Raw genomic sequence first — 1,042,919 nt, forward strand, 5'->3', positions numbered from 1 at the left:
CTTGTCATATATGGTCTTCATTATGTTGATGTTCAAAATCTGGAGAGTTTTTATTATAAATGGATGTTGAATTATGTCAGAAGATTTTTATACTTGTATTGAGATGATCATATTGTTTTTAATCTTCTATTTGATAATGCGGTGTATCATATTGATTGATTTGCAGATATTGAAAAATCCTTGCATCATTGGAATAAATCCCACTTGATCGTGCTGTATGATCCTTGTAATGTATATTTGTATTTAGTTTGCTCTTATGTTGTTGAGGATTTTTACATCTCTGTTCATCAGGAATATTGACCTATAGTGTTATTTTCTTATGAGATCATTGGTTTTGGTTTCAGGATAACACTGGTGTTGTAGAATGAGTTGGGAAGTGTTCCTTTTTTTGCAAGATTTGAAATAGTTTGGGAAGAATCAGTGTTAAGTCATCTCTAAATGCTTGGTAGAATTCCCTTCTGACGTCATCTGGTGCTGGACATTTGTTTGTTAAGAAATTTTCACTACTGATTAAACTTAATTACTGGTAATTGGTCTGCTAATATTTTGTATTTCTTGTGGTTCAGTCTTGGGAGGTTGTACATTTCTAAGAACTTTTCCATTTCTTCTAGGTTGTCCATTTTAATTGGTGTATAGTTGCTCACAGTAGTCTATTATGATCTTTTACATTTCTGTGGTGTAAGTTATAACTTCTCTTTTTTCATTTCTGATTTTATTGACTTGGACTGGCTTTTTATTTTTTTCTTGATGAGTCTAGCCAACAGTTTGTCAAAGTTGTTTCTCTTTGCAAAGAACAAAAACTTTCTTTTAATTGAAGTATACTTGATTTGCAATGTTGTGTTTATTTCTGCTGTACATAAAAAGAGTCAGATATACATATATATGAATTCTTTTTTTAACATCTTTATTGAGGTATAATTGTTTTACATTGTTGTGTTAGTTGCTGCTGTATAACAAAGTGAATCTGCTATATGTATTCATATATCCCATATCCCTTCCCTCTTGCATCTCCCTCCCACCCTCCCTATCCCACCCCTCTAGGTGGTCACAAAGCACGGAGTTGATCTACCTGTGCTATGTGGCTGCTTCCCACTAGCTATCTATTTTACATTCGGTAGTGTATATATGTCAGTGCCACTATCTCACTTCGTCCCAGCTTACCCTTTCCCCTCCCTGTGTCTTAAAGTCCATTCAGTACTTCTGCATCTTTATTCCTGTCCTTCCCCTAGGTTCTTCAGGATGATTTTTTTTTTTTTTTAGATTCCATATATATGTGTTAGCATACGGTATTTGTTTTTCTCTTTCTGACTTACTTCACTCTGTATGACAGTCTCTAGGTCCATCAACTTCACTACATATAACTCAGTTTCATTTCTTCTTATGGCAGAGTAATATACCATTGTATATATATATGCCACATCTTCTTTATCCATTCATCTGTTGATGGACACTTAGGTTGCTTCCGTGTCCTAGCTATTGTAAATAGTGCTGCAATGAACATTGTGGTACATGACTCTCTTTGAATTATGGTTTTCTCGTAGTAGGATTGTTTGATCATATGGTAGCTCTATTTTTAGTTTTTTAAGGAACCTTCATACTGTTCTCCATAGTGGCTGTATCAATTTACATTCCTACCATGCTACCAAGAGGGTTCCCTTTTCTCCACACCCTCTCAAGCATTTGTTATTTGTGGAGCTTTTAATGATGGCCATTCTGACTATTTTTGTATATTCTTTTGCATTATGGCTTATCATAGGATATTAAATATTGTTCTATGTGCTATACAGTAGGACCCTGTTGTTTATCCATTCTATATGTAATAGCTAACACCATCTTCCCACTCCATCCCCCCCAAGCCCCCTCCCCCTTGGCAACCACAAGTTTGTCCTCTATGTCCATGAGTCTGTTTGTTTCAAAGATAGGTTCATTGTGTCATATTTTAGATTCCACGTGTAAGCAATATCATATGGTATTTGTCCTTCTCTTTCTGACTTACTTCACTCTGTGTGACAGTCTCTAGGTCCATCCACCTCACTACAAAAACTCAGTTTCGTTTCTTTTTATGGCTGAGTAATATTCCATTGTATATATGTGCCATATCTTCTTTGTCCATTCATCTGTCAGTGGACACTTAGGTTGCTTCTATGTCCTGGCTATTGTAAATAGTGCTGCAATGAACATTGTGGCACATGTCTCTTTTTGAATTATGGTTTTCTAAGGGTATATGCCCAGTAGTAGGATTGTTGGATTGTATGGTAGTTCTATTTTCAGTGTTTTTAAGAACCTCCATACCATTCTCCATATTGGCATATTAATTTACATTCCCAACAACAGTGCAAGAGGGTTCACTTTTCTCCACACCCTCTCCAGCATTTATTGTTGGTAGATATTTTGATGATGGCCATTCTTACTGGTGTGAGGAGATACCTCATTGTACTTTTGATTTGCATTTCTCTAAGAATTAACAATGTTGAGCATCTGTTCATGTGGTCCTTGGCCATCTGTATGTCTTCATTAGAGAAATGTCTGTTTAGATCATCTGCCCATTTTTTAATTGGATTGTTTGTTTTTTTGATAAACAGCTGCATGAGCTGTTAGTATATTTTGGAGATTAATCCCCTATCATTTGCTTCATTTGCAAATATTTTCTCCCATTCTGTGTGTTAGCTTTTCATTTTGTTTATGGTTTCTCTTGCTGTGAATAGCTTTTACATTTAGTTAGGTCCCATTTCTTTTATTTTTATTTTCATTACTCTAGGAGGTGGATCCATAAAGCTATTCCTGCAAATTATGTCAAAGAGTGTTCTGCCTATGTTTAGCTCTCAGAGTATTATAGTATCTGGCTTACATTTAGGTCTTTAATTTATTCTGAGTTTATTTTTGTGCATGCTGTTAAAGAATGTTCTACTTTTTTATGCTTTTACATGTAGCTGTCCTGTTTTCCAAGCACTACTTATTGAAGAGACTGTCTTTTCTCCATTGCCTTCTTTGTCATAGATTAATTGACCATAGGTGTGTGAGTTTATTTCTGAGCTTTCTATACTGGTCCATTCATCTATGTTTCTGCATTTTTGTTTTTTGTTTTTTTTTTCCTGCCAAAACCATAGTGTTTTGATGACTGTAGCTTTATAGCATAGTCTGAAGTCAGGGAGCCTGATTCCTTCAGCCACTTTTTTTTTTCTTTTCTTCACAATTGCTTTGGCTATTCAGGGTGTTTTTTGATTCCATATAAATTTAAAATTTTTTTGTTCTATTACTATGAAAAATGTCATTGGTAATTTGATAGGAATTGCAGTGAGCCTATAGATTGCCTTGGGGAGTATAGTCATTTTGACAATATTGATTCTTCCAATATACGAAGAATGATGTATTGATTCTTTCAATAAACCATGAAGAACATGGTATATCTTTCCATCTATGTCATCTTCAATTTCTTTAGTCAGTGTCTTATAGTTTTCAGAGTACAGTTTTTTGCATCCTTAGGTAATTTTATTCCTAGCTATTTCATTCTTTTTATTGTGATGCTAAATGGGATTGTTTCCTTAATTCCTCTTTCTGATCTCTTGTTGTTAGTGTGTAGGAATGCAACACATTTCTGTGTATTAATTTTGTATCCTGCAACTTTACCAAATTCTTTGATGAGCTCTAGTTTTATGGTAGCATCTTTAGAATTTTCTATATATAGTATCATGTCATCCACAAAGACTGACAATTTTACTTCTTCATTTCCAATTTGGATACCTTTTATTTCTTTTTATTCTCCTATTACCATGTCTAGGACTTCCAAAACTTTTTTGAATAAAAGTGGTTAGAGTGGACATCCTTGTCTTGTTCCTGATCTTAGAGGAAATGAGTTCACCTTTTCAGTGTTGAGTATGATGTTAGCTGTAGGTTTTTCCTAAATGGCCTTTGTTATGTTGAAGTATGTTCCCTCTTTGACCACTTTCTGGAGCATTTTTATCATAACTTCGTGTTGAATTCTGTCAAAACCTTTTTCTGCTTCTATTAGATGACCATGTGTTTTTTATTCTTCAATTTGTTAATGTGGTGTACCACACTGATAAATTTGTGGATATTGAAAAGTCTTTGCATCCCTGGGATAAATTCCACTTGATCATGGTGTACGGTTTTTTTAATGTATTGTTGGATTCAGATTGCTAGTATTTTGTTGAGGATATTTGAGTCTATGTTCATCAGTGATATAGGACTGTAATTTGCTCTTTTGTAGTATCTTTGTCTCATTTTAGTATCAGGGTGAAGGTGGGCTCATAAAATGGGCTTGGTAGTGTTACTGCCTTCTACTAGGTTGTCTACATTTTTGGCATATAGTTGCTTCTAGTAGTCTCATGATCATTTGTATTTCTGTGATGTCCATTATAACTTCTCTTTTTTCATTTCTAATTTTATTGATTTGAGCCCTCCCATTTGTTCCTATGAGTCTAGCTAAAAGTTTATCATTTTGTTTATCTTCTCAAAGAACCAGCTTTTAGTTCCATTGATTTTTGCTATTGTTTTCTTAGTTTCTATTTCATTTATTTCTGGTGTGATTTTTGTAATTTCTCTCCTTCTACTAACTGTAGGTTTTTTATTCTGCTTTCTCTAGTTCCTTTAGATGTGAGGTTAGGTTATTGAGAAGAATTTGTATTCTGCTGCTTTCGGATGGTATGTTCTATAAATAATAATTGATTCCATCTGGTCTCATATATCTTTTAAGGCCTGTGTTTTCTTATTGATTTTCTGTCCGGATGATATGTCCATTGATGTAAATGGTGTGTTAAAGTCCCCCTCTATTATTGTGTTATTGTCAATTTCTCATTTTATGGCATTTAGCACTTGCCTTAAATATTGAGGTGCTTTTATGTTGGGTACATGTATATTTACAATCGTTATATCTTCTTCTTGGATTGATCCCTTGATCATTAGATAGTGTTCTTCTTCTTCTCTTGTAACAGTCTTTATTTTAAAGTCTATTTTATTTGATATGGCTGTTGCTACTCCAGTTTTCTTTTGATTTTCATTTGCATGGAATACATTTTTCCATCCCCTCACTTTCAGCCTGTATGTGTTCCTAGATCTGAATTGGATCTATTGTAGACAGCATGTGAACAAGTCTTGCTTTTGTATACATTCAGCCAGTCTATGTCTTCTGGTTAGAACATTTAATCCATTTACATTTAAGGTAATTACTGATATGGCTGTTCTTATTGTCATTCTGTTAATTGTTTTGGATTTGTTTTTTAGGTCTTTTTTCTTCCCTCCTCCTTTGTTCTCTTCTCTTGTGTTTTGAGTACTATTTTTAGTGTTGTGTTTAGATTGCTGTTTCTTTGTTTGTGTGCATATCTATTGTTGATTTTCATATATATATATATATATATATATATATATATATATGAAAAATGGAATGTTACTCAGCCATAAAAAATAATGAAAAGGTGTCATTTGCAACAATGTGGATGGATCTTGTGGGTCCATGCTTAGCGAAATAAGTGAGACAGAGAAAGACAAATACTGTATGTTATCAGTTAAATGTGAAATCTAAAAAATTAAACAAATGAATAAATAGAACAGAAACAGACTCACAGATATAGAGAAAAAACTAGAGGTCACCAGTGGGGACGGGGTGGGAGAAGGGCAAGATTGTAGTATGAGATTAAGAGGTACAAACTACTGTGTATAAAATAATTGAGATACAAGGACATATTGTACAACATAGGGAATATAGCCAATATTTTACAATAACTTTAAGTGCAGTATAATCTATAAAAATATTGGATCACTATGTTGTACATCTTTAACTAATATAATATTGTAAATCAACTATAATTTTAAAAAGCTTCCATCTCTCATGAGTGATTTTCATTTAAGTGTTGATCACTAATAAATATGTATTATTTATATTAAATAACCCAGCAATAGTCTTATAAAATTCAAGACTCATTTGTAGATCTGGCCAATCTCCCTTTTACTCCTCCTTCCCATATTTGTCCTTCAAATCTCTGTCATGGCAGAATATCAAAGCTCTCTTTCTACTTCAACATGGAGTTAAGTCACTCCCTGTGGTGAAACTTCCTTAGAGCCAATGTTAACTAATTTTAAAAGCAAGTATTAATTGACATTTTTTATTTGTCAGGGACTTGTTAGACATACATTTTCAGAGGTGAACAAATCTTCAATCTGCTCCTCCATAGAATTTCAAGACTAGAGGGCTCTTAACACATAACTTTTCTATATAATATTTATTTTGGATAGACCTTTCTAAAGGATATTAGAAGCACCATAATTTTTTTACAAAATTGATAATAAAAATTAAAATTTTATACAAAAATTTTCTGAGTATCTTAGAATGTTGTATATCTAACTAAGCCAGCTTATGTAAAAATAAAAATTATAAACAGAACATTATCCTGCCAACACCTTTTTCTTTCTCTACTCCATTTATCCCACACAAATCACCACACCCCTTAATTTTATGGTGTTTCAGTTGAGTTACAAAACTACAGCATCTTTTTCTGAGCATTGTCCTTAACTACAGTTTTATGACATTGAAAAGTTATTAACAGTTTTATTTTTAGGGGTGAAAATGCTGTTCCAGTTATATTATTTAGAAGAGTCCTTAGTTTTTAAATATAAATATTAAATATTTATGAGTGAAATAACATGATATCTAGGACTTGCTTCAAAATAAGTAATTGGGTAGTGAAATAAGTAGTTGGGGATTATAACAGCAATAAGGTCATCATGAGTTGATAACTCTTGAAACTGTGACAGTTACATGATATCTCATTATACTATTCCATTTGTGTACACGTTTGAAATTTCCCATAACAAAAGGTTAATAAATTACCTTAGTTTTCATTCCCTCATTTACATTTTATCACTAGGTATGATGGTAGTCCTATGTGTTAACTCAGCTAAGCTATAGTATCCAGTATTCAATTCAATATTTACCTAAGTTTTTCTCTGATGGCATATTACTGACTTTAAGTAAAGGAGATTACCCTTGATAATATGGGTAAGCTTCATCAAATCAGTTGAAATGCCCTAAGAGCAAAAACTGAGGCTTCCTGGAGAAGAAGAAATTGTGCCTGAAGACATCATTCTAGCCTGAGACAGTTTTCAGTCTACCAGACTGCTCTACAAATCTCTGATTTGCCAGTCCTCACAATTGGGTGAACCAGTTTCTTGAGCTAAATGTAACATTCATACATACACCTATGTATATGCTTAAAGAATGAAACTCTAATGGTAAGAACTTGAGTTCAATAGCAGATTTTCAGATAGGGCATATGGTAGAGCTGAGCTCCTTAAGTCACTTTTCAAAGACCTATTATGTCTATGCCACATGAGAAAGTTTATTCTGATCTTATTAAACTATAAATTTAAATTATAAGAAAGGCTATTTAATATTTTAATCTATTAGAGCACCCCTAATTTTTATATAAAACTCTCTAGTGATCTAGATATAATGTAACTTGATAGTTGAAAAAACTGATTGTATCTTTTTTAGTATTTTCAGAACTCAGCTGATGCAAAAATTACAAAATCAAATAAGACTGTTCCACAGCCAGAGAACTTTAGCATGCTGGAGAACCTAAGGCTTGAAGTCAAGTAATGGCAATACAAGATATTATCTACAGATGAAGGCACTAATACTTAGAGAGGTTAAATATTTGCCTGAAATATACAACATAAATTTTTTTTTTTTACTGCCATATTTCTTAAGTTCCACACATTAAACACTTTTGGGAGACTGTCTTCAAAAGATGTAATACTGGTTCACCTAAACCACATTAACTAATCAGAGAGGAATCCAGGTTGGTGTGCTTTGAAAAAGTTTCCAAGGACATCTTTTGGATACCCTGCTTAAGAGTTACCATATCACCTGCAGAAATTCAAAATCACTGGGCAACGATATTTTCTGCTCTTTTTTTCCATTTATATGTTAAAGTCCTTGGAAAAACATTTATGGTCAGTATACCAAATGGCCCAGAAGAGGAATTTCTCATTTTTCTCATTGGTCATTATAGAACCCAAGTGTCTGCTACTGTGCATTTAACAAAGTTTATGCATGTAAGATTGATAAGATATTTACCAAATAGGCAAAGTTATATTATTTTATATTCTTATATTATTTGATTATGCTTTATTTTGAGGAAAGTATTATATCATATTCATACATAATATGAGTTGGTATGTATGTTGCACATTTCAGGGATATTTCAGATGGGCATGTAGGGATTAAGTACAATAGAAATAGTCACACATATGTGTGGACACTACGACCTAACTTATTTGGCCAAGACTAAGGTTTCCATGGTGACTCCAGAGAGGAGTTTAAAATTCCTTTCTTCTTTTTTTTAGTTAATTTTAATTGGAGTATAGTTGCTTTACAACGTTGTGTTAGTTTCTGCTGTACAGCAAAGTGAATCAGCTATACATATACCTATATCCCCTCTTCTTTGGATTTCCTTCCCATTTAGGAAAAGTCCTTTCTTTTTCACTGCTCTCTTTCTCATCCTTCTGCATGTGACTCCTGTCTTAAAAAATAATCAACAACAAGATTAATAAGGCACAGACTTTTTAATAAAATTAAATTTGGGAGAAGGTCTTTATCTTTCTAATCTGTTTCAGCAGTCTAAGTGTCACACAGTCACTTTCAGCATCTCTCTGGAGAGCACAGAAAGACATTCTTTCCATCTTTGATATGTTTCTTGTTACTGGAAATTATCTGTAAGAATGCACCAGCAGAATTTCTTTTTACTAGTGCCATTATGGTACCACAAAATAAAGTATTTTTACACCCTTTGATTAAAATTACCATTCACTTTGGTTACTTCATCTTCAGCACTTAAGCAACATCGAATGATGCAAAAGCCTTGGGATGTATAAATAATCAAAGAGAATCCCAGAGAGCTGGTCTGCCCTTTAAGCCCTTATATTTAACATGGAAGGCACTACTATGGGTAAGTAGGGGCAAAAGAACATAGTCATTGAGATAATAAGTGATTCATTGATGAGAAATGTTCTCACCTCATCCACAGCTTAAAGTTAAGTGTCTTAAGGCTGGAGGGTCAACTCAGCTGATTGAATTATGCTGCAAGTCAGCAAGCCATTATTACATTTCCAAGTCAGAATGATGGAAACTTAAGGTTGTTCTATATATTCCTGTCAAATATGTCCTGTTCAGGTGGGAGATCCCTTTACTGTCACTTCCATTCTTTCATTAAAATCACCTGTGTCCTCAAGAACAACAAATGCAATGGTCTTTTCAGAATGTTCAGTCCTCTCCCATTATTTGAGGATCACTTCTGTGAAAGTCACATGGCTGCTAAAATATCACTTGGTCTATACTCTTATCAGATACAAGAAGGACCTAAGTTTACTGTGGGAATAAAGTGGACACGTTGTGCTTAACTCTAGTCAAGCTGTAAATCAACAAACAGAACGAGTGGTTAATCTTACTAAACAGTGACTCTTTGGGCATTTTCCTACTCATCCAATATTATGCTGAGAACTTCTGAAAGTTAGATGGATGTAATGGACCCAGTGCTTCTCTTCAAGGAGTGTAAACATATTAATGTCATAAAATACTCAATAACAAAGGCCAACCAATATTTAAAATCAGTGTCTGTGAAATCACAAGACAAAGAAAATCTTCATATGGTTAAAGGGCACGAGGAGAGAAAGCACATCATTATGTTGCATTTACATGCCCATGATTTACATGTTTATTTAATCTCTCCTAATATGATAGAAATACATTTCCAAACTTTACAAGAAGAGAAACAAAGGCTCAGAATTGTTAAATAATCTAATTAAGTCATCCTTGGATTTGAAATCCAGATGTTTAATTCTTGCCATTACACTAGATTTTTTAGACTTCATGAAGAAATTGGAGGAAGCCCCGCTGCCCCCACTACCCCTGCTGCATGAGTTGCTGGTAGGACTTGTCCAAGCAGGTGGTCGAGGTTCACACCAAGACTAAATATTAGGGGAGACCTTCAAGATGTTGGAAGAGTAAGACACGGAGATCACCCTCCTCCTCATGAATACATCAGAAATACATCTACATGTGGAACAACTCCTACAGAACACTGACTGAATGCTGGCAGAAGACCTCAGACTTCCCAAAAGGCAAGAAAATCCCCCATGTACCTGGGTAAGGCAAAAGAAAAAGGAAGAAACAGAGACAAAAGAATAGGGACAGGATCTGCACCACTGGGAGGGAGCTGTGAAGGAGGAAACGTTTCCACACACTAGGAAGCCCTTTCACTGGCAGAGAGTTGGGGTGGCGGAGGGGAAGCTTTGGGGCTATGGAGGAGAGGGAAGCAACAGGGGTGCAGAGGGCAAAACAGTGAGATTCCCACACAGAGGATGGGTGCCAACCAGCACTCACCAGCCTGAGAGGCTTTTCTGCTCACCCGCCAGCCAGGACAGGTGGGGGCTGGGAGCTGAAGCTCGGGGTTTGGAGGTCAGATCCCATGGGGAGGACTGGGGTTGGCTGCATGGACACAGCCTGAAGGGGGTGAGTGCAACACAACTAGCCAGGAGGGAGGCTGGGAAAATGTCTGGACCTGCCTCATAGGCAAGAGACTATTGTTTTGGGGTGCGCTAGGAGAGGGGATTCAGAGCACCATCTAAATGAGCTCCAGAGATGGGCACGAGCCACTGCTATCAGTGCAGACACCAGAGACGGGCATGAAATGCTAAAGCTGCTATTACAGCCACCAAGAAGCCTGTGTGCAAGCACAGATACTATCCACACCTCCCCTCCCAGGATCCTGTGCAGCTCCCCACTGCCAGGGTCCTGTGATCTGGGGACATCTTCCCCTTGAGAACACACGGCATGCCTCAGGCTGTTACAATGTCATACTGGCCTCTGCTGATGCAGGCTCACTCCACATTGCATACAATCCCTCACCCTGGCCTGAGTAAGTCACAGCCCCCTAATAAGCTGCTAATTTAACCCTGTCCTATATGAGCAAAGAACAGACGCCATCAAGCAACCTATGCTCAGAGGCAGGGCCAGATCCAAAGCTGAGCCCCAGGAGCTGTGAACACAAAGAAGAGAAAGGGAAATCTCTCCCAGCAGTCTCAGGAACAGCGGATTAAATATCCACAATCAACTTGATATACCCTGCATCTGTGGAACACCTGAATAGGCAACAAATCACCCCAAAATTGAGGCGGTAGACTTTGGGCACAAAGACATATATATTTTTTTCCTTCTTCTCTTTTTGTGAGTGTGTATGTGTATGCTTCTTTGTGTGATTTTGTACGTATAGCTTTGCTTTTACCATTTGTCCTACAGTTCTGTCTATGATTTTTGTTTTGTTTTGTTTTTATATAGTTTTTAGGGTTTGTTATCATTGGTGGATTTGTTTTTTGGTTTAGTTGTTCTCTTCTCTCTTTTGTTCTTTTTTATTACTTTATAATCTTTTTATTTTTAATAAATATTGTTTTATTCTATAATTTTAAAACTTTATTTTATTCTTATCTTTCTTTCTTTTTGATTTCCTTTTCTTCTGAGCCTTGTGCCTGATGATAGGGTTTTGGTGCTCTGACCAGGTGTCAGGCCTGTGTCTCTGAGGTGGGAGAGCTGAATTCAGGACTTTGGTCCACAAGAGACCTCCCAGCTCCACGTAATATCAAACAGTTAAAGCTCTCACAGAGATCTCCATCTCAAAGCTAAGACCCAGCTCCACTCAACGACCAGCAAACTACGGTGCTGGACACCCTATGCTAAACAACTAGCAAGACAGGAACACAACATCAACCAATAGCAGAGAGGCTGCCTAAAATCATAAAAAGGTCACAGACACCCCAAAAAACACCACCAGACACAGACCTGCTCACCAGAAAGAAAAGATCCAGATTCATCCACAAGAATACAGGCACTAGTCCCCTCCACCAGGAAGCCAACACAACCCACTGAACCAATAGTAGCCACTGGGGGCAGACAACAAAAATAATGGGAACAACTAACATGCAGCCTGCAGAAAGGAGACCACAAACAGAGTCAGTTAAGCAAAAAGAGAATACAGAGAAACACAAAGCAGATGAAGGAGCAAGGTAAACACCCACCAGACCAAACAAATGAGGAGGAAATAACCAGTCTCCCTGAAAAACAATTCAGAGTAATGAGAGTAAAGATGATCCAAAATCTTGGAAATAGAATGGAGAAAATACAAGAAACGTATAGCAAGGAACCAGAAGAACTAAAAAAGGAAAGAAACAATGATGAACAATACAATAAACGAAATTACAAATTCTCTAGAAGGAATCAATAGCAGAATAACTGAGGGAGAAGAGAGATAAGTGACCTGGAAGATAAGATAGTGGAAATAACTACTACAAAGCAGAATAAAGAAAAAAAGAATGAGAAGAATTGAAGACAGTCTCAGAGACTTCTGGGACAATATTAAACACCACAACATTCGAATTATAGGGGTCCCAGAAGAAGAAGAGTAAAAGAAAGGGTCTGAGAATATATTTAAAGAGATTATAGTTGAAAACTTCTCTAATATGGGAAAGGAAATAGTTAATCAAGTCCAGGAAGCACAGAGAGTCCCTTACAGGACAAATCCAAGGTGAAACACGCCAAGACACATTTTAATAAAACTATCAAAAATTAAATACAAAGAAAAACAATTAAAAGCATCAAGGAAAAAACAACAAATAACATACAAAGGAATAACCATAAGGTTAACAGCTTATCTTTCAGAAGAAACTCTGCAAGCCAGAAGGGAGGGGCAGGACATATTTAAAGGGATGAAAGGGGAAAACATACAACCAAGATTACTCTACCCAGCAAGGATTTAATTAAGATTTGATGGAGAAATTAAAACCTTTACAGACAAGCAAAAGCTAAGAGAATTCAGAATGACCAAACCAGCTTTACAACAAATGCTAGAGGAACTTCTCTAAGCAGGAAACACAAGAGGAGGAAAATACCTACAATAACAAACACAAAACAAATAAGAAAATGATAATAGGAACATACATATCAATAATTACATTAAATAAATTGGATTAAATACTCTACCTAAAAGACATAGACTGGCTGAATGGATACAGAAACAAGATCCATATATATGCTGTCTACAAGAGACTCACTTCAGACTTAAGGACACATACAGACTAAAAGTGAGGGGATGGAAAAATATATTCCATGCATATGGAAATCAAAAGAAAGCTGGAGTAGCAGTTCTCGTATCAGAGAAGATATACTTTAAAATAAACACTATTACAAGAGACAAAGAAGGACACTACAAAATTATCAAGGGATCAATCCAAGAAGAAGATAAAACTGTAGTAAATATTTATGTACCCAACATAGGAGTAACCCAATACATAAGGCAAATGTTAACAGCCATAAAAGGGGAAACTGACAGTAACACAATCATAGTAGGGGATTTTAACACCCCACTTTCACCAATGGGCAGATCATAAAATATTAAAATAAATAAGGAAACACAAGCTTTAAATGTTATATTAAACAAGATTAACTTAATTGATATTTATAGCACATTCCATTCAAAAACAACAGAATACATTTTTTTCTCAAGTTCTCATGGAACATTCTCATGGATAGATCATATCCTGGGATACAAATCAAGCCTTGTAAATTTAAGAACATTGAAATGGTATCCAGTATCTTTTCTGACTACTGTGCTATGAGACTAGATATCAATTACAGGAAAAAATCTGTAAAAAATACAAATACATGGAGGCTTAACAATACCCTACTTAATAACCCAGATATCCTGGAATAAATCCAAGAGGAAATAAAAAAATACATAGAAACAAATGACAATGAAACACAATGACCCAAAACCTATGGGATGCAGCAAAAGCAGTTCTAAGAAGGCAGTTTATAACAATACAATTCTACCTCAAGAAACAAGAAACATCTCAAGTAAACAACCTAACCCTACAGCTAAAGCAATTAGAGAAAGAAGAACCAAAAACCCCAAAGTTAGCAGAAGGAAAGAAATCATAAAGATCAGATAAGAAATAAATAAAAAAGAAACCATCTTTGATAGCAAAGATCAATAAAACTAAAATCTGGTTCTTTGAGAAGACAAACAATATTAATAAACCATTAGCCAGACTCATCAAGAAAAAAAAAGGGTGAAAACTCATATGAACAGAATTAGAAATGAAAAAGAAGTAGCAACTGACACTGCAGAAAAAGAAAGGATCATGAGAGATTACTGCAAGCAACTCTAAGCCAATAAAATGGAGAATCTGGAAGAAATGGACAAATTCTTAGAAAAGCATAACTTTCCATGACTGAACCAGGCTGGTTCTTTGAGAAGATAAACAATATTAATAAACCATTAGCCAGACTCATCAAGAAAAAAAGGGGGAAGACTCAAATGAACAGAATTAGAAATGAAAAAGGAGAAGTAGCAACTGACACTGCAGAAATAGAAAGGATCATGAGAGATTACTGCAAGCAACTCTAAGCCAATAAAATTGACAACCTGAAAGAAATGGACAAATTCTCAGAAAAGCATAACCTTCTGTGACTGAACCAGGAAGAAACAGAAAATATAAACAGAACAATCAGAAGCACTGAAATTGAAACTGTGATTAAAAATCTTCCAACAAACAAGAGCCCAGGACCAGATGGCTTCACAGGCAAATTCTATCAAATATTTAGAGAAGACCTAACACCTATCCTTCTCAAACTCTTCCAAAACTCTTCCTTCCCCTTCCAGATGGAGGAGCACTCCAAAACTCATTCTATGAAGCCACCATCACCGAGATACAAAAACCAGACAAAGTTGTCACAAGAAAAGAAAGCTACAGACCTATATCACTGATGAACATAGATGGAAAAATCCTCAAAAAATTCTAGCAAATAGAATCCAACAGCACATGAAAAGGATCATATACCATGATCAAGTGGGGTTTATCCCAGGAATGCAAGGATTCATCAATATATACAAATCAATCAATGTGATACACCATATTAACAAATTGAAGGGTAAAACCATATGATAATCTCAATAGATGCAGAAAAAAGCTTTTGACAAAATTCAGTACCCATTTATGATAAAAACTCTCCAGAAAGTAGGCATAGACAGAACCTACCTCAATATAATAAAGACCATATATGACAAACCCACAGATAACATCATTTTTCAATGGTGAAAAAGTGAAACCATTTCATCTAAGATCAGGAAGAAGGCAAGTTTGCCCACTATCATCACTATTATTCAACATAGTTTCGGAAGTTTTAGCCACAGCAATAAGAAACGAAAAGAAATAAAAGAATTCAAATCAGAAAAGAAGTAAAACTGTCACTGTTTGCAGATGACATGATACTATATATATAGAATCCTAAAGATGCTATCAGAAAACTACTAGAGCTAATCAATGAATTTGGTAAAGTAGCAGGATACAAAATTAATGGCCAGAAATCTCTTGCATTCCTATACACTAATGATGAAAAATCTGAAAGAGAAATTAAGGAAACACTCCCATTTACCATTGTGACAAAAATAATAATATACTTGGAATAAACCTACCTAAGGAGACAAAAGACCTGTATGCAGAAAACTATAAGACACTGATGAAAGACAGTAAAGATGATAGAAACAGATAGAGAGACATAACATGTTCTTGGACTGGAATAATTAACATTTTGAAAATGACTATACTACACAAAGCAATCTACAGATTCAATGCAATCCTTATCAAACTACCAATGGCATTTTTCACATAACTAGAACAAAAAATTTCACACTTTGTATGGAAACACAAAAGACCCTGAATAGCGAAAGAAAACTTGAGAAGGAAAATGGAGCTGGAGGAATCAGGCTCCCTGACTTCAGACTATACTACAAAGCTACAGTAATCAGGATAGTATGATACTGGCACAAAAACAGAAATATAGATCAATGGAACAGGATAGAAAGCCCAGAGATCAACCTACACACATATGGTCAACTTATCTTTGATAAAGTTGGCAAAAATATACAGTGGAGAAAAGACACCCTCTTCAATAAGTGGTTCTGGGAAAACAGGACAACTACATGTAAAAGAATGAAGTTAAAATACTCCATACACAAAAATAAACTGAAAATCGATTAAATACCTAAATATTAAGCCAGGCGCTATAAAACTCTTAGAGGAAAACATAGAGAGAACACTCTATGACATAGATCACAGCAAGATCATTTTTGACCCACCTTCTAGAGAAATGGAAATAAAAACAAAAATAAACAAATTGGACCTAATGAAACTTAAAAGCTTTTGCACAGCAAAGGACACAATAAACAAGATGAAAATACATTTCTCCTCAGAATGGGAGAAAATATTTGCAAACGAAGCAACTGACAAAAGATTAATCTCCAAAATATACAGGCAGATTATTCAGCTTAATATCAAAAAATAAACAACCCAATCCATAAATGGGCAGAAGACCTACATAGACATTTCTCCAAAGAAGACATACACATTACAAACAAACACATGAAAGGATGCTCAACATCACTCATCATTAGAGAAATGCAAATCAAAACTACCTCACACTGGTCAGAATGGCCATCATCAAAAAATCTACAAACATTATATGCTGGAGAGGGAGTGGATAAAAGGGAACCATCTTGCATTGTTGGTGGGAATGTAAATTGATATAGTCATTATGAAGAACAGTATGGAGGTTCCTTAAAACTCTAAAAGTTGAACTACCATACGACCCAGCAATCCCACTACTGGGCCTATACCCTGAGAGAACCATAATTCAGAAAGAGTCATGTACCATAATGTTCACTGCAGGACTATTACAATAGTCAGGACATGGAAGGAACCTAAATGTCCATCAACAGATGAATGGATAAAGAAGACGTGGCACAGATATTCAATGGAATATTACTCAGCCATAAAAAGAAACAAAATTGAGTTTTTGTAGTGAGGTGGATGGACCTAGAGTCTGTCATACAGAGTAAGGTAAGTCAGAGAGAGGAAAACAAATACTGTATGCTAACACATATATATGGAATCTAAAAGGAAATAAATGGTTCTGACGATCCTAAGGGCAGGACAAAAATAAAGACACAGACATAGAGAATGGACTTGAGGACACTGGGAGGAGGAAGGGTAAGATGGGACGAAGTGAGAGAGTAGCTTTGACATATATACACTACCAAATGTAAAATAGATAGCTAGTGGGAAGCAGCTGCATCACACAGGGAGATCAGCTCAGTGCTTTGTGACCACCTAGAAGAGTGGGATAGGGAGGGTGGGAGAGAGATGTAAGATGGAGGGGATATATGTATACATATATCTGATTGTTATACAGCAGCAACTAACCCAACATTGTCAAGCAATTATACTCCAATAAAGGTGTTAAGAAATAATTATGAAAATAACAAAAAAAATTGTTTGGGGTTCAGTGTAGAAGCAAAGACCTAATTTTAGTGTAAAGTGGTGCCCCCAATGAGCCTGCAGAAATAAGATGACTCAGCATTAGGCCTGATGGCATCTGTACCATTCAGGGGGCTTCACTATTTAGATGTTTTTCTTCAACTAAATGCCTGAAAATATGTCTCAGGGGGGTTAATATTTTTAACCTTAAACCGTCATTTTATTTCTGGGAATCTAGCCTAAAAGGCAAAAATCCTTAATGTGGAAAACACTTATGCACAAAGATGTTTATCATAGTTTTCTATGAAATAGTCCAAAATTGGAATCAACCCAGAGGTACAACACTAGGAGCAGGTCAATAATATTATATATCCACTTGATACATTATAATGTAGCCACAAGGAGTGATGCTTGAAAGTGATTGCACTAACATGAAAAAATGCCGGAGATAAAGAGTTTAGTGAAAATAGATGTGTACTTCTCTGTATAATAGGACACAAATAACAACAGTCCCTACAAGGAGTGGGGAAAATGAGATTTAAATGAACCAATGGGTTGGCACTGGTTGCATCTGTTTGATGTTGTCAGGTTATTAATCTTCTTTTATGATATTTTCATATCTTTCAAATTTTCAGAAATGGGAACTTGGGTTATTGAAAACTACACAAAAACTCTAAAGGAAAAACTCAAAATAATGAGGTGGCAGAGAGTTTTTAGACATTCCTTCTGATGAGCTCCTGGCCTGGATCCTTCCCCTTCAATAACTGTTGTGTGGAATTGAGAGTCCAGAAGCAAGAGACAGCAAAGAGGTGGCTCAGGAAAGGGGTCCTGGCCAGACCAGGTTGGGGTACACATTGTGAGCCGATCATCTCCCACCCTTGTCTGTGGAAATTAAGAGCAGGGTCATGTGCTTTATTTCTGGGTTCTCCTCTGTCTGGCACATCTCTGGGTCCAAGTGGGTACCAAGCAGTGTTTGCTGACTTTAGAAGCAGTGGGAAGAAACTATAGCAAATTCTAACTGTCACATTACAGAATATTTACGTTATGCTTTTAGTGTGTTTTTTTGGATTTTGAGGAAAAAATGAAAACAAGTTGGCTCTAGAAGGTGTGGAGAAAAGGGAACCCTCTTACACTGTTTGTGGGAATGTAAATCAGTGCAGCCACTATGGAGAACAGTATGGAGGTTCCTCAAAAAACTAAAAATAGAGTTGCCATATGATCCAGCAATCCCACACTTGGGCATATATCCAGACGAAACTATATTTCAAAAAGATACATACACCCTTATGTTCGTAGCAGCCCTATTTACAATAGCCAAGACATGGAACCAACTGAAATGCCCATAGACAGATGAATAGATAAAGAAGATGTGGTATATATATATATATATATATATATATATATATATATATATATATATACACAATGAAATATTACTCAGCCTTGAAAAGAATGAAATAAAGCCATTTGCAGCAAAAGGCATGGACCTGGAGATTATCATACAAAGTGAAGTAAGTCAGAAAGAGAAAGACAAATACCATATGTTATCACTTATATGTGGAATCTAAAATATAACACAAATGAACTTCTCTATGTAACAGAAACAGACTCACAGATATAGAGAACAGATTTGTGGTTGCCAAGGGGGAGGAGGGGTTGGGGGATGGATGGATTGGGAGTTTAGGATTAGCAGATGTAAACTGTGAAATATAGGATGTATAAACAACAGTGTCCTACTATATAGCATGTGGAACTATATTCAGTATCCTGTGATAAAATAATGGAAAAGAATATGAAAAATAATATGTATATATATACATATATATGTATATAACTGAGTCACTTTGTTGTATACTAGAAGTTAATACAACATTGTAAATAAACTATGCTTCAACAAAATTTTTAAAAATAAAAAAATGAATTACAGAGATAAAAATGCCAGTGATGTTTTAAAGGAATAGTGAATAAACCACCCTCTCTGAAATAGTTGTCTCTTTCTAATGCTAACTGTAAAATAAAAATATTCATATTCACTATTATTTGCACAGAGTTTTAACATTTACACAAGAAGTTTACATATATTATCTTGTTTGAGTTTCATGATAACCCTGTGAGTTAAGCGGGAAGGATATTTTCACTAACATGCCCCATTTCATAGGTGAAAAACCTGAGGCAGTGATCTTAGATATAAGTGATCTAATATCTTAAAATTAGTTATGGCCAGGATAAAAATTGAATCTAAGTCCTCTGACTCTAAAGTTTTTCAAGTTACTTCAGAAATATCCCTGTATTTCAGAATTTAAACAGAGATGTGAACCTCAATCAAGGAAATCACAGAGATAATTCTATCTTTTAGTAAGTAGTTGAGTAATACAATATTGGGGGCCCCTCTAAGATTTTGTGATTCTGTTGCTGTTATGTACAATTCACTGTAGCCAAACTCAATTTCTCACTATCTCAGGAAGACTGCTCAAGTTTTCAAAACTACTCATCAACTTAGCTTGTACTTTTTTCTTTGCTTGTATATCTTCCAACAAGTACAGCGCCTACCACCTAAATTTTTAATTGTAAATAATAATGATGTATTAAACCACAAGTGTTAGCTGTAATTACTATAATTATTACCACTTCGTGTTTGAAGTTTACAGAAATTAGTGCTTTCCTCTGACTGTATCTGTTGAGTGGTAGGCCTATTTGGATGCAGATTTGAATGAAAATTAGACTGACTGCAAGCCTCAGCTTCTAATCTCATTGGAATTAGTATAAAAATAAATGAACAAGTGCTAGATAATGGACTCACACATGAGAACTTGGAGACGAAATTTATCCCATAACCAGCTCTAGAAATCACCAAATATCTCTTCAGTCCACAGTTGCTGTTGCTAACCTCAGTCCTTGATGTCGGGTGGAACTCTGGAAGTCATGCTCTCTGCAGAGAGGTAGATGCTACTTATCCATTCTAATGGTCAAGCGTTGCTGGTCCCGTTCCCAGATGAGGTCTCTGCAGGCCTCTGATACAATCTGTGTCTACTACCTAAGAGCTAGACTGAGTCAAGCTCGCCTTATTTCTGGAATAACGGCTTAGTAGAACTCAGTGCTCAGCTCAGCAAAACTAATCACCTACACAAACCAGCTGTCTGAGAAGTGGCTCTGGCATCTGCCATTTAAAAACCTAGAGGCTACCTATGTTTTCTCTTCAGGGATGCACAAAATAATAATTGATACTTTCTTTTTCTTTTATTGCTCACAGATTTAAAAAAATAATAATTATACCCATCTTCTCTGTGGTAGTGTGGTAGCCAATCACCTATGCCTCAGTTATGTCAGTTTCATTAAACCTCTACATTTCTCCCTGCCCCATCTCATCCCTAGCTCCTTCATGGAAAGTTACCTTTGTAGCTTAAGGGTGATGTCAGAGAATTAAACACAAGATTAGCAACTTTCTCATTTGGCTTCCAAGTGGGAAAAACAAAATGATGGGGTAGGGATGGAGGGATGAAACAAATAAACAGTCTTTCCTGGAGCATACACTTACATTCTCCCCTAAAGATGTTTCTTACTCTCTCCACATTAGCTTATTTCCAGAAAGTTGGGAAAATGGGTAGTCTTTCAGGCATCTGTACCAGAATTTCTGTCCAGGGCTGGATTCTCCAGAAAATTAACTTTCATGTATTTAAACGTTGTGTTGCTATATAGGTGTCATTTTCCCAGCAATATTCAAAGGTGATGCCAGTAGGCCAGTGTTTTGAATGAATTTTCAGAACATTTCTTGGTGGTAACTCTTCATGAAGACTCTATGAACCTTACACACCTCATGAGCTCATTTTTTAAAAAGTATGTTGAAAGACATTGTTAAACTCCTCAAGGGCAGAAACCAAGTCATATTAATCATTTTATCAACAATGTATAACCCAAATCCTAGTACAAAGTTTACTTACAACAAATCTTTGCCAAATAAAAGTTGCTTAATAAATAGATAGGTAATCAGTACAAAGGAAGAGAAATATATATTTTCTTCAGAACTTTAACTTGAGTTCTGGAGTGTTTTGAAGGACACATTGATACATTTCTAAATGTAATCCCATTGGTTGCAATGTAAATTTATACCTTCATATCTAAGAGAACATTATCTGAAATATAACCAGAATTTAATAGAAAAGGTCTCCATTTTTAAATAGATGTTCAAGTTTAAGACTCTCTAAAATATTCAAGTTCACAGACAAGCTTAAAGTGTAAAACAAATTGTATTTACTTGAAATTAACTATAATTAAGTTTATGGAATTCTGGATTATGGTCACTTCAAATGACCTCTATATGGACCCAAATAATCATATTATTTACAGAACTTCAGTCCTTTTGAGATATATAGAATTTTGAGGCAATACTGCTATTGTAGAGAAAGATATTCTTTGTAAAGTAATATTAAAAATACTATCTAGTTACCACATATTAAAATACACATTGATAACTCAAGAAATATTTGCAGGATAATCTTGAGAAGATAAAATTTCTGTATCTCAGATTTGTACCCAGTGAAATAAATACTGAGTACAACTTTAGGGTATTTCTGAGAAATACATCATGTTACATGCTTAGGTCCATGACTGACGCATAGAAAATTATCATTATCATTTTATATACAAAAGGATTATCATTATTTTTGTATATGAAATACTCTTTTATATTCAGGATCTCAAAATCTAAATAACATAAATTTCTGAAAATCTGTGTTCGTCCACTATATCAGTAAATTTTCTAACTACTTTTCTTTTCTCCCAACTCTCTAGTATTCCAGAAGAAATTCATTAACCATTAGTCAAGGCTATTATATGTTTTCCAGGAAGCATATACCTGTGATTTTACCTCAAAGAGAAAAGGAAAGAAATTGAGATGGTAAGAAGAGTCACCAGGCCCTACTTGGAAAAAAAAAATAAGAATTAATACAACTTTGTAGGCCAACAGAAGTTTTTAGGTCCATTAAATTTGAGAATTACTTGTAGAAATAATCTATTTCATTTCCAACTTTTAAAAAAATATGTAAATATTAAGATCTCTGTGCCTTCTTTATCAAATATTATTCAGTAGCCATGAAATAGTCTTCCTGTACTATTTAATATAAATGACAACACAACCGGAAATAATTCACTGAGAGAAAGCTTTTTAGCAATATTTCCTTCTCTTGAGAGTGAGCAAATTGTTTCCCCAAATATAACACTGAAGATAACCATCTTCCTGCCCTTAGTATAGATTAAAGATGTAATGTCTTGCAAAATCTTTGAGTGACCTAAGAACAGTGTTATGTAAAAAGTAAACCATTATTGAATTTTTTTTAGCATTTAAATTTTCTGGACTAAATGCTCCAATAAAAAGGCACAGAGTGGTGGATTTGACAAAAAAAAAAAAGCCTAGAATATGCTGCCTACAAGAGACCCACTTTAGGGAAAAGGGCAGAAATAAATTGAAAGTGAGGGGATGGAAAAAGATATTTCATGCAAAAGGAAATGACAAACAAGTGGGGGTTGCAATGCTCATATCAGGTAACATAGACTTTAAAACAAATGCTATAAAGAAAGATAAAGAAGGACACTATATAATGATAAAAGGATCAATACAAGGAGAGAACTACATATATGCACTCAATATAGAAGCACCCAAATATATGAAACACATACTAACAGACATAAAGCGAGAAATTGATGGAAATGTAGTAACAACCCACTCACATCAATGAAAAGGTCTTTTAGACAGAGAATCAATAAGGCAATGGAGATGCTAAATGATACAGTAGAACAGTTAAACTTAATTGATATTTTCAGGACATTACATCCAAAAAAACCAGAATACACATTATTTTCAAGTGCACATGGAACATTCTCTAGGATTGACCTTATACTAGGGCACAAAACAAACCTCAACAAATTTCAGAGTATAGAAATTATTTCAAGCATCTTTTCTGACCACAATGGCATGAAACTAGAAATCAACTATAGAAAAAAAATGAGAAAAAAAAAACAATTACATGGAGACAAAACAACATGCTACTCAAAAAAGGATGGGTCAAAGATGAAATGAAAGGAAACATTAAAAGAGCCCTTGAGCCAAATGACAATGAAAATAAGGCCATGCAAAATCTGTGGGATGCAGCAAAGCAGTTCATAGAGGGAAGTTCATAGGGATAGAGGTCTTGTTTAGGAAACAAGAAAAAATATCTCAGATAAAAAATCTAATACACCACATAAAAAATGTGAAAAAGAAGAACAATCAAAATGTAAACTCAGCAGAAGAAAGGAGACAATAAAGATTAGAAAGGAAATAAATAAAATAGAGATTAAAAAACAATAGAAAAAAATAAATGAAACCAAGATCTGATTCTTTGAAAAAGTAAACAAAATTGACAAAGCTCTGGCCAGGTTCATCAAGAAGAAAAGAGAGAAACACAAATAAACAAAATAAGAAATGAAAAAGGAGACATGTCAACTAAAACCACAGAAATACAAAAAAAAAGATAAGAAAATACTATGAACAATTATATGCCAACATATTTGACAGCCTAGAAGAAATGGACAACATGCAGCCCACTGAAACTGAATCATGAAGAAATAGACAATTTGAACAGACCTATCATTAGAAGTGAAATAGAATATAAAACAAACAAACAAAAAACCTCCTTACATACAAAAGTCCAGGACCAGGTGGTTTCACAGGGCAATTCTACCAAACATACAAAGAAGAACTTATACTGATTCTTTTCAAACTCCTCCAGCTACCTGGGCTCTTTGGTGGGGCTAGTGGCAGACTCTGAGAGGGCTCACACCAAGGAGTATTTCCCAGCACTTCAGCAGCCAGTGGCCTTGTCCCTTGGTGAGCCACAGCTGACCTCCACCTCTACAGGATACCCTACAACACTAGCAGGTATCCCAGGACTCCCTGCTTCTTGAGACCCTCTGTAAAAGCTCCATGCACCATGCTGTTGAGTGCTCTGAGGAGGTAACAGTATTCAGAATCTAGAGAAACTGGATTGGTGGACACTGAGCCCTCCTCCGGTAACCAGAGTTTCATAAGGATCGTGCATACAAATGGAAGAGTCAGTAAAGAATTCTGTGAAAGAACCAGAGGCTACCACTGAGAAGCCTGAAGCCCTGTGTGTGAACCATGTGGATGACAGCCTCTAGGTGCTCCAGCCATTTTTCAGGGCTGTGACTCTGAGGTGGGAGACTCAAGTTCAGGACACTGTTCCACAAGAGACATCTCCGCACCACATAATATCAAATGGCAAAAATCTCCCAGAGATCTACATCTCAATGCCAAGACCCAGCTCCACTCAATGACCAGCAAATTATAGTGTTGGACACCCTTTGCCAAACAACTAGAAAGACAGGAACACAACCACATCCATTAGCAGAGAGGCTGCCTAAAATCATAATAAGGCCACAGACACCAAAAAAAAACACCACCAGATGTAGACCTGCCCATCAGAAAGACAAGACCCAGCCTCATCCACCAGAACACAGGCACTATTCAGATCCACAAGGAAGCCTACACAACCCACTAAAACAAACTTTATCACTGGGGGCAGACACCAAAAATAATGGGAACTATAAACCTGCAGCCTCTGAAAAGGAGACCCCAAACACAGTAAGTTAAGCAAAATGGGAACACAAAGAAACACATAGCAGATGAAGGAGTGAGGCAAAACCCCACCAGACCTAACAAATGAAGAGGAAATAGGCAGTCTACTGAAAAAGAATTCAGAGTAATGATAGTAAAGATGATCCAAAATCTTGGAAATAGACTGGAGAAAATACAGGAAACATTTAACAAGGACACAGAAGAAATAAAGAGCAAACAAAAAGTGATGAACAACACAATAAATGAAATTAAAAATTCTCTAGAAAGGAAGAAATTAAAAATTCTCTAGAAGGAATCAACAGTAGACAAACTGAGGCAGAATAGAAAAATGACTTGGAAGATAAAATAGTGGAAATAACTACTGCAGAGCAGAATAAACAAAAAAATGAAAAGAATTGAGGACAGTCTCAGAGACTTTTGGGACAACATTAAAACACACGAACAATCAAATTATAAGGGTGCCAAAAGAAGAAGAGAAAAAGAAAGGGACTGAGAAAATATTTGAAGATATTATAGTTGAAAACTTCCCTAATATGGGAAAGGAAATAGTTAATCAAGTCCAGGAAGCACAGAGAGTCCCATACAGGACAAATCCAAGGAGAAATATGACAAGACACATATTAATCAAACTATCAAAAATTAAATACAAAGAAAAAGTATTAAAAGAAGGAAGGGAAAAACAACAAATAACACACAAGGGAATCCCCATAATGTTAACAGCTAATCTTTCAGAAGAAACTCTGTAAGCAAGAAGGAAGTGGCAGGACATATATAAAGTGATGAAGGAGAAAACCCTACAACAAAGATTACTCTACCCAGCAAGGATCTCATTCAGATTTGACAGATAAATTAAAAACTTTACAGACAAACAAAAAATAAGAGAATTCAGCATCACCAAACCAGCTTTACAACACATGGTAAAGGAACTTCTCCAGGCAGGAAACACAAAGGAAGTAAAAGACCTACAATAACAAACCCAAAACAATTAAGAAAATGGTAACAGGTACATACATATTGATAATTACCTTAAATGTAAATGGATTAAATGCTCCAACCAAAAGACATAGACTGGCTGAATGTATACAAAAATAAGACCCATACATATGCTGTCTACAAGAGACACACATCAGACTTAGGAACACATACAGACTGAAAATCAGGGGATGGAAAAAGATATTCAATGCAACTGGAAATCAAAAGAAAGCTGGAATAGCAATTCTCATACCAAACAAAATAGACTTTAAAACAAAAAGTATTACAAGAGACAAAGAAGGACACTACATAAAGATCATGGGAACAATCCAAGAAGAAGATATAACAATTGTAAATATTTATGCATCCAATATAGGACCACCTCAATGAATAAGGCAAATATTAACAACCATAAAAGGGGAAATCAACAGTAGCACAATCATAGTAGGGGACTTTAACACCCCACTTTCACCAATAGACAGATCATCCATAATGAAAATAAATAAGGAAACACAAGCTTTAAATGATACATTAAACAAGATGGACTTAGTTGATATTTATAGTACATTCCATCCAAAAACAACAGAATACATATTGTTCTCAAGTGCTCATGGAACATTCTCGAGGATAGATCATATCTTGGGTCATAAATCAAGACTTGGTAAATTTAAGACAATTGAAATCATATCAAGTATCTTTTCTGATCACAACACTGAAACTAGATACCAATTACAGAAAAAAATCTGTAAAAAAATACAAACACGTGGAAGATAAACAATACACTACTTAATAATCAAGAGATCATGGAAGAAATCAAAGAGGAAATCAAAAAATACCTAGAAACAAATAACAATGAAAACATGATGAACCAAAACCTATGGGATGCAGCAAAAGCAGTTCTAAGAGGGATGTGTATAGCAATAGAATCCTACGTTTAAAAAGAAGAAATAACTCAAATACACAGCCTAACCTTACACCTAAAGCAATTAGAGAAAGAAAAACAAAAAAAAACCCAAAGTTAGCAGAAGGAAAGAAATCATAAATATTAGATGATAAATAAATGAAAAAGAATGAAGAAATCGATAGCCAAGATCAATAAAACTAAAAGTTGCTTCTTTAAGAAGATAAACAAAATTGATAAACCATTAGCCAGGCTCATCAAGAAAAAAAAGGTAGAAGACTCAAATCAATAGAATTAGAAATGAAAAAGGAGAAGTAACAACCGACACTGCAGAAATACAAAGGATCATGAGAGATTACTGCAAGCAATTATATGACAATTAAATGAACAACATGGAAGGAATGGACAAATTCTTAAAAATGCACAACTTTCTGAGACTGAACTAGGAAAAAATAAAAAATATGAACAGATCAATCACAAGCACTCAAATTGAAACTGTGATTAACAATCTTACAACAAATAAAAGCCAAGGACCAGGTGGCTTCACAGACAAATTCTATCAAACATTTAGAGGAGAGCCAGCACCTATCTTTCTCAAACTCTTCCAAAATAAAAAAAAGAGGGAGGAACACTCCCAAACTCATTCTATGAGGCCACTATCACCCTGATACCAAAACCAGAGAAAGATGTCACAAAGAATGAAAACTACAACCCTATGAAACTGATGAACATAGAAGCAAAAATCCTCAACAAAATACTAGTAAACAGAATCCAAGAGTACATTAAAAGGATCATGCACCATGATCAAATGGGGTTTATCCCAGGAATGCAAGGATTCTTCAATATATGCAAATCAATCAATGTGATACACCATAATAACAAGCTGAAGGAGAAAACCCATATGATTATCTCAATAGATGCAGAGAAAGCTTTTGACAAAACTCAACACCCATTTATGATAAAAACCCTGCAGAAAGTAGGCATAGAGGGAACTTTCCACAACATAATAAAGGTCATATATGACAAATCCACAGCAAACATAACCCTCAATGGTGAAAAACTAAAACCATTTACAGTAAGATCAGGAGGAACAAGACAAGGTTGCCCACTCTCACCACTATTATTCAACACAGTTTTGGAGGTTTTAGCCACAGCAATCAGAGAAAAAAAAAGAAATAAAAGGAATCCAAATCGGAAAAGAAGAAATAAAGCTGTCACTGTTTCCAAATGACATGATGCTATACATAGAGTGTCCTAAAGATGCTACCAGAAAACTTCTAGAGCTAATCAATGAATTTGGTAAAGTAGCAGGATACAAAATTAATGCACAGAAATCTCTTGCATTCCTTTACACTAATGATGAAAAATCTGAAAGTGAAATTAAGAAAATACTCTTATTTACCACTGCAGCAAAAAGAATAATATATCTAGGAATAAACCTACCTAAGGAGACAAAAGACCTGTACACAGAAAATTATAAGACACTGATGAAAGTAATTAAAGATGATACAAATAACTGGAGAATTATACCATGTTCTTGGACTGGAAAAATCAACATTGTGCAAATGACTCTACTACCCAAAGCAATCTACATATTCAAGGCAATACCTGTCAAACTACCACTGGCATTTTTCACAGAAGTAGAACAAAAAATTTCACAATTTGTATGGAAACACAAAAGAACCCGAATAGCCAAAGCATATTGAGAAAGAAAAATGGAGCTGGATGAATCAGGCTCCCTGACTTCAGACTATACTACAAAGGTATAGTAATCAAGACAGTATGATACTGGAACAAAAACAGATATATAGAACAATGGAACAGGGTAGAAAGCCCGGAGATAAACCCGTGCACATATGGTCACCTTATCTTTGATAAAGGAGGCAAGAATATACAGTGGAGAAAAGACAGTCCCTTCAGTAAGTGCTGTTGGGAAAACTGGGCAGTTACATGTAAAAGAATGAAGTTAGAACAGTCCCTAACACCATATACAAAAATGAACTCAAAATGGATTAAAAACCTAAATGTAGGGCCAGACACTATAAAACTCTTAGAGGAAAACATAGGCAGAACACTCTGACATAAATCACAGCAAGATCCTTTTTGACCCACCTCCTAGAGAAATGGAAATATAAACAAAAATAAACTAATGGGACCTAATGAAACTTCAAAGCTTTTGCACAGTAAAGGAAACCATAAACAAGACTAATTTACAACCCTCAGAATGGGAGAAAATATTTGCAAATGTAGCCACTGACATTGGATTAATCTCCAAAATTTACAAGCAGTTCATGCAGCTCAATAACAAAAAAACAAACAACCCAATCCAAAAATGGGCAGAAGACCTAAAAGACATTTCTCCATAGAAGATATAGAGATTGCCAACAAACACATGAAAGCATGCTCAACAACATTAATCATTAGAGCAATGCAAATCAAAACTACAATGAGATATCATCTCACCCCAGTCAGAATGGCCATCATCAAAAAGTCTAGAAACAATAAATGCTGGAGAGGGTGTGGAGAAAAGGGAATCCGCTTGCACTGTTGATGGGAATATAAATTGATACAGCCACTATGGAGAACAGTATGGATGTTCCTTAAAAATCTAAAAATTGAACTACCATATGACCCAGAAATCCCACTCCTGGGCCTATACTCTGAGAAAACCATAATTCAAAAAGTGTCATGTACCAAAATGTTCATTGCAGCTCTATTTACAATAGCCAGGACATGGAAGCAACCTAAGTGTCCATCAACAGATGAATGAATAAAGAAGTGGCACATATATTCAATGGAATATTACTCAGCCATAAACAGAATTGAAATTGAGTTATTTGTAGTGAGGTGGATGGACCTAGAGTGTGTCATACAGAGAGAAGTAAGTCAGAGAGAGAAAAACAAATACCATATGCTAAGACATATATATGGAATCTAAAAAAAAAAATGGTCATGAAGAATCTAGGGGCAACATGGGAATAAAGACACAGACCTACTAGAAACTGGACTTGAAGATAGGGGCAGTGACAATGGTAAGCTGGGATAAAGTGAGAGAGTGGTATGGACATATATACACTACCAAACGTAAAATATATAGTTAGTGGGAAGCAGCCCCATAGCATATGGAGATCAGTTTGGTGCTTTGTGACCACGTAGTGGGGTGGGATAGGGATGGTGGGAGGGAGGGAGATGCAAGAGGGAAAAGATATGGGGACATATGTATTTGTATAACTGATTCACTTTGTTATAAACAGAAACTAACACACCACTGTAAAGCAATTATATTCCAATAAAGATTTTTTAAGACATATAAACAGTTATCTTGAGAGATGAGAAACAAATGACATAAGCCTTTCTGTTGCCTCAGCTTACTGCATTGGAAGAGTTTCTAAGCCATGATGTAGGGAATATGTGAACAGTGGAGCCTAACACTTAGTACAAAATTTATCTAAATATGGATCATAGATCTAAATGTGAAATGTAAAACTATAAAAGTTAGAATAAAATATTAGGAGAATATATTCACTACCTGGGGTTATCCAAATAGTTTTTAGACCTGACACCAAATATATGATTCATAAAAGAAAACATAGTAAATTGGATTTCATAAAAATTAAAAATTTTTCCTCTGTGAAAGTTACAGTTAGAGAATAAAGAACAAGTAAAACCCTGGAGCACACTGAGAAAAAGGGGAATATAGTTGGAAAACATATATTCAAAATAGGAGTTGCATTCTAAAACTATAAACAATTATCAAAAATCAACAAGAAGGAAACAAATGACTCAATGAAAAATGCACAGACATTTTACCAGAGATAACAGAGATCACAAATAAATACATAAAAATCTATTCAGCTTCAGTATCCTAAAAGGAAATCCAAATTGAAATTCTGATTTGATACCACTATGCACTTATTAATTATTTTAGTAAATTGAATCCAACAATATACCAAAAGAATAATACATCATGACCTAGAGAAATATATCACTTAAAGATTGCTTACACATATGAAAATCAATCAGTGTAACTAATGATATTAACAAATAAAATAGAAAACTTATGGTTATCTCAATAGACAAAGAAAAATAATTGACAAAATCCATTACCTACTGCTAATAAAAATTCTCATAAACTAGGAATGGAAGTCAACATCCTTCACTTGCTAACAGGCATCATACTTAATGTTAATAGACTGAAAGTTTTCTCTCTAAATTGGGAAAAAGAGAAGAATATCTTTTCTCCTCACTATTCTTCAAACTGTACTACATGTTCTACCCAAGTAAATATAGAAATTGTGTGGGGGAGAAGCATCCAAATTGGAAAGGAAATGTAAAACCATATTAATTTGCCTGTGGCATGATTATCGCTATAGAAAATGTAATGGAAACTTCAGGAAAACCAGTAGATCTCATAAGTAAATTTACAAAGGTTGTAGGATAAAAGATTGATAGAATCAATCATATTTCCATATGCTAGTAATGAACAATCAGAAAGTAGAGCTAAAAAAGTAAAAATCAAATCATAGACTAGTAGAAAATATTTTGCAAATAATATATCTAATAAAGGATAAATCCTTGGCAAAAATGTAGAGATGTGGAAAAACTAAAACACTCATACACTGTTGGTAGAAATGTTAAATAGCATAATCAATTTGGAAAACAAAGTCTTTCAGAAAGGCAATTCCATAAAGTCTAATCATATACCTAACATATAATTCAGTCATTCCACTCCTTGGATTAGGCAAAGAAAAGCAAATGAATTTGTACATACAACAGCTTGCACAACAAATGTTCATAGCAGCTTTATTTGCATCATCACAAAATGAAAACAGCCCAAATGACTGTCGACAGTTGAATGGATAAATATGTTGTGGTGTATACTGAGAGTGGAATACTATATGACAATAAAAAAGAATGAACTATTGACATATGCAACAACGTGAATGAATCTCACAATAAATATGCTAAGTGGGAGAAGCTGGGCAAAACAAGGAATGTGCTGTATGACCCCTAATATATAAACTTCTAGAAAATACAACCTATTCTATAGCTTCACAAAGTAAACTAGTAGTTGCCCAGAGATGCAGGGACGGGATTGGATAGGTAGGGAGGGACTAGAGGAAATGTTACAAAGTGACATGAAAAATTTCTGGCATAGATATGGAGATGTTGATTGTAGGAAAAATTTCATGGGGAAATACAAAAATCAAAATTATTAAATTGTACACTTTAAATATGTGCAGTTAATTATATGTCAGTTGTATATCAATAAAGCTGCTAGATATTTAAAACGAAAGTATAAAGGAGTGATAAAAGGAAAAAGAAATTCAAAGCTGAATGATAAAATTTCTGTGGAGAATAATAATGTACTCTTGCTTTTATTATTTTTTTCCTAGTCTTTCTACAAGCATTATTTTCTAACTTAATGTAATATGGCTCTACCCTGTTTGTTTGTTTTTTTTTAATTCAATGGACAAATACATTTTTATGTGTGAAAAAACTGAAAACACCACATTCCTTGAAATGCCCTGTTCCACAGTTATAGGTGTTCAAAAATAATTTATTGTATGAATAAATAAGATCAATAGGCTGAAAATCATAAAATCCAGTTTCAGATACTAGTTCTAACACCAGCTGATTATGCTAATTCAGACGATACATAAGTCCTTAATGGAAGTCTGTGGTTTTCGAAAAATAAAAGTATTGTGCCAGAACAGTATTATTCAAACAATAGATTCCAATATATTAGTAGGTTGTGAAATCAACTTATGAGGCAAAGAATGGTGTAAAAAATATAACAATAGAATAAATATCAATGCATTGCTTATGAAATAGGTACTTGTTTCATGAAGCTCTAATTTCAGATTTTAATATAAATACATCTATATAGAGGGATGGAATATAAAACATATTTCTTAATATAACCATAGCTTAAAAGGTTGAAATTTTGAAACCTAAATAATTTGGAGGCCTTTACTTATACCTCTAATAACTGTGGTGTGTTAAAATTAGTTAAACAATAGACATAAAATGGGATTCAGGTAAGATGATTCATATGAACTTTTCTAGCTCATTATTACTCATGCTAGAAAATTAGTCAGAACTATCTTTTTTTTTGAAATACATAATGTTTGAAAAAATACTCTCTACTCAGATAATAGTATTTCCTGAAAGTTTTCTGAGCAGTGCCTTAGAGTCCAGATGAAAAATGCTGAAAAGGATACCAGAGGGTAATATAAATATCTTAAGAGTGACTTTGTTTTATAACTAAAAAATGTGGCATCCACCTTAGAGACATTCTCCACTGTGCTTAAGTTTAACCCTTTAATGAGATTCTCACTCTGAAAAAGAAAAATCCAGATCAATGAATAAAATGACAAAATGTCCCTCTTTTTGTATATAATTTCTTTGGGAAAAGTAATAAATATGTAATATAAATTTTTAGAATTTAAAACTAATGAGAATAAAATAAGCCCAATGAGTTAAATTCTATAAATAATTATTGCTTTAAAGATTGTAAAAGTAATATTTTTAAATTAAATATGAAAAATATAGGAAAACAATAAAAAGAAAAAACTTCTAAAACCATTTGAAAACTAGTAAAAATATATAAACTTTAATAAATTCATTATGTTGGAGATAGTGAGTCCTTACTTCTTAAGCGAAGTTTCAAATATATATGTCTCTGCATTAGCAGACTTCCACTTTTTCCAACATGAGTAGCTCATGGGCCAAGATCTTGGAGCTATGTTTGTTAGGTTGAAACAAAACGGTATAAATAAAAGCAAAGAGTGTGTTGGTGGTAACTGAATATTCCAGGGCTACTTAGACAAATATGTGGAGAGAATTTAGAGGCCAAGTAAGTGGGTAAATAAAAAAACAGATAGACCTAGCTTTCATTTGAAGGCATGCTTAGAGGAATGAATCATGGATGAAGGTCAGGCCTCAGCACATCTCTCTATGGTGGACCACAGGCACAAATAGAAAAATCAAAGGCTGATTCTCATCTTCCCAGGAGAATTGGAGAGAAGCTGCAAGGAGAAAATGAGTGGAATTTCAGACTGCCCGGGTTGACATACTGTCACTAAGGAGAGATAAGAATAAGACAATCTTACCAGTGACAGCTGGATCAGCAGCCATTACGTCCACTGAGCTGCTGCATTTCAGGACACAAGATTTCTTCCAGGAGTGAGTACAAGACTAAACCACAAGTGTCATCCATAAGACTCAGGATTTCAGATCATTCTCAGACGGCTGACTGCTCACTGGGAGAGTTCACAGGTATCTGGGTTTTGGTGGAGAGGATCTATGGGCTGTGGGGCATCATTACACTCTGAAGTATTTTTCTCCCTGCTCTCTCCTTTGAAGAGGAGGCCTGGCCTTAGGGATATGCTATAATTCATCCTTTGGGATCCAAAACTGAACCTAGATGAAAGTCATGTGCACAGAAAAAAGCAAAAGTGCCAGCTCTTACAAGCTGAGTTGAAGAGCTTTCTCTCTCCCCTGGGATAGAACATGGACAAAGAGAAACAACACTGGAAATAAAGAACTCAATGAGCAGCTAGGAAACACTCAAAATCAGTGTTGAAACAGCAGTTATGATATTGTTGATTAATTTTATAATTATACACTTATATGGAATATACTTATATGAAATATGGAATGTAATTGTATTGAATAATGGGTGAGAAAATAGGCTTCAGAGTCAGACAGGTCTAGGTTCCAGTTCTGTTTTTTTACTTATTAACTTGATAATGTTTATGATACTGCTTAATTATCAATAAAAATGGTAAGAAAAAAACTACAAAAAAAACCCATCTCACAGTGTTGCTTCAAGGATTTAATAAAATACTGTATATAACAATAATTTATACAAAGTATCATGGGGGAGGGGCTGGCTGAATCGAAACTTTGACTGCTTTATAAGTGCCAGAACCTATGATTGCTAACACACTAAATAATTAATTTAATTTAATCATATTAAAACCAAAGTAAATAGATTCATATCAGTTCAATGGTGCCACAGATGCTGTCATTCAGACACAGTTTAAAAATGAATTTGAATTAGCCTCCAAAAGGTTACTAAATACAACCTCCATAAGTGTCTAATTCATTACCATAGTGTGGAGTTACATGTTGATTTACCCATACAAGTGTGATTTTTTTTCCTTTAGAAGTATATGATTCTTTTTTTTTATTTAACATCTTTATTGCAGAGTATATGATTCTTGAACATTACAGGAAGAAGACATTTGCCACATCAGCAGCACAAGCAATCACAGTCAGCAGGTACCTAAAGTTACTGTATTTTCCTCGTTCAACTCATATTACAATATGATGAAGTCAGTTAAAAAGTAATAAATTCAAAGTGAGAGATATTTTATAGTAGATATAGTAACTATAGTTTGTGGGATTAAAAATATGCTGCAATCCATAAGACCATCTCTGTAGTGTTGTATGTTCTTTTTTTAACATTGTATTAGTCCAAGATGTACAACATAATCATTTGATATTTGTGTATATTGTGAAATTATTATCACAATAAGTTTAGTTAACATCCTTCACTGCATATAGTTACAATGTTTTTCTTGTAACGAGAACTTTTAAGATCAACTCTCATTAAGTATACTTCAATAAAAAAGTAAAAATTTTTAAAAAGACAGAAAAGTGATCTATTCTCTTTTCAACTTTCAAATACAATACAGTATTATTAACTTTAGTCATCATGCTGTACTTTACATCCCCAGAACTTATTACTAGAAGTTTTTATTTTTTGACCACCTTTGCCCATGTCCCACCACACCCATAGTGGTGTACATTCTGCTGCCACAGAGACACTATACCACATCCATGATCACAGGTCATTCTTACAACCCAGTAAGGCTGTAAGATGAGGTTCAAACTTCCCTTCACTCTGAATATTTATGTGCCCCAAACTTAGCCTCTTAAAAGAAGAGCCTTTTAAGAGGATGAAGAAGGACAACTTAAGGAAATAGGTTAAGAGTTTATAACTTATTGATTTAAAGACAAAATAAATACTAAACCCTGTTTTGGCAGAATCATGTATTAGGTTTCTTGAATGCCTACTGTGTAAAATAGTCATAGGCCCTACACTCAAAACAGTATCTGAGTGGCTGTATTAGCAAAGGACAATGAATTACAACAGAGACACAAAATTATTCCATATCCTGGCAAAAGGCCCACTAGGACTGTGTAGCTGGTCTGTTTTAACAGCAGACATCTTCCCCTGAATCTTGGACATGTAACTGTATATCGTGTATAAAAAAATTACTGTTCATGACATAAATTCCTGCCATCTCCCTTAGTTTTAAACTAAGATTTTTATGTTTTTATTGTGGTAAAATACACATACCATAAAATTTACCATTTTTAACCCTTTGAAAATATATATTTCATTGACATTTATTATATTCACAATTTTGTGCAACCATTTCTGCTACCTTGTTCCAGAACATTATCATCACCCCAAAAGTTAACTCCCTACTCAATAAGAAGTCAATCCCTATTCCTTTCTTCCCTCAGCTGCTGGTAAGCACTAATCCGTTTTCTGTCTCTATTCATTTGCATATTCTGGATATGTCATGTAAATAAAATCATACAATCTGTGGCCTTTCACTTAGATTAATATTTTCATTTTCACCATTGTTTGTGTGGCTGAATAATATTTCATTATGGGTAGGTCACATTGTGTTTATCCATTAATCAATTGAAGGACATTTGCATTGTTTCCATCTTTTGGCTATTGTGTATAATACTGCCATGAACATTTGTGTACAAGTATTTTTTGACTAACCTGTTATAATTTTATAATTTTGAGGCTTCCCTTCAACTTATATACCAAGACTAAGCTCTTCTTTCAGTGTGATTTTTTGGTGTTGTCCAGTTTTTGCATGCATTTCCAGACTTTTCTCTCACCTCTCCTCCTTTTATGCAGACCCCTCCTCCCAACTCTTATACACAGCCCATGATCAAGGCTGCCACACATCTCAAAGATCAGGCTTTGCCACTGCCCAAAATGTCCTCATCAACCTGTTGAACACTTACTAATTACTAATTTTCTGGCTTTTCAAGAAGCAGTTCAGGCATCACCTCCTGCCAGAAGCCTTTCCAGGTCTCCGTCTTTGCTTGGTTCTGTGCATCTAACCTATGTACTTCAATCAATAGGTCGATTACGATCTACTACAAACATTTATGTGAATATAGGTTTCTCTGTTACACCATGAGCTCCAGTGTAATATAAATTATGTGTGATACTTCTGTGAATCCCAGCAGAGAGTCTGACCACATAGTGGATAATTCATAAAAGTTTTATAAGTAAATATATTAACTGTATAAATGAATGAACAGTGTGTGCATTCTATGGAGCAAGAGGAGAGGTGAGTCCTTTATAGTTGTTTAATCTTGTTTTTAAGCAGTATTTGCCTTTTGTCTCTCCTATGCCTCTCTGCCTCAGACAGTCAATTAATCTTTCAAGCTCACTTCCCTAAAAACCATGTAGAAAATGACCAAATCCTAGAGAAGAACAATGGATATGGTCAGGAAAGATAAGGATAACTTATGGCACTTCCATCCTTATCTCCCTATGCACTTTGCTTGCTGATTTTCTAATAGAGACTAAAATAGACTCATACAATATTGAAAGAATCTGTTTTAATGCCACCCCAACTCTGAGGTGTTGGCCATGTGATTTCCAATTACACATTTATTTTGCCTCAATAATTCAAACTATGCAGTGAAGTAGGTTATAAAAATTTTTTTATCACACAGATTAAAATATATTCAAACTTTATTCAACAAATCATCAGCTCTTAATTACTATTCTAGCAAGGGACAAAACTGTATATTTAATTTCAAGCAAAAAACGCTCAAATGCCCTCGCCCAACCATATATGTTTTAGACAGGATAAAGCTCAAGCACACTTCTCAGAAGAAGTGTTCTCAGTTATTACAGTCTAGTTTAAATGTCCTTTTCTCTGCCTGCATTGCACCTTTCATCTTTCTCTCCTATAACATCCACTACTGTCTTATAAGCATAGATATACTTGTCTCTATCCTCCAATAAATCATGTTTTATGATAGCAGAAGCCATGTTTTATCTACAGTGATTAGTACACTGCCCTGCATATTGAAGGTGCTCTGTAAATGTTTGTTGAATGAATGTCACTTACATTTAATCAAGTTTGATAAATAACTAATATTACTAGACAACAGTGAACCAAATCAGTTAGAAATGAACACTGAATTTAATCCACCTTGCAGAATAATAATTCAGAAGTCCAGAAAGACATTTTTCCATTAAAATATAGCATTAAATAAGGTTTTAATTGCCATTACCACAGCTGAGGCTGGGGTTTGAGGAAGTCTGGCTTTTGTAGAAGTAATTATAGAATCCTGTGGAGAGGAATCTCTACCACCTTACAGATCTTTTTTTTTTTTTGAAATGATTCTTGTCATAAAATCACTTCTCACTCTTAAATAATAAGTTTAACTTTTAAATAACAGGAAATGTCTTTCTGTGGGTTTTTTTTTGTATTTTTACAGTAGTTTGGAATCAAAATATTTACTGTAATCAACAACTGACAGGATCACAAATAAGAATATTTTTCAAGCCATGCCTTTCTAGTCAGAAGACCTTCAAGAATAAGTGAAGAAAATAAGTCTAACTGTTACATAATTTGAATAACCTATTTCATATACCTTACATATTATATAAACCAGAAAGGTAGCCACATAATGGATGATGATAGTTAATAATACCTTGAATTTCAATGGGACTTTTCTTGTCCATAGAGTTCAGGGTAATTTTGTATGTTGCCATCTATTTCACAAGTGTCTCTGAGTAATTGAAACAGAAAAACATTATTACTTTCCTCCATCCTAAACCTTCATTGCCCCTGTGAATATCCCAATCACTGCATTTTCTACATTATGGAGAAAGTATCCATTTATATATCAGTTTCTTTCACTAGACTGAAAAATCCCCCAGGATAGAAATGGTGTGTATTCATCTCTCTCTATCCCAGTACTTTGGACATTAACTGGCCCACATTTTGACAAAGGATCTGAAAAAGTATCAGTAGCAGAGCCAATATTAGAATCCACTGACTCAAGTGAACTTAACAGGTATTCAAAATAACTGTTTATTAGCTAGAATGCACCCCTTAGGTTCATTTCTGTTTTGATGCATTTTAGGCTTGTTTATTTTCTAAGTGGCATGTCCTCTCAATGAGTGTTGCTGAAATCATGACATAGAAAGATTTGTTAAATTGTTTTTCAGAAGAAACGACATATGAAGATTGTCATATTGTTCCAAAGATTATCAATGATTAATTTCTCAGTGGAACTGATAACATGTATGAATAGAGTGACCTGCATAGTAGAATTTGAGTTGTACATCTTCAAAAGGTATCTTTTTTCAAATACTTTCCCACTTGGAACCATTGTACTCTTGGATTTATCACCCTGTCATAGTTGGTTATCGGTTATTTATCAGATTATTTCCACATTGAGGGAATGAGTCACATAATAGGTACATTTTGATGGGGGAAGAGGGAACTGAGGAGAGAATTCAGAAAAGAGGGTAACTACAGAATAATCACTTGTGTGGAGAACATGAAGAGGAGGAGGAGGAGAACTGAATCACAGACACACCAAAAATGAGAATAACTCATTAGGCTTTACCGTAGAGATTCAATATGTCAGAAGCAACTATGACAAGATGGGATAAAAATTGCATTAATATTAGTTAGAATCCAATTGTTTCTCTAATCTTAGTGGTTCACTGTTAAATTTTACTGCAGTATTATTTGAGGAGAGAAAGAGAAAGTTGTCAAATCATTACCTCCAATTTGATAGAATCTTCTGATTCATACATTTTAAATTTGCATCATAATAATTTTTATAATTTATTTATAAATTTATAAAATCAACCAAAAATATATCAAACTCAATTACAGTAACTGCATTAATTTCCAGTAAATGAAATTTTAAAAGTATTAAATAGAAGCTTTTATAAACCTGCCATAGTCATAAGGAGAGCACTTATTTAATGATTCTCAGATATGGGAGCAAAAAGAAGAGAAGGTAATTAAAAATTGTCTCCAGTAAGTTGGCTGTCAGTGGAACAAAGAAATATGAAATAGATAGAACAACTTATAGGGGAAAAAATGCACTACTGAAAATTCCATTGATATTTTCATCATAAACTCCAATTTGGTAGGCTTTTTCTTAGTCATCTTTCCTGTCATGAAACAAACTTTGTCATAGAAACAAAAGGATCCAACAATGTTATTTTCTATTGTTTCCTTATCCATGAAAAGCTGTCAGTATTAGAACTCATTTTTGTGAAAACAAACCTTCTAAGTTTGGTGCAAATTACTTCTTTGTGTCTTTCCTCGTTTGAGAGTCATTCTCATATAAGGAAAGATCTAAAATTCTATGTATTTCTCAGACTTGCAGTATGAATTTGATTTTATTGAAGTACATACTATTTATACATTAACTTCAAAATAATATGATGCGGGCTTCCCTGGTGGTGCAGTGTTTGAGAGTCCGCCTGCCAATGCAGGGGACACGGGTTCGTGCCCTGGTCCGGGAAGATCCCACATGCCACAGAGTGCCTAGGCCCGTGAGCCATGGCCACTGAGCCTGTGCGTCCGGAGCCTGTGCTCCACAACAGGAGAGGCCACAACAATGAGAGGCCTGCGTACCACAGGAAAAAAAAAATGATGCTAAGGTGTTTGCAAATTCTCAAAACCCCATAACAGTATATCTTTAGCTTTATCCTTAATGTAATACTTCATGTTCATATAGTATTCCAATTTTATTTATTTCACTTATTTTCACTTCAGGCATTCAGATATGCTAATGAAGCAAGTCACTGATTTCATATAAATCATCTTTTGTTTCTAGTAAAAGGTTTTAGTTGTATCTAATTCCCCATCTTAAGAAGGCTTGTCACAAAATTCAATTTCACATTTAAATTCAGGATATGTACTCATCCACTCCATGTGATGAGGATTATATCACTTTGCTTCTGCTCTTAAGGACCTACAGCTTCACACATGTGAACATTTTGGCTAGTAGTGCATGAAGATATACACATAGGTAATCAAGGAAAGGAGAGATTAGCATAGGCATGAGTGGTCATAAATGTTTCATAGAGTAGGACAGACTTCTTCAGGGCCTGGAAGTACAGGTAGACTTTCAGTAATAAAAAAAAAAGAGAGATAAAAGTTACTATTCTTATAGTTCATAAGATTCTACATAGCTTAACTCCTGCTATCCTCTTGCAGGAGGTCCAACTACTACCTCAGAGCACAACCTGTTAACATGGTGACCCTGGAACCAAGAGTGCTGTTCTTACTCCTTCACCTGGTGAACTCATTGCATAACTTTACATGTTATTTCCTCAATAAAGACTTCCCTAGAAAGTACCAGTTCCAAAATTTAAACAAGATGCCTCTGTTATATTCTCATCACATGCCTTATTTTTCCTTAATATCACATAATACACATTATCATTATACATTCATTCATGTGATAATGTGAATATAACATACTCTTACTCAACTGAACCCTCCATGATATCAGGGACTGTACCTGTTATACACACCTGTATTCTTTATTCTGAGTACCCAGAACAATGTTTGGGATATTGGAAGCATTCAGTATATTTTGATCGAATAAGTGGGAAAAAAAACAGAGCTTTAAAGAGTGCAGCAATAGACAATTGTTATGTTGTATTACCCTACAGGAAAAAGGGAGATCCTGGAGTTTGTATCTAGGCTGGTGATGACATAGGTCCTTGCTCTGTGATGTGCTGACTGTGTAACAGTGTTGATTCTTTTTGAGCTTCAGTTTCCTCAAATGTAAAATGGACAAGGTAACCCTATCTCATAAGTGTGTTTTAAGTATTGAACGAAATAATGGATGCAAAATGCCTACTACGTTGCCTAACATTCAATAAATATTTCTGATATGTAATATACAAAATAATTATATAATGATGTGCTTCCAAACTTAATAATAATACTTTGAAATAGTTAAACTTAAAATGCAAACTAATACACCCAAATGACTTATTAGGCATTTATTTTTCATGCGAGCTTAAGTTTCCCCAAAATCTTTGTGATATCCTGTAAATTAATCTAATAAACATGAACTTTCACTAGACTATTTCTTCTTTTTGCCAAACTATGCAATGTGCTTACATGAAATACTTTACAGTTTTAAAAGTGGAAAAAGATAAACATAACAGTTAAACCTAGGTCTCAGAATCCTGGATTGTCTGCTCGTCTAGTATGTGATAGAGGGAATGTCAAGGACCAGTAAAAACTGTGTTTCTGTGTATGTGTGTGTGTGTGTGTGTGAAAGAGAGACACAGAGAGAGGGAGTGAGAGTTTCTAAAGAGACTCAGAGAAGTCTCTTAAGAAAGTATAAAACTGAATGATAGGATCAAGTCAATCACTCATGAGATCTATAGCTCGTGATTCTCAAATAAGGCACATTGTTACAGTATTGTCTATGACAATTCCTGCCCCTTAACATATTAAGGAGATATCCCAAACCCCTAAGTTGGGTCTACTTTTTAATAAAAGATACTATTTTCAAATAAAACAATAATTACTGTTTTGGATTTTTTATGAAATTTAATGAGGGAGAATAATACCTGTTTAAATAACCTAATTTTCTTAGTCACTTTTAGTCAGTGAAAGTGCATCATACATATCTTGTTCAGAATAAATGTACTAGAAATCTTTCCTTTTTAGCAATATTTCAGTAAACAGAATAAATATAAAACCAGTGAGGATATATATGTTAAATTGGTACTTTATAGAAACTACCTATATATCAGGAGAATGTTACAAGTTTGAAAATATTTACCCACATTTATTTAATGGAGAATTCTCATTCAAATCCACAGGTACTCTTGGATCTTAAATTAGTTCTAAAATGAATGGAAAATACTTCTATCAATTTAAAATAGTTTATTGTCTAAATTCCTGTTCTGGCAGATTCTTGACAGAAATATTATTTTCCCATATTTAGAGCAGAAGTTACCGCTATGCTTATGGAATATCTTACATTGTAAACCTTTGATTTATCTCAATTGTGGCCTCTTTTTTTTTTTTTGAGAAACTAACGCCCATTGCAAAGCCTAATCAAGTCTTCAATTTCTCTTTCACTCACAATTCTCCCTCATTAAAAATTGTATCACCTCCAACTTTGGCTTATCACAGGATTATTTTTTAATTTTCTTTTTAAACCCAAAGAATCTATGCTACTAAAAACGTAATGGAAACTTAAGTTGAAAAACTTTGATATATAAAACATAGTAGGTCCACAAAGTGAATAATACTGCAGTAAATCTATATTATCATAAATCATAAATCATAAATGAAACAATGACTTAAGCAGTAAGTTTGGAGCTGGAGGGCAAATGCAGTTCTTTTTTTACATATTATTATTTTATCCTATTCATTCAGACTGAGGTAAAGCTAAGGCAAAATACCTCCACCATAGGTGGCAATATTGATAGAGTACTCGTTATCTGATTCAATCATTAACTAAACTCAGGTAAAATACCCACGTAGAGTGTGAAAATGGAAATATTTTGAAGTTGACAAGGAGAAAATAAGATTTATCAAAAATTTATATAGAAAAAACAAAATTTCTAAATATTGTAATATCATGCATATATCTAAAACAATTATGCTTGAGAAATATCTGGAAATTTCAACAAGCTCTATGAATTAAGTGTAGGTTATAATTATAAAATATATTCTATAGCTTCCTGGGCAGTATATTTTCTGTTATTATCTATATAAAGAAAAATATTTTTTCATTCCAGGTCTGAAATTCCAGGGTGTACACTTTCAATGAGAATTTAGTATCTATTCACGTTACAAAGTTTTAATTTTTAGATACTAAGCTAGTAAATCTCTCCATGTCTAAATTACTTTGACAGATTAATCTTGGCATCCATTTTTTGAAAAAAGAGCACTGTTAAAACTACCAGATAGGGGGCCTCCCTGGTGGCGCAAGTGGTTGAGAGTCCGCCTGCCGATGCAGGGGATACGGGTTCGTGCCCCGGTCTGGGAGGATCCCATATGCCGCGGAGCGGCTGGGCCCGTGAGCCATGGCCGCTGAGCCTGCACGTCCGGAGCCTGTGTTCCACCATGGGAGAGGCCACAACAGTGAGAGGCCCGCATATCGCAAAAACAAACAAACAAACAAAAACCTACCAGATATATTTCAAAGCTACGAAGAAGTGTAAATTGATTCTGCCTTGCTTACCCTAATTATGACAGAGGAGGGTCAGGGAATGATAAGAAAAGAAAATGGCAAATGCATTTTAATTATTACAAAAGACATATGAAATAATTTATTGAGAATCCAATGACATAAAACTGTTTATAAATTATTCCCCAAGACATTATTTTTAAACATAAATGCAATTGTTCAAGCTGTTAATTGCTGGCCTCCTTCCTAAGGTTGAGCTAATAGAGAATTTGTTTTATTTTGTTTTTCATTCAGGACTTCCATTCAGGAAAGGCATGGAACTGTAGGCTCTACTCTATTTTGGGGACCCTGCCATACCTGTGCATTGTTTGCATCTAGACAAGGAAGAAATTCTCCAAGCCAAATGTGTCCCTGTAAATGAGTCAAGTAAAAAGTGGCTTTTTCCTCATTTGTCAAGAGTTTATTGCATCAATCCTAAAAGTGTTTTTTTGTCTGATTTAAGTAGGAAAAATTTTGACTACCAAGATCCAAAAAGGACAAACTGACAAAGAACTAAATTCCACTCTTTTCAGAAAATATATATTTTACCATACACAATACTATGAGCCAATAAAATACTCACTATTTAAAAATAAAGATGTTAGAAGTCAAAGATTGGAACACTGTAAACTAAGCCACATAAAATATAGAGAATTTACAACCAAATTTTTACTATATCTACAAAAAATTAAGTATCTTTAAAACATTACTAAGGAAAACAGATTTGAATAAAGTCCAGGGTAAGAAGACTAAATAATTAAAACTTGACTGTTCTTCCCAACTTAATTTATAAACACAACTTTGTTAATTATCCTAGCATTTTTTTTTTCCTTTTTCTAATTAAAAAATCTTAGAATGGCCAGAAATATTATTCCTATAATGATCAGTAAGAATTCCTTGTCCTGGGGCTTCCCTGGTGGTGCAGTGGTCGAGAGTCTGCCTGCCAATGCAGGGGACATGGGTTCGAGCCCTGGTCTGGGAAGATCCCACATGCCGCGGAGCAGCTGGCCCCGTGAGCCACAATTACTGAGCCTGCGCGTCTGAAGCCTGTGCTCCACAACAGGAGAGGCCACGATAATGAGAGGCCCACGCACCGCGATGAGGAGTGGCCTCTGCTTGCCGCAACTAGAGAAAGCCCTCACATGGAAATGAAGACCCAACACAGCCATAAATAAATAAATAAAATTAAAAAAAAAGAATTCCTTGTCCTTTCAGCTAAACTAGATCGTAAATTTAGAAAAACAAAAGCAAGCATATCAAACAATAAAATTTCAAAAATAAAAATGTTACAAAATACCTTTAAAAATATGGATGAATTTCTGATTTTGGGGTATGAAATAAACTATTTTAAGTATGCCATAATGGAATATAAAATAATAAATGGAAGATAATAACAATGTGAAATATTGACCAGCTTGGAACATATATATTTTTTAATCTCTTTAAAAATAAATAAATAAAATTAAAGACAAATGAAATATGGTCATGTATGTTTTAGTTAGTATACATGTTAATTAATGTGTAAAATATATACCAAACAACACCAAAGACTTCTTTCAAATCATTAAAAATTTATGAATACTCAAAAGAAGAATTGTCATTTTGCATCAGTATTTAACCCATGGAAAAATACAAATAGGCAATTAAGTTGTAAAACATTCAGCCTCACTAGTAATCCAAGAACATTCATCATAGTCATAATGAGGTTTTATTTTTTTATCAATTTCACAAAGATTAAAAATTTAATATCCAATTAGGGGAAATGAGCACTCTATATAAGGCTGATAAGAATATAAATTTGGTGGAAAATGTGGAGTAGTATATCGTTGTTTCTATCCCTATTTTTATCTATGGATAGATATTTAAGAGTCTTAAAATTGCTCCTACTCTTTGACCCAATATTTCTACTTTTTGGAATTAAGCATAGGAAATAGCCAGAGATATAAATAAAGAATTATGGAAAAAGAACTCATCACAATGCTGTAAAACACCAAAAATTAAACTAAACCTAAATGTCCAATACTGGCATCATAATTTATGATATTTCTATACAAATAAATATCCATTAAGTAATAATTTCAAATAAAGATAAGAATTCCAAACAGGATAAATTGTCCATGCCACTATGTTATATAACAATTTTAAGACATTGTGTTTTAAATATACTAAGATAATAATTTTATAAACATTATAAAATAAAAATACCAAGAAACTATATCCATTTCTGAATAATAATCATTGTTGGAAAGCTTATGTGTGATTTTTGTTTTCTTCTTTGTACTTTTATGCAATTAAAATTCAGAGATTATCAGATTGGATAAAAGCCTTTTCTATGAGAAACTCAAGGATCACATTAACTGGTCTCAATACTTATTTAAACCTACAATAATCGAGACAGTGTGGTATTAACATAAGGATCATTGGAAAAGAAGAGAGAAACCAGGAATAGACTCATAACATACATGATTACCTGACTTTCAATAATGATTCTAGGGTAATTCATTAAGAAAATGATTGCTTAGTTAAATAAACAACACCAGAACTATTTTGCATATATGTGTCAAAAAATAATAATAATTTTACCCATACCTTCTACCAAAAAAAAATTGAGTTTTAATTGGATTATATCCCTAATGTAAGATAAAACTATAAAATTACCACAAGAAAACATAGGAGAAAAACTTTGTGAAACTTTAGCTTTGAAAACTTTGTACAACTTAGTTTAAGTAAAAATTTTTAGGACAGAAATATATGATACATAAAATTTAACAATTGATAAAATTGGACAAACAAATGAAAAACCTTGTTTTCAGAATGACAGACTTCAAAAAAGAAATGACAAGCTGGAGAATTGGTGAAATTATTTCAAATGTCTTGTATCCAGAAAAATGTTGTATAAAGAACTCTTGCAACTCAATAATGAGAAAAGAATTCACAAAACTTGTGAAAAATTTTTAACAGATCCTTCACACAGAAACATACACAAAGGATGGAAAATTAACACATGAAAGATGTTCAAATTCTAAGTCATTAGAGGAATACATAAAGCCACATTGAGATACCTCTACAACTGTCTAAATGAAAAAGACTGACAACATCAATTGCTGGTAAAGAGGTGCAGCAACTAGAATTCTCATACATTGCTAATGGGAATGCACTCTAGAGAAGCTTGCCAGATTCTTATGAAATTAAACATACACTTACATGACTTAGAAATGCTACTTCTAGGTATCAGAAAAAAAATGAAAACATATGCAATACCTTTACAGTTGACCCTTGAAGAACACAGGTTTGAACCGAGTTTCTCCACTTATAAATGAATTTTTTTCGATAGTAAATACAATAGTACTACATGATTCAAGGTTGTTTGGATCCAGGAATACAGAAACTTGGATAGGAGGGCCGACTATAAATTGAACATGAATTTTCCACTGGGCAGAGGGTCAGCTCCTCTAATCGCAGCATTGTTCAAGGGTCAACTGTACTTGAATATTCAAAGCAGGTTTATTCATAATAGCCAAAATGTGGAAACAATCTAAATTTCTATCAGCTGGTGATGCATAAACAAATCCATACAATGCATCCATACAATGGACTATGACAGCCTTAAAAAGAAATAACTACCTATATATGCAAGAACTTTGGTAATTTTCATAAGCATTACACTAAATGAAAACTACCAGAAACAAAAGACCACATACAAATGAATCCATTTATATGGCATTCTAGAAAAGCAGAACTATAGAAACAGAAGTCACATCAGTGGTTGCCAGAAGGAGAGGTATGGTCAGGAGACTGTCTGCAAGATGGCATAAGGGGACTTTCTGTGTGATGGAAATATTCTACATTTCAATTGTAGTAGTGGATACATGACTGTACAGATTTGTCAACACCAAAGTGTTACCAGAAAAGATAAACAGGACTTTACTTATCTTATTGATCATTTACCTAGGATAAATAAAAGGAAAAAACACTAAAACTTAGAAGTTTTTTTCACATATAGTGTGAGTTCAGTCTACACTTCCCATTACTTTGTTATTCAAAGAAATTCAAGACAAATAATTAGCTTCAAATCTTCAAATTATCATGTTTTGTCATTGCTCCTAATACCTGGCAGAGGCAAACACAAATCATTTCTGGAAAGATAAAAAGAGCTGAAAAAATATCCATATATACAACTCCAAACAATATTAGTTCACACATACACACACATGTTATATAAAAGAAAATTACTTGAGGAAAAAAGCCATTACTAGTGAAGGTCATCAGAATCAAAGTCACAAATATGATACCTTTTGGAATTATCACATTAAATAAATAATTATATTTAATAGTTTTAAAGTAATATATGATGTTATAAACATTGTGACAAATAAATGAGTGATTCTGGTCAGGAATATTTCAAAAAGAACAAAAAAATTTTTAGAAATAAAAATATATATATGACATGTGAAATTAGAAATACATAAATGGCATAAATACTAGGTCCTTCTGAAAAAAAGGATTAGTTAACTGTATGTTTTACCAGAAGGATTCACTGAGAAAATAACACATAATAACAAAGATACATATATGCTTGGTTTTGAGCATCATATTTTTGGGATCTTGTAGCAAATAAGTAGATAAACTGAACTACTTGTCACTTAAATAAATGTTGAACAAATCATAGTCATTAATTTAAAAAAATTCAATATTGTATTAGGTAGCTAGGGCATAAGAGAATGCCACAGACTGAGTGTCTTAAACAACAGATTTATTTTCTCACAGTTCTGGAGGCTAGACGTCCAGGATCCAGTTGCCAGCTGGGTGGATTTCTCGTGAGACCACTCTCCTTGGCTTGTAGACCCATGCCTTCTTGCTGTCCTCACATGGCATTTTCTTTATGAATATGCTCTCCTGGAATCTCTTCCTCTTCTGATAAGGACATCAATTCTATTGGATTAGGGCCCCACCTTTAGGCTTTCATTTAACCTTAATTCTTCCTCAAGGCCTATCTTTATCAATTACATTGAGCATTTGGGCTTCAATCTATGAATTTTTGTAGACACAATTTAGTCCACAAAAAACACAATAATGCTATTCAACAAAAGCACTAAAGAAAAATGTCTTTTTCACTTAGCTCTATAAAGCAATATTAAGACCAATGTTTCCTTCCTATGGAAGGAAATTTGGGTTTATACAAAGAATTTTCTATTGATATCCAACAATAGTTTTCTTAATATATTCTATGTTGCTTTCCATAGAAAATATTATTTCTTACCACAGGAATCCTTTAAGTAAAATCTGCTGATCAAAAATCAATACTCTTATAGTAAAAATTATTGCACACAGTATGGGTAATATGAATTAGATAAAACTTTTCTTCCCACAACTTATATTTTAATTTTATCCCCAAACAAATTATTTATAGAAACAATGTTATTAAAAGTTGTTAGATTCTGCCTGTTTTACAAAAGGTGAAATTAAAAATGGAAAAGAGAGCATGGGATTCTATGTCACAAAATTTTTATTCTGTTCTTTTCATTAAGTAGATAAATGCATTCCAGAAACTCATTTCAAAATTAAAATAATTATTATATTCATATTAACTAGTTTGAAAAATTTTGTGGATTAATAAGATAGCTCAACCATCTCACAAAAATTGTACACAGAAGAGCATGGAGGAAAATTTTATATGGTGTGTTACATTGAGAAGTGTTGAAGAGTATTTTAAATGTTTACAACAACCATTTATTTCTTTATCTTTGATCTCACACTTTTCATTAAAACTATTATTTCCAAATTCTTAAAAGTATTTCCCTTTAGATTTCCTGCTGCTGCTTCATATTCACTGCTAAGAAGTCAATCTAACTAGCCAATTGCCATTATAAAAGTCCCCACTCCAATCATTGATACAAAAATACCAGAAAATCTGGAGTCAATGGAGCCAATGTTTTCTTTATAAACTCATTTCAATATTTAAGTAAACCCTATTATTTCTTCCTATATTTGTTAAATGAAGACAAGACTCTTATATCACAATTATTAGTTATTCAATTACTTATACATTCTTTTATTCATTTAATAAGAAAATAAATAATCATAAATTATTACTTAGCTTATTTAACAAAAAATAAGAGTGTCTACTATGATTCAGGCACCTTAGTAAACACTGTGGCTTCAGCAATTGAATAAATAAAGACTTCTTTATATTCTGTTTGGAGAGACACAGGCATTTTGGTTCAAGATATTAAGAAACATAATGTGGGGTGTGTGTGGGGGTTGGAATTTTGTGTTGTAGGTGACACTATAGAAAATTATTTCAATTTTCTGAAAGCATTAAGTGCTTCTTTGTATAATTAATTGCTATAACATTTAACAGAATCTCTTGACAATGTTAAACATTTCTGTCAAGAGAGAAGTCCTTGTCTGTAGACCAAAAGACTGAGACATATAAAAGCTTGCTTTTAGCCACATAGTCCATCTTTGCTTTAAAATGGACTGAATTCTTATGGAATCATACAAATTTGAATAATGAAGTAGAATACTGGGCAAAATGTCATAAAAATATTGTTAACAACATCTGAGAAAAAGGAATTATTCGAGAGTGTGTTAATGTAATCTATTGTGTACTACTGAGAGAAGGCAGGCTGATTTCTGATCTGTACATATGAAATACATCTGCCTATCTCATAGTGCTTCAAGGGGTGATTAATATAATTTTCATACATCAATATAATATACTTCTCCAGGTAGGCTTTTCAAGCCCACTTACTTTCTTTTGTACCCCGTGTGTAAAGTTGTAGACTGAGAATTTAAGCATTAGTGGTTGTTGAATTTTAATTAATTAATTAAATCATTGATTTACAATATTATATTAGTTGCAGGTGTACAGTGATATAAAGGTTCAATATTTTATAGATTATACTCCATTTAAAGTTATTATAAAATATTGGCTATATTCCCTATTCTGTACAATATATCCTTGCAAATTATTTATTTTACACATAGTAATTTGTATCTCTTAATACCTTACCCTATATTGCCCTCTCCCATTCTTTCTCCCTATTAAAACCACTAGTTTGCTCTTGATGTCTGTGAGCCTGTTTCTCTTTTGTTATATTCATTTGTTTTGTTTTGTTTTTTAGATTCCACATATAAGTGATAACATAAAGTATTTGTCTTTTTCCATCTGACTTATATTACTTAGCATAATACCCTTCAGGTCCATACATGTTGTTGCAAAAGGCAAAATTCTTTTCTTTTTATGGCTGAGTAGTATTCCATTGTATATATATAGCTTTATATACCACATTTTCTTTATTCATGCATCTTTTGTTGGACATTAGGTTTTTTCCATATCTTGACTGCTGTAAATAATGCTGCTATGAATACTGGAGTGCATGTATCTTTTTGAATTAGCATTTTTGTTTTCTTTGGATATATAACCAAGAATGGAATAGCTAGGTTACATGTTAGTTCTATTTTTAGCATTTTGAGGAACCTCCACACTGCTTTCCATATTAGCTGCACCAATTTACATTTTCACCAATGGTGTACTTGGGTTCCCTTTTCTTCACATCCTCTCCAACAATTTTTATTTGTGGTCTTTTTGACAATAGACATTCTGACAGGTGTGAGGTAGTATATCTTTGTGGTTTTGATTTGCATTTCTCTGATGATTAGCAATGTTGAGTATTTTTCATGTGCCTGTTGGCCATCTCTAAATCTTCTCTCGAAAAATTATATTCAGGAATTTTGCCCATTTTTTAATCTGAATGCTTTTTTAAATATTAAGTTATGTGAAATGTTTATATATTTTGGATATTAATCCCTTATCAAGCAAACATTTTCTCCCACTTAATAGGTTGTCTTTTCATTTTACCAATGGTTTCCCTTGCTGTGCAAAGGCTTTTAAGTCAAATTAGGTCCCATTTGTTTATTTTTGCTTTTGTCTCTTATGCCTGAAGAGACATATCCAAACATATATTGCTAAGATTGATGTCAAATAGTGTCCTGTTTATGTTTTCCTCTAGGAGTTTTATGGTTTACAGTCTTACATTCAGGTTTATAATCTATTTTAAGTTTACTTTTGTATATGGTGTGAGAAAACATTCTAATTATATTATTTTACATGTAGCTGTCCAGTTTTCCCAGCACAACTTTTGAAAAAACTGTCTTTTCTCCCTTGTATATTCTTGCCTCCTTTGTCATAGATTAATTGACTTTAAGTGAGTGGCTTTACTTCTGGTGTCTCTATTCTGTTCCATTTTGCCTGTATTTATGCCAGTACCATGCTGTTTGATGACTGTAGCTTTGTAGCATAGTCTGAAATCAGGAAGCATGAAATCTCCAGTTTTGTTCTTTTTTTCTCAGGATTGCTTTGGCAATTTAGTGTATTTGGGATTGCAAATCCCAAATGTAATGTAAATAAAATGTAAATTTTGGGATTATTTGCTCTAGTTATATGAAAAATGCCATGGGTATTTTGATGGGATTGCATAAAGTCTGTGATTGCTTTGAGTAGTATGGACATTTTAACAATATTAATTATTTCAATCCATGAACATGAGATATCTTCCCATTTCTGTGTATCATATACAGTTTTCTTCATCAGTATTTCATAGTTTTCAGAGTATATGTATTTCACATCCTTAGTTATATTTATTACTAGATATTTTATACTTTTTAAAGGGATTTTTAAAGGGATTGCTTTCTTGCTTTCTCTTTCTGATAGTTTGTTATTATAGTATAGAAAAGCAACAGATTTCTGTGTATTAATCTTGTATCCTGCAACTTTACTGAATGTATTTATGTTTTAATTGTTTTTTGGTGGAGACTTTGTTGTTTTCTGTATACAGTATCATGTTATCTGCAATAGTGACAGTTTTACTTCTTCCCTTCAATTTGGATGTCTTTTATTTCTTTTTCTGGCCTGATTGCTATGGTTAGGCATACCAATACTATGTTAAATAGGAGTGGCAAGAGTGGGCATCTTTGTTTTGATCCTGATTTTAGAGGAAACAATTTCAAGTTTCATGACTGAGTATGATGATACATCTATATGTTTCCTCTATACCAGCCTTCATGAGAGATTTTCCTCATAAATTTATCTTGAATATTGTCAAATGCTTTTACTAGATCTACTGAAATGATGTGATTGATCATTTTGTTAACGTTGTGCATCATATTGATTGGTTTGTGGATATTGAACAATCATTGCATCCTTGGAATAAATTCCACTTGATCAATGTTTATGATCCCTTTTATATATTATTGAATTTGGTTCGCCAATAATTTTTGAGGGTTTTTCCATCTATATTCATCATAGATATTGGTCTGCAATTTTTCTTTGTAGTGTCTTTTTCTGGTTTTGGTATCAGTGTAGTATGCATTGTAGTATGAATTTGGGAGTGTTCCCTCCTTTTCAATTTTTTAGAATACTTTGAGAAGGATAGCTTTAAATTCGTCTTTATGTGTTTGGTAGAAATCTCCTGTGACACTGGCAGTCCTGGACATTTGTTTGCTGGAAGTTTTTTCATTACTAATTCTATTTTACTACTAGTGATAGGTCTGTTCAGATTGTCTGTTTCTTCCTGATTTATTATTGAAAATTTGTAAGTTTCTAGACATTTATCCATTTCTTTTAGGTTGTCCAATTTATTGAAATGTAGCTGTTCATAGAAGTTTTCAATGATTTTTTTTGTATATCTGTGTTATCAGTTGTAATTTCTCCTCTTTCATTTCTTATTTTGTTTATTTGGGTCTCCTTTCTTATTAATGAGCCTAGATAAAGCCTTACCAATTTTGTTTATATTCTCAAAAAACAAGCTTTTTGTTTCATTGAGCTTTTCTATTGTTGTTTGTTTGTTTGTTTCTATTTTAATTATTTATTCTCTGATCTTTATTATTTCTCCTCCTGCTGACTTTGGGCTTTGGTTCTTCTTCTAATTCTTTTAGATGGTAAGTGAGGTTGTTTAATTGAGATTTTTCTTTTTTATTGATATAGGCCTATATTGCTATAAACTTCCACTTTAGAAGTTCTTTAGCTGTGGTTCACATATTTTGGGAAGTTTTGTTTTATTCTCATTTCAGAAAAAAAATTCTTGATAAAACTTCTATTTTTTAAATTTGTTGAGATTTGATTTGTGGCCTGGCATGGGACCTATCCTGGAGAACATTTCATGTGCACTTGAAAAGAAAGTGTATTCTGCTGTTTTTGGATGGCCTATTGTGACATTTAAAACCATGATTGCCTTATTGATTTTCTATCTTGATGATATGTCTTTTCATGTTAGTATAATGTTAAAAGTCCCCTACTATTCTTGTATTATTATCAATTTCTCAATTTTTATCTATTAATATTTTATTTATATATTTAGGTGCTCCTATATTAGGTGCATATATGTTAATGAATGTTTTTCCTCTTCTTTTGTTGATCACTATATTATTATAATTCTCTACATTTTGTTATAGACTTTATTTTATTTATTTATTTATTTACTTATTTACTTATTTACTTATTTTTGCAGTACGCGGGCCTCTCACTGTTGTGGCCACTCCTGTTGTGGAGCACAGGCTACAGACACCCAGGCTCAGCAGCCATGGCTCACGGGCCCAGCCGCTCTGCGGTATGTGGGATCTTCCTGGACTGGGACACAAACTCATGTCCCCTGCATCGGCAGGCAGACCCTCAACCACTGCACCACCAGGGAAGCTCTAGACTTTATTTTAAAGTCAACTTTGTCTTAGTATTGCTACTCCAGTTTTCTTTTTGTTTCCATTTTTATGAAATATCTCTTTCCATCCATTCATTTTGTCTGTCTGTCTTTAGTCCTGAAATGAGTCTCTTGTAGGCAGCATATAGATGGGTATTTTTAATCCAGTCAGCCACCTTATATCTTCTGACTGGAGCATTTATCCCATTGAGATGTAAAGTAATTATTTTTAGGTATGAACTTATCACCATGTTGTTACTTGTCTTGTGGTTGTTTTGTAGTTATTTTTCTTCTTTTCTTTTTCTTTTAATTTCTTCCTTTGTGGTTTGATGATTTTCCTTATTGGTATGTTTATGTTCCTTTCTCTCTAGTTTTTGTGTACCTATTTTAGGATTTCAATTTGTGGTTACCATAGGGTTCATATATGTTGAACTGTAACTATATCTATTTGTTGAAACTGGTAGTCATTAGTTTCTAACACATTTGAAAAGATCTAAATTTTCTACCCCATTCCCCCCAAGTTTTGCTTTTTTTATGTCATATTTTACACCTCCATGTTTATCCTTTCATGGTCTATTTTAGTTTTAGTTGATTTTACACTTTTTGTCTTTTAATTTTCATACGAGCTTATTTAAGTGGTTGATCCTCAGACTTCACTATATATTTCCCTTTATTAGTGGGATTTTTCCTTTCTTATAAATTCTCTGTAACTTTCTCTTTTCCACATAAAAAAAAGACACTTTAATAGTTCTTATAGGGTCAATTTAGTATTGATGAAATCTTTTAGTTTTTGCTTCTCTGAGAAATTCTTTATCTCTCCTTCAATTCTGAATATTAATGTTGCTGGTAGAGTATCCTTGGTTGCAGAGTTTCCCTTTCAGTACTTTTAATATATCATGACACTCCCTTCTGTCCTGCACAGCTTCTGCAAAACAAACAAACAAAAAATTGTATTATGGGGGCGGGTGCATTGGTCCCTTGTATTTTACTCTTCCTTTTTTTTTTCCTCTTTTGCTGCCTTTAGAACTCTCTATGTTTAACTTTTGCAATTTTAATATAATATGTCTGTGTGTGGTTCTCTTGTTTGGGGTTCTCTGTTCTTCCCTTACCTGGATATTAGTTTCCTTCTTCAAGTTTGAGAAGTTTTCAGCCAAAATTTTATTACATATAGTTTTGACCATTTTCTCTCTCTTTTCCTTCCTGGACCCCTATAATATGAATGTTAGTATGCTTGATATTATCTTAGTGGTCTCTTAAATTGCCCCCATTTTTAAAATTTGTTTTTCTTTTTTCTGTTCTGGTTGAGTGATTTCCATTATTTTACCTTCCAGATTGCTTATGTATTATTTTGTATCACCTGGTCTTCCATTAAGTCTTTCTAATGTGTTTTTCATGTCAGTTATTGTATTCTTCAGCTCTGGATCATCTTTTTTATATTTTCTAGATCCCTGTTAAAATTCTCACCATGTTTATCTGTTCTTTCCACATCTCAGTTAGCATTCTTATTACTAATGCTTTGAAGTCTTCTCTGGTAAATTATTTATCTCTATTTCATTAGTTGTTTTTTCAGTTTTTTTTTCCTATTCTTTCATTTGAAGCATGTTCCTCTGTCTTCTAATGTTGTTTCACTTTCTCTGTCTCTGTGAAATTAGGTGAATCAGTTACCTATCCTGTTTTTGAAGGGCTGTCCTTGTGTGGTAGTGTCCCTATGCAGTCTGTGTGTGGACAGTGGCTTTGGTAGATGAGATGAAACTGAATTGAACATGGGCCATATCTTCCCCTGGGGTTTACTGACAGCTACAACCTTGATGAGAGGTAGGACTGGAGATGGAGGGAGTAGACCTGGAGCCAGGATTAAACCATTGTTTCTCTTATGCTTAATGGCCTATCAGTGGTGGGGTCAGGTCTCAAAGTGCTGGAGCAGAAACCTTGATGTCCTAGCTGGTTCCACTCTAAGTGTGCACTCTCCCCCCTCCCAACAGTGGCAACTTTGTCCAGGGTGGAGCAGAGCTGAAGCAAGAAGTGCTGGAGTGGGTGCCCAGTGTGGTCTGAGGCATGCCTGGGAAGGTTCCAGTACACCAGTCAGAGTTCCAGACTGTTCCCAATCCTCTACCTCCATGAATGCCAGAGATGGCCACCCTCACTCTGTTCAGATTCTGTGCCAGGTTTTTGCCAACATTGTTCTCCCCAAATGCACACTTTCCTTGACAATGACAGCCTTTACCTTAGTGTGGACTTACACTGGAGCAAGAGGGGTTGGAGCAAGTACCTAGTGTGGGCTGGGGCACATTCTGGGGCAGTTATTGGAAATGGGCCAGAGTCCCAGGCAGTTCCAACTTGCTTCCTCCCCTTTGTTTCTGGGAGTAAGAAAGCATGTACAAATATTCTCCATTAGTGGAGTCTCAGTTTCTTACAGCCTTCTTGTAAGTTCCACGGGTTTTCAAATCAGCTAAGGGAACTCATTTTTCCAGTGTCATACCTCAGGGCTGAGGTGTCAAATATGTAACTTGAACCCCTAATTCCCCAGGGAGACTCTCAGAGACCATGATATCCTTTTTCTTTTTCATGGCCCCTGCTAGGGTCATGGGTCCTGACCTGATTGCTTATCCTTCCTTCTTACCCAACCCATGAGGATTTTTTTAGAGCTTTGGTTGTAGAAGTGTCTTTCTGCCAGTTGCCAGTTTGTTTTCAGTGAAAGTTGCTTGTTCCACATATGGATGTATTTTTGATGTGTTTGGTGGTGGGATGAACTCAGAAACCTCTTTCTCTGCCATCTGGATCTCCTCTCCAGTGGTTGTCCAGTTTTAATCCACAATTTAAAATGTGGTTCTGACCAGTCATCACTCTTCTACAGTCTCATTGTATATCAATAAATTGTGAGAAGACACAAGTCCCTGTACCAAATGGTTTTCTGGCATAGCTGAATAACTCAGCTGAGATTATGGTTTATAAAAATTCCCAGGAAAGTATATAAAATCATTGCTACGAATTTTTAATATAGACAAGTTATAGATAAAGACAAAATGACCAACCTAAGATTACAAAGATGATTTGGCTCTTAAACAAAATTTACTTAAATTAAAAACAAAAAATCACTGAACTATAGTAAGCATAGTACACTAACAATTTTTTGATGTGCACTGAAAGAGCTATACACTGCATGTGATATATATCATCCTAGTGATTCCATTCAAGTAAAAGTCATCAGTGAGAACTTACAGAAAATTGAAAACACGTTTTTAAAGTAGTCACTTAAATCAATTTATGTCAACTTTAATTCAAGGGAGCATCTTAAGAAGAGATGAGTTCAACAAACCTAATATGCCACAATCAGTTGGTCAGGACATTTTAAAATGTATTTTAAATATATTTATAATTTTAACTGTGAGATATATATGGAAGCATAACAAAGAAAAGCCTTGAATACAGTTTCCATTCTATGAAGACACATTTAAAATGTAGTGCACAGTATATTTAAGCAGTTAAATATAACAGGGTGTAAGTTTCTGTTCCCATAAAATAATTTTTCTTTGCTGGTATTGATTTGCTAACACCTTATTATGTAGAATGCATGTTTTGTGGGATGTTTTACATAGTATTATTGATTCCCTGAAAGTTGAGAAGATGAGAAGCATAGAAATGGTTTTTATTTTATTTTTTCATTAAAAATTAGTTGTGACAAGCTTAAAACTCAAAGCAAATCTCTGTTTATAAACTATGCCCCTTTAAAACTCTTTTCCCTATGAATCCAAAACAAGCTAATTAGATTAAGCTTCATTAATGGAAAGAAAGAAGGTGATGTCTCTTTCTGTTCTGAGCTAGTAAGAACAAAACTGCCAATGTATTCAAATCTGAGTAATTTTAAAATTTAAGGAAGACTACAAATGCAAATGCATTAGGAATAATGTGACCAAAATACTGAAAGGTCTCAAGGCTAAGTAAATGAGACTCTGTGGGGTTTTCTTTCTTCTTTTTGGTTTGGCTTGATTTGAGTTTTTTTTATTTTTTGTTTTTTTGGTTCTGTATGATTAGTGTATTTATGCATTTGAAAGACTGCCATTTAGAAGAGGGAATATACTTTAAAAATATGAGTTTAACCAACAGGAAGACAAATTTTGAAGCAACAGAAGAAAGAATGTTCTCAGCACTTTGAAAGATGGACTAAAAAAACAGAACCAATAACTATTTTCATAAAAAGGTGCTAAAGCTGAAAGTCCAGCTACAAAGGGGTATATAACAGAGAAGACCGTAGGAGAAATAGCCATCAGATTAGAATCTAAACTGTATGAACTTTAAGTTTCACCTAAACCAGAGAATCTATAATGCCACTAAAGCTTAGGCATGTTTATGTTAAATAATTATTTCTGAAAAAGCATAACCAATCTCTCTTTTAAAACTACATAGCTTGTGTTTTCATAAGAAAGAATATTTGTTCCATAAGAGAGAATTATTCCATTATTGGCAAATTTTAGAACAAAAAAAAATTATTCCTATCTCTCTACTTGTGCAATGTTAATATGCTAATTCATTAGTGCATTTCTCCATTATATGACTCTATGTTTCTTTCACATTAATATAACCATTATATACTGTGACATTTTAATATATAAAATTAAACTAAAAAATTATGTATAAAATTGATACATATAATGCATTTTTCTATTACTACATAGTTTAATTATTTAAATGGTTTTATACATAATATTTAATAATTTATCAATAATTTCCTTATTGCTGTATATTTAGTGTAAATTGGAAGCTTAATATTACAAATAACACTGAGATACAAACATTAATGGATTCCTCCATATATTGGATTTTTTTTTACATCTTTATTGCAGTATAATTGTTTTACAATGGTGTGTTAGATCCTGCTTTATAACAAGTGAATCAGCTATACATATACATATATCCCCATATCTCCTCCCTGTTGCTTCTCTCTCTCACCCTCCCTATCCCACCCCTCTAGGTGGTAACAAAACACCGAACTGATCTCTGTGTGCTATGCAGCTGCTTCCCACTAGCTATCTGTTTTATTTTTGATAGTATATATAAGTCCATGACACTCTCTCACTTCGTCCCAGCTTACCCTTCCTCCTCCTCGTGTCTTCAAGTTCATTCTCTACGTCTGTGTCTTTATTCCTGTTCTTCTCCTAGGTTCTTCATAACCTTTTTTTTTTTTTTTAGATTCCATATATATGTATTAGCATACGGTATTTGTCTTTCTCTTTCTGACTTACTTCACTCTGTATGACAGACTCTAAGTCCATCCACCTCACTACAAATAACTCAATTTCATTTCTTTTTATGGCTGAGTAATATTCCATTGTATATATGTGCCACATCTTTATCCATTCATCTGTCAATGGACACTTAGGTTGCTTCCATGTCCTGGCTATTGTAAATAGAGCTCCAATGAATATTGTGGTACATGCCTCTTTTTGAATTATGGTTTTCTCAGGGTATATGCCCAGTAGCAGAATTGCTGGGTTGTAAGGTAGTTCTATTTTTAGTTTTTTAAGGAACCTCCATATTGTTCTCCATAGTGGCTGTATCAAATTACATTCCCACCAACAGTGCAAAAGTGTTCCCTTTTCTCCACACCTTCACCAGCATTTATTGTTTGTAGATTTTTTTGATAATGGACATTCTTTTTGGTATGAGGTAATAACTCACTGTAGTTTTGATTTGCATTTCTCTAATGATTAGTGTTTTTGAGCATCCTTTTATGTGCTTCTTGGCCACTCTATTTCTTCTTTGGAGAAATGTCTGTTTAGGTCTTCTGCCCATTTTTGGATTTGGTTGTTTGTTTTTTGTTATTAAGCTGCATGAGCTGCTTGTAAATTTTGGAGATTAATCCTTTGTCAGTTGCTTCATTTGCAAATATTTTCTCCCATTCTGAAGGTTGTCTTTTCATCTTGTGAATGTTTTTTTTGCTGTGCAAAACTTTTAAGTTTAATTAGGTTCAATTAGTTTATTTTTGTTTTTATTTCCATTTTTGTAGGAGGTGGGTCACAAAGGATCTTGCTGTGATTTATGTCATAGAGTGTTCTGCCTATGTTTTCCTGTAAGAGTTTTATAGTGTCTGGCCTTACATTTAGGTGTTTAATGCATTTTGAGTTTATTTTTATATATGGTGTTATGTAGTGTTTTAATTTCATTCTTTTACATGTAGCTGTCCAGTTTTCCCAGCACCACTTATTGAAGAGGCCCTCTTTTCTCCATTGTATATTCTCACCTCCTCTATCAAAGATAAGGTGACCATATGTGTGTGGCTTTATCTCTGGGTTTTCTATTCTGTTCCATTTATCTGTATTTCTGTTTTTGTGCCAGTAGCATACTGTCTTGATTACTGTAGCTTTGTAGTAGAGTCTGAAGTCAGGGAGCCTGATTCCTCCAGCTCCACTTTTCTTTCTCAAGATTGCTTTGGCTATTCAGGGTCTTTTGTGGTTCCATACAAATTGTGAATTTTTTTGTTCTAGTTCTGTGAAAAATGCCAGTGGTAATTTGATAAGGATGGCATTGAATCTGGAGATTGCTTTGGGTAGTATAGTCATTTTCACAATTTTGATTCTTCCAATCCAAGAACATGGTATATCTCTCCATCTGTTTGTATCATCTTTAATTTCTTTCATCAGTGTCTTATAGTTTTCTGCATATAGGTCTCCTCTAGGTAAGTTTCTTCCTAGGTATTTTATTCTTTCTGTTGCAATGGTAAATGGGAGTGTTTCCTTAATTTCTATTTTAGATTTTTCATCATTAGTGTATAAGAATGCAGGACATTTCTGGCCATTTATTTTTTATCCTGCTACTTTACCAAATTTATTGATTAGCTCTAGAATGGCTGCCAGAGGTAGTCATACTAAGTCACATGGCATAGGCAGTTTATGCCTCATTGTACAGAGTGTTAAATTGCTTTCCATATGTGCTGCATCTTTTTACTCACCCTTCAATTTGATTTTAATTTCAAAAATACATTGACTACATTTTTAATGTGTTTTTTGTAAATGTTTTTAACACTGGGATAGTTATTTCTTAACTTATCTTTCTAAAAATTAAGTAAAATAATACTGGTGTTTGTACAGATAAATACAGCCAAGATAATATATTATAGCTATGACCCTATAGGATGCTCTAAGTTTCATATTCACTCTCAGCATAACAGGTTTCTCACATTTTCAGTCTACATCCTCATCTTGCCTATTTCTAAGGGCTTAACCTTTCCCTGTATCTCTCATCTAAGAACCATCTTCCTCTGTATAACTACATCCCGTTTCTTTGTTTAATAATTACAGATGCAACCAACTCTCTCAGTATAGATTTCTTGACTAATGGAGATGATGCTAACAATGTTACTAATAACAAATAATAAATTATTCCTAATTGATGCTCTTAAATGACAAACATTATATGTTAACAATATATAAATTAACTCCTTTAATTCCTACCACAATCCTTTATGCTATCACTCATGTAATAAAAGACACTGATGCTCAAATGTAATTTTCCTAACATAACAGTTCTTATAAATGCTAGAACAAGTATTTGAATCCACACCTTTCTTATCTCAAAGCTATGTTTTTAACAAAATTTCTTCGAAATTTTGAAAAATGATATATTAAAATTAGATAGAGAAAAACCTTAACAATGATTTTGATCACCACCCATGGTCTACTTTTATTATATTTAGTGGTCAAATTTAGTAAAACTTCCTTTTACAATAGTTCTTTGTACTGGTCTAAAACAGTACTGATCCCAAAGAAATATTGATTGTGTTTTCATTAATAATTTCTTACCCACAGTCACAATATGTTTTTCTCAATTGTTTAAACTACACATTTTTTCCATTGTACATCTTATACTCCCAATTCAGTTAGCCTGACTACTCCAAAATATGTGATCATCAACTCCCTTTTGAATACCTCTGTCTTTTTTTCCAACTATAAATACCATTCCCATCTCATCTATTTGGAATCTGGAATGTCATGTTTTCTCTTTTTTTATGTTTAATTTTTATTTTCTTATAGTAGGTCCTTGTTGGTTATCTATTTTAAATATAGCAGAGTATACATGTCAATCCCAAACTTCCAATCTATCCCTCTCCCTCACTCTTGCCCCCTGGTAACCATAAGTTCATTCTCTGTCTGTGAGACTGTTTCTGTTTTGTAAATAAGTTCATTTGTACCAAATTTTTTAGATACCACATATAAGTGATGTCATATGATATCTGTCTTTCTCTGTCTGACTTACTTCACTCAGTATGACAATCTTTAGGTCCATTCATATTGCTGCAAATAACATTATTTTGTTCCTTTTTATGCCTCAGCAATATTTCATTGTGTATATGTACCACATCTTCTTTATTCATTCTTCTGGTGATGTACCTGTAGGTCACTTCCATGTCTTAACTATTGTAAACAGTGCTACAATGAACGTTGGAGTGCATGTATCCTTTTGAACTATATTTTTCTCTGGATATATGTCCAGGAGTGGGATTGCTGGATTATATGCTAGCTCTATGTTTAGGGTTTTCTTTTTCTTTCTTTTTTTTTTTTTAAACCTATGCTGTCCTCCATAGTGGCTCTACCAATATACATTCCCACAACAGTGTTAGGAGTGTTCTCTTCTAGACACCTTCTCCAGCATTTACTGTTTGTAGATTCTTTGATGATGGCAATTCTGACTGGTATGAGGTGATATCTCATTGTAGTTTTGATTTGCATTTCTCTAATTATTAGCAAGGTTGAGCATTTTTTCATGCGCTTCTCAGCCATCTGTATGTCTTATTTGTAGAAATGTCTAGTTAGGCCTTCTGACCATTTTTTGATTGGGTTGTTTGTTTTTGGATATTGAGCCACATATGTTGTTTGTAAATTTTGGAGACTAATCCCTTGTCAGTTACTTTTGTGAATATTTTCTCCCATTCAGTGGGTTGTCTTTTGCTATTTGTCTTAATTAGTGGAACTAGAGAATGCAGTCTCTTTTTTGCTTAGTATTAATCTACAATTTACATTTTTTTAACACATACAAAAACCTTCCCTGGGATTTCACATTCCAGAACCACAAGGAAAATCTAAGCATCAAATGATAAAGTAAAAAAATAATTAATTGTTAATTTACTGATTAATTATTTAGTTTATTAATTATTTAATTATACTAATTTAGTTAATTAAGGTACATGAGTAATTAATTAATTTAACTGAATGAATCAGCAAAATTACTTCAACACTCAAATATGGCAGAATTTCTTTAGCACAGAATCAGAACGTTTAGACATTCTTATATGATGGTTTCACCTGGGTGATTGAATTGTCTCGAATAGTGATCCTTGAAAGAAATTTGTCAGCTTATATTCTCTCTTTCTCTCTCTCTTTCTATCTTGACATAAAAGTAGATAAATATAAAAGATAACTATTTTTCAGCATTGGAAAATGAGCAGTGCAAGACAGCAATATCTCAAAGAAGGAACACCTAAGAAGTGAGCCCCATGGACATCTTGGCATTTTGGGAACAATTTCCAGAACACAGCACAATGAAATGGAAACCAAGCAGATGAGTTAACCTGAGTAGACAAATATTAGAGGTCAGGGAAGTTGAAGCAGTTATAATCTATGGGTAAATTATTAGAAAGTAAGAAGATGCGCAGATGGGGAAGGGAAGCAGAAATCTAAGGGTTAATGGTGAGACTATTCAAGTTTACCAGAGATCAGTTGTTCTGACATTATGAACACAAAAGAGATACAAAAGGTCAAGTTATACCAGGAACTTTGGAGTTCTAGTCCAGTGAAAGTAGAAGTACATCTGTATAATATAACATTAAAATACCAGGATTCAGTGTTATAGCAGTACTTATGGTATTTCTAAAAATCTGTATAAGAAGACAGTTCCCAAATTAATGACCTCAGCTTCCATCTTGAACAACTGAAAACAGAAGAGCAAATGAAACCCACACTAAGTAAAAGAAAAAATAATAATAAAAATAAGAGCAGAAAGTAATAAAGTATAAAACAGAAAAAGAAAAAATGAATATTAAATGATTTAATAAAATTATAAAAGTTGATAAATGTTTATCCAGTTCAGGAAAAAGGATGAGAGGTACCAGTTACCAATACAGGAATAAAAGCAATATCATCATTATAAATTCCAGAAATATTGAAAGGATAACAAAGGAACATTACAAAAATTTTATACCAATAAATCTGATAACTTATATAAAATGTAAAAATTACTTGAAAGACAAAAATCACCAAAGCTCCCTCAAAAATAAATAGGTAACCTGAAATCCCAGTATCTATCAAAGAAATTGAATTTATATTTAAAACCTTACCACAAGTAAATTCTACAAACATTTATGTGAAAAAAAACTATTCTACAAAGACTTTCCAAGAAAATTGAAAATAGTGCAATATATTTCAACCCATTTTAAGCCCTGATTCCAAAACCTAACTACAGACAAATAAGCCTCATAAATATTGTTGTAAAATTTCTAAACAAAATTTTAGTAAACAAAATCCAACAATATAGAAAGGAAATAATACATGTTGATAAGGTATGGTTATTTAACATATTAAAGTTAATTAATGTTATACACCATATTAAAAGAGAAAAATCATGTGATTGTCTCAATAATACAGAGAAAACCTTTCACAATAACCACTACCCATTCATGATAAAAACTTCCAGAAAGATAGAAGAAAACTCTCTAAACCAGAGAAAAGTCATCTACAAAACACTTATAGCTACCACTATACTTAAAGCTGAAAGACTGAAATTTTTCCCTTAAAATCAAGAACAGACTAAGTGTTCCCTCTCTCCCTACTTTTGTTCAACATTGTCCTAGAAGTTCTAGCTAGGGCATTAGGCAAAAATAATAAATAAATAAATAAATAAATAAATAAGAAAGGAACATGAAAGACATCTGATGGAATCTATTAAAAAAAGAAAGACAAAAAGTTAGAATAGTGAGTTAGTGAGTTTAGCAAACTTGTAGCATACAAGATCAATACACAAAACTCAAATATCAAAAATATGGATTACTTTTGAATAAAGTTAACAAAAGATGTAAAAGGCCCCAAACTAAAAAGCACAAAAGAGTTGCTAGAAAATATCAAAGAAGACATATGTATGATGCTCATGGATCAATAAATTACACTAACTCAATATTATTAGATGTCATCTCACCTTCAAATTGAGATAAACATTTGGGGCAATCTCAATTAACATATCATTTAAATTGATTATAAAATACATATGGAAATGCAAAAGACCTAGAATAGCCAAAACAACTCTGAAAAAGGACACAGTTGTATGTCTAACACTATACTGGTTTTCAAGACTTATTACAACACTACAATCATCAAGACTGCATGATGTTGGCATAGCAGTCAATAAATAGATCAACTGATGGTAAAGTCCAGAAATAGACCCACATGTTATGAACAACAGATTTTCAACAATTCGGTGAAAAATGTAAGGTCTTTTCAACATATTGTGCTGCCAATTTGTTGGCTATCCAACACACTATCCAATTATGTTTGACATCTACTGGCAAAAACAAAGCAAAATAAAACAAAACAACTTCCATATATATTTTGTACCACATATAAAAATATAACTCAAAATGGATTACGGGTCAGAATTCAAAACAAAGAACTCTGAAATGTCTAAAAGAATATAGGAAACAACATTTTTGATCTTGAGATAGAAAATATTTATTAGATATGAAAATAAAAGCACGATAGACAAAATAACAAATTGATAAGTTGAATTTCATCTAATTATAAAGCTCTTCTCTTCAAAAGATAGTGTTAAGAGAATCAAAAGATAAGTCTGAGAGAAAATGACTGTAAATAATATATCTGATAGAGGATGTCTATCCAGAATATATAAAGTGATCTTAAACCTCAGTAGGAATCAAACAACCCAATTTTAAAAACTGAAATAGTTTTGAACAGATACTTCAGCAGAGAACATATATGGATAGCAAATAAATACATGAAAAAATTGTTCAGCAACATCATTTTTCTTTAGGGATATATAAATTAAAACCACGATGAGGCAACACTAGACAACCATTAGAAAGGCTAAAATTTAAAAATACAAAACACTAAGTGTTGAAAAGGATGTGGAAGAACTGGAACTTTTATACAATATTGATGAACATGTAAAATGGTACTATTTTGGAACAGAGTATGGAAACTCTTAAACAATTAAACATGCACCTACATCAACAAACCAAATCACTTAATAGTAATCGGCTTCGAGATCACATAGATTTTGCATTTAGCAGACAAAGACTTTAAAGCAACTAGTTCAATGAACTAAAGGAAAACATATTCTTAAAATATTATGATAATCAGTAAACAGACAGGGTATATCCTTTTAAAAAACTATTTAAAATGTCCTGATTAATAGGAAAATGTCCCTAAGTTAACTCAATAGTAATTTGAAGAAGTCAATAATAAGTGTCAGTGACATAGAAGGGAGATAAATAGAAATGATCCAATATGAGGAACAGACAAAATTGGATTAAAGAATAACAGACTTTCAGAAACTTGTGGGAAACTATTAAGTAGATGAATATAAGTATAATTAGATACCTAATGAGGATGAGGAAAATAATTTTGAAGAAATAAAGCATGATAGTCTTAAATTTGATTTTTTAAAAAATCATCTTAATTGATTCAAGAAACTTGTAAAGCCCAAGTAGGATGAATACAAACAAAACCTCATTTATAGACACATAACTGTGAAGCTTCTGAAATTTCTTGAGAAAAAATGCCAAAATATTATTTCAAATGATAACCTCACTCATGAAAAAAGGATGTTGAAATAATGACATTTTTAGATAAATGAAAGCTGAAGGAATCGATCACTAGTAAACTTTCATTACAAGATGTGCTAAATGATATTCTTCAGGCTGAAGGAAAATGATATCAACTGAAAACTTGGATCTATAAGATGGAATAAAGAGTTTCAAAAATAATTTAAAATTGAGCTTTATTCTTGTTAATTTCTTTATAAATAATAACTAGTTAAAAAATTATAACAGTGCCAGGTGGTGATTACTACATATGCAGATGGAAAATACATGAAAATAACAGTGCAAAGGAGGATGTTGGGTAAGTGAAATTAAGCTGTTGTAAGGTTATATTTCTGAAAAAAAAAGAAGCAAGAAATGTAAAAGGTAAAATGTGACTTTAGCAAAGTTAAAAATGTCCTTAAAAATACTATTAAGGACATGAAAAAACATGCTTTAGAACGATTAAAAATCATTTCAATACAGATCTCTGGTAAGGACAGGAAACTAGAATATAAAAGGAAGTCAATAATATATATATATATATATATATATATATATATATATATATATATATATATATAACTTAAAGGACCTTCACAAAAGAAGATTAATAAATGACCAATAAACACAGGAAAAGATACTCCATATCATTAGTTACGAGAGAAATCCAAGTAAAAAGCCAAATTAGGTAACACTGTATCACTAACAAAATGTCCAAATTTAAAAAGATTGACAGTTCCAAGTGCAGGTGAGGATGCAGCATAACTAGAACCCTAATACATTACTAGTGGGAATGCAAAAGTGTACAGCCACTTCATAGTGAAGTATCCACTTCTCATATGATCCATCAGTGTCAATCCTGGACATTCACACAAGAGAAATGTAAGTATGGTCTTACACAAGAAAGATATCAGCAGCTTTATTCCTAAACATCAAGAATTGAAAACAATCAAACCATCCAAAAACAGGTGAATGGATAAACAAGTTATGGTAAATTTATACAATGAAATATTGATAAGCAATAAAAAGGAACTAACCACAGATAAAGGCAACATCATGATTGAATCTCAAAAACATTATTTTGAGCAAAAGAAACCAGATGGAAATGATTATGTACTGTATAATCAACTTATATAAGGCTCAGAATTGATATGTCTATAATAAAATTTACCAGGAATAGACATAATTCTTAAGGCCATATTTCAAATGTAGTCACAGCTTCTTCATATTTCTGTATATAATTGTAACTTTTTACACTCATGGCAACTTTCAAGTAAGGCATGTGAATATATAAGGGCAGAAAAAGTATTTAAATATAACCCTGAGATGACAATGCTAATACAGTGTGAGTGTTCAGACAGCCTGATGTGTGACATTCCTTTTTTTAAGAGTATCTGTCAACAGACATCCAGTACACTGATCTTGCACTTCATGAAGGTTTAAGACTTAACAAAACAGAAGTGTAAATCAAGAGCATGCTTTGTGTATGCTTTCTGGAAACAAAATTTCCTGAAAGAAGAAAGTTCAGAGTTATTTACAAAAGTTTCGCTGCCACTTTTCGCTTAATAGACACATTCAGTGGCTAATTTTTTCTCAAACTTAATAGAATCACAAACTTGTTAGAAAGAAAACATTTGTTCCGTAAGCTTAGAAATTCTTTAGAATTCTAATATTTATAAAACTCTCTGTCAATAGTAAATATAAATTCTATTTTTTCTCATTTAGTTGCTCCTGGATTGAATCATGTAACTACTTCATTCTTTACTAAGAATAGTCGTTGGTAGAAAGTAATACAAATAATACACATTACTAAAACTCATTTTGTTTTCTGCAAGCTAATACCTACTAAAAAGAAACTAGGTTTATTGTCATTGATATCATCCATATGGTCTTTTTGGTGTTTTCCTGCAGATTTAATTTCATCAAATTTGGGGAAAATACTACTCTTATTTTTCATGTGACCGGACAATTGAACATAATTGTTGTATTTCATATAATAGCCTTATTTTTTAAACCATTGTCTTCTAGAAAAGGAGTATATGAATAGGATTGTATGTATATATGTAAAATACAGTATTTTACCTTTAGATTTGGTATCTCAAAGAAAAATAAAACATATGAATCACATCATTATGTTGGTTATTTGGAGTTGAGAGGTGGACAAGGTGAGGACTAGATAGGTGGATTGTGTTGAAGTGAGCCTTCAGTAGTTTCACAGGAGAGCAGGTATTATAAACTGAATTACAGGAGGCTGTAAAGATTATCTTATGTTCAAATTTGTGAGGCAAGGAGGAAAAACAGTTTGGTCTTCAAATCCATGAGGCAAAAAAACAAGTCACTATCCACTAAATACCAAGCATAAAGTAATTTAAAAATCAAACCTGTCGTAAAACCAGGATAAGGTCAAATTCATGGTTATATACACAGAAATCTATTAAATGTTTAAAGTTAAACTTCTAATCTACCAACATCTTTTTCATTTTTTTCTAATTTGTATATATCATTATGTACAATTATGATAGACTTCGGGGGTACTCATAATTGTATTAATTAAACTAATAAGTATTTGCATGTAAAGAAAGAGAGATGTGAACAAAATTAAATGTTAGTGCTTTAATGGTATTTATTTTCAATTCCCCATTCTAGATTTTAGTTTTTAAGAAACAGAAGAAACTAATGTACTTGAGATTGCCTGAATTTCCAGGCTAGATCTCTTCCAAATACCCCAGTAGACAAGGAGGCAATGAGGTCTTTAAAAAGGTGCCTACAATTAAATTTTGACTAACCTCTAGGTGTTTTCCCTGTCTTCAGGGAATTAGGCTGACAAGAGACTTTCAGAACCTATTAAATCATGTATTTGTATGTACTGTGAAACCAATCATTAATTAAAGCATGTCCACATTTAAACCATCTCAGAAAGATTTTGCTTCCCATGCATTTAAGTTGCTGGGCATTTATACCCAGATAAAAATGAACTTCAAGCTGACAGAAAGTCAGCTGTTCAGACTTTTTGCAAAACCGGATTAAGTGCTTGCTATTGATCTTTGTCTTTTTTTATTCTTATGTGACTGTTTGAATCATAGCTGTAAAATAGAGACCACGTAGCCTACCACATTTTATTCATGGAGGTTAGTGTGGGCCTGAGCAGCAAGGGCACTGTATATTAAGGACACAGTTGTAAATGTATGAGGCCTAAAGACAATAATGGATAATTGTAGTGAAAGTGAAATAGATTAGCTAATGAAGAAAAATAAATGAAACCTTTAAGTTATTTTTGAAAATGTTGATTAATATATTTGAATTCCACCTCAGAAAAAAATTCTAATTAAATTATGTGTAACTGAATAGGTACTGTGTACAATATTATATAGTTATGTTCTTATATGTTTATTTTGTTTCACTTGCCCCTTGGAGAGTTCTTCAATGCCTATGCAAATTGCTTTCACTTTAACCTGTGGGTATTCACCTCCAAATCCCAGGGCCTTCTAGGAAAGCATTCATAAATGAAAATCAGTTCTGCTCCAGTATATGAAGTGATATTCTTTCGTTTTTCACAGTTCTTTTAAAATACAACACTCACAGGCTGCAGGGCAATGAAAATTATTCTTTTGCTTCTTATGCACAGTGGAAACATTCTTAGATCATCTAGATTAAACACTTTGCTTTCCATTTTTTATGGTAAAATTCTTCACTTCTGATGTATACATGCACATCAAATTTTGAGGATTTTCTTTACCTTAAAATCTTGGTTAGAGATGTTCTTTCCTTCAGTAATTGGCATAAACCCTCAGAACTCCCCACCTGAATTTACATTACAGCCAGCTAAAAATTTCCTTTTTTTTCTTTAAGAAGCAGACATTTTAAGTGTCAAATGAAAATATAGGATCATTCTAAAATAGATGTTTTTGAAAATCTAGACAACCATCAGAAATTCTGTCACAGAGGTGGAAATGAGATAAATTAAACTTTCATTGAGACGAAACCCTAGAGACTTAGCCTGTCTTCTGAAGCCAAACAGAAGCATAGGAGATTTATGAGGAAATCTGTTGTATGAATACTAGTGAAATGCATTAAGAACTCCCTTCTTTATCTGGTTTTTAATCATTCCAAACCCATACATGGATTTTTTTCTACTAATGTAACAAAAGTATGTCCCTGTCTGATCATAATTCAGGAAAAAGTCAGTCTTGACTTCCTTATTTTTCAAACTTCAGGTTGTTGAGGGGAATTAAAATATTAACCACTTGCCAGGCTTGAAGGTAAGTTATGCATTCTTTTTCTTAGTGTGGGAAGAAACAAGTCACTATAGTTATGTTATATACTGTGAACCATTTTCTTCTGTCCTGTCGAGGCTGATTACTTTATTTGACAGTGTTTACTTGTTGTCCTTGAATTGATTGATGTGGCCCTGTGTAAAAATTGATTTGGACAAATCAAGTGGTTAAGGGAAAATTCATAATATGAATCCAAATTCAGGGTTACCTTAAGAGAAAAGAAGAGGCAAGAAAGCATCCTGAAGCCCATGTTCAAGGAATTATAAGAAGTTACTTTTGCTAGAAGTACAGTTGGATTGAAATGCCATTAAAGTGCTTTAGGATACTGGGATTTTGTACAAAGCACCAAGATTATTTAAATGCTGCCCTGACCCAACCAGAAAACATACTTGCCATGTTTCCCAGAAGAAACACATATGTGTAGGAAATAATAGAAACAGAGTAAAGTAAACCTATTCATTAACTATTACTGGGCCACAAAGCCCAGTATAGAACACACTATAATTTTTTTCTTTATAAACCCTCAAACTAAAGTCAGCAAAAAGATCTGCTTCACACTTCCTTAATGTTCAGGGTGAAATCTCACATCTCAGCATTCTCATGAATGAAAGAGTCAATTCAAAGTGCAGCAGTCAATGTACAGACATGAGCTTGTGTGAAAGCATGCCTGTAGCAAACACACACACACGTGTGCACACACACACACAAGCTTAAGAAAGAAAGAAACAGAATATCTTAATATCTGTTGTAGATCTGTCTAAGCCACAAACTCTCAGCCTTCTCAGACTGGAACAATAAGCCTGGGTTTAGACATTGTATGAGAGGCAGAAGGAGATTCAAAGGAGAAAGACACATGTCTGGTTCAACCTTTTGGCACGTTCTTAACTGTATTTAGCCACAATTGTTACAGCAAGAGACATCAATTTTCATTTATATAAAGTTCTGAAGTCCTTCCTCTCTGCAGCACTATCTGTCTCCCATTTGATAAATCATTTTCTACTGCAGTTCCAAAGGGTTTGGCCATGTGAAAACTAATACCAAACAGATAAATGTGGAACTTTTTTTAAGGTGTTATCTGGGTGAGCAGAGTAGACAGAATGTCAGATGCTCTCTCAGGGACACTGGGCAAGATTTATTTCTGTTGGTTTGGCAAAGGTCAGTGAACTGGTCTCCTCAGGCTGACTGAAGGACTATATGAGGCTAAGTGTAAACAGATATAGGGCAAGGATACCAGGACCTAAGAGGGCAGTTTGACAGGAGAGAAGAAAGCTATCTATCTCCCTTCCTTCTTTCCTCCCTCCCTCTCTTCCTTTGCTTTGAGAACCAGCACATCCTCTCCCTTGGAAAGGAAAATAATGAATTACAGAATTACAAACACGTTACTAATTATTCTCCTCTATATCAATAACTGTCAAAGAGTTGTGGTGACTGTGGTTGTGAAATCATGTAAAACTGATGTGAAAATGTTTGTGAATGAATAATTCTACAGTCAGAAATAATTTAACTCAATTCTCCTAGCTTACCCGAACAAGAAATAGGTGGGCTTATTTTCTTTTTAATTTTGTCTCTTCCTTTACCAAATATTTATTAGGCACCTACTTAAGATCTGACACATTTAATGATGCCTTACTCTCTAGCATAACTCAATCAATGCAATGAAAATTACAATATCACAAGACTTTAGGGATGGGTCATTTACAATCCTAGCCCAGGAAATTCTCTTGATGTACTTTACAAATGTTAATTTACTTCATCTCCACAAACACACACACACACACACACACACACACACAGAATGATTGGTTTTATTATTTACTCCATTTTATAGAGCCAGAAATGGGTGTCTGTCAATAACCTGCTTAATGTCACACAGCTTGTAAATGGTGAAGCTGTGATTTGAAAAGTCTGCCTCCAGTGTCTTTATTCTTAACGAGCATGCTGCACTTGATTGATATTCATGCATTAATATGTGATACACAGGAATTTTACTTAAATAAAAGATGTTTATCTCATAATGCTTGATATAAGAAATATATACAACTAACAGAGGTTGTGGGGCAGGGAAGGTAGGTGGAGAGAAATGGACAGAAAAATCCATTTCTAAAAGATGGTAATGACTGTTGTGTCTGGCCCACGTAGGTAGGTATTACACATCATTTTACTCATGTCGAAGGAAAAACCCAGAAAATTTAGATCTGGAAGGTTAGTAAAAGCTTCACAGCTTTTCATCCTCAGTGTTTCAATATTAAATTCCTTTGAAATGAAAACAGTGTAGATAATAAGCCCACATAAGATAAGAACTATCTTGCACAGAGAATTTAAATGAAAAAATGATCTTAGGAGATAGCTATTTCTTGACTGTGAAACCATCATCGTTCATTCAGTCTAGCCTGATAGCATCTTTCAGTGATGACACAATTATAATTTATCTTTGCTCTGAAATCTGATGAAATCATGACATTTTCTTTGCAGGGTCCCTTGTTCAGGAATGCTCATTTCCTGTTGAAAAAAAAAAAGGAACAAAATTTGTTTCTACCTTCTCAATTTATATCAAGACTAACTTTTCTTGGCTCAACCTATCTTAATAAGTAGCCTAAAACAATTTATCAAACTTTGTTTAATATTAATATTGTGAATTTTAGGTCTTACTGTTATAATTTTCAAATCCCCAAATTACATCTCTTTAGATTTGAAGTTATGGGAGGCATTTTAAATAAAAATCTACTTATGGAGACTTACAACTGTAATTTTAAAGTGACCATCATAACTCAGAAGAGTAGCATTTGTTATGATTAGAGATGTATTTGGTGATTCTCAAAAAATTTCTACCTTCTGGAGCAGCAGCTATTGAAAATCATTCAATTAAAATGCAAGCTAGGGGAGTGAAACTCCTGGGCTATTTATGACACCTAGAATTTTGCCCAAATGGTTGATTCTCCAAAAAAGAAAACAGCTTTACTAAATGCCATTTTCTTTATCATTTATTTAGTTAACTAGTGCATGTGCTACTGAATTTAAGTTGTGACATGTCCGTACTTCACTCAGATCCCCTTAATCAGCTGGTATAGTTATTTCAAGTTGCTGCGATGTCTAAAAATAAGAGCTTATACCTGGACCCTTCTCCAGAGAATCTCGTTGGTTATCAAGAGACATATTGAGACTTTATACTCCAGAGCTCCCCAGGGTGGAGTCAATCAATGTTAGACTTTACTTGAGACCACACCCCCGATGAGCAAGTTCCTTTTCCCTAGTCTGCTCCACTCATTGCCTTAAAGCATTTTCCTGAAGAGTACTCCTTTAATAAACCACATGTACCTCAACCCTTGCCTTAGGCTTGGTTTCTATGGAACCCAAACTAAGAAATTACCGTTCTCACTCTTTTCCACCCCATAAATTACTATTATTCTCCAGGGCCCAGTTCAAATGCATTTCCTCTGAAGTCTTTCAGTATAGTACCTCCATCCTAATATCCCAGGCAAAAATTGATTTTTTCTTCTGTACTTTAATGGAAAACATAGCATTTATATTAAGTTAATTCATAGCATATATTTTCATACAAAATTGTTTATTGAATACCTATTACATGTCCAAAATTATTTTGGGCACTAACAATACAAAAATGAAAAAAAAAAAACACACAAGGTTCTGCTCTCATGGAGCTTATATTCTAGTGAAGGGAGACATGATAAGTATAAGTAGACAAATTAGTGTACTAGATCAGTATAGAAAGGGAAAAATGCAATAATAATGAAGACCAAACAATAATGCAATAAAAGTAGAATATTCTTTACAGTGGGTTTTCAGGGCAGTGTTCTTATGTAAAGCTAAGAGCTTATCAAGAGCAAGAGCGCAGAGCATGCATGTTTTACACAATGAAATACATAACACCTAAAAAAAGTGACTTGAATTAGAGCATTCTACTGTTAATTGAATGCAATTCCTGAAAACAGTGTACTAATGCTTTTCCTTTGAAACTTTTTTTAATTTAATGATATTTTAACAATGGTAATTTGGGTTCCCCTTCAAAAGTGTATGTAATTAAGAGCTTATAAATTTTCCTTACTCAATTTTCTTTGAAGTATCCATGAAGACTGAGAAAAAGAAAAAAAATAACTTGGAAAGCCAAATCTTCCATGCAAGAAATTAGCAAACTTCTATAAATCTTATAAAAATAGTCCATAGAACAAGGTAAAGAAATATTTTGGGAACATGTGCATATTTAAACTCACAAAGTACTGCAGTCTTACCCAGTCAATAGGGAGACATCTGGTTAGTGCTATTTCATTCCTGGCTCAGAGATCTAAGACTTGTGCCATTCAGAAATGGGAATTGTTTCAGAAAGAGAGTCATTTCCCCTGCTTTTATCAAGTGGCATGACTTATACAATTCTCAGACTCACTCACATCCTTGAGAAGAGTGGCCACATGAAAAATAAATATTAAAAATGTAGCTTCATAGAAGCCAAAAATAGCCAATTAAAAGCTAATTTAAAAAAATAATTGCATTCACACCAGTAGAATAAAGATAAAAAAGATAAGAATAAACAAGAAAAATGAGGAGTATATATTTTTAAAATCTACAAAAATGTACTATTAGAATAAATAAATCATATATTGAGTTTCTAGGAGATTATTTTTTGTTTTTTTGTTTTTTTTTGTTTTGTGGTACATGGGCCTCTCACTGTTGTGGCCTCTCCCATTGTGGAGCACAAGCTCTGAACATGCAGGCTCGGTGGCCATGGCTCATGGGCCCAGCTGCTCCATGGCATGTGGGATCTTCCCGGACTGGGGCATGAACCCGTGTGCCCTGCATCTGCAGGCGACCTCTCAACAAATGTGCCACCAGGGAAGCCCTAGGAGTTCTTTAAAGATGTCAGTTTTTCCTAAATTTATCTACAGACTAAAATAATCTCACTGTCTTTCTAAAAGGGGGCAAAATAAAGGCATTTCTGATAAATTTGAGATAATTCATCATCAACAAACTTGCACTAAAAAAAATGTTGAAGAGAGTTCTTCAGGCAAAAGAAAAATAATACTAGAAGGTAATTTGGCTTTGTGCAAAGAAGTGAGGAGTGCTGGAAATGGTAAATATAAGGGCAAATATTTTAAAATTATTATTATTTTAAAATCTCTTTAAAAGTAATTGAGTATATCATGCAAATATAATAGCAATATATTTTGCAGTTTCTAACATAAGCGGAGCAAAATTTGTGGTCACCGTAGCATAAAGAATGGTGAGGGAAGTTGAAATACACTCTAAGGTACTTGTATTATATATAAAGTGTTATAATATTTGAAGATAGGTTGTGGTAAGTTAAAGATGACTACTGTAAAAACCTGAAGCAACTGCTAACAAAAAAGGAGGTATAGTTCTTAAGGCAATTTAGAAGATGGTATGAAATCAAAAAAAATACATAATTTATAAGAATATAGGAAGAACAGATAAAAAGGAACTGGTGGTGACAAATAGAAACAAATTTAAACACAGTAAGTTTAAAACCTAGCCTATCTACAGTTATGTTAGGTATAAATTGTCTAAATATTCCAATTAAAATGTACAGATTGCCAGATTGTATAAAAAAGCAAGACCTTACTATATGCTGTCTATAAGAAATCTATTTTAAATATAAAGATACAGAGAAATTAAAAGTAAAAGGATTAAAAAAATATTGTCAGGGAGAGGAAAATTTCCCTCTACCCTTCTTGGTTCTTTTGGTGATCTAATAATTAAATTGACACAAGGCAGATTAACAGGAAAAAGAACACATTTAATTTCATTTGCACTAGGTCTCACACATATAAAACTCAAGTGACCAAAGCAAGCTGTTTATATATCATTTAGACAAAGAAGCAACAAATCTGTAAAGAACTGACAAGACAAGAAACTTATGTTTGGGTAGTAATTAGTAAAAAAACTAGGCAGACTTTGTTTACACAGCCTTCTCCGCACTGAATACCCTGTCTCTGGTCATAAAGATGTCTTTCTACCTCTTGATGCAGGGAGGGTACCTTTCACATGGGAAATTTATTTCCTGCTTTCAGGGGGACCAAGAGGAGGGTCAGAGTCTCCTTTTTTTGCACTGGCTGTTTCTCAAGTAACCTTAATTTAAAATAATCAATGTGCCACTTTGGCATATTTGGGGACACCCTTCCCTGAGTCCCCTTAATACTTTGAAAGCAAACTTAAAAAAAAAAAAAAACTGGAGTGATTACAGTAATATTAGAAAAAGTTGATCACAGAACAAGAGATATAATCAACGACAAATAGGGAAAATTCATAAAGATAAAGGAGTCAATTTATCAAGGAAACATAACCCCAACTGTGTATTGATCCAAAAACAGAGATTCAAAATATATGAAGCAAAATTTCATAAGATGAGTATTAGTCAAATCTATAAATATCACTGGAGATTTGAACACTTCTTTCTCAATAATTGTTACACAAGTAGACAGAAAATCAGAAAGGATATAAAAAACTTGAACAATACTATCAACCAAATTGTACATGTTTATATTTAGATAACTCTCCCCCTAAAAACCATATTAAACATACATTCCTTTCAAGTAATGTGGAATATTCACCAAGATAGACCACATTCTGATCCACAAGGCAAATCTTAATAAATTTAAATGGATAGAACTTGTACAAAATGTATTCTCTGGTCAAGTAATATTATACAAAAAGAAAAAAGATAAAATCTGGATAATCCCCAAATATTTGAAAATTAATAAACACAACATGGATTAAAGATAGTCCATGAATTAAAGAAGAAATTATAAGTAAAATTAAAAATATTCTTAATAAAATGAAAATCAAAATACAACATATCAATATTTGTGGGATGCAGTTAATCAGTGGAAAAATTATAATTTTAAATATGTATTTTGGAAAAGAAGAAAGGTCTTATACTAATGATCTTTTCTTCTACATTAAGAAACTAGGGAGTGGGGCCTCCCTGGTGGCGCAAGTGGTTGAGAGTCCGCCTGCCGATGCAGGGGATACAGGTTCGTGCCCCGGTCTGGGAGGATCCCATATGCCGCGGAGCGGCTGTGCCCGTGAGCCATGGCCGCTGAGCCTGCGCGTCCGGAGCCTGCGCGTCCGGAGCCTGTGCTCCGCAACGGGGGAGGCCACAACAGTGAGAGGCCCGCATACCGCAAAAAAAAAAAAAAAAAGAAACTAGGGAGTAAAAATTAATTTAATCACAAAGTAACCAGAAAGAAAAAAAGTACAATTTTTAAAAGACTCAAAGAATGAAATAAAAGCAGTAGCAATAGAGAAAACCAGTGAAATCATAAACTGGTTCTTTGCAAAGAGTATGAAAATTTATAAACTCTAATCATACTGACAAGGACAGTGAAGAGAAATGCTACAAATTAGAGAAGCAACAATTACTAAAGATCTTACAAGGAACAAAGTATTAATATAAAATATTATAAACAATTATATGTTAATAAGATGACAGTGAAGGTCATATACACAAATATGTACTTGCAATATACAAATTTCCAAAGCTCACACAAGAAAAAATATATAACTTTAATAACCTTTTAGCTATTAGACAAATTGGCTAAGTTTAAAATTATTCCCCCAGTGAAAATTCTAGGCTGAGATGAGTTCACCGTGGATTCTGCCAAACACTTATGGAAGAAATCATATCAATTTTATACAAATTCTTCAGAAGATAGTCTTCTCAACTTATTTTATGTGGTCAGAAACATCTTGATACAAAATCCAAAGGTATTACAAGGAAAAATCTAGACACCAAAATCCCTCATTAGCTTAAATGTAAACATCCTCAACAAAATTTTAGAAAATTGAATACAGCAATGTATACAAAAAATACGGATAATTACCAACTGTGGTTAATCCCAGGATGTATGGTTTACTTAACATTTGAAAACTGAGCAATGTAATTCACCAAATTAGTGCACTGAAAAGGAAAATAAAATATTTATTTCAATAGATGTAAAAGATAATTTGGCAAAATTCATACCCATTCATGATTAAAAGAAAAAACATCTATTGGCAAATGAGAAATATATGGGAACTCCCTCAACCTAATCGAAGGCATGTATGAAAAATTTACAGGTAATGTCATAATTAATTGTTAAAGGCTGAATGCTATTCCCCAAGACTGAAAACATTATGTCTGCTCACACCATTTTTATTCTACTTTGAAATAGAGGACCTAGTCAATGCAATAAATAAATAAAATGGCTAATAAAGGAAATAAAAGGCCTACAGATTAGGGAGGAGGAAGTAAATTCTCTTTAATCACAGATACCATGATTGTTTATAAAGGAAATCCTAACATATATACAAGAAAGCAAGTAGAACTAATAAATGCCTTTAGCAATGTCACAGTATATGAAGTCAATATACAAAATTCAACTGTGTTTCTATATCTGAACAATGAAGAATTGGAAATTGGAATTGAGAGATACCATTTATGTTTGCAAATAGAAATATGAAACATTTAGGAGTAAATAAGAAACTAACCTGACAAGCCATCGGGACATTATTTATTTTTGAAATATTTTGGTCCTCACTAAATATAACCATGATTTTCAAAGAGTAAATGTTCAAATATTGGTATAACATACAAATACATGTCAAGAAACATGTCTCATGTATTGATATTCAAGGAATTAGCCCAGCACATTTCCTGGTTATGCTTTAACTTTTCTAACAATAATTTAAAATATAATAGCTACAAAAATCATACTGAAGATGGGAAATAAAAACAAATATCCATATTCAGTAAATCAATCAAGCAGGTTAGTGAGGACAGAAGTAGAAAATTTCATACAGCACAATTAATACCAAATTAAAGTGATAATTTAATGGTCAACTATTCTTCAAGTGTTAGATATTTTATAAAAGAACTCATCATTTTTCTAAACTGACATTTTCTCTGAGATTTATCTTACCCTAGTCTTCACACTAATTTCAAAGTGTTCCATTTTTATGCAGAAAAAAGTATTTAATTATTACAGTGATGGCAACAATAAGAACTATTGTTTTTCATTACATGAACTGTGCCGCCAAACCCTACGTGTATGAACAATTGAGTAAAAATAAGTTAATCCTTTATAAGACATTTGCATGTTCCCTTTACAATCTGAACAAACTAAAGATTGCAGTAATTTACTTTACCAGCAAACTGAAGGAACATCTCTTATCCTGGAATTTAAGCAACTATCACATTCAAGTTCACTACACTGAGGATATAGGTTATATTTAAACTGTGTCCAATGAAAGATATGAAAGCTTTTATTGACACCAATTTTTCAAATTTTCTTGCTTCAAAATATCTAAAATCAAAGGCAGGCTACTCATACATAGTTGAGCAAGTGTGTTTTAAATAGCGGCACCATTATTTTGATTTGTCTGAAAGAATGTCTAAGGATACTCTTAAGAGTTCTGTTTTGTACCATAAATGCTCATTCTAGATTAAAATTTCCCAAGAAGTCTCCTAGTTCTACAAAATCATTTGACGAATGATAATATTCATTCTAACATGGATCTAGCCTTTCAAAATGCAAAACTTCTTGTGAACTAGAGCATTCATTTCTCAATGCCTTGGTGTGAATTTGGAGTGGTGGTGCTTGCAAAGGTGTCCAAAGCAACTTGGGAGCACTATACTTGTAGGATATGCTGAAAGGAAGCAAGAAGTAGGGGTTAGTGCATTAGGATGATTGATGCAAATCAGATAGACTCAACAATATAGGATTTGGTTGCCCCATCCAGGTCTACTAGGTTCTGTGAAGCCAAGCTATGTTGCATGGGATTCCAAGATAAAAAAGTCTTGTTATTTTGGCTTTGTCTTCTAGATGCTATATGACACTAGGCAAGTAAAAAACCTCTCAACCTCAGCTTCTTCATCTATAAAAAGTTGATACAAATTTTGATCTCATACTTCTGTATGAGATACACGTACATTTACTTAGACTAGTCAACTGTATTTGTCTAAGCAACTATTTTCACTTTTCCTATGATTGTTTGGGGTTGAAGAAATTCTGATTATTTTTAAAATGGCACTACTAGTTTTCTTATAAGCCAAGCAGATAAACTAATGAGACTACCATTTCTGTACTGTCACTATATACTCAAAACACACTATTTTATCTTCAGTCCTTCTTTGTTGTTGTTGTTCTTCATCTTCACCTCTTCCTTTGATCTTCTTTAACACCGAGGTTCCATCTCATTTATAAGCTAAATTCAAGTTAAGCAATATAAATGAATGCTCAGAGCAAAAAAAAGAAAGATACAAATTTAATTTTAAATAGGAGTTAGAGTAAAATTTAGACTTTTAAATATTCACATTGAAAAAAAACTGGATATTAGAGCCTTTGACCTATTAATCATTTAATAAAATCATGGTATAAGAAATGATGGAAGCTTCCATTTTCACAGGATCTTAGAGAATTATATAAAGAAGTAAAATGCATATGATAAAATACACAGGTAGAAAGTGTGTTGAAGAATTTCACATATGTTATTTTGATCATTCAGAAGAAAACGTTATCATAACATGCTTGGAGAAGGACCATAGTAAATAGTAGAGGAATAAGAGAAAACTACCTGGACAAAATGGGAGGTGCTAAGACTGCAGGATCTGAATGTGCACTAAAAGAAGAAAGACATTGCTTGGGATGGGGGGATGAACCATATAAGCCAAAGCTCAGTTATATGAAAAATATAAAGTCAATGGAGGATTGTTTGGGCTAGAAGGGAGAGTCCATGAAGGAACAGAGTAATATAACATTGATGTTGCAAAGGGCACAAGAAAGCTGAGCCTGTGGTCCATCTACTTAAAGCTCAGGTAAAATCCATCCCATTGGTAAAATAGAGTAGCAAGTGTATGAGGAATAAATGAGTTGTCTAAAGTCCTTAGCATGCCTTCGACTACACGACATAGTATTTCTCTTTTCAGTAGGCAGTGTAGAGCCACTGAGGTGCCTGAGTAGGACTGTGACCTGACAAGAGCTGTGCCTCCAGATGAAATAATCAAGCTGCTACATGCTATACAATATTGTGAAAAAAGAGAGGAAAAGATGTATTTAAATATATACATATATATATACACATAAATATATATATATATATATATATATATATATGTGTATATATATATATATACACACACACACACACATATATATATGTAGTATGATTTACTCCAGCCTTTGGGCCTGCCTTAAACTACACTAAGCCAGGATTTTACTCAATTTGTTTCTCTGAAAAAATTATCAGCCTGTTACATAAGACTAACAAATATGAGGTCTCCAAGAAGAATCTGTAAAAAGAATGTGTGACATAGTGTAGACTGGGGCAGGCACTTAGTATTTGAACACATAATGGAAAAATTTAGGGACACAAGTGTAAGGGTTGCAGCTAAAACAGAAAACATACATTCAGACTGACTGAAAACAGCATTTAGCAGAGTGTCTTAAACATACTAGGAAACAACAGAGGCAGGCAGGTCAGACTTGCTTCTGGCAGGCAATAACAAGTTGCTCTTTTTGAACACAAATTCAAACAGACGGTGAGAATATGATTCAGGCTCAGATTGTTGAGAGAAATCTGACAATAGTGTCTTTGGACCAATCTGATGCCATGATATGTCTGTGTAGTTAGGGAAGACTTTTTTTCTGCAACCCTACAGAAAAAGAGGGCAAAAGTGTGAACATGGAGCATCACTATATTAACTTGCAGGTACATTGTACAGAGCTAGTTTCACCTGCATGAGAGAGTCTTTTCACTCTTTTCTTTGGTTCTAGTTTGGCATTTCCTTTCCTTCATTATCTCTTTTTCAACACTCTGGGGAAATCCTCTACCCAAAGAGCCCAAGCAACCTCCTTAGAAAACATTTTGCAGGTTTTATCAGGAAAGAGAGCAACAATACTTGCCAATAGCTGAATGTTCATCTCTGGTTTTCTTCTGCCTTTCATTGAGCCTTATTTTACATTTAGTCTACACAGTAAAAATTATTCTATGCTCTAGGAAAACTGCATGCACCAGATATGGATCATAGTTTCTAGTTTTTAAAGCTATGTTGGTAAGCACATAGTCATTTATTTCAACATCAGAAAAAAAAAGCATAGTGATATATTGGAAGAATCCTCTTATCTGATAGAGATTGGTCAATAGATTCATTGATGAATTGATAGATACTGTTGTAGATACAGACATAGGTATGAATATTGATATGGATATAGGTACAGATATAGATCTCACTGCTCTCAAATACTTTTTAAGTTTCTGAAACTTTTCATTGTAAATTTTCCAAAGTGTTGAAATATGTTATGAATCTTTTTTTCTTTTCTAATAGAGCTTCAGAGTTTAAAGTTAATATAGGTTTTAAAGAGATGAGTTAAAATGGCAGATAAACTTTAAGAGTTAAAACTTGGAAATGTTTGCTCTACTTTTCATTCCCCCTCCTCAATCTCATTAAGATGTATTTAGTATAATGAAGAGTCTAGAGAGGAAAAGAGTGCTTGCTCAGAGGCTTACACTCCTGTGACACTCAGTACTTGTCAAAGCTACATGACTTTGAACAACTTATTTGTTTCTCTAAACATCAGTTCTTTCATGTATAAAATAGCAACAGTATCATTTACCTTACATAGCTTTCTGAGGATTAAGTGAGATAATTGTTATTTTCCTAATTATTATTTCCTTTCTTTCCTTGTTTGTGAAAACTACATTTTTTAAATAAGTTATTAGACTTTTTATAAGCTTAAGAAGTAAGACAAACTGCTTCTCTTTTCATATTTATTATTACAAATCTGCCCAGAAGAACATTCTTGGCCTCTTTTCTGGAACAGACGTATAACAGGACCAAACCTAAAGTACAGCTATGCTTCTCAAGGAGCTAAAGAAACCTCAGAGGACCATCCTTCTACAGAGGGAGGTGGAAGATTCAGAAATAATAAAATGAGATATTATTTGCCAATCAGAATAGAGTCCTCCTCAGTCTTACTTATATCAACACACAGGTAAAGTTATTTTTCCTCTTGAAAACTTCCTTCATTTCTCCCTCTTTGATCTGAATTCCCACTGTTAATAATATTCAGGGTGTAATAATTTCAAATGTGTCACAAGAAGCTTTTAATATTGGTTCCAGTTCTTACTTACATCCTGTATCAGTGTCTACTCTACCATATTTATATGTGAACCACTTGCCTACCAGAGAGGTATTAAATTCTTTGAGGATTAACACTTATGTTTATTAATTAGTAAGTCAATATATAAATAGAGAAGGGTAGGCTAGAGTTCAAGAACAAAAAATGAGTTCAAATTCCAGCCCTTCCACTTATTAGCTATAAGTTCTGATAAAGTTCCCAAAACTCTCAACAACTTAATTTCTTTATTTGGAAAAGTGAGAAAATAACAATAGCTACATCATAGGATTGTCCAAGTACTCATTTCCTGGTACAGAGCAATCACTCAATAAATTGTTTCCATTGTAATGGTAACTATATGTATGGCTACTATAATTAAGACACAGTCTGGACATTACATATACATTATCCCTAATTTTATAAATTCTGTTATCATCAACTTATAGATGAGAACAATGAGGCATAGAGGGTGAGGTTTATGCTTGTCAACCCAGCTTTCACTAACAGAGTAAGGATTTGAAACCATGTGTTTCTGGTATAGAATATACTCCCAGTTTGTATAATAAGTTATACATCACATTTTTTTTTTGCTAATGTTGATGATTACTTACTATGTGCCAGACTTTGCTCTAAGTGCTATATCTATATTTTCTCTTTTAAAATCCTCACATAAACCATATGAGATAGGTTCAAATTGGTCTCAGATATTAAAAAAAATTCTAAGGCACAGAGGTCATTAACTTGTCCAAGGTCACAAAGGTAAAGGGAGAGCCAGGGCCTTTTAGCTCTCTTTATATTATTGAGCACATACTATATGACAGACTCTGATCTGGGTACAAAAGATACAGCTGTGAAGAAAACTGATAAAATCTTGGCTGTAATACAGCTTATATTTTTGTGTGGGGGGGGCAATAAACTAGTGCATGTGTAATATGTCATATGGTGTTATGTACCTTGGAGAAAAATTATGATAAATATATTTGGAAGAGTTGAGGAGCAGCTTGGGAGAGTCAGAGTTGAGATTTATATACAATCATTAAGGATGGCCTCATGAATTCAGTGATATTTCAGAAAAAGATATGAGGACAGTAAGAGACTTAACCTTCAGGGTATTGGGGAAAAGATCCAAGACATAAGGAACAGCAATGTAAAGGCCCTGAGGAAAGACTGTGTTTAGTATGTTTGAAGAACCACAGGGAGGCTCATGCGACTGAACTAAAGTGAGGAAAGAAGAGAATGGGAGGAGGTAAATTCAGGTAGTAGATTATAAGGGTGCTCTAGGCGATGGTAAAAATATTTCTTTATCTGAGTGAAATGGAAAGCTGGTGGAGACATTTGAGCAAAAAAATATAATCACTCAGGCTGCAGTAGAAATAATAGAATATAAAAAGCCAAAGTAGAGACAAAGAGACTGTTTAGGAGGTTATAGCAGTTGGTTCAAATGAAAGATGATGGTTAAATGTTTTAGAGGGGAAATGGTTAAAAGCAGTCATATATTTATAGATATAACTACAGCTAATTTTGAAGTTTGCAGGACCTGTCAATGGCTTGATTAGGGACTGTGAGATAAGAGAGAAGTCAACGTCTGATCAGAAGGGGTAAAATTGCAATTTGGTGAGATAAAGACAACGTTAGGAGGAAAATATTTGGAGGGAAATGATCAGTTTATTTGGGACATGTTAAATACAAACATGCAGGAGTTCAATAAAGAGTAAGTATATGAGATCTGAGGAAAAAGACGGGTTTGTATCAGCCAAAGTACTTCATTATGCAGCAGTAACAAATGACTCCCGAATGTTGGTGGCCTACAGGAAACATTTTTTTTCCACTCATGCTCCATGGTTACCTTGGGGTTGTTGAGGATTTGCTCCAAGTTACCTTGATTCTGAGACCTGGTCTGACAAAATAGATGTGTTAACACTTTGCCAGTCCACAGCAGAAAGAAAAGGCAACATGATGAATCATACCTTGGCTCATAAATCTTCTCCTACAGGTGAACAACATAATTTCCATTCTCACTGTATTGACCAAATTAAGTTACATGGTTAAATCTGACATCTTTGGAGGAGAGATATTTAACTCTCATCTAGATAAGATGGGAATAATAATTTAATCTACCATAGGGATTGTTGGTGTATAAATGTGGGCATCATCAGTCTAAAGACACTAGTTAAAGACAAATCTGTATTAGATCAACAAGAAAGTGAAAGCATAGAAGGAAAGCATAGAAATGCTTTGTGCACTCCTGATTTAGAGGTCTGGATAAATCAGGAAGAGTACAATAATATTGTCAATACATACTGTCAATACTGACTACAATAATATTGTCAATAATGTAGGAGGAGAACAGAGATTGGTATCCTGGATGCCAAGTAAAATAAATGCTTCAAGAATTAAAGATTGAAGAAGGCAGAGTAGAAGGACATGAGCTCACCTCATCTTATGGAAACGCCAAAATTGCAACTAACTGCTGAACAACCATTGACAAAAAAATGCTGGAACCTACCAAAAAAGATACCCTACACTCAAAGACAAAGAAGCCACAATAAGACTGTTAGAGGGACACAATCGCCATAAAATCAAATCCCATACATGCCAGGTGGACAACCCACAAACTGGAAAATAATTATACCACAGAAGTTCTTCCATAGGAGTGAAAGTTCTGAGCCCCACATCAGGCACCCCAACCTCAGTGTTGGGCAAGGGGAGGAGGAGCCCCCAGAGAACCTGGTTTTGAAGGCCAGCAGTGTTTGATCACAATAATTCCACAGGACTGGGGAAAACAGAAACTCCACTCTCAGAGGATGCACATAGGGTCACAAGCATACCAGAACCAAGGGGAAAAAGTGGTGACCTCAAAAGACTGGGCCAGACTTACCTGCCAGTATTGGAGGGTCTCCCGTGGAGGCAGGGGATGGGTGTGATTCACAGTGGAGACAAAGGCACAGGTTACGGTAGTTGTGGGGAACACTCATTGGCTTGAGCCCCCTTGGAGGCTGCCATTTTCTCACTAAAACCTGGCCCCACCCAACAGCCTGTAGGCTCCAGGGCTGGGATGCCTCAGGACAAACAATGAACAGGGAGGGAACACAGCAGGCAGGCTTCTTAAAGTCTTCCTGAAAACCAGCTGCCTGATAAATACATGCCCCAACATGACTCTGCCCAAAGGAAAAAGACACACCTCCACCCACCAGTGGGCAGGAACCAGTTGTTCCCACTAGGAAGCCTGAACAAGCCTCTTAGACAGCCTCATCCATGGGGGGAAGACAACAGAAGCAATAAGAACTATAACACTGCAGCCTGCAAACAGAAAATGCAATCATAGAAAATTAGAAAAAATGAGACAGGAGAGGAATATGTCTCAGATGAAGGAACAAGATAAAACCCCAGAAGAACAACAAAGTGAAGTGGAGATATACAATCTACCTGAAAAAGAATTCAGAGTAATGATAGTAAAGATGATCCAAGATCTCAGAAAAAGAATGGAGACACAGATTGAGATATACCAAAAATGTTTAACAAGGACTTAGAAGAACAAACAGAGATGAACAATACAATAACTGAAATGAAAAATGCACTAGAATGAATCAATAGCAGAATAAATGAGGCAGAAGAATGGATAAGTGAGCTGGAAGACAGAATGTTGGAAATCACTGATGTGGAACAGAATAAAAAAAAGAATGAAAAGAAATGAGGACAGTATCAGAGACCTCAGGGACAACATTAAATGCAGCAACAATCATATTCTATTCTATTCTATTCTATTCTATTCTATTCTATTCTATTCTATGGAGACAGATAGTAATCAAATTGACAAAAATTAATGACAAAGAAAAATATATTAAAAGCAACAAGGGAAAAGCAACAAACAACATTCAAGGGAATTCCCATAAGGTTTTCAGCTGATTTCTCAGAAGAAATTCTGCAGGCCAAAAGGGAGTGGAATGATATATTTAAAGTGATGAAAGGGAAAAACCTACAACCTAGAATACTCTACCCAGCAGGGCTCTCATTCAGATTTTAGAGAGAAATCAAAAGCTGTACAATCAATCAAAAGCTAAGAGAATTCAGCACCACCAGACCAACTTTGCAACAAATGCTAAAGGTACTTCTCTAGGTAGAAAAAAAAAAGCCACAACTAGAAATAAGAAATGGAAAAGCTCACTAGTAAAGGCAAACATGCTGTAAATCATCTGCACAAAAATATGGTATCAAAACTAAGAACTATGAGAAGAAGAGAGCATAAAAGCAGGATATTGGAAATGGATTTGAGTATAAAAGACCAGCAACTTAAAACAATCTTATTTATATATAGACTAATATATTAAAACCTCATGCTAACAGCAAACTCAAAATCTACAATAGATACACACATTAAAAAAAAAAAGAAAAGAAATCCAAACACGGGAATTCCCTGGTGGTCCAGTGATTAAGACTCGGTGCTCTCTCTGCCATGGGTCTGGGTACAATCCCTGGTCAGGGAACTAAGATCCTGCAAACTTTCTGGCACATCCAAAAAATAAAATAAAACAAATTAAAAACAAACAAACAAAAAAAGAAATTCATACACAAGTTGGTCACCAAATCACAAGATAAGAGAACAGAAGAGGAAGAGAAGAAAAAACAAAACAAAACAAAACAAAAAAACTACAAAGCAAATCCAAAACGATTAACAAAATGGCAATAAGAACATACATATTGATAATTATTGTAAATGCAAATGAATTAAATGCTCAAACAAAAGACCCAGACTGGCTGAAAGCATACAAAAACAAGACCTGTATATAAGTAGTCACAAGACACCCACTTCAGATACAGACTGAAAGTGAGGGGATGGAAAACTTACTCCACGCAAATGGAAATCAAAGAAAGCAGGACTAGCAATACTCATATCAGACAAAATAGACTTTAAAATAAACACTGTTATATGACACAAAGAAAAAACACTACATAATGATCAAGGGATCATTCCAGGAAGAAGACGTAACAATTGTGAATATGCACCCGAAGTAAGAGCACTTCAATATATGAGGCAAATGCTAACAGACATAAAAGGGGAAATCGACAGTAACACAATAACAGTGGAGGACTCTAACACCCCACTTTCATCAACAGACAGATATTCAAGACAGAAAATCAATAAAGAAACACAGGTCTTAAATGACACATTAGACCAAATGGACTTAATTGATAGTTATAGAGCATTCCATCCAAAAGCAGCAGAATATGCATTCTTAAGTGCACATGGAACATTCTGCAGGATTAATCATATGCTGGGCCACAAAGCTAGACTCGGTAAATTTAAGAAATTTGAAATCATATCAAGCAATTTTTCTGACCAAAACTCTGTGAGATTGGAAATCAACTACAAGAAAATAAAAATTGTAAAAAAACACAAACATATGGAGGCTAAACAATATGCTACTAAACAACAAATGGATCACTGAAGTAATTAAAGAGGAAATCAAATGAGAAAGAAAGCCTGATGATCCAAACCTATGGGACACAGCAAAAGAAGTACTAAGACAAAAGTTTATAGCAATAAAATCTTACCTTAAGAAAGAAGAAAAATCACAAGTAAACAATCTAAACCCACACCTAAAGGAACTAGAGAAAGAAGAACAAAGAAAACCCAAAGTTAGTAGAAGGAAAAAAATAATGAGGATCAGAGCTGAAATAAATGAAATAGAAAGGAAGAAAACAACAGAAAAGATTAATGAAATGAAAAGTTGGTTCTTTGAAAAGAAAAACAAAATTGATAAACCTTTAGCCAGACTCCTCAAAAAAAAAAAAAAAAAGGTGTGGAGGAGAGGACTCAAATCAATGAAATTAGAAATGAAAAAGAAGTTAAAATGGACACCACAGACATAAAAAAGGATTATAAGAGACTACTACCAGAAACTATACACCAAAAAAATGGACAACTGAGGTGAAATAGACAAATCCTTAGAAAGGTACTAACTTTTGAGACTGAACCAGGAAGAAATAGAAAAATATGAAGGGAATAATCACAAGCACTGAAATTGAAACTGTGATTAAATAACTTCCAATAAATAAAAGTCCAGGACCAGATGTTTTCACAGGTAAATTCTAACCAACATTTAGAGAAGAGATAACACCTATCCTTTGAAACTATCCCAAAAATTGCAGAGGAAGGAACACTCCCAAATTCATTCTATGAGGCCACCATCTCCCTGATACCTAAGACAGACAAAAAATATCACAAGAAAAGAAAATTACAGGCCAATATCACTGATGAACATCAACACAAAAATCCTCAGCAGAATACTAGAAATCTGGATCCAACAATACATGTAAAGGATCATATAACATGATCAAGTGGTATTTATCCCTGGGATGCAAGAATTTTTCAATATCCACAAATAAATCAGTGTGATACAACACATCAACAAATTGAAGAATAAAAACCTTATGATCATCTCAATAGATACAGAAAAATCTTTTAACAAGAATTCAACACCCACTTATGATAATAGCTCTCAGGAAAATGGGCATAGAGGGAACATACTTCAACATAATAAAGGCCATATATGGCAAACATACAGCTAAGATCAGAAAGAGAAAATAAAGAAACAATCCCATATACCATCGCATTAAAAAAGAATAAAATACCTGGGAATAAACCTACCAATGGGACAAAAGACCTGTACTCCAAAATCTATAATATGCTGATGAAAAGACCTGAAGATGGCAAAAACAGATGTTAAGATATACCATGTTCATAGACTGGCAGAATCAATATTGTCAAAATGACTATACAACCCAAGGCAATCTAGAGATTCAATGCAATATCTGTCAAATTACCAATGGCATATTTCTCAGAACTATAACAAAAAATATTAAAATTTGTATGAAGACACAAAAGACCCTGAATATCTAAAGCAATCCTAAGAAAGAAAAACGAAGCTGGAGGAATCAGACTCCTTAACTTCAGACTGTACTACAAAACTACAGTAATCAGAGCACTATGGTACTTGAACAAAAACAGAAATATAGGTCAATGGAACAGGATAGAATGCCTGAAAATAAACCCAAGTGCCTAAAGTCAATTAATCTACAACAAAGGAAGCAAGACAATGGAGGAAAGACAGTCTTTTCAGTAAACAGAGCTAGGAAAAGTAGACATCTCCATGTAAGAAATGAAATTAGAACATTCTTTAATACCATACACAAAAATAAACTCAAAATGGATTAAAGACCTAAATGTAAGACCAGATATTATAAAACTCTCCGTGGAAAACATAGGCATAACACTCTCTGACATAAATCAAAATAAGATCTTTTATATCCACCTCCTAGAGTAATGGAAATAAAAACAAAAATAAACAAATTGGACCTAATTAAACTCAAAAAACTTTTGCACAGCAAAGGAAACCATATATAAAATGAAAGACAACCCACAGAATGGGAAAAAAAAATATTTGCAAGTGAAGCAACAGACAAGAGATTAATATAAAAAATTTACAAACAGCACATGTGACTTAATATCAAAAAAACAAGCAATATAATCAATAAATGGGTAAAAGACCTAAATAGACATTTCTCCAAAGACATACAGATGGCCAAGAAGAAAATGTAATGATGCTCAACACTGCTAATTATTAGAGAAATGCAAATCAAAACTTCAATGAGATATCACTGAACACCAGTCAGAATGTCCATTACCGAATATCTACAAACAGTAAATTCTGGACAGGGTGTGGAGAAAAGGGAAGCCTCCCACACTGTTGGTGGGAAGGTATTAAATGGGTACAGCCACTATGGAAAACAGTATGGAGGTTCCTTAAAAAACTAATAATAGAGCTTGCATATGATCCAGCAATTCCACTCCTGGACATATATTTCAAGAAATACATGGTTCAATAGTATACACACATAACAATGATCATTTCAGCACTGTTTGTAATAGCCAAGACATGGAAGCAACCTACTTGTCTATCGACAGAAGAATGGATAAAGATGTGGTACCTGTATAGAATGGAATATTAGTCAGCCATTAAAAAGAATAAAGTAATGCCATTTGCAACATGAATGGACCTAGATATTGTCATACTAACTGAAGTAAGTCAGACACAGAAAGACAAATATCGTATGATATAACTTATATGCAAAATCTAAAAATAATGATACAAATGAACTCATTTACAAAGCAAACAGACTCACAGACTTAGAGGATGAACTTATGGTTACCAGAGGGGAAAGGTAGGGGAGAGGGATAGATTGGGAGTTTGGGTTTGACATATACATACTGTTGTATTTAAAATAGATAACCAGGAAGGACCCACTGTATAGCACAGGGAACTCTGCTAAATACTCTGTAATAACCTAAATGTGAAAATAATTTGAAAAATAATATGTACCTATATATGTATAACTGAATCACTTTGCTGTACACCTGAAACTAACACAATATTGTTAGTTAACTATACTCCAATATAAAATAAAAAATTTTAAAAAGAATTAGATTGATTAACACTGTTGATCAAATACACTGAGGACTGGGAATTGGTTATTGTATTTAGCAATGTGCAAGTTATTTGTTACTTTGAGAATAACAAATAGAAGAATGGGCATGAAAACCTGATTGAAGTGGGTTCAAAAGTGAATAGAAGGAGAAGAAATGGAGTATAGGCAACTCTCTCAAAGAGTTTTGTTATACGTAACACAGCACAATGCCTCAGTAAAATGCTTCCCACTCTCCTTGGTGGAAATGGGATGCAACCAAATCAGCTGCCCTGACTGATATAGCCTTCTTTTTCTTAAGAAAAGGACAGATGTCATATAAATTTCAGCAGCAATTCATTTTGTGAAGTCTTGGAAGACAGAAAATATAATCACACTAACACTTGAAAAATAACACTTTTCTTTAAAAATGAAGAAGGTTATCTATCTGTTAATTTCAATTCATTCATATTGACACCAGATGGTCTTATAATAAACTATTCCTTTACTCTCTATATAGGTGAGGTGAGCCAGTCCTAAGTAGTAGTAGTGTAATAATATTAATATTAGAAGAAGAAAAAGAAACACTCCCTGTCTAATCTTAAAAAAAATTTTGTACATATGAAATAAGCACTATTGTCAAGGTAATTGATTCTTGACTATCTGAAATACAGAAACAATAAAATCTGTCTATTGGGTTCAAATTCAAATGTAATCTGTCATTGTTATTATCAAATATTCAAAGCTTTACCAGAAATCAAAGTAAAAGCAGCTAAATATATGCTTAGTATTCATAAATGAGTCTTCAGATCATTGTACTTAAACTGATCAAAATAACCAGAATTTGATAGTATAGGAATAATTAATTTGATAATTATAATCACTTATTTGGATTAATGATGTTATGATTTCATCAGTTTTAAGCAAGGAGAGATTTTGAAGGTGGAAAGAAATAATTAATAGATTTTGATCAATTCAGTGATGCTATCAACTGTCAGCAGGATGTACAAAATATAAATTTTTGCTATTGTTGTCAATGTAGTTGCTTTCCACATGATTTATTTAATAGTAATGCCACATTTAAAAATTTCAAAATCTGTAAGATCATGTATTATATTATAGTATTTGTCAACTTTCTTTCTAGATAAATAATAAAAGTTTTGGTTTTAGTGTATATAATTCCTAACTCTTCACAAGTCAATGTTTTACTTCTCTTGAGACTTAAGATTTTTTTTGCCCAAGAACTATGGACTGTTGCATCCTTGAAAATACTATATAATGTGTACTTAAGACTAAATGACTTCTCTTTCACATTCTCCTATCCATTATCTGAAGGAAAATGGAACAAAGTTGAGCCAGTTTTCCTTTCCTTTTGAATGCTTAGGTTGAATTCTCTGAAAACTTGTATGCATTTAATGGGAGGTTAGACTCAAGCCCATGTAATACCAAGGTGGGTTTAAAGTAACAGTTGTCAGTATTTAAATGTTTCCTTCCAGGAACAGAAAGCAAGAGCCCAACTCCACACCCCTCAGAGAAATTGATTTATCAGCATAAATTCTTGGCTTTGCCAGTATTGAATTTCAAATTATTAAAGAAGCACATCACAGTTAAATGCTTCTTACAGAAAATGTATAGGGCAATAGAAAAAGTGAGTCATTTGGTATGACCCATGCTAGTTTACAAAATGTGTGATCTATATGAAATAAATAGGAATGGAAAATTAAATGTAGTATGTATATAGAGTTAAATTATGTTTTTGTGTGTGTGTGTGTGAGGGTAACACACCAATTATTAAGTATCTTTTACCAAATACCTACTTTTCTAAAGTTGAACATATCTATGCATTTTATTTTTCTCAATTTTTATAGAAAAAAATGATATTGTATTGTCTTATTTTTTCAAGCAACTGAAAATCCAAGTGAAAGAAAATGTTTCCCTCTTACAATGGATGCACACCAAAATTACAAGTATTTACAAAGCAACTATCCATGAAAACCAGCTGAAGATTAGCAGAAAAGATTTTCTGCAGCCAAAGATATAAAGGAGGAACCACAACAAGAAGTGTGGGAGAGGCCGACCCACACCCCAGGATAGGCAATGCTCAAATGAGAGGAATCACATTTGCAGAGGTTCTTCACAAGGAGTGGTGAGTCTCAACCCCACATCAGATTCCCCAGTCCAGGGTGCCTGCACAGGGAAGAAGAGCCCCTAGAACATTTGGCTTTAAAAGACAGTGGGGCTTGCATGCGGGAGAGACAGAGGACTATATGCCACAGACACTCTGCTTTTAAAAGGCATGCACAAAATCTCACATGCTCTGAATCTCAGCACAGAGGAAATAATTTGAAAGGAGTCTGGGTCAGACCCATTAGTTGACCTTGGAGAACGACTTGGAGAAAAAAGAAGCTACTAGGACTCCCACTGGAGACATAAACACTAGTGGCAGCCATTTTTGGAAGTTTGTTCTACCATGAGGACACTGGTGCTGACAAGGCAATTTTTTTTTTCGTCTGTGTTTGATCTTCCTTGCTGTGGGCGGGCTTTTCTCTAGTTGAAGCGAACAGGGGCTACTCTTCATTGTGGTGTGCAGGATTCTCATTGCGGTGGCTTCTCTTGTTGCAGAGCATAGTCTCTAGGCATGCGGGCTTCAGTAGCTGTGGCACATGGGCTCAGTAGTTGTGGCACACGGGTTTAGTTGCTCTGCAGCATGTGGGATCTTCCTGGACCAGGGTTCAAACCCATGTCCCTTGTATTGGCAGGTGGATTCTTAACCACTGCACCACCAGGGAAGCCCCAACAGCATCCTTTAAAAGTGTTTATCTGGGGGGATAGTGTCTTCTTTTTCACCAGTGTTTCCAAAAGTAACATTCTAGCAGCACTACAGTTGTCCAAAGTGTTACCATTAAGGGAAATTGGGGGAAGGGTACATGGGTCTTGCTGGATTATTTCTTAAAACTGCATGTGACTCCACACTTAAACAAATAGCAGCAGCATCAACTACCATTTATTCACTCAACAGAATTTCTGTTGAACATCTTCTCTGCTGGGGACAGAGCAAACCACACAGACAAAACCCTGCCCTCATGGAGCTGGCTCTCTACTGGGGGTTGCCTCATCCAAAGCTTCACTGGATCAGGCTGTTTATAATTCAAGTTATAAAATACATGCCGATTATGGAAATGTTGATTACAAATTCTGGTCCCCCACAAAGTAGGTCTGATCAGGTTTCCTGGGTTACATGACAAGACTCGTCGTATTTGTGAAGACCAAGCCTTTTCCCCATGTGGTATAAGTGAGTCAGCTCCACTCTGATGTTTAAAATACCTGTAAAAGGTAAAAACTGCTCTATTCAACCCATGCTTGGAAGGTCTAACCCCCTTTTCTTTCATGCTTCTTTGCAACAGGCCAGTGAAAGCGTCCAAGTAGAAAGCTGCAGACACAGTCGGTTGTCACGGAAATGATGAGGCTGTGAGGAATTGCAAATCCCAGCCAGTTTCTCCCAAAGAGGGAGGCTCCTCCCAGCCCTTGCAGTGCCCTCCAGATCCAAGACAACCAGGAGAGAAATGCAGCCAGCTGAAAGAACGCGGCAGCCCCTGAAGCGCTGAAGCCCCTTCCTCTTCTTTCTGCCCCATCTCCAGGATTTCCTCCATTATGGCCTGTAACCGCTCGTCCATTGAAACCTACAAATACCTGCTGCCCAAAGGGAGCCACGCAGCGGGCTCTCGGGCACCCCCTTCACCTGCGCCCTTCAGGATGTCCCTGGCAATCCTCATGATGCTGATGATCGTGGTGGGGCTCCTCGGCAACACCGTGGTCTGCATCATCGTGTACCAGAGGCTGGCCATGCACTCCGCCATCACCCTGCTGCTGGCCACGCTGGCCTTCTCGTACATCATGCTGTCCTTGTGCTGCATGCCCTTCACCGTCGTAACTCTTCGGGGTCTCTCGGCCGCACTCTACTGGTTGTTCATCCTGGAGGGCGTGGCCATCCTATTCATCATCAGTGTGGACCACTTCCTCATCATCATCCAGTGTCAGGAAAGGCTAAACCCCCACAGGGCCAAGGTGATCACCGTCATGTCCTGGACACTGTACTTCTGTGTCTCATCCCTGTCGCTGGGCGACTGGCCGCAGGTGGAGGTGCCGGCGTGGGCCCCACAATGCGTGCTGGGCTACACTGAGTTGCTCTCCAGCCGCACCTAAGTGATGACGTTGGTGGGGGCCTTCTTCGTGACCTTCACCGTGATTCTCACCTCCTACCTGGGCATACTGCACACAGTGCGCAAGAACGCCGTGCACGTGCACAACAAGTCCGACAGCCTGGACCTGCAGCTGCTGACCCACACCAGCCTGCGGCGGCTCCAGTGGCAGTGGCAGGTCAGCCTGGACCTGAGCTTCAAAACCAAGGCTTTCACCACCATCCTGATCCTCTTCGTGGGCTTCTTGCTGTGCTGGCTGCCGCACTCCATCTACAGCCTGCTGTCTGTGTTCAGCTGGAGGTTCTACTGCGGACACTTGTTCTACACCACCCGCCTCTGCGTCCTAGAGCTCAGCTACCTCAAGTCCGTCTTCAACCCCATCGTCTACTACTGGCGAATCAAGAAGTTCCTCGAGGCCTGTCTAGAGCTACTGCCCCAGACCTTCCAGATCCTCCCCAAAGTGCCTGAGCAGGTCCAGAGGAGAATCCAGCCGAGCACCATCTACGCATGCACCGAAAACAAGTACCGTGTGTAGGGGAGGGGCAGTTAGCCCCACCCCCAACCCCCAACCCCGCTGCCCCCCACTCAGCTTCCTGGGACTTCTGTGCAGTCAGCACTTGGTGGGGCCTCTTAAGTACAAAGGGACTTATTTGTTACCAGGTGAGCTGCTGCTTCCAAGTTTGCACCATGAATTATTTTTGTTTCTCGCTGAGGGTCTGATGGAAAGTGGTCAGTCAAGACAAAACGGGAAAGGGGTGGGTGATGAAGGAGTTGGACCAAACCTTAGGGAGGCGAGGGGAACAGGGAGGGAGGTTGGCTGCGGGGCAGGAAGAAAGCTCTGTCTAAAGAGTTCCCTCAAGACCTGCCTCGGAGACACCCGTAGTGTCATGTTCTGACGTGAGAAACCCAAGTAGGTTCATCGCTGGGTCATCAATCACTACTGGGCACCAGCATTCTTCAGAGGCATCTGTGTCTGTGACATATGTTGTGGAAACTTGCAATGTTCTTTACATTGGTCAGATGTGCATTTCGGACGATGCCAAATCACGCTTTCTATAAACCAAAGTCACACGGGAAGCAGAGGAGCCCCTGGGCTTTTCAGCTCCCCATGTGACACACGGGAGGCCTTGGTGGATCGAAACCGAGAATGTTTGGGGGCAGCTCAGCTGAAACGATAAGACCACCCCAGTGCACATCCTCAAACCTCCTCCCTGGACTGTCCCACCCGGCCCCTCGCCCTGAAGCCTGTCACCTCCCTGCCTGCCGTGACAGCTCCCACCCCTTTTCTCTTTCTCACCTCTGGTCCCCAGGCCCCCCTTCTCCTCATTCCATCTGTCCCTATGAGCAGGAACCACACTTCTTTTCCTGTGATTCATCTTTTCAGCAAGTACTTGTAGTGACATGCTTTCAGTCTCAGAAGTGGTCTGGGGCTTTGTTTACATGTTTCTCGCCACACCCTGTGGCTGACACATCACCCTGTCACAGGACCTGTGACAGGGGCACAAGAAGCCCCCACCCCTGCCACCCACTGCTTGGCTGCCCCTATTGACCTCTGTGTTTCTCTACCTGACTCAGGGCTGCAGGAGTCTGACCACTGCCATCTGGGCCCCCTCCAGGGACCTTGGTCACCCAGCCCAAGCGGGATTGGGATCCCAGGAGAGCAGCTGCTTAGAGGGGAGGGGACCCTTCAGCTTGTTCTGTACACGTGGCCTCTAACCCAGGGCCCCCTATACCACTGGGAGCTTCTGATGCTGAAGGTGACTTTCATGAGTTCAGGGAATGCAGTTGAGTCCATGAAGCTCTCTTTACAGCCTCAGATTCTCATGAAAGTCCAGCAGTGAGGTGGGCTCCCTGCCCACTGGCCTGTTCAGGACTCAGGCTCCGCCCACCTCAGTGTGCATTGTCCCCTGGGGCATCGTTCTCAACCTTGTGGTCAGTCCAGGCCACAGGCAGGTCTGTGTCCTGGCTCCTCAGGAGACAAAAATGTGGAGGATGGTGGGATAAGGCACATCTACACTCCCCTGGTCTTTCCTGGTCTTCGCTGGTCCAGAGCCCAGTCACATGATCACACCAGCTGCAAAGGAGGCTGGGAGATCACAAGGCAGTTTTGGAGTCCTCCCTCCAGTTTATTAGTGCCAGAAACTTAGCAGACCGCCAGAGGGCTGGAACTAGCCCCACAACCCCCTGGGCCATGAAGTCAACTGTCTCAGGACCTGACTCCACCCTCAGGTGAGAGCTAGCAGCACCTCCAGGACACCCCGAGCTATGCAAACAGCCTTGCTTGGACTTGGCCCCATGCACAAGTTGGCTGTCAGCCACCACATGAATCAGGACCTGGCAGCCAACCGGGCCAATGGCCAGCTCCACCTACCAGAGCACCCACAGTAGTCAGTCCTCCCACAAGAAAAGGGCCCATGCAGTTCACATAAGGAGCACACCTGAATCATAGCTCTGGTGACCAGAGGGCAGTGTGCTGCTAGGCCACATAAGACATCTCCCACATAAAACCACTTCTCCAAGATCAAGAAACTTAACTGAATTACCTAATACATAGAAATAAACACAGAGAATTAAGCAAAATGAGGATACAAAGGAATATTTTCCAAAAGGAGGAATAGGACAAAACCTCAGAAGAACTAAAAGAGATGCAGATAAGCAATTTACTTGATAAAGAGTTCAACGTAATGATCATAAAGATGTTTGCCAAACTCAAGAGAAGGATGAACAGAGTGAAAATTTCAACAAAGAGTTAGAAAATTTAAAGAAGAACCAAACAGTTCTGATGAATAGAAAAACTGAAATAAAAAAATACACTAGGGGTTCCCTGGTGGCGCAGTGGTTGAGAGTCCGCCTGCCGATGCAGGGGACGCGGGTTCGTGCCCTGGTCTGGGAAGATCCCACATGCCGTGGAGTGGCTGGGCCCGTGAGCCATGGCCGCTGAGCCTGCGCATCCGGAGCCTGTGTTCCGCAGCGGGAAAGGCCACAGCAGTGATAAGCCCGCGTACAGCAAAAAAAAAAAAAAAAAAAAAAAAAAAAAAAATACACTAGAAGGAATCAGCAGTAGATTAGATGATTCAGAAGAACAGATCAGTAAACTTGAAGCATAGTATAAATCACCCAAGCTGAATAGAAAAAAAATTTTTTTTAAGTAAGGATAGTTTAAGGGGCCTCTGGGGCAACATCAAGTGTACTAACATTCATATTATAAAGGTCCCAGAAAGAGAAGAGGGAGAGAAGAGGCAGATAATTTATTTGAAGACATAATAGCTGAAAAATTCCTTAGTCTGGGGAAGAAAACAGAATTCCAGATCCAGGAAGCACAGAGAGTCCCCCTACTAATGAAACTAAAGAGTTCTATATCAAGACACATCAAAACTAAAATGACAAAAATTAAAGATAAAGAGAGAATCTTAAAAGCAGCAAGAGAAAAACAACTAGTTATGTACAAGGGAACTCCCATAAGACTCTCAAATGACTTTTCAGCAGAAACTTTGCAGGCCAGAAGGGAATGATATGATATATTCAAAGTGATGGAAGGAAAACTCCTACAACTAAAAATATTCTACCTAGCAAGGTTATCATTCACATTTGAAAGAGAGAAAATAGTTTTACAGAAAGCAAAAACTAAAAGGCCTCAGCACAGCTAAACCAGCTTTACAGGCAATGTTAAAGGGAATTCTCTAAGCAGAAATGACCACAGCTAGAAATATAAAAATATGACAGGAACAATAATAGGTAAAGACAAGCATACAGTAAACATAGTAGAGAAATGTAGTAAAATTATCCATATCTACTACCATCTATCAGTTATATGTTTTGTGTATTAAAGGGTACACAAAATAAAAAATATGTAAAATATTATGTCAAAAACTTAAACTTTGGGAGAGGGAGAGAAATGCATGGTTGTTAGAATTAACTCAAATTTAAGATTATGTCAACTTAAAATAATCATAAATATAGGTATATGTAGATATATATTTGGTATATATGAACCTTATGATAGTCACAAACAAAAACCTATAATAGGTACACACACACACACACAAAAAGGGGAAAGAATCTAAACATAGCATTAGTCATTAAATTACAAAGGAAGACAGCAATATAAGAAAAACAGGAATAAAAGAACTACAAAAACAACCAGAAAATAATTAACAAAATGCTAATAAGTACATACCTATACTTAATTTACAATCTCTTTATTTTTTTTAAATTTTTATTGGTGTATAGTTGATTTACAATGTTGTGTTAGTTTCAGGTGTACAGCAAAGTGAATCAGTTATACATATACGTATATCCACTCTTTTTTAGAATCTTTTCCAATACAGGCCATTACATAATATTAAGTAGAGTTCCTTGTGCTGTACAGTAGGTCCTTATTAGTTATCTATTTTATGTACAGTAGTGTGTATATGTCAACCCTAATCTTCCAATTCACCCCCCACCCTTTATCCCCTGGTAACCATAAGTTTGTTTTCTACATCTGCAACTCTGTTTCTGTTTTGTAGATAAGTTCATTTGTACCATTTTTCTTAGATTTCTCATATAATTGATATCATATGATATTTGTCTTTCTCTATCTGACTTACTTCACTCAGTATGACAATCACTAGGTCCATCTGTGTTGCTGCAAATGACATTATTTTGTTCTTTTTTTTATAGCTGAGTAACATTCCACTGTATATATGTACAACATCTTCTTTATCCATCCCTCTGTTGATGGACATTTAGGTTGCTTCCATGCCCTAGCTATTGTACATACTGATGCAGTGAACATTGGGGTGCATGTATCTTTCTGAATTATGGTTTTCTCCAAATATATGCCAAGGAGTGGGATTGCTGGATCATATGGTAGCTCTACTTTTATTTTTCTAAGGAACTGTCATACTATCCCCCATAGTGGCTGTATAATCCCTTGAACTGTCAATGGACTAAAAGCTCCAATAAAAAGAAATAAAGTGACTGAATGAATAATAATAAAAAAGACACATAAATATGCTGCCTTCAAGACACTCACTTCAGATCCAAAGACACACACAGACTGAAAGTGAGGGGATGGAAAAAGATATTCCATGCAAACAGAAATGAAGGAAAAGCTGAGGGAGCAATACTTATATCAGACAAAGTAGACTTTAAAACAAATACTAATAGGAAACAAAGAAGGCCATTACATAATGATAAAGGGATCAAACAAACAAGAAGATATAAGCATTGTAAAAATATATACACCCAACCTAGGAGCAACTAAATACATAAAGCAAATATTAGCAAACATAAAGGGAGAAACTGACAATAATACAAGAACAGTAGGGGACTTTAATGTCCCACTTACTTCAAAGGACAGGTTATCCAGATCAAAAATCAATTAGGGAAACACTGGCCTTAAGTCACATATTTTACTAGTTGGCATTAATAGGTATATTTGCAACTTTTCATCCAAAAGCAGCAGAATACACATGCTTCTCAAGAGAACATGGAACATTATGCAGGATACATCACATCACAAAACAAGTCTCAATGAATTTAAGAAGACTGAAAACATGTTAAGCATCTTTTCTGATTCAATACATTAAAAGGATTTTACAGTGTTTCCCTGGTGGCACAGTGGTTGAGAGTCCATCTGCCAATGCACGGGACACGGGTTCGTGCCCTGGTCCAGGAAGATCCCACATGCCACGGAGCGGCTGGGCCCGTGAGCCATGACCGCTGAGCCTGTGCATCCGGAGCCTGTGCTCCACAATGGGAGAGGCCACAACAGTGAGAGGCCTGTGTACTGCAAAAAAAAAAAAAACAAACAAACAAAAAAAAAGGATTTTACAACATGAGGAAGGTTCAGTATCTCAGTATAAGGAAAACAATCAGCATGATACACCACATTAATACATTGAATAATAAAAATCAGATTATCATCTCAATACCTGCAGAAAAAGCTTTTGACAAAATTCACCATCTATATATAATAAAAAACTCTCAACAAAGTGGGTATAGAAGGAACATACCTCAACATAATAAAGACCGTATATGACATATCTACAGCCAACATCATACTCAACAGTAAACGTGGAATGCATTTCCTCTAAGATCAGGAAAAAGACAAGGATGTCCACTTTTACCAGTTTTATTCAACATAGTTTTGGAAGTCTTAGCCACAGTAATCAGACAAGAAAAAGAAAAAAAAATGCACCCAAGTTGAAAAGGATGATGTAAAACAGTCACTGTCTGCAGATGACAGGATACTATATGTAGAAACCCTAAAGGTGCCAACAAATAACCATTAGAACTAATAAATAAATTCAGTAAAGATGTAGGATAAAAAATTCATATACAGAAATATGTTACAGTTCTATACACTTACAACAAACCATCCGAAGAGAAATTAAGAAAACAATCAAATTTACAGTTGCATCAAGAAGAATAAAATACCTAGGAATAAATCTAACCTAGGAGGTAAAAGATCTGTACTCAGAAAACTATAAGACATTGATGAAAGAAATTGAAGATGACACAAACAAATGTGTAAATATACTGTGCTCATGGATTGGAAGAATTTATGTTGTTAAAATGACCTTACTACCTAAGGCAATCTACAGCTTCAATGAAATCCCTATAAAATACCAATGACTATTTTCACAGAACTAGAAAAAATGACCTTAAAATTTGTATGGAAGCACAAAAGAACCCTGAATAGCCAGGAGAATCTTGAGAGAGAGGAACAAAGCTGGAGGTATTATGCTTCCTGATTTCAACTATAATATACAACTACAGTAATCAAAAGAATATGATACTGACACCAAAAAGACATATGGATCAATGGAACAGAATAGAGATCCCAGAAATAAACACATATTTTATGGTCAATTAATCTATGACAAAGTAGGCAAGAATATACAGGTGAGAAAAGATAGACTCTTCAATAAATGACCTTGGGAATACTGGACAGCTACATGTAAAAGAAATAAAATGGATCACTTTCTCACCCCATAAACTCAAAAGGAATTGAAGACTTAATTGTAAAACCTGAAACTCCTAGAAGGAAACATAGGCAGTACACTCTTCAACATTTGTTTTAACAGTACTTTTTTGGGTCTGTCTCTTCTGGCAAGGAAAGCAAAAGCAAAAATAAACAAATTGGACTTCATCAAACTAAAAAGCTTTCCCACAGTGAAGTAAACTATCAACAAAATGAAAATGCCACCTACTGAATGGGAGAAGATAATTACAAACAATATATCTGATAAGGGGATAATATCCAAAATATAGAAAGGACTCATAAAGATCAAAATCAAAACCCTGATTAAACTGGGTAGAGGATATGAATAGACAGGTTTCCAAAGAAGACACACAGATGGCCAACAGACATTTGAAAATATGCTCAACTCACTAATCATAAGGGAAATGCAAAACTACAATGAGATACTACGTCTCACCTGTCAGGATGGCTATCATCAAAAAGTCAATAAATAGTGAATGTTGGCAGAATGTGGAGAAAAGGAAGAACCATCAAGAACTGTTGGTGGGATTGTAATTTGTTTCAGCTGCTCTAGAAAACAATATAGATGTTCCTCAAAAAACTAAAAATAGAACTGCCATATGATCCAGGAATTGCACTTCTGGATATTTACTTGAAAAACAAAAACACTAATTTGAAAAGGCATATGCACTCCAATGTTCATGGCAGAATTATTTACAATATCCAAGATAATGTAAGCAACCTTTTTATCCATTGATAGGCAAATGGATGCATACAATGGAATATTACTTAGTTATAAAAAGTATGAAATCCTGCCATTTGCAACAACATGGAAGGACCTAGATGGTATTAGCCTAAGTGAAATGAATCAGACAGAGACAGATGAATACTGCATCTCACTTATATGTGTGATCTAAAAAACAAAACAAACAAAGAAAACAAAGTAAAAGAGACTCATAGATACAGAGAACAAAAGGGTGATTGCCTGAAGGGAGGGTTTGGGGTGTAGGCAAAATAGGTGAAGTGTGTTAAGAGGTATAGAGCTCCAGTTACATAATAAATAAGTCAGGAGAATATAATATATAGCATAAGGAATAGGTCAATAATATTGTACTAAGTTTTTACAGAGACAGTTGGTTACTAGACTTATCATGGTGGTCATTTTATAATTTATGTAAATGTCAAATCATTATGTAGTACACCTAAAATTAACCTAATATTTTATGTCAACTATATTTCAATAATAAAACAAAACAATAATAATGGTAATAGTAAAAGAGTTCCTTTAGCAACTACCTTGGAGCCACACAGACTGGTAACCTTGAGCTATGTGTTAGCCCCTTCAGTCTTGCACATCATCAATCCTATAGGCTACCGTGTATTACAACAGATAATAGGATCTTTAGTAGAAAAAATTTAACTACATGCAAAGGGGGAAATGTAATGTCTCACTTTACAATGGAAGGAAAGAGGAGCCCGCTCAATACAAGTCTCACTTGTACACAGATAAGTTGCAGACATGGATAGTAATCATTCTATGTCCAGCTCTTTACCGTACATGAACAAAAACAGCATGGTACCTGCATCTTAAATACTCCAGAGAATAAAAGATCTATATTTAAAAAATTAACATTTTAAAACCATATTGAAAATTTCTGTTAAGAAATACTTAATAGCTAAAATATTATTGCTACCTTATTACCGTGTCAAATTTTTTAAAGGAGTAAGTGTGAAAGAAATTCAAAATATAAACTGATGTTTTAAAATTACTTATGAGAAGATAGATGTATAAAAAGAAATTATTCTAAGCCTGGAAATATCTAATATTTATTTTCAAACTTGAATTTATATATTACTAAATTTGAGGTAATGAATACTACTAGTGTTATGGTAATTATGATGTCTTCAGGGAAGCAATAAAATTCAGCCTAGGGCTTCCTTGGTGGCACAGTGGTTGAGAGTCTGCCTGCCAATGCAGGGGACACGGGTTCGTGCCCTGATCTGGGAAGATCCCACATGCCATGGAGCGGCTAGGCCCGTGAGCCATGGATGCTGAGCCTGTGCGTCCAGAGCCTGTGCTCCGCAATGGAAGAGGCCACAGCAGTGAGAGGCCCACGTACTGCAAAAAAAAAAAAAAAAAAAAAAAAAAAAAAAAATTTAGCCTAACCTTCATATTGCATAGCATTTTCTGAGTTCAAAATTGCACGCATTAATGCAAATTCAGAAGTTCTGGTTGTTATCTGTTTTGTATTTTTTTTTCAACCAGGTGAGTCTAAAAGTAAAGAGGAACCACAAGCAAATGCAGTTTTCCTATAGAAATGCCTTAGCTATTACATGGTCCTTTACACTAAAAGCTTTGGAAAGGTGGTATTTTAGCTTTTTATGTTTCTAACACTAATTGCTACTTCTACACACTGCAACACTCTCAACTAAGTTTTATGATTTATTTTTAAAGAAGAACCTATTTTGAGAAGAGATTTGAAAGTTACATACTATGAGAACCAGTATTACTTTCTGCCCACTTGTTAAAAGATTGAGTCCTGGATAATCTCATTTTTGGTGATATATTACAATTATGATACAGTACAGTGAAATGAAAGCTGTTTTTTTTTCTCCAAAACTTAATGTTTTATATTGTCCATGTTTATTTTTAACTTGAAAAAAGTAGAATGAATACCACACCCACTGAAGGTTTGAAAAGTCCTTTGGTTAAAACAGCAATGACAGAGGTGATCCATGTACAAAACACAGTTCAGGGCTAAAAATGCAATCACAGAGATGCTAGAAATGAAGGATGTTAGAAATAATAAGGAGCCTATAAGGTCAATTTTACCATCTAATCAAAGTTTGTATTACAGTAAAATCATTTTGTTCTTGTTTTTAAATCAGATATTAAGGAGCAACACTAAGTCCTAATTGTTACTGAATAAGAAATTTCATTTTATTTGCAAATTTGAAATCATTAAATTGAAATCTGTGTAAGATTCGAAATAAAATTGAGGATTTACTTGCCTCAAATTCTTTATTGAACAAGTGAGTGGAAATGTGGTATGGATGTTTTAAAAATAAACACAAATTATCCAGAGACTTGTGACAAACCACAAACTCTGGCAAAAGGAAATTATAGAGTTTTACTTTAAGAAAATAATGTAACTAAAAGTTGTGCGTAAATCATTTTATTTTTGCAAGGTCAATTTCAAATAAAATTCAGAGTCTGTAATTGTAAATGCACTTCCTTTCTACTCCTGGACATACACCTATCATACTAAAGCATAATACTACATTTATTTCATGTAATTGTTGTGCTGGCCATAATTGTTTGTCATGACTTTCTCTTAATTCACCTCACCTCACAGTTACAAATACACTTCTATATTGAAGGCTAACAATGTTGGAACTCCAATCTTATCCTCTGTGCTTAACTCCATACCCATATAACCAGGTAATTTTGAATATTTTACCTGAAATTCTCACAGTAAATTTAAATGTGCAGAAATGAATTTACTATCCTTCTGACACCTGTAAAACTTAACATGACTAAAGGTTACCAGTACCAATCAGATAATGTAAGATATATCTTCCCTTTGCTTACCTGGGAAAGGAAATACACTCCAACAGAGCTATCTACTCCAACTCCATAAGTAACTCTCATTCCTCTCTTTAATTACAGCACTTCTAGCCAATACAGGGGTGGATACATTACCCATGCCTGACCAAGCCACTGCATGAATATGTAAAAATTATTAAAATAATTAAAATGTTAAATATTGAAATTCTTCCTACTCATATAGTTTAGAGTTTTAATGGACATCTGTTCCATTTATTTTTTGTATCACTTTATAGAACCCTACTTTATTTCTGGTATGGCTTTTTGCCTTATTGTCTATTTTGTCAGATATTAATGCATTCTTACCATCACCATGTTGCTTTTTTTCTAGTGTATCTTTTTTACTCTTTGCCTTTCCATCTTTCTTTCTCTTTTTCTGTATTGTCCATATATAGCAGTAAACACCATATAGCTCACTTTCTAAACATATATAGGGTGATGATCTGCCATTTGTGTTTTGAGACTTTAGTCAATTTTTAGATTTTTTCCTATCTTCCTATTATGTACTTTCTATTTGTCCCTCTTTTTCACTTTATTTTTTTTTCTTTTTCTGTCTGTCTTGCCTTCTTTTGCAATTATTCAGTATGTAGTTTTATTTTCTCATTCTATTTTCCCTCTACTTGTTGAAAAGTTATGTAGTCTATGTCTCCTTTTATTGATGTATAATTTACATACAATGAATAGCTCAGGTCTTCCATGTACAATTTGATCATATTTAAAATGCACCTGTATAATCTATACTAAATCAATATATAGAACGTTTCCATCACTCCTGAAAGACCCTTTGTTCACCTTCTCAGTCAAACCATCTCCACTCCTTGAAACAATCATGTATCTGATATCTCTTACAGATAGCACAGATTAGTTTTATCTGTTATAGAACTTCATATAAATTGAATCATATGGTAGACTCTCTTTTGTACTGGGCTTCTTTCACTCATCCATCAGTAACCATGTACCAGATGTTTATTGCTTTAAATTGATAAGTAGTACTCCATTGTATGAATGTACTATAATTTGGTATTTTGGGTTTTGTTTTATTAAAATGCACTTTCCTATTTATGGCCACCTGAGCCATTTATAGGTTTTGGTTACTGTGAATAAAACTGCCCTGGGGCTTCCCTGGTGGTGCAGTGGTTGAGAGTCCGCCTGCCGATGAAGGGGACACAGGTTTGTGCCCCAGTCCGGGAAGATTCCACATGCTGCGGAGTGGCTGGGCCCGTGAGCCATGGCCACTGAGCCTGCGCGTCCGGAGCCTGTGCTCTGCAATGGGAGAGGCCACAACAGTGAGAGGTCCACGTACTGCAAAAAATAAAAAATAAAAAATAAAAAATAAACTGCTCTGAATGTTTATGTTCAAGCCTATGTGGGGGGGTGTGGGCACAGAGTTTCCATTTCTTTTAGAGAAATAAGTTGTGGAACTACTAAGTCATAGGGTAGATGCATGTTTAACTTTCTAAGAAAGTGACAACAGTTTTCCAAAGTTTTCAACTATGCTCAACCTACTTTCTACTTATAAGCTTTGTGGTTTATTCTTTTCTTCTTACAAACATGTATTATTATTGTTTCACAAGTTTGTTTAAATTTACCCACACATTTGCCAATATCTTTGCCACCAGAATATTCTGGCATCAACCATACAACTTCCCATGGGATGATTTTATTTCTTCCTCAATTCCTGCCTTGATATGTTATCCTGTGAGTGTCAGCTGGCTGTAAGATCTCTCAGGTTTTCCCTTTATAGTATCAGTATTTTATCCTCATTCTTGAAGAATAGCTTCTCTCAATATTGAATTCTTGAGTGTTCATTTGTCTTAGAATTTGGAAGATACTCCACTGTCTTCTGGTTTCCATTGGTGTTGTTAAGAAGCAGCCATCAAAGTTAATTATGGTGACTTTGGAGGTGATTTCTGTTTCAGGCTATTTTTCCTTCTTGCTGTACATTTTCAATATTACAGGTCCAGGTTGGATTTCTCTTCACTCTTCACTAATCTGTTGAGATATATGGAGCTTCTTAGATTTTTGATTGTTTCACTTCAAGTGTTGCTTCTCTCCATTTTTATTCTTGTCTTCTTCTGGGACTCTGAAAAGCTATATGGTGTAACTTCTCACTCTCTCGTCCCTGACTTTTAAATGCTCTGTTGTATCTTCATCTCTCTGCATTCTGGATAATTCTTAAAATGTATTTTCTGTCTTAAAATTCTCTATTAAACTCTGGAATTTAGTCTATCCTTTGAGTTTTAAAATTCAATTAGTGTATAATATATTGTGCACACACATGTATTTATAATATTTCTACAAGTCTTATTTTGTTATATTTAACTCTATTATTCTTTGTAGTTTTTTGTTCCTTGCTTTTATTTTTATTATGCTCTTCATTTCCTGAAATGCGTTTAATGTAAATATATTGTATTCTTTGCCACCTGATAATTCCAGTTGAAATATATGTTAACTCAACATATTTTCTGAAACTTTTGTGGGTCTCATTCCAAGGACATTATTTCAATATGTACTATGTAACTTTTTATTGTCAGCAGTATATTCTCATTGGAATTGCATCTGTGGGACATTTTTACACTTTTGTTGATACTATGAGTTTATTTGAAAGCCTATCATCTACAGACCCTTTTAAATTCAATTATCTGCTTCATATTTTTCAGACCAAACAATTACTATGATTTCAGACATAAATCAGGTGTTATCTGGCTCATAAAAATTTATCAGAAGAGACTATTTCCTCCCACCTCCTCGATATAAATCTCCAGTTCATTTGTTTACTATTCCCTCTGAGTAGGGATTTTATTTAGTATTTAATTTTACACTGAGACTGGTCCCTTGAGGTCTCACCTTTCTATAAAAATATTTTCTAAGATGCTCCACTTTTAGCAGAAAGTAAGCTTTAAGTACTATTCCCTGAAGCTCAAGGTTTCCAGAGTGTGGCAGAATCTTTTCGTTGGAAAGATGGTTTTGATATGCACTACTAACAGTAGTATTTATTCTTTCACTATATGAGCTCCATAAAGAAAAAATCCTTTCTTGCAATGTCAGATCAGAAATGCATTTTAAAAGGTTTTGAATATTATATTGAACATTTTAGTTATTTCATTTGGAATATGCTAAGTCATTTGCCATATTGCTAGAGATGAAAGACCTTAGTTTTCTTTACAAGCTAACTCTTTCTCCTATTTCAAGACTTAGTTCAGGCATCATGCTTCCTTCAGGAAATCTTTCCTCTCAGTCCAGATTAAGAACAGTTCTTGTGCTCCAAAAATACCTTAAATATTGCCATTTTATATTTAAATTATCTCTCTATGTGACCTCTGCCACCATTAGACTGTTGACCCTCTTGGGAAAGAATCATGACATATATCTCTTCCTTCAAGGGTTTCACAGATTATGGTAAGGCCTCATTAACATTGTTATATTAATTACTTGACCAGCCCCCTCACTCACAGATATACAAAGTTCTGACTCTTTTCTGGTTCCCTGGTTTCCCTTTAAAGCAACTACCTCTTGGAATAGCAATCCCAAGTTCTCGTGCTTTTAGCTTTTTTCCCCCAACTTTTCACCTTATGTAGTTACCATTTATGTGTGTGCATGTGTGCAGTGAGAACGTTTAAGATCTACTCCCATAGCAAATTTCAATTATATAATATAGTATTAGTAACTATAATCACCATGTTTACATTAGATCCCAGAGTTTATTCATCTTATAACTGAAAGTTTGTACCCTTTGACCAACATCTTCCCATTGATCCCCCACCCCAGCCCCAGCCCCAAGAAACCACCATTCTACTAGTTCAATATTTTTAGATTCCACATATAAGTGAGATTATATGGTGTTTTCCTTTCTCTGTCTGGATTATTTCACTTAGCATAATGTCCTCCAGTTTCATCCATGTTGTCTCAATTAGCAGAATTTCCTTCTTTTTAGGCTGAATAATATTCCATACATCATATTTTCTTTATCTATTTATCCATCAATGGAGACAGTTTTTTCCCCATATCTTGGCTATAGTTAATAACTGTAATGAACATGGGAGTGCAAATATCTCTTCAAGATACTAATATCATTTCCTTTGGATACATACCCAAACGTGGGATTACTGAATCATGTGATAGTTCTATTTTTAATACTTTAAGGAAACTCCATACTGTTTTCCATAGTGGCTGTACCAATTTACATTCTCACCAACAAAAGATGGGAGAATATATCTGTAAATCATATATCTGACAAGGAGTTAATATTCAAAAATATACGAAACATACAACACACACACACACACACACACACAAATAACTCAATTTAAAAAACAGGCAAAGAACCTGAATGGATATTTTTTCTAAATATGTAAAAGTGACTGAAAGGTATATAAAACTATGCTAAACATCACTAATCTTTAGGGAAATGAGAATCAAAACCACAATGAGTTATCACCTCACACTTTTTAAGATGGTACTCATCAAAAAGTCATGAGATAATAAGTGCTAATGAGGGTATGGAGAAAAGGAAACACTTGTATACTGTTGTTAGTGGAAATATAAATAAGTGCCTTTAGATTTTAATCTGACATATTTGCATAGAGTTATCTGACATAAAACTATAAGAACCTACTTTAGAAACATGAAAAGCAATTAATTTCTCACATCTGAACAGGACTTTAATATTTATCAGGCTTAACCCATGGTCTTAATTTCAATCCTGTTTTTACTCAAGGCCTTTATTGTCATTCATCACTTCCTATAATTTTCGTTCTCTTGAAGTCCCAAACTTTATTTGGAAGCAGAACTGATACCATCACTTGTGGCACTGATCCATTAGTGTCTAGGAACTCACACTTCCTGGCAATATTTTTCAGTTTTTAACATAGGGTTGCAGGAAGGATTTCAATGCATAAAATAAGAAAATCACATATTAGAATCCCTCATATATAATAAGTGTTCAACTCAAAATAAGACTATTATTGTTGTTATTAAGAATATATCAAGCAAATAAATGATCATTGGTACTATTATTATATTTTGGGGAAATTTCATGACTGGGGCTCTACTGGAGATCTTTTATCCCCTCATGAAACTGCACATCTTGCTGAAATGAGTTAATCTTAAACTCTTCCAGTTAGGAACAAGGTTAAACAAAAGTGTAATATAGGAGAAAATTTCCTTTCATGCCCCTGACACATTTCCTCTCTCTCTCAGCAAACATTTAAGCACACTGTTCCTTTAAATATGTCTTATGCTTTCACACTCTTTTGGACCCATGTCTTCTGAATTAAAAATAAATGAGGGGGCTTCCCTGGTGGCGCAGTGGTTGGGAGTCCGCCTGCCAATGTGGGGGACTTGGGTTCATGCCCCGGTCCGGGAGAATCCCACATGTCACGGAGTGGCTGGGCCCGTGAGCCATGGCTGCTTAGCCTGCACGTCTGGAGCCTGTGCTCCACGGCGGAAGAGGCTGCAGCAGTGAGAAGCCTGTGTACCACAAAAAATAATAATAATAATAATAATAAAATAAAATAAATAAATGAGGCACTCACTTAGACTATGGAGTTATGGAATTTTAAAATTACCCCTTGTCTTAGAGTATTTTTATAACAAAAAAACAAAAGGTAAGACAATCCTTAATCCAGTGAAATAAATCCATATTGTCTGGGATTCTGCACTAGAGCATATCTGACTAGAGCCACAACTCTTCTAATTACTGAGAGTGACCTTGGGCAGGTTTTTCAATCTCTCTGAGCTCCAGACTGCTCATCTGTGAATTGGGAAAATAATGCTTAAATCATAAGGTTGGTGAGAAGATTTAAAAGGATAAAATAAGCAAAGCACATATTAGAATTCCTGGCATATAACAAATGTTCATCACAAAATAGGGTCTATTGTTACTGTCATTATTATTATTATTATTATTATTGTTATATTAAATAAATGGCCATTGTTACAAATATGATTGTATTTTAGGGAAATCTTAGTACTGGTGCTCTATTGGAGCTACAGTTTTACACTATCTCTGCATTATATTAGCCTGGTCTTCTCCTTCCTGGGATTATCACAGGGTAAATTTACATCAGAATGGTTAGAGACTATACCAGGCAGCCTTTCCACAGCTGTAACTCTACTTTCAAGGATTTATTAAAAACAATGAATGAACTTAGTAAAAAACTCCTATAAATTGCTAGAGCTAGAGAAAAATGGATTTAGTAAACAATGGTGATTTGTATTTGAATGACTCTTCCAGCCAAAAACCAGAATGTGTGTGTGGGAGTAGAAGGTTGGAGAATACATTCAAATATTACTAAGGCAAAGATTCATCAGCTAGTCAATGGCACCTTAGAGAAAAATAAGGGACACAGCAAATTGTACAGTGCAGTCAGGTCGGTATTGCATATGTGCCATTACAACTTACTTTCATTCCATCTGCCTCTTCTTCACTCAGCAGAGTTAAGCATGAGCTAGTTACCATTCTGCGTAACAACTTTCTCAGGTTTCCCTTGAATCTTTAGAACTTGAATCCAGACATTTTTTGTGTTCATCGATTTTTATTTAATTTAATACTTGCCTCCTCCTGGACACATCTTGCTTCTGACATATTTAAATGGCTGCCTCATGAAAGGCCCTCACTACTTCTGCGTCTTTCATCTCCGTTTGCATCTACATCACTTGCCTTTCTTTCAGTTAAGTAAGTCCTGCCGACCTTCAACTAAATTTTCCCCTTCCTTTGTTTCTTTTAAAGGCATTTCCCCAATCTCTATATTAAAACCAAACTTTTATTTTGCATCACCTTCCTGAGAAATTCCATTTGTAATCAAAGTCTTACCTCCATACACATAACGGCTAAATCAACTTCTCCATACCCATTCTTTGGCACTGACTTTATTATTCAGCTCCAGTCATGCAATGGTCTCATGTCAAAACCAATATTACCTTTCAAACTTGATGTTATAGTATTTAACTCTAGGTCTATTTCTCTCCAAAACACTATTTCATGATGCAGTGTGAAAGTTATTATGACACACACAGGAAAAATAAAGGTGCTGACATTTATCAACCTTGTCACCAGATAAGGTCTGATTTATAGTAATTAAGGTTGGACTATTCCGAAAATGATTTTTTTTTAAATATAGGGGATATACTTAACTCGACTATTAATCCCAAACATGCAGAGCAGTGCTACACAGTCAGTGATGTGAATTTAGGTGTTTTAAGTTACTGTGAATATAAAACTAGAAAAGATTTATGGGCAATAGAAAGAAATGTACTCATAATTCACAACTGGCCTGTGAGACCCTGGTTCTGCTTTGGAGCCACCAAGACAGTTCATTAGTTTCACTAGACAGCCCTGGAATTGAAACAGAACAGTCAGACATTACTAATGTGATTAAGGCTCTTGATTTCATGGTTAAAAAAAATAGATTAGTTGCCACAAATATGACTTCAGAGCTTTCCTTGTGTATGCATCAGGGGTCAATAACCAGTTGTTGACAAGAGATAGGATAACCTTGAAATGTTAGCAAGTAACTAAGGCTAGAACTCCAAGGAAGTTTTTGTGTGCTTATTTTTCTTCCACACTGAAAATAAAAATTTCAATAGCACATTCAAAACAATTGTCTGAAATGATGAAATAACTCTATTTGGTAAAGGTAATGCATGTTATTTTTCACACAGTGACTCACCATCTACTGTTTGATGAGGCAAACAAATGCAATTTAATGAATGTGTCCGAGTTAAACTTTTTACAGTGCATTTCACAACACTAAGATATGTTTAACACATGAAAAAATTGAATTTCCCTGAACATCTTAGTTTTCTTTTTTAATAAGCTTCACAATACTCTATTAATTTCCTATGATCTATTTCCATTACATTTCAATCATCAGAACTACAAGTAATGATTACAACATACATATCCTTGCTATGTACTAATTGGTCACTTTTTAGGACACAGGTAAGATTAGATTTCCATAGGTTACTAGAGAATTTAACCAATAGTGATCTGGTGATAATCTGTGTTTTTCCTCTTTCCCCCAGAATTTGTACTGGAGATGAGATGTTAAAAACCTTGTCCTCTTAGAATTTGAATAGCAATGTGTAAGCCACTCCTACTTGCAAGCTGTGTAACATGTTAAAATAAATTCTCACAGGGAATTTCTTCTACAAGCCCAAAGAAAGACTACCAATTATTTCAATTTATTAATATATGTATTTTGTATAACATGAATGTAAATGAGAAAAAGCATTCAATTCATCTTAATTTCCAGGAAAATAAATATGTGATCTTATACAGGTGGCTCAGAGTTGTCTGAGGGACAAAGCAGAGTGAGTGAAAAATACAAGCCCACACAGCAATCAGTGTCACCTGTGGAACTAGAACCCAGGACTCCATAATCTAGTGCTGTTGATTTTAACTACAGATCACTGCTCCTTTTTCCTTTAATATAACATTTTTAGTACACCTTTGGCAGTCACATTAATTGTAGCTCTTTTGATTCTTTGAAAGTAACCATGACATGCAGTAATTTGCAATTTTGTTTTTGTTTTGAGGCAGAATTTAAGTTGTTCATATGGCGAGGTTTCTGTGTATGAGGGAAAAACCATCTAGTGCGGGGGACACATAATAACACATGGGCTTAGGAAAACTCCAGTACCTGCCTCTCTACAGCTTCTGGTCTCTTCTACTAATCATTTTTCATTCAACTATGTTATGAAGAAACTTTATATCTGTTATTTTATGGATTCTAAAAGAAACAAAAAATGATAATATTAATGAAGTTAGTAAGAACAATATAAAGAAATGGATATTTTCTAAAACACAAATATAAACTTGGGATCAATTAAAAATTAATGTGGATCAATTATATGTTGCTAATGGGAAATTAAAATAATACAGCCCCTCTGGAAATCTCTTAGCTCTAATAAAACCAAACATGCAACTCTCATATAACCTAACAATTGTGCTCTTGGATGTTTATCCCAGATAAATAAAACTTTATGTTTAACACAAAAATCTCATAGCAGTTTTATTTGTAATAGTCAAAAGCTGAAAAGAGCCATATGTCCTTTAACAAACTAATGGTTAAACAAAGTGTGGTACATCCAAATCACAGAAAACTACTCAGCTGTAAAAAGGAATGAATTATTGATATATGCAACAATTTGACTGCATCTCCAGAGAACTGTGCATAGTGAAAACACACCAGTCTCAAAAGGTTACATACTATAAAACTCCATTTATATTACATTTTTGGAATGACAGAATTTCATTAGTGGAGAATATAATGCTTGTCAGGTATTACAGATGAGAGTGAGAGGGGCAGACAGAAGGGAGGTGGGTGTTGTCATAAAAGGGCAACAAGAGGGGTTCTTGTGGTGATGGAACTGTCAGTATCTTGACTTGTAGTGCATACATAAAACTATACATGTGATAAAAATTATATAGAACAAAATATGCACACATGTATACATACACAAAGCAATAAGGTAAAGTTGGGTAAATATGAATAATATCTGTGGATTATATCAATGTCAAAATAGAGGTCATGATATTGTACTACAGTTTTGCAAATGATAATGTGGGAAATTGGAAAAAATATACATGGGATCTTTTTTTATTATTTCTTACAACTGTATGAGAATTTACAATCACCTCAATAGTAAATTTCACTTAAAATATTTTGAAATGTTGATTTGTTGAAATTATTGATGGCTCATGTTTCTGTTATATATATATATTATATATATATATTTAATGCATATAAAATTGCTATATAAGTAAATAATTAAAAAGCCAATTAAAAATTGTTTTAATGAGAACAATAAAATCTAGAACAATACAAATATACTGAATTTTTAAGTGAGAATCAATGTTAGTTTCAAGAAGTATGCGTCAAAAAATACTTAACAGCAACTACAGCACAGGTCCTAATAGTTCAAGATGGTGGTAATAATGAGTTAGGAACGTCACATCTATATTAGTATTCTAGGGAGTTCTGGTTGAATATCATAATAAATTCATGTTTCTAAGTCCACAGATTGGAAACAATCAACTCAATGATTAATAAGGAATCAGATGAAGCTTATATAAGATCACCAACCTTACACAGAGAAACTGCACAATTAGATGTAACAGTTGAACATTCACTCTTCAGGCATAAGCCTTGACTTTTATTTTTCTAAGAGAAAAATATCAGAAACTACTTGACATGCTTTGCAAAATTATCTCATCTCTCTAAAAGGAAACTACCTTTACATGTTAAGAAACTGCTAGTCAATAATTTGTTTCAAAGAAGCAGAAAAGAAATGTTGATGATAGAAGTATTATAAGATTTGAGAGTCAGCAATTCATTTTAAGATATGAGATTTCCCAGAACTCATGCAAACTAAGATAAAAAATCCAAGTGTGCCATCATTAAAAATCTTCAAGTAACAAATGGGCTGAGAGGGTGTGGAGTAAAGAACTGTCCTACACTGTTTATGGGAATATAAATTGGTGCAGCTACTATGGAAACAAGTATGGAGGATCCTTGAAAAACTAAAAATAGAGTTTCCATATGCTTCAGCCATCCCACTACTGGGTATATACCCAGAAACTATGAAAACTCTCATCAGAGAAGATATATGCACCCAATGTTTATAGCAGCACTATTTTTAGTAGCCAAGACCTGGAAGCAACCTAAATGTCCACTGATGGATGAATGGATAAGGAAAATGTGGTATATATACACACTAGAATAATAGCCATAAAAAAGAATGAAATAATGTCATTTGCAGCAATGTGGATCAACTTAGAGATTGTCATACTAGGTGAAATAGGTGAGACCAAAAATGAGAAATACCATATGATATCACTTATAAGTGGAATCTAAAATATGATACAAATGAATTTATTTAGAAAACAGAAACAGAATCACTGACATAGAAAACAAACTTATGGTTACCAAAGAGGAAAAGGGGTGGTGAAAGAATAAATTAGGGGTCTGGGATTAGGAGATACATACTACTATATATGAAATAAACAACACTGTCCTACTGTACAGCACAGGTAACTATAGTAAATATTCTGTAATAAACCATTTTGGAAAAGAATATCTATCTATCTATCTATCTATATCTATCTATCTATCTATCTATCTATCTATCTATCTATCTATCTATATATATATATATCTGAATCACTTTGCACCAGAAACTAACACAACATTTAAATCAACTATACTTCAATATAAAAAAAAAGAATCCAAGTGTGTCCCCTTCTCCCTTTAGGTCAATCCTTGGAAAAAATTCCTAGACTGGAAAAGTGCAATTTGCCTGGCTGTATCTCCCAAGTCTAACTTAATAGAACACAGGGTAGGCAAGAGACACACTCTTTTAGCATAATAAAGCCCACAAGTCATGCTAGAAGTGGTCATAAACCTTGATGCAAAGCCAGAAATAGAACTACTGAGAAAGATTAAGCTCCCTCAGTGGGAGTTATCTGATTTACTAAAATACCTTGACTCTAAAATTACATTTTCATAATATATAGTGTGAAATTGATTACAATTAACAAGATAAAAATACAGGAAGTAGACTTAAAATATATTTCAACAAAAAAAACGTATGTACCAATACGTTGATATATATATATATATATATATATATATATATATATATATATACATACATATATACAGCGAGAGAGAGAGAGAGAAGTCAATAGTTTATACATGAAGTATGTACAAATGATTAGAAAGATATCCCTACATAATTAGACAATAAAAATTTTGGAGGATAAAGCAGGTTCATGCTCACTAGTACTCAATGACCAGCATATGAACAAGAGCAAAATAAGAGATAACTATGATCTTGTGAATTTACAGTGATGGAATCTTCTTCAAATTTGTTCAGCCTTTTGGGAAAGCAATTTGGCAATACATCCCAATTGTTATGCATGTAACTTTTAACTCCAAAGTTTGTCTGTTAGCATCTCAACTCAGAGCACTAAAATGGAGCACATTAGCTGGTAACATTTGATTACAGTCTGTAATTAGTAAAAGTGATGTATTAATATTCATTTCCTGATTTTGATAATAATATTATGATTATATAAGATATCAACAATTAGGGGAAGCTGGGTGAAGGCTGCATGGGAATTCTGTGTACTATTTTTGCTAATTTTTTAAGTCTAATTTCTCCAAAATGAAAAGTTAAAAAAAGAAAGAGAGCCTAGGGACAAGAAAGTGAAAATAAAGTTAAATTTTAAAAAAGCATGTGGCAAATCAATATAGAAGATAAATATTCTATTCTTTAAATACTAAACTTTATTGTTAATGCAGTAAAATATATGGACAGGAACAAAAATATCCTTATTTGTTTCCTCATATAAAACCAAAGATAAGCAACTTTGTTATAGTTGAAATGAGAGGTCACTGTAATGTGTAGATGTGAAATGAATAACACCAAATCAAGAGCTTTCCTTTATATACCAAAGACAAATTGGAGAATTATGGTGGATGATCTGATTTCTAATAGAAACGCAAAACTTAAAATGCCTAGGTATAATATTAATAAGAAATTTAATGTGTATGTAAAAGGGAAATATAAAAGCAATATATGTGATGAATGAGAGACAAAGTAATTCATCAAATATTGTTTAAATATCTATGATGGAAAAATCTAAGACAAATGAACAAGATATTTTTGGATATGTAAACAAAAAGCTCAATAGACACTTGAGTAATTGTATTAATTCATTGAAAAATACTTAATGGACATATAATGTGCTTAAAGCTATGGGAGAATCAGGAACAAAACAAGCATGAGACTTCCCTCATAGAACTTACACATGTCTAGGGCAAGAGACAAATATATCACGATTGTATTGTTATAAAATCAAAACCCACAATTAATAGAGGGTCTATAGTAATCTGTGCCCTTTAAGTTAGAAGTGCCACAAATCCAAACCCAAGATGACTTAAGGCAAGAAGGAATTAACTAGCTTATGTTGAAAAAAATTAAACCTTTACCTACATATTAAAGCAATGTTATCAGGACTTAGTCTCCACCATTAAACTTTGCTTCCCTCTTTGTGGACTTTGGTCTCATGTTGAGTGTCCATGGTGGTAGGATAAATATCTCTAGTATATGTAGTTTACAACCTACTGACTTCAAATTCATAGCAAGAGTGTTTTTATTCTCAATGGTTCAAAACAAAGGCATGGAATTGTGTCTCTGGGACAATTGTCATGGCTTCAGCCACATTTCCATCCATTTTGGCCACTGATGCCAAAGAATGCAGTTTTCTGATTGGCCAGGCCTATGACATAAATACCTTGTAGGAAGCTGTGGAGTCAGTTCTACTGAAACCATGTGGATTGAAATTGAGTAAATACTAGAAAAGTGAGGAGCTGATACTAGGGGGAATGGAAGTTAATGCTGCACAAGTGGAAACAGATAAAAAATAACCCCTACAAGAACCTAACTTATTTTAGGTCCTAGGAAAGACTTATTTTTCAATAAATCATGTCTTCAATTGACCTAAAAGATGAGTAAATCTTAACTAGGCTAAGGTTTAGATGGATGGGTACAGGACAATATTTCAGTAAAAGGAAAGTGTGTAGACTCAGAGGAAGAAAAAAATTCTTCAGAATCAAGGAAGGTTAAGAAGTTATAATGGTTAATGCCATACAATCAATGTCTTTCATGTTTATAGAATTATTTACATTATGTACTTGGCCTTGGTTGAGTTTCGGGTGTTTCTCGTTATTAAGGAATTAGTACATTTACTCTAAGTTTTTGATTTATGAGTGTAACATTTCCATAGTTATTTTCTTATTCTATTTAATGGTAGCATAATTTGTAGTGATAACCCTGTGTCAATCTGGAGGTTAATAACTTAAGTCATTTCTTTCAATTCTTGTAACCTTGCCAGAGGTTTTCTTTTTCATTATAGTTTATTACAAGACATTGAATACAGTTCCCTGTGTTATATACAGTAGAACATTGTTGTTTATCTATTTTATGTATAGTAGTTTATATCTACTAATCCCAAACTCCTAATTTATCCCCCAGCTGTCCTTTTTGGTAATTATGATTGTTTTTAATGTCTGTGAGTCTGTTTCTGTTTTGTAAATGGTTCATTTGTATCACATTTTAGATTCCACATATAAGTGATATTATATGATATTTGTCTTTTTCTGTCTCACCTATTTTACCTAGTATGATAATCTATAAGCCCATTCACGTTGCTGCAAATGACATTATTTCATTCTCTTTTGTGTCTTACTATTATTCCAATGTGTATGTATACCACACCTTCTTTATCCATTCATCTGTCAAGGGACATCTAGGTTACTTCCAGGTCTTGGCTGTCATAAATAATGCTGCTATGAACATTGGCGTGCATATATCTTTTCTGATTAGAGTTTTCTTCATTTCTGGATATATGTCCAGTAATGGGATTGCTGGATCATATGTCAACTCTATTTTTAGTTTTTTAAGGAACCTCCTTACTGTTTTCTATAGTGGTTGCACCAATCTGTATTCCCACCAACAGTGTGGGAGGGTTCCCTTTTCTCCATACCCTCTCTAGCATTTAATATTTTTAGAGTTTTTAATCATGGCCATTATGACAATTGTGAGCTAATACATCCCTGTAGATTTGATTTTTCCACTAATAACTAGTGATACTGAGCATCTTTTCATGTGTTTATTGGTCATCTCTAGTCTTTGGAGAAATGTCTATTTAGGTCTTCTGCCCTTTATTCGATTGGGTTGTTTGTTGTTTTGTTATTGAATTGTAGGAACTGTTTTTATATTTTAGAAATTAAGCCCTTGTCAGTCACAACATTTGCAAATATTTTCTCCCTGTCTGTAGGTTGTCTTTTGGTTTTGTGTATGGTTTATTTTGCAGTGCAAAATCTTATGAGTTTGATTAAGTACCATTTGTTTATTTTTGCTTTTATTTCCATTGCCTGGGGAGACTGATCTAAGAAAACATTGCAAAAATTCATTTCAGAGAATGTTTTGCCTAAGTTATCACTTAGGAGTTTTATGGAGTCATGCCTTATATTTAAGTCTTTAAGCCATTTTGAGTTTATTTTTGTGTATGGTGTGAAGAATTTCTAACTTCACTGATTTACATGAGGCTGTCCAACTTTTCCAGCAACACTTGCTGAAGAGACTGTCTGTTCTCCACTCTACATTCTTGCCTCCTTTGTTGAAGATTAATTGAGTGTAGGTTTGTGGGTTTATTTGTGGAGTATCTCTTCTGTTCCATTGATCCATCTGTCTGTTTTTATGCCAATACCATGCTATTTTTATGACTGTAGCTTTGTAGTATTATCTGAAGTCTGGAAGGTTATGTCTCCTACTTTGTTCTTTTTCCTTAGGATTCCTTTGGCAATTCTGGGTCTTTTATTGTTCCATATAAATTTTACAATTATATATTCTAGTTCTGTGAAAATGTCATAGGTAATTTGATATAGATCACATTATATTAGTAGATTGCTTTGGTTAGTAAGGCCTTTTTAACACTATTAATTCTTCCAATCTAAGAACATGGGTTATCTTTCCATTTATTTGAATCATCTTCAATTTCCTTTATCAATGTTTTATGTTTCTCAACATATGTCTTTCACTTCCTTGGTGAGGTTTGTTTCTAAGTACTTTTTAATTATTTTAGAAAAATTTTTAAGTTGAAGTATAGTTGATTCACAATGTTGTTTTAATTTCTGCTGCACAGAAAAATAATTCAGTTATACATATATACTTACAAATATAAAAATATATATATTTTAATATTCATTTTCATTATGGTTTATCACAGGACATTGAATATAGTTTTCTGTGCTATACAATAGGACCTTGTTTTTTATCCTTACTATGTAAAAAATAGCTTAAATATGCTAACCCCTTCCTCCCGCTCCATTCCTGCCCCTTGGCAACAAAAAGTATTTTCTCTATGTCCATGAGGCTGTTTCTTTTTCTTGATAGGTTCATTTGAGTCATATTTTGGATTCCACATATATGTGATATATGGTATTTTTCTTTTTCTGACATACTTCATTTAGTATAAAACTCTCTAGTTGCATCCATGTTGTTGCAAATGGCATTAATTTGCTCTTTATTATGGCTGAGTAGTATTCCATTGTATATATGCACCACATCTTCTTTATCAATTTATCTGGCAATGAACATTTAGGTTGTTTCCATGTCTTGGCTACTGTGAATAATGCTGCTATGAACATGGGGATGTATATATGTTTAGAATTAGAGTTTTGTCTGGATATATGCTCAGGGGTGGGAATGATGGATCATATGTAATTCTATGTTTAGTTTTCTGAGGAACCTCCATACTATTTTCCATGGTGGCTGTACCAACTTGCATTCTCACCAACAGTGTAGGAGGGTTCTGTTTTCTCCACATCCTCCCCAGTGTTTGTTATTTGTAGATTGTTTTATGATAGTTATTCTGACTGGTGTGAGGTGGTACCTCACTGTAGTTGTGATTTTCATTTTTCTAGTAATTAGTGATATTGAGCATCTTTCATGTGTCTATTAGCCATTTGTATTTCTTCCTTGGAGAAATGTCTATTTAGATCTTCTACCCTTTCTTTGATTTTTTTTTCTTATTGTTGAGTTGTATGAGCGGTTTGTATATTTTGGAAATTAAACCCTTTTGGGTTGCAACATATGCAAAGAATTTTTCTCAGTTTGTATGTTGTCTTTTCATTTTGTTTATGGTTTCCTTTGCTGTGCAAGAGCTTATAAGTTTGTTTAGGTCCCATTTTTCATTTTTGTTCTTATTTCTATTGCCTTGGGAGACTGACCTAAGAAAACACTGGTAAGATTTATGTCAGAGAATGTTTTGCCTATGATCTCTTCTAGGAGTTTTATGATATCATGTATTATGTTTAAGCTTTTAAGCCATTTTGCATTTATTTTTGTGTATGGTGAGAGGTTGTGTTGTAACTCCTTTGATGTTCTAACTTCTTTACATGTGGCTGTTCAACTTTCTCAACACTACTTGCTGAATAGACAGTATTTTTCCCATTGTATATTCTCGCCTCCTTTGTCAAAGATTAATTGACCTTAAGTATGTGGGTTTATTTGTGGGCTCTCTATTATTTTCCACTGATATATATGTGTGTTTTTGTGCCAATACCACACTGTTTTGATTACTGTAGATTTGTAGTATTTTCTGAAGTCTAGGAGGGTTATACCTCCTGCTTTGTTCTTTTTCTTCAATGTTGCTTTTGCAATTCTGGATCTTTTATGGTTACATATAAATTTTAAGATTATTTGTTCTAGTTCTGTGAAAAATGTTATGGGTAATTTGATAGGGATCACATTAAATCTTTAGATTGCTTTGGGTAGTATGGCCATTTTAATAATATTAATTATTCCAATCCAAGATCAAGGGCTATCTTTCCATTTCTTTGAATCATCTTCAGTTTCCTTTTTAATGTTTTATAGTTCTCAGTGTCTAAGTATTTCACCTTCTCAGTCATATATACTCCTAAGTATTTTATTTTCCAGGGTGTGATTTTTTTTTTTTTTCTTTTTTTGCGGTATGCGGGCCTCTCACTGTTGTGGCCTCTCCCGTTGCGGAGCACAGGCTCCGGATGCGCAGGCCCAGCGGCCATGGCTCACGGGCCCAGCCGCTCCGCGGCATATGGGATCCTCCCAGACCGGGGCACGAACCCGTATCCCCTGCATCGGCAGGCGGACTCTTAACCACTGCGCCACCAGGGAGGCCCCAGGGTGTGATTTTTAAAGGTATTTTTCTTTTTACATTCCTTTTCTGATATCTCATTGTTAGTGTAAAGAAATGCAGCTGATTTGTGTATGTTAATCTTGTATCCTGCTACCTTGCTAAATTTGTTTATCAGTTCTAGTACTCTTTGTGTAGAGTCTTTAAGGTTTTCCATATATAGTATCATGACATCTGCGTATAATGATAATTTTACCTTTTCCCTTCCAATTTGAATACTTTTTCTTTTTTTCTTCTCTGATTGCTGTGCCTAAGACTTCCAATACTATGCTAAATAGAACAAGTGAGAATAGGCATCCCTGTCTTGAACCATTTTTGTGGGAAGGCTTTCAGGTTTTCACCATTGAGCATTATATTTGCTGTGGGTTTGTCATAAACAGTTTTTATTATCTTGAGATATGTTCCTTCTATACACACATTGGCAAGAGTTTTTATCATGAATGGATGTAGAATTTTGTCAACTGCTTTTTCTGCTTCTGTTGAGAGGATCATGTGGTTTTTATCTTTTCTTTTGTTGAGGTGGTTTATCACATTGATTGATTTGCCTATGTTGAACTATCCTTGTGAACTTGGGATGAATCTCATTTGGTCATAGTGTATGCTCTTTTTTACATGTTACTGGATTTGGTGTGCTAATATTTTCTTTGCATCTATATTCTTCAAATATATTGGCCTGTAATTTTCTTTTTTTGTGGTGTCTTTGTCTGGTTTTTGTATCAGGGTGATGGTAGCTTCATAGAATGTCTTTGGGAGTGACCCCTACTCTTCAGTTTTTTGGAAGAGTTTGAGAAGGATCAGTATAAGTTCTTCTTTGTGTGTTTGGTAGAGTTCACCTGTGAAGCCATCTGGTCTTGGACTGTTTTTGTAGAAAGGTTTTTAACTACAGAGTCTATTTCACTTCTAGTGATTTTTCTGTTTAAATTATCTATTTCTTCTTGATGAAATTTTGGTGGGTTATATGTTTCTAGAAAGTTTTCCATTTCTTCTAGGTTGTTGAATATTTTGTCATATCTTTGATCATAGTATTCCCTTACTTTTTTTTTTGTATTTCTGCAGTATTGGTTTCTTTGTCTCCTTTTTCATTTCTTTTTTTTTAAATTTATTTATATTCTGTCTTTTCTTCTTGGTGAGCCTGGACAGAGGTATGTCAATCTTGTTTATCCTTTCAAAGAACCAGTTCTTGGTTTTATTTATATTTTTTCTATTTTTAATCTCTATTTTATTTATTTCCTGTCTGATTTTTATTATTCCTTCTTTCAGCTGACTTTAGGTTTTGTTTGTTCTTTTTTTTTCTAATTTTTTAAGTAGTAGGTTATCTTGTTTATTTGAAATTGTTCTTGTTTTTTGAGGAAGATATGTATTGTTCTGAACTTCCCTCTTAGGACTGCTTTTTCTAAATTCCATATATTTTGTATGGCTGTGTTTTCACTGTCATTTGTCTCAAGATATTTCTTTAAATTTTCTCTTTCATTTCGTAGTTGATCCATTGGTTTTTTAGTAGCATGTTGTTTAGTCTCCATATGATCATTCTTTTCTTGTTTATCTTTCTGTCATTGATTTCTAGCTTCATGCCACTGTGGTTAGAAAAGATGCTTGAGATCATTTCTATCCTCAAATTTGTTGAGGTTGTTTTTGTGCCCCAGTATGTGCTTAATTATAGAGGATGTTCCATGTGCACTCCAAAAGAATGTATATTCTGGGTTTCTTTTTTGGGGGGTGGGGGTGTAATGTCTTGAAAATATCAAATAAGTCTGTTGAATTTTGTCATTTAATATCTCTGTTGCCTTATTAATATTCTGTCTAGAGGATCTGTCCATTGATGTGAGTGGGGTGTTAGTCTGCTACTATTATTGTATTCCTGTCAATTTCTCCCTTTTTGTTTGTTAGCATTTGTTTTATGTTTTTGGGCACTCCTATATTGGGTGCATATATGTTGATGAGTGTAAAATCCTCCTCTTATATTGACCCTTTTATCATTACATAGTGTCCTTTATCTTTCTTTGTGGCCTTTGTTTTAAAATCTATTTTGTCAGGTTTGACTATAGTGAGCCCTACTTTATTTTCATTTCCATTTGCATGAAATATCTTTTCCCATCCCCTCACTTTCAATCTATGTGTGTCCTTTGCCCTAATGTGGGTCACTTGTAGGCAGCATATTGTAGGCTCTTATTTCTTTATCCAATCTTCCACTCTATGTCTTGTGATTGGAATATTTAGTCCATTGACCTTTAAGGTAATTATTGATAGATATGTATTTATTGCCATTTTAAACCTTGTTTTCCCACTGATTTTATATTTCTTCTTTGTCCCTTTCATTTATTTTTTTTCTTTTGGTTGTTTGATGATTTTTTTTCTTTTTGTATTATAGTTATGTTCTCTTCTTTTTTGTTTTTTTGAAGGTATTGCATATTTTTGATTTGTGCTTATTCTGTTTTTCATGTTAACCCCTTCTTATATCTACTTGCCTTAGACTGGTAGTCATATAGGCTCAAACACATTTTAGGAAATGAAAAAAAATGTATATTTTCCTACTATCCTCCAGTATATTTTTATGGCTTTGATGTCCTCTGTTATATCTTCATGTTCATTCTTCTGCTGTTCATTGTCGTTATCATCACTTTCACAGAAATTAAAAAAAAATTTAATCTATGTACTGGTTTATTTGATTTCTGATTTCAGTTTTCTCTTTTGTATACATTTTTACAATAGATTTTTACTATAATTTTTAATTTAGAGAAGACCTTTCGCTATTTCTTATAGGGTGGATTTAGTATTGCTGTATTCTTTCAGTTTTTGCTTGTATGAGAAATTCTTTATCTTTCTTTCTATTCTAAATAATAACCTTGCTGGGTAGTGTATCCTAGCTTGTAGATATAAATAGTTTATAGACTTATGTGGGTTCTTGTTTGAGCTGCTGCAAACCAGTTGCTGCATTCTCCTCCAAGGCTCTGAAGCTCCCACTCTGTCCTGGCTGATCTCCCTGTCCATGAGGGAACTTCCACAGTTGCAGGAACATTTCCTCTTTCACAGCGCCTCCCAAGGGCACAGGCTCCATCCCAATTCCTTTCACACTTTTCTTTCTTTCTTTTTTTCCTACCCAGTTACGTGGAGATTTTCTTGCCCTTTCAGAAGTCTGAGATCTGCCAGCATTCAGTAGATATTCTGTGAGAATCGTTCCACATGCAGATGTATTTTTGATGTATTTGTGGGAGGAAGTGAGCTTTACATCTTACTACTCTGCCATCTTGATTGGTCCCTTTGAAAGTATTTTATTTTTTGATGAGTTTTAAAAAGGCTTTTTAATTTTTTTTTCCTTTCCATTTATGTTATTTCATTGTTAGAGTTAAGAAATGCAGCTGATTTCTGTATGTTATTCTTGTATCCTTCTCCCTTGCTGAATTCGTTTCTCAGTTCTAGTAGTTTTTATGTGGAGTCTTTGGGGATTTCTATATATAGTATCATGTCATCTCCTCATAATGATAATTTTACCTCTTCCCTTCCAATTTTGATACTTTTTATTTCTTTTTCTTGTCTGATTGCTGTGGCTAGGAATTCCAGTACTATGTTGAATACAAGTGGTGAGAGTGGGCATCCTTGTCTCGTTCCAGATCTTAGCAGGAAGGCTTTCAGCTTTCCACAGCTGAGTATCATATTGGAGGTGGGATTTTCATAATAATTTTTATAATGTTGAGATATGTTCCCTCTATACCCACTTTGGTAATAATTTTTATCATGAATCGATGTTCAATTATATCAAATGCTTTTTCTGTATCCATTGAGATGATCGTGTGGTTTTTATCTTTCTTTTTGTTGATGTGGTGTATCACATTTATTGATTTACTTATGTTGGACTATCCTTTTGACTGTGAGATGAATCCAACTTGATCATGGTATCCAATCATTTGTGTGTGTAGTTGCATTCAGTTTGCTAATATTTTGTTGAGAATTTTTGCATCTATATTCATCAAAGATATTGACATGTAACTTTATTTTTTTGGTAATGTCTTTGTCTGGTTTTGGTATAAGAGTCTTGGTGGCTCCATAGAATGGCTTTGGGAGTGTTCCCTCCTCTTCAATCATTTGGAAGAGTTTGATAAGTCTCAGTATATGTTCTTCTTTGTATGTTTAGTAGAATTCCCCAGTGAAGCCTTCTGGTCCTGAACTTTTGTTTGCAGGAAGTTTTTTTTTTAATTTTTTTAAATTTAAAATTTTTTATTTTTCTGTTACAGATTCTATTTTACTTCTAGTGATTGGTCTGTTCAAATTATCTATTTCTTCTTGATTCAGTTTTTGTGAGCTGTACGTTTCTTGTCCATTTCTTCTAGGTTGTCCAATTTGTTGACATAAAATTTATCATAGTATTCTCTCTCTCTTTTTTTTTGTACTTCTGAAGTTTCCTTTGTTCTCTCACCTCTTTCATTTCTTATTTTGCTTATTTGGGTCCTCTCTCTATTCTTCTTGGTGACCCTGACCCAAGGTGTGTCAATTTTTTTTTTACCTTTTGGAAAAAAACAGCCCTTTGTTTTATTGATTATTTCTACTATCTGTTTAATTTCAATTGTATTTATTTCTTCTCTGAACTTTATCATTTCCTTCCTTCTGCTGACTTTACATTTAATTTGTTCATCTTTTTCTAAGTCCTTTTGGTAGAAGTTTAGGTTGTTTATTTGTGATTTTTCTTGTTTTTTGATGAAGGCCTATATTGCTGTCAACTTCCCTTTTAGGACTGCTTTTTCTGTATCCCATAGATTTTGTATGGTTTTGTTTTCCTTTGATTTATCTCAAGATGTTTTTTTTTTAATTTTCTATTTGATTTCATCATTGATCCATTGTTTTTTCAGTAGCATGTTATTTAGTCTCCATGTGATCTTTTTTCTCATTTATCTTTCTGTGTTTGATTTCTCATTTCATGTCATTGTACCAGCAAAGATGCAAAAATAATTTGTATCCTCTTCAATTTGTTGAGACTTGTTTTGTGTTCTAGTATATGGTCAACCCTAGAGAATGCATTTTTGAAAAGAATGCATATTCAGGTTTTTTTATGTAATATCTTGAAAAATATCAATTAAGTCTAACTATTCTATTATGTCATTTAGGATGTCTATCGCCTTCGTGATTTTCTGTCTGGAAAATCTATCCATTGATGTCAGTGGGGTGTTAAAGTCTCCTACTATTACTGTATTCCCAACAATTTCTCCCTTTTGTGTCTGTTAGTATTTGTTTTATATATTTAGGTGCTCCTATATTGGGTGCAGTTAGGTTAACAAATGTAGTATCTTCTTTTTGTATTGATCTCTTTATCATTGCATAGTGTCCTTCTTTATCTTTTTTAATGGCCTTTGTTTTAAAATCTATTTTGTCTGATATAAGTATTTTTACCCCCACTTTCATTTCCATTTGCATGAAATAACTTTTCCAACCCCCTAACTTTCAAACTATGTGTGTCCTTTGCCCAAAAGTTGGTCTCTTTTAGGTAGTTTATTGTAAGCTCTTGTTTTATTATCTAATATGCCATTCTGTGTCTCTTGATTGGAGTATTTAGTCTATTGAAATTTAAGGTAATTATTGATAGATATGTATTTATTGCCATTTTAAACCTTGTTTTCCAGTTGATTTTGTATTTCTTCTTTGTTCTTTTCTTTTTCTTTTTAATTTTCCTTTTGTGGTTTGAAGGTTCCCTTTTGTGTTATGCTTGAGTACTCTTCTTTTTGGTTTTTGTGACTCTACTGTATGTTTTTGATTTGTGGTTATCTTGTTTTTCAAGTATGGTAACCCTTTCCTATATGTACTTGCTTTAGACTGGTAGTCATATAGGTTCTAAAAAAAAAGAAGTCTACACTTTTTACTCCCCTCTCCCACACTTTACAATTTTGTTTTCCTTTTTACATCTTCACATTTATCCTCCTACTGTTCATTGTAGTTATCATCACTTTCATAATAAAATTAATCTATGTACTGACTTAAGTGATTTATTTTCCAGTTGCAATTTTCTCTTTCTTATAAATTCTTATTTCTTTTCCATTTAGAGAAGACTTTTCAACATTTCTTTTCATATAGGTTCCATATTGCTGTTTTCTTTTAGTTTTCAATCGTCTGAAAAATTCTCTTTCTTTCTATTCTAAATAATAACCTTGCTGGGTAGAATATCCTAGGTTGCAGGTTTTTGATTTCAGGGCTCAGAATATATCTTGCCACTCCTTTCTGTCCTGGACTGTTTCTGTAGTGAAAATAGCTTATAGCCTTATGGGGGCCCCTTTGTAACTAACTCTTTGTTTTACTCTTGCTTCCTTTAAAATCCTCTCTTTAACTTTTGTCATTTTAATTATGATATGTCATGGTGTAGGTATGTTTGGGTTCATCTTGTTTGGGATCCTCTGGGCTTCCTGTACCTGGATATCTGTTTCCTTCTTTAGGCTTGGAAAGTTATCATCCATAATTTCTTCAAATACATTTTTGATCCCCTCTTCTCTTTCTTCCCCTTTTGGAATCCCTGTTATGCATAGATTGGCATGCTTTATGTTATCCCATAGGTCCCTTATATTGCTTTCATTTTTTCTTCATTTGGCTTTCTGTCTGCTGTCCTGATTGGATGATTTCTATTATTCTATCTTCCAGATCACTTATTCATTTTTCTGCATTATTTAGTTTGCTACTTACAGCCTTTAGGTCAGCTTTTGTCTCAGCAAATTAGTTATCTAATTATAATTAGCTCTTCTTGATAGTTTCTAGTTTTTTTTTCTAATAGTGATCTGTATTTCCATCATTAGCTTTTCTTAATTCCTTCAGTATTTTTCTTACCTCCTTTTTGAATTTGGGATCTGGTTTCATTGTTCTTTCAGGGGATTTCTATTTTTCTTTTAATTAGGAGTGGTTCCTCTGCTTCTTCATTTTACTTATGTTTCTCTGATTCTACGAATTTAGCAGAAAGAGTTATCTATTGTGGTGTTGAAGGGCTCTTTTTATGTGGGAACCTCCCTGTGTAGACTGTTTGAGTCCAATATTTTGGTGTGAGGGCTGTTTTTATTATGGTGACTGCTGTCTCTTTTCTCAGTGTGTTCTAGCCATTATCCCCTTCATAAGTTGTGTGACTGGTGTTGTTGTTGCCAGAGCCTGCACTGAATGTTGAACACACTCTTCTCTTTGCTCTGTGGCTGTCACACCCCTGTTTGGAGCAGGGTCTGCTCTCCAGTTGTTGCAGTAGAAGCCCCCAGATCTGTTTCTTAGCTGTGGTGTGGAGTAGTCAGGACTGGAGTACTTCTGCTGGGAGAGGAACCACTGAGTCTTCCTCAACAGGAGGTGTCCACCAGGAACTGCACTCTGTGATGTCATCTGTTACCTGTTGTGCATGCTCACATAATATACTGTTGTTGGTGTTGTCCTCAGCCCTGCCTTACCTGTGAGAATGCAGGCATACATCCCAGATATCCCTCAGGTGCTATGCTCCCAAAGCCACTAGTAAAGTCTCTGGCTCTGCCTCTTTGTTCATGTAACCACAAGCCTGCAGCTGTTAACTCAGTACCCATCCCAACCAGGGAAACACCAGTAATCTACTGGGACGTCCTGCAGACACTAAGCTTACAAAGGTGGCATAAATCCACCAAAGTCACAAAGCTGCTCTGATTTTAGCCCAGCTTCCAAAGGCATGTGGTCCCTGGGGATTGGCTCAGATTGTAACCTTACCTTCTTCAGCATGTTGTCAACCACCTGTGTTTGTGTGCTCCCAGAGCTGGTAGAGTCACGCCAAGAATAAGACTGCTGTGGCTGGGCCCTGTCCCTCCTTTAATATATGTGTTAATGATGGGGCTCCTATAGCAGCCTTGGGCTCCACCTTTCACACACTCCTAGCTGCAACCTTGGCCACTCTTCAGCCCCTTCAGGCTGTCTCCGTAAAGCTAACCCTATTCCTCTCCCCAGGTCTGTCCACTGAGAACTGAGTTTCAACAATCAGCCCCTGTGTGCAACAGCACATGTGCATCTCAGTCTGTGGAGTGCAGCAGGGCGGCTAGGGTTATCTGTGCTGTTTTCTTTCTGTTCTGCCTGCTCCAAGCCAGATTCTGCAAGCTCCTTTGAGCCTCTGAAGCTCCCTTTCTGTCCCAGCTGATGTCCCCACTAGTGAAGGGGTCTCCCAGGGTGAGGGAACATTTCTTCCTTCACAGCTCCCTCCTAATGGCACAGGTCCTACCCTGATTCCTTTTTTTTTCTTTTTTTTTTTTTTTTGTCCTACCCAGTTACATGGTGACACTTCTTGCAGCTTTGGTTGCATGAGATATTCTGCCAGCATTCAGTAGGCATTCTGTGAGAATAGTTCTATGTCTAGATGTATGTTTGTTGTAGTTGGAGGAGGAAGTAAGCTCCACTTCCTTCTATTTTGCCATCTTGATCTCTCCCCTCTGTCAACTTTCTTGATTTTGTATTAAGGACTAGTTTTTTGTTTCATTGATTTTATCTGTGGTTTTCCTGGTTTTTGTTTTGTTTTGTTTTTTGTGGTACTCTGGCCTCTCACTGTTGTGGCCTCTCCCATTGTGGACCACAAGCTCCAGACGTGCAGGCTCAGCAGCCATGGCTCATGTGGGATCTTCCCGGACGAGGGCACAAACCCGCGTCCCCTGCATTGGCAGGCGGACTCTTAATGACTGCAACAACAGGGCAGCCCCCTATTTTTAATTTTATTGTCTTCTGTCTTTTATTTTCCCTTTTTTCTGCTTGTTATGGGCTTTCTTTGTTCTTCTTTAATCTCTATTTGAGTTAGAAAAGTAGATTATTTATTTGAGTTATTTTCTTTTCTCCTAATGTAAGCTTTTAGTGCTGTGTATTTCCCTCTCATTTTGATATATTGTTTTTCTCTTTCATTTAGTTCTATTTTTTATTTCCTAAGTCATCCTCTTAGATGTGTGGTTTATTTAGGAATGGAATATTTAATTTCTACATGTACAGAGATATTCCTTTTGTTCTTATGTTATTAAATTCAAGTTTTATCCCATTATGGTCAGGGAATATGCTTTGAGCTATGTTGATCCTTTTAAATAGTTCAAAGGTGCTTCTATGGCTAAGGATATGTTCTATCTTGATGAATGTTTGTGGGCATTTAAAAAAATGTTTATTTTGTTGATATTGGGTGGACTGTTTATTATGTTAGTTATATCCCATTGGTTAATTGTGTTATTCAGATCATCTGTATTCTTCCTGATTTTCCACTTCCTCCAGCTCTTTCAGTTTTGAATAAAAGATACTGAAATTTCTAACTATAATTACAGATTTGTATATTTCTCCTTTTGGGTCTATTTGTTTTTGCTTCTTGTACTTTGAGACTCTCTTGTTTGGTTTATATAAATTTAGAATTGTCATGTTTTCTGGCTTGATTAATCCTTTTATCATTATGCAATTTCCCTTTGTTTCTAGTAATTTTATTTCCTCAGAAGCATATTTTATCAGATAATAATATAACCCTCCTTATTTTTTCATGTTTGCCTGGTGTATTTTTCAACCTATTTACTCTCAATGAACCTATGTAATTGAATTTGAATCAAGTTTCTTATAAGAATATAGTTGTGCCATATTTGTATCTTCTCTTCCAATCTATTCCTTTTATGTGGTATATTTAGACCATTTGTAATAAAAAATATTGATAAATATGTCTATTTCCCCCTCATTCCATTCACTTCACATAGAAATAATGATTGGCAGTACTTTTTCAGCACTTGGAAAATATTGTGACACTTCATTAAGGTTTCCATGGTTTTAGATAAGAATTATGCTGTCATTTGAATAGGTGTTCCCCTAGAGGTAATGTGTCATTTATCTCTGGCTACTTTCAAGGCTTCTTCATTGGCTTTAGGTTTAAGTTTAATTATAATGTATCTTGGGGTGGAATTTGAGGGGTTGTTTTTCATGTTTTCATTTTCTCAACTTCTTCAATTTGTAGGTCTATGTCTTTTACAAATGTGAAAAATGCTCAGCCTTTATTTTTTAAAATACTCTTTCAGTCCCACTCTTTTTATACTTTCCTTCTAGGATCCATTGATATAAATGTTGTATCTTTTGTTATTAGATCCCTAGGGGTCTGTTCATTTATTTTTGGTTCAAACCAAGTAAATTCATTTGACTTGTCCTTCAGTTCACTTATTACTTTCACTGTCAATCAACTCTGTAGTTCATCTAACAAGTTTTTATTAATTTATGTTATTATATTTTTCAGTTTTATAATATTCATTTGGCTCTTTACTATAGCTTCTAATTATTTGTCAAAGTTTTCTATTTTTTAAAATGTGTTTAATAAGAATTTTAGCTATTTGGATTATTTTCATGATAACTTTATAATTCTTTTCATATAGTTACTTTGTAATCCTTTGCACATAATTCCATCACCCCAATGTTAGTGTCTCTTAATTGTATCTTCTCATTTAAATCGTTTTCCTGATTCTTGGTATGATGAGTAATTATTTTTTTTTATTCTGGACATTTTAGCTATTATTTTGGGAAACTCAGAGTCCTATTTAATTTTGTTCTTCTTGTTGTTATTTTAGCAGACAGTTACACTGTTTACCTGTAACAAACAGGTATTGGCCTTCTTTTGAGAGCTATTTTTTAGAGCCTTTGTGGTATACTATGTTGGTCTTTTTTGTTTATCTCATGCCACTGGGGTTCCCATTGTTTCCTCCTGGTGCTGCTTGAGGAGTAAAGAGAGTTTGCCCAGTCTGGGAAAGCTGGTGCCTCTTGATGGTGAAATGGAGTCTCCAACCTATGAACATAAGTGATTCCTAGGCAAGTACTGGTGTTGCAGGCTGCTAATATCTAGGCAGAGGAGGGTAACTTCAGACCCACAGTGAAAAAAAGGCTTTCTTTTTAAAAAAAAAACATCTTTATTGGAGTATAATTGCTTTACATGGTGTGTTAGTTTCTGCTATATAACAAAGTGAATCAGCTATACATATATATATATATATATATATATATATATATATATATATATATATCCCCATATCTCCTCCCTTTTGTGTCTCCCTCCCACCCTCCCTATCCCACCCCTCCAGGTTGTCACAAAGCACCGAGCTGATTTCCCTGTGCTATGCGGCTGCTTCCCACTAGCTATCTATTTTACATTTGGTAGTGTATATATGTCCATGCCTCTCTCTTACTTCATCCCAGCTTCTCCTTCCCCTTCCCCATGTCCTCAGGTCCATTCTCTGTGTCTGCATCTTTATTCCTGTCCTGCCCTTAGGTTCTTCAGAACAATTTTTTTTGTTTTGTTTTGTTTTTTTTAGATTCCATATATATATATATATATGTGTGTGTGTGTGTGTGTGTGTGTGTGTGTGTGTGTGTGTGTGTGTGTTTGGATATGGTATTTGTTTTTCTTTTTCTGAAGGTTTCTAATTGAGTGCCTGTTGCTTCAGAATCCTCCTTATTGTTTTTCCTCCATCCCTCTGCCAGCTGCCTGGTAACTCAGGAGGAGAAAGACAGCCTCAGGCCCATCAGGAAAGGTTAGCACTTCTAGGCTAGGGTTCCTTATTGTAGCAAGATCTCATTGCCAGTCCCCCAGCCACATCATGTCCTTGAGTCAAGGAGGAAAGTTGTCTACAATTTTGCAATAAATAAATAATGATCTCTCCTTACTGTAAAATAAATTTATAATTTTCTTATAACACAGATAGTTTTAATGAGATCTCCAAAGAGTTGCCTAAAATTTTAAATGGAGAATAAATTTTAGCATCTATAACAATTATCCACAGTGTTTTTCTTGTGACCATGGTTCATAGGGTGTCCAAAGAAGTCAAACTATCCTCTTTTTATAATTAAATCTGTTCTATATACTTTCCATTTTTACTTAACACACTGAAGTTCTTAGAATTCCTTATGGGGCATCTACAACATATATTCAAGTTCTTACCAGTATTGCTTAGGGAAAAATAAAATTAATTGTATGCTTTAAAAATAGCTATTGCAGCTGGTGCTTTCTGTGTATATTAGATAATTTGTGCTTAAAAACTTCTGTGCCTCTTGAAAGTTAATGTAGACAGGGTTTTTCTGTCTACTTTTAGGGTAATTATACCAAAAAGATCTGATCATGTGAAACCAACATCTCAAACAGCTCAGTAGCAAAATAATGCACTAACAGAAACAAAAAACATAGTCTTATTATTGTAGGTGCTACTGTAGTTTATGATGTATTCCAGTGATTTAAGACCTTCCCAGTACTCATAAAAACTTACACAAGTGAATTACAATTTGTTGATTTTTCAGTATCACAACTATATCATAGTAGATTCATCACACTTTAAAACTAAAATCAGGATTGTTTATGTGGTACAGAATCTCAGTGATATTCTGCTAATGAGATATTATATTTTTCTACAAAAAATAGAACAGTAGAATTTCTAAAAGTATGAACAAGCTACTTGTTTTTCTCAAGATACAAACACAAACCATTTTTGCTTAGATGAAAAGACAAATGCAATATACATGCACAATGGCAGCGCAAATTTCAAAGCAAGGAAAAATGTCAAGATAGAACAATATTAAGAGAGAAAATTTCAATTTCTTGATACTTTTGTTCATTTTACAATCAGAAATATTATGATATCTTCAACTTGGTAAAATATAAAATAGAATAATAGATCTAAAATTTCAAATGCCATTTCTAAACATTGCTAATTTTTTCATAAATAAGCAGTGGAAGCATCAATTTTGAGAGATGTTGATTGCTTAATGATAAATATAAAAATATTTGAGATCATATTTCCAAATATCATAACTTCCATTTCTGTAAAAATGCATCAAGTGCTTAATATGACCAACATTGAACATATTTTCTTACTGTTATTTTTCATGCATGTACTTGAATTGGTACAGCATCTGAGTAAGATAGAGACAGTCTAAGTTTAAGGGCAAGAAATTTGACAGTGGAGAAAACAATTTAACAATTGCAGAGTTCCTTCTTCCTAAAAGCATGAGTAAAACCCTAAACAGGAATTTTCCTTCTCTCGTAAAGTTTATACATTTTCTAAATGGGAATACAGATGTTAAGCAAAAGGAGAATAGATAGCAATAAATGTTAAAATAAAAACAAATTGGGGAAATGTCCTAAGACAGACTTGAGAGGAGAGGTCTTTAAGGTAGTCAGGAAAGGACAGGACCTCTAGAAGAAGTGAAGTTTTCCCAGGACTAAAGGTAAAGCTTTTGGTAATTTATTAAACTTCTCTTAGTCTTATTATTTGCTTGAGGAAGAAAAAAAATAGTACCTGCCTTGCTTGATTGTTGAAAGAATCAAGAACAACTCAAATGAAGTGGCTGGATGCACACTGAATAAAAGGAACTATTATCATTATCATTGAAATTAGTTCTTTCACTTTTGATCTCAGCCCTTCATCTCCAAAATAAAGTCATTCAGGAAGGTGATTAATTGTGAATTTCACTTTAGTGCAAACAATCTTGGACTCTGTGAACTAAAAGCAACACAACATTTTTTTGTCTTTGCTCTCAGGGAATAAAAGAAAAATTACTCAAATGATGTAGTGATATAGTTAATTCAACACCTCAGTTGCAAGAATCTATTGAATGCCAACTATATCCATAGCACCTTACTAGGCGTGATTTATCCATTCATGAATTTCTTTGGTAGATAAAATTTCTGCTTTTAAGGACACTCTTAGTTAACCAAAGTAAAAAAAAATAAAAAATGGTATGTAAACCAAGCTTTGTTGTTAATTCATGCATTTCTCTAAGCTTCCACCTCTGTAAAATGGTTATAGTACTAAGCTTAAATATCTAAGGTTGTTCCAAAGACTGACAAATAGTAAAAGCTAAAGTGTCTCTTAAAGAGAAAACACCTACAAATGTAGTGTGTGCCTTGATAGAAATGAAAATAAAAGACCTTGCCTTCCTCCCTTTTCTATAAGAATGAACTAGAAACAAGTGTCTTAAATGTCTTGACATCTTGGCTGCACATGGTCTATCACTGTCATAATAAATTTAATTTTAAAAATTAAGGACAATTGTAGAAATAACACATGAATGCATTTACCTTTTCCAACTTAAAAGATAAATGCATTTAAATCTCCCTTGAACACTGCTTTTCCAATCCAGTTCTCCTTTCCCACTACCTCAACTACCTAGAAGTCACTTCTAATATTAGGTTACTTATATATAACTTTAGTTTTTTTTTTTCTCCTCACAAACATACATATGTGTCCAAAGAAAATGATTAGTATTGTTTTGTTAACTTTTGTAAACATTTTTCTGCAGTTGATTTTTTTGGTCAATGATATATTGTTATTGGGAATTAAACTTAAAATAGTTGACTTGACTAAAAGAAATCAGTCATATAAATTTACAGTTGCATGTCATATATGACAGTACAAAACAAATAATGATGAATTTTATTTATAAGTACTCTGTTGAAGGAAAAAATACCATGATAGGTATAATCTTTAGAAGCTCTATTTTCTCATTGTCCAGTTTGACATTGATTCTGACTCTGGTTAATAAAAATATAAACCACTACAAGTAGCTAGTTCTATATAATTTCCTTACTTTGAATAAAGTAGTGTTTTGACCTTGAGATCATACAACATACTGATAACTTTTGTACTGAATAAATATTAAATTACCTGTGGCTGTTAGACAAATTTAATTAATTTTTTTTAAATTAAAAATTCACACAATCTCAATCTACTTGAGGTAGAGTTTTCAAAGGATTTAATGCACACTTTTAGACTACAAATGACTATTCATTTTATAGTATTGTCACAATAGTATGTACATATAATCAGAGGAGCTTTTCCTTGAATATGCTGAAATGCCATACGTTACCAGATTTGAGAGAAGATGTTAAGCAAGCAAATGACAAAGAGAAAGGACAAATGGACAAGTTGGTTAGTGCATAAATTGATTCTACCAGTTAACTAATGGAAGTGCATAAATAGGTAATTATTGTGATTAGATCATCTATATTTATCAAGCTCTTGCTCCTTCTTAAAACATTTGTCTTTGTGATATGACTTTCTCATTGTTTTCCCCCTTTTTCTCTGACCACAGCTTTCTACTTTCCTTATATGACAATACCTTAAATGCTGTGGTTACTTATGATTTCCTCTCATCTTTTCATGTTACATACACTCCTTGAGTGATGTCATTCACTGTTATAGCTGCAGTTTACATCTACATGCTTTCTCTACTTCAGCTCTTTTTTCTAAGCTCTGAATCCATACATATGATGGTGCCTGAAAGAAATCTCTTCTTGGATACCTCACATGAGAAGAATTGAAATTATACAATTAAACTATGTAACAGTCCCCTCTCATGATCCATTATTTGCCAGTTCCAGCAGCACAGCTGTCAGATGTCACCTGGATTACCCATGATTATCTCTGGTCTTGCACATCTCTCATATGTTCTCTAATAAGCTTGAATGATCCTTTAGCATGGAAATATAATATTATTTTTCTGCTTAATATCCCCAAAGTTTCCCTTTGACATTACAGTAAAATACAAACTCCTTAACATGTCTTGTAAATCTCTAAAGAATCTGTTCTCTATAACATCTTTTCCCCACTGTTCTCATCACCACAGATACACAGTAAGTGTGTACTATGAATTCAGTTCTTTGGATGTGTCATACTTGTTTCTGTGAGAAATTCACCAAGTATCTTATTCCTTGTACCTGGAATAGTTTTCTTGACATTCCTACAATTATTCCAATCTCTTCTCATTCTTCAGACCTCAGTTTCCTCTAAGAAGCTTTAATTTACATGTACTCACTCCTTTCCTACCACTACCTACTTTGTGTTTATTTATTTATTTATTTTGGCTGCATTGGGTTTTCGTTGCTGCACGCAGGCTTTCTCTAGTTGCAGCAAATGGTGGGATTCTCATTGCAGTGGCTTCTCTTTGTTGTGGAGCACAACAAAGGTGTGCAGCCTTCAGTAGTTGTGCCACACGGACTCAGTAGTTGTGGTGCATGGGCTTAGTTGCTCCACAGCATGTGAGATCTTCTCAGACCAGGGATCAAACTCATGTCCTTTCATTGGCAGATGGATTCTTAAACACTGTACCACCAGGGAAGACTGTACTTTTTGTTCTTTCCACATTCTTCCAAGGAAACTTCGGCAGTTATACAACTTGTGAGAATTTAATTTGGGGTGTAATATATGTTATACTAGGTAATGTATCTATTTTTATCATATTGTATTCCCAATGCTCAACACATTATCTGACAAATAATGGACAATCAATAATATTTGTGGAATAAATTAATAAGTAAGTGAAATAGTGGGGCAAGATTCTTTTATATACATATAGATTTAACCTTCAAAATCACCTTTCATCACAAGTCTCACAAGTATTGTTTAATTTCCAAACATCTGTGTTATTGATTTCTAATTTAATTATGTGACTGGATTCTAATTTAATTAATTCCATTTTGGTCAAAGAACATGCTTTTCATGAGTTTAATCCTTCAAAATTTATTAACACTTGTTTTATGGCCTAACATATGCTATTGTCTGAAAAAATGTTCCATATGCACTTGAGAAGAGTAAATTCTGATCTTGGCGAGTAAAGTATTCTATAGATACAAATTAGATCAAGTTGTTTAACAGTATTGTTCAAGTCCTCCATATTCTTGCCTATTTTCTAGTTATTTTATCAACTACTGAGAGTGGAGTACTGATGTCTGCAAATACTGTTGATGAATTGTCTATTTCTTCTTTAATTCTGCTAATTTTTTGTCTCATGTTTTTTTGGGGCTCTATGTTCAGTTTATGTATGTTTATAATTATGCTATCTTTGTGATGAACTGACCCATTTACCATTATAAAATGTGTCTATTCCTAGTAACACCTTTTTGTCTTAAAATCTATTTTGTCTCATATTAGTGTAGCCATTCCAGGTCTCTTATGGCTATTGTTTGCATGGCATGTTTTTTCATTCCTTTCATTTTAATCTATTTGTTTCTTTGACACTTTAGCCACATACATACACAATGTGTATATTTTATAATATATATATATATATATATATATATATATATATATGTTTTTTCCAGTCTGATAAGCTCTACATTTGATTGCAGTATTTAATCATTTTATATTTAATGTAATTAATTGTATTAATGGATTTACATATCATTTCTCTATCAATTTTCTTTTCATCTCTTTTTTGTTCCTCTGTTCTTCCTCTACTGACTTTTTTATGTTACATAGATATTTTCTAGTGTGCCTTTTTAATTGCTTTTTGTTTTCACTTTACTTTTTTGAATTATTTTCCCATTTTCTTAGCATCTCTTAAGTTGTTCTTGAAATTGAAAAATACACTGTAATTTTTAAAAATTTACACCTGCTGAATGCTAACTTAATTTAAATAGTATATAGAAACTTTCCTCACTTCCCTGCCCCTCTTCTATGTCATCATTGTGACACAAATGGCAGTTTTATGTTTTAAGCCCAACAATACAATGTTATAGTGTTTTATGTAGCTGCCTTTTGAATCAATTAAGAGTAAAATACTGTCTTTTATGTTTATCTGTGTAATTATTTTCATTAGTACTTTATTTCTTTGTGCTTATTTGAGCTACTACATATCAGCTTGCAGAACTTCCTTTAATGTATCTTGTAAGGCAACTCTGCAAGCAACCAACTTTCCCAATCTTTTTTGGTAGGTAAGCAGTTTTCTTTTTTAAATTTTTTTCCAGCACCTTAAAAATATCATCACATTGGTTCTAGCACCCATTGTGAATGATGAGAAGGCAGCTACCAATCTTATTGTGGTTCCCTTGTATGTGATGGGTCATTTTTTTTTCTTGCTTCACCCAAGATTTTCTCTTTGTCTTTGATAATTTGATCATAGTGGGTCTAGTTGTGGAACTCTTTGAGTTTATCCTTCTTGGATTGCATTAAGCTTCTTAGGTATATAAATTAATATTTTTCACCAAATTTGGGACATTGTGGGTTATTATCTTTCTGATAATTTTTCTGCCCCTTTCTCTCTCCTCTTTTTGGTGTTCCTATTATGTGTATATTGGCATAGTGATGGTATCCCACAGGTCTCTCAGAATCTGTTCTTTTTTTTTTTTCTTCATTCATTCTGTTGTGCAGATTGGATAATCTCTATTGACTTATCTTTACATTCCCTGATTCTTTTTTTTTAACATCTTTATTGGAGTATAATTGCTTTACAATGGTGTGTTAGTTTCTGCTTTATAACAAATTGAATCAGTTATACATATACATATGTTCCCATATCTCTTCCCTCTTGCATTTCCCTCCCTCCCTATCACACCACTATAAGTGGTCACAAATCACCTAGCTGATCTCCCTGTGCTATGCGGCTATTTCCCGCTATCTATCTATTTTATGTTTGGTAGTGTATATATGTCCATGCCACTCTCTCACTTTGTCACAGCTTACCTTTCCCACTCCCCATATCCTCAAGTCCATGCTCTAGTAGGTCTGTGTCTTTATTCCCACCTTACCCCTAGGTACATCATGACTTTTTTTCCCTAGATTCCATATATATGTGTTTGCATATGGTATTTGTTTTTCTTTTTCTGACTTACTTCACTCTGTATGACAGAATCTATGTCCATCTACCTCACTACAAGTAAATCAATTTTGTTTCTTTTTATGGCTGAGTAATATTCTATTGTGTATATATATGCCACATCTTCTTTATCCATTCATCTGTTGATGAACACTTAGGTTGTTTCCATGTCCTGGCTATTGTAAAAGGAGCTGCAATGAACATTTTGGTACATGACTCTTCTTGAATTATGGTGTCCTCAGGGTATATGCCCAGTAGTGGGATTGCTGGGTCGTATGGTAGTTCTATTTGTAGTTTTTTAAGGAACCTCCATACTGTTTGGCTGTATCAATTTACATTCCCACCAACAGTGTAAGAGTGTTCCCTTTTCCCCACACCCTCTCCAGCATTTATTATTTCTAGATTTTTTGATGATGGCCATTTTGACCGGTGTGAGATGATATCTGGTTCTTTCTTCTGCAAACTCAAACGTGCAGTCAAGACCATCTAGTGAGTTTTTCATTTTCAGTTGCTGTTCTTTGTAACCTCATAATTTCTATTTTTAATAATTCATATTTCTTTGTTTATTCTATACTTGGTGGATCTTTGGTATTCTAAATTGTTTTAATTATTTACAATTATTTTCCTTTTGTTCTTTTTTTTTTTTTTCTTTTTTTTTTTTTTTTTTTTTTTTTTGCGGTACGCGGGCCTCTCACTGTTGTGGCCTCTCCCGTTGTGGAGCACAGGCTCCGGATGCGCAGGCTCAGCGGCCATGGCTCATGGGCCCAGCCGCTCCATGGTATGTGGGATCTTCCTGGACCGGGGCACGAACCTGTGTCCCCTGCATCGGCAGGCGCACTCTCAACCACTGCGCCACCAGGGAAGCCCTTCCTTTTGTTCTTTGAAGATATTTATAATGGTTGACTGAAAGCCAGAAACTTTTTTTTTTTTTTTTTTTTTTTTTTTGCGGTATGCGGGCCTCTCACTGTTGTGGCCTCTCCTGTTGCGGAGCACAGGCTCCGGATGCACAGGCCCAGCGGCCATGGCTCACGGGCCCAGCCGCTCCACGGCATATGGGATCCTCCCAGATCGGGGCACGAACCCGTATCCCCTGCATCGGCAGGCGGACTCTCAACCACTGCGCCACCAGGGAGGCCCCAGAAACTTTTTATATTGATTGCTTTTTTTCTCCTTATAGACCAGTTTCCTTTTTCCCTGTATGTTTCATAATTTTAGGTAAAGGCTGGATATTTTAGGTAAGTTGTTGTAGCAACTCAAGATTCTGATGTCCCTCATTTGTTGTTTTAGTTTGATTGTTTGTTAATGAATTGCCTGGACTAGTTCTGTAGAAAATGTTTTCCCTACAATATACAAATACTAAAATCTCTGACACCTTTTAAAAATTCTTTATTATTATCTTTTAAAAATACTCTTTCCTAAGTAGAGCTTAGTGGTCACTTAATGATTGGGAAAAACTTTTTCTTTAAACGTTATAAGCCAGTAATGCTTCCACTATTTGCTGAGGGAATCTGTGTATGCATTGTGGCACACATTCAAAATTTAGGCAATTCAGTAGTTTGCTTTGACTTTTCCTTTCTCCTTGCAAAGTGTCTCATGGTCTGCTAGGTATGATTAACTGTGATCATCTCCCTTATTTCCTGGACATGTATTCAACCCTGTACATAAACATAACCCTGCACATGCACACAGCCTTCTAGATTACTAGGAATGCATTGAAGCTTTTCCCTAGATCTCCCTGTTAAGTTTTTGATGATCCATTTCTTGCCCCAACTAACATCACAGTATTAGTCAGCTGAGATGATGCTTTATCCCCCATTATTCACAACCAATTGTTATTGCTTTTGACAATGCCCCTGGGAGTGGGTCTTCTCCATGGAGACTCAGACAAAATGAATCCTGACAGAAGTGTGCAGTTACAAGTTAAAGCACCACACATCCTGCTGTCATTAACAAGATTGAGTCTTTATCTTGCATATATTTTTAATTTGTTGTATGCCTTTAGTTAAGTTTCAGAGTTCTGAAGTTATTTTTGGTAATCTGATAACTTGGGGATTTAATTGTTGCTTTTGTGGGGAGAGGATTTGCCATGGTCCTCATTCCACCATTCCAGAAGACTTAATATACTTGCATGAATTTTAAAGCATAAGCAATAGGTTTCCAGATAAATATTAAGAGAAAAATCATCCTAGATAGTGGAAACATGAAATAGGTACATGAAATTAAACAGTGGGTTTAGGTAACAACAAACCATTTACTGAAAGCAAAGAATAATGAAAAATAAGGCTCACCAAGTATACAAGATGTTACATATCATGTTAAGGAAGTAAGATATAATTCTGTAGGTACTAGAATGTGAATAAAGAATTTTGAGCAACTGAATAAAGTTTGTTTAGAAAAGTCACTTTTATATAGAATTCAAGTGTATTGGAAACTGATAAGATTAAAGAAAGGGAGAAGAGTACAGAGGCTGTTTTAAAATTCTGACTGATAAACGATGTTTTGAACTAGGACTGGGATAGTAGGGATGTGGTTAAACGTGAGAAACGTTTTATGTTTCAAGAATAGTATGGAAGGAACTAATTATCGAACAGTGGAAGTTGAAGTCTAGCAATAAAACAAATTTAGGATTCCAAGATGCAGCTCAGCTCAGAGAAACTGACTAGATGGTACTATTATTTTCTTGTACAATCTTAGTAAACATTTTAGGAAAAATAAAATGCACATGGTAACATGATTCATACAAGGTTTTCTATAAATACCTGTTTTCACTGAGCATACATTCATTTTGCTCATGAACATTCAACCACTTCTGAATTACTTTATAATTAATAAACCTGTTGTTAAAATTATCAAAGGTAAAATATAATAGGTTTAAACATGAATATAGAAATCATGTCAGTCAGTAATTAATTTGTTCATTCAGTCAGTCAACAAGTATTTGAATGCAGAGAAAATAAACTGATAAATGAAGGTATCTATATTATGCTCTTAAATATATAATTTTAATATAAACAGATGTAGATATATCTCAGAAGTCAATAAATTTTTTAAAAAATATTCTGTTGTCTGAACATAAGAAGAGAAAAATTTAGGGAGATAAATTCGTAAGAACTCAGGAAAAAAATCTAATTTGTTTTTCAGTGTAAGGAATATGTTCTATCTTAGCATTTACAGTTTCAATAAGTAATAAATTTTTAATAATATAATTGAATAGAACTGGATGTCTTAAACACCAAATTTGAGAAATTTGCTATCAGAGAAACTAATAAATAAGTAAACATGCCTGAAAATTGGCAAATACTATCAAGATTGCAGGAAGCTTATTTCCTATCAGCCTAAATATAATTAAATTATGAAAAATAATTAGATATCTTGTTGTGTAGAATAAAAACTAGATAATGCAAAACCCTAAAGTGTTTGTGCCTCTATTTTTGCTTTGTAAATCGGTTCATCTGTACCATTTTTCTAGATACCATATATATGCATTAATATACGATATTTGTTTTTCTCTTTCTGACTTACTTCATTCTGTATAACAGACTCTAGGTCCATCTGCAGAGAACAAATGTATGGATAACAAGGGGAGAAAAGGGTTAGGATGAATTAGGAGAGTGAGATTGACATATACAGTACTATGTATAAAATAGATAACTAATGAGAACCTACTGTATAGCACAGGGAACTCCACTCAGTGCACTGTGGTGACCTAAATGGGAAGGAAATCCTAAAAAGAGGGTATATATGTATACATATAGCTGATTCACTTCACTGTACAGCAGAAACTAACACAACATTTTGAAGCAACTGTACCCCAATAAAAAAAAATTCGAAAGTGCTTATTTTATAGGATTATGCACACACTGACAGTGACAAAGTCTGTATGATGTGTTTTCATGTTTTTCATCTGTATGAAAATTCCCTGCTAGTGACCCAAGGTTTATTTTCAGTTATTAAACATTAGTAATTTTTGACAACAAAAAATAGAAATTTTATTTTAACATATGTAAGACAGCTTATCAATAAAAATAATTTAAAAATACAGTGTTGTCAACTAAATTTTATATGGGCCAATTCTTTCAACTGAAAAGTGAGAGTGAAAGTTTCTCCTTTTCTCAATTAATAATGCTAATTCCAGTCTTCATTGATACAATGCTTCTGCTTTCCTAAAGATTTAGTTGATATCAGCAGTTAATGCTTGGTTTGTTCTTTAAGACTGTGATGAAACTCAAAGCAAATGAATAGCTTCAAAAGCTGCATGCTAATTATGTTAATAAATGAGTTGAAAGGATTGATACTATTAAAAGCTATATATATGTTTTTAATAATCAAAATATGCATTTAAGTTACAATTGAGTTTCCATGTAGTGGGGGAGATATTGAATGGTTTTCATTACATTTATTGGATATACAATACACTGCTTTGAATCTTTATCCATTTTCCCTCCTAGTTCCAAAAAATACTGGCAATTAGTCCATAATAAATTGGCTATTTAAGCAGTCCTGGTTTATTAAAGTACAAAGAAGCAATGGGCCTATATCTATGCAACAAGATACCTGCAAAAACAAATGCATCCAGATTATGTCATTGTCAGACACTTCAAGAAAACATTCAAGTAATGTAAAACTTGAACCAGAATGTTGTAAACATAGAATAAATATAGTCTATTTTCTTTGGTTGATTTACCAACATTATTTTATTTCACAGAAAAAAACCCCCGTAATTTTAAAGAAGGATTTAGCATACAATAATAGATCCATAAATATAGCATAATGAAATATATACTGGTGTAAACTATTTAGCACATAAAGGCAAACACTGGCCAAACTTCATTGTAGTTTTGTAAATCATGTTATAAATGAGAAAGGAAAATTATCCAAATATCAGTCTCATTTCCTGGGTCTTGTTTTGCATACAGATCACAAGTAAGGCCCATGTATGAACTCTCAATTTCTGATCTAAGTTTTGCTACTGACTTGCTATGTTTCTGAAAGTATCTTTTTACAGTTCAGTTCTGTACCAAAAAAAAAAAAAAAAATTAAATATACTCACATTTCCCGCTTTCTCCTGATATACTGTCTACTGAAAAGCCCAGCTTCATTACTCTGCTTTTTCAATTTTTATTGAAAACTGCAAGTCTCAAAGTCCAAAAGGGAACGTACCTTCCTATAACATATGTTTATCTCTCACTTCTCCACCAACTTTAAAAAAAAGAGATATACTTATATATCTCCGGATGATATCTGGTATAAGAATGCTGAATTACTACAACTTAATGCTATGCATCAGCTCAACACTGTTTGAAGCCCAGCTACCAATTAATCGTTGTTCTAGTTTGCTTAGGCAAGTTATATCTCCCCTTTGTATTTAAAAATAAAATTTTAATGAGAAATAACCATATTGCTTAATGGTTTCTTTTTTCATTTTAATATTTAAAGAAATAAGTCATTTTGAAATATATCAAGTTAGCCTGGATTTATTTTTAAACAAATAATTTCTTTGTGTTCAGAAGTTGTACTTTACTTGAAAGACTACAGACAAATAATTCCAAATCAAAAAGAAAAATTGCTGAATTAATACTTATACCACAAATTCACTGCAGTCTTAAGAATATTTTATTGTATATGTGGTCATGGGGACATGATGGAGAATTTCTTCACAGAGACAAATGGCCAGATACTAAATATTCAGATAAACACTTTTGTCCCAGTGGTTCATACTGTTGAATAAATTAAGTTAAAAAAATTCTCTATATCTGACCTTGTTTCAACTATCCATCTATTCACTTCTCATTGATTTAAAAAATCATATAGAAGAATGCTATATTAAATGATCTCTTATAAGTATTTGTTTTGAAGGTACCTCATGACAGAAGAAAAATAAGATAAAAAAATAAGAGTGAAAAGGTATACTAAGTATACTAAGAAGAGTCATAACTATGTTCCTTTGTTCTAAGCAGGAGGTCCCAGATGGGTACAGGGCCAGCACAGATTCAGATGGCATTTAGGTACCTAATTCTCATGGAAGGTGTCCCACTTAATAGTGTACTTCTGGAGAAGGCAGGAAGATGGCGGAAGAGTAAGACGTGGAGATCACCTTCCTCCCCACGGATACATCAGAAATTCATCTACACATGGAACAACTCCTACAGAACACCTACTGAATGCTGACAGAAGACCTCAGAACCCCCAAAAGGCAAGAAGCTCCCCACATACCTGGGTAGGGCAAAAGAAAAAAGAATAAACAGAGACAAAAGGATAGGGATGGGACCTGCACCAGTGGGAGGGAGCCATGAAGGAGGAAAGGTTTCCACACACTAGAAGCCCCTTTGCGGGCAGAGACTGCGGGTGGCGGAGGGGGAAAGCCTCGGAATAGCGGAGGAGAGCACAGCAACAGGGGTGTGGAGGGCAAAGCGGTGAGATTCCCGCACAGAGGATCGGTGCCCTCAGGCACACACCAGCCCGAGAGGCTTGTCTGCTAGGCCGCTGGGGCAGGCGGGGCTGGGAGCTGAGGCTCGGGCTTCAGTTGGAGCTCAGGGAGAGGACTGGGGTTAGTGGCGTGAACACAGCCTGAAGGGTCTAGTGCACCACGGCTGGCCCGGAGGGAGTCCGGGAAAAAAATCTGGAGCTGATGAAGAGGCAAGAGACTTTTTCTTCCCTTTTGTTTCCTGGTGCGCGAGGAGAGGGCATTAAGAGCACTGCTTAAAGGAGCTCCACAAACAGGCGCGAACCGCGGCTAAAGGCACGGACACCGGAAGCGGGCCTGGGATGCTGGGGCTGCTGCTGCCACCACCACAAGGCCTGTGTGCGAGCGCAGGTCACTGTCCACCCCCCCTGCCAGGAAGCCTGTGCGGCCCACCACTGCCGGGGTCCTGGGACCCATGGACGGCTTCCCCGGGAAAGCACATGGAGCGCCTCAGGCTGGTGCAACATCACGCAGGCCTCTGCCGCCGCAGGCCCGCCCCGCACTGCATGCCCCTCCCTCCCCTTGGCCTGAGTGAGCCAGAGCCCCCAAATCAGTGGTTCCTTTAAACCCGTCCTGTCTGAGCAAAGAACGGATACCCTCTGGCGACCTACGCACAGAGGCAGGGCCAGGTCCAAGGCTGAGACCCGGGAGCTGTGAGAGCAGAGAAGAGACAGGGAAATCTCTCTGTGCAGCCTCAGAGGCAGTGGATTAAAGCTCCACGGTCCACTTGATGTGCCCTGCGTCTGTGGAGTGCATGAATGGACAGCGAATCATCCCAAATTGAGGAGGTGGACTTTGAGGACAAGATTTAAGATTTTTTCCCCCTGTTCACTTTTTGTGAATGTGTATGTGTATGCTTCTGTGTGAGATTTTCTCTGTATAGCTTTGCTTCCACCATAGGTCCCAGGGTTCTATTGGTCCATTTTTTTGTTTTTTTAAATAATTACTTTTTTATTTTTAATAATGCTACTATATTTTATACTTTATTCTATTTTACTTTATTTTCTCTCTTTCTATTTTTCCTACCTTCCCTTCCTTCCTCCCTACCTCTGCCCCTTTCTCTCTTTCTTTCATCCATCCTCCCTCCCTCCCTCCCATCTTTCTTTCTTTCTCTCTTTCTTTCCTTCCCCCCTCCCACCCCCTTCTTCCTTTCACTCTTTCTTTTTCTTTCCTTCCTCCCACTCACCCTCCTTTCTTTCTTTCTTTCTTTCTTTCTTTCTTTCTTTCTTTCTTTCTTTCTTTCTTTCCTTCCTACCTCCCACCCTTCTTCCTTTCACTCTTTTTCTTAATTTCCTCCCTCCATCCCTCCCTCCTGTCTTCCTTTCTTTCTTTCTTTCTTTCCTTCCTCCCTCCCTTGCTCCCTTCTTCATTTCACTCTTTCTTTTTCTTTCCTTCATCCCTCCCTCCCTCCTTTCTTTCTTTCATTCTTTCTTTCTTTCTTTCCATCCTTCCTCCCTCCCTCCTGTCTTTCTTTCCTTCCGACCTCCCTCCCTCCCTTCTTCCATTCACTCTTTCTTTTTCTTTCCTTCCTCACTCCCTCCCTCCTTTCTTCTTTCCATCCTTCCTCCCACCCTCCCTACTTTCTTTCTTCCTTTCTTCCTTCCTTCCTTTCTTTCCTTCTTCCTTTCTTTCTCTCTCTCTTTCTTTCTTCTACTAATTCGTTCTTTCTACTTTTTCTCCATTTTATTCTGAGCCAGGTAGATGAAAGGCTCTTGGTGCTCCAGCCAGGAGTCAGTGCTGTGCCTCTGAAGTGGGAGAGCCAACTTCACGACACGGATCCACAAGAGACCTCCCAGCTCCACATAATATCAAGCAGCGAAAATCTCCCAGAGATCTCCATCTCAACACCAGCACCCAGCTTCAGTCAAAGAGCAGCAAGCTACAGTGCGGGTCACCCTATGCCAAGCAACTAGAAACACAGGAACACAACCCCACCCATTAGCAGAGAGGCTGCCTAAAAACATAATAAGGCCACAGGCACCCCAAAACAACCCAGACGTGGACCTGTCCACCAGAAAGACAAGATCGAGCCTCAACCACCAGAACACAGGCACTAGTCCCCACCACCAGGAAGCCTACACAACCAACTGAAACAAACTTAGCCACTAGGGACAGACACCAAAAACAAAGGGAACTACGAATCTGCAGCCTGCAAAAAGGAGACCCCAAACACAGTAACATAAGCAAAATGAGAAGACAGAAAAACACACAGCAGGTGAAGGAGCAAGATAAAACCCTACCAGGCCTAACAAATGAAGAGGTAATAGGCAGTCTACCTGAAAAAGAATTCAGAATAATGATTGTAAAGATGATCCAAGATTCTATTTCCAAGATCCAAAATCTTGGAAATAGAATAGACAAAATGCAAGAAACAGTTAACAAGGACCTAGAGGAACTAAAGATGAATCAAGCATTGATTAAAAACACAAAAAAATGAAATGAAAAATACTCTAGATGGGATCAATAGCAGAATAACTGAGGCAGAAGAACGGATAAGTGATGTAGAAGATAAAATAGTGGAAATAACTGATTCAGAGCAAAATAAAGAAAAAATAATAAAAAGAAGAGAGAACAGTCTCAGAGACCTCTGGGACAACATTAAACGCACTAACATTTGAATTATAGGGGTTCCAGAAGAAGAAGAGAAAAAGAAAGGGACTGAGAAAATATTTGAAGAGATTATAGTTGAAAATTTCCCTAATATGGGAAAGGAAATAGTTAATCAAGTCCAGGACGCACAGAGAGTCCCATACAGAATAAATCCAAGGAGAAATACGCCAAGACACATATTAATCAAACTGTCAAAACTTAAACACAAATAAATCATATTAAAAGCAGTAAGTCAAAAACAACAAATAACACACAAGGGAATCCCCATCAGGTTAACAGCTGATCTCTCAGCAGAAACTCTACAAGCCAGAAGGGAGTGGCAGGACATAATTAAAGTGATGAAGGAAAAAAACCTGCAACCAAGATTACTCTACCCAGCAAGGATCTCATTCAGATTTGATGGAGAAATTAAAACCTTTACAGACAAGCAAAAGCTGAGAGAGTTCAGCACCACAAAACCAGCTTTACAACAAATGCTAAAGGAACTTCTCTAGGCAAGAAACACAACAGAAAGAATATACCTACAATAATGAACCCAAAGCAATTAAGGAAATGGGGATAGGAATATACATATCAATAATTACCTTAAATGTAAATGGACTATATCCTCCCACCAAAAGACACAGATTGGCTGAATGGATACAAAAACAAGACCCATATATATGCTGTCTACAAGAGACCCACTTCAGACCTAGAGACACATACAGATAGAAAGTAAGGGGATGGAAAAAGATATTCCATGCAAATGGAAATCAAAAGAAAGCTGGAGTAACAATTCTTATATCAGACAAAATAGACTTTAAAATAAAGACTATTAGAAGAGACAAAGAAGGACACTACATAATGATAAAGTGATCGATCCAAGAAGTAGATATAACAATTGTAAATATTTATGCACCCAACATAGGAGCACCTCAATACATAAGGCAAATACTAACAACCATAAAAGGGAAAATTGGCAGTAACACACTCATATTAGGGGACTTTAACACCCCACTTTCACCAATGGACAGATCATCCAAAATGAAAATAAATAAGGAAACACAAGCTTTAAATGATACAATAAACAAGATGGACTTAATTGATATTTATAGGATATTCCATCCTAAAACAACAGAATACACATTTTTCTCAAGTGTCCATGGAACATTCTCCAGGATAGATCATATCTTGGGTTACAAATCAAGCGTTGGTAAATTTAAGAACATTGAAATTGTATCAAGTATCTTTTCCAACCACAATGCTATAAGACTAGACATAAATTACAGGAAAAGACCTTTAAAAAATACAAACACATGGAGGCTAAACAATACACTACTTAATAACGAAGTGATCACTGAAGAAATCAAAGAGGAAATAAAAAAATATGTAGAAACAAATGACAATGGAGACACGATGACCCAAAACCTATGGGACACAGCAAAAGCAGTTCTAAGGGGGAAGGTTATAGCAATACAATCCCACCTTAAGAAACAGGAAACATCTCAAGTAAACAACCTGACCCTGCACATGAAGCAATTAGAGAAAGAAGAACAAAAGAACCCAAAAGTTAGCAGACGGAAAGAAATCATAAAGATCAAATCAGAAATAAATGAAAATGAAATGAAGGGAATGATAGCAAAGATCAATAAAACTAAAAGCTGGTTCTGTGAGAAGATAAACAAAATTGATAAACCATTAGCCAGATGCATCAGGAAAAAAAGGGAGAACACAGAAATCAATAGACTTAGAAATGAAAAAGGAGAAGTAACAACTGACACTGCAGAAATACAAAAGATCGTGAGAGATTACTACAAGCAACTCTATGCCAATAAAATGTACAACCTGGAAGAAATGGACAAATTCTTAGAAAATCACAACCTTCCGAGACTGAGTCAGGAAGATATAGAAAATATGAATAGACCAATCACAAGCACTGAAATTGAACCTGTGATGAAAAATCTTCCAACAAACAAAAGCCCAGGAACAGATGGCTTCACAGGTGAATTCTATCAAACATTTAGAGAAGAGCTAACACCTATCCTTCTCAAACTCTTCCAAAATATAGCAGAGGGAGGAACACTCCCAAACTCATTCTATGAGGCCACCATCACCTTGATACCAAAACCAGGCAAGGATGTCACAAAGAAAGAAAACTACAGGCCAATACCACTGATGAACATAGATGCAAAAATCCTCAACAAAATACTAGCAAACAGAATCCAACAAAACATTAAAAGGATCATACACCAAGATCAAGTGGGGCTTATTACAGGAATGCAAGGATTCTTCAATATATGCAAATAAATCAACATGATACACCATATTAACAAATTGCAGAAAAACCATATGATCATCTCAATAGATGCAGAGAAAGCTTTCGACAAAATTCAACACCCATTTATGATAAAAACCCTGCAGAAAGTAGGCATAGAGGGAACTTTCCTCAACATAATAAATGCCATATATGACAAACCCAGAGCCAACATCGTCCTCAATGGTGAAAAACTGAAACCATTTCCACTAAGATCAGGAATAAGACAAGGCTGCCCACTCTCACCACTCTTATTCAACATAGTTTTGGAAGTTTTAGCCACAGCAATCAGAGAAGAAAAGGAAATAAAAGGAATCCAAATTGGAAAAGAAGAAGTAAAACTGTCACTGTTTGCAGATGACATGATACTATACACAGAGCACCCTAAAGATGCTGCCAGAAAACTACTAGAGCTAATCAATGAATTTGGTAAAGTAGCAGGATACAAAATTAATGTACAGAAATCTCTGGCATTCCTGTACACTAATGATGAAAAATCTGAAAATGAAATCAAGAAAACACTCCCATTTACCATTGCAACAAAAGAATAAAATATCTAGGAATAAACCTACCTAAGGAGACAAAAGACCTGTATGCAGAAAATTATAAGACACTGATGAAAGAAATTAAAGATGATACAAATAGATGGAGAGATATACCATGCTCCTGGATTGGACGAATCAATATTGTGAAAATGACTCTACTACCCTAAGCAATCTACAGATTCAATGCAATCCCTATCAAACTACCACTGGCATTTTTCACAGAACTAGAACAAAAAATTTCAAAATTTGTTTGGAAAAACAAAAGACCCCGAATAGCCAAAGCAATCTTGAGAATGAAAAACGGAGCTGGAGGAATCAGGCTCCCTGACTTCAGACTATACTACAAAGCTACAGTAATCAAGACAGTGTGGTACTGGCACAAAAACAGAAAGATAGATCAATGGAACAGGATAGAAATTCCAGAGATAAACCCATGCACATATGGTCACCTTATCTTTGATAAAGGAGGCAGGAATGTACAGTGGAGAAAGGACAGCCTCTTCAATAAGTGGTGCTTGGAAAACTGGACAGGGACATGTAAAAGTATGAGATTAGATCATTCCCTGACACCATACACAAAAATAAGCTCAAAATGGATTAAAGACCTAAATGTAAGGCCAGAAACTATCAAACTATTAGAGGAAAACATAGGCAGAACACTCTATGACATAAATCACAGCAAGATCCTTTTGGACCCACCTCCTAGAGAAATGGAAATAAAAACAAAGATAAACAAATGGGACCTAATGAAACTTCAAAGCTTTTGCACAGCAAAGTAAACCATAAAGAAGACCAAAAGACAACCCTCAGAATGGGAGAAAATATTTGCAAATGAAGCAACTGACAAAGGATTAATCTTCACAATTTATAAGCAGCTCATGCAGCTCAATAGCAAAAAAACAAACAACCCAATCCAAAAATGGGCAGAAGACTTAAATAGGCATTTCTCCAAAGAAGATATACAGACTGCCAACAAACACATGAAAGAATGCTCAACATCATTAATCATTAGAGAAATGCAAATCAAAACTACAATGAGATATCATCTCACACCAGTTCGAATGGCCATCATCAAGAAATCTAGAAACAATAAATGCTGGAGAGGGTGTGGAGAAAAGGGTACACTCTTGCACTGCTGGTGGGAATGTGAATTGGTACAGCCACTATGGAGAACAGTATGGAGGTTCCTTAAAAAACTAAAAATAGAACTACCATATGACCCAGCAATCCCACTAGTAGGCATATACCCTGAGAAAACCATAATACAAAAAGAGACATGTACCAAAATGTTCATTGCAGCTCTCTTCACAATAACCCAGAGATGGAAACAACCTAAGTGTCCATTATATGATGAAAGGATAAGGAAGATGTGGCATATATATACAATGGAATATTACTCAGCCATAAAAAGAAACAAAACTGATCTATTTGTAATGAGGTGGATGGACCTAGAGTCTGTCATACAGAGTGAGGTAAGTCAGAAAGAGAAAGACAAATACCGTATGCTAACACATATATATGGAATTTAAGAAAAAAAAATATGTCATGAAGTACCTAGGGGTGAAACAGGAATAAAGACACAGACCTACTAGAGAATGGACTTGAGGATATGGGGAGGGGGAAGGGTAAGCTGTGACAAAACGAAAGAGAGGCATGGACATATATACAGTACCAAACGTAAGGTAGATAGATAGTGGGAAGCAGCCGCATAGCACAGGGAGTTCGGCTCGATGCTTTGTGACCGCCTGGAGGGGTACGATGGGGAGGGTGTGAGGGAGGGAGAGGCAGGAGGGAAGGGATGTGGGAACAGATGTATATGTATGACGGATTCACTTTTTTATAAAGCAGAAACTAAAAAAGAAAAAAATAGTGTACTTCTTGGTGAGCCTGATGATTTATTCCATTTGTACAACAACTATTTCTTTTATACTTACTATGTGCCAAGCCTTATTCTATATAATAGTGATGCAGTCCTAATCTCAGTATTTCTGGCCTCAAGTAATACTGATGAGAGTTTTCATCAAATGTTTGATATCTCTAAAAAAATAACAGAAATATGTTCTTTATCCTTGGTATTCAGACAGTTTACTACAGTACATTTAAATGACATTTGTGTGTGTGTGTGTGTGTGTGTGTATCTATGTGTGTATGTGTGTTTAGTCCTCCCACTGGCTCTTCAGTAAACACTTTCAATCTCTGGGAATTTCTCTTTCATGAATTAATTGATTATTTTTTCTTCTCCATTTTTTTTATTACTGGAATTTCTATTACCTGGATGATGCCCCGCCTGTATTGACCCTTCATATCAGATCTCAGAAGACTTTTTCTGTTAAGGGCTAGAGAGTAAAAAATGTAAGCTTTGGGAAAGGGTCACAAAGTTTCTGCCCTTCCTCCTCCATCTCCTCCTCATCATCATCACCATCATCCTTCTCCACCTCCTCTTCCTTCCCTTCCTCATTTTTCTTCTTTCTTCTTTTTTCCAACCATTTAAAAATATTTTTTAATTATTATTTCAAAGAATATACAAAAATAAAGCAGGTGCTATAATTTGCTGACTTCTGATCTGTTATTTTTCCTTATATTTTTGCAATACTTTATTTTGCTAATATAGTTTAATTACTCTTCTTTCAGTAGATTTTATATCTACTTAGGACAAATGTGGGAAGTCATTCAATTTCTTTGTCTCAGTTGTCTCATCTGAAACCAGGTATAATAATATTTGTTGAAGGTGTTACCTGCAAAAAATGCACAACCTAAAATTGACAGTTATGTTTTACTCCAAGCCCGGGAGACAGCACCTCCAATAACACCGAGAGAATGCTCTGAGGAGGAAAGGCAGGGAGTCAGCATATATAGGAGTTTTTGCAACAAAAGACAGGTAGTTGGAATATCAAAATACTATTGTTAAAGAAAACCAGATATCTCAATTTAAGGAATTTTGTGCATTTCTGTATATGGGAAGATGCAAGAGTCTGAGTTCACTTAAATCATTTCTTTGATATCAACCTCAGCTATCCGGGGCCAGTATCCTGATTTCTCACCCTGAGTTTCCTCAGGTTGCACTATAGTGGGTGGCTGCAGTCTGGTGACTGCTAGATGGTGGGCATTCTTTGTTTCCTTCCTGAGTTCCCTCAGGGCTTGCCATTGGAGCATGTGGTGGCTTCATGGCTGCAACGTCCTTTGTTTACCAATATGGCAGGCAGCATTCTTAGTTCACAAAGGGCTAAATAAGATCATATATGTAATCATTTTAGCACAGTGTGTGGCACAAAAAATAGACACTCAGTGAATGTTATCAATTACTTTCATGGATGCAATATATCCTCTAAAGGTCTCCATGGACAATATTTTTTAAAGTTCTTTCTCTTCCTTAGATTAACTTTGTGTCTTCTACTATAAATAATTGTGATGTTTTAAAACAATTAAAGTATAATTGATTTACCATATTATATTATTTTCTAGTATACAACATAGTTATTCAATATTTTATAGATTATACTCTATTTAAAGTTATTTAAAAACAATGGCTATATTTTCCTGTGCTATAAAATATATCTTTGCTCCTTATCTATTTTGTACATAGTAGTTAGTATTTCTTAAACCCATACCGTTATCTTGCCCCTCTCCTTTTCTCTCTCTGCACTGGTAGCCAGGAGTTTGTTTCCTATATCTGTAAGTCTGTTTCTGTTTTGTTATATACATTTGTTTGTTTTACCTTTTAGTTTCCATATATAAATGTTAACATATGATCCAGCATTTATACACTTGGGTATATAACCAAAGAAAAGGAAACACTAATTCAAAAAGATACATGAACCACAATGTTGGTAGCAACATTGTTTACAATAGCCAAGATATGGAAGCAACATAAGTGTCCTTCAACAGATAAATGGATAAAGAAGATGGATAGATAGATAAAATGGAACATTACTCAGCCATAAGAAAGAATAAAATTCTGCCATTTGCAAAAATGTGTATGAACCTAGAGAGTATTATACTTAGTGAAATAATTCAGACAGAGAAATACAAATACTCTATGTTATCACTTATATGTGCAAACATTATGTGTTTTAATATATTTAATATTTAATATATTTAATATTTAATATTCTTATTGTGCTGCTAAATTACCTCAAACATCTGGTAAGCTTGGTACTCCAAGCTTATTTATTTTTATAGTTTGTAAGTATTTATTTTTGTATGAGATCACTAGCTGAGCTAACCTGTATTTTTCTTTCCCTTGTAGGCTCCTTGCATGGAGGAGGTAGCTAACTACTAGTTCTGTACATCTAACCCAGACATGCAGTGGATGGATTTATTTTGTACATGTTAATAAAGAGTATGCCAAATATTTGTACGGGCCAAATCTGGGAAAATAGTTTCCACATTAGGCGCCCAAGATCATCCCAAGGAGACTGTTAAATTTCTTGGACAATATCTACTTGGTTTCATCTCAAAGGCAATTACATTGTTTAATGGAGATATGAGTGGAAAAGAGGGAGGTTTACTCATGCTGTATTTCAACAGTCTTTCAAACAAATCTTCCCAACTCGAGTCTCTACTCAGAGACCAGACCCCAATATTCTACTTTTTTCCTCTTTATTTATTTTTTTTATTTAACATCTTTATTGGAGTATAATTGCTTGAAAATGGTGTGTTAGTTTCTGCTTTAAAACAAAGTGAATCAGCTATACATATACATATACCTGCATCTCTTCCCTCTTGCATCGCCCTCCCACCCTCCTTATCCCACCACTCTAGTTGGTCAAAAAGCAATAAGCTGATCTCCCTGTGCTATGCACTGCTTCCCACTAACTATCAGTTTTGCATTTGGTAGTATATATAAGTGCATGCCACTCTCTCACTTCGCCCCAGCTTACCCTTACCCTTCCCTGTGTCCTCAAATCCATTCTCTACGTCTATGTCTTTGTTCCTGTCTTGCCCCTAGGTTCTTCAGAACCACTTTTTTTGATTCCATATACATGTGTTATCATACGGTGTTTGTTTTTCTCTCTCTGACTTACTTCACTCTGTATGACAGTCTCTAGGTCCATCCACCTCACTACAAAAAAACTCAGTTTCATTTATTTTTATGTCTGACTAATATTCCATTGCATATATGTGCCACATCTTCTTTATCCATTCATCTGTCAATGGACACTTAGGTTGCTTCCATGTCCTGGTTATTGTAAATAGAGCTGCAGTGAACGTTTTGGTACATGACTATTTTGAATTATGGTTTTCTCAGGATATATGCCCAGTAGTAGGATTGCTGGGTCACATGGTAGTTCTATTTTTAGGTTTTTAAGCAAACTCCATACTGTTCTCCATAGTGGCTGTATCAACTTACATTCCCACCAACAATGCAAGAGGGTTCCCTTTTCTCCACACCCTCTCCAGCATTTATTGTTTGTAGATTTTTTAACCATGGCTAATCTGACCAGTTTGAGGTGATACCTTATTGTAGATTTGAATTGCATTTCTCTAATGATTAATGATGCTGAGCATGCTTTCATGTGTTTGTTGTCAATCTGTATATCTTCTTTGGAGAAGTGTCTATTTAGGTTTTCTGTCCATTTTTGGAATGGGTTGTTTGTTGTTTTTTAAATTGAACTACATGAGCTGCTTGTCAAATTTCGAGATTAATCCTTTCTTAGCTGCTTCATTTCAAATATTTCTCCTATTCTGAGGTTTGTCTTTTTGTCTTGTTTAGGGTTTCCTTTGCTGTGCAAAAGCTTTTTAGTTTCATTAGGTCCCATTTGTTTATTTTTGTTTTTATTTCCATTTCTTTACGAGTCGGGTCAAAAAGGATCTTGCTGTGATTTATGTCATAGAGTGTCCTGCCTATGTTTTCCTCTAAGAGTTTGATAGTGACTGGTCTTACATTTAGGTCTTTAATCCATTTTGACTTTATTTTTGTGTATGGCATTAGGGAGTGTTCTAATTTCATTCTTTTACATGTAGCAGTCCAGCTTTCACAGCACCACTTATTGAAGAGGTTGTCTTTTCTCCATTGTATATTCTTGCCACTTTTATCAAAAGTAAGGTGATCATATGTGAATGGGTTTATCTCTGGGCTTTCTATCCTGTTCCATTTTTCAATACTTCTGTTTTTGTATGAGTACCATACTTCTTGAATACTGTAGCTTTGTAGTATGGTCTGAAGTCAGGGAGCCCAATTCTGCATCTCCATTTTTCTCTCTCAAGATTGCTTTGATTTTGGGACTCTTTTGTGTTTCCATACAAATTGTGAAAATTTTTGTTCTAGTTCTGTAAAAAATACTATTGGTAGTTTGATAGCGATTACATTGAATCTGTAGATTGCTTTGGGTAGTATAGTCATTTTCACATTGTTGATTCTTTCAGTCCAAAACATGGTATATCTCTCCATCTGTTTGTATCATCTTTAATTTATTTCATAAGTGTCTTATATTTTTCTGCATACAGGTCTTTTGTCTCCTTAAGTATGTTTATTCGAAGTATTTTACTCTTTTTTTGCAGTGGTAAATGAGAGTGTTTCCTTAATTTCTCTTTCAGATTTTTCATCATTAGTGCATAGGAATGCAAGAGATTTCTGTGCATTAACTTTGTATCCTGCTACTTTACAAAATTCATTGATTAGCTCTAGAAGTTTTCTGGTAGCATCTTTAGGATTCTATATGTATAGTATCAAGTCATCTGCAAACTGTGACAGTTTTACTTCTTTTCTGCTTTAGATTCCTTTTATTTCTTTTTCTTCTTTGATTGTTGTGGCTGAAACTTCCAAAACTATGTTGAATAATAGTGGTGAGAGTGGGCAACCTTGTGTTGTTCTTGATCTTAGTGGAAATGTTTTCATTTTTCACCATTGAGAAAATGTTGGCTGTGGGTTTGCCATATATGACCTTTATTATGTTGAGGAAAGTTCCCTCTATGCCTATTTTCTGGAGTGTTTTTGTCATAAATGGGTATTGAATTTTGTCAAAAGCTTTTTCTGCATGTATTGATATGATCATATGGTTTTTATTCTTCAGTTTTTTTAATATGGTATATCACATTGATTGACTTGCATATATTGAAGAATCCTTGCATTCCTGGGATAAATCTCACTTGATCATGGTGTATGATCCTTTTAATGTGTTGGATTCTGTTTGCTAGTATTTTGTTGAGGACTTTTCCATCTATGTTCATCAGTGATATTGGCCTGTAGTTTTCTTTCTTTGTGACATCTTTGGTTTTGATATCAGGGTGATGGTGGCCTTGTAGAATGAGTTTGGGACTCTTCCTCCCTCTGCTATATTTGGAAGAGTTTGAAAGGGATAGGCATTAGATCATCTCTAAATGTTTGATAGAATTCACCTGTGAATCCATCTGGTCCTGGGCTTTTGTTAATTGGAAGATTTTTTATCACAGTCTCAATTTCAGGGAAATTCCCTTATATATTGAGGTGCTCCTATGTTGGAGGCATATATATTTTCATTTGTTATATATTCTACTTGGATTTATCACTTCATGATTATGTAATGTCCTTCCTCATCTCTTACAACAGTCTTTATTTTAGAGTCTCTTTTTTTCTGATATGACTATTGCTACTCCAGCTTTAGTTCGATTTCAATTTGCAGGGAATGTATTTTTCCATCCCCTCACTTTCAGACTGTATGTGTCCTTAAGTGCCACGAATCAGCCGGAGAAAGAGGATTTCACCACCCAGGGTCAGAAGGGAAGGGGTAAGAACTGAAGTAGCACCAACAAATGGAGTCAGATGGACCAAGACAACTGATGGTTGCAAGGCAATTTTTATTATGCTACAGTTGCAGATTATATAGACTAGAAGAAGGAAAGTTGCCAGATGGTGGTTTACATTATCTACAGACTGTCTCGGCTCAAGGTTAACTTCCGTGGGAGAAAACCCATAAACCCAGAATCATCAAAAATAACCTGCATGTGCGGGAGGAGACAGCTTTGCTTGTCTCATTTTACATTCTTTCTGATTTCTGGGCCCTGGTGATTTATCTCCCATGAAATGGAACAAGGAGGGGAACAAGTAGGGATAGTCCCTTCGAGGAGTGGATGCATGCCTGGCATGTTCACAGCCTGCTCTCAAGGCTGACTGCTTCCCACACCTAGGTTTGAAGTGGGTCTCTTGTAGGCAGCATATATTATATATAGGTCTTGTTTTTGTATCCATTCAGCCAATCTCTGTCTTTGGTTGGAGTATTTAATTCATTTACATTTAAGGTAATTATCTACATGTATGTTTCTATTGCCATTTTCTTAACTGTTTTTGTTGGTCTTTTTACTGCCCTTCCTCTTTTGTTCTCTTCTGTCATCTTTCTTGTCTAGATAATTTCTTTTAACATTTGTTGTAAAGCTGGTTTAGTGGTGGTGAATTCTCTTAGCTTTTTCTTGTCCCTTAAATTTTTGATTTCTCTGTCAAATCTGAATGAGAGCCTTAATGAATAGAGTATTCTTGGTTGTATGTTTTTCCCTTTCATCACTTTAACTATATGCTGCCACTCCCTCTGGCCTGCAGAGTTCCTTCTGAAAAATCAGCTGATAGCCTTATGGGGATTCCCTTGTATGTTATTTGTTACTTTTCCCTTATTGATTTTAATAATTTTTCCTTGTACTTAATTTTTGTTAGTTTGATTAATATGTGTCTTGGTATTTTCCTTGTTTTGCTTATTCTTAATGGGACTCTCTGCTTCCTGAACATGGGTGACTATTTCCTTTCCCATGTTAGGGATGTTTTCTACTATGATCTTTTCAAAAATTTCTCAGGCCCTTTCTCTTTTTCTTTTTCTTCTGGACCCCTATAATTCAAATGTTGGTGTGTTTAATGTTGTTCCAGAGGTCTCTGAGACTGTCCTCATTTCTTTTCTTCTTTTTTCTTTATTCTGTTCTGCAACAAATATTTCCACCATTCTGTCTTCCAGGTCATTTATCCCTTCTTCTGCTTCAGTTTTTCTGCTATTGATTCCTTCTAGTGTATTTTTCATTTCAGCTCTTGTCTTGTTCATCTCTGTTTATTTGTCCTTTAGTTCTTTTATGTCTTTGTTAAACTTTTCTTGAATTTTCTCGATCTGTGTCTCTATTATTTTTCTGAGATCTTGAATCATCTTTACTATCATTACTCTGAATTATTTTTCAGGTAGATTGCCTATCTCCTCTTCATTTAGCTCTTGTGGGATTTTACCTTGCTCCTTCTTCTGCAACGTATTTCTTTGTCTTCTCATTGTGTCAAACTTACTTTGTTTGTGGTCTCCTTTCCACAGGCTGCAGGGCTTCTGCCATTATCCTTTTGATAGGTGGTTTGATTGCTGATCAGCACCTGCCCTAGACATTGAGCAGTGCTTCCCCTTTGCTCTGTGGTGTTCACTGTCTTGTTAGGAGCAGGGGCTGCTCCCTAGTTTTTGGAGTAAATGCCCTCAGATCTGTTTCTTTGATGTGATTCTGATCTGCAAAGTGAGGTATGTGGGATTGGAGCATTCCTACAGGGAGAGAAGGTACTGAGTATTCCTCCTCTGGAGCTGTTCACCTGTGAATATGTTCTGTTGTGTCCACTTTCGCCCATTGGGCATGCTCACAAAGTATACTGTTGTTGGCACTGCTCTTGGTCCTGCCTTAACTGTGGGTATGCTAACAATTTGTCCTTGTGACTCTCAGGCATTGTTTTCACCCAGCTACTTGTACAGATCCACTGAGGTCAGGTCCCAGGACTGCAGCAGTCATGCACCTGGACCCTTTGTGGAAGATATGGAGGTAACTCGGACTCTGTTCTGGCCAAACCCCTATGTGTACATGCCTACAAAGTCCACAGCTGCTAAAGCCAAACCTGTCCCAGCTACAAAAGCACTTGTTTTCCTTTTGGATATTTCACAGGCACTGAATTTAAGAAGCTATCAGTGGAGGTGCAACTCCACAATTCATGCAGGCATGAAGAGAGATTTCAATGTTTCTTCCTTAGTCACACAGCTCCTGGTGTTCAGCTGTGGTTACATCTCTTCCTCTGAGAGGATTTCTTTGTGAGGGTTGCCATCTGCACCCTCCCAGGGCAATGGGGTGCGTCCTGGCACCCACTGGCAGATTTCCTAGAAGTGAGAGGTTTTCCCATACACTTGGGACAATGAGGGCAGGTCCTGGTAACTCCTGATGGATTTCCTAATGGGGAGAGTTATCTGTGCCCTAATGGGACAGTGAGGCAAGTCCTGGCAGCCACTGGTAAATTTCCTAGTAGTGAGAGCTATCTGTGCACTCCCAGGACAGCAGTGTATGTCCCAGTACCCACTGATGATTTCTTAGTAGCAAGAACTATCTGCACGCTCCTGGAACAGTGGGGCAGGTCCCGGCATGCACTGGTGGATTTCCTAGTGGGGGGAATTAGCCACATGCTCCTGGGACAGCAGGCCAGGTTCCGGCACCCACTGATGGATTTCCTAGTAGTGGCAGCTATCCAAGTGACCCCAGCACAGGGTGGACAGGTCCTTGGACTTGTGGCATAATCCCTAGTGGTTGGAGCTGTCCGTGCCCTTCTGATTCAGCCAGGGTAGGACATGTGGCCCACTGGCAGAATTCCTAGTGTCAGGAGCAGTCTTCACACTTCCAGGTCAGCAAGGACAAGTCCTAGTGTCTGCCTGTGGGTCTGGAAGAGGTGGCCAGTGCCTGCCTCTGGAGCCCAAGATGGCAGTGGTGACTGACGTCTGCCCCCAGAGCTCCTGCAGGTTATGTCCTGTTGCCTGGGAACACTCACATGGAAAGAAGTTCCTTTGGTCGTCCCTCCCCTCTCCTCCTGCATATCCTAACAATGGTGCCTTGTCTCTCTGGCAGGCCCAAGCTTCTTCCTAATACACATTCATTTGCCATGGTATGACCTATTCAGGCTGTTGCTGCACCTAACCCGTCTTTTCCCTGGGTCTGAGCTTTGTAGTCTGAGCTTCAGCAACCAACCCCCACCCTCACCAACAGAGGAGTATCTCAGATTAGGGAATGCAGGCTGGTGGTTCTGACCCTCTGAGCTGGTTACTTTCCATTTTGCCTTCCACAAACCAATCGCTACTCTCCCCTCTTAGGCTCTGAAACTCTCCCTCCATCCAGTCTAATCTCTTTGCTGGTGGGGAGTCTTCCCAAGGTGAGAAAACCTTTCCTCCTTCACAGTTCCCTCCCTGGGTCATAGGCCCTATCCCGATTCCTTTTTTTTCTTTTCACTTTTTTCCTACTTGCTTATGTGGAGGCTTTCTTATCTTTTTGGATATCTGAGGTCTTCTGTCAGTGCTCAGTAGCTCTTCTGTGTGAATCGTTCCACTTGTAGATGTATTTTCAATGTTTCTGTGAAAGGAGGTGAACTCTGCTTCCGGCTCCTCTGTCATCTTGATCCCAACCCCATACTTTTAAATTAATAAAAGACTCCAGACATAAGGGAAAATATTGAAGGGGATAAAGTAAGGGTGCATTTATATAACATTTTATTTTTCATTTTCTAAAAGAGTTCTAGATTTTATTCTGAGTGGTCCTTTCTTTTAATAAAGCTGAGAACCTAATTGGGGATCTTATAATGTTTATAACTATTTCTTGGATTGTTCAGCTATGAAAATTTTAGTTATTCTTTTCACATTTCAACTCTTTAACATCATGACACTGCAGATTTTATTTTATAATTCAAATACCATATTTATAGAAACATTCTAATTTTCTGTATAATATTTGCATGTCAATTCCATTTATATGCACAAAATTACTTATGTAAACATGTTTTAAATATTTCCAAAATTTAATATGAACTTCTGAATTGAGTTTGTCTGATTTTCTCTCATTTTTCTTCCTAATTAAAAGTTCATAAAGATTAGAGATTAAATGTAATGTTACATCAGATTTTGTAGCAGTCTGTCATTTATGAAAACCAATAGAATTTCCACCAATTAAAGCACAGATGAGGTCCTCGGCTATCATGATAGTTCCTAGTAGGAGGACGATAAGACTGGAATCTGTGACTGACGGTGGAGACATCCCATTTCCCAGGACCAAGTTGTCAGGACCAAGCAGAGGCAGGACAAACTCAGAGATGAATGCATGTGAAAAGGTCCCAGGAAGCAAAATTTAATGCTGGAAGCATCCTCCAAGTTTGAAAAGTTGTTTCACAATTTTAGGTCAGAGGCTGAAAATGATATAAAGAAGAAAACAGATTTGGGGGATGGGACAATTTCTGCCCATTCTGCTCAGAAGGAACAGTGGATGAAAAGGCTAAATCTAATGGATCTATAGGACAAAGAGACAATGGAAATTTAATGCAAATTCTTGAAGTAAGGATTCAAAGTTCCAGATGAGTAAGCATTCCTTATTTCTCACCTCAAATCCTATCAGTCCTTTGTTTCTCTTCCCTACAGAGTATAATCCAAACTCTTGAGCTTCACCAAGTCCTCCAAAAGGACTGGGCCAATTCTTATGAATGATGATAGCCCAAAGAAAGTTGTTCATATAACTTTAACAATTTCCCCACTATCCTTCTCCTCTAATCAACATTAATTTATTTAGCTAGTTAAAATTGTCACATTCTTAGTTTTGTCTGGATTCTCTGAGCAAAAAAAAAAAAAAAAAAGTTATGTAAGAGCTTAGGCCTTACTCTCAAAATATTTAGTAGCATTTACATATAATTTAGAGCTTTCAAATAACAAAATCAACAAACAGAAAAAAATAATAAATGGCAAACAAAATAGATGAAATAAAAATATGAGTGCATATGACATTGATAAGAAAGCAACTTAACACAAATCAGTGGATATAGTGGTAGTGGAAAACATTGTTAGATTTAACTACATACAAATATAATACTAAAGAAATCTAATAGAAAAACACTTATAATAGAGTGTTAGAAATAAACATGACTTTCCGGGAATTAAGTTCTTTAATACATAAAAGATTATTAAAGCCCAAATGAAAAATGTCAATTTCCAGTTAAAACACAAAGAACAAAAGACAAAGGACTTGTACAGAGGAAATAAAAACATACATGAAAAATATACCAATGTTACTAATAATCAAAGAAACAAAATTGAATCTATAGAAGTTGTTATTTAATGATCTCATTAGCAAAATGTACAGAGAGAATGGCACAAAGCTCATAATCTCAAGAGTAAATGTAGAACTAACATTTTTAAAAAGCAATTTGTCAATGACTACCAGATGTCTAAATAATATTATTACTCTTTGATGTAGTAACACAGAATAGAATTTGTACTGAAGATATAATTGTAGATTAGGTAAACATCTATGTGCTAGAATAATAATTATCCTCTTAAAAATTAATTGAAATTAGAAAAATGTCTCTTCTCTGATATTATTTTATTTTTTATTTTTTATTTATTTTTATTTTTATTTATTTTTTTTTTGCGGTATGTGGGCCTCTCACTGTTGTGGCCTCTCCCGTTGCGGAGCACAGGCTCCGGATGCGCAGGCCCAGCGGCCATGGCTCACGGGCCCAGCCGCTCCGCGGCATATGGGATCCTCCCAGACCGGGGCACGAACCCGTATCCCCTGCATCGGCAGGCGGACTCTTAACCACTGCGCCACCAGGGAGGCCCTGATATTATTTTAAAAAGAAATTAATTATAATACATGAACCCAATTCAGTGTTATGCAGTTATTAAGATTATGTTTTAAAGGCTGTGCAATGGCATGATAAAATATTTAGATTATAAGGTTAGGTGTAAAGGTAAGATGGTCAAACAGTATTAAGTATTGGATTCAAGATCCAAATTGGGTAAAAATATATATGCTTATTTATAAATAAAAGATTGTGAAAGAAACACATGAGACCACTAACAGTGGTTATACCTGGATGGTGAGATTACAGATAATATTTTTTTAACTCTTTTTATACATTTTCAAGTTTGAAAAAAATAGATGTGTGGTATTTATTTATTTGTTATTTTTTAATTTGAGGATGTGTTTTAATAACTTGTACTTTTAGTAACAGTTTTGAATTTACAGAAAAATTGCAAAGATAGTACAGAAAATTCCCATATGTTCTACATACAGTTCCCCCTATTATAGTGGCTTACATTAGTATGCTACAGTTGTTAAAATTAATGAGCTGATATTGGTTCATTATTATTAATTATCTATAATTTATTCAGATATCATTACTTTTTACCTAGCGTTCTTTTCTGTCCAGTATACCACCTTACCTTTAGCATTCATTTCTCTTTAATCTCCTTTCAGGTGTGACAGTTTCACACACTTTCTTTGTTTTTGATCACCTTGAAAATTTTTAGGAGTACTGGTCTGGTATTTTGTAGAATGCTGTCAGTTGGAATTTGTCTGATTTTTTTCATGATTATATGGTTGCCATGAGTATTGGGAGGAAAACCATAGAGGTAAAGTGCCATTTTCAACACATCATAACAAGGGTACATACTATCAACATGATTTATAGCTGTTGATGTTGACCTTGAACATTTGGGTGAGCTAGTGTTTGCCAGATTTCTCCACTGTAAAATACTTCCTCCCAATGTCACCTTTCCATTCTGTATTCTTTGGAAGGAAGTCTCTATGCATAGTCTACTCTAAAGGAGTGGGGAGTTATGCTCCATCTTCTTGATGGCCGAGTATCTATACAAAGTATATTTGGAAATCTTCTGCATGGGAAATCCCTCTCTTTGGTATTACTGTTTAAATAAAAACTAAAATATAATGATAATTCAATATTGAAATAATATAATGTCAAAGAATTTGTCATAAATTTTTCTGAATATTTTACTAAGATCTTTTAATCACTTTTTTCAAGTGCAATTTCAAGTACAAACATATATTTGTTAGAATTTCCTTTTGTTTCCTGGGGAATGTAAAAAGAAAAATACACCATAATATTAAAAATAATTTAAGTACTAAATAAAACATATTTAGGGAAAAGTAATTTTTCCATTTTAATTTAGTTTTTTTAGAATTCCTATTAGAAGAATGATATCAGTCTTGCAATCAACATAAATGCTGGATTTAAAAGAGGACTTGTACGCATATAATTGAAGAAAAAGTAGACATAATAAAATGGATATTTGAGTTAATTTTATTATTCTTTTTAAATTAATTAATTATTATTTTTATTATTTATTTGTCTATTTTTGGCTGCATTGGGTCTTTGTTGCAACACACGGGATCTTCGTTGAGGCATGCGGGATATTTTGTTGTAATGCATGGGCTCTTCATCATGGCATGTGGACTCATCTCTGTGGCGTGCGGGTTTTCTCTCTCTAGTTGTGGTGAATGGGCTCCAGAGCACATAGGCTCAGTAGTTGTGACATGCGAGCTTAGTTGTCCTGTGGCATGCAAGAGCTTAGTTCCCTGACCAGGGATGGATGCACGTGCCCTGCATTGGAAGGCAGGTTCTTTACCACTGGACTACCAGGAAATCCCTAATTTTGATTTTTATATTAAATTTAACACAAAGTGACAAGTTGCTCTATATCATATCTTTCAAAAAATAAAATGTTTGGTGACTTATGATGTGACCAAGCAGAAGTAAATTTATGCTATTAAAGATTGTATTAATGCCAGTGTGCACAACAGTTAAATAAAAATTATATTGTTATCTTACTATTTATAACAAAATGCATTTAAAAATGAGAAAAAAAAAAAACCTTTAAACGTTGCTTTAGGTATATAACACATCTCTCACCTTACTAAACCCATCCTGAGATGGTGAGGATTTTATTTTTATACTGTCATTAATTCACAAGTAAGAGGCAATGTCAATGCAAATTTAACATATAGATCAAATATATATTTATGTTTTGATGAATCTAAAAATTTTGATCTAGTTGTGGAAGGTCACATTACTATCATTAGCTTTGCCATTAATCTGTAAATATTTTGCACTTTATTAAAATCTCTCTCCTTTGATTGCTTATTTGCTGGAATTTAAACACTGGAACCAGATTTTGTGTGTTGAAATCTCACCTTTCCACCTTACTCTGTGATCATGGGCAGATTACCTAACCAAAGACGTCTTCTTTCTCAGTTATATCATAAATAACATTACCTCTGTCAAAGACTATAGCTGGAATATATTTAGAAAAAATGAAACAGTTTATGGCATATAACAAGCACTCAATGTATGTTAACTAGTTAATTATGATTATGATTGTTCCTATTATGATGTAATAACCTGCAGTCCAAAGATGGTAGATAACAGAATGAAGAAAAGATTTCTTCAGAAAAATATTATAGTTATATGTATGTATATTTATTGTAATTGTGCACAGTTTTATAAATATGCATGTAACATATAGATACATATACAGAGTTTCTGTAATAGATATTCTAATGTTATAAAAAAATAATTGAATTCAAATGCTGAATATTTGATCAGTGATTCCAGAGACCTCATTGGAAATATTTAACATGCTTTGAATGACATTCTGTCATAAATATGATGTATTTTAAAGACAGTAAAAAATGTGAGTCTTAAAATATTTTATATCCCTATATATTTATTATACTCATCTAGACATTTATTGTTAACAGCAGTAGTCAGGAAATTAAACAGTAATCCTGATATTGATTCAAATTAACTTTTTCTTTTTATAATTCAGACTTAATGAAAGAGCTATTTTTATCAATGCTTAAGAATATTATATTTTTCTGAAGTAAATTCTGTCATATTTTATTCATTGATGATCTTTCTTTTATTCTTATAGAGATTTTAGCTTCTCACACTTTCTTTGATTAAATGGGAAAAGAAGATAGGTTGTGATCCATAAGTCAATTTCAAATCACTGAAATCTCATTGGCTTTTCTTTATTTGAAAATTTAAACAGGAAACAAAACATTCTAGTAGGAAAGACAGACAATAAGGAATTTCTATCTGTGTCTATCTATCTATTTATCTATCTATCTATCTATGATCTATCTCTCATCTTCATCATCATCATATTTTTTCACATATACACACTGTATTTTATTTTTACAAGAGATAAATAAACTGACACCAAGCATTGTAAATGGATGACCACAACAAAAGCAACAATGATTGCAATTACTAAACACAAAACACACTCATACTATGTCATAATATTGACATTCAATCCAGTAATCCTCCACTGTAACAGCTCCTTTACTTTGCAGTGAAAATTGATTTGTACATTCTTTGCCTCTGAGTCCTTGTGGGATTTTTTTTTATTCAAACAGAAAGTCACAAAAATTATAATCATCCTCATCAGTTCACTCAATCCCATGTAATTAATTTTTTTCATCTTAATCTTTTGTTAGCACTTTTATGAATTCATCAGTTTTGCATTAGACTTCTGAAAATGCTTATTCATTCAGTTCATCAGTATAGTCAGTTACCAGAAACCTGTACTTGTCAGAGTCTTTTTCATGAATTCCTTGAAGATGAAACCCTTTTATAGGAACATTTTTGCAAAGCATCAGAGTACACCCAGAACTCTCTGTAAATGACAAAAGACTTAAAAATGACCACGGTTAAAGATTTGATGAATGCTCATAGTAATGCAATTGATAAAGAAATTTCTGAGATATACATTTTAAAATAATAACTAGAATTATGACTTATAACATTATACCAGAATATATAAGGATTTTAGAAATTTCATGTAATGTCTGAAATATTTATATTACATATTTCCATACAAATAACCCAAAGAAAGTTTAGTATTAGTCGTTTTTTCTGTTTGTTTGGTTTTTTAATACTGCAAGTTCTTATTAGCTATCAATTTTATACACATCAGTGTATACACATCAGTGTATGTCAATCCCAGTCGCCCAATTCAGCACACCACCATCCCCACACAACCGTGGTTTTCCCCACTTGGTGTCCATACAGTTGTTCTCCACATTTGTGTGTCAACTTCTGCCCTGCAAATCGGTTCATCTGTACCATTTTTCTAGGTTCCACATACTCGGGTTAATATATGATATTTGTTTTTCCCTTTCTGAATTACTTCACTCTGTATGACAGTCTCTAGATCCATCCACGTCTCAACAAATGACTCAATTTCATTCCTTTTTATGGCTGAGTAATATTCCATTGTATATATGTACCACAACTTCTTTATCCATTTATCTGTTGATGGACATTTAGGTTGCTTCCATGCCCTGGCTATTGTAAATAGTGTTGCAATCAATATTGGGGTGCATGTGTCTTTTTGAATTATGGTTTTCTCTGGGTACATGCCCAGTACTGGGAATCTTGGATCATATGGTAATTCTATTTTTATTTTTTTAAGGAACCTCCATACTGTTCTCCATAGTGACTGTATCAATTTACATTCCCACCAACAATGCAAGAGGGTTCCCTTTTCTGCACACCCTCTCCAGCATTTGTTGTTTGTAGATTTTCTGATGATGCCCATTCTAACTGGTGTGAGGTGATACCTCACTGTAGTTTGATTTGCATTTAGCTAATAATTAGTGATGTTGAGCAGCTTTTCATGTGCTTCTTGGCCATCTGTATGTCTTCTTTGGAGAAATGTCTATTTAAGTCTTCTACCCATTTTTTGATTGGATTGTTTGTTTCTTTAATATTAAGCTGCATGAGCTGTTTATATATATTGGAGATTAATCCTTTGTCTGTTGATTCATTTGCAAATATTCTCTCCCATTCTGAGGGTTGTCTTTTCGTCCTGTTTATGGTTTCCTTTGCTGTGCAAAAGTTTTGAAGTTTCATTAGGTCCCATTTGCTTATTTTTGTTTTTATTTCCATTACTCTAGGAGGTGGATCAAAAAATATCTTGCTGTGATTTATATCAAAGAGTGTCCTTCCTGTTTTCCTCTAAGAGTTTGATAGTGTCAAGTCTTACATTTAGGTCTCTAATCCATTTGTAGTTTATTTTTGTGTATGGTGTTAGGGAGTGTTCTAGTTTCATTCTTTATGTGCAGTTGTCCAATTTTCCCAGCACCATTTATTGAAGAGACTGTATTTTCTCCATTGTATATCTTTGCCTCCTTTGTCATATATTAGTTGACCATAGGTGCCTGGGTTTATCTCTGGGCTTTCTATCTTTTTCCATAGATCTATGTTTCTGTTTTTGTGCCAGTACCATATTTTCTTGATTACTGTAGCTTTGTAGTATAGTCTGAAATCAGGGAGTCTGATTCCTCCAACTCCATTTTTTTTTTTCCTTCAAGACTGCTTTTGCTATTCGGGGTCCTTTTTGTCTCCATACAAATTTTAAGATGATTGGCTCTAGCTCCATAAAAATTGCCATTGGTAATTTGATAGGACTTGCATTGAAACTGTAGATTACTTTGGGTAATATAGTCATTTTCACAATATTGAGTCTTCCAATCCAAGAACATGGTATATCTCTCCATCTGTTGACATCATCTTTAATTCCTTTCATCAGTGTCTCATAGTTTTCTGCATACAGGTCTTTTGCCTCCCTAGGTAGGTTTATTCCTAGGTATTTTATTCTTTTTGTTGCAATGGTAAATGGGAGTGTTTCCATAATTTCTCTTCCAGATTTTTCATCATCAGTGTATAGGAATGCAAGGGACTTATGTGCATTAATTTTGTATCCTGCCACTTTACCAAATTCATTGATTAGCTCTAGTAGTTTTCTGGTGGCATTTTAAGGATCCTCTATATATAGTATCATGTCATCTGCAAACAGTGACAGTTTTACTTCTTCTTTTCCAATTTGGATTCCTTTTATTTCTTTTTCTTCTCTGATTGCCATGGCTATGACTTCCAAAACTATGTTGAATAATAGTGGTGAGAGTGGACATCCTTGTCTCATTCCTGATCTTAGAGGAAATGCTTTCAGTTTTTCACCATTGAGAATGATGTTGGCTGTCGGTTTTTCATATATGGCCTTTATTATGTTGAGGTAGGTGCCCTCTAAGTCCACTTTCTGGAGAGTTTTTATCATAAATGGGTGTTGAGTTTTGTCAAAAACTTTTTCTGCATCTTTCAGATGATCATATGGGTTTTATTCTTCAACTTGTTAATATGGTGTATCACATTGATTGCTTTGCGATATTTCAGAATCCTTGCATCCCTGGGATAAATCCCAATTGATTGTGTTGTATGATCCTTTTAATGTGTTGTTGGATTCTGTTTGCTAGTATTTTGTTGAGGATTTTTGATCTATCAATGATATTGGTCTGTAACTTTCTTTTTTTTTTTTTTTTTTTTTTTTTTCTCTTTTTTTTTTTTTTTTTTACTTTTTTTTTTTTTATTTTACAAATTTAATCAGTTATACATATACATATGTTCCCATATCCCCTCCCCTTTGCGTCTCCCTCCCACCCTCCCTATCCCACCCCTCCAGGCGGTCACAAAGAACCGAGCTGATCTCCCTGTGCTATGCGGCTGCTTCCCACTAGCTATCTACCTTACGTTTGGTAGTGTATATATGTCCATGCCGCTCTTTCACTTTGTCACAGCTTACCCTTCCCCCTCCCCATATCCTCAAGTCCATGCTCTAGTAGGTCTGTGTCTTTATTCCTGTCTTACCCCTATGTTCTTGATGACATTTTTCTCTTAAATTCCATATATATGTGTCAGCATACAGTATTTGTCTTTCTCTTTCTGACTTACTTCACTCTGTATGACAGACTCTAGGTCCATCCACCTCATTACAAATAGCTCAATTTCATTTCTTTTTATGGCTGAGTAATATTCCATTGTATATATGTGCCACATCTTCTTTATCCATTCATCCGATGATGGACACTTAGGTTGTTTCCATCTCCGGGCTATTGTAAATAGGGCTGCTATGAACATTTTGGTACATGACTCTTTTTGAATTATGGTTTTCTCAGGGTATATGCCCAGTAGTGGGATTGCTGGGTCATATGGTAGTTCTATTTGTAGTTTTTTAAGGAACCTCCATACTGTTCTCCATAGTGGCTGTACCAATTCACATTCCCACCAGCAGTGCAAGAGTGTTCCCTTTTTTCCACACCCTCTCCAGCATTTATTGTTTCTAGATTTTTTGATGATGGCCATTCTGACTGGTGTGAGATGATATCTCATTGTAGTTTTGATTTGCATTTCTCTAATGAGTAAAGATGTTGAGCATCCTTTCATGTGTTTGTTGGCTGTCTGTATATCTTCTGTGGAGAAATGTCTATTTAGGTCTTCTGCCCATTTTTGGATTGGGTTGTTTGTTTTTTTGCTATTGAGCTGCATGAGCTGCTTATAAATTTTGGAGATTAATCCTTTGTCAGTTGCTTCATTTGCAAATATTTTCTCCCATTCTGAGGGTTGTCTTTTGGTCTTGTTTATGGTTTCCTTTGCTGTGCAAAAGCTTTGAAGTTTCATTAGGTCCCATGTGTTTATTTTTGTCTTTATTTCCATTTCTCTAGGAGATGGGTCAAAAAGGATCTTGCTGTGATTTATGTCATAGAGTGTTCTGCCTATGTTTTCCTCTAGGAGTTTGATAGTGTCTGGCCTTACATTTAGGTCTTTAATCCATTTTGAGCTAATTTTTGTGTATGGTGTTAGGGAGTGATCTAATCTCATACTTTTACATGTCCCTGTCCAGTTTTCCCAGCACCACTTATTGAAGAGACTGTCCTTTCTCCACTGTACATTCCTGCCTCCTTTATCAAAGATAAGGTGACCATATGTCCGTGGGTTTATCTCTGGGCTTTCTATCCTGTTCCATTGATCTATCTTTCTGTTTTTGTGCCAGTACCATACTGTCTTGATTACTGTAGCTTTGTAGTATAGTCTGAAGTCAGGGAGCCTGATTCCTCCAGCTCCATTTTTCGTTCTCAAGATTGCTTTGGCTATTCGGGGTCTTTTGTGTTTCCATACAAATTGTGAAATTTTTTGTTCTAGTTCTGTGAAAAATGCCATTGGTAGTTTGATAGGTATTGCATTGAATCTGTAGATTGCTTTGGGTAGTAGAGTCATTTTCACAATGTTGATTCTTCCAATCCAAGAACATGGTACATCTCTCCATCTATTTGTATCATCTTTAATTTCTTTCATCAGTGTCTTATAATTTTCTGCATACAGGTCTTTTGTCTCCTTAGGTAGGTTTATTCCTAGATATTTTATTCTTTTTGTTGCAATGGTAAATGGGAGTGTTTCCTTGATTTCACTTTCAGATTTTTCATCATTAGTATATAGGAATGCCAGAGATTTCTGTGCATTTATTTTGTATCCTGCTACTTTACCAAATTCATTGATTAGCTCTAGTAGTTTTCTGGTAGCATCTTTAGGATTCTCTATGTATAGTATCATGTCATCTGCAAACAGTGACAGCTTTACTTCTTCTTTTCCCATTTGGATTCCTTTTATTTCCTTTTCTTCTCTGATTGCTGTGGCTAAAACTTCCAAAACTATGTTGAATAAGAGTGGTGAGAGTGGGCAACCTTGTCTTGTTCCTGATCTTAGTGGAAATGGTTTCAGTTTTTCACCATTGAGGACGATGCTGGCTGTGGGTTTGTCATATATGGCCTTTATTATGTTGAGGAAAGTTCCCTCTATGCCTACTTTCTGCAGGGTTTTTATCATAAATGGGTGTTGAATTTTGTCAAAAGCTTTCTCTGCATCTATTGAGATGATCATATGGTTTTTCTCCTTCAACTTGTTAATATGGTGTATCACATTGATTGATTTGCGTATATTGAAGAATCCTTGCATTCCTGGAATAAACCCCACTTGATCATGGTGTATGATCCTTTTAATGTGCCGTTGGATTCTGTTTGCTAGTATTTTGTTGAGGATTTTTGCATCTATGTTCATCAGTGATATTGGCCTGTAGTTTTCTTTCTTTGTGACATCCTTGTCTGGTTTTGGTATCAAGGTGATGGTGGCCTCGTAGAATGAGTTTGGGAGTGTTCCTCCCCCTGCTATATTTTGGAAGAGTTTGAGAAGGATAGGTGTTAGCTCTTCTCTAAATGCTTGATAGAATTCGCCTGTGAAGCCATCTGGTCCTGGGCTTTTGTTTGTTGGAAGATTTTTTATCACAGTTTCAATTTCAGTGCTTGTGATTGGTCTGTTCATATTTTCTATTTCTTCCTGATTCAGTCTTGGCAGGTTGTGCATTTCTAAGAAGTTGTCCATTTCTTCCAGGTTGTCCATTTTATTGGCATAGAGTTGCTTATAGTAATCTCTCATGATCTTTTGTATTTCTGCAGTGTCAGTTGTTACTTCTCCTTTTTCATTTCTAATTCTATTGATTTGAGTCTTCTCCCTTTTTTTCTTGATGAGTCTGGCTAATGGTTTATCAATTTTGTTTATCTTCTCAAAGAACCAGCTTTTAGTCTTATTGATCTTTGCTATCGTTTCCTTCATTTCTTTTTCATTTATTTCTGATCTGATTTTTATGATTTCTTTCCTTCTGCTAACTTTGGGATGTTTTTGTTCTTCTTTCTCTAATTGCTTTAGGTGCAAGGTTAGGTTGTTTATTCGAGATATTTCCTGTTTCTTAAGGTGGGATTGTATTGCCATAAACTTCCCTCTTAGAACTGCTTTTGCTGCATCCCATAGGTTTTGGGTCGTCGTGTCTCCATTGTCATTTGTTTCTAGGTATTTTTTAATTTCCTCTTTGATTTCTTCAGTGATCACTTCGTTATTAAGTAGTGTATTGTTTAGCCTCCATGTGTTTGTATGTTTTACAGCTTTTTTCCTGTAATTGATATCTAGTCTCATAGCATTGTGGTCAGAAAAGATACTTGATACAATTTCAATTTTCTTAAATTTACCAAGGCTTGATTTGTGACCCAAGATATGATCTATCCTGGAGAATGTTCCATGAGCACTTGAGAAAAATGTGTATTCTGTTGTTTTTGGATGGAATGTCCTATAAATATCAATTAAGTCCATCTTGTTTAATGTATCATTTAAAGCTTGTGTTTCCTTATTTATTTTCATTTTGGATGACCTGTCCATTGGTGAAAGTGGGGTGTTAAAGTCCCCTACTATGATTGTGTTACTGTCGATTTCTCCTTTTATGGCTGTTAATATTTCCCTTATGTATTGAGGTGCTCCTATGTTTGGTGCATAAATATTTACAATTGTTATATCTTCTTCTTGGATTGATCCCTTGATCATTATGTAGTGTCCTTCTTTGTCTCTTCTAGTAGTCTTTATTTTAAAGTCTATTTTGTCTGATATGAGAATTGCTACTCCAGCTTTCTTTTGGTTTCCATTTGCATGGAATATCTTTTTCCATCCCCTTACTTTCAGTCTGTATGTATCTCTAGGTCTGAAGTGGGTCTCTTGTAGACAGCATATATATGGGTCTTGTTTTTGTATCCATTCAGCCACTCTGTGTCTTTTGGTGGGAGCATTTAGTCCATTTACATTTAAGGTAATTATTGATATGTATGTTCCTATTCCCATTTTCTTAATTGTTTTGGGTTCGTTATTGTAGTTCTTTTCCTTCTGTTGTGTTTCTTGCCTAGAGAAGTTCCTTTAGCATTTGTTGTAAAGCTGGTTTGGTGGTGCTGAACTCTCTCAGCTTTTGCTTGTCTGTAAAGGTTTTAATTTCTCCATCAAATCTGAATGAGATCCTTGCTGGGTAGAGTAATCTTGGTTGCAGGTTTTTCTCCTTCATCACTTTAAGTATGTCCTGCCACTCCCTTCTGGCTTGTAGAGTTTCTGCTGAGAGATCAGCTGTTATCCTGATGGGGATTCCCTTGTGTGTTATTTGTTGTTTTTGCCTTGCTGCTTTTAATATGATTTCTTTGTGTTTAATTTTTGACAGTTTGATTAATATGTGTCTTGGTGTATTTCTCCTTGGATTTATTCTGTATGGGACTCTCTGTGCCTCCTGGACTTGATTAACTATTTCCTTTCCCATATTAGGGAAGTTTTCAACTATAATCTCTTCAAATATTTTCTCAGTCCCTTTCTTTTTCTCTTCTTCTTCTGGAACCCCTATAATTCGAATGTTGGTGCGTTTAATGTTGTCCCAGAGGTCCCTGAGAGTGTCCTCTGTTCTTTTCATTCTTTTTTCTTTATTTTGCTGTGCAGCAGTTATTTCCACTATTTTATCTTCCACCTCACTTATCCGTTCTTCTGCCTCAGTTATTCTGCTATTGATCCCATCTAGAGTATTTTTTATTTCATTTATTGTGTTTTTAATCGATGCTTGATTCGTCTTTAGTTCTTCTAGGTCCTTGTTAACTGTTTCTTGCATTTTGTCTATTCTATTTCCAAGATTTTGGATCATCTTTACCATCATTATTCTGAATTCTTTTTCAGATAGACTGCCTATTACCTCTTCATTTGTTAGGTCTGGTGGGTTTTTATCTTGCTCCTTCTCCTGCTGTGTGTTTTTCTGTCTTCTCATTTTGCTTATGTTACTGTGTTTGGGGTCTCCTCTTTGCAGGCTGCAGGTTCGTAGTTCCCGTTGTTTTTGGTGTCTGTCCCCAGTGGCTAAGGTTGGTTTAGTGGGTTGTGTAGGCTTCTTGGTGGAGGGGACTACTGCCTGTGTTCTGGTGGATGAGGCTGGATCTTGCCTTTCTGGTGGGCAGGTCCTCGTCTGGTGGTGTGTTTTGGGGTGTTTGCAGACTTTTTATGATTTGAGGCAGCCTCTCTGCTAATGGGTGGTGTTGTGTTCCTGTCTTGCTAGTTGTTTGGCATAGGGTGTCCAGCACTGTAGCTTGCTGGTCGTTGAGTGAAGCTGGGTGCTGGTGTTGAGATGGAGATCTCTGGAAGATTTTCGCCGTTTGATATTATGTGGAGCTGGGAGGTCTCTTGTGGACCAGTGTCCTGAAGTTCGCTCTCCCACCTCAGAGGCACAGCACTGACTCCTGGCTCCTCAATTTGGGATGATTTGTTGTCTATTCATGTATTCCACAGATGCAGGGTACATGAAGTTGATTGTGGAGCTTTAATCTGCTGCTTCTGAGGCTGCTGGGAGAGGTTTCCCTTTCTCTTCTTTGTTCTCACAGCTCCTGGGTCTCAGCTTTGGATTTGGCCCCGCCTCTGCGTGTAGGTCGCCGGAGGGCGTCTGTTCTTCGCTCAGACAGGACAGGGTTAAAGGAGCAGCCTCTTTGGGGACTCTGGCTCACTCAGGCCGGGCGGGAGGGAGGGGGACGGAGTGCGGGGCGTGCCTGCAGCGGCAGAGGTCGGCGTGATGTTGCACCAGCCCGGGGCGCGCCGTGCGTTCTCCCAGGGAAGCCGCCCCTGGATCCCGGGACCCCGGCAGTGGCAGGCTGCACAGGCTCCCGGAAGGGCGGTGTGGACAGTGTCTTGCGCTCGCACACAGGCTTCTTGGCGGCGGCAGCAGCAGCCCCAGCGTCCCACGCCCGTCTCTGGGCTCCGCGCTTTCAGCCGCGACTCGCGCCCGTCTCTGGAGCTCCTTTACGCGGCGCTCTTAATCCCCTCTCCTCGCGCACCAGGAAACCAAGAGGGAAGAAAAAGTCTCCTGCCTCTTCGGCAGCTCCAGAGTTTTCCCGGACTCCCTCCCGGCTAGCTGTGGCACATTAGCCCCCTTCAGGCTGAGTTCTCGCCGCCAGTCCCAGTCCTCTCCCTGCGCTCTGACCGAAGCCCGAGCCTCAGCTCCAGCGCCGCCCGCCCTGGCGGGGGAGCAGACAAGCCTCTCGGGCTGGTGAGTGCCGCTCGGCACCGCTCCTCTCTGCGGGAATCTCTCTGCTTTGCCCTACCCAGGTATGTGGGGAGTTTCTTGCCTTTTGGGAGGTCTGGGGTCTTCTGCCAGCGTTCAGTAGTTGTTCTGTAGGAGTTGTTGCACGTGTAGCTGTATTTCTTGTAACTTTCTTTTATTTTAGTATCTTTGTCTGGTTTTGGCATCAGGGTGATATGGCCTCATAGAATGAGTTTGGGAGTGTTCCTTCCTCTGTAAACTTTTGGAAGAGTTTGAGAAAGATAGTTGTTAGTTCTTCTCTAAATGTTTGATAGAAGTCACCTGTGAAGCCATCTGGTCATGGACTTTTTTTGGGGGGGAAGAGTCTTAATCACAGTTTCAATTTCATTACTTGTGATTGGTCTGTTCATATTTTCTGTGTCTTCCTGGTTCAGTCTTGGAAGGTTATACCTTTCTAAGAATTTGTCCATTTCTTGCAGGTTGTCCATTTTTTGGCATCGAGTTTCTTAGTAGTCTCTTAGGATGCTTTGTATTTCTGTGCTGTCTGTTGTAACTTCTCCTTTTTCATTTCTATGTTTATTGATTTGAGTCCTCTCCCTCTTTTTCTTTATGAGTCTGACTAATGGTTTATGAATTTTGTTTATCTTCTCAAAGAAACAGCTTTTAGTTTTAATAATCTTTACTATTGTTTTCTTTGTTTCTATTTCTTTTATTTCTGCTCTGATCTTTATGATTTCTTTCCTTCTGTAACTTTGGGTTTTGTTTGTTCTTCTTTCTTTAGTTCCTTTAGGTGTAAGTTTAGATTGTTTACTTGAGATTTTTCTTGTTTCTTGAGGTAGGCTTGTATAGCTATAATCTTCCCTCTTAGAACTGCTTTTGCTGCATCCCGTAGGTTTTGGATTGTCATGTTTTCATTGTCATTTGTCTCAAGGTATTTTTTGATTTCCTCTTTGATTTCTTCAGTGATCTCTTGGTTATTTAGTAACGTATTGTTTAGACTCCATGTTTCTATGTTTCTTTATGGTTTTTTCCCTGTAATTCATTTGTAATCTCATAGTGTTGTGGTCAGAAAAGATGCTTGATATGATTTAAATTTTGTTACACTTACTGAGGCTTGATTTGTGACCCAAGATGTGATCTATCTTGGAGAATGTTCCATGTGCACTTGAGAAGAAAGTGGAATCCGCTGTTTTTGGGTTAATGTCCTATAAATATCAATTAAATCTATCTGTTCTATTGTGTCATTTAAAGCTTCTCTTTCTTTATTTATTTTCATTTTGGATTATCTGTCCATTGGTGTAAGTGAGGTGTTAAAGTCCCCAACTTTTATTGTGTTACTGTCGATTTCCTCCTTGTAGCTGTTAGCAGTTACCTTATTTATTGAGGTGCTACTATGTTGGGTGCATATATATTTATAATTGTTATTTCTTCTTCTTGGATTGATCCCTTGTTCATTATGTAGTGTCCTTCCTTGTCTCTTGTAACATTATTTTAAAGTCTATTTTGTCTGATATGAGAATTGCTACTCCAGCTTTCTTTTGATTTCCATTTGCATGGAATATCTTTTTCCATCCCTCACTTTCCATGTGTATGTGTTCTTAGGTCTGAAGTGGGCCTCTTGTAAACAGCATATATATGGGTCTTGTTTTTGTATCCATTCAGCAAGTCTGTGTCTTTTGGTTGGAGCCTTTAATCCATTCATGTTGAAGGTAATTATTGATATGTATGTTCGTATGACCATTTTCTAATTTTTTTTTTTTTTTTTTTTTTTGCGTTACACAGTCCTCTCACTCTTGTGGCCTCTCCCACTGTGGGGCACAGGCTCCGGACATGCAGGCTCAGCTGCCATGGCTCATGAGCCCAGCTGCTCCACGGCATGTGGGATCTTCCTGGACCAGGGCATGAACCTGTGTCCCCTGCCTCAGCAGGCAGACTCTCAACCACTGCACCACCAGGGAAACCCTTTGGGTTTGTTTTTGTAGGTCCTTTTCTTCTCTTGTGTTTCCCACACAGAGAAGTTCCTTTAGCATTTGTTGTAGAGCTGGTTTGGTGGTGCTGAATTCTCTTAGCTTTTGCTTATCTGTAAAGCTTTTGATTTCTCCTATCAAATCTGAATGAGATCCTTGCCTGTTAGAGTAATCTTGGTTGTAGGCTCTTCCCTTTCATCACTTTAAGTATATCATGCCACTCCCTTCTGGCTTGTAGAGTTTCTGCTGAGAAATCAGCTGTTAACCTTATGGGAGTTCCTTTGTATGTTATTTGTCATTTTTCCCTTGCTGCTTTAAGTAATTCTTCTTTGTCTTTAATTTTTGTCAATTTGAGTACTGTGTGTCTCGGCATGTTTCTCCTTGGGTTTATCCTGTATGGGACTCGCTGCACTTCCAGGACTTGGGTGGCTATTTCCTTTCCCATATTAGGGAAGTTTTCAACTATAATCTCTTCAAATGTTTTCTCTGGTCCTTTCTCGCTCTCTTCTCCTTCTGGGACCCTTATAATGAGAATGTTGTTGCGTTTAATGTTGTTGCAGAGGTCTCTTAGGCTGTCTTCATTTCTTTTCATTCTTTTTTTCTTTAGTCTGTTCCACAGCAGTGAATTCCACCATTCTGTCTTCCAGGTCAATTATCCGTTTTTCTGCCTCAGTTATTCTGCTATTGATTCCTTCTCATCTAGTTTTCATTTCAGTTATTGAATTGTTCATCTCTGTCTGTTTGTTCTTTAATTCTTCTAGGTCTTTGTTAAACTTGTCTTGCATCTTCTCGATCTTTGTTTTTCCGAGGTCCTGGATCATCTTAACTATCATTATTTTGAATTATTTTTCTGGAAGGTTGCCTATCTCCCCTTCATTTAGTTGTTTTTCTGGTGTTTTATTTTGTCCCTGCATCTGGTATATAGCCCTCTGCTTTTTCATCTTGTCTATCGTTCTGTGAATGTGGTTTTTGTTCCTCAGGCTGCAGAATTGTAGTTCTTCTTGCTTCTGCTCTCTGCTTTCTGGTGGATGAGGCTATCTAAGAGGCTTGATGGGAGGGACCCCATAATCATCATATTAATCTATAATGTATTTATGTAAATAGATCTAGATTTACCTATTATATTATTTCTGGAAAAAATGAGTACAAAAATGAGAAAAAAATACAGTGATTGGAGAATGCTATTTTAGTATAATGCCATTTGCTTAAGCCACTCTTTCCAAAGTGGGTGTCAGTATGTATTCAATATCTATCTTCATTAATACATTTATTAACCAGTATCTTTAAACATTTATTTTGTTCCAGCCACTGTCCCATATGATGTGTGTACAATGGTGAACAATACAGACTTGCACACAAGTATCTTTAAGTCTAGTTAAATTATAGCAATTAAAACTGTTGTTGAGTGGCTGACATGCGGTAAATATTATACAAATATATAAAACTTAATAAAATATCATGTAGTCTTATAAGAAGATTTTAAAATTAGCTTAAAAATTCTTGGGCTATAAAAAAGGAAATACTCCTCCAATTCTAAAGAGGAAGCATTTCTAGAATCAAAAGAGCAGGAAGCATAACACTTTTCTAATTTTTACTTAGGGTTCTATAGATTAAACATTTTCCTATTTAGCTGCACCTTAATTGTATTTCATTTGAAGTGTCTCATCTAGTCACTCAGGTAATTTGTGATAGAGTTTGGTTAAAATTAAAATAACAAGTAATAATCTAAATGCCTGAAAATTCTTGTGACTATGTAGTCCTAATAGCTTCTAAAATTAATTAAAACTAAAACATATTGAAAATTCAATTATTTTACTTTCAAGTTACCTACCCCATATTTTTTTCTCTTACCTTTTTGCTCTTTTTGGTTCTTTTCTGATTAATTAGGTTTTTGCCTTTTATTTTTATTTTTTTTAATGAACAGAGGAGTCTCAAAATCTTTGTAAGAAAATTATCAGAAGTGTTGTAAAAGATGGTTAACTTCAAATGATTCAGTTTGGGTCCTATGTGAATTAAGAAAAAGACCAACTATATTTAACCCAGGATATTCAAATACTTGATTTGCAAATAACCACTCTTTATAACCATCTCTAAGAAAAATATGAATGGGAGATCCATCCTACATTGCACTTACCCTTAAGAAAGGAGATTGGTATTGTTTTTCATTTCAGAATTTTACTGTGCATATGTAGATTCCTGAAAGCAGGAGACTCTGAATTTCCCAAACCCTTGACCACCACATCCTCTATTCCCATTAACATATCTTGACTATATTCACAACATGCTTTTCCACAGAAAGGGTGAATAAATAGTCCTTGGGTATATTTTGAAGTAGAAATGTAAGGCAGCAAATGTACTAAATTAAATATTGTATGTAAAAATTCTGACATGTATATTGCCTTCATTAACTTTACTTTTTTTCTTATTTTTGTTTTAATCTCAATTGAGGACCCAACCATCATTTATTACATTCATAAATTAGAAAATATTTTTATATTCCAAACTTAATTTGATTAATATTAATATTAAAATGCAATGTTTTAATACATTCGTTGGAAGTTGTCTAAAATAAAACTATTACCCCAACACACACATGCATGCACAATTTTTGTTTAATATGGTAAAGGGTTTTACATGCACAAATGCACAGATATATTTACATACACACACTGCATATGAGTACATTCATTGTATGATTTTAGAAAAATTTTTTGGAGTATAATTGATTTACAATGTTGTGTTACTTTCAGGTGTACAGCAAAGTGAATCAGTTATACATATACATGTGTACACTTTTTTTTTAAGGTTATTTTCCTGTATAGGAACTCTACTCAGTAGTCTGAGTAGAGTTCCCTGTGTTATACAGCAGGTTCTTATTAGTTATCTATTTTATATATAGTGGTTTGTATATGTCAATCCCAATCTCCCAGTTTATCCCTGCCCCCCATATCCGCTGGTGACTGTAAGTTTGTTTTCTACATTCATGACTCTACTTCTGTTTTGTAAGTTCATTTGTACCCCCTTTTTTAGATTCCACATATGAATTCTGAGATTAATATTTTGTATCTGATAACACTTAGGCCAGCAGATATCAGCCTTTTGAGAAAAATTTTCTTTTGTATTCTAATATTTATACATCCAGATCCTGTATATGAAATAGAGCAAGAAGAGAGAGCACATGTAACATGTCCATATTGATCTTACTCACTTAAGTTGATACTTCTAAGAATCAAGATATCTAACTTCTTATGTGTGTGTTCAAGTCTTTTATCCATATATTTTTTACTCGGTTTAGACTGTGTTTTTATTTTTGTCTTTTTATTGTCGACTTGTAAAAGATATTTATATATTCTGGATACAAGGTCTTTGTCAGATAGTAGCAAATATGTTGTCGCTTTCACTTGTTTTTAATTTTTTTTAATGATTTCTTTTAAAGAATAGAAGTTTTCAACTTGTGGTAACTTCTGGGCAAAAATCCACTTAGTTGTGGACCTTATTCTTTTTATATATTTCAGTATTCAATTTGCAAACATCTGTGCTTATATTTATGAAGGATATATGCAGTTTTATTTTCTTTCAATGTCTTTCAAATTTTTCTCTTCAGGTTTTTGCTGTCCTCATGAAATCAGTTGAGGAATGTTTCCTGCTCTTCTATTTGCTAAAAGTATATAAAATTGGTATTATTTTTTCCTTTAGTTTTTTGACAAAATTCACCTGTGAAACTATTTGGAACATGTATTTTATTTGTAGGGACTACATCAATTTCATAAATTTCATAAATCAATTTCATAAAGCTGTTCAAAATTTTAGCTCTTCTTGTATCACTTTTAGCAAGTTGTATTTGTTAAGACATGTGTCTCTGTAATTTAAGTGGCTGAGTTTGTTGCATGTTGGTCATAATATTCCTATATTATTCTATTAATGTTTGAAGCAGTTGTAGTATATCTCTTTTTCATTTCTGATGCTTTATTTTACCTAAATTCTAAGGTGAACAATTAGATTTTCATTCTTTCTTGTTTTCTAATATAATTATTTAAAGCCATACATTTTCTTCTAAGCATAGATGTGCTTCACAAATTATGAATGTTCATTGTCATTTGATTTTTAATTTTCATTATGATTTCTTCTTAGACATGAATTATTTAGAAGTCTGATGTTTAATTTTTAAATATCTTGAACTTTTCTAGCTATCTTGTTATTAATTTAAATTTTAATTCCAATTCTGTTGCACAACATCCTATGTAAGATTTCAATCATTGAAATACATTAAGACTTATTTTATGGCCAAGCTTATGGCCTATCTTGGTAAACGTTTTATGTGAAAATAATGTGTATTCTGTAGCATGGGGTATACTCTTCTGTCAGTAAGATTAAAAGTGTTCATCAAAAGTGTTGATCAGATCTTTTATATCCTTATTGGTTTTTTTTTGGTTTTTACTTGTTCTGTCAATTACTAAGAATATGTTCTTCAATCTCCAACAATTATTTTAGAGTTTTATATTTCTCACTCTATTTCTGTCAAATTTTCTTCATGTATTTGAAGGTATGTTATTTATAACCTATTCATTTAAGATTGCTATATATTTATATTAAATTGGTCATTTCATTATTGTGTAATATTCTTCCTAACATTTCTTTTTTCCTGATATCTATATAGTCACACCACCTTTCTCATATTGTGTACAAGGTAGATTTTTCCATCTTTCACTTGTAATTTGTTTAAAGAAATATTTTTTAGATAACATATTACTGTGCAGTTTCTTTTATTATTATGATAGCCTATATCTTTTAAGTGGAATTATTTAGTCTTTTACTTTTAATATAACTGTGAGATTTAAATTTTGCATCTTGTAATTTTTTTCTTTTTCTTTTACTAGCCTTATCCTTACAAACTATTTCTCTTTTTCTATATTATTTGGGGTAAATTAAATATCTTAATTATTCTATTTTATTTCCTCTATCTGCTTTTTAATGGTTATTTTAGTTTTCTATCTTAGATTAATATATGAATTACACAACATAAAATCCCCCAATTATAAGTAAATAAATTCAACAATTTTTTTGGTAAAATTTTCAAGTTGTAAACATCATCTAATTTGGTTATAAAAACATTTGCCTCTTGCTAGATAGTCTCCTCATTTCTGATTACAACTGAGTCGTGCTCTCACCCACAACCTTAGTAAACAACTAGCCAGCTTTCTGTCTCTATTGATTTCATTTTTCTGGAAATTTCACATAAATAGAATCACACACTATGACTTTTTTTGTGTTTCAGGTGTACTGTAATGTTTTTGAAATGCATTTATAATGTAATATATATGGACACACCACACTGTGTTTATTTATTCATAAGTTGATAGAAATTTAGATTTTTCCAGTTTTACCTGTTATAAAGATTTTTCTATGAATATTTGCATACCAGTCTTTGGGTGGACATGTATTTTTATTTTTATTGAATAGTTAACAAGAATGGATGGAAGTTGCTGGATCATAATTGCTTTATGTTTAACTTTTTAAGAAGCTGCCAAACTATTTTCAAAAGTAGATATATGTTGGCTAGGACTTCCAAAACTATGTCTAATAGAAGTGGCAAGAGTGCAAATCCTCATCTTGTTCCAGATCTTAGAGGAAATGATTTCACCTTTTTACCAATGAGTACAATGTTAGCTGTGGGTTTGTCATATATGGTTTTTGTTATGTTAAGTTAGATCAGAGAAGAAAAAGAAACGAAAGGAATCTAAATTAGAAAAGAAGTAAAACTGTCACTGTTTGCAGATGACATGATACTATATATAGAAAATCCTAAAAATGCTACCAGAAAACTACTAGAGCTCATCAAAGAATTGGTAAAGTTGCAGGATACAAAATTAATACACCGAAATTTCTTGCATTCTTATGCACTAACAATGAACAATCAGAAATAGAAATCAAAGAAACAATCCCATTACTATTGCAGCAAAAGAATAAACTACCTAAGAATAAACCTACCTAAGGCGTCAAAAGACCTGTACTCCAAAAACTATAAGATGTTGATAAAAGAAATCAAAGATGACACAAACAGAAAGGTATACCATGTTCTTGGAGTTGCAGAATCAATATTGTCAAAATGACTATACTACATAAAGCAATCTACAGGTTCAATGCAATCCCTATCAAATTACTGATGACATTTTTCACAGAATTAGAACAACAACAACAAAAAAAACCACTACAATTTGTATGGAAACACAAGAGGCCCTGTATAGCCAAAGAAACCTTGAGAAAGAAAAAAGGAGCTGGAGGAATCAGGCTTCCTGACTTCAAACTATGCTACAAAACTACACTAATAAAGTATTGTACTGTCACAAATACAGACTTATAGATAAATTGAACAAGATAGAAAGTCCAGAAATAAACCCAGGCATGTATGGTCAATTAACCTACAACAAATGAAGAAGAATATAAAATGGAGAAAAGACGGTTTCTTCAATTAATGGTGCTGGGAAAACTGGACAACTACATATAAAAGAATGAAATTAGTACATTCCCTGACACCATACCAAAAAATAAACTCAAAATCGATTAAAGACCTAAATGTAAGATTAGATACTATCAAACTCTTAGAGGAAAACATAGGCAGAACACTCTTTGACATAAATTGCATCAATATCTTTTTGGATCCACCTCCTAGAGTAAAGAAAATAAAAACAAAAGTAAACAAATGAGACCTAATTAAACTTACAGACTTTTGCACAACAAAGGAAACCATAAACAAAACAAAAAGATAGCCCACAGAATGGGAGAAAATACTTGTGAACAATGCAACTGACAAAGGATTAATCTCTAAAATATACCAACAGCTCATGCAGCTCAATATCAAAAAAGCAAATAATTCAGTCAAAAAATGGGCAGAAGATCTAAGTAGACATTTCTCCATAGAAGACATACAGGTGGCTAAAAAGCACATGAAAATATGCTCAACATCACTAATTATTAGAGAAATGCAAATCAAAGCTACAATGAGATATCACTTCACACTAGTCAGAATGGCTGTTATCAAAAAGTCTACAAACAATAAATGCTGAAGAGGGTGTGGAGAAAAGGAAATCCTCTTACATTATTGGTGGGAATGTAAAGTAGTGCAGCCACTATGGAGAACAGTACAGAGATTCATCAAAAAATTAAAAATAGAGTTACCATATAATTCAGCAATCCCACTCCTGGGCATATATCTGGAGAAAACCATACTTCAAAGAGATATATGCATCCCAGTGTTCATAGCAGCACTATTTACAATAGCTAAGACATGGAATCATTCTAAATGTCTATTGACAGATGAATGGATAAAAGAGATGTTGTACATATATACAGTGGAATATTACTCAGCCATAAAAAAGAATGAAATAATGCCATTTGCAGCAACATGAATGGAGCTAGAGATTATCATACTAAGTGAAGTACACTTGACAGAGAAAGATAAGTGTCATATGGTATCACTTATATGTGGAATCCAAAAACTATTACAAATGAATTTATTTACAAAACTGAAACACACTTGCAGACTTAGAAAACAAACCTATGGTTACCAAAGGGGAAAGGTTGGGGGGCAGGGATAAATTAGGAGGTTGGGATTAACATATACACCCTACTATCTATAAAATAGATAATCAACAGGGACCTAATGTATAGTACAGGGAACTCTACTCAATACTCTATAATAACCTATGTGGGAAAAGACTCTGAAAAAGAATAGATACGTGCATATGTATAACTGAATTACTTTGCTGCATGCCTGAAACTAATATAACATTGTAAACAAAGTATATTTCAATATAAAATAATTTTTTTTAAATAAGTGGATATGCCATTCCCTAGTCTGACCAGCAGGGGAAGTGTTCATTTCTCTATAGTCTTCATAGCATTTGGTATTATTAGATTTTTGATAATAGTCATTTTGTGGTAACTTGTTACACTTTCAATTTGTATTTATCATATGACTAATGATGTAGAGTATGTTTTCATGTGCTTATTAGCTATTTGCATATATCTTTTTTGTACAATATCTATTCAAGTATTTTGCCAGTTTAAAAAATTGGGTTATTGTCTTCTAATTGAGCAGTATTCAGGATACAAGTTTTTAAAAATATGTGATTTGCAAATATTTGCTCTCAGTCTGTAATTTGTCTTTTCATGTTCTTAACTGTGCCTTTTGAGAAAAAAAAAAACAAACTTCTAATCTGAAAGAAGTATCTTGATATTTTTGATAGCTTATGTTTTGCTGCTATCTCTCATAAATTATTGCAAAATTTAAAGTCACAAAGATTTGCTCCTGTATTTTATTATGGAAATTTTATAATGTTATTTGCATAATTAGGTTTATACACCATTTTGAGTTAATTTTTGTGTATTGAAGATTTTTTAAAAAGTTTGTTTGAAATGTACACTTGAGAAATTTTATAGGTTTATTTTTCTTCATCAAAAATTATGCAAATATAAATATTTTAAAGATGTTCTTTTCCAACATGTTTTCCAAAGCATAGCAATATGCTCATATATATTTTTAAAGTAATAGTTATTTAAAAGTACTATTTACATAATTGTTTTTTTAGTTTTCTGAAACAACCAAGTACCATACTATTTTCAACACTGTTTTTAATGAAAAAAGCTAAAAATTTTTGAACATTTTTTCTTTGAAAAAGAAAAATATGTAACCATAGCCTATAAGCGTTTGCCACAGATAATTAAAAAATCTTTGTGTGGTACCAAAACACCCCTTTTAATCTGTATTTTTCTTATTAGAAATATTTGCTACAATTCTCCTGTGTGTTAAATTGTATTAAAAATAAGTTGGCAATCCCCACCAGAGACCATTTTGGAATATTTTAAAATCATTTGTGGTAATGGTTGCACAACTCTGTGAATATACTAGAAAGCACCAAATTGTATACTTTAAACAGGTAACTTGTATGCCATGTGAATTCTATCTCAATAAAGCTACCATAAAATTTGTCAATGATAAAATGTAGGTGATGGGTATATAGGTGTTTACTGTAATGTTATTTCAACTTTAAATTTTTAAAATAAAATGTTCCTAAGAAAAAAATTCATAATGTATTTATAGATAACACAATATCTACACCATTCATTTTCAAGTGATTGTGTAGCAGAGTTTGAAATTAAAATTTTCTATTGGTGCTAAGTCTCTAACCATTCTTGTTTCAGTTAAAGGAGATGATCCATCAATGGAGAAAATAAAAGTTTTACCATAAAACATTTTCCTTTAAATTAAGGAATGATCAGTCTTAATAGAATGGTGAGGTGGTGCATCAAGGCTTGAAATCACTGGGACACAGCTTGATCCAGAAAATTTGGAACCCAGTCTCAAATTACACCACCAGAGGAGTGGATGTATCCCAACTAAGAATGCTGAAGTGGCAAAAAAAGCCAATGGTCTCACTGGTCACAGCAACAAATATGTGATGGATACCAGTCTCTGATCATTGCCAAAGAAGGGCCAGGTGTTTCTCTAATCATGGATTTTATAAATTTCATAGTCCAAAGACTAGGATCCTTCTTCCAAAATATGGCATCCAGCTTTGTTAGAGCTCATTTCATTGCCACAGAGCAAAATGAGCAATGGGGAAATTCTGTGCCTGCTACTTCCCTTGCTTTTTAAGTTTTTCAGAAATGCTGTTCTGAAACTTGTGTACCTACTACTTGGTCCATGTCATTTGACCTGATACACTTGGCAGGCTCAAAAACACACAAAATTTATTCTTCTTATTATTGTTGATTTGGAGTCTAGTAAATATAATAAGCAAAGAGATGTTACAAAGGCTCTAAGTTAATCTAATTGTATATCAAAACTTCACACTGCATGTTTTTCTTAATACCTGTTTTTCACACCTTTAGTAATGTTTTCTATGAAATTTCCAACATTCTTGGCAGAGAAAAGAAAGTATTATATTTTCAGTATGTCCTTTCAACCATTTTTATTGCAGCAGAAAAAATGAGTGTTTTTGTCTTTCACGACTAGTTAATAAACCTAAAAAGAGGTTTATAAACACTTATCATTTAGTACATTGAAACTTTATAAAGCACTTGAGTGTGTAGTGTGTGACTTTAAGAATGAAAGAAAATAATGTAGAATTTGTGTCTGGATTCTGTTTATATCTTGATAATATTATGAGTAACTAAAAATTTGGGGCACTACATACCCAATGGACATTCTTAATGATAGACAACTGGATCCTTATTTCACACAAATATCATTATTATTATTATTCTATTTCTACAAATGAGGGAATTTTGGCTCAGGAGAGTTATATTCTTGTCCAAGATCACATGGCTCAAAGGCAAGCCACTATTTCCAAGTCTTTGCTTTCTCACATTTTTCATGGCTGCTTAATTGGTTTAAACCAGGATCAAAAAATGCTTCCATGTTTGGGAAATATACTCATGTGTGTCCCTGGGAGTGCTACTTCAATGACTAGGGTGATTATTCTGAATAAAATGCTTCACAGAAGGTAAGTACTTGATATAGAAATTATGCATTTTGTTGCTGCAATGTTATGTACAATGTTGTGTCCCAAAATAGATTATGCAAAACATCGATACCTCCCCTTTCTCCTGAGTTATATACTTTTTGTAGGTCAAGCATTTTTAATAGATGCATATGTATTTTTATATTATATATATATGTAATTTATGTGACATAAGTAGCATTTCATTTCGTGTTCTGAGCATTTCAGAAGTAATGTGCCATAGGTTTGTTAAATTGTTAAATCATTATTTTATTTTAGAGATTAATTGTTTAAATTAATGCATTATACTTCTTTTGTTAAAAAGCCTTATATAAAAATCTGTTATTTAAATGTATTTGAATTTTTATCAATTAACTAAGCAGTAACATCTGATTTTTCTCTCTCTTTTTTTTTATAATAAACTTTCCTACAGCAATCTTTTTAGGTTCGGAAAATGCCTTTTGGTGAAGCATTTACTCATACATTAAAGTATGATAATTAGCTTACCTAAATTGTTGGCAGATTTGCCTCTTAGGAAATCGCTTATTTATTTGGCTAGCAGATTTGTAAACATCACTTAAAAAGTAAGTAACACTTTAAAAGATTGATTAATGCATAATTTCAAAAACGGACATAGATATATCTGAAATCTAATTTTAGGATATTTCTGTCCTAATAGAACTAGGTTACTGTAGTAAATAGTTTTCCATTACATAATTGTTCCACTGCATAATATTTCACTAAGTTTCCAGGAAAGGGATGTCATATACAGAAGAGCAGCACAGAAAAAAGGGAGATAGAAGTGAATCCTAATATATTTTCTCTACTAAGAGTTCTTTGACCAAGAGTGGTGCATCCCCTAATTCTCTAAATTGTAATGTGTCTATGAACATTCAGTTAATAATCAAGTTAAGAAGAAAAAAGAAAATTTTATTCCAAGCCAAACTGAGGAATATAAACTGAGAAATAGACTCTCAGAAGTGCTGATAACTGTTCTGCCTGGTAGAAGTTGAAGGCATAGTCATATACATTTTTGAGACAAATGATTGCACATCAAAATGAAGTACTGATATTTTACATAAATTTCACCAAGAATACATAGTGCAGGTAAGCACATACAAAGCAAGAATCAATTCACCATGACTTCCTACAGAATTGGGAAAGACCGCCATTCTTTTAAAAAGTTACATTTCTAATGTCAGAAAAAGAAAAAAAAAAGATCTTTAGGGTCAAGCAGGCACTAACATCCTTGAGGAGCTCTGGTTAATGTGTAATGCAGATACACATTGCACATTAGGGAGGGAGGGAAAGAACATGCCTGAACAAAGAGAGAATTTTATATTTTAATTTTTCTTGTACTGCCTTAAAATATAAATTTTATTTCATCAAATTGAAGATGGACGTTTTATGAAAAATTTGTGCTGATCACCCACATTGTCTCATAACTTTTGGGGACCCAGAAGCTATAAAATATGAAAGGAAGCTATTTGATCTGCTTTTGCTGTTTCTCTGGAAAATCCCAAGTCCAGATATTTAGAGATTCCTAATATAACCGAAAAACTTTACTAAAATCAACCTGTCTACCAGAATGCTCTATATCTGCCCTTTGTATCAGTTTGTTCAAGGTCAATTACCTGCTTAGTAAAATAAATTGATTATCGTTATGGTTTGGTTTTCACAAGCTCATCTTTTTCACTATTAATGAAGTTTAATAAATCCTGAATAATCCTCATATTTGGGAAAGAGAAGGTGAAGGCTTTTAAATATTCCCAATGGAAAATTTAAAATAGGAATGCAGATGGGCCTTATCATAAAAGTTCATTTTTGGGGTAAAATATTTCATGTTTTGTCACCAGTTATATAAATTTACATTCAAAGTTTGTTCCACCCAGGAAAGTGTTTAAAATAAAGCAAGTACTATTTGTGGGTGGGTTCTTTTTTGGTACCTTATTACTAGGCCACTATGCTGTGTCTTTAGAGATGGCCTTGCTTTTAACCTCATCTATAGGAACTTCCTTGGCAGTTTTATTCCTTTACTACAAAATCCATGATTTCCAGTGCCACACTTAAATTAATTTCACCATTGCAGGAAAAGAACCATCACATCAAAATTTTCCTACATACACAGCTGTGACAATATTACTGAAATTTTTGAGGTTATCTTACATATTTGGGTTCCTAATTTAACTTCAGAAAATTAGAATTGGGGAATACCCTGTCTCACCTTCCAGTTCACAACCCTCCCTAGTGTTGTGCTATTATCTGTTCATGTTCCTATTTCTTTATTCACATTGAATAAAAAGGTTTAATTTTAATCACCAACACAACTTAGAATAGATACCGTTTAACATCAATTAATTACCTTAACTATGTATATAATGTGTAGATGTTTCCTAAGGAGAAAAAATAGAACACTGAATCTTTTCAGGTCAGAGAAAAACAATAGCCTTATATTGTATCATATTTTGATATGAAATACCATAACAGTGACAAGCCTTATGTAACTTTCAAGTTTTTCTTTTTATCTATTAAAGTATTATCATAAGTAGATAATTTTACCAAAAGTCTCAATTTGAAAATGTTTACATTCTCAAAAAAGTTTTTAATTAATAATTATTATTTTAATGCCCTTGACATTTTTTTAAATTTCAGATACATTTTTATGATTATAACATTTATTAGAAATAGGTTCTATATTTTACATTAAGTTTTAAATTTCTATAGAAGTCTTGTGCCCTTTAAAAAGCAAGGTTTTATCCAGAGCACATAAGCTAGAGGAGAAAGTAAAGCTGTTTGCTGCTGTAATTGTCTGGGTTTAGGTTTTTCGTCATGGGAGCACAATGAGCAGAGAAGAGAAAAAAATGGAGAAAGGACACTGGCAGAAGAAACCAGCAGACATCACATGTAATTTAACATACCAAATGAATCCAGTTAGTTTAGGATCTCTCTTTGGGATGCTCCAAAGGTCCTTTAAAGCATCCCAAAGTTAGCGGAAGGTCAAAAGAACTTTAATTAGAATATGATATTTGGGAAGTCTGTCAAAAATTTCAAAAAGTTTTAAAACACCCAGGATCATAGGTTGCTGTGAAACAATAACTATTCATTGATCTAAGTTGAAAAAAAATCCCAAAAGTAAATACAGATCACTTAAAGACACAAAATTTCACAAGATCTGTTACCGAAAGCAGCATTCTAGGAAAACTTTGTTCTCGTATGACAGAGACAAACCAAATCCAGTTTTGCATCAGCCTACTCATTTTTTTTATTATAATTGCTTTACAATGTTGTGTTAGTTTCTTCTGTACAATGAAGTGAATCAGGTATATGTATACATATATCCCCTCCCTCTTGGACCTCACTCCCACCCTCCCATCCCACCCAGCTAGGTCATCACAAAACACCGAGCTGAGCTCCCTGTGCTATACCACAGGTTCCCACTAGCTATCTATTTTACACATGATAATGTATTTATGTCAAACCTAATCTCCCAATTCATCCCACCCTCCCCTTCCCCCTCTGTGTCCACACGTCTGTTCTCTACATCTACGTCTCTATTCCTGACTTGGAATTAGTTTCATCAGTACCATTTTTCCTTCTCGATAAAATCCACTTACCTAATTAAATTGAATCCAAACTTAGAAAGTCCTGACCACATACAAAATTCTTTCCCCAATATTCCTTTTCTGCAAACATTTTGCAACTTTCTGTAGCTATATTATTTTGTCCCTTTTTTTCCTATTCAGAAATAACCAGTTCTAAGGAAAAAATCACCCTTTTTCCTTTAACAAAATATTTCCATTTCGCATACCTTCATTTACTGAAAACACGCATCCTATTTTCCTTAAGTAACCATAAACTGAATTTTACATTAGCATTCCCTGATTGAAATATTGCATAACCTCTAGAAACATGCATCTTCCCCAAACACTATTTCTTTCCTTAATGTGGTATGTGGTATGAGACATGTTAAGTCTTGCATTTGACCTTGGGCTTCATCTCTGCTACATTCCTTTCATCTATATGAAGTATTCATTAATATTAGTGATTTAGGAAACACTCTTTTATAGAGACATGTTCTTATGGTTTTGAACAATGCTACCCATTGTAACCATTCAAGGGCAACAACCTTATATGGCAGATAACAAGTATGATCCAGGCTGCTTTAATCCATCCAAATTCACTCTCCCTTTCTTCTAGAGAAAGAGAATAATAGACTATATTTACTAGATTCCTCTAGAGCTAGGTGTAGTGATGTAACTACATTTTTTGACCATGGAATGTGAATGGAGAGGATATGAAATTATGAGATTTAAGGCCTTGAACATGCAGGCCTCCATGCACCGTTGTCCTCCAGTCAGCTGGAGCATGGCCATGTCTGTGACTTGTTCGACTTTACAGACACAAATAAGGCTCTAAGAGGTGGTAAAGTAACATGGTGGAAATAATTTGGGTCCCTGAATATACTGATCAGGTTGGACCACTCACCTTGGAAAAGTTGTACAAAAGAGAATTCAATTTTATGTTCTTTGAGCCACTATATTATTGAGTCCCTTTGTTTCAGCAGCTTTGCTTTTCCTCTGAATAAGTTCACCAAGTTAAAGACTACTATCTAGCATTGATTGAGCATTTACTGTATAAAGGCAGAATTGCCATACTGCAGAACACTTCTCTGAATGATCTATATGTATTACAATAGTTAAAGTTCACAAAAACAGTTTGAAGTAGGTACCATTATTTTCTACTTTTTACAGATGAACTAACCTAGGCACAAAAAGCTTAAGTAACTTGCCTGATGTCCTGTGGTGAGGAGATAGCACAGGTGGTATTTTAAACCACCTCAGTCTGGTTCTAAATCTAAACTTCTTTATCTCTATACTGTATTGCCACTCAATTGGAATATACAAAGAGAAAGATAATTTTCTCATGTTTGCATTTGTATATCCACTCATTTCCTATCAACATATGTATATAAATCAAGTCATAACATTGTAAATATTTATATTTATCAATAAACTCACATATACTGATCACCTAACATTTTATTCAGTATTTTAATGAAGTTTCCAGGTTACTCAAATGTAAGAGGTATAACTAATAATATACTCAGAGGATTAGCAATTGGAAACAGTGATGATTGATTTTTGACTACTAAATGTACCTTAAGAGGTTAAAGTAATGCCTACATAATAAAAGTAACCAAATGAGCATTAACAGCGATATATTACACTTGGGTATAAAAAGAAAACTCTCTCAACAGAATTAGAAGGAAAAAAGTCATTGTGTTCAGGTAAAATGTAAATGGCTTAAGGTGACTGCAAAGTTGAAACAATGCTCTGGCTGCTTAAAATCAAATAAATTTTAGTCTGAATTTTATGAGGACTTTGTCCAAAATAATGAACATAATAGTTACAGTTGAGTGATTAGATCTTATAAGAATTTTGAATTTAGATTTCAGGACTATATTTATAAAAATAAATCCTTACTGAAATATAACATATACAGAAAAAAATGACAAATTGTTGGAGCTGCATGAAATTTCACAAGTTGAGCTGAACTATGTAACTAGCAGCCAGTAGTCAGCTGTTCCATCCTGGAGCTGGTCCTATTGCTGTAGTCATCTTGTAGATCAACTGGGGCTGGATCTAAGATGGCAGCACTGAACTGTCTGGTCATTCATGCTGTCAGCTGGGCCTCTCTCTTAATGCGTTCTTTCATTCTTATAGGGGCTAGCTTGGACTTTTCACTGGTACTCCTCTTAAGTAACTTCTGTTGCATTTTAATTGTCACCTACAATCACAAGTCCAAATAAATTCAAAGGAATGGATGGAGAAATAGGTTAATATGGCTATGGCTCCTACTGAAAGGAGGAGGGCAAAGTCACTTTTCAATGAGATGTGAGTACAGAGATAGGAAGAATAATGAGCATTTTTAAAAAATTGATCAGAGTGATCCCATAATTTATTATCCAAATCAGAACACTTTTGAGAATGAAATGGTCACTAATTGGAAGCAATGCCAGTAGATGTAGACCAGGACTATTTTAGGAAATGTGGGTTCCCTGTTCATTGACTGTATGGAAATTTTCTTTCCTGAAGTATTTAGTCTTTTTTTCATATTTCTGGTTTTGTTGTTTTTAAAAAAATAACTTGGATGAGTTTTAAAATGTATATCCTGGATAAAGGTTCCTAGTTATATATATAGCAAATGTCTTTACTCAATCTGTGACCTTCATTTTTATTTTTATTGATAATTTGTCTTGAAAGTTCTTAGTATTAATGTTGCCCAAGTTATCAAATTTCCCTTTATGATTAGTGCCAAAGAAATATGTGCCTACCTTGAAAAGTTGAGTTTTTAAAAAACAAATATCTTCTAAAAGATTGACTTATTTACCATTATCATTTGGATATGCAATCCACCTAGACTGAGTATCCTTTGTAGTGTGAAATATTGGAAAATATTTTTTCAACATGGATAGCAAATTAACCCAGAACAATGGGGATTGACATCTACACACTGCTATATTTAAAATACATAACCAACAAGGACCTAATGTATAGCACAGGGAACTCTGTTCAGTATATAACAACCTAAATGGGAAAGGAATATGAAAAGGAATAGATATGTGTATATATATAACTGAATCACTTTGCTGTACACCCAAACCTAATCAACTATACTCCTATATGAAATAAAAATTTTTAAAAAGATTGACCTTCAACTACTGCTCAAGAGTCATATCTTTGTCACATATGATATCTATATGTATATATCCCTATTAGGGTTTCTGGATTCTACTCTATTTGTCTAGCCTTGTTCTAATACCATGCTATTTTAATTATTGTAGTTTTATAATGATTGTTGCTATTCAGTATTGTCCTCCATTTTTTTCTTCTTAAAGAACTTTTTGGTTATTCTTGGACCTTACATTTTCCAAATAAAATTTATTTTATTTTTCTTCCAGTGTATTTAGATATAATTGACTAACGGCACTGTATAAGTTTAAGGTGTGCAGCATAATGATTTGACTTACATCATGAAATGATTACAGTAGAAGTTTAGTGAAGATCCATCATGTCAAAATCTTTTTACTTTGATGTAATCCTATTTGTTGATTTTTTCTTTTGTTTCCATTGCATGAGAAGAAATATTCAAAAAAATGTTGCTAAGGCATTTCAAAGAAGGTACTGCCTATGTTTTCTTCTAGAAGTTGTATGGTTTTAGTTCTTACATTTAAGTCTTTAATCCATTTTGAGTTTATTTTTGTATATGAGAAAGTAGTCCTCTTTAATTCTTTTATGTGTAGTTGTCCAGTTTCACAACACAATTTATTGAGGAGACTGTCTCTTCCATATTATCTATTGTTATTGCTTTTATCATAGATTAAATAACCATGTAAGTGAAGGTTCATTTCTGGACACTCTATTCTGTTCCATTGATCTATATGTCTGTTTTTGGGTCATTACCATACTGCATTAAATTTTTTTTTTGAAATATAATTGATTTAAAAAGTTGCATTAGTTTCAAGAGTACTGCAAAGTGATTCAGTTATACATATATGTATATATATATATAGTTTTACATTCTTTTCCATTATAGATTATTACAAGATATTTTACATTGTTCCCTGTGCTATACAGTAGGTCCTTATTGGTTATCTATTACACATACTACATATTTTATATATAATAGTGTGTATATTTTAATCCCAGCTCCTAATTTATCCCACCCCCCTCCCCTTTGGTAACCATAAGTTTATTTTCTATGTCTGTGAGTTTATTTATGTTTTGTAAATAAGTTCATTTGTATTTGTATTAATATTATTTATTTAAATTCCATATATAAATGATATCATTTGATATTTCAATATCATATGATATTCTAGGTCCATCCATGTTTCTGTAAATGGCTTCATTTCATTCTTTTTTATGGCTGAGTAATATTCCAGTATATATATATATATATATATATATATATATATATATATATATATATATATATGTATATATATATATATATAATATGTGATATATATGTATACATATACATATATATATGTGTGTATATATATATATCACATCTTCTTTACCCATTCATCTGTCGATGGACATTTAGGTTGCTTCCATGTCTTGGTTAGTGTAAATAGTGCTACTATGAACATTGGGGTACATGTATCTTTTGGAAGCATGGTTCTCTCCAGATATATGCCCAGGAGTGTGATTGCTGGATCATATGGTAATTCTATTTGTAGTTTTTTGAGGAATCTCCATACTGTTTTCCATAGTGGCCACACAAATTTACATTCCCACCAACAGTGTAGGAGGGTTCCCTTTCCTCCACACCCTCTCCAGCATTTCTTGTTTGTAGACTTTTTGATGATGGTCATTCTGACCAGTGTGAGGTGATATCTCATTGAAGTTTTGATTTGCATTTCTCTAATAATTAATGATGTGGAGCATCATTTCAAGGGACTTCAGGTCATCTGTAAGTCTTTTTTGGAGAAACATCTTTTTAGATCTTCTGCCTATTTTTTGATTGGATTGTTTGTCTTTTTGATAATGAGCTGTATGAGCTGTTTGTATTGTATATTTTGGAGATTAATCCCTTGTCAGTCACATAATTGGCAAACATTTTCCCCCATTCTTAGGTTGTCTTTTTATTTTGTTTATGGCTTTCTTTCCTGTGCAAAATATTTTAAGTTAAATTAGGTCCCATTTGTTTTTGTTTGTTTGTTTGTTTTTATTTCCATTATTCTAGGAGTTGGATCCAAAAAGATATTGTTGCAATTTATGTCAAAAATTGTTCTGCCTATATTTTCCTCTAGGAGTTTTATAGTATCTGGTGTAAAATTAGGTCTTTAATTCATTTAATCCATTTTGAATTTATTTTTGTATATGGTGTTACAGAATGTTCTGATTTCATTCTTTTACATGTAGCTGTCCAGTTTTCCCAACACCACTGATTGAAGAGACTGTCTTTTCTCCATTAAATATTCTTGCTTCCTTTGTCATAGATTAATTGATCATATGTGCCTGGCTTTACTTCTGGGCTTTCTATCCTGTTCCTCTGATCTCTAAGTCTATTTTTGTGACTGTTTTGACTATTGTAGCTTTGTAGTATAGTCTGAAGTCAGGAAGCCTGATTCTTACAATTCCATTTTTCTTTATCAAGATTGCTTTGGTTATTTGGGATGTTTTGGGTTTCCATACAAATTTTTAAAAAAAATTTGTTCTAATTCTCTGAAAAATGCCATAGTTAACTTGATAGGAATTTCATTGAATCTGTACATTGCCTTGGGTAGTATAGTCATTTTGACTACTGATTCTTCCAATTCAAGAACACAGTATATCTTTCCATTTGTTTGTGTCATCTTTGACTTCTTTCATCAACGTCTTATGCTTTTTGGAGTACAGATCTTTTACCTCCTTAGGTAGGGTTATTCCTTTATATGTTATTTTTTTGGTGAAATGTTAAATGAGATTGTTAATTTCTCTTTCTGATCTTTCATTGTTAGTGTATAAAAATGCTACGGATTTCTGTGTATTAATTTTGTACCATGTAACTTTACCAAATTCATTGATGAGGTCTAGTATTTTTCTGGTAGTGTCTTTAGGAATTTCTATATATATTATATCATCTGCAACACTGACAGTTTTACTTCTTCTTTTCCAGCTTGCATTCCTTTTATTTCTTTTTCTTCTCTGATTGCCAAGGCTAGGAATTCCAAAACTATGTTGAGTAAAAGTAGTGAGAGTGGACATCCATGTCTTGTTCCTGATATTAGAGGAAATGCTTTCAGCTTTTCACTGTTGAGTATGTTGTTAGCCATGGGTTTGTCATATATGGCCTTTGTTATGCTGAGGTAGGTTCCCTCTATGCCAAATTACCATACTCTTTTGTTTACATCAAATTTGTAGTAAAGTGTGAAATCAGGGAGCTTGATGCTTCCAGTTTTTTTTTTGTTGTTGTTGTTCTTTTTCAAGATTGACTTGACTATTCATGTCCTGAAATTTTGTGTTTCCACACAAATTTTAGGATTATTAGTTCTAGTTCTCTGAAAAACACCATTGGTATTTTGGTAGGGATTGCACTGAATCTGTAGATTGCCTTGGGTAGTATGGCCATTTTAACAATATTAATTCTTCCAATCCATATGCATGACAATTCTTTCCATCTGTTTGTATTATTTTCAATTTCTTTGATAGGTGTCTTATAGTTTTCTGAATACAGGTCTTTTACCTCCTTAGTTACATTTATTCTCATTATTTTATTCTTTTTGATATGAATGTAAATGGGATTTTTTTTCTTAATTTTTCTTACTGGTATTTGGTGTTTAGTGTATAGAAATACAATGGACTTCTGTATATTAATTTTGTATTCTGCAAATTAATTGATAATTTCTAGGAGTGTTTTGGTGATATCTTTGGGATTTTCTATGTATAGTATCATGTCATCTGCAAACAGTGACCATTTTTTTTTCCTTTCAATTTAGATGTTTTTAATTTCTTTTTCTGATTGCAGGGGCTAAGACTTCCAATACTATGTTATATAAAAGTGGCTGGAGTGGCAGCCTTACCTTGTTCCTGATATTAGAGGAAATCATTTCAGCTGTTCACTGTTGAATTTAATCTTAGCTGTGGGCTTGTCAATATATGGCCTTTATTATGCTGAGGTACTTTCCCTCTATACCCACTGTGTTGAGAATTTTTATCATAAATGGGAGTTGAGTTTTGTCAAATGATTTTTTTGCATCTATTGAGATGATCATATGATTTTTACTTTTAGATATGTCAATCTAGTGTATCACATTGATTTATTTGCAAATATTAAACCATTTATGCATCCCTGGGATAAATCTCATTTTATCATGGTGTATTATCCTTTTAATGTATTGTTGAATTCAGTTCGCTAATATTTTGTTGAGGATTTTTCATCTATATTCATCAGTGGTACTGGCCTGTAATTTTCTTTTTTTTATGTCTTTGGTTTTGGTATAAGAGTGATACTAGCCCTGTAGAATGAGTTTGGAAACATTCAGTCTTCTGTAATTTTGGCGGGTTTTTTTGAATATTTTGAAATGAGTAGGCTTTAAACTTTCTTTAATGATTGGTAGAATTCACCTGTAAAGCTGTCTAATCTTGGACTTTTGCTTTTTGGGAGTTCTTAAATTACTGATTCAGTTTTATTACTGTTAATTAATCTGTCCATATTTTTTCTTTCATCCCAATTCAGTAATGACAGATTGTACATTTCTAGGAATTTGTCCATTTCTTCTAAACTGTCCCTTTTTTGGTGTATAATTATTGATAGTAATCTCAAATGATCCTTTGTATTTCTGTGGATTAAATTGTGACTTCTCTTTTATATCTGATTTTATTATTTTGGGCCCTCCTTTTTTTCTTGATGACTCTGAGTAAAGTTTTATCAATTTCATTTATCTTTTAAAAGAACCAGTCCTTTGTTTCTTTTTTTTTTTAGTTTATATTTTATTTATTTATGTTCTGATCTTTATTTTCTTTCCTTCTACTAAATTTCGGTTGTGTTGTTCTTCTTTTTGTATTTCCTTTAAGCATAAGGTTAGGTTGTTTATTTTAGATTTTTATTGTTGCTATAAACTTCTCTTTCAGAAGTGCTTTTACTGTATCCCATAGATTTTGGAACTTGTGTTTTTGTTTCCAAGTGTCTCCAGATATTTTTTGATTTCCACTTTGATTTCTTCAGTGATCCATTTGTTGTTTAGGAGCATATTGTTTAGCCCTCATGTGTTTGTGGGTTTTGTTTTGTTTTTCAGATTTTTCTTTGTTGATTCCTATTCTCATAACATTGTGTTTGGAAAGGTGCTTTATGTAATTTCAATCTTCTTAAATTTACTAAGGTCTGTTTTTTTGGTCTAGCGTGTGACCTGTCCTGGAGGACATTACATGTGCACTTGAAAATAATGTATATTTTGTTGCTTTTGAATGAAATGTTCTATAAATGTTTATTAAGTTCATTTGGTTTAATAAATTGCTAAAGGACAGTGTTTTCTCATTGATTTTCTATCTGGGTGGTCTGTCCATTGATGCAAGTGGGTCATTAAAGCCCCCTACTGTTACTGTGGTACTGCCCTTTTCTCCCTTTAAGTCTTTTAATATTTCCTTTTTGTATCTAGGTGTTACTCTGTTGGATGCATATATATTTACAATAGGTATATCTTGTTGGATTGATCCTTTTATCATTATGTATTGCTCTTTCTATCTTGTTACACTCTTGGTTATAAAGTCTATTTTGTCTGATATAAGTACTGCCACCCCAGCTTTCTTTTAATTCCTATTTGCATTGGATACCTTTTTACATCCCTTCATTTTCAGTCTGTGTTTTTAGATCTGCAGTGGGTCTCTTTAGGCAGCATATGTATGGTTCTTGCTTTGTATCTATTCAGCCAGTCTATGTGTTTTGATTTAAACATTATTCCATTTGTAGTTAAAGTAAGTATTGATTATGTACTTATTGCCATTTTGTTAATAGTTTTCTGGTTGTTGTTATGGTGCTATTTTGTTCCTTTCTTCTTCTTTTGCTCTTTTTCCTTGTGATTTGATGACTATATTTAGTGTTATGTTTTGATTCCTTTTTCTTTTTCTTTGTGTGTATCAATTATAGATTTTTGGTTTGTAGTTACTATGAAGTTTATATATAGCTCTATCTATCTATCTATCTATCATCTATCTATCATCTATCATCTATCTAGTTACCTATATAGAGATAGATATATATGTTTGTTTTAAGTTGCTGATCTTTTAAGTTTGAATGCATTTTAACAATCCTGCATAGTTACTCCCTCACACATTTAATGTTTTAGGCATGATATTTTACATCATTTTGCTTTGTGTATTACTTAACTACTAATTATGGATATAGATGATTTTAATTATTTTGCCTTTTAACATTCTTTCTAACTTTATAAGTGGTTGATCTACTACCTTTGCTATATATTTGCCTTTACAAATGATATTTTTCCTTTCATAATTTTTATATTTCCTTTTGCAGCCTTTTCTTTTTCACTTAAAGAAGTCCCTACATTTCTTGTGAAGCTGTAATTCTTTTAGCTTTTCTTTTCTGTAAAACTTGATCTCTCCTTCAAAAATGAATTTTAGCATGGTCAGTTAGAGTATTCTTGGTTGTCAGGTTTTTTTCTTTTATCACTTTAAAAATATCATGCCACTCCTTTCTGGTATGCAGAATTTCTACTGGAAAGTCAGCTGTGAATCTTATGGGAATTTCCTTCTAGGAACCTTGTTGTTTTTCCCTTGTTGTTTTAAATAACCTCTCTCTATCTTTATTTTTTGCCATTTTAGTTACAATGTGCCTTTTTGTGGTACTCTTTGGGTCCAACTTGTTTAGTACTCTTTATGCTTCCTGGACTTAGATGTCTGTTTCTTTTCCAACGTTAGGGCAGTTTTTAGCTACATTGTCTTCAAATATGTTCTCTGTCCCTTTCTCTCTCCTCTTCCTTTGGGATTCCTATAATGTGAACATTCATACAATTCATGTTGTCTCAGAGGTCTCTTAAGCTGCTCTCATTTTTTAAATTCTTTTTCCCTTTTTTAGCTCAGCTTCAGTGTTTTCTACTACCCTGTCTTCCAGTTTTTGAATGAATCCTTTCCTCTGCATCATCTAATCTACTATTGCTTCCTTATAGTATATTTTCTAATTTCATTTATTTTATCTTTAGGTCCATTTAGTTCTTCTTCATATTTTCTAACTCTTTATTAAAACTCTGTTCAGCCATTCTTCTCCTGAGTTTTTTGAGCATCTTTATGAACTTTATGAGCATCTTTATGACCTTGAACTCTTTATTGTATAGATCACTGATCTCCACTTCCTTTACTTCTTCTTCTTGGGTTTTATATTGTTCCCTCATTGGGAACATATTCCTCTGTCACCTCATTTTGCCTAATTCTATTTTTATTTCTATGTATTTGGTAGTTTGGTTACATTTCTTGATCTTGGAGAAGTGGCAGTATGTGTGAGATGTCCCATGGGGCCCAGCAGTGCACCCCCTCTCCTCACCAGAGCTGCTCTAGGGTTCTGTCTCTGTGGAGTGCATGGGCCCTTCTGTATTGGTAGTCTGACTACTATGGCTGTTTTGGTAAGCATGACTATCACCCAGTCTGTTTGGTTGCTAGGCCCTTTCTAGTGCAGAGGCAGCTGGAAGCTGGTGGGAAGGCACAGGTCTTGACAAGGCTAGCTGCACAGCTCAGAGGGTGCTGGGTGGTGCAGTCCTGCTGGTGGGCAGGGTTGGATCATGAGACAGTCAGTTGTGGGGCCCTGTAGGGTCACAGGGCTACTGTTGGCCCACTGGTCAGCTGAGCTGAGGCCTGGCATGGCTGGCTGTGCTGCTGGAGTTCCCAGAGTTAGTGTTTGCCTGCTTATGGGCAGAACCATGACATGTTAGGTCCTAATGAAGGGCTGGTGACAGCCTGCTGATAGGCGAGGCTGGTACCTGACATGGCTGGAAGTCTCAGAGTTGGTTTCTGCTCACTGATGGTTTGGGTCTGCTCCTGGGGCAGATGGCTGAGGGGTTCAAGTGTCCCAAAGCTGGTATTGGCCTGCTCATGGGTGGAGTAGGGCCCGGGGGATCCTGGGGCTGGTACCTTCCCACTGTTTTCTGGAGCCAAGTCCTGGGGTTTTTATCTGTCTGCCCTGGGTATCTCAGAACTTCTGTATGCCCATTACTGGGAGGAGCCAGGTCGAGGGTCTTTCTTTGCAGGGCCCTGGGAGTCTGAGAACTGATATTGGCCCACTGGTGGGCAGGGCTGCATCCCATGGGTTCCTTGAGCTGGTGTCCACCCACTGGTGGGTGAAGCAGGGTCCTGGGGTATGTAACTGTGGTGTTTGGAGTTTCCTGGAGCTGGTGTCAGCACCCTGATGAGTTAGGTTGGAACCCAGTGTGCCCTAGCATTAGTGTCAGCCCTTTGGTTGATGGGGTTGGGTCCTAGGGCCTCTGGCTGCAAGGGCCCTGGAACTCCCAGATTTAGTGTCTGTTTTCTGGTGAGTGGAGCAAGTTCCTGGGGTGGTTGGGGTCTCTGGGGTCCCTATTGCAGCCTGCCTGCTATTGGGCCAGACTGTGTCCCTGTCCAGGTAACTGCCTGGCCTGTATGTCCCAGGACTGCTGGCAACTGGATGGTGGGTGGGGCTGGCACCAGAGCTTATAAGCTAGAGAGAGCATTCCAAAATGCTGCTTGCTAGCATCAGTGTCCTCACAAAAGGATGAACTCCTGCAGGAGGCTACTGCCAGCATCTGTGTGTACAGGGTGAGTCTCAGTTACCTCCTTCCTCTCTGGTAGGCTCTCCAAGACCAGCAAGCAGGTCTGACTCAGGCTCCTTTTAAATTACTGCTTCTTCCCTGGGTCTGATAGTGAGATTTTGTGTACACTCTTTAAGAGTAAAGTCTCTATTTTCTACAGACCTCTGGCTCTACTGAAAGTAACCCCCATTAGCCTTCAAAGGTAAACTTTGTAGGGGTTTGTCTTTCTGCTGCAGGAGCCCAGGCCAGGGAATGTGGGGCTTAAACCCTTTGCTCTTTGGGGAGAAGCTCTGTAATTGTAATTATCCTCCTATTTGAGGGTTTCTCACTTAGAGCTTTGGGTTTTGACTATACCATGCCTCTGTCCTTCCTAGCTGTCTGATTGTGATTCCTTCTTTATATCTTTAGTTTAGAATACTTTTTGTGCTAGTCCTCATGTTGTTCTTATTGATAGTTGCTCTGTAAATAGCTGTAATATTGATGTGCTTGTGGGATGCGGTGAGCTCAGGCTCTTCCTATTCTGCTATCTTGCCTACTCCCTTTTTCCCAAATAAATTTTAAAATTGTAAATTTTCAGACATGCCATACACCCAAGTTGTCTAGGATTCTGATTGTAACTGCACTGAATTGATATACATTTGGGAGAATATTTTTATATTGTTTATTTCAAAAAAATAAACTTGATAGACTGGAAAAAGTTCACTGGGTTTTATTTAATGTGTTATATTTTACTGTTTGTTGGGTTTCCTTTAGTTATATCTCTTCTAAGATATTTGATGTTTTTAGTGTTATAGTTATTAATATTTTAAAATATTTATATTTAAAATATACTACACATATAGCTGCTATATAAAAATTATATCAAATATTTAAATATTACCCTTGTGGGCGATATTGCCTTTACATCAATCAATCCAAAATATTTACTATGTTTTATTGTGATGTCTTGTCTTATTTGATTCATGAGATATTTATAAGTTATTGGTTATATATTTTAGAGATTTTCAATTTTTGTTTTGATTTCTAAAATAATTCTTTTATTGTCAGAGAACACATTATATATAATTTTATAACATTTATTGAGACACTTTTATGGCAGCATAATATAGTTTTTCATAAATGTTTCATGTGCATTTGAGAAAATATGTTCCTGTAGTTCATTTATGTAGTGTTCTATGTCAATTACATTATATTATTTAATCATGTAGTATTCTACATGATTGTCTACTTGATCTATCAGTTATTTAGAACTGCATGTTAAAATCTCCAATGATGATTGTGAGTTAGTTATTTCTCCTTTTAGGACTGCAGTTTTTGCTTTGTGTATTTTGACACTAACTTAATAGAATCATGCACCATTAGAAATGCTGTATTTTCGCTTGTAACCCTATTTATCTCAAATAATGCTTTATGCCTTAAATTACACTTATATTGATATTAGTATATATTTTTTAACATTTTATTTTGAGACAGTCATAGATTCATATGCAGTTGTAAAAGGCAGTATGGAGAGGTTCAGTGTACCATTTACCCAGTTTCCCCCAATGGTAATATCTTGTAAAACAATAGTATAATATCACAGCCACAATATTGACACTGATACAATCAAGATACAGATTATTTCCATCAACACAAGAATCTCTCATGTTGTTCTTTTGTAGCCATATCCATTTCTCTCCCACCTCAATCCTCTCCTTCACCCATGGCAACCAGTAATCTAGTCTCCATCTAAAATTTTCTAATCTCAAGAGTGTTAACCAATGGAATAATATAGTATGGAACCATTTGGGAAACTGCCAAATTGTTTTCCAGAATGACTGTATCATTTTACATTCTTACTGAAATGTATGAGTGATCCATTATCTTTATATCTTCTCCAGCATTTGGTGTTGCCTCTATTTTTAATTTTAGCCATTTTGATAGTTGTGTAATGACACCTTACTTGTTGTTGTCTTTTTTAATTGAAAATTATTCTCATTTATATAAAATATATTTATGTATATAAATTCATAGAAAAGAGAGTTGTTTACTTTTTTAATTTTTTATTTTATATTGGAGTATAGTTGATTTACAATATTGTGTTAGTTTAAGGTGTACAGCAAAGTGATTCATTTATACATATACATATACAGATACAGATACGTACACATATACCCATTCCTTTTCTTCTTTTCCCATATAGATTATTACAGAATATTGAGTAGACTTCCCTGTGCTATACAGTAGGGCCTTATTGTGGTTTTAATTGGCTTTTCTCTTATGGCTGCTGATGTTGAACATCGTTTCATGTGTTTACTTGCCATCAGTATATCCTCTTCAAGGAAATGTCTTTTTATGTCTTTTGCCTAATTTCTAATTGGATTTTTTTTAAAACTGTTGAGTTTGGGAATTCTTTTATTGTATAAAAATTGGTACTTCGTTGGATATGTATTTTGCAAATATTTTTTTTTCAGTTTGCTGCTTGTCTTTTCATACTCTCACAGGGTATTTTGCAGAGTAATAGTTTTTAATTTTGATGAAGTCCAATTTATTTTTTTTTCCTTTTATGTACCATACTTTTGATGCCAAGTGTAAGGACTGTTGGTCTAGCCCTAGAGCCCACATATTTTCTCCCAATGTTTTCCATATTGATTTATACTTTTACATTTAATTCTGTGGTATATTTTGAGTGTTTGTATAAGGTGTGAGGCTTAGATTGAGGTTGCTTTTTGCCTATGGATGTCCATGTCTGCCAGCAGCATTTGGTGAAAAGGCTATCTTTCCTCCATTGAATTGTTTTTATGCCTTTGTTAAAATCAGTTGGGCATATTTGGTTGGATCTATTTCTGAGTTCTTTTTATAGTTCCATTGATCAAAGTGTCTATTTCTCTAACAATATCATGCAGTCTTGATTACTGTAGCTACATAATAAAATTTAAAATTAGGTAGACTGATTCTTCCTAACTTTTCTTTCTCAAAATTATTTTAGTTATTCTGGTTCCTTTGCTTTTCAATATAAATTTTAGAATAATACTTGTCTATACCTACAAAAATGTGCTGGGATTTTGATAGGAATTACATTAAGTGTATAAAATTTGGGTGGAGAACAGACATCTTTTCCATATTGAGCCTTTAAATCCATGAACACAGTATGTCTCTCCATTTATTCAGATATCCTTTGATTTCTTTCATCAGCATTTAGAACTTGTCAGCATACAAGTACTGTACATATTTTATACAATATTTTAAGCTTTTAAGTGATTTTAAATGGTATTATATATTTAATTTCAGTGTTTGTGTTGAGTCTGTTTTTTAAAGATTTCATTTCTCTGCTTAAATTCTTCACACTGTAAGTCTTTTTCTGGAACAAATTGATCAAAATTATTTTAAAGTCTGCTGCTGGATACAGAAATATCTTTAATCTCATGTTTCTATTTTATATTTTTTTTCTCTTAGTTTTCTGCTGGACTTGGTGAATTTTTATTAAATGCCAGTCATTTGGTAGGAAAATGTATAGAGTTAGTTTACAATTGTAAACTAGTAGTTTACTAGTCTTGGTATCACTATTCTTACTTAAAGATGATTTTTTTAATTTTATTTTTTCTTCTTGAAAGTCATTTAAGGAAGAGGCACATCACTATAATATATGCTTAGATTGAAGCTATTCACTTCAGATTATTTGAAAGTCATTCTATTTGAACTTTGTTCTTACTATTGTTTGTGGACCTTCAGAGGTCTCAACTGAGAGGTTGGCATTTTAACAGGACATCTCCTCTTTGGCTAGCTCAGAACTCTAATTTCTCTCAGCAGCCCCATGTGACTGCTTAGTGCTCTGCACAGATTCAGTTTCTTAGAAAGCTTTTTTTTTCTTTACATATATGTGTATATGTATATATATATTCATTTTTAGATTCTTTTTCACTATAGGTTAGTACAAAATATTGAGTATAATTCCCTGCACTATACAGTACGTACTTGTGTTTTACCTATTTTATATATATATATATATATATATATATATATATATATACACACACACATAGTAGTATGTATATATTTATCCCAAACTCCTTATTTATCTCCCTCCCACCCCCTGCTATCCCTTTTGGTAACCATAAGTTTGTTTTCTATGTCTGTGAGTCTATTTCCTATTTTGTAAGTAAGTTCATTTGTATCATTTTTTAGATTCCACATATAAGTGATATCATATGATATTTATCTTTCTCTGTCTGACTTCACTTATTATGATAATCTCTAGGGCCATGTTGCTGCAGGAAACCTTTTTCTTTTCTCAGCTTTTGGCTTCTCAGCTAAAACTCAGTAGTGACAATTTCCTTGATGGGAAGTAACACTTGAAAGTTTTGGCTTATCTCTTTATATTTTCTTTCTGTCTTTGATCTTTTTCCTTAAGTACTTTGCTTTCTTAGGTAACAGAATTCTTAAAATAAGTGGCATACAAACTACTTTGCTGTGTTTTCCTACTTTTCATGTTTGGAACAGTTGTGGCATTATAAGGTCATCTGTCATAGTCAAAAGCAGATATCCTGGACACTATTTTTATTTTAAGAGATATGTTAACAATTCCATAATTAATTCCTGAAGTAAAAATGATAAAATGGTGAAGAGTCTAGAAAGAACATAATTTGAGAAACAAATCTGTTATCAATAGCTGGCCTAGAAAAGAGAAAATATAGGGCTGTCATAATGATATTTTCATATATTTAAATGGTTGTTATAAAGAAGAAAAAAATATTTTACTTAATGCTACATTGTAATAATCTACTAAAACTGAAAAAGAAAAGTAAATTTTGGTTCCATTATACAAGTTCGTGCTGATAATTCAAACTGTTTATAAATAGAACAAGCTGTTCTCTAAAGTGCAATGCTCTCCAGCACAGGGGATGGCTAGAAAGAGGCTTGCTGAATCCATATTAAGAATAAGAGGTTTCAAAATGAGGAGAAAGCTAAACTTTAAATAAGCCTTGACAAATTGTTAAGGATTAGTGAATAAATAAAATAGAGTGAATTTTCCAGAGAAGAGAAATGTTTTATGGAAAAATGTATTGATGAAGAAGAGCAAAGTTCTTTGGCTAGAGAGGGTTAATGAATAGTTTTGCCTGGATAAAGACTTTAATTTGGTCAATCACAAAGATATTTTCTACTAGGAGAAAGCTTCGTGTTTTTTTTTTTTAATTTTAATTTTAATTTTTACTTTTTTTATTAGTTTCTGCTTTATAACAAAGTGAATCAGTCACACATATACATCTGTTCCCACATCCCTTCCCTCACGCATCTCCCTCCCTCACACCCTCCCCATCCCACCCCTCCAGGCAGTCACAAAGCACCAAGCTGATCTCCCTGTGCTCTGCGGCTGCTTCCCACTAGCTATCTACTTAAAGTTTGGTACTGTATATATGTCCATGCCTCTCTTACGTTTTGTCAAAGCTTACCCTTCCCCTTCCCCATATCCTCAAGTCCATTCTCAAGTAGGTCTGTGTCTTTATTCCTGTTTTACCCCTAGGTTCTTCATGACATTTTTTTTTTAAATTCCATATATATGTGTTAGCATACGGTATTTCTCTTTCTCTTTCTCACTTACTTCACTCTGTATGACAGACTCTAGGTCTATACACCTCATTACAAATAGCTCAGTTTTGTTTCTTTTTATGGCTGAGTAATATTCCATTGTATATATGTGCCACATCTTCTTTATCCATTCATCCCATGATGGACACTTAGGTTGTTTCCAGCTCCGGGCTATTGTGAATAGAGCGGCAATTAACATTTTGGTACATGTCTCTTTTTGAATTATGGTTTTCTCAGGGTATATGCCTACTAGTGGGATTGCTGGGTCATATGGTAGTTCTATTTTTAGTTTTTTAAGGAACCTTCTTACTGTTCTCCATAGTGGCTGTACCAATTCACATTCGAACCAGCAGTGCAAGAGTGTACCCTTTCCTCCACACCCTCTCCAGCATTTATTGTTTCTAGATTTTTTGCTGATGGCCATTCTGACTGATGTGAGATGATATCTCATTGTAGTTTTGATTTGCATTTCTCTAATGCTTAATGATGTTGAGCATTCTTTCATGTGTTTGTTGGCAGTCTGTATATCTTCTTTGGAGAAATGCCTATTTAAGTCTTCTGCCCATTTTTGGATTGGGTTGTTTGTTTTTTTGCTATTGAGCTGCATGAGCTATTTATAAATTTTGGAGATTAATTCTTTGTCAGTTGCTTCATTTGCAAATATTTTCTCCCATTCTGAGGGTTGTCTTTTGGTCTTCTTTATGGTTTCCTTTGCTGTGCAAAAGCTTTGAAGTTTCATTAGGTCCCATTTGTTTATCTTTGTTTTTATTTCCATTTCTCTAGGAGGTGGGTCCAAAAGGATCTTGCTGTGATTTATGTCATAGAGTGTTCTGCCTATGTCTTCCTCTAAGAGTTTGATAGTTTCTGGCCTTACATTTAGGTCTTTAATCCATTTTGAGCTTATTTTTGTGTATGGTGTTAGGGAATGATGTAATCTCATACTTTTACATGTAGCTGTCCAGTTTTCCCAGCACCACTTATTGAAGAGGCTGTCCTTTCTCCACTGTACATTCCTGCCTCCTTTATCAAAGATAAGTTGACCATATGTGCATGGGTTTATCTCTGGACTTTCTATCCTGTTCCATTGATCTATCTTTCTGTTTTTGTGCCAGTACCACACTGTCTTGATTACTGTAGCTTTGTAGTATAGTCTGAAGTCAGGGAGCCTGATTCCTCCAGCTCCGTTTTTCATTCTCAAGATTGCTTTAGTTATTTGGGGTCCTTTGTTTTTCCAAACAAATTTTGAAATTTTTTGTTCTAGTTCTGTGAAAAATGTCAGTGGTAGTTTGATAGCGATTGCATTGAATCTGTAGATTGCTTTAGGTAGTAGAGTCATTTTCACAATATTGATTCTTCCAATCCAGGACCATGGTATATCTCTCCATCTATTTGTATCATCTTTAATTTCTTTCATCAGTGTCTTATAATTTTCTGCATACAGGTCTTTTGTCTCCTTAGGTAGGTTTATTCCTAGATATTTTATTCTTTTTGTTGCAATGGTAAATGGGGGTGTTTTCTTCATTTCATTTTCAGATTTTTCATCATTAGTGTACAGGAATGCCAGAGATTTCTGTGCATTAATTTTGTATCCTGCTACTTTACCAAATTCATTGACTAGCTCTAGTAGTTTTCGGGTAGCATCTTTAGGATTCTCTATGTATAGTATCATGTCATCTGAAAACAGTGACAGCTTTACTTCTTCTTTTCCAATTTGGATTCCTTTTATTTCCTTTTCTTCTCTGATTGCTGTGGCTAAAACTTCCAAAACTAGGTTGAATAAGAGTGGTGAGAATTGGTAGCCTTGTCTTGTTCCAGATCTTAGTGGAAATGGTTTCAGCTTTTCACCATTGAGGACAAGGTTGGCTGTGGGTTTGTCATATATGGCCTTTATTATGTTGAGGAAAGTTCCCTCTATGCCTACTTTCTGCAGGGTTTTTATGATAAATAGGTGTTGAATTTTGTCGAAAGCTTTCTCTGCATCTATTGAGATGATCATATGTTTTTTCTCCTTCAACTTGTTAATATGGTGTATCACATTGATTGATTTGCATATATTGAAGAATCCTTGCATTCCTAGAATAAACCCCACTTGATCATGGTGTATGATCCTTTTAATGTGCTGTTGGATTCTGTTTGCTAGTATTTTGTTGAGGATTTTTGCATCTATGTTCATCAGTGATATTGGCCTGTAGTTTTCTTTCTTTGTGACATCCTTGCCTGGTTTGGGTATCAAGGTGATGGTGGCCTCATAGAATGAGTTTTAGAGTGTTCCTTCCTCTGAAATTATTTGGAAGAGTTTGAGAAGGATGGGTGTAAGCTCTTCTCTAAATGTTTGATAGAATTCACCTGTGAAGCCATCTGGTGCTGGGCTTTTGTTTCTTGGAAGATATTTAATCACAGTTTCAATTTCAGTGCTTGTGATTGGTCTATTCATATTTTTTATTTCTTCCTGATTCAGTTTTGGCAGGTTGTGCATTTCTAAGAATTTGTCCATTTCTTCCAGATTGTCCATTTTATTGGCATGGAGTTGCTTGTAGTAATCTCTCATGATCTTTTGTATTTCTGCAGTGTCAGTTGTTACGTCTCCTTTTTCATTTCTAATTCTGTTGATTTGAGTCTTCTCCCTTTTTTTCTTGATGAGTCTGGCTAATGGTTTGTCTATTTTGTTTATCTTCTCAAAGAACCAGCTTTTAGTTTTATTGATCTATTATCGTTTCCTTCATTTCTTTTTCATTTATTTCTGTTTGATCTTTATGATTTCTTTCCTTCTCCTAGCTTTGGGGGTTTTTTGTTCTTCTTTCTCTAATTGCTTTAGGTGCAGGGTCAGGTTGTTTGCTCGAGATGTTTCCTGTTTTTAAGGTAGGATTGTATTGCCATAAACTTCCCCCTTAGAACTGCTTTTGCTGCGTCCCATAGGTTTTGCGTCGTCGTGTCTCCATTGTCATTTGTTTCTAGGTATTTTTTTATTTCCTCTTTGATTTCTTCAGTGATCACTTCGTTATTGAGTAGTGTATTGTTTAGCCTCCATGTGTTTGTATTTTTACAGATTTTTTCCTATAATTGATGTCTAGTCTCATAACATTGTGGTTGGAAAAGATACTTGATACAATTTCAATGTTCTTAAATTAACCAAGCCTTGATTTGTGACCCAAGATATGATCTATCCTGGAGAATGTTCCATGAGCACTTGAGAAAAATGTGTATTCTGTTGTTTTAGGATGGAATGTCCTGTAAATATCAATTAAGTCCATCTTGTTTAATGTATCATTTAAAGCTTGTGTTTCCTTATTTATTTTCATTTTGGATGATCTGTCCATTGGTGAAAGTGGGGTGTTAAAGTCCCCTACTATGAGTGTGTTACTGTTGATTTCCCCTTTTATGGCTGTTAGTATTTGCCTTATGTATTGAGGTGCTCCTATGTTGGGTGCATAAATATTTACAATTGTTATATCTTCTTCTTGGATCAATCCCTTGATCATTATGTAGTGTCCTTCTTTGTCTCTTCTAATAGTCTTTATTTTAAAGTCTATTTTGTCTGATATAAGAATTGCTACTCCAGCTTTCTTTTGGTTTCCATTTGCATGGAATATCTTTTTCCATCCCTTACTTTCAGTCTGTATGTGTCTCTAGGTCTGAAGTGGGTCTCTTGTAGACAGCATATATATGGGTCTTGTTTTTGTATCCATTCAGCCAATCTGTGTCTTTTAGTGGGAGCATTTAGTCCATTTACATTTAAGGTAGTTATTGATATGTATGTTCTTATTCCCATTTCCTTAATTGCTTTGGGTTCGTTATTGTAGGTATATTCCTTCTGTTGTGTTTCTTGCCTAGAGAAGTTCCTTTAGCATTTGTTGTAAAGCTGGTTTGGTGGTGCTGAACTCTCTCAGCTTTTGCTTGTCTGTAAACGTTTTAATTTCTCCATCAAATCTGAATGAGATCCTTGCTGGGTAGAGTAATCTTGGTTGCAGGTTTCTCTCCTTCATCACTTTAATTATGTCCTGCCACTCCCTTCTGGCTTGTAGAGTTTCTGCTGAGAGATCAGCTGTTAACCTGATGGGGATTCCCTTGTGTGTTTTTTGTTGTTTTTCCCTTGCTGCTTTTAATATGATTTATTTGTGTTTAATTTTTGACAGTTTGATTAATATGTGTCTTGGCGTATTTCTCCTTGGATTTATTCTATATGGTACTCTCTGTGCCTCCTGGACTTGATTAACTATTTCCTTTCCCATATTAGGGAAGTTTTCAACTATAATCTCTTCAAATATTTTCTCAGTCCCTTTCTTTTTCTCTTCTTCTTCTGGAACCCCTATAATTCGAATGTTGGTGCGTTTAATGTTGTCCCAGAGGTCTCTGAGACTGTTCTCTGGTCTTTTCATTCTTTTTTCTTTATTTTGCTCTGCATCAGTTATTTCCACTATTTTATCTTCCACCTCACTTATCCGTTCTTCTGCCTCAGTTATTCTGCTATTGATCCCATCTAGAGTATTTTTCATTTCATTTATTGTGTTTTTAATCAATGCTTGATTCATCTTTAGTTCTTCTAAGTCCCTGTTAACTGTTTCTTGCATTTTGTCTATTCTATTTCCAAGATTTTGGATCTTGGAAATAGAATCTTGGATCATCTTTACTATCAGTATTCTGAATTCTTTTTCAGGTAGATTGCCTATTACCTCTTCATTTGTTAGGTCTGGTGGGTTTTTATCTTGATCCTTCACCTGCTGTGTGTTTTTCTGTCTTCTCATTTTGCTTATGTTACTGTGTTTGGGGTCTCCTTTTTGCAGGCTGCAGAGTCGTAGTTCCCGTTGTTTTTGGTGTCTGTCCCCAGTGGCTAAGGTTGTTTCAGGAGGTTGTGTAGGCTTCCTGGTAAGGGGGACTAGTGCCTGTATTCTGGTGGTTGAGGCTCGAACTTCTCTTTCTGGTGGACAGGTCCACGTCTGGTGGTGTGTTTTGGGGTTCCTGTGGCCTTATTATGTTTTTAGACAGCCTCCCTGCTAATGGGTGGGGTTGTGTTCCTGCCTTGCTAGTTGCTTGGCATAGGGTGACCAGCACTGTAGTTTGCTGGTCGTTGACTGAAGCTGGGTGCTGGTGTTGAGATGTAGATCTCTGGCACATTTTCGCTGCTTGATATTATGTGGAGCTGGGAGGTCTCTTGTGGACCCATGTCCTGAAGTTGGCTCTCCCACTTCAGATGCACAGCACTGACTCCTGCCTGCAGCACCAAAAGCCTTTCATCTACCTTGTTCGCCAGGATGGAATTTCTTCTGGACTCTGCCATGTACCTTCCACTCTCTCCTCTTCAGAAATAGAACAGCCAGTAGTCCTCCCTCCAAGAAATGGTGAGCTAAGTCATGATTGCCACAAGTAAGGAGAACAGCAGGGATCTTTCCAAAGCAGTGTCTCCCCTAGGAGAAAGCTTCTATCAGAAATTCTTTAATAATTTGTTGTACTTATGTTTGTGTTTTTTTGTAATTTCCTACAAAACTGTAAATAATTTAATAGAAGGGATAATAATTTTCATCTCTATATCCTTTCCTGCAGCAACAAGTATTCATAGGAGGTTTCAAGGAGAAGTATAAAAGCTGACATCAGTATTTTAGAAATATTAATTTGAGGGTGACCAGAAGAAGGACAGAAAACCATGCAGTGTAAAAACATCAATCCTAGTTAGGAAGCTTTCAGTAGTGGAAAAATTTTCTGTAGTGGAAACAAAGAGGAAGAATAAAAAACACTATGCAGGAAGAATTGAAACAACTCAGTAAACTGACTGTAGTAAACCAAGTAAAGAGAGAAGTGATTCCTGGGCAATACGACTGGGAGAATATTAATTTTATTTATAGAAACTGACAAGAAGCACTCCTGTACCATGAGATACTTTCTGTAACAGTGTTCTGATTTTTACACCTTCATATCATGTATTACAAATTATAGTGAGTGTTTCACTTTCCAGTGTCTAATATCTACCCCTTACATGGTATTTTCAGAGACTTCTGCATTTTTCATTGACAACCCTGTACTCCCATAGCTTTTATAGTCTTTGACACATCTTTGAGTAATTATAATCTGATGGCATTTTGCTTGCTGTTGTGTTAAATGAATGGCTCATATGTTTTCCAATTAGATTATAGGTTCTGAGTGCTAAAAACTTATAAATTCTATCTGAATGCTGAATCCAATCATTTAATTTTTGATATATTTTATTGAATGAGAGTTGCACTTAAATCAATCTTTATTAATGAATATAAATAATTTATCATCAACATACCACAATATAGGTATTCTTGTAGCTTTTTAACTTTTAACTTGAAATCAAAGTGACAGAAACTCTTACAAATGGTAGCTTTACTGAATTTGCCAAATGTGTTTTGAGTTCCTAATTACAGCTAATGTTCACTTCCATAATCCAATTTGTTTTCTGCTATAGCTAACCTAAGTGTAATCTCTTGAGGTTTTGCAATTTGAGTAGCCTTTCCACCGAATTTTAAAGGTTAAATAATTGGATTTTTAAATTATAATAAAAGGCTATCTGAAATTGGTTTAATTAATGTAGGAATTTGTTATCTCATATAGGAGGATATATAGGTCCCAGGTCCAGCAGGTCAGAGATCTATCCTCTATTAGATGGGTTTACCCTTAACTAATTTCAGCAGTTGCAGGTATCACATATAAAAAGCATAATAGCCAAAGTACAAAGAAGGGTTGTCTCTTACTTTATCTCTTTATTAAGAAGGAGGGACTCCTTTTTGCCGTTCCTTAACAGATTTGTCCTTATGTCTCCATCAGAATCACACATTCAATCCTAAATCAATTAATCAATTGCTTCAGAGCACAGTGAGATTACCATGATTATCTTGGGCTCATCAAAACCCACTGTCTGATATTTTATTTTACTTTTATTATTATTATTATTTATGTATTTAATTTTTTGGGGGGTATGTGGGCCCGTCACTGCTGTTGCCTCTCCCATTGTGAAGAACAGGCCCTGGATGCAGAGGCTCAGTGGCCATGGCCTACGGGCCCAGCCACCCCGCGGCATGCGGGATCCTCCCAGACCAGGGCACGAACCCATGTCTCCTTCATCAGCAGACGGACCCTCAACCACTGTGCCACCAGGGAAGCCCTGTCTGGTATTTTAAATGGGTTCTTTTTTTTTTTTCCTTATTCATGTGGAGAAAAAGGTGGATAGTTGAATAAAATCTGGGTGATTTTAGAAAGCAGAATGGAAAACATGGAAGTGTGGAGGATAAGCAATAGTGTGAACTCTAGAAGTTCTCCAATGTTAACTTCTCAAAAGGAAGAATTTTCTTTGGGGAAAATTCTTAACTAGTTTTGTACAAAAAATAAAGCTAATTGCATCCATATATCATGTACAGTAAGATTATATATGATGAAGTTAAGAAATAATATAAATCATTAAAATTTCCTTAAGAATAACCCTCAGATCTCAAAAGGCCAATTATCACAAATAATAAACTCAGAACCATGTTAGAGTATCACATAATATTCCAGGGTACATTTTAAAGGATTAAGTTTTGCATACTTTATTTATAATGTTTTCTGGTGACAGTTGTAGGAATGTTGCAGGAAGGTCTGAAGATTCCGGGTCACTGTAGATTAAGTTAAAAATGGTTTTCAAGCTTGTTCATGAAAAGTGTCATTTATCACTTGGTAAAATGATGGTAAATGCACCAACATGCAAATATATGTTTTGGAAATTTTTTAAAATGATTCATTTAAAAATTACAGCAAAGAAAAACATTTCTATTATTCCAGCAATAATTATCTCTGTCTCTCTACCTACCTATCTACTCACTATTAATTTATCATTGTATTTATAACTCAATCTTGTAACCATAGCCAATACGCACAGTACTTTTAGGATCTAAATCCAATATACATATTTTCCACTCACATTTTCCTCTATTCTTCTCTGACATTGAGTTTTATAGAGAATATAAACATTTTTAAATTCTTGAAGGTAAGTGGAGTCTTGAGAAACACTCTGGTTGACAGAAAATGGGAGTGCAGTAATTCCTCACACAGACCTTCTATTTGGCAATACCCACCCTCTGCCTTGAGATCAATTTATTAGCTATTTTCTCTTTATTAAGATAGAGTTTTGTTTTTTTTTTTTTTTTTTTTTTGCGATACGCGGGCCTCTCATTCCTGTGGCCTCTCCCGTTGCGGAGCACAGGCTCTGGACGCACAGGCTCAGCGGCCATGGCTCGCGGGCCCAGCCGCTCCGCGGCATGTGGGACCTTCCCGGACCGGGGCATGAACCCGTGTCCCCTGCATCAGCAGGCGGACTCTCAACCACTGCGCCACCAGGGAAGCCCTAAGATAGAGTTTTAATCCTTATTTAGATCTCTCTACAGTTTTAGCCGATATAGGACCAATAAACATTTATAATAAAAAAAGATCTTGGATGATTATCTATTCTTCTTAATATTAGAATGAGGCAGCAAGTGGACTATTCCCTCCTCTGATAGACATGGAAGATGGCTTCTCAGTCTTCCTGATTTCTTTGGAGTCACAACAGTTTTGATAATGGAAATGGTCCTAGGATCATAAGACATAACAGGCAACACTTTTGGGAAATTCTGTCAAGGTTTTTATTAACTTGTTGGGTTTGGTCTTGCTGTTTGGCTTAGATGGGCTCTATATTAGCAAATAATGTGGATTTTCATCCCCTTTATGGCTAAGCAAATGAGGACCTTCTTTTTAAACCATTTCAATTTGTTTATTTCTTCTTTTTCCATAGTGAAGATGTTAACAGTGTGTGTAGTGGTGTTTTTGTGGGGTTGAACGTTGAGGATTTGTACTTGTAGAGTTCAGAGACAGATATTAAGGACAGCTAAGATTGTACATATTGGAACAATGGTCACTCGAAATTTCAAGGGATAACCTGGTCACCAAGTCTGAACAGCTGGGTGAGAAATATGATCCTGTCAGGGGATGACTAGTAATTGCCATCAAGTCTGACTGTTGTCTGTGTGAGTATTAGCTAATCATATAAACTCCTAGTCAGGAAAGGAGCATCAATGTAGGCACTGAGAGCTTGGTTAGACTAGTAAAGTAGGATCAGACCATGACAGTTTTGTGGCAGCAGATGGTCCTTCACCATAACTAATGAGAAAAACTGATGATTCTTCCACTGTATGAGGAAATGTTGTGGATGCTCCTGCTTCTAAAAACCTTGACCACCATCAGCACCATCACATCCACAAAGGCATAAAGAGGAGTCAGTATGAAAGGACGAAGAGAAAGACTGCAAGTTATATCTATAGAGGGAATAAAGGGATTCTGAAGCCAGACACAAAAATATGTGCACATAAGTTCAAAAATATATATTTTATTCCAAGCTGGCATTAAAATCAACTGAAATAAATTTTAAAAGAGAAAAAAATTAAATTTAATAATATTTATTGAGTCTGTAATGTATAGCATTGAATTAAAAAAAACCTGAAATATTTTCCTTGTACTTGACTGGGTAATTATAGTAGCTATAATTCATTGAGAACTTCCTATCTAATAGTTGCTATGCTTAGTGATTGATGTTTATCATTTCATTTAAACTTTAAACAACCTAAGAGCTATATGCTTTAATTATCTCCATTTTACCTATAGAAAAACTAAAGCTCAGATGGGTTAAGAATCTTGTCTAAGATCACATGACTTGCCAAGATGAATAGCTAGAATTCTTATCCATTTCTAACTCCAGAGCTGACACCCTTAACCAGTTTGCTACACTGCTCAAGTAGTTTAAGGAAATAATAATGTTAAAATCGAGTCACATTTGTTTCTGTCAAACACATGAACTATTTTTTTTCTTTCAACTCCCACACAAATAATCTAATAAGCTCTTAAATATCTACATTTCCATGGAATTCAGATTTAAATATAATGCAGTGGTCATGCTATGTGACAGCAAACTTGCCAATTAAGCAGCAGTCCTAATTGGAAGAATTTTGTACTGTGCACACACATTTTCTGTATTCTCAGTGAGCTTACATCTGCTGGCTTAGACATCATTAGAATCTACGAAAACAGCTATTTCCAAGTGAATATCAACATACTGCAAACATATGTCATAAAGGGAAGACATTTGAATAGATTTTAGTGAATGGGAAAGAGGAGTGTAATAAACCAAGTGGAAGATTGCCTGAGGTCAAAGTTGTTTCTAATAGAGAAGTTGGATCCTTAATGGAAATGAATGGTCAGAAATTTTGTTTTTCAATTTATATGACAGAAGTTACAAATATGATGCTTATTTTCCTTTGTTCTCTTATTTGTTTTATTTTAGGATTTGGGGGTGTGTGTGTGAGGGTGTGTGTGTGTGTTTTAGTATTCAGAGGATAGAATTATCTTCTGTGTTTCATGGCTCTTTCTAAATTCTCTTAGATATCATGGGTACTGTGCCTAAACATTTTTTTTTCTCAAAGCAATGCTGTAGTATTTCTTCCCTGGAGGACAAGGTTGTTGGTTTTGTAAACTTAGTTGTGCAGAGAAGAAAACATATATTGAAAAAAATTTAATAGAAACCCTATTTAAAATTAAATAGGGTCCTTTCCCCAATTTTATTTTTTAATTCAAATGCTATAGCATATTCTTGAACAGTAAGGCTTAATAAAATCAACCTTCACTCAGGTAACGTAAAACATAGTCTCTGCATCGCACACATAACATTATGTGGCTGGATTTTGGATTACATTCAAATATGAGAGTTTAATCAGATTTTAACCATCCACATAAAAGTTCTGTTAAAGTAAAAACTCTGAAAATATTCCTTAAAAACTTTATAAGTGTACAATTCAATGATTTCAGTAAATTTATGGAGTTGTACTATTATCACCATAATCCAATTTTAGAACATTTTCATCACCTCAATTTTGTTATTTCTTGCTCTTACCCAGGGCCTTAAGGAACCATTGTTCTGCTTTCTGTCTACAAATTTGTCCCTTTAAGACATTTCATACAAGTGAAATCATAACATGCAGTCTGTCACAACGGGCTTCTTTCACTTAGCATAATGATTTTTAGGTTCATCCATTTTTGAAACAAATTTTAAACTATTCTCTTTTGTTCAAATGTTTTTAAAAGGATTCAAAATTGGGGCGGGGGAAGAATTTATCTTTAAAAGGTTTATTTTAGCAAATAAGTGACATACACAAAATAATAGCTAACATGAATTAAAAGCTTACTAGATGCCAGCCACTCTTTTAAGTGGTTAAAGTTTATAAATTACTTTAAATATAAGAAATCCCTATGAATAGCTTTTTTTTTATTACTTCCACTTTATAAATGAGAAAATGGAAATCTAACGAGGGTAATTTGCCCAAAGGCATCACTCTAGTAAATGAGGAAGATGGAGTTTGAACCCAGGAAATCTGGCTTCAAAACCAATAATTTTATTTATTTATTTATTTATTTATAGAAATTTTTTATTAGTTTCTGCTTTATAACAAAGTGAATCTGTTATACATATACATCTGTTCCCATAACCCTTCCCTCTTGTGTCTCCATCCCTCCCACCCTCCCTATCCTACCCCTCCATGTGGTCACAAAGGACCGAACTGATCTCCCTGTGCTATGTGGCTGCTTCCCACTATCTATCTACCTTACGTTTGGTACTGTATATATGTCCATGCTTCTCTCTTGCTTTGTCACAGCTTACCCATCCCCCTCCCCATATCCTCAAGTCAATTCTCAAGTAGGTCTGTGTCTTTATTCCTGTTTTACCCCTAGGATCTTTATGATTTTATTTTTTCTTAAATTCCATATACATGTGTTAGCATACAGTATTTGTCTTTCCCTTTCTGACTTACTTCACTCTGTAAGACAGACTCTAGGTCTGTCCACCTCATCACAAATAGCTCAATTTCATTTCTTTTTATGTCTGAGTAATATTCCAGTGTATGCATGTGCCACACTTTCTTTATCCATTCATCCGATGATGGACACTTAGGTTGTTTCCATCGCCGGGCTATTGTGAATAGAGCTGCAATGAACATTTTGGTACATGTCTCTTTTTGAACTATGGTTCTCTCAGGGTATATGCCTAGTAGTGGGATTGCTGGGTCATATGGTAGTTCTATTTGTAGATTTTTAAGGAACCTCCATACTGTTCTCCATAGTGGCTGTACCAATTCACATTCCCACCAGCAGTGCAAGAGTGTTCCCTTTGCTCCACACCCTCTCCAGCATTTATTGTTTCAAGATTTCTTGATGATGGCCATTCTGACTGGTCTGAGATGATATCTCATTGTAGTTTTGATTTGCATTTCCCTAAAGATTAATGATGTTGAGCATTCTTTCATGTGTTTGTTGGCATTCTGTATATCTTCTTTGGAGAAATGTCTATTTAGGTCTTCGGCCAATTTTTGGATTGGGTTGTTTGTTTTTTTTCCATTGAGCTGCATGAGCTACTTATAAATTTTGGAGATTAATCCTTTGTCTGTTGCTTCATTTGCAAATATTTTCTCCCATTCTGAGGGTTGTCTTTTAGTCTTCTTTATGGTTTTCCTTGATGTGCAAAAGCTTTGAAGTTTCATTAGGTCCCATTTGTTTATTTTTGTTTTTATTTCCATTTCCCTAGGAGGTGGGTCCAAAAGGATCTTGCCATGATTTATGTCATAGAGTGTTCTGCCAATGTTTTCCTCTAAGAGTTTGATAGTTTCTGGTCTTACATTTAAGTCTTTAATCCATTTTGAGCTTATTTTTGTGTATGGTGTCAGGGAATGATCTAATCTCATACTTTTACATGTCCCTGTCCAGTTTTCCCAGCACCACTTATTGAAGAGGCTGTCCTTTCTCCACTGTACATTCTTGCCTCCTTTATCAAAGATAAGGTGACCATATGTACGAGGGTCTATCTCTGGGCTTTCTATCCTGTTCCATTGATCTGTATTTCTGTTTTTGTGCCAGTACCACACTGTCTTGATTACTGTAGCTTTGTAGTATATTCTGAAGTCAGGGAGCCTGATTCCTCCAGCTCCATTTTTCGCTCTCAAGATTGCTTTTGCTATTCAGGGTTTTTTGTTTTTCAAAAAAATTTTGAGATTTTTGTTCTAGTTCTGTGAAAAATGCCAGTGGTAGTTTGATAGGGATTGCATTGAATCTGTAGCTTGCTTTGGTTAGTAGAGTCATTTTCACAATATTGATCCTTCCAATCCAGGAGCATGGTATATCTCTCCATCTTTTTGTATCATCAATAATATCTTTCATCAGTTTCTTTTAATTTTCTGCATACAGGTCTTTTGTCTACTTAGGTAGGTTTATTCCTAGATATTTTATTATTTTTGTTGCAATCGTAAGTGGAGGCGTTTTTTTTTAATTTCAATTTCAGATTTTTCATCATTAGTGTACAGGAATGCCAGAGATTTCTGTGCATTAATTTTGTATCCTGCTACTTTACCAAATTCATTGACTAGCTCTAGTAGTTTTCTGGTAGCATCTTTAGGATTCTCTATGTAAAGTATCATGTCATCTACAAACAATTACAGCTTTACTTCTTTTCCAATTTGGATTCCTTTTATTTCCTTTTCTTCTCTGATTGCTGTGGCTAAAACTTCCAAAACTATGTTGAATAAGAGTGGTGAGAGTGGGCAGCCTTGTCATGTTCCTGATCTTAGTGGAAATGGTTTCAGTTTTTCACCATTGAGGATGATGTTGGCTGTGGGTTTGTCCTATATGGCCTTTATTATTGTTGAGGAAAGTTCCCTCTATGCCTACTTTCTGCAGGGTTTTTATGATAAATAGGTGTTGAATTTTGTCAAAAGCTTTCTCTGCATCTATTGAGATAATCATATGGATTTTCTCCTTCAATTTGTTAATATGGTGTATCGCGTTGATTGATTTGCATATATTGAAGAATCCTTGCATTCCTGGAATAAACCCTACATGATCATGGTGTATGATCCTTTGAATGTGCTGTTGGATTCTGCTTGCTAGTATTTTGTTGAGGATTTTTGCATCTATGTTCATCAGTGATATTGGCCTGTAGTTTTCCTTGTTTGTGACATCCTTTCCTGGTTTAGGTATCAAGGTGATGGTGGCCTCGTATAATGAGTTTTGGAGTGTTCCTCCCTCTGCTATATTTTCGAAGAGTTTGAGAAGGATAGGTGTTAATTCTTCTCTAAATGTTTCATAGAATTCGCCTGTGAAGCCATCTGGTCCTGGGCTTTTGTTTGTTGGAAGATTTTTAATCACAGTTTCAATTTCAGTGCTTGTGATTGGTCTATTCATATTTTCTATTTCTTCTTGATTCAGTCTTGGCAGGTTTTGCATTTCTAAAAAATTGTCCATTTCTTCCATGTTGTCCATTGTATAGGCATAGAGTTGCTTGTTGTAATCTCTCATGATCTTTTGTATTTCTGCAGTGTCAGTTGTTACTTCTCCTTTTTCATTTCTAATTCTATTGATTTGAGTCTTCTCCCTTTTTTTCTTGATGAGTCTGGCTAATGACTTATCAATTTTGTTTATCTTCTCAAAGAACCAGCTTTTAGTTTTATTGATCTTTGCTATCGTTTCCTTTCTTTCTTTTTCATTTATTCCTCATCTGATCTTTATGATTTCTTTCCTTCTTCTAATTTTGGGGATTTTTTGTTTTTATTTCTCTAATTGCTTTAGGTGCAAGTTTAGGTTGTTTATTTGAGATGTTTCCTGTTTCTTAAGGTAGGATTGTATTGCTATAATCTTCCTCCTTAGAACTCCTTTTGCTGTATCCCATAGGTTTTGAGTCATCGTTTCTCTATTGTCATTTGTTTCTAGGTATTTTTTGATTTCCTCTTTGATTTCTTCAGTGATCACTTCGTTATTAAGTAGTGTATTGTTTAGCCTCCATGTGTTTTTATTTTTTACAGATCTTTTCCTGTATTTGAAATCTAGTCTCATAGCATTGTGGTTGGAAAAGATACTTGATACAATTTCAATTTTCCTAACTTTACCAAGGCTTGATTTGTGACCCAAGATATGATCTATCCTGGAGAATGTTCCATGAGCACTTGAGAAAAATGTGTATTCTGTTGTTTTTGGATGAATTGTCCTGTAAATATCAATTAGGTCCCTCTTGTTTAATGTATCATTTAACGCTTGTGGTTTCTTATTTATTTTCATTTCGGATGATCTGTCTATTGGTGAAAGAGTGTTGTTGAAGTTCCCTACTATGAGTGTGTTACTGTCAGTTTCCTCTTTTATGGCTGTTAGTATTTGCCTTATGTACTGATGGCTCCTATATTGGGTGCATCAATATTTACAATTGTTATATCTTCTTGGATCAAACCCTTGATCATTATGTAGTGTCCCTCTTTGTATCTTCTAATTGTGTTTAATTTAAAGTCTATTTTGTCTGATATGAGAATTGCTACTCCAGCTTTCTTTTGATTTCCATTTGCGTGCAATATCTTTTTCCATCCTCTTACTTTCAATATGTATGTATCTCTTGGTCTGAAGTGGGTCTCTTGTAGACAGCATATATATGGGTCTTGTTTTTGTATCCTTTCAGCCAATCTGTGTCTTTTGGTGGGAACATTTATTCCATTTACATTTAAGGTAATTATCGATATGTATGTTCCTATTCCCATTTTCTTAATTGTTTTGGGTTCGTTATTGTAGGTATTTTCCTTCTGTTGTATTTCCTGCCCAGAGGAGTTCCTTTAGCATTTGTTGTAAAGCTGGTTTGGTGGTGCTGAACTCCCTCAGCTTTTGCTTATCTGTAAAGTTTTTAATTTCTCCATCAAATCTGAAAGAGATCCTTGCTGTGTAGAGTAATCTTGGTTGCAGGTTTCTCTCCTTCATCACTTTAATTATGTCCTGCCACTCCCTTCTGGCTTGTAGAGTTTCTGCTGAGTGATCAGCTGTTAACCTGATGGGGATTCCCTTGTGTGTTTTTTGTTGTTTTTCCCTTGCTGCTTTTAATATGATTTCTTTGTGTTTAATTTTTGACAGTTTGATTAATATGTGTCTTGGCGTATTTCTCTTTGGATTTATTCTGTATGGGACTCTCTGTGCCTCCTGGACTTGATTAACTATTTCCTTTCCCATATTAGGGAAGTTTTCAACTATAATCTCTTCAAATATTTTCTCAGTCCCTTTCTCTTTCTCTTCTTCTTCTGGAACCCCTATAATTCAAATGTTGTTGCATTTAATGTTGTCTCAGAAGTCTCTGACACTGTCCTCAGTTCTTTTCATTCTTTTTTCTTTATTCTGCTCTGCAGTAGTTATTTCCACTATTTTATCTTCCATGTCACTTACCCTTTCTTCTGCGTCAGTTATTCTGCTATTGATCCTATGTAGAGTATTTTCCATTTCATTTATTGTGTTTTTAATCATTGCTTGATTCATCTTTAGTTCTTCTAGGTCCTTGTTAACTGTGTCTTGCATTTTATCTATTCTATTTCCAAGATTTTGGATCATCTTTACTATCATTATTCTAGTTCTTTTTCAGGTAGACTGCCTATTTCCTCTTCGTTTGTTAGGTCTGGTGGGTTTTTATCTTGCTCCTTCACCTGCTGTGTGTTTTTCTGTCTTCTCATTTTGCTTATCTTGCTGGGCTTGCAGTCTCCTTTCTGCAGGCTGCAGGTTCGTAGTTCCCGTTGTTTTTTGTGTCTGTCCCCAGTGGCTAAGGATACTTCAGTGGTTTGTGTAGGCTTCCTGTTGGAGGGGACTGGTGCCTGTGTTCTGGTGGATGAGGCTCGATCTTGTGTTTCTGGTGGACAGGTCCAATTCTGGTGATGTGTTCTGGGGTGTCTGTGTCCTTATTATGTTTATAGGCAGCCTCTCTGCTAATGGGTGGGGTTTTGTTCCTGTCCTGCTAGTTGCTTGGCATAGGGTGTCCAGCACTGTAGCTTGCTGGTCACTGCGTGAAGCTGGGTGCTGGTGTTGAGATGGAGATCTCTGGGAGATTTTCACCATTTGATATTATGTGTAGCTGGGAGGTCTCCTGTGGACCAGTGTCCTGAATTTGGCTCTCCAAACTCAGAGGTACAGCACTGACTCCTGGTTGTAGTACCAAGAGCCCTTCATCCACCTGGATCAGAATAAAAGGGAGAAAAACTAGAAAGAAAGAATTAGTAGAAGTATAAATAAGGAAAGTAAGAAAGAAAGAAAAAAGGAAAGAAAGAACGGAGGGAGGGAGGAAGGATGGAAGTTAGGAAAAAGAGAATGAGAGAAGATAAAGTAAAATAGAATAAAGTATGATAAAATATAATAGTGTTTGTAAATTAAAAAATAATTATTAAAAATTTTTTTTTAAAAAACGGATGGATAGGACCCTGGGACAAATGATGGAAGCAAAGCTATATAGACAAAATCTCGCACAGAAACATACACAGACACATTCACAAAAAGGAGAAAAGGGGAAAAAGTCATAAATCTTGCTCTCAAAGTCCACCTCCTCAATTTGGGATAATTTGTTGTAAAAAGAGGAAAAGGGGAAAAAATCATAAATCTTGTTCTCAAAGTCCACCTCCTCAATTTGGGATGATTCGTTGTCTATTCATGTATTCCACAGATGCAGGGTACATCAAGTTGATTGTGGAGATTTAATCCCCTGCTTCTGAGACTGCTGGGAGAGATTTCCCTTTCTCTTCTTTGTTTTCACAGCTCCCGGTTCTCAGCTTTGGCTTTGGCCCTGTCTCTGCATGTAGGTCCCTGGAGGGCATCTGTTCTTCGCTCAGACAGGACGGGGTTAAAGGAGCAGCTGCTTCGGGGACTCTGGCTCACTTAGGCCGGAGGGAGGGAGGGGTACAGAGTGCGGGGCAAGCCTGCGGCGGGAGAGGCCGATGTGACGTTGCACCAGCCCGAGGCGCACCGTGCGCTCTCCCGGGGAAGCAGTCCCTGGATCCTGGGACCCCGGCAGTGGCGGGCTGCACAGGCTCCTCGGAAAGGGGGCATGGAGAGTGACCTGCGCTCGCACACAGGCCTCTTGGCGGCGGCAGCAGCAGCCCCAGCGTCCCACGCCCATCTCTGGGGTCTGCGATTTTAGCTGCGGATCGCGCCCGTCTCTGGAGGTCCTTTAAGCAGTGCTCTTAATCCCCTCTTTTTGCGCACCAGGAAATAAAGAGGGAAGAAAAAGTCTCTTTCCTCTTCGGCAGGTCCAGACATTTTCCTGGACTCCCTCCCACCCAGCCATGGTGCACTAACCCCTTCAGGCTTTGTTCAAGCCATCAGCTCCAGTCCTCTCCCTGTGCTCTGACCAAAACCGGAAACCCGAGCCTCTGCTCCCAGCCCTGCCCGCCCCGGCGGCCGAGCAGAAACGCCTCTGTGGCTGGTGAGTGCTGGTCGGCACCGCTCCTCTGTGCGTGAATCTCTCCGCTTTGCCCTCCGCACCCCTGTTGCTGTGCTCTCCTCTGGGACTCAGAAGCTTCCCCCTCTGCCACCCACAGTCTCTGCCCACGAAGGGGCTTCGTAGTGTGTGGAAACCTTTCCTCCTTCATGGCTCCCTCCCACTGGTGCAGGTCCCGTCCTTATTCTCTTGTCTCTATTTTCTTTTGCCCTACCCAGGTACGTGGGGTGTTTCTTGCCTTTTGGGGTGTCTGAGGTCTTCTGCCAGCATTCAGTAGGTGTTCTGTAAGAGTTGTTCCACGTGTAGATGAATTTCTGGTGTATTTGTGAGCAGGAAGGTGATCCCCTCGTCTTACTCTTCTGCCATCTTTCCACAGAACCCAAAAGCAATACTTTTAATCCTTAAGCCCAGAAGTTATTAATGTTACATTCAATATGCTTTCATAAGATTAATGTTTAAATGAACTAAATGGAAATGTCTAGTAATATAAGATACACAAAAACATTTAAAATCATTTTCCCTGGAAGAGAATAGTAGTAGAAAGTGTAACTGGAAGTATTAACTAAGCAACGTTAACAAATAGGTTGATTTTTACAAGTGACATCAGGGAACACAAGTCACAGGGACAATCTGTGCTTTCTAGACAAAGGAAACTGCAGAAAATGCAAGGGTTTAATGCTCTGAACATGTGTGGAACTCTAATTACCTGGACAGAGGAAAGGTTCTATTCTGAGGAGCTAGTGTTATTAAAAAGGCCTTTAAGTATATACATACTGTACCATTTCATAGACACAGAAGTATATATAAGTTATGGGGCAAGATAATAAACATCAGTAAAACCATCACCCAACTTAACTAGAAAATTATTAATACCACTGAGATGACTCGTGTGTGATTCCTCTATCCTATCCTCCTACATTTCCACTGTGCTGAATGGTGGGTTATCATTCCCTTGCATTTTTGAAACCATATGTGAAGCCTAAACAAAATAATTTAATTTTGCTTGTTTCAAAGCCTTATATGGTATTTAAATTTCTGAAATTTGTTTATTATTTATTATTTGTTGAAGTATAGTTGATTTACAATATTGTGTTAGTTTCGGGTGTACAGCATAGTGATTCAGTATTTTGCAGATTATATTCCATTATAGGTTATTACAAGATAATGTGTATAATTCCCTATGCTATATAGTATATTTTGTTGCTTACTTATTTTATATATAGAAGTTTGTTTCTGTTAATCCTATGCCCCTAGTTTGTCCATCCCTTCCTCCCCTCTCCCCTTTGATAACCACAGGTTTGTTTTCTATGTCTGTGAATCTGTTTCTGTTTTGTATATACATTTATTTCTATTTTGGATTCCATACATGTGATATCATATAGTATTTGTCTTTCTCTGTCTGAAATTTCACAAAGTATAATATTCTTTAGGACCATCCACATTGCTGAAAATGACAGTATTTCATTCTTTTCATGGCTGAGTAATATTCCATTGTATACCACTCTTATTAATCCAATCATCTGTCAGTGGGGCTTTGGGTTGCTTCCTTATCTTTACTATTGTAAATAGCTCTGTTATGAACATTGCATGTATCTTTTTGAATTAGTGTTTTTGTTTCTTCTGTATATATAACTGAAAGTGGGATTGCTGGAATATATGGTAGCTCAATTTTTAGTTTTTTAAGAAAACTCCTTACTGTTTTTCATAGTGGCTGCACCAATTTACATTCCCACCAACAGAGTAAAAGTGTTCCCTTTTCTTCACATCCTCTCCAACATATGTGATTTGTAGACTTTTTGATGATAACCATTCTGACAGATGTGAGGTAATAACTCATTGTGGTTTTGATTTGCACTTCTCTAATAATTAACCATGGTCAGCATATTTTCATGTACCTGTTAGCCATCTCTATGTCTTTGGAAAAAGTCTATTCTTCTGCCAAATTTTCATTGAATTGTTTGTTTCTTTTTGTTTGTTTGTTTGTTTTTTGATAATTAGTTGTATGAGCTGTTCCTATATTTTGAATATTAACCCCTTATTTGTTACATCATTTGCAAATATTTCTCCCATTCCATAGGTTTTGTTTTCATTTTGTTGATGGTTTCCTTTGCTGTGCAAGAGCTTTTAAGTTTAATTACATGTCATTTGTTTATTTGTGCTTTTATTTATTTTGCCTTAGGAGACTGATTCAAGGAAATATTTCTACAATTTATGACAGAGTGCCCCACCTATGTTCTCTTCTAGGGGTTTCATGGTTTCATGCCTTAATTTAGTTCTTTAAAGCATTTTGAGTATATTTTTGTATATGGTGTGAGGGAATGTTCTAATCTCATTGTTCTACATGTGGCTGTCCAGTTTTCCCAGCAACACATATTGAAAAAACTGTTTTTTCTCAATTGTATATTGTTGCCTCTTTTGTCAAATATTGATTGACCATAGGTGTGTGGGTTAATCTCTGGGTTCTCTATTCTATTCCATTAATTTAAGTGTCTGTTTTTGCTCCAATACCATGCTGTTTTGATTACTGTATCTTTGTAGTATAGTCTGAAGTCTGGGAGGGTTATAATTCCAACTTGGTTCTTTTCTCACAGTATTGTTTTGGCAATTCTGGGTCTTTTATGGTTCCATATAAAGTGTATGATTATTTGCTGTAGTTCTGTGAAAAATGTCCTGGGCATTTTGATAGAAATTACTTTAAATCTGTAATTCACTTTGAGTACTATGACCATTTTAATAATATTAATTCTTCCAATCTAAGAGCAAAGGAGATCTTTCTATTTCTTTGAATCATCTTCAATTTCCTTCATCAATGTTTTACTGTCTTTTTAAATTATTTTTTATTTTTTTATTAGTTTCTGCTTTATAACAAAGTGAATCAGTCATACATATGCATCTGTTCCCACATCCCTTCCCTCCTGCATCTCCCTCCCTCCCACCCTCCCCATCCCACCCCGCCAGGCGGTCACAAAGCACCGAGCCGATCTCCCTGTGCTATGTGGCTGCTTCTCACTATCTATCTACCTTACGTTTGGTACTGTATATATGTCCACGCCTCTCTTTCGTTTTGTCACAGCTTACCCTTCCCCCTCCCCATATCCTCAAGTCCATTCTCAAGTAGGTCTGTGTCTTTATTCCTGTTTTACCCCTAGGTTCTTCATGACATTTTTTTTTCTTAAATTCCATATATATATGTTAGCATACGGTATTTGTCTTTCTCTTTCTGACTTACTTCACTCTGTATGACAGACTCTTAGTCTATCCACCTCATTACAAATAGCTCAGTTTTGTTTCTTTTTATAGCTGAGTAATATTCCATTGTATATATGTGCCACATCTTCTTTATCCATTTATCCAATGATGAACACATAGGTTGTTTCCATCTCTGGGCTATTGTATATAGAGCTGCTATGAACATTTTGGTAAATGTCTCTTTTTGAATTACGGTTTTCTCAGGGTATATGCCTAGTAGTGGGATTGCTGGGTCATATGGTAGTTCTATTTTTAGTTTTTTAAGGAACCTCCATACTGTTCTCCATAGTGGCTGTACCAATTCACATTCCCACCAGCAGTGCAAGAGGGTTCCCTTTTCTCCACACCCTCTCCAGCATTTATTGTTTCTAGATTTCTTGACGATGGCCTTTCTGACTGGTGTGAGATGATATCTCATTGTAGTTTTGATTTGCATTTCTCTAATGATTAATGATGTTGAGCATTCTTTCATGTGTTTGTTGGCAGTCTGTATTTCTTCTTTGGAGAAATGCCTATTTAAGTCTTCTGCCCATTTTTGGATTGGGTTGTTTGTTTTTTTTGCTCCTGAGCTACATGAGCTGCTTATAAATTTGGGAGATTAATCCTTTGTCAGTTGCTATATTTGCAAATATTTTCTCCCATTCTGAGGGTTGTCTTTTGGTCTTGTTTATGGTTTCCTTTGTTGTGCAAAAGCTTTGAAGTTTCATTAGGTCCCATTTGTTTATCTTTGTTTTTATTTCCATTTCTCTAGGAGGTGGGTCCAAAAGGATCTTCCCATGATTTATGTCATAGAGTGTTCTGCCTATGTTTTCCTCTAAGAGTTTGATAGTTTCTGGCCTTACATTTAGGTCTTTAACCCATTTTGAGCTTATTTTTGTGTATGGTGTCAGGGAATGATCTAATCTCATACTTTTACATGTCCCTGTCCAGTTTTCCCAGCACCACTTATTGAAGAGGCTGTCCTTTCTCCACTGTACATTCCTGCCTCCTTTATCAAATATAAGTTGACCATATGTGCGTGGGTTTATCTCTGGGCTCTCTATCCTGTTCCATTGATCCATCTTTCTGTTTTTGTGCCAGTACCACACTGTCTTGATTACTGTAGCTTTGTAGTGTAGTCTGGAGTCAGGGAGCCTGATTCCTCCAGCTCCGTTTTTCGTTCTCAAGATTGCTTTGGCTATTCAGGGTCTTTTGTTTTTCCAAACAAATTTTGAAATTTTTTGTTCTAGTTCTGTGAAAAATGTCAGTGGTAGTTTGGTAGGGATTGCATTGAATCGGTAGATTGCTTAGGGTAGTAGAGTCATTTTCACAATATTGATTCTTCCAATCCAGGACCATGGTATATCTCTCCATCTATTTGTATCATCTTTAATTTCTTTCATCAGCGTCTTATAATTTTCTGCATGCAGGTCTTTTGTCTCCTTAGGTAGGTTTATTCCTAGATATTTTATTCTTTTTGTTGCAGTGGTAAATGGGAGTGTTTTCTTGATTTCACTTTCAGATTTTTTATCATTAGTGTACAGGAATGCCAGAGATTTCTGTGCATTAATTTTGCATCCTGCTACTTTACCAAATTCATTGATTAGCTCTAGTAGTTTTCTGGTAGCATCTTTAGGATGCTCTATGTATAGTATCATGTCATCTGCAAACAGTGACAGTTTTACTTCTTCTTTTCCAATTTGGATTCCTTTTATTTCCTTTTCTTCTCTGATTACTGTGGCTAAAACTTCCAAAACTAAGTTGAATAAGAGTGATGAGAGTGGCAGCCTTGTCTTGTTCCTGATCTTAGTGGAAATGGTTTCAGTTTTTCACCATTGAGGACGATGTTGGCTGTGGGCTTGTCCTATATGGCCTTTATTATGTTGAGGAAAGTTCCCTCTATGCCTACTTTCTGCAGGGTTTTTATGATAAATAGGTGTTGAATTTTGTCGAAAGCTTTCTCTGCATCTATTTAGATGATCATATGGATTTTCTTCTTCAATTTGTTAATCTGGTGTATCACGTTGATTGATTTGCGTATATTGAAGAATCCTTGCATTCCTGGAATAAACCCCACCTGATCTTGGTGTATGATCCTTTTAATGTGCTGTTGGATTCTGTTTGCTAGTATTTTGTTGAGGATTTTTGCATCTACGTTCATCAGTGATATTGGCCTGTAGTTTTCTTTCTTTGTGACATCCTTGCCTCATTTTGGTATCAAGGTGATGGTGGCCTCATAGAATGAGTTTGGAAGTGTTCCTCCCTCTGTTATATTTTGGAAGAGTTTGAGAACGATAGGTGTTATTTCTTCTCTAAATATCTGATAGAATTCACCTGTGAAGCCATCTGGTCCTGGGCTTTTTTTTGTTGGAAGATTTTTAATCACAGTTTCAATTTCAGTGCTTGTGATTGGTCTATTCATATTTTCTATTTCTTCCTGATTTAGTCTCAGAAGGTTGTGATTTTCTAAGAATTTGTCCGTTTCTTCCAGGTTGTCCATTTTATTGGCATAGAGTTTCTTGTAGTAATCTCTCATGATCTTTTGTATTTCTGCAGTGTCAGTTGTTACTTCCCCTTTTTTATTTCTAATTCTATTGATTTGTGTCTTCTCCCTTTTTTTTCTTGATGAGTCTGGCTAATGTTTTATCAATTTCGTTTATCTTCTCAAAGAACCAGCTTTTAGTTTTATTGATCTTTGCTATCATTTCCTTCATTTCTTTTTCATTTATTTCTGATCTGATCTTTATGATTTATTTCCTTCTTTTAACTTTGTTTTTTTTTTTTTCTTCTTTCTCTAATTGCTTTAGGTGCAGGGTCAGGTTGTTTACTCGAGATGTTTCCTGTTTCTTAAGGTAGGATTGTATTGCTATAAACTTCCCCCTTAGAACCTCTTTTGCTGCGTCCTATGGGTTTTGTTACTGTCTTATCATTTAGGTCTTTCGCATCTTTGTTTAAATATACCCCTATGTATTTTTTTATGTGATTTTAAATGGGATGTTTTTTTACATTCCCTTTCTGATATTTCATTATTAGTGTATAGAAATGCACCAAATTTCTGTATATTAATCTTATATCTTGCTACCTTGCTCTATTCATTTTAATTTTAATAGTTTTTACATAGAGACTTTATGGTTCTCTATATAGAGTATCATGTCATCAGCAAATAATGACAGTTTTATTGCTTCCCTTCCAATTTGCATACTGTTTTTTTTTCTTGTCTGATTGCTATGGCTAGGACTTCCAATACTATATTAAATAGAAGCAGTGAGAGTGGGTTTTCTTGTCTTGTTCCCAAATTTAGTGGGAAGGCTTTCAACTTTTCACTCTTGAGTATTATGTTGGCTCTGAGCTTATTGTATTCAAAATATAATATGGGGACTTCCCTGGTTGCACAGTGGTTAAGAATCCTCTTTTCAATGCAGGGGACACGGGTTCGATCCCTGGACCAGGAGGATCCCACATGCCACAGAGCAACTACGCCTGTGTGCCACAGCTGCTGAGCCTGCACTCTGGAGCCTGTGAGCCACAACTACTGAGCCTGTTCCCACGACTGCTGAAGCCCATGTGCCTAGAGCCTGTGCTCTACAACAAGAGAGGTCACTGCAATGAGAAGCCCATGCACCACAATGAATAGTAGCTCCCACTCTCTGCAACTAGAGAAAGCCTGTGCACAGCAACGAGGACCCAACACAGCCAATAATAAATTAATTAATTAATTAAATTAAATACTATATGTTCATTATGTTGAGGTGTGTTCCCTGTATACCCACTTTGATAAGAGTTTTATCATGAATGGATGTTGAGTTTTGTCAAATGCTTTTTCTGCATCTATTGAGATTATCATGTGGTTTTTTTTTTCCTTTTGTTACTGTGGTGTATCACACTGTTTAATTTACATGTATTAAACCATCCTAGTGACCCTGGAATGAATCTAACTTGATTACGGTGTGTGATCCTTTTTATGTGTTGTTGGATTTTGTTTGCTAATATGTTGTTGAGAATTTTTTCATCAGAGATATTGGCCTGTAATATTCTTTTTTGTAGTGTCTTTGTCTGGTTTTGGTATCAGGGTAATGGTGGCCTCATAGAATGAATTTTGTAGGGTTTCCTCCCATTAAATTTTTTGGACCTGTTTGAGAAGGATAGGTATACCTTCTTCTTTATGTTTGGTAGAAATCTTCCAGGAAGCTATCCATTCCTGGTAATTTGTTTGCTGGGAGATTTTTAAATTACAGATTCTATTTCACCTTTAGTGATTGATCTGCTTGGATTGTCTGCTTCATCTTGACTCAGTCTTGACAGGCTGTATATTTTTAGAAATTTGTCCATTTCTTCTAGGTTGTCCAATTTGTTGGAATATAGCTGTTCATAGTATTCTCTTATGATATTTTTTATCTCTGTGATATCAGTTGTTATTTCTCCTCTTTCATTACTTATTTTATTTAGGTACTCCCCTTTTTCTTCTTGGTGAACCTGACCAGAGGACTTGCTTAAGGACCTCTGTGCTTCCTACACCTGGATATGTTTCCTTTATTAGGTTTGGGAGGTTTTCAACAATAATTTATTCAAATATATTTTTGTTCCCCTTCTCTCTCTCTTTTCCTGGAATCTCTATAATGTGTATGACACATTTTATATTATTGTATATACTCCCATGTTGCTTTCATTTTTAATTTGTCTTTCTGTCTGTTGCTCTGATTAGATGATTTCCATCATTCTATATTCCAGATCATCTATATATTCTTCTGTGTAATTTAGTTGACTATTCATTTCTTCTAGAGTGCTTCTTATCTCAGAAATTGAATTAATCTACTTCTGATTGAGTCTTCTTTATAGTTTCTTGTTCCTGTTAAAAGGAGCTGTGTATAATTTATCCAAAGAAAACATACAGATAGCCAACAGGCACATGAATAAATGCTCATCACTGCTAATGATTAAAGAAATACAAATCAAAACTGCAGTGAGGTACCACCTCACACTTGTCAGAATGGTCATCATTATAAATGTCTATAAATAACAACTGCTGAAGAGGGTGTGGAGAAAAGAGAACCCTCCTACACTGTTGGTGGGAATGTAAATTGGTGAAGCCACTGTGGAGAACCGTATGGAGGGACCTTAAAAAACTAAAAAAAATAGAGTTACCATGTGATCCAGTGATCCCACTCCTGGGCATTTATCTGGAAATGATAAAAACTCTAATTCAAAAAGTTACATGCACCCCAATGTTCATAGCAGCTTAATTAATAATAGTCAAGACATGGAAGCAAACTGAATGTCCATTGACAGATGAATGGATAATGAAGATGTGGTATGTCATACATACCACATCTTTATCTATCTAGCTATCTAGCTACCTAGCTAGCTAGGTAGCTAGATAGCTAGATAGTTAGCTATAAAACTCAGCCATAAAAAAGAATGAAATAATGCCATTTTCAGCTACATGGATGGACCTAGAGATTATCATACTAAGTAAAGTAAGCCAGAAAGAGAAAGACAAATGCCATATGATATCACTTATATGTTAAATTTAAAAAATGACACAGATGAACTTATCTACGAAACAGAAACAGACTTACAGACATAGAGAATAGACTCATGGTTGCCAAGGGGAAAGAGTGTTTAGGGAAGGGTTGGATTATGAGTTTGGGTCTAGCAGATACAAAATATTATATATACAGAAAGGATAAACAACAAGGTCCTCTTGTATAGCACAGGGAACTATTTTCAATATCCTGTAATAAACCATAATGGAAAAGAATTTTAAAAATCTGTGTTTAGATCAATTATCTCTCTTAATTCCATTAGCATTTTCATTACCAGCTTTTTGAACTCAGAGTCTGGTAGACTAATTATCTGTTTCATTATTTTTTCAGGGCTTTTCTCTAGCTCTTTCAATTGAGAGTAACTCCTCTGCCTTTTATTTTACTTAACTTTCTCTGTTTCTATGAATTTAGAAACAGTTACCTATTGTGGTCCTGAAGGGGTGTTTTTATGTGGGAACATCCTTACATAAACTGCATTTGCCCAATGTCTTTGGTGCGAGGCCTGGATTTGAGGCTGATACCAGTCACCTCTTTCCTCAGGGTGTTCTGGCAGCTGTCAACTTGATAGGGGGTGTGGTTGATGTTGGAGGAGCTAGAGCCTGTACAGTGTGTGAGGTGAGACTTGATCTCTGCTCAGTGACAGTCAGTCTTGTCACAAGTAGGGTCTGCTCCCACATTGCTGGAGCAGAATCCCTGAGGTACGGGCTCAAGGTGGCTCTGTTCCCTTTAAGTGTTTCCTTTTCCTTCTCCCCACACTGGAGCCTTTGTCCTGAAGGAGGGGAGTGCTGAAGTAAGTGAGGTTTGTGTGTTTCCAGTGGTCTGATGTAGGTGTCTGTGGCTCGTCTCAGACATAGTCCAAGGTAGCATCCTTTCCCCTGTTGCGGACCTCGCAGACCTAGTGCAAATATATGGCATGGAGCAGATGGGGCTGGAGCATTCTCTTGGCTGGGACTGGATGTCAGGGCATTGTGGTCATGGGAATTGAAGAGGTTGTGCCGCCCTCAAAAGTTTGAGCTTCTGGGTCACTGTTTCAGTAATCACCAAAAATGGCCACCACTGCCCCACTTGGAGCACACCCCAAACCCCAGGGGCAGCCTCTGCATTTCTAGATTGAATAATTTCCCAGAAATTGGCATTTCTAGATCCAGTGCCAAGCTGTGGTGTGGAGTGAGTGGGGCCTCACTTTATACTCAGGTTGGTTTGGGAAGTGTGGTGAAGCCACAGCCACTAAGGCAGACCTTTCTCTGTTCTGTCTGGTGGCAAGCCAACACCCATGCACTGCTCCTCTTGAGTGGAGTTTAGGCTTCTCCAGCCTTTCTTTCTGCCCCAGTGGTTCTCCATGCAGCCACAGGGTCTTGTCTACTCTGCTTAGGACCCCAGGACTGGGCACCTCAGTCTGTGGTTAAACCCACTCATTCTACCCGGGTGGTCTTCCTTTTCCTCTTAGTTGTCTCCCAGGGGCACAGTTCCCAACTTGATGCATTTTTCCCCCTGTCCTACCAGATTATCTGGAAATGGAGTCTTTCTTACAGGCTTGGTTGTTTAAGAATTCTTCTGCCCATTTCCAGTTAATTTTCCATGAGAATTTTTCTACATGTCGATCTATTTTCGATGTATTTGTGGGTTTGTGGGGGGGCAGTGAGCTCCATGTCCTCTTACTTCTCCATATTGATCCCCTTCCCTCTTCAATTCTGTTTCTTGATTTTTGCTATGGATACTATGCAGGCACTAAAATATGTTAATAGAGTTTATATTTACAATTAATATCAGTGTAATACATTTTTTGCTGGTATTTATTCAAGCAAAGAAAACAAGCTGCATCCCTCTCTTCCTTCTTATTCTTCTTCCTACATCCCTCCACAACCATGGTTTATCTAAGAAAATTCTGTCATGTTTCCTATGATTAGTGGTAAAGATCTTATGTACTTCCTATCACTAAACTTAATGTAGATTGTAAATATCTCAGTTTACATTTTACTTAATTATTTCTAAGCATTCTCAGCTCACTCTATGGAGGCCAGTTTTTGCTCTACACTTCTGTTTCAATCTCCTGACTCTCCTTCCACCTTTACACAGCATACCTTCTAACTACCTTGCTTTTTCTCTTCTACTGTCAGCAAAGTATTGAAAAGCAGTAGGAACTCACTGTCTGCATTTTCTCAGATTTCCTTCATTCCTCAGCCTCCTGCAGTTTGACTTTCTCCCCAGCCAAGCAGGTGAACCTGTTTTCATGAAGCTTAATGATGGCCTCAACACACACAATGGAAACTTTTCAGTATTTACAATTTCAAGCTTCTCTAACACATTAGATTCTGTTGAACACCTTATATGTTTTGGCATTTTCTATTCCCTTGCCTTCAATATCCCCATGCTCTCCTGAGCATATAGTTGCATACTTTTGACTGCTTATTCTCTGTTTTCTTGATGAAATCCTCATCCTCTTCCCACTCTTTAATTGTGATTCTTCCTGTGTTTCCATCCTTAATCTACTTTCCTCCACATGTTCTCCTTGTGGAATCTTATACATTATTATGATTTAAGTACCTAACTTTCTTGAAAAAACATATAATGATGTCCCACTAACTACAGAATCATCTTCCTATCAGCCACATCACACATATTGAGCTCTTATTATGTGCAAGGCATATACTTACACCAAGACCGTTCATATTTTTGACTCATTATTTGATGTACAGTATTATTACCCTAATTAAATCTTTACTACAGCCCTTCAAGAAAGGGTTCATTGGGCTTCCCTGGTGGTGCAGTGATTGAGAGTCCACCTGCTGATGCAGGGGACACGGGTTCGTGCCCTGGTCTGGGAAGATCCCACGTGCCGTGGAGCAGCTGGGCCCGTGAGCCATGGTCACTGAGCCTGCACATCTGGAGCCTAGGCTCCACAACGGGAGAGGCCAAAACAGTGAGAGGCCCGTGTACAAAAAAAAAAAAAAAAAAAAAGGTTCATTATTCCCATTGCTATAAAGAAAGCCAGTTCCAAGCTCAAAGAATGTAAGTAAAATGTCCAGATAACCCTGATGGTTATGGCAAAGCCAAGATTGAGAACTAAGGTTTTACTAACTCCATAATATATAATCTTTCCATTATCAATTTTACCTTTGTAATCCTTATGCTCAAAGGGCTTACATTTTTTTGCTAAGTAGCTGGCATATATAAAAGTATGAGATTCAAAGGTCTAAGTCATAAACTACCCCTTCTCTGATCCCTGCATAATCATGACCATTCCAACTTTCAAACTTTTTTTGCCATGGAAGTGGTGAAGAATTATTCAATGCCTATCAAAACTTAAGTCATGTGTTCATCTTTATCATGAAGCCCTCTTTAGATCTTCCTACTAATACTGAGTGCCACCTCCCAGTTCTGAACCATTAAAACCATTTTCTTTCAGCCCAAATTCTAGAATGCTTTATTTTGTTACTTCATCATTTCTTAGTTTGCTTCGGGGAGACCTCAAGTAAAGTTAGAAGCTTGTGGTTGTTAAAGACTTGGGATTTGCTGCAGTACATAGAAAAGTACTAGCAGAGAACTACTGCTCAATAAATATATTCTTTTTTTTTTTTTTTTCGTACGTGGGCCTGTCACTGTTGTGGCCTCTCCTGTTGTGGAGCACAGGCTCTGGACACACAGGCTCAGCGGCCATGGCTCATGGCCCTAGCCGCTCCGCAGCATGTGGGATCTTCCTGGACCGGGGCACGAACCCGTGTCCCCTGCATTGGCAGGCTGACTCTCAGCCACCGCGCCACCAGGGAAACCCAATAAATATATTCTTAATTTTATTGAATTTAAAGTTGAACTGAATTGCTTTGTGACCCATTTCAATGCTGTAAAATGGGGGGAAATCTTAGTAATATAAAACTCATGCTGATTTGCAAGGAAGGCAACAAATGATTGATTATACAAGTCTGTAAGAGGAAGTGTTTTTGCAGCTATTCCAAGCTCAGTAAATCAAAAATAGCTTGCCAGATGTGACTCATACTTTTCTAAAAAATTCATCTTTTGCTACATTTAAATAGCAAATAAAGAATTTTATAAATAGCAGTACATAAAGAAAATTAGTCCTCCCTTCTATCTATCTATCCATCTATCTATCTATCTATCTAATTAACATCATTTACCTTTAGATCTTCATATTTGTATAAAACACACTTGAGTATGGACATTGAGTTGAGTTGGGAAAATTTTTAATTTCTGAACAAATAGACTTTAATATACTAAGGATTTGTGATGTTGATTCAATAGCAATAAATAATTGAACTTGGTGACTTTTGAAGACTCTTCTAGTTCTATGATTCTGTGATTCTGTTAATGTAGCATTTTTATAACTAGAGGTTAAATATTCAACAAAACTTAAATTCCAGGTTAAGCTTGATGACTTTCAAATGTAGCAAGCTCTATATTGCAACTTGTCAGTCTCTTCATTATCTTTATACTAATTAACATTTATTTAATCCCTCAGATGATAGACCCTCTCCCTCTACACTATCTCCTGTCCACACAAACCTCTACTTCACTTCTGTCACAAGACTATATACCTTGAAAGTAATATTTTCAGTTCAGAATTATCCCATAAAACTCTTTCAGTTATTACTTTATCTTAGAAACCTGGCCATATGAATCACAGTTTGAAAGCACAGTCTGTTTGTTTATGTTCTCATATATTGTCCACAGCCATATTTTATTACAGTGAATTTCAAAACCTTGGTGTCTGTAAGATTCATGGGGGATATTTGTAAAAATGCATGTTCCTACTCTCTATTCCTCCATTCTATCTATCTATCTATCTATCTATCTATCTATCTATCTATCTATCTATCTATCTATCTATTACCCCAAGAGCTATTAGTTCTTGGGGAAAGCTGAGATGTTTCAAATTTTAATAAGCACTCCATGTAATTCTGATGTTGCTAATATGATATTTTTTTCTGGAAAAAACTTTGAGAAACTCTGGTCCTTAATATTAACTCTTTTTTAAAAAATATCTTTATTGGAGTATAACTGCTTTACAATGGTGTGTTAGTTTCTGCTGTATAACAAAGTGAATCAGCTATATGCATACATATATCCCCATATCCCCTCCCTCTTGAATCTCCCTCCCACCCTCCCTATCCCATCCCTCTAGGTGGTCACAAAGCTTGGAACTGATCTCCCTGTGCTATGCTTCCCACTAGCTATCTATTTTAAATTGGGTAGTATATATAAGTCCATGCCACTCTCTCACTTCGTCCTAGCTTATCCTTCCCCCTCCCCATGTCCTCAAGTCCATTCTCTATGTCTGTGCCTTTATTCCTGTCCTGCCCCTAGGTTCTTCAAAACTATTTTTTTTTAGATTCCATATATATGTGTTAGTATATGATATTTGTTTCTCTCTTTCTGACTTACTTCACTCTGTATGGCAGACTCTAGGTTCATCCACCTCACTACAAATAACTCAATTTCATTTCATTTTATGGCTGAGTAATATTCCATTGTATACATGTGCCACATCTTCTTTATCTAATCATCTGTTGATGGACACTTAGGTTGCTTCCATGTCCTGGCTATTGTAAATAGAAGTGCAATGAACATTGTGGTACATGACTCCACTTTTTGAATTATGGTTTGGTCAGGGTATATGCCCAGTAGTGGGACTGCTGGGTCATATGGTAATTCTAGTTTTAGTTTGTTTAAGGAAACTCCATATGGTTCTCCATAGTGGCTGCATCAAGTTACATTCCCACAAACAGTACAGGAGGGTTCCCTTTTCTCCAGACCCTCTGCAGCATTTATTGTTTGTAGATTTTTTGATGATGGCCATTCTGACTGGTGTGAGGTGATACCTCATTGTAGTTTTGATTTGCATTTCTCTAATGATTAAGTGATGTTGAACATCCTTTCATGTGTTTGTTGGCAATATGTATATCTTCTTTGGAGAAATGTCTATTTAGGTCTTCTGCCCAGTTTTGGATTCAGTTCTTTGTTTTTTCTTTTGATATTGAGTTGCATGAGCTGCCTGTAAATTTTGGAGGTTAATCCTTTGTCAGTTGCTTCATTTGCAAATATTTCCTTCCATTGTGAGGGTTGTCTTTTCGTCTTGTTTAGGGTTTCCTTTGCTGTGCAAAAGTTTTTAAGTTTCATTAGGTCCATTTGTTTATTTTTGTTTTTATTTCCCTTTCTCTAAGAGGTGTGTCAAAAAGGATCTTTCTGTGATGTATGTCATAGAGTGTTCTGCCTAAGTTTTCCTCTAAGAGTTTTGTAGTGTCTGGCCTTACATTTAGGTCTTTAATACATTTTCAGTTTATTTTTGTGTATGGTGTTAGGGAGTATCCTAATTTCATTCTTTTACATGTAGCTGTCCAGTTTTCCCAGCACCACTTATTGAAGAAGCTGTCTTTTCTCCACTGTATATTCTTGCCTCCTTTATCAAAGATAAGTTGACCATATGTGCGTGGGTTTATCTTTGGGCTTTCTATCCTGTTCCATTGATCTATAATTCTGTTTTTGTGCCACTACCATACTGTCTTGATTACAGTATCTTCATAGTATAGTCTGAAGTCTGGGAGCCTGATTCCTCCAGCTCCATTTTTCTTTCTCAAGATTGCTTTGTCTATTCAAGGTCTTTTGTGTTTCCATACAAATTGTGAATTTTTTTGTTCTAGTTCTGTGAAAAATGCCATTGCTATTTTTTTTTGTCCAGTACGTGAGCCTCTCACTGTTGTGGCCTCTCCCTTTGTAGAGTGCAGGCTCCAGACACGCAGGCTCAGCAGCCATGGCTCATGGTCCCAGCCGCTCTGCGGCATGTGGGATCTTCCCGGACCAGGGCACGAACCTGTGTCCCCTGCATTGGCAGGTGGACTCTCAATCACTGTGCCACCAGGGAAGCCCTCCCATTGCTATTTTGATAGAGATTACATTGAATCTGTAGATTGCTTTGGGTAGTATAGTCATTTTCACAATGTTGATTCTTCCTTAATATCTTGATAACTCTTTTCATGCTGAATAATTTTATTTTACCACAAAATATCAAATATTACAGAATTTGTTATAACTTTAGAATTTATTTTGTATGCAATGACATATACTTTTATGAGTATAAAGATGTACTCTTTCAACCCAAAATATATGCTGAATATTGTTTTATGAAATCATGTTGAAATGCTAATAAAATTGTTCACAATCTTATATAACATACTTTTCAATGTTAAAGACTTAATTGATAAGCTAGTTGTAATCACTGTATTACATAATTTCTAGTTAACTCCTTGTTAACAATGGATCTCTCAGGCACCCTGATGTCAAAAGACATAAGAACACAATCTGGAATACCACCTTACAAGATAAAGTGTTTTTTAATGAAGTACTTTTGGTAATTCAGCATCTGACTCTACTGAATGGTATCCAAAAGAGACATGCCTAATCACAAACTATAGTCCACAGAAAACCATATTACAACATACTTCTGGGTTACTTCAAGGCTAATTTGTAGTGCCCTTAGTTCAAATAGCTAAATTAATTAAAGCACCAAAATTCAGAAATAAGGGATAAAAAAGATCTCTCATCAGGGAAGATTAGATTAATGTAATTTTCAAACTAAAATAAGTTTGGAGGCTGTCGAGTCTCATTTGCTTTACAAGGTAGGATTTTTTTTTTTAAATCAACCATTCTCTAAATTTATCAAGGAGCAGGAAAGGATCTACTTTTTTTTTTTTGAGATGGTCTCATCTCCTGATGGACAGCAATAATTATTAGAACTATGTTCCTTATATTTAACCAAAATCAATATTCTTGTAATTTTGTAGCTTTAATTTATCATGAAATAGTTCTGCTTCTTATTTCACATGACAGCAGGAGAAAATGTGGTGCTTTGTAGGCTGGGCTAAAGTAACTTCTATTTTGTCTTCTGTGTTAGGTGTTTGACATGTATTAGGAATTTTTCTCCTTATTTGATCCTATGAGGAAGGTATTATTCCCCTCTTCTCTCATTTTATAGACAAAAGGACTGAGACTTAGAGAAATTAAGCAACTTGTCTTTGGTCACAGTTTATAAGGATGGGAGTCAAACTAGAACATAGATCTTCAATCCAGTTCATACTTTTAACATTCTAAATTGTCTAATGTATTGAGCACTGTCATTTAACCTTGACTTCTTGCACGTCTATTGTGTGCCAGGCATGTTAAGTACTGAAAATATAATGAATAACAAATCACATGGTTTCTGGTCTCAAAAACTTTAAATCACCTTTAAGGTGATTATTTGACTCATTTTACATTAAATGATAACAGATTTCAGGATAATTTCTTAAAAGAAATACAAACATTTTTGGCAACCTAATGTCTGTAATCTCTACAGTGTGTTGGGTATTTGGCTCATGGCATTGAACATGACAGGTACAGTTTTTGCTCTTCTATATCTAAGAGAGTTGGGTAAAAGATACAAGCTCAACAAATAAATGTAGGAGTATAATGAAACTACGGAAACATATGATGTAGGAAATTTACCTAGTTTTGGAAGTTAGGAAAAGGCTCCTGAAGTACCTGCTAAACAGCCTCAGGCCTAAAGAATGAATTTAATGAAAACTAGGAAGGAAGAGCATTCTAGGCAAAGAGCCTATGATGTGTTAAGACTGAAGATTGGGAAGTATATGGAATGCATGTTTGGCATCCCATTCTTGTTTGGCAGAAGGCACAGCATCATCATATACTGAACTGTCACTTGCTTTGTCATGCATTCTCAATATATTCCACACTTCCAATATCCTTTTGTTTTCTGATGTGCCTACTGCAAGTTATATCAATTACTCAAGATATTATGCATTTCATTATAGCCACAAAAATTAAGGAGTAGATTTGACATGTAAGTTTCCACTTAAATGTGAATAGAGAAAGTTATGATTTTATTTTGACATTGAAATATACTAGAGATGAAATATCACTGATTTATTAATAGAAATTGATATTATTTTTCACTTGTGCACAGTGTAGACTTGGGAAATCACATATCCTTTTTGGACCTCATTTTCCTAATCTATTAAATAAGAATTCAGAAAAATTTGTATAGAATTTTTAAAAAGTTGTTCTAGAATTAAAAGTCCATGTATATGTTATAATCTTTACCTAAGATTTTAAGTGAGTGAAGTATATAAACTACATTACATATAAAAGCTATTTAATTAATACTATTAAATAATTTCAAATGCCAAGCTTTTTCTAAGAGCAAATAAGAGCAAAAAGAAAGATGCTTTCTATTGACGTGTCAATGATTATTATGTTTTTTGTGAATGTAATAATGACAGTAAACCTTTATACAATACTTACCATGTCCTAGACATTGTTTTAAGTGCTTTTCATTTATTAACTCTAAATTCTCACATCTCCTCAAAGGAGGTACTAATGTTAACATTATATAATAATGAAGGAACTGAGGCATAGAGAGATAAAGTAACTTAACTTTCTAATGATCACAATCAGAATTATGAATTTTAATACTTGTGCCCCTGTGTCTACACTTGACTATTATACTATGTTTTATTGCTGCAAAATTTACTAGTGAAGCATCAGAGAGAGGAGCATTGTTTCTTTAAGAATCAATCCAGGAGTTATGAGGTCTATTCTTTAGGCTAGAGGTGATCTTGGAGAGGTCATGTCATCTCTCAGTCCTGCCACAGATATCTCAAAGCCAAGATTTAGGAACTGAAATAATTCATCTTGTTTTCTTCTATGCTTTCAGAAGATGGCTGGTATCTAATAGTTGGGTTCTCGAAGCCTGTAATCAAATAATTAAGATAGATCTTTATTTACTGAAATAAAAATAAGTGAATGTATAGCAAATTCTTATTTCTTAATTCTCTAATTATAAATACTAGAATCTAAGAGCAGATGAAATATTATTGAACTCATTATCAAATACTTATTTTAATTTATAACAATATTTGTGATATTACTAATAAAAAAGAGCATTAAAACTTTCATTTGCTGATATCTTTAACAAGATTGAAAACTAAATTAGGTGGTTTTTAAGCCCTTATAGTTTTTTAGTAGTTAGTCTTCAAATAGGGCTTCCAAATGAACTATAATTCCAAGAAATTCTGTTGCTCTCTTCCGTAATTCTGAGACAGTCACTTTTAACAAGTTGAATCTGACTCAGCCAGGCATCTTTGTATACTCACTCTTGGAGCCCTGAGCATCATGGAAGAAGTCCAACTACCCACTGAACAGAAATTCTGAGGACAAGAGGGTGAGAATCTGAGCTCAGGCTTCCAGTGGCCCCACTAAGATCCCAAATATGTGAATGGAGCATTCTTGGACTCTCCAGATTAGACCAGCTATCAGCTAAATACTATTGAGTAAACCCAGTTGCCATTATGTGGAACAAAATAATCAGCCATCTGAGTATCCACCAAATCATGAGATATAATAAAATGAGTGCTATTTTAAGCCTCTAGGTTTTAGGGTAGTTACACAGAAACAGATAAATGAATAATTCTAAAGGTAAATGGTTCAATACATTATAAAGTCAACACTTTATTACCAGATTTTATCTCAGTTTGTTCAACAAGTGGCCCTGGTCAAAATGATGATGATGGTGAAACTCAGTAAAAGTATCCAGCAATGAGTTTGTAGTCAGAAGTAATTCCAACCTTAGCATATAATATACTCTGTGACAAACCACTCTTTTAGCCTCATCTACAAAATAAGAATAATACTACCTATCTCATAAAGGATTAAATATAATATTACACACAGAAGATATAATTATTAGTAGTAGTTGTTATAAGTTGAATTGTGTTCCTCAAAATTCATATGTTAACCCTTGTACTTGGGAAAGTGACTTTATTTGGAAATAGAGTTGTTGCAGATGTATTATAATTAGTTAAGTTAAAGTCATACTGGATTAGGGTAGACTTCTAATACAATACAACCAATATTCTTATAAAAAGGAACAATTTGGACATAGACGCATGGTAGAGGGAAGATGATGTGAAGAGACATAGGGAAAAAACCAGTCCAAGCCAAAAAGAGTGGCCTAGAGCAAGTCCTTCTATCAAAAGCCTCAGGAATAACCAACTCTGCCAACACCTTGATTTCAAGTTTTTAACCCCCAGAGTGATGAGACAGTAAGTTTGCTTTTTAAGAGCCACCATTTTGTGGTATTTTGGTATGGCAGCTCTAGCAAGCTAATACCGTAGCATTGTTGTTTCCATTTCTAAATTCATAGTGACAATTCTTCCCACAGGTATCCAATTAGTCACTCAACCTGAATCTCTCATTTCAGAAAAATGGTCTATGAGCTAGTAATTTATAACAAGGTATTTTAGGAATTTTTTATTTTAAATAGATCATCTGAAAAATATTAGTTTTAAGAATTGTCAATGTCACTGATCATCAGAATATTTTTATGAAAAAAAGGTTCCTGGTCATCCTCAACAATTCAAATAAAAATTTATGATCAGTACTGAGGTGCTGATTAGGACCTCAGTTTTTGAAGGAATATTTAAAGGCTTAGTTTGCAGGGCAAAGAAATCTCTTTGTAATACAAAATTGATGCTAGCATATTAATTTAAAATACATCCAGTTGGAACAAACTAGGGAACAAATTAATTCTAACCAAAAAATAATCCATTTTGTCACTAATGGTGAAAACAATTGACAGAAAGACTGTACAGACTGTTGCTCTCCTATAAACAGTGAAATTACCATGGCTGAGACAACTGAATAATAAGGAAATAGTAGCTGTAATTGGCATTTGACATATATGTATTATAGAAAACCCTGAGAATAATAAGATGTTTTATAAGGTGACTTTTGGTTTACTCTTATTTGAAATTATCAAGCACTATTTGTGTATCTAATAACTTCATTATGTCACATTAATTTATTGGAAAGGGTCAAAATACATATACTAAATTAACAGCATGAAATAGGACTTTTGAAAATATAATATTATCAGATGATAAACATACTTATCAAACTAAGAAACATACAAGTAGATGTCTGATTTATGCATGAACATTTGTACAGATAGAGATTCCACAATGGCACTCACTAACAAATTCTGAAGTCATTTTGAAGTTCAACCATCAGAAATCTCCTGAATTTTCTACAGCTAACATCATACCCAACAGTGAAAAGCTGAAAACATTTCCTCTAAGATCAGGAACAAGACAAGGTTGTCCACTCTCACCTCTTTTATTAAAAATAGTTTTGGAAGTCTTAGCCATGGCAATCAGAGAAGAAAAAGAAATAAAAGGAATTCAGATTGGAAAAGAAGCAGTAAACCTGTCACTCTACAGATGACATGATGCTCTACATAGAAAAGTCCTAAAGATGCTATGAGAAAACTACTAGAGGGCTTCCCTGGTGGCGCATTGGTTGAGAATCTGCCTTCTAATGCAGGGGACACGGGTTCAAGCCCTGGTCTGGGAGGATCACACATGCCACAGAGCAACTAGGCCCGTGAACCACAACTACTGAGCCTGCGCCTCTAGAGTCTGTGCTCCGCAACAAGAGAGGCCGCGATAGTGGGAGGTCCGCACACCGCGATGAAGAGTGACCCCCAATTGCCACAACTAGAGAAAGCCCTCACACAGAAATGAAGACCCAACACAGCAAAAATAAATAAATTAATTAATAAACTTCTACCCCCAACATCTTCAAAAAAAAAAAAAGAAAGAAAACCACAGCTTAAAAATAAAAAAGAAAAAGAAAATTACTAGAGCTCATCAATGAATTCAGGAAAGTTGCAGGATACAAAATTACTACATAGAAATCTGTTGTATTTCTATACATTAAAACTGAAAGATCAGAAAGAGAAATTAAAGAAACAATCCCAGTTACCATCACATCAAAAAAGGGAAAAATACCTAGGAATAAACCTGCCTAAGGAGAAAAAAGACCTGTACTCTGAAAACTATAAGATGCTGATGAAAGAAATCAAAGATGACACAAATAGATGAAAAAAAATATACCATGTCCTTGGATTAGCAGAATCAATATGGTCAAAATGATTATACTACCCAAGGCAATCTACAGATTCAGTGCAATGCCTATAAAACTACCAATGACGTTTTCCACAGAACTAGAACAAAAATTCTTAAAATTTGTATGGAGACACAAAAGACCCTGAATAGCCAAAGCAATCTTGAGAAAGAAATTGGAGCTCAAGGAATCAGGCTCCTTGACTTCAGACTATACTACAAAGCTACAGTAATCAAAACAGTATAGTACTGGCACAAAAATAGAAATATAAATCAATGGAACAGGATAGAAAGCCCAGAAATAAACCCATGAACTTATGGTCAATTGATCTATGACAAAGAGGCAATGGAATAAAGGCGGTGTCTTCAATAAATGGTGCTGGGAAAATTGGGCAGCTACATGTAAAAAAAAATGAAATTAGAACATTCTTTAACACCACACACAAAAATAAACTCAAAATGAATTAAAGACCTAGATGTAAGACTGGATATAAAACTCTTAGAGGAAGACATAGAGGACACTCTTTAACATAAATTGCAGCAATATCTTTTCCAAGCCATCTCCTAGAGTAATGGGAATAAAAACAACAATAAACAAATGGGATGTAATTAAACTCAAAAGCTTTTGCACAACAAAGGAAACCATAAACAAAATGAAAAGACAACCCACAGAATGGGAGAAAATACTTGCAAATGATGCAACAAGCAACTCATGCAGCTCAATATCAAAAAAAACCAAACAACCCAATGAAAAAATACACAGAAGACCTAAATAGACATTTCTCCAAAGACATACAGTTGGCCAAGAGGCACATGATAAGATGTTCAACATTGCTAATTATTAGGGAAATGCAAATCAAATCTACAATGAGGTATCACCTCACACCAGTCAGAATGACCATCATCAAAAAATCTGCAAACGATAAATGCTGGAGAGGGTGTGGAGAAAAGGGAACCCTCCTAACACTGTTGTGGGAATGTAAATTGGTACAGCCACTATGGAGAACAGTATGGAGGTTCCTTAAAAAACTAAAAATAAAGCCACCATACGATCCAGCAATCCCACTCCTGGGCATATATCCAGAGAAAAACATTGATTGAAAGGGTGCATGCACCTCAATGTTCATTGCAGCTCTGTTTACAATAGCCAAGACATGGAAGCAACCTAAATGTCCATCAATAGATCAATGAATAAAGATGTGGTACATATATACAAGAGAATATTACTTAGCCCTTAAAAAGAATGAAATAATGCCACTTGCAGCAACATGGGTGGACCTGGAGATTATCATACTAAGTGAAGTAAGTCTGACAGAGAAAGACAAATATCATATATAGCTTATATGCAGAATCTTAAAAAAAATGATATAAATAAACTTATTTACAAAACAGAAACAGACTCCCAGACTTAGAGAACGACCTTATGGTTACAGGTGGAGTGGTGGGAAGGGTTGGGGGAAGGGATAGATTGGGAGTGTGAGATTGACATGTACTCGCTGATATGTTTAAAATAGATAATCAACAAGAACCTACTGTACAGCACAGGGAACTTTGCTCAATATTTTGTAAAAACCTAAATGGGAAAACATTTGAAAAAGAATAGATAAATGTATAAGTATAACTAAATAACTTTTCTGTACACCTGAAACTAACACAACATTGTTAATCAAATATGCTCCAATATAAAATAAAAATTTAAAAAAAAAAGAAATATCTGGATCTTAACCTAAGTACCTTTCATTTTCTTGCCCCTTCAGAATGGAAAAAAAACTAAATTTAAAACACAAAATAGTCCTTTTTGCCAGAAAATGAACTTAAAATCTCAACCTTTAGGCTTCTATTTATAAGATAAAAGTGACCACTTCCATTTAATTCATTCATTCAACACATATATATTTAGGTCTGAGATGTGTCAGGGACTGTCCTAAGTGCTGGAAATAAAGAAGTGCTGGAGATAAAGAGGTAAAATCCTTAATGGAACTTATGTTCTAGTGAGAAAGAAAGGCAGTACAGAAAAAAAAAAAAAGAAAAGAAAAAGCTAACTAACGAATTCAATTTAAAAACATTCAGATACATGTAAATTCTATGAAGAAAAATATTGCAGGTAAAGTTAGGGGTCTGGAAGGTGAGGGACTGAATTTAGTTAGGTGGTCAGAGAAGGCCTCTGAGTAGGTATATAAATGATATGAAGGAACACACTTCACACAGGACTAAGCAGTCAACTTTCCAGATGGAGGGACTATTAAATGCAAATTCTCTAAGGTGGAAAATGCTTAGATACTAGAAGATAAACAGAAGGCCAATATGGGCTGGAGAATGAATGAGGGGGAGGACACTAGGGGAGGAGGTCAGAAGTGGACAGAGGCCAGAGCATGTTGACTGACCCCATCCTGGCATATTTGACCTAAGCATATTATATAATTAACAACAAGGATAAGGGAACTTTATAATAAATAGTTATCAAATTTTAACATTTCAAAAGATAGGAAAGACTTCCTATATCTTAAAGGACAAAATAATAATTCATTGTGATTTAATAACATAATCATAGTTGTGCCACTAACTAACTTTATACTAGTGGACATCAACTCAGTTAACATATAATAGATCTTAGTTTCTCTATCTTTTTAATAAGAGGATTGGATTACATTATTGTACTTTTTTTTCAACTCTGAAAATTGATTTAGAGAATTTTCCTCCTATGGAATGAAACAACAATCCAAATCCAGCAAAAAGAAATAAACAAGGAATAAGTGGAACCATAGTGTTCTTTAAATTTTTAAATTATCTTTCAGATGAGGAAGTTCTGTAATGCTCTGAAAATCCCTAGGAATTTGCAACTACTTTTAGGTTTCAGGAAATAATATGATCATAAAGAAAAAGTAAAGTACAGAAGTCTAATACATTCTGATTTAAGGCTTTAAGGGTCAATTTGTATCTATTTTTTTCAAATTCTCTAATCAAGTTAACTTTTTATGATATTTCCAAATATTTCACATATTATATTGCACACTGGCCCTATTCTGATTTATTATGTTTTGAAATGTCATTCATATACTATAAAATTCAGCATTTTGAAGTACAAAATTCACCAATTTGAAGTATAAAATTCATTGGTTTTTAGGATATTTACAAGGTTGTGTGACCATCATCACTTTTTAATTCCAGAATATTTTCATCAACCCCCAAAGAAATCTTGTGCCCCTTAGTAGTTACTCTCTTCCCCCTTTACCCCCTCCATGGGCAAACATTAAGTTGCTTTCAGTTTCTATGGATTTCTCTACTATGGACATTTAATATAAATGAAATTATACAACATGTGGCATATCTTTAGCTTGGCTTCTTTCACTCAGCATGAGGTTTTGAAGTTTCATCTACATTGTAGCATGTATCAGTATTCCATTCGTTTTTAGCTGAATAATATTCCATTGTACGAATATGACAGATTTTATTTATCCATTGAGCAGTTGATGAGCATGTACATTTCTTCTATTTTTTGGCTATTATAAATAATGCTGCTATGAACTTATATGCAAGTTTTTGTGTAAACATATGTTTTTTAGGAGTAGAATTCTGGATCATATAACACTATGCTTAACTTTTTGAGGAACTGCCAAACTATTTTCCAAGGTAGCTGCACCATTTTACATTCCCACCAACTTTGTATAAGGGTTCCAGTGTCTCTACATCCTTGCCACTCCAGCATATTTTTGGACTAATCAATGGATGTGGTTTGGAAGAGAGAGGAGATAGGAATTTTTTTTCAGATCACATATAGAGTAATTCAAATTTAAATAAATTTAAAATGAACTGTTTTGCAAACAAACACTATTTACTATAGCTGTTTTATAAAGTTAGTCTCCTTTAAGATAATTACAAAGAAGCCAGGCATGTGTATGCTATAATTGATTCTTATGATAGTGTATTTTTATCCATAATATATTCAGAATAACACTTTATTCCTTTTTAATAATTCAGAGACCTTTTATGTGTTTGATATTCTATAGGATGGAAAGGAAAATTTACAGATGATGCCTATCACATCTCAGAGTGGACTGACAGGGCATAACTGCATGGTCACAAAAAGGTGAAACAGAATAAGATTGGGGCCTAGGGCTAGACTAGGTCAGCTGCCAATGGACATTATTGTGTCCTTGGAGCATTCTAGTCCCAAATTATTTCTCAAGTATATGATCAGCATCAATAGTGAAACTATACCAAGATGTTCCCTCAGCGAAAAATGATCCTTGAAAAGGCAATCAGGAGATATTCAGAGCTCCAGAAAGACAGTTGTGGGGACATGTGAAAAATAGGTAACTAGTTCCTCGCTCCAGGATGAGGAATTGCTGACAGTGTTTTAGTTCCAGGGGTGTGGACCTAGCAGAAGTGTGACTGTCTTAGGAGAGGTCTGAAATACTAAGCAGGTTACAAAAATAAGCATGTGAAAAAGGGAGCCAAAATCAAAACCAGATAGGCAGAATTATGTGTTAACATAGGCACCTGATCTTAGATGCAAGAGTCTCATTATTGGAAAAAGAGCATAAGATGAAAAATGTGACCTGAGAGAAGTCATTGGTCAGCAATGGCTGTGCTCCAGGTTAGAGGGAAGCAGAGAAAATTCTTAAAACCCAGTAATGAGCCCTGGGGCCTGATGTCCCTAGTTGGCCTGACAGGGGGTTGACTCAGGAAAAACAGTTCATTGGTGGTTAACAGGGGTTCTGTATGCCTGGGAAAGTGATTTAAATCTGAATCTGAAATTGCTTAAGTATTTCCCTTCTCTAGTTTGTTTTATTCTGAAAACTGGGGAATTATTCTGAAAATTAGTGAAACTCTGGTTGGGAGAATAGGGTTTCACCTTTGAGAGGAGACAAGCATAGGTAGGAGAAAATAAGAAAAGGGCTCCTAATATCTACAAGTTATTACATTTAAGAAGGAAAACAAGATTAAAGGCATCATCAAGGTAGGTGCATTTTAACAAAATGGGACTCATCCTTCATTTTTTTCCATTATTTCACCTCCTCACACCCCAAATACACACACACTTACACACACACAAAAACACGCACACACAAATCCAGTCACCATGTCTTATAGGTTCATTTTTATTAATGTGCCTCATACTGGCCCCATTCTCTCTATCCTCCCTCTTTAGTACCTCATGATTTTTTTAATTGCAGAAATTCCACAGATTACTAGTCCTTTTCTCTTGAGACCACTTTTTCCAATGCTTTTCACTCCCCCTCTTCATCAATTTCTACAACACTGTCTGAAAGATATTATAAAGTCTCAAACTACTCGCAATATTCCCATGACAAAAATCTTTCGAAGCTCTACATCACTTTTAGGGTAAAGTCCAAAACTTGTAGGCATTATGTCTAGATTTGGCCTCTACTTACCTTTCCAGCCTCATCACATGTGAGGGCCTTTTTTTAAATTCCATGCTTTGCTTACATAAAACTAATTTAAAAGTTACCTAAAATCACAATTTTTTTGCTAGATTTTAGGTATTTACAATTTATGTTTTTCTTTCTTGGAAAGATTTTGCCTCCTGACTCTTTTTGACCATTAACTCCTTCTATGAGCTTTCTACTATTCTATAGAATATATCATGGCATATTATAATTTCCTTTTGTTCTTTTGGTTCAACTGCATTAATATCACTGTCACCTCTAGGGTGTAAGCTCCGTAGAAGAATAGATTCTGTTTTAGTTCTGTTTATTTATTAAAGGCTTGGCCCATAGTAATGTGCTCCATAACTCTTTGATTAGGAGTGAGCATGCATGGCCAAATGTATTGGTAATGAAGACAGACTTAGAGCTTTATTTTATTGATAAAGTTCTTAGAACCTGTAGGATAGAACAGTACATCACCATTTACTACCTTGACATAAACAATGACACATCATTATTAACTTTTCTGTGTCTTAGTTGCCTCATATGTAAAACAGGATTAATACATAAAGCTACTGTAGGACGTTAATATACGATCTTAATAAAATGAGATAAAACATGAAAAGGGTTGGGAAAGTGTCTGGCACACAGTAAGTATGCAACAAATGTGTGTGATAGTGATGATAATGATGATAGTTTTGATGGTTATGATAGTGATAGTGATGTTTACCATTTGATTAAGCTAGTCCTGTATTTGTGTCTTTTTGAAAACTGTGGAAAGGGGAAATTAATCCATTATGTATTAAGTACTGTTACTTTCATAATTTTTTTTTACTTAATCTACTCAGGCCATTTTTATTAGTAAGGAAGCTGACTTAACAAAGGGAAAACATTTATCTAGTGCACATGTTAACTGTCAGACATTCTATTTAGGACTCTAACATGGGTTATACTGGATCATATCATTACTTTGATAAAACTGTTTTGAACAACTGAGGATGACATATTTCCATATCTATAATCATAATTATTAAAATCTCGCCTCTGCTGAAACTCTTACAAGGACGTGATCCAAACTGAAGTATATGTTAAAGAAAATTGGGTAGGTCCTTTCTTTTTAGTTCTTAGAATTCTATGAAGTATATCTTAAAACAAAAAAATAATAGTTTCTTTCTTTTAGTTCTTACAATTCTCTGGTGTAATGAAAAGCACTTGAGATTTGGAAAAAGAAGTGTTCCTGCTCTGCTTTGCTTCTTAGGCAACACCTAAGTATGAAGATTCTTTTAAAAGGATATAAACAAATTGAAGCAGTCAGAAGGGAAAGATCAGGATTATGAACTGACTCTGAAAGCAGGTAATACTGAAAAAAGTGGGAGGAACCAAGGAAAAAGTAGACTCAAGGAACAAATAAATGGCTTTCGTTGAATATTTGATATTCTGTCATGTAAATAAACATTTTCATTCAACTATAATAGGCAGAATTGTAGCCATTGGTTATAAGGCACAAAGAAATGTATTTGGCCTCAATATAAGATTTTTTTTCTAATAAAAAGAGTTGTAAAAAGAAGGGCAAGCTTACAAGAACCAAGTTCCCAGTACGTGGAGGTGATTTCAAAGGGAATTTAAAATGATCTAATTTGATGACATTCAAGATGCCATCCAACTCTGATAATCTATAATCTTGGCTAGTTCATGGAGAATATATGATGTTCCTAGTATTGTCAACCTCATTTACCTTTCTTATAATCTTATTCCAGGTAGATTTAATTATTATTTTGTGCATCTACTGTTATGATGTGGTACTGTAGAAGGATTATGAACTTGTAATTAGACAGACTTGATTTCCAATCCTGAGTTTGCCACTTACTTTTTGAGGACATTGTACAGTTTCTCTAGGCCTCAGTACTTTTATTTCTAAAATAGGAATACTATTCATTTCATAACAAGGTTTAATAAAGTGACATGTGTGAAGTACCTACCACATGGTAGTGGTCAACAAATAAAGCCATCAGTACCATCTGATGAACAATTTTGACATGAAAGACTATTGAGAGAAAATATTTAATTTATTTTCCAGTAAAGTTTTTGTTAAAATCTAACATACATACAAGCAAACGCTCAAAGTACAAAATAAATAATTGGCTAGATGAATTTTCTTAAAGTAAACTGTCTTTTTAAAAAACAAATAAATTTTAACATTCATGTGGGAGGATGATATTCAATTTAAAGGAGATAATAATCACATATTATTAGGTATGTGATATAAAAAGAACTGAGCATTGGGGCACTATATTTTTGCCATTTTATTATTTTATATATATAATTAACAAATTATGAGTGTGTATATTTATGAATATTGCCAAGGTAAATACCTTGTAGCTAGCATCTAAATAGAAAATTACACCAGGAGTTCCTTCATGTTCCCTCTCAGTCTTTAAGAATAGATTTCTTTTCAGTATATGGCATGTAGCAGATTTTTTACATAAATTGATTTTTTGCATATATATGTATGTATATATATATATATATATATATATATATATATTCTTTTTGCACTTAGAATAGTGCTTCTAAAGCTAAGCATGCATCTGAATTACCTGGAGGGTTTGTCAGAAACTGAAATCTGAAGCCCCACCTCCAGAGTCTCCAAATCAGTAGGTCTGGAGTGGGGACTAAGAATTTGCAGTTATAACAAGTGGTACTGAGTCTCAACTATTCTCAATTGGTACTGATGCTTTTGGCCCAGGAATCACATTTTGAAGCTTATTGATCTATAGTACTCTATTCAATGAATATACCATACTTATTTATCCATTATACTGCCGATATAAATTTGGATATTATGAATAATGCATATTTGGTCACACTTGTACATTTGCTTGGGTGGGTAGATAGATTAATAGATAAATAAAAATTATAGGGTCATGGTTTATGCATATATTTATTCATAGATTATATTGTCAGAAAGCTTAAAAGTAGTACCACTAACTTGTAATCCCATCAGCAAAAGGGAGATCTGGTTGCTTTATACATGTAACAGCTTTTACATTAAAAAAAATTATCTATACTATATATGTAATGGTAGCTTATGATTTTAACTTGTATTTCTCTGATAACTAATAGTATTGAATATATTGGCACATGCTTCATTTAAATATCCTCTTTTGAAGTACCCTTTTAAGATCTGTTCAATTTTATACTGGTTTATCTGTATTTTTCTTATTAATTGATAGGACTTCTTTGTCTATTTGTTGGATATAAGGACTGTCTATATGGGGTGTCTAGGAAGATGAAGACAACAGATGATCTCACAGAGATATCCATAGTCCAGAGCAAAGGAAAGAAGCACCAGAATTAAGTTCTAGCTCTCAATGGTGAAGGAGAAATGTATGAAAGATCTCTCAGACCTGAAGGATATTTATGGAAATGAGGGGCATCACTGAGGCAACTTGTAAATATCCCAGTCCAGATGGGAGGAGAGGAATCTCCACAGATACCTTTGAGTATAAATGACTTGAATGCAGAATGACCCCTCCTCCAACACCTCAGCTCTACATAAGACCACCAAAATTTAGGCAAAAGCAGAGGAAAGGGGAGATGGAAACTGAATAACATTAAGTTTCTCCTATCCAGCAGGATAAGCTCTCAAAATTGGAATGATTTTAAATCAGAAAAATACACTTAAATTTCCTGCTCACTTGAATTTGTGAATAAAATTGTAAAGAAAACTGGATGATATTCTCATTCTTCAAGGAAGATTTCATTTTCATAATTTTTATTTTTAATTTAAATTTTAATATTTATTGGAGTTTATGTTATTTCATTGCTTCTTTCTCAAATTGCAATTCATGTATTGGCTTAAATCAAATTTCAGGCTGAGAAAGTTACAGTGCTAAAAGATAAAATGCTGCTAATTTTGTGTCTTTGTCACCAAGAGTCTTGTGACTGCATACAAGTAGCAAAGGAGGAGAAACAAGATTTCTCCATATTAAAGCAAAAGATTCCATTTTCATTTGACCAGTAAATGTAGTGTATCTATTCAAGGAATGCTAGGAAAAGGGAAATAGTGACCTACACAGGTCCTTCTTTAACCAATGTTCTCAGGACTATGCATGCCTGACACAAAAACCATATTCTGTGTCCATAAGACTGTTTTAGATTATGTGGAAAATAAAGCATAGCAGTAAATATCAGAAAAACAACTTATAAAATGACTAAATCCTTCCCCTAGAACCAGTGACTCTTAGAACTATTTTTGATTGAATACTTTTAGATCTTTTCCAAACCAGTGCTATACTAAAATGCAAGCCATGTTCTATGACTATCCTTAGCTGACTCCCATGATTTTTCATTTCTTACAGAGTTGTAATGTTCTTCAGATTCTTGCAGTGATTAGTGAATGAAAGTATTAGAAAACAGTAAAATCAGTTAATTACCTAATGTTCTAAAATGGAATACATATTTAAATTGCAGTTCTATTTTTATAAGAAAAGTATAAAAGTATGTAACTTTTTATAAAAGCATGCTATAAACCTTACAGACATGTCATTGTACTTTTTATATAACTTCATGAAAGAATTTAAAATCAAGACTTATTCAACAATATTTCATTTGGAAAAAAACAGTGATTACACAGTTCATACTTATATATTTTGAAGATAAAATGATCTTTTAGCTTCTTCAAAAAATAATCTAGAACTGAAATATTTTAAAAATATCCAAAACTAAAATTTCTGACTCGTAGTACTGTGACACCTTAGATACAGGTAAACTTAAGATATAACAAGTTTCTTCCATCTTCTGAAACCTAGAATGTTTTTTTTTCTGAAATATCATATATGTTGTTGGAAAATTATAAAATGCTTTAATACTCTAAGTGTAAAATGTATAGAGAACAATATCATAAATATTTGTGTACTCACAAGCTGCTTTGTCACATTTACTTCAGATATTTCATTTTTAAAAGATAAAAGAATGCAGGCGGGGTTAAAGTTCTCCTTTTAACATTATCTATTTCATTTCTCCTCTCCCTGCCTATGCTATGGTTACCATTAGCCTGAAATAAGTGTTGTGGCAGATTGTATTTTACAAAAATGGCCACAGTAATATCCGGCATCTTACATGTGCTTCTCAATGTGACTGTGAAAAGGTTGCAATAAGAGATAGAGCTTATTGCTTCTTCCCCTTGAATCAGAGCAACTGCTGAGACTGCTTTGACCAATGGCAGATGTGATGCTAAGTCAGTTCTGAGCAGTCTTCAACTGGCTTGCACTTTCTGTTTCCTGACTCATAAAAGCCAGCCACCATGTAAGAAGTATGACACAATTGAGATTGCCACGTTGTGAGAAGTTAAGTTCCATGGAGAGGCCCTGGAATGTGAAGAAAAAGAACAAGGAGTATCCAGGCACAGAACTTTCTAGTGACTCCAACCCAGCTGCTGTACTTTGGCAGCCCTAAGAAAAGTCCAAGCATAAACCATCCAAATGAGCCCAATCAGCTCACAGAACATGACAAAATTAATAAATTGTTTCAAGCCATCAAGTTTTAAGGTGATTTGTTACATAGCACTAAAAAACTGAAAGAGGTGTGTGTAATCTTACACAATGTTTTCATATATCTATATGTATCCAGAAATATAGTATTTTCACTTATTTTTTGAAATATACATAAATGTCATCACATTTTATATATTCTTTTGAAATCTACTCTTCACTGAATATAAATATGCTTACTCATTTTTATCATTTTTTATTTTATTATGAAATGTTATGCCTGCTAAAGAATATATATACTTAAATGCAAAACTATTGTAAATAGTAATAATAACATAATGAACATAGTTGTACTTACCATCTAGTTACAAGATTATAACTTTAATACACTTATTGAAGCTATCGTGTATTATATCCTTACTGATCTAATTGTTACCATCCCTCTTCCACACAGGTAACCACTATTCTTAATATTTTGTTTACTATTCTTTTGATTTTATTTAATTGCACTATATGTGCTAATATTTAAAGCAAAGTATTTTTGTTCTAATATTTTATATACAAGTTGAACTGTTGAACTATACTACCTTTTTTCCACCTTAATACTTGTGAAGTCTTATGTAAGTTTGGTTAATTCATTTTCAATGTTTTATATTATTTTATTGTAAAAATATATATTCATCCATTATCTTGATAAATATTTGAATTATTTTGAATATTTTTGCAAAGAAGAAATCTGCTATGAATATTTTATATTATAATAAATGTCAATTGTAAATAAACTAATAAATTATATGAAACAATCTAACAGAAAGGATCAAATATAACAATAAAGAATTGATCAGTTAAAAAGGCAGAAAATGAGGATGAAGAAAGAAAAATAATTGAATAGTTTAAAATGAATAACAAGACAGTGAGTTAAATCCAACTATATGAATATTATATAAATATCTAAATATGTGTGCATCTATAAGGAGAACTTCAAAATGTATGATAGAAAAACTGATGGAAATAAAGGGAGAAATAGACAAGTACACAAGCATGGTTGGATATTTGAAAGCCCCCCTCTTTGTCACTGATAGAACAATTGTTAGAAAAAAACATTGAGGATATAGCTTTGAAATTCTTCTCCAATGGTAACATGACCGATCAGTCAAATAAAATTTGACTTTATAGAATGGACATTTTTAAGACATTATACCTAATACCTGCACAATACACATTATTTTCCCAATGGCATATGGAATATTCTCAAGGAAGTTGATATGTTGAACAATAAAACAAGTTTCAATTTTAAGATATTGGAAGTTATAGAGTATATCCAAACCAAAATAGAATTAAATTAGAAATCAAGAATAATAAAATGATTAGAAAACACCCACATATTTGGAAACTAAACAAAATACTTCTAATAATCCATGCGTCAAAGAAAACTTAATCAGGGAATTTATAGAACATTATGAACTGAATGAAAATAACATTACAACATTTTATAATTGTGAGGTACCAATAGTGTTCAGAGGAGATTGTAGTTTTAAATGCTTATATTAGATAATAATAAAGGTTTTAAATCAATCAGCAATAGGAAGCTATAAAGTAAGGGCAAATCAAACCAAAACAAGGGTAAAATGAGGGAAATAATAAAGGTATATAAAGACATGAACAGAAATCAGTGTATTAGAAAACAAACCAACAATAGAGAAAAATCAATAAAACCAAAAGATTGTTCTTTTAAGATATTAATAAAATTGTTAAATCTCTAGAAAGGGAAAATTCAAATAACCAATATCATAAATGAATTATTAAACTTTATAGAAATTAAAGGGATAACAATATTTTATGAGTAAATTATCCCAATAAATTAGAAAATGTTGATGAAACAGATAAGTTATTTGAAAAACATGTGACCAGGGACTTCCCTGGTGGTCCAGTGGTTAAGACTTCGCCTTCCAATACAGGGGGTGTGATCCCAGGTTGGGGGACTAAGATCCCATATGACTCGTTGCCAAAAAAAACAAAACAGAAGCAATATTGTAACAAATTCAACAAAGACTTTAAAAATGGTCCAAATGTAAAAAAAAAAAAAAAAAAAAAAAAGTGACCAAAAATTACAAAAGAAGATTTTTTTAAAAAATGTGAATAACGGGCTTCCCTGGTGGCACAGTTGTTGAGAGTCTGCTGGCCAATGCAGGGGACACGGGTTTGTGCCCCGGTCTGGGAAGATCCCACGTGCCGCGGAGCGGCTGGGCCCGTGAACCATGGCCGCTGAACCTGCATGTCCGGAACCTGTGCTCTGAAACAGGATAGGCTACAGCAGTGGGAGGACCCTGTACCGCAAAAAAAAAAAAAAAAAAAAAAGTGAATAGCCATGTATCTGTGAAAACAATTGGATTTGTAATTAAATATCTTTCCACAAAGAAAATCCCAAGTTCAGATTGATTCATTGGTGATTTCTATCACTTAGGGAGAAATGCCAGCAATTTTTTTAAAAAATAAATATATTTATTAATTTGGCTGCATTGGGTCTTCATTGCTGTGCATGGGCTCCCTCTAGTTGCAGCGAGCAGGGGCTCCTCTTCATTGTGGTGAGCAGGCTTCTCATTGTGGTGGCTTCTCTTGTTGCAGAGCACAGGCTCAAGGTGTGGGGGCTTCAGTAGTTGTGGCATGCGGGCTCAGGAGTTTTGGTGCATGGGCTTAGTTGCTCTGCGGCATGTGGGATCTACCAGGGCCAGGGATTGAACCCGTGTACCCTGCATTGGCAGGCAGATTCTTAACAACTGTGCCACCAGGGAAGTACAGCAATCTTATACAAACTGTTGCAGAAAATGGAGGAAAATAGAAAACTTCTCAACCTTTTTTATGAGGTCAGTTTAATCCTTATACCAAAAGTAGATAAAGATATTAGAAGGTGAGAAAGTTAGTATTTCTCATGAACACAGATGCTAACAACCTCAACATAATTTTAGTAAATTAAATCCAAACTTACACAAAAAATGATAATACTTATGAAGTGCTCAAATAAAAGACATAAAGTTTGGAAAGAGTAATAAACCTTTCTTCATAGATTGTCTTATTGTGTATATAAAAATATCCTAAGGAAGGTATTGAAACAACCTTAAAACTAATAGTGATTTATTTTCAACACAGGTCAACATACAAAAATGTTCATTTCTATGTATCAGCAAGAAATATTTGGAAAAAGAAATAAACAATACCATTTTAATAGAATCAGAAAATACAGAATACTTAGAAATGAATTCAATGACTGACAAGATCTCTATGATGATAATTGCAAAAAAAAATTCTGAGCAAAATCAAAGTCCAAAAATACATTGAAATAAATAAAATGTATAAAGACCTATACACTGAAAACCCCAAAATTTCTAAGAGAAATGAAAAACAAACTGAAAGTGAAATATGATGGTCATGGATATTTTAAGTTATCAAGTCTTTCCCATAAGATGTTTTTTTTTTTAAACATCTTTATTGGTGTATAATTGCTTTACAATGGTGTGTTCGTTTCTGCTTTATAACAAAGTGAATCAGTTATACATATACATATGTTCCCATGTCTCTTCCCTCTTGCGTCTCCCTCCCTCCCACCCTCCCTATCCCACCCCTTTAGGTGGTCACAAACCACCAAGCTGATCTCCCTGTGTTATGCGAAGATCTTTAAATTGAATACAATCACAATAAAAACTCCAACAAGCATTTTTGCTGTAAAATGACACTAAGATTAAAATTGACACTAAGATTGCTCAATTTAGCTGGAATGAAAAGAACTTGGAGGAGTCAAATCACCTTCAGAAGGAAAATTTAAGGATATATGTAAAATAACAGAAACCAATAGAGTATGGTATTGGAATAGAAAGACAATTAGACCCGTGGAAGAATGGAATTCAGAAATATACAGACACACATACAGTCATCTTATTTTTCCCAAGTAGCTATTCAATACAATTAGGAAAATAATGCATTTTTAAAGAAATTTTGCTTGAAAAAATAAACTTCATTTATCCATATATTTATCATTGTACTGTTTGCTATTTCTTCTTCACTTTTCTATCTTCCATATTGAATCATCTTTCTTTAGCCCAAAGGAAATATTTTGGTATTTTATTTATTACTTGTCCATTTCTGAACAATATTTTTTCACTTTTTTCCTGAAATTTTAATTTCTATTTTGTTTACTGTGTAAGGAATTAGGGACTGAAAATATTTATTTCATTGTCTTCTTGCTTTTGTTTTTTCTGGTGAGAACTTAACTGTTAGTCTAATTGTTTTTCCTTTAAAAGTATTATGTGTTTTACCTCACTGACTTTGGTTTTCAGAAATTTCCCTGTGATGTTTCTATGTTAAACTTCTTTTAAAATTTTTCAGTCTACAGGTTCATAGGGCTTCTTTAATTCATGGTTTCTTGTATTTTATGGATTGTTTTAAGAAATTTCTAAGCCATTATCTTTTCAAATTGGAAATTACATTTGGAAAAGTAATTGTTGCAATAATTTGAGTTCTAGGAATCTTTTTTCAGAGAGGATTTTATTTTCATTATTTGGTGGCACTGGCAATCTAAAGTCACTTTAATCCAAAGTCAGAGAGTCAGAATTTTTGAGAGTTAGAAATTTACTTGCCTAAAGCTGGACAACTTCTGAATTATGTCTAGTTAATCTTTACTCCCAGCATGCAGCCCTTCAGATGGGAAAAGAGTCATGCTTTTTGCCTTTGTCAGTATCTAGGTTCCACTTTTATTTCCAAGACCTGAGTCTATCAGATGTCCTGCTCAAAGTTGTGCCAAACACTCCCAGGGAAAAGCATTTCAAAATACAGATTTCATTCTCAGAATTTCCCTTAACCTCATTACTTACTATTTTATTTGTATTCTGCCTTCCATATAATTTTAAAAAATATTTTGCCCTGTTATGGTGGCTTTCCTCAATAAGATTTACTAGTCAAACTATGTTAATCTATTGTTGCTGGAATTAGAAGACCAAGGGCACTGTCTTTTCAAGTATTACATTTCTTTCATTATTTCTATTGCATCTCACTGAAACTCTCATTAGACGTATGTTAGAACTTCTGTCTTCAGAGTTTTGTAATATTTCTTTCATATAAGCAATCTTTTTATCTCTTTCTCTTTCTTTGGGCAATTTTCTTAGCTGTGACTTCTAATTATCCAGTTATGAGTTATCTGCTTTTTAATCCACTTAGAATCTACTTTTATTTATTACATTAGCTTTCATATTTAAGATGTTATTTTCTTAATATTTTCAAATTAGGTGACAATTTTCCCCCTGTGTTTATTCTTGTTCATTGTGGTTTCCCTTCCATCTCTTAAAACATTTTAAATGTACCATAGTACATTTTAGATAAGTCTATAATTTCTACTTCTTGATGTCTCAGTTCTCTTATTGATTGTGTTGGGTGACTTTCCCTCATACTGGTTTCCACATTGTCTTAAAATGTTTATTGAAAACTCCCTTTTAGGGAGAGTTTGCTTTTTATATTTCAAGAATCTCATACATTCCTGTTGAACTGACCTTATGGTGTAATTTTAATTTTTTTCTGCTAGAACTCTGTGGGTTTCTAGGGTCCTAAAAATTTTTTTTTGGTCAATTCCTTTATCTTGGGAGTCTCACATCTCCAGGAGAATTTAACATGCATACATGCATACCTTATATGCTTGGAGTCTTAATTTCTCACAGGAAATTTGTCACCAGGGGTCCCAGAAAAAGCAAACAGTTTTACTGCTTTAGGTGCTTTTCACGGTTGCATAGCCTTTTTCGGTCCTAGCTTGATACAGTTTTTTCAACTCCAATTCTGAACTTGACCAAGTTCAATGTTATTTATTATTTCCCTGTGTGGTTATTAAAACACTAGATATTGTTTTGGGGGGCTCTTTTTCAGATCTGACACCAAATGATATCAGACCACTTTTACCAGTATGATTTTTAGTTCCTGCTTTATTCTGACAATTGGGATTTACCTCTGTTATTCTCTAACTCTGTATTGTTACTTTTTATTGTTTTAAATTAATTTTTGTTGGAGTTTAGCTGCCTTACAGTGTTGTGTTAGTTTTTACTGTACAGCAAAATGAATCAGTGCTATATATATATATGTATATATATATATGTATTTATATATGTGTATATATATATATATATATATATATATATATATATATAAATACATATATATATATATATATATATCCCCTCATTTTTGGATTTCATCCTATTTAGGTCACCACAGTGCACTAAGTAGAGTGCCCTGTGCTATACAGTGAGTTCTCATTAGTTATCTATTTTATACATAGTATCAATAGTGTATAGGTGTTGATCCCAATCTTCCAATTCCTCTGACCCCCCCGCCCCCTCCCGCTTTCCCCCTTGGTATCCATACATTTGTTCTCTATGTCTGTGTCTCTATTTCTGCTTGTCAAATAAGTTCATCTATACCATTTTTCTATATTCCACATATATGCTTTAATATACATTTGTTTTTCTCTTTCTGACTTACTTCACTCTCTAGGCCCATCCATGTCTCTACAAATGGCCCAATTCTGTTCCTTTTTATGGCTGAGTAATATTCCATTTTATATATGTACCACATCTTCTTTATCCATTCTTCTGTTGATGGACATTTAGGTTGCTTCCATGTCCTGGCTATTGTAAATAGTATTGCTTTGAACATTGGGGTTCATGTGTCTTTTTGATTTATGGTTTTCTTTGGGTATATACCCAGAAGTGGGATTGCTGGGTCATATGGTATTTCTCTTTTTAGTGTTTTAAGGAACCTCTATACTGTTCTCCATAGTGGAGAACATCAATTTACATTCCCACCCACAGTGCAAGAGGGTTCCCTTCTCTCTATGCCCTCTCCATCATTTATTGTATGTAGATTACCTGATGGTGGTCATTCTGACCGGTGTGAGGTGATACTTCATTTTGGTTTTGATTTGCATTTCTCTAATGATTAGTGATGTTGAGCATCCTTTCATGTCTTTGTTGGCAATCTGTATATCTTCTTTGGAGAAATGTCTATCCAGGTCTCTGCACAATTTTGTATTGGGTTGTTTGTTGTTTTGATATTGAGCTGCAAGTGCTGTTTGTGTATTTTGCAGATTAATCCTTTGTCAGTTGCTTCATATGCAAATATTTTCTCTCATTCTGAGGGTTGTCTTTTTGTCTTGTTTAAGTTTTCTTTTGCTGTGCAAAAGCTTTGAAGTTTAATTAATTTCTATTTATTTATTTTTGTTTTTATTTCCATTATTTTATTTTTGGAAGTCCTAGCCATTGCAATCACAGAAGAAAAAGAAATAAAATAGAATTCAAATTGGAAAAGAAGAAATAAAACGACCACTCTTTGCAGATGACATGATACTATACATAGAAAATCCTAAAGATGCCACCAGAAAACTACTAGAGCTAATCAATGAATTTCATAAAGTTGCAGGATACAAAATTAATACACAGAAATCTCTTGCATTCCTATACACTAACAATGAAGGGGCAGAAATAGAAATTAAGGAAACAGTCTCATTTACCATTGCAACAAAAAGAATAAAATACCTAGGAATAAACCTACCTAAGGAGGCAAAAGACTTGTATGCAGAAAACTTAACGTACTAATGAAAATAATCAAAGATGACACAGAGGGAGAGATATACTATGTTCTTGGATTGGAAGGATCAATATTGGGAAAATGGCTATATTACCCAAAGCAATCTACAAATTCAATGCAATCCCTATCAAATTACCAATGACATTTCTCACAGAACTAGAACAAAAACTTTACAATCTGTATGGAAATACAAAAGACGTCGAATAGCCAAGGCAATCTTGAGATAGAAAGTCAGAGCTGGAAGAATCAGGCTCCCTGGGTTCAGACTATACTACAAAGCTCCAAGCAATCAAGACAGTATGGTGTGGGCACAAAAACAGAAATATAGATCAATGGAAAGAGGTAGAAAGTCCAGAAATAAACCCACACACCTATGGTCACCTAAACTATGACAAAGGAGGCAAAAATATACAATTCAGAAAAGACAGCCTATTCAATAAGTGGTGCTGTGAAAACTGGACAAATGCATGTAAAATAATGTTATTTTTTAACTGTCATGTTTTCTCCAGCATTTTAATTTTTTTTTTATAATGAAAGGTAGTTCTATGATAACTCAGTTAGTCATGTTGCTAGAATCTAGAATACTGATCAATAGGTACATTTTTCTCAACATATTAATATGAAAAATTATAATAGAACATCAACTAGTTTAAGAAACTAGTTTTCTGATCAAGGTTGCAACATTAACTAGATGATTAATTCTTGGGCAAATCCTTTCAGCTCTTCATGTTTTTTTGTCAGGATCAAAGAATCATTTGATGTCAGATAAACCTGAGAACATGATTCCAGCTCTGTTTGTTAGCTCTGAAGTCCTAGAAAGGTCTTCAAATTTTCTGAGCCATGGCTTCTTACAATATTGAATTCAAATATATAAAATATGTATAGAAATATGATATATTGCAAATATAGACATAAAATATAGATTTTAAAAAATATATTAAGACAATATGTGAAAATATATAGAATATATATTGTGACTATAGAAGTGTGAATATAAATAATATGGTAATATGCCTCATATGAGGCATAATGTGTGTATATAAGCAAAATATTTGGTATAATAAACTGACTACAGCTAAAGAATTTTAACTACTGGACCTTAGGGTTTAATTTTACCTACAAAAATACAACTTTGAAAGATTTAGTAATTTACAAACTTGAAAGGTTTATAGCACTCACAAATTTCCATTTGTTGCCATTTTTAGGCTATTTGATGTGAAAAAGTTAATTGTGCCAGATTGTCCTTGATTAATCCTTGACAATGAGGTGGCCTCTGGAAGCTAGGAATTGCCCTAAAGTTATAGTCAGCTCTCAGGATAAGTGTTAGACAAGAATCCAAATCACATGTATTGATCCAGAATAACACATTATTTTGTAGAGACTTATGTTGTAAATTTTAAAAGTTAAGAAATGTTTTCTAAAAATAGTTATATTCATTATATTACTTGTTATTTTTATATTTGCACTTTTATTTTATTTGTATAGATTAATAGCATTATTTTCATAAAGGGAAATAAAATTTGTTATGTAAATTAATCCATGAATTTCAACTCATTTCATATGAGTTCTGGTGTGATATTAACAGCATATTAGAAAAATATTTCATAATCTAAAACAATAAATATTGTTTCAGAATCATTAACAAGTAATTTTAATGTGACATGATAAGAAAGTTGTGAGTACAGAGAGGATTACTGAGTGTATTTAGGATTTCCCAGGCTCAGCTTTCATTACTCTGAACATCACATTTACATTTTATGTGGTTGTCTCCAAGACATGTCATAATTTATTAAGAACAGTCATATTCTCTATCTATTATTTCAAGAGTGTCTAGCATAGTGTGTGGCACAGAGTAAATGCTCAATAAATGTTTCATTTTATAGAAGGAAAGTATTATAAGGGGGAGTTTTAATGCTAAATATAAGTTATTCAAGGGGGCATCAGGTGGTGTTTGTGGCAGAGCTGCCAGATTCTTAAGGATATTCAGGGATGTACATTTTGTTTGAGTGGCTGGAACATAAGATGCCAGGCAGGAATGGCTTGTGAGATGTGAGGCTGAAGGTATAAAATGAAGAATTTCTATAACATATTAACGATGATGCACTTCATCTTGTAAGATATAGGGAGCCATCACAAAAGAATTTTAAGCAAGAAAAATTTTAAAGGGTTGTTTTTGAGATAGAATATTCTGGTAGCTCATTGAGGATGTTTTGGGAGAAAACAGAACTAGGAGCAAGAAAAGCAATACATGTGATATAAATTAAGAAAAATAAGATAAAATAAAGTAAAGAGGGAATGAGCTAAGCACTAGTGGTAAGTATGGAGATAATGGGAAGATTTAAAGATAATATTAGACTTAAAATTAGAAGAATGTGTGATGGATTAGTACCATAGCAAGAAAGCTAAGAAAGCAAGCTTTAGAGATGGTGTCACTTGCATTTGAATCCTGATTCTAACATTCTCTAACTCTGTGAATGACACTTAGCAATTTATTAGTCTCTCCCAATTTTTTTCACCTGTAATTATAATGCCATCTCATGAGACTGTTGTGAGGAGTTAAGTGAAATAACACATGCAGAGCATTTAGCATGGCATCTGGCACATTCTAAGCATTTTTTGGTGGGGAGAAAAGACATCTGAGTCTGCTCATTTCTGTTTCAGATTGACTTTCCTATTTAAGGTTTACCTACTACCAGTCTTTCTCAAGGACATGTAGCATTTGGAGAACTGAAGTTTGACAAAGTAATGTAGCCATTTTTCCAAAGGCAAAGCAAGCAATGACCCAGGGACTAATGTGCTGAGCATGATTCAGTTTCTAACATGGAATGGTGTCAGAATTTTTTTTTAATGTGCTTATGTAATCAGAGAAGGAATTAGGAAGAATAGCCCAGTAAGAAAAGTTTATTTTTTTCTAGGTCTCTTCTGTCTAAATACTCCCAGTATTTTCTATATCTGTCTTAAACACCCTGCTTTTAAAACTCCACATACTCTGTGGGTCTTGTATCCTTCCTGTGATAAAAGAAAATGATTTGGAAGGATGATTTCTCCAAATATATCATAGGTTACTTTAACAAATGTGTGTGTGTGTGTGTATATATATATATATATAATTTTTATTTTATTTTGAAGCATAGTTGATTAACAATGTTATGTTAGTTTCAGGAGTACAGCAAAGTCAATTACACATATACATGTATCTATTCCTTTTCATTTTTTTTCCTATTTAGGTTATTATAGAATATTGAGCAATGTAATAAATGTATATATTTTAAAATTAAATATTTCTGGAGAAGAATATTTAGCCAAAGGGAGCTCTATCAACACTTATTCCATGTGTGTTCCATCCTGTCTATATCTTAATAACAGTCTGTGTGCCACCTACACCCAAATTTTATAACCAGCCCTGTCCTTTCTCATGCGCTCAATCTTGCATATTCAACTTCTTGCTTTCAGACTTTACTCATATGTCTAATATACACCTCAACTGATCTCTTGGGCTTTCCCCAAAACCTGCTCTTCTTACAGTCTTCTCCATCTTAACTGATGACAGCTCTATCATTTCAGTTACTTAGGCTATCAGTCTTGGGGCTATTTATGATTCTTCCTCATCCTCTACATCCAATCTGTTAGGAAATCCTGTTGGCTGTACCTTCAGATGATAGCTAGAATTGGATCCTTTTTCACATTCATGGCTACCACCTTTATCCAAATTATCATTTCTCATCTGATTACTGCAATAGCTTCCTAACTCTTCTCTTTGTTTCACCTTTCCTCCCACCTTCCAAAGCGTTTTCTCAACACAGTAATTGTATTTTTTTTCTGCTGTAACAAATCACTGTAGACTTAGTGGTATAAAATAATTAAAGTTATTGTTATATGGTTCTACAGATCAGAAGCTTGGTAAAGGTCTCATTGGACAAAAATCAAGGTGTTGGCAGATCATACTCCTTCCTGGAGACACTAGTAGAGAATCTGTCTCCTGTTTATTCCAGTTGTTGGCAGAATTCAGTTCCTTGTGGTTTAAGAACAGAGGTCCCCATTATCTTGAGAGCTGGCTATAACTTAAGAGCAATTCATAGTTTCTAGAGGCCACCTCATTCTTTAGTTGCTGGCCCTTTTCCATCATCTTCAAAGCTAGCAATGGCAAATAGAGTCCTTCTCATGTTGCATCTCTGATCCAGCCTTTTGCTTCCCACTTCAATTTCTGAATTTCTTCACTTAGGGGATCAGATTGGATCCACTTAATCACATCTGTAAATTCCCTTTTGTCATGTAAGGTACAATAGTATATTTATAGATACCAAGTATTAGGATGTAGACATCTCTGAGTGCCCATTATTTTGCCAACCATAATAATTAAAGTGATTCATTTTACACATAAATTAGATCCTATCACTTCTCTGTTCAAAAACCCTTCAATGACTTTGCATTTCATTCATAGTAATAGCCAAATCCTCTACGATAACCTATAAAGCCCTCCATGAGATGATCCTCTTTAAGCCTCATCTTCTATTATTATTTGCTTCTCATTTACTCAATCCAACCACATCAGCCTCCTTCTAGTGCCTTGAATACGAGAATGCTCCCTTGTTAAGACCTTCACACTGGCTCTTCCTCTGCTTGACATATTTTTCCCTCTGCCTGTATGTTGTTTCCTTCAATATCTGCATAGCTAATTCCCTCCTTCAAGTTTAATTCAAATTCCATTTTCTGAATGAGACTACCTTGAATATCTCATTAAAATGGCAACCATCACCTATTCCTAATCTAGGTACTCCTAATATTCTTTTCCTGTCTTATTTCTATTCTCCAAAGTACACATCACCTTCTAACATACTATTTAATTTACTTGTTTAGTATGCTTACTCTTTCTCTGCCCACCCCCATAATGTAAGCTCCATGAGTGTGGAGATGATTGTTTTATTCATAAACATATCACATCTATTTAGTGCCAGGCTTAGAGTAGATTTTCAATAAATACATTAAAATTGCCCAATAAATGAATGACAGCATCTAATTGTGGCAACTTATATGCTAGTAGTTGTATTTGACTTTTTCTTATTGCTTGTTCAATTACATACATAGTCATGTACCTGTGTTGCTTTCACAAAATGTTGAATTCAAGTATTATTATTACTAAATTAATAGGGAACCATGAAACTATAATACCAATGCAAATTTTCAAACTGAATTAATGTTATAAATTTGGGGAAATTATATATTTTTTGTATTTCTCATCACCTTTATGGAGAATAAATTTGCTTTAGGTACTCTATACAATGGGTTTTACAGACAGTCTTTCTTCTCCAGGAAATTAAAATTGATTGCTATGATTTTGTTCTTAGTGTATAAGTTGGCTCTTAACATTCATTACATGTTCTTGAATGATTTGGTACTTGCTAACCTCTGCATCATTTCTCATCAGTCTGTCCTATCACAGTGTGTGATTAAAAAAACTATGCTTCAGCTACTTTGTAGTTCAAATTCTTAATTTCACCTTACTCCACCTGGACTCAAGAATTCTATACATAACATTCCATCTGCCTTTAGGCCTTGATCCTGCCTCCTTTATGTGGATAACCTGTACTCATTCACTTGGAACACATTCACTTTAGAACACTTTTTCAGGAAACCGTCCCCAACTCCAGGTATTTAAGATGTCTCACTATAATGCCTACATTTTCCCAAGAATATTTCTTTCAAACTTTATTTTCTGTATCTTCCTTTATTTTCTGTATCCTCCTTCTGGACCAAAAGTTCCATGAGAGTGGGGAATATGACACTTTTGTTTATCAATATATATTCAGGGCTTAGCAAAGTATCTAGTACATAGATGATCAATACATGTTTGTTATGGACTGAATTGTGCCCTCCTCAGATTCTTATGATGAATCCCAGTCCTCCTGGGTGAGAGTGTTTGGAGGTGAAGTCTTTGAGAGATAATTAGGTTTAGATGAAATGATAAAGGTAGGGCCCTCATGATGGGATTAGTTCCCTTATAAGAGAAGGTACCAAATAACTTTCTTTTTCTTCCTGTCTGTTTGTCTCTGTCTGACATGTGAGGACACAGGGAGATATCCTCATTTTACAAACTGGCAGAAGGTCCTCACTAGAATCCAATCATGCTAGTATCTTAAAATCAGACTTCCAACACTTAGAACTATGAGAAAATTAATTTCTCCTGTTTGAGCCACCCAGTCTATGGTATTTTGTTATAGCAGCCCAAGCTTATTGATTAAATGAATAGGTAAACAAATGAGTGATTGGGTGCTTGGTTGCTAATATATATATCTTATGATCCCTGGACACTTTGGTGTCTTAGTTGGCCTGATACCTTGGAGTCTATAGATGTTATATTTGCTCACTTTTCTTCTTCCCTTAAGCAATAAGAAATAATTGACCTTTCCTTAAACAATAATACAAGGCCTCGCACTTCCAGGTCCCCTATTTTATAACAAGGCTTTTGATTTTATGTTAGAAAGTTATTTTTCAAGCTTGATTTATGGAGAACTATGTGTCTGTCTGTTGAAATATTGCTACTACCAAACGCAACATATTCATTCTTTTTACCATTTAGTAACCACTGCTGTAATTATATTAATTACATTGAAATAAAATTCTAACCCAGAAAGGCACTGATATGAGGAGATACAGATTATCTCATATACACAAAATAAAGTCATGGAATAAGTAGAGTACTTACATTATGAACATCATAAAGATAAATGTATTTGTGGGAAGGAGAATGGAGAGAGTTTTTTTGCTCTTGATGGATTTTGGGAGACAGGAAGCTTGCTGAGGGAAACTATCTGCCCTTTTTACTGTATATTTAGGAATGACTTCTTCAAGGAACTTGGCTTCTTTAGTTGAGAAGTCACTCTGATGTTGAGTAAAAAGAATTTGTGTACTTTTTGAACGCCTGAGTTTTTGTCAGAGAGTAAATGGTGATTTACTAATTCATGTGAACTCTGTGAGACTTTTTTTCCTGTTAAAATACATATTTACATTAGATAGATTTTCTTTGGCAATGAACAATCCTGTTACGTTAGAAGTAATCTAGATTTTGTTAGCTCCTCTGAGATTGGTGGAGATTTGTTTCATGACACCTGCAGTCTTTTTCTAAAACATAGGCAGAAAAAGGCACCACTATTTGGAATACACTGTCTTCATGAAAGCAAGAGAATTTCTGGGGGCAAGTTGAAACATCAAAACTCTGAAAAGCTATGTTCTCAGTTGACACACTGACACTTGTACATTCTCTCTATTGATCAAGGTGAGTCACACGATCCAAGTAAAAGTCTGAGGTTGATGATGTACTATACTTTGTCTACTAGAAGGAAGAAAATTGACAGAAGCAATAATTCAATAGATCACACTACCCCACTGAGTTGTTGAGAGAGTTAAATATATATATTATATTTTTTGTGAATAATATATATTTATGTATAATTATTAGCATGAATCATAAAAGGAAGCAAATTTATCCAATGGAACACTAGTGTAGACATTAGTGATAGATAAATGAAGGCTAAGAGTCAGAGAAAGAATAACTAAAAAGATATGACAATTAAACTTACTGGAATAAAATAAACTTAAAAATTTATAAGAATAAAAGTGGAAGAAATTCCATAGTTTGCAGAAGCTTGGTGATGAATTTTAAATAAGAGGCAGAGACTATCATAAACGTGACCTAGTATGATCTAGGTTGGCACAGAGTTTTACTAAAGTAATGCTTACTTATAAATAAGTTCTGTCCAGAAAATATTATGCAATATGTTTTAACAATCAGTCTCTAGAAGAATCATTTTGTTGTGAACATTTAGATGTATTGTTAGGTTTAATAATTTTTATTTTTGAATTAGCAGAGCAAGCACTATGTGTTTCTGTGCCTACTGAGCATTGCAATTTAATATTGTTTCTCTTATCCCAACCTCTAAATAAGTATTGAAATGTATTATACATGTATGCTCTACTGCCAGAATGCTCCGAATCTTTCTACCATCAATTATCCCCTCAACATCTTTACAGTGGTTTCTTTTTCTGAGAACACAGAAAGGATTAAGTTTCCACTACTAATAAGGGGAATGGAAAACTCACTCTCAAATCTGTGTTTTTTTTTTTTTTCCCCTACCTAACACTATGATTGTTGAATCATCAGCCTGGATCTTTGTCAGCTCTATTTTTTATCTTCCATTTCTTCCTCACTAATCACATTATATAATTTTGGCTTTAACATATAGTATGGCTAAGATTAACTTTATTTGTTATACTTTAAAGCCAATGAAAGTACAGTCAAATTGACATAGTTTTTGCTGAATAAATATTAACTTCCTATTTGGATGATATGTTAAAACTTTAAAAAAGTGATTATGTACATTTTTCAAAGTGACTTTATACCTGAAGAAATCAGTCAGTCATAGTAACATGACAATGGAAAATTTGTTGATAGATTTTAAAATATATATTAAAATATAAATATATATAGATAATATATATATTTAGCACCTAATGAATTGCCATTTACAATGGCTGCTAAAGGAATTAAGTTAAAACAGTAGCTTTTAGGAGGAGACCTTCAAGATGGTGAAGGAGTAAGACATGGAGATCACCTTCCTTCCCACAAATACAACAGAAATACATCTACATGTGGAACAACTTCTACAGAACACCTACTGAGTGCCAGCAGAAGACCTCAGACCTCCCCAAAGGCAGGAAACTCCACCTGTACCTGGGTAAGGCAAAAGAAAAAAGAGAAAACAGAGACAAAAGAATAAGGACGGGACATGGACCTCTGGGAGGGAGTTGTGAAGGAGGAAAAGTTTCCACACACTAGGAAACCTGTTAACTGGTGGAGATGGGGGTCTGGGCGGGTGGTGGGGGGAAGCTTCAGAGCCCTGAAGGAGAACGCAACAATAGGGGTGCAGAGGGCAAAGTGGAGAGATTCTTCCACAGGTGATTGGTGTCAACCAGCACTCACCAGCCTGAGAGACTTGTCTCCTCACCTACCAGGGCAGGTGGGTGCTGGGAGCTGAAGCTCCAACTTCGGAGGTCAGATCCCAGGGAGAGGACTGGGGTTGGCTGCATGGACACAGCCTGAAGGGGGTTAGTGAGTGCATCACAGCTAGCTGAGAGGGAGTCTGGGAAAACGTCTGGAACTGCCTAAGAGGCAAGAGACCATTGTTTTGGGGTGCGTGAAGAGAGAGGATTCAGAGCACCACCTAAATGAGCTCCAGAGATGGGCTTGAGCCATGGTTATCATTGTGGACACAAGAGATGGGCATGAAATGTGAAGGCTGCTGCTACAGCCACCAAGAAGCCTGTGGGCAAGCACAGGTCACTATCCACACCTCCCCTCCCAGGAGCATGTGCAGCCCACCGCTGCCAGGGTCCCATGTTCCAAGTACAACTTCCCTGGGAGAACACACAGAGCACCTCAGGCTGTAGCAATGTCATGCCCGCCTCTATCATCACAGGCTCCCCCCGCATTCCGTACAACTCCCTCCCACAGGCCTGAGTGAACCAGAGACCCCCTAATCAGCTGATACTTTAACCTTGTCTGGGTGGGAAACAGATGCCCTTAGATGACTGATATACAGAGGCAGGGCCAAATACAAAGCTGAACCCCAGGAAACGTGCAAGCAAAGAAGAGAAAGGGAAATTTCTCCCAGCAGCCTCAGGAGAAGGAGATTAAATCCCCACAATCAACTTGTTGTATGTTGCATCTCTGGAATACCTGAATAGACAATGAAATTTCCCAAAATTGAGGTGGTGGACATTGGGAGCCACTGTAGACTTGGAGTTTGCTTTCTGCATCTAATTTGTTTCTGTTTTTATGTTTATCTTAGTTTAGTATTTAGTGTTTATTATCAATGGTAGATTTGTTTATTTATTTGATTACTCTCTTCCTTTTATATATTTATATATTTTTTTCTTTTTCTCTTTTTGTGAGTGTGTTTGTGTATGCTTCTTTCTGTGATTTTGTCTGTATAGCTTTGCTTTTGTCATTTATGCTAGGGTTCTGTCTGTCCATTTTTATCTTTTGTTTTGTTTTGTGTTTTAGTATAGTTTTCACTGCTGGTTATCATTGGTGGATTTGTTTTTTGGTTTGGTTGCTCTCTTCTTTGTTTCTTTTTCTTATTATGTTTTAATTTTTTTATTATTAATAATTATTTTTTATTTTAATTTTTTTATTTTATTTTAATCTTTTTTTCTTTTTTCTCCCTTTTCTTCTCAGCCAGTTGGCTGACAGCATCTTGGTGTTCCAGCCGGGTGTCAGGCCTGTGCCTCTGAAATGGGAGACTCGAGGTCAGGACATAGGTCCAACAGAGACCTCCTGTCTCCATGTAATATCAAAGAGTGAAAGCTCTCCCAGATACCTTCATCACAATGATAAGATCCAGCTCCACTAAATGACCAGAAAGCCACAGTGATGGACACCCTATGCCAACAAAGAGCAAGACAGGAACAAAAACCCACCCATTGCAAAGAGGGTGCCTGAAATCATAATAACGTCACAGGCATCCCAAAACACAACACTGGATGCAGCCCTGACCACCAGAAAAACAAGATCCAGCCTCATCCAGCAGAACACATGCACCAGTCCCCTCCACTAGGAAGCCTACACAACCCACTGAGCAAAACTTAGCCACTGGGGGCAGACACCAAAAAAAATGGAAACTAAGAACCTGCAGTCTGTGAAAAGGGTATCCCAAACACAGTAAGTTAAGGAAAATGAGAAGACAGAGAAAAACACAGCAGATGAAGGAGCAAGATAAAAACCCAAGGACCAAAAAAAAAAAAAAAAAAAAAAAAGAAGGGGAAATAGTCAGTCAATCTGAAAAAAGAATTCAGAGTAATGATAGTAAAGATGATAAAAAATCTTGGAAATAGAATGGGGAAAATACAAGAAACTATTAACAAGGACCTAGAAAAACTAATGAACAAAGAAACAATGATGAACAGCATAATGAATGAAATTAAAAATACCCTACAAGGAATGAATAGCAGAATAACTGAGGCAGAAAAACGGATAAGATATCTGGAAGATAAAATAGTGGAAATAACTACTGCAGAGCAGATTAAAGAAAATAGAAAGAAAATAATTGAGGAAAGTTTCAGAGACCTCTGGAACAACCTTAAATGCACCAACATTCGAATTATAGGGGTCTCAGAAGAAGAAGAGAAAACAAAAGGGACTGAGAAAATATTTAAAGAGATTATAGTTGAAAGCTTCCCTAATTTGGAAAGAAAATAGTCAATCAACTTCAAGAAGTGCAGAGATTCCAATACAGGATAAATCCAAGGAGAAACACACAAAGACACAGGTTAGTCAAACTAAAAAAATTAAATACAAGGAAAAAATATTGAAAGCAGCAAGGGAAAAACAACAAATAACACATAAGGGAATCCCCATAAGGTTAACAGCTGAACTTTCAGCAGAAATTCTGCAAGCCAGAAAGGAGTGGCAGGACATATTTAAAGTGATGAAAGGGAAAAACTTACAACCAAGATTACACTACCCAGCAAGGATCACATTCAGATTCGATGGAGAAATTAAAAGCATTAAAGACAAGCAAAAGTTAACAGAATTCGGCACCACCAAATCAGCTTTACAACAATTGCTAAAGGAATTTACCTAGGCAGGAAACACAAGAGAAGGAAAAGACCTACAATACCAAACCCAAAACAATTAAGAAAATGGTAAAAGGAACATACATATTGACAACTACCTTAAATGTAAATAGATTAAGTGCTCTAACCAACAGACATAGACTGGATAAATGAATACAAAAACAAGAACCATGTATATGCTGTCTACAAATGACCCACTTCAGGTCTAGGGGCACATACAGACTGAAAGTGAGGAGATGGAAAAATATATTTCATGCAAATGGAAATCAAAAGAAAGCTGGGGTAGCAATTCCCCTATCAGAAAAAATAGACTTCAAAATAAAAACTATTACAAGAGACAAAGAAGGACAATACATAATGATCAATCCAAGAGGAATATGTAACAATTGAACAATTCTGCACCCAACATAGGAACACCTCAATACATAAGGCAAATGCTAACAGCAATAAAAGGGGAAATTGACAGTAACCCAAACATAGTAGGGGAATTTAATGCCTCACTTTCACCAAAAGACAGACCATTAAAAATGAAAATAAAGAAGTAAACACAAGCCTTAAATAGCACATTAAACAAGAGGGACTTAATTGATATTTATAGAACATTCCATCCAATAAAAAAGATTATACTTTCTTCTCAGGTGCTCATGGAACATTCTCCAGGATAGATCATATCTTGGGTCACAAATCAAGACTTGGTAAACATACAAAAATTGAAATTGTATGAAGTATCTTTTCCAACCACAACACTATGAGACTACATAACAATTATAGGAAAACAAATCTGTAAAAAATACAAACACATGGAGGATAAAGAAGACACTACTAAATAACCAAGAGATCACTGAAGAAATCAAAAGTAAATTTAAAAATACCTAGATACAAATGACAATGAAAACATGATGACCCAAAACCTAAGGGATACAGAAAAAAACAGTTCTAACAGGGAAGTTTATAGCATTACAATCCTACCTCAAGAAACAGGAAACATCTCAAATAAACAACCTATCCTTACACCTAAAGCAATTACAGTAAGAAGAACAAAAAACCCCACAGTTAGCAGAAGGAAAGAAATCATAAATATCAGACCAGAAATAAATGAAAAAGAAATGAAGGAAATGATAGCAAAGATCAATAAAACTAAAAGCTGGTCCTTTGGGAAGATAAAAAAAATTGATAAACCATTAGCCAGATACATCAAGAAAAAAAGGGAGAAGACCAAATCAATAGAATTAGAAATGAAAAAGGAGAAGTAACAACTGACACTGCAGAAATACAAAAGATCATGAGAGAATACTACGAGCAAATCTATGCCAAAAAAATGGACAACCTGGAAGAAATGGACAAATTCTTAGAAATGCACAACCTGCCAAGACTGACTCAGGAAGAAATAGAAAATATGAACAGACCAGTCACAGACACTGAAATTGAAACTGTGATTGAAAATCTTCCAACAAACAAAAGCCCAGGACCAGATGCCTTCACAGGCAAATTCTACCAAACATTTAGAGAAGAGCTAACACCTATCCTTCTCAAACTCTTCGAAAATATAGCAGAGGGAGGAACACTCCCAAACTCATTCTACGAGGCCAACATCACCCTGATACCAAACCAGAAAAGAATGTCAAAAAGAAAGAAAACTACAGGCTAATATCACTGATGAACATAGATGCAAAAATCCTCAACAAAATACTAGCAAACAGAATCCAACAGCACATTAAAAGGATCATACACCATGATCAAGTGGGGTTTATTCCAGGAATGCAAGGATTCTTCAATATATGCAAATCAATCAATGTGATACATCATATTAACAAATTGAAGGAGAAAAACCATACAGTCATCTCAATAGATGCAGAGAAAACTTTCGACAAAATTCAACACCCATTTATGATAAAAACCCTCCAAAAGTAGGCATAGAGGGAACTTTCCTCAACATAATAAAGGCCATATAGGACAAACCCACAGCCAGCATCATCCTCAATGGTGAAAAACTGAAAGCCTTTCCACTAAGATCAGGAACAAGACAAGGTTGCCCACTCTCACCACTCTTATTCAACATAGATTTGGAAGTTTAAGCCACAGCAATCAGACAAGAAAAGGAAATAAAAGGAATCCAAATTGGAAAAGAAGAAGTAAAGCTGTCACTGTTTGCAGATGACATGATACTATACATAGAGAATCTTAAGGATGATACCAGAAAACTACTAGAGCTAAACAATGAATCTGGTAAAGTAGCAGGATACCAAATTAATGCACAGAAATCTCTGGCATTCCTATACACTAATGATGAAAAATCTGAAAGTGAAAACAAGAAATCACTCTCATTTACTATTGCAACAAAAAGAATAAAATATCTAGGAATAAACCTACCTAAGGAGACAAAAGACCTGTATGCAGAAAATTATAAGACATTGATGAAATAAATTAAAGATGATACAAATAGATAGAGAGATATTCCATGTTCTTGGGTTGGAAGAATCAACACTGTGCAAATGACTCTACTACCCAAAGCAATTACAGATTCAATGCAACTCCTGTCAAACTACCACTGGCATTTTTCACAGAAGTAGAACAAAAAATTTCACAATTTGTATGGAAACACAAAAGACCCCGAATAGACAAAGCAATCTTGAGAACGAAAAACGGAGTTGGAGGAATCAGGCTTCCTGACTTCAGACTATACTAAAAATCTAGAGTAATCAAGACAGTATGGTACTGGCACAAAAACAGAAAGATAGATCAATGGAACAGGATAGAAAGCCCAGAGATAATCCCACACACATATGGTCACCTTATCTTTCATAAAGGAGGCAGGGATATAAAGTGGAGAAAGGACAGCCTCTTCAATAAGTGCTGCTGGGAAAACTGGACAGGTACATTTCAAAGCTTGAGATTAGATCACTCCCTAACACCATACAGAAAAATAAGCTCAAAATGGATTAAAGACCTAAATGTAAGGCCAGAAACTATCAAACTCTCAGAGAAAAACATAGGCAGAACACTCTATGACATAAATCACAGCAAGATCCTTTTTGACCCACTTCCTAGAGAAATGGAAATAAAAACAAATGGGACCTAATGAAACTTCAAAGGTTTTGCACAGCAAAGGAAACCATAAACAAGACCAAAAGACAACCCTCAGAATGAGAAAATATTTGCAAATGAAGCAACTGACAAAGGGTTAATCTCCAAAATTTACAAGCAGCTCATGCAACCCAACAACAAAAAACCCAATCCAAAAATGGCCAGAAGACATAAATAGACATTTCTTCAAAGAAGATATACAGACTGCCGACAAATATATGAAAGAATGCTCAACATCATTAATCATTAGAGAAATGCAAATCAAAACTACAATGAAATATCATCTGTCAGTGGTCAGAATGGCCAACATCAAAATATCTACAAACAATAAATTCTGGAGGGGTGTGGAGAAAAGGGAACCCTCTTGCACTCTTGGTGGGAGTGTAAATTGATACAGCCCCTATGGAGAACAGTATGGAGGTTCCTTAAAAAACTAAGAAAAGAACTACCTTATGACTCAGCATTCCCACTTCTGGGCATATACTCTGAGAAATCCATAATTCAAAAAGAGTCATGTGCTGCAGTGTTCATTGCAGCTCTGTTTACAATAGCCCAGAGACGGAAACAACCTAACTGTCCATCATCAGAGGAATGGATAAAGAAGGTGTGTCACTTATATACAATGGAATATTACTCAGCCACATAAAGAAACGAAATTGAGTTATTTGTAGTGAAGTGGATGGATCAATTTTCTGTCACACAGAGTGAAGTAGGTCAGAAAGAGAAAAATATATATATTATGCTAACACGTATATATGGAATCTAAAAAAAATAAAAAGTAAGAAATTATTTTGGAGAAACTAGGGGCAAGAGGGAATAAAGTCACAGACATACTAGAGAGTTGACTTGAGGATATGGGTTGGGGGAAGGGTAAGCTGGGACAAAGTGAGAGAGTGGCATTGACATATATACACTACCAAACTTAAAATGGATAGCTAGTGGGAAGCAGCCGCATAGCACAGGAAGATCAGCTCGGTGCTTTGTGACCACCTAGAGGGTTGGGATAGGGAGAGTGGGAGGGAGGGAGATGCAAGATGGAAGAAATATAGGGCCATATATATATGTATAACTGATTCACTATTTTATAAATCTGAAACTAACACACCATGGTAAAGCAATTATACACCAATAAAGATGTTTAAAAAAATTGAAAAGATTTTGACCCCTTATCCAACTTTTTACATCTGTTATCTAAACATTTCCCTTATCTTCAAATAAACAGTGTTTATAACTTAATAAACCTAATATACGTTAGTTCTTCTAACAGCAATATCTAGATAACTCAGAAATAGAAGCTTTTTTAAGTTGTAGAATTCTATAAGCTTTGCAGGTAAAGTTCTATATAATGATCAGTATGAAATGAACCACCACAGAACTTCTGAGAAATAGAAGTAATACTATTCCTTCTAAATAATTGTAAGAATTATTGTAATCTAAGAAAGTTGCAGAATAAAATAAGTGACTTTTCCATTTCTGGGAAACAAAACTGTCAGACAGTATGCAAAACATTTTTTTCCAGGAAATATGATAACACATTTAAAGGTAATTTATTAATCTAAGTAAATAATCCATTTCCAAAAGCTATTCCAGGCAGAGTGAGTGGCAGTAGTAAAATCACTGAAATAGAAAAGTTTGGGCTTCAGAAATACTTGATCACTATCTTAGGGAACCTGTATGAAAGTAGTGGGTTTGGGGCTGATAGAAAATTAAAGGACCTTGATCTGGGGTAATATATTGTTATCACTCATTAGATAATGAGTACCAATGAAGTTCTCAAACAAGAGAGTTCTTGAAAAAAAAATTTGGGAAAGAACTGTTGGGAAAAATTGCAGTTAGAAAAAAAGTGTGGGAATACCATCAAGAAATATGCTAAGTGAAATCAGCCAAACACAAAAAGAAAATAAAAAAGCAACTGCATGACATATCTTATATTTTGTATCTAAAAAGTTGAATACCTAGAAGTAGAGAGTAGAATGGTGGTTACCAGGGGCGGGGAGGTGGGAAAAATTGGGTGATGTTTGTCAAAGTGTGTAAAGTTTAAGTTATGTAAGGTGAATAAGTCTAGAGATTCAGTGTACATCATGATAACTCTAGTTAAAAATACTGCATTGCATACTGGAAATTAGCTAAGAGGGTAGATTTCATGTGCTTTTATTACGCATACAAAAAATGTTAACTATGTGAGGGCATGGTATTTTAGCTTGAGTATGGTATTCATTTCACTATGTATATGTATCATCATGTTCACCTTACATACAATTTTTATTATTAAAAGGAAATATACATCTAGTTATGTAATTTTGTTAATTAAAACTTTACACTGCCTTTCCATTGCTCTTAAGTACAAAATATATTCATCTATCCATCTATCTATCCATCCATTTATCTATACACTCAATTATTCAACAAGTATTTTAAAAGCAGAAGAAAGATGGATAGAAAGACAATACAATAAAATGTATGTGGTCAGATACATAAAGAGACCAGAGATTGGGTGCAATAAAATCCTGGAGCAGAGAGAGTCTGACCGAGGTTCTAATGAAAATTATTGCAGAGAGTTAGAGGAAATTGAGATCAAGAATGAAGCTTCCAATTTGGAGATTTTAAAGTCACATGAAGGCAGTCTTCAAATGATCACTGTTGTGAGAATGTAGGTATAAAGTATAAAGCCAGAAAAAAAGTGGGCAAAGTGTCAGTAGGTGGTAAGAAAATGGAAAAAGTTAATATGCAGTACTATTTTAAGAAATGAACTTTTAAATGGTTATAACACAGCTATGATCACTTTTATTGATCTTATACAGGTTCCTCAATGTTCTCCATTCCACTTCATAATCAATCATTGATTTATTTGCTTTAAAATTTCCAGCTTTATTGAGGTATATTTGACATATAGCTTTATATATGTTTAAGGTGTACAGCCTGATGTTTTGATTTATGTACATATTGTGAATTGATTACCACTAAGTGTTAGTTAACACAACTGTTACCTCACATAGTTAACATTTGTGTGTGTATGTGTGAACACTTAACAACTTTCAAGTATATCATACAGTATTGTTTACTATAGTCACCATGCTGTACATTAGATCCCCAGAACTTATTCATCTTTTAACTAGAAATTTGTACCCTCTGATCAGCATCTGCTCATTTCCCCTACCTCACAGTCCTTGACAAGCACCATTCTACACTCTGTTTTTATGAGTTAGATTTTTTTTAAGATTCCACATATGATGAGATCATGAAGTATTTTTCTTTCTCTATCTGATTCATTTCACTTAGCATATTGCCCCCAAGGTCCATTCATGTTGTTACAATAGCAAGATTTTATTTTTATGGCTAGATAATATTCCACTGTAAATGTATACCACATTTTAAAAAATACATTCATCCTTCAGTGGATTCTTAGGCTGTTTCTATGTCTGGCTATTGTGAATAATATTACAGCAAACATGGGGGTGCACTATCTTTGAGATAGTGGTTTTAATTCCTTCAGTTATATACATAGAAGTTGGATTGCTAGACCATATGGTAGTTCTATATTTTATGTTTTGAGGAACCTCCATACTCTTTTCCATAGTGACTGTACCAATCACAGTCAACTCTTTGAAACAGTGGGTCTAAAACAAGACTAATGCACAAGGTTTGCATGGGAACCTTATGATCAGAAACATTGTTATGGATTTGTTCTGTTCCTTGAAAATGAATATGTTGAGGTACCTCCCAGTACCTCAGAATGTGGCCTTAGTGGAAATAGGGTTATTGCAGTAGATTAGTTAAGATGAGGTCATACTGAAGTGGGCTAGACCCTTAATCCAATAGGACTGGAGTCTTTATAAAAAGGTGAAATTTAGAAACAGATACACAGGAGAACTCCATGTAAACATGAATCACAAATAAATTGTTACATCTACAGTTCAAGAAACGCCAAAGATTGCTAAGAGAAAGGCATGGAACTGATTCTCTCTTACAACTCTCAGAAGGAACAAACTCTGTTAGCACCTTACCTTGATCTCAAACTTCTAGCCTCCAGAACTGTGAGACAAAAAATTTCTATTGTTTAAGCTACTCAATTTTGTGATACTTTGTTATGGTAGTCTTAGAAAACTATTATAGCAATCAAGGAATAAATCTATGGAAGCTGGATTCTATTTTCAAATCTGACACCAAAACTGAATCAAAGTTAAAAGATCTAGAGACCATGAAGTCAGTGAAACACATTGAAAAAAGGAGGACAGATATTAAAATTGAATATTTCATTGATTTCTGAAAAAATGGAGCTGTAGGTCACATGTGTGCCTGTGTGTCTGTTGGCTGTTTAAAGAAAGAGCTTGGCTAGACAGTTTCTTTGTGATTTCTGACTTTTCCTTTACCTATAACTATTTCTCATAGCTATTTATGAGTCATGGGCTCCTGTGCTTGACAAAATATATTAAAATAATCAAAGCAAAAATAATCTAGACTTAGAGTCAGTCACACTTGGAATTTTTGTTTGTTTGGGATATTTTACATCTACAGACAACTGCCTGCCTTGACCGTTTCTGTTTTCTCTTGCTATATTCCTACTTTTTGTGTTTTCGGCTTTCTCCAATTTAGTCAGAACTGAAATTGTGTAAGCTTCATTTCAAGGACTTGAGATCCAGATCACTGGCTGTATATGACTTGCAGAAGTCCTTAACTCTTAGCCAGTTCATCTGCAGCCTGAGCTACTGCCCAGTTTGACTGCTGACCAGCTTTATTCAACTGCTCTTCATGTCTAGAATATAAAAGGGAGATTGGATTTTTATGCTTACATCAAACAATAGAAAAGTCTCCTGCTACTTCTGAATTCAGGTGAAGAATTTTTGAAGTCATTTCTTCTTGTAGTGCACAACTTGATATGTAGCACAGGTGGAGTAGCATAGATGTTGTTTATTGTCTGATGGCTGAGTCTTCAAATGTAAGTATGTTTTATGGTCAGTAAGCAAATTTATTTTTTACATAAAGTGTATACAAAGGAGCATAAATTTTCACGATTCCTTAAAATTATATTTTGTAAGAAATGTGTAGGTGATGAGATGTTATTTTAAAGTAGGTTATATTTTTCTTGATATTTTAAGATTGCTCTGACTTTTTAAATGATTTCTTATCATTTGAAATCTTTGCTAATAAAATGTTATAAAGCTACAAGTTTTCTATGTCTAATGCTTTATACTATTTGAAGATACTCTGTCTTAAAAATAAAGAACTACATTTATGAAATATCCCATTATAGTTAAGCATAAAAGATCCTCATTACCCTTCACCATACATTTTTTATATTCCTGGCTGTAGTACCAAGACAGGTGTTTAGGGACAAGATCTTTCTCTCAGTGTTTACTCAGCATTTGTTTGCTGGTAACCTCTCTGTGGCTCTTCATATACTTCTGCCCTCCATGACAATTCAGTTCATTTTAACATTTAATGAAACCTCTCTGCTTTCACTAAACTATAGGTGATTTTGCTTTCTTCCAATTTTGTTTTGATTGAGACATTTGTGTTGGGGATTTCCCATTCTTTCAAGTACCCTAATGCATTTCTGTACAGAGCAGATTTATTTTTGAATAGTTATTTAATAATACAGTTTATATTGTAAGACTAAGAAAACATGAAATGAAAGAGATGGGAAAGAAAACTAAGAAAAAAGTAAAGGAGCAAAAAAGGAAGAAATAATCTGTGACAATATATAGCTACCTATTAGGACAGAAAACCAGTGTGAGAGACCAAAAATAATGGTGTTAGAGAGTGACTCTTAGTTCCAACCCCTTGGCCTCTCATGAGGAAGGACTCTCTAGGGTAATCCTGACCTGTCTCCCTATGCCTTTTTGTCTCTACTCCCTGGGATGGAGGTAGATTTAGGTGACTGATGAATTTGAGAAAATGAATTGTTTATTCTTGCCCATTACCAAATGCGTTTGCTTTGTTTCTACATGACATTAGTTTTAAAGGCACAGCCCCTTTGGAGAAGCTCTGGGGTATTTCAACATGGTTAATGACTAGATGGATAAATTTAATTCTGGAGTACAGCATTAAGAAGCCACTGTTGCCATAGAACTAAGCCAAGCTCCTCAAACAGTCTTACCTGTTACAAAGCTGGCATTTTGATTTCTATTTGTGTGATTCCTGCTTCTCTCTCTCCATTATTTCTACATTTGCCAAGAAATTAGGGAAGTTACTTATTGATTATAGAACTCCAAAAGTAAACGGTGGAGTGTATTATGGGGAGTTTTTGATTTCCATCTAAACTTTCTTAGTTGGATGGTAGAGCCTGTCAATGGGGACTGCCCAGTCCCACTCCCACACACGCCCCCATAAGTGAACTGCTCCATTCGGCCTTGTTGGAGAGACAGTGATTCCTATGCTATATTTTGTATCACATGACCTAACCCCTTGACAACACACAACTAGACTGGTTTGGCTTTAATATTGAAGCCAGGTTTGGGAATCTGCCCTGACATAGGCAATAGTCAACTATCATAGGATATCTTTAAGAAGTTGTCTATTTTATAATAAGCTAATATAGAACCAAAATAATGGCAAGTTCTAAATCCCAGATTTTCATATTTATTATTTGCTCATTATACAACAGGTTTTCCAAAATATATAATCCTCTAGAAATTACAAAGTTTATATAGGCTAAAAACACTGGCATTCAAGATTTATAGAAATTCTTAGAAATTACATTAACAACAAATAAATATTGTTAATATTAAGCACTCATGATGTTTTATGAAAGAAACATTGCTTTTCAAAATATTGTTTTCTTTGTTTTTTTAAAGAGATGATGTTATGAATTTATACTTCTGTACTCTTTGATCCAATCACACCATATGCCACAGTTTCATTTTATAAGGTCCTAGAATTTTGGATGTATTTCCAATAGAAAAATGGAATTTGGGATTAACTTCTGTTGCTACTGAGTACTGCTAATCTATCTAGAGTAAAGAAAACACTACCATTTACCATTGCAACAAAAAGAATAAAATATCTAGGAATAAACCTACCTAAGGAGACAAAAGACCTGTATGCAGAAAATTATAAGACACTGATGAAAGAAATTAAAGATGATACAAATAGATGGAGAGATATACCATGCTCCTGGATTGGAAGAATCAATATTGTGAAAATGACTCTACTACCCAAAGCAATCTACAGATTCAATGCAATCCCTATCAAACTACCACTGGCATTTTTCACAGAACTAGAACAATTTTCATATGTAATAAAACAGATTGAAACTGTAGGAAAAAGAATGTTAGGAGACATAATTCATAATTTTAAGAATGAAGCATTAATGTAAAAGAAAAATAGCTATTGGGCTTCCCTGGTGGCACAATGGTTGAGAGTCCACCTGCTGATGCATGGGACACGGGTTCGTGCCCCGGTCCGGGAGGAACCCACATGCCATGGAGTGGCTGGGCCCGTGAGCCTGTGCATCCGGAGCCTGTGCTCCGCAATGGGAGAGGCCACAACAGTCAGAAGCCCGCGTACCAAAAAAAAAAAAAGAAAAAGAAAAATAGCTATTGATTGACCCATTCACCGAATATTTATAAAGCAACTTTTACATGACAGTGTTAAGCCATATGCTAGGCATATAGCCATGAACATGATAAAAAGGATGCTCTTACTATTCCACTCTAGTGGCAGTATATAAAAGTTGGATAAATACCTAAAAACATTTTTTTAAGTACCATCCAATAATATATACATATGGACACTCAGGTATGGAAATTAACTTGGTGACTACAGAGTCATAAGGATAATTAATTCAAGAGAATACTTATTTGGCCTTAAAGTTTCAACTATTTGTCTTTAAAGCTGAAACCCAGTGTTTAGATAGAAACTCTGAGGCAGAGCTATGTCTATTAGAATAAAGTACCATCTGGCTTTCTTTTAGGAGGGCCTCATCTGCTACCCCATTTACCTTTCTGGTTATTGATTTAGTCATTCAGCCTATACCTTGCCATCTTACCCATTGGATTTTCTGTCCTTTGCTTGATATCTGCTGTTTAACTCTGGCTTTGACCCTGGACTCTGCCGTGACCATGTCTGTATTTATTTGCTGCTGACTCAGTGCTGGTCTCCTATGCCCTTGACTTCTGCCTTCCTGTGTCAACCTTTGAGCTTTTAAGTAATAATTACTATGGATGAGTTTTGGATATAACCACTATACCATCTTAATTTCAGCTCACTTCACTTGTGTCTTATCCCTTTAACAATAAATAAACTGTCACTTGTTTAGAGCAAGATCTGAAAGCTATTAAATTGTTTAATGCTAGCTTATTGATATTGTAATTACGTGTAAATTTTAGGGAAATAATATTTTGTGTTTGAGCTGCAATAGACTTTTGTTAACACAAAGCTCTCTTGCCAACTTGAAGTTAAGAGTTTAAAGCAGTGGCTATTTGAGTTTGTTTTTTGTTTGTTTGTTTGTTTGTTTTTTGAAAAATGACTTGAGTGAGACCAAAATCCAGCTTCACTAAATACCCATAGATTATACCATATACATTTTAGAATATTTGGTTTGAGAAGTAGATGTTGAAATTGAATGATTTGATGACTTAGCCCTACCTCCACTCCTGTTTGGATCATTTAGGGTTTTCAGGGGGTTTTGTTTTGTTTTTTATTATTAGTTTTTTTCAATTAAATTCCACAGCTATTCTTTCCAAAAAGAAATGTTTTAAATGTAAAACCAGGAGGACTAAAGGGAAAAGAATATATATTTTTCCGAGAAGATGGTTTTCACAGAACTTGACATCCTGAAAAGCTGAGACTTTTATGTGTTGTTTATGAGATGTTGTTCTTTGGGCCAAAAAGTCAGATGTTAATAAATGAGCCAGATTGTCCCCAGTGCCTGAGTCACTCTGAAAACTCAGCATAGCCAGCTGGGTTCAACCAGCCTTGATGAACACTGGAGGAGTCCCCTGTGGTGAAAGGGAGCAGGGGATTGAGAACAAAGAAGTGAAAGGTTGGTTTTCAGTCTTATGAGTCAAATCTCCTTGATACACTGATGTCACTGAAGAGAGAAAATATGAATGAATAGTATAATTGCTCTTAACCAGTTATACTAATATCAGGACCACAGTAAACAAAGAAACAAAAAAGTGGATGCCTAAATTAGATAAGCAAATACAGTTTAAACAGAATTTAAAATTTGAAAGGAGGAAAAGAAAATGACAATAAAAACCTAAGAAACCTAAAACAAAGGATAAAATGAAAGCTTTCCAATCTTCATATTTAATTCTTAAAGCAAGAGTTAACAAATCTAAATTGAATCAAGAAACATAAATATATTAACATCAGATCAAAACTAGGACTATTCTAACCTTTTATTTTTCTACAAAAATGCAAATGGGAGATAAGTTTAATCTTCCCTATTTTGGTAAACAAATATGGGGAGAAAATAGATTAACTGAGAAAGTAAATATTTGTGAACTCATGCGTCCATTAAAGTAAACAAAATGGGTAATTGGCACCCCTGAAGTGTTCTAAATGCCACTTATTTAGTGACTATTCTCTGACAAGATGAAATTCACAAGGAACTGATTTCTTCCTGTTGGAAAATAAAAAATGTAATCCATGCTCTTAACGACCAGGCTAGGAATGGGGGGATTGCTGAGTAGCAGAATCAGATTGAAAAATCTTGGATATTTCAAAATAAAGTTAATGAAACAATTCTGAGCTCAGCACACCAACAGACTTGAATTTATAGCTTTGCACAAAAAGTGAATCTTTGTGAAGAAGCTAGCAACAATAGACTTACTTGCATTTTTTTCTCAAGTTGGTCAAAAAGTGATGACTGTAGCTGTTTGTTTGACAAGACTAACTAGTGCCTTTGATTCCACAGTTTGAAGTTTTGCTCCCAGTAGCTTTCCCTTTCACTCGACCCTGCTGTGATGGTAACATAGCAACTGTTAATTTTAAATATGTTGCTCTCTGTCAATAGATAGCACACTACATTTTCTTAAGTCTATTTCCAACCTGACCATTCCCCTTCCCTGCACATCACAGGCTACATCAGGGAAGTTCTTCAAAATTAAATTTCATACATAGAACTACATAGATGTAGCATAAATAAAATGCTTAATAGAAAATAAAGTGATCAAATATCTAACAGACAGTGCTTTTATATGTTCTTTCCTGGTTTAAATCAGCAATTTTTATTATGTATCCACTGATGTAGAGGACTTTATGAGATAGAGATCTCTTTAGAGATGAGAACTTTGTAATAAAGTAAAAGACATTTTACACCCACAGGGAGTTTATTTTCTAACATAGCAATAGAATAATGATATTAACAGGAACTACAGAAACATTTTCTCATTGTGTGTAGGTATCTAAGTCCTTTCCCAGCCAACAGATTAATTGCTCTTCTTCAAGAAGGGAAAAAATGAGAATGATTAAATGTACAAGTAAATATGAGGAGCCACATTAATGAAATTCTTCAGAGTAACTGCAGCCGAGTTGCTAATTTTCCCTTATCTTGGAAATAATGTGACAGGAAAATGACATTGATGACTACTAAAAAAAAGTCAGCTTAATATCAATATTATAGTTTTTCCATTATTGCAACAGCAAAGTCATGAGCTTTTTTCTTTATATCTCTGAACTTATAAAAATAATACCCTTTCAGAGGAGCTTCAAGATGGCAGAAGAGAAAGGCACGGAGATCATCTTCCTCCCCACAAATACATCAGAAATACATCTACATGTGGAACAACTCCTACAGAAAAACCTACTGAACGCTGGCAGAAGATGTCAGACCTCCCAAAAGGCAAGAAACTCCCCACATACCAGGGTAGGGCAAAAAAAAAATAAAAAGAAAAAGAAAAAACAGAGACAAAAGTAAAGGGACGGGACTTGCACCAGTAGGAGGGAGCCGTGAAGGAGGGAAGGTTTCCACACACTAGGAAGCCCCTTCGCAGGCAGAGACTGTGGGTGGTGGAGGGGGGAAGCTTCGGAGCCATGGAGGAGAGCGCAGCACCAGGGGTGCGGAGGGCAAAGTAGAGAGATTCCCGCACAGAAGACCAGTGCCGACCAGCACTCACCAGCCCTGTAGAAGCTTGTCTGCCCACCCCCGGGGGCAGGCAGGGGCTGGGAGCTGAGGCTTGGGCTTTGATCAGATCTCAGGGAGAGGACTGGGGTTGGCTGCATGAACACAGTCTGAAGGGGATTAGTGCGCCACAGCTGGCCAGGAGGGAGTCCAGGAAAATGTCTGGAGCTGCTGAAGAGACAAGAGACCTTTTCTTGCCTCTTTGTTTCCTGGTGTATGAGGAAAGGGGATTCAGAGCGCCGCTTAAAGGAGCTCCAGAGATGAGTGTAAGCCACAGATATCAGGGCAGACCCCAGAGACGGGCATGAGACGCTAAGGCTACTGCTCCCACCACCAAGAAGCCTGTGTGCCAGCACAGGTCATTCTCCACACCTCCCCTCCCAGGAGCCTGTGCAGCCCACCACTGCCAGGGTCCCATGATCCAGGGACAACTACCCTGGGAGAATGAACAGTGCACCTCAGGCTGGCGCAAGGTTACGCCGGCCTCTGCCGTTGCAGGCTAGCCCCGCATCCATAATGCTTCCTCCCCCAGGCCTGAGTGAGCCAGAGCCTGCAAATCAGCTGCTCCTTTAACCCCGTCCTGTCTGAGCAATAAAGAGATATCCTCAGGCAACCAACATGCAGAGGCAGGTCCAAATGTAAAGCTGAACCCTGGGAGCCGTGTGAACAAAAAAGAGAGAGGGAAATTACTCCCAGTAGCCTCAGGAGCAGAGGATTAAATCTCCACAATCAACTTGATATACCCTGCATCTGTGGAATACCTGAATAGACAACAAATCATCCCAAATTGTAAAGGTGGACTTTGGGAGCAACCATATATATATATAATATTTTTTTTCCTTTTTTCTCTTTCTGGGAGTGTGTATGTGTATGCTTCTGTGTGTGATTTTGTCTATATAGCTTTGCTTTTACCATTTGTCTTAGGGTTCATTTTGTCTGCTTTTATTTTTACTTAAAAATTGTTTTTTCTTAATAAATGTTTTCTATCTTAATAACTTTATTTTACTTCATCTTCTTCTTTCTTTCTTTCTTTCTTTCTTCTTTTCTCCCTTTATTCTGAGCTGCATGGAGGACAGGCACTTGGTGCTCCAGCCAGGTGTCAGGGCTGTGCCACTGAGGTGGGAGAGCCAAGTTCAGGACACTGATCCCCAAGAGACCTCCAATCTCCTTGTAATATCAAATGGAGAAAATCTCCCACAGAAATCTTTATCAACACCTAGACCCAACTCAACTAAATGACCAGCAAGCTCGAGTGCTGGACACCCTATGCCAAACAACTAGCCAAACAGGAACACAACCCCATCCATTAGCATAGAGACTGCCTAAAATCATAATAAGGCCACAGACACACCACCAGATGTGGACCTGACCACAGAAAGACAAGATCCAGCCTCATTCACCAGAGCACTAGTCCCTTCCACCAGGAAGCCTACACAACACACTGAACAAACCTTAGCCACTGGGGACAGACACCAAAATCAATGGAAACTACGAACCTGCAGCCTGCAAAAAGGAGATCAAAACACAGTAAGTTAAACAAAATGAGAAGACAAAGAAACACACAAAAGATAAAGGAGCAAGGTAAAAACCCACCAGACCTAACAAATGAAGAAGAAATAGTCAGTCTACCTGAAAAGGAATTCAGAATACTGAGAGTAAAGTTGATACAAAATCTTGGAAATAGAATGGAGAAAATACAAGAAAAGTTTAAAAAGGACCTAGAAGAACTAAAGAGCAAACAAACAAACAGTGATGAACAACAGAATAAATGAAATTAAAAATTCTCTAGAAGGGATCAATAGCAGAATAACTGAGGCAGAAGAATGGATAAGTGACCTGGAAGATAAAATAGTGGAAATAACTACTGAAGAGCAGAATAAAGAGAAAAGAATGAAAAGAATTGAGGACAGTCTCAGAGACCGCTGGGACAACATTATTTGCATGATAGGTGTCCCAAAGGAAGAAGAGAAAAAGAAAGGGACTGAGAAAATATTTGAAGAGATTATAGTTGAAAACTTCCCTAATATGGGACAGGAAATAGTCAATGAAGTCCAGGAAGCACAGAGAGCCCCATACAGGATAAATCCAAGGAGAAACACACCAAGACACACATTAATCAAATATCAAACACTAAATACAAAGAAAAAATATTAAAAGCAGCAAGGGAAAAGCAACAAATAACACAGAAAGGAATCTCCATAATGTTAACAGCTGATCTTTCAGCAGACACTCTGCAAGCCAGAAGGGAGTGGCAGGACATATTTAAGGCGATGAAGGAGAAAAACCTACAACCAAGATTACTCTACCCAGGAAGGCCCTCATTCAGATTTGAGGTAGAAATGAAAAGTTTACAGACAAGAAAAAGCTGAGAGAATTCAGCACCACCAAACCAGCTTTACAACACATGCTAAAGGAACTTCTCTAGGCAGGAAACACAAGGGAAGGAAAAGATCTACTACAATAAACACAAAACAGTTAAGAAAATGGTAACAGGAGCATACATATCGATAATTACCTTAAATGTAAATGGACTAAATGCTCCCACCAAAAGACATAGACTGGCTGAATGGATACAAAAACAAGACCCATATATATGCTGTCTACAAGTGACCCACTTCAGACCTAGAGACACACACAGACTGAAAGTGAGAGGATGGAAAAAGATATTCCTTGCAAATGGAAATCAAAAGAAAGCTGGAGTAACAATTCTCATATCAGACAAAATAGAGTTTAAAACAAAGATGATTACAAGAGACAAAGAAGGACACTACCTAATGATCAAGGGAACAATCCAAGAAGAAGATTTAACAACTGTAAATATTTATTCACCAAACATAGGAGCACCTCAATACATAAGGAAAATACTAACAGCCATAAAAAGGGAAATCAACAGTAACACAATCATAGTAGGGTACTTTAACACCCCACTTTCACCAATGGACAGATCATCCAAAAGGAAAATAAATAAAGACACACAAGCTTTAAATGATACATTAAACATGATGGGCTTCATTGATATTTATAGGACATCCCATCCAAAACAACAGAATACACATTCTTCTCAAGTGGTCATGGAACATTCTCCAGGATAGATCATATCTTGGATCACAAATCAAGCCTTGGTAACTTTAAGAAAATAGAAATTGTATCAAGTATCCTTCTGACCACAATGTGATGAGACTAGATATCAATTATTGGAAAAAATCTGTAAGAAATACAAACACATGGAGGTTAAACAACACACTACTCAATAACCAAGAGATCACTGAAAAAATCAAAGAGGAAATCAAAAAATACCTAGAAACAAATGACAATGAAAACACAACAACACAAAACCTATGGGATGAAACAAAAGCAGTTCTAAGAGGGAAGTATAGAGCATTACAATCCTATCTTAAGAAACAAGAAACATCTCAAATAAACAACCTAACCTTACATCTTAAGGAATTAGAGAAAGAAGAACAAAAAAAAAACTGCAAAGTTAACAAAGGGAAGAAATAATAAAGATCAGATCAGAAATAAATGAAAAAGAAATGAAGGAAACTAAAGCAAAGATCAATAAAACTAAAAGTTTGTTCTCGGAGAAGATAAACAAAATTGATAAATCATTAGACACACTCATCAGACAAAAAGGGAGAAAAATCAAATCAATAGAATTAGAAATGAAAAAGGAGAAGTAACAACAGACACGGCAGAAATACAAAGACTCATGAGAGATTACTATGAGCAACTACATACCAATAAAATGGACATCCTGGAAGAAATGGACAAATTCTTAGAAATGCACAACCTTCTGAGACTGAACCAGGAAGAAATAGAAAATATGAACAGCTCAGTAACAAGCACCGAAATTGAAACTGTGATTAAAATCTTCCAACAAACAAAAGTCCAGGACCAGATGGCTTCACAAGCGAATTCTATCAAACATTTAGCAAAGAGCTAACACCTATCCTTCTCAAATTCTTCTAAAATATAACAGAGGGAGGAACACTCCCAAACTCATTCTACGAGGCCACCATCACCTTGATACCAAAACCAGACAAAGATGCCACAAAGAAACAAAATTACAGGCCAATATCACTGATGAACATAGATGCATAAATCCTCAAGAAAATACTAGCAAACAGAATCCAACAGCACATTAAAAGGATCATACACCATGATCAAGTGGGGTTTATTCCAGGAATGCAAGGATTCTTCAATATATGCAAATCAATCAACGTGATACACCATATTAACAAATTGAAGGAGAAAATCCATATGATCATCTCAATAGATGCAGAGAAAGCTTTTGACAAAATTCAACACCCATTTATGATAAAAACCCTGCAGAAAGTAGGCATAGAGGGAACTTTCCTCAACATAATAAAGGCCATATATGACAAACCCACAGCCATCATCATCCTCAATGGTGAAAAACTGAAACCATTTCCACTAAGATCAGGAACAAAAGAAGATTGTCCGCTGTCCCTACTATTACTCAAAATAGTTTTGGAAGTTTTAGCCACAGCAGTTAGACAAGAAAACAAAATAAATGTAATACAAATAGAAAAAGAAGAAGTAAAGCTGTCACTGTTTGCAGATGAGATGATACTATACATAGAGAGTCCTAAAGATGCTACCAGAAAACTACTAGAGCTAATCATTGAATCTGGTAAAGTAGCAGGACACAACAATAATGCAGAGAAATCTCTTGCATTCCTATACAGTGTTGATGAAAATTCCGAAAGTGAAATTAAGGAAACACTCCCATTTACCATTGCAACAAAAAGAATAAAATATATAGGAATAAACCTACCTAAGGAGACAAAAGACCTGTATGCAGAAAATTATAAGACACTGATGAAAGAATTTAAAGATGATACAAATAGATGAAGAGATATACCCTGTTCTTGGATTAGAAGACTCAACATTGTGAAAATGACTATACTACCCAAAGCAATATACAAATTCAATGCAATCCCTATGAAACTACCAATGGCATTTTTCTGAGAACTACAACAAAATATGTCACAATTTGTGTGGCAATACAAAAGACCCCGAATAGCCAAAGCAATCTTGAGAACGAAAAATGGAGCTGGAGGAATAAGGCTCCCTGACTTCAGACTCTACTACAAAGCTACAGTAATCAAGGCAGTATGGTACAGGCACAAAAACAGAAATATAGATCAATGGGACATGATAGAAAGCCCAGAGATAAACCCACGCAGACATGGTTACCTTATCTTTGATAAAGGAGGCAAGAATACACAATGGAGAAAAGACAGTCTCTTCAATAAGTGGTTCTGGGAAAACTAGACAGCTACATGTAAAAGAATGAAATTAGGATACTCCCTAACACCATACACAAAAATAAACACAAAATGGATTAAAGACCTAAATGTAAGGCCAGAAACCATCAAACTCTTAGAGGAAAACATAGGCAGAGCACTCTATGACATAAATTCCAGCAAGTTCCTTTTTGACCCACCTCTTAGAGAAATGGAGATAAAAACAAAAATAAACAATTGATACCTAATGAAACTTAAAAGGAAATCATAAAGAAGACAAAAAGACAACCCTCAGAATGGGAGAAAATATTTGCAGATGAAGCAACTGACAAAGGATTAATCTCCAAAACTACAAGCAACTCATGCAGCTCAATATCAAAAAAACAAACAACCCAATCTAAAAATGGGCAGAAAACCTAAATAGAGATTTCTCCAAAGAAGATATACAGATTGCCAACAAACACATGAAAGAATGCTCAACATCATTAATCATTAGAGAAATGAAACTCTAAACTACAATGAGATATCATCTCACTCTGGTCAGAACGGCCATCATCAAAAAATCTGTAAACAATAAATGCTGGAGAGGGTGTGGAGAAAAGCGAACTCTCTTGCACTGTTAGTGGGGATGTAGATACAGCCACTGTGGAGAACAGTATAGAGTTTCCTTAAAAAACTAAAAATAGAACTACCATACGACCCAGCAATCTCACTTCTGGGCATATACCTTGAGAAAACCATAATTCAACAAGAGTCATGTACCAAAATGTTCATTAGAGCTCTATTTACAACAGCCAGGACATGGAAGCAACCTAAGTGTCCATCAACAGATGAATGGATAAAGAAGATGTGGCACATATATATAATGGAATATTACTCAGCCATAAAAGGAATGAAACTGAGTTACTTGTTGTGAGGTGCTTGAACCTAGAGAATGTCGTACAGAGTGAAGTAAGTCAGAAAGAGAAAAACAATTACAGTATGCCAACACATATATATGGAATCTAAAAAAAAGAAAAGAGAAAGAAAAAAAATGGTCAGAAAAGACTAGAGGTAAGACAGGAATAAAGATGTAAACCTACTAGAGAATGGACTTGATGGTACGGGGAGGGTGAAGGATAAGCTGGCACAAAGTGAGAGAGTGGCATGGACATATATACACTACCAAATGTAAAATACATAGCTAGTGGGAAGTAGCCGCATAGCAATGGGAAATCAGCTCGGTGCTTTTTGACCATCTGGAGGGGTGGGAGGGAGGGAGATGCAAGAGGGAAGAGATATGGGGACATATGTATATTTATAACTGATTCACTTTGTTATAAAGCAGAAACTCACACACTATTGTAAAGCAATTATACTCTAATAAAGATGTAAAAATAATAATACCCTTTAGTTCAATTAAATTTTAAAGTATCCTTTCAATCTATGCTGATTATAAACAATGAACATGTAATATTAGTTTTGAAGGTAACTCTGGCCCATAATAATTACTAGTACATTTATTTTTTAAAAGAATTCACATTTAAAACTTTACACAGGTACTTATTTTGTACCAGTATTTCTAAGGTCACAGAATTGATAATTTAGGAGCTACTTTTGTTTTGAACTCCTGATACATATCACATGTTTCACAGTTTAAAATAGGTTATAATCCTCCACAGTAGTTCTTCAAGTCAATCTTATCCTTACTTTTCCCATGGATAAACTGAAGCCCAAACTTGTTAAATAATTAGCCCAAGGTCAACAGATATTAAGTGACAAAATAATATTTTGACTCAAGAGCTCAAATTCTTGCCACTGCAGCGTATTCCTTTCAGAGTTGTAGAATATGATATATATTTGGGATTTAATTTGAACTTAATCTAAGTGTTACAAAACTTGTATTAGACATAATTATTTCATGGAGCTGCCCCTTCCATTGACCTAGGCTTTCTTCTGTTTTTATTCTATAGTTTCTTCCTAGGCTAATTTAAGTCAAAATCCTCAGTCATTTTTTATATCTTACTTATTCCTAGAAGAATATTTAAGGAAGACATCGCTTCTGAATTTAAGACATTAGATGTCTCCAGGTGACTGTAATCACCTCTTATCCAACTGGTCCAATTTCAATCTATTTCTTCCAAACCTGGTTAGTTTTTAGTTGCTTACTCAGGAAATAACACCATCATCCAACTACATTTTTAGGTCAAAAGGTAAAAAGACCCTCTTGTTATCCCCCTTCTTTCACCTACTCTTTCTAATGCATCACCAATTTCAGTTAACTTTACCTTTTAATTATTTCTCATATTGGTCCATGCTCCTAAATCTCCTCTGCCACAAGCCTACTACGAGCTGTCATCACCTCTTATCTTGATTGCTGTAGAACCTAATTTACTTCTTATTTTTCACTTGGATCCACTTCCAATCCACTCATACTACATACAGCTAGAGAGGCATTCTCAAGGCACGCATCAGGTCATGTCATGTAAGCTAAAATCCTTCAATGACTGACCATTGTTTTTAAGTTAAATTCACTGAGTCAGCCTATAAATCCCTGCATTACTTGCCTCCCAAGCCTCATTAAATACACACTCCCTCACCCAGGAAATGTATCCAGCTCAAAGTCCAGGAGGGATATTTGGGTGCTGTACAATCCTCTTCATCTGATATGACATCCTACTCTAACAATCAGTGGACAAACGACAGGTGATCTGCCCTGCCCTGAAGCAGGGATGGGCTGCAAACTTCAATGAAAGTCTCATTTGGGGAAGAGAAGGATGGGAAAGTCATAGCAATGACAAAATCCTACGGGACTGACTTTATAACAACTCTTTGCCCTGGTAATAGAGAAAGTTAGTTAAGTAGACTTTCTTCTCTGGGAACAAATCTTTTGTCCACTTCTTTTTTCTGTAGTCTATGGCAACATTTGTAATGGGCATTAGGGAGTATTCCTCCTTGGAGAATTCATATTCTGTAGCCACATCCTGCAAGTACAAGTATTTTTAGGCCAAGCTTATGGTTTATTTGGAAATACAGTTCTTGAATAAATTAATCTTATCACCTCAGTCAGTACCACATATCTGTAACTATACTCAAGTTCTCTGCTAGATGTAATTATCTAGCATGATTTATTTATTTGAGTCTTACCTCCTTGATTTTCTTTCTTTCCCTCTGAAATTAATGACATATGATTTGAACCCTGTTAATCAGTCCTCCCCATTCTTAAACCTCTGTGTACAGCTAAGTCCTTTGTTCAACTAAAATGTCTTTGTCGGCCTTTCCCAGGTGGGGATGTAGAAGCAGTTGACTTTTTCAATCTGCAGAATTTTTTATTTCTTCTGGTTTGAATTCATTTCTGCTCTCAAACTAGCCAATTCTTCCTGAGGCTCATCTCTTTTTTGTTGTAACACTTTGCTGTAAGAATCACTTTAAAAACATACTAATACTCAGCACACATAACTGATACTCTGCTGTGTAGCCCTTTTCCTCTGCAGTGATCCAGATTTTCAAAGGAAACTATTTTACAAAATATTTATCTTTTACAGTAATATGCATTGGCATCTTTCCAGTGTTTGATAACAGCTTCCTCACTGACTGCCATCTGCTAACTAAGCTAAATGAGGTATGTTAACTTTTTATTTATTTTTATTTTTATGATGTATAATTTCCATGTAGAGAAATGCATAGATCATCCTTAATAGTTTAGTATATTTTGACAAATACAAAAACTTGTGTAACAAATACTTCAATCAAGATTTAGAACTTTTTCACCATCCCAGAAAATGTCTTCATATCCCTTTCCAGTCAATGCCCTTACAACAAGAGGCATCAGATTTGATTTTTATCATCACAAATTTGTTTTGCCTTTTCTTGAAGTTTAAATAAATCAAATCATGTGGATGTACTCTTTTGTATAAGGCTTCTTTTGTTTTAGGTACTGTTTTTATTTAATCCATTGTGTTGAATATATCAGTTGCTAACTAATTTTAATTGCAGAGTAGTGTTACATTGTATAAATATACATTTTAAATTACTCATCTATTTATAGACAACTGGAATGTTTCCAGTTTTTTGGAAATACTTGGGGCTTTGAACATTCTTGTACTATTTTTTTGTGGACATATGTTTCCATTTCTCTTGTAAAAAGAAATAGGAAATTGAATTATTGAGTCATAGGAAGGTGATACTGAACTTTATAAGAAACTATCAAATGATTTTCTAACTTGGTTCCATTTCATATTTACATTGTCAGTGAATGAAAGTTCTGGCTGCCTCATATCCTCACTAATATTCATGTTTTCATTTCTTCTTCATATTTTTACTATGTTAGTTAGTAGACTGGTATCAAATAATTTTCTTTCTCTAATGACAGTTGGAGCACATTTTAATTTGCTTACTGTACAGTTGTATATCCTCCTTTGTGAAATATTCAAGTCTTTTGTTCACTTTTTAATTGGGTTATTTGATTTTTAATATTGGGTTTAGGAGCTTTTCACATCTTCATATGTGTCTTGTCAAACATTTTTATTGTGAATATTTTAACCAATGCTATAGCTTGTCTATTTTTTGATGATGACTTTTGATGAGCAGAAAATATTCATTTTGAAAGAGACCAGCTTATCAATTTTCAATGGTTATACACTTGTGTGTGTGTGTGTTTGTGTTACTGTCAAAGATATCTTAGCAAACCACAAAGTCATAAAGATATTCCTTTATGTATTCTTTAAAAAACAGCTTTATTGAGATATAATTTATATGCCAAAAGTTTACCTGTTTAGAGTGTAAAATGTATTGGTTTTTAGTATAAGTACCAACTTGTATAACCATCATCATAGAACATGTTCATCACCCCAAAAAGAACCCCACATCCATTAAGGGTCAATTCTTATTCTCCCTCTCTCCAATCACAGCTCTTGATGATAGGAATCAATAGCAAAAGGGGGAAATTTGAACTAAAGTGATATAGAAGTGATAACAGAGATTTTCTGGGAAAAGCATACTATCTAACCAGTGGTCAACAAAGATATGTTAATGGCTTTATGTAGTTCTATACTTTTAGTAAACTAAGAAGCATGATCATCACCATAAGAAAAGGAATGAAAGGGGAAGAAGGGAGTGCTAGAGTTTTAATAAGAGTAGAAGAAAGTATAAAATTGTTGCCTAGAAAAGCAGATGTGACTGAATTAAGCAAAAGTAGCATGATTGTTGATTAACATGAAGGGCCCATTTGAGGTTAGTGATTGTAAATTTCAATTTTTGACCAAAAACATTGTTGAAGTATTTTTCCAATGATGTTCTGGATGGGGACATACGAAGTAGTCAGAGAACTGGAACTAACTGTGGTTGGGATTTTACCAGATGAGAATAGCAAAGCAAAAAATGGCATGAGAGTTAGGGACTTTACTTACATAAGAAAGTGAAGATTATAATGAATCAAGGAACTTAACCTGGATAAGGTGGGAACTGAGCACATGAGCAGTGAAAATATGTTAGGGTCAATGGATTATAACTACAGATGTTGTTGAATAATTGTTGCAGTGAAGGCATCAGAACATATCATAAACATTCATAAACATTTAGTTTCAATCCTGCAAGTGCCATGTTATACCAAATACAACTATTAATGGAGGTCATTATTTTCCAGTTCAACTATATCACACTCATATTGGTCTTAGGTTTTAAAATTCTCTCTTTCTCCTTTTTACCACTACCAAACACACTAACTATTGAGGTAGTAGAATGTTTGAAAATAAATAGTGTTGATATTTCTCACTAGATTTCTTCCCAGTCGTTTTTATTCCTGGTTGCAACAACAGAAATCCATTCAATTTAACTCAAATATATTTAGAAAATGGGAATTGTAATAATAATAAAACTTAGAAAAAGTATAATAAATGAAGTAAAAGTTTAAAATGAAGTAAAGCCAGGTACCATGAAAACAGTGTTTAGGAAGACAGGAACTAAAGTCATATCCTCCAACTTTAAGGGTTGCCTAATCTCTCTCATCTATGCTTTTCTGTGATTCTTTCTTCTCTGGGCTGGGCTATACTGAATACACTTGCAACTCTATGACTTCTAACTCTAGAACTATGCTTGTTGTAAAATCCATGACCATCTGACTAGCTTATGTGCATGGTATTTAAATGTGTTTAGGCTTACCTTTTGGATTGGGTCAAGTGTGCACTACTAGTCTATTCAGCTCTTTCCAGGGCAGGGAAGTGGAGATATGTAGCCATCCTTTCAGGAATTCAATTAAATTATGTTGGTTGAGCAAATAACCTCCAATTATTTGGCCATTTAACTTGCATCCATCAATATCTAAAACTGGATTAACTAGTCTTTTCTCCAAATCAGTTCCCTATAGTTTCGTTACATGTACATCATTTTCCTAGTTACCCAAAATAAAACCTTCCGGACCCCGGAGGAAGATGGCGGAAGAGTAAGACGCGGAGATCACCTTCCTCCCCACAGATACATAAGAAATTCATCTACACGTGGAACAACTCCTACAGAACACCTACTGAACGCTGACAGAAGACCTCAGACCCCCCAAAAGGCAAGAAACTCCCCACATACCTGGGTAGGGCAAAAGAAAAAAAAGAATAAACAGAGACAATAGGATAGGGACGGGACCTGCACCAGTGGGAGGGAGCCGTGAAGGAGGGAAGGTTTCTACACACTACAAGCCCCTTCGCGGGCGGAGACTGCAGGTGGTGGAGGGGGAAAGCTTCGGAGTAGCGGAGGAGAGCACAGCAACAGGGGTGTGGAGGGCAAAGTGAAGAGATTCCGGCACAGAGGATCAGTGCCCTCAGGCACACACCAGCCCGAGAGGCTTGTCTGCTCGGCCGCCGTGGCGGGCGGGGCTGGGAGCTGAGGCTCGGGTATCGGCTTTCAGTCGGAGCGCAGGGAGAGGACTGGGGCTGGCGGCAGGAAGAGAGCCTGAAGGGGTTAGTGCACCACAGCTAGCCCGGAGGGAGTCCGGGGAAAGGGTCTGGAGCTGCTGAAGAGGCAAGAGACTTTTTTCCCTTTTGTTTCCTGGTGTGCGAGGAGAGGGCATTAAGAGGGCTGCTTAGGGAAGCGCCGGAGACAGGCGCGAGCCGCAGACCTCAGAGACGGGCGTGGGCCGCTGGCGCCGGCGCCGCCGCCGCCGCCCGCCGTCCGCCCCCGCCGCGGCCCGCCGCCGCCGTGGCCCGTCGCCACCCCCGCCGCCGCCGCCGACGCGGCCCGCCGCCGCCGCCGCCCACCGCCGCCCGCTGCCACCGCCGCCGCCGCGGGGCCTGTGTGCAAGCGCGGGTCACTGTCCGCCCCGCCTTCCGGGGGGCCTGGGCACCCCGCCACTGCCGGGGTCCCGAGACCCGGGGACAGCTTTCCCGGGAAAGCGCACGGAGAGCCACGGGCTGCTGCAACGTCACGCCGGCCTCTGCCGCCTCAGGCCCACCCCACACTGCGCGCCCCTCCCTCCTCTCTGCCTGAGTGAGCCAGAGCCCCCGAATCAGCGGCTCCTTTAAACCCGTCCTGTCTGAGCAAAGAACGGACGCCCTCCGGCGACCTATGCACAGAGGCGGGGCCGGTCCAAGGCTGAGACCCGGGAACTGTGAGAGCAGAGTCAGGGAAATCTCTTTGTGCAGCCTCGGAGGCAGCGGATTAAAGCTCCACGGTCCATTTGATGTGCCCTGCGTCTGTGGAGTGCATGAATGGACAGCGAATCATCCCAAATTGAGGAAGTGGACTTTGAGGACAAGATTTAAGACTTTCCCCCCTTTTCCTCTTTTTACAACGAATTATTCCAAATTAAGGAGGTGGACTTAAAGAGCAAGATTTCAGACTTCTCGCCCTTTTCATCTTTTTACAACGAATTATTCCAAATTGAGGAGGTGGACTTGGAGAGCAAGATTTTTGATTTTTCCCCCTGCTCTCTTTTTGTGAATGTGTATGTGTAATCTTCTGTGTAAGATTCTCTCTGTATAGCTTTGCTTCCACCATATGTCCCAGGGTTCTATCGGTCCGTTTTTTTTTTCAATAATTACTTTCTAATTTTAATAACGCTACTATATTTCATACTTTATTCTATTTTACTTTACCTGCTCTTTCTTTTTTTCCTACCTTCCCTTCCTCCTTCCCTCCCTCCGCTCTTCCTTTCCTTCTTTCTTTTTCTTTCCTCCCTCCCTCCCACCCTTCTTCTTTCCACTTTCTTTTTCTTTCCTTCCTCCCTCCCTCCTGTCTTTCTTTCCTTCCTCCCTCCCTCCCTCCCTTCTTCCATTCACTCTTCCTTTTGCTTTCATTCCTCCCTCCCTCCCTCCTTTCTTTCCTTCTTTCTTGCCATCCTTCATCACTCCCTCCCTCCTTTCTTTCTTTCCTCCTTCCTTCCTTTCTTCCCTTCTTCCTTTCTTTCCCTCTCTCTTTCTTTCTTCTACTAATTCTTTCTTTCTGCTTTTTCTCCCTGTTATTCTGAGCCGGGTGGATGAAAGGCTCTTGGTGCTGCAGCCAGGAGCCAGTGCTGTGCCTCTGAAGTGGGAGAGCCAATTTCAGGACACGGGTCCACAAGAGACCTCCCAGCTCCACATAATATCAAGCAGCGAAAATCTCCCAGAGATCTCCATCCCAACACCAGCACCTAGCTTCAGTCAACGACCAGCAAGCTACAGTGCTGGTCACCCTATGCCAAGCAACTAGCAAGGCAGGAACACAACCACACCCATTAGCAGAGAGGCTACCTAAAAACATAATAAGGCCATAGGCACCCCAAAACACACCACCAGACGTGGACCTGTCCACCAGAAAGACAAGATCGAGCCTCAACCACCAGAACACAGGCATTAGTCCCCCCCACCAGGAAGCCTACACAACCTACTGAAACAACCTTAGCCACTGGGGTCAGACACCAAAAACAACGGGAACTACGAATCTGCAGCCTGCAAAAAGGAGACCCTAAACACAGTAACATAAGCAAAATGAGAAGACAGAAAAACACACAGCAGGTGAAGGAGCAAGATAAAAACCTACCAGACCTAACAAATGAAGAGGTAATAGGCAGTCTACCTGAAAAAGAATTCAGAATAATGATAGTAAAGCTGATCCAAGATTCTATTTCCAAGATCCATAATCTTGGAAATAGAATAGACAAAATGCAAGAAACAGTTAACAAGGACCTAGAAGAACTAAAGATGAATCAAACATCGATTAAAAACACAATAAATGAAATGAAAAATACTCTAGATGGGATCAATAGCAGAATAACTGAGGCAGAAGAACGGATAAGTGAGGTGGAAGATAAAATAGTGGAAATAACTGCTGCAGAGCAAAATAAAGAAAAAAGAATGAAAAGAACAGAGGACAGTCTCAGAGACCTCTGGGACAACATTAAACGCACCAACATTCGAATTATAGGGGTTCCAGAAGAAGAAGAGAAAAAGAAAGGGACTGAGAAAATATTTGAAGAGATTATAGTTGAAAACTTCCCCAATATGGGAAAGGAAATAGTTAATCAAGTCCAGGAGGCACAGAGAGTCCCATACAGAATAAATCCAAGGAGAAATACACCAAGACACATATTAATCAAACTGTCAAAAATTAAACACAAAGAAATCATATTAAAAGCAGCAAGGGAAAAACAACAAAAAACACACAAGGGAATCCCCATCAGGTTAACAGCTGATCTCTCAGCAGAAACTCTACAAGCCAGAAGGGAGTGGCAGGACATAATTAAAGTGATGAAGGAGAGAAACCTGCAACCAAGATTACTCTACCCAGCAAGGATCTCATTCAGATTTGATGGAGAAATTAAAACATTTACAGACAAGCAAAAGCTGAGAGAGTTCAGCACCACCAAACCAGCTTTACAACAAATGCTAAAGGAACTTCTCTAGGCAAGAAACACAACAGAAGGAATATACCTACAATAACGAACCCAAAGCAATTAAGGAAATGGGAATAGGAACATACATATCAATAATTACCTTAAATGTAAATGGACTAAATGCTCCCACCAAAAGACACAGAGTGGCTGAATGGATACAAAAACAAGACCCATATATATGCTGTCTAAAAGAGACCCACTTCAGACCTAGAGACACATACAGATTGGAAGTAAGGGGATGGAAAAAGATATTCCATGCAAATGGAAATCAAAAGAAAGCTGCAGTAGCAATTCTTATATCAGACAAAATAGACTTTAAAATAAAGACTATTAGAAGAGACAAAGAAGGACACTACATAATGATCAAGGGATCAATCCAAGAAGAAGATATAACAATTGTAAATATTTATGCACCCAACATAGGAGCACCTCAATACATAAGGCAAATACTAACAGCCATAAAAGGGAAAATCGACAGTAACACAATCATAGTAGGGGACTTTAACACCCCACTTTCACCAATGGACAGATCATCGAAAATGAAAATAAATAAGGAAACACAAGCTTTAAATGATACATTAAACAAGATGGACTTAGTTGATATTTATAGGACATTCCATCCAAAAACAACAGAAAACACATTTTTCTCAAGTGCTCATGGAACATTCTCCAGGATAGATCATATCTTGGGTCACAAATCAAGCCTTGGTAAATTTAAGAAAATTGAAATTGTATCAAGTATCTTTTCCGACCACAATGCTATGATACTAGACATCAATTACAGGAAAAGATCTGTAAAAAATACAAACACATGGAGGCTAAACAATACACTACTCAATAACGAAGTGATCACTGAAGAAATCAAAGAGGAAATTAAAAAATACCTAGAAACAAATGACAATGGAGACACGACGACCCAAAACCTATGGGACGCAGCAAAAGCAGTTCTAAGGGGGAAGTTTATAGCAATACAATCCCACCTTAAGAAACAGGAAACATTTCGAGTAAACAACCTGACCCTGCACCTAAAGCAATTAGAGAAAGAAGAACAAAAAAACCCCAAAGCTAGCAGAAGAAAAGAAATCATAAAGATCAGATCAGAAATAAATGAAAAAGAAATAAAGGAAACAATAGCAAAGATCAACCAAACTAAAAGCTGGTTCTTTGAGAAGATAAACAAAATTGACAAACCATTAGCCAGACTCATCAAGAAAAGAAGGGAGAAGGCTCAAATCAATAGAATTAGAAATGAAAAAGGAGAAGTAACAACTGACACTGCAGAAATACAAAAGATCATGAGAGATTACTATAAGCAACTCTATGCCAATAAAATGGACAACCTGGAAGAAATGGACAAATTCTTAGAAAGGCACAACCTGCCAAGACTGACTCAGGAAGAAATAGAAAATATGAACAGACCAATCACAAGCACTGAAATTGAAACTGTGATTAAAAATCTTCCATCAAACAAAAGCCCAGGACCAGATGGCTTCACAGGCGAATTCTATCAAACATTTAGAGAAGAGCTAACACCCATCCTTCTCAAACTCTTCCAAACAATTTCAGAGGAAGGAACACTCCCAAACTCATTCTATGAGGCCACCATCACCTTGATACCAAAACCAGGCAAGGATGTCACAAAGAAAGAAAACTACAGGCCAATATCACTGATGAACATAGATGCAAAAATCCTCAACAAAATACTAGCAAACAGAATCCAACAGCACATTAAAAGGATCATACACCATGATCAAGTGGGGTTTATTCCAGGAATGCAAGGATTCTTCAATATACGCAAATCAATCCATGTGATACACCATATTAACAAGTTGAAGGAGAAAAACCATATGATCATCTCAAAAGATGCAGAGAAAGCTTTCGACAAAATTCGACACCCATTTATGATAAAAACCCTGCAGAAAGTAGGCATAGAGGGATCTTTCCTCAACATAATAAGGGCCATATATGACAAACCCACAGCGAACGTTGTCCTCAATGGTGAAAAACTGAAACCATTTCCACTAAGATCAGGAACAAGACAAGGCTGCCCACTCTCACCACTCTTATTCAACCTAGTTTTGGAAGTTTTAGCCACAGCAATCAGAGAAGAAAAGAAAATAAAAGGAATCCAAATCGGAAAAGAAGAAGTAAAGCTGTCACTGTTTGCAGATGACATGATACTATACATAGAGAATCCTAAAGATGCTACCGAAAAACTACTAGAGCTAATCAATGAATTTGGTAAAGTAGCAGGTTACAAAATTAATGTACAGAAATCTCTGGCATTCCTGTACACTAATGATGAAAAATCTGAAAATGAAATCAAGAAAACACTCCCATTTACCATTGCAACAAAAGGAATAAAATATCTAGGAATAAACCTACCTAAGGAGACAAAAGACCTGTATGCAGAAAATTATAAGACACTGATGAAAGAAATTAAAGATGATACAAATAGATGGAGAGATATACCATGCTCCTGGATTGGAAGAATCAATATTGTGAAAATGACTCTACTACCCAAAGCAATCTACATATTCAATGCAATCCCTATCAAACTACCACTGGCATTTTTCACAGAACTAGAACAAAAAATTTCAAAATTTGTTTGGAACAACAAAAGACCCCGAATAGCCAAAGCAATCTTGAGAACGAAAAACGGAGCTGGAGGAATCAGGCTCCCTGACTTCAGTCTATACTACAAAGCTACAGTAATTAAGACAGTGTGGTACTGGCATAAAAACAGAAAGATAGATCAATGGATCAGGATAGAAACCCCAGAGATAAACCCACGCACATATGGCTAACTTATCTTTGATAAAGGAGGCAGGAATGTACAGTGGAGAAAGGACAGCCTCTTCAATAAGTGGTGCTGGGAAAACTGGACAGGTACATGTAAAAGTTTGAGATTAGATCATTCCCTAACACCATACACAAAAATAAGCTCAAAATGAATTAAAGACTTAAATGTAAGGCCAGAAACTATCAAACTCTTAGAGGAAAACATAGGTAGAACACTCTATGACATAAATCACAGCAAGATCCTTTTGGACCCACCTCCTAGAGAAATGGAAATAAAAACAAAGATAAACAAATGGGACCTAATGAAACTTCAAAGCTTTTGCACTGCAAAGGAAACCATAAACAAGACCAAAAGACAACCCTCAGAATGGGAGAAAATATTTTCAAATGAAGCAACTGACAAAGGATTAATCTCCAAAATATATAAACAGCTCATGCAGCTCAATAGCAAAAAAACAAACAACCCAATCCAAAAATGGGCAGAAGACTTAAATAGGCATTTCTCCAAAGAAGATATACAGACTGCCAACAAACACATGAAAGAATGCTCAACATCATTAATCATTAGAGAAATGCAAATCAAAACCACAATGAGATATCATCTCACACCAGTCAGAATGGCCATCATCAAGAAATCTAGAAACAATAAATGCTGGAGAGGGTGTGGAGAAAAGGGAACCCTCTTGCACTGCTGGTGGGAATGTGAATTGGTACAGCCACTATGGAGAACAGTATGGAGGTTCCTTAAAAAACTAAAAATAGAACTACCATATGACCCAGCAATCCCACTAGTAGGCATATACCCTGAGAAAACCATAATTCAAAAAGAGACATGTACCAAAATGTTCATTGCAGCTCTATTCACAATGCCCCGAGCTGGAAACAACCTAAGTGTCCATCATCGGATGAATGGATAAAGAAGATGTGGCACATATATACAATGGAATATTACTCAGCCATAAAAAGAAACGAAACTGAGCTATTTGTAATGAGGTGGATAGACCTAGAGTCTGTCATACAGAGTGAAGTAAGTCAGAAAGAGAAAGACAAATACCGTATGCTGACACATATATATGGAATATAAGAAAAAAAATGTCATGAAGAACCTAGGGGTAAAACGGGAATAAAGACACAGACCTACTTGAGAATGGACTTGAGGATATGGGGAGGGGGAAGGGTAAGCTGTGACAAAGCGAAAGAGAGGCATGGACATATATACACTACCAAACGTAAGGTAGATAGATAGTGGGAAGTAGCCGCAGAGCACAGGGAGATCAGCTCGGTGCTTTGTGACCGCCTGGAGGGGTGGGATGGGGAGGGTGGGAGGGAGGGAGATGCATGAGGGAAGGGATGTGGGAACAGATGTATATGTATGACTCATTCACTTTGTTATAAAGCAGAAACTAATAAAAAAAATAGAAAAAAATAAAAAAATAAATAAATAAAAATAAATAAAAATAAAAATAAAAATAAAAATAAAACCTTCCAAGTTATCCTTGAGTGCTCCATCACCTTTGCTTCTTTTATCTAATTAGTTGTTTTCCCTCATAGTTGATCCTTTACATTCCCTTTCCATTACTTCCAGCTTAATTTAGGCCCTGTAATGATTAGTTTTATTTTTTAAACAAGTCTATACTATAGTAGCCATCTCTGCAATCAAACGCTAATCTAGGCATTACGTAGATATTTTGTAGATGGTGCTTAATATCTGCAATCAGTTGATATTTAGTAAATGAAGGATTAACCAGTCAGTTGAAAGGCCTTTAACAGCAAAACAGGTTTCCATGAGGAAAAAGAAATTCTGCTGGTAGGTGGACTGAAGCATCAGTTCCTACCCTAGAGTTCATATTCCTGCCTGCCAAATACCTTTCTCCCTTATATATCATGATGATTATACATATACTACTGGTTCTGTTTGGTGGAACTCTAACTGATACAGATACTCATCACCTTTTGCCAGAGTTTAACTGGAGTAATATTTTGTTAAATATTGATTTAATTTCTTGTTCATATTTCTCTATGCAAGACTTTATAACTAGGTTGAGTTATCTGCATAAGTGAATAGATGGAAATGTTTATTAATTGGGATCATTTCAAAAGTAATAAAGTCAGATAGAGTTAACAGTAAGCACCTGACAATTAACATAAGGTTATGTGTCAAAATACCAAGCTTTATCATTAGATTTGGAAAAGAAACAAAAGAATTTTCCAAAATCCTTTAAAATAATAATAACTAAGTCTAAAATCTTAGGTTACAGAATTTCTTCTATAAGTGTAGAGAAGAAGTTCCTTCTGCCAGTAGTAGTTATGAATTTTTCTACTTAAGAGTAGTAACAATATATGGTAAAGGAAGAAAGATGCTTATGCCCACCTTTTCATGTTTGGACCTCAAGTTCTCTACTTGGGAAATGACCAATGTTTTATAAATATTCAGTGAGGGATGAGTAGCTCAAGAATGTAAGGACTTGTATCATGCTTCTCTTGGGACACTAGAAAGAGTCTGTAAGTTTCTGGGGATATGCCTAAAAGCAGTGAATTTTAAAATGGTACAGACTCATTGATAGGAGATATCCAAACAGATGATCCTAGAACAGAGGTCCTGGTTGTCCAAAGTTATTATACTGTAATTCAGGAATTCCTGTCTGCCTTGAGGACAGAGGTATAAAGGCAGGAATATAGATCGGGATGAGAAGCTGTTGAAGGTTTGGTCTTGAAGACCAGGAATAAATGATCAGGACCACTGCAGTGGGTAGTAGTCATAATATTTAATTTCCCAAAGGAGTCAGGTAGAACCATTTGCAGGTCATCAGTCACTGGTTCAGTTTTCACCAAGACAAACTGTTCAAATATTGTAAATTGTGTGGTTCCTGAAGAGCCCTGTGACTATGAGCATCCCTTTTCCTGTAAATCCCCAAAGTTATTTAAACCCATACTTCCTCCACCATATAGTCAGATACCATTTTATAAAGAAGCAGGAGCAGGGAGGGGAAATCTGAAAGAATATCTTTCCCAGACACGAAAATATAAATAACAACCATATAATACTTATTTTTATAACCCCTGAATTATCCATCAAAAAGTTTGACAGATAGCCATGGCTTAATTTGAATTGACGTTTAAGGGCAAAATTGGTCAGTGATAAAATACTATAGCTCATCTTGGGTATGGTTACTAATGTCAGGATTGGGGACTGTCCATGCTATGTGTAGGTGTTAAGTATCCTGGAATTGCCAGTTAAGGGAAAATTAAAATGAGGTGACCCCAAGAGGGAATCAGATTTATTTGATTATGTGCTGATATTGAAACATAGGACTGGATGTTCTATAAAAATCTCTAAATTTTAATGCTGTCCTTCAAAGTCTAGCTAAAGTGATTTGAAGCTTCACTGGACCACATAAACCTTAGTTTCACTATTCATTTAACAGTTGTATAATATCCAATTACAACTTTCGAACCAGTATTGCATTCCAATTTAACTCATTATTATTAATTGATTTTTCATTTGACTGAGCATTTCCTTCTAACCTAAATTATAAACTCCTTGAGGACAAAAAGTTGACATCTCTTTGTATCCCTCTAAGGTCTTCTTAAAGTAGAAATTTCAAAATATTCGTTGGTTAATAAAGAGCTTAATTTATGTCCCAGTGTCAGGGACATACCTAACTTCACAATTATTCTGAAACAATGCCCTAGAAAAAAGCAGGTCTTAATTTTATTTTGAAATTTATGAAAAGCAACAACCAGGAATTGCCTGAAATTTAGCAAATTACAAGAGAAAAAATTTTTAATGAAAGAACACAGCACAAATGCAGTTTTGATATATGAAAAACATAAAAATATTGTAATTTCACTATTTTTTTAAGAATATCTTTGTGATTAATCCACATAGTTAGAATTTCAGTGAAGGGATGCCAACATAATACCCTATTACAGATTACAAAAATTCAATGTTAATGACGTGTTCTATCTTTGAAATTTCAGCCAAATCCATCGTCTTCTGACTGGAATATAGAAATAGACAGAAGCTGAGTTAATTAGGAAACTCAGTTCAGTGCCAGCACAACTCATGAGTCTTGTGTAGAGAGAACAGAGGAGACACACAGAAAAATTAAAAGTATGATTTAGATAAAAGGGAATAAGAAAATAGAACATTTCACCTATTAATCACCAGTTTATAATGTCACTGAGCAAATGTGAAGATCAAGAACTTGCTTTGAATTCAGCTTGAGTTCTAAACTTGACAGCATATTAATAACTTCTAAATGGCTGAGGAAACAATCACCTCATGTGATTTTTGTTGGCATTTTATAGATTAGTTCAGTAATTATTGAGGTGGCATGGTGAAATTACTACTGGAATATGTCATTTCTTATAAAATGCTAGTTAAAATATTGCAGTACCTACTGCCAGGTGAGTTGACTGTGTCTTTTCTGCTATGTTAAATGATAAATTTAAAGGTAATACAAAATAACTTTGTCAATGAATTCAAAATTTTCAAGGTGGGATCATTTCACTGACAAAGAAAAATAAAAAAGGCATGGTAACTTACTCATTTGGGTGTTCTCTATAATTTTAAATACAAATCAGTACTGAAAACATGCATTATAATAATAAAAAAAAATCTTCCTGTGAATAAATATGCCAGAAAATGTGTTTAATTTGAGAGAGAGCAAGTATCTCCCTGTTTAAAAGTATCTCTTTATTACCTGCTAATTTGCTTAAATTGCATTATTAAAGCCATTCATTTGGATTGGGATATGGGTTCCAAAAGACTTCACTGAAAAGACAACTATGTTTTCTTAAACTATGTGTCCTGTGCTCTTACATAAGCATGAACAATTTTTGTTGTTGTTTTTGAAGTATAATCGATTTACAATATTATGTTAGTTTTAGATGTACAACATAGTAATTCAATATTTTTATAGATTATTCTCCATTTAAATTTATTACAAAATAGGTGAGGGATAAAGGTGGTGGCAGAGTAGGAGGCAGAGTTCAACTCCCTCCACAGAAACATTGAAAATACATCTACAAGTGGAACGATTTACGCAGAACAGCTACTGAGTGCTGACAGAAGACCTCAGATGTCTGAAAAGATTAAAAAAAAAAAACCTCCATGGGTAGGACAAAAGGAAAAGGAATCAGGACGGGGCCTATGCCCCAAAGAGGAAGCTGTGAAGGAGGAAAGATTTCCTGCACCTTGTGAAGACTCCTCACCAGTGGAGAAATTAGACTGGATGGGGTGGGGGTGTGGTTAGAGCATAAAAGGGGAGAGCATCAACGAGTTTGTGGAAGGCAAAAATGGAGAGTAACCTGCACAGCGGGTTGGAACTTTACCCTGCTCTCCTCAACCTGAGATATTCCCCTCTTGGTGAAGTTAGGTTTCGGGTGCTGAAGCCCAGACTCTGAAGCTCAGTCCCAGGAAGAGGACAAGGATTTTGTGCAGAAGCAGCCTGAAGAGATCAGGCTGTGGCAACGGAGGGTGTACTAAGAAGAAGCCTGGGACCACCAGAGAGACAAGGCACCATTATTAGGAGAGGCACCAGGAGAGGGGCAGGACCACAATAAAAGCTTCTTTCTCTGTGAGCACCCCCAGGCAACAGGTCTACAGGAGCTCAGGGGATGAACACCAATCGCTGCCACCATCTTGGGCTCCAGAAGTGGGCACTGCCTGTCTCTTTCATGTCTACAGGAAGACTCCAGGTCCTGCCTCTGCTGACCTGGAAGGGTGCTGACAGTTCCTGAAATTAGAAATTCCACCAGTGGGTAACAGGACCCACCCCTGCTGACCCAGAGAGGCTTGGAAGGATTCAACCACTGGGAATTCTTACAATGGTCCCCAGGACCTGCTCTTGCTGTTCCTGAAGGGTGCAGATAGCTTCCATGACTGAGAAATCTGACAGTGTGTGCTGGAACCCACCCTGCTGTCACACTGAAAGCTCTTGCTACTGGGAAATCTGCCAGTGGGTGACAGGTTCTGCACTGCTATTCTGGGAGGGTGCAGATAACTCTCCACACTAGGAAATCTGTCAGCAGGTGCAAGAAGCTGCCCTGCTGTCCCAGGAAGGTGCAGTTACCTGCTCCCCACTAGGAAATTCACCCAGAGGAGGGGCTGAAACCACAGCTGAGCCACGGATGATATGTGACTAAGGAAGAAGAGCTGAAATGTTTCCTCATGGCTGCATGAACTGAGGAGTTACACCTTGGCTGACAGCTTCCTAAGTTCAGTGCCTGTGAAATATCTGAAAAGACAACAAGTGCTCTTGCAGATGAGATGGGTATGTCTTTAGCAGCTGTGGGCTCTCTGGGGGGTAGGGATGGATCACAGTTTGAGCTGCCTCCATAGCTCTCACAGCAGGTCCAGGTGCACAACTACTGCAGTCCTGGGACCTGACCTCAGTGGACCTGCACCAGGTCTGCACAGTCTCAGAGACCTCTGGAACAATGTTAGACACACCAACATTTGAATTATAGGGTTCCAGAAGAAGAAGAAAAAGAGAAAGGGCCTGAGAAAATATTTGAAGAGATCATAGTAGAAAACTTCCCTAAGATGGGCAAGGAAATAGTCACCCATGTCCAGGAAGCACAGAGTCCCATTAAGAATAAACAAAGCGAGGAAGATGCTGAGACACATATTAATCAAACTAACAAAAATTAAATACAAGGAAAAAATATTAAAAGCAACAAGGGAAAAGCAACAAATAACATGCAAGGGAATCCCCATAAGGCTATCAGCTGATTTTTCAGCAGAGAATCTGAAGGCCAGAAGGGAGTGGTAGGATATATTTAAAGTGATGAAAGGGGAAAACCTACAATCAAGAATGCTCTACTCATCAAGGCTCTCACTGAGATTTGACAGAGAAAGAAAAGCTTAAGAGACAAGAAAAAGCTAAAAGAATTCACCACCAACAAACCAGCTTTACAACAAATGCTAAAAGAACTTATCTAGGCAAAAAAGATGACAGAAGAGAACAAAAGAGGAGGAGAAAAAAGACCAACAAAAACAATCTGAAAACAATTAAGAAAATGGCAATAGAAATATAGATGTAGATAACTGGCTTAAATGTAAATGGATTAAATACTCCAACCAAAAGACAGAAACTGGCTGAACGGATACAAAACCAAGACCCATATATAATATATGCTGCCTACAAGAGACCCACTTCAAACCTAGGGACACATTCAGACTGAAAGTGAGGGAATGGAAAAAGATATTCCCTACAAATTGAAATAAAGCTAAAGCAGTAGTAGCAATAGTCATATCAGACAAAATAGACTCTAAAATGAAGACTATTACAAGAGACAAGGAAGGACAATACACAATGATGAAGGGATCAATCCAAGAAGAAGATATAATGAATGTAAATATATATGCACATAACATAGGAGCACCTCAATATATGAGAAATGCTAATAGCCATAAAAAGGGAAATCAAGAGTAACACATTAATAGTGGAGGACTTTAACATCCCACTTACAACAGACAGAAAATTAATAAGGAAACACAAGCCTTAAATGACACATTAGATGAGAAAGATTAATTAATCTTTATAGGAGAGTCCATCTGAAAGCAGCAGAATACACTTTCTTCTCAAGTGCACATGGGACCTTCTCCAAGATAGAGTACATCTTGGGTCACAACTCAAACCTCAGTAAATTTAAGAAAATTTAAATCATATCAAGCATCTAATCCAACCACAATGCTATGATATTAGAACTCAATTACAGGAAAAAATGTAAAAACACACAAACACCTGGAGGCTAAATAATATGTTACTAAATAGCCAATGGACCACTAAAGAAATCAAAGAGGAAATCAAAAAATACCTAGAAACAAATGACAACAAAAACATGACAACCCAAAACCTATGGGATGCAGCAAATGCAGTTCTAAGAGGGAAGATTATAGCAATACAATCTTACCTCAGGAAAAAAGAAAAATCTCAAATAAACAACATAACCTTACACCTAAATCAACTAGAGAAACAAGAATAAACAAAAAACAAAGTTAGTAGAAGAAAAGAAGTAAAGATCAGAGCAGAAATGAATGAAATAAAAAAAGAATAGCAAAGATTAATGAAAATAGAAGTCAGTTCTTTGAAAAGATAAACCTTTAACCAGACTCATCAAGAAAAAGAGGGAGAGGACCCAAATCAATAAAATTAGAAATGAAAAGGGAGAAGTTATGTCTCACACCACAGCAATACAAAGGAACATGAGAGACTACTACAAGAAACTATATGCCAAAAAAAAAAAAAAAAAAGGACAACCTGGACAAAATGGATGAATTCTTAGAAAGGTACACTCTTCAAAGACTGAACCAGGAAGAAACAGAAAATATAAACAGACAAATCACAAATAATGAAATTGAAACTGTGATTTAAAAACTTCCAACAAACAAAAGTCAAGGACCAGATGGCTTCACCAGTGAATTCTAGCAAACATTTAGAGAAGAGCTAACACCTATCTTTCTGAAAGTCTTCCCAAAAATTGCAGAGGAAGGAACACTCCCAAGCTCATTCTACAAGACCACTATCACCCTGATACCAAAACCAGACAAAGATATCCCAAAAAAGAAAACTACAGGACAATATCACCAATGAACATAGATGCAAAAATCCTAAGGAGAATACTAGCAAAGAAATCCAACAACTCATTAAAAGGATCATACACAATGATCAAGTGGTATTTAGCCCAGGGATGCAAGGAGTTTTCTTTAAATGCAAATCAATCAATGGAATACACCATATTAACAAATTGAAGAATAAAAACAATATGTTCATCTCAATTGATGCAGAAAATGCTTTTGACAAAATTCAACATCCACTTATGATAAAAACTCTCCAGAAAGTGGGCATTGAGGAAACTTAGCTTAAGATAATAAAGGCCATGATATGACAAACTCACAGCAAACATCATTCTTAATGGTGAAAAACAAAGAATTTTCTCTAAGATCAGGAACAAAACAAGGATGTCCACTCTCACCACTACTATTCAACATGATTTTGGAAGACCTAGTCATAGCAATCTGAAAAGAAAAAGAATAGAAGGAATCCAAATTGGAAAAGAAGAATTAAAACAGTCACTGTTTGCACATAACATGACACTATACATAGAAAATCCTGTAGATGCTACCAGAAAACTACTAAGACTCCTCAATGAATTTGGTAAAGTTTCAGGATACAAAATTAATACACAGAAATCTCTTGCATTCCAATGCACCAATAATGAAAGATCGTCAAGAGAAATTTAGACAACAATCCCACTTCCCATCTCAACAAAGAATAAAATACTTAGGAATGAACCTATTTAAGGAGGCAAAAACCTGTACTCTGAAAACTATAAGGTACTGATGAAAGAAATCAAAGACGACAAAAACAGATGGAGAGATATACCATGTTCTTGGATTGGAAGAATCAATATTGTGAAAATGAGTATACTACTCAAAGCAATCTACAAATTCAATGCAATTCCTATCAAATTATCAATGGCATTTTTCACAGAATTAAAACAAAAATTTTACAATTTGTATGGAAACAAAAAACAACCCAAATAGCCAAAGCAATCTTGATAAAGAAAAACGGAGCTGGAGGAATCAGGAATCAGGAATCCTGACTTCAAAGTATACTACAAAGCTACAGTAATGAAAACAGTATTGTACTGGGACAAAAACAAATATGCATCAGTGGGACAGGATAGAAATCCCAGAGATAAACCCACACAACTATGATCATCTTATCTATGATGAAGGAGGCAAGAATACACAATGAAGAAAAGACAGTCTCTTCAATAAATGGTGCTGGGTAAACTGGACAGCTACATGTAAAAAAAAAAATGAAATTAGAACACTCCCTAATATGATACACAAAAATCAACTCAAAATGGATTAAAGACCTAAACTTAACACCAGACACCATAAAACTCTTAGTGGAAAACATAGACAGAACACTCTTTGACATAAATCACAGCAAGATCTTTTTGATCCACCTTCTAGAGTAATGAAAAAAAACCAAAAATAAACAAATAGAATATAATTAAACTTAAAAGTTTTTGCACAGTAAAGGAAACCATAAACAAAAAGAAAAGACAACCCTCAGAATGGGAGAAAATACTTACAAACAATGCAATGGACAAGGGAATAATGTCCAAAATATACAAACAGCTCATGAATCTCAATATCAAAAAAACAAGTAACCTAATCAAAAATTGGCAGAAGATCTAAATAGACATTTCTCCAAAGAAAATATATAGATGGCTAAAAAGCACATGAAAAGATGCTCAACCTCACTAATTATTAGGTAAATGAAAATCAAAACTACAATGAGGCATCACCTCATACTGGTCAGAATAGCCATCATCAAAAAATCTACAATCAGTCAGTACTGGAGAAGATGTGGAGAAAATGGAACCCTCCTACACTGTTGGTGGGAATGTAAATTGGTACAGCCACTATGGAAAACAGCGTGGATGTTCCTTAAGAAACTAAAAACAGGAATACCATATTATCCAGCAGTACTACTCCTGGGCGTATATCTGGAGGAAACCATAATTCGAAAAGATACATGCACCTCAGTGTTCATTGCAGCAATATTTATAAAAGCCAGGACATGGAAGAAACCTAAATGTCCATCAATAGAGGAATGGATAAAGAAATTGTGGTATATACATACAATGTAATATTAGCCATAAAAAAGAACAAAATAATGCCACTTGCAGCAATATGAATGGTCCTAGAGGCTGTAAAACTGAGTGGACTAAGTCAGACACAGAAAAATAAATATCATATGACATTTCTTACATGTGGAATCTAAAAAACAAAAAATGGTATAAATGAACTTATTTACAAAACAGAAGTAGAGTTACGACGTAGAAAGCCAACTTATAGTTACCAAGGAATAAGGGAGGGAGGGATAAATTGGGAGATTGGGAATGACATATACACACTAATATATATAAAATAGATAACTAATATGAATCTGCTGTATTGCACAGGCAAAACTATTCAATACTCTGTAATGGCCTGTATGGGAAAAGAATCTAAAAAGAAAAGAAAGAAACGAATAGATACTTGTATATCTATAACTGAATCACTGCTGTACACCTGAAAGTAATACAACATTGTAAATCAACTATACTCCAATAACAGATTTTTTTTAAAAAGTAAATTCATTGTAATTCTGGAGTTTTATTAGGAATCTCTTTGAGGTATCACTAAGGGAGTTTCAGAAAAGTTTTAAAATTTGTGGGAAATTATCATAAACTCCCCTGATATATGGCACATTCATTTAAATCAGCTCAAATTATGGTTCATAATTTATATTTAACAGCTGTGTTTTTTTTCAAGAAAGATAAAAGGAAAGTTTGAAGGAAGTTACTGCATTCATTCCAAAAATGTGTAATAAAATTGAGAGAAAATTACTTTAAAAAATGTATATGGCTTCCTTCATCGTGCAGTGGTTATGAATCTGCCTGCCAAATCAGGGGATACAGGTTCGAACCCTGGTCTGGGAAGATTCCACATGCCACGGAGCAACTAAGCCCATGCACCACAACTACTGAGCCTGTGCTCTAGAGCTCATGAACCACAATCACTGAGCCTGCATGTCACAACTACTGAAGCCTGCCTACTTAGAGCCCATGCTCTGCAGCAAGAGAAGCCACTGCAATGAGAAGCCCACATACCACAATGAAGAGTAGCCCCTGCTTGCCACAACTAGAGAAAATCCATGCACAGCAAAGATCCAACACAGCCAAAAATAAATAAATAAAATTAATAAAATTAAAAAAATGTTTACCATTAAAAAACGTATGAAATACTGAATATTTCTGATCAAAATCCTGTTGTTTTTATTTTTAGTTAATTAGAATATTCTTGAACACAGTATTATAAACTCACATGACATTTCATCTCCCCTCATATTGTCTATAACATTAAAATCTCCGTGTTGTCTAATCAAGTAAATGAAAAAAAAAATTCTTTTGACCTACTTACCAAAAGTGTCACTTTCAGAGAGACAGAAAACCAAATTAGCTTTTGAGTTTGTATTTGACCTGTATTTCTGCACAGATCAAATTTGATAAGATTAACATTGACTACCCAGTCAACCTTGTATAACCTGATATTACTTATCGGTTTTTAAATTACCAGTAGGGATTTGTATAGAATAACTCCGTCTAGGAGGATTCTCTTTCTTTCAGCTTTGAAAGTTCTGCATATTATACATGTCTATAAACATCAGCTTTATTGGCAGAGAATGCCACTGACATCACCCATCCTCTGATAAACTTCCAATTTTCTTTTAAAATTCAAATTAGAAAATCTCTCTTCTGGAAAATTCCCTTGTAATGTAATGTTCTCTTAACACATTTAATCACTTCCTTTTTTTACAATCCTTGTATTACACATGAATCCAATTTTGTAGTCATCATACTGTGTTATATTTTATAACTTTATACATCTGTATCTTGCCTAAGAACACTGTAAGGAAAAGTACTATGTCATTTTTCCCTATGTACCTCTCATGTTTAACATATATTTTAGAAGTATACTGGGCCTCACATCTTTCCACTAAGTAAGGGATCTCAGGATAAGAAATTGTAGAAGAAGGTTCTTTGCTGACAGAAACAGAAAAGCTGGAGTATCCTCAAGACAGACGTTTCTGTCATCCAGAATCATCCAAGCTGGTCATCCAAAATCAGGCAATTTCTTTCTGAAGAGAGTTGAATAAACTGAGATAATTACTCTATCTGGAAGGTCGTGATTTTCAAGACTTTTAGCAGATCCCCCCCCCAAATTTAACAAATTATTATTATCTCTAGAATATATTTACAAGTTAACTTATGCATTTGTACAGGTTCATTTTCATAGCTTTCATTCTTTTTCATTACATATAGTCATTGTATTAGTTTAAGAAATTCTGCTACCTAGATTAAACTAAGAAATACTTCAGTCTTCAGACTGAATTTTGAAACCATCTTTTTCTTAATGGAAGCTTGCTATCAAGTATAAACCTGGTATAAACTATCTGTTTATACTGCGAATTTTTCCCCTGATTGGTAGAGTAATGTTCATCTTAGGATGTTGCAAAAGACATAAAAATTTAAAGACTCAGAAAAAAAAAAAAAAAAACACCTGTGGTCTCATCACTTGGACCAACACTTTTGGCACTTTGACAATCTTTAATTCCTGTCTCTTTTTTCTTATGCACCTTATTTTTATTTGTGATCTATCAAATTATTCTTTTTTAAAAATTAACATTATATCATAAACACTTTTTCATCATTAATGACCTTCATAAATATAATTTCAAAGACTTCATAATATTGACTTGAATTGATATATAATAATTTATCTATCCATTAAACATTTGGGTGATTTTTTCCAACATTTTTTATCACAGATAAAACAGAAAAGCATTTCTGCACATAAGTTATATTGACTTCTGGTTCTTTATCTACTATAAAAGAGTATGGGGATCATGAAAGGAGAATAAATAATTGAATAATTAAGAAACCTATACTGGTTATATTCTCTCTTGTGATATATTTTTCTCATCATAAAATCACCAGTATTGAATATTAAGTTTAAAAAATGTGCCAATTTTATGAGTATGAAAGCAACTTTATAAGTTTTATTTACATTTTTATCACTAGTGAAATGAAACACTTTTATGTATGCATTTTTATATACTCGTGTTAATTATGTACATGTGCTATTGGGGTAATATGGTTTTCTTATATATAGGTTCTCTATATATTTCAGTTTCTTGTCCTAGAGCTTACAAAGAGTTACCTCGGAGAAACTAGTTCTTAAAATAATTGCTTTATACATGATTAATTGATCTCATCTATATTATGCTCCTGATGTGGAAGAAGTTGATCTTCCAAAATTCATGCAACAATATTTCCTGAACATGTTTCCAAAATGAAATAGCATTATCAGGAAATGGATTATAGTATTCTAAGGACTAATTATAATAGACTCAATAAATATATAAAGAAATTATATGCCTTCATCACAATCAGACTCTAAAACTGTCTTACATATATTGCAAAAAAAAAGTACCAAATTACTGCAGTATAGTTTCTCACAAACAACCTAAGTTTATAAATTACATTTTCCAATAAATTGAATTAGACGAATACCTATAAAGTAAGACATGAATAATAGGAACAAGGCATTCGAATGACATAAATATAGTTTAGTTTACTATTAGTGGGTGACAATTTTATTTACTTTATTTTATTTTTTATTGAATAGAGCTGATGTACAATATTATCTCAGTTTCAGGTACAATAGAGCAATTACATATTTTATAGATTACACTCCATTTAAAGTTATTACAAAACAATGGCTATATTTCCCTGTTCTGTACATTATATCCTTGTAGCTTATCTATTTTATACAGAGTATTTTGTACCTCTTAATCCCATACCTCTATATCTTGCCCCTCCCTTATTTCCTCTCCCCACTGGTAACCACTAGCTTGTTCTCTATATCTGTGAGTCTCTTTTTGTATTGTTTTATATCTGGGCCTTCTGTTCTGTTCCATTGATTTATGTGGCTGTTTTTGTACCAGTACCATGCTGTTTTTATTACTGTAGCTTTGTAGTATAGTCTGAAGTCAGGGAGCAGAATACCTCCGGCTTGGTTATTGATTTTTTTCTCAAAATTGCTTTGGCAATTCAGAGTCTTTTGAAGTTCCTTATAAATTTTAAGGTTATTTGTTCTCGTTATGTGAAAAATGTCATGGTATTTTTGAGGCACTGCATTATACCTGTAGATTGCTTTGGGTAGTATGGAAGTCTTAACAATGTTAATTCTTCCAATCCAAGAATATGGTATATCTTTTCAATTCTTCATATCATTTTCAAATTTCTTCATCAATGTTTTATAGTTTTCAGAGTAGCATGTGACAACTTTATCATATAGCCCATGCATACAAAATGTATAGACTATGCTTTTTCTAACCCTATACATAAATACATTTTTAAATAATGAGTTTAGAAGTATTGGAGTTTGGAGTTTAATTATTTGAAAGAGATTGAGGATAATTGATATTAATTCTTCTTTAAATTTTTGATAGAATTTACCTATAAAATCATCTTGTCCTGGACTTTTTTGGGGAGAAGTTTTTGATTACTGATTTAATCTCCTTGCTTATTTTTGGTCTGTTTAAATTTCCTATTACTTCATGATTCAGTCTTGGTGAGTTGTGTGTTTTTAGGAATTTATTTCTTCTAAGTTGTCTAATTTGTTGGCATATAATTGATCATAACATAATCCTTTGTATTTCTGTGGTGTCAGTAATGTCTCCTCACATGTTTATAATTTTATTAATTTAAGAAATCTCCCTTTTTCTTAATTTAGCTAAATATTTGTCAGTTTTGTTTATCTTTAAAAAAAACAACTGTTTTGTTGATCGTTTCTATTGTCTTTCTTTGTTTCTATTTCTCTTACTTCAGCACTAATATTTATTATTTTCTTCCTTCTGCAAAATTTAGGCTTAGTTTGTTCTCCTTTTCTAGTTTCTTGAGGTATAAAGATGGGTTGTTTGAGATCTTTCTTTTTTCTTAATAAAGACATTTATAAACTTCCTCCTGCTTAGAAATGCTTTTGCTGAATCCCATAAGTTTTGGTATGCTGTGTTTCCATTTCTGTACAACTCAAGATTTTTTAATTTTCTTTGTTTCCTTTTGGTGACACATTGCTTGTTCAGAAGTGCACTGTTTAATTTTCACATATTTGTTACTTTGCCAGCTTTCTTCCCATTATCAATTTCTAGTTTCATATCATTATGGTTGGAAAATCATATGCTTGCTTTAATCATATCAATCATATGCTTGATACTATTTCAATCATCTTAAATTTGTTAATACTTGTTTTGTGATCTAGATTTATCCTGAAGAATGTGCACTTGAAAAAAATGTGTATTCTATTGCTGGATGGAATATTCTGTATATGTCAGTTAAACACAATTGGTCTAAAGTGTAGTTCTGGTCAATTATTTCCTATTGATTTTCTGTCTGAATGATCTACCTGTTGTTGAGAGTGGAGTACTGAAACCCCCTACTATTATTTCATTGCTGTCTATTTTTGCTTTCTGATATAGCTCATTTTACAAGACCAAAATTATCCTGATAGTGAAACCAGGTAAGGATAACACAAGAAAAGAAAATTACAGGCCAATATCCCTGATGAACATATATGCAAATATCCTCAACAAAATACTAGCAAACTGAATTCAAAAGCATATTAAAAGGATTATACACCATAATGAAGTGGGATTCATCCCTGTGATGAAAGGATGGGTTAATATATGCAAATCAACCAATGTGATACACCACATTAAAAAAATAAAGGATAAAAGTTATATGATCATTACAATAGATACAGAAAAATCATTTGACAAAATACAACATTGTTTCATGATTAAAAACCCTCAACAAATTAGGTATAGAAAAAATGTACCTCAGTAAAATAAAGGTCATATATGACAAGTTCACAGCTAATATCAAACTCAGCAGTGAAAAGTTAAAAGCTTTTTCTCTAAGATCAGGAACGAGACAAGGATGTCCACCCTCACCATTTCTATTGAACATAGTACTGGAAGTCTGAGCCATAGCAGTCAAGCAAGAATAAAAATGCATCCATCTTGGAAAGGAAGAAATAAAAGTATCTCTGTTTGCAGATTACAGATCTTATATACAGGAAATCCTAAAGACTGCACACACAAAAAAATAAAACAAAATAAACAAAAAAACTGTTGAAACTACTAAATGAATTCAGTAAAGTTGTAGGTTACAAAATCAACATACAAATATCAATTGTTCCTATATATTAACAATGAGCTATCTGGAAGAGAAATTAAGAAGTCAAGAATCAAAGTGGTGAAAGACCTGTACACTGAAAACCATAAGACATTGATCAAAAAAATTAAAGAAGATACACATAAATTGAAAGATGTCCCATTTTCTTATATTGGAAGAATTAGTATTTTGAAAATGTATATAGAACCCAAAGTGATCTACAGATTCAATGCAATCCTTATTCAAAATTCCAACGGCATTTTTCATAGAAATAGAAAAAAAAACTATCATAAAATGTGTATGGAACCACAAAAGACCCCAAATAGCCAAAGCAAACTTGAGAATAAAGAACAAAGCTAGAGGCATCATACTTCCTGATTTTAAGATATATTACAAAGTTATAGTAGTTGAAACAGTGTGTTATTGGCATAAAAATAGAAACATAGATCAGTGGAGCAGAAGAGAGCCTAGATATAAACCAATGTGTATACAGTCAATCTAATTTTGACAAGAATGCCAAGAACACACAATAGGAAAATAATAATCTCTTCAATACATGGCGCTGGGAAAACTGGTGATTTACATAGAAAATAATAAAATTAACCCCCTATCTTACACTACTCACAAATATTAACTTGAAGTGGATCAAGACTGAAATGTAAGAAGCCGTAAAATTCCTAGAAGAGAACTTTGTGAAATAACTCCTTGACTTCAGTCTTGGCAAAGATTTCTTGGAATAAGACACAAAAAGTACAAGTAACAAAAGCTAAAGTAAACAAGTGGGACTACATCAAACTAAAAAGCTTCTGTACAGAAAAGAGAACAGTCAATAAATTGAAAAGGCAACCTATAGAATGGGAGAAAATATATGCAAACTATATGCCTTGATAAGGGGTTAAAATACTAAATAGATAAGGAACTCATATAAGTCAATGGCAAAAATGTAAATAATCCAATTAAAAGATGAATAAAGTACCAAAATAGACATTTTCCCAAAGAAGACATGCAGTTAGTCAATAGGTATATGAAAAAGTGCTCAACATTATTAATCAGAAGGGAAATGCAAACCAAAACCACAATAAAATGTCATATCTCACTTGTTAGGATGGCTATTATCAAAAAGACAGAGATAACTAATGTTGGCAAGGACGTGGAGAAAGGGAATCTTTATACACTGTTTGTGGAATGTATATTGGTACAGCCATAAGGGAAAACAGTATAGCAGATCCTCAAAAAATTAAAAATAGAAATACCGTATGACCCAGCAATCCCAATCCCGGGTATATATCTGAAGAAAATAAAATCACGATCTCAAGATATCTGCACACCTGTATTCACTGCAGCATTATGCACAGTAGACAAGATATGGACTTAATTGTCCTTCAGTGGATGAATTCATAAAGAAAATGTGTTATATTTTTCAGACAAAAATAGAAGGATATTCTGCCACTTGTGACAACGTGGATGAACTTGAAGAGTGTTATGCCAAGGGACATAACACAAGTAGAGAAAGAAAAATACTGTATCATAATCATTTACATGTGGGAAAAAAGCTGGTTTTGTAGAAACATAGTATGCTGGTTTCCAGGAGCTAGGTAGAAGGGAAAATGAGGAGATACAGGCCAAAGGGTACAAAGTTTCAATTATAAGGAGAATAGACTCAGAGTATCTAATACACAAATGCACAGCATGGAGATTATTGTCAATAGCAAAGTATTGTGTACTTAAAAGCTGCTGACAGTAGATCTTAATCATTCTCACCAAAAAAAGAAAAATATAGTTAACTAAAGTGATAGGTGTGTTACTATCTTAATCTTGGTAATCATGCATATTTATATATGAAAGGGAATATCTATATAATATCTATTTAAATATAGATAAATGGTGAAATTATATGCATTAAAAGTATAAAATTGTATTTGTCAATTATTCCTTGATAAAGTTGGGAAAATAAAGTATACCATAAATAATAAATGCTTATATATGAACATTTAAAGTAATTATCTTAGGGCTTCCCTGGTGGCACAGTCATTGAGAGTCCACCTGCTGATGCAGGGGACACGGGCTCGTGCCCCAGTCCGGGAAGATCCCACATGCCACGGAGCGGCTGGTCCCGTGAGCCATGGCTACTGAGCCTGCGCATCCGGAGCCTGTGCTCTGCAAAGGGAGAGGCCACAACAGTGAGAGGTCCGTGTACCGCAAATAATAATAATAATAATAATAATAATAATAATAAATACATAAATAAATAAATATCTTAGGACTGATTAAGTGGCTTATATTAGTGAGATAATCTCTCATGTTCATTCACTGAATCTCTTAGACCTTTAAAAGTATAAATCTTTATCATCAGCAGCTTCATTTCAGATGCCTTATTAAGCAGGGAAACATGAACTGGAGAAAATAGACATTCTAAACGTTAATCTATTTCTACATCCAATTATACAAATATTTATTTCATTGAATCACTTTGTTTCAAAATGTCTGAAAATCAAATTCTAATCAAGAAGGTTGCCACTACCAACTTTTGAGTAACTAGATTGAAAGAACGAATTTAACATTTCATGGGGAATCTGATCCTAATCATTCTTTAACAAATTTTGAAATAAATCTTCTTTTGAAATAGTTTAATAACCTTCATGAAGTGACCTTAACATTAATGAAACTTTTCAAATTGGATCAATTCTCAGTATTTGTTTTATTCTATTTACAAATTAAAACATCACCTCAATTTACTTGCAAATGAGTTTTTGAATGAAATATGCATATATAGATATACCTAGCACTATAATTCATCTTGTATAGGTATAAAATTTTAATTATGAATATAATAGTTGTCCTCAAAAATCGTAAAATTTTAATGAGTAGATAGCTCAGAGAAATTTTCAAAGATATTAATAAAGATAAAGCCAGCATCAGGGAACCAAACCTCAAAATATGGGAACTTCCCTCCAATATTTTAATTCTACTAAATCATTCTGACAAAATAATTATCCAGCCTATTTTCAAATATCTCAAATTACTGGAAGGCCAATACTTTTCAAGATAAGAGATTTTTTCTTCGGATGGCTCTGCATATGGAATTGAAGATTTCTGTATTCAGTGACATTGTCTTCTTGAAGTATCTAGCACACTGATGTTTTCCTAGAATATAGTGGGGACATTCAATAAAATGTATCTTCCTCATGACAGCCCATCCAAATCAGTTGTTGCTTCTCTTCAACAGTAATCACTTTTCTCAACTAAACTTCACTTAGTCTGCATCTGTTCCACTTTTGTTCCAATTTCTAGCCTAATCACCATCTCAGTTGCTCTCTTATTAACACAGCAAACTTATCTACATATTTCTTAAAATGTGGGGTCCAAAACTGGAAACAATATTTTCTGTAACACAACCACATAAGCTTTTACAGACCTCAGGCAAAATACTTGTTATGGACTGAATGTTTATATCCTCACCCCAAATTCATATGTTGAAGCCCAACCCCCAATGTGACTCTATTTGGAGATAGGGCCTTTATGGAGGCAATTAAGGTTAAATGAGGTCATAAGGATGAGACGTCAATCCACTAGGATTAGTGTCCTTATGAGACCAAACAGGAGAAAGCTATCTCTCTTGCTCTCCTCCATGTGAGGACACAGCAAAGAAGCACATACCTGGAACCAAAATGACCTTGGCCAACACCTTGATCTTGGACTTCCCAATCTCCAGAACTGTGAAAAAAATAAATTTCTGTTGTTTAAGCTGCCCTGTCTATGACTATTTTATGGCAGTCTGAGCATATTAAAACCATACTCTTTTCATTTCACCTTAAGGTAGCCAAAGAATACACCAAATTTTTGGTAATTATATCATATAGTTATTTCTATCAAATTAACTACCACATAAAACCTTCAAGCTTGTTCCACACATACTACTACTAAACTGTGTATGCTCTATTCTAGATTTATATTTATTTATTTTCTATGGAGACATTTGTGAGTACTGACATATCATCCTGCATTTTTCTGTATTTCCTAGCTACACGTTTTCCACTGCTAAAGAGCAATCCTATGTTTCTTCATCCAAGACATTGGTAAACATGTTCAATAAACTTGAGAACAGAGCTTTCTGTAAAATGGGAACAGTAAAATGTTCCCATCAGATAGGTATCAATTGATTAACCAACTTTTTTTTTTTTTTCGGTACGCGGGCCTCTCACTGTTGTGGCCTCTCCCATTGCGGAGCGCAGGCTCAGCGGCCATGGCTCACGGACCCAGCCACTCCACGGCATGTGGGATCTTCCCGGACCGGAGCACGAACCCGTGTCCCCTGCATTTGCAGGCAGACTCTCAACCACTGTGCCACCAGGGAAACCTGATTAACCAACTTTTAAGTTATAAGTATCAAGAAGATTTTCATGGTCTACAGGACTTCAAAATTCTGCTTATTTTTAGCCAATTTTAATGGTGTCTTACCAGTGTACGTCATGGTAAGAAATTGCTCCCACTGCTGCTACTATGGTAATTATTATCACTAATTTTAGAGTGTCCTTCTAAAATTTCTCTATGTGTGTTAAAATATCTAAGGAATAGACCATAATCTGTTAATTTCTAAATTTCCAGTGTCCAGAAATTCCATGGCATGTAATGTATAATCATTAACTATTTCTTAAACTATAATACATGTTGGAATGTCCTAATGATACTGCTATAGAAATCTAATTACAAGAGTCAGGATTTATTAGTAACAGGAATATGGTGGGGAGAGTAGTGGAAGTGTCAATCATTTGATAAGTATTTTTAATTACTACCTTTATTTTCCAGTTTACCTAACTAATATTTTAATAAATATTCTATTTTACCTGCTACCATTTTATTGGAAATTCAATTAATCCATTAAATTTTTTAAATTTAATTTGTATCCCTTAGTTTTGCCATATATTATTTAAAAAATGATTAAGGTGGCTTACAAGAATTCAAAGAACTCAGGAAGCCATAATGTATGTTTAATATAAGTTAGAAAAATGACGCAAAGAGAAAACAAAATTTTCAAAAGCAAATGGAGACAGTAATGAGGTCAGTATACAAAATTCATGCCTTCAAGTCTTATGCACTTTTTGGAGGTGGGCCACAATTTGCCTTTAATATTGGAGCAATCAACAGAAATAGAAAAACATGATTCACAGTAGTTTCTAATACTGAGACTTATATGCTGCGTAGGACAAAACTTGCATAGGAATTACCTATGTTACCTCTGGTGCAGTCTCCATATCCAATCCATCACTCTGTCAGTGATTTTTACCTCCTAAATAATGTTTTACGAGGTAGTGCCCTCTCCTAAAACATTACTTTTCACAAATGCAATAGCCTTACAACTGGTGTCCCCACACCCATGTTGACCCCCCCCAAACCCTAACACATTTTTCACATTGCAACCACAGTGATTTTGTAAAACGCAAATAGGATTCTATGAGGTCTTTTCATAATGCCTTTTAGAAACCCTGTATTTCCCTCAGGATAAAGGCTCAGTATGGCATATAAAGTCTTATGTGATATGCCTTCCCAATACACAAGCCCAAATAATTTAACTACATTTTGTGTGGGTTTAGCTAAATGGATTTTAGTTTAGTTCCACAAAGTTACCCTGCTTCCTCCAAACTCAGGCCCTTTGCATTTGCTGTTCCCTCCGCTAGACTGTTTTTTTTCTTCATTGTTCAAATATTATACATTTAGTGGTGTCCAAACACATTTCATGTAAGTAGATATCAGAACATTCCTCTGCAAATGTACATTCAACTGCCTATATGCTATATAACATATGTATCATATATAAAAACTTTTTAAATATATAGGATAGTTTTAATAAATATTGTATGAAAAAGACTATATTGACTAGATTGGTTAAATAGTGCTAACTTATCAGGATTGTTAGATTAACCCTACCCCATCAACTCAAAAATTTACTTTTCCTTAGAGTAAACAAAATGAGTATTCTGCATTTAATATTCTTTACTTAGCTCAATAAAAATGTTATGGTTATGTTTCACAAATATAAAATGTTGAACATTTAAAATAGTGTAGACTTTAAAAATACTAAGGATCAAAAAGCTGATCTGAAATATGAAGAAAACAAATCTGACAACCTATAAAAATAAAATTTATTTAACAATCAGCTTTTCTACTGCTTATTCTATAGAGCTATAATTTAAATTTCCTATTTCACCTCTTCTTCTCATCTTTATGAAGTAATCATCAAAACATGCTTGTAGGGAGACAGACTACAAAATCTTTGAGCTTCCCATCAAATGATCCTATAAAGCCCAGGATAAATCTATTTCTAGTCACTGTGTTGAAAAGATATATATGATACAAGGGTAATAATAACACATTTTGTTCTGTAGATAACATTGTGTTAATAATAATCATCCTTCTAAAATTATACTCCTTAAATTACTTTATAAAAATGTCATAGGAATAACCTATAATTTTGTTACTCTTTTGGCAATTAAAGAAAACGTTATGAAAATAAAACATTTTAAAGGCACACTGAAAGTAAGGAGGAAATGCCGACTTTGGAAACATTTTTTTCAAGAATAGAAAGATAATGACACTTAAATAAAAATCAAGTGTTAACACAGTGATTTTCTCTGGATTTAATGGAGTTTTATTATGATATTTTATTCAAGAAGATACTTTTCTTGAAAATTATATCCCTGGTGGATTTATGCAATCTAAGTAATGTTAGATTGCATAAATCCACCAGAGCTATATTAAACAATACCAATTAAATTTACACTAGAAAATTATCAAAAACATGAATAAGTGCTGAAATTTGAAAGGTATGATTGTTGTATAAAAAGAATGAAGGAAAGTAAGAGAAGGAAATTAGCTACAGCTATCAATGCTCAAAGAAAGCACTTTTATATGCTCTAAACACCACATCAAAGGCAATTACTTGTTCGTTCTTATTGTGGTTATTGATACTGATATGTGATAAATTTTCTGTATATGATCAGGAATCACTATTGATCAAAATAAGAACACAGGCATTCATCTAATAGTAGAAATTGTATTTGCTTTTGGAAGTAATGGGTAAACATGGTAAGAACTAGAGTTATACACACACACAAACACACATGTATTCTTCCACTATCTCTACAAGCTCCTCCAAGTTTAAAGATCTCTAAAGTTACCACTTAAAATTTTTATTCATATGTTTTAATGAATCTATATTGTATTTATTCTGTTACATTTTATTCTATTTAGTTTCACTGCATCATCTCACTGATATTCGTTTTTTAGTATTGGTTGGAGAAAAACAATGCAAAAAAAAATGAAAAGAAAAAAAGCAGAGAATTTGCGCAGGATGGATATGTGAGTATTGATCACATACTCAATTGGAAGGAAATAGCTTCCTAAGCCATTTCATTAGCCAGAAAATGGCCTCTTTCATGTAAATCAGAGTCTGAAAATAGAATTGAATAAGAAGCTCTGGGCAGGCATACAATACTGGCTTTCTGCTATTATTTTTTAAAAAGCAGAAGTTCTTCTCTTTAGGATTCCATTATTTTAACCATGTTCAGTATGGATAACCAATACCAACCTGAACAGAATTCCAGTAGAAACTCAAAATAATGATAGCAGAATATTTAAAAGTGACAACCGTTACAACAATTGTAGTTCCACAAACATATAGAGAAAAATTGAGTAGTATTTCTACATCAGGATAGTAATATATGGGTGGCTCTTTTCCATTTCCAGAGCAAAATATGATTACATCACAGTTTCACCATACATAAACAAAATAACTATACTAATCCACCTTTGTTCAGGTATTTATAAGGTTTTACAGGTTTACAGTATTTAGCTTAGACATCTCTGGCATCAAGGAATCAATAAGTATTGAATACTCAGCATCACTAGTTGGTGACTTCAAAGTTTATAAATAGGAATTAGTAGATCACGTATAAAAAGACAGATAACAAAGCTGGGATAAAATGGAGACTTTTTAGTGCTTGGGGTTTATTAACTCCTTGTCCTTTTTATCCTTGATTCTTAGTGTTTTTTATTCTATGCTTTAAATCTATACATTTCTTAATTGTTCTCTGCTTCACAGGGTCTCCAGTGAATCCTTGAATAACTGAAAACATTTATCTCCCCAGTGGTTGAGCTTTGGTCACTGTGGGACTGCAAGAACTCAGTAAACTGATCATTGTGTTCATGTAAAGATATCAGATTTTAAGATGGAGTGATATAGCTTCAACTCTGTGGCCTCTTTTCATTTAGTTAATTACACCAAATCATTTTTATACTGCAGTGTTTCATATTCAAGTGCTAGTTATGATAGCATGGACATTAAAATCTAATACGGATCTGACCTGGTGTTGTAGTTATAATTCTTTCTACCTCCTCAAATATAGAAAAAAACATCATTTTAACCCTTTAAATAATATTATGCAATTAAAAAGATGGAATATTTTGAAATATATTATTGTCAATGAGATGGTCATGGAACAAAATTTTAAAGTAAACAGATGAAAAAGAAATATCAGTAAGCAGAATCATAAGTCTAGTGATGGCATCTATATGTTAGGATTAAACACTACAACAGGGCTTCCCTGGTGGTGCAGTGGTTGAGAGTCCACCTGCCGATGCAGGGGACACGGGTTCATGCCCCGGTCTGGGAAGATCCCACATGCCGCGGAGTGGCTGGGCCCGTGAGCCATGGCCGCTGAGCCTGTGCGTCTGGAGCCTGTGCTTCACAACGGGAGAGGCCACAACAGTGAGAGGCCCACATACTGAAAAAAAAACAAAACAAACAAAAAAACCCACTACAACAGGCAAAAGTAGAGACTAGAACAGGACAGAAAAATAACCATTCATATTTTCATGTGACCTTCTATTCTCAAAGCTAATGTTTTTGAGACTATAACAGAACTCAAAAATATTAGCTTACCTTATTTTCTCTATAAAATAAAGATTTATAAAATTGAAATATACTGTAAAGTACAGCGTTGATTTGCTAATGGTAATGCACTTAAGCTAAGTGGAATTATTTTACCTGTTTTAAACCTAAGCCAGAAAATATATATCACAATGATACAATATCACTGAATGAAGAGAAGAATCCAAATAGAAGTTAAGTAGAAAGATTTAATTTAAAAAATTTAATCATAAAATATCTATTTCTATTACTCAGTAAAGAGCAACAATAAAACATTAGCCATATAATCTAAAAGTTAAAAATATTGTTCATGATAATCAAAGAAATCAAATTACAATCCAAAATGTAATGGTATGCACTACAAATGGATTATAGTTTATATAGCTCATTATTTTTATGTTTAAAATTATATTTTAAAATTTTAAAGGAATTTTTGTAAAGAATTTACATAATAAAAGATATAAGAAAAAAAAAAGATATAAGAAAAAGGTTTAAAATCACCTAAAATTAGGCTATTCCTGACATAATAATCAACACTTCAGTGAACATCTTTTCATAAATATCTTTATGAATTATACATATGAATTATATATAAACCCATACTTTTATGTAACTATATATCATATGTACTGTTTTTATCATAGACAATTATATTTTATCCCTTTCCTCCCTCTTCCCCGCATCTCCTATTCCAACTTTCTACCCCAAGATAACAATGGTCAATAACCTGGTGTAAACCCTTCTATCTTCTCTATAAATATGCACTCAATCATATATACATATATACATATGTGTGTATGTACATGCACAGTATATAATATATACACACATATAAATATATATAAGTGTACATGTCTATATATACATGTATAGCACATATACACATGTAGGCCATTTTCAGAGTTTGTATTACAGAAATAGGATAATTATCTATAAATGCCTGTGAATCTTGCTTTTCTCACTTTACAAAACAGACTAGAGGGCCTCCCTGGTGGCGCAAGTGGTTGAGAGTCCGCCTGCCGATGCAGGGGATACGGGTTCGTGCCCCGGTCTGGGAGGATCCCATATGCCGCGGAGCGGCTGGGCCCGTGAGCCATGGCCGCTGAGCCTGCGCGTCCGGAGCCTGCGCGTCCGGAGCCTGTGCTCCGCAACGGGGGAGGCCACAACAGTGAGAGGCCCGCATACAGCAAAAAAAAAAAAAAAAAAAAAAAAAAAAAACAGACTAGAAACCCCTCCATACCTTTCTTTCTTTCTAGTAATTACATGATATTCCATGATAGGGATATATCATAATTTATGAAACCATTCATTTTTTCCCTCCCTCCCTCCCTCTCTCCCTTCCTTCCTTCCTTCTGTCTCATTTTTTCCTTCTTTCCTTCCTTTCTTCCTCCCTTTTGTTAATACTAAAACTGCCACAATTGATATCTTCCTATATATAATCTTATGTATTGATGCATTTTTTCCTATGGGGTACATCCATAGGGCTTGGATTGTTGCATCAAATTATACATGAACTTTTCATCATAATAGATGTGGCCAGATTGCTGTGGAAAATGGTTGCAGCAATACTTAATTTCACAATTAATATATAAGTTTCATATTTTTGTCAGTACAGTGTTAGTACTGTTTAGCTTTTGTAGTAAAAAATGTTAGTATTCTTTAACTTTTGTGTTAATTTGCAAACTTGGAAGCTTCTTGGTGAAATCAGAAAGAGATCCCTGTACACCAAGATCAAGGAAAGACCAAAGAGGCAGACCACTCTAGATCGGTACACAACAGATTTAATAAGCAAGGGAATGTACTTACAAGCCTTATCTTGTGTGGCTGCATCTGAATCTGAAAAGTTTATATAGAGGGCTTAACTGGGTTCAGTCACATATTTAGTCCAGGTGGTCTCTACAACATTGCTCTCTGAAGTTTGTGTCCTTGAATATGGCTCCAGCCGTGGGAACAGTGGGCAGAACTTACATTTGAAGGTCAGGGGAAGGTGTGAGAAGCCTCTAATTGCCTGGGTCCAGCTCACTTGTCAACCACCGGTCATGTCCCCTCTATTATCTTCTCCAACATTTTGTCAAACTACTAAGTGTAAATGTTATACTTTTATTGTCCTAGCTCTTCATTACTTTCATTTGTATTTCCTACAGAAGTGGAGCACCTCACGATATATCTTGGGTCCTTTTGTTTACCCTTCTGAATTGTCTATTCCTATCATTTCCTTGTTGCACCATTAGAATTATCAGTTATAAGAACTTTTAAAATATTATGGCTATTAATCCTTTAAGTAACGCAAAAATTTTTCTCAAACTATATATTTCCACTTTGTTTATAGTATTTTGCTATCATAAACATTTAATGTATGTATAAACATATCTATCTTTTAAATATTAGCTTTAGCTCAGTTGAAAGTTCTTTACAAACTATAGGTGGTAAAACAGATTATCATAAACTTCATTGTAATTTATCTAAATGCACTGATTATAGATGGAGAGTGTCAGAATAGATGTTTTTAAAAAGACCCAACCACATGTTGTGTTGTCTATAAGAACCCACTTTAACTATAAAGACACTGATAAGTTAAAAGTAAAGGGATGGAGAGATATACCATGCTAACACTGATCAAAAGAAAGCAGGTGTTGATATACTAATACCTGACAAAGTTGACTTCAGAACAAGGAAGGTTATTGGGGTAATGAGGGACACAATGTAATGATAAAGTGGGCAATTCTCCAAAAGACATAAAAGTTCTATCTGTGTAGGCACTTAACAGAGCGTGAAAGTACATGAGGCAAAAATTTATAGAACTGCAAGAAGAAATAGACATTCACTATTATAGTTGGAGCCTTCAACACCCCTGTCAGTAACTGATAAATCTAGCAGGAAGACAATTAGTGAGGATAAAGCTGATCATGCACTATGGATCAATTGACCTAACTAGTATTTATAAAATACCCTATCCATCACAGCAGAATGCACATTCTTCACAGAATCACATGGAACATAAACCAGGACAGACAAAAATGTACCATATTAGTGAAAGATGCTAATAGTAGGGAACTGGGTGTTGGGATTATGGGAATTGTTTATACTATGTTTGTAATTTTCCTATTAATATAAAGCTACTCTAAAGTAAAAATTACATTAAAAATATTATATGTATTAAAAAAGTATATTTAGAATTTTTAATATAATATTTAGAAACATACATTGGAAAATCATAACTGCATTTAAAATTTCTAAAAAATGTACAAAATATTAAGTTAAATTTTTTAATTTGTTACATATTTAGGAAGAACTGTAATTAACTTTCAAGATATTAAAATTATTTTTCATATTAGCAAATATGTATATGTTTAACTAGCAAAGCTGATGATTTTGATTACATCATGTTTACCCATATGAAATATATTTCAACATTTAATCTATTATTTATACATGAAATAACTAATCTGAGAAAATATTTTTGCTCCATTTTTTAATTTTCTTTTGATGTTTTCCTGAACAGAAGGTTTTAAAGATTGATATCAATGTCATTCATAGTAACAGGCAGTTTCATGAGTATCAAATGCTACTACAAAGCATTATGAAGCATTTAACATTAACTATTAAAATGTATTCAATAAGAAAAAAATCATTGCATAAAATGGCACCTAACATTTCAATTTTTTGCGAGCCATTAACAAGCCAGTCAATAAACTATTTAATATAATGGTAATATAAATATTTCATGACAAAAGTCAGTGGTCTCCTGCTGACAACTGATAAAGTCATTGCAGCAAATCCTTAGAGCTACGTTCTAGGGAGTAAGGTGCACAGTATTTCATGCAGAGAATATAAGTTAGGATTATGCTTCCTTGAAAATAATTTAACATTTAATAATTTGAGACATTATTTTATCTTCTAGTACATGTATCTTCCTAGAATACTTTGAGTACATGAATTATTAAAGAATCTCAGTCTTTGCATGCTCTTACAATCTGCTGCAAGAATTAAGAATTCTTTCATAGATCAGACTCATATCTCATATTATTATTATTCAAGGAGTATTACCAAATTAGTGAATATAATCAAAAGTTTTCCTGAATCAGAAGGAAACACAAATTATATTTTTATTTTTCAGGCATTGCTTTACTGTCATTTATCTTTTATAAACAAAAATGTTGGATTTTTGAAAACTTGCAAATTGCTTTGATATTGCTATGTAAAAGATGAAGAAACTGTCAAGTTTTAAAGACTATGTGCTTATTACATATTTGAAATGAGTTAACTCCTGTGGATATAAAATAATCACTCTTAACCACTGCATTCTCACAGTGTTGTGTTCATACCCTTATTGGGTTTACTGTACTCCATTTTGTACTACAGTTACTTGAGATATGTATGTCTCCAAGCAGAGCATTCTTATATATTTTGGAATCCTGCTTCAAAACACAGCATCTTGATGTTAAAGGTGGTTAATAATGACACAAACTTTTGTACCTCTCAACTATGTTTGACAGTGGCTATCACTCTTTCTTCCTTAGGTTCTATTCTCTATAGAGAAACTCCTGAATTCTGTAATGGACAGTGTGTGTTCTTTGAGCTGACTGTTATTTCCTTTCCATCCCTTTTCTTTCTATCCCTTTCCTTTCATTCTATGGATAAAACATTTTGCTATGTGTTGTAGAGCAGAGCTTTCCAATAGATCAATGGTGCACTGTAGAAGGCTTATAGGTATGTCATAAGATACTGACTTCAGTCCTTGGGATGAACAGGTGGAGCTTAGAGCTTCCAGACTCTTTTGTTGGTCACCTCCAAATTAAAGTAAACATTTCCCTGGTTTTTGTGGGAGAGGTCTGGGTGAAATTGAGTCAATCCCTTCTGTCTTGCAGGCAGTTAGCATATGACAGATCATGAGCACTCACTGCTCATATACCAGGTACAGAGGACAACCGCAAAGGTGTTCGACCACATGAAGCTCTACCTCATCAGCCAGCTACAGAACAGCTACTGTCCATTACAGAGGGGTGGAATTTTTGGAGGAATTCCTTTTCCAGTGCACATGGAGCTTTTCACTCAGCCCAAAGTACTGCCAATTGGGGCCTAGGGAACAGAAAAGTTGAATGAGGTTCCTGACAGATGACTCTTCAGGTAGCCACTCCCAAATTTTGTCTTCACATATGCTGAATATTTCTGTCCCTTTGCAGCTGATGTTCATTGCACTGGCTTTACATTGGATGCCCAAGAATGTATGTGAATTCTATAAATCAAGGATAATTATTTTGAAATACTTAATAATATGAAAACTTTGATTATATCCAAAGTCCATACCTATTGTTGCAATAAAGTCCAATATAAAGTTATCAATTAAAGAAAATTTAAATTATTTAATCATTTCAACTCAGGAAAAGTGTTAAATTATTATTAAATAAAGGGTTAATATTTTTATCACCAAACTCTGAACAAAGTTTCTCATAGATGAAAATTCACAAACACATGAATAGATCACAAGTAAAAAGTTATGAATTCACTTAACCATTCAAAGCATAAAACCTTATTTTAAAAGAAATTAATATTCACAGGAAGCTCAAGTTTCTCCTTAGAAAGTGGAAAACATTACTTTGAAGTTGGATATGAATTCATAATTTACTATTTTCCTTTTTAATTTGCAGTTAATTACTCATTATAATTATTCAATATATTGAAGGGTTGATTAGCCTTTTCACCAAGCCCCATAGAGATGCCTTCAAAAGGTGGGAGGTCCTGCCTCAATGAAACAGGATCAGTCATAGCTGCACCAATAGCTCTGAGGAGCTCCACCTCTCATAAGTTACATGAACATGAACTGAAATGTCTTCAATAACGTATGACACTAGTAGTACCTGGTGCTGTATAAATGCAAACAATTGAGTAATTGTATTTAGCTGGAGATTCAGGAAAAGAGTGAGGATTGGGGGAAAGAAAGTAAGGGAAAACAAAGATACAAAGGTAAAGGAAAAAGCTTGCTTTAGATAAAAAAAAATGGTTTGCTCAAAAACACAGAAGTGGTTGTCAACTTAGTTAATTTCCACTGATGTTCTTGCTGTCATTTCCTATTTGCCCTCAACCCACTAAAACTGGGTTCTTTCACTGACTGATAAACTGAAATTGTTTTTGGAATTCTATCATCAGTTTTTCATTTCTAATGACCAATTTTCAGATTACATTTTGTCTGCTCATTATAGCATGTGGCACAGTTATTATTCTCTCTTTTCACTTGAAATCTATGACACCATTTTTTCCTTGCAGTGTTCTTAGTATCACTTGTCTTCATCCTTCATGAGCTTCTTTTCTTTGCCCACTCCATTTCTACAGGTTTCTTAGCTCCTCTTCTCTTCCCTCTATACACCACTTCTCTTAGTTTCCTTGTCACATCCAAGGTGTGACCTATCACATGTTTGATTCAGATCTCAGCTGAGCCTTGGATCCATATATTGTATTGCCAAGTACAGGTCTCCATTATGTATCTTGAGGTAAGCAACAAGCCACAAATTCATTGCATGTCTTACCTCAAATCTTTTCATTTTTTAATTCCTATATTGCATAACATAATCAGCAACCCATTTACTCAAGTTGGAAATCAGCAACCATCTTTCTTTTTCTTGATCTCTAAATTCTATTCCCTTAGTCCAGCCTATCCTGCAGTCCTATTAATGTTCTCGGAAATCTGTATGTTTCTTTATGCCACTTCTCTATCTAAAGATGAGAGAAATACATTATATGAAGGGTTAATATATGGATTTACATAAGAGGGTAAGAAGCCACCAGAGGACCCAGGACCCAGCCCATAGTCCAGTGCACAGGCACTACTCCTGGGAGGCACCAGGGTCCCATAGTCAGCCATCCAGATCCAGGCCCACATAACGGCTGGCCATATAAACTCTGGGAATCCTAGGCCCTGCAGCCAGAGACACCAGGACCCAACCCACCCATCAACAGCCTGGCACCAGCCCCAGGACTCCCTGTATCCTGGTCCTGCCCATCACCAAGCCAACAGCAGCTCTGGGACAACTTGAAACCCTCAGCTAGCTTCCCTGGTCCCACAACTAGTGTGCTGACACCAGTTCTGGGACAAGCCAAGCCTACCAGACAGTCCACAATAGTCAGCCCACCACAGCAGCTACATAGAAGGAACACTTAGAGCATATAGCTCTGGTGACCAGAGGGAAGTATGTTGCAGGGCCCCATAGGACATCCCCTATATAAAGCCACTTCTTCAAGTTTGGGAAAAGTAAGCAGCCTACCATATATAGAGAAATAAAAACAGAGAATTAGGCAAAATGAGACAACAAAAGGATATATTCCAAATGAAGAAATGATATAAAACCCAAGAAGAAGAGCTAAGTGAAGTGCAGATAAGAAATCTACTTGAAGAAGAGTTAAAGGTAATGATTGTAAAGATGATCAAGAGCTTGAGATAAGAGGAACGCAATGAGAAGTCAGACATTTCTAACAAAGAGTTAGAATATTAAAGAAGAGTCACATAGATATGAAGAATAAAATAACTGAAAGAAAAAATACACTAGAAGGAATCAACAGAAGATTAGATGATACAGAGGAATGAATTAGCAAACTGGAAGACAGAGTAGTGAAAATCACTGAAGCTGAAGAGAAAAAAAAAGATTTTTTAAATGACAACAGTTCAAGAGACCTCTGAGACAACATCAAGAGTACTAACATTCACATTATAGTGGTCCCAGGAGAAAAGAGAAAGAAGCAGAGAACACAGTTGACGACATAAGACTAAACATTTCCTTAACCTGAGAAAGAAAACATACACTCAGGTCAAGGAAGCACAGAGAGTCCCAAATAGGATCAAGCCAAATAGGAACACACCAGATACATTGTAACTGAAATGCAAAAATTAAAGATAAAGAGAATGTTAAAAGCACCCTGGGAGGAACAACAAGTTACCAGGGAACTCCCATAAGGTTATCAGCTGATATTTCAGCAGAATCTCTGCAAGCCAGAAGGGAGTGTCATGGTATATTTAAAGTGATGAAAGAGAAAAACTTACAACCAAGAATATTCTACCTGACAAGGCTTTCATTCAAATTTGATGGAGAGATCAAAGGTTTACAGGCAAGAAAAATCTAAGAGTTCAGCATCATCAATCCATTTTTACAAGAAATGTTAAAGGAACTTTCTTAAAAGAAAAAGAAAGGGCAACAAATAGAAATATTATAATTACAAAAAGTCTCATTGGTAAAGGCAAATATATGATAAAGGTAATAAATGAACAATTATAAAGCTAGTAAGAAGGTTAAAAGACAAAAGCAATAAATCATCTATATCCACAATAAGTAGTTAAGGGATATGCAAAACAAAAAGATAAAAAACATGATGTCAAAAAGAGTAATCATTGCAGAAGAGTAGTAAAAATGCAGGGCTCTTAAAATGCATCTGAAATTAAGAGATCAGCAACTTAAAATAATTACTTTTATACAGATTGCTATATATAAATTTCATAGGAACTACAAATCAATAATCTCTAATAGATACACAAACACAAAAAGACACGAATCTAACATAACACTAAAGTTAGTTGTCAAATCACAAGGGAAAAGAGCAAAAGAAGAAATTAACAAGTGAGATTTACCCCAGGGATGCAAGAATAGTTCAGTATTCCCAAATCAATCAACTTTATACACTGCAATAACAAAACAACAGTATAAAAATCATACAATCAGGAGGGGTCAAGAGGTGGAGGTCACCTCTTCCTACAGGGACATCAAGAATACATCTACAGTAGGACCTTGGTTTTTATCCATCCTATATATAATAGTTTACATCTGCTAATCCCAAACTCCAACAACAAGATCCTACTGTATAGCACAGGGAACTATATTCAATATCCTGTGATAAACCATAATGGAAAAGAATATCAAAAAAAGAATGTCTATATGTGTATAACTGAGTCATTTTGCTGTACATCAGAGATGGACACACCATTGTAAATAAACTATACTTCAATAAGAAAAAAAGAATACATCTACAAATGGAACAATTTTCACAGAGCACCTTCTGAACACTAGCAGGGGACCTCAGACACCTAAACGGACAAGGAAAGATCCCCATGTAACAAGGTAGGACGAAACAGAGAAAAGAAAAAAAAAACGAGAAGTGGAAGTGGGACAGAACCCGTGCTCCTGCTGGGGAGCTGAAGGAGAGGAGATGTTCCTGCACACAAGAAGCCCCCTCACTAGCAGGGAGATCAGCAAAGACAGAAGGGGAGATTCAGGGCTCAGAGGAGAGTGCAGCAACCAGTCTGTGGCAGGTAAGAGAAAGACACCTACACAGATGGTCCATGCCACAGCCTTGCATTCCCCAGCCTGAAACATGTGTCCACTGGTGCTGATGGGAACTGGATGCTAGACTGTGGGATTTGGAGAGGAACCTTGGGAGAGGATGGCTGTTGGCTATGTGGAGACATCCTGAGGAGCTAGGAGTGAGGAGCTCCACAAATGTGAATGCTCCTGGAGGAAGCCTTTGAAGCACCACTGTTGAGTGATGCATGCAGGGAAGGGCTGCCATTACAGCCTCTCTCTCCATGCATCAGCCCCTGCCCACAGAAGATGCTAAGAGTGGCTCCTGATGGAGTGGGTTTGCACACCTGTCAGTTCCTGCCTCCTTCCCCACCCCTGGCAATCATGTGCGCCCCTGTCAGTCACCACCTCCACCCCATCTCACCTGGGCAGGGAGCAGGTGCCTGTGAGTGGCCCACATGTAGATGTGAGACTGAAACCCAGGGGCTGTGGAACTAAGGAAGAAGAGGTGAAAGCAGAAAGCTGAAGAAAGCAGCTCCTTGCAGCTGCACAAACCATGGACTAAACCCCCATGACACGCTTGATAAACTCAGCACCTGCAGGACATATGAATGGACAATGAGTGCTCCCACCACTGAGATTGGTCTAGCTTTAGCAGCTCTGGACTTTGTGGGCAGGTACATGTGGAGGTTGGACCAAGTCAGAGTCTGAGCTGCCCCCATAATGCCCACAATGGTCACAGATCCATGATTACTGCAATCCTGGGACCTCACTTCAGTGAATCTACAATGGTGGCCTGGTGAAAACAATGCTTGAGAGACACCAGGGCCAATTGTTGGCATACCAACTGTTAAGGTGGGCCTGAGAGCAGTGCCAATAACAGAGTAACTTGTGAGCTTGCATAATGGGTGAACAGTGACACAACAGAGCTCATTCACAGGTGAAGAGCTCTGGAGGAGGAATACTCAGTGGCTACTTTCCCCATGGAAGTGCTCCAATCCCAGCTACCTTGCACTGCAGATCAGAAGCACAGCTAATAAACAGATGTGGGGGTATCTATTCCAACAAGTAAGGAGCTGATCCTGCCCCAGAAAGGGGCAACCACAGACATCCACAGAGCACAGGGAAGGCCCCACTCAATATCCAGAGCAAGCTCTGGTCACTACAACACCAGTCAAACCCCCTATCAAGGGGATAATGGAACAAGCCTCTGGATCAAACTCACCCACCTGGGGGCAGACTCCAGAAAGAAGAAGAACTACAATCCTGCAGCCTGTGGAAAGGAGACTAGAAACACTGTAAGTCAGACAAAATGAGACAACAGAGAAATTTGTTTCAAACGAAGGAGCAAGATAAAAACCTACAAGAACAATTAAATGTAGAGGAGATAAGCAATTTATCTGAAAAATAATTCAGAGTAATGATAGTAAAGATGATCCAAGATCTCAGAAAAAGAATGGAGGCATGTATCAAGAAGATACAAGAAAAGTTTAACAAAAGCCTAGAAGAACTAAAGAACAAACAGATGAACAGAGTTATTATTGTCTTAATAACTGAAATGAAAAATACACTAGAAGGAATCAATAGTAGAATAACTGAGGCAGAAGAACAAATAAGTGACCTGGAAGACAGAATGGTAGAAATATCTTCTGCAAACAGAATAAAGAAAAAAGAATGACAAGAAATGAGGACAGTCTCAGAGACCTCTGGCACAATACTACATGCAACAACATTTGAATTACATGGGTCCCAGAAGAAGAAGAAAAAGAGAATGGACCTGAGAAAATATTTGAAGAGGTTATAGACGAAAATTTCCCTAACCTGGGAAAAGAAATAATCACCCAAGTCCAGGAAGTGCAGAAAGTCCCACGCAGGATAAACCCAGGGAGGAACACACCGAGACACACAGTAATCAACTTCACAAAAATTAAAGATAAACAAAAACATTAAAATCAACAAGGGAAAAACAACAAATAATGTACAAGTGAACACCCATAAGATTATCAGCTAATTTCTCAACAGCAATTCTGCAAGCCAGAAGGGAATGGCACAATATATTTAAAGTAATGAAAGGGAAGAACCTACAACCAAAAATACTCTACCCAGGAAGGCTCTCACTCAGATTTGATGGAGAAATCTAAAGCTTTACAGACAAGCAAAAGCTAAGAGACATCAGCACCACCAAACCAGCTTTACAAGAAATGTTAAAGGAACTTCTCTGGGGTGGGGGGGTGAAAGAGGCCACAACTAGAAACAAGAAAAACATAAATGGGAAAACTCACTGGTAAAAACAAAAATGCAGTAAAAGCAGGAAATCATCCACACACAAATATGATATCAAAACCAGCAGCCATGAGACGGGGAGAGTACAAATGCAGGAAATGGGAATTGCATTTGAAATTAAGAGACCAGCAACTAACCACAAACTTGTGTGTGTATAAATATATATATATATATACATATATATATATATGTATAGATATATATGTATATATATACATATATATCTATACATATGTATATATATGTATATATATATATAGACTGTTATATCAAAACCTCATGGGAAATGCAAACAAAAAAAAATACAATAGATACACACACAACAAAGAAGAAGCAACCCAAATGCAACACTAAAGATGGTCATTAAACCACAAGAGAAGAGTACAGAAGAAGGGAAGAAAAAAACCTACAAAAACAACCCAAAAACAATTAAGAAAATGGCAATAGGAACATGTATATTGATAATTACCTTAAATATAAATGGATTAAATGCTCCAACCAAAAGACATAGACTGGCTGAATGGATACAAAAACAAGACCTGTATATATGCCATCTATAAGAGACCTATGTCAGACCTAGGGACACATACAGACTGAAAGTGAGGGGATGGGTAAAGATATTTGATGCAAATGGAAATCAAAAGAAAGGTGGAGTAGCAATACTCATCAGACAAAATAGACTTTAAAATAAAGACTGTTACAAGAGACAAGGAAGAACACTACATAATGATCAAGGGATCAATCCATGAAGAAGAAATAACAATTGTAAATATATATGCACACAACATAGGAGCACCTCAACATATAAGGCAAATGCTAACCACCAAAAAGAGGAAATTTACAGTAACACAATAATAGTGGGGGACTTTAATATCCCACTGACACCAATGAACAGATCATCCAGACAGGAATCAATGAGAAATCACAAGCCTTAAATGACACACTAGACCAAATAGACTTAATGGATACTTATAAGACATTCCTTCCAAAAGCAGAAGAATATAATTTCTTCTCAACTGCACACAGAACATTTTCCAGGATAGATCACATCTTGGGTCACAAATCAAGCCTCTGTAAATTTAAGAAAATTGAAATCATATCAAGCATCTTTTCTGACCACAACGTTATAACATTAAAAATAAATTATAGGAAAAACTGTAAAAAACACAAACATGTGGAGGCTAAACAATATGTTACTAAACAACCAATGGATCACTGAAGAAATTAAAGAGAAAAAAAACCCCAAAAACTTAGAAACAAATGACAATGAAAACCCGATGATAAAATTCTATGGGACACAGCAAAAGCAGTTCTAAGAGGGAATTTTATAGCAATACAATCTTACCCCAGGAAACAAGAAAACTCTCAAATAACTAACCTCACCTTACACCTAAAGCAGCTAGAGAAAGAAGCACAAAGAAACTCAAATTTAGCAGAAGGAAATAAATCATGAAGATCAGAGAAGAAATAAATAAAATAGAGATGAAGAAAACAATAGCAAAGATCAATGGAACTAAAAACTTATTCTCTGAGAAGATAAACAAAACTGACAAACTTATAGCCAGACGCATCAAGAAGAAATGGGAGAGGACTCAAATCAATAAAATTAGAAATGAAAAAGGAGAAGTTACAACTGACACCACAATAATACAAAGGATCATAAGGTACTGCTACAAGCAACTATATGTCAATAAAATGGACAACATAGAAGAAATGGACAAATTCTTAGAATGGTACAACCATCCAAGACTGAATCAGGAAGAAATACAACATATAAACAGACCAACCACATCAACTGAAATTGAAACTGTGATTAAGAAAATTTCAACAAACAAAAGTCTAAGACCAGATGGCTTCACAGGCGACTCCTGTCAACATTTTAGGGAAGAGTTAACACCTATACTTCTCAAACTACTACAAAAAGTTTCAGAGGAAGAATCACTCTATAGCTCATTATACAAGACCAACATCATCCTAATAACAAAACCAGACAAAGATACCACAAAAAATATTTACAGACCAATATCACTGATGAACATAGACACAAATATCCTCCAAAAAATACTAGCAAACTGAATCCAGCAATACATTAAAAGGATCATACACCATGATCAAGTAGAATTTATCCCAGGGATGCAAGGCTTATTCAATATATGTAAATCAATGAATGTGATACACCACATAAACCAACTGAAAAATAAAAACCATATGATCATCTCAATAGATGCAGGAAAAGCTTTTGAGAAAATTCAACACCCATTTATGATAAAAACTCTCCAGAAGGTTGACATAGAGGGAACATACCTCAACATAATAAGGGCCATATATGACAAACCCATAGCAAACCTTATTCTCAAAGGCAAAAAATGAAAGGGCTTCCTCTAAGATCATCAAAGAGAAAAGGATATCCCTTCTTGCCACTTTTATTCAACATAGTTTCAGAATTCTTAGCCATGGCAATTAGAGAAGATAGGAAAGAAAAGGAATCCAAACTGGAAAAGAAGAAGTACAACTGTCAGTCTTTGCAGATGACATGATACTATACATAGAAAATCCTAAAGATGCTACCAGAAAACTATTGGAGCTCATCAATGAATTTGGAAAATTTGTAGGATACTAAATTATTACACAGAAATCTCTTGCATTCCTATACACTAACAATGAAAGACCAGAAAGTGAAATTAAGAAAACAATCTCATTTACCATCACAACAAAAAAAATAAAATAAATAAGAATAAACCTACCTAAGGCAGCAAAAGACCTGTATTCAGAAAACTATAAGATACTGATGAAAGAAATCAAAAGTGACACAAACAGATGGAGAGATATACCATGTTCTCAGATTGGAACACTTAATATTGTCAAAATGACTATACTACACAAAATAATCTACAGATTCATTGTAATCCCTATCAAATTACCAATGGCATTTTTCACAGAATTAGAACAAATATTTTTACAATTTGTATGGAAACACAAAAGATGCTGAATAGCTGAAATAATCTTGGGAAAGAAAATCAGACTGGAGAAATCAGATTTCCTGACTTCAAACTATACTACAAAGCTACACTAATCAAAACTCTATGATACTGGCACAAAAACAGAAATATAGATCAATGGAACAGGACAGGAAGTCAAGAGATAAACCCAAACACCTGTAGTTACTTTATCTATTACAAAAGAGGCAAGAACATACAATGGAGAAAAGACAGCCTCTTCAATAAGTGTTGCTGGGAAAACTGGACAGTTATATGTAAAAGAATGAAGTTAGAACACTCCTAACATGATACATAAAAACAAACTCAAAATGTATTAAAGACCTAAATGTAAGGTCTAGTACCATAAAACCTTTAGAAGAAAACATAGGCAGAACACTCTCTGACATAAATTGCCACAAGATCTTTTTTGATCTACCTCCTGGAGTAATGAAAATAGAAATAAAAATGAACAAATGGGACCTAATTAAACTTAAAAGCTTTTGCACAGCAAAAGAAACCTTAAACAAAATGAAAAGACAACCCTCAGAATAGGAGAAAATACTTGTAAACAATGCAATGGACAAGGGATTAATCTCCAAAATATACAAACAGCTCATGCAGCTCAATATCAAAAAAAAAAAAAATAAGCCAGTCAAAAAAATGGGCAAAAGATCTAAATAGACATTTCTCCAAAGAAGACATTCAGATGGCCAAGAGACATATGAAAAGGTGTTCAACATCACTAATTATTAGAGACAAGCAAATCAAAACTACAAAGAGGTATCACCTCACACCAGTCAGAATGGCCATCATGGAAAAATCTACAAAAAAATAAATAAATTTTGGAGAGGGTGTGGAGAAAATGGAACCCTCTTGCACTGTTGGTGAGAATGTAAATTGATACAGCCACTATGGAGAACAGGATGGAGGTTCCTTAAAAAACTAAAAATAAACTACCATATGACCAAACAATACCACTACTGGGCATATATACAGAGAAAACCATAATTCAAGATGATGCATACACCCCAGTTGTCATTGCAGAACTATTTACAATAGCCAGGACATGGAAGCAACCTAAATGTCCATCAACAGATGAGTTGATAAAGAAAATGTGATACATACATATAATAGAATATTACTCAGCAATAAAAAAGAATGAAATAATGTATTTTGCAGTAACATAGATGGACCTAAAGATTGTCATACTGAGTATAGTAAGTCTGACAAAGAAAAAAAATATCATATGACATTGCTTATATGTGGAATCTTTAAAAAAATGTTACAAATGAACTTATTTACAAAACAGAGCTGTAGAAAACAGACTTATGGTTACCAGGGGGAAAGTGGGGGTGGGTAGGGAGGGATACATTAGGTGATTGGGATTGACATATACACGCTACCATATATAAAATAGATAACTAATAAGGATCTACTGTTTAGCACATGGAACTCTTCTCAGTACTCTGTATGACATATTCGGGCAAAGAATTGAAAAAAGAGTGAATATATGTATATGTATACCTGATTCATTTTGCTGTACAGCAGAAACTAACTACATTCTTAATTAACTATACTCCAATAAATTTTTTAAAAAAGACAAATCTTATGATAATCTCAAACTGATGCCAAAAACAGCTTTTGACAAAATTCAGCATTCATTTCTGATAAAAACTCAACAAGGTGAGTACAGAGGGAACATACCTCAACATAATAAAGGCCATATATGACAGACACAGCTATCATATTTGACAGTGAAAAGCTGAAAACTTTCCTATTAGATCAGGAGTAAAACAAGGATGCCAACTCTTGCCACATTTATTCAACATAGTTTTGAAAGTCCTAGCCTTAGCAATCAGAAAAGAGAAAGAAATGAAAACACTGTAAATTGGAAAGGAAGGAGTAGAACTATCACTTTTTGCACGTGACATAATACTATACATAGGAAATCCCAAAGACATCACCCAAAAGTTCTTAGGACTTATCAATGAATTCAGTAAAGCTTTAGTATTCAAAATTAATATATCTACTGCATTTTTATACACTAACAACACAGTATCAGAAAGAGAAATTAAGAGAAAAATCTCATTTACAATCATATCAAAAAGAATAAAATAACTGGGAATAAATCTCCCTTAGAAGGTAAAAGACCTGCACTCAGAAAACTTTAACATTGACAAAAGAAATTGAAAATGACAGAAACAGATGGAAAGATATACTGTGCTCCTGGATTGGAACAATCAGTATTTTTAAAAACCACCATACTTCCCAAGGCAATCTACAGATTTAATGCAGTCCATATCAAAATAACAATTACATTTTTCACAGAACTAGAACAAATACTTCTAGAGTTTGTATGAAAACACATAAGGCCCTGAATAGCCAAAACAATCTTGAGAACAAAGATCAATGATGGAGATATCATGCTCCCTGATTTCAAACTATACTACAAAGCTTCAATAATAAAAATAATAAGATACTTGCACAAAAACAGGCCCATAGATCAATGGAACAGGAGCCCAGAAATGAACGCACAATTGTATGGGCAATTAATCTATGTCAAAGGAGACAAGAATATACAACAGGGAAAGACAGGCTCTTCAATAAATGTTGCTGGAAAAACTGGACAACTACATGCAAAACAATCTAAGTGGAGTACTCTCTGACACCATGCACACAAGTCAATTCAAAATGGATTAAAGACTTAAATATAAGACCTGAAAACATAAAACTTCTAGAAGAAAGCATAGGCAGTACACTTCTTTATAGTGACCTTATTAATATTTTTGGATGTGTCTCTCCAGGCAATGGAAACAAAACAAAAATAAACAAATGAGACTACATCAATTTAAAAAGGTTTTGTAGAGCAGAAAAACTGTCAACAGAAAGGAAAGGCCACCTACTGAATGGGAAAAGATATTTTCAAACAATATATCCCATGAGGGATTAATATCCAAACTATACAAATCACTCATACAACACAACAGGGAAAAAAATCCTATTAAAAAATAGGCAGAAGACCTTAACAGACATTGTTCAAAATAAGACATACAGATGGCCAAGAGGCATATGAAAAGACAGTCAACATCACTAATCATAAGGGAAATGCAAATCAAAACCACAATGAGATATATCACCTCACACTTGGCAGAACTTCTATTATCAAAAAGACCACAAACACCTGGTGTCAGCTAGGATGTTGAGAAAATGCTACCCTAGTGCACTGTTGGTAGGAATGTATATTGGTGCAGCCACTATGGAAAACAGTATTGAGATTATGCAAAAAGTTAAAAATAAAACTACCATAAGATCCAGCAATTGTACTCCTCGGTATTTATCCAAAGAAAACTAAAACACTAGTTCAAAAAGATACATTAATCCTTAGGTTCATTGCAACATTATTTACAATAGCCAAGATACAGAGGCAACCTAAGTGCCCATCAATAGATGAATAGGTAAATAAGATGTTATATATATATATATATATATATATGATGTTATATATGTATAAAATTTTATACACACACACACACACAGACACACACACAATGGAATACTACTTAGCCATAAAATAAAGAATGAAATCTTAACATTTTCAACAACATGGATGGTCCCAGAGGGTATTATGTTTAGTGAAATAATTCAGACAGAGAAAGACAAGCACTAAATATTTCACTTATATGTGAAATCTTAAAAACAATACTATGGAAAAAATGTAACAAAGCAGAGACAGACTCATAGATACATAGAACAAACAGATGGTAACCAAAGGGGAGGGGAAAGGGGAGAGGAAATATATAGGTGAGGAAGTTTAAGAGGTACAAACTTTCAATTGCAAAATAGATGAGCCATGGTTATAAAATGTACAGCATAAAGAATACAGTCAATATTCATGTAATATCTTTGTATGGTGATAGTTCATGACTAGGCTTATCATAACTAGATGGTCATTTTGAAATGTATAGAAATATTAAGTCACTATATTATGTACCAGGAACTGACATAGTTTTGTAGGTCAATTATACTGCAAAAACAAACAAACAAACAAACAAACTCATAGAATAAGATCAGATTTGTGATTACCAGAGAGGAGGGGTTTAAGGGGAGGTGGAGCTGAATGAAGGCAACAAAAAGTACAAGCTTCCAGTTTCAAGATAAATAAGTACTAGGAATATAATGTACAACATGATAAGTATAATTAACACTGCTCTATGTTGTATGTCAAAGTTGTTAAAAGGATAAATCCTAAGAGTTCTCATAAAATAATAATAATAATAATTGAATACAAGGTTTCAACACATAGAGTTTGAATGATTAGTGGGTTGGATTGAAAAACAAATATGGTGACTGGATAGTGCAATACAGTAAACTTGTTCCATTTGAATCTGGATATCTTTATGGTGCATTTTCAAATTTGATAGCCATTAAAACCAGTGCTAACACAAACCAAAATTATAACTAGATCTTCAAATGTCTGTATCATAAAGAATTAAAGCAAAGCTAATGAAGCACATTTGATCACACTTCTCTCTCACAAACTATTAATAAATAAAAACATACTGTAAAACAAAGAACATGATGTTATTAGATTTTATTAACAAATTATAAAAACAATATTTTAGGGAAAAATCAAAAGATTTTCCACTTATGGAAATAAAATGAAACTGAAATATTCTTTATTTACTACCTTTTAATGTCCATATTTTCATGTTTTACCTAAGAATGAACATAAGTCTGCCATTAGAAAACATATAATCACTTTTCAACACATTTTTATAGCCTGTGTGATACTCAAGTTTCTCTACCCATTTGATATGTTCCTTCTGTGTCTTACCAGGGAGTTCACTTATTTGATATGGATTCTACTCCAACCAAGATATTATGCATGCTTTTATTCTTGTTCTAGAAGTATTTGGTTCATTTCATTATATACATTTTATTTCTTCCAATTACAAAGGAAGCACAGTCACTTTTCTCCACCAATTGGTTTAATGTCCAAATATAAACCAATAATATATTAAATTAATGTTCAAATATATGTTAGGGTGATAATAAATGCAAATTATTTATAAATACCTCTAAAGATACGTTAGAATGTATGCTCATTTTTTTATTGATAGAAGGATGCAGAAAAATTTGGATACCACTATTATCTGTACACAATATTAAAAGTATTTCATAATATAGCTGTTGATGCCATGTGGTTCCTTTGCCTACCATCTATCTTACCTATGTTCTAGCTTTCTTTATGCATATAGAATAAACAATCTAAGAATGGATACAAAATATACAGAAATCTGTTACATTTCTACACAGCAAAGTATCAAAAATAGAATGCAATCCCATTTATAATTATATTAAAATAATAAAATATATAGGAATTAATCTAAGGAGGTAGAAGAACTTTACTCAGAAAACTATAGGTCACTGACAAAAGAAATTGAAGATGACACAAACAGATGGAAAGATACAGCATGTTCATGGATTGGAAGAATTAATATTGTTAAAATGACCATACTACCCAAGGCAATCTACAAATCAATGCACTCCCTATCAAAATACCAATGGCATTTTTCACAGAACTAGAACAAGTAAATCTAAAATTTGTATGGGAACACAAAAGACCCTGAATAACCAAGGCAATCTTAAGAAAGAACAGAGCTGTAGGTATCATGCTCTCTGACTTCAGACTATACTACAAAGCTACAGTAATCAAAACAACATGGTATATATATATATATATATATATATATATATATATATATATGCCATGAACTATTACTCAGCTTTAAAAAAGAATGAAAATTTGCCATTTGCAACAACATGGATGGACCTAAAAGGTATTAAGCTGAGTGAAATAAGTCAGACAGAGAAAGACAAATACTGTATGTTATGACTTATATGTTGAATCTAAAAATTAAAACAAACAAATGGATTTAACAAAAGAAAAAAAGACACAGATATAGAGAAAAATCTAGTGGTTACCAGTGGGAAGTGGGAAGAGGGAAGGGGGGAGGGGGCAAGATAAGGGTAGGGGCTTAAGAGGTACAAATTAGTAGGTATAAAATAAATAAGGCACAAGGATATATTGTACAACACTGGGAATCTAATCAATATCTTATAAAATTTTAAATGGAGTAAAATCTTCAAAAATATTGAATCACCATGTTGTATAACTGAAACTGATATAATATTGTAAATCAACTACACCTCAATAAATAAATAAAAATAAATTCAATACAGACCAATTTAGAAAATTTTGAAAGTACGTAAAGTCTGTAAAAGAAAATTAAAATACCTATGATCCCGCATTCTCCAAATAACCACTAGTAATATTTTCTTTGATGTACATCTGATTTACATGCAATATTCTATTACATATATGTATGTATACTTTATAAAAATATATTTTTGTATTCTTCTAATAAAGATATTGAAATAATCAGATTTTAAGAGTTTATCTGGGGATAGCAGTAATTGATCACTTTCATAAATAGCTTATCTATAATCTCTCCATTGGACTAAGAAGTATATTGGCTGACAAACATTTTGCACAAGACTGTTTTGAACATTCAGGAAACCAGACAAGTTTGTGAGTAGAATCATCTTAAAAGTGAAGTCAGTATGGCTACATGTTATTTTTGTTTAAAATGCTATGCAAAATGTATTCAGTCACAGCCAAGGATATTTTCAAGGGAAAGAAGTTGGATATGGTGTGACTAAATACATACAACTCACATTTTCTTAGGTAATAAAAAAGGGAGGAAAAAATGGAATCAGAAAAAAGTTTAGAACTTAAATGTAATAAACTGGGATGTATATGATTTATAATAGGGAGAGGGTAACTCTATTATAGATCAACCATTTGAGTTGTTTCAAGTACCAGATGGTTATATAACTAGAGTGAGTATGCTTATTTCCCTTTATTTAGATTTTTTTCCTTCCTAACCAATCAAATATTTATATTTGTTAAACTGGAAGAAATTATTATTATTGATCTAACTTTGCTACCATGACATTTGTGTTAAATGACTTACTCAGTACTAATATTTCTACAATATTAGAAAGTACATAATTTTTCTTTCATTAAGTATGCATAAGCTTCAGCTTAAGTCAGAGCCATGACAATAGGTGCAAACAAAACACTTGGCTTTTCTTATAAATATATGTGATATTTATGGAACTGGATATTTCTTTGAATCCTGCTGTACCATTACTAGCTATGTGACATTGGGCTTCTTACTTAAACATTCTATGCTTTAATCTTCTCATCTCTAAAACAAGGCTAGTAGTAACTAAATTGAAAGATTGTTTTAAGAACTAAAAATTACATTCTTAAATCATTGTAGTTGCCTAATAAAGAACAATTATAGCCATTGCAATTAAACTGTCCAAAGTCAAATTAAATTTTAAAATACTAAACACATAATTTGTGAATGTGTTCAGTGCAGTTGTTTAAACTGGAAAACACAATATAATATTCAATTTTTAAATCTGAAATATCATTTTGGAGGAGTTTGATTATCAAAGTAATTTCATCAATTCTCCATCAACTGCCTGTATATGAATCAAGTTAAACAAACAATTCATGACTCCATTATTAAAAGAAATACAATAGTATTTGTTAATAAACAAGGTCAAGGAGAAATGTATGTCTCAACACCCTATTTTGTATCATTTTCCAATTTGTTTACAAAATATTTATTTCATGTCTACATATGCCAAGCTCTTCAGAGTCTGGGTTTATTAAACTCCTGAGTCCTACTGGCTACCAATCCCCATAATGATTCCCATCTCTGGGCTACTCATTGCTCCTAATGAGCACCCACTTCTTTCTTCTGTCTGGAATGCTCCTCCATTTCTCAACAAATGATAACCTTCCAGTTTTTTATAATCATGCTCAAATACTAACTTTCCCATGATACTTTACTTGGCTATTCCTATCCTTGAATAGGTATTAAGATGAGGAGTTAGTGCTGCTGTAGGGGTAGATTCATGTTTAATACAACATAATTCCTGCCTTGAAGGAGATCAATCACATCAGGTTTCTACCACTAATGTAAGGTTTACAACATATTTTTTTGTACTCACTTGGATATGTGTGTTTATGTATATGTGTCTGCATTTGGGGTCTTTTAATTTTAAGGAACAAATGCCATAAAGGCTAAAACACTTTTTCATTCCTTCATGTTACCATAATCCATAGTAAATGTTCTAAAAATAAATGGTGAATGAATGAGTGAATTAGTCTTACTTGGTGGCCCCTTTCAATTGCAGTGACTCCAGAGAGGAATGAGGAACGTAAAACAAGGAAAGTATTTTTTTTTTTTCGTGTAATAAGGATTCTGTGGTTTGGAAAGAGAGATAACTTATCATCATTTAAATCATGCACAATGTCAATCAGTTTCATGGAGAGACCATGTGAGGTAGGTAGATGGGAAAAAGATTAATCAAGCAACTGCTATAGGGCAAGATTAGTGTGCTGATTTCAAGTAAGTTTAACAGATAGATAAAAAGGTACAGCAATGCACTCTATGAGGCACTAGGGTATTGTTCCTATTGCTGGAAAGTGATTGCATCAAACTATATGAAATTCAAAAAGTATCAGTTTAGTTGGGGAAAAATACATACATATTGAAAAATCTAGGCCCTGTCAAGAAATGATTTAGCTAATAAATACATAAATAAATTTATTAAATTGTTGGTCTTAGTCTGGATAATGCACCTGCCTCTTATAGGACAGAATGTCATAAACAATGTCATCCATTTATATTAATGTCTATAGAATTCAGTGTGTTCCAGGCATGCAGATAATCAACAATAGTATACATGGGTTTTCAGTAATCACCAGTGGATTAAAACAAAAATATGGTATAAAAATTAAATTGTTTTGTAAAACTTAAATTTAGGCTTATATCATAAGTAAATGTATTTTACTTGATTGTTGGAACCAGGTTTCTCATAGTTGGAGAGAAATTATGAGTTGCTTTCTTAGCATTATATAAAGGAGACTGGTGAGACTGTTGTCTTTTTAAACTCATCATTATAATGTCATAGATTTAATATTTATATGTTATAATATATGGCAGATATCATTTCTTTTGATATCTAAGCAAGATAAGGAAGAAAGGAAGCTAGAACGAACTCGTCAGTGTTGCATTTGAGGTGGAGAAATCAGTATGAACTCATATTTAGCTTAATACATATATAGATGGGTAGCTAGAGAAATAATTTTTGATATGTATGTATACATAGGTTAGCGTACAAGCTCTATCCTACATGAAAACCTGGAAACAATGACAACCCAGTAACAATGAGCAAACCCACTGTCCAGATTTTGGGTTTTAAGTATCATCTTCCAATAAGAACAAACAGGACTCCTTGAAGAAATGTACCATACTAAGGCTACAACAGAAAATGTACAAGATGATCCTGGATTATCTTGTAATTACAATAAGCATGGAAGTGTTCAAAAAACAAAAGGATGGGAGAATAATTGTAGCTCCAAACGTCCAAAGCTGGAGTAATTTAAGCAACAAAATAATTAGTAAATAATTTAACATTGGATTATAACCCAAAGTATAAAATAAACATAAATCCACACTGATATAAACAAATGATTAAATTTAAAAAATGAGGGAAGAAGAGACAGATCTTCCTTACAGAATTCCAAGTAATATATGTACATATTCTCTCACCCTAGACAGTGAGCCATACTTCTTGACTCACTTCTATGGAATAGATTATGGAATGGAAAAATTGTAACTTTACAGTGGAGAAACCTTGTAAATACACTTTTACCAGTTGATGAAGGTTATCACTAGTGATGTCATTGGGAATACCATGGAACCCCTGGTATGATATGATACTCTATGGTATTCTTACCAAAAATCCAAAACCTCAGTTAGCATGAGAAAAGCATCAGACAAATCCAAACTGGGGGACTTTCTACAAAACTCCTGATTAGTACTCATCCAACTGTCAAGGTCATGAAAAACAAAGATGACAGAACTGTTGCAGAATAGAAGAGACCCAAAGAGATATGACAACTAAATGCAATGAAGTATTCTGAATTGGATTCTGGAACAGAATAAAACACTAATGAAAAACTGATAAAATCCAAATAAAGTCTGGAGTTTAGTTAACAGTAACATGCTAGTGTCGGTTTCTTAATTTTGGTAAATGTGCCAGAGTAATGTAAGGTAACACTAAAGAAATCTGAAACTAGGTGAGGGGTATAGGGAAACTCTCTGTAGTATCTCTCCAACTATTCTGTAAATCAAATATGCCAAAATGAAAAGTTTATGTTAAAAAATTTATGAGTTGGTTTCCTAACTAACATAAAGGAGATTGATGAGGCTTCTATCTCTTTTCAAAATGATCACTATGATGCTGTGGATTTAACAGTGATGTGTTATAATATGTTGCAAGCATTATTCCTTTCGATATCTAAATTTTCATATCTTCAGCCAATGAAAAGATCTTCCAGTTGACTGCTGAAAACTCTTGACATGAACTCAGTAATTATAATAGCTTCATAGCTTTTTGTTATGACACAATGTTCCAAGTGCATTTTGTACAGTTCCGTCCATAGACCTGGAATGAGTCATTTCCCTAGACTTGGAATGTCTTTTAGTAGGATATAGTATTAGATACCACAAAATGTGTACAAGAAGTGTTGATTTTAATAAGTTGGTCATTATTTCTATGCCTTTAGTGTATAGAACTAGAAAATACATATTTCATTGAAAATATGAAATAAATCATTAATCCATACTGAAACTTCCAATTCAAATTCAAAACTACCAGGTTTTTTACTTACCGTCTTTGATCTTAAACATGTATCACCTTTCTCTGATGCTTTTTCCAACAACACCAGCATAATAATTCATTGGTTTTATGCAACAATATATACACAACATTCTCAGAACAGCAATATCAATACTAGCATCAACAATATGATTAGTGAAAACAGTGTAAGTTGTTTTTTGCAATTATTTTTGTCTTTAGGAGATATCCCACTACAGAGAATGCCAGAATTATCTGCTTTTAAATAAATTAAGATAATGCAACTCTGAGTACCTAGGGAAGGTTTATTGTTTCTTTCTCTTTACCCTGATTTTCTGTCCCTAGAGAAAATACTCCTTCTTTTAGATAAATGCTAGTGTGCACATACTTGTCCCTACCTTCCTTTTTCTCACATAACATATCCTTGAGATCACTCCACAGTGGTATATAGAGACAATTCTGTTTCACTGAATAACCCCAATGTTTAGATATACAATAGCTTGTAAGGTAGTCTCCTCTCAAAGAACATATGGGTTGTTTGGGGTTTTGCTATGATAAATAGTACTGTTATACATAGCTTTGTACATAGAACTTTTATAATTCTGCTAGTGTATATGTGGTATAGAAACCTAAAAGTATAACTTCAAGTAAATTCGACTGTTATTAGCTTTGTTCACACAATCATTTTTCACCTAGACTATTTCTACAGCTTTCAAATTTCTCCTCCTGCCTCCAGCCTCATTGTATAGCATTTACTACAGATTTCAAGATTTTGGATCTAAAATGAAAATCTGATCTTTTTACCCCTTTGATGATAATGTTTTTTTTTTCTATGTCTATGAGATTCAGACAAAACTGCTGAATGGAACAGTTCATAACCATCCCTTGCTTTGCTTTCCAAACTTACTTCCAGCACTCCCCCTAATACAAACTTAAGTCCAGTTATACTAAACTTCTAGTAGCTTACAGAAAGGCATATGCCCAATGATGTATTGCACATATTTTTTTCTCTTTACCTAATCCATAAAACATACCCATAAAGATTCAGTTCAAATTCTCTTTGTGAGTTCTTCCTGGGTTCCCTAAAAATCAGAATTAGACTTCCTATTTTGCTCATGTAGTACTCTGTGCCTCCCTCTATTGGAACCTTGATCACATTTTTGGCAACTCTTTATTAACAAGAACTGCCTATGATGTGCCATAACTGTGCTGAAAATTTACATATGTTCTACCAGAATAGAAAGGTTAAGTAATGTATACATGCTAATGTAGCCAAGGCACTAAGGGCCTATAATCTGAACCCACTTATTTTACTCTAAAAGCCAGAGGTCTTTGAAGACCATACTACTTTTCTAAATATTGTGGATTCTTCCAGTTTACTTTTTAATCTTCCAGACCCCTCTTTGCACCTTGAACTCATTAACTCAGTAGATTTTAATGAGGACAACATGGTCTCTGAAATCAGACAGACCTGAGTTTTATCCCTAGCTCTTGGTTTTATCAGTTACTAAGAATATAAATTCATGTAAGAATTTTAACCTTTAGATGGGTTTCCTAATCAAGTTAATGATACCTAAATTTTTCTGTAGATCAAATGATACATGTAAGGCCTTAGCAAAATAGTGAGGGTTCACAAATATTAGGAATCTTCCAGTAATAGCCAGAATTTTGTTTTGTTCACCACTATATCTCAAGCACTTAGACATGGTAGGTGCTCAATATATAACTATCTGAGTGTGAATAATTTGATGAAAAGCCTATTTCCCAGCAAACTTTCCCTTTCTCCTAACTTCCTTTTCCCAACTGAAGATATCTAGGTGAACAAGCTAAGAATTGGTTAACCTTGATTAATACTCCATATGAAAGTAATGCCATTCTATTTAAATAAAAAATTAGATTTTTTTAAAAAATAAAAACATAAAACTTGTCCTGCACCTATAGTGATGGTGGCATTACATTATTTGAAACCTCAAACCTTTCAATTTTGAGAAGAACAAAAGTTAATTATTGCTTCTGTGCATTAGGGGGAGCTAGACTAGTTGCCCAACTAGGTGATGAATTTAATGATTTGGTGGGTTTTGAAATTTTAATTTCAGTTAAATTCAACTTGAATTTTATGTGGCTTATTTTATTGTCTTCTTATAAGAGAAACAGAATAATATTATTACAGCTTGGTTTTTACATTGATAGAAAAGACAAAAAGGAAAACATTTCAAATCCCACTTGACTTGTAAGACTAAAGCCTTATAAACTGAAATGACAAATGTATGATTTGTGGTATCCAATTACTCACAATTAAGATGTTTTTGTCATAACAATCTGTTGTGAAATGTAACAGAAAAGTGGATAAATAACAGCAACAACAAAAAGATCTGAATTTAAAAGCAAAATTCAGAACTTAGAGAAGCACTCTGAAGAAAAGCACTCTGAGGATTTAACAGAGGATTAATTGAGGATTATTAAATGTCATCCTCAAACTCCAACTATAGGCAATTTGTGATATCTAATGAAAGGAGACTTGAAAGAGTAAAGGCAGTACATATTTCAAGAAGTCTTTACCAGGTGGGCCACACTGATCAATTCTTTCTCCTCTTTTCCCAAATGTTACATCAGATAAACATAGGCACTTACTATATTCTTTTGTAAAATGTAATGGAAGACAGTACTTTAGGTGTAGAAGACACTAATATGAAGGTATGATACCAGAAGATTTCTAAAATTTCTTACAGTTAACCTTTAAGGAGAATCCCTCCCTCTAATGATTCGTCAAAAGCTTCGCTTTAGCTGATGTGACCCAGCCTTCCAGACTCTAAAATAATATGATTCAACCAATGGCACCCAAAGAACTGTAAAGATTTAAAACACTTTTTCTCTCACAGTTTAATGGAATTAGGGGATTAGATATACTATCTAGGTCAGGAGACCTCAAACCATAAACAGGAAATCAGAAAACTTGCATTCACTGCTCCTGCAGTCACTCTCTCTGGGTGTGGTACAGACTCCATCCAATACAGCCAAGTGAAATGAAGTCTTAAAGGTGACCCTTGGAGAGGCAATGACACCATAGCTCTAAAACTTTCTAGAATAATTAATTTTCTTCTACCCATTTAAAACAACTATTGACGTCATCAAGGCAGTGCTTAAGTATTCTTGGAGTGACATGGAGTAGAGTGAGTATTCTGAAGCTCCAGCTAAGAAAAGATGTGCATGAAAAATACCCCATTTTTCTATCAGGCACAAATACCAACTCGTGCCCACTGCTCCAAGCACTGCCCGTCCCATTCTTCTTCATCAGCCCCTGAATTATGTTCTTGCTACTCCTGAAGTGGGTCTAGCACAGAGGAAAAGTGTCTCCTGAAAAGGTGACTAGAGAGAAAGAACTCTTTAATTACCTTTCCTACTCCTAGTTCCAAGCCTTTCAAAGAACAAATAGACCCCCTATTCAGTTTTCACTTGTCGGGTCTCTTCCCCACCCCGTTTGTCACCCTACTTTGTTATTTAAATTAACTTTTTCTTCCTTCCTCTCTTTCCTAAAATGGTTTGACCTCTTTGTGTCTCTTCTCCAGCCTGACCTCCATCAATTCTTTCCTCCTTGGTTCCAGCTTCTTAGACCTGCCTGAGGCTGCCCTTTGCCCCCTTTTCTCATCCTTTCTCTCTTGAGTCCCTTCATCTCGTCCATTCCCGTCTCAGGCTCTCCAGATTCCCGGGCTGTTTGCTGGTGAGAAATATTTGCTGCAGCGAGGACCGGAGTCCCCCGCGCGCAGCCCAGTGGCAGAAGAGGGCGAGGCTGAGAGAAAGGCTGAGCTGAAGGAGAGGGAGGCAGCCGGTCCTCCCCGAGAGCCTGCAAGAATGCGGCAGGGGGCCGGGGGCATGGGGAAGTACTAACGGGGCATGGGGAAGTACTAACTCCCCGAGTCCCTGTTCGGGGCTTGAGGACCTGGCCCGCGGGTGAATTTCCTGCCAAGTGCAGCCGCGAAGCAGAGGCGCTGGAAAGCAAAGAGAGGGACGCTGGGGGTGCCCATCCCCAGAGTAGGACCCACTGCGAACGCGGGAAGAAGAGAGGCGAGAGTCGTGAAAAGGAAAAACCTGTCTCCAGATTGGCTTTGGAGCGTCGAAGAGACTGAGGCGCTCGGGTGAGCACCCAAGGGGTGAAGCCTGCCGAGTAGTGGGCGAGGGGCGTGCGGAGGGAGTGCTGCGCGCTCGCGGAGGGGGCGCGAGGCTCCAGGCTGGGGTAGGCTTTAGGTGGCTGTTGGCTGAAAGGAGCAGCGGAGCGCGTGTGGCGGCCGCGGCGCTAGTGTGTGTGTGTAGGTGAGAAAGCGAGGGCCGAGCGCGAGTGCGAGCTAGGCACAGAGAGAGCGCATGTCTCCTCCCTGTGAGCAGCCAGTAGCCGCTCCACCACCATCTTTTGCATGTGTAACATTTGCAGCCGGACAGAAAACCTCTCCCAGGGCTATGGAGACTGCGGGAAAAATCTGGCAGCTCGGGATGGATTGCTAAAGGGAAATAGTCATAACCCTAAACCACCCAAACCTCTCTCTTCTGTTTTTTTTTTTTTTTTCTTTTTTGGTTGTTTTTAATTTTAGCGCCATAGTCCTCAATGCCTCTCTGAACAGCCTTTAGGAAGAGTGCGAGAGAAGGAGAGCGCGCGCCAGGGAGAGGAGAAAAGAAGATGAGGATTATCTGCAGACAGATAGTCTTGTTATTTTCTGGATTTTGGGGACTCGCCATGGGAGCCTTTCCGAGCAGCGTGCAAATAGGTAAGCTCTGCTCCGGTGAGGTATGCGTGTGGGTGGCTGTAGCAGATATCCGAAAGTGAGTCAAATGAGTTACTGATAAGCAATTTAGGGGAACCTTCGGCGGCTCCTTTCCCCTCTGCTTCCCTCTTCCTTTCTCCCCTTTATAAAAAGACTGCCTCTTTGGTGCAGGTTCAGTTAGAACAGCACAGAGCTGCCCACCCATCTGTCCTCAGTCTATACTCCTGTTTCCACCTTTGGCTCACGTCGCTTAAGTAGGATTGCAATAAGTTGGGGAAAAAAAAAAAAAAAACCTCCGTGGGGTTTGGTAGCATTTTATCTGATATTTCTTTTCATTTCTTTCTCTAAAGCATGAAGGGATATAGAGTTTATTTAAACAAAACAAAACAAAACAAAACACCCCCCCCCACCTTCTTCCCGTGCTGTACGCAGCAGCTTTCGCTATTACAGAAAGACACTGTTTGTGCAAAAAAAGCATGTACACCCACACCTCCTTGTCTTTGCTTGCTACCAGTTAACGGATTCCAAAGTTAGATCCCTTTCCCGGAACCTTTTCTTCTTTTGTTTTCCTCTTGAATCTTTTGCCCTTAATCCTCCCTCTCGACTCTATTTCCAGGGACCCTATCCGTCCTTGGCTTTTCTTGCTATTCTCTCCTGTCTTTTAATGGGATGCAGCAATTGAATTTCTTCCAGCTAAGCCCAGCCTCAGACTGCATCATTTCTCGTAGACAGTGCACAAAACGGTGCTAATTAGGCTGAGTCCAAGACCTGCATAAAAACAAAGTTCATGTCTCCTTTCTTATTTCCCTCTAACCTGCACGTCACCACATCCCTTCATTTCTGTATTTTAATGCAAATTATCTTTTCTTCCCATCTGCATGCATCTTAGAAATGCCCGGAGCTGGCTTCTGTAGCAGTGTGCTGAGAATCATGGGGAGGGCAAGAGAGAGAAAGGAAAGCACACTAAATGATCTGTCTCAGAGGTCACTGTGATCATGACAAATTGGGACAAGAAAAGGCTGAGCTGTCTTAAAGACTAAAATATTAAGCACACACCTTAGGGACAAAGGCAGTCTCCCAAGATGTGGCAGTCTCCTTAATTCTATATATTGGTGAATGGCAGTGGATTTGACAGTTCTTGGGGTGGGTATAGTAACATTTACAAGAGGAGACACTGAATGTGCTTTTTCTGCTGTTTTTAATAGGTGGTCTCTTCATCCGAAACACAGATCAGGAATACACTGCTTTTCGATTAGCAATTTTTCTTCATAACACCAGCCCCAATGCATCAGAAGCTCCCTTTAATTTGGTACCTCATGTGGACAACATTGAGACAGCCAACAGTTTCGCTGTAACAAATGCTTGTAAGTAAAACATAAGTTGTAGGTAAATGAGAAGAGAATTAAAATGGGGCAATAGAGAGTCCCCTTCCTCTGTATTATTATTATTATTATTATTATTATTATTATTATTATTATTATTATTATTATATTTTTTAGAAAGACATTCAAGATCTCCACAGTTTGCTGGTTACAGTGCAAATCAGTTAAAAGTAAGATTTAGTCTCAGGGATATTTAGCTGGTCTTTCTTTCCCTTCCTTCCTTCCTCCCTCCCTCTTTCTTTTCTGCCTCCCTCACTCCCTTCTTCCTTCTTTCTTTTTTCTTGAAATTAATTGAAGTTACTTTCTCCTTTAACATTTCAGTATTATTTCTACAACTTGAATATCAAGTTAGTGAAAATTGTACTCTATCTAGTTTTTGATTTCTGGTCCTTGGTTTTTATTTGCTTTTCACTTGAGTAAGCATATGTCTTGCTTTTAAAGAAGACATGCTCTCTTATACTGGTAAAAGCAATGGTAGGTTTGCTAACAGTGAGAAAGAGGGGAGCAGTGGTGTGGAGGATATATATTTGAGTCGGTTGGCTGACGCTGCAGATGATCTGGTGATGTCACTTGAGACTGCCCTGCTCTTATATTCTGGGTTGTAAATGTCTCCTGCTATCAGGTAATGCATATATCCTGTGAATATAACTCCATGAATCTTTACCTTGGTGGCAAATCATGTTAGTCTCCAATCCACTGAATTTACAAACCAACCCAGCTGGATCTGTTACTTTACACAATAAGATTGAGATTTGGTGATCTTACCTAACGCTATAATTAAACAGTTGTACAGAGCTCCCCTGCCAAAATACTGTATAACAATGTAAAAATATAATCAACTCTGTATTAATTTAAAAATCACTAAAATATGATCAGTCAATGGAACATTTAGATTGCATTTTCACTCTTGAGGGAAACACGTTTCACATACCTCCTTATTTTTACATGCTAATTTACTACTGCTCAAAATTTACATGTTAAGATAATGGTTATAGATTATGTAAGACATATAGGAATAGTTTCTATATAAAATTTTGCACAGCAGTAGTAAAATATTCAATCTGCATTGATGATATTTTTATTATATCAAGTTGAGTATATTTTAATTTTGAAAGTCCTCTTTCTGAGTACAAGAATGTGTATACTGAACAAACTAGTGAAATTGAAAACAAGGAGTTTTTATGTTAGGAGGATATCTGTTTCATTAATTATTTTAATTCATATATATTTGCCATTAATTCGTCTAACAAGTGACATGATCACGGTTCCTTAATTTTTGACATCTAATTACTTTACTTCAGAACTTGGTTTCATAAGGAGGTTAAAGCATTTGACTTTTTTTTAAACTGCTACAATTGTATTAATTTGTAGGAATTCTCTAGTTCCTTTGGGTACTACTTAATTAAAAAAATCATTTGTTGTATTTAGTAATAAAGTCAATATCCATTAGAATGATAATTATATGGGAGTTATTTTTAAGCAGAAATGAACATAAATTAGAGTTAAGTTTGTGGATAGTCATTTTTGAAAATGTCTTAAGTTATTAATTTTTGTTCCAAGTTTTGATACAGATGTTAACATTTCAAACAGTTCTAGGTATAAAATATTCTTAGTATGTGAATATTATCTGTTGATTTAAATATTTTTCTTGTGTCTCTCTTGAGATTCTGTCAACAAAACCATTTCTAAGTTTAAAGATAATTCATGATTCAAATATATTTGAAGGTACTTTGTCTACAGTAAATTGCTATTTAAGTATTCATTTTTATTTTTTAGTTAATGAAAGAATGTCTTAAAATTGGAGCTATATTAGTTTTATTTTTTCTAACTAAGTGCTTAAGTATTTTAAAGTTTGTGTTATGGCTTCCAGCTATATAAACTATAAAGTGATAATGCTTTCTTCTTCCATATCATATGTTAATCTCATTCAGGAAAATTTTAATTAGTATTATATTATTTATGTAATAAAAATATTGTATAAAATAAAGTGTTACTGGTAAAGAACCTGTAAACATAAGAAATTGCTAAGAAGCTGTACACAAAATGAAAAAGTAAAAAGTGGTTTAAAATATAGGTAATATGCTATTTTTTTTCATGTTAGAATTGAGAAAATTAAAGCTGAGTAAACTAAGTCTGCTTATTTTGATTCCAAGTGTAAGGCAATATTAGTGGTGTCATGTTTTGCATAATCACATATAATTGACTTTGTGTACATGCTTAAAATATTTTTAAAAAACATAAATTGTAAATAAGGAAAAAAAAATTTCTAGTGAAGACAAGGAAAAATTTTTGACAAATGAGTATGCCAAATGCCCTTAAGGCAAATCTAAGCAGAATTTGGGAAAAATCAATGGTCAGACAGTGTGGGTCAAGTGATTGTTAAATGGACTGACCTAGAGCATGTAGACGCGTGATTTTCCAGTCTAATTAAAGGTGAAACGTAAGCAATAAGTATGAGGCAAACTCATATATCAAGTTGTATGCCTTTGGGTACAAAAGGATAAAAATAGTGTTCTGGAGAATTAACATGGAACTTATTCCTCACAGTGATACAGGCTAGATTTTGAATTTTTTCATGTTGGATTAAATATAAATATAATTTTTAAATATAAAAAAATATCTATGTGTCCGGCTAGGTTTATTTTAAATACGATTTTCCTGCAGTGTGCCCTTATAAAACTTCATAATCTAGTGTCTTTGTGAATAAGGGCCACTAAACAGGATATGTTTATTTTATGGAATGTATAGTAAAGACAAAAAAAGCAGATTAAAGAATAAAGAGTATTATGGGACATCTATTGGACAGATGTAATTTAATGTTGGTTCTTCTGCCTCAAAATTAATTTAGCACTCTAAGAATACTTCAGACAATCTAAACATTCTGTGTATAGAGTTTACATACTGCATAAGTATAAACCCAATTAACTCAAATTTTTCACTTTTGGTATAAATCCCAAGTTGCTGAGAGAGGGTGGGGATAATTTTGGCTTATAGTTTCACTTTATTTTTTACAATATTTGTATAAGATTAAATTAAAATATTGTTCTCTTTTTAAACCCTTCACATGGTTGAAAAATCACACTTTGCTAAGTATAAAACTGAAATTATAAGAAATACAGATAATATAGAATTATGACATATTTCAATAACAAAGTATAGATGAAATAAATAGCCCAAGTAGTCAAATTTCAAAATGTAATTAAAGGTATACACTTCTTTGTTGTAATCTATTCAAAGTATGGGGTATGGCAAAATAGATATTTAAAACATAAATTCAATACGGAATGTCCTTTAATAAAATATTATACAATTGACCCAAAATAGTTATCCTTGCAAAAAAAAAACATGCTAGTTAAACTGAATATGTTCTTTACAAAACATTTGAGACAACCTGAAAAAGCAGGCTATGTTCTTATATTTTTCTAATAATTAATAAAGATATTTTGGTTTGGAGGATGATGTATCTTAAATTGGGCCAAAGAAGTAATAACCAAAATACTAAAGTAGTCTATCCCAAGTGTTCTAAAAGATAAAAAGATGAGACATTGCAATTATTAATTCAGTCCAGTTATGTTAGCTATCTTGTAAAAGAATCAGTCCTTTAGTAAGTAAGGCAGTCTCTTTACAATATAATCCACAGATGTTCAGTTTCTCAAATGATTCTTTTAATTTCATATGAGTAGTAGGAAAAACATAGTGAAATATATCAAGTACTCATGTATTGTCCCTTAGGTGAAATAATAAGAGAATTTTGTGGAATATTTCTAACTTTTTAAACTTGGATAGGAAAGGCCAACTGGTTAATATATATATATATTTTTTTATTTTTTACAAAAATTATGTTTATCTTACTCTCCTTTTCTGTCTAAAATCTGTCTGTTCAGTGGTTTACAACATGATGGATAGGAAAGTTGTATGTCAAAAATAGAATGCATATTATACCCTAGTAATGATGAGAAAGTTGTTCTTTTTAAGTTAAATATTAGTTTTGTTTGTGATGGGTTTAGTTATCAACTTTAAATACCCAGTTGTGTGCTACTTGTAAAAGTAGGTTGGTATGTAAAATATACTTTTTTAGTTAATCTAAATACATTGAAAATGTGACACTATATCCAGTAGGCTCTGCAGGCAGAGCTTATATAATAGGGACTTAATTCAAACTTGTTTAAGGGTACTAAATAATACAAACTTTTGGCTTTAATTCAACAATGTTTAAGTTTTGTACATTTTCCTTTTCAAGGACATGAAGTCCTAAACAGACATTCTAAGAGTTTATATTGGACTGATATAATAATCATAAAAATGCTAAAAATAAAATTCTGATGGTTTGACCTGCAAAGCTGTTAGCAGAAATACGTTTAATACTATTTGACTTTTGATTATTTTTAGGGAAATGAGTGACTGTCATTAGGTTTCCTTATTTTGAATTGATAACAAGATTCTATGTTGATTTGAAATAATTCTTTCATTTTATAATATTCTTTCCCTCTTTTTCTTAATTTTCCCCATGAGATTGATGACAAAGATGAGTCACATTTCTATGGCTTGTCCCTTTCTTAAATGATGCACAATTTGCATTGATATATTTCAGAATTGTCACAGTACTAAGCTTTCTTAAAGCCATTTGAAAATCTCTCTAAACTTGTTTTTTCTTGTGGATTCTCCCAAGTGTTTTTTATTTCTCAAAGAGGAAAAAAAATTACTTTCTGACATTGGGAAATATGTATATGTCTTATTTACAGAATTTTACTACAGTTTAAGAATTTAAAATGAAGAATAAATACCATACACCTTACATTTTACTACAACACATAGTTTTTAAACTGCCTTTATGTACATGATTTTATTTGACCTCAAGCTAGTCTTCGAGTGAGACTGTCTGAGAAGATGGTCATTATTTTTTAGTTAAGCCAGCTTTGGCTCAAAGAAGTTACTTGACTTGCCAAAGACCATGTAGTTAATAAGCTGCAGAGCCTGAGTTTGAACTCAGGTCTTCGAATTACTATCCTAGTACTTTAACCAGGAGACCATAGGATGTGAAAACTACATCTGTATTGAGATTACTTGAATCAAGAAAGAAAACAATTGCCATTTTTTTTCTAATTTAATTGTAACATCTTGAAGAAAATAGGGCAAGACATTTCTGGCAACTTATTCATTAATCAGATGGCAGTGAGTGATATAGCAAAGACTGAAGCCATATTGTGTAGTGAATTTGTCCATTCATTCACTAGATTAGATAATAAACATATCCATTTATTCATGAAACACATTTATCAAGGTTAACTGTATTTAAGACACTATACTAGAAAGGAGCATACAGAAACTTATAAGAGTAGTTGTTGCCCTCAAGAAGCTAATAATCTAGGGGGGAAAATGTACAAGCCAGTTATCACAGTACAGTAAGACAAAGTATTATGACAGAGAAACAGAGTGCTATGACAGACATTAACACAGGAAGGAACATCAAACTTGGCATGGTATCCTAGGGGAAATGTTATCTGATCTGGGTGTTAAGACTCTAGTTGAGTTATTTGACAAATAGAAAGGAAGGAAGGCATGCCTGGCCAAAGGAGCAGAACACGACAAGGCACCAAGGTGTGGCAGGGCCAGGTGTGATTGAGCCACTGGATATGGTTTAGTCTGGCTGTAGTACTGATTGTGCTGGGAAGGAGAGGTGTGCTAAGGGGCAGGGCTTTGTAGATCCACACAGGATCTTGTAGCTCTTGTAAGGAGACTCTTCTGAATAAAAAGGGGGACCCGTAAATGATTTTAAAACAACAGTGACATGATGAGATTTATGTTTTACAAAGAACAGGATGATTTCAAGAAGGAGAATGTATTAGAAGGGGGCAAAATGGGAAGAAAAAACCAGTTAGTTGAGTCTTGAAGTAATGCAATTTAGGATGATTAAGTGCTTGAATAAAAGTAGAAGCACTAAGGAGAGAGAAAAGCACATAGATCTAAGAATACAAAACTGTTGACAGAACTTAATGATAGATTGGGTGTCTGTGTGGGAGAATGGAAAGGAAGTATGGTAAGAATTAAAGATGATTTCTTCAATTTTGGGTCTGGAAAAATGATTAGATAGCAGTACCATCAACTAGGAAGGGACACACAGGAGCAGATTTGAATGGGGAAGGTGGGTATAGTGTGGATGTACTGATTTTGAGGAGTTTAAGAGACATCCAAATGCAGTAGAGAGTTGGACATGTGTATCTGGAGCTCTTGGGCTCAGTTTGAACTAAAGAGAGACATTTGATAATGGCTGAAACCATGCATGTGGGCAAAATCATACAGAGAGAGCAAAAGCAGTGAACAGAATGTTGAGGACAAAAATCCAGGAAATACGGTACTTGAAGGACAGGGAGAGAAAAAGAGACTGAAGGAAATGGGTCAGTGAGTCCAGAGGAAAATGAGGCAAGAGTAATTTCACGGGAGCCAAGAAATGGAAAGAATTTCAAGTAAATAGTCATCAACCTTGTCACTGGCTGCAGAATTTTAATAATGAGTTGCACGGATAATTGATCTTTAACAAGTCTTTCCTTCTCTTTTCTTTAGTGTTCTTTTGTATTTTGACCAGAAAAAAAGCAAACTTTATTAATCCCACATAAATTCTATTAATACATACTCTTTCATGTATGTTGGTCTAGAATAGGCTTATCTTTTATTTAGAGGTAGGGAGAGTCTTTTCTGGACTTTTGAGCCAGATAGTCTTCAATTTACAACCTGATAGCGGGTAAGTTACTTAACAGTTTTGAGCCGCAGTTTCTTCATTCATTAACATACAAAGCACATGAGTTTTATGAATATTAGAAAAGCGTTTGGAAAATATTTAGCCTATAACTATAACTCAATTAAATTTAGTTGTATTACATTCTCTGTCATATAGAACATTTATTTCTGAACCAATGCTAAAACTTCGAGTTTATTTATATTTTCTGTTTATATTTTGAAAAAGCAATTTATGTTTTGAATAAATATATTCTGTTGATATTTCATAGGAATTTTTTTGACCTCTAACTGAACTGTTAATTTTAATTTATATACACAAATCTAAATACATATTTGTCAAAATTATTTCTAAGTCCTATGAGAGGGTAACTTTGTCTGGGATCTATGGACCATTTGTATGGATGGATTAAAGAGATTGATGAATTCTCATAATTGCATGCAAAATTGTGTGTTCATGAGCACAGTGTGTGTGTGTGTGTTTACAGAGAGACAGTCTAAACTTTTGAACAGCTTCTTAATGAACTCCAGTTACAAGAAAAAAAAAAAGCCCACAGCCCTAAAGGAGCTACACATATATTAGATAAACACATAAACACACAGCACTTCATTCTCTACCTTCTTCATTTCCAAAAAAAAAAAAAGAAGAAGAAGAAGAAAGCCAATTGGATTTTATCTTTGAAACTAACCTGGAATTTTCCCATAAACTCCATCTCCAGTACCTTCTTCCTTGTCATAGAAAATAATCAGTGTGTCCTAGCTGGAAAAATGCTTGCCTTGGTCCTCTGCCTCTTAAACTGTCATCATATTATTTTTATTCCTTCTCTTACTATCAAAAGTTCTACATATTCCACATCAGCTCCTTCTATTTTTATCACGATTTACTTTCTCCCTTAACCATCACCACTCCTGCAACAGTGTTCTTGAAGGTCATCAGTGACTTACAGATTAGTAAATCCCATTGTTCCTTAGTCATTGTCTTTTAATTTTGTAGTTTGCAGGATTTGACATAGCTGATAACTCCCTGTTCTTTGAAACTCATTTCTCCTCGATAATAATAATAGCTACTGATTATGTGCCAAGTCTCTGTGTTAGTTACCTCAATTCTTACACAACTCTAGAAGCAGGCATCATTATTATTTTAATTATTTCTGTGGAGAAACTGAAGATCTGTAGTTAAGAAAATGTGCCTAATGACAAGTATCCAGGGCATCAGATCCTGAAGTCAGTTTTGCCTGCCATTCACACTATAGTATCTTGGTTAGTACAGTATTCACAAGATAGCCATCCCTATGTGACAGTAGCTAGATAACTCCTAATTTAAATAGAAAGATGTTTTCTTCAAAGTTAGTTCTTTAACAATATTAATTTACTCCAGTGAATATGTCCATTTTACATTGGGCATCGAGATTTCTCTGTGATTTGTAAGGCAGCACAGAAATTTGAGTATTCTAAATGATAATGATCTCATTACTTTATATTTCCAAATTCATGTTATAAATACCATCAGGTGTAAAAATGAATAAGTGAGTCTTTATATGTTACACAAACAGTGTTGGATACTTCATTAGTTGGCCAACCTACATAAGTTTTATAGGAATGTTATTTGATTTCATAATAACTACATCTATTCGAAACGAAACATATTTTCCCCAATGCTTTAAAGATTTGCTTAGCTGTCAGGGATTTCATTTCAGGTTTTCCTTTACAGGTTTTTGGATTCCAATAAACATAGTGAGGATTGTCTTAAAGATCATCACCCTAAGTCAAATTTTCTGCAGTCTTCATAGCATCATCACTTGTCTCCAACTTAATAAAACTACTAGTGTCATAAATAAAAAGTTCAACGTTATCTCAGAAATAAAGGGTAAAAAAATTGAGATGTAGTATTTTCTTTGAATAAGCCATTGTATTTCTCCAGTTACAGCAAAAATTACACCATAAGATGTAATCGTTGTTTGCTTACTTTTGTTGCTTATCTGCTTTTTCTAAAATAGGCAGTTTCTCATCAGTAACTTTAAATATATTATACCCTGTGTTCTTTCCAGTTTTCATATTTTTATCTTTTTAAACTGACACAAAAATTTCGAATAATTTAGAAGTCTTAAAAAACCAAAATATTTTTACAGTCTCACCACATAGAGATAATCACAGTAAATAGGGTTTATAGATCTTTCCAGACTTCTTTTCTTATCTGTATAGACCTAGGTAGAGAGATAAAGAGTATTATAAACATAAAGTACTAATATATATCTATTGAATAAATAAAACTTTTTAATAAAAAAGATATTAATCTATATTTTATTATTTTATTTCATTTATCATAAAAAGTTTTCTGTCAGTTATATACTATACTTATATAGAGCTATCTTATTTTCTTTTACTGCTACATAATGTCATTGTGCAAAGTTACTATGATAAATGTACACTCTGGATCAACATTTAGGTTGTTTCCACATCTTTTATATTACAAACAGAATAGCAGTAAAACTATTTGAATACCTGTGTGAATATTCCTGTAGGATTAATTCCTGGAAATGAAATTACTATATGAAATAATGTGGATTTTTGCTTTTAGTACATATTGTCACTGTCTTGTCCTCAAAACAAAGTATTATTTAAATTTACAACCACCTAAATGTGAGAATAATTGTTTTTCTATGACCTGCTAACACTAGTCATTATCAGTCTCTTGAATCTTCACTTGTCCTGATGGGTAAAAATGACATCTAACTGCTACTTTAATTTGCATGTTTTTGATTAATAGTGTGGCTGAGAATATTTTCTTATATTTATAAGACCATGTATATATTTCTGTGTGAACTGTTGTTCTTTTACTTTGCCAGTGGTTTTTTTTTTATTTGAGGGAGTGTTTTACATGCTAAGAAATGAACCCTTTGTCATGTATGTTGCAAATTATTTTTCTACTGTGCCTTTGGCTTCCACCTTCATTTATGATGCCTTTTACTGTACAGACATTTTAAATTTTTATGTAGTCAAATCTGTGAGTCATTTCCTTTATGGCTTCTGGGTTTCATGCTATGCTTATAAAGGTATTCCTGTCCTTAAAACTATATAATATTATTCCACATTTTTCTAGTATACTTTATGGTTTTAAATTTTTTATTTATAATGCTAACTCTTTTGGAATTTATTTTCTTATGTGTGTTAGGAATTGATCTTTATATTTTTTTCTGCTCTATTTATTTGAATAAGCTATTCTTTTACAACTTCTTTGAACTGACATATTTGTGCAGATCTCCTGTGATCATGACTGAATTTGACCTTGAGCAGAAGTTCTGCATATTACCTCTTCTCAAGTTCTCCTATTTGCTTTTCTTCATCTACCTTTCCTGACAGTCCCTAGTGGTCATATTGCTAGTTTTGATATTTTTATCATCTGCTTTCTTGCTCCATCTATTACTTTCCTAGGTTTTTTCCTGTTGTCATTTAACATCTGACCAGGTCCTCTTGCTTCTATCTCCAAAGTACATTACAAGTATTTCCACCTTTCTCCATTTCTATCCCAGAGTTCTAGTCCAAGTCAATGGTACTTTTCTAAAAATTTCATAGTTAATCTGCTTCTACCTTACCTCTCCCCATCCACTTTACATACAGGAGCCAGTGGTTCCCTTCAGAATTGAAAGAAGAGACATTTTTCTTTACTTAAAACCCTCCAATGTCTTTCCAGTCTCTTGGTGTAAAATTGCAACTCTTTAACAGGCTCTGACTATAAGCATGATCTGACTCCTGCCCATCTTTTTGCCTTGTTCTCCATGCTGGAGTTTGCTCATTCTTCTTTTTGTTTCCTGAACATTCTTTAACCCTTTCATTCTTTTTTCTATACCTTTGTACTTTCCATTACCTTTTTTTCGAGAGGGGCTGTTCCTCCAATCCAGTTATTGCTTGACTAACTTTTTCCGAATCTTCAGGACTCAGGTCAAAGTCATCACCTAAGAGAAAACTTCCTTGCCAACCTCTCTAGAGTAAGCTTTTCCACACCCAAACTCCAATCACTTTATATTGCATTACCAACCATACGATAATCTTTGCATTTATTACAATCTGTAATTATTATTTTCATTTGTTTACATATTTATCATCTATAATTCCCCACTAGAAAATAAACTCCCAGAACTAAGGGCTTTATCTGCCTTGTTAAACAATATATCCTCATAGCCTTGCACAATACCTGGTACAAAGCAAGGATCAGTAAATATCTTTGAATATATGAATGAACAAGATGTGATGAGTTTTCTCTCCACTTATCTTTGGGGCATCCTTAAGATAGCTAAGACTTTTCATGTGTTATCTTAGAAAAAAATGAGCAGAACATATAAGGACAATGAGGTAGTGGATCCAAAATAAATGTTATGTGTCTTCCTTATCTTAAGCATGTTTTTTTCTCATTTGTTTCATTAGAGTCAATTGATGGGATGGGTTAAAAAAGGAGGAAAATAAGTCCTATAAAGTACAAAGTGGGACTGTTAATGCAAATTGACGTACATTGTGCTGGCCAGAGAGCACTTTGATGAATTTAAATCTGGTAGAAGAGAACTTCTAGGTACTTATAACATGTGGTGTCTGCTAACAAAAGAACTAGTAAATGCTGATACAGTCCGCTTTCAGAATAGGAGAAAGCCCATGTGGGAAGCCCAGGTGTACTAGTAAGCATACCAGGTGTACTAGTAAGCATACTCAGGAGAACCATCTGTTCAGACATTGACTGCTTCCTTAGCACTTCTTAAGGTTCACGAAACTAGAAGACTTGTGAAAGAAGGGATCTGGAATCAAACGTACGATGAAAACCTGTCAATTCTATATATATATATTTTTTTTTTTTTGCCGTACACGGGCCTCTCACTGTTGTGGCCTCTCCCATTGTTGAGCATAGGCTCCAGACGTGCAGGCTCAGCGGCCATTGCTCACGGGCTTAGCCGCTCCGCGGCATGTGGGATCTTCCCAGACTGGGGCACGAACCCGTGTCCCCTGCATCGGCAGGCGGACTCTCAACCACTGTGCCACCAGGGAAGCCCAAACCTGTCAATTCTTGATTATCCACATTGCTTTTCTATAGTAAATTTCACAATTTGCTAGTTTCTATAGCCCTTATCCCTCCCTCTTTTGAAATTAGTTTACCCTGTGTAAATTACTTAAATTTTAAACTATGTATATAATCTTACCTTGGCAAGTTTGAAAGACATTTCACTACTTCTCTGCTCCAAAGATCTAGAATCAAGATAAATATTTTTTTTTTCCTGAAAAACATATGCATGCTTTATTTTTTCTTAATGGAACACTTGTAAGTCCAAATGTTTCCCTTTTTCCTCTGATAACCAAGGAGCTCAATTTCACATTTACTGATCAGTAACAACATTGATCCCATTAAAAATTAGCTTTGGGCCTCCCTGGTGGCGCAAGTGGTTGAGAGTCCGCCTGCCGATGCAGGGGATACGGGTTCGTGCCCCGGTCTGGGAGGATCCCATATGCCGCGGAGCGGCTGGGCCCGTGAGCCATGGCTGCTGAGCCTGCGCGTCCAGAGCCTGCGCGTCCAGAGCCTGTGCTCCGCAACGGGGGAGGCCACAACAGTGAGAGGCCCGCATACCGCAAAAAAAAAAAAAAAAAAAAAAAAAAAAAAATTAGCTTTGTTTTTATATTTGGATTTATATATTTAGTCTTGGTTGGATATTATAACAACTAATTCTTACCCAGAATTGAATAACATAACATAAATCAACTTCTTCTCTATATGACTCAAACCCTTCACATTTTTGAAAACAAATATCACAAGTCCCCTTTGTACTTCCCCAAGCTAAATAAAATTTCCTTGTATAACATAGTTTCTAAAACCTTTAACATCCTAGTTCTGGCATTCTGAATATCCCATGGATTTATCATAATTTTATTAAAATATATTGACCTGAATTAACCCAATTCTCCTGTCATGATCTGTCAAGAATTAAACCACATTTTTGACACTCATGATTATGATCTGACATGATCTGTCCAGGTGAGAATGTTAATTCCAATTATTTAGGCATTTTACACATAAAGTGTAGGCCAAAATTATTTGAGTTTTTAATTAGTCTGTTACATCACTCTGTTCTTGTTAAATTCATGGTCAATTAAAACTTAACACTTTGCTCTTTTTTCCACATGAATTGCTACAAATCAACTTCTCCATAGGGCATTTTTAAAAATGAAAGATTTTACACGTACACTCTTAAATTTCAACTTGTTTGGAAACATCAAGACCATCTTGAGTCATAATTAAGTTAGCTATAAACAATTTTAAATTCCATGTGATGCTTCACTATATGATTATCCTTACTGATGATTAAAATTGAAAACAGGCTGTGATACCAGGTCATGAACCAATACTCTTTAGGTATGTGTGGTAGTTAAATGTGAATTATCCTAAGATAATTTATTTGATCAAATTTGTCCATGTTGTTTATAAAGATTGTCATTTCACTGCACTTGTATTTTTTAAACATTAAAACAAACACAAAGGCCATCAAATTTAATTGAAAAAGAAAATTTCAAATTACTCAAGATGGCTGGGGCATTTAAAATTGATACAAAGTTTTTGAAAATCAATTTGTCACAATGTATCAAAAACATTACAAATTGCGAATCATTTGAACTCATGAATACAGGCAAATCTCTAGTCATGAAAATGCTCATTAAAGCATTACTTAGCAGTATTTAGTTGGAGGAATGGTTAAATTAATAAAAGTCTATCCAGACTGTTTAAGGAAGAATGTCAGTCATGACAGTCCTCTATCTGACTTGTCCCAGCAGTTGAGTTCAGGAATTTGAGTTCAGCTTACTATCTCAACCATGTATCTTCAGACTGCAAACCAGGCCTTTTATGATAATAGGCAGGTTGAAAAAGAGTTGGTATCTGTGGGAGTTAGTATCTGTTGGGATCTGTGGGAGGGAAAAAAATGAACAAACAAGCATCATTTATAATGTGTTTAAATGCAATTAAGTTTCCTGAAAGATTGGTATAGATGGTGATAGAACACGGCATATACATTCCAGATGAAATTTCAGACTATTCTCCCTTTTTTTAGTTATCGACCTTCGTAGAAGTGTATAATTTAATTTAGTTGGCACAGATGAGCATCTATACTAAAATTGTGATTTGTCACTCAATCACATATAGAGTTTAAGAACCGGTTTTAAAAAAGTAAGCTGAATAATTGTAAGATGAGAATAATAATTAGTACAGTTACAAATAACTTTGTAAGTAATTTTATATTGTTATGCATAGATATAAAAATATATAGCATATACATCACAATCTATTGTGTACATATATAATATATACATGCCTTTAGCATTTAGTTCTTGTTATTTTCACAAAATTTGGTAATGACTGTATGTTATGAAAACATAAGTGGCTGTGAAAACAAGCTTCATTTTACAGAAGTGATAAAATCTCAGATTAGAAACCAAGTGTGAATATTCTATTGAGAAGGAAATCTTGCTAAAATTAAAAAAAATTAAATAGCAATGTCTTTACCTCTCCTACACTTTATTTTATTTCAAAGGGTAATTTTGCATTTAGTGATAGTAATACTCTAGTGCTTTTAAATCAATAGACTGCAGCCAATGTGCCCTCTACTTGGCAGAATAGTATAACTGTTAATAATTTAGAGACACTTAATATATGGGAAATATAAAAGATATAATGTCAGTGAAAAAATATAGACGGTTTTTTGATTCCAATTTCATAAGAACCATAATATATACAAGAGATTGAAAACTAGCATACCAAAATTTGGTAGTGACTATTTTTTTTCAATGTTACTATGCAGAATTTTTATTTTTAATTTACATATTTCTGAATTTTTTTATATATTTACAAAAAAGCATACATTTATAGTGTTCTGATTAATAATATTTAAATAAAGGAAAATGTTGTGATCTTACCACTAAGTATTGTGTTTGTCTTGCTCTGTTCATATGGGACAGATAACCTAAGGAGCTCTTTAGACATTTAAGCCAATATAGGTTGTTGTCAGAATATCATGTCCACTTAGCAGTTGCCATGTTTGATCTCTTTGTTTACACACGTTCATTATTTTAAAATGAAAATATCAGCTTGAATTAATTAAAAGTATTAAATTAAGTCATTATGTTTACTTTAAAAGAGCCAAGAAAACAGTTGGTGATTACAAGCATTTTTCATTGCCAATTAAAATATATAACTTACTGAGTCTAATTGCATATATTATTTTCAATTCTGTAGAAAGCACAGTAGCTGTGTGAGTGAGTTGATGGCTCTTGGATATCTGGTCACTGTCTCTGGGTAGACTTTTCTGATCACCCTAGGCTGGTTTAGCTCCACTTTGCTATGATCCTTGTGGCATCCTGAGCTTCCCTTTTAACACTGTATTATTGTTTAGCTGTACATTCTCCCCCTGGAATGTGAACTCCTGGATGACTGGGATACTGTTTTATTTGTGAATGAATCCCTAGTGCTTGGCTCATGGCACATAACACTAAATTACTACCCACTGAGTTTATGGATATGAGACTGGAGGGATTTGGGAATTGATGGTTAGATACTAGTGTTTTAAATCAATTTTTTGAGCATCCAGTTCAGAACTGTGGCAGATTCTGTGTTAGTGACTGTTGAGACTATAAAAACAATTCTTTATTGACATCCCCATATGAATAGATGACTGGTGAAGGATTTTAAAGATTACTACAATGATTATAATTGTATAAACACATTGCCTTCAGAATTTAGAGGTGAAGAGTTCTATAATTATAGTCTCCATGCAAGAAGGGACAGTCTTACAAGTTGCCCTCCCTCTGTGTTCCTATGTCTCATGAGGATTGTTTCACCTGAATTATTGATACTGCCAGGATGCCTGCCCATGGACAGGGATGTCTCAGATCTCCATTTAAAATTCTGATCCAAGCATCAATGATTCATTATCATTTCTACCCCAGACTTTTTTACACAGCATCCATAAAAATTTAGACTCCAAAAAATTCTCACATTTCTACTTGGTTTCCAAGACAACTTTTTTTTTTTTTTTTTTTTTTTTTTTTTTTGCGGTATGCGGGCCTCTCACTGTTGTGGCCTCTCCCGTTGCGGAGCACAGGCTCCGGACGCACAGGCTTAGCGGCCATGGCTCATGGGTCCAGCCGCTCCACGGCATGTGGGATCTTCCCATACCGGGGCCCGAACCCGTGTCTCCTGCATCGGCAGGTGGACTGTCAACCACTACGCTACCAGGGAAGCCCCCAAGACAACTTTTTGTGTGTCTAGTGTTCTAAACCATATTCCATTCTGGGGATACAGCCTCTTTGCTCCTAAGCAGCACACAATTTAGTGATGACTACTGAAAATCTCAATGCAATGTGACAAATACTATGATTACATTGGAAAGGAGACAGCTAGCTCTGCCTGCCTTAGTGTTTTTATAATGTACTTTAAAAGTCATTTTCTCGGGCCTCCCTGGTGGCGCAAGTGGTTGAGAGTCCGCCTGCAGATGCAGGGGATACGGGTTCGTGCCCTGGTCTGGGAGGATCCCATATGCCGCGGAGCGGCTGGGCCCGTGAGCCATGGCCGCTGGGCCTGCGCATCCGGAGCCTGTGCTCCGCAACGGGAGAGGCCACAGCAGTGAGAGGCCCACATACCGCAAAAAAAAAAAAGAAAAAAAAAAAAAAAAAAAAAAAAGTCATTTTCTCTTTTTTCTCCTCAAGGGGAGAAAGACAGTTTGACTGTTTCTTATAGGGCCAAGATAATAGACTCAAGAAAAGGATTCTACATTATAAACACTAATTTGATTAATGAAGTAAGATTGGATTGATTTACTTAGATGCCAGAATTTATATGGAGAGAATAAAACCAAATTCTTTGTCAGCTCCAGATTTGACTCAACACCTATGAATCTGAACCACCCTATTGTCTCAGAGACATCAAGTTACTTATCACTTCTATATTCTATATTCCTTAAGCATCTGTATGTGTTTGCTACCAAGTTATTATGCCCCTGTTAATATGCAGCTTTTTAAGTGTTCAGTTGTCACTTTAGTTAATTGAATTTTCATTTGGCAACTGTCTTGCTTCCTTAGTTGTACCACACATTTTATTGAAAAGAAATATTAGATGTGATATTTTACCACAAAAGGCTTATAATCTGCTGGAAAAGTAAAAATAACAATGTGAAATAAGGGCACAAGAAGGTGTTAAATTAGAATACTGTTGTCTAATAATCACCAAAGAAGGAATATCAGAAGAAGCCAGACTTTATCAACATAAACCTTAATAAAGTGTAATTTAATCTTGTCATGAAAGTAACGGGAAGGGAATGGAGAGACATAAAAGAGGGTTGAGCATAGTAAGAAAGCACGGTGACCTTGAAAATGTGGTAGGACAGCCCAGGAAAATGTCTCATTGGATCCACGTAGAGTTACAGTGAAGGGAGTCAGATGCTGGAGCCCACTGTAAATTCAGGACTTTCTAAAGGTTTGGACAGGGGACTAGCATTATGAAAAGTGGAATTCAGGGACCATTGTTCTGGCATATGCAGGATCAACTAGAGAGAAAAGAGGGTAGATGCAAGAGCATAAAATGATCCAGGGCAAAGTCTCACTCATCTCTAATCACCCCTCATTGTTCTGGGTTCCCTTCAATCTATAGCTTTAACTGACTTCTCTCCTCATAAGGATCTACTCTAGACACGTCTGTTTACTTATACTTCTCACTTTCTAGCCTCTGCTCTCACTTCTACCCAGCTCAAAGACAATAAATAGCACTGCTTTAAATGTATTTCCACTTTTGTTGCATATGTAGAAACATTTCCATCCTTCCAATCTCTGTGAAGGGAGAAAACATAGGCTCTGGAGGCAAACATGGATTCAGTTTCCATCTTTATCACTCACTAGCTGTGTGACTTTTTTTTTTTGAAAGAATTTAATATTTCTGAAAGTATCAAAGTCACCATCAGCACATTGATGGACTTTGCCACATGTATTTTATTTATTGATTGATTGATTTTTAAAATATTTATCTATTTGGCTGTGTCGGGTCTTTGCTGTGGCATGCAGGATCTTTGTTGCCCTGCTCATTGCAGAGCATGGGCTTCTCTCTAGTTGTAGTGACGGGTTTTCTCTTTTCTAGTTGTGGCACGTGATCTCCAGAGTGCATGGGCTCTGTAGATGAGGTGTGCAAGCTCAGTAGTTGTGATGCATGGGCTTGGTTGACCTGCAGCATGTGGGACCTTATTTCCCCGACCAGGGATCGAGCCTGCGTACCCTGCATTGGAAGGCAGATTCTTTATCACTGAACCACCAGGGAAGCTGTGTGAATTTTTTGACAGGTTAATCAACTTCTTTGAGTTTCAGGAATATAAATTATAAATTAAGGGAAAAATTACTTTGCTTTCAATTGGAAACATAAAAAATGTGCATTAAAATAGGTCATATGAAGTGTTAGGTATTGTCCTCTGAGGATTAGTGTAACTGCAGTAATCATTGAAATAATAATATGTATCACTCACTCAGCCTCATGTGAACAAAATAAAATGCAGACTTCAATGGCTGATGGAGGTGAAGGAGAAGGTGTCTCTAGGATCATGACTTAAAAGATAGTGGAGGGTGTTGTTGTTAAGTAGGATATGGAATGAAGTTAGAATAAAACAGTCTTAAAGCAATTTATGCTTTCATTTTGGAGCTAATCCAATTAGGGATTTCTGTCTGCTGGAGGAGCTCTGAGGAAGTTGAGTATTCAAGTAGCTGTAGAAAAGTCTGGGATGAAGATACGGGTTTTAGAATACTCTGCAGGTAGGTGACAGTTAAAACCATGAACAAGAAGCAGATTGCTGGAATATATCTAGTTAGCATTATATATATTAAAAAAAAAGCATTCCTGGGGAAGAGTAACATCATGAGAAAGAAGATAGCAAACTGTTTTGTTTGGTTCACAAGAATTTAAAAAATTAATTTGTTGCCAACCTAAAAATCAGTGGATTGTACATAAAATTTTGGATTTCTGACTTCTCTGGAAAATTACAAAATCCTCATAACAATGTATCAGAATTTCCTAATGGCAACAATGATCTGGAGCTTAGTGAGTGGCTCCCAGTTTAAAAAGGCCTGTTCTCTCTAGTTGGGTCTTAGAAACCCAGAGGGCCTACTTCCCATCTAGGCTTTATAGGCATTTGACTTTATGACCCCTGAGAAAAAGACCAAATAAGCGAGAACTGTTTCTCAGAAGCCACAGAGAATCACAACCCTTGCATATGCCTTAGATAGGCATGGGAAGTAAAACTGAAATATCTGTGATTAGGGAGAGACTTCTCTGCTTTAAGATCATTTAAGAAAGCAACCTCCCAAATACCTTGCAGTATTTAGAACAAATCAGAAGATAAACATAGAAGCTCCTTAAAGGTAGTTACCCCATGGTGTTCTATGTTGTATTTTATATATTATCAGAAATATTAGTTCTATAGTGCTCAGTAATTCCTAAATGACCTTAACAAAATGTACAATTTAAATAGAGGAACTTTACTCTTCCACATATGTGGATTTCTGTTTGAAAATTACCTTAAAGTCAAGGTTGATTTTTTTTTTTTTTTTTTTTGGTCAGGAGTGGTTTTCACAACTGACAATATTGCCATTTCTTAGAAGATTTATATATATATCTATCTAAAGTCTTTATTTTTATGGTTGTCAGATTCAAAGAAACTGATTCCAAAGTAAAAATTTACAAATTATGCACAAGTTGTAAATCTGATCAGTAGAGTATAAGCTTCTCAGGGACAGTCTCCAGCTATGTTTCTGTTTTATCCCCTGAACTTAGAACATAGCACAGTGTATAAATTGTAATAAGCTCTCAGGAAATATTTTTTAATGTAAATTTGCATTATTTTTCAAGTTGTTCAAGCTGTAAGTCCACAAATCAAGTGTAATTGCACTGGAGTTTTGAAGCCAAGTTTGGAAATCTCTTGCACCACAGAAATCCAGACTATATAGGTCAAAGGGCTGTATTCCAGACCTAGTTCAATAACAAAATCAGAATCCAAGACCTGAAAGATACCTTTTGAAATAACAACCACATCATTTACAAAACCTTTCATACAGCTTATGTCATTTGGTTTTCAATAAAACCCAGAGAAATAACTAGAAATATTAGTCTGGAACCTGAGACTCCTAGTACTAGCCTGGTGCTTAGTGCTCTTAGGTTGCAAATGGTTTCTGCCACTTCCTAGACATCATGACCTTAAGCAGATTATTGAAACCTTTTGAGTCTCAGTTTCCTGATGTGTAAAACAGGGAAAATAGTAGTAACTATTGATGGAGTAACTATTTGATGGAGATTTTGCTTGTAAAGTGCCTAGAACAGTGCCTACCACGTGGATCAGTCCAACTGTGACTATGACTACTTTGCTACTTGCCCAAGGTCCCTCAGCCAGTAAGTGGACTCCAAACTGAAAGCTTTTGACTCCAGATTCCAGGCTGTGTTTTCTATTCCACAAAAGGCTACACAGGCTTGAAAGTTGCCACTCTTTAATATCTCAGACTCTGGCAGTCCCCGGATTTCCTAGGTTGCCTGTGTGGACTTATTATGTAATACAATATATGGAAAATTATCTTCTGGAATGGCTGCCTGATTGTGAAAATAAAACATTGTCAGATATTCTAGGTATAGGTGAATGTTGGAAAAGTTTTCATAAATTCCATTCTAAAAAGTGCACACTTTGTAGTCCATGCACCAATATTTTTATTAAATGATTTTGGGGTGTGTACTTTTGGTCTGAGACTTGAAGAATATGAATACCTTTGTATAACTGTGATAATAATACCTCACACATGTATAGTACTTCACAGTGTTTCAGAAATAAGGTATTTAGAAATTAGATGATATACAGAATTCTGACAACAGTATTGTCAGTTAAAACTACAATTTGTGTCTTTTTCTTAAATATCTACAATCAAATACAGGAATCGTATTTAAATATTCTCTAAAATAACACTATCAGAGACTTCAGAAATAAATTATCTCTAATTTTCTTTGGAACATAAAATAGAACCAGGGAATTAACCTCTTTGTAGGAAATTAACTGCTGAAAGTAAAATAAAATGTCATTATTTGAATTACAGCCATACTAAGAAATGTATAATTTGTGACTTAGGAGCAAAAACCAGTATTTTAAGGGGAAAGACAATATAAAGAAGATCTGTAATAGTGCTGATAAATGATGCTTCCACAGTAAGAGTCAAGCATAATAATATACATTATAAATTTCTTTGGTTTTACTTTAGGAGAAGTGGCTAAGTAAAATTGAAATATGAATTGTGGAAATTATATTTTTGGCAAAGGAAAAACTTGAAGGACATTTTGTAACTTCTGTGGGACTCACTGAGGTGAGACTTGTCCCGGATTCATGCCATTTCACAGGTCATTAGAGACATGAGAAGAGGCTACTCTTTCTTGCCTGGCTGGGCTGTGAGCATTCCATGCAGAGCCTCCCAGCCAAACAATCCCCTCGAGTGACCCTCACCATCATTTGCACTTGAAACTGTTAGTGGCTAACGGCCTTGAATACGGACCAATATGAACTATTTCTTACATTTTTAATTTACCATTTCAAGATCACAGTAAACTCTAACCTTATTTCAACTCTTCTCCATAAACTCAAATCCTAAAAAAAAAAAAAACATATATACATTATTGCATATACTCAAGATGGTTTAGAAACAGGAAGGTATAGAAGATGATCTCTGTAGTTTGACATGGAATGCTACTGGAAGACCTGAGAGCTGAGTATTCCACATCAACCCAGAGACATCTCTGCCTCACATCTCTGTTACCATCAGTGTGTGCAATGCTAAACACTGACTCTTAATTATCGAGTATATTTGGAATTCGTTAAATGTGAAGCAGACAGTTTTGGAATACAAACTGAGCAGCTTCCAATACAGAGCAAGTAAAAGACAAATGTCTTCTTGCTTTCCATCATTTGTTTCTATTAGATGATTCCCCACATGGAATGGCTAACAGTATAAAATTTTCATGTTTAGTAAAAGTAGATAATGTTCATGAAATATATATTTTAAGGCAATGGTGAACAAAATTTGCAGAAGTGTAAATAGTATAATTTTCTATGTTTTTTTCTAATATCCTGCTCTCTTCATTTTATCCCTCAAGAATACTTTGCCATTTTTCGTTTTTCACTTTTAAATTTCAAAGTGACCCTTTATTAAGAATCTTATTTACTTTCCTTACCCCACATGACCCACATACCAAATCAAAACATCATATATTTTCATCCTTTTCCTTTCTTTATAGGTACAATAAGTAACCTATACATTATCAGGGCTAACATGGAAAAGAGTGCCCCCTCCATTTTCCCTAGTGTTCCCAGGTTTTGGAAGTCCATGGTCTAAAGTCTATCCTCATTTAATGCACACCATATGGTAATGCTTCCCCACTGTTGTGACAATGTCATTGTAAACATATGCTTTGGAAAAAAGGATGCTTATTTAATCCATGAACTCTTTGTAAAGAAAAATCCTAAAATGATGACATGGGATGACAGTATCTCTCAACAATGAATCATTTCAAATAAATCACGGAGGCAGAGGTGCTCAGTTCTAACTGCACTTGGCTAGAATTGAATCAGTGCATTATCTGTCATGACCATCAAATCAACCAGGTCCCCTCAGTCTGATGTGTTTGAATTTTACCACATGATCGTTCAGTTTCTTTACTTTTCAGTTGGTATTAATAAAAAAATGACCTCAGCATGTACCAATACAAAACAATGGTGGGATTTTTTTGGCATCTAAAATATTAACTATAGAGACAGAAGAATTTAGAACATTTATAAGATTAAAACTCTATGTAATGCTGTTTAACTTTGATATTTGTACTCCACGTTATTGTTGAGAATAATCAATCATTTGAAAATATTTCCCTGTGAAGTTAGATAATCTTAATGGTGTGAGGTTTGAATAGAAACTTTGTTGCCTTTAACACTAGAAATGGAAATATATAATTAACTAAATGAATTTAATGATGTTAACAATAGAATTCTATGAGTTTTATGCCTGTCACCTTTAAAAAATCCTTTTGCTTACAACAGAATTATATAAAATCTTATTGTAATATTATTGCCATTTTAAAGGTAATACTTTTAATTAGACTGTATATCACAGGGGAATAGAATCTCTGGATATTGTGCATACTATGTGATATGAATCATCTCAGATAAAACATTTACATTTGTTAAAACAAGTATTTATAAATATTTACTGAGTGACTACCATGCATCATACCATACTAGACACTACAGAGGATTTAAAGAAAAGCTTGGCCTCCTGATATTTAAAGTCTAAAACGAGAAATAAGACATGTAAATAAATGACCATCATACAAACTAGATAGTGGTAAATACCACAGTATGTTCTGCAGGTTCTAAGGACAGAAAAAATTCTAGCCAGAAAAATATGGCATTGTGTCTTAAACCTAGGCATATTATGGGCAACTCATATTTTAGAGTCATTATAGCATACTGTTATTTTAGAAGCTAGGTAAAATAAAATGCATTTGAACATGAAAGTTTTTAAAAGCTAACCCAAGTGAGAATGATCGTGAAGGAAGAAGATGATTCACCAATGGAGTTCTAGTTCCAATTAACATGGATATCTTAGATCCTGAATTCTTATAAAGGTATATTTTTGTTACCAGTATGTCATGTAACATTGAACTAATTTCACTGTCACCTGATAGATGATATAGGTTGCTTTTTTCTGAAAGAAGTAAAGTAGCTCTTATGTCGAGTTCTTATGCAAGAGTGGAATTGTGAAGTACTTCTCCCAAGGAAATCCTGAAGTTGAAACACTAATTGAAACACTAATGGAAGCTGTGCAATATTGATGGTGATTGTTGTGAAACCAGAGCATCAGACAGATCATGCTGATATGAACAGGGAGAGATGTGGTGGAAGAGACGGTTCAGAAACATTGTGTTAACAGAGGCTATCAAGGCCTGGGGCATCCACAAATGATAACCAATAAGCAGAATGTAAATGCAGCTGCCTTGAATCTGCTGAACACCTGTTGCTCTAAATCTTATTATTTTATTCCATAAATAATATATAAATTCATTTTCAAACAAATGCCATAACTACAAAGTGGTGATATTATCAAATAGTTTTTCTCCTCAGGAATCTGTACTTTAGGGGGTACTTTTTTTCTCCATACCTGATTACTTCATATTATTTGTACCCCTTTTAAAATAATGTCTTCTATTATTCAGATTTTCTTTTTAGTAAAAACTCACTATTTTCATTTACTCTAATATTTCAAAGTCTCTTCATTGACCTTAGGTTTTCACACTTTAGCCTCCATTAGAAAATTTACTGTGAGCTACCATTTTCACTTTATCTCTCCTCCTTGAGGGAAGTGCTTTCTTTCTTTAGTCATCTTTCTTTGAATTATTTGAACTCATTTTCTCTAAATTTTTCAGGATAAAATTCATTCTTCCTTTTTCTTCTCCATTATCTTTTACCTTTTTTATTAGTGAAGTTGTCCACATATCCTTTCCTAATATGTATTCTCAGTTCTCAAATTAGGGTAGTACACATAGTAGATAGTCAGAAAATATTTGCATAAACAATTAATATTTCACTAACATGCCTTCATTTTCCCTTAAAACAATAAAGCAACAAAGAAAGAAAACAAATCATCATATATAAAGCAGCAAATACACCTTATCTCACACTTACTTGGAAAGGGAATATTTATTTAATCATATTAATTATTAAGTACACTGATTCACTTTTTTCCTTTATTAAAGTATTAGTTACCTACAACACTGTGTTAGTGCCAGTAATGTGCCTGTTAGGCAATTTGAAAAATACAGTTATAACAAATAAAACAATTAAAATCACAGTAATTAAACTACCAAATAATAAATCTATGGATACTAGTTTTACTGTTTTAAAAACAATTATCTGTAAACTATGTTGTGTGCTTTGAATTAACATTTTATTTTAGACATTTTCTCAATAAATATTCAAAGATAATGTTTTAATGACCAACTAATAGTTTAGTCTATGGAAGTTAATAATGTACTTAACTAACATTTTTTTAAATGTTTTTATTTTTTCCAGTATTAACAAATATAAGTAACAATTTGACCATATTTCTACTTATTTCCATTGGATATGTTTCTAGAAGAATTACTGGATGAAGGAGCATGCACATTTTTAGGCTCTTGATGCATACGGTGAAATTGCTTTCCAAGTAGACAAACATGACCATCAACAGTGTATGATGATGCTCTTTTCACCATAATGCATATTAATTTTTATTCATTTTTTAATTAGATGGATAACTGGTCATAGCTAATTATTCTTTTGTTGTTTTGCTTTCTTTGTAATGTATTTTTAATTACATTTCTTTTGCTTAATTTTTACTTTTCCTTTCATCTAACATGTAAAAATAAACTGGTGATTTTAAACCTCAGAACATATTTTATAGCATTATTCTTATCCTAATTATCATTTTATTGTAAATTACTATGTTTTAAATTGTGCAACTTTGCTCTGTAAGCTTTTAATGAGCTTTTAACAAACGTTTATGTGTGTTTATTTATCCAGTATTTATCATGATAATATTGAAGAAACTAAAAGTAAAATAAAATAGAACTTTGATTTATCATTTAAATCTAGAACTTTATTAGCATTTAATAAGTAATATAAAATAATTATTACTTCTTTTTTTAATAAAATTCTGAAATTAGCAACTATATTAATTTTTAATCAGAATTTAATTTTTATGGAATTTAGATCTAGTGGTCATTTAACCTAAATTGTTGTATTACATTAGGCTTTTGCTCCCTACTCACCCCAGCCATTATCGTCTCTTCTGAATTTGTTTCCCAGTTCAATCTGGTCACTAATGTTTATTTTAACAGTTAAATGAGCAGAAAATTGAGAGGAATTTTTCTGCTTAATGTTTTAGCTGAGACTAGTAATGAGAGCAATTAAATGGCAACAGACTTGGCAGGTAAGATATCTCTGATATGGGAGATTTTTTTTTTAATCTCCAAAGAATCCTTGAATATAGCAAGAGAGAACATATCTTAACAAACATATGGGCCAGCATATGATATCATTCTATGTCATCCCTGATTTTGATCATGTGGATCCTATGGGTCCTGTTGTGATGTCATTCACCAATTTCACTTCCAGCCCATAGAAAGTTAGCCACCTCTCTATCCTTCTGTACCTTATCGTAGGAAAAATGTTCTCCAGTGCATGTGTGTTACCTGTCCACAAAGCAGTGTTACCTGTATTCTATTTCTTGCAAGATACAAAATTGCCTTTTCCAACCCTTCTTTCACAGGAATCCACATTTGAGGGAGGAGGAGTGGGCAGCAGATAAGAACACACATTGCATCAAACAAAGTCATCCATCCATCCTGATGAAAACCCGTTATTCATGAAACGAAATTGCACACTTTGACTGTGTTAACTATTATGGTGAAATTCTGTCCATGCTGTTGGGTCACATCCAACAATCCTTGGAAAGTTAAGGGGTGATCCTTGTCCCTAAGTAGGGCCCTCAACCTTAACAGTCATATAAAAGCCTCAAAATTATTAACTAGAGTATATTGTCAATATTCTCAATTTTTATGCAAATACATAACAGGCAGCAGAAGTCCTCCCCACCTACTTTACTAGTTCCTAAAAAGTTCTGGAAAAGAACAGATGTATCTAAATTGATCTAGATCACATGTTCTAGATCCTAGGTTTAGGCTATCAGACTTCTATTAATTCAAGATAAGTTTGTATTATATTGTTGAATCAGACATATCTACCTTAAAATATTGTCTATTTTTAATTCTGATGCAAAGCCACATCTTCCATATTCTATAAATATTTAGGTAATTTATTTAAAGTACAGCATTTTATATTTCTTCTTATGATTTTTGTTTTGAATACAGATCATAGTTCAATACAATATGTTTGATATATTTACCACTTTATCTGCTTCTTGCTTTCTGAAAATATTGTGATAAATATTCAAGGGAATGATAGTAATATCAATGTAGTATAGGAACATGAAAAAGATAAGATACTGTAAAATTTTTTAAAAAAATTATTCCCTTTAGGAAATGTTGATGCCTATCGATTGTCAACAGCCATTTAACCAGTTACAAAGCCCCTGTCTTTTCTATTGGGATCCCATGTTTCCTTATGATTTACTTAGAGATTTTAAAGAGATTCTACAATAAGCTCTGCTGAGGTACCAATAAACTAGGTGTACCTTGTTTTCCTGGTCTTCTTCATTGGAACTGGTGGAGAGCATCCTCACTGTAGTAACATAAGTAATACTAGTAGTTATAGAATTGGAAGTAAGACCATTTCTAAAACTGTGTTGCACACAGTTATTCCTGCTGCAGTTTAACTGAGTTACCAATATGATTGATGTCAGATATAAAAGTAAGTATGAGAAAAGTTCTGCCTATAAAGATTTTCAAGGGAAATTACTGAAAACTTTATTGCATGTGCCAAAGCTGAAGAATGACAAAATCCAGATATGCTCCTTGGCAAGGAGTCAACTGATTTGGAAAGAAAGTGGGAAGAAATAACAAATGCAGAATGCAGCTGTCCATTGCCTCAGGCCCTGTTTACACCCTCTTTCAAACAAGTGAATAAGTAAAGCACCCAGTTCAAAGAATAAGGAGAAGATTCCAACAGCATCTGTTTCAACAGGGAGGGGAAATAAAAGACACTATTCTGGGGCAGTCAGCACTATTTTGGGAAGTTAACAGGAATGGATGGAACTTCTTGAAGTCAGAAATAAAGTGTATAAAAACAACAAAAGCAACAAAGAATATCATGATAACTCTAAAATTTCTGTTACATTGACAAAAGGGAATATAACATGCAAAGGACAAATGAGGAGTATTCATTTAAATGTATATCCTAAGAAATTAGAAGAAAATTAAAAATCAAGTGTTTGAACGTTTAAGAAAATTTAAGAGACCATGAGATCTAAGAAATGAATTATGAGTAAAGAAGGAAGATACCTCAAGAGATGAAAGGGAGCTGGAAAATTAAGTAAAGCATTTGATTAGAAAAGTAAAATCATCTCAAAACTTAAACTTACATTAGCAACATCAATAAGTAGAATTAGCAAGTTTAAAATAAGAAGGATAGAATAGAGCAAATATCACACATTGTAGAGCTACAGAACTAGAACCTAAGTAATGATAGATTATTAAGTAATGATAGATTAGCTATTGTAGCTATGGAAGATAATGTTGATCAAATATATAAATAATTGACTTTTCTGAAGATGGGGAAAAAATGTAAGAATGAGTACAAGGAAGTTCCAGATAATGCAAAAATGTTCATCTGAAGTTCTGTGTAGAGAAAGCTTGTTATATTCTGTGAAATAAAACTCACATATTATGGCAAGACAAAAAACAACTAAACATAAAATATTTTCTCTGCCCTTTTGCCTCCTCTCTCCCTCCAAATGTGTATTGTGTATCTTCTTATGCATTGACCAAATCTCTCCCATCAGCAGAAATACCTGCTCAACCATAAAGAACAACATTCTCCTAGCATAAAAGGGTGATTCCTTAAAAGGCAACATACATTCTTGATCTTGTAAGGGGCCACAATGATGCTTAGATGTGGATCGTATCAACTGTCAATAATATTGTAACTCATTTAATATACAGCCCTCTGATAGTAATAAATTGAAGGATAAAAACCATATGATAATCTCAATAGATACAGAAAAAGATTTTGACAAAATTCAACATCCATTTATGATAAAAACCCTCCAGAAAACAGGCATAGACGGAACTTAACTCAACAAAATAAAGGTCATATATGACACACCTACAGCCAACATCATCCTCAATGGTGAAAAACTGAAACCATTTCCAGTAAGATCAGGATCAAGACAGGGTTGTACACTCTCACCACTCTTATTCAACATAGTTTTGGAAGTTTTAGCTACAGCAATCAGAGAAGAAAAAGAAATAAAAGGAATCCAAATCGGAAAAGAAGAAGTAAAGCTGTCACTGTTTGCAGATGACATGATACAATACATAGAGAATCCTAAAGATGCTACCAGAAAACTACTAGAGCTAATCAATGAATTTGGTAAAGTAGCAGGGTACAAAACTAATGCACAGAAATCTCTGGCATTCCTATACTCTAATGATGAAAAATCTGAAAGAGAAATTAAGGAAACAGTCCAATTTACCATTGCAAGCATGAGAATAAAATACCTAGGAATAAATCTACCTAAGGAGACAAAAGATCTGTATGCAGAAAACTATGTGACACTGATGAAAGAAATTAAAGATGATACAAACAGATGGAGAGATACACCATGTTCTTGGACTGGAAGAATCAACATTGTGAAAGTGACTATACTACCCAAAGCAATCTACAGATTCAATGCAATCCTTATCAAACTATCAGTGGAATTTTTCACAGAAATAGAACAAAAAATTTCACAATTTGTATGGAAACACAAGACCCTGAATAGCCAAAGCAATATTGAGAAAGATAAACAGAGCTGGAGGAATCAGGTTCCCTGACTTCAGACTATACTACAAAGCTACAGTAATCAAGACAGCATGGTACTGGAATAAATACAGAAATATAGATCAATGGAACAGGATAGAAATCCCAGAGATACATCCATGCACATATGGTCCTTTGATAAAGGAGGCAAGAATACACAATGGAGAAAAGACAGCCTGTTCAATAAATGGTGCTGAAAAAAACTGGGCAGCTACCTGTAAAATAATGAAATTAGATCACTCCCTAATACCATACACAAAAATAAACTCAAAATGGATTAAAGACCTAAATATAAGGCCAGAAGCTATAAAACTCTTAGAGGAAAACATAGGAAGAACACTCTATGACATAAATCACAGCAGAATCTTTTTTGACCTACCTCCTAGAGAAACGGAAATAAAATCAAAAATTAAAAAAAATGGGACCTGATGAAACTTAAAAGCTTATGCACAGCAAAGGAAACACTAAACAAGATGAAAAGACAACCCTCAGAATGGGAGAAAATATTTGAAAATGAATCAACTGGCAAAGGTTTAATCTCCAAAATTTACACGCAGCTCATGCAGCTCAATATCAAAAAACAAACAAGCCAATCCAAAAATGGGCAGAAAACCTAAATACACATTTCCCCAAAGAAGATATACAGATTACCAGCAAACACATGAAAGGATGCTCAACATCATTAATCATTAGAGAAATGCAAATCAAAACTACAATTAGGTATCACCTCACTCTGGTCAGAATGGCTATTATCAAGAAATCTACAAACAATGAATGCTGGAGAGAGTGTGAAGAAAAGGGAATCCTCTTGCACTGTTGTTGAGAATGTAAATTGATACATCCACTATGGAGAACAGTATGAAGGTTCCTTAAAATACTAAAAATAGAACTACCATATGACCCAGCAATCCCATTACTGGGCATATACCTTGAGAAAACCATAATTCAAAAAGAGTCATGTACCAGAGCGTTCATTGCAGCTCTATTTACAATAGCCAGGACCTAGAAACACCCTAAATGTCTGTCGACAGATGAATGGATAAAGATGTGGCACATATATACAATGGAGTATTACTCAGCCATAAAAAGAAATGAAATTGAGTTATTTGTAGTGAGGTGGAGGGACTAGAGACTATCATACAGAGTGAAGTTAGTCAGAAAGAAAGAAACAAATACTGTATGTTAACACATATATATGGAATCTAAAAAAAAAACAAAGGTTCTGAAGAACCTAGGGGCAGGAATAAAGATGCAGATGTAGAGAGTGGACTTGAGGAAAAGGGGAGGGGGAAGGGTAAGCTGGGATGAAGTAAGAGAGTAGCACTGTGCCACTGACATATATACCCTACCAAATGAAAAAATAGGTAGCTAGTGGGAAGCAGCCGCATAGCACAGGGAGATCAACTTGGTGATTTGTGTCCAACTAGAGGGGTGGGATAGGGAGGATAGGTGAGAGGCACGAGGGAGGGGATATGGGGATATATGTATACCTATAGCTGATTCAGTTTGTTATACAGTAGAAACTAACACAACATTGTAAAGCAATTATACTCCGATAAAGATGTTAAATATATATATATATATATATATATATATATATATATATATATATACAACCCTCTGTCTCAAAAAACCTACATAATTGTGTTTTGACTTCTAACTGGTGGAACAGTTCTGGGAGCTGTCTGAGGTGCTGTTCCCAGGTTATAATCCTCAGTTTGGCTTGAATTAAATTTTCTGTTTCTTTCTTAGATTGATTAAATTTTTTTGTTGACAATTCTAAGGAAAATTATTAAAGATTGGCTAAGACATAGTCTGGTGTATTGTTTCAAATTAGGGTAAGGAAAGATTCCTACAGGGACTTCCCTTGTGGTTCAGTGATTAAGAATCCTTCTTGCAATGCAGTGGACCCTGGTTCGATCCCTGATCAGTGAACTAAGATCCCACATTCTGTGGGGCAACTAAGCCCGCACACTGCAACTACAGAGACCACAAGCTCTGGAGCTCACACTCCACAACTAGAGAGACGCCCAGGCACGGCACCGAAGAACCCATGGGCCACAACAAAAGATCCCACATGCAGCAACTAAGATTGACACAGCCAAAAAATAAAGAAATTTAAAAACAAACAAACAAAAGAACTACCACAAAAAAAAGAAAAAGAAAAAGAAAGAAAGAAATATTCCCACAGGCCATGAGGGGAAAAGAGGGAGATCGCCTACAAGGTAAAAAAAAAAAAAAAAAAAAAAAAAAAAATCAGGCTGTTCTCAGACATCTTCTCACCATCATTAGCTAAGAGATGGCAATGTGACGTTATCTATAGCTATTGAGGGGAAAACTGTTAGTTAAGCATGTGTTACCAATTATATGGTTACTCAAATATAAAAGCAATATCAAAAATGCAATAAATCAGGACGTAAACCACCACTTTGCTCTTTCTAAAAATAATATTGGAGAATGTATTTCAATAAACAGAAAGTTTTATCAAATACTTAAACTTAGTAGGAAATTTATGGTATTGAAGATCTGGAGGTAAATATAATTATTTAAATAGTAATTAGTCATAAAACTCTAATAATTATTGTTGAAAACTGGAAGCAGGTTTAATTCTTAAAACAAAGTATAAAAATAATATTAAATTAAATATAATTCATTGTTACCAGAAAAAAAAATTTTTTCAAAAGTGGACACTAGAAAGTAAATTTCAGAGTGGAGTGAGATATGATAACAGACACTGTTAACAGTTAAAGTAGATACATTAGGAAATAAGCATATTATTTAGAGTTATAAAGGTAACTACCTGTTACCCTCCAAATTACCAGTAGGGGAAAAGCCTAAAGAATATATAGATTGTAACAAAAATGATAGATATAAAAGAAAATATTAAGGAAATCAAGAAAATTTTTAAAAATTGTAAAATAGGATGATAAAAATCAAACGTTTTGTTATAATTTGATATCCTCATTTATTAAAATATAATGTTTCTTATATTGTATAAAAATAATACTTCATACTGTGAAGAAGACACAGTCTATTCAGATATCTCAGAGAGTTTAAAAATAAAATATTTGTAGATATCTTAGGAAATGCAAAAAGAAACCAGGAAAGGAGAGAGGGAGAGAGAGAAAGACATGCTGGAATAATAAAAAGGGAGGGAGGGACAGAGAGAAAAAAGGAGAAAACTCCTCTAAGCTTTAACAACCCCTTGAGTAGGTACTGTTATTGCCATTTTACAGATTGCAGAATAGAGAGCTAACAGCTTTGCCCAGCGTGTCACAGCTTATGGGAGGCAGTGCTCAGGTTCCAGCTTAGGCAGCCTGGCTACACAGCCCATGATCTTCATTGCCATGCTCATGCTATAGTGCTTATCAGACAAAGTCAATGTTAATGTGAAAAACATTAAATAGGATAAGAAAGGTCACTTGCTACTTAACAGCTGTAGAAATTGTCACAACGAGGTTTTCATAAATCTTCAGACATGAAACATATTATTGACATATAGAAAGCAAAAACTATAAAATAGATTAGGAAGAAAATATAAATACAATATTAATAATAGAGCCTAATAGATCAGAGAGTTAAGAAATAGAGCTATAATGGGTTGAAAATATAATTAATTCTTCAGTTTACCTCAGCAAAATATTTCTGAGAATGTTTCAGCATTTTTACTTATAAGGTCTTTGAATACTTCAGTATAGAACTTAAATTCTTTTAGAAAATAATGTTATTAAATTATTTCATCCATTCTTGGCCTTTAATTGTATCTTTAAAATGTTGTTTATTATTGTATTGTTCTGACAGTTCTATCTGACAGACAAGATTTGAGACAGAAAAATCAAGGACTTAGGCTTTTTTTTCATTATGTATTAGCATTGGCTTGTAAATGTGATCTTTTTTCCTTGTCGTATAAACTGAAAATCACCTATGCAAAAACAGCATGCCAATTCATAACAAACTGGTGAAATTCAAAGAAGGATAAACGTTAAGCTGTGTGAGATTTCATACATGGGGTTTATCATATACTTCTAGTGAAAGTTTAAATTTGTTTACTTATTCTTTTTTTTCTAAGATTTTTTTTTGATGTGGACATTTTTAAAGTCTTTATTGAATTTTTTTACAATATTGCTTCTGTTTTATGTTTTGGCCCTAAGGCATGTGAGATCTTAGCTCCTCCACAAGGGATAGAACCTGCTCTACCTGCACTGGAAGATGAAGTCTTAACCACTGGGCCACCAGGGAAGTCCCTGGTTTAGTTATTCTGAAAAGCAATTTTAATATTATTTTTATTATTTAACAAGAAATTTTAAATACACACAACTGTTGACCTGTAAATTAATAAATATTTCAGCAACAGAAGTAGATTTCAGCATTATATATAATATTGAAAATTCAAATACAAAATAAATGTACACATACAAGGTAATGATTACTGAAATAATGAGTCATCTACACAGTCAACTCATATGAAGACATTAAAAGGATAATGCTAATAATTTTGAACTATCTGAGAAAATAACTATGAGAGAAGATAATATAAAACATAGAACATCAAAGACATGTATACTATATGATCTCAACGGTCCCCACTTACAATGTTTCGAGTTAAGAGTTTTCCACTTTATAATGGTTCGAAAACCATACACACTCAGTAGAAACAGTACTTCAAATTTTAAATTTTGATCTTTTCCTGGGCTAGTGATATGCTGTATGGTGCTCTCTTGTGATGTTGGGCAGAAGCAGTCAGCCGCAGCTCCCAGTCAACCATGTCATCATGAGGATAAACAACCAATATAATATAACCTTCTTATGCCCACACAACCATTCTGTTTTTTACTTTCAGTAAAGTATTCAACAAACTACATGAGATATGTGACACTTTGCTATAAAATAAGCTTTGTGTTAGATGACTTTGTCCTATTGTAGGCTAATGAAATTGTTCCAAGCATGTTTAAGGTAGGCTAAGCTAAGCTATGATATTTGGTAGGTTAGATGTATTAAATGCATTTTTCTTATGATATTTTCAACCAATGATGGGATGGGTTTATCTGGATGTAACCCTATTGCAAGTGGAAGAAGACTTGTGTATAAAGATAAAACATTTTAAAAAAAGAAAAAAAAAAGAAAAAAAGTGCCAAAATATTCACTGAGTCTTTCTGAGTGTTGGGAGAATAAATAAATGATGTTTCATTAAACTGTTCTGCATTTACAAATGTTCCAAAGTATAATTTGAAAATGGTGGGAATACTTCCTTTTATTTGTTTTGCAAGTCTCACCTATTTGGGGACTTTTCCATTCATCATCTTCATGAGGGAAGTCCTGGAGAGTAGAAATCTCTCAAAGAGTATTTTCTCAGAAGAGAGGGACTGACAGATAAATAAAACAGTGTGTCCTGTTTCCATGTAGTGGTAATCCCTAGAATTTACACAGCCCTTCAGGCTTCCTTATACTTAAAGCAGCTTCCTGAGAATGGAAAATAGGATACCAGTTATAATTACTTATAAGATTTAAATATTTTATTGTATAACTACCAAAGAGTATGAAAGAATGTTTCCATTATTGAAAAAGATGACACCAACATGAAACTCTTAAACATCAAGACAAAGAAAAACTTTAGAATCTCTGAGTGGGGTGGAAAGGCACTTAAAAAAAAACAAGAATTCCTAGACTTAGCCTCTCAAATTTTGATTCAGTTGATCTAGGATAGGGCACAGGAGCTAGAATTTTATATATATATATATATATATATATATATTTTGATGTGGACCATTTTTAAAATCTTTATTGAATTTTTTACAATATTGCTTCTGTTTTTCTTTTTTTTTTTATGTTTTTGTTTTTTGGCCCTGAGGCATGAGGGATCTTAGCTCCCCGACCAGGGATCAAACCCACACCCTCTGCATTGGAAGGTGATATCTTAACCACTGGAGTGCCAGGGAAGTCCCAGGAACTAAAAAAAAATTTTTATGAGGGTTCTCAGACTGTTTATTCATAAGGTCCATGAAGCACATGCATTTTATACATTTATTTATTTATTTATTTTTGGCTGTGTTGGGTCTTTGTTGCTGTGCATGGGCTTTTTCTAGCTGAGGCAAGCGGGGGCTACTTTTTGTTGCGGTGCATGGGTTTCTCATTGCAGTGGCTTCTCTTGTTGCAGAGCACGGGCTCTAGGTGAGCGGGCTTCAGCAGTTGTGGCGTGTGGGCTCAGTAGTTGTGTCTTACGTGTTCTAGAGCACAGCCTCAGTAGTTGTGGTGCACGGGCTTAGTTGCTCCACGGCATGTGGGATCTTCCTGGACTAGGGCTCAAACCCGAGTCCCTTGCATTGGCAAGTGGATTCTTAACCATTGCTCCACCAGGGAAGCCCAGCACATTCATTTTAGACTTTCAAGTGACAAGCTGGCTTTTCCTATAGAAATTTCAGAAAGGAAGATTGTATATAAATATTCTCTCTAAAAATAAGCAGTGTTTGAATAATATACAAATTATCTTCAATAGGCCCCTCTTATAGCAAAATCATGTCAGTCAGTAGGGTAGATCCAATCTTAAAGTAGTGGCTATTTGAGCAAACATTTTGCAGTGTAATCAGTTGAAATTGGACATTTATAAGGAATCCAAGTTTTATAACTTTATGTTAAAAAATGAAATTTCAGGCAGATCAATATTTCATCATGGATTTTTCTTATGAATTTTCAAGCAATTGATTAAACAAGAACAAAAAATTCCACCTATCTTAGGTAAACATAAAAACTCACAAAATATGCATATTCATGCCTAATTTATAGTTCATGAAAATACTATTCTGAAATGACAATCAGTATAAATATTATATTTCAAATGCTATTTTCCTCAAATAATGCTACAGTTTCATTTGTCATACAGCGCCTTTGCAACATACAGCTACACTGAGTGAACTGAAGCAAACCTGCATCACAATTACCTGAGGTATTTATAAAAATGCACAGATATTCGTTAGACTCAAAAATTTTGCTGAGGAAATGGAAGGCAGGTGGGAGAAGGACACAAATATCTCTTTTTTTAAGAAAAAATTACAGATAATTCTGATGATCAATCATGTTTGAGGACCATTATTCTGAATGTAACTAGCTAGAATGTACTTGAACCATTAGTCCTTCTCTATCAAGACCTATACTTAGGCTTCATGAGATACTGAAGAGAGATTCTCATATACACCTAAATTGCTTATGATACTTTGATAACCTTTACATTGTTTCCATATCACTGCAGTGTTTTCCTCTGCACACTTCCGTTTGGGGTTGCATTAATTTGGCTCAATAGATAGTAACAATTATAGTAGTCTGTTGTCATTTATCATTCCCACATCAGCTTTACTGTAGTAGGAATTGCTTCATTGCCAGAAGAATGAGTAATGCTTATCCCTGAGCTAATCAATGGAACTCTGTCACTTTACATCCAAAACAGTAATTAAGTATTGCTGATGAAACAGGTTTAAATTTTACACACAAAGTGAGCCATTTTACAGATCTTTAACATATGTTGGAGCTTCTAGTATTTAACTCCAGAATAAACAAATCTGTGCTAAGGAAATAATTATTGTTAATTGATGTAAGCTCAATCTTTTCCCACCCTTTTTATGGGCAACAATCAAGCTTTTCAAAAGTTACTCATAGTATTCAAAAAGATTTTACAAATAATGGAATAATTTTTTTCTTTTCCTTAGTTAACAAAGGAAATATCATGATTCTTAGATGTGTTATTGGTCTTCCATTGATTTACCCTTAGTATTATTGGTTAAGAACTGCTAACCTAATGTTAAAAGTGATACTAAAATCTGAAGAATAGATGCAGGGGCTGGTTTATAACCAGCTTAGTCATCGCTAAGCCTCTTTAAGTTACTACAAAACTGTCTTTCCAGATTCCTTGGAATATCTGCTCCAATGTGTCTCAGAGTATTCTGAATGCTGTAATACCTTTTTAGGTTCAGGTTCATAATCAGCTACCCACTGATGGAATCCAGCAATGTTTCCAGTTTTCATCTGCTCATGATAGTATACTCAACTGTCAAGTTGCCTGAGACATAAACTACATGATTGTACACTGCTCATAAATTTGTCAAGTGGGCACAGCAACCTGAAGTCAAATCAAAGGAACAGCACAAGACTTTTTATTTGTAATGTAGCACTTTGAATTTAAAGGCCATTATAGTTTAAAAAACTGAACTAAACTAAAAAAAAACCCAGAAGAGTGTTGTGCCAATAAATAGCAATAAATAGACTCATACTTTAAGGATGAAAACTTAAAAATGGATTGTTACCTAGGACATATCCAGTACATTTTCACTGTGGCTTTACTGGTATTGTCAATCAATTGACATGACATATTTATTGTGAACTTGTAAGAGTCAACAGTCTTCACCTTTGACCTTGTCAATTTGCCTGTCTAGGATGATACTTCAGAGTAAGTAGAATTGCATTCCATTGCTCCCTTCCACTTTCAAATATTGTTCATCTTCATAAGGATCTATTTGCTACAACTTTGATATATTTTTTAGACTTTCTACTAAATAGTAATTCAGATTATCAGAGAATTGGTTAATCTATTCTACTGAACAAGAGACTAAATTTTCATTGGAACAGTGGATGTTGTCACCCATGTAGCTCAATGGCTATGTGAACTGAGAACTAGAATTAAAAATGTATCTCATGTTCAGTACTGAGAAGAGAGCTCTCTTCTTCAGGAAAGATAAAATTTTCCTTTAAACATATGTGCCTTTTTCAACACTCAGCAAGTTTCTTCTGGATTTATATCTGTATTTGGAGAGCAAAAATATTTCCTTTATTTAGAGTTAGTAAATACTGATATCTCATCAATGGAGTTACTTTATAGTCATTCAATTTTGTAAAATCTATGTTTAGAAGGTATGGAAAATTCTTGAAGAGTATATATATTGCATCACAAACATAACACTTCAGTGTGTCTTGGACAGCCACAAAGTAAAGACAAGTGACAAGCAAGAAGCAGTGGATTACAGAACATAGAGAAAATGTGGACTTTATTCTTAGAAATATTAGAATCTGTTTATTATTTGTTGCTATAAAACTCTTCCTCTATATGGAAAGTTCACCTTCAAAGGTTGTAACTTAAAGCAATAGTTATGAGGTTAATGGTTTAAATAGTGACATGTATATTATTTGATAAGTGAACAACATATACAAAAATATACAACTGCGTATTGGACTTTCTGATTGAAGTTTGACGTGAATCTTGTATTTTATTTAGTAACTACATTAATTTAAGAGTCTAAATCAAAGTAGTCTATTTGAAAGGAATGTTTTGTTGTTTATGCAAAATTAGATTAACTTAAATATGAAAAGGAAAAATAAGATTTATATATTTAAAGAAAGTACAGATGGAAGGCATTTTCTTTGTCATCAAAAATTTTAGATTTTTATTATATCTTTTAATTTAAATACTTGTGTTTACAACTATTTTATCATTAAATTCCTCACTTTAAATTTTATTTTAGAGAAAATATTAACTAACATTTTTCATAAATATAGGAAAATTTAAAAGTTGAAGACTATTCATATAAATGTCATATAGTCTCAACTTACAAAATGTTTTGTGTGTCTGGTCTTTCTTAGTTTCCAAGTAATCAGCAGTATTACTTAAATATGTATAGAAATTAATATTATATATATATATTTTTTTCAACATTCAAGTTATGTGATGGACATTATCACCATGTACCAGAAAAGATTAAATTTATTAAACAATTTATATACTTATATACTTAAATTTTCAACTTAGTATTTACAGAGAGAAATAGTGATGAAAACATCCTTTACCTGTTTGAAGAAAATGACAAAACTAATGTTATAAAGTACAAAGTGAATTTCCTAATTTAAAAAAATGTTGAACTTATTATTTATTTTTAGTGCTTAGTTATGGGTATAGAAATGTTATACTTTCTACTGTGAATGTATCTAGAAACCTGAAGCATTTATGCAGAGGTAAGATGCTGAGCTTGGACTAAATTGTCCTTTATAAAAAAGCATCATGATTTTTCATAGAGGAGTACCATTAATGCAGTAGGTATTATAATAAATTACAAATATTTGGGCTGAATATATATTTAAGTGCATCTCTTTTAGGTTTAAGTTAAGATGTCTTTAGATGAATATGCTACATGCCATGAGTTTATAGGATAAAGAATGAAAGAACTGAATTTTCGTTTTTTATACTGAATAGATTTCTTCTTTTAAAACTTGTAGTCTACATAGTAAAAATAAGGCTCAGAAAAATAAGTAACTGATCTTTAAACAGAGTGTTTTAAATGGCCTGGAATTCATAAAATAATCTACTGTATTACAAAGGAAATTCTGAAGTGTGTCTAGAAAAAGAAAAGAGAAAGTTCACTATTTTAGATAAAAAGATGTGGGATTAAGAGAGGTGATTTCTGTGGGAACAAACTGGTGGAGGTCTATCTATTCAATATGCATAAATTAATGCAGAAAGAAATACGGGTCTGAAAGGAAAATTATTGACAAATAAAACAACAGGTAGTAAAAATTATTTTGGCTGTGATATTTCATAGTGTCAAGAAAAAATTTAGAAGGATATAGGATTCAAGTATGAAATGAACAACGACTTCCACAAATCTATGCTGAATTTTTGGAGGAAGTTTCTAAGAGATGTTGTCTATGGAAAAGTAGCAGAATGTAATAAACTAATAATTTCCTCCTTAATTGTGACTTGAAAAGTAGGTTGATAATTAAAACCCCTGTTGAATTTGAATTTTAAACTTTCAGGTCAAGATGATAGACTGAATTCACACATTAATTTCCTCTTCCAAAACCCTAAAAATGATATTCAAATAATTAAAAGATATAAATCCACATTGATGGAGGTAGTAGGGAAAGGCCATCAGTAGATCCCAAACTGCTCACAGAAACAAAGCCAAAAAGGAACCAATGAATTTAGCCAAACTCCAAGGAGATTCATGAAACAAAAATACCTGGAAGTTCCATAATATTAGTTCATTCCCCACCCCCATGTGACAGCTGCTTGGGTTATTAACCCAAATGTCACCTATGTCAACCCCCACACTTTTCCTTATTGGAAGAGATGGCTGTCACCATCAAAGATAAAAGTGCCAAATACTAATTTTTGAAGAATCCCTTATATCTTGGTCACGAGCATTTGAGCCAGCCCTGATATGTTGGATGGGAAGAAGTCTTAAGAGACTTCTGGGGAAGGTTTTTGTCACTAAGGTAAAAAGTGTTAGGAGAAAACGTCTTTTTTCTTTATCATATTTGTCATGTCTACCTAGGATACCTGGAATTGCCACAGCCTTTTGGGACTAAGGGCTAAGCCTATGACCTCTTCCCTAAATAGCATCATTGAACTTATGAATTAAACACTGGAATAACCTACCTTCATATTTCTAGATGTTCCACACTGTTTAAGGCATTTTATTTAATTATTGTGTTACTTCAGGCCAAAATTCTCCCAACAGACATTCTCAAATAAAGCCTCTAATTGACAAACTCCTACCATGTCCAGAGTCCCAGTCAATTTTTTATTGCTTTATTCTAAAATATGAACAAATAGGCACCAGACTTTTGAGGAAAGCCTGAAACATAGTATTAAAACAATATCGAAAAAAAATACCACAAGAAAAAAAAGATAATTCAGTGAAAAGAACATAAATTTAACACTAAAACCACTAATTATATCATCAGAACATTCTATGTCCCTAGTAACTTCTGAAGTCACAAAAAAAACTAAATGTAATATGTAATATATGTATCCTGTTTAGATTCTGATTCAAACAGCCTTTTTGGGAAAAAAAATCATTTTGAGATAAATAGGAAAATAAGAATATGGGCTGAATGTTAGATGAAATCAAGGAATTAACTGTGTAGGTGAGATAAGGTCATCATATTAGATGGTGCAAATCTACATACTTTTAAAGAAATTGATGCTTAATTCCTTGTACAGACAGATGTATAAAAATGATGAGATAACATTACGTCTGGGCTTTGCTTTTAAGTATAATCCAGCTGAGACAGGAGGAGCAAAAGAAGGGGAATATATAAGTAGTATGGTAAACTCTTGATAATTATGAAATTTAGGTGACAGGATATGGAGGTTAAGTAATATTTTTTGCAAGCATAGTTGACCCTAGAGAAGACTTGGTTAAGGAAAGGACTTTCTATACCACTTGATTTTTCTGAAAATCATACTCATATATTTCAATTAAAAAATCTTAATGAATTTATTCTAGTAGAACCATTAAGGAACTGTAAATTTGAGGTGATAAGACTTTTAACTATGCAAAGTGTGTTTGATTCTATGTGTGTGTGTGCACACCAAATGTATTTAAAAATATGAACTTAATAGTATTTGACAAGGTTAAAGAATGTGATGTGGCAAATCAGGCAAGACTTAACAAAGCAGATGATATTTTATTTGTCATAGAGTAATAATGGGTCATGTACATTTAAGCTACTCAATACACAATTAGACATTTGGCAGTCCACTATATCATCTTATATAATCCTTATAAAATATCCATTTCATAGGGTGGATAGGATGGGAAGTGAGAATGCTAATAGACCAAAGTGAGGAGGTTAAGTTAAGAAGGAAAGGGGGATCGGTCAGATCAATAAGACTAAACCATAGTAAACAAGTCCATAGTAAAGTGAAATTATTGAACTTTTAGAGAGAAACACTTTTACTCTATACTCACTTTGAAGTAGAATTTTAAGAAAGATGGAAAATACTACATGGCAAAGCAAATTCTACGTAATAAAAAAGGGATTCATAGAAAGGTGAATGTAAATGATGTAGGAAAAAGCTGAACATTTCAGAAAAGATAATGGTTGAAGTCAGAAAAAAAGAAGTTACAGACTGAGGCTGAGATTTCCTTAGAGTCAGTGAAAAGAATGATGGAAGGGCATCTCTATGTTATTTAAAATACAGATGGAGGTATCATTGTAGTGGCACTCACACTCCCTCTCACATTAAATCCTCTGTTGCTTACAGCTATGACACAGAAAGCAAAATACTACATAATAAAATAGTTTCTAGAAATTAGTGAACAAAAGCAATTTTGCCAAAACTGTTTACATAGCAGATAATACAAAGTGTCCTTATACCTTTATGAAGAAACATTGTTATTGAATACCAGTAATTATTATAAACTTATGTCTCTGAGAATGAAAAATCTTAAAAAGAATAACTGTATTGAAAACCATAAACCCTTTATATCAAGTCCTTCAACTTAACCAATTTTCAATATAGGGAAGTTTATATATCTTAAGTGCATAAGATTTCTGATTCAAAAGTTACTTCATTAAGAAAATTCATTATATTATAAAGCTCTCTTCAATACATAAATTCAACAAAAATATCTCATTTTAGTTATTAGTAATAGAAATTGTCTAAATTCATCTGTTTCTTCAACAAATATTCATTGCAAATCTATGTTTCAGGCATAAGAGTTATATAGATAAATAAGGCACAGTCATTACTCCCAAGGAACTCATAGTCACATGCGGAAAATCAACATGTAAATATGTTTTTTTTAATAAATTTATTTACTTAATTAATTTATTTATTTTGGCTGCGCTGGGTCTTCATTGTTATGCACAGGCTTTCTCTAGTTGCAGAGAACGGGGCTACTCTTCATTGCAATGCACAGGCTTCTCTTTGTGGTGGCTTCTTTTTGTTGCAGAGCACGGTCTCTAGGCACATGGGCTTCAGTAGTTGTGGCTCTGGGCTCTAGAACACAGGCTCAGTCGTTGTGGCACACAGGTTTCGTTGTTCCACGGCATGTGGGATCTTCCTGGACCAGGGCTCAAACCCCAGTCCTCTGCATCGGCAGGTAGATTCTTAACCACTGTACCACGAGAGAAGTCCCTGTAAATATGTTTTAAAGTGACAATTGCTTCAATAGACATCTGTATAGTATGACATGAAAATGGAGATGATGATACACAGTGCTCAAGTTTTCACTCATCTTTGCTAGTAGGTTAGTGAAAAAATAAGAGTTCTGGAGCCAGACACACCAGATGGTGAATCTGGGCCCTTACTAGTTATAAATCATAATAATATTATTTACCTGGCAGGGTTGTTAGGAAGACTGAACAAAATGCTGTATGTATCACTAGCAGCACAGAGACTATCACATAGTAAGTGATTATTCCACTACTCAACAAATAATGTATTGAGTGTCTAGTGTACAGAGTGAACTAATCAATATGTTGGGGATACCTTAGAGAGAAGGCAGCAAAGGTGTTGCTTTCATGGCTCGTAGATTCTAGTTATGGGAGTGGTTAGGAGAGGTCTCTCATTTGAAATCCATTTTTAGCAAAGATGTGAATGACTCAGAGTCAGAAAAATGAAGATTAGGAAAAAGAAAGTCTAAACTAGGGGCCCTGTGATAAAAATGAGCTTTCTGGTTTTGAAACAGAAGGAAAACCAGTGTTTCCAGCATGAGGACTGGGTGGCAAGTAAGAAAGAAAATGTAACAAGATGAGATCCAAGAGCTATGGCCATGTAAGGACTTTGAAAACCAGAATAAGGAGCTTTGATTTTTATCCCAAGTTGGGATAAAGCAGGAAAGCAACATAATCTGATGTATAAATTAAAATGATAACTCTAGCTATATTATATGTATTTTGTAGCTTTGATGCACATTGCCACAAATATTATCTGACACTTCTGTGGCAGAACCAGTCGTCTTTTCTCTCTGTAAAATAACTTGCTAAAATAACCAATTAAAATCTTATTTTGTTAAACTAGTGTGATTTCATTACCCCTCTGTACAAGACAGCGATATTCTGGTCTGTCTTCAGAGGATAAATCATTGTGTGACCAAGTGGTTAAATCAGATAAGATACCAAAGGGGACTCCAATCAAGATGGTGGAATAGGAGGGCATGGAGCTCACCTCCTCCCACAAATACATCAAAAATACATCTACATGTGGAACTGTTCTCACAAAATGCCTACTGAACACTGGCAGAAGATCTCAGACAGCCAAAACTGCAAGAAAGATCTCCACCTAACTAGGTAGGATGAAAGACAAGGAATAAAAAGAGGAATCAGGATGGGACCTGCACCCCTGGGAGAGAGCTATGAAAGATGAAAGGCTCCCGCACCCAGGAAAACCCCTTCACCAGTGGGGGGGGTCAGCTGGGACAGAAAGGTAGCTTCAGAGGAGAGTGCAGAAGCCAGTTTGCAACAGGCAGTACCACACAGAAGGTCCCTGCTACCTCCCTGCACTTCCCAGTCCAAGACATGCATCCTCTAGTGTGGGCAAAGGCTCAGTGCTGAAACTTGGGTTTCAGAGGACAGACCTAGGGAAAGGACTGGGATTGACTGCGTGGAGACAGCCTGAAGTGGCTGGAGTGTGATACAGGCTTCATCTGAGTGTGTACATGGAAGAAGACCAGGCCCATCATGGAAGGGAAGCACCATTGTTAACAGGCGCATGAAGGGAAGGAAAGGGCCCTCCATAGTAGTCTCTTTCTAAGCACACTCTCAGGCAGCAGAGCATCACCTCTATGAGCTCTGGAATCCTGCACATGCCAGCGGGTTGCCCACATGCAGAGGCAGGGCTGAAATATGAGCTGATTCCCAGGGACCATGTGACTTAGGAAGCAAGGATGAAATCTGAGCCCTCTTTCTGCAGGTGTGTGATCCACAGGTTTACAGCCTCTGGGGCTTCCTGCCCGACATACCAGTGGACTGCAGGTGTTCCTGTGGCTGGGGTGAGTCTAGCATTAACAACCATAGGCTGAGTGGGCACGAATATGTGGAGGTCAGACCAGGGTCTGTGCTGCTTCCATAGCTCCCAAGACAGGTCCAGGTGCATGACTGCTGTCATGGTACCTGACTTCAGTGGAAATACACCTACTATCTCTGGTGGATTTGTAAACACAGCACCTGAGGGACACCAGGGCCGATTGCCTGCATTCCCATGGTTGAGGCAGGGCCAAGGGCAGTGACAACAAAAGTGTACTTTGTGAGCCTGTGCAATGGGTGACCGGCAACACCACAGAATGCAATCCTTTGTGGAGAGCAAAGGATTACTCAGTGGCTCCTCACAAGAGGAGTGCTCCAATCCCACCTATGTCACACTGCAGCTCAGAAATGGATCTGGGGGCTTCTACTCCAACAACTAAGGAGCAGACCATACCCCTGGCAGGGCTGTGACAACAACAGAGCAAAGAGGAGAGTCCATTTAGTATCCAGTGCAGGCTTTGGTAACAACACCACCAGTCACACCCACGATCGAGGAGATAAAGGCCAGCATACACTGAGGAAAGATGCAGCAGGCATCCATACTAAAAACAGCCCTCATACCAAAAATATTAAAGCCACTCATGCTACACAGGGATGCTCGCACATAAAAGAAGCCCTCCAAGACCACAATGGATAACTGTTTCCTCCAAACTCATAGACTCAGTGAAATATAAGTAAAATGGAGGAGCAGAGGAACCACTCCTAATTAAAATATCAAGAAAATTTCCCTGAAAGAACAAACAATGAAATAGACCTTTTCAGTCTAATAGATACCAAGTTCAAAAAGGAGGAAATGAAAATACTGAAGGAATTAAGAAAGGCTATTGATAGAAAAGCAGATTACTATAAAAAGGAATGAGAAACTATAAAGAGGAACCAAGAAAACTTAGACAACTCATTTTCCAAGACAAAAGCCAAGCTAAGGGCAATAAATAGCAAAATTGAATAATGCAGAAGAATGAATAAGTGATCTGGAAGATAGAATAATGGAAATCATCCAATCAGAACAGCAGACAGAAAGACAAATAAAAGAAAAGAAAAACAATACAAGAGAACTATGGTATAATATAACACTTGCCAATCTATACATAATAGGGATCCCAGAAGGAGAAGAAAGAGAAAAGGATATCAAAAATGTATTTGAAGAAATTATGGCTGAAAACTTTCCAAATCGGAAGAAGAAAACAGATATCTGTGTATGGGAAGCACAGAGGGTCCCCCAAAAGATGAACCCAAACAGACTTATAACAAGACATATTGTAATTAAAATGGAAAAAGTTAAAGAGAGGATTTTAAAGGCAGGAAGAGAAAAAAAAATTCAAAAAAAACCCCAAAAGGTTATCAGCTGATTTCTCTACAGAAACAATGCAGGCCAGAAGGGAGTGCAAGATATATTCAAAGGCCTGAAAGGGAAAAACCTGCAACCTAGGATCCTCTGCCCAGCAAGATTATCACTTAGATTAGAAGGATAGAAAAAGAATTTCTCAGACAAGCAGAAACTAAAAGAATACAGCAATACTAAACTTATTTTAAAAGAAACACTAAAAGGTCTTCTCTAAATAGAAAAGAGGCAAAAATCTGTAGGAAAGAGAAAATTCCAAATGGAATGTAAATCACCTAAATAAGCCAGAACACAGACTTGTTTTTAAAAAATCAAAAATTTTTGTGAAAGAAATGATAACCACAATGAACACAATGAACAGCAAAAAAGATAAACATAAAGATGTAAAAGTGGATATCAAAAAATCATAAAGTGTGGAGGGTAGATTTTTTAAAATGTGTTTGAGCCTATATGACTACCAGTCTAAAGCAAGTAGATATAGGAAGGGTTTAACATACTTGAAAAACAGGGTAATGTGTTTTTATGTTACCCAATTCAAAAACATACAATAATTTCACAAAAACCAAAAAGAAGAGAACACAAACGTAATACAAAAGAAAACCATCAAGCCACAAAATGAAAAACAAAAAGAAAAAGAAAGGAACATAGAAAAAAATACAACTGGAAAACAAGGTTTAAAATGGCAATAAATATGTATCTATCAATAATTACCTTAAAAGTCAATTGACTAAATGTTCCAATCAAAAGACATAGAGTGGCAGATTGGATAATAAAATAAGAGCCTACAATATGCTGCCTACAAGAGACCCACTTTAGGGCGAGGACACATATAGATTGAAAGCGAGGGGATGGAAAAAGATATTTCATGCAAGCAGAAATGTCAAGAAAGTGGGGGTAGCAACACTCATATCAGACAAAACAGACTTTAAAACACAGGCCATAAAGAAAGATAAAGAAGGACACTATATAATGATAAAAGTATCAATAAAAGAGGATATTACACTCGTTAAAATATATGCACCAAATATAGAAGTACCCAAATATATAAAACAAATACTAACTGACATAAAGGGAGAAATTCATGGGAATACAATCGTAGTAGGAGATTTTAACACCCAACTCACATCAATGGACAGATACTCTAGACAGAAAATCAATAGAGATAACAGGACTTGCCTTTTAAGAGGCAACAGAGACCTTAAGTGATACAATAGAACAGTTAGACTTAATTTATATTTTCAAGATATTACATCCAAAAAAACCAGAATACACATTCTTTACAGGTGCACATGGAAGATTCTCTAGAATTGACCACATATTAGGACACAAAATAAGCCTCAACAAATTTAAGAAGATAGAAATTATTTCAAACATCTTTTCTGACCACAACAGCATGAAACTAGAAATCAACCACAGAAAAAGAAATGAGAAAATTAAAAAAAAGAAAGAGTTACATGAAGACTAAACAACATGCTACTGAAAAACCAGTGGGTTAGCAATGCAATCAAAGAGGAAATTAAAAAAATACTTTGAGACAAATGACAATGAAAACACAATGATACAAAATCTATGGGATACGGGAAAAGCAGTTTTTAGTGGGAAGTTCATAGTGATGCAGGCCTTCCTCAAAAAACAAAAAATCTCCAGTAAACAACCTAAGCTACCACCTAAAGGAATTAGAACAAGAAGAACAATCAAAAACTAAAGTCAGCAGAAGGAAGGAAATAATAATCAGAGAGGTGATAAATAAAATAGAGATTAAAAAGCAATAGAAAAAAGCCAATAAAACCAAGAGCTGGTTCTTTGAAAGAGTAAACAAAATTAGCAAGGGATATGATGAGCAATTATATGACAACAAATTGGACAACCTAGAAGAAATGGAAAAGTTTCTAGAAATATACAGTCCACCAAAACTGAATCAAGAAGGAATAGATGATTTGAACAGATTGATCACTAGAAGTGAAATAGAATCTATTACACTATTACACTGTTTATTACATTATTAACACTCCCTACAAACAAAAGTCCAGGACTGGATGGCCTCACTGGGGAATTCTACTAAACATACAAAGAAGAAATTACACCAATCCTTCTCAAACTTTTCCAAAAGATTGAAGAGGAAGGAACACTCCCAAAGTCATTCTAGGAAGCCGTCATCACCCTGATACCACAATCAGAGAAAGACACTTGCCAAGAAAGAAAATCACAGGCCAATATCTTTGATGAATATAGATGCAAAAATTCTCAACAAAATATTAGCAAAACAAATCCAACAACACATAAAAAAGACCATACACCATGACCAAGTTTGATTCATCCCAGGGTCACAAGGATAGTTCAACATATGCATATCAATCAATATGATAAACCACATTAAGAAAAGAAAAGGTAAAAACCACATCAAGAAAAGAAAAGGTAAAAACCACATGATCATCTCAATAGATGCAAAAAAGCATTTGATAAAATTCAACATCCATTCATGATAAAAACTCTTACCAAAGTGGGTACAGAGGGACCGTATCTCAACATGATAAAAGCTGTTCATGACAAACTCACAGCCAACATAATACTCACTGATGGAAAGCTGAAAGCGTTCCTGCTAAAATCTGGAACAAGACAAGAATGCCCACTCTCACCACTTCTATTCAACATAGTATTGGAAGCCCTAGCCACAGCAATCAGACAAGTAAAAGAAGTAAAAAGTACCCAAATTGGAAGGAAACAGGTAAAATTGTCATTATATGCAGATGACATGATATTCTATATAGAAAACCCTAAAGAATCCACACAAAAATTGCTAGAACTGATAAATGGATTCAGAAAGGTAGCAGGACACAAGATTAACATACAGAAATCAGTTGCATTTCTTTACATTAACAATGATATATCAGAAAGGGAAAGTTAAAAAAAATCCCTTTTAAAGTTGCATCCAAAAACATATTTAGGAATAAACCTGACCAAGTAGGTGAAAGACTTATATGCTGAGAACTATAAAACATTGATACTGGAAACTGAAGATGATTCAAAGAAATGGAAATATATCCCATGCTCTTGGATTGGAAGAATTAATATTGTCAAAATGGCCCTACTACCCAAAGCAGTCTACTGAGTTAATGGGATCCTTAACAAATTACCCTTGAGGTTTTTCACAGAACTAGAAAAAATAATCCTAAAATTTATATGGAAACATAAAAGACCCAGAATTGCCCAAGCAATCCTGAGGAAAAAGAACAAAGCAGGAGGCGTAACCTTCCCCATCTTCAGACAATACTACAAAGCTACAGTAATCAAAACAGTGTGGTATTGGCACAAAGACGTATGGATCAATGGAACAGAATAGAGAGCCCATAAATAAACCCACACTCCTATGGTCAATTAATCTATGACAAAGGAGGCTATAATAGACAGAGGAGAAAAGACAGTCTCTTCAGCAAGTGGTGTTGGGAAAGCTGGGCAGCCACATGTGAATCAGTGAATCAGTGAACACTCCCTCACACCACACACATAAATAAATTCAAAATGTCTTAAAGACTTAAATATAAGACATGACACCATAAAACTCCTAGAAAAGAACATAGGCAAAACATTCTCTGACATAAATTGTAACAATGTTTTCTTAGGTCAGTCTACCAAGGCAATAGAAATAAAAGTAATAATAAACAAAGGGACCTAATCAAACTTACAAGTTTTGCATAGCAAAAGAAACTATAAACAAAACAAAAAGACAACTCCATTTATTTGGACCTACCCATGCTGACTCTCACTTCAGGTTTTTAACCATTACTCTTTATTGTTGTAGCACTGTCCACAGAGAAAGGCATTGGCAGAAGACCAGGCGGGATGCTGCAAGGAACTAGTGCATAATACAAGGTACTGGGAACTGGAAATGAAAGGAGGCCAGAAAGTAGGAAGCACAAGTGTGAAGTGATTTATCTGACTGTAGTATATAAACAAAACTATTAATTAATTCTTGTTTTTTACAGAGCCAAAATAAAATATATAAAGCACTGCTAATTTCTCAACTCTTACTTGAATTCAAAAACTCTCCTTTGGGGAACAATTTATGTCAAAATGACTTCATAAGTATTCAGATGAAATTAGGAATATGTTTATACATCACATCTATTTGTGAGACACTTCCTACAATGAATTTAATGCTGAAAAAGTATTTTCACAGAAAGATAGTACACAAAGTTTGGTCTCCATGCCATATTTTGAAGAACGTTTATGCTTACTTGCATGCAGGTATGTGATAGATGGATGCTTTTGACCAAGAAGGATCCTAGTCATAGTTTTCACATGAACATGGAATAACAACTAGGAACAATCAAGTGAAATTCAGTTATTTATCAAAACCAAGGGTCTTTCCACCTTTAAAAAAAAATTGTGTTATTTTAATGTTTTTCTGTTTAGAGGCAAAATGAGGGCTGTGAATAGGTAAAACTGTGTACTAAATACTTTAAACCACGACCTGAGAGTTCTAAAAATGTAGTTATTAATGACAGTGTGTTAATAACCATTGTTTTGCTCTCTCAAGGGACAAAAAATGAAAGAAACCATTTTATTTTATATAAATCTTAAAGAACAATTTCTTTCAATTTCTATCGATTGTACCCTATTTTTCACTGATCCATTCAAACAATATTTATTGAATATCTATTATGTGCTGTGTACTATGTTAGTGCTAATATATATTTCCATAAAAGTTTATGATGTCCTTCCTAACTCTCTATGGAAAACTGTGGGGGAAAGATGACAAGAAATAAACTACATTTTATCAAAGATTCATTCATGTGGATATTAACATGAAAGTATTCCTTCATGACTTCTGAATTAACTGGTTTAAGCAGATATTCTGGAAAACTTAATCTCTTTTTTAAAATATGAGATAATTTTTATACCTAATTGAGTCAGTGTTTGGCATAGGTGTTTATTGTTATTTTTGTTGGTATTATTCAAATTGTATGATTAAACTACTGAAGAGAATCTTTAGTATCTGGTATGTGTTACTTTGTTCATTTTTGAATTCGTTATTCATAAAAGAATAGCTAAGTAGATGTTGTGGTTACCTTACCTAAATTATACTGGCTTTCTTTCTTTTTGGTTTTAACTTCTTAACCTGATCATCATCTGCCTTATATGCAACATTATTTAATTTCTTCCTTTGTTTGCTTTTGCTTCTGAACACTCTTTTTGACTTAAAAAAATAATCATGCTTCTTTTTGGTCAAGCTTAAACTGTCAATTTCTTAAGCATCTTCCTGAATTGATTACCTACTCTCTCCACTGAGTATTGAAACACATGGTCTCAAGATCACTCAGTCTCTTCAGTTGTTCAAGTGGAGCATGAAACAAAAGGCAGTAAATACTTCCTACAAACAGGCCTCTCTAGCTATAGTGAAAATACTTTCAAAGCCACACAATGTAACTACCCATATTCAGAGCCATTTATGCACATATTGCAGGCAGGGTAATTCAACTTTCATACATTTTTTTTTTAATTAAGAAAAGGCCAAGTAGCTATGTACCTTGTGCTGGATTCTGTTTCCTTCCACCAAATAAAGCAGATTTCATGGCAAAGTACTTTGTATGAAAATACCCTACATTTATCTTCTCTGGATTTAATGTTTATTAGAGGTTATGATATAAACTACTATGGTGATAAACATAGAGAATTGATAACTGCAAAAGGCAGTCAATGCCTAGAAATCAAAGTGGTGTAGAATGGAAATGAAAATGAAGGTGTCAAGGACTGGCGTAACCCATATCATTAGACTGTTTTGAAAAATATCTCAGAAAGAAATGACCTCGTTTTATTTGTTTGATTTTTACTATTTTTAATTGCACAAGTAATCCTTTGCCACACAGTAGAGATTATCATACTAAGTGAAGTAAGTCAAAGGCAAATATCATATGACATCACTTATATGTAGAATCTAAAAAAAAATGATACAAATGAACTTACCTACAAAACAGAAATAGGTTCACAGAGATAGAAAACAAACTGATTATTACCAAAAGGGATAGTGGTAAAACAACAAGGACCTATTGCATAGCACAGGGAACTATATTAATATCTTGTAATAACCTATAAAGAGAAAGAATCTGAAAAAGAATGTGTGTGTGTGTGTATATATATATATATATATGTCTGTATATATATGTATAACTGAATCACTTGTTGTACACTTGAAACTAATACAACATAGTGAATTAACTATACTTCAATTTTAAAAATCTGAAAATATTAAAGAACTAGTAGTCTCCTTTGAGCTTGGCTTAAAAAGGAAATTTCCTGGTGGTCCTGTGGTTAGGACTCAGCACTTTCACTGCAGTGGCCCAGGTTCGATCCCTGGTCAGGGAACTAAAATCCCACAAGCCGCACGGCATGGCCAAAAAAAAAAAATATTAAGTGAATAAAACCTGAATTCTTAATCCCAGTATCTTTCCTGAGCTTTGTTCATCTGTTTCTAACCTTCTTCTGCTGGACATTGCCAACTAGATGTCCCTGGCACAATGTCCAAAAAAAATTTACTCCTCCATAATTTGCTGCTTTTTTTAGAGTACATACATTTCAGTCACATATGCCAGAAAACTGGGAGCCATTTTTATGTCTCCCACACTTCCTATACATTAATCAGTCACCAAACTCATGATACCCCCAGAATTTCTCTCTTATTCTGTGTCCTTTCTTCCACTTTTATAGCCTCTGTTCTAATTCGGACTTCTCGCTGAATTATTACAATAACCTTTTTCACATGTACCACCTTTACACTAATCTCTTTGGACTTCAGTCATTTTCCATACCAGAGTAAAAACATCTAATTTTATATGTATAATAATATATATTATATATATATATAATATATATATATTATTTATATTTATATATATGTTATTTCTTCATTTGTTTAAAACAAAAACAATATCCTTGGCATATGATCACCTTCAAAATTCTTTCCTTATCACCTTCAAATTCAGCCATACAGGATGTGCAGTCACTGTGATTTTATTCATGCTGCTCTTTCTGACTGGGAATATTTTAACCAAACCCTTACATAAACAGATAAAATCTCACAATCTCTCACACAAGCCCAGATTCAGTTTTTCACCCAGAATGTAAAATGCTATGATTTATTTTCTCACAGATCTATTTTGATCCTTTATCACAGGATAATCACAATGCATTGCACTTCATGATTAACTTGTTGGTCTCCCCAACCCTATTCCCTTATCAAACTTGGAAATCAGAGACTTTAAATATATGTGTATATTTTCCTGTATATCAGGTACCCAGTAGAGTGTCTGCTGACATTAAGGAGGTTTGTGAGTGAGGTTTGTGTAAGGAGGTTTGTATTTCATATCCACATGATCTTATATTGTCAGTCTTTAGTCCTTCCCAAAGAACTCCCTTAAGTCCCCCTTAAGTGGGACCAAAGATGTATATTTTCCAAAATTGTTTCTACAGGCTGCTGATCCTATATGAGTACACCTGTTTTACATATTTTAAATAGATATCTGTGTTTCTAATCCACTGAAAGAATTGTTCAGAAAACACTTTATGGACTCCCAAGCCACCCCTTCTTCACTTTAGATTCAATGGGCATAGTAAATACGAGGCATTATAAAAATTTAAGACAACCTCCAGAAAAAATGAGTTATTAAAAGTATCATTTATTTAGTAAATTTACTTCTAGATTCTAGAAGCGACCAAGAACCTTAAGATGTATTGTGCCTATGTATTCAAGTATAGGACTCACAGAAAATCCTTCTGTTGTTTCCTTTAACATTGATTTATTTTGAGGTAACTTAATTCCCATGGATATTTTACTATAATATTTTAAAATATATTTTCAGGACATTTTTAAGTTCATCAACTGGCTTTTGCATAATTACAAACAGACCCTAAGGATGAGGGCCAGGCATTATCATATTGATTTTCCAGATGAAGAATGATGTACACAGAAAGGGGGACTGTTTGCCTAAGACAACCAGAGCTAAGAAGTGGTAAATGATCGAGATCAACTTTAAGATTATTTCTACTAAACTATTTCAGTGTCTCAGCAGTTAAAAGTGTATGCAACAAAGATATTTTTGGTGATAGCCTTCAGTTCTAAATATCTTTGTGTGTTACATGCAATTGTGTATGTTGTAAATCTCTAACAACCTTAGCTAAAATTTGAAAAACTGAATTGATAATAACTAGAATATCTTTTTCTCATGACAGATACCAGTCATACAGGTACTTGTATCCTAAACAACTAAACATAGTCAATGCCTTCTATATCCTATTTCTGACAAAATAAATTACCATAAATTCAGTGGCTTAAAACAGCAAATTTTTTTTCATATAATTCTGGAGATCAGAAGCCTGGTAGGCTCTCACTTGGCTAAAAATAAATGTCAAGAGGGCGTCATCCCTTTCCAGCAGCCCATGTCTGTTTTATTAGTTTCCTTACCTTTTCCAGCTTCTAGAGGCCATCTGCATTCCTTGGTTCCTGGTCCCCTTCTTCCAGATTAAAAAATAACAACAATGTATCTTTTTTTTGAGATGATTTTTTAATTGAAGTATAGTTGAATTACAATTTTGTGTTAATTACTGCTGTACAGCAAAGTGACTCAGTTTTATATATATATATATATATATATATATATATATATATATATATATATATATATATATATACATTCCTTTTCATATTCTTTTCCATTATGGTTTATCACAGGCTATTGGATATAGTTCATCACTAATTATCAGATAAATGCAAATCAAAACTACCATGAGTTACAACTTCACACTAGTCAGAATGGCTATGATAAAGTCTACAAATAACAAATGCTGGAGATAACAAATGCTGGAGAAGGCGTGGAGTAAAGGGAACACTCCTACACTGTTTGTAGGAATGTAAGTTGATACAGTAACTATGGAAAACAGTACAGAGGTTCCTCAGAAAACTCCTGGGTATATATCCAGACAAAACTGTAATTCAAAAAGATACATACATCCCTATTTTCATAGCAGCACTATTCATAATAGCCAAGACGTGGAAACAACATAAATGTCCAGCAACAGATGAATGGAGAAAGAAGATGTGGTACGTGTATACAATGGAATACTACTCAGCCATAAAGAAGAATGAAATAATGCCATTTGCAGCATGCAGATGCATCCTTATGCCTTTCTTCCATAGTTACTTCTCCCTCTCTGACCACTTCTGGTAAAGGTCCTTTGCTTTCATTTGTACATGTGATTAGATTAGGCCTACTTGGATAATACAAGATAATCTCATCTCAAAGTCTTTAACATTAATAATTTCTGCAAGGTCCCTTTATCTCTGCAACCTGTATTCACAGGTTCCAGGGATCAAAACATGGATGCCTTTGTGGAACCATTTTTCTACCTACCATGCCTTCTTTTCAAAATAGAGAAATGGCTTGGGGAAGTGTGAGAGGGGGTTAAAAGGACCATACAGAGGAGGTGGTCAACAGAAGTTTCATTTCTGAGGTAGATAATAAATCAAATGAGGTTCAAAATAAGAATTTAAGTACCTATGGAATTAATTGTATGGTCAATATCATATTAGGGGAAGAAAAGTTAGATAATTATTATAATATCACCTACTCTTAAGGAAATATCTATTAATACTGGTAAAGTTCTATTCCATTATTACAACTGATATTTATAGACTCTGTTAAAATGTACAACCCAGACTCCACCCACCATAGATGCTGACTCAGGAGGCCTTTGCTGAGGTACAGAATTTTGCTTTTTAACAAGTATAGTAGGTGATTTCTGATGACTGTGTCCATTTACTACCATCCTTCAAGAAATGATGCTGTGGTATTTATTTCTTTACCACTGGAGCCAGAACAGCTTAATTGCTCTAACTGGAATTTTGAACTGCTGACTCTGGAGAACATATATTATTCAAAAGTGACATTTAGTATGAAATAGAATAGCACAGTATAGAATTTTAAGTTCATGTAAACAGAATGATTGGGGCTTATGAAAAATACAACTTTTTAATCAGTTACTACAATTCTTTTGTCATTTAAGGATTGTGTACAATTAAAATGAGTTGAATATCAAAATAACTTCATTGATTGGCCACTCTGCACATAAATCTGGGCCAACTGTTCTGTGAGGATCAAAGGAGTATTCTCCGTAGTCACACCTTTAGAAAACATATTTGATCTTACCCATCCTGCTTTAAAGCTAAAGAGAAAATAATTTCTCTAATGGAATGTTAATGGAAATATAAAGTAATGTAGCTCATAAATTACCAAAGAAAATATTAGTTTTAATATTACTGTATTTAGTTTACTATAAATATAATACAAATTGAAGGACACTTTCTAATACTAAAGCCCAGCTATGAAACTTTCCCAGAAAGACAAGTACAGTAGTCCAGCAGAAATAGATTGACATTTTAACATAAAATTGAGAATGACTTTCTGATGCAGAGCTTAATATTGCTTTGTAGTGACAATGATAATGGTATCCTCAGAGCCAAATAATTGGGTATAACTTTATTTTACTGAATTCCCACCTGTTATTTAACCTAGAGATGCAGTCATCTCCATGAGTTAGTTAACCTGTGAGTACTATAAGAAAAAATATATGTTAATTAAAGGATTATTAGAAAAATTAATTTTTCTAATTTCTGATTATTTTTACCAATCTAAAACTTGTTTTCTACTTTTATAGTGTTGTTATCAATTTTCATACATATTACAGATATTTATTAAATACCAGCATTCATTTAACAATTTATTTTTAGATTAGGTAGGTCACATATTTCCTTGTAGCTGAATTGAACTTTCCTAATTGAAAATCAGATTGGATAGTTCACTTAACTTTTCTAATTAAACTATTCTAATCTATCCCCTTTGCTCTTAGAATAACTCTAACCAGCTGAACGGGGCTGAAAAGGTCAACACCATCTGACTCTTACTCCCCTCTCCAGCCTGACTTCATACACTTACCTCCACCCACCAAAGTTATAGCTATTATAGTTCAGTTGCTGGGAGCCATATTTTCTGTGCCTTCTCTGGACCTATGTGCATGCTTTTCTATGCCAAGAACACTCCACTTTTTCTCCATGTCTTGCCTGGATACCTACAACTACATCCAAATTAGCACTATGAACTCAGTGCAAGTTATCATTTTACCCATCTTACTGTATTGTATTTGTCTACACTGTCCCTAAACTAATAAGTTTGTAGAAAATAGAACCCAAGAATAAGCTAACTGAAAAAAAGTGCTGTCTTGGTACTGAAGAGGTGATTAAGACTAGGATCCTGGCTCCAAGTAGCTCACAAAATATTGGAAACAAAAAAAAAGAAAAGAAGGCACCTTGAAAACACAGGTTAAAGTGTTATATGGCAAGAGATATTAACATAGAACTATTCATATGTAAAATAGGGTGTACAAATCCAAATAAGCTTCCTGACCTTTGCACTGGAGTTGGCAAAATGTAAAAGTAGAAGAACCCCTTTATAAATTGATACAAATAAAATAAATGTTTTATTCTATATGAAAAAGAAGCAGTTTTACTCTTTACTCCCCCTTTTGTTAGGACTTGGACTTTTATCCATTTGCTATGAATTTTATGAAGCATGACAAGATGTCAGCTCACAATTTACCACTCTCATTTTTTCCACAATCATCTCTCATGAAATAACTCTACTGTATTTATTTTAAAGTTCCCCATCTTACTTAAAAATAAATATTGGACTATTAATTAATATTTGTTTAATTAATTAATTAATTAAAGACAAGAAAGTACTCAAAACAGGTGCGTGAGTTATTTATTATTACATTCAGAAACTTTATGACTGATAAAACTATTTCTTAAAGTTATCTACATAGAATTATGAGATCAATTGAATATAGTTTTAAAGGCAAAAATTTTAAATAGCAGGGTATATCTAATGTTTTTTAAATGTAAGTGGATTTTCATGTGTTCCTAGATTTTTTTTTTAATGTAGTGAGATTCAAGGAAAGGACTGTTTAACAACCACCTGCATATGCAATCCATTTAAAGTTATCTCTATATTTGGGCCTCCCTGGTGGCGCAGTGGTTGAGAGTCCGCCTGCCGATGCAGGGGATACGGGTTCGTGCCCCGGTCTGGGAGGATCCCATATGCCGCGGCGCGGCTGGGCCCGTGAGCCATGGCCGCTGGGCCTGCGCGTCTGGAGCCTGTGCTCCGTAACGGGAGAGGCCACAACAGTGAGAGGCCCACATAACGCAAAAAGGAAAAAAAATAAAAAATAAAAAAAATAAATAAAGTTATCTCTATATTTGAAGTATAATGTGTTACTTACCTGAATGACATATGAAGCATGAAGAATGTGAAAATATATGTGGAAATGGAGAAATAGTACTTGAAATATCTATTTATTCTATCTAATAGTGAAATATTCTACCAATTTATTGCAATCATGTTTATGTATGTATTTTGATAACCTGTATATTCCATGATGTATTAACATTTTGCCATGGAAGTAAATCAGTTTTATAATTAATTTTAACAATGTTGGATTAAGATGAGTTTAGCAAAGTAGACAATGTGTGAGTGTGTGGCAAGAGAATTGGGTAATCTTTAAATTTATTCAAAGAAACCAAGTCCACATCTCTATAACTTGATACCTACTAGATGATTTAGAAACCCATTTGCCTAGGATGATTTTTGTTGAAAGAAAAAGGATGGAGTAGACTTCTGAAGATAGTAGCAATACTGTGGCCAAATACAGGCTACATTACAATTCAGTCATGGACAAAAATTATGAATTTCTATCTAGTGGACAACATGGCTTCAGTATGTCAGCAACTTTGAAATTGTCTGCATAAGTAGTGAACCCAGCTATTCCAGTATTTCCATTAAGATATGTATACTGCCTCCAAAGCCTATATATATTGTATTATCACATTTATCACTACTGGGAATTAAAAGTATGCATCAAAAGGACAGCCTAGTTTCCAAGTTTAAAAAAGGAGTATTGCAAGAAGAAAATGGAGGGTTACTTTAGTATCCTTATCTGTAAATATGAAACAAATCTTTTATGCCATGAAAAATAAAACAAATGCTGGTTCAGGTGAGAAGCTCAGTTATAAAATCAAAACCTCAGTAGCACTAGGCCATCATCTCAGATGAAAGTATTAACCTTCTCTTAATCTTCAGGGACTTGTAGAGAATTAAAGATATAAGTGTCTATGTAAAAAAGGAAATCTCTGCATGGAGAACATTTTTAAAGTACTAAATGGGCTCCTTGGGGATATGTTCTTACAGTAGCTGACAGGCAGAGACTTATGTTCTTTTCAAGATTTTCACTATAGCTGAAACTCAGGAAAGCTAGTCAATTAATGGCACAGACTTTGAGTTGATTTCTATTTTCAGGTAATTAGGTATGAATTGATGTCAACATATAAAAATTCCCATGGATAATTGCTTCCCCCTTGTGCTGATGCTTTCTTTGTAGATAGCTACCTGCCATTTATTTGTATGAAACTTTTTTTTAAATGCATGATATTTGTGACCCAGGGTAACTCTTAACTGAAATCTTCTGCACATTTTGAATTCCATAAGAATATAATTACTTGAGTCACCTGCTTGTTGGCATGATCAAAGATCAATAGTTTAATATTTAGGAGTCAAAGCACAGTTTATTGACCAGAAGATTTAATTAATCTTTAGAATTCCTCTCTTGCTTAATTTTTAATAGAAAACACTGAGGAATTTAATAGAAAGCATAACCTGACACTTAAAAACTCTATCTCAGGTGTCATACTCTTCCCCAATTGGAATTCAGTTTTAATTTTTGAACTGTTTTCTTAAGAAGGAGATCTATAAGGATTGTCAAACATTAGAGTTATTATCCAATTAATTTCAGTGTTTTTTTAATAATCTTGGACTCAGAAAATCTACTTCACTGTAATATTTGATTGCCTATAATAGTGCTGTCTTATTTTCAGAATCAAAAAAATCATATTTTAAATTATGGAATCACAGGTTTTTGACAAATGTGAGTATTCATATGTTATGATATTTATACTATTTCAATTATCCAATTTAAAAAATATGATACATAGCTATATTCCAGATATATTTAGTCATTTTATTAATATTTGTTCCTAGACTAACTGTAGTGATTCTAAGAATACATGAAAGACATTATCAGTATGCCTTTGATCCTGTCACAGTAGTCTTCTCACATTTATAAATGTATTAATTTATTCAACAAGTATTTCATAAACACCCAATAACCAAAATATGTTAGGCACAAGGGATATGTTAATATATAAAATAGAGAATGTTCTTTTTAAAACGTAGTATATAATAAGGATGTTAAGTATTGGAAATAATAAGAGGAAGTAGGTGAGCTCTTACACTACTGATAGATAAAAAATTGTTATAGCCACTGTATAAGGAAATTTGGTAGTAAATAACATTATTAAAAATAGGTGCATATTCTTTTGGAACCAGCTTTTGGTATCTGCTCTAGAAAAATACCTGCACAAGTATACAGAAGGCCATTTCATTATTTTACAGCAGAATTGTTTGCTTTAGATAAAATAGAGAAACAAACCAAATGTTCTTCCATTAGTAATGGCTAAATAAACTACATTGTAATACTATGCAAGAATTTGAGTGAATAGGACAAAAGTTTCTTTTGGTTTGTAGAACATATTCACTAGATATATTATATTTTAAAATATCTATAAAAACAAATCAAGATGTTTACAGGGGTATGTGTGTGTGTATAAACTCATAGTAAGAAGTCAGAAAATGTATACATGAACTGATAATAGTAGTTCCTTGTGGGGAAAGAACTAGGTATGTGAGTGATGGTAAACGTTAACTTCAGCATTATTTCTCATATCATAATATAATATTTGTAAAATTAAAAATAAATACCAAAAATAAAATTTAGTGTGATGCATGCTGTAGAAACATGCAGGAGTGAAGAACAGTAAGTGACTAATTTTAGGTGGCTCTAGAGCAGGGAAATAGTTCACATTACTGAGTTCAACAGACATTCACTGTATGTGTTACGTTCCAAAGTGCATTTTACCAATTTATATCTTAAAGATTTCATGGAGGTATGATATAGAGTTTGTGCAGCTTTTCCCATGACAAAACTTCCTACAGTGGCATTGGATATTGTTTACCCCAAAGTCTCACACTTAGGGCAGCTACTCCTCTCCCTCTCCACTGCCCACCCTGCACCCTATGCTGTTTCCTCTTTGGTGTCCTCCTTCCTGGTCCTATGAATCTCATGCAGCCCTCTCTTATCAAAATCTTCTAGAAGTCACACATGACCCTCCCACCTCAGTGTACCTGTGGAATTAAAGTATCCTATTCTCTAGTCTGTTGCTTTTCTCATGAGGAAAAGCTCTCTCTGGAATTCTTGCCGCTGAAATGTTTCACCTTGTTATGAAGTGTATCTGCTAAACATTGCAGTGGGTGCTGTGCCTATCAAATGAGTTAGGTAAAATCTCATCTTCAATAAGCTTCATTCCTAAGAGGGGAAAAAAAGACAGGTTGACCAAGAAGTGTGCTAACATTGTGTAAATATAGAAATAGAAGTATGTAAAGAAGACATTGATCATAAACAGTTAAATTAAATGGAAAGGATGGAAAAATGTTTCACAAAGAAGGTGAAATTTTAAGTGAACATTGAAAGAGCAAATGTTGCATTTTTCTGGACTCTGAAGGATGAGCTTAATGATTCAGCTCAAGGTAATATATTTTATTAACCACAGAAATGTTCAAATACTTCAGTATTGCTAGAGAAAAGAAGTCTTGGGGAGCAGAAATAGAGGGAGGTGAACATTTCGCTTTGCATACCTGCTATTGAATACTTGGTAATTACATATGAATATAAGTATATTGCATAGGTCACATGCTTTTAATAAGAAAAATGAGAAATTTTTAAAATTCAGTAATACTAAGTACAGAATTTGTAAAGCACAGAAGTAGCCTTATATAATGTTATTGTTAAATAAGTACATATATGTGAAAAAATCAGACTTAAAGATAAAATTATTATCTTCAGTATTTCCAGATGAGCGACAAACAAGTGATTCAATCTCTAATTTTTATTTATCTTTAGAATAAATAAATAAAGATAACCATTAAGCTATAAAACCTTAATTATAAACTGCCTTTGAGCAATCATTGTAACTTTCTGGTGTGTCCTCTGGTGAAGTTAAGAGAAGGACAAAGTAATAACCACAGTCAAGCAATGCACTCTTGATGCATGTAATGTTAACTGAACAAGCAGTTAACTGGACAAAAATAAGTTAAGGTAGCTTTCTTCTGTTTTACTCACCAGGAAATATTCCTAATGAACTGCATGATCAGTTAATAAAGTATCAACAAATTAAGAAGATGCCAAAAAACAGGAAAAAGGCCATGCAATATAACTAGCATTTTTTTTGAAAAGGAATTTACAAATTCAAACAAAGAAGAGTTTACCCTCCCTAAATGAAACAAAGCAAAACTTCAATTCAGATCTTGAGAAAGTGCTGTATATTGTAACTATCTTTTTAATGTGTTTTAGACCACCACATCTCAGATTCTTTCTTGTCTTTCATACCTAGTATTCCCTAGTAGTCACTTAAAAAATAACATAGTCACACAACAATTTCAGTCTAGAAAGAAGATAATACTTGAGTTGAGGCCTGAATGAGGGAACTAGCCAAGCAAAGATCTACAAAAAGAATTGTAGGTTCAGGAAACAGCCATTGCAAAAGCCAATCTGGCTTGTGTGCATGAACTATGGAGGTATTCCTAAAAGGTGAGGTCACAGAGGCAGATAGACTAAATAAATATTTGTAAATTATGATAAGGAATTTGGATGTGTTGCACTGTAATCATCTATTTGTCTGCATCTTCCATAAGCCTGTTCAGAGATTAACTCCATCTCATCTCCCAGTGTATCACTGAGGTTCATACTGTGCCTGGCACTAAGTAGACACTCTAGATATTTTTTGGATGAAATGATAGATGAACAACTTATTTTATTGGAATTTGGTACTTCCTTATATAACTCTATTCAAGTATGTACTTTAAAAAATATTATAATTTATGTATTTGAAAGCCTGAGAGCAAGCTATATTTAAGCCAGGATTTGGGTCACTAGCAATAATAAGAAAGTTCTCTATGAATAAAGGTAAAGGTCATGTGGGGGTCCAATTATGTAGATGCTTTAAGCTAAATCTAGTTCAGCATTGATTTTGATGTTTCCTTTCTCACGTAGAACTCTAATGAGCTTTACCCATTATCTTGATCATTAGTGAGCAATCATTTCAGAAGATTAAAGACAGCGGTCAGAGCTGAAAATGGTTCTCACTTGTCTTATTCACTTTAATTATATATTTAATTGGGGAAGCTAATGCTTTTCTATTTCAGTTTTCTATTCATAATTGTTGCCTCATGAATGCAGTACGGCTTTTGACATTTCATGTAAGCCACACGAAATTTGTATTCTATGTTTATTTAAGCAACTCTCATAACCTGTTGCTTCATGAATAAGTTCTATGTTTAGCATCCAAAATCCACCTCTGAATTTCAGCTTTTGAAATTAATTTCTGAGTGTTTTTTCACAGAAGCTTCTCACTGAAATTGCCATTCAGACTGATGTCAGTGAAGCACATCAAGAAATTATGAGATGAGACTGAATAAGTCATTCTAGATAATTTTTAAATATATTTAAGCTAAAAGCATATTTAAAAAGCATAGTATTTGCAGAAATAAATAAAATGAAGCAGATATTTAATCATAGAGGGGGGATGTGAGGTTTTTTGGGGGTCTATGGGTAAGTTAGGAGAGAACTGTAGTTAATTTTCCCACTTGAAGAGATTTAACCCTGAATTGTCAGAATGTCTTCGAGAATATAGTTTAATGAAAAGAAAAAGACAAGATTTGGAGATTCCACTAAGGAAATTGTGGTTTAGTGAATGATTAGTCAGGGTTCTCTAGAAAAATAGAACTGATAGAATGTGTATTTATATATGGAGAGTCAGAGAGATTTATTTTAAGGAATTGGCTCACATGATAATAATGGAGGCTGGCAAATCCAAAATCTGCAGGGTGTTATGGCAGGCTGGAGACCCAGGGAAGAGCCATGGTGCAGTTCAAGTTCAAAGGCCCTCTGCTGGCAGAATTTCTTCTTGATTGGGGAAGGTCAGTTTTTGTTCTATTAAGGCCTCAACTGATTAGATGAGGCCCACTCACACAGCAGGGGCCATCTGCTTTACTCAAAGTCTACCAATTTAAAGGTTAACCTCATTCAAAAAACACTGTCACAGAAATATCCAGAGTAATGTTTGACCCAGTATCTGGGCACTTTGCTCAACCAAGTTGACACATAAAATTAACAATTACAAATCTACCCCTTGTCACCTATATGCATCTCCTAAACTATACTTAATCTCTCACTAAGGACAATAATAAAGTCATAATTCTGCCTAACATGATACAACTAGCCTGCAGACAACTGAAAATGGCTAACCCTTTTCCAAGAAAAGCATGCAAAGTCCTTGTGTGATGCTTACTCTTCTCCTTGACTTAAATATATCCTGTAACTTAAATATTATGATGTAAAGTTAACAATACTTGAATACTATACTATAAAGTGAATGCATCTTCTGTTACATGATAAGAGGATAAGAGAGGACAGAAAACACTTTTGTTTCAAATGTGTTTTCATATGTGAAAACACATTTGTAACAAAATAAAGAAAATATTCATGACAATTATAGTTCTGATTTCTATATGGTCATGTGGTCAGAGCAAGCATCTCAGCTGGTCATGGTTCATTACTTGGTGGGGAGACCCAAACCTTCATTTCTGAGACATAGATATTTGGATATTGTATGATACAACCATTCAGGTTTTCTAGGAGCTTCTAACTGAAGACAAATTTATTTTTGACTTTCTTCAGTACTGTTTCCAAAATATTAAAAAGGAAATACCATTAATGGTGAAACAGTAAATATACTGAACCATTTCATCCCCTGTCTCTCTTCAGGTTGGAATCCCTCAGTGGCAAAAAACAAGACATTTCTTTGAAATTTGTAATTTTAGCAACAAAGTGCATACAAAACTACTATTTAACTCCATCAACTTTTATTTGATTTACAAAATAGTGCTTTTCAATGACTTTCTGTCAAGTAAAATGAGCACTTCAAGGGTCGTACATGGCTCTTTTCATTGGAGACCAGTATAAGCTATGTGTTCAGAAGATATACTTAGGGTCTCTCTACTTAGCAGTGGGATTTTAAACAGATAGCAAATAATGCACTTCTTGACTAGAGATGTGGTCAGCCCTACTCTTATTTACGGTTCCAGCCATGGGCATTACTTAACCCTGTGTACCAAAAGCAGTCATGATCAGATTTTTGCTGTTTCACAGTTATTTTAACCCAGCACTGCAGTTGGCTCAGATGATTAATTAAGCAACACTACAATTTAAAGAAGAGCAGAGCTTGGAACCCCAACATTAATCTCTAGGAAATGACAGTCACTTTCACTGTCATTTCATTGGACAGTGACTATAGTTGTCTTTAGCAAAAACTGTATGCTTGAACTGATGATGCATATTCCTGGTGTGAAGAATGACAAAACCTTCACCCATCATATAAGAATATGCCATAATCTATCCATTATTTTTGATAGGTCAAATCCTCCCAGAGGGGAAAAAGATCTATCCTCTAATATTAATAGTACCTTTGAAATACATAACCTATTTATAATAATGGTAGGTCTTCGATTTTTCTAATCGTAGAACTCTAAGGAAATAAATTGACAAACTGAGGTTAAAACACTTAAGATAGAGAGGATGTATAAGAAATTTAAAAATCTATGTTCTCTGTATATTAAACATATATATTAATTTTTCAGGCATTTCATTCAATGATATTTAATGTTATATTTTAAGTTTGTATTGTACTTGATATTTTGCAAATGAATCATTGTATATGGTGGTCCCTAAAATAATATGTCATTAATTAATATTAATTAGTTGTTTTTTATTTGCTCATACCCAGGATCAATCTGAAGCAGCAAATAACTAGTATTTTTGACACTTTTAAAAATCTACAGTTTGATTGGAAAATGTGTGATAATGGACAATATTTACTTAACTTGAAACTAAGCTTAAAACCAAGGCTTCTGAAGGCCAAAGGAATGTTTTTTTCCAGTATAAAATAATATATAACCAACTTTTTAGAAACTTCCTTAAATTTTAATTTATGACTCATTTATGCAATATTTCATCAAAGAGCATTTATATATAAAATATTTCACTTCATTTGTTATTCATGGAAATATTTGCTACTACTTTCTAACTCTTGTCTGGTGTGAATAATAACATATAAAAAAAACCCTTGCATGATTACCATCATCTTTATCAAATAATACACAATACATTGATTTGACTATTTGATCATAATATTTAGACAGTGCAGTGTTGTTCAGTACCATACAATTATGAGAAAAGCAGGGAGGAGCAAAATGAAAGTCTTAAAAACCTAATGGAAAGAGTGAAAATGGGGAAAGTGGAAGATATAGAGGAAATGGAAATAAATTCATATTATTGGAGTGGAGGTGTGCCACACAGACTGTTTCAAGGGAAGCTTAGTGTCAGTATGATAGATTTTGCATCATCAGGATAGTCTGAGCTTAATAATTTCATGGACAACATTATACAAATAGGGAACACAGAGGTTGCATGATTTGTTCATCATTATACCATGTATCTGTTACAACTGTATGTAATCCTAATGCTCTGTGTCTCAGTCATTTGTTTGGATGAATGAGTTGCTTTTGTTTCAATTGCTAAAATAAAAACATATGAACATTTTGTTGGCTTAGACTGACCACAATAAAACAAAAGAAAACAAAACAACCTTAGGTGGTTTTCTTTTCTGAGGAAAAATCGGGTAAATAAAATAACCTAGGGGAAAAAAATTAGTCCTGCTTAATCTTACTTCAGCAGAGAAGGAAAAGAATTTGGCTTACTTAAACTGTGTCTATTCTAAAGGTGAACACTTTAGAAATAGTATTAACTTTTCAAGAATTGTTAATATTTCTTAAGTTGATGCAACAGTATTTCTTAATATACTAGAAAATAGTAGACTAATGTTCTCATAAAGAAAGTATATTTTTAAAAAAATCCTTTATCTTAATTTCATTATAAAGATTGCTCAGTATTTTGTGTATGCCTTGTTTCCCATAAGTCATGTAAAGATTTGGAATCTTGAACAACTATTTGCATTGATTTTTCTTGTGAATAAAAATAATATGACTAATCTCCTGGCTAAAAAAAAAATATTCCTCATATGTCTGGGTTATAGCATTTATTATTAGGTTACATATCTATTTGTTGATATTTGTCACCTGAATTCCTTTGAGTCTGTGGTTTTGTAACCAAAATCCTAGCTACAAAAACAGAGGGAGAGAGAGAAGGAAGGAAGGAAGGAAGGAAGGAAGATAGGAAGGAAAAGGGGAGAGAAAGACAGAAAGAAAGGAAAAAAAGAAAGAAAAAGAAAAAGAAAGAAAGAGAAAGAAAGAAAGAAGGAGAAAGAAAGAAAGAAGAAAGGAAGAAAGGAAGAAAAGAAGGAAGGAGAGAGTCCACGAGGAAGGGAGGGAAAGAGGAAGGAAGAAGGAAAGAAAGGAAGAAATAAAAATTCTTCACACACCCATAAAACTGAAATATGCCCACTGGCTGTAGCCTATCTTCAGAAATGGATGTCACTTCATAAAAGTGAGATTCTCAGCCAAAGCTCTAATTTTAAAATAAAACGTGAGCTTTAAAAAATTTTGTGTTCAAACTTACTGGACTTGGCCCCTGGTTTGAAATCACTGCCAAATTTGCTCTGTGACAGCATGAAAATATAATGTTAAATCCTATGGATTTGCCATTTTAAATGTCAAAACTGACAAGTGTCAGCACTTTGATATAATTCAACCTAATAGAAGAGTAATACTCTCTACAGGGTATAAGGAGCCAATATAAGATATGTTTGTCTGCTAATAGTTCTTAATTACAAAAGAGAAAGAAGTCAAGTATGAAAATTATGTTTTATATATTATCAGAAAAGTTTTAAAGTGGATTAGATTGGATTGAGAATGGAAGTAGGATGGAAGACATTCTAAGAGAAAAGAGAAATACCAACAAATATATGAAGGTAGGAAAATGTAGACTGTATTGGGAGAGTTATAACATAAAAAGTAGACTTCTATTGGATGCATGTGAAAGAATAGAGAGAGGCAAGAATCTAAGGGCCAACAGTGGCCAGATTTTAAAGATCTTTGACAGTTACATGAAAAATATATGAATCTAGTATATAATAGAAAAAGCAATAAAGGCTTTTCATTCAGAAAAGTCACATGAGCTGTCCTGAACTGTTTTAAGATGGGTAAGGCAATGGTGTGTATATTGGGCAAAAGGTGTATGAGCAGACTCTCAAAGCTGAGAAATAAAATTGAAACTATTTTAGCAATAATAATCTGGTAATAAAGCTAGAACAAAATTGGCAGAAGAAATGGAAAAAAAAGAGGGACTTGAGAAGCACTGTGAGGAGTTAATCTACATTCGTTACTCTCTTCTATGGACATGGTTAATTGCTATGAAATATCTAAATTTGGTCTCCAAGGATCTTAGAGTGTAGTAAACAGTATAGCAAATATAAGTCAGTGTCTATTATTAGTATTATTAAATTTTGTGGCCCTTCTACATGCCAGACTACTCCTAGTGCACTAATAGGTAGAAAGCAGAAAGTGATATTACTGGAGAGACAGGGCTAGGGAGCTCCCTCTCGGGAAGAGACAAGAAGGGCATTGTGAAGAAGGGGAAATAGTATTTACATCTTCAAATAGTTGTAGACTTTGGACACATCAAGATGACTTGGCAATTAATTCAATGTGGGGGAGTTAACAATTAAAAAAGAAGAATCAATGATAACTAGATTTCCAAATCTGAATGACAATGCTCTCTAGGGAAATAAAGATATCTTGATTGAAGGGTGAGATAGTTCTCAGAGGAATGATGATGACTTCGTTTATAGCCAGGCTGAAGGTGAGAGATGCCAGTGCAAGTGCAGGGTTGTGAGTACTGAGAGAGCTGAGTTAGGCAGGAGACACTTGAAATACTAAGACCTTCTCAAAACTCCAGGCACTCAATATCACTATAATATATCATTTTCCCCTTAAAATGCAATAATGTATGGCTGATCCTTAATGTTTCTACATATGTTTATAAAATCATTTGTATCAGTTTTTTTAGTTCTCTGCATTTTTCTTCATTTTTATCATCAGCACCAACAGCTGCATTTGTTTATAAGAAATGAACTTTTTAATCACCATCAAAGAATGGTTTCATATGCAACACTAAGCAGAAAGCAAGAAACTGGCCTTATGAAGAAATTAGGTTTACTTCCATCCAAAATCAGTCTCAGTCTGTGACTGTATGTCTCTCTCTCTGTGTCTCTGCCTTTCTCTCTTCTCTCCCTCTATCTCTGTCTTTCTCAAATATCTGGTAACTGACACATTCCACATTTCAGGGTCTTGGAAAATAGAAACGAGAAAAATATGATGAAAATAAGGTGGAATAGGAAACAAATACATACTCTCAACAATATATATTAACTACCAATATGCAACAGGATTGCATAGTGCTAGAGATACAATGTTTAATGGAATAAAGGGTCACATTTTTATGGCACTTACAATCTATTCACCATAACTTCAACACCATTACATTTCACACATCTGCTATGAGAAAGAGATTTTGGTAGCAGAGAGGTAGGTAGTAATATACAGCTAATACACCATTAACAAAAATGGCTGTGCTAGAAAGAAAAAGTCTCAGATGCTATTTATATCAGGAGGATCTGACCTAGCCTAGTTGCTCAGGGAAGGTATTTCCGAATGGGGGACATATAAGCAAACAACTGAAGAGTGACTTATCCAGTATATTAATTGTGCCAAACATATTCTAGACAGATGAATAGCAAGTGTGAGAGAGTGGTTTAGGTAAAGTAAGAGAGGATATATGTTTAGATTTTCTGTTATAAAAGAAATTAAACAAAATATAAGATCATTTTCTTTTTAAATCAATACATGTATTTTTATGATGAAGTGGTTTAATTATTCATGGCCCTGGTTAGTTGGAGGGGACACAAAGTAGGGGTGGTATTTGATTAAATTGGAGACATTGTAAGTGGGCAAAAGGAATCATGTATTAGATTTGGGGACAAAACTTTTGTTATCATTTAAGAAACAATGAAAGGCTCAATTAGCTTTCTCCAAACCCTTGCCTGCTCTTTGATACAAAAATTTAAGGCATTGTGTTTGACTGAAAAGCACACTGTGAGTTGTATACATCCTTACTGATCCCTTTTATGACCCAGAACTTGTATTTCAGTTCTATTGTAAAACCAGACAACTGTGAATTAAACTGAATTTTGGGTAAATTAAACCAGGTCGTATACTTCTTCTTCTGTAAACAGGCCTCTAAAATTCACAGAGTATTTAATCCATTTTGAGTTTATTTTTTGTGTGGTGTTAGAGAATGTTCTAATTTCATTATTTTACATGTATCTGTCCTATTTTCCCAGCACCACTTAGTTAAGAGACTGTCTTTTCTACAGTGCATATTCCTGCCTCCTTTGTCATAGATTAATTGACCATAAGTGCAAGGTTTATTTCTGCGCTTTCTATCCTGTTCCACTGATCTATGTGTCTGTTTTTGTACCAGCACCATACTGTTTTCATTACTGTAGTTTTGTAGTATACTCTGAAATCAGGGAGTATGATTCCTCCAGCTCTATTTTTCTTTCTCAAGATTGCTTTGGCTACTTTTTTTTCTCAAGATTGCTTTTGTGTTTCCATACAAATTTAAAGATTACTTGTTCTAGTTCTGTGAAAAATGCCATTAATATTTTGATAGAGATTGCATTGAATCTGTAGATTACCTTGAGTAGTATGGTCATTTTAACAATATTGATTCTTCCAATCTAAGAACATGGTATATCTTTCCATCTGTTTGTGTCATCTTCAATTTCTTTTATCTGTGTCTTATAGTTTTCAGAGTAGAGAGTAGAGGTCTTTTGCCACTTTAGGTAGGTTAATTCCTATGTATTGTATTATTTTGATGTGATGGTAAATCGATGGTTTCCTTAGTTTCTCTTTCTGAGAATTCATTGTTAGTGTATAGAAATACAACAGATTTCTGTATATTAATTTTGTAGCCTGAAACTTTACCAAATTCGCTGTTGAGCTCTAGTAGTTTTCCAGTGGCATCTTTGGGATTTTCTATGTATAGTATCATGTCATCTGCAAACAGTGACAGTTTTACTTCTTCCTTTCCAATTTGTATTCCTTTGATTAAAGACCTAAATGTAAGACTGGATATTATAAAACTCCTTGGGGAAAACAGACAGACACTATTTGACCTAACTTGCAGCAATAGTTTTTTGGATCCATCTCTTAAAGTAAAGGAAATAAAAGCAAAAATAAACAAATGGGACCTAATTTAATTTAAAAGCTTTTACACAACAAAGAAAACCATTGACAAAATGAAAAGACAACCTACTGAATGGGAGAAAATAGTTGCAAATGATATGACCAATAAGAGATTAATATCCAACATATATAAACAGCTCATAAAACTCAATATCAAAAACAAACAAACAAACAACCCTGTTAAAATATGAGCAAAAGAACTGAGTAGACATCTTTCCAAAGAGGAAAGGCAGATGGCCAACAGGCACATGAAAAGATGCTCAGCACCACTAATCATCAGGGAAATGCAAATCGAAACCACAATGAGATACCACCTCACACCTCTAAGAAGGGCTATCATCAAAAAGAACACAAATAACAAATGTTGGCAGGCAAGTGGATAAAAGCGAACAATTTTACACAGTTAGTGGGAATGTAAATTGGTGCAACCACTGTGGAAAACAGTATGGAGGTTTCTCAAAAAACCAAAAATAGAACTACCATGTGACCCAGCAATTCCACTCCTGGGAAAAACACTAATTTGAAAGGATATTTGTACCCAAGTGTTCACAGCAGCATTATTTACAATAGCTGAGATATGGAAACAACCTAAGTGTCCATCAACAGATGAATAGATATAGAAGATGTGAGATATATATATATATATATATATATATATATATATATATATATATCACATATATATAATGGAATGCTACCCAGACATAAAAGAGAATGAAATTTTGCCATTTGCAGCTACATGGATGGACATGGAGGGTATTATGCTAAGTGAGATAAGGCAGGAAGAGAAAGACAAATACTCTATGATACCACTTATATATGGAGTCTAAAAATATAACAAAAATGAAGAAGACTCACTAATATAGATAACAAACTAGTGGCTACCAGTGGAGCGAGGCAATACAGGGGTGGAGGAGTGGGAGATATAAATTATCAGGTGTAAGATAAGCTCAAAGATGTATTACAACATGGGGAATATAGGCAATATTTTGTAATAATTGTGAATGGAAAGTAACCTTTCAAAATTGTATTAATTTATTTTCAATTAAAAAAATAAAATTATCAGAGTCATAATTATTTTCTTAAGCAGATTTAAAATTGTATTGCCAAAATATTGCCCTATAATTTACAGAAGTAAATCATAATTGATACCAAAAGAGTACCACCTTCAAGAGAAGGCTTTTCAAAACATCAAGCAGAATACTTTGTTTCTAATTGGTCTAGGTCACCTTTATTACAATTTTATTCTCTCTTTTACTTCAGTGTCAACAAGTCATGTGATAGAATCCCTCTCATGCAGTCAGCCTGGAACTTTGTGCTTCAGAGTCCAATCTCTCTAGCAACTAGCTTTTTTGAAGTAGGACCTCAGGAGGTTGTAACCGAAGCACAATTATTTCTTAACTTTGAAACTTAGTCCATCTTGGCAGAAAAGCCTTCAAGTTCCTACCAGCAACTTCTGGTCTAATCCTTACACCTTAGCTATCCTTAATTAGTGCTTACACCTTAGGTAACCCCCTTACCTAGAGCAACCTTCTGCTACCCATGGCAGAAAAATCATTTTACTTGCATTTTTCCCTGACACCTATCCTTATATATTTTTTTTCTTCAAAGTTAGAGAGTGGAAGTATGAGAGAGAAAAGAAATGCAATGTTTCCATCCCTCTTGATCTCATGATTTTTCTGCCCTTTCGGAAAAGGAGTATAACTTGATTTACATGACAAACCCACTGCTCCAGCCTTTAGCAAGTTTATACTTATTTTTTCCTTATATTTAATAGAATTGACATTATTTTTCTTAACTGAGCTCATGTTCATTTGCTGACAGAAGCTGCTTTATTTTTAAAGATCTTACATTGTCATACTGAGTGAAGTAAATCAGACAGAGAAAGACATATCATGATATCATTTATATGTGGAATCTAAAAAAAAGGTACAAATGAACTTAACTACAAAGCAGAAATAGAGTTACATATGTAGAAAATAAACTCATGGTTACCAGGGGATAGGGTGAGGGAGGGATAAATTAGAAGATTGGGTTTGACATATGCACACTACTATATATAAAATAGATAACTAATAAGGACTTACTGTATAGCACAGGGAACTCTACTCAGTACTCTGTAATGGCCTATATGGGAAAAGAATCTAAGAAAGAATGGATACATGTATATTTATAACAGATTCACTTTGCTGTATACCTGAAACTAACACAACATTATAAATCAAGTATACCCCAATAAAAATTTTTAAAATAAATAAATAATAAACAAATAAAAGGATCTTACACTTTGGGAGCAACTTTAACATATGAACATTCTGCAACACATATGTGGCTAAATTTGTTCTGTGTAGGTTAATCAGTCACTTTTACCTTAGTGGACATCAACAAATTCTGATAGATTTACTCTTAATAGAGTTAGGGGAGAATAGGGTCTAAATAGGGCTGTTAACATAGAAAGGACATTCTTAAAATAAGGATTCAAAATGAAAGGATTGGGGATGAACATAAAGCTTATTTCACAACTTCTGTGGTCAGGTTCTTTAAATAACAAAAATATGTATGCATTTTAAATAAAAACATGTATGCATGCTCTATCTCAAAATTTTGAGAATATTCACCCACCCACCATGGATAGTCATTTTCTTGCCAAGGCTGGAGATCGATCCAAGTGACCTTTTCTAGAGATTTTTTAAAAATCACATCTCAGGGCCTCCCTGGTGGCGCAAGTGGTTGAGAGTCCGCCTGCCGATGCAGGGGATACGGGTTCGTGCCCCGGTCTGGGAGGATCCCATATGCCGCGGAGCGGCTGGGCCCGTGAGCCATGGCCGCTGAGCCTGCGCGTCCGGAGCCTGCACGTCCGGAGCCTGTGCTCCGCAACGGGGGAGGCCACAGCAGTGAGAGGCCCGCATACCGCAAAAAAAAAAAAAAAAAAAAAAAAAAAAAAATCACATCTCAGATTCCACTCATATTTAATAAAGGCACAGTTACTAAAGAGTTACAATAATTTCAAGATTAAATATTTAAACTATGTGCGTTAATTAATTTGCCTGTTTTTCTTCCTTTTCTTCCTCCTTCTCTGTGTGTTTTGTATTCAGTTTTTATTTCCTCATTTTTAAAATAAGAAGGTTGAACTTGTCATAAGAACCTGAGATTTACATGGAGATTAATTAGAACTGGGTTTTTATGACACTCTGTGTTGTGTATATGTGTTTGGGGTGTGTGTGTTTGTGTGTGCTTTTGTATGTGTGCACACTTGTGGGGAAGGAATCCTTGTTACCATGCTCTTATATAAAAATAAATGATTGTGTCAGTTTTCTTTATTATTAAGGACTTTAAAAAATCTTGAAATAGAATATAGATGGGTACTTTTCTTGGGTGAAGCATGTCTTCCCCTTATGTTAGTGCTTAATTTTAACAGCCAAGGGCAGAGAGTGGAAATCAAGAAGTGCGGTGATAAAACCCTGAGGCGAATAAACAAGATCAGGTGCTTCCTGCATAGTTTGTACTGACTCAGAAGAAAATAATCACGGTGCTAAGACAAAGATGAGAGGAAAAGTCACCTACTCCTTGTTAAGGGTTTTCATTTTTCTAGTTACTCAGTAGGTTAGATAATTGGCTAGTTAATGAGTTAGTTTTTAGCTTAAGACTAGCATGCTGAAAAGTGCATGCAGGTATGATTCCTTGGTATAGATTTTTGTAAGTAAGTTACATCAGCCAAGTTAGACAGACTGACTGATGTGTGCCTGCTGAAGATGACAACATTGAGCAATCAAAAAGAAATGTAAGCTTCCAGATTGTGTTGTTTAAATATAGAAAATAAAAGTGAGGAAATACGAACAAGACAGAATAAAAAATGTCTTAGAAAGAAATACAGTCTATTTCCTTTGTAGAATTTAGCCAGAAGGAGAAGTTAAATTTTCTTATGAAAATCAAACATGCACTCTATAAGAGTCTGAATAATACTTTGCTTAGCTTAATTAAAATTTAGTTATAAACAACTGAGCCTCAGTTTCCACATCTATAAAATGAAGATAATGATAGTAGTTACATCATAGGACTGTTTTGATGATTAAATGAATAATTTTATTGAAGAGTATTTTTAAATGCTATCACATAATATTAAATAATAGCTATAGAAATAATTGCTAGGTTTTAAAACCATACACCTAAGGGAATATCTAAAATCAACAAAAACCAAGTTACAAGTTAACCCCATGGTGCTGACCTATTTGAAATATACATGGTCCCTAAGATGTACAGAATGCAGGGATTGTATAAATTTGATGGTATTGTGATGTTGATGATGACAAAGACGATGATAATGGTGAGAAAAAGAGTAATAGTCACCATTTATTTTTAAAAATAAATGTATTTATTTATTTATTCAATTTTTGGCTGCATTGGGTCTTTGTTGCTGCACGCGGGCTTTCTCTAGTTGCAGTGAGCGGGAGCTACTCTTTGTTTCGGTGCACTGGCTTCTGGTTGTGGTGGCTTCTCTTGTGGAGCACGGGCTCTAGGCGCGTGGGCTTCAATAATTGTGGCTCGTGGGCTCTAGAGCACAGGCTCAGTCAGTAGCTGTGACACACGTGCTTAGCTGCTCTGCGGCATGTGGGGTCTTTCCAGACCAGGGCTTGAAGCCGTGTCCCATGCATTGGCAGGCAGATTCCTAACCACTGTGCAACCAGAGAAGACTTCACTATCAGGTTTATTTAAGTACCTTCCATGGGTTAGATCTGTACTGGAAACATCGTATATGTAATTACTTATTTTTTTTTTAAGTTGGCATTTACTGAGTGATTTTTAGGACTAAAGCACCATAATAAACATTATTGGGAACACAAAGACTCCAATGGTTCCTCTGATCTCAAAGCACCCAGTGCTATTGGAGAGATATGATATGAACTATGGAAAATTAAATATCAATGAGATATTTGCAACTGCTCCAAACTTCCATAGCTTCATCCCTTTGATTAGAAAGTAGTACTGTATTCAAATGTAAATAACTCATAAAATGAACTAGGGAAAACAATCCATCTTAACATGTTCCCTTGAAATCCAAATCAAAAGGATAGACTATCATACCCATTTCACTGCTAAACTTAAAATAGCTATTTGTCTAACTATGCTTTTACATAACTTTTTGGTAACTTATTTCAGCTTTAAGTATGGAAGATATTTGAACCATCTGAGAGAGATATGGAATTCTGAATTGTAATCATCCAAAACTACAATGATCTCATCTGTAACGTATTAATCGGGTAATTTTTCCTCTAGGGGTTAATGCAAATAATTTAATATAAATTACTAAACTAATTTATAGTATTCTTTATTTCAGCTAAATTATGCAGATTTGAGCATTGTGAAATATAAATGGATATGAAATATGTAAAAGCAAATTACAGCACTTTTGGCATATATTGATTGTGCTTTTTGGGAAAAAAATATGCTAGACTCTAGAGCCATAGTATTTTGCTGTTAAGTCACTTGGTCATCATCTGCCAGAGACTTCACCGAAGGCAGGGAGTTGAAAGCTTCAGCTATACCCATATGACTTTATGTTATTAATATTAATAGATTGTATTTTTAATATTTTCAATCACCCAAGATTAAAAGTCATAACTAAATAAAACAATGAGTCAAATCAAATCAAAGTTCAGAAAAAAAGAGTGAAAATATAACTAATAATAATGTCTGCTGTTTAGTCTCTTACAAACTGAAATATTTGTGCATGTTATGAAAATAATTGTTATATATGACTCCATTCTTGCACCTGATTAATATGCAGTTTATCAGCAAACTGGCAAATGGCAACTGGTCAAGGGAAAAGGAAAAATTTGTTGGGGTTTAGGATTTCTAAAATTAGTTATTAAAAAATCTCAATTGGTGTTTTTGATATTTAAAAATATAACTGTAAAAAATATTTGATTGTAGAGCAGTCTATATTTTTTTAAACTCTAGGATTTCAAAAAGAGAGGATGTAAATATTCCTAGAGATGTGCTGTCCCTAATGGCCAGAGGGAGAAACTGGCATTTCTTCCTGTGTCTTCACACAGTGCAGTACTCTTTTTAGCATGTTATTACACTCTTCTTTTTATTATTGTTAGCTTACCTGTTTATTCATTGTAAACCCTTAAACTGTGCATAGTATTGATTTCGGACGCAGGTGGCAGTAAGCGGCAGGTGGCAGTAAGCGGCAGCTTGCAGCAAGCAGTAGCTGGAAGCAAAATCTCAGCTCCCTGACGGACAATCAAACCCAGGTTGCCTGGATAGAAACCAGGATCTTAACCACTAGACCACAGGGTCAGCAGCCAGAACCTAAATCCCCAGTGCTTTGTATACCTTGAAATGAAGAATCTGACAAGGTGTTGGAAGGTATAGAAGAAAGTAAAGTATTTATTAGAAAAGCAGAGTACATGCAAAAAGATGCACAGGCAAACTCAGCGGTAGAGTCGTGAGAGTTGTGCCTTTGGGAAGTTTATATCCTTTTTAAGGGGGCAGTCTTGCGGGTCTTTGTCTTCTTCTGGGCCAATCATATTGTTTTGTTTTAACTCCATGGCGAATTTGCCTCTGGACCCTCCCCCTGGTTGTGCACGCACTCCTCAGTCAAGATGGATTTCATCGCAAAGTCGTCTGGGAGGGAGATAGCAGGACTTACTATGGTCTGGCATCCCCTGCCTTTTTGACACTGTGAAGGTTTTTTCCCATGCGTAGTGTCTCCCTTGCCCCAAGGATGGGAAATGTATGACCTCTTGATCTTTTAACAGGGTTTAGATCCTCTCTGTCCCTGCCATAAAAGTGCCCAAAGTCCAGTTATCTACCTTATTCCTGTTTCTGTTTCTTATATTGAGGTGCACATCTTGAAATATAGACAGGAGTCTGGTCATAAATATGTAGTCCTGGAGCCCGTTTGTTCTTGCCTAGGGAAATGTAAACAGGGGGCTAGTAATGAATGTCCAGCCTGGAGTCCATCTTCTTCTCACCCCAGGAGGTGTGAACAGGAGGCCAGTTGTAAATGCTTAGCCTGGAGCCCATCTATCTCCTACCTCATTATTTTATATTTCTTTTCTTCTTTTCTTCCTTCCTTCCCTCCTCCTTTCCCTTACTCTCTCCAAAAGTATGTTCCTACAGTCTACCTAGTCCACACCTCTAATCTCTTGTTTCTGTGTGCTGTGTATACTCTGTGTTGTGCCTTCACTATTGTTTACCAACCCTTCTTCCTGTGAGACTCCCAGTTTGTCTATAACCCTAGGCTATTTCAATGTCTGAATGTAGTATCTTACAATATAAGAATCTAACTAAAATTTTACTGCCTGTGGAAATAACTTTCCTCAAAATATATTTATTTAAGGACAACTATGTGCCAGGTATTCTTTGAGGTGCTAAAGATACAGCAATGAACAAAACAGAATCCTTGTCTCCTAAAGTTTATATTTTATATTTTGCCTAGAGGAGTCAAACTCAGAGTGAACTCTTGTTTGTATTGTCTGTGGTGTTTGTTTCTGAATTCAATTTAGAACACTTCTAAAAATTATAAAGCATTTTTAAGTTCCAGCATCCATTTACTATGGAAACTTCTTTTATCTTTTTGTGTCATCAACTAAATTAATAAAACTGAGGAATTATATTAACCATGCCCTAAATTGAATGTTATAGTCTTTGAAGTAAGATACTACGTGTGTGTGTATGTTCAGTATATATATGCATATGTATATTTGTGTATGCATGTACACATTTCTCTAGGAATTATTTTTTCTACTTCTAAGTATGTAACCTTAGGTAAATTTTTTAAACTTTACTAAGTTTTTCTTATTTTGAAAATGTAGATAATAGGGTCTATTTGACAGTGCTATTGTGATGATTAGAAATATTGTATGAAAATGGTCAATAAAGGGCCTCTTACTAAGTCACAAAAACCTAAACAGATGTGGAATCTGGGGGTTAAAGTTAACAAAGTTATTTGTCCAAGGCTGTAACTTGCCCAAGAAAGTAGCAGATCTGAACTCAAGATCTTGCATCATTATATCTTTTTAATTATTTTTACAACTTTATTGGAGTATAATTGCTTCACAATGGTGTGTTAGTTTCTGCTTTATAACAAAATGAATCAGTAACACATATACATCTGTTCCCATATCCCTTCGCTCTTGCATCTCCTTCCCTTCCACCCTCCCTATCCCACCCCTCCAGGAGGTCACAAAGCACCGATCTGATCTCCCTGTGCTATGCGGCTGCTTCCCACTAGCTATCTACCTTACGTTTGGTAGTGTATATATGTCCATGCCTCTCTCTCACTTTGTCTCAGCTTACACTTCCCCCTCCCCATATCCTCAAGTCCATTCTCAAGTAGGTCTGTGTCTTTATTCCTGGTTTACCCCTAGGTTCTTCATGACATATTTTTTCTTAAATTCCATAAATATGTGTTAGCATACGATATTTGTCTTTCTCTTTCTGACTTACTTCACTCTGTATGACAGACTCTAGATCTATCCACCTCATTACAAAGAGCTCAATTTCGTTTCTTTTTATAGCTGAGTAATATTCCATTGTATATATGTGCCACATCTTCTTTACCCATTCCACCGATGATGGAAACTTAGGTTGCTTCCGTCTCTGGATTATTGTAAATAGAGCAACAATGAACATTTTGGTACATGACTCGTTTTGAATTATGGATTTCTCAAGGTATATGCCTAGTAGTGGGATTGCTGGGTCATAGGGTAGTTCTATTTGTAGTTTTTAAAGGAACCTCCATAATGTTCTCAATAGTGACTGTACCAATTCACATTCCCACCAACAGAGCAAGAGTGTTCCCTTTTTTCCACACGCTTTCGAGCATTTATTGTTTCTAGATTTTTTGATGATGGCCACTCTGACTGGTGTGAGATGATATCTCATTGTAGTTTTGATTTGCATTTCTCTAATGATTAATGATGTTGAGCATTCTTTCATGTGTTTGTTGGCAGTCTGTATATCTTCTTTGGAGAAATTTAGGTCTTCTGCCCATTTTTGGATTGGCTTGTTTAATTTTGGTATTGAGCTGCTTGAGCTGCTTATAAATTGGGAAGATTAATCGTTTGTCAGTTGCTTCATTTGCAAATATTTTCTCCCATTCTGAGGGTTGTCTTTCGGTCTTGTTTACAGTTTCTTTTGCTATGCAAAAGCTTTGAAGTTTCATTAGGTCCCATTTGTTTATTTTTGTTTTTATTTCCATTTTTCTAGGAGGTGGGTCAAAAAAGTGCGTCCTGTGATTTCTGTCATAGAGTGTTCTGCCTATATTTTCCTCTAAGAGTTGGATAGTTTCTGGCCTAACATTTAGGTCTTTAAACCATTTTCAGCTCATTTTTGTGTATGGTGCTAGGGAGTGATCTAATCTCATACTTTTACATATACGTGTCCAGTTTTCCCAGCACACCTATTGAAGAGGCTGTCCTTTCTCCACTGTGCATTCCTGCCTCCTTTATCAAAGACAAGGTGACCATATAGGCCTGGGTTTATCTCTGGGCATTCTATCCTGTTCCATTGATCTATCTTTCTGGTTTTGGGCCAGTACCATACTCCCTTGATTACCAAAGCTTTGTAGTATAGTCTGAAGTCAGGGAGCCTGATTCCTCCAGCTCCATTGTTCGTTCTCAAGATTGCTTTGGCTATTCAGGTTCTTTTGTGTTTCCATACAAATTGTGAAATTTTTGGTTCTAGTTCTGTGAAAAATGTCAGTGGTAGTTTGATAAGGATTGCATTGCATCTGTAGATTGCTATGGGTAGTAGAGTCATTTTCACAATGTTGATTCTTCCAATCCAAGAACATTGTATATCTCTCCATCTATTTGTATCATCTTTAATTTTTTTCATCAGTGTCTTTTAATTTTCTGCATACAGGTCTTTTGTCTCCTTAGGTAGGTTTATTCCTAGATAGTTTATTCTTTTTGTTTCAGTGGTAAATGGGAGTGTTTTCTTAATTTTACTTCAGATTTTTCATCATTAATGTATAAGAATGGCAAAGGTTTCTGTGCATTAGTTTTGTATCCTGCTACTTTACCAAATTCATTGATTAGCTCTAGTAGTTTTCTGGTAGCATCTTTAGAATTCTCTATGCAGCGTATCATGTAATCTGCAAACAGTGACAGCTTTACATCTTCTTTTCCAATTTGGATTCCTTTCATTTCCTTTTCTTCTCTGATTGCTGTGGCTAAAACTTCCAAAACTAGGTTGAATAAGAGTGGTGAGAGTGGGCAACCTTGTCTTGTTCCTGATCTTAGTGGAAATGTTTTCAGTTTTTCACCATTGAGGATGATGTTGGCTGTCGGTTTGTCATATATGGCCTTTATTATGTTGAGGAAAGTTCCCTCTATGCCTACTTTCTGCAGGATTTTTATCATAAATGGGTGTTGAATTTTGTTGAAAGATTTCTCTGCATCTATTGAGATGATCATATGGTTTTTCTCCTTCAACTTGTTAATATGGTGTATCACATTGATTGATTTGCATATATTGAAGAATTCTTGCATTCCTGGAATAAACCCCACTTGATCATGGTGTATGATCTTTTTAATGTGCTGTTGGATTCTGTTTGCTGGTATTTTGTTGAGGATTTTTGCATCTATGTTCATCAGTGATATTGGCCTGTAGTTTTCTTTCTTTGTGACATCCTTGTTTGCTTTTGGTATCAAGGTGATGGTGGCCTTGTAGAATGAGTTTGGGAGTGTTCCTTCCTCTGCTATATTTTGGAAGAGTTTGAGAAGGATAGGTCTTAGCTCTTCTCTAAATATTTGATAGAATTCTCCTGTAAAGCCATCTGGACCTGGGCTTTTGTTTGTTGGAAGATTTTTTATCACAGTTTCAATTTCAGTGCTTGTGATTGGTCTGTTCATATTTTCTATTTCTTCCTGATTCAGTCTTGACAGTTTGTGCATTTCTAAGAATTTGTCCATTTCTTCCAGGTTGTCCATTTTATTGGCATAGAGTTGCTTGTAGTAATCTCTCATGATCTTTTGTATTTCTGCAGTGTCAGTTGTTACTTCTCCTTTTTCATTTCTAATTCTATCGATTTGAGTCTTCTCCCTTTTTTTTTGATGAGTTTGGCTAATGGTTTATCAATTTTGTTTATCTTCTCAAAGAACCAGCTTTTAGTTTTATTGATCTTTGCTCTCGTTTCCTTCATTTCTTTTTCATTTATTTCTGGTCTGATTTTTATGATGTCATTCCTTCTGCTAATTTTGGGGGTATTTTGTTCTTCTGTCTCTAATTGCTTTAGGTGCAATATCACATTGTTTATTCAAGATGTTTCCTGTTTCTTAAGGTGGGATTGTATTGCTATAAACTTCTCTCTTAGAACTGCTTTTGCTGCATCCCATAGGTTTTGAGTTCTCGTGTGTCCATTGTCATATGTTTCCAGGTATTTTTTGATTTCCTCTTTGATTTTTTCAGTGATCACTTCGTTATTAAGTAGTGTATTGTTAGGCCTCCATGTTTTTGTTTTTTGTTTTTTGTTTTTTGTTTTTGGTGGTACGTGGGCCTCTCACTGTTGTGGCCTCTCCCATTGTGGAGCACAGGCTCTGGACGCACAGGCTCAGCAGCCATGGCTCACTGGCCCAGCTGCTCCGCGGCATGTGGGATCTTCCCGGACTGGGGCACGAACCCGTGTCTCCTGCATCGGCAGGCAGACTCTCAACCACTGCGCCACCAGGGAAGCCCTGTGTGTGTATTTTTTACAGATCTTTTCCTGTAATTGATATCTAGTCTCATAGCATTGTGTTCGGAAAAGATACTTGATACAATTTCAATTCTCTTAAATTAACCGAGGCTTGAATTGTGACCCAAGATATGATCTATCCTGGAGAATATTCCATGAGCACTTGAGAAAAATGTGTATTCTCTTGTTTTTGGATAGATTGTCCTATAAATACCAATTAAGTCCATCTTGTTTAATGTATCATTTAAAGCTTGTGTTTCTTTATTTTCATTTTGGATGATCTGTCTATTGGTGAAAGTGGGGTGTTAAAGTGCCCTACTATGTATGTGTTACTGTTGATTTTGCCTTTTATAGCTGTTAGTATTTGCCTTATATATTGAGGTGCTCCTATGTTGGGTGCATAAATATTTACAAGTGCTATATCTTTTTCTTGGATTGATCCCTTGATCATTATGTAGTGTCTTTCTTTTTCTCTTCTAATAGTCTTTATTTTAAAGTCTATTTTATCTGATATGAGAATTGCTACTCCAGCTTTGTTTTGATTTCCATTTTCATGGATTATTTTTTTCCACCTGCTTCCTTTCAGTCTGTATGTGTCTCTAGGTCTGAAGTGGCTCTCTTTTAGACAGCATATATAGGGGTCTTGTTTTTGTATCTATTCAGCCAATCTGCTGTGTCTTTTGGTGAGAGCATTTAGTCCATTTACATTCAAGGTAATTATCAATATGTATGCTCCTATTAGCATTTTCTTAACTGTTTTGGGTTCGTTATTGTAGGTCTTTTCCTTCTGTTGTGTTTCTTGCCTAGAGAAGTTCCTTTAACATTTGTTGTAAAGCTGGTTTGGTGGTGCTGAACTCTCTCAGCTTTTGCTTGTCTGTAAACGTTTTAATTTCGCCATCAAATCTGAATGAGACCCTTGCTGGGTAGAGTAATTTTGGTTGTAGGTTTTTCTCCTTCATCACTTTAAATATGTCCTGCCAGTCCCTCTGGCTTGCAGGGTTTCTGGTGAAAGATCAGCTGTTAACCTTATGGGGATCCCCTCGTGTGTTATTTGTTGTTTTTCCCTTCTGCTTTTAGTATGTTTTCTTTGTATTTAATTTTTGACAGAGTGATTAATATGTATCTTGGCATAATTCTCCTTGGATTTATTCTGTACAGGACTCTCTGTGCTTCCTGGACTTGACTAACTATTTCCTTTCCCACATTAGGGAAGTTTTCAACTATAATATCTTCAAATATTTTCTCATTCCCTTTCTTTTTCTCTTCTTCTTCCTGAAGCCCTGTATTTCGAATGTCAGTTTGTTTAATGTTGTCCCAGAGGTCTCTGAGACTGTCCTCAGTTCTTTTCATTCTTTTTTCTTTATTCTTCTCTGAAGTAGTTATTTCCACTATTTTATCTTCCACGTCACTTATCCGTTCTTCTGCCTCAGGTATTCTGATATTAATCCCATCTAGAGTATTTTTAATTTTATTTATTTTGTTGTTCATCATTGCTTGTTTCATCTTTAGTTCTTCTAGGTCCTTGTTACATGTTTTTTGCATTTTGTCTATTCTATTTCCAAGATTTTGGATCATGTTTAGTATCATTATTCTGAATTATTTTTCAGGTAGGCTGCCTATTTCCTCTTCATTTGTTAGGTCTGGTGGTTTTTATCTTGCTCATTCGCCTGCTGTGTGTTTTTCTGTCTTCTCATTTTGCTTATCTTACTGTGTTTGGGGTCTCCTTTTTGCAGGCCGCAGGTTCATAGTTCCCATTGTTTTTGCTGTCTGTTCCCAGTGCCTAAGGTTGGTTCAGTGGGTTGTGTAGGCTTCCTTGTGGAGGGTACTAGTGCCTGTGTTCTGGTGCATGAGCCTGGATCTTGTCTTTCTGGTGGGCAGGTCCATGTCTGGTGGTGTGTTTTGGGGTGTCTGTGGACTTATTATCATTTTAGGCCTCCTATCAGCTAATGGGTGAGGTTGTGTCCCTGTCTTGCTAGTTGTTTGGCATAGGGTGTCCAGCACTGTAGCTTGCTGGTCGTTGAGTGAAGCTGGGTGCTTGTGTTGAGATGGAGATCTCTGGGAGATTTTCACCGCTTGATATAATGTGGAGCTGGGAGGTCTCTTGTGGACCCGTGTCCTGAAGTTGGCTCTCCCACCTCAGAGGCACAGCACTGACTCCTGGCTGGAGCACCAAGATCCTTTCATCCACATGGCTCAGAATAAAAAGAGCAAAAGTGGAAAGAATTAGTAGAAGTAGAAAGAAAGAAAGCAGGCAAGCAAGAAAGAAAGGAGTGAGGGAGAAAGGAGGGAAGGAAGGAAAAAAGAAACAAAGAAAGAAGATAAAGTATAATAAAATAAGATAAAATAAAATAAATTTATTAAAATAAAAAATAATTATTAAGAAAAAGAAAAGGATGGATAGAACCCTTGGACAAATGATGGAAGCAAAGCTATACAGACAAAATTTCACACAGAGACACACACATACACACTCACAAAAAGTGGAAAAGGGGAAAAAATCATAAATCTTTCTCTCAAAGTCCAACTCCTCAATTTAGGATGATTTGTTGTCTGAAGGAGGGAAGGAAGGAAAGAAAGAAAGAAAGAAAGAAAGAAAGAAAGAAAGAAAGAAAGAAAGAAGATAAAGTATGATAAAATAATATAAAGTTATTAAAATAAAAAAATAATTATTAAGAAAAAATAAAAAATAAAAGAACGGATAGAACCCTAGGACTAATGGTGGAACCAAAGCTGTATAGACAAAATCTCACACAAAAGCATACACATACACACTCACAAAAAGAGGAAAAAGGGAAAAAAATCATAAGGATTGTTCTCAAAATCCACCTCCTCAATTTGGGATGATTTGTTGTTTATTCATGTATTCCACAGATACAGGGTACATCAAGTTGATTGTGGAGCTTTAATCCGCTGCTTCTGAGGCTGCTGGGAGGGATTTCCCTTTCTCCTCTTTGTTTTCACAGCTCCCTGGTCTCAGCTTTGGATTTGGCCCCACCTCTGCATGTTGGTCACTGGAGGGTGTGTGTTCTTCGCTCAGACAGGACGGGGATAAAGAAGCAGCCTCTTAGGGCACTCTGGCTCACTCAGACCTGGGGGAGGGAGGGGTACGGAGTGTGGGGCGAGCCTGCGGTGGCAGAGGCTGGCATGACATTGCACCAGCCTGAGGTGCGCCATGCTCTCTCCCAGGGAAGCCATCCCTGGATCCCGGAACCCCGGCTGTGGCAGGCTGCACAGGCTTCCTGGAAAGGGGGCGTGGACAGTGACCTGCGCTCGCACACATGCTTTTTGGAGGTGGAAACAGTGCTCTTAATCCCCTCTCCTCGTGTGCCAGGAAACAAAGAAGGAAGAAAAAGTCTCTTCCCTCTTCGGCAGGTCCAGACTTTTCCCCGGACTCCCTCCCGGCCAGCTATGGTGCACTAACCCCCTTCAGGCTGTGTTCACGCCGCCAACACCAGTCCTCTCCCTGTGCTCTGACCAAAGCCCGAGCCTTAGCTCCCAGCCCCCGCCCGCCCCAGTGGTCAAGCAGACCAGCCTCTCGGGCTGATCACTCCCAGTCAGCACTGCTCCTCTGTGTGGGAATCTCTCCGCTTTGCCCTCTGCACCCCTGTTGCTGTGCTCTCCTCTGCAGCTCTGAAGCTTCCCCCATCTGCCACCCTCAGTCTCCGCCCATGAAGGGGCTCCTAGTGTGTGGAAATCTTTCCTCCTTCATGGCTCCCTCCCACTGGTGCAGGTCCCATCCCTATCATTTTATCTCTGTTTATTCTTTTTTCTTTTGCCCTACCGATGTACGTGGGCACTTTCTTGCCTTTTGGGAGGTCTGAGGTCTTCTGCCAGAATTCTGTAGGTGTCCTGTAGGAGTTCTTCCATGTGTAGATGTATTTCTGGTGTATCTGTGGGGAGTAAGGTGATCTCCACGTCTTACTTCCACCATCTTCCCCAGAAGTTGCCTCATTATATCTTTTCTCCAACTTCATGCTCAGAAAACTAGTTTATCTTTTACATGCTAAAGCATTGTCTACATGCTTGTTTAATTTGAACCAAAATCTTTAGGAAAAATATTAACTACACATTTCCCAGTTGTGTATTAGCCTTGCAGAGCACTACATTTCTCATCTCAGGCTTTTTGGTTTTATTTTGTTTTGTTTTTGAAAAGCTCAGTTATATCTACCATCTATTCCCAAGTGATTTCTTCTCTGTTGTGATGGTGTCTGTCAGTCACTGCCCTATCAGTCTTTCTCAATCCATGGAATGGCTCCATAGCCAGTGTCACTGTTTCTCAGTGGCATTGCCTTCTTTCCTCTTCTTTCCTCTTCTTCTTATGTTTTCATCCTGGGGAGAGGAGGAAGTGATGGGGGAAGAGGTCTTTTCTTGCTTCTCCCTTTTGTCTTACTTTAATTTGAAAACAGTGGCCTTTCCTAAAAACACCAGTTAGTCAGTGTTTCTTCCCTAACCTGTGTTTGGGGCACAGCCTTAAAGTCCTTTATTCTTTATAGTCACATGTATTTGGTTTTGTCTGCTAAATAGCTATTTCTTTAACAAGAAATGAATTTAGTTTAGGGTTTTTTTTCACTTATTTATTGACTAGGAGCCATTTCTTACATCTGAAGATTATGGAAAACAAATTCTAGAGGCCTGAAGTATTCAAACTAATTTCGTTCAACTATTAACTTCTAAACACTTTAAATGTTGAATAGCATTGCCTTCTTGTCTCCAATTTGCATCTCCCTTTTTTTTTGTTTTGTTTTGTTTAAGTCTTTAGTGGATCCCCATTGTTCTCTGAGTAGGGGGCAAACAAAATCTTTTAATAAAGGACAGAATCCTTTGGTATTTCAGTTCTCCTGAAGAAATCTTTAGTTCTCTGAAGGTGACCACCTCCCTGGCAGTCTGGACTTTTTATGTTGGCTGCCCCTACTGCTGGTTCATTGATCTCACACCACCTCCTCCCCATCCCATCTCCCTTGGGAGATACTGGTCAAGACAGGAGTTACTTCCTCTTTGCAGCTTCCCCTAAGCACCAAAGACTTGTTAGGCATTTGACCTTTGTTTTATAGGGTCCTGGGTATGCCTTCAGAATAAGGCTTCTGCTACACTATAACCCTGAAGACAAGGGAGTGGTGTCTTATTCTCATTTTACTTCTAGTCTAGCATATACCATAGAGACCAAGAAAAAAAGCAGGACCTCAGTAAATATGTATTGAGTCAATTGAACTATCTTTAATGTGCAAATAAATTGTTGTTGTATATAGTCATTATATTATACTTGTGGGCTTCCTAAATGCATTCAGAATGCATTGAAATGAAGTGTTTATTAAAGGTATTTAAAATTTAATAATAATAATTACTCAATAGTTTGCAAGATACTACTTCTTACTAAAATTTAATTAAATGTTTGCACCTGATAAGGATTTTTAAAGTGTATTTTATTCTGCATAAAATGCAGTTCCAAGAAATATAAGAATAACATTTTCCTGATAAAATATTTTATATTCTAAACTAACTATAGTTCATATTTTCTAGCATACTTATTACTTTATTACTTTCTGGAAAATATTATTTTCTGGAAACAAGCACTTAGAAACCAGTGAGAGACATTTTGTTGATGTGTAAAGTCATTTAAGGGTAGTTCTTGAGTTGGAACACAACATCCTTTTGAAGACTGATAAAAGCTATAGGCTCTTTCTCTCCAGAACAATGCCCAAATGCACATATGCTCAATAATTTTGCCTACAATTTTAAGATTCTTGTGTTTCATTCAAGAAAAATAGGTTAAGAAATCCCAAGCTAAAATCAACCTGAAAAGAACATGGACTCAGCCAAGAGGTGGGACAAAGGTGGAAGGACAAGAGTGTTTAAAATGGTCAGAAGTATGTGCTTCAGAAAAGGCTGCACAATGGTTTATAAATCTGAAAAACTTCCTAACTTGAATGCTACCTAAAAAGATGATTTCAATTGTTTGGAATCAAAAAAAGTGTATTCATTCACGCATCGAGCCATTCAATTGGCCACTGTGCTAGGAGCTGAGAGGGTTGAGGGGAAGTGCAACTGTGGAAGAATAGTTATTATTTTAAACTAGGCAATTTCTCTGTGTTTCTCACATAAACTAACATATCATGCTAGAGCTAAGGAAAATGAATTCATTTGTTTGGAAGTTTCTACTTACTATGGCACTGATTTTATACCAGTAGCCATTTTTCATTTCTAATTGATATTATGTGCAAATAAATGAAAATTTTAATGAATTCTAGAATCACAAAATATGATTTAATTATATTAATATTAAATGACTAGAATGAAAAATATTAATGTGACATATAATCAATGCAATAATATTGTAAGATTATCATTTTAAAAATCATAACAGTGCCCAAAATAGGATGAATATTTTCATAGAAATTTAATGGAAAATATGGCATCTTTTGATTACCCTGAAATTATTTACATGCAAAGGGATATCTCAAATTAAGATAACAGTTTTTGTGGCTTCAGTCAAACTCAGGTGGGATTAGAGATAATTTTAATTCTCTGTGACATTCATTGAGACTCAGGCTTGGGTCTGTTTTCCTAGTAACATGGAACTTCTTTACAATGATACACCAAGGGAGACTTTGATCAAATCATTATAGAAGTAATTGTGGCCTCAAGTAAATTGCAGTGGAACCAAGAAAAACTTTTTCTATATAATCTGTCAGAAAACCAGAGAGAATGTGGGTAAAGAATCACCTTGGAAAGGAGGGCATAGCACTACATGTATATGATATTGTTATCCACCATACTTGATGACATATTATGATCCATGTGCGGGTGTGACTGAAAGACCTATTTGTGAACAATGGGCCTTTTCATGCTGCACATGCTAGGATGATTCTCTGCTTTTGCAGCTGCAACTGCTATTCGTAAAGCATGCTGCTGTTTAAAGGGCATCCACTTAAGTGTGAAGCCAATCCCAACTCTACACAAAAGAGCCACCCAATTCCTGAATATACCATGACAGTTTGATCTGTCTGTGCTGAGTTATCTAACTTTTTACAGCTCCATCATATTGCTTTCCCCAAATACTCCTGTACTCTTTACTAATGCTGAAACTGACAAGAATTATGTTTTCATGTATATCATTTAAACGTAGGGCATTTGTTTTCTTTTCACTCATTTAACCACTCATTCAGAAAAGATTTTTGAAGACCTAGCATGTCCCTATCTCCTTCCATATGCTGCATGTGAAGAATAGAGCAGGAAGAAGACAAATACTTTCCCTGAACACTGTTTTTGGCTGTTCCAAACCTGCTATTTGATTTTTATTTTTATTTTTTTACATCTTTATTGGAATATAATTGCTTTACAGTGGTGTGTTAGTTTCTGCTTTATAACAAAGTGAATCAGCTATACATATACATATATCCCCATATCTCCTCTCTCTTGCATCTCCCTACCTCCCACACTCCCTATCCCACCCCTCCAGGCAGTCACAAAGCACCGAGCTGATCTTCCTGTGCTATGCAGCTCCTTTTCACCAGCTATGTACCTTACGTTTGGTAGTGTATATATGTCCATGCCTCTCCCTCGCTTTGCAACAGCTTATCCTTCCCACTCCCCATATCCTCAAGTCCATTCTCTAGAAGGTCTGTGTCTTTATTCCTGTCTTAACACTAGGTTCTTCATGACACTGATTTTTCTTATATTCCATATATATGTGTTAGCATACAGTATTTGTCTTTCTCTTTCTGACTTACTTCACTCTGTATGACAGACTCTAAGACTATACACCTCATTACAATTAGCTCAATTTCGTTTTATTTATGGCTGAGTAATATTCCATTGTTTATGTGTGCCACATCTTCTTTACCCATTCATCTCATGATGGACACTTAGGTTGTTTCCATCTCCAGGCTATTGTGAATAGAGCTGCAGTGAACATTCTGGTACATGACTCTTTTTGAATTATGGTTTCCCCAGGGTATATGCCCAGTAGTGGGATTGCAGGGTCATATGGTAGTTCTATTTGTAGTTTTTTAAGGAACCTCCATACTGTTCTCCATAGTGAATGTACCAATTCACATTCCCACCAGCAGAGCAAGCATGTTCCCTTTTCTCCACACCCTTTCCAGCATTTATTTTTTCTAGATTTTTTGATGATGGCCATTCTGACTGGTGTGAGATGATATCTCATTGTAGTTTTGATTTGCATTTCTCTGATGATTAATGATGTTGAGCATTCTTTCATATATTTGTTGGCAGTCTGTTTATCTTCTTTGCAGAAATGTCTGTTTAGGTCTTCTGCCCATTTTTGGATTGCGTTGTTTGTTTTTCTGTTATTAAGCTGCATGAGCTGCTTATAAATTTGGGAGATTAATCCTTTGTCAGTTGCTTCATTTGCAAATATTTTCTCCCATTCTGAGGGTTGTCTTTTGGTCTTGTTTATGGTTTCCTTTGATGTGCAAAAGCTTTGAAGTTTCATTAGGTCCCATTTGTTTATTTTTGTTTGTATTTCCATTTTTCTAGGAGGTGAGTCAAAAAGGATCTTGCTGTGATTTATGTCATAGAGTGTTCTGCCTATGTTTTCCTCTAAGAGTTGGATAGTTTCTGGCCTTAGGTCTTTAATTTAGGCTTTTAATCCATTTTGAGCTTATTTTTGTGTATGGTGTTAGGGAGTGATCTAATCTCATACTTTTACATGTACCTGTCCAGTTTTCCCAGCACCACTTATTGAAGAGGCTGTCCTTTCTCAACTGTGCATTCCTGCCTCCTTTATCAAAGATAAGATGAGCATATGTGTGTGGGTTTATTTCTAGGATTTCTATCCTGTTCCATTGATCTATATACCTGTTTTTGTGCCAATACCATATTGTCTTGATTAATGTAGCTTTGTAGTATAGTCTGAAGTCAGGGAGCCTGATTCCTCCAGCTCCGTTTTTCGTTCTCAGGATTGCTTTGGCTATTCGGGGTCTTTTGTGTTTCCATACAAATTGTGAAATTTTTGTTCTAGTTATGTGAAAAATGCCAGTGGTAACTTGATAGGGATTGCATTGAATCTGTAGATTGTTTTGGGTAGTAGAGTCATTTTCACAATGTTGATTCTTCCAATCCAAGAACATGGTATACCTCTCCACCTATTTGTATCATCTTTAATTTCTTTCAACAGTGTCTTATAATTTTCTGCATACAGGTCTTTTGTCTCCTTAGGTAGGTTTATTCCTAGATAGTTTATTCTTTTTGTTTCAGTGGTAAATGGGAGTGTTTTCTTGATTTCACTTCAGATTTTTCATCATTAGTGTATAAGAATGGCAAAGATTTCTGTGCATTAGTTTTGTATCCTGCTACTTTACCAAATTCATTGATTAGCTCTAGTAGTTTTCTGGTCACATCTTTAGGATTCTCTATGTATAGTGTCATGTCATGTGCAAACCCTGACATCTTTACTTCTTCTTTTCCAAATTGGATTCCTTTTATTTCCTTTTCTTCTCTGATTGCTGTGGCTAAAACTTCCAAGACTATGTTGAATAAGAGTCTTGAGATTGAGCAACCTTGTCTTGTTCCTGATCTTAGTGGAAAAGCTTTCAGTTTTTCACCATTGAGGACGATGTTGGCTGTGGGTTTGTCATATATGTCCTTTATTATGTTGAGGAAAGTTCCCTCTATGCCTACTTTCTGCAGGGTTTTTATCATAAATTGGTGTTGAATTTTGTCAAAAGCTTTCTCTGCATCTATTGAGATGATCATATGATTTTTCTCCTTCAGTTTGTTAATATGGTGTATCACGTTGATTGATTTGCATATATTGAAGAATCCTTGCATTCCTGGAATAAACCCCACTTGATCGTGGTGTATGATCCTTTTAATGTACCGTTGGATTCTGTTTGCTAGTATTTTGTTGAGGATTTTTGCATCTATGTCTGTCAGTGATATTGGCCTGTAGTTTTCTTTCTTTGTGACATCCTTCTCTGGTTTTGGTCTCAAGGTGATGGTGACCTCGTAGGATGAGTTTGGGCGTGTTCTTCCCTCTGCTATATTTTGGAACAGTTTGAGAAGGATGGGTGTAACCTCTTCTCTAAATGTTTGATAGATTTTGCCTGTGAAACCATATAGTCCTGGGCTTTTGTTTGTTGGAAGATTTTTAATCACAGTTTCAATTTCAGAGCTTGTTATTGTTCTCTTCATATTTTCTATTTCTTCCTGATTCAGTCTTGGCAGGCTGTGCATTTCTAAGCATTTGTCCATTTCTTCCAGGTTGTCCATTTTACTGGCATAGAGTTGCTTGTAGTAATCTCTCATAATCTTTTGTATTTCTGCAGTGTCAGTTGTTACTTCTCCTTTTTTGTTTCTAATTCTATTGATTTGAGTCTTCTCCCTTTTTTCCTTGATGAGTCTGGCTAATGGTTTATCAATTTTGTTTATCTTCTCAAAGAACCAGCTTTTAGTTTTATTGATCTTTGCTATCAATTCCTACATTTATTTTTCATTTATTTTTGATCTGATTTTTTATGATGTCCTTCCTTCTGCTAACTTTGGTTTTTGATTTTTTTGTTGTTCTTCTTCTTTCTCTAATCACTTAGGTGCCAGGTTAGGTTGTTTATTCGAGATGTTTCCTGTTTCTTAAGGTAGGGTTGTTTTGCTATAACCTTCCCTCTTAAAACTGTTTTGCTACATCCCATAGGTTTTGGGTCCTCATGTCTCCATTGTCATTTGTCTAGGTGTTTTTTGATTTCCTCTTTGATTTCTTCAGTGATCACTTCGTTATTAAGTAGTGTATTGTTTAGCCTCCATGAGTTTTTATTTTTTACAGATCTTTTCTTGTAATTGATATCTAGTCTCATAATGTTGTGGTCAGAAAATATACTTGATACAATTTCAATTGTGTTAACTTTACCAAGGCTTGATTTGTGACCCAAGGTATGATCTATCCTGGAGAATGTTCCAGGTGCACTTGAGAAAAATGTGTATTCTCTTGTTTTTGGATGGAATGTCCTACAAATACCAATTAAGTCCATCTTGTCTAATGTATCATTTATAGCTTGTTTATCCTTATTTTCCTTTGGGATGATCTGTCCATTGGTGAAAGTGGGGTGTTAAAGTGCCCTACTGTGAATGTGTTACTGTCGATTTCCCCTTTTATGGCTGTTAGTATTTGCCTTATGTATTGAGGTGCTCCTATGTTGGGTGCATAAATGTTTACAATCATTATATCTTTTTCTTGTATTGATCCCTTGATCATTATGTAGTGTCCTTCTTTTTCTCTTCTAATAGTCTTTATTTTAAAGTCTATTTTATCTGATATGAGAATTGCTACTCCAGCTTTGTTTTGATTTCCATTTACATGGATTATCTTTTTACATGTTTGATATTATGTGGAGCTGGGAGGTCTCTTGTGGACCAGTGTCCTGAAGTTGGCTCTCCCACCTCAGAGGCACAGCACTGACTCCTGGCTGGAGCACCAAGAGCCTTTCATTCACACGGCTCAGAATAAAAGCAAGAAAAATTAGAAAGAAAGAATTAGTAGAAGTAGAAAGAAAGAAAGAAAGAAAGAAAGGAGGGAAGGTGGGAGGGAGGGAAGGAGAGAGGAAGGATAAAGAAAGAAAGGGAGATGATAAATTTAAAAAATAAAGTAATATGAAATAAAATTATTAAAATAAAAAATATTTATTAAAAATTTTTTTTAAAAAACGGACTGATAGAACCCTAGGACAAATGGTGGAAGCAAAGCTATACAGACAAACTCTCACACAGAAGCATACACATACACACTCACAAAAAGAGCAAAAGGGGAAAAAATTCATAAATCTTGTTCTCAAAGTTCACCTCCTCTATTTGGGATGATTCATTGTCTGAAGGAGGGAAGGAGGGAAAGAAAGAAACAAAGAAAGAAGATAAAGTAAGGTAAGATAAACTAAAATAAAGTTGTCAAAATAAAAAATAATTATTTAGAAAAAAAATTAAAAAAAAATAAAAAACGAATGGATAGAACCATAGGACAAATGGTGGAAGCAATGCTATACAGACAAAATCTCACACAGAAGCATACACATACACTCACAAAAAGTGGAAAAGGGGAAAAAGTCATAAATCTTGCTCTCAAAGTCCACCTCCTCAATTTGGGATGATTCATTGTCTATTCATGTATTCCACAGATGCAGGGTACATCAAGTTCACTATGGAGCTTTAATCTGCTGCTTCTGAGTCTGCTGGGAGAGATTTCCCTTTCTCTTCTTTGTTTTCACAGCTCCCAGGTCTCAGCTTTGGATTTGGCTCTGCCTCTCTGTGTATGTCACTGGAGGCCATCTGTTCTTTGCTCAGACAGGCCGGGGTTAAAGAAGCAGCTGCTTCGGGGACTCTGGCTCACTCAGGCTGGGGAGAGGGAGGGGTACGGAGTGAGGGGTGAGCCTGCGGCTGGAGAGGCTGGCATGACATTGCACCAGCCCGAGGCATGCCGTGCATTCTCCCAGGGAAGCCATCCCTGGATCCCGGGACCCTGGCAGTGGTGGGCTGCACAGGCTCCCCAGAAGGGTGGTGTGGGTAGTGACCTGTGCTCACTCACAGGCTTCTTGGTGGCAGCAGCCTTAGTGTCTTATGCCCATCTCTGGGGTCTGTGCTTTTAGCCATGGCTCACACCCATCTCTGGAGCTCCTTTAAGCAGCGCTCTTAATCCCCTTTCCTTGAGCACCAGGAAACAAAGAGGGAAGAAAAAGTCTCTTGCCTCTTCAGCAGCTCCAGACTTTTTCCCGGGCTCCCTCCCAGCTAGCCATGGTACACCAACCCCTTCAGGCTGTGTTCACGACACTAGTCCTCTCCCTGTGCTCAGACCGAAGCCCGAGCCTCAGCTCCCAGCCCCCGCCCACCCCGGCAGGTGAGCAGACAAGTCTCTCGGGCTGGTGAGTGTCGGTCGGCACTGATCCTCTGTGAGGGAATCTCTCCGCTTTGCCCTCCGCACCCCTGTTGCTGTGCTCTCCTCCACGACTATGAAGCTTTCCCCCTCGCCACCCACAATCTCTGCCCATGAAGGGGCTTCCTAGTGTGTGGAAACCTTTCCTCCTTCATGGCTCCCTCCCACTGGTGCAGGTCCTGTCCTTACCCTTTTGTCTCTGTTTATTCTTTTTTCTTTTGCCCTACCCAGGTACGTGGGCAGTTTCTTGCCTTTTCAGAGGTCTGAGGTCTTCTGCCAGCATTCAGTAGGTGTTCTGTAGGAGTTGTTGCACATGTAGATGTATTTCTGGTGTATCTGTGGGGAGGAAGGTGATCTCCATGTCTTACTCTTTCACCATCTTCTGCCCTCCATCTGTTACTTGATTTTAAAGATGGCTTACAAATAAGGTTTATAGAATTACTCAAGAAACAAGCAGCCCTCTCTGCAACAAAATCATGTCACATGACAATACTGAAATTTGAACAGACCCATAACTTCAGGTATTGTCAACCTTCTGTGATGTTTGGATATGGATACAATGACACAAATGATGCAAATACATTTACATCATTTGTTACTCCAGTTTTTCATCAGTGTTTTGTTTCCCAATCCATTCTGCCAGAAATAATAAAAACGTTTTCTGTATATTGACACCTTCTTCTTTGTACCTTTTTATCTTCTGCATTAAGGTATATGTTCATTGGGGGCCAGGGCTTCTTTATCTTTGTTTCCTTTGTTAAACCTTGCATATAACCTGGCATATATATAGTTGGTGCACAATAAAACTTATTGTTCCTTGACTACAGGAATATGTTCCTGCTTTGATTTTGCACAGCCTCTGCACTTACTATTCCCTCTATGTGAAATACTCATCTCATGGATACCCACATGGTTCACTCCCTCAACCCTTCACTCTGTTTGAACATAATCTCATCAGAGAGGCTCACCATAACCAACCTACTTAAATTAGAATCTTCACAACTCTCCTATTCCACCACTGACTTCATTTCTTATCCTATTCTCCTTACTCTGATTTATTGTTCTTCATAGCATTTATCACTACCTGTCACATTTGTTTATCATCTGTTTTCAACTACCAAGAGCTCTGTGAAGGTAGGAACTTTGTTCTATTCACTGTTTTATTCCCAAAGCCTGGAACAATGCCTAGAACCTAATGGAATACTCAATAAAGATTTGTTGAATAAATGAATGAATGAATGAATTATATAAATCCATGCATATCATATACTGCCGAACAAAGCACAGAGATGTGTTGGTTTATTGTATGACACTGGTAGTATGTGAAGAGTTCAGGTAGATGCTTCTGTAAATGTTCCTCTGGGATGATGACACAACTCCCAGTAGCAAAAACTTTTTTGAAAACGATTGACTTGAAGTGATGCAATAATTGCATAATTGCAGAAAGAGAAGAATGAATCCGCTCATTTCTGGTATAACACTTGAACCATAGATAGGTGAATACATTTCCAGAATTCTACCATATCATCTTCCTCTTGTTTAATTAGTGAAATGATTGCTTTGACAATTGCAAGCTTATGCCAGGCACATTTTGCTAAACTGGAGTAGATCATTTCTATTGGTAGTTTCAGTCCCATGTGGCCCTATTACTTTCCCCCAAATTTTTGCCTCACTGTGAACAGAAGTGCTCAAATCTCATGTGATAATTAGTTAGATGCTGGCAAATTTTCAATGAATCTGTCTAATCCTGCACTGAATGTCTCTTTCCCTTTTCCGTTATTTGTCAGAAGATATCTATACACTAATGGTAGCTTACCTTTATCCATATGCCCAGACCAGAAGCTGGAGTAGCATCCTTGATCCCTCTTTCTTCTTTAGCCCCAAATCCAAGCATTAAAAATAGTAAGTCAGCTCTGTCTTGAAACTGACCTCTTTTAATTCCCACTGACATTAAATTAGTGTAAGCCAACATCACCTCTTGTGAAGACTAATGCATTACCTTCTCCCTGGGTTTCCTGCCTCTGGTCTAGTTTCTCTCCAATGCATTCTCCTAAAAGAATACAAGATAGTTTTTCAAAAATGCAAATCTATACTGGCTTCTCTTAACTTCAGAATAAAGTCAAATTCTTCAGCTTGGCATGAAAGGTCATTTATGAATAGACACCTGCCTCATTTTTCAGCTTCCCAACTACTCCTAATCCCTTTGAGCTCCAGTTCTTCTGAGTTATCTGAAAAATCTCTGAAAAAGTCATGGTTTTTCTTGACTCTGGACTTTGTACATGTTATTCCTTATACTTGGTAAAACTTCTCTCCCATTTTTAGTGGGGTTTATTCCCCTTTCCTGATTTCAGTTTGGAGACTATCATATTCAGAGTTTTCTTGATCCCCTGAGACGGAATTAGGTGTCTTTCATCTGTGCTTATTTGTCACTTTGTGATCACCCCTATCACAAGATTGAAAACAAACGGTGCTGAAATTGTTTATTTACTTTCTTCCTTACCCACTAGCCTACAGCTATATCTTCTGTGTTCAGCACAGTGCTTGACACACAGTAAATGTTCAGCATCATTTGTTGAATAAGTTCTTAACTGCAATGAAAGTGTATTTTTATTCATGGAGATGGTATGTTTCAATATTACATCTACCTAGAAGTCACTTTTGGAAGTTCACAGATCCTTCAAGACAATCAGAGGCTTTAGAATACATACAAACGTGATTTTAAATTAAAGCTTTTCTTTATTTCAAAGCAGGATGTATCCATTACATGTTGATCAAAAATTCACTTCGATTATTGGAGAGAGTACATGTGTTCATATGAATATGTAACAAGGTTTATTTAAAGTATTGGCTAACACTTTCAGCAAGTGTAAGGCAAACATAATTTTTAACCTTCTTGAATGCAATTAAACAGTGTGGATAAATCATTGATTAAGATTACACTTTATTTAGCCTCTTCTACCTGAAAAGTGTTAATTATTGGATTTGTGACAACACCAGAAAATGAGTAAGAATAAATTAATAAGCATAATACACATTCAAACCTGATACTATCAAACTTTTTTTTTTTTGTGTGGTACATGTGCCTTTCACTGTTGTGGCCTCTCCCGTTGCGGAGCACAGTCTCCGGACGTGCAGGCTCAGTGACCATGGCTCATGGGCCTAGCCGCTCTATGGCATGTGGGATCTTCCCGGATTGGGGTACGAACCCATGTCCCCTGCATCGGCAGGAAGACTCTCAACCACTGTGCCACCAGGGAAGCCCTAGTACTATCAAACTTTAAAGTGACTTCCCCTAAAGTTAGGTGTGTGACTTAAAAATGTAATTTTTTATTTTTATTTTTTGCTGTAGAGGAAATATTTGACCCCAGTAATATATATTAATTTTTTCTCAAGGCACTTTTATTCTTACACACTTTTTCCTAGTCTTTGAAGAAAAGTTAACTTATAGCTATCTACAGCTTCAAAGACAAACCACAATAAGTTCAAATTAAATAAAAATATAATAAAACAATTGAAAACAAAATTTAATATCCAGGTCATTCAGTAGATTCTGAAGTAATACAGGAAAATACAAAGGTAAACTGATAAATATAATTGTAAGATATTTAACTACACACACACACACACACACACACACACACACACATATATATATATAACTAAAAAACCAAATAAAATTAAATTAAATTAATAAAGATAATAGGAAAACCAAAGAATGGGAAACATGTAACTAATGGCTGATGGAAACAGGAATAGAAAGAAATTCATATAATAAAAATATTTTTTAAGTATTAACAAATCACAGTAATGATACTAACATGTATATTTTTTAAAAAATTTTTATTGATATATAATTAACATAGCATTATGTAATTTTAAGGTATACAATGTAATTTAATATATTTATACATTGCAGTATGATCACCACCATAGAGTTAGCTAAAACCTGTGTCATGTCTCACAATTATAATTTCTTTTTTGTAGTGGGAACAACTAAGATATAGCCTCTTAGCAACTCTGAAATTTATAATACAGTATTGTTGTCTGTAATCACTATTCTGTGCATTACAACTCCAGAACTTATTTATCTACTAGTTGCTAGTTTGTACCCTTAAACAACATCTTCCCAATTCTCCCACCCTCCATCCTTTGTAACCATCATTCTACTCTCTGTTTTTATGAATTTAGTTTCTTAGATTCCTCATATAAGTGATATCATACAGTATTATTTTTCTTTGTCTGACTTATCTCACTTAATGTAATGCCCTCAAGGTCCAACCATATTGTTGTGCAAGTTGCAGGATTTCTTTCTTTTTTCATGGTTGAATAATATTCCTCTGTGTGTGTATGTGTGTGTGTGTGTATAATACTAGCATATCTCATTTTATTGCTCTTCACTTAATTGTGCTTCATTGATTGCATTTTTTTTTACAAATTGAATGTTTGTGGCAACCTTGTATAGAGCATGATTGCTTTGGCTATTTGGAGTCTTTTGTGAATACATACAAATTTTAGGACCGTTCTTTTTCTATTTCTGTGAAAAATGTCACTGGAATTTTGACAGGGATTGCATTGAATCTATAGATAGATTTGGGTAGTATGTACATTTTAACAATATTAATTCTTCGGATCCATGAACCCAGCTTTCTTTCCATTTATATGTGTCTTCTTCAGTTTCTTTCATCAAAGTCTTGTAGTTTTCATTGTACAAATCTTATACATCCTTGGTCAAATTTACTCCTAGGTACTTTATTGTTTTTGATGCTACTATGAATGTGATAGTTTTCTTTATTTACTTTTCAGCTCTTTTGTTGTTTATGTATGGTTGTTAGTGCAACTAATTGCTGTATGTTGATTTTATACATGGTACTGATACATTTATACATTTATACTGATAGCCTAATGGAGGTTTCTTTGTAGGTTACAATCAATCCCTGGCTGCTTTTAGAATTTTTCTTTATCTTTGATTTTTGACAGTTTCCTTACAATGTGTCTTGGAGAAGGACTTTTTGCATTGAAATAATAGGGTGATCTATCAGCTTCATGAACCTGGATGTCCAATTCTCTCCCAGGTTTGGGAAGTTCTCAGCTATTATTTCTTTAAATAAACTTTATATCCCCTTTGTCCTCTCTTCTCCTTCTGGACTCTGGTTATTCTTTGTGCTTTTTATGGAATTCCATAGATCACATAGACTTTCTTTGTTCTTTTTCATTCTTTTTTCTTTGTTCTATTCTAAGTGAGTTATTTCAACATCTATGTCCCCTAACTCATTTATTACATCTTCATTTGTCCTGCTCTACTGCAGATGCTCTTTATTGTATGTTTTACTTCATTCATTGAATTTTTAAGCTTCAGAATTTCTGTTTAGTCCTTTTCATAAATATCTCAATTTGATCATGTATTTTTTTCATGATTTCATTGAAATGTCTTTCTGAGTTTTCTTGTAGCTTGTTGAGTTTCTTTAAAAACAGCTATTTTTAGTTATTTATGAATTAGATCATGAACCTCCATGACCTTGAGCTCAGTTATTGGAGAATTATTTTTATCTTTTCATAACAACATTCCCTTGATTTTTGATGTTCTTTGTAGTTTTACATTGCTGCTTTCATATTTGACATAGCAGACACCTCCTTAAATCTTTGCTAGTTTCCTTCAGCTGGGTTATTCTGTTAACTGGTGCTGTATCTTTTCCAATATGAGACCCCAAGAAAAAAACCCTGCACTTTTCTCTGCCTTTGTATAGGTACATTCTACTCTTCTTGCTCCCTCTTGTGGCAGAATTCTTAAGCTTTGATGTCTTATCTGGTTCTTACAACTCACCAGGCTGCTACTGGAAGCCTCTCTTTTGTTTTTCAAAAGGTGGCACCATAGCTGACATTTGTGGTTTCTCCCTTGCCCACAGACCCTGGCCTGTTTTCTGAGTGTATTTCCTGTCTGCTGTAGCTCACTCTTCCTTCTGTACTTTGGAACATGCACAAGAAGCTGCCTCAGTGTGGTGGGTGGTGGGTGTTTACCACTTGTGGCATTGGAGGTGCCTGCAGACCTCGTAGGGAGATACTCAGGTGAGGTACTCCCAGAAACTCACAGTGGGCTTCCTGATGAAGTCTGCAGTGCAGTCTACAGGAACTGCATCCCTTTAATCCCTTTGATATCGTTATCTTCCTCTTTCTTGATCAGCTCCCTCCTCCCAGTCATGGAGATCCTGCCTCAGTACTCTGGGTGCTGCTGGAGAGAAATGGGTTTACTGCTGTCCTTTTCCCTTGCAAGAAAAGTGGCCACTGCCTGATAGGTCATCCCCATGTGGTGTTGCATGAGATGGGGCTGTGGGAGTGTGGACAGCACTGCTAAAAATCTTACCATCTTCACTGCATTCTATAACTCATATACATTTTTTTCTCCAATGGTGTGCTAGAATTTCCCCTTAAGAGGCTGGACTTCTACAGTTTCTCTCTCATTTGTGAGTATCTTACCAGGTCAGCACTCTCCAGGTTTTTTCCTGACCTTGGCAACAGGGGTTGGAGGCAGGTTGGCTACTTTGCCAGTTCCGCAGCCTGAACAGTCTGTCTGCCTGGTTTGGATGCACAAATGGGCAAGACTTCTTCTAGGTCCCTTGTCATGTAATGTTGAATCCCACAACTCCCAGAAAATGTGCTTTTGTTCATGGAAGGGTGTCTAATTCTTGGTTGAAAGGGGACAAAAGGTAGAAACATTTCACGTCACCATGATGCTGATATCACTCATACATAGTGTTTGAGGTATGCCAGCCATTGTTCTAAACATTTTGCATATATTAATGCATTTAGTTCTATAAGATATGTGATATTATCACCATTTAAAGTTAAGGAAACTGAAGAACAGATAGGATAAATGACTTGCCCGGTGTTGGCAGGGATTCTTGTCCACATTTAATCATGTATTTAAAATAAGGACAATCAAACTACACATGTGAAGATGCAATAGAACAGAGAGTCTTATGAATAAATATCAATTAAATAGTAATTTGTTATAGTTCTCTTGGAGAAGAATTTAATATTAAAACAAAATTATTTTATTCAACCTTCTGATTCATAATGTCATTTCTTATAATTTATTCCAAAGAAATAATTCAAAATTAAGTAATTTAAAAGTTCTGTACAAAGACATTACAACATGTTTGCACAGAGAGCTGAGTAGGCAGGGTTGTGTAGTTGCAGTAATTCCTTAAAAAAAAAACTCAAAAAATGATAAATTGTCAAATAGATTGGAGATGTCATTGTAATGAAACTTATATTTCCATTAAAATGATATGTTGTTTCAGGGACTTTCCTGGTGGTCCAGTGGTAAAGGATCTGCCTTACAATGCAGGGGACACAGGTTCGATCCCTGGTCAAGAAGCTAAGATCCCTCATGCCTCAGGGCAACTAAGCCTGCGTGCCACAACTACTGAGCCCGTGCACCTCAACTAGAGCCCGTGTGCCACAAACTACAAAGGCCACGTGCTCTGGAGCCTGCATGACACGACTATAGAGCCCATGCACCCTTGAGCCCATACACCACAACTAGAGAGAAGCCTGTGCACTACAGCGAAGAGCCCACGTGCCACAACAAAAGATCCTTCATGCCTCAAAAAAGATCCTGCATGCTGCAGTTAAGACCCAATTCAGCCAAAAATAAAACTAAAATAAATAAATATAAAGACAACTTAAAAATGATAGGTTTCAAAAATATAAAGCAATACTGAGAAGTATTTGTGAAATAACATTAAGTGAAAGGACAAAATAGAATTGTTATTGGAGTATAGTTGATTCATAATGTTGTGTTAGTTTCAGGTGTACAGCAAAGTGAATCTGTTATACATATCCACTCTTTTTTTTTTTATTCTGTCCCATATAGGGTATTACAGAGTATTGAGTAGAGTTCCCTGTGCTATGCAGTAGTTCCTTATTAGTTATCTATTTTATATACAGTATTGTGTATATGTCAATCCCAATCTTCCAACTTATCCCTCCCCCCATGCCCCCTTATCACCTGGAAACCATAGTTTGTTTTCTACATCTGTAACTCTATTTCTGTTTTGTAGATAATTTCATCCGTACCCTTTTTCTCAGATTCCACATATAAGCAATACCATATGATATTTGGCTTTCTCTGAATGACTTACTTCACTCAGAATAACAATCTCTAGGTCCACCCATATTGCTGCAAATGACATTATTTTGTTCTTTTTATGGCTGAGTAATAGTCCATTGTATATATGTACCACATTTTCTTTTTTTCTTTTTTAACATCTTTATTGGAGTATAATTGCTTTACAATGGTGTGTAGTTTTCTGCTTTATAACAAAGTGAATCCGTTACACATATACATATATCCCCATATCTCTTACCCCTTGCATCTCCCTCCCTCCCACTCTCCCTATCCCACCCCTCTAGGTGGTCACAAAGCACCGAGCTGATCTCCCTGTGCTATGCAGATGCTTCCCACTAGCTATCTATTTTATGTTTGGTAGTGTATTTATGTCCATGCCACTCTCTCACTTTGTCCCAGCTTACCTTCCCCCTCCCCATATCCTCAAGTCCATTCTCTAGTAGGTCTGTGTCTTTATTCCTGTTTTATCCGTAGGTTCTTCATGACCATTTTTTTTGATTTCCATATATATTTGTTAGCATACGGTATTTGTTTTTCTCTTTCTGACTTACTGCACTCTGTATGACATATTCTAGGTCCATCCACCTCACTACAAATAACTCAGTTTCGCTTAGTTTTATGGCTGAGTAATACCACATTTTCTTTATCCATTCCTCTGTTGATGGACATTTAGTTTGTGTCCATGTCCTGGCTATTGTAAATAGTTCTTCAGTGAACATCAGGATGTATGTATCTTTTTGAATTATAGTTTTATTTGGATATATGCCCAGGAGTGGGATTGCTGGATCATATGGTAGCTCTATTTTTAGATTTTTAAGGAACCTCCATAATGTTCTACACAGTAGCTGTACCAGTTTACATTCCCAGCAACAGTGTATGAGGGTTCCCTTTTCTGCACACTCTCTCCACCACTGATTGTTAGTAGATATTTTGAAGATGGCCATTCTGAAGGTGGTGAGGTGATACCTAATTGTGGTTTTGATTTGCATTTCTCTAATAATTAGTGATGTGGAGCATCCTTTCATGTACTTTTAACCATCTGTATGTCTTCTTCGGAGAAGTGTCTATTTAGATTCTCTGCCTATTTTTTGATTTGCTTGTTTGTTTTTTTGATATTGAGATGCATAAGATATTTTTATATTTTGGAGATCAACCCCTTGTTGGTTGCTTTGTTTGCAAATATTTTCTCCCATTCTGAGGGTTGTCTTTTTGTTTTGTTTATGGTTTCCTTTGCTGTGCAAAAGCTTTTAAGTTTAATTAGGTCCCATTTGTTTATTTTTGTTTTTATTTTCATTACTCTAGGAGGTGGATCAAAAAAAGATCTTGCTGCAATTTATGTCACAGAGTGTTCTGTGAATCTTTTCCTCTTAAATTTTTATAGTATCCAGCCTTACATTTAGGTCTTTAATCCATTTTGAGTTTATTTTTCTTTATGATGTTAGGGAGTATTCTAATTTCACTCTTTTACATGTAACTGTCCAGTTTTCCCAGCACCACTTATCAAAGAGACTGTCTTTTCTTCATTGTATATTCTTGCCTTCTTTGTCATAGATTAGGTGACCATATGTGCGTGGGTTTATCTCTGGACTTTCTTTTTCCATTGATCTATATTTCTGTTTTTGTGCCAGTACCATATTGTCTTGATTACTGTAGGTTTGTAGTATAGTCTGAAGTCAGGGAGCCTGATTCACCCAGCTTTGATTTTCTGTCTCAACATTGTTTTGGCTATTCATGGACTTTTGTGTTTATGTACAAATTGTAATTTTTTTTGTTCTAATTCTGTGAAAAATGCCATAGGTAATTTGATAGGGCTTGCACTGAATCTATAGATTGCTTTAGTTAGTATAATCATTTGCAATGTTGATTCTTCCAATCCAAGAACATGGTATATCTCTCTATCTGTTTGTGTCCTCTTTTATTTCTTTCATAGTATCTTATAGTTTTCTGCATACAGGTCTTTTGCCTCCTTAGGTAGGTTTATGTCTAGGTATTTTATTCTTTTTGTTGTGACAGTAAATGGGATTTTTCCTTGATTTCTCTTTCTGATCTTTCGTTGTTAGTGTATAGGAATACAAGATTTCTGTGTATTAAGTTTGTATACTGCAACTTTACCAAATTTATTGATTAGCTCTAGTAGCGGCATCTTTAGGGTTTCCTATGTATATGTCATCTGCAAACAGTGACAGCTTTACATCTTCTTTTTCAATTTCGATTCATTTTATATGTTTTTCTTCTCTGATTGCCATGACTAGGACTTCCAATACTATGCTGAATAACAGTGGTGAGAGTGGACATCCTTGTCTTGTTCCTGCTGTAGAGGAAATGCTTGCAGTTTTTCACCATTGAGAATGATGCTTGCTGTGGGTTTGCCATACATGGCCTTTATTATGTTAAGGTAGATTCCCTCTATGCCTTCTCTATGGAGAGTTTTTACCATAAATGTTGCTGAATTTGTCAAAAGCGTTTTCTGCATCTATTAAGGTAATCATACGGTTTTCATTCTTCAATTTGTCAATGTAGTGTATCACACTGATTGATTTGCCGTTATTGAAGAATTCTGTTATCCCTGAAATAAATCCCACTTGATCATGTTGTATGATCCTTTTAACATGTTGTTGGAATCAGTTTGCTAGTATTTTGTTGAGGATTTTTGCATCTATGTTCATTGGTGATATTGGCCTGTGATTTTCTTTATTGTGATATCTTTGTCTGGTTTTGGTATCAGGGTGATGGTGGCCTTGTAGAATGATATTGGGAGTGTTCCTTCCACTGCAATTTTTTGGAAGAGTTTCAGGAGGGTAGGTGTTAACTCTTCTCTAAATGTTTGATAGAATTTGCCTGTGAAGCCATCTGGTCCTGGACTTTTGTTTGTTGAAAGACTTTTAATCACAGTTTCAATTTCAGTAATTGTGAAATTATTGAATTTACAGTGATTGTGTTCATGTATTCTATTTCTTCCTGTTTCAGTCTTGGAAGGTTTTACCTTTCTCAGAATTTGTCCATTTCTTCTAGGTTGTCCATTATTTTGGCATATGGTTGCGTGTAGTATTGTCTTATAATATTTGTATATCTGTGGTGTCAGTTATAACTCCTGCTTTTTCATTTCTAATCTTTGATTTGAGTCCTCTCCCTTTTTTTTCCTTGATGAGTCTTCCTAAAGATTTATTAGTTTGGTTTATCTTCTAAAAGAACCAGCTTTTAGTTTCATTGATCTTTGCTATTGTTTTTTTCTTCTCTATTTCATTTATTTCTGCTCTAATCTTTATGATTTATTTCCTTCTACTAACTTTGTGTTTTGTTTGTTCTTCTTTCTCTAGTTTCTTTTAGGTGTAATGATAAGTTGTTTATTAGAGATTTTTTCTTTTTTCTTGAGTTAAGATTGTATTCTTATAAGCTTCCCTCTTAGAACTGCTTTTGCTGTGTCACATAGGTTTTGGATCACTGGATTTTTGTTACCACTTGCCTCTAGATATATATATATTTTTTTTTATTTCCTCTTTGATTTCTTAAGTGATCAATTGATTATTTAGTAACATATTTTTTAGCCTCCATGTGTTTGTAGTTTTAACTCTTTTTTTTCCTGTAATTGATTTCTAATCTCATAGTGTTGTGGTCAGAAAAGATGCTTGATATGATTTCAATATTCTTAAATTTACCCAGGCTTGATTTGTGATCCAAGATGTGATTATCCTGGAGAATATTCCATGTGCAGTTGAGAAGAAAGTATATTTTGTTGCTTTCAGATGGAATGTCCTATAAATATCAATTAAGTCTATCTGTCTAATGTGTCATTTAAGGCTTCTGTTTCCTTATTAGTTTTCTGTCTGGATGATCTGTCCATTGGTGTAAGTGGGGTGTTAAAGTTCCCCACTATTTTTCTGTTACTGTTGATTTCCCCTTTTATGACTGTTAGAATTTGCCTTTGTATTGAGGTGCTCACTATGTTGGGTGCACATATATTTACAATTGTTATATTTTCTTCTTGGATTGATCCCTTGATCATTATGTAGTGTCCTTCCTTGTCTCTTGTAACAGTCTTTATTTTAAAGTCTATTTTATCTGATATGAGTATTGCATGGAGTATCTATTTCCATCCCTTCACTTTCAGTCTGTATGTGTCCTTAGGTCTGAAGTGGGTCTCTAGTAGACAGCATATATATGGGTCTTGTTTTTGTATCCCTTCACCCAGTCTGTGTCTTTTGGTTGGAGCATTTAATCCATTTACATTTAAGATAGTCATCAATATGTATGTTCTTATTGACATTTTCTTAATTGTTTTGGGTTTGTTTCTGTAGATCTTTTTTCTTCCCTTCCTCTTTTGTTCTCTTGTCCTGTGTTTCTCACCTAGGGAAGTTCCTTTAGCACTTGTTTTTAAGCCAGTTTGGTGGTGCTGAATTCTCTTAGCTTTTGCTTGTCTCTGAAGCTTGTGATTTGTCCATCAAATCTGAATGAGAGCCTTGCTGTGTAAATTATTCTTGGTTGTAGGTTTTTCCTTTTCAATATAGCCTGCCACTCCTTCTGGCCTGTAGAGTTTCTTCTTTATAAACAGCTGATAACCTTATGGGGATTCCCTTGTATCTTATTTGTTGTTTTTCCCTTGTTGCTTTAAATATTTTTCTTTGTATTTAAGTTTTGTTAGTTTGTGTCTCAGCATGTTCCTTGTTGGATTCATCCTGTATGGGATTCTCTGCACTTCCTGGAGGTAGATGACAATTTCCTTTCCCATGTTAGGGAAGTTTCCTAATATAATCCCCTCAAATATCCTCTCAGTCCCTTTCTCTTTCTCTTCTTCCTCTGGGACCCCTATAATTCTAATGTTGGTGAGTTTTTCTTGTCCTAGAAGTCTCTGAGATTGTCCTCATTTCTTTTCATTCCTTTTTCTTTATTCTGTTCCATGGCAGTGATTTCCACCATTCTATCTTCCAGCTTACTTACCCTTTCTTCTGCCTCAGTTATTCTGCTACTGATTCCTTCTAGTGTATTTTCATTTCAGTTATTGTATTGTTTATCACTGTTTGTTCTTTAGTCCTTCTAGGTCCTTGTTAAACATTTCTTGTATCTTCTGGATCCCTGCCTCCATTCTTTTTCAGAGATCTTGGATCATCTTTACTATCATTGCTCTGAATTCTTTTTCAGGAAAATTGCCTGTCTCCTCTTCATTTTATTGGTCTTATAGGTTTTTATCTTGCTCCTTCTTCTGCAGCATATTTCTTTGTTGTCTTTCTTTGTCTGTTGTGTTTGTGGTCTCCTTTCCACAGGCTGCAGGGTTGTAGTTCTTCTTGCTTCTGGTGTCTGCCCCTGGTGGGTGAGGTTGGTCCCAGGGATTATGTATGCCTCCTGGTGGGAGGGACTGGGGCCTGCCCTCTGGTGGGTGGAGCTGTCTTGTCCCTCTGGTGAGCAGGGCCATGTCAAGCCGTGTGTTTTGGTGTGTCTGTGAGCTTAGCATGACTTTAGCCAGCTTCTCTGCTGTTGGGTTGGCCTGTGTTCCTGTGTTTCTGGTTGTTTGGCCTGAGGTGTTCTAGCACTGGAACTTTCAGGCAGTTGGTTGTAACTGGGTCATAGTACTAAGATGGGGACCTCCAGAAGAGCTCACACTGATTAATATTCCCTGAGGCTGGGAATTCCCTAGCAGTCCAGTGGCCAGGACTCAGTTCCCTGCAGGGGAACCTAGACACCACAAGCTTTGTGGCACAGCCAAAACAGAACATTCAAACAGACAAACAAAAACCAAGACAAACGATAAAAAACGGGAATAAAGACACAGACCTACGTGAGAATGGACTTGAGGATATGGGGAGGGGGAAGGGTAAGCTGTGACAAAGCGAAAGAGAGGCATGGACATATATACACTACCAAACGTAAGGGAGATAGATAGTGGGAAGCAGCCGCAGAGCACAGGGAGATCAGCTCGGTGCTTTGTGACCGCCTGGAGGGGTGGGATGGGGAGGGTGGGAGGGAGGGAGATGCATGAGGGAAGGGATGTGGGAACAGATGTATATGTATGACTGATTCACTTTGTTATAAAGCAGAAACTAATAAAAAAAAACCTAAAAAAAAAGAAAAACAAGACAAAAACAAAGTAAACAATGGAAAAAAAAAACCCAGAAACCATAACAAACAATAAAAACAAAACTAACAAAAACAGAAAAACCCAAACAAAAAATCAAAGAAAACAAAAACAACAACAACCAAAAAACCTCCCCAAATCAAACCCCCCAAAACAAAAAATAATATAAAAATAAAGAAATAAAAAATATGTTAAAAAATGTAAGAAATAAAAATAATAAATAAGTTAAAAAATTCCCTGGGTCCTCTGCTATCAGTGTCCTTGCTCCCACAGTGAGCCACAGCCAAACCCTGCCTCCCCTGGAGGCCCTCCAAGACCTCTTAGTAGATCTCTGGACCCACTGTGGGCACTGTAGGGGCAGCTCAGACTCTGATCTGGCCCTACTTTCATGTACACATGTTCACAAAGTCTACAGTTGCTAAAGCTAGACCAGTCTCAGTTGTGGAAGCACCCATTGTCCATTCAGATGTCCTGCAATTGCTGGGTTTACCAAGCTGATCACAGGGGTTTAATCTGCAGCATGTGAAGGTGCAGTGAGAGATTTCAGTTCTCCTTCCTTAGTCGCATAGCCCCTGAGACTCAGCTTTGGTTTTGGTCCCACCTCTGTATGTGGGTCACCCTCAGGCATCTGCTCCCCACCCAGGAGAGATGGGGTGAAGGCAGGGACTGGGGGCCTGATGGCCCATTTTGGTGGGATGGGACATGCAGCTACTGACTGGGTCACTCTTGCTCGCTTAGGTTGGGGGGTCAAGAGGCGATGACTGACTGAGTCACGAGTGCTTGCTTTGGTGAGAGTTCCTCCCATTGCCCATGGAGCAGGGGCTGGTGTGTGAAGAGAGAGGCCTCGATGGTGGCCCTGCCCTTCATGTGCTACTCAGCACTGATGCCTTCCACTGCAGTCTGTGCTTCCTCCAGGAGCATTCCTGGCTGTGGAGCTCCTCACTCCCATCCCCTTAGGCTGTCTCTATGCAGCCAACAGCAGTCCTCTCCTTGGGTCTCCTCTCCAAACCCCATGTTTCAGCATCCAACCCCTGCCAGTACTGGCAGACCCCTGTCTCAGGCTGGGGTGCCCAAAACTGTGGCATAGACTGTCCGTCAAATTCTCTCTCTGTCCTACCTGCCACAGGACAGCTGCTACAATTTCCTCCTATAGCTCCCAAAGCTTCCCTCCATCTCAGCTGATCGAGCTGCCAGTGAGGGGGCCTCTCCAGTTGTTTTAACCTCTCAGCTCCTCCGCCAGAGGTGTGGATCTAATCTTGTTTCCTCTATTCCTTTTCTTTCTTTTCTCTCTTTTGTCCTACCCAGTTAGGTGAGGATCTTTTCTTGCTCTTTTAGGTGTCTGAAGTCCTCTGCTTGTGCTCAGCAGGTGCTCTGTGTGAATTGTTCCACTTGTAGATGCATTCTTGATGTACTTGTGGAGAGAAGTGAACCCCAGGTCCTCCTATTCTGCCATCTTGACCCACACTCTGCATGACTCTTCCAGAGTACCATTTTTAAGTGTACTCTTCTTAGAACTATTTTAAACCTATGTGCACCAAAAAATAAATATTGGTAAACAGAAATAGTAGTTATTGCATAATGGAGACAAAATGATAGATTATTTTTAAATGTTCCTTTTAAATATTTTACATTTCTGAAAAAATAAATTCACTTTTTGATGCACTTACAAACATAAAAGAAAATTAAGACTCTGGCTTTATTTTTAATTTGCCAAATTATCAAACCCATTACCTTCTGCCTTTTCTGCATTAGGTTCCAAAGCCTATTGGGATGTATAAAGAATGAACTGTTTCTTGTGAATTTTTATAGGACTAATCTATTATACTTCATCTAATATTTTAGTCATAGTACATTCAGGTGCTGACAATGCTTTTCTGTAAGAAATAAAATAAAATAGAATTACCAGTACTTAATTGATTTTGCACAAATACTCAAAAAAGTAAAGAAGAGAACCAAAAACTTCACTGATATTTTATAATTATAAATTTGTCTTTGTTATCTAATTTATTTCAAAAGCTTAGAGATAGCTCTAACTCTGTAAATATAATAAATACTTATTTAATACAACTTAACATGTAATACTTGTTTAAAAGGACACATTTACTTTCTTCATTCTGTGAGGGTCTATAATACACAACACTCTCTGGCAGCCACCAAAGAAATAATTATTTCTCCATAAGTTTTTATTAATCAATTTATAACCTAATTAACTATTTAATTCCAATTGCAGGGAATGCTAATAAAAATTATAGGTTCTATGAGAGCTTGCAAAATGTTCGCTGAATTTAGGGATCAAGAAAGATATACTCAAGATAGTGATGGATCTGAGTAATGAAGTGACTAAGAGGTCACTAGGTGAATGAATAGTAGTTAAGTGCAGAGGAACATTTCAGGCGAGGGAGTAGGGAGCAAAGGCCCCACAGAAAGAAAAATGGCCAGTGTGGTCAAAGTCCACAGATAAGTGGCTGTATAGGCCAGAAGATGGAAGACTTGTTAAGCCTAGCTAGGAACTTGGTCTTCCTCTTAATGTAGAAGCTTCTGAAGGACTTTGAAAGAAAATGAACAAATTTACATTTTTAAAAGATCACCCTGGATCTGGTGTAGAGAAAGGATTGAAGGAAGATATGGATGATTGCTGGGAGTTTCTTAAGTAATCTAAGAAAGATATGAATGGGTAGAGAAAACCCCTTTAACAACTGCAACAAAGAAGATTAAATATTTTGGAATAAGCTTAAAAAGAAATATGTGCTACCTCTATAAGGAAAACTTTAAAACATACCTGAAAGATGTAAAAGTATACTTGAACAAGTAAAGAGACAGCCCCTCTTCCTGTATGAGACTATTCAACATTATAAAGATGTCAGTTTTCCCTTAATTAACTTATAAAATTAACTCATTCTTAATCAAAATATTAGCAAGGTTTTTATGGTGTAGAAAATAATAAAAAGTTAATAATAAAGTTCATATGGAAAAATAAACATACAAGAAGAGGCAGGAAAACACTGAAAAAAGAATCTATGAGAGGATATTAGCCCTGCCAGATAGAAAGCTTTAAAGATATACTTCAAAGTAGCTGTAATTAAAATAGTGTGGTACTGGCACATGAATAGATAAAGAGAACAGAGGAACAGAATGGAAAACCCAGAAGTAGATTCAAATACATAAGGAAGCTTATTATATGATCAAGATAATCTGTGGGGCATCATGAGGCAAAGGTGGACTTTTTAATTAATGGCTGTAGAATAACTGGGTAGCCATTTGGAAAAAAATAAAATTTGATAAATATCACAAACCATATACCAAAATAAACTCCAAATAGATCAGGAATATAAATATTTAAAAAAATGAAAACAAGAACTAGAAGAACACTGGGATGAATTTCTCTTTATCCTCAAAATAGGAAAATATTTTCTATTTCACAAACTCTAGAGGAAATGAAAGAAAACATTGATAAAATTGACTACGTGAAAGTGAAAGTTTAAAAAAAGAAGCTAAGATAATAACATAAGCAATATTACAGACAATTTATTAACTGGGAGAAAACATTTGCAATGTGTAACACAAGAGCCAATATCCCTAATACATAAAGAACTCTTAAAACTGAAGAAAAAGGAATCAAAAACCCAATGGCAAAATAAGAAAAAAGACCTAAGCAGACATTCACAGAGACAGAAAAAGTGTATTTGTTAAAAATATTGCCAATGATACAAATGAAAAGACTGTAGGCCCACCACCACTGCTGCCCTACTGATATACTCTATTACCAAAGACGGCTTAGAGAAGATTAGCAAAGGTGTTAAGCCAGTGGAAATCAGAAGAGGTGTAATGTTAGCTATAGGTGCTGTAATTGCTAAAGTTAAGACACAGTCTAAACTTGTACCAACCCTTTAAGAAATTGCTGATTGCTAAGATTTCTGCGAACAAAGAAATTGACAATGTAATTTCCAATGCAATGAAAAAGATTGGAATAAATGGTGTAGTCACGTTAAAGGATAGAAAACCCCCGAACAATGAACTAGAAATTATTAAATTATTAAGTTGGAGTTTAAGTTTATATTTCTTCATATTTTGTATACATCAAAAGATCAGAAATGTGTATTTCAGGATGCCTGTATTCTATTGAGTAAAAAGAAAGTGTCTAGTTCATTATACTGGCCCTTGAAATTGCCAATGTTCATTGTAGCCCTTGATAATAATTGCTGAAGTTGTTGATGGAGAGGCTCTAAATATGCTTCTTTTGAATAGGCTAAAAGTTGGTCTTCAGATTGTAGAAGTCAAAGCTCCAGGTGTTTGTGACAATAGAAAAAAAAAAAAAAACCTGCTTAAAAACATGGCTATTGCTACTGGTGGTTCAGTATTCAGAGAAGAAAGATTGACCCTAAATCATGATGATGATGATTTTCAGAATCATGACTTAGGAAAAGTTGGAGAGGTCATTATGGCCAAAAATGAAGTTCTGCTCTTAAAAGGAAAAAGTTAACAGTCTCAAATTGAAAAACATATTCAAGAAATCAATGAGCAGTCAGATATCATAACCAAAGAATATGAAAAGGAAAAACTGAGTGGACTCTGGCAAAATTTTCAGTAGAATAGCTGTGCTGAAGGTTAATTAAATAAGTTATGCTGCAGTGAATGAAAAAAAATTTACAGATGCCCTTGATGTTCCATGAGTTACTGTTAAAGAAAACATTGTTCTGGGAGGGGGTTGTGTTCTGCTTTGCTACATTTCAGCCTTAGGCTCACTAATTACAGCTAATGAAGATTTTTTTAAATGATATAGAAATTATTAAAAGAACACTCAAAATTCTTGTACTGATCATTGTTAAGAATGTAGATGTTGAAAGATTATTGATAATTGAGAAAATTATGCTAAATTCCTCAGAAGTTGGCTATGATGTTATGCTTAGAGCTTTTGTGAATATGGTGGAGAAGGGAATTATTGATCCAACTAAGGTTGTAAGAACTTCTTTATTGGATGCTAAAGAAGAGAAAGATCCTGGAAATCAGTGGAATGGGTGGTATAGGGGGTGATAAGTTCTAATTCCTAGAACAGTGCTTCACCATTACTAATGAACTATGACAGGATGCTTGAGACAATGTTTCTCACCAATAATTTCAGAGAAGTCAGTTGAAGAAAATGAAGAAAAGGCTGTCTGATATTTAAGAAACTCACTATAATCCTCAATTACTAGTTTCAGTTGACAATATATGATGATTTTCATTGTCCATACTTATAATTTATTTTGTATTTTTAAATAAAACGTCATTTGTACAATCATGAAGAAGAAGATATGTGAAAGAGTACCTATAGTATGCGATCCTTTATGTAAGCAAAAAAGGGACAATAAAAAAAAACACATTTATCCACTAATCTCTTCAAAAGAAATATCAGAAAGATAAATCAGAAACTAATGAGATTGGTTACCAATATAAGGTGTGTAGGAATGGAAATGAAAGAATGTAAAAGGAATGATACTTCTTTAAGTATACTTTTCTGTGTAGCACTGTCTTACAGGATGTACCCTTAAACAAAAATATATGATAAAACCAGGATGTAGGGGGAGCCCAAAAGGGAATACAAAAAATAATAATACTAAAAAATACCTATGTTACAAATGAATGGCATAACCATACTTGAAGGGGATAGAGAAAAAAATAATTCACTTAGTAATTTGCAGAAACTATATTTTGATTGTATACCATACACAAATATATACTACTGTCAGCTTAAAAAATATTCATAGCCTAAAATTGAGAGTTATGTTCTATTTGGTGGGAATTTTTAGGACTTCAAGCCTGGGAGGCAGCATCTCAAGTAACTTTGAGAGAACTGCTTCAAGGAGGCAAGGAGGGAAGCCAGGTTATATATTATAAAAGTTTTGCAACAAAGGGCAGGGGGTCTGAATGTCAAAAGATTATTTTTAATTAAAGAAAACTAGACATCTCAAGTTAAGTAATTTAGCACTTTCCTATGTATGGGAAGATGTAAGAGTCTGGGCTCACTGAAATCATTCCTCATGATATGTATCTCAGCTACCTGGGGCCACTATCCTGTATTTTCACATCCTGAGTTTCCTCAGGGCTCACCAGCTCACCGTTGGCAGTGGCTGCAATCGATGATGACTGTGACATCCTTTGTTTACTGATATGGCAATCAGTGTTCCATTTATCAGCCACATTATTAAGCAAACATCAGTTTATTTATTTGAAAAATCATAAATATCAATATAGTGAATCATTGCTAAAGCAGACAGATTATTGTCAAAGTATACACAATACACCTCTGACCTGTGTAACTCAAATTTATTCACCTAATTTGGTTCAAAACAACATTCTAAAAATAAAATTATGAAGAGAAGAAAAATTATTCCTTCATGTGTTACAACATACTTGTGTGTTAGTCTGTCCAAACTTTTTCTCATTATATAGAACTTGATTTATATGGATTTCACCTATACATTCCCTTTGGGGAAAAAAACTGAAAATGAACAAAATAGAAGCCACTCTTTGAAAATATCAATAAAACACTCTTCTTTAACTTGGAACACTATTTCTATGAGCGTGATTTTAAGAAGATATTACAGGGATGGTGATATAAGAAAGAGAGGTTATTTAATGAAATAAATATTGATTAAACATGTTCCACATATTATAGGCAATTTTGTTGATATAATCTTTCTAAGATGAATCATCAGTCCTTAAGGATTTGGAACTATATAGTCCTTGAGGCTCAATTCTATTCTGGCTCAGCAATTTACTAAAGCTGTACTATTGGACAAGTTTAAAACCTCTCTAAACTGCATTTTCACCCTCGTAAAACGGGGATACCATAACACTTATTTTGAAAACTTGTGAGAATTAAAAGTAAAATATTCTGAAAATAATTGGCTGGAAATAAATGTCTGTGTTTCTTTCCTTTAACCTTTATGACAGCATTTTTTGAGAAGATTCAGCTTTAAAATACATGGATGTTATAGGTTATAAATCATTATATATCTAAAGAATTGTTATTATGAATAATTAGAAAAATGGCTTCAATTTACTCTTATTTTTCAGGAAAGCCAATCTCACCAAATGAATACACGTATTGGTCAGTGCATCTCTGTGGCCAACATCTCATTCTAGGACAGTGGAAAGTATTGGTTGATTTTTTCCCCTATAATAAAGAACTGATGTATCTAATTCATGTTAAACTGTCCAAGAGATTTATATGTAGAATACCTAGATAGAAAAAGTAAAATCTTCAGATAATGAAGATAAATTAAAGGGAACTGAAAGGTCTATAGGCATATTCCTATTCATGCTATGCCAGCCAGTTAATTCACTAAATATTTTATCTTATTTGGAATGGGAAAATATCATAAAAATGGAAATGCAAACTTCTTCCCATAGACATGAAGATTTCAAAGTCAATTCATATTTGCTTCTCAATAAAAAGATTATTTCAACACTTCAAACAATCCTATTTTTGTGCATAATTTAAAAATCGCATTACTTGTACCCTTTACCATTCTTAGTGAATCTTTTTCATGTAGTTTTTTTTTTAACACTGAAAATGCTTTGAGTGAATTACCTATGAATAAATCATTACAGTCCAGATTTAAAAGTACATTTGACCTCAGGCCATTCCTCATAACTAGTGAATGCTCAAAAAATATGAAAACAGTGTTTAAAAAAGGCACTGGAAAATGATTTCATAAATAGAAACCATATATTAAATTTAAATACAATTTAGAAAGGTAAATATTACTCTAATTTTTTGAATATGATGAGATGTTTAATTTCATGATGGAGATATAAAAATAGTGTTTATCATTAGAAATCTAAGCAAAACTCTTCTACTAAGTAACAGGTTACTATTGCAACATAGTACAGAAAAGCATTCTGAATACATTTAATTGTGTACCTATGGACACATACTCAAAGGAAATTTATAAATGAAATTATTTGTTTAAATTATAGGATTATGGGAACTTTCAAATTTTTCTCTAATGCTTTAATAAATTAAACCCAGGCTTAATTTACAAAAACACCATCATGAATTATATATTCCAATTTTAACTGCAAGTGTTTTTTCTTTCCTGAATGATCTGTGGGAACACAAGCTTTCAGTAAGTTTTCAACTACCTGTTTCTCTATCTTGTATGAGAAGCTTTTAAATTTGAGTTTGTTGTTAAATTACTCCGGGAAAATAGTTCAGGGATTATTAATTAATATATGCTAATTAAGGGCATAAAATATTTTAAAGATGCACAAACAGAAACCAGAATGGAAATTTAAAGTAGCTCATGACCATTAAAGTAACAAAAGGACAATTTAACAATTATTAGCAACTGACCCAGAGGACCAGTAGTAGGTACAGCTGTCAGGAAAACAATTAACTTGTGCAGTGGCAGGCTTTGGAACTTGTATGGTACTTAGTGAGCACAGCTATGCTAAGCTAATTTTCTTTGTTATAATGATAATATAGAAACCACTAAACTTAGAAAGGCCTTTAGACAAAGTCTACATGATTTAGGTTTTACAAAATATTTTTTGAGTTTCTTTTATGTGAGAATTGTAGAAATTATATCTCAACTTCCAAATTCAAATTTACAGAAACATTATTTAGAGGCTATATTTGATAAACTAAAATTAAATATTTTTTGCTTTTTTAGGAATTAATGATCTCAATCTTATTTTTGTAATTTTAAAGTAAGAATTACAAAAATTAGTTGTGAAATACTTTAAATTCTAAAAAACAAAAAGAAACCAAATCAACATATAACTGAGACTTAAAGTTATTGGTGCAACTTTTATATATAAGATATTGTGCTGGAGAATATGTGTCACAAAATTAGAGTGTGTTCAACTTCTTAACATTTTAATGATCTGATACCACTTCTAAATAACCTTGTTGACATTTCCCTATAATAAATGATGGACAAGTCCCCATAGTAGAATAATGATATGTCACAAATTAACAACACCCTCAATCAACAGTTGAACCTGGTACCTAAATATTATTAGACCTAAGACTAGTATAATCTATTATAAAATAACATCAGTTGTCTTTCAAAATGTAATTGGTTCATATTTAGTAAACCTATCTTAATGGATGTATTTTTAAATAATTATTTTATTCAGATCCACCAGGAATCTGTATTGCTCAAACTAGACATGCCAATTAAGATATTTATTCAACTGCAATGATAACATCTGCTTTAGAATGTAATACAGTTATACTGCACAGAATGACTCTGTGATCTTAAGCAAGTTGGAACAGACCCAGAAATCTGTGTGTGTGTGTGCATGTTTGTGTATATTCTGACTGTTTCATCAGTTGTCTTTGAAAGCCTTCTATTAATAGAGCCTAGATTAGGTTTCCTAATGTCCACAAAATGATAGCAGTCAAAGCAAATGCTTTTCTGGTCTGAAATGCAATGGATTCGCCATCAACCAACAACTCAGAACATGCTGTCATCGAGGTCAGACTTGATGACAATCACAGTCACAACTGAAAACTGTTCAATTCTTCTTTATTTTTTTAAATCTGGCATACAGATATTATATCTTATGAAGAATTTCTAAACAGTGTGTTGTCAAATAAGTATAAGACTGATCTTTGGATTGAGGCAGGAAAACATCAATTACTTGTTTACTATATTTCACTTTGTCACCCTGCAGAGCTGCCAACCATGACAATCAAAAGATGGTATAACTTACCATACTATTGCATCTATTCATTACATTTGTTGCAGGCATGTTGTTGAGTGTGTTTTCTATTATATATCACTGTCTTCCCTATAAGAAGTTCCATGTTTGAAACATATTTTAGAATTTAACACTAGAGAAATCTTTCTTTCCATCCATGATCTGGCATATTTTGTACCCACCGAAAGTAAGAATATGGAACTTTTTCTGTTTTGATGGCCAAGAAGCCTACAGGCAGATGTTTCACTCTAATTAATAGCCAATAGATTAGTATAAGAAATCTGATCAGGAAGAAACCATTTACATCAGGATAAAAGTAATAGGAAGGCTGCACAGAAGATAGTGAATTTGAGCCAGGTCTGAGAATATGGAATATATTTGGATACTAGACAGGCATAAAGGACTCAATATAGCTCTGTTCTGGCTAGAATACGATAGGTTGCTATAACAAAAAGACCCAAATATTTCAAGATGAAGAAAAGAGAAGTCGTAACTCAATAGTGGGTTTTCAAGTTAACGGGAGAAAGGCTTTCCTCTATTTGGTGTTTGGGGACCCGGGATCCTTTCATTTTGTGGTGTTTGCATCCTATAAAGCCACCCCTGTCATCTGCTGTCAGCTAGCAGGAAAAAGTACAAAGTACACATAAGAGGTGAAATATGTCAAGCTTGAAAGTGGCTCATATCATTTCTACTCGATTTCCATTGGGAAAGACTTACTTGCTCAGCCACCAGTAACTGTAAGCGAGACCCAGAAATGTAATGTAACTGAGTGCCAGGAAGAAGTGAATAGATGCTAGTGGACTCTGCCACAAATATTAAAAATAATAAATTACATTTAAAATATAAATAGGCATAGTAACAAGCATAATTTTTTCTTAGACAATGTCTATAATTTCTCTGTAAATTTCTTATCCATTACAACTACTTCTTTGTCCATATGCAAAAATTTTAGCTATATTCTCAAAGGCTTTGGTTCTACAAAAAATCCTAGATTGATAGGACACCAGCGTATACTATAGCACATTTTATAGCTCTGATTAAATGTAGATTTCATTGAGAGCATAGAAGGAAGAACAGACTTCTATTTACATAAAAGAGTAAAGGGCTTCCCTAGTGGCGAAGTGGTTGAGAGTCCGCCTGCTGATGCAGGGGATGCGGGTTCGTGCCCCGGTCCAGAAAGATCCCACATGCTGCAGAGTGGCTGGGCCCGTGAGCCATGGTCACTGAGTCTCTGTGTCCAGAGCCTGTACTCCGCAACGGGAGAGGCCACAACAGGGAGAGGCCCATGTACCGCAAAAAAAAAATAATAATAATTAATTAAAATAATTTTCTTACTTCTACAGTCCAATTTGATAATATATACATTTCAAATGATTTTCAGAGGTTTTATGTATCACTGGACTCTCAACTACCTTAACTTTAATATTTTTTAACATCTTATTGGTGTATAATTGCTTTACAAGGGTGTGTTAGTTTCTGCTCTATTACAAAGTGAATCAGCTATATGTATACATATATCACCACATCTCCTCCCTCTTGTGTCTCACTGCCACCCTCCCTATACCACCCCTCTAGGTGGTCACAAAGCACCAAACTGATCTCCCTGTGCTATGTGGCTGCTTCCCACTAGATATCTATTTTACACTTGGCAGTGTATATATGTCCATGCCACTCTTTCACTTCATCCCAGCTTACCCTTCACCCTCCCCATATTCTCAAACCCATTCTCTACGTCTGCATCTTTATTCCTGTCCTGTGCCTAGGTTCGTCAGAAACATTTTTTTTTAATTCCATATATATGTGTTAGCATATGGTATTTGTTTTTCTCTTAATGACTTACTTCACTCTGTATCATAATCTCTAGATCGATCCACCACACTACAAATAACTCAATTTCATTTCTTTTTATGACTGAGTAATATTCCATTGTATATACGTGCCACATCTTCTTTATCCATTCATCTGTTGATGGACACTTAGGTTGTTTCCATGTCCTGGCTATTGTAAATAGAGCTGCAATGAACATTGTGGTACATGACTCTTTTTGAATTATGGTTTCCTCAGGGTATATGCCCAGTAGTGGGATTGCTGGGTCGTATGGTAGTTCTATTTTTAGTTTTTTAAGGAACCTCCATAATGTTCTCCATAGTGGCTGTATCAATTTACATTCCTACCAACAGTGCAAGAGGGTTCCCTTTTCTCAACATGCCCTCTAGCATTTATTGTTTGATGATGGCCTTTCTGGTTGCTGTGAGGTGATACCTCATTGTAGTTTTGATTTGCATTTCTCTAATGATTAGTGATGTTGAGCATCCTTTCATGTGTTTTCTGGCAATCTGCATATCTTCTTTGGAGAAATGTCTATTTAGGTCTTCTGCCTATTTTTGGATTGGGTTGTTTGTCTTTTTGATATTGAGCAGCATGAGTTGCTTGTAAATTTTGGAGGCTAATCCTTTGTCAGTTGCTTCATTTGCAAATATTTTCTCCCATTCTGAGGGTTGTCTTTTGGTCTTGTTTATGGTTTCCTTTGCTGTGCAAAAGCTTTTAAGTTTCATTAGGTCCCATTTGTTTTTTTGTTTTTTGTTTTATTTCCATTTGTGTAAGAGGTGGGTCAAAAAGGATCTTGCTGTGCTTTATATCATAGAGTGTTCTGCCTATGTTTTCCTCTAGGAATTTTTTAGTGTGTAGCCCTATATTTAGGTCTTTAATTGATTTTGACTTTATTTTTGTGTATGCTGTTAAGGAGTGTTCTAATTTCATTCTTTTACATATAGCTGTCCAATTTTTCCAGCACCACTTATTGAAGAGGCTGTCTTTTCTCCATTGTATATTCTTGCCTCCTTTATCAAAGATAAGGTGACCATACCTGCATGGGTTTATCTCTTGGCATTCTATCCTGTTCCTTTAATCTATATGTCTGTTTTTGTACCTTTACCATACTGTCTTGATTACTGTAGTTTGCTAGTATAGTCTGAAGTCCAGGAGCATGATTCTTCCACTCTGTTCTTCTTTCTAAAGATTGCTGTGGCTATTCGGGGTCTTTTGTGTTTCCATACAAATTGTGAAATTTCATGTTCTAGTTCTATGAAAAATGCCATTGTTAATTTGATAGGGATTGTATTGAATCTGTAGATTGCTTGGGTAGTATACTCATTTTCACAATGTTGATTCTTCCAATCCAAGAATATGGTATATCTCTCCATCTGTTTGTATAATCTTTAATTTCTTTCATCAGTGTGTTATAGTTTTCTGCATACAGGTTTTTTGTCTTTTCACCTTAGGTAGAATTATTCTTAGGTACTTTATTCTTTTTTTGCAATGGTAAATGAGAGTGTCTCCTTAATTTCTATTTCATATTTTTCATCATTAGTGTATAAGAATGCCAGAGATTTCTGTGCATTAATTTTGTATCCTGCTACTTTCCCAAATTCATTGATTAGCTCTAGTAGTTTTCTGGTAGCACCTTTAGGATTTTCTATGTAGAGTATCATGTCATCTGCAAACAGTGACAGCTTTACTTCTTTTCTGATTTGGATTCCTTTTATTTCTTTATCTTCTCTGATTTCTGTGGCTGAAACTTCCAAAACTATGTTGAATAAGAGTGGTGAGAGTGGACAACTTTGTCTTGTTCCTGATCTTAGAGGAAACTGTTTCAGTTTTTCACCATTGAGGACAATGTTGGCTGTGTGTTTGTCATATATTGCCTTTATTATGTTGAGTAAGTTCCCTCTATGCCTACTTTCTGGAGGGTTTTAATCATAAATGGGTGTCAAATTTTGTCAAAAGCTTTTTCTGCATCTACTGAGATGATCATATGGTTTTTCTCCTTCAATTTGTTTATATGATTTATCACATTGTTTGATTTGTGTATATTGAAGTATCCTTGCATTCCTTGTATAAATCCCACTTGATCATGATGTATGATCCTTTTAATGTGCTGTTGGATTCTGTTTGCTAGTATTTGTTGAGGATTTTTGCATCTATGTTCTTCTGTGATATTGGCCTGTAGTTTTCTTTCTTTGTGACATTTTGTCTGGTTTTGGCATCAGGGTGATGGTGGCCTAATAGAATGAGTTTGGGAGTGTTCCTCCCTCTGTTATATTTTGGAAGAGTTTGAGAAAGATAACTGTTTACTCTTCCTGAATGTTTGATAGAATTCGCCTGTGAAGCCATCTGTTCCTGGGATTTTGTTTGTTGGAAGATTTTTAATCAGAGTCTCAATTTCAGTGCTTGTGATTGTTCTGTTTATATTTTTCTGGTTCAGTCTCAGAAGATTGTGCTTTTCAAGGAATTTGTCCATTTCTTCCAGGTTGTCCAATTTATTGGCATTAGTTGCTTGTAGTGATCTCCCATGATCCTTTGTATTTCTGCAGTGTCAGTTTTTACTCCTTTTTCATTTCTAATTCTATTTATTTGAGTCTTCTCCCTTTTTTTCTTGATGAGTCTGGCTAATGTTCATGTGCACCTCTTAGCCAAGATGGATTCTGGTGAAGAGGCCTATGGATAGTTGACATTACTTACTATGGGATGGCACCCCCTCCTTTTTCGACCTCCAAGGAGTTTTTCTGCATGTGTGTAATCAGGGATGTCTCCTTGACTTTGAGAATGAAGAATATGTGGTCTTTTATCTCTTATCTGAGCAGGACCCAGCCTCCTCCATCATTCTGCTTTTATGGAGTTTCTGTCCACAGAGGACAAACTTCAGCTGTTTGGCCTGACACCCATCTATCTCTTACCTCAAATTCCCCCTGAGAGACATGAACCACAAGAAATCTTTATTGGGAGGATGAAGGGCAAATGTCTGTCTTCCGTAGCTTCTTCAGGCTGGCAAGGGGCTTATAGACCTTACCTAGTTGGGTCACAGAGCTCTCACTCTGTCTCTTTAAAAGGCCCAGGGTGACTTCTGTTGTTTTTCCAGCCGGATCTGTTCCAAGGAGTGGCTGGAAACTCTGCCTAACTGTCATCTTGTCTGGGAAACTGTTGTGCCCTTAGAAAGAACAAGCTGTACAAGTAGATTCAAAAGGCACGGGCCAAAAATCAGTAAAATAATTATTATAAGCAGGGGCCAAGCAGGAGTAAGAACCAGGTTACATAAGATAGCAATTTTGATCCTGGTCCAGATAGGTCAGTGCTTCAGTTACCCTGAACAAAGTAATGGAGCCATTTGTGATGGTCTTATACATGTTTGATGTACTCTTCTACTAGCTCAATATTATTGATATAGGTTTAACAGATCCAGTTAGATGTACTTGGACAACTTGAATGTGAGTAGACAAAATAGATCTCATTTCTTTTCAGGAGAGTAAGGCTGAAACCCAATCTGGACCTGGTACTTTGGAGGGACTTGTAGCCAGGTAGCCAGTTGTCTAGTTTTATCTAAGCAGGTTTTAACTTTTAATGTGGTATTAACACATAGATAACAAGTGCTATTGGTCATTATACATGTCCCTTCCTTTTGTTAATGTATGATCTGAAACAATTTCATTGTGTAAAAAACGTAATAGTTCCAAGAGGAGACCTTTAAAATGTAAGGTTGTAGTCACCAGCTACCAACTGACATTGTTTTGAGAGTGGCTGGTGGCATCCCAAGTCTGACATAGCTCAGAAAACTCAAGTACTTAGCAATACAAGGACTTGTCTGAAATCACAACCATAGTGTCACCTAGCTATTTCCTTGGATGTCTGAACCATAACTACTCCATTTTGACTTTTAGTTGTAATTTTCTCCTTAATAGCCAAAGCATATGTCACCATCAATGATGTTAGTGTTTCTCTAGGTATGAGAAGATGCAAGAATTGGGGCTTACAAAATCTTCTCCTGAAAGTATTTAACTATCTGAAGGCCTGTTCTGCAAGTTTTTCCCAGAGCACAGAGTGCCTCATTCCTGACATCCACCCTGAACTCCTTTCAGGGGGTTGAAAGTCAGCAGCTGCAGTGGCCATGATTTAATCTTCATAGAGGTAAATAGAAAGTACCGGTTTCCAGTTGATAGGGCCCCTTCATGGTCATAAATTTGACCATGGTTTGAGGGGGCATTTCATGACCATTTTGTTCTAGGAGTGCTCATTCCCAGGTCTGGCAAAGATTTCACTGATAGGCCACTCAATGTGCTTTTACAGGACTAGGCCTTGCAAGTAGCAAGAATTCTCTGAGCCACCTGTCTTACTAGTCTCTTATGATCCAGGAAAATATTCCCTCTTGTTGCTCCTTCTCATATGTAGAGTTACAATATTACAATCATTGATCTCATATGGGACTATATATCATCATTTTGTCAGAGGCTGAGTCATACATTTGGTAATTTAAGAAACAACAATTTTCTGAAACAGGCAATATAGAAAATAATATATCTAGCAGTATTAGTAAGTTCACAATTAAGAATTTAAGTCAAGACCTTCCATTAGGTGTAGCTCAGTATATCCTCAGGTCATCTGACTTTGTCTGTTCTGTACCAATCCTTATCATTAAGGGAAAGTATATATTGGTACTGTCCATAAGGTACCCAGCTCAGTTTTCTAGTGTTACTAGACTGATTAACCTTAGAAGGATTTAGTTGTTCCCAGCATATAGGAGCCTTTAAACTTAAATTACCATAGCCTGGTGTGGTAAATCCATCCCATAATTATGGGAGGTTTTATTCCTTGGCTGAAATTCTGCTTGTTGCTCTGATTGAGCTTGGGTAATAGAGGAAAATTCACATTGATGACCAGGGTCAGAGCAGGTATTATTAATCAGCTAGGTGAGGGGATCCCACCTAGTAATAGCAGTAGTGGCCTGAACATGACTGTAATTCTCTCTTCTAGAAAAAATTCCCTAACAGCTGACCAATTAGAGCCTTGAAGTGGAGAAAACCACCAAGGTGACCCATAAGGGCTAGAAAAAATAATTGGCCACAAACCCAACAATTGGATTGATTTTACAACTAACATAGGATCGTGCCCATGATAGGAAAACATTTGATTCATATGCAAAGGTACAAAAATTCAAGAAAACATTAAGCAACTGGAAAAAGGAGAACAAAGAAAACCCAAAGTTAGTAGAAGGAAAGAAATCATAAAGATGAGAGCAGAAATAAATGAAATAGAAATGAGGAAAACAATGGCAAAGATCAACAAAACTAAAAGTTGGTTCTTTAAAAAGATAAACAAAATTGATAAACCTTTATCCAGACTCATCAAGAAAAAAAAAAGAAGACTCAAATCAATAAAATAGAGGTGAAAAAGGGGAGATCACAAATGATGCCACAGAAATACAAAGGATCATAGACTACTATGAGCAACTATATGCCAATAAAATGGACAACCTGAAAGAAATGGATGAATTATTGGAAAGGTACAACTTTCCAAGACTGAACCAGGAAGAATTAAAAAATATAAACAGACAAATCACAGGTAATGAAATTGAAACTGTAATTAAAAATCTTCCAACAAATAAAAGTACAGGAACAGATGGCTTCACAGGTGAATTTTGTCAAACATTTAGAGAAGAGTTAACAACTATCCTTCTAAAACTCTTCCAAAAAATTGCAGAGGGAGGAACATTTCTAAACTTGTTCTACAAGGTCAACATCACCCTGATACCAAAACCAGACAAATATACTATAAAAAAAATTACAGACCAATATCACTGATGAACATAGATGCAAAAATCCTCAACAAAATACTAGCAAACAGAATCCAACAACACACTAAAAAGATCATTCATCATGATCAATTGGGATTTCTCCTGGGATGCAAGGATTCTTCATTATACTCAAAACAATCAATGTGATATACCATATTAACAAATTGAAGAATAAAAACCATATGTTCATCTCAATAGATGCAGAAAAACCTTTTGACAAATTTCAACACTCATTAATGATAAAAACTCTCCAGGAAGTGGGCATAGAGGGAACCTACCTCAACATAATAAAGGCCAGGTATGACAAAACCACAACAAACATCGTTCTCAATGGTGAAAAACTGAAAGCATTTCCTTTAACATCAGGAACAAGACAAGGATGACCAGTCTAGCCACTGTTATTCAACATAGTTTTGGAAGTCCTAACAATCAGAGAAGAGAAAGATATAAAAGGAATCCAAATTGGAAAAGAAGAAGTAAAACAGTTACTGTTTTCAGATGACATGATACTATACATAGGAAATCCTAAAGATGCTACCAGAAAACTACTAGAACTAATCAATGAATTTGGAAAGGTTGCAGTGTACAAAATTAATGCACCAAAATCTCTTGCATTCCTATACACTAACAATGAGGATCAGAAAAAGAAATTAAGGAAACAATCCCATTCACCACTGCAACAAAAAGAATAAAGTACCTAGAAAGAAACCTACCTGAGGAGGCAAAAGAACTGTACTCAGAAAACTATAAAACACTGATGAAAGAAATCAAAGATGACACAGATGGAGGGATATACTATGCTCCTGAATTTGAAGAATCAATATTGTGAAAATGACTATACTACCCAAAGCAATCTACAGATTCAATGCAATCCCTATCAAATTACCTATGACATTTTTCATGGAATTAGAACAAAAATTTTTACAATTTGTATGGAAACACAAAAGACCCCGAGTAGCCAAAGCAATCTTGAGAAAGAAAAATCATGCTGTAGGAATCAGTCTCCCGGACTTCAGACTATACTACAAAGCTGCAGTAATCAAGACAGTATGGTACTGGCACAAAAACAGAATTATAGATAAATGGTACAAGATAGAAAGCCCAGAGATAAACCCACACACCTATGGTCAACCAATCTATGACAAAGGAGGCAAGAATATGCAATGCAGACAATACAGCACCTTCAATAAATGCACCTGGGAAAACTGTACCACTACATATAAAAGAATGAAAGTAGAATACTACCTAACACCATATACAAAAATAAACTCAAAATGGATTAAAGACCTAAATGTAAGACAGAACACTTTAAAACTCTTACAGGAGAACATAAGACCAACACTCTTTGATATAAATCACAGAAGATCTTTTATGACCGACCTCTTAGAGTAATGAAAATAAAAACAAAAATAAGTGAATGTGACCTAATGAAACTTAAAAGGTTTTGCACAACAAAGGAAACCATAAAGAAGACAAAAAGGCAACTCACAGAATGGGAGAAAATATTGGCAAATGAACTAACAGGCAAGGGAGTAATCTCCAAAATATACAAATAGTTCATACAGCTCAATAGCAAAAAAAAAAACAAACAAACCAATTAAAAAATGAGCGGAAGAACTACATAGGAATTTCAACAAAGAAGACATACAGATGACCAAGAGGCATATGAAAATATGCTCAACAGTGTTAATTATTAGAGAAATGCAAATCAAAACTACAATGAGGTATCACCTCACACTGGTCAGAATGATCATCATCAGAATATCTACAAACAACAAACGTTGGAGATGGTGTGGAGAAAAGGGAACCCTCTTGCACTGATAGTGGGAATGTAAATTGATACAGCCATGTGGAGGACAGGATGGAGGTTCCTTAAAACACTAAAAATAGAACTACCATATGACACAGCAATCCCACTACTGAGCAAATACCCTGAGAAAACCATAATTCTAAAAGACACATGTACTCCTCTGTTCATTGCAGCACTATTTACAATAGCCAGGACATGGAAACAACCTAAATGTCCATTGACAGATGAATGGATAAAGAAGATATGGTACATATATATAATGGAATATTACTCAGCCATAAAAAGTAATGAAATTGGGTCATATGTAGAGATGTGGATGGACCTAGAGTCTGTCATACAGAGTGAAGTATGTCAGAAAGAGAAAAACAAGTATTGTATATTAATGCATATATGTGGAAAATAGAAAAATGATACAGATGAACCTATTTGCAGGACAGGAATAGAAAGGCAGACGTAGTGAACAGACGTGGGGACACAGGGGTAGAAGGGGAGAGTGGGATGAACTGGGAGATTAGGTTTGACATAAATACACTACTATGTGTAAAACAGATAGCTAGTGGGAACCTGCTGTATAGCACAGGGAGCTCAGTTTGGTGCTCTGTTGTGGCCTAGTTGGGTGGGATATGGGGGAGAGGTCCAATAGGGAGGGGATGTGTGTATATGTATCGCTGATTCATTTTGCTGTGTGGCAGAAACTAACACAGCATTGTAAAGCAACTATACTCCAACAACAACCAAAAAAAGGAAACAAACAAACAGAAAAAACATTATAAATGATCGTACAAGTCAGGTCCAGGATCTCGGGCTAGCTGTCTACTTCTGGTGTCGTCTTCTTTTCGTCCTAGTGTGAGTGTAGTTTCTCCTCTGTTTGAGCATTGTTTTAAGGTGAGTTTGAGGTCAGCAGTCCCCCCTATAGGCCAGTCCAATTCAGGGGCCCTTTGTGAGTGGAAATTAATTCAAGAGTCAGTTCCCTTTAGTTTCACTGTGCATGAGCTAGTTAAGAGTACCTGATAAGGGTCCTTCCATCTAAGTTGGAGATAGTCCTTTAAATTATGTCTTTTCCAGTATGCATAATCCACTGGTTGCAGGTCGTGGGGCATCTGACATTCATTCGAAGATAGATTACTGAGATAAGCTTCAGAAACAAACTTAGAGTGTCCTTTAAATAATTCAATTAAACTTTACATTAACATAACATAACAGCAAGGAACTATCTGGGAGGTGTGTCTTAGTAAATACAGACCTCCATTAACAAAATTGGAATTTAATATTCACTGAAATATAATCTTTTTCTCTCTAAAGTTACCCTTGTTTATACCAAACATAACCAAATTAAGAGTAATTTGTTTGCAAAATAAGCCTGGTTTCAATAAAATTAGCCTACTATACTTGATCATACAGGTTTTTTGCTTGCTGAAACTTTTATAATGAGTCTCAGACTGGACTTTAAAAGACCTCTCAGTACTAGGAAATTCACGCCAAGGGCTTATCACAGATTTCGCCTAACAGATCTAGGTGAATTCATCCCTTTTCAAGGCTCCAAAATACCTGGAGATTTCTGTAACGGTTAGTGAGGTGTCCTTCCTAATTTATCTGATAAAGCTATTGGGAACCTAAGAGTTTCCTATCTCTGGAGTGAGCAGATAGAGAGAAAAGATAAATGTTTCAATTCTGCTTACAAAAGTATAATTTACCAAATTACTGTAAGTCATAATAAGTTTGAGGGGAAGGTTTCCTTATACCTGGAAAACACAGATTCAAACTCGTAATTTTTTCAGATAGAAGCCAAAAAAATTATAACCATATTTACCAGTTCAATTTGTTCTTTTGTTAACTTTTTAGGAAGCCATCAGGTTTTTCATTAGAATTCTTCCACTTCTTACACAGTTAAGCATTATGGTCAGAAAGTCAGAAACTTGTATTAATCAAAAAGTACTTTCTATGAGTCTTCTTGAAAAGGAAGCATTTTTGCAAAGCATTAGAGTGAAACTGTGTCTATAATGACAAAAGCTTTAAAAAGGCACGTTTAAAATCTGATTACAATGCAACTGAAAAACAAACTTGGTTTCTGATGTGACATACAACAGTTTAAGAAAATAACTAGAATTATGACTGATAACATTTTACCAGGGCATCTCAGAATTTTAGGAATTCCACATAATTTCTAGAATATCTATATTTATAGCATTTACCATACAATATAACATAAGAATATTTATTATTCATTAGACAATAGTTCCCATGTACTTTAGCATACCAAATGAACCTAATTAGTTTAATATCGCTCTTTGGGATGTTTCAGGGGCCCTTTGAAGTATCCCAAAGTTAACTACAGTTCAAAAGGACTTCATTAGAATTTTTTGTTTTTAATTTAATTTAATTAATTTATTTATACAGCAGGTTCTTTTAGTTATCTAGTTTATAGTTATTTGTGTATATATGTCAATGCCAATCTCTGAATTCATCCCAGCACCACCAACCCACCCTGGCTTTCCCCCCTTTGTGTCCATACATTTGTTCTCTACATCTGTGTCTCTACTTCTACCATTCAAATCAGTTTATCTGTACCATTTTTCTAGATTCCACATATATGTATTAATATATGATATTTAATTTTCTCTTGCTGACATACTTCACTCTGTATGACAGTCTCTAGGTCCATCCACATCTCTACAAATGACCCAATTTCATTCCCTTTTATGGCTGAGTAATATTCCATTGTATATATGTAACACATCTTCTTTATCCATTTGTCTGTCGATGGGTATTTAGGTTGCTTCCATGACCTGGCTAGTGTAAATAGTGCTGCAATGAACATTGGGGTGCATGTGTCTTTTTGAATTATGGTTTTCTCTGGGTATATGCCCAGTAGTGGGATTGCTGGTTCATATGATAAATCTATTTTTAGTTTTTCAAGGAACCTCCATACTGCCCTCCATAGTGGCTGTATCAATTTACAGTCCCACCAACAGTGCAGGAGGGTTCCCTTTTCTCCACACCCTCTCCAACATTTCTTGTTTGTAGATTTTCTGATGATGATCATTCTGACCAGCATGAGATGATACCTCATTGTATTTCTGATTTGCATTTCTCTAATAATTAGTGCTGTTGAGCATCTTTTCATGTGCTTCTTGGCCATCTGTATGTCTTCTTTGGAGAATTGTCTATTTAGATCTTCTGCCTATTTTTTAATTGGGTTGTTTGTTTTTTTAAATATTGAGTTGCTTGAGCTCTTTATATATTTTGGAGATTAATCCTTTGTCTGCTGATTCATTTGCAAATATTTTCTCCCATTCTGAGGGTTGTCTTTTAGTTTGTTTATGGTTTCCTTTGCTGTGCAAAACTTTTAAGTTTCATTAGGTCCCATTTGTTTATTTTTGTTTTTACTTCCATTACTCTAGGAGGTGGGTCAAAAAAGATCTTGCTATGATTTATGTCAAAGAGTGTTCTTCCTGTTTTCCTCTAAGAGTTTTATAGTGTCCAGTCCTACGTTTAGGTCTTTAATCCATTTGGAGTTTACTTTTGTGTATGGTGATAGGGAGTGTTCTAATTTCATTCTTTTACATGTAGCTGTCCGGTTTTCCTGTCACCACTTATTTAAGAGACTGTCTTTTCTCCATTGTATATCCTTGCCTCCTTTGTCATAGATTAGTTGACCATAGGTGTGTGGGTTTATCTCTGGCCTTTCTGTCCTGTCCCATTGATCTATATTTCTGTTTTTGTGCTAGTACCATATTGTTTTGATTACTGCAACATTGTAGTATAGTCTGAAGTCAGGGAGTCTGGTTCCTCCAGCTCTGTTTTTTTTCCTCAAGATTGCTTTGAGTTTTGGAGGTCTTTTGTGTCTTCATACAAATTTTAATTTTTTTTTCTAGTTCTGTAAAAATGCCATTGGTAATTTGATAGGGATTGCATTGAATCTGTAATCACTTTGGGTAATATAGCCATTTTCACAATATTGATTCTTCCAATCCATGAACATGGTATATCTCTCTGTGTGATGGTGTTATCTTTTATTTCTTTCATCAGTGTTTTATAGTTTTCTGAGTACAGGTGTTTTACCTCCTTAGGTAGGTTTATTCCCAGGTTTTTTATTCTTTTTGTTGCAATGGTGAGTGGGATTGTTTCCTTAATTTTCTTTCTGATCTTCATTGTTAGTGTATAGGACTACAAGAGACTTCTGTGCATTAAGTTTGTATCTTGCAACTTTACCAAATTCATTGATTAGCTCTAGTAGTTTACTGGTGGCATCTTTAGGATTTCCTATGTATAGTATCATGTCATCTGCAAACAGTAACCATTTTATTTCTTCTTTTCCAATTTGGATTCCTTTTATTTCTTTTTCTTCTCTGTTTGTTGTGGCTAGGACTTCCAAAACTATGTTGAATAATAGTGGCAAGAGTGGATATCCTTGTCTTATTCCTGATATTAGAGGGAATGCTTTCAGTTTTTCACCATGGAGAATGATGTTTGCTGTGGGTTTCTTGTATATGGCCTTTATTATGTTGAGGTAAGTTCCATCTATGTCCACTTTCTGGAGAGTTTTTATCATAAATTGATGTTAAATTTTGTCAAAAGCTTTTTCTGCATCTATTAAGATGATCATATTTTTTTTTTATTATTCAATTTGTTAATATGGTGCATCACATTGATTGATTTGCAGATATTGAAGAATCCTTGCATCCCTGGGATAAATCCCATTTCATCATGGTGTATGATAATTTTAATGTGTTGTTGGATTCTGTTTGCTAGATTTTGTTGAGGGTTTTTGCATCTATATTCATCAGTGATATTGGTCTGTAATTTTCTTTTTTTGTAGTATCTTTGTCTGGTTTTGGTATCAAGGTGATGGTGGCCTTGCAGAATGAATTTGAGAGTGTTCCTCCCTCTGCAATTTTTTGGAAGTGTTTGCGAAAGATGTATGTTAACTCTTATCTAAATGTTTGATGGAATTCACTTGTGAAACCATCTGGTCATGGAGTTTATTTGTTGGAAGATTTTTAATCACAGTTAATCACAGTTTAAATCACAATTTCATTATTGGTCTGTTCATATTTTCTCTTTCTTTCTGGTTTAGTCTTGGAAGGTTATACCTTTGTAAGAATCTGTCCATTATTTCCAGGTTGTCCATTTTATTGTCATAGTGTTGCTTGTATTAGTCTCTTACGATGCTTTGTATTTCTGCAGAGTCCATTGTAACTTCTCTGTTTTCATTTCTAATTTTATTGATTTGAGTACCCTCCCTCTTTCTCTTGATGAGTCTCACTAAATGTTTGTCAATTTTGTTATCTTCTCAAAGAACCAACTGTTAGTTTTATTCATTTTTTTATTGTTCTCTTTGTTTCTATTTCATTTATTTCTGTTCTGATTTTTTATTTCCTTTCCTTTTCCTACTAACTTTGGATTTTGTTTGCTCTTCTTTCTCTAGTTCCTTTAGGTGTGAGGTTAGATTGTTTATTTGAGATTTTTTTGTTTCTTGAGGTAGGATTGTACTGCTATAAACTTTTCTCTTAGAACAGCTTTTGTTGCACCCCACAGGTTTGGATCATTGTGTTTTTGTTCTCATTTGTCTCTAGGTATTTTTTCATTTCCTCTTTGATTTCTTCAGTGATCTCTTGGTTATTTAGTAACCTATTGTTTACCCTTCATGTGTTTGTGTTTTTTTTATTTTTTTACTTGTAATTTATTTCTAATCTCATAGTTTTGTAGTCAGAAAAGATGCTTGATATGATTTCAATTTTCTTAAATTTACCAAGGCTTGATTGTGAACCAAGGTCTGAATTATCCTGTAGAATGTTCTGTGTGCACTTGAGAGATTGTAATCTGCTGTTTTTGGATGGAATGCCCTATAAATATCAATTAAATCTCTCTGGTCTATTGTGTCATTTAAAGCTTGCATTTCCTTTTTAATTTTCTATCTTGATGATTTGTCCTTTGGTGTAAGTGAGGTATTAAAGTCCCCCACTCTTATTATGTTACTGTCGATTTCCTATTTCATAGCTGTTAGCATTTGCCTTATGTATTGAGATTCTCCTATGTTGGGTGCATATACATTTAGAAGTGTTATATCTTCTTCTTGGACTGATCCCTTGATCATTATATAGTGTCCATCACTGTCTCTTGTAATCTTTATTTTAAAGTCTATTTTATCTGATATGACTATTGCCACCCAGCTTTCTTGTGATTTCTATTTTCGTGGAATATGTTTTTCCATCCCCTCACTTTCAGTCTGTATGTGTCCCTAGGTCTGAAGTGGTTCTTCTCTAGACAGCATATATATGGGTGTTTTTTTTTTGTATCCATTCGGCTAGTCTATGTCTTTTGGTTGAAGTGTTTAATCCATTCACATTTAAAGTAATTATAGATATGTATGTTCCTATTATCTTTTTCTTAATGTTTTAGGTTTGTTTTTGTAAGTCCTTTTCTTCTCTTGTGTTTGCCACTCAGGGAAGTTCCTTTAGCATTTGTTGTAGAGCTGGTTTGGTGTTGCTGAATTCTCTTAGCTTTTCCTTGTCTGTAAAGCTTTTGATTTTTCCATTGAATCTGAATCAGATGCTTACTTGGTAGAGTAATCTTGGTTGTACATTCTCCCCTTTCATCACTTTAAATATACTGTGCCATTCCCTTCTGGCTAGTAGAGCTTCTGCTGAGAAATCAGCTGTTAACCTTACAGGAGTTACCTTGTATGTTATTTATCACTTTTCCCTTGCTGCTTTTAATAATTTTTCTTTGTCTTTAATTTTTGTCAGTTTAATTACTATGTGTCTCAGCATGTTTTTCCTTGGGTTTATCTTGCTGGGGCTCTCTGCACTTCCTGGACTTGGGTGGCTATTTCATTTCTCATGTTGGGGAAGGTTTCAACTATAATCTCTTCAAATATTTTCTCAGGTCCTTTCTCTCTCTCTTCTCCTTCTATGACCCCTATAGTGCAATTGTTGTTGTGTTTAATGTCCCAGAGGTCTCTTAGGCTATCTTCATTTCTTTACTTTTTTTTTTTCTTTATTGTGTCCCATGGCAGTGATTTCTGCCATTCTGCCTTCCAGGTCACTTATCCATTCTTCTGCCTCATTTATTCTGCTACTGATTCCTTCTACTGTATTTTTTGTTTCAGTTATTGTATTGTTCATCTCTGTTTGCTTGTTCTTTAATTCTTCTAGGTGTTTGTTCTTTAATTCTTCTAGGTCTTTGTTTAACATTTCTTGCATCGTCTCGATCTTTGCCTTCATTCTTTTCCCAAGGTCCTGGATCATCTTCACTATCATCTTTCTGAATCTTTTTCTGGAAGGTTGCCTATCTCCACTTCATTTAGTTGTTTTTCTAAGGTTTTATCTTGTTCCTTCATCTGGTGCATAGTCCTCTGCCTTTTCATTTGGTCTATCTTTCTGTGAATGTGTTTTTTGTTCCCCAGGCTGCAGGAATCTAGTTTTTCTTGCTTCTGCTGTCTGTTCTCTGGTGAATGAGGCTATCTAAGAGGATTGTGGAAGCTTCCAGATGGGAGGGACTGCTGGTGGGTAGAGCTGGGTGTTGCTCTAGTGGGAAGAGCTCAGTAAAACTTTAATCCTCTTGTCTGCTAATGGGTGGGGCTGAGTTCTCTCCCTGTTGGTTGTTTGGCCTGAGTTGAACCAGCACTGGAGCTTACGTGCTCCTTGGTGGTATGAATGGTAGACTCCAGGAGGGCTCACACCAAGGAGTACTTCCCAGAACTTCTCTTGCCAGTGTCCTTGTCCCTGTGGTGAGCCACAGCCACCCCTTGCCTCTGCAGGTGACCCTCCAACAGTAGCAGATAGGTCTGGTTCAGTCTCCTAAGGGGTCACTCCTCCTTCCCCCTGGGTCCTGATGCACACACTACTTTGTGTGTGCCCTCCAAGAGTGGAGTCTCTGTCTAGCCCAGTACTGTCAAAGTCCTGCAATCAAATCCCACCAGCTTTCAATGTCTGATTCTCTGGGAATTCCTCCTCTCATTTCCAGACCCCTAGGTTGGGAAGCCTGACATGGGGCTCAGAACCTTCACTCCAGTGGGTGAACTTCTGTGGTATAATTGTTCTCCAGTTTGTGAGTTATCCACCCAGAGGTTACGGGATTTGATTTTATTGTGAATGCACTCCTCCTACTGTCTCACTGAGGCTTCTCATTTGTTTTTGGATGTGGGGTATTTAGTTTGGTTAGTTCCAGTGTCCTCCTGTCAATGATTGTTCAGCAGTTAGTTTTGACTCCAGTTCTCTCACAAGAGAGAGTGAGTGCACATCCTTCTACTCTGCCACCTTGAACCTATCTATCTCCCTCATTAGAATTTGATTTAGGAAGTTTTGTCAAAAATATCAAAAGGGTTTAGAACAGTCAGTTAGGATCATAGATCACTGTGAAACAAAAATTATTCACTTAGCCAAAGTAAGAATAAAAGATTTCAAAGGCTAATACAGAACAGATAACATAAAAGGTAAAAAAAAAAACTTAAAATCTGTTATCAAAGGCAGTTCAACATTTTAATAAAACTTGTCCTCTTAACAGAGAGGAAAGCCAAATTCAAATTTTGCCCCAGCTTACTTTTAAAATTCCTTTACTCAATTAAATTTCTTCTAAACTTAGTCAAACCTGACCATGCACAAAACTCTTTTCTCAGGGTCCACTTTCCACAAAGATTTTTAACACTTTCTGTACTCCTCACTTTATTTTTCCACCCAAAAACAGCCGCCTGTAAGTCAGACCTACTTCCTTTTCCCTTAATAAAATGCAATTTAATTCTTTATACCGTCTTTAGTGAAAACACACATCCTACTTTCTTTAAGCAACCACGAACTGTCCTTTAAGTTAGCACTCTGTAGGTTGGTTAACATAAATTCAAATAATTCTTTGAAAAACACCTGCTTTCTTATAGAAAATATCTCAGTGTGATACCAAACATAGTTATTAATAGTTCTAAACCCTTTGTTTCACTGTAAAAGGAGGCTAATGTTCAGTAATTTTTGTTTCAGTATTTATTTTATTCCTAAAATTCACCCAAAGTTTTTATGTGATTTGCATTTTCTTTCCATAAAGTTCTTCACATTGAGTTACTTTCCTTGCTGACAGATATGTAACAGATACAAGATTTTGTTTAACATATTAAATCTATGTGAAATAAAAGATTATACTTAGTGTTGATGACTCTAAAGACATGTCTATATTAATTAGATTGACAAACTTATACATTAATACCAGATATTAATTTAATACTGAATTTTTCCCAGTTCTCATGAACCTGAAATTTATTTAGTTTAATTTATTTTGCATTTAGAATTGTTTGATTTGTAAGCACTTACTTTTTTAAAGCCAATTAAATAGAGCTCATTTACAAATTAACCTCAGCAATATTATTCAAACACAGAGACACGTACTGAGACATACATATCTCCAGACAGACACAACGAGAGATCTAACTTCTTTTTCTAAATGTAGTCATGGATCAGATGTCACAATATAAAACTCACTAGTTTATAAATAACAGTTGGAATAAGAAAAAATTTAAAAGGCTTCTTCCAGTTTTGGTGTTTTTTTTCCCCTCAGTCTCAAGAATTAGAGATGGTCTAGGTAAGTTAAGTGTTCCTGAGATCCCTGGTCTTAAGGCACAGGGAGTTCTCTCAAGGTCAGAATTCTGAAAAAAGTATTTTAACAAGCTAGCTTTCTCTAATTGCACATGAAAAGAAGAACCAGTTTTGCAATTTCAAAAAAAGTTTTTTTTAACAAATTTTCTCTGGAGTCCAAAGAATACTGTGTTCACACTGTCAAAAATCATCTTTCTTTTTCTGTGGTTGTAGTTTCATAGCTAAAATTTAGACCAGATAGTACTCAAATTGGCCCTGATGACAGGGGCAGACTGGCTGATAAAATGTCTCAGTAGGGATTGTCTCTCCGGGGAGGTGGGGGTCTTAGTTTGATCAGAAGAATCTGAAGGAGTAAGGGAACTTGCAGGAGTGAGGGAAGCTTGGTTTCCCCCCTGAGAGTTGGGAGAAGTTAGATAGGGATCATTTAGAATGTCAGGAGAGTTTTTCTGATTTTTCAGGCTTTTGATTATAGGAGAAAGTCCCAGTCATAAGGGAACTTCAATCCATTTTCCCATCCTATAGCAGTAAAAATCTAATTGTAAGAGATCCATTTTCAAGCCATTTTCCCATCCCCTAACTTAAATAAAGGCCAGGCAAATGTTAGAGCAGAACCTAAGTTTTCCTTTTCTCAGCCCATCTGGCTTAACTGCACTCCTAGAAATGAAAGTCCAGCATCCTGCAAACATTATTAGGGGGCACCTGAAGGAGATTCACAGTGTCCTCTGAATTTCCTTTGAATCCTGTGCTTGATGGAATTTTGAGCATCCTCTACTCTCCCATTAACCCCTGATTAGATGTGTCTGATCAACCAGGCCCCTTGAATGAAGGGTCCCCAATAGGGGACGCTTGAACCATTGCTAGTGCATTGCTAGGGCCGTCCTTGAGCATTGTGGTCTGCTTAAATGTGGCCAACCCAATAGGCTGTCCATTGCAGTGTATGGACTGCCAAGGCCTGGAGTGAAGGGGGAAATCCTGGAGGAAGTGGAGTTGGCCACAATGGAAAATTCCATGGGAGTCAGGAACAGAGGGCTTGAGGGGTGGGACTGGAAAAGAAAGTGAAGCAGAGAGCAAGAGAAAGAGAGCAAGAGGGAAAGTCTGAGGCCTCAAACCACAGCTGGGCGAAGGCCGCAGTTTACCTTGAAGTCCCGGGTTTCAGCACCAAATATGATCTCGGGTGGCCTCGGCCTAAAGCTGCTTGAAGCAGGGTTTCAGTTTCCAGCCAGAGATTGAGGTTGGGCAGCGGCAGTGAGAGCGCTGAATCAGGGACAAGGCCCTGGCCCGTCAGCTGTGTAGAAATGAATTTCCACATTGAGATGGAAAGTAATGAAGCAAGTAAAGTGTTTATTAGGAGGAAAAAGAGTATGTGTGGATAGACACATGGGCAGGCTCAGAGAGAGAAAGTTGTGCCCTCATGGTAGTTTGAATCATTTATATGGGGCAAGTCTTCTGGGTTTCCTTTGACCAATCATCTTGGTTTTGAGTCAGTATTTGGTATATCTCAGGGTCCTCCTATGTGTGCATGTACATCTCCTAGCCAAGATGTATTCTAGGGAAAAGGACTATGGGTAATTGACATCACTTACTATGGGGTGGCTTCCCCTCTCTTTTTGACCTCCAGGGAGCCTTTCTGTGCATGTGTAGTTGGGGAGGTCTCCTTGACTGCGAGGGTGAGGAATATGTGGTCTTTTATCTCTTATCTGGGCGGCGCCCAGCCTCCCCCATTATCCTGCTTTTATGGAGGACGAACTTTGCTGTTTGGCCTGGGCCCATCTATCTCCTACCTCATTTTTACGAGAGTCTGGAAGATCTCACAGGTTGTGATATGACAGAGTGCTATTATTCATAAAGGTTCATTGGTAGAATCTTCAGAGATAACATATTTGTCTCTCTGAGGGATTCTCAATTTAAAAATGTGTAGGCAACTCTCTTTATAAGAAAATTTGCATACTTTTTACTTCAGTGAGAGAGCAATTTATTAAAAGAAACTTGATAGCAGAGAGTTAAAAAGACCAGTCACCTAAAATAGAATTGATTATTTTCTTACCAAATGATATGCATATTCAAAGTCCTAAATGAGGTCTCTTTTTCTTTGTTTTTGGTGGCAGTGATAACTTTTTTACCTAGTAAAATAATGTCTCTTGAAGGGAGCTAAAATGGAGGCCTGAGTTTACTGTTAATGCAGGCACTGATGAAAGGAGAGGGAATGCCGTTCCATTCTATTGCTCCCTTGGCAGCTTATTCCTTTGAGCTATCAGGGTATTGAAATGGAAAAGATTTGTGCTTGCTGAAACTACTAGAGCAGAATTCTTGTCAATTTCAATCAGTGGCCTACTTAGAAATTTGGAACCAAAAACGGGACACAAGGTGAACACATGAATGAGCTTACATCACAGGTATGTCTGTTGAGCTCCATATTTGAGCTATTGACAGTGTTGCAGCCTTTAGTCGTAAAAAATTGATCTCTCTCTCTGTCGCTCTTCCAGTCTCTCTCTCTCTCTCTCTCTCTCTCTCTCTCTCTCTCTCTCTCTCTCTCTCAACCTCTTGCTCTCTCTTTGTTTTCCGATATGAATAATTGACTTTTTGAATCATTTTTAAATTTAAAAGAAAGTCGACTGATAACAGTTTAACTGTATGGCATTTATTTCTAGAACAGACAAGCTGAACCTCTTCAGACATTAGTACCTGCTCTTGGTACTCAATTTTTTTAATTTTAAGTTTAGAAAGTGCTACAAAGAGTTCTCGTTTTGGGCTTCCCTGTTGGCGCAGTGGTTGAGAGTCCGCCTGCCGATGCAGGTGACACGGGTTCGTGCCCCGGTCCAGGAAGATCCCACATGCCACGGAGCAGCTAGGCCCATGAGCCATGGCCGTTGAGCCTGCGCATCTGGAGCCTGTGCTCCGCAGCGGGAGAGACCACAACAGTGAGAGTCCCATGTACCGCAAGAGAAAAAAAAAAATTCTAGTTTTCACCCAAAGGGTAATAATGACTAACAGAATTCTCCATTTTCCCTGCCACTCATTGTGTTTGCTAGAGAGAATTGTGATTGGTATTAGGAATTATCAAAATGATTAGGTAATTACAGTATAGAGTTTTCCCCTGAGCCACTATGTTCTGGGAGGTTAGGATTCCTGATCTGTTGTGGACATAACCCTTACCAAACCAGCAGTCCTTTGTGTACATGTATGCTTTTAAGTTTTGTAAATATTAGAAACAGGCCATTGGAGAATTCTGAGCAGGTAGAAACACATGTATAATTATGAACCACATTAGAGCAGGAACCAAGTTTATGGAGTCCTCAGGACATGGCACCATAGGCAGCAGGCACATAATAGGCACTCAAAACAGAGTTTATTTTTAAAATAAACATGTATGATCAGTTTATTCTGAAAACTAATGAGGAAGCCCTCATCCCTCATGGGGTTTTTCTTCTTGAGGGCCCTGAGTACAGGGTTATAAATATATACCACAAAGTTGTTGTTTCACTTTTTTATTTTACAAATGACTCAGATGGACTTTGGCTAAGTGGGAGGGAGAAAGCCATTGATGGAGAAAAGGAGCCTGACTTGGCATGGGTAATATTCCAAGCAATGACTATTGAAACTATAAATGTGGAGGATTTCCTGTTCTATATTGTATTTTTCACAGCAAATAACATTCTTTAAAATTACATTGCTCACATTAATGCCAATTAGTCTTTCACTCAGCATATTTCATCCTCAGATTCCTCATAAGCAGTACTAACTATTGAAATGTATTCTTTATTCTTTATTTATGTGTTCATTTATTTATTGTGGTAAAATTTACACATAGTGAAATGCACAGATCTTAAGTGTACAATTTAATGAGTTTTGATAACTGTATTGACCTCTATACCCCCTATCATTCCAGAAAGTTCCTTAATGATTCCTTCCAATCAATCCTCACCCCATAGACAATAACTGCTCTGATTTCTTTCACATTGATTATACTTATTTATTCTTGAATTTCATGTAAATGAGTCATATGAAATATACTCTTTTTATTGCTTAACATAATGTTTATGAGATTCATCCATGTTGTTGCATGTATCATAGCTCATTCTTTTAAATTGCTGAATAGTATTTATACCATGATTTTATTCTGTTGATGGGCATTTGGATTGTTTCCAGTTTGGGTGATTATTAATAAACCTACTACTTTTGTACAAATCTTTCAGTAGACATGTGCTTTCATTTGTCTAGGGACTAGAATTGCCGGAATGCAGTGTAGGTGTATTTTTTACTTCGTAAGGAACAATTTTCTGAAGTGGTTGTACTATTTTACACTCCCATCAGCAATATATGAACGTTTCAGTTGTTCCTTTACTTAATATATATGTCAATCAGAGAGGTCCCTGATTATTATTTTTTAATATTTTTTATTTATGTAACATTGATTTATAACATTATGTAAGTTTCACATATGCAACATTATATTTCTACTTTTGTGTACACTACAGTGTGCTTACCACCGACAATTTAGTTGTATTAGTCAGCATACAATTGATCTCCTTTACCCATTTCACCCTCCCCCCTTCCCCTCAGGTAACCACTACTCTGTACTCTGTATCTATGTGTTTGTTTTTGTTTGGTGTGATTTGTTCATTTATTTTGTTTTTTGTTTGTATTTTTTTATATTTTACATACAAACAAAATCATATGTTATTTGTCTTTCTCTTGTCTGACTTACCAAAATGAAGATACAACCTACTGAATGGAAGAAGATATTTGCAAATCATATATCTGATAAAGGATTAACATCCAACATATATAAAGAGCTCATACAATGCGACAAGAAAAAAACAAACAACCCAATTAAAAAGACAAACAGAGGAGCTGAATAGACATTTTTCAAAAAATACATACAGATGGCCTACTGGCAAGTGAAAAGATGTTCAACATCACTAGTTATTAAGGAAATGCAAATCAAAACCACAATGCGATAATACCTCATGGTATTCATGAATACCATGAATACCTCATGATATTCATCACAGCATTATTTGCAATAGTGAAGACATAGAAACTACCTAAGTGTCCATCAACAGATGAATGGATAAAGATATGGTATATACATACCATGGAATTATACTCAGCCATAAAAACATTGAAATCTTGCCCCTTGCAACAACTTAGATGGACCTTGAGGGTGTTATGTACTTTATTCTTTAATGTGTTGCAAAATATATTCACCTGCCATCTGTGAAAATAATCTCTTCTGATTTTCTACACCAAAGGTGAAAAATTGTGTCAACGTGCCAAATTTGACCTCCAGACTAGTATTTTTGTTAGCCAACAGTAATTTTTTAATTTTAATTATGGTCTAATATTTTTAAATTGTTAAGTTGCTCATAAAATTCCAAGTTTTGGGGTTTTCCCAGAGCATTTTAAGATTCAACATTCCTGGGACTATATGTCTGCATAGCAATCATTGGTTAGTGAAGAGTAGCAGAAAATGGTTTCAGACAGCCAAGCACTTTTCATTTTGCCAAGAGCCTGACACCACCCTTCATCATTCTCGAACTGTTTTTTTTATAAAGTACACTTAAAAATGAAATATCTCTTGTAATCCATGATCATATCTAACATGAGAAAAGAAAACATAAGGCCTAGAAAATTATGGAGTTTTCAAAAAATGTAAAAAAGCATGTATCTTGGTGAAAATGAAGAATGTTTAAACAAAATGTGTCTAATAAAGACAAAGCAGAGTAAGAAGTGGGCTAGTCTTAAAACCAAATTGCTTGACTCACTTTACCTCTCCTCCCCTTAAGCATTATGTTTTAAAGTAACACAAGACATTAACACATGTCTTGGTGCCTGTTCCATCAGGTGTCTATTCACATTTCTGAGAAGTGTGCAAAAGTTTGGGTACATAAATCTCTAACCTGTCATATCACAGAATACTGCAACATCACAGACTGGGGCTACAGAAGAATTGGCTGCTCTTTTGGAATATTGTCCCAATCCCTCTAGGGATATCAGGAATAAAGCATATTTGGGAATTAACTGGATAGGAGCTATGCAGTCCTCAGTAGCTCCAAGCTTTATCCAAAATTGTAAATAGCAAGAGATGTTGGTTCCCAGAAGTCAACTGGGAATGGTTCAGTCTGACTTGAAGAATTTCCACAGACAGTACTGTATGGCTTGGGTCCTTCTTCTTGAGACTGGAACCTTGTTCTTGGAATTGGGGCCTGCTTTCTATTTTTCATCTGGCTGATTACACTGTGATTTGGGCCTTATGTTTAGGGGCTTTTTACATCTAGGTAATCTCCTTTGCTAATTAAGGGACCCCTTGAGGTTCATTGCAAAAAAATATTTTAGGGGCAGATCACTCCCAAAGGTAGAATAGTTTTAAAGAGGGAGAATATTTCAGTTCTTCTGTCAGTGGTTTAGATTTATTTCTGAGCCCCTTTGCCCCTCCTGTTGCATTCTCCTTGAATTTTCATTTCCCTCTCACCTCTCTTCTCCATTCTCACAAACTGGTTAGGGAAATCACCAGATTCAAGGACTCTTATAGTTTAATTTCTATTCTCAGCATAACATCTGGGAATATGTTATTCACAAAAAAATTTATGAACCTGGACTCCAACAGACACATTAAGGAATATTCTATGGTTAGATTTATTGCATTGATTCTACATATATTTATTAATGTTGCAAAGCACTGTACAAAGTGCAGCAGATAGATCCATGCAGAAGGTCTAGCCCTAGTGGGTTTTACAATCAAACAGAAAAGAAAAACTTAATTAAACAAGCAATTGCACAAATTATTTGTGCAACTATTAATCCTGACCTTCATAATTTTCTAGCTTCTTCCTGGAGCATTTTTCCCTCAGCTATTCCCACAGCAAGCTAAATATTATCCTCCCAATCATTAATACTGGACATGGAGTACTTAAACAGCCCAAGATAAACTGCACTAGAGATGTTGGGGAAAGCTTTGGTCTTGAGTTCAAAGACCATTTACACTTTGCAGAAGAGCCAGTTATTATCTTCATACATTCAAAATAAAGCTTATTTTTCCTAATTATAAAAGTAATGAATGGTGATTATAGTAAACTTGATATAAGCTTGAAATTATGAGAATATATAAAAATTTCATTTACTTGTCTCTTAAAGACAACTTTTCTTGATATCTTGGCACATATTTTTCTACTCTCCCAATTTGAAATCATATTGTATATTCAACTGTGAAATTTTTCAATATTGGGAAATTAGGTAGTTTCCAGTTTCCCTATACTGATGAAATCATATTACAACCAAACTAATATTATAATTTACACACTTAGAATTTGTCACTTCTATAAGTCAACTTATTTTAAAAGACTATTTCTTCTTTTAAATGATTTTCACTTAATTAAATATTAAAACTGTTAGAGATATAATAGCTCAGTTTTAATGACCCCACAATTCAGTTCCAGGAAGAAAACAAATGGACACTTAAATGTGTCAATGAATAAGGCTGAAGAGATAGATTTTTTTGTTTTGTTTTGTTTTGTTTTGTTTTTGCAGTACACAGACCTCTCACTGTTGTGGCCTCTCTCGTTGTGGAGCACAGGCTCCGGACGCGCAGGCTCAGCGGCCATGGCTCACGGGCCCAGCCGCTCTGCAGCATGTGGGATCTTCCCGGACCGGGGCACGACCCCATGTCCCCTGCATCAGCAGGTGGACTCTCAACCACTGCGCCACCAGGGAAGCCCGAGATAGGTAGACTTTTACTTAAAAAAGAAAGAGGGGGAGAAAACCCTCCTAATTATGCACAAATGTCTCAGCAGTGAGCAATCATGAGAAAGGAAATGCTGGAAAAGTACTTGACATTTAAATGTCAATTTAATCAAATTATGCAATTTTTAAAATGTAGTTGAGTGTAATGGGCTCTTTAAATTGTTTAAACCATGCCTTTTTCTAAAATGGTCCAGGAGCATTTAGTTGTCTAAACTGTGTTTTGAAATTATATCCTTAAAGAATGACTCACTGAACTACACCATTACACTTTTAAAATAAAAATATAAATTTAAATTTCACATTTCTCAAGAATAAAATATATCAACATATCTAGTAAACAATAATGATTGGTTAGCTTTTATGATAAATTAATAAGATGATTTTCCAAAGAACAAATTCGAGAGTTAGAATATGTAAATTCTAAGAAAAATTATTCCCACTATGAGGAAGAAAGGATATCAGATTCTTACTTCTTTCTAATTTTATTTACCTTGTTGTTAATAGCAATGAATCTTAACCCCAACTCCCTTATCCTCCCTAATCTGGACCATTAGCTGGATAGAAAATTAATAATTATCTTAAATTTCCCAGTATATCAATTTTTAGCAGAACTATGAGAAATGGGTAGAAAATGATCAGAAAATATCTCAAGGAAATGTTGACTCAGTTTGGCCCCCAAACTCAATAAAATTTGAGCTCTGCATTGAACACAAATGATACAGAGATAGCTTTTTCTCTCTAGCTTGACCATCAAATGTAATTCCTATGTTGTTTGGGAAAAATAAAGCTCTGTGTTTGAGTACACATTGTTGTCACAAAAATAATAAAGAGGATGTCTGTAGGTGCAATTAAGAGCACTAGATTTAGAAATCAATGTCACTTTGACTATCATCTCTACTATTTATTTCTGTGAGCTTGGACAAGTCTTTTCTCTCTGAACATTAGTTTCCTCATTTGTAAAATGTGGATAATTGATACTTTATTGGATTTCTATGAGGATTAAATATGATAATACATATAAAGTAATTAGAACAGTGCCTGAAAAATTTAAGTACTCAATAAATATTAGCTATTTCTAACAGTGTTCTTAGTAGCAAACAATGGAAACTAATTCTAGCTCACTTAAGTCAAAGCTAATTCATTAAAAATTTACTAAGTACTTCCCAGAATTGCCAGGAGGACTGGTTAACTAGATCCAAGAACAAGGCATGAACATTGCACAAATTGACCACAAAACGGTCCAGTGAGGACACGTGTATCATTGCCTGGCTTCAGCCCTGCACACAGCATATAGCCTCTTGCACCAGGCTTAGGACTTAAACCTGACTGCCACCACAAAAGGCATGCTGTGGTTGCTACTTCTACACATAATTAATACCTGCTTGGATTAGCAAAATACAGATCATGAGCTGTGTCAATTAGCATCTCATCATGAGCTAGAAACGACACGATTTATTTGCTAGGGGTGGGGGGTGGGGGTGGGAGGGGAATTAATATAAAGAATCATTAGTAGAATGAAGTTAAGTACTAAAAGGCATGCAAGAGGACTCCAACGTGTCCAAAATTAGCAAATGCAAAAGAATAGCTACTATCCTAAGCTGAAGAAGAGTGAACAATAGGAATTAAAGACTAGGAGAAGATTCCCTGCCAAGGGAAGAGATTCAGACTTCTGTGAAGAGAGAGTAGCTACCGTAGGAAATTACAGCCTGCAGGAGGCAAAGAAACCTGAAGGAAGTCTCAGGCCAATCCTGGTTTCTAGAAACGGCTAAAGAAGATCTGCTGAGTGGAGGGTTCGGGCTCGCAGAATCAGATCTTCAGAAGCATTTGAAGCTGTTATTGTTTGGAGGGTGTGATACCTACCAGGCCTTCCTCAATCAATAGAAATTGAATAGAGGCCAGGTAAGAAATTCAGGCAAGGCTTTATTGGGCCCCCTGCTGCAGCAGGGGGCAAGCTTGTTCCTTATATGATGTGAGGGTAGAGGTGTGTCCAGGAGTCGGGCCAGAAAGGTGGCTTAGGTGTTTTGCCCACCCCTTAGGTGGTGTTGACTGCAGGAGGCATGCTCAGTACCTTGCTTTTGCTCCCAATACTTTGTTTTTGCTCCAGGCTCTTCAGAAGTGGCAGCCGAGTTTTTTGGTCTTTTGTATCTTTTTGTCCATAATTTGCCCCAACTGCACATGCACACAGTTATTTTTAGTCCCATATAGTTTCTTTGTATTTTGTTTGTCCAGGTGCAAGCATTGCAGCACTGCAACAAAGGGTCTTAGGTCCCAGCTTGTCTCAGGTGTACAGGTTTATAGGACAGCTGTGTGTTGCTAGAGTGTTCTAGTGGGCTGGAGAAGCTTGGAAGTCTCTGGTGAGAAGAGTGTGGCCTGGGGGTGCTGCTGGAGCTCCTCAGAGGGAGCTGCTGTATTCCTGCATGGAAAAGTAATAATGGAGGACCAAACCCTAAAGCCAATATCTGTCTGCTACTATCACCTTGTGCCCTCTGTGATGAAGCCTCACATTCCACCAGCTGGCAATAGAAAATATTCACATGATCTAGCACCAGTGTCACAAAGCAGGATCCAGCGCCAGTATCACACAAAAACATAGATTTGGAGCTGAGGGAAATGTCACACGAGTCCACAGCTTAGTTTCCAGGGAGGCTGGAAAAACAATATCTCGCATTTTCTGGCTCCAAGATTCATGAGGTGGTGAATTTACTAAACACAGGCAAGCATTTCCAACATCAGGCAGCCGAAAAGAATAACTAACATCCATTGCACTCCTATCATTAATTGCACAGTTTACACATTGCTTTCACATTCATTATCTCATTTGATGTATCTAACTGTCCAAATTGTAACATAAACATCATCTTTATATCTTATGTTTCATAACATCTTATTTCTTGTGCACAGATCAGTGTCTAGGAGTAAATTCAGTATATGGGCAAATTGGCTTTGTCAGATATATCATGTATCTTTAAAGGCATCATTGTTATTTTGAAAGAGTTAATACAGTTTCATAAATGTCTACCTCATTGTCATAAAGTTACCCGACTCTAAGAAAATAATTATAACCAGTAATATCTTTAATATCACACTATTGGATGAAACAACACTTTATATAAGATGCTGTATTATTATATGCATATGGGTAGATAGAAGTGATAAGGCTGTATACATGTTGCATATATGAAACAGACATTTATTTGCAAATAGACATCAATAGACTCCCACATAATATGGAATGGATGTATTATTTGCTCTCATTCCTTGGTTTCTCTTTGGTTTCCAATGACTTCTGCTCTTATCCTGCTTGATGCCCCCACCCCAGCCCCAGCAGCATTTGATACTAATGACCCCTTATCTTTTTTTTTAATTTTTTTAAAAAAATTATTTATTTTTGGCTGTGCTGGGTCTTCCTTGTTGCACATGGATGGGGTGAGTGGGGGTTACTCTTCGGGGCCGTGCACGGGTTTCTCATTGCAGTGGCTTCTTTTTTTGTGGAGCACGGGCTCTAGGCACGTGGGCTTCAGTAGCTGTGACTCACGTGGGCTCTAGAGCGCAGGCTCAGTAGTTGTGGCTCATGGGCTTTGTTGCTCCACAGCATGTGGGATCTTCCCAGACCAGGGCTCGAACCCAGGTCCCCTGCATTGGCAGGCAGATTCTTAACCACTGCACCAGGAGGGAAGTCCCCCCTTATCTTTTCTGAATCACTTTTTTCTATTTGATTCCATGATATCACATTGTACTGACTTTCTCCTCATTCTCATACCTTTCCTGCTAGGGCTAGCCTCACTCTAAGTTTTTTCTAAATGTTTCAGCTTCTCTAAATTCCGAGGGCATTTATTTTTAATACGTGCAAATGTTCTATCTCCAGCTTTAGATGTATGTACCCAACTGCCTAATTGGCATTTCTCTTTGAGCTTCTTTCAGGCATCTCAAACTCAGTATCTACAAAAATAGACTCAACCGCCCATAACTTACTCCACCTTAGTGAATGGTGAACACCCCAGATATCTTTCAGCCAGTTGCTTTAGCAGGAAACTGAGGTGTGAATTTGCCTAATATTCATATGTTATTAATCTCCAAAGTCTATTAATTCTACTTGCTAAGTACGGCTCGAGTCCATGTATTTCTCTCCATCTTCACAGCCCCTGAATTCTAAACTATCATCAGCTTTTGTCTGGACTACTACAATAACAGCTATCAAGTTTCCTAGGATCCATGATTAGCCCTGTTTAATTTTAACACATAGCAGCTAGTATTCTAAAAACACAAACCATAGTACTTTACTCTCCTACTTCCAAATAGGAGAGTTGCTTCCCATTGCCCTTAGGATAAAGTCCAAAATCCACACTGTTCTCCAAGACCTGGCTTTGTACTTCCTCTTCAGCCTTATAGGTTACCATTTCCCCTCCCTCTCTAGGAGGGGAAACAAAATAGTCTTTCTTTAGTTTCTTTATAGCTCTTTGCAGTTTTCGTTTGTTGTATCTGAAAATATTTTTCCTCACCTTATGACTGACATACTCTTAGTTAGCACTCATTAAATATGCATCCTTTACTCCTCTCCCCTTTTATAAGCATTTATTCCATTTGTCATCATTTGTTCAGTGTAAGAGTAGGGATCACATGTGAATTATTTATTGGGGTGTCCCCCAGCATCTAGAACATTGTGAAACTCAAAATAGATGCTTAATATTGTGGAATGAATATTCCAGCCCTGATGGAATTAAATACTGTTACATAAAGTTCTAATTTTGCATATTCTCAAAATTATAGAATATATTTTACTTATTTTTATTTTTCCAGTGCCTAATAGAGGACCTGAAACATAATACACAAATCGATCATTATATGCTGAATTAATATATAGCTACCTCATCCACAAAATATTATTCAAAATAATTCACTTTTATATTTTCTAAATATAAAAAATATAACTTCTAAACATAAAAAATTTATAAAAACTTTAATATAAAATATCCTTAGAAATTTTACCCATGACATCTGCAAGCATTCTCAGAAAAGAAAAATCAAGTTGCAAAAACAAAAATCTGCCTAAAGACTCAATATAGTGCACTATGGTTTATATGTCTGTTTGCCTGTAAGTGAATAGAAGAAATAAGCAACTTATTTGTCTTGATCAGCAGAAGAAAAAGGAGAACAGTTTACACAAAATGAAGCACTGATTAAATATTTGAGTAATTAAAATGTACTCGGACCCATAATGAAAATCTACAGAAGTATCTGGCAGACTCTCTGAGCTCAATGATTTCATGAAATATAGTTTAACACCATGACACAAGACAGTGTACAATTTCCTTGCTCACAGAGCTCCCTGCATTACCAGTAACAAATAATACACTCTATAAAATTTAAATATCTATTAATTCATGTTAGGATCTTGTTACTGTTTCTCTCATTTGGATGGACTTTTTTTTTTTTTTTTTTGGTACGCGGGCCTCTCACTCTTGTGGCCTCTCCCACTGCAGAGCACAGGCTCCAGGAGCGCAGGCTCAGCGGCCATGGCTCACGGGCCCAGCCGCTCCGCAGCATGTGGGATCCTCCCAGACCGGGGCACGAACCCGTGTCCCCTGCATCGGCAGGCGGACTCTCAACCACTGCGCCACCAGGGAAGCCCTGGATGGACCTTTGACTTGTACTGTTTGTCTAAGCTAAGGATGTCTGCTTTACTTTGTCCGTGTCCAGAGGCCATAGGAAAGCAACTGTGTAATAGGAATTCACTTTCCTCCTTCACGAAGGAGATAGTTCATCAGGGTAGTCTCTAAGGTCTCTTCCAATCACCAAATTGCATAATCTAGGAAATATGTTTTCTCTTTGGCACTGGAAATATACACACTTAAATACTTATACATAATTTTTAATACTGAAAATAAACAGCTCAAATTTAAGAGCACCACGTTAAAAAACATTGTGAAGATCATAAAATTTAGTTTGGCAATATATTGTCAAACCTAAATGAACAGAGGACAGCAATAGTCTCAGAAAACTGTCAGTTCTAGGAATTATGCTGACCAGAAATAAAAGTTGTACTGACCCAGTCTACAATAAATAATGTTTCAATTGTTGGCCAACATTTAAAAATGAGCAGATTACTCACAAATATTCATATTTAAATATTTTTTCAAAAATTCTGAATTCCCAGCCACATTGAGGCATTAATCCCTCTTGCCACAATTACATGGAAATGAGAGTGGCTAGCCCCCTTAAATGGGCAGGTCCTCTTAAGTTCATTGTTGATGTCACCACATTTCCCTGTTTTGCCCATCCACATTCCCCACCTAGCAAATGCAGGGGTTGAATTTTGCAGTCTTCATTTAGAGGCCATTAATGTTAGGTGAATAATCAGGTGGCTGGAGAACCAAACTGAAAAAGGCATTTATTATTGTGCACTTCTCTAAAAAATGGTTGGTTATGTTAGAAAACTATTGTATTTGAAAAGTTCATGATTTTTCAGAAAACTGTGGATCTTAGTGTTATATAATTTCTGAAATCTCTTTTATTTTGTAGAGTGCCAAATAAGTTGTTTAGAAAAATTTTATAATCTCCCTGTGTACTATATCTTACAGTATACATGTCTGTCAGTCTCTTCAACACTTGATATAAATTTCTTTATATACATAATGAAATCTCATATTGCATAATTTATTTTCCTTAGGATAGAATGAATAACCTTCTCTTCATTTTATTGGCTAAGAAACAGATGTACATAAATTTCAATTTTTTTCAAAAGTCTATGTTCTAATATAAAGTCTGAGTTTTTCGTCATGAGGAATTTTAACTATTCTAAGAAAAGTTATTAGAAAAAAGGTTATTTTAGTATAAAAGCAAAGAAATATATACTTCAAGCTTTAATGCTTTTAAAAGTATTGTGATTGTAGTGATTACTATACTAAGGCATATTCTAATTTCTCAAAACCCATAAGTATTTTCTGTTTTCATTACACACACACTCAGACACACACACAAACACAGTCAAAGCAAATTATAAATAGTATTCTTTGAATAATAAATCATCGTTTAATATCATAGGGAATGAAATAGCATTTTTATTAGACACCATTATGTTCTATAATATCCTAATAGCTTAGAGCAAAGCAGTAAAGTGCTTTATAAATCAGAGTTTATTTAACTATGAAAACTTTGGAAATAGTTTTGAAAACTCAAAAAACTTAAAAATATAACTTTGAAAAAGTAACTGGAGTGGCTCATTGTTTCTATTTTGTGTTTTCCTTCTCAGTGTACAGTCCAGATGTTTGATAATTGCTCTTAAAATTTGATTATAGACAAAATAATGTATCACAACACACAATTAAACCAACCATTTTATGATATTTACTAACATCTGACTACTGGCTCTAATATTATATTCTAGAATGGGAAAAATCTTTTAGTAGATGTTTTTATAGATGAACCAACTAAACCATGCAAATGTTTAGTATTTCCATCTAGTCATGGTTACTTGTAAATTCTCCTTCAGGATTTTGTGCAGGGTGTTTTAGAAATGCATAATTACAAAAAAAAATTGAAACAGTAGATACTGCAATCTTACTTGTCTGAGTTATGTATGTGTTTGTCCTTTTTAAATTGACAGCTAAAATTTGGTTTGCTTTAAGAAGTGGCTTTTTAACACAACATCAATTTTCCATAATCCTGTAAGACCTACTTCTGTTTCCATGAAGTATAAGTACACTTATTGTGCCTCTTCCAGTAGTATAGAGGTATAATGGCCAAAATCCTTTCAGTAGAGCAGAATGGAAGAAGTGCTTAACCAGTGATTTTCTTTTCAAGCAGTAGAGTAGAATGAGCATGAACTTTGGAATCAGACTTGGGTTAAAAATTGCTCTTTCCCCACTTAGATGTAAAATTGTATACAAGTTATATAACTTTACCAAATTTCATTTTTAAAAAAGAAAAAGAAAAGTAAGAATAATGCATCACTTGCAGGGTTGTAGAAAGTTTGAATGAGATAATGAATATAAAATGACTATTATTACAGAGGCTGACACACAATAGGTATTTAATAATTGTCAAGTTGTCTTCCCTTTCCCTTCTTCAGCTAGCTGTCTGGATGGCTCCCTCATGCTTGGAACATGACATTAGAACATTTGTACATGTATCCTTAGCTTAAAGCACAGAGCATGCAGTCCCATTAAAAGTATGTAAGCTGCGGGACTTCCCTGGTGGTCCAGTGGTTAAGACTTTGCCTTCCAGTGCAGTGGGTATGGGTTCGATCCCTGGTCAGAGAGCCACATGCCTCATGGCCAAAAAAACAAAACATAAAACAGAAGCAGTATTGTAACAAATTCAATAAAGGCTTTAAAAAAAATGGTTCACATCAAAAAAAAAATCTTAAAAAAATATATGTAAGCTGTGAGTTCCAAACAAGCTGTGTGTAAATTAACTTTGGTAAAATTGTGTCATCTTAAATACAATGAGGCATAATTATACTTTGTGCAAACACAATTTTACATGTTAGATTTGCTTGAAATGGCTGCTTGCTTCATTCAAAATATTCGTTAGGGCCAAATGTATTAATGAATCACAAATACCTTTCACACATAAGCTCTTCTTTGTGTCCATTGATTTGGTTATTCATTCAGCAAATATTTGCTGACCACCAACTATGTGCCAAGAACTATGCTGGATGCTGGAGGAAAAAAGATGATGATTAAAGCAGCCAGAATACTTGCTGTCACAGAATTATGTCTAGTAGTACCAACAGACATTAAACAAATGTCACAAATTATGCATCCAAAATAAGTGATGACATTTCATTTATTCAGGAAGCATAATATTCATGAGAACAATTTCTAAAACCCACTCAAATATCTGGCAAATATTATTCCATTCCATTTTTAATTGATGTTATCCACCACTTCCATGATGTATTTAAATGCTTTTCAGGAAGACAGCTGTGTCTCCTCTGATGAAGAAAAGCTTTCAACGTATTATTTAAGATCCTTGAAAAAGTGTTTCTCCAGCATAAGAAGAATCTACTGAAATTATGCAACCGAGTTATATGGTATAAAATACAGATGATGAATCAAATTTTTCCATTAAGGAGGCACTTAAAGGTAAAAATATAATCCAGATCCTTGAATGCTAAACAATAAATCACTGGTTGCCCTACCTTCTATACTTTCTTCATGATTGGAAGTTGACAAGTAAAGAACCAAACATACTTGCTACGATTTAGGTGCTTTTTAGAATTGGTTTCTTCCTCTCCTTTCACCTTCTTTCCTTCTAAAGATTCACTTGTTGGAGTCCTTCAGTTATATATTAGTAGCGTAAAAGAATGATATGATCTTCACACCACCCAAACTATTGCCAAGGAAGCCACCTTACACTGAATGGAATCTTGTTTCTCATGTTGAATATTGCAAATAGGATTCTTCTTATTCCTTTATAGGCCTTGAAAGAAAAATGAGCCATGTGTTTCCATTACAATGTCCTGACTGCAGAAAGAAATGTAAAAACAAGTCTGTATGTTTTTACTAAGCTTTCAATTAGTTTAATTTAGAATTTAAATCTTCTTTCTAGCTGAGACACCATTAAACTGAAGGGGAGCATGTACAGGGCTGTGCAAGTGCAGCCCATGATTATATTTCATTGTGGTCTTTGATGGCCTTGTGTGGAGCATCTCCAGAGAGGACATTTCTGAGAAAGTGAAAGAACTTAATTGTGATATAATTAAGGTGAAATATTTTTTGTGTAATTTGCATTTCAACTTGTCATTTATGGTAAAGAACTTCAGTAACTTTATGTACTGTAGCTACCCACCATCTAGACATCTAAGAAAATCAGCTTTTATATATTAATAACCTATAATAATGCCTTAAAGGCATAAATTAATGAATTTTGGGTACAATGTGCACTACCTACCATCAGATTTAGCCTGTTCAAATCTGAATATGAGGAGCTTATCAGTTTAACAGCAAATACTTGGAGAGAGAGGAAGATGTTTAATGAATACTTTCTGACTTTTTAAAGATTTCATATAAACTGTTAGTGTTTTAAGGGAAATTATTTTATCACCAGATGGGTGATAATATTTCTTTTAGAAGAAAAATAAATGGCAGGATTCTAAAAATTAACAGGTAGAAATTAGATGAACTCATGGTGGAAAACAGTAGTCAGGAAAGTGTAGGACCAGGAGCTGTGCAAGATGAGGTTCAGGAGAGGCTGCAGGACCAGGAATTAATAGAATTTCACTTGCAGCTCCAGAATCTATGCTGCTGGGTGAAATCATAGCATCATCATCTTCTAGGTAGTGAAAATTAAATGCATAAAAATGAAATTATAACATTGCTCTGATAAAAATATGAAATAAAAAGTATGTTTTTTGTCAGTTGTGAAGGAGAGGATTGTCCTATTACCTGGATTTTAAATTGTTAAAAAATTAATATATAATTTTGACTACAATCGGTTTCCTTATATAGAATCATTAAATTTCTATGTCATAATAGCTGGCAGTTTTCAGAGACTAAAATTTAATTAAAAACTAATAGTAAACTGGCACACAGTTGAAAGGGAAGAGAAAAGACACATAAACATGGAAAGTAAATTGTCTAGACTCACAGTAGAAATGAAAATGTTTAACTACTGACGTCAACTCATCAACCTGAAAGTAGATTTTTGTGACTTCATTCAGTCAGTCATTCCACCCTCTCCTAGTCTGTCTTATTTCCTTACTTCTTTTACTAGAGACCATGATTTCATTCATTTAGCAAATATTAATTGAGCACTTTCCATGTGCCAGTTTTAGAACCTGAGAATACATCCGTGAACAAGGAAGTCAAATTATCTGCTCTTGTAGCTCCTTTATTCTGCTGGATAAAAGAGATGCATAAGCAAGCAAATAAATAAGATAATTTCAAATAGCGGTAAGGACTATACAAAAAATCTAAAAAGATCATGTGGTAGAAAGTAACTGTAGCTGTGGGAGCCTCATTTCATAGAGGTGTCAGAGAGCTCCTCTCTGAGGAGTTGAAATTTTTGCTGAGACAAGAACAGGGAAAATTCCAGCCATAGGAAGGCCAGGAAGAGGGATCAGCTAAGGCAAAGGCCCTACAGTGGGATGAAAAGGGAGTGTTTGGCTGAGTGTACGAGAGAGGGGACAATGGTCAATGAGGCTAATGAAGGCAAGATCATTAGAAGTTTTTTAAGACCACATGAATATTACTCTAAATATGATGAAAAGCCACTGAAATTTTAAGTAGGGATGAGACGCAATCTTATTTGCATTCTCTGCTGACTGTAGAGTAATTGGGGAGGAAGAAAACTGGAAGTAGGAAGTATAGTTAGTATAGTTATAGACTTTTGTAGTATACTGGGCAAGATAATGGCAGCATAATGGAGATATAGAGGACTGAAGGGACTTAGATATTATTTTAGACATATTGGAGGTAAAACCATCAAGATTTGCTCACGACTTCAATATGGGGACAAAAAGAAGATAAAAATAAAGAACATTTTGATAAATGGTAATGCTTTTAACAAGGATTGAGGAAAACAGATACCAGGTTCTGGAAAAAAATGAAATTATTCTGTTTTGTCCCAGGTGGATTTTAAGTGCTGGATAGACAATCAAAGGGAGATGTCAAGCATTGATATTTGAGTCAGAAGCTCATCGGAGATGACAAACCAGTTATTTATCAGAGATATATTGGCACATGGATGATATTTGAAATCATAAAAATAGATGAGATTATCTAAAGAAAGAGTATAGAAGAAGGGTTATGTCATTATTTGAAGATAAGTCATAGTGTCAATTATATATCAGTAAAGCTGGAAAAGAAAGGAAAGGAAAGAAGGAAAAAGGGAAGGAAAGAAGAAGCAAAGGAAAAAAGGAAGGAAGGAAGGAAGGAAAGGAAGGAAGGAAAGGAGGGAGGTCAGACAGGGAGATACAAGCAAGGAAACTGAGAATAAGTGTTCAGGTAAGAGGAGACCCAAGAAAGTGTGCTGTTAAGTAAGCCAAGAGAATAATGTGTTTCAAGAAGAAAGACAGTAATAAACTCCTAAACACCAACTTCTTTTTATTATTCCCTTGATCACCATCCTTGTGCTGAGCCTGAAGAAAATCATGAATTTCTAAGTTGCTGCCACTTCCAACTCACATTTTCAGATCTTGTCTTTTGTCAGCATTCATTTAATCATACATATTGTTTTGTCATTCATTCAATAAGGTTTTATAGGGCACTTACTAAATGCCAGGTATTGTGTTAAATATGTTGTGTTGATTACAGTTGCGGATAAAATAGGCATTGTTCTTTATCATCATGGAATTTATAAGTCATTTTATATGTTCTTGTTTTAGTTTCCTCTCCTACCCTCTGCAAACATTTGAAATGTGTGCCACTTTCAAACACCTTTATCAAACCTCACTGATACAATATTGCCTTTTATATCAGTGCAACTAGAAAACTATCAGCCCACATATATCCTATCTAATCTTTTCATCTGTGAAATCTATGGAAAGAGGTACCCTTCACACACCTGCACATCTCATTCAAGGCCAACCTTATACCCATCCCTGACTCCAAACATTCTATATTTCTGGGGCCTTATTTAATCACTGCACCCTTTCTTTTCTGTACTCTATCTCCCTCTCTACTGGCTCCATTTCCTCAACCTATAAACATGCTCAAATTTCTCCTGTCCTCCCTCAAGGATCCCCCCCAATATATATATATATATATATATATATTACCACTTGATATTCTGAGAAGTCATATTCCTTTGAAGATAAATTCAGCATCAGATCATTAATGAAGACAACATTTTATTGATATCTAATCCAATTGTTACTGGAATCATGAATCTGAAATGTATTATTAGAAACTCACTATTACTAGTATTGCTAATTAACTCCTAGAAGTTATGTATAGCAACTTTAACCTGGAGTTCCTGCATCAGAAACCATGTCTCTCCTACAGTGACAAGAGCCCCATCGACCCCATGGACCAAACAGCATTCTCTGGCTTCTCCTTTGTGAAACCCAAATTCAAGAGGATCCTGGAAAACTGAAGTTTCCAGACATGCCCGCCAGCCCACCCCAGCCAGGGAGCATGGGTCAGCCAGTTCAACCTGCCAACTCAGCCCAGGCAGAGCAAGCTGGGCTCCCCACTTCATTGGCACCTGTCTGCCCCCCACAATAAGCAACAGTGTGATAATTGTGATTTCTGCTGCTGCCCACTCCCCTCAATACCCAGAGAGGCCTCAGCTCTTCTCTGGTTGGGCTTTTATGGTACAGGATCTCTATAGTATGTATTTGCACAATGCAAAGATAAGAGTAACAATAACAAAATATCAATAATAATGAATGAGGTAATATATGTGAATGTTCTTTGTAAAATGTAAAGATCTATCTAAAGGAATAAGTTGTTATCTTTATTATTTTTAATCTTCTGCTGACACATTCTAACTCTTCTTGTAGCAGAAAAGGTTGGGGAAATTATTCAAGGCAATAGATTTTCACAAATGCTAACAACATCAGCCAATTTGCCAAAGCCATCAGAGTGGGAGAATGTGTTTAATTCTTGGGTATCCACTAGTGTAATAATGACCATCAGGTAAAACAGGTGAAGTAACATATAAGCACAAAACACCTATTATGTTTGCACTGACTAATCCATGAGAAGGGAGAAACAACAGATTTGCAGTACCAAGCCAATATCCCCAGCATAACAATGCCTTTTATTTCACAATCCTCACCTCACCTATATCTGGCTCACAAATTCTTCCCTAGTTCTATCTGCAAAATGTAATTACTACTTCATTTTCATTCTAATTGCCATTTTTAACATTATTTGCATTGGTGAAATATCATCAATATAAGGAGGAAGCTTATAACCATGACTGCTAGCAATGAGACCTGTGTAGTTCAATTTATCCTGAGACTCTTGTCCAACATGGCCTTGTTCCAACACATTCTTAAGTAACCTCACTGCCGTGATCATTGGAATGTAAATATCCTGTAGTCTCCTCTGTTTTAGCGTACCTCCTTCTCCTCAATGTTTGCTTGATTATTCCTCTTCCCCTGAACTTACTGACTCAACACATTCCAGTTCTGGTAAATAAAACTAACACATTCCCCTTCTGCAATATTAATAGATGAAATTTTTGTTAATATTACCCAACAATTATTGCTGTAATATGTTTATAAACATTTATGCAATATGTCTATAATGTGTAATGTCTAATCTTAATTGTATATACAAACCTAGTAGATAAGAGAGAAACAAGTAACTTTATTACAGTGTAATAATAGAGAGGAAGTAATAAAGTTTCTGAGAGAATAATATATCAGATTATATAAAATGATAATCTTCCTTAAAATATTATTGTACTTTATTTATTCACTTGTTCAGTCAACACAATATCCATTGGGGTATGTAAGGTGAATAAGACTCCCAGGAATCTTATGGCTATTGCTAGGGATGGACAATATCAAAAATAACTATAAGAAATACAGCTAAGGAAGGTCAGTGTTTTAAGAAATGCACAGAGTATGAGAGCACAAAAGAGAAGGGGCCTCTAATTCAGCCTAAGGGAATCAGGGAAGGTTTACAAGTAAAGGAAATTTCTGCATAATTAGGATTGATAATTCATAGAAACGGCAAAATATTTTAGAGGCTATGCCAAACATAAGTTTGGATGAAATTTCTACCTTAGACCACAGCATCTGCATATACAGTAACACATGCAGCAAAGACTTTCAGTTACAGAATTATTACTGATTCTATAACATAAACATACTTTTTAAAAGCAATTATAAGTATTAGATTTTTTAAATGTATGTTGAGTTTACAAGAAAATAAAAATGTGTATATCCAAAGGACAGAACCGGGGAACTGAAAACAATAATAATTTAAAAACAAGAGTGGACACTGTGGCTTTCCTTGAGGAGATTTGAACTAAATGTCTGAATGGGAACATGATCTTAAAGACATTGGACCAACAAGTAGCATGAAGTTGGAGCTAAGACTACCATAAAAACCAGGCTATAGCTTTAGTGAGAGAGTGTAATTTTAGTGGCTTGCCAGGAGCTCTGTATACAAAAATAATCATAATGATGGTCTCTCATGAGAATTTTTACACATTGTCTGCTCTCATGTAAGTTTCCTGTACAAATTTATGCACTCTGCATTTTCCAAGAGACCATAAGCTGAGACTTATAGGTATGCATGCACACACACACCAGCACCACCACCACCACCACCACATATACAAATACACTGGGATGCTTGGCAAACACAAAATCACTTTTGAGAAATGTTTATCCAAGCAGGTTTCTCTAAGTTCTCACAGACAGACTTTGCTAAAATGAGCTGACAATTCAAAGCTATGAAACTAACATGTTGACAATTCACCTGGAGTAAGAATTATAATCCACACAAAGGATTGTTAAATTACCAAGGGTTTCAGTTAATAGAAATATTGGATAGAGGCTATGATGTGTTTAAAATATTTAAACACATGTGGAACTACAATATTGAATAATAATAGCATGTATGACAGGAGCACAATTTCTAGGTTAAAATGCTTAAATGTCCTTGTGTTATTCAGATGGAATGTGGAGATATTTAATAAATTTAGAATTTTATGACCAAGATGGCAGTGTAGGAGACCCAGGCTCTGTCTTCCTACAAAGAACAACAATTAGGAAGCTATCCACAAATGAAAATAACCCGGAGCTCAGGAGCCCACTTACAAAGCTTCAGCAACACAATAGAGCAAAACTCTGAGAACCACACAGAAACGATAGGAAGAAAAGTTTCATTTTGCCTGCATCATCCCTTCCCCAAGACTAGCACTGTTTAGTGCCAAAAGGGAACTCCCAACCCAAGAGATTTTTCTTGGCCCAGAAAAGGAGAGGAGGGTGAGTGACAAGCTTCACCAGTCTTTTAGGGAACTTCACAAAGTACCCACTGTGGTTTCACCCCATCCAGAGACCAGCAAAGCTGAGACATCTAGAGACATTTAGGAACAAGGAAGAAGTGAAGGGGCTACCAATAACAGCCATGTGCAGGAATGACCTTGGTTCCCAGTAGCCTGCTTCTCAGAGGATCCTAGTAGACTTCACTACTAAGGATCTCAGAACCCTTAAAGATATTGCAGACAAGCACAGCTTTTATCACTGGACCCCAGCAGACTGGTCCACAAAGGACCCAGGCAGATTTCTCTACTGAAGAAACTAACAATCAAAACAACCATCGCAGATCCCCTGACTACTTCATGGCTGAAACTTTTGTCCTACAGAGTTTCACATTCACAGATGCCAGTTGCCTGAATCCCTTCCTTTTCTCTTCCTTCCTCCTCCTGCCAGAATCCAAGATCAGCACTAGCAGCCAGTCCCAGCCTCTGCAGCTATGTGCATACAAGATGCCAGCCTAGACCCCTGCAGCCAACTCTCACTGCTGTGTGCATACCCATTATTAGCCCCTGTAGCCACATTAGTGCCCACAAACAAACAAGGTCCCCACATGTGTTGTGGGCCTGGATCTGGTCCTGACCTTTTTCACTGGCCTTCCCTGCAGTTGGTTGCCTGCAGCTTGTCCTAGTAGTCAAGAACCTGCACGATGCCTGCCCTGATTCCCATCACCAGTCCCCACCACCATATATGCATTTGCAGCTAGCCCATGCTCTTCCATGACTACATGCCAACAACCAGGGCTCCAGAGGCTGCTTGTGCTCCTGCAATTGGCCCTGACTCCCCTTGGCCCCAGCTCTCACCACTGTGTGTGTGTATGCAGTCAGCCAAGTGTATGCACACCACTGGTACTGGCCACCACTGCCACCTTCCCCAGTCCCTAGCTGCTGGACCTGGAGGTGCTCTTGAGAACCCCACCAGCAGCCTTAGTAGCCAATATGAAACCCCCATAGCTCTTGCCAAAGACTTTGCAGTTTTCAGTGTCACAGACCCCAGCTGCCTGAGCTGACAAGACACAATGCCCCCCAAGATCTGTAGCACTCACACACACCCCTGCACTTGGCTCTCTGTAGTATTAGACTAGGCTGGAGTCACAAAATGTTCCAACATGCCCCAACTCACAGATAAAGAAGTCAGTCCATAAAGTCTGGAAGATGAGATGTTTTCTTAAAATGTGCAGACACCTACCCAAGTTTAGAGGGATCACAAAGAATCAGAAAAACATGACACCACCAAAGGAACACAGTAAATATCCAGTAATTGACCCCAAGGAAATGATGATCCATGAATTGCCTGACAAAGAATGCAAAATAATTGTTCTAAAGGTTCTCAGAGAGCCACAAGAGAACACAGATAAGCTTTTTAAAGAAATCAAGGAAACAATACAATAAAATGAGAAGTTCAACAAAGAGGTAGAAAATATAAAAAGAACCAAACAGGAATCTTGGAGCTTAAAAATATAATAACTGGCCGAAGGCTTCAATAGAAAGCTTCAACATCAGACTCAACCAAACAAGAGAAATAATTAATGAGCGTGAAGCCATTTGAAAATATCTAAGTTAGAGTAACAGTAAAAAAAAAAAAAAAGAAGAAGAAGAAAATGAAGAAAACCTACAGGACTTATGAGACACCATTAAGATAAACAATCTATGAATTATGGGAGTTCTAGAAGGAGAAGAGAAGAAGATAGGGACAGAAAGTTTGCTTAAAAAAATAATGGCTGAAAATTTCCCAGATCTGTGGCAAGATTTGTATATTTGAGATCATGGAGCACACAGGTCACCATATTCAAGTCAAAGAGTTCTTATCCAAGCACATTATAATAAAAGTATTAAGAATTAAGAAGTTTGTCACTTATAAAAGATCTCCATAAGGCTATCAGTGAATTTCTCAGCAGAAATATTATAGGCCAGGTGAGAGTGGGAAGATATATTCAGTGTGCTGAAAGAAAAAAAAAATTCAACCAAGAATACTTTATCTGACAAAGTTGTCCTTCGGAAATAAAGGAGAGGTAAAGGCTTTCCCAGACAAACAAAAGCTGAGGAAGTTCATCACCACTAGACCTGCCTCACAAGAAATACTGAAAGGAATTCTTCAAGCTAAAATGAAAGCATTCTAATTAATAACGTGAAAATGTATGAAACTATAAGGCACACTGCTAAAAGTAACCATATAGGCAAATTCAGAAAACTCCAATGTTGTAATATGATGGTATGTTAATCACAATTCTAGTACAAAAGTTAAAGGACAAAAGTATTAAAAATAACCATAATGGATATATTATATAAAAAGATGGAAATTGTGACATCAAAAACATAAAATGGGGAGGAGTAAAAGGGTAGAGCTTTGTATGTTATTGAAGTTAAGCTGGCATTAGCTTAAAATAGACTTATATCTATAAGATGTTTTATGTAAGCCTTATTGTAACCATAAAGTAAAAACCCACAGTTGTTACACAAATCATAAAGAGAAGGGAATCAAAATCACTATGGAAAATGATTAATTCACAAAGACAGCAAGAGATGAAGAAAGGAGAAAGGAATTACAAAACAGCCAGGAAACAATTATTAAGATGGCATTAAGAAATGGGTAAATTCCTAGAAACATACAACCTACCAAGACAGAATCATGAAGAAATATAAAATCTGAACAGATTGATAATAAATAAAGATATTTAATCACTAATCAAAAACTTCCCAGCAAAGAAAAGCCCAGAACCACGTGGCTTCATGGGTGAATATTTGAAGAAGCATTAATACCAATCCTTCTCAAACTCTTCCCAAAAATTGAAGAGAAAAGAACACTCTCAAATTCATTTACAAGGCCAGCATTACCTGACACCAAAGCCAAATAAGGACACGAAAGAAAAGAAAACTACAGGTCAATATCCCAGATAAATATAGATGCAAAAATTCTCAACAAAATACTAGCAAACAGAATGCAACCACACATCAAATAGGATTTATTCCAGGGATGAAAGGATAGTTCAACATCTGCAAATCAATAAATATTATAAACCATATTAATAGAATGAAAGATAAAAATCATGATTATTTCAATAGATGCAGAAAAAATATTTGACAAAATTCAACATCTTTTCATAATAAAAACTCTTAACAAAGAAAGCATAGAAAGAGTACCTTAACAAAATAAAAGTCATATATGATAAGCCCATAGCTAACATCATACTCAATGGTGAAAAGTTGAAAGATCAGGAACAAAATAAAGGTGCCCACTTTCACCACTCCTATTGAACCAAGTATTGGAAGTCCTACCTAGAGCAATTGGCAAGAAGAAGTAGTAACAGGAACCCAAATCAGAAAGGACAAAGAAAAATGTCTCTGTTTTCAGATGATATGCTTTCATATATAGAAAATCCTAAAGACTCCACCAAAAAACTATTAGAACTAACAAATGAATTCAGTAAAGTTTCAGGATATAAAATCACCATACCAAAATCAGTTGAGTTTCCATATACTAACAATGAACTATCTGAAAAATAATTTTTTAAAAATTTACAATAGTTTAAGAAACAATAAAATACTTAATAATAAACTTAACCAAGAAAGTGAAATATCTGTACACCAAAAACTGTAAGATATTGATGAAAGAAATAAATGGAAAGATATATCATGCTTAGGGATTGGAAGAATTAGTATTGTTAAAATGTCCCTCCACCAAGGAAATCTACAGATTTAATGCAATCTCTAGCAAAATACCTATGACATTTTTCACAGAACTAAAACAAATAATCCTAAAAATTTGTATGGAACCACAAAAGACCTCCCAAACCAAAACAATCTTGAGAAAGAAAACCAAAGCTGGAGAAACCACACTTCCTGATTTCAAACTACATTACAAAGTATTGTAATTAAAACAGTATGATACTGGCATAAAAACAGACACATACAACAATGGAACAGAATCAAGAGCCCAGAAATAAACCCATATACTTAGGGTCAACTAATATTTGTCAAAGGAGCCAGGAATACTCAATGAAGAAAAATAGTCTCAATAAATGGTTTTGGAAAAACTGAATACTCACATGCAAAAGAATGAAATTGGACCCCAATCTTATGCCACTCACAAAAATTAATTCAAAATGGATAAAAGACTTAAACTTGTCATAACAATGACTTTTTGGGATATGGCACAAAAACCACAGGCAACGAATGCAGAAATAAACATCAAACTAAAAAGTTTCTGCACAACAAAAGAAACAATCAACAATATGAAAAGACAGCCTACATAATGGGAGAAAATATTTGCAAATAATATATCTGATAAGGAGTTAATATTCAAAATATATAAGGAACTCATACAATTTAATAACAATAATAACAATCTGATTTAAAAAGGAGTAAAAGACCTGAATTGACATTTCTTCAAAGAAGACCAACAAATACATGAAAAGATGCTCAACATCAGAGAAATCAATCAATCTGGGAAATGCAAATCAAAAGGACAATGAGATATCGCTTCACACATGTTAGAATGGCTATTATCAAAAAGACAAGTGTTAACAATTGTGCAAGGATGTGGAGAAAAGGGAATCTTCATAAACTGTGGGGGGAGAGGGATATAAATTGGTATAGCCACTATGAAAAACAGTATAGAGTTTCCTCAAAAAAATTAAAAAACAGGACTACCATATGATCCAGCAATGCCACTTTGGGTATATATCCAAAGGAAATGAAATCACCACCTCAAAGAGATATCTGTATACCCATGTACATTTCAGCATCATTATACATCATTATTATATATTAATATACAGTAGCCAATGCATGGAAACAACCTAAATATTCACTGATGGATGAATGAAGGAAGGAAAGATATAAATAATATATATATATATATTTTATAAAAATTTTATGAATTTATATGAAGTACAATATTTTTCATCACCAAACTGAAAGCCAGTATCTTAGATTTGAGTTCTAAAGCTCTTTACAATTTTTTTCAGGAAAGTAAAATAAAAATTAATTGAACCAGATTATCTACTACATAAAGATTGAGAGTGGGTCCTCAACTTGCATGAAAATCAAAGGAACAAGAAAATATGAAATAAGAAAAGCACTCAGTAACTCCAGGTTATATGCCAAATGTATAGTACTTACATAAATATCTCCAAACTTTGGTGGAACATTCATGAGGTTAAGGTCCAATTCAGCAACTTGATTTATTTGGTCCCTTTAATCATAGAACTGAATTGAGTTTAGGCCTAAGATATTCATACATTAAATTATGATATTTCTCATAAGTTGCAGGAAAGTTATAGCCAGTCACACTGTCAGAACAAGCTTTCCAGGTTGGTCAATCTACTCAGGTAATCAAATTCTAGTTTTTGGTAAGCATAGAATTAGCATTGGATGTTTTTTCTTGGTAGTATTTCTTTATTAAATATTCATGAAAATAACTGGTATTTGTTATAAGACTCTGAATACTTGGTTGTGGATCAATTGTGGTATTTTAGCCTCTAATCATTTTACTCTTTTGTTAAATAATAAAAATACCAAACTTTATACATGCATGTAGAAAATTTGTGTTCATAAAATCTGCCACTTACTAATTGCCTTGTATATCCTCATAGGATAGCAGTTTTAGATACATTACCCCATAGAATCCTTGGCATATTATATATTCATAGTTGAGACAAGCAATTTTAATGAATTTAGCCAAGGTTACCTGGCCAATAAGCAAAATCACAATGATTTGAATTTACTTGTAAAGTTTGCAGTCTTCCCCTTATATCTTTTTTTTTTTTTTTTTTTTTTTTTTTTTTTTTTTTTTTTTTTTGCTGTACGCGGGCCTCTCACTGCCGTGGCCTCTCCCGTCGCGGAGCACAGGCTCCGGACACACAGGCTCCGCGGCCATGGCTCGCGGGCCCAGCCGCTCCGCGGCATGTGGGATCCTCCGGGATCGGGGCACGAACCCGCGTCCCCTGCATCGGCAGGCGGACTCTCAACCACTGCGCCACCAGGGAGGCCCCCTTATATCTTTTTTTAACATCTTTATTGAAGTATAATTGCTTTACAATGGTGTGTTAGTTTCTGCTGTATAACAAAGTGACTCAGCTATACATATACATATATCTCCTATCTCCTCCCTCTTGCGTCTACCTCCCACCCGCCCTATCCCATCCCTCTAGGTGGTCACAAAGCACCGAGCTGATCTCCCTGTGTTATGCGGCTGTTTCCCACTAGCTATCTATTTTACTTTTGGGAGTGCATATATGTCCATGCCACTCTCTCACTTCGTCCCAGCTTACCCTTCCCACTCCACATGTGTTCAAGTCCTTCTCTATGTCTACATCTTTATTCCTGTCCTGCCCCTAGGTTCTTCAGAAACTTTTTTTTTTTTTTAGATTCCATATATATGTTTTAGCATATGGTATTTGTTTTTCTCTTTCTGACTTACTTCACTCTATATGACACTCTCTAGGTCCATCCAACTCACTACAAAAAAAAACTCAATTTCATTTCTTTTTATGGCTGAGTAATATTCCATTGTATATATGTGCCACATCTTTTTTATCCACTCATTAGTCGATGGACACATAGGTTGCTTCCTTTTCTTGGTTATCGTAAATAGTGCCACAATGAACATTGTGGTACATGACTCTTTTTGAATTATGGTTTTCTCAGGATATATGCCCAGTAGTGGGATTGCTGAGTCTTATGGTCATTCTACTTTTAGTATTCCAAGGAACCTCCATACTGTTCTCCATAGTGGCTGTATCAATTTACATTCCCACCAACACTGCAAGAGGTTTCCCTTTTCTCCACACCCTCTCCAGCATTTATTGTTTGTAGATTTTTGATCATGGCCATTCTGACTGGTGTGAGGTGATACTTCATTATAATTTAGATTTGCATTTCTCTAATGATTAGTGATGTTGAGCATCCATTCATGTGTTTGTTGGCAATCTGTATATCTTCTTTGGAGAAATGTATATTTAGGTCTTCTGCCCATTTTTGGATTGGGTTGTTTGTTTTTTTGATATTGAACTGCATGTATATTTTGAGCTGCTTGTATATTTTGGAGATTAATCCTTTGTCAGTTGCTTCATTTGCAAATATTTCTCCCATTCTGAGGGTTGTCTTTTCATCTTGTTTATGTTTTCCTTCACTGTGCAAAAGCTTTTTAAGTTTCATTAAGTACCATTTGTTTATTTTTATTTTTATTTCCATTTGTGTAGGAGGTGGGTCAAAAAGGATCTTGCTGTGATGTATGTCACATAGTGTTCTGCCTATGTTTTCCTCTAAGAGTTTTATAGTGCCTGGCCTTACATTTAGGTCTTTAATCCATTTTGAGTTTATTTCTGTGTATGGTGTTAGGGAGTGTTCTAATTTCATTCTTTTACATGTAGCTGTCCAGTTTTCCCAATACCACTTATTGAAGAGGCTGTCTTTTCTCCACTGTATATTCTTGCCTCCTTTATCAAAGATAAGGTGACCATATGTGTGTGGGTTGATCTCTGGGCTTCCTATCCTGTTCCATTGATCTGTATTTCTGTTTTTGTGCCAGTAGCATACTGTCTTGATTACTGTAGCTTTGTAGTATATTTTGAAGTCAGGGAGCCTGATGGCTCCAGCTCTGTTTTTCTTCTCAAGATTTCTTTGGCTATTTGTGGTCTTTTGTGTTTCCATACAAATTGTGAAATTTTTTGTTCCAGTTCTGTGAAAAATGCCAGTGGTACTTCGATAGGGATTGCATTGAATCAGTAGATTGTTTTGGGTAGTATAGTCATTTTCACATTGTTGCTTCTTCCAATCCAAGAACATGGTATATCTCTCCATCTGTTTGTATCATCTTTAATTTCTGTCATCACAGTCTTATTGTTTTCTTCATACAGGTCTTTTGTCTCCTTAGGCAGGTTTATTCTTAGATATTTTATTCTTTTTGTTGCAATGGTAAATCGGAGTGTCTCCTTAATTTCTATTTCACATTTTTCATCATTAATGTATAGGAATGCCAGATATTTCTGTGCATTAATTTTGTATCCTTCTACATAACCAAATTCATTGATTAGCTCTAGTAGTTTTCTGATATCATCTTTAGGATTCTCTATGTATAGTATCAGGTCATCTGCAAACAGTGACAGTTTTACTTCTTCCCTTCATATTTGGATTCCTTTTATTTCTTTTTCTTCTCTGATTGCTGTGACTAAAGTTTCCAAGACTATGTTGAATAATAGTGGTGAGAGTGGGCAACCTTGTCTTGTTCCTGACGTTAGTGGAAATGGCTTCAGTTTTTCACCATTGAGGATGATGTTGGCTGTGGGTTTGTCATATATGCCCTTTATTATGTTAAGTTCCCTGTATGCCTACCTTCCAGAGAGTTTCTAACATAAATGGGTGTTGAAATTTGTCAACTGCTTTTTCTGCATCTAATGAGATTATCATATGGTTTTTATCCTTCAATATGTTAATATAGTATATCACATGGATTGGTTTGTGTATACTGAAGAATCCTTATATTCCTGGGATAAATCCTACTTCATCATGGTGTATGATCCTTTTAATGTGCTGTTGGATTTGGTTTGCTAGTATTTTGTTGAGAATTATTGCATCTTTATTCATCAGTGATATTGGCCTATAGTTTTCTCTTTTTGTGGTATATTTGTCTGGTTTTGGTATCAGGGTGGTGGTGGCCTCGTATAATGAGTTTGGATGTGTTCCTCCTTCTGCTATATTTTGGAACAGTTTAAGAAGGATAGGTGTTAGCTCTTCTCTAAATGTTTGATAGAATTCACCTCTGAAGCCATCTGTTCCTGGACTTTTGTTTGTTGGAAAAATTTTAATCACAGTTTCAATTTCAGTGATTGTGATTGGTCTGTTCATATTTTCTATTTCTTCCTGGTTCAGTCTCAGAAGGTTGTGCTTTTGTAATAATTTGTCCACTTCTTCCAGGTTGTCTATATTTTGGCCTATTGTTGCTTGTAGTAATCTCTCATGATACCTTGTATTCCTGCAGTGTCAGTTGCTACTTCTCCTTTTTCATTTCTAATTCTATTGATTTGAGTCTTTTCCCTTTTTTCTTGATGAGTCTGGCTAATGGTTTATCAATTTTGTTTATCTTCTCAAAGGAACAGCTTTTAGTTTTATTGATCTTTGCTATCATTTCCTTCATTTCTTTTTCATTTATTTCTGATCAGTTCTTTATGATTTCTTTCCTTCTGTTAACTTTGGGGGTTTTTTTGTTCTTCTTTCTTTAATTGCTTTAGATGTAAGGTTAGGTTGTTTATTTGAGATGCTTTTGTTTCTTGAGGTAGGACTGTATTGCTGTAAACTTCACTCTTAGAACTGCTTTTACTGCACCACATAGGTTTTGGGTCATCGTGTTTTCATTGTCATTTGTTTCCAGGTGCTTTTTTTAAAATTTCCTCTTTGATTTCTTCAGTGATTTCTTGGTTATTTAGTAGTGTATTATTTAGCCTCCATGTGCTTGTATTTCTTACAGATATTTTACTGTAATTAATATCAAGCCTCATAATGTGGTGGTCTGAAAAGGTATTTGATATGATTTCAATTTTCTTAAATTTACCAAGGCTTGATTTGTGAACCAAGATATGATCTATCCTGGAGAATGTTCCATGATCACTTGAGAAGAAAGTGTACTCTGTTGTTTTTGGATGGAATGTCCTATAAATACCAATTAAGTCCATCTTGTTTAATGTATCATTTAAAGCTTGTGTTTCCTTATTTATTTTCATTTTGGATGATCTGTCCATTGCTGAAAGTGGGATGTGAATGTTCCCTACTATGACTCTGTTACTGTCAATTTCCCCTTTTTTTGGCAGTTAGCATTTGCCTTATATATAGAGGTGCTCCTATATTGAGTGCATTAATATTTATAATTGTTATATCTTCTTCTTGGATTCATCCCCTGATCATTATGTAGTGTCCTTCTTTGTCTCTTATAACATTCTTTATATTAAATTCTATTTTGTCTGATATGAGAATTGCTACTCCAGCTTTCTTTTGATTTCCATTTGCATGAGATATATTTTTCCATGCCCTCACTTTCAGTCTGCATGTTTCCCTAGGTATGAAATGGGTCTCTTGTAGACAGAATATATACAGGTCTTGTTTTTGTATCCATTCAGCCAGTCTATGTCTTTTGGTTGGAGCATTTAATCTATTTACATTTAAGGTAATTTTCAATATGTATGTTCCTATTACCATTTTCTTAATTGTTTTGGGTTTGTTATTGCAGATCCCCTCCTTCTCTTGAGTTTCCTGTCTAGAGAAGTTCTTTTACCGTTTGTTGTAAAGCAGGTTTGATGGTGCTGAATCCTCTTAGCTTTTGCTTTTCTGTAAAGTTTTTAATTTCTTCATTGAACCTGAATGAGACCCTTGCTAGGTAGAGTAATCTTAATTGTAGGTTTTTGCCTTTTATCACTTTAAATATGTGCTGCCACACCCTTCTGGCTTGCAGAATTTCTTCTGAGGATTCTGCTGTTAACCTTATAGGGATTCCCTTGTATGTTATTTGTTGCTTTTCCCTTGCTGTTTTTAATATTTTTTTCTTTCAATTTAATTTTTGATAGTTTAATATGTGTCTTGCCATGTTTCTCCATGGATTTATCCTGTATGGGACTCTCTGTGCTTCCTGGACTTGACTGACTATTTCCTTTCCCATATTAGGGAATTTTTCAACTATAATCTCTTCAAATATTTTCTTACTCATTTTCTTTTTCTCTTCTTCTGGGATCCCTATAGTTCAAATGTTGGTGTGTTTAATGTTGTCTCAGAGGTCTCTGAGACTGTTCTCAAGTCTTTTCCCTCTTTTTTCTTTATTGTGCTCTGTTGTAGTTATTTCCACTATTTTATCTTACAGGTCACTTATCCATTCTTCTATCTCAGTTATTCTGCTATTAATTCCTTCTAGAGTATTTTTAATTTCATTTATTGTGTTGTTCATCATTTTTTGTTTGCTCTTTAGTTCTTCTAGGTCTTTGTTAAACATTTCTTGTATTTTCTTCCTTCTGTATCCAATATTTTGGATCATCTTTACTATCATTATTCTGAATTCTTTTTCAGGTAGACTGCCTATTTCCTTCTCCTTTGTTTGGTCTGGTGGGTTTTTAGCTTGCTCCTTCATCTGCTGTGTATTTCTCTGTCTTCTCATTTTGCTTAACTTACTGCATTTGTGGTTTCCTTTTCACAGGCTGCAGGTTCATAGTTCTTATTGTTTTTGGTGTCTGCCCCCAGTGGCTAAGGTTCGTTCAGTGGGTTGTGTAGGCTCCTGGTAGAGGGGACTGGTTCCTGTGTTCTGGTGGATGAGGCTGGATCTTGTCTTCTGGTGGGCAGGACCATGTCTGGTGCTATCCTTTGGGGTGTCTGTGAATTTATTATGATTTTAGGCAGCCTCTCTGTTAATGGGTGGGGTTGTGTTCCTGTCTTGCTATTTGTTTGGCATGGCTTGTCCAGCCATGTAGCTTGCTGGTCGTTGAGTGGAGCTGGGTCTTAGTGCTGATATGGAGGTCTCTGGGAGTGTTTTCACCATTTAATATTATGTGGGGCCTGGAGGTCTCTGGTGAACCAATGTTTTGAACTTGGCTTTCCCACCTAAGGGGCTCAGGCCTAACACCCGGCCAGAGCAAAAAGACTTTGTCAGCCACATGGCTGCTAGTGATCTAGTTTCTCCTGCAGATGGGGGGTGACTGTGCCTCACTTCAGGGAAACAGACACTGGCAGCAGAAGTTTTGGGAAGTACTACTTAGCGTGAGCCCTCCCAGTGTCTGCAATTAGCCCCACCAAAGAGCCGGGTAAGCTCCCCCTATATCTCAATGTCAATTCTATCTTAGTCATTTTTTTATGAATGTAAACTCTGGTCCCTTAATTGGGCTTTAGTTTTTCCAGAACATGTGTGTATCTCTTACAGCATATCATCTAAAGAAAACTGGTAGCAATTTATTTTCTGTTAATTGTTACCCTCTTCTTATTTAATTAAATTTCTTAGAGTCTATCTCCAGTTTTAAGAGGCACAATAAAAAAGAACAAAAGAAATACCTCCAGATTTTATTAATTTATCTTATTTAATTATGCTTCATAATTTCCTAAAACTCAGATATATAATATAGATATAAATGTTATCAGGATAGTTAATTTTTTTTCAAGAGACTATAACTGCTTTAACAAAGAAAAATCTAATTTCTTTGTTTCACAGGGAACTACTCCTAAGATAAATGCTTCTAGATTGTCCAACACCCTAGGCTTCTTATTGTCACACTTAAAAGTCTGTAGCATAGGATTTGTCACATTATCATGGAGTGTTATATATTACTTCATTTTAGTCAAATTTTTCTTAATTCAAATTGGCTTCTTGAGAAAACCCCTTGTTATCTCATCTACTACAGGGTTTTGAGTACAAGCTTAACATTTCACTAATTGATTATACAAATAATTGCACACTTCACTTTTACTCTTTCCTTATATTATATTCCTGACATATCAATGACTCAGAGATTTTGTTTGTTTCATAAACTGTAGATGTGGAGTCAACAATTTTAGAGTGTGCTAATAGTTTACATTTTTTTTTGTTGTTGTTTGTTTCTTTTATTTCAGTCTGTTCCCAGTATTCTAGAGGAGTATTTGCCATTTTTGGACTCTATGATAAGAGGTCAGTACATACCTTGACCTCATTCTGCAGCGCCTTACACATCTCCCTCATCACACCAAGTTTCCCTACTGAGGGAGAGAGCCAGTTTGTGCTGCAGCTAAGGCCTTCCTTACGAGGAGCACTCTTGAGTCTGCTGGATCACTATGAATGGAACTGTTTTGTCTTCCTGTATGACACAGACAGGGGTAAGTGGCAATTCCACATCTACATAAGTAAAACTCTAATTTTCTATCTGAAATGACTTTGTATCAATTGTGTGAGCAACATATTTTGATCCCTAATGTGGCTAAAATCAGAAAATGGTCAATGTGCATTCTCAGTATTTTTATGTTGACTCTGGGGAAAAATTTTTAATTAAATGAGCCTCAAATTCACAAGGTTACTTGAGTAAACCATGCTCTTTAATTGAAATTAAAATAGATATATATATTTTTTAATTTCCATGATGATATTTCAGGCGCAGTCATAAAATATGTATGTCCTTTACCTTAAATGCAAATTACTTCGTGATTTGGAAGATTTTTAAATAGTATCAGGTTGAAGCATAGCATTGTGTTTGAAATGTAAAATGTTAAATGAGTAACTGAAGGGTCATGATAATGAGAATAAAGATTTGGTGGTAAGGCTTCTGCTTGCTGGCAACCTTTCACTTTATCTTTACCTATCAGTCTGTAAAGATTAATAAGTGGTATGATCCATGTGTTGTAGAAACAAGGTCGATAACTAACACTAAATTATTGTCAATCCATAAAATTCTGTACAATGATGATATACTTTGACTTTTGGTTGGAGACATAACTTAAGGAATTCCAATTTTTTTCATTTCTGCTTTTTATTTAGTGACCAGAATCATAGCAACATATTATGTTTCAAAATAAACATCAGGGAATCACCTGTGGGGTTTTGTTTTCAGTTCTTTTTCCATAAAGTGTAAGATTTAGGAGCAGACAATAAGTTATAGTAAAAGTTCAAACAGGCAACATTTCAAGAACATGCTTTAATAAAAGTCTACCTGTGAACTGAGTAAAACAATAAATATAAAACAATAAACAAACAAAATAAATCATTTGAAGATATAATTATCTTCAAAATCCAAATATTCAGAATCCTATATTGAGACAAAAACTTATTAAATGAATTCATATTTCTCATTTATATTTACATATTTAATTAGATGGAAATGTAAGTCATATAAGATTTCACACCAATGATAGTCCTTTGCTTATATTGGCATTCTTGGTAAATTTACATTTGGAAACAAGCTCAGAAAATTTAATATCATCAGGGTATTTTCTTCATGGTTGTAGCATACTCTAATTCTCATTTTGAAATTTGGGAGTCTATCTATATCTCATGGTATCATTTTCCAATAGCTAAGAATGCAAAGCATTCTAGAGAATGTATTATAGATTAGAGAAATTATCACCCTGTTCACTTCAAACTTTTGGAAATATTCTTAAGCAAGAGGACACTGAGAATTGAATCATAATGCAAATTAAAACAACAATGAGATACTACTACATGTCTATTAGAATGGAAAACATTTAGATCAATGACAACATCAAATGGTGGTTAGGAAGTGGAGTAACAGGAACTTTCATTCATTGTTTGGGGGGAATGTAAAATGATACAGCCACTTTGTAAGACAATTTGGCAGTTTCTTACAAAACTAGATTTACTCTTACTATATGATCCAGCAATCATGTTCCTTGGTGTTTATACCCAAACCACACAGAAACCTTCACAAAGATGTTTATAACAACTTTATTCATAATAGCCGAAACTTAGAAGCAACCAAGATGTCCTTCAGTAGGTGAAGGGATGATTAAACAGTGATACATTTAGACAATTCAGGACTGAAAAGAAATGAGTTATCAAGACATAAAAAGACATGGAGGAAACTTAAATGCATATAACTAAGTGAAAGAAGTCATTCTGAAAAGGATACATATTGTATTATTCCAACCATATGACATTCTGGAAAAGGACAAACTATGATATAGTAAAAAGATCAGTGGTTTCCAGGAGTGAAGGGGAAAAAGGGATCAATAGGTGCAGCACAGAGGATTTTTAGGGCAGTGAAACAGTTCTGTGTGATATTATAATGGTGGATGCATGTCACTATACATTTTTCCAAACCCATAGAATGTATAAAACAAAGGATGAACCCTAGTGTAAACTAGGACTTTGGGTAATAATGTACCAATGTAGGTTCATCAATTATAAAATCTGAGTGTCAAGTGAAAAATATTCCACTTCAATAAAATTGATTTTAAGTGTTTAAAAAATTGAATCATAATGTCAAGGAATATATACTGGAATATGGATGAGATGGTTCTCCCTGTGGCTTGTTATGACACAGCTCAGTTTGTCACTTTGGTCAGAAGATCTATATCTTATGGCATCTTGGTCTTATTGAAATACCAGTGGGACCTGTCTCACTTCTTTCCTCTGCCCTTGTGCAAACCAATCTCTGGCAAGGAGAGGATTCTAGGCATTCATGCATCAGCCTCCCCACCAAACAGGGATTAAAATTAATGCTTTGCTTTTGCACCAGTTTGTACTTTTTAGGATCCCCACTCCTGCATAACAAGTCAGATGATCCAAACTTAGGCCACCTCCCATTACTTTTTATCATGGGATCTCTCTAGTATAAGCAGATAATACTTGGTTATTTAACAATTCTTTCTCCTGGTTAAATTTCTGCCATCAAAGGCTTAAACTCGTCATGGTACCAGCACTATTTCTTCTAATAAGGCATTCTGTAACTTTAATCTACCTATTAACTTGCTGCACAAAAAGCCTACTTTTTCCTGTCATCACCCTAGAATTTAACTGGTTACTTTTAAACAGTTGATATAAATCACTCTCTAGTATTTCTTAGTTCTCTCCAATACTTACTTTGGGATGAATAGCTAGTCCTTTGAATTGCCTTCTATTATAGTAATTCAACCCAACTTCAAAGTATACACCTTTAGGGACTTCCCTGGTGGTCCAGTGATAAAGAATCCACCTTCCAATGCAGGGGACGCAGGTTGATCCCTGGTCAGGGAACTAAGATCCCACCTGCTGTGGGGCAACTAAGCCCACGTGCCACAACTACTGAGCTCCCATACTTCAACTAGAGAGCCCACATGCTGCAAACTACAGAGCCCATGCTCTCTGGAGCCCACACGCCAAAACTAGAGAAGAGAAAACCCACATGCCACAGTAAAGAGCCCATGTTACAAAAAAGATTATGCCTGCCTCAACAAAGATCCTGTATGCCATAGCTAAGACCCAATGCTGACAAATAAATAATTTTTTTAAAAATCACAAAGTATACACCTTTATTCCAAGTGGTAATTGAATGAATGAAAAATAACATGTCAGGAAAATGGCCATTTCTTATGTTCAGATGGCTCACTCTGCCATGATACTACCATTTTTCTCAATATTCTGGGTCTTACTTAAGTACTTGCAAAGGATGAGAATAATTTTCCCCTTTTGAAATTATTGTGCTCATTTTATGAATTTAGGATCACAAGCCCAATTTACCTCCTCTTAGATACAGTGTTTAAAATTATGTATCACTACCACCAACTGAGGTGTGAACTTCAGTTATAAAAGTATGATTAACTTCTGTCATAAATATAGTTTTCTAAGAGTCATCCATATTTTCACATAATGAATAATTAAAAGATCAACATTAAAGATCAGAGTTTTTAAATATAATGCACAAAATGAAGTGTAAAGAAATAAGATAGTGTGGTACATTTTAGTACTTTTCTCTAATCCTCTACTGTGATAATGAACTGCTCATCTAAACATTTTTCCTGTTCTAAGTAGCTGCCTCAATATGACCCTGAATTTCTCTATGAACATGAGTGGAACCTGACTTTCTGATGCCTCATAAATTCTTACTTCGGAATAAGTTATTTCATTGATCCACTCAATTATTTCTGAAATTGTAATCACTATAGTGATACAGTGATATCTTAAGATACAAGAGCTTCACTCTATTAAAACTTTAAGTAGTGCTTTTAAATGTTGAATTGCAATCAATAAAAGAAATCATACTTTATTTCATCTGATATAAAACCTGTGTTCTAGTCCTGGTCTGCTGTTGATGAGCTGTGTGAGCCTGTCTATATTTTTGCCCACACCTGAAGAAAGGAAGGAAGGAAGGGAGGGAGGGAGGGAGGGAGGGTGGAAGGGAGGAAGAGAGGGAGAGAGGGAGGGGGAGAGAGAAAGAAAGAAAGAAAGAAAGAAAGAAAGAAAGAAAGAAAGAAAGAAAGAAAGAAAGAGAAAGAAAGGAAAGATAGATAGAAAGAAAAGAAAGATAGAAAGAAAGAAAGAAAGAAAGAAAGAAAGAAAGAAAGAAAGAAAGGAAGGAAGGAAGGAAGGAAGGAAGGAAGAAAAAGAAAGAAAGAGAAAGAAAGAAAGAAAGAAAGGAAGAAAGAAAAAAAGAAAGAGGGGACACGGGGGCAGGAGGAAGGAAAGTTGAACTGCACTTTCTTTAAGGCTCATTCAAACTATCTTTAAGGTTTCTTGATTTTTTTTATTTATTTATGTTAACATAAAAAGTTTTAATTGTCATTTTTAAATGAATCAAGAATAAATATTTTTAATTTCTCTGTATTAATTATTTATACCATAAATATTCATAGATATGAGCCACCTAAAAAAAGGAACTCTCTCTTGGGTCCTCAATAATTTTCTGAGTGTAAAGGCATCCTAAGATTAAAAAAAGAAGGTTAAGAAACATCGGTCTATAGAATTTGTCCTTTTTTCTTTTTTCTTTCCTGTGAAAAGGTGTTTTATTTGGAGCCTAATTTATCTAACTTTTTTTTTCAACTTTATTGGAGTATAATTGCTTCACAATGGTGTGTTAGTTTCTGCTTTATAAAAAAATGAATCAGTTATACATATACATCTGTTCCCATATCCATTCCCTCTTGCATCTCCCTCCCTCCCACCCTCCATATCCCACCCCTCCAGGCGGTCACAAAGCACCTATCTGATCTACCTGTGCTATGTGGCTCCTTCCCACTAGCTATCTACCTTATGTTTGATAGTGTCTATATGTCCATGCCTCTCTCTCGCTTTGTCACATCTTACCCTTCCCCCTCCTCATAGCCTCAAGTCCATTCTCAAGTAGGTCTGTGTCTTTATTTCTGTTTTACCCCTAGGTTCTTCATGACTTCTTTTTTTTTCTTAAATTCCATATATATGTGTTAGCACACGGTATTTTTCTTTCTCTCTCTGACTTACTTCACTCTGTATGACAGACTCTAGGTCTATCCACCTCATTACAAATAGCTCAATTTCATTTCTTTTTATGGCTGAGTAATATTCCATTGTATATATATGCCACATCTTCTTCATCCATTCATCTGATGATGGACACTTAGGTTGTTTCCATCTCTGGGCTATTGTAAATAGAGCTGCAATGAACATTCTGGTACATGACTTTTTTTGAATTATGGTTTTCTCAGGGTATATGCCCAGTAGTGGGATTGCTGGGTCATATGGTAGTTCTATTTGTAGTTTTTTAAGGAACCTCCATACTGTTCTCCATAGTATCTCTACCAATTCACATTCCCACCAGCAGTGCAAGAGTGTTCCCTTTTCTCCACACCCTCTCCAGCATTTATTATTTCTAGATTTTTTGATGATGGTCATTCTGACTGGTGTGAGATGATATCTCATTGTAGTTTTGATTTGCATTTCTCTAATGATTAATGATGTTGAGCATTCTTTCATGTGTTTGTTAGCAGTCAGTATATCTTCTTTGGAGAAATGTCTATTTAGGTCTTCTGCCCATTTTTGGATTGAGTTGTTTGTTTGTTTGTTTGTTTTTGATATTGAGCTGCATGAGCTGCTTATAAATTTTGGAGATTTGTCCTTTGTCAGTTGCTTAATTTGAAAATGTTTTCTCCCATTCTGAGGGTTGTCCTTTGGTCTTTTTATGGTTTCCTTTGCTGTGCAAAAGCTTTGAAGTTTCATTAGGTCCCATTTGTTTATTTTTGTTTTTATTTCCATTTCTCTAGGAGGTGGGTCAAAAAGGATCTTGCTGTGATTTATGTCATAGAGTGTTCTGCCTATTTTTTCCTAAGACTTTGATAGTTTCTGGCCTTACATTTAGGTCTTTAATCCATTTTGAGCTTACTTTTGTGTATGGTGTTAGGGAATGATGTAATCTCATACTTTTACATGTCCCTGTCCAGTTTTCCCAGCACCACTTATTGAAGAGGCTGTCCTTTCTCCACTGTACATTCCTGCCTCCTTTATCAAAGATAAGTTGACCATATATGCGTGGGTTTATCTCTGGGCTTTCTATCCTGTTCCATTGATCTATCTTTCTGTTTTTGTGCCAGTACCACACTGTCTTGATTACTGTGTCTTTGTAGTATAGTCTGAAGTCAGGGAGCCTGATTCCTCCAGCTCCGTTTTTCATTCTCAAGATTGTTTTGGTTATTCAGGGTCTTTTGTTTTTCCAAACAAATTTTGAAATTTTTTGTTCTAGTTCTGTGAAAAATGCCAGTGGTAGTTTGATAGGGATTGCATTGAATCTGTAGATTGCTTTGGGTAGTAGAGTCATTTTCACAATATTGATTCTTCCAATCCAGGAACATGGTATATCTCTCCATCTATTTGTATCATCTTTAATTTCTTTCAACTGTGTCTTATAATTTTCTGCATACAGATCTTTTGTCTCCTGAGGTAGGTTTATGCCTAGATATTTTATTCTTTTTGTTGCAGCGGTAAATGGGAGTGTTTTCTTGATTTCACTTTAGATTTTTCATCATTAGTGTATAAGAATGGCAGAGATTTCTGTACATTAGTTTTGTATCCTGCTACTTCACCAAATTCATTGATTAGCTCTAGTAGTTTTCTGGTAGCATCTTAAGGATTCTCTATGTATAGTATCATGTCATCTGCAAACAGTGACAGCTTTACTTCTTCTTTTCTGATTTGGATTCCTTTAATTTTCTTTTCTTCTCTGATTGCTGTGGCTAAAACTTCCAAAACTATGTTGCATAAGAGTGGTGCGAGTGGGCAACCTTGTCTTGTTCCTGATCTTAGTGGAAATGCTTTCACTTTTTCACCATTGAGGACGATGTTGGCTGTGGGTTTGTCATATATGGCCTTTATTATGTTGAGGAAAGTTCCCTCTGTGCCTATTTCTTGATATTTTATATTCCAAATATTCTTTTCCTTCCATGGAAATTGTGGGTGGTAAACAAAAGTAGTAGGTGGCATAAGTGATCTCTTTACCAGCAGAAGACTTAGTGCTCCTGTGCGTTTGACTGACTCTCAAATAAGAAAAAAAATGTGTTCATTTATTTATTCTTTCAATGTATCCATTTATCCATTTAGCATTTAATATAACGTTGTTCAGTTTTCATCAGGTACTTTCATAAGTATTAATAATGCAAGAATGAGCAAGCCACTATTGAAAATAAATTAACTCTCTTGCTATGACTTCATTATGAAATAGTGCACAACACTCTACTTGACAACTAGAAACTTGTCTTTGATGCATAGCTTGATTTTTTTACAATTTTAATTTGGAACACAACTATTTTCCAAAAAGATCATTGCCTTTTTGGGAAAAACAAGTAGAAAACATCATTTAACCACAAACTTTGATAAGATTTTTGTGTTAATAAATATGATACTCTTGTGATTCTAAATGTGGCTTTATGTATTTAAAATGTGGCTTATGTATCTACCCGAGAAACTGAATTTTAAATTTTGCTTAACTTTAGTTGATTAATTTAAATAACTACATTTGCCTAAAAACTAGTGTATTGGGCAACATAGCATATCTAACCACAGAGCTTATCTGCAGTAACATATTTCACTTTGAGTGAAATGTCCTAATCTCTTATTGATTCATATTTTACTATGTAAGAAAAGAACTTAGAGAACCTCCTGCACATAATCCTTTTTATAGTAATTTTTCATACTGCATTTTGTATACATTTACATATCTTTTCTTCCCTTAGAAATATGTCCTTCTCCAGTTATTGTTATATCTTTTTATATTTATACCTTTCATGTTTAGCATAGTAACCCCTGATAGACATACTATAAATATGAAATAATTGAATTAATCAAATGAAGTCATTGACAATAATATCAAATAATTTTAGAGCTCTAATAACTAATCATGTAACTTATTTTTTATTAATGGCACCATATTTTAATGAGCCAAATAGTTTATAGAGTAGTCAAAATGAAAAATTCTCCTGTAAGAATGGTACTTGAATTGAATGCAATTTTATTATGATGAAGAAATGTGGAGAAGGCTGAAAAATAACATTCTTAATTTAGACATATTAAATTAAGTATTTAGAATAATTTTAAATAATATTTTCAGTTATATAAAATCTTGAAAATTTTTTTCAAATTTAATTAATATGTCATTTTCCTTGAGAGAAAAAGAGACATTAATTTAAATATTTATAAGTATGGTTGTTTTTCAATAAATCTTTTCAAAATAACATATTTTTTACCTGTGTCTGTTGCCCAGCATTTTAAGTATTTACGATGTGTTTAAGGCCATTTCTAACACAACTGATATCAAGGTGAATTTAAGGTCAAGGGAAAGATGAGACATAAACCTAACACTTTTTAAAATTCTAATGATCACTGTCGGTATTTTTCAAAACTGTTATGATGACCAGCAACTTTGACCTCATGTCTAGTGTAAGGAATGGCTTACACTGACCTTATTTTACTTAGTCCTGCTTCTCTTTAACATTTACTGCTCAGTGTTTTAGCTACATTAGTGCTTTCCAGGTTAATAATGTTTCACAGGTTGCTAAATATCTTGTATCCATTATCTTAATAAATATTATAACATTATGTAAATTGTTTCTAGGAGAGATATATTTGGCAAAGCATAGAGGATAAAACTTTACTTTGGCTAGTTTGGCTTGTTTCCTTTGGTCTTTTTTTTTTCTTTTTAGCACTATTTTTTACAAAAATATGTTCTACACATTGCACAACATATTTTGAGAAGTCTAGGAAAAAATGCTGTGGATGGCATAATATGTATATACTGCTATCCCATGATAAATCCAGTGCAAGTGATGAGGGGATGGAAGAATGAGTATGTTTGCATGGTGAGTGGAGAGATCTTCCTATTTTATTTCTGCTTTTTGGGTTTCAATGCATGCATACCTTTTATTTTTAAACTGTTTTAAATCCTTTTACAAAAAAAATGAGATCTAAGTAATAGAAAAAGGAGTAAATGAAAAGGAAGAGGCATGAGACAACTTTTGATATCTCTTTTATTTCCCCAAAATTAAACCTGTATAAATCACTCCAGAAAACTCTCCTATCTTCCTTTTGGGTTCAGTTCCAATTCTCTTCTTTATTTTTTTCTCATACTGTTTCATTTTATTGCTCTTTCCCTCTTTCTCTGCCTTCCCTCAGAACCTAGAGAGAGCAGGCAAAATGAATGATTTCAGGCACACTGGGAACCTTAAACTTTCTCTCATTCATTACCAGTTATGGACTCCTAGGATCCCTTTAAACTCAAATTCATAATAATATAGAGGGATGACAGAGCAGATAACTCTAAGGAACAGAGTCTAATGACTTCAGTTCACACCAAAGTAAAATTACTGATATCTGCTCCTTCTTTGAAATCCCTTTCAGATAGGGGTAGGATGGGGAAAATCAGGGGTAATTATACAACCCGTCAACTGGACTTGGTGTGCTTAGTGTCTACAGTGCTAATTACAAGCACCTTTTTTTCCTCATTCCCCCCATCTCCAATTCCTAATTACCACACATACTGATACTCTGCTAGCACACATCTACCATTAATTGTGCCACTTAAAATGTTTCTGGGCCATTTTTCTTATTAAAAACAAAATTAGAAACACAATAGCAAAACAGAGTTAATTGACATATAAGTTCAGGAGAAGTAAGAGTCTTTCAGGTTCTAACTGGGTATTATCCACGAAAGGATGAGTAATTTATCTTTAATTCTTTACAACATTAAGCCCTATTTTCAACTTATTTTCTAATCCTGAAAAAAAAATCTTTAAGTCTAAAACTCTCACCAGGATGAAGAAGAGTTCCCTTTTTGTAAACCTACCAAGATAACTTTCAGGCAACTATCTGATTATAGTGAACCCATTAGGATTTAGACTATATTTTATAGCTCATCCAAATTTATTTGCTTACTGACTTTTATTACATTTATGGTCAGTCTGACAATGCCAAATATATACTTGTTGCCAGTTGCCAAATGTGAGGAAAATCCATTCCAACAGGAGGAAAACAGCACTTAACTGTATCTTTCAAGTGTATCACTGCCTTCCTGCTGGATCCAGGCCAGTGGGAGAGCAAAGGAAAGTACAGGTATAAAAATAACAATGGATCTTCCTATAGAGATTTTAACTTGTAATTGAGGGAGAAATAGTACAGTAGTCCCACCTTATCCATGGAGAATATGTTTCAAGACACCCAGTGAATGCCTGAAACCATGGATAGTACTGAACCCTTTATATGTTATGTTTTTACAGTGATAAAGTTTAATTTATAAATTAGGCTCAGGAAGAGATTAATAACAATAACTAATAATAAAATAGAAAATTATAAACATGTACTGATATTTACTCTAAAAATATCTTACTGTAAAAATTTAATGCCCTTTCTATCTTAACTGAACACTTACCACACACTGTGCCCATAACTTTTGCAGTTTGAGGTGCAACAACAAAACTAACAGAAATTTCTATTTTCTTTTCACACTTTCATGGACAGAAGATTCATTCTAACCATGGACCTTAGTAACCTCAGCATACTATTTTTTTCTTTTCTTATTAAGTCAAGAACTTTCACCTTCTTTTTGGGGGGGGGTACGCTGGCCTCTCACTGTTGTGGCCTCTCCCATTGCGGAGCACAGGCTCCAGATGCAGAGACTCAGTGGCCATGGCTCACGGGCCCAGCTGCTCCGCGGCATGCGGGATCTTCCCAGACCGGGGAATGAACCCACGTCCCCTGCATCGGCAGGCGGACTCTCAACCACTGCGCCACCAGGGAAGCCCAAACTTTCACCTTTTTACTTAAAGGAAGCACTTTATGGCTTCTCTTTGGTATATCTGGATTGCCAGAATCACTAACCTTGTGCTTTGGGACCAAAATTAAGTAAAATAAGGGTGACTTGAACACAAGCACTGCTATACCACGAAGGTTGATCTGATAACCAAGCCGGCTACTGAGTGACTAAGGTGCAGGATGGCTGGACAAAGGGAGGATTCACATCTCAGGCAGAATGGAACAGGAACAGTGGGAGATTTATCATGCATCTCAGAAGGGCACACAATTTAAAACATAAATTGTTTATTTCTGCACTTTTCCACTCAATATTATTGGACCATGGTTGACCAAATGTTACTGAAACCATGGAGAGTGAAACCTTGGATAACAGGGACTACTGTAATCAGGAAGAGGTAAGGCATTCTCTGCTCCCTTCATAGCATCTCCATTGGTTGTCACTGCAATGTTTATTCCCTGCCCTTATTATCCCAGATTCTACAGGCTGTTACCACAATGGGCTAGGAAGAGGAACAGTGTACTAAGGGGTGAGTAGATGGGATGAAGGACTATTGGTGGGTGTTTTTACAAAGAGGGTTTGTGTCTAATCCTTTTTCCTTGGTGAGAGAAGGCAAAGAGAGGTGCACATCTCTCTGTCACCTCCCACTTTCCCTGGTTATAGAATGAAAGATTTGAGGACAATGCTGGAAGTTGTATGCTGAAAGAATGGTGAAATCTAACAAGGAGAATGAATCAGAACAGGACTGCCAAACAAGGCAGAGATTAGCAAAGAACAATGACATGAATCTAAAACAAGGGTAGTCAAAGAAGAGAGCAGAGCAAGGAGCAGCAAAATAAGCAGTGGGTTGATAGGATGGAGAAATTCTCTGATGAAATACAGAAGCCTACAGTTGCTTTTGTGGTGCCAGCAGCCTCTCAAACATTCATTTGAAAGGTTAAAGAAGACTGAGTGGGATGGCAGAGAAAATAAGTTTGCACCTTCCATGAATATTTGAGCTGGGTCAATTTAGTTGTCACTTAGTAGGCACTAGACACATATTGTTGACTGACTGACGGATCACCTGTCTGGATGTTCTTCCTTTCTCACTTCTTTCCCACCATCAGTGTTCAGGCTCTAAATAAAAAAAAACTAAGAACATATCTGGGGTAAAAGATCAAGGTGGCAGACTAGGAGGACACGGAACTCACCTCCCCAAAGAACACATCAAAAATACACCTACTGTGCTTCCCTGGTGGCACAGTGGTTGAGAGTCTGCCTGCTGATGCAGGGGACACGGGTTCATGCCTCGGTCTGGGAAGATCCCACATGCCGTGGAGTGGCTGGGCCTGTGGGCCATGGCTGCTGAGCCTGTGCGTCTGGAGCTTGTGCTCCACAATGGGAGAGGCCACAACAGAGGCCACGTACTGCAAAACAAAAAACAAAAAACAAAAAAACAACACCTACCTATGGAACAATTCTCACTGCACCTAAATGGAGACTGGCAGAAAGACTTCTGTACAAACAAGGTTGTAAGAAAGATCCACACAGAATACGGTGGGAAAGGAAGAGAAGCAATCAGGTTGGGACTTGTACCCAAGAAGGGACACAGAAGAGGAGAGATCCTCCCTGGGGAGTGAGTGGTTCCAACCACATATTGGACTCCCAGAGCCGGGGTCTGACATGGGGAACGAGTCTGTTTGGCTTGTTGGAGGTCCAGTGGGACTAACAGGAGGGCTGTGGAGAGCCTAGGCTCCACTCCTGAGGTGCACACACACACTTGCTTATTCCTGAAGCAGGGCAGAGAGAGCGGATTGAAACTGCACCAGGTCACTGGCCATTTTCCCGTGACAACCCCTGAACATACTTCAGCCTAAGCCAGTTGCTTAGGACACAGCTCTCCATTGGGGTGAGGGCTGCTGCAGCTGAGGGGAGAGCTCAGCTGGGAGGGGCAAAGGCAGCTTAGATCCTGAGCTGCATCTGAGCAGGGCAGGGTCAGCCATGATGGCGTTTACAGAGGCAGTGTATCAGAAGCATCCTGGGGTTCCAACTATGATGGAACCACCATAGCCCATGTGCAGACCCAAGTGGACAACCCACACCAGCCCCTCTTGCCCAAGCACTGGTCTCCTCAGGGGTGAGGGTGCAGGTGCTAGAAGGTGGTAGAACACACACTTAAATGGAATGGAGCCAGCTTGGATTTAACCCTCAGGACCAATGTCTCAGCAACTTAGGACCCACTTGCACCTCAGATCGGGTAGTGAAGGTCACTGAGCAGAGGAGAAGCCCCAACTACATGTGACTCTGGTCTAGCCACTCCATCTCAAGCCCCACATCCTTCCAAGGTGATAGTTATCAGCACACTCTGGGGAAGGGCATGTCTTGTGTTCACATTAGATCCAGCTCTACCAACAAAGTCATTGGGCACATGCAGACTATATACAGACACACCTACACAAAGATGCTCTCCTTCAAGACTGCAGTAGGTAACTGTTTCACCTAATTTCATAGAGACAGAGAAAGTTAAGCAGAATGAGAAAACAGAGGAATTTGTTTCAATTGAAAGATCAAGAAGAACCCATGAAAAATAACTAATAAAGCAGAAATAATGTACCAGATAAAGAGCTCAAAGCATTAGTAATAAGGATGCTAACTGAATTAGGGAAAAGAATAGTAATAAGAATGTTAACTGAAATAGGGAAGTTCAGTAAGAATTTTAACAAGAAACTAGAAAATATAAAAAAGAAGCCATCAGAACTGAACAATGTGATAACTGAAATGAGAAACACCGTAGAAGATTTTGCACAACAAAGGAAACCATCAACAAAACAAAAAGACAAAACAAAAAGACAGCAGACTAGTTGATACAGAAGAATGCATAATTGATCTGGAAGATAAAATAATGGAAATCACCCAATTAGAACAGCAAAAAGAAAAACAAATTTTTAACCTGAGAGCAATTTAAGGGACCTCTGGGACATCATGAATTGTACCAACATTCACATTATAGGGTCCCCAGAAGGAGAAGAGGGAAAGAAGAGAGTCAGAAATGTATTTAGTGGGGCTTCCCTGGTGGCACAGTGGTTGAGAGTCTGCCTGCCGATGCAGGGGACATGGGTTCGTGCCCCAGTCCGGGAAGATCCCACATGCCACGGGGCGGCTGGACCCGTGAGCCATGGCCACTGAGCCTGTGAGTCTGGAGCCTGTGCTCTGCATCCGGAGAGGCCACAACAGTGAGAAGTCTGCATAATGCAAAAAAAAAAAAAAAAAAGAAGAAAAAGAAAAGAAAAAAAGAAATGTATTTAGTGAAATTATGGCTGGAAACTTCTCAAACCTAAAGGAGGAACCAGATACCTAGGTACAGGAAGCACAGAGGGACCCAAAGAAGATGAACTGAAATAGCTCACACCAAGACACAACATAATTAAAATGAGAAAAGTTAATGATAGAATTCTAAAAAGCAGCAAGAGAAAAACAAAGAGTCATATACAAGGCAACCTCCATAAGACTATTAGCTGATTTTTTTGCAGGAACTTTTCAGGCCATAAGGAAATTGCATTATATATTCAAAGTCCTGAGAGGGAAAAACCTGCAACCTAGGATACTCTACCCAGCAAGATTATGATTTAAAATAGAAGTTGTTTTTTTTTTCCTAAAATCAGGAACAAGACAAAAAGCCCATTCTCACTCCTTCTATTTAATTAACATAATATTGGAAGTCCTAGCCACAATGCTCAGAAAAGAAAAAGAAATAAAAGGCATCCAAATTGGATGGTAAGAAGTAAACTCTTACTATTTGAAGATGACATGATTCTATATAGAGAAAACCCTAAAGTCTCTATCAGAAAACCATTAGAACTAATAAATTAATTCAATAAATTTGCAAGATACATGATTAATATACTATAACATCCATTACTTTTCCATACACTAATAAAGAACTACCAGAAATAGAAATTAGGGGGAAAATCCTATTTACAATCAAATCAAAATTATAAAATATCTGGGAATAAAGTTAACCAAAGAGGTGAAAGACTTATACTTTGAAAACTATAAAACATTGATGAAGGAATTTGAAACACAATGATTCAAAGAAATGGAAAGATATCCTGTGTTCTTAGACTGGAAGAATTAATATTGTTAAAATGTCCATACTACCCAGGGAAATCTACAGATTTAATTCAATCCCTATAAAAATATCCATATTTTTTGCAGAACTAGAACAAATAATCCTAAAATGTATATGGAACCACAAAAGACCCCGAATTGCCAAAGCAATCTTGAGAAAAAAGAACAAAGCTGGAGATATCATGCTCCCTGACTTCAGACTATACTACAAAGCTACAGTAATCTAAACAACATTGTACTGGCACAAAAGTAGACACATAGGTCAGTGGAACAGAATAGAGAATCCAGAAATAAACTAACATGATCAATTAGTCTACAAAAAAGGAGGCAAGAATATTAGTGGGAAAAGACTGTTTCATCAATAAGTGGTGCTGGGAAAACTGGACAGCTACATGTGAAAGAATGAAATTAGAACATTTTCTCATATAACATACAAAAATAAACTCAAATTGGATTAAAGACCAGAAACCATAAAGTTCCTAGAAGAATACATAGGCAGAATACTTTTTGACATAAATCTTAGCTATATTTTTTGGATCTGTCTCCTAAGGCAAAAGAAACAAAAGAAAAAATTAAAAAATGGGACCTAATTAAACTTAATAGCTTTTGCACAACAAAGGAAACCATCAACAAAACAAAAAGACAACCTACTGAATGAGAGAAAATATTTGCAAAGGATATGACTGATACAGAGTTAATATCCAAAATATATAAACAGCTCACACAACTCAATATCAAAAAAGCAAATGATATAATTTAAAAATGGGGGCCTCCCTGGTGGCGCAAGTGGTTGGGAGTCCGCCTGCCGATGCAGGGGATACGGGTTCGTGCCCCGGTCTGGGAGGATCCCATATGCCGCGGAGCGGCTGGGCCCGTGGGCCATGGCCGCTGAGCCTGCGCGTCCGGAGCCTGTGCTCCGCAACGGGGGAGGCCACGACAGTGAGAGGCCCGCATACCGCAAAAAAAAAAAAAAAAAAAAAAAAAAAAAAAATGGGCAGAAGACCTGAATATATATTTTTCCAAAGAAGACACACAGGTGGCCAACAGGCACATGAAAAAATGCTCCACATTGCTAATCATCAGAGAAATGCAAATCAAAACCATAAGAAGATATCACCTCACACGTGTCAGAAAGGCTTTCATCAAAAATTCCACAAATAACAAATGTTGGTGAGGATGTGGAGAAAAGAGAACCCTAGTACACTCTTAGTGGGAATAAAAATTGGGGCACCATTATGGAAAACAGAATAAAGATTCCTCAAAAATCTAAAAATAGAGTTACCATATGATCTAACAATTCTACTGTTGCATATATGTCTGAAGAAAACAAAAATATTAATTTGAAAAATTACCTAATGTTCACAGCAGAATTATTTACAATAACAGAAATATGGAAGCAACCTAAGTATCCAACAACAGATGAATGGATAAGGAAGATCTAATGGAATATTACTCAGCCATAAATAAGGATGAAATTCTGCCATTTGCAACAACATGGATGGACCTAGAGGGTATTATGCTTAGTGAAATAAGTCAGATGAAGACAAATACTGAATGTTATCACTTATATGTGGACAATAAAAAGTGAAACAAACCAATGCATATAACAAAACAGAAATAGACTTGAATATATAGAGAACAAAGTTGTGATTACCAGTGGAGAGAGAGAAAGGGCGAGGGGTGAGATAGGGGTACAGGGTTAAGACATACAAACTACTATGTACAAAATAAATAAGCAACAAGGATATATGGTACAGCACAGGGAAATATAGCTATTAATTTTTAATAATTTTAAAAGGAATATAATCTATAAAAATATTGAATCACTATGTTGTATACCTGAAAATTGTATTATAAATCAGGTATACTTCAATAAAATATATAAATAAGTAAAGTATTAAAAGAACATATCTGGATAAGACCTTTGGAGGCCCTACTCACTGGAAAGGTGATTATGCCCTGCCCAATGGAAATTCAAAATTCAAACAAACAAATTACAAAGTAAATGTATAGGAGTCCAAGAGAGTTCTATTTTTTCCCATGTGACCATTTTAATGCTTTTTTTGAAATATTAAAAATTTTTAAAGCCTTTGCTGTGTCAGAGCCCTGAGCATATGCTGAATCTGTCATTAGGGTTATTCAGCCACATCTGAGGACCAAGGGGAAGGAACACGTTCCTTGAGAATCCTTAAATTGATGGAATGTGAGGATAAAGTTTTAGCAATTTTTTTTTATCCTAAAAGGTCAAACTGCATAAGCTTTCTCATGATTCCACCTTTTCAGTGACCCACAACTTTCAAAAGCAGTAAGTCTGCAAATGACTTGCAATTTCCTGACTACTTCTTTGTTTAAAAATAATATTGCTTATTTGAAGATCTGAGGGGAAAAACTTTCTTTTAGAGCTCTGATTGAATACAGTGCCTCAAGATAATTTACATTGTCTCAATTAATTTTCATTCTATTATAAAAATGGAACAAGATGTGTGTGTAGTGACAATGCACAATTAAGGTTAAAATCCTTATGGCATAAAACTTATGTCAGAGGTAAAGTTTACTCAACGGTGTTTTTAGAGTTTATTCACCATGTTATAATACATACAATATCAGGACTATGGAAAGCAGTAACTTACTATTTGAAGCAATGGAAAGGAGTTCTTAGATATAACTTCCTTAGTTTAATATATGATAGCCCTGACAATCTTTTGCATGTTTAAACAGAAATAGCTCCAGCATTCTTTCTATAGCCCAGATTTTGTCTGTGGAGGACAGTCCTAAGACCATAATATTAAGTGCCTGAATTCAAATCTCAGATGTATTACTTATTAGGTGTTCCTTAACATAGTTAGATCTCAGTTTTCTAGTCTGAAAAATAGTATTAATAATCAAATCTATTGGGTCACTATGAGTTATACATGAAGTGCTTATCAAATTCCTGGCATATAATAAACTATATAAGTTATAGCTATTATTTTGTTGTTGCTGTTGTTACTATATTTATTAATAGTAGCAATTAGTGGTAATAGTATACTAATACCATAATAATTTATGCTTAAACTCCAATAAATATTTATCATTTTTAAAGGGAGTTTTTAATAAATGTATTTATTTGTTTGTTTATTTATTTATTTATTTATGGCTGCATTGGGTCTTCGTTGCTGTGCGTGGGCTTTTCTCTAGTTACAGCGAGCGGGGGCTACTCTTCCTTGTGGTGTGAGGCTTCTTACTGCAGTGGCTTCTCTTGTTGTGGAGCATGGGCTCTAGGCTCATGGGCTTCAGTAGTTGTGGCACATGGGATCAGTAGTTATGGCTTGTGGGCTCTAGAGCGCAGGCTCTCTAGTTGTGGCTGGAGCATGGGCTTAGTTGCTCCATGGCATGTGGGATCTTCCCAGACCAGGACTCGAACCTGTGTCTCCTGCACTGGCAGGCAGATTCTTAACCACTGTACCACCAGGGAAGCCCTATTTATCATTTCAGTATTATTAATCATGAATCAAAGGTGTTTGGTTAATATTTTATATAATATTTTATATTATGAGACAATTACTTATTATAAGATAATATTTTATTAGACATAAACCTTCATAATACATAAGACATTTCTGGGTATAAATGCTAAATTGATGAAGAAACAGACTGAAGCATATGTTCGTGATTTCTTATTTTTCATCTCCTTTATAGACTTCCTCTAACCTCTCTTAAAATGCTGGCATTTCCCCCTGGGGTCTGTCCTCAGCCACTTTGCCTCTGTAAATTTCTTAAACACAAAGCTGCATATGCCCCATTCTTGATTAGAATTTATTTCATGGCTTTTCATTACCCTTCCTATAAAGTTCAAATTCCTTAAATGATGCTCTACAGTCCATCTCTTGGTTGCTTCTCCCATATCATTATATAGTCCACTTCTCCTGAAACACCAAGCTCCAGTGAAAATGGCGTTTCTAAAGATTTTGAGCCCTAGGTTCCCTCACTTGCCTTGAAAGCTCTGCAAATGCCATTTCCTCAACCTCAAACATGTATTGCATATCTCTGAAGTAATTCCTATTCATCTTTCAGGTCTGAGAATAACTTGCTTCAAGGAGTCTTTTTCTACACATTTACCCTCTAATGAGTTAACCCCCCCTTCTGTGTGCTCCCATAGCATTTTGTATTATCTCTATCAACCTGGTATTCCAACAGTTTAATTCTATGCCTTTGTCATTGGACTATTTAAGGTCTATAATAGCAGGAATTCTGTCCTACTCACTGAGTTTCCCTGAACAAGGACTGGACCAGTTATTTAGTCACACTCAGTAATTATGAATGAATGAGTCTTATGGTCTCATATTCACTTGTATGACTCATTTACATAGTAACTATTGTGTCCCATTTGTATCTAAAAACTCAGCATTTCAAGAATGAATCTATCACCTGTCCCCTCAAACTTGTTCCTTTTCATATATTCTCTACCCTAGAAGGTGGCGCTCTGCCTTGCATGCTAGGCTTGCTCCTTTTTCTTCAAACCAATCATCAGTCTTGTCAAATGTGTGCCATATAAAAATATGCCAAATTTATCCCTTCCTCCATGTAAGTGTACAGAAGATAAATTTGAGGAGGATAGTAGTGAAGCCTTTGCTCAGGCCCTCTTCATTCTCCTGCATCAATCAACTTCTCTCCTTGGCTCCAGTACTGTCCTTCTTAAACTCATCTTCTGTTCACTTGCAAGGGTGAACTCTTTGCAACACAGACCACAGATATGCCACTTTTGTGCTTTAAAATCTTCAGAAGCATTCAGAAATTGTACATTGTACTTACAAATACTTGCCAGGAAGACTCCCCTATGTATTTGGAAAGAATAATTCATGAGACACTTGTGTGAAGTGTGATATTTCTAAGGAAAGTACAATGGAAAATTACTACAAACTGTTTTCTATCTTGGTTTTGTATTAAATAAGAATAGTTTAGGCCACAAATAATAACAAATACAAAATAACAGTATATGTATGCATACACTCACACATGCATAGATATGTATACATATATGAAGTACATATAGTATGGCGCTATTATATAACTGCTATGGAAGTCCCATTATCTTCTGGCAATCAGACTTCTATTATTGTTGCTATGACATCCTCAACATGTGGCTTCACTTTAAGATCCATGGTGGCTACTTAAGCTCGAATCATATATCTGTATTAAAGTCAACAGTAAGGAGTGGAGGGGAAATAAAACCACATCACCCCCTTTACTGGACATGTCATTTTACACATGTAATTACAAATGGATTTTTGTAGCAAGGTTATATTAGCCTTCTAGAATATGTTGCAGAATATTATGTATTTTTATCTTTTCTGGATGTGTTTGTATAATGTTAAAATTAACTTTTCCTCAAAAGTTTGATAAAACTTGCCTTAAAATATTTGGGCATGAAGTCTGAAGAACCTTTTTAAACCATGCTTCAATTTCTTTCATGAGTCAGTAGCCTCATTCAAATGTTTCATTTGTCCTTGTGTCACATTTGTTAAGATATATAAAATTCATTTGTGTGAAGCGCTTAATGAATTCTAACAGAAAATGTGTTCTCTATGATACTAATTCGTTGAAACTTCTTAGAATTTTCTTTGTGTTCCAGTACAATTTTAATAATATTTCATGAAGAATTTTTCTATATAATCATTATACATTTTTATTCAAATCCTCTATGTTTTTTATTAAATTTCTGACAGCTTAACCTAATTGAGAAATGTACATGGAAACCTCCCACTGTGATCATAGATTTATCAATTTCTTACTGTATTCATATAGATTTTTGCTTTATATGTGACAGATATATCTTATATAAAATACTTTAGAATTTTTAGCATCTTCCTGGTAAATTGAACCTTTTTTAATATATATTAGAGGGGTAATGAACCCCTCTCTCCTCAATGATGCTTTTTGTCTTAAGGTCTATTTTTTCAATATTAACATAGCTACCCAAGTTTTCTTTTGGCTCATATTTGTCGTGTATCTTTTGCCATTGTTTTATTTTCTTTCTTGTATCCTTACATTTTAGGCATATTTTGGGGCTCTACAACTATCGTATGCACTAGGTTATTTACTATGTATGTTATATACTTAATTCTCCCCAAACCCAAAAGATAAGTAGAATTATTATCCTGTTTTATTCCTGAGACAATTAAAACTTAGAGAGTTTAAATAATTTGCGCATAGTCACAGAGAAGTCAATGAGAGAGCTAGGCCTCTTTAGTCGACAAACTCTTGCCTTTAACCACTATGTTATACTACATACCAAAAAAAAGTTTACATTATGTTCATTATGCCTTACTTAATGAGGGAGGATGATCTATGCCAAGGGTCAGCAAACTTTTCCTATAAAGAGCCAGATAACAGATACTTTAGGCTTTGCAGACAATTTGGTTTCTGTTACAACTACTCAACTCTGATGTTATATCAAAAAGTAGCCACTGATAATACTAATACATAATACATAAATGAATGAGCATATCTGTGTTCTAATAAAATTCTATTTATAGACACTGAAATTTGAATTTTATATAATTTTAATGTGTCACAAAAATTTATTTTTATTTTGTTTCACTCCCCTCCAAACATTTAAAAATGTAAAAACCATTAATTCCTTATAGGCCATACCAAGACAATTGGGGGCCTTGTCCATGAACTGTAGTTTGCAAAATGTGTACAGGTCTCCATTTTTAAAAAAATATAATTTTAAGCATTGTGTTGTTGTTTAATAGGGTTAACTGTATTAAATTAAAAACTCATTAAGGTGTTAGAAATGGTTCTCCAATTATATAGGTAAATGGAGTGTTACTACACATGTATGAGCCTGCACACCTTCCCAAGATAGCTCTTACTCATACTCCTTTGGGATGTCTTGATATTTAAACTCTATAGGACATGAACCAGATACTCTTTGATAGATTTTTGTTTAGAGTCAAACTAATAATTTTTCTGACAATTATTTTCTTTGTGGTTTTTGTCTCTAATTGGTTAATGACTAGAATAAACTTCTGATCTCCAAAATTGAAATCCAGATCTCTAACCTATGTGGTATTAGCTTGTTTGGGAAATATGTATTTGCCATAAATATTTTTGTTTGCTTTGAGGATTTTTTACATCATAGTTCATCTGTATACCAACAGATTACAGAACAGTAAACAAAATAGCATAAAGAACTATTTGAGATCAATGTCAGGAGCAACTGTTGAATCAAATTTAAGGACCATGTTTCAGTGTGATATATGCATGGTTCTATGCTAAGTTGAGCAGTGGGTAGAAATACAAAATAAAAAAAGGATATGGGTAAATACCAGGTTCAAAGTAATAGGAGATTCTAATATTCTTTTGGGAAGAACAAAAAGAGTCTGAAGAAATAGGATTTTCTAGAAGAAATAGGATTTTCTAGAAGAAATAGGAGTGAGAAAAGAGAGCACTCTAGGTACAGCAGGCAGCACAAACCAAGACGTGAAAGTGAAAAGCTCATGGACTTTTGCAGATGCTAAGAAGTCTGGTTTGGTTAAAAAGTTTGGCACACAGGGTTTACAGGGAGGTGTAAGTTGAGGCCAGCAAGGTGGCTGTGATGACTACGTTTCACTAAGAGTTCACTAAGATTATGCATTGGACCTGTGCCATTGTGCATTTACTAAAGCTACATTTTAAAACTCCTGAGTGGGCTTCCCTGGTGGCGCAGTGGTTGAGAGTCCGCCTGCCGATGCAGGGGACACGGGTTCTTGCCCCGGTCCAGGAAGATCTCACATGCCGCAGAGCAGCTGGGCCCTTGAGCCATGGCCACTGAGCCTGCGCGTCCGGAGCCTGTGCTCCGCAACGGGACAGGCCACAACAGTGAGAGGCCCGGGTACTGCCAAAAAACAAAACAACAACAACAACAAAACTCCTGAGAGAGTTTGGAATGTAACTAGAATCATCAATTCATGGCAGAATAGATAAGATCTACTGGATAAACAGAATATACCAGAAGATTTGGTATCTAAACACAGTAATCATTGTCATACAAAAGATTACATTCTGGCTATTTTTCAAACTTTATTTTAAGGTTTTATTCGTTTTTGATAGTTGCCAGATTAAGATCAATAACAAACAAGGATTCTTCCTCTACTAGAGGAAATTAGCATAAATGCTCTCCTTTGTAACACTCTGCCACTTTAATTTGGAAAGTAGAGAAAATAATTTTGTGAGGGACATTGCTCTCTGGAACTTTTACATTTTTGCCTACTATAGCCTGTCAGAAAGGATTCTATGTCATAGGGTATTTTATACGAGTGCACATGTTTCTCTCTTCCTCTCTCACTTCATTGGGAATCATTTAGCTTTTTTCATATGAATTTTAGAAAAGGATATTTAAAAGGTACCTTTCTATCAATTCAAATTTAGGGAAGATTTGAGCTATGACTCATTTAAAAAATGTGTTTACTTGTATCTTAAAATACCCCCAAACACGACTTTAAAAGGTCAATTCAGAAATAAACAATAAGTAGAATATGAAACTAAAACTAACACTGATATATCTTAAAGAGATTATTTTTCTGTAGTTTTATATTAAACTTGATGATTTATATTAATTTTTTTTTACATTTTTACCTGAAATGTATGTTATTTAAAGCATTTCTGTTACTTCATTTTGTGAATTTTATATTATCTATTTACATTATCTAAGTTTTCACTCCGTTATTTAGGAAATAAATGGTATATAGAATCAAAGAGTATGCATGCCTATTAAGCCTAAAAATACCCTTCTAAATTTAATTTATATTAGAAAGAGTTTCTCCCTACTCCTACCCCAGTTCCAACCCCCTGAAAATCTGCATTGGTTTACATAGGAACTATAGATAGTGTATTAAGGAGTTAGCATGTTTTAAATGACAAAATGTCTGTTCAGCTAGAATGACAAGTTTGAGAGTGAGTTGTCTTCTTAAATATTAAGCATATGTTGGCTGCATATTACTGTGCTCAGGGAAAGGCAGGTTGTATTTTAAAAGAAGAAGAGGAAAAAGAAGACTTAAAGAAAGGGAATTTTTATTTTCTTAAGAAACAGTCTTCTTAGTAGCACCTGAGCTGGAAATTATTGTTTCTTGTCAAAAACATGAAACAAGGTAGATCCTTACTAGATTCAGGAGGACTATTAAAGCCATGCAGTTGTCAGAACAAGGCCAGGGCTACCCACTGGGCCAGATGTTACTACAGCCAAGCAGATCAGCCCCCAGAATTATGTGACCAATGGTGCTTTCATTCCTATGACTGTACAGATTCTAAGATATGCCCTCAGAAAGAGAGGACCATTAAAGCAGTATAACCTTGAAAATTGGATTCAAAGAGCATCCCAAGTTAGCAAAGGCTGTGATGCAGCAGAACTCAATACAGATTAACACAGGTTACAAAATGGAACAGATCATGAAATAGTTAAGATTTTTCTGATCTAACATAGAGAAATAATCCTATTCAGCACTGTATTTCTGTACACAGATGTTTAAATTAAAAATACAGAGTAATGTTTTTAAAACTAGCAACTGTAGAATTGCATCAACAACAAGGGCAAGAGTTAAGGTACTGAAAACTCATGTACATTAGACAAATCAGAATGAGTTTAAAGAAGCACTGGAGCTAGCATATTGCTAATGAAATCACTGATAAGAAAATGAACTGCTTAGTGGAAATAAATGTGGAACGGATATTGCTGAAGAGCATAGACAGGACCAAGTCTGAGAATTGTGCCTTTGGGCATCCATAATAACTAGAATTTACCAGTTACCACAAATCTTCATCGGTCTGAAACTTTTCACTCCTAACTTCTAGAACAGGACTGAGCAAACTACATCTGGAGGATCCATTCTGGCCAACAGCTTTTCTTTGCAAATAAAGTTGTATTGGAGCACAGCCACACACTCATTTTTCTATCATCTGTGGCTGTTTTCTCACTACAATGGCAGAGCTGAGTAGTTGCAACAGTGACTGTATGACCTGCAAAGTCTAAAATATTTACTACCTGACCCTTTACAGAAGCTTGCTAACCCCTGACTTAGAATCTTCATTGAAAATTGATTATGTCAATAGAATCATCTTACGTGAAAAAGTTTAAGTTTCTGTTTGTTCTGTGTATGCTTACATTGCTAAGTAACCAAATTTGCATAATACAAAAATATCTTTTAAAAATTATTCATAAAAGTAACTCACTAAATATTTGGGCAGCCAATTTCAGGATTTATGCAAGAGTGTGAATATGAGTACTATGGAAATTGTATTTATTATAAATCTATAATACCTTGAACATAGGTGTTTATACCTGATATATTGCATTCCTGACCTAACAAAGTTTTAGTTTTCATATCTTGCACAATGATAATGAACTATTCCTTTCAATTACTAGATAAAGAGAACTCAAGTCTTTCAGTTTAAAGAATGATATTTCCTATTCTTCAGGATACCCTATAATCATAAACCTGATCAAAGCCTCTAATGTGAAATACCAAACTAGGGATTATTTGTTTGTTTGCCTTTATGCACGAGATTTCTTTAGGAGGGGAAAAAAAACTATTTCTTGAAGGCATCCAAGTGTATAGAAGTTTTTACTGTTTATGTATATATGGTAGATGAAGAAAAACAACATAAAATAATGTTGTCACTTATCCCAAGTCATATTTAGGGGTTTTTTTTGTTTTATGCTGCCTTGTATCTTATGTTAAGTAATAGATATGGACTTTGGAAATTAAACTTGGAACCACTGTGATGTAGTACCAGCAGTTTTAACTTTAGAATGCATTTACACATATTTCCAAAATCTTAATTGGGCCTGCATATATGGCTTAGCTTTGTTTTATGACTTACATACTTAGTAACTCAAATAAAAAGTAGATCAAAGGCAGAGGCACCATCATATCTAAGCTGGATTTCTACCATAGCTTCCTTTTTGTTGTTGTTGTTATCTGCTCTGCTCTTTACTATTCTGGCATTCATTCTGTCTTTAATTTTTTTTCTTTTTAAAAAAAATTTTATATTATATTAGATCATAGTTGATTAACAATGTTGTGTTAATTTCAGGTGACTCAGTTATACATATACATGTATCAATTCTTTTACAAATTCTTTTCCCATTTAGGTTATTACAGAATATTGAGCAGCATTCCCTGTGCTATACAGTAGGTTCTTGTTGTGGATTGCTACCATAGCTTCTTAACTGATTTCTCTGCTTCCGTCCTTACCCCAATCTGTGTCTTCATAATGCAATAACCAGAGTGAACCTTCTAAGATAGGCAGATCACAGCTCTCTGCCCAAAGCTACTCAATGGCTTTCTACTCACTCAGTGTAAGATCAAAGTTCTTATGACGGCATGCCAGGTACATTGTACCCTCAGGGCCTTTGTAACTGCTCTTTGCTCTGCCTGGAATACTCTTTCTACAGAAGTAAAAAGACCTCTCCGCCTCTCCTTCAAGTCTTTTCTTAATGTCACCTTCTCAGTGAGATTCTCTCTGACCACCTCCATTCTCCATCCTGGTATTCCCCATTGTCCTTTCCTGCTTTATTTTTCTCTATAGCACATTTCACCAATCTGCTTTCTAAATATTTACTTACTTAACATAAGCTCCATTACAACAGGATGTTGTGTTTATTTATTCATTGCTGTACTCTCAGGGTCTAGATTTGTACCTGGTACATAGAAGATACACCATACATATGTGTCAAATGAAATTTGATAAATGAATTAAAAATTGGCAAGTATAATGATAAAAAAAAAAGGACTGGAACATGTACCATCATCTAATCGTTATTTCAGGAGATGGTGGTCTGGAGTTCCTGAGGCCCAGGAATGAATGAACAGAATTGCTTGGTTTCTAAGACAGACATGGGATTCATGGAGTTTCTGATATCTTATCACTTATTAAGTTATTTATACTTGAACTAGGAAAATATTTTTTCTAATTTTAACACTTAATAATTTGTGACTGTATAAATAAGAAGTGGTATAATATGTTCTTAAAATATTCTAAAACATGTTCGAGTCCCCCCACCAATGTGTTTTTGATGACTCATGCATTTTTTTATAAACAAGAAGCATATGCTACAAAAATGCAAATGGAAAAAGAAAATTATGGACAAGGAAAAAGGCTAATCATAGGTATTAGAGGAATATTGCTTTCAAGTGGTGTCTGAGATTCTTTGAAAATTTATAATCTAGTAATAATAGCAAGCACTTATATAGTGCATACAGTGTATAGGCATGGTTCTAAAAGCTATACATATATAAACTCATTTCTTCATCACAGTATTCTGAGGTAGGTGATATTAATATTTCCATTTTACAGATCATAAAACTGAGGCTTACAGAGGTTAAATAACTTGTCCAAGATAATACAGCAAGTCAGTTACAGATCAAGGCTTCAAATTCTGGGCAGTTGTACTTCAAAATCTGTGCTCAACACACTACGTTATGATACTAATGAGGACCTCCACCTTTAATTTGAATCAGAGATAGGGAATTCCCTGGCAGTCCAGTGGTTAGGCCTTGGCGCTTTCACTGCCAGAGCCCGGGTTTGTTCCCTGGCTGGGGAACTAAGATCCCTCAAGACTCGTGGCACGGCCAAAAATAAAAATGAATCAGAGATAGCCAAAGAAGATAGCAGAGTAAGCAGGTCCTGGACACTTCATATGTAACACTATGCAGCACTGGGAAATCCCAACAATTCCTGAAAGGCCCAAAAGAAGAACCAGTCACAGATCCAAATATTTCAGCTTTAGAAATTTATTTCAGCATGGACATCTGAGTCCTGCAGCTGCTGTGTATGGGCTTTTGTGTGGTCACAGGTGTTGGCTGTACTACTAGAGCACATAATGGAGAGTGACAAGGCAAGCATAGTGGCGACTGCCAGACCCAAGAGATAATGTGCCAAGTTTAATACTGAAAGTCAAAGATATGCATGTGCCAGTTTTCTTCTAAATGCATTTTTACTTAATAAAAACAAAGTTGTCTTCTAAAAACATCATCTGTAGATGGATAAAGGATGATACTGGCATAAAAATAGTAACATTAGCAGGCTTTAAAAATAAATTTTTATTTAAAAACTGATGATAACAGAGTAATGAAATGAGACAGTTACATCAAGGAATGACTACTTGAATATCAAGTAAACAATCAGAATCTACAGATTTCTACTTTAGGAAGTCAAAGTGTTGTTTACATTTTCATGGAAAAAATATTTTTAAAAAAGAAAAGTGAATAAACAAACCATACCCAGAACTTTAAAAAGAAAAAAACTGGTATTTTCTATAAATAGAGGCTTCAGTGAACATAATAAATGACGCTTTGGTGAAAATGAGCTAGAGCCTTCCTTATATGAGTTAAATCATCCAACTGAATTAAACAAATGTTTGTGGATGATTAGCCATGTGTACCATGCTACATGAATATATGCATAAACTATAGATTTTGATAACAAAAAGAAAACAGAACACATATCAGTGTAATAGAAAGTACATTAAGAAAGTAACATAAATAGGGAGGGAGGGAGGGAGATGCAAGAGGGAGGGGATATGAGGATATATGTATACATATATATATGATATATATATGTATATGATTCACTTTGTTATACAGCAGAAACTAACACAACATTGTAAAGTAATTATACTCTAATAAAGATGTTAAAATAAATAAATAAAATGGTGATCTAGCAAAAAAAAAGAAAGTAACATAAGAAAGTTACAAAGAAAATGTTGGAGTTCAAAGACCCCCATATCAGATTTGAGACTAAGATGGGCCCTAAGTAGGAAATAGAATTTGAATTGGTGCCTAAGAAGTTAATGTATGCTTTCAACTACAGGAAAGGGAAGGCATTTCAGGGAGAGGAAATTGAATGAATAAAGGCATAGAGGTAGGAAGGTAAAGTTTCAACATGAATGGAGAGCTGTCCACATTTTCTGGGGCACAGGCTTAGTAACCTGGATAACATTAGCATTTAGTAAGAGAAATGTGGACCAAAGGACAAGTAATAGGTCTTGTTCAGACTCCCCAGACCTGTGGCTGATATATAACAGGTGTTTGGAATGTAGGTGAAATTAAATAACATGTAGGTGAAATGTTAAGTGAAACAATTTGTGTAATTGTATTTATGCAGATGACCATTATTTAATGTAAACCATGCTCTAATTGAGGCACATACAATACAAGACTGTGCACAGGTACACAGAAGCCAGATTAATTTGCCTAGACAGTCAGAGGAGGCTTCAGAAAGGATAACATTTGGTCTAAGTAGATCTGAAAGACTGACTAAGAGATTTCCAGATGAAGTGAGGGAAGAATGGTGTTTCTTAGAGGCAACAGTATGATATGTTATGCAAATGATAAGTAACTCAGTATGGCTCAATAAAAAAGGGAGTGGGAGATGACTGTCAGGGAGAATGGGGCTGACCGAGGATGTCTGGAACAGATGAGAACAGATAATGTCAGATTGTATACGCCCACCTGAGAATTTGGACTCTGTGCCCTAGGTAAAGGGGTGCCAATAGTTATTTTAAAGTAGAGTGTTGACATGATAAAAGTTTATGCTTCAAAAATAGAACACCAAAGCAATATAGACAATGAACTGAAGGTGGTCAGATTCTGCAGGGAAGAAAAAGCAACCAGGAAAATTAGAATGTGATACATAAACAAGTGAAAAAGAGCATAGTAAAACCTATATACATAAATGCTAAGAAGGTGTCAAGTACATGAATCATCAGAGTAGGCTGCCTTTAGTCAAAATTTATCATTAAGGATTTGGAGCCAGATTTTATTTTTAAAAATTTTCCTCCATTTTAACTTTTAAGTTACTTTTAAGTAACAAAAACAAGGTATTACTTTAACTCATGGGTTCTTACATCAATTCTGTATTTCAATATGTACTACAGATGCTAATAACATCAATATTTACATTTTTTATGTCATAATACATGATTTATATTATTATTTTGTGTATTTACATGATACATACACATATAGAATGTGGATGATAAAGTGCTCTAGTTTGCTACAGCCTTGTAATGCACATAACATTCTGATGTAAGGAGAGTTTGACTGTGATGACACCTGAATACTTAAAATATTAAGTATTTTAATACATGGCTTAACAATATCCTCCAATTTAACATAATTTTTTTAATAAACCCAGTCATTCAGTCTTTTTCTATTTCTAGACTGCCAAGTAGTCCTGAAGAAAGACATAAAATGGGATCGCTTTGTGCCATTACAGACTGACCGAGGCCCTCAATTCTGCTGAGCGATTTCTGCTCATCCCTAGTTAAAACCTTATTACTTTCCCCAAAGCTCTTATTTCAAAGTTTTACCAATTTTCACGGATAGCAAGATGGACGTTTTTCTACTCCCTTAGTTCTCTGGAGATCAGGGTACTTTTATTGAGGCCATTTAACGTGAATTCCCTCAATATTCTATCCACATCAAAATGATCTGAATACTCTATGTTCTTTCTGCATTCAAGAAATAGTCTTTGCCTTCATTCAAGGCTAACCCTCCAAATGTTTTCTCTCATATTTCCCTTCAATTATCTACATAACCTCTTTGACCTTTAGTTTCTCTCTTTTTGTCTATATACAAGACCAAACTTCCCCAACTCTAAACAAGCACTCAACACCCTTTATAATTTGAGCTCTCCTGAACCACTATGCTAAGTCTCTCATCATCACATTCATTGAAATACAGTCTACAAAATTCTTCCTCATTTTCACTCCTTAGTTCTTTGCAATTTGGGTTCTACCTACCAGCTCCCCAGAATTTAACCTCTTCAAAAATTAACCTTCAGCTCTCCAAAGGAAATTCAAAAATGTTCCTGATATTTCATATTCTTTTTTTAATGGATTTTCTTTTTTTTATTAGTTTATTCTTTATAACAAAGTGAATCAGTTATACATATACATCTGTTTCCATATCCCTTCTCTCTTGCGTCTCCCTCCCTCCCACACTCCCTATCCCACACCTCCAGGCGGTCACAAAACACCTATCTGATCTCCCTGTGCTATGGGGTTGCTTCCCACTGTCTATCTACCTTACGTTTGGTAGTGTATATATGTCCATGCCTCTCTCTCGCTTTGTCACAGTCCATGCCTCTCTCTCGCTTTGTCACAGCTTACCCTTCCCCCTCCCAATAACCTCAAGTCCATTCTCAAGTAGGTCTGTGTCTTTATGATATTTAAATATGATATTTCATATTCTTAAGTGCTTCTTATTCTTTATCCTCTTAAATTGTCCTTTGGTATCTGACATTATTTTGCACTAATTTTTGAAACATTATGTTCCCATGATCATCTTCAGTACAGTCAGCCCTCCATATCCATAGGTTCCACATCTGAAGATTCAACAAACTGCATCAAAAATATTTGGAAAAAATCCAGAAAGTTACAAAAATCAAAACTATTTACATAGTATTTACATTGTGTTAGGTATTATAAGTAATCTAGAGATGATTTAAAGTATGTGGGAGGATGTGCTTAGGTTTCATGCAAATATTACCTTTTATATAAGGGATTTGAGCAACTGTGGATTTTGGTATCCACAAGAGTCCTGAAACCAATACTCCACAGATACTAACGTACAACTGTGCTGCCTGTTCTTTGCCTTATGTTCCTGATCCTAAACATTAGTATTCTCTACATTCAGTCCTTACTGCTCAACTCTGCTCTCTCAACATTCTCTCAGGAGCCAATGCTGCTTTTACCATTGCTTAACTGTAATTTTGATCTCAATGATTCCCAAATCCCTGAAGCACTGAAATAACTAGGATTAAAGGATCATGATGTATGCATTTTGTTTCAGAAAAAAAGTACATATAACCCATGGAATATATACAAGTGTCTGTGTGCATATATATATATATGTGTGTGTGTGTGTGTGTGTGTGTGTGTGTGTGTGTGTGTGTGTAAAATGTTAACTATAGGTAAATTTTTATAAAAGGTGTATGGGTCTTTCTTGTATTATTATTATTTTATTTATTTATTTATTTATTTTGTGGTATGCGGGCCACTCACTGTTGTGGCCTCTCCCGTTGCGGAGCACAGGCTCCAGACGCGCAGGCTCATCGGCCATGGCTCACGGGCCCAGTCGCTCCACGGCATGTGGAATCTTCCCGGACCGGGGCATGAACCCGTGTCCCCTGCATCGGCAGGCGGACTCTCAACCACTGTGCCACCAGGGAAGCTCGCTTGTGTTATTTTTATTCTTAAACTTTTCTGTAAGTTAAAATTATTTCCAAATGTAAATTATAAAAATATGTGGGATGTAACTGAAGTTGTACTGAGAAGAAATTTCATACTTTTGAAGACATTTATCATAAAACAAGAAAAATAGATACAAATAAACTAAGCTTTCAACTCAAGAAGCTTAAAAAACAAAAAGACACATTATATACCTAAGTTAAACATGCAGAAAAATCATTTAATAATGCAGTCAAGGGCAGAATTTAATATATGTGATTAATAAAACTGAAATAAATGTTCACCTACCTATTTATTGCTAAATAGTTCCCCATTCCCTCCCCGTAGAGATGAAACATTCTATTTAATATTCATACATCTTGCCTTACATTCTCATATTTTATTTAAATAAAATTTATATTCATCTGATTAAAATAAGTCCTTATTCATTTTATTGCATAATCATTCAGGAAAATCTTTAACGTTGTTTCAGTGGTGTCCCAAATAACACATTAATCAAATAATGTCTTTTAAAAAATCTTTATGATTCCAAATACCATCAGGATGAAGACTAAGTTCGTGGAAATATAAAAGAAGGCCTGGTAAAGTTCAGCTTCTAGAACCCATTTTACATATTAGAGTGACAGCCATTCATCTCAATAATTTTCATAGGAATAATTAAAGTACAATAACAGTTCCAAAAGTGTTACTTCTTGCAACCCCTCACTTGAAAGTAACAGAAAGTGATGACAGTGCGTGTGCACGGGTGCTTCATTGGTCCCAAAGTCAGGAATACAAAGAGGCCTCATAAGGGAAAGGGACGAAGAACTGAAAAACCACCAGGCTAGGCAGGAGGATTCTCTTCTGCTTCAGGTTTTCAATCATAGTTCCTATATTTCAAAAATGGGTCAAAGATAGTCACTCCACAGATACTGATTCATGAGACTAAGCCAGACTGAACTAGGTTAGGTCCTCTTAGTTTTTATTACAAATTTCTGTTAAAGGGAATTCTTGGCCCAGATTTGGTAAGGAATTCCCCTTGTCCAAATAACTAAAGAAAATGGTCTCCTCATATGTAGTTTCCCTGATGCTTTTAAAAGCCTTCTAGTTTCTATTACTGAACATTATTTCATCATAAATTCAGGGAACCCACCTAATAGATTGCATGTTCAAAAAAGTGGATCATTTGTGCCATGTGGAAACCCCTAAATATATTTTTTGCAAAGATGCACACGTCTTTTACAAATGCCTTTCTGGTTTTATTAAGCGAATGTAAATAAAATCTTTAAATCACTAAGTAAAAGAGGAGCTGTTTAAGACACAAACCAAGCATAGGAAAACATTATTAAAAGTCCCATCAATGTTATAGAGTATAGATCTCAGCTCATACTCCATTTATATTATCATAGTAAGTTATCCAAGTAAGAATAATATCCACATTTATATTCAATAGCTCACATTTATGGACTTTGCATTTCAATTGAATAGCAGTTGTTTGAAAGCTATGGAATGTCTGTTTTCAATGGGGCATCAGTTGACTCAAAGGGTTGCTTCAAATAATAAAAGTATTAGGATAATGGAATTACAGAGCACTGATTAGTGCTCAAAGAGATGAGTGCCTCAAGGGTACCCTGACTGCCTGCTTACAGTGGTCTCCTCATGTGTAGCCTTCCCTCAGGCTTTAAAAGCCTTCTAGGTGTTAGACTCTGACAGGGACATCTTAGCTGTGGATCTCTAGTTCTTCTATCTTTGTTCACCCATACCAACTCCTGTTCTTTTTTTTTTTTAATATTTAGTTATTTTCCTTTTTTTTTTTTTTTTTTGGCTGTGTTGGGTCTTTGTTGCGGCGCACGGGCTTCTCTTTAGTTGTGGTATGTGGGCTCCAGAGCGCGTGGGCTCTGTAGTTTCTGTGGTAGGTAGGCTCTCTCGTTGAGGTGCGTGAACTCAATAGTTGTGATGCATTGGCTTAGTTGCCCTGCGGCATGTAGGATCTTGGTTCCCCCGACCAGGGATTGAACCCACATCCCCTGCATTGGAAGGCGGATTCTTTACCATTGGACCACCAGGGAAGTCCCATTCCTGTTCTTTTTTAATTCCACCATTCAGAGTCTAATTTTTTAAATCAAAGATGAAGTTTCTAGATATATAAATTGCATAACTAATTTTTTTTTAAATTTTTGTTTCACAATTTTGGGGGTACATTTCATTTTATATCAGTGATTATTTTGTTACTCATGGAAAATAAAAATTAATGCTTCTGTATAGAATTAGATCCTACAGGAAAAAAGAACTGTTTCCTCACTGGTATTTTTCAATTTATAGCTAGTTTAAATTCAAATCACAAGTCTTTAAAAAATCACTTATAATCCTCATAGGAATCACCTAGGGCAATAATACACAGTGTAACTTCTGCTTACTATTTTTTGAGGTTGAGTATTTTTTTTATTTGATTATGTGAATTTTTTTTCTCTGGGGAACTCTCTTTATCCTCTATTTTTAATATATATATATATATTTTTTAAGTGTATATTGCCCATTTGTATAACTTCTTTTATTTCCTTTTTTATTGAAGTACAGTTGATTTACAATGTTGTGTTAGTTTCAGGTGTACAGCAAAGTGATTCAATTATACATACATATATATATATATATATATATATATATATATATTAGATTCTTTTCCCTTATAGGTTATTACAAAACATTGAGTATAGTCCTCTGTGCTATAGAGTAGGTCCTTGTTGGTTATCTATTTTATAAACAATAGTGTGTATGTGTTAATCCCAAACTCCTAATTTATTCCCCCTCTTTCCCTGTTGGTAAACATAAGTTTGTTTCCTATGTCTGTGGGTCTATTTCTGTTTTGCATAAAAGTTCATTTGTATCACGTTTTTTTAGATTCCATATATAAGCAATATCTTATGATATTTGTTTTTCTCTGTATGACTTGCTTAACTTAGTACGATAATCTCTAAGTCCATCCATAGTGCTGCTAATGACATTATTTCATTCTTTTTTTATGGATGAGTAATATTCCATGTATGAACACACCACATCTTCTTTATCCATTCATCTGTCAGTGGGCATTTAGGTGGCTTCCATGTCTTGGTTATTGTAAATAGTGCTGTAAGGAACATTGGAATGCATATATCTTTTCAAATTATGATTTCCTCTGGATATACGCCCAAGAGTGGGATTGTAGGATCATATGATAGCTCTATTTTTAGTTTTTTACAACATACTCCACAGAAATACAAAGGACCATAAGAGACTACTACAAGCAACTATATGTCAGTAAAATGGACAAGCTAGAAGAAATGCACAAATTCTTAGAAATGTACAGTCTCCAAGACTGTACCAGGAAGAAATAGACAATATGAACAGACCAATTACAAGTACTGAAATTGAATCTGTAATTTAAAAACTCCCAACAAACAAAAGTCCAGGACCATATGGCTTCACAGGTGAATTCTAACAAACATTTAGAGAAGAGTTAACACCTACCCTCCTAAATCTCTTCCAAAAAATTGCAGAGGAAGGAACACTCATAAGATCATTCTAGGAGGCCATCATCACCCTGATACCAAAACCAGACAAAGATACTAAAAAAAAAGAAAATTACAGGCCAATATCATTGATGAACATAGATGCAAAAATCCTCAACAAAATACTAGCAAACCAAATCCAACAATACATTAAACGGATCATACACCATGATCAAGCGGAATTTATCCCAACGATGCAAAGATTTTTCAATATCTGCAAACCAATCAGTGTGATACACCACGTTAACAAATTAAAGAATAAAAAGCCATATGATCATCTCAATACCTGCAGAAAAATCTTTTGATAAAATTCAACATCCATTTATAATAAAAACTCTCCAGAAAGTGGGCATAGAGGGAACATACCTCAACATAATAAAGGTCATATATGACAAATTCACAGCAAACATCATACTCAGTGGTGAAAAACTGAAAGCATTTCCTCTAAGATCAGGAAAAAGACAAGGATGTACACTCTTGCCACTTTTATTCAACATAGTTTTGGAAGTTCTAACCACAACAATCAGAGACGAAAAAGAAATAAAGGAATCCAAATTGGGAAAGAAGAAGTAAAATTGTCACTATTTTCAGATGATTTGATTCTATACATAGAAAATCCTAAAGATGCTTACTTTTAAATTTCTAGTGCACCCAAGGGTAAATTATACCTAGGAGGCCTAGGAAAAAATGGTTGGAAAAAGAATCTCTCCCCACCTCCAAAAAGAGAAGCATTTATTTCTTCATTGCAGATTTATTTTACAATTAACAAAAGGGTGTTTGGCTTTTAAAGTAATGCTTGCTTAAAGATTCAGAAAAGACAGTAGAATTTTGTTAACTGTAAAATAAACAAATCTGAAGCAGAAGCAGAAGATGATGCCTAAGATAAACTTATTGTATTTTTTTAAATCATAAATATAAGCTTGCAAACTGTTCCCCTTGCTGAATTTAAGACCAGTTATGATCAGGTCACACATGGTGTATCTGGCCTGGGGCTAAGTTCTCTATCAGTTGTAGTATCAATAACCCTTCACCTGCACAGTTTAGATTTCTTTCCCACAGGGAAACATCTAGCTTTTGCCTCATTCCCTCAGGATAGTTCTAGATATTTACTAATTAATCTCACAAATTCATCAGCACTATTTTTTTAATGAATGATTCTGAATAAATATGCATCCTACCAATATGTGTTTGATGTTAACATAGTTTCTTTAATTTATTTATTTTTATTTATTTATTATTTTTGGCTGTGTTGGCTCTTCATTGCTGCACACAGGCTTTCTCTAGTTGTGGCGAGTGGGGGCTACTCTTCATTGAGGTGTGCAGGTTTCGCATTGCAGTGGCTTCTCTTGTTGGGGAGCATGAGCTCTAGGCATGCGGGCTTCAGTAGTTGTGTCACACAGACTTCAGTAGTTGTGGCTCGTGGACTCTAGTGTGCAGGCTCAGTAGTTGTGGTGCACGAGCTTAGTTGCTCTGCGGCATGTGGGATCTTATCAGACCAGGGCTCGAACCCATGTCCCCTGCATTGTCAGGTGGATTCTTAACCACTGCACCACCAGAGAAGCCATAACATAATTTCTTAGAAACAAAATTCCACATCCCAAAGTTTTCATACTAAAAAATTCTCAAGTTTTTGAGGCTTTTAAAATGTATGCTCTCATTTTAATAATAATAACAGAAAATTAATGAAGGGTTATTGAATATCCTTTTATAACAAAGTGTGCATGATTTCAGTATTTCTATCAATGTGTGAAGTTTTACTCTCCATTACATGGCCTCAAACCATACAGCAAAGTTACAGGGTTCACTTTTTAAGGTGGTGTTTCTCACATTAGGATTCACGGACTCCTAGGGGTCTGAAGATATTCTTTTGAGTCTGTGATTTCTAAAGTTTGAGAAGCACTACCTTAACTTGAAGACTGAATCAAATGGATAAGCGTCAGGATGGAGCTTAGGCACTGTTGTAGGTAGATCTTTGTGTCCTTCTCAGATCATGCCAAGGAACTCCCCACTCCTCATCAACAAAAGCCCAGCTGACTTCATAAACAGGAAGAGAAACGCTAGTGTGCTATGGAAAGGTCAAGGACTTGAGGTTCAAACAGACCTGGCTCGGGTTTGGATTCTGGCTTCAGCATTTTCTGGCTGCTTATTCAACTTTCCAAACCTTTAGTGGGACTGAGGATAGAGTGAAATAATAAATGTAAAGTTATAGCAGTACTCAAATCAATACTTAGCCCATGAGTTGCTTAATAAAGGTTATTCCAACTTTACTCATAATTGTGCATAAAACTGAGATCTTCTGACACTGAATTCTATGGTTTTACCTTTATAACACTGTGCTGCCCTTGAAAAAATTCAAAATTAATATAATTCAGGGAGAAATGTCTTTTACTGTTGTTCTTTTTTCCCCAAATATTTAACTCTCTATGAAGAAAAGAAAATGTATGTATCAACTTTATCATTATAGTGGATTAAAAGGCATTTTGAACTCATCTAATATGAACAATTTAGTGTATCCAGTTCTCAAACACTTGAGAAAGTTTAAATTCAAAATTAAGGGAACACGAAGCCACACAATCTTTTCACTTCCATAGTCACTTTCAGTCTTAGCCCCACACAGCTGTTACACTGGGAATTATCCAATTGCACAGAGATAGATCTCTTTCCACTCATTTGCATAATTCTGAATTCCTTTCAGAGGATGCATAATGCCAGTGCAGAAGTATAAAGACTCAATAACGGTCATCCTAAGGAAGGATTCAACCAACTAGAACAGCTGCTCATCAGAAATGCTGCAAAGCTTCCTTTATTATCCATATGTTTCTTCCTGACAGTTGCAATTCCAAAATTATATTGAATACTATTTATTTAGGCATAGTATTAAAATATTTTCTCAATTGTGCTATTCAAAATATGGCAGACCTTCAAATAAGAAGAGATAAAATAGCTTCTAGTTGTGTGTGTGTGTGTGTGTGTGTGTATAAAAGAGAAAATATCTTACCAGTCTATTACATAATTGAAACAATAAAGTATAAGGTCAAGAGACAAAATTAATTTGAGAAAATGCACCAGCATTTAGCTTCATATTACTCAGTTTTATGAAGTTGCATTGAAATAGATTAATCATTTACAAGCTGATTTAGATGTAGCAAAATTATTACAGCATAATTGTCTTCAATGCAAGCCTACCTGTATTTACAAGCTGACTTTACCTCCTATATTTGTGTGAACTTCGTTTGTTTATCTCTCTGTATCTCACTCTAACTTGTCAAATGGAGACAATAATACTACCTTCCCCACACACTTGTTTTGGAAGATTGAGTGTATCTATGAATAGTGCTTAGAACAGTGCCTAAATCATCATAAATACTATATAAGTTACAGTTTTCATTATTAGCATTATTTATTATCCCATAAATTTATCCTTATGTTGGTTTAGCAAATTAATTGCAATATAATTTGGTGACCTTGTTATCAGATTTAATTTGGAAGACATTTAATTTGGAAGACAAAAAAAATTTTCTGTAGTCTGTTAGACATCTCAACATTTCTATAATTTACATAGAGGCTAGACAAATAGCTATTAAAAATTCACTACTGTTATTAAAATATTTAATTCAATATTAATTCTTGAACTCAGCATATTGTTTAAATTGCATGAGTACAGGAGTTTGTCCCCCTCTAACTCATCTTTGTAACCCTGGTAATTAGCACAGTACTGGGCATGTCTGAGCACTCATTCAGTACATGTTGAATGAATGAAAGCTATTTAGTAAATAGTGGAGATTGACTTAGGCTTCTTGAAATTTCTTATTTTTTTGTACAAATCATCTTTTCTACTGTACCACAATAAACTATCAATTTTCCATTTGTAAATTATGTAAACTTTAAATTTTACAAGTATTTCTTGCAGTCAAAGATTTACCCATACACATTTTGCTGGTATAAATCACATCTGTGTTGTTAAAAAGAAAGGACTTGTTAAAATATAACCTCTTTTGAAAGGAAAAAATAATTTTTAAAAAAAGGATTAGCATCACTTAATTGGAAAGACTATAGCTGTGATTCTCAATACAGATTCTGATTTAGTGGGTATGGGGTGGGTTCCAGGAATCTGAAGAAATTTACCAAAACATATATATGTAAAGTATGCATATATTAATTATTGCTATTATATTGATCAATTATATCAGTCTGAAAGGCAATAAATTTTGTTTCCAATATCAAATGGGGAATAAGCAAGACATTGCAAAAAGGACAGAATGAAAAAAAATGTTTAACAAATAAAACATTAATTAGCAGTGATCTAGTTTATTGCTATAAAGTACCAAGGAGACACAAATTGTTTCTTGGGAAGTTATAACTAATCATCATCTTCAGACATTTCTAAAGCATGAACTAGGCATGTGTTGATATAGCTTGGACTTTTAGTATTTTTTGAAATGATAGTACTTTCATAGGAAATTTACAATATAAATCAAGTTATGCTCACATCTTTAAAATTACATAACATCAAATGTTACTTTTTTTCAATTTAACATCTGATAGCTAATCTCTCCTAACTGCTATATTCTGCTTTTAATCTAGTACTAAAAGCAAACAATTGAAACAAAAGAAAATAGTGGGGAACTCTTACCAATGGTATCAGCTGTCTGGGATAAAAGTATTCATGCCTAGAATGAAATGTCTGCTATTAATCAGCAGTTTATGACAATGTTTCATAAAATATTGCCCTTGTTACAGCCGTTAAGATCACATCATTGAGTTGAATCTCCTATTACAGTGGATTATTGCAATTCATGGGGGAAATGAAGCAATAAATTGTTTCTTTTTATGTTCATTCATTATAACAAATTTCAAAATCTAATCATTTAAGCAGTGTAGATTTTACTTCTCCATATATTATTGATTTGTGAAACATTTACCTTTATAATGCTTTAATTTCTCCTTATGTGAATTTTTTAGGTGAAAGATAGCATACTGAACAGAATCTAAGACTGGATTAATTAATTATATTAATTAATTCACTGGTTAATTCATTTAACCAAAAATTTTCATATGCTGATGTGGTATCATGTATTATGCTAAATTCTGGTTATTAAATGATAAATAAGGTATAGTACATATTAGTCTTTCTCTTCTAATTCAGTAGAGGGAAAAATCTTGCCCTATGGCAAGGTCTTTTATTAAATGAGGTTATTTTGCTTTTTTTTGTAAGGTAAGCTTAAAAATAATGTTACCATTACTCTGCAGGAGAAGCTCCATTTAAAGATTTAATCTACAAAAGAGTGGTTTTAATCAAATCACTAGCAGTTCCACTGTGAATTAGACTCTAAACATGCTGTTAAGGTGCATCTTGGACTTTCAGAAAAGAGAAATGGACTCCCTCATGCAAAGGGAGAAATCTTCAGAGAGGAGGTAAAGGAAAAGCTATCAGAGCTGGCACTCACCCCCATGGAGATGAAGGTATTGTTCTCTGACTCTCCCAGCTTCTCAGAAAACAGAGCTGAAAACAGAGCTGAAACATTACAGTGATTTCCATTCTTGCCATTCTGTTGAAAAGACCAGAGAGAATCTATATTGATAGTTCAAGCCAAAGACAGTTTCAGAATCATTCAAAATCTATTTTTCTGTAAATAAAGGAGTCAAAAGGCATTTGACTCTACTAGATTATACTCAAAACAATTAATAAATGATTATATAATACTTTATAATGTAAATTTGAGCAGACATAGTGAATGAGCAATGGTGATTACTTTTCCCCAATCAATTAAAAGTACATGAAGCCCCATTGTTTGTGTAGAGCTGTATTAGACCCCCTTGAAGAATACAAAAAACAAAAAACAAACAAACAAAAAAACATGAAATGTTGTCCATGTAGTCATGGAGTTTAGATAAATCTAAGACCAAGGAAACATTTTGTAAGCAACATTATACAGTCTGTTAGAGGTGAAGAATTCTGTACATTGATCTGTTCTCAAGTTCAGAAACAGAAAAGCTGATAAAGACTGGGAGAATCTTGCAAGTATTATTGATATAATACAAGTTTAATGTTTTTAAATGTTGCTTAAATATTGTTTGTAATAAAATATAAAAAGTGAATTGCTAGTGTCCCTAGTTTGGAGTTTTGTGTTTGTTTTGTTTTCATTTTATTAGCATTAGCACTGAAAATATAATGTTTTTATAATAGTATACTTCTATTTAATGAATAGGAGTATACTGACTGTTCATTACAAAGAAGAGATTCTCCCCCTAAATCAAAGAAAGAAAAGCACATGAAATTACTCCATGTTTGATTAATAACACTAAATCAAAAAATATTGTTGATAATAAATTAACATTCAATAAAAATAAAATTGAATGACTATATGACAAAAATACCATTTTAGAAATTGCAATATGCTGTATGAAAATGGGATTAAAATATTCTAAACAAACCCATAAAACTCTATGTGATCGTTCTAAAATTAATAGAATTAAGATGCTCTACAATATCACTGTTACTTTCAATAAGCAGCTGAAAATATCCATGCAAATAAATGGTAGGGGAAAAATGTCTTTCCACCATTAGTCAATATCTTCAGGACTGGTTGGATTGAAAACTGGAAGTCCGGTATGAAATAATGACAATCTATTAAAGCCCTTGAAAATTCTGATAATTAAAAATTCTAATAAAATATCTTCATATAAAAACTAGACAGTGACATGAAGATTGTGCTTAAAAATGTTGAATGATGAAATCTGGAATTCTCGAGTCAAAGGAAATTAGGGATCATGACTAAAATATCTACAGTCAAATGTGGGAATTAGGCATTTCTAGCCACACACAGGAAGATGAAAGCATTTAATGGCTTCTACCCTAATTCTAAAGGTAAAATCGAACCAAGAGGTAAATAAGCACTTTTTGGAAAAAAGAACATTAAACTTTGTATAATTACAAGTAGAACTGATAAAAGCCAAAAAGACATAAAAGTATGCAAGACAAATTAATATTTTAATTCCATGATATGATGAAATATAGATTTATAAAAATAGTAATAGGCTTCTAGTCTGGTGAATTGCAACTATAAACGGCCATTGAATTTAGAATCTTACCAATGGTTCAAGATCTCAAACTGCTGGGGAAGCTTCCCATGACTACTAAAACCCCCACTAATTTTTATTTTTTCTGAACTCATCTAGAACATGAAAAATCTAACACCAATTTTAGCAGGTATGTATGCCAAGTAAAATGAATATTTAAACAAATTTCCGGAGTATTCAGAGACAAGATGTGTGTGTCCTACTGGAGCCTCCTTTGTTCTTGCAACATAATCTGCCTCAGTGCTGGACATGAAGGGCCCTTTACTTAACTTGCCCTGTTGTGCTGACAGTTCTATCTCTTTGGCCCTTGTTTTTTTCAGTTGGAAAATAATTAGAGTCAATCATACCCTCAACTGATTACAGCACCAACAATTCAAATTTTTATCTTATTTGTGTTGACATTACTTAAAAGAAAAACACAGAAGATAATATTCTGACCTGTTGAAGTAAAATTTAAGCTTATATAAGCAGATTCTCTAAATGAATATCTTTAATTTCATTGTTGCTCAGGATGACTTTACTGACCAAAAACAGCAGCACACACACAAAAAAATGCTGAGTGAAGTCATTGTGATATTCTTAACAGTCCTAAATGTCAATTTGAAGAATAGGCTGCTTCTTCTGAAGCACTCCTCTTTAAAACATAGTGGACAGCAACACTGATGGATGATCAAGGCAGTCTGAGTCACACAAGGGGACTTTATGCTTCTGCAAATGAGGAGAAAAATACAGAATTTTTTTCTATCATTCTCACACAGCTATGAAATGCTGTTAGCTATTCAAAATGCAAAAACGACTACCAAAATCTGAGAGAAGATAATCTTTTCTTTCCTTCCACCTGCATGGATAATAACCACAGGCTGGGTGGGAACTTCTCCAAATTTCTTTATTCTGTCTCCTTTTCTACATCCTTTTACTATAAAAACTGTTTTCTCTAGCTAACCTGTCAAAGAGACATCTGTTACCTTTATAGAAGCCAACTCACATTGGTGTATGTCAGGTTTTGGTTATTCCACGCCAACATTCTGCAACAAATCTTACTAAGCTTCATCTGGAAACTCTGTTTAGCTGTGTCAATCACTAGTGACACATGTGTTGCTCATCTTCAGTTTCAGACACTGGTAGCAGGTGATCTGTGAGCTTATTTACCTTCTCCCATGCTGCAGAAATGACATGCTACCTCTATAACTCCCTTGCCAGTTTTTAAACTACACTGTCAAGCACAGAGAATAAAGAAAAAATTGTGAAGCATCCCTAATATAACCTTAATACCCTTGTATACCATTCTTCCATTACATTTCCCCTTTCTATCTCAAGTCTGGGAACTAAAAGAATTAGATGTAATGTTATAAATTGAAAACTGTGACAGTCAGTGGAGGCCTTAGTAGAGGTTTGCAAGACGCAGGAGCTTATTGTGTTACTCTTGACACTTTAAATATTTTGATTTATTTATTTATTTTTGCCAGTTAGCTTTATTTAGTGTGTTTGTTTTATTGAAGTATAGTTGATTGACAATGTTGTGTTAGTTTCAGGTGTACAGCAAAGTGATTCAGATATATATATATATATTTTTTTTTCAGATTCCTTTCCCTTACAGGTTGTTACAAAATACTGAGCATAGATCTCTGTGCTACACATTAAGTCCTTGTTGATTATCCATTTTAAATATAGTAGTATGTATACATTAACCCCAAACTCTTAATTTATCCCTCCCCACCCTTTCCCCTTTGGTAATCATAAGCTTGTTTTCTATGTCTGTGGCTCCATTTCTGTTTTGTATATAAATTCATTTGTATCATTTTTTTAGATTCCATATATAAGTGATATATGATATTTGTCTTTGTCTGGCTTACTTCACTTAGTATGATAATTTCTAGGTCCATTCATGTTGTTGCAAATGACATTATTTCACTCTATTTTATGGCTGAGTAATATTCCACTGTATATATACTGTTTCTTAGTGTATAAAATGAGGCTACATAGTGCCTATTTCATAAAATTATTGTCAAGATTAAACGAGTAATTGCACTTTAGATCCTTGGAACTGTGCCCAGTCTACAGTAAAAACTATACATGTGAGTTGCTACTGCTGCTTCTTTTGTAACTGTTATCAGCATCTCTGTCTCCACCATCTTGGGTAGGTCAATTCTCTAAAACTCAGGGGTCAGCAAGTTATGCCCCTTTACCAATTTTTCATCAGTAAAGTTTTATTGGGATGCAGCCACTCCCATTCCCTTTTTTATATATATCACATCTTCTTTATCCATTCATCTGTCGTTGGATACTTTGGTTGATTCCATGTCTGGGCTATTGTAAATAGTGCTGCAATGAACATTGGGGTGCATGTGTCTTTTCAAATTATGTTTTTCTCTGTGTATATGCCCAGGAGTGGGATTGTTGGATCATATGGCAACTCTATTTTTAGTTTTTGAGGAACCTTCATACTGTTTTCCATAGTGGCTGCATCAATTTACATTCTCATTAACAGTGTAGGAGGGTTCCTTTTCCTCCTCACCCTCTCTAGCATTTATTATTTTCTCTAATAATTAGCAATGTTGAGCATGTTTTCCTGTGCTTTTTGGCCATCTGTATGTCATCTTTGGAGAAGTGTCTACTTAGATCTTCTGCCCATTGTTTTATTGGGTTGTTAGCTTTTTTGATATTGAGCTGTATGAACTACTGTTTGTATATTTTTAAAAAAAAAGTTTTTTAGATCTGAAGAAGGTGGTGAGAAGAGCTAAGGCCTGAAGAGACAAATTAAAATGATGATTGTTGCATGTAGAATAATGTATATTTTCATTTACTTCTTATGTGACTTGATCATTTGCATGCTTTTCTACCCTAAAGAACATTGGTTGTCCATTGAAAAACCTTTTCACATAGACAGCCTTCTACCTTATTTATCATCACCCAAAGTCTGTGTCAGCAGATCCAATGGCTTCTGTGAGTATTGCCTTCCCACTGGATGGATGATAAGTTTTAGTGTTCCATCCCTTTAAGTGTTGAAGAATTTCACCCATAGCCTTCTTGCTGCTTATGCCTGAGGGTTGTTTTGTTTCCTTTCTTTCCCATCTAAGTTGGTTCATTTAATATAGGGTTTATCTTATGCAGTTTGATCTGACCCAACAAAAAAAATAATACATTTGAATTATGAATTACAGTGCTGTTTTAAAAACTAAAGAGAGTAAAGGTATTTTCCACAGTGTTAAAGAAAAAAAACGTTGTGATATGTGCTTATGTGTATCAATAGTAACAGGTCCAAGTATACTCTATTTTGTTGCTTGGTCTCAAAAAGCAATGTGAACTTCATACACACAGTCCTTCTATAAAAGACATTGTAATTGTTTTTCTAATTCACTTTTTAAAGCTTAAAAATATTACATATTCAATATACACGTGAGACTGCCATCTTCATTGTTAAGGGAGGGTGCCCCTATTTCATTCCTAAATTCTTAGTGGTTATTTTTCTTCACCAGTCACCAAATTCTGGCACTGTCCTGTCTTATCAACTACCTGTAACATGTATCTACACAAAAAACTTGTTCCTAGTTATACTAGCCACTCAGTAATCTTTCGTCTGTTCCAAAGGAATGACCTGGCCCAGCTTATAGAGATTATGTCATCATAGAGAGTGCAGAAATATGATACACTCAGAGGTATAGAGATGCTATAGCAATATGAATTTTGCTATTAGTTGAATATCCACTTGAAATTAATGTTAGAGATGTAATTCCAAAATGAATTACACTTCAGCAATGCCACCTGTGTTCTAAAACATTAAAGCTTAGTAAAAGGATTTCCCCCCCATATGATCAATAGGTGATGTAGAAGGCTGAAAATATTCTCATGGAGGGTCATGTAAGAAAGTTGGTTCTAATGGAACCAAACTAATGTTAGCTAAATGAAAATAGACAGAAGTAGAACCATCACTTCCCCTTATAAGAGTAGTAGAATGCTTTTAAAATAGTTTATAAATGCCATATGTTAAAAAAAAATAGAAAAAATTTAGGAATGCCAAAGAGTAAAACTGCACTTGGTTCTTCTCATATGAAAAGCAGAAATAAAATACTATTTTATTGAACATCATATAACTACTAAGTCTGTAGGATGACAGTCAATGTCAGGCTATGGAATTTGAAAAAGTAGATATAAAGTACAAGAAACAAACCAGCATCAAAAGTAAGAACATAAATGATCTTTTATATATTTTAAATATATTCAAATATAAAAAGTAATTTTCAAGGGGAGTGGCCATAGTCAAATATGCACTTTTATGGCCTAAGTTTAGTCAAGAGAGTTCCTATAAAAGAAAGTTTTTTGCTTCTAATAGTGAAAACAAAGTCTTAACACCTTACAATTAAAAGCTTTGGATATTTACATTTATATCATATCCTTCTAAATATTTATTGCCAAAAATAAATTAGGTCCTTTTCATATGGAAGACCAACACAACTCTTAATCAAAACTTTGATGCTCAAACACGTTCAATCTCCCCAATATAATTTTATATACATTAACTGTATTTTGAAGATGTATGTGTTTTAAATTAAAGAACACATATTTTTAACATACCTGAAGATATTTCTTTAGTTCTTCCAATAATTATAAGTAAGACAGAAGACATTTAATAATTATACATATCTTTTGAGGGGGATCTTTATCTAAACTGTTCATTTATTTATTTATTTATTTATTTATTTTTTTTTTTTTTTTTTTTTTTTTTTTTTTGCGGTATGCGGGCCTCTCACTGCTGTGGCCTCCCCCGTTGCGGAGCACAGGCTCCGGACGCGCAGGCTCCGGACGCACAGGCTCAGCGGCCATGGCTCACGGGCCCAGCCGCTCCGCGGCATATGGGATTCTCCCAGACCGGGGCACGAACCCGTATCCCCTGCATCGGCAGGCGGACTCTCAACCACTTGCGCCACCAGGGAGGCCCTAAACTGTTCATTTAAACAAATATGATTTAATGGGTTAAGACATTGCCTTCTAGAACAGGATATAGACACTGATAAAGTGATATTTTAAATTTTTTCCAAGTTTTATTGAGATATAATTGACATACAGCATTGTATAATTTAAGGTGCACAACAATTATTTGATTTGCATACATCATGAAATGTTTACCACTATAAGTTTAGTGAACATCCATCACCTAATATAGATACAAAATTAAAGAAATAGCAAAAATATATTTTCCTTGTGCTGAGAACTCAGGATTTGCTCTCTTAACAACTTTCATGTATAACATACATCAGTGTTCATTATAGTTATCATGCTCTGCATTACATCCCTAGTACAGAAAGTCCCCTACATACAAACCTTCAAGCTGTAAACTTTCAAACGTGTGAACGTGCATTCGCATGTCCAGTCACGTAAGTTAGTTTATGTGTCTGGTGTACATTGTCACGTGTGCATCCTCTATAAGTGGTTGTACTTGTGTGTACTTTACTGTACAGTACTGTATAGAGTACAGTAGTACAGTATCTATATTTCAAGCCCAGTATGTCTGGAAGCAAGCATAAAAGCAACAGTTATGTAGCTGGTACTATACTGTACTTTTCAAGGTACTGTTCTGTAAGATTAAAAATGTTTTATTTATTTTTGGTGTTTGTTTGCTTTTTATATATTATTTGTGTGAAAAGTGTTATAAACCTATTACAGTACAGTACTATGTAGCCGATTGTGTTAGTTGTGTACCTAGGCTAACTTTGTTGGACTTATGAACAAATTAGACTTATGAACATGCTTTTGGAACAGAACTCATTCATATATGGGGACTTAACTGTACTCATTTATCTTATAATTGGAAGTTTGTACCTTTTGACTGCCTTCATTCAGTTGACTCTTCCCCTGCCATCACTGCTGGTACACATAAGTCTGATCTCTTTTTCTACGAGTATGTTTGTTTGTTTGCTGATTTTTGAAGTATAACTGACCTACAACACTCTTGTTAGTTTCTGGTACACAACATAGTGATTCAATATTTCTATGCATTTCAAAATGATCACTACAATAACTCCAGTTACTATTTGTCACCATAAAAATATATTACATAATTATTTATATTCCCCACACTGTACATTTTATACTCATGACATTTATTTGATTTGTACCTCTTAATCTCCCTCACTTATTTCTATCCTCTCCCTAAACCCCTCCTTCTGGCAACCACCTGTTTGTTCTTTGAATCTGTGCCTCCGTTTCTGTTTTGTTATGATTATTCATTTGCTTTGTTGTTTAGATTCCACATAAGTCAAATCATATACTATTTATATACCTCGGTCTGACTTATTTCATTTAGCATAATACCCGCTATGCCAATCCATGTTGTCACAAAGCACAAGATTACATTCGTTTATATGTCTGAGTAATAAATCATTGTGTGTGTGTGTGTGTGTGTGTGTGTGTATGTATATATATATATATATATATATATATATATATATATATATATATATATACAGCATCTTCTTTATCCATTCATCCATTGATGGGCACTTAGGTTCCTTCATATCTTGTATATTGTAAATTATGCTGAAATGAACATAGGGGTGTGTATATCTTTTTGAATTAGTATTTTCATTTTCTTCAGATAAATACCCAGGAGTGGAATTACTGGATCATATAGTAATTCTATTTAATTTTTTGAGGAATCTCCATAATGTTTTCCATAGTGGTTGCATCAATTTACATTCCCATCAAGAGTGTGCATCCCTTTTCTCCACATCATTGCCAACACTTGTTATTTGTCATCTTTTTGCCATTCTGACAATTGTGAGGTGATATTTCATTGTGGTTTTGATTTACATTTCCCTGATTATTAGGGATGTTGAGTATCTTTTCATGTCCCTGTTGACCATCTCTCTGTCTTCTTTGTAAAAATGTCTATTTAGATCCTCTGCCCATTTTTTCATCTGATTATTTGCTTTTGATGTTGAATTACAAAAGTTCTTTGTATATTTTGGAAAGTAACCTCTTATGGCATCTGTCATTTTTAAATATCTTCTCCCATTAGTAAGCGGCCTTTTCATTTTGCTGATAGTTTCCTTTGCTGTGCAAAAGCTTTTTGTTTGATGTAATCACATTTGTTTATTTTTGCTTTTGTTTCCCTTGCCTGAGGAGATATATCCATAAAATCATTGCTAAGACCAATATCAAAGAGTATACTGCCTATTTTTATTCTAGAAGCTTTAGTTTCAGGTCTTAAATTTAAGTCTTTAATCTATTTTGAGTTTATATTTGTATATGGTGTGAGAAAGTAGTCCAGTTTGATTATTTTGCATGTAGCTGTTCTGAACAACATTTATTTAAGAGGCTGTTTTTCCTCCATTGTATATTCTTGCCTTCTTTGTCATAGATTAATTGACCATATAACTGTGGGCTCATTTCTGGGCTCTCTATTCTGGTCCATTTATCCATGTGTCTGTTTTGTGCCAGTACCGCACTGTTTTGATTACTGTAGCCTTGTAGTATAGTTTGAAATCGGGTAGCTTAATGTCTCCAGATTTTTTCTTTCTTTCTTTTTTTTTTTTTTAGAATTGTTTTCTTTCTCAAGATTGTTTTCGCTATTTGAGGTCTTTTATGTTCCCAACAAATTTTAGAATTATTTATTCTAGTTCTGTGAAAAATGTCATTGTTTTTCTTGATAGGGATTGCATTAAATCTGCAGATTGCCTTAGATGGTATGATCATTTTTTTTTTTTTAAGTCCCACGGCGCTGGGAGGCTCATCCCAGGTCAGGGGAGAATTCTGTTTTGTTTTTTTTTTAATAAATTTATTTATTTATTTTTGGCTGTGTTGGGTCTCCGTTTCTGTGTGAGGGCTTTCTCCAGTTGCAGAGAGTGGAGGCCACTCTTCATCGCGGTGCGCGGACCTCTCACTGTCACGGCCTCTCCCGTTGTGGAGCACAGGCTCCAGATGTGCAGGCTCAGTTGTGTGGCTCACAGGCTTAGTTGCTCCGCGGCATGTGGGATCTTCCCAGACCAGGGCTCGAACCCGTGTCCCCTGCATTGGCAGGCAGATTCTTAACCACTGCACCACCAGGGAAGCCCGGTATGATCATTTTAACAATAGTAATTCTTCCAGTCCATGAGCATGTTGTATCTTATCATCTGTTTGCATGGTTTTCAATTTCTTTCTTCTGTCTTATAGCTTTCCAAATACAGATCTTTTACCTCCTTAGTTAAATTTATTGCCAGGTATTTTATTTTATTTTTGTTGTTGTTGTTGCAACTGGGATTGTTTTCTTAATTTGTCTTTCTGATAGTTTGTTGTTACTGTACAGAAATGCAACAGATTTCTGCATATTAATTTTGTGTCCTGCAATTGTACCAAATTCATTTATTATTTCTAAATTTTTTTGGTGGTGTCTTTAGAATTTTCTATCTATAGTGTCATATCATCTACAAACAGTGACATTTTTATTTCTTCCTTTCCAATATTAATGTCTTGTATTTCTTTTTGTCTGATTGCTATGGCTAGGACTTTCAATACTCTGCTGAATAAAATAGTGAGAGTGGGCATCCTTGTCTTGTTCCTGATACTACAGGAAAAGTTTCAGCTTTTCACCATTGAGTATGATACTGTCTGTAGATTTTTCATTTGGCCATTATTATATTGAGGTATGTTTCCTTGATACCCACGTTGTTGAGTGTTTTTATCATAAATGGATGTTGGATTTTGTCAAAAGATTTTTCCTCATCTATTGAAATGATTATATGATTTTTATTCTTCAATTTGTTAACATGGTAATCACATTGATTGATTTGGGGATATTGAACTATCCTTGCATCCCTGGAATAAATCCCACTTGATCACGTTGTATGATCCTTTTAATGGATCATTGAATTGGGTTTGCTAATACTTTATTGAGAATGTTTGCATGTATGTTCATCAGGGATATTGGCCTATAAGTTTCTTTTTTTGTGATATCTTTGGTTTGGTGTCAGGGTGATTCTGGCCTCATGGAATGAGTTTGAAAGCATTCCTTCCTCTGCAATTTTTTGGATAATTTAAGAAATATTGGTAGTAATGCTCCTCTAAATGTTTAGTAGATTTCAACTGTGATGCCATCAGGTTCTGGACTTGTTGCAAATTTTTTTTTAATTAATGATTCAATTTTATTACTGGTAATTGGTTTGTTTATATTTTCTATTTCTTCCTGATTCAGTCTTGGGACATTGGACATTTCTAGGAATTTGTCCATTTCTTCCAGGTTGTCAATTTTATTAGCATATAATTGTTCATAGTAATCTTTTATGATCTTTTGTATTTCTGTGGTATTAGTTGTAGTGTCTCCTTTTTCACTTCTGATTTTATTAATTTTGAAAGTCTCTTTTTTTTCTTGGTGAGTCTGAATGAAGGTTTATCAATTTGCTTATTTTTTAGAGAACTAACTCTTGGTTTCATTGATCAATTCTATTGTTTTTTCCCTCCCTATATCATTTATTTCTGCTCTGATATTTATGATTTTTTTCCCTCTACTAACTGGATTTTGTTTCTTCTACTTTTTCTATTTTAATAAGGTATGTAATTAGGTCATTTATTTGAGATTTTCTTGTTTCCTGAGGTAAGCTTCTATCACAGTAAACTTCCCACTTACAGCTAATTTGTTGCATTCCATAGATTTTGGATCATTGTGTTTTCATTTTCATTTCTCTCGAGGCATGGTTTGGTTTTCTCTTTGATTTCTTCAATGAACCACTGGTTGTTTAGTAGCATATTATTTAGCCTCCATGTGTTTGTGATCTTTTGCATTTTGTTTTGGTTTTGTTTTGTTTTCCTTGTAGTTGATTTCCAGTCTCATAGTGTTATGGTCAGAAAAGATACTTTATGTGATTTCAATCTTCTTATATTTATTGAGACATATTTTATGGCCTGGCATGTGATCTATCCTAGAGAATGTTCCATGTGCACTTGATAAGAATGTGTATACTGCTGCTTTGGATGGAATGTTCTATTATCATTTAAGTCCATCTGCTCTAATGTGTCATTTAAGGCCAGTGTTTCCTTATTGACTTTCTGTCTGGATGATTTGTCCATTGATGTAAGTGAGGAGATAAAGTCCTCTACTATTATTGTGTTACTGTCAATATTTCACTACATGTCTGTTAATATTTGCTTTATGTATTTAGGTGCTCCTATTTTGGGTGCATATATATTTAAAATGTTATATTTTTTTTCTTAGATTGATCCCTTGATCATCTTATTACAGTTTTTGTTTTAATGTCTATTTTGTCTAAGTATTGATACTCCAGCTTTATTTTCATTTCATTTGCATAGAATACCTTTTTCCATCTCACTTTCAGTCTATGTGTGTCTTTATATTTGAAGTGAATTTTTTGTAGGCAGCATCTATATGGGTTTTGTTTTTGTATCCATTCAGCCACCTTATGTCTTTTGATTGGAGCATTTAGTCAATTTACATTTAAAGTAATTATTGTTAGGTATGTACTTATTGCCATTTTGTTAATTGATTTTGGATTGTTGTTGTAGTTCTTTATGGTCCTTTCTTCTTTTGCTATCTTACTTTGTGATTTGATTACTGTCTTTAGTGATATATTCAGATGTCTTTCTCTTTTCTGTAGGTGTATCTATACTTTATATTTTTGGTTTGTGGTTGCCATGAGGTTTATATATATATAGCATCCTATATATACATGATTATTTTAAGTTGCTGATCTCTTAAGTTCAAATGTATTTTAAGAACCCTGCATTTTTACAACCCACCTGCATTTACTGTTATGACATCATATTTTACATCTTTTTGCTTTGTGTATCCCTTAATTATTTACTGTGGATATAGATGATATTACTACTTTGGTCTTTTAACCTTCCTACTAGCTTTATAAGTGGTTGATTTACTAACTTTACTGTATATTTGCCTTTACCAATAAGATTTTTCCTTTAATCCATTTCATATTTCTAGTTGTGGCTTTTTCTTTTCTGCTTAGAGAAGGCCCTTCATCATTTCTTGTAAAGCTGGTTTCATGGTGCTGAACTCTTTGCTAGTCTGTGAAACTTTTGATCTCTCCTTCAAATCTGAATGAAAGCCTTGCCAGGTAGCCTTCTTGAATGAAAGCCTTCTTGGTTGTACATTTTTCCCTTTTGTCACTTTTAAATATATCATGCCATTCCCTTATGGTCAGCGAAGTTTCTGCTGAAAAGTGTGCTGATAGGCTTATGGGAGTTCCCTTGGGTGTAACTTGTTGCTTTTCCCTTGTTGAATTCAATAATCTCTCTTATCTTTAATTTTTACCATTTTGATTACAATATGCCTTGGTGTGTTCCTCTTTGGTGTGATCCTGTTTGGGACTCTCTGTGATTCCTGGACCTGAATGTTTGTTTCCTTTCCCAGGCTAGGGAAGTCTCCAGTTATTTTGTTTTCAAATATGTTCTCTGCCTCTTCCCTCTCTCATCCCCTTCTGGGACCCCTATAATGTGAATGTTAGTATGCTTGCTGTTGTTCCACAGGTCTTTTAAACTGTCCTCATTATTTTATTCTTTTTTCTTTCTTCTGTTCAGCTTCAGTGACTTCCATTTTTCTTCCAGTTCATGGATCTCTTCCTCTGTATCATCTAATCTATTGTTGATTCCTTATAGTGTATTTTTTATTTTGGTTATTGTATTCTTCAGCTGTTTGGATAGTCTTTATATTTTCTAACTCCTTGCTAAAGTTCTCACTGTGTTTGTCCATTCTTATCTTAAGTACTTTTGAGCATCTTTATGATCATTATCTTGAACTCTTTTTTGAGTAGATTGCTTATCTCCACTTCACTTAGTTCTTCTGGGGGTTTATCTTGTTCCTTCATCTGGAATATATTCTCTGTCCCCTCATTTTGCCTAATTTGCTGTTTTTATTTTTTGTTTTTGGTATGTTGGTTATGTTCCCTGATCATGGAGAACTGGCCTTTTCCATGGACATCCTATGCTTCCCAACAATGCAGTCCTCTGGTCACAAGATCTATGTGCTCTAGGGGAGCCCCATATATGAGCTGCATGGACCTTTCTGTTGTGGCAGGCTGACCACTGTGGGCAGTCTTGTAAGTGTGGCTTTCCAACAGTTTCGTTGGTTGCCAGGCCCTGCCTTATGCAGCAAATGCTGGCCATTGTGGTCATGGCCAGATCTCAAGATGGTTGGCTGTGTAGCTTCAGGCTGTTCCTGGCCCACTAGTGGGTGGAGTGGAGTCCTGGAGTGTCTGGTTGTGGCCAGGGGATCCCAGATTTAGTGTTGGCCTGCTGGTGGTTGAGGCCAGTTCCTGACACAGCTGGCTACAGGGTCCAGAGTGTTCCAAAGGAGGTGTTGCCCTGCTGGTGAGTGGTATCAGATCCCTGGGTGGCTAGATTAGGGACCCAATGTCTCTCAGACTGGGTGCAGCCTGCTGGTGGGAAGCGTTGGGGCTCAGTGGGGTGCTAAGGCTGGTGTCGGCCTTCTGGTGAGTGGGACCAGGGCCCAGTGTATCTCAGGGTTAGTGCATCCCACTGGTGGATGAAGCCATTTCCTGGAGCTATTGCCAGCCTACTGGTGGGTGGTGTTGGGTCCTTGGATCTGTTGATGCAGGCACAGGGTTCTCAGAGGTGGTGTCAGTCCACTGGTGGGGGGGGCAGGGGCCTAGAGATTCCAGGGGCTAGTGTCAGCCCACTTGAGTATGGAGCTGGGATGTGCGGTCTCTGACTGCAGGGGCCAAGGGTCCCTGAGCTGGTACTAGACCACTGGTAGGAGGGACTGGGTTCTGGCCCCTCTGATGGGTAGGGCTGGGTTCCAGAGCATCTGGAGATTCAGGGGTATCCTGAGGCAGCCACCTTGCTGGTGCATGGGGCTATGGTCCCACCTAGCTAGCTGCTTGGCCTGAGGCATCTCAGTACTGGTGCCATCAAGCTGTTGGGAGGGTTGGGTGTGGGTATTAGTAAAAGAGGATTCCAAAATGATGTTTGCCAATACCAGTGTACTTGTGGCAGAACAAGCTTCCAAAAATGGCTGCCTCCAGTGTCTGTGTCCCCAGGTTGAGTTCCATTTGCCTTTTGCCTCTCCAGATCTCAGCAGGTGCATCTGACCCAGGCTCCTTTCAAATCACTGCTTCTTCCTTGGGTCCTGAGGCATGTGAGATTTTGTGTGCACCCTTTAAGAGTGCAGTCTATTTCCTGCAGCCCTCTGGCTCTTCTGAAAGTAAGCCCCACTGGCCTTCAACCCAAACATTCTGGGAGCTCATCTTCCTGGTTCATGATCCCTGGTCTGGGGAGCCTGATGTGGGACTTGGACCCATTGCTCCTTGGGGAGAACCTCTGAAATTGTAATTATCCTCCTGTTTGTGGGTCACCCATCCGGGGATATGGTTCTTGACTATACCTCATTTCTTCCCCTCTTACCCATTTCATTGTGGATTCTTCTTTACATCTTTAGTTGTAGAAGATCTTTTCTGCTAGTCTTCAGGTCTCTCTCAACAGTAGATGTTCTGTAAATAGTTGTAATTTTGTTGTGCTCATGGGAGAAGTGAGCTCAGGGTCTTCCTCATCCACCAACTTCCTAAATTGATATTTAAAGTACCAATCAGGCATCTGGTCAAGGCTATGCCAGTTTACCAACTGGTTGATCCAAAATACAAAGTTAGGTGGCATGTCATCCCTATTGTCTACTCATAAATTAAATTATTAAGATTTTTAAATAATACAGCCAAAATCATATCAGATTCTCACAGGTTCCTTTATTATCTTATTTAAGGAAAATTGTGCATTATCAACAGAAAAACATTTTCTTGTGCCAGCAGGCTAGAAGTCTCAAAATTTTGTTAAAATCATTTTGGTTCACTTCAGGAAACATTTCTAGCTAACTACCATATGCTGAACCCTGTGCTAACTCCTGGAGATGTAAATAAAAATAAGAGTGGGCTACTACTCCCTGGGATTTTAGGCTACACAAAGTAGATGTAAGTGAGGTCTGGCACGTCCCTTGGGAGTTTACCTGAAGCCAACGCCATTTCCTATGCTTTTAAAGATATAGACAGTAATAAAGATACTACACAGTCCCTATTCTACACCTCCTCATGGGTAAATAGAGGATGAGGTATAATGCCGGTCAGGTATTAGGATCACAATATCTAGACACAATCCCTGCTGAGTCCCTGTCCTACAGGGAGATAGTCCATAGAATCCAACAGTAGGGAGTTCAGAAAGTGCATATAATGTCATTTGGAGTTTTGAGAGCCCCAAAATGCAGGCATTCTGCTACCTCTCTTAAAATTGACCTTTAAACATTCTCAATAAAGCAAGAATGAGTGTTCTCAGAGTTGAAAGGTTTTCATCCCCACAGGGAATTCAGAAGCAGTGCTTCAGTAGAGAGAGCAATGTGCCTGCTTTACTGAGGGCCTTGTAGTCTAGCAGAGACAGAGGGACATATAATTTAAAAGAAGGAAAACGAGGGTATGAATACACAGGCGGATAATTTCATTCCTGTCTGTCAGCTGTTCAAAAATTGATATGCCCAAAGTACTTCTTGAACACCAAGCAAGAATTCCAAACCAGAGTGGTGAAGCTATGTGGGGAGAAATGGAGAGAAATCTCCACAGAGTAAGTGATATCTCAGTCTTGAAAAGTTAGTAGTTAAACAAGAAGAGTAGGATCTCAAGGAAGGGAGAATTGCATAAGCTAGGACACGAAGATGTAAGAATTATGATTCTCTATCAAGAAGCCCTAAATGAGCAGACAGTTATGAAAATGTATGTTTTAAAGGGCAATAACAATTTCTCTCCATTTTTAAATGATCTCTTTATTATCAGCCAATTAATTCAGAACTTCAATACCTGACTATAAACTGCTATAGTAGCAGTTTGTAGGCACTTATTGATCTTAGAAGAGTTCAAAGTAAAAGAGGAACATTCAATTCCAGAAACAATATGAGTGTCTGTGATGTACTTTCCTCTCCCACTAGAATGAAGTTTCCATCAGACAGAGTGTTTTTCTCTTATTATTCACAGCTCCATCTCCAACACCTAAAACAGAAGGTGTTATATATGTAGTTATGTTATAGTTACTGTTATATGGTTATATATTTAAAAAAAGAAAATGGTGATTCAATGATAGACAAGACAGATCTGGTGCCTCTCCTTATTGAGTTGACCCACTAGTAGAGAGGTTTTATCCTAGGATAGCGAGAGAGGAGTTGTAAACTAGTATGAGGAAAAAAATTGACATCTTTATTTTTCCTAACCTGTAACTGAAAATTAGCATTAAATTTAATTATTAATATAGGCCACAAATTGCAGAGGTATTAGTAGTACCTGTGACTGTCACCATTAGAAATCAGAGATAACACTTTTCAGTGCTACAGATATCTGAAAGTATCATTTTTGCTCATCATAATTTTTAAGTTGTTTGCTATTGACATGCCACTAGGTTTCATTACTCAATGCAATAATTAAAAAGCAAATATATTAGTGTATCAATATATCTTGAAATTGTACCTCAATATCTTGAAATACAATTTTGATATCTTGAAATTTTATTTCAATATAACTGGTTTCTTTTGTTATCCTAAGTAATCTATCTTATGCCTTTAAAAAGACCTCACCAGAATACTAAATAGATTCATGATACAAAAAATTGTTAAGAACTCCAGGTCTAGGGGTATAAAAGAAATTAATTTAAAAAGCAATTATTATTCAATGATATGGCAAGTGTGCTGATATGATGCTATCACTGCACATACATAGGATAGATGGGGTGTCTTGCAAGGGTTTCCAGAGAAGTCATGCCTCTGCTCCCTCTGAAGCATTAGTAGGAGAGTATACATGTTCGAGAAACTGAAGGAAATTTACTGTGAAAGGAACAAGAGTGACTGTGTGAGTAAAGGAGGTGGGTGTTTGGGGGGTAAGAGATAGAACTGGAGAGATACACTTAGGCTAAGTAAGATTTGAACTTTATTCTAAGGATAGTGGGAAGCTATTGATGAGTTTTAAAAACAGAGTAAAAGATCACTCTGGAGTGAATTGATTTGGGGAGGGGCAGCCATTAAGCAGGGAGAGCAATTAAAATAGTTGCAATAATTCAGGAAGATTGTCTGAGGCCTGCACTGTCATTAGAAAAATACAGACATAAAATCAACACAGTGTTAGAACTTCAATGCTTATTATGTTTTCATATTCAACTTTACTACAATTATTTTGTTATTAGTAGCATAAACCTTATTTATCTTACCTGATACAACCATTACATTTCTTTTAGTGGTTAAAGGAAGTAAGGTATGAGCTTCAGCAGATGACAAATGCCATTTTAGCTCTGAGTCCATGCAAGAAAGACTGCCAGCCAACTGCCTGAAGTGGAACCCATTTCTAATCATCATTCTAAGCTTCCAATCTTGACATAGTGATTTTTTGATAAGCTATATCATTTCAAAGGACATTTATATCAGTTGCTTCAATTTTAATTTTATCTTTAGCCAAATCCTCTCTTTCCTGTACTACTAGCTTCCCAGGATGCAATTCAATATTTTCATTGATTCCATCCAACTAATCCATTTTCCTAAAATCAAATGCAGTACATTGTGTGGCAAGATTGTCCAATATTTTGCTCTTTCTAGCATGTACTCATTTATTTGGGTATTTTCTGTTGATTAAATGTTAAATATATTGTTTTCTTTCTAAATTGATTGACACATGATACAAATTTAATTTTGTTTATATATAATTATCTTATATATGAATTTTATATATAATTTACATATGATTTTTAAAGTTATATATGTTGGAGACAATGAGTGACCTCTGGAAACTATGAGCTGGCCTCTTAAAGCATTTAGTTTCTACTGTACCAAGTCTCATGAATATCAATGTTCATTGTAGTCATACATTTCCAATATTTGACAAATATTGTGTCATTACTTAATTTACCTTCAACCAATCTTGTTGTATGAGGTGATTTCCATCAGTGTTCTGGTTTCTCCATCATCCTGTGAGGTACAAGAGAGGACAAATAGGTACTAGGTAGTTATCTAGAGTCTAAACACATGGGAAACTAAGAAAATAAGAAAGAAAAAACATCTTCTTTATAAAGTGACTCTGTAAATAAATAAAATAGAATTTATTTTCCTCTGAACATTTTTTAAATAGTTGTACCAAACTTACACTGAGCAATAGATTAACTTTCACAGCTACTGATGATTAGTCTTATAAAGAGTTCATAAAAATTTTTGTCATTTTTCTTTTCCACACACTGTAAACCTTAATATCTTATTTTGGTAATGAGAAGAAAGAAGCCCAAAGTAAATCAGAGACTGTACAGAAAGCACTACATTAGGAGCAATGACATATAATAAATACTAAAGAATTTATGTTTAAATGAGAAAAAAGACATAAATAAGGCTCACTCTAAGTAAGGTTATAGAATAAAGGCTTAATGGGTGGTGTACACCTTTTAGAAGATAATTATGGTGTATATGTAAAAAGAAAAATTTAACTGTTTTGGTTCTACAAATATGAATAATCAGGAAACCTCGTTATACAGTGAGATTTGGGGTCTATCATTACACTCTAATTCTCAATTTAACACTGCATGCTCATGTATTTTTCTTGGAATACCATCACCAAATTAAAATTTATTCCTTAATTTCACTCTTAAGCCATTCTAATTAGTCAGGTCTCCAACATTATTCCAATCTAACTCATGCTTTATCCTCATTATCTGGCTAAATATCACCCATCACTTAATCAGCTTAATAACTACACCACCTTTTTGAAACCATAATGGATTCCTTTATATCTTATTCATTTCCCCTTCTTAGGACTTGTCATCAGTACCATACCATTGGCAATTAATTATAAGCCAATTTCTGCTACTTATTGTTAGCTTCATCTGTTCTTCAGCAAGAATGTAAACTCTATATCAGCATGTCTTCTAGTATACAGCATAGAGCTCAATGTATTTGTTTAGGTGACTGCTGACTACAATTTAAATAGAAATTACATGAATTTTTTGAACAAGATAAGTCTAGTTTGAATTCTTCCTCTTATGTATCCATCTACTTACCAAATATATGTAGAAACCACTTTGTGCCAAGAACTAACCTAGTTTAGCTATATAAGCAAGACAGATGAAATCACAATATGCATACACAAAAAATCACACACACACACACACACACACAGCCAGCAATACATGCTATACCCATAGAGATTGTGTTCAAATAGAGAAAAGGCAAACAATAAAAAGATATGTTAGATGACAGGTTGACAAAGAAAAAAATAATAAAGCTAGGGAAAAGGATATGAATTGTTAGTAGAAGGGTGGAGTCATCTGTGGAGGTAACTTTGAGGAAGTTTTGAAAGAATTGAAGGCTTAGCCCTGAGAACATCTATGGGAGAGTTTTCAGGCAGGACAAACAATTGCAAAAACCTGAGCAAGAAAGCAGGTTCCTTAGAGTGCTTGATGAATACTGATAAAATGAAGTGGCTGGAAATACAGGAAGAGGAGGAGAAGAATAGGAAGTTAGCTCAGAGAGGTGATGGATGTTATATTACATGGGATGCTGCAGGATCTAGTTTTGAATGAAAAGAGAAATGACATAATAGGACTAGCATTTTAACAGGATCTCTATGGTTACTGACTGAGAAACACGAGACCATTTAGGAGACTGTTGCAATAATCCAGGCAAGAAATGCATAGACTTGTACTGGGGGTGGTCACAAGTGGTTAAATTCAGGATATGTTTTGAAGAGAGTCAATAGAACTTGCTATTGTGGAGTGTGAGGGAAATGGAGGAAACAACATTGACATCAAGCGTTTAGGCTCTAGCAGCTAGAAGTGCAATTATCATAACTGAGATGTGGACAGACAAAAGGACATTGGTGGGGAGTGAAGGAGAACTCAGGCTTTAACATGCTAACTTTGAGGTGTTTATTGTTAAATCTCCAAGTGGAAATGTTAAGTAGACATATATGTTGGTCTAGAATTCAGAGGGGAACAGGATTAAGATATAAATTTGGGAGTTATTAGTATTAAGATGGTATTTAAAGTCATCACCATCACAAGAGAATGTCAACACACAGACAGTGAGGGTAGAAAAATAAGAGAAATCCAAGTAATGAAATCTGCCCTGGGCACTGTGATCTATAGAGATGGATGAGATGAAAAGGAACCAACAGAGACTGAGAAATCAATGGCTAGAAAGAAGGAAAAGGAGGTGAGTGTGGTAGTTCTAGATGCCAAGTATCAAGTGGTTTCAAGGAAGAGTGATCAACTGAGTAAAATGCTATTTATAAATTGAGTATGATTAGACCTGAGAAATTCCCATTATTTAACAAAATTGTGGTCATTGATGATCCTCACAAGAGCAGTTTCACTGGAGGGGGTGAAAATCTAATTTGTGTTCAAGAAAGAACAGAAGGAGAGAAATTTAAGACAGGAAAAATAGATGACTCTTTCAAGGAGTTTTGCTGTAAAGAGAACAATAAAAATGAGGCAGTAGCTGGAGGGAAAATAAGATCAAGATATGGAAGAAATAATAGCATGTCTATACTCTGATAAATGATCTAGAGAGGAAAAAAATGGTGATGCTGGAGAGAAAGGAGATGTCCTTGAGTAGGTAAGGGCAGATGGAATCTAAGGTACACATAAAGGAGTTGGTCTTAGCTAGGAACACAGATAATTCACTCATAGTAACAGAAGAGAAAGTAGAATATTTGCACACAGAGTCAGATGCATGGGAAGATATAGTGGTAGGAGCTTGTGGAAGTTCTTTTTTGAAAGTTTCAGTTTTTAGACAAAACAGGAGTTAAGGTCTTCTGCTGAAACTGAGCATGTGAAAAAGTTTCATATTTGAGGAAAGAAAAGGTTTAATAATCATCTAAGACTTCCGGGTAAGATGGCGGAAGAGTAAGACGCGGAGATCACTTTCCTCCCCACGGATACACCAGAAATACAGCTACACGTGGAACAACTCCTACAGAACACCTACTGAACTCTGGCAGAAGACCCCAGACCTCCCAAAAGGCAAGAAACTCCCCACATACGTGGGTAGGGCAAAGCGGAGAGATCCCCACACAGAGGATCGGTGCCGAGCGGCACTCACCAGCCTGAGAGGCTTGTCTGCTCGCCCGCCGGGGCACGCAGCGCTGGAAGCTGAGGCTCGGGCTTCGGTCAGAGCGCAGAGAGAGGACTGGGGCTGGCGGCGAGAACTCAGCCTGAAAGGGGCTAATGTACCACAGCTAGCCGGGAGGGAGTCCGGGAAAACTCTGGAGCTGCCGAAGAGGCAAGAGACTTTTTCTTCCCTCTTGGTTTCCTGGTGCGCGAGGAGAGGGGATTAAGAGCGCTGCTTAAAGGGGCTCCACAGACGGGCGCGAGTCGCGACTGAAAGCGCGGAGCCCAGTGACGGGCGTGGGACGCAGGGGCTGGGGCTGCTGCTGCCGCCGCCGAGAAGCCTGTGTGCGAGCGCAGGTCACTGCCCACACCACCCCTCCGGGAGGCTGTGCAGCCCGCCACTGCCGGGGTCCCGGGATCCAGGGGCGGCTTCCCTGGAAGAACGCACGGCGCGCCTCGGGCTGGTGCAACGTCACGCCGACCTCTGCTGCTGCAGGCTCGCCCCGCACTCCGTGCCCCTCCCTCCCGCGCGGCCTGAGTGAGCCAGAGTCCCCGAAGAGGCTGCTCCTTTAACCCTGTCCTGTCTGAGCGAAGAACAGACGCCCTCCGGTGACCTACATGCAGAGTCGGGGCCAAATCCAAAGCTGAGACCCAGGAGCTGTGAGAACAAAGAAGAGAAAGGGAAACCTCTCCCAGCAGCCTCAGAAGCAGCGGATTAAAGCTCCACAATCAACTTGATGTACCCTGCATCTGTGGAATACATGAATAGACAACACATCATCCCAAACTGAGGAGCCCGGAGTCAGTGCTGTGCCTCTGAGGTGGGAGAGCCAACTTCAGGACACTGGTCCACAAGAGACCTCCTAGCTCCACATAATATCAAACGGCAAAAATCTTCCAGAGATCTCCATCTCAACACCAGCACCCAGCTTCACTCAACGACCAGCAAGCTACAGTGCTGGACACCCTATGCCAAACAACTAGCAAGACAGGAACACAACGCCACCCATTAGCAGAGAGGTGGGCTAAAATCATAAAAAGTCCGCAGGAACCCCAAAACACACCACCAGACGTGGACCTGCCCACCAGAAAAACAAGATCCAGCCTCATCCACCAGAACACAGGCACTAGTCCCCTCCACCCCTCCACTAGTAACCCACTAAACCAACCTTAGCTACCGGGGACAGACACCAAAAACAACGGGAACTACGAACCTGCAGCCTGCAAAAAGGAGACCCCAAAGACAGTAACATAAGCAAAATGAGAAGACAGAAAAACACACAGCAGGAGAAGGAGCAAGATAAAAACCCACCAGACCTAACAAACGAAGAGGTAATAGGCAGTCTACCTGAAAAAGAATTCAGAATAATGATGGTAAAGATGATCCAAGATTCTATTTCCCAGATCCAAAATCTTGGAAATAGAATAGACAAAATGCAAGAAACAGTTAACAAGGACCTAGAAGAACTAAAGATGAATCAAGCATCGATTAAAAACAAAATACATGAAATAAAAAATACTCTAGATGGGATCAATAGCAGAATAACTGAGGCAGAAGAACGGATAAGTGAGGTGGAAGATAAAATAGTGGAAATAACTGCTGCAGAGCAAAATAAAGAAAAAAGAATGAAAAGAACAGAGGACAGTCTCAGAGACCTCTGGGACAACATTAAACGCACCAACATTCGAATTATAGGGGTTCCAGAAGAAGAAGAGAAAAAGAAAGGGACTGAGAAAATATTTGAAGAGATTATAGTTGAAAACTTCCCTAATATGGGAAAGGAAATAGTTAATCAAGTCCAGGAGGCACAGAGAGACCCATACAGAATAAACCTAAGGAGAAATACGCCAAGACACATATTAATCAAACTATCAAAAATTAAACACAAAGAAATCATATTAAAAGCAGCAAGGCAAAAACAACAAATAACACACAAGGGAATCCCCATCAGGATAACAGCTGATCTCTCAGCAGAAACTCTACAAGCCAGAAGGGAGTGGCAGGACATAATTAAAGTGATGAAGGAGAAAAACCTGCAACCAAGATTACTCTACCCAGCAAGGATCTCCTTCAGATTTGATGGAGAAATTAAAACGTTTACAGACAAGCAAAAGCTGAGAGAGTTCAGCACCACCAAACCAGCTTTACAACAAATGCTAAAGGAACTTCTCTAGGCAAGAAACACAACAGAAGGAAAAGAACTACAATAACGAACCCAAAACAATTAAGAAAATGGGAATAGGAACATACATATCAATAATTACCTTAAATGTAAATGGACTAAATGCTCCCACCAAAAGATACAGATTGGCTGAATGGATACAAAAACAAGACCCATATATATGCTGTCTACAAGAGACCCACTTCAGACCTAGAGACACATACAGACTGAAAGTAAGGGGATGTAAAAAGATATTCCATGCAAATGGAAACCAAAAGAAAGCTGGAGTAGCAATTCTCATATCAGAGAAAATAGACTTTAAAATAAAGACTACTAGAAGAGACAAAGAAGGACACTACATAATGATCAAGGGATCAATCCAAGAAGAAGATATAACAATTGTAAATATTTATGCACCAAACATAGGAGCACCTCAATACATAAGGGAAATATTAACAGCCATAAAAGGAGAAATCGACAGTAACACAATCATAGTAGGGGACTTTAACACCCCACTTTCACCAATGGACAGATCATCCAAAATGAAAATAAATAAGGAAACACAAGCTTTAAATGATACATTAAACAAGATGGACTTAGTTGATATTTATAGGACATTCCATCCAAAAACAACAGAATACACATTTTTCTCAAGTGCTCATGGAACATTCTCCAGGATAGATCATATCTTGGGTCACAAATCAAGCCTTGGTAAATTTAAGAAAATTGAAATTGTATCAAGTATCTTTTCTGACCACAATGCTATGAGACTAGATATCAATTACAGGAAAAGAGCTGTAAAAAATACAAACACATGGAGGCTAAACAATACACTACTTAATAACGAAGTGATCACTGAAGAAATCAAAGAGGAAATTAAAAAATACCTAGAAACAAATGACCATGGAGACACGACGACCCAAAACCTATGGGATGCAGCAAAAGCAGTTATAAGAGGGAAGTTTATAGCAATACAATCCCACCTCAAGAAACAGGAAACATCTCGAATAAACAACCTAACCTTGCACCTAAAGCAATTAGAGAAAGAAGAACAAAAACATCCCAAAGATAGCAGAAGGAAAGAAATCATAAAAATCAGATCAGAAAAAAATGAAAAAGAAATGAAGAAAATGATAGCAAAGATCAATAAAACTAAAAGCTTGTTCTTTGAGAAGATAAACAAAATTGATACACCATTAGCCAGACTTATCAAGAAAAAAAGGGAGAAGACTCAAATCAATAGAATTAGAAATGAAAAAGGAGAAGTAACAACTGACACTGCAGAAATACAAAAGATCATGAGAGATTACTATAAGCAACTCTATGCCAATAAAATGGACAACCTGGAAGAAATGGACAAATTCTTAGATATGCACAGCCTGCCAAGACTGAATCAGAAAGAAATAGAAAATATGAACAGACCAATCACAAGCACTGAAATTGAAACTGTGATAAAAAATCTTCCAACAAACAAAAGCCCAGGACCAGATGGCTTCACAGGCGAATTCTATCAAATATTTAGAGAACAGCTAACACCTATCCTTCTGAAACTCTTCCAAAATATAGCAGAGGGAGGAACACTCCCAAACTCATTCTATGAGGCCACCATCACCTTGATACCAAAACCAGACAAGGATGTCACAAAGAAAGAAAACTACAGGCCAATATCACTGACAGACATAGATACAAAAATCCTCAACAAAATACTAGCAAACAGAATCCAACAGCACATTAAAAGGATCATACACCATGATCAAGTGGGTTTTATTCCAGGAATGCAAGGATTCTTCAATATACGCAAATCAATCAACGTGATACACCATATTAACAAATTGAAGGAGAAAAACCGTATGATCATCTCAATAGATGCAGAGAAAGCTTTCGACAAAATTCAACACCCATTTATGATAAAAACCCTGCAGAAAGTAGGCATAGAGGGAACTTTCCTCAACATAATAAAGGCCATATATGACAAACCCACAGCCAGCATCATCCTCAATGGTGAAAAACTGAAACCATTTCCACTAAGATCAAGAACAAGACAAGGTTGCCCACTCTCACCACTCTTATTCAACCTAGTTTTGGAAGTTTTAGCCACAGCAATCAGAGAAGAAAAGGAAATAAAAGGAATCCAAATTGGAAAAGAAGAAGTAAAGCTGTCACTGTTTGCAGATGACATGATACTATACATGGAGAATCCTAAAGATGCTACCAGAAAACTACTAGAGCTAATCAATGAATTTGGTAAAGTTGCAGGATGCAAAATTAATGCACAGAAATCTCTGGCATTTCTATATACTAATGATGAAAAATCTGAAAGTGAAATCAAGGAAACACTCCCATTTACCATTGCAACAAAAAGAATAAAATATCTAGGAATAAACCTACCTAAGGAGACAAAAGACCTGTATTCAGAAAATTATAAGACACTGATGAAAGAAATTAAAGATGATACAAATAGATGGAGAGATGTACCATGTTCTTGGATTGGAAGAATCAACATTGTGAAAATGACTCTACTACCCAAAGCAATCTACAGATTCAATGCAATCCCTACCAAACTACCACTGGCATTTTTCAGAGAACTAGAACAAAAAATTTCACAATTTGTATGGAAACACAAAAGACCCCGAATAGCCAAAGCAATCTTGAGAACGAAAAATGGAGCTGGAGGAATCAGGCTCCCTGACTTCAGACTATACTACAAAGCTACAGTAATCAAGACAATATGGTACTGGCACAAAAACAGAAAGATAGATCAATGGAACAGGATAGAAAGCCCAGAGTTAAACCCACGGACATATGGTCACCTTATCTTTGATAAAGGAGGCAGGAATGTACAGTGGAGAAAGGACAGTCTCTTCAATAAGTGGTGCTGGGAAAACTGGATAGGGACATGTAAAAGTATGAGATTAGATCACTCCCTAACACCATACACAAAAATAAGCTCAAAATGGATTAAAGACCTAAACGTAAGGCCAGACACTATCAAACTCTTAGAGGAAAACATAGGCAGAACACTCTATGACATAAATCACAGTAAGATCCTTTTTGACCCACCTCCTAGTGAAATGGAAATAAAGACAAAAATAAACACATGGGACCTAATGAAACTTAAAAGCTTTTGCACAGCAAAGGAAACCACAAACAAGACCAAAAGACAACCCTCAGAATGGGAGAAAATATTTGCAAATGAAGCAACTGACAAAGGATTAATCTCCAAAATTTATAAGCAGCTCATGCAGCTCAATAACAAAAAAACAAACAACCCAAACCAAAAATGGGCAGAAGACCTAAATAGACATTTCTCCACAGAAGATATACAGACTGCCAACAAACACATGAAAGGATGCTCAACATCTTTACTCATTAGAGAAATGCAAATCAAAACTACAATGAGATATCTCACACCAGTCAGAATGGCCATCATCAAAAAATCTAGAAACAATAAATGCTGGAGAGGGTGTGGAAAAAAGGGAACACTCTTGCACTGCTGGTGGGAATGTGAATTGGTACAGCCACTATGGAGAACAGTATGGAGGTTCCTTAAAAAACTGCAAATAGAACTACCATATGACCCAGCAATCCCACTACTGGGCATATACCCTGAGAAAACCATAATTCAAAAAGAGACATGTACCAAAATGTTCATAGCAGCCCTATTTACGATAGCCTGGAGATGGAAACAACCTAAGTGTCCATCGTCGGATGAATGGATAAAGAAGATGTGGCACATATATACAATGGAATATTACTCAGCCATAAAAAGAAATGAAATTGAGCTATTTGTAATGAGGTGGATAGACCTAGAGTCTGTCATACAGAGTGAAGTAAGTCAGAAAGAGAAAGACAAATACTGTATGCTAACACATATATATGGAATTTAAGAAAAAAAATGTCATGAAGAACATGGGGTAAGACAGGAATAAAGACACAGACCTACTAGAGAATGGACTTGAGGATATGGGGAGGGGAAAGGTAAGCTGTGACAAAGTGAAAGAGCGGCATGGACATATATACACTACCAAACGTAAGGTAGATAGCTAGTGGGAAGCAGCCGCATAGCACAGGGAGATCAGCTCGGTGCTTTATGACCGCCTGGAGGGGTGGGATAGGGAGGGTGGGAGGGAGACGCAAAAGGGAGGGGATATGGAAACATATGTATATGTATAACTGATTAAATTTGTTATAAAGCAAAAAATTAAAAAAAAACATTCATAAGAATAAAATTAAAAATATATAAAATAATAATAATCATCATCATCTAAGATAGTAGGAAAGAGAATGAATTAGGTTTCCAGACACCATTAAAGACACTAGTTGGTATGACTGTGAGTTTTTATCCAGCCACATTCAGCTATATGGACGTAGGCTCAGCCTGATTAAGAATTGGACTTAATCTGGGTTAGAATTTTGCCAAATGAATATGATAAACTGGAGAGAGGTAAAGGAGTTGAGAGTGTATACAAGTGTAACTATGATTATCCATGAATTATAAGCTGGTTTAGGAGACAAGAATACACATATGGACAATGAGGGAGAGAACAAAAGCAGTAGGATCAATGGGTTGATGATTCTATTGGGGTCAAAGAATTGTTGGAGTATGTCTCTAGAGGGAATTAGATGGAGGCATAGGAAGTGAAGTTTAAAGGGTGACCAATTGATTATGTAGCGATTGCAGTTTTTGTCAACGTCAAGATTATACCCATGGGAATGAATGGCTACAGTGTGATTGGGTGAAATCAAGATCACTTGAAAAAAAGAAATAACAAAACCAAAATGGCATTTGTTAATATTGTGACCACAATCTACTAACTATAACTTTTAGCATGTTACTTACATTTTCTGAATGGTGGCTTTTTGTTTCCACTCTTATTATCCATGGGGAGAAAAATCTTTTAATTGAAAATTTTGAGTTGTAAATAATAATAAACACTATGATTTATTGTATTCATTGCATAAACACTATGCTCATCTTTAGGCCAACCAGGGAAAAAACTATAGTGAGCTTGAATTTGACTCAAAATAAGAAAGAACTTTGTAACAAAAGTATAATGAAAATGGAATTGAGTTCCTTAGAAGATACTGTGCTTCTGATCACTGGAGGTGTTCAAGAAAATATTTCATAATATCTAACTAAAATAGTCTATAATGCTAAGAGTGTGATACCTAGGTATGAGTCGCAAAGGAAAGACAAGAAGAAGAGCAGTATTATTAGACAAGGTTGAAGAAAATTGGCATCTGGCATGCCAATTCTAGCAGAAAAAGGCAGGCAATTAGTGGATATCTAAGAAAGAGAATAACTTAACAAAGACTCAGATGGACAGGCGACCTGCTTAGGTCCAGATGGGAATATGCTTCCACTTCAAGGAGATACATCTGTTTGGTCAATGACCCAAAACAAACTTACAAACCCAGGACATCTGAGTTCCAGAGATTAGCAGTGGGAAAATGGAGCATAAGAACAGAAATAACCAAACGGAGGCTGGAGTTCAAGAGCAAGAATCCATCTGCTGGCAGAACATCAAAGGAAAGCCAGAATGGCAGTGCTAGACAAGATGCTGAAATAGAGCTTCTTCTATGCATTCCTATTTAAGAGCTGAGTCAATCACTCTTAGATTTAGAACAATCTGAGATAAATATGTACTGGCAGAATAAAGATGAGTAGGCATACATTAATATCAAATAAAATCCAAGGACTTAGTTCACCTCATCAGTGACCCTAGCTGTCAAGATGTAGAAAGTATTAACTAATTGAACTGTGGGAACAAAATGAGAAAAATGGTTTGAGACACAACCAAGCCTATCAATAAAGGTAATTATTATTAATATTTCTGAGCCTATTACAATAGGTAAGATATTCCCTCTCTTCTCAGCATCAGTAAAGCTATTAAAAGTTTTCCTGGATATTGCTTATTAAATCAATCAGAAATTCTTACAAATAAAAATACTGGTAATTTCTTTAATGTTTACCAAGAATTGTTTTTCTTTTTTTGTTTGTTTGTTTTTGTTTGTTTTTGAATTTTCTGTTATTTTATTTTTTTATACAGCAGGTTCTTATTAGTTATCTATTTTATATATATTATTGTATATATGTTAATCCCAATCTCCCAATTCATCGCACCACCACCACCACCACCCACCCTCCTCTTTCCCCACTTGGTGTCCATACGTTTGTTCTGTACATCTGTGTCTCTATTAAGAATTGTTTTTCTTTACAAGCATATTGAATATAATTTTTCTTACAAAAGCACATCCTATAACTTAATTTCAAAGCTTATGTCCTTGAAGTATCAACATTTCTTTTTATCTTGCTTCTTTCAAAAATATTATTTATAGCTATATTTTATTAATTTATATTATTATAATATATTATAATATATAATATATTAATATATCAATTTATATTAGGAATGTAAATATTATACACACTATGTACCTGTATAGACACACTGCATGTATACACAGGCATAAGCACACATACTAGAACCTCTTAATAATAGTATTCACTATATACTTTAAATTTTTTGAGACAGCATAACAAAAGAGCTGGGCTTTGTAGTTCAGATAGAAAATAAAGAGGAATCCTGGCACTATTTACTAGCTGTACAACTTTTGAAAAGTTTCCTACCTTCACTAAAGCTAAGTTTACTTAACTGTTGGAACTCCTACTTCACTGGATTGCTGTTAGGTTCAGTAGCTTATGTAGCATGTACAAAACATGTGTCAATTTTAGGCTTTTTTTTCCCCTGAAAACCTTTCTTGAGGTCTCAAGATTTGAATATATATCACCTTTCTGACCTAGGAGTCTGTCTTTTTTTTTTTCTGAATTACTCTCTGTTTCATATCCAAGTATATGAAAATATGTTCAAACCAACTGTCTTTCTCTACTTCCTCTAGCTCTAGTCATTGCTGTTCTATTTTCTTTTTACCTTTTGACCCCCTTCATCCATTTTTCCCACCCCCTGCTTCTGGCAATAAACACCAATTTGTTCTCTGTATATACAAACTTGTTTTGTTTTGTTTAGACTCCACATATAAGAAAGACCATACCATATTTGTCTTTCTCTCTGAATTATTTCACTTAGCATAATACCTTCTAAATCCATCCATGTGGTCACAAATGGCAAGATTTCATTATTTTTTATGGCTGAGTAATATTCCAGTGTGTCTGTGTGTGTGTGTATCATAACTTCTTTATTCATTTGTCCACTGATGGATGTACATTTGTTTTTTGTTTTTTTTTTTTTTTTTTTTTTTTTTTCAGTTTTTCACCATTGAGGACGATGCTGGCTGTGGGTTTGTCATATATGGCCTTTATTATGTTGAGGAAAGTTCCCTCTATGCCTACTTTCTGCAGGGTTTTTATCATAAATGGGTGTTGAATTTTGTCAAAAGTTTTCTCTGCATCTATTGAGATGATCATATGGTTTTTCTCCTTCAGTTTGTTAATATGGTGTATCACATTGATTGATTTGCATATATTGAAGAATCCTTGCATTCCTGGAATAAACCCCACTTGATCATGGTGTATGATCCTTTTAATGTGCTGTTGGATTCTGTTTGCTAGTATTTTGTTGAGGATTTTTGCATCTATGTTCATCAGTGATATTGGCCTGTAGTTTTCTTTCTTTGTGACATCCTTGTCTGGTTTTGGTATCAAGGTGATGGTGGCCTCGTAGAATGAGTTTGGGAGTGTTCCTCCCTCTGCTATATTTTGGAAGAGTTTGAGAAGGATAGGTGTTAGCTCTTCTCTAAATGCTTGATAGAATTCGCCTGTGAAGCCATCTGGTCCTGGACTTTTGTTTGTTGGAAGATTTTTAATCACAGTTTCAATTTCAGTGCTTGTGATTGGTCTGTTCATATTTTCTATTTCTTCCTGATTCAGTCTTGGCAGGTTGTGCATTTCTAAGAATTTGTCCATTTCTTCCAGGTTGTCCATTTTATTGGCATAGAGTTGCTTATAGTAATCTCTCATGATCTTTTGTATTTCTGCAGTGTCAGTTGTTACCTCTCCTTTTTCATTTCTAATTCTATTGATTTGAGTCTTCTCCCTTTTTTTCTTGATGAGTCTGGCTAATGGTTTATCAATTTTGTTTATCTTCTCAAAGAATCAGCTTTTAGTTTTATTGATCTTTGCTATCGTTTCCTTCATTTCTTTTTCATTTATTTCTGATCTGATTTTTATCATTTCTTTCCTTCTGCTATCTTTGGGATGTTTTTGTTCTTCTTTCTCTAATTGCTTTAGGTGCAAGGTTAGGTTGTTTATTCGAGATATTTCCTGTTTCTTAAGGTGGGATTGTATTGCCATAAACTTCCCTCTTAGAACTGCTTTTGCTGCATCCCATAGGTTTTGGGTCGTCGTGTCTCCATTGTCATTTGTTTCTAGGTATTTTTTAATTTCCTCTTTGATTTCTTCAGTGATCACTTCGTTATTAAGTAGTGTATTGTTTAGCCTCCATGTGTTTGTATGTTTTACAGCTCTTTTCCTGTAATTGATATCTAGTCTCATAGCATTGTGGTCGGAAAAGATACTTGATACAATTTCAATTTTCTTAAATTTACCAAGGCTTGATTTGTGACCCAAGATATGATCTATTCTGGAGAATGTTCCATGAGCACTTGAGAAAAATGTGTATTCTGTTGCTTTTGGATGGAATGTCCTATAAATATCAATTAAGTCCATCTTGTTTAATGTATCATTTAAAGCTTGTGTTTCCTTATTTATTTTCATTTTGGATGACCTGTCCATTGGTGAAAGTGGGGTGTTAAAGTCCCCTACTATGATTGTGTTACTGTCGATTTCTCCTTTTATGGCTGTTAATATTTCCCTTATGTATTGAGGTGCTCCTATGTTTGGTGCATAAATATTTACAATTGTTATATCTTCTTCTTGGATTGATCCCTTGATCATTATGTAGTGTCCTTCTTTGTCTCTTCTAGTAGTCTTTATTTTAAAGTCTATTTTGTCTGATATGAGAATTGCTACTCCAGCTTTCTTTTGGTTTCCATTTGCATGGAATATCTTTTTCCATCCCCTTACTTTCAGTCTGTATGTGTCTCTAAGTCTGAAGTGGGTCTCTTGAAGACAGCATATATATGGGTCTTGTTTTTGTATCCATTCAGCCAGTCTGTGTCTTTTGGTGGGAGCATTTAGTCCATTTACATTTAAGGTAATTATTGATATGTATGTTCCTATTCCCATTTTCTTAATTGTTTTGGGTTTGTTATTGTAGTTCTTTTCCTTCTGTTGTGTTTCTTGCCTAGAGAAGTTCCTTTAGCATTTGTTGTAAAGCTGGTTTGGTGGTGCTGAACTCTCTCAGCTTTTGCTTGTCTGTAAACGTTTTAATTTCTCCATCAAATCTGAATGAGATCCTTGCTGGGTAGAGTAATCTTGGTTGCAGGTTTTTCTCCTTCATCACTTTAAGTATGTCCTGCCACTCCCTTCTGGCTTGTAGAGTTTCTGCTGAGAGATCAGCTGTTATCCTGATGGGGATTCCCTTGTGTGTTATTTGTTGTTTTTGCCTTGCTGCTTTTAATATGATTTCTTTGTGTTTAATTTTTGATAGTTTGATTAATATGTGTCTTGGTGTATTTCTCCTTGGATTTATTCTGTATGGGACTCTCTGTGCCTCCTGGACTTGATTAACTATTTCCTTTCCCATATTAGGGAAGTTTTCAACTATAATCTCTTCAAATATTTTCTCAGTCCCTTTCTTTTTCTCTTCTTCTTCTGGAACCCCTATAATTCGAATGTTGGTGCGTTTAATGTTGTCCCAGAGGTCTCTGAGACTGTCCTCTGTTCTTTTCATTCTTTTTTCTTTATTTTGCTCTGCAGCAGTTATTTCCACTATTTTATCTTCCACCTCACTTATCCGTTCTTCTGCCTCAGTTATTCTGCTATTGATCCCATCTAGAGTATTTTTTATTTCATTTATTGTGTTTTTAATCGATGCTTGATTCGTCTTTAGTTCTTCTAGGTCCTTGTTAACTGTTTCTTGCATTTTGTCTATTCTATTTCCAAGATTTTGGATCATCTTTACCATCATTATTCTGAATTCTTTTTCAGATAGACTGCCTATTACCTCTTCATTTGTTAGGTCTGGTGGGTTTTTATCTTGCTCCTTCTCCTGCTGTGTGTGTTTCTGTCTTCTCATTTTGCTTATGTTACTGTGTTTGGGGTCTCCTTTTTGCAGGCTGCAGGTTCGTAGTTCCCGTTGTTTTTGGTGTCTGTCCCCTGTGGCTAAGGTTGGTTTAGTGGGTTGTGTAGGCTTCTTGGTGGAGGGGACTAGTGCCTGTGTTCTGGTGGATGAGGCTGGATCTTGTCTTTCTGGTGGGCAGGTCCACGTCTGGTGGTGTGTTTTGGGGTTCCTGCGGACTTTTTATGAATTGAGGCAGCCTCTCTGCTAATGGGTGGCGTTGTGTTCCTGTCTTGCTAGTTGTTTGGCATAGGGTGTCCAGCACTGTAGCTTGCTGGTCGTTGAGTGAAGCTGGGTGCTGTTGTTGAGATGGAGATCTCTGGAAGATTTTCACCGTTTGATATTATGTGGAGCTGGGAGGTCTCTTGTGGACCAGTGTCCTGAAGTTCGCTCTCCCACCTCAGAGGCACAGCACTGACTCCTGGCTACTCAATTTGGGATGATTTGTTGTCTATTCATGTATTCCACAGATGCAGGGTACATGGAGTTGATTGTGGAGCTTTAATCCGCTGCTTCTGAGGCTGCTGGGAGAGGTTTCCCTTTCTCTTCTTTGTTCTCACAGCTCCTGGGTCTCAGCTTTGGATTTGGCCCCGCCTCTGCGTGTAGGTCGCCGGAGGGCGTCTGTTCTTCGCTCAGACAGGACAGGGTTAAAGGAGCAGCCTCTTCGGGGACTCTGGCTCACTCAGGCCGGGTGGGAGGGAGGGGCACGGAGTGCGGGGCGAGCCTGCAGCGGCAGAGGTCGGCGTGACGTTGCACCAGCCCGAGGCGCGCCGTGCGTTCTCCCAGGGAAGCCGCCCCTGGATCCCGGGACCTCTGCAGTGGCAGGCTGCACAGGCTCCCGGAAGGGCGGTGTGGACAGTAACCTGCGCTCGCACACAGGCTTCTTGGCGGCGGCAGCAGCAGCCCCAACGTCCCACGCCCGTCTCTGGGCTCCGCGCTTTCAGCCGCGACTCGCGCCCGTCTCTGGAGCTCCTTTACGCGGCGCTCTTAATCCCCTCTCCTCGCGCACCAGGAAACCAAGAGGGAAGAAAAAGTCTCCTGCCTCTTCGGCAGCTCCAGAGTTTTCCCGGACTCCCTCCCGGCTAGCTGTGGCACATTAGCCCCCTTCAGGCTGAGTTCTCGCCGCCAGCCCCAGTCCTCTCCCTGCGCTCTGACCGAAGCCCGAGCCTCAGCTCCAGCGCCGCCCGCCCTGGTGGGGGAGCAGACAAGCCTCTCGGGCTGGTGAGTGCCGCTCGGCACCGCTCCTCTGTGCGGGAATCTCTCTGCTTTGCCCTACCCAGGTATGTGGGGAGTTTCTTGCCTTTTGGGAGGTCTGGGGTCTTCTGCCAGCGTTCAGTAGGTGTTCTGTAGGAGTTGTTCCACGTGTAGCTGTATTTCTGGTGTATCCATGGGGAGGGATGTACATTTGTTGATCAATTCATCCATTAGGTTGCTTTCATATATTAACTATTGTATATAATGCAGCAATGAACATTGGAGTGCATATTTTTTTTTCAAATCAGTGTTTTTGTTTCTTCAGGTAAATACCCAAAGGTAAAATTGCTGGATTGTATGGTAGTTCTATTTTTAATTTTTTGAGGAATGTCCATATCGTTTTCCATAGTGGCTGCACCAATTTACATTCCCATCAACAGTGCACAATGGTTCCCTTTTCTCCACATCCTTGCCAACATTATTATTTGTTGTCTTTTTGAAGATAGCCATTCTGACAGATGTGAGATAATATCTCATTGTTGTTTTGATTTGCATTTCCCTGATGATTAGTAATATTGAGCATATTTTCATCTGCCTATTGACCATCTACAGGTCTTCTTTGAGAAAATTTCTATTTAAATCCTCTGCCCATCTTTTCATCAGGTTGTTTTTGTTTGTTTGTTTTGGGTTTTTTTTTTATGTTGAATCATATGAGTTCTTTGTACACTTTGGATATTAACCCCTTACAGCATATATTTGTCATAATATATGATATATCATATATTTGTAATGATATAATGATATATGATATATCATTTTTGTTTTGTTGATAGTTTCCTTCACTGTGAAAAGCTCTTTAGTTTGATGTAATCCCATTTGTTTATCTTTGTTTTTGTTTCCATTGCCTGAGGAGATATATCCAAAAGAATATTGCTAAGACTGATGTCAAAGAGTGTATTGAGCATGTTTTCTTCTAGGATTTTTAAGGTTTCAGGTCTTACATTTAACTCTTTCATCCATTTTGAGTTTATTTTTGTATATGGTGTGAGAAAGTAGTCTAGTTTGATTCTTTTGCATGTAGCTGTCCAGTTTTCCCAATACCTTTTATTGAAGAGGCTGCCTTTTTTCCCATTGTATATTCTTGTCTCCTTTATCATAGATTAATTGATTATATAACTGTGGGTTCATTTCTCAGCTCTCTATTCTGTTCCATTGATCTATGTATCTGTTTTTTTTTTTTTTTTTTATCTGTACCATACTGCTATAGTAACTGTTGCTTTGTAGTATATTTTGAAATCAGGGAAAATTGTTCTTCCAGCTTTGTTCTCCTTTCTCAAGATTGTTTTGGCTGTTTGGAGTCTTTTGTGTTTCCAACAAATTTTAGAATTATTTGTTCTAGTTCTGTGAAAAATGTCATTTGTATTTTGATGGGGATTGCATCAAATCTGTAGATTTGCCTTGGGGAGTATGGTCATTTTGACAATAATAATTCTTCCAATCCATGAGTATGGTATATCTTTTCATTTGTTTTGTCATCTCCAATTTCTTTCATTAATAGCTTACAGTTAGATGAGTACAATTCTTTTACGTCCTTGGTTAGATTTATTCCTAAGTATTTTATACTTTTAGATCAGTTTGTTTTCTTAATTTCTATTTCTGACAGTTTGTTGTTAATGTATAGAAATGCAGCAGATTTTTGCATATTAATTTTTATACTGCAACTTTATAAATTGAATATATGAATTGAATACATGTATTTCATTTATTGCTTCTAATAGGTTTTTTTTTTGGTCGCATCTTTAGGATTTTCTAGGCATAGTATCATCATCTGCAAACAGTGACACTTTACTTCTTCCTTTCCAATTTGTATTCATTTTGTTTCTTTTTCTTGTCTGACTGTTGTGACTAGGACTTCCAATAATCTGTTGAATAAAGGTGGCAAGACTGGGCATCCTTGACTTGTTCCTGATCTCAGAGGAAATTCTTTCAGCTTTTCACTGTTGAGTATAATGTTGGCTGTAGTTTTGTTGTGTTTGGCCATTATTATGCTGAGGTATGTTCCCTCTATACCTAATATGTTGAGAGTTTCTGTCATAATGAATGTTGAATATTGTCAAGAGTTTCTGCATCTAATGAGATGACTATATGATTTTTATTCTTCATTTGTTAATGTGCTGTATCACACCGATAGGTTTACAGACTTTGAACCATCCTTGCATCTGTGGAATGAATCCCACTTGATCATGGTGTATGATCCTTTTAATTAATCATTTAATTGAGTTTAATATTATTTCTACAATATAAAGAAGACTGGGGCTCTAGGATTTTGGATTATTGACACTTTGAAGTCTAGATTATTTTTTAGCTAATTATATATTTATGTCCACCTATATAAATAAATACATCTTCAATATACATATAGAGACATATACAGGCATATATATATATATACAGTCTTATGTATGATATTATGGCTTCATAAAGCATAACATAAGTTAGGTATTCATGTTGATGTGAAAGCAAAGTTACACTGAAAAGTTAATTATTTGTTTTAACTACTTTAAGGCATAATTGAGGTAACTAAATCCATAGACTTTTCTGAAAAATATTTTAGAGCAACATTCATGAACAGCTAAATAAATTGAGGTGTTATTTCCATCATAATTCTTAATGAGTTAAGCAATACACATTGTAAGTCTTCCAGATAAAGAACACTTTATGAGCTCTTAATGAGGTTTGTTTTAGGCTTCAAAAATGCAGATATGGTGCTAGTCTCAAAGTAGGCTTATAATATATTTGGTAAGTTGAATAGATAAGTGATTCTACTTGGTGCTATACCAAATAAATAAATAAATAAATATCAAGATATTGATATCTTGAAGTTTACAATTAAGACTGGCTCTCTGTTGTATGCTTCATATTTCCTAGATTTGAAAAAGCTAAAGTTAAATTTGAGATAAGAAGAGGAGGTATTTGAGCATGGAAAATTAGCAAAGCTGTTCATTTGTTATATTTGGGAACTTTATTGTAGAATGCTTTGTTATTTACTTGTATTTGATGTTACATTTATTTAAAGTGTAAATTACTAATCTAGTGAATCACTCTTACATTACACACATAGGACATGTTAAGTAAACATCCTAATTAATAAATTTGTATGATATTGTTACCAATCCTCAGAATGTCAGTGACCCCTCAATGGGTCATTTGCCCTCTAGAGTCACAAATGTAAATCAAATGAAGCCAGGTTCAGCAAAGCAGAAACTATTTCATTGACCAAGAAATGAAGAAGGGAGAGCTCATGCTTTAAAAACACGTTCTTCCCAAAGGAAAGGGAGTGAAGGAAGTTTAAGGGGTAAGAAGCAGACATGTCATCAGGGCTCTAGGAAAGGGGCAGAGATTTGCCAGGGGAAGCTGGGCAGATGGGGCATGCACAGTCTTCCACATTACTTTCCACATAGCATGAATTGTGCCTAGTAGAGTATGAATCCACCCTTGTGCAGAGATCTTATCATGGTAATGACACAGAGGTAACTTTTGGACACCTCCAGGTCTAATCTGTGCAGGCATGTTCCTGTGGTCAAGTCAGAGCCAGTTCACGGCTGTTGACCACTGCATATCTCTTAAAGCACTGCTGTGAAATATCTCTGTTAAACACCAGGTGCTTTTGAAAAAAACACGGAGTTAAATCAAGGCAAGGATCCTTTAGCTTTCAGGGGCAGGTAGAGGTGACAAAATAACTTCTTAAAATAATTTCACCTATACTTTGAAAAATGTAAACCTGGGAGAGGGATAAATTGGGAGATTGAGATTGACATATACACACTACTATATATAAAATAGATAACTAATAAGAATCTACTGTACAGCACAGGGAACTCTACTCAATATTCTGTAATGACCTATATGGGAAAAGAATCTAAAAAAGAGTGGACATATGTATATGTATAACTGATTCTCTTTGCTGTACAGAAGAAACTAACATAACATTATAAATCAACTATACTTTAATAAATATTTGAAAAAAAGGAAAATATAAACCTGATTATTAGAGTCATATTATGATATAAAGTGATCTTTAGCTTTCCCTAATAAATAAACACAATTTTCTGAACATCAAGTGTTCTTGCTTCCATTTAATTGAAACATGCACACACATCACACCACACACACCATTCTCAGGAAATGATACATGTTTTGAATTTAAAGGAAAAAACAGAATTATCTTCTAAACAGATTTTTTTAACTATGAATTGTATTGAAAAAGAGATAAAATGAATTCTGGTTGTGTACTCTTGCACAAAAAGAAAAATGACAGTAGACAGGAGGAGGTTCTGATAAGGATTGTTAAAGCTGTGAAGAGGGTAACTAAGCAATGGCTAACTGTAGTTGGTTGGAATAAAGGAGAAAACTATTATAAAACTAAATAAATTTTCCATGGATGATTGCACAACTTAAAAATTCTGAGAGCATGGTAGTAGCAAGTGGTAAGTTAATGATTTTTTTTTTTTTTGGTGGTACGCAGGCCTCTCACTGTTGTGGCCTCTCCCATTGCAGACCACAGGATCCGGACATGCAGGCTCAGTGGCCATGGCTCACGGGTCTAGCTGCTCCACAGCATGTGGGATCTTGCTGGACCGGATCACGAACTCATGTCCCCTGCATTGGCAGGCAGACGCTCAACCACTGAGCCACGAGGGAAGCCCTGAATTTCATTTTTTTTAACCACTCGGTTTCTCTTAATGTATGAAAAGTACGCTTTGATTGAAAACTATTCCCATGTGAAAACCACTAGGGAAATGTATCAGATATGACCATTGCAAAGCTATTTTCAATTCAATGATTGGAACACAGTAGTTTGCCTTTTTCCAAAGAGAACATTAAAATAACTATTTTTTTAAAAATTACTTAATATGTGTGAGTACCTAGTAGAAAATTACACTGTAGAGATTATCTTATCCTCATAAGTTAAAGCAACTGATTTCAAGGACTCTTCCCTTTCAGACACAGAATTCTTAAATTTAAAACAATTTTATACGGGATTGAGAATTTAGCTGCTAATATTTTAAATTAACACTTTGTTATATTGATTAATTTAAGCTGGTCTTTCCCATTCCATTTCTGCAATGCTGACATTTTAATATGAAGTTTATTTAGGAATGAGTAAGAGGGCAAACAAAGATTCAGAGTATTGTTTCATAAACAATCTGTATTACTTAATTAATATGACTCATCTGAGAACAATTGATCATGAACATAAAATAAAAAGAGTGAAGAGATCATCCATGATTTAGTAAGGCAGCCCACTCACCAGTAATTGATGGTTAAGAAGGGAAACAAAACAATTAAGCCTAAATTGGCTTTCAAGTTAATCAAAATTTTCAAAATGTCCAAGCAGTGTAAAGCTTAACCTTTACTTAAGTGAATAGGAAGAAATTACAAAATCAAAGGAAACAGCTACAAAATGATAAACACATATCAGAAGCCAAAAACTGGAATAATAGGAACAAAACCACTAGTCAAAGTCAAAGCATTGTCATAAAATTCATGGATTAATTAAGGTAATACAATATAAATTCCAAAACAAAAAAATTCTAGAATGTTAAATGTCAGTATATGTGATCAAATGCACGTCCCACTTTCTTCTCAAGTGCTCATAGAACATTCTCCAGGATAGATTAAAGCTTGGGTCACAAATCAAGCCTTGGTAAATTTAAGAAAACTGAAATATAACAAGTATCTTTTCTGACCACAATGCTATGAAACTAGATATCAATTACAGGAAAAAATATGTAAAAATACAAACACATGGAGACTAAATGATACACTACTAAATAACCAAGTGATCACTGAAGAAATCAAACAGGAAACCAAAAAATACCTAGAAACAAATGACAGTGAAAACACAGCAACCCAAAACCTCTGGGATGCACCAAAATCAGTTCTAAGCAGGAAGTTTATAGCAATAAAATGCTACCTCAAGAAACAAGAAACATCACAAATAACCAACCTAAGTTTACACCTAAAGCAATTAGAGAAAGAAGAAGAACAACAACAAAAAACAACCCAAAGGTAGCAGAAGGAAAGAAATCATAAAGATAAGATCAGAAATAAATGAAAAAGAAAAGAAGGAAATGATAGCAAAGACCAATAAAATTAAAAGCTGGTCCTTTGAGGAGGTAAATAAAATTGATAAACCATTAGCCAGACTCATCAAGAAAAAAAAGGGAGAAGACTCAAATCAACAGAATAAGAAATGAAAAAGAAGTAACAACTGACAATGCAGAAATACAAAGGATCATGAGAGATTATTACAAGTAAAAATATGTCAATAAAATGGACAACCTAGAAGAAATGGACAAATTCTTAGAAAAGCATAAACTTCCAAGACTGAAGCAGGAGAAACATAAAATATAAACAGATGAATCACAAGCACTGAAATTGAAACTGTGACCAAAAATCTTCCAAAAAATGAAAGCCCAGGATGAGATGACTTCACAGGTGAAATCTATCAAACATTTAGAAAAGAGCTAACACCGATCCTTCTCAAACTGTTCCAAAATATAGCAGAGGGAAGGACACTCCCAAACTCATTCTAAGAGGCCACCACCACCCTGATACCAAAGCCACACAAAGATGTCACAAAAAAAGAAAACAACAGGCCAATATCACTGATGAACATAAATGCAAATATCCTCAACAAAACACTGGCAAACAGAATCAAACAGTACATTAAAAGGATCATGCACCATGATCAAGTGGGATTTATCCCAGGAATGCAAGGATTTTTCAATAAACACAAATCAACCAGTGTGATACACCATATTAACAAAGTGAAGAATAAAAACCATACGATAATCTCAGTAGATGCAGAAAAAGCTTTTGACGAATGGCAACAGCCATATATTAGAGAAACTCTCCATAAAGTAAACATAGAGGGAACTTACCTCAACATAATAAAGGCCATATATGACAAACCTACAGCCAACATCATTCTCAATGGTGAAAAACTGAAACCATTTCCACTAACATCAGGAACAAGACAAGGTTGCCTACTCTCACCACTATTATTCAACATAGTTTTGGAAGGTTTAGCCACAGCAATTAGAGAAGAAAAAGAAATAAAAGGAGTGCAAATCTGAAAAGAAGAAGTAAAACTGTCATTTTTTGCAGATGACATGACACAATACATACAGAATCCTAAAGATGCTACCAGAAAACTACTAGGGCTATTCATTGAATTTGGTAAAGTAGCAGGATACAAAATTAATGCACAGAAATATCTGGCATTCCTATACACTAATGATGAAAACTCTGAAATAGAAATTAAGGAGACACTCCCATTTACCATTGCAACAAAAAGCATAAAATACCTGAGAATAAACCTACCTAAGGATACAAAAGACCTGTATGAAGAAAACTATAAGACAATGGTGAAAGAAATTAAGGATGATATAAACAGATGGAGAGATATACCATGTTCTTGGATTGGAGGAAACAACATTGTGAAAATGACTATACTACCCAAAACAATCTACTGATTCACTGCAATCCCTATCAAACTACCAGTGGCACTTTTCACAGAACTAGAAAAAATTTTTCACAATTTGTATGGAAACACAAAAGATCTCGAATAGCCAAAACAATCTTGAGAAAGAAAAATGGAGCTGGAGGAATCAGGCTCCCAGACTTCAGACTATACTAAAGCTACAGTAATCAAGACAGTATGGTACTGGAACAAAAACAGAAATATAGATGAATGGAACAGGATAGAAAGCCCAGAGATCAACCCACGCACATATAGTCACCTTATCTTTGATAAAGGAGGCAAGAATATACAATGGAGAAAAGATAGCCTCTTCAATAAGTGGTGCTGGGAAAACTGGATAGCCACATGTAAAAGAATGAAATTAGAACGCTCCCTATCACTATATACAGAAATAACCTCAAAATGTATTAAAGACCTAAATGTAAGGCCAGGCACTATAAAACTCTTAGAGGAAAACATAGTCAGAACACTCTATGACATAATCCCAGCAAGATCCTTTTGACCCACCTCCTTGAGAAATGGAGATAAAAACAAAAATAAACAAATGGGACCTAATGAAACTTAAAATCTTTTGCACAGCAAAGGAAACCATAAACAAGACCAAAAGACAACCCTCAGAATGGGAGAAAATATTTTCAAATGAAGCAACTGACAAAGGATTAATTTCCAATATTTACAAGTAGCACATGCAGCTCAATATCAAAAAAACAAACAACCAAATCCAAAAATGGGCAAAAGACCTAAATAGCCATTTCTCTAAAGAAGATATACAGATTGCCAACAAACACATGAAAGCATGCGCAACATCAGTAATCATTAGAGAAATGTAAGTGAAAACTACAATGAGCTATCACCTTACACCAGTCAGAATGGCCATCATCAAAAAATGTACCAACAGTAAATGCTGGAGTGGGTGTGGAGCGAAGGGAACCCTCTTGCACTGTTGGTGGGAAAGTAAAGTGATACAGCCACTATGGATTATTTTGGAGGTTTCTTAAAAAAACTAAAAATAGATCTACCATGCAACCCAGGAATCCCATTACTGGGCATTTACCCTGAGAAAACCATAATTCAAAAAGAGTCATGTACCACAATATTCATTGAAGCTCTATTTACAATAGCCAGGACATGGAAGCAATGTAAGTGTCCATCGACAGATGAATGCATAAAGAAGATGTGGCACATATACACAATGGAATCCTACTCAGCCATAAAAAGAAACAAAATTGAGTTATTTGTAGTGAGGTGGATGGACTTAGAAGCTGTCATACAGAGTGAAGTGAGTCAGAAAGAGAAAAACAAATACCATATGCTAACACATATATATGGAATCTGAAAAAAAAGTGGCTCTGAAGAACCTAGGGGCAGGACAGGAATAAAGACACAGAGAGAATGGACTTGAAGACATGGGGAGGGTTAAGGGTAAGCTGGGATGAAGTGAGAGAGTAGCATGGACATATATACAGTACCAGATGTAAAATAGATAGCTAATGGGAATCAGCCTCATAGCACAGGTAGATCAGGTTAGTGCTTTGTGTCCAACTAGAGGGGTAGGATAGGGAGGGTGGGAGGGAGGGAGACGCAAGAGGGAAGAGACATGGGAACATGTGTATATGTATAACGGATTCACTTTGTTATAAAGCAGAAACTAACACACCATTGTAAAGCAATTATACTCCAATAAAGATGTAAAAAAAATTAAAAAATAAAAAAACAAACAAAACAAAACAAGATACACCCACTAATTAAAAGAAATCAATATTATACACATAGTCAGTTTAACAAAACAACTAGTTCCAAAAGGCATGAAAAGAAAAAGATCTTTCCTTTCTAACCTCAGTTTTCATTCCTTAGAGATAAGCACTTGTAACTCCTGACAGTTTTGGACTAGATCCTAAATATCTAAATACATAAATTCTAAATATCATACTTAAACTGCTATTTTCTTTGCCTTTTTTCAATGTTAAATATTATCTATTGACTTTTTGCCATTAAAGATGAAGACTGAGCTATCTCTCTCCTCTTTAATACCCACCCATGTACCCTACCTCTATTCTCTTCCTTCTAATAAAATTGTTATCCTTTGAAGTAAGATCAGTGTACAGTGTTATTTTATTCCCAGTTATTTGAATCAGGACACTTTGTTACTCACTGTGGAAGCTATTAGTACCTGTTCTTTTTTTCTCAGTGTTGTTAAATTATAGGATGAAGAAGCCTGAGTGTTTTCCTCCCATTACTTGTGCTGAACCATCTGTGGATCTCCTCAATTTGGAAACTTTATCCTTGGAGTATATGATATTTTCAGTTTCCTCCTTTAGAAATTCCTACTCTTTGGACATTGGGTGTCATGGACTGATTATCAAATTTACTTGAATTTTTCACTCCTATTTTTCCTTTCTTTGCCTTTTGGTTGCACCTCCTAAGAGATTTTGCCAATTTTATACTTCATTGTTTTACTTTTCTATGTTTTGGGGGGTTGTTATCTTATTTTTACTTTTCAAGAGCTTTTTGTTGTTGTTTTTCTCTGAATAGTCCTTTTTAATAGCTTCCTGCTCTTTTTTCATGCATACATAGCATTGTCTCATCTATTAAAAAAAGTGTTTTGACATATTCTCTGGCTTTCTTATTGAAGTCTTTTCACTTGAAAATTATTTTCTTTGTTTTATTTGGGTGAATAATTTTCCAGTTGGGACATTTTTCAAATTTCCCATGGGGTGACTGCTAATATGTATAAGTAAGGCACTAAAAAACTAACTGGGAGGGGATTACAATTCAATACGCAGATTTTCATTTCACAGCCTATTTTCATCATGGCACATCTTCCCTAAATTCAGCTTCTTGTCCTCAAGTCTAGAATACCTTTGCTTTATTCTCTTTATAAATTATTCATTTGGATTTGCATGGGTAGGAGATAGGCAAATGCCAGTTGCTTGATTTAGGAAAGAAGTGGGGTGTTCAAAATTTTTTTAAGGTAGACTTTCAGCCAGTGTACCTATTTCTAGCCCCAGAGGTATTCTCTTTTCAATGAAATTGGTGCCTTCATTCTTGAGCCTTTCTGCTGGGCTCTGTGCTTCTAATTGTCCTTCCTTAGGTCTTTCAGCTTCCTCCATTATGCTAAGTCAAATACTTAGAATCTCACTACTTTACAGATCCTCCAATTCATAGCTCCCCCATTCCCATTGTATTGAATAAAGAAATAAGTTCAATTCTTATATAACTAGAAGTTTAACTGTTTTAACTTAAAATAAGAAAGGTAGATTATTTTTATTGCATTGAAAAATGAGGATAGATTGGACTTGTCTTTTGCAATTACAACTTTCTTTGCTTCTGTTCTGTTTTAAGCCCTCTATAATCCTTAACTTTTCACTTTTACTTTATTTTTTCTTCTTTAACCACAGCACTTTTTTTTTTAATTTCTTAACATCTTTATTGGAGTATACTGCTTTAAAATGGTGTATTAGTTTCTGCTGTATAACAAAGTGAATCAGCTATATGTATGCATATATCCACATATCTCCTCCCTCTTGCATCTCCCTCTCACCCTCCCTATCCCACCCCTCTAGTTGGACAGAAAGCATTAAGCTGATCTCACTGTGTTATGCAGCTGCTTCCCACTAGCTATTTTACATTTGGTAGTATATATATATATGTCCATGCCACTCTCTCACTTCATCCCAGTTTACCCTTCCCCCTCCCCGTGTCCCCAAGTCCATTCTCTACATCTGCACCTTTATTCCTGTCCTTCCCCTAGGTTTTCAAAACCACTTTTTTTTCTTTTTTTTTAGATTCCATATACCTGTGTAGGCATGCAATATTTGTTTATCTCTTTCAGACTTACTTCACTCTGTATGACAGACTCTAGGACCATCGACCTCATTACAAATAACTCAATTTCATTTCTTTTTATGGCTGGGTAATATTCCATTGTATATATGTGCCACATCTTCTTTATCCATTCATCTGTCGATAGACACTTACGTTGCTTCCACATCCTGGCTATTGTAAACAGAGCTGCAATGAATATTGTGGTACATGACTCTTTCTGAATTATGGTTTTCTCAGGGTATATGCCCAGTAGTGGGATTACTGGGTCATATGGTAGTTTTTTTTGTTTGTTTTGTTTTTTAGCTTTTTAAGGAACTTCCATAGTGGCTGTATCACTTTACTTTCCCACCAACAGTGCAAGAGGGTTCCCTTCTATCCACACCCTCTCCAGAATTTACTCTTTGTACATTTTTTGATCATGGCCATTCTGACTGGTGTGAGGTGATACCTCATTGTCGTTTTGACTTGCATTTCTCTGATGATTACTGATGAGCATGTTTTCATGTGTTTGTTGGCAATCTGTATATCTTCTTTGGAGAAATGTCTATTAAGGTCTTCTGCTCATTTTGGATTCTTTTTTTTTTTTTTGGTATTGAGCTGCATGAGTTACTTGTAAATTTTGAGATTAATCCTTTGACACTTCCTTCATTTGCAAATATTTTCTCTCATTCTGAGGGTTGTCTTTTCATCTTGTTTATGGTGTCCTTTGCTGAGCAAAAGCCTTTAAGTTTCATTAGGTCCCATTTGTTTATTTGTGTTTTTATCTCCATTTCTCTAGGAGGTGAGTCAAAAGGATCTTGCTGAGATTATGTCATAGAATGTTCTGCCTATATTTTCCTCTAAGAGTTTTATAGTGCCTGGCCTTACATTTAGGTCTTTAATACATTTTGAGGTTATTTCTGTGTATGGTGTTAGGGAGTGTTCTAATTTCATTCTTTTACATGTGGCTATCCAGTTTTCCCAACACCACTTATTGAAGAGGCTATCTTTTCTCCATTGTATATTCTTGCCTCCTTTATCAAAGATAAGGTGACCATATGTGCATGGGTTGATCTCTGGGCTTTCTATCCTGTTCCATTCATCTATATTTCTGTTTTTGTTCCAGTACCATACTGTCTTGTTTACTGTAGCTTTAGTATAGTCTGAAGTCTGGGAGCCTGATTCCTCCAACTCCATTTTTCTTTCTCAAGATTGTTTTGGCTATTCAGGGTGTTTTTTGTTTCCATATAAATTGTGAATTTTTTTTCTACTTCTGTGAAAAATGCCATTGGTAGTTTGATAGGGATTGCATTGAATCAGTAGATTGTTTTGGATAATATAGTCATTTTCACAATATTGCTTCTTCCAATCCAAGAACATGGTATATCTCTCCATCTGTTTATATCATCCTTAATTTCTTTCACCACTGTCTTATAGTTTTCTTCATACAGGTCTTTTGTATCCTTAGGTAGGTTTATTCTTAGGTATTTTATGCTTTTTGTTGCAATGGTAAATGGGAGTGTCTCCTTAATTTCTATTTCAGATTTTTCATCATTAGTGTATAGGAATGCCAGATATTTCTGTGCATTAATTTTGTATCCTGCTACTTTACCAAATTCAATGAATAGCCCTAGTAGTTTTCTGGTAGCATCTTTAGGATTCTGTATGTATCGTGTCATGTCATCTGCAAACAGTGACATTTTTACTTCTTTTCACATTTGGATTCCTTTTACTTCTTTTTCTTCTCTTCTCTGATTGCTGTGGCTAAATCTTCCAAAACTATGTTGAATAATAGTGGTGAGAGTAGGCAACCTTGTCTTGTTCCTGATGTTAGTGGAAATGGTTTCAGTTTTTCACCATTGAGAATGATGTTGGCTGTGGGTTTGTCATATATGGTCTTTATTATGTTGAGGTAAGTTCCCTCTATGCCTACTTTCTGGAGGGTTTTTATCATAAATAGGTGTTGAATTTTGTCAAGAGCTTTTTCAGTATCTTTTGAGATAATCATATGGATTTCCCCTTCAATTTTTTAATATGGTGCACAACTTGGATTGATTTGCATATAATGAAGAATCCTTGCATTCCTGGGATAAACCCCATTTGATCATGGTGTACGACCCTCTCAGGTTGCTGCTGGTCTCTGCCTGCCAGAACACTACTGAGGATTTTTGCATCCATGTTCACCAGTGACACTGACTTGCAACCTTCCCTCCCCATGATATTTTTGTCTGGACTTAGCCTCCGGCTTATCGTGGCCTTACAGAATGAGCCTGCAAATGTTCCTCCCTCTGCCATACCCTGGAAGAGTTTGAGAAGGATAGGTGCCAGCTCCTCTCTAAATGTTCGATAGAATTCTCCTGTGAAGCCATCTGTTCCCAGGCTCTTGTTTGTTGGAAGGTTTTAATCACAGTCTCAGTTTCAGTGATTGTTCTGTCCATATTTTCCATTCCTTCCTGGTTCAGTCTCAGAAGTCCACGCTCTCCTAAGAATTTGTCCATTCCATCCAGTTTGTCCATTCCACTGGCATATAGTTGCCTGTAGCAATCTCCCATTATCCTGTCTTTCTGCAGTATCAGCTATCACCTCTCCTTTTTTATTTCTAATTCCATTGATTTGTGTCTTCTCCCTTTTCCTCTCAGTGGTTCTGGATAATGATTCATCAATTTTGTTTATATTCTCAAAGAACCACCCTCTAGTTTTATTGATCTCTGCCATCATTTCCTTCACTTCCCTCTCATTTATCTCTGATCTGATCTTTATGATTTCTTACCTTCTGCCAACTTTGGGCTTCCTCTGCTCTTCCCTCTCCAATTGCTTTAGTTGTAAGGTTAGGTTGCCTACTTGAGATTTCTCTTCTTTCTTGAGGTAGGATTGCATCACTATAAACTTCCCTCTTAGAACTGCCCCCACTGCCTCCCATAGGTTCTGGGCCATCATGTCCTCACTGTCACCCTTTTCTAGGTATTCTTTGATTTCATGTTTGATTTCTTCACTGATCTCCAGGCTATTCAGTAGTGTATTCTTTAGCCTCCATGCATTTGCATTTCCTACAATTTTTTTCATGTAATTGATATCTAGTCTCATAGCATTGTGTTCAGAAAAGATACTTGATATGATTTCAATTTTCTTAAATTTACCAAGCCTTGATTTGTGACCCAAGATATGATCTATTCTGGAGAATATTCCATGAGCACTTGAGAAGAAAGAGTATTCTGTTGTTTTTGGATGGAATGTCATATAAATATCAATTAAGTCTATCTTGTTTAATGTGTTATTCAAAGCCTGTGCCTCCCTATTCACTCTCATTTTGGACGATCTGTCCATTGGTGAAAGTGGGGTGCCAAAGTCCCCCACTATTATTGTGTTACTGTTGACCTCCCCTTTTATGGTTGCTAACATTTGCCTTATGTATTGACGTGCTCCTATGTTGAGTGAATAAATATTTACAATTGTTATATCTTCTTCTTGGATTGATCCCTTGATCTTTATGGAATGTCCTTCTCTGTGTCTTGCAACAGTCTATATTTTCAAATCTATTTTTTCTGATATGAGATTTGCCACTCCAACCCCACTTTGATTTCCATCTGCATGGAATATCTTCTTCCATCCCCTCACTTTCAGTCTGTATGTGTCCCTAGGTCTGAAGTGGGTCTCCTGCAGACAGCACATACATAGGTCTTGTTTCTGCATCCACTCAGCCAGTCCATGTCTCTTGGTTGGAGCATATAATCCATTTGCATTTAAGGTAATTATCAATATATATGTTCCTATTACCATTTTCTTAATTGTTTTAGGTCTGTTATTGCAGGTCCACTCCTTCTCTTGTGTTTTCTGCCTAGAGAAGTTCCTTTAGCATTTGTTGTAAAGCTGGTATGGTGGTGTTAAATTCTTTTAGCTTTTGCTTGTCTGTAAAGTTTTTAATTTCTCTGTCAATTCTGAATGAGATTCTTTCTGGGTAGAGTAGTCTTAGTTGTGATTCCCTTGTATATTATTTGTTGCTTTTCCCTTGATGCTTTTAATATTTTTTCTTTGTATTTAATTTTTGATAGTTTGATTTATATGTATCTTGCCATGTTTCTCCTTGGATATATCCTGTATGGGACTCTCTGTGCTTCCTGGGCTTGATTGACTATTTCCTTTCCCATATTAGGGAAGTTTTCAACTATAATTTCTTCAAATATATTCTCAGTCCCCTTCTTTTTCTCTTCTTCTTCTGGGACCCCTATAATTCGGATGTCGATGCATTTAATGTTGTCCCAGACGTCTCTGAAACTGTCCTCAATTATTTTCAGTCTTTTTTCTTTATTCTGGTCTGTGGTAGTGATTTCCACTATTTTATCTTCCAGGTCACTTATCCATTCTTCTGCCTAAGTTGTTCTGCTATTGATTCCTTCTAGAGAATGTTTAATTTCATTTATTGTGTAGTTCATCATTGTTTATTTGCTCTTTAGTTCTTCTAGGTCCTGTTAAATGTTTCTTGTATTTTTCTCCCTTATATTTCCATGATTTTGGATCATCTTTACTATCATTACTCTGAATTCTTTTTCAGGTAGACTGTCTATTTCCTCTTCGTTTGTTAGGTCTGGTGGGTCTTTACCTTGCTCCTTCATCTGCTGTGTATTTCTCTGCCTTCTCATTTTCCTTAACTTACTGTGTTTGAGATCTCCTTTGCACAGGCTTCAGGTTTGTTGTTCCCATTGTTTTTGGTGTCTGCCCCCAGTGGGTAATGTTGGTTCAGTGTGTTGTGTGGGCTTCCTGGTGGAGGGGACTGGTGCCTGTGTTCTGATGGTTGAGGCTGGATCTTGTCTTTTTGGTGGGCAGGACCGCGTCTGGTGGTGTGTTTTGGCATGTCTGTGAACTTACTATGATTTTAGGTCTCCTTTCCACTAATGGGTGGGATTGATTTCCTGTCTTGCTAGTTTGGCATGGGGTGTCCAGCACTGGAGCTTGCTAGTCGTTGAGTGGAACTGGGTCTTAGCATTGAGACAGAGATCTCTGGGAGAGCTCTCCCCAATTGATATTACATGTGGCTGCGAGGTCTCTGGTGGACCAATGTCCTGAACTCAGCTCTCCCACCTCAGAGGCCAGGCCTGACACCCAGCTGGAGCACCAAGATGCTGTCAGCCACATAGCTCTGAAGAAAAGTGAGAAAAGAAAGAAAGAAAGAAAGAAAGAAAAAGGGAAAGAAAGAAAGAGAAAGAAAGTCATTAAAATAAAAAATTTAAAAATGTAATTAAAAAATTTTTAAGTAATTAAAAAAAAAAAAAGAAGAGAGCAACCAAACCAAAAAACATATCCACCAATGATAATAAACTCTAAACACCAAACTAAGTCAAACACAAAACCACAAACAAATTAGATGCAGAAAGCAAACCCCAAGTCCGCAGTTGCTCCCAAAGTCCATGCCCTCAGTCCTGGGATGATTCACTGTCCACTCAGGTATTCCACAGATGCATCACACATCAAGGTCACTGTGGAGATTCAATCTGCTGGTCTCAATGCCACCCAGGGAGACCTCCCCGTCTCCTCTCTGCTTGCACAGCTGCTGGGGCTCAGCTCTGGGCCTGGCCCTGCCTCTGGTTGCAGGTCACCTGAGGGCATCCATTCTTCACCCAGACAGGAGGAGTTTAAAGGAATGGCTGATTAGGGGGCTCTGACTCACTCAGGCTGGGGGGAGGGAGAGGTAAGGAATAGGGAGGGTCGAGCCTGTGGCAGCAGAGGCCAGCATGACACTGCAACAACCTGAGGCATTCCATGTGTTCTGCCAAGGATTCTGGATCATGGGACCCTGGCAGTGGAGGGCTGCAAAGCCTCCTGGGAAGGTAGGTGTGGATAGTGACCTGTGTTTGCATACAGGCTTCTTGGTGGCTGCAGCAGCGGCATTAGTGTTTCATGCCCGTCTCTCACGTCTGTGCTGAGAGCCACGGAATCCCCTCCCTTCGCGCACACCAAAACAATGGTCTCTTGACTCCTAGGCAATTCCAAACTTCTTCCCAGACTCTCCCCCAGCTAGCTGCAGCACACCAGCCCACCCCCAGCTGCGCCTATACAGCCAACCCCAGTCTTACCCCCGGCATCCAAACTCCAAAGCCCGAGCCTTAGCTCCCAGCCCTTACCCACCCCGGTGGGTGAGCAGACAAGCCTCTCAGGCTGGTGAGTGCTTGTTGGCACCTATCCTCTGTGTGGAATCTCTCTGCTTTGCCGTCTACAGTAGTGGGTGTGTTTTGATATTAATTACTACTTATTTGATTTTTGTAGAGTTCAGTGAGATCCATATTATCTGATTTAAGTATCTTTCTCTGGTTCTGAAAAGTTGAAGGGTTTTTTTGTCCTACTCTATCACTAATTATATCTGTCCTTTATTTTCAGAGACTTTAGTTATTCATATTGTAGCTCTCCATATCTCCAACTCTGATTATCTTTGCTCATATTTTTCGGATTCTTTACTTGCCTCTTTCTTTTTCTGGATATTTCTGACAATTATCTTCTGTGTAACTTCAGATAATCTCTATTACCTCTTACTTTTTACTGTTTTCAATATTAATTTTATTTGGTCTATTTCAGTTTTCATATCATGGTCCATTCTTTTGATCCTGTCTTGTTCTATTTAATAAAAATAGTTATTTCTAGCATTCATTTCTTTGAAATCTATTAAATCTAATTAAGGAGATATATCCTTTTCTACATTTTTACAGTGTTGTCCATTTTTAATGTGTGTGCTAAGAATGTTTTCCATGAATTTAATTACTATTTTCTATTTATTTATTCCGTGTGTTCAATTTGTTGATCAATCAATCAATTGTGGCCTCAATCAATCTTGAACGGCTACTTAATATCCTACCCCCAGAGTCGTGGTTGAAATAGAAAATCCTACCCAGGACTGGAGGGGAAAAATAATAAAGGGGGAGGAAGCTTTTACTTATTTTTCTCATATGGTTTAGGAGCTCAGAATTCCTTCTCTCTGGATCCAAGATTAGAAGACAAACTGGGAAAAGATTAAAATGAAGATCCATTTCCACTGGAAAAACTTATGATACTAAACCCTCTCAGGGTTTGTAACAGTCCCTATCCTTTTCTATTGTTGTTGCTTGATCAAAAAAAAAAAAAAAAAGCTTTGGTTTTTTTTTTTTTTTTTGCTATTTGATTTTTCAAAATTTTTATTGGAGTATAGTTGATTTACAGTGTTGTGTTAGTTTCAGGTGTACAGCAAAGTGAATCAGTTATACATATACATATATCCACTCTTTATTTAGATTATTTTCCCATAAAGTCCATTACAGATTATTGAGTAGAGTTCCCTGTGCTATGCAGTAGATTCTTTTTAGTTATCTATTTTATATATAGTAGTGTGTATATGTGAATCTCAATCTCCCAATTTATCCCCCCCTACCCCTTATCCCCTGGTAACCATAAGTTTGTTTTCTACATCTGTGACTCTACTTCTGTTTCATAAATAGGTTCATTTGTACCCTTTTTCTAGATTCCACATATTAGCAATATCATATGATATTTGTCTTTCTGTGTATGACTTACTGCACTCAGTATGATTATCTCTAGGTCCATCCATGTTGCTGCAAATGGCATTATTTTGTTCTTTTTTATGGCTGAATAATATCCCATTGTATATATGTATCACATCTTCTTTATCTATTCCTCTGTTGATGGACATTTAGGTTTCTTCCATGCCCTGGCTATTATAAAGAGTGCTGCAATGAACATTGTGGTACATGACTCTTTTTGAATTATGGTTTTCTTAGAGTATATGCCTAGTAGTGGGATTGCTGGGTCATGTGATAGTTCTATTTTTAGTTTTTTAAGTAACCTCCATACTGTTCTCCATAGTGGCTGTAAAAATATATTAATTATGATAAAGAAATTCAGAAATGGCAAGATCTTTGCTTGTAATTCACTCCTGTCCCCAGAGGTGATAAAACAAGATCACTGGCAGATCAACAGACAAACTTATTCTTAGTTGACAGAGACTTTTGATCAAAAATATAGTTAAGTACATCTTTTCCCCAAATATGAATAAATGCCAGTATCTAACCTGTCTCACAAGTAGTAAAATACAGATTCAATCTATATCCCCTGAAATTTAAAGTAACTAAGTTAAAAGTCTGTTAACTAATAAAAACTAAAATATGAATAACAAATGAGGAACAAAAAAATTCTGCAGCTAATTCATAATGTAACAGCAAATGTAGAATTGAATGAATACCAAAGAAAAACAAATAGCTCCATAAATTTATGGAATAAATGCATATATTTAATTATTTTTTCAGATAATAATCAAATAAAGACAATGCTAAGCATCATTTTTAATAGTTTTTAAAGAGTTTTCAAAAACTTAAACTTGCTATCTGTTACAGGGAAGTGCAACTCATTGATTTCTGTTTTTTTCTCCATCTCTTCCAACGATCCATCACTATTGACCTCTAAGGATAGGGATAGCTTTCATTTTGCTTTGCCTCACAGCTTTCATTTGTGGAGCCTGGAGTTTAGCTTGAGGTTTCCACGTTTGAACATTTCATCTTCTTTGTATCAAAACAAATAATATTTATTTTCCACCTGAAACAGTAACAATGATAACCATGAATGTTCTAGGATGGGGATAAGATTCCTAAAAACAGGTACATAATTAATATGAAGCACTATATGATTGTCACTAATACAATTCTTTAAAAAAATATTAAACATAAAGACAGTTTAAGAGATACACTTTTATACAAAGAAACATATTCTATTTGTTACTACACTGTTGGCTAATGAATTAACTAACAGTCATATTATAGCAGCCCTGTTGTGGGGTGGCAGTTGTAGTCATATAACTTAGTTTTAGCTCTGGAAGGCAGCTTGCCAATTGTTAACCTCTTTCTTTCCTCTGAGAGGAAGGGCAAAAGTGAAGGAGCTAGACCTCCACCTGACTGAAAGCCAGGATCTGCTGTTCTCACTAGCCATCTGGCCACATACTGAAGGTGATTTAAAGGACTCCAGGCAATGACACTTGCCAAGCAACTCAGTTTAGTGAACCTGTCACAGTAAAAACCTATCTTTAAAAAGTTTATTCCATTAGGTCCTAGAGGAATCAGTCCTCAAGGGGGCTAAAATGGGTCACAACTCCTGTAAATCTTAATATAACCAAGCAGCATTTCTTGAATATGGGTGGCCAAGGTGAGAAGGAAAAGAAATTCCCCAAGGAACTTTTCCAAAATATACCTGTCTCCAAGCTTCTCCCCGAGGCCTAGCTGACTCTCTAAAGAAGAGGTTATATGTAAATGCTAAAGCTTGCCTGGATATTCGGGTAAACTTCCCTTACTATCTCCCTAGCATCTTTCAGAATTTCAACTGATACCTGAAAACAAGAATAAGCAGATATTTTTACGTAAGCTACAATATGAGAAAAGACAAATGTTTGTTGGCCTCCTTCTTCAGAATTATTTTTGTAAGAAACTGCAATATTTGCAACTGTGTTTAAGCATTTTTAAAATGTTGATTACTGTTTGCTTTTTTTTAAGCCTGCTATTTCTGAAGCTGTCTAGCATGCACTGCAATACTGATTGCAATGTTACAACTTTTAGCAACTTATATGCAAGATGAGATTTTGTATATTTGAGAAGAGGCGGGAGAGAGATGAGTTATTTGGAAGTGATGAGTTGCATTTTTATTAGAGTGCAATCACCCCTTCTCCTAATTATAAAATTATCCGTGCAGGGAGTCTTAAGTGGCAAGAGGAGAAAAGAAGCTGCCAGTATGACCCATGGTTGAGAGAGCTGCAGGGACTGCAGAGAGTGAATGGTGAGGGAATTATATTAAAAACAAGTTGTGACTTTAAGATTTACCTCAACAGTCTTAGACTATAAAATGAAAATTCTTATGGCAACATATCTGGGAACCAGAGGCAGGGAGACCTTTAACCTATCTCTTCAGTTCTTTTTTCTCTCACCCTATCTCCCACAATCTTTTGGTGTGTCAAGTCCCAAATGTCAAGTCCCCAAAGGTAGCTTCTGGTGTCAGCGACTTCCAAGCCTCAACCTGGTAGTAAACAAAGGGTTGACTGGAATTGCTCAGTCTCAGGAGGAATTTTTTTAATGCCCACTTATGAATGAAACAGTGATATTATCTGTATGCTTTATTGTCTTTAAAAAATGAAAGACTGGGCTGCCTGATGAAATACAGGATACCAAGTTAAATTTGAATTTCAGATAAACAATGAATTTTTTTTGAAAAGTATATTCTATATGCTACATGGAAAATACTAAAAAATTATTTGATGTTTATCTGAATTTCAAATTTAACTGAGCATCATGTATTTTTACTTACTATATCTGGCAATCTTAGATCACCTCACAAAGCTAGGCTATGACAAAGCAAGCAAGGACATTTATACTTTGTACTCACTCTCCTTAGTATGTGCTTCTGCTGGGCTAGAATTCACAAAGATCAGCATCCTTGCAGTAATCATTAGTTCCCTTCTATCCCCACCATCCTTTGCTTTACCTCTCCCTCTCTTGCTTTTCAGAAAGGAAACCTGTGGACTCTGATTTCAGAGTAAGATGGTTCCATTAATGTACCCAGAACAGACACCTGGACAAGTGGGAGAGTATTGAGGAGGAGAAAGGAAAGCACCTGAAGTAAACCTTGAATATCTCATTATTTTGCCAAGGATTATCTCTGTTATTTTATAATTTATTCATTTATTCACAAATGCTTTTGAGTTTCTACTGTGAACTGGCATTCCTTTGTTCTCTCCAGATTATTGCCCACTTGCTTTCTCTGCCCTTTCCTAAGTAGCATACAGGGATTATTTCATATTTATTTGATAAGCATTTATGGATAAGCCAAGCTTCATGTAAATGTTGTGAATAATTGGCATGAAGAATTACGTTAAGTTTGATTTATTGGAACTTTTGGAGACCCTTTTCCAGCCATCTCATTCTCCAGATTAGAACACTGAGACCCAGGCAAGTTCTGACTTGACCTTTCCACTACCTGGTGCCATCTTCTAGTGTGATGTGAAGGATTACACCATACTCAGACTTTTGACTAAGTCACACCACAGTTTGAATCCCATCTCTGTCACCTACTATCACCTTTGTTCCTTTAGGAAATTTGTATAACTGTTACAAACCTATTTTCTCCTCTTTGAAAAAGTGATAATAATAACCTAATTGGTGTTTGGAATAAATTAAATAAGAATATGAATATCAAGTAACTAATACAAAGTGAGAACTCAGTGTTCTTCTCTTTCCTCTCCTCGCCCTTATAGGACCTTGTCACAAGTACATAATGTTATAACCTAAATTACAACTTCAGGCTTCTGATTCTTACCTTCTCTCCAAATCATTCTGCTCATAGACAGAGGTATGACAGGAAGATTAGGGAAAAGTGTTTTGGTTCTTATTTAAAGGATGATTACAAAGAAATTAGGAATGACTAGCTGGTCTCTTCATCTAAGTTAGGAAGTAAGTACCAAAGTTACCCTGAAGAGTGAAACATGTCATTTTTTATAAAGGTAAGTTGGAAGGGAAGAAGGAGAAGGAATCATAGAACCACAGCTTATCTATTCATATTGAGATAATAGATTAATTGGAGATCCTCAATAAGGAGGAATTCATCTATTATGTAATTTGTTTCACATTTAGAAATGTTATGTAGAGCTTAAAATATTTTCAGGAATTGAACAGCTGTAATAATATTCATAGTGTGATCCTGAGTCACTAAGGTGCCAAGAATAGTTCTCCAAAATGAAGAAAAATTCTAGAAGGAGTTGAAGGCAGAAACATTCCTGCCTTATACTTTATAAATGACTGGGAAAAATGGTATGGAGACACTGTTACTCAGTTCCAACTCTAATTAGGATCTAGGAAAACTCCAAACAAATAAGGATAGCAAGTGTACAGGCTCTGGAGTCAGGTAATAAGGCTGAATGTGGACTCTGACACTTAGTAGCTATGCAACATTTGGACACTTGACCTAATCCCACCTAACAACTAATTTCCTTATTAGTATAAACTAGGATTCTGATAGTGTCCTGTTCATAGGAGACTGTGACAACAACCTTCTCTTCAAAAAGTGCTGAGTGCCTAGTATGTGCTTGCCTGTGCTCAAAGTACTGAGGAAACATGAATACAAGATAGACGTTTACAGGTTATAAAAGGAAGAAAACAAATAAGAGGATGTGCAAGAGAGTAAGGGGTGGGGGTGAGGGGTTTCTTTAGATAAGTGGTCCTGGAAAGCCTCTTTTTCAGGTTGCATTTCAGCTGAGACCTGAAGGATAAGAGAGAATCAACTCTGCAGAAAACAACAAAAAAAGGGCAAAAACTTTCCGTAAGATGTAATAGCAAGTGCAAATGTGCTGAACTAAAAAAGAACTCAGTGTGTTGCAAAATTAGCGAGAGGACAAGCGGTATGATTTGAGGTTAGTGAGAGAAGCAGGGTCTTTTAACCCTTGTTAAGAAGTTTGGGTTTCCTTGTAAGAGCAAAGTGAATCAATGAAGATTTTTAAACAGGTGATAGGAGATCTGATTTAGTCGACTTATAGTTTAAAGAAATCATGTGGCTGCTACACAGAAAATGAATTTTAGTGCCTGATACATACTTAATGTCCAATAAATGTTAGCAATTAATATTTTATTATTACTTTATAAATAATACCTCTGTTAATCATTATTGTTGATATTACTCTAAATGTACAAGCAGAGTATTAGCGACAGTGTCATGTGCATGATGACCATTTACAGAAATTAAAACGATATGGTCTTAAGTAGGATAGATTATTTTGTACATATGTTGGTTTCTGTGTAGCCTTGAGCAAATTAATCTCGCTGGAAACTCAATGTTTTGATGTGTAAAATGGTAACAATGGTAAGGCTGTTGGGATTCAAATGAGAAAACAAAAAATGCCTAGCAAAGAGGCAAATAGTAGGCAAATAACAAATGCTGCTCATTGTTATTATTTTAAATGTATACACAAAGGGGAAAACAAAAGTGGATACATTTTCAGTCTCATATCCTTAAGAACACATGCAGTATATACAGAAATAAATGCATAGTAATTCATGTGAACATCTATTGTCATATATTCCTGGCAGTTCTTCCTGTTATTCCTTTCACTATGGAGTATCTTTACTAATTCATAGAGAGCCCCTTCCAAAGATGGTGTAGATCTTACTTGCCATTAACTCCATTAACACATAACTCATGGTTGCCCAAATTATAATATCCTACCCCCAGCCAGAGTGATTAGTTCAAAGATGAGCAAGTGATCCAAGCTTTGCCAGTCAGGGACTTTTCTGCCACAGCAATAAGAAAAAAATTTTGTTGGAGTGAATAGGTAGATAAGTTGAGTTTGGGTTTACCAAGAGTCCTTTTTGCTCATTGAGAAATAAACTCCTGATGACAGTGTGTAAGTCTCTAAATCAAGAAACACACAGCCAGCCTTTCCACTGGGCATCTCCAGTTACATGAGTCAATAACCCCCCCTTTTTGCTAAACCAGTGTCATGAATCAAAGATTCCTATCTAATAGATCAATGCAATTTAATGTCACTTCTGGAAGTATATTCATCCATTTTGGACACAAAGTAAATCCTTTCCTCGGTTTCAAAAAAGGGATTTAGAAATAGAGTCAGCTAAGACAAGAAATGTCACTAAGATTCTTTCGCCTCACAGAGAGGTAAATGGGAATGTCCTTCCCTTCCCAGAGCCTTGCTGTTACTCCCACTCTTCATCTGTTCTCTTACCTGACTCCTGACCTCCCTCACCTGCCAGGTCACCCTCAATTCTAAGATCTCTCTGTGTCCTTTCTCTTACCTAGCCCATCTGCTATTGATGTTGCTCCAGCTGCTACCACTGAAGGCTGAGTAAGAAACTTTTAGATACACTGACAGTTACATATTTCAGTTTATATAATCAAAAAATGACAAAACAAAACAAAACAAAACTTGTATGAATGAGTCCTAACAGGATTTCTTCTTTCTTACTTCCAAAGCATTAGCAGAGTTGATAGAGTTTGGAAAGAATTTCTGCTACATCTAAATTTTAATAAATATTTTAGGAAGTCAGATAGCTTCAGGGAGTGTATAATTTTAATAGGAAAAGGTCATAATTTCTTATGAAATTTCTCAGTCACTTTAAGGTTGATTGAATTTACTAATGTTCCAACATATTCATTCATTTTTCTACATTTCCAGGAATTAATTAATTAAGATACAACTCCTCCTTATTGCCCAGTAGCCCACCTGATGTCATATATACCACTCTGGGTGTGTGTGATACAACATGATGTAGCATAGCATAATGGAGAATGCATAGGCTTTAGATTTCTTATGCCTGGGGTCTCTGCTCACTCATCCTAGGTCTATAACAAGCCACTTCTCTGAGCTTTAGTTTCCTTTTCAGTAAAATAATACCTACTTCATAAGGTATTCTATGTTTTGAAATAGTACATGTATGATTTCTAATAGGGTCTTATATATTATAAGTGATAGACACTTGTAAATATTATGTGACTATTTTACTTTCTACCCCATTCCAGTTTTCTTGCAAACAAACCAAATGCCCGTCAACTAATGAATAGATAAACAAAATATGGTCTGTTTATATAATGGAGTATTATTCAGAAATAAAAAGAAATGAAGTACTGATACATGCTACAACATGGATGAACCTTGAAAACATTGTGTTAAGTGAAAGAAGCCAGAGATGAAAGGCTACATTCTGTATGACTCTATTTATAGTAAATGTTCAGAATAGGCAAAGCTATAGAGACAAAAAGTAGATTAGTGGTTGGCAGGAGCTGTGAAGAAGAAGAAATTGGAGGTGACCACTAAAGTGTACAAGGTTTCTTTATGGAGTGATGAAAATCTTCTGGAACTAGATAGTGGTGATAATTGTACAACATTGTGAATATACTAAAAACTACTAAGTTGTACACTTTAAAAGAGTAAATGTTATGGTATATGAATTACATTTTGATTCTTTTTTTTTAAGACAGCATATTCAAGAATAACACAACTCCAATGCTTGGATAACAAAAATCTTGTTGAATATCTATAGATTTTACTTTAAAAACATTTATCACATTCAAATCATATTTAAATATGGTGAAATAAAGTTAGCTACCTCACTTCTTGGATTTTTCCACAATAACAAATAAGAAAATTTAGAAACAATCATAAAGTCCATCATTGGTGAAACTAGAAACCTTAAAACAAACTAGAAAGAGAAACCTTAAAACAAAACAAAACAATTATTTATTTATCTATAAAAAATTTACCCAAAACACTATCAAGCAGGGTTGTGGTAGAAGGGCAATTTAGAAAAGACATCGAAGCCACAGATTTCAGAACTGGAAAATTATGTGTCTTAAAGTGAGAGGCACAACCTGAGGTATAAAGCCTCAATTTCACATCTGTGACAGCAACAGATCATAGTGCCAGGAGCTTCCCTGGACTGTTTTGTTCCAAGAAGTAGAGGAGATATTGCCAAGTAAGAACTAACACAGACAATCTGTATTTGCAAGATGAATCCCCATAGCTGATAGAGGGAGTCTGGGGAGAAGAAAGGTTTTACATTGCCAGCAATCTAGCATCTGTCTTTCTCCACTGGATGGGGAGAAGTAAAAGTGAAATAGACCCATTGGCAAAACCCTGGCTCTGAAAGAAAATGTGTCTCCTTAGAAAAGAGCTCCACCCCTCCCTCTCCAATATATATTGTCTACAAATAGATACTTAAGGAAGAAAATGACCTCCTTCAAAGGTTAATAATCAAAAAGTATGGGAGGGGGCAGGGAGGTGGGAAGGATGGAAATAAATGGAGAAAACAAACAACTAAAGAATATACACCAACAAATTGAATCCAGCAAAACTTATGGTAAACAAGTTTTTGGAACATTTATTTTTTTAATTTATTTTCTTTTATTCTAATTGTATTGAGATATAACTCACATGAAGCACTGTATAAGTTTAAGGTATGCAACATAATGATTTGACTTACATACATCATGAAATGATTATCACAATAAGTTTAGTTAACATCCGTCATCACATAGAAATACAAAATAAAAGAAAAAGAAATGAATGTGTGTGAGGAGAACCCATAGGATTTTTTATCTTAACAACTTTCATGTATAACATAGAGCAGTGTTAACTCTATGTATCATCGTTTACATTATATCTCTAGTACTTGTTTATCTTAAAACTGGAAATCTGTAGTACAATTTGGCTGTCTTCATCCAATATCCCCTGTCCCCACTCACTGCCTCTGGTAACCACAAATCTAGTCTCTTTTACTATGAGTTTGTTTGTTTGTTTGCCAAACATTTCAATTTAATGATGCAAGCACTTAAATGAAGAAAGAACACAAAGCAGAGATACAGATGCTCAGGAAAGTAAAGGAAAATAAAAGAAAGAAAGATGAAATTAGAAGGACAGGAGAGAATTAACATTGCTAAAAGTATAGTATGAGTCATCAAAAGTGAGCCAAATAAAGTGGTTTGCTAAAGACTTTTAAGAGATTAGATAGCAAATTGCAGTTATGGAAGACAGGCCCAGGAAATCCACTCAATGCATAATTATAATTCCAAGAGTTGGTTAGGAAAAGGTGATGTTTGGTTTGGCATCTAATGAGTTAGAATTGCCTGTGCCACCCTCATATGGAGATGTCCCATAGAGAGTTGGAAGTACAGGTCTCTTACTCAGGAGAGAGATGGATGCAAATTCACAACATTTTTTTCACATTAAGAGAGTGACCTGGGTAACCTATTGCACAGCAATAACTTGCATATATGGCTGGTGATAGTTCCACCCATTATTAATCACTGACACTAATCTCCATCTTCCTTGCTTGTTATGCTATTTTTCTCCAAATATTTAGTTAATAATTTATTACACATAATAACAGTGACAGAGGTAGTTCAGATGGATGACATTCTTAGAATGGTCACAAACGTCCTCCAAGTGAAACTTCAGTCACCTTAGAGCATAAAATGCCTGCTGAGAGCAATTTTGTGACAAATGCAACATTTAAAGGCTGACCTCTTCCCTTCACATACATAGAAGAGAGCATAATGGGAACCAAATGGCCAAAGGGCAACAGCAGGACAGAAAATGCAGCCAAGAAGGGCTTCTGCTTAATAGCCATACATAAGTCACCTTTATTCCTTGATGCTGACATGCCTCTGAAAATTGCTAGAAGTTTGATATGGGATTTTAGAAGTCATATGTTTTAAACCTAAACACTTCCTCTGTCTTTAATCAAATTTTTATGATTGTATAAGAAAATCAAGGTATGTGAATTGTTAGATTTCATGACCATCCGTTTTAGACAAGGAAATCAGGACAATGGAAGAAAATGTTTCCTTCATCTTTCTAAGGCATATGGATTAAGGACCTAAAAAAGCAGGCTTTCAAGTTTGGACACTGTCAGTTTATTTTAGTATATATTTTTTTCCCTTGAGGCATGGTAAAACATTGTATGGTTTTAGTAAGAACTAGGGCATCAAGGGTAGAAAAGTGGAAATGGATCTTTACTTATTTATCTGCAAGCTATTGCTGAGAGACATATGGAGCAGAGTTCGAGAACCTGTGCTCTAATCATCATATCTGGTTTTGGATCCTGGCTCTTCCTCTTACTATTTTATGTGACCTTCTGCAAGGCAGTTAACATCTCTATACCTTACTTTTCCCATCTGTTAAAGTGAGAATGGTCATGAATTTATTTGGGTGACAATTATTTCATATAATTTCACAGCAGTGCTCAGCACATAACCTGCACTCAAGTAATTTTGTATTTTATAACATGCATACATTATCGTACACTATCATATGTAAGCCTCTCAACAATACAATGAAATATGTAGGCATTACAATGCCTCTAACTGATTGAATTGTGTCCCCTTAAAAAAGACACATTGAAATCCCAACATCCAATACCTCAGAACATGACCTATTTGGATATAGGCTCCTTGCAGATGTATTTAGTTAAGATAAGGTCATACTGGAGTGGGGTGCTCTTAATCAAGTATTACTAGGGAATCCTGATAAGAAGACAACATGTGAAGCCAGAGACACAAAGAGAGAATGCCGTGTGACAACTAAAGCAGAGATTGAAGGTATGCAGCTCCAAGTCAAGGACAGCAAAAATTGTAAGCAAACCATCAGAAGCTAGGAAAAGGAAAAAGAAAGATTTCCCTACAGGCTTCAGAAGGAATAGAGCCCTGCCCACACCTGGATTTTGGATTTCTAACCTGCAGAAGTGTGAGACACTGAACTTCTGTTGTTTTAAGCTACCACATTTGTGGTGTTTTGTTACAACCTCTAGGTATTTTGTTACGCTCTAGGAAACTAATACAATCCCAATTTCACAAATAAGGAAATTCAGGCCCAGAGAGTAAAAGATTTATCCAAGATAACATAATTAGTAGGTAAAGGAATCCACATGATTTGGATGTACGACCCAACTCTTTGTATCTTTCCATCATTCCTTTTTACACCTTCCACTCCAGCCATGCTCCTCAACTAATCCTTCCCCACTGCCAGGCATGCACTTTCTGTGTACTTGGTCAATGGGAGGAAAATGTAATTATTGACTGGTTCCTCCATGCCAGGCATCACACTGGGCAATTTGCATATGCAGTGTTCTCTCAACCTGAAATGTTTTCCTCCATTTTCCCTTCATGAAAATACTTACCCTTCAAATTCTAAGTCAAACACCCCCAAATCCATGTTTTTCATCTACCTAGTCAGAATTACTCCTTTTTTTTCCTGTTTATACCCACATCCTATCATTATTCATTATTTCATTTAGCTCTCATTTCATTCAGTTGTGCTTGCAGGTGATTAGTAACCTGTAGTAGGCTGTCAACCTCATGAATTTTAAGTTCCTTAGACTCAGGATCAGTAAACTAAGGCACTCACAACTTTTAAATGTAGGTTTTTTTGTGTATACTTATGCCATATGTAATCTCTGACCAATTTTCCAATCCAGAAATTGATCAACAGGCAGTTAGGGACAGAGGGAAGACTTCCATGACAGTTATGAAGCCTGGGCTTCCAGTAGTTTGTTGCTGATACTGTTGTGTATTAACTGGTTCTCCATTTACACCACCATTGACCCCTTTTCCTCTATTGTGTGTCTTCTGTTAAATTCTAAATTTCACTGAATCTTTAGAAGACCCTGAACTAAGAGCTCACTTCACCTCAATACTCAAGAAAATGGTGAGATGAGAACTTAGACTCAAAAGTTGCATTTTAGAAATTGTTTTCAAAAAATAATATGTTAAAAAAAAGGAAAAACTCAAAATCTGAATGATTTACTTAAAATTGTATTGAAGTAATTTAATTTTGTCAATATCACTCCTTCTGAAGAAATTTTCAAAGGATCTTACTAATTTGAATTCTGTAGTTTTTATTTCTTGTCCATAATTTCCCAAAAAAAAATTATGTTGAAAAAACTCTACACACATACACACGCACACACAGATACCACATTAGGCCAAAAGCTGGAACAAACCATGACTTATCATATTAAGCATATTAGGCTGATTTCACTGCTGCTCTTAAGTACCACATAATGCAGCAGAACTATTACAACTGCAGATGATCTAGTCTAAGCTTTGCTAGCCATAAAGGTTCCCAGAACTGGGAAAATCCTTGTGCTATAGAACAATTTGCATTACAAAGAGATGGTAATACCAAAAGCTTAAGTGGAACTGAAAATGCTTAGCTTGAAGCCAAGTCATTCCTTTGTGTATGTAATGTTATTTTAACTCCTGTAGCACATTTCATACTTCAAGGTAATGGCACTTGACAAATGTATGGTTTCATGACTAGTATGCAATAATAACCAAGATAAAGTTTAAATGCCAGCCAGAAGACTTTGCTAGGAGTGCTGCCTGAAGCCTACCCCAAAGGAAAGCAGAATTTTTTTGAGAAAAAGAATCTGAGGTTTATTGACATTTCTGTTTTCTTTTGGTTGATTTTAGAGAATGATTTGTAAGTTTTGGAAAGTTAGGTACTTACTATAAGTGTTTATGCAGGTTGATGTCACCAAGCAGATTTTAAACTCTTAGGAAAGAAACATGTTTTAAACACTTTTGCATGTATATAACATTTAGCATAATGTTGGCAAACAGTAGGGTGTTCAGTAAATGCATTGATTTTTTTCTACCCTGATTTTACTTTTACCATATTTGCTCACATTCTTATTCTATGTCCTTGTAAGCTTACTTAAATTTTGTTGTGTTTTGGTAATCGAGTAATTAATTAAAGTGTGATGAACTGGGATTTAATTAGCCTTGTCGACTGAAAAAAAATGCACAACCTAAAAGTTGAGAGTTATGATTTATTTGGTAGACATTCTTAGGATTTCAAGCCTGGGAGACAGCATCTCAAATAACACTGAGAGACTGCTCTGAGGAGGCAAGGGGGGAGTCAGGATATAGAGGAGTTTTTGCAACAAAGGGCAGGTGGTCGGAACATCAAAAGATTATTGTTAATTAAAGAAAACCAGATATCTCAAGTTAAGGAATTTAGGGCTTTTCTATGTATGAGGCATGTGGTAGCTTGATGGCTGCAACACCCTTTGTTTACCTATATGGCTGGCAGCATTCTTAGTTCACAGCCTTATGATATGTCTTAATTATATATCTTCTTAACATAATAATAGTATAATGGCAGGAAAAAGAGCAAAACTATCTGAAAAAAGAAGGTACAGTTAATATGTCACAAAGTGATATAACAAAAATGGATTTTTTTTATGGGAGTGTATAATATTTGAGCATTACTTTGCAAGGTCTGGATACAATATATTTTGTTGGCCAATCCCTTTCTGCTACCTTTAGTACAATTGATGCTTTGAACATCCCTAGTTTCATAATGTTCTAAATACTCAGTTCTTTTCAGTATTTATAGGCTATTCCCAACGTTTTCTGTTCTTTTAGAATGACAGTGGTACTAAGCAATATATTAACTCTCTCTCAGTTCAATCTCATTTCATGTTTCACCATTAATTTTGTTTAGTATTTCTGTGAAGATATTCTCAAATGCATTGTGATAAAGCAGGATTCTTATCACTGCTTACAAAAATGCATTTGGAATCACAATGTTTGTTGGCACATGTCTCCCAAAGGAATTTCCAGAGTTGGTTTTGACTTATTATAGAATAGAGTTTGAATTACAGAACTAATTACAAACGATAGAGGTGAATTTCTTTTTCTTCTCTTGTCTTATCCAATTTCATCTAAGAATAGGCAAGAATTCTTTGGTTAGGTTCTTGTAGAAAAAAATAAGGTACTACGCTAAAAAAGAGAAGAGGTCAAAAAAATGGGGGAAAGAGGACAAAATAAACAAATTTGAAAAAACATAGATAAGTAGCTTGAAGAACTGCTTGTGTGAGCTCAAGAAAGCAGGTGATGGAAAGGGTATTTTGCAAGATTGAGTGGAAACAACTGACAAAATAGTAAGGGTGGCATTCTCCCAAGATATTGTGGTTACTGCTATCTTGTTTGAACCATGATAAATGGATCTAAAATTAAATGTTACTTTTCAAGTCCTGACATATTTTACAAAGTATATTAATACCTATGGATATTGCCGTTAGAGCTAAAAATGAAGTTCAAAACTTCAGATAACTATCAAGTGCTACATGGTTTAAATCTGAAGGATGTTTCTGAGATAGGATGTTTTTCAATTATTTTAAATAATGCATAAGTTATGGGCTGAAATTGCATTGCCCCCAAATTCATATATTGAAACCCTACCCTCCAGAACCTCAATGTAACTATATTTTGAGCTAAGGCCTTTAAAGAGTGATTAAGTTAAAAGGAGAACTCTAGGATGGGCCCTAATCCATCTGACTTGTGTCCTTATAAGAAGAGGAAATTTGGACACAGAGAGAGACACCAAGGATGCACAAGGAAAAGACCATATGAGGACACAGAGACAAGGCAGCCATCTGCTAGCCAAGGAAGGAGTCCTCTGTTGACTAAAACATATTCACGACCTAAAATTGAGAGTTATGTTTTATTCCGTGTAAATTTTTAGGCCTTCAAGCCCAGGAGGCAGCATCTCAAGTAACCCTGAGAGAACAGCTCCGAGGAGGCAAGGGGAGGGGAAGACAGGTTATACAAGAGTTTTGCAACAAAGGGCAGGTTGTCTGAATGTCAAAAGATTATTGTGAATTGAAGAAAACCAGATATCTCAAGTTAAGCAATTTAATGCTTTTCTGTGTATGGGAAGATGCAAGAGTCTAGGCTCACTGAAATTATTCCTTTGATATGTACCACAGCTATCTGGGACCAGTGTTCTCTGTTTCCATATCCTGAGTTTTCTCAGAGGTCACCATAGGGAGTGGCTGAAGTCTGATGGCTGCTAGATGGCAGGTATTCCTTCCTTCCTGAGTTCCCTCAGGGCTCATGGTGGCTGCAATTGTTGATGACTGTGGCATCGTTTGTTTACTGATATGGCAGGCAACATTCCATTTCTCACCTCAGAAGGAATCAAACCCAGCAGCATCTTGATCTTGGTCTTCCAGCCTCCAGAAATATGAGAAATAAATTTCTGTTGTTTAAGCCCCCCAGTACAGTATTTTGTTATGGCAGCCCTAGCAAACTAATACAGCATGCATATGGTTTTAAAAGTCAAACAGTTTACTTAGGCTTAAAAACACCCTGTAGTTTCCTGCTCCACCCCCTGCTCATTCCAATTCCCACATCCCACTTCCCACTCTACAAAGACAATTGCTACCAGGTCTTTTAGTTTTTCTTCCTGGTGTTATATACCTACCTATTTTAAAATAGCACTTTACATTATTTCTTAAATTTTTCATTAAACAATATCTAATGACTTCCTATTAAGAAAGATGGGGATTTAGCTCTTCAGTGGCTTATTCCGCTGAAGAAACACAAAAACACAGCTACGTACACATTTCATTTCCCCCATCTTTACAATATAGATTTATCATAATATTTGATGTTTTCATTTCTGTGCTTATTGAAATATTATTCATAGTTGAGCCATGTAGAGCACCATGATTATAACTGGACAATATTTTGTTTTCCCTGGAGTTAATAATTGCCTCACAGATTGTACAAAAATAACAAGTCATTTATCTCTCCAAGAAGATCTCCCAACAAACCAAGTGTGGCCTCGTTTTGAAGAGATTGCCACAGTCATCTGAAGGCTGCAAGATCTACTGCAGATATTTCCTTAAACACTTGGGGCCATTTATTTTATTCCCAGTCTGTTATGATGGATGTGTTGTCATTGCTAGTACGATGATGCATCTAGGAAGAAATGGTGGCAATCTGAGTGGTTCAGGCTCAATCAGCCCTTGATTCCAGTCTTATCAGAGAATGGACCCATTCCCATTAGTCACTGAGGCCAGTCAATGACTCAGTATAATCAGAGTCACAATTTTTTCCCACAGTTTGTGGTCTCAAAGAGGAGATCACTAATCTGCCAATTTATAGTTTTTCAAGTGTCAGGCCAAAAAGCTAAGGCCAGTGGCAATCACACATGAGTCAGTAAAAATATAATGAGGTTTATGAAGGGAAGCATTAGCCAGAGCTATAAGAATGGACTTGAGTTCTGCCCACTAAACAAAATGACCACATCCATTTTCAATTCTGTGTGTTTGGTAAAAGCTGCAGTATTTCAGTGGATATCACTAGACTTCAGCCTAGCTGAATCATCAGTAACCATCAGTAAACTAGGCCCAGGCATTTAGAGAAATTGCTGTGAACTGGAGATAACACTGAGCCAGAGATTTGGTTTAGGCAGTGCAATTTTTTACCTAATATTGATATGCTACTGTGTCTAAGTCAGCTACATTCTTTAATACATCACAGCTGTCTAACAGTTGAGGCTTGCTGGACCCTTTTACCTTATTAGGCATTGAGTGAAAGTTGACTTACCCCAAAATGGGAATGTCAGGTCAAAGAGTCAAAAAACTATGCTTCAGACATTTGATTTCAGCAAGAACCTAGAAGCAAATTAATAGCTGCTTTATAAAAGGATGTACCTGGTAGCTGTGCTAAGGACACAAAGAGTCCCAAACCCCAAGGGTGTCTCTGGGTAGATATTGCCTCCTTTTGCCAGAGGTTTCAATTGGCAAAATCATCAGTCACAGAGACATTTATCTCAAAGGGTCTTTAGGGTTGTAGGCAGATACTATCACCTCTCCAACTATAGCTTTTGTCATTTGGGAATTCCCCTTTTGGCATTTATGAACATTCATAGTACAGGCATGCATGCAATGCCAATTATATATTCTACAGAGGAAGCCACGAAAATAATACATCAAATTAGCACAAAAGGCCTGTCTCACAAGGTCATTTCAGCTCCTGTCCCCACTGTGAACTCTGTTCAAATCCTGTCAGTTAAATGTGGGTGTCTTCTCTCCTGAGCAGGACAGACTGGGATAATGGGCACCTATATCCAACAGTGCTGTAAAAGTTTGAGTCCCTTCCCTCCCTGACATACTTAGACATGTGTACATAACCTTCAGTTCCCCTTGAGGATACCTGACCCCACCATTAAACATCTTTCTCCTTAAAGCAGCTGATGTTGGGGTAGTTGGGAGGGAGGAGATGTGGAGACAGGAGAGGACTTGGAGGAAGAAAGCAGCTCTGTAGCAGCAGGTTGTTGCTTTTGCTTTCCATCTCAAGCTGTGTTGCTGCTAGACTTTTAGACTTCTTTGGGTCAGTTTCTCATTCTGCAGTGTGTCAACTGCATCAGTGTTACAACCAGGGCACTAAGAGCCCCCAAACTAGTCAATGCCTCATCTGTAGTTTCTGATTAGAGTTTATTTTTGGGGGAAATCTACCCCAAAGGGCCAAAGCTCCGTTTCTACAACCAATACCCACTACAAAAACAAAGAACAACTCTTAGATATTTTGTTATTGTGTCTGAATGGATCAGAGTTTGTCAGCATAGACTGCAAGGGTGCTAAGTCTGACGATGGCCTTGCTGTTGACATTATTCCTTAACAAGCATTATATACCCCATCACCATTTTCTAAGCAAACCAGACAAAATTGTAACAAATTTCTCCCTTTCTCCCTCTGTGAGAGTGCACAACTCTGAAAGTATTATGTGAAAGGTGGGAAAACCTTCTTCCCATACAGAATGAGCAGTAGTAATGCTCATTACAATAGGGCAGACCTGAGACTGAATACCACACTGGCAAGGAAATCCCCTATCTGGAATAGAGTTAACAATAACTAGGGCACTATTTGGGCAGCTGTCTTTGAACCTACTTCCTGTTACTCAGTCAGCAACCACATCTTCAGTTCCTTCTCATTAACAGGCTATAAAGTGGGGGATAATTTACTGCCTTGTTTGAGGATATAGTTTAGTCAACATTTTTGCTACTGATTCCTATGGATTTCCTTTAAAGGCTGTCAATAAACCTGTGAGATACGTACCTCTCTGCTCTCAGAAAGCCATTATCTCTCCACATCTCATCCTCATTGCCAAAACTGTCAAGAGTTGTAATGGGTCTGAGATTTTACCCTATCTGTAGGCTAATTATTTATCCTGATACTGTTTTATGAATGCTGGAAGAAGACAAAAGTCTTCTGGATCAAAGATGAAGGACAGTTTATTACTCATAGAAATCATAGTAGCTAGGGTATCATCATTTTTGTATTCATTCCCCAAGCTCCAATTTTCATAAGATGAAACAAAAAGGGACAGGTGATATCTGCATACACAGTACATTGCATCTAAGGAAAGGAACCCTGAGCTGAGGAATACTGATTTTTTTTTTCATGAGCAGTAAGGGTGCCTAACCATATGCTCCAGAGGAGACACTATCTTCATCTTCCAGAGCTGTAAACAAACCTACTATTTGCCCCGGAAGTAAATGCTATCTCTATTTTCCAAGGCTGTTTGTTATACAAATATCTATGAAAAGATAGCCTGTAACAAAGGCAGTTCTCACAAGACATGCATAAATGTGAGAGGTCATGACGAATTGTCTCCCAAGTAGGTATGAGATAAACATTTGTTCTGTAATTAATTGTTCTGAGTAAATTGTTTCAAAATTCTTGCCCTTCGCTTCTGGGAGACTTTCTTATTGTTCCTTTGGTAATTTCTTCTTCTCTGTGTTCTCTGTTTCCCTTTCTAAAACTCCTATTATTTAACTATAAGATTTTCTGGACTTATCTTCTAATTTTTTATGTTTTCTCTTTTTTCTTTTTGTTCTACTTTATGAGAGATTTTTCTTAACTTTTTCTTCCAACTCATTTACTAAATTTTTCATTTCTGCTGTCATTTTTTTTAGTTTCCAAATTTAAGTTTTAAATTTCTTCTTTTAAGTTTCTGAATGTTTCTTTTCAAAAGCTTACACTTTTTTGTTTCATGGGTACAGTACTTTTTCTTAGTTCTCTGAGCATACTGATTATGTTTTTGTTTTGTTTTGTTTTGTTTTCTGAGTCTTGTTCTGCTCCCTGAATTACTGTGTTCCCTTTAAGTTCTTTTTTGTTTTGATCTCTATCTTTAATCTTACAACTTTTCTTGGATGTGTGATGTTCCTTGCCTATTTACCCTTATTTAAGATTGAGAAAACAAAAAAACTGACTAGAAGCTCTGTAACAATGGCTGGAGTTTGTCAAATGATTGGCCTCATTATAGGATGACTGGGGAAGAACCTAGCCATTTCAACTCCCTAGGTCTTTCTTCTTGGACTAGTCAATATCCCCAGGAAGATTCATCAATCTCTTGCTTATTGTATGTAACCTTAGCAGCCACAATTCTTGGAAATGAGCTGGAGAAAGGGACTGAGATTCTTCGCCTTTTAACATATAGACTTTCACATTATCCCCTCTGTTCAATACAGTACTCTTACCCTCATCTCTGCTGGTGTCCTCTCCAGGCAGTAAACTACTTGATTCCTGCTAGGATTAAAGAGAGAATCTGGAAGACTAACCCACTCTATTTCTGTTATTTAGCCTCACTGATTTTCCAACCTTCAGAAGTAACTGACACCTCCAAATCCTGACACATTTGTGTTTTGCAGAATTATTTGTCTTGATACTTGCTTCCCTCACTGCAAACAAATAGCTTTCATCTGCCTCTGCTTGTCTAAATAAGTCACCACTTGTCCATCCGCTTTTCAGCTTTCAATATTTTGTTGACATCTCATGTGTGCTCTCTCATATCTTCTCCAATTTTCTGTGCTTCTGTGGGTTTTTACCTTAGTTTTATCCCTTCGCAATGTCATTTTAGTTGGATTTAAGGAGGAAGAAAAAAATTCATTTGCGTTCAGTCAGAACAATGATAGATTTTTAAGGAAGGGAAGGCCTATGGAGATACAAAGAAACAAAATAGGAAAAGACTCTCACTTCCTATAGATGAAATGGGGCTTCTTCATATGTTAATTGAGCATCATTGTTTGCAAAGCTGCAAAGATACCAGAATAGAAGTTTTTTAAGCTCAGCAATTGCTTTCAAATGACCTAGCAGAATATCTAGGCTCCCACTTGAAAACATGAGATAAAAATGGTTTTCAAGCTTGGGTAATTCTAGTGTCTACTTGAAATCTGAACAGATTCCAAAAATATACATTTAAATCAAAAATTCATAAAATATTGCCATAGCAAAATAATATTTTTATATACAATTGTTTAAGGTGATTAAAGAAGACAATTTGCAAGCAAACTTTATTTAACACTTCCTAAAGCAGGCAGTCTCTGTTCCCAAAGTCCAGAGAACTGCAAAATGAGGCAGAAGGCAGGAAGCTTTTATAGGATAAAGAATAAGAAATAAGAAAGAGAAAAATAGAAAATGAATAAAGAACAAGGAAATATGTATAGAGCCTATGGTTGGCTTTTGTTTGAAGACTGGCTGACTGGGTATACTAGGTTTCTGGTTAAATAGAGCATTTACAGGGACACAGAAGTGTCGTTGGAAAAAAGAATGCACAACCTAAAAGTTGAGAATTGTTTTATTAGGCGTAATTGCTAAGGACTTAAGCCTGGGATGCAGCCTCTCAGATAGCTCTGAGAGAGTTCTCCAAAGAGGTAAGGGAGGAGCCCAGGGTATACAGGAGTTTTTGCAAAAAAAGCAGGTAGTTGGAACATCAAAAAATTACTGTTAATTAAAGAAAGCCAGACGTCTCAAGTTAATGAATTTAGGGTTTTTCTATGTATGGGAAGATGCAAGAGTCTGAGCTTATTGAAATCATTCATTTGATATGCATCTTAACTGTCTAGAGCCAGTACCCTCCTTTTCTCCATCCCTAATCCCTTCAGGGTGCACAGTCAGAGGCAGCTGCAGTGGCTGATGTGTTGATGGCTGCAACATCCTTTGTTTACTAACATAGCAGGCGACATTTTTTCATTCACAAAAGTTATCTAAGTTTCAGTCTGCTGACATGGCCCCCCTGGCAGGACTGACTCCACCTTGGGCCTAGTAATTTAATTCAATACAAGATACCAATGTCAGTGACATTGTACTTGCTAAATTACATTGTTAATTGATTACTATTGTCAACTTTAAAAAATGCACAACTTGAGAGTTGCGGGTTAATTTTATTTGGGGTAAAATGAGGATGACAGCCCAGGAGACAGCATTTCAGATAGCTCTGAGAAACTGCTCCAAAGAGGTAGAGGGGAAGGTCAGTATATATGTGATTTTGGTGAAGGGGGAGTACATGCAATCAAGCACATATTTTTTGTAGAAGGTTTCTGCTAGTCTCTTGAAGGTTACTGCTAGTCATTAGGAGCAGACATCATCATGAAGGCTTTTAGTGTTTTTCTAGGTATGAGGAGATACAAGAATTGGCCTCATAAAATTGGCTCCTGAAAATACCTAACTATCTGAAGACCTGTTCTGCCAGTTTTTCCCAGAGCACAGAGCTCCTCATTTCTGCTCTCCACCCTGAACTCTTTTCAAGGGGTGCTGAAAATCAGCATCTGTAGCAGCACATGATTTAATCCTTGTAGAGGTAGATAGCAAGTGCCAATGGTGAGCGCCAACTGAAGTTGACACTATGAAGCAAAATATGAAACATTTAGAAAAGAAACAGTAAACTGGAAAAATAGCCTAAAGTTAAATTTCTATTTCAGAAAAAAAATTTCACGTTAAAGCAACTTATCTTAAAGTCAATCCCTTTCATTTCATGGGTTTACTAAAATATTGTATAATTTTATTTTATAGTTAGGGGATGAGAAGAGGATGGCATAGCTATCCTGGTATCACTTTCAAAAAGTCTTCAAAAAGTAAAAGATAAAGAGAGCTAAAAATTTGTTGAAATTCTCTTCCAATCATCAGTGCTACAGAGCTAGAGAGGAAATAGAGCTATATGATATTACTGCTGATTATTTTATAATTTTCATCATCAAAAGAACAGAGGAGAAACTAATGGGGATACCAAAAGGAAAACTATGCATTTATTTATTGTCTCCTTACATTTTATTACACTGCATAAATATTTTAAAATCAATAATTTCTATTTAAACCAATGAGTATTAAGTGAATTTGCTTTGTTATATATACAAGGATTAAACAATGAATCACAGATTCTGCCAAACAACTTGGTATGTTTCTGGTATAAAGAATTTTAGTACACATAATAAAAGACCATTCAGCAAGCACTTCTAATATGTTGTGCTTTGTTAAGATACCATCAGTGAAACAGGACTGATTTTTTAGGTGGAATTTTTATTGCAACACAATTTTTAGCCATTAAATATAGGTTCATAAGATTTTATTTCTACTTGACAATTGACATCACAAATATAAATTAAATAAGATTAGTCATTTTAAAATATAAGTGAAGGGGAACAACTATGGATATTTCAAACATACTATTGCTTCTCCTCCACAAGATTTAATTTATTTTTTAACTGAACAAGGGCTTCTGGGCATTGTTGAAGGAAAATAAAATCTCCCAAGCTGTTTTGCTCTATTTAAGATCCACTGTACCCACGCTGAGTCTAGAAGCATTTTTAAAGTTGGACAAATGACATAGCCAAGCACGCATTTCTTACACATGAGAAACTGGTTTACACAGTAGCCACCACTGACCTTTTATGTGTTATGTACCCAGATGATTCCATATGTTGGAAATGCAGCTAAGCACTGTTGCTAGTGCCTACCTGAGGTGGCCAATACAGGGTACGGAGGCTACTAAAATAGATGGAAATCATATTTAAGAAAGCTTGTACCTCCTGATCACAATTCAAAATAAGGAGAGATTTAAACATGATATTTTGCCAGTCAGCAGACTTTCTAGAGGATGAAAGACAGGTGAGGCAAATATCAGTGTTTTCATAAAAAGAGTGTAAGGCTTTCAGATTTTCAGTTTTTGTGTACCCCATGATCTGACTTTTCATACCTGGTGTAACAAAATTTTCCAAGGGCCGTAGCACAATTCTTGAGAAATGGTTTTTCTGAAAACATCATAACCTCATATCTTTGGGGATTAACTCTTGTTCCATGCAGTGTCACAGATGTGATTTTTGACATGAGATTGCTTATATTCAGCTACTTAAAGTATTCCAAATGTATAGAGACAATTTTCAGATTTACCTCAGAGTACAGCTTGCTGACATTACAAATTGGAAACTGCTCCTCAGTGGGGAGGAAGACATAGAGTTCCCAGTATTCCCAGACAGACCTGCAATAGGAAAAAGAGTCATAAAATCACCTAATAATAATAGCTCTATTTATTGTGTGCTATGTCAGTAATGTTCACACATACACACATATGTACGCACAGACTGACAATCTCTAATTCTCAGAAGATATCATTATAACCCTTTTACAGATAAGAATATTGAAACTATTTAGTAACTTATGGAAAACCATCCAGCTTGCAAGGAAGAGAGAGATTTGAACAGAGGACATGTCTAAATGAGGAATTGAAACATCAAGACCGTTCTAAGCTGAAGTCCAAATTTCTAGCAATGCAAGAGCAATAACTAACTCTTTAGCAGGAGCTACATGGAGTCAAGAAATATGTCCTAATATTTAATTTTCTCAGTGAATCTGCTACAAACTGAGAAGAGTTCAGAGGATGTCTGTAGAATCATTTTAATTTACCAGCCTCATCTGCCAGTCACAAAAGTAGCAATGACTGCTGGCTTCTGGGAACCACCCCTGGAATTGTCTTTGTGGAGGGTGAAGGGACTGTGCCAGGCAGTTTAAATTGAAACATGATCAACTACCCACAGAGAGTTAATCCTCATGCAAGAGAGACCACTTAAAATGGACCAATTATAAGATATATTCCCTACTTCATGTCAACATATACTAACAGAGGTGCTGATATTTGTTTGGGGAGGTGTTCAAAGGAAAGGGAAATATTTATCTGATCTATTAGGACTAGCTCCATTTTCTTTAGATGACAGAAATTGAAGGGAGAAAAGCAGAAAGCTTTTTTATCTATATGTAAATATAAACTTAAATTTGTAGACTCAAACAGAGATAAGTATAGGGAGGTCTGAGTTAGGGAAACATGTGGCTAGGAGTATGAATTGGAGCATGAGACATGTGCAGATTAAAATGAAAAAAGGATAAAAAAGAGATCCACAAAAAAATAGTTGCTATAAACTAAAACTAACAGGCTTCTTAAAATCAAGAGGAATTAATGAACCTGATATTGAAAGACATTTTCAAAATACTGCTTTGATTATTTTACTCTTGCCTGAAAAATCATTATACCTATTCCCTATTGAATAAAACCCAATATCTCCCATCCCTGTTGCTCTTAACAATTACTCCATTCTGTGTGTTGAGAAATTCAATATCACATGTTCTAACTGGGCAGTAAAGTGACAGATTTGTGTTTTAAAAAATCACTGACAGCAGAATGGAGTATTAATGGAAGGAAATAGAAACTATAGACAGGGTAATGATTTAGGAAACTAGTGTAGTGGTTTAGTCTCAAAGATGAAAAGGCTATAAACTAAAATAGTGAAAGTGGGAATGAGAATTGCATTGGACTTGAATTTCAGAATGCTAAGACTTATCTAAGTTTTCTCAAATGCAGAATGTTTTGTCTCAAGGCTGTTTAGACAAAATCTGGAGGACCTACATTAGATAAGGACTGGGAAGAGAGAAACAAGCTCCTCCCTGCTGGTTCCTAGCTCCCATAGAGTTGATGATGGTACTAGTCCCATAGATGACAAGCTACATCTCAGCAGGTTTTCTGGTCCTATAGACAAGTCACCAGATGGTAGGTTCTCTATGTATGGAACTTAAAGGTGGAAGAAATGTTTGAAACTCCTCAATCTTCACTTGCTTCCCTTTTATTCATTTGCTTGAAGTTTTATCAACTCAGTTAGGCATAGATATGACATACAGAAGGATAACCAGAAGCTTAGATTATGAGGCTCATTGTCCACATTCTCCACCCAGGATCAGGCCCTGTTCTCCTCATCACTGAGGCATTCTCTTCTTTTCTATTATTTATCACATGGCCTTAACTGGCGGTTTTACTGAATATTGGAGAGAACTGTTTTGGAAACTGTTCCAACCAAAAGTATACATACACTTTTAGCTAATGGTCTTTTTTGCCTTTACCTTAGGCTCCTTAAAGAGATGAATTAAATACACACTCATGTGTACACACATACATATACTATCTTTCTTATCTATCCCTGGTTAACAAACCACCCCAAACTTAGTGACTTAAAAGAAGCATTTAATATTCCTAATGACTTTTTGTGGAGACTTGCTCAGCTGGGCAGTCCTGTGACAATGGATAGGGCTATAGTCATTTGGGGACTTGAATGGGCAAGAACGTCCAAGATGGTTAATTGACATGACTGTCAAGTTGATACTAGCTGTCAGTTGGGATCTCAGCTGGGTCTATTAACCAACATGTCTCTTTGTATATTTCTCAAACATGGTAGCTAGGTTCTAAGAAGTAGTGTTTCAGAAGGACAAGGCCAACGTTCACACACTCCGTTCAAGATTTGGCAAGTCTTCAGTTGAATCTCTTCTATAATATCCCATAGACCAAGGGTAGTCACAAGAGCAACACAGATTCAAGGGTAGTCACAAGATCAACACAGATTCAAGGGAAGGGGAAATAAGCTCCACTTCTTGATGTGAGGAGCAGCATGTGCATACAGGGAGAGGGGATTTTTGAGGACTATCTTTGTATACTCTCTACTAAACACATATACACACACATACACACCACATTCACCTGTATGCGGTATTAAAATGTATGTGTTTAAATTAATACAAAAACCTTCCTGCATTATCATTTTCACCTATAACAGTCCATACTCAGAATACTGTCCCTGACTTATTAACTAAAAATAAACTGCGATAAAGTGTCATGAATGTTTAAGTGGGGTCCTCTGATAAATTGAGAATTGTTCAGGCTCCTCTCTATTGTAGAAAATCAAGGAATAAATGACCATTGAGATAACGGAACAAGTGGTGGAACTGTTGGGAGGACAACCATGTTCAGTTGTGCAGGTTGTACACTGCACAACATTGGCTGCATTCACAGAGACTACTGTATGAATGGCATCCCTTAGAGTCATGCAGTGCAAAACTATCCATCACATCCTTGGTTCTATAATTTCAAAATTGAGAAACTGGGTAAACAGCAATGTAACCTACTGAGATAGAAAGCCCAGAAGAAGAGGTAAGTGTAGTAAGGAGGACAATGAATTCCATTTTGGACATTCTGGGGTTGAAGTGCCTATTCAACATCTATGTCTATATGTATGATAGGAAGTGTTCATTTGGAGCAGAGTAAGGCAGAGGAATAGATGAGGTCACCAAAGAACAAGAAGTTCAGATAGAAGAGGAAGAGCCTGGAATGTAGGAGACAGAATGATGGGAGCAGTGAAGCATTCTGAGAAAGAGCAGACATGATGTGACATGTATCTGCTAGTTGAGATAGATCAGTAAAAGCCATTTTCTTAAAACAAATGTAAAGATCTCTGCTTAAAACAGGGACAATTAACTTTCTATCACTGTCTTTACACTAACTCTCTGAGACAAGGTGTTAATTCACGGTAAACCTGCTTTTTATTTCTGACTTCCTCCCTGCTGCAGAGTATCAAAAATAACCTTAAATAATGATAAGTTGCCTTGGGTAGTGCTTTACAGTTTACAAAGCATATCACTTCCTTTATCTAATTTGTGATCTACCATTACCCTCAGAAGTACTCAAGGCAAGTATTAGTATCTTCATTTTACAGAGGAGCAAACTGAAGCAGAGAGAAGTGATTATTCCAAAATGGAGCTCTGTCCTCTCACACCTAATTCAGTTCTGTTCCCACTGAGCTGCTCTGTTACATTAAGGATCAAATCTTTGCTCTTCATTCATCTACACAGGTGCCTGGATTATCCAAACTGAGAATTTCCTGCCTTAGAGTTAACAGCTCTGACAGGAAAGGTGTGGCAGCAGCTGGGCCTCTAGGGTGGCTGGTACATGTCCTTCCATGTTTTTGTGGCTGTGCATTCTACTCTTTCTCTTTCTGTGGCATGAATTTCAGAGTATATGTTACTTCTTCCACATGGTGAAGAAAGTTAATTGGTTATCACTGTCTTTACAAATGCACTTGAACAAAGCTCACAACTAGGAAATCAAGCATGCCTTTTTACTGATAGAAGCATCTCTCATTATCTTTTCAGCTCCCAAATTCATGTAATTATAAAACATATTCTTAAGAGTTTAACAGTACTATTTCTTTCAAATTCCCACATCTTTCACCAGCCCCCTTTTTAACACTCCCCTGTCAGAACTTTATTATGAGGGTGTCCACTGCTCTACTTTGTATTTCTAAGCAGAGTTTCCTTTCTCATGGTTCATGCAACAAATTTTTATTGAACACTTACTAGGTGTTAGACACTGTATAAGATTCTTGAGTAAGAACAGAGTTATTACCCAAAAATAACAGGTGTCAATATTTGATGAACATTATTTCAACTATTTCTAGGTAGATAGATAGACAGATATATCTCCATAATCCTACTTCATATTTCAATCCTTCCATCTCTGTGTAATATCTAAATTATTTAAGATAATAATTATTGACCTTGTAAATTAAGCTGTGATAATATAATGGAAGATATCAAATATATGTAAAAGGTAGGATGGAAATAATTTCACATAATTGACTTTGAGCAATAATGTAATTTTTATATATATAATAAATATTCTACTTGAATTCATTAGAAGACAAGGAAAAAGCAATTGATAAACTTCAAATAAATTCATTTATGACAAAAGATATTACTTCTCAAGAGATTATTTTAATTTTGAGAAAAAGACTGAAGAATATTAAGAGGCTGGAGTCATCATGGTCATTTTTGTTGTCTTAGAGACATGTTTTTATATTTTAAAAAAATTTTATTGAAGTATAGTTGATTTAAATATTGTGTATTTCAGGTGTACAGCATAGTGATTCAGTTATTTTCTTCTGATTATATTCCATTATAACTTATTATAAGATATTGAATATAATTCCCTGTGCTATATAATTCCCTGTGCAGTAAATCCTTGTTGCTTATCTATTTTATATACAGTAGTTTTTATCTGTTAATCCTATACTCCTAATTTCTCTGAGTCTGTTTCTGTTTTATATATAGATTTATTTATATTATTTTTTAGATTCCACATATAAGTGATATATAGTATTTGTCATTCTCTGTATGACTTACTTCACTAAGTATAATATTCTCTAGGTCCATACATGTTGCTGCAAATGGCAACATTTCATTCTTTTTTATGACTGAGTAATAATTCATTCCTCTTAAGCTGGTCTCCTGTTGATGGGCACTTGGGTTGTTTCCATATCTTGGCTACTGTAAGTAGTGCTGCTAGGAACACTGAGGTGCATGTAACTTTTCTAATTAGAGTTTTCATGTTTTCTGAATATATGCCCAGGGACTGCTGGATCATATGGTAGCTCAAGTTTTAGTTTCTTAAAGAACTTCCAGGCTGTTTTTCATAGTGGCTGCACCAATTTACATTCCCACCAACAGTGTAGGAGGGTTCCCTTTTCTCCACACCCTCTCTAGCATTTGTTATTTGTGTTATTTTTGATGATAGCCACTCTCACCAGTGTGAAGTGATACCTCATTGTGGTTTTGATTTGCATTTCTCTAATAATTAGCAATGTTAAGCATGTTTTCCTGTGCCTGTTGGCCATCTGCATGCCTTCTTTGGAAAAATGTCCATTTAGGTTTTTTGCCCATTTTTCAATTGGGTTGTTTGTTTCTGTGATATTGAGTTATATGAGCTGTTTGTATATTAACTCCTTGTCAGTTGCATCATTTCCAAATATTATCTCCTATTCCATAGGTAGTCTTTTCATTTTGTTGATGGTTTTCTTTGCTGTGCAAAAACTTTTAAGTTTAATTAGGTTCCATAGGTTTATTTTCACTTTTATTTCTTTTGGATTGGGATACTGATCTATGAAAATATTGCTGTGATTTAAGTCACGGAATGTTTTGCCTATGTTCTCTTCCAGGAGTTTTATGATGTCATGTCTTGCATTTAAAACATTTGGGTCTTATTTTTGTATATGGTGTGAGGAAGTGTTCTAGTGTTCTAGTTTCATTGATTTGCATGTAGTTGTCCAGCTTTCCCAACACTACTTGTTGAAGAGACTGTCTTTTCTCCATTGTGTATTCTTGTCTCCTTTGTTGTAGACTAATTGACTGTAGGTGCGTGGGTTTATTTCTGGGCTCTCTATTCTGTTCCATTGATCTATGTCTGTTTTTTTCTGCTATATCACAAACTTTTGATTACTGTAGCTTTGTAGTATAGCCTGAAGGCAAGAAGTGTTGTACCTCCAGCTTTGATCTTTTTCCTCAGGATTGCTTTGGCAAGTCTGGGTCTTTTGTTATCCCATATAAATTTTAGGAATATTTGTTCTAGCTCTGTGAAAAATATGATAGATATTTTGATAAAGTTGTATTAATCTGTAGATTGCTTCTGGCCATTTTAACAATACAAATTCTTTTGATCCAAGAGAACAAGCTATCTTTCCATTTCTTTGAATCATCTTCAAATTCCTTTATCAATGTTTTATAGTTTTCATCGTATAGGTCTTTCACCTCCTTGGTTAAATTTATTCTTAGCTTTTTTTTTTCACGTGATTTTAAATGGGATTTTTTTCTTTTTTTACTTTCTCTTTCTGATATTCCATTATTAATGTAAAGAAATGCAACAGATCTCTGTATATTATTCTTATATTCTGCTAACTTGGTGAATTCATTTATTAATTCTAATAGTTTTTTGTGGAGACTTTACAGTTTTCTATATAGAATTGTTGAGAATGGGTATTTTGGTCTTGTTCCCAAATTTACTGGGAAGGCTTTCAGCTTTTCACTATTGAATATTATGTTGGCTGCAGGTTTGTCATAAATGGCCTTTATTATATTGAGATATGTTCCCTCTATAGCCACTTTGGTGAGAGTTTTTATCGTGAACAGATGTTAAATTTTGTCAAATAATAATAATTTTTCTGTGTCTGTTGAGATGATCATGTAGTTTTGTCTTCCCTTTTGTTTATGTGGTGTATCACATTAATTGATTTGTGTATGTTGAGTCATCCTTGCAACTCTGAAATGAATCCAAGTTGATCACGTCTATGATCTTTTTTATATATTGCTGGACTCAGTTTGCTAACATTTTGTTGAAGATTTTTGCATCTATATTCATCAAAGATATTGGCCTATAATTTTCTTTTTTTATACTGTCTTTGTCTGATTTTGGTATCAGGGTGATAGTGGCCTTATAGAATGTATTTGGGGGTGTTCCCTCCTCTTCAATTTCTTGGAATAGTTTGAGAAGGATAGGTATAAGTTCTTATTTGTATATTTGGCAGAATTCCCCAGTGAAGCCATCTGGTCCTGGACTTTTGTTTGCAAGGATTTTTTTTTTTTATTACAGATTCTATTTCACTTCTAGTGATTTCTTTTCAAATTATCTGTTTCTTCTTGAGTCACTTTGGCAGGCTGCATGTTTCTAGAATCTTGTGCATTTCTTCTAGGTTGCCCAATTTGTTGGCATATAACAGTTTATTATATTCTCTTATGATTTTTTTTATATTTCTGTGGTATTGTTACTATTTATTCCTCTTTCATTATTTATTTTGCTTATTTGGGTCCTCTCACTTTTCTTCTTGGTGAGCCTTGCTAGTGGTTTGTCGATTTAGTTTATCTTTTCATAAAACCAGATCTTGGTTTTATTGATCCTTTTTATTATTTTTTTAGCTCTATTGTATTTGATTCCTCTCTGATCCTAATTATTTCCTTTTGCTGACTTCATATTTTGTTAGTTTTTCTTTTTCTAATTCTTTTATGTGTTAGTTTAGGTTGTTTACTTCAGATTTTTCTTGTTTCTGAGGAAGGCCTGTATCACTACAGACCTCCCTGTTAGGACTGCTTTTGCTGCATTTCATAGATTTTGTAAATTTATGTTTTCATATTTGTTTTTCTCAAGGTATTTTCTGATTTCTTCTTTAATTTCATTGTTGACCCATTGGATTTTTAGTAGCATGTTGTTTACTCTCAATGTGTTCATTCTTTCTCATTTTTCTTTCTGTGGCTGATTTCTAGTTTCATACTGTTGTAATCAGAAAAGATGCTTAAAATAATTTCCATCCTCTTAAATTTGTTGAGGCTTGTTTTGTGACCTAGTACATGGTCTATCCTAGATAACATTCCATTTGTGCTTGAAAAGAATATGTATTCTGTTTTGGTGGGATATAATGTCCTGTAGATGTCAATTAAGTCCAACTGGTCTATTGTGTCATTTATAACTTCTGTTGCCTTGTTGATTTTCTATCTGGATCATCTGTCCATTGAAGTCAATGGAGTGTTAAATTCTCCTACTATTAGTATATTATTGTCAATTTCTCCCTTTATGTCTGTTAGTATTTGTTTTATATATTTAGGTACTCCTATATTGGGTATGTATATGTTAATGAGTGTAATATCCTCTTCTTGTATTGATTCTTTTATCATTATATGCCCTTCTTTGTCTTTCTTTATAATTTTTTGTTTTAAAGTCTATTTTGTCTGGTATGAGTATAGCTACCTCCACTATCTTGTCATTTCCCATTTGCATGAAATATCTTTTTCAATCCCCTCACTTTAAGTTTGTGTATGCCATTTGCACTGAAGTGAGTCTCTTGTAGGCAGCATATTTCATGCCCTTGTTTTATTTTTTAACCAATTGCCACTCTATGTTTTTTGATTGACACATTTAGTGCATTGACATTTAAAGCAATTATTGATAGGTATGTATTTATTGTCATTTTAATCCTTCTTTTCCAATTGTTTTTGTAGTTCTTCTTTGTTCATTTTTTCTTCTTTGTTTTTCCTTTTGTGGTTTGATAATTTTCTTTTGTAGTGTGCTTGAGCTCCTTTCTTTTTAGTTTTTGTGTATCTGTTGTATGTTTTTGATTTATGATCACCATCTAGTTCAGGTATGTTGATCCATACTTGCTTTAAACCGATAGTCATTCAATTTCAAACATATTCTAAGCTACACGTGGAACAACTCCTACAGAACACCTACTGAACGCTGGCAGAAGACCCCAGACCTCCCAAAAGGCAAGAAACTCCCCACATACCTGGGTAGGGCAAAGCAGAGAGATTCCCGCACAGAGGAGCGGTGCCGAGCGGCACTCACCAGCCCGAGAGGCTTGTCTGCTCCCCCGCCGGGGCAGGCGGCGCTGGAGCTGAGGCTCGGGCTTCGGTCAGAGCGCAGGGAGAGGACTGGGGCTGGCGGCGAGAACTCAGCCTGAAGGGGGCTAATGTGCCACAGCTAGCCGGGAGGGAGTCCGGGAAAACTCTGGAGCTGCCGAAGAGGCAGGAGACCTTTTCTTCCCTCTTGGTTTCCTGGTGCGCGAGGAGAGGGGATTAAGAGCGCCGCGTAAAGCAGCTCCAGAGACGGGCGCGAGTCGCGGCTGAAAGCGCGGAGCCCAGAGACGGGCGTGGGACGCTGGGGCTGCTGCTGCCGCCGCCAAGAAGCCTGTGTGCGAGCGCAGGTCACTGTCCACACCGCCCTTCCGGGAGCCTGTGCAGCCTGCCACTGCCGGGGTCCCGGGACCCAGGGGCGGCTTCCCTGGGAGAACGCACGGCACGCCTCGGGCTGGTGCAACGTCACGCCGACCTCTGCCGCTGCAGGCTCGCCCCGCACTCCGTGCCCCTCCCTCCCGCCCGGCCTGAGTGAGCCAGAGTCCCCGAAGAGGCTGCTCCTTTAACCCTGTCCTGTCTGAGCGAAGAACAGACGCCCTCCGGCGACCTACACGCAGAGGCGGGGCCAAATCCAAAGCTGAGACCCAGGAGCTGTGAGAACAAAGAAGAGAAAGGGAAACCTCTCCCAGCAGCCTCAGAAGCAGCGGATTAAAGCTCCACAATCAACTTCATGTACCCTGCATCTGTGGAATACATGAATAGACAACAAATCATCCCAAATTGAGGAGCCACGAGTCAGTGCTGTGCCTCTGAGGTGGGAGAGCCAACTTCAGGACACTGGTCCACAAGAGACCTCCCAGCTCCACATAATATCAAACGGCGAAAATCTTCCAGAGATCTCCATCTCAACACCAGCACCCAGCTTCACTCAACGACCAGCAAGCTACAGTGCTGGACACCCTATGCCAAACAACTAGCAAGACAGGAACACAACGCCACCCATTAGCTGAGAGGCTACCTCAAATCATAAAAAGTCCGCAAACACCCCAAAACACACCACCAGACGTGGACCTGCCCACCAGAAAGACAAGATCCAGCCTCATCCACCAGAACACAGGCAGTAGTCCCCTCCACCAAGAAACCTACACAACCCACTAAACCAACCTTAGCCACTGGGGACAGACACCAAAAACAACGGGAACTACGAACCTGCAGCCTGCAAAAAGGAGACCCCAAACATAGTAACATAAGCAAAATGAGAAAACAGAAAAACACACAGCAGGAGAAGGAGCAAGATAAAAACCCACCAGACCTAACAAATGAAGAGGTAATAGGCAGTCTATCTGAAAAAGAATTCAGAATAATGATGGTAAAGATGATCCAAAATCTTGGAAATAGAATAGACAAAATGCAAGAAACAGTTAACAAGGACCTAGAAGAACTAAAGACGAATCAAGCATCGATTAAAAACACAATAAATGAAATAAAAAATACTCTAGATGGGATCAATAGCAGAATAACTGAGGCAGAAGAACGGATAAGTGAGGTGGAAGATAAAATAGTGGAAATAACTGCTGCACAGCAAAATAAAGAAAAAAGAATGAAAAGAACAGAGGACAGTCTCAGAGACCTCTGGGACAACATTAAACGCACCAACATTCGAATTATAGGGGTTCCAGAAGAAGAAGAGAAAAAGAAAGGGACTGAGAAAATATTTGAAGAGATTATAGTTGAAAACTTCCCTAATATGGGAAAGGAAATAGTTAATCAAGTCCAGGAGGCTCAGAGAGTCCCATACAGAATAAATCCAAGGAGAAATACACCAAGACACATATTAATCAAACTGTCAAAAATTAAACACAAAGAAATCATATTAAAAGCAGCAAGGCAAAAACAACAAATAACACACAAAGGAATCCCCATCAGGATAACAGCTGATCTCTCAGCAGAAACTCTACAAGCCAGAAGGGAGTGGCAGGACATACTTAAAGTGATGAAGGAGAAAAATCTGCAACCAAGATTACTCTACCCAGCAAGGATCTCATTCAGATTTGATGGAGAAATTAAAACCTTTACAGACAAGCAAAAGCTGAGAGAGTTCAGCACCACCAAGCCAGCTTTACAACAAATGCTAAAGGAACTTCTCTAGGCAAGAAACACAACAGAAGGAAAAGAACTACAATAACGAACCCAAAACAATTAAGAAAATGGGAATAGGAACATACATATCAATAATTACCTTAAATGTAAATGGACTAAATGCTCCCACCAAAAGACACAGACTGGCTGAATGGATACAAAAACAAGACCCATATATATGCTGTCTACAAGAGACCCACTTCAGACCTAGAGACACATACAGACTGAAAGTAAGGGGATGGAAAAAGATATTCCATGCAAATGGAAACCAAAAGAAAGCTGGAGTAGCAATTCTCATATCAGACAAAATAGACTTTAAAATAAAGACTACTAGAAGAGACAAAGAAGGACACTACATAATGATCAAGGGATCAATCCAAGAAGAAGATATAACAATTGTAAATATTTATGCACCAAACATAGGAGCACCTCAATACATAAGAGAAATATTAACAACCATAAAAGGAGAAATCGACAGTAACACAATCATAGTAGGGGACTTTAACACCCCACTTTCACCAATGGACAGGTCATCCAAAATGAAAATAAATAAGGAAACACAAGCTTTAAATGATACATTAAACAAGATGGACTTAATTGATATTTATAGGACATTACATCCAAAAACAACAGAATACACATTTTTCTCAAGTGCTCATGGAACATTCTCCAGGATAGATCATATCTTGGGTCACAAATCAAGCCTTGGTAAATTTAAGAAAATTGAAATTGTATCAAGTATCTTTTCCGACCACAATGCTATGAGACTAGACATCAATTACAGGAAAAGAGCTGTAAAACATACAAACACATGGAGGCTAAACAATACACTACTTAATAACGAAGTGATCACTGAAGAAATCAAAGAGGAAATTAAAAAATACCTAGAAACAAATGACAATGGAGACACGACGACCCAAAACCTATGGGATGCAGCAAAAGCAGTTCTAAGAGGGAAGTTTATGGCAATACAATCCCACCTTAAGAAACAGGAAATATCTCGAATAAACAACCTAACCTTGCACCTAAAGCAATTAGAGAAAGAAGAACAAAAACATCCCAAAGTTAGCAGAAGGAAAGAAATCATAAAAATCAGATCAGAAATAAATGAAAAAGAAATGAAGGAAACGATAGCAAAGATCAATAAAACTAAAAGCTGGTTCTTTGAGAAGATAAACAAAATTGATAAACCATTAGCCAGACTCATCAAGAAAAAAAGGGAGAAGACTCAAATCAATAGAATTAGAAATGAAAAAGGAGAAATAACAACTGACACTGCAGAAATACAAAAGATCATGAGAGATTACTATAAGCAACTCTATGCCAATAAAATGGACAACCTGGAAGAAATGGACAAATTCTTAGAAATGCACAACCTGCCAAGACTGAATCAGGAAGAAATAGAAAATATGAACAGACCAATCACAAGCACTGAAATTGAAACTGTGATTAAAAATCTTCCAACAAACAAAAGCCCAGGACCAGATGGCTTCACAGGCGAATTCTATCAAGCATTTAGAGAAGAGCTAACACCTATCCTTCTCAAACTCTTCCAAAATATAGCAGAGGGAGGAACACTCCCAAACTCATTCTACGAGGCCACCATCACCTTGATACCAAAACCAGACAAGGATGTCACAAAGAAAGAAAACTACAGGCCAATATCACTGATGAACATAGATGCAAAAATCCTCAACAAAATACTAGCAAACAGAATTCAACAGCACATTAAAAGGATCATACACCATGATCAAGTGGGGTTTATTCCAGGAATGCAAGGATTCTTCAATATACGCAAATCAATCAATGTGATACACCATATTAACAAACTGAAGGAGAAAAACCATATGATCATCTCAATAGATGCAGAGAAAGCTTTTGACAAAATTCAACACCCATTTATGATAAAAACCCTGCAGAAAGTAGGCATAGAGGGAACTTTCCTCAACATAATAAAGGCCATATATGACAAACCCACAGCCAGCATCGTCCTCAATGGTGAAAAACTGAAACCATTTCCACTAAGATCAGGAACAAGACAAGGTTGCCCACTCTCACCACTCTTATTCAACATAGTTTTGGAAGTTTTAGCCACAGCAATCAGAGAAGAAAAGGAAATAAAAGGAATCCAAATGGGAAAAGAAGAAGTAAAGCTGTCACTGTTTGCAGATGACATGATACTATACATAGAGAATCCTAAAGATGCTACCAGAAAACTACTAGAGCTAATCAATGAATTTGGTAAAGTTGCAGGATACAAAATTAATGCACAGAAATCTCTGGCATTCCTATATACTAATGATGAAAAATCTGAAAGTGAAATCAAGGAAACACTCCCATTTACCATTGCAACAAAAAGAATAAAATATCTAGGAATAAACCTACCTAAGGAGACAAAAGACCTGTATGCAGAAAATTATAAGACACTGATGAAAGAAATTAAAGATGATACAAATAGATGGAGAGATGTACCATGTTCTTGGATTGGAAGAATCAACGTTGTGAAAATGACTCTACTACCCAAAGCAATCTACAGATTCAATGCAATACCTATCAAACTACCAATGGCATTTTTCACAGACCTAGAACAAAAAATTTCACAATTTGTATGGAAACACAAAAGACCCCGAATAGCCAAAGCAATCTTGAGAACGAAAAACGGAGCTGGAGGAATCAGGCTCCCTGACTTCAGACTATACTACAAAGCTACAGTAATCAAGACAGTGTGGTACTGGCACAAGAACAGAAAGATAGATCAATGGAACAGGATAGAAAGCCCAGAGATAAACCCACGGACATATGGTCACCTTATCTTTGATAAAGGAGGCAGGAATGTACAGTGGAGAAAGGACAGTCTCTTCAATAAGTGGTGCTGGGAAAACTGGACAGGGACATGTAAAAGTATGAGATTAGATCACTCCCTAACACCATACACAAAAATTAGCTCAAAATGGATTAAAGACCTAAATGTAAGGCCAGACACTATCAAACTCCTAGAGGAAAACATAGGCAGAACACTCTATGACATAAATCACAGCAAGATCCTTTTCGACCCACCTCCTAGAGAAATGGAAATAAAGACAAAAATAAACACATGGGACCTAATGAAACTTCAAAGCTTTTGCACAGCAAAGGAAACCATAAACAAGACGAAAAGACAACCCTCAGAATGGGAGAAAATATTTGCAAATGAAGCAACTGACAAAGGATTAATCTCCAAAATTTATAAGCAGCTCATGCAGCTCAATAGCAAAAAAACAAAGAACCCAATCCAAAAATGGGCAGAAGACCTAAATAGACATTTCTCCACAGAAGATATACAGACAGCCAACAAACACATGAAAGGATGCTCAACATCTTTACTCATTAGAGAAATGCAAATCAAAACTACAATGAGATATCATCTCACACCAGTCAGAATGGCCATCATCAAAAAATCTAGAAACAATAAATGCTGGAGAGGGTGTGGAAAAAAGGGAACACTCTTGCACTGCTGGTGGGAATGTGAATTGGTACAGCCACTATGGAGAACGGTATGGAGGTTCCTTAAAAAACTACAAATAGAACTACCATATGACCCAGCAATCCCACTACTGGGCATATACCCTGAGAAAACCATAATTCAAAAAGAGACATGTACCAAAATGTTCATAGCAGCCCTATTTACAATAGCCCGGAGATGGAAACAACCTAAGTGTCCATCATCGGATGAATGGATAAAGAAGATGTGGCACATATATACAATGGAATATTACTCAGCCATAAAAAGAAATGAAATTGAGCTATTTGTAATGAGGTGGATGGACCTAGAGTCTGTCATACACAGTGAAGTAAGTCAGAAAGAGAAAGACAAATACTGTATGCTGACACATATATATGGAATTTAAGAAAAAAATGTCATCAAGAACATAGGGGTAAGACAGGAATAAAGACACAGACCTACTAGAGCATGGACTTGAGGATATGGGGAGGGGGAAGGGTAAGCTGTGACAAAGTGAAAGAGCGGCATGGACATATATACACTACCAAACGTAAGGTAGATAGCTGTTGGGAAGCAGCCGCATAGCACAGGGAGATCAGCTCGGTTCTTTGTGACCGCCTGGAGGGGTGGGATAGGGAGGGTGGGAGGGAGACGCAAAAGGGAGGGGATATGGGAACATATGTATATGTATAACTGATTAAATTTGTAAAATAAAAAAAAAATAAAAAAAAAGAAAGGAAAAAAAAAAAAAAAAAAAAAAAAAAAAAACTAAAAATAGAATTACCATATGACCCAGCAATCCCACTACTGGGCATATACCCAGAAAAAACCATAATTCAAAAAGACACATGAACCCCAATGTTCACTGGGGCATTATTTACAATAGCCAGGTAATGGAAGCAACCTAAATGCCCATCGACAGATGAATGGATAAAGAAGATGTAGTATGGGCTTCCCTGGTGGTGCAGTGGTTAAGAATCAGCCTGCCAATACAAGGGACACGGGTTCAAGACCTGGTTCAGGGAGATCTCACATGCTGTGGGGCAACTAAGCCCGTGAGCCACAACTACTGAAGCAAGCCTGCATGCCTAGAGCCCGTGCTCTACAACAAGAAAAACCACCACAGTATGAAGCCCACGCACCACAACAAAGAGTAGCCCCTGCTTGCCGCAACTAGAGAAGGCCCATGTAGAGCAATGAAGACCCAACACAGCTAAAAATAAATAAATTGATATATATAAAGAAGATGTGGTACATATATACAATGGAATATTGCTCAGCCATAAAAAGGAACAAAATTGGGTCATTTGCAGAGACATGGATGAACCTAGAGACTGTCATACAGAGCGAAGTAAGCCGGAAAGAGAAAAACAGATATCATACATTAACACATACATGTGGAATCTAGAAAAAAGGTACAGATGAACCGGTTTGCAAGGGAGAAATAGAGACACAGATGTAGAGAACAAACGTATGGACACCAGGGGGGAAAGTGGAGGTGGGGGTGGTGGTGTGATGAATTGGGAGATTGGGATTGACATGTATACACTGATGTGTATAAAATAGATAACTAATAAGAACCAGCTGTATTAAAAAATAAGATTAAAAAAAGGATGTCAATAAAAAAAAAAAAAAAAAAAAAAAAAAAAAAAAAAACATATTCTAAAAGATCTACTTTTTTTATTTTTTTTTTATTTTTTTTATTTTTTATTTTTTTGCGGTATGCGGGCCTCTCACTGTTGTGGCCTCTCCCATTGCAGAGCACAGGCTCCGGACGTGCAGGCCCAGCGGCCATGCTCACAGGCCCAGCCGCTCCATGGCATGTGGGATCTTCCCGGACCGGGGCACGAACCCGTGTCCCCTGCATTGGCAGGCGGGCTCTCAACCACTGCACCACCAGGGAAGCCCAAGATCTACATTTTTATACTCCCCCAATATTGTGATTTTGATGTCCTATTTTATATCTTCATGCTTATCCTGTTACTGTTTATCATTGTTATAATCACTTTTACAAATTTTAAATGTTTTTTTAATCTATGTACTGATGTATTTAAGTGATCTTCAATCTTATCATATATTTGCCTTTCCCACTGTAATTTTCCTGTTCCTACAGATTCTTGCTTCTTTTCCATTTAGAGAAGAGCCATCAGTATTACTTTTAGAGTAGGAATAGTATGACTGAATTCTTTTAATTTTTGCTTTTCTGAGAAATTCTTTCTCTTTTCTTCTATTCTAAATGATAATCTTCCTGGGTTGAGTATTCTATGTTGCAGACTTTTCCTTTTCATTACTTTGAAAATATCATGCCACTCCCTCCTGTCCTGCAAAGTTTCTGTGGAGAAAGCAGCTGATAGCCTTATGGGAGTTCCCTTGTAACTGAGTTTTTGGTTTTCTCTTGCTGCCTTTAGAATCTTCTTTATCTTTAAATTTTGCCATTTTAATTATGGTATGTCTTGGTGTGGGACTGTTTGTGTTTATCTTTTTGGGACCCTCTGTGCTTCCTGTACCTGGATATCTGCTTTCTTCTTGAGATTTGGGAACTTTTCAGCCATAATTTCTTCAAATAGTTTTTGATACCCTCTTCTCCTAGGCATCTTTATATTATCCCATAGATTTTATATGTTGCTTTTATTTTTTTCATTTGTCTTTCTGTCTGCTGCTCTGATTGGGTGATTTCCATTATTCCATCTTTCAGATCACTTATTCTTTCTTCTGTTTTATTTAATCAGCTACTCATTGCTTCTAGGTTGGTTTTTATGTTGGCAAAAGAATTATTTATTTTTTATTGTTTCATCTTTATAGTTTCTTGTTCCTTTTTACAGTGATCTGCATTTCTATAGATAATATTTCTTAATTCAGTTAGGATTTTTATTACCACCTCTTTGAATTTGGGGTCTGGTAGATTGGTGAATTCTGTTTCATTATCTGTTCTTTCAGGGGATTTCTCTTGTTCTTTTCATTGAGAGTAGTTCCTCTGTCTTTTCATTTTACTTAACTTTCTCTGTCTCTGTGCATTTTGGAGAAACAGTTGTCTACTGTGGTCTTGAAGGAGTGTTTTTCTGTGGGAGCATCCCTGTGTAGACTGTGTGTGTCTAATGTCTTTGTTGTGAGTGCTGGTTTTACTATGGATGCCAGACACATCTTTCTTCAGTGTGTGCTGGCTATTATCCCTTTGACAGGGTATGTGGTTGGTGGTGGGGAATTTAAAACTTGTGCAGGATGTGAGGTGAGACTTCCTCCCTGCTCCATGGCTGTTGCTGCACTGTCAGGAAAGGGGTCTGCTGAAATAAGGCAGGCTCATGCAGTCACAGAGAACCTATGTGCTGCCTATGGATGTGTTCTGGTTCTACTCAGAAATAGTGCAAAATCTCGTCCCTTTCTCTGCTGTATTTATCCCAGATCTAGTGCAAGTCTGTGTTGTAGAGTGAGTGGGGCCAGTGTGTTTATCTCATTCAGATTGGGGGTTGTGGTGAGGTGGCAGCCACCAGTGCAAGACTCTCTCTGCCCTGATTGTTGGCAAAGCAGCTTGCAGGCACTCCTCACAAATACAGTCTCAGCTTCCCTAGACCTTTCCTCCATCCCAGTGGTTCTCCCAGCAGGCAAAGTTCTTGTCTCCTCCATGCAGGACCCCAGGACAGTGATGCCCAGATTGTGGCTTGACCTGCCCACTCCCCAGGGCTCAGGTCTGCCCGTACATACTACTTCTTCATTACAGATCCCTCCAAGGGGCACAGGTCCCAATCTGATGCCTCTTTTTTTCCCATCCTACCTGGTTTTGTGGAAATATTTCTTGCAAATTTAGTTGTATAGGATTTCTTCTATACAGTTTTGGCTTTCAGTTTGTTTTCTGTGAGAATTGTTCTATATGTAGATGCATTTTTGATGTGTTTGTGGGGGAAGGTGAGTTCCATATCCTCCTACTCCGCCTTTTTGGTCCCCCTATATGTTTTATTTAAAAGGTGCTGATTGGCTCTGTGCTATATAAGCCATGGTATATAGTGCCCTTACATTTTCTCCTACCTATCTCCAACCATCTTCAAATTTTGTTTGTTATGTTACTATTTTTACATGATTAATATTTATTACATTCATTTTGTGTTTCTATAAACATAATTCCTGGCTTTTAAGTCTCCATTTACAAAATACTTTATTTTAATTCATATGTTGATTAATTGACTATTTCAATACAGTCAATGTAAAGAATAGTTATAATAAAGTATTGTAATTGTCCTGACTTGGGAAATACAAGATATTACGATGTGCCAGTAGGAACATCTGAGCATATCATAGTCAGAAAAAATTAGAGGAGGGACAGAAGAGCTGACACTGTTCCAGAGGTTGCTATCTTTATGCTCATGCACACACACACACACACACACACACACACTCCATCTTCCATATCTCAATTTTTCAATATTTTCATAATATCTAAATTATCCAAGATAATAACTATTAACATGGTAAATTAATCTGTGCAAATGTAATGGAAGATCAATGGGAAAGTATTTAAGGACAGATGAGGGCTCAGAGCCCAAATTATCCCACATATGCTGCTTATACACTTGGCCCTATCCATTACAAAGCTCTGACCATTCCATGTTAAAAATGGCACAAACTTGAGTACAGAGTCTCTAAATAGAGAATGACATGGTAGCATGCTGTCCCCACTAATGAAATGTGTTTGGGAGAGCAATGCTAATATTTTCTGTGGGAAGCACACTAGCATTTTAAGGATAAGAAGATAGAAAAGATCTTAAGTATATCAAAGAGTTATGGAAAATATGGTTTTCACCTAGAAATATGCAGTGAAACATAAAGAGTTATTTAAATAAATTTGCAGATGTAAGTATTATAGTCCTGCTACATAAAGACCTTTTTTAGCTACCATGCTGTGTGACCTTAAGGGATAAGTTCAGTTTCCTGGGGGTTCAAGCAGACATGCAGTCCTTGAGCATACCTGCATCAAGTTGATGTTCTAACAAACAGAAAACCTATTCAGGCTGATTGTTTAAATTTCAACTTGCTGCAAATAGTCTTCAATAGATTTTAACATCATCCTAATAAATACATTAGTGTAGTGCATTTGATTCAAGATTTTCTGATCAATATATGTATGAGATTGGGGGATATTTAAGACTTCCAATTATTTATCTTTTGTCATAAAATACAAAGTAATCCTTACTTTCTATTTCTAGAAATGTTAATATTAAACTGAAAATCCAAAGAGCTGGAATATGTTATTGTCTATTCCATGTATTTCATAATATATTTAAATTTTTAAAAAATATTTTAATTTTATTATTAAACATTGTACTTAATTATTTAAAAATTTGAACAAAACAAATCAAAAAAGATTCATTATGTTGACAAATTTTAAGTGGAGAATGTTCTTCATCAATTAAAATATCCCACAATCAGATTATAAAATTTGATTTACACATGAGGGATGCATCCATTACATGATTTGGTTTTTACTAATACATTAGTAAATATTTGATTTGTAAATATTTACAAATTTATATATAATATACAAATAATACAAAAACTGCTATAAATTGTACAAAGTCTATTAAACACAGATGTATGTGATGTGATTTTTATTTAAATTATACTATACTATGATTTTGCATTCTCATCCTCCATTTTAATGAATTAGAAATAAAGCAATGAATTAACAGTGGGCAGAATCAAATGGTGATGAAATGTAACCAATTATGTCCAAATAATGATTGACAAATCCATGGGCTTTTATTAAATATCACACTAATACTTGTGATCAATTAACAGTTTGGCCAATGGGTTCCCAGATGATACATATTAAACTCCATAATTCTTTTATAGCTTTTAATCAACATGAAAAAGAGTGAAAGTCATTTGATTTAGAAAAGCAGAGACCATTGGTGTTGAGAGTGGTGTCTTTAAAGTGGGGGTCTAGAAATAAAGTGGGTTGCAAGAAAATGAGTTCAGCAGGTAAACACTAGTCATTTGAGAAGTTTGATAATGAAAGAAAGAAGAAAAATAATATAATAATTAATTAAGATAAGAGGGGGAAAAGATAAACAGTTTATCAAGATGGAAGGGTCTCAGTATGTTTGAGGATAGAAGGTTAGATCTGATAAAAGGAGATTTTGAGTATCAGGGAGAAGAAGGGGATAAAAGTGATAACAAAAATATATTGTGAATTAATAGAATTTCAGCTCAATATTATTCCCTTAGCTTTTCTCAATAATAAAGAGTTAAGCTCCTAGGCTGGTAGAAAGGGAAAGTAAATAGTCATCACAACATGGGACTCTTGAAGCAGCAATTTTGTTATATTCCTCTCCCCTCCTCCTTTCCACTAGACTCAGAGCATAAAAGAGAAAGGAGAAAGTACTGGATGCTGACTTGCTCTATTTGACTTACTTATCTTGTGAGCAGTAGGGGGAGGAACTAATATTGGGACCACCTCACTTAATTTCAGTGAGAAGACTGTCCAAATAGATGGAGTGGTGACTCAAAACTTTTAGCCATTGAACTAAGAGTAATCATAAGGTCATACAGTGATATCAGGAGCATGGACTAGATGATTGGTGGAGTTCCTATCCTCCCCATGAGGCCATTGCCCTATGTTTACTCTGGGTTCCTTGCTTTGGCAAATCTTCCTTCATATTATGGACACTTTTCTTCACCTTAGGTTTCAACTTCAGAGCACTCATAGATAATATTACCTTTGCCATCATATTAAGTCAATGACTCTCAAACTTTATTTTCCATAATAATCACATGCAGAGCTTGTGAGTCCCACACCCAGAGGGTCTGATTCAGTAGGTCTGGTGTAGAACCCAAGTATATTATTTTTAACAAGCACAGTGGGTAATTTTGATGTAGATGATCTGAAAATAACATTTTGAAAAATAGTCTTAAGTGATATACAAGGATGAATTTATTATGTGTGTGCATTACTTTTAATACTGATAACTTTGATTTTATATTTTATATATGTGATAATCCATACTCCAAAAATATTTGCATAGTATTCTTGAACTATCAGCAGGATGATTCAGATGACATAGTTAAAATTAGTGATTCCCACTAGTGAGGATATTCCCAGAAACACCTTAGGACTATTTTGGATCTTCACATGCTATATCCAAGACCACAGCTGGAGTCATTGGCATTAGAGGGAAGAAGACGCACCTTCCAGTAGCCCCTCCATTATTGAGGAAAGGGCAAGAAGCACAGTCTAGATTCACATGCTAAGGAGTGATTAAAGGACATCCTTCCAGATGTCTTTCATATTCTCAGTCAAGTAGAACAGTAAGTCCAACTTCTGAAGGTAAGATTAATACAGGACAGAAAGAGACTAGATCTACAAGTCAAAAGGGAAAAGAGAAGCATTCTGCAGAACTCAATCCAGAATCAATAAGTGCATTCCATACTGCCATGGAGTAGGTTCTCATGGTATGAAGAAATGTTTTTAATCAGGAATTCCTGAATTTTGCCTGATTTTTTAAGGTCTAGTATGATATTTATTGTTACTATCTTTTAATTAAGTCAAAAATATTACAAATTAGAGTGTTAGCATATTATGATTTCCAAATAAGAACTACATATCATTGTGAATTGCAGTGCTGAGTGAGAAAACAAGACAGAGTAATTAACTCTGTTTCTATTACAATCACTTATCTTCCCAGTACACTGCAATGGGACTAGAGAGCTAAAGCCTTCTCTGTTCCTCTCATCTGAGTACAATTTATTTAGATTGTTTTCAAAATGATTGACACATTTCTGGCAATTTTCAAAATCACACTAAGGTTTTGATCATCAAAATAAATGAAAATTTGATTACAATGCTCGATAAAATGTAAAGGTAAAAAAAAAAATGAGTATTTTTTTAATAAAGATAAAAATCACCTAACTAAATAATTATGTTTGTCTTTTTTGTGAGTTAAAATGTTTTAAGTTTTAAATTAAAACCTGGAATTTCCAGTTCTACAAATTAAGCGATAATATGAACCTTTTCTACATGATGATGTGGCATGTGTTAATAGGCACAGGCCTATTTCATTCTGTGTAAAATAATGCAGTTTCTTCTGTTGTGGGGCTCACAGGCCCAGCCTACTACTTTATAGATACATACCTTATACTCCCCAGATTCCCAGGTAAATGCTTGCCTGTGGAGTTCTGGTTCTGGCCATGCAGAATGATCTAAGTAGTATTGACTAAAAAGATACAGAAGAGTTGACCCTCATCTGACCCCTGAAACAGTCTCAAATCTACCTGAAGCAGAAGCACTGCTTCCCAAGTCAACTCAGAGAACTACTGCATTGATGAAAATATTGCCTCTCTCCTGGGGACAGGATAGTGACTAATGACAGACCCCTGAAACATGACCATTCCATGAAATTGACATTCAGGCTCCTACTAGCACAGCTTTCTTCTTTGGGAACTTTTCTAGTTCTTGCTACTCAACTGTATTTCATCTGCTTCTTCAGTGTCTCCCATGTCCCCATACCCATTTTGAGAGACAAGGCCCTCATCCTACCCCATCCATATACAGTCTTCCTCCAGCCTGTCTTCTACTGATATAGCTTAGTTTCCTTCCTTTCTGATACTATAAAGATATACATATGGCAGATTCTACTCACTCTAGAAAAAGAAGTTATTGTTACTGAAATTTTACAGTAGTGTATCTGGATCTCTCAAATTATATCTACTAATTTCATCCCTGTAGGAAATTTATTTATATACATGCCATCTTTCCTACTATAGAGAAGGATTCCTGCCCCTCCTGATATAGTGTGAGCTGTTCATGGGCATGGGACAGTTTTATTTCTCTTTATTTCTCAAGTCTAAATCACTATATCTAAATATAGAAAGGTGTTCAGTAAATATATATTGAAAGAATGGATACCGAAGAAACAAGATTCTCTCAATTCTAGTTTCTATTCTGATAATAGTTTCCTTTTTTCAGGTCATTTAATCTCTATCTCATTTTATTTGGCTATAAAATGGAAAAGATGTCATTCTTCCTTGAAAATGTATCACATGTTTGTATGGGATGCCGTGTCAAAATCTTATATAAACACAGTCAATAATTTCTAAGAATTAATGGACGAAAGACTGAAAATAAGGATCCCAAATTACACACTTAGCCTTATCTCTAGTTTGTTAATAATGGTTGATACATAATTCCTATAATCAACTTCTCTATTTGTGAAATGGGAATAATCATAACTCCCTCCATCCCCCTTATTTAAAGGTGTAATGATAAATGGGTGGGTATAAGTTAATATATTATTAGTTTCTTTTTTAAAATCTATTTTAAAAATATCAAGTATTGAAAGTCTAGTAAAAATAATGGAGGTAGACTTCTTTCTGATACATTCAAACTTCAATAATATGAAATAATCATGAATCAGTGTTACAGGACATTTTAACAAAAATAAAATTTTATGTGAATCAAGCATATTCAATACCATGCTGTTGACCAACCATTGTGAGCAAATAGAACTCCTCAGAGGTTTTCTATAATATACATAACCATTATTTATAATTATCATAACTATTGTCTTATACAGAAATGTTTATCTAATATATTTTTAACCAGAATATTATAATTTCCATAATCATCTTATAAAGAAATTTTTCTAAAGTATATTTTTAAACATAATCAGCTTTAATTTATTATTTTATTTTAATAATATTATTTTCTTACAAAATTTCATTAATAGCTAAGGGAAATGTAAACCTGGGCCTACCTTATCTGAACTTTTTACAAGTGCTGAATTAGTTAATGCTATATAAGTCTTTTTAGATTGTTTTGTTATTACTGCCAAAACAAAAGTTCTATGTTTTAAAACAATTAACTAATATTCCACAAGTTATTATAGATAGATAACATTATGACATTTCAAATAATTCTTATTTACTTTGAATAGTAGATTAAAATCCCTGAAGACTTTTATTCATTTTTCCTTTTTTTTTTTTTTACTGAAGTATAATTGATTTACAATATTAGGTTAGTTTTGGGTATACAGCAGAAAGGTTCAGTTATATATATTTTTTTCAGATTATTTTCTATTATAGGCTATTATAAGATATTGAATATATCTCTATGCCATATAGTAAATCCTATTTTATGTATAATAGTTTGTATCTGTTAATCCCATACTCCTAATTTATCCCTCTCTCCTTCCCTTTCCCCTTTGGTAACCAAAGTTTCTCTGTTTCTGCTTTGTATGTAGATAAATTTGTATTGTTTTTTAGATTCCACATATAAGTGATAACATATAATATTTTTCTCTGTCTGACATCGTCCACTTAGTATGATATTCTTTAGGTCCACCCACCTCACTGTAAATGGCAATATTTCATTCTTTTTTTATGGTTGAGAGGTATTCCATGATAGATGGATAGATTAGATAGGTAGATAGATAGATAGATAGATAGAAAGATAGATTATAGATATAGATAGATATCACATCTCTTTAAACCAATCATCTGTTGATGGGGACTAAGGTTGTTTACATGTTTTGGCTATTATAAATAATGTTGCTGTGAATATTGGGGTACATGTATTTTTTTTGAATACACAAGTCAGAATGGCTATCATCAAAAAGTCTACAAATAATAAATAATGGAGAGGGCATGGAGAAAAGAGAACCCTCCTACACTATTGGTGGGAATATACATTGGTGAAGCCCATATAGAAAACAATACGTAGGTTTCTTAAAAACTTAAAAATAGAGCTACCATGTGATCCAGTAATCCCCACTCCTGGGGATATATCTGGAAAAGATGAAAACTCTGATTTATTCATTTTAAGTCAATAGATTTTTCTTTTGATAAATTAAACTAATGTTTTTTTCCATTATAAACTCTTGAACACAAGCCTTTTGTCACTGAAGCTGTTTAAAATATTTAATAACCAAATTACTACCTACAACAAAGTGCATCACCCTGTTATTGACACTAAAACATATGTATTCTTCCACAATGTATAAGCCACTAATAAGTGGTCCATAAGTACATTATTCTGTTTCAAATTCCAGTACAGTCCCTCAAAATTGACAACATAACTCATGGGGGAACTTAATAAGCATAATATGATAGGTGAACATGAAATGATTTGTTTTGATAGAAATTTCCAAATATACCTGCAGCATGTACCCACAGCATTTAGAATGCCTTATTAATATAGCATAATGGATCCTGATGTGCTGTAGAATACTGGTGGTGATGTGCTGTGTTCACATGTATGTAGAAGGTTTAAATGATGCAGTTTCTTTACAATATAAGATAACCCAAAATTGTTTCAAGGAAGCTCTCAACTTCAGTATATCGTCTGTAAGTTTAACTTGTGACATCAAAAACTACAAATATCTCACAGACTCAAAATATGGTGAAAACTGTGCATTAGTTAGAAAGCCAGTCTTATAAAGAAATTGAAATCTGAATTGCTCCTCCATTTTAGTGTGCCTGCGGTTTCATACATTGTTCATTATCATCTATTATTAATCAGGAGGTTCGACCTTTTCTTACCTTTTAGACTTTTTCATAATTAAGCATCGTAAATCCTCAAAAAATATACTGTTGCCCTCTATGTCTTATGGAAAGCTTTAAAAGCAAGCAAAGGTGTCAGCCTGTGTAGAAATGACTGTTTATTTATTAAGAAGCCCTAAAAATTTGAATTTTGTTTTGGGCTTCTTAAGCTTCCAATCTGCTCCAAGGCAAAATTCAGATGATTAACATTCTTCCTATATGTTTTAATGGTTTCTCTTTAACTCTCATTTATTGATGATATGATTTCTCTTTGGTAAAGTCAAATAAGTCAACATTCAGATATTTGAACTACAAAAGGAATGCAGAATGGGTATTCCCAAGAACAGTTTTCAAGTCTTAAAATTTTCACTCTTGTTCCTACATACAAAGAATGAGTTTTCTCAAGAAAAGTCCTTAAGTATTAAATTTTTCACTCTTGTTTCTATATACAACATCTTAACCCAAAAACCTTTTCTTAAACCCTTAGCTTTGTCTTTTGATAAAGTGAAGACACAAGCACTGTTCTGTCTTGCAGCTTTGTGGACAGAGGGAGCCTGCTCTCTCTGTGGATGGTTGGGACTCATTCACAAGCAGGATTGCAAGTCTAGAGTCCAAAGTTCATGTCTCTTATGGACTCACCTACCATAGTGAGTATAGGAGAAAAAATCAAGAGATTGTAGAGAGTTTCTGTGAAGCTAATTTTTTAATTTGAAGAAATGTTCCTTATTTTAAAACTTTATCTTTCCTACTCTTTTAGAATTAAAATGTTTTCTCATATAAAATTGTGCAGGTATAAATGGTAGTTATAAGGTTTTTGTGTACTTTTTATCATCCTGATTTGTTAAAATAAAAACAAATTCAAGTGGGTACCTGCATTTTCATTGTTGCTGTTGTTCCAAAGATTGTAGTCCTGAGTCCGAAGTCACATGGAGATTTCACTCCAGTTCTGGATTTGCAGCCATCAAATCTACACATGTTATTTTATGCTCCACAAGAGAAGCTAGAGACAAGAAGAGATGCTTAGTGCTGATAGTTGTGAATGTCACAGATAATGGGGCACAAGTGATTGTCCTTCATTCACTGAATTAGTATTTACTGAGTACCTACCACATACTAACCACTGGGGATATAGGTTTTACTTTTTAAACTTTTTTTAAAATTTAATTTTTAAATGGTATGCTCAGGGAAGGTCTCACTGAGAAGGTATTATTTGAGTGAAACTTGAAAGAGATGAGGAAGCTGTGTGGCTTTCTGAGGGAAAAGCATGGAAGATAGAGGGAATGGCATGTGCAAAGCCTTGAAGAGAGAGTATGCCTTGTATAATTAAGGAATATAAATGAAGTCAGTTAACTAGAACAGAGTGAGCAAATTGTTGAGGAAAGGTAAAGAAGTCCAAGAGTGGGAGGAAAGTGCCATTGTAAAAACTTTACTTTTAAAAATTTCTACTTATTTTATGTATGTATGTATTTTATGTATGTACTCCCCGAGAGATATGGAAAGCTATCAGAGGATTTTGAGCAGAGATGTAGAATCAGAACAGGATCAATCTGACCACTGTGATGAGAATAGACTGGAAGGAGACCAGGACCAAAACAGGAAAAGCTGTTAGGAGGCTACTGCAATAACTTAGATGAGAGATTATGGTGATTTGGACCAGAGCAACAGGAGTGAATATGTTGAGAAGTGTCCACATTAATTTTGAAGGCAGAACCAAGAGAATGTAGAGAGTACAGGATCTGGCAATATTAGATTATACTTTCCTGGAAGGTATGGATAAATGACTTCCTAGAGCATTCTACCAGCAAATACTTTAACTGTATGTTTGCTTAAGTAGGCCATGAGACAATCATATGATAATTTTCAACCCATACTCTCTTGATCTCTTCCAAAGATGTGGCAACCACTCCTCTTAAAGGAGGAATGAAAGAGTGAAAGCAATGAGATACAATGGAAAGTGGAGTTTCATTTCCACAGAGTCTGGAACCAACCAATCATTGAATGATTTAAGAATTCTTGATACAAACCTATTTCTAGAAAAATATGAAGCTGAGGAAAAAGAAAACCAAACCTTTGATAATCCTTAAGAGACTTCTTAATATATTTATTTTAATAGGAACTCAATAGGCACGTTATTTTGCTCTTTTTCCTCTTTTGCTTTATTCTGCCCAAAGCTAATGGAAGTCCAAATCCTTTTGAGGACTACTGACTTCTTTTTAGCTTTGCCTCATCCAGATTTCCCCAACGACAAGGACAATGTTCTCAGAGACATGAGGTTATTTTTTTTTAGATCCTTCTCTGCCACAAATCAGCTTCCCATAACTAGCCCTTTGCCTTGGACAAGTCATATAAGCACACTGGCTCAGTCTTTGTGTTCACATCAGAAGTTTGATTAAATTGCACTATAATTCCTCCCAACTGTAAAATGCTTTGATTCAACATAGATTAGAATTGGAAGTGAAATTTGCTTGCTTGATAAGGTCACTTGATCTTCAAATTTACTAGTCTATGTTGTTTTGTTTAAAAAGGTACTATTATGTTTATTTCTTAACATCTTTAAATTGGTTTGGAAAGTATAAAATATAATATGCAATAAACAAAGCTTCAATAAATAAGGTATTAGGCCTATTTTTGAATTTTCTTATATGTCTAAAAGTTAATTTGGCTTTTCAGGAATAGAATTCATTGAATCCATTCTATTAACCCAAGTGCATCACCCTTTTAATATCTTTCCAAACTGAGAAAGCTTGAATTGCTTTCCACTGGGCCCAGAACTCTCTGATCTCAAACATCAGATCCTTTCTCCAGATCCCCAGCTCTAGACACCTCACAGAATTTCTATTATCCTAAGTTTCTGAGATATGAAAAAAAAAAATAGAGTGTTGATAGGTTCACATGTAAGTCCTCAGAGACATGGATTAATTAACCTTTAGCCAAGTAAGAACAAGATAAACAATAAAGGAGACTCAGAGACTGCCTGGACAACTAAGACCACTTCACAGATAATACCTCTGGACTTTCACATGACCTCTCCCATTGATCATTTTTTTCTGTCAATGCTTTTGATCAGTTCTCAATTGCAATATGAGAAATTCAAAAATTATGAGCTGCTTGCAATACCTTATTTACCTCTGTTGTCCCCAGAACATAGACTTACAGCTGACCCCTATATTCTGGTTTGACTGCAAAGTTCTGGTTTACACCTGACACCCTAGTGTAATATTAACAGTGTCCCCTTTTACTCTTGAAAATATCTCAGTTTGCATGATAAATTGTACAGTCATTCTACTTATAAGCAAGGTTAAATATTGTTGGGCTAAGAAATGACCAATCCAGTCTGAATGAATTTGAGACGCAGATCACCATCAGCCATGCTTGAAAAAATGTCAGATTATTCAATGGATCAATAGTCTATTACTAGTGATCAAGATGGCAAAGTAAGAAGATCCTGAGCTTAATCTCTTCTAAAGGACAAATCAAAACTACAACTACATATAAAATAACAATCTCTGAAAACAACCTGAAGACTAGCAGAACAGCTCTTCTACAATTAAGGATGTAAAGAAAAAAAACTCACCAGGATGGCTAGAAGAAGAAGAAAATTGATCTAATCAGGATCCACAACCCTCAGCAGACAACCCAAAAGAGGAAGGGGCTATCACAAACTCAGAGGTCCTCCGTAAGAAGCAAGGGGTTCAAGCTCCACATTGGGCACCTCAACACCAGGGGCCATCACTGGAAAGATGAACCCCATTAACTGGTTTTGAAAACCAGTTTACCACAGGGAGAGCCAGAGGGCTGTAGGAAACCAGACTTTGCTCTTGAAGGGCACAAACACAAATTTACTGTCTCCAAGTCACAACACAGAGGCAGCAGACTGAAAAGCACCTGGTACTCTAGCCAGCCTGCCAAGTCCACCCTAGCACACCCCCAGCCCATATTTGGCTCCAACACCACCTGCCAAAGTTGCAACTCCCAGTGCACCCCAGGAGAAGACCTATCCCATGCCAGGCTTCAGCTCTAGCCGCTCCAGCTCCAACACCCCTACCAAGGCAGCAATCCTGGTGAGTCCCAGAAAAAGCCCCAGCCCACACTCACTTCAGCTCCAGGTCTCCCACAAAAGCCACTGAGTTTGTGCGATAAGTAAGTAAGCACTCATGAACTATGGTTCATGCAGTTTCTTCTTAGAGGGAATGCTTTCATTTGTCAAAGCAAGAAGAAAAATAATTGATCATTAACTAGTCATGATGTGTTTGTCTGTAAAATAAATGATAAGAATAAGTTCCTGATGACAATATTTAAATACTTTGGGAATCTACATATACATACTTATTTTGTATATATAATGGTTCTTTGTTAATAATTCTAAAAATTAGGAAACTTGTATTTGGAATTTGGAAAACAAACCCCATTTTTAAATTACTGATTTTTCTAATGTCCATTGCATGTAAATTGTTTTGACAACATCTGCAGTTAGTTTTGAAGAAGAGAAGAAATTATTTTTACATGAATTCATATGAAATTTCAGAACATATTTTCATACATATTCATAACTTGGTTCTTAACAAAATGGACCTGAGATTGTTTTAAAACATAATGAAAATATATATACATAATATACTATGGAATGCACATATATGAAATTGCACATTTATGTAATTATACACATATGTGTATATGCATTACATATATATCTGAATATCACACACATATATGAATATCACACACACATTTTTTTTTTTTTTTTTTTTTTTTTTTTTTGCGGTACACGGGCCTCTCACTGTCGTGGCCCCTCCCGTTGCAGAGCACAGGCTCCGGATGTGCAGGTTCAGCGGCCATGGCTCACGGGCCCAGCCGCTCCACGGCATGTGGGATCTTCCTGGTCCGGGGCATGAACCCGTGTCCCCTCCATCGGCAGGCGGACTCTCAACCACTGCGCCACCAGGGAAGCCCTGTATATTATTTTAAAAGAAATAAAAGGCATGAAAAAGAAGGAAATAGCAACTATGGAAACACAAGGGCTAATACAGTTATAATAATTGAATACAACATTTGTCCTGAACTGCTTGGTAATCAGTGGGGACAAAAGGAAAAGTATTGATTGTGTAATCCCTGTTACCATAAAATATTGAGTTTACAAGTTCTCCAGGAGGGATCATCCTGATGATGAAGTCATAAAAATAGGTTAAATGTGAGACTTATTTGGAGGACATTGGGTAAAAAATATTTTCTTTAGAGATAGTTTACAACAAATGCAGAAATGGTCTAAATAGCGTTTCTCAATAAAAGTTGAACATATAATATTATAAGATATTTGTGAACCCAATTCTGTAGGTGGGGCTAAACAGGTGCCATCCAGTAACCCATTTTGACACAGGCTATAGTATAAACTGTGTAAGCAACTAAAGGGTAAAACTAATCAACCTCTTTTTCTCTATCAGCACTTAATGAAAGGATAGCAGATTACTCGAGTATATTTAAAGAGGTCCTAAAACACTGTTTTTTGTTTTTTATTACTGACTGAGACAGCATCCATATGTTTTGAGAATCAGATGATCAGATGGCAGGATAAGATATTTTATTTTGAATGCCGAAAAATTACAGAAAAGGTATCCCCATCTCCCTGTAGAAAATAATTTGTAGACAAAGCTGGAATGTTTCCCACAAAGCATCTTTGTACCTGTCAAGTCAAACATTTGTATACTTGTTTGACTGTAACCCCAAAGTTCCAAATCATAAGGGAGAAATATTTAGATTTGGAAAACTTTAATAACAAGTATTAAAACTGACCCACTTGAGTCACTGAAAATCCCCTATTGAGGTCCCTATAGACTATCTGGTTATGAATCACTTAACCATCTGGTGTGCCTGCTAGCCTGGGTGAACTAGAAAATGTACTCAATGTAATTTAAAACATGCTGTATGAAGTTTTGTAGAACTAAACAATTTAATTTTGGATAATGTCTAACAAATATAATCTTGATTTTGATAGGTTTCTTTGGTCAAGTAAGCCAATCTTTGTGGCAGCAATTGGAAGACAAAAGCCTTTGTCTTTTTTTGTTTGATTGATTGTTTTGTTTTGTTTTGTTTTGTTTTTGTTTTTGTGGTACACATGCCCCTCACTGTTGTGGCCTCTCCCCTTGCAGAGCACAGCCTCCGGACGTGCAGGCTCAGCGGCTATGGCTCACGGGCCCAGCCGCTCCACGGCACGTGTGATCTTGCCGGACCGGGGCACGAACCCATGTCCCCTTCATCGGCAGGCAGACTCAACCACTGCACCACCAGGGAAGCCCAAGCCTGTGTCTTTTCAAATCATATCTGTTTCATAAAAATGATATATCACTAACATAACGGAGAATGTTTGCTTATTATTTATTATAAAATAGCCTTTGTCTAAAATGTAAAAGGAATTCAAGATCATTAAGGTACAACCCAAAAATAAGGAGCGCCAGAATACTGCTCTTTTTTATACTCTTTGAAATTGTAAACTATTGCATTAGGTCTTCTTAATTTTTGAAGCAATATTAAAATGTAGCCTATTTGGAAATAGTGATATCTTGGATAAAGGGTTAGCTCACAGGCTTTTCTGACTACAGAAAGAAATAATCACACAGCTAAAGTAACAAACTGTCTTATGCAGTTTTTGGAATTTTTATTAACATGAGAGATGTAACAGGATAGGTAGAATAATTATACCTATAATATCCTTCTACCAAACATGTATTCCTTTGGACTCAAGCTACTTCACTTAGTTGCGATGCTGGGAGGAAAAAAAAAGTGCACTGTAATTGGGTAGTTGCTATGGTCTGAATGATTGTGTTCCACCCCCTTCCAAAATTCATATGTTGAAATCTTTTCTTTTTTTTTTTTACATCTTTATTGGAGTATAATTGCTTACAACGGTATGTTAGTTTCTGCTTCATAACAAAGTGAATCAGTCACACACACACATATGTTCCCATATCCCTTCCCCCTCCTGTCTCGCTCCCTCCCACCCTCCCTATCCCACCCCCCGAGATGGTCACAAAGCACCGAGGTCATCTCCCCGTGCTATGCGGCTGTTTCCCACTAGCAATCTATTTTACGTTTGGTAGTGTGTATATGTCCATTCCACTCTCTCACTTTGTCACACCTTACCCATCCCCCTCCCCATATTCTCAAGTCCATTCTCTAGTAGGTCTGTGTCTTTATTACTGTCTTACCCCTGGGTTCTTCATGACTTTTTTTTTCTTAGATTCCATATATATGTGTTAGCATACGGTATTTGTCTTTCTCTTTCTGACATACTTCACTCTGTATGACAAACTCTAGGTCCATACACCTCACTACAAATAACACAATTTCGTTTCTTTTTAGGGCTGAGTAATATTCCATTGTATATATGTGCCACATATTCTTTATCCATTCAGCTGATGATGGACACTTAGTTTGTTTCCATCTCCTGGATATTGTAAATAGAGCTGCAATGAATATTTTGGTACATGACTCTTTGTGAATTATGGTTTTCTCAGGGTATATGCCCAGTAGTGGGATTCCTGGGTCATATGGTAGTTCTATTTGTAGTTTTTTAAGGAACCTCCATACTGTTCTCCATAGTGGCTGTACCAATTCACATTCCCACCAGCAGTGCAAGAGTGTTCCCTTTTCTCCACACCCTCTCCAGCATTTATTGTTTCTAGATTTTTTGATAATGGCCATTCTGACAGCTGTGAGATGATATCTCATTGTAGTTTTGATTGCATTTCTCTAATGATTAATGATGTTGAGCATTCTTTTATGTGTTTGTTGGAAGTTTGTGTATCTTCTTTGGAGAAATGTCTATTTAGGTCTTCTGCCCATTTTTGGTTTGGGTTGTTTGTTTTTTTGTTATTGAGCTGCATGAGCTGCTTGTACATTTTGGAGATTAATCCTTTGACAGTTGCTTCATTTGCAAATATTTTCTCCCATTCTGAGTGTTGTCTTTTGGTCTTATTTATGGTTTCCTTTCTGTGCAAAAGCTTTGAAGTTTCATTAGGTCCCATTTGTTTATTTTTGTTTTTATTTCCATTTGTGTAAGAGGTGGGTCAAGAAGAATTTTGCTGTGATTTCTGTCATACAGTGTTCTACCTATGTTTTCCTCTAAGAGTTTGATAGTTTCTGGCCTTACATTTAGGTCTTTAATCCATTTTGAACTTATTTTCGTGTATGGTGTCAGAGAGTGTTCTAATCTCATACTTTTACATGTACCTGTCCAGTTTTCCCAGCACCACTTTTGAAGAGTCTGTCTTTTCTCCACTCTACATTCCTGCCTCCTTTATCAAAGATAAGGTGACCATATGTGTGTGGGTCTATCTCTGGGGTTTCTATCCTGTTCCATTGATCTATCTTTCTGTTTTTGTGCCAGTACCATAGTGTCTTGATTACTGTAGCTTTGTAGTACAGTCTGAAGTCAGGGAGATTGATTCCTCCAGCTCCATTTTTCGTTCTCAAGATTGCTTTGGCTATTCGGGGTCTTTTGTGTTTCCATACAAATTGTGAAATTTTTTGTTCTAGTTCTGTGAAAAATGCCAGTGATCATTTGATAGGGATTGCATTGAATCTGTAGATTGCTTTGGGTAATAGAGTCGTTTTCACAATGTTGATTCTTCCAATCCAAGAACATGGTATACCTCTCCATCTATTTGTATCATCTTTAATTTCTTTTGTCAGTGTCTTATAATTTTCTGCATACAGGTCTTTTGTCTCCTTAGGTAAGTTTATTCCTAGATATTTTATTCTTTTTGTTGCAATGGTAAATGGGACTGTTTTCTTCATTTCATTTTCGGATTTTTCATCATTAGTGTATAGGAATGCCACAGATTTCTGTGCATTAATGTTGTAATCTGCTACTTTACAAAATTCATTGATTAGATCTAGTAGTTTTTTTGGTAGCATCTTTAGGATTTTCTACGTATAGTATCATTTCATCTGCAAACAGGGACAGCTTTACTTCTTCTTTTCCATTTTGGATTCCTTTCATTTCCTTTTCTTCTCTGATTGCTGTGGCGAAAACTACCAAAACTATGTTGAATTATAGTGTTGAGAGTGGGCAACCTTGTCTTGTTCCTGATCTTAGTGGAAATGATTTCAGTTTTTCACCATTGAGGATGATGTTGGCTTTGGGGTATCATATATGGCCTTTATTATGTTGAGGAAAGTTCCCTCTATTCCTACTTTCTGGAGGGTTTTTATAATAAAGCAGTGTTGAATTTTGTCAAAAGCTTTCTCTGCATCTATTGAGATGACCATATGGTTTTTCTCCTTCAATGTGTTAATATGGTGTATCACATTGATTGACTTGCATATATTGAAGAATCCTTGCATTCCTGAAATAAACCCCACTTGATCATGGTGTATGATCCATTTAATGTGCTGTTGGATTCTGTTTGCTAGTATTTTGTTGAGGATTTTTGCATCTATGTTCATCAGTGATATTGGCCTGTAGTTTTCTTTCTTTGTGACACCCTTGTCTGGTTTTGGTATCAGGATGATGGTGGACTCATAGAATGAGTTTGGGAATGTTCCTCTCTCTGTTATATTTTGGAAGAGATTGAGAAGGATAGGTGTTAGCTCTTCTCTAAATGTTTGAGAGAATTCACCTGTGAAGCCATCTCGTCCTGAGCTTCTGTTTGTTGGAAGATTCTTAATCACAGTTTCAATTTCAGTGCTTGTGATTGGTCTGTTCCTATTTTCTATTTCTTCTTGATTCAGTCTTGGCAGGTTGTTCATTTCTAAGAATGTGTCCATTTTTTCCAGGTTGTCCATTTTATTGGCATAGAGTTGCTTGTAGTAATCTCTCATGATCTTTTGTATTTCTGCAGTGTCAGTTGTTACTTCTCCTTTTTCATTTCTAATTCTATTGATTTGAGTCTTCTCCCTTTTTTTCTTGATGAGTCTGGCTAATGGTTTATCAATTTTGTTTATCTTCTCAAAGAACCATCTTTTAGTTTTATTGATCTTTGCTATCATTTCCTTCATTTCTTTTTCATTTATTTCTGATCTGATCTTTATGATTTCTTCCCTTCTGCTAATTTTGGGGTTTTTTTCTTCTTTCTGTAGTCGCTTTAGGTGCAAAGTTAGGTTGTTTATTTGAAATGTTTCCTGTTTCTTAAGGTAGGATTGTATTGCTATAAACTTCCCTCTTAGAAATAGTTTTGCTGCATCCCGTAGGTTTTGGGTCATCGTGTCTCCACTGTCTTTTGTTTCTAGATATTTTTGATTTCTTCTTTGATTTCTTCAGTGATCACTTCGTTATTAAGTAGTGTATTGTTTGGCCTCCATGTGTTTGTACTTTTTACAGATCTTTTCCTGTAATTGATATCTAGTTTCATAGTACTGTGGTCAGAAAAGATACTTAATACAATTTCAATTTTCTTAAATTTACCAAGGCTTGAATTGTGACCCAGGATATGATCTATACTGGAGAATGTTCCATGAGCACTTGAGAAAAATGTGTATTCTGTTGTTTTTGGTTGGAATGTCCTATAAATATCAATTAAGTCCCTCTTGTTTAATGTATCATTTAAAACTTGTGTTTCCTTATTTATTTTCATTTTGGATGATCTGTCCATTGGTGAAAGTGGGGTGTTAAACTCCCCTACTATGAATGTGTTATTGTCAATTTCCCCTTTTATGGCTGTTACTATTTGCCTTATATATTGAGGTGCTCCTATGTTGGGTGAATAAATATTTACAATTGTTATATCTTCTTCTAGAATCGATCCCTTGATCATTATGTAGTGTCCTTTTTGTCTATATCAGTAGTCTTTATTTTAAAGTCTATTTTGTCTCATATGAGAATTGCTACTCAGCTTTCTTCTGGTTTCCATTTGCATGGAATATCTTTTTCCATCCCCTCACTTTCAGTCTGTATGTGTATCTATGTTTGAAGTGGGTCTGTTGTAGACAGCATATATATAGGTCTTGTATTTGTATCCATTCAGCCAGTCTGTGTCTTTTGGTGGGAGCATTTAATCCATTTACATTTAAGGTAATTATCAATATGTATGTTCCTATTCCCATTTTCTTAATTGTTTTGGGTTTGTTATTGTAGGTCTTTTCCTTCTCTTGTGTTTCTTGCCTAGAGAAGATCCTTTAGCATTTGTTGTAAAGCTGGTTTGGTGGTGCTGAACTCTCTCAGCTTTTGCTTGTCTGTAAAAGTTTCAATTTCTCCATCAAATCTGAATGAGATCCTTGCTGGGTGGAGTAATCTTGTTTGTAGATTTTTCTCCTTCATCACTTTAAATATGTCCTGCCACTCCCTTCTGGCTTGCAGAGTTTCTGCTGAAAGATCAGCTGTTAACCTTATGGAGATTCTCTTGTGTGTTATTTGTTTTTCCCTTGCTGCCTTTAATGTGTTTTCTTTGTGTTTAATTTTTGACAGTTTGATTAATATGGGTCTTAGCATGTTTCTCCTTGGATTTATCCTTTATGGGACTCTCTGTGCTTCCTGGACTTGATTAACTATTTCCTTTACCATATTCAGAAGTGTTCAACTATAATCTCTTCAAATATTTTCTCAGTCCCTTTCTTTTCCTCTTCTTCTTCTGGAACCCTTATGATTCGAATGTTGGTGCATTTAATTTTCTCCAAGAGGTCTCTGAGACTGTCCTCAGTTCTTTTCATTCTTTTTTCTTTATTCTGCTCTGCAGTAGTTATTTCCACTATTTTATCTTCTAGGTCACTTATCCGTTCTTCTGCGTCAGTGATTCTGCTACTGATCCCATCTAGAGTATTTCTAATTTCATTTATTGTGTTGTTCATTGTTGCTTCTTTCATCTTTAGTTCTCTAGGTCCTTTTAAATGTTTCTTGCATTTTCTCTATTCTATTTCCATGATTTTGGATCATCTTCACTACCATTATTCTGAATTCTTTTTCAGGTAGACTGGCTATTTCCTCTTCATTTTTTAGGTCTTGTTGGTTTTTATCTTTCTCCTTCATCTGCTGTGTGTTTCTGTCTTCTCATTTTGCCTATCTTACTGTGTTTGTGGTCTCCTTTTTGCAGGCTGCAAGTTCGTAGTTCCCATTGTTTTTGGTGTCTGTCTGCAGTGGCTAATGTTGGTTCAGTGTGTTGTGTAGGCTTCCTTGTGGAGGGGACTAGTGCATGTGTTCTTGTAGGTGAGGCTAGATCTTGTCTTTCTGGTAGGCAGGTCCACGTCTGGTGGTCTGTTTAGTGGTGTCTGTGGAATTATTATGATTTTAGTCAGCCTCTCTGCTAATGGGTGGGGTTGTGTTCTTGTCTTGCTAGTTGTTTGGCATAGGGTGTCTAGCACTGTAACTTGCTGGTCATTGAGTGAAGCTGGGTCTTGGTGTTGAGATGGAGATCTCTGGGAGATTTTTGCCATTTGATATTACATGGAGCTGGGAGGTCTCTTGTGGCCCAGTGTCTTGAAGTTTGCTCTCCCACCTCAGAGGCACAGCACTGACTCCTGGCTGGAGTACCAAGAGCCTTTCATCCACACGGCTCAGAATAAAAGGGAGAAAAATTGAAAGAAAGAAAGAAAGAAAGAGGATAAAATAAAATAAAATAATGTAAGAAAAAATAATATAAAGTTATTAAAATAAAAAATAATTATTAAGAAAAAAAATTTTATGTGAAAAATATGAAAAAACGGATGGATAGAACCCTAGGACAAATGGTGAAAGCAAAGCTATACAGACAAAATCTCACACAGAAGCATACACATACACACTAACAAAAAGAGGAAAAGAGGAAAAAATAATTAATCTTGCTCTCAACGTCCACCTCCTCAATTTGGGATGATTCGTTGTCTATTCAGGTATTCCACAGATGCAGGGTACATCAACTTGATGGTGGAGAATTAATCAGCTGCTTCTGAGGCTGCTAGGAAAGATTTCCCTTCCTCTTCTTTGTTTGCATAGCTCCCAAGACTCAGCTTTGGATTTGGCCCCACCTCTCCGTGTAGGTCGCCGGAGGGTGTCTGTTCTTTGCTCAAACAGGACAGGGTTAAAGAAGCAGCTGATTCGGGGGCTCTGGCTCACTCAGGCTGGGAGGAGAGAGGATCACGGGGTATGGGGCGAGCCTGCAGTGGAAGAGGCCAGCGTGACGTTGCACCAGCCTGAGGTGCACCATGTGTTCTCTCGGGGAATTTGTCCCTGAATCCCAGGACTGTGGCAGTGATGGGCTGCACAGGCTCCCCCAAAGGGAGGTGTGAATAGTGACCTGTGCTCGCACACAAGCTTCTTGGTGGCGGCAGCAGCAGCCTTAGCATCTCATGCCCGTGTCTGGGGTTCACGCTGTTAGCCACGGCTCACGCCCATCTCTGGAGCTCCTTTAAGCAGCGCTCTTAACCCCCTCTCCTCCCACACCAGGAAACAAAGAGGGAAGAAAAAGTCTCTTGCCTCTTTGGCAGGTCCAGACTTTTCCCCGGACTCCCTCCCAGCTAGCCGTGGTGCACTAACCCCCTGCAGGCTGTGTTCATGCCGCTAACTCCAGTCCTCTCCCTGCGTTCTGACCGAAGCCGGAGCCTCAGCCCCCAGCCCCGCCCACTCTGGTGGGTGAGCATACAGACCTCTCGGGCTGGTGTTAGTTGGCACCAATCCTCTGTGCGGGAATCTCTCCACTTTGCCCTCTGCACCCCTGTTGCTGTGCTCTCCTCCGTGACTCTGAAGTTTCCCCCTCCGCCACCCACAGTGTCTGCCCATGAAGGGGCTTCCTAGTGTGTGGAAACCTTTCCTCCTTCATAGCTCCCTCCCACTGGTGCAGGTCGTGTCCCTATTATTTTGTCTCTGTTTATTCTTTTTTCTTTTGCCCTACCCAAGTACGTGGGGAGTTTCTTGCCTTTTGCGAGGTCTGAGGACTTCTGCCAACATTCAGTAGGTGTTCTGTAGGAGTTGTTCCACCTGTAGATGTATTTCTGATGTATCTGTGGGGAGGAAGGTGATCTCCATGTCTTACTCTTCTACCATCTTCCCCCTCTCCCATATATTGTAATCTTAACTCCCAGTGTGAAGGTATTACTAACTGGAGCCTTTGGAAAGTGATTAGGTCATGAGGGTGGAGACCTCATGAATGGGACTAGTGCCCTTAAAAGAGATCCCAGAGAGCTAGCTCACTCTCCTTCTCCTCCTGCCATGTGAAGTTACAGTGAGGAAACAGCTGTCAATGTATAAGCTGGCCCGCACTGTGGGCCATGATCTATTCTGTCCCAGTGCCATGGTCTTAAACTTCCCAGACTCCAGAACTGTGAGAAACAAATGTTTGTTGTTTAAAAGCCACTCAGTTTATGTTATTTTTGTTATAGCAGCCAGAACAGACTAAAACAGTAATCAAGAACTGCTTAAAAATTGTTGGCAGGGTTTAGGGACAGCAACAAGAAAAAGGATGGTGCTATATCCTCAAGCTAGCAACAGCAGGGAGACTTTACCTCCATAAGTGTGAATGCACAAGAAAGTGGAGGATATGTTTGTATGGAGAGTGTAGCTGTATGGAGAATGCTGAATGGCAGGTTATTTAATGGATGAAGTCACCCCACATTGACCTGGCAGGAAAGGAAGTATGGAAAGAATAGCCTAACCTCACTCTTCTCCAGCTCTTTTGTATTCTTGCAACTGACTTCCTTTAATCAACTGAACTGGAAGACAAATATCATAAATTCAGACCACATTGTTCAGGCTTCTCTTCCATCAACCCAAGGCAAGATGGGGAAAAAATGAAAAGTGTATCTGCTAACCCCAAACTCCCAATCCATCCCTCCCCCACTTCCCTTCCCCCTTGGAAACCACAAGTCTGTTCTCTATGTCTGTGAGTCTGTTTCTGTTTTGTAGATAGGTTCATTTGTGTCATATTTTAGATTCCATGTATAAGTGATATCATATGGCTAGCAGATAAAAGCTATTATATATAGAATGGAAAAACAACAAGGTCCTATTTTATAACACAGGGAACAATATTCAATATGTTGTGATAAACCATAATGGAAAAGAATATAAAAAAGAATGTATACATATGTATAACTGAATCACTATTCTGTATAACAGAAACTAACACAACATTGTAAGTAAACTATACTTCAATTTTTTAAAAAGCATATCTGGATGGACAATCCAGCACAATTCCCAAAGAAACACTTAGCATAAAATCTGAGTAGAGATAACTAGCAAGATAATAAGTCTATAGTTTTGAATTTACAAGCTTGCCTTTTTAAAAATGAATAGCTAGTTGAGTATTGGAGTGGTTAATTTGGCAATGATGCTGAACTACCTGTTTAAAAAAAAATCAACAGCAGCAGCACAGCCAAAGTAGTTTTAGTGTGAAGTGATGGATCAAATAAGGTAGAACCAGTGTACATGCCTCAGATAAGGAGAGTCTAAGCTATATAAACTTGCAAGAGGTTGTTCTAGGACTAGTAAACTAAGATAAATAGAACCTCAAACAATAGTAGTGATCCCTTCCTTTCTGCAACCTCGACTACCAAAGATATGTTATGGATATAAATACCTCAAGCTTTACATTCATAATTAGCCCTAAAAAGAAACCCTAGGATTTCCTACTGGAATTTATCATTCTCAAAAAAATTTTAACAAAGTTTCTAAAAGGATTTGAACCTAATAAATCAGTGTATTTTCTGTGTTCTATATGTCTTATTGCCTTACTAAACTTTCCAGTTTTAGAGAGATGATAACAAATGTTTTCCCAAATAGAAAGCAAATAAAATGGTTTAACATTATGAATATCTATTGACACATAATACCGAACTACCTCTATGGAGTTGAAACAGTTGAAATGGAGCATTAGAAGCCATATATTGATTACCATATTGTTTACAAGAACAAAAAATAGAACAATCTTAATAAGGATACAAATGAGCTTTAGAAAACCATCATGAACTAATATTAAGCAGCCTTTAAAATAGTGCTTGTTAGGTTTTTAATAGCAGAAATAAATAATTATTTTAAGAAACAAAAATATGTATACAACATTAGCATTCATGTTGGTGAGAATATAAATAAGAAGAACTAGAAGAAATTCAATAAATATTAATAGATAGTTTGGATTGTGGATATATGGTTGACTTTTTAAATTTTTTATTGGAGTATAGTTGATTTATAATGTTCTGTTAGTTTTATCCATACAGCAAAATGAATCAGTTCTATATATACATATATTCACTCTTTTTTAGATTCTTTTCCCATATAGGCCATTACAGAGTATTGAGTAGATTTCTTGTGCTATACATTAGGTCTTTATTAGTTGTCCATTCTATATATAATAGTGTGTATATGTCAATCTCAATCTCCCAAATTATCTCACCCCCAGCCTTACCCTCTGATAATCATAAGTTTGTTTTCTACACCTGTAACTCAATTTCTCTTTTGTAAGTTCATTTGTAGCCATTTTTTAGATTCCACATGTAAGCGATATCACATATTTATCTTTTACTGTCTAACTTATTTTACTCAATATGACAATCTCTTGGTCCATCCATGTTGCTGCAAATGGCATTATTTTGTTCTTTTTTATAGCTGAGTAATATTCCATTGTATATATATATACCACATCTTCTTAATTCATTCCTCTGTGGTTGGATATTTAGGTTGCTTCCATGTATTGGCTATTGTAAATAGCACTGCAATTAATATTGTGGTGCATGTATCTTTTGAATCATAGTTTTCTCAGGATAATGCCCAGGAGTGGGATTGCTAGATCATATGGTAGCTCTATTTTTAGTTTTTTAAGGAATCTCCATACTTTTTTCCATAGTGGCTCTACCAGTTGGCATTCCCACCAACAGTGTATGAGGGTTCCTTTTTCTCCACATTCTCTCCAGCATTTATTGTTTATATATTTTTTGATGATGGCCATTCTGAAGGGTGTGAGGTGATACCCTATTGCAGTTTTGATTTGCTTTTCTCTAATAATTAGTGATGTGGAGGATCTTTTCATGTGCTTTTTGGCCGTCTGTGTGACTTCTTTGAAGAAATTTCTATTTAGATCTTCCACCCATTTTCTGATTGAGTTGTTTGGTTTTTTTATATCAAGCTGCATGAGCTGTTTGTACATTTTGGAGATTAATCCCTTGTTGGTTGCTTCATTTGCAAATGTTTTCCCCCATTCTGTAGGTTGTCTTTTCACTTAGTTTATGGTTTTTTGCTGTGCAAAACCTTTTAAGTTTAATTAGGTCCCATTTGTTATTTTTGTTTTTATTTTCATTACTCTAGGAGGTGGATCAAAAAAGATCTTCCTGCGATTTATGTCAGAGAGTGTTCTGCCTATGGTTTCCTCTAAGAGTTTTATAGTATCTGGCCTTACATTTGAATCTTTAATCCATGTTGAGTTGATTATTTTTTGGTGTTAGGATGTGTTCTAATTTCATTCTTTTACATGTGTCTGTCCAGTTTTCCCAGCACCACTTACTGAAGAGACGGCCTTTACTCCACTGTATATTCTTGCCTCGTTTGTCATAGATTAGGTGATCATAGGTGTGTGGGTCTGTCTCTGGACTTTCTATCCTGTTCCATTTATCTACATTTCTGTTTTTGTAACAGTATAATACTGTTTGATTACTGTAGTTCTGTAGTATAGTCTGAAGTCAGGGAGTCGGATTCCTCCAGCTGTGTTTTTCTTTCTCAATATAGCTTTGGCTATTCAGGGTCTTTTGTGTTTCCATACAGATTGTAAAATTTTTTGTTCTAATTCTGTGAAAAATGTCATTGGTAATTTGATAAGGATTGCACTGAATCTGTAGATTGCTTTGGGTAGTATAGTCATTTTGACAATATTGATTCTCCAATCCTAAAACATGATATATGTCTTCATCTGGTTGTGTCATCTGTTATTTCTTTCATCACTATCTTATAGTTTTCCGAGGACAGGTCTTTTGCCTCCTTAGGTAGTTTTATTCCTAGGTATTTTATTCTTTTTGATGGAAGGATAAATGGGATTGTTTCCTTAACTGCTCTTTCTGATCTTTCATTGTTAGAGTGCAGGAATGCAAGAGAATTCTATGTATTAATTTTGTATCCTGAAACTTTATCAAATTCATTGATGAGCTCTAATAGTTTTCTGGTAAGATCTTTAGGATTTTCTGTGTATAGTATCATGTCATCTGCAAACAATCACACATTTACTTATTTTTCCAATTTGGATTCATTTTATTTCTTATTTTTCTCTGATTGCCAAGGTTAGAACTTCCAAAAATATGTTGAATAAAAATGGTGAGGGCGGGGCCTCCCTGGTGGCGCAAGTGGTTGAGAGTCCGCCTGCCGATGCAGGGGATACGGGTTCGTGCCCCGGTCTGGGAGGATCCCATGTGCCACGGAGCGGCTGGGCCCGTGAGCCATGGCCGCTGAGCCTGAGCGTCCGGAGCCTGCGCGTCCGGAGCCTGTGCTCCGCGACGGGGGAGGCCACAACAGTGAGAGGCCCGCATACCGCAAAAAAAAAAAAATGGTGAGGGCTTCCCTGGTGGCGCAGTTGTTGAGAGTCCACCTGCCGATGCAGGGGACACGGGTTCGTGCCCCGGTCTGGGAAGATCCCACATGCCGTGGAGCAGCTAGGCCCGTGAGCCATGGCCGCTGAGCCTGCACGTCCAGAGCCTATGCTCCGCCATGGGAGAGGCCACAACAGTGAGAGGCCCGCGTACCACAAAAAAAAAAAAAAAAAAAAAATGGTGAGACTGGACATCCTTGACTTGTTCCTGATCTTAGAGGAACTGCTTTCAGGTTTTCACCATTGAGAATGATGTTTGCTGTGGGTTGGTTGTATATGGCCTTTATTATGTTGCGGTAAGTCCCCTCTATGCCTACTTTCTAGAGAGTTTTTATCATAAATGGTGTTGAATTTTGTCAAAAGCTTTTTCTGCATCTATTGAGATGACCATATGGTTTTTATTCTTCAGTTTGGTAATGTGGTGTATCACATTGATTGATTTGCATATATTGAAGAGTTCTTACATCCCTGGGATAAATCCTACTTGATCATGGTGTATGATCCTTTTAATGTGTTGTTGGATTTGGTTTGCTAGTATTTTCCTGAGGATTTTCGTGTCTATGTTCATCAGTGATATTGGTCCATAATTTTCTTTTTTTGTGATATCTTTGTCTGGTTTTGGTATCAAGGTGATGGTGGCCTCATAAAATGAGTTTGAGTGTGTTCCTTTCTCTTCAATTTTTTGCAAGAGCTTCTGAAGGGTAGGTGTTAACTCTTCACTAAATGTTTGATAGAATTTGCCTGTGAAGCCACCTGTTCCTAGACTTTTGCTTGTTAGAAGATTTTTAATCACAGTTTCAATTTCATTACTTGTGATTGGTCTCTTCATGTATTTTATTTCATCCTGGTTCAGTCTTGGAAGGTTGTACCTTTCTAAGAATTTGTCCATTTCTTCTATGTTGTCCATTTTATTGGCATATAGTTGCCTGTAGTAATTTCTTATGATCCTTTGTACTTCTGTGGTGTCTATTGTAACGTCTCCTTTTTCATTTCTAATTTTATTGATTTAAATCCTCTCTTTTTTTTTCTTGATGAGTCTGGCTAAAGGTTTATCAATTTTGTTTATCTTTTCAAGGAACCAGCTCTTAGTTTTATTGATCCTTGCTATTGTTTTCTTTGTCTCTATTTCATTTATTTCTGCTCTGATTTTTATGGTTTCTTTCTTTCTACTAACTTGAGGTTTTGTTTGCTCTTCTTTCTCTAGTTGCTTTAGGTGTAAGGATAGGTTGTTTATTTTAGATTTTTCTTGTTTCTTGAGGTAAGATTGGATTGCTATAAACTTCCCTCTTAGAACTGATTTTGCTGTGCTCCATAGGTGTTGGATCGTCGTGTTTTCACCGTCATTTGTCTGTACGTATTTTATTTCCTCTCTGATTTCTTCAGTGATCCATTGGTTATTTAGTGTTCTTCTGTGTTTATTTTGTTCCATGGCAGTGATTTCCACCACTCTGTCTCCCAGCTCTTTTATTCTCTCTTCTGCCTCAGTTATTCTGCCACTGCTTCCTTCTAGTATATTTTTCATTTCAGTTATTGTGTTTTCATCTCTGTTTGTTCTTCAGCTCTTCTAGGTCTTCATTAAACACTTCTTGTATTTTGTTGATCCATGCCTCCATTCTTTTTCTGAGATCTTGGATCATCTTTACTATCATTATTCTGAATAATTTTTCTGGTAGATTGCCTTTCTCCATTTCATTTAGTTTTTCTTATAGGTTTTTATCTTTCTCCTAAGTCTGCAACATATTTCTCTGTCATCGCATTTTGTCTAACTTACTGTGTTTGTGGTCTCCTTTCTGCAGGCTGCAGGTTCTTAGTTCTTCTTGCTTCCAGTGACTGCCCCCTGGTGGGTGAGGTTGGTCCAGATGTTTGTGCCAGTATCCCTTTGATAGGGGGTTCAACTGGTGTTGTATTGACCAGTGCCTACCCTGGAGATTTAGTGGGACCTCCCCTTTGCTCTGTGGTTGTCAATGTCCTGTCAAGGGTGGGGTTTGCTCCCTAGTTACTGAAGTAGAGACCCCTAGATCTGTTTCTTAGCTGTGTTTCTGATCTGCAGTGTGAAGTAGGCAAGGTTGGAGCATGCCAACCAGGAGAGAAGCCACTGAGTATTCCTCCTCTGGACATGTTCACATGTGTATGTGCTCTGTTGTGTCCCCTTTCACCCACTGTGTGGGCTTACAAAGTACACTGTTGTTGACCTTGTTCTCAGTCCCACCTTAACTGTGGGTATGCCAGCAATTGGCCCTGCTGACCTTCAGATGTTGTTTTCACCAGGCCACTGTTGCAGATCCACTGAGGTCAGGTCCCAGGACTGCCATAGTCATTCACCTGGACCTGCTTGGGAGCTATGGAGGAAGCTCAGACTCTGGCCTGGCCCAACCCCCAGTGTACGTGCCCACAAAGCCCACACCTGCTAAAGCCAGACCCTTCTCAGCTGCAGGAGCACTTGTTATACTTTTGGATATTCTGCAGGTGCTGAATTTAGGAAACCATCAGCAGGGGTGTAACTCTGCAGTTCGTGCAGCTGTAAGGAGAGATTTCAGCTCTTCTTCCTTAGTCACACAAGCCAACTGCAGCAGGAGCCCTCCCTGGTGCCCATGGAGTCATGGGTTGGTGCATGGGGAGTGAAATTGCAATGGTGGCCCTGCCTCTTGCACATCACTCAACAATGGCACTTCACTACTTTGATGGACTGGGCTTCCTCCATGAGCATTCCTGGTTTTGGACCTACACACTCCCATCCCCTAAGGCTGTCTCCTCATAGCCAACTGCAGTCCCCTCCCCAGGTCTGCTCTCCAAACCAGTACCCAGCCCCTGTGTACATCAGTGGACACCCAATACAGGCTGTGGCACACAGGGCTGTGGCACAGATCATCTGTGTAGGTCTCACTCTGTCCTGCCTGCCACAGACTGGTTGCTGGGTTCTCCTCTGAGCCTCCAAATATCTCCTTTGGTCCCAGCTGATCTCCCCAGTGGTGAGGTCTTCCCCATATGTGGAAACCTCTCCTCACCTTCAGTTCCCTGCCAGGGACACAGGTCTAATCCCATTCCTCTCCTCTTCCTTTTCCCTTCTCCTTTCTTTCATCCTACCCAGTTACATGTAGATCTTTCTTGTCCTTTTAGGTGTCTGAGTTTCTCTGCTAGTGTTCAGCAGGTACTTTGTGAGAATTGTTCCATTTGTAGATGTATTCTTGATGTATTTGTAAGTAGAGATGAATTCCACATCCTCCTACTCCTCTGCCATCTTGAGGATCTATATGATTGATTTTTTTAATTTTTGTTTTACTTTGTGCATATCTCTTGCTATCTCTTTCTTTCTCTCTATCTCTCTCTCACCAGATAGTTAGATACATAGATAGTTACATAGATAGACAGAGATTTGGATGAATTACTTTTAGAAATAGGAAAACATTAAATAGCTACAGTTGATAAAAACACATGGAAACCTTTAAAATTTTCTTCCGGTGTCAGAAAGTTGCAAAGGTGTACCTACTTGAGCACAGTCTTTTTCTAAATTTTGGGTTGATTTGCCATCTGAGATATTTTTGAGTGACAGCAGAAACGTTTCGTTCACCTGATCAAGTCTTATATTCAAGAAAGACCCAAGACAGTTCCAGTCATGGAAGAGAAGTTAACTCATCTCACACTTTACCTGCTCTCAGCTCTAATAATGTGTTAAAACTGAGATTAGAGCCTTTTGAGGCAAAAGAAAGAAAAATACACAAAAGCACATTTATTTTATATGATTAAATCTCTCAAATGGCACATTTGATTTATTTTCAAGTATAAGATATTCTTTGTTCTTTTACATTTACATTATTTAGGAGGCTTTAAAGTTTTTAGACTGAAGCTTGAATGTAAAGACCTAAGTAAACGTGTGCATGCTCACACATACACATGCACACACCCACACATGAAGAAAAGAGAAATCAGTTTGATTTTATGTGCAGTTTTAAATATACATGGAAAGATTTTTGCCAGAAAGAAAATACTCCAATACTATTTGGTTTCTGTTTATAAAAGCCAAAAAGTTATATTGCAATTTAGTAATTACATATTTATTGAAAACAAAAATGATTTGTAACGTTTTAGCCTGTTTTTTATTCCTCACCAATTTATCAATTAAGATAGATTTGATCTGAGTTACATTTTAAAATGAAAAATTATGTTGTTGTTTATAATAAGAAAAAAAGTTGGAATAACCTAAATGTTAAATAAAATTTGACACACCATGCGATAGCACACTGTTACCATTAATAATCATGATATAGTTGTATGTTTTTGACCTGAAAAGATACAAATGATCTATTATTAAAGAAAAATGAGGGTTACAAAAAAAGCACATGTATAGAAATGATATTCTTCCCTCCAGGACCATGCCACACCAGTGATCATTTTGAATGACCAGTATTACATGATTTGTTAAATATTTTGGATATCATGTCTATATGTATAGTAAATCATTTTGTAAAGTGAAATGTAATTATTGTAAATAATCTTAAGTGTAGTAAGATGAAATGATAGATAAAGAAAGGAAGGAGAGTTAGATGGATGGGGAGAAACAGAAAGAAATAGAGGAGAAAGAGAATGAGAAGAATGAGAGTGAGAAAGAGAGACTTCTGGATCCTCATTTTATGTGTAATATTTCATAGTCTCCAGTCTTCAGCTACTGGTTTTGCCATTGACTTCTTAAGAGGTGTCTAGCTTCTCCTCTACCTAAGACTCAGTTCCCTTATTTATAAAATGAGAGTTTTCTTCTCTCTTTAAAATTTTATGATTGCTAAATATGAAAATAGTGCTCAGCCACATTCAGTAACTACTCAGCCATATTCAATAATTTTAACTTATTTTCCTACAGGCCTCCAACATTTACAAACACACCTTCCCATTCCCTACCTGGGCCACTTGTGATCATTAGCTTACATTTGGTAGCATATAATAGTTGCTTTGCATTTAGTGCAACAATATTTGAAACATGACATCATAATACAATAGAAGTATACTCATCAGAGAAAGATATACCATGATTTTAGCATTCAGTCTTATCTTTCTTGGATCCAAATCAAAACAGGAGACATGTTTAGTTAAATTTTTATTCATACTGTTTTACAAAAGGATATAGATTAGGAAGATCTAGATTCGGATCTTGATTTAGAGAGGCAAACTCTTTCTTCATTTGCATTATAAAAGGAATGTATCAAGGTTCTTTCTTCTACAAGGGCCATTAAGAATGCTTTATTACCTTGCAAAGTATCTGATGCTACGGTCCAAATAAATAAGTAGAATATAAAGATTCATATCTGATAATTAGATCCTTGGTGAATAGCATATTCGTTATATCACTTTCTTCAAATAGTAACTGCTAGCTGGAATTATATAACAGGAAGATGAGACAGTGATATGCAGGAAAGTATACCAATTTAGAAGTCAGGAGACCTCTGTTTTAGTGTCTACCATACCTAGCACTTACATCTTGGTAAGTCCTTTTGGGGGGTGGGGGCCTTCATTCCCTCAAGTTCAAGAATTTGGACTACATTACCCCTAAATTGTCTTTGGGTTGCAAATAGTCAATGAGATCTTAGATTTGCTAGGGGAGCAGAATTGCATTCCCAATTGCAGAGAGAGTCTATATACTTTATGTAAAAGATATACAGATGGAAAAAATCAACATTTTGTTACAAAATTCAGAAATCCAACTTATACTCTCTTCTGGACCCAAGACCACCCCACATCTACAAAGAGGTGAGTCCCAAGAAAAAAATAAATGTCTTTTTTGAACTCTAGAGATTTTCAATTTGATTTATAAAAAAAAAAAAAAAAACTTTTTTTCCCCAGATTGTACTTAAACAGTGCAATCTACAAACATTGCTAGAATTATCAAGGGGGTATCATAAAATGCAACCCATGTTTAAAGAAGTCAGCATTATTTGAGGAAATATTGCATATAAACTCATTTAATTCTAAGTATTTATCTGCAAATGGGCATAATTTCAGAAACGGACTATAATATATTTTCACAAACCCCAGCACTAAAAGCTTTTTAGAACAAAGACAATAGTTGAGTTCAAGTATTATCTTTTCTTTTCTTTTTTTCTTTTTTTCTTTTTTTTTTTTTTTTGACTCTGTTGGGTCTTCTTTGCTGCGTGCGGGGATTCTCTAGTTGTGGCAAGCAGGGGCTACTCTTTGTTGCAGTGTGCAGGCTTCTCATTGTGGTGGCTTCTCTTGTTGTGAAGCACAGGCTCTAGGCACATGGTCTTCAGAAGTTGGAGCACGCCACTCAGTAGTTGCAGCATGTGGGCCCCTAGAGTGCATGGGCTTCAGTAGTTGTGGCACACGGGCTTAGTTGCTTTGTGGCATGTGGGATCTTCCTGGACCAGGGATCGAACCCGTGTCCCCTGCATTGGCAGGCAGATTCTTAACCACTGTGCCACCAGGGAAATCCAAGTATTATAATTACATTAATAACATTATGAGCCTTGAGGGAACACTTGGTGTTTAAAATAGTCAGAATATAATTATAATTCAAATTTTACATTTTAAAAGCACATAATGAAGAAATTTGTACCAACTTTATGAATTAATTCATCGGATGCTTTATAATAACTAAACCAATAAAAATCAAATTAACTAACACAACTAATTTGATAGTGACTTATTAGTTTCATCAAAATGAACCTTGAGGGCTTCTCTGGTGGCGCAGTGGTTGAGAATCTGCCTGCTAATGCAAGGGACACGGGTTCGAGCCCTGGTCTGGGAAGATCCCACATGCCGCGGAGCAACTAGGCCCGTGAGCCACAAGTACTGAGCCTGTGCGCCTGGAGCCTGTGCCCCTCAACAAGAGAGACCGCGATGGTGAGAGGCCTGCGCACCGTGATGAAGAGTGGCCCCCGCTTGCCACAGCTAGAGAAAGCCCTCGCACAGAAACGAAGACCCAACACAGCAAAAACAAATTAATTAATTAATAAACTCCTACCCCCAACATCTTCTAAAAAAAAAAAAAAATGAACCTTGAAAACCTTGAGTTTCAGTCAAGATGTCAGTGGTACATAGACAATCTATAGATTGTTGATTCAGAAACCAAAGCAGACACTGATTTACTGACATTGCCCTATTGCACATAGCTGATTGAAAAAAATGAATAGCTTGATCTGACTTTTCATCCTGATTATACAAACTTGGCTCAAATTTGTTACAATAATAAAAGTGTATACAATTGTTTCTAAATCCATTACAATGTTCAGGCAACCTTATTCTAATTAAAAATGCAAGTATTTTTGGTTTTACTATCTTAATACCTATTCAAATAAGTCACCTACATTAATCTCTCCATCAGCAAAAGGCATCCCATATTGTGATTCAAGTATAACTTATGAAATACTGATGTAGGGTTTTGTGACTCCTTCTAGAAGGGAAGAACTTGGGCAAGCATATAGATAGATCTAAATAGTAATTCAAAAGCTTTTTCACCAGAGTTTACCTAATTCTATGATTTAATGTTTGATATCCTTACAGAGAGAAAGCAGTTGATGGTATGTCCTGAGCAGTGCCAGGGATGACATCATTAACCAAACTTGACCACAGGACAGCATTCACAGGCTATTGTCAAAGAAGAAACTTTGTGTTATTGTAATATTTTCAGTGACTGTAACATTTGGATCAGATCTGCCAGAAATTGTTGGGGAGTCAGTACTGAAGGGAAGGTGCTTCACTTCTCTGTGAACCTGGAATTAAAGCAGCAAGCATATCTCCAGCATGAATAGAGGACACAGCACTCCTTGGAAATATCCATGGTACCTAAGAGTGCTTCATATTCGGGATATTTCTGTGGCAGAAATTAATTCTTAATAGGGGGATAAAATTAACCCAAACAGAATAGAGTTAAGTGTTTATTGTATTACAGACCATATCATAGAGGAGAATAAAAGGGAGACTTTAATATCAGACAGAATGAGGCTCTACCAATCAATAGCTAAGTAGTTTGGGCCAAGAATTTAACTTCTCTATCATCAGTTTTCTTTATACAAAATGAAGACAATAAAACTATCACCATGCCCATAAAGCAATTACTACAGTCTATTATGGATTGTGTAGACCGTCAATGATTGTTAGTTATTTTTATTATCTTTATTATTATTAGGCTTGATCAAATGAGGGAGGGGTTATATAAAAAGGCAGGATTTTTACCCTGCCATTCAATTCAATATAACTCATACTGACCATATTCTTTCCTTTGTGTGAAAAAAAAAAAAACTAGAGAAACAAAAATGAATAAGAACTCATCTCATACTTAAAGAGAACTAGCCAGGTAAACTAGAAATTGCAATTATTGTAATTCAAACCCTTGAGATAAATAACTGTGACTCACTGTATACTTAATACTTTCAAAAGTAGCATATAGTGCTTACTTGATAAAAAATTTAATTAATTCAGTGAGACATGAGGTATAATTATTGTAGAGATAGCTAGGGAAATATAAAGAAAAAAGACAACAACTCAATATAAAAAAGTCAGAGAAGTCTAAAATGGCCTAAAGCTAAAGCTGAGGCTTAAAGTAGGATTAGAAGTTACAAATGAGAATAAAGAATACAGACTCTCTTAGCATAAGGAACTGCCATTGCAACGCATTAAGGCAAGATAGAACCTGGTTTATTCAGCAAACTACTGATCTTTAGTATTACTTGAGTGACGCATACCTAAGAAAGATTGGTTTGGAAAGATAAGCACCCCTCCCACTGTCATCTCCAGTCATTTCTGTCCTGTCCTTCCTTCATTTTTTTTCATAGCATTTACCACCTCTTGTCATTATACTATAAATGTATTTGTGTATTTGTTTGTCTGGCTCAGCCACTGGAATGTAAACTTCATGAAGGTAGGCATCTTTTACTGTTTTTATTATTTCTATACCTGCAGCCTCTAGAGCAATGGCCTGACATATAGAAGACCCTCAGTAAATATTCATTGAATGAAAAATGAAAAATAAGTAGGGATTTTCTTATTAAAGACCTTAAAGATAATATTTAGGATGGAATATCAGGATTGACTTGGTGTAAGGGTAGAGAAGAGTGCCAAGTCTGAGAGTATCTCCTGGGTTTCTGACTAAAGTGACTGAGTAAATGGCTAATAACCAAATATGGATTCAAGAATAAGAGTTAAGTTTTTTTTTCATTTTTGTGATGGTGTGGGATGTTGAGTCATACATTATGATTCTCCCAGAGTTGTAGTGAGGAATTCCCTCACCTATGAAGAATTCACAAAATATTTCCTTCAAATGTACAACAGCATTCTACATTCATTCTACCATAAGGAATGAAGCTGATTTTTATTAACAGCTATAGAGCAAACTATTACAACTAATAAAATCCTACATTATCATCTTCATTGCATGGAAGTCAAAAGTGGACAATTGAGAAATTCAAATAACCTGCCTCAGAGCCATATAGTTGAAATGAGAAAAACAATTTTTGCAGTTGAACATAACTGAGTCTACCACTGAACCCATCATTTGTCACCTGACATGTTGTTGAAGAAGTTTCTCTTTATTTAGATGATAAACTCAGCATCATTTCCCTACTAAAGAAATTTAATAGTGAGTAATTAAGTGTATTCATGCTCATGGTCCCTGCCATGAGTTTACAATTACTTCTTGGAACTGAGCTAGCCTCAGTGGGATATAAAAATTAGGCTAATCATATGGTGAATACTTACTTCATCCTGTGCTTGTCCCTACTAGAAACAGAAATTGTCTCACTAATTGTATGCAAATCCTTTTACCAGAATCATCACAGAAAATTATGTATTGCTACTCCTTTTCTAAACAGAAGGCAAAAGTAACATTTTAAAATATCACTTTCAAATCAACAAAAATGAATTGATTTGGCTTTGTGTGTAAAAGCCAGATCCAAATTAATATTATTTACAGTACACAATTTGGAATTTAAATCTAATAAACTGATATTTAATATGTTGTGAAACACTTCTGGATGTTTTGTTGCTAGTGATGTTTTCATGATTAATTAAGGAGATATATTGGCCTCAAACTTCAACATAGTGTATTGATGAATAAGTTAATTGCTGTTTTAATAACCAGAATTCTATGTAGAGCATTGGCTCTCCTGCATCCTTAACCAATGAACCAAATTTTTTTTTTTTTTTTTTTTTTTTTGTGGCACGCGGGCCTCTCACTGCTGTGGCCTCTCCCATTGCGGAGCACAGGCTCCAGACGCGTAGGCTCAGCAGCCATGGCTCATGAGCCCAGCCGCTCCGCGGCATGTGGTATCTTCCCGGACCGGGGCACGAATCCGTGTCCCCTGCATAGGCAGGTGGACTCTCAACCACTGCGCCACCAGGGAAGCCCTAATGAACCAACTTTTCAGGGTTAGCTGAGGAACTGTTTTTATGAACCAAAAGTATGCCTGTTTTTATCATTCAGTATATAGTCCTTTCTAAAATGGATTTCACAGGGGGCCTCCCTGGTGGCGCAAGTGGTTGAGAGTCCGCCTGCCGATGCAGGGGATACGGGTTCGTGCCCCGGTCTGGGAGGATCCCATATGCCGCGGAGCGGCTGGGCCCGTGAGCCATGGCCGCTGAGCCTGCGCGTCCGGAGCCTGCGCGTCCGGAGCCTGTGCTCCGCAACGGGGGAGGCCACAACAGTGAGAGGCCCGCATACCGCAAAAAAAAAAAAAAAAAAAAAAAAAAAAAAATTAAAATGGATTTCACAATTTCTTTAATTCTACATTTTTTGAGACTTATTTTAGCCTTTATTAATGACTCAATAAGGTTGCTATGAAGACTGATCATGAAAACTTTAGGGCAATTTCCAGGGATAACCTAAGGACTTGCTGAGGTGTGCAGGGCTCTTGGCTCATACCACTCGTGACCTCCCTCTGCCCCGGTTTGGGAGTTTTTGTGTTTACTTGTCACATTCTTTTAGGGTCTAACTATATAAACTAAGTCATTTTCATATCACTTTAATTCTACTGAATATTATTTATTATAGATTCAGAAATTAGATTGAACCATAAGACATTTGCCGAAATTTGAATATTTTAGACTAACAGAAATGGAAACTTCTTATGGTTCCACCTGATATAATGAAAAATCTCCTGACTCTTACATAGATAAATACAGAATGAGGGAAAATGTATAGAATTTAGAGAAAAGCAAGCAACTGACATTCTCCTTTCTCTCTATTTTTTTCAGAACGTATCTAGATTAGAGGAGTTACTGCATTACACCTATATTAATTTTAGTAGCCTCCTATTTGGACTATCTTTCTCTCTTCTCTTTCTACTTGTATCCTTTATTTCCTCTAATATTATAAATTCTACTATACTGAAAGCAATTTCATAAATCTGTCTCCTCTCTGCTCCATACTCTCCAGAGTTTCCCTGTAAACTCTGTAAAAGTAAAATTTAACTCTTAGTGGTTTATATTTCAGAAGTTTCACTGAGTGCTTTTCAGTTGCCAGGCACTCTTCTAGCACTGTGAACAAAATAAAATCTACCTTCATGAGCTTATATTCTAGTGGGGGAAATAGACAATAAACAAGGCTAACTGAAAAAAATATATAATATGTTAGATGGTGATGTTAGGGAAAAATAAAGCAAAAAAGGGCAATAGGAAATCTGAGGACAAAAGTTTGGAGAAAGTAGCCTAGGATGGGCCCACTGAAGAGAGAGCATTTGGGTAAAGACCTAGAGGAAATGAAAGGATAATCCTTGAAGACTCACATTGGAGAGAGCACAGGAGGGCAAAAGCCTGAGTAGGAGTATCACCTGTCCGGTTATTGCAACTGCAAAAAGGCAAGTTTGCAACTGACGTCTGAGAACGAGAGTAGATGAGGTCAGAGATGTGGGACTATGCAGGCTACTGTAAAGGATCAGTGAGAAGCTTTGGACTGTGAGTGATATGATATGACTTGCTTACTATGGCTAGTCTGAAGAAGGCAAAGGCCAAGCAAGGAGACTTGTAAGGAGATAATTGTAATAACCCAGACAAGAAGCAATGTGGCTTGGACCTAGATGTTGGCAGTGCCTATAGGGAGAAAGGTCAGATTCTTGATATATTTTAAAGATAGCACTGACAGAATATGCTAAAATATGAGATGTGTTTGTGAATGAGAAGAGTTGATGATGACTGTTATTTAAAGGACTTCACAACACAGCCTCAACCTTCCTTTCTAGTTTTATCTCCTGCTTTCCCTGTTCACTAAAGTGTGGTGAAAAAGTCCCTAGAATTGAAAATGGAAGGCCTGAGTTCAAACTGTGGTTCTGCCACTTATTAGGGTAATTATTTGACATAAATCACATAATCTATCTTTATATCTTCACTTATAAGGCGGGGATAATAATACCTGCTTCACAGGGCTCTTAGGTGATTCAACTGTATTGTAAAATGATAATAAAGCATAATATAGTTTATGAATCTACTACTCCAGAAAACTAGTCTATTAACTATTAATAATTTATTAAGTATTCTTTTGTTTGTTTGTTTTGTCTTTTGTGGTACACGGGCCTCTCACTGTTGTGGCCTCTCCCGTTGCGGAGCACAGGCTCCGGACGTGCAGGCTCAGCGGCCATGGCTCACAGGCCTAGCCGCTCCGCAGCATGTGGGATCTTCCCGGACTGGAGCACGAACACGTGTCCCTTGCATCAGCAGGAGGACTCTCAACCACTGCACCACCAGGGAAGCCCCTATTAAGTATTCTTTAAGCTTCCACCTCTCTGTCTTTGCCTTATGCTGCAGTAACTCCTTCCTCTTCACCATCTCCACCCATTAAACCCTCCCTGGCCTCTAAGGACCAAATCATAGTACAGGTCATTCTCGCTGCAGTGAAGTTCTCTCTGAGGGGCGCTGTTCCTCCTCTCAATTCAACACTTTGCTTTCCCAAAGTGTTGGCATATAACTTTAACATGAAAATTAGGTCTTAAGTACTTTAAGTGTTTAATATGAGACAAACATTATTTGGGTGACTGTTAATTCATAAATCTATATTTTAATCTCCTTATGAAGATATAATGGTTGTATTTTATGCAAGTTTGAATTGTGAACTTTATATATTGTGATATTAAAAAATAGGTAAAATCAGAATTGTGAATTTTATGTAGTGTGCTATAAAAAGTAGATAAAATCTCAATTGATGAGCAAAATAGTAACTATATAAATTATGCTAGATACTTATTTCTTTAGGAAATTGGTCTTTAGTCATTTGGCTTTAAAATTACACAAATTTTTCAAGAATGCTTTTCTTGCATAAAAAGAGATTCCCTTATATTATAAAAAGATATTGATAAATATCCATAGTGCTGAGGAGATAAAAAATGCTAGAGACAAGCTTGAAAAAATATCCATTTATTCTTAGGGAATATTCAAAATCTACAGAGATGGTCTCTAGAAAAATTGATGTTTATAGCAAGAGAGAAAAGTAGGTTTCTCAAACCTGTGTCAGAATTTAGCATACTGCTTTGGGTGATGAGGGAGGTGACTGCAAAGACCATATCATTAGAAGTTACTTGACATCTGAAATCCAAATAGAAAAATATTTGCTTCTTCAGGAGATCAAAAAGACCTAAGAGTTTCTCCTGAAAACAAGTAAAATGAACACCAGAAGAACAGATTGTTATTATGCTCAAATCTTCCTTCTCCTTATTCCTTATGTTTCAACAATAACCAAGTTGATTTATTCTGCCACTTTAATCTAGAAATTACTCTCTTTCCTTATTATCTCTCACCTGGATTACTTCAATATGGTGTCCCAAATGGTTTTCCTGTTTTTTTTTGTGTTACCTTCATCCATTGTATCCTTCACACCTTAGCTAAACGATCCCTCTAAAACATATGCAGTTCTGTCAGTCTCTTCTTAAAGTCTCTGAGGAGTAAAGGCCAAATTTTATAATATGGTAGAGAAGGCCCTTATGAGATGTCCCTTTCTTGTTACCTCTCCAGCCTTTGAAGCTCTTCCCACAGTCCACACCAATTTTCCACACCCTCCTTGTTCTTCCAAACACACAACATAATCTGAAGTATTTGAATTTCCTGAATGTGACCTGCCATGCTTCTTCTGATCCTCTTGACATCCTGATTCATCTCTATGAAATTCCCATTGATTTATTTCTGTGTTCAGACAACTCTTTGCTGAGCATCTACTGAGAACCACTAGACTAAATACTGAGCACAGAAATACTTCTTTCATGGAGCCTACTGTATGGGAGTGGGGGGAGGAGAGGGAAGACACTAATCAGATCATCATTCAAAATATATGGTTAGAAACTGTTAAAAAAAGTCTCTGAAAGAAATGTACAGCAAGCTGTAAGAGATTATATGAGGGGGAAGTGATCTAGTTAGAAGGTAAGTTATGTCTAAGGTGAGGTCTGAAAAATGAATAGAAGGCAAATGTGGAAGGAAATAATCTTTTAAAGGGAACACTAGCATGTGTAAAGGCAATGAGGTGGAGATGCATGCTACCTTTTAAAACATCTGAGACGGGTTCCCTGGTGGCACAGTGGTTGGGAGTCCACCTGCCGATGCAGGGGACGCGGGTTCGTGCCCCGGTCTGGGAGGATCCCGCATGCCGCGGAGCGGTTGGGCCCGTGAGCCATGGCCGCTGAGCCTGCGCGTCCGGAACCTGTGCTCCGCAACGGGAGAGGCCACAATAGGGAGAGGCCCGCGTACCGCAAAAAAAAAAAAAAAAAAAAAAAAAAAAAAAATCTGAGAAGGACAATGTTGCTAGAGGTTAGAAAGCAAGAAGAGTAATGGTACAAAATGAGACTAGAAAGAGAGGGAGGAGACAAGTTTGACCAGATTTTGGTATGTATCATAAAAGAAAAGGAAAACATTGAAAGCTTCACTCAAGGAAGTACCATAGAGTTTCCAGACAGAAACAAACTAGACAAAGATTAGTCTAGTTGCCATGTAAACAAGTGAAATAAAATTCCCCAGTGGTCTAGTTCTAGAAAAGCCCAAGAGGAATAAGAAAATCACGTATGCCTGGGAGGAGGAGTTTAGTGCCTTGAACCTGTGGCAAATAGTTGAAAATATTTGCTATATGCCTGTATAAATAAGGATTAGGTTCAGTTGCAACTGACAGAAAACTTTAAAGTTTTAAAGTATCAAATTCCTCTGTATGATATCTCTGAATTAAATATGGACATTATAATGTAGTGGTCAATAGACAATAAATGTTATTGTCAGAAAATACAAGAGGTCTTAGGGAAAATCTAAGACCCAAAATAACCATCTTTGAAGAAGGATTTTCTATTTTTTACTCTTGATATTTTGTAGAAAAGGGAAAACTCAAGACATTCCATCTTACCTCAGGTTTACATGTATGGCTTCAAACTGTGTAAGTTGGCAGATCTTTGTTTATTTTCACTATGCCCTTCTTGAACTATGGCATAAATAAATGCTATAGTCACAGCTGCAGATAATTTTAACCAAGCTACAATGTTGGTTACTCCTTCTGTGTTCTGAGATCTTAGAGTTCAGACTGTAGCCTTTGAACATGTTATTTCAGTACCTAAGCTGCTTTGGAAAGAGTCCAAACCAAATGGTTTTTAAATCGGCTCTGTAGTGCCATCATGATGGCGTTAAATACCGTGAGGATTACAGAATCATATTCCTCTCTATGACTGAGATTAAAACACAGTATAAACTAGACTTTCAGACATACACACCTTTCTCTTGGAATATACTAGCTTTGGATACCAGTAATTATGCCAGATCAGAGAAATTGGGTAGTAGTTGGTACCTGCATAGCAATCTATAAAATTAATGAAAGAGGCTTTAATTTGAATAAGTACAAACTGCTGCTATATCCCTTTGTCACTTCTTTTTAAGCTCAATGATGCCACATGGGACAGACCCAGTCCTCTCCTTCCCAAATGAGTTCCCATGGCCTCAATGTTTCTCTACCTCATACATATAAAGGCATATCCTTCATCTCATTAAATTAATTATTCTGATGATATTCCTCCATAATTTCTACATTTTCACTTCTCATTTTCTCAATTTCTTACTTCTCTGAAATATGACTCCTATATTCAGCATTCCATTGATGCTACTCCTGTTGTGTGCACCAGTGACCCTCTAATTAAAAAGCACTTTTCTATCCTTATCAAAGAGAAGGGTTTTTAATAGCATACAGATAACTCTCTCCTTTTTGAAATTATACCCACTCTGACATAGATATTACCTGATTCTCCTCCTGCCCCTCCATGTGCAGATAGTTGAATCAAATAACTCTTTCAAAAGAGAACATCAGATAAATAAACCCAGTTTGTGTTGCAAGCAGCTGAATATCTGGATGGTACTACTCACCCAAAATAGGTCATTATTCATGGGTGATATAAAAAGTGTTGATGTGTAAGAATACATTAGCTCAAGACTGATTAAATCACTATGATTCTATTTAGCATAATTAGTAATATAATTACATAATATAACATTTTAAAAATATTTGTATGTGTAATTGATAGTGTTCTTTAATAACCATGAAAATGCCTTTAATCATTTATTTTAATCCAACAATGTGATCTTGTCCATCATACATTTTCACTACTATTCTAATAAAATTATTTTGGGTCTTTTGAAGTTACTTACACAATACAGTGTAATTTGCATAATAGTTACTTAAATATCAGTTTTGCTAGATCCTTGTCAAGACAAGAATCATAACTTTGTTTATCCTGGCATATCTTAAAGAATCTTGAATGTCTTAGTTTTCCATAAATTATATTAGATTATAATGTTAGACAGCTTTTAAATAAAAGCAAGACTTAAAAATTCTTTACAGTAGTGAACTCCCCATTACTCTTGCGATATTAACCTAAAACTGTAGTATTCATTTTCTGACCAACAATATTGCACTACAGATTTTCTAAGAAGTAGAAGATACAAATCGTAAGCAGTTGTAGAACTAGTATGACTTGACTTGTGATTTTCTAGTTTATATAACAGCTAAGTTACACAATCATAGATTCAACAGCAGTATTTTCTCTGAATTATAATATATTCCCAACTATCTTGGCAAATAAATAAGACAGGCACATCTGAGTTGCAATGCATAAGATAGGATATTAAAATCAAACACAGCTTGTAAAAGAACTCAAATTTTCAACTGGGCTCTGAAACTATAACTGTGTGTCCTTTGCATTAAAAAGATGCCATTTATTTATGACTATGATTAATGGTTCTTTTTAGGCAGCCAAATTTCTTTGCCACTTAACAAAGATTGTGTCCTAGGGTTTTGTTTTATCTCAATTCTAGTGTCACTTCTAAATCTGAAAAATCATATAACAAAATGTTGAACTTGAATTATAATTTTGTTTTATTAGTGTGAATCTTTCAATATCTGTTATGCAACTGGGAACATATATAAATTTCATCAGAAGATGTGTGGCTCTATATTCTGTAAAATTCCTGTAGTTAGGAAAATAACAGCCTAACACTGACATGAAGCCTGATATCCACATGACGTGATGATAAAAAACAAAGGCAGTATCTAAAGAACTGTGCCAAGCTGTGAATTGGTCACAGGGATGGTGTGTGTGGACATAGTTATTATTTTTACAACATGCAAGAAAATCAAACAAAAAGTTTTAAAATTATTTTGGTACTACAGTAAATAAAAGGAGAAAAGGGAAAATAAGATGTCAATTGGTATTTTTAAAAAGAACATGTTCATAGGTGTCAAAAATGAATGAAAGAACATTGATTCACTAGCAGAGAGCAAATCCCAGTAACAGGATAAATGAGGTATGAACGTGTACATTAATGTTGTCTAACCCAAATTTGTGTGCTAGATGCATAGTGAGGCCAAACAAACAAAAACGTTGGAGTTTGGACCAGAGAAAGGTTTACTGATCTAGAGGGTGCTGCTCTCCAGAGAAGATGGGAGATGTAGGTTTGTCTCAGATCCATCTTGCTGGTTGGCCAGGGTGCAAGGGTTTTAAAAGCAAAAAGGGTAAAAGGGAAGGGGGCTTTGTAATTTCAACTTCCCATAGATCTCAGTTGCAGACTTCCTGCCACCGTCTTATGACTCGATGTGTCATTGGTGATTTTGATTGATTGTTCCTGCAAAGCAAATTAGTAAATCGTGGTCTTGTGATCCTTTAACTTCTTTCTAGGAGAGAGCAAAAACAATAGTTGAGACATTTTATTATTTACTTAGAGCATTATGTGATGGTCAAGAATTTCATTTCCCAGTTGGCCCCTGATGTTTTTTTCTGTTAAGACCTTTTAGGGTTTGTGTTTTCTCCAAGACCATTTGAGTTTGCTTCACCTTTGTTTCTGTGTTCCCTCACTTCCCTAATTAGTAACTGATGCTCTTTGGAACTCAGGGAAGGCCTAGAAGACTAAAGCCTTTCTCTAAAAAGAAGAAATGGGGCACACTGAGGGACTTTTGAACCCAGGAGGACCCCTCAGAGTCCTGCTTGATTTCATTAAAATAGGATGCAGACCATCATGTTACATACACATACAATCGGAAACAAGGAAAGAGTACTGGATTTGGGGCAGGGATAGGGGAAATCTACGTAAGATTTGAAAAGATAATTACAGGCATACATTACAAAAGGAAAGACTGAACAAAGCAATAGATATACTAGAATAATTATATAGTAATTAACATGCCCTCTTTCTTCCTCTTTAGGGAATAGTTTTCATTTTGATAAAAATTAATCCTGACTGCCACAGTATTTCATTTGGCAGGATATCAGGTAATTTATATTTCAAATATGACCTCATCATCAGTTCCATCTGTTGATATTAAATGAACATCCGTAATGTTTGAAACTCTGACTTGTAGAAAACATACCTAAAAATAAAAATCCTTAAATCTGAGAGACTCACATACCAAACAGAAAACTGAGTAAAGTGTGCTCTTATCTAGCAAATGCTTTGCATTCATTTTAAGTCTTCACGTTTAATCCACCCAGCTCTCCACTCTAAATCCAGGGACCAAGGGAGGGAGAAACTATAGGCAGCTGCTGCCATAGAATGAGCTCAAATAAGTGTTAGACCTTCTTAAAGAGGACTAGCATGTTTTTTATGCTAAGCCACAAGGGGAAAAAATAACAGGCTCTGATCCTAAACAAGCTTTGTTTAAATGTTATACATAGATTCAAAGAATTTTTTTCTTTTTTTCACATTCCAACTCGAAACTGAGGGCTCAGAAAAGCAAGATTTCAAGACAATGTTGTCATGAAGAAATATTTTAAGTGCTGAGTTCATGAGTTTGCCCCTTCGTCCTTAACCCAGATATTAAGACCCATGACTTCCCTTCCACATGCAGAGAGATCTGAATGAAGAACAGGGTAAAGACCATTCCATTCCCTCTGGAAGTCTGTCTCCCGCTAATAAATGCTCCTTTTTCAGCAATCTTAAAGGCACCTTTTCAACCTTCAAGACCCAATTCAAGTTGTTTCTCCTCATGGCATTTTTCCTGGTCCCATTAAGACAGATTTAACCAAACTTTCCCTTGGGACAACACTTTCCCTTGAGTACGGCTATCATTACACAGTTTTAAACTAAGTTTCATTTGTTTATTTGAATGTCTGTTTCCTCTACTAGATTATGAGTTTGAGTGCCCATTGCATCACCTAGTTTTCATTCAATTCACCCCCAATCCACATCATTCCCCTACCAAGACAGGAAGAGTTAAATAATGCCTTCTCCATTTACAATAATGCGTCCTCAATAAATACTGTTGCAATGTTTATTTTATGACACAGTTGAACCCAAAAATGTTGTTACTACTTTGCTCAAGGGGAAAATTAATACAGTTGTTCAAAATTATTTCTGTCTAGTGAGTAAAATTAGCAAAAAGTTTATGAAATTGTTCTTGACTACAGGTGGTACTAGATTTTGTTTTTGGTTTATCTCATCAAAAATGTATCCAAAGCAATGTAATAGTCTTTAGTAGAGTGATTTTGAGAGCTTACTCAAGGTATGATGTTACTACTTCATTCAAGCAATATTTTTAAGGAATGTTTTTGCCCTAAGTAAAGAAAGTAAAATTGAATGATTCAGAAATAACCACTCATGTTTTTAAATTTCTAATAATTCATTGTATATTTTGGAATATAAAAATATTGATGTAGACTCAGTGCCTGCATATTATTTAAGGGCATGTTTTTAAACCCCTCTGAATTTTTTTCCCCGTTAGGATACTCGATACTTCAAGCTATCATGGAAAAAGCAGGACAAAATGGTTGGCATGTCAGCGCTATATGTGTGGAAAATTTTAATGATGTCAGCTATAGGCAACTTCTAGAAGAGCTTGATAGAAGACAAGAGAAGAAATTTGTAATAGACTGTGAGATAGAGAGGCTTCAAAACATATTAGAACAGGTAAGTACTGGACTTTATGTTATTATTAACCTAGACCTTCTACAAAAATAGTTGACTTTTTTTGGCCCATCAATATCTTCTTCCAACCATTTAGCCTGAAGTGTGGAGTTTGGGAGTTTTCATTCCATGATTTATTTATCTCCAAGACTAAATCATAATGTTTTATCACCGAAGGTCATTGTGGTTCTCAATGAAGTTAGAAGTACTTTTCCTCACACATTTTTAAGACATACAGTAGACAGGACTTTTTTGTGACTCAAGAGCTCTTGACCTCCTCTTTTCATAAGCATTAAGATTGAAGATTAATTCCATCTAAAATATTAGAAAATGTGACTCTGTAATTTTTATAACCTTTAGAGAAATATCTCTGTGAGAAATATAACATGAATTAATAAAGCAATGAAATAAAATAAAATTAAGTGGCACAGTGCATATAGCATATTTTCTTACATTACCACCACAGTGAAGATGGCTTTCAAATTTCCTCACAAGGAACAATCCTTTAATAAAGCTTTCAGTAAGTATCTGTTGATTTGATTTGAAGCATACAGGAAAAGATAAAATTGAACTTTGTCAGTGTGTTATATGAAAGAAAAATATCATCAAATAATGGATAACACTTGCCCCTAATCCTGCATATCATGATAAAGCTTTAAAGGTTGTATTTGGCCAAAATTGCAGTAAATGAATGCCATCTAGTGGTTTTATAAATGTTTGCTCATATTTATCTACAATATGTTAGGTTAGCTAGACAATAATGTAGCATGTTTTATTGGTTAGTTTGCTACATACAGTTTATTTGCATAACAATATGATTTGATTCATAGTAACAACTTACCAATTTGGAGGTTTATTTATAAGAACAAGTTAAGTACTCAACTATACATATCAAAGCCAAGATATGTTTCAGAGATTTCTCCTTAATATCCAGGGACGCTGAACTAGATGCCATAAGTTTCCTTCTTCAACTATAATTAGCATTTGTAAATGTTAAAAGTAAAAAAGCCTGTAGAATTTCTTTTAAAGTTCTCATGAAGCCAGACTATACTGTAAGGAAAAATGACAGAGTACTCTCCTCCTGTTACCCTTTTATAAAAGAAAAAAAAAACATTTGATTGATGAATTCTGTTATTATTCTATTAGAAAATGTTAATTTTAACCTGTACATCACTCAGGTTTATTCCTCAGGTAATCCAAGAAATCATTAAAGTTGTGATTATACGAGGTATATGAAACTTTTAGTGTGCATTTATGGAATCCAAGAAAAAACTCTCCTACTTTCTTAAGTAAGACCTGGTGACTTCAGCTCAAACTCCCATTCTCTCTCCCTCCCACTCTACCCCTATGTTGAGAGTTTGATTATGAACAACTGAAGCTTTGTAAATAACTCTTCATGAATCCCACAGAACAGTCAATTCTAACATCTTCCTGTCAGTGGGTGAGTAAGGCTCAGAAAGACCCTCTAGTTGCTAAAAGACTTGTGCTTAAAAGACCACATCTGGAGAAGGCAATTGAGTGCCTAAATCATATTGACCCATTTCAGAGGCTTAGCAGGTTTCTAAGAAGAAAATCAGCACACCCAGGTGCTATGGATAAACTTGTTGAATAAATAAGCCTTAAATAATCTCTCACTAAGGGAACCAAGCATCTTACTTTTGTTATGATTTCAAAGAAATTATTTTTTTTATTTTTTCCAGCTTTATTGAGATATGATTAATATATAACATGGTGTAAGTTTAAGGAATACAACATTATAATTTGATACACAAATATTTTGTGAAATGATTACCACAGTAGGGCTAGCTAACACCTCCATCACTTCACATAATTACCATTTCTTCTTAGGGGTGGGAACATTTAAGGTCTACTCTCTTAGCAAGTTCTAAGTGTATATACATTACTGTTAACTATAGTCACCATGCTGTACATTAGATCCCCAGAGCTTAGAAAACTTGAGTGTTTACCATTACCATTTCTATTTTAATTTCTTCAGAATTCTAAAAGTTTTTTTTATCATGACTGCATAGTAATAATGAGACTATTAATAGACTTTTGTCTCTTTAAAATGCGGCTCAAATATAAATCTCATAAATTGTAACAAGGTCTACTCTACTGTAAGAATATATTGTGTTCTTAATTGTCCTATAAAATTTCTCCCCAAGAAAAACTGTTTTCTATTCTGAACATTTTTTAACTGTCTATATTTTAATTCCTGTAGCTCTAAGCAAAATCACTTTTAATGTTTCTTGACTCATCTAAAAACAAGAGCTAATCCAAACTTTGTCAGGAACTTGTACATTTACTTCAATAACTCTGTTTCAATATCCTCCTTAATAAAATGAAATAACAATAGAAAACAATTTTAGAGACTCAAAGCATTTTTTAAAAAGTAAAATGCTAAGTAATCTTGATCAGAAAAATGTCTCTGACTTTTTTCTATTAAAGTATAGATGATTTTCAGGTGTACAACATAGTGAATCAATATTTTCATAGATTATATTCGATTTAGAGTTGTTATAAAATATTGGCTATATTCCCTGTACTGTACAACATGTCGTTGAATCTTATTTATTCTATACATAGTATATTGTACCTCTTAATCCCCTACTCCTGTCTTGTCCCTCCCCCCTTCTCTCTTCCTGCTGGTAACCACTAGTTAGTGCTCTATATCTGTGAGACTGTTTCTGTTTTGTTATGTTAATTACTTAATTATTTTTTAAATTCCACATATAAGTGATAACAAACAGTATCTGTCTTTCTCTGCCTGACTTATTTCACTAAGCATAATACTCTCCAGGTCCATCCATGTCATTACAAATGGCAAAATTTTATTTCTTTATGGCTGAGTAATATTTCATGCTATATATATATATGTGTGTGTGTGTGTGTGTGTGTGTGTGTGTGTGTGTGTGTGTGTGTGTGTGTATATATATCACATCTTCTTTATCCATTCATCTGTCAATGAACACTTTAATTACTTCCATGTCTTAGCTATTGTAAATAATGTTGCTGTGAACTTTGGGGTGCATGTATCTTTCTGAATTAGTGTTTTTATTTTCTTCAGATATATATCCAGGAGTGGAATTTCTAAATCATATGGTAGTTCTATTTTCTAATTTTTAAAAATACCTCCATACTATTTTCCATAGTGGATACACCAGTTTACATTCCCACCAAAAGTGTACTAGGATTCCCTTTTCTCCATATTCTTGCCAGCATTTATTATTTGTGGGCTTCTGACGATGATAACCATTCTGAAAGTGTGAAGTGCTACCTTATTGTGGTTTTGATTTGCATTTCTCTAAGAAATAGTGATGTTGACCATCTTTTTTTGTGACTGTTGACCATCTCTGTCTTTTTTGGAAAAATATCTGTTCAGGTCTTCTGCCCATTTTTTAATCAGGTTGTCTGTTTTTTTGATCTTGTGTGGACTGTTTATATATTTTGGATATTAATCTCTTATCAGTCATATCATTTGTAAGTAATTTTTCTCATTATCTAAGTTTTCTTTTTATTTTGTCAATGGTTTCCTTTGCTGTGCAGGTTTTAAGTTTAATTAGGTCCCATTTGTTTACCTTTGCTTTTGTTTCCTTTGCTTGAAGAGAATGATCCAAAATATATTGCTATGACTTATGTAAAATAATGTGTTCTGCATATGTTTTCTTCTAGGATTTTTATGGTTTCCAGTCTTACATTTAGGTCTTTAATCCATTTTGAGTGTTTTTTTTTTTGTATATGATCTGACAAAATGTTCTAATTTCATTCTTTTATGTGTAACTGTCCAGTTTTTCCAGAACCACTTATTGAAGAGACTGTCTTTTCTCCATTGTATATTCTTGCCTCTTTATTGTAGATTAATTGACCATAGGTTCATGGGTTTATTTCTAGGCTCTCTATTCTGTTCCACTGATATATGTGTCTTTTTGGTGTCAGTACCATACTGTTTTGATGACTGTAGCTTTGTAATATAGTCTGATGTCAGGGAATGTGATACCTCCAGCTTTATTCTTTTTTTCTCAATCTTGCTTTGGCTATTCACGGTCTTTTGTGGTTCCATATAAATTTTTGGATTATTTGTTCTAATTCTGTGAAAAATGTCCTTGTATTTTGATAGGGATTGCATTAAATATGTACATTGCTTTGGGTAGTATGGACATTTTTTAAATGTTAATTCTTACAGTTCATAAACTTGGGATATCTTTCAAGTCTTTGAGTCAGCTTCAAATTCCCTTCATCAATGTCTTATAGTATTCATAGTATAGGTCTTTAACTTCCTTGATGCAATTTTAAATGAGATTGTTTTCTTGCTTTCTCTTTCCCATAGTTCATTATTAGTGTATAGAATAGCAACAGATTTCTGTATATAAATCTTGTATCCTGCAACTTTATTAAATTGTTTTATTAGTTCTAATTAGTTTATTGTTTTATTAGTTCTAACTTTATTAAATTGTTTTATTAAAATGTTTTTTTAGTGGAAACTTTAGGGTTTTCTATATATAGTAATATGTCATCTGCAAGTAGTGACAGTTTTACTTCTTCCCTTCCAACGTGGATGCTTTTTATTACTTTTTCTTGTCTTATTTCTGTGGGTAGGACTTCCAATACTATGAAAATAGAAGTGACAAGGCTGGGCATCCTTGTCCTGTTCCTGATTTTAGAGGTAAAACTTTCAGCTTTTCACTGTTGAATATGATGTGACCCGTGAGTTTGTTATAATATTAAACCGACTCTACAAGAAGTGTTAAAATGGAAAAGAAAAGGCTACAAGAAGTGAGAATTTATAAGAAAGGAAAAATCTCAGAAGTAAAGATCAAGCGGGATCAGAGCAGACACCTGGAGCAGGCTCAGGCACACACTGTGACAGCCCTGGCCTGCCAGTTAGAGCCCCAGGCCAATCCCAAACTGCCTCCTCTGCACTCGGTACACCCTGTTTAGGTGCAGGTTTAGGTCCCAGCCAGCACCATCGTCTACCTTCACCCTAGTGGAGAGTTGCAGCAGAGCAAGAGGGGTTGGAACAGGCTGCCAGTGTGGGCTGGGGTGTGCTCTGGGGAAGTTACAGGAAACTGGTCAGAACCCCAGGGAGTTTTCAATCTGCTTCCTGTACCTTTTCCCAAAAGCAAGTGTGTGTGCACATTCTTCAAAAGTAAAGTGTCAATTTCTTACAACCTCGTGTTAAGTCCAACTGGTTTGCAAACCAGCTAAGGGGACTTGTCTTCTCAGTGCAAGACCTCAGGTATGCAGTGCCCAATATGTGGTTCGAACCCCTCACTCTCGAGGGAGAATGTCCAACCCCATGATATTCTCCTCCTTTTCTGTGTTTCTTGCTAGGGATGGGGGTTCTGACCTGATTTCTTCTTTTCTCTTTCTACCCATCTCTGTGTGGATCTTTCTTACAGTCTTGTTAGTGGAAGAGCTTTTCTGCCAGTTTTCAGTTGTTTACAGCTAGAGTTGCTCCACATATAGATATATTTTTGATGTGTTTGTGGGGGGAAGTGAGCTTGATGTCCTCCTTCTCTGCCATCTTTATCTCTCATCAAAAAATGCCTTTGACAAAAGGTAGCCCTTTCTCAGAAGATAGTGAAATTAATACAATGAGGATAAGGGGATGGGTTAGTAAATTTCTAGAAGGATGGGCACACTTCATACTGTGGTGACATGTTGTCAATAATTACTTCATTGACACTTTAATTTGTATCAATTTTCAAAAACATAATGGAAATAGCTCACAATTTTCTCTCAAAATATGTTAATGAACAACTGCTTCAAGAAGCACTTTATCTTCTGTACATGTTTTCCAAATTATTTTTATGCTATGAAATAATTAGTTCTTATAAATGTATTGCTAGTTAAAATAGCAGTTAACCACATATTCATTCATTCAAACATCTCAGAACATGAGTTTCAAAACAAGTATTTGAAAATGTGTTTTAAAGTTATATTGACTTTTCCACACTAAATTACACCATAGAAAAAAAATGAATTTATGTAAATATCACTCACTGAACTATTTAAGGCAATAGAAATATAGCAAAACTACCAAGTTAGATTTATTATATTAAAAAGTCCCTAATGATTTTATCTTATGCCTTATCAGTTGGACATTTAAGTGTCAGACTTTGATTCTTATGTATAACCCAGTATACAAAAAAGCAGCAACAAACTTGATCTTAACTGTCTTTCAGGCATTAAAGATTATTTGAACAAAATAGCACTTAAGGCTAACGGTTGTTCACATATTTTTAATCCACCATGAAAAATACCCAAGAGTCATGCAGCTAGATTTCTGTGTTCTATAGTCAGTGAAACCCTCCTTTTCTGGAATACAGTCTGGGCAGTGGGATGGCATGTACCTTCTTCTACCTCTTACTTTGGTCAATTGACATATTCCCAAAATAATGATGTTTCCAAAAATGATGAATGTTTTTAGCTTTTGCGAGATGGGTAAGAAATCTTCAATTGTTAATTTTTAAAATGTAAGTGGAGTAATTTAATGCCTATGACTCTTATTCTCCTTACTTTAAATAAAAAACATTGGGCTGAGATGATCTTGTAAAACCCTTCTCACTCTAAAAGTCAATAATGCTATTTCCAATGAAGACTTCCTGATAATTGCATTTGATCCTGAAGCAATATATAATTTTACACATAGGCTATATGTTGAAAAGCAGCATGAAGTAAAACCTCAGTCAAGTGGCCATTTCCGTATATTCATTCATTCTACAAATATTTATTGAGCGTCCACTTTATTTAGGTTGGGCATTATGCTCTGCTGAAGATAAATTTATGAGCAATTTCTGTTCTAGTTAGTTACTCTTATCTGGTTAACTAAGGCTCAAACCAAAAGCATTTCCTAAAATCCCACTAAAATATATTCTTTCTTTTAGAAATATAGTACATATAAAATAATCAAACATCTCAGGAATTTTGCTATGAGTGCCAGTTCTTATTCAATACATGATGATATGAAAGGCATTAGATAGAGAACTGGAACTATATTGGCCCTAGGACAATTTATTTATTTGGCCGTAGGATGTATTTAAGGAGTCTAACCAAGTATTTATCAGGAGAAGATGGTATGGGCCAACTTTACAGTATGAAATAGTTGTTTAACAAAAGAATGGGGAAAAATGTCTCTACAGTTGGCTCACAGTTATCTCAAACTGCCTCTAATACATACTCAAATTGGTGCCCCTTTCAACAGTAGTCTTGCTTTCACTATATGACAGGGAAATTCAGTGTCCCACTAAACACTCAGATAATTGGCAAACCCAGTGACCTTATCATATTGTTTGAAAATTAATCAAAAAAGCCTGAAAGCCATGACTGACCTCTCAGAGGTTTGTTACATCACCAAAGGAAGCCAATAATTCTATCTCAGGGCATGATCAATTAGAAAAAGGAAAATTCCTTACAAACAGAAATATGGCTGTTTGCACGTAAGTGGTGAAATGTGGACATAGCCCCCAGCTAACTTATTCTAAATCCAAGGCTACCTCCTTACCTAGTACTACCTAAATGGGATGTCAGATCCCAGACAGGATTTTTGGCATGTTGCCAAATGTGTGGCAACAGATAAGACTCTGTTTATTTAGAGCCTGTATTTACAAATTTTCAGAATGCTCTAGCATAAAAAATTGCATTAAATCTAGAACTCTACTCAATCCACCTCCACTTCCAAAAACATCTCTGGCTCTGAATAAAGCATCAAAAACAACCAAAGGCTTCAGTAGCCTGCCTCTTATGCCATAACTGGTTGCATCATTATCTAGAAGGAAATACACGTTTTATTTAGTTACTGGCTAATGGCCATAACGTCATTTTTTCACACTAAAATTTTAAAAGAAAACAGAAAAACAAGAGTAAGAGATAGACGAGACAACAAAAGCACAAAGAAAAGAGTAAAGCTGCCTTCAGTTATAAGGTGTAGTCACTGAAGAAGAAATCTGATAATTGGAGATAATAGCTTTGATTATTTGAATCATCTATAGGGTTAAACACACATTCTAACAATAGGAATGAGTCAAGAGTAGTACACTAGACAATTCTGCCCTTGATTCCTAATATGTTAATTCAACATCTATGTGCCAGACATCATTCCAGGCACTGCAGGGCTGTACAAAGATGAGCAAAACATGTTCCCTACACTGAGAATGCTTACACTCAAGCTGGGAATTCAGAAACATGAATAAATAATTACAAAACAATTTGATGGGTTCAGAAACAGAAGTATTACAAAATATATCAGGAACCCAGAAGATGTGGTGACTGAATATAATCAAGACAGTCAGAAATGTTTCACAGAGAAAACAGACATTTAAATTGAAAATGCATTGTATATTTCCAGGAACAGAAAAAAGTAAGGATATTCCAGACATAAAAAATTGCAAAAACAAGGAGGTCTGTAAAAGCTCAGAAGGCAGATACTGTTGTGTGAAAACCCAAACAAACTTCTTGGCCAACCCATAGTTCTAGCTGATAAAAATCGGGCGGGAGCAAATGTAGAATTAGAGTGGCACAGTAATTTAAGATGAAGTGGTAAAGACCTGTAGTAGCAAGAAAATGGATTCTTTGTGTTGTATTAGTTTAGCTATCTGTCTTTGCTGTTGACATATCTCCATCAGAGCAGGGTCTATTCTTATTATTTACCAATATATTCCCAGTGATATGAAAGAGGATCAAAAAATTATTGTTAAATAAATGAAAGTCTGAATGAGCTTCACTTGAAGACACAGGCAAGAGATATTTCTTTTATGTGTTCAAGGGAAGAGCACCCAGTAGCACCCAGAGTTTCTGAAGGTAAGCTCTCAGTTACCTGAGAAGAGTTCTTGTCCAGAATATCTCACCCACCAAAGATGATGAGAAATTTGTGTTTTCTAGAGTTTTCTGTATAAGCTGAAAAAAGCATAAGAGTTTAATTTCCATATATTAAAGTAACGATGCATAAGGTGCAATGGGAAAAAATCAGGCACTCAAATTACTACAGCAAAGAAATTATATCAGCAATTTCCTACACTACACTACTGGCAGAGCTTGCTGCTTTTGCTTCATTATAAAGCTGCTTTTGCATATAGAGCTTTGCTCAGTCAGGAGCTGCAACAAAATAAGAGGATCTTAAAAGACATGAGGTTATGTCCAAAAAAAGGAAAATCTTACTTCTTTCATTTTACTTTTTGCCAAATTGATTTGAATGTACAAGCCCCATTACAATTTATGGGGTTTGTTGTTTTCATAGAAAATGAAAATACATTTACATATCTCAGTCAGACTAGTATAAATTTGTGGGAATTAGAAAGGGGTCCCTAATTGTCTCTTAGCTACTGTTGCCATGGATGGAGCTATTCCTAATTTTCTTATAATTTTTTTTTTTTTTTTTTTTTTTTTGCGGTACACAGGCCTCTCACTGTTGTGGCCTCTCCCGTTGTGGAGCACAGGCTCTGGATACACAGGCTCAGCAACCATGGTTCACGGGCCCAGCCGCTCCATGGCATGTGGGATCCTCCCTGACTGGGGCACGAACCCGTGTCCCCTGCATCGGCAGGCAGACTCTCAAACACTGCACCACCAGGGAAGCCCTAAATTTTTTTAAAAAGATAAATTGAAAAATAAAGCAAACAAAGAATATAAGTTTTTTTGAAAAAGAAAAATATAATTTTGTCTTAAAAGAACTGTGAATTCTAGGATTAAATTGTATTCAACTAAATTTGTTTTAGTTGATACTGCAAGAACACTTATTAGAATAGTTTCCATTATTATTGTTGTCAGAAACATTCAAAAGCTCAGCTTTAAAAAAAAAGATAAAGAAAAATATTCTTGATAATTTTAGAAATATAAAATAAATTAGTTTTACTAGCCCTAAATAGAAAGCAGCTGCATAGAAGTATCTACTATGGTTTAGGGAAAGACAAGCACTATTTCTCTTTAAATAGAAAAGAAAACTTCATAATTTATTTCAGTAGAATTTCACGTATACTCTTCACATGTTTAAAAGACAGTGAAATTAACAAAAAAGAAGTAAAACATTCAACAATACCTTTGAGGACACTTTTCTGAATCTTGTAAACATTATAAATATATTTACTCTTTATAAATTCTAGAGTATATTAAATAGTTCAGTGATAAAGTAGACTATCTGCCAGTAGATGAAGTGATTAATCTTTTTAATCACTTTGATTCAGTCAGAAAGGTAAAGGAACAAATTCACTCCTAATTCTCCCTTTAAGATCAACCATATAATCATTCAATATTCTCATACTGATTTTCTGTGTTTTCTCCGAGCTCATATACAACCAATGAGAAGTTTAAAATCATATTGTGGCAGAAAATTAAAGTGGTCTTGTTCTTACAAAAAGGAAAAAAGAAGGAAAGAAAGAAAGAAAAAGAGAAAGAGAGGGAGGGAGGAAGGAAGGAAGGAAAGAAGGAAGGAAAGAAGGAAGAAAATAAAGGTTCACATAATCACTGGCAAATGGAAGAAAGATCAAGATTAGATATAGGGAATTTATTTTCTATTTTTTAAGGTTTTTTTTCAAGGTCACATACCAAATGATTGTTACATTCTTTCAAAGTACAGGCTTAAATTGTTTCTGTACTTGCCCTATGTTTTTCCCTTTAAAACCATAGAAACTATACTAGAAATATAGATATTTGAATTCTATTTTTATAATTAATTTGTGTCTATTTCTGCTGATTGCTATCATAATGTAAACTTAAAAGTCAAATATTCTGTGTAAGATAATGATATATTACAAATATCTTGCAGCTAACAGAAGAGAAACAATTTTTCTTGTCTCTGCCCACCCCACACTATCATTTTGCTTTCTTAACATGTATACAGCACTCATCTATTTGCTCATTTATTCAGCAAACATTTATCTAATACCTACTAATTTCCAAACATTGTATACAAAGTTAATCCATTTCAATCCAGGAATCAGGACAAGGTGGCAGAGTAGGAAGATCCTCGACTCACTTCCTCCCACGAACACACCAAAATTACAACTATATGTAGAGAAACTATCTCTGAGACCAACCTGAAGACTAACAGAAAGACTTCCGCAGCTAAATATAAAAAGAAAAAGCCACACTGAGATGGATAGGAGGGGCAGAGACATGCTCTAGCCAGAACCCACACTCCATCACTGCAACTCATTGCTGGAAGGAATATCATAGGCTCAGAGGTAGTCCCTGAGGAATGAGGGCTCCAAAGCCCACATTGGGCTCTCCAGCCTGGGGAACCTGCATTGGGAACATGAGCCCCCATAATGTCTGACTTTGAAAACCAGCAGGGCTTATTTCCAGGAGAGCCAGAGGGCTATAGGAAACTGAGAATCCACTATTATAGGGTTCACACTTAAAAACTTACCCTCTCCCAATTCCCAGCACAGAGACAGTAGTTTGAAAAGCACCTCAGCCATACATGAAGGAGATTAATCAACTAATTTTAGGGCATATGCTTGAGGGGCAGGGATCTGTTGGAACTTTCTCTGGGTACAGAGGAACTGGTGGAAGCCAGTTTGGTGGTGTGGGGGCGTGGAGGTTGTGGCTCACTGTCCACCTTGCTGGCCCAGCACTATCAGGTGTCATTTCTGGTTCTCCCTATCTAATCAACACCACTTAATTTGCCTTGCATTCACCTTGCTTTGGACCAGATCCAGCCAGCAATCCCCCAAAGCAGACCTGGCAGGTTCCCTCAGTAGGCACTGGAGCCCCTCCAAAGTGGCTCCCCACACCACCAGTCCTGTCAGGCACCCATGGATGTCACTGATGCCCCCCAAAGTGGCTCCACAGAAGGGCCCAGCCCTGCACATAAAAGCTTTTGTAACAGTTGCAGCTGGGCCTTAGAGTCAGACTCACCAAAGGCCAGCCCCACAGAGCAGCTCTCCAACAGTAAGCCACAACAAGAGGGCATACACACCCAACACAGAGGATTCTCCTGTAGGACGCGACTCTGGTGACCAGGGAGACCATGCTGCTGAACCCCAAAGGATACCTTGTACGCAAGGCCACTCTTTCAAGACAGGGAGATATAGCTGATCTACCTAATACATAGAAACAAATACAGAGAGTTAGGCAAAATGAAGAGATAAAGGAATATGTTCCAAATGAAAGAACAAGACAAAACCTCAAAAAAAGAGCTAAGCAAAATGGAGATAAGCAATCTTCCAGATAAGAATTCAAAGTAATGGTCATAAAATGTTCATTGAACTTAGAGGAAGAATGAAGAAACACAGTGAGAACTTTTTTACAAAGAGAACTATTTATGAAGCAATTATTGATGAGAAGGACCTGAAGACTAGCAGAAAAGATATTTTACAACTAAAGATATAAAGAAGGAACCACAACTAGACTTATAGGAGGGGTGGAGACACAATATAGTCAAGTCCCATACCCCCAGTGGTTGAGCCACAAACAGGAGGATAATTACAATTGTGGCAGCAATTTTGGGAAGTTCCTTCTACCACATGGACACTGGTGCTAGCAAATTCTATTTTGGAATCCTCCTTCTAGCTTATGGTGCCAGGACCTGGACTTGCTCACCAGCCTGTTGGCACCAGTAGTGGGGTGCCTCAGGCCAAGCAGCTAGCAAGGAAGGGACACAACCCAATCCATCAGCAGGCTGACTGCCATAGCTTCCCCTGAGCCCCCAGCCACCCTAGGGCCTGGACCCACCCACCAAAGAGCCCAGGACCAAGACCCACCTACCAGTGTGCTGGCACTAGCCCCAGTATCCCTGAAGCCCTGCAACCAGAGACCCCAGGACCTGACTCCACCCACCAGTGGGCTGACACTAGCCCTGGGACCAGCCTAACCCATCGCTGGGCAGGCACCAGTCCCAAGGCCCCTGTGCCCTGGCTCTACCACCAGCCAGATGAAACCAACTCCAGGACATCCAAGGCCCTGAAGCCAGAGACCCTGGGACTCCACAGGACTCTGCTGTGCCAGCAATCACCTCTATCCCAAGGCACCACCCTTCAAGGTGCCAACACCAACTGTGAGATCCCTGGAGTCCTGAGCCAGAGACCCCAGGACCCACCCACCAGTAGATCAATACCAGCTTTGGGACACCATGCATGCTATAGCCAGTGGTGTCAGGAACTGGTCTTGCCCATCAGTGGACAGACACCAGCTCCAAGATCCTCAGGGTCCTGTAGCCAGAGAGTCTGGAACCAGAATCCATCCACCAGCAGGCCAGTACTAGCTCTAAGGACCTCTGGGCCCCAGCCCTGGCAATCAGCAGGACAACACCAGCTTTGTGACAACTTGGGCTCCTCAACCACCCACACTGGGACCCAGCCCCACTCACCCATAGGCCAGTGCCAACTTTGGGACATCCCAGATCCCACAGCCACCCATTTCAGGAGCTGACCTTTCCCACCAGGAGGCCAAAACTAGATCCAGAACACTTGGTCCCAAAATCACCCACCCAAGGGCTTGAATCCATCCACCAGCACTAGCCCTGAGACACCCCCTCCCCAACCAGGGCTCTACATTCAGCCAACCCATGACCAGACCCCACCCACAAGCAGCTGGCAGCCTCTAAACAAGGGCAGAGCCTGACAACCAGTTGGACCAGGTGCCAGCCATGCTAACCAGATCACCCACAGTAGTTAGCCCACCACAACAGAAGAGCCCATGCAGCCCACAGAGGAGGAACCTCTAAATATATAGCTCTTGGGCCTCCCTGGTGGCGCAAGTGGTTGAGAGTCCGCCTGCCGATGCAGGGGATACGGGTTCGTGCCCCGGTCTGGGAGGATCCCATATGCCGCGGAGCGGCTGGGCCCGTGAGCCATGGCCGCTGAGCCTGCGCGTCCGGAGCCTGCGCGTCCGGAGCCTGTGCTCCGCAACGGGGGAGGCCACAACAGTGAGAGGCCCGCATACCGCAAAAAAAAAAAAAAAAAAAAAAAATAAATAAATATATAGCTCTTGTGGCCAGAGGGGAGTGTGCTGCTGGGATGCATAGGACATCTCCTACAAAAGACCACTTCTCCAAGATTGGGAAATGTAATCAACCTACCAAATACATAGAATTAAAAACAGATAATTAGGCAAAATGAGGTTATAAAGGAATGCATTCCTAAAGAAGGAACAAGATAAAACCAGGGAAGAAGAACCTAATGAAGTGGAGATAAGCAATCTACCCAATAAAGGGTCTTAGGTAATAATCATAAGGATGCTCAAAGAACTCGGGACAAGAATGCATGAACACAGTAAGAATTTTGTAAAAGAGTTAGAAAATATAAAAAGAAACTAACCAGAGTAAAGAATGCAATAACTGAAATTAAAATACACTAAAAGGAGTCAACAAGTAATTAGATGATACAGAAGAATGGAGCAGAAATACAGAGTAGCAGCTATCACTGAAACTGAACAGAAAAAAAATAATTTTTAAAAATGAGCACAGTTTAAGAGACCTCTAGGACAACATCAGGCATACCAACATTCACATTATAGGAGTCTTAGAAGGAGAAGAGAAAAAGGAACATGGAAAATAGTTAAAGACAGAATAGCTGGAAATTTCCCTAACCTGGGAAAGGAAACAGACCTCCAGGTCCAGAAAGTACAGAGGGTCCCAAACATGATCAACACAAACAGAACCACACTGAGACACACTGAAAGTAAAGTGGCAAAACTTAAATATAGAAAATATTAAAAGCAGCAAGAGAAAAGCAACAAATTATGAACAACAGAACTCCCATAAGGCTACCAGCTGCTTTTCAGCAGAAACTCTGCAGGCCAGAAGAGAGTGGCACAATATATTTAAAGTGATGAAAGAGTAAAACATGCAACCAAGAATACTCTACTGAGCAAGGCTTTCATTCAGATTTGAAAGAGAGATCAACAGTTTTAGATCACAGTTTTAGATCACAAAATAGTACACAAAATAAGTCTCAGTAAATTTCAGAAGATTGAAATTATATCAAACATTTTCTAACATGATGCAATGAGACTAGAAGACAAGCAAAATCTAAAAGAGTTCAGCACCACAAAACCAGCTTTACAAAAAATGTTAAAGAGACTTCTCTAAGCTGAAAAGGCCACAACTAGAAATATGAAAATTGTGAAAGGAAAATCTCATTAGTAAAGGTAAATACATAGTAAAGATAGCAAACCAACCATGTATAAAGCTAGTAGGAAGGTTAAATGAAAAAAGTGATAATATCATATATATCCACAGTAAACAATTAAGGAATACCCAAAACAAAAATATGTAAAATATGATGTCAAAAGCACTAAACGTGGACAGGAGAGTAAAAATGCAGGGTTGTTAAAATGCATTTGTACTTAAGAGGTTAGCAACTTAAAATAATCACATGTATCTATATGAATTGCTATATACAAACCTCCTGGTAACCACAAACCAGAGATATATAATAGATATACACATTAAAAAAAAACAGAAAAGAGTTCAAGCATTACGCTAAAGATAGTCATCGATCACAATGCAAGAGATCAAAAGAAGAAGAAAGGAACAAAAAAAAACTACACAAACAGCACAAAGGCTGTTCCTCCTACAGTGTAGATTAGCCACTTAGTAGCTGCTCCTATACTCTTCCAAGTAACCAGGCTATTAACTTTCTTACTATTTGTAATAGTATATCCCCAACTTTCTGATCTAGCACTTAACCTAAACTCCTTAACTCTTCCTTGACCTGAGGAATACCATGCTAATCAGTTGTGTTACTTTGCATGTACCTGTGCTTAACAGCTAGAACAGTGAACCAGTACATGGGAGGGAGGAGGAAGAGTGCCTTAGTCACTCTGGGGGCACTTTAGGTGCTGTGAAATTAAACCTGTTCTAAGTGTACTTGTATGCATTAATTGTAATATTATTTGTTGAATGTAGTAATTACATATATATGAATTTATTGCTGTAGTTTCTGACAACATCCAAAAAATAAACTCTTCCCAAATCATAAAAATACCCAAAGTCAATTAACAAAATTGTAATAGGCACATACTTATCAATAATTATTTTAAATGTAAATGTACTAAATACTCCAATCTAAAGACATAAAGTGGTTGAATGGATACAAAAACAAGACACATATATATGCTACCTATAACAGACTCACTTCAGATCTAAAGGCACAGGCACACACAGACTGAAAGTGAAGGGATGAAAAAAGATATTCCATGCAAATGGAAATGAAAAGAAAGCCAGAGCAGCAGTACTTATTTCAAACAAAATAAACATTAAAACAAAAATTGTAACAAGAGAAAAAGAAGAACATTACATAGTGATCAAGGGATCAATCCCTTGAGAAGGTATAACAGTTGTAAATATATATCATCCAACATAGGAACACCTAAATACATAAAGCAAATATTAACAGACATAAAGGGAGAAGTTGACAGTAATACAATAATGGTAAGGGACTTTAACACCTCACTAACATCAATGGACAGATCATTCAGAAAGAACAGAGGGAAAATTAATAAGAAAACAGTGACCTTAAATGACACATTAAACTAGCTGGACTTAATAGATATGTATATAACATTCCATTCAAAAGCAGTATTCTATCCATTTTTTTCAAGGGCACATAGAACATTCTCCAGGATAGATCACATGCTAGGCCACAAAATAAATTTAAAATTTATTTTAAAGTAAATAAATTTAAGAAGTAAATTTAAGAAGATTGAAATTATATCAAACATATTTTCTAACACAATGCTATGAGACTAGAAGTCAATTACAAGAAAAAAACTGCAAAAAGCACAGACAGGTAAAGGCTAAACAATATGCTACTAAATAACAAATGCATCACTGAGTCAATCAAAGAAGAAATAAAACCATATCTGGAGCCAAAGAAAAATGAAAACACAATGATCCAAAACCTATGGGACAAAGCAAAAGCAGTTCTAAGAGGGAAGTTTATAGTGGTAAAAGCCTACCACAAGAAACAAGAAAAACCTCAAATAAACTACCTAATCTTACACCTAAAGGAACTAGAAAAATAAGAACAACAAAACCCTAAGTTAGTAGAAGGGAAGAAATCATAAAGCTCAGAGTAGAAATAAATGAAATAGAAACAAACAAAAAAAAAACCCACAACACAATAGGAAATATCAATGAAATTAGAAGCTGGTTCTTTGAAAACATAAACAAAATTGGTAAAACTTTAGTGAGATTCATCAAGAAAAAAAGAGAGTGGGTCAAAATCAATTAAATCAGAAATGAAAAAGGAGAACTTATATTCAACACCACAGAAATACAAAGGATCATAAGAGCTTACCACAAACAATTATACACCAATAAAATGAACAACCTAGCAGAAATGCACAAATTCCTAGAAATGTACAATCTCCCAAGACTGAACCAGGAAGAAATAGAAAATATGCACAGATCAATTACCAGTAATGAAATTAAATCAGTAATTTAAAAAAACTACCAACAACCAGATGTCCAGGAGCAGATGACTCCACCAAATATTTACAGAAGAGTTAATACCTCTACTTCTCAACTTTTCCAAAAATTTGCAGAGGAAGGAATGCTTCTGAACTTATTCTACAAAGCCAAAATCACCCTGACACTATCCAGACAAAGATATCACAAAACAAAGAAAATTACAGGTCAATACTACCAATAAATATAGGTGCAAAAATCCTCAATGACAAATAATTTCATGATACATTAAAAGTATTATACACCATGAAGTGAGATTTATCCCAGGGATTCAAAGATGGCTAAATATCCCTATATCAATCAATTTAATACACAACAATAACAAAACAAAGGATAAAAATCACATGATTAGCTCAATAGACGCAGAAAAAGCTTTTGACAAAATTCAACATCCATTTATGATTAAAAAAAAAACTCTCAATAAAATTGTTATAGAGGGAATATACCTAAACTTAATAAGGCCATATATGTCAAGCCATCAGCTAACTTCATACTCAAGGGTAAAAAGCTGAAAGCTTTTCCTCTAAGATCAGGAACAAGTCAAGGATGCCCACTCTCACCATTTTTATTTAACATAGTATAGGAAGTCCTAGCCACACTAATCAGACAAGAAAAATAAATAAAAGGAATCCAAGTGGGTAAGGAAGAGTAAAACTAACACTGTTTGCCAATGACATGACTACACATAGAAAATCCAAAAGACACCACCAAAAAATCCTAGAACTCATCAATGAATTGAGTAGAGTTACAGGCTTCAAAATTAATATACAGAAATCTGTTGCATTTCTATGCACTAACAATGAACTATCAGAAGAGAAATTAAGAAAACAATCCAATTTACATCAGAAATAATAAAATAAATTAGGAATAAATCTAATAAGGAAATAAAAGACCCATACTCTGACAACTTTAAAACATTGATGAAAGAAATTGAAGACAGTACAAATAAATGGAAAGATACATGGTGCTCATGGATTGAAAGACTTAATATTGTTAAAATGTCCATACTACCTACAGTAATCTATAGATTTAATGCAATCCCTATCAAAATACTCATGGCATTTCTCACAAAACTAGAACAAATAATCCTAAACGTATAAAACCACAAAAGACCCTGAATAGGCAAAACAATCTTTAGAAAAAAAAGAACAAAGCTGGAGGTATCATGCTCCCATATTTCAAACTATACTACTCAGCTATAGCAATCAAACTGTATGGCAGCAGTCCCCAAACTTCTTGGCACCACGGACTGGTTTCATGGAAGACAATTTTTCCATGGACCAGAGGAGAGAGGATGGTTTCAGGCTGATTCAAGCACATTACATTTATTGTGCACTTTATTTCTATTATAATATATAATGAAATAATTATACAACTCACCATAATGCAGAATCAATGGTAGCCCTGAGCTTGTTTTCCTGCAACTAGATGGTCCTATCTGGGGGTGATGGGAGACAGTGACACCCGAAGTGTGTTGTTTATGTCCAGTCTACTCCATAATCTCTTTTTTGTTGTTGTCACTGCTGAAAACCCTGCTTCACAATGATAGGATGTAGGAAATGAAAGCAGGCTTTTCAGTGCTTTTGTGGCAATCTCAAGATATTCCACCTTGAAGTTAATCCAGAACGTATGGAGATTTGAAGTTGTCTCAAACATACTTTTAAGGCCACCATCATTTGCAATCTCAAGCAGTTGATCCTCTTCTAGCAAGACAAAGTTGATTCACCTGGCTTATTCACAAATGGTTTTGGATCCATTCCTTCCCAGTTTGGGGGTCTTTTGTGGTTGGGAAGTAATGCTCAAACTCTAGAAACCTGAGATAGGTGATCATGTACCAGCTAGGAGAAAGAAGGCCCTGGATCAGTCTCTTTCAAAATCTCTGCTAATGTTTGAAACATGTCAAAAATCCCAAAGTTCACTCATCGCCCCCATAATTCTAGTTTGGCTTTGACTGCAGCCACTTGATCTACCGACTGGAACACAGTTGTCTTTCTCCCCTGAAGTGACAGATTGAGTTCGTTGCACAGGTTGAATATGTCACACAAGTAAGCAAGTTTTGCGACCCATTCTATGCCACTGAAATGTACTGCCAGTGGTGACTGTTTTTCTGTAAGAAGTCTCTGAGGTAGCCTTGTAACTCAAAAACTCTGGCCAGTGGTCGACCTTTAGAAGGCCATCTCACTTCTGTGTGTAAGAGAAGACATGTGTGCTCTGAGTCCATCTCCTCACAGAGCTGTGCAAACAGAAGTGAGTTAAGGGCATGTACTTTTATGTGGTTGATAATTTTAATTACATCCTACAAAACGTTGTTAAGTTTAGGTGACATGTTTTGGCTAACCAGCATTTCTCTATGGATGACACAGTGCATAGAATCACATTCAGAAGCAATCTCTTTGACCCGAGTAGTGAAACCAGAAAGTTGTCCAGTCATAGCAGCTGCTCTGTCTGTGCATACACCGACACAAAATGACCAATTCAATTTTCCTGATATGTAATCATTCAAAGACTTGAATAGTTCTGCAGCTGTGCTGTTGGTTAAGCGCACATAACATATCCTCATGCACATCCTCCTAAAAAATATGTCACACAAAAACAAGCATTGTTGCCTTGTGGTCAACATCAGTAGACTCGTCAACCTGGATTGTGTGCCACCGTGACTCATTAATCTTCTCTAACAATTGTACCTCAATATCCTCTGCTATTTCATCAGTTCATCCAGTTATGGTGCTAGCTGAAAGAGGAACACTCTTTGAACTGCACCTTTTGAACGGCAGCCTCTCCTAAAAGTTCACAACAAATGTCCTTAGCAGCAGGCAGGATCAACTCTTCACGAATACTAAAAGGCTTCTTAGCTTTAGCAATGTGGTTAGCCACTAAGAATGATGCTGTCAGTGCAGACACATTTGATGAAGTGGTGGCCTTCAATAATTGCTTCTGTTCTTAGTGTTCATGCTTTTTTCTTTTGAAAAACTCCAAAGCCTTATCTTTGAATGCAGGGTACTTGGAGAATGTGAATCACCTGTTGCAATGAACCCATAATTTAAGTAGGTCTCTTGGTATTTTCTTTTAAATGCAGCTTTCTTTTTGTTGGCAGTCTTAAGAGTCTTCTGCTGTCTCATCATTGGGTCTTTCCCCTTTATCAAAGAAGCTCTCCAGCGACGTTTGTTTTTTACTCATTCTGGCTAGGGTTAGCTTGTGGGCTTACCAAGACTGTGACTGAGACAAGTGTGCAGTGAGGGAAAGAGGTGCGGACAGAAGTGGTAAATAAAATAATGAATGGGCCACGCATGGACTAAAATAAGTGTTGGATTCTGACTTAAAGCCTGCCACCAGATACAACTTTACAATTGAAGTACATCAACTCACTTGCCATTATAAAGTCTTCCACCAGATGCAGCTTGTCACTTGCCACTCATTGATAGGGTTTTTTTTTTTTTTTTTTTTTTTGGCTGCATTGGGTCTTCATTGCTGCGCATGGGCTTTCTGCAGTTGTGGCGAGCGGGGGGCACTCTTCATTGTGGTGCACAGGCTTCTCATTGCGGTGGCTTCTTTTTTTGTGGAGCATGGGCTCTAGGCATGAGGGCTTCGGTAGTGGTGGCACACAGGCTTAGTAGTTGTGGCTCGGGGGGTCTAGAGCGCCGGCTCAGTAGCTGTGGAGCATGGGCTTAGTTGCTCCACGACATGTGGGATCTTCCCAGACCAGGGATGGAACCCTCGTCCCCTGCATTGGCAGGGTGGATTGTTAACCACTGCACCACCAGGTAAGTCCCTACTGATAGGGTTTTGATATGAGTCTACAAGCAATTGATTTATTATGTTCTCTGTTCAGTCATACCTCTCTACTAATGATAATCTGTATTTGCAGCCGCTCCCCAGTGCTAACATCACCACCTCAGCTCCACCTCAGATCATCAGGCATTAGATTCTCATAAGGAGTGTACAACCTAGATCCCTCACATGTGCAGTTCACAGTAGGGTTTGCGCTCCTATGAGAATCTAATACTACCAATGATCTGACCAGAGACGGAGCTCAGGCAGTAATGAGAGTGATGGGGAACAGCTCTAAATACAGATGAAGCTTCACTTGCTCACCCACCACTCACCTCCTGCTGCACAGCCCAGTTCCTAACAGGCCACAGACCAGTACCTATGGTCCAGAGGTTGGGGATCCCTGCTGTATGGTACTGAACAAACAGACAAAGAGATCAATGGAACAGAATACAGAGCCTAGAAATAAACCCACTCTATATGGTCAGTTAATCTATGACAAAGGAGCAAGAATACACAATGGGAAAGAGTTGCTTCATCAAAATGTGTTGGAAAAACTGGACAGTTATATTCAAAAGAGTGAAACTAGATAATTTTCTCACACCAGATACAAGAGTAAACTCAAAATGGATTGTAGACTTAAATGTAAGACCCAAAGCCATAAAACTTCTAGAATAAAAATGGAACTAGGAACACCTTCCATGTATGTTTTTATTCAATTAAACAATATGTTCAGATAGGTTATTTGAAGAAAAGGAACTGTGTCTTTGTTTCATCATGAGAAAGCTGGTTTTTTCTTATAAACAAGTTTTACATTCATCAAATATCTAGTGTGATTTAAAATGTCACTCACAAATATGTTTTATTCATTTTTCTCTTGTGCAAGATAAATTAATATTGACCAAAAATATAGCATTTATCCGAATTGCTTTGGCCTAAGGAAGGCAACAGGGTGTAGTGAAAAAAGTATGAAAATTCTAGTCAAAAGACCCAAGCTGGAGTCCTACCTACATCACGTAATAACTATTTATTCTGTGTTTTTATTTATGAAAGCAAAGAATTGCTTCCTCCACCTACATCTCATTAAAATTATTTTTTACATAGCTTCTTTTAAAAAGTCTGTTAATTAAAGAAGAACATGCTCCTCACTGGTTCTTTCAATCTATAACGTGCATTTCAAATTCATAATCACAAATTCCATAGAATCTTTTGTGCCTCTTTGCAAATATTTTAAATCACTAAATTAAAATTCAGTTAAAATGGATGTCTGCTAAGAGATGTTCATAGTTAACATGAATGAGAATCATTTTAGCCAAGCTCTGTGGGTATAGAATTTTAGAACCACTATAATAAGCAGAGAGAAGGATATACTCTACAATGTGATTTTCTGAAGCTATTGGCAGTTACCATAATGAGATGGAGTGTCATGGAGTGGAAATGAAACACCCAAATATCAGCACTTGCTTTTCACTCATAGTTCTATGACCCTATTCAAATTATACTGCTTATAGGGCCCTGAATGAGGGAGAGGTGTATATAAAGTGATCTGTGATCTGAAAGGATGAAAGTGAAGAATTTTTTTAACATTTGCAATAAAGTCAAATAAAGAAACAAAAGCAAACCAGTACTAAGAATGGATGTCCTTAAGGTATATAAGACAATATGAAGGAGGAAATCATGGGTCAGGAATATAAAGGTACTGGCTGGTGGGCTTCCCTGGTGGCGCAGTGGTTGAGAGTCCGCCTGCCGATGCAGGGGACACGGGTTCGTGCCCCGGTCCGGGAATATCCCACATGCCGCGGAGCGGCTGGGCCCGTGAGCCATGGCTACTGAGCCTGCGCGTCCGGAGCATGTGCTCCGCAATGGGAGAGGCCACAACAGGGAAAGGCCCGCATACCACACACAAAAAAAAGGTACTGATTGGTTCCTATTTCCCTATATAAGAGAATAAAGCTTTTTCAGAAACTTTGGATATCTAAATAAAAGTATTTTATGAAACTTGAATCCTTGATTATACATACAGATTAGGGCCACAGAATATAATGTAGATGTGCTACACTACAGAGATGAAAAGTTTGGGACAATTTTCCAACAAAAAGTAAGTGTTTTTTACATTATTGATTTCACTACCACACTGGTAAGTTTTTTATTGGGAGGCTGTCTTAGTTTGGTTTCCTCTAGAAACAGATCTTAAGACAAAGATGTATGTGTAATCAGTTGGTTTAGGAGGGGAAGAACACACTAGGAGCGGAGTGGAGAAATGCAGTCAATAAAAGATGCCTTTATCTAGGAGATTATCATGTGAGTGACAGGGGCTTAATCTCATTTGAAATTAGTGTAAACTAATTAATGGAAGCTAGTGTAGAACATACATGTCAGAATCTTCTCACTTGTGAGGCAAGGAGTTGAGAATATTTATGCACCAGCTTCTGTCAATTGTTGTATAAGGGCTGCTGAGAAGGAGGGTATTAATTCCCTGGCACTTCTAACCTTGTCTCCCCACCACCAAGGGCAAAGTGGGCTCTAGAGATCAGAGAAGACCCTGAGTCAAGGAAATTCAGGGGCTGGCAGTTAGAAGGTGAGCAAGTATGCACTGAAATAGTAAGAGGAAAAACGTAGGTGGAGCATCAGTAGTGTTTATTACACCGACTAACAATACAGACATAGGAATTTAAGTTTGTACAGGATTCTAGAGCTCAAAGAAGGGTACTCAAAATCTTTTACTTGTAGTCAGTCAGTATCTGCTAGGAACTTCCAGTGAGAGAGAGATCACTACTTTAAGAGGCAGCCATCTTATTATGGGCAACTCTCTTCCCCTCCTTTTCCCCTAAAAAGAGTTTGTCCTAATTAGAAACTTTTATAATTTTTAACATTTCCAAGTATAGAATAAAATGCATATGTGTATACACCTCTTTATCTTTAAATATATGAAGAGAGTTCTCATTCCCTATCTTCTCCCTGAATCTCTTCTCACACTAAACAACCTTAGTCCTTTTTGGTCAGGGATTCCTTATTTTCCTCTCCCCATCTGTGCATCATACTGAGGGCCTGCTGTTATCTTACAAGTTGTAGTTTAAGTCTGCTGGTTGTTTGCAAAAGTCCTTTGCCTTATGTCTTACTTTGATGGAACTGAAGTAAACTAAACAAACTAAAGCTTTTGTTTTTATCAATAATAATATATTTTGAAACATCTTAAAAATCTACGTTCAGGGGACATTTTGGACTTTGGAATGTCTAGATAAGAGCTTATATTGGAATGTCTATTAAAAAAAAGTATTAGTGACAGTGACTGCCTTCATGATAATTTTTCCAACATTTACCAAGCATCATGTCCCTATCACCACCAAATATGTTGTACTCTTTTCTCCGTGTCACTGAATTCTCTGGAACATAATAACAATTAACAATTCCTGGGAGAGGAATTTCCAGCTAACGTATGAAATCAAATTAAAAGGGAAACCAAAATCATTCATACTCGAGTGTGCCATTGTTTAAAAAGAGTGCTCAATATAATGATCATAGCTTTATAATAATAATTTGAGGTAATATAAGCTCTTATCTAGAAAGACATCTGAGTGCTTTATAAGTCATTGAAATATAAAGAATTAACATAAAATCAGATTGTGGATTGAAGGCTGAACTATCATTCATTTGGGAGTCTTGAGTTGATCTTAATAAACTAGTGTTTGTGACATTTATATCCTCATTAACTTCTTTATATTTCAATCAATACTTATTATCTGTTCTCTCTTTAAAACTACCTATTCTCCTAACCAAGTGATACCACTTCTCCTTAAAACCCACAGCACTCCATTTACTCTGCTCTGCATTTCAGTCATTTCTATTTAAATCTTATACCCTTACGAGAAAGTAAACACCCTTATAACAGCAGCACTGACTTACTTTATAGTCCTTGAATCTCCTTACCCCAAACTTGTACATAGGTAACAGCTATTGAATTAAATTTTTCTAAAGGTGGGATCAAGATAGAACTGTCCTGGATCCATTTTCCCTAATTTTAAAAAATTAATAAATATTTAGAGGTCACATTCATAAATATCAATTATGTCATAATTTGTTAATAAAACAATTGTTGGGATCTCATCTGGAGTTTACCATGATAATATACATAGGCTTAATTTTAGAACTGACTCATTTGGCCAGCACCAAAGATACTTCTAGACAGCCGTTTGTTTCCTAAAAAACAAACAAGAAAACGTAATTAAAGGACTCAATTAGTCACTTTCTGTAAGTATTTTATTCCTGTAAAGATGGACTCCTTTGAAAGAGAATGATCAATGTAACTTGTATAATCTTTCCTAACCCATTACTTAGAACTCTAAACAGACACTTGATCATTATTCTTCGTCTAGTTGCATCCTCTGTGTCTTTCAAGAAGGTAAAAAGAATGGAGATGCAGATTTTCTACTCCTACATTTTTCTGTCTCTATGAAAGGCCATAATTAATTATTTCAACCAAGTCCTCACCCTAGGCATTGTTTTCTCTTAATGACTTGGCCAAACACACTGTATGAGGTAATGTTATTTTTCTTTTTCTTTCTTTCTTTTTTTTTTAAATTTTTGCAACTGTATTTTCTTAATGGTTTATTTTATTTCTTTATTTTAACATCTTTATTGGAGTATAATTGCTTTACAATGGTGTGTTAGTTTCTGCTTTATAACAAAGTGAATCAGCTATACATATCTTTCACCTCAAGCTGTTTATTTTCCCTCTTTATAAAAGAATAACATCAGAAATACAGAGACACAATGTTTGATCTGCATGCAAAATTAAGTCACTCATATTTGGTTTTTTTACGGGATAATCTTCACTTTGGTTGTGATGATGAAAGTTATGGAAAACCATACTCATGACATTGTCAGTTTTACACAATCATTAAAAAAAAAAAAACCTTAGACAAATGACCTTCTAGGTGTAGGACAATTTACTACAGAGTATAAATTAGGGTTTTTTTCACAAAGAAATTTCCATCTAGTGGTGGATGTTGGCAGAGGGACCAAAATCTGACCTTACACCATGGCCACACTAGGTTAGGGTGGTGAGTGTTTAAAGGCAATGAGGCCTTTGCAACAGTTTGTCTAGCACATTTGTTTTTTCCCAGCCAGGATCTGACTCAGCAAAAATGGTATTCTGTCTAACACAACCAGCCAGGTAAATAAATCTTCAGATCTCTGGCCCTTGAGTTCTCAGTTTCCAGAATATTGATACATATCAAGCTGTTCAAGGACTTTTCTGTCAGGATTTATGTCACTTTCAGTTCTTTGTGGTTTTGTTAAATCCTCACCTTTTGAAAATGTATTATGTAAGCTCTAGTTTATTATAGTTATTTCTAGCAATCTAGAACAAAGAGTGGTTTCTTTATGGAGACACCTAGTGCAGAATTTCCATTGGTTCCATATCTTTTTAACATTTACAAGTGTTTATACTTTAAAATGAATTTAAAAGAAATCAGAGGTGATTGACTACAGCCACACAGAAAATGCAAGCTGAGATAGAAGAGGCAGGAGGAGTAAGGGGGTTAAGGAGAGTGAATAAAAGGCTTAAATAGCCACACTAGAGAAAAGTTATAGTGAATCAGCAAGAGATAAATAATTGATTGCCAAGTGGCAACAATCCTTGCTGAGACCAAATAGCAGGAATCTCTAGTAAGATTCAACAATAGAGTATGCAGTTTCCCAAATATGTACCAACCATCTTTGATAATTATTTTTGCAAAAGCTGTAACTGAGCGTCCCAGAGAATAAGAGGGCTCCAGCCTGCTCAGCCCATGCTAAATCACTCAGATTTGTATTACCCAATAACATGAGTAATTAAACTGCTTATTTACCAAACTTTCTTTATACTGCAATCTAGTTATTGCTTGTCCTCATCTTTATGGTGAGATTGTCAAGGGGATTTCAGTTTTAAATAAATTATGGACTACATAAATCTGGCAATATAAAACATGTAGAAATACTATGTAGAACATTACAAATGTATAGCTGAACTTCAAAGAAAGTAAAGAAAATCTTCAGGGGCCAAGAATGCAAGATGACTGTGCTGAGGGAAGTTGTCAGATTGGGTAGCCTGACAGGGGATTTTATGCTCACTCAAGAACAGGAACTTTGTGCTCAGTCAAGGCAATAAGTTAGATCTTAGATCCCACATAAAGCGAGACTTATTGAAAGGAAACATCTCAATAAAGAGGAAGAGTAGAAAAAATCTACTTTTAAGTGTTTTCTCTCTTGGCCTGGGCTTAGTGTAGGGAGGGAGATATCTTCGGTGAGAATTTGTCATCACAGCCTTCATTAGGCAGATTGTAGTTTGAATTTATACCACACGCTGTGATCTGGGAATCTGGAAACTGGAAAATTATCATAAAAGTGACCCTAAGGCCAGTGATACCAACATTGTAGTATCTGTTAGAAGCAAATAGAAAATATCTTTGAATGTATATGTTATGGCATATTGGCTGAGAATTGCCCAGAATTGTTGAAGTACAATTCTTATAGTCAGGAAACACAAAAATGCTGAATGAAGTAAACAAAAATTAAAAAGTAAAAATCCAAACTCATTGTAATGAAACTGCAGAATCTTTAATACAAAGAAAAGGTCTTAGATGTAATTGAAAATAAAAGATTAGATGAACAGAAACTCCATTTCACCAAAAGCTATGTATGCAAAACTCTGTTTTCCAACACAATTTATAAATTCTGGATTTAAAATAAAAGGGTTGAGGAGTCAAGATGTCAGAGGAGTAGCAGGATGTAGAGTTCAACTTTGCCCACAAATGCATCAAGAATACATCTACAAATGGATCAGTTCTCACAGAGAACCTGCTGCACACTAGCAGAGGACCTTGGATACCTAAAAAGACAAGAAAAATCTCTGCATAACCAGGTAAGATGAAAGAAAGAAGAAGGGAAAAAGGAGAGGAGAGGAAGTGGGACAGGACCCACATCTCTGTGGGGAAGCTGAAGGAGAGAACAGGTTCCTGCATCTGGGGAAGCCCCTCACCAGCAGGGAGATCAGCTGGGACAGAAGGGGAATTTTGGGAGCTCAGAGGAGAGTGCAGCAACCAGTCTGTGGCAGGCAGGACAGAGTGAGATCTACACAGAGGGTCCAAGTCACAGCTCTGCATATCCCAGCTTGAGACATGTGTCTGCCAGTGCAGACAGGACCTGGGTGCTGGAACGTGGGATTTGGAGAGCAGACCCCGGGAGAGGACTGCTGTTGGTTGTGAGGAGACAGCCTGAGGGGATGCGAAAGAGGAGCTCCACAGCCAGGAATGCTCCTGGAGGAAGCCCAGACCTCCATAGAAGTGAAGCATCATTGTTGTGTGATGCACAAAGGGCAGGGCTGCCATTGCAGCCTCTCTCCCCATGCTCCAGCCCCTGCCTCCCCAGCACACTAGGAAGGGATCCTGCTGGGACTGGATATCTCGCACCTGCAGCCACTGGCCACACCTCAGGCCCCATCCCTCCTGTGGCCAGCTCTCTTACGCCCTTGACATCCTGTTCCACCACACAGAGGTGGAGCCAAAACCAGGGACACTGAAACTAAGGAAGAAGAACTAAAATCTCTCCTCACAGATGCACAAACCACAGAATTACACCCCCAAGACTGGATTTGTAAACTCAATGACTGCAGAATATCTGAGTGGTCAATGAGTGCTCCTGCAGCCAAGACAGGTCTAGCTTTAGCAGCTGTGGACTTTGTGAGCACGTACACCAGTGATGGGCCAGGCCAGAGTCTGAACTGCCCTCATAGAGCCCACAGTAGGTCCAAATGCATTCCTGGGAGCTGACTTCAGTGGATCTATGTTGGTGGCCTATTGAAAACAATGCCTGAGAGACCCAGGGGCCAATTGCCAGCATACCCACAGTTAAGGTGGGGCCAAGAGAAGTGCCAACAACAGAATAACTTGTAAGCTCACACAACGGGTGAAAGGTGACACAATGGAGCATGCTTACAGGTGAACTTCTCCAGAGGAGGAAGACTCAGTGGCTTCTTTCCCAGTGGGAGTGTTCCAATCTCACCTACCTCGCTCTGTAGATCAGAAACAGCTATGAGACAAATCTGGGGACCTCCATTCAAACAACTGGGAAGCAGACCCTGCCCTTGACAGGAATTGACAACCACAGAGTAAAGGGGAGACCCGGCTTATTATCCAGGGCAGGCCTGGTCACCACAAAACCACTCAAACACCCTATCAAGGGGATAATGACCAGCATACACTGAGGAAAGAGGTGGCAGACATCAATACTAAAAACAGCCCTCACACACATGCAAAAAAAATTAAACCTGTGGAGGTTATATAAGGATGTTCCCATATAAAAATAACCCTCCAAGACAGTCTGAACATCTGGCATCAGGAGGAAGAACCCCCCAGAGCATTTAACCTTGAAGGTCAGCAGGACTTGAGGACAGGAGTTCCACAGGGCTGGGGGAAACAGATACTCCACTCTTGGAGGATGCACACAGGGTCTCACATGCACTGGGACTGAGCATAAAGCAGTACCTCCATAGGAACCTGGGTTATACCTACCCAGGGGTCTTGAAGTGTCTCCTGGGAGGGCGGGGGTTGGCTGTAGTTCACCATGGGGCAAGGACACTGGTATCAGAGGCTCCAGGGGATATTAATCTGTGTGAGATCTCCAAGAGGTCCTCATTTGACACCAAGACCTGACCCCACCCAAAAGCCTGCAGGCTCCAGTGCTGGAATGCCTCAGGCCAAACAACCAACAAGATAGGAAAACAGCCCCACCCATCAGCAGACAGGCTGGCTAAAGTCGTACTGAGTTGACAGACACCCCAAAATACACCACTTGACATGGCCCTTTCCACCAAAAGGACAAGACACAACTCCACCCACCAGAGGGAAGGCATCAGTCCCCCCCCCATCAGAAAGCCTGCACAAGCCCCAGGACCAAATTCACAAACCAGGGGGCAGACACCAGAAGCAAGAGGAACTAACACCCTGTGACCTGCAGAAAGGAGACCACAAACATAGTAAGGCAGACAAAACGAAATGACAGATAAATATGTTGCAGAGGAAGGGGCAAGATAAAAACCTACAAGAAAAACTAAATGAAGAGGAGATAGGCAACCTACTAGAAAAATAATTCAGAGTAATGATGGTAAAGATGACCCAAGATCTCGGAAAAAGAATGGAAGCACAGATTGAATAGATACAAGAAATGATTAACAACAAAAAAAAATAGAAGATTTAAGAAACAGACAAACAGAAATGAACAACAGAACAACCAAAAGGAAAAATACACTAAAGGAATCAATAGCAGAATAACTGAGGCAGAAAATGAATAAATGAGCTGGAAGACAGAGTGGTGGAAATTACTGCTGTGGAACAGAATAAAGAAAAAAGAATAAAAAGAAAGGAGGACAGTCTCAGAGACCACTGGGACAACATTAAACACACAAACATTTGCATTTTATGCTTCCCAGAAAAAAGAGAGAAAGAGAAAGGGCCTAAAAACATATTTGAAGAGATTATAGTCCAAAACTTCCCTAACATGGGAAAGGAAATAGTCACCCAACTCAAGGAAGCACAGAGAGTCCCACACAGGCTAAACTCAAGGAGGGACATGCCAAGACATATTAATCAAACTAACACAAATTAAATATAAAGAAAAAATATTAAAAGCAACAAGGGAAAAACAATAAATAACATACAAGGGAATTCCCATATCATTATCAGCTGATTTTTCAGCAGAAACTCTACAGCCAGAAGAAAGTAGCAGGATATATTTAAAGTGATGAAAGGGAAAAACCAACAACAAAGAATACTCTAACCAGAAAGGTGCTCATTCAGATATGACATAGAAATCAACAGCTTTACAGATAAGCAAAAGCTAAGAGAATTCAGCAGCACCAGAACGGCTTTACAACAAATCCTAAAGGAATCTCTCTATTCGGGGGGAAAAGAGGCCACAATGAGAAACAAGAAAATTACAAATGGGAAAGCTCACTGGTAAAGGAAAACATACAGTAAAAGTAGGAAATCATCCATACACAAATAAGATATTAAAACAAGCAACCATAAGAAGAGGAGGGTACAAATGCAGGAAATGGGAATGCATTTGAAATTAAGAGAACAGCAACCTAAAACAACCTTGTGTGTGTGTGTGTGTGTATATATATATATATATATATATATATATATATATATAGAGAGAGAGAGAGAGAGACTACTTTATCAAAACCAAATGGGAAATGGAAACCAGAAAAGTACAATAGGTACACATAAAAAAAGGAAAAAGCAACCCAACACAGCACTTATGATGGTGATCAAACCACAAGAGAAGAGAGCAAAAGAGGCATGGAGGGACAAAAACAAACCCAAACAATGAAGAAAATGGTAATAGGAGCATACATATTGATACATATATATTGATAATTACCCTAAATGTTAATGTATTAGGTGCTTCAACCAAATGATATAGATTGGCTGAATGCATACAAAAACAAGACCCATAGGAACCTGCTGTATGGCACAGGGAGCTCAGCTTGGTGATGACCTACATAGGTGGGATGGGGGGTGGGAAGGAGGTCCAAGAGTGAGGGAATATATGTATACATATAGCTGATTCACAGTGTTGTACAGCAGAAACTAACACAACATTGTAAAGCAATTATACTACAAAAAAAAAAAAACACAAGACCCATACATATGCAGTCTACGGGAGACCCACTTCAGACCTAGGGGTGCATACAGACTGAAACTGAGGGGTTGGAAAAAGGTATTCCATGCACATGGAAATCAAAAGAAAGCTGGAGTGGCAATACTCATATCAGATAAAATAGATTTAAAGACTGTTACAAGAGACAAGGAAGGACACTACATAATGATCAAGTGATCAATACAAGCAGAAGATATAACAATTATAAATATATATGCACCCAACATAGGAGCACCTTTATATAAAAGGCAAATGCTAACAGCCATAAAAGGAGAAATTGACAGAAACACAATAATAGTGGGGGACTTTAATACACCACTCTCCTCAATGAACAGATCATCCAGACAGAATATCAGTAAGGAAACAAAAGTCTTAAATGACACATTAGACCAGATAGACTTTGATATTTATAGAACATTCCATCAGAAAGCAGCAGAATATGCTTTCTTCTCAAATGTGCATGGAACATTCTCATGGATAGATCACATCTTGGGTCTCATATCAAGCCTTGGTAAGTTTAAGAAAATTGAAACAATATCAAGCATATTTTCTGACAACCCTATGAGATTAGAAATTAATTACAGGAAAAAAATGTAAAAAACACAAACACATGGAAGCTAAATAATATGTTAATAAACAACCAGTGGATCACTGAAGAAATCAAAGATGAAAAAAAAATACCTAGGGACACAGCAATCTAAAACCTATGTGATGCAGCAAAAGCAGTTCTAAGATGGAAGGTTATACCACTAGAATCTTACCTCAGAAAAATCTCAAATAAACAACCTAACTTTACACCTAAATCAACTAGAGCAAGAAGTACAAACAAAACCCAGAGTCAGTAGAAAGAAAGAAATCATAAAGATCAGAACAGAAATAAATGAAATAGAAATGAAGAAAACAATACCAAAGATCAATGAAACTAAAAGCTGGTTCTTTGAGAAGATAAACAAAATCAAGAAACTTTTAGCCAGACTCATCAGGAATAAAAGGGAGAAGACTCAACTCAAGAAAACTAGAAAAGAAAAAGGAGAAGTTACAACTGACACTGCAGAAATACAAAGGATCATAAGAGACTACTACAAGCAACTCTATGCCAATAAAATAGACAACCTGGAAGAAATGGACAAATTCTTAGAAAGATACAACCTTCTAAGACTGAATCAGGAAGAATAGAAAATATGAACAAACAAGTCACAAGTAATGAAATTGAAACTGTGATTAAAAATCTTCCAACAACAAAAGTCCAGGACCAGATGGTTTCAAAGGTGAATTATACCAAGGATTTAGAGAAGAGTTAACACCTATCCTTCTCAAACTCTTCCAAAAAATTACAGAGAGAGGAACAGTCCCAAGCTCATTCTACAAGGCTACCATCACCCTGATACCAAAACCAGACAAAGATATCACAAAAAAAGAAAGTTGCAGGCCAATATCACTGATTAACATAGACACAAAACTCCTGAACAAAATACTATCAAACAGAATCCACAACACATTAAAAGGATCATACACTGTGATCAAGTGGGATTTATCCCAGGGAGATAAAGGTTTTTCAATACATGCAAATCAATCAATGTGATAAACCATATTAACAAATTGAAGAATAAAAACCATATGATCATCTCAATAGATGCAGCAGAAGCTTTTGACAAAATTCAATACCCATTTATGATAAAATCTCCCCAGAAAGTGGGCATAGAGGGAGCTTACCTAACATAATAAAGGCTATATACAACAAACCCATAGCCAACATCATTCTCAATGGTGAAAAACTGAAAGCATTTCCTCTAAGATCAGGAACAATACAAGGGTCCCCACTCCCACCACTATTATTCAACATAGTTTTGGAAGTTTTAGCCATGACAACCAGAGAATAAAAAGAAAAGCAGTCCAAATTGGAAAAGAAAAAGAAAAGTAAAAGAAAACAGTAAAATCACTGTTTACAGATGACCTGATACTATACATAGAAAACCCTAAACATGCCACCAGAAGACTACTAGAACTCATCAATGAATTTGGTAAAGTTGCAGGATATAAAATTAATATGCAGAAATCTCTTGCATTCCTATACACTAACAATGAAAGATCAGAAACAGAAATTAAGGAAGCAATCCTATTTATCCTTGCATCAAAGTGAATAAAATACTTAGGTATAAACCCACCTAAGGAGGGAAAAGAACTATACTCACAAAACAATAAGATAACGATGAATGAAATCAAAGATGACACAAGCAGATCAGATGGAGAGATATACCATGTTCTTGGATTGGAATAATTATTATTATCAAAGTAACTATACTACCGAAAGCAATCTACAGATTCAATGCAATCCCTATCAAATTACCAATGGCATTTTTCACGGAACTAGAACAAAAAATTTTACAATTTGTATGGAAACACAAAAAACCCTGAATAGGAAAAAAAAAAAAAACAGAGCTGGAGGAATCAGACTCCCAGACTTCAGACTATACTACAAAGCTACAGTAATCAAGACAGTATGGTACTGATCCAAAAACAGAAATATAGATCAATGGAACAAGATAGAAAGTCCAGAGATGAACCCACGCACTTATGATCAACTAATCTATGACAAAAGAAGCAAGAATATACAATGGAGAAAAGACAGTCTCTTCAGTAACTGGTGCTAGGAAAACTGGACAGCCACATGTAAAAGAATGAAATTAGAACACTCCTTAACACCATACAAGAAAATCAACTCAAAACAGATTAAAGGCCTAATTGTAAGGCTGGATACTATAAAACTCTTGCAGGAAAACATAGAACACTCTCTGACATAAATCACAGCAAGATCTTTTCGATCCACCTCCTACAGTAATAAAAATAAAAACAAAAATAAACAAATGGGACCTAATTAAACTTAAATCTTTTGCACAGCAAAAGAAACCATAAACAAAATGAAAGTCAACCCACAAAATGGGAGAAAATATTTTCAAATGAAGCAATTGACAAGGGATTAAACTCCAAAATATACAAACAGGTCATGCAGCTCAATATCAAAATAATGAACAACCCAATCAAAAAGCAAACTTAGGGTTACTGGGAGGAAAAGGGGAGAGGGACAAATTGGGAGATTGGGAATGACATATACACACTACTATATATAAAATAGATAAGTAGTATGGGCTTACTGTATAGCACAGGGAATTCTTCTCAGTACTCTGTAATGACCTATCTGGGAAAAGAATCTAAAAATGAGTGGATACATGTATATGTATAACTGATTCCCTTTGCTGTACAGCAGAAATTAACACAACATTTTAAATTAACTATACTCCAATAAAAATTTAAAAAATACTGGATTGGACTCTTTGGGAAAAATAGATTGACAGAAGGGGAAGAACAGGTGAACATATAAAACAGGGGAATTAACATGAGTCCAAGTTGGCTCTGGTTAAAAACTAACCAAGGAGTGGAGTAGAATGTAAACAGTGACAGTTAGTGCACCTGTTGGCCTCCAGCTGTTTTCCTTTTCAGCTATAAATAAGATAGGTTGTTTCTGGTTCTGGGCAGCTTGCAAGGTGTCAATATTGCACAAATTAACCCCAACCTCTCAGGAATACAATTTGCACCTGCATGAAAGTGTGGTTATGGGACATGAATAAGAATGGAAATGAGAACCCTATTGTAGCTCCCTAGTTCACAAATATTGTTTGGAATAAGCTGGTACTTACTAGCAGTAATTCTCACAGTGAATGTCTCTGACTGAAGTTCTGTTGAAACATTTCTGGGATTATCTAAACATTTCATTAAATTGAATTGTTTTATTAATTAAACATGTAATACTCATACAGCAATTTTTAAAATACTGGATATCACCAATGCTTTAATTGTACAAAGCTGTGCAAGCTTCAGAATAAAGCTGCTTCTATCTTGAAAAAAATAATATTAAAATAAAATGGTTTTCCTGTGTTTCATACACAAGTCACTAATTTACAAATAATTATTTTAGAAGATATTAAAATACTAAAAACAATTCAATTTTTTCTTTAATGAAAAAAGTATATGTAGGGCTTCCCTGGTGGCGCAGTGGTTGAGAGTCCACCTGCCAACGCAGGGGACACGGGTTCATGCCCCGGTCAGGGAAGATCCCACATGCCGCGGAGCGGCTGGGCCCGTGAGCCATGGCCACTGAGCCTGCATGTCCAGAGCCTGTGCTCTGCAATGGGAGAGGCCACAACAGTGAGAGGCCTGCATACCGCAGAAAAAAAAAAAAAAAGTAAATGTAAATCTTATATTGTGTTGTTACCTTTGAGGACACCAATGAGGCTACAAAGCTGCTCATTAGTAACTGTCATTAGACTTTCTCTAATTAAAGACATTTTCAGCTTCACAAAATAAGAATTTTAATTTCTAGTACAGAAATAAAGTTGTACGTTTTAAAATATCTGATTGCTTTTTCCTAAAATTTCTTAGTTTCTAATTTTCTAAACATTCCTAAAAAACATTCATAGAAAAAGATTAATGTAGCAGAAGGAAAAGTCTCTTGATGTTGTTTTGTCCTTATTCTTTTTATCATAATAAAATATTGCTATATCCATAGGCAGGTGAGAATTACCTAAGTATTCTGTGGTATCAGAGGTATCTAAAAACAGAGATTTTGCCTAAAAAAATCTTACCTGCTTTTCAGGACAATGATCCAATCCACTCATAGAAAGTGATTCTCACCAGTTGAGGCACCTAACAGTCTATCATGAATTCTTATAAATCATCAATAAATTAAGTACATCTAAGTTCTTTGAACCAAAATAATTTTCTTTCTTGTGCTAAAGTATTCTTTTTTTAGAAATATATGTAAACTATTGGTTTGTCTCATAACATTGTCATTCTCTTTGAGGGGATTATAGCATAGTAGTTTTCTGAACAAGATATAATGAAATGATTTGTCATTTATACAGTGGGATTGAAATTACAAGGTTTTTTTTTAAATTCAACCACTTTATTTTTCGTGTGGCTTATGAATTTCTTCTAATTAGGATAAATCACATTCATAAGAAAAACGATAACATTTTCTCAACATGTTTCCACATGGCATTATGCTAGAATAGTTAAAATTCTGTTTTTAAAAATATGATCATGCAGTAAAGTTAAATTGGTTTTCTCATATTTCCTTATATCTTTACAGATTGTGAGTGTTGGAAAGCATGTTAAAGGCTACCATTATATCATTGCAAACTTGGTAAGAACTCTTTATTTTCTATTTTTCATAAGAATTGCTCAAACATTCAAGATTATGTTAATTGTGCCTTGAAATAGTGTTCTATTATTAAACTATGTTACTTACTAAGCTTTTTATAACACATAGGATAGTACTCTTATGCGTCCACAAAAAAATTAATGGTCAATCTAAGAAAGAAATGGAAAATTTTATTTAGGCCTACCTGAGGATTATAACCCACTAGATAGTCTTTCAGAAAGCTCTGAGGACTGTTCTGCCCATTAGAGGTCAAAGCAACGAGATTTTCTGCACAACTTAGAGATCAAAACATAAGTTTTTGAGATAAAGGGTTATGAATCAAAGAAACATATTGACAGTTTACATAGTCCAACAAGGCAATAGTGGGTCATTGTGACCCCTTACAGGATTGAGAAAGGAATGTTATCTCCTAATCTCCTAAGTAGTTATCTTGCTGGTGCCAGGAGGAAATTGCTTCTTTTTCTTTCTTTATTTTTATTTTTTTTCTGAGTAGGCATTCCTGGGCCTTCTAAGAGGATCTAGCTAATGTATTAATGTACAATTCAGATGCACAATGCACACTAAAGGGGAGGAGGTGGTAGCTCAAATGGTGGAAAAAATTTATGTTAAATTTTTCTTGTCTTTCCTTAAAAACAATTGTATTTCATTAATCACAGTGATCATTATATTTCTAATTCAATATATTTTGGTGCAGATAAGCTTGATATCTTCCATAGTTACCTTTAAAGCTAATTGTAATGTTTGTTTTTCTATAATATTACTTGACAAATTAGATAATGGCCTTTTGTCTGTGTGAATGATAAATGTGCTACTTTATGGATGAAGATTGCCAATACTTAGGGGTATTACAAGAATGATTAAAACTGATGACCCATGTTTTTTTTAATTTTATGAAAAACAAGTTTGAAATGGCTATTTAAGAAAGTCTTTTGTTGGGAGTAATCCAAATTATTTTAATAGTGTCAAATTTCACATATATATAGATGTTTATTGTACAAAATACAGGCATTAGTATAAAATTCTTAAAGGTGTAAGTCAAGTCCTTTTAGATTTCTTGGCAAGTCTCAAGTATTTCTTGTTAACTTTGCAAGTGTGGGGGGAAAATGACCATGCAGAGGGCCATTCTCCTTGATTTATCAGAGTACCCTGATAAACAGGGCAGTATCAGATCTGCCCTAAGTGCTTGATCTCAAAAGTGGTTTATCCTAGAGAAGTTAAGAATGTGTTATCTTTTTTCTCTTTTCCCACCACATATTTCTTTGGTGAGGGTCTTGCACTCAAAGCAGGGAAAGAACAAGGCTGCAAAACAGATTCATATTCATCCATTCTTTTCATGTGACAAGTGGGCCATCACACTTTGAGACAGGAATTTTAAGTCTTTAATGAGCTAGGTTTCACTATGGAGTTCAGATATTAAAATGTAAACTGTAAAGTCTTATTGTATTGCATTTCTTGAATAAAGTATAATTTTGTTACTTAATATTATCATGAAAATACTGAAAATACTGAGAAATTTTTACTTATTTTTTTCCATTGCTTTTAGTAGGCCTGTAGTCTGGATATTTTAACATACTTTATAAAACTAAAAATCTTAAAGCAAATATATCCTGATATTAATCACCATAAGAAAAAAAGACTTATAATGTCACAATGACATTAGACAAGGAGACTCTAGCAAATAGAAGGTTTTAATACCATCTATTCTTTCCAAACAATGGAATTCAGAAGGGAAAAAAAAGACAATATGTTACAGATTATCATGCCAGAATGGAATTGCTGACATTGACAAACCATACAAAATTAAAAGAATTAGTAGTTATAATATCCTAATGGGTATAACAGCCTGTATTAAACAGCCCTAGTAGATGGCATCACATTCAAATTATCTATATAATGACTAAGTAACAACATATGAAGTAGAAAAGACTGATTTAGTTGGAGGGATTACGATGGAAATAAGGGAAGCTCTTGAACTCCCTTTCTCCCACAGACACACAGACAGAGCAATTCCTCTGAGAAAAATCAAGAAACTAGCTGAGTGACTCCTACACATCGGACAGCTGAGAAAACACCCACACAGAAATGGGTGGGAAAGTGTGTGGCACACTCTTTCCATAAACACTACTCCCAGCATAGTGCCATACAATCGGAAGGGAATCCTCAACCCTCAGCTTCTACATGAAGAGCAAAGGATTTGGACCACGTGTTTAGCACCTCAGTTTTTAAGGCTGCCACTCAAGAGATAGCCCCTCAAAAGCACCTAGGTCCAAAAGCCAATGGGGCATGCATCCACATGACCACAGTGGTGTGAAATTAGAAATTAATTACAAAAAGAACTGGAAAATCTACAAATATGTGGAGATTAGCCAAATGCTCCTGACAACCACTGGGTCAAAGAAGAAATCAAGAGTGAAATAAAAATGTACCTTGAGACAAATGCAATTGGAAATGGAAACATACCATACCAGAACATATGGAATACACCTAAAGCAGTTCTAAAAGGAAAGTTTATAGAAATACATGCCAAGATTAAATAAAAATAGAGAAATTAACTAAAGAACTTTTTACCTCAAGGACTAGAAAAATGAGAACAAACTAAACTCAAATTTAGGTGAAGGAAGGAAATAACAAAGATCAAAGTGGAGATAAATGAAATAGAGACTAAAAAGACAATAGAAAATATCAATGAATGTAGTTTTTGGAAAAGATAAACAAAATTGACAAATCTTTAACTAGACAAAGGAAAAAGAAAATTTTAAAAATCATAAAGGTAAGATCAATTGCAACTAATACCACACAAATACTAAAGATCATAAGAAACTACTGTGAACAATAATACCCACAAATTATATACCCAAGAGGAAATGAATAAATACCTAGAAACATAAAACATATCAAGCATGAATTATAATTAAAAAGAAAATCTGAACTAACCAATAACAAGAGAGGAGTTTGAATCAGTAACCAAATCACTCCCCCACAAAAAAGTCCAGGACCATATGGCTTCATGGATAATTTCTACCAAACCTTTAAACAAGAATAATTACCAAAACTTTTAAAATTATTCCAATGAATAGAAGCAGAGAGAACACTTCCAAATTTATTTTCAAGGCCAAAATTACACTGATACCAAAGCCAGACAACAACACTACAAAAAAAGTAAATTTCAGACTGATTGTTGAACATAGATGCAAAAATCCTCTACAAAATATTAACAAACCAAATTAAACAGTACATTAAAAGGATTGAATGAAGATCATATCAAGATCAAGAGGGATTTGCCCAGAGATGCAAGGATGGTTTGATATCGGTGAAGTGACCAATGTGATGGCACCACATTTCGAAAAGAATAAAAATCATATGATCATCTCAATAGAGGCAGAAAAAGCATTTGACATAATTCACATTATTTCATGATAAGAAAATCTCAAGAACCTGAGTATAGAAGGAACATACTGCACTATAAAAAAGGCCATGTATGACAAGCCCACCTCTAACATCATATCTAATGTTGAAAAGCTGAAAGCTTTTCATTTAAGATGGGGATGTCTTCTCTCACCACTATTTTTCTTTTTTTATTTTTATATTTATGTATTTATTTATTTAGTTTTGAATTTTATTTCATTTTTTTATACAGCAGATTCTTATTAGTTATCCATTTTATACATATTAGTGTATATATGTCAATCCCAATCTCCCAATTCATCACACCACAACCACCACCCACCCACCCCCACTTCCACCCTCGATTTCCATACAGTTGTTCTCTACATCTGTGTCTCAATTTCTGCCCTGCAAACTGGTTCATCTGTACCATTTTTCTAGGTTCCACATATATGTGTTAATATACAATATTTGTTTTTCTCTTTCTGACTTACTTCACTCTGTATGACAGTCTCTAGATCCATCCACATCTCTACAAATGAACCAATTTTGTTCCTTTTTCTGGCTGAGTAATATTCCATTGTATACATGTACCATATCATCTTTATCCATTCATCTGTCAATGTGCATTTAGGTTGCTTCCATGTCCTGGCTATTGTAAATAGTTCTGCAATGAACATTGGAGTATGTGTGTCTTTTTGAATTATGGTTTTCTCTGGGTATATGCCCAGTAGTGGGATTGCTGGGTCATATAGTATTTCTACTTTTAGTTTTTTTAAGTAACCTCCATACAGTTCTCCATAGTGGCAGTATCAATTTACATTCCCATCAACAGTGCAAGGGGGTTCCCTTTTCTCCACACCCTCTCCAGAATTTAATGTTTGTAGATTTTCTGATGATGCCCATTTTAACCTGTGTGAGGTGATACCACAGTGTAGTTTTGATTTGCATTACTATAATAATTAGTGATTTTGAGCAGTTTTTCATGTGTCTCTTGGCCATCTATGTGTATTCTTTGGAGAAAAATTTATTTAGGTATTCTGCCCATTTTTGGATTGGGTTGTTCGTTTTTTAATATTGAGCTGCATGAGCTGTTTATATATTTTAGAGATTAATCCTTTGTCCATTGATTCATTTGCAAATATTTCTCCCATTCTGAGGGCTGTCTTTTCGTCTTGCTTGTACTTTCCTTTGCTATGCAAAAGCTTTTAAGTTTCATTACATCCCATTTGTTCATTTATGTTTTCATTTCCATTAGTCTAGGAAGTGGATCAAAAAAGATCTTGCTGAAATTTATGTCAAAGAGTGTTCTTCCTAAGATGTCCTCTAAGACTCTTATAGTGTCTGATCTTACAATTAGGTCTCGAATCCATTTTGAATTTATTTTTGTGTATGGTGCTGGGAGTATTCTTTTTTTAATTATTTATTTATTTACTTACTTCTTTATTGGAGTATAATTGCTTTACAATGGTGTCTTAGTTTCTGCTTTATAACAAAGTGAATCAGTTATACATATAAATATGTTCCCATATCTCCTCCCTCTTGCGACTCCCTCTCTCCCACCCTCCCTATCCCTCAAAACCAGGTGGTCACAAAGCACCGAGCTGATCTCCCTCTTCTATGCGGCTGCTTCTCACTAGCTATCTATTTTACGTTTGGTAGTGTATATATGTCCATGCCACTCTCTCACCTTGTCACAGCTTACACTTCCCCCTCCCCATATCCTCAAGTCCATTCTCTAGTAGGTCTGTGTCTTTATTACCATCTTACTCCTAGGTTCTTCATGACGTTTTCTTTTTTTCTTAGATTCCATATATATGTGTTAGCATATGGTATTTGTCTTTCTCTTTCTGACTTACTTCACTCTGTATGACAAACTCTAGGTCCATCCACCTCACTACAAATAACTCAATTTCGTTTCTTTTTATGGCTGAGTAATATTCCATTGTATATGTGTGCCACGTCTTCTTTATCCAATCATCCAATGATGGACACTTAGGTTGTTTCCATCTCCTGGCTATTGAAAATAGAGCTGCAGTGAACATTTTGGTACATGACTCTTTTTGAATTATGATTTTCTCAGGGTATATGCCCAGTAGTGGGATTGCTGGGTCATATGGTAGTTCTATTTGTTCTTTTTTAAGGAACCTCCATACTGTTCTCCATAGTGGCTGTACCAATTCACATTCCCAGCAGCAGTGCAAGAGTGTTACCTTTTCTCCACACCCTTTCCAGCATTTATTGTTTCTAGAATTTTTGATTATGGCCATTCTGAGTGGTGTGCGTTGATATCTCATTGTAGTTTTGATTTGCATTTCTCTAATGATTAATGATGTTGAGCATGCTTTCATGTGTTTGTTGACAATCTGTATATCTTCTTTGGAGAAATGTCTATTTAGGTCTTCTGCACATTTTTGGATTTTGTTGTTTGTTTTTTTGTTATTGAGCCGCATGAACTGCTGTAAATTTTAGAGATTCATCCTTTGTCAGTTGCTTCATTGGAAAATATTTTCTCCCATCTAAGAGTTGTCTTTTGGTCTTGTTTATGGTTTCCTTTGCTATGCAAAAACTTTAAAGTTTCATTAGGTCCCATTTGTTTATTTTAGGTTTTATTTCCATTTCTCTAGGAAGTGGGTCAAAAAGGATCTTGCTGTGATTTATGGCATAGAGTGTTCTGCCTATGTTTTCCTCTAAGAGTTTGATAGTTTCTGGCCTTACATTTAGGTCTTTAATCCATTTTGAGCTTATTTTTGTGTATGGTGTTAGGGAGTGTTCTAATTTCATACTTTTACATATACCTGTCTTGTTTTCCAAGCACCAATTATTAAAGAGGCTGTCTTTTCCCCACTGTATATTCTTGCCTCCTTTATCAAAGATAAGGTGACCATATGTGCATGGGTTTATCTCTGGGCTTTCTATCCTGTTCCATTGATCTATATTTCTGTTTTTGTGCCAGTACCATACTGTCTTGATTACTGTAGCTTTGTTGTATAGTCTGAAGTCAGGGAGCCTGATTCCTCCAGCTCCGTTTTTTGTTCTTAAGATTGCTTTTTCTATTAGAGGTCTTTTGTGTTTCCATACACATTGTGAAATTTTTTTGTTCTAGTTCTGTGAAAAATGCCAGTGGTAGTTTGATAGAGATTGCACTGAATCTGTAGATTGCTTTGGGTAGTAGAGTCATTTTCACAATGTTGATTATTCCAATCCACGAACATGGTATACCTCTTCATCTATTTGTATCATCTTTAATTACTTTCATCAGTGTCTTATAATTTTCTGCATACAGGTCTTTTGTCTCCTTAGATAGGTTTATTCCTAGATATATTATTCTTTTAGTTTCAGGGGTAAATGCGAGTGTTTTCTTGATTTCACTTTCAGATTTTTCATCATTAGTGTGTAGGAATGCCAGAGATTTCTGTGCATTAATTTTGTTTCCTGCTGCTTTACCAAATTCATTGATTAGCTCTAGTAGTTTTCTCTTAGCATCCTTAGGATTCTCTATGTATAGTATCATGTCATCTGAAAACAGTGACAGTTTTACTACTTATTTTCAGATTTGGATTCCTTTTATTTCCTTTTCTTCTCTGATTACTGTGGCTAAAACGTCCATAACTATGTTGAATAGCAGTGGTGAGAGTGGGCAACCTTGTCTTGTTCCTGATCTTAGTGGGAATGCTTTCTGTTTTTCACCATTGAGGACGATGTTGAATGTGGGTTTGTCATATATAGCCTTTATTATGTTGAGTTAAGTTCCCTCTATGCCTACTTTCTTGAGGGTTTTTACATTAATGGGTGTTGCATTTCGTGAAAGCTTTCTCTGCATCTATTGAGATGATCATATGGTTTTTCTCCTTCAGTTTGCTAATATGGCGTATCACGTTGATTGATTTGCATATATTAAAGAATTCTTGCATTCCTGGAATAAACCCTGCTTGATTATGGTGTATGATCCTTTTAATGTGCTGTTGGATACTGTTTGCTAGTATTTTGTTGAGGATTTTTGCATCTATGTTCATCAGTGATATTGGCCTGTAGTTTTCTTTTTTTGTGACATCCTTGTCTGGTTTTGGTATCACGGTGATGGAGACATCGTAGAATGAGTTTGGGAGTGTTCCTTCCTCTGCTATATTTTGGAAGAGTTTGAGAGGGATAGGTGTTAGCACTTCTCTAATTGTTTGGTAGAATTCGCCTGTGAAGCCATCTGGTCCTGGGCTTTTGTTTTTTGGAAGATTTTTAATCAGTTTCAATTTCAGTGCTTGTGATTTGTCTGTCCATATTTTCTATTTACTCCTGTTTCAGCCTTGGCAAGTTTTGCCTTTCTAAAAATTTGTCCATTTCTTCCAGGTTGTCCATTTTATTGGCATAGAGTTGCTTGTAGTAATCTCTCATGATCTTTTGTATTTCTGCAGTGTCAGTTGTTACTTCTCCTTTTTCATTTCTAATTCTATTGATTTGAGTCTTCTCCCTTTTTTTCTTGGTGAGTCTTGCTAATGGTTTATCAATTTTGTTTATCTTCTCAAAGAACCAGATTTTAGGTTTATTCATCTTTGTTATCATTACCTTCCTTTCTTTTTCATTTATTTCTGATCTGATCTTTATGATGTCTTTCCTTCTGCTAACGTTGGGTTTTTTTTTTGTTCTTTTTTCTCTAATTGCTTTAGGTGCAAGGTTAGGTTGTTTATTCGAGAGATTTCCTGTTTCTTAAGGCAGGATTGTATTGCTATAAACTTCCCTCTTAGAACTGCTTTTGCTGCATCCCATAGGTTTTGTGTTGTCATGTCTCCATTGTCATTTGTTTCTAGGTATTTTTTAATTTTCTCTTTGGTTTCTTCAGTGATCCCTTCATTATTACACAGTGTATTGTTTAGCATCCATGTGTTTGTATTTTTTTACAGATCTTTTCCTGTAATTGATATCTAATCTCATAGCACTGTGGTCAGAAAAGATACTTGATACAATTTCAATTTTCTTAAATTTACCAAGCCTTGATTTGTGACCCAAGATATGATCTATCCTGGAGAATGTTCCATGAGCACTTGAGAAAAATGTGTATTCTGTTGTTTTTGGATGGAATGTCCTATAAATATCAATTAAGTTCACCTTGTTTAATGTGTCATTTAAAGTTTGTGTTTCCTTATTTATTTTCATTTTGGATGATCTGTCTATCGGTGAAAGTTGGGTGTTAAAGTCCCCTACTATAAATATGTTACTGTCGATTTCCCCTTTTATGGCTGTTAGTATTAGCCTGATGTATTGAGGTGCTCCTATGTTGGGTGCATAAATATTTACAATTGTTATATCTTCTTCTAAGATTAATCCCTTGATCATTATGTAGTGTTCTTTTTGTCTCTTCTAATAGCCTTTGTTTTAAAGTCTATTTCTTCTGATATGAGACTTGCTACTCCAGCTTTCTTTTGGTTTCCATTTGCATGGAATATCTTTTTCCATCCCCTCACTTTCAGTCTGTATATATCTCTAGGTTTGAAGTGGGTCTCTTGTAGACTGCATATATATGGGTCTTGTTTTGTATCCATTCAGCCAGTCTGTGTCTTTTGGTGGGAGCATTTAATCCATTTACATATAAGGTAATTATTGGTATGTATGTTCCTATTCCCATTTTCTTAATTGTTTTGCATTTGTTATTGTACGTCTTTTCCTTCTCTTGTGTTTCTTGCCTAGAGAAGATCCTTTAGCATTTGTTGTAAAGCTGATTTGTTGGTGCTGAACTCTCTCAACTTTTGCTTGTATATAAAGTTTTCAATTTCTGCATCAAATCTGAATGAGGTCCTTGCTGGTTAGAGCCATCTTGGTTGTAGATTTTTCTCCTTCATCAGTTTAAATATGTCCTGCCAGTCCCTTCTGGCTTGCAGAGTTTCTGCTGAAAGATCAGCTGTTAACCTATGGGGATTCCCTTGTGTGTTATTTGTTGTTTTTCCCTTGCTCTTTTTAATGTGTTTTATTTGTGTTTAATTTTTGACAGTTTGATTAATATGTGTTTTGGCGTGTTTCTCCTTGGATTTATTCAGTACGGGACTCTCTGTGTCTCCTGGACTTGATTAACTATTTCCTTTCCCATATTAGGGAAGTTTTCAACTATAATCTCTTCAAATATTTTCTCAGTCCCTTTATTTTTCTCTTCTTCTTCTGGAACCCCTATAATTCGAATGTTGGTGTGTTTAGTGTTTTCCCAGAGGTCTCTGAGTCTGTCCTCAGTTCTTTTCATTTTTTTTTTCTTTATTCTGTTCTGCAGTAGTTATTTCCACTATTTTATCATCCGGGTCACTTATCCATTCTTCTGCCTCAGTTATTCTGCTATTGATCCCATCTAGAGTATTTTTAATTTCATTTACTGTGTTGTTCATTGTTGCTTGTTTTATCTTTAGTTTTTCTAGGTCCTTGTTAAATGTTTCTTGCATTTTCTCTATTCTACTTCCAATATTTTGGATCATCTTTACTATCATTATTCTGAATTCTTTTTCAAATAGACTGCCTATTTCCTCTTCATTTGTTAGGTCTGGTGGGTTTTTATCTTTCTCCTTCATCTGCTATGTGTTTTTCTGTCTTCTCATTTTGCTTATCTTACTGTGTTTTGGGTCTCCTTTTTATAGGCTGCAGGTTCATAGTTCCTGTTGTTTTTGGTGTCTGTCCCCAGTGGTTAAAGTTTGTTCAGTGGGTTGTGTAGGCTTCCTGCTGGAGAGGACAAGTGCCTGTGTTTTGGTGGCTTAGGCCTGATCTTGTCTTTCTGGTGGGCAGGTCAACGTCTGGTGGTTTGTTTTGGGGTCTCTGTAGACTTATTATGCTCCTAGGCAGCCTCTCTGCTAATGGGTGAGGTTGTGTTCCTGTCTTGTTAGTTGTTTGGCACAGGGTGTCCAGCACTGTAGCTTGTTTGTCATTGAGTGAAGCTGGGTGTTGGTGTTGAGGTGGAGATCTCTGGGAGATTTTCCCCATTTGATATTATGTGGAGGTGGGACGTCTCTTGTGAACCAGTGTCCTGAAGTTGGCTCTCCCACCTCAGAGGCACAGCACTGACTCCTGGCTGCAGCAACAAGAGCCTTTTATCCACATGGCTCAGAATAAAAGGGAGAAAAAGTAGAAAGAAAGAAAGAAAGAAAGAAAGAAAGTAATATAAAACAAAATAAAGATAAAATAAAATAAAGTTATTAAAATAAAAATAATTATTAAGAAAAAAAATTTTATAAAGTAATAAAACAAAACAAAACAATACAAAATAATGGATGGATAGAACCCTAGGACAAATGGTGAAAGCAAAGCTATACAGACAAACTCTCACACAGAAGCATACACATACACACTCACATAAAGAGAAGAAGGGGAAAAACTAATAAATCTTGCTCTCAAAGTCCACCTCCTCAATTTGGGATGATTCGTTGTCTATTCAGGTATTCCACAGATGCAGGGTACATCAACTTGATTGTGGAGAATTAATCAGCTGCTCCTGAGGCTGCTAGGAGAGATTTCCCTTTCTCTTCTTTGTTTGCACAGCTCCCGTGGCTCAGCTTTGGATTTGGCCCTGCCTCTGAGTGTAGGTCGCCAGAGGGTGTCGGTTCTTCGCTCACACAGGACGGGGTTAAAGGAGCAACTGACTCGGGGTCTCTGGCTCATTCAGCCCTGGGGGAGGGATGGGTGCGGATACTGGTCAAGACTGTGGCGGCAGAGGCCGGCGTGACGTTTCACCAGCCTGAGGCCCACCGTGCGTTCTCCCAGGAAGGTGTCCCTTGATCCCGGGACCCTGGCAGTGCCGGGCTGCACAGGCTCCCTGGAAGGGAGGTGTGTATAGTGACCTGGCTCACACAGAGGCTTCTTGGTGGTGGCAGCAGCAGCCATAGCGTCTCATGACATCTCTGTGGTCCACGCTGTTAGCCACGACTCACACCAGTCTCTGGAGCTCCTTAAAGCAGTGCTCTTAATCCCCTCTCCTCATGCACCAGGAAACAAAGAGGGAAGAAAAAGTCTCTTGCCTCTTTGGCATGTCCAGACTTTTCCCCAGACTCCCTCTTGGCTAGCTGTAGTGCACTAACCCCCTGCAGGCTGTGTTCACGTCGCCAACCCCAGTCCTCTCCCTGCGCTCTGAAGGAAGCCTGAGCCTCAGCTCCCAGCCCTGCCCTCCCCGGCGGGTGAGCAGACAAGCCTCTCAGGCTGGTGAGTGCCGATTGGCACCGATCCTCTGTGCGGGAATCTCTCCACTTTGCCCTCCTCACCCCTGTTGCTGTGCTCTCCTCCGCGGCCCTGAATCTTCCCCCCTCTGTCACCCGCAGTCTCTGCCCGCGAAGGGGCTTCCTAGTGTGTGGAAACCTTTCCTCCTTCACAGCTCCCTCCCACAGGTCATGTCCCGTCCCTATGCTTTTGTCTCTGTTTATTCTTTTTTCTTTTGCCCTACCCAGGTACGTGGGGAGTTACTTGCCTTTTGAGAGGTCTGAGGTCTTCTGCCAGCGTTCAGTAGGTGTTCTGTAGTAGTTGTTCCACGTGTAGATGAATTTCTGGTGTATCTGTGGGGAGAAAGGTGATCTCCTCATCTTACTCTTCCACCATCTTCCCAGGAGTCCCTGTTAGGGAGTATTCTAATTTCATTCTTTTATATGTAGCTGTCCAGTTTTCCCAGCACCACTTATTGAAGACACTGTCTTGTCTCCATTTTATATCCTTACCTCTTTTGTCATAGATTAGTTGACCATAGGTGCATGGGTTTATCTCTGAGCTTTCTATCCTGTTCCATTGATCTATATTTCTGCTTTTGTGCCAGTACCATACTGTCTTGATTACTGTAGGTTTGTAGTATAGTATGAAGTCAGGGAGTCTGATTCCTCCAGGTCTGTTTTTTTCCATCAAGACCACTTTGGCTATTTGGGGTCTTTCGTGCCTCCATACACATTTTAAGAGTTTTTGTTCTAGTTCTGTAAAAAATGCCATTGGTAATTTGATAAGGATTGCATTGAATCTGTAGATTGCTTTGGGTAGTATAGTCATTTGCACAATGTTGATTCTTCAAATCCAAGAACATGATCTATCTCTCCCTCTGTTTGTATCATCTTTAATTTCTTTCATCCGTGTCTTATATTTTTCTGCATACAAGTCTTTTGTCTCCCTAGGTAGGTTTATTCCTAGGTATTTTATTCTTTTTGTTTCAGTGGTAAATGGGAGTGTTTCCTTATTTTCCTTTCAGATTTTTCATCATTAGTGTATAGGAATGCAAGTGATTTCTGTGCCTTAATTATGTATCCTGCAACATTACCAAATTCATTGATTAGCTCTAGTAACTTTATGGTGGCATCTTTAGGATTCTTTATGTATAGTATCATGTAGCCTGCAAAAAGTGACAATTCTACTTCTTCTTTTCCAATTTTTATTCCTTCTAATTATTTTTCTTCTCTGATTGCCATGGCTAGGACTTCCAGAACTATGTTGTATAATAGTGGTGAGAGTGGACATCCTTGTCTTGTTCCTGATCTTAGAGGAAATGTTTTCAGTTTTTCACCATTGAGAATGGTGTTTGCTGTGTGTTTGTCGTGTTTGGCCTTTATTATTTTGAGGTAGGTTCCCCCTATGCCTTCTTTCTGGAGAGTTTTTTATCATAAATGGGTGTTCAATTTTGTCAAAAGTTTTTCTGCATCTATTGAGATGATCATATGGTTTTTCTTCTTCAATTTGTTAATATGGTGTATCACATTGATTGATTTGCATATATTGAAGAATCCTTGCACTCCTTGGATAAATCCCTCTTGATCATGGTGTATGATCCTTTTAATGTGTTGTTGGATTCTGTTTGCTAGCATTTGTTGAAGATTTTTGCATCTATATTCATCAGTGATATTGGTCTATAATTTTCTTTTTTTGTTGTATCTTTGTCTGGTTTTGGTATCATGGTGATGTTGGCCTCATAGAATGAGTTTGGGAGTGTTCCTTCCTCTGAAATTTTTTGGGATACTTTGAGAAGGATGTGTGTTAGCTCTTCTCTAAATGTTTCGTAGAATTCACCTGTGAAGCCATCTGGTCCTGGACTTTTGTTTGTTGGAAAATATTTAATCACAGTTTCAATTTCATTACTTGTGATTGCTGTGTTCATATTTTCTGTTCCTCCCTGGTTCAGTCTTGGAAGCTTATTCCTTTCTAAGAATGTGTCCATTTCTTCCAGGTTGTCCATTTTATTGGCATTCAGTTTCTTGTAGTAGTCTCTGAGGATGCTTTGTATTCCTACAGTGTCTGCTGTAACTTCTCCTTTTTCCTTTCTAATCTTATGGTTTTGAGTCCTCTCCCTCTTTTTCTTGATGAGTCTGGCTAATGATTTATTAATTTTGTTTTTCTTCTCAAAATACCAGCTTTTAGTTTTATTGATCTTTGCTATTGTTTTCTTTGTTTCTATTTCATTAATTTCTGTTCTGATTTTATGATTTCTTTCCTTCTACTAACTTTGGGTTTTGTTTTTTCTTCTTTCTCTAGTTCCTTTCAGTGTAAGGTTAGATTGTTTATTTGAGTTGTTTGTTGTTTCTTGAAGTAGGGTTGTATTACTATAAACTTCCCTCTGAGAACTGCTTTTGCTGCACCCAATAAGTTGTGGATTGTCTTGTTTTCCTTGTCATTTGTCTCTAGGTATGTTTTGGTTTCTTCTTTGATTTCCCCCATGATCTCTTGGTTATTTAGTAATGTATTCTTTAGCCTCCATGTGTTTCTGGTTTTTACTTGTTTTTCCCTGTAAGTGGTTTCTAACTTCACAGCATTGTGGTCAGAAAAGATGCTTGATATGATTTCCATTTTCTTAAATTTACTGAGGCTTGATTTGTTGCCCAAGATGTGATCTATCCTGGAGAATATTCCATGCACATTTGAGAAGAAAGTGTAATCTGCTGTTTTTGGATGGATTGTCCTATAAATATCAATTAAATCTCTGGCCTATTGTGTCATTTAAAGCTTGTGTTTCCTTATTAATTTTCTGTTTGGATGATCTGTCCATTGGTGTAAGTGAGGTGTTAAAGTCCCCCATGATTATTGTGTCACTGTCAATTTCCTCTTCTATACCTGTTAACATTTGCCTTATGTATTGAGGTGCTCCTATGGTGGGTGGATATATGTTTATAACTGTTATTTCTTCTTGTTGGATTGATCCCTTGATCATTGTGTAGTGTCCTTCCTTGTCTCTTGTAACATTCTTTATTTTCAAGTCCACTTATCTGATATGAGTATTACTACTCCAGCTTTCTTTTGATTTCCATTTGCATGGAATATCTTTTTCCATCCCCACACTTTCAGTCTCCATGTGTCCCTAGGTCTGAAGTGGGTTGCTTTTAGACAGCATATATATGGGTCTTGTTTTTGTATCCATTCAGCAAGCCTATGTCTTTTGGTTGGAGCTGTTAATCCATTCATGTTTAAGGTAATTATCGATATGTACATACCTATTACCATGTTCTTATTTATTTTCAGTTGTTTATGTCGGTTCTTTTCTTCTCTTCTGCTTCCCACTTAGAGAAGTGCCTTTAGCATTCATTTTAGAGTTGGTTTGGTGATGCTGAATTCTGTTAGCTTTTGTTTGTCTGTAAAGCTTTTGATTTCTCCATCAAATCTGAATGAGATCCTTGCTGGGTAGAGTAATCTTGGTTGTAGTTTCTTCCTTTTCATCACTTTAAATATGTCATGTGTCTCCCTCCTGGTTTGTAGAGTTTCTGCTGAGAAACCAGTTGTTAGCCCTATGAGAATTCCCCTTTATGGCATTTGTCATTTTTCCCTTGCTGCTTTTAATAATATTTCTTTGTCTTTAATTTTTGCCAATTTGATTACTCTGTGTCTCGGTGTGTTTCTTCTTGAGTTTATCCTGTATGGGACTCTCTGTGCTTCTTGGACTTGAATGGCTATTTCCTTTCCTGAGTTAGGGGAGTTTTTGACTGTAATCTATTCAAATATTTTCTCGGGTCCTTTCTCTCTCTCTTCTCCTTCTGGACCCCTATAATGCAAATGTTGTTGCATTTAATGTTGTCCCAGAGGTCTCTTAGGTGGTCTTCATTTCTTTTCATTCTTTTTTCTTTATTCTCTTCCACAGCAGTGAATTCCACCATTCTGTCTTCCAGGTGACTTATCCATTCTTCTGTCTCAGTTATTCTCCTACTGATTCCTTCTAGTGTATTTTTCATTTCACTTATTGTATTGTTCATCTGTTTGCTTGTTCTTTAATTCTTCTAGGTGTTTGTTAGACATTTCTTGCATCTTCTCAACCTTTGCCTCTATTCTTTTTCTGAGGTCCTGGATCATCTTCACTATCATTGTTCTGAATTCTTTTTCTAGAAGGTTGCCTATCTCCACTTCATTTAGTTGTTTTTCTGGGGTTTTATTTTTTTCCTTCATCTGGTACATAGCTCTCTGCCTTTTTTTCTTGTCTATCTTTCTGTGAATGTGGTTTTTGTTCCACGGGCTTAAGGATTGTAGTTCTTGCTTCTGCTGTCTGCCCTCTGGTGGATGAGGCTATCTAAGAGCCTTGTGCAAGTTTCCTGATGGGAGGGACTGGTGGTAGGTAGAACTGACTGTTGCTCTGCTGGGCAGAGCTCAGTAAAACCTTAATCTGCTTGTCTGCTGATGGGTGGGTCTGGGTTCCCTCCCTGTTGGTTGTTTGGCCTGAGGCGACCCAACAATGGAGCCTACCCAGGCTCTTTGGTGGGGCTAATGGTGGACTCCAGGAGGGTTCACACCAAGGAGTACTTCCAGAAATTCTGCTGCCAGTGTCCCTGTCCCCACAGTGAGACACAGCCACCCCCTGCCTCTTCAGGAGACCTCCAAAAACTAGCAGGCTGGTCCGGTTCAATCTCCTATGGGGTCGCTGTTCCTTCCTCTGGTCCCAATGCACACACCACCCTGTGTTTGTCCTCCAAGAGTGAAGTCTCTGTTTCCCTGAGTCTGGTCAAAGTCCTGCAGTCAAATCCCGCCAGCCTTCAAAATCTGACTGTCTAGGATTTCCTCCTCCCATTGCCAGACCCCCAAGCGGGGAAGCCTGACATGGGGCTAAGCACCTTCACTGCAGTGGGTAACTTCTGTGGTATAAGTGTTCTCCAGTTGGTGAGTCACCCACCCAGCAGTTATGAGATTTGATTTTATTGTGATTGCGCCCCTTCTACCATCTCACTGTGGCCTCCCCTTTGTCTTAGGATGTGGGGTATCCTTTATGGTGAGTTCCAGTGTCCTCCTGTTGATGACTGCTCAGCAGTTAGTTGTGATTCTGGTGCTCTCACAAGAGGGAGTGAGTGCACATCCTCTTACTCCGCCATCTTGATTCAATCTCTCACCACTATTTTTCAATATAGTACTGAAGTCCTAGCCAGAGCAATGAGCCAAAAAATAAATAAATAAAAGTATTCAAATTAGAAAGGAAGAAGTAAAATTATCTGTGCATAGATGACATTGTAGTATTGATAGAAAAATTCACCAAAAAAAGATTCCAAAAAAAAGTTTAAAATAAATGACTTCAGTAAATTTGCAGGATATGGAATTAATATAGAAAACTCAGTTGTGTTTCTATACAATAACAGCAACTATCAGAAAGAAAAATTAAGAACAGCTGGAGGCATTACATTTCCTGATTTCAAGCTCTATTACAAAGCTATAATAATCAAATCAATATTGTATTGGAATAAAAACAGACACATAGATAAATGGAACAGAATATAGAGCTCAGGAATAAACCCCAGCATATATGGTCACTTAACTTTCAACAAAGGAGTGAAGAATATACAATGAGGAAATGTTAGTCTCTTCAATAAATAATGTTGGGAAAACTGAGTATTCACATTCAAAAGAATGAAAATGGACCTTTATACTATATAAAATGGATTACTGAAAATAAGATCTGAAACTGTAAAACTCCTAGAAGAAAAGCTAGGTGGTAATCCCTTTGACATTGGTCCTGGCAATGAGTTTTTGGATCTGATACCTAAAGCACAAGCCAAAAAAAAAAAAAAAAAAAAAAACGAAAGAGAAATAAGTGGGACTACATCAAATGAAAACTCTTCTACACAGCAAAGGAAACCATCAACAAAATAAAAAGACAATCTACTGAATGGGAGAAAATATTTTCAAACCACATATCAAATAAAGAGTTAATATTGAAAATATACTAGGAATTCCTACAACTGAATAGAAAAAAGCAAGTAATTTAAAAATGGGCAAGTGACCTAAGACATTTTTCCAAACAAGACAAATTATCAACAGTATATGAAAAGATGCTCAACATCATTAATCATCACAGAAATGCATATCAAAACCCCAATGAGATACCACCTCACACCTCAAACTCATTAGGGTGGCTATTATCTAAATGGATAAATGGATAAATATATATATATATATATATATAAACATGGTATAACAAGGTCATTATAGTTATTAATATTATATTATTGAAATTTTCTAAGAGAGTAGAAATTTTGTTCTCATCAAAAAGAAATGTGAAGTGTTGGGTGTGTTAATTAAATCAATTGTTGGTATCTGTCACAGTGTGTACACATATCAAATCATCAGTTGTACAGTTTGAATATATGTAATTTTATTTGTCATGTATCCCTCAATAGAGTTGAAAAAATACCGATTTAATGAGAATAGTGAGAACTGATTCCTAAAATAAAATTTCTTACTGGTTACTGAAGGCTACAAATATTCCAGAAAGTTTCAAATATTCTGTAGTCATCAAGTTGAAAATCAAAACAGAAAGTATGAAGTCCAATTTATATTTAACAAAAAGAGAAGAATGAAGCAAGGCACACATCAATATGGGATATTTAAAATTATATCATGAATTTAAAAGCATATTATTTTTTAAATTGAAGTATAGTTCATTTACAATATTGTGTTAATTTCAGGTGTACAGCATAGTGATTTAGGTGTGGGTTTTTTTGCAGATTATATTCCATTATAGGTTATTACAAATTATTGAATGTAATTCCCTGTGCTATACAGTAAATACTTGTTGCTTATCTATTATATATATAGTAGTTTTGTATCCATTAATCCCACCCTCCTAATTTGTTTCTTCCCCTTCCCTCTACACTTTCGTAAACATAAGTTTCTTTTCTATGTATGTGAGTCCATTTCTGTTTTCTATATAGATTCATTTGTATTCTTTTTTAGATTCCTCATATAAGTGATATCATATAGTATATGTCTTTTTGCTGTCTGACTTACTTCACTAAGCATAATATTCTCTAGGTCCATCCATGTTGCTGAAAATGGCATTATATCATTCTTTTTATGGCTTATAATATTCTATTGTGTTTATATATATATATATATCCCATATATTTTAAGCCTGTTGTCTGTTGATGGACACATGGGTTGTTTCCATGTCTTCACTATTGGAAATAGTACTGCTATGAACATTGGGCTGCATGTATCTTCTTGAATTAGAGGGTTTTTTTTTTTTCTTGATATGTGACCAGGAGAGGGATTTCTATATCTTATGGTAGTTCTATTTTCAGTTTTTCAAGGAATATTTATTCTGTTTTCCATAGTGGATGAACCAACTTACATTCCTACAAACAGTGTACTAACTCTTTCCAGCAATTATTATTTGTAGATTTTTTGATAATAGCCTGATGTGAGATGATACCTCAATGAGATTCTGATTCGCATCTTTCTAATAATTAGTGATGTTGAGCATGTTTTCATGTGCCTATTGGTCATCTGTATGTCTTCTTTGGAAAAAATGTCTATTTAGTCTTCTGTCTATTTTTTGATTGGGTTATTTATTTTTCAGATATTAAGCTGTATGAACTGTGGGTATATTCTGCATATTAACCTCTTGTCAGTTGCATCATTTGAAAATATTTTCTCCTATTCCATAGGTTGTCTTTTCATTTTGCTTATGGTTTCCTTTGCTTCACAAAAGCTTTTAAGTTTGATTAGGTCCAATTCGTTTATTTTTGCTTTTATATGTTTTTCCCTCGGGAGACTGAACAAGGAAAATATTACTATGATTTATGTCAAAGACTCTTTTGCCTGTGTTCTCTTCTAGGAGTTTGTAGTGTCCTGTCTTACATTTAGGTCTTTAAACCATTTTGAGATTATTTTTGTATATGGTGTGAGAGAGTGCTCTAATTTCATTGAATTGCATATAGCTATTCAGTTTTCCCAACAACACTTGATGAAGAGACTGTCTTTTCTCTATTGTATATTTTTCCCTTCTTTGTCATGGATTAATTGACAGTAGATGCATAGGTTTATTTCTGGGCTCTATATTCTGTTCCATTGATTTATATGTCTGTTGTTGTACCAATACCACACTGTTTTGTTTACTGGAACTTTGCACTATAGTCTGAAGTGTGGAAGGGCTGTACTTCCAGCTTTAATCATTTTCCTCAGGATTGCTTTGTCAATTCTGGGTCTTTTGTGGTTCCATATAAACATCTTTATTGGAGTATAATTGCTTTACAATGTTGTGTTAATTTCTTCTATATAACAAAGTTAATCAGCTATACGTGTACATATATCCCCATATACCTTACCTCTTGTGCCTCCCTCCCACCTCCCCTATCCCACCCCTCTAGATGGTCACAAAGCAGTGAGTTGATCTCCCTGTGCTATGCAGCTGCTTCCCACTAGCAATTTTACATTTGGTAGTGTATATATGTCAATGCTACCATTTCACTTCGCCCCAGCTTACCCTTCCCCCTCCCTGTGTCCTCAAGTCCATTCTCTACGTCTGTGTCTTTATTCCTGTCCTGGCCCTAGGTTCTTCACAGCCTTTTTCTGTTTTGTTTTGTTTATATTCCAAATATATGTGTTAACATACGGTACTTGTTTTTCTCTTTATGACTTACTTCACTCTATATGACAGGCTAGGTCCATCCACCTCACTACAAATAACTCAATTTCATTTCTTTTTATGGCTGAGTAATATTCCATTGTATATATGTGCCACATCTCTTTATCCATTCATCTGTTGAGGGACACTTCGGTTAGTTCCATGTCCTGGCTACTGTAAATAGTGCTGCAATGAACATTGTGGTGCATGTCTGTTTTTGAATTATGGTTTTCTCAGAGTATATGCCCAGTAGTGGGAATGCTGGGTCATATTGTAGTTCTATTTTTAGTTTTTTAAGGAAATTCCATACTGTTCTCTATAGTGGCTGTATCAATTTACATTCCCACCAACAGTGAAATATGGTTGCTTTTTCTCCACATCCACTCGAGCAGTTATCCTTTGTAGATTTTTTGATGATGGCCATTCTGACTGGTGTGACGTGAAACCTCATTGTGGCTTTCATTTACACTTCTCTAATGACCAGTGATGTTGAGCATCCTTTCATATGTTTGTTGGCAACCTGTATATCTTCTTTGGAAATATCTATTTAGGTCTTCCCCCTAGTTTTGAATTGGGTTGTTTGTTTTCTTGATATTGAGCTGCATGAACTGCTGCGTATTTTGGAGATTACTACTTAGTCAGTTGCTTCATTTGCAAATATTTTCTCCCATTCTGAGGGTTGTCTTTTCATCTTGTTTATGATTTCCATTGTTGTGCAAAAGATTTTAAGTTTCATTAGGTGCCATTTATTTTTGTTTTTATTTCCTTTTCTCTAGGAGGTGGGTCATAAAGGATCTTGCTGTGATTTATGGCATAAAGTGTTCTGCCTATGTTTTCCTCTCAGAGTTTTATAGTGTCTAGCCTTACATTTAGGTTTTTAATCCATTTTGAGTTTATTTTTGTGTATGGTGTTAGGGAGTGTTCTAATTTCATACTTTTACATGTACCTGTCCAGTTTTCCCAGCACCACTTATTGAAGAGGCTGTCTTTTCTCCACTGTATATTCTTGCCTCCTTCATCAATGATAAGGTGACCATATGTGCATGTGTTTATCTCTGGGCTTTCTATCCAGTTCCATTGATCTATATTTCTGTTTTTGTGCCAGTACCACACTGTCTTGATTACTGTAGCTTTGTAGTATAGTCCGAAGTCAGGGAGCCTGATTCCTCCAGCTCCGTTTTTCTTTCTCAAGATTGCTTTGGCTATTTGGGGTCTTTTGTGTTTCCATACAAATTGTGAAATTTTTTGTATGTATGTATGTATGTATGTATGTCTCCATCTGTTTGGATCATCTTTAATTTCCTTCATCTGTGTCTTAAGTTTTCTGCATACAGGTCATTTTTCTCCTTAGGTAGGTTTATTCCTAGGTATTTTATTCTTAATGTTGCAATGGTAAATGGGAGTATTTCTTTAACCTCTCTATCATATTTTTAATCATTGGTGTAGAGGAATGCAAGAGATTTCTGGGTATTAATTTTGTATCCTGCTGCTTTATGAAATTATTGATTAGCTCTAGTAGTTTTCTGGTAACATCTTTAGGATACTCTATACATAGTATCAGTCATCTGCAAACAGTGACAGTTTTATTTCTTCTTTTCCAATTTGGATTCCTTTTATTTATATATTGTCTAATTTCTGTGGCTAAAACTTCCACAACTATGTTGAATAATAGTGGTTCGAGTGGGCAACCTTGTCTTTTTCCTGATCTTAGTGGAAATGTTTTCAGGTTTTCACCTTTGAGAATGATGTGGGCTGTGAGTTTGTCATATATGGCCTTTATTATGTTGAGGTAAGTTCTCTCTATGCATACTTTCTGAATGGCTTTTATCATAAATGGGTGTTGAATTTTGTTGAAAGCTTTTTCTGCATTATTGGGATTATCATATGGATTTTATCTTTAATTTGTTAATATGGTTTATCACATTGAATGATTTAGTATATTGAAGAATGCTTGCATTCCTGGGATAAACCACACTTGATCATGCCGTATGATCCTTTTCATGTGCTGTTGGATTCTGTTTGCTAGTATTTTGTTGAGAATTATTGCATCTATGTTCATTAGTAATATTGACTTGTAGTTTTCATTTTTTGGACATCTTTGCTTGGTTTTGGTATCAGGATGATGTTGGCCTTGTAAATGAGTTTGGGAGAGTTCCTTCCTCTACAATATTTTGGAAGAGTTTGAGAAGTATAGGTATTAGCTTTTCTCTAAATGTTTAATAGAATTCACCTATGAAGCCATCTAGTCCTGGGCTTTTGTTTGTTGGAAGATATTTAGTCACAGTTTCAATTTCAGTGCTTGTGATTGGTCTGTTTTATTTTTTATTTCTTCCTGATTCAGTCTCAGAAGGTTGTGCTTGTCAAATAATTTGTCCATTTCTTCCAGGTTGTCCAACTTATTGGCATATAGTTGCTTGTAGTATTCTCTCATGATCTGTTGTATTTCTGCAGTGTCAGTTGTTACTTCTACTTTTTCCTTTCTATTTCTGTTGATTTGAGTCTTCTCCCTTTTTTTTTTGATGAGTCTGCCTAATGGTTTATCAGTTTTGTTTATCTTCTCAAAGAACCAGGTTTTAGTTTTATTGATTTTTGCTATCATTTCCTTCATTGCTTTTTCATTTATTTCCTATCTGATCTTTATGATTTCTTTTCTTCTGCTAACTTTGGGGGTTTTTTGGTCTTCTTTCTCTAATTGCTTTAGGTGTAAAATTAGGATGTTTATTTGAGATTTTTCTTGTTTCCTGAGGTAGCATTTTATTGCTCTAAACTTCTCCCATAGAACTGCTTTTGCTACATCCCATAGATTTTGGGCTGTCGTGTTTTCATTGTCATTTGTTTCTAGGTATTTTTTGATTTCTTCTTTGATTTCTTCAGTGATCGCCTGGTTATTAAGTAGCATATTGTTTATCCTCCATGTGTTTTCATTTTTTACAGTTTTTTTTCCTGTAATTGATATGTTGTCTCATAGCATTGTGGTTGGGAAAGATACTTGATATGATTTCAATTTTCTTAAATTTACCAAGGCTTGATTTGTGACCCCAAATATGACCTATCCTGGATAATGTTCCATGGGCACTTGAGAAGAAACTGCATGCTGTTGTTTTAGGATGAATGTCCTATAAATATCAATTAAGTCCACCTTGTTTAATGGGTCATTGAAAGCTTATGTTTCCTTATTTTTTTTCATTGTGGATAATATTTCCATTGGTGAAAGTGGGGTGTTAAAGTCCCCTACTATGATTGTGTTACTGTTGATTTCCCATTTTATGGCTGTTAACATTTGCCTTATGTATTGAGGTGCTCCTATGTTAGGTGCACAAATATTTACAATTGTTATATCTTCTTCTTGCCTTGATCCCTTGATCATTATGGAGTGTCCTTCATTGTCTCTTGTAATAGCCTGTTTTATCGTCTATTTTGTCTGATATGAGAATTGCTACTTCAGCTTTCCTTTGAGTTCCATTTGCATGGAACATCTGTTTCCATCCCATCACTTTCAGTCTGTATGTGTCCCTAGATATTAAGTGGTTGTCTTGTATACAGCATATATATGGGTCTTATTTTTGTATCCATTCAGCCAGTCTATGTCTTTCGGGTGGAACATTTAATCCATTTACATTTAAGGTAGTTATCAATATGTATGTTCCTATCACCATATTCTTAATTGCGTTGGGTTTATTATGGAGGTCTTTTCCTCTCTTGTGTTTCCTGCCTAGAGAAGTTCCTTTAGCATTTGTTGTAAAGCTGGCTTGGTGGTGTTGAATTCTCTTTGGTTTTGTTTGTCTGTAAAGGTTTTAAACTTCTCCTTCGAATCTGAATGAGATCCTTGCTGTGTAGAGTGATCTTAGTTGTAGGTTTTTCCCTTTCATCACTTTAAATATGTCCTGCCACTCCCTTCTGGCTTGCAGAGTTTCTGATGAAAGATCAGTTGTTAACCTTATGTGGATTCCCTTGTATGTTATTTGGGGTTTTTTTTTGCTGCTTTTAATATTTTTTCTTTGTATTTAATTTTTGATAGTTTGATTAATATGTGTCTTGGCATGTTTCTCCTTGGATTTATCCTCTATGGGACTCTCTGTGCTTCCTGGACTTGATTAACTATTTCCTTTCCCATATTAGGGAAGTTTTCAACTATAATCACTTCAAATATTTTCTCAGTATCTTTCTTTTTCTCTTCTTCTGGGACCCCTATAATTCGAATCTTGGTGCTTTTAATGTTGTCCCAGAGGTCTCTGAAACCGTCCTCAATTATTTTTGCTTTATTCTGCTCTGTGGTAGTTATTTCCACTATTTTATCTTCCAAGTCACTTTTCCGTTCTTCTGTCTCTGTTATTCTGCTATTGATTCCTTCTAGAGAATTTTTAATTTTATTTATTGTGTATTTCATCATTGTTTGTTTGCTCTTTAATTCTTCTAGGTCCTTGTTAAACTTTCTTCTATTTTCTCCATTCTATTTCCAAGATTTTGGATCGTCTTTACTATCATTACTCTGAATTCTTTTTCAGGTAGACTGCCTATTTCCTCTTCATTTGTTTGGTCTGTTGGGTTTTTACCTTGCTCCTTCATCTGCTGCTTATTTCTGTGTCTTGTCATTTTGCTTAACTTACTGTGTTTGGGGTCTCCTTTTCACAGGCTGCAGGTTTGTGTTTCCCATTGTTTTTTGTGTCTTCTCCCAGTTGGTAAGGTTGTTTCAGTGAGTTGTGTACGCTTCCTGGTGGAGGGGACTGGTGCCTGTGTTCTGATGGATGAGGTCGGATCTTTTCTTTCTGGTGGGCAGAACCGTATCCCGTGATGTGTTTTGGGGTGTCTGTGAACTAATTATAATTTTAGGCAACATCTCTTCTAATGGGTGGTGTTGTGTTCCTGTTTTGCTAGTTGTTTGGCATGGGATGTCCAGCATTGGAGCTTGCTGGTTTTTGAGTGGAGCTAGGTCTTAGTGTTGAGACGGACATCTCTGGGGGAGCTCTCACCAGTTGATATTACATGGGGCCAGGAGGTCTCTCGTGGTCCAATGTCCTGAACTCAGCTCTCCCACCTCAGAGGCTCAGGCCTGTCACCTTGTTGGAGCACCTGTACCCTGTCAGCCACATAGCACTATTTACATCTTCAGTTGTTCTTAGTCCAGGTGCTATGTCCGGATGCAGGGGCACTTTCTCCTCCTAGGCACATCGAAGGGTACTGCTTGCAGTTCCAGATCAAACTCCATGTGTCTCAAGGTCGCAGAACTTGCCTTCTCTATTGGCCAGACCTCCTGTAACTAGGGCCATTTGGAGATTCAGAGACTAGGCTGGGAAACACAGCAGAAAAGAGGTGATGGGGTCCCTCTTGCCACTGTCCAGGGTCGAGGCACAGCAAAGACTCAGCAGCAGGAAACTGTTGGGGATGGGGTGGGCACAGGCGGCAGGCACATATGTGTTTTTGAAGTAGTGCTTTTATTTATTTATTTGTTTGTTTATTTTGTATATATACCCAGGAGTGGAATTGCTGGATAATATTGTATTTCTATTTTAGATTTTTGAGGAAATTCCATACTGCTTTCCATAGTGGATATACCAATTTACATTCCCACCAACAGTATATTAGGGTTCCTTATCTCCACATCCTTGCCAACATTTGTCATTTGTGGTCTTTTTTACAACAGCCTTTCTGAGAGGTGTGAGGTAGTATCTCCTTGTGGTTTTGATGTTCATTTCTCTGACGATTAGTGATGTTGAGCATGTTTACATGTGCCTGTTGATCGTGTCTACATTTTGTTTTAAAAAATGTCTATTCGGGCCTCCCTGGTGGCGCAGTGGTTGAGAGTCCGCCTGCTGATGCAGGGGACGCGGGTTCGTGCCCCGGTCCCGGAGGATCCCGCGTGCCGCGGAGCGGCTGGGCCCGCGAGCCATGGCCGCGGAGCCTGTGTGTCCGGAGCCTGTGCTCCGCAACGGGAGAGGCCACAGCAGTGAGAGGCCCGCGTACAGCAAAAAAAAAAAAAAAAAAAATGTCTATTCAAGTCTTCTACCCATTTTTTTTTTTTTTTTTTTTTGCGGTGCGTGGGCCTCTCACTGTTGTGGCCTCTCCCATTGTGGAGCACAGGCTCTGGACCTGCAGGCTCAGTGGCCATGGCTCACAGACCCAGCTGCTCCACGGCATGTGGGATCTTCCTGGACCAGGGCACAAACCCATGTCCCCTGCATCGGCAGGCAGACTCTCAACCACTGTGCCACCAGGGAAGCCCTTCTACCTATTTTTTTTAATGGTTTGTTTGGTTTTTTAGTGTTGAGTTGTATCAGCTATCTGTATATTTTGAATATTAACCCTTTCTGATCATAGCATTTGTAAGTATTTTCTCTCATTCAGAAGGTTGTCTTTTTGTTTTATTGATGGTTTCCATTGCTGTCAGAAGCTTTTAAGTTGAATTAGTCCCTATTTGTTTATTTTTGCTTTTGCTTACTTTGTCTTAGGAGGTGGGCCCCCCAAAATATTGCTGTGATTTATATCATAGAGTGGTCTGCCTGTATTTTCTTTCAGTAGTTGTATTCGGTTTGCTAATATTTTGTTGTGGAATTTTGCATCTATATTCATCAAAGATATTGGCTGTAATTTTCTTTTTTTGTAGTAACTTTGTCTGGTTTGGGTATCAGTGTAATGGTGGCCTTGTAGAATGAATTTGGATGTATTTCCTACTCTTCAATTTTTTGGTTTTCAGTCTTACCTTTATGTCTTTAAACTACTTTGAGTTTATTTTCATATACAGTGTGAGAAAATGTTCTAGTGCCATTATTTTATACATGTAACTGTGCAGTTTCCCCCAGCACCATTATTGAAGGGACTGTCTTTTTCCCATTGTATACTCTTGCCTCCTTTGTTGTAGATTAATTGACCATAAGTTTGTGGAATTATTTCTGGGCCCTATTATTTTCCATTGATCTATGTGTCTGTTTCTATGCCAGTACCATACTCTTTTGATTACTTCATCTTTGTATTTTAGGCTGAAGTCTGGTAGTGTGATACCTTCAGGTTTCTTCTTTTTTCTCAAGGTAGCTTTGGTTATTCAGAGTCTTTTGTGGTTCCATATAAATTTAAGGAGTATTTGTTGTTGTTCTGTGAAAAATGTCATTATATTTTTATAGGGATTGCATTAAATCTGTTGATTGCATTGGGTAGTGTGTTCATTTTAACAATGGTAATTTTTCCAAGTCATGAATTTGAAATATCTTTTCATTTCTTTTTATCACCTTCCATTTCCTTCATTAGCATCGTACAGTTTTCTGAGTATAGGTATTTCACTTCCTGGTTAAGTTTATTCCTTGGTATTCTATCCTTTTTGTTGCAATTTTAAATGGGATTATTTGCTTGCTTGCTTTCTGAAATTTAATTATTAGTGTAAAGAAATGGAACAGATTTCTGTATATTAATCTTGTATTCTACAACTTCCCTGAATTCATTTATTAGTTCTAATAGTTTTTTGGTTGGAACTTTAGGGTTTTGTATATATAGTTTCATAGCATCTGCATATAGTGACAATTTTACTTCTTCCCTTCCAATGTGGATGTCTTTTATTGATTGCTGTTGCTAGGACTTCCAACACTATGTTAAATAGAAGTTGAGAGTAGGTATCTTTGTCTTATTCTGGATATTAGAGGAAAAGCTTTTACTTTTTCACCACTGAGTATGATATTAGCTCTTGTATGATCATATATGGTCTTCATTATTTTCAGATAAATTACCGCCATAGCAAATTTATCATTAACGGGTACTGAATTTCTCAAAAAATTTTCTGAGTCTATTGAGATGATCATGTGATTTTTATCCTTCCTTGTATTAATATGGTAAATCATATTTATTGACCTGTGAATATTGAGCCATCCTTGAATCTCTGGAATAAATCCCACTTGATCATGTTATATGATCCTTTTTATATATTGTTGAATTCAGTTTGCTAATATTTTGTTGAGGAGATTTGCATCTATATTCATCAAAACTATTGGCTGTAATTTTCTTTTTTTGTAGTAACTTTGTCTGGTTTGGGTATCAGTGTAATGGTGGCCTTGTAGAATGAATTTGGATGCATTTCCTACTCTTCAATTTTTTGGAATAGTTTTAGAAGGAAAGGTATTAGCTCTTCTTTTCATGTTTGGTAGAATTCCCCTATGAGGTAGTTTTGTCCTGGACTTTTTTGTTTGCTGGGAGTTTTTTGATTACTATTCAATTTCACTACTAGTGATTGGTCGGTTCATATTGTCTGTTTCCTCCTGATTCACTCTTGAATTATATGTATTTAGAAATATATCCATATCTTCTAAGTTGTCCAATGTTGACATATAAATATTCATAGTATTCTCTTATGCTTCTTTTATCTCTATGATATGAGTTGTAATTTCTCCTCTTTCATTTCTTTTCTGTTTATTTAGGTCCTGTCTTTTACTTTTTCTTGATAAGCCTGTCTAAATGCTTATCAATTTTGATATTTTTTTCCAAAAAAAATAGCCCTTGGTTTTATTAATATTTTCTATTATTTCTTGGGTCTTTATTTTATTTGTTTTCTCTCTAATCTTTATTATTAACATCCTCAGCTGATTTGGGGCTCTGTTTGTTCTTTTTCTAATTACTTTAGATAGTAGGTTAGGTTGTTCATTTGAGATTTTTTTCTTGAAGTAGGCCTGTATTGCTATAAGCTTCCCTCTTAGGGTCATTAAACAAGGATTTATGGAGAGAGGTCAAGATGGCATGTTAGGAGGACCTGGGTTTCACATCTCCCAACAAGTATATCAAGAATACATCTACAAGTGGAACAATTCTCACAGGACACCTGCTGAACACTAGCAGAGGACCTCAGACACCTAAAAGGGCAAGAAAAATTCCCCACATAACTGGGTAGGCTGAAGGACAGAAAGGGAAGAAAAAGAAAAGAGGAAACGGATAGGGCCCTCATATCTGGGAGAGAGCTGAAGGAAAGGAGAGGTTACTGCACCCAGGGAGGCCCCTTTACCAGCAGCAAGATCAGCTGAAATGGCGAGGAGGTCTTCAAAGGTTATTGGATGAAAGTAAAGCAGCCAGTCTGTGACAGGCAGGACAGAGCAAGACTTGCACGGACAGTCTGTGCCACAGCCCTGCAATCCCCAGCCTGAGGCAGGGTCTGAGTGCTGAAGTGTCAGATTAGGAGAGCGGACCTGAGGAGAGGACTGCTGTTGGCTGCATGAAGTCAGCCCAAAGGGACAAGAGTGAGGAGCTCTGCTGCATGGAGACAGCCTGAAGGGACAGGAGTGAGGAGCTCCACAACTGGGAGTGCTCCTGGAGGAAGCATGAGCTGCTATTGAAGCAAGGCACCATTGTTGAGTGGTGTGCAAGCAGTGGGGCTGCCATCACGGCCTCTCTGCTCACTTGCCAGCCCCTGCCTCCATAGGCACTGAGAGGGTCTTCCACCAGAGTGAACACTCATGCCTCAGTCATTGCTGCCTTGTCTCCCTCATGCCTGAGCTAGCATGTGTGCCCCACTCTGTCACCACATCCTGCCAACCCCTGTGTCCACAGGCACTAGAGGGGGATCCCAGCAGAGTAAGCACACAAGACCTAGTCATTGCCACCTTATCCCTCTCCCACCTAAGCAAGCATACATGCCCCCATCAGTCACTCCCTCTTGCCCCTTCCACCTAAGCAACCAAGAGTACCTCAGTCAGCTGTTGCCTTCACACCCTCTTGCCTGGGTGGGGAGAGGACACCTTAGGGTGGTCCACATGCAAAGGAGGGGCCAAAACCAAAGATGAGCCCCAGGGGCTATGTGACTAAGGAAGAGGAACTGAAATCTCTTCATGCAGCTGCACAAGCTGCAGATTAAATACCTGTGATCATCTTGGTAAACCCCATATCTGTGGAATATCTGAATGGAAAACAATTGCTCCCACAACTGAGACCAGTCTAGTTTCAGCAGCTGTGGACTTTGGGAACATGTACACGTGGGAGCTGGACTTTGGGAGCATGTACACGTGGGAGATGGGCCAAGTCAGAGTCTGAGCTGCCCCCACAGTACCCACAGCAGATCCAGAGACTTACCAAGAAGGCCTCATGGGGAGGTAGGAGTTGGCTGTGGCTCACAGTGGGAGAAAGGACATTGATAGTGGAGACACTAGGGAATTCGTTTTGTTTTGTTTTGTTGTTTTATTTCTTTTTATATTTTTTTATTTTTAAAAAAAGTTTAGTAAATTTTTTATTTTTTTATTTTTATTTTATTTTTTATTTTGATTTTTCTTTGATGTTGCTTTGGTTTTTTGTTTCTTTATTGTTTCTATTTTTTCTATCTTCCTTTGTTGTTTTTTTGTGTGTGTCTGGTTTTTGTTTTCTTTACTTTTTTGTTTCTTATTTTTTTGTTTGTTTGGTTTTGTTTTTATTATTTGTCTTATTTTCTATTTGTTTGCTTTCTTTTTTTTTTTTTGCCATGTTGGGTGGCTTGTGGGGTCTTGGTTCCCCAACCACGGGTCGAACCTGAGCCCTGTGGTGGGAGTGCCAAGTCCTGGCTGCTAGAGGCCCAGAGAATTCTTGGCCCCAGAGAATATTAATATGTGTGAGCTCTCCCAGGATTCCTCACCTTGGCACCAAGACCCAACTCCATGCAATGGCCTGCAAGCTACAGTGCTGGATCCCTCAGGCCAAACAACCAGCAAGACAAGACAGAAACCCACCCATCTGCAGACAGACTGCCTAAAGTTATACTAAGCTCACAGACACGCCTAAACACACCCCTTGACACAGCCCTCCAACCAGAGGGAAAAGACCCATCTCCACCCACAAGAGCGCAGACACCAGTCCCTCCCAAAAGGAAGCCTACACAAGGCTCTGGACCAAACTGACCCACCAGGGGACAGAAACCAGAATCAAGAAGAACTACGACCCTGCAAAGGAAACCACAATCACAATAAGTTAAACAAAAAGAGACAACAAAGAAATATGTTGCAGATGAAGGAGCAATCCAAAAACTTACAAGAGCAACTAAATGAAGAGGAGACAGGCAATAAACATGAAAAAGAATTCAGAGTAATAATAGGAAAGATGACCCAAGATCTCAGAAAAAGAATGGAAGCATGGATTCAGAAGATACAAAAATGTTTAAGAAGGACACAGAAGAACTAAAGAACAAGCAAACAGTGATGAAGAATACAATAACTGAAATGAAAAAATACACTAGAAGGAAACAATGGCAGAATAACTGAAGCAGAAGAAAGAATAAGGAAGCTGGAAGACAGAATAGTGGAAATTACTGACACAGAAGACAGTAAAGAAAAAGAATAAAAAGAAATGAGGACAGTAATAGAGATCTCTGGCACAACATTAAATGCACAAACATTCAAATTATAAAGGTCCCAGAAAAAGAAGAGAAAGAGAAAGGGTCTGAAAAAACATTTGAAGAGATTATATTCGAAAACTTCCCTAACATGGGAAAGGAAATAGTCACGCAAGTCCAGGAAGCACAGAGAATCCCATCTATGATAAACCAAAGGAGAAACACACTGAGATACATATTAATCAAACTAACAAAAATTAAATACAAAGAAAAAGTACTAAAAGCAGCAATGGAAAAGCAACAAATAGCATACAAGGGAATCCCCATAAGGTTAACAGCTGATTATCCAGCAGAAATTCTGCAGGCCAGAAGGAGTGGCATGATATATTTAAAGTGATAAAAGGGGAAAACCTACAACCAAGAATACTCTAACTAGTAAGGCTGTCATTCAGATTCGATGGAAAAATAAAAAACTTTACAGACAAACAAAATTAAGAGAATTCAGCACCACAAAACCAGCTTTACAACAAATGCTAAAGGAACTTCTCTAGGCAGGAAACACAATAGAAAGAAATGACCAGCAAAAACAAATGCAAAACAATTAAGAAAATGGCAGTAGGAACATACATAATGATAACTACCTTAAATGTAAATGGATTAAATGCTCCAACCAAAAGATGCACACTGGCTGAATGGATACAAAAACAAACACATATATATGCTGTCTACAAGAGACCCACTTCAGACCTAGGGACAAATACAGACTGAAAGTGAGAGGATGGAAAAAGACATTTTATGCAAATCAAAAGAAAACTGGAGTAGCAATAGTCATATCAGACAAAATAGACTTTAAAATAAAGACTGTTACAAGATATCAGGAAAGACATCACATCAAGGGATCAATCCAAGAAGAAGACATAACAATTGTAAATGTATATGTACCCAATATAGGACCACATCAGTATAAAGGCAAATGCTAACAGTCATAAAAGGTAAAATCAGCAGTAACACAATAATCGTAAGGGACTTCAACACCCCACTTACACCCATGGATAGATCATTCAGACAGAAAATTAATAAACGGGGAGACCTTCAAGATGACAGAGGAGTAAGATGTGGAGATCATCTTCCTCTGCATAAATATATCAGAAATAAATCTACATGTGGAACAACTCCTATAGAACACCTACTGAATGCTGGCAGAAGACCTCAGACTTCCCAAAAGGCAAGAAACTTGCCACGTAAATGGGTAGGGCAAAAGGAAAAAGAAAAAACAGAGACAAAAGAATAAGGATGGGACCTGCACTTCCGGGAGGGAGCTGTGAAGGAGGAAAAGTTTCAACACACTAGGAAGCCCCTTCACTGGCGGAGACAGGGGGTCAGCGGAGGCAAAGCTTCAGAGCCACGGAAGAGAATGCAGCAATAGCGGTACATGGGGCAAAGCGGAGAGTTTCCCGCACAGAGGATCAGTGCTGACCAGTACTCACCAGCCTGAGAGGCTTGTCTGCTCACCCACCAGGGCGGGTGGAGGCTGGGAGCTGAGACTTGGGCGTTGGAGGTCAGATCCTAGGGAGAGGACTGGGGTTGGCTGCATGAACACAGCTTGAAAGGAGCTAGTGCACCACAGTTAGCTGGGAGGGAGCCCGTGAAAATGTTTGGGATTCAGATTACCACCTAAGCGAGCTCCAGAGTTGGGCACGAGCGACGGCTATCAGTGCAGACACCAGAGACAGGCATGAAATGCTAACTCTGTTGCTGCAGCCACCAGCAAGCCTGTGTGTAAGCACAGGTCATTATCCACAACTCCCCTCCTGGGAGTCTCTGCAGCCTGCCATGGCCGGGGTCCTGTGATCCAGGGACAACTTCCCCAGGAGAACACATAGCGTGCCTCAGACTGTTGCAACATCACATCGGCCTCTGCCACCTCAAGTTCACCCAGCATTCCATACCTCTCCCTCCCCCTGGCCTGAGTAAGCCAGAGCCCCCTAATCAGCTGCTACTTTAATCCCGTCCTGTCTAAGTGAAGAACAGACACCCTTAGGTGACCTCCATGGAGAGGTGGGGCCAGATCCAAAGCTGAACCCCAGGAGCTGTGCAAAGAAAAGAAAGGGAAATTTCTCCCAGCAGCCTCAGGAGCAGCAGATTAAATCTCCACAATCAACTTGATGTACAGTGCATCACTGGATACCTCAATAGACAGTGAATCATCCCAAAATTGAGGTGGTGGACTTTGGGAGCAACTGTAGATTTGGGGTTTGCATTCTGCATCTAATTTGTTTCTGGTTTTATGTTTATCATAGTTTAGTATTTACAGTTTATTATCATTGGTAGAATTGTTTATTGATTTGGTTGCTCTCTTCTTTTTTTTATATAGATATATATATTTTTTCCTTTTCCTCTTTTTGTAAGTGTGAATTTGTATTCTTCTCTGTGTGATTTTGTCTGTATAGCTTTGCTTTTACCATTTGTCCTAAGGTTCTGTCTGTCCCTGTCCTTTTTTGTTTTTTTTGTTTTTTAGTATAATTTTTAGGGTTTGTTATCATTTGTGGATCTGTTTATTTGTTTGCTTGCTCTCTTCTTTATTTCTTTCTTTTTTATGATTTTTTAATGTTTAAAATTAAAAATATATATTTTAATAAATTTATTGTGTTTTATTTTTTCCTTCTTTCTTTTATCCTCCTTTTCTTCTGAGCCGTATGGTTGACAGGGTCTTGGTGCTCCAACTGGGTGTCAGGTCTGTGCCACTGAGGTGGGAGAGCTGCATTCAGGACATTCATCCACCAGAGACCTCCCAGCTCCACATAATAGCAAATGGAGAAAGCTCTCCCAGAGATCTCCACCTCAAGGCTAGAGCCAGCTCCACTCAAGGAACAGCAAGCTACAGTGCTGGAGACCCCATGCCACACAACTAGCAAAAGAGGAACACAACACCACTCATTAGCAAAGAGGCTGCCAAAAATCATAGTAATGTCACAGACACACAAAAACACACCACTGGACCTGGTCCTGACCACCAGAAAGACAAGAACCAGTCTTATCCACCAGAACACAGGCACCAGTCCCCTTCAGTGGGAAGCCACTGAACCAACCTTAGCCACTGGAGGCAGACACCAAAAATAATGGGAATTACAAACCTGCAGCCTGTGGAAAGGAGACCCCAAACACAGTAAGTTAACCAAAATGAGAAGACAGAGAAAAACACAGCAGATGAAGGAGTAAGGAAAACCCACCAGACCATACAAATGAAGAGGAAATAGGCAGTCTACCTGAAAAAGAATTCACAGTAATGATAGTTTGATGATCTAAAGTCTTGGAAATAGAATGGAGAGCATACAAGAAATGTTTAACAAGGACCGAGAAGAACTAAAGAGCAAACAAACAATGATGAATGACACAATAAATGAAATTAAAAATTCTCTAGAAGAAATCAATACCAGAATAACTGAGACAGAAGAACAGATAAGTGACTAGGAAGATAAAATAGTGGAAATAACTACCACAGAGCAGAATAAAGGAAAAAGAATTGAGGACAGTTTCAGAGACTTCTAGGACAACATCAAAAGCACCAACATTAAAATTATAGGGGTCCCAGAAGAAGAAGAGAAAAAGAAAGGGACTGAGAAAATATTTGAAGAAATTATAGTTGAAAACTTCCTTAATATGGGAAAGGAAATAGTTAATCAAGTCCAGGAAGCACAGAGAGTCCCATACAGGATAAATCCAAGGAGAAACACGTCAAGACACATATTAACCAAACTATCAAAAATTAAACACAGAGAAAAAATGTTAAAAGCAGCAAGGAAATAAAACAAATAACATACAAGGGAATCCCCATAATGTTAACAGCTGATCTTTCAGCACAAACTCTGCAAGCCAGAAGGAAGTGGCAGGACATACTTAAAGTGATGAAAAGGAAAAACCTACAATGAAGATCACTCTACCCAGCAAGGATCTCATTCAGATTCGAAGGAGAAGTTTAAAATTTTACAGACAGGGCTTCCCTGGTGGTGCAGTGGTTGAGAGTCCACCTGCCAATGCAGGGGACATGGGTTCGTGCCCCGGTCCAGGAAGATCCCACATGCCACAGAGTGGCTAGGCCAGTGAGCCATGGCCGCTGAGCCTGCACATCCGGAGCCTGTGCTCCACAATGAGAGAGGCCCCAACAGTGAGAGGCCTGTGTACAACAACAACAAAAAAACTTTACAGACAAGCAAAAGCGAAGAGAATTCAGCACCACCAAACCAGCTTTACAACAAATGCTAAAGAAACTTCTCTAGGCAGGAAACACAGAAGAAGGAAATGACCTACAATAACAAACCCAAAACAATTAAGAAATTGGGAATAGGAACATACATATCAATAACTACCTTAAATGTAAATGGATTAAATGGTCCAGTGAAAAGACATAGACTGGCTGAATGGATACAGAAACAAGACCCATATATATGCTGTCTACAACAGACCCACTTCATACCTAGGGACCCATACAGACTGAAAGTGAGGGGGTGGAAAAAGATATTCCAAGCAGATGGAAATTAGAAGAAAGCTGGAGGAGCAATTCTTATATCAGACAAAATAGACTTCAAAATAAAGACTATTACAGGAGACAATGAAGGACACTACATAATGATCAAGGAATCAATCCAAGAAGAAGATATAACAATTGTAAATATTTATGCACCCAATATAAGAGCACCTCAATACATAAGGCAAATGCTAAGTGCCATAAAAGGGGAAATTGACAGTAACACAGTCAGAGTAGGGGACTTTAACACCCCACTTTCACCACTGAACCAATCATCCAGACGGAAAATAAATAAGGAAACACATGCTTTAAATGACACATTAAACAAGATGGACCTAATTGATATTTATAAGACATTCCATCCACAAAAAACAGAATACACATTTTTCTCAAGTGCTCATGGAACATTCTCCAAGATAGATCATATCTTGGGTCACAAATCAAGCCTTGGTAAATTTAAGAAAATTGAAATCATACCAAGTATCTTTCCTGATACAATGCTATGAGACTAGATATCAGTTACAGGGAAAAATCTGTAAAAAATACAAACACAAGGAGACTAAACAATACACTACTAAATAACCAAGAGATCACTGAAGAAATCAAAGAGGAAATCAAAAATACCAAGAAACAAATGAAAATGAAAACACAACGACCCAAAACCTATAGGATGCAGCAAAAGCAGTTCTAAGAAGGAAGTTTATAGCAATACAATCCTACCTCAGGAAACAAGAAACATCTCAAATAAACAACATAACCTTACACATAAAGCAATTAGAGAAAGAAGAAGAACAACAACAACAAAAAAAAAGTTCATAGAAGGAAAGAAATCATAAAGATCAGATCAGAAATAAATGAAAAAGAAATGAAGGAAACAATAACAAAGATCAATAAAACTAAAAGCTGGTTGTTTGAGAAGATAAACAAAATTGATAAACTATTAGCCAGACTAATCAAGGAAAAAGGGAGAAGACTCAAATAAATAGAATCAGAAATGAAAAAAGAGAAGTAACAACTGACACTGCAGAAATACAAAGGGCCGTGAGAGATTACTAGCAACTATATGCCAATAAAATGGACAACCTGGAAGAAATGGATACATTCTTAGAAAAGCACAACCTTCCAAGAGTGAACCAGGAAGAAATAGAAAATATAGCCAGGCCAATCACAAGCACTGAAATTGAGACTGTGATTAAAAATCTTCCAACAAGCAAAAGCCCAGGATGAATACTATCAGACATTTAGAGAGGAGCTATCACCTATCCTTCTCAAACTCTTCCAAAATATTGCAGAGGGAGGAACACTCCCAAACTCATTCTACGATGCCTCCATCACCCTGATATCAAAATCAGACAAAGAGGTCACAAAGAAAGAATACTACAGTCCAATATCACTGATGAACATAGATACAATAATCCTCAACAAAATGCTAGCAAACAGAGTCCATCAACACATCAAAAAGATCATACACCATGATCAAGTGGGATCTAAATCAGGGCTACAAGGATTTTTCAATATCCACAAATCAATCAATGTGAAACACCACATCAACAAATTGAAGAATAAAAACCATATGATCATCTCAACAGATACAGAAAAAGCTTTCAACAAAATTCAAAACCCATTTATAATAAACATTCTCCAAAAAGTGAGCAGAGATGACCATATATATCAAACCCACAGCAAATATCATTCTCAATGGTGAAACACTGAAAGCATTTCCTCTAAGACCAGGAACAAGACAAGGATGTCCACTCTCACCACTTTTATTCAGTATATTTTTGGAAGTCCTAGCCATAGCAATCAGAGAAGAAAAAGAAATAAAAGGCATTCAAATTGGAAAAGAAATAGTAAAACTGTCATTGTTTGCAGAAAACGTGATACTATTAATAAAAAAACTTAAAGATGCAACCAGGAAACTACTAGAGCTCATCGATGAATTTTGTAAAGTTGCAGGATACAAAATTAATGCACAGATATCTCTTGCATCCCTATACACTAGCAACGAAAGTTCAGAAAGAGAAAGTAAGGAAACAACCCCATTTACCATCACATAAAAAAGAATAAAATACCTAGGAATAAACCTACCTAAGAGGTAAAAGACCTGTACTCAGAAAACTATAAGATACTGATGAAAGAAATAAGAGATGGCACAAACAGATTGAGAGATATACCATGTTCTTGAATGGAAGAATCAATATTTTCAAAATGACTATACTACCCAAAGCAATCTACAGATTCAATGCAATACCTATCAAATTACCAATGGCATTTTTCACAGAACTAGAACAAAAATATTTAAAATTTGTATGGAAACATGAAATACCTGGAATAGCCAAAGCAATCTTGAGAAAGAAAAGCAGAGCTGAAGGAATATGGCTCCCTGACTTCAGACTGTACTACAAACCAGAGTGATCAAGACAGTATGGTACTGGCACAAAAACAGAAATATATATCAATGGAACAGGATAGAAAGTCCAGAGATAAACCCACACACTTATGGTCACCTTATCTATGACAAAAGAGCCAAGAATATACAGTGAAGAAAAGACAGCCTCTTCAATAAATGGTGCTGGGAAAACTGGACAGCCACCTGTAAAAGAATGAAATTAGAACACACCCTAACACCATACAAAAAAAATCAACTCAAAATGGATTAAAGACATATATGTTATGCAAGATACTATAAAACTCTTAGAGGAAAACATAGGCAGAACACTCTTTGACATAAATCGCAGGAGGTTTTTTTTTTTTTTTGATTCACCTCCTATAGTAATGAAAACAAAAACAAAATAAACAAATGGGACCTAATTAAACTTAAAAGTTTTGCACAGCAAAGAAACCATAAACAAAATGAAAAGACAACCCTCAGAATTGGAGAAAACATTTGTAAACAAATCACCCAACAGGGGATTAATCTCCAAAGTATACAAACAGCTCATATAGCTCAATATCAAAAAGACCAACAACCCAATCAAAAAATGGTTGGAAGATCTAAATAGACATTTAGAAATGTCTATTTCTAAATAGACGTTCTTCCCCAAACAAGACATACAGATGGTTAAAAAGCACATGAAAAGATGCTCAACATCATTAATTATTAGAGAAGGACAATTCAAAATCACAGTGAGGTATCACCGCACACCAGTCAGAATGACCATCATCAAAAAATCTACAAACAATAAATATGGAGAGGGTGTGGAGAAAAGGGAACCCTCCTACGCCATTGGTGGAAATGTGAACTGGTGCAGTCACTATGGAAACAGTATGGAGGTTCCTTTAAAAACTAAAAATAAAGCTACAATATGATCCAGCAATCCCACTCCTTGGCCTATATCTGAAGAAAACCGTAATTCAAAAAGTTAAATTCACTCCAGTGTTCATTGCAGTGCTATTTACAATTGCTAAGACATAGAAGCAACCTAAATATCCACCAACAGAGGAATGGATTAAGTTGATGTGGTACATATATACAGTGGAATATTACTCAGCTATATAAAAAGAACAAAATAATGCCATTTGCAGCATGTGGATGGACCTAGAGATTGTCATTTTGAGTGAAATAAGTCAGGCAGAGAAAGACAAATATCATATATCATTTATATGTGGAATCTTAAAAAAGGCTATAAATGAACTTATCTACAAAATAGAAATAGAGTTACAGATATAGAAAATAAACTCATTTTTACCAGGGGGTAAAGGGGGGCAGGATAAATTGGAAGATTGAGATTGACACATACACCCTACTATATATAAAATAGATGACTAATAAGGACCTACTGTACAGCACAGGGAACTCTACTTAATACTGTGTAATAGCCTATATGGGAAAAGATTCTACAACAGAGTGGATATGTGTGTGTTATAACAGATTTACTTTACTGTACACCTGAAACTAACACAACATTGTAAATCAACTATACCCCAGTAAAATTTTAAAAAAATAAAAATAAAAAAAAATTAGTTAAAATTTAAAAAAATAAAAAAATTTTGAAAAATAAAAATAAAAAAAATTAACAATTAAAAGAAACTTCCCTCTTAGAACTGCTTTCACTGCATCCCATTGTTTTTGGAAATTAGTATTTTTATTTTCATTAGTCTCAAGGTATTTTCTGGTTTCCTCTTTGAATTCTTCATTGACCCATTTGTTTTTAGTAACATATTATTTATTCAACATGTGCTTGTGTCTTTTCCATTTTTCTTCCTGTAGTTGATATCTAGTTTCATACTGTTATGGTCAGAAAAAATGCTTGATATAATTTCTATTCTTTTAAATATGTTGAAGCTTGTTTTGTGGCCTAGCATGTCATCTATTCTGTAGAACATTCTGTGTACACTTGAGAAGAATGTGTATTCTTCTGTTTTGATATGGAATATCCTGTTGATATCTATTAAGTCCAACTGGTCTATTGTTTATTTTACAATCTCTGTTGCACTAGTGATTTTCTGTCTCGATGACCTGTCTATTGATGTAAGTTGGGTGTTAAAGTTCCCTACTGTTTTTGTATTATTGTTCATTTCTTCCTTTATGTCTATTAGTAGTTGCTTTATATATTTAGGTGCTCCTATTTTAGGTGTGTGTATGTTAATGATTGTTATATCCTCTTCTTGTATCAATCCCTGTATCATTATATCATATCCTTCTTTGTCTTTTGGTATAGACTTTTTTGGATACTCTGATTTGTCTCATATGAATATTGCTACTCCAGCTTTATTTGTCATTTCATGAGTATATTTTCCATCCCCTCACTTTCAGTCTGTGTGTCTTTAGATCCGAAGTGTGTCTCTTATAGGCAGCATATAGATGGGTCTTGTTCTTTTATCAACCATCCTAAGTCTTTTGATTGTAGTATTTTGTCCATTGACATTCAAAGTGAGTATTGATAGGTATGTACTTATTGCCATTTTGTTACTTGTTTTCTTCTTGTTTTGTAGTTCTCTGTTCTTTTCTTTTAGTTTCTTCACCTGTGGTTTGATGATTTTCTTTTGTGGTATGCTAGTGTTTGGTTCTCTCTAGCTTTTGTGTATCTATTGTAGATTTTTGATTTTTGGTTAACATCAAGTTCATAAATGCTGACCCCTAACTATATCTACTTGTTTTGAACTGATAGTCACTTATGTTCAAACACATTATAAACCATCTACTTTTTTACTCCCCTCCCCCACATTTTGTGTTTTGGATGTCATATTTTACATCTTCATATCTATTTCTTCACTATTTGTTGTAGTTATAGTTGATTTTCCTTTTTTTTTGTCTTTTAACCATTATACTAGCTTATTTAAGTGGCTAATTCACAACATTTACTATATATTTTTCTTTACTAGTGGGGATTTTTTTCCTATAAGTTCTTCTTGGTGTAGCCTTTTCTTTTCCACTTAGATATGCCCCTTTAACACTTCCTGTATGGTTGATTTAGTATTGATGAACTCTTTTAGTTCTTGCTTGACTGATAACTTCTTTAGCTCTCCTTTAATTCTGAATGATAATCTTGACAGTTCGAGTATTGTAGGCTGTAGGTTTTTCCCTATTTAGCACTTTAAATATACCATGATTCTGCCTTACTGACTGTGAAGTTTCTGCAGAAAAATCAGCTGATAGCCTTTTGGGGTTTTCCTTTTATGTGACTCTTTGTTTTTCTCTTGATGCCTTTAAAGTTCTCTCTTTATCTCTAGATTTTGCCATTTTAATTATAATATGTCCTTGGGTGGTTCATCTTGTCTATGACTCTCTATGCTTCCTGTACCTGGATATCCATTTCCTTCTTCAGATTCGGGAAGTTTTCAGCCACAATATTATAAAATATATTGGCAATCATTCTCTCTCTCTCGTCTCCTTCTGGGACCCCTATAATGCCAATATTAGTACATTTGATATTGTCCAAGAGGTGTCTAAAATATCCTCATTTTTAAAAATTTGTTTGCTGTTCTGATTGGGTGATTTCCATTATTCTATCTTCCAGATCCCTTATGTGTTCTTCTGCATTACCTAATCTGCTGTTATTCTTTCTATTTTTCATTTCAGTTATTGTATTCTTCAGTTCTGAATGGTTCTTTTTTATATTTTTTAGTTCTTTGTTTAAATTCTCATTGTTTTCATCTATTCTTTTCCCATGTTCCATTACCATTTTTATCACTAATGCTTTGAACTCTTTATCTGGTAAATTATCTCTGTTCTATTAGTTGTTTTTTCAGTTTTTTTTTCTTATTGTTCCATTTGGAACAAATTCCTTTCTTCTCATCTTGCTTAATTTTCTCTTTCTCTATAAAATTGGGTGACACAGTTACCCATCCTGGTTTTCAAGGGGTTTCCTTGTGTGCGAACATCTCAATACCATCTACATGTGCCCAGTGGCTTTTGTGGGAGGTCTGGATCTGAAGTGATCATGTTTCATGTTTTTATCATGCCAGAATGTACTGGCAGCTATCATTTTGACAGGAGATGGTGCTGATGATGGAGAGACTTCATCTAGAGCCAAGTGTGATCTGGGGCTTTTCCGATGCTTAGTGGCTATCACTGCCCTATCATGGGTGGTATTGGGTCCCAAGTTGCTGGAGCAGATGCCCCAAGGTTTGGGTCAGAGCTAGTTCCATTTCCTCTAAGTGTGTGCCCTCCCCACTCCCAATAATGGCACCTTTGCCCCAGAGGGGAGCAGTGCTGGAGAAGAAGGACCAGAATATGTACCAGGTGGGGGCTGGCACATGTGTTGGGACAGTCTTGGCACACCAGTCAGAGTTCCATATTGCTCCTGATCTTCCACCTTCACAAACCCCAGTAATGACCACCCTTGCCCCTTTCAGACACCATGCCAGCTCCATCCCCACCAATTGTGCACTCTCCTCAGCTATGGTAGTTTTTGCCCTAGTTGGGAGTGGCTGGAGCAAGAGGGGCTGGAGGAGGTGTTCATTGTAGGCCAGGGCACATGCTGGGGCAGTCATAGGTAACTGGCCAGAGTCCCAGGCTGTTTCAATTTGCTTCTTCTTCCTTGTTCCCACAGGTAAGCAAGTGTGTTTGTGTTCTTCATGAGCAGTCAATGTTTCTTACAGCCCTACTGTTAGTGCCACTGGTTTCCAAATCAGCTAAGGGGATTCATCTTCCCAGTGTTGGACCCCAGGGTTAGGATGCCCAAAATATGTGTGTATATGTATGTTTTATTTACACATCTAGAGGTACTGGTGAAAGCATATGGTATCTCAATCAATTAAGCTTTGTTCTAGAAATTTCAAAGAAACATAGATACAGGAAAACTGTCTCTCTGGTGGTTTAATGTAGTCTGTTTTTTAAAGATTTAAATAAGAAAATTACTTGCTTACTTTGCTCTTGGTCTTTCTCTTTTCCAGTTATTTGTTCACTTTGCTCCCTGTTATTTTTCAAAGGCACGTATGATTATTTCATTCCCCTGCTTAAATTATTTTCATTGGCTCCAGGCTGCAAATTCAGTAAAAGAATTCATGCCCTTCATAAAAGGGAAAGACCCCTTGGTCTTTCCAACTCTACCTGCTTCCATCTCATCCTGCCACTGACTTCTTGCATTTCTCTCAAAATGACATACTGCAATTGCACCCATTGTTACCATCTCCTATCAGAGTAAGCATTCTAAATCTAAGTACCACACTACTAAAATCCTTTAGGATAAAGTATTACACTACTTACCTTAATGTACAAAGCTCTTTAAGATTTATCCCTGCTTAACCCAAGAGTCTCTCTCCCACTCCACCCTATATATATATGTCCCTTCCTAAAACCAAATTAATTCCCAGACCTAATGTTGCTTTTATGTTTGCAGCTTTAGCTTATGCTGTTTTCTACACCAGGAGGCACTTACCCCACCCAGCCTTAATTAACAGTTACTTCTTTTAGAAAGCTGTCCTTATATACCTAATCAGATAGCCACTCTTCTGGGTTCACAAATCACCCTTTACACTAATAGTACAGAAGACATTCATTGTTTTCCTTTATGAAATCAGTATTTTATACTTCCTCTGTGCCAGATATTGTCCAACTTCCTTTAGCCTAGCAGCAAATGAGACATTAGCACCTCACAAGATCATTAAGGGAAGAAATAATGTCTTTTTTGACCTTGTAAAAAGGGCCATTATCCTTACTCTTTATGTGTTGAATAGTTTTTTATCCTCCAGCACCCAGCTTATATTACTGTATTTATTTTGTTACTATAATTTTTCTAATTAATCCTCAAAATAGATAAACATATATCAGAAAATGGAGTTCAGTATAATTTACCCAAGATCACACACATCTAAGTCTCAAAATCAAGATTGAAGCTCTGTGCTGTCTAGTTGCAAAGAATAAATAAATTCAAATAAATAAACTCAAGATTAGTAAATAAGTTATATAGCCACAAAGCGACCATTCATTTAAGCATTTCCTGTACCACCCTTAAGGGGAAATTTGGCCTTACAAACATCCTCTGTATTTATATTCAGAGCATTCTTCATCTCTCCTCCAGCAGTCAGATGATTTAAATACAGCCAACAGTAACAATAAGGAACTGTTGATGTTTGTTCCCAGGCAATTTCCTTCAAGGTACATTCTTAAAATCATACTATCATTTAAAATTTACTATCACATCTAGGAAAACACCTGGCTCTGTCATAAAGTAGTATAAAATTATAGAATGTTCAGGTTATATCATTAAAAATTAACAGAATATATTCCTTACCTATTCCACACCACCACACACAGACACACACATGCACACACCATTCATGCTTCATTTAGAAAGTAAGGAAATTAATACACAGAGAGGAAAGTGACTTGTCCACATTTAGTTGTCTGGTTAGTAAGAATGGAGACTAAAACTCAATTTTTGAAATTTGGAGTCTAGCAAGTTTTTACTCAAGTGCAATGACCCCAGTTAAAGATTCCATTAATTTGGAGACATTATTTTACTTTTTGCTTGGTGCTTCCTATATTTTTCAACTTTTCTGCATTGAGCATGTCTGACTCCACCATCTGTCTACATGATCATCAAAACCGCATACTTTAAGTCAATTTTTAACCTAATTTTTAAAAGGTGTTAAGACAGAATCTCTCCCACTCTATTTAAGGTTCCTTGTTTTTAACTGCACCCAAGCTGTCTCAGTATGATTTAGTCAACCTGTGAACCTGAAATGCAAAACAGCAGAAATGTTATCTTAATTAGAAAAAACATAAAATAAGTATTTATTAAACACCTATGATGTGATGGATGTATATAGATTTACATGAGGAATCATCAGGATATCTGAAGTTCTATAATTTATTAATTTCACTTTCCCCCTTATTCCCAGAGGATGTATGAACTCTAAATGAAAATTTAAAGGAAAACCAAGTTGGAAATTAATATTTTCTTAGGATGTCACTAACCATTGTGAAATTTAAGCATTGTTGAATAGCCCATTTCAACAAGCAGAAGGCCTCTACCCTGGTTTCCCCTCTGCCTCTGGGACATTATTCACTTAGTTACTTAAACACTGACCACCTCCCTTCACTGCCTCAGGACTATAGAGTTACAATTTTATTACAGTGTTTCTCAGAACTTTCAGTTCCACAATACTCTCTGGGTGAAAACTGAAATCTAAACAGTCACCAAAGTAACCATTTCCAAGAAAACTTCTTCACAATCTAGATCCTATCAATTTGCTGTATAAAATTATTTTAAAATATATGAAGGAAAAAATATTGCCTGTACTCAAACAGACATAGCTAAAATTAACTGAGCCACCCACCATTCTTTCAGATCATAACTAAAAGGAGCTTATAATCAGATGTGGTAATATTTTCACCTTTACCTTCAGCATAGCAGCAGGTGTAGAACAAAGTGATTCAGTTATATACACATACACATATGTGTGTATATATATGTGTGTGTATATATTTTTTTCAGATTTTTTCCATTATAGATTATTACAAAATATTGAATAGAGTTCCCTGTGTTATATAATAGGCTCTTGTTGTTTATCTATTTTATATGTAATAGTGTGTATCTGTTAATCCCAAACTCTTAATCTATCCCCCACACCCCTTCCCCTTTGGTAACCATAAGTTTGTTTTCTATGTCTGTTGAGGCTGTTTTGTAAATAAATTCATTTGTAGCATTTTTTCAGATTCAACATATAACTGATATCATATGATATTTGTCCTTCTCCATCTGACTTACTTCACTTAGTATGATAATCTCTATGTCTATCCATGTTGCTGCATGCATTCATTCTTTTTATGGTTCAGTAATATTCCATAGTGTATATTTACCACATCTTCTTTATCCATTCATCTGTCGATGGACACTTAGGTTGCTTCCAGTCTTGGCTACTGTAAATAGTGCTACTATGAACACTGGGGTGCAAATGTCTTCAAATTAGAGATTTCTCTAGATATATGCCCTAGAGTAGAATTGCTGGATCATACAGTAACTCTATTTTTAGTTTTTAAGGAACCTCCATACTGTTCTTCATAGTGGCTACACCAATTTACATTCCCACCAACAGTGTAAGAGGGTTCCCTTTTCTCCACACCCTTTCCAGCATTTATTATTTGTAGACTTTTTGAAGATGGCCATTCTGATTTGTGTGAGGTGATACCTCATTGTGATTTTGATTTGCATTTCTCTAATAATTAACAATGTTGAGCATATTTTCATGTGCCTTTCAGCCATCTGTATGTCTTCTTTGGAAACATGTCTATTATGTTTGTTTAGGTCTTCTGACCATTTTTTTGATTGGATTGTTTGTGGGGGTTTTGCTATTAAGCTGTATGAGCTGTTTGTATATTTTGGAAATAAAGTCCTTATCGGTTGCATTATTTACAAATATTTTCTCCCATTCTGTAGGTTGTCTTTTCATCTTATTTATGACTTCCTTTACTGGCAAAAGCATTTAAGTTTGATTAGGTCTAATTTGTTTATTTTTTGCTTTTATTTACTTTGCCTTGGGAGGCTGACCTATGAAACCTTGTTCAATTTATGTCAGAGATTGTTTTGCCTATGTTCTCTCCTAGGAGTTTTAAGGCATCATTTCTCATACTTAAGTCTTTAGGTCATTCTGACTTTATTTTTGTGTATGGTGTGAGGGGATATACTAACTTCATTGATTTATATGCAGCTGTCCAGCTTTTTCAAAACTACTTGCTGAAGAGATTGTCTTTTCTCCAGTGTATATTCTTGCCTCCTTTGTCAAAGATTAACTGACTGTAGGTGTGTGGGTTTATTTCTAGGCTGTCTATTATGTTCCATTGATCCATATGTCTGTTTTTGTGCCAAGACCATGCTGTTTTGGTTACTGTAGCTTTGTAGTACTGTCTCAAATCTGGGAGGGTTATGCCTCCACCATTGTTCTTTTTCTTCAAGATTGCTTTTCAATTCTGGGTCTTTTGTGGTTCTGTATAAATTTTAGGATTATTCATTCTAGTTCTATGAAAAATGGCATGGGTAATTTGATAAGGATCTCATTAAATCTGTATGTGCTTTAGATAGTATGGTCATTTTAACAATGTTAATTCTTCCAATCCAAGAGCATGGGATATCTTTCCATTTCTTTGAATCATCTTCAGTTTCCTTTATCATTGTTTTAGAGTTCTTAGGATATAAGTCTTTCACCTCTGAGGTCAAGTTTATGCCTAGGTATTTTAATTTTTTTTGGAAAGTTTATTTTTTACACTTTCTTTTTCAGATATGTATTGTTAGTGTAAAGAAATGCAACAGATTTCTGTAGGTTAATCTTGCATCCTTCTACCTTGCTGAATCCTTTTATCAGTTCTACTAGTTTTTATGTGGAGTTTTTAGGATTTTCTGTATATAGTATCATGTCATCTGCATATAATGACAATTTTACCTCTTCCCTACCAATTTGGATACATTTTATTTCTTTTTCTTCTCTGATTGCTGTGGCTAGGACTTCCAATACTATGTTAAATAGAAGTAGTGAGAGTGGGCATCCTTGTCTTGCTCCAGATTTTAGGATTAAAAATAAACCTAGAAATAAACCCACACACCTACAGTCAGTTAATCTTTGACAAAGGAGGCAAAAGCTGGACAGCAAGATGGCTTTCAGCTTTTCACCATTGAGTATTATGTTGGCTGTGGGTTTGTCATAAATAGCTTTTATTTTGTTGATATATGTATCCTCTGTACCCACTTTGGTGAGAATTTTTATCATGAGTGGATGGTGAATTTTGTCAAATGCTTTCTCAGTATCTATTGAGATGATCATGTGATCTTTGTCTTTTCTTTTGTTGATGTGGTGTCATGTATTAAATTTTGAGTGACAGAATTTAACAGCAAAATTGGATCTTCCATCTGTTTCTAGCCATCACTTTATTAGAAATCATATTGGTTACCAATTTATGTTACCATTGAAGAGCCAAATGTATAATAATAAACTGAACATAACAAACTGTCATATTGCTTTATAGGGATTCAAGGATATTTCTCTTGAGAGGTTTATACATGGTGGAGCCAATGTTACAGGATTCCAGTTAGTAGATTTTAATACACCTATGGTAACCAAATTAATGGATCGCTGGAAGAAACTAGATCAGAGAGAATATCCAGGATCTGAGACACCTCCAAAGGTATTTGTTTGTTTTTATCTTATTTATTTTTAGAATTTTTAGTATTTTTTAAAATTTAAGGTAGAAAGCCCATTATGCAGTTTTCCTAGTAATATTTTTCCAGACACAGTGTGACATAGGGCAGAAATATTTTGTCACTCTTTGTCACACAGCCCTTAATAACTTCTAAATTTCTATATTTAAGAGAGGAATTGTTAGACATTAGTTCAAGTAGTTTACTATATTATATATTATATTATATTATATTATATTATATTATATTATATTATATTATATATATTATATTATGTTATGTTATATTATTTTATTATTACTTTGTGTATGAATTTCCATGAAGAAATTGTAACTTTTTAAAAATTTGTATTAACTAAATATTTCAAATGTGAACAATCACTGGTAGCTATTCCACCCAGATAAAAATATATTTGCAAAGTGATTTACAAAGAGTAAGGGAATTGGGAAATTGGTAGAAATGTAAAATGTATAAGCTTCTGCAAAATTTCTCTTTCAAGTTAACAGTAAAATGTCAGATTTTTTAATTTTATGTGACAGATATTGCAGAATTATGTTATTGGTATCTACAAAGGAAGCTGGTAAATTTCTGATCATAAGCACAATTTTTTCTCTCCTGAAAAAATAGATGACTTCCTTAGATATCATGTAAATAATGGCATAATGTTTCTTAAACTCCAACTCCTACATGGTTTTGAATTCCTACATAAAAAGGAATAATCATTTCAATAACTTTTACTAATCTCTCACTGTGTATTCTAGTAAAAAGTTTTCAAATATAATTTGGAAATTCAAGCCTAGAAAACTATAATCTAGGGGTAGAGCAAGTCGGTTCTTCCATTTCCTAATTATAAAACTTTCCCTACTATCCATGTCAATTTTTTCTCTGTAATATAGGAATTTGGCTAGTCATAATATTTTCACTACTCTATAGAAGCATGGAATTTCAAAAGAAAGCATTTATTGAGTATCCACTATGCTCAAGCACTGTAGTCCAACCCTCTGATTTTACAGATTAATAAATGCAAGATATTAAATGGTATGTTAATTGGCTGTCCCTGAGTCAAGGGCCAGGTTTGTGGAATTCCCAGGACCAAGTCATGGGTTCCCTGAGTCTTAGGCAAGTGCATCGTCCACTATATTACACCACTTCTCATGCTTAGATAATACATATGAAAGCATATTAAAAAGCCAAAAAAATTTTAAGATGTAAACCACCTTCAGGATTAAAAGAAACTTGAGAAGTCTTTTAGTCTTTTTGCCTTCAAGCTGGTTCAGAGAAAAAAAAGCTCAATTATATCAAGTATTAATACACAAGGAGAAAAGTGTAAATCATCCTTCTAAACTCATTGGGACACTTTGCTTTACAGCATATTCCCCTCATTCTGTCATCAATGTATGTAGAGACTCACTTGCCCTTCTCTTCTCTATTTGTATTTCTTCCTTCCTCACATCTTTTTCTCAGCCATTTTTTATCTCAGCATTTTTTTCTGTAAACCATCTCTTCAAGTTCTTTTTACCCTTACAATTTTAGTATCTAGAATGGGCTTCAAAGTTCTTGGCAGTGTTTTGCAGCACCTTGTGACTTTTTTTCATTTCAGTGATAATATATAATAATATGTGTCCACTGTGGTCCTCCTGTCTGGACACACTGGTGTGGTTTGTCCTTCCCTATCTTGCCTTTAGCCTATCAAAATGTTTACTATTTGATCATCTCCAACCAGACTTATCTATGTCAAAGCTTTGGGCACTTTGTTTTATATATAAATACATATAATTTTCTCATCTTTCACAATTTTCTTAGCATAATAGTAGTCACTCAGTGGCCATTTAATAAATAGATATAGCCAGTTCTTATTGTTCATGGTAGTTCCATTCTATAAAGTTGCCATGAACACTGAATGAGTGAATACTGAACACTTACTCCTAGGGGAAATTACAAGATGAGGTCACAACATTTTTGTCAACCAATCAACACATAACACTTTGTTTTATGTGTGTTTCTGATTAAAGATATCTTATTTAAAACATTGTTGATAAATTAACATTGAATTCATGGCCAATAACAGTAAAACTCAAGCCTAAACAAAGCTTATCTAACATGTATTTTCTTCCATAAGACACATCACAACTTTCTTGTACTGAGGAGCACTAGACAGCCATCTTTTGGGCCATCTTTGTAGTCTTCACTATTCCTAGCCAGTATCTAGCTCTCAGATATGCTATGAACTTCAATCCTCACAAGTACCACAGAAGATAGTCATTATTTTGTTTGATTTTGTTCTGCTTCATAGCTGAAGAATGTACAACTTATTCCCATAAAACTATGAGTAGCAGAATTAGAATTCACCTAGTCCTCAAAACCTAAATTCTTGCCACTGTGCTGTGATTCTGCCAAACTCTATCTTTTTATATACAAATGTTGATAAACAGAATTCATCCCACCATTCTAATCACTGGTTAAAGCAGTGAATAGCTCTAGGTCAAGACTTAGTTTTACTCTCCTCCAAAATGAAGACTATGTTTAATAAGAATTTCTAGATACCATCTAGAAATACGTGCCCATAAATATGATTTCTTGGACTTTAGCACAATAAGACACATGGAAAAGAATGAAATCCTTTAAAATGGTAAAACCAGTTTAAACTACTGCTTCTTTCCATCTATCAGCTCTATGACCCATCAAAAGCTTTTGCCACTCTGGCTGAATGTCTGCTTTTCTCTGCTCCACTCTATACGATATGTGTTCTCTTTTCTAGTTCACTTGTTTCATAAAAATGAATGGACTTTTTAAAACACAGCAAGTGCTTTTGCTTTTTTGTAGTCATATCTCTCAGCTTCTTTCTTCCTATTAGAAAAGCAACAATAGTTTTCTTTTCTTCTCTCTTGATCCTAAAATGCTAGCATTGTATTTTTTCTCTTGCCCTCTATATCTTTGATAAGTTCTACTTTATTTTTTGTTTTTATTTTCTTGCCATCCAGAAAGATAATTTGATGGCTTTCTCTACTCAGAGGTATGTTGCTCCAGGCAGGGGAGGAGGTATGTCCATTTTTGGCTTAGTACCTTGGTTAAGTACCTTAATTTCCTTTGACCACCTCATTCCAAATATGAGAGTGTATGATTACCATTAAGCCTATTTTATCATGTCCTTGAAGAATATATAGCAAGGCTTATAATTTATAAGTCACACATAAATATTTCTGATGAAGTTTTAATTAGATTCTCTGCCATTGAAAGGTTCTTTGTTAGAATTTATATTCTTTATCTTATCCATGTTTTAGTCCTTCTCTTCCCAGGATCACTGACTGCTATGCTTAGCAGATATATTGCCTAAGTTTACTTTCTATGATTTAAATTTCAAATGATTTTTATTAATTTATAAGCAGCAAATCAGGATCATTTTCCACATTCCATAGCACAAAAGTACCTCTCGTATAGGCTTAGAATATGTTAATCATATAGAATTGCCCATATGGAATTCCTGAAAGAGATAATGTAGTTTTTTGTTATGATTAGCAGTTGATGCTCTGCCACACTTCAAGAAAATTGTTCCATATGTTTCATATGTTTAGGAATTTTCTAATCAAACTTTACAACTGTTCCCTGTTCTTTTTATTTTCAGCTTAAACAAATCACACTTTCTTCTCAGATTTTCCTCATTTCCTCTCCTAACCTTAATAATCTTTTCCTGAGGGTTTTGTCTTTTCTCAAAGAGAAGCGTGGGATGATCATCAGAAAGCAGATGATCTATACTTCATTTCTCCACTTTATCCTAAGTTACGATAGAAGCTTAGAGAAATGACTTAACCTTCCTGAGCACACTCAACAGGCATGGACATAACAATACTTGTGCTTATTTAGCCGTGTGTATACACACTTGTTAAATAAATAGATGTTATTTCTGGCATTCTATATCTGAGTAACAGTAAACATTCCCACTCATTCTTCTGAGAAACTGGACAGAGTTATATACTCCAGGTCAATAAACATATATTAAATCTCAGGGACCCCTGATGGGCATTTGGAGGAGGAAAGAGTGAGACATTCCAGCCCTCCTGGAGTTCAAACACAGCAAGAGACTACAAGGTAGATTTTGGAAATACGGCATTTAGCCTTTTTTTAAATCTACTTTAGCTGTTTCACTTGGACACAACAAAAAGACCACACCTAGAGGCCTTGCTTCTCCCAACTGAAGGAAAATTGTGCATTAGAATTTCTATTTTTCAGAGTGTGTTTTCTTCTTTTAAAATCACAGTGTTAAGAATAGATATACAGTCTTTGTAATAAAGCAATAATAGAAATTTCTGAAGCTAGAGGCAATTAATTATCAGTAATTTAACTGCCCTTCTGGCAGCATGGTACTTTATGTCATAAACACACAGTCCCCAGACTAGTCCCCAATTCTGGTGATTGATAAGAAGTTAACATTTACCATTATAATTACTTTCATTTTGTTAGTATACGTCTGCTCTGACTTATGATGGAGTCCTTGTGATGGCTGAAACATTCCGAAGTCTTAGGAGACAGAAAATTGATATTTCCAGGAGAGGAAATGCTGGGGATTGTCTGGCAAATCCTGCTGCTCCATGGGGTCAGGGGATTGACATGGAGAGGACGCTCAAACAGGTAACTCACAATTTTATTTACGTTCAATTTATTTCACAGTCATTTTTTAATGGAGTATTCAAGAAAACAGAATAATCTATCTGTGAATAAGTATATATTACAATTGCCATTTTATTATATTGAACCATTTTCATTTCTGAGACATTTCTAAATAGGATACTGGGTAGAATACTGATGTTTATATGATATGTAGATGCTTAGCCAGGATAAGTTGCTTATGCCACAGTAATAAACAACCCCAAGTCACAGTGGCTTAAAACATCAAAAGAGTATTTCTCACTCACAAACACCAGATTAGTAGGGGCACTTTGTTTATTACAATCACTCAGGGATCCAAGCTGACATAGCAGCTACCATCTTGAATGCTACAAAGTGCAAAGAGTTGTGGAGAGGTTTCTAATTGGCAATTAAATGCTCTGGCACTCATCACATCTGTTTACAACTCATTTGTCAGAAAGAGTCACATAGACATAGCTAAACAAAAAGGGTGCAAGAAGTACAAGCCTACCTTGGACAAGAATGAGGAAGAACCTCAAACATTGGCAAACACTATTAATCTACTTATCTACTGACTACCTCAGTAGATCTTTATTTAATTTTTTAACATCTTTATTGGGGTATAATTGCTTTCCAATAGTGTGATAGTTTCTGCTTTATAACAAAGTGAATCAGCTATACATATACATATATCTCCATATCTCCTCCCTCTTGTGTCTCCCTCCCATCCTCCCTATCCCACCACTCTAGGTGGTCACAAAGCACCGAGCTGATCTCCCTGTGCTATGCAGCTGCTTCCCACTAGCTATCTATTTTATATTTGGTAGTGTATATATGTCCATGCCACTTTCTCACTTTGTCCCAGCTAACACTTCCCCCTCCCTGTGTCCTCAAGTCCATTCTCTACATCTGCATCTTTATCCCTGTCCTACCCCTAGGTTCTTCAGAAACATTTGTTTTTTAGATTCCATATATATGTGTTAGCATACGGTATTTGTTATTCTCTTTCTGACTTACTTCACTCTGTATGACAGAATCTAGGTCCATCTACCTCACCACAAATAATTCAATTTCATTTCTTTTTATGGCTGATCATATTCCATTGTATATAAGTGCCACATCTTCTTTATCCATTCCTCTGTCGATGGACACTTAGGTTGCTTCCATGTCCTGGCTATTGTAAATAGTGTTGCAATAAACATTGTGGTACATCACTCTTTTTGAATTATGGTTTTCTCAGGGTATATACCCAGTAGTGGGATTGCTGGGTAGTATGGTAGTTCTATTTTTAGTTTTTTGAGGAAATTCCATACTGTTCTCCATAGTGGCTGTGTCAATTTACAGTCCCACCAACAGTGCAAGAGGGTTCCCTTTTCACCACACTTTCTTCACCATTTATTGTTCGTAGGTTTTTTGATGATGGCCATTCTGACTGGTGTGACGTGATACCTCATTGTAGTTTTGATTTGCATTTCTCTAATGATTAGTGGTGTTGAGCATCCTTTCATATGTTTGTTGGCAATCTGTATACCTTCTTTGGAGAAATGTCTATTTAGGTCTTCTGCCCATTTTTGGATTGAGTTGTTTATTTTTTCATATTGAGCTGCATGAGCTGCTTGTAAATTTTGGAGATTAATCCTTTGTCAGTTGCTTCATTTGCAAATATTTTCTCCCATTCTAAGGGTTGTCTTTTCATCTTGTTTGTGGTTTTCTTTGCTGTGCAAAAGCTTTGAAGTTTCGTTAGACCCTGTTTGTTTATTTTTATTTCCCTTTCTCTAGGAGGTGGATCAAAACGGATCTTTCTGTGATTTATGTCAGAGTGTTCTGCCTATGTTTTCCTCTAAGAGTTTTATACTATCTGGCCTTACATTTAGGTCTTTAATCCATTTTGAGTTTATTTTTGTGTATGATGTTGTGTTCTAATTTCATTCTTTTACATGTACCTGTCCAGTTTTCCCAGCACCACTTACTGAAGAGGCTGTCTTTTCTCCATTATATATTCTTGCCTCCTTTATCAAAGATAAGGTGACCAGGGGCCTCCCTGGTGGCGCAAGTGGTTGAGAGTCCGCCTGCCGATGCAGGGGATGCGGGTTCGTGCCCCGGTCTGGGAGGATCCCATATGCCGCGGAGCGGCTGGGCCCGTGAGCCATGGCCTCTGAGCCTGCGCGTCCGGAGCCTGCGCGTCCGGAGCCTGTGCTCCGCAACGGGGGAGGCCACAACAGTGAGAGGCCCGCATACCGCAAAAAAAAAAAAAAAAAAAAAAAAGATAAGGTGACCATATGTGCGTGAGTTTATCTCTGGGCTTTCTATCCTGTTCCATTGATCTATATTTCTGTTTCTATGCCATTACCATACTGTCTTGATTACTGTAGTTTTGTAGTATAGTCTGAAGACCAGGAGCATGATTCTTCCAGCTCTGTTCTTTCTCAAGATTGCTTTAGCTATTCAGCGTCTCTTGTGTTTCCATACAAATTGTGATCTTTTATGTTCTAGTTCTGTGACAAATGCCATTGGTACTTTGATAGGGAGAGCATTGAATCTATAGATTGTTTTGGGTAGTATAGTCAGTTTCACAATGTGGATTGTTCCAGCCCAATAACAAGGTCTATCTCTCAATCTATTTGCATAATTTTAAATTTCTTTCATCAGTGTCACATGGTTTTCTGCATACAGTCTTTTGTCTCCCTAGGTAGGTTTATTCCTATGTATTTTATTCTTTCTGTTGCAGTGGTAAATGGTAATATTTCCTTAATCTCTCTTTCAGATTTTCATCATTAGTGTATAGGAATATAAGAGATTTCTGTGCATTAATTATTATTAATTAATTATGATTACTAGTAGTTTTCTGGTAGCATCTTTAGTATTATCTATGTATAGTATCATGTTATCTGCAAACAGTGACAGCTTTACTTCTTCTTTTCCCATTTGGATTCCTTTTATTTCTTTATCTCCTCTGATTTCTGTGGCTAAAACTTCCAAAACTAAGTTGAATAATAGTGGTGAGAGTGGACAACCATGTCTTGTTCCTGATCTTAGAGAAAATGTTTTCACTTTTTCACCATTGAGAACGATGTTGGTTGTGGGTTTGTCACATATCGCCTCTATTATGTTGAGGTAAGTTCCCTCTATGCCTACTTTCTGGAGAGTTTTTATCATAAATCGGTGTTGAATTTTGTTGAAAGCTTTTTCTGCATCTATTGAGATGATAATATGGTTTTTCTACTTCAATTTGTTAATATGGTATATCACATTGACTGATTTGTATATATTGAAGAATCCCTGCATTCCTGAGATAAACCCCACTTGATCATGGTGTATGATCCTTTTCATGTGTTGTTGGTTTCTGTTTGCTAGTATTTTGGGGGGAATTTTTGCATCTATTTTCATCAGTGATATTGGCCTGTAGTTTTCTTCTTTGTGACATCTTTGTCCAGTTTTGGTATCAGGGCGATGGTGGCCTCATAGAATGAGTTTGGTAGTGTTCCTCCCTCTGTTATATTTTGTAAGAATTTGAGAAGGATAGGTGTTGGCTCTTCTCTAAATGTTTGATAGAATTTACCTGTGAAGCCATCTGGTCCTGGGCTTTTGTTTGTTGGAAGAGTTTTAATCACAGTCTCAATTTCAGTGTTTGTGATAGGTCTGTTTATATTTTCTATTTCTTCCCAGTTCAATCTCGGAAGGTTGTGCTTTTCTAAGATTTGTTCATTTCTTCCAAGTTGTCCATTTTTTTGGCATATAGTTGCTTGTAGTAATATCTCATGATCCTTTGTTTTCCTGCAGTGTCAGTTGTTACTTCTCCTTTTTCATTTCTAATTCTATGGATTTGAGTCTTCTCACTTTTTTCTTGATGAGTCTGGCTAATGGTTTATCAATTTTGTTTATGTTCTCAAAGAACCAGCTTTTAGTTTTACTGATCTTTGCTATCATTTCCTTCATTTCTTTTTCATTTATTTCTGATCTGTTCTTTATGATTCCTTTCCTTCTGCTAACTTTGCAGTTTGTTTTGTTCTTTTTTCTCTGATTGCTTTAGGTGTAAGTTTAAGTTGTTTATTTAAGATGTTTCTTGTTTCTTGAGGTAGGATTATATTGGTGTAAACTTCCCTCTTAGAACTGCTTTTGCTGCATCCCATAGATTTTGGGTCATCGTGTTTTCACTGTCATTTGTTTCTAGGTATTTTTTGATTCCCTCTTTGTTTTCTTCAGTTATCACTTGGTTATATAGTAACACATTGTTTAACCTCCATGTACTTTTATTTTTTACAGATTTTTTCCTGTAATTAATATCTAGTCTCATAGTGTTGTATCAGGAAAGATGCTTGGTATGATTTCAATTTTCTTAAATTTACCAAGGCTTGATTTGTGACTTAAGGTATGATCTATCCTGGAGAGTGTTCCATGTGCACTTGAGGAGAAAATGTAATCTACTGTTTTCAGATAGAATGACCTATATATATATCAATTAAATCTAACTGGTCTATTTTGTCATTTAAAGTATATATTTCCTTATTAATTTTCTGTGTGGGTGATCTGTCAATTGGTGTAGGTGAGGTGATAAAATTTCCTACTATTATTGTGTTACTGTCGAATTTCTCTTTTATAGCTGTTAGCATTTGCCTTATGTATTGAGGTACTCCTATGGTGGGTGCATAGATATTTATAATTGTTAAATCTTCTTGGATCAATCCCTTGCTCATTTTGTAGTGTCCTTCCTTGTCTCTTGTAATATTCTTTATTTTAAAGTCTATTTTATCTGATATGAGTATTGCTACTCCAGCTTTCTTTTGATTTCCATTTGCATGGAATATCTTTTTCCATCCCCTCACTTTCAGTCTGTATGTGTCCCTAGGTCTGAAGTGGGTCTCTGTAGACAGCATATATATGGGTCTTATTTTTGTATCCATTCAGCCAGCCTATGTCTTTTGGTTGGAGCTTTTAATCCATTTACATTTAAGGTAATTATCAATATATATGTTCCTATTACCATTTTCTCAATTGTTTTTGGTTTGTTATTGTAGGTCTTTTCCTTCTTTTGTGTTTCCTGCCTAAAGAAGTTCCTTCAGCATTTGTTGTAGAGCTGGTTTGGTCATGCTAAATTAACTTATCTTTTGCTTGTCTGTAAAGGTTTTAATTTCTCCATCAAACCTGAATTAGATCCTTGCTGGATAGAGTGATCTTGCTTGTACGTTTTTCCCTTTCATGACTTTAAATATGTCTTGCCACTCCCTCTGGTTTGAAGAGTTTCTGCTGAAAGATCAGCTGTTACCTTTATGGGGATTCCCTTGTACATTATTTGTCATTTTTCACTTGCTGCTTGTAATATTTTTTCTTTGTATTTAATTTTTTGTAGTTTGATTAATATGTGTCTTGGCTTTTTCTCCTTGGATTTATCCTGTATGGGACTCCCTTTGTTTCCTGGACTTGATTGACTATTTCCTTTCCCATATTAGGGAAGTTTTCAACTATAATCTTTTCAAATATTTTCTCAGTCCCTTTCTTTTTCTATTCTTCTTCTGGGACCCCTATAATTCGAATGTTGGTGCATTTAATGTTGTCCCAAAGGTCTCTGAGACAATTGTTGTCCTCAATTCTTTTCATTCTTTTTTCTTTATTCTGCTCTGCAATAGTTATTTCCACTATTTTATCTTCCAGGTCACTTATCCATTCTTCAGCTTCAGTTATTCTGCTACTGGTTCCTTCTAGAGAATTTTTAATTTCATTTATTGTTTTGTTCATCATTGTTCATTTGCTCTTTAGTTCTTCTAGGTCCTTGTTAAACATTTTTTGTATTTTCTCCATTCTATTTCCAAGATATTGGATCATCTTTTCTATCATTACTCTGAATTCTTTTTCAGGTAGACTGCCTATTTCATCTTCATTTGTTTATTCTGGTGAGTTTTTACCTTGCTCCTTCCTCTGCTGTGTATTCCTCTGTCTTCTCATTTTGCTTAACTTACTCTGATGGGTTCTCCTTTTCACAGGCTGTAGGTTCATAGTTCCCATAGTTTTTGGTTTTCTCTCCCAGTGGGTAAGGTTTGTTCAGTGGATTGTGTAGGTTTCCTGGTGGAGTGGACTGCTTCCTGTGTTCTGGTAGATGATGCTGGATCTTGTCTTTCAGGTGGGGAAGTCTGCTTCTGGTTGTTTGTTGTAGGGTGTCTGTGACCATATTATGATTTTAGGCAGCCTCTCTGCTAATAAGTGGTGTGGTGTTCCTGTTTTGCTACTTGTTTGACTTAGGGTGTCCAACACTGTAGCTTGCTGGTCGTTGAGTGGAGCTGTGTGTTAGCATTGAGATGGAGATCTCTGGGAGAGCTTTTGCTGTTTGATATTACGTGGAGCTGGGAGGTCTCTGGTGGACCAATGTCCTGAATTTGGCTCTCCCATCTCAGAGGCACAGGTCTGACACCCAACCGGAGCACAAAGATCCTGTCAGCTATATGGCTCAGAAGAAAGGGGAGAAAAAAAGAAAGAAAGAGGAAAAATATAAAATAATGTTATTAAAATAAAATTTTAAAAAATTATTAAAAATTTAAAAGTAATAATAAAAAAAGAAAGAAGAGAGCAATCAAACCAAAAAACAAATCCACTAATTATAACAAATGCTAAAAACTGTACAGAAAAAAAAAGGGACAGACAGAACCCTAAGACAAATGGTAAAAGCAAAGCTCTACAGACAAAATCACACACAGAACCATACTCATACACACTCACAAAAAGAGAAAAAGGAAATATATATATTTTTTAAGAGGAAGAGAGCAACCAAATCAATAAACAAATCTACCAATGATAATAAACTCTAAATACTAAAATAAAATAAACATAAGATCAGAAACAAATTAGACGCAGAAAGTAAACCCCAAGTCTACAGTTGCTCCCAAAGTCCACCACCTCAATTTTGGGAACATTCATTGTCTATTCAGGTATTCCAGAGATGCAGGGTACATGAGGTTGATTATAGAGATATAATCCGCTGCTCCTGAGGCTGTTGGGTGAAATTTCCTTTTCTCTTCTTTGTTTGCACATCTCCTGGGGTTCAGCTTTGGATTTAGCCCTGCCTCTGCATGTAAGTCACCAGAGAGTGTCTGTTCTTTGCTCAGACAGGATGGGGTTAAAGAAGCAGCTGATTGGGGGCTCTGGCTCACTCAGGCCGGGCAGAGGGAGGGGTACGGAATGCGGGGCCAGCCTGCGGTGGCAGAGGTCGGCATGACGTTGCAACAGCCTGAGGCGTGCCATGTGTTCTCCTGGGGAAGTTGTCCCTGGATCACGGGACCCCGGCAGTGGTGAGATGAACAGGCTCCGGGAAGGGAAGTGTGGATAGTGACCTGTGCTTGCACACAGGCTTCTTGGTGGCTGCTGCAGCAGCCTTAGCATTTCATGCCCGTCTCTGGTGTCTGCTCTGATAGCTGTGGCTCGCACCCGTCTCTGGAGCTTGTTTAGGCAGTGCTCTGAATCCCCTCTCCTTGTGCACCCCAAAGCAATGTTCTCTTGCCTCTTAGGCAGTTCCAGACGTTTTCCCAGACTCCCTCCCAGCTAGCTGTGGTGCACTAGCCCCCTTCAGGCTGTGTTCACGCAACCAACCCCAGTTCTCTCCCTGGGATCTGGCCTCCGAAGCCAGATCCTCAGCTCCCAGACCCCACCCACCCTGGTAGGTGAGCAGACAAACCTCTCAGACTGGTGAGTACTGATCGTCACTGATCCTCTGTGTGGGAATCTCTCTGCTTTGCCCTCTGCACCCGTATTGCTGCACTCTCCTCCATGGCTCTGAAGCTTCCACTCCGCCACCCCCCATCTCCAACAGTGAAGGGGCTTCCTAGTGTGTGGAAACTTTTCCTCCTTCACGGCTCCCTCCCAGAGGTGCAGGTCCTGTCCCTATTCTTTTGTCTCTGTTTTTTCTTTTTTCTTTTGTCCTACCCAGTTACATGAGGGAGTTTCTTGCCTTTGGGAAGTCTGAGGTCTTCTGCCAGCATTCAGTAGGTGTTCTGTAGGAGTTATTCCACATGTAGATGTATTTCTAATGTATTTGTGGGGAGAAAGTTGATCTCCACGTCTTACGCCTCCACCATCTTGAAGGTCTCTTCTCAGTAGATCTTAAATTGCCTGTATCCTTGGATTAAGTGTTTGTTTATTTTAGTCTTTTATAGTTAATACTAACACTATTTTTCAAGTGATTAATGTGATATGTGTGTATTTTTAGTATTACATCTTAAATGTTCTGAAATGCCATGGGTTCAGAACGTAAGTTAAGTATAAATGAATTAAAAGAAAATTTAGAATAAAGTACACTTGAATATTTGCAAAAATATGTTTATTTTTCTGAATTTCTTATATCTTAATTTTAATATTAGTGAGGAGAAATATGATCCGATATGGTTATCAGGGCTATTTAATCTGTTATGTGGATATGCAGATAAAACAGAAAAGTAACTATGAAACAAACCATATTTCCATTCCTATAAACAATATTTCTATATTGAGGAAGTATTCTGTTAGTTACAATGGGAACGTCATAATAAAAAATAAATAAATAAAACATGTTCATCTTCCAAACACATAACAGAATTGCTTATATATTACTTTGATATTCCTCTTTCAGATTCTATCCCAGTAGCTCAAATATCCCATGTTTTTTTAGTGAGTTACTTATAATTTATAGTTCCATACCCATGTGTAGTCATAAGCCTAGCAGATGAAGTCAAGATTTCTGTAACTAAAATGGCAAGTGATTACATGTGTGGATTTTCTCTTTCATTCATAGGTTCAAATTCAAGGGCTGACAGGGAATGTTCAGTTTGACCACTATGGACGTAGGGTCAATTACACAATGGATGTGTTTGAACTGAAGAGCACAGGACCTAGAAAGGTGAGCCACACTTCAACTGTTTTCTTAGTTTTCATTTGACATTTTTAAAGCCTTATAGGTGAAAGGTAGCTAGATAGTCTACATTTTTTAAAAATTGTGAATATGGTTGACCCTTGAACAAAGTGGGAGCTAGGGGCTCTGACCCTCCACACAGTCAAAAATCCAGGTCTAAACTTTAGTGAGCCCTCCATATATGTGGTTCCTCCATAGCTGCAGTTCCGCATCTGAGGATTCAACCAACCACAGATTGTATAGTACTGTAGTATTTACTATGAAAAGAATCTGTGTAAAATTGGACCTGAGCAGTTCAAACCTGTGTTGATTAAGGGTCAACTGCACTTACAAATAATACTTTCTTGATAATTCATGCTGAAATAAATTCTTGTGTCCTATGACTGATATTTAGTGGTGTACCAAAGCTGAAATGAACTAATTTACATGCTGTTTACATCCTTTATCCAAAATAGAAGCAAGTTTTTTAAAGGCTTAGCAGAAAAATCCCACAGAACCCATAATGTACTCTTCAGGAAAGCACACAATGTAGGTAAGAGACTTACTCACTTCCATGTAGTCATTTATGAAACTATTAGAGAGACAACAGAGAAGACTACTTCTAAAGGGCATATTTAGAACAGGCTAAATTTTCCTGAAATAAGCAAGTAAACATTCAAATGAGCAAAGAAAAGAGGAGATGGAAGATAATATTGTTAAGATTATTGTTAAGTTGAAGAGGGAGAGAAACACCTAAGAACATCAGCTGAGGAGCCAGGGAGGTTGTTTAGGAGGCTGATGATGAAAGATTTTTGGATTTCAGAAGGTAACTCTGCTAGTCTTCTTATGATGTGATTAAGCATAGTTTTCCCAATGTCCAAAAAGTACTTTATATAATGGACCAATGCAATTCCACCACAGTAATTGGCTATAAACATTTTATACTTAACACATATAATTTTTTAACATTCTTTTCTCTAGCATTAGCTAGGATGCTCAAGGAAAGACATGCTCAACTTACCTTATCTAAAAACTATTTGTTTCAACACTTGGCTGTTCAAAAATACTTCCCCAAATATACTTTCCTTTGTTAGTAAAATAATGATAGTTACAATTTATGAAATGCCTGCTATGTCCCAACCACTGGACTTGGTGTAATTTAATCCTCACAATAAGCCTGTAATGGAGTACTATTATCTCCGTTTTTCTAGTGAGAAAGTTACAGTGCAATAGGCTATGGTTACTTGTCTAAGGCCTACAAGTGAGAAAACAAAGATTTTTAATTCAGATATGTCTGACTCCAGAACCTTTCTACCCAGTACCCTGCCTGAGTAGACTCTGCTCTAAAGGAGTTTATTTTCTAGTAGCATAGAATATAGTAAGTTCCATACTACAGTTATAGAGAAAGCATGTGGAAAGTCTAAAGAGGAAGAGATCACTTCCAGCTGTAGAAAAGCAAATCAAAGAAGGCTACATGGGAGAGATTTAAAGTCAGTCATGAAGTTAGTTTGGATAGGTTGAAATTGTAAAGGCAAGAACCCGAGGACAGGCTGGAGGCAGGATAATTAAAGTCATACATGGAAGATGGCAAAGGCTTTCCAAGCTGTGTTTTGCTCCAGTCTGTCATAGCATGTGCTTCTGCATATGTGAGAGGAGAGATTTGGAGCTGCCATGCAAACCATCTCTAGCTTTTCAGCCTTTTAGTGACATCTCCTTTAGTGCAGGCTGCCAGCTAATACAGGGTAAGCAGGAGCCTATCTGATCCAGATCAGGTAAGGGCAAGAGATGGAATGACAGCTTGAAAGCCAAGCTGTATGATGGGTTCTTTTAAGGGTACCACCCGAAGAAAGGGACTGACATGCTCCCAAGAAGAAATTTAGGAAGTTCCATGTGAACACCATTTTTACCCACTCTGTCAGCACACAGCCAGCAACAAGAAACAAAGAAGCCCATTTTAAGCAAAGTCCCTCTGCTAGCTGTGGAGCAGACAGAATATTCCATAAGCCCTTAAAAATATGGGCTAACTGGTGACCAGCCTGCCACAAACCAGACTCTGCAAAATTAGCCATTTAAGTAGCACCTTTCTAAAATGCAAAAGACAATTCCATATTTCACAAAACAATAAGTACAAAAAGTAAAATGATCTCTTTATAAAAGAAAGAATAATGGAATAAGGAAGCTTGTAGTAACTAGCGGTAACATCAAGTGGGCTACTTACAGCACTGAATCTTTTCATGGCCTATGGAAACATTATGGTAACAAAAATTAAGGTTTTTAGAGGACAAAGATAAAGAATAAGTTGGAAAAGTGATGAACAGTACATCTTCACACTCACTTGACATTTGTCTAAGACTCTTAAAAGAAATATGAAGTGTGAAATGGTGTAGACTCATCCACCTTTGTTTTTCTTGGGCACTCTGTCAGGAATATTAAACTTAAAAATGAACTACCATGAGAAACACTCTGCTGGTGAGACTTGGCAATACGTCTGAAAAACGAGCAACCATTCTTTTAAACTGAACACTTGCCAGTAAGAGAGCTATCTTTGAAAATAGATCAGAGAGTTAACCCATCAGTTTGTCTGACTTCCGTAACAGGTAAACTGAGTGAGAGTCTCATTAAGCAGAAGCCAAAAAGCTCTTTCTGAAGTCTCAGCTCCTAAGTATGGTGGAATCTTCTTGCCATTCCAGTGATCTCTCAAGAATGCTCTAAAACCAGGCTTACATGGTTTCAGGAATTCTTAATCATAAAAATTGTATTTATTGAGAGCAGGTTATACACCAGACACAGTAAAGGGAAGTTGATGTGCATTTTAATATTTAATCCTTACAGCAACCTGAAAGTAAGATGTATTTTTCTCATTTTATAGAACAGAAAAGTAAGGCTCAGAGAAACTAAGTAACATGCTCAGGGATGTTAAACTAGAACGAGATGGAGCTGGGGTGGAGACTAAGGCTCATCTAGCTTCAAAGCTACTCTCTCAACTGCTACAAAATATTATCAGTCCCAGGGCCCATAACTTTTCCCTTGAGGGTTAGTATGAGAATTAAGCCATATCTTTCAGGACAGGTCTGGTCAAATCAGTTCTCCCAGGAACCAACTTTGAGTAGAACAGAGGCTTCTCATAGCCCCTCAATCTCTACACAATCCCTACATTGCAGGCAAAGTCCACCATAAATATGGAGATATATTATATTATGGTTATATTTATGCACAATTCACCTTTAGGAATCCAAAGAAGACAAATACTTCTCTGACATTTCCTGCCAGTTTAGCAATTTAAATGCTTCCATATTTTTGCTTTAACATTACAAAACTATTTTTCACCGAATTTCTGTCTCTAGGGAAAAAGTGCCTCTTTCCCTGTCTAATTAAATGAGATCAGGTATGGGAAGTGTCCCTAGTAAATTGTAAAATGTTGTGAAAAATTGGAGAGAAAAACTCTATCTCATATGAAGTTCTAGGTACAAACTTTAATATTCTTTTCTTTAAGAAGTGACCCTTAGGGGTTTCCCTGGTGGCGCAGTGGTTGAGAGCCCGCCTGCCGATGCAGGGGACACGGGTTTGTGTCCCGGTCTGGGAAGATCCCACATGCCGCGGAGCGGCTGGGCCTGTGAGCCATGGTCGCTGAGCCTGCGCATCCGGAGCCTGTGCTCCGCAACGGGAGAGGCCACAACAGTGAGAGGCCCGCGTATGGCAAAAAAAAAAAAAAAAAAAAAAGAAGTGACCCTTATATCACTGTTCACCCCATACTGTCCTATTTCCCAAAAAGTCCATGGCCTACATGAGATCTATGCACAAACCATGGCTCCATATCACAAACCATGGTTTTCTTTTTCACCAGAATTTCAAGCAGATATAAGGCAAATAGATACATTTGGGTACAGTTTTGCCTATGATTTTAATTTGCCAGTACTTCTAAATCATTTATCTTTGGGTGGGGAGAGATAGTCATGAACCCACAGGTTGTTCTTAACTGCAAAATGTCAAGGTCTTGTCAACATCTGAAGACTCTCTAGAATGTGTCCCAGATCTGTAGTTTTTCTGTTGTGGGAACACATTAATAAAGAAAAATTGCTTTTCCCAGAAAATGGGCTGCTGAGATCTGGAAGGTGGCTGCATCTTAACGGAGTACTAAACTGTGAAACCTATTTTTATGTTGTATAACTGTCAAGTGGCAAGGAAAACTAACAGGAAGCAAATATGTTTTTTAAGTTATTTTTTAAGTACATGTAGGAATTGAAGAGAGGATAGGTCTCAAAGTCATACTTGTTTTGTTTTAATTAAATTTTTCACTGACTCATTAAATAAATATTAGCTATATATAAATTCATATGGGCAATTGAAAATAATTGCTGAATTGATTTATACTCATTATTTGGGCTCAAACTAAGCAATATAGCAAACCATATTAATGAAAATTCTTTTTTTGTCTATTCTGTTATTGAATATTTGTGAATAATATAGTGTCTCTTTCTGATATGCTAATGCTTACTTTATTTTAAAATGTTCACAAATACTAACATGAGAGTTAAGAACTTGGAGGAAGCAAGAGAGACTTTCAAAACATATTGGGACAAATAGTGATTACAGACCAGTGAGCAATTACATACATCTTATTGGAAATATGAGTTTTATCAACTGCATCCAGAAATTCAAGAAAGAAGTTTGGCAAGCATTAAACGAACACCCATTTTGGGAGTTTATGTAGCATAATAGCAAAGTATATGGACTTGTAATTGCACCTACCTTTACATTTGCTGTGTGTGTAAACTTTAAGATGCATATATTTTTTAAACAGCATTCATTACAGTGTCTGCCAGAGAGCAAGCAGGCAAGAAGTGGTAGCCATTATTATTACTTAGTGGTCTGCATGATAAAAAGAACCCTAAATTTCCTTTAGGACCCCATTTAGTTACTTTGTGTTAAGTGTTTAACTAATTACTTCATATATTTTATGGAAAGGAGTTTGTTCCACATCTAAATGAGAAGTAATATAAGGATTTAAAGTGAAAATTTAAAAAATTTCAAAAGTGAAATTATTAAGTAATAATTAATATTAACATCTGATGTATTTAGCATTTAAAAATGGTGAGACTAGTGGTTAGGTTATGTGAAACCAAAAACTATTTCCATATTGCTTTAAAAATACACAAGTCTGGGCTTCCCTGGTGGCGCAGTGGTTGAGAGTCCGCTTGCCGATGCAGGGGACACGGGTTCGTGCCCCGGTCTGGGAAGATCCCACATGCCGTGGAGCGGCTGGGCCCGTGAGCCATGGCTGCTGAGCCTGCGTGTCCAGAGCCTGTGCTCCGCAACAGGAGAGGCCACAACAGTGAGAGGCCCACGTACCGCAAAAAAAAAAAAAAAAAAAAAAAAAATACGTCTTTTTTCTTGAAAACATCTTGTATGTGTACCCTATGTAAATCTGACTATTCCCTTTACCATAAAACCTGTAACATTATTGATAAAATCATGTAAATTAATTACAGAAGGTGCCAATCAATCCCACTACAAGAGGATCAACACAAGTGGTATTCCATCTGTATCCACCTTCTTTTTTGAACCCATCCATTCCCAATGTCTTGGCTACTCCATGATTGTAAATTGCAAAGTTGCCAAATGTATAACTAGGCAGTATCATTAGCATCAGGAAAACTGGCTCATTATCAATTAAGAAAACTTCCAAACACATTTCTGTGTGCTTTATAAATTTGTTTTGTTTGCTTACTTATTAATACTTCTCATTGCTCTGATAAGAACTAAAGAAAGCTCTTCTAAAATGTGTTTTCAAGAATTTTCTGTATTTGGCAGGTTGGGTACTGGAATGATATGGATAAATTAGTCTTAATTCAAGATATGCCCACTCTTGGCAATGACACAGCAGCTATTGAGAACAGAACAGTCGTTGTAACCACTATTATGGTAAGTTTTGGTCTGTGTTTTATGATGTTCCATATTGTTCACAGGCAATTTTAATTCCCCAGCTACAGTGAAAAGGGAGGATGAAAGCTGCATCTTAGTGATGGTGGCATCAAAAGTCTATTGAGGTTTTGAATAAGTTTGTCTTGAACTTTGAATACATTTAGTACTTTTATTTGTATTATCTTTTGTTGCATTGTTGTTCTTGGAAAAATGCTCAAATGTTAAAAATTGAAGCTCTCTAGTTGGAAATGTATGAAATGCTAAGATTTCAAAGGACAAAAGAATAAACATGAAAAAGATCAACAACTAATCACATAAAAATATCCAGTAGTAAACATCATATCATTGTTGTTATTATGTTTTTAAAAACACCAATGTAATAATCGTTAATAGTTTTTAAAATTATAATTTTCAGGTACTTTATTCATTTAATAATGATTTGCATTGTCTGTTTATAATAGTGGAGGTATGAATGTGAAGATTTTAATGAGTATGTTTTACACAACTATGCTTTAGAAATAAATTTATTTTATTATATTTATTTTTAATACATAAAGGGGTTTTTATACCGATTATTTTTCTCATTGACCTGTGATAAATACACAATAAAATGTATTGGAATTCTCCTAGGAATTAAGAAAAATGATATTCATTCAGTCACATCATAAAATGAAAAATACTCTAAATTTTAAGGCTGCTTTTTCAAAGAGATTCTCGTGAACTTATCTTTTAAATAATATGATGCCTCATATTTTTCTCTTCTAAATTCAAACATGCTTTTGAGAGTCAATGCTAGTCAAAGGAGATCAACAATCGGTAACCTTTTCTATCTAATTTAAAGTTATATATCCTCAGCTCACTGTCTCGTTAGGCAGAATATATTTTTAACTACTCTTGAAGCTCTTACTCTAAATAAAGTGGAAGTATTTTATGTAATTTAGTTTTTAGCTTGTGTAATTTTAATTTTATGCTTTTAGTAAGTCATTTCCAAAATTTTGACATGAAGGTGAAAGCATGAAAATGCCAGATAAAAGCTTTCATCATGTTGCAGTTAATTTTATCAGTATTGCATCACCAGCTAGAAACTTAATGTTAATCTGTCAAGACTTAGTTGGAAGTTATAATTTTAGGATGCAAACCAACCAACAGCAGTTTTTGTGTAAGAATGCAAAATATATATCTTCTAACTTAATTGTGTAATATTTGCATGGGACTTAAATATATATATATATATATATATGTATGTATATATATAATATACATATATATATACATCCCTAAAAAAGACAGTAATGGAAAGTCATACTTCAGTTCAGTCCTCCTCTTTTCAGCCTCTGATGAAGAATCCTATTTTAAGGAATTGATCAAGAAAGAAATGAGCTCCACGCTGTTCGACCATTCCTAACTAAAGCTCAAGTCTTGTTCTCCTGTGTAGTAAATTTAAGCTAATTTTTCATGTGGGATTCTTCTTGGATGACCAACTCTGGACTACCAGAAAAAAAAGTTTTTAAGTTCTGTGACTTTCCTGAGATACTAGAACAAAAGAAGAATTAATCTTCATCTTTTTCAAGAAAATAAATGTTGAAAAAGAGTCGCTTAATTCTGATGTATCCATTCCCATATCTGGAAATGAGGTCATTGTATGTAAATGATGGAATTATAATGCTTCTAATTCCAAGCGTAGATTTTCTAAAAGTAAATATCTGTGAATTTGCGTCCTTCTTTTCTGAATACACGTAGTTGTTTTCTTTAAAGATTTTTTGAAATTTTGCCTGTTATATGTGAAATAAAGTGTTTTAATGTGCATTATAGATATAATGTAGAGAATCTCCTTTTTTTCTGTTATTAAAGGAGCCGGAGATATAATTCTTAAAACCAAAATATTGAATTAGTTTTGCAAGCATGGCTATGTTTCAGGAAGCATGCTGTCAAAAAATAAGTACAAATTACAGAAGAATTCAATTGTTTCCTATATACATAACAACTATTCTGTAAAGTTATCTGTTCTTTGACAGTGATATCACCAATATTTTTGCAATCAAAATAGTACAATACTAATATCTGTCTTTTGTATAAAAATGTAGTCTCCATATAAATAATGCCTCTGACCTTTGCAACTTCAATAATTCAAAAAAATTCTAGAATCCTTCCTTGTATTTGCTTTTGTTGAAAATGGTATTCCAGGACCTATGACATCTCCATCATCTCATTCATTTTGAAACAAATATTCTTCCTTATAAATGAATGAGATATTGGCACCAGTGTATAATAACCCCTCAAATTCAGTTGAAATCTTCCAACAGCAATGGAATTGGTTAGACATTAAACTATGTGCAAGACAGATATCTAGACACAAAAGAAGGCTGAGAGTGTTGTGGCACTGGAACTCACTCATTTTGATCGAAATTGATATGGCCTTGCTGTCCTCCCATTTGTTTTTCCTTTGTGTATATTGTTATTTACATGTTGATACATTGTAATAGTATATGATATTGTTAAATAAAGTTGATTGAGAAATTCATTTATTCATTCATAAATATTTATTAAGCGTCTGCTATTTGCTGGGCACAGTTATAAGCCCGGAGATATGTTAGCCAACAAAACAGACAAAAATCCTGCACTCTCAATTGAACTTTCATTCTAGTGAGAGAAAGCAGATAAGAAACATGATAAATAAGTATAGTAGATATCATTCTTAAATAAAAAGTGTCTTTAGCTTTTTGAATTTCTGAAATCTACTTGTTTTATATCTACATGTGATCTTCATTTTAATGACTAATGTATTCTTCCTGAATACAGTCATACTGAATATAACTTAACTAAATCTAAATAAAAGTAAAATTGACAATATCATCACATGAGAATCATGACTACAAAGTTGAAGGGTCTAAAGTTTTAGATTCAGATGCTCATCATTTTTTCTCTTCAAGTCTTAGTGACTAAAAATGTTATAAAATGTGCAAAATTTATGAGATTGTAACCATACTGATTTAACATTTTACATTCAAAATAAACAACCTAAGGAAGCCAAATCTGTGCCATGTGGTTTGGTTAAGTGCAGCAATTGAGGAAAAAGCAGCTTGCAGTAGACGTCGTAGTGGTGATTTCTTCTGTAATCTCACTACTTTCTTTGGCTGAACTCTCTGGAAAAAGAGAGATGATGCAGTTATATTTCAGCCAAGCCCATTTTCCCCCAAATCTGTACCACTGAAGGTAAAAGAGGCTGATGATGCATTACTAGACTAAGTATGCATTTCTTGCCATCATGGGAACATAACAATCCTTTTGGAAATTTTTCCATAAAATCCAAATTTATTCACCATAGACTCAGAATTACATTGTAAACCTTAAAGCAATTTTACTTATACCACTTAGTCCTTCCAGGAATATTTTTTATACTTTTTATGAGTTGTTTGATATTTTATCTTCTCTATGTAGAATTTTGTAAATGCACTATACATAGATGCATGTGTGTATACAATATACATATGCATATTTATATACACATATATGTATATACTGATACAGAAAATACAGATATTTTTATTTTCTTCCTGTACCAGATATTAATCTTTCCCATACATACACCTGCTTCCAAAGAGCTTATAACTCAATGTTTTTAAATAAGTTATTTTTAATAAGTTTAAAACTGTGCCACCATTAAATTTACTCATTTTTTATGTATTGAATAATAACATTTTAATATTCACTTTTAAGAATTTTACACATGGGCTAAATTATCTACATTAAGATATTTGGAGAAAAACAAATATCCACACAGCAAATAACTTTTGTTGATGCTACTGATTTTATTATTTTAACTGTTTCCAAGTAGCAATTTTAATGATTATATTTGTGATGTTTAGAAAATCTTAAAGCTTTTCTAATAAATATATATACTTCAACAGTTTTACTTTTGCTAAATACAAACAAGAATTTCCTCAATAGGAAAATGATACTTTATTGATTGAAAATCATCTTAATTCATTTACACAAACATTTTCATAAGCAAACCCTAATGTAGTAGCTTTAAATGGAGATTGATTTCTTTCCTGAAATTGCAGAGCAGATGTAGAACACTATGCATTATGGAAATTGTGGTAATAAACTCATAGTCACTAAGAAATAATGCATTTCAAATAACTTCTAAGGAATTATTGTCCCACAGAACAAAGTAGTTGATAACAAAGATGGTAGGTTATATTCCATTTGTATTCCCAGTTGAACACCTGGGGCTCCATAAGGTTGCATAACAAAAACGGCCCACAAATACCCCTTAATGATTGACTATAACTCATTTTTTATTATATTGAGAAGCTTGGTATTTTCTTCACCTGTAGTAGCCCCCAAACTTTGTATTGAATCTCCTCAAGTATGCAGTGTTTGAAGGGCTACTTGTGGGTAAATTATCAGATTCAGGATGGGTCAAATGAAGAGGTTGGGAAAGTGTTGAGGATTTGCTGTTAATTTGGATTTGATGTGAAAGAAAAGGAAAATGAGACACACTCAAAGAAATTGGGAAGAGCTGAGCAACTATGAGAGGTTTTGTGCAAGAAATGCCTAGCAATTCTCTCCCTTTGTTCTTCCATCTTTCTGAGTGTGATCATCTTATTTCTCTTAACTTCCATGCACCAATATCTGAATATCAACAATTATGCATGCCCTTGTTTGTGCAAAAAGCCTGGCTAAATTTCTAATCAACATCTTCAGTAAGCTGAAGGTTTATTTAGCATTTGTTGGTTCGTTTGTCAGGAAAACAAAGACCTGATGGGTCCCTGCTATCCAAAAAGGAAACTGAAAAAGACAAAAACACTAAATAAATTTGTATTTATATATACATATATCTGTTTCAGAAGAGGTGACCTGGAACTTGTCAATATTTACTTTCCTTTTGAAGGTCTGAATAAGAAGTTTTAATACAATTACTTTTCCATGATATTCTTATTTAGGAAGCACTGATAGACAAGGAGATCTTTATATTTATTGAATGCTTTATAATTATTGAGTACCAGACATGATGAGGAAATATGGAAATGTTTTATCTACATTGTTTACTCAAGATTTCATATAGAGAATTTCATTCACTAAAAATATAGAAATTCATTTATCTAATCTTGTCACCTTGCTTGTTAAATCATATGAAATCTCAAATGGTTGCATATATTTTGACAGATGCAACAATAGCTTCAAAAATGTCCAGATATTTCAAAACATAGGTTCAACTCTCACTCCTGCTAGTTCTGTGAAATTGAGCAATTTGTTGAACCTGTCTAAGCTTAAATTTTCCATCTGCAAAATGGGAAATGCCTACCTCAAAATGGCAGTGTGAAAAGTAAATAAAAGAGCACAATTAAAGAACAATTAAGAACTTAGAACTCTGTAACTGACACAGAGTAAGCACTAAATAAGTGAGGGCTAATATTATTTTTTACTACTATATTTTATTATTGTCCCCCACCACTCTCACTCCTTTACCTTTATTACAAAGAATTTAACCTTAATCACAAGAGGACAAAGGGGATATTTTATTTATTTGTGTACCCCTAGTTCCCAGCAAGCTGCCTGGCACACAGTGGGTGTTTAACAAAGGTTTAAGTAAATACTAAAAATGCAACTTTGAATGAAGCAAATTGTTCACTATATAATGTAGAGGGGATTTTGCAAATTAGATGATAATACTAGCTAGAGAAACTTCTGTACACAAGCTAATATGGTAGTATACATATTTGAGGGCTAAAATTCATGTGTTCAAATATTTCAGACACTTTAGAATTTATCAACCTTAGTACCAAATGTGAACCTTAGCAATATTCCTTTTGAAAACCTCTCAAATTTGTTATACTAGCAGCCATTTCAATTAGAATGTTAAGCATTTTGCAAATGTGTGATTCTTGATTTTTTATACATATTCTTCCATATTTTAATTAGCTATTTCAAGAAAAAATGAAAGGATTAGTTCATTTTATCTACTAATATTCCATAGCATAGCTTAGAAATTAACAATGAATTGTAACAACTCACCGATTTTCATAACCACATTCATAATTTGCAAAATGCTTCATATTTGGAGAATGTTTTCTGTAAGTTAACAAGTAATTTTCATCTATCTAAAGAAACAATTAGTGGCCTTTATTTTGTTGGTGGAGAAATTTTCTTTACCCAAGTCCAGTGTTAGAATATTCATCAAATTCAAGGAAGAAATGAGAGACTTCTGGGTCACTTGGCCCTGTCTACCTAAGGCAGGATTTAAGAAAACAATACAAGGAGCAATGCTATACAATTTCCCACAATAGAGTTATTTAGACATCTCTATGAGAGAATCATATATCATGTAATGTACAGTTTTATTAAGTTTTTAGAAATAGTTTCTACATTTACAAAGTACTTAAAAACAAAATCAGAATTAGTGTAGACTGCCATGTAATACAAAGTAAATTGCCTTCTAATCCAGAGTTTTAAGAGCAAGTTCAACTTTCCCAACTACAGATTTCTGGGAGAAGAGAAAAGATTCGTATTAAAATTACTAAATGTCACAGTACAATTTTATAAAATATAAATCATTACTTCAATGACACTGTGGTCAAAAGTGGTCACTCCTTGTCTGCAAATAATTAAAAAATCTGAAGTGTGACCAGGAGTTCTGTATGTACTGTGTGTTCGCCAGGCCTATCTTTGAGTTGGTGGCATTAGGTTTTATTTATAAAATCAAGTATTTTTTGCTAACATGTCTCTTTAGTTTCACAGACTTTAAATTGTTGGTTTAGAGGGTGTGTGTGTGTGTGTGTGTGTGTGTGTGTGTGTACTGAAAACTGTTCAGTTATTATTAGTTGACAGTAACCTTTTTCATTTTATAAGTATTTTCACAATAATTCTTCATGCTATTTTGTCTTACTTGTTTCAGAAACTAAATGGGAATATTACTTGAAGTGTGTGAAGTGTGTCACAATTGGGGAAAAATTATTAGCTTCCATTGGAAATATATTTTATAATAGAATAAAAACTCATGGAACACAGCCCTAATTAAAGCCAAAATATAGAACAATTTTAGGAAAGTCAATTTAATGTAAATTAGTGTATAAAATTTTAAAAGCTACTAATTCATTTCTTCTTTGAACTTGCTAATAATGCCTGCTCTGAGAAAGGCATATTGCTAAATACTAAAGAGCAAAGAAAAATGATACAACTCTTTTCCTAAAGAAAGTCTCAGTTGAATGTGACTAAATAAGATGCAGAATACAGAGAACTGTTACTTTGAATGAGTCTTTTATTACACAAAGCTGACTCCTAAATAGTCTTCAGGTCATGAGATACTTTGGAAATAGTAATTTCATTGCCATAGATGATAATTTATGCTTCTCTAGTCTATTATTAATGTATATTTTTCCTATCACAGTCACAGTGCTAGGTATGTAATAATCACTCAAGAGAAAATTATTTTAAAGATTTAATTTTTAGTATCCAATGTAAAGCAACTTAATATACTTCTAAGCACATTTATACATTCATCTGTTTTACTAGCAAGTTCTTGTCACACAAAATCAGTGTGTGTACTAATACTAAATATAATATTTTGTTAAATTCTGAAACTGAAAAGTTGCATAAAATTTTTGAATGTTTTATAATTTCTCCCTTACAGTTCTACTTCTCTCATTATAGGAATCCCCATATGTTATGTACAAGAAAAATCATGAAATGTTTGAAGGAAATGACAAGTATGAAGGATACTGTGTAGATTTGGCATCTGAAATTGCAAAACACATTGGTATCAAGTATAAAATTGCCATTGTCCCTGATGGAAAATATGGAGCAAGGGATGCAGACACAAAGATCTGGAATGGGATGGTAGGGGAACTTGTTTATGGGGTAAGCAAACCAATCTATTGAAAATTTACTTACATAAACCTGAAGCTTTTTTTTCATGTGGGCATATATCAATTTTTAAATGTCTACTGTTGTCTTTTAAATCTGCAGTTACATTCAAAGAAGCATATATGATGTCAAATGTTTCTCTATTTCATTAATAATGCAATTTCCAAACAATGGGAGAAACTAATACTTGATAACTTCGAAAAGATAAAAATTCAGAATACAATGTCCTATGTTATAAAAAAAAAACACTGACATCAGTATCTGCCATGATTATTCTCTTAAGCCTGATGTTGCTATACCATAGACATGTTGTTTTGAGAACTGTTTTGAGAGTTACTTATATCCCTGTTGGTTATATTTACTGGTAAATATCTTTTAAGTTATTGGTGAAGCGATCAGTAAACTATTTTAACATATATTAAAGTATTCATCAATAATGTGAGGTTCGGGCTTCCCTGGTGGCACAGTGGTTGAGAATCCGCCTGCCGATGCAGGGGACACGGGTTCGTGCCCTGGTCCAGGAGGATCCCACATGCCGCGGAGCGGCTGGGCCCGTGAGCCATGGCCGCTGAGCCTGCACGTCTGGAGCCTGTGCTCCGCAATGGGAGAGGCCACAACAGTGAGAGGCCCGCGTTCCACAAATAATAATAATAATAATAATAATGTGAGGTTCTTACAACTCTGCTGAACACAATAAATTTAAACTTAATGCAACAACATCATTTTTTCCTACATAACAAAACACAAAAGCTAGAATTTATTCTATAGTGGGCTTCACATGAAAGCATGTCATGCCCTTCTCTTTGAGTTCACAAGGTATTGAGTGTGTATATTGAAAACCAAGGGCAAATTCCATGAAGACATTCCTGCCTGAACCAGAACAAGATCGGTCTCTTCAGATTCCACTGCAAAGTGTTAAAATCAAGCCAACAGTTATCAAATGCTAGTGAAGGTATGATATTTCCAAAGTCCAGAAACCAAACCTAGAGTTCACAGTAAGCTCTATTCATCAAGTAACCAGTAAGTCATGTACACTTGAAATGTATTCTGAAATTTTCTATAAGCTAATTCATAGTTCATAAATTTCACCTTCAAAACACATTCTGTCTGATTAATTCTCACAAGACCCCTTTAAAAATAAAGAATTACACAAGAGTCATCCTTCTCCAGGAAAGAATAAAGGTAGAACAAGTTAGAGCATAACTGAAATATATAGAGGGGCTCACTTTCCGAGCCAGAACTGCAATTCAATAGTTTTGTGGTTCTGCAGCCTGCTTTTCAGACCGTGAAGCAATGAACATTCTCCACACAGTCCAGTATGGTAGCTATAACCTCAGCAGCAAGAGGAAATTTTTTGACCTTAAAGAGCAATTAGTTAGTTTTATATTCATTTGAAAGAACTGCTGACTGGTTAGGTGCCCTAAGTGAGGAAAACAAAATTCGCAGTTTTAAAAAATCACGAAGTACTTTATCACAGGGTTCATCAACAGTTTGATATTGAGTTTTAAGTCCCAAAGAAAAAGGGTTCCTAAAGCATGTGTCCGTTGGTAATATTTTAAACTTTTAGACTTTAAATGTGAACATTAACCTAATTGTTGGACCTACACTAATTCATTTCCTTCAGAAGACACTACTGAGTATTTGATCTCAAAAACTCATTCCTGGATTACCACTTAATTATGAACCGGATAACTAACCAGAGTTACTTTCTAAGACATTTGTTACATATCTCTCCTCTGGAGTCCTTACCAATTTGGCAGCCCAGGCTCACCCCTTGGCAAGGATTCTGACCACATTTTATTGGGAGAATATTGTTTAAATAATGAAAACAGCTGATATGAAGAGAGTAACATAATTAACAACAAAAAAATTGTATCAATAGTACTCGTGTCACAGGCACAGAAAGTCTCAAAGTCAGGCAGTTCTCAGAGAGAGAAGAGAACATAATGGTTATTAATGCTTATTCATTCATCAGCCAGCCTGCTAGGGTTTAAATAATCTGATCTTTGCCACTTGAGTTGTCCAGTTTTTTCCCAAAATGAATCTTTTTCCATGTCTCATACACTTTCCAAAGATTTGATATTTTCCATTCTGGTGTCTGCAAAGTCTTTACTTGTTTCTCAACTACTTTTTTTTCTTTTTACTGCTAATACTTACATGAAATCCCAGTTTGCAGGGCCCTAAATAAAACTCCATCTATATTCTTATACTCAACAAAGCCAGCAAAATGATTAACTTTGAATCCATTTTTTTTTTACTTTATTCTTTGCAAACTTTGTTACTGTAATTTTTAGGAATAGATTATTTGTGAGACAGGCATATGTAATCTCAGCACACCACCAGGTGGTTACCCCAATGATCAAAACCTCTATCAAAACCTCTAAAGGACTCTCAGGTCATTTCTGCCTGTCACACCTGCACACTGCAGCAAGTTCATTATATGATCTTCTGTGGTACACTGCTCCAGGGCCTTCTTCTAGGCCCCTCTGTACTTGTGTGTGTATATTTTAACCCAAGGGATTATTTTCTCAAAGCAAGTTCCATGGCCTGCCAACACCAGAATTACCTGTGGTGTGTTAAAATGCTGGTTCCTCAGCCTTACTCCAGAGGTCTTTGAGAATCCAAATATTATCAGGTTCTTACAGGAGATATTTCTCACAATTTTGGAAGTCACTGAGAGTTAATGGAACAAGGCAAACACAACATCTCCAATGTTAGCAGAGAAAACTCAGATGTATCCGCTGTTCACTGGCCTCTTTCAAATCACAAATTTCAGAACTTCAAATGTGTCCTCATTGAACATTGCTGTCACACTATCATCTAATGTTTGCTTTCCATTGCATCTAGTTTTATGTGTTGGAGACTCCTTTATTTCTCTTCATGCTTCTCTACTTTTAAGGCTCTTACTCTCATTAGTGGTAACTTGTATAAATAAAAAATCTCAGAAGACACTACACATAACAATGTAGTATGTGAAAGGTGGTATTTCAAATCAGTGAAAGAATGCATTATTCACTTATTCCCGCTGGGAAAGCAGGACAATTTTGTAATACATTATCATGCAAAATGCTAGGTAAATTATAGAGGGAACATAGGTACTAGAATAAAATATATGATTGAGATTAATCATGATATGAGAAGGAGTTTTCTAAGCATGAAACCAATGGCTGAATACACAAAAAGATAATTTTATATGGTTACAACAAAATTTTAAAATGTATATAATGCAATAAAGTACCATGAACTAAGTAATGTAAACAAAAATTGATGACTGGGGGAATATTAAAAACATATATGAAACATAATATTTTTAATATTTGTTTTAAAACACATAAATTAGTAAGCAAAAAAATGAGTACTCCATATGGAAATGGGACAGATTATGACAAGTAGTATGTAAAAAGAGTAAAAGTGGCTATATGTTTTACAAAAAAAAATTCAAATAAATACAATGAGATTAGCAAATTGGTGAAGATAGATGAGACTAAAGATACACAGGGGGTATACAAGGTTCAAAGCCGAAGGTGCTTTCCCACAGTGCTATTTGCATGATCTTTCTGGAGAAAAGTTGGGCAAAACATGTAATGAACATTAAAAAGATTGTTACCATTTACACCAGCAATCCCTTTCTAGAAATGTATTTTAAATAATAAAGATATGTGTGAAGATTTGTCTTCAAAGGTGTTCACATCACCATTATTATAAATTGTGAGAAACTGGAAAAAAATACCCCCAAAACAATAAATTGAGTAATTGTTGATGCTTTAACATGATAAAATATTTGCAATCATTAAAACTTATTTTTACTATATATGTTGAAATAACTCATTCTCTTGAGAAAAGGAATTATAAAATACACTGCTCTATATTATCCCATTTTAAAATAAGAAAAATAATATTCATAAAACAATGTCTAGTAGGGCATATATAAAGTAAAAAATAAGAGTAGGTGGAAGAAATGAAGATAAATTTTCCTAAATTTCTGGTTCTGCTTTTATATACTATTTTTTCTATATATACTTCATATATCACTGTATATGAATCATATATCACTGATATATATCACATATATCACTTCATATATCACTTCATATATCATCTGTATAATGAAAATTATACAGATAATAATAACTATGGGGAAATAACCTCTCAGCAATGATTCTCTGGCTTTTGTATTTTATGTGGGCATTTGTGATGTGAACTAAGTTTATTCCCACTTGAAAGTGTATGCAGTTAATTCTCAGTCACCCAGTGGAAAACGTGACAGCCAGAGTACATTCCCCATGCTAACCCTCCAGTTGCCTTTGTATCAAGCTGATGGCCATTGTATCAATCCAGGGGCCTGAGGAGATATAGAGTGAATGTAAGAGTGGCAGCCACTGTGTAAGAACATATATGTCTGTGTTTCAGATTCCATTTTAATGCCAAATATTTTCCTTTTAAAATAAATAATCAAAAAACCTTTTTTCATTTGTAGATCATGTAACAGTTTACAGTTTTTTCACCACACTTTATTTCATTTGATTTTAGAGATGGCATGATTTAATAGAAGTACAGTCTCAAATTGCAGAGCTGCTATGATGTGTAAAACTCATCTGAGTCTCAGTTTCATCATCTATAAAACAATGATAAACATAAGCTTGTTTATCTCTTTAAGAAGGTTAAGTGAAAAGCCATTCCAAATATTTAAATCAGCATAGACACATAATCCCTCATTAAATGCTTACTATTGTTTTATTAAGATTTGTTTAACAGATAATTGCAATAACACAATGAGGTAAACAGGAAAGAAAATGTCTTCATTTTAGAGATAGGGAAAAAGGCTCAGAAAAATTACTCAGAATCACAAAATGAAAATGGAAGCTGGCTTCTTATTAATAATATATGAGACTTGAATCCACTGTTTTCCAAAATCGTTTTTAGAAATTGAAAGTAGAAATCAAAGTATGTGAATAGGAAGAAATAAATGCCAGTTTCCAGATTTGTGTGTGTATGCTAAGTCAACAAATATTGTCAAACAATAGGTTTCTTTTATCTCACAAACACAGACTTTATGATAGGTTTTCTCATAACTGGACAGGAATAAAAAAGAAAAGACTGTTTGAAATTCACAATTCATAATATTAAGGAATGGCCAAGTAATGAATCAGTGGCAACACTCCAAATGAAACAGAAAAGACTGCAAAATAGCAGCAATTCTGGCTAAGAAATTCAGAAATTCAGCCATATGGAAAAACTATCATGTATCCTCCTCTGCGCCATCTCAGACCCTTAAAGACTAAGGCAGTTATTTGAATTCAAGTTATTTTTGCTTATGTCTACTCTTTTTCTCTTCCTTTCATCGAATTACTAGCACCAATAAAAATATTCTGTGCAATTAAAGTGATATAATATTTTATGAAAACAAATCTGTTCATCTTTGTATTTATCACTGGCCTTATTTATTGTTGGTATTCCCCAAAAAATATAGAATAAATACATAACTGGTTAACTTTGAATGGATCAATCCAGTACTACTTGCTTCATGAAATCTATTAACCTATATGTTTTCATGTGTCTTTTCTTTTACAGAAAGCAGAGATTGCTATTGCCCCTCTGACAATCACTTTGGTCCGAGAGGAGGTCATTGACTTCTCTAAGCCCTTCATGAGTTTGGGCATATCTATTATGATCAAAAAGCCTCAGAAATCTAAACCAGGAGTGTTTTCCTTCTTGGATCCTCTGGCCTATGAGATCTGGATGTGCATAGTCTTTGCCTACATTGGTGTCAGCGTGGTCTTGTTCCTAGTTAGTAGGTTTAGTCCATATGAGTGGCACACAGAAGAGCCAGAAGATGGAAAGGAAGGACCCAGCGACCAGCCTCCCAATGAGTTTGGCATCTTTAACAGCCTCTGGTTTTCCCTGGGTGCTTTTATGCAGCAAGGATGTGACATTTCACCCAGGTTAGTTTCAAAACCCTTAAGTTCTTCACCAATTCCACAGTAACTCTAAATATTGTGCATAACATCTCTCTATATGTTCTTTTCCTGGAGGCAGAGCACTGCTTGAAACACAGAAAAACCTTGCAATCCCAAATTAATCTAAATATACTCATAACCGATTTTTCCAAATTAGCACAAAGTATGGATACATCATAAAGATTAATTTCCCAATGGAAAAGTAACATATGGAACCCATCAGAATGCTCAAAAATAACTTAGTATTAATATTTCTTTCAGTGATTACAGATGGAAACTAAATCTAAATTCTTAAGAATAGGAATTTATTTTCATGTTGTCTCCTTTTCAAAATCAAATGTTTGTTGTTCATTTGTGAAAATTAATTTTGAAGTCGATTTACATCCCATGTAGCTTAATGGAGATTTCTACCATGGAGTTACCTAAAACCTGAGTTACTATAGTAGGTTTCAGATATACATTGTTCTATCTAATAATCATAAACAAGCTAAGCAGTACGCAAGAGTCAGCAATGTAAACACTATATTTGTTCTCCTTATCGGTGGAGTCACGGCTCATATCCATAAAGATGTTTCAGTTATGTTTGTCAAAAACACAGCCAACCTCCTGTTGCAAGAAAAATACCAAATTTCTCTCAGAAAAATAGCTGAAGACAGGAGAATCTAAGAATTGAATTTAAATAGTGACTTATATTAGCATCGTAAATATATGTATTTTTAAAGAAATACTTCCTCAAAAAGAGACATTTTAGCTACAATGCAGTTTGCATTCCTTAAGAACCAGGAACGCTATAAATGTGCTTAAATTCCAATAACATATAAATTTGAGTCAATAATCCTCAATGAAATGAAAAGAAATCAAAGCAAATCAAGTAATAGTTTTATGGGTTTTAAAAAATTTGTTTTTTATACAGCAGGTTCTTATTAGTTATCTATTTTATACATATTAATGTACATATGTACACTAATCCAATCTCCCAATTCATCCTATCACCACCACACCACACACGCTTTCCCCCCTTGGTGTCCATATGTTTGTTCTCTACATTTGTGTCTCTATTTCTGCCTTGCAAACTGGTTCATCTGTACCATTTTTCTAGATTCCATATATATGTGTTAGCATACAGTATTTGTTTTTCTTATTCCGACTTACTTTACTCTGTATGACAAACTCTAGGTCCATCCACCTCATTACAAATAACTCAATTTCATTCCTTTTTATGGCTGAGTAATATTCCATTGTATATATGCACCACATCTTCTTTATCCATTCATCTGTCAATGGGCATTTAGGTTGCTTCCATGACCTGGCTATTGTAAATAGTGCTGCAATGTACATTGGTGTTCAGGTGTCTTTTTGAATTATGGTTTTCTCTGGATATATGCCCAGTAGTGGGATTGCTGAGTCATATGGTAATTCTACTTTTACTTTTTTAAGGAATCTCCATACTGTTCTCCATAGTGACTGTATCAATTTACATTCCCACCAATAGTGCAGGAGGGTTCCCTTTTCTCCACACACTCAGCAGCCTTTGTTGTTTGCAGATTTTCTGATGATGCCCATTCTAATCAGGGTGAGGTGATACCTTACTGTAGTTTTGATTTTCATTTCTCTAATAATTATTGATGTTGAGCAGCTTTTCATATGCTTCTTGGTCGTCTGTATATCTTCTTTGGAGAAATGTCTATTTAGGTCTTCTGCCCATTTTTTGATTGGATTCTTTGTTTTCTTAATATTGAGCTGCTTGAGCTGTTCATATATTTTGGAGATTAATCCTTTGTCCATTGATTCGTTTGCAAATATTTCCTCCCATTCTAAGGGTTGCATTTTCATCTTGTTTATGGTTCCCTTTGCTGTGCAAAAGCTTTGAAGTTTCATTAGGTCCCATTTGTTTATTTTTGTTTTTACTTCCATTACTCTAGGAGGTGGGTCAAAAAGGATCTTGCTGTGGTTTATCAAAAAACTTTTCATTTCTTCAGTGATCTCTTGGTTATTTAGTAATGCATTGTTTAGCCTCCATGTGTTTGTGTTTTCACGGGTTTTTTTCCTGTAATTTATTCCTACTGTCATAGTGTTGTGGTCAGAAAAGATGCTTGATATGATTTCAATTTTCTTAAATTTACCAGGGCTTGATTTGTGACCCAAGAAGTGATCTATCCTGGAGAATGTTCCATGTGCACTTGAGAAGAAAGTGTAATCTCCTGTTTTTGGATGGAATGTCCTATAATATCAATTAAATTTATCTGGTCAATTGTGTCATTTAAAACTTGTGTTTCCTTATTAATTTTCTGTCTGGATGATCTGTCCATTAGTGTAAGTGAGGTGTTAAAGCCCCCCACTATTATTGTGTTACTGTTGATTTCCTCTTTTATAGCTGTTAATATTTGCCTTATGTATTGAGTGCTCCTATGGTGGGTGCATATATGTTTATAATTATTATATCTTCTTCTTGGATTGATCCCTTGATCATTATGTAGTGTCCTTCCTTGTCTCTTGTAACATTCTTTATTTTAAAGTTTATTTTATCTGATATGAGTATTGCTACTCCAGCTTTCTTTTGATTTCTGTATGCATGGAATATCTTTTTCTATCCCCTCACTTTCAGTCTGTATGTGTCCCTAGGTCTGAAATGGGTCTCTTGTAGAAAGCATATATATGGGTCTTGTTTTTGTATCCATTCAGTAAGACTGTATCTTTTGGTTGGAGCATTTAATCCATTCACGTTTAGGTAATTATCAATATTTATGTTCCTATGACCATTTTCTTAATTGTTTTGGGTTTGTTTTTGTAGGTCCTTTTCTTGTGTTTCCTGCTTAGAGAAGTACCTTTAGCATCTGTTGTAGAGCTGGTTTGTTGGTGCTGAATTCTCTTAACTTTTGCTTGTCTGTAAATCTTTTGATTTCTCCATCGAATCTTAATGAGATCCTGCTGGGTAGAGTAATCTTGGTTGTAGGTTCTTCCCTTTTATCGCTTTAAATATGTTGTGTCACTCCCTTCTGGTTTGTAGAGTTTTTGCTGAGAAATCAGCTGTTAACCTTATGGGAGTTCCCTTGTATGTTATTTGTCGTTTTCCCCTTGTTGCTTTAAAAAAAATTTTTCTTTGTCTTTAATTCTTGTCAGTCTGGTTACTATGTGTCTCGGCATGTTTCTCCTTGGATTTATCCTGCCTGGGACTCTCTGTGATTCCTGGACTTGGGTGGTTATTTCTTTTGCCATGTTAGGGAAGTTTTCAAATAATCTCTTCAGATATTTTCTTGGGTCTTTTCTCTATCTCTTCTCCTTCTGGGACACCTACAATGCGAATGTTGGTGTGTTTAAGGTTGTCCCAGTGGTCTCTTAGGCTGCTTTCATTTCTTTTCATTCTTTTTTCTTTATTCTGTTCTGTGGCAGTGATTTCCACCATTCTGTCTTCCAAGTCAATTATCCATTCTTCTGCCTCTGTTATTCTACTATTGATTCCTTCTACTGTATTTTTCTTTTCAGTTATTGTATTGTTCATCTCTGTTTGTCTGTCTTCTGGGTGTTTGTTCCTTAATTCTTCTAGGTCTTTGTTAAACATTTCTTGCCTCTTCTCAGTCTTTGCCCCCATTCTTTCTCCAAGATCCTGGATCATCTTCACTATCATTATTCTGAATTCTTTTTCTGTAAGGTTGCCTATCTCCACTTCATTTAGTTGTTTTTCTGGGGTTTTATCTTGTTCCTTCATCTGGTACATAGCCCTCTGCCTTTTCATTTTATCTATCTTTCTGTGAATGTGGTTTTCATTCTACAGGCTGCAGGATTGTTGTTCTTCTTTCTTCTGCTGTCTCTCCTCTATTGGATGAGGCTATCTAAGAGGTTTGTGCAAGCTTTCTGATGGGAGGGACTGGTGGTGGGTAGAACTGGGTGTTACTCTGGTGGGCAGAGCTCAGTTAAACTTTAATCCTCTTGTCTGCTGATGGGTGGGTCTGAGTTCCCTCTCTGTTGGTTGTTTGGCCTGAGGTGACCCAGCACCGGAGCCTACAGGCTCTTTGGTGTGGCTAATGGTGGACTCTGGGAGAGCTCAAGGAGTACTTCTCAGAACTTCTGCTGCCAGTATCCTTGTCCCCACCATAAGCCACAGCCACGCCTCTCCTCTGTAGGAGACCCTCCAACACTAGCAAGTAGGTCTGGTTCAGTCTCTTATGGGATCACTGCTCTTTCCTCCTGGGTCCTGATGCACACACTACTTTGTGTGTGCCCTCCAAGAGTGGAGTCTCTGTTTCCCCCAGTCCTGTCGAAGTACTGCAATCAAATCTCGCTAGCCTTCTAAGTCTGATTCTCTGGGAATTCCTCCTCCCGTTGCCAGACTCCCTGGTTGGGAAGCCTGATGTGGGGCTCAGAACCTTCACTCCAGTGGGTGGACTTCTGTGGAATAATTGTTCTCTCATTTGTGAGTCACCCACCTAGTGGTTATGGGGTTTGATTTTCTTATGATTGTGCCCCTCCTACTGTCTCATTGCAGCTTCTCCTTTGTCTTTTGATGTGAGGTAATTTTTTGGTGAGTTCCAGTGTCTCCTGTCGATGATTGTTCAGCAGTTAGTTGTGATTCCAGTGCTCTCACAAGAGGGAGTGAGCGCACATCCTTCTACTCCTCAATCTTGAACAAATCCCCAGTTTTATGGTTTTAAAACCAGGATTAAGCAAATAAGTTAAAACCAACAGGTGTCACTTATATAATAATGGTTAAGAAGGGAGCATTTTAAGCTAGAAATGCCATTGAAAATATGAAATCTTTCCTCATATTAAGAAAATGTTTAAAAATATTTTGTCACAGGAATTTTAAATAGTCTGATGGTCCTGTTGACTGAGATCAATTATGATTATGCTCTGAATTTTTTATTCATTTCATTCTCACTTTTCTTCTGCTCACCCACACATCCCTGATAACCGAGAAATGGTGAAGAGAAAATGTTTTTTTGAGCTCTAACCTCAGTTTTCAGTGCTGTTACACTGCATATTAATAAGTCACATGCTTTGGTCTCATGTTGGAAGTGACAGAGAGAACATTTTTATACCAGTATGTAAAGCACTTTAAGACATAGCTCATCCTCCATTCAGATAAGAAATGGAATATCAATCCAACCAACAAACAAACAAAACATTCTCAACTATGGTTACTTTGAGACCAATCCTAGGTCTTCATGTGGTCCAGCCCCACCTTGGCATATGTCCCATCCATCTTGGCATAGCTCTGACTGAAGGTAAAAACAAGTTCTCTCAGAAGAGCATCTGCCATCTTGTATCAAATCTAAGAGCTCACCAATTGTTAAGATGTATTCCTATTTTATGTGCCACCGAGAGAGAAAAAGTGCTGCCAATCAAACTGTGGTACTGTGTTTTATCTCATCAAACATAGGCTGCATCTTAATTTCAGAGATGCTAAAGTGCAAAAGGGATCAATGAATTTAAGTAAGCATTCCTCTTCTGGACCTGAAGGAAAGGCTTTCTGTTCTACATTTCTGCCAAGTAAGCAATAAAAAGGAAAAGTATTCTAAATGCGGCATTTATACATTCAATATAGCAAAAAAGATGTCAGGTGATACAGAAATATTAGAACCATTCTGAGTAGACTATTCAGAACATAAAATGATGCTTGTAATTTTTATTAAACATACATGGTGAATTGATGGTATTTCTTTTCTTTCTCTATGTTGATTATAGAAAAGAAAATGTTATTATCTTATCCATGTTTAGATCCCTCTCAGGTCGAATTGTTGGAGGTGTTTGGTGGTTCTTTACACTCATCATTATATCATCTTATACTGCTAACCTCGCTGCTTTCCTGACTGTTGAAAGAATGGTCTCCCCCATAGAAAGTGCGGAAGACCTGGCCAAACAAACAGAAATTGCCTATGGAACATTGGATTCAGGATCAACAAAAGAATTCTTCAGAGTAAGTTGAGGGGGAAACTAAAAAGGAAATGTTCATAACTCAAATTCAGGCAATTTTGCCAATTATTATATTATGGGCTCTAGCTATTATAAGTTTTGCAAACACAATGGTAACTGCTATGTTTAAACATAGCAATGCTATATACTTCTACTTGGATTTTATAATCACTTTAATTTGCAAAAGCTAATTGATTTATTCACATTGCAAGAGGGACCCTTACTAAGGAAAAGTAACAACAAAAAGGTAAATAAAGCAACTTTATAACATAATTTATCCCAAAGATTCCAATATTCGTAATGCTATGAAGATACTTCATCTGGCAAGATTTGGATTTATCTATGCTTTGGGATTTAGAGCATAAAAACGAAAGCATGTTTTTTTTTTCAAAGAATACATTTACCTTGCTGCATTTGAATCCTAAACCTTAATTTCATGTTATAGTACCTATATGAGGTTTATTATTCTATAATCTATTCTGTAACAAAGGATTTCAAAGCAATATATTTGCTTTCTCACAAGATAATGGGAACAAGAACTACTAAGTTCTAGCACTTTTGTAAAACATTGTATGATATTGCACTTGTGCTGATTTCTTTGCTTTTGCAGATAAAATTGTTCAAACTGATATAATTGCGTTTCACATATGGATATGATTCCTTTGACTTGCCATCATGATGGCAGTTATTTTGGAGGTTTTGGGGGTTTTAGCACTTTGTACCACTATAAGGATGAATTTTTTGATCTGTGAATCTCTTTTACTCTGCTTTTACTTAAATCCAGAAATTTCACAATATGTGATCAGAGATAAGGGGTAATTTTGTGACTTTAGAACCAAAAAACTAAAAAGTGGTCAGGGTGAAATTTTCCCAAATTCATTAGGTAATTGTGGCATCTTATACTTAACATCAACTGCTTAGAGACTAAATATTTAGTAATTTAGAAGACAAGATGTGTTTCACTATTTCCTAAACTATTGTGTAAAATTAATGATAGCCCTTTAAAGTAAATTCACACTTATATACAGTACTTGGGGGACTACATTTTCATTTTAAATGTGTATATTTATTGTTTTCTCACTCAGCTTGGAAATTAAAAACAACAAAAGATACTACTCCTTAAGCCAGCCTTAACTTTCATGCACTTGAATTTCAATAATATTCCTTTAAAAAAATCAATTATAGTATTCTTAGGTATGACAGATATTTATGTAACACTAAATCAGGAACAAATCACTCAAAAATTGTGCCAAACCCATCATTGCACATTGTTTTAAAAAAAAAAACAGACAGTGAACATCTTTGTCAACAATTTGGAGCATTACTAATAGATATAAAATTTTTAAATTAATTATAAACTATTTGTAGACTTTTCTAAAACTGTGAATAATAGTCATGACAATATATTTTATTAATAATATTCTATGGATAAACTTAATTAGTCAAATTTTTTAACTTACTGAGTGCATCCCAATCTCTAAAGCTTAATATAGTAACACACTGCTCTAACACGTTTTAGCATAATTTCGGTACTTTTCTGGAAATCTATGTTTCCACCCAAAAGAAACTAGGTAAAATTTAGTGACTTTGACTAAAAACCATTATGTGTATGCAACAAAATACAATATAAATTTGTGCTATCATTTGCATTTTACTGAAAAATGATGACTGATTTTCCTGTAAATAAAGCAGATATTTGTAGCTTCATCATTTTGCCTTGAGTGAGAAAGGGGAAAAGAAATATCATATTGATTCCCTGAAAATGTTTCAAAAATAACTCACTGTAGAGCTCTTTGGCACCAAGTACATTGAGAATGTTATTTCTAATCTTTATAGAGTTTTTAAAAACTGCTCAAGTTTGAAAAACTAACGAAGTAGGTAAGAGAATATATTGATTAGAAATATAGGAATAAAGAAAGCTGCTTCCTAGATACAGAGCCTCCCATATAAGTAGTGTAGTCGCCACACCCTGTTTCCTTTCTGTGCCACCAAATTATAGTTTTAAAATTGAAAGAGTGTTATAAGTATAGGTATTTATGTTGCAGAATAGTTGTTTTTTTTTTTGTTTTTTTTTTTTTTTTCGGTATGCGGGCCTCTCACTGTTGTGGCCTCCCCCGTTGCGGAGCACAGGCTCCGGACGCGCAGGCTCCGGACGCGCAGGCTCAGCGGCCATGGCTCACGGGCCCAGCCGCTCCGCGGCATATGGGATCCTCCCAGACCGGGGCACGAACCCGTATCCCCTGCATCGGCAGGCGGACTCTCAACCACTTGCGCCACCAGGGAGGCCCATGTTGCAGAATAGTTTGAACCCTAATTGGACAAGAAAATAATTTTCCCTGGAAGCATACTTCCAGGAATGCATAAATTTGAGTTCTCTGATAAAAATCTCCTTCATTTCCTACCCTACAGAACGTGAAACAGAACGTGAAAGGTATTTTTGTCCTTGTCAAAAATGTTTTCTTACAGGAACACAGTAATGGTACATCTATCAGCTTCACTAAACTGCCTCAGGCAGTTACCTATACTCAGCATTTCAAAAAATGTTGCAGTTGTTCTGGAAAAAGAATTAGGCCATGGGGGAAAATTACATCAGGATTCAACTGTTGCCTTGGTTTTGTACCATTATGAAACTTGATGTGTTTCATATTCTGTGCCGCTTGTTAAGCATACACATAGAGGTATTTAAAGGAATTTTGTACTTGTCACTTAATGACAGGCTTTTTTAAAGGTACTTTTACATTATTATAAACCTGATTTAAACACACTGATTTTCATTTCAGTGCAAATTTTATCCTGTACCTGTTTCAGTCATCAGTGAAGTCATGAATACATAAATAAGATGGATTAGTATTTCAGGGCTTATAATGTTATCAAATAGTACATTGATAAGCTCTTACTGGAACATCAGTCTTGCTGCATAAGCTACTAAAAACAGGAAATCATTCACCTGATAACGATGTAAATATCAACTATAGTGCATGACATTTTAACATATTTTCTATTAAAAGCAGAAATGGCAAAATACTTAATTTTGAGAAATTAAAAGGATGGCACATTTTTAAATCTCCAAGAATTATTATAAGTAATGAAATAGTGCTTTAAATCAAATAGTTTCCCATGCATTGTGTTTCACAATAAAGATGAAACAAGTAAATTTGAGATTAATTTTATAATTAAAAAAAGACATATTATCTTTGCTTATTACCTTGAGCATATTCACTCCCCAAACCTGATTTTTTTTTAATTAATTAATTATTTATTTATTTATTTATTTATTTTGGGCTATGTTGGGTCTTCATTTCTGTGAGAGGGCTTTCTCTAGTTGTGGAAAGTGAGGGCCACTCTTCATCGTGGTGCGCGGGCCTCTCACTATCGTGGCCTCTTCTTGTGGAGCACAGGCTCCAGACGCGCAGGCTCAGTAGTTGTGGCTCACGGGCCTAGTTGCTCCACGGCATGTGGGATCTTCCCAGACCAAGGCTCGAACCCGTGTCCTCTGCATTAGCAGGCGGATTCTCAACCACTATGCCACCAGGGAAGCCCCCAAACCTGATTTTTAAGTAGATATCACAGTTGAAGATGAAGCTGTAAAAGTCCCACTATCACTACATTTATGAGCTTACTGGGTCTGCAAAAATCTCCTCATTTTAGCCTGTCTCATCAAATTTATAAAAATTACCTTACCCTCATTCCTTAGCAAACACCCTCTTATAGTCACAAGTAAGGCACAGAGATATTATTTCCAGTCCTTTACCTCCTGAATTTCCCAACCTCACCCTCTCCACCATGTGGATTTGATTTTATCTAAACCATGCCCCTTTAAATCAGAATCAGAATTTCTAAACATTAACATAGTGACACACCATATAAATTTTTTTCCCAAAAAGTTTCTTTCATCATTCCTCTATTTTCCACTGAGAGTGTATATTTTATAATTTCTATTATACATAAGAAATTAAGCATAGTTACACTACAGATTCCTCTTTCCTCTGGACTTTAAAGGAATTAATTTAACTTCTTTTGCACTTAAGGTATATGTAATTCAATATATTTGAACAAAAGCAGTAGTAATTTTCCTCACATTAATATTACAGGAATGGACATCTATAAAATATCAATGACCTAAAGGTATTTTATTCCTTTAAAAAAATCATTTGCTTTAATATTATGTTGCATTCTATATAGTTAAATTATCTTCATAATTACCAAGCCCTAAAAATACTCTTTTTCCATTTTGCTGCCTTAGTTTTGTTTAGTTGTTCTCTTTTCCTTTAATAAGATATAAAAAATGAGTAGAAAATTGCCAAGTAACTAGCATGATTCTCACATTCTTAAATTTTTTCAAAAAAATTTAATAAAATAATACTCAGATTTTATTTCTTCTGGTTTCAATGTAGTATACATAGTGAAGCAAAAAATATATATAGAACTCTATACCTTTTGGGGTGTAACTCTGAAGTGAAGTTATCAATACATTTTAAAAAGTGATTATATGCCTAAATGATGCAGTTTAGCAACACATCTAAATTGAAATCATCAGGATAGATGTTTAAACATAATCAGTATCAAGTGATCCAGAGAGTTTATAATTTTCAGAAATTGGAACTCATTATAAAATGGAGTAGTTCATACTCTAGAAGAGAACTTCATTATCAGAGGTGGAGTGAATGAGGCCTGGCAACATGGCCTCCCTAGTGGATCTCATGGTTAAGGGTTCTGAATCCAGATACTCTTCTGTCCTGGAACAACATAGAATTTTTGCAACTGAATTATATTTGGCATAGAATTTTCCTAATGTGAGGATTTCTGTAGCCAGAAGTAACCTGTCATTACCTAAACACACATACACAAATATATCAGAATCTCTGAATCATGATATTTTCAAGTGTTAATAACATAAAAACATTTCACAGGATACAGGATATCTATTTCCTATCTGATATTTATCACCATTTGAATATACATTAACATAAAATACTTAAGGTTTTTTGGTGTTTAGGTATGTAAATCTCTTATTGTGTGACGTATTATATAGATTTATTGATTACTAAATTTCCACCTTATGAAGTCAAAATTTTGAATACCACTTTTATCAGTTTCTTTGTTCACCTGAGTAATTTGCTTTTTTTTTTTCTTTTTTTTTTTATTAGTTTCTGCTTTATAACAAAGTGAATCAGTCACACATATACATCTGTTCCCACATCCCCTCCCTCATGCATCTCCCTCCCTCCCACCCTCCCCATCCCTCCCCTCCAGGCAGTCACAAAGCACCGAGCTGATCTCCCTGTGCTCTGCTGCTGCTTCCCACTATATATCTACCCTACGTTTGGTAGTGTATATATGTCCATGCCTCTCTTTCGCTTTGTCACAGCTTACCCTTCCCCCTCCCCATATCCTCAAGTCCATTCTCAAGTAGGTCTGTGTCTTTATTCCCGTTTTACCCCTAGGTTCTTCATGACATTTTTTTTTCTTATATTCCATATATATGTGTTAGCATACGGTATTTGTCTTTCTCTTTCTGACTTACTTCACTCTGTATGACAGACTCTAGGTCTATCCACCTCGTTACAAATAGCTCAGTTTCGTTTCTTTTTATGGCTGAGTAATATTCCATTGTATATATGTGCCACATCTTCTTTACCCATTCATCCGATGATGGACACTTAGGTTGTTTCCAGCTCCGGGCTATTGTGAATAGAGCTGCAATGAACATTTTGGTACATGTCTCTTTTTGAATTATGGTTTTCTCAGGGTATATGCCTAGTAGTGGGATTGCTGGATCATATGGTAGTTCTATTTTTAGTTTTTTAAGGAACCTCCATACTGTTCTCCATAGTGGCTGTACCAATTCACATTCCCACCAGCAGTGCAAGAGTGTTCCCTTTTCTCCACACCCTCTCCAGCATTTATTGTTTCTAGATTTCTTGATGATGGCCATTCTGACTGGTGTGAGATGATATCTCATTGTAGTTTTGATTTGCATTTCTCTAATGATTAATGATGTTGAGCATTCTTTCATGTGTTTGTTGGCAGTCTGTATATCTTCTTTGGAGAAATGCCTATTTAAGTCTTCTGCCCATTTTTGGATTGGGTTGTTTGGTTTTTGCTATTGAGCTGCATGAGCTGTTTATAAAATTTGAAGATTAATCCTTTGTCAGTTGCTTCATTTGCAAATATTTTCTCCCATTCTGAGGGTTGTCTTTTGGTCTTGTTTATGGTTTCCTTTGCTGTGCAAAAGCTTTGAAGTTTCATTAGGTCCCATGTGTTTATCTTTGTTTTTATTTCCATTTCTCTAGGAGGTGGGTCCAAAAGGATCTTGCTGTGATTTATGTCATAGAGTGTTCTACCTATGTTTTCCTCTAAGAGTTTGATAGTTTCTGGCCTTACATTTAAGTCTTTAATCCATTTTGAGCTTATTTTTGTGTATGGTGTTAGGGAATGATCTAATCTCATACTTTTACATGTCCCTGTCCAGTTTTCCCAGCACCACTTATTGAAGAGGCTGTCCTTTCTCCACTGTACATTCCTGCCTCCTTTATCAAAGATAAGTTGGCCATATGTGCGTGGGTTTATCTCTGGGCTTTCTATCCTGATCCACTGATCTATCTTTCTGTTTTTATGCCAGTACCACACTGTCTTAATTACTGTAACATTGTAGTATAGTCTGAAGTCAGGGAGCCTGATTCCTCCAGCTCCTTTTTTCGTTCTCAAGATTGCTTTGGCTATTCGGGGTCTTTTGTTTTTCCAAACAAATTTTGAAATTTTTTGTTCTAGTTCTGTGAAAAATGCCAGTGGTAGTTTGATAGGGATTGCATTGAATCTGTAGATTGCTTTGGGTAGTAGAGTCATTTTCACAATATTGATTCTTCCAATCCAGGAGCATGGTATATCTCTCCATCTGTTTGTATCATCTTTAATTTCTTTCATCAGTGTCTTATAATTTTCTGCATACAGGTCTTTTGTCCCCTTAGGTAGGTTTATTCCTAGATATTTTATTCTTTTTGTTGCAATGGTAAATGGGAGTGTTTTCTTGATTTCATTTCCAGATTTTTCATCATTAGTGTACAGGAATGCCAGAGATTTCTGTACATTAATTTTGTAACCTGCTACTTTACCAAATTCATTGATTAGCTCTAGTAGTTTTTCGGTAGCATCTTTAGGATTCTCTATGTATAGTATCATGTCATCTGCAAACAATGACAGCTTTACTTCTTCTTTTCCAATTTGGATTCCTTTTATTTCCTTTTCTTCTCTGATTGCTGTGGCTAAAACTTCCAAAACTAGGTTGAATAAGAGTGGTGAGAGTGGGCAGCCTTGTCTTGTTCCTGATCTTAGTGGAAATGGTTTCAGTTTCTCACCATTGAGGACAATGTTGGCTGTGGGTTTGTCATATATGGCCTTTATTATGTTGAGGAAAGATCCCTCTATGCCTACTTTCTGCAGGGTTTTTATCATAAATGGGTGTTGAATTTTGTCGAAAGCTTTCTCTGCATCTATTGAGATGATCATATGGTTTTTCTCCTTCAACTTGTTAATATGGTGTATCACATTGATTGATTTGCGTATATTGAAGAATCCTTGCATTCCTGGAATAAACCCCACTTGATCATGGTGTATGATCCTTTTAATGTGCTGTTGGATTCTGTTTGCTAGTATTTTGTTGAGGATTTTTGCATCTATGTTCATCAGTGATATTGGCCTGTAGTTTTCTTTCTTTGTGACATCCTTGCCTGGTTTTGGTATCAAGGTGATGGTGGCCTCATAGAATGAGTTTGGGAGTGTTCTTTCCTCTGAAATTGTTTGGAAGAGTTTGAGAAGGATGGGTGTTAGCTCTTCTCTAAATGTTTGATAGAATTCGCCTGTGAAGCCATCTGGTCCTGGGCTTTTGTTTGATGGAAGATTTTTAATCACAGTTTCAATTTCAGTGCTTGTGATTGGTCTATTCATATTTTCTATTTCTTCCTGAGTCAGTCTTGGCAGATTGTGCATTTCTAAGAATTTGTCCATTTCTTCCAGGTTGTCCGTTTTATTGGCATAGAGTTGCTTGTAGTAATCTCTCCTGATCTTTTGTATTTCTGCAGTGTCAGTTTTTACTTCTCCTTTTTCATTTCTAATTCTATTGATTTCAGTCTTCTCCCTTCTTTTCTTGATGAGTCTGGCTAATGGTTTGTCAATTTTGTTTATCTTCTCAAAGAACCAGCTTTTAGTTTGGTTGATCTTTGCTATCGTTTCCTTCATTTCTTTTTCATTTATTTCTGATCTGATCTTTATGATTTCTTTCCTTCTGCTAGCTTTGGGGGTTTTTTGTTCTTCTTTCTCTAATTGCTTTAGGTGCAGGGTCAGGTTGTTTACTCGAAATGTTTCCTGTTTCTTAAGGTGGGATTGTATTGCTATAAACTTCCCCCTTAGAACTGCTTTTGCTGCATCCCATAGGTTTTGGGTTGTCGTGTCTCCATTGTCATTTGTTTCTAGGTATTTTTTAATTTCCTCTCTGATTTCTTCAGTGATCACTTCGTTATTGAGTAGTGTATTGTTTAGCCTCCATGTGTTTGTATTTTTTACAGATCTTTTCCTGTAATTGATGTCTAGTCTCATAGCACTGTGGTTGGAAAAGATACTTGATACAATTTCAATTTTCTTAAATTTACCAAGGCTTGATTTGTGACCCAAGATATGATCTATCCTGGAGAATGTTCCATGAGCACTTGAGAAAAATGTGTATTCTGTTGTTTTTGGATGAAATGTCCTATAAATATCAACTAAGTCCATCTTGTTTAATGTATCATTTAAAGCTTGTGTTTCCTTATTTATTTTCATTTTGGACGATCTGTCCATTGGTGAAAGTGGGGTGTTAAAGTCCCCTACTATGATTGTGTTACTGTCGATTTCCCCTTTTATGGCTGTTAGTATTTGCCTTATGTATTGAGGTGCTCCTATGTTGGGTGCATAAATATTTACAATTGTTATATCTTCTTCTTGGATCGATCCCTTGATCATTATGTAGTGTCCTTCTTTGTCTCTTCTAATAGTCTTTATTTTAAAGTCTATTTTGTCTGATATAAGAATTGCTACTCCAGCTTTCTTTTGATTTCCATTTGCATGGAATATCTTTTTCCATCCCCTTACTTTCAATCTGTATGTGTCTTTAGGTCTGAAGTGGGTCTCTTGTAGACAGCATATATATGGGTCTTGTTTTTGTATCCATTCAGCCACTCTGTGTCTTTTGGTGGGAGCATTTAGTCCATTTACATTTAAGGTAATTATTGATATGTATGTTCCTATTCCCATTTCCTTAATTGCTTTGGGTTCGTTATTGTAGGTATATTCCTTCTGTTGTGTTTCTTGCCTAGAGAAGTTCCTTTAGCATTTGTTGTAAAGCTGGTTTGGTGGTGCTGAACTCTCTCAGCTTTTGCTTGTCTGTAAAGGTTTTAATTTCTCCATCAAATCTGAATGAGATCCTTGCTGGGTAGAGTAATCTTGGCTGCAGGTTTCTCTCCTTCATCACTTTAATTATGTCCTGCCACTCCCTTCTGGCTTGTAGAGTTTCTGCTGAGAGATCAGCTGTTAACCTGATGGGGATTCCCTTGTGTGTTATTTGTTGTTTTTCCCTTGCTGCTTTTAATATGATTTCTTTGTGCTTAATTTTTGACAGTTTGATTAATATGTGTCTTGGTGTATTTCTCCTTGGATTTATTCTGTATGGGACTCTCTGTGCCTCCTGGACTTGATTAACTATTTCCTTTCCCATATTGGGGAAGTTTTCAACTATAATCTCTTCAAATATTTTCTCAGTCCCTTTCTTTTTCTCTTCTTCTTCTGGAACCCCTATAATTCGAATGTTGGTGCGTTTAATGTTGTCCCAGAGGTCTCTGAGACTGTCCTCTGTTCTTTTCATTCTTTTTTCTTTATTTTGCTCTGCATCAGTTATTTCCACTATTTTATCTTCCACCTCACTTATCCGTTCTTCTGCCTCAGTTATTCTGCTATTGATCCCATCTAGAGTATTTTTTATTTCATTTATTGTGTTTTTAATCGATGCTTGATTCATCTTTAGTTCTTCTAGGTCCTTGTTAACTGTTTCTTGCATTTTGTCTATTCTATTTCCAAGATTTTGGATCATCTTTACCATCATTATTCTGAATTCTTTTTCAGGTAGACTGCCTATTACCTCTTCATTTGTTAGGTCTGGTAGGTTTTTATCTTGCTCCTTCACCTGCTGTGTGTTTTTCTGTCTTCTCATTTTGCTTATGTTACTGTGTTTGGGGTCTCCTTTTTGCAGGCTGCAGATTCGTAGTTCCCGTTGTTTTTCGTGTCTGACCCCAGTGGCTAAGGTTGTTTCAGTAGGTTGTATAGGCTTCCTGGTGGGGGGGACTAATGCCTGTGTTCTGGTGGTTGAGGCTCGATCTTGTCTTTCTGGTGGACAGGTCCACGTCTGGTGGTGTGTTTTGGGGTGCCTATGGCCTTATTATGTTTTTAGGTAGCTTCTCTGCTAATGGGTGGGGTTGTGTTCCTGCCTTGTTAGTTGCTTGGCATAGGGTGACCAGCACTGTAGCTTGCTGGTCGTTGACTGAAGCTGGGTGCTGGTGTTGGGATGGAGATCTCTGGGAGATTTTCGCTGCTTGATATTATGTGGAGCTGGGAGGTCTCTTGTGGACCCGTGTCCTGAAGTTGGCTCTCCCACTTCAGAGGCACAGCACTGGCTCCTGGCTGCAGCACCAAGAGCCTTTCATCCACCCGGCTCAGAATAACAGGGAGAAAAAGCAGAAAGCAAGAATTAGTAGAAGAAAGAAAGAGAGAGGGAAAGAAAGGAAGAAGGGAAGAAAGGAAGGAAGGAAGGAAGAAAGAAAGAAAGGAGGGAGGGAGTGAGGAAGGATGGAAAGAAAGAAGGAAAGAAAGGAGGGAGGGAGGGAGCAATGAAAGCAAAAGGAAGAGTGAATGGAAGAAGGGAGGGAGGGAGGGAGGAAGGAAAGAAAGAAAGAAAGACAGGAGGGAGGGAGGGAGGAAGGAAAGAAAAAGAAAGTGGAAAGAAGGGTGGGAGGGAGGGAGGAAAGAAAAAGAAAGAAGGAAAGGAAGAGCGGAGGGAGGGAGGGAGGAAGGGAAGGTAGGAAAAAAAGAAAGAGCAGGTAAAGTAAAATAGAATAAAGTATGAAATATAGTAGCGTTATTAAAATTAGAAAGTAATTATTGAAAAAAAAAAAAAACGGACCGATAGAACCCTGGGACATATGGTGGAAGCAAAGCTATACAGAGAGAATCTTACACAGAAGATTACACATACACATTCACAAAAAGAGAGCAGGGGGAAAAATCAAAAATCTTGCTCTCCAAGCCCACCTCCTCAATTTGGGATAATTCGTTGTAAAAAGAGGAAAAGGGCAAGAAGTCTGAAATCTTGCTCTCTAAGTCCACCTCCTTACTTTGGAATAATTCGTTGTAAAAAGAGGAAAAGGGGGGAAAGTCTTAAATCTTGTCCTCAAAGTCCACTTCCTCAATTTGGGATGATTCGCTGTCCATTCATGCACTCCACAGACGCAGGGCACATCAAATGGACCGTGGAGCTTTAATCCGCTGCCTCCGAGGCTGCACAGAGAGATTTCCCTGACTCTGCTCTCACAGATCCCGGGTCTCAGCCTTGGACCTGGCCCCGCCTCTGTGCGTAGGTCGCCGGAGGGCGTCCGTTCTTCGCTCAGACAGGACGGGTTTAAAGGAGCCGCTGATTCGGGGGCTCTGGCTCACTCATGCAGAGGGGAGGGAGGGGCGCGCAGTGTGGGGCGGGCCTGCGGCGGCAGAGGCCGGCGTGACGTTGCAGCAGCCCGTGGCGCTCCGTGCGCTTTCCCGGGAAAGCCGTCCCCGGGTCTCGGGACCCCGGCAGTGGCGGGGTGCACAGGTCCCCCGGAAGGCGGGGCGGACAGTGACCCACGCTCGCACACAGGCCCCGCGGCTGCGGCGGCGGCGGGCGGCGGCCCACGCCCGTCTCCGAGGTCCACGCCTTACCCGCGGCTCGCGCCTGTCTCCGGCGCTTCCCTAAGCAGCCCTTTTAATGCCCTCTCCTCGCACACCAGTAAACGAAAGTGAAAGTGAAAAAAGACTATTGCCTCTTCAGCAACTCCAGACCCTTTCCCCGGACTCCCTCCGGGCTAGCCGTGGTGCACTAACCCCTTCAGGCTCTCTTCCTGCCGCCAGCCCCAGTCCTCTCCCTGCGCTCCGACTGAAAGCCGATACCCAAGCCTCAGCTCCCAGCCCCGCCCGCCACGGCGGCCGAGCAGACAAGCCTCTCGGGCTGGTGTGTGCCTGAGGGCACCGATCCTCTGTGCCGGAATCTCTCCGCTTTGCCCTCCACACCCCTGTTGCTGTGCTCTCCTCCACTACTCCGAAGCTTTCCCCCTCCGCCACCTGCAGTCTCCGCCCGCGAAGGGGCTTGCAGTGTGTAGAAACCTTCCCTCCTTCACGGCTCCCTCCCACTGGTGCAGGTCCCGTCCCTATCCTATTGTCTCTGTTTATTCTTTTTTTCTTTTGCCCTACCCAGGTATGTGGGGAGTTTCTTGCCTTTTAGGGGGTCTGAGGTCTTCTGTCAGCGTTCAGTAGGTGTTCTGTAGGAGTTGTTCCACGTGTAGATGAATTTCTGATGTATCTGTGGGGAGGAAGGTGATCTCCGCGTCTTACTCTTCCGCCATCTTCCTCCGGGGCCAGTAATTTGCTTTTGTCCAAAACATGTATTCTTAAATTTGCTATTCGGGTACCTTGTTGATTATTGAAGATCTGCTTCTTGTTGGATTCTATCTTCTGGTAAACAAAACAAGGTCGGTGTAAATAAGTATACATGCTACTCAGAATTTGGTCTCATGCATAGATTTAGGTTTGACTGAAGTCTCCATTACTTTTAATTTGGATCCAGATGCAAAATTTCCACATCTTGCTATTGAACAAAAGTAATTGAACCAGATAAAACTCTGTGTGTATCATTGTATTGTCAAACACCAAACAGGATCTGGGCTTTTCTATTTTATTAAATATATCCTTTGGGGACATTTGAGTTCATTTGGATATATCTTCGTGTGAAAAAAATGTGTGGATGAAAAAATCTAATATGAACGCAGATACCGACAAAGTGAGTTGGATAAATTAAGTCCTATAAATAATGTAGATACAGCCCAAATAGATAAAAATATAAGTAAGTTTCTTGGCTGAAGTCAAGGGATTAAAAAAACTAACTCTCCAAAATATAAAGTGGGAAAACAAGAATTACTTCTCTTTAAAGTTTAATATATGTTCTATTTGGATATTTTGTTAAAAAAGGTCTAAAAATGTTTTGGTGGACCTAGTTTGATTCTTGTTTTATGGATATTTGGTTTTTAAACTAGGGCAGATTTCTCCTCCTCCTTTGGTGTTCAAATAGTGAGTTGATAGGGACTGCATATTTTGTATATATTTTTTTAGAATGGTTTTCATTAAAACTTTGAGGCATGGAAAAATATGAAAATAAAACAATATAACAACTCTCCTTGTTTGTTATAATTCAGTACAACTCTCTCTATGGCTGTCTACATTTTATAATAATAGTAAGTTTTTCTTTAAGCAGTTGAGTAAGTAGTTATTATGACATGAGGTACCTTTTTCTCCAAATATCACTTTTAAATGTCTTTCATTTCAGTGATTTTCTTAAACAGTTGTAAAAGGCAGTTTTCTAATTGTAAAAGAATAATGTTATTATGGCAAATTGCAATTAGAGGGTAACGTAGAAAGCTTTATCCTTATCTCGGTTCAGTCAATATTAACATCTTGTTCCCTTCTTTCCTGTATTTAATTTTATTTTAATTTCCTCCAGAGATCAAAAATAGCAGTATATGAAAAGATGTGGACCTACATGCGATCAGCAGAGCCATCAGTGTTCACTAGGACTACAGCTGAGGGAGTAGCTCGTGTCCGAAAATCCAAGGGCAAATTTGCCTTTCTCCTGGAGTCCACTATGAATGAATACATTGAGCAGCGAAAGCCATGTGACACAATGAAAGTGGGAGGAAATCTGGATTCGAAAGGCTATGGAGTAGCAACACCCAAGGGTTCTTCATTAAGGTGGGTGGAATAGTATAACAATATAACATGTGTTGTTATAGTATTCCACCTTCCCTGATGTCCCTGAGATAATTATTTTGTTTTGTGTGTGAACATGGTATGTTTGTTTGTTTTTCTGTTTCTCCATTTCATATTTTTTGGTCAACAATCAGGTAATTTTTTTTAATTTTAGAATAATTAATCTTAATTGACATATATCTTTTAAGGCCATATAAAAACCAAACTGGTTGAACACTAGCTGCTTCCAGTGGGCCTAAAACATGGGTAGCATATGCTTCTATATCTCATCAACTTTTTTTGGTCACTGAAATCTACATTCTCATTGTGTCAGTAATAATTCTACATTTTTTCATTATTTTAAAAATTATGCCTGCCTGCTAGTTTCTAAGAAGAAATCAATATCTTCTAGAAAAACACTTTTTTTCCATTTCAATGTTTCATTTATTATGGCATCATTATATTTTAGAAAATCCTGAGTTGTATCAATGCTAACTTTGTAAATCACATTTATTTATAAATGCAATTATGATCAGAGGGAAAACTGGGCTCTGATTTTATTGTGCTTACTCAAGTCACACTCTCTACTGTTGCAAAGGGAGTATGGGGTAAGTAAGATCTGTAAAATTAGACCCAGTAACAATTCAAAATTGTTCACACATAGACCCCTAAAATGTGACTTATGACCAAAGCATCACACATGTGGTTGATAGTCCACATGTGTTAAAAGTGGGACTTTATTTCTTAAGGAAATGTTGGTAAAATCTGCCCTTTTCATCCTTTTGGTCCTGGACATAGAAAATTCACATGTTTATGTCCAGGAGGCAGAGTTTCCTATTTTCCTTAAGTAACAAAGGCTGCTGTTGAATTGCTAGGGTTAGAGCAAAGCTGGGGTCAAAGGTGACGACTGACAAATTACTCTGGTCTCAGTGCTGCTTAGGAGAGATTCATACAAAGCACAGATTCAAGAAGAAATCAGAATCTTTACCAAAGGAATTAACCAAGAACCTGGTCTTGAAAAATGATGTTTCTGGTAAGCCTTTGAAAAATGAAGGTAATGAGACCTGTACTGTTGCCTAGTAGGAGTGAAGACAATATAAAATTATATGATTGGTTTCAAAAAGGGAACTGCAATGTACTTTGGGTATATATGCTGGGTGGGGGAGAAGTTGAGACAGATATAAGAAACAAATACTAGTACTGAAAAGTTTGTGTTAAACCAGTATTTTGTGTTTGCAAACAACACTGTAATAATTTGAGAGGGGTTCCATGGTATATTCAAAAGGGACAATTTTTAAAGGAGATAGAACAAAATTAGCCAGCGAAGACATATTTGGGTGTAGACTTTGGCAATACTGAAGTCAGGTTTATTTGAACAAACTTCGCATATGAAACTGGAGAAATGTGCACGGAGAAAGCCAAACAAATAAACTATCTATGATAAAATTCTACCCAAAGAGATTTCAGCCATTTAGAAACTAAAAGTGACATTAGAATATTTGGTCTTTAAGGGAATATTTTCTTTGATGCAATATGAGAAATATGTAATTTCAGTGAGGCCATATGGCAAATAAATCTCTATTGAAATAGTAGTAAATAGAAAGGGAGACAGCAACAGAGGGTGATATGTAGATTACTGTTCACACTATTGATTACATTCACTGGATGTAGCATCTGCTCTTAATTAATTCTCTGTGGATGTAGCTGCCTTGCCCTCTGTCTTGTGTCTACTGATAAAGTCAAGTTCCAGGGACTGAATTTGGCCCTCAGATAAGGGTGCGCCTGACTCCCATTGATAGCAAGAGTGTTCCCTCTTAAATGTGCCACTTTGTCAAATCCACACTACAGGGATTGTTTAGGGAGAAGCTGAAGAGCTTCATCTGTCTAGAACTGTATAATAATCAGCTATTGACCTCCCCCTCTTTTCCTGTCTTTCCCTGGATCTTGTTAATGAGGCAATTGTTAAACTCAGCTTCCTGGGTTAAGAGTTTGTTTATGTGCTTTGCTTTATACATGCCACAATTTCCTGAGCAAGCTGGCCCCTGCATGCCAAAACCACAGACATTTTGTCCTGTCTTTGAGAACACTGGAAGTGCACTGAAGGCTAACCAGCATTCACCTTACCCACACCTCCTTACTCCCCCACACCCACCCCAACTAAGCAGGAGGCTCATTAAGCTTAAATTCTCATTCTTATTCAGCTAGTAACCTTCTGCTTCAAAAGAGGCAAACTAATATAGAGATGGACCAATAGGCACCTTCTGTATAAATGACAAAATTCAAAATAATTACAGTCATCAGAGCAAGATCCAGAGGGCATACCTGCATCAAGAGTATCTTTGAAAACTTTCTGCCTCATTTGTTCAGTTGAGACTAAGTCTGTTTTCCCACAAGATCTATTTTTTTAACCAAGTTTTAAGGTTAATAGTTCTGGATACATCGAGACTGGTCTGTTTCATTGTCATTAATTATGGCTTTCTTCCAAACGCTGCTGTTTTGATTCATTGGGTAATATGAGACTTTATGAAAAGGAAAACAATCTTCCTTCTATATAAGTATAACCAGAGAATGCAGACAAATGACTAGCAATCTTCTGTTGACCTGGGGAGATTTTTTATTTCCAGATCTTGCTGTTTGGTCAAAATGCTTCAAAATAAATGTCATAGAAAAGAGTAAGAGTAGGACATATACTCAGAATGGAAAATCAGGACTTGGGTCTTTAATGTAGGCTTTAAAACACAGGCAATCAGGATCATCACAGAGCATATATCTGTGACTAAGGTAACAAATATTACAACAGTTACAACTGGCACCCATCTTTATGGCAGAGAATGATATGCAAAGCTCCTTATTGTTCCAAGAGACTTTATTTCAGGCTAGCGTTTGCTGGGCATACACATACATAGCATTTCACGATGTTAAAACCATCAAGCTATCACTATCGGTTCTCATTAACAGAAGGCCAATAAGTATGCTCAGAAATTATTGGTTTATTATGCTTTGACATAGATTCTCCAATTTGTAGGTGATAGAATGCCAGGTATATTGATGTTGTTAAACTTAGAATCTATAAATTTTAAAATTAAAAAAAGGAAAGCAATTATAGGTAAGTGTACCTACAAACTATAAATATCAGTGAGTGAAAAACTTAAATCTTACTCCCATTATTATTTGTTTTTCTAAGTTACCTTCCAAAGAAAACTTTCAGGTCTTATTGTGAGATAAAAGGGTAAAATCTCTTATGTTCCACTATCTCCCTACTTTGATATTTCTCCTGAATCTTCTTTCCACATGCACAATGCCATTTATTCTACATGAACTTCCTTCTCATCCCTTCTCCAGCACCTTTGGCAATCCAAAACTCTTGTAAAAGCCTTCACTGGTTGAGAAATTTTTAAAGGTTGTTTTAAAATAGACACTTTAGATGGCATAGCAATGTGATGTAAAGTTTAGATGAAAGAGGAAGTGTATTTTGACTATACTATCAATACTATCAACTTTACTATGCAACTTTAGTATAGATACATACTATACTATAGTATTTATTATCTAGGAAAGTTGTATACTTTACTATCAAAATAGTACTTTCTTTAGTGTATTATCTATATGACACTAGTTTCTAGACTCTCAACTTTACCATGCAATAAGTAAACTGAAAAGATTGTTTAGGGCCTCCCTGGTGGCGCAGTGGTTGAGAGTCCGCCTGCCGATGCAGGGGATACGGGTTCGTGCCCCGGTCTGGGAGGATCCCATATGCCGCGGAGCGGCTGGGCCCGTGAGCCATGGCCGCTGGGCCTGCGCATCCGGAGCCTGTGCTCCGCAACGGGAGAGGCCACAACAGTGAGAGGCCCGCATACCGCAAAAAGAAAAAAAAAAAAAAGATTGTTTAGAGTAAATCATAATTTATTTAATACAGATTTACTGATTATTAAATAGCTGTTAAATGAGAAATACCCCTTTTAAAAATATTCATGGTATCTAGTATCTTCAAGTACTTCCAGGAAACAAAGAAGTGGATCATATCTTCAGAATTATCCTGGCCTTTGTAAAGATTTTGACGCTTGACCCTAATGTTTGAAGCCACGTTAAAAAACTAGTCTCCTGGGAATTCCCTGGCAGTCCAGTGTTTAGGGCTCAGCGCTTTCTCTGCTATGGTCCCGGGTTTGATCCCTGGTCAGGGAACTAAGATCCCACAAGCCACATGGCACAGCCAAAAATTTAAAAAGAAAATTAAAAAAGGAAAAAGCTAGTCTCCTTTACTTTTATTATTCAATAGGGATAATTTCCATTCAAATTTTGCCTTCTCTAAAGATATTTGTGGAACTGTGCCTAATATAAGACAAATGAGCTGTCATTTAAAAAAAAAAAAAAGTCTTTCAAGAGAAAGCACTTCCAAAAGAACTTGATCAGTGGTTGAGATCTGGGAAAAAATGAGACCCAGTTGCACTTGCTGATGCCCAGTTACAGGAACCTGTGGCAACAGGAGCTGCTCCTTTGAAACCAGGCACATCATGCTTAGTTTACAACAGGCAAATCAGAGCCCCCATGGCAATATCATAGCAGGGGAGAGGAAGTACTAAGAATGGGAATTAGAATAGTACATCTTCATTGGACTTTTTATTTCAGTATTTAACACAATCACTGGACTCATAAGACACTTGTCTCCAGCCTAAATCTGTATCAGGGTAAGTAGAGTTCTCTGTAGGCCAAATTATGATTCTTCAACTTGGGAGTATTTTTTAGGGCAGATGTATTCAATTTAATATTTAAATTCGGGCCACCCTGGTGGCGCAAGTGGTTGAGAGTCCGCCTGCCGATGCAGGGGATGCGGGTTCGTGCCCCGGTCTGGGAGGATCCCATATGCCGCGGAGCGGCTGGGCCCGTGAGCCATGGCCGCTGAGCCTGCGCGTCCGGAGCCTGCGCGTCCGGAGCCTGTGCTCCGCGATGGGGGAGGCCACAACAGTGAGAGGCCCGCATACCGCAAAAAAAAAAAAAAAAAATTTAAATTCATGTGTGAAAAATATATTATCTTGAAGGAACCACTTTCCTACGTAAAATTTCTGAGACATATTTAGTCGTAAGTTCACGTGTACTTGGAAAGTTTAGAAAGAAGGAGTTTGCTGGATGTTGTGTGTGACACTAAAGTTGTAGTCTGTTTTTGGTGTTAGTAACAAGTCAATTGTTAGCACTTAATGTAGACACTAGTAAAACTTAAAAGTACAGAAATTTAAAGTGAGTACTTAATATTACTTAGAAGCACTTGGTCTCAAGTAAATATACTTTTAACTTGTTTTCTGGAAACGAGTTGCAGCAGATTAGTACACAAGTATGGGTTTTTTTTTAACTATTATGGAAAGGGAGAGATATGTTTTCACTTATGAATATCCCTCATTTCATTAGGTGCCATATTAAAAGATGCTACAGATAACTTAGTTTTTGAACTTAGTTTTTGTGATCCCATTATATTTTGGAACATAATCTGTTGGCCTAGGGATTAGAAAACACACTCATACAAAAACCATTTGCACCTCTCAGCATAAACGCACACAAGCACATGCAAATCCCCCTTGTTGTGATATGCTTAAACACTTACTCAGTTTGTTATTAGAGATATGGGTATCAAGTATTTTACATTCACAAACTGAGATGTCACATGGTAAAGGTATCAATACTAAATGTGTCCCAGGGGAAAATAATCCCCTTTAGAATTCATACATCCCATCTTTCTCTTGCTAGGTATTGAATGCAGTAGGAAACATAAAACTTTCTATTGCCATTTGAAATTTTAGATTTTTCATTTAGCTCTTTCCTGCAGTTAAAAGATGATTAAATTTACAGCTCCCCATGAAAAGTAAAAAAATCCTGCATTTTTCTGCATTTCTTTAAGACTCACCAAGTATTATCCATTTTCCATTCTCCCCGCTTGTAAAAAGAAAAAATTGCCAATATGATTTGCCTTCATTCATTTGTCAATTTATTCAACAGATGGTTGCTGGGTTCCACCTGAGAATTTACCAGAGAGTTTTCAAGTTGTTCATTCTGGGGATGTTTTGTGGCTGCTGTAGGTAACACCACCTGAAAGTTTAAATTCAGTGTTTAGCTGTATACCCCTCCTCTCCATTACACTTAGAAGCTATATTTTAGTAACCTGCCTGAGAAAAGTGGATAATTTGTGGCTGTCTTAGTTTATACCACTTCAAAGAGGATTAAATTTAATACGATAAAACTGCTACAAAAGAAGTTTAACAGTTTAAGCCTTCACAACCTGATTTGACAAGAGATCTAAGTTTAGATCTCAATTTTGACAGTTCTATGAAAAGCCAGAATTCCAAGCTGTTGCTCTTTAGTCCCACACAATTGTCTTATAAACAAATACTTTAAGTATAAAGAATCCCCCAAAAGAATATCTATATCCTATAAAATTCAAGTTAATTCAACTGCAACACACAACTAATGTGAGTGCAGAACCTATAGCCAACCAAGTCAAGCAGCCTTGACCTACCCATGCCACGTGTATTTAGGAAACATAAAGTTGTATCTAAGGATAAAGTTCATAATCTGATATGTAATAAACGTGCTGTAGATGAACGTATCCCTATATTAGTAGTGTATTTAAGTGCTTCCTCTTGATATATGTCTAATAGCTGGACAGGTTCCATATTATGTCACTCATCTTTACACATCATCTCACTACAAGGATTGGTTTCCAGAAGCAATTGCAGTACTAGCGCTCAGGTTATAAAGGGGACACAAAGGAACAACAAAACAAGTGAAAAGGAGTCTGTTCGGCCAAGATAATATCAGCCAAGATGGGGCTGGTTTATTATTCATATTTAAGAGAGGAAGATAGAATAGTTTGGCAGTCATTTGGAATGAACTGGGAAATAGGAAAGACCCTGGTTTAGAATTATATTCTGTTTTAATTTAAGTAGGGATAAGAAACTGTAGCTCATTTATTTAAATGTTTGTTTCTCCCCAAAAATCAGTCTTATAATTCTTGTTTTCAGAATGAAATAACATACATTTGAAATAGCTTTGCCACAAACATAGTATCATAAACACCTGGCAACATCTGAATAGAAAGTCACCATTCAAGTCTCTAAAATACCTAGCCTGGCCACAAGCCTTCTCAGAAATGGGCATTATATTGACTATGAGAACATTTAAAAAATAATAATCATAAAAACAGAAGTTAGAAATACTGTGAATACATTGTTTATACTCCTTAATACTAGGAATAGCTTTTTCATGATTAAAAGTAGTTTATTTTAAATGGACAGATTCCAAACTTTCTGAAAAGCTACAATTCATTGTTAGGACTCATTCACAGAATGAAGCACACTTTCAGAAACTTTGTAAAGCCATTTCAATATGTTTCTTTACTGTCACACAACAATGAAAAAAACATTAAAGGCATAAAAATATTCTTAGCATTAATTCTGCCTTTCAAAGTATACAATACCAAAATGTGGAAGAAATCTATCACTGTAACTACTATTGACCAAACAAAGTCACGACATCATATTGAAAAAATCTAGATTTTATTTATCTTAACTTTTTCTCTAGGGTACTCAATGAAGAAATTAATACACAAATATTTTTTTACAGAAATGTTAAAAATTCAATCTGTTTTTCCTAAGTGTTAACTATTTGGGAGTTCGCCAAAATAAAAATCAAATTGGAGTCAATCAAACAAATGTGACACAAGCAACTCACTTTCAAAGACAACGTAAGAGTATATGGATCCTCTCCATTGTTGCTTCACTACACAAAAGATTATATAAAAACTGTCAAGAACTACCTGCAAGGCCTCTGCTACTATAGAAGCCTAGTTGTTTCATACTTGGAGCTGACAGATTTGCAACTTCCTTTTTGATATAGTAACAGGCCAGAATCCTATTAGTAACTAAGAGAAGACATCATCAGACACCCGGTCCCTAGTTACCCCTCTTTTCAGGAATTTGCAACTAGGACCACAAAAAATGTATTATCAACAAGTACAGCTGCTCTAAGTTGCTAACACCTTTAGCATGAAAAGTAAATTTAAAAAATAAAAAGAATGTGAAATAAAAAACTTAAAATTAAACCAAGTATCCAGAACCCTAAATCAATGCCCTAACTTTTGGCTTATATTTGAGGCTAGGCTAATTAGCGGTAAATAGAAGTAAATGGGATCCAAGAAAAACTGACCTGATTGTCTTCCAGAGTAAAAATGAAGGTCATAGACTAAAAAAAAAAAGAATTACTTACTATGAAATGATATAACAATGATAATATCATATAATGCAAAGAATCAGTTAATCTATTATTTAATTAATGTGCTTTTTAATTTGTTCACTTTTAAGACATAATGTTTAAATGTAGCTTAACATAGAGCTCTAAAAATTGCTGAGCAATGTATTTCTAAAGTGAAACAATAATAGTAGCAGTACAGCATTATAGCTTTCAAACCACTTCCACATATATCTTTTTTACTTGCTCCTTTTAACCCTTTTATGATGTCATTTTGTTACAGAGGAAGACATTATAAATTAGAGACGTTAAGTGACTTGCCCACAGTCCCACACAGCTGAGATTGGAACGGAGATCTTCTGACTCTCTCCAGTGCTCTTATAGGAAAAGAACAAAGGAAGAAAAAATACTTATTAATATAAATATAGTTTACTTTGAAAACTTACTGAACACGTTCTATGATTATTCCATGCTGTAGTTTCAGCAACATTGATAATTTCAAGGTATATTGCAAATATCCATATAAGAGCTCAAGAAACTATAAAGTTTAATTAATATTAAAAACTAAATAAACTCTTGATAAGTTAAAGAAATTACACAGAGGTAGATTTTGGGTCAACACAACGAAATATTTTACAACAATTAAAACTGGTCCAAAAAATGGGGGAAAATTGGCTATGATTCTCGATATCAGAGTTGTTCAAACAGAAATAGAAGGGATTCTCACATCTCTTAGAGAGTACTGTGACAGTGACATCAAAATTCCCTTCTCACTTTGGGAGTCTGAGATTCTGAGTCATGCCCTGAACTGTCTTTAGCAAAACAACCAAGGAATTCTCTTATACCTCTTTGACGTTGTGGACACCTAATAACACTGGGGGAAAATTCATCCCCAGAACCTCAATAGAAGCTCATCAGGTTTTGGAATTAAGTAATTCACTAATTAAGTAAATAGCTGCTTTTATCATAGTCTGTCTACATTGTGAAATGGAAAAGTATTTAAGGAAAGCACTTATCTGAGAGAACCACAGAGCTAGAATAGACAGAGTTCTTGTATACTTATATAGAGAGAGATTTAAAATTATATAATGACATCAAATTTTTGGCAACGTACAAATCTGACAAAATTCTTTGGATTATATAAAAGTGGGAATAAAACAGCTAAAGTGATGCACATACATGTAGAAGGACTTATTTTGTTTTTTTAAGAATAAAACATATTTCCATATCTAGATATGATAAAAAATTGATCTATGAAATGTGGTATCCCGTGGTGGTTCAATATGTAATACTTGAGAGGGTTGATTTTTAAGAGCACCATAATAGCTCCAACAACTTTAGTACTACTTAATTTCTTTTTTATTTTTCCCTTCATTATAAAAAGCAATCAGTTTATGCCCTGAAGCATGAAGACTGTACAGCCACTGTAATTGTAACCAAGCCTGGCATTGTACCTACAGTTGTTCCTATTCATAGATTCTCAGATCATTTCAGAATATAAAGATAATTCCATCAAAAACTCTATCAGATAAGTGGGTTCCATGGATGAAGTAGGTGTTTCATAAAATATAATTTACTCTTTTTTTCTATTTATAGCACAGCTTTATAATTTTTGAATGTATCTGTTTCAGAAAAAAGGAAAGTCTCTATTTCTGTATATATTCTTTAGAATTTATAGAGTATAGTGGATAAAGACTGGTTTGTCAAAATAGCCATTCTTAGAATATTCATTAAATATATGAAGTTAAAGTTTCTAAGGAAGAACATGAGAAAAAACATGTATATTTGTAGTTGGAGGAGTTCTATTGTGCCATATTTATATCGTGTAATGTTAAGTTGATTAAAGTCCATAGGATGAATCCAACACTAAATAAATGGTAACAGTAATAGATGTGTAATATAGAATCTGCCATACAGTGTTTTTTCCCTGCACATTTTCTTAATAGCCATTTGAGTAATGACTACAGCATCTTTCATTTTGACATCTCTGGGATATACTGTGACAACCTGATGTTCCAAAAGTACATCCATTTTCTCACTTGATATCATTTTACTTGATAAATAATTTTAATAAGTTACCCAAAGTTAAATAACAATAGCACATGATCTTGTATGGGTTCAGGCTCATTCTTGGTCTCCACTTTCCTCCATGTCTCACAGAATTCAATCAATTGTCTGGTATTTGATTTTTTTTTTTTTTTTGATGGGAGCTGGTCACTATCTCTGAAATTACGCCAAGGGGTATCTAGGAATTGATGCTAAGGTCAGTTAATTAGACATTGGTCTCTAAAGAGATAAAGTAATTCAAGTAAGAAAAGACCATATCATGTATAACAGACTTACTTTGCTGTACAGCAGAAACTAACACAACATTGTAAATCAACTATATTCCATTAAAAAAAGACCATATCAGAGACCATATAAATAAAAAGGAAATAAAATTTAATAACTACTGTACTACATACCAAGCATATGTATATGAATATATTTTCCCCCACAACCCCTTGACATTGGTTCTACTCTCTTCATGTGGACAGATGATGTTGCTGAAATTCAAGTCAAAGAGCTGAGAAATGAAAAAACTGGAATAAGAACCCATTATTGTATAATTCCCAAATCCATGCTTCTTTCACTATGCTGCCTTGTTTCTCTCCAAAGACACTGAGAGTCCTAGTTAGATAGAGACACATTAAGAAAAAAAAATCCCTTCTTTATCTAACCTATGATTCCATTTTGAAAAAATAAAGCACATAGTTTCTGATCATACCCATGTCCCAGACTTTTTCCGAATGTTCCCATCTAATGACCTATTAGGGGTTTTTTTCACTTTTACAATAATTCTTGTTCCTACTAGATTTACTACTGCTTCAAATATGGTGTTGCTTGTAGCACTATCATTTTACCCTCAAAAGACATGAAGAACATCAGGGAAATGCATTGAAACATCACAGCATGCCTTTCTCTACTTGGGGAACTTTAGGTACTCCCCATGGTACATCCTTCATGATTCACTCCAGCTGATGAAAAGTACCCAATCAATGCCTTTCCATAAATATTCTGCTCTAGGTCAGTCTTCAGCTTATTGAAGCTCTAATAAAATAGACTGACTAAAGGGCAGACAATTTTGTCTCCCTTACACAGCTAATGTTCATTCCCCTTTGGCTTAATCCTTAAATGTATTTTAAGTTCAATTCAATGAATGTCCCAGTATATCAGATAGTTGGTAGTGTCTTGTGAGACCTGAGGAGGGGGTCAGCCAGAACTGAACTTGACTTTAATACAAGACCATGTACTATTATTGTTTAACTTTGGGTATTTCTCCCCTAGGAGGAGGACAGAGGAGAACTAACCAGCTCCAGGACTAAGGTAAGAGGGGAGTTTTCTTTCAAAAGAATGGGTTCCATTTATTTGAAGGAAACCCCTCCCCCACCTATTTTAAATCCCTTTTTCTTTATATATTTATATTTTTTAACCCAACAGGATTAGGAAAGCAGCTTGCCACCTGTGCATAATAGTTATTTGAATATCCACTTACAAATGAAATAGCAGGAAAAAAAAAACCTTCACACAAGTCTTATCAGTTATATGTTAAGGTTTTCCATCATCATTAAATATCAATGCCAGTTTTCCATTAAGGATTAGATTCTTACATAGGTCTTAGGAAATTGTCATCAGTTGTTAATTTCACTACATGTAAAATATGGATAGTAACTGACAATCAAACCATAATGGATAATGAGGTTACAAAAATATTAAAAGTAAAATCCAAAGTGTTTCTATAGAAAATATATCATTAAGAAAAATTTTTATTAAAATAAGCAGCTGATATCATTTAAATGGTACATAATTTGAAATATGGTCAGTTAGACTTTTGGTGTGAAGTAGTATAGGATTAATGAAATTTTTAAAGTACCCTATGAAAACTGTGGTTAGAAAAATAAGAGGAAAGGGAGGTAATATTGTCTTGAGCAGTACTTCTCCATGCTTATAGAAGCACTTCCCAGGCCTTTTACATTGCTTTTAATGGTTTCCAGTGTTACCTCTCAAGTTTTATGTTGTTGTCCATGGACATCATCAGTTTTCCCTGCCTTCTGTACTCTATTTCAAATTGGTCCTTCCATAGGGGAGAAATCCAAAGTGGGAACAAGTGAGAGAATTTACAAAGCATCCAGAATTTGAGATATTTGAAGAAATCATATGGATTATGGAGGGATCAGCTTCCAGATTCTATCTAGCAATAGTTTTTGTTATTGTCACTCTCCAAGGAGGCTACATATTAATGTGACTCAAATGGATTTTAGGAAAGCTTTAGGATCATGTAACTGAGACAGTTGGGGATCAAGAAGAAGGAAATTTTAGGAAGGAGAAGAAATGTGCCAAAAGAATGAGAATTCAGGCAATGAGTTGTCAGTAAATAATCATCATCTTACAGAAACACAGTTTTTGCTTTGTTACAAATGTGTTTAGAATCTTGGCATTATCTTAAAATTGGATTGTTGGGGTTTTTAATGAAAGAAAATCATTTCAGAAGGATATATTTTTGTTGGAGATTGCTATCTTCTAAGTAAGAGCTATAGTAGTCATGTGATTAGGAATGTACATGAGAGCACACATACAAATTAGAAATTTGATTTTAATGCCAATGTATACTATTTATGTAGATAATGATATTGCAATGGTCACCAAATCCAGAAACCTAATTACTGAACTTTCAGCAGATAATACATTTTGCCAGAAGTCAGATAGAACCTAATTTTGAGTTTCTCACTGACTGACTCCTTTAGTGAAAGGTATAGGCTATATTGGAGGCACATTATTCATTCCTAAGCAAAGAAAAAAAAAAAAGTCATAATATTTTTAGTGGACTATTTATGTGTTAAAATTGGACACCCACACAGATATTAGTTATGTCAGGCAGATCTGTTGTGTACTTTGAATTCTTATGAAATATATCATGGTAATCTCATTCCAAGAAAGAATTGTTTGATGGTTCTGCAGTGACTTCTAGTTCTTTTGGATAACCTGAAATTGAGATAAAACATCATTTTTTCTTGTTTAGTCGCTCAGTAAACTGAAAAGTATTGATCTCATATTAACTGCATTCCATTTATTAAATATATTAAAAATAACTATTGAAAGTGCCCAAACTGGTAGTTTAAAATGTATCCAACCTGATGAGGAGCTAATAGTTAAAAGACTGTGATATGTTCTAGTATTAACCCCAAAAGGAACAACTGTAGGCGAGACTTAATAATTTAAACATTTTGTCATTTCTTCTTATTTAAATTTTAATAAAAATAAATGAGAGAATATGTTTCTGTTTGAAATATGATTATGATCCCTGTTGCTCTCAAAGATAAGAGCTTGTGTTTCACTTAGAATGGCATAAATTTAAAATATTTATAGACAAGTATTTAGAATTCTTAGTCTTCAGCTATTTTCAGAGAATAACAGAAAAGTCACATGCTCTCCTAGTTATGAGCCCCCCTTTGTATGGCAAGTTCAGATAGCTTCCTTTCAAGATCCCATTAGCTTATAATCTCTATTTCTCTAAGACCTATTTTTATCAATCAATTTCCTTTTTCTGTTTGTGCCATTCTCCTACCTAACCAAAATCCAACCCAAAAGTTAAGGTAAATGAAACAAGATCAATTAAAAGACATGTTAAGTTATGTATTTTGGGTTATATTTGAAGACTAGTCTATTACTAATGAACCTGCAACCTTAAATGAAAGAGAAAAATTAAAACTTTAATATTTTCTCTCAAGAACTTGATAGGAAATTTAAAGTATTTGTATATAAAGGTTAAGTAGATGCATTTAGCGAATTAAATACATTATTTATATATACAATAAAATAAATCTTAAGTTAAAACAAATACAGTTGACATTTAAAATCTGTTTATGATAAATGAAATTTTTAATTTCTAAAATGTACTGAATTATATTGTTCTAAGTAGTAAAAATATTTCTAAAAGTAGTGTTTTATTTGCTACACTAAAATGGATTAGAACTGATCTATAAAATTACCAGTATCTGTGATTTTTGTCTTTGGGGTTAGTTGGAAGTATCAGATTTTCCCTTGATATTCACAAACAAACTTGTATTTGATTTTATCTTTTAGTATTCTCTGGTTACACAAACTGAGCTGGTGATCTCTTTAACTATCTATAATATGGAATACCTTCTTAGATTATTTTGTTTATACAATGGACAAAATTGCTTGCCATTATTCATTAAGACGGCTAGTGTCAGTAATTTTTTATGTCCTCCTTGCCAATATTTGATAGACAGTTTTGAAGCCTTTTGCTTTATTTTGTCTTATTTTATTTTTGTGTGTTTTAAAACACTCTTCATACCAGGTCTTCCCCAAATTCATTAGGTTCCATGGTTGATTCTCTTTTGTTGTCTAACACACTATACTCTCATTTTAGTAGGTTGCTTGAAAAGTAGCACCTTAAGTTAACTCACTGAGATATCAATTCTGCATTTAGTTATTGAATGCCTACTATATTTCTTGCCCTGCATTAGGACTGACAATGGTATGAAGTACCATAAAACACAGCTGCTGTCCTCTAAGGAGGAGAAAAAATGGTACAGCTAACATTGTAAAGGAATGTTTACATTCCTTTACAGTAGGCTGGGCTACTCAGAGCAAATGTGAGTGCTCCTGAAAATAAATAGATAATTTAAAGAAGCAGGAGATAGAATCTAGAAAATTTGGGAAAGACCTGATAAAATAGGTTCAGATGTAATAGTTGATAAATATTAATTGAATGAATAAGTCAGTGAGTGACTACTGGAAAATGATAAGAATTTAGAAAATCTAAGAGAAAAAAAAAGGAATTCCTAGTAAACTTTCTATCGTGAGACTGGAATTGATTCTGCATAAAACATATTTGGGACTATAAGGAAACAAGACTGGCTGGAGGCAGAGAAGTTTTGTTTGGGAAACTAGGGGTATTAAGAGGCTGGGCTACTGTGTTAGACAGACCCAGGTTTTATTTCCATCTTTGCCATTTACTAGCCATGTGGATTCAATGAGGATTCAGTGAGAATACAGCGAACGACACAGAGTCTGGCTCAACAAAATATAATGAAATTATACTTTAAAGATATATGTAGACTGAATTGTTGGGAAGCCTTGAATACCAGAAAAACTAGAATAGAATAGTATCTTGGAGGCAATAGGGAATCACTGAAGGTTTTTGACAAAGCACTACAAACAAGCAGAGAAACAAGGTTATTCTGACTCTGAGGATCTGAGAATGGATTGAGAGAGTCAGTGGATCTTGTCTTAGGTGATAAAGGCTTTGATAAGGTAATGCCAGTGTGATAGAAATGAAAATATAAATTTAGGAGACACTTTTCAGAAAAACAGTTCTTAATGGATAATTGGTTATAGGAAAGGAGGGGAAATGAGAATTCAAAGATGAGATTGAGTTTCTGTGACCTTCTAATTCACTGTACTGAAGCTTTATTATGATGCTGTTCTTGGAGATCCAAGATTAGGTATCATAAAAGATTATCACTTAAATCATTAAGAACCTTGTATGTATCAAAATAAACCTATCTTATTTTAACCATGAGAGAAAATAAATGTTACCATCTAATGAAATCAAGTCATCATTTAGGCTGTTAGTATTGTTTTTTAAAGGAAGTCATCTACTATACTTCCTTCTTGGATATTTAGGAAGGATCAGTTCAGTTGACAAGATCACTTACCTTTGAAGATTTATCTCAGTTCAAGGAGTATTTAGCCAGAGAGAACAGGAGGTGCCACCTTCCTAGTGCAGGGAATATGAGTCAAAGCTTAATCAAGGGGTAACCCCTACCAAGCCTGAAAATCTTTTCAGGAAAAAGAAGTTTCCTTAGAGAGCCATGGGAGGGATAAGCAAATAGTTTAACTACACAGGAAAGGAAGACAGGAGCAAAGATATCATAGTACTGTGGAAAAGAGCACTGGACTAGAAGGCAGAAGACCTGTGTCCCAGCTGGGCTTTGTTGAGCAAGTCACCTAACTTTCATTAGACCTCAGTGACCACATCTGTAAAATGAGAAAGTTGGAGACAACCTCTAAACCACATTTTGACTCAGATATTGTAGGATTCTAGTTCTTTAAAATAATCAATGGACATTTTTAAGAATCAGCAAAGGATGGAAAAAGGAAACATGGTCATGGTTCATGGAATGGTTTAGAATTCTGGAAATTTTATAAAGAGAATAAGGAGAATGGTCTAGGAGATGAAAGAATCTAAAGTCAGGGATGGGGCAGAGTGCACACAGCAAATGACAGTCCAGACAAAGCATCTTTGTGAAAGGCCTAGTATTTTTAAATTTTATTTTAGAATGATGATAATCACAACTTAAAAAGTGAATGATATCTAGAGATAACTTGAAGCACTTCACAATCTTGGTAGTTGTGACTTCACCTTGAAATAAAGCCCTTTTGTACAATTTGATAACAGATAATGATAACCATGGGGTGGCTTAGGGCAGGGACTTTATCCCATATAATCTCAAATAGCACACTTAAAGGCCACCACAAATAAAATAAAATTTACATTATTTAATATGATTAATTTATATTTTCTAAATACTATGTAAGGGTAAATAATATCTCTTGACAGTTTTTTTTATTGATTTAACAGACAGTCCTTTAAAAAAAAAACCATATATGATGTGTTTGCAGAATGATCACACATTGAGTTAATACCTTGGAAATTCTTTCTTGCCAAATCACAGTCTTAAAACATCTTTTCTTGGGTTTCTCTGGTGGCGCAGTGGTTGAGCGTCTGCCTGCCGATGCAGGGGATGCGGGTTCGTGCCCCCGTCCAGGAAGATCCCACATGCCGCAGAGTGGCTGGGCCCGGGAGCCATGGCAGCTGAGCTTGCGCGTCCGGAGCCTGTGCTCCGCAATGGGAGAGGCCAACCTCTTCTCTATTAAAATTCTGGAGCCACCATGGGTCATAGAAATATTTTTACTTCTCTTACCTTTAATAGGCATACTTGAAAATCGTCGTTAATTAATTTTAAAATAGATCTATTAGAATTGTCAGAGAGGGTTAGATACCCTTCCTCTACCCTGGCTGGTCTAAGAATTAAATTGATATGAGACAAATTAACAGGAGAAAAATCAAACAAAAGATTAATAACATGTATACATGGGAGAGACCCAGGAAAACTGACTAACTTGCCAAAATGGCCCAAACCCTCACCTTAAATACAATCTTCAGCTAAAGACAAAAGAAGATGTTGGAGGTAGTGGCTTGGGACCTCAAAGGGGGAGGAAGACAATTCACATAGAGATGGAAAAGCAAATATTTGGCAAACAAATGCTTGGGTCATGTGGAGACAGTGGTACATTGAGTGGCCTCTGATCTCTAAGGATACCCCCACCACACCTGGTCCATATTCTTTGCAGATTTCTCTGGTGATATCTCTATTCCTATAACAGGCCCTCTATATAAATTCTTCAGGCAGTTAGCAAGAAGGTCAAAGTTTCTTCCTGAGTCTTTTGGGCCTTGATTGTTTTCAGCTTGAAATAATTCACATACCAGATATATTTTGGGGTGGCAGATTTTATTCCCCTACATTCTCGCCTTTGAAACTTCGAGAAGTTTCACAGTTCAGAAGTTGAATAGATATATTGCTTTATATCTCATCCAATCAGTCTCATAGTCCTGACAATAAGTCAGTTCATTTCAGGAGGCTGTGATGCAGGTAGGCTCTCAAAGTTAGGCCTATAGGGTGCAAGCAATCAGATATTTAATAAGAGGTATTTGTGGGGAGAAAAAAGAAAAACAAAGGTTAATTATTGGAGCAAATTCTAAACCCAGTGTCTGAGTCCTGAGAGCTACCAATCAAGATTTCTAGATATCAGGGTCAAAGTATCTTTTACAGTTTGAAATGTCTTCAGTGACGTCATTGGGTGTTCAGGTAAACTTTCCAAGAAGCTTACAGAGCAACAGTCAAGAGGTTTGTCTAAATATAGGCAATTATGGTGATCTCTCTAAAGCTTATAACAAGTTGTTCAGCTTCAGTTTGCAGCGCTTCAGTAAAAGGGCAGCTTTAGTTTTCAATGTTTCCAAGTGAAAAGGAGCAGCAGTAGAAAAATTGGAAACATTAGTTTGAAGAGATGTAGTCAAATATTTGGGGAAACTATACAAATTCAGGATCCAGTCCAGTTTGCAGGACTGGATCTATATATATACATTATAGTTTCTGCTGAAACACACATTTTTTTCTCTAAAAATTACCCTCACTTCTATCAAAGAAAACCAAATTAGGACTAATTTGTTCACAAAATAAGTTTAGTGTCATTAAACTTGGCCTGATTATTACCTAGGTCCAGCAAGAATAGTAATTGACCATATAATCTCTTTTAAATCTGCTTTGCTGGAATTATTCAAAGGAATCTCCAGATTGAACTTTTAAATGCCTCTCATACCATGAAGCCATGCCAAGGACTTGGCATCAGATTTACCTGTAATATATGTAGATTTGGGTGAATTCTTCTCTTCTTGATGTCCCGAAAATATCCTGAGGTTCTTGTGCCTGCCAGGAAATGAACTTCCTTACTCACCTGGTAAGGCTGTTGGGAACCCTGTAAGAAAGGTACCCGGCTGTTTTTCCAAAGGGCTTTATGGCTCCATAAAGTCAATCTTAGTTCCTTAAAGCTGTCTGGTCATATCTGATTCTATGCATATTCTCAAAGATGACATTCCAGTCAAAGCCTTGGTAATATAACCAATGTTTCCAATTGTGTTCTAATACAAGGAGAATAGATTCTTAGTGAACATGTGTAAATAAATATATTGCCATGAAAATAAGAATACTCACTAAGAGTTTTCAAATTCTGGAGGGATAAGGTAGGAAGAAAAATTTATTTCAATTCTATTTACAAAGGTATAATTTACCAAATTGCTATAAGCTATAGTTAATGTAAGAGGAAATTTTTTTTTAATCTGGAAAGCAAAGATTAAAAAGCCAGTAATATTTCGGACAAAAAAATCATAAAAATTATAAATCATATTCATCAGTTCATTCAGTCCCATATAATTATTCTTATTGATCTTGATCTTTTATTAGCAGTTTTATGAAGCCATTAGGTTTTTCATTAGAATTCTATAATTTCTTACTAGTTTAGTGGTATGATCTGCAAGTTATCAGAAACTTATATTTGTCCAAAAATCCTTGCTATGAATCATCTTGAAGATCTTCATTTTGTAAAAGCATTTTAGTAAAACAATAACTGTCTATAAATGAAAAAAGACAAACTAAAAATATGATTGCAATGCAATTGACAAGGAAATTTGGCTATTTCTGTGACATACAACATTTTAAGATAATAACTAGAAAAATGATAACATACCAGGACCTATATGAATTTTAGGAATTTCATATAACTTCTAGAACATTTATATTAATAAAATTTACCCATACAATATAGCCTAAGAAGGTTTATCATTTCTCATTTGACAATCCTTCCCATGTAATTTGACATACCATGTTTGTTAGTTTAACATCTCTCTTTGAGAGTTTTCAGGGGCCCTCTGAAACATCCCAAAGTTAGCTGGAGGTCAAAAGGACTTTATTTAGAATTTTGATTTAGGAAAGTTTGTCAAAGATATCAAAAGGTTTTAAAACACTTGGTCAAATAGGATTATAGGTCACTGTGAAACAATACTTATTCACTTAATCAAAGTGGCAATAAAATATTTCAAAAGTAAATACAGAAAGTTACAACAGGTTACTTGAAAGGTAAGAAATTTTACAATCTGTTATCAAAGTAGATGAATATTCCAAGAAAACTTTGTCTTCCTAACAAGAAAGAGAAAACCAAATTCTAATTTTGCACCAGCTTACTTTTAACATTAGAATTAATTCATTCAATTAAATTTATTTTAATCTTAACCAGTCCTGACCAAGCACAAAATTCTTCGCAGGGTTCCTTTTCCACAAATCTTCTATAACTTCCTTTTTCACCTTCAGATTTTGTCCTGTGATTTCTCTCTTACTCTCCCCCTCTTTTTTTAACCTCTCTTTAGGTCAAAATTACTTTTTTTCCTTAACAAAAGGCATTTCCACTCATACCTTTTTTCTCCTTACATATGAAGATGTTTTCCTTATTAGTTTTAGTAGTTTTAATTATATAGATTAATTAGAATTTGTAACCCTTAGAAACCTTAATTTCTAGTGAAAACTAAGAAGTAAACAACTGTAAACTGTTATACCAGTACTTTTTTTATTGGAAAACTTATAAATACATTTTATAATTTCCGAAAACATACATTTCCTTATAGCATAATTTTTTTTTCAATGTGATGCATGACATGGTTCTAATAAACCCAACATCTTTAGTTTTTCTGTAATGTGGACAAAAGTAGACTTAGATTTGTTTAACAATTAATATTTCAGTATTTTATCTTCTCTAGAAGTGATCTAGACAGTCAATGAATTCCCATCATTTATTTAACTTAGCAAAACTCTAAAGCTTCAAGTTACCAATAAAATTTAAGGAAATTACTTTTAAGTAGATATGCCATAAAACATAATTATTCTTAAAGAGTTCATCTAAAAACTCTTGTTTTATTTAAATTTATTTAATTACTTATGAAAATTTTATCATACAAAATGTATCCTTTTTGGTGACAAATTTTGTAACAGAGATAACTGAATGTATTTAACTGTGGTAAACCTGGTAGAATGTGTTTAATTTACATTTAATGCTGATAACTCTCAAGATAAGCCTGTTTAATTAAACCAACAAATTTAAACTTGCTTTTATTTATTAAAGATTAATCCTAGATCAGGTACACTTGAAAAATATTTGAATTCATTTCTACTACATTTAGAAATGTTTAATTTACAAGTGTTTACTTTTAAGTCAATTTAAAAAAGCTCTTTACAAATTAATTTTGGTAATACCACTCAGAGATACAAAAATACCATGTCTATAATGTACACACATAGACATAGACACAACCACAGATGTCATAGCTTTCATGGTAAAAGTTTAGTCATGAATTAGGTACAACAAAAAACTCACTGGTTTATAAATAACAATTGGAATAAGTTTGTATCTGCTCAGATTGCTAAGTCTTTTTACTATGTGGAAAAGACTTTTAAGACTTGTATTTGTCCTTGATAAATCTTTAAGGAGGCTGTGAATTAGATTTTGTGTGAGGGAGCATTTCCAGCAGATTGTACTTTTTAAAAGATCTCTTTTTTTTCTTTGGTGTTTCAGGTTACCTGATTGAGTCAACCAGGCTCAGTCTCAGGCCATTGTGAGCTGTATTTACATTTCTGATTTTGTAGAGATTTGCAAGACAAAGACGGTTGCTTTCCATTTCCCTTAAGAACTAGGCTGCTGCCGAAATAATATCAAAAGGCTGATCTGTTCATCCAACTGCATTTTCTTTAATTCGCTTCTTTATATCACAGAGAAGATTTCCAACTAAAATGGAAACCAAAAGTTTTCTATGTTCTAGAACTTTAGGATTCAAGGCATCGTGCCTTCAAAAAGTCTGCACAAAGCATTCAATAAACTCCCTCTTTCTGAGTGCACAAGGCCACCCCATAACAATTCCCTCTAGGGGCAAAATCTTACACTAGTTGTTCTTTTAGCCCCTAGATATCAGCCCTCAATTTCCATCTCATATTATATGGGCTCAGGCAACCCTATTGGCTTCTTTTAGCATATTCAATTAACACTGCCTAAAGGGTGGATTTACCTGCCCTGTCTTACAATACCAGGCAAGAGAAGACAAAATGTCCATCCCCACAATGCAATCAGGCAAAAGAATGCAACCGTCTTACATAAAGCCCATTCAAATACACCAATTTTCTTATAAACTTCCATCTTAGTTCTATCAGTTGTTATACTTTTAACCTTATTTTCCATTAGGACCCTATCAACAAGTCTCAGTCTTACAAGGAGTCCCAGAAACTTTTCCTTTTTTCCCCCCAGCCATTTTATTCATTCTTGTATAAAAGGCTTTGAGGACCCCAGTAAGAGGTTGAGCCAAGGGACCCAAGCCTTTTTGTCAATCTTTGATTTGATTAATTGACCTAACTCTTGCCCCAAGCAATTGCTCGTCAGGTTTCTCAGTGTAATTTTTTCCTACCAGCTTTTAAAATTTATCCAAACTGGAGTAATTAGAGCAGATTTGTTTGGTGGCTCTTAATGTCTGGGAGCACCAATGGGGGGGTCCCTTTGGCTCACACAATCCTAAGTAGTGCTGTATTAAAAACCTTTGTTTTGATCCCATCAATGTTCGTTTTATTTATCCTAACTCTTAATAACCATCTAAAGATTTCCATCCTGCTGTGATGAGTTCCATGACTTCCCTTTCTGATTCCTCTTTATTCCACAACTTTCAATATTTGCTTTATTTATTTTATTTTTTAACAACCCTTTAAAAATTTCCATCTTGTTGGGAAGAGTCTCTTTTTCCTCAATTCTCTTATTAATTAATCTAATGTTTTTATTAGCATCTGTAAGACCCATTGAGGGGAAACGGAGACCACAAATTTAATAAGGCTTCCTGAACAGGTTTTTTGTTTTTATTTTTAAAACTAAGAGAGTTCTTAAGGTTAGCTGTTATATATCATTGTATCCACCTTTTAATTTGGTCTTTCCATAGGTACCAGTAAAATAGCTGTTTATGATGCGAGCTTTCTAAAAATTGACCAATTTAGAAGTTTTTCTAATTCAAAGGATCCATCATCTGGCCATTTATGAGTAGGATCTTAATAGTGATTCAAACCAGTAAGACAATTTATGGAAAGACCCTGAGGTAACTTTCCAGACCATGGTACCACAGACACAAGAGGCGTCCGAAATGAGGGCATGGATGATGTAGTTCCCATCTTCCAAAGGCTCACTCCTAAAAATAGTCTAAGAAAGTTTGAGAAGATAAAGGCCCCTTATGGACTGGACCCCGAATGACAAAACTCCCCTGAGAGCTGGCACAGCTGGACAAAGAGACTGCTCAGAATCCCAGCCTATTTAACTAGCTGCCAAATGCACACTGGTGTGTGCACATTTTGGATGGCAGAAACCAGAGAGATTTTTCTCATTAGTATATAAACCAAACTCTTAAGGCATAGAAGACAAAAAGAAAACTTAATCAGACCAATAGTTTTCTCCTTATAACAAATTACACAAAAGACAGAGACAAAGAAAAACAGTAACCATCCCTGGGAGAAAAAAGATCAACAAACTAAAAGTAGTACTCTATCAAATTTTAAACCAAGAGTCACGAAGTCCAGAGATATTTTGGGGTGGCAGATTTTGTTCCCCAACAATTCCTTGAAATTGTATATCAATCTGGATTTTGTACATTTGTGCATTTTTCCTGAGAAAGTATCCATGCTTTCATTGACTTCTAAAAGAAGTTCATGACCAAAGAAGGATAGAAAATTCTACTCTGTGACCTAAAATTGACAAAAGTCAAGAAACTAGACTGCATGAAATATTTGTAAATATTACATTAAAAAAACTCAACAGTAAAAATACAATTAAATGTTTTATTTATCACAATCTCTAGCTAGTGTGCTGACTAAATTTACTGGCAGATATCCTCACAAATATCATAGTGATCCTTGTAAACATCACATTCTTCAAACCTAGTTCTCAAATAGGAATTAGTCATGCAAATTCCAAAGAACACAATTTAGAGACAATTCTTGGAATCTAGCCTGGTATTAACTCAATTTGTTCAGTTCTTTTTGTTTCAATTGAATTATGAAATACAAACATTTCTATAGACTAACTTAACTGCATATATGTCATCCAAAATGCAAAATAAAGACAATAAATCCCTCATTATCAAAGTGGTTTTCAAATGCTCATTATAAATCCTGCTGGGTCTGAATTGTCTTTCCCCTTAAAAAGAATTTCCCTCTGAATTTTGATATTAAATTACTGATCAATAGTGCCATTTTATGCAAATCTTACCTGTCATCACATAAGCAAACTGGAGTGAAAACTTAATAACTTTTCTAAAAATGTTTGCGTGTATATATATATGGAGAGCAACTCAGCCCAAATTCTGCCCTTGGAAAAAAGTGCACAAATCCAATGAAGCAAAAAGAGCCTTGTGCTTGTTTACTGGAAGGAATAATTTGGGGGGAAAAGTAATAGCATAGCTACAAGTTAAATTGAAAACAGTGGAGCATTGATAAATGCTGAGAATTAGTCTTCCAGGCCTAAATAGCTGATAAACGGTAGAACTGTGAAAGCAAATACATTTCATTAAATCAGATATATTTAGTTAACCTCTTATTATTTGACAGCTTATTGATTTTTATTCACTTTTTATATTTCCTTGAGTGATGAAATAGTTCTTTTTCTCAACTAATTATTAACCGACTATATACATAGTTCTGGGATTTGTTGAAAATTCTGTTTCTCTGCTAATTTCCTTTAGCTGCCTTTATGTGGGGATGGGGAGGGGATGGGGGGACATCATTAAACCACAAAAGTAAAACCCCATGTGATATTTGCTGTCTACCTATCTCATCTTGTATATGGGATGGACTTCCATGTATGCAACACTTGATACAATACTGACAATATGGCCATCATTTAAATATCAGAATGAATAATCTATACAGGATTGGTTATTATTTATTTTTCATGAAATTACTATTTTCTTATTAGAGCAGCCCTAGAAAAACTTCTGCATATATTTACCTACTACATAACAAAATTTAAATCAAATCAGTTTTCCAGTCTGGAATTTTAGTTTGATTTCAAAAAAAAGATAGAGTGAATATGTTATATGATGGAAGATTTGTTTTAATTGCCTTTTAAAAAAATTACTGCAAAACATTGAAAAAGACTTTCTTCTTAGAGTGTCTAATACTTGTTTGGAAAAGAACAAAGCTGCCAGCCATGGAATCTCTTTTTCTAAAAACAAATTTATATTCATATTTTTTTAATCACCCACTTATCAGGACTCAAGTTTATTCACAATTACATTCATTTAATCTGGCCTAAGGGAAAAAACTTTCCTTGTCTATGTAAGTTCGTGTGAAACGGCAAGGCTTCTCTCTAGGCCACTGAGAGTTCCATTAACCTCCTGCCGATCCTATCTGATGAGTAGACTCATACCTCTCTTCCTGACCTGTTCCCCTCAAATAAGGTAGAAACTTTGTAGAAGCCAAATGCATCACATTTTCTCCATTCAGCCTGTGACTAGAGACACAAAACAAAGTGAACTAAAGCAAACCACATTATCAGAACAATGAATGTTTTTCTGAACTCCTTAAGAATAACTTCTAAATTCTAATTCTTCCTCAATTTTTCTTGATCCAAAATAGAATATATATTTTGATTTGCATTAAACAATTCTATTAGACATTATATTATAAAATAATTAAGAGAGTGTTTTTGTTTGTTCTTTACTGATTATTAAAGTGTCACTTTTCATTGCAGAAAATTTGGGCTGAGTGGAGAAGCATAAAGAACAATATGTGGTCCAAATCAATCATAATCCCACTACCTACAGATAGCTATTTGTTGTATTTATTTCCAGTATTTTTCCATTAACATTTTAATATATATATATATACATATAAACATTATATATTTTTTCTCAAATTAAGATCACAATGAATATACAAATTTATTTCTTTTTTTTCACTCAACTTTAAGCATTTCCCTGGTCATTAAAATCGTGTAATGATTGTTAAACATTCAGTCATATGGATTATTGGTGCTTACCAATACTAACACCTCGAGAGCTTTGTGAAAATGTAGATACACTGCCCCCAATTCAGAAGATTCTGATACAGCAAGTTTAGCCCTGAGCATCTGTATTTGTAAGAAGTGGTTCTGACACTCAGATCAAGCTTGAAAACCACTGCTGTACACTAAAATCTACTTACTTCTCCCTTTCTGTTGGGCATATATATTGCTTTCAGCGTTTTGCTATATAAATATACTATAACATTTATTATGTTACTCTGTCAACATCACTGATAAATTTCTTAGGATTGATTCCTCAAAGGGTAATTATTATCAATAATTTTCAATATTGTCAATAATTTTCAAGGGTAAGAATTGTTTTTTAAGTTTTTGTTGTACAAAACCATAGTATTTTATTTCCTGGTTTAAATTCTATATTCAGTGTATTAGGACAACATTAAATCCTTGACTGTATTGAACATTATCCTTACTTTTATCTTTGCCAATATGAATAGCAAAAAAATGAATTTGCATTTCTTTAATTCACATTAGTTTAATTCCAAGTAAGGTTGAATTATTTTTATATGATTTTGTACTTCTTCCTGCATAAATTATCTACCAATGTCCTTTGTAGGTTTTAAAGGATTTTCCTATGTGTTTTACACAGTTGCATGTTGATTCACATAATTTTTCAGTTTTTAAAAAATATATTAAAATTTATCAGGACTACAGAAAAACTTTCTAGCATCATTCAGGTAAATATTCTGGACATTTTAACACCTGATATTTAAATTTTATAGAGAGTTTAGTATGAACAGAACACTCAAATTAAAAGAGTACAGGCCTAAAAGTAAAGAGACTTTCTCATGTGTATATAATTAATGGATTTTTTTATAAGGATAATAAAGCATTAGCAAAATTACACAGTAGCTTAGACAAATAAAATCCATTAGGTCCATATATTATTGATATCAGGGACAATAATGAAGAGTTCAACCTTCTAAGTGAAATGTGATTGAATCTGTTTTAACCAGACTAAATATAATATTGCAAACTACTTATTCTACAAATTATATATATCCTGAATATCTTGTGTGCAAATAATGACTAAGTCTAAGGCTTGTATATCAGTCCTTTACAATAATATTCTCAAATCCAGGAAATCATAAGAATACTTTACTAAACAAACTTTTAAAAATTTCTCTGTTTATACAGGTAGACATTTTATCAGATGTAAACTTTAATATCTCACCAACAGAAAAAATTATACTATAAGAATTATGGTCTAGAAGTAAATACAATGAGTGAGGCATAAAGTAAACATTAAAGCATGTCTAAATCTATAGAATTTAATGATAACTTATTTATGGAAATGTAGAGAGTAAGAGATAAGTATCTTAGCTTAAATTAAGCATGGTTTCAACAAGAAAATCTTAATTTGCACTAATTTACCCAATATTAATAAATGGAAAAAGTTTAGGTCTGTTAATTCCCATTCTAAAGCTTTTGTTTAGTTAACAAAAATGGGTCCCAAATGCTAGGGCAATGAGAGATGGATTTTCATAATCTCAAACTCAATTGAATGATTTCAGGAGTAAAAACCCTTGGAATTTTTCCAGAGGTCCTGGAATTTGTCCGGGTGAGCATTTTTGTTCCAGGCCTGAATTAAGTTCTCCATCACCTCACCACTATGAAAAAAGCTATTTGGAGAGGGGTTTTTCTTACCTAGGATTCCCCTAAGTTATAAAAGGAAAAGGCAAATAAGTATGTTACCTGGGTCCTATTGCAGTCTATAAAAGGTCACTGTCAACATACCTGGGCTCTCAAATGTGGTTTACACTTCCAGCAAAAATATGATCACTTATTGTTGTTTCTTCCTCTCCTTCCATTTTTAAATGAAAGCAACCCATTTCAATTGAGTTTATTCTGTAAAAGCTGCATTTAATAGAATGAAAGGAATAATTAATTTAAAAAATAGTCCACAATATTTTTCTTCTTTCTTTTATCTGCTTGGCAGATCACTATAATGGCTTCTCTGATGCTTAATCAGGACAAGAATATCCTTATCATCAACATGAGTTACTGACATAGATTTCAAAATCTATGCCTGAAATGTATGAAGGGGATTCCAAAGTAATAGTAAAATGTGCTGCAGCAAGGATCTGCTGTCTATGTCCCTTATTTACCTGACTCCTTATGACTTCCTTAGGCTTGCTTGTAATTATTCCTCCAGGGTTCCTTTTTCTTTTTGCCTGGATAAAAAATAATTTTTAAACTAGTCTAGAAAACTGAGTAAAGTAACTTTATGTATATTTTAAAAGTCAGTTGATGATTCTTATTAATAACATGTAAAAGTGATGCATTCTATAAAATAGATGTTCAAATAGTCCTTACAGATGTGGTTTATTGCTGCATTTTAAATAGCAATCTAAGGGTGCCTTTAGACTTAAACTGATTACATAGAGAAATTACATCTTTAGTCAGACAATTGTAGAAAATAGCAGGCACTTCTAATAGGCAAAGAAATCTTGAAATCCTAAAGACTGTCTCTAAATATTAATTACAAAGTGCCTTCATTTAAGAAAAGTAAATTTTACATGTGATAGTATTACTTGAATTCTATTGAAGGACCACAGGAAAATGTGGATTGTGAACTGGGCAGTGACTTACCTACGGGTCAAGTATATTATATTAACCAAATATAGATACATACACACACATATATAAGGATAGCAGTGTGAAACTGAACTGTTTTTACATGGCCTATTAGATGTTGTTAGAAAGACAATGTCTTAGAATAACTTTGTAGAAAGCTTTATTCCAAACAATTTTCTCAACATAAAGCTTTTTTTCCTTATCCATTTTTTAATTTTGTTTTTTTTTCTATTGTGCTGTGAAACTGTCTTTAGATATGTTTATCTTTAGAAACTGTCTTTAGATATACTAGATGGCTAGTAATCATGTTAAATAACCCTCTCATTAAATGATTTTAGTTTTATCAAAGGAATGGTCTAAACCAACATATAAAATAATTGGGATACCACTTTATTGGAAAAAATCTAATAGAAATGTTTAAGACTAAAGTGGATTATAAAACTAATTTTCTCCAAAATAGAAAACTTTAGTTGTTAGCTTCACTTCATTGAAAGACAAATATATCTAGCTTCTTATGGATGTAAAATAAATTAAAACAACTCTTTTCTCCCAACAGCATTTTAAAAAAATAGATGGCTCTAGCTTCACTGAATATTCTTTCATCCCTAGATTTCAGTCTGGTCCTTTTGGTGATTAAACTGACAACTTGGTATTGTTCACTTCAGGAAGTATATTAATTATTTTACACCACTAACATGGGACTTACTTGGAAATGTGGGGACAGCTAATTATTTACTTAGCACTTAATAAATGGTAGTCTAACTTTTAAAAACTGTTAATCCTCTCAAAGTGTGTGGTTTACTCATGGGAAATGTTTACTCTCCAAGTGGATCAGACCATTACCACACTGGAAAATGCACATCATTTACCTGAAATATTACAAAAACATTTTAAAAGAATAAATACATTAATAGGCTGATTTGTGGTGAAATGTGACATTTTATTAATCAACTAAATGATATTTCACTTGCAAATCAATATTCAAATGCTACTTATTAACATGAGGCTGTTTTGTTTTATGGGAGGCAAAACCCATGACACATTTTTTTAATTCTTTTAGAGAATAATTAGAATGTGCTACCCTTATTCCCCTAAAGAGATAAACATGGAGGAAATCTAATCTAGTGTTTGTTTGCAAAGTCCATATCAAATGCAGCATGACTTCCTGTGGTTTAATTACATAATTTAAACAGTCAAATTGGATATATGATCCTGGTTTCTAAATAGCATCTAGTGACTTTAAGAATCAACATGAAATTCAAATATGAGCTCCCTAAGAGCTGCTACTACATTTCTCTTACTATTCTATGACTTCCAGCCCAGGAAACTGAACCAACACAAATAATAAAAGGAATAATAATTAAGCCATACTCTTTGTTATCAAGAAATCAGTACACAAAAATTAGTGACTGATTTGCTGATTTGTTTATGCAATTATGTTTTTCCTTCTGGGAATGAATTTTCATTTGTCTCTTATGGGTTGTTGCAAATCTTTCTCAATTACTAGTAAATTCAAGTTTATTACTGTTTTGCAAAAAAAAAAAATCCATGTAATTGGTTGATGTTGATGTCAGTTACTTGGCAAGATATGAACTGTGAAAGTGAACAACACCAAATGCTACAGGTTTAATACACTTTGAAGGAAATTACAACTGCCTGGTGGAAGGGGCTGCAGGATGACAAAATGAGAGGTTTATTTAGCGTCTGGGAGAAGCTTATAAAAGAGCTTAAATCCTCATTCCTTCTAACATCTTAACAGCTGTGCAGTTTCTTACAAAATATGTTTTATCGTTTCAAGAAATGCTGTTAACCTCGCAGTTTTAAAACTGAATGAACAAGGCCTCTTGGACAAATTGAAAAACAAATGGTGGTACGACAAAGGAGAATGTGGCAGCGGGGGAGGTGACTCCAAGGTTAGCCTCAATGTCACCAAAAGCGGGTAAACAGTATGTAAAGTAATAGGTGCATCTGCTGGGAGACATAATTTAGACCTACTAATATCACCGAAGTTGCTAGTCAAGTCCCTTCGCAAACTTAAGTATGCAATTACTGTCAAAGCAAAAATATTTGCAAACAATATCAATTTGGGGACACACTAACAAACCTAACTAAAATAGCCACTGAAAATCTCTGGCTCTGAAGAAGTTATGGATCAGACATCGTCCTAGGAACCTCAGTTTTGGAAAGCAGGCTTTTGAAAGAGCAATTAGCGAAGAGGAGAGAGAACAGAGAAGTTCAGTCTGTCTTGTTTTCCTCACCAGAGCTGCCATGAAATGTTTTTAAGTAATAACAATAATCTGACTCCACTAAATCAGGTACCTACCAGAAAGACATTTCTCCACTTAAAACTCTCAGGCTTCCATTAAATAGCAAGTTATATAACAAGTCAAAGGTAATCATATGAACTAGACAGTTTTTGCCTTCCGTAATGGATCAAACTAAAGAAAGATCTGGCTACAAAAATAAGACCAACTCAGATTTATCTTTACTGAATCCCTGTCTTATTTCCAGCTTCATAAAATAATGTTTTACTTTTATTTCTAAGCAGAAGTTATTAACTAGTGCTCCAGAACTCTTCCTCACTGTGGATAGACATAAAGAAAACAATCCAGAGATGGTAATATTCTGACTGAATTTTCTTTCCTTACATATCTTCAACTGGTATGTAAGAACATTGAAAATTTTTAAATATACACTCTTTCTTTTAAATTCTAGAGAACTGCCCAAAACAAGTAGTCCTGCTCATCTTCAGGTTCTTGTGTGGGCTACAAATTCTCTCACTTGCCTGGTCACCAAACCCAGAGAATTATGCTCTGTTTAAAAAGGGTATATCTGTCAAGGAGGCTGCGAACCTCAACCTCTTCTAATGCTGGTAACTTCCCCCTCGATCCTGATCTGAAAAGCCTTTCAAATTCAGCTCACTTGTATATTTCCATCTTATAGACAGCCCTGTTGCAGGAGGAGAAAAAATAAACTTTGCACAATGAATATTCTGGCCACAGAAGGAGGCATGAAAAAGGAGGAGACACAGAATTGTGTGGACCCAATTCTGATCATCCATATCCTATCCTGAGGGAGAATCTGAGTCCCTGGAGAAAAAAAAGCAGAGAAAAGCTAGAGAAAGTCATCAGGGATTCTTCTGAGATTGTTCCCCTTTAAGACACCTCCATTCAAGACAGCAACCATATGTTTTCTTCAGAAGTATTATCTCTTTTATATTTTGGAGCCCCAACTTGCCTAGAATGTTCTGATCATTTCCATAAAAATATGAATACGCAAATACATATATACACACATAAATAGAAAATTGCTCATTTACACTAATAATCTACTGCTCTATGCAAATTAGAAATGTAAGAAAATGTACTCTAATAGGACCAGAGAAAACAAAACTGAAGATATTCTATTCAATCAGAAAAACTTTGTTTATATTTGTGATAAAAATAAAAATTTGCAAACAAAGTATAACATTGCTTAACAGATAAAATTTTCCACAAAAAATGAATAATGAATCCCTGGTTTTAGTGTATATTAAAGACTCTTAGACTCTTTCCAGAGAAAAATAAGCAAGCAGAAGCAGAAATGTACACATAATGGAAAAATCTATGTAACAAAAGTCACTTTACTTTATTTAAATAAGGGATTGGACAACTCAATTGAATTTTAATCTGTTTACATCCAACATTGGCATATAATGGACACCAAATAAATATTTGTTGTCCAAAGAAGTAAATATGAAGCTAACCTTGTAGTTTTCAAAAATCAAACTGTTTATTCCTGTACTTTCACCTGTTACTTTCACCAAACGTGAACTATAAGGTGATATTCTAAAATGTTATTTCATATTTTGAGTCATTTTCTAAAATGTTATAAAAATTAACATAAAATGTATGTTAATTACATATATAATTACAGTATGTTCTATTTGCCCTCAGGAATTTTGTTTTCACACTAGAAAAATATTTCTAGTCGGTTGTATATTGATATAATATTTATCACCAATAGAATAAGTAATAATAATAATACCTTACCCTGCATTTATTTTAAAAGGTGATATTTTAAATGGCCTGACCTAACTTAGAATCAAAGTAAATTACCAGGAGACAGTTGCTGCTTTTAAATTTTTTTTCTGTAGCTCCTTTGGGTGACTGATTTTCTTTTTAAACTTACCCCTTCCATTTGGCCTGATCTTTATCGAAAGAGGTAAAAGGAGGAAAAGTGCTGAATTGGAGGAAGAGGCTGGCTCTTAAGCCTTTGCTAAGTATAAAGCCAAAGCAGAAGAGAAAATTAAATACTACCAGTTTATCTACAAGGCACATTGTGTGAAATGCACACTCAGTGATCTCAGTACAAGTATACTATAATCTGGTGTGATCTGATTTTGACACACAGAATCTTAGTAGGAAAAAATTAACTTTCCTAACGGTGATTCATCTGGTGAAGGAGGGAAAGCATGGAAAGTTGTACCACACATGAATATGTTCCAGTGAGGGGCTAATTGACCCACTTGTCATTTACAGGATTATAACAAGGAAATACATCTCCAGCCTTCCATACAGCAGCACATTATTAAAGTTCTGTTTTACCTGGGCTATGCACCAGTATCTATGGGTAAAAGAAGAAATACCCACTGTTGATTGATTGATTTAATATAATCAACAACTGAATTATTTAGAGTCACAGTGGCAGCTTCCAGTTCACAAAATAATTAGCATCCCCACTCAACTGATAGCCATTCCCAGAGCATAACCAAGGCAGCCCTAGGCCAGAGGCTCCACAGAAGAAAGAAGGAAAAAGGTCTGGTATGTTAAATGAAATAAAGTGAAAAGGCATGATTTGGGAGGGGATAAATTTGTTTGAAAAATTACTCCTTTGAATGTTATTGTGCTGTGGCCTTTTTTATGGTCATAAGAAATTCATACTCATTCTTGTGAATAACAGAAATTTACTAATTGGCAATGAACCAATTTAAAAGTTTCATTGCAAAGTCTAAAACTCATATCTCCTTTGATTAATCTGATATGATTTAGTCTGAGCACAAACAATACACAGAATTTTATGTCAATTTTTATGTGAGTTGTTTAATACAGGTTCTAGTTGGAAATACTGGCAATACTTGTAATCATCAATGACCCATAATGCTAATAATATCTACAAAATTATTGATTTTTTTCTGTTTGTTTTATACTTTATTCTCCTCCTATATATATAAAAATAGGCATACTCATGGATGTGGATATTCATATTTAAGTCATTTTGTAAATGTGGTTACCAAATAATGAGTTCTTTAGGAATTATAGTAAATCTCACAATACCCAGTTTTTAATTTGGCATTTTGAAGAATACAGCCCACTCCTGACTTTAAAATATGTTATACTTCCAAATGGCTTTCTCCCCAGCCATGGAAACCAATGCAATAATAAAGGGATTATTATGGAAAATATGTATTCATAAGCAGGAAAAAAATGTTGTAAACAAAGACCAGTAAGGGAAGCTAACCCTTGAAGAAGGACTCTCCTAGTAATGAATTTCTTGCTCAGTGCCTGACATTCCACCAGTTGACCATTAGCTTGGTTGTTAATAAATATCTATTATTCAAAATTCCAATCTAATCTTATCCTCTAAAACCAGACTACTGGAGTGAATAGCAGAAGGGACAAAGAGGCAAGGGGAAAATGAAGCAGGTAGGAGAAATGGTCCTTAAGAAGGAAGAGAGATAAGTCAAAGGCAGTCTTCATTTAATCCAGGGGTCCCCAACCCTGTCTTCAAACTCTTAGGAACCAGGCCACACAGCAGGAGGTGAGCAGTGGGCGAGTGACAAGCTGCATCTGCCACTCCCCATTGCCTGCATTACCACCTGAACCATCCCTCCCCCGACCCCTTGGAAAAATTGTCTTCCACAAAACTGGTCCCTGGTGCCAAAAAGGTTGGGGACCGCTGATGTAATCCATATTTTTGGATTCAAAATAGCTGTCCCATCTATAAGAAACTTTAAGGAAACTGCTTTCATTTTCCTTCTCTCTTCAGCATTAAGTCGTCCTCCTCCCCACAAAACCCATGCAAGAAGTACAATATACACTAATATAAGGTACTTTACACGTGCGTTAAAAAGGCTTTGGTGAGCTAGCCTGGGGACGTAAAAACCCTTAGTATCAGTTAAACAAAAATGTTTGCTCTGGATTCAGAATAATTTAAATGTAATAATTTTACAGAGCCCCTACCCTGAGTCAGATATCCTTGTAAATATTTTACAAAGATGAATGAGATGTGGCTTATATTCTCAAGAAGTTCACCAACCAACCATCAGGTGTGGTTTTGTAACAATCACTTCATAAATGGAAGTGGGGGATGTAATGTGGGGGTGGGGACAGTAAAATCTAGATTAACTGGGGCTAACCAAGGACCCCAATTAACCACAATCCTCACCCCACACCCAAACTCAGTTTTTTAGTACAAAGCGTTAAGTCATGCCGACATTAGATTTTAATCCAAAAAACAATATAATATTTTATGAATGTGGCAGGAAAGTGCATATGCTTAAATTGAACAATGAACCTTGTAAGATCTTTTGACATTGATGCAAAAATTAAATTGAATTCAGAAACCAGATAAACAAAAACTTATACTTTAGAAACTTTTTTCAGAACAACAGTACCCAAAAAAATGGATTTTAGTTTAACTGTTAATCAGAAAACTCAATTAACCAGAAACCCCTATTTCCTAAGTCTTCTGTTGTTAATATTTTTAATTATACAGACCATTACAAACCCTGATTCAGGTACTTCCTAGCTGACTAGATGGGTTAACCTCTCTGTGCTTTGGTTTCCTCATTTGTAAAATACAGGTGATAATAGTAACTAAACATGTAAAATACTTTTAATAGTCCCTGGTACATAGTAAGTGCTCAGTAAATGTTAGAAATCATCATCACCATAATTATTAATGCATTACCTAGTTGTGTAGATAGGTTTATAGAATTAATCCCTTGGTAACCAAATAAATGTATGCTGTGTTTCTCCAAATGCACTCAACATTTCCTAGAAGAAGTGAGGCATTAGGAGATACAGCCAGACAAAATGATTGTGGCAGCCTTAAAAATGTCAAGAGGAATGCAAGGAGTCTCTCTCCGAATGTAAAAGCAAAAAGAAACAAAAACCATACAACCACAAAAACAGTAACAACAGAAGATCCTAGGCATTACTGCTTCCCATCCATCTTCTTAGGCTTTATTCTACACACACAGAGGTTAACATGGGAATGAAAGCCAGAAGAATTCTTAGATTCCTCAGAACACTGACACTGACTGACAAGTGAACATTTCCTCTCTGGGACTCCTTGTATAATATTTAGTATTGAAGGACTCAAAGACAGTAGAAAAGAAAAATGGAATTTTATAGTATGAGGAGTGTGTCTGTTTATAAAAATCTTGGTTACCCTTAACCTATCATGTATTTGTTCTAAGAATTTATAGGATATATTATAGTTACTGCACTTTATACTAAGAGTATATTCATATGGTAGACTCAAGATAGACGAAAATTATTTCTGGTGATATTATTTGAGTTAAGTACTGCAATTCAGAAGGAAAATATCAACATGGGCTTATACTTTAAACTAATGATTTACATATTTGTCTTATAAGGACTTTCCTCTGCATGAGGTGGCCCTTTGTCAGTAACACCTGACTCACCCTCCTCTTTCAATTAGGTCTTGGATGAGAGTGGCAAAGGAGTCAATTTATTGATGGATACTGTAGCCATACATTTAAGGCATAGAGTAAAATTCCACTAGCTGAATCATAATGCCGGCAAGTAATGAAACCAGTCCTATCTAGCTTCTATTTTAAGCCTGTCAACCTATAGCCACTTCCATTAATTTTGAAAGAGAAAAAAAGGAGCTTCTGGATTTTGAATGACTCCACGTTTATGGTGGGAAAACTGAAAATGCTCAAGAAACCCAACCCAGGCTAATAGTTTTGGATTCACAGTAATTGCATACATTTTATTTAAAAATCGTCCCGAGCAGTATGTGCCTGTTACCTAAAGCGATGGAGCAGGCCCCAGTTTTATGTCTGATTTGAAACCTGGGCCTTCAGTACAAGACATAACACCTACTGTGGCCTCTGCTCTGTCACTTTGCCATGCGATTCTAATGTAGTTTTACTTGAATAACATAAAATAACATATATAATGTTATTTATGTTATTTTCCACGTGAAGAACTCCTGTAAACCTTGCCGTTTTGAAACTCAGTGAGGCAGGCGTCTTAGACAAGCTGAAAAACAAATGGTGGTACGATAAAGGTGAATGTGGACCCAAGGACTCTGGAAGCAAGGTCAGTCGCTGCAGTTCGGGGCCTCCTCTTGTGTTCACAAAGCAGTAAATGGGAGCAATTGTCAAGAGTATATGGAAACAGTAAAAAATAAATGTTTCTCTATACACTGCCTAAACTAGAAGCTAATGTCATAGATTTAAGCCAAAGGGAGTAGCTTCTTAGAAAATTGCAAACTGCTCCTCAATATTAAGGCTTTTAAATAAACTTAAATTAACTGTAAAAATATATAAAATAATAAAATTCCTATATTATTCTCAAATATACGTACCACTAATAAAAATAGTGCTTCCAGATTTGGTTTTTGTTTGTTTGGGAGGCAAAGACCATGAAATGTATTATTTCAAGAACTGATGTATTCTCAGAACAGGAAATGGGGAATTGATCAGCAGTCATCTACAGAAAGAATATTTTAAACATTAAATATATTTTATTCAGAAGTTCAGTCTTTTGTCACTATTTTGCTAAGCATTCCACTTTAGTTTGAAGATGACCTATTATATTTTTGTTCTGATAAACAGAGTAAACTTTCCAATTCTGTTCTATCGAAATTATTTTAATAAATCAATGTTTATGAATAATATCTTCAGCTTCTAAGATCTCATTCATGAATTTTTTTAAAAGCAATGCAGGAACCTATAGGCCTGATCATGTTGAGTACAAATGAAAATAGTGTTACAAACAGTTATATTTTCATTTAAAGAAAAAAATGTAACAATTTATTAGTGAATCTAAATACCTGCACAAATTAATAGGACATATGCCTGAAAGCCATTGTTGAGGATTCTTGAAATCTTCATTTATTTTTTCCTGTAACTTCTTTTAGAAAGAAAGAAATTATTGGTTATTCTACGACATTAAATAAGTGACTTACATATATAAGAGAACCTCAGTTAATTTAAGAAAGAGACAAAGTAATGTTAACTGATCTCTATTCAGGCTTCTCCCTGTGTTTTAATCACTTTTGTCTGCCTTTGAACCAGAGTGGAATGAGAAAACCTTGGCCAAATAATGAAATAGCTATTTCAAGCCCTTATGTAAAGTTAGAGAAGCAAAAGTACTTAATGAGTGATTATTTTTAAAATGAAGTTACCCTAAATTTTTGGTCCAGTCAGTTGATGTTATGGCTAAGAGGACAATGTACATAGTACTTTTTTAAATTAAACCTTCTCCTAATAAAACTATTTAAGCTTGCACAAAACACACTGCTGACCATGGGGCATCCTTCATGTAGTCTACCCAAAATACTTATTCAAATAATGTTATATAATATATATTCACAATTTATGAAACATTATGAATTCTTGTTACAATTTTAATATCTTCCAATAATATGCTTGACTATTTCTGAATTTATTATGAAATAATATGTATTCTAAATCTCTGGAGAATAATATGTCTAAAATATTAACTGATCAAGCATTTTTAAGTGAAATGGAATCATATTTTAAAGTCAATAAAAATAGTTATAAATCTGTCCATAAATAATTTAGTTCTCAACTGACCATGGAAAAATTTGTATACTTTTAAAGTATCTTTTTAAAAAGTTTCCAATGTGTTGCATATATAGTTATTCCTAAATAGTATATAATATGTTAAAGTGACACTTTCCAGGAGATTTCTTAAACAGATGTGACTAAAAGAACAAATAACATGTACCCTAGCACACTATTTGCATATATTTGGTAAAGTCATGATGAACAAAATGTGAAACTGCTAGCTTAAAGTCCCTTAGTTCTTTAAGTAGGAAGTATGAAGTTAAATTTATTCAAAAGAAATATCAAACATTAAAAATGTTTTAATGGAGGGAAAGCCAAAAGTGGTTTCCTTCGCATGTAATTGGGTTTTAAAAATGTCATTTTCAAACTTAACAATAATAAGCCCACTTCTGCCTATGCTTGTATATGGCTAAGTATAGTGGTTTTCATTGTATATTTAGCAATGATAAATGTTATAGATTTTATTGAATGTAATTACACACAATTTATTGGTAATCATCATAACTTCACTTCTGCCAAGACCTATAAGCTTTATGTTTAGATCCATAAAGCTACACCAGTGACTTATACATGTTAAATAATTTCAGGTTAAATTAAGCATTTACTTTAATTAGCTTTTTGGATTTCATGCATTCTTTCATCTTCTGGATGTGACTTTGCACAGTTAACTCAAGTGTCTTTATTCCTTCCAGGACAAGACGAGTGCCTTGAGCCTGAGCAACGTAGCAGGCGTCTTCTACATTCTGGTTGGCGGCTTGGGCTTGGCAATGCTGGTGGCTTTGATAGAGTTCTGTTACAAGTCCAGGGCAGAAGCGAAGAGAATGAAGGTGGCAAAGAGTGCACAGACTTTTAACCCAACTTCCTCGCAGAATACCCAGAATTTAGCAACCTATAGAGAAGGTTACAACGTATATGGAGCCGAAAGTATTAAAATTTAGGGGTAGGACTTAGGGCCTACTACAGTGAGTGGGTGATGCATTCTGTAAATGCAGTGTTGTGACATGTCTGTGGTGGTATTGCTTGCTTCTAATTTAGAGCTTTACATTTTTGAAAACTTCAGTGCACTGTTCAGTTTTCTCTGGTTGCAGATGTACTGTTCGAAATTTTATGTTGCCAATAGATATCTGCATTGAAAGTGTTCAAAAGACAAAAACAAACTTCCAGAATTGCTCTGTAAAATGTTTTAAACAGTATATTCTACCTGAAAATTGGGAGAAATTTGAAATTAGATCTGGGTTTCCTTGTACACAGAACAGGCTAATCTTCTCTGGAACAAACTAGTTTTAAGGTAAATGCTAACAAAATAAGCATAAAACCTGTTTCAAATTATCAAAGCCTAGACAGTTGCCTATTTTTAATAAGGTGGTGTTGTTTTCTGAGAAAATATATGTAAAATCTCCAAGGCACATAGTAAGCACTCAATGCATTTTAGCTCCTATTCTAATTTGTTTTATATACTTTAGCCATCTTTCTATATTTTTAAAGAGTGAAACCCTGCTGTTTGTTCATCTGGCAGTAGTCCTTGAGTCAGACCTTTAGGCAGGAGTGATCATCAGAATATTGACTACAATTCACATTTATTAGATGAAATTCAACTTTTATTTTCACAGCATCACTAAGGTAAACAGGCATGTTAGGCAATTTCTCCATCAAAGATGTTAGCAATATATGTTCATTAGGAGAGACACAGTGAAAATAAAAATTGCAGTATTTATTGACTTTTGTTTTCATTTCAATTGTTTTTAAGTAAGCCAGATCAGTCCCACTTATATCCTCTCATCATGTGACAACAAAAAATTATAAGCATTCAATGAAATATAGGATGGAGGTCATTTTTTTTAAGACTCTAAATGTCTAGTACTTTTTCCCTTTGATAATAGAAAATGGTTTTAAAATAAGATCTGGAAGCATGTGTTGTTGCTTTTCTTAAAGTCAGGTCTCTAAAACCCATTTTCTGAAATTATATATAATGTCCATTCTATTACAATGATAAATGAAACTTTGAACTCCCAAGAGACACTTAGTGCTTGATGTACCCTAGAGTCAAACCCAATATAATTTTTATAAGAATAAGATGTATACCTGAGGTTATGCCAGGTAAACATGCTTGATTTTGATATTTATTTATTTTAAAAAAGCTATTGAGGGAGTTTCCTGGTGGCCTAGTGGCTAGGATTTCGGGCTTTCACAGCTGTGGCCTAGGTCCAGTCCCTGGTCACAAGCCTGGTGGCATGGCCAAAAAAAAATAGCTATTGAAATACTTGTTAGTATCTTAAAGCAAAGAGCAAAAGCCATCCCTTTTTAACCAAGATCTAATTGCTTTTATCCATAATCTAGAAATCAGTGACTGAGTACAACTGTACATAGATAAGCCCAAAGTGGTTCTTTCCAAATTTTCTGAAAAAGAATTGAGAACAAAATCCTCAATTCACTCATATCAGAATGTTTAGAGTATGTCTTCTAATAGCAGAACAACAAATTATGATGATGTCAAGTTTTCTTAGTCATTATAGTAATGCTTTCAACTTAATATTTACAGAATTGTGGAGAGATATTTCCCAAACAGCAAAAAACACTATCTGAGAAGTTTTCAGAGCCAATTATTTGGACTTCATTCTGTGATGAATTTCATAAGATATCGTTTAAAAGTTTTCTTTAGCGTAGAAAATGCATTCTAGAAAAATTCTAGAAATACTCATGGATGCTAGTTCAATACACAGTTCTGGGAAATTGCTAGAAAGAGATATGAATTCCCAGGTTATGTACATAAAATTCACATGTAATAAATGTTTTTGGAGTCAGAACCTAGTACTGTAGTTCATCACATGAATTGCCTTTAGAACTGAACTTTTAAGACAATAAATTTCAAATAAAAATAAAGCATTCGGGCTTCCCTGGTGGCTCAGTGGTTGAGAGTCCTCCTGCCGATGCAGGGGACACGGGTTTGTGCCCCGGTCCGGGAAGATCCCACATGCCGCGGAGTGGCTGGGCCCGTGAGCCATGGCCGCTGAGCCTGCGCGTCCGGAGCCTGTGCTCCACAACGGGAGAGGCCCATGTACCGCATAAATAAATAAATAAATAAATAAATAAATAAATAAATAAAGCATTCATATCCATATGACTTTTTAAAAAACTTAATGGCATTCAGAGCAAATGAAATGATCTGATTCTGTACAGAAGACTTGAGAGCAAGCATTTTCCATTGTACTCCCATATTAAATAGAATTTCAAAAATTCTATTGACCATAATTATGAAAATGACTGATAATTTAGATAATATTGTATCAGAATTTCAAAAACAAAACCTGAATGTCTACTTTAAAAGTGATCATCCCTTAAGGGAACACCTAATTAAGGTCACAGCCATTGGCCATAACATCCAACCAGAACCAGAACCAGATTATATGGTAAATTTATAAGAAAGTTTTCCAGTTTGAGTAGTCTCAACAGAGTCACACAAAGATGAATAGAAACAACATTTTATGTAAGAAGCAGGAGATATAAGTATAGGAAATAAGAATGCAGAGAACTAAGAATACTAAGATTTAAGGAGAGAATAAGCAGTTGTCAAAGACTTATTAACACTCAGTTGCATTAATCTATAGAGAAGGAGAGATTACTTGAGAGTACATGGAATACTTCCTGTTTTGATATTTTCTTTTCCTCATAAAGGCAATCAAGAAAATAAAGGGAAAAAATAGATTTTATGGCAAAAGCTTTCTGAAAAAATCACAATGCTCTTATTAATTATATTTTAATATTTCCTCTTCAAAAAATAAAACTAAACTAATAGATTTTTAAAATAATTATTTTACTTAATATTAAATGTTGAAAGGGAATCTGAAGAAACAAATTCAGACTGTCGTCTTGGTTTGTTTTAATTTAGTGATGAGTAATTTCTATAGAGATTGTCTCCTGACTCCTGATTATAAAGATAAGTAAAATTTAATTTTTGAGACTAGTTACTAAAGGTGAACTATAATAATGACCTCGGTGTTTATCATACATACATCAGTAGAAATTTGACTTCAACTTTCTGAAGTTATCAGGGCAACTGATCTCAAAACCTTCTCATTATAACAGTTTCTAATCCAATTTTTATTTCATATTTAATACATCATTATTCTAATATTTAAGTTACAGGGCAGAATAAATACAGGGATGGAATATCCTGAAGAATTAGGTAAACTTAAATTCACAACAGGGAATTAAGACACAGTATGAGTTATGAGAAAGTTATGATAAGCCACAGCAAACTTAGGGAATATCTCCTTTACCTTATTTCTTCTTGAGTTAACATTAAATTTCAGCTACTAGAAAGAATTTAAAGGCAATGAATGAACAGCAAGTAGATTTTCATAATAACACTGCCTGTTTCTCCTCAGTGTAGTATTATTACCTGCTACCTAATATGACAGAACAAGAATATAATGAGGATTTCAGAGACCTGACCCCATAACATCAATCCAGGAACTTCCCCAGTGATGACTGTTCAATGAGGCATTGAAACATGCCCCCTTTCAGTGCACTTACCTTTAAGCACTTAAAGCTTCTTAAAATATGAGCTTTAACTTCCATAGCAGGCATAGAATGAACTTTATGTCACTAATTGTCCTATTCTGGGTCATATCTATAGCTGCTGTGAATGAATGAACGTATCTGTGGATAGATCTGTGTTCTGAAAACAGGAAGATGTCATAAATAGTCTATATATATATACATATATATAGCTTGGTTAGACAATTCATCACAATTTTAAGAGTATAATCATTTAACTGTTAAGACATTTTATAACAAAACAATCCAAATAAAGAATGTTGTCAAACCTAAAGAAGCTTTTAAGTTGGACTAGAAATACCAGGGTGTAGAGTGCAGCAAGTTAAAAGATGTGTCCTGCCCAGATTTGCCAAACAAAATCTTGTTTTATGATTTTAGAATTAGTTCTTAAACAGATAGGACCACAAACTCTAGAGTGATTTATTCTTCCAGGTAGTTGAGCTTTTCTTTCCTGTGATAAGCAGTTTTCATATGACCAGAAGAATATGGAAAAAATGCAGATGTCTAATTATTGATATTTTGGTGTTTGTTGTGTCATATTTTGTTGAAAAGACAGAAATATTGTAACACTCCACATTCTTTCTGTTTCCTTTCCATGCAACCCAGCTGACCTTTTCTGAAGCCATAAGAAACAAAGCCAGATTATCCATCACTGGGAGTGTAGGTGAAAATGGCCGCGTCTTGACACCCGACTGCCCAAAGGCTGTACACACTGGAACTGCAATTAGACAAAGTTCAGGATTGGCTGTCATTGCATCAGATCTACCATAAAAACCAAAAAAATAATTGAGTGCCTTAATTAAACTGTGTTGGTGACTGATGGAAACGCAGCCCTGAGGGACACGCTAAGTGCAGGTCTTCGCAAAAAAATCCTTTGGCTGAGAGCGGGAAGTACATCCTAAGGCGCTGAACATCAGCAGCAGCAACATGTACATGAGCTCAGCTCGGAAACCCAAACTCAGATTTTATATCAGGAAAACTCAAAATTTAGAATTTTTTTCGGGGAGTGGGTAGGGGGAGCTGGGATGGGTGTATCAACAGCAACAGATTTCACTTGAGTGAACTTAAAAACTAATCAGACATCGAGTTAGCACATTAAACTGTGAAGTTCTTGCTCAGAAAGGCCTCAGTCTTCACTTCAAGGGATAAAATAGTTACAGAAGTCAATGAATATGCTAACCTGTGTCTCCAGAACACCCATATATTCATTGGAAGACTATCCAGCCAAGAAAACAAAATCACTAAACTCTGATAAGAAAATAATAAACAAACATGTAAATCCTGTGAAAAAATTTAAAGGAAGTATTTACACTTGCTTTGGAGAAAACAAATACTGAAACATGCTTGCTTTTTAACTGATGTAAATTCCGTAGAGGACAACACAATTCTTTTTTCTAACCATCTTAGGGAACAATACATTGCAATAATTGAAATAAATGCCATCACTGTAAGAAACTTTAGAGACTTTTTTAAAATATAAGTTGTTGGTCATCTTCTTGTTTGCTGTAACCTTCACTCTGTCACATGAATCAATGTCCACAGATTACATTTGTCTCACTACCAGGAACAAAAACAAAATGAAGACAACATTAATGTAAAATCATCAGTCCACAATGTAGACTCAGAAGAGACTACAGGTCACTCATATTATCTATATTATTTATAATCTTGTTCTGTGTACAAAATCGTGGTTTTTGTACCCACCAAAAAGAATAAACAACAGACATTCTTAAAATATTTACAGAGCTTAAAGTTTTTTCTTATCGTTATAAAAGTTATTTGAGAAATTGTAAGATTATAGGTGGGATTGTAGAAGTAAACTGTGGGCCATATTTAAAAATGTAGCAAGCCCTTATTATTTTTGCAGAGTAAGGTACTCTTTTTAACAGATCTTTGCTTCATTAGCAGTTAAATTGTCAAAGATGGAGTGTTTAAATTGGGGAATGAATCATTGTCATAACAGCAACATACCTGGTAATTATGTACTGAAATTTTACTTGGCTGTATTTTGCTGCATAAAATAATGTGTCTCTTGGGCTCCTCCCCCCATTCTCATTGTTCCATTTAAATCATTTGAAGGCACTAATAATATTTTGTGGTAGACAACATATGAAGAATTAGTCTTTGTTGAAAATTATACATGTTTATTTACAAAAATCACCTTAGTTATGTAGGGATTAAATTAACTTGGTTCAAAAGGAGGTTTAGATCATTTGAAATAATAAGTACCATAACACAGATAAACATCACAATACTTAGAGATCTTGGCAGAAAGCAAAAGATAGGATGATTTTGGTAGTCTGGCCTTGAAGGATGAGTTGAGTTTTCATAGGTGGAGTTTTTACAGGTGTTAAAAACCTTATAGGTGAGCAGTGACCCAAACTTTGGCTTGTCAGTGGATTGTTTAAGGAGTATATGCAACTGGATAAGCTGAAGAGAAATGGGTGTGATATCATGGAAGATAAAATTGGAAAAGTTGAAAGACTGATCACCTTGCTTCAACTCTCAAGATTCTCATCCCCCATTCAATTTCTGTGCTGCAGTAAGAGCAATCATAAAAAGTGCAAATCTGATAGCTTACACACACACACACACAAACACACACACAGAGTTCCCTCAGGAAAAACTGCAAGCTCTTGGGCAAAGCAAATGAATTGCTTTATAATCTGGCCCTTACTTATTTCTTCCATGAATTCTCTCCCCCCTACCCAACTTTTGCTGCCCACAAATGAACCTCAAAAGCAGGGACACTGCATTTGCTATTTCCTCAATCTATAACACTTCCCTATTTCCTCTTTACCTGACTAACTGGTACTCATCCTTCAGTACTCAGATCATATTTTACCTGCCCCAGGAAGATTTCCATGACTATCTACCAGCCCCTGCCCATGAGACTGAGTTAGGTGTCCTTTTGATGTTTTGTCCCCATCACAGCACTTACCATACTGCATTGTAATTGCCTGTGTACTTGTCTGTTTAACTACTAGACTGTAAGCTCTTTAAGGGCAGGGACTGTCTATCTTGTTCACAGTTGTATCCCCAGCACCCAGCACAGTGCCTGGCATATTGTAGGTGCTTAATAAACATTGTTGAATGAATGAATGGATTGATTTGAATTGAATTAATTTAATAGAAGCAAGAAAAGACAACATCTTCATCATTAACCGTCTTTTCCTCATTAACAGTGTGCGTTAAGTATATAGTGAGTCAAAGTGAAGAGTGAAGGTTGGCTGATTTCATGGCATTGTCTACCTCATTGTCTACAGCACTAAAAAAAAAAAGATCTGATTTTTTCTGATCAGATAAGAAGGTATTCCATGTAATTGTATCTAGCTATGAAGTAACTTGTTTAGCTAGAGAAACTGTCATAAGGTGATTAAGGTTTTAGCCATGCTTCTAAAAATAGCTTTCATTTAAGTCACAGAGTGGATTAGTGATATAAATTTAAGAAGTTATATTTCTTATAGTTTTATTGCTATATTAGTAATACTATTATATGTTTAAATTTCTGCGTTCCTTACAGAATAATTTTGTCAAAAACAAAATTTTAAATTTGACTTTAGTAAAAAGTGATATCTATCTAGACTCTAATCTGAAGAAATGCTATAAAGCTAGGAAATGTGATTTTAAAACATGTATGTCTAAGTTAAAAACATTTAAGCTAAAAACCTTAGTTCCATAAAGTAAAGAACTTAATTATCAAGCAAGCATGATCACCATCTAGGGCAGAATTTCCTGAACATTTTAGGAAAAGCCAATTTTGAAACTACATCAGCTAGTACACGATGACCACAATTGAAAGATATAAAGAGCCCTCAGGAGAACCACTTTGCTACACTCAATTCAATAGCTACTAATTGAAAATGCCACACTGTTACTACACTGGTTTCAGGCTTGCTTCAGGTTGCTCCCTGTTCTCCCACCTATCAACTATCAACTCATTCCATTTCCCTAAGGCATAGCACATAGTGGGTGTTCAATATATTTGTCAGTGCATAAACACAACTTTATACAGTCAGTATCAGTGAAAAAAGTGGTTTAATAACTATCCCAGAAAATAGACTATCCCAATTTGCAAAATCAATAAAGTGTTAATAAGAATAAGAACTAAATGAAAAGTAACATCTAGGAGTTTCTGAAAAGACAAATTGAAATTGCACAGATTCATTTGCCTTATATTTATCAATATGATGCTGCATGAAAAGTGTGATTTTTCATGCACATTCATAAACAGTTTTTAATTTCACAGAGTCAGGCAGGCTAGAGTACTTAGCATTTGTAAAACCAAATGCAAATGTAATCAGTAGTATGTTTATATATTTTCTAAACAGCTAGTGCCAGTAATATTTTCAAAAGAGAGCTGTTCTTTAAGAAAAGATTTTGATAAATTATGAAGAGTAAGAGATGAGATTTGGAAATTGTATCTCAAAAAACAACAGAGAGCTAAATTACTTTCCATGAAATAAGAATAACCCATTTATTTATCTTGCTTTAATTTTATTTTCTTTGGGTGAAAAAGTGGACTGAAGAATGAGGAAAAATAAAAGATTAGGGGAAAAAAGACATTAAGGGAGCAGAAATTGGGTAAAAGGCCAATAGGATTTGGTGGCCAAAAGAGCTTATAGGAACAGGAATGTTTGGCATATGATTTTTCCATTGTAGGTATGCAATGTTTGATGTATTCCTTTTCCCATGACCTGCAGATTAAAATTTCCTACATGCCACAGGCTGGTATTTGTGGTTGGATTAAAGGAGGGAGTCAAGGAGAAAATCCTAAATCCCATGTTTGGGTTGATGCCAGAAATAACCTTAATAATATGTCTGCTTCCCACAAACATGTGCAGAAATCTAGATTGAGACTTGTCCTTCCACATGGCAAAGAATGAAGGTTCATTTTATTTTTTTCTGTATCTGCAGAAGATGGCAGTTTAAGAAGACCTACAGAATACATAAACTGTTTTTTAGCCACTTGTGCTGACTGCAAAGTGTCGTGGACAATAAAATAAATCATAAAACATAGATCATTATTTAATTATATAATAAGATCATTAAGTAAATAATCTGTTAAATTATAATGTCTAATTCATGGCTCGAATGAAGTTATTTATGAGATTTGTAATTCTGTAATCCCAAACACAAAGAGAATCTGCTTAAGTAGAAGATTATTATAACTTCCCCCTCAGAGTTCATACACTTGACCAACACTTCTAAAGTTCCTAAACATTTAGTAATGGCTGAAAACTGTGACATTGGCAATCAGTATTTCAATATATGATTGAATGAGCTGATTGACTAAATGAATAAAGGAACTAATGAGTGAAAACCAACTAAAGACGTTCGTGATCATTGCCTGTATAGAAATTTCTGTCAGCTCCCTGAGCTAATTTTCTGCATAAATGTGAATGCTTTTAACATTTTCTAACAAAGAAGGTATCTGAAACAATTTAGGTCATATCTGTATCCATCTAGAGAATGACCTTAGTCACTGAAAACTGTTGCAGTTTCAAACTTCTAAAATGTGGGGGTTGATTAATTCTACCTGCCTGAGACTTTCTCAGAGCCATACTTTCCAACAATATTTTGTTTATAACTCTAAACACAAGCAAAGTCTATTAGCATCATGAATCTTCTAAGACCACCATCAGAGCAGGTCAGAGCTTCCAGATCTTTGGGCCTCAGACCTGTACAGGAAATTCTGATACTTTGACTTGAGTTTCACTTGAAACTTTCAACCCATTAGGCCTACCTTCTTATCATCCTTGGTCACAGCTACACTTCGAAATTATCCCAGTAATCTCTCTCTCTCATCCCACATTCTCCTCCCAACATTCTTCTGCACTTCTCATCTTTCTCCCCATTAATCTTCTCACTGCTTCTCTCTCACTCTGACTTTGCCACAATTCTTCCTAGTGTCTTCATTATAAAGTTAGGAAACTCCTGATAGCCTCAGTCTCTCCCCAGAGCACTGTCCAATCTCCTAACAATATCACTCCACATACAGTAGTGGAATTTAGAAGGAAAAGGAATGGCAATCCTTACAATTATACATCTTCTCCCATGCATTAAAAAACCTCTCCTCTTTGAAGTGTATGGCATGTAAGCACACTGTCAAAATGGACTGCCTACTTGTCCATTTTGTCTGCTGACTTCTCTGTCATTGTCTCACATTCATCAAGGACTATGGCATTGGCTTATTCATTCTTTCCAAGTTCTCTTATCGTATTGAACAACTTCAAGGTCAATGTAGGTGCTTCATGTAAGCCCTAGCCTTGCAGTTCTTTTACTCTATGTTATTTAAGTCACCCATACCAATAGACATGTAGCAGACCTTATGATCATTTACCTTCTTATCTTTCTCCAGATGATAACTCAGTTCTCACCTTCCTTTCATACCCTAGTCACTGAAAAGAGTGGCCTTTTATCCCTTGTTTAACCCCTCTATTTGGCTCCATCACTTTACCAAAATGTCCATCCCAAGGTTACAAGTAAACATCCTATAGCTGTATTAACTAAAAATTTTTAATGCGGATCTAAACCAATTGATCTCTTTACTTTTCAGTTTTCCCCCAATCTCCTGTTTATTCCTTCTCAGTCTATTTTATGTTCATTATTCCCTCCAACCAAACCTTACATGTTGATATACCCAGGGTTGTATCCTCTTCCCTTTTCTCTTCTCAGGACATAAACAACCTGGCTGATTTCACCATCATTAAGGTGTCTACAATTATCTATACGTTATTAGCTCAGAAATCTTTATCTTCCATTCTAGTCTCACATATCCAGTTTTCTAGTGGTTATCTCTTTTTGACTTAATTGCAACTTGTCAAACTTTCACTATACATTCCTACCTCCTTCTATATTCCCTGTCTCAGTGAGTGGCACTAACATTTACCTAATCTCCCAAATTAGAAACATGAGATTCCTTCCAGAACCACTTTTCTTCATCATTCTCACATATAATTAATCAACATCTTAAATTTCTTGTATGTCCTAAATATCTCCTTATTCTGTCCCATGCTCTTCATCCATACATTGACTGACTTAATCAAGGACTCAATCTCTCACTGTAAGTACTACAGTTGTATCCTAATAGGTTTCCTTGCTTCTTTCCTCACTTATATCCCCCTCTAGTCCATTGCTACATGGCTGCCAGAGAGATTTTTCTAAAACACAAATATGATCCTGTCACCTTCCTGATTAAAATAACTCAACATCCATTATATGAGGCCTATCAACATCTCCAGTATGTTCCCTCACCCACTTTTCATTCCATTAATGCCAAATTACTATCACAGCTCTCGTTTTCAGAATGCTTCCGGTTCTTTCCCTTCTAAGTCTTACCAAATATTACCTCTACCTGAAATGTGTCTGTTTCAAAAACGATTCCTAACTATAACCAACAGAACTACTTTCATCCAGTTAAGCAAAAAGTGAAATTATTAATGAATACTAGAGAATTCACAGAATCTCTGGAAAACACAAGAGAGTCAGACATGAAGGCAAAGCAGCCAAGAACTATGCCTAACTTATATCACTGATCTGCCCCTAACTACCAGTGGACACATATATCAGAGCAAGGACACTGAACAAGGGACACTGCTGTTAGGACTTCTGTTTTCTATTGCCTCTGAAGGTAGGGTGTCTCCCAGCAGACTCTGTCACCTTCTCAGGAAATGGGCTCCATGCATGGCCTCTTTCCAATCAAAACTGCAGCCATGAATTCTAACTGGTGGTTTTCGATGATAACTCAGTTCTCTCCTTCCTTTTGCACAAGGGAGACAGGGAAACCAAATACTGGCTTCCACTTTACAGGAAGCATACTGTGGAAAATAAATGTAAGAAGATATTCAAAAGAAGCTGAGTGGGCACAAAGTGTGGCATATATCATCTGTCTCTCTGTGCCTAATTCCTACTCATCCGACAAGAAGCATTCTGGAAATCATATTTTTGGGTAGACATTCCTGATTCTCTCAGTTTGGAGATCCCTCTTTTTTGTTTTCCTAAGTACTGTGTGTGCCTCTATAACAGCATTTATACCACTGTTACATGGTTATTTTTATAAACTTCTTCACTTTATCTTTCTAGACTCTTTGGTTCCAGAGGCAACAATGAGTACCAGAATTAGCTTTAGAGTCAGACAGAACTAAGTATAAATCCTTTCTTTGGGCATTTATTCTCTAACCTCTGGAAAAAAGCTGGTTGATTCATATGTAAGATAGAAACAAGAATACCTAGCATTTGATGTTGCTGTGGAGAATGAATGTTCATAAATTGCTTATCACAGCATCTGGTAACAGGAGCTCAATAAACAAAACTATATTTATTTTATCTCTATATCCTTGGACTTCTGCTTCTACCTAGGATAGAAAGCTGCAAAAATGTCACTTTCACCCTAACAAGAAAAAGCCAAATAATCAAAAAAATAAAATCATAACTTTTTTTGTGCAAGTCAGAGAACTTCTCATGGCATCCAAGTAAACTGAATTTGGAAAAAGGACAAATCCCTTAAGGGAGTGATGGGATACAGAAACAGTTTCACACTTAGTACAGCAGAGAAGTGACACTGTTCTTACCAACACAAGTGGGTAAGAAGAATTCAGCTTAAATGTCAAGACATTCTTATAGGCCAAGTGTTGGCTAGTATGTCAGTTTGAAATAGCTGAGGACCCTGAACCATGAGAATTCAAACTTACTTGCAATCTCTTTCTCATGACCCTTCACTGAGTGATCAGAAGAAAGATTGGGGCCAGGGTGGAAGACTCCTTTGGTGGAGCAGGTATGTATGAGGTGAATAGCACCTACTGCGGGACACTTAACATGTCCCGCATGACTTTCCAGACCATTTTGTTCTACAAATCAAAAGTCTCAAGCTACTGGAGGAGGAGCAGCAAATCCTTTTGTCTCCATCAAACAAAGAATTATTGCTTTTGGAGAAATAATTGAATAACTGAACTAACTGAAGCCCCCCTGAGGAGGCATAGGAAACTGTCATGGGCCCAAGATTCTACACCAACACTCTGCAGACATCTACTGCCACTGGCAAGAGGCAGGAATTTCTCACCCAAAATAGACTGCAGCCTTGATTCTAAGAGATGGAAGGGTAGGAATGCTGAGAAAGCCTCACTCTCAATGCCAAAGTAAAAACTGCCTGCCTATGACTGATGCTAGACAAGCATAACAGAAAATCCTAGTTTGCTCCCATGACAAGCCTAGTACTGATTAACAAGCAACAGCTGTCTGCTATTGAGGAGAGTGATAAGAGTGTGGAGCGAGGTCTCTACAGTGGCAAAAGTGTGAAGGAATGGCTGAAAGCTTATGGGAGGAACAGGAACACAGAAAAATCCTCTTGCACCTCAGTCTCCACATTAAGTACAAGGTAACAGCAGCCCACAACTAGACGACTTTGAAACCTATGGGATACTGAAGGTAATGCTAAAGACAGCAAAATCCAGCACAACTCCTAACTAGATTTACTCAACAACCCCAAAACAAAGTCCTGACCAAAGACAAGAAGTGCCATTTACACATGTAAATACTACTCACTTCAGTCTCTCCTGTTCTTCTGCCTACAACTTCCAGTATTTAATCAAAAATTACAAGGCACACACACAGAAAAAGCCATCATCAAGAAATAAACTAATAAACAGAACATATCCAGCTGCTGGAACACAGGTCTTTAAATAAACGCATTAGGCAAAATTCTAAGATGGCCCCTAATGAGGCAAGCTCTTGTATAATCTCAAGTGGGGGCCTTTGAATATGATACATTATATGGGAAAATGGATTTTTTTCAGATGTCATTAAGGTCCCTAACCAGTTGATTTCATCAAAAGGGAGTTTATTATAGGTGGGTCTGACCTAACAAAGTGAGTTCTTAAAAGGAGGCCTAGAGGTAAAAAGGAAGAAAGAGAGATGCACTGCTGCTGGCCTGAAAGAATGCCATCTTGTGAATAGCCATGTGGCAAGGAAATGAAGGGGCTTAAAATACATGAAAATGTAAAATTAATGACAATAATGACAAAGGAAGGGAGGGCAAAATTGAAAGTACACTATGTGAAGTTTCTTACACTGCACATGAAATACTATAATAGTATTTGAATGTAGATTTGATAAATTGAAGGCATATATTGTAAATCCTAGGTGAAACACTATGAGAAAAATTTATTTTTTTAAGAAATGTATAACTAATAAGCCATTACTGGAGCTGAAATTGAATTATAAAATATAATACAACAGAAGGCAGGAAAGGAAAATAAAAAGGAACAAAGAACCAATCAACAAATAGAAAACAGCTAGCAAGATGATAAATTTAAATATGACCATGCTAATATTTATAGCCAATGTGAATGGTCTAAATATATCCATTAAAGGTAGAGAGAGATTGAGGATCAGAGGAAAAAGCAATACTCAGCATTATACTATCTATACACAGCTATATACAAGAGAACCTCTTAAAATATAACCATAACCACAAATATAGTAATTGACACATTAAAAATGCTGATTCAAATTACTGAGTGAATGAATGGAATTTATAATTGCCAGAAAAATATAGCTTATGAAAAATAAATTAAAATGGAGAGTGAGTACAGAATCAGATCAACATCATGGATGTGTACATATCTAAAAAATGTTTGCCTAAAATTTAAGGTGGTTCACAAACACCCCTTGAAATCTATCTACATAAGCCCCTAGCTCTCCATGGATTTACAAGCTCAACAGTAATTTCAAAGGCTACTTCTTAGTTACAATAAATGAGATAAAGAACAAAGGCTCTCAATTCATTCATATAGTTTACTCTCTGTACTTGTGCTATGGATCAAAAATGCTAAAATTCTGTGATTCTCTGTTATACAATAAACAGTAGAAAAATTATTAAAGCTTAATTTTTTAACTTTTTTTAAAAATTGAGGTATAGTTAATGTACAATATTGCATAAGTTTCAAATGTACAACAAAGTGATTCACAATTTTTAAAAATTGTATTCCATAGTTCGTATAAACTGTTGGCTATATTCCTGTGATATACAATATATCCTTCTGTTCTTTTTTGGTTTTTCTGTTTTTTGTTTTTTGTTTTTTTGCGGTACATGGGCCTCTCACTGCTGTGGTCTCTCTCATTGCGGAGCACAGGCTCCAGACGCACAGGCTCAGTGGCCATGGCTTACGGGCCCAGCCGCTCCGTGGCATGTGGGATCTTCCCGGACTGGGGCATGAACCCGTGTCCCCTGCATCGGCAGGCGGACTCTCAACCACTACGCCACCAGGGAAGCCCTCTGATCTTTATGATTCCTTTCCTTTTACCAACTTTGGGCCTTATTTTTTTCTAGTTCCTTTAGGTGTAAGGTTAAGTTGTTTACTTGAGTTTTTCTTGTTTCCTGGGGTAAGCTTGTATCTCTATAAACTTCCCTCTTAGAACTGCTTTTGCTGCATCCCATGGATTTTGGATCATGTTTTTGTTTTCATTTATATCTAGATATTTTTAATTTCCTCTTTAAAGTCTTCAGTGATCTGTTGGTTGTTTTGTAGAATATTATTTAGCTTCCAAATGTTTTGTGGGGTTTTTTGCAGTTTTATTCTTGTAGTTGATTTCTAGTTTGATATGATTTCAATTTTCTTAAATTTACCAAGCCTTGTTTTGTGATCTAACATGTGATCTATACTGGAGAATGTTCCATGTGCACTTGAGAAGAATGTGTATTCTGCTCTTTTGGAATGGAATGTTCTATATGTATCTATTAAGTCCATTTGTCTAATGTGTCATTTAAAGCCAGTGTTTCCTTATTGATTTTCTCTCTGAATGATTTGTCCATTAATGTAAGTGGGGTGTTAAAGTTCTCTGTAATTATTGTGTTACTGTCAATTTCTCACTTTATGTCCATTAATATTTGCTTTATGTATTGAAGTGCTCATATGTTGGGTGCATATATATTTACAATTGTTATATCTTCTTCTTGTATTGATCCTGTGATCATTATGTAATGTTCTTCTTTGTCTCTTATAACAGTCTTATTTTAACAACTATTTTGTCTGAGACAAGTATTGCTACTCCAGCATTCTTTTGATTTCCATTTGCATGGAATATCTATTTCCACTTCCTTACTTTTAGTCTGTGTGTGTCTTTAGATCTGAAGTGAGTCTCTTGTAGGCAACACATATATGAGTCTTGTTTTTATATCCATTCAATCACTCTGTCTTTTGATTGTAGCATTAAGTCCATTTACATTTAAAGTAATTTTTGATATGTATGTTCTTATTGCCATTTTCTTAATTGTTTTTGGGGGTTTTATAGGTCTTTTTTGTTTCTTGTATTCTCTTCTCTTGTGATTTCATGACTATCCTTATTGTTATGTCTGGATTCCTTTTTCTTTTCTGTGTAGTATCTATTATAGATTTTTGGTTTGTGGTTACCATGTGGTTTTTGTATAACAAACTATCTATCTATCTATCTATCTATCTATCTATCTATATATATATATATATATAGGATTGTTTTAAGTTGCTTATCTCTTAATTTCAAAAGCATTTTTAACAACCCTGCCTTTGTACTCTTCTCCCCTAACATTTACTGTTTTTGATAGTGTGATTTACATCTAATTGTTTTGTATATCATTTAACAGCTTATTGTGAATACAGATGATTTTACTACTTTTCACCTTTCTACTAGATTTGTGCATGGATGATTTCTTACCTTTACAGTATGTTTGCTTTTACTGATGAGATTTTTCCTTTCATAATTTTCACATTTCTAGTTGTGGTCTTTTCTTTTTCACTTAGACAAGTTCCTTTAACTTTTCTTGTAAAGCTGTTTGTAGTGCTGAACTCTTTTAGCTTTTGCTTGTCTGTAAAGCTTTTGATTTCTCCATGAAATCTGAAGGAGAGCCTTGCTGGGTAGAGTATTCTTGATTATAGGTTTTTCCCTTTCATAACTTTAAATATTTCATGCCATTCTCTTCAGGCCTGCAGTTTCGGCTGAAAAATCAGCTGATAGGCTTATGGGAGTTCCCTTGTATGCTATTTGTTTCTTTTCCCTTACTGCTTTTAATATTCTATTTATCTTTAATTTTTGTCATTTTGATTACAACATGTCTTGGTGTAGTTCTCTTTCAGTTAATCCTATATGGAACCCTCTGTGCTTCCTGGACTTGTATGACTGTTTCCTTTCCCAGTTTAGGGAATTTTTCAGCTATTAAATATGTTCTCAGCCCCTTTCTCTCTCTCTTCTCCTACTGGGACCCCTATAATTCAAATATTAGTGTGTCTGATGTTGTCCTAGAGGTGTCTTAAAGTGTTCTCATTTCTTTTCATTCTTTTTTATTGTTTCTGTCTAAATTCAGTGGTTTCCACTACTTTGTCTTCCATCTTGCTGATCTGCTCCTCTGTATCATTTAGTCTACTGTCAATTCCTTTTAGTGTATTTTTCATTTCAGTTATTGAATTGTTCATCTCTGTTTTATTGTTATTTATATTTTCTAACTCTTTGTTAAAAATTTTCAACTTCTCACTCTGTGCATCCATTCTCCTCCCAAGTTATTTGATCATCTTTTATAATCACTACTCTGAACCCTTTCTTTGGTAGATTGCCTATCTCCATTTCACTTAGTTCTTCTGGGGTTTTATCTTTTTCCTTTATTTGGAAAATGTTCCTCTGTCACCTCATTTTGCCTAAGTTGCTGTTTTTCTTTCTATGTATCTGGTAGGTTGTTTACACTTCCCAACCTTGGAAAAGTGACTTTTTGTAGGAGACGTCCTATGCAACCTTATGCATCCATCCACTCTCATCACTTGAGCTATATGCTCTAGGGATTTCTCCTATGAGAGCTGCATGTGTCCTTCTGCTGGTTGTGGGGGGGAGCAGGTCCACAGACTGTGGAGCTGTTGTTTTCTTATGACTGGTGTCTGCCCCCTGGTAGTTGAGGTTTGTCTAGAAGCTAGTGACTCTAGGGCTGTTGCTCACCCACTAATGGGAAAGCCATTTCCTGGGGCTAGTGCTGGCCTACTGGCAGGCAGAGCTGGGTCCTGGAGTCTGATTGCAGCACCCAGGGATCCCTGAGTTGGTGTTAGATCACTGGTGAGTAGGGCATGTTTCTGACACAGTTGGGTGTGGGTTCTGGGGTGTCCTGAAGCTTGTGGTGGCCTGCTAGTGTGTAGGGCCAGGGCTCAACCCATTTAAGTGCAGGATCTGGCCTGCTGGTTGAGGGGGGACAGGTCCAGAGACTGTGGAGCTGTTGTTTTCTCACAACTGGTGTCTTCCCCCTGGTAGGTGAGGCTTGTCTATAAGCTAGTGCAGGCTCTCTGGAGGGCAGGGCTATGTATATAAGCCCGATTTTTACATAATGGTGTGATATTGTGGTTTATAATAAATATATATTTTGTCATCATCCCCATTTCTGGCATGGGTCTCCTGAAACACTTGTAATTTCCTGATAGGGGTGGCTTTCATTTTTAATGAGGAGTCTCTGTGTGGGCTCCTGGACAGCTCCTGGATGAATGGCCATTCACCAGAAAGACCAAACCATTATTTGAAGCTTAGAATTTTCAGCCCCACCCCTTATTCTCTTGAGAAGGGAGAAGAGCTGAAAATGGAGTAAATAGTCCATCATGTCTGTGTGATAACTCCTCCATAAAAATCCCAAAAGTATGGGGTTTGGAAAGCTTCCAGTTCTGTGAACATCTGTACACTGAGAGGGTGATGTACCTTCCAGAGGGGCAGAAGCTTTTGTACTCAGGACACTCCCAGACCTTGTCCTTTGTATCTCTTTATCTGGTTGTTCATCTGTATTCTTTATCATATCCTTTAATAAACTGGTTAAGTGTTTCCCTGAGGTCTGTGAGCTGCTCAGCAAATAATGAAATCCAATGAGGAGCAGGTAATGGGAAGCTCTCACTTGTAGTCAAGTCTGACAGAAGCTGTGGGTAACTTGGGACTTCCCTGGTGACACAGTAGTTAAGAATCCACCTGCCAATGCAGGGGACATGGGTTCGAGCCCTGGTCTGGGAAGATCTCACATGCCGCAGAGCAACTAAGCCCATGCACCACAACTACTGAGCCTGCGCTCTAGAGCCTGTGAGCCACAACTACTGAGCCCTTGTGCCACAACTACTGAAGCCTGAATACCTAGAGCCCATGCTCCACAACAAGAGAAGCCACCCCAATGAGAAGCCTGCACACTGCAATAAAGAGTAGCCCCCACTCACTGCAACTAGAGAAAGCCCACGTGCAGCAATGAAGACCCAATGGAGTCAAAAAAGAAAAAAGGAGCCAAAAAAAAAAAGAAGTTGTGAATAACTTGGGAACCTACTATTTGCCATTGGCATCAGAAGTGGGGTGGAAACAGTCTTATGGGACAGAGATATTAAATTAAAATTTTGAGTTAAATTATAGGACACCAGCTGGTGTTGTGGAGAATTGCTTGGTGTTGGGGAAAAAAAAACCCCACATAGTTTGTGACCAGAAGTGTCAGAAGTGAAGTGTTCTGTGTGAGGGGTAAGAGGGACACATAGAAGGAAGACTGCTAAGTTTTTCTAATGCAATGGTTGTAAGTTTCAGTTAAGTATTACCAGTTTAAATTCACTCATCAAAAGGCAATTTGTAGTGGGTATGAACAGTAAGAATATGTTATGTCTTTAAACGAATCTAACTCCTTTTCCAAGGCCAATATTAGAGTGAGACCAGTGAGAGAATTGCTTTAAGATCAAAAATTAAGGGGAAATCAAATAACTCAGTAATCAAGTTAAATAATATTTTATTGCAATATTGTTTTAAAAATCAAAATTGCTACAAAACATTTTGATAAAACATCAAAATTTTAAATAAAGATAATATTCAGAGAGTTCCATGTCAAGCCATATGAGACTGTGAAGTAAAAGAAAAAATGTCCCTATATACGTGTTTTTTGTTTGTAATGGTTAGCTTTTATTATAGAATATTAAGATAGTTGAAAAAATATTGAAAATTAAAAAAAAATAGATGTATTAAACCAACAATATTATTTTAGGTTTAAATATTTTACTTATATCAAAACAAAATGTATTACCTTTTTTTTTTTGCGGTACACGGGCCTCTCACTGTGGTGGCCTCTCCTGTTGCGGAGCACAGGCTCTGGACGCACAGGCTCAGCGGCCATGGCTCACGGGCCCAGCCGCTCCGTGGCACGTGGGATTTTCCCAGACCGGGACACGAACCCTTGTCCCCTGCATCAGCAGGCGGACTCTCAACCACTGCGCCACCAGGGAAGCCCCTGTATTACCTTTTTACTTTCTTGGCTTTAATGAAAGCAAACTCATAGTACTTTCAAACTTAACTTATCTTCTTTTCAATTGAGAGAATTGACATTTTTGACACTTTTTAAAAATAAGTAAACATCTTCAATAATTTTTAATTAACTTCAGCTTACTGAAACTTCTTTTGCAAGGTAGCAAGTTACATTTGTTTTACTATATCAATTTTTAAGTTTTCAAATTTTGTTTATCAAGAGTTTTGCATGAATTTTTTTAAATTACTTTTTAAAATTAATTTAATTTATTTTATTTTTGGCTGTGTTGGGTCTTCATCGCTGTGCGCAAGTTTTCTCTAGTTGCAGCGAGCAGGGGCTACTCTTCGTTGCGGTGCGTGGGCTTCTCATTGCGGTGGCTTCTCTTGTTGTGGAGCACAGGTTCTAGGCACACAGGCTTCAGCAGTTGAAGCACACGGGCTCAGTAGTTGTGGCTCTCAGGCTCTAGAGCACAGGCTCAGTAGTTGGGGCACATGGGCTTAGTTGCTCCATGGCATGTGGGATCTTCCCGGACCAGAGCTCAAACCTGTGTCCCCTGCATTGGCAGGTGGATTCTTAGCCACTGTGCCACCAGGGAAGCCCTGCATGAACTAAAAAAAAAAAAAAAAAAAAAAAAAAAAAAAAAAAAAAAAAAACAAACTGCATTAAAATAAATTTATCGATTATTTAGTTTTTTGGTGTGCCATTAAATTTTGCACCATACCAAGTGCCACATCCCGTGCTCCAGCCATAGAAAATCATTTGTCCACACCTAAGCATGACAAGAGTTAAAGCTTCTGAGTCTTTGTCCATGCAGTACCCTCTGACTGAAAGCTTTACTCTGCTCTGTTTTTGCCTTTGGTAACAAATTCTACCTACTACCCACTCTTTTTTGGAAACTTCCTGAACACCATTCTTAAGAAAAACTGATCACTCTGTTCCTCAGGCCCCACTAAATCTTGCACGTGCTTCTATCAGATTACTTATCATCTGTCTACTCCAAATGTTTTCATTGCTACACACTCAAGGGTAGGAACTGTCTCATACAATTTTGTAACATTTGTGCCAGCACAGGCACTCAGGAACACTTCATAAATATTGAATGAAGGGAGGGAAAGAAAAAGGGGGAGGAAATGAGGGAGAGAAGGGTGTAAGAGAAGAAAGTTGTCTAATAAATATGGGGATATATGTATACAGATAGCTGATTCACTTAGTTGTACAGTAGAAACTAACACAATATTGTAAAGCATTTATACTCCAATAAAGATGTGAAAAAATATATATTGCATACCTGGTCCTGGGTTGATTTAAGGCTGAGGAAATATTGGTTTGTTATATTATAGTTTGATAAAGTGAGTGGCTGGGGCATATAGACTCAAGATTCGTTGGTTTGCATATGAAATGCATGCTGCAGGCTATCTCTAAGAATTGGCTAGTCCTAAGAGGAGCAGTCTCTACCTAGTCAGAGAGGCCATAAATTGACCCTGCGATGAATGCATGCCAAATAGACAAATGCAGAATCTAGGAAAGTACAGAACAGGGAGAAATTTGCTGATTCATAAAACTGAAAATTCAGAATTAGCCTCAATATCAGGTGAGGTTTGATTCAACAGTTCAAGTGATCTCACCAAGGGCTCAACTTCACCCTCTCATTTCTATCTTCCCTGATAAGCTCTATACAGAGATTTCCCAACTGTGCCACTCAATATAGCAAAATGGCTTTATACATCTCCAGATCTCTCATCTCCATGGGAAGCTAAGATGTCAAGGGGAAGAGTGAACGTTTCTTAGAAGTTTCAGCAAATACCTTCTTCTGTTTCATTGGCTCTGAATGAGTTATGTGCCTGTCTCTGAACCAACTTTGTAGCAAGAGAATGGAATATAGGGATAGGTTTGCACACATCATGCCCCACTCCTAGAGCTTGTGGTCAAGTCAACCTTACTTGGACTGTGAAGATGGGAAACGTAGTGATTTCTAGAAGAAAATCTATAAACCCAGGAAGAGCACATGAATTCTGACATACAAAAAGAAAATGCCTGTTTGTTAGTCAGAATTTTTCATATTTCTGGTACCAGTATGTATATCACAGTAGCAAAAGATGCCAGATTCCCCTTTCTCTCAGGACAGAAAAGCATGGCTTTACCTGGCAGTAACTCAAACAATCTGGGAATGTTTAGGAAACACACACACAATTTATTAATGTGTATTTTAACAAGTAGAGAAGACAGATATTACCAATACCATTTTGGTTAAACTGAAGCGTTACTCTTACTAAAGCAGTCTTTCACATCTTGGCCCACATCAAAAGTGCTAAAATTTTATTGAATTATGGTTTTCTCCAGACATATGCCCAGGAATGGGATTGCAGGAACATATGGTGGCTCTATTCTTTTTTTTTTAAGGGACCTCCATACTGTTCTCCATAATGGCTGTACCAGTTAACATTCCCAACAATGGGAATGTTTCCTTTTTCTCCACACCCTATCCAGCATTTATTTGTAGACTTTTTGATGATGGCCATTCTGACCAGTGTGAGGTGATATACCTCACTGTAGTTTTGATTTGTATTTCTCTAATAATTAGTGATGCTGAGCATGTTTTCATGTGCTTTTTGGCCATCTGTATGTCTTCTTTGAAGAAATGTCTATTTAGATCTTCTGCCCATTTTTTGATTGAGTTGTTTGTTTTTTCAATATTGAGCTGTATAAGCTGTTTGTATATTTTAGAGATTAATCCCTTGTCGGTCGCATTGTTTTAAATATTTTCTCCCATTCTGTAGCTTGTCTTTTCATTTTGTTTATGGTTACCTTTGCTGTGCAAAAGCTTTTAAGTTTAATTAGGTCCCATTTGTTTATTTTTGTTTTTATTTCCATTACTCTAGGAGACAAATCCAAAAGAATATTGCTGCGATTCATGTCAAAGAGTATTCTGCCTATGTTTTCCTCTAGGAGCTTTATAGTATCTGGCTTTACATTCAGGTCGTTAATCCATTTTGAGTTAAGTTTTGTGCATGATGCTAGAGAATGTTCTAATTTTATTCTTTTACATGTAGCTGTCCAGTTTTCCCAACACCACTTATTGAAGAGACTGTCTTTTCTCCATTGTATATTCTTGCCTCCTTTGTCATAGATTAGTTGACCATAGGTGTGTGGGTTTATTTCTGGGCTTTCTACCCTGTTGCATTTTTGTGCACCCAATGTTCATAGCAGCACTATTTACAATAGCCAAGACAAGGAAGCAACAGAAGTGTCTATCAACAGATGAATGGATAAAGAAGATGTTGTATATATACAATGGAATATTACTCAGCCATAAAAAAGTGAAATAATGCTATATGCCTCAACATGGATGGACCAAGAAATTATCATACTAAGTAAGCCAGAGAGAGAAAGATAAATATCATATGATATTGTTTATATGTGGAATCTAAAAAATATGATACAAATGAACTTATTTTCAAAACAGAAATAGACTCACAGACATAGAAAACAAACTGATGGTTACCAAAGGGGAAAGGGAGGGAAGGATAAATTAGGAGTTTGTGATTAAAATATAAACACTACTATATATAAAATAGATAACCAACAAGGACCAATTGTATATACAGGGAACTATACTTAGTATCTTATAATAACTTATAATGAAAGGGACTGTAAAAAGGGAATATATATATATATATATATATATTCAATTATATATATATATATATATATATATATATATATATATATATATAATTGAATCACTTTGCTGTACACCTGAAACTAACACAACATTGTAAATCAACAATATTTCAATAAAAATTTTTTTAAGCACTAACATTTTAGCAGCCCACTTGGAGTAAACTGGAAGATATTTAGAGGCATTTATGTGGGACTTGGTGAAAAACCTTAACTCTTTTTTTCTATATTGCATAATTGATAAGAAATAAGAATATGAAGCATTAGTGAATAAATCTGTCCATGCTTTCAAATCAGATATTTTCCAAATAAATTTACTGTGAAACATGAGCTTAGTTCTGTAGCCATAACTTTTGTTTTAAATCAGGTTGTATATTTAAATGCCTACCCACAATTCTCAACAAAGGAGAGACAACCTCTTTAAATCCTTAATGGTTGACATCAACCAGAAATGCTATTGGTACTAGTGATTTTTTTTTAAATTTTAAACCATTTTTACAACCATTCAAAAATTTACAGCAAATAAAATTATATTTAAAGGATACAAAAAATCTTCCCTTTGTCAACAAATATAATGTTGAAAGTTCTTGATAAATGTGAATAGATTTGAATCCAATAAAACTTTTTATATGAATTATTTTAAAATAATGATGAAATTTTGATGTATGTACATGCTTTATTTATTGGAGCAGTCACCCTGAAGCTCACTTGGATGCCATTAAAGAGTATATGTGACACAAAGGGATGGAAGAATCTGACAAATATAAGGACAGAGATTCTTTGCTGCTACAGCCAAGAGCTCTGCTTTGTAAAGTCTCTCTCCCTTCTCCACTTCCCACCCATAGATACCACGGCAAAACATTGGGTGAGGTACAGTGACCCTTGAGCATGCCTCCAGCAGATTTAGGTGTCCCTTGTCCATAACGGGCAGTGGCACATTCTTCAGTTGGTTACTAAAATGGATATCCAGAGGACCATCCTTGGCCCCTTGGCCTTGCACTAGGGGCAGAGCAACAGGTGCCAAGTAAATCAGAGGAAACCATGGGACTTGCTCTCAGAAGTGTCCCTGACAAGACAACCCCTAGTTTGAGGCCATTCATCACCATCCTTAGGGCTGAGGTACACCTGGAATCCATTCATGAATACCTATTAGGGACCTTTGCCCTAAAAGTACAATTACAATCCCAAATGCTAAGAACAACATACATTGTATCTTCCTAAATCCTGCTAACAAATAAAATAGTAACACTTGGGGAGATGGTACTTACAGCAAAGATTGCTATTCTTCCACATCATCTATTTTCTCCTTTAAGAATAATTGAACCTGAATCCTTGATTTTTATCTGGACACAAAACTCATTTTCCAACTTCCCTCTGTGGCTATGATTTTGTCCCTTAACTTTCACTTAAAAAACTGGATGCCTCCTAAGGACATAGTTTCCTCTGAAGCCCTCTCAAAAGAAGTCTCTTTCTTTTCTCCTATTGGATCTGAAGGTGATACATGCCATCCTTGCTCCTTATTGCTGCTGCCAGATCATTATTCCTCTCTTCTTTCTAAAAATCCAACTCCGTTTAAGGACTTGCCTTACATCTATTATTTCCATTTATTGCAGTCATCTACCATATTCCTCGTTATTTCTCATTCATTAGACATTTTAGCCCCTGACTTTCTGCCCATCTCTTTACATACATTATCACTATTTTTGGTGATTTCAGTATGCACATAGAGAATTAATCTAAACCTTGGCCTCACTGGTCCTTGCACACATTGTCTCCATGGTCCTGTTTCCAACACATGAGGCAGCCACTAACAGTCATGCAGTCTGTGAAATACACATTAGTGAGGCTACAATAAACATTACATCCTACAATGAGACTACAGTAGTCCCCCAAGAGACAGACAGAAGCTGGTCCTTCATAATGCTGATGAACTGCCAAACTAAACAGCTCTGGAATCATCTAACCTTGGACTCTGCTTTGTAAAATCATAAATTCCTTTATAGTTTGAGCCATTTAGAGTTGGTCTTTTCCTTAATTGTACCCAAAGGTATCCTAAATAGTACAAGCACAGGTGTAACAGATGTATATCACCTATTATTAAGTAATGTCCAGATATGCATCAAAACAAATCAAAACATCTACAAGGAGAATAAATGATTGGAAGGAGAAGTAGTGCATTAATCCAAGTGAAACAGTGATGGGTTTGGGATAGTATGGTGACAGCAGAAATGGAAAGAAGGGAACAGAATGAAAAATTATTTAGAGGTAAAATCTATAAGACAACTGTGATTGATTGGACTTCTGTGTGAAAAACAAGTTTTACTCAAAGAAAAATGCCAAGTTTCTAGCTTGAACTCCTAGGAGGAGGATGTTATTATTTGTTGACCTCTTGAACAGTTGAGGAAGACCAGGTTTGCAGTAGATCAAGAGTTCAATTTTAGATGCACTGAATTTGAGGTGTCTGTGAAACATTTGAACAGAACAGAGGAGAAATCTGGGCAAGAGATTGAACTTTGAGAGTCAGTATATATTCAATAGATAGTAATTGAAGACGTTGAAACGTCTGAGCACCTGGGTATAAAGTATAGACCTGTAGCTTCCAAACTTTACTGCGCATGAGAATCACCTGAAGAACTTATTTAAAACACAGATTGCTGGACCCCACCCCAGAGGTCCTGATTCAGTGGGTGTGATGATTAGTTTTAGATGTCAACTTGGCTAGGCTCTAGTACCTGTTATTTAATCAAACACTAATGTAGGGGTTTCTGTGAAGGTATTTTCTGGATGCTGTCAACATCTATAATCAGTTGACTTTAAGTAAGGGAAATAACCCTCAATAAAATGAGTGGGCCTCGTCCAATCAGTTGAAAGGCCTTAAGGGCAAAAACTGAGATTCCCCAGGGAAGAAATTCTATCTCAAGACTGAAGCATCAATTCCTGCCTGAGTTTCTCACCTGCCCCCGCACTAGAAATTCTGGACTTGCCAGTCTCCACAATTGCAAGAGCGAATTCTTTAAAAAAATACATTCCCTGTTGGTCTTGGTTTTCTGGAGAACCCTGATAATATAGTAGGTCTGAGGCAGGGCCCCAGAATTTGTAAATATTTCTAACACTTTCACAAGTAATATTGATGCTGCTGGCTCAGGGGCTACACTTTGAGAACCACTGATGTAGAATAAAAAGATCACAGTGCTGAGTCTTAAAAAAATTTGACATTTAAAAGATGGGAAAAGATGCCAGGAACTGGCAAAAGAGAGAGAAAAGCAATGGTCAGATATAGAACAGTGAATCAAGAGTGTGACCAGAGAAGCCAAATGAAGAATGGAAGAAAGGGGACTTCCCTGGTGGCACAGTGGTTAAGGATCTGCCTGCCAATGCAGGGGACGTGGGTTCTATCCCTTGTCCGGGAAGATACCACATGCCACAGAGCAACTAAGCCCATGCTCCACAACTACTGAGCCTGTTCTCTAGAGCCCACAAGCCACAACTACTGAGGTGCACGTGCTTAGAGGCCATGCTCCACAACAAGTGAAGCCACCACAATGACAAGCCTGTGCACCGCAACTAGAGAAAGCCCACGCACAGCAACAAAGACCAAGTGCAGCCAAAAATAAATAAGTAAATATATGTTTATATATTTAAAAAAAAGAATATAAGAAAGGAGTGGTCACCTGGTTTGGATAATATTGAAAGCTCAAATGAGATAAAGAATGGGGAGTTGAGTCAGGCAGAGTCAGAAAGGAAAAAGTCAGAAAGCTTTGGCTGTGAAAGGCATTGAGGGGAGATGGACATCTAGAAATTATTCATTTATTCAGTCATTTTTATGTATTAATTTTAAATGGTAGAGAGTAGAGCACATTTATGTAATGATGCAAAGTAGCATATATAAAGACTGAGGTTGAAAATACAGGAAAAGAGATAGCTTGTGTGTGTCTGAAAAAGCGAAAGGAATGAGATCAACACCAAGAGGATACAAGAAAATATTCTCTTTTAATAAAAGTTCAGACTACCTCTGGACTGTTTATTGAAATGATATGCTGAACTATACAGAATTGCCAATATTTAAGCACTTTTTACTTAGTATAACAATTTCATAGGTTCAAGTAATAATTAAATATAATAACTGGCCTTTACTGAGTACTATATGACAGTTCATTCTGATATTTAGGATTTTATCTTTACAACAACCCTGTGAAGTATTATCCATTCTACATAAAAAGAGTCACTGAGAAATTAGATATTTTATCCAAAATTATAGAGTTGGCAATTGGAGAATCTAAATTTAAAATTAAATATTCTTATTACAGACCCTGGACCCTTAATCACTGCTCGATATATGATCATACTGTCCTTGTTCTAAAAGGAGGAAAATAGGAAAAGAATAAGTGTAGATATGTAAATCTGGTGTCCAGAAGTTCAATAAGTTACTGTCTAGTGGCTTCTAATTCCTTAAAGTTAAGGTTATCCACTGAACATAAAGGGAGAGGCAAAGGAAGGTCAGAGCTTTCCTGTGGGAAACCTCTTGAAATCATGTGTATTAGTTTTCTAGGGCTGCTTTAACAAGTAATCACAAGCTGGGTGACTTCATACAACAAAATTTTATTCTCTCACAATTCAGGAATCCAGAAGTCTGACATCAGGGTGTCAACAGGGCTAGTTCTTTCTGGAGGTTGAAAGAGAACCTGTTCAATGCCTTTCTCCTAGCTTCTGATAGTTACCAACAAGGGTGTTCCTTGGTTTATAGCTGCATCACTCCAATCTCTGCCTCCATCGTCACATGTCTTTCCCTATGTGTATTCTCATCTCCAAATCTCGCACTCTCATAAAGACACCAGTCATTGGGTTTAGGGTCCACCTTAATCCAGTATAACCTCATCTTAACTTGATTACATCTGCAAATACTTTATTTCCCAAAAATGTTACATTCGCAAGTACCTGTCAGGACTTCAACATACCTTTTTGAGAGACACAGTTCAACCCATAGCACATGGTTTTGAAGAATGGAAGAGTATGCAGTCTAAAGAACCAAAGTAATATTGTCAAGTGCTGTTGAGAGCCAAGATGGGGCTGTGAATTTAAAGTAACACCAATCTGCCTGGGAACAAGAGTGAAATGGTGGTCATAGAATATGAGCTGGGAAAGAACAGATGAGAGAGGAGAAATTGGAAAGGGCACTGGACTACAAGTCCTGAGAATGAAAAAGAACTTGCAGCAAGCTGGGAGGTTTTGGAATTGTAGTCGCTGAGTTGGTATTTGAATTCATTATCATGGAGGAACAGGGTGGCTTAGCCCAGAAGAATATTGTGGGACAGAATGGGTGTTTGAGGTGAAGTGGAAGAGGTGGAACTGCTTATGAGGACACAGAGCTAAGTGGTCAAAGCTTTCAGGGATTCTCCACCTAGACACCAAAGTTACCTGGAAAGTTCCTAGAACAATAAAGTGTAGAGAGAAAATGAGCCAGTGAATGTGACAGAGAAGAGTAATGAAAAGAGAACGACACCGAGTTTTGGTCAGTGGATTAGTTTCAAAGATGCATTTTTTTAAATAAAAGAATGAAGAAGCAACAATCTGGAAAAAGCATGGGGAGTAAAGAGGACTCTAAACGAAACAACTGATCCCAACTCCCATAGGAGGGCACCAGAATACATAGCAAATATGTATGAATTGAAACATTTGTCATTCTGTCATTTGCAGAATCATTAAAAGAAACATTAGATCTGGGTCAGGATGCAAATCATCTTTAATGGGAAAGAGAATCATCCAAATGGTATGGTTACCTCAGGGAATGCAAGGCCAAGCCAAGTCCACTCCTACTGCAGTGTGTACTGTGCAGCCAAAGGAAAAGAATCACAGAACACGCACTTGGCTACCAGGGCCCACACCTATGGTTTGGGAACAGTGCCCAAATAAGTGGGGAATGAATTATAAGCTGGGCAGATTGATGTTCATTTTATATTAACATTTTTATTCAAAAGGTACCCAGGAAGACTTTGGAAGACATAAAGATACTGATTTTCAATATCAATCAAGATGGCAGAGTAGGAAGACCCTGAGCTCATCCTCCTCTACAAACTCATCAAAACTACAATTACATATAGAGTAATTCTCTTTGAGAAGGACCAGAGGAGTAGCAGAATGGCTCTTCTACAACCAAGGTTATAAAGAAAAAAACACATAGAGTATGGAAGGAGGGGAGGAGAAGAAATCTAGTCAGGACCCACACTCATGTTTGGTGACTCAGAAGAAGAGGGGAATATAATGGGCTCAGGGATCCTCCCTAGGTAGGATGAACCTCCTTGGCTGGTTTGAAAACCAGTAGGTCTTACCAGATGGTTGTAGGAAACCAAGACTCTGCTCTTGAAGAACATGCATACAGACTTGCTTGCTCTGAGTCCCAGCACAAAGGCAGCAGATTGGTGCTCTAGCCAGCCTGCCAGGACCACCCCAGCATGCCCCCAGCCCACACCAACCTCCTACTACAGGCTGTCCTGCTGTGGCACTGCTTCCTGCCAAGGTATAGACCACCATCACCCTGAGGAGAAGTGGAACTAGCTCAGAACTATGGCTCCAGCCTCTTGGGCCCTGGCCTGCCCCCAGCCAAGTCAGAGACCACCACTGACCCTGAGAGAAGCCCTTGCTTGCACCAGACTCAACTCTAGACCCTCAAACTCCAGCCCTACCCTCCACCAAACCACTGGGTGCCAATACACCCTGGGAAAGACAATCCATGCTTCAGATCCAAGTCTCTAACCAAAACCACTGGGCAGCTACAAACCACATGAGGATGCTCTCACACAAGGACATACCTTCTGGACCAGGATAGGTAACTGTTTTGCCTAATTTCATGGATAAAAATAGAGAAAGTCAAACAAAATGAGAGACAAAGGAATATGTTCCAAATGGAAGAACAAGATAAAACCCCGGGGGTGGGAGGGAACATAATGGAATGGAGATAGGTAATTTACCTGATAAAGACTTCATAGCAGTAGTAACAAAAATGCTTACTGAATTTGGGAAAACAATAGAGGAACACAGTGAGAACTTCATCAAAGAACTAGAAAATATAAAAAAGAACCAATCATAACTGAAAAATACAATAACTGAAAGTAAAAGTACACTAGAAGGAATTAAGAGCAGATTAGGTGAAACAGAAGAACACGTAAGAAACCTGGGAGACAGAATAGTGGAAATCACCCAATCAGAATGGCATAGAGAAGACAAATTAATTAGGATAGTTTAAGGAACCTCTAGGACAGAATCAAGTTACAAATATTTGCATTATAGGGGATGCAGAAGGAGAAGAGAGAGAGAAAGGGGCAGAAAATGTATTTGATGACATTATAGCTGAAAACTTTTCTAACCTGAAGAAGAAAACAGATATCCAAGGCCAGGAAGCACAGAGAGTCCCAAAAAACATGAATTCAAAGAGATCCACAAAAAGACATATCATAATTAAAAAGGCAAAAGTTAAAAATAAAGACAGAATTTTAATGGCAGCAAGAGAAAAACAAAGAGTCACATACAAGGGAATCCCCATAAAGTTATCAGTTGATTTTTCAGCAGAAACTTTGCAGGCCAGAAGGGAAGGGCATGACATATTTAAAGTGCTGAAAGGAAAAAACCTACAACCAAGGATACTCTACCAGGCAAAGTTATCATTCAGAATTGAAGGAGAGATAAAGAGTTACCAGAAAAGCAAAAAATAAAACAGTTTATTATTACTAAGTCAGCCCTAAAAGAAGGTTAAAGTGTCTTATTTAAGTGAAAAAGAAAAGGCTATGAAACAAAAAAATAAGAAAATATATGAAGAAAAATCTCACTGATAAATGTCAATATATAGGAAATTCAATGGATAAACCATTTCAGTTAGTATCAAGATTAAAAGACAAAAATTGTAAAATCAACTATAACTGCAATCAGCAGCTAAAGGATACACATAAAATGTAAAATATTACACCAAAACCTAAAACATGGAGGGGAAAATAAAAAATATAGAGCTTTTAGAATGTGTTTGAACTTAAATGACTATTTAAAACAAGTAGTTATATTTATAGTTCAAAATATATGAATCCATGGTAACCACAAATCAAAAGCCTACAATAGATACACAAAAACAAAGAGAAAGGAATCCAAACATAAAACCAAAAAAAATCATCAAACCACAGGGAAAACACTAAAAGAAGAAAAGAGAACTACAAAAACAACAAGAACACAAGTAACAAAATAGCAATAAGTACATATCTATCAATAATCACTTTAAATGTCAATGGACTAAATGCTCGAATCAAAAGACACAGGGTGACTGAATGGATGAAAAAACAAGACCCATCTATAAGCTGGCTACAAGAGAGTCACTTCAAGCTAAAGATACATACAGACTGAAAGTGAAAGGACAGAAAAAAAATGTTTCATGCAAAAGGAAATGAAAAGAAATCTGGGTTGTAATATTCATATTGGACAAAACAGACTTTTTTAAAAGTCTTAAAACAAAAGACAAAAGAAGGATATTATATAATGATAAAGGGGTCAATTCAAGAAGAGGATATAACATTAATAAACATATATACATATGCAAATATAAAGAAAATATTAACAGACATAAATGTAGAAATTGACAGTAAAACAAATATCCATCTACATCAATGGATAGATCATCCAGACAGAAAATCAATATGGAAAGAGTGGCTTTAAATGATATTTTAGACTAGATGGACTTAATACATATCCATTGAACATTCCATCTGAAAACAGCAGAATACACATTCTTTTCAAATGCACATGGAACTTTCTCCAGAATAGATAATATGCTAGGCTACAAAACAGTTGTCAATAAATTTAAGATGACTGAAATTTATATCAAGCATTTTTTCCAACTACAATAATTAGAAACTAAAAATCAATAACAGGAAGAAACCTGGGGAAAAGACACAAACACATGGAGACTAAGCAACATGCTACTAAAAGACCAATGGGGCAACAAAGGAAAAAAACAAAATAAAACTTAAAAATAATTAAGTTTATTTTTAAGAGATAAAAATAAGCGAAAACAGAAACAAAACTTTACAAAATCTATGGGATACAGCAAAAGCAGTTCTAAGAGGGAAGTTTACACAGATACAGGCTCACTTCAACAAACAAGAAATATCTCAAATCCTTTTCATCTAATGGAATTAGAAAAAGAACAAAGAAAGCCCAAAGTCAGCAGAAGAAAAGAAATATCAATAATAAGATAAGAATAAACAAATGAGACCTAATGAAACTTAAAAGCTTTTGCACAGCAAAGGAAACCATAAACAAGATGAAAAGACAACCTTTAGAATGGGAGAAAATATTTGCAAACGAAGCAACTGACAAAGGATTAATCTCCAAAATATACAAGCGGCTCATGCAGCTCAATAATCAAAAAAGCAAACAACACAATCAAAAGTCCAAGTCTCTGACTAACAGAGAACTTCAGGTCCCAGGGAATATTAATCAGTATGCAGACTCCCAAAAGTCCTCATCTCAATACAAAGACCCAGCTCCACCCAACTGCCTGCAAACTCCAATGCTGGATGCCTCAGGCCAAACATCCAGCAAGACAGGAACACATCCCCACTCATTAAAAAAAAAAAAAAAAGAGAGACCACAGAAAAACATGTTACAGACAAAGGAGCAAAGTACAAACCTACACACCAAATAAATGAAAAGGAAATAGGAAACATATCTGAAAAAGAATTCAGAGTAATGGTACAAAAGATGATCCAGGACATGGGAAATAGAATGGAGGCACAGATTGAGAAAATACAAGAAATGTTTAACAAGGACGTAGAAAAACTAAAGAACAAACAACAAGGAACAACACAATAACTGAAATGAAAAATACACTAGAAGAAATCAATAAAGGAATAACTGAGACAGAAGAACAAATAATGAGCCAGGAGATAGAATGATGGAAATACCTGTAAAAAGCAGAATAATGAAAAAAGAATGAAAAGATATGAGGACAGTCTTAGAGACCTCTGTGACAACATTAAATACATCAACATTTGAATTATAGGGGTCCAAGAAGAAGAGGAGAAAGAGAAAGGGTCTGAGAAAATATTTGAAGTGATTATAACTGAAAACTTCCCTAACATGGGAAAGGAAATAGTCACCCAAGTCCAGGAAGTGCAGAGAGTCCCATACAGGATAAACCAAGGATAAACACCAAGACACATACTAATCAAACTAACAAAAAAATTAAATTCAAAGAAGAAACCTTAAAAGCAGCAAGGGAAAAGCAAAAAATAACATACAAGGGAATCCCAATAAGTTATCAGCTGTTTTTTCAGCAGAAAGTCTGCAGGCCAGAAGGGAGGGGCAGGATATATTTAAAGTAATAAAAGGGAAGAACCTACAACAAAGATTACTCTACCCATCAAGGATCTCATTTGGATTTGATGGAGAAATCAAAAGCTTTACAGACAAGCAACAGCTAAGAGAATTCAGCACCACCAAATCAGCTTTACAACAAATGCTAAAGGAACTTCTCTAGGCAGGAAACACAAGAGAAGAAGAAGAAAAGGACCTACAAAAACAGACCCAAAACAATAAAGAAAATTGTAATAGGAACATGCATATTGATAATTATCTTAAATATAAATGGATTAAATGCTCCAACCAAAAGACACAGATGGGCTGAATGGATACAAAAACAAGACCCGTATATATGCTGTCTACAAGAGACCCACCTTCAGACCCAGAGACACATACAGACTGAAAGTGAGGAGATGGAAAAAGATATTCCATGCAAATGGCAATCATAAGAAAGCTGGAGTAGCAGTATTCATATAAGATAAACTAGACTTTAAAATAAAGACTATTACAACAGATAAGGAATGACACTATATAATGATCAAGGCATCAATCCAAGAAGACATAATAATTATAAATATTTATGCACCCAGCATACAAGCACTTCAATACATAAGGCCATGTTAACAGCCATAAAAGGGGAAACTGACAGTAATGAAAAAATAGTGGGGGACTTTAACACACCAATTACACCAATGGACAGATCATCTAGATAGAAAATAAATAAGGAAACACAAGCTTTAAATGAAATAGACCAGATAGACTTAATAGATATTTATAGGACATTCCATCAGAAAGCAGCAGAATACCCTTTCTTCTCAAGTACACACAGATCATTCTCCAGGATAGATCATATCTTGGGTCACAAATCAAGCCTCAGTAAATTTAAGAAAATTGAAATCGTATCAAGCATCTTTTCCAACCAAAATGCTATGAGATTAGAAACCAATTATAGGAAAAAAAAAAAACCTGTGAAAAACACAAACACATGGAGGCTAAACAATACACTACTAATAAACAAGAGGTCACTGAAGAAATCAAAGAGAAAATGAAAAAATTCATAGAAAGAAATGACAATGAAAACACAACAACCCAAAATCTATGGGATGCAGAAAAAGCAGTCCTAAGAAGGAAGTTTATAGCAATTAATCCTACCTCAAGAAACAAGAAAAATCTCAAATAAACAAACTAACCTTACACCTAAAGCAACTAGAGAAAGAAGAACAAACAAAACCCAAAGTTAGTAGAAGAAATCATAAAGATCAGAGCAGAAATAAATGAAATAGAGACAAAGAAAACAATAGCAAAAATCAATGAAACTAAAAGCTGGTTATTTGAGAAGATAAACTTAATTGATAAACCTTTAGCCAGACTCATCAAGAAAAAAAGAGAGAGCACTCAAATCAATAAAATTAGAAATGAAAAAGAAGTTACAACTGACACTACAGAAATACAAAAGATGATAAGAGACTACTACAAGCAACTATATGCCAATAAAATTGACAATCTGGAAGAAATGGACAAATTCTTAGAAAAGTACAACATTCCAAGACTGAACCAGGAAGAAATAGAAAATATAAATAGACCAATCACAAGTAATGAAATTGAAACTGCAATTGAAAATCTTCCAACAAACAAAAGTCCTGGACCAGATGGCTTCACAGGTGAATTCTATCAAACATTTAGAGAAGAGCTAACACCCATCCTCCTCATACCCTTCCAAAACATTGCAGAGGAAAATGAGCTTGGGATTGTTCCTTCCTCTGCAATTCCTCAACAAAAAATTCCTCAACAAAATACTAGGAAACAGAATCCAACAACACATTAAAAGGATCATACACATGATCAAGTGGGATTTATCCCAGGGATGCAAGCATTCTTAAATGTATGCAAATCAATCAATGTGATACACCACATTAACAAATTAAAGAATAAAAACCATATGATCATTATGATAGATGCAGAAAAAGCAATTGACAAAAGTCAACACCCATTTATTATAAAAAGAACTCTCCAGAAAGTAGGCATAGAGGAAACCTACCTCAACATAATAAAGGCCATATACGACAAACCCACAGCAAACATCATTCTGTGTTGAAAAACTGAAAGGATTTCCTCTAAAATCAGGAACAAAACAAGGATGTCCACTCTTGCAACTATTATTCAACATAGTTTTTGAAGTCCTAGTTATGGCAAACGAGAAGAAAAAGAAAAGAAATCCAAAGAAGATCCAAAGAAGTAAAACTTCTTCTTTTCTTTGCAGATGACATGGTACTATACATAGAAAATTCTAAAGATGCCATCAAAAATTACTAGAGCTAATCAATGAATTTGGTAAAGTTGAAGGATACAAAATTAATGCAAAGAAGTCGATTGCGTTCCTATACACTAACAGTGAAATATCGGAAAGAGAACTTAAGGAAACAATTCCATTTCCATTGCAAAAGAAAGAATAAAATACCTAGGAATAAACCCACCTAAGGAGGTAAAATATCTGTACTCAGAAAACTGTAAGACACTGATGAGAGAAATCAAAGATGACAGAAACAGATGGAGAGATATACCATGTTCTTGGACTGGAAGAATCAATATTGTGAAAATGACTACATTACCCAAAGCAATCTGCAGATTCAATGAAATACTTATCAAATTACTAATGACATTTTTCACAGAAGTAGAACAAAAAATTCTACAACATGTATAGAAACACAAAAGACCCTGAATAGCCAAAGCAATCTTGAGAAAGAAAAACGGAGCTGGAGGAATCAGGTTCCCTGACTTCAGACTATACTACAAAGCTACAGTAATCAAGAGAGTATGGTACTGACACAAAAACAGAAATATAAATCAATGGAACAGGATAGAAAGCCCAGAGATAAACCCATGCACCGATGGTCACCTAATCTATGACAAAGGAGGCAAGAACATACAATGAAGAAAAGTCAGTCTCTTCAATAAGCGGTGCTGGGAAGACTGGACAGCTACCTGTAAAAGAATTAAATTAGAACATTCCCTAACACCATACACAAAAATAAACTCAAAATGGATTAAAGACCTAAATGTAAGACTGGACACTATAAAACTTTTAGAGGAAAACGTAGGAAGAACACTCTTTGACATAAATCACAGCAAGTTCTTTTTTGACCCACCACCTAGAGTAATGAAAATAAAAACAAAAATAAACAAATGGCATCTATTAAACTTAAAAGCTTTTGCACAGCAAAGAAAAGCAAAAATGAGATGAAAAGACAACCCTCAGAATGGGAGAAAATATTTGCAAGTGAAGCAACTGACAAAGGATTAATCTCCAAAATATACAAACAGCTCCTGCAGCTCAATAATCAAAAAAACAAACAACACAATAAAAAAATGGGTGGAAGACCTAAACAGACATTTCTCCAATGAAGACATACAGATGGCCAAAGGTACATGAAAAGATGATGAACATCACTAATTATTAGAGAAATGCAGATCAAAACTACAATGAGGTATCACTTCACACCAGTCAGAATGGCCATCATCAAAAAATCTACAAACAATAAGCACTGGAGAGGGTGTGGAGAAAAGGGAACCCTCTTGCACTGTTGGTGGGAATGTAAATTTATACAGCCATTATGGAGAACAGTATGGAGGTTCCTTAAAAAACTAAAAATAGAACTACTATATGACCCAGCAATCCCACTACTGGGCATATACCCTGAGAAAACCATAATTCAAAAAGAGACATGTACCACAATGTTCATTGCTGCAATATTTACAATAGCCAGGACATGGAACCAACTTAAATGTCCATCGACAGATGAATGGATAAAGATGTGGCCCATATATACAATGGAATATTAGCCACAAAATGGATCAAAATTGAGTTATTTGTAGTGAGGTGGATGGACCTCGAGTCTGTCATACAGAATGAAGTAAGTCAGGAAGATAAAAACAAATGTCGTATATTAACGCATGTATGTGGAATCTAGAAAAATGGTACAGATGAACCTATTTGCAGGGCAGATATAGGGAATGGATGTGTGGACATGGGGGGAGGGGAGGATGAATTGGGAGATTGGGATTGACGTATGTGCACTGCCATATGTAAAACATATAGCTAGTGGGGACCTGCTGTATAGCCCAGGGAGCTCAGCTCGGTGCTCTGTTGTGACCTAGATGGATGGGATGGGGTGGGGTTGGGAGGGAGTCCCAGGAGGGTGGGGATATATGTATACATATAGCTGCTTCACTTCATTGTACAACAGAAACTAACACAACATTGTAAAGCAACTATACCCCAATTAAAAAGAGAAGAAAAAAACAAATAAATAAACAGAAACAGACTCACAGATATAGAAAACAAACTAGTGGTTACCAGAGGGGAGAGGGATGGGTGGAGGGGCAAAATAGGTGAGGGGTTTTAAGAGGTGCAAACTACTAGGTATAAAATAAATGTTACAAGGATGTAATATACAGAGCAAGGAATATAGTCAATGTTATAATAACTCTGTATGGAGTAGAGCCTATAAAAACATCAAATTACTATGTTATATACCCAAAACTAAGATAATATGTCAACTATACATCAACTTGTTAAAACAATACCAAATTTATATGATAAAATGTTCCAATTTTATTCAGGGAAATTCATTTTTATATTTTTAATTATGGTAGAGAATGGTAGAAATGACAAACCAGATCAGAAGAAGCTATTCTCTGCTGATTGTCACTCTAGGATAAAAACTGAAAAGTTCAAGTGTAAAAGCAACATGATCAAAGGAAAAGAGAAGAAAACTTCATGGAGTATTTGGAAAGAACATTGACAAACCTATTTATGTTGGTACGAGACAATCTTAGGGTAGGCAAAGAACATCTGAGGACATTACGCTTGATTCAGAAGGAATCCTTGTTACAGGGAAGAAAAATGTGTAATGTCTTTAAGCTGATTTCTAAATTCCAACTGCATTCTCACATATTAATTTTATTATTATAAACACAGTGAGAGTTAGGGCATGATATTCAATGTAATAGAGATGAAGAACCATGACTAAGAAACACCAACTGCCCCACATCACCCAGCTGATAAAGTGAAACTGAGACTGGACCTATGGTCTTTCCAGAGCTCTGCTCTTCTTCCATTAGTTCACGTCCTGTTAATTCTCAGGGCATAATGAATGCAGTATTTTATGAAATCTATTCTGGAAGTATCATACAGGGAGGATTAAATAGAAGCAAACTGAGAATCAGGAGACTCCTGAGATACAGACTGCAAATGCCACGATGCCAAAGACTACATGTGAGATTGAAGGAGGTTGGAATGAGCCATCAAAAGAAGAAAATACAGGACTTAATCAACAACATGAGTAGATTGAAGAAGGCAAAGGATTAGAAGACACCACTAAAATTTCCAACCAATCTGGTACAAATAATACCAACTGCATAGGGAAGATAATTTACAGATATGAGAGAAGGGAGTTAATGAATTTGATTCTGGCATATACCATGTTATTTCAGAAAACAGCAAAATATACATGGTGAAATGCCATATAACAATTGAAAATACAGGTTTATAGCTCAATTCAAATGTTAGAACTGGAAATTTAGATTTGAAAGGAATTGACACCAGAGTAGATGGATTTTATATTTCAACTTATTAAAATTTTTTAAAGATGAATGGGTCACATCAGAAAAATAAATGATAAATAATAAAGGGTTTTCCCTGATAACATTCATCAAGAAAGTTCTTCTCATAATATATTTATCCAAATTCAAATTTTACAATCATTGTCAATTTCTCATTTCTTCTGGTCTCAGTTCAATTCAGCATGGTCTCAATGCTTCTATCTACAGAGGTAAATTAATCTCCTGAGATTTAATCAACAAACCTTTTTTTTCCCCAAGAAGATATGTTCTTTGGTTGTCTTCCCACTATGTTTAAGCTAAATCCTTTTTGATATGCATTGGAGAGAAATTTCAAAGTGATACCTTTGACAATTCTCATCGGGGTTTTAATTAAGGCCCTGCACAAAATGCCACCTGATATGTATGTTGTAAAGGCTCAGCATGTGTCAAAAAGAAGTTAGAGGTAAAAAAACGAAACAGGTGTTTAATATTCTGGGAGCTTTAGAAGTTACAACTTCAGGTCTAAGGATAGCAACTAGAAAGCCTTGACAAAAGTTATATACAGTTGAACCTTCGAACTGCATAGGGTTGAGCTGTCCACTTATGTGCAAATTTTTTCAATAAATATACTGGAAAACTTTTTGGAGACTTGTGACAATTTAAAAAAACTCACAGATGAACTGCATAGCCTAGAAATATCAAAAAATAAGAAAAAGATATGTCATGAATGCATAAAATATACATAGGTACTAGTCTATTTCATTATTTACTATCAAAATATACAAAAATCTATTATAAAAAATTAGTTTATCAAAACTTACACACACAGAGACCACATATGGCACCATTCATAGTCCAAAGAAATGTAAACAAATGTAAAAATCCAGTATTAAATAACTGCATAAATTAACTGTAGTTCTTATTGTAATACTATAATTTCATAGCCACCTCTTGTTGCTGTTGTGGTGAGCTCGTGTTGTATCAGCTTAAAATGCCATGTGATGCTAATCATCTGTGTGTGAGCAGTTTCTCTCTCCAGTAAATTGCACACCACAGTAAAAAGTGATCTCTCACAGTTCCTGTGTATTTTTTATCGTGTTTAGTGCAATACCATCAACTCTGAATAACACCATGGGGCCCATACAAAATGCCACTAGTGATGCTGGAAGTGCTCCCAAGAAGCAGAGAAAGTCATGACTTTATAAGGAAAAGTTGAATTGCTTGATGTGTAGAGTAGATTAAGGTCTGCAGCTGCGACTGCCCACCATTTCAAGATAAATGGATTCAGCATAGGGACCACTGTAAAAAAGGAAAAGGAAATTCATGAAGCTGTCACTGCAGCTCCACCAGCAGGTGTGAAAACCTTGCACTTTTTGCAAAATACCTTTTTATCTCATATTGAAAATGCAGCTTTTATATGGGTTCAGGGTGGCTATAAGAAAGGCATACCTATAGGCTTTAATTTGTTTCAAGAAAAAACAAAGTCATTATATGATAATTTAAAACAAAAGGAAGGTGAAAGATCTAAAGCTGGAGAATTTAATGCCAGCACAGTTTGATAATCTTAGAAAGAGGTTTGGCTTTTTAAAAATGCCAATATAATAGGAGAAGCAGCTTCTGCTGACCAAGAGGCAGCAGACAAGTTCCCAGACACCATTAAGAAAATCATTGAGGAGAATGGTTGTCTGCCTGAACAGGTTTTTTATGCAGACAAAAGTGCCCTATTCTGGAAAAAAAATTCCATGCAGGACATTTATTAGTAAGGAAGAGAAGTGAGCACCAGGATTTAAGGCAGGGAGGGACAGGCTAACTACTTTTTATGCAAATACAATTGGGTTTATAATCAGGACTGCTCTTATCTATAAAGCTGCTAACACCTGAGCCTTGAAGGGAAAAGATGAACACCAGCTGCCAGGCTTTTAGTTGTACAACAAGGTCTGAATAATGAGAACGCTTTTTCTGGACTGGTTCCATAGATGCTTTGTCCCTGAAGTTAGAAAGTATCTTGTCAGGAAGGGACTGTCTTTTAAAGTTATGTTGCTATTGGACAATGCCCCTGGCCACCCAGAACCGCATAAGTTCAACACCAAAGGCATCAAAGTGATCTACTTCCCCCAAAACACAACATCTCTAATTCAGCCTCTAGATCAGGGGGTCATAAGGACCTTTAAGGCTCATTACATATGGTACTCTATGGAAAGGACTATCAACACAATGGAAGAGAACCCTGACAGAACATCATGAAAGTCTGGAAGGATTACACCATTGAAGATGTCATGGTTATTTTAGAAAAAGCCGTGAAAGCCATTAAGCCTGAAACTGTAAATTCCTGTTGGAGAAAGCTGTGTCCAGGTGTGTTACATGACATCACAGGACTTATGATAGAGCCAATCAAGGAAATCATAAAAGAGATTGTGGACATGACCAAAAAAGGTGGGGGGTGAGGGAAGGGTTTCAAGATATGGATCTTGGAGAGACTCAAGAGCTGATAGACACCACAACCAGAGGAATTAACAGAAGACTACTTGATGAAGAGGAGTGCTTTCAAACCAGATGATGAGGAAGAGATGTAGCAGAAGCAGTGCCAGAAAACAAATTGACATTAGATAATCTGGTAGAAGGGTTCCAATTATGCAAGACTGCATTTGACTTCTTTTACAACATGGACCATTCTATGATATGGGCACCAAAACTAAAGCAAATAGTGGAAGGTTTGGTACCATGTTAAAACATTTCTAGAGAAATGAAAAGGCAAAAAAGACAGAAATTACAATGTATTTCCATAAAGTTACAATGAGTGTGCCTGCCTCTCCTGTCTCCCCTTCTACCTCCTCCACCTCTTCTGCCTCTGCCACGGTGACACAGCAAGATCAACCCCTTCTCTTCCTCCTCCTCCTCAGCCTACTCAAGGTGAAGACTATGAGGATGAAGATCTTTATGATGATACACTTCCACTTAATAGTGAATAATCACTATGCTGTACTGTTAATAAACGTATCTGTTGTGTTTGTGTCTGCATGTGAAAATATAATAACTGTACAGCAAGAACTGTATGAGACGTTTTTGTGTCACAATCATTATCACCTAAGTATTCACTGTGTAGAACATCATGTGCAAGACTTGTATATAAGTGGAAAGCCTATCCTTATATAGGCATAAGGTGAGTGATATTTAATATGATTAGTAATGTGTTAGTTTTCTTGCTATTTTATAACTTGTTTTCAAAGTATTACATTACTGTACAGTATGTCTCTCATAATTGGAGAAACAGTATCAGCCTATCATCACAATGATGTTTTTAAATGTAACAATGTTTCCAATACTCTATCATGAATATGATTGTATACTGTATTTCATAAAAATTTTATAACGATTCATTCATTAGTGTATAGGCTAGGCTACCATAAATTAATTATATTGATTACACTAGGCTACCATAAAGCAATCACACTGCTGCTCCTTTATTATCAATGCATGAAGCGTTATACCTGTAAATAAATGAATTTTTCACTTTTCATTTTTGATGTCTAGTGTAATACATATAACATCTACTGTGTTTTGTATCATATAAGACAATATTGATGTAGATACTGCCAAGACAGACAATTCATCTTGTAAATAGATGATGTAGACTTACAGTATAGATAAATACAATATGGCACTGTAAATGTGTTTTCTCTTTCTCATGATTTTCTTAATAACATTTTCTTTTCTCTAGCTTACTCCATTGTAAGAATACAGAATGTAATACATATGCAAAATATGTATTAACTGTTTATGTTATCAGTAAGGCTTCCAGTCAGTTTTCAGGGAGTCAAAAGTTACATGCAGATTTTCAACTGCATGGGGGGGTCAGTGCCCCTAACCCCCACATTGTTCAATGAGTCACCTGTATTTAAAAAAATAATTTATTTAGGGGGAAGTATAATGTTAAAACAAAAGTAGAGCAACCCAGTGAAAATAATTTTGATTTTAAAACAAAAAAAAAAGTTAAGGAGAGGTAGGAAAGGTAGCTACCAATCTAAAACAAAATATTCTGGAAGCACTATCATCTGTTTTTATTTTCAGGATAGAAGTGACAAAGCATGAAGGGGTAGAAAAATGAAGAGTGAAGCAAAGTAATAAAAAATGGACAAATTAGGTAGAAAACAAAAGAAGTTAATCAAGAATTCTCTTCAATCACAAAGACTATAGTGTTTATAAGCAAATTTATGGCCCCTTCCTTCTTCTAAATCAGCATCCTTACAAAAGGGATGAAGATGTTCCTCATGATCAGGATGACAATATAATTTAATGCCCATATTGGGGTATTTCTACCTAGGACAAATGCTAAACCAGATAAGCTACCAACACCACTGGTATAATCAGGAGCATCCCAGGCAAACCAAAATGACTGTGTAGTCGATTATGAGAATGAACACAATTCCTCACCCCGCTCTGTATCCCCATTTTTTGCAAAGACTTTACAGCTCCTCATATCAAGAGGTGGACTCTATTCCCCACCTCTCAACTCTGGTCTGACCCGATGATTTTTGGCCAGTATCGTGCAGCAGAGTGAAGTGCCAGTCCTGAGCCTTGACCTCAAGACACTTTGAGAATCACTTCTTTCGCTCTTGAACTCCTGCCATCCCCATTAAAACAAATCCTGTTAAAGGATTAAACACCATCAGGAGAGCTAAGACAACCCGCCACCCTGAACCAATATCCAGTTAACATCCCCAGAAGCTGAACAGCCTAACTAACCTGCAGCTGACCATGAGAACCCAGCCAAAATCAGAACCACCCAACTGAGCTCAGCCTAATTGCCTCTAAAATCATAAGCAACATGAGCCACTGTTTTGGAGTGGTTTGTTACACAGAAATAACTAACCAAAATGACTCACTCCCAGTGTGCCTACCACTTCAGAAATGCAGCAATGAAGTTTCCTACTATAGTGACCCAACCCAATCCATCTATACCTGGGGCAGGGTTAAGAAACCCAAGGCTCCTCAACCAAAGCCCTGGAAGATATTAAGCTGATGCTTCTTTTTTTTTAAGTCTCTTACTTATAGTAACCAAGAATGCTCCATCCATAAATAATATTGGCTATCTTCAATGCTTACTTCTAGGAAATTAATATCTATGTATCTTAAATGTAACACTAATATCAACTTGCCTTTAAAATAGCATATTATTGTTTCAATACCATTTTATTAACAAAAAAAGAACTATGAAGCATAGGCAGAGCAGATATCATTACGCTCATTTTACACGAGGAAATCAAATCACAGAGTAAATGACTTTCACAAGTAGCAAGTGACCAAGCTACAATACTTAAAACTACACCTACAAACTTTCAATACTCCTTCTCCTTAGAGCTCTTATGCTAAAATCTTGGGTCAGTATTGGCATATCATTTTTCAAGTATTCTGAGGCACTATTTCCTTACTTATAAAAGTAGGGCTAACATGACTTAGCTCAGGATTGTTTTGAGAAACAAATAAAATAATGTATGAAAAAGCACATAGCACAATGTCTAACACAAATGTTTAGGCCCCTTTCCCCCACTCACCATGATAAAGCTCTTTTCCAGGCTTGATAACAACCCTCATAGCACTGAGCATCACTTGAAATGATAAACGTTCACATAGTTAGTATAGGCAAATTTTATTTTTATGGTAGAAGCATTTATTTCAGTTATAGAAAAATAACACTATTTCAAAGTCAAGGTAACTAAGAAGTATATTTTTTCCTTATATACCCATACTCAAATGTCACATATGGTTTCAAGACATTCTTAAATTAACAAGGACCAAATGCAGAATCAAGGTAGTACCTGTCAATAGAGGAGATATACTAAGGCTACATATCAGCCCTGGAGATGGGAAAATACAAAGTGATCTCGTGCAGTGATTCTCAACTTTAGTGTGCATTAGAATCACCTGGATTGTGGAAGAAGTACCTTCAGGGGACTGAAGGCAAATCACCAAATTAAGCAAGCCCTTGGTCTCAGAATAAATACCAAAGGGACTAAAGATACATACTTTGTTGCACAGGGAGGGGCAAAGACAAAATACATCATGATATATGAAATTAGCCATTTACACACTCTATGACTTCTAAGCCTCAGATTCAGGAATAATAATAGATACTACTCTCAGTTTTCTACAGATTAGGTCAGGTAGTGTGCAGTAAGTGATTCCCTAATTCAAAACACACAGCTACTATCATTATTTCATCACCATCATCATTACTATTGGATACAAGGACATTCTCCCCCCACCCCCACTCCCCGTTCCAAATAGCTATTATCTATTTTAAAAATCAAATTACCACTTACTGAGTTCAAGCTCATTGACTACTGGTACCATGTTTAAATTGGTAACATTTTTACTAGTTTCAACCACTTACATTAAGATTTCAGTACATGGTTGAAATGAAAATTTTTGTCTCAGTTGAGACAATGGAGTCAAAGAAGAAAGGGTAACTAAAGTTTAAAAAGTGTGTGTGGTATCTAAAGCATCAATAGCTAGACGAATGAACTGCTTTTCAAAGTGACCCACTTTGGACAATCTCTGATGTTCCCTACATTGTTTTCTGACTCTCACGTTATTTACAGATGGAAACGTATGAATAAAATACCTATAATCTTCATTACTTTCTATATTCAATATACTACACAGTAATGTTTCATAGTTAAAGTTTTGGGCCATTTAAGTAACTCCCACATAAATATCTGAGGTTTTAATATTCTGAAACTGAAACAAAGCTGAAGAGGTGCTCAGTCAGGCTAGGACAGGGTTTCTCAACCTCAGCAATGTTGATATTTGGGTTGGATCATTCTTTTTTGTGGGGGGCTGTCCTGTGCATTGCAGGATGTAGGAATCCCTGGTCTCTCCCTACTACATGCCAGTAGCAACATGCCCCACTGCCCAGTTTTGACAACGAAAAATGTCTCCAGACACTGCCAAATGTCTCTTGGGAGCCAAAGTCACCCCCAGTTGAGAACTATTGAGCTAGAATTTTACAGACATAATTGTAAACTCTGAGTGCACAGATTAGACAAGACTCTATGTAATTTTATTAATTTAAGGAGTATAGAATAGTTTTTGCTATACTGTTTATGCAAGGGCACATAGTTTTTATATAATATACTACTTAAGCATATAATTACCCACAAATAACTATCTTTTTCCTAGTGAAAACACTAATATTAAACAGGAAAAATACAGCTAATCCTGCAACCATTTTTATATTATCTAAGCCTATGGTTTACAAACGATTGATAAATGGAGACCTAGATAAATCACTGCAAGTGTCCTTCCTTCTGCATTCGTAGTCTCTCTTTCTCTACTTGTAAGCGCTCCTTTTCAATCTGCAGCTTCTCTGATTCAAATTTTAAAAACTGCAGCCTATCTTTTTCCAGTTGCAAGCGTTCTCTCTCAAGTTTTAACTTCTCTGTTTCTATATCCTGTGGTTGATATATGGACTTTTCTCCTTGACCAAGTTCATTTTCCAAAGATGGTTTCTCTGAGGTGACTATCTGTAACCTCAACTTCTCTCTTTCAATCTGCAGCCGCTCCTTCTCCAGCTGAAGCCGCTCATGCTCCATGTCTAACTGTCGCAGCCTCTCTTTCTCAATCTGTAGGCGTTCCTTCTCTACCTGCAGTCTTTCAGCCTCAATATCGAGCCGTCGTTTTTCCAATTCTAGTTTCTGTTTCTCTATGTTTACAAGCAAATGGGGCTCATCATATGCAGACCTAGATGGTGTTGAATTCAGAGTAAAAAACTCATCAATGTGGGGGAAATCAGGAAGCTCACTTTCCCTCCTGGAATCTGGTATGACTGATGACAACATTTCTTCTTCCTCTTCAATCTCAAACTAAAAGAGAAAAGTAGTTCTCAGTATTTATTTATACTTCATGGTTGTTAATTTGTCTAAGAATTTCTTAAAAGTTTTCTGTATTGTTTGAGCACACAAAACCATTTACTTTGAATTTTGAAAAATATTTACTATTACCTGACATCAATATATATAATTAAGGGAAGTATACTTAGGTGAGAAGAAAGAGATTGATGATATTAAGATGGAAAAAAATGGAATGACTTTGTTATATACTATTTTTAAGTTAGCTTGAAAATCTGGGAATTTCTTAACTGTTCCTGGTCTATAATAAACTTTCATATCAGAAATGGAGAAATAAAAAGAGGGTTCACACAGGCTAATACTTACTTCAGGACTCTGGGGATCTCTTTCTTCCTCTTCCACTTTGACTTCAGTTAAGGATCCACCTGCATCCCTGAAATCTGCCACATTTTGCCAATCAAAATTTGTATCATTTCGGAATCCAATCTTTTCATCTATCTCTTCAGTGAGAGAGTCATCTAAATCAGATGTGGGAAGGGGAAACCCCGAACCAACTAGCTTAATGTTCGCCTTCATCCTCTTTCTCTTCATAAGTGCTCGCCAGTCAAGGTACCTCCTTTTCACTTCTGTCCCTGTTCTCTGTTCTCCTTCTCCTACAGCATTCACACACTGTGCAATCTCCTCCCAAGCCATTCGCTTCATCACATTTATTGTTGTATTGAGCTGCTTGGAAAAAATGACTTCTTTCCTTTTTGTAATTTCTTTCAAAAGGGTCTGAGTTTCTTGTACACTGAAATTGCTTTTCCTTTTCCTTTTCAATTGCTTCATTTTCTAACTTAAATGCAGTTTTTACAGTAAGAGAAGATGTAAAAAGAATTTTGAGGAATGCTACGAAGTACAAAAATCAAGGACAATTCCTTTTTAGTACTTTGTTTAAATCAGAGTTTTCCATTCATCCAGTAGCACAGGCAGGATGGATGATTCCTAAAGAGAAAAAAGTAAAAATCAATCAACCTGCAACTTCTGCAATGTACTTCAACCCAATAAGCTATATAATTAAAAAAACAAAAACAAAAGACCTCTAAATATGGCTCAAAACTGACTATATTTGTGTCTCTGCCAGCATTACCACAGTCCAAGATACCATTTTCTCTCACCTAGGCTGCTGTAATGGTTCCTAATTGCCAGTATTCACTCTTGACTTGCTCCCTACTTCTACTCTACTCTCCCAAATTCATCCTTTCTACTCTAACTACAAAGGCCTTCTTCCAGTCACCCATTCTTGTCAATCCCTTTCCCTGTTCAGGGCTTCTGCACACGCTGTTCCCTCTGCCTAGGAAATGGATTGTTCCCTGCCTAGCCTACTTAATTCCTTCTCATCTTTCAGCTTGCAGATTAGACATCTGCTCCTCAGTGAAGCCTTTGCTGACAAGTCAAATTACTCGTTGTCTTCATCTAAATGTTACACTTGTGCTAACATACAACTAAGAATGTCTCTTTCCCATTTCATTAGAAGTTTCATGAGGACAGCAACATTTCTACTCACCATCATGTCCTCAGAGTCTAGCAGAGATCCTGGCATATGGTAGGCATACCATAAACTTTTTGAATGAATAAATGAGTCAACCTGCCAAAATGACCATTAGTTTGGGATGTCAAAAAGGAAAAAAAAATTTAGACTCTGAAAGAGGGTGTACCTGAAACTTGTTAGAAAGGTAAGCTTTTCAGGCCCCACCCCAGACCATTTGAATAAGGAACTCTGGGGGCAAGATCCAGCAATGTGTGTTTCAATAAGCCTTCCAGATGATTCTAATACATGCTAAAGTTTGAAAACCATGGGGCTGACTCACACCAGTGAAACAAATGCTTCACACACCTGATTCTCTTACAGACTTTGATTTCGAGTCTTATAAATAGTGCATCTGTTTGGTGGAATCTAAAGCACATCCAAATCCTTAATACAATAGCTGGGAAATGTAGTTTTTCTGCTATCTAGCCTTTGCATTATGGGAAGGCACACTAGCAAACTGGAAAAGATGTTGAATGGGTCTTTTCCTTGGAAAAGAGAATTTAAAAGTATGTAATGGGGACAAGGGCTCAGAAAGAGTAAGGGATATATAAACAAACCATGGTTTATGACTTCTAATTCACATACTGATCACTGCTACAGAGCCAATTTTTTTTCCCTTGCTTACAAAATGAGAGGGTGGGATGAGGCAGTTAAGGTCCACATTTCCTGCCAATACAAAGAAAAAAATACCAAATATCCATTAAGTTTCATGTCCTGTCATTTAATCCCCACCACAGCACTGAATGTGAGATACCATCATTTGCATTTGTATTTATACGACAAGATTCAGACAAGTTGAATAATTTGCACATTACATGGCTAGTTAAATGACCAAACTTGGATATAAATTCAGGCTCCCTTAGGCCACATCTCCTTCCACTTTATTAGCAGCTTGTGATAGCTAAATCTTAGAAATGTGTTGCTAAGTTTTGAGATGCCTTTTAGTAGAAAATTTTCAAAAAGAACAGATCCTTATCTATGTGGAAGAAACCTTGGATAAAGTTCTGTATATAGGCAGAAAAACTCTCCAAAGTTTCAACCAGTTATGTTTCACTCTACCATGGTTTCTTCTCTTAAAAACTTTAATATCTGCCAGTTTAAAATTTTTATTAGAGTGAAAAATTTTTCCCTGGTAATTAAAAATATAAATAGGATTTTCTACTGAAGCAAAAATACAGCAATTGAGTAAGGCTAACTAAATTTAATCAGAAAATGCACAAATCTTTTCTATCACTGTTTGAGCCTCTTCTCTCTAGGACTTAAAAGTGGATGCAAATCCCTTAAAACTCTAATAAAAAGGTATTTTTTTTTAAGATTTCACTAAACTTTTATGCATTTTTTCCTTCTCAAGTTTCCAGTAATCTTTTTCAACTGCCTTTGTATGTAATAACATCACCAAAAACATACCCACCACATCTTTTTGTTTCTAACCTCTGATGTAGAATAACCATCTCCTGAACTGCTACTTGCTGCTGAAATGGAGACTAGAGAGAACTAAAAGTTCAAAAGAGTAGAAAATAAACTCTCAAGAAATCATTGTCAATTTCATACACCCACAAAAAGGGCAAAGCATGCAAAAACAAAAAAAAGATTGCAAACTATGCCTAAAGCAGACTTCCAAAATTTCTTGAGACATTTTAATAATAAAATTGAAATCCACTAAATGAGAATGTATAATCAGTGGCAGCACTTTGGATCTTGCCCTAGGCAAATCCTGCCTTTATAGTCAAATATAAGCCTCCTGTCACTACAATATAAGCAAACATATTCATACAAAAACCATAATTCAAAAAGAGACATGTACCACAATCTTCATTGCAGCACTATTTACAATAACCAGGACATGGAAGCAACGTTAAGTGTCCATCAACAGATAAACAGATAAAGAAGATGTGGCACATATATACAATAGAATATTACTCAGCCATAAAAAGAAACGAAATTGAGTTATTTGTAGTGAGATGGATGGACCTAGAGTCCGTCATACAGAGTGAAGTAAGTCAGAAAGAGAAAAACAAATACCGTATGCTAACACATATCTGTGGAATCTAAAAAAAAAATAGTACTGATGAACCTAGTGGCAGGGCAGGAATAAAGACGCAGACATAGAGAATGGACTTGAGGACATGGGGCAGGAGGGGGAAGCTGGGGTGAAGTGAGAGTAGCATCGACATATATACACTACCGAATGTAAAATAGTTAGCTAGTGGGAAGCAGCAGCACAGCACAGGGAGATCAGCTCAGTGCTCTGTGATGACCTAGAGGGGTGGGATAGGGAGGATGGGAGGGAGGCTCAAGAGGGAGGGGATATGGGGATATATGTATGCATATGGCTGATTCACTTTGTTGTACAACAGAAACTAACACAGTATTATGAAGCAATTATACTCCAATAAAGATCTATTAAAAAATATATCATCAAAAGAGGTAGTGTAGTGTAATGGTTATGAGCACACGTTCTGCAGTCAGACTGCCTGGGTTAGAATCCTGACTCTGCCACTTCCTAGCTGTGTGGCCTTATTTAAATTCCCTATGTGCAATTCCACCTGTAAAATAATATTATTACTTCATAGAGATACTGTAAGGATTAAAGGTTTTAGTAAAATATGGAGTAGTTCCTGGAACACAGCAAATTAGGTTCACTATTATTGCACGAAAGGCAAACCTTTAAATAATTTTGACATAGGAAACAGAAAGGCCACAATAATATTGGTATTGTTCTAGTTCGTAGGTCAAGTGGTAGGTTTGTGGGTCTTTATCATTATGCTTTGTAACATTAGTGGTATATTGGAGCCTGCTGATGTGAGCTGGCAAAGGTCATTGTGCACATCTCTTCCCAACTCCACATTCAGTAATGTCATATTGCGAACTAGAAACTGGCCAAGATGGCAGTATTTACAACATAGAAATGGATAAATGTTACAAACTAGAACATTTTTCTTTTGAGTGGTCAGGGAGTTACTTTACTAGCACACTTAAAGCTACATGATTTTTGCATATTTCAAATATTACCTAATAAAAATTAAGAAAAGGGAATGTTTTAACATCTGATCCCCACAACAGTTTAGTGAACATTCTAAAAGACTTGTAATTTTAGAGGATCACATTTAATTTACACTGACCTAACATTCCTTATGTAATTCAAGGTATCAATTGGGCTGGGCAAGTATTCTGCTTTTCTCTAGAGGCAACTGAAGAATACTCATGAAATACTATATTTATAAGCAACACAAAAAAGGAACTGAAGCAAATTGATTTACACATTATTAAACCAGCCCAAATACACTTCTCTTTAGTACCTATGTTGCAGTTGCAGCATATTTCAAGGAATTACTGCAGTCAAACTTGGCTTTCCCCTTCCTCTACCATTTGCTCCACCCCTATGAGGATCTGGAAGATGGTAGCCCACCTGCTCCAAAGGCAGTATCCTGAACACATAACACTATGCCTAACAAACAAGAGGAGGTAAAAATACAACTTAAAATAAGACGGTGATTGAGGGATGGGAAAGAGAGCAGAAAATGAAATGGAAAATAACTCAAGTAAGGTCAGCTAGCAAAACTGAAACTGCTATGGGCAAAGCGTATGTTTAAAAGCAAAAGGCAGCTCAAGTCAATATAGGCAAGAAGCAGTTTATGAGATTAAGTGAAGACTTCAGATAAACTACCTACCCTGTAACTATGCCAAACAACATAACAGTTAACAAGTTATACAAAATTCTGAAAGGAAATTTTAAATAAATAGGCTATGTTACTACTTAGGCAGTATGAACCAATGATGAGCAGGTTATCAAAGATATATTTAAAAAACAAAATCAGCAGGTTAGATGTCCTTAAAAATAGAACAGATTGCTAAAGTTACATCAAATTCCATATCAAATTACTTAGGATGCATTAAGGATGACTTTTTGTTTCCAAAAGATACAGCATGTTTCAGACCATTTAAATAGCTTCTTGAACCATTTAAAAAGCACTGTCATATTTAAAAGGTAGAAGCATGGTAAAAATATAAATATTCATCAATAAGGGATTGGATGAATAAACTATACTACAGCTACATAATGGAATATGATGCCCAATTAGAGTATGAATATGGCTTAGCACAACATTTTACTATGTTAATGCAAGCCAACAAAACCAGAAAAGGAATGTGTACATATGTCTATGTGTGTGTACATACTCACACAAGCTCAGTTTTCAACTTAGGAACATTTATAGAAGAACATGCTATGCTCTCCAACAGGTTCGTTCACTCTGTCCACCACCAACCACCAGTTCTAGGGATCACGTATACAGTCGTTTGTCTCAGTCATATAGCTGTTTGTTTGCCTAGAGCACATCTGTTTCATTTTACTTTGAAGTGATTAACATTATATTAAAAATATACTTATGAGAGATTTTTATTACAGAAAAATACATTTTTTTAAAGTTCCATAAACCCAATACCCATAAATCTCTGTTGACTTTAAAAACAAAAACAGTAAAATACATAGATATGGTTAGAGAACCTAAATAAAGGAACAAAATTAAGTGAAAATCTCTCTCCACCACCAGTGTAACTGATATTAATAATTTCTTGAGATGTTTTCCAGAAGATCATATATGAATATATAAAAGTACATATGTATTTATGAACACATTATATATTACACATATTACATGAATGCATATTAATTCCATTCATTAATTTAAAAAGCAGTGACTGTTGAAGATGTTGAGATGTAAAATTATAAAAAAATGAAAGGAAAATTGAAAACAGAAAAATGAGATGTATATGAATGATTCTAAAGGACAAATGAAGAGACAAAGAGGGAATCATGAATGTAAAAACTTACCACCCTCTACAATGAAAAATAATCAACAAAAAATGAAGAAAAATTATGAAATTGAAAAAATTCTAAAGACGTTGTCTCTCAAACCTTATGTATTTGAATCATCTGGAGCGCTTATTAAAATGAGATTCTTGGGCTTCCCTGGTGGCGCAATAGTTGAGAGTCCGCCTGCCAATGCAGGGGACACAGGTTCGTGCCCCGGTCCCAGAAGATCCCACGTACCGCGGAGCGGCTGGGCCCGTGAGCCATGGCCGCTGAGCCTGCGCGTCCGGAGCCTGTGCTCCGCAACGGGAGAAGCCACAACAGTGAGAGGCCCGCGTACCAAAAAAAAAAAAAAAAAAGAGAGATTCTGATTCAGTAGGTCTGGAGTGGGACCAGTGATTCTACATTTCTGACAGATTCCCAAATGATGTTGATGTTGCTGGTCCTTGGACTACACCAATACAAATAGGGATCCACACATGTAATTTAAAATCTTCTAGTAGCCTCAGAAAAGCAAAAATGAAACAAAACCAAAAAAAAAATGTAGAATTAATTTTAACATATTTAACCCCATAAATTCAATATATTATCTTTCCAATATATGGTCAATGTAAAAATGATTAATGAGGGAGTTTCCATTCTTGTTTTGCTACTAAGTCTTTGAATCCAGTGTATATTTTACAGTTAGAGCACATCTCACTTTTTACTAAACACATTCTAAGAACTCAATAGCATATATTAGTACAGATCTACAGCACATCAAAATCACCTAGGGAGGGCCTCCCTGGTGGCGCAGTGGTTAAGAGTCCGCCTGCCGATGCAGGGGATACGGGTTCGTGCCCCGGTCTGGGAGGATCCCATATGCCGCGGAGCGGCTGGGCCCGTGAGCCATGGCCGCTGGGCCTGCGCATCCGGAGCCTGTGCTCCGCAACGGGAGAGGCCACAACAGTGAGAGGCCCACATACCGCAAAAAGAAAAAAAAAAAAAAAAATCACCTAGGGAGCTTTTAAAAAATTCTTATAACCAGTCCCTATCTCTAAGCAATTAAAACAATCTTAAAATACTGCTAGGCATTGGGAGTTTAAAAAGTGCTCTAGCAGATATTAAGCATTCTCAACACATACACACACACAGAGTTAACTATTTGAGATAATGGATGTGTTAATTATCTCTATCTTGGTAATCATTCCATAATGTATTAGGTATATCGATCATCATGCTGTATACTTTAAACATATACAATTATATTTACCAATTATTCTTCAATAAAGTTAAAAAAAATCTTCTCCAGGTGATTCTCAATTGCAGCCAGTATTGAGAAGCACCCCGCTAGAGAATCAGTGTTAAAAGTCTACTTGCTCAAATGTGTACAGAGAGGCAAGATGGAGTGCAAATGTTGTAGCTGCTAAGAAATTTCCCTTCAGAGATCATTAAGGCTTCATCTGCCACAAGACTTACAACACAGACAAAGCTGGACTCTTTTCAGAAAAATACGCCCAGGAGAAAGCCATGTCAGGTGGAAAAGGAATATGTCTAATTGTAAGAACCAATTCACACTCCTATGTGTTGGGAATAAATCAAAGGAATACAAGCTAAGTCAATTTAGACTTAAGTAGAAATGGACTGCTCTCTTTAGAGAACCAAACTTTCTTGTAAGTCTTTAGACAGCTAGCCATATCTTTATTAGAATTAGGATTGAACTAGGAATATACATTGGAAACATCCATTACGATTGAGTGATTAAGACACAATGCTTCATTCAACAAATATGTATTGAGTGCTTAAAACCTTTCAAAGGCTTTGTACACATTTCAGAGGTAAATTTACTCTCCCTAGTCTTTCTCTCTCCCTATTACAAACCCTGAGTCCTACCTATATATCTTCATATCTACCTTTGCCAATTTTATCACCTCCAATACTAACCCCAAACATACTTTCCCAACCCACCCTCTCCAATACACGTCAGTATGGGCACACACAGTATGTCATTCTGAAATTCCTCTAAATTCTGGATCAGTGCTGTCCCATACAAATATAATGAGAGTCACATATATAATTTTAAATCCTCTAGTAGCCACATTAAAAAAAAAGTAAAGAGAAACAGGTAAAAATTAATTATGATACGTTATTTAAACTAATATACTAAAATATTATTACTTCAATATTTAAACAATATAAAAAGCAATCGAGACATTTTACATTCTTTTTTTCTACTAAGTCTTCAAAATCCAGTGAGTATTTTGGACTAGCCACACTTCAAGTGCTCAATAGCAATCTATGCCTATCGGCTACTGTAGTAGCTAGCCAGTTCTAGCTTTCATGACCCCTACCTTAGGACTATCATACATGTATTCCTTTGGCACATGCTCCCAATTCCCATGGTCTCAGCTCTTTTATCTGGCCAGTGATTATTCATCCTCAGCACCTTCACTGTTCCCATAAATCTAAATCTAATGTCCCTGCTACATGCTTCCACTATCAGGCTATATTATAATCACTTACTTTACATTAGGAGCAATAAGGGATCAAAGATGAATATATTATTTCTATCAAATAATTTATAATTAAGTAAAACATACACATAAAATTTACATGAAAAAAATTTAATGGAGACTGTAAATGTCAAGTTTGAATACGGACTACATAGGCTTATATATTAATTCCACCACTTAGAAGCTCTGTGATCTTAAGCAAATTACTTAACCTTTTAAACTTATTTCCTAAATTATAAATGGGAAAAATAATAGAATAATCCTCACGATGTTTTGAGAATTAAATGAGATAATCCAGTCAAGAAGCTTAAGCCCTTAACAAATACCAGCTATTATCCATTTCCTAGTATAGTCTGGACATAGTAAGTGAATATTTCTTTACTCGATGAATAATGTGAATGTAAGAAAAGTGCAACGAGAAGTTATTAACAGAATAACCTGGGTGTTCAGAAGGAGAAATCTTTGGTGGGATCAAGGGAGGTTGTGAGAAGGAATTAGCACTTGATTTGGGTCTTAAAAAACAAATAGAATAATGAGGGACAGTAATAAATGGCAGAAGTATCAGGAATCAAAGTTGGATAGCTAGGTTGGGACCAAATGTCAGCAAATCTTTAATGTTGGCTTGTAAGAACTTATTCTTTGTTAAAAAACTTACTATAAGAGGCAAATATATCTGTGAAAATTCACATATTTTTGAAATTCAAGCAATATACCTTTTATATGGAGGCAATGTTACTGTAATAATATACAAACTATAACGTGCAAAATACAAGTGCATAATAATAAACAATGATTGCAGTTGTCAAGAGAATCCTAATTTAGGCACAAATCCATAATGAGATTTTGCTGCTCTTAGAATCTGAGATCAATTTTATAATGATAAAAATAACAATCCTTTTAAAACTATGCTTGAGTCAATACACTCTTAAAATTTTGGCAGCAGTTGCTGTTATGTGCATATCCTGTTTCCACCCCCCAACAATTTTGTAACTCCATATCTCTATCCTACAAAAGTGGTATCCCTTTGTCCCTGACTGTTCTATGCTAAACTGATTAACTATTTCATTGACAAAATGCACTTTATTTTTTAATTTTTTTAAATGTTTGGCCGGGAGGCACGGCTTGCGGAGTTCCCTGACCAGGGAATCTTGGGTCACAGCAGTAAAACTGCGGAACCCTAACCACTAGACTACCAGGGAACTCTCAACAAAATGCACTTTAACACACATTTTTTTACCTCACTGAAATTGACATCAAAATGTATCTTAGGTTTCCAGTCAGTCATGGCTTAAGTGTGTGAAAATCTTTGACATCTGATTAGTGTTAAGACAGTACCCAAATCAAAGCAAACTTGAGTTGAAATTTGGTAGCTATGCTTGCATGAACAGAAACTAAGCTATGTTTCCAGGAATTTCTTTTTTCTCTCTTCTCCTTTACATTTTGGTACTCATGTAACAGCTTAGATTTTCATCATCCATTACCCAATAATTTACTCAAATATTTATCAAACTCCTACTATGTGCCAGGCACATATTCTTGGTGCTGGGGCTAAACACCTCACAAAATATGAAAAGATGCCATTTTAGATGTCAAACACTATCCCTTTCATATTGGTTTTCTTCCCTATCTTTACAAAAGGGAATTTAGTAGTTGCAACCTCTAAAAAATTCATAGTTCTTCCATGCCCAATCACAGAGAACAGCCATTTTCCTGAAATCCCATTTCACAATAATTCTTTCCTGGTTGGAAATAGGTATAAGTAGTTCACTTAGGTAAGCCTTGTGAAGATGGTGTACCACCAATGGCATATTATACCTGGGCAATTTTTTTCAAGAACTAATACTTAAGAATGAAGTTCCTAAATATTGCACGATAAGACAGAAGTAAGAGGTCTGAGTTAAATCGGGCAGTAAATTCTGGGTCCAACTTTTTTTTTAGGTAAACTCATTAGGCTGTTCAAGAAGAAAAACATCACAAAGTCTACAAACTTCCCCCAACCCCCACCCCAATCCTCTTGGAAGTGTGCTCCCCACCTCCCTCCAACCCCGCACCCTACCGTTGCCACCATATTCTTAGAGGAAATTCACTTTCCTGCCGAATAGGACGCTCTTCTCTATAAGTTGTGGTAGGTAAATGATTAAAGTTTACTTAAGTGTCGCTGGTTATCATATTAATAAAGTATCTCTCACTCCCCACCTCTTCCTTTGGAGCAGCCCCTTGGGAGGATCCAGGAAGGCTGAATTCCTGGGAGGCCAGCCAGGAGTAGGGGGCGCGCCCATGACTCGGCCACAGGGCAACGGCTGCACCTGGTAGGATGTGGGGCAACCTGGAAGAGTCCCCGCTCCTCAAATTAAACTAGAGTCGCGACTGGGCGGCCGAAAAACTTTCGCAGCCTTGTTTCAGCGGCTTGAGCCCTCCCTACCCTCCCAGGTCAGGCGGCAGCTGCGACTGGTATTTCTCCTGAACGTCGTAGTCTGCTACGCCGCAGGGCCAGGTCCAGAGCCGGCAGCGGGGGGGGCAGCTACCTGACGCTGCCACGCTAGCACCCACCGGCCGCGGAGCCTCCACTTCCCTAGTAGCCTCCTCCGCGACGCAACGGCTCACCTACGACGCTGGCGGAACCTCCCCACGCTCGCCGAACCTCCCCACGCTCGCCGAACCTCCCCAAGCTCGCTGAACCTCCCCACGCTCGCCTCTGGGGTGTGTGAGGGTAGGGTGGCAAAAAGACGCTTCATTAATTCCCCGCCCACTGACTTCGCCCGCCTCCTACCGCTAAACCATTGGCTGGCGCGGCTGCCGCTCGTTTAACGAGGTTCGTCCATTGGCCCGGAGGATACTGCCATTCTAGCAGAGGGCCCGCCCTAGGTCTTCCTCACAAAGGAAATCGAGTCCCAAACCGTTCCGGGTTAGTGCCCTGGAATTCCGCCCCTTGTGAGTCATGGCCTCCCGTTCAAGCTCAGTCTTTGGCGCGCGGCTCTGTCAATCAAGGCCTCTAGGAAAGGATTGGCCCCTAGCGATCAGCCCGCTGGCTGTTCCGCCAGATTAGGACACAGGTCGTTCCGCCCCCAAACTCTACTCCTATCCTGACCCTTACCTGTTAAAAGGGCAAAGAGGAAGTGGGATCCTTCCGTTGCCCCAGCTGGTCCCTAGTCCAGCATCACCTTCTGCTCAGACAACTGTGACCTAGTTTGGCCTCAAAATCATTCCTCTGAGGCTGCCCCTGCCAAAGCTCACTGGTGATTTCCTTACGGCTAAACCTAGGCATCACTTCTCTGTCCTTATCTTACCTCCTCAAAAAATATTTGACTTGTTGACCTTTCTTCATTTGATTTCCCTAATGCTTCTCCTGGTTTTCCTCACTCTCAGTCCTCTATCCCCTTTGCAATTGCCTCTTTCGCTGCCATCTCAAGTTACGGTGTTACTAATGGGTCTTTCTATTGCCTTTGTTCTGGTCTGTCAGTTATCCTGCCAGTATGACTGTAGTCCATTGTTCACACTGTAGCCAAGACAGGCTGCTTAAAGTTCTTTAGTGGAACCGCACTCATCTTATGATAAAGTATAAACTCTTTACAAGAGTTTCTTCTGTTTTTCTCTCAGGCATATCTTTCATCAACATTCCTCCTCTTTCGTTTTCCTTCTTCCTTACCCCAATTACTTTGCTTCTGTCAGTTCCTAGATTTGACAGTGGCCTTGGGACTTAGTTTGCATTGCATTGTTTCCACCTGGAATGATTTTTTCCTGACTATTCCCTGCTATGCCCAGGAAGCCTTCCTTTCTCTCCATTCACACTATCTCCACTTCCAAGTTGTCCCTCTAATGTAGGTTTGCCAGATAAAAGAGAGGATACTCAACTAAGTTCGAAGTTCAGATAAATAACAAATAATTTTTAGTATAACTATGCCCCATTCAATATTTGACATCCTGTATTTTCATTTGCTAAATCTGGCAACCTACTCCAGCATGCTCCCATCATAGTACCTTTCCTCTGACAGCTCTTATCACACATTCCGTGCGGGCAGGTGTTTCTTGTTCACTGCTGAAATTTCTTTGCCTAGCACAGTGCCTAAAATATAATAGTCACTCAAAAGAGATTTGGTAAATAAATAATGGAATTTCCTGGGTGAATCGTGAATACTTGCTTAATATTCCTGGAGGAACTCTCTTCCATAAAATAGAAGTATTTATGAAATAATGCTCTTTGAAATGTAACAATTAGTTTAGTCTTTCATATTTTTACCTATGACTTTGTGAAAGAAGCATGTCTATAACTTGGCCTAAGTAGAACAAAAGATTTTTTTTGCTTTTGGAAAAATATAAGAACTTGTTTTTTATATTTTGGGGTTTCGTTTATAGTGGATGTTTTTTGGGTGAGTGTAGTGAGAAGGCAAGAGAACTATCCACCCTTATTATGACCAGACTCTTTCTCTCTGACCCTTTCAGAGTCTGTCTACTACTTGAATCTATTTATTTACTTCAGTAACAGGGTTAAGGCCTAGTAAGTCAATATTAGGAACGTTCTGCTTTTATATCATGAACTCTTAAGCTTCTTCCAATTAACCTCAGTCTCCTTGCTGATTGCAAGATCTTTTCCAGATACCCTCACTATTTTTTCTCATCTGTATTTTGTCCGAGTAGACATGGACCAACAAGGGAGAGATGAAACGTAATCCAAAATGCCTAATATTAGTACCTCATTACCAACCTGATAGTCTGCTTACTGATTTGATTTTTGTAATAGTAATTTCAGGCTAGAGATTTGACCTAACATTTATTCTAGAACTGGGTTGTTCAACTGCAGTAGCCACTTGAACAAGCCTGATGAGCCCTTGAAATGTGGCTACTACAACTGAGTAACTGAATTTTAGTTGTGTTTAATTTTAAATTTAAAAACTGATACTCAATTCAGTTACTGCATAATGTCTACATATGTTTGGGAAACTTGAGTTATGTGAATCTACTTTTTCAACTATAAATTTTTTGAAATCTAAGTACAGATTGAATATTTCTAATAACAAATTAACATGTGAATTGAGATGTGCTGTAAGTGTAAAGTATATACAGGATTTCAAAGATTTAATATAAAAATGTAAAATGCCTCATTGATCATTTTCATATTGATTATATTGATAAGTTGAAATTATAATATTTTGCATAATTGGATTAAGGAAAATATATTATTAAAATTAATTTTACCTGTGAATTTTTTACTTTTTAAAATGAGACTAATAGGAAATTTAAACATATATGTGGTTGGCATTATATTTCTATTAGACAATGCTGTTCTAGACTGTGCCTGGCCACAATAAGAATATAACTGTTAACAAAAATCTTTCTATTTCATTGCTTATTATTTAACCAAAGGGAAAGAAAAAAATCACTTTTTCTTTCTTCCAGACACAGTTTAGTTAAGAAAAAAATAACCCAGTGAACATGTTATAACCTTTATTATATACCAACAGTTGCACTTAACTGTATCAATGCTGTTTTCAGTCTCCATTTTTGTCTTTGCACATGCTGTTTCTTCTTCCTTGGCACAGGTACTGCTTCCTCCTTGTCCTTACGACACACTCTTATTCCCCTTTAAAACCAACTCTTCCTTGACAATGTTAGAACAGATCTTTTCCTTTTTCATACGAGTTTTACACCTATACATGTTCTATTTAGATATCATTCAGTATTGATATTACCTTTTACCTTTTTATCTTCAGCACGTAGCACATTACCCAGAGCTTAGTCTGACAAAATTATATTTGATGAATTGACCTGAAAACTGACAAAAGAAAACTCACTCTGTTTTGTCCTCTGTGATAATATTGCTTGCAGTTTTTATCATCCATCAAGTAAGTTATAATGGTTTGTAAAATAACACTGAAAACTTTTCACCAGCAAATTTCATGTTTCTAAAAAATTTACATTGAATGGAAAGCCCATATGTTTCCTATAGAAATTGTTGCAATTAATTTCCTTTAGATTTTGATTTTGTTATAACTGGGAAAAATAGGAAGTGTTAGAACACAAGCTATTTTTAAATGGTAATCATTACAGCAAGAGGTAGGGATGGAAAATTTTAGTTTCAAAGATCAGTTTGGTCAAATCTTGAGAGTCAAATGGTTTCTGGCATTCCAACCAGCATCAGCTGTGGTTAGGTTGCCATTTTTATTTATGGTGGGAGGTTTGGTTTCTACTGGAATAGCCTATGAAATACTATAGGTCAATGGTTATTAGGAGAATCATTAAAAAAATTTTTTTTAAAATATCATTCTGGGGCTTTCCTGGTGGCTCAGTGGTTAAGAATCCACCTGCCAATGCAGGGGACACAGGTTCAAGCCCTGGTCCAGGAAGATCCCACATGCCGCGGAGCAACTAAGCCCGTGCGCCACAACTACTGAGCCTGCACTCTAGAGCCTGCGAGCCACAACTACTGAAGCCTGTGTGCCTAGAGCCCATGCTCCACAACAAGAGAAGCCACTGCAATGAGAAGCCCACGCACCGCAATGAAGAGTAGCCCCTGCTCTCTTCAACTAGAGAAAAGCCCGCACGCAGCAACGAAGACCCAACAAAGCCAAAAATGAAATAAATAATAAAATAAATAAATTTAAAAAAAAGAAAAAACAAAAAGGAAGAAAGTGTAGAATTTAAAAAATATACACACACATATATGTATATATCTCATTCTTTTCTTCATTCCAGTACACCTATACATGGAGTTGCCCATGAAAGAACCAGATCAGTTGCAAATCTATTCTTGTAATTTGGAATATGTGCCCTGCTGACTATCTATTTGGAGCTCATTTTTAAAAATCACTTCTGGTTTATCTCTCCTGTTTAACAGTCAGAGGCCTCTTGCTGAATAACAATTTTAGCACTTTTGTAGGATGACCACCTGTTTCTTTGAGTCCCCTGCAGAATGAGTTTTATTTATGTGAAAAAGCCTATATTTTAACTACCCATCCCAAATACACCCTTAATATTTAGTGAACATTGATCTAGCCTTTTTTACATCATGTATCAACAGAAAAACATATGCATAAATTTCATTTTAATAGTAAAGCTTGATCATACTGTTTTCTCAGTTTGAGAAATTATTGTGACTTTTTATAACCTCTTGGTTGTGCTTATGTATGTGCATTCTTTATTTCCTTTTATAAGAATTTCACAGATTTTTGGAGTTGGGAGCTCCAAACTCCAAGAATCACTGGCCAGTTCTCTTTCCTCAACTCATTTAAAAAATAAGTTTTGAAGACTATTCTGTGCTAAGCACTGATCTAAGGGCTTCATTTACATTAATCTATTGGACTATTATGATAACCCTAAGTAGGAAGTCTACTGGTATTCCTCACATTTTTTAGATGAGGAAACTGAGGCAAAATGATGTTAAGTATCTTTCCAAGTTTGCAGAATTAGTAAGTGGCAGGGCTAGAATTTAAACTCAGTTAGGCTACATTTAAACCCCATGCTGTAACATCACTCAAAATGGATGTGTATTCTTGAGTTCCTTTTATAAGAATCTCACAGATTTTTGGAGTTGGGAGCTCCAAACTCCAAAAATCACTGGCCAGTTCTCTTTCCTCAACTCACTTAAAAAATAAGTCTCCTTGCACTACTTGCAAGGAGATAGTTTTAAAGATGCCAAAACGTTTGAAAAGATTTTAGTGAAGTAGAGGGATAACAAAAGTGTCCCCACAAAACACTGTCTTTCTCCTAACATTTGTTGGGCTGTATTGTAAGCTCCTCAACGGCAGTGCTCATGTCTTTCTTTTGCCCCAGCACCTAGCAAAGACCTTGAATTCACAGTTTATTCCCAAACAAATTTAGATTTCAGGTTGTGGGATGGACAATGGTCATATAATTCCTCTGAACAGTAGCCTTAGTCAATGAATCTATCATTGGTTAGCAGCTGACTGAAAGGTTTTTTTTTTTAAACTTTTTATTGGCTCATAGTTGATATACAATGTTGTATTAGTTTCAGGTTACAGCAAAGTGAATCAGTTATACATATACATATATACACTCTTTTCTAGATTCTTTTCCCATATAGGCCATTACAGAGTACTAGGTAGAGTTCGCTGTGCTATATAGTGGGTCCTTATTAGTTATCTATTTTATATAAGCTTTTCTATACTACATTTCTCATTGCTTTTACTTCACTTCTTCACCAGTTTCCGTGGAATGCCTTCTGCTAAACACCACAGCCTGTATTGTCTGTGAGAAAACTTTGTTCTCGATTTTTTTTCCTATTCACAAATTATTTGTTTATGGGGAGTAATAGTGGTTGTGATCAGTATGCAGTAACAATAACACAAATGTAAATAGGATCCTAAGTTGGAACTTGCCTTTGGTTACTCAACTTATTTAAATGTTTTAAAGACAGGAGTAGTGGTTCCTGGCAAGACTTTTTGGGGAAAAAGCATTTCACAAGATCCAGAAATAAGCAGTGCCTCAAATGTTAACTTATCCCACATTTACAAGCATACAACACTGTCTTTATACTATTTAACACATTACACCATTCATATATATGCCAGTACAAGATATGAAAATACATATTTAAACCATAGTTGATAAGGTAGACAGGGGGATCCTAGTGATAAATCATTTTTCAAAATAATTTTTAACTTCATGAAAAGATCAATTAAAAGACTATTTTATTATCATGCTTTTATTTATAGTGTGTATCCTTTCATTTCTGTTCTCAAGATGTTATCTTTTAATCTCCATTTTCCAAAAGAGAAAGCCTGTCCAGAGTTATTTGTGGCTTATCTAGTAACTAATTAGTAGCTAATCGGAGACCACATCAGAAGTCTGCCAGCTCCTGCTCTAGGTTCTTTCCACTATATGGTGTTCTACTTCAGAGTCATGTTCTGCCTGTTCAAATAGCATGGTCTTCTATATCAAATTATTTGATTTCTAGAAAACTTCATGATTTGAGAAACAAAAGACAAAAAACATAAAACAAAATAGACCCATGTTATGTCCTTTCTGAATTCTGAATTCCTTCCATTTCCATAATTCCCAGCTAAAAAATGTAACAACTACTACAATTGCTGGACACTAACTAAATACTAGACACTATTAAGTACTTCACATGTATTATCTCTTTAAAGGGGTTTATAGTTAGGGAAAATGAGTCATAGAGTCTAGTTTAGTTTATATTGAGCTGTGTAGGCTCTTTGTATATTTTGGAAATTAATGCCTTATTGGTCACATCATTTGCAAATAGTTTCTCCCATTCTGTAGGTTGTCTTTTCATTTTGTTTATGGTTTCCTTTGCTGTGCAAAAGATTTTACATTTAATTAGGTCCCATTTGTTTATATTTGTTTTTATTTCCATTACTCTAAGAGACAGATACAAAAAGGTATTGCTGCGATTTGTATCAAACACTGTTCTGCCTGTGTTTTCCTATAGAAGTTTTATAGTATCCGGTCTTTCTTAGCTTTTGAATCCATTTTGAGTTTATTTTTGTATATGGTATTAGAGAATATTTCAATTTCATTCTTTTACTCATAGCTGTCCAGTTTTCCCAGCTCACTTATTGAAGACACTGTCTTTTCTCCATTGTATATACTTGCCTCATTTGTCGTAGATTAATAGACCATAGGTGTGTGGGTTTATTTCTGGGATTTCTATACTGTTCCATTGATCTATGTGCCTGTTTTTCTGCCAGTAACAGAATGTCTTGATTACTGTAGCTTTGTTGTATAGTCTGAAGTCAGGAAACGTGATTCCTCCAGCTCCATTCTTCTTTCTCAAAATTGTTTTGGCTATTCAGGGTCTTTTGTGCCTCCATACAGATTAAAAATATTTTTGTTCTAGTTCTGTGAAAAACACCATTGGTAATTTGATAGGGATTGCATTGAATCTGTACATTGCCTTTGAGTAGTATAGTCATTTTAACAATATTGATTCTTTCAATCCAAGAACATAGTATATCTTTCCATCTGTTTGTGTCATCATCAATTTCTTTCATCAGCGTCTTATAGTTTTTAGAATACAGAACTTTCTGCCTCATTAGGTAGGTTTATTCTTAGGTATTTTATTTTTTTGATGCAATGGTAAATGGAATTCTTTCCTTAATTTCTCTTTCTGATAGTTTGTTGTTAGCATATAGAAATGCACAGATTTCTGTATATTAATTTTGTATCCTACAACTTTACAAAATTCATTGATGAGTTCTAGTATCAATAGTTGTCTGGTGGCATCTTTAGGATTTTCTATGCATAGTATCATGTCATCTGCAAACAGTGACACTTTTTTTCTTCATATCTTTAAAGGTTTTTTTTTAAGAAATAAATACATTCAAATTTTCTTCACAGTTCTGCTTACAGTATCACTTCACAACTAATTATTCCCCTTCCCCTCCCTGAATCCTCAATTTGCTCACATTCACAATGCCTTCCGAAAATACTAAACATTTAGCATAAAGATGGGAGGAGACATGAAATGGAATGAACAATGAAGGCTGGGGGAACAGTGAAGCAAGGATTATCTACACACCTACCTACTAATTTGCCTGTCTCCCCACCCTCCTTTGTTTTGTTTTGTTTTTAATTTTTATTGGAGTATAGTTGATTTACAATGTTGTGCTAGTTTCAGGTGTACAGCAACGTAAATCTGTTATACATATACATATATCCACTCGATTTTAGGTTCTTTTCCCATATAGGCCATTACAGAGTATTGAGTAGAGTTCCCTATGCTATACAGTAGGTCCTTATTAGTTATCTATTCAATATTTCATATATAGTAGTGTGTATATATCAATCCCAATCTCCCAATTTATCCCTCCCCTTCATTCCCCCACTGGTAACCATAAGTTTGTTCTCTACATCTGTGACTCTGTTTCTGATTTGTAAATAGTTCATTTGTACTGTTGTGATATTGTATGATATTTGCCCTTCACTGTCTGACTTACTTCACTCAGTATGACAATCTCTAGGCCCACCCATGTTGCTGCAAATGGCATTATTTCATTCTTTTTCATGGCTGAGTAATGGTCCATTGTATATATGTACCACATCTTCTTTATCCATTCCTCTGTCGATGGACATTTAGGTTGCTTCCACATCGTGGCTATTGTAAATAGTGCTGCAATGAAACTGGGGTGCATGTACCTTTTCGAATTATGGTTTTCTCCAGATATATGCCCAGGAGTGGGATTGCTGGATGATATGGTACTTCTGTTTTCAGTTTTTAAAGGAACCTCCATACTGTCCTCCATAGTGGCTGTACCAGTTTACATTCCAACCAACAGTGTAGGAGGGTTCCCTTTTCTCCACACCCTCGTCAGCATCTATCATTTGTAGACATTTTTTTGGGGGGGTGGGTACGTGGGCCTCTCACTGTTGTGGCCTCTCCCATTGCAGAGCACAGGCTTCAGACATGGCTCACAGGCCCAGCTGCTCCGCGGCATGTGGGATTTTCCCAGACCGGGGCAAAAACCCATGTCCCCTGCATCGACAGGCAGACTCTCAACCACTGCACCACCAGGGAAGCCCCATTTGTAGACATTTTGATGATAGCTGTTTTGAACAGTGTGAGGTGATACCTCATTGTAGTTTTGATTTACATTTCTCTAGTAATTAGCGATATTGAACAACTTATCATGTGCTTTTTAGCCATCTGTTTGTCTTCTTTGGAAAAATGTCTATTTAGATCTTCCACCCATTTTTTGATTGGGTTGTTGGTTTTTTTGATATTGAGCTGCATGAGCTGTTTGCATATTTTGAAGATTAATCCATTGTCAGTTGCTTCATTTGCAAATATTTTCTCCCATTCTATGGGCTGTGGTTTTCTTTTGTTTGTAGTTTCCTTTGCTGTATAAAAGCTTTAAAGTTTAATTAGGTCCCATTTGTTTATTTATGTTTTTATTTTTATTTCCCCAGGAGGTGGATCATGAAAGATCTTGCTGCGATTTTTGTCAAAGAGCGTTCTTCCTATGTTTTCCTTTAAGAGTTTTATAGTACCCGGGCTTACAGTTAGGTTTTTAATCCATTTTGAGTTTGTTTTTGTATATGGTATTAGAGAATGTTGTAATTTCATTCTTTTACATTTAGTTGTCCAATTTTCCCAGTACTGCTTATTGAAGAGACTGTCTTTTCTCCATTGTATATTCTTGCCTCATTCATCATAGATTAGGTGTGAATCGGTGCATGGGTTTATCTCTGGGCTTTCTATCCTGTTCCACTGATCTATATTTCTGTTTCTGTGCCAGTACCATACCATTTTGATTACTGTAGCTTTGTACTATAGTCTGAAGTCAGGGAGCCTGATTCCTCCAGGTCTGTTTTCCTTTCTCCAGATTGCTTTGGCTATTTGTGGTCTTCTGTGTTTCCATGCAAACTGTAAAATTTTTTGCTCTAACAGTGATAGTTTTACTTTTTCCTTTCCAATATGGATTCCTTTTATTTGTTCTTCCTTTCTGATCGCTGTAGCTAGGACTTCCGAATCTATGTTGAATAAAAGTGGCAAGGATGGGCATCTTTGTCTTGTTCCTGACCTTAGAGTGAATGCTTTCAGCTTTTCATCCCTGAGTATGATGTTAGCTGTGGGTTTGTCATATATGACCTTTATTATGCTGAGTTATGTTCCCTCTATGCCCATTTTCTGGAGTTCTTATCATAAGTGGATGCTGAATTTTATCAAAACCTTTTTCTGCATCTATCTAGATGATCAAATTGTTTTTATCCTTCAATTTGTTAATGTGGTGTATTAATTTGCAGATATTGAAAAATCCTTGCATCCCTGGGATAAAGCCCACTGGATCATGGTGTGTGATCCTTTTAATGTATTGTTGGATTTGATTTGCTAGTATATTGTTGAGGATTTTTGTACCAATTGGCCTGGAATTTTCTATTTTGTGTTTTATCTTTGTCTGGTTTTGGTATCAAGAAGATGGGAGCCTCATGAAATGAGTTCAGATGTGTTCCTTCATGTGCATTTTTTGTGGAATATTTTCAGAAGGATACGTTTTAACTCTTCTATAAATGTTTGGTAGAATTCACCTGTGAAACCATCTGGTCCTGGACATTTTTTTGTTGGTAGTTTCTAAATTACTGATACAATTGCAGTACGGGCAATTGGTCTGTTCATATTTTCTATTTCTTCCTGTTTCAGTCTTAAGAGATTGTACCTATCTAAGAATTTGTCCATTTCTTCTAGGTTGTCCATTTTTTTGGTGTATAGTTGCTCATAGTAGTTTCTTATGATCCCTTTTTTTCCTGGTGTGTCGGTTGTCCCTTCTCCTTTTTCATTTCTAATTTTATTCATCTGGGCCTTCTCCCTTTTTTTCTTGATGTGTCTGCCCTATGGTTTATCAATTTGGTTTATCTTTTCAAAGAGCCAGCTTTTAGTTTCATTGATCTTTTCCATTGTTGTCTTAGACTCTATTTCATTTATTATGTCTCTGATCTTTATGAACTTTGGGTTTTGTTTGTTCTTCTTTCTCTAGTTGCTTTAGGTGTAAGTTTAGGTGGTTTATTTGAGATTTTTCTAGTTTCCTGAGGTAAACTTGTATCTCTATAAACTTCCCTCTCAGAACTGCTTTTGCTGCATCCCATAGGTTTTGGATTGTCTTGTTTTTGTTTTCATTTGTCTCTAGGTATGTTTTGAGTTCTTCTTTGATTTCTTCAGTGATCCATTGGTTGTTTAGAAGCATACTGTTTAGCCTCCACATGTTTGTGTTTTTTGCAGTTTTTTCTTGTAGTTGGTTTCAAGCCTCATACTGTTAAGGTCAGAAAAGATGGTTGATATGACTGAAATTTTCTTAAATTTCCTGAGGCTTGCTTAGTGGTCCAGCATGTGATCTATCTGTGAGAATGTTCCATGTGCACTTGAAAAGGATGTGAGTTCTGCTGCTTTCAGATGGAATGCTCTATAAATATCAATTAAGTCCATCTGGTCTAAAGTGTGAATTAAGGCCTGTGTTTCCTTATTTATTTTCTGTCTGGATGACCTGTCCATTGACGTAAGTGGAGCGTTGAAATATCCCACTATTATTGTGTTACTGTCAATTTCTCCTTTATGTCTGTTAACATTTGCCTTATATATGGGGGTGCTCCTATGTTGCATGCATATTTATAATTGTTATATCTTCTTCTTGGGTTGATCCTTTACTCATTATGTAGTGTCCTTCTTTGTGTCTTGTAACAGTCTGTATTTTAAAGTCTATTTTGTTTGATATAAATATTGCTACTCCGGCCTTCTCTTGATTTCCATTTGCATGAGTAACTTTTTCCAACCCCTCACTTTCATTCTGTATGTGTCTTTAGATCTGAAGTCAGTCTCTTGTAGGCAACATATATAGAGGTCTTGTTTTTGTATCCATTCAACCTGTCTATGTCTTATGGTCGAAGCATTTAGTCCATTTACATTTAACTATTGATATGTGTGTTCTTATCACCATTTTGTTAATTGTTTTAGATTTGTTTTTGTAGGTCTTTTGTTCCTCTTTCTACTTTTGTTCTCTTTTCTTTTGATTTGATGACTATCTTTAGTGTTATGTCTGGATTCCTTTTTCTTTTTTATGTGTATATCTACCATAGATATTTGTCTTGTGGTTACCATGAGGTTTCAGTATAAGAGTCTATCTCTCTCTCTCTCTCTCTCTCTATCTATCTATCTATATATATACACATACATACATATATATGTATATATATATATATATGCACACATATATATATATATACACACACACATACGTGATTGTGTTAAGTTGCTGATCTCTTAATTTCAAATACATTTTAAATATACTCCATTTGTACTCTCCTTCACTCACAATTACTGTTTTTGATATCATATTACATCTTATTATTTTATGTATTCCTTAGCTACCTATTGTGGATACAGATGAGTTTACTACTTTTGTCTTTTAAGCTCCCTACTAGTTTGTGTGTGGATGATTCCCTACCTTTACTGTATGTTTGCCTTTACTGGTGAGTTCTTCATTCCATAATTTTCTTCTTTCTAGTTGTGACCTTTTCTTTTTCACCTTGAATATTTCCTTTAATATTTTTTGTAAAGGTGTTTTAGTGGTGCTGAAATCTTTTAGGTTTTGCTTGTCTTTAAAGCTTTTGATTTCTCCATCAAATCTGAAGGAGAGCCTTGCTGGATAGAGTAGTCTTGGTTGTAGGTCTTCCCTTTCATCTCTTTAAATATACTATGCCATTCACTTCTGGCCTGCAGAGTTTCTGCTGAAAAATCAGCTGATAGCCTTATGGAGTTCCCTTGTATGTTATTTGTTGTTTTTCCCTTGTTGCATTTAATAGTCTCTCTTTAACTTTAATTTTCATCATTTTGATTATAAGGTGCCTTGGGATGTCCCTCTTTAAATTAATCCTGTATGGGATTCTCTGCACTTCCCAGACTTGGGTGACTGTTTCCTTTCCCACATTAGGGACGTTTTCAGCTATTATCTCTTTAAATATTTTCCCAGGCCCTTTCTCTCTTCTCTTTCTGGGACCCCTATAATGCAAATATTAGTGTGCTTGATGTTGTCCCAGAGGTCTCTTAAACTGTCCTCCTTTCTTTCATTCGTTTTTCTTTTTTCTGTTCTGCAGGAGTGATTTCCACTACTCTGTCTTCCAGCTCAATTATCTGTTTTTCTGCATCATTTAGTCTATTACTGATTCCTTCTAGTGTATTTTTCATTCCAGTTATTGTATTCTTCAACTCTGTTTGGTTGCTCCTTATATTTTCTAACTCATTGTTAAAAACTTCTAACTTCCCACTCTGTCCATCCATTCTCCTCCTGAGTTCTTTGATCATCTTTGTGATCATTATGCTTTCTTGGGTAGACACTTAGTTCTTCTTCTGAGGTTTTATCTTGCTCTTTCATCTGGAACATAGTCCTCTGCCACCTCATGTTATCCAAGTTGCTGTTTGTATTTTTTTTTTCTTTTTTTTTTTTTTTTTTTCTTTTTGTGGTATGCGGGCCTCTCACTGTTGTGGCCTCTCCCGTTGCGGAGCACAGGCCCCGGACGCGCAGGCCCAGCGGCCATGGCTCACGGGCCCAGCCGCTCCGCGGCATATGGGATCCTCCCAGACCGGGGCACGAACCCGTATCCCCTGCATCGGCAGGTGGACTCTCAACCACTGCGCCACCAGGGAGGCCCTGCTGTTTGTATTTTTATGTATGTGGTACGTTAGTTACATTTCTCAACCTTGGAGAAGTTGTTCTTTGTAGGAGATCCTATGTGTCCCAGCAGTACACTCCCTTGTTTTCACACATGAGCCAGGGACCAGCTCTTTCCAGGGTAGGTTCTGGCCTGCTTTGTGTTCTGCAGGCTGTGGGGTTGTACCTTTCTTACTTCTGGTGTCTGCCCCCTGGTGGGCAGGGCTGTTCTAGATGCTTGTGCATGTTCCTGGTTAGAGGGGTCAGTGCCTGCCCACTGGTGGGTGGAGTTTGGCCTTGGCCCTCTGGTGGGCAGGGCTGTGTCTAAGGTCATGTCCTGAGGTGGCTGTTGGCTCAGAACATCTTTAGGCAGCCTGTCTGCTGATGGGTGTAGTTGTGTCCCCACCCAGATACTTGTTTTGCCTGAGGCGTCCCAGCACTGGAGACTACAGGCTGTTGGATGTGGCTAGGTTTTGGTGCTAATGACCCAGTATGTCAGCCACCAGGAGGTCTCACACAGATGAATGCTCCCTAATATGTCCCTCACCAGTGTCTATGTCCCCAGGGTGAGCCACAAACTCCCCAGGATACCCTCCAACTGTAGCAGGTAGCTCTGATCCAGGCTCCCACCAAATTCCTGCTTTTGCTCTTGGTTCCTGTGTAGGTGAGATTTCGTGGGCATTCTTTAAGAGTGAAGTCTCTCTTTCCCTCAATCCCTTGGAGTGCCTGCAATTAAGCCCCATTGGCCTTCAAAGCCATATGCTCTTGGGTCTCCTCTTCCTGGTGCTGGACTCTCAAGATAGGAAGCCTGATATGGGCCTAAGAACTCTTATTCCTATGGGAGAACGTCTGCAATATAACTGTTCTCCAATTTGTGGGTTACCCACCTGCGGTTTATGGGATTTGATCATATCACAGGTCCACACCTCCTACCTGTTTCATTGTTCTTTCTTCATGCCTTTAGTTGTAGATCTTTTTTGGTAAGTTTCAGTCTCTTTCACTGATGGTTGCTCTGCACCTTTTTGTGATCTTGGTATACCTGTGGGGGGAGGTGAGCTCAGGGTCTTTCTACTCCACTTTCTTTGCTGCTCACTCCTCAGACCAAATGTTTTGTTGACATCTTCAACTTTTCTTGTTCACACCCTATGTCCCATCCATCAGGAATTCTTGTAGGCTCTCCCTTCAGAAAATAACCATGATTACCACTTCTTCTGCTTCTACCCGGGCCACAATCATATCCAATATGGATTATTGTAATAGCCTCTTGATTATTCTCTCTGCTTCCACTCTTCCACTCCTGCAATCTGTTCCCAATACAACATCCAGAGTGACATCATTAAGATAAATATAGATCAGATCATCTCATTTTCCTGCTCAAAACCTTCCAATGGCTCCAAATTTCTCTAAGAAAACCAAAGCCCATACAGTGGACCTGTTCCCTCTTATCTTTCTGACCTCCTGTCTTGCTATTCTCCCCTTCACTCACTCACCACAGGTAGTTCCTCCTGAGGGCTTTTACACTGGCTGTTTCCTTTGGTTGGAATATTCTCCCCCCAGCTTTCTGTATGGCTAAATCCCTCTCCATCTTCAAAGCTAAGTTCAAATGTCACCTTCTCAATAACACTTATTCTAATACTCTGTTTAAACCTACAACCATCCCACTTCCCCTAAAGCCTCCAACCCCTCACACTCTGCTCTTCCTTTACCCATGGCACTGCTCAACTTCTAACATATTATATAGTTATATTTTATATCTCCCTCTAATAGGCTTTGATTTCTGTTAAGGCCAGGGTTCTTTGCCTATTGTTTCACTGATATATCTCAAGTACCTAATACCTGGTACATCATGGGTGTCTAACAGATATTTATTGAATAACTAAATGAAGTTTTAGAAACTGCATATATTACCTGTATCAGTGTCAGAACCAATGCAAAAATAAATTTAAATACATTATAGAACAGTTTGATAATCAACATTAACTGTTCCAGGTGACAAATTTATTTTCTTAAGGTAAATCATATCTTAACGCCAGTTCCAGGTCAAATTGTCAAGAAAGGTTAATTACCCTTTCTCCCTCTACTAGTCTTCCCTCCTTATCTTATTTTTCTTACCTATATCCCATTTTGAAAGAAATCTGCTACATAAACTAACTCTTTCTAGCATATTAGTCCATAATGGCTTGAAGTAGGTACTTCATCAGAAAAATGCCTATAATTTCTTTATTTTCAAAATTCATAGTTTTCTTAAACTAATGTTTTTTGTCTTATACATTTAGTTGTCTTGTGTTTGTGAATATTTGGAAGATTTAAACATCAATTTTGCAATGTAGAATTATTTTTATTTGAACAAGTCACTCCTCTTTCACTCAATTCCCTTCACTAGGAATTTGGTTTAGGGAGCCAGAGGGCTCAATCACTAAGCTATTTAGCATCTTAGTGACTCAGTTTCTTCCTCTGAAAGATGAAAATATTAGTAGTTCATCATCAGAGGATCATTGTGAGAATTCAGTGTATTAACATTTGTAGAACCCATTGAATAGTGCTATGCCTGTAATAGCACCATATGGTGGTTAGTTTTTATTATTGATACTCCAATTTTGAATTTTAAGTTGTATATTTATTTACAAATATAATTCTGTGGCTTTTTAGCTTAGGATATGGATTTAAAGTTAAAGAGAACAAGATGACATAACACAATTTTAAAATGGTAGCTTTGCTCAGTGATCTAACAATTACTTAATATTACATAAATCAATATATACTATACTTAATGTTTACCTGCTTCTTTCCTTATTTCATCCTAAAGTTTCTGAGGGCTAGAATGGGAGAAAATATTTGCAAATGAAGTAATTGACAGAAGATTAATCTCCAAAATATACAAGTAGCTCATGCAGGTCAATATCAAAAAAACAAACAACCCAGTCAAAAAATGGGTGGAAGACCTAAATAGACATTTCTTCAAAGAAGACATACAGATGGCCAGCAAACACATGAAAAGATGCTCAACATCACTAATTATTAGAGAAATGAAAATCAAAACTACAATAAGGTATCACCTCACACTGGTCAGAATGGCCATCATCAAAAAATCTAGAACCAATAAATGCTGGAGAGGTGTGGAGAAAAGGGAACCCTCTTACATTGCTGTTGGGAATGTAAATTGATACAGCCACTATGGAGAACAGTATGGACATTCCTTAAAAAACCTAAAAATAGAACTACCATATGACCCAGCAATCCCACTCCTGGACGTATACCTAGAGAAAATCATAATTCAGAAAGATACATGCACCTTAATGTGCATTGCAACACTATTTACAATAGCCGGGACATGGAAGCAACATAAATGTCCATTGACAAAGGAATGGATAAAGAAGATGTGGTACATATATACAATGGAATATTACTCAGCCATTAAAAGGAATGAAATTGTGTCATTTGCAGAGACACGAATGGACCTAGAGACTGTCATACAGAGTGAAATAAGTCAGGAAGAGAAAAACAAATATTGTATAATATTGCTTATATGTAGAATCTAGAAAAATGATACAGATGAACTTATTTGCAAGGCAGAAATAGAGACACAGACGTAGAGAACAAACATATGGATTCCAAGTCGGGGGGAAGGGAGGGATGAATTGGGAGATTGGGGCTGACATTTATACACTATTATGTGTAAAATAGATAATTAATGAGAACCTACTGTATGGCGCAGAGAACTTTACTCAGTGCTCTGTGGTTACCTAAATGGGAAGGAAATCCAAAAAAAAGAGGGGATATATATATATATATATATATATATATATATATATATATATTGCTAATTCACTTTGCTGTACAGCAGAAACTAACACAACATTGTAAAGCAACTATACTCCAATAAAAATTAATAAAAAAACTAAAAAATAAAGTTTCTGAGGACAGGAACTGCTATAATTAAAATTACAGGGGTCCCAAAGTACCTAACAGAGTACAGTCCATCCTGTGGGTGCTTATTAAAAATTTAATGATAATATTTCAGGATTCTCAAAAACATTATTTAATGTTTTGTTCTGATATTTTGGTAAAGTAAACTGCACTTTTGACCATCATGTCTTTCTAGTAGTAGAGGCTGTATATACAAATGGTATTTGCAAGGTTAAATCTATTTAAAACCAGGGACTCACTTCATCTTTCCTCTGAATATTTTATCCCTTAACAACTAAATGCAAAGACAACATAGATGTGTAGCTCTGCTGTTTCAAAGCTTAGTGGATTTTTGTTTGATTACTGTATTGATCTAATTTTTAATGAAAATTTGTGTGGGCTGCTTGCTGAAATATTTTTCATAAATGGAATAAACTCAGGGCACTGTTTTCTTTCTTTCCCTTTTTATTCTCATTCCTTTTAAACCATGTTAGAAAGGCAAATCAAAGAAGACACTTCTTATTCAGTCCCTTAGGCTGTATAAGACCTTAAACACAGCCGTATAGTACTCTCAGGGCAAGCTCTGTTCTATAACTTGATATAGTAGATGATTCTCTAGATGGAGTAGCAAGTGCTAAAAGAGGAATTGCCATACAGAAAACCATCTACAGGCAATCAGAAACCTTTAAATGTGATGTCCCTAAGGCCTTAGGAGAAAGATTGTATCTACTGGAAATTTCAGAATGAAGAGGGGTAAGTCAGGGGAGTCCTTTTCCCTGCACCTATGGACTGTGGGACTGTCAAATACACACTAAAATTAAGAGTCTCAAAGAAATATGTTGTGTGTTTGTAGGGTGGAGTAGAGGGAAACAACAATGGCTGCCCTAACCTCTGGGAGCTCTTCTGGCACTGTGACCGACTGTGGGCAGGATTCAAGTTTCCACTAACCAAGCTCAAGGGAAGCTTATATAGAAAAAAAGGACTATAAGAAAAGTTAAAATATGAGGTTATCCTTTTCAGGACCCTCTGGTGAAGAGAGGGTCTGCCTCTGACCCATCATGAGCAATAACAAGTAGTGGGAGTAAAGGGTGATAGCAGTAGTTATAGAAGTGACAAGCCTGATATTAGTGATATAGGCAGCAAAATGCCCAGTCCTGCCTCCAAGGTATATATCAAACAGCAAATTCCAATGAAAACTTATAGACATAAAGAATAATAATAGGTACTCTATATACATTTCTTATTCATCACACTCTAATCATATAGATATCATAATCTCCATTTTATGAGTTAAAAGATGAGTAAACTGAGGTGTAGATAGTTGTATACCTTGTCTGAAGACACACAACTAGTAAGATGAGCAGCTCAGGATAGGACCTAGAACTATTTTTTGAAAAAACAGTGCCTCTCTATAAAAGTTTTTATTAACCAGATTATTAAATTGACTAGAACACTTAATTCCAAGACACCATAGTTGGAAGTAGCATAGTTGTGAAACTTTATTTGATCAATGTTTCTACTTTATTACTAGAAAAAATTTAACCTTTGTTCAACATTATAAGGTTATTATCCGTCTGAATTATTGAAAAGCGAGCCCTTCTGTAATTAACTAAAGTGTCTCAAATTTTGAGAATGATTGAAATACACTATTGACCAACTCTACAGATTCAGTCACTCAGCTGACTATAAATTAGAAATATGCTTGCTCTATAGAAAGAAAAACAGCCAATACAATTTTATTGCTACTTTGATTTCTCATTTGCTTTTCTATTATTCAGAGAAGCACAATTGATTTTTATTTCCTCTTTCAAATTACCTTGGTCAAGAAACAATGAACCATAGAATTCCTTTAAGGCTTTGTGACTCAGTCAAACAATTAGAAAATTAGTTTGATAACTTAAAAATGTAGTATGCTTTCTAATCATATAGAACAAAAATGTATATTTGGAAAGAAAAATGCTAATATTGCTTAAAAGATTGTTATTAAAATAACATAGGATAATTTCTATGTTTAATAAAAGGTATTCCACCCAAAAATTGAAAGCTACCACAAAGGGAATACAGTGACCAAATCTCAAATATCTCAGCTTAGAATTGGAAAGAACAATCATGAGGTAATGAAAACATACATACATGGTCAAACACAAATTAGTAATATAGACACATAGACATTTTTCATGGAACAATAATAATATCTTGCCTCCTCAACACTTTCACCTATTTATCTTCTTTGAACATCAAGGCAAGTATATGAGGAAGATAGACAAGTATTGGTGTCCCCATCTTCTAGAGGTGGACCTCTTCATTCACTGGATTACTAAAAGACAAATGGAATAAGACCCTATTTTGTTTATCTATTGCTATGTAACAAAACATCCCCAAATTTACCGGTTTAGAACCACCATTGCATCTGCCACCCCCCTCCCATTTTGTGGATGAGGAATTTCAGAAGTGTTTGGCTTGTGGTTTGTTTCTGATCTGTGAAGCATCAGCTGGGCCAGCAGGTGAGGGTTCAACTTCCAAAATGGTTTCTTCATATACATGTCTGCCACCTCAGTGCTTCATGGTGTGTTTCCATCTCCACATCACATTTTATCCTCCAGGACCTCTCCATGTATGGATTTCTTACACACTTAGTAGTATCAGGGTGGTCACACTTCTTATATGGTGGCTGCCTTGCAAGAGGCAGAAGTGGAAGCTGCCATGCCGGTTAAGGGTTATGGCTGGAACTGGCATGAAAACACTGCTTCTGCTGGTTTTCTTATTGTTGTGGTTGGAGATTTTTGTTTGTTTTGGTTTTGGTCAAGGTAGTCACAGGACCTGCCCAGATTCAAGGAGGACAAATAGACTCCCTCTCTTAATGGGGGAGTGGTAAGGTCACATTGTAGAAGAATGTGGAGGGTGGGAGATATTGTTGTGGTCGTCTCTGGAACATATAATCTTCCATAAACTCAGATTCTTTTAATCTCTATTCAGTGATGTCTCCACCACACCAAACTGCTCCATAGGAAAACAACAAAACAGATTCAATAAATGCATATGGTTTTAAACTTGCATTTAAATATACCCATCTAGTAAATTTCTAATACCACCATGGATTGTACAGTATTTTGCACCAAGCTGATTTAATTATTCTTAGAGAAATGGCTCAAGACTACTTTTAACACAGCCTCTACTGTAAATCCTTGTGTGGCTGTGATACTGACACCTACCAGCCACCAGAGCTCCAACTCTGCCTGCTGTTCTTTCCCCATTTCTCACTTAAACCCCTCCTGTATTGTCACTGAAGATTTTTTTTTCTTGTCAGGCATACTTTACTGTCCTGTCTAATCTTCTCACCAACTTTCAATGCTTGTCCAAGATATTGTCGATGAAAAATTAAATAATAGTCAACCTAAAAAAGAAATAAATAATTTTATTGTAGTCAACCTGAGGATTATAATTCAGCAGACAGTCTTTCAGAAAGCTCTTAGGACTGTTCTACCCACTAGAGTTCAAAGCAACAGTTACATACATTTTGAGAAAAGGATTATACATCAAAGTAACATATTGACAGTTTACATAGTCCAGATCTGCACATACAAGGAGAGTAGTGGGGTCATCGTGACCCTTTACAGGATTGAGAAAGGAATGTTATCTCCTAAGGAGCTACCTTGCTGGTGCCAAGAGAAAAATTGCTCTTTTCAGTAGAGCAGGCATTCTTGTGTCTTCTAAAGTCTGGTTAATGAATAATGCACATGTACAGTGCTCACTAAAGAGGAGGGAGGAGGCCCAAATGAGCTGAGAGAAAATTTTATGTTTAAATTTTTCTTGTCTTGCCATAAAATATGAATTTTGTTTCATTAATACTATTACCTACCTTCCTACTAAAAAGACAGGAATCCACATATTCATTAGAATGTAGCACAGCCTAAAAACACATAGACTCCTCACCTTCCCTCACCCCCTTTTTCTCCCCTAGGCAAACAATACAAAGAGACAAAAATCCCCACATGTATAAAATCCCAGATAAAAGATAGAAGCAGGATAAAGAGCTTGTTAGTGATAAGAAAACAGTAAAAATTACCTTGTAAAAACTCAGAAGTTATAAATGAGATGTTGGTATAAAAAAGAACAATAGGGAGCAGGATGAGGGGTAGAGGGGTTTTTTTGTTTTTTGTTTTTTGGGTTTTTTTTGCGGTACGCGGGCCTCTCACTGCTGTGGCCTCTCTCGTTTTTTCAAGAGGAAAGGAAATAGTAAATAATTTTGAGTTAATGATAAGTGTAAAAAGTGAATAAAAATATTTTCATTTAAAGATCTGTTTATTGTGAAAGAATGGCAACTCTTACACATGGTAAGTTATGAAAACTTGAAGAAGATTTTCGGAATAGAGCAGAAGCAAACATCTCATGGACAATCAGTGGCTTAAAAGTGGTGTGAAGCTGGCAGGAACCTGGATGGATAGATTTAAAATAAATTCGAAATGAATTTAGGACTCATATATTTATAAGTCAATGATATAGGTCATATAGTGTAAATTCAATGAGAGCAGGAATTTTTTTTATTGTTTTGTTCACATAGTAGATTCCCAATACATTTTTGTTGAATGAATAAATGTGGCAATCAAAATAAACAGTCAATGTAATATTAGCCTTCATTAACAAGGAAAATTATGGTTTGATCTGCTATGGGGAGATCCCATTTTATATCTAGAATATTGCATATCACATTTTAAAAAAGAATACTAGAAGTATTCTAAAGGACCAAGGTGTGGCAAGGCTTGAAATCCTGTTCTGAAAATTAAAAGATTTGGGATTGTTTCAGTAGAAAGTTCTTAGTGGTGCTGGGTAGATGAGATTCAAACATTTATTAAATTATTTGAAGCTGGTCACCTGTAGGGACCCTTTCACTCTTGTGATTCAGTGGCTCTCATCTTAATATCTGGAACATCTGCTATCAGTTTTCTATGGAGATTTTTCAAAATATAACAACCAAATTATTTTTGTCTGGTAGGGTAACTCTGTTACCTGGATTAAACTGTAATAATTGTTAATTGTTAAACCTAGATTAAGTTGTGATAATATCATATCCCTTATATTCTAGATATACATTATGAAACATTAATAGATGAATGAAAAATAAAAGTTTAAACCAAAGTGTTCCAAGAAAAAGAATCAATTTTTAATGACTTACATAATGAATGGGATCATCTCTCAAATTTTGAAATTATTTTCTTTCACCTTCTTTCAACCCCTTTTCACAGTTCCTTATCTTATGCACACAAGTATTTCCTCTCTAATACGTTATACAAAAGTTGCAGGAAGAATTGTCAAAGTTTGATCTCCTACTGTTTGTCTTAGAGATGTTCCAAATCAAGGGCTGATTTTTCGTTCTTAAGGGTCCATTTCAAAAGCCCTATTCATATGGATAAGGACTAATTTTCATATAGATAAGGGCTAATTCCAAGTAGACTACCTAGTATGTTGTTAAGGTTTAATAAAATTTGATGCTCATAAAGTAAAACTACCACATAATGAGTTCAGTGAGAGTCTGACTTCACATAGTTATTGACAACATTGCAAACTTCCTCTTTGGGTATGGGCACATACAGATCATTGGAATCCCCAAAGTTTTCTGGAGGGAAAATTGTTATTGAATTATCTGTGTTGGTTTAATCTGGTTGTGGATTTTGACTGCTGTTAATATATTCATAAAATTTTTACTTTTGCTGATTTTTTGTCTTTTAATGATTGCTATTTCTCATTTTTATTGTTACTTTGTACATTTTCAGTATGATTAGAGTTCTTTTGATCACTGGAAAGTAAGGATAGCTGTAGTGGGTGAAGGAAAATTTTTTAAATGGAATTTAAGTGGGCCAAATCAAAAGCATTTCAAAACCACTGCTCTCTGAGAGCTCATTTCCTTTATGTAGATGTGGAAGTTGCACTAATTTCCTATTGCTGCTTTAATAAGAACACAAACTTGGTGGCTTAAAACAACACAAATTTATTCTCTTGTAGTTCTGGATGTCAGAATTCCAAATTGGAGTCAGTGGATTAAAATTCATTTCCTTGCTTTTTCCATCTTCTAGAGGCTGCCCACATTCCTTGGTTCATGATTCCTTACTCTCTCTTCAAAGCCAGCAATGTCTTGTTGAGTCTTCTCACATTGCATCACTATGATACTCTCATCCTCCCTTTTACTTATCAGTAAACTTTGTGATTAAATTGGGCCCACCAAGATAGTATAGAATAATTTCCCCATCTCAAGATCCTTAATCACATGTGGAAAATCCATTCTGCCATGTGACATATTTATATGTTCTGGGAGTTAGGATGTGGGAAATTACCCTGCCTACTACAGAAGTATAGTTAGTCAGCACATTACTGATACCTAAGAATGTTTTCTGTTGCCAGAACTACCATTATTTGCTGGTGGAGACAGGCTCCTGAAATTCTGAAATGACAATGAAAGTTAACTTTGAACAATTGAAACAATTTTACAAATGGGTTAGAAATTATGGAAGTGGGACTATTATTTGTATAGCTTAGGCACATTTGGCATTACATGTATTTTTGCTGGTCAATGCAGAAACTTAACTACCATTTCACATGTTGCTTCTGTAGGATAAATGCATCTTGATTTCCCAACAACCACCTCCAAAATTAACCTTTAAATACCAGTCATTTCTAAAGTAGACTTTGAGAAAAGTGACCTATTAGGCCATTACTGTCTATTTACATATAACTTTGGATTTGGTGTTTCAGTCACCTAGTAGATCTTAGAAAACTAAAACAAAGGATATCATTTGATGAAAGCTCATTCATTCAATTCATATTTATTGTGCCCTACTATGAGCCAGGCATTACACTAGGAATTGCATTTTTTAAACAAATATTTATTTATTTATTTTACAGGTTACTTTTTGTTTGTTTGTTTTTAACCATTTTTAAAGGTTATACTCCATTTATAGTTTTATAAAATATTGGCTATATCCCCTGTGTTGTACAATATACCCTTGTAGCTTATTTTATACCTAATAGTTTGTACCTCTTATTCCCTTACCCCGATCTTGTCACTTCCCTCTTCCTTCTCTCCACTAGTAACCACTAGTTTGTTCTCTATATCTGTGTGTCTGCTTCTTTTTTTTTTTTGTTATATTCAGTAGTTTGTTATTTTTTCAGATTCCACATATGAGTGCTAACATAGAGTATTTGTCTTTCTCTGTCTGACTTACTTCGCTTAACATAATGCCCTCCAAGTCCATCCATGTTGCTGCAAATGGCAAAATTTCATTCTTTTTTTTATGGCTGAATATTGTATTTATCTGTTGATGGACACTTAGGTTGCTTCCATATCTTGGCAATTGTAAATAATGATGCTATGAACATTGGGGTGCATGTATCTTTTTGAATTAGTGTTTTTGGCTTTTTTGAGGGGGTATATACACAGGAGTGGAATTGCTGGGTCATATGGGAGTTCTATTTTCAGTTTTTGGAGAAACCTGCATAGCGTTTTCCACAGTGGCTGTACCAATGTACATTCCTACCAACAGTGTACAAGGGTTCCCTTTTCTCTATATCCTTGCCAGTATTTGTTATTTGTGTTCTTTATGATGATAGCCATTCTGACATGTGTGGGGTGATATCTCAAAGTAGTTTTGATTTGCATTTCTCTAATAACTAGTGATGTTGAGCATCTTTTCATATGTCTCTGCCCATCTGCATTTCCTCTTTGGAAAAATGTCTATTCAGATCTGCTTCCTAAAACAAAGGAAATAAAAGCAAAAATAAACAAATGGGACCTAATTAAACTTAAAAGCGTTTGCACAACAAAGGGAATCATTGACAAAATGAAAAGACAACCTACCGAATGAGAGAAAATATTTGCAAATTATATGGCCAATTTGGGGTTAAAATCCAGCATGTATAAACAGCTCATACAACTCAACATCAAAAATACAAAAAACCCAGGCTTCCCTGGTGGCGCAGTGGTTGGTTGAGAGTCCGCCTGCCGATGCAGGGGACGTGGGTTCATGCCCTGGTCCGGGAGGATCCCACATGCCGTGGAGCGGCTGGGCCCGTGAGCCATGGCCGCTGAGCCTGCGTGTCCACAGCCTGTGCTCCACAACGGGAGAGGCCACAGCAGTGAGAGGCCCACGTACCACAAACAAACAAACAAACAAACAAACAAAAACAATCCGATTTAAAAAAAGGAACTGCATTTTCAATGGTAAGAGTGAGCACTGCCCTCCCTAGCTTTAGTCTAGTGGAAATAATTATGGGAAGAGGTAGAGAAAGGTACAAATTGGGGTCACTAGGAAGTTGTGGAATGGGGAGGGCCTTGATGAGTTACTATAATGAGAATGTTTTGTCAGCAAGGGGAGGAGGCTGCTGAAAGGAAAAGGAAAAGATAGTCAAAGGGGCTAAAATAAATTGTTGCTTGCTTTAATGATCTTGCCTCAGGTTCAGCTGTCTGGCATGCATGTGCTGTCCTCAGGTGCTATTGCTTAAAAACTACTCCATTTCAAGGTGGCAGAATTCCCTATTTTCATGAGCTCAGAAAAAAAATGATTTGAAATAGCATGAAATGACAATACAGACATGCCTTAGACTCCATGCTTCAGTTTCTCTGACTGCAAATAGAAAAGATACTTATTTAAACAGAAATGGTTATTTCTATTTCCCTTGTAGGCTTTTTGTGGACTGGCTTCTTATTAAATAATGGATAGTGAAACGAATTGCTTTCATCTCTTGAAGAGCTTCTCTCTGTCTTTCATCATTTTGACTTTTTCTCCCCTTTTGGAGCATTCATATAGATAAGCATATTTTAAAAATGGAACCAGAACATAGCAGTAAACATATTTGGTAAGGCAACTGATTGTCACTATGGCAACAGTGAATCTGTTTGACATTTAGTCTTTCCATTACTCTCTGTTGCTATAGTAATGTAATCTTGGATTCTGACACCATTTCCAAATTCTATTAAAATAAAACCCCCTTCACCCCTCAAGAAGAAGGAAAGGCCAGTACTATTAATGCACAAGACGTATGAGGATGTTTTCTAGCACTAGGACATGGACAACATGAGACACACTTTGCTACATGTCTGTTTTTTTTTTTTTGGTTGTTGTTGAAATTCAAATAAATATTTCTTTAACATAGAGGTTTTGTTTCTTATTTTTGAATTTTATTTTATTTTTTATACAGCAGGTTCTTATTAGTTATCTATTTTATACATATTAATGTATATATGTCAATCCCAGTGTCCCGATTCATCCCATGACATCCTCACCACCCCACCTTCCCCCCTTGGTGTCCATATGTTTGTTCTCTACATCTGTGTCTCTATTTCTACCTTGCAAACCGGTTTACCTGTACCATTTTTCTAGATTCCACATATATGCATTAGTATACAGTATTTGTTTTTCTCTTTCTGACTTACTTCACTCTGTATGACAGTCTCTAGGTCCATCCACATCTCTACAAATGACCCAATTTCATTCCTTTTTATGGCTGAGTAATATTCCATTGTATATATGTTCCACATCTTCTTTATCCATTCATCTGTCAATGGGCATTTAGGTTGCTTCCATGACCTGGCTATTGTAAAATAGTGTTGCAATGAACATTGGGGTGCATGTGTCTTTTTGAATTATGGTTTCCTCTGGGTATATGCCCAGTAGTGGGATTTCTGCATCATATGGTAACTCTACTTTTAGTTCTTTTAAGGAACCTCCATACTGTTCTCCATAGTGGCTGTATCAATTTACAGTCCCACCAACAGTGCAAGAGGGTTCCTTTTATCACCAAACCCTCTCCATCATTTGTTGTTTGAAGATTTTCTTATTATGCCCTTTCTAAGTGGTGTGAGGTGATACCTAACTTAGTTTTGATTTGCATTTCTCTAAAAATTAGTGATGTTGAACAGCTTTTCATGTGCCTCTTGGCAATCTGTATGTCTTCTTTGGAGAAATGTCTGTTTAGGTCTTCCACCCATTTTTTGATTGGGTTGTTTGTTTTTTAAATATTGAGCTGCATGAGCTGTTTATATATTTTGGAGATTTAATCCTTTGTCTGTTGACTGGTTTGCAAATATCTTCTCCCATTCTGGGGGCTGTCTTTTAGTCTTGTTTATACTTTCCTTTGCTGTGCAAAAGGTTTTAAGCTTCATTAGGTCCCATTTGTTTATTTTTGCCTTTACTTCCATTGCTCTGGAAAGTGGGTCAAAAAAGATCTTGCTGTGATTTATATCGAGTGTTCTTCCTATGTTTTCCTTTAAAAGTTTATAGTGTCCGGTCTTACATTTAGGTCTCTAATCCATTTGGAGTTTATTTTTGTGTATGGTATTAGGGAGTGTTCTAATTTCATTCTTTTACATGTAGCTGTCCAGTTTTTCCAACACCACTTATTGAAGAGACGGTCTTTTCTCCACTGTATCCTTGCCTCCTTTGTCATAGATTAGTTGACCAAAGGTGCATAGGATTATCTCTGGGCTTTCTAACCTGTTCCATTGATTTATATTTCTGTTTTTTGCACCAGCACCATATTCTCTTGATTATGTAACTTCGTAGTATAGTCTGAAGTCAGGGAGTCTGATCCCTCCAGCTCAATTCCTTTCCCTCAAGATTGCTTTGGCTACTCAGGGTCTTTTGAGTCTCCATACAAATTTTAAGATTTTTTGTTCTAGTCCTGTAAAACATGCCAATGGTAATATGATAGGGATTGCACTGAATCTGTAGATTGCTTTGGGTAATATAGTCATTTTCATAATATTGATAATTCCAAAGCAAGAGCATGGTATATCTCTCCATCTGTTTGTGTCATTTTTGATTTCTTTCATCAGTGTCTTATAGTTTTCTGAGTACAGGTCTTTTACCTCCTTAGGTAGGTTTATTCCTAGGCATGTTATTCTTTTTGTTTCAATGGTGAATGGGATTGTTCCTTTAATTTCTCTTTCTGATCTTTCACTGTAAGTGTATAGGAATGCAAGAGATTTCTGTGCATTAATTTTGTATCCTGATACTTTACCAAATTCATTGATTAGCTCTAGTAGTTTTCTGATGGCATCTTTAAGATTATCTATGTATAGTATCATGTCATCTACAAACAGTGACAGATTTAATTCTTCTTTTCCAGTCTGGATTACTTTTATTTCTTTTATTTCTCTGATTGCCACGGCTAGAGCCTCCACACTATGTTGAACAATAGTGGTGAGAGTGGACATCCTTGTCTTTGTCCTGATCATAGAGGAAATGCTTTCAGTTTTTCACCATTGAGAATGATGTTTGCTATGGGTTTGTGGTATATGGCCCTTATTATGTTGAGGTAGTTTCCATCTCTGCCCACTTTCTAGAGAGTTTTTATCATAAATGGATGTTGAATTTTGTCAAAAGCTTTTTCTGCATCAATTGAGATTATCATATGGTTTTTATTCTACAATTTGTTAATATAGTATATCACATTGATTGATTTACATATATTGAAGAATGCTTGCATCCTTGGGATTAATCTCACTTGATCATGGTATATGATCCTTTTAATGTGTTGTTGGATTCTGTTTCCTAGTATGTTGTTGAGGATTTTTGCATGTATATTCATCACTGATATTGGTCTGTAATTTTCTTTTTTTGTAGTACTGTTGTCTGGTTTTGGTACCAGGGTGACGGGGGCCTCAGAGAATGAGTTTGGGAGTGTTCCTTCCTTTGAAACTTTCTGGAAGAGTTTGAGAAGAATGGCCGTTAGCTTTTCTCTAAATGTTTAATAGAATTCACCTGTGAAGTCATTTGGTCCTGGAGTGATTTTGTTGGAAGATTTTTAATCAGTTTCAGTTTCATTACTTGTGATTTGTCTGTTCATATTTTCTATTTTTTCCTGGTTCAGTTTTGGAAGGTTATACCTTTCTAAGAATTTGTCCATTTCTTCCAGATTATCCATTTTATTGGCATAGAGTTGCTTGTACTACTCTCTTATGATGCTTTGTATTTCTTCAGTGTTGCAACTTCTCATTTTTCATTTCCAGTTTTATTGAGTCCTCTCCCTCTTTTTCTTGATGAGTCTAGCTAAAGATTTATCAATCTTTTTATCTTCTCAAAGAACCAGCTTTTAGTTTTATTGATTTTTGCTATTGTTTTCTTTGTTTCTATTTCATTTATTTCCGCTCTGATCTTTATGACTTCTTTCCTTCTACTAACTTTCGGTTTTGTTTGTTTTTCTTTCTCTAGTTTCTTTAGGTGTAACGTTAGACTGTTTACTTGAGATTTTTCATGTTTCTTGAGGCATTGCTATAAATGTCCCTCTTAGAACTGCTTTTGCTGCATCCCATAGGTTTTGGATCACTGCATTTTTGTTCTCATTTGTCTCTAGGTATTTTTTGATTTCCTCTTTGAGTTCTTCATTGATCTCTCAGTTATTTAATAATGTATTGTTTAGCCTCCATGTGTGTGTTTTTTTTTTACATTTTCTTCCCTGTAATTTATTTCTAATCTCATAGCATTGTGATCTGAAAAGATGCTTGATATTATTTCAATTTTCTTAAATTTCTCGAGGCTTAGTTTGATGACCAAAGATGTTATGTATCCTGCAGAATGTTCTGTGTGCACTTGAGAAGAAAGTGTAATCTGCTGTTTTGGGGTGGAATGTCCTATAAATATCAATTAAATCTATCTGGTCTATTGGTCATTTAATGCTTGTGTTTCCTTTTTAATTTTCTGTCTGGATGATCTGTCCATTTGCGTAAGTGAGGTGTTAAAATCTCCCACTATTATTTCCTCTTTTATAGCTGGTAGCCTTTGCCTTATGTATTGCCATGCTTCTATGTCTAGTGCATATATGTTTATAATTGTTACATCTTCTTCTTGGATTGATCCCTTGATCATTATGTAGTGTCTTTCCTTGTCTCTTGCAACATTCTTTATTTTAAAGTCTATTTTATCTGATATGAGTTTGTTACTCCAGGTCTCCTGTGATTTCCATTTGCATGGAATATCTTTTTCCACCCCCTGACTTTCAGTCTGTATGTGTCCCTAGGTCTGAAATGGGTATCTTGTAGACAGCATATATATGGGTCTTGTTTTTGTATCCATTCAGCGAGCCTGTGTCTTTTGGTTGGAGCATTTAATCCATTCACATTTAAGGTAATTATTGATATGTTTGTTCCTATTACCATTTCCTTAATTGTTTGGGGTTTGTTTCTTTTTTTTTAATTAATTAATTTATTTATTTACTTTTTATTAGTTTCTGCTTTATAACAAAGTGAATCAGTCATACATATACATATGTTCCCACATCCCTTCCCTCATGCATCTCCCTCCCTCCCACCCTCCCCATCCCACCCCTCCAGGTGGTCACAAAGCACCGAGCTGATCTCCCTGTGCTCTGCGGCTGCTTCCCACTATCTATCTACCTTACGTTTGGTAGTGTATATATGTCCATGCCTCTCTTTCGTTTTGTCACAGCTTACCCTTCCCCCTCCCCATATCCTCAAGTCCATTCTCAAGTAGGTTTGTGTCCATATATATAAATTCCATATATATGTGTTAGCATACAGTATTTGTCTTTCACTTTCTGACTTACTTCACTCTGTATGACAGACTCTAGGTCTATCCACCTCATTACAAATAGCTCAGTTTCGTTTCTTTTTATGGCTGAGTAATATTCCATTGTATATATGTGCCACATCTTCTTTATCCATTCATCCGATGATGGACACTTAGGTTGTTTCCAGCTCCGGGCTATTGTGAATAGAGCTGCAATGAACATTTTGGTACATGTCTCTTTTTGAATTATGGTTTTCTCAGGGTATATGCCTAGTAGTGGGATTGCTGGATCATATGGTAGTTCTATTTGTAGTTTTTTAAGGAACCTCCATACTGTTCTCCATAGTGGCTGTACCAATTCACATTCCCACCAGCAGTGCAAGAGTGTTCCCTTTTCTCCACACCCTCTCCAGCATTTATTGTTTCTAGATTTCTTGATGATGGCCATTCTGACTGGTGTGAGATGATATCTCATTGTAGTTTTGATTTGCATTTCTCTAATGATTAATGATGTTGAGCATTCTTTCATGTGTTTGTTGGCAGTTTGTATATCTTCTTTGGAGAAATGTCTATTTAAGCCTTCTGCCCATTTTTGGATTGGGTTGTTTGTTTTTTTGCTATTGAGCTGCATGAGCTGTTTATAAATTTTGGAGATTAATCCTTTGTCAGTTGCTTCTTTTGCAAATATTTTCTCCCATTCTGAGGGTTGTCTTTTGGTCTTGTTTATGGTTTCCTTTGCTGTGCAAAAGCTTTCCAGTTTCATTAGGTCCCATTTGTTTATCTTTGTTTTTATTTCCATTTCTCTAGGAGGTGGGTCCACAAGGATCTTGCTGTGATTTATGTCACAGAGTGTTCTGCCTATGTTTTCCTCTAAGAGTTTGATAGTTTCTGGCCTTATATTTAGGTCTTTAATCCATTTTGACCACTCTTATTCAATTTAGTTTTGGAAGTTTTAGCCACAGCAATCAGAGAAGAAAAGGAAATAAAAGGAATCCAAATCGGAAAAGAAGAAGTAAAGCTGTCACTGTTTGCAGATGACATGATACTATACATAGAGAATCCTAAAGATGCTACCAGAAAACTGCTAGAGCTAATCAATGAATTTGGTAAAGTAGCAGGATACAAAATTCATGCACAGAAATCTCTGGCATTCCTGTACACTAATGATGAAAAATCTGAAAATGAAATCAAGAAAACACTCCCATTTACCATTGCAACAAAAAGAATAAAATATCTAGGAATAAACCTACCTAAGGAGACAAAAGACCTGTACGCAGAAAATTATAAGACACTGATGAAAGAAATTAAAGATGATACAAACAGATGGAGAGATATACCATGCTCCTGGATTGGAAGAATCAATATTGTGAAAATGACTCTACTACCCAAAGCAATCTACAGATTCAATGCAATCCCTATCAAACTACCACTGGCATTTTTCACAGAACTAGAACAAAAAATTTCAAAATTTGTTTGGAAAAACAAAAGACCCCGAATAGCCAAAGCAATCTTGAGAACGAAAAAAGGAGCTGGAGGAATCAGGCTCCCTGACTTCAGACTATACTACAATGCTACAGTAATTAAGACAGTGTGGTACTGGCATAAAAACAGAAAGATAGATCAGTGGATCAGGATAGAAAGCCCAGAGATAAACCCACGCACATATGGCCAACTTATCTTTGATAAAGGAGGCAGGAATGTACAGTGGAGAAAGGACAGCCTCTTCAATAAGTGGTGCTGGGAAAACTGGACAGGGACATGTAAAAGTATGAGATTAGATCATTCCCTAACACCATACACAAAAATAAGCTCAAAATGGGTTTTTTTTCTGTAGGTCCTTTTCTTCTCTTTTGTTTCCCACTTAGAGACATTCCTTTGGAATTTGTTGTAGAGCTGGTTTCGTGGTGCTGAATTCTCTTAGCTTTTGCTTGCCTGTAAATCTTTTTATTTCTCCATCAAACTGGGATGCGGTCCTTGCCGAGTAGAGTAATCTTGGTTGTGGGTTCTTCCTTTTCATCACTTTACATATGTCCTGCCACTCTCTTCTGGCTTGTAGAGTTTCTGCTGAAGGATCAGCTGTTAACTTTATGGGGATTCACTTGTATGTTATTTGTCTTTTATCCTTTGTTGCTTTTAATAATTTTTCTTTGTCTTTAATTCTTGTCAACTTGATTAGTATTTGATTACATGTCTTGGCGTGTTTCTCCTTGGGTTTACCCTGCCTTGGTGCTCTCTGCACTTCCTGGAATTGGGTGGCTATTTCCTTTCCCATGTTAAGGAAGTTTTCAACTATAATCTCTCCAAATATTTTCTCGGGTCCTTTCTCTCTCTCTTCTCCTTCTGGAACCCCTATAATGCAAATGTTGTTGCTTTTAATGTTGTCCTAGAGGTCTCTTAGGCTGTCTTCATTTCTTTTCATTCTTTTGTCATTATTCTGTTCTGTGGCAGTGAATTCCACCATTCTTTCTTCCAGGTCACTTATTGATTCTTCTGCCTCAGTTATTCTGCTATTGATTCCTTCTAGTGTACTTTTCATTTCAGTTATTGTATCGTTCATCTCTGTTTGTTCTTTAATTAATTCTTCTGGGGGTTTGTTCTTTAATTCCTCTAGGTCTTTTGTTAAACATTTTTCCATCTTCTCAATCTTTTCCTCCATTCTTTTTCTGAGGTCCTGTTTCATCTTCACTAATATTATTCTGTATTCTTTTTCTGGAAGGTTACCTATCTCCACTTCATTTAGTTGTTTTTCTGAGGTTTTATCTTGTTTCTTCATCTGGTACATAGTCCTCTGCCTTTTCATTTTGTCTATCTTTCTGTGAATGTGGTTTTTGTTCCACAGGCTGAAGGATTGTAGTACTTCTTGCTTCTGCTGTCTGTCCTCTGGTGGATGAGGCTATCTAAGTTCTTGTGAAAGCTTCCTGATGGGGAGACTGGTGGTGGGTAGAGCTGGGTGTTGCTCTGGTGGGCAGAGCTCAGTAAAACTTTAATCCCTTTGTCTGCTAATGGGTGGGCTGAGTTCCTTCTCTGTTGGTTGTTTGGCCGGAGGCAACCCAGCACCAGAGACTACAGGCCCTTTGATGGGGCTAATGGTGGACTCTGGGATGGCTCATGCCAAGGAGTACTTCCCAGAACTTCTGCTCCCAGTGTCCTTGTCCCCACAGTGAGCCACAGCCACACCTTCCTCTGCAGAAAACCCTCCAACACAAGCAAGTAGGTCTGATTCAGTCTCCTATGGGGTTACTGCTCCTTCCACCTGGGTCCTGATGTGCACACTACTTTGTGTATTCCCTCCAAGAGTGGAGTCTCTGTTTCCCCCAGTTCTGTCAAACTCCTGCAATCAAATCTTGCTAGCCTTCAAAGTCTGATTCTCTGGGAATTCCTCCTCTTGTTGCCAGACGCTGAGGTTGGGAAGCCTAACATAGGGCTCAGAACCTTCACTCCAGTGGGTGGACTTATGTCGTGTGATTTTTCTCCAGTTTGTGAATCACCCACCCAGCCATTATGGGATTTGATTTTATTATGATTGAACCCCTCCTGCCATCTCATTGCAGCTTCTCCTTTGTCTTTGGCTCTGGGGTATCTTTTTTGGTGAGTTCCAGTGTCTTCCTGTCGATGACTGTTTAGCAGTTAGTTGTGAATCCAGTGCTCTCACAAGAGGAAGTGAGAGCACGTCCTTCTACTCTGCCATCTTGAACCAATCTCCTGCTACATGTTAATCAAACTAAAAAACATGCTTAAAAATAGAAAAATATCTAGCAGAAAACTAAGAGAGTAGAACAAAAGTAAAGCAATCTTTTTGTTATTAAGAATCAGCCTTTTACATTAAACCTGTACAAAAACAGCTTTAATTTATGAGATGTTACATTTAAATTGAATATTAATAGATAAAGGAGAATATTTTTGCCTGTTTTTTGGTGAAATAAGTAGGAGAATAATGGCAATTAAGGGCCACAAAAGTTAGTAAGGAAATTCCCTGAGGTTTTAAGGGACTTTTTGTGTTAAAAAATATATATATATATATATATATATATATATATATATATATATATATATATATATATATATAATATGGAGAGTGGCCAAGATGGCAGAGTAGAAAGACCCTGAGCTCACAGCCTCTCACAAGCACACCAAAATCACAACTAACCACATAATAGCAATTGATGAAAAAAACTGGTACATACCAGAAAAGATCTTCTACAGCAAAAAAACATAAAGAATAAACCTCAGTGAGATGGGGAAGAAGGGCAGATTCAGAATATAATCAAATCCCATACCCTTCAGTAGGGTAACCAACAAATGAAGAATAATTATATTGCCGTGGTTCTCCCATAGGAGTGAGAATCCCCACATCAGACTCTGCAGCTTGGGGGGCTGGAATTGGGAAGACAAGCCCCCAGAGCATTTGGATGTGAAGGCAAGTGGGGAATAATTGCAGGAGCCACACAGGACTGGGGGAAATAGAGACTTCACTCTTGAAGAATGCACACAAAACCTCACACACACTGGAACCCAGGGCAAAATCCATAATTTGATAGGAGCATAGGCCAGATGTACCAACTGGTCTTGGAGAGTATCCTGCAGAGGCAGGGAGGGGGGAGTGTGGCTTATCCTGGGAACACAGACACTGGTGTCAGACATATTGGGGAACATTTAGTGCCATGAACACTGCTGCTGTAAGCAGCTGCCATTTTCACTCATATTTGCCAAAACCTAGCACCACCCAACAGCCTGGAGATGCCAGTGCTGGGAACCCTCAGGCCAAACAACTAACTGGGTGGGGACACAGACCCACCCATAAGCAGACAAGTTGACTAACAACTAAAGAGCCCACAACTGCCTCTGGACACACCATTAGACAAGGTCCAGCCCACTAGAGGTATAAGACCCAGCACCACCCACCACTGGACAGGCACAGGCCCTTCCCACCAGGAAGCCTGAACAAGCCTCTAGACCAGCCTCACCTACAAAGAGGCAACCAGAAGCAAGAGAATCATAATTCCACAACACAGGACACTCTCTACCCTGGGACCAGGTGGACCCTGGTCCTGACCACTAGCAGGCCAATGCCACCTCCAGGACACCCTGCCCCCCATACTCAACTGTGTCAGGAATTGACACCCCCTCCAACAATTATTTGAAACAAAGTCTGTGATCCCAGGATTCTGCGTCCAAATTCCAGGAACTAGTTCTGTCGGCCAGTGGTCTTACACTAACCCCCAAATCTGCCTTTACCTGGCAGGGGGTCGGCAACAGCTCCAGATCCATTGGGACCCTGACTCCGCCCACCAGTGAGCCAAAACTATCCCTGAGGACAGCATGGATTCTGCAACGAGCCAACGTGTGACCAGGCAGCCTAAAGCCTAGGCAAAAGTCAGGGACTCAACTAGTAGACCACCCATAATGTCAGCCTGCAACAATAGAAGGACCCATGAAGCCCTCTTAGAGGGAACCTCTAGAGCATATAGCTTGGATGATGAGAGGAGAGTGAACTGTTGTGACATATAGGATGACTCCAACAGAAGGCTACTGCTCCAAGGTTGAGAAATGTAACTAAGCTACCACATACATAAAAATACAAGCAGCAACTTAGACAATATGAGGTGGCAAGGACTATGTTCCAGATGAAAGAGCAATATAAAGCCCCAGAAGAAGAACTAAGTGAAGTGTCTACCCAAGAAAGCATAACGATCACAAGCATGATCACAGAAATAGGGAGGATGGATGCACAGAGCGAGAAGTTAGAGGTTTTTAAAAACGAACCAGAAAATATAAGGAGCAACCAAAGAGAGTTGAAGAATACAGTAACTAGAATGAAAAATACACTAGAAGGAATCAGTAATAGACTAAAAGATGCAGAAGAACAGATCATGGAACTGGAAGACAGAGTAGTGGAAATCACTACTGCGGAACAGAAAAAAGAAAAACGAATGAAAGAAAGGAGGACAGTTTAAGAGACCTCTGGGACAACATCAAGCACGCTAATATTTGCATTATAGGGGTCCCAGAGAGAGAAGAGAGAAAGGGCCTGGGAAAATATTTAAAGAGATAATAATAGCTGAAAACGTCCCTAATATGGGAAAGGAAACAGTCACCCAAGTCTGGGAAGTGCAGAGAATCCCATACAAGATAAATTCAAAGAGGGACATCCCAAGGCACCTTATAACCAAAATGATGAAAATTAAAGATAAAGAGAGATTATTAAACACAACAAGGGAAAAGCAACAAATAACATACTAGGGAACTCCATAAGGCTATCAGCTGATTTTTCAGCAGAAACTCTGCAGGCCAGAAGTGAATGGCATAGTATATTTAAAGAGATGAAAGGGAAGACCTACAACCAAAAATACTCTACCCAGCAAAGCTCCCCTTCAGATTTGATGGAGAAATCAAAAGCTTTAAAGACAAGCAAAAGCTAAAAGATTTCAGCACCACTAAACTATCTTTACAAAAAATATTAAAGGAAATTTTCAAGGTGAAAAAGAAAAGGTCACAACTAGAAAGAAGAAAATTATGAAATGAAAAAGCTCACCAGTAAAGAAAAACATAGAGTAAAAGTAGGGAATCATCCACACACAAACTAGTAGGGAGCTTAAAAGAAAAAAGTAGTAAACTCATCTGTATCCACAATAAGTAGTTAAGGGATACACAAAATAATTAGATGTAAATGTGATATCAAAAACAGTAATTGTGGGGCTTCCCTTGTGGCACAGTGGTTGAGAGTCCGCCTGCTAATACAGGGGACATGGGTTCGTGTCCTGGTACAGGAAGATCCCACATGCCATGGAGCAGCTGGGCCCGTGAGCCATGGCTGCTGAGCCTGCACGTCCGGAGGCTGTGCTCCACAATGGGAGAGGCCACAACAGTGAGAGGCCCACGTACCACAAAAAAAAAAAAAATCTAATTGTGAGTGGAAGAGAGTACAAGAGGTGTATATTTAAAATGCTTTTGAAATTAGGAGGTCAGCAACTTAACACAATCATGTATGTGTGTGCATATATGTGTACATATATATATATATATAGACTCATACTGAAATCTCATGGTAATTGCAAGCCAAATAACTATGGTAGATACACACACAAAAAAGAAAAAGGAATCCAGACATAGCACTAGAGATAGTCATCAAATCAAAAGAAAAGAGAACAAAAGTAGAAAGAGGAACAAAAGACCTACAAAAACAAATCCAAAACAATTAACAAAATGGTGATAAGAACACACATATCAATAGTTAAATGTAAATGGACTAAATGCTTCGACCATAAGACATAGACAGGTTGAATGGATACAAAAACAAGACCTTTATATATGTTGCCTACAAGAGACTGACTTCAGACCTAAAGATACATACAGAATGAAAGTGAAGGGTTGGAAAAAGTTATTCATGCAAATGGAAATCAAAAGAAGGCCGGAGTAGCAATATTTATATCAAACAAAATAGACTTTAAAATACAGACTGTTACAAGACACAAAGAAGGACACTACATAATGAGCAAAGGATCAATCCAAGAAGAAGATATACATGTAAATATACATGTGTGCAACATAGGAGCACCCTCATATATAAGGCAAATGTTAACAGACCTAAAATGAGAAATTAACAGTAACACAATAATAGTGGGGTATTTCAACACTCCACGTACATCAATGGACAGGTCATCCACACAGAAAATCAATAAGGAAACACAAGCCTTAAATGACACTTTAGACAAGATGGACTTAATTGATATTTATAGAACATTCCATCTGAAAGCAGCAGAACACACATCCTTTTCAACTGCACATAGAACATTCTCCTGGATACATCATGTGCAGGACCACTGAGCAAGCCTCGGTAAATTTAAGAAAATTGAAGTCATATCAAGTACCCTTTCCAACAACAACGCTATGAGGCTAGAAACCAACTACAAGAAAAAACTGCAAAAAACACAAACATGTGGAGGCTAAACAATATGCTACTAAACAACCAATGGATCACTGAAGAAATCAAAGAAGAACTCAAAACAAGCCTAAAGACAAATGAAAACAAAAACAAGACAATCCAAAACCTATGGGATGCAGCAAAAGCAGTTCTGAGAGGGAAGTTTATAGAGATACAAGTTTACCTCAGGAAACTAGAAAAATCTCAAATAAACCACCTAAACTTACACCTAAAGCAACTAGAGAAAGAAGAACAAAAAAACCCCACAAAGTTAGTAGAAGGAAAGAAATCGTAAAGATCAGAGACATAATAAATAAAATAGAGACTAAGACAACAATGGAAAAGATCAATGAAACTAAAAGCTGACTCTTTGAAAAGATAAATCAAATTGATAAACCATAGGGCAGACACATCAAGAAAAAAAAGAAGAAGGCCCAGATGAATAAAATTAGAAATGAAAAAGGAGAAGGGACAACCGACACACCAGAAATAAAAGGGATCATAAGACTACTATGAGCAACTATACACCAGTAAAAAGGACAACCTAGAAGAAATGGACAAATTCTTAGAAAGGTACAATCTCTTAAGACTGAAACAGGAAGAAATAGAAAATATGAACAGACCAATTACCAGTACTGAAATTGAATCAGTAATTTAGAAACTCCTAACAAAAAAAGTCCAGGACCAGATGGCTTCACAGGTGAATTCTACCAAATATTTATAGAAGAGTTAAAATGTATACTTCTGAAAATATTCCAAAAAAAATGCACATGAAGGAACACATCTGAACTCATTTCATGAGGCCCCCATCCTCTTGATACCAAAATCAGACAAAGATAAAACACAAAATAGAAAATTCCAGGCCAATTGGTACAAAAATCCTCAACAAAATACTAGCAAATCAAATCCAACAATACATTAAAAGGATCACACACCATGATCCAGTGGGCTTTATCCCAGGGATGCAAGGATTTTTCAATATCTGCAAATTAATACACCACATTAACAAATTGAAGGATAAAAACAATTTGATCATCTAGATAGATGCAGAAAAAGGTTTTGATAAAATTCAACATCCACTTATGATAAGAACTCCAGAAAATGAGCATAGAGGGAACATACCTCAACGTAATAAAGGTCAAATATGACAAACCCACAGCTAACATAATACTCAGGGATGAAAAGCTGAAAGCATTCCCTCTAAGATCAGGAACAAGACAAAGATGCCCACCCTTGCCACTTTTATTCAACATAGATTCAGAAGTCCTAGCCACAGCAATCGGAGAGGAAGAACAAATAAAAGGAATCCATATTGGAAAGGAAGAAGTAAAACTATCACTCTTAGAACAAAAATTTTACAGTTTGCATGGAAACACAGAAGACCACACATAGCCAGAGAAATCCTGAGAAAGGAAAACAGACCTAGAGGAATCAGGCTCTCTGACTGTAGTACAAACCTACAGCAATCAAAATGGTATGGTACTGGTACAAAAACAGAAATATGGATCATTGGAACTGGATAGAAAGTCCAAAGATAAACCCACGTCCTGATGGTCACCTAATCTATGAAAAAGGAGGCAGGAAATGACAATGGCGAAAAGACAGTCTCTTCAATAAGCGGTACTGGGAAACCTGGACAGCTACATGTAAAAGAATGAAATTAGAACACTCTCTAATACCATATACAAAAACAAACTCAAAATGGACTAAAAACCTGAATGCAAGGCTGGGTGCTATAAAACTCTTAGAGGAAAACATAGGCAGAACACTCTTTGACATAAATCACAGCACGATCATTCATGACCCACATCCTGGGGAAATGAAAATAAAAACAGAAATAAACAAATGGGATCTATTAAACTTAAAAGCTTTTGCACAGCAAAGAAAAGCTTAAATGAAATAAAAAGACAACTTATACAATGGGAGAAAATATTTGCAAATGAAGCAACTGACAAGGGATTAATCTCCAAAATATACAAACATCTTATGTGGCTCACTATCAAAAAAACAAACAACCCAATCCAAAAATGGGTGGAGGATCTAATAGACATTTTTCCAAAGAAGACATACAGATGGCTAAAATCACATGAAAAGTTGTTCAATATCACTAATTATTAGAGAAATGCAAATCAAAACTACAATCAGTTATCACCTCACACCAGTCAGAATGGCCATGATCAAAAAGTCTACAAATAATAAAAGTTGAGAGCATGTGGAGAAAAAGGAACCACCCTACACTGTTGGTGGGAATGTAAATCACTAAGGAGAACAGTATGGTGTAGACTCTAAGGAGAACAGTACAGACGGTCCTTAAAAAACTAAAAATAGAGTTACCACATGATCCAGCAGTCCTACTCCTGGCATATCTGGAGAAAATTCTAATTCAAAAAATACATGCAGTTGGGGGAACCTTCAAGATGGTGGAGGAAAAAGACGTGGAGATCACCTTCCTCCCCACTAATACATTAAAAATACATCTATATGTGGAACAACTCCTACAGAACACCTACTGAATGCTGGCAGAAGACCTCAGACTTCCCAATGGGCAAGAAAATTCCCACGTACCCAGGTAAGGCAAAAGAAAAAAGAAGAAACAGAGACAAAAGAATAGGGATGGGACCTGCACCTCTGGGAGGGAGTTGTGAAGGAGGAAAAGTTTCCACACATTAGGAAGACCCTTCACTGGCAGAGATGGGGGGATGGGCGGGGAGGAAGCTTTGGAGCCATGGAGGAGAGCACAGCAACAGGGGTGCAGAGGGCAAAACAGAGAGATTCCCGCACAGAGAATTGGTGCCGATCAGAACTCACCAGCCTCAGAGGCTTGTCTGCTCACCTGTTGGGGCTGGGAACTGAGGTTCAGGCTTTGGATGTCAGATCCCAGGGAGAGGACTGGGGTTAGCTGTGTAAACAGAGCCTGAAGGGGGATAGTGTGCCACAGCTAGCTGGGAGAGAGTCTGGGAAAAAGTCTGGACTAGCCTTAGAGGGAAGGGGCCATTGTTCTGGGGTGCGTGAGGAGACGGGATTCCTTCCCTGTCTGCGCGTGGAAGACAGAGCAAACACCTAAACGAGCTCCAGAGATGGGCACAGGCCAGGGCTATCAGTTCAGACCCCAGAGATGATGTGAATTGCTAACGTTGCTGCTGCTGCTACCAAGAATCCTGTGTTCAAGCACAGGTCACTATCCACACACCCCTGGGAGCAGCCTGTGCAGAATGCCACAGCAAGAGTCCCGTGATCCAGAGAAAAGTACCCCAGGAGAACACATGGTGCGCCTCAGGCATTTGCAATGTCAGGCGGCCTCTGCCACTGCAGATTCACCCTGCATTACAAATATAACTACCATACCCCTCCCTCCCCCAGCCTGAATGAGCAAGAGCCCCTAATTAGCCACTGCTTTAACCCTATCCTCTCTGGGAAGAACAGATTCTTGAGGGAGACCTATACGCACAGATGGGTACAAAACTAAAGGTGAACCCAAGGAGCTGTGTGAACAAAGAAGAGAAAGGGAAATTTTTACATGCATCCTCAGGAGAATTGGATTACAACTCCACAGTCAACTTGATGTACCCTGCATCTGGGGAATACTTGAACAGACAATGAATCATCACAAAATTGAGGCAGTGGACTGTGGGAGCAACTGTAGACTTGGAGTTTACTGTCTGTGACTGATTTGTTTCTGATTTTATGTTTATCTTAGATTAGTTTTTAGCACTTGTAATAATTGGTGGATTTGTGTATTGTTTGGTTGCTCTTTTCTTTTTTATTATTACTATTGTTATTTTTTATTTTAATAAATTTTAAATTTATTAATATTATTTTCTTTTTTCTCCCTTTTCTTCTGAGCCTTGTAGCTGACAGGATCTTGATGCTCCTGCCTGTTGTCAGGTCTGAGCTTCTGAGGTGGCAGAGCCAAGTTCAGGACATTGGACCACCAGAGACCTCCCAGCCCCAAGTCATATGAATCAGTGAGAGCTCTCCCAGAGCTCTCCATTGCAACACTAAGACCCAGGTCCACCCAACGGCCAGAAGCTCCAGTGCTGAACGCCCCATGCCAAACAACTAGCAAGACAGGAACACAACCCGACCCATTAGCGGAGAGGCTGCCTAAAATCATCATAAGTTCACAGACACCCAAAAACACACCACCAGACATGGTCCTGCCCACCAGAAAGACAAGATGCAGCCTCATCCACCAGAACACAGGCACCAGTCCCCTCCACCAGGAAGTCTACACAACCCACTGAACCATCCTTACCCACTAGGGGCAGACACCAAAAACAACATGAAATACGAACCTGCAGCCTGCAAAAAGAGACCAAAACACAGTAAGTTAAGGAAAATGAGAAGACAGAGAAATACGCAGCAGATGAAGGAGCAAAGTAAAAACCCACCAGACCAAACAAATGAAGAGGAAATAGGCAGTCTACAAGAAAAAGAATTCAGAGTAATATAGTAAAGATGATCCAAAATCTTGGAAATAGAATGGAGAAAATACAAGAAAGGTTTAACAAGGACCTAGAAGAACTAAAGAGCAAACATACAATGATGAACAACACAATAAATGAAATTAAAAATTCTCTAGAAGGATTCAACAGCAGAATAACTGAGGCAGAGAAATGGATAAGTGGTCTGGAAGATAAAATAGTGTAAATAACCACTGCAGAGCAGAATAAAGAAAAAAGAATGAAAATAATTGAGGGCAGCCTCAGAGACATCTAGGACAACATTAAATGCACCAACATTAGAAGTATAGTAGTCCCAGAGAAGAAGAGAAAAAGAAAGGGACTGAGAAAATATTTGAAGATATTAGAATTGAAAACTGCCCTAATATGTGAAATGAAATAGTCAGTCAATTCCTGGAAACACAGAGAGTCCCATACATGATAAATCCAAGGAGAAACATGCCAAGACACATATTAACCAAACTATCAAAAAATAAATACAAAGAAAAAATATTAAAAGTAGCAAGGGAAAAGCAACACATAACATACAAGGGAATCCCCATAAGGTTTACAGCTGATCTTTCAGCAGAAACACTACAAGCCAGAAGTGGGTGACAGGACATATTTAAAGTGATGAAATGGAAAAACCTACAACAAAAATTACTCTACCCAGCAGGATCTCATTCAGATTCTACAGAAAAATTTAAACCTTTACAGACAAGCACAAGCTAAGAGAATTCAGCACCACCAAACGAGCTTTACAACAAATGCTAAAGGAACTTCTCTAGCCAGGAAACACAAGAGAATGAAAAGACCTAAAAAAAAACCCCAAAACAATTAAGAAAATCGTAATAGGAACATACATATTGATAATTACCTTAATTGTAAACGGATTAAATACTCCAACCAAAAGACATAGACTGGCTGAATGGATACAAAACAACACCTGTATATATGCTATCTACAAGAGTCCCACTTCAGACTTAGGGATGCATACAGACTGAAAGTGAAGGGATGGGAAAACATATTCCATGCAAATGGAAATCAAAAGAAAGCTGGAGTAGCAATTCCCATATCAGATAAAATAGACTTTAAAATAAAGACTATTACAAGAGAGAAAGAAGGACACTACATAATGATCAAGGGATCAATCCAAGAAGGAGATATAAAAATAGTAAATATCTATGCGCCAACATAGAAGCACCTCAATACATAAGGCAAATGCTAACTGCCATAACAGGTCAAATCAACAATAACACAATAATAACTGAGGTGAAACCTCAGTTTCACCAATGGAAAGACTATCCTAAATGAAAATAAATAAGGAAACACAAGCTTTAAAGGACACATTAAACAAGATGGACTTAATTGATATTTATAGGACATTCCATCCAAAAACAACAGAATACACTTTCTACTCAAGTGCTCATGGAACATTCTCTAGGATAGATCATATCTTGGGTCACCAATCAAACCTTGGTAAATTTAAGAAAATTGAAATCATATCAAGTATCTTTTCTGAACACAAAGCTATGAGACTAGATATTAATTACAGGAAAAAAACAAAAAATGCAAACACATTGAGGCTATACAATAAACTACTAAATAACCAAGAGATCACTGAAGAAATCAAAGAGGAAATAAAAAAATACTTAGATACAAATGACAATGAAAACACAATGACCTAAAATGTATGGGATGCAGTAAAAACAGCTCCAAGTGGGAAGTATATAGCAATACAATCCAACCTCAGGAAACAAGAAAAATCTTAAAAAACACAACCTAAACTTACACCTACAGCAATTAGAGAAAGGAAGAACAACAACAAAAAAACCAAAGTTAGCAGAAGGAAATAAATCATAAAGATCAAATCAGAAAAAAAAAAAGAAAAAGAAATGGAGAAAAAAATAGCAAAGATCAATAAAACTAAAAGCTTGTTCTTTGAGAAGATAAACAAAATTGATAAAACCATTAGCAAGATTCATCAAGAAAAAAAGGGAGAAGAACCAAATTAACAGAATTAGAAATGATAAAGAAGTAACACCCGACACGGCACAAATACAAAAGATCATGAGAGATTACGACAAGCAACTATACGCCAATAAAATGGACAATCTGGAAGAAATGGACAAATTCCTAAAACACCAAAACCTCCTGAGACTAAACCAGGAAAAAATGGAAAATATAAACAGAAGAATCATAGGCACTGAAATTGAAACTGTTATTAAAAATCTTCCAACAAACAAAAGCCCAGGACCAGATGGCTTCACAGCGAATTCTATCAAACATTTAGAGAAGAGCTAACACACATCCTTCTCAAACTCTTTCAAAATATAGCAGAGGAAGGAAATTCCCCAAACTCATTCTAAGAGGCCACTATCACCCTGATACCAAAACCAGACAAAGATGTTATCAAAAAGGAAAACTACAGGCCAATATCACTGACTAATATAGATGCAAAAATCCTCAATAAAATACCAGCAAACAAAATCCAACAGCACAGTAAAAGGATCATACACCATGATCAAGTGGGGTGTATTGCAGGAATGCAAGGATTCTTCAATATACACAAATCAATCAATGTGATACACCAGATTGACAAATTGAAGGATAAAAACCATATGATAATCTCAATAGATGCAGAAAAAGCTTTTGACAATATTCAACACGCATTTATGATAAAAAGCTCTGCAGAAAGTAGTCAGAGGGAAACTACCTCAACATTATAAATGACAAACCCACAGCCAACATTGTTCTCAATGGTGAAAAACTGAAACCGTTTCTTCTAAGATCAGGAACAAGACAAGGTTGTCCACTCTCACCACAACTATTCAACATAGTTTTGGAAGTTTTAGCCACAGCAATCAGAGAAGAAAAAGAAATAAAAGGTATCCAAATCAGAAAAGAAGAAATAAAATTGTTACTGTTTGCAGATGACATGATACTATATATAGAGGTTCCTAAAGATGCTACCAGAAAACTACTAGAACTAATCAATGAATTTGGCAGGATACAAAATTAATGCAGAGAAATCTCCTGCATTCTTATACACTAATGATTAAAAATCTGAAAGAGAAATTAAAAAATAACTCCCACTTACCATTGCAACAAAAAGAATAAGATACCTAGGAATAAACCTACCTAAGGAGACAAAAGACCTGTATGCAGAAAACTATAAGACACTGATGAAAGAAATTAAAGACTATACAAACAGTTGGAGGGATATACCATATACTTGGATTGGAAGAATCAACATTGTTAAAATTACTATACTACTCAAAGCAATCTAAAGATTCAATGCAATTCCTATCAAACTACCAATGACACTTTCCAGAGAACTAGAGCAAAATATTTCACAATATTTATGGAAACACAAAAGACCCCGAATAGCCAAAGCAATTTCGAGAAAGAAAAATGGAGCTGGAGGAATCACACTCCCTTACTTCAGACTATACTACAAAGCTATAGTAATCAAGGCAGTATGGTACAGGCACAAAAAAAGAAATATAGATCGATGGAACAGGATAGAAAGCCCAGAAATCAACCCACGCACATATGGTCACCTTATTTTTGATAAAGGAGGCAAGAATATACAATGGAGAAAAGACAGCCTCTCCAATAAGTGGTGCTGGGAAAACTGGACAGCTACATGTAACACAATGAAATTAGAACACTCCCTAACACCATATACAAAAATAAACTCAAAATGGATTAAAGACCTAAATGTAAGGCCAGACACTGTAAAACTCTTAGAGGAAAAGATAGGCGGAGCACTCTATGACATACATCACAGCAAGATCCTTTTTGACCCACCTCCTAGAGAAATGGAAATAAAAATAAAAATAAACACATGGGTCCTAACGAAACTTAAAGGCTTTTGCACAGCAAAGGAAACCATAAAGAAGATGAAAAGACAACCCTCAGAATGGGGGAAAATATTGGCAAATGAAGCAACTGACAAAGAATTAATCTCCAAAATATACAAGCAGCTCATGCAGCTCAATATCAAAAAAACAAACAACCCAATCCAAAAATGGGCAGAAGACCTAAATAGACATTTCTCCAAAAGAAGATATACAGATTGCCAACAAACACCTGAAATGATGCTCAACATCACTAATCATTAGAGAAATGCAAATCAAAAGACAATGAGTTATCACCTCACACCGGTCAGAGTGGCCATCATCAAAAAATCTACAAACAATAAATGCAGGCGATGGTGTGGAGAAAAGGGAACCCTCTTGTAGTGTTGGTGGGAATGTAAATTGATATGGCCACTATGGAGAACAGTATGGAGGTTCCTCAAAAAACTAAAAATATAATTACCATATGACCCAGCAATCCCCCTACTGGTCATAAACCCTACGAAAACCATAAATCAAAAAGAGCCATGTACCACAATATTCATTGCAACAGTAGTTACAATAGCCCAGACATGGAAGCAACCTAAGTGTCCATAATAGGATGAATGGATAAAGAAGATGTGGCACATATATACAATGGAATATTACTCAGCCATAAAAAGAAACGAAATTGAGTTATTTGTAGTGAGGTGGATGGACCAAGAGTCTGTCATACAGAGTGAAGTAAGTCAGAAAGAGAAAAACCAATACCTTATGCTAACACATATATATGGAATCTAAAAAAAGAAAAAAAATGGTCGGACGAACCTAGGGGTAGGACAGGAATAAAGACGCAGACATAGAGAATGTACTTGAGGACATGGGTAGGGGGAAGGGTAAGCTGGGACTAAGTGAGAGAGTGGCATGAATATATATACACTACCAAATGTAAAATAGATAGTTAGTGGGAAGCAGCTGCATAGCACAGGGAAATCAGCTCTGTGCTTTGTGACCACCTAGATGGGGTAGGGTGTTTGGGAGGGAGATGAAAGGGGGAGAGTATATGGTGATATATGTATATGTATAGCTGATTCACTTTGTTATATAGCAGAAACTAACACAACACTGTAAAGCATTTATACCCCAATCAAGATGTTAAAAAAAAAGTTACATACAGAAAGAACATAAAGATTTGGAATCAGAATATGGAGGTGTGGGAAGATATGGAGTTTGCTTCTCCCCACAACTAGTGTGCCTGCCGGATGTTGGTGGGGGACTTTGATGCCCAAGGACATGGGAGGAACCCACAAGTGAACTGGTAGGACGTGAGGGGATTCAGGAGTGAGGAGAAATGGAAGCCAGATAGGACCAGCACCCCTGAGGGGTCTCTGGCAGGGGTAAGTTGTCCCCATGACTGGTGGGACCCTTCAGAGCTTGGATCATGGGGGAGTGCACCAAATGTTTCCAGTGCCCAATTGGATCGGGAAGCCTGCCCAGCTTTTGGGCCAGGTCCTATGACATTAGAAGCCCCCTCCAGACCATGTTGGTCCTGGGGGCATAGGAGGGAGGTTGGGGGAAAACAGAAGAGGCAGGTGGGAGGGGCCTTGCAGGACTGTAGGAGCAGGAGAAGAGCGGAGGACATCTGCCCTGCCCACTCAGCAGGGAAACCTGCTGGGCTCCCAGGTCAGAGCCTCCCTCCAAAGCCTCTTCCAGGCCACATGGTCCTGAGGTTGTAAGAGGGAGGTTGGAGGAGAACAGGAGAGGCAAGTGGGAGGGGCTCCCCAGGACCAGAGGAGTAGGAGAGGAGTGGAGGGCATTTGCCCTGCCCACTTGCACCTAGGAAGCCGGCTGGGATCCCAGGCCATGTCCCCAGCCCTCTAAGACCAGAGGCCCACCTGGGCCCCTTGTGTTCTGTTGAGCCCAAGCCACACGCACACACTCCCCCCCACTAGGGCCTTTTACAGCCCTGTGGTCCTAAGCATAGGCCCCGACCATGGCATAAACCCACCCCTGCCTAAGCCCCAACCCCACAGCCAAGGCCTGTTCCGCACTTTTTTTTCCTCTCTTTTTTACTCTTGTGGTTCTGTTTTAATTTCCAGTTGTTGTTTCATCTATATTTTAATTTTTATATTCTTTCTAACATATCTATTAGTTTCTTAGTCTAATTTTGTTTCTTACTCTTTGTTATTGTTCTCCTCTTTTTTTTTTGCACCCCATCTGGCTTGCAGGATCTTGGTTCATGAGCCAAGGGTTGGGCCAAAGCTCCTATTGTGGGAGCTGCAAGTCTGAACCACTGGATTAACAGAGAACTTCAGACCTCAGGGAATATTCATCAGAGGGACATCTCCCAAATGTCCTTATCTTGGCACCAAGACCCACTCTACCCAACAGCCTACAAACTCCAGTGTTGGAAGCCTCACTCCAAACAACTAGTAAGACAGGAACAAAATCCCACCCATCAAAAAAAAAAAAAAAAAAAGATGGCAAAGAAATGTCACAGATGAAGTAGGAAAGTAAAAACCCACAAGACCAAATAAATGAAGAGGATATAGCAATCTACCTGAAAAAGAATTCAGAGTAGTGATAGTAAAGATGATCCAGAATCTCAGAAATAGAATGCAGGCACAGATTGAGAAAATACAAGAAATGTTGAACAAAGATCTAGAAGAACTAAAAAACACAGATGAACAATACAATAACTGAAATGAAAAATACACTAGAAGGAATAGATAACAGAATAACTGAGGCAGAAGAATGAATAAGTGAGCTGGAAGACAGAATGATAGATATAATTGCCAAGGAGCAGAATAAAGAAAAAAAAATGAAAAGAATTGAAGACAATCTCAGAGACCTCTGGGACAACAGTAAACACGCCAATATTTGAATTATAAGGGTCCCAGAAGCAGAAGAGAAAAAGAAAGGGTCTGAGAAAATATTTGAAGAGATTATAGTGGAAAACTTCCCTAACATGAGAAAAGAAATAGTCACCCAAGTCCAGGAAGTGCAGAGAGTCCCATACAGGATAAACCCTAGGAGAAACACACCAAGGCATATTAATCAAACTAACAAAAATTAAATGCAAAGGAAAAATATTAAAAGCAGCAAGGGAAAAGCAAAAAATAACATACAAAGGAATCTCCATAAGGTTATCAGCTGATTTTTCAGCAGAAACTCTACAGGCCATAAGGGAGTGGCAGGATATTTAAGTGAAGAAAGAGAAAAAGCTACAATCAACATTACTCTACCCAGCAAAGATCTCATTTAGATTCGATGGAGAAATCAAAAGCTTTTAAGAGAAGCAAAAGCTAAGAGAATTCAGCACCACCAAACCAGCTTTAAAACAAATGCTAAAGAAACTTCTGTAGGTGGGAAACACAAGAGAAGAAAAAGACCCCCAAAATAAGCCAAAAACAATTAAGAGAATGGTAATAGGAACATACATATTGATAATAACCTTGAATGTAAGTGGATTAAATGCCCCAATCAAAGACAAATACTGGCTGAATGGATACAAAAACAAGACCCATATATATGCTGTCTACTAGAGACCCACTTCAGACCTAGGGACACATACAGACTGAAAGTGAGGGGATGGAAAAAGATATTCCATGCAAATGGGAATCTAAAGAAAGCTGGAGTAGCAATTCTCATATAAAACAATATAGACTTTAAAATAAAGAATGTTATAAGAGACAAAGATGGACACTACACAATGATCAAGGGAGCAATCCAAGAAGAAGATATAACAATTATAAATGTTTATGTACCCAGCATAGGAGTACCTCAATACAAAAGGCAAATGCTAACAACCAAGAAAGGAAAAATCGACAGTAACACAATCATAGTAGGGGATTTTAACACCCCATTTACACCAATGGACAGATCATCCAAACAGAAAATAAATAGGGAAACACAAGCTTTAAATGACACAATAGAACAGGTGGATTTAATTGATATTTATAGAATATTCCACGTGAAAGTGTCAGAATATGTTTTCTTCTCAAGTGCATGCAGAACGTTCTCCAGGATAGATCACATCTTGGGTCACAAATCAAGGCTGAGAAAATTTAAGAAAATTGAAATTGTATCAAGCATCTTTTCCGACCATAATGCTATGAGATTGGAAAGCAATTACAGGAAAAACAACTGTAAAAAAGCAGAAATACATGGAGGCTAAACACTGCACTACTAAATAACCAGGAGATCAGTGAAGAAATCAAAGAAGAAATCAAAAACTACATAGAAACAAATGGCAATGACAACACAATGACTCAAAACCTATGGGATGCAGCAGAAGCAGTTCTAAGAGGGAAGTTTATAGCAATTCAATCTCACCTCAAGGAACAAGAAAAATCTCAAATAAACAGTCTAACCCTATACCTAAAGCAATGAGAGAAAAAGAACAAAAAACTCAAAGTCAGTAGAAGGAAATAAATCATAAAGATCAGAGCAGAAATGAATGAAATAGAAATGAAGGAAACAATAACAAAGGTCAATAAAATTAAACGTTGGTTCTTTGAGAAGATAAACAAAATTGATAAACCCTTAGCTAGACCCATCAAGAAAAAAAGGGAGAGGACACAAATTAATAAAATTAGAAATGAAAAAGGAGAAATCACAAATGACACCACAGAAATACAAAGGATTATAAGAGACTACTACAAACAACTATATGCCAATAAAATGGACAACCACAAAGAAATGGCCAAGTTCTTGGAAAGGTACAATTTTCCCAGACTGAACCAGGAGGAATTAGAAAATATAAAGAGATATCACAAGCAATGAAATTGAAACTGTAATTAAAATTTTTCCAACAAACAAAAGTCCAGGACCAGATGGCTTTACAGGAAAATTCTAACAAACATTTAGAGAAGAGCTAACACTGATCCTTCTCAAACTCTTCCAAAAAATTGCAGAGGGAGGAACACTCCCAAATTCATTCAATGAAGCCACCATCACCCTGATAGCAAAACCGGACAAAGATATAACACAAAAGTGAAAATTACAGACCAATATCACTGATGAATATAGATGCAAAAATCCTGAACAAAATACTAACAAAGAGAATCCAACAACGTATTAAAAGGATCATTGACATTGATCAAGTGGGATTTATCCCAGGAATGCAAGGATTCTTCAATATATGCAAATCAATTAATGTGATACACCATATTAACAAATTAAGGAACAAAAACCATATGATCATCTGAATAGATGCAGAAAAAAGATTTTAACAAAATTCAACACCCATTTATGATAAAAACTCTCCAGAAAGTGGGCATAGAGGGAACCTACCTCAACATAATAAAGGCTATATATAACAAACCCATAGCAAACATCATACTCAATGGTGAAAAACTGAAAGCATTTCCACTAAGATCAGGAACAAGACAAGGATGCCTACTCTCACCACTCTTATTCAACATAGTTTTGGAAATCCTAGCCATGACAATCAGAGAAAATAAAGAAATAAAAAGGAATACAAATTGGAAATGAAGTAAAACTGTCACTGTTTGCAGATAACATGAATGATACTATACATAGAACATCCTAAAGATGCCACCAGAAAACTACTAGAACTAACCAATGAATTTGGTAAAGTAGCAGGGTACAAAATTAATGCACATAAATCTCTGGCATTCCTATACATTAACAAAAAAATCAGAAAGAGAAATTAGGGAAACAATCCCATTTACCATCGCAACAAAAATAATAAAATACTTAGGAATAAACCTACCTAAGGAGGTGAAAACTTGCACTCAGAAAACTATAAAACACTGAAGAAAGAAATCAAAGATGACATAAACAGATGGAGAAATATACCATGTTCTTGGTTTGGAAGAATCAATATTGTGAAAATGACGATACTACCCAAAGCAATCTACAGATTCAATGCAATCCCTATCAAACTACCAATGTTATTTCTCACAGAATTAGAAGAAAAATTTTACAATTTGTATGGAAACACAAAAGACCCCGAATAGCCAAAGCAATCTTGAGAAAGAAAAATGGAGCTGGAGGAATCAGGATCTCTGACTTCAAACTACACTACAAAGCTACAGTAATCAAGACAGAATGGTACTCACACAAAAACAGAAATATAGATCAATGGTACAGGATAGAAAGCCCAGAGATAAACCCTCACATATATGGTCACCTAATTTACCACAAAGATGACAAGAACATACAATGGAGAAAAGACAGCCTCTTCAATAAGTGGTGCTGGGAAAACTGAACAGCTACATGTAAAAGAATGAAATTAGAGCACCACCTAACACCATACACAAAAATAAACACCAAGTGGATTAAAGACCTAAATGTAAGACTGGACACTACATAGGAAAACCACTCTTTGACATAAACCATAGCAAAATCTTTTCTGACCCACTTCTCAGAGTAATGAAAATTAAAAAATGAGACCTAATTAAACTTAAAAGCTTTTGCACAGCAAAAGAAACCATAAACAAGATGAAAAGACCACCCTCAGAATGGGAAAAAATATTTGCAAATGAAACAACAGACAAAGGATCAATCTCCAAAATATACGAACAGCTCATGGAGCTTAATATCAAAAAAGCAAACAACCCCATTAAAATATGGGCAGAAGATCTAAATAGACACTTCACCAAAGAAGACAGAGAGATGGCCAAGGGGCACATGAAAAGATGCTCAACATCACTAATTAGTAGAGAAATGTAAATCAAAACTACAATGAGATACCACCTCACACTGGTCAGAATGGCCATTATCAAAAAATCTACAAACAATAAATGTTGGAGAGTGTGTAGTGAAAAGGGAAACTTCCTGTACTCTTGGTGGCAATGTAAATTGATACAACAACTATGAAGAAGAGTATGGACGTTCCTTAAAAAATAAAAATTGAACTACCATATGAACCAGCAATCCCACTACTGGGCATATACCCTGAGAAGACCATAATTCAAAAAGAGACATGTACCACAGTGTTCATTGCCACACTATTTACAATGATAGGTGAATGGATAAAGATGTGGCACGTATATACAATGGAATATTACTCAGCCATAAAAAAGAACGAAATTGAGTCATTTGTAGAGATGTGGATGGACTTAGAGACTGTCATACAGAGTGAATTAAGTCAGGAAGAGAAAAACAAATATCGTATATTAATGCATATAGGTGGAATCTAGAAAATGGTACAGATGAACATATTTGCAGGGCAGGAATAAAGATGCAGGCATAGAGAATGGACTTTAAGACATGGGTGGTGGGTGGGAAGCTGGGATGATGTGAGAGTAGCATCGATATATATAACCTGCCAAATGTAAAAGAGATAGCTGGTGAGAAGCAGCAGCATAGCACAGGGCAATCAGCTTGGTGCTTTGTGACTACCTAGAGGCGTGGGATAGGGAGGGTGGACAGGAGGCTCAAGAGAGAGGGAATATGGGGATATATTTATGCATATGGCTGATTCACTTTGTTGTACAACAGAAACTAACACAGCATTGTGAAGCAATTACACTCCAATAAAGATTTATAAAAATAAAATGGATACATGCACCCCAGTGTTCATTTTAGCACTATTTACAATAGCCAAGACATGGAAGCAACCTAAATGTCCTTCAACAAAGGAATGGATAAAGAAGATGTGGTATATATATATATATATATATATACATTTATATAATAGAATATTACTCAGCCATAAAAAGGAATGAAACAATGCCATTTGCAGCAACATGGATCGACCTAGAGATTATCATACTAAGTGAAGTAAGTCAGACACAGAGAGACAAATATCATATGATATCACTTATATGAGGAATACAAAAAATTGATACAAATGAACGTTTTTACAAAACAGAAATAGACTCACAAACACAGAAAACAATGGTTACCAAAGGGGAAAGTGGGTGAGGGATATATTAGGTATTTAGGATGAACAGATACACATTACTATATATAAAATAAATAAACATCAAGGACCTACTCAGGGAACTATGTTCAATATCATGTAATAAGCTATAATTGAAAAAGAATATATATATTCTTTCATATATATATATATATATATATATATATATATATATATATATATATATATATATATATATATATATTTATCTCCTCTCACCTTCTGAGATGGCCCACACTCTGTGGAGTGTGTTTCTCTCTAAATAAATCCACTTTTTACCTACACTTTATCTCTCACTTAATTATTTCTGTGATTAGACATAAATAACCTGAGCTTCACTAAGTCCTGAGACAGTGTGTGATCTCAATTAAAAGAGAGTGGGTTCTGGCTGGGTTCTAGTCCCTGCACGTGGGTTAAAGTCCAATCTGAGGTGAACGGTTTCAGCTGACATGTTAGAGGGGACACTGTGCCAGCTGTACCAGGGAGGCTGCTCTGCCAATGTTTGCCTATGTTTGTCAGGCTGGTCAACCCCAAATGTTTTGGGACTCTGATCGGGAACCTAGGTCCAGACCAGGGGAATGATGGCAACTGGCATGGTTTGCTATAGAAAGATGGTGTGGAATGGCTATGCTTATGCACATACAACAGCACGTCCAGGACAGAATTGTTGTTGCAGGATTTGATCGTCTATACTCATCTTGACTCTGAGGTTTTTCTCCTACATTCTATATTCATGCCTGTACCATTTATCTCTTTCTTTCTTTCTTTTCTAAACCCCAGAAGACTTGTGTGGCTGCCAAGATGTACTTTTTATTGATAAGTGCTGACCCTTTATTTGCCACTTATAGCTAGGCCAACTCCCACTCATTGTCAACACTGTCAGGGCCACATTCTGTACATTTGCTTGCATCAACTTTTGGGGCACTATCACCTGGTTGGGAGACTACTTTGGAAGGGATAGCATCTAAAATCCTAAGTGCCAATCTTGACCAAATTTCCTGGTTGGTTTTGTCATGAAAGTGGAATTTTGGATAGTATGGTAATTAGAGACATCACCTCAGGCTTGGGTCTGAAATGGATCATGCTGCATCAATCCCGACCAATACCCCCCTGGGCCATACATTCCAAGATTGAGAAAAACTCTGACAACAGGAATTAAAAAGGAAAAAACTTATTAGGTTATGTAATCATGTTTGGCCACAATCTGAGTTAGGAAATTTAAATGGAGTGAGGTACCATATGTTCAAATTTTCATGGCCTTGTATTTAGGCAATGAACCCCCCTAAAAATTAAGGCATGTGTAGCTCAGAGGGATAACTCTAGGAAAGACGCAGAGGACATTTTAACAGACCCACCCTATGGGGCCATGCAGTACACCAGGTGGGGAACAACACTGTCCCAAGGTGAACTCACAATGGAATTACCAGGTGAATTCTATTAATAGGGATAGACAGGACCATATGATTACCTGTTTAATAGAGCTTATGAAGAAACTTACAGTAAAACCTGTTAATTATGAAAAAGTGAAAGAGGTCCAACAGGGACAGGACGAAAATCCTGCAGTCTTCCAAGGGAGACTAATGGAGGCTTTTAGGAAGTATACAAATGTGGATCCCTCCTCCCCAGAGGGACAGGTCCTTTTGGCTATGTATTTCATAGCCCAGTGTAACCAAGACATCAGGCACAAAATTCAGAAAGCAACTGCTGCTCCTCACACTCTGATGAATGATTTACTCCAATTGGATTATTCGGTTTTCAATAATAAGGATATGACCAAAAAGACTGAATGCACCCAGAGAAATATGCAAAAGACCCAAATGATTGCAGTGGCTTTGTCCTCTCAGAGACCACCAGTGGCGGGGTGTGTGTGTCAGATTTTCTGGGCAAATCTGTCCCTGGTGGACCACTAGACCCATGGGTACCCAGACAGGACCAGTGTACCCTGTGTGGACAAAAGGGGCAATGGAGGAAGGATTGTGATCAATGCACCCTTTGCAAACAGCCAGGACATCGAAAGAGGGAATGTCCCAGATGCCAGAGAGCAATGGGGGTCCCTCGGCCGTTGATGGTTTTGCAATCAGAAGACTTAAGTGGCCACAGCCCAAAAATGACTCTGTCTAGAAATACCATCTACATAACTAATGTCAAGCTTTGGGTGGTCATTGATGTGGTGGGCCACTTGATAAAATTTTTTATAGATGCTGTTGCAACCTTTCCAGTCTTAACCAAAAAAACTGGAAAACTTAGCAGTCATAAGGAGTATATAATGGGGGTGTTAGGGAAGAGGCAGGGGCACACTTTCCTGGAACCCCTTTTGTGCAACATCAATGGCCAGTTGTTTTTACATTCCTTTCTGTTTGTGCCTGATTGTCCCATCCCTTTAATGGGAAGAGATTTATTACCTAAGCTAGGGGCCACTCTGTTTCTTGAGAGGGAAGGTAACCACCTTCATCACCAAGTGATTCTAACAGAAAGTGGAAAGGAACAGATTGAATCTGGAGCTGAAATAGAAGCCTTAGTAGACCCTGGAGTGTGGAATATTGAGGTTCTGGGCTTGGCCAAAGATATCCAGTTGGTGGTTATTAAGTTAAAAAGGGTTATAGAGTGTCTACATATAAGACACAAATTTCTTTAACCAGGAAGATCCTTGAAAGGGTTTGTAAATAGATTACTAAATGGGAGGCCACTGGTCTAACTAAACTAACCATAGATGATATTCAGAGCCTGATAGGAATTTTGAGGGAAAGTAAAACCTTACAACATTGGTGAATGGGTGTGTCAGTCTTTTGATATCATTGAGGTGGCTAGCCAATTCTTTGAGAAAGAAGAAAAAGAAGAAAAATATTTTTCTGGCCTCAAGGGAACAAAGTCATCCTAGGAGGAATTTGCCTGTGCCTTTGAGATGCAAATGTTCTACGTGGTCATCTCTAGTAACCCTTATGTCCACCATCTTTTTAAAATGCAAAATTTGAAAAAATGGATAAAGTAATTTAGTATTTGGATAAATAGAAATCCTAAGTGTCTTTTTATAAACATTAGTAAAAAGTGTTTAGCCATCTAGACATGTAACCTTGATTTGGTCCATCTGCCAGAAGACCAATTTGAATCCAACCCCTTGTAACTGATGGATTTTATGTTGTTGTGCCTGATTCATGGCTGAAATTGTGAAATGCGAACTATGAGGTCTCTGTGTTTGTGTGTTTTTATGTATCTGTATGTGTGTTGCAGATGTATGATATTGTCAAAATTAATTCATAAAAGAGCTCTATTTAATTGGCTTAAAGGAACTTAAGTGCTTATACAAATACCATAAATATGAAGACAACCAGCCAAAATGAATTTTGGGTTCAAGTGATCTAGGAAATATTCAACATTAAATTAATATCTGCTATTAAAGCTGGCTTAAGCTTGTTGGTTTGATTAATATAGACATATCTTTAGAGTTATCATTTCTTAAATATAATACTTCTGTAGTACTTAGGTTTACTGAAGTTCAAGTTTATGTTATTCCTGTTACAGAATTTATCAGCAGGAAGAAAAATACTAAATTAACTAGGATTATTTGGTATGTTAATGTAGTCATTTGTAATTCTGGCTATTGTAACCAAGTTCATCAATTACACCATAATCAGATGTTTAACAGTGCCTTTTAAGTCTTTTGTCATTTATAGATAGTTATCTTTTACCCTGATGCTGTTACAAAAAGTGCTTCATCATCAAGAAGATTCATAGGAAGGCCAAGGAAACAGTTACAACAGTTCCACATCAAGATGATGGCTATGAGAGGGTTCCAGCCCACACCAACTTAAAACAAATAGCTCTCCTGCCCCTGGGGCACCTAGATCAGGCATCCAGAGAGTTTTACTCCCTGACAGACAGGGTCAACACCCCTACTCAGCTGTTACAGAAGATGGACCTTTGCCCCTCTGCTTCCCATAAGAATATGGGAGTAAAATCTCTGAAGAGAGGATGAAACAGGAGGAAAGGAGGTAGGGCACAACCTTTAAAAGAATGACATATCCATAGGAAATTACAGAAACTGGTTAGAACCAACTAGGTCCAAGATGGTGGAAGATTCGACTTCCAGTAGATCTTGAGCCTCATTAGATGTTCATTGTAATACATTAACATGCTAAATGACACACCCACAGGTGCCATGACAATTCAGAGGCTAACCATAAAAGGCCAAAAAGTGGGTGGTGGCCCATTTTCTGGAAATCCATGCTCTTCCCCCAAATTATTGGAATAGTCCTCCTACTCATTAGCCTATGAAATTACCCAACTCATAAAAACTAACCACACCTCTCACCTTCTGAGATGGTTCACACTCTGTCTGTGGAGTGTGTTTCTCTCTAAATAAATCCACTTCTTACCTAAACACAACAAACAAACAAAAACAACAAACATGCAAAAAATATTTGTAACTGAATCACTTTTTTGTACACCTGAAACTAACACAATCAAGTATACTTGAAGTAAAAAAGGAAAAAAGAAATAAAAGAAAAAAACAACAAAAAACTTTGTCCTGAGGAAATAAGGTAGAGATGCCATTACAGAGTTGTAAGATAGTATAGTAGTTTAGTTTTGGAAACCTTAAATTTTTGGTGAATATTGTATATGAAAAGAGATAGTTTGCTCAGCCATAAAAAAGAATGAAATTGGGTCATTTGTTGAGACGTGGATGGATCTAGAGACTGTCATACAGAGTGAAGTAAGTCAGAAAGAGAAAAAACAAATATCGTATATTAACACATGTATGTGGAACCTAGAAAAATAGTACAGATGAACTGGTTTGCAGGGCAGAAGTTGAGACACAGATGTAGAGAACAAACATATGGACACCAAGGGGGGAAAGCTGTGGGGTGGTGGAGATGGTGGTGTGATGAATTGGGCAATTGGGATTGACATGTATACACTGATGTGTATAAAATTGATGACTAATAAGAACCTGCTGTATAAAAAAAATAAAATAAAATTCAAAAATTTAAAAAGAGAAAGAGATAGTTTGTAGGAATTTTGAGATACATGTCGATTAGAACTATACATTTGGAAGCCATTAACAAATGTGTAACCAAGCAGGAACCTTGGGCCTTTTCTGGTACAGACCTCACCTGCACCCATGTCCTCTTCCTGCCTCTCATTTGTAGAAAACCTTTAGTCTCCCAGGCCTCCCCTGAATCACAAAAGGCTGGTTCAAGAATTTCTGATTGAAAGATTGTGAATATGTAATAACAAAAAATGGCAGTTGGACCAGGAGAACTGGTAACAACTTAAACAATAGATCAGCCATATAACTGAGTCACAGAATCTTTATTTTCTCCCTGAAGGACATAGATAACAGAGTCTGATGCACATTCTCAAGTTGTTTTCCAGATAATGAACCCCCTACCTGATGAATAAAAGCTAACTGCATGGGCTTCCCTGGTGGCGCAGTGGTTGAGAGTCCGCCTGCCGATGCAGGGGACACGGGTTCGTGCCCCGATCCCGGAAGATCCCACATGCCGTGGAGCGGCTGGGCCCGCGAGCCATGGCCGCGGAGCCTGTGTGTCCGGAGCCTGTGCTCCGCAACGGGAGAGGCCGCAGCAGTGAGAGGCCCGCGTACAGCAAAAAAAAAAAAAAAAAAGCTAACTGCATGATCTCCACCAGCATATGGCCTCCAGACCAGCTGAACCTGAGGATTAATGATGTTAACCCCTATGACAGAACACTGTGACTTCACCATCAACCAGTAAGAGAACTGTGCATGAGCTGATCATGTACCCTGCGACTCTCTCCCTCATCTTGTCTTTAAAAATGCTTCCTTGAAATCCATTGGGGTGTTCAGATCTTTTGAGTATGAGCATCCCATACTCCTTGATTGGTCCTTGCAATATGCCTATATGCTCCAAACATTTCAGTTTGTTTGGCATCACTGTGTGTTGGGCATAGGAACTTGGATTTGACAACAAAATGGATAGAATTCAAGTCCTTGCTGTTGGATAGGATTGCCCAGGGAGTTAGTGTAGTTAGAAAAGAAAAGAAGTCTTAAGAGCTGATCTCTGGGGGCACTCTAACATTAGGAGATGTGGGAGAAGAGAAGGAAGAAGCATAGGAGACTGAGGTGGAGTTAGGCAAAAAGAAAGCCAGAACAGGGTGGAATTCTGGAAGTCCCATTAGCAAAGTATATCGAGGAGGAGGGAGTGATGAACTGGATAAAAAGCTGCTGTTAAGTCAGGTATCAAGAAGTATCATGAGGCCACTGATGGCCTTAACAAAAGCAGCTTTGGTGAAATGATTAGAAAAAACCTCAGAGAAGAAAGATAAAAAAATGGATGCAGTTGAAATGGGGCAGTTGCTGGAAGGTATATGGAATCAACATGATTGTATGCTGGTGGAAGTGATGCATAAAAATGGGGATGCTCAAGGAGAAAGGGGGAAGAATTGTTGAAGTGAGAGGGGATTTGATCTACTCACAAGCAGGGAGTGTCCACAAGAACAGTTCATCTATTGTAAAGAGGGGGAATGCTGAGTATATGAACAAAGATGACAGGAGGTGGGTAGATGTGGTTGGTGGTGGGAATTTATAGTTCTCATCAGATCACTTCAGTTTTGATTTTGTAAAGTAAGTATGACAAAGCAAGAGATTTGAGCATGCCATGTAAGCATGGCAGCGATCATAAACTTTGACAATGGAATTTAAGCAATTTTTACCATATGATGTAATTTTATCTTGCAATGGTAAGGGAGAAAGAGAGGATATAGAAGCAGAGGTCTGAGGGAATACGGCTGCCAAAAATAGTGCAGAGAATGTGAGTAAAGAAAGAAGAGGGTCAAAAGAGTCCAGATTCTGACCTGTGAGTACTTCCTAGAGAGAACTCAGAATTAGATTTGATATGTTGGTAGATTGTTAGAAATGACACGCAATAAATCATACCTCTTTGTTTCTGTACCCTTTACAATATGTCTTTGCTATGTGCTATGGAGTCTAGTTCCCACCTCTTAAATCTGTGTTGTTTTGTGAATTGCCCTGACCAGTAGAATATAGAAGTGGTGTCTGGGATGTCTGAGCCCAGGTCTTGAGGCTCTGTAGCTATGCTGTCATAGCTAGGTTAGAGAGAAGCCAGGTACCATGGAAAGAAGTGCAGGCTATCCTGCTGGAGCCACATGGAGAGAAAGGCCCTAAAGCAGTGCTTTCTAACAGAAATTTCTGCTATGATGGAAATACTCTATATTTTCCAATGTGGCATCCACTAGCCACACATAACTACTGAGTTCTTGAAGTGTGACTTGTAATTCAGAAACTACATTTTTAATTTTAAAACATTTTGATTAATATAATTTTTGATGTAAACAGCCACATGTGGATAGTGCTTACCATATCAGACAGTGCAGCCCTAGAGGAAAGAGACTACATGAAGAGAGAAGCCCCAGGGAAGAGAACTGAGCTTTCCCATTGACTGCTAGCACAAAGGTACCAGATGTGTGAGGCCTCCATCCCTATGTGAATCTATCCAGCCCATGTAGAACAAAGATAAGATGTCCCTTCTGAGCCCTGCCCGAATTCCTGACCTATAGAATCATGAGCAATAGGATTGTTTAAGCCATTAGATTTGAGGTAGTTTGTTATGTAGCAATAGGTAACTGATATAGACATGGTGGAAAAAAGTCCTGCCATCCTATGAGGACCTGTCTGGAGTAGCCAGCTGGCCTTTTTTTTTTTTTGGCCTCTCCCGTTGTGGAGCACAGACTCCGGACGTGCAGGCCCAGCGGCCAAGGCTCATGGGCCCAGCCGCCCTGCGGCATGTGGGATCTTCCCAGACCGGGGCATGAGCCCGTGTCCCCTGCATCGGCAGGCGGACTCTCAACCACTGCGCCACCAGGGAAGCCCCAGCTGGCCTTTTTTATGTGACACCTTAATGCCAAGTGCTTTTCCATTCAAACTATGATACTGTTATTCTGCAGAAGTGTGGACTGCACCTAGGCCCAGCTAAATAAATTGAGGCACTCAAAGTAGAAAGAACCATTTTCATTTATTAAGCATTAGAGTCTTCATGTGCAAGCTTCTCACCCCTGTTCAGAGAGATCTCTATGATACAATGGAAGTTTATAACAAGGAAATCTGGGCCCCAGCCACTGGATTTGAGTGTCTATTCTTTGGACTCAACAAAACTTGTAAGTCCAGAACCCTCCTACTTCCCATAAGATATCCTTCTGCCTTTTTTCCCCCACTCAAAGACATAGAGTGTCATTAACTCCCGGCCATATGTAAGTGTAGCCCACTTAAGGCTAGAGATGTTGGCTGAGCAGAACAGGGTGGAGGAATGACTACTTACAGCAGCTGCTGATCTAACTCTTCTTATACAATCACTAGTTTCTATCCTTCAGCCCTCTCCTTACTACTGAGGTCCTGACTGCATTTTATCATCGGTATTCCTGGTCACATGGAATTTATACTACTTGCCTCTGCTTTTGTTTACTCCCCTGTTGCTGCATTAATTACATTTGCAAGATCGAGGTGGACTCAAATTATTAATGAGAGGGATCATTATACATAAGTGGAATTTTTCATGACCGACCATCCTCATTTTGTATTGCTAAATATCAATAAGCTGACCTCTGCACATTTTCTTAAGTCTGTGTTATTTCGGTGAGGGGGAAACTGAATGCTTGGGGAACTGGTGAGAAATGGTAATCTTAATTTAACAGGTGAAAAAATATTAAAATAGTACTCTGCATGATATATGAGAGTTTGTCAACATGACATATTATATAGGGCTGAATACATATACCAGGGTGGGAACTGAATGAGAAAAAAGTTTTTGAATTGTGTTCAAAGATTTATACATTCTTCTACATTGCAGTTTGTGAAAATAAAACATTGAATAGATTTGAAATTCCTTGTAGACTTCTAAGAGCTCTCACCCATTTTATGACTGCTTTAGGATCTGTAATCTGGTTGTCTGACCCTCTCCTCATGTGTATACAGGAGACCTGGGCTTCATTCTCCATCTGGCATCAGCCACAGGAGCCACTGTTGAACTTGAGAGATGTGGGTCAAGGAGAAAAAGAGAATTCTCATCTGGGCAGAGCAGATGTGGAAGCCAAAGAACTTACTAAGGCACAAGGCCCTGAAAGAGAGAGTGGAAAACAAAAATGGGGCCAAACTGAAAGTGTTTGTTATCAATGGAGATCAGACAAAACTTAAATCTGGAGGAACTTTCAGAAGCAGCAGAATACTTAGTGAGTCCAAGGAGAATAGGGAACACATTTGATTTTCTTGCTATTGTACCCTCAAGCCTAGTATACTGATGACACACATTAGAAACTCAAGAAATGCTTGTTAAATGAATAAATTAATAAATGAGATACCCATGGTTGAGCCTAAGAGGGAATGGTTAGGGCCAAGTCAAAGCTAAACTGTGTATTAGGCAAAGTTTTACCTTGTCCCATCAATTCCCTCTGCTAAGGTAGATTTGGGTACTTTTCAGGTTTAAAATTTTATCTCTTATTTTAGAATGTAAGGCTGTGGTAGCGTGTTGGAGAGTTAGGGGAAGATGGCTTCTGCTGAAATCAAACAAGAAAAAAGAGAGGAGACAAAAGACATTTATCGAACATCTCCTATTGCCAAGCATGTCACCTGCATTATTTGATCTAATTCTCACAACAACATTTTGTGGGAGGTACAACTATTATCTTAATTTTGCCAATAAAAAACCTGGGGCACAGAATGTTTAAGTAACTTGCTCAGGCTTATACAGCTTTTAAACCACTCTGTGGTGGATCTGAGATATAAACCCAGACCTGCCTGACTTGAGAGCTGGGTTCTCAATCTCTACCCCAGTATGTTTCCAGGCCTGCTTACTGATAAGAATATTTTGCAGTGCTTGTTAAAAATATTAGTCCCTAGGACCCGAATCTATTAGACTTACTAACTGAAAATCCCTACGAGTAAGGTCCTGGATTCGGTATTTTTAACAGACTGCCAGATATGTTTTTTGAAGCAAGTTCAAGCAATACTGCCTGACACATATATTCTTGGGTAGACATCCCATAAAAATAATTATTGGTTAGAGCTTCAATATTTCATTTATCAAGGGAAGAAGTTTAGATGCTTTGAACTACTGAATAATTCTCTTTGTGAAAATTCCTAGAAACAAGAGTGCTCATTAATTTGTGCTTGTAAGAGAAGTGTGAATTGTATTTAAATGGAAGAATATTGTGGTATATTTTACTCCTTCAGGAATAGATACAAGGTGAATACTATTTGTAAAAGAAAAAATTTACTGATTTGTTGAAAGTTTGTTTAAAAAAGAACTATAGCTTGAATTCCAATTAATGTTTCATAGCATAAAAGGGTGGTTAATCTCTAAAAGGAAAAAAATTAAGCTAATTGGATTTTTAAATCTGAAAAGGCCACAGAGAAAGGCTATTCTTCATTGAAAATTTTAAACTAATTTTACACCATATGTTTTGGTCAAGGTTAGGTAACGGTAAATAACTTCCCATGGAAGATTCACTAATGACTACTAGAGCAAAATCAGTTTAAACAAGCCCTGAACTTGGAAGAAACGCAAAAATATTTATCAGGTCCAGTGATATATAACACTGTAAATACTAGGATGATCTGTTCAATATTTATGCTTAAATTCTACTTTAAGATAGGTCCCACAAATTTCTTAAGTTTTTCATGAATTTTAAGTTTGCTATCTTGGGTTTAGTTTCATTAAGCTTTATAGAAGTCTTTAGAATTGCAAAATTTAATAAGTGCAAAAAATCTTTATCCTGGAAACATGGGTTTTATAAACATAAATAAAAATAATTAAAATAACCTGAAGTTTTGATTAATTAATGTTCATTAGGTAGATTGGTTTAGTGCCACATTGCCTAAAAATTCAATATTTTGTAGTTTCAGAAACCTCAAAACACTTTATAAACATTATTTTGAAACTCCATATTCATAGTGAAAAGAATAATTACTTTTGAGGATTATTATTTTCTCTGAAAAATATACATACAAATCTATTAAAATCTGTGTATTGGCTAAATTGCTACAAATAGTTTTTGACGAAACATATTTGTAACATACTGTAACTGCATAAGAGCCTGTAGCACATTAACTCTTAGTTACTTAGTGGTTGGAAAGGGGACAAACTGCTAGTTTAAATGGGTTTTGCAACTTATTTTCTGTGAATATGGAGATTAAATTTTGTCATTTAGGGGCTTTTCTCCTGTAGTGGGGAGAAAGGGACAAATTCAGGCAGTTCAGAATTTAGGGAAAGAACTTCAAATGCCAATGCCTTAGACCGAGATTATTAACATTTCTGTTTAATGGACTTGAGAGGAAAGCTTGCGAGTGTTAAAATGTTCATCAAGAGAGGAGACCTCTCCTTTGAGGGGAGCATCTCCAACAACCTGGTAACAGGTAAATTCCCTACAATATCCTTACATTTTATTTTATTTTATTTTTTTTATTTTTGCGGTACACGGGTCTCTCACTGTTGTGGCTTCTCCCGTTGTGGAGCACAGGCTCCGGACACGCAGGCTCAGTGGCCATGGCTCACGGGCCCAGCCACTCCGCGGCATGTGGGATCTTCCCGGACTGGGGCACAAACCCGTGTCCCCTGCATCGGCAGGCGGACTCTCAACCACTGCCCCACCAGGGAAGCTCCTTTCCTTACATTTTAAATTAACTTTGTTAAAGGCTTCTGTCTAGGGGGATTAAAGAGAAGGTGATGAGTCAATATTTGATGGCAAAGTAAACTACAGAAATCTGGAAGCACATGGAGAATTGGAAGTCTGGAGCAATAAGGTTGGACAAGGATTTGCTAAGAGAGCCTAAGAAATTCAGAGAAAGTAACTAGCCTTATGCAAGCATGTGGGATAGGGACAGCTGATTTTTTAAGGGTTGGGTTTTCAAAGATGAACTCTGTTTCAACCTGGGTAGTAGTCCAGAAGAGGGCTTGGGCTCCAAGGTTGTTTAGTAAATCACAACTCACTGCATGGGAAAACCAGAAACATGATAGCAAATGGGCCTGTCCAGAAAGAGGAAAAATTATACGAGCTGGAATTAAGAGAGCAAATGGCCAATGTAAACATTTTAAGTCTTTTTATGGTAAGGCTTAGTCTCTCAAAGACTCTGGACCCCATTCACTAGCTTCCCCCGAGCATTTGGACACATGAGGTAGGAAGAAGGCTTATACCCTGGCAGCTGGCTGATTCTTGTGAGGCTGATGTCCAGTGAAGCAGGGTTGGACAGTGCCTGACCCTGTACCTTCAGCTAGCTTCTACTGCTTTCACTTGTGGCTCACGGACATTTAGTCTGTTCTTTGTTAGTTCAGTCAGAACCTCGAGGTGTCTACCCACCTATGACTCATTTGAGATCTAGCTGTATTCTATTCTTTCAGACCAGGATGTCCACCTTGAAGTCTATGTTGCTGAATATGTCATCATAGCTACAGAGTCCCTTCTGACAGTAACCCCCCCCCCCCCACCACTACTCTCTCAGGAATTGTGAGACTCATTACAGCTACTCAGAGCATCTGGGGAAGGGGGTGGCAAGAAAATGAAAGCTTTAGCATCCACCTTTTTCTACATTTTTTATTTCTAATAACAATAAATACAAACAGAATATATATTCTTTTCTGAGATACACTTTAATACATTAATAATTATTTTATATAATTGAAATGTTTTACTACATATTACTATGGTTAACATGGACCTGCAAAAATGCTGATTTTATGTCTCATAGCATATGGCAAAAGCCTATATTCTACTAATAGGAAATGAAGTAAATCACTTATGTATGCAACGTAAGTAGCTTTGAACAGTCTCCTCAAGTGGGAAAAAAATCACTATAGCTATTATGCTCTTGTAGGAGAAATGGGTGTTGCATGTTTACTAATGAAACTTTCAGTCATTGTCTTATCTATTATTGCATTTGAAAGGAAACACAGAATTAAATATTATAATTAAAATTCAGAGAATAATCTCAAGCACTAAAAAATTAAGGAAATAAATTATTTTGAAGTATAATTTCACTTTTCAAGAACCAAATATACATATACTATACAACTATACAACCAACTATACATGTTCTCCAAACGAGGGCAATGTACTGTGTAATGCAATTTCATTCTCAAATAAAAAATACTTCATCATTAACTTTTCCATATACTAACAAAAATTAATATACAACATATACTAACAAAAAGTTGTATAAATTACCTAGCCCAGACTTTGAACATGAGCAAGATATCAAATATTACAAAAAGAATTAACACATACACTAGTAGATAACTAAAGTACAATGTGAAGAATTCTTAAATGTAAAATGCTAATGTAAATTAATTTCTTTTGTACATGAAAATAAATTGCAAAGTGTACATTTATATCTAACCCATTCAATAACAATATAACTATAATAAATTTTGCTTCATATATTGGCTTCATAGAATGTTAGTTTATTAAATGCCTTATTATATGCAAGCACTGTGCTAATTGCTAGGTCCAGAAGTGATAAATATATGTCCCTATTCCTAAGAGTTTCCAATTAAATAAGGAAGTCAGACATGTAAAGAAATATTTACACCACAATGTGATACTCAGAGAATGTACTCTGAGTTATTCCAGCAACCTTGTTATGCTTGGAACCAATAGCATAATTTGTTGAGCTAGTTAGATATGACTGAGAATGTTGTCAAAGTTAATGAGATGAATAAAGAAAGCCACCTGACCTATAGAGTTATTTAATGATGGCATTGTTTTATGGAATTATCATGCTCTATCCAACTGAACAATCAACACGGATGAATCTCCAAACTTAGATTGTTACCATAAGGCTGGTTTTTATTCATTCATTGTGAGCAAATTGCCCCTTCATTAACTACCAAGTATATGACTGCTTTGGTTTCTATTTTTTGTATACTTTTTAGGGTCTCTTTTAGAAGTGTTTTTGAAATTCTGAAAACCATATCCAATGACAAATGATCAAAAGACACTAAAATTTGGCTTTAGAATTCCTCTCTCAGAAAATATGTTTGTGATTATGTTGACGGGGGTAGAAGGAGAGAGATACAGCAAGGCTCTAGCCGATATTGGATTTATAAGAGCTAGAGAACTGGTTAAGGGAATGAGATGATTGCATTATCAAGAGATTCTGCAACGCTGGTTACGCTCAACACACCAAAAAAGCAATAGAGCTAGGATAGATTCTCTGAGGCAACTGTACAAGGAGAAGGCATGTAATCCTGGTCATTGTGGCAAGTTTTAAACTGATAAGCATTTGAACAAGAAGGAAAGTGAGGACTTGGTTTTAGAGGAATGGAAGACATGCTGTTTCCAATACTTGGAGACAGCGACCTAGGACCAGGGATTGAAAGTTATTACAGGGAGGCAGAGTTGCTTTCAATGTTAGGAAGAACTTTCTAATAGAACTGTTCAAAAATGGAGGTAGTGAGCTCTTTTCCCTGAAAGAACTGAATTAGATTTTGAAAAAAAAAATCATCTGTCAAGGGTATTTTAGAATTTAGAGGGGCTTTCTATACAAGGTTGGAAACTGTATTAGATTCTAAGGTTATTTTCAAGTTTGAATATGAATCTATGATTTAGAAAAGTTATCTTTTGATTAGTGTGTAATATCATGCTGTGATTAAATTCCCTATAGATTAAATTTGATTAAGCATCATAGTGCCATCAGATATAATTTATAAACATATATAGATTTTTAAGATGTAAAGATATTCTTTAAAATCACATAATCTTTAATTAGAATCATTACATTTAGCTATATAGCTACATTTGCAGCGAAATAAGAACAATTCAGGAGAAATCTAGGTACTGTTCTTTCAGCTTCTATTCACTATAAAACAAATGTGCACTTATGGTAGACAGAAGGAAAAATCCCTATTAGCAGCTCACTATAAATGTCAGCACCCTTTACAAACTTCTTCCTGAGTGATTAAAAAAAAAAAAAGAACAAGTTTCCTTCAACAAGAATGCTCCTAAAATGATGTAATTTTAAGATTCACGTCTTATTGAAATATTGAGTATGCAGAATCATTGAAATCAAGTTACTCAGAATGCCTAAACGCTAAATAAACTGAAGGAGGAAGAAATTAGTCAAGCGTCAGAAAACTATTAAGATAAAAATGTGTAAATAGAATGTAGAAATCTTTGGTTGTGTACTCCTGTGTAGGAATTTATTTGGGCTAATCATCTATCTGCCATATGCTACAGTCTTTGATAACTAGTCTTATTCTAAATATGGCTTTATAAAGTGGAGTAAAATTGTTTCTTATGTTGAACAGAAATCTCCTTATAAATTTCAGCCTTTGTTTTTAAGTTGCTCTCAAGAGCTGCCCATTGGAAGACATTTTTGAGTCTTACACATTTAATTCTAGACATACGAGTTTCCAAACATTGGATCCAATTAAACTGAGAATGATGATCTAAAAGTAACACCATGTATTCAACAATATGTTTAATCATTACATTTATTGCTTCCAAATCTCAAAAGGTAAACAGATGTCTCCCTCTATACTTGACTCTGATTTTCAAATCATATGCCTTGAGCTAGGTCCCCTGTACATGTATTCAATTGCTCTTCTTGATATCTGGGAAAAATAGAATCATGTTTCAGGATGTGGTTGCTCTCAAATAATATTCTAGCTTTCAAGGGTAACATATAATGAATACGGCTGTGATAAAGACCTCTTTCCCTCCCCAAACCAGAGTTGAGTGTTATGGGAATGCAGTAAATTTTGATTAGGCAAATATTCTCCATACTGCTTAGTCTCACAGGCAGTAGATGAACAAAAGGTGCTCCACATTGTAAATCAAGCTTGAAGATCGCTCTAAAAATGTT

General features: G+C 35.7%; 3 protein-coding genes and 1 pseudogene across 8 annotated transcripts; 3 read left to right on the forward strand and 1 right to left on the reverse strand.

Annotated features, from left to right (window-relative positions):
- The first annotated feature begins 97,035 nt into the window (after positions 1 to 97,035).
- Positions 97,036 to 98,283, forward strand: LOC132494378 (probable G-protein coupled receptor 45). Its single transcript, XM_060105429.1, is given in 1 exon segment — positions 97,036 to 98,283. A coding segment is annotated over 1 exon segment (1,083 nt). The 5' UTR covers positions 97,036 to 97,200.
- Positions 98,284 to 374,279: 275,996 nt separating this feature from the next.
- GRIA4 (glutamate ionotropic receptor AMPA type subunit 4) lies at positions 374,280 to 917,618 on the forward strand. 3 transcript variants are annotated; one of them, XM_060105639.1, is made up of 16 exons: positions 374,280 to 374,367; positions 375,570 to 375,728; positions 551,461 to 551,700; positions 734,867 to 735,051; positions 772,071 to 772,124; positions 820,510 to 820,668; positions 825,140 to 825,307; positions 834,057 to 834,161; positions 839,964 to 840,074; positions 847,731 to 847,937; positions 853,515 to 853,885; positions 859,616 to 859,814; positions 873,633 to 873,880; positions 904,260 to 904,374; positions 912,983 to 913,117; positions 917,454 to 917,618. In XM_060105639.1, the coding sequence occupies exons 1-16, from the start codon at positions 374,280 to 374,282 to the stop codon at positions 917,616 to 917,618; spliced, it is 2,709 nt and encodes a 902-aa protein (XP_059961622.1). The 3 variants fall into 3 exon arrangements, with proteins under 3 accessions (XP_059961622.1, XP_059961621.1, XP_059961623.1); XM_060105638.1 differs by lacking the exon at positions 904,260 to 904,374 and adding an exon at positions 910,680 to 910,794; XM_060105640.1 differs by lacking the exons at positions 847,731 to 847,937; positions 853,515 to 853,885; positions 859,616 to 859,814; ... (2 more) ...; positions 912,983 to 913,117; positions 917,454 to 917,618 and adding an exon at positions 841,406 to 841,438.
- LOC132493233 (60 kDa heat shock protein, mitochondrial-like) lies at positions 490,186 to 491,525 on the forward strand (annotated as a pseudogene).
- Positions 917,619 to 958,102: 40,484 nt separating the features above from the next.
- On the reverse strand, positions 958,103 to 972,174 carry MSANTD4 (Myb/SANT DNA binding domain containing 4 with coiled-coils). 4 transcript variants are annotated; one of them, XM_060105305.1, is made up of 4 exons: positions 972,046 to 972,174; positions 962,113 to 962,193; positions 960,933 to 961,550; positions 958,103 to 960,581 (listed from the first exon to the last, which is right to left on the reverse strand). In XM_060105305.1, the coding sequence occupies exons 3-4, from the start codon at positions 961,392 to 961,394 to the stop codon at positions 960,006 to 960,008; spliced, it is 1,038 nt and encodes a 345-aa protein (XP_059961288.1). In that variant the 5' UTR covers positions 961,395 to 961,550; positions 962,113 to 962,193; positions 972,046 to 972,174; the 3' UTR covers positions 958,103 to 960,005. The 4 variants fall into 4 exon arrangements, with proteins under 4 accessions (XP_059961288.1, XP_059961289.1, XP_059961287.1 ...); XM_060105306.1 differs by lacking the exon at positions 962,113 to 962,193 and adding an exon at positions 971,638 to 971,767; XM_060105304.1 differs by lacking the exon at positions 962,113 to 962,193.
- Positions 972,175 to 1,042,919: the final 70,745 nt, after the last annotated feature.

Source organism: Mesoplodon densirostris, chromosome 7 (genome assembly GCF_025265405.1).
Source record: "Mesoplodon densirostris isolate mMesDen1 chromosome 7, mMesDen1 primary haplotype, whole genome shotgun sequence".
NCBI lineage: Eukaryota > Metazoa > Chordata > Mammalia > Artiodactyla > Ziphiidae > Mesoplodon > Mesoplodon densirostris.

Excerpts from the sequence above, each read along its gene's own strand:
- GRIA4 (XM_060105639.1), top strand. The coding sequence starts at position 374,280 with ATGAGGATTATCTGCAGACAGATAGTCTTGTTATTTTCTGGATTTTGG. Across the intron at positions 820,669-825,139 it reads GATCTGAGACACCTCCAAAG|TATACGTCTGCTCTGACTTA; the intron begins GTATTTGTTTGT and ends TCATTTTGTTAG. Across the intron at positions 825,308-834,056 it reads TGGAGAGGACGCTCAAACAG|GTTCAAATTCAAGGGCTGAC; the intron begins GTAACTCACAAT and ends TTTCATTCATAG.
- MSANTD4 (XM_060105304.1), bottom strand. The coding sequence starts at position 961,394 with ATGAAGCAATTGAAAAGGAAAAGGAAAAGCAATTTCAGTGTACAAGAA. Across the intron at positions 960,582-960,932 it reads GAGATCCCCAGAGTCCTGAA|TTTGAGATTGAAGAGGAAGA; the intron begins GTAAGTATTAGC and ends TTTCTCTTTTAG.